The sequence below is a fragment of the Meriones unguiculatus genome, chromosome 3 (assembly GCF_030254825.1).
Source record: "Meriones unguiculatus strain TT.TT164.6M chromosome 3, Bangor_MerUng_6.1, whole genome shotgun sequence".
Lineage (NCBI taxonomy): Eukaryota > Metazoa > Chordata > Mammalia > Rodentia > Muridae > Meriones > Meriones unguiculatus.
Window position 1 is genome coordinate 99,738,461 of NC_083351.1, and position 1,153,433 is coordinate 100,891,893.

The 1,153,433-nt window shown below is 39.8% G+C and overlaps 1 protein-coding gene and 2 pseudogenes across 4 annotated transcripts; 1 reads left to right on the forward strand and 2 right to left on the reverse strand.

The window, feature by feature from the left end:
* Window positions 1–51,558: 51,558 nt before the first annotated feature.
* On the reverse strand, window positions 51,559–947,787 carry Ctnnd2 (catenin delta 2). Of its 4 annotated transcripts, none has more exons than XM_060380399.1 (23): window positions 947,170–947,787; window positions 775,691–775,827; window positions 617,335–617,447; window positions 473,813–473,847; window positions 473,123–473,239; window positions 452,828–453,000; window positions 439,462–440,017; window positions 418,753–418,947; window positions 407,065–407,320; window positions 300,310–300,442; window positions 269,449–269,662; window positions 217,527–217,710; window positions 183,115–183,232; window positions 177,322–177,507; window positions 159,008–159,181; window positions 146,467–146,541; window positions 145,315–145,465; window positions 96,006–96,216; window positions 89,910–89,994; window positions 66,070–66,196; window positions 61,830–61,961; window positions 56,459–56,532; window positions 51,559–52,750 (listed from the first exon to the last, which is right to left on the reverse strand). In XM_060380399.1, the coding sequence occupies exons 1-23, from the start codon at window positions 947,204–947,206 to the stop codon at window positions 52,490–52,492; spliced, it is 3,744 nt and encodes a 1,247-aa protein (XP_060236382.1). In that variant the 5' UTR covers window positions 947,207–947,787; the 3' UTR covers window positions 51,559–52,489. The 4 variants fall into 4 exon arrangements, with proteins under 4 accessions (XP_060236382.1, XP_060236383.1, XP_060236384.1 ...); XM_060380400.1 differs by lacking the exon at window positions 947,170–947,787 and adding an exon at window positions 833,610–833,742; XM_060380401.1 differs by lacking the exon at window positions 146,467–146,541.
* LOC132653120 (cytochrome c oxidase subunit NDUFA4-like) lies at window positions 833,685–835,099 on the reverse strand (annotated as a pseudogene).
* Window positions 947,788–989,290: 41,503 nt separating the features above from the next.
* LOC110564963 (small EDRK-rich factor 2-like) lies at window positions 989,291–989,468 on the forward strand (annotated as a pseudogene).
* The last annotated feature ends 163,965 nt before the right edge of the window (window positions 989,469–1,153,433 follow it).

Here is a 1,153,433-nt window from a genome sequence, read left to right on the forward strand (position 1 = left end):
GTCAGGGGACCAAGATGGCTGTGGAGAGAGCGTGTTTTCTATATGTGACAGTGAAACCCATGAAATCTCAACAATATTGTTGCCTAAACAAAACCAGCACAGTAAGAGCACGAGTTGACATGACAACCAAGGTAGGGAGAATTTCATAAGATTCCAACCCTAAATGGTGGCTGAGAGAGGAAGAATGTCTTCTACATAGATGAACCACATAGTAGGTTATATAAAGTTATCTAATTTCATATGGTCAGACCTAAATAATATACACATGAGCAACACTAAATGGGCTCTGTTGGTTGAGTATGTGTCTATGTGTAAAAAATAATTTAAAAAGAGGTCACAGAGAAGGAGTTGGAGGAGGGATAGGGAGAAGTGGAAATGACGTAAGTTCAGTACTCGTGTATGAAATTCTCATAATTTTATTTAAAAAATGGTGGGCAGATATTTTCCAGGCTCCATCATGTACCCACTGACTTCTGCAAGGACAGCATGACTGGAGGCATCAGGGAACTTCTCACCAATACATGAAGATCTTTCTACCCTTTCATCATGGTTCCTGTAATATAGATATTATTCTGTTCCTGCTGTTTGATCTCAAGAAGCCAAATATCCCATGAGTTACATATCTGAATCAATGCAATTACTTCTGTTACTGTGTATTTTATGTAAAAATTTCAATTTTTAAAAGATAGTCATTGGTATTTCAAAAACAATTTATGTTCCTACTTTTTAAATGTTTTATTTTGTTTTTATTAATTGAAGTTTATTCACTTTGTATCCTAGCTGTAGCCCCTCCCCCATCCCCACCCAATCCCACCCTCCTTCCCTCTTCTCTTCCTATGCCCTTCCCCCAGGCCAATGATAGGGTAGGTCCTCCTTCCCCTCCATTTGATCCTAGACTATCAGGTCTCATCAGGACTAGCTTCATTGTCTTCCTCTGTGGACTAGTAAAGCTGCTTCCCTCTCAGGTGGAGGTGATCAAAGAGCCAGCCACTGAGTTCATGTCAGAGACAGTCTCTGTTCCCATTACTAGGGAACCCTCTTGGACACTGAGCTGCCACGGGCTACATCTGCACAGGGGTTCTAGGTTACCTCCATGCATGGTCCTTGGCTGGAGTGTCAGTCTCAGAAAAGACCCCTGTGCCCAGAATTTTTGGTTCTGTTGCTGTCCTGTGGAGCTCCTGTCCCCACCAGGTCTTTCTATCTCCCCCTTCTTTCATAAGATTTCCTGCTCAAAGGTTGGCTAGGAGTCTCAGCATCTGCTTTGATGCTGGGTAGAGTCTTTCAGAGGCCCTTTGTGGCAGGTTCCTACTTAAAAGTTGAACATAGAATAATCTGGAATCAATTTAAAACTCTTCCTATCCCTTTCTCTAATGCTACCTTGTTTGATATGCTTTTGTTCTCTCTCTTTTTATTTAAAAATTTTAAACAATATATTTTGATCATTTTTGTCACTCCTTCAACTCCTCCCAGGTCCTTTCCACCTCCGTACCCACCCAACTTTATGTTCTCTCTCTCTTTCTCTCTCTTTTCTAAACACAATAAAGCTCTACAAAATTAAAATAAAACAAACAAAAACCCAATAAGACAATGTGCCAAAATTAAACAAAATCCCACACAGAGTTCATTTCATGTTGGCCAACTCTTCCTGGACACAGAGCACACCCCAGGGTGTGATTCAGATACCCATTGACACCTCACTGGAGAAAACTGATTTTGCCTTTGCTAGCATGATACTCCTGATGAGATCTGATAGACTACGATCAGAAGGAAGGAAAGGAGGATCTCCCCTATCAGTGGACTTGGGGAGGGGCATATGTGAAGAAGGGGGAGGGAAGGTGGAATTAGGAGGGGAGGAAGGAGGGGCTTATTGGGGGTACAAGGTGAATAAAGTATAATTAATAAAAGTTTAAAAAGGGAGGGACAAGATGGCAGCTCCAGGAGAACACTGCATTTTCCATACAGCGACCAAGAAACTGAACTCTGGGCCCTAAAACAACAGTGATCACGTTTCCTAGGTGAGGGTCACCCAGTCAGAACCCGGAAGAGACCCCGGGTCGCACAGGCACTAGGTCGCCGGACCAGAGCCACATGCCTGCCTGTCCAGATCACCTTCCCAGGCTGATCAGTGGGCACAAAAAACACCAGAGACTGGGAGTCCCTATCATGAGAAAACCCCACAGGGAAGGAAGGAAATGGTACTGACTTGGGTCACCCAGTCTTTCCCTGGAAAAAGTCTCACGGACCAGCAGGTATGAGCCGCCATCACTGAACTGAGCTCCAGCTGAAAGCACAGACAATTGGTGCATGCTCAGCTCTCCAGCACAGACAGACTGGTGCACCCCAGGACACCAGCGACTGGGAGTCCCTGTCAGGAGAAAACCTCACAGGGAAGGAAGCAAAGGGGACAGACTTAGGCCACCCAATATATTCCTGGAAAAGGTCCCACAGACCGGCCCAACCCAGGGACCTGCTGTGCACCAGATAGCTTGCTGTTACCAGGAGAGCAGTACCTACACACCACAGATTACCACTTGGGTACTGGGACACACAGCCCCAACCTCAAACCTACAAAAGCCCGGGAATCCCCGAGATCAACTCCTAGATACTGCTCCAAGGGGCAACCAGTTATCCCTAACAAAACTGACCAAACCACAGGACACATAGGTTACAGCAGCAGATCACTAAATATACAGCAAGAAACCCAGAAGCAGGGCAGCTATCTTCAGGACTTCTCCGGGTGAGAGGAGAGCCTTCTCGGCTAACAAGGACCACAGTTACCTCTATGCCTGAGGTGAGCAGCAGCAACTCCTGAAAAACACTGGCTATCCAGTGACTATACCCAAAAATCTGAGAAAGCTTCAATCAGGAAAAACCATCTTCCTGCCAAGGGGATTCTCTCCACCACAGGATTCCAGGAACCACCAGAAACTAACTCCAAACACCTAAGATAGCCCAATGGGTAGAGGCAAGCATAAAAGCTCAACCAACAAAAGACAGAGCAATGTGGTATCGCTAGAACCCAGTTATCCAGGGGCAAGTAGCCCTAACACCCCAGCATACTTGAAATTCAAGAAGATGACCTAAAACCTATGCTCATGAAGAGGATAACAGAGGAAACAAATAAAATGCATAAAGAAATAGAGGAAGATCTAAACAAGATTATGGCCATCCATAAAGAAATACAGGAAGCTGAAGGAATTGAAGGAAAAACAGGAAAATACAGTCAGACAGTTGAAGGAAATCAAAATGGCTCAAGATCTGAAGATAGAATTGGAAAAAATAAAGAAAACACAAATGGAGGAAATTGTGGAGAGAAAGAACTTAGGGAAGAAAGCAGGAACTACAGAGGTTAGCATAACCAATAGATTACAAGAGACAGAAAAAAGAATCTCGGAGGTGGAATATACAATGTAAGAAAAAGATGTATCTGTCAAAGAAAATGTTAAATCTAAAAAATTCCTGACACAGACCATCCAAGAAATTCAAGACAACATAAAAAGACAAAACCTAAGAATAATAGGAATAGAGGAAAAATAAGATTCCCTTCCCCAAGGCCCAGAAAATATTTTCAACAAAATCATTGAAGAAAATTTCCCCAACTTAAAGGAAAGGCCTATAAGAATATAAGAGGTCTACAGAATACCCACTAAATTAGACCAGAAAAGAAAATCCTCCCGCCACATAATAATCAAAACAGTAACTATACAGAACAAAGAAAAAATACTAAAAGCTGCAAGGGAGAAAGGCCAAGTAACATATAATGGCAAACCCATTAGAATCACACCTAACTTTTCAACAGAGACTATGAAAGCCAGAAGGGCCTGGACAGATATCATGCAGACTCTAAAAGAACACAGATGTCAGCCCAGGCTACTATACCCAGCAAAACTCTCAGTCCTCATAGATGGAGAAAATAAGATAGTCAATGACAAAAACAAATTTCAACAATACCTACAAACAAATCCAGTGTCACAGAAGACACAAGAAGGGAAAATACAACCCAAGAAAACACAGGAAATAATTAACCTCACTACAGTAAAACAAAAAGCAACAAAGCACACAACCTTAAGAACACAGCCAACATCAAAATCAAAGGATATAACAGCCACTGGTCATTAATGTCTCTCAACATCAATGGACTCAATTCTCCAATAAAAAGACACAGACTAACAGAATGGATATGCAAACAAGACCCAGCAATCTGTTGCATACAAGAAACACACCTAAGTCACAAAGATAGACATTACCTGAGGGTAAAGGGTTGGAAGACTGCTTTATAAGCAAATGGACCCAAGAAGCAAGCAGGAGTAGCCATTCTAATATCTGATAAAATAGACTTTCAACCAAAATTAATCAAAAGATATGGGGAAGGACACTTCATACTCATCAAGGGAAAATTCCACCAGGAAGACATCAAAATCCTGAACATCTATGCCCCAAATACAAGGACACCCACATTTGTAAAAGAAACATTGATAAAACTTAAACCACATATAGATCCCCACACATTCATAGTGGGAGACTTCAACACCCCACTCTCAACAAAGGACAGGTCAACAAAACAGAAATTAAACAAAGAAACAATGTCTCTAACAGAGGTCATGAATCAAGTGGACCTAACAGACATTTACAGAACCTTACACCCAAACACAAAAAAAAAAATTACCTTCTTCTCAGCACCTCATGGAACCTTCTCCAAAATAGACCACATAGTTGGTCACAAAGCGAGCCTCAACAGATACAAGAAGATTGAAATAAAATCCCTTGTATCCTGTCTGATCACCATGGAATAAAACTGAACCTCAACAACAACAGAAATAGCAAAAATCCTACACACACATGGAAACTGAACAACTTGCTACTAAAAGACAGCTGGGTCAGGGAAGAAATAAAGAAGGAAATTAAAGACTTCCTAGAACTCAATGAAAATGAAGACACAACATACCCAAACTTGTGGGACACAATGAAAGCAGTGCTAAGAGGAAAGTTCATAGCACTAAGTGCCTTCAAGAAGAAATTCGAGACAGCTCATTCAAGTAACTTAATGTGTCACTTAAAAACCCTAGAAAAAGAAGAAGCAGAAACACCGAAAAGGAGCAGACGGCTGGAAATAATCAAACTCAGGGCTGAAATCAATCAATTAGAAACAAATAAACAGTTCAAAGAATCAATGAAACCAAGAGCTGGTTCTTTGAGAAAATCAAGAAGATAGACAAACCCTTAGCCAAGATAACTAAAAGGCAGAGACACCATCCAAATCAACAAAATCAGAAATGAAAAGGGGGACATAACTACAGACACTGAGGAAATCCAAACAATCATTAGGACTTACTTTAAAAGTCTATATGCCACAATATTTGAAAATCTAAATGAAATGGAAAATTTTCTTGATCGATTCTACTTACCAAAGCTGAATCAGGACCAGGTAAATCAATTAAAGAGTCCTATATACTCCAAGGAAATAGAAGCAGTCATTGAAAGTCTCCCATCCAAAAAAAGCCCAGGACCAGCTGGTTTCAGCACAGAATTCTACCAGACCTTCAAAGAAGAGCTAACTCTAGCTCTTTTCAAACTATTCCACAAAATATAAACAGAAGGAATATTACCAAACTCATTCTATGAAGCCACAGTCACCTTGGTACCTAAACCTCACAAAGACCCAACAAAGAAAGAGAATTTCAGGCCAATCTCCCTTATGAACACTGATGCAAAAATACTCAACAGAATACTTGCAAACCGAATACAAGAACACATCAAAGATATCATCCTCCATGACCAAGTAGGCTTCATCCCAGGTATGCAGGGGTGGTTCAATATACGGAAATCCATCAATGTGATCCACCATATTAACAAATTGAAAGAAAAAAACCACATGATAATCTCCCTAGATGCTGAAAAAGCCTTTGACAAAATCCAACATCCATTCATGTTTAAAGTATTGGAGAGATCAGGGATACAAGGCACATATCTAAACATAGTAAAGGCAATATACAGCAAGCCTATAGCAATAGTAAACTGAACGGAGAGAAACTTAAAGCAATTCCACTGAAATCAGGGACAAGACAAGGCTCCCCACTCTCTCCATATCTCTTCAACATAGTTCTGGAAGTCCTTGCTAGAGCAATAAGACAGTTGAAGGAGATCAAGGGGATACAAATTGGAAAGGAAGAAGTCAAATTATCACTATTTGCAGATGATATGATAGTATACATGAGTGACCCCCAAATCTCTACCAGGGAACACATGCTGATAAACACCTTCAGCAAAGTGGCCGGATACAAAATTAACTCAAAAAAATCAGTAGCACTCCTGTATACAAAAGACAAAAGGGCTGAGAAAGAAATTAGGGAAACAACACCCTTCACAATAACCACAAATGACATAAAGCACCTTGGTGTAACCCTAACCAAGCAAGCCAAAGACTTGTATGAAAAAAAATTCCAGTCTCTGAAGAAAGAATTAGAAGAAGATATGAGAAGATGGAAAGATCTCCCATTCTCATGGCTTGGCAGGATTAACATAGTAAAAATGGCCATCTTACCAAAAGCAATCTACAGATTCAATGCAATTCCCATCAAATTACCAACACAATTCTTTACAGACCTGGAAAGAAAAATTCTCAACTTCATATTGAAAGCAAGAAACCCAGAATTGCTAAAACAATCCTCTACAATAAAAGATATTCTGGAGGTATCTCCATCCCTGATCTTAAGCTGTATTATAGAGCAACAGTAATAAAAACTTCATGGTATTGGCATAGAAACAGAATGGTGGATCAATGGAACCGAACAGAAGACCCAGAAATAAACCCACAAACTTACGGACACCTGATCTTTGACAAAGATGCCAAAATCATACAATGAAAAAAGATAGCATCTTCAAGAAATGGTGCTGGTCTAACTGGATGTCTACATGTAGAAAAATGCAAATAGATCCATACTTATCACCCTGCACAAAACTAAAGTCCAAGTGGTCAATATGAAACCAGACACATTAAATTGGTTAGAAGAAAAAGTGGGGAAAACCCCAGAACTCATTGGTACAGGAGACAACTTCCTGAATAGAACACCAACAGCACAGGCTCTAAGAGCAACAATCAATAAATGGGACCTCATGAAACTGAAAAGATTCTGTAAAGCAAAAGACATTGTCATCAAAACAAAACGACAGCCTACAGACTGGGAAAGGACCTTCACCAACCCTGTATCTGACAGAGGGCTGATATCCAGCATATAGAAAGAACTAAAGAAGCTGAAAAGCAGCAAACCAAGTAATCTAATTAAAAAATGGGGAACAGAGCTAAACAGAGAACTCTCTGTAGAGGAATACCGAATGGCAGAGAAGCACTTAAAGAAATGTTCAACGTCCTTAGCCATTAGGGAAATGCAAATCAAAACGACCCTGAGATTTCACCTTACACCCATCAGAATGGCCAAGATCAAAAACTCAAGCGACAACACATGCTGGAGAGGTTGTGGAGAAAGGGGAACCCTCCTCCACTGCTGGTGGGAATATAAACTTGTACAACCACTTTGGAAATCAATCTGGTGCTTTCTCAGACAACTAGGAATAGTGCTTCCTCAAGATCCAGCCATACCACTCCTAGGCATATATCCAAAGAAGCTCAAGTACACAATAAGAACATTTGCTCAACCATGTTTGTAGCAGCTTTATTTGTAATAGCCAGAAGCTATTACATCTGGAAACAGCCCAGATGTCCCTCAACTGAAGAATGGATGCAGAAATGGTGGTGCATCTACACAATGGAGTATTACTTAGCAATGAAAAATAAGGAAATCATGAAATTTGCAGGTAAATGGTGGGATCTGGAAAGGATCATCCTGAGTGAGTTGTCCCAGAAGCAGAAAGACACACAGGGTATATACTCACTCATATAGACTTATAACATAGGATAAACCTACTAAAATCTATCCATCTATAGAAACTAATCTAGAAAGAGGACCCTGACTAAAACACTCAATCCCCATGCAGAAAGGCAAAGAGGATGGACATCAGAAGAAAAAGAAAACAGGAAACAACCTAGGAACCTACCACAGAGGGCCTCTGAAAGGCTCTGCCCTGCAGACTATCAAAGCAGACACTGAGACTTGTGGCCAACTGTTGGGCAGAGTGCATGGAATCTTATGTAAGAAGTGGGAAACAGTAAGATTTGGAGAGGACAGGAACCCCACAAGGAGAGCAACAGAACCAGAAAATTTGAACACAGGGGTCTTCCCAGAGACTCATACTCCAACCAAGTACCAGGCATGGAGATAACCTAGAACCCCTGTACAGATGTAGCCCATGGCAGTTTAGTATCCAAGTGGGTTACATAGTAATGGGAAGAGGAACTGCCTCCGACATAATATGATTGGCTTGCTCTTAGATCACTAACCCCTGAGGGGGGAGCAGCCTTACCAGGTCACAGAAGATGACAATGCAGCCACTCCTGATGTGATCTGAAGATCAGAAGAAAGGAGAGGAGGAACTCCCCTATCAGTGGACCTGGGGAGGCGCATGCGTTAAGAAGGGGGAGGGAGGGTGGGATTGGAAGGGGAGGAGGGAGGGGCTTATGGGGGGGATACAAAGTGAATAAAGTGTAATTAATAAAATTAAATTAAATTAAAAAAAAGAAATAAAAAAAGTTAAAAAAAAGAATGAGTGTTCCAAAGTCTCTCATAGCCTGCACATTGTTAACTCTGGTAAGTTTCCTGCACAGTCTTTTGTTTAACAGATGTGTTTATGTATATGTGCATCTTATGTTGATAACATCAAACTAAATATTATATTCTGTAATTTGCTTCTTTGTTGCTGGTGGAGCTCCCCTGGATTGGACCCAGGACCTCATGTACTATAGTCAAGTCCTCTACCTCTGAGCTACATCCACCAGTCAGCAATTTGCTTTTAATTCACTTAGTTGACTGTGCCATCTTTTCAGGACTCTACACTCAGTGCAGCAGCATGGCATGCATTTGGTGCTCACGGGAAACATTGCTGTTTAGTGAACTTAGAGTGGTTATTATAAACAGCTTCTCTGACTCCACCATTGACCATGGTAGCGGTTCTCAACCTATGGGTTGCAGCCCCTCTGAGGGTTAACTGACCCTTTCAAAGGCGTCAGCTAGGACCACTGGAAAACACAGATTTTTCCATTATGATTCATAACAGTACCAAAATTACAGTTGGAAGTAGCAACAAAAATGCTTTTATGGTTGGGGGGGCACTGTAATATGAAAAATTTTATTAAAGGGTCACAGCATTAGGAATGTTGAGAACCATTCGACTGTAGGATGCACCAGAAATCTTGCAGCAAAAGAGCACAGTGACCTCAGTGTGTGCTTGTATATGGACATCGAGTTTTCTAAAAATAATTAGCACCAATAATTGTTAATTACTATTTTTAAATTAACAAATAAAATTGTGTTTTCATAGGGAGCAAAAAAATGTTCTGATATAAACTCACACTGCAGAATGGCGAATAAAATTAATCAATACACATTGTCTCATTCTTATCATATTCCTTTGTGTGTGTGGTAAAAACATTCATACTGTCAGCATTTTTCAAGTACACAACACAGTGTTGGTGACTGTGGACACTATGATCTATAAGAGACCTTGATCTCATGTCTCCTGTTGACTTAGAAAGTTGTATCATTTGTCCAGCACCCCCAGAAGTTCCCACTCCAGTATCTAGTGACTGACGTTTTACTGACTAACTTCCATGGAGGTTATAGCTGCAACTGTTGAAATGTATTATTCCACAAACCACTAACTCTAGAGTTGTTTGTGAACATATTTGGTAATTAGACATGCTTCTTGCTAACTTATCTGAGAAAATTCTTGTCTACTATTGAAACGTGGTTTTCTTAGGCTCAGAGGGAACAAAATAAGCTCGGATGCATTAGCTAACCACCCCTGTCTGCACTGGGGCCTTCTGCAATGTGTTAGTAACAACTGTTGACAAATTTTCAGACAATTGTGCCTGATCTTGCTGGGAGGACAGCATATCAGGAAGGCAGCAGACAGAGGTAGCACCAGACAGTTGAAGGAAGGACCTGGGAAGATATGCCAGCATCTCAGCTTCCCTAATGGTTCCCTTGCCCAGATGATCATATTTGAGGATGAATCAGGTGATGTCTTTGATGTTATATGTTTAAGCTCCTGTTCAAACGTCCAGGGTAATTATTTAGAAATTCCAGGCTGGATGCTAGAGAGGTGACTCAGCAATTAAGAACATTGGTTTCTCTTCCAGAGGCCCTGGGTTCCATATCCAGTACCCACACAACAATCTGTAAGTTCAGTTCCAGGTTATCTGATGCCCTCTTCTGGCTGCTGAAGGTACTAGGCATGATTGCAGGCAAAATATCCATACGTATACAGTAATACATTTCTTTAAACAGCAAATCTAGAGCAATCTAATTATACACAAACTCCTCTCGATTTGACATAATCACCACCTTAGTTTACAAAAAGAATTTATACAATGTTCAGCGGAGGTAGCAAAATAGAGGAAAATTCAAATAGAAAACAAACAGCAGGTTGGTAATTAGAAGGACACAATCACTATGTTTAAGCACTGTGAAGAAGAAAAAGAAGCCCTTGGATGATATGTCTATGACATCAGCATTTGGATGCAGGAATAGGAATTGGCTTCAACAGTCTTACATTGAGACAAAAGCAAGTGCTGGTATCAGCGACAGTGGCTTGCTGTGTTTTCTTTCTTGTCCCTGAAACATGATTTGTGATTTTTCCTTTCTTAGGGCCTTTGTTGCTATGTAATCCTCCATAATCACTAATATAATTTGCTTGTTTGCTGTGCCTCCCTGAAACATTAACATGGAGCTTGAAGTTAAAAGAGCAGGTAAAAGGGAGTAAGGCAGAGATCAAAGCAAGCAAAGAGATGGGAGCACACATCAACATTTTTAAACCAGTCAGACTGGGAGTGCTTCATCTGCAAGCTGTTGGCATGGGTTGTTCTACTCAAAGTCTCTGTTTGCCCTCATGGCACGGGGTGATTGAGTGCCTGTCCTTGTACACAATTGTCTAGGTCCTGAGAATCCACAAGGAAAACCCCTGGAAAGCATCTATCCAATTTATACCTTGAAAGGTGTAATTTAAGGATGTCTGTCTTCTTTTTTTTTTTTTTTTTTTTAACTTCAGGGAGGATAGAAGAAAAGTGGAATGAAGGGAACAATAAATACACTCAAGAAGTAAGTGCTCCACACAACATAGATCATATCTTGACAAGTTTGCTACTAGGCTCTCGTTTTTCATTCTATTGACTTTAATTAGAGTCACAAGGCTGACAGTTTATTGCTATTATTGGCATTGTTTTTAAAGCTACTATTCTTAACAGTCATATTCACCAAAATTCATCTAGTTTAGCTTTACAAATTTTAAAGAGAAAATACAGTGTGTTTGTGTGTGTGTGTGTGTGTGTGTGTGTGTGTGTGTGACAGCTGATACCATCAGGCCAATAGTCTGTCCACACTTAGACATAGAACAGCATAATATACGAAGGTCTCTTTGTAAAATGACACTCTGGAATTCATAAAATATTTTAAAATGAACCAACGTTTTCAGACCATGAGGAAAGGAAAAAAATTGCACTTCAGAATAATTTGGTAGATGTAAGTGAATGTAATATGAAATTTAGTAATTTGTACTGCTTTCAAAGGGCCTATAATCTGTTTGGTAGTTATTTTAATAAATATTTAGTAAATATTTTATATTTTCTTGGATTTCTGATTTCCTCTTTAATGCCTATGCAAAGATATTTGTTTTGTTTTGTTTAAAGCAAAGGCTGAGATACAAAAGTGATGATTATAGAGAAGGCCATCCAGTCTTTAAACCCCTTCTCTTTTAAAATTTAGAACTCTAAATTTTTGAGTCATACCTAACCAGAACAGTAAACAGAAACAGAACTGACAGTGATTGTGGCCACAACAAAAGGAAATCTCTTCTTCTCTTCTCTTCTCCTCTCTTCTACTCTCTTCTCCTCGCCTCTCCCCTCTTTTCTCCTCCCCTCCTTTCTTCTCTCCTCTCCTCTCCTCCCCTCCTCTCTTCTCTCCTCTCCTCTCTCTTCTCTTCTGCCAACCTCTCCTCCCTTTCCAACCCCACCTCTCCCTCCCCCTTCTCTCCCCTCTCTTCTCCTTTTCCTTTCTCATCTCTTCTGTTCAGGGGGAACCTGACTTTCTGGGATGTTCTGTGAGCTGAGAGGCCAATCGGTCTTTGAAGGACATGGATAGGCCATAGAAAGCAAGATTAGCATGTGTGAAATATGTTTTTGGGAATGTGGCAAAACTCATGTGTTCTGTCTACCATTTGTGTTCACTTTATTTCTGATTGGTTGTTTTCTTGCTTAGAGAAAATGCCAAGTGAGGTGACTGGTTGTCAGCTAGTCTTTTTTTTCCTGTTTTTAATCACCAACCTTTGCAGGAAGCTTGCAGCAAGAGATGAGTTCAGGATCAGGATGGAAGTGCATCCGTTACTCCATGTTGTCAGAGGACCAAGAAAACCCAGGTAAAACACAGGGCTTATAACAAAAAATATGAAGAAGAAGAAGAAGAAGAAGAAGAAGAAGAAGAAGAAGAAGAAGAAGAAGAAGAAGAAGAAGAAGAAGAGAAGAAGGAAAAGAAAGACAGAAAAAGAAGGAGAGAGAGAGAGAGAAAGAAAGAAAGAAAGAAAGAAAGAAAGAAAGAAAGAAAGAAAGAAAGAAAAGGAGGAAAAACAGCAGGAGGAGGCACATGGAGACCAAGATAATTTATTTCACAATTCTGTCAGGGCTAGTTGATTACTGGAACAGGAGGGAAATGAGCATTGGCCTAGGACCTCAGTATCTAGTGTGGGGTCAGGTGATTAAATTAGTTTTGAATGCTGCCAAAGACCTGGCCAAATAGTTACCCTCAAAATTTATTTGTCCATGGGCATACCAACCAGAGAAAACATCCTGGGATCTTTTTTATTTCCATGGGAATAAATTCTCATCATTAGAGTACTATAGCCCAGAAATAAGAAAAAAATAAAGTTTCCTTTTTACTTAAAATAGAGGCTTGATAAAATTTGTCTTTGGAATATGGTCCTTGCTTCTAAAGGTCTGAGTAGCCAAATCAACTCTTCTATGAGTAATTCAATGCAGGTTGGCAATTTATTTCACAAAATTTGACAGTGTTCCACTGTAACACCCGTTTGAAATGAGGGTCTCTGGATCTTGCTAATAGCAGGAAAATCACAAGGAGCAATCACACACAGCAGGAAGAGAAAGGCTAAAATCAAAAGGAGTTTCTCCTCTCCCAGAGAGAAATTTTAGGAAACCGGGGCTGTACTTTTCACTAATGTGGTTGCTGGTAGATTACATTTTCTTTCCATTAACATCAGCTCAATTAGCTGCTGATTTTAATTCACTTTTTTTTGTGCTGATATTTTTCTCAAATATATAGGCAAGGACAGCAAACACGGTAATTTAAAGATAATTCTTAAAAACAAAAAATCTGAAAACAACAACAAAAAAACCCTTATCACCTCTGGAATGAGAATGCCTCTCCAGAATCAGGGTCATGTATTTGGAGAAATACCACTTTCTTCCAGTTTTTAACAATCACCCCTTTCTTCCATGTTCAGGGTAATGAGTGCCAGAGTTCTTGAGTACACTTTTGATTGTCTTTCTCCTGCTGGCAGCATGAGTCCTCAGGGAGCATCGACTCATGCTGGCCTCTCTGCTCTTGCCCTTTGTCCTGATATGTCCTTGCCAATCAGTCCTTATACCAAGTCATAAGGAGCAGCCCTGGGCTGATGGTCAGTGTCTGCAGGGCACGTTGTGGAGAGAGCTGGATGGTTCATCTACTGAGAGTCTCCTCCGAGCACTTTGCTATACTGTTTTCAATCCCTCCAAGGCCATTCCTCTGGTAACCAAGTGCCAGATGGCGCATTGGAAACGGTAGACTCTACCATGAGCAGGCACATGGGGTAAGAACTGAGCTATGAAGGCCAGATTTGCTGGTGTGTACCTGTAATCCTATCCCTCAGGAAGCTCAGGCAGGAGAGTGACGTTTCAGGCCAGTCTGGGCTATATGGCAAGAACTTGCATCAAGAATTCTACTATTTTTCTTTTTATTAAATTTATTTATTGTTTTATTAATTACAGTTTATTTACAGTTTATTCACTTATTCAGTTTATCCCAGCTGTAGCCCCCTCCCTCATTCCCTCCCAATCCCATTCTCCCTCCCTATCTCCCCCATGCCCCTCCTCCAGCCCACTGATAGGGGAGGTCCTCCTCCCCTTCCATCTGATCCTATCAGTTCTCATCAGGACTGGCTGCATTGTCCTCCTCTGTGACCTGGTAAGGCTGCATGTCCCCTCAGGGGAAGGTGATCAAAGAGCCAGCCACTGAGTTCATGTCAGAGACAGTCCCTGTTTCTATTACTAGGAAACCCACTTGGACACTGAGCTGCCATGGGCTACATCTGTGCAGGGGTTCTAGGTTATCTCCATGAATGGTCGTTGGTTGGAGTGTCAGTCTCAGAAAAGACCCCTGGGCCCAGATTTTTTTCTTTTTCTTTCCTTGTGGAGCTCCTGATCTTTCTTAAAAACAAAATATTCTTAACATTTTTTGTGTCCCCTCCAGATCTTTCTATTTCTCCCTTCTTTTATAAGATTCCCTGCACTCTGCCTAAAGTGTGGCTATGAGTCTCAGCCTCTGCTTTGATACCATGCAGGGTAGATAGAGTCTTTCAGAGGCCCTCTGTGGGAGGCTCCTGTCCTGTTCCCTGTTTTCTCCCTTTTCTGATGTCCTCATTCAGAAAGAATTCTACTTTTAGTTTAGTGAGTCAGCTGCAACCATAGGTCAAACATATCCCAAACAACTGAAGCAAAGAGAGGTCAAGCATTTAAATCACAAATGGAATGTTAAATTATGCCGAGTCTGTCTAATATGAACACTGATGATGAAGATGGCAATTTTTATGACATTAGCCTTTTATCTCTATTTAGAAGAAGTGGAGGAATAGCTTTTGCTATTGGCAGCAAGTAGAAAATCTCATCCTTTAAACAGAAAGAAGAAACACCCAAAGCACCCGTTTGCAAACAGTACTTTAGGGATCTTTACATCTTAAAAATATTTTGATTTTAAAAAATTTTTGTTTTCATTTTTTGAGACAGTTCAACTACGTAGTGCAGGCTAGTCTTGAACTCACAACCCTCTTGTCTAGCCTTTACTAATTGGTATTGTTTTCATGTTAAGCAATGTATATGGCAGTTATGACAGGCTCATGAACTGTGTTCTAGTCTGCTCCATCCTTTTCCACTCCTGTGGGGACTCAGTTTTTGGTGAAGATCCCTCTCTGGACTGGCTTCATGCAGGTCTGTCAGTCTTTCTTTGGGCTCTCTAAACTGTGTTTTCTGGTGTGAATTACTGTTTATTCTTCCAGGCGGACTGACAGGTTTGTTTTTCTTTTACAAAATGTTTCTCCTCACCACTATTAATACATGTTTTCCTAATCCACTGTGTTGTCACTGTGTCTGCTTTCCCTGACCAGTCTTGATTGGGTCAGATTATTATTATTATTATTATTATTATTATTATTATTATTATTGAGACTGTCTTGCTGTGCTGCCTGGGCTGGTCTTAATCCTCCTGTTTGTAGTTTCTGGGGTCCTGAGACTTGAGGCACTTCCTACCTTGACCACCACTTCAGCACTACAATGTATTTGGTTTTAATTGCTGCATTTCCTTATTTTCAGGTACATCTTGTGTAGCCAGTAGAAAGCTAAGCTTAGCTTTCCTTTTAGTTCAGTCTCATTATATTTTTCTGTTCATGTAGGGATTTCATCACTCCATGTGAGATATAACCCTGATATACTGGGGCCTACAGTCACCTAGTCTACATGTTTCATACTTAGTCTTAATTTATGCTTCTTTTTTTAAATTATAATTCTTTTGGGATTTTCACGGTTTGCTTTTTATTATTCTGCCATAACTTTTCTACAGTTACAGCCTTTTGCTGTTCTTCTAGTGCCTTCTGTGGTGGTTACAACACCTGTCCTTAATTCCTGCCCCTCAAATAGGCACCACTTCCTGAGCAGCAGGAACATACTATGTCTTTTAATTTTAACAATTGCCACAGACTATGTTTCTGGTACTGTCACCATACATTTTAATTTTTAAGTTTCAAATGTTATAAGATGCTCTTATTGTTTGCATCAGTGAGACTCATTTATATTTTATACTGCTTTTCACTTTATTTCCTTTCATCTTTTCATTTTATTTCTATGCTTTGAGCTAATATTCTACTTCTTCTGTCTGAAAATAATCCTTTTATTTCAATAAAGTTTGTTGGCAAAAAAAAAATCCTTAAATTATCTTAAATTTTGAGAGACATTTCTCCTTAGCATTGACTTATTCTGTGTTGACAGCCGGTTCTGTCTATCAATTTTAACTGTGAAACAACAGAGTTTGGGGGCTTAAATTTATTGGCATTTTTAAAGCATTTTCCCCTCACACTTTTGGTCTGTACATCTCATATTCTAAGAATGCTCTGAGCTAAAAGTGCCCATGACCCACTGTGTTCAGTTGCGCAGACTGCTTTCTCTCCTGGAAGATAGTGGGTGCTCCCCCAGATTTCACAGGGAAATTAGTCTTTATTTGGCATAAAAACATATCAACAGTTGGCTTTTGAGCCCATCCTAACTTTGGGATAATTTCCTCCTGGGATTTCCACTTCATTGCATCTGCAAGACCTTGACCCTCACTTCATACTTGTGGCCTGCAGGGCTGTCCAGTGCCGACTGTTTGCTCTGGTGCAGGAAAGGAGTGAACCTACTGCATTTGTCCTTTTCTAAACTTGTCTTAGTTTCTCCTCTAATGTTCACCATGTTGGCAGGTGTGTGCATTTTCTCTTCTGCAAGCCATTTAGTCATTTGAGCTTATTTTACTGATATGGCGACATGTCATCCCTGACACTATGCCAAGAACTTGCCAGGTGCAATTCTACCAGCTGTCACGTGAGCGCAGAGTTTTAACTGCTCCACGGCAATGGGGGAAGAAGGAAGATGTTTAACAAGAAAAATTCAGGAAAAATTTTTAATTCTGGAGGGTAGAAAATCACATCATGTTTGAAATGAAAAAAATTTTGTGTACAGCTTATATCATAAATACAAAATTCAGTAAATGTGTCAGGCCACTTCTTGCCAGTAACATATTTATAGGCAGACAGGGAGGTAATTAAAAAATAAAAATCTTTCTATGTTGTTTAGTGAGCGTGAGATGCAGGCAAGGGTGGCGATGGATGGCAGTTGCTTGCAGAATAAATTGCAAACACACTGCTGGGTAGTACTGAAAGCTACAGTGTGAGGAGATTTAGAGGAAGAAGGGGGCATGGACTTCGTTGTAATGTTTCACTGCTGTGAAGAGACACCATGACCAAGGCAACTTTTCTAAAGAAAAGCATTTCACTGGGGGCTGGTTTATTGTTCCAGAGGTTTAGTCCATTATCATCATGGTGGGAAGCATGATAGTGTCCAGGTAGACATGGTGCTAGAGAAGGAGTTGAGAGTCATACATCTTGATCCACAGGCAGCAGAAGGTGACTGTGTACCACACTGGGTGCATCTTGAGCATAGGAGACCTTAAAGCCCACCCCAGCAGTGACACAGTTCCTCCAAGAAGGCCACACTTACTCCAACAAGGCCACAACTCCTAATAGTGCTGCTTCCTATAGGCCAAGCATTCAAACACATGAGTCTATGGGGACCATCCCTATTCAAACCACTGATTTGGTATCTCTCTCACACATCAAGGCATTACTCTTTTTATTTTTTAAAATTTATTTATTTATTTATTTTTACTTTTTTTTTTATTACTTACACTTTATTCCCTTTGTATCCCTCCTGTGGTTCCCTCCCTCCTCCTGTGCCAATCCTTCTTAAAGTACTCTTAAAGTCAGAGATGTGCATCTTCTTGCAGGGGAACAGCCTCTGAAATACAGTAAAGGTCCAGTTTCAATGTGTCTGCTAGGATTCATACATAGGGAGTCTAAACTTCAAACTCATGTCAATAGTGTTTGGACAAGAAACATTTGGGAAATGTCTGGGCTACTGGGCTATTGTGTAATCCTAAACCAACGGGCTGTTAGGGAATTGTCTTCATTGTAAAAGAGTTTCCAGAAGCTCAGCAAATGCTGAGCTAATGCTCTCTACTTCCTGCTTTCAGACTGATGAACCTAACAAAATATTGCCCATGAAGTTCCTGGCTTCAGATGGCTTTTTATCACTACAACACGAAATAGATTAAGAATAATTTATTTGCATTTGGATTTTAGGAGGCTGTGCTCCTGTGTCACCTTCAAAGTTCATTTCTAAATTCTGTCTGGACCAATAGGCTTCATTCACTGATGAATTCTCCTGAGGCTTGGGGATCCTGGGGAGCCACCAATGCAGTTCTGGTACACACACCCAGCTGAACGCCTCACTTCTCACCTTTATTTTTCTTATTCTTTAATAAGACGTGATGTTTAAGGGGCGTGTGATGTAGCTCAGCAAATAGTATGTTTCCTAACACAAGACCCAGAGCACAGAATAAAAGACAAAAACAAAAACAAACAAGTATATTAAAGCTAATTTATCAGATTAGATTATATAAAGTGGGCCAGTAGTAGTAGTCCTCACACTGGAAAGGCTGAGAACACAGCAACTTCTCAATCCACAGAGCTGGATGCTTCAGGAGTCCCAGCACGACGCTGAAGGCCTAGAAGATTCCTGGGGAACAAAAGATCCTCAGATTACATTGGAGGGCTCAGGAAGCTGGCAAAGGATCATGAGAGTAGCCGTGGTGGCAGCAGTGGCCAGAGAAGTTGCATTCACAAGGAATGAGTGAAGGCAAGCAGGGCCAAAGCAACAGCCTTCCCCTTGGGCCTCTTAATGTCCAGGCTGCACACAAACCTCTCATTTAAAAAAAAAATCCAGATTGACTAGTTAATGAGCTGTAGTAGCCAAAAGAGTATTCAAGACCCAACACCTGGTTTTGCAGCCCAACTTTCCTCTAGCCTGACAGATGTAATGTGTCATAACTCCCTTCTCTCTTTAAGACCATTTATTTTTATTTTAATTTTTATTATTAGTTACATTTTATTAACTCTGTATCCCAGCTGTATGCCGTTCCCTCATTTCCTCCCAATCCCTCCCTCTCTCCCTCTTCTCCTCCCTGCCCCTTTCCAAGTCCACTGCTTGGGGAGGACTTCCTCCCCTTTCATCTGACCCTGTTTTATCAGGTATCTTCAGGACTGGCTGCAAAGTCCTCCTCTGTGGCCTAGCAGGACTGCTCCTCCCTTGGGGGGTGGGGAGGTCAAAAAGCCTGCCATTGAGTTCCTGTCAGAAATAGTCCCTGTTCCCCTTACTAGGAAAACCGACTTGGTTACTGAGCTACCACAGGCTACATCTGAGCAGAGGTTCTAGGTTATATCCATACATTGTCCTTGGTTGGATAAACAGTCTCAGAAAAGACCCCTGTGCCCAGATATATTTGGTCCTTGTGGAGCAACTATCCTCTCCATGTCATACTAACTCCCCCTTCTTTCATATGATTCCCTGCACTCTGCTGAAGTTTTGGTTATGAGTCTCAGTATCTGCTTTGATACATTGCTTTTGATACACTGCTCTATACTGCTAGGTAGAGTCTTTCAGAGGCTGCCTGTGGTAGGCTCCTGTCCTGTTTCTTGTTTTTTCCTATGCCCAATGCCCATCGCATTTGTCTTTCTAAGTGAGGATTGATCATCTTACCCTGGGTCAAGACCATTTTTGGCTCACAAGATGCAAATACTGATAAAATGGCTTTATTCTACAGTGATTTTTTTTTTTTTTGAGACAGAGATGGAGCTGGGTCTAACTGTTCTCCTTTATCCTTGTGGTTGTTTCAGTTTTGGGAAGTCAAAAAGAGTCTGTCCTTAACACCTGGAAGGCTTTCTGTGAAAGCCTATCCTTAGATTGTCCCTCCTAAAGGCTGTGTCTAGGTGCTCAGTGTTAAGCAGTTAAGGGATGACTCACCATTGACTGCTAAGTCAGATTTGCTTGAGACTCTGGGGTTGAATACGTGGTTCAGTGGCATGACATACGCAGGGCCTCAAGGTGGAACCTTAGCACTGAAAGCACATGCACATTGCACACACCCACACACAGAAACAGACACACATACACACAGAGACAGACATACACACACAAACATACACACACAGAGACACACACATACACATTCAAATGTTACCTTGGAAACAAAAACACATTTTATTCTTTTAAATTCAAAAGCTGATGAAGTTAGCATTAAGTAATTTTTTTATAGTACAGAAGAGGCTTAATCTAATAGCTTTTATGTGGCTGCCCTTTTTCTAAATTCTAAGAGTACTTTCAAGCCTTTTCCATACACATTTTTTCAAGCAACTGTAATCCATAACCATGGTCTGTTGCTTTTTAATTTTTTCCCATTTTATTTAATATGATTATGAGAATTTTCTATATTTCAAGAAGGCCTTCTTAATTATATTTTTAATTCAAGAAATGCTGCCACACACTGACAGTGCTGAGCTACATCAGTCTCAGAGTCTGCTCTGTCTCTCAGTCTAGAATCCCCATTTTCCCCTGCTGAACTTGATACTTCCCCTTCACCTTGATGCACATACTGTTTCTTCCTGTTGAAATCTGTTCTTGTATTATGATGTTCTCTGAGGTGGAGACCACGACTCTTTATGCTCCTCTTTCCATGTGTCTTGATTACCCCTCAGAAGGTCCAGTTCCTGTTTATGACATTAGCTTTGCAGCTGTCTGTGGCATCTTGACGAGCCTGTGATGAGATTGGTCCTTTCTGCTTGCATTTCCCTCCAATCCCTTTTTTCCTCTTTACAAATGTGGAAACCCTTCTGCTTGATACATAGCTTCATGAGGACTGCCTTTTCCTCTATGATGAGAATACTGAGTCATGAATGTGATGGGCTGTGTCACAGCTGCCATGCTGTAGGGGCAGAGCTCTGGGGTAAGATCTCTTACATCATGAGTGAGTACATCATGCTCATGAGATTCCTATGGGACCTTCTGTAAAATGCCTCATTTGTAAATATCCCTCTTTTAGACGTGAACAATGAATATAAGACTAACAGACAACTCCATGGGGTGGTAAAATAGTCTACTACAAAAAGATACAGACAACCATACTGATTAAGCCAATTAGAAGTCCTTTAAATTTGGCCAGAGACTAAGAACAGGCTAATGCTTTGGAGTTTCTTTGTGCCAAAGCTTGGGTATAGAATTTTTTAAAAACAAAATCCTCAATCCTTCAATGCTAGGTGAGGGTCAGAATAACATTGTAAAATTTGACAAAACACAGTAGTTATTTCAACCCCAACATGACAGTTAATTTTGATTTATACATTTCAGTCGTTCCAGCTTATGTTTAATTGGTATAAACACTGATTATTTTGGCTAACACATATAGACCATGGTGAGGGTCATGGAAATCCCAAATGTGTTGCCAAGGCGGGTGTGGCTGTAGAGGGCTGGAAAGTGTCTAAGCTGAGTCATGATGATATGCTGTTACTTTAGTCACTTGAGTGACACATCTATTGCATGGGTAAGTAAGTTCCTGGCCCAGAAGCCAGCTGGGTGAGCACCACACTGTGAGTCAGAGACTCTGGCTTCGTTCCCTATGTGCCCTTGCTATTCGTCCACATATAAGTTCATTCAGCAAGCATTTCCCAGGTCCTCGCTATGCATTATGTATTGAAGGGAACAAAGATAAAGGTAGCTAACATTTAGATTCTTAAGAGCTTAAAAGGGGCTGCTAAACATGACTATCAACCCCCTGGATGTGATATCAACGCTGTGTCCAGATAAATTATGATGATGTCATAAAATGCATTATTTAACTAAATGCGGAAATTTGAGTAAAATGCAGTTTGAGTGTAAAGTGCTCCACTGAGAGCAGGACTTTAAATGAAGACAGTTCTGCAAAAGTGGCAAAATGGATTCCACCTAATGTCTCAGACTAGCATGGGGATTCCAAATGAACATCCATGTAATTTTATCCTTCCTTTTTGTAAATCAAGAAAAAATTCTATTTGGGAAAATGAAGAATGGACCCAGTTAACATCTTGACTTGCCCACTTTTGTCCTTTCACAGTTTACATCTTTGTAGAGAGGTGGCAACCCGCAGACTGAGGAGTGCTTTGGTCAGGTGGGTTTGCTGTGGGGCTGCCAGAGGGACTGTCAGCATTCGGCCTGCAGCAAAGCCAGTCTGTAATTTTAGCTCTAGAAATAGAGCTAAATAGAAATATATGTTACAAAAAAACAAGAAATCCGCATCTGTCTCTTCTGAATATATGCTGTTATTGACAAACATTTCCTGGTGGTGTTGTTCAGATGTGCTCTGGCTGCCGAGAGCTGCAACAGCGGCCTTGATATTAACTCTTCAATTAAGTCTCACAGGAAAGTGATGAGTGCAGTCGGGGCATTAGGGTGTCTGCTCTGTGGCACTCAGGATATAAAAAGTTCACCCATGTGCATGTGATACAATGTGCTACAGGGACACATGTCTTGAGTAGGAGTGTAGCATCCTTTGTTTTTTGAGTTTGTAGAAGGTTCTGGATGTAGTCCCCTAGAGAAGATGGACTTTTAATATTGAATATAAGGGAGGGATGAAATCAGATCCCATATGGAGGGATGATTTTTGTATTACAGCACAGATAAACTACCTTTTATGTATTTCATATCAGTCTTTATAATTCTTTCAGCTACAATTGAACAGAAAGAGATATGCTTATTATTTTTTAATCACCAACTGCCTGAACAATTATGTATAAGGTTGGGCTTTTTCCTCCCTTCTCATCACATATTTGAACAGTTATATCAGGCAGAATCACTGCATTTGTTCACACCAGCAGAGCATTAGCTGTATACCCATCAGCACCAATGAGCAGGTGCCAGTGTCCCTGTGGGACCCATGAGGCTTGCACAGACTCAAGAACATACTTCCGTTTTTGTTTTTGTTTTTTGTGGGGGGGAGTTAAATTGATGTTTTTTAATTAATTAACTTATTTCCTGGTAGGAAGTTCTCCTTGCTCCTCTTCTCCCAGTTCCTCCCTCTCATCTTCTCTGCCACTATGTCCTCTTCCTCTTTTTCTCTGAGGAAGGGGAGACCTCCCATGGGTGTCAAACTGCCTTGGCATATCAAGTCAGACTGGGCCCCATCTTATACTGAGGCTAGACAAGGCTGTGCAGTTAGGGGAAAGGGATCCAAAGGCAGGCAACAGAGTCAGAAACAGTCCCTGGTCCTGCTGTTAGAGGTCCCACATGAGAACGAAGCTGTACACCTGTTACATATGTGTGTGGGGCCTAGATTCATCCCATGGATGCTCTCTAGTTGGTGATTCAGTGTCTGTGAACCCCTATCTGTCCTGATTGGTTGATTTGGTAGGTAGGTTTTCTTGTGGTGTGCTAGAGCTCTCTAGCTCTTTCAATCCTTCCTCTCTCTCTTCTATAAGATTCCCCAAGCTTCATCTAATGTTTGGCTGTGGTTCTCTGCATCCATTTTCATCTGCTGCTGGGTGAAGCCACTCAAAAGGCTGTTATGCTAGCCTCCTGTCTGCAAGTATAGCACAATATTATTAATAGTATTAAGTGGTGGGCTCACTCATGACATGCTACTCAAGCTGGGCTAGTCATTGGTTGACTAGATCTAAGGTTTTGTGTGGGGGTTGTACCTTCCTCTCTCCCCTGGAAGTCCCATCTGGCTTCAGGAAGTAGCCACTTCAGACTCCATGTTCTCTAATGCTAGAAGTCTCAGTTAGGTTTACCACCATAGACTCCAAGGAGCCTCCCCTGTCCCAAAGATGGTCTCCCATTGATTTCCTTTCTCTTCCAGCCCTCCCTCCCCTTTTCCCACACCTGATCCCTACCTTTGCTCCCCTTTCCTGTCTCATCCAGTTCCCTCTCTTAATCTATATCAGATATCTATTTTATTTCCCCTTCAGTATAGGAGACAACTTCCTAAACAGGACACCAACAGCACAGGCTCTAAGATCATCAATTAATAAATGGGACCTTATGAAACTGAAAAGCTTCTGTAAGGCAAAGGATACTGTCAAAGGAACAAAAGGACAGCCTATAGAATGGGAAAAGATCTTTACCAACCATAATAGAAGAGAGGGATAATTCCAGAATATATGAAGAACTGAAGAAGTTAAACACCAACAGACCAATAACCTAATACAAAAATGGGGTACAGAGATAAACACATAATTCTCAACAGAGGAATCTCAAATGACTGAGAAGCACTTAAAGAAATGCTCAGTGTCCTTAGCCATCAGAGCAATGTGAATCAAAGTGATTCTAAGATTCCATCTTACACCTGTCAGAATGGCTAAGACAAAAAAATCTCAAATGACAGCACATGCTGGCTAGGGGGTTGAGCAAGGGGGGAACTCCTACTATGGTAGTGGGAGTGCAAACTTGTTCAACCACTTTGGAAATCAATATGGCTGTTTCTCAAAAAAAAAAATGGGATTAGTACTACCTCAAGACCCAGCTATACAACTCCTGAGCATATACTCAAAAGACATTCCATCATATCCCAGACAGTTGCTCAACTGTGTTCATGGCAGTGTTATTCATATTAGCCAAAAACTGGAAACAACCCAGATGTCCTTCAACTGAAGAATGGCTAAAGAAAATGTGGTACATTTACACATTGGAATGCTACTCAGCTATTAAATACAAGGACATCATGTAATTTGTAGGCAAATGGTGGGAACTAGAAAATATCCTGAGTGAGGTAACCACGACCCACAAAGACATACATGATATGTACTTACTTACAAGTGAATATTAGCCATAAAGTACAGGATAACCATCCTACAATCCATAGACCTAAAGAAGCTAAATAACAAGGAGGGCCGAAGGGAGCACATTGGTGTCTTTGTCTATGCTTGATCCAGGTCAGGACCTGTGGGATATGCTCTGATCCTCTCTGGCTAGGAAAGCATCCAGTAGCCTTGCCACTCTGAATCCACACAGTACTCAACAGCAGTCAAGTGTTGTCATTTCTCTGCATTCCATCACACGTACAGTGTTGGGGAGTGTCGTATCAGAACAAAAGTTGAAGTCTTAAAGAAGGTGATGATACGCTGAGGCAATAAATTCAAAAGTATGCATATTGGGCAGAGCTCTAGCATTTGAAAAGTATCAGAGGCAAGTGGTACTATGACACCTCCTTAAGAGCATCCCTGTGGAATTGATTTCATAGGTAAGAAAATTCATAGGCAAAGTGGTTTAACGTGAACAAAAGGTGGTAAATCTCATGACTCCTGAGGTATTTTTTTATCTTAGTTATTATATATTTTTAAATGTTTTATTTATGTAACATAGCATCTTAGTATTTTGTTGTTGTTGTTAGTAGAAAGAAATGTGATTTTCTCCCTCAAAATGTTAAAGGTTCGAGGTTATCTATTCGGCTTGACTGAGGACTGTGTGTCATATTTGAGAGGGCTATGGACAATCGGCTTAGGAGAGGTCAAATGATCCCTGTTATGAGTCATTCTTGTGGGAGTCCATCTAGTCCCACAAGATCTTCATGAATCCTTTCTTTGGATGATGCTTCCAATAGCCTAATTATCTTCTATTAGGCATCACCTTTTAAAGATTCTATCACCTTTCAATCCTGCCACACTGGAGAACAAGCTGCTAGGTTTGAGAATCTTTGGGAGACAAAACTGAGACCATCTCTGACCCCTACCAACCTCTAACAGAGTAACATTTTTGAGAATGAGCTTTTGCAGTTATGATGTTGGGATTCTGCTAGAGTCTCTGTGAGGGGTGAAATTTTAACTATAAGGGACAGGAGTGAGATGTTCACTGGCATGTCACTTCCAGGTGAAACCATAGCTCCAGTACTCTTACAGTAGTTTGAAGGCAGTTTTAATTGCTACCTAATTAGGTGGTGGAAGTGGAGAGCTGTTGTCATTTCATCATCTTCTTGTTTTTGACTTTTGCATAGTGAGAACGGGATGGTTTTGAAAGGGGTGTATGTTAGAGATACAGTGTATCAAGGTTTTTGTTTTTTATTTTTGAGTGAGGGTCATGACCAGTGTATGGCTTACAGTTGTCTCTGGATGAAGAGATAAGAATCTAGCACAGAGCTAAATCAATGCCGAGCAAATCTTAGTATGAATTTAGGGGGACAGAATGGGTTGGAAGTGGAATCTGGGATGGGTAATTTGTGACAGAAGTAGCAATGGTATAGGAGGTTGTTGTTCAATATTTATTCCTTTTTCAATTCTGAATTGTGGTCTATGGTATACCAGACATCTTTCAAAGTTTTAGGCCATACACAGTTGGAAGAGTAAGTCTCTTCTGTCTGCTCTACTTTCCCTGAGGTCCTTTTCAAGTGGCAATGTTCTAAGGGTGTTCAGTAACAGAGGGAAGCTAGTGTTGGTCATGTCACTGAAGTCACAGGCAAAAGTCTCTCAGTGGTGACTCAAAGGTGGTCTCTCTTTTGACTGGCTATATGACCCGGCTTTGAGATACTAAAAGCTTGTAAGACCTCAGCCTCTAATATGCTCCTGTCCCCTTTTATTTTCTGGGAGCAAGCTTGTAGGATCCCAGCTCTTAATATGTGCTTGACCCTCTCCCACCCCCATTTTTCTGGGAGCAAACCCCTTTGAGTTCCTGTCTTCGATTCCTTAAGCTTAAAACCATAATCACATCATTATCTTCACTTTTTCTTCTTTCTTGTTCTGCCTTGGACATGGCTCATCAAGTCCAGGGAAGTGTGCCATTTTGCTCCACTTCAGGTCTTGTCACGATGGGGTAGTGGAATAAGGTGGTAACAGGAAGAAAATTCCACACATTCCTGAAGTTTTGCAGATAGGTGTGATAACAGGGCTGGCTTCCTGCACAGGTGACTCCAATCTCTGAGGCAGAAATTTCTAGCTTTTCTGCTTATTTTACTTAGATGCTCGCTATTCCAGAGGAGCCAAAGGGGACCACAGGGACTTTCCCCTGGCTTGCTACAGAGCTCAGAATTGCTGGGGTGGGATGTCCCAGGCAGTCCTCAGCTTGTAGTAGGTGGGAAGGGGAATAAATTCCTCATGTTGGAGGGGGTTGCCTCTGTGACTTTTATCTTCTCTGGCCTCCTGGTCTTCCCAGGATCCATTCCCCCTCTGTAACAGAGCATGAGGAATACAGGAGTGCTAAGGAGTTTTGATTGCTTCATTATCAGGCTGCTTCAGGTATCTCACTGTTTCCAGTATCAGCAGTCTTGAGTACAGTTTGATTTTCTCACCAGAAGCTATGTTTAATTAAGTTACAGTCATCTGCTCTCTCACTGTTGATTTTCATTTTTTTTAACCATGTGAGACCTTCCTGTAAGCAAGTTTGGAATACCCTCTTTTCACATTTAAGGCAGCGGTAATTAGACCCAGATTTGCTGAGCCTGTGGGAATTCTACAACCAAAGTGATGTTAATGGTGTTTTAATGTCTGAACTCTGCTGTTCTTATCTGTGAGGTCACGGAGTGGATAAGGGAAATGGCTTTGACATCCTGGTGCTTACTGAAGTTTGAAAAATTCTCCTGAAGGGCGGAAGGTTTGTGGGTTTCTCTTTACTAAATGAGAAACAGTTAAACCATTGAACCTCTGTCAACGTCCATAACGCATTTGTGTTTCTTGCTCTTTTTGTAGTTCAGGTACACTAAGACGTTCAACTGATGTCAGAGGAAATAAAGGTTCTTTTGAACTGAAAAGCAGTGTGAACTAGGAAGCAATAAACACAGGAATATTCAATGATTTACAAAGGGGGATAATCCTCAAAGAAGAGGGTTTTAGAGGGGACTCTGATATCTAATGATTACTGGTTCAACCTTGGTCAGAGAGCTTGCCTGTGCAGTTGGCATTGGTCAATGCAGAGATTCATGACTGGTCAAAGTGCACAGAATAAGTAACTGGTGAGTGCTCGGCCATAAGTGAGACACCAGTATCAGCCTCTGTATTTATAAGAGATATCAAAGAGGAGGGGGCAGAAAGGAGAGAAGAGCTCGAGGATGAGGAGCAAAGCTGTAAAATGCTGGGTAAGGTATGTGCATTATATTCATGAACTCACCACAGCTGTGTTACCTGCACAAAGACCTACGTAACATGGGGCCTACAAATATTCCATCATGGGCCCCACCCTTTCCCTAAAAAATAATTGGCAGTAAGTGGGTGCTGGGGGAGAGATATTTCCATGTATGTTGTAGTCATTGGCAACTTGCCTGTGCTCCAATAAATAACCCTCTGTCCACGCTCATACAAGCAGCCCTAATTAAACGCAGTGGGTAACCAACCAACCAAACCTCCACAAAATAACCACAGGCACATTGAATGAGGGAGAAGACTTAATGGGAGGGAGCAGGTTAGTGACTGTGGGAGAGGGACAGGAGAAAGACCAACGTGGCATAAAATGGCCAAACTACATTACACATGTGCATGAAATTGCCAAAGAATAAAAATTTTTAAATTAAATTAAATTCACCAAAAGTGGGTTGTATTCTCCCGATACGAGCATGATAGCATTTTAAGGTTATTTTAGAAAAACTCTGGATAAAGTTTATTTGTTATTTTATAGTGTAATAAAACATTTACTTCATGGAATAAAGGCAGTTTTCATTATTACTACTTCCGGATTTCTGATAGATGGCCTGAGTAAAACATAAAAGGAGAAAAATAAATGAAACAGAGCATGTAGTCATTGTTTCAGAACATTGGCTTACTTGAGATTTTTCCTCTTTTAGGGACCTCAAAGTCGTCCATCTGTTTTTTTTCTCTGGAGAAATCTCCAACAAACATTGCACCAAATCTGTAAACTCTACAAACTGTATTTCCATTTCTTGTTTGTTTGTTTTTATTTTTATTAATTACAATTTATTCACTTTGTATCCCCTCTGTACCTCCCTCCCTCCTCCCCTTCCCTCTGATCTTAGTCTATCAGGTCTCATCAGGAGTGGCTGCACTGTCTTCTTCTGTGGCCTGGTAAGGCTGCTCCTCCCTCAGGTGGAGGTGATCAAAGAGCAGGCCAATGAGTTCATGTCAGAGGCAGTCCCTGTCCTCATTACTATGGAGGCCACTTGGATACTGAACTGCCATAGGCTACCTCTGTGCAGGGGTTCTAGGCCAACTCCATGAGTGGTCCTTGGCTGGAGTATCAGTTTCAGAAAAGACCCCTGTGCCCAGACTTTTAGGATCTGTCACTGTCCTTGTGGAGCTTCTGTCCTCTCCAGGTCTTACTATCTCCCACTTCTTCTTTAAGATTCCCTGTACTCTGCCCAAAGTTTGGCTATGAGTATTTCCATTTCTTTAATTTTTTTAAATTAACTAATTAACCTTAATCCTATTCATAGCCCTCTTTCTCCTCTCCTCCTGACCTCATCCTTCCTCCTTTTCCCCCTCTCTCCTCTCCCCTACTCCTCAGAAAAGGAAAGCCCCCCTTAGCAACCCACCCCAGCAATAAGGTCACATCAGGACTGAGTGCATTTTTCCCCCCTCTGTGGCCTGGCGAGACAGCCACACCAGGAGAGAGTGATCAAAGAGAGGGCAACAGAGTCCATGTCAGAGACAGCCCCTGCTCTCCTTACTAGAGGACACACTCTCTGTCGCCTAATGGTTCTTGGTTGGTGCTTCAGTATCCACAAGCCCCTCTGGGCCCTGGTTTGTTGGCTCTGTTGATATTCTTGTGGAGCTCCTGTCACCTCCAGCTCCTTCTATCCTTCCCCTTATTTTTCCACAAGATTCCCTACAATTCTCCCAGTGTTTGGTTGCAAGTCTCAGCATCTGTTTCGATCAGCTGCTGGGTAGAGCCTCTCAGAGGTCAGCTATGCTAGGTTCCCATCTGCAAGCATAGCAGAGTATTGTTAATAATGTCAGGGCCTGGCTCTCTCCCATGGGGTGGGTCTCAGATTGGACCAAGCATTGGTTGAACATGCCCTCAATCACTGCTCTGTCTTTATCCCTGCATGTGTTGCAGGCAGGGTAAATTTTGGGTGGAAGTTTTTGTGGATGATTTGGTGTTCCCCTCTCTCCACTAAGACTTCTGTTTAGTTAAAAGGAGTCCTGTTCAGACCGCTGCTATTAGAAGTCTCAGCGAGAGTCATCCAGAGTTGGGATAGGAGGACAGAGATCCTGCAGAAAGAAGAGAAATCATGGGCGGGGGCACACTTGTGGCAAGCTGTATTTCCAGTTCAATAATGCCTTACTTTGCTAGTTGTCTTCTGTGAGATATGCTCAAGTCTTGCACAAACATGAAGGACTTTCTGAACAGATACTCTTTGGTGTTACATAGCCCTTTATTATCATAGCAACTTTCCCTATTACAAACTCAGCACATTTTTATGCCACCATATTTACTGATCATCATGTTCCAGATATTGAACCAGGATGTCAAGACTTCGAGACACTCAGATGGACTTGAATTGCTAATATCTTATAGGAAGTCTGCCAAGCAAATGTAAAAGTGCCTATAGCATGAGACAAATGGAGATAGAATGGAAATAGGTCAGGTCATATCTCCAGAGAATCCTGCTTACTGGACATGGCATTTAATCTAAACTGTGAGGTGTGAATAGGCATCAAATGGTAGCAGAATGCATATCAAGTAGTAAATTATGAAGACTTTGTGACATGGCCGAGAGATTGGTGTCATTAGAGTGGGAGATTCAGGCATGAAGCTGAAGTAGCTGCTATGGAGAGGCATTTTCTGATGTCAAGAGTCTTGAAGTTCAGACTATACCCTGGAAGGTCTTGGGAGTGCAGCAATGGAACTGGATTTATGCTAAAGAGGTAAAACTCTAGTATTAAAGTAGATGACAGACTCCAGAAGGACATTCTATGGAATAGAAGACACAGGAGATGCTGTGCAGTGAAGCAGGTGAAAAGAAATAGGACTGGGTAAAAGCAGAGACAGTGGAAAGACAACATGCTGGACTGTGCAGTACCGGTTTCTAAACTGCTTACTGGAACAGGCAGAGCAAAGAAGGAGGGAGAATTTAAAGTAAACTCTAAAGCTGCATGGGTGGCAGGTCAGACATGTGAGTTCACAGGTTACCCAACAGTAAGAGACCCAGCAGGGAGTTTCACAAAGCAGCCTACTCTAGAGTCTGTAACACTTTTTTTTTAATTTAATTCTGTAATAGTTTCATACATGAAGGTAATGAATTTTAGTTGTTTCCATCTTTATTCTACTCTCTTACCCCATCTCTCTCCTGCTGACATTCTTTCTCTCCCCAACAAGTTTCCCCCATTTTCATAGTATCTTGTTGCGTGCTGCCCACTGAGTTTGAGGACAGTTGTTTGGATGTGTGTGCTATGAAGCTATTTATGAAGTCTGCAACTTGAGAACCAGGTTCTGACTGAAGACAGGGACTTCTGTTCACTCAGACAGTAGTAGACAGCTGCCCTGATGATGAGTGGAAGCCAGAGCAGGAAGGGGAGAACTGGAGGAAGTTTGTTGTTTAGTATTAAACAGAAGAGGAAGAAAACAAGGCAACATCAGGAAAGAAGTCAGGGAGATGAGGAAAGACCGGGATTATTCTAGAATCTTCCCATGTTGCTCCATGTGGTGTTGGCATGCCTACTTTCTCTGGTACACATTCCATTGTTTTTGTTTTTGTTTGTTTGTTTGTTTTGTTTTTCCCCCATGAGTTGCTTAGATAGAATGGTAGCTTCTCCTACTATACAAGTCCCCAAATTTGGATGACCTTTTCCATCATGATGGATCTCATCTGAGTGGCTAAAGAAGATGGAGCACCATAATTATCATCTTCAGGTTCTATACCTTGAAGAAAGCTGTGTTTTGTTTGTTTGTTTGTTTGTTTGTTTGTTTTTCCCTTGGGGCATGTGAAGGGTCCAAGCAGTCTTCATAAGATACTGTAGGCCTGAGTTTCTGTTTCCTGGTAATGTTCCCATTGTTGTTTGGACCCTTTTTCTTTTTCTCAGAACATGAAACTGTAGTTCATAGAAACAAGATACAATAACTCCTCCCTCTGCATGCATGCCACTCCCCAAGTCCACTGATAGGGGAGGTTCTCCTCTCCTTTCTGATCTTAGTCCATCAGTTCACATCAAAAGTGGCTGCATTGTCCTCTACTATGGCCTGGTAAGGCTGCTCCCCCCCAGGGGGAGGTGATCAAAGAGCAGGCCAATCAGATTATGTCAGAGGCAGTCCCTCTTCACATTACTATGTAACCCAATTGGACTCTGAACTGCCCTGGGCTACATCTGTGCAGGGGTTCTGGGTTATCTCCATGAATAGTCCTTGGTTGGAGTATGAGTCTCTGGGAAGTTCCCTGTGTTCAAATTTTCTTGTTCTGTTGCTCTCCTTGTGGAGACCCTGTCCTCTCCAGCTCTTACTATTTCCCAGTTCTTACATAAAATTCCATTCACTCTGCCCAACAGTTGCCCATCAGGCTCAGCATCTGCTTTGATAGTCTGTAGGGCAGAGGGTTTCAGAGGCCCTCTGTGGTAGGTTCCTAGGTTGTTTCCTGTTTTCTTCTTCTTCTGATGTCCATCCTCTTAGCCTTTCCGGATGGGGATTGGACATTTTAGTTAGGGTCCTCTCTCTTGCTTAGTTTCTTTAGATGCACAGGTTATAGTGGGTTTGTCCTATGTTGTATATCTATATGAGTGAGTATATACCATGTGTGCCTTTTTGCTTCTGGGACAACTCACTCAGGATGATCCTTTCCAGATCCCACCATTTACCTGCAAATTTCATGATTTCCTTATTTTTCATTGCTGAGTAATATTCCATTGTGTAGATGTACCACAATTTCTGCATCCATTCTTCAGTTGAGGGGCATCTGGGTTGTTTCCAGCTTCTGGCTATTACAAATAAAGCTGCTACAAACATGGTTGAGCAAATGTCCTTTTTGTGTACTTGAGCCTCTTTTGGATATATGCCTAGGAGTGGTATGGCTGGATCATGGGGAAGCACTATTCCTAGTTGTCTGAGAAAGCGCCAGATTGATTTCCAGAGTGGTTGTACAAGTTTACATTCCCACCAGCAGTGGAGGAGGGTTCCCCTTTCTCCACAACCTCTCCAGCATGTGTTGTCACTTGAGTTTTTGATCTTGGCCATTCTCATGGGTGTAAGGTGAAATCTCAGGGTTGTTTTGATTTGCATTTCCCTAATGGCTAGTGAGGTTGAGCATTTCTTTAAGTGCTTCTCTGCCATTCGGTATTCCTCTACAGAGAATTCTCTGTTTAGCTCTGTTCCCCATTTTTTAAGTGGATTACTTGGTTTGCTGCTTTCCAGCTTCTTTAGTTCTTTATATGTACTGGATATGAGTCCTCTGTCAGATAAAGGGTTGGTGAAGATTCTTTCCCAATCTGTAGGCAGTTGCTTTGTTTTGGTGATGGTCTCCTTTGCTTTGCAGAAGCTTTTCAGTTTCATGAGGTCCCATTTATTGATTGTTGCTCTTAGAGCCTGTGCTGTTGGCGTTCTGTGGGATTGGGAGGGGAGGAGGGAGGGGTTTATAGGGGGATGCAGAATGAATAAAGTGTAATTGAGGAAAAATTAAAAAAAAGGGGGGGGGAAGATAATTTAAGAACCTTAAATGACTTTCAAAAGTGGAGCAAAACATGGAGTTAGTCAATTTACATGGAGCATGTCTCACCCCTGGGGGCAATGGTCTCCTGAACCTACTCAGACCTCGGACACCACCACTGCTAGTTCTAGAACTGATGCAAGATGTTCCAACAAGGGGGTTAAGGCTTCTCATAATATTTCCTATAAGCCCACACCTGTTTGTTTATATCCCCCATTTTTATTCATTATTAGCCAGATAGAGCCAAGTAATTGTGGTAATGATACTTGCTTTTTTGCCCAATGCTGGAATGCTAGTGAATTTAGGTATGCCCTGGTTACTCGCATGCCTCGCTGGGTGCCTGTGCCCGTGGATGCCCCTCATGCTATGACTCTCTTCAGACAGAAAAGGGATCTTGGAACTACAGCCGCCACTGTTACTGCCATCTCATTGACGGCTGTTGGAGCTACCACCGCGGCATTAGCCATGAGTCATACTGTGCAGACTGCTCAGACCCTGAATAATCATTTAGCCAATGTAGCTCATGCCTTAGATGTACAAAAAGGAATTAATGCTCAACTAAAAGGAAGCTTGATGTTGTTCAATCAGAGGATTGACCTTGTGCAGGAGCAAATTGATACCCTATGGCAAATGGCTCAACCGGGCTGTCAATGAAAGTATGCTGGACTTTGTGTCACTAGCATACAACATGAGAATTTTTCCTGTGCTGCAAATCTGTCTAAACAATTGTCGAGCTATATTTTAGGTAATTGGACTGGAGAATTCGATACTACGATGGAGCAGCTGAGAGTGGCCATTATTACAGTAAATTCTACCAGAGTGGACGCAGGACTAGCCACAGGATTATCACCATGGATTACTGCAGCCATGAATCATCTGAAGGAATGGGCGAGCATGGGAGCATTAGCAGGCCTTCTGGTGTTGGTCTCCTTGGTTTGCCTGTGGTATATATGCAAGATTAGAGTCTCACAACAGCGTAATGCAGCCATGATCATTCAGGCCTTTACAGCCATTGAAGCAGGACAGTCTCCCCAAGCATGGTTGGCTACCATAAAAAGCTAAAATGTTATGCTCAGGATGTGAGGCTAAGCACTGCACTCAGGGTCAGCTGCTTTGGACCCAGAGAAGAGCATGTCTGATTGCATGCGGGTTGATGCCCCAGGTCCCGCCTCTGAGAAAAAGGTATCAGACATGTCTGATGCTCTTTGGGTGGATGACACCTAAACGAACATCGGTACAAAGTCCCAATTTATTTCTAATATCAGAGATCAGACCTCTACTCTTGCCTGATGCATCTAAAACAAAAAGGGGGAACTGTAGAGAGCTGCGTAATGCTGTGCCTTAAAGAAGGAGCTGGTTTCTGCCTTCCACCTTCCCGATGGTGAGTGCTCTCTGTCACAAACAACTCCACATTTGGCTAAGGCTGAGGATATTTAAGCTGTGGGCTGGCTTTCCCCAGGGTCCGATGATTGTTCAAGTTTCCTGAATAAACTGCATTGAAAAAATAAAAAAAGATACAATAACTCAATAACCTCCCTGAAAATCACAAACAGTAATCTAGTAGCTACCTTGAAAAATCCCCAAGCACTTGACCAATTAAATTAAAGGTTAGTTAGAAACCTTCACTTATCTAGTCAAAATGATATTGTTATCTGGGTACTTTTTGTTAGCGCTCTTTCTTACCTTGGCATACCTTGTTACTTGAACACTCCATGAAGTCCACCACCACCCCCCAACACCTGTAGATCAGCACCAACCAATCAGTTTATGACAAGCTTGGTTCTGCTAAATGTGAACCAATCATGTAATTGCCAAAGTTGGAAAGTCCCTTTCCTTCTCAAACTATAATAGAAACCCAGCATTGCAGCTACTTGAGACTCTCTCCCTAATCCACTGCATTGGTGATGGTAGGGAGTCTGAGCTTAAGCCCATAATAAAGACTCTTCATTCTTGCATACTTGGGAGGTCCTCCTGGTAGTCTTTGGGGTCTTTTCGATCTGGGAATAACACATGCAAAGTTGTGACCACCAATAAATATTCTTTAAATGTTTAGAATGAACTTGAACAACTACAAATACTTGAGAATAATCGAATATTTTCTTTTTTAAGTTTTCTCAATCACTGCAATGTTATATCCATTTTCACATAGTCTATGGGGGGGGATGACTCACACTGATGTTATTTATTTCTTAGCATTTTTTTTTCTTGAATATTCCTTGACTGGTTTGCCTACCATCAGTGCTCTTATAAACCTTCTTTTGCTTTCATTTGTATCAATTTTCAGTATATTAGGTCAGCTCTGGCTAGATTACATTGTGATTTATTTTTGAACAGGAGCCGTCCATGTACTTCTTTGTGGTCACACCATCCTCTCTATGGGAAATGATCAATGCTAAGTGGTCTGAATTGGTTGCTCCCAGTTTATTAGAACACTGGCCAGTTGTCACTACAAAGACCTCATTTCGGTCATCATTTCTTGCTTCAGTTTTAGAATCTGTATTAAAATGACAAAGTCATGTTGTGAGATGTGCTGATTAAATGAACAACCCAAGAAAGTTGCCACAAACACTGTACTGATTGCTGGCTTTTAGTTCTAAACAGTTGAGTGGGGCACAATTTTCTTTAAAGACACTTGTCTTTAAGCATATTCAGAAACTTCTTCAATATATTCAGCCCAAATGTGTAGACTAAGTAAACTTAGAGATCGGCACACCAGTGCAATTCCCATTGTTGCTTGATGTCCTCCAAGCAAAGTATCCATCAGAGTAGTTAAAGAGAATGATGCCTAGGGGCCCGGGCGGAGAATATGAGTTATCTCTTGCTACAGAGATAATTATAGCAGACTCTGTCTTAAAACAGCACATATCTATATCTTGTACTTCTGGAGTCCAGAACCTTTTAGGCCTCTAGTGTGTGGGTCTATGGGTATGGATGCATTTCTTCTGAAGGCTCCAGAGGCGACTCCACCTCCCCCACCTTCCTTTCTTCTAGATGCCAACCATGTTTCTGAGTTCAAGACTGCTAACAACTACACTATTTTCCATATTATGGAATCATTATAACAAAAGGTGTCCATGGGAGGATGTCAGTGTCCACACGGGAGGAAGTCAGTGTCCACACGGGAGGAAGTCAGTGTCCACACGGGAGGAAGTCAGTGTCCACACGGGAGGAAGTCAGGGTCCACACGGGAGGAAGTCAGTGTCCACACGGGAGGAAGTCAGTGCCTTGGGCCCTGTGATCTTGCCCAGAAGGACCCACCTTTGCTTTTCCCACTATTCTCATCCATGTTCCATGCTTTACCATCTCTTTTTCTTATCTTTCAATTTCACACTTAGTCATTGCTTTTACTCATTTTGAAAGGCCCAATGCAGGAGTAATGATTACATACTTTTAATTTATCAAGTTAACATATAGCCTGTACCTGATAACGTGCACTCTCAATTCTGGATGAGTTATGAGACAAGATAGGGAAGGACACAAGGGATTGTAGCCACATAAAAAATGCCTCATTGTGCACTTGCTAGTGGATCTCCATCAGAATCCCAGAGCAAATGCATTTTATTGATTTTTTTAATGTTTAAAAGTCTTATCTGCTTAAGTGCATATTCCATGTTTCAAACACTACGAAATAAGACTTCAACAGACACAACACATCCTACAATGTACAGAAATGATTGTGGCCTATTGTGCAAGTATTTGTAGGTTCATTTATAGTTTTATCAACTTGTGAGTTATCAATTCCATTTTTTTCTCATGTTCCATACACAGTGTACATGTTCTTGTTCAGTGTAAGAATGATGGCTTTCAAAATTATACAATGCTTGTTACTCATGAGGTTTGTTCCCATGGTGAGGATTTGATGATGTCCGAGTATCTATCACAAAGAGAAAACTTACTAATAAGTGGTTACAAATAGCATTCCAGTCTCCATAGATAGGCATGTTCCCCCATTATCAATATTTTATGGAACAAGTAAACTTCAAGAGTTTATCATCTCAAGGACTATTCTACGTGTAGTTGGAAGTTTTGGTTACTTCTGCCTCTCTGCTCTCCCTAGTTCCTACTTCACCACAGACCCCCAGCAGTTATTAAGCTCCCAAAATCTCCAGAGTCCCCCAGTCTGAAGCCTCATCTGAGCTCATATTCTTTTTTTTATTTTCTATTAATTACAGTTTATTCACTTTGTATCCCCCCATAAGCCCCTCCCTCCCTCTTCTTCTCTATTGCCCCTCCCAAGTCCACTGATAGGGGAGGTCCTCCTCTCCTTCCTTCTGATCTTAGTCTATCAGATCCCATCAGGAATGGCTGCATTGTCATCTTCTGTGGCCTGGTAGGGCTGCTCTCCCCTCAGGGGGAGGTGATCAAAGAACAGGCCTATCAGATTATGTCAGAGTCAGTCCCTTTTCCCATTACTATAGAACCCACTCGGATACTATGCTGTCATGGACTGCATCTGTGCAGGGGTTCTAGGTTATCTCTATGCATGTTCCTTGGTTGGAATATGAGTGCCTGGGGAGGCCCTGTGTTCAAATTTTCTGGTTCTGTTGCTCTCCTTGTGGGGTTCCTGTCCTCTCCAGATCTTACTATTTCCCACTTCTTACTTAAGATTCCATGCACTTTTCCCATCAGTTGGCCTTAAGTCTCAGTGTCTGCTTTGATAGTCTATAGGGCAGAGCCTTTCAGAGGCCCTCTGTGGCAGGTTCCTAGGTTGTTTCCTGTTTTCTTCCTCTTCTGATGTCTTTCCTCTTTGCCTTTCGGGATGGGGATTGAGCGTTTTAGTCAGGGTCTGCTCTCTTGATTAGTTTCTTTAGATGTTAAGGGTTTTAGTAGGTTTATCCTATGTTATATGTCTATATGAGTGAGTATATACCATGTGTATCTTTCTGCTTCTGGGACAGCTCACTCAGGATGATCCTTTCCAAGTCCCACCATTTACCTGCAAATTTCATGATTTCCTTATTTTTTATTGCAGAGTAATACTCCATTGTGTAGATGTACCACAATTTCTGCATGGTACTAGCATAGAAACAGAATGGTGGATCAGTGGAACCGAACAGAGGACCCAGAAATAAACCCACACATCTATGGACACCTGATCTTTGACAAAGATGCCAAAACCATACAATGGAAAAAAGATAACATCTTCAACAAATGGTGCTAGTTTAACTGGATGTCTACATGTAGAAAAATGAAAATAGATCCATACTTATCACCATGCACAAAGCTGAAGTCCAAGTGGATCAAAGACCTCAACATAAAACCGGACACACTAAATCGGTTAGAAGAAAAAGTGGGGAATACCCTTGAACTCATTGGCACAGGAGACAACTTCCTGAACAGAACACCAACAGCACAGGCTCTAAGAGCAACAATCAATAAATGGGACCTCATGAAACTGAAAAGCTTCTATAAAGCAAAGGACACCATCATCAAAACAAAACGAATGCCTACAGACTGGGAAAAAATCTTCACCAACCCTTTATCTGACAGAGGGCTAATATCCAGTATATATAAAGAACTAAAGAAGCTGAAAAACAGCAAACCAAGTAATCCACTTAAAAAATGGGGAACAGAGCTAAACAGAGAATTCTCTGTAGAGGAATATCAAATGGCAGAGAAACATTTAAAGAAATGCTCAACATCATTAGCCATTTGGGAAATGCAAATTAAAACAACCCTGAGATTTCACCTTACACCCATGAGAATGGCCAAGATCAAAAACTCAAGTGACAACACATGCTGGAGAGGCTGTGGAGAAAGGGGAACCCTTCTCCACTGCTGGTAGGAATGTAAACTTGTACAACCACTCTGAAAATCAATCTGGCGCTCTGTCAGACAACTAGGAATAGCACTTCCTCAAAATCCGGCTATACCACTCCTAGGCATATATCCAAAAGGGGCTCAAGTACACAATAAAGACATTTGCTCAACCATGTTTGTAGCAGCTTTATTTGTAATAGCCAGAAGTTGGAAACAGCCCAGATGCCCCTCAACTGAAGAATGTATGCAGAAATTGTGGTACATCTACACAATGGAGTATTACTCTGCAATGAGCTCATATTCTTGAGCTGTTCCTCTCCAGAATTTTCCATAGAGAATGAGGATCTTGAGAACCATGTCACCAGATTCCTTGCAGGCACCCCACATCTGATGACCTGGTTTGTTCAAAGGAGCCATACCCCATTCTATTCTCTGGAGTGACTGGAAAGGCAGGGCTGTAATTTAGAATGTCTGAATTCTCTAGTATACAAATTTCCTGGCATGTTAAGACCGCCACATGAGAGATATGTTTAGTTGTCAAATGAACCCTGAAAACTCAATGTACATTGTTGCCCATGAAAACAAATCCCATAAAATGTGGCATGTGATTTGACAGTATTTCCTGTTGGCATAAAGCCTACAGAACTGGAGAACTCAAAGCCATGTTTGGAGAAAAGCATCTTTGAAGATGAGCTGTCTTCAGTTGGTAGGAAGTATTTGGGGGAGATTCAATATCAAGTGAAGCTGAGGTCTCTGCTGCTGCGTCAATCTCCCTTTGAACATCTTCTATAAAGGCATTGATCCTACCATAAGGGCTCTTCCCATGGCTCCATCGTTGCCCAAAGGCCTCACCTCCAAATGCTACCAATTTGGAATTCCTCCAGGTGGGGTGGCATGGCACAAACATTCAGGCTGCAGCATCAGCCTCCCTACATCTGTCGCACAGATTCAGTTCCCTCCCCAGCTTCAGCCTCTCCAGACTTTGAGCTCTTCCCTCTACTGAGTCAGTTCTGGCTGGGGTTTCCTCCCTGCCCACAGATAATGCATTGTTCATGTCAGAGGACACAGGGTAGACACACACACACACACACACACACATACACACACACACACACACACAGAGAGAGAGACAGACAGACAGACAGAGAGGGGGAGAGAGAGACAGAGATAGAGACACATAACATACACACAAAGACAGAGACAGAGAGACAGGTAGAGAAAGAGACAGACAGGCAGAGACGAGACAGAGAGGCATGCATGAGAGTCCAGTTTTTTAACTGTTGAAGGTGGGAGGGCAAAACTGACCCCTGTCACTCTCTTTTGGCCCTTGACCTTTGCAGACAGTGTACACAGCTGGCAGGGAGGGGCTGAAAAGCATAGTGAGACTAGTCACAGGAAGTCAGGAGACTGGAACCTGGTAGAGTGGTAGGCATCCTCCTGCAGCTTGTCCTGGCTCTTTATGGATAATGGTGAGTGAGTGTGACTTCCTCTGCGGCCCACAGCTGCTCCTACTTGGTGTGCTCTGTGGTTGGGATTCATATCCTGTGCAAGAACCATTTCTTCCTGTCTGTGTCACCAGGCCTTCTAGCATTCTCTGCACATCCCCTTTCTCCATTATCACTCAGACACTCTTACCTGAAAGGGTTATGTTTTGGTTGTGATCTTATTTGACTAAGAAGCAAATCGTCAACAAAGGTGTTTCTAGAAAACAGAACAGTGTCTTAGGAATTAAAGAAAGGCTAAGTCCAAACAAATGCTCCCAAGGAGATCAAAGTCCTTACATGCCATCTTTGTATGTCACAGCTCAACACTGAAAGCCAAAGCCAAAGCCAAAAAAAAAAAAAAAAAAAAAAAAAAAAGGGTAGGCATAACTTATTTTAGGTCTTATCTCTTGTTGTTGCCAACTGTAATATTTTTTTCTACTTGAAATAGAACCTCTGTTAGTGATTATTATTGGATATTTTTATAACCTGTGTTGGCACTATACAAATTGTATTCTCTGAGTAAGTTTTTCTGCTTCACACCGTCCACACAGGTGGACATTTGTAATCAAGGAGTAGAGTGTGTGTGGTTGACAAATGGCTCTCTCTCAGGAGATTCGGAATCAGCATCATGCATTTTGTAACTTTTCATTCCTTTACATTCATAAGCTGAACACGAAGCACTGTGTTTGTAATTTATTCTTTTGACAGATGAGCCTGCCTCACGTGGTGTGGAGACCAAGGCTATTTGCATGGGTAACTGTACATCATTTTGAAGCAGGGAGGAGAGTGGTGGCTGGAAGATGAAATCCTCCTAGACTCTAAGGTGTCAACTGGGGAATTTGTTGGAGAGGCAGTTTCAAGGAGTTAGTGAGGAGTACCGTGCATTTTCCAGTGTGTGTATGTTCACGTGCACAGGTGTGTAGGTAGGTGGGTGCAAGTAGAAGCCCGAGTTCTCTTCTCATTGGCCAGAAAGTTCCCTGTCTTTCCTTTCCGAGTACTGAGATTATGAACATATGCCACCATACCAAGCATTGTAAAGATGGGTGCTGGAAGCTGAGCACAGGGCCTTCTGCTAACGCAGCAAGCACTTTACAGACTGAGCCACCTCCCCAGCCACATTACGTCTTTTTAACATAGATGATCTACTCTTGTAATAGAAAGCACATTGTTTCTGGAGAGAGCTGTGCAGGGCAGAGTGTATATTAAAATCTGAATGGAGCACTTGTCTCATCACCAAGAAGTACTTGGTGAGATTTTTAGGGACAGTCAAGGAACTACTTAGTTGTAAAAGACCTTTGTGTATGGACTGCAAAGATGAGGAGGCACAGTGAGTGAGCTCTTATTTATCCTTGCACAAAATTTTGTTTTAAACATAGTGTCTGAAATCAAAACTATCATAGCAAGAAAGGAAAGTGTTACTGAACAAAACCATAGATATCAGAGAGTAAATCTGCTGGAAAGGCCTTGGGAGTCTCTCTAGGTTAACCATTTTATTCTGGAGCTGGAGAAAATGAAGGCTCACACAAGAAAGTGATTTTCTAGACCAGAAGATGGCTCAATAGGTAAGATGCTTTCCCAAAGTTGAGGTCCTGAGTTCTAATCCCCAGAATCCAAGGATAAGACAGACATGGTAGAGTGTCTGCAACCCCAGGATCTTATGTTGAGATATTATGGAGACAGGGAGTCCAGGAAGACTCACAGTATACACACACACACACACACACACACACACACACACACACACATACACACACACACACACACACACACACACACACCCTTCTCATTTTTTTTCTCCTATAGAAAGGGACTGCAGTAAAACAAACATGGCTTCCTATTAACAAAGTTCAGATCCCAAATCTACTGGTGTCTTCATCTGAGTCTTACAACTTCCAGAACTGTGAAGTTTCTGTCAAGTGTATCCCATGATTCCTATCCATGTTTTGGAGGTGGGATTTCTTATTGAAACTAACGCTCTCCAATTCGGAGCAGCCTACCCCAGGATTCCCTGTCTGCCTTCTGAGCACTGGGGCTATCAGCAGCTACCATGCTTGTCCGGCTTTAATGTGGGTTCTGGTTGTCACACTGTGCAGTGAAGACTGAGCCATTGTTTCTGTGCACTGGGAAAGCTACTTAATGTCTCTGAGCCTTTCTTTCCTGCCTAGAAGATCAGAAAGATCACAGATATTTCTTAGGAATTGTTTTAAAAATCCATTTTTAAAAGGCCCAGCAAAGTCTCTAGTATGGTGCCTTGCACTTAATAGTTCTCCTAAAAGCACCACTTGTGTCTTAAGAGGTTTCCGTTTTTCCATCTGTGAGGATGCGTCCAGGGATAAGTGAGCGTGAGACCCTACAATAATGAGACATCCAAGTGTTCTGCTGGGGCTTCTTGACTTTATTCCTACTTAATGGATTCAAAGCAGACAGTACAGACTTCCTGGAGATCTTATTACCTCTGAACTTGGAGATGAAAACCTAGGCAGCCTGTGACAGGGTTGAGAACTAAAGGAAAACAAGCCCAGGGTGACTCTGGTCCCTGAATCCAGCCAAGCCCCAAACCTAATCATTTCTAGACTTTTCATTTCATGTGTCAATTATTTCCATTTTGTTTCTTGCAATCTGGGTCAGGGTTTTGGTCACATGCAACAAAAGAATTGTGACAGCTGCTGTGCTCCAGAGAGACATTCTCACATTCTTATAGCTTTATTGTCATTCTTTAATGTCAATTCCCAACCTGGAAGCCCTGTTTTCTTTCTTCCATGCATGGAGCCGCAGAGAGCCAGGCTTTTCCTAATTATCTGCCTCTTCTTAGATCTTAGGACAACTGTTTTTTTATAGCTCAAGGATGCTTTAACCTGAAGTGTCTGCTGGAGTTTTTTTTTTTTTTCTTTTTTCTTTCTTTCTTTCTTTTTTTTTTTTTTTTTTTTTTTTTGGCAGCTATCACTTTAGAGATGGTACCCTATAAACCACAACAGCATCTTTAGTGCTCTCTTTGGGTGCCAAAGACTTGATCAATAATGAATAACGATTATGTCTGCAGACCAACTCCAGCATCTGGCCTGGAGGTGCCAGTGTGAAGCCTGAGCCTCATGGGCAACATGAGCCAAACAGAAGCAGCATGGACTCAGCCACAGTGAGGATCATGGGAGTTTTTCCTTCTCTTCCCAGTGTCACCTTTATGTCATCACCGACTTGCTAATTAGCCTTCTTGAAACTTGCTAAAATTTGGGTTAAGACTGAAGGAAATAGCACCATGCTGTGGGGCCTCTGGTAAACAGGGCTATTACAATCATTACTATCACTACTCTTACTGCTTGTGACACCAGCTCTTTTTTCAAATTTTATTTACTTTACATCCTAAGGGAGCCCCTTCCCTTCTCCCCTCACAGTCCTCTCACTTCTCCTTCTTATCCCTTTCCTTCCCCCTTTCCTCCTAGAAAAGAGGAGCTCCCCCCACCCCCATATTAACTCTCCCAGCACATCAAGCCACATCAAGACTAATCATATCCTTATCTCCTGAGGTCAGACAAGGGAGTGCTGTCAAGGAGAAGTGATCCAAAAGCAGGCAATAAAGACCATGTCAGAAACAGCCCTGCCCCTCCACTTACCAGGTAACCCATATGAAGACCAAGCCACCCATCAGCCTCATATGTGCAGAGGGCCTAGGTCCAGACCATGAATGCTTCTTAGTTGATGCTCACAGTCTTTGAAAGGCCCCATGTGAATGGGTTAGTTGTCTCTGTGGGTATTCTTGTGGGGTTCCTGGCCCCTCAAGGTCCTTCCATCTTTCCCCCAACACTTCCACAGGACCCCAAGATTCCCTCACCATGCTTGGCTGCAAGCCCCAACATCTGTCTCCATCCACTGCTGGCAGTAGCCTCCCAGACTACAGTCAGGTTAGGTTTTTGTCTGCAAGCATAGCAGCACATCATTAATAGTGTCAGGGACTGGCTTTCTACTATGGGGTGGGTCTTAGGTTGGGCCAATTACTGGTTGGACATTTCCTTAATCTTTGTTCCCTCTTTATCCCTGCACTTTCTGTAGGCAGGGTAAGTTTTTCTATGGAAGCTTTTGTTGGTGGGTTGTTGTTCCCCTCCTTCCATTAGTATTTAATCTCTTATAAGTGGACATTAGACCTTTAGTACAGGATATCCATACTACAATCCACAGACCCAAAGAAGCTAAGGAACAAGGCTGGCTCAAGGAAGGGTGCTAGAATGTCACTGAAAAGGAGAAATAAAACAGACAGCAGAAGTGGATGAAGAGAAGGAACTAGGCAGAAGATGGAATAAGGAGGGAAAAAGAGTGGGGGTCAGATGTGGGGAAAACTGGGGTGGGAGGTGAGAGGGCTAGGAACAAGAAAGGAAACTAAGGGTGAACATCTCTTTATCAAGCTGGAGACCTTTGACAGTATAGGTTCCTGGAAGGACATGGGTGTGACTCAAGCTGAGATTCCTAATGGGGAGATATGAAGACTGAAATGACCACCTCCGAGCCAGGCAGGACATCAGGTTTTCTTAATGAAATCTAGATTCTTCTGATGGCCTCTGAGGAAGCAGGTAGGTCTGTGAGGAACCTTAGCCTGAATGTTGTGGTTTGAAGTGCTGGAGGAAGAGTCCCAAGATCTAATAGGTTTCTAAGGATGCCAGTTATTTAGAGTTCTCTCCAGAGAACCTCCTTACTTTCAGTGCCATACAATTGACTTGCAAAAGCTGAAAGGCTCTGTATACCAAACTGGCTTTGGGTATTGAAGCTGATGGCCTTACTCTGTGAAGATTGTTACAATTAAGATGGATTCACTTGTGTTAAACCAGAACAAAGTGAATGAATGAATGAGAAAGAAAGAGAAAAGGGAGAGGGGAAGAAGGGGGAGAAAGAGAGAGGAGACTGAAAGACAGAGATGCAGAGAGAGAGACAGAGACACGGAGATGGAGAAAGGGATGGAGAAGCACACACACATACATACAAAAAGAGTATCCCTGGAATAAAGCGCTCTGTCAGAATCACAGCTTGTACCAGGAACAATCATCCCATTGCATGCTATTTAAATTATTTAATTCATCTTGATTTAGCTTTGGTGGGTCAGATCTTAAAATTTAGTCATTTCTTTTAGAGTTTTCATTTTAAAGTATATACATTTGAGCCTCTGAATTTTTCATGTCTGTTGTAGTCTCCCTTTTAAAAATAATTTTATTAATATGAATCTTCTTTCTTTTGGTTAATTTTTCTAAAAGTTTGCCAACCTTGTTAATCCTTTTGAAATTCAACTGTTCACTTCATTCATCCTTTTCTCTCTTCTATGCCATTAAGTTCATCCTTGATTTTTAAAAAATTGTGTTTTTTTTAAAAAAGATTATAATATATTATACAATTTCCTTTCTCTAAACTTTCCCACATGCACTCTACACTCTCTTTCAAATAGTTGGCCTTTTTGTCATTAATTGTTGTTATAATATACGTGTGTATACATATATATTCATATACACATATGTAAATATATTCATACACATATATGTATACACATATATATGTGTGTATGTATTTATATATGAGCAAATACAGCCCGGCTAGTCTGTATAATATTACTAGTATGTATGCTTCCAGAGTGACCTTTCACAGTGGATAACTTATTGGTGTGTTCTTCCCTGGGGAAGACTATTTCTCCTACTTTTGGCATGCCTTAGTTGTCTGTAGTTCTTTGCATTGGATTGAAACCTCATGAGCTTTCCTCATATGCTTTGATACATATTGATGTCATCCTTGTACAGATCATGTTTAGACAGTCATGTTGGTGAGACTTTATGAGACTTTCTGACCATCCTAAGAGACACAATCACCCAGCAAACTCCCCATTCTTCTGCTTTTTGCAGTCTTTCTGTCTCTTCCACAATGCTCCTCATGCATTAGGTGCAGACATTGTATTGTAGATATATCAGCTGGGATTAGGCTCCACGACTCTGAATTTTGATTGGCCATGGTTTTCTATAATGATCTCTGTTTCTTGCAAAGAGAAGTTCCCTTGATAAGGGATGAAGACTCTGCTTACCTTGGGTATAAAGATAAATATTTAGAATGTAGTTAGGGATTATGTTGGTTTAGTGAAGTGAAGATTCTCTTCCAAGATTCATGACTTCAATTGCCCTAGGTTGGTTTCCAGGACCAGGTATGATTCTGATCTTGTTGAGCTAGTCTTAAGTCCAATTACAGGGGTGTTTTTTTACTGCTAAGGTAAGCATTCCACTATCACATGCTTAGGGTTATAATTCCATGCTGGCCATTGTTGTGATTCATAGCATCATAGCTGGGTAGGACTATTGATTACTTTCCTAATTTGGAAGCTTACATAGCACCTTCTGGTACTATAAAAGATAGTTCTCATGGATAAGCTCTTTACAGCAGTTCTAGCTCAGGAGTTTCCAGGCCCTGTGTCTGAAGTGCATGGTGTCTCCAGCAAGAGGGACTTACCTTCCATCTTTGGGTGCAGCCAAGAGCAATAGCAATTGATCATAATGTTTTGGGGAGTCTCTTGGACAACTCATGACCACAACACCAAAGAGATGTTCTCATGTCTGGGGTTGGGTTTTTTTGTTAGGTGGTCTTGGCTCTTAGAGGGAGTATTGTAAGACCAGGTGAGAAATATTAAGTTAAACCATATATGTATATACACAAACTTATGTGAAGCTATCTTTAGATAAAAATGATCCTCTTAGGACTGCCTTCATTGTGTATCATAGATTTTGGTATTCTGTGCTTTTATTTTCATTAAATTTTAAGAACTAAAAAAATTTCCTTTTGGTTTCAGAAATAACTAACACTAAATACCTTTGGAAAAAGCCATAAGAAAACTACTGTGGAAGATAGCAACAATATATACATACACATATATAAACAGAGTCTTAATAAACTTGCCCTATAAGATCACAATGACCCACTAGACACTACAGGCTAACAGATAAAGATCCCAATGTCAGGAACAGGTTACCTCTTTTGGAGTTGTTGACCAGTGAGATATGATTGGCTTTCAGGCAGTCTAGCCTATTGTCAACACTATTGGATACCCTTCATCTCTAATAGATAATAAGACCTATTGTAGAAGTCATCACATACTTAGTTATATGTAGAAATCAAGTTAGAACCAACTGGAAGCTTAATTCATACTGACTAGCCTCCATGGTGCTAGAAGATACTAGGTACTGTACCACAGGCAGAAGGTAATCATCAGTCATACCCAGCTGTGGAATAGTGTCCTGGTAAGGCATGCCTACTGATACAGTGGTGGAATAAATGTCACAGGAGTAACCAATCAAGTGTCAGCCACTGTGACTGACTGATGTAAATAGTATTTCACATGAATTTTTTTTTCTTTACTGGGCATTGAACACAGAACCTCAAGGATAGTAGTCAAATGGTTTGCTCCCGAACAAAATCATATTTACTTTGAAACAGCATCTCACTAAGTTGCTCAGGCTAACCTTGAAACTTGTACTTCTCCTGTCAGCTTTCCAAGTATCTGGGGTAACAGGCCCGGTGGCACTGGAAGAGGAAAGTTCTATATGCAATGAAAGGCACACATCTCTACAACTTGGAGTGTTCCAGTTGGAGTTCACGCACCAGCAAGAGATCTTGTTCTCTTCTCTTTGGAAGGCCAAGAACAGCCCAGGAAATTGTGTTCTCTACTCAGTCTTATGGGACACAGGAGGGTACACTGTGTGGAGACTGCCCACAGAGTCTGCTCTCCAGCACTGCCAGTGAGATCCTCGCTTGAGGTGCTCACGGAAGGACCTTGTGTCTAAAACATGAATGAAGCCTTGACAAACCAAGGTTCAGTTCTCTTATTAAGGACTCACATGCTAGTCTGTTTGTGTGGGATCTTCTGTGTAAAGGAGACTCAGAACCATTCAGATTTTTAGTGGTCAGGTACACACTCCTTAATATAAGTACTGTATGGGTAGAACCTGATGACCAAACACAGACAGGAGATCTAGCTGAGTGGTTACGGGGAGAATGATGAGCAGAGAGCATGAGGAGTCTGGGGGTTGTTTGCTCCAAAGCAAGCTTTGCAATAGCTGCTAGATTTAGGGATTTGGGACTTTGGATTTCAGAGTGTCAGGAAGACATTTCCCCAGAAAATCTGGGTGTGGGAGGGCTGGACAACCTGGGATCTCTAATATGCATCATGTGTTTCCTGGAAGCTTGACTTACTTTCTGCTTTTGTCTTATGGAAGTTCCAGTGTGGCCTTTGGTTGGGTGATAAAGATTATCTGGTAATGCTTGCTTCCTGCTGATAGACTGGCCACAGCCTCCTCTGCATCATGATGGAGATGTGCCAGCCACCGTGGTGTCCCTACTGGTCTGGGGGAGTATTGCTGAAAACTGTGGCTTCTCTGGCAAGGGCTGTGCTATGTCCCCTCCACCCACCAGATGGTATCTAGTTTCTTCACATAATAATTGTACCTCAGGAAGCACAATTCCTGGGAATGAGGGGGACAGTACCACACAGCCAAGGAAAGCTGAGGTGAGAGAAACAAAACATGAATACACGGAGCTTTGTGGGGCTGTTTGTTTTGCTGCTTCTTAACTCTGCCTTCTGACTTTGAAATAGCAGCTTTCTATTATGTCTTCTTAATACAAAGGGGTTGTCACTGGTCAGACTTCACCTAGATTGCTGTCAGTTATGATGAGATGTCACGCGTTACTCTAATTCTTATAACTGTGCTGTTCTAGTGCTAAACCAGGACTGTTAATAAGGATCAACATACTCAGTAACAATACAATTGATCCAGAATTGAAAGGTCTTACTTCATGAGCTAAGTAACCATTGTTATGGTTACAACTATGCCAAGTGTTCCTTACCTTCTGCTGATGACATTCTCAAGTGAAGGGGGTGTGTTTTTATGTATTTTTCATACATAAAGTCTGGATTTTATCTATTAAGTACGTTAAGTATATGTTCTATTATAAGGGTTGACTAAAAAAAAGGAACATTGGAGTCATGTACAATCCTCTGAAAAACACCATTTTTTTTCATTAGGGGGATCCAGATTATAGAGGCTTCTGAAGAACTGAAAGGCAGGCACTTGAGATGAGCGTGTCACACTTGGTCATCAACATAATGAAAGCAAAAGCAAAGAAGGGTCTCACGCCACCCTGTTGCTTTATCCAGTGCATGCCATTTACAAACCATGACTCAACTTTTGCTAATGGAGCCTATGGGGGCTTTGGGCTACTTCACAATTCAGGTGAAGCCTTTCCATGCACTTATCTCTACCTATCCACCCACTCCTTCCTACCTTGTTGATTGTCAGTCATCTTTCTTTTCTGCACAGTCTAGATATGTCTTGTATCTGTATATGTACATATTCATAAAAGAAAAAAATGGTTGGCTTAAATAACTTCGATCACTCTAAACATTCTCTTGTACCTCTGTCTCTGATGCCAGGAGATACTGTATGAATTAATCACATCCTGGAGTGATTCACTCTTAAAGAACCATAGATAGCAAAGACATCCTTGATCTCCAAGAATTGGTGATGTGAGCAATTGAGACTCAAAGTAAAAAAGAAAAGTTCTTTCCGAAAGAAGGAGATCCTCAATAATGTGTCTATTTCTCTCTGGTTAGCTCTAAGCAAAAAATTGAGAAGAGCAAACCAGCTATTAGGCTATTCTCTGCTTTGATAAACATGACTATTCCATCCAATGACACAGGCAATACAAAATGTCCTCATCATTGATGCTACATATTTATTTTTCTGCATGGATGGGAGCACACTTCTTTGAGAAAACCCAGAGAGTACTTAATACACAAATTAACATGGTATGCAATTTATAGGACAATCCACAAGTAAGCTTCTGCCTACTGTTCTACTCTGGAAATTAACTTTCCATTTCCCAAACTTTGCACAAGCAAAGTATATTCATATCACTGTTAACTTTGAGAAACCATTTCTTTTAGACTTTGAGCTGAATTAAACTATGTAGAGAAAGGGGGGTGTGTCAAGTTTTAAAGGAAGATGGCAGCCAATTTTTTTTGTTATTTATTTTTTATTTTTTTTCCAAGAACAGTTAACATTTGCCAGGCACCTGTTGGCCTCAGTCACTTGCATCTAAAGAGCAAAGCTAATTTACCCACAGCCCACGTTCTCTGAAATGGTTAGCCTTATTTCTTAGCTCTGTTAATCACTAGTCTAACGTTAGCTTCAAGTTCAGTTTTAATCATCTAGCCCGTAATTGTCTACTGCTCCCTGCCACATAAACAAAGAACGTTTGAGAGGGAATAAGGTGAGCAGTTTACATCTTCTATGGATACTTCAAGTAATTGGCCCCAAAGTGAAACTATCGAGCTGACCATGGTTTAGCATGTTCTGAGGGCATAAACCATGGAAGGGACTGACCTGTAGAAAGAGTTGGCACCCAAGAATGTGTGAACATGTGAACATCCTACTTTACCTCAGCCTAATATCCTGAGCCCCTAGATGATGACAAGACACGTTACAGAAGGAACAAAGTGAGGCACACTGATACCGAAAAACAAAAGGCTCATACAAGATGGACAGCGGATGAGATTGCTTCTATCCAAATAAAATCCCACACAGGTCAGCTTTATACGTACACTGACATACACACACCCACACACACACACAGACACACAAGCAAGAATGTGTATTTTGTAAGATTGGTCCATGGAAATAGACATTCTTAGCAAATGTGGATGACAGATCAATTGGAATTTATTTTCTTTTAACACTGTATCATCATAAAGAAAACTGGTATAAATGAAAAAGTCTATTTCAAATATCTACATCTAAAATTTTAGGCAGTGAAAAAGCACTTTGTTGACAAGGAGTGTGGATGACGTGTTAGCTGGGAGAAACTGCTGGATGCCTTGTTTAGTTGCCACAAACAAATCACATATCAGAACGAACAATACTGCTAAATATTCCTTTTTTTCCTGTTTTTTTTTTCTTTTTTGTTAAAACATACTGGGGGAAAGAAAAGAAAAGAAAACTGGAAATCCATACATCTTTCAAAAGTTTGAAATTGAAGCAATATTTAGAACCATTGATGAGGAAACACGGTGGCATTGGTGTAATATACACAATGCACTCTTCGTCTTTAATCTGTAATGTACATCAAATACTTTACAACAATGCATTAACAAAAGGCAAGAGACGTCTTGCTGTACAGAGGAACCCCAATGCAACTTGAAGCCTAGAGCCACACGGATGAAGAGAGTAAACAAAGCGTGAGAAGCCGTCCCCCATAGTGTGTAAACTATTCTGTCTTGTGCTTAGCGATAACCTCCACGCCACCACCCTGACTGTCTCCTCTCTCCTTCCTTCAGCCACACGGACTATAAAGCACTTTAAAAACTCTATAGTTCAAACTAGAAAGGTGTTGAATACGGTTACATTTAGGATTGCGTTTAGCTTCCTATTGATTTCCCAGTTAACTCTCGATTCATTTAGCTTTCTAAAATAGCTCTGAGTATTTCTTTCTGGTTATCACAGCCTTCCTATGGAACAGGCTTTAACAAACTAAATTTGCAGGGAACAAAAGAAAAAAAGAAAAGAAAAGAAACAGAATGTCCTGTGGTATGCATGCACATGCACTGTTCCCGGGAGTGCCTCGTGTCCTGGCTCCTCACACCCAGGAGTCAGGTGAGGCCGGGTAGTGGCTCGTTTCATAGTTCAGTTCACTGTAAGGACGGGCAGCAGAGTAGAAGTCGACATAGTTGCCGGTGGACTTGAGGCCCAGGTGCATGGTGTACTCGCTGGCTGGAGGGCGGTGATGGACCTGGTCCTCAAAGAAGGACTCATCGTAGTTCCGTGTGGAATTCTGAAACGGCTGGTAGGTCTCGTAGTCTTTCCTGCTGGGCTCCTGGGGGACAGGCTGTGCGGAAACCTGGCAGAGAGGAAGTGCCGCTCTGGGTTAGTCGGTTCCCTGGCTCGCCCTCTCTCCCCGTGCCACTCTACCACCCTGCATAAAAAGGGCTGGGGCCTGCCCCAGGCAGGTTCTCTGCACACAGTACCAGCGGCTTGCTCTTTCCATGTAACTTGACTTTTTATTTTCCATTTCATGTCTTTGGGGTACAGATTGGTGATTTGATGTTGGCATTCACTGTGTTGAGTAGCATTTCAACCTCCTCAACCACATATTTTCTTATTCTGGGAATCTTCAAATTCCCCTCATAATTCTTTATAAAATACACAAAACTCACCGTGAAGGTCACCTTGTGGGACTGTGGATTTGAGTGTTTATTCCCCCTGTCTCATGGGGGCTGATGGGTCCTTATCTGGCATCCTTTTCTTTCCTCCTCTTCCTCTCTACTCTTCCTATCTCTGATGACCACTAGTCTATTTGCTTTTTCCATGAAAGCAACTTAGGTTTTAGCAGCCATGCATAAGAACAAGTACATTTGGTCTTTCTGATGTCCTAGTCAGGTAAGAGAGGGCTGGGGGAGAGTCAGTAACTGGTCCAGGGGACTGGGGCGATGCATCAATGAATAAAGTACTTGCTATGGAATTGAAGACTAAGGTTGGGTTCTCAGAGCCCACTTAAAGTTGGTAGGTGTGGTGGCAGGCTATAGCCCCTGCACTGGGAAGGCAGAGACAGGGGATTCCTGGGGCAAGCTGGCTAGATAGGATTCGTGGTTTTTGGTTTTTGTACTCATTAAGGAAATTGCCCACTCCTAGATCCTGCAAATGTCCACAGTGATTTCTGTCTCTATGAGTTTGCCTAAGTTTGGAGCCTCATGTGAGTGGAACCACATAGTATTTATGCTTCTGAGTCTGGCTCTTCTATCTCAGTATGTTTTCATCACTTCTACATGTATTTTTTTATAATTATTTTAAGAACACATAATATTACTTTGAACGTACATATCATAATCTTACTTTGAATGGACATACCACATTTTGTTTATCCATCTGCTTTTGATTGATAATTGGATGCGCCTCTGTCTATCTGAGTCCCCTGTTTTGTCTTTTTGGATCAGAAAGTAACTCTATGTTTAGCCCTTTGAGGAACCCCCAACTGTTTGCCATAGCAGCTCTGCCATCTTGTTAGGTGAGCTATGAGTAAATTCCATGGAATAAAGATGCTCATTTTTATTTTTTCTACATTTTTGACATCACACTCAGATGCTGCAATATCAAATAAGCTGGAAATGTACAAGGTGTAATGGCCACATATTTCCTGCTTATAACACATTGCTGTGATTGTGTAAGGAACTGCAGCTTCCCTGTGGTTGGTTCACTCCATCACACCTGCCCGAGTGACAGGACTTCAGACAGACACACACTCACATATTTTACTCTCTAGAACCCAACTGTTTCCTAAGACTTGGTGCAATTGAAAACTGATTTAATTAAGGAATGCTGCAGGAACAGTGACTTTCATCTATAATATTACATACAAGGAAGGCTGGGGTGGAAGGATGCAAAGTTTGAGGCCTTGGGAGGTTCAAGGCCAGCCTTGGCAACTTAGCAATACACTGCCTCAAAGTTAAAGTTTAAAAAGGCTAAGGTGCATCTCGCTGGAGGAGTGTCTGCCTGTCAGGCACGAGGCCTTGAGTTCGATCCCTACTTCTTCAGGTGGAATCTGAAGCTATGTGCTAGAAGAGGTACCTGCAGTACTCTCTGGTGTCTCAGTCCAAGTCAATACTGCCTGTATGTAGCCTCTGTTTGATGTAGGGTCTAGAAACATTCAAGGGTCCCAAGAGCCCTGTTAGAAGTCAAGAATTGGTTCCTTCTCTTTGACTCTAGAGAGTGTAAGATAAGGAACATTCCTGGACTGATAATATATTAGCCGCACCCCCACATACACCCACCCTCACATACACCCTAATCTCTTTCTGTTTTGACTGACTGTAGGATTCCTTTTCAGGTACCCGACCCTTCACTCTGAGCAGATGTTTTCAAGGTGTGGGATGGGAGGGACCCCATAGCCAGTGTCCACAGAGATGTACAAAGCTCTGTAGTTTGTAATAGCCACGATGTCTGGCATGGATTACAAAACACTCTGGGAAAGATACAGTTTGATTACTTTTCAGCAGATTCAGTAATTCCTATTAATTTTACTAAGGTTCAGCGTGGTAGGCTCCTTTAGAAATGGGCTTAGTTAATAGGTAGTGATTTGTAATTAGCGGGGTGTGTGTAAATGAATACCTCTAATGGCCTGCATATAATTCTTCTCTCAACTAAGCGAAACTCCTTCTTTTATATGTAATTGATTTATACCAGCAATCGATCAGTTCTGCAAAGAAGTGGTGAACTTCATCACAGTGGCCTCCCAGGATTCCCCCCCCCCAACGCCGCCCACTAGTAGTGGTAAATGCATGAGATTGCAGTCTGCCTGTGAACGTCTGGATGCTCATAGAGCATTAACCTCTGCTATCCCGAAATGCTGGGGCTGAGAGGAGTTCTGGAAGCAGCCTGCAACATCCGGGTCTAGCAGGCTGCATGCATGGGAGGGTACCCTTCCCATTCCAGAAATAGCTGCACACTCTGCAAGACTGTGCTGCTGTCCAAGCCTGCAGCTCTCAAAGGCCCAGTCAAAAGGCTTGGAAACTTGTACAGGGCACTTGCCAGAACTCACTGTCTATCTTTCAGTCGGCACCACCTTCAGTATTGAAAAAATTGTTCCTTTCTTATTCCTCAAAGTGTCACAGAAGTATATATATGCTCATGCTACATTGACCTGTATCTGTATCTTCCATCTGTTTACTTAGTCATCTGTCTGTCCTGCTGATTCATACTTTGTAGGTGAGGAAACTTAACTCTGGGCAGTTAATCAGCCTTCCTAAGGTATCATGGTAAGTGGAACTGTGGAGCTAGGACTTGAGCAGTCCCCCTTTCTTCCCTGTGTTAGCTTAGTCCTGGTAGAGCCACTATGGTCAAACCTTGGAGGGCAGACTCCACTGTGCTCTGTGATAAGAAAAGATGTCTTCTTGAGGAGATGGAAGATGTATGGTTCCTCTGTGCTGGTCTTAGCAGCCAGGGGGTGAAGTGCTAGAGTCAGAAATGTCCTAAGGAGCTCCGACCCATATTCTATTACTCATTATTATGATGGGATACTTGAGGCTGGGTAGCTTTATAAAGGAAAGAGGACGATTTATCTCACACGTCTGGCCTGCCTTAATGATGACTTCAGAGTAGACGGCAGGGAGCTGTCTATAGTGCATGCATACATACACTCAGGAGACCATCTGGAGATGGGAGTCCCCCAGGAGTGGGGTGGGCTCCGTAGAAAGCTAACTCTCAGCCTCATAGGAACTACTATAGTCATTTTCAGGGTCAATGTTGCCAGTGACCTTCCCTCAGACTCCACTAATTAAAGGTCTTACATCCAAAACACTGACACACTGAAGGTCATAGGTCCCACATCCAAACCAGGACAGCACCACAGTGTGAAACCTACTATCTACTGCCAGGCAGGAAGAGACTATGAAGCCACAGGTTGTTCTGAAGCCTGCCACTGCACCATGCATATGCGCATGTGTTTTGATGGATGTGAGATATAGGTTGATTTACTCCTTGAAAGCCCAATTTAGAATTTTAGGCCACACAAGTCATTAGGAACAAGAATACAAACATGCTGCTTGCACGTCACCTGGTTGTGTTTGATGTCTTCAGCGGGCGCACCATATGAATTCCTATACAAAGTTGAAACTCCAGTGTTTTGAGCTACAAGCAAAAGGAAAACAAAATTATTAGCAATAAAGGCCAGGTTCTGAGTGTGGAATGATGGGTACTGAGGTAGGTTCTTGGCCTGATATGGCTTGGTTTGTCATGGACCATTCCAAGTGGAAGGACCTCTTTGTCTCCAAATCCCCTTTTACATATTCAGAAAGAAGAGAAACCCCGCTGTGAACTCCCATAACCTGCCATCTTATTCTAATAACGTTTGCATTGTGGACAGGGTCAGGGTGGGTGCGGCAAACAGATGGTCATCTTGCAAGTTTTATTGCCTTGTTTCCTGGTAAATACCCAAGGATAATAAAAGCATGTCACCTGAGCTGGAACATGCACAAGCCTGAATCAGCAGCTCAGCTTTCAGCTGGAGAATGACAAGAATGCAGTTTCTAATTTGAGTGCACACACATGCTTGATCATCGTTCAGACAGTCCATTCTCCAAGGCCGGAAGGCCATGTAGATGGCACCATCTCAACGTCCCTTACTCATCTGGTCATGGGGGTGAATGGGAAGCTTCAGAATTCTGTTCTGTACAGAGTTGGATGTCCATGCTCCATCTTTTCATATGCCTGGCTTCTAGGTGAGAAGAGGAAAGGTATTCTGTTTCTAGAGGAGGTCCCCCTTTTCTCAGTTGGTACCTTGCAGGTACATGCCACAGGCCCAGATGAGGGGCACAATTCCTCTCACATATACTGAGACATCATGGTTTAAGAAAGATCTGTAAATGATATTTGTCCAAGGTCAATAGGACACACACACACACACACACACACACACACACACACACCCTTTAAAACTATCCCTGGCTTTCAGGATGCAAGGATAATGAAATTTATACACCACCTACATTTTAGAATGATAATCACACCACGGCAGAACAGCCTACCAAGATTTCATTACACACCATTCATTGCTATCATGATTGTCTAAAAGGCATAAAGTTGTTGTGTAGTTAAATTATTGGAAGACACTGCTTAGAGAGTGAGGGTGAGCTCTTCTTTAACTTTCTCTTTAGCTCCCATGTGTGTTGCATCCACAAGGAAGTGTCCTCATGCATGGAGGACAGAGCAGAACATCAGATGTTGTCCACTATTACTGCTCTCCAACTTATTGCCTTGTTGCTAAAGTGGAATCTCATCATTTTGGCTAGAATGGCTGGCTAGGAAGAACTCCATATCTGCCTGTCTCTGCCTGTCCAGTGCTGGGGTTACAGGCACATGCAGGCATGCCCAGCTTCTTACATGAATATCTGATATTCACACATAGGTCTTTATGCTTGCAGAACAGGTATTCACTGGGCAATTTCCCCGGCCCCTCATTTTTAGTTTCATATAACTCTGCTACCCTCTCTGACTAAATATACATTGCACCTATATATCTCACTGTGAAAAGTTTTTCTCCTGGATCATCGACTCTTCCTAGTGGTCCCAACTTCCTGCCTATCCTGTCTTCTCTATTCACCAAATCTCCCATAGCCAGGGGCATCTTTCCATCTTACAAACTGGATTATGCCAGTCTTTCTGCTTGATAAGACTCTAGTGCCCAAGCGCCACATGATTTGTCCCCCATTCATTTTCTACCATTCATATTTCTTACCCATCCTCTCTTAGCCACCCTGCTCCTCGTTGCTCTAATGAGTGAGTCAAGTCTGTGTGATTTAGAAAGATTCTACATGCAAATCTTCCTTTGTTCCTGGTTCTGAGATCCGGTTGGTATTCAGTCATCAGCTGAGTTGAATCCCTGTTGCTCATGACATGCAAAATTACCCTTTCTATTTGGCATCCTCTGTCTCATTATTTGTTCAGTTTTGTCATCACACTCAGCATCATATGATGTGACTTTGTAGAAGAACGTGTTCATTGCTGACCTTTGTTTATTGCTAGCCTTTATATACTAGAGCAGATGACCCATAAAACAGTTAAGTATGTCTTGTCTCCTCTGTTTGTGTATCTCTGGGATGGTGCTGCCTGGTCTTGGTGGATTTTCACAGGGCAAGAGATATAATTAGTGAATGATTGATTGAATGCAGGCATCAACCTTTGAAATTGACCTACCTGCCTAACAAAAACATGCTGATGTAAATGCCACTACAAGGTCAAGGTGAAAGGCTTGTATTTCCTTTTTGGAATAATGCATTTTAGGGGGCTGGGACATCTGTACTATTATAACCTTAGGCTCTTTCCACATCAGAGAGTTGGTTTTGAAATAGATGTTTCTGTTGGCAGCTCTGCTCTCAGCTCTTTAGCTCACTTCCTTGTGTCGGAGAGACTCTAGCTGAGAGTGAACTACATTCACAGGTGTACAGAGTGGAAGGCCTCAAGGATGCTCTTCATACACTCAATTTCTAACTGAATGGATTAGAATGGCTTTAAAGGGCATAAGAGAGACATTGACAAAAATGGCAGATATCACCTGGTGAAAAGGGAAGTCCCCAGATAAACTTAAAAGTTAGGCTGTGTAACCAGGGATCAGGAGGCACACAAGAGGTTTCTAGGCAACCACAGAAACAGCAGCCAGCATCCTGCTTGACCGCACAGCTGATGCAGGGATTCTGAGGATCCCGTGGTAGTGGAAGGACATAAGGGGATAAGTATTCTCTGATAAGGTATTCTCAGAGACATAATCTAAGCTAGAGGAAGAATGCAGAAGAGAAAAGCAGGGGGATGGCTGGGATGAAAACCCTCATGGATCTGGATTTATAAGATACACACTAGGGTAGGACAGCACAGGGGAGGAACTGTGTCAATCACCAGCTTTTCCACGATGTCTTTGAGGGTGTGGCCCATCATTTCCCACAACAGACCATTCTTTCCATTGGGGAATGGTAAAGAATCACCGCTGCTCAAGACCAAGAAAAATGGAAACATTTGTTTCTTACACAAACCCTACCACACCTGGGGTTTAATCTTAAATGAAAAAAAAAAAAGATATATAGTTTTCCTATTGAGGTCCTAAGAAATCTGATTTTATAGGTGAATTCCTGAATGATGGGCACTTCCCAAAAATTCCAGAGTAGAAGTTGGTGAAGTAACTTTTCTCTGTAGTGTGATGCATTGGGTACTCTTGTGGCATGGCTGGCCATTCAATTCATACAGAAGGCAAACACTACCATCAGGCTCACCATCCAAGCCACCACTTTCATCCTTGCAGGTACCCTGACTCCACCACTGCCATTCCTGCCAGCATATTAATACTCACTGTCATCACACCCATCATTTCACCTCCATCATTACTGACACATCATCTCTGCCCTCAACAGTCGAGCGGGACTCCTGACATCTACCACCCTTGCTAACACCTTCGTCTCCACTACTCATTACTGTCACAGTCCACTATTATCATGGTCATAAAGTCACCAGCAGAATGGGATCCCCTTCTTCATTACCACAGCAAGCACCAGCACCATCTTCACTTCTCCCACTCCACTTCTCTCATACCAATTCAACCCCTCACTGTCACCCCTACTTGTTTTGTTCCCACCACCATCCTCACTTCCATGTCTCTCCTCACCACTCTCACATCACCCCCACTCTTCTCATTGCTTCCACTGCCTTCCTCTCACCTCTGCATCTTACTGCTTCCACCACCCTCACTATTGCCCTTGATAACACCTGTTGGCTTGAGAAGAACTTTCTCGTATAAACAAACTCAGTAAAGAGCTTAGGCTGCCTCCAGGTTGGCTAGAATTTGAATTTACTTTTCAGGTAAGCCAGAGCTGAACTGTTTGAGCCTTTAAGTAGGTTTAAAGAACCTAACTCTCAATAGCAGAGTTGTCAAGATCTTGGCCATTTCCTAGGCAGGAGGAATATTAGGTACATGATACATTTTATGTTTTATTTTACTGTGTGTATGGGCAAACTCATGTACCACTAGAAGCATTTCAACATAAACATATGACTCTTAAAAGCCTTAAGGGTGTTCTACTGGGCCAGAGAGTTGAAGAACAACATTAAACTTAAGTGATAATAATATTATCAACCTTACAATTATTCTTGTAACTATAATCTCCATCTGTCACCTCAGATTTCCTGTGGTGTGGCTACCAGGGCAACCATCATTATATCTGGACTGGTTAGATGAATTTGTTGTCACTACTAATTCAGGATAATCAGTATGAATTAGATTCTCTGCTGGGCACCTCTGTGCTTGGGACTCATTCTCAACTTTCTTGTCAATGTTCAATGATGCCTAGAGCAACATTTATGGGGGCAGGAAAAAAAACAGTGAAAAGGAAGGATAAGCTATGGTGGCAGAATGAATTAGTTTCTCCCTCTGAATAGGCAAATCAGGATCAAGGGTGGCATGTGCGGCTGTGGGGTCTGCACATGGAGGCAGAATGTAGAGCTGGGGGTGAAGATGGGACACATCTGTTTAGTGTACATTTCTTTATGAAGCTGCGCAGGGGTAACACAGAACACACGCTCCTGGGGTAAATACATTTGTTATTGCAAAAATTTATCTTATCTGTCCTGGGTTTGGGAGACATTTAATAAATCATCCAATTTGTCTACTCTGCCTCCCTGTAGGTCTGTGCATAAATAACATCAGAGACCCGTAACCTATGCTTTTTAGAGTACTCAGAGTACCTCTGTGAGTCTTCAGGGTTACCCCTTTTCATCCCAGTTCTATCAATGATACAACCACCTGATCTTCTTTTAAAGGCCATTACTCATGGTGTATTTTCAGGAGGGGCTCATCTTTTCATCCACATGGCAAAGAATTGTGTAGGCCCTCTGTTGAAGTTGTGTGACTCAGAGAGTCTAGTTTTAAAGATCTCAGACCCTATAAGAGCCTCCCACACCCCAGCTCCTGTGTTCCATCTCTACACCCACATATTTAGAGAAGCAGGGTGTATACAGTCCATGAAGACAGTTGTAAATGCCCAAGGAAAACTGTGCAAAAGAAGATGATGGGAGTTAAAGCTACACTTGCTTACAAGCTAGGGTGAACCAGGCATTTTGGGAGGGGAACCAGCAGGCACAAGTGTATCAGCTCTGTTTGGCCTCCCCAGTGTCCCAGCTGATGGGATGGAACGGTGATGGTTCTGACTGAGGTACAGATGACATCAAAAGCACATCCATTCTCTATAAGCTTCATGGGCATCTCTAGGGAAGAGATGGGCATCCCGGGAAGAAAAGAAAACGCAGGAGTCCTGTGGGAGCCTTGTCTCCTTCCTCCAGCTCCTGGTACTATCAAGATCTCCAGTCCTCCTGGCTACAGAGTTCATTCTGCTGTTGTAAGTCCTGGCTTCAGCACTGGTCCCAGTCAAGCATGTGACTGTGCTCACCTGTCATGGCGTCTTTTCTGGAAGTGTGTTCTCCTTTAGTTCCATGGTAAGTGGCATTGTTGCCAGTAGATTCGTAATCTGTTTTCCTTTCTTTGAGGCTGATCATTTCCCGAGGTGAAGCTGGGGCACTTGCTATATCAAGAAATGAGAAAGGTTATTTTCTGCATCTCACTTCATGGTTTGTGTGGATTTTTTTGCATAAACAGTTAACTTTACAAATACACATGGCTCAACATATGTCAGTACGGGTACATGGATTGTTTATTTTTCATTATTATTATTTTTGGCTTTTGTTGTTACCATCAGTCCATGGTAACTGCTGCTTTATCTTAAGTGGGTCAGTTTGACCTGGAGGTGGGCAATTGAGGACTACCCCCTGGGATCATCTTCCCTGGGGAGGAATGGTGGAGATATAACCTTCCCTAGGTGTACAGAAGGCCTTTAAGAATGAAGCTGGTCTTTTGAGTTCATTCTCATTCCCTTCCCTCTCCCCCTCTTTCTTTTTTAATTAGATATGCTTCAAAGGACTTGTTATAGTTTGAGCATCCCTAATTTGAAAACCCTAAGTAGAAACACTCTGAAGTCTGAAACCTTCTGAGTACTGACAAGACTACTGAGGTGGAAAATTCCACATACCCTACCTCATAGCACAGGCTGCACTCAAAGCACTCAGAGTAACTTAAACCTTTGTGTACAATTAACTCCTGGCTGCATAAAAGTTCTGCAGGGAACACAAATGCATTTTGTGTTTAGACTTGTGTTGTCTGCTGAAGATATCTCCACGTATGAAATTCCATATAGGAAATTATTCTAAACTTAAAAAAAATTTTTTTTAAATGAGAAACCTGAAACATTTCTGGTCCTAGCCATTTGAATAAAGGATATCAGATTCATGTTGACAATGAAGAATCCCCAAATGAAAAGAAGTGCCAAATGAGTTCAACATGGAGTTGCCCAGCAGCTGCCTTATGTAAGGCAGGAGCAGAATATCCCATTAGGGTGTACACCAGGCTCTTCTTGGGCAGTCTCGGGTACGTGTGAAGAATGCTTTTTCCCCCCTCACAGGACATTTTGGCTTCAGTTCACAGGTGCTCAAGCCAATAATGTCTCACACAACCCTTAAGTTTCGGCTGCTTATTGATTGCTGGGCATGACGGATGTACCTCCCCATCAGCCATGTTTCTAAAAGAGATGGGTTGTAGGTAAAAAAAAGACTCCCCCATGGAATTCCATATTTTTTAAAGTAAGCTGGCACCAGAAACATGGAAACCACAGCTAATGGGATGGCTTCATAGCTACTTAACAGTGAGCCAGTGTAGAGATGTGGGAAGAGTCAGGATGCAGCAGGGTGCTACAGGGATGCTGGCCAGGCCTGTTTCCACCATGATGGGGACATCAAATGCAGCATGAGGACCTCAGCCATGGTGTTCTTTTATGTTCCATTTTCCTCTGAGTTCCTGGATCCCAGGGCAGTGCTCCATAATCTGCCTTTTCCCAAAAATCTGCTTGAGAGTTTAGGGACTCTCCCCCAAATCCTGAACTTTCCTTGATTTAAATTTTCCATGAAGAAGCCTTGGAATCTGCTCCTAAGAAACATACCAGGTTATGAATAAAGCTCTGTTTTTTTTTTTCAAACTGGTTTTTAACATAAATCCCTCTTTGCTAGTGTCAAAGCCACTTTTCCAGCCATGGTTTACCTTTCAGAGCTCCACTGACACTCTGTGCAGGGCTCCTCAGCCCCAGCACACAGGGCTTGCCCGTACCCTACATATACCTTTTTTCCATCATGTGAGTCATTGGATTCTGTCAACTGAGTAAACTCTGTGTGCCAATCCCTGTGCCAGATGCTATGCTATGCTTGCTAAACCCAGGGAACCCCTGAGTAGGGAAGTGGATGTGCAGACATTAGAATCGGAGTTGGAAGTTTTCAGAAGTCCGATCCAACTGCTGGAAAGGTAAACAGGCACCGTTTGGCTTTCCCAAAAGAACCTCACTATCTCCCAAACTGATCAAAATGAAACTAGGGGCTCACTGCTGGTCTCTTTTGGTGATTGGAGATTTCCAACCCTGCCTTTTTATATCAGAAATAATCACCAAAATTCATAAAATATAGATGCTTGAGCCCACACAATACAGGTTGAATCAATTCAGCACCCAGTGGAAATCTACAAGCGTTGGACATGACAACCTGCAGTGTTCTCGTCTCTCAGTGATCAGACCCCAGCGGTATATTTCCCTACTATATAGGAACTTTGGCTCTTCAAGAAGGGATCAGAGTCTGATGTAGGTGAGGAACAGAGCAGGTCTGAACTGCTGTCCATTTCAGGCTGGATAGAGACAGAGAAAAGGGGTTCTGTGGCAGGGGATTGGGGAGAGGACATTGCATTTTATGTGTCTTGAGGCTCCTGAGCTTGAAGGAGAATTACTGCAAGAACAACCAAGTTCCAACAAGCCCCAGCTTGGCTGGGCTCAATGGACTCCTGCCTGTTCCTGTCTCATTGGCTGCTGGGTCTCCTTCTACCCCCTCTCTCTTCTGCTTAACCTGTCCTTCTTCTGTCCTTTTTCCTCTAGTCCTGGGTATCCTTGGATAGGACCTGACCATTTAGGAGTCTGTGCTATCAATCAAGAAGGCACAGTATTTTGGAACCTTTTGACCAAAGCTTTTAAAATGAGAGCCTAATATTGCACAGATGGTGGTGTTTATTAAGCTACATGAAGTGTGTAATTATCTCCTGAGACCCTGCACTCGTGATGCTTTGAGCCTCTAGTAAATCAGGATTAAGCTCCAGGAAAGATCAAATCATGCGAACAAATGTTTATCAGGTGTCTTGATGTGCCTGGCCTAGGAAATACCAAGGCAGAGCACTTGTTGAATGGGTCCCCATTCTTGCCCTTGATCTTCTACTACAGGGGTGGCTATTCCGTACACCAATACCTTCTCATCCCTCTCTCATTTCATCCTCCTGACACAGATTGGTTGACTTAGATCTTACTTAGAGCCATTAACCAGCCACCCTCCTTATGTGCCCTAGGTGCTCTTTAAGCCTTCAGAATTGTAGAATTAGAAGTCTGTTTGTCTACCTCTGTGCTTCCAAGTTACAGAGAGTTCCTGACTATCATCTATGGTTGGACCAAATGTCCTATGAACAACCATGTCTTGAACAAACAAACTTTCATGGAGCTTGGAGAGGGTAATTGATTTCACTCAAATTTTCTCTCTGTTGCTGCTTTTCGTCAACCCTGTGACAGTAAGCCTGAGGTAAAAGATTAAGTGCAGTCATCCTCAAAGTGGCACAAAAGCCACTTTGCTGGGCAGATTTTCTATCCAGCCCTCCAAGATGCTGTCTCAAAGACCAAGATTTCCTCAGTGGGGGTTGCAGGCCAGGGAGGGCAAGAGAAGAATGTCACAAATAAGAGCCTAGATAGAGGGGCATTCGTGAGGACATCTGATTATTTCATCTTCACTTATTCCCCAATAAAAAAATAAACAAGCAGCTGGGTACGATGTAGCACACCTATAATCCCAGTACTCCAGAAGCAGAGGCAGGTGGATCTCTGTGAGTTCAAAGCCAGTCTGGCCTACAAAATGAGTTCAGGACAGCCAAGGCTACACAAAAAAATAAATAAATACATACATAAATAATAAAATAAATAAATGAAATAAATACACAGGCAGGGAAAAATAAGCTTAACACCTTATATACTTTAGGAAACAGAACAATAGGATACTTATGTTACTAAATAACACCCATTTACCATTCATATTTCCATCTAATGTTCAGGATAATTCAAAATGACTGGAAAATCATATAACATATTTTAGAAACAAAACAACTAAAATCTAAATTTAAGTGATTAAGGATTTGGCAAAATGAGGAAAAATCAGGATAAAAGTTGGTTATGATACAAACATATTGATGATCTATAGGTTATAATAAGTGAATTGGGTATGGGATAGTTAGAAACACTTATGTAACTCTGATGTGAACCCTTGCCTACTTCCTTTACAGTTTTTTTTCTCATTGAGTGCACTAGGGCATTCCATAGACAGGAAACAAGTTCAGCCTAGACTGGCTCTCAATCTGTGCGTGCCCAGCAGGGTTGCCCCCTCAACAGAACATGCATCCACATACTACCCAGTGTACGAGCCAGACAGCTATTCTCAGTGTGGTGTAGAGATGGGGGGCTGGAAATGAGTCCCTGGGCTCGGAAGGAAGCCAAGGCCGGAGCTGCCTCTTACCTGAGCGGTTGTTGGGAGACACACGCACAGGAGAGATGGAGGGTGTGCGGGAGGAGGAGTAGGGCCTTTGTCGATCCCTCTCGATGGTTGAAGATGAGGCTACAAAGTGATATTGAGACCATCCATCCTGCAAAAGACAGCACACTCCCATTAAGCAGGGAAGGACGGGCCTGCTTCATCTCCTGACTCTGCCGAGTTCCAAGCCTATGAATTTGCAAAACATTTCTGCAGGTGTCAGAAGAGATTATGGATTTTCATAATCATCAAGGCTTAACCCACAGGAATGTGAACTGAGGATACACCTCTTCTTCCTCCAGACAGCCTGGCTGAGAAGGTGGGTGGTTTGTGTCTGCTTCCACCCCCCAAAAAAAAATTGAATGAATGGTTTCTGTAGCAATTATTCTGTGCCAAATGCATTGTTGAAGACAAATACACTGTCTAGAACGTCAGATGCCTCAACATATCTGCTTTGGCTTCCCTGGCTTCATCTCTGCCTGCTTGCTCTCCATTTGCTAGCAAACCTGTCTCAAGTGTTGACTTTCTTATTCTCAGGGCATATCTGCGAGCAACAGAGTCCTGGGACAGCATCCTGTCTTCTCTCTTATTCATCCCATTTACATAAATTCCAACTTCTTTCTAGGTCACAGAAGGCCCCATCCCCTTCAGAACCCCTGCCTCAGGACCTCAAAGCTCTGGTAAGACACTGGACGATGATACATTCCCTGGAGAGCCTGGGCATTCCACTTCTAATCAGAGTACCCTCAGAATGTCTCCCAACACATCTCTGTTTTCCATCCCATCGTCTCCATCCCCCACCGAATCGTCTGTCTCCCACCACACCTTCCCTAGCCTGCCAATATCTGATCAGCATATGAAATGCATACATTCTATTTTATAATAAGTCCCATACAAATGAATCCCAGGTCATATTGTGAGAATAAAGAAGAAAATTAAAACAGACAATGACAGAGAGCTCTTGTTAATGTGTCATAGGCTTTCCTTCTGTTTTTTCTTTTTCAATTCAATTGTATTTCTATCAAAGTACTATCCTAAGGAGTGCTGGCATAACAAGAAAGAACACCAGGCACCTGCCCTGTTCTGAGTTCCCTCTTCACAGAGATAACTCTTTCCAACTCTTTTAGTACTAATTTTAAAAAGATAATATTTGGACTTTAAAAGAGTTTGATGTTCTATGAGGAATCATTGAAAATACCAATAGATGAAAATTAAGAACAAAATTCGTACTCCTTTTAATATTTGTTTATCTGATTTTGATACTTCCTGCTCTTACTCATACAAAAAGGCAGGGCTAGAAGTACACTTTTTGAAAGAGGCTACCTAACACATCCTGGGTAAGTGATGGTGTGGTAAGCTTCTTTTAACAAAAGTCTAAGAGCTGGATTCCATAGAGAAGAAAGGTAGTGTGCCCACTCAAATCAAAAAAGGAAACAAGTTAAGGATACTGCTATTAAAATGTGGTGTTCTTATACATGGAGGAGAAAATAGCAGTTAAAAGAGCACAGAGCACTAGTGTGGCTGCGCTGTGTAATGCAGTCAAGGAAGCACTTTGCAGAGTTAACACTATAGGGGTTATAAGGTGCCAGGCACTAAGGACAGAAGTATGGGTTACATGGAGGTGGGCACTAAGGACAGAGGCAGAGTTTCTAAGTCAAGGGAAAAACAGATGTGAAGGTGTTGGGTCGAAACAGAATGGTGGCTATGACTGAGGAGTGACCAAAGGTATAGTAAGACACATAGCCTTCTGAGTGTTGAGAGCTGAAGGCAGCTTACAGATTAATAGAATAGAACCTGTGGCTCTTGGTGGAGGAAGAGAACACATGAGCAACTGACTGAAATGGAGGTTCTGGGGAGAAGTGGAATGCTTGAATTTCTGTTGAAAGATCTGAGGCCTTGGCCTTTGGATGTTAGACATAGAAGCCATGCTTCGTCCTGTGTTTCTGCTGTAAGCCTGAAGAATTAGAGGCACAGCTCCTGAAAACAATTATGGCAGAGAAGCAGTTTTGGAAGGAAAGCCAAGACTGCTTTGGGAGCATGTTGGTTTAAAAATGCCTGAAAGACATGGATGTGGGATAAAGAATCTGTCAGAATCTGCAAATCTGACTTTCAAGAGCAAGGTCAGAGGTAATGCTCTAGAATACAGATAATACCCAGGGTAAGAGAACAGAAAGAACCTGGAGAGTGAATGCAAATTATAAAAGGCAGAAAGCAGAGGCCACACCAGCCCAGGGATGCTCCAAGAGTCAGAGTCAGAACAGCTTCTAAGAAGGCTGAGAGGAACTGAATGGAACATCTGGGAGGAGGCTGAGGCCAGTGTGATGTCGGGCAAGGCAAGGGGAGTGAATGTGAGAGAAGCCCCCGTGAGCCACAGGGACAAGCACCTGCACTGTTCTTGGGAAGATGGAAACCAGTGCAATGGGACTGAGATGCTCTGTTTGAGAAGTTTGGTGAAGTCTGTCTCAAGTGGGCTGAGAAGATTATATAAATTAATGAAAGGAAGATTAAGTGTATGGACAGATCTTGGAAAAGTTATAGGATTGAGGGAAGCCCCAACATGGGGCTTCAATAGAGTGAGGATGGTCTGGAAGACACTCGGACCTTCTGTGCACTGATTGGAATGACTCAACATCCCAGACAAAGGAGCTGGTGACACAGGGGAGAAGAGAGCATCACAGGGTGATATAGGACTGGAAGAATTCAGTGGACCAAGGGGTTGCTGGTCACAGAGGAAAAGGTGAGGAGAGACAGGCTGTCCAGCCAAGAGATAGGAAAGTGGGGAGATTTGGGGCTGTGACAGTCAGAGTCTTCTTGGTTTTGCATGTTTTCTTCACAAAAATGAGAAATGAGATCATCTGCTGAAAGCAAGTATAGCTTAGACAACAGGAGAAGAAATAGGAATAAGGGGGATGAGAGAGGAGAAGTATGGGGGGGTGGTGATCAGTTGTGGACCTCCAAACATGCATACTACACACACACACACACACACACACACACACACAAACACACACACCAACAACCCTGGATGGGAGGTGACCTTTTCTCTCTCCCCTCTCATACAGTGAAACAGGAATCTTGGAATGGCCAAACTTTGATGGCTGCACACAGGAAAGCCTGGCTGGGACATGAAGATTTCTATTCTGATGGCTCATAGTCACATACTTACAAATGTCATGGAATGGTATAACGCTGGATACAGGAGGCCAGGGTGCGGCTGGGCCAGGGTGTTGATGGATCACAGCTCATCAAAGGCCGTTATGCTGGCCAATTAGTTACTGTGAAAATAAGCCTGATTGCTCTCCACATCTTTTATTGTTTGAATTTTCGATCATTCTCTTTGTGTTCTAAATAAGCTCAGAAAATGAAGATGTATTTTTTTTAAGGGGAATGTTATTGCTAACTGAACATGCCTCTGGTCCCACTAGCCATGTTCATATTTATAATCTAGCTAGCAATAAACTATCATTTGGTTACTTCTTGATGTCACTTATAAAGGCTCAAAAGTGGTTTACACAAATATACAACTCCAGGGGATACTTTCATTTACCATTTGTCTCTTTGTTCACTTTTTTTTTCTTGTTTAAATTTTAACTCATTCTTGGCTGTGTATGTGTGTGTTTGTGTATTATAGTCTATTAACTGCTTAACCAAGGATCCCTTTGTACCACCTGTGTGGCATTAAATAAGAAAGCTCGGGGAAGAAAATGGAGAATGAGGAACAGCCACAGTGACTATGGAAGAACTGTGAACCCTTCAGACTGCTGATAAGGAACTTTCTAAATGTCCGTGACTCTGCAAACCCTGAGCAGCGACCCAGAAGATGTGCCCTTCAGCTAGAGACCCAGCTAAGCTGTCAAAAATGTGATATGATATCTGGTGCCTCAAATTGGTTTTTATTTTTAACACATTAAACTTAAAAACTGGAGGCTGTTAAATTGCTCTGAGTAGATAGGGATGGAAATTCAAAGAGAAACCTAAAGTCGCTGAGGTTTAGCCACCAGGAATCACCTGACCTTTTTAATGTCTCCTCCTCCTCTCTTTCTACCAGTTCTGGCTTCAGTGACAACATTTCTTATGTGGTTCTCTCAGAAGTTTATCATCTTCCAAAGTGGTAGCTTTCTACAGTGACATTTCAGGGAATCCCAGGGCAGGGAAACCAGGGCAGGGCTCAACTTCGTGGTCTCAGGTCTTCACCATCAGTCCAATGTGTACTCATTCTAGGTAGCTTCTGTTGTGAAGCCCCTGAACTTAAAACACGCATCACACATGCACACACAGACACACAGATACACACACACAGAAATATACACATACACACAGACACACACACAGAGACATAGGCACACAGACACACACACACAGAAACACATAGAAACACCCACGTACACACAGATACGCACACACACTATATGTGACATATACATGCATGCATGTGTGGAAGACAGAGGTCAAGTTTGAGTGTCTTTCCCTATCACTCTCCACTTTATTTTTGAGTCAGTGTCTCTAAATGATCACAGAGTTCACCTTCTGAGTAGGCTAGATGGTCAGCAAGCCCCCAGGATCCTCCTGTCTCTCTCTTAGTATTGAGATATAGGCGTACGTCATGCACCAAGGTTTTTATGTGGGTGATGATAATCTAAACTCATGTCTGCATGCTTGGACAAGTACTTTACCCAAGAGCTGTTTCCTCAACCCCTTCATTTTATAGTTTTGATCATATGGTAAGCATTTCCAGTCAGAATGCTATTAATGGAGAGACCTCCCTGATAGGGTGGTACGCACGGCTGGCTGAGCGGTTTGCAAATTTCTTTAGGATGGCATGCTTTTGCTCCATAACTTCTTACAGAAGCTGCAAAGCACTGAACCCACATCAGCATGGAGCCCACTAGGTTTGTTCACAGGCTGAACCAGAGCTGCTGATCAAGGCCCAAACTGCTCTCAAGGCCTCTCTTTCCCCTACTTGAAAGGTCTCATATTAAGGAGAGGTAGAGAAGCAGGCTGTGAGGATCAGGCCCTCTCTGCCAGTGTAATCACCCAGAAGCTCTGTTCTAGTTTCTCTTTCCTCCTTTAACCAAGGACAGTGAAATTCATGAGCATGAGAGCTTAAAGAGCAGCAACACCCTTGACATTCTTTTGCATTGTTCTGAGGAAGGCCCACCCCATGATTCCTTGCAAAACCTTCCTTCTCCTTTTGGTTGATGCTAATGACTCACCCTAGTTGCAAACCACTGGCCAGTAGTTTTTCTGCATAGGTTGAGGTGACAGCTAAGTGGAACACACATACACACACAATCTTAAAGATTTTTAGTCTAGTGTACCTTGGAATGTCACATAAAGCATTCTCAATGTCGACTTCTATGGCCAGTCCAAGCTGAGAGATCTCATACCTGAGTATGGAGCCTCACTGACTCCCTGAATCCCTGTTACATGTGCACACCTTCTAGCTGTGCTCAGAGACACAGCACAGCGCCTTCCCTTCCACAATCTGTTCGGTACTTGTAGCCTGATGCTGTCTTGTGCCAGGTAAACAGGAGGCAGGAGATGAAGGTGCATCAAATCACAGCAGCTAAATGTGTGCTGCCTCCAAGGCTCGGGGAGCCTAGGAATACGTGGCAGTTTCTGTTTCCCACCAACACTACATGTTTACTGCACATTATAGACTGCAGTGATTCTGTCTGTCTTAGAGCTGTGAGCCTTGTAGGTTTGAAACCCTGGTGCCGGGCTTAACGCCTGAGCACAGTGAGGCCTGACATATGCTAATTGCATTTTATGATATAAGATAGCAGCAGTAATTATTGTAAAACAAAGCGCTCATCCATTCCATAGCATAGTCTGTAGCAACCCACTCGTTGCTACAGACTCCGTAGTCTCTGACTCTATCTAGAGGCTGTTCAGAGTCTTATGGTCTTTTTTTTTTTTTTGGTATTATTTCAGTGGAAAGCAATCACATGAGAATCTTTCTTTGCTGATGATCCATGACATACACACAGCTGGGCTGCAAAGCAGCACTGGTTCAGCTGAAATAGTTCAGAAGGAAGTCTTCAGCTCCATCAGTGCCCGTGGTAGCTCCTCTAGGCTGCCCACGTTCCAGCGTGGGGTGAATGAACTTGCCTCATTTTTAGCTAATCTTAAGAGCAATTCTGAAGCATCAATCCATCGGCACCTCTGGCCCCTGGACTGATGCCAATTCTGTGCACATCTTCTAGAGCATGTGACCTTGCTCCTTCATCTCTGATGGCTCAGAAAATACAAGCTCCTTCTCAGAGCAAAGATACTTAGCTTTCCCCAGCCACAGACTCTCAGGAGAACTGGGCATAGAGGGATGAGAAGTGTGATCACGTCACATTTCTCATTAGATGTGCTCCAGTTTCTCTCAAGGCTGGGTACAGGCATTCATACCCACTAGGAGAGGGTGCCTAGCATTCTGAAGGGCTGGTTCCTGAAGGCATTACCTGATGGGACCCTTCCTAGTTAGGGAACAGTGATGAGAGACCCACAGTCCAGAAGACATGTCAATCATGCCATCTAGAGGGGAGGAGAGCTTACCTGAGATGGAATGAGAGCTGCAGCGTGGGGTTGTGCACAAACTCCCACCTGCCTCACCTCCAGCTGCCACTCAGTCAGTGGAAGGATGTGGCTCAGGCCCCAGAATAGAGCTTATGAGAAGGAGGAAGAAAGAGAAATGCCTCAACTGATAAATGGAAAGTTTGGAGACTTGGTAGTCATGAGAGAGAAAATGGGGCATCGTGGCAAACTCAGTAAACAGGTGAGGGTTAGGAGGGAGCAGGATTTTGAGTTACATGTTCTGTGGCCTCTGACTTCTGCTTCTGGGAGATGAGCTTGGGAGAGCAAGTCAGAGTTGGGTGAATGGTGACAGTAAAGAGCCATGGCCTGGTTAAATTCAGTTGGCGGCCCTGTTTACAACACTCTCCAAAGCCAGTTTTGGCGTATTGGATATTAGAATTTAAATTCAGCAAACTCTTTTCTTATGACAAATAGACACCCCTGACTGGTACAAGCTTCATCAAATAATCGACGTTGACAATAAACATTGCTTACTTACATTGGGGACATCAGCTGAAACCTAACATAAACATTTACCAGTGGTTGTGGTTGCCCATGTGTGGTCACTGACCCTTTTTTTTTTTTTTTTCACTTTTTTGTTTTATAAACAGCTTTCAAATTTTCTTCCTCTGATAAGATTTATTTGGCTTCAGAACAATGATTTCTCAGTGGACACCCAGAAACTACTCCGTGTTGAAGCAACATATACAAGTTTTTCGCCTTTGCTGTCCTTGAAGGCTCTACAGCCCATAAAGCCTGTCAATTCTAATTTTCCTTGAGTGACTTGAGATAGAAAGGAATGTGTGTTGCAAATCCTTTGGGCTTTTAGTAACTCAGGCTCATCCATTTATCAGCCTCAGATACTTAGGGCTCGTCACTCACATTCACATTCAAGACTTCCACACTGTGGAACCCATTGTTCAAGTAAATAGTCAAACCACAGATCATGGCCAGCTGCTGAAAAGGCCCAAATTGTGCTCATGTATGCAAAATGCTTGTTCAAAGATGTGCTGTTTTCCCAGTCATTTCTAGGTGGAACAAACTCATTAATGTAGTTATTTTAAACTGAGAAAGAAAACATTCTGAATTAGTGGAGTTATCTCCTTATGTCTTTATTTCAATAGACAGTACCCGTGAGCATGAAAACAACGGAGGCAGAATGTTTGGTGCATAGTCAGGGTGATTGAAGACCAAGCCAGATTTTGCATAGCAATGAAATCCTGTGCTGCTCTTTGTTGTAACGATACAAAATTCTCTCTATTTTTAAGGTAAAAATAATTATCTTTATTTTTTGAGGTAAACTGTTTGTTAAAGATTCATTTAAGCTAATTCCAACAACAATTCTAGAAGCCATTAGCGTTCAATATTTAAACTAAATGTTAGGGGCCAAAGGGGAGTATTTGCAGTTTAATGCGGAAATAAATATTACCGGACAGACCCCCAGCTTTCATTATTGTGTTCCAGCTCTGTTGCTTCTAAAGAAATTTAATTAGACTGACGTGGGTTTTAAAGGTACAGTATATGTAAGAATGGGGCTCTTCTGAAGTACCATCCTTTGAAAGCAGATATGTATAAATCCATTTTATGAACTCAATTTAATTTAATCAGGCTAATTCTGAAGACCTACCATCATCAAGCATACTTGACAAGTTGAGAAGAAATGTATATATTTTAGACAAAGAAGGTAAATGGCTGTTACTTGTTGGGATTCAGTTGGTACCAAGAGAAGAAAAACAAAGACTGTAGGAAGCAGAAGAGCTTCTTTTCTGGTGTCACCTTTGAGACTTCAAGTCAAAAATCTGACTTTCATTTTCTATTTGTGAGTAGGGTAGCAATGAAACGTCTGAGCAAGTATCTATAGAACAGGACATTGAGTCTGTTAGGCATATGTGAAGCAGTGGGGTGGCTGGGTCATAAATGTCTTGCAACAGATGAATGGAGAATCAAAATGTGGCACATATACACAGGGTAATACGCTTCAGCTGTAAAGAAAAGTGGTATCATGAAATCTGAATATAAATGGATGGACACAGGAAAGATCATACTCAGTGAGGTAGCCCAGACCCAGGAAGACAAATGCAACATGTTCTCTCTTATCTGCGGTTCCTAGCTCTAAATCCCAAGGTGTAAGTTAAGTATACAGCATGGACTATCTACAGAAACCAGGACAGTATAAAGGGGTCATACAGGGGAAAGGCCTTATGAGATGAACAGTAGGATATAGGTGATCTGAAGTGTCAGACAGAATAACTGAGATGAGGCTAAAACCTGGGAGAAGAAAGGGATGTCAGTATAGAAGGAGGAGGGACAAAGAACACTGATAAAACCTTAACAGATGATATTATTTTATATTTATCTAAAATTATACGTGGCACATATGAGTGTATGTGTTTGCATATATGTGTGGAAGTTTCTGTACACATGTATGACTTAATCCACTTGGGCTGTTAATATTCCCAAGAACGCTAGATTATCCCAGTACCAGACATAAGAAACCACCTCTTAAGCACTGGTTAGGAAAGTGAAAGTGATTTCCCAAGATAATATAGGCTATTGATGTAGCCTTTGGTTGCCTCTCAGGAGTTTGGGATGGGTCCCCATTGCTGAAGACACCACTTGACATGATAGCCTCTGTCCTGAGGTTTAGTTTCTGTGATTCCAGAAAATACTACTCAGGCTGCCAAGGGGAGGAAGCAATTAAGTAGTCCTATCCAGCTGCAACAACTGTGAACCACAACAATTACCACTGCGGCAAACTGTGCGTCAAGATGCAATAAGTAGCAAGCACGTGTTGGTGGCAACCAAGAGCTGTCTAATTTAAATTAACGCCTACTCAACATGAGGTGAATCATGCCTTGTACTGGAAATCTAGCCAGCTTCCCAGGGCTAGTGAGGTCACAAACGTTAGAAAAGAGCCTCCTGCTGCAACTTTGCTAGATCAGCAAAATTCCTCACTATATTCTAAATCCTATCCTTTCTACCTACAGAGAAGTGTGGCTACCAACTACCAACTCTAGTAAAAAACAAACAAACAAACAAACAAAAAACACAAAAAACCCCCAACTCTCTTTACAGCTAATAGAGACCATCTCATGAAACCACAACTGGACACAATGCAGAGTGCACTGGACTGTGGGGAGTCCTGCCCCCACAGACACATCTACACCACAATGTCTGCAACTATGGTTCAGAGGAACAGAAATATTATAAGAGCCATAGTTGCAGGAAGTCTGCTGTGAAAGTCTCTTGGGAATGGCTGCGTGAACAGGAGCCAAACAGCGGCAATATCGACGGACATGTTAATGTGGAGTGGGATGCTTTCCCAGTGTTCCAGTCCTAGGTAAAGGATGCTTGGCAACTAAAGGAGAGTTAGCATCTCCCAGGGGTGAGCCCACTGACTGGCTGTTCAATGCAGAGTGGTCAGCCTGGAAACCGCATACACTTCATTACCAAAAATGGATCCAGCAGATTTACGTGTGTTTGTGTACACACCCAATCACACGCACACACATTTGGAACAGTAATATAGAAAGTAAGGCTATCGACTTGGGAGTGAGGGGGTAATGGGAAGGATTCCAAGAATGGAGCCGGAGGGAGGAAAGGGAGCAGGGAAGTGATGCAACTCTAGTTCATTAAAAACATTTAAACGCTGACTTTACTGTTTTTATTAAACTGTGTCCTCTGTGTTCCAATTAATACTATAAAGCTAAATTTGGGATACAACTGAACAAAATTTAGCCCTTCATGTTTATGGATCTAAACAAAAGGCTTCTGAAACATCACATTGGCACTGCAAGTCAGGTGCTTTTCATGCATGCTCATAAGCAACTGGTAAATTGGAATTTCACCTGGGTCCCACCTCCTGCAGAATGCTGCACACAGGGGAAGGACTGTAGACACTGAATATGCCCTGGCAAGCCTGAGTCCACATGGTGTTATCATATAGTAGGTGCTCATAAGTATGGCGCGCAGCCCTAGGTGAGAAGAGAGAAAATGACAGGCGTGGAGGGACAAGCATTTCGGTACAGCCACAGCAAAAGCCTTCAGTAAGATCTCCGCAGTGAAACTATTGTTTCCAACCCTAGACAGCTCTAGAGAGGCATGAAAGGCTTCGCAGAAGAAGCAACAATGAAGCTGGAGCTATAAATGGCTGGGCGTGGAGGGAATGGAGGGAGATTGAAGAGTTAACCTTCGTGTAGGCAATACAGACCTTGGGGCAGCCTGCAGAGGAAGGACAAGTAGAAGCAAGACTAGAGAGGCTAAAGACAAGAGCTGAGGGGAGGTGGACCAAGAAAGTCTCAGAGACAAGGGTGGAAAGTTACCTTAAGAGGAATTGGACTCTGAAGAATATTGGCAAGGGCAAATATGTGATTTGAAGAGTGTGTTCTGAAGATGGTAACGGTGGTGCAATAAAATGAGGAAGGCACTGTACCAAGCAATGAAGGAGGACGAATAGATTTGGAGATGATACTGAGAGCTAAGTGCTGATGTGAGGACCATGGAAGGGGGCAGCTACCCATGTGGAAACATCACATAGATATTTGCACAGCTAGGCTCTCATATAGATTTAAAATGCAGGAGTGAGAGCACATAGAGGAATATTTGTGGGTACCAGTGGTGTTCAAATGCCTTCACAGGAGAGCTGATGAAATCAATTACACACATAGGATAGGATGCAAAGGAAAGATTGCCCAGAGAAGATCAGGGACTTTAAAATAGATGATGAAGAAAAGTCTTGCAGGAGAACAGGAAAGCAAGGAAATTAGTGGTCAAAAAACACAAAGGAGAGTGTTTCCCTGAGGAGGAAGTGTCAGGGATTGATCCCCAGAGTTCATTTTCATTTTTTCCTAGACAGGCACCTTGGCAACATTCCCCAGCATGTCTTGCATATGATGGCTTTTATATCAATTCTTTAAGGTTTGGAAATGTTGGGAGTTGAACTCTGGGAATAGCATCTGTAAACAAGTCCTCTACCACTTAATTTCCAGTCTCATTTCTTGCTTATAGTTTGAGACAGGATCTTAATCTGTGGCTCAAGCACACAGATACTTCTGCCTCAGCTTCTGGAGTAGCAGAGATTACAGGTCTGTGTTACTGGGCATGGGTGAATGAGATCCTGCTAATAGACAGAGGCCTACTCAGTAGAGGAGATGGTATCACCAATGACAGGAATGGCTGTGAGCCTTATACCCTACTGGAGCCACAGGTACAACGTGTGTATGGGGGGAGAACTGACCCACGCACTCATCCACAAAGTCATCCAAGATGGCTACCCAAGCAGCAAATTAAACCTCTGTGGTGTTGCATCATTAACCATGAAGGTTGGGGTCATAGCTGGGAGTCCTCCTTAGCTCATCCATTCAATTTTGCATTGAGCAATGATTTCATCACAGTGTGAGGACAGCTGCCAGGACCACCTGCAAGGGACAGAAGTATGAAATGGGAAGCTTGGAAGATACAGAGAACAAACTACAATCTTAACTGGGAAACTTAATTATGAGGGGATATCAGTGAGATCATTGGAGCAGGGTGGTTAGGAGAAGAGACAAAGACAGTTCAGAGAGAATGTGGATTCACAGAGCGAGAATGAATACAGGAGGCTGGTGAAACAGGAAAGAAAGAAACAGACATACCTCCTTTTTCAGAGAAAATGGCCTCAGAATATCAGACCATGAACAAGAGAAATGTATATCTGTTTTGGAATTGAATCCAGAAAAAAAATTAAACATAAAGCATTCAAGAGATAGGAAACTGGTTGTGTGCTGAATGAATATGGAGATGGCTGTTTGCTGGGGATGGGAGGGTGGGAGACTGAGAAAATGGGTATCAGGGGACATACTGGCATGGAAGAGAGCTAACTGGATTCACATATCTCAAGCACAGGTCAGTCTACGACTGAGGAAATGGGCTTCAATGTCTGTCTCAGGAGGTCACAGGTCATGCTACCTCAGGACCTGCAGTAACAAAAAGAAGCAACAAGATTATGAATTCTTTGACTCTACTTCTTTTGTGACCACTGATAACATTTTTTTCATATTGTTACCCTGTGACAGATCATCTGAAGACTTCTTGGTCTTTCCTAGTACACAGGTCTCATATAGGACTGAGGAACTGTGGGTGTGGGCTAGTGGTTAAAGTTGACGCAACTAGTACCTGCTGTAGCATTTTCACTGAGGTGGAAGATGTGGGACAGGGAGCCCATTCTTAGAAAGCCTGAGCATAGAGCAAAAGCATCTGAGCTGTGGGTTCCTGAGAACTTGGGGCTTCAGAGGCTACTGTCCTGAGTGGTGTTAGCAGAGTGATCTACACGCTGAGTGACAGAAGTGAAATGACTGCTGCTTTTGCGGCTTATGTTTTAGGTCAAGCCACTGCATTCCAAAGACTTTACATGATCTCACGATAATAAGTATTTCTTTTTTAAGCAGGACTTCTCAAACTGCATGAGGCCTTTGGGTCTAGTGTGGTTTTCTTGTTGTGGTCTAGCAGAAGTCTAAGGTTAATGGACAATTCTGTATAGCCCAATGAAGAAATCCAGGCACGAGAGATACATCAACAGATGCTAAAAGCTCAGCGATGGCTAGGTAGCCAAGCAAATGGTATCACTGTCCCCAGGAGAGAAGGAGGCAGCTCTGTCTCCTGTGCAGAGTGAAAAAAGCAGATGCATCTCTGTTAGCCAGGCTGGCTTTCCTCACCATAGACCATTTTTTTTTCTCTATCTAACTAGCTTGGCAGGCATGAGGTGAACAAAGTACCTGAAAAGAAGAGGGCCATCTAATTTTAGGAACTTGAGGTAGCTGTAACACCACCCAGTCTACCTAGTTTTTCCAGAAGATAAGTGGCTGAGCTTGAGTTGAGCACAACCTGACCTCCTGTGTGTATGTGAACTTACATTCAACTTGTTGAGTTTTCTATTGCTTGATCGAGTCTTGCCTCACTGCTCTTTGTCTCAGAAATTTTTGACTTAAAGCCAGAGGGGTGAAGCTCAGTGACAGAGTAGAATTATAGAGGAAATGTTTAATTTGGGTGGAGCTGTGTGGGTTTCCGTTCCTTGGGGGTCTATTTGAGTAAGGGCTGTAACTTAGTCACTTCTTGTTCAGCAACTGCCACTTACATCGATTTCCACTTTTGCACAATTGATTTTTGCTACTATTCCCATTTGTGCATTTGTTTTTGGACAGATAGTATATGATGAGTGTCTGAAAATTGTCTCTTAGAGGTCAAGGGACCTCATGAAGAAAGACCTTCTTTGTCAATACAAACAACACCAGGTAAATTCTCAGATTTACGGAGGGGAACATTTCATAGCTGAGTTTGACCTCAGCCTTTTCTTTTGCTACCCTAACTTGACATCAAGTGATTCAGAAAGAAAACACTTGAAGAGCTACAATTGAGAGCCTTGAGACATAAGTCTTGCCTTGGTTGTTTGTTTATATTTTCAGAATATGGCCCGAATATTTTTGCTTTTCTAGTCATTTCTTGGAGAAGATATATCTTACATAGTAGAAGGATTAATAAACTCCTGGTGAGCAAGTTCGTTTATGAAAACAATAGCTTTTCAATCTAGGAGTTTAATGGATTTTTATAGAGGACTTACTGTTCTTCCATCACCATCTTAGATACTCAGAGGTAAAATCTATCAATTATTAACATGCTAATACAGCGAAGGAGGTATTAAATTAGTCCTCACTCTCCTTACTACAAAGCTGAAAATTTTGAAGTTTTTGAATTTTGACCTTGCTGTAAATTTCCTTGACTGTATCTCAGAAACAGTGTTCTAACTCACATAGGAAGCCAGAAGACGAGTATGATGAAGGAATGTTAGATGTGCTCCCGCAGGTCCAGTCTTCATGACCATGGCAGCTGGGTCATGTGTGCAGAGTTCTCAGACAACTCCACCAGGCTGTGTTACCCTGTCAGCCACGGTGACTTGGGCACTGGAGGGAATCGGCAGCATTCCCTTGCCTATCCATAATTACTTATTGATTTCTTGTTTTGTCTGTGCAATAGAAGCAAAGACCAATGATACGGATACAACATTAGGTAGAAAAGGGGACCTGTGTTAGAAAGGCTGGGAAGGGCATAGTTATACTCCTGCCAAAGTTTATTATTCATTTGCTGAATGGATGATGCAACCGAGAGTCTATCCTCCCAGAGAATAAAGGGAAGACCATCTTATTTTAATTATATTTCATTTCTTATATCAAAATTTCCATAGAAAATCCAGTATCACTATTATAACAAATATGAGGTCCCTTAGTTTCCAGCATAGGTGGTTTAGCCTCAGAGACAAGAGCTTGTTGTATGAGGTATTGGTGTTTCACACGAGGAAGGGACATTCCTAAAACAAATCCCCACCTGTCAGGAATATTAGTGGGAAAATAATTAATTCCTCTGACTGTTGGTAAGAATCAGATTATGATTTTTATCTATCTTTAATTTGCTAGTCATTTTTGAAAGAATGTGTTAATTCTCATAGGGAGACTGAGTAGTATTTTCTCCAGGGCACTTTTGAGTTTCCTAGACTAAAAGCAATGAGCTTCAGTAGCGTCATGTTAAATGCCTGAAGAATCACCTGTTACCCATGACAGGGACTGGCCTGTCTCTTCCACAGTAATTGCACAGGGCTTGTGCTAAGGACACCAAAGAGTGAAGACGCTCATAGTTCTATCTCACTTGCCTTCTCCACTCGGAAGTATTTTCACTTTGGTGTGACCCTTCTTGCCACTACTTCCATCTAGTTTCTGCCACAATAATTATTTCTCAGAAGGCAGAGCAGGGTTGACTGTACTCCAATATCCAAAACTGAACTGTAAATCAATTATCTGGAGAAGGGGCCTGTGTCTTCATACAAGAAGACAGGGATGATTCCGGTGGTACTGTAGCTGTTCTCAAAACCCTCCAAGGGCAGTTTGGATTTCCCAAGGGGCCTTGGTTGTGTAGACTGGTCCTATTACCCAAGTCCCATTAACATTCCAAGACCAGATCATGGGTGTGGAGTGAAACAAGCTTGTCGGATGAGCTGAGCTGGTGTGTTCTCCAAAAAATGAGGAATGAGGAATACACAGATGTCATGAGGGACCACATGGGACATGCTGGCTAATAATATTAGCCTAGGTTACAACCCAACCAGGCAGGACTGATTCACCAGCTGATGAAACATCCAGACAATTGTTTTTAAGAATCCATTTTTGTCACAACATGAGAACTCTTGTCTAAAATTTTCATGATTAAAACCAATATTGTGTTCTACTATAACTGAAGATGACATTGATTCAAAGCCCATGATCAGCTCAGTGGATAAGAAGGCTTGTTGCATAAGCAAGAGGATGTGAATTCCAGTCCCAGCACACATGCAAATGTCTGGGAGTGGCTGTGCATGTGCCTGTAACTGCAGTTCTGTAGAAGGTGGTGACAGTTCTACAGATTTCCAGGGGCTTGCTGCACATCAACATAACTCCAGGTTCAACGAGAGACTGTTTCAAAGGAACAAGGCAGGGATAGGATACCTAATGTCTTCCTCTAGTCTCTGCATGTGCACACAGAAACACACACATGTACACATGCCACCCCCATGTCCATATAAACACCACACACACACATCCTTAGTGTTTTTCAAACTCAATTCCAGAGTCCACAGGAAGAACACAGAAGGCTTTCTGGAGAGTGAAAACTTGTCGGACATGACAGTGATAGATCTATGTCATTGTTCATTTGTCCAAACCCGTAGAGTATACACAACAATAGTGAACTCGCAGGGAGACTCTAGGGGAGTCTTTATCAACTGAATCAAATGCACTGATGTGGTAGTACATGTTGACAATGGCGGGAGCTGTCTGTGTATGAGCTCAGAGGCATCTGAGAAGTCTGTCCTCCCTCTTAGTTTTTGTGTAAGCCTAAACCCACCCTAAGAAACACAAAGATTTAAACTTTAATGGGGAACAGCAAACTTTCTAAAATAACAAAAAAAACCCCACAGAGTCCAAATGATAAAGAAGCTTACACTTCAAGCAAATGCTGTGTAAACAATGCTCTGGGAGCAGAATGGGCTGCGTGAAATTTAAAATCAACGCCTGTTACCCAATTCTGTGTTCAGGAAGGCCAGCTAAACTGGTCGTGAACATAATGCCTCATGAAGACCCATAAAACAGTGATCTGCACTGGCTGGGGATGAGATAAGCTTCAATTTTCTATGCCATTAAACTGTAGGCTGTATCTTCACAGATAGTGGTGTCTGCAAGAGGAAATTTCAAGTTTGGCACAGAGAGTAATCAAAGTAGTTGAGACAAACTAAAAACTGTGACTTTTTATTAAAAAAGAAGTTAAAAAGCAACTCCATTACTTTTGCCCGTGACACAGCTTTGGTTTCTTTCCCTGATTGCAGTCTTATTTCTCATGCATACAGATGAAGTCTCTTCCCAGAGGCATTTATATATCTGGGAATTCCTTCACTTGGTGCTTTTCATTACGGTGGATATTAATTGTTCAAGGGTAGGAGACAAGCGTGATTTCAATGTTTATGGAAGGATGGATGACTTGAAATGTAAATACATCCACAGTGCAAGCTCTCCCATAGCAAATATCTGAGCCAAGAAGCAGAAGCATAAATCCTTCTGTAGTCATTAAATGTTATAATGGCAGTATAGTGGAATATACTTAGCCATGGGCTTAAAATATTGAGAGGTAATTCAAAGTGTGAATTAAAAATAATTTATTTAAACTCATCATATTATTTTTTAACTGTTTCACATTACTGAGCAATGATTTTAGTGTGGATTAAGGAGAGTTCAGAGGTTTTATGTTCAAGGGAGGTAACATCAAAACTATAGAGAGAATGAAGGTTGAGAAGAGCAACAAGATGAAATTCATCTTTAAGGGGAGGTCTGAAGGAGGTCAGATACAACTTGCAAGGAGGTCAGTACTTGCAAGAAGTGGGATGAGCTAGAGAGAGGCCCAGCTTGGTTTTGGACGGACCCAAGAGCCATGTCAAGATAAGTGGCCTTGTCCTGAAGACCATGTGGGAATCCAGAAAGAGATGAATCCCACTGACTCTTTAGAAATTTTATTTCTGCAGCCATCTGAAGGAGTGGGGTGTCAAAGGCCAAGTCTAAATGTGAGAAGCCCAGACAAGACTTAGTCCAATAATTCAGCATATGAGATGACTGTTTATATGACCTTGAATGTAAAACAGGGTGGGGAGAGACTGGGATCTACAGCTTTATAGCAGAGTCAGGGATGGTGCCTGGGTACCTCTGTGGAGAACAGGACTAGTTTGTGATAGCAATAAAGGGGGTGTAGGAGAACAGCAGAATTTAAAGGGAGCAGACTGTCTGGATCTGATTTCAATGGGGTACTGTAGAAAGTATTTTAAATAGATTGTGTAGATGGCTAAATATGTAAAGAGTGGCTAGTGCTAGAGAAATAGATTGGAGGGACAGCCACATTTGGCTAACTGCACCCAGTGGGAAGAGTTTTGTCTACTCAGGGGAAATACGTAAACCAGACAAAATAGTCCCAAGCATCAAGAGCTGAGCACATCAAAATGTAAGGAACAAAAAGGAAGATGAGCTATTCAAGGATGGAGAAGACAAAATGTAGAGCCTGCGGCAAGGTGTTAGATTGGAGTATAATGGGAGTCCTGGGAAGACTGCTTTAGCTCATTTGTTCCACAACATTTCAAACTGGAAGCATATGGGAACAAAGTGGGGACACTTGCGTGGAGGGCAGAGACAGGCTTTGCTTGAACTCATCTTATTCTTCCTTAGGCTTCGCTCTGACCTTCAAAGTAATAGAGGTCTTCAGTATGCCCAACCCACTTAGCACTTACATGCAACAAAAATACCCACCCACAAATTTCACCATGGCAGTTAACTTTTCATGTCCATGTCCCATGTCATAAAACCCTGAGCCTGTGGCTTGCTTTACTAAGCCTCCACATGTATGATTCTTCTCATGGGGCTCCATTACAAAGCAATGGGCTGCGGGTGAAGTTGCTTAGAATGACTATGGGTAAAGGACACTGTCCCAGCGTCTCCACACAGCAGGGGACAGTAAGGGACCAAGGGGAAAGGAACAGTGGGAATGACAATGGAAGTGAATCTTGGCAGTAATCATGACAGAATGAAATCTTTAGTTCCAAACACCTGGCAACTTGTGGAAAAGATGATAGAGATAGTGTGTACCAAATGGCATGAAAATAATTTCAAATCACCATCAGTGACTCTCTTGGGTATATTACTTTCATGTATACAGGGCATCTTGATGATTGTTCTCCATTTGACCATCAGCAATCCCAACCAGGCAGGGGTTATGGCTTTTATGTCACACATGGAAATATAAAAGGTAGAGAGAGTCTGAGGGACTCATGCCCATGCCTCCATCAGAGACTGCAAAACATTCTTGATGAAGGTTGAGGAAAGTCCCCAAATCTGATATATGGTACAGAAGAATGGCTTTGTGTAATGACCTCCATGGTTCTGCCACCATGCCCAGAAAACACAAACTACAGTACACTTTTGGATGAGGTTAGTTGAAAACTCTGGCAACTGTCAGGAAAGGGAAAATGGAATATAAACAATCTATTATATCTCTGTGTTGGTGTGAAGTTTGGTAAATCTTGGATCTCCCAACAGTCTTGGCAATGATCTACCTGAGATCATAATGCAAGGAAATGATAGGGCTGTGCCTTTGATCTTGGGCCATTTGATTCCAAGTTTATGCCCTTTCTGTTTCTTCAAGTAATATGACCAGGCTTTCAGGCATAAATTTAGCAGATGTTCAGTGTCCAGTATGAGGGAAACCTAGCCTCCCTTTTTCTCCTGTGTCTAATAGAAACCTGGAGCCCATATTCACTCAGGAAGATTACATCACTCAAGTCAAGTGGAAGGACTTGCGTGCCCATGGCCACCAGTTACAGCAGTGGCAAAGGCTCGGGCTATCCTGATGTATCAGAACTCAGAATGTTTGGTCACCTTGGTGGTGACCTTCTGGGGACCGGGAGACAAGATGGCTCTTCTGTCACAGAGATGAGAAATTGGACTTGCTCAGTGTGACCTGAAGGCAGAAGTAGTAGAGAAAGAGATGTGTGAGGAGTTCTGGTTAATCGCTGCTATCCTGAGATGGAATAACACCCTTCCTGTGTCAGACTTGCGACCAACACTAGGAATATCTGAACAACAGGAATGAACACTGGAGCAGAGAATGCTTTTCTTCTGCTTTAGGCTTTTCAAAGGGCCAACAACTTTTCTGGGCCACCATGGAGGCTGAGTTCTAGCTCCCTCAGTGTGAGCCTGAGCTCGGCAGCTTCCTACTCTGCCTGCCCAGCTCTCTTTCACTGTTTGGTTGGAATTACTTACACAGAAGAGATTCAATCTACAGTGTGTAGCAGAGTAGCTTGAGAGACCCAAGGGCACCTGCCTGACCAAGGCCCATGGCAAGAGATGTTAATTCAGGTGGATCTTCTACAACTCTGTCATCTTGTTAGTGACTTTGTTTATATCCCATTCTATTTCTTGGTGATCTCACATGGATATATCATCAAGAGTCTCATAGAATTTAGAGAGTTATTTTTTTTATACCTTTCTCCCAAGTTTATTTCCTCCTTCCCCAAGTCATCCATCCTAAGGCTCCCCAAACACGGTCAAACATAAGTACTCCATTTTGTCAGGGGGCTCACTTTCAGTCCCAAGTTTCTACAAAGCCAAGTACTTCTGATCTTCAACACTCTCTCAAATTCCCTTCCTTGCTTTTATGAACCATCCACTGGCCACTTAAGAATGATAATGGACTTTACAGTCCAGTGTCAGGCTAGCTACACATAAGGGCTGTTTGAAAAGTGATGCATTATGTAATGCTCTGTGATAACCTCTGCTTATTTCTCCCAAAATGGCTGATGCAGATGGGCTCCACTCAAGATGAAGGTTCAGATAACACAAATGTGGTTTGGGGGCACCAAATGCATCACAAATAAACCACAGCTTTGTTTTGGTCAGAACTCACATAGCCAAAGTATTCTATCTGATTAAACGCATCTCTGAAAACTGGAGCTAATAATATGCGTGTCTGGCCCCTGGGCCTGGCTCTGTATGAACCGAAGCGGGTGATGGATATAGCCAAAATTGGTCTTAGATATCCCAATTTCTATCTCCCAATCACGTTCTCCCTCTCCGAATGCCCTTACCTCAAACTCTTAATTATACAAATTATAAACATCCTTCAAATTTTAGCTCTATAATTTCTCCCCTTTGATCCAGGCTTTAACACTTAGAGTATATAATTCAGTAAGTAATAGAGTTGCCAACAATTGCTCCATCCTTCACACTCGCCCATAGTTATGGCCTCTGTGTCTTAAGTCTTTCTTGGAGCCCTTCATTTACTGATCTCTAATAGATTCTTAATAAGTAGATTTGAAATAAGAATAATTAAAAGATACGGATCAGACAGCTTTTCTGTGGTATGTAAATTGTCAATGGAGAACAGAACAGAAATTGGCCTCCCTGACAATTAAAGACAATTGAAGAGGAAGAGTGATCTGGGTTCTTTCGAAGGACTTTCAAAGGGAGAATGATTATGAATGCTTGGCCTTGTTATCAAGAGAGCACATGACGCTAAGCTCAGAGGTGCCTGTTTCATTTCACAACTGCATAATTTGGAAATGATTAAAAACAGCTCTTTCTCAACATTTTTTAATCATGGGCCAACTAAAAACATCACATTGACTTCTCAAGCCCATCTTTTTTGAATGTGCTCATAGGAAACAAACTTTAAACCACATCATCTCTTGAGTTTTAGTTCCATTAAATTCCTGTCAACACATTCTTCTTTTTAGGAAAAGAGAAAGATAATTACACTTTTTGAACCCTACTACCAACAAAGAAAAAAAAAAAACCTTCAGTGTAAAGCACACACTACCATTCAGTAAATAGCTCGAGAGTTTATCAAAGCTGCTTTCCTAAGGTGCACACAGTACGAGCAGGTGCACCGCAGAGGAGCAGACCTGCCGGGTGTGAGTGAGTGCAGGTGTCTGTCTGAGGCACTGTCTCCTGGAGCTTCTGCAGCCACTGGCTTGGAACAACCAGGAGATCAGCATGTCTTCATGTCTGTTTAGCTGAATGACCTTTGCTGGTGGAGATTTCTACTGCCTTCTGGAGGAGCCCAAGAAGAAACTAAGCAAAGACCATAGAGGTCAGTATTTCATGAACAGAAAAAATAATCCCAAACATTGGCTCATATTAAAAAAGAAAACATTTAGAAATGTTCATCACCAATCCAGGATATTCCCCTAACTCATATTTTGTGATCTTGGTTTCAAATTAGCACACCATGTCTAGAAGCACAGGAAAACTTAGAGAGAGAATTGCATAAGTTATATTTTATAAACTTAGAGTGGTAAGCACCGAGTGCTTTTGGGAAGAAGAAGAGTCCTTGGGGAAATCTAAAAATAGACTAAAACATAGGAGAGCCAGGTATTAAATATTTTACTTTCCCCACAGGCTTAGTGAAAGACAAGATGTGCCTCTGGCAAGATGGCTCTTGTGTCTTATGATGTGAGATACTGTGTGTGACCTCACATCCCTGCCCAAGGAGTTGCTGGCAGGAAGAGGCTGGTGGTAGGGATGCAGGGTGAAACTGGCTCTTTCAGCAGGAGTCTCTCTGGCTATAGCAGATTGAAGCCGCCCACTTTTCCCAGCCTTGCTTTTCCTTGCTGAATCCTGGTGCCTATGTATTCATGATGTTCTCCATCGCTACTTATTAATGAAATTTAAATTTTCCACACATGCTCAACTGGGAATAGCAAAAAACAAAAACAGTCCTGGAAAATATATTAAGAATGCCCACCCAGCCCCCAGCCCCCAAAGAAAGTTTAAGCATCTTTTCTTCAGTGGAATTCAGCCATGGGATACAGAGCCAAATCTCCAGAAGAGGGACTTCTCAGGTTTTAGCTTTGGAACACATTGAGAGTGTTCTAAACATACTTCCAAATACACAATATAATTCCTCCTCACCGTGGGAGCATACAGAATGAAAGCCAAACCTCCTGTGATCCACACAGGCCAGGGAGACCTTCATCTCTATCCTCTGGCAGCCATGTGCTAAGGTTTTCAGGGCTTAGGAACACAGCGCAGCTACTGCATCTTGCAGGTGATTTTTTTTCAGCTTCCATATTTTTTGATTTTCTCAATTGCTCTTGAGCTATTTATTTTTTTTCTATGTCCTCTCTGCAATGACTTGTTCAAAGTTGTTGATGCTTTGTAAATTAATGTATTTTCCAAGTCCCTAAGTTTTGACTTTTTGGTCTACTTTGCAACAAGGGAGTTCTGGAAAAAAAAAGTACTATTATTCAAAATACTGTGTCCTGCATTTAAAAATAGCTAGAAGGATGAATCTTGAATTTTTTCACCATGAAGAATAATACATGCTTAAGAAAACGGATGAGGTAAATAAATATCTTGAGTGGGTCAATGATCAGCATGCTGTACTCCATAAATATTTATACATGCTATGTGTTAATTTAAAATGAAAGAGAAGGTTGGAGAGGCATCTCTGTGGTTCAGATCACTCCTTGTTCTTTAAAGAACCCAGTTCCTTTTCCAACACTCACAAAGGTGGCACACAATCTTCTATAACTCTAGATCCAGGGGATTTTATGCCTTCTGCCCTCTGTGGTCTCCTGCATTCACACGGCCAACATACATGCACTCAGGCATGCACACACACCTAAAATAAGTAAGCAGCTGAATAAGTAAACGAATATTTTAAGATAAGAGAAATCACAAGGCCAATAAGATGGCTTGGCAGGCAAAGGCAGGCAAAGGTCTGGAGACGTGCTCAGTTCTTGGAGTCCACATAAAGGTGGAAGGAGAGAACCAACTTCAAAAGTCGTTCTCTGGTTTCCACATATACATCATGTATATATGTTTCCATATATATGACCATAAACATCACACACAGTAATAATAGTAATAATAATGATGATGGTGATGATAAATAAAAAGTTGAAAAGAAATTATAGGCTCTCAGATAATTAAAAAAGCTGATTTGATTTAAGATTCTGTGAGTTTCGATCTGGTCAGTGGAGAAGGCTCACATCTTGGTGTCTTGGTAGATAGGAAGTTTCTCCTCCTCATTCAGATTCTCTTGTTTCATCTACCAAGGCTTTTGGACAAATATCCGCCAAATCTGGGATACTTCTTACGATCGTATCTGGTACTTTTGGGCCTAAACCTTTTGTGCCCAGACCCTCCAGGAAGAAAAAGTGATCTTACCTTCTTGTACAGACTCCTCAGATCTCGATACTGCCACATGCTGTTTAGGACCTGAGATGCAGCCTTGACCACCTTTGGAGAGTGCCTGATAAAGAAAAGACAGGGAATGCAGGTGACGACGGCATCTTGGTTTGCAACCACATTGTCTTGTCAGGAAACATCAAAATCCACACCATCTTGGTTTTTCTCTTCAGAAAAGTGTTGTTTTCCTTGGTCCCATTTTCCTTTTCAGCAACACACCTCAGAGGTACTAGAATTTGGGCAAAGGCTCTCCAAAACCCAAGCACAAGACTTGTGACATTTAGGGAGAAAGCAGATATAGTCCCTCATTACAAAATGGAAGAGAAGTATGTGGGGGAAGGGAGTGATTCAATAGCACTAGGTGAATCTAGACATTTTTTTATAACAGTGTTGTGCCAGACTTGGGCAATAAGAAGAATGAAGACACCCATATCCTCAGGGCATAAGTGTAGGTATGGGGCTGCCACACTGACCTGTGTGAACACAAGTAGTTGTTCCTTGTTGCCTATGGATGCCAAGCACAGCAGTCTGACACTGAAGGCTCTCTCTCTGTTTGTCTCTCTCTCTCTCTGCCCCCAACATGGACACTGAAGAATGCCCCTGAACAAGGATCTATGAAGCCCTGTGTACTCCTCAAGTCCTTTTAATCAAGCTCACAGGAATTTATAGTCATAGTTTATTGATCTTTTCTTAGGTTGCCTTTGCAATTGTTATGAACACACAACTGCCCCTTTTTGGCTCAATGCCAATCTGCACGTCAAAACTGAGACTATATCAATATAGCCATTGGATTCAATCCCATCAGATTCTTGAAAGTCACTCAGACTATAGCTTCCTTAGATAATATACAAGCTATTAACTGCTTGTAGATACTTAGTTCTAACAGACTGGTTTTACCACCAACTGCCTAATTCTAGTGGCCACCATTGATATGGTCTACCTTATTGGCCAGTTCACTCTCTCTGTAAGATAGTTTTGGAGGCCATATGGTTCTTGGTCACAGTTACTCAATTAACTGTCACTCTAGCAACAAGGATGTGGCTGTGTTTCTGTCCTTACAATTCTGTATGTACACAAAACCAAGAAGAAGGTGTGACCTGGGCTGTGGGCTTCAGTTTTGTGCCTGTGGTCCATGTGACTCTTGGTGTTGGGCAGGATGTTGCAAGACAATGAATAGTCCAGAAGCTGACTCACACGGATGACAGATCCACTGAAAACAACCTCTAAAGTGAAACCAAAGATTTGCTTGACTCTTACGCCTTTCTGTTCCCTTTTCCTAAAGACTCAGAGGAGCAGGACCCCTGCAGATAGTGTCTTCTAATCCTGACAGGGAGGCCGTACCTCCCAGATCTCAGCAATATGACTGCCTAAGCTAGATCTTCATGATGAAAACACCAGGGGACAAGCCAATGTGGATGGAGGTAGAGATTTCATAGGTCCCACCCCTAGGTGAAGAGCTATAGGCAGTTCATGGCTGCTGGGAGAGGGAGAATCCATTTTCTTCAGAGGCAAGTCCCCTGGTAAGTTACCCAATTCCAAGTGGTCAGTCCTAAACACATGCACATAAGAGCAACAATAAATTGTCTTATTAGATACACATACACACTCATACACACAAACACACACACACACTGTCTCCTCTCTCACACACACAACAGTAAAAATTATAGGAGTCTTAAGAGATCATGAATTTGAGAGGGAGTTGGAGGGTGGAGAGTTGGAAGGAGGAGAGGGAGGGTGGAATTGTTCTATAGAACTCATATGAAATTGTCGAAAAATTAAATAAAATACATTTTTGAAATAAAATGGCCTTTGAAATTCAAAGGAAGCAGATGGTCAATGAGTTGGGGTAGGCTTGGATTTAAGAGCCAAAATGAATGAACATATTGTAGACAGGCATTTTGCAATGAAATCATTGGATGTCAGGATGTCAGCATAGTGTGGCTGCTGTTTTTCTGGGTCTCCATGATATATGTGAGCTAAGATTAAAGCTTCTTCATCCATTTACTGAGGAGCAGAAGTGACAGCTACTTCTGAGAGACAATCCAACTTTGGCTGTATTATAATAAAAAAAATTCCACTTTCTCCATAATACTTTAGCTAAATAGGTAATATTTACTGTATTTCACTAAAATAAATGGGTTTAATTATTCTATAATTTATGATAATATCATGCTCCTGATATAGCTTTAAATTCCTGTAACTTAGAGAAATTTAGACCTTTTCATGGATACAAATTAGAGCCCTTCTTGGCCTTATATAATCAAGGTTAAACAGCGACTAAAGTGCTCTTGTATTTTTACCCCTGCTACTTGGATATTTGTCTCTGGCAATGCCCAGGCAACCCTGCAGGAACATTATTAGAATTCAGGCAGTGATGGCGTGGCTGACACATTTAGCATGAAAAATTCCTCTGACACAGTGCAATTTTTTTTTTTTTTGTTTCAACTTCTTGCTTAGTTACAAAATAGAGACTGTGAGTGTGTAATGAAAAGCAGGTTAGTCTCTCAATTAAAATGCCAGTATAGCGTCGTGTTATAATAACATGCGAAGGTCAAAAGGAACGTTGCCCTCTTCTTAGTCTTTAGTTTTGATCTTTCCACTAGACTTGTGTTATAAAAATATCTACTTGAAAAGCTGTAACACTATCGGCTGAAGAACTAGAAAAATTGAGTGTTCCTAAGTGATTATAACCCAAGTCATAGTACACAGTTCTCTATTGACAAGCAATAGCTCAGTCTGTTAATAGCGTCTCTGCTTTATGATAACATACAATGACACATTCAACACGATTTCCTATATAACTGTTGAAGTCATGAAAATGTGTGCTTGAAACAGATGGACATGATAGAATGTCTGCAATGTGTGTTTAAAAATGATGTGAAAATAGTTAGTCATCAGACTTCCAAACAGTGCATATTCAGCTCCTGTAAGTGTTGATAACAATTACACAGTACTTTGATCTTCCTGGGAGCTGTCAAATCAGGGGTGCCTGAAGATGTCTGACGTTGTGATTCCTCAAGGCTGTACAACTCAGTCTCATAAGAGTAGCATCCCTGAGCACCAGTTGCCTTGAGTGTCTTTGCAATAGCATGGGGTGTGGTTCCAACATATGGCGGCATCTTAATAGTCTTTGTTAATTTGCTACGTAGTTAGGCTTGCAGATTCTTAGAAGTGAAATGCACAGATATTTACAACCAGAGGACCACAGCCAGGCATATTTGTGTTTTCTTTATGCTTTTCTTTGTTTGCTTTGTCATCTTTGTTTTCAAGCTCTTTCAAATAAAAATCAGTCATGGACTGAACTTAGTTCTAAAAGCAAGTTCGTAAGAACAATTTAGTGTAGACATGTTTGTGATAGTTTGACAAGTTAAATGGAATGAACTGGTATTTCTACCATGTTATTGATCCTCCAGTTCAAAAGTTCTATTCTTGGAAACGTTTTCTGTTTTAATAAAACACGCTTATTGGTTCGTGTGAATTCTAATGCCTGCCCTCATCACAGGACTGACTGAGAAACAAATATTAGTTTCATGCTGAGACTCAAAACATTTTATTTCAAAAGGAATGAAAAGCAATGATAAATTAAAATGTTGGTGGGAAATGAAAAGTTATAAACACTTTGTTTTGATCTTCCAGTTAGCCAGTATGTTCATAGACATGGAAAAATGGAAGGGTTGACTAACCATAAGAACAACAACTGAAATTGACCTGATTCAGTTCAATTTAACATTTGTTACTAAAGTCATAACTCCAGGCTGTTGACAAAGAAAAAAGATAAAGGAGCAATCAGATGAAATGAGTGACTGTCCATGAAGAAATGTTTGGTCAAATTAATGGCAAACAGGATAGACACCAGAGCCTACTATAGGGGGTCCTCTGAAAGACTCTACCCAGCAGGGGTTTGGAACAGATGATGAGACTCATAGCCAAACTTTAGGCAGAGTGCAGGGAGTCTTATGGAAGAAAGGGGTGGATAGAAGGACATAAAGGAGACAAGAGCCCCACAAAGAGACCAACAAAGCTAAAAAAGCTGAACCCAGTAGATCCTGCAGAGACTGATACACCAACCAAGGACCATGCATGGGGAGGACATAGACCTCTTGCTCTGAAGTCCCCAACAGGCAGCTCAGTGTCCATGTGAGTTCCTGAGTAAGGGGAACTGGGGCTGCTTCTATCATGAACTCGGTTGCCTGCTCTTTGATCACTTCCCCCTGGCAATGTGGCCTTACCAGGCTATAGAGGAAGAGGATCCAGACAGTCCTGATAAGCTAGGTGCAGAAGACAGGTGAGGAGAATCCCCCTTTCAGTATATGGGGGTGGAGAAGAGGGAGGAAGGGTGAGACTGGGAGGAGTTGAGGGAGGGGGCTACAATTGTGATATAAAATGAATAAACTGTAAAAAATAAAATAATAATAGCAAAAAAATTTAAAGGACACTCCTGAGATCATCTACAAAAGAAAAAAAAACAAAACAATCTGTGCACTTACAACAACCAAATCTGGACCACACCTTGCAGGGCAATTTTCTGGGTTACCAATGAGGAATTGCATTATTTCATAGGTTATTTCTCCAAAGAGACTTTTTATGTATTTTCACCAAGTAGTTTTCTTTGGCCATAAGACTGACCACAGCATCTTTTTTCCTCAAGGTCCACCAAGTGTCAACTTACTGCTGTGAAATACTCAAACACCTGAAAATACTAGAAAGTTGCCTAGCCACTCACCACAATTTTCTTGTTCTTTAATCTTGGGGTGTCTCATAAATAAAGGCAAATGGAGTGCTCCTGTCAACCGTGGCTTTATTGTATCATTAAGCATATATGCTTAAAAAACAAACAAACAAACCAAAACAAAACTGGGCTCACAACCTCAAGACATGTAAGCACTTCCCTTCCTTGAGACCCACGGGTCTGCTGAGCTACATGAAGAAGACAACTATGCAGCTGTGAACTATGGTGTTTTATTTTTGTCTAGACAGGACATCACATGTTGTAGATAATTCCAAATCTACATTGCACAATTGCCTGAATCCAGTGTGCATCATTCCTTGACAAAGAACATATTCAAATCTATTGTTGTACTGGAGAATGAACCTACTTAAGGGTCCTGGGGTAGTTAAATACCTCCCCTGAAACTTCTATAACACACTGTCAATGACCTGAGTTAAATGAAATAATGAGACAGGATTTCCAGAGAGTCTCAAAGAGCATCTCTCACTATCTTCAATAATAGGAGAAAAATTAACTATTTAGCATTTAGATGTAAAGGAATGGGAGGCGGAGAATGAAAAGGCAAGGAGTATGTAAGCCCTTGATAACAAAAAGTTTACGTAATTAATCTTCTTTGATTACTCTGAGGGACTTCAAGAAGACAAAATTTAATTAAGGGTAGTGAAGGTTTCTACAAAGGTTGATATGCTAGCTCATACACTAACACCCTTGGCTAATGAAGGGTCTTTGTTTGTTTTTTAGTAGCATACAGGAAGATACACTTGACTCTTAAACCACAGGGAACATTCTCACTTAAGGAGGAGGTGCAGTGGCTTGGATACCAAGTCCCATTTTATTCCACTCAGCTGAAAACCCTACTTTACCACTCTCCTCCTGCCTGGGAGAATTTCTACTTATCTTTTCAGATCTGATGATCACTGATTCCAGGAAGAGTACCATGACAGGCCTGCCTTCAGTTTTAGGTTAAAAAGTAAGGACAAAGCAACTTGTTAAATAATCTACCCAGAATCTCAGTGAGTAAAGGAGGAGGCTAGACTAGATTTGAGTTCTTTCTGACTCCATAGGAAGGATGCAGAGAGAAGACGCCTCTGTGATGACTTGGACTACAGAACCAAAGAATTTGGGTCCACTGACACAGGGACTGGCAAACAAAGATAAGGTTCAATGGCAGGGAGATAATGTCATATATGCAGGCCAAACTGTTTGGCTGTCCTGTGCAAAAGGAAATCAGACTGCAATATGGGACATGAAGTCTACCTTAGCAATGCAAAAACAATGTCAATGCAGAGACAGTGTCACCCCTGCCTTACCCCAGTGAAAGACAGTGTTGACCCCTGACTTACTTATCTCCTTTGCTTTTAGAGATGCCGACCAACTTCTCTATTCCACCAGCATCCCGTAAGGCCTTGGCGTTCTCCATGTTCTTGGTGATCACTTCATGCAGGGTACAGCATACGGCTGTCACGGTGTCATCTGACATGGCCTTGCTCCCTGTGTTGTTGCTGTTGTTCCCACCAGGGAGCCGATGGACCAGGTCTCGCATGGCATATTTGCCTTTAGAAAAGGAAAGAGAGGGAACAATTTAGGAAAGTCAAGGTGGAGGATGGAAGATGAAGAGATATGAACAGAGGAGGAAAGAGGATGCAAGAAAACACTGGATGTTCCGTGAAGGGCGATTTCAAATACACACATAGAAGGAACAATAAGGTTGTCCAGCAATGGGCACTGGGTCCAGGAAACCCTCACCACTACACTGTAGATACTTAAATCTATGGACAGCCAGGTCCTGCATAAAACATCATACGTGCTCCCTCCTTCATACATTTAATAATTTCTTGATTGCTTCTCTTACTTAATCCAATATGAATGCCATGCAAAAGCAGTTAATGTCATATTATTAAAAAGAAAAAATCTGCATGTGAAAATATACATGAATATTAGTGGAATATTTTGATTTGTCGCTGGCTGAGTCTTGGCTGAAAAGCACACATACAGAGAACCAACTGTACTTGTTCATGGCAAAGGCCTCTGCTCTGGTACTCCATACATCTAGGAGTGATTCTCCATAGGAGTAACTTTATGACTCTAAGCTTCAGTGTTTTTGGACTTAAAAGCAAGAACAATAATGATACCCAAAATAGAAAATTATTTTAAACATTAAATGAGTAAACCCATGGAAGCATTTATTCTGCGATTAACAAAGGACACAACCTCACCAGATGTCACGTTGGTTTCTATCCACATAGACTTAGATTGGAATCTGTATAATATAACAGCAGTTGGATCACAAGCAGGGGAAGCGACCTTAACAAACCATCTAATGAGGTATCCTATGCACCAAGCTAACCTTGTCTCTCTAATGAGCTTTTATTACATGGTTCTGTAACACAGCACTTACTACTCTGGCATGTTTTTCTTTGTGTGAGAAATAAAATAAAACCCAACTTTGCTTCCTTAATTCACTTTATCCTTACTAATCTTGCCTCTCCCAATGATAAAGGTACTTACAGTGACAGATTTATGGAGTGTTTTCAGACTACAAAGCACTTTAGACATTACCAACAGCCCAGCAAGACAATTAATGTATCCCACCCGCAGCTTCCAATTCTGTTCCTTTAATTTACTTCTGGAAGTAAACAAGAGCCTGCAGCAAAATTGGCTGTCCTTAAATTTGGGGGGCTGGAATTGGCAAGTGTTCTAAGGTAGGTCCCTTACATACCTTCCATGCCTCAACTAGACATATGTAGCTACTTCTTAATAATTACATGAAATAATTCACCTGCACCATACCTCTAAATGAGACCTTCTTCTTCAGATAAATTGTCTAGCATGTGGCAACGTAGGGCATAAGAAAGAATCCCATGAGAATAGGCAAGCTCTCAGCTCCAGGCAGTGATACATAAAACACAGGGCTCTGTAATATGATATTTTGATATGTGCTCTTATCCTTATTTTAGTGTCTTATTTTAGCTTGGGCAGAAAATGCTGATGTTTAAATTACAGAAATAGAAGAGTGTCTGCATTCACTTGATGACAGCGGAAGAAGTGTCTGACAGAAGTGCTTTGACTCGAAAACCCCCAAATGTGGCATATTTACTTTCTAATGACGGCATTCAAAGCATTTGGGAGACAGTGCTTTCAATGCGGATAGTCCTTGGAGCAAATTGCTTGATATATTTATCATTAAATCAGCTCAACTCTGATGAAGAGTTTGCTACCGTTGAGCTCAGCATGCCTGCGATTCTATCCTAAGCTATTGGAAGACAAAGCTGACAAATGATGCGAGAAGATAGATATGTCCTCTGTAAGGGAGGTGATGGAGGACATCTGACAACAGCATTGAGAGATACTTCAATCGTTGAGCATGCAAGACATTCATTCACACTTTGAGCGTGGAAGACTGGCCTTGTGTCCTTAATATTGTCTGGGGTTGAAAGCAAAAAATGTTGAGAAGAAAATTGCCTGAAGAATTTCTTAGTTTCTGTTGCTGTTTTGACCTAAAACAATGTGGGGGCAAAGAAAGGGGCTTAGTTGGAAGAGTGCTTGCTTACCATGCATGAAACCCTGCATTTGATCTCTAGCACTCAAGAGATGGGACCAGAAGGATCAAAAGCTCAAGGTCATCCCTTCTTGCATATATAGAAAGTTGGAGGCCAGCCTAGACTACATGAGACTGTGTTTCTAACTAATTAAGTTACTGAGTAAGTAAATAAAACTATATCAGATAATTGTTTCTCTATAGCCTCCCAATTTATAAGGCCTAAATAAGACCTTCCCGTCCTGTTCAAGTGGCAGGAATACTACTCCCTACCAAGCAGCTTTCCATTCAAGCCTGTGCACCATGCCATATGCCCAAGATGCAGAGGACCAGGAGTCATTGTTGCTGATTGAAACCATTTTGCTTCCAGTGTGTCAACTACAGCACACAGAAACTTTATTGTACTGCTAGGTGTTTTTCTCAAGTTAACACAAAATACAGGATAACCATGCTACAATCCATAAATAGACCCAAAGAAGCCAAGGAGGGCCCAAAGGATGATGCTTGAATCTCAGGAAAGAAAATAAAATAAATGTCTTAAGTAGATGGGGGGAGGGAACTGACTAGGAGAGGGGGTGAGAAGGGGGTGGGGATTGGGTGTGCAGATCCTGTATTTTTAAGTAGCAGAGTGAAGAAAGCAATCAAATGCAACCATTCCCAGGTAAAGACCTCTTGGCTGACATTGCTGGTTGCTTAAGAACACAGTGTTCCTTTTCAGGAACACTTTATTTATGTGTTGAGAACAAATGAACACACCTTCTCACATAAAACTATGAATACTATGAGCCTGGGAAATTTGGGCAGTAGAAAAGCTGCCAGCTCTTTCTGGTGTTTGGAAAGCCTGAAGCTAACTGAAGAGAGATAAGGGAATATGGGCCACAGGATAATGACAGCCATGAGTGGCCCTGTGCTCTGAGCTTGTAAGAGCAGTTTCATGAAGATGAAAATTGGTTTTTGCTTGGGGTAGTTGTGTACAGTCAGTTGAGAACACTCTGTAGGTTGGGAGAGGACAAGATCACATTGTTATTTTACAAAGAACATTCTGTTACATTAAGCAGGGAAGGGGAGAAGAGAGAGGAGGACTAGTAAAGAGAAAAGAAATTGGTGGGGGAGCATCTCTGGGACAGAGCAGGCTATGGGCAGTCTATGATCCTAGATGAGACTCTTAGGAGTCTGAAGTAGCTACCTCCTGTAGCCAGTTGGGGGACACCAACCCACCCATAAAACCTTCTACCCAAACTTTGTCTTGCCTACAAAAAATATAGGGATAAAGATGAAGCAGGTATTGAGAGAATGGTAAACCAATGGCTGGCCCAACTTGAGACCCACACCATGGGAGAGCCAACTCCGGGCACTCTGATATGCTTGCAGACAGGACCTTAGCATAACTGTCTCTTGAGAGACTTCCTTCAGCAGCTGATGGAAACAGATGCAGAGACCCACAGGCAAATAATAAGTGGAGCTTGGAGAGTTTTGTGGAAGAGTGGGAAGAAGGATTGAAGGATTTGGAGAGGTCAAGGACACCACAAGAAGACCTACAGAGTAAAATAACCTGGGCCCATGTTGGGGGGGGTTCACAGAGACTGAATCACCAACTAAAGACCTTGTATGGGCCAGACCTACGACCCCTACACATATGTAACAGATGTGCAGTGTGGTCATCATGTGGGTCCCTTAACAACCACAGTAGGGGCTGTCTCTGACTCTGTTCTCTGCCTGTGGATCTCTTTCTCCTAGCTGGGCTTCTTTGTTTGGCCTCAGTGGGACAGGGTGCACTTAGTCCTGTTGTGACTTGAGGTGCCAGGGTGAGTTGGTACTCCTTAGGCACCCCTTCTCGGAAAAGCAGTAGAGGAGGGATGGGGAGAGGAGTGTGAGGGCAGGACTGGGTGGACGGGGGAGAGGGGCTTGTATCAGGCTGTAAAGTGATGAAATTTAAAAAAAGAACACACACATGCACACACACAGAGGTTAGTAAGATTAAAGGGGGAGAAACGTAGAGTTTTTCTAAGTAACGTTTTCAGATCTGGGTTTCTGCAGAAATCATCATCAGCAGGACTCAAGGTAGCTTGTCTCTAACTGTTCCACATCCCTCAGCTGCTTTCACCCCCAGTGTTTCTGAACGCTAGAAAAAGCAATTACGATTATACAGTAAGAAGAGCATTGGTTTCCTTTCCTTTTCACCCCAAGTCATTCTTGAGGGGCTGTGAGGTTTAAGAATTCTTCAGATCTGAAATGTATTAATTCTACCTTTGTAATAGACAAAAAAGAAGATTCCAGGCTCCAAGGTCCAGAAAATATTTTCAAGAAAATCATAGAAGAAATTTTTTCCAACTTATAGAAGATGTCCATTAACATACAAGAGGCCTACAGAACACCAGAGACTAGACCAGAAAAGAAACTTCTCATGTCACATAATAGTCAAAACACGAAATCTCCAGAAAAAAGAAAAAGATATTAAAAACAGCAAGGGGAAAAGGCCAAGTAACATATAAAGGTCGACTTATCAGCATTGCACCAGACTTCTCAACAGAAACTATGAAAGCCAGAAAGGCCTGGGAAGATGTCATGCAGACTCTAAGAGACCTCCGATGCCAACCCAGACTACTATAACTAACAAAGCTTTCAATCAATGGTAAATGGAGAAAACAAAATATTCCATAACAAAATTAAACTTAAAACAATATCTATACATCAACCCAGGCCTACAGATAATACTAGAAGGAAAACTCCAATCCAACGAAAACAACTACACCCAAGAAAACACAGGATATAGATAACTTCACAACAAAAAATTAAAGAATATAATTAATAAAAATACAGTAACACCAAAATAAAAAGGAAATAACATTCATTGGTTACTATTATCTATCAACATCAATGGATTCAAGTTTCCAATAAAAAGATACAGACTAACAGAATGGTTGCGGAAACAGGATCCAACATTCTGCTGAATCCAAGAAACACACCTCTGAAACAAAGATAAACAATACCTCAAAGTAAAGGGCTGGAAAATTTTTTTTTCAAGTAAACTGACCCAGAAAACAAGCTGAGGAAGTTATCCTAATATCTAATAAAATAGACTTTCAACTGAAATTAATCAAAAAAGATGAGGAGGAGCACTTCATTCTCATCAAAGGAAAAATTCACTAGGAGGTCATCACAGTCCTGAACATCTATGCCCCAAATACAAGAGCACCTGCATTTGTAAAGGAAACATTACTGAAGCTGAAATCACACAGTGATCCAACACCCTCATAGTGGGAGACCTCAACACTCCACTCATACCATAGGACAGATCATCTAGACAGATCCTAAATAGGAAATAAAGGCACTTACAGAGGTCCTAAATCAAATGGACCTAATAGATGTCTACAGAACTTTTCACCCAAACTCAAAAGAGTTTACCTTCTTTTCATCACCTTGTGGAGCCTCCTCAAAAGTTGACCATATAGTCAGGCACAACGAATGCCTCAACAGATACAAGAAGATCAAAATAATCCCTTGTATCCTATCAGACCATCATGGCCTAAAACTAGACCTCAATAAGAACAGAAATAACAAAAAGCCTACATACACATGTAAACTAAGCAACTCTCTACTCAATGGCAGCTTGGTCAAGGGAGAAATGAAAAAAGAAATTAGAGAATTCCTAAAATTCATTTAAAAAGAAGGCACAACTGACCCAGACTTATGAGACACAATGAAAGCAGTGCTAAGAGGAAAGTTCATAGCACTAAGAGCCTCCAGAAAGAAGTTTGAGACATCTCCTACAAGCAACTTAATGGCATACCTAGAAGCCTTAGGGGAAAAAAAGGAGCAGACACACCCAAGAGAAGTAGATGGCTGGAAATATTCAAGATCAGGGCAGAAATCAATGAATTAGAAACAGAAAACAATCCAAAGAATTAATGAGACCAAGAGCTGGTTCTATGAGAAAATCAACAAGATAGACAAACCCTTAGCCAAACTAACTAAAAGGCAGAGAGACACTATCCAAATCAACAAAATCAGAAGTGAAAAGGAGGACATAACCACAGACACTGAGGAAATCCAAACAATCATTAGGTCTTACTACAAAAGCCTATATGCCACAAAATTTGAAAATCTAAATGACATGAACAATTTTCTTGATAGATTCCATTTACCAAAATTGAAGCAAGATCAGGAAAATAAATTAAATAGTCCTATACCCCACAAGGAAATAGAAGCAGTCATCAAAAGTCTCCCTTCCAAAAAAAAAAAAAGAAGCCCAAGCACAGACGATTTCAGTGCAAAATTCTACCAGACCTTCAAAGAAGATCTAATTCCAATTCTCTCTAAACTATTCCACAAAATAGAAACAGAAGGAACATTACCAAACTCATTCTATGAAGTCACAGTCACCTTGATACCTAAACCACACAAAGACCCAACAAAAAAAGAGAACTTCGGATCTATCTCTCTTATGAACACTGATGCAAAAATATTCAATAAAGTATTGGCAAACCAAATCCAAGAACACACAAAAGATATCATCCACCATGACCAAGTAGGCTTCATCCCAGGTATGCAGGGGTGGTTCAATATATGGAAATCCATCAATGTAATCCATCACATAAACAAACTGAAGAAGAAAAACCACATGATCATCTCCTTAGATGCCAAAAAGAATTTGACAAAATCCAACACTCATTTATGTTTAAAGTCTTGGAGAGATCAGGGATACAAGGCACATACCTAAACATAGTAAAGACAATATATAGTAAGCCTATAGCTAGTATCAAACTAAATGGAGAACAACTTAAATCAATCCCACTGAAATCAAGGCAAGGCTGCCCACTCTCTCCATATCTCTTCAACATAGTACTTGAAGTCCTAGCTAGAGCAATAAGACAATTAAAGGACATCAAGGGGATACAAATCAGAAAGGATGAAGTCAAAGTATCACTATTTCCAGATGATATGATAGTATACACGACTGACCCCAAAAACTCAACCAGAGAACTCCTTCAGCTGATAAACACCTTTAACAAACTGGCTAGGTACAAAATTAACTTAAAAAAAATCAGTAGCCCTCCTGTATACGAAAATAAAATGGTCTGAGAAAGAAATTAGGGAAAATAAACCGTTCGCAATAGCTAGTAATAACATAAAGTACCTTGGTGTGACTCTAACCAAGCAAGTGAAAGACCTGTTTAAAAAAAACTTCAAGTCTCTGAAGGAAGAAATTGAAGAAGATATCAAAAGATGGAAAGATCTCATATGCTCATGGATTGGCAGGATTAACATAGTCAAAACGTCCATTCTGTCAAAAGCAATCTATAGATTCAATGCAATTCCACCAAATACCAATTCCATCAAAATACCAACATTTTTTACAGAACTTGAAAGAACAATTCTCAATTTCATATGGAAAACCAAAAAACCCAGAATTGCAAAAACAATTCTGTAGAACAACAGATCTTCTGGAGGTATCTCCATCCCTGATCTCATGCTGTAATACAGGGCAATAGTAATAAAAACTGCATGGTACTGGCATAGAAACAGAATGGTAGATCAACAGAATCGAATAGAAGAGCCTGAAATAAACCCACACACTTCAGATACTTGATTTTTGACAAGCCAAAACCATAAAATGGAAAAAAAAAGACAGCATCTTCAACAAATGGTGCTGGTCTAACTGCATGTCTACATGCAGAACAGTGAAAATATATTCATATTAATCACACTGTACAAAACTAAAGTCCTAGTGGATTGAAGACCTCAACATAAAACCAGACACACTAAATGATTTAGAAGAAAAAGTGTGGAAGAGCCTTGAACTCATTGGCACAGGAGACAAATTCCTGAATAGAACACCAACAGCACAGGCTCTAAGATCAACAATCAATAAATGGGACCTCATGAAACTGAAAAGCTCCTGTGAAGCAAAGAACACTGTCGTCAGAACAAAACGACACCCTACAGCCTGGGAAAGGATCTTCACCAACCCTATATCCAGAATATATAAAGAACTCAAGAAGTTAAAAACAACAAATCGAGTAATCCAATTAAAAAATGGGGTACAGTGCTAAACAGAGAATTCTCAATAGTGGAATATCGAATGCCAGAGAAACACTTAAAGAAATGCTCAACATCCTTAGTCATCAGGAAAATGCAAATTAAAACAACCTTGAAATTTCACCTTACATGCATTGGAATGGCCAAGATCAAACTCTCAAGTGACAATATATGCTTGAGAGGATGTGGAGAAAGGGGAACCCTCCTCCATTGTTGGTGGGAATGTAAACTTGTACAACCACTTTGGAAATCAATTTGTCCTTTCTCAGACAATCAGGAATAGTGCTACCTCAAGATCCAGCTATACAACTCCTAGGCATATATCCAAAATATGCTCAAGTATACAACAAGGACATTTGCTCAACCATGTTCATAGCAGCTTTATTATAATAGCCAGAATCTGGAAACAACCCACATGTCCCTCTATGGAGGAATGGATACAGAAATGATGGTAATTTACACAATTGAATACTACTCAGCAATTAAAAACAAGGAAATCATGAAATTTATAGACAAATGGTGGGAGCTAAAAAGAACATCCTGAGTGAGGTATCCCAGAGGTATACCAGAAGCAGAAAGACACACATGGTGTATCCACTTATAAGTGGATATTAGATATATAATATAGGATAAACACATAAAATCTGTACACCTAAAGAAGCTAAGCAAGAAGGAGAGGCCTGGGTAAGATGATCAATCCTCATTCAGAAAGGCAAACAGGATAGACATTGGAAGAGGGAGAAAACAGGAAACAGGACAGGAACTTACCACAGAGGGCCTCTGAAAGACTCTCCCCAGCAGTATATAGCCAAACTTTAGGCAGAGTGCAAGGAATCTTACGAAAGAACGGAAGATGAAAGACCTGGAGGGGACAGGAGCTCCACAAGGAGAGCAACAGAACCAAAAAATCTAGGCACAGGGGTCTTTTCTGAGACTGATACTCCAACCAAGGACCATTCATGGATATAACCTAGAACCCCTGTACAGATGTAGCCCATGGCAGCTCAGTGTCCAAGTGGGTTCTCTAGTAATGGGAACAGGGACTGTTTCTGACATGAACTCAGTGGCTGGCTCTTTGACGACCACCGCCCCCCCAGGGGAGGGCAGCCTTACCAAGCCACAGAAGAAGACAATGCAGCCAAGTCCTGATGAGACCTGATAGGCTAGGGTCAGAGGGAAAGGGTGGGGACCTCCCTTACTATTGGACTGGTGGAGGGGTATAGGAGAAGAAGAGGGAGAGTCGGATTGGGAGGGTAAGATGGAGGGGGTTACAGCTGGGATACAAAGTGAATAAACTGTAATTAATAAAAAATAAATAAATTTATAAAAAATAATTCTACCTCTGTGTCAGAAGCAATGGGGAGAGGCTAAAAGGTGAATGGGTCAAACTTATCTTCACAGTTTAATACTATCAACCTTATCAGGTTGTTCATTTCTTTCTTCATTAGTGATAGAAATGGACAGAGAAATGGTTCTAGGATTGAGGGAGGGGCAGAGGGTGAGACAGCCTGTCTTTAGTCAGGGTTTTGTGTCTTGTTTTCGAAACTGTCTTCTCTAAATCCACACTTCATAGTCAAGTCAGTAAAATGCAATAAATAAAAAGTTAAATAGATGGTAGATAGATAGACAGACAGACATATAGATAGATAGATAGATAATTTTTTTAAAAATGTAAACTATTTTTGGAGTCTCCCAGACACCAAAGTATGCTCTCAAATACCTTAGGAAATATGAGATGCAAAACTGTATTTTTCAAACATTTTCTGGTGATAACTGTCCTGTTTGTTAAAAATTTAACACAAAACTTGGATGTGATGGTAATCATCTGGAATCTTCGTGCTTGGAGTCTGACATCAAATTAGAGGCCAGGCCGAGCTATGCAGTCAGTATCTACTACGATGATGACTACAACTACTTATATTACTAATAACAACACTAAAAGAATCAAATAAACCAACACAAAATGGTTTGATAAGTGAACAAAAGAACTCAGCTCCTGGGAGGAGACGCGGGATTGGGAGGGAATGAGGAAGGTGGCTACAGCTGGGATACAAAGTGAATAAACTGTAATTAATATAAAATTAAATAAAATAAAATAAGAACTCAGCCCCCAGTGAGCTGCGACAGATATCCTCAGCCTGACCAGATGTCAGCAGCGACTGACAGCATTTCAGAGAGATGCTTGCTCCTCTACATTTAAAGGATGGAATGATGATGGTCAACCTTTTAAAACAAAGGCTTCAAAGAACTACTTTCTTTGGTGGTAATCATGACCTTTACTTGGATGGACAAACTCAAGGGCTGCAAGTTTCTCACAACTTTCTTGTGTCTAAAGCAGCAGTTCTCAAGCTTTCCAATGCTGTGACCTTTATTACAGTTCTTCATGTTGTGGTGACCTCAACCATAAAATCATTTCTGTTGCTGTAATTTTGCTGCTACTATGAATCATCATGTAAATATCTGTGTTTATCAATGGCCTTGGGCAACCCCCATGAAAGTGCCATGTGACAGCTCCTTCACTCCATAAAAGGGTCACGACTCACAGGTTGAGAACCACTGGACAAGAGTGTGCCTGCTCTCATGGTGGGACACCAGTCAGAACCGTGGTTCTACAGGTTAGCGTGGGTGTACATACACCACAGACATTTAGCTTTCCTGCCAGCAGGAACTTTCTGAATTTTCTCTCAAGCTTGGTGCTTGCCTGAGACCTTGTCTAAAGTTCCAGCTCAACCACTGTGCCCTTTTTTCACATGTCAAAATAGAAGCCTATTTACAGGACATTCACACTTGGTGCCATAAACACTAAGCTGTTGCTCGGTCACCTTTATGAGAACTGACATCATCAACAAATGCACAAATCAGGATTCTCACCGCTCATTCAGGTTCCAGTCAGACTACTCTGAGAAGCTGAATGGCTCACTAGTCCAAGATCAATAAAGCTGGGGGAGAAGCATGGGAGAAGAGGGAGGGAGGGTGAGACTGGGAGAGGAGGAGGAAGGGGGCTACAGCTGGGATACAAAGTGAATAAATTGTAATTAATAAAAAATTAATTAAAAATAACGATCATCCTGGAATAACAATAAAATTTGGTTTTTAGTTAAAAAAATAAAATAAAAATTTATGAGCAGTGATTCTCATATGATTACATGAAACACATATAATTCGGTTAACATTACATTTCAAATTAGGCTCATTATAAAAGCCTTCTTCCTACTTCCTCTGTCTTTATTGCCTCATCTAACAGGTTATACTGTAAAATTTGAATGAAGAGTTCTTCAAATAGATCCCTCTTCTAATGAATCCTTTAGAATTCATTGAAAAGATCCTTGTGAAAGTTCCTAAAATATATTTTAAGACAAAAAAAGGTCAGCAAAGACTACTGACACTATGCCTGGAAAGGTAACAGCACACATTAATCAGGGTTGATACAACTCAAAGCAAAAGTTTTATTCACATATATTATTGTATTAATGTATTATATAAACAGTTAATATTATATAAATAGTTATATATATATATATATAATTTATATGTTGTACCTTTTCTAACTGTGTACTTTCCTTAACTAGAGGTTTTCATGGTGTATAATGAACATGGATCTCATCAGCATGTAATGGAGTAAATGAAAGCTGTAACATGATCTTACCAGAGATGCTACATTTAAAGGCAAGTAAAATTTAATTAGACATGACAAATCCATTAAGGAACTTGAGCACTTTGCACGTGAAATTGGTATCTGCAGCCTTCTCCTAGGACACTTGCTTGGTTCATGCCATATGTCTTAGGGGATCTCGGCCCTACAGGTATCATAATCAGGACTCAGAAACCTGGAGAAATCTCTGAATCAGGCAATGGAGATGAGACTTGAAAGGGGTGACTCTCACACTTTAAAGTTTTGCATTCTTGAACTGAGAATGCAGCTGAGATGAAAAGGAATGAAACATTTCTGTCAAAAGAAAATGACCATTATAAACTAACTATGGAGACTTGTATCGTATACCTCTCACCATTCTGGTCACAAAGAAGTCTTTCTGAATGGATCAGCACTGGTTCCTGTCTTTCTCTATAAAATTGGTGACACAGACCATTTGACAAATGGTCACAGGTACTACAGCCAAGAAAACACCTACAGTGACCTCAGGTAAGTAAACTTCTGTGGTGATGTCAGCATTTCTGCCTAAGAGGAGACTAGTATGGAAAATAAAGCCCTATCTTTATCTTCCCTGTGGCAGCATACATATCAACAACAACAACAACAAAACAGAACACAATGAAGATTATCTCACAGTATACAAGAGCAAGAAGAGAAAAAATGAAACACACTACCATGTACTTACAGCCCCACACTGGGCTCCAAACCACTCTCATCTCTGGCATGTGTTATTCTTGTAAATAATGGACAGGTTATCCTGTGTGTGCACCGTTGTTTGTTCAGCACAGTGTGAGCATGCACAACCTTATGCATCATGGTAAACATGTACTCTTTTACTCCACGTATGGACACCAGTTATTGAGGCTCCCTGCTAATAATTCTTAAGTAAAATTCTCTTTCTTCTTCTTTTAATTGAAATTATTTTCATACAAATTATTCTGATTACTGTTTCCCCTCTCCCAACCCCTTCCAGATCCTGCCATCCTCCCCACACACCCAAGCCCTTTCTCTCTCTCTCTTTAGAAAACAAACAAACAAACAAACAAAAAACCAAACTGGAATTAAAAAAAATACAACACACACACATAAATAAAAACATAAAAATACAAAATCGGAAACCATGATTAATATTCAAGCAAAAGACCAGTAAGACAAACAAAACATACAAACAAAAAAACAAAGCAAGTAATACAAGATAAAAAAAAATTCTTCAAAAATACCAACCATTTTGTGTTGGTTATCTACTGCACGGGGCTTAGATTCTAAGAGTGGATGTATGATTCCAAGGAAACATTGTCTTCCAGCACAACAGGAAGACACACACATGAAACTCACAGACTGTGGCAACAACAACAGGGCCTGCACAGGTTCAGATCAGATGGGATCCCAGTGCCCACAAGAGGGGGAAATGGACATGGACACACATCCCTAACTAAGAAGCTATCTCCAACAGACATCCACTCGCAGAGAACAGATTAGTTTTCCCCATCTCGTCTCTTCTTGATGCCTTCCCTTCAACGGGTGAGAGTGACAAGAGCAGCCCTGTGGGTTTATACACCAGTTCCTGTTCCAGAACGAGACCTGATCCACACATGCTAGGTTGGAAGAGAAATTTCAAGAGATGGATTAATGTGTCTGTCTGTTACTGTACTTAATCAGACCCCTAATTAACAGAAGAAGATGAACAGAAGTGGAGCCTAGTTAGGAGGGATCATCAGAAGGTAGGGAATCCACTGGCTGGTGTGGGCAGAAGTTGAGACACATTCTAGAAGATCTGTTACAGTTTATTTTGGCTCATCTAACAACTGTGATTTTTCAAAAACAAGTACCAACTTATAACAGATACAAGAACTTATTTTACATGCCTAAATCGATAAGCAGCTGGTCTGAGAAAATGGACCAGCTGTAAGTAATGTTTGGAAAAAGAAATAACATTAAACAAGGCAGAATCTTAGAAGTTACAGCTCTGCATGGTATGCTTCCCCAAGAATTATTCACCCCCAATAAATAACCCCTTTTCATCTCTTAGGAATATAAAGTGAATTGTATTTTTGGCACCTTGAGGTTCTATCCACAGAAAGTCCCTGAATTAGATCTGAGAAATTCTCACACAGTTGAGTGTCAGGGACTGAAAGGAAACGAGTCAAATGTCAGGAAGAAGGTGGTTAGGTTATGCACATTTAACTAGCATGAGAATGATTCTAAAAATAAAAAAATGGCAGCTAATTAAGAGGAGGCTGGATTCAGTACTTTTCTGAACCAGAAATGAATTGATTTTTAGAAATATTGAAAATGATGCAATTGGAGAGGATTCAGCTAATTTGATTAAATATTAAGTATGATAGCCCTCAAGATAATTATCTCAACTCATCTTCCTAATTTTAGCAGAAATGAGAATATTCAAACTTAACTGATTATAGCTTCAGGAGAGAAAATCCTATGAAGGGCTTTTCTTTTTGGTTAGAGCTGATATCTATCAACGATCCAAGCATTTTCCCAAGACAAAAATTTCGTAACACAATAGTCTGCCTAAGACAGCATGAGTTACTATTTCCAAATAAAAGTTTTGTTTCAGGAATGAAGTCTGGTTTGTCCTTTGACTTGAGCACATTGAAATCTTTTAAACAAGTAGATTATGAAATCACATCCTTTCATTCTTGGTTTAGCAAATTGATTTGCACCACAGCCAAAACAAAACAAAGCAAAACAAAACAAATAAAACGCTTCAATTAAGGCCACCAAAAGAAGAAGACACTACCCCTCACAGCTTGTGTTAGACTGTGGCCCACCTTTTCAAGGACACTCACATCTATTATTGCCACTTCTGTTTTGAATTGCCCTAAGGGTACAGAAAGGAGACATACAATTTCCAACTTATGTATAAGACCAAGGCAGTTCAGAGAAGTTAAATGACACGTGTCGAGTTGTCTTTTGCATCTTGGTACCTGCAAGACTCATGAGCAGGCACTTCCCTCTTCGCTGTAACCCTGTCAGTCCTTCCCTCAAGCTCTCTTCACAGTACAGTACTTCCAAACGCTGGAACTGTTTTCCACCTCACTTATTCAGTTGGCCATTCCACAGACACTCATTAGAGTTCCATCCTGTGACTGCTATGTTGGACTTACATTTCTGACAGTGTTATAAACTGAATACCAAAAACAATCTAACAACTTGATGTCTACTGGCCAATCAATACTCAACTGGGATCGACCCTTAGAAAAAAATGTAGGAAGAAAGAGTTGAGTTCTGAGAATCACATTCATGCTTACCCATCTTCTACAGCCATTCATCTCCATGAAAAGTCTTAGGAACACATCTTCTGAAATGGGTTTGTGTGGGCTGACTGTGTGAACTGCTGTACTTGATAGCCAAGGCATTGACTCATGATGTAGTATCAGCAAGTTTACTTCAAATAGAAAAGTAAATGCCCTGCACAACTACTAGACACACACACACACACACACACACACACACACACACACACACACACACGTAGCTACCTGGCTAAATAAACTTAATGCAGGCTTCTAAAAACTTGCTTGAACAGAGAAAATATGCAACTCTTCTTGAGAATTATGATTCAAGGGATCATCTTATTGTTTTTGCTACCCACTCTTACAGTTTCTATGTATCCATAAATCTTTACCACCTAATATGTTTTAATTTCATAGCAATATGTAGTTAAAAATCAGAATGGATGCAATCATTCTGTGAAAACAGGATGGATGACTGTGAACTTTGGGGGCTAAACCGTTGACATAATCTCACTGCTGCAACAGTGGCATAAATGTTATGGGAGTGCAGACATTTTCTCATCCAGTTTAAAGCCAGTGCCACAAGATAGAACTCATGTCTGGAACCATGGGGGCCAAACCCCCATGACTAGTCCCAGGTCCTAGGTGAGAACCTAATATTATCCTTCTGCTAAAGGGACATAAATATAACTTCACCTTAAGTTTTTATACTTATACCAATAGATTAGTGCATCTTTGAATCTTCATCAGAGAAGATTCTTTTTTTTTTTTTTTTGGAGTAGATGCAGATTGATATAGAAATCCACAATTAGTCAATGCATAGAGATTAGGGATGCTCAACTGTAAATGAGACATCTAGATCACACCTCTCTCTCCAAGGCTCAGGGATTCGTGTAACAGGGGCACTATTATAAAACTCAAAAGTGGTAAACGTCTACAGCCAAATGGTATTTGCTGAACTTGTCAGGACCATTGCACATATGAACTCACAGAGGGTAAGACAGAATACGCGAGACCTGTGTAAGATCAGGTCAAAAACATCCAGCATGGATGTGTAAGGTGGTCGTGAAGTCTCACCACTAGCTGGGGAGATGTGGTAAGTGGTGGTTGCTTGGAGAGGGACGGTTGTCTTCAGGGATGTGTCCCCTGAGAGGCAATTCCTGCTTCACTAGATGGTCCTGTACCCAGGCATGTATAGGTAGCACTAAGTGGACTTGATGGATTTTAAAGAGTGTGTGAAATTGGGAAGGATAGATGGTGGGAAAGATATGGGAGGAACTTCAGGGGGGAAAATGAGAGCATATTTTATCCAAACACATTATATGCACGTATAAAGTTCTCAAACATTAAAATAACAAGATGGCAGAGAAAATTTAAGCTTACGTTGGCTGATGGGAGCAGCTAGTAATGCCTGATTCCTAAATGCAACTGCCTTGTACTGACTTAACATACGAATGCTTCCTGAGATTATTCATTCATGCCTTGTTTATAGAGATTAAGATGTATAAGAAAGACATAGTATTAACCTAAACTTTCATTTTCCTCTTACCCAATTAGGAATAGATGGAAGAATTCCCAATGTCGCTATTAAATGCAAGAAGCTTTCTGTTTTAAATTCACTTAAGTTTTTGCTGTCTTAAAAATCAAACAGTTGCTTTCTGTTTTGGTACCCACCAACAAGCCAACTCCTGTCTTCAACAGTCAGCTCTAAGCTTACTTCTCTTCATACTATGTGCTGTCGGTACCAGAGGGGCTTGTGTGATGTTCTATAACTGGCTCCCAGTGCATGATCAGCTCTGTAAAACTGGGACACAGTCTGTAAAAGTGTGTCCTGCAGAGCAGAGGCCAGACTCAGAAGGCAGGTGTCCCAATGCAGGTGGTGGGGCTGGGGACTTCTTAAACAGTTACTTGTTCTCTTTTCCCAGCACAAGATGGATCCTAACTTACAGGCCACTAGCCCTAAACTTTCCCCGTATCTTTTGAGACCCCTGTCCCTCTCATGATTAAGGGATAACCCCCTATCCTGGTAGAAAGGGTTGGGTGGAGCCTCTTTTAAGCAAAGCAATAGTTCTGTTTGAGTTCGCTTTTCTGTTTCTGTGATAACAACACTCTACCTCAAACAACTCTGCGAGGAAAAAGTTTATTTCATCTCATGCTTCCAGGTCACAATCCACCATTGAGGGAAGTCAGGGCATGAACTCAAGGCAGCAGCTTGAAGTAGACTCCACAGGAGAATACGGCTTACTGATTCTTTGCTTGCTCATGTTCTGCTGGTTTCCATATACAGCCCAGACCCATCTTCCTAGAGGTAGCACTGCCCACAGTGGGCTGTGCCCCGTTAGCTAGATCAACCATCACCTCAGCCTCTCACAGACATGGCACAGGCCAATCTGCTCAGGCAAATCCTCAATAGAGATTCCATCAAACGACATTGGGCTGTGTCAAGCTGAGAGTGAAGCTACCCAGAACAAAGCTCCTTTGATTAAAACCAAAGATGAAAAGAACATCACATCATTCACTGTTACTTTGTATTTTTTTTTACTAGTACGAGTTTATAAATTTGAAGTTTATGTGAAGCTTACTGTGTAGTTTCTGCCTACTTATGTATTGTGTGTTTTTTTCCATGATAAAGACACTCACCATCTTTCATATTTTTGCAATACACGGAATTTGAAAGAAAGAAAGAACATTAGAACCCAAAGATATTGAAAAATTATTTTAATAACAGTTGGCTTATGTTTTAGATATTTCTCTCAATTCCCTAGCTTGTGAAATTAGTGTTCCTGTGAACTGTAAAAATGTCTTGGGCCACATAATATTGAATGCTTCTCTGTGAATTAACCACAGTGGACATTTTAAATGGCACTGCCGGCATTATTAATCTACCATTACATACACTGCAGGCCTATGAGAGATGCAAAAAATTAAAACTTATTGGTTTTATATTTGATGAGGTTAAACACTTCTGTGTTTGTGGTACTGTAAAACAAAACAAAACAAAACAACAATTACAGCAACTATATGATCTACTCAGAAGTAGGCATAAAGAGAAACAGCAAAGGAGAGACCAAGTAGATTGACAGAAACAAAAATGAGTTTAGAGGAAAAAGAATGGTTCAAAGTTTGCCTCTGCTAATCCCTCTCAATCAAAACTGCTACATATGAGATATGGGCCCAGCTGATAACCCACTTATTACAAGCAATATTTAACACTGCAAAATTCTAGGGAAAGAAAAGGCACTGGGCAGTCCTTTGACAATTTCTTTATTGTGGTGGGATTTCACTTGCTGCAAAAGAGAGAGGCATGATGAATGGGAGAGATTGCAGGGAAGATTAAAAAAGCACAAAAATATCAGGCAGTGGTGATCTGTAGTTCAAGTGTTGCACAGCCCAGCAAATGCTCCGTGTTTCCGCTTTCTTATCTATGCAGTCATTTTTTGAAATCTCCTAGTGTCTATTTGTCTCCTCACTGTGGAGCTCAAGCAAGGGGTGCTGACACTGCCATTCACAGGCGTCTGAGAGTAACTGGCTCACCAGGCACCGGCCTTACATCTTCTAGTGGTTATTCCGGGATCAGGGGAGAGCTGCCTCTGCCCTTCTTCATTGTTCTGGCTGTTCTTGAGGTTGGTAAAAATGCTTTTCCAGGAGTGTTACTGTCTAAAGAAAACATGGACACTAGGGTGTGCTACACACTGCCCTGGCATTCTTTCAAGTGTATTTCAACATGCTTGGCCAGAGAACAGCACCGGAAATAATTAACTGCAAGCACCCTGCAAAGCCTGGCACTTTGATCTACAAAACTGATTTAGTTATCACTATGTAACAATCGTGGCCAGTACCAACAAATTAAAATGAAGCCTGCATTTTAATTAGGTTTGTTAGGCAATTGTGAGTAGGGTGTCTCCACAATACAGTATTTTCAATGCACATTCTGTGATCCAGCATGAACAGCCCCTGATATATTACACTCAAGATCATTAGACAATTTGAGGATGTTTGAAAGAAGATCTGGGCAGTTAGGACATTTGCAAGTCTGAAGATTCAATGATATTTGATTGGCCTGACATAAATCTCTTAGGTAAGCCGAGCTTAGGAAGCAATTGCTTTCCTTTTGCTGTCAAGTTGCTAAGGTCACATTGAGGTATTGTTAACATATTTATTGTCCTAAATACCAAGTGGGTGAGTTCAGAGTAAAAACTGAATGAAGCCCAAAAGAAAAGGGTCAGCTGGGAAGCTGTTTGCAGGTTCATCAGTGGACAGCTCTGCTCAGTCAAACTGGCTAGAGCAGGGGAGGAGAGCACTGAGGGCCTCTGACGTAGGTTCCCATTGGCTGCTGAACAGACCCTGACACACGAGGGACCCTGCACATGGAACTTCTCCGTTCCTTCTGCTTTGATTTCCTGTGATTGTTTCACCAAATCACTTGAGCAGTTTAGTGTTTCAAAGTCAGATATAGATTTATTTCCACCATTGTAGGGGCTTTGAGTTTGAAACCAAGATACAGGTGGGGCTGTTTGCCCCTGATGCCCAGAGAAGAGCATCTCTTTGCCTCTAGCTAGGACCTGGAGGCAACCAGCCTTTCTGGAGTGAGGCTGCACTGCTTCAGTGTCTGCACCGTCTTCTCTGCTCTAAGCACTTTGTTTCTTTTGTCTGTGTCTCAGGACTCTCATCTTTGGATTTAGGTCTTAGATGAGTTCTTGCCTCTTTCTTCAAAAGTTATTTTTTTTTTCCAGATGTTGTCATACTTACAAAGAGTAAATATCTTTTAACCCACAAGAAGTGCCAGCTCCTTATGGGTGGCCCTAGCTAGCTAATGCCTGGATCAAATACTTAGGTTTAAGTACATGTTTAGAACATGTACTCTGAGTAGGAGACAACCAGTAATAGTTAACCGCACTTTGTTTTATTTGACAAGTGGGCATGAACAACCACTCACAGGTGATTCCATGTAATTTGTCACTCCTCACTGAAGACTATTTGAAATCTCGAATGGCATGCCCACCATTCAGCTGAGATTAGTGTTTGAGACATAACAAAGAAAAGCACACAAGCATCACTTCCATCCAAATGAGGATGCCACAGCAAGCCCATCAGCTGTTGTCATCAGCACCACCAACACTGTGCTCTGCTGTTCTACTGCACTGGGAGGAATGAGCTACGAGGTCCATGAAGGTAGCCAAGCACATCTGGATGAGACAGCAAACCTGATTTCCCTGTCTCTAGGAAGTCTACCATGGTGACATAAAGTCCATGGTGTAATCGCCAACAATATTGGAGATAAGAAAGAAGTTTAAATTTTATCCTAAATTTTTTCTTTTATTTTATTTTTAATAATTACAGTTTATTCACTTTGTATCCCCCTGTAGCTCCCTCCCTCCTGCCCTCCCAATCCCCCGTCTCTCCCCGTACTCCACCCATGTCCCTTCCCAAGTCTGAAAATTTTTAACACTGCTCTCAGTGTTGGTTCCCTTGGGCATTTAAAAAGGGTTAATTAAACAGGTTTATTATTACAAATATCTCTGAGAGGCCGTGGCTTTCTCAGGGAAATGCATGTTGCTCATGGTCTTTATTCTGGAAATTAAAGATTACTTGGGAACTGATAGAAACTGTCAGTGCCCACTTCTGTTTGTCCAGGGGGAGGTGTCACAGGAGGAGGCTTGCCCAGTGCTCTGTTACACAGAGTACATGGACATGCACACACATACATGCATGAACATGTGCGCGTACACTGTGCATACATACGTGCTGTGATCTTCATTTACTGGGAGGTCAATCAAAACTCAGAATGCACACATGTCGCTGTTTGAGACTGAGGAAAAGGTCCAGAGATGCTGTGGTAAGTACCGATCCTAGTGAACTTGAACTGGGGTCACAAGGCCACACGGTGCCTTTAGTGATCCTGCAGTGGTGGCCCCTCGCTTACCAGATAAACAGCTCTGAAGTTGGAACCCCCTGGCCTCCAGGTGGTCCTGCTTTAACTCTGAATTTTTCACAGAGTGGAGATGCTCAGTGCATGTACATGATGTGGAGAGGTCCACTGTCCAAATTCTGTGCCTGTTTAGACATCTATAAACCACACGTCCAGAGTACACCAAAGTCTAGTGTCCCAAGGTAGTCAAATAGTAAGACTCAAGTCTAACTCATTCTCCAAGTGATGGTCGCTCTCTTTGGATTTTAAGTGATCTTGAATGTTTGTTTAGATTTAACACTATGCTGTGTACTGTGTCTTGTCTTTTGTGTGTGTGTGTTTATGTATGTGTATGTATGACAACATGTATGTGGGTATACATGTGTGTGCAGGTGGGGGTGTAGAAAAGTATATAGAGTCCCAAGCTTAGTGTTAGGTTCATCCTCAATTACTCTTCCACCTTATTCATTAATTCAGGGTGTCTCAATCAATCACAGAGCTCACCAATATGGACATTTCCCCAGGCTGATCTGAGGAATCTCTGCCTCCACCTTACAGCTGCGGCTCCATATCCACCCAGTGTTTTCTGGGCTCTAGGGATCTGCACTCTGGTCCTTTATGCTTGTGCTAATTGCTTCAATTGCTAAGACACCCTCAGCTCATATGCCATGTTTGTTTGTTTGTTTGTTTTTTTCCAAAAAGATTCCTGCTTACATGTATTTGTTGGTATAGCTTGTATTGCCTATAAAACTAATAGGAACCACACACAATGGGAGAAACATTGCTGATAGCCACATGAATATTTGTAGAATATTATCTTGCAGTCAGTCTTTCCTACCTTGGTCCTCCTTCTATTGATACCATGTTATCTGTATAGAATCAAGTTCTTATTTTTAGGCAGTTAGTCAAGGGATGTATTCAGCTTCATCATCTGACTGGATCACATAGTAGGTTCAGTGGATTTTTTGGTTGTTATTTCCAGTTTTATGTGGATATAATCCACTTTTCCTTTAAACACAGGGAGGACTCCTGGGTAGAGATGCCATTTTGTAGTTTCCAAAGCTTTTAGGAGATGTCTAAAATCTCTAAGGGTGATTGTCTAAGACACTAAACCTTGGTGCTACTGACATTTTGGTTTGGGTCATGCTTGGTGGTAAGGACTGTCCTATGCATGCCTGGCCTCTACTGCCAGTTTATACCATTTGTGCCCCAAACTATTTCCAGACATTGTTAAATGTGTCACAAGAGAATTGAACTGCCACCTGTTAAGAGCAATGGGTCCAGAGAGTCAAAGGCGGGACCAGATAACTTCTGGTTAGGTGGCAGACTGGACCTTCTGAAAGTCATGGAGCTAAAGTTTCCTGGTGTCTCTTCTGTACTCCCCTCACTGGCTCAGTAACCTCATAAGCTCTGAGCACTTCATACCTTGTGGGGTTTTGGAAGCTTTGGTGTGATTAGAGGGGCAGACAGGAGATGTGATTTGGTGTAGCTGACATAAAACAAATTGCTTGTCAGTTCCTCCTCACTTGTCTGCAGAGCGCAACCACCGGGGGACATCTACACTGAGGAAAATAGGTGTCTAAGCGTGCACTGGAACAGATGTTATGCAGGAAAACTTAGAACCCGAGGAATGAACTTGTCAAGTGCATTGTGATAGCTCCCAACAGGCTCCCCTGAGAGACTGGCAAGCCCTGAGTTATGTGTTCTTGCATCTTCCCTTGCACTGTAGATAGGTAGTAAAGTGTGTGTGTGTGCGTGTGTGTGTCCCTCATCTTCAAGGCTTTCTGAAAATCCTTCAAGTTTGCAAGCACTGTCCACTCTGCAGCTACATAACTCTGACCTTTGTTGCACACCATACCTTCAGTAAATAGCCAGATTTCATAGCATAGTTACAAACTAACATAAAACGTGCTTTTTCCTTAAGAGGCAGATACTTTACCATTTATATCTCTTTGTTGTAATTCCATTTAAATAGTAAGCTTGTAAGTTACAATAAGTTTGTCTTAGTGAGGATATATCTGTGTTCCCTGGGGCATTATAGATAATCACTAACAAATCCTAAAGGAGGTGTTGCTGGCAACAGGATCATGGTGGCCTAACAATGCTTAGTGGAAGAGTCAGGGAAACGGAATAGTGTGGTTCTTCTCTAAGCATATTCTTAAAGGTTGTTTTTAGAAATAGTTCATGCTACAGAATTATTGTATGTATTTTGCAGCCCTGGAATTTTGAGTGTGTACTCTTTCTTTCTCCTTACTGAATCCTGAGGCATCTCTCCCTTCTTTCAGCCATACTGCACCTCTTCTTGTGTCTACTGACTCACACACTATGAACTGAGAGATAATGAACACTTTCCCACAAGAAACCCACTCCAAAGTGTCCACAAAGGCAGGACTCAAGAGAAGGCAGACAGAGACCTGCTGTGTCAGAGGCTTCCCCTGATTCAGCTCGTTCTTGTAGCTCCATGATGCTCTCCTTTAAGATCCTTCACTACTTCTGGAGCTTTATACATAATACAATGGGGGAGACATAGCAAGTGCACAGTTTGTTCCAAAGATAGCTATGTTTCATTTGTTACAACTGTAACAAAAGTAATACAAAATATGCTAAAATAAGACCTCTGCTGCCTTCAAATGTATTCCCAGCGTGGAAGATTTAACACCTCAGTAGAGTGGTTGTCTATGTAGCCCAAGGCCCTAGGTCTAGTCGTCAGCTCCAGAAAGAAAATCTCTCGCTCTCTACTGAAAGACTAAACACAAAAATGGACCATAACCAGATTTTGAAGTGAAACAGAGATTTTTTTTTCTACAGTCTATAGCCACCTGACCAGGGAACTGGAATCTTATCTATAATAAATGACCTTAGAAGCCAGTCTGTTAAAAACCATTCTTGCAGGAAACCAGAATGCTATCTCTAGGCACCATTCAGAACATCTATTAATAACTGACTGCAGATGATCAGGACTCAAGGACTGACAGCTTCTCTAGTTTTAGTGTTTGACTCCAATTTAGAACTGAAAAAAAAAATCAACCAAATACATACACTTCAGCACTCGCACAGGACCCCTGCTGTCCCAGCTTCCACTCCCCCCACCCCGCACACACACAGAGGCATGCACGCACACATGCACAATGGAATAGCTGCTGTGCATCTGCCTTTAGGTACCTCCAGGCAGGACAAGTGATGGTAGCTTGTGTCCCTGTGCAGAAAGTTCAGAATGCATGGCCTCTGACTCTCTTTGGTGGAGATTTGCACCTTATCAACATGTGCATTCCTCTGTAAACTGCCCCAAGTGTCTTGTGGGTTGCCATCTCCAGAATGGAACATACTTGCTTCATGAGCAGACTGCCAGGTGGTGCCCTGAATGAACCACGTATGCAGAGACATAGGGGCTACCTGAAGTTGTCGAGTCTTGGATGAGGGATAGGAAATGAGCATGGAACTTGGCCAGGGCAAAGGGTACGAAATGGAGACCCAGTATGGCTCCCTGGTTACGTTTGCTGGTCTTGGTAGGAATGGGGGATGAGCTGACAAATAGTTTTTGCCTTCACTGACAAGAATGTGAACTACACTGTAAGTCACTGCTCAGTCTCGTATACCTGTAACATCTCCTGATGTGTCTGTAGCTCTTAGAGGTCAGAGACAGAAGAATATAAACTTAGGTACCGATCCGTAAGTGTGAGAGAGTGTTCCTCCAGGAACCTGGGCACAACTCTAAGGTTATTTATTTATTTATTGAGTGCTGGGATTAAACCCATGCATCAACAACTGTAACTTTTGAGAGCTGGGTCATTTCATACTTTCCCAGCATTTTAAAGGCCTTGTAGGGTCTGCTCTCTATGAAGTTAAAGCAGGAATAACAATTATTTTTCCACTCTACAAGTAATTATTCACAGGCTGAAATTTTGTTGCTTTGGACTCATCCAAACGACAAATATGAGCTATGTACTCAGACCTTGTATTACACAGTAGCTAAAACTCGGCTTTAAAATGTGATTTACAAATCTCAGTTATTGCTTATTGTTTCTTTGTGACTAAATCTGTGCATTAAAATTGTATTTATTCTTAGAAGGTTTATGTATGCACATACATGGATGTCAGGGGCAACCATGAAATTGGTTCTCTCCTTCCACTTAGGTGTGGGTTTCAGGAATTGAACTCAGGTCCCCAGGCTTGTGCTGGGAGTATCTGTACCCTCCGAATCGTCTTGCTGGCTCAAAGCTATGCACTTCATCTGCACTGCCATTCCATCATGTGAGCTCCCAAAGCACTTTTCAAATAGGCTTCTCTGTGATACGAACATGTACGCAGGCTTCAAACGGGTTAACGCTTGCCCATCCTCCATCCATATGACCTACTCCTTGAGATCAGAGCACCTACCTGGTGCCTCTTTCCTGTCAGTTTCATCAGGCTACCTGTCAGCTGTGAAGCCTGAGTTTTGAGATGTTTGCATCCTTTTCACTGCAGAGAACTGAAACTAAGAGCCTCTCAGGGTTAGAGCAGAATGTTTGCTCTAGGTGGAAATCTAATGTTCCAGCTGGCCTGGTTAAGTCACTTTGGCTAAGGAACTACCATGGCAAAGGGAGCTAGCCTTAAACTATACTAAAGACTGAGGCAGAATTAGTTCTTCAATGAGGTATATTCTTTTTCTCTTTCTCAGAATTTCCACCCTCATTACAGAAGTTTACAGCCATGTAGGTTGTTAATCTGCTGCCCTGTTCTCTGAATTATTCAGAAAACCATAATTTTTCCTCTTCTTGTTTCGCTCTCTATTAAGAGTGCTTTCCTGAACACCATAGGCTTTCCTCCCTGCATGTTGGGCTTCTGACATTTTCTCCAAATCCTCCCTCGCTGCCATGTGGCTACAGGTCTATGCCAGCTTAAGTGGCATGGCCTTTTTCTTCTCAGCTCCACCTTCTCCTCCAGGCAGCTGCTGAGATTATCTATGCCTTGCCTGAGCTTGTTTTTTTTTTTTTTAATTCTAATAATATTGTCCTTATACTTTTGAGTCAGTTCCTAAGTTCTTTCATTAATGAGACTAAGAGCCCCAAAGAGGACCCCAATTTCCCCTGCTTCACCAACTTTGCTTTCTCATTGTTTCTATCCACACAGCTTCACAATGAATTACATGCAAGTGTGACTCTCCTCAATTAACATTACTCAATTATCCTCATTAGCATCACTTGCTATTCCAAGAGATTCTGACCCAGGCACATAGCTTTGTTGTTCAAGACAGAGAGTTGTGGAAAGACCCGTCAATGCTTTAACTGAAAGTATCAAAGGACAAGCTTGTACCCTAAGACTTTGAATTGCTGCTTTTACCAACCCTGAATACTGGCTAGTCCCAGCATTGAAAGATCTGCTTTGTAAACCAAACTTCAGATTCTCAAAATCTCCCCTGCCCTTCCAAGCCCCATCCCCACCCCTGTGTCCTTGGGTACCCTCCTCCTTTGCTATAGTGTAGTGCACAACAAGTTCAGCTTTGTATTAGCAGAGAGCCTGGCAACACTAAGCCTCCTGTTTCCTCTCTGTCACATAAAGGCTTGTGTCTGGCAAGACCTGTCTCCCTTCTTTGCCCTCTAAATGTGATAAAATTGGGTTTGGAGGGGAGGGGAAGAAGGCATCAGAGATGAAAGGGTTAAGAATATGGACGCTGAAGGGAAGGCTACCTAAATGTTTCTGCCAAGACCTAGAATAGACCCTTAGAATGGTACAAAGATAGAGCTTAGAAGCAGCCACATAGATGAAACTGAGTTTAAAAAAAAAAAGAAAAGAAAACCAGTCATGAGATTGGTGGCTGTAGGGTTCCATTCAGGCTGCCTCCAGGAACTGGCAGTGTACTCTCTGGTGAGTTCCAGCAGCTGTTCTTGGATGGGGCACTGGGGCAGAAGGGCAGGGAAAGTTTTATAATTTGAAAGATGAACTTCTTAGCTCTAATAGTCACCTTGACACAACTTAGAATCACCTGGATAACTTGCATCAGAGTCCAGCCTACGCCTAGGGAAGATTACAGGTTGGTCTCCAAGGGGGCTGTAACTATTCTTCCTCTAGAAAACTAAAAGTAAGCAATTAAAGGTATCATTTTTCAGGATCTGGATGATCGATATTTATAGTTGCCATATTTGGCCCCAAGTAAGCATAATTTCTTAAGGATGTGAGCATAAAAAGCACAAAGGCAGAAGAAAATGTCCAAAGGTATAGATACACCTTGAAAGTAGAAGATGGTGTTCAAACTCACTAGTAACCTAGGAAGTAGAGGCTGGAGGAAATGCTATATGTATCTTTTATTTATCTTTTAAATAATTAAAATTCTTTTAAACAATAACATTTGAAAATAACAAGTGTTCAATAAAATGGTTACTTTCTAATGTTTCCAGTGAGAATGTAAGAGAAGAAAAGGAAAAAGAAGAAGAAGAAGAAGAAGAAGAAGAAGAAGAAGAAGAAGAAGAAGAAGAAGAAGAAGAAGTAGTAACCTCCTCTTTGAAGGCAGAGCTTTCTGAAAATTAAACTATGAAGGAATCTGAGAAACTACACCTATACCATCATTGTGTTCTTCCAAGCCCACTTTTTACTCGATGAAGCCCTATCTCCTACTTTTCCTGTTAAATCTATGGCCCCAGTTGTTCAGTGACATTCCTATTATATGCCTGAGAATACAACTTGAGTTTTCTTGGTAACCTGACATTTTCCTTCCACCAGGCAAATCCCTTGATGGTTGGGTATAACCATCAGGACCAAGGGGGTTGAATGAGGGTTTACTTCAAAGCACCTGAAGTTCAGAGCTTGGTACCCTAACCTAAGCTGGATGTCCTTGGTCACACAGGGACCACTTAAGGCAGGCAGAGTTGCTATAGAGGAAGCCTTGCCTGGCTGTACTGTGCTGAGTGGTTTCAGATAAAGACAACGTAGGTGTGGCGAAGCAGGGACAGGCTGTTGTGAGTCCACTCCTGGGATTTCTCTGGGTAAGGACAGGACCCCAGCAGAGACTGCAGACTGCCCAGGCAACACAGTCATGCATGTTGAGAAGAGGGCAAAGTCAACCTGCAGTACCAAGTCTGGTTTCAGCTGGCGTCCAGCCAGCAGAAAGAGGTCTGCTTCATGGTCAAAGCAGACGTGAAAGCAAGGGTTCTCATATATACCTGGTCCAGAACACAGAGTTCTAATTGATCCTCGCGCACAGCTGTACCACACAGGACTCTGAACCACACAGGTGAGGTGCAGATCTTGCCTATGGCCGATACTTTGCTAAGTATAAGCTGGATTTTAAATGAGATGCTTGAGCAATAATAGTTTTTACTTCTGAGAGTATACACTTCACATTCCTCTACTACTGAGCAATGCTTTTGAATTGGAAATTGGAGTAGATAATGGGCACTGAATCACAAAACCTAGCCTGATGTCTTAAATATAGCAGTCACTCAGTGTTCACTGACAGAATTAATATAATTACTAATAAGAAAATATTAAAATGAGAAATAGAGTAGATAAAGTTAAGCGAACCTTAGAAACATTAAAATTGCATTCATGTGCATAACAATGACACAGTTGTCACTCTAACTGGTTAAGTATTCTAACACATGCGCTTGTTGCATAATCTTAATGGCACTTGGCTCATATTTCCTCTGTCTAAAGTCTTAAAAACCTTTGTAAACAATAAGTTAGGGCTCAAAAGATAGTATCTCCACAAGAGAGAAAAGAATAGCATCTCTCGGAGGAGGAAGGCTGATGTGCTGAGAGTCACACCCCAGCACCTGGTGCTTAGTCTGGACTATGCAGGAAGGCCACTCACTATGTGAGGCTGTGAGACAGACCAGGGCACATAGCATTCCACACATTTCTAAAGGTGACTGACTGCATACCGAACATTTCTTTTTTAAAATAACCACAGCGTGTAGAATCCTGCCTTGTGCTATACCTCAATGATGTCTATCTGTGATCTGTAACCTTGGATGCCCATGATTCAGATCACAGAAATCACATGTCTTTGCCAACAAGCCACTCTTCAGCCGAGAATGACATCCTGAGCTGAGACCCGGACTAAGCCTCAGTGGACCAGTGACAACGAAGTGAAACAGTTCAAAGGTGGACAGTCAGGTCTCTGTGTAGATTACTAGTTCTGCAGAGTTGAGTCTTGGTTATAAACAAACACATAAGAGCCTCTTGGGAATTTGAAGGCCGAACCAATATGATTTCATATTCTGTGTTCTTATTCACATACATCTCTGAAAATAATTTTGGATAAAATCATATAAAAACTCATGTGGCATACAAAAATACACACACACGCACGATTAAGAAAACCACCCACAGCCAACTAAAATTTAAATGGAGTGGTATTAGACTGAATTTACAAGAAAAAGTATCATAGAAAATCTGTTTCATACCTGTATGTACATATACATGCATCTATGTTTGTATGTATCATGCACATACATACATAATATACAGTGTTGAGCCTTACCTAAAATCAGAAAAGGAATTACAATGCTTCCTTTTCCGAAAAAAAAAAATAAAGGGACCTTGACTACAAAATGCCTCCCATGATCTCCCATCAATTAGATTTATCCATCCCAGAAGCACTGCCTCACCACAGGCTCTTCTCACTTCTAAAAGTTTGTCGAAGCCTCGCACCAAGTCCTGCACTCAGCTGAAAGACGGGAGCTTATTCACAGGCAGAGCATTGGATGAGTCCATGGAGGGGACAAGGAACCCCTCTGTCCTGCAGAGACACTAGCAAAGATGCACCCCCATTGTATTCAATGTAATTAGCCCATGGATAAATAACCTGACATTTCATGTATAGGCTCCAAAAGTAATTTCTGCCCCACTCAAAACTGAATAAGACCGAACGACTAAACCACCTTTCCTCTCTGTATCTATCCATCGGGTCCCCGAAAGTGATAAGATGAAGGGTTACTGCTCACACATATGTGACAGATGAAAATTTCAGTAGTAAAATATGGCCATCCAGAATGATGAGCATAGGGAAGTAAATGGTAGCCAGAAAGAGGATGCAGGCTGGTGACGGGAGACCCAGACTTCCCAGCCCTATTGTCTGGTTAACAAACTGGGTAATACGTACTGCATACATGAGCTCAGGATCCTTACTTAAATAAGGATGACGATTTTCAAAATGCCTCACAAAATAATCTACAGATCATCTTGAAGTTATGTGAACAGATGTGGGCTCAGATTTTTCATGAGGAAACAAAACGTCTTTTCATTTAAAAGTAAAAAAGCCACAGAAAAATTTTAAGAAACTCATCTTTGGTTAATGAGCTACAGAATATCCGCCTACCAGTGGCTGGGCACTTTGTTTATTCATTTTTATTTTTACCATTTTATTATATGGACATGGGTATTTTGCCTGCATGTACGTCCGCACCATCTGTATGCCGGATTCCGTGGAGCATGTAAGAGGTCATCAGATCCCCTGGAATTGGAGTTACAGATGGTTGTGGCTCACAGTGTGCATATTGGCAACCTAACCCAGTCATCTAGAAGAGCACCCGGTGCTCCTAAGCACTGAGCTGTCTCTCCAGGACCCTGGGCATTTTAAGATGACGCTTCGTTAAGATATATATATATATATATATAGTTTCTGTACTTAAAGGGCTAACATAATTAAACTTTGTGCTTTAGCTTTTCAAAGCAGACTTAAGTACCACTGTCTTGATCTACATATTTATAATTTCCTTCTTCTTATTTATCCACTTCCCTTTTGTGTCTAATAGATATTTCAAGCTTTTAGTTCAGAACTGAACTGCTGCTTCTACTAACCCCTCCTGTCCTCTGTCCTTTCCCCATTCAAAGCACTTTGCTCTCCATCAATCAGCATGTCTTGCTGGTTCCACCTTAAAAAATCTCACAGCCAAACTTTGGGCAGAGCACAGGGTGTCTATGAAAGAAGGGTGTGTATGTGTAGGATAGAAGGACATGGAGGGGGTAGGAACCCCCATGGAGACCAACAAAGCTGAAAATTCTGAGCTCAGGGGGTCCTGCAGAGACTGATGCACCAACCAAGGACCATGCAAGGAGAGGACCTAGAACCTCTGCTCAGCCTCCATGTGGATACACGAGTACGGGGAACAGGAGCTGCCTCTGCCATGAACTCAGTTGTATGCTCTTTAATCACTTGCCCCTGGCAATGCGGCCTTACCAGGCCACAGAGGAATTGGATCCAGGCAATCCTGATGAGACTGGGTAAGCTATGGGCAGATGGCAGAGGAGGAGAACTCCCCCTTTCGGTGGACTAGGGGAAGTGAATACGGGGGAAGAGAAAGATAGGGTGAGACTGAGGGGAGCTGAGGGACAGGGCTTCAATAGGGATATACAATAAATAAACTGTGAAAAAAAAAGTTAAAAATTTTCCTTTTCTGGATGCTTTGCTATAGCCCTGGACCAGGGCAGCCAGTTCTCCTTCCTGAGTCTGCAGTCAAGCCTTTCCTCCCCTATAGCCTAGAATCCAACCCACATCCTGGAAGCACTCTTAGGTCAATCAAAGCTTGATCATTTTTGTGCGACTCCCCTGAGGAGCAATGCAGTTCCTCACCTGGGCGTGATACAGCGCATCAGCATCCAGCCTTTCCTGGATGCAGGCTATTAGGCATGTTCCTGATTTGCTGCATGCAGCTGCCTCCTATACCATGTGCTCTCTACTAGATGGTCTCTGTTTCCGAGGATCTTGAACCTGTTTCCATGATTAGCTCCCATCCAAGAGTCTTTTCCTAAACATCACATTGAATACCCTTTTTCTGTGAACTCTTACCATATTTTATCATATCCATGCCAGAAAGTAAATACTGCTTGCTTGCTCTATGGACTTCCCGAAATAGTAAGCCATGGCTCAGCGAATAATGCTAAACTGTGGCTGACACACAGAAGGAATAAATAAATTCCACTTCTTGGAAGTCAATAGTCAAGGAGAAAATGACATGGCACTAAACTCACAATGGTTAACTATTTTTATTGCAAGACCATGACAATTACGTTAAACAGTCTCGTTAGACTTTTACGGCATAAGAGCTGGCCTGTGACACTTGCAGTCAGAAAGCCGTACTTCTCTTTATATCTAATTGGTCTCCAGAAAGTTTTAAACACTCCACTCATTTTCCCAATAACGACTCTCTATGTGTAGATAAGAAATGATGAGCTAGCATAAAACCTGTCCTGTGGACTTATTAACTTAAAACGCAACTCTTACATCTCACACTGTGGTTTACACTCCACCAGTGGCTGTTTTTCCCTCTAAGGATCTGAGGCACTCAGAGAAATGGCTTAGGAAAACCAGGGTTCGTGCCCTTGAGAGGCACATCTTCTCAAAGTTGACCTTGGGCTGTGGGGACAACCTCAGGATTATAGCTCTATTCTGTTAGCTCCAGTTGTTCTGGGACAGTGCTTCGGAAATGGAGACCATGAGCCCCGAGGTCTTGCAGAGTTTGTCTAGAGGGTGGGGGCAGGGTCTAGAGAACCCACGCCTGAGTCTCAGTTTCCTGTGCTACCAAAAAGACCACTGGCTAGAAAACACATGGCGTGTTCTTCATGATTTTCCTTTCTTCTTCACGGGACAAACCCACTTTCTCTGCTCCAGGGTGCTTCACATCCTGTGGGATGAAACTAAGGTGGCGCCCCAAAGTGGCCCCAATCTGGGCTGCAAAGGAAACATATCTAACGAAGAAGCACCCATGTTTTCTAACACAGAACTTTCTAGTTCTTTAGCCTCAACATCTTCAAAGGGAGATTAAATCAAGTTGCCCATTAATAGGTAACTGAAAATAGATTCCGATGATAGATCCTAGTGAGACTTTTGAAATGAAAAGCAAATTAAGTCCATAGAATGACATGGCACAGCTACAGAGACGAGCTTTGCCAGCCCTTAGCCTTAGACCCGTGAAGGCTGCTTCCTCGATTTAAATCCATGAATCAAAACAAAACAGTAATGAAAACAGGATGATAGTGAACTCTGTTCTTTCAAGCAATAATAAGTATTCACTTCTGAATACATAAGTTGACTGAGGAAAAATAGCCCATCCAATAATTCGTTCCAATATAATTTTAATGTTACATTTAAATTTTTAATTAAGATTTACTACATACATATTGTTTTGATGAACTATTTCCTGCTAATATCTATAGTAATAAAGTAATAACAATTAAGACATTGAATGTTTAAAGTCTGATATCATAAAAACTATCCAAAATGAAATTTTAGTTTGATTTTTTTTCTAGTGGAAAGAGTGATCAATAAGAGGCTTTGAAGCACAAAGTACATGAACTGGCAAAATTTAGAGGTTGGGGGCAATCTGTGAAAGGAAGTGAAAAGATGATGTGGAATTAATAAACTTAATTCCATTAATGAAGCTTTTTATACACTGTAAAAGATGACAAGATGACAGTAGCAGCTATGTCAGCTCCATGACCGTAAAGTCCTCTCTGTCTTAAAACAGGAAACAAACTTTCCTGAAAGTTCAATAGGATGCTTAAGAGAAAGTCATGATTTTAGCAAATTCTCAGGTCTAGATTAATTTTAATAACACTCTTTCTATAGGGATTAACTTGTTAATTCAGTGATGTGTTCGTTCAGTTCAAGTAAACTTCTTGGCTGTTTTCAGGAGTTCCCGGGAGCTGGTAGTTCAGAATAAGCAGTAGCAGACCACACTTGCTGTCTCTTGTCCCTACTCAGCTCTCTTGTGGGAACACGATTCATGAATGGAGTTGTGTGAGAAGAAATTTTGAGACTTGTGAGATAACTCCATGGAAACAAGGCAAAAGGCTTGTAATCTCTGTTTCCCCGCAGCATGGGTTGTTCTTGAAATGTGCTTTTGTGCACCCACAGATGGAATAAATAGTGGTAGGTTTATTTCACAGTACCCATCATCTGACCCATTATTATTTAGAATGAGGCTTTTAAGCACAATGCACTCATGACTAGACGCAGCCTAAACTCATGTGACTGTACCCTTGTGACTGTTTTGTGCTTGAACTCTAGTGCACTTTACCCATAAGACTTTGTGTAACCCTCAGAATATAAATTGTCTAATGTCCTGAATAAAGATGGTTATAACGTAAGTCTTTAGTTCACCTCTGGTTGAGGCTCCACTCTCCTAGGTTCATGCTGCCAAACACACTCTCCAAAATATCTCTCTGCTTCCAAAACACCTAAACCCTCCACTCCATGTCTGCATGGAGCCTATCAGAGTTGGGGTCCCATTGGGAACCATGCAGGAAAATGACAAACAGAGAGGCTGGACATGCTGCCTTCAGCCAATGTGGGGAAAAGCCAAAGTCCTCTTCTCTGTGTTCTCCCTCCTGGGCTGCACTGCTGAAATCTATGTACACATGGGAGGACACAATGTACTGAAGTTAGGCTTGTTGTGCAGTGCCTGAATGGAGGACTCTGACCAGTTAATATAGGCTCTTGTTCAGTTTCTCACTCACAGCTCATTACTGTTCACTTCAGAGAAGCAAGGTTTGCAAGTAGTTACTGCAGGCTTCACAGTATGTTTGGATGCTGTTAGTACCCTCGGGTGCCAGAACAGCTCTGTGATGAGGATGAGAAAGATACTGTGCGGGCTCATATGCATGAAGATCAAACGGTTCAAACCTGCACCATCGCTGCCTTACACAACGCTAGGCAGAGTAGGCGCTTTCAGAAGAAGTATGCAAGGTGAAAACAAGGACCATTCTTTTTCTTCTCTTACAAAGTTAGTAGCTAAGATGAGGAGATGACCCCAAGACTCCTGATTTTCATGGAGATACCTCAGTGTTGTGTTTAGCATCCTGGACTGTTATACTCAGAGTGCAGGCACGTAAACAGGAAAGAGCTCAAATACGGGGGAAATGTTGGCGTTCCTGCAGGTGGCCCCTGGAATTACTGTTGAAGATGCGTAGGAGCAGTTAGAGAAATACCCAAAGTTCAGGAGTTGTATAGGAACCAGGTGGGTGGAAACATGGAGGAGTGCCCAGTGGCAAGGAAGGCTTCGAGCTGATGAGCCACATAGGATAAACAATATTACTTAGACCAGAAATGTAGATGATGTTCCTGTCCCAGAGGCTGGGGCTGAATTTCACTACTGAGAAGGAAAGAGATGAAAAGAAGATAACCAGGAAGAGAATGGTCCAGAAACCCGGTACCTGATGGGCTGTGGAGTGGACAGAAATCTCTGGAACCTTTCAGTGGCCCCTTTTTATATCCAACTGAAAGTTAAATACTGATCACATTCTTGGAATGTTTGACCTCAGTGACAACTGAATCTAATGGAAACTGTGACTAGACAGATTTTAAATAAAGCAGAGCTATGGCTTAACTATGCATTAAGTTAACCCAGCTTCCTACTTAACAATCTAATAGAAGAGATTCAGTGTTCTTTACTGGAGTTAATTCAGTGTATTGTGTTATTTTAACACAAAATATCTGGTATACCATAACAAGATATATGGAGAAAAAAAAAGATGAAACCACAGTATAAGAAGAAAGAGTAACTGTAGGCAAGTCTGTAGTAATTGTGGGAATCAAAATTATGTTTAAGCTTTAATTACAGTGCCTAAGAGATCTATAAAACAAAAATTCCTCTAACCTGTAAGCCCCTTGCCCAAGGACAGCCTCTTCCTAAAATGCTGGAGTCTTTGCTTTTTGTAAAATAACAAGCCACATTTTAAAAAATTACTTATTTTTTATTCACTTTACATTCTGGTTGTGGCCCCTCCTAACTTCTCAGTCCTTCCCTCCACCCACTTCCCTCCCCATGCCTATTCCTCGGAAAAGGAGAGCTCCCTTTCCCATCCCCCCGCCCCCCAGCTCATCAAGTTGCATCTGGACTAAGTCTGTCCTTTCTCCTTGTGGCCTGGCAAGGCTGTCCCACCAGGGGGAAGTGATTGAAAATCTGGCAAGTGATTCCTTGTCTGAGGCAGTCCCCACTTCACTTACTAGAGGACTCACATGAAGCCTAAACTGCCCATCTGCACATCTTTGTAGGAGGCCTAGGTCTAGGTCATGCATGGTCCTTGGTTGATGCTTCCATCTCAACAAGCCCCTCTGGGCCCTGGTTAGTTGGCTCCGTTGTTCTTCTTGTGGAGCTCCTGTCACCTCCAGGTCCTTTTCTGTTTCCTCCCACTTTCTAACAATACTCCATATACATCACCCAATGTATGGCTGGGAGTCTCAGGGTCTGTTTTGAAGCACCTCTCAAAGGACAACTTTGAAAGGGTAAAGCCTCTCAGAGGACAACTCTTAACAGTCTCCTCTCTGCAAGCTTATCAGAGTATCATTCATAATGTCAGTGGTTAGTACCCTCTGATAGGGTGGAAATGTGAAACACTATGAAAAGAACAAACCAAAGAATAGCAGGAATAGGAGAAGACTCCCAGCTCCAAGGAAAGTATTTTCAACAAAATCATAGAAGAAAACTTCCCCAAATGAAAGAAAGAGATGCCTATAAACATACAAAAAGCTTAAAGAACACCAACCTGATTGGACCACAGAAGAAAATCACCCCACCACATAATAACCAAAACACTAAACGTGCAGAACAAAGAGAGAATATAAAAAGCAACAAGGGAAAAAAGCCAAGTCACATATAAAGGCAGACCTATCAGAATCACACCTGACTTCTCACTAGAAACTCTAAAAGCCAGAAGGGTCTGGACAGAGATCTTACAGACACTAAGAGACCACAGATTTCAGCCCAGACTACTACACCCAGCAAAACTTTTAGTCACATAGAGGAAGAAAACAAGATATCCCACAACAAAACAAATTTAAACAGCACCTATCCACAAATCCAGCCCTATACAAGACACTAAAAGGGAAAAGATAGAGCAGAGATTGAGGGAATACCTAACCAATACCCGGCCCAACAAGCCACATTTTTACTCCCCTAAACAAGTTTGTTTGACCCAACTACACGGGATATATCTGATCACATGGAGGAAAGGCAGGCTAGTGGGGCTGTCTGTAAGCTAACTAAGTACTTCTGTGTGTAGGAAGGTTCAAGAGGTGACAGAGAAGGGACTCAGGCAGGTCCAGGGCTTGGCACCCAGGCTGGACAGGATGTGGCTGGAACTGAAAGGAGATGCACAGGGAGGAAAAGAGGAGAACTCAGGAGATTCACAGAGAAGTATTAGGAAGAAAGGGATTTATGAAAAAAAGAAAAAAGAAAAAAAAAAGAAAGGGATTATGGATTTACCCCACCATGGGGCAAAGGAAAAGGCAGAGAAGAAATCAGCATTTCAATGCATTCTTCATTGGGAAAATGGCAGCAAGCTGAGCATCAGGGTTCAAATCAGAATTTAAAGAGTGAACTTGATGGTGACTGGAAGTGAAAACTATTGAGTTTCTAACATTTAAAAGTAATAAGGGCACTTTTTAAATGGCCTGACTCACACAGGCATCAGGTACATTTGTCTGTGAACTTAATTAAAAATTTAATGCCGCTCCTTCCCATTCCTTGGCTATAACTTTTCTTTCTGACAAGCAAATTAAATTTCTCAAGTCTCAAGGTGAGGACCGCTGGGGTTTTTATCGCTTGGTCTGTCTAGAGCACAGGGTCCTCTCTAATGCTGGAGCAGCAATATTACTCATTCCTACTTCAAATCAGCACACCACACAGTGGCATTTGTCCACTTCACCCCATGTCTTTCTGACCCAAGCCTTTATCAAATGATGGCAAGAATGATATTGTCAGCAGTTCAGGGGACAGATGTGTGTTGGTTTCTTTTGTCTTCTGAATTGTTGTACTTTTCAAAGTTATTATTTTACCTAATACTGATTAAAGGAATAATATACAAAATTGAATGAGTAATTTTATTACAAACAAAAGACAGACATTTCTATCAGACAGTAATGGATCTTGAACTTCTTATGGTGTGAGAGATGAAAATCCTTCTGAACATCAAAGGTCTCTGAAAGTTTTCAGGAGTGTTTAGGAGGGGGTCCTGTGAGCTGCTCTAGCTGCTGCCTTATCATGTCTGTTACTAATTGTCTCACTGGCTTCCATCTGGCAGTGGGAACATTATGAAATGATTCTTTTTGACACCATTGGACTTAGGATCAAAATAGGCTCTTATGGAAGCCATTTCTTTACAGAAAAGAATGAAATCTATCTCTAAGTAGATTCTAGGTGGATATTAGACATATAATATAGGATAAACATACTAAATTCTGTACACCTAAAGAAGGAGGACCCTGGGTAATATGAACAATCCTCACTCAGAAAGACAAACAAGAAATTGGAAGAGGGAGAAAACAGGAAACAGGACAGGAGCCTACCACAGAGGGCCTCTGAAAGACTCTACTCAGCAGTGTCTCAAAGTAGATGCTGAGGCTCATAACCAAACTTTGGGTAGAGTGCAGGGAATCTCATGGAAAAGGGGGGAAATAGAAAGACCTGGAGGAGACAGGAGCTCCACAAGGAGAGCAACAGAACTGAAAAATCTGGGTTCAGGGGTCTGTTCTGAGACTGATATTCCAACCAAGGACCATTCATGGAGATATGATAGAACCCCTGCTCAGATGTAGCCCATGGCAGCTCAGTCTCCAAGTGGGTTCTCTAGTAAGGGGGCAGGGACTGTCTTTGACATGAACTCAGGGGCTGGCTCTTTGATCACCTCCCCCTGAGAGGGAGCAGCCTTACAGGTCACAGAGGAAGACAATGCACCCAGTCCTGATGAGACCTGATAAGCTTCAGATGGAAGGGAAAGAGGATGTCCCCTATCAGTGGACTTGGAGAGGGGCATGGGGGAGGTGATGAGGGAGGGAGGGGAATTAGGAGGGAATGAGGGAGGGGCTATAGCTGGGATACAAAGTGAATAAACTGTAATTAATATAAAAAAGAAAAATAAAAATTAATAAATAAAAGTCTGGTGTTATCATGCCTAGTAACCGAGGAGAGAAGCCTCATTTCCTGTACCTCGCCTGGGCCTCAGGCAACCTGCATGGTCACAAAGTACATCTCTCAGCTTCTGGATCATCTTTCTCTGGCCTGTACCTGAGGAGTTATTGTGTCCTACCTCCTTTATGACCGCTCACCTCTGCAATGTCTGCCTCCCCTGGTTGCCTCACGCTTACCCTTAGGATAGAAGCTCTAGCCCATCTGACTTAGGCCACTGTTGGGCACCATTTCACTCTCTGACTGCTTAATGACAAATGTACTCACTTGCTTTGTCATTGCTCAAGATTCAGGAAGGTAAATAACAAATGTAAGACATGATGGCTAAAAGAATACCCATCTTAGAAATTTTAAAGTGCCTGGACAACCTTATTTTTGGTATTATAGAGTAAAACTTCTCTCTGTATGATCTAGACTTCTTGTGTATGTGTGGCAGCAGTGGATAGGAGGACTGGCAAGGGAAAAAGGTGGCAGTTCATGCTTCAAAGGGAATGCAATTTCAACATCTTATCCTCTGAAAGCTCCTTTCTACTTCTAAATTCTCAAGATTTGATGGGATGTTTGGAGGGAGCCACTTCATTCCTCACATATCCTCTTCTCCAAGCATTTTCTTCAAATTGTTTGGCTAGGCATTAAAGGGATGCTTAGTCAACATGAAATCCTGCCCCTCCTCTTCTTCTTGCCTGTGAAGTCTTTAAGCTGAGTTGGAATCACCTAGAAAAATTCGCATTTTTGCTTTTTACCTACATGAAACATTTCCAAGGGATGGACCATTAAAGTCCTGCCTAATAAAATAATTTTTGACTCTTTAATTTATTTATTACTATCCTGCCAAGGAATTCTTATCTGCCAGACCCAGTCATCAACATTCCCCAATAGGTGTCTAAACTTAATTAACAAAGAATTCCTGGCTTCTCAGAAAAGAGAAGCAGCCTTTGGGAGATTGGGAACTGAGGGTCAGGAGACAAGCAACTGATCTGAAGATGTAAGCTTTTGGCTGAAGCTTGAAGCTTTCCTTCTGCTAGGATCTGGCTTTGGAGACCACATTACTAACGTGAGACAGCAGAGAGTATTTTCATAAATCACCCTGTCTGGGAAATCAGACTTCTCCTTAAAATACTAATTGAAATTACATGTGTTTTAATTAAAACAACATCTGCCCTGGGCTGAAGAGCATGTTTTAAGATGCAGAGAAGGTACATTTCTAAAATTTCCTCAGATCTACTTAATAAAGTGAAGCTCATACACTCCCAGGATTAAGAATGGCACGTTGCCTCCTGGGGTGTCCTCAGATTTTCAGAACCTCAAGACTTTCCTTGAACTCAGAAATTAGTCAGGGTCAGAGAAACAGATGAAGAAGGTGCTTGTGATGCCATGTGGTGGATATTGCTTGGGAGGTCTGCCTTCTAGAATGACGTTTATGTAGCCCAGGAGCCTTTGCTGTCTGTGGTCTATTGGCATGAGATGGGAAAACAACCCCAAACACATGCCTCTGTTTGTTTTAATAATGAAGTCTTACAGAGCCCTCTGCTTTTCAGTTCTTGCAGGAGACACAGCACAACAGCGTAGTCCAAACATGAATGGCATGGTGACAAGGAGGTTTCTCTATTCTAAGCTTTCAAATTTACATAAAATTTTCACACTAATTTCACTTGAAATCATTATTATGGAGGCAGTGGCAAGGGTGCGGGTATCAAAGAACACACGCTTGTGCTATGTGTATCAAAGTTTAAATGGAAGTAAGTATCTCCAGGTCTAGAATTCCATAGGTACAGTTACTCACCAAGAATCAAGTTACGGGATGGGTAAACGAAAGAGGAAATTTACCAAGCCAGGTACCCCTCAGGACAGCATCAACACAGTGGAGATTGCCCACCCTTTGTCCTCCACATAGTACCTCCTCTTGCAGGTCCCCAAGAGAAAGTACAGTATCAAATGAGCTGCTGTAGGGAAAGAGAAACTTGTAATCCTGTGGACAACATTCCTACTTCTTTCATCTGCTCATTCATTTTGGTTAAATATGGAACATTTTCTCTCATTCTTTAAATATCTCCAGCACACTCTATTCAGCATTTAGAGTAGCCAAAAATACCTTAAAAAAAAAAAGAAAAACTAACTAAACATTTAAAATAAATTGGGACAAGAAAAGAAAGTTAGAGTAGAGTAGTCTTCTCCTTCCCAGTAAATGCCCATAATGAAAAAAAAAAGAGTGATTCAAACTTCCCCAGGTTAGAGAACTGAGGTTGTTTACTGTTTAGAGAGAAAGTGACTCACAGGGAAGAAATGGTCCTTATTTCATTCCAGATCTCATTACTGTGTCTACGTATGAGCTGCATACCTGGTATGCATAGAGAGACTGTGTTCCATGTTTTTTAGGGACTCATAATAGGAAACAACTCCTCGTTGACCCCAAGAAAATCCAGATCTGCCTGTGCCTCCTTTGGTGTTAGGAAGGCAGGGAGGGCAGTGCACAGAGAGAAGCCCTCACCAGCTGACAAAGTATGAAGTCCAGCCAAAGTGAAGAACAGCTCATATAACATGAGCATGCATCAGGGCAAGTTAAAGAAGGCTTGTTTTCTTATGGCTCACAACAGTGAAGGGTCCCGGTGAACCCCATGGTGACCACAGTGTTTGGGGAAAGTCTTACCAAGTCAGAAGGCAGAGGCAAAAGGGCTCTGGTGCATAATGTGATGGATATGCTCTTCTCGTCATCTCAGGGAGATGCACAAATGAGTTAGAGGGATGACGACAACGTTCTAGTCCTGCCTTGCCTGCCAGAAATTTGGCCAGGAACCAACACCCAGGGAAACCATGGAGGTACTGCATGGGCTCTGCCAGCAGACTTTGGAGATGCAGAGGCCTTGCCAGCACAGAGGTTTTGGCAGTGGATGTGTCTTATGTGGAAAGTGTTATTTCCCACCTAATCTCAAATCTCATCCAAATCATGAGCAGAGTGCGTCTGCTTAGAATCTTGGATTTAACACAGCGTCGGCACCATCTCCCCATGTTCCTGGACTCTGTGGGAAAAGGCTGAGCTAGTCTATTCCTTGACTCATTCCTCTTGTCACTTGTGAGCCCATAATCCCTCTCCAGATCTGCTCTTCATAATAAGTAACATGTACTGTTTATCAATCACTGAAATCATTCAGCAAATATATTCTGAGTGCCTATTATGGGCCCAGAAAAGCTCCAGGCATTACGGAACATCAAAATACATGGATACCAGGGATGGACCCTGAGAGATTATCCAATCACAGGTGGTCATCTTTAAGAACCTATACACACTAGCAACATTAACTGGACTCAGCAGGTGTGTGCATGCACATGCACCAATAATAATAATGAAAGAGGAAGAGGTCAATAATTTGAGAGGGAGAAAAGGAGGGACATGGGAGGAGTTAGAGTGGGAGAGAAAGGCCTAGGTATGACATAAAGAAAATACTCATGCATAAAAATTCTTGAAATAAAACTTAAATTTCAAAATAATAAGGAATAAAATACAACTCCATCCCTAACTGGATCCCTTCCTGGATCCCTGGATCCTTCAGGGATGGGTATAGTGCAAATGCGAAAATCACACAATGGAAAGCTAAAAGACCTTTCAGGTATTTGCTACCCACAAAGTTCTGAGTTAAGGAAGCAGTTTCCATCTGAAAGGGACCCCTGAGCTGGGCTTCCAGTGACAAAGGAGGTCAAGAGGTACAAGTTCACATGTGCTTGTTTAGTGAAGGGTGGAGATTGGGCCTCCACTGAAAACTGTCCACGTGAAATGAGCAGCAAACTGGAAACATGAAGTGATGCAGTATGGTACACACTTTTCACCAAAGCTAATTATTACCATCCCCCCACTTTTTTTTTAAACAGCCTTCACTACGTAGAAGGATGATTAACATTTCTGAAGGTTGTGAAAAATGTATGTACATGTATTAAACTCGGCTACTGTGCCACGTCAATAAAAAGAATTCAGGATTTATCTATAGCACAGTTATCATCAGTTTGCAGAGACACACACATAACAATGGAAAAAGACCCATGGGAAGATGAGGAGAGCAGAAGCTCTCTAACGTTTTGCTAAATTCTAACGTTTTGCTAAATTCTACTCTTTTCATTCACAAAAAGTTGCTGCATTCAAGCCTGTAGCTTCAGTGTTTTCAACTCTTGTTTCTGAATGACTGCCTCCATTTCCTACTTGGTGACATCTGACAGTAACAGCTTAATGGGCAATATGGAGCTTCAAGTACTCCATGTTCAGACAGACCACTGGATAACTGGCTTCGGAGAAAGAAGACAGGCCCAGGAGCTAGAAAGCCAATCGATAGCTCACCATTTTGTTATATATTAACCCACCAAAAGAAATAAAATACGCAGGCGTACAATACCCAGTACTTAGCATCCAGGCAGTAGACTGATTAGCTATTGATTTTTTTTCTCTATGTTGTAGAGGAGTGATGAGGCTTTTATTGGAAGCCCTGGTGCTGGTCCTGTCTGGAATAACTATTCAAGGAAAGCAAAGGTATATATGCAGAAGGCTTTGTGACCTTTTGATCCAATAGCTTAGTTTAAATATACAAAGCACACAGAATCTGCAAATATTAAACCCAAACTAAGTAAAACTACTAAAATTGCAAGTTTACTTCCTTCTTTATAATATATTGTTAGTATGATGAGTGAATGCACGTATGAGACACAGGTCTGAAGTCTGATTTTATTCTGAGTCAATAAATGGCTGAAAACCTGCAAATACTTTGGTTTTGGGTAGAGAATCTGATGTGCATTGGGGAATGGTAGGAGAAAGGCATCCAGTTTCTGGATCACTGAGGGTTTATTCCGCACATCATGCCTGGTTCTCCAACTGTTCAGAAATAGAGTTTTGCCCACTTTTGCACTCATATCTCACTTCTTCAAGTGCCAGATGGTACAGTAAGCTGTACCTTGGCTTCCGTGGTTGGTCCAGCTGCCTGGACTGGAGTCCATCAGATTCCAGATACCACCCACTGGTAACTGTCACCTGCCGCACTGCTGTCAGACTTCATCCTGTAAACCGTCTATGAATCACACAGAGAGCCTGTGAGGAGCTCTGCCACCTCCTCAGCTGCAGTGTTGCCACTGTGACAGTGATCTATGAGGGCTTGTGGAATCTCCCTGCAGATTCCTGAGACTTCTTAAGTTTCCAGGCATCAAGCAGCCTTCGGCCTGGACCCTCCTACTTACTGAGAAGGGCACAAGAAGGCCTCTCTGATCTAGGATCCTATTATTTCTGCTAGGCAAGGAGACCTCTTGAGGGCTCCAAACCCATTCCTTGCTCCCAGCTCCCTTTCTGGTGAATCACCTGCAGAGGCTGCACCTTCAGCTTGGATTCTGTGCCTTCTAGACAGCTACATAGCCATCTTCTTTTAGGCCTTTTCTGAAAGGTTTCCTTACCAACCATTCCCAAATTTAAGTGCCCAACTAAAAACCACAGCCTTGATGTGGAAAAGCTGCAAAAAGGAGAATGAAAATGAACTCTTATCTCAGCCAATACATAAATCTAGGCTCAAAATATACTACAGAGTTAAATGTGAGCTTGTGTAACTAAAAAAAACAGATAGGGAAAAGCTACACAATAAGAGTCTGGGCATTAGATATGACCCTAAAAGCTCAGCAAACAAAACAAAGAAACAAAAACAAAAATTAAAAACCCCAAAACATTCTAGAACTAGCAGTGGTGGTGTCCGAGGTCTGAGTAGGTTCAGGAGACCATTGCCCCCAGGGGCGAGACGTGCTCCATGTAAATTGACTAACTCCATGTTTTCCTCCACTTTTGAAAGTCATTTAAGGTTCTTAAATTATTTTTTTCCCTTTTTTTAAAAATTTTTCATCAATTACACTTTATTCATTCTGCATCCCCCCATAAGCCCCTCCCTCCCCTCCCAATCCCACCCTCCCTCCTCCCTCTGCATGCATGCCACTCCCCAAGTCCACTGATAGGGGAGGTTCTCCTCTCCTTTCTGATCTTAGTCCATCAGTTCACATCAAAAGTGGCTGCATTGTCCTCTACTATGGCCTGGTAAGGCTGCTCCCCCTCAGGAGGAGGTGACTAAAGAGCAGGCCAGTCAGTTCATGTCAGAGGCAGCCCCTCTTCACATTACTATGCTAGTTCTAGAACTGATGCAGGATGTTCCAACGAGGGGGTTAAGGCTTCTTATAATATTTCCTATAAGCCCACACCTGTTTGTTTATATCACCCATTTTTATTCATTATTAGCCAGATAGAGCCAAGTAATTGTGGTAATGATACTTGCTTTTTTGCCCAATGCTGGAATGCTAGTAAATTTACTAGCTGGTTACTCGCATGCCTCGCTGGGTGCCTGTGCCCGTTGATGCCCTCACACTATGACTCTCTTCAGACAGAAAAGGGATCTTGGAATTACAGCTGCCATTGTTACTGCCATCTCATTGGCGGCTGTTGGAGCTACCACCACGGCATTAGCCATGAGTCATACTGTGCAGACTGCTCAGACCCTGAATAACCTTTTAGCCAATGTAGCTCATGCCTTAGATGTACAAAAAGGAATTAATGCTCAACTAAAAGGAGGTTTGATGGTGTTCAATCAGAGGATTGACCTCGTGCAGGAGCAAATTGATACCCTATGGCAAATCGCTCAACTTGGCTGTCAATGAAAGTATGCTGGACTTTGAGTCACTAGCATACAACATGAGAATTTTCCCTGTGCTGCAAATCTGTCTAAACAATTGTCTAGCTATATTTTAGGTAATTGGACTGGAGAATTCGATACTACGATGGAGCAGCTGAGAGTGGCCATTGTCACGGTAAAGTCTACCAGAGTGGACGCAGGACTAGCCACAGGATTATCATCATGGATTGCTGCAGCCTTGAATCATCTGAAGGAATGGGCGGGCATGGGAGCGTTAGCAGGCCTTCTGGTGTTGGTCACCTTGGTTTGCCTGTGGTATATATGCAAGATTAGAGTCTCACAACAGCGTAATGCAGCCATGATCATTCAGGCCTTTACAGCCATTGAAGCAGGACAGTCTCCCCAAGCATGGTTGGCTACCATAAAAAGCCAAAATGTTACGCTCAGGATGTGAGGCTAAGCACTGTACTCAGGGTCAGCCGCTTTGGACCCAGAGAAGAGCATGTCTGATTGCATGCGGGTTGATGCCCCAGGTCCCACCTCTGAGAAAAAGGTATCGGACGGGTCTGATGCTCTTTGGGTGGATGACACCTAAATGAACATCGGTACAAAGTCCCAATTTATTTCTAATATCAGAGATCAGACCTCTACTCTTGCCTGATGCGTCCAAAACAAAAAGGGGGAACTGTAGAGAGCTGCGTAATGCCACGCCTGAAAGATGGAGCTCGTTTCTGCCTTCCACCTTCCCGATGGTGGGTGCTCTCTGTCACAAACAACTCCACATTTGGCTAAGGCTGAGGATCTGGCTTGCTTCCATGTATGTGGACCTATCTGCATTGCCCACGTGGCATGCTGAGGTTGGCTACCCAGAGGCTATTTAAAGTGGGCTGGCTTTACCCAGGGTCAGATGATTGTTCAAGGTTCCTGAATAAACTGCACTGAAAAAAAAAAGTCCAAGGACATTTGAATAAAATAAAATGTAAAGGCTTGCCTAAAAAAAAAAAAAATAGAAAATGTGATGAGCCATTGATTTTACCAATAACAGCAGACTTATAAGTGCTGGACTCAGGTCACTCATATTACAAAATTAAAATATTTACTGTATAATATATTGTATGTATTGCTCATTAATATTAATAGCAAAGATTCTGTAGCTATGACAAGACATGCATTTTGCTCTTCTTTGAAAAGTGAATTGCAGGAAAACTTTATATGTTAGACACATTTGTAAACTTTGAGGAATTTTCTCTTACTATGTATTAACAATTAGTTGACATAAAGCATGGCATAAAAGAAGTAAAAACAGACTTTTATTGGAGACAGGTAAAGTAAAATTATTTTTATTTTTGTATTCTATAAAATTTTTGTTTTGCATTATTTTTAATTAAATTTTTATTTTTTAAATATTAAAAAAAACAACCCAAAACATACATGCAGGATCACTTCAAAGGGGTCTTTTCTGAGACTGATACTCCAACCAACATTCATGGAGATAACCTAGAACCCCTGCTCAGAAGTATCCCATGGCAGCTCGGTGTCCAAGTGGGTTCCCTAGTAATGGGAACAGAGACTGTCTCTGACATGAACTGATTGGCCTGCTCTTTGATCACCTCCCCCTCAGGGGGACACAGAGGAAGACAGTGCAGCCAGTCCCGATGAGACCTGATAGACTAGGATCAAAAGGAAGGGGAGGAGGACCTCTGCTATCAGTGGACCAGGAGAGGGGCATGGGTGGAGAAGAGGGAGGGATGGTGGGATTGGGAGAGGAAAAGGAAGGGAGCTACAGGGGGGGATACAAAGTGAATAAACTGTAATTAATGAAAATAAATAAAATTAAAAAAAAAACAAAAAATGTTCTGCTGAGGCTGTGAATGACTGACAGCACCAGAATGTTACCAGTGGTTTGAGATAAAATGTTCCAAAGCTGAAACCTGACAAGGGGTTAATACCAACACACACACACAGAATCAAACCCAACAGCAGGAAAACAGCTCATTTTAAAAATGAGCAAAGGATATGAGTAGGCATGTCTCAAAGGAGACATTGAGAGATAGTCACAAAATAACTCCACATTACTAATCATTATGGAAATACAAATTAAACTACAATGAGAAAGGGAGATAGGAAGAAGACAGAGGGAGGATGGGACCAGGAGAAGAGGAGGGAAGGGGCTATAATTAGGATGTATAGTGACTAAATAAATAAATAAATGAAAGGAAGGAAGGAAGAAAGGAAGGAAGGAAGGAAAGAAGAAAGAAAGAAAGAAAGAAAGAAAGAAAGAAAGAAAAAAAGAAAGGGGGGTATACAATGAATTGTTCCTCAGACTTAAACTAGTAGGAAATGATGAGATTTGTGACATCATGGATGGGACTATGGCAAGGAAAATAATATATAATATATATAATATTAATGTAGAATATAAAGAATGAACTCAGAAGCAAGAGCAGAATATTGATCACTGGAGGCTGTAGGCTGGAAGACACAGGATGATGTTGGTCAAAGGTACAATTAGAAAAAGAATCTTTATTTTTAATTACAAAGTAACATTAAAATGTTCTACTACAGATAAATATTGGTTCCAGCATGGTGGTTCAGATCTATAATCCTAGCACAGGGAGGCTGAGATGGAGTGTTTGCAACTTTGAAGCCAGCCTCAGCTATTCAATGTATCTATGGGACAACACAAGCTCTATATACAGACCCTGACATTAGTTGGGTTAACTGTAATTTGTTTTGACTATTTCACACTGTGTGTATTAATGTCACTTTGCGCTCCAGTTATCCAATTATAATTTATTAATGTGTAAGAAAACAAACCACCACTGTTCTGAAAATCTAAGACCTATGGCACAAAAGCTCATGTGTTTCATCATTCTTCATATAGGGAATGTCCAGACCAGGGGAGTCTATTGTCATGAAGCAGCTTGGAGGATGAGTGTCTGCTTAATGGGTACAGGTTTCTTTGGGGATGAGGAAAATCTTTTGGATCCCAAAGGTGGCAATTATCCGATATTAAAAAAACACGAATGCCATAGAATTACATATTTTAAAATGGTGAATTTAAACTCAACTGAAAAAAATTGCAAACTCAGCAGTCACAATCCTGTTGCCTCTTTCCTCTGAAGAACACTTCTTGCCAGCATGTGATTCATGTATTTGTTTTGGTTATTGTATATGAACTTATCCTGAGTTTCCCAAGGCTTCCTGTCTGTTTCACTCATTGGTATAAATCTCTGGACCTAGGACCGACCCAGAACTTGTAAGGAATGATGAAACATTTGTAGAAGAGGCACATGCATACATTACCTCTTTAATGGTTCCTTAGTCAAAGACCTTTCATGGTTCGATTATTGAATTTTAAGTAGGATGAAAATAAATAATATAAGAATAGATGACTAGCCATATAAATGAATAACAACAGAGAGTGGGAGAAAAGGAGCAGGCATTCCATCAGACATTTTAATTTCATCACGTAGAAAGTAAACTGCCCAGTAGAAGTTCAGAACGTTGGGTCCAAGGGGTTAAACGTGAAGCAGGGCGGCCATTTCCCGCTTGCAAGGATAAAAACCACATTTTCCTTTCACATTCTACAGGGCCAACCAGTGCATTCATCCAAGCAGGAGAGAACAGAATCACAGCTCCTGAGAAAACACACCGATACCACACATGTGTGTGCTCTGCGGAGGAAGTCACCACATACACACACCTGTGCAAAGACCTGGGACCCTGAGTGAGAGGACATACCGATAAGTTCCTTGTTTCTGACATCCAGGGCCATGTTCCGTAGGGCTGTGGCCACTGCGCACACCACACGGTCGTGGTCTATTCGGAGGAGCTCCACAAGAATGGGCAGGCCTTTCTCTTTCCGGACAGCGGCTCGGATATACACGGACCACTGCCAAAAGAGGGAAGGCAGAGGAGGTTAGAAAGACAGGTGAGGAGTCCCGGGAAGCCAGTAGCTCTGAGGGCTGTCAGGCGGCTGCTTGCAGGAGCCAAAACGGTTGAACTGCCAATAACCTGGCTGCAGAACGGGCTGAATGAGTTAGACATGCATTGGAAAGTGTTTGCTTTCCCCCTTTGAATATAAAATAAAGGTTCCAGGGCCACTCCATGGACCACAAGTCCTTTCTCTTGAGATAGTGCTTTCAGTGCTTGGAGCTGAAAGCCACTTATGGGGTGTGCACACGAGAAGCTGTAGGATGTGAGGGTTTGGGGTGGGCAGAGGTAACCACTGATATCAGAAAAAGACAAATGAAACCACCAAAATGTGGAGAGTGGTGTGGGTTGAATATGGGTGGCTTTTGTAAAGAGCTTTGAGGTAGGCCACTGAGGTCAACTGCCATGCATGCAAAGGAATAGGCCCTTTATTGAATAATAGAGAAGAAATAAGTAGAAAAAAAAAGAATATAGGCATGGGAAGAGGAAAATATGACATTGAGAAGCAAGAGTCAAAATGATAACTTTTTTTGAATAAACATTAAGATAAAATGTATTATTTCCAGGGCTATCATTTAATGTCCTATTTTTTATAGACATAATTTATTTTACTTTGGGGTTGGTGCCCTTATGAAACACAGCTGATGCGTCCTGTTGAATGAAGAGGTATTGTCGGGCAGATAAAGCCCTCAGACTCAGAGTCACTTAAGAAAATGAGGTAGCCTTTGCAAATGTGGGTGCACGTTTTATATTGTTCCACAGTGTTCCAGAGACAGCTGTGAGAAAAACTGACCGTAAGGGTTTGATTGGTTGTAATTCCATTTATGATCTGGAAAAAATACATTCAGGAAAGAGAATTCAGATTCTGAGGGAACCAGTCCTTCCCCACCTCTCCCCCACCAGGCCCACGCCAGCCCCCCCCATTCCCATAGGGACAGGCACCCCAGAGCTGGCTCTCACCTGTGGCAGGCAGGGAGCCCCCTCTGGCAGTGAACGTAGGGCATACGCCATGCCTGCCACATCCTCAGCCCAGCCCTGCATGAAATATGAGATTAAAAAAAAAAACAAACAACTTCATCCCATCCTACGTTAGAAGTCACATTCACATTGTTCTTATCACCATCCTCCAATTACGCACACTTCTTCTCTTCTTTCCCCTTTGTGCCTGATGAGTAGGCACGCAGACAAACTCACGGGGCATCTCTCAGCTAAAAGAACTAGTCAACAGCCCCACATTCAGAAGCGAAGGAAACAACGTTCAGGTGTGACAGTGAAGAAACACCAACGTTTGCAAGTCACTAAGCTCTGATAGCATTGCTCAGAGAAGACGTGCTCCTCCTGGCATCAAATGTCCATTTCCATGTGTGTATTTGTCCCACACAAAGAAACATGGCCTTCTCCAGATGCATTGCTTCTTCTGAGTATCTAGCACCCAACCCAGAAGAGACCAGAAACCCAAGCGTATGCAACCACTTACAGTTGGCCCTTTCTGTAAAACTAAGGAGAGAACCTGGAGTGCAGAGAATAGGATCCAAAATTTTGGCCAACATGGAAGAACTAAAAGGTGCACATTAATAATAAATAATGCTAAGATACTTTTGCCCTGAAGGACCATTGCAAACAGCTCCTGGCATCCTAAGCACAGGCCTTATAGATGGTCCCCTTTCCACTACCAGGTCCTCCAGGTCCTATGCTCCTGGATTATACAGTTGAGGTCTCTTCCAGTTCAAACCACAGGTATGTCAGCACCATCTCTTTATCACTAATGGCATTTAAATATAAATTATTAAATAACCACAAGAAATCCCTGTGTCCCTGAATCTACTTCTTAGGCTGAAGGTATCATGCTCTTTCTCTTTGTTGTTGTCTCACTCATGACCACTTAATTTTCTGTAATCAGCCTTCAAACTCTGGCTCAACCTTGTCCTCATTCTTCCACACAGAGGTGCACTGCTATATCTGAAATGTCCCAGCAGCACAGCTATGATATTCTTGGAAGGTCAAGTGCTACACTTCCCTGTGATGGACAGAAAGATGGCCTGGTAAGTGGTGAATGAAAAGAGTTCCTATAAACTCTGTTGGGAACGTGAGAGGAAACAAAACAAAAGAGAACTAAAAAGATGACCATGTAGGCTTCCAATATGTATAGTCCTAGATATGTATTTTGTGATATGAAAAATGATAGCCTGGCAATGGATTTGAAACTCAGGTGATCCAAGAAGAGAACCTTTTGTTTTTGGAACTTTTTGCTTTCTGTGGTGAGTGTGTGTGTTGTGTGTGTGTGTGTGTGTGTGTGAGAGAGAGAGAGAGAGAGAGAGAGAGAGAGAGAGAGAGAGAGAGAGAGATTTCTCATAATGCCACAGTTTGGCCTGCCTTCTGCATCATATTCAAAAGATGCCCCAAATTTGCATGAATTTTTCTTGACTTTCTAAGACAGGAGATTGTAATGATCTTAGTACGTCAGCCTACTAGGTCCTGGGAGTGGACTGGGAACCCATGTGTTACCCAGTGAGAAGTGAAAAGCTGTGACTGGAAAGTACGGTGTGGCTGTCACCACAGTAACAGTAGACATTAGAGAAGGTGATCCTGGTTGGGGTAAACAACCTGACTGAATCCCAATGTTCTGTTAAGAAGCCCAGGGGAGTATGCACTGAGGAGGGCAGCACAAAGGGGAGGGACAAATCAGGTGTGACAAGGATGTCACTGAGAAATCTGACCCATGATGAAGATAAGATGCTTAGTACTGTCAAAGGTGAAGAAGAAAGAGGCAAAAGGAGAGAAACAAGAATAGAGAGCAGGAGGAGAAAGAGGAAGGAAGAACAAGAGGACCAGGCCCCAAAACAACAGGATGCAAGATTCACATTGTGCTATTATGGTTATTTCCTAGGGATGGCTCAGGAGGGCAAGATCCCTCGAAGCATCCTAGCTGACATCTAACAAATCACTTACCAGGAGATGTTCTAATACCTTTGTATGTTTGAACTCATTTAGTCCCCAACTCTGTGAAATATGCTTGGTAAAAAGGACCATGGTTAGTCCTTTTTACAAGAAAGGTGTGGCGTGATGCAGAGTGGGAATACTCAGTGTCTCGAATGCACCAGGCACGCACTATCTCTGAGTCAGTGTGCATTACCTCTATTGTCCTGTGTCTCTCAGAAGGACGATATCAGTTGTGAACATCTCCATTCCATAGTTTATAGAACTCCTTACAAATTAATCAACTATTGTTGGTTTTCATTCTTCTATTTTTGGCTGCCAATAGTCCATTTAACTTCCCTTTAAACTCCTGAGTTCAACACAGTTAAGTGCTATAAATTGGCCCACTGGGCACTTCAGTCTGTTCTTGGGATGAGCTGTCCTGATTCACTAGGGCTGATACAAAAAGCCACATGTAATTAGAATATCTTATTTGTATCAGAAAAGGGTCACTTCTGTTTATGTGGAACGAAACTCTACTTCAGACAGTAAACACTGTTTCCTTTCTTTTTTTCCTGGGCAGAGGTTTGGGCCATTGTTTGGTTCCAAAAAATGTCAGAATGGGACAGAGAAGAAAAAACATAGTTTCAGGTTAGCACACAACTCCAGGTAAGAGCCTGAATATATTGAGAGGAGATTAGAAGAAGCAGAAAACAATCTTCTCACTCCTCATAGTCTCCAAACTGTTGGGAGGAGCGGTACGTGAAGACGTGAAGGAGATAACAGTTCTGTGAATGCTGTCATAACAACCTGGGTGTATTGGTGGCGACCGTCGATGAACACTGTAGCATAAGGCCTTCCCCATGACGGTTCCTCTGCCTTGCAGTCACATGTTGTTCTTTCATTTCAATCATGCACTACACAAGTGTACAATCAAGATTATATACCTTTGTTTTGAATTTTTCAATATTTCTTTTGACAAATGAGATATCTAGTCAAAGGGACTAGTGAAAGAATTCCCTTGTTAGCAAAGCAGTAATTTATAAACACAGATATTGGTTAAAGCAGCAGCAGATAGTGTGTGCTAAAACTTGGAGGTTTTCCCTGTTTGTACTTTTTACATGTAAATCAGGCTACTGCAAAGATTGGATTTTATCATATGAACTTGCTGAAAGTACTAATTTCCAGGAAAGAGAAGAAAAAGATGTTGATGTATTCATGTAAGAAGTACAGAAGGTGAGGAACAATTGACAGCGAGCTAGAGAAAGCATCCATTAAAATGAACAATTGTACCTGACCTCTGTCTTTGGTCATGTCAAGAAGCAGCAATCATCAATTAAAACAACTTATTTTTAAACATAAAGCCTTTCTGAAGTTTCTTTCAAACATCAGAAATAAAAAGCATTTTATGTAACTACCATTTAAAAATGCCTTCCAGGGAATTTGATGCAACTGTTACCAGTGGTAGGTCTTCCATGCATGAAACTAAGGCTGTCTCAGATCTCATCCTGAGCCACCTACAATTTCCCCCGATAGCATTATGTGAACACATCCTTGAGGAGGATAGACTGACAGCACCCTCACCTCTACCCAGCAGGGTGTAGTAGAGGTGACAGGCTCTTAGCCACTGCACACAAGTAAGGCTGTACTGTTGATAGTGTTTTTATTCAATTTAAGAGAGGAAAAGTAACATTTCCCTTACTCAATACTATGTCAAAAATTGCCCATTGTTTGTTTTGTCTTTTTTTTCTCTGTAAATGTAGTTTCTCATGAAAATAGGAGACTGGTCTTCATATCTTTCTCCTGGAGCCATAAGAACTCCACTTTGGGAATATCAAAACATTTCTTCTTTTGACGACAGGGTGAGGGAAATCTGTACTTTGTTATGCAGAACAGTCTGAAAGGGACATGCTGATAAGGCCTTTATCATTGTAATTACAAAGTGCGGCTTGTAGTGGAAGTCCTACGCAGAAGAAAAACTCAAGAATTTGTTTTTGAATCTGGGTCTATTTATTTATTTAAAATTTTAAACAGATTTGTTTATTATGTATACAGTATTCTGCATGTGCGCCTACACAACAGAAGAGGGCACCAGATCTCATTATAGATGGTTGTGAGCCACCATGTGGTTGCTGGGAATTGAACTCAGAATGTCTGGAAGAACAGACAGTTCTCTTAACCTCTGAGCCATTTCTCCAGCCCCCAAATCTGGGTTTACATGACCTTACTATAATTCCTGTCTATTTTGGTGGGGGTGAACCACATGGAACTGTTTTTCCCCTGGATCCTAGGCTATCAGCAGGAAACAGGAAAACCACTGTGATTTGTATGGGATAATTTATTTATTTTTTCCAGGGACTGAATTTTGTTTTTCTTTTGCTTCCTGGTGGTGGGTGTATCTGGTGGAGAGATGCCTTGGAGTCACAAGTTGAAGATGACAGAACAGCTCTTAGCCTGTGTGAGCTGCTCCTTCTCCTCTCCTCTGTCCTTTACTGTGGTGTCAGGAGAAAATAAAATTCTGCCTTTTATCTTGCCCAAGCCTTTGTATATTTAGAGGTTTGCATGTTATAGAAGCTGGTACTGCTTTAAATAAAAGACTCCTGTAATAGTCTGCCTGAAGTAATTAGAAATCATCAACTTCTTTCCTGAGGTTATAAGCAGCCCTGCTGGAAATGTGCTACCTCCACCTTTACTGCTTTTTTTGTATAACTGACCTCACAGGCACTCCTGGACTGTGACATACTTTCTTCACACCATTACAATGGCCTTCTGAACTTTTTACTTACATCTTTATTACAGAGTAAAAGAGAGACCAAGCTACATTCATCTTTCTTTCAATTGTCTTCAGCTTCTGGTCCATAGTGGAAAATTAAAGAGTGTTTAATTGATGAGAGAAACTGTCAGGTTGATTTGCAACACCAAGTGCTTATTATGTAAGGCAGGACTGTCTCCACTGGAAGGGTCTATGGCTTTAAGATTGAACACACCAAGATCACTGATGGATCCAGAGATTTCCAGCCATTTCTTCAGAAAAGATGAGTAGGGTCTAAGTGGCTATGCACTCTCACGGGCGTCTTTTCTACAGCAGAACGAATCCCTTAACTCTGTTCCCCTGTGTGCAGTGCTTAGAACCATTGACTCAGAGCTTATTAATAGATGTTTTTATCCAGGATGGAAAGATCATAATATTGAGATAGAGGTGCCATGATCAATATTCTGATCAATGCCACAGCAATTCAACTCAAGTTCTTATGTCATAGTTTCTCTCTGTCATGGCTACATAGATGATTGCCGAACAATGTGTGTCTCAAAAAGGCAGAGAAAGGTAGTTCCAAGTGAAGTTGTATCTGCCTAGGAAGCCCTGCATTTCCTGTCTTTCTTTGCTAGAGACGCCTTTTTTTGCTGTCCATGGTGCTGACAGGAGGGCTGCTACTGAGCGCAGCTCCGCCCACCGTTCTTGTTCTTATTTGTCACGGACCTGTTTGAGCGGTCTGATTAGGAAAAACTAGCTGTAATTTAACAGGTTCCTTGTATTTGGGGTTATTTGAAATTCTAGGGTTTGTGAGACTATGGTTTTTATTGTATTTGGAAAAGTTTCAACAGTTATTCCTGCCAATATTTTTCCTATGCTTTTGACCCTCTTTGAGTCCCTTGGTTTTGGGAGCCCAATCTGCACTGGTCCAGCGAGGCTCATGGATATATCGATGTCCTCAAGTGCACCTATTTTTGTTTTTCTGTGCAGTTTATCTGATATTTATAAGTAGTTTAATCTGCTATTTATTTCATCTCATGTATTTTTCATTTCAAACATAGTACTTTAACTCGAGAGGTTTTATTTGGTTATTCAAACAAATGTCCCTAATTTTGAACTTTCTGATCATATACAATGCCATCATAATCATAATTATAATGCCATCATAAACATCAAAATCTCATGTTTGATAATTTTAACATGTGTCAGTTCCAAGCTTTCTTCCTTCATTTTTTCCTTCCTTCCTTCCTTCCTTCCTTCCTTCCTTCCTTCCTTCTTTCCTTCCTTTCTTCCTTCCTTCCTTCCTTCCTTCCTTCTTTCTTTCTTTCTGGACTACATTTCTCTTTTTCATTTGTTGACAGAGTAATTTGCAACTGAATGGCTGGCATTCCTAATTTTAGCTGGTGAAATACTGGAAATAACTGCATTCCCATAGATGCTTTAAGGCTTTATTTAGGCTGCAATCAATAAAATTTAAAACTGTTGATGAACTTGGATCTTACTTATAAGGTTCTATAGGAAAGGACAGAGTACTCTCAGCCAACAGCTAATATTCTTTTACAAGATTTTTCTGATTACTTTATCCAGTGGCCCATGAATTGTGAGGTTTCCTTATATGATATCTGGAAATACATATTATGAAAATCTCATGTAAGAGCAAGATTTTCCTCTTTCTAGTAATTTCAGGTGGACTTTGGCAATCTTAGGTGTTTTGCTTACAAGAAAGTGTTGCGTGTTCTCTGCTAAATGCTAGAAGACTTTTCTTTGTCCATCCAGGATCTTTGGCATTCTGTCTTGTGAACTATAGTCATCTTGATTTCACCTGCAGGGTTTAGACTTTTTATTTCTTATCCTCAAGTTTCCTGACTGTTACTAACCAGCTTTTTTAGAGTATTACAGAAAGAAAGAAAGAAAGAAAGAAAGAAAGAAAGAAAGAAAGAAAGAAAGAGAGAGAAGAAAAGAAAAAGAAAGAAAAACCCTGTTCTATGTATTTCTTTCTATTAGTTGGTAAATTTGAACTTTGTCACTCTGTTTGGCATCTCTGGTTCAGCCGTTTCTCTACTTTCAGAAAAGAGTTCTGTCATGCTTAAGTTAGAACTAGAGCAGAAGTCAGTCGATCCACCGACTGTGACAAACCCAGCACCAGGTAACCAGCACAGGCCATCACTGAGGTTGACATGGATGTGTGTGCCTTTTGCAATACTGTTGTGGTTCATGAGTCAGTTGCACATCCCAGGTAGTGTAGGGGGAAGCTGCTGAGCTATGCATGACTATGGTCAAGAGTTGGCCCATAGGCTTGGTCCCTCACTTCCTGCTCCTTAGCCTTGCCGTCTTGTCCTCATCTCCTAGTATAATGTGTTTCAGATAGTCTCTGTGTTTCTACAGGGTAGGTTTTTTTTTTTTCATCTATCAGGCATGATGCTTCATGCTCCATATTTTAAAAATCATCTTCTAAAACTTATCTTCTTTGTATTTAAAATTTATGCACTGGCTTGTGACATAAACTAGGGAAAAGGCAATTTACTCTGTCTTAGATGTGAAACCACGAGTACTGCTCTTTTTAAAATTTAAATCTTAAAGTCTTAAATTTTCAAGTTATCTTACATTTAAAAAGTTCAGTTGGGCCTTATGGCTGTTACTTTTTCCTTAAATTTATGTTGCTATCATGATGCTTCATAAAATATGGGATATTATCTATGCATCTTTTTATTATATTTATTTTTTAAAAACAAATAGGCTGATAATATTTCTAGAGAATATTGGTATCCTTGTAGAAAGTGACTGCATGGTGCTACCTAAACATTTAGCTTCATTGCCATTACAGATATATTTCTACAATACTGCTTAAAGGCTGGATTTTCATAAACCCCAATTACAATCAGAAGAATCTGTAAACAGAAGTTGAAAGAGCATTCATTCACATTTTGGAAATCTTCAAATTACTGTATCTACTCATTTTTAATATTCTGCCACAAATAAATTCACTGTTCTGTGAAGAAGAAGAATACAACTAAAGTCCATGCTGGTTCTGAGAAACATTTATCACTTTGTTTCTGCTATAATGTCATTACATTTGTCTGATGTTCACGAACCAAGTAATGAACATTTTAAAGTTTTGAAAGTGTTTAGGGCCATTAGGAAAATCTAGTTTGCTAGTCAATTTGTCACAGCCAAAGAGTGATCATGTTCTTCTCATAAAGAGAAGTTATTGTATCAGACAAGGAAGTCTATAAAGAGCTCTCTCCATGCAAAATTCTCCAGTTTTACCTCCTCATTTCTGTTTTGTTGGGTCATAAAAAGTTAAGGACTACTAAGAAATGCCACTAAATTTTGACAGTTGCTATAAAAACACATTCTTAGAGGGATAGCTTGTTGAGGGCAGTTTTGTGTGAAAGTTACTGCATACCCTGACATTATCTTGATTATTTATAACTAAAAAAAAAACACTTTGCATGTGTGAGCATGCTGTATGTATGTTTATGTGTTCATATCTTTGTGTGAAGGTAAACACAGAGGCCAGAAATCACCATCAGGTATCTTTCTCAGCCACTCTCCACCTTATTTTTTTTTTTTTTGAGACAGAGCTTTTCCTTGAACCTTGAGTTCATCAATAAGGGTAGACTGATTGTACAGCAATCTCCATGAATCTTCCTGTCTCCATCTCTCAGCACTGGGGATTGTAGTGGCCTTTTAAGTGAATTCTAGAAATTTGAACTCAGGACTTTAGCTTCTGCAGCGAGTGTCTGACTGACTGAACCATATCTCTCAACTTAAGACTGTATCTGACAAGTATGGATTTTCTTGCTCATTTTTATCTTACAGTTCTTAAACTTTTTTATTATAATAATCTGCCAGTGTATGGTGTAGTAACAATCTCTATTCTTCTCTAAGAACCACCTATCTCCTTTCCCCTATAACAGGGTGAATAAAGTAGGTGGAGGAATGTGCCTGATTCCTGCATACACATGTGTAATCAGCTTGCATGCATGCATGCATACATACATACATATCTCTCTGTGTGTACGCATATTTGTAAATACACAGAAACATTACTGAGCAGCCTTCTGCTGTGGCAGAGGACTGACACATTTGTCGTGAATTGTTGAGAAAGGAGGGCCTACAGAAAAATTACCCATCTAGCATAGAAATCTTTCTAAAATTTTATTTTCTGAAATGGCCGATAACAACTGTCCTGATGACAGTGGGATGATGTTATGACACTCAGGGTTTTTTGTTGTTGTTTCACGTTTTTGTTTCTTTTCTTTTTTTTTTTCTTTGTTTCATTTTGTTTTTGTTTTTTTGCAAAGGAATAGAGAGTATTGGAATGGTTTCTGGCAATTTTCTTTCTTGTACACAAAATTTACACTTTCTTTCTTTTTTTTTTTTTTGCCATTGGGCTATCTACTTCACTCCTTATAGTGCATCTTTGTGCCTGGTTATATGGTATAATGTTGCACTTCCCGATTCATGTCTGCAATCCAGTGTAGGCTAGAGAAGCGCGGTGTTCATAGTTCTAAGCTTTTCCTATTTTCCTGTGATGGTAAGTTCTATTCCCTGACGTTCTTCTCCTCTTACTTACTAACCTCTACTTTGTTAATAATAGAAAACTTAGACAACAACTGTCCTCTGGATATGTGGAGACAGGGGCACAGCGGGGAGAACTGTGCTGAACTGAGGTGCAGGCTCACGTGCTGACAGCAGTGCAGCGCGATTGCCAGAAGTCCTGGAGTGCTGGCACATGCGCTCCACCCCTTTCATGGTATGATCAAAGGTAGAAGAGAATTTGAAAATTTAAAATATCAAAAATTTTAAAACCACATAATTTTATACCTCCAATTAAGTACTCAATTAGCTCTCCATAATACCCTTGTTACCCCAAGTCACAGAGACAGGCAAGCAACAGAGAATATTCCAACCCACGTGACATTACTGAGCATTGCTGAGCCTTGGCATGGGGGAAACCATCACTTTCCTGTGACTCTTCTCTATCAACTTTACATAAAAAAGCCTATCATAGGCTGGTGAGATGGCACAATGAGTAAAGGCATTGCTGACAATCCTGAGGACCCAAGTTCAATCTCTAGGACCCTCATGGTGGAAGGAGAGAATCAACTCTTGCAAGTTGTTGTCTGAGTACCACATATGTGCTATCTCTTCTCCCCATCTCTCTTTCACACACACACATACACACACACAGAGAGAGAGAGAGAGAGAGAGAGAGAGAGAGAGAGCTATGAAGCTATGAAAATATAACAATGCATGTTGCTATTAGAATCAAATAATCAAAGTCAAATGAAGATTCATAAGTGTTATGCTCCAAGGACGGCCTGGGGAATAAGATGTGCTATAAATATCTTACAGATATCCTAAGTGCCAAAACTGATAGCGATGTATAGAGAAGATGTGTGGACAGAGGCTGTTGGGGTTAAGTGTTAGTGTTTGAGACCTTCTGCTAATCCAAGGACAGGACAGTCAGTAGAGTACAAGGAAAAAGGGAAAAGTGTGTCATGCCTTCAGCTGTTCAGGGCATCCCGGACCAGACCACATGCCTGTCTAGAGAAGAGTCAGTGCTCAGCAAGGCCTTGCTTAGTGCACTTAGACACAGCGGACTGCTTCTCTTTTCTCTTGACGCTTTTTAACATTTCCTCTTTATTACCAATTTTGAGTGATTTGTTTACAATGTTCTTTGTATAGTTTCTTCCATTTCTTTGTGCTTGGATATATATATATCGTCCTTGATATATAAATTTATGGTTTTCATTAAGTATGAACAATACTCACTTTACTTGGCTATTTTCTGCTTCCTCCCTTGCCTTCTTCTCTTATGTAGGGAATCATTACACACATTAGCTGACTTAGTATACCTGTGCCTACATTGTTTTTCTTCTCTGTGTGTTTCATTTTCAGTAGTTTCCTACACTGTCTCCAAGGCCATTCATTTTTCTGGCATTCCTTTCAAGAGGACTCCAGGGGCTTGATTTAGGTCTTCTACCTATCTTCCCCTAACTTAGAACACATGAAATACACAAATGCCCAAGACATTTGTTCACTGTTAAATTGTCATAATGACATGAGACTTTCTCAACGATCATGAAAAATGATTAAAACATTAAAAATGATTAAAAATTAAAAATGATTAAAAGTATAGTGACAAATACAATAATTAACTTAAAATCGTATTTTAAAATGGTATATATGATTTGCTGTTATCTAATCTTCATGGATCAGGTCAGGCTCACTCTAGAACCCCATTTCTCATGCTTGTCCGGTTAGTGCATTGAGGCAGGGAAACTGGAAGGGGACTACGGGTGTGTAAATACTCTTGATCTCACAGACAGACTACGGCGGGGTCTATGACATCTAACATTTTTGCAACCAGTGTCCTGATGGCTTTGTATGCTGCAGAGTGAGGCATTCTCAATGGTCCCTCTTTAAGGAGAAGTGATGTGTCTCACAGCCTGAGCTTCTCATGCTGAGGAAAGATGGGGCCATCCTAGGTTGGAATGGTGATTTGAATCAAAGCTTCTGAGACAATGAAAGCTTAGAGCACTGAAAGATCTGAGGACTAGTTCAAAGGAGTGGTTCCCATTATTATCTTCTTCTTGGCCATAGCATGCTATGTGCTGGCCTTTTGAAGAGTATGGCTCTTCTTTTAAAACTTTTCTCTCAATCTCTGCTTGAAAGTAAGAGACAACTTCATTCATAGCCCAACCCAACTCCAATCCTTTAAACACTATGAGTGCCTCATGGGCAGGGGGAATCAGTTTTGTTCATCCCTAAGATCTTCAAGAGAGGAGATGAGCTTACCCACACACCGGAAAGCTCAAGAGAAGTTATGAGAGCTAGGATGTCATGGCTGAGTGAAAAGAAACTGCAAGAGCTCAGACTGCATCAACAGAAAGGAGGGGTAAGGCAGACGCTAGAAGGTATGAGCAGAAGTGTGTGTGGCTGCACCGTGTGCCGTGCATCTCTGGAGCTGAGATTCTGAATAGTTTATGTGTCTACATGTCAGTGCCAACATGTTCTTAAAGAGAATGAATGTCAGAGGAAAAAGGAGACTGTGAACATTCCAAATCCAGGCATTGGTATTGAATGGATGGAACATGATGGGAAAACTCAAAACTTTTTGACCTCTTTTCTTGACATTTCACCCATACACCCTCAGCTTTCTTAATCTTTTTTATTCAACAAGAAAGGCTGGTGCGTGTAACTGTTAGTGAATGTACCCATGGTTTTTTTTTAATAAGGAGAATTCTTTCTATCCAGACATAAAGGAATGATAATTTCTTATGGAAATCTATCAGGAGCAGTATCCGTTTGCACCTTGGAGGAAAGAGGTCTCCTTCTGATTCTTAAACTCAAGCACTTGCTGTTTCCTTTCTAGTATCTACTTTTAAAATGTAGGGATTCTTAGCTTAAAACCTAGGAATTGGTACAACACTGTCATATGCTTGTATGGCTTTTTAGAAAAGGTGTTTAGATATAGCTCCCTTGATGATCAATGACAATGCTTTGAAACATCAACATTTTATAATAATTCCTGAAAGAAAAGCAGGTTAGCTATCTATGTAGAATGGTAAGCATTTTAGAGGGTTTTCAGTGGCTGTACTCTCATCTGTTCCCTTAAGTTCACAATGGTCTTCAAGGACACTGGAATACCTGAGGGAAAAAAAAATTAAGGGCATTCTAAATCCAACAGCTTAACATAATTGGCTTTTCTCTAATGTCCTAAAACATTCATTAGGACTGTACTTTTTCAAACCTATACTTGTAGCACTTTTAGGGCTTGCTCATGTTCCAGATTGTTTTTGTATTGCAATGAACTAGCCGTACCTTCCAGCTCCCTGCAGCCAAGTTCTGCAGGGCACCTGCTGCCCCTTCCAGCGTGTCTGGGTTTGAGCACTCAGAGAGCAGTGTGAGGTAGGGTTTGACTATGGATGGGTGCCACAGCATCTGGATCCCTTTTGGTGGTTCTGCACAGTCTGGAAGAGGTCCTACTCCATCCCACTGGTAAGAGAAAAATGAGAGAGTAAATACCTTTAACATATTTATGCTTTGTGAGACTGCCTCCTGCATGAACCGCAAGTAAACACAGAAACAGACATTATAGGATTCACTGAAAATCAGTGGAGCAGAGAGGGCCAACAGTCTAGAAACCACTAAGGAACAGGAGCACTATTCTTGAGACTGAACTTATGAGCAACGGGTGGAGGATGCTCATAACTGATTGGAGCATGCTCAGAAGTACCTAGCAGCTGAATGAGGTCTGCTTGGAAATAGTACAACACAGCTGATTGAGCAAGAAAGGAAACAGATTGGTAATTTTGGAGTGGAAGAACAATAAGATCAAGGTCCTGTATTTTATAATTTGCATATAGCAGACACTGCATAGAAGTTACGAGCTACCCAACCCAATGCCTTCACTTATTTTTCATAATTGTCACATAATTTTTCATAACTTTTGAAAAATTCTGGTAAGTTTCCATATAACCTATGCTTGCTGTGGGATTCTATCAACCATTACAGCTTTTAACAAACAAAAATATACAAAGGAGAGAAAAGTGTTACATTTAGTATATGCATTGACATGAACTACAGTCAAATGTAGTCCTGGCTGGAGCTCGTTATGTAGACCAGGTTGGCCTTAAACTCAGAGATCCGTCCACCTCTTCCTCCTAGGTGCTAGGAATAAGAGCATGCTCCACCATACCAGGCAGCAAATTTAGATCTTACAGACCTTGATAGTTAAATTTGTTTTCTATTGAATATAATGAATAATAAGAGAATTTTTAGCTTTATTAATTTCGCATAACTTAAGAATTATGGCTTACATTCACAGAGAAAAACTAGTTCACTATTAGAAATGATAGTCATTAGGACTTAGCTACTTAAACAAATGTTAACACTAGACATTAAATGAAAAGAATAAAGATCAGTGTGGGTATTAATGTCTTATCCCAAGCAAATGTATTATAAAAGTCCACAATAAACACAAAATGCATTAATAAACTGATTCTGTTTTTTACATATCCAAACCTTCATCATTCTTACTCTTAAAAATAACAACATTAAGATAATTATATTCATTTTTGATCACATAAAGCTTGCCTTCTGTGGAAACCAAAAGCAGGGAGCATAGGTCAAGATGTGACATGTATTTTAAAAAATACTACATTTAATCCTGAGATAAGCTACAGACAAAGCAATTCCTTTCAAATTTAGAGTAGAGATGCTAAGCTATTTTTTATTGTGTACATTAATAATTACATTAAAATAAAATAATTGATATATTTAGTGTTCTTACATAATTTTATATTCATACATTTATCTGCAGATATGTCTACTATATTTCAGAATCTGAGTATGTCCACTAAGTGTTTAAATTTTCATCAGAGTAAGATACAGGCTTATCCTAAATCCTAGCTATATAAAAATGGAAATGTTGTAAGAGAGACTTTAAAGTTACTGAACCGTCACAAATAGTTTAAAGAATTTCATTAGACAGGTGCAGTGGCACAGACCTGTAATCCCAGCACTCAGGGAAGGGAGGCAGAGGCAGGTTGATCTCTGTGTGTCTGAGGCTTGCCTAATCTTCAAAGTGAGGCCAGAATAGCCATGGATACACAGAGAAACCCTTTCTCTAAAACAAACAAAAAATAAATATTTGCCAAGATAAAGATGAATCACCGATGTCTTCTCTTTCTCAATTATGCTGTAGTTTGGTTTAAATCAAGGGTGTGGTTTGGTAATGAATGACATCCCACAGATGGATGCTGGCTAAACAATAAAATCTCATTTTTAATTAGCGTGACACTCAATTTAAACTTTATAATGACACTTGAGTCTACAAGGCTTCTTGTTCTTTTCATCAAGATCTCATCTTAACTATTTCAAGATGCCTCTGAGTCTGTGAAAGGCCACCAAGAGACGAAGTCTACACTTTTTAAATATTAGGAAGAAAAGTAAGCCTGCCCTACTAGCTTGTTGCACTGAACAAAAGACAGCAGCAGGGAAAGGGCGGTCATCTTGTAGCTCATTCCAATGATAAGCAGGCGTAACACAGGCTTCTCAACAGTTCAGGTCTGGCATATTGAGTCTATCTGCTAGTACAACAAGAAATAGACAAAATATTTAATTTGTCTTTTGTTTGTTTCATTTTCTGGTTTGTCATCTCCTAGAACATTTCAAGTTATCTTTTTCACATAGAGGTCTAATAATATTCACAGAGATCAGAACATAAAATTTCAACTGAGCCTGAACCAGCTTTGCCTCTGTGAGAACTAACAGGACAGCTGCACACATCCGGAAGACATGTTGGCTTATTTGCTGTGGATTGTAGGAGCTGACTTGTTATGGGGGACGACAGCTGCATTCTCTTTGGCTGGGATTCAGCTTCTCCTTTTCCTAACTTCTTCTCTATAAAGCAGGATAAATGATTAGATCAGTAGACAATTTTCTTCTGCTCTGACATGTCATCTATGTAAGCCTTAAATACCTTTTATTACAATCATTTCTTAACTGCTTCAGAGAGAATTTGAGGAAATAAAAGGACAACTGATGTGAATGTGAATAATCTTTGATGGTGACCAGGGGCTGGAGTTCAAAGGGGAATCTTTGCTATTTCAGAAAGTTGATGAAACCCACACATGTTAATACTGAAGAAAAAGAACCATTTCAAAGCCAGTCAATGTAACTGGCCTTTATCTATGCACATTCTCCAAACTTTTATTGAGCTAATCAAAGGGAAAGCATCAATTTTCCATTAAAAAACAGTTGAAAGCATTCTTTAAGGACTGCGTCAATCTATGTGACCTTGTTGAGCCAGCTAATTGACATCAACAAGGTGTAGGTCAATGGCAGTGTGGATTTTATGGATGCAGGTAAAACTATTCTGTGTGTAGAAACAGCTTATTTTTATTTTCTTTCGCATTTCATACATGATCATTGTATTTAAATAATTTCTACATTTCTTTTCCTTTTCCAACTACTCCCATGGCTCCCAACTCCCTCTCAAATTCATGCCCATTTTCTTCTTTAATTATTATTGTTGAATATAATTCAACAATTATGACTACGTCCTATTGAGTCCTATGTGTATAAAGCTGACTGCTTGGAATTAAACAGCTATTCAGGGGGCTTGTCCTTGGGAAGGCTGATTCTCCCTGTATCAATAGGCGTTGATTGCTTGGAGCTTTCATATAGGGGTGAGGCCTTGTGAGATTTCTCCCATCCATGTTGGTATGTCAACTGGTGGTCTTGTTTAGGTGACTATATTTTTGAGATTTCATAGGTATAGATAGCATTCCTGCAATACACAGCTGACAGTATCTCCAAACAGAAGTTACAGTCTTCTCATTCTTCCAGTTTTTCTGCCCCATTTTCCACAATTTTCCCTGAACCATAGGTGTAGAAGTGAGTTGCAGATATAAGCGTTGGAGTTGGGCATCCCACAGTCACTTGTTCACTATGTTTTGACAAGTTGTAGATTTCTGTAGTGGTCTCCATCTGTTGAAAAAAAAAGACCTTTCTTCTTTGATAATGGGTGAGATTTACACTCATCCCTGGGTATAGGGTTAAGCATTTTGAGTGAAGTTAGATTAAACTGATTAGTAAAGAGATAGTAGTATGTTTGCCTCCAGGGCTCATGGCCTCACCAGCCAAGGGCAGTTGTCTGGGTTTACAGGACCAGATGTGAATTTCCTTCCATTGAACAGGTTGTAAAACCAATTAGACAGCTGCTGGTTACTTGCAAGACATAAGTACCCTATTGTACCCTGTGGACATGTTGCTACGCTGCAAATGATAGTGGTTCATACACTTTATACCTGGGAGGACTACTGCTTGCTTTTCTCCTTCAGCAGCATCATTGAACCTTTATATATTGTGAGAGCCAGTACACAGAAAGAAGCCTTTTTGGCCAGTTCCACTGTCTTCTCCAAGTCCTGTGTCCAAAGTGTTTGGTATGTTTAGCAATGGCACGTATGTCCATATCTCTATATATGAACAGCAAATGCTGACAGGTAGGTAGGGGCAGGAGACCAGTTGTGGTTGCAAACTGGTTCAGCCATGATGGAAATCAGTATGGAGAATTCTCAAGCTAAAATGGTGATATATAGCAGCACTAAAAGACTGTCATATATTAGTATTGTATGAACACCCTTTTCTCCCCTTTATTTCCTCCTTCTAATAGGTGTTTTCTTGAACTTAGCCATTCTGAGTGGGTAAGATGTAATCTCAAAGTAGTCATAATTTATATTTCCCTAATTATTAAGAATGCTGAACACATTTAAAGATATTTCTTAAACATTTTTATTTCATCTTTTGTGAATTCTCTGTTGAGATCTGTATTCCAACTTTAAAAATGTGGTCATTTGTTCTCCCGATTGTCTTTTATTTGTATATTCACGATATTAATCCCCTATCAGTTACAGAGACTTCTTTCCCACTCCCTGAGCTTCCTCTTTACTTGGCAGAGTACTCTCTCTGCTGTCCAGAAGTTTTTGGTTTCCTGAGCTCCATTTGTTATTCATTGGCTTTAGTTCCTGAACAAATGGAGTGCTATTCAGAATTTCTTATGCCTACATCATGTTGAGTACTGCCTATGCTTTCTTTTAGCACTTTCAGGTTCACTGTACAGATCTTTGAAAGACTTGGAGGGTGACAGACATAGGTCCTAATTTCATTCTTATGCATGTGGTCACCCAGTTTTCCAAGCACCATTTTGTTGGAGATGATATCTTTTTCATCAGTATATATTTATTTTTAGCATGTTTGTCAAATATCAGATAGCTGTAGGTATATGCATTCATGTTATGGTCTTCTATTTTTTCTATTGATTTACATGTGCATTTTTGTACCAGTACCATGCAATTTTTATCACGACAGCTCTATAATGTATCATGGAGTCTGGTAAGGTGAGCCAATCCCTTTTAGTTTTGGATTGCTTTGACTACATGGGGTCTTTTGTGGTTCCATATAAATTTTAGAATTAAAAAAAAATAAGTGGCAGGATTACAAAGTCAACTTACAAAATTCAGTAGCCTTCTTATATTCCAATAACAAATACCCCAAGAAAGAGACAATTCCCAATTCACAATAGCTTATAAAATATATTATAATCAGGCAGTAAACCTAACCAACAAGATGAAAAACCCCCTACAATGAAAAATATCTGTTTGAATGAGATTGAGACAGACACTGGAACAGAGAAAGACCTCCCATGCTCATGGATTGGCAGATTAATATTGTGAAAATGAAAATTCTGTCAAAAACAATATACAGATTCAACAGAATCCCAGACCAACCCACCCTCCACAGAAATACAGCAAACCGTTAATGGTAATCTATTTCTGGATAAGACTCTATGGGTAACTGTAGGCTATGCGATTCCTTACAATTATGGAAATATATCATCTATAAATTTAAATACATAATGCTTCTCATTTCAACAAGAGTGATAAATTGTGTAGGAAGTGGCACTTAATTGGTTTTGTGTTTTTGTTTGTTTTGTTTTTGAGACAGAGTTTCCTTATGTTGTACAAGCTGAACTCAAGCTCCCTGAGTATTTTAAGATGGCCTCAAACTTACAATCACCTGCTGCTTCCATTTCTTGTTTGCTGGGATTATAACTTCCACAGACAGCCCATGGCTAAATCTTTAACAGTATCTAAGTGTTTGCCATACAGCTATGTCATTCTTAGAACAAAATACTCAGCTACATTCTTCACTGTACCTGCAAGACAGGCGACAAAAATTATTTTAAGAGTTTGAAATATTAAAATGTTAAGAGCCTGAGAGAGAGAGGGACTTTCTCCATTGCAAAGAGAACAACCAAGAAGCAAAGTGTTTGCAAGACATCACAAGAGGCCGTATCTGTCTTGATTGTATTGCCTGTGCCACTGGTACAGGCATATGTCATGGTGTGCATGTGGAGGCCAGCGATCACTCTCGGGAGTCAGTTCTCTCCACGCACCATGGGTTCTGGTGATCAGACTCAGGTTGTCTGGCTTGCATGGCGATGGCCTTTATCAACAGAGTTACCTCCTTGGTTCAGAGATTGTATTTATAGCTAAAGATTCTCTAAGTCACAGGAATTTAGGATTTTGCTCATGTATTTACAGTTCATAAGATAAAGGATTAAGTGGGTTATAACCACTTAAAGTTTTTTTTTTTTCTTTTTTTAGATAACTTACTAAGCACTAATAAAACTGAATGTTATAGAACCAGCAAGCTGCACATGAAGGAAGGTCAGCAAGCCTTGAGTGGAAACGGAGGGTTATTTTTGCCACTCTGGATAGTGCCTCACTCAGTGACATGTTACTAATGCTTTCTCCAAGATGAATACCACCAGAGAGTAATGTATTACATGTACTTTTAGAGAATTCCTAAAATAAGAAAAGAGAATTTCCAAGCTGCTTGGTTGTAATGTGTTTTGGTGGCAGGAGGAGGGTGATGACACACAGCAGCTACCGGAAGAAAAGTGTTTATGAAGAAAATAACCTTACTCAGCATATTAGGGGTGGGTCATACATGCTCAGGTGTTATCTGGTAGGAAGAATAACTGCCAGCCTTCTACCGCATAGCACTGTAATCATAATTGGCAAGGAGGAATCATATGCTACCGCATAGCACTGTAATCATAATTGGCAAGGAGGAATCATATGCTTCAAATAGCTCGTAGATGATCCCTGCCTTCCCTCCCATCAGAATACGCACCCTTTCTATGTGGATTCTTGTTTCTAAAACAAAAACAAGCAAACTGGGATAGAACAAAACAAAGGAAGAACCAGGAATGCTAGCATTGTGGTGCATACCTGTAATCCCCACAGAGAGGAGTAAAGTAGGAGGACACAAAATTCCAGGCAGGCCTCAGACACTGCATGAAAAACATCTATTTTCAATAAAACACAAAATGTATTTTAAAATGCTTTCAGAATAGCTGGTAGAGAGGAATCTGAATGTTTCAAACACAAAGAAATGGCACACGCTTTAGGAAATGAGTATGTCAATCGTGTAGGTGTGATTATTATAATTGTCTATGTGGATGAAAATATCATACTGTACCCCAAAGCATGTATAATTACCGAGTGGCAGTTAAAATTATTAAAATTCTCTTTGGTTTTTCTGTTGGGTTTGGGTTCTATTAAGAATGTTAGGTTGAAGATTGAAAGATTTGTCCTTTATATGAGGAGAAAGACATAACTCAGGGATTAAAAATTGGAAACCAAGAAAAGCAGATGACAGTGTCAAAACAATTTACAAAGGGACTTTGCAAACAGGGTTCTAAGAAGACTGTAGGCTAATTCTTTATCACATTCCAAAGCGTCTGTGAATAAGAAGAACAATGGGCAATTTCAGTTCTTCGTCAGATCTATGTCCCTCCTCTGGTCCTCATGCCCTAAGCTGTGTACCACAGACTTGCTAACAAATAAAAACCACTTATCATACTAGTAGAAGGAGCCCCATCAAAAGAGAAGTGTCAACAGACTGGCCTCTGCTCCCCAAGGTGTCATAGACACACGCTAGTCTCAGCCAGATAAATTCATGCTCTGAAAATGTTTTCCTGGTGAGTTGTGTCTTAGGAACACAGAGAGCAAAGGCCAGCCTTCCCTGCAAAATGTATTTCTAGTTCCTAGATTTCTCTGCCAATTATGGACAACTGCAGCCATTACATATGTGCAGAAAAACTCTACGAATGAAATTCCAACAAATGAGACAGAGATTGCTGCAAGATAAAGGGAGTGAGTTTATAACAATAGGGAACAGTCTGACTAGAAGATCCCATTTTTTTCTTCCCAAATGTAAAAAAAAACAAAAAAAGTAAGTTAGTAGTCAGTCAGAATGTTTTCTCAAGCTGAGTTTGATTTAATTGGGCTGCAGCCTGGATGAAAAGCACCGGAAAGTACAGTCAAATTCCAAGTTCATTTGCTGCCATTGTTGCTAGGCATGGTCTGAAAAGCACAAGATGATTTCACATTCAGAGTGTTTCCTGACTACTCCCAGACTTTAGGGATGGGGGTGAGAATGGGAGAAGATGGAAGAGAGGGGGAGTTAAAGTTCTAATTGTAAGAAACCAGAAGAGAAAGGTTACTTCATGCTGTCTCTGGGGAATTTAAAAGTGAGGGTTGTGTGAATTTCTTTGAGCGCTCTGTGGAGTCCACAGTGCACAGGTGGAGGTGGGTAGAACTAATGGCTGGTCAGCTCTGTTTTCCAGACACTGCTTGGGCCCCAGGCTCTGCTTACAGATAATGGGAAGAGGTTTGTAGCTGAGGCTGGACACTTGTGTCAAGAAGAAGACAAGATAGGAGGCTTTCTCTACAAGGTATCAGGACAAAGGCATCCCAGGATAGTCCTGTTGCTTGACATCCTTGTATGGTCTGTGCCCTGCACCCCATGCAGGGCTTGGCACACATCTCTACGGATGTTACTAGTCAGCTCTCTCTTACTGGACTCATCTGTGCCCCCTTTTTTACATCATTGTTTTGAGAGGACTGGAACAGCACAGCTTTCCCCCTGAATTCTTCTGCTCCGGACTTCCCATGCTAGCCTAGGGACAGCTGCAGCCTGCTATGTGCAGGGGCTCTGTGTCTGTCACGCTAACATCTTTCTGAAACTCTGTTGTCTCAGTTATCTGTTTGCTGATTCAGATGGTGTTGGCCACTGGCGAACTGTCCCTTTCAAAGGGGCAATGTAAGTATCTAGAAGGAGATTTTGGTTGTTATTACTGGCAGACGAGATGCTACTAGCATCTACTGGTAGAGCCTAGGGACTACAGACTAACACTAATGCACACAGCAGATCCAACAGAGACAATTATCCAGCTCAAAATGTTTCAAGTGCAAGACCAGGAAACCCTGGCCTAGTAGGCTAAGAAACCATTTTGACGGCATGGAGCTGTGAGCAGTAAGGTATAACTAAGCAAATTAAATCAGATGTGTTTTTCAGTATCTGAACTCACTAAACATAAAGAGTCCTTTTGGGTGCTATTAGAAGTGATAAAGAAGGAGAAGATTCTCCCAGATGGAAGGCAGCCATGGAACTGTGCAGCCGATCTTCTTGGGAATATGTGATGCTCTGCTTCCAGGATACTGAATATGGTGTCTTGAGTTAACAAGAACCTAGCATATGGCGGGCTAAGAGTGGAGTGAGACAAGACTACTGCTAGCAGCAGGAGTAACAGCAAAAAAGGAAGTGGCATCAAGCAGCAACATAGAAATGTGGTTATTAATAAGAAAAGGAAAACTGTCTGGAAAGGAGAAAGCAACCGAGACATTAAGACATGAAATTTGAACACAGGGGTCTTCCCAGAGACTCATACTCCAACCAAGTACCATGCTTGGAGATAACCTAGAACCCCTGCACAGATGTAGCCCAGGGCAGGTTAGTGTTCAAGTGGGTTACAAAGTAATGGGAAGAGGGACTGCCTCTGACATAAACTGATTGGCCTGCTCTTTGATCACCACCCCCTGAAGGGGGAGCAACCTCACCAGGCCACAGAAGATGACAATGCAGCCACTCCTGATGAGATCTGATAGACTAAGATCAGAAGGAAGGAGAGGAGGACCTTCCCTATCAGTGGACTTGGGGAGGGGCATGCATGCAGAAAGGGGAGGGAGGGTGGGATCGGCATGGGAGGAGGGAGGAGCTTATGAAGGGATACAAATGAATAAAGTGTAATTAATAAAAATTAAAAAAAGACATGAAAATGTAAAGTCATCAATAAATAGTTCCAAGAAGGACAAAGTCTCTAGGTGATTATATATGTAAAACCAAATTTACCTATTTAGATGATCCCTCACAGAGTAATCAAGCCAGATACTGGGGGCTCAGATAGTGCATTCAAACATGAGAACTTAGGCTTGGAAATCCAGTACCTGCTGAAAAAAGCCAGGCATTGTGGCACCCACTTGTAATCCCCACACTGGGGAGGCAAGGACGAAGAATGTCTGGCGCTGGCTGACTCATGCGTGTGTACATACACTCATATGTGAACATGTATGATCATACTTACAGCTGCCATATACATGCAAAATAAGAATATTGTTCTGCATATATCAAAAGCTTGAAGACATTTACTTGGTCTAGGTGCTTCATGGTAAAGAAAACATCTTTAAGATGTGACTAAGGAGGTAGGTGAGAGTTAACTACACAGATATTTACTACAGTTTACATCAGTAAAATTTTGGAACTAACCCAAATTTTCTGTAAGAAAAGGCTTGGGTCAGCACACCATGGCATGGAATTTTCAGTAGCTTTTCTGCTTTCCGGCTTAAAGGGCTATTTGCCAAGAAGGAAACAGGCCATGCTCTATCAGGTGGCAAGTGACTGACAGTAGAACAATGGGCTTTCCCTGCTTTTTCTCCCCGTCACAGATGGGCTAAGGTAGGCAGTGGAGAGGTCAGGGGAGTACAGGTAAGAAGGGGCTTCACTCTTTGCAGGAAGTTTACGAACAATGAAATGAATAAAAGTATTGCTACACATACTTCTCTCAGAGAGATCTCCCATCAGACCTACTTAATATTCAATTGTATCCTTTTTATTCATTAAGGCAATGCTGGAGGGTGATTCACGCAGGATCCTGGCTGTTCTAGGAAAGTACTTGACTGCACAGCACTCCTAGAAGCTACGGTGCTGCTGTGAAGCACTGGCCGCCTGGTTGTGATCAGTGATGTATGCAGCTTCTGGGTGGGGCCTCAAAGAGAAGGAAATGCGTGTCTTTCTTCTCTGTTTCTACCTATGGGCTGTAAGATGTGAAGAGTCTTGGAGCAGGAAAAGGAGGTCAGCATCCTAAAGACAAGAGTTCTGAAAGATATTGAGCATCTGCCCCTGACATCTGTAGGGTGGTGGTCTGCTCCAGTGGGAAAGATCTATGGGTGTGTGTCTGCACCCAGTTGATGGAGTAGCGGTGTACTCTGAAGGGTCAAACAAAGCTATGGATATAAGTAGAATAAAAGAGCTCCCAAATGATGAATGCTTACCTGCAAACTGCCAAAGATGAGGGTGCTGTGAAGCTTTCTTGTAATGTGTTTCTATTTTGCCTACACATTATTTACACATGATGGGTATATATGCAGCCATCCCTTAGTGTATAGTGTTTGCATATCACCTATGACCAAATTCTCTGTTTGCTTTAAATCATCTCTGGATTACTTTCGTATATAATATTGTGAAAATTGTGTGTACATAGCTGCTATACTATATTATTTCAGGAATAATTGCAAGTGAAAAGTCTGAACATGTTTGAAACAGCCCTTTTTTTCTTAGGATTTTGTCTGTAGTTGGTTGTATCTGTGGATGCACAATCCAGAGGTGAAGGCCACTTAGATATATTTTTATAATTAACAAGTGCTTTGTCTGATAGGAAACACTGTCACATGAATTCAAATCTCCAATGTAATATTTTGAACAAGTAATAAAATTAACATTTTTTGCCTTGAGATATTGCATGCTATTTAGTATCAGAGTCTCATTTACAGGCCAGTATCAGACATTGGTCAGGAGGTGGTACATGTAGCATTCAAGGCTGCTATACCAATCCTTCTAGGTCAAAGTGCTCCTTTAGTCCAATATGATTTAAAACAATGTTTGCAAGGATGCTCTGACATACATGTACACTTCATGGAGGCAAATTGTAAGTTATGTGTGTATGTATATATGTATGTATTTGTGTGCTTGCATGTCTGTGTCAGGTGTGTGGACATGTATGTAGACCAGATGATAATTTCAGGTATCCTGAATTTTTGTGTTCCTGTTTTTCAGACAGTGCCTTTCTAACAAGGAGGAACATGTAAGTCGCCTAGCAAACCCATCTCCCCATCCTTAGCATCCGACTGGAAGCACACACCACCATGCTCACTCAGCTCCTTAATTTACGTGGTTTCTAGAGCGAGAACTCAGTACTTCATTGACTGAGTCATCTTCCCAGTCCACACATTGTAAGCTCTTAAATGATGATAATGTAGGATGTGTATTAGATTAGGTTTCTTTATAATTGCAGATGCAGATTGTGATGTAATGCAGAGGAGAGGAAACCCTGAAAAGAGCAGACCACAGTATAGATGCTCTCACTGCCACTTGGATACAAAACCTCTTCATGGAAGAAACAAAATGAGCATCGACAAATCTTGGCTGTGAACATGTACTTAAAACAAGACCCCACCAAGACCTAGAGACAGCAGAGGGCAAACTCCAAGGACCACCCCACCAAGACCTAGAGGCAGCAGAGGGCAAACTCCAAGGACCACCCCACCAAGACCTAGAGGCAGCAGAGGGCAAACTCCAAGGACCACCCCATCAAGACCTAGAGACAGCAGAGGGCAAACTCCAAGGACCACCCCACCAAGACCTAGAGACAGCAGAGGGCAAACTCCAAGGACCACCCCACCAAGACCTAGAGGCAGCAGAGGGCAAACTCCAAGGACCACCCCATCAAGACCTAGAGACAGCAGAGGGCAAACTCCAAGGACCACCCCATCAAGACCTAGAGTCAGCAGAGGGCAAACTCCAAGGACCACCCCATCAAGACCTAGAGGCAGCAGAGGGCAAACTCCAAGGACCACCCCATCAAGACCTAGAGACAGCAGAGGGCAAACTCGAAGGACCACCCCATCAAGACCTAGAGACAGCAGAGGGCAAACTCCAAGGACCGCCTAGTGTAACCGGTGCCAGGTGTTGGATCGCAAGTCACATATGGAAATACGATTCATACAGACCTATCCACCCTCTGTGGGACCCATCGATGCACCCAACACCAGACATAAGAACTAGGAGAGGCGCTTAACTAAACGTAATGATAGAGAGTAGATTAGGGACGAGTGGGCCTTTTTTACATAGAGTGGATTGGAAGGACGGAACTGAGGTTTAATTTGGTTGAAAGAAATCATTCTCCCAGTGAAGTGGTGAAGAAATGCCAAGGAGAGTTTTAGAGATGAAATGTCTCACTGACCTAAGCATTTAGCATCTACAACCAAAGAAGGAGATCTGAAAAGCAGCAAATCATCTTACATTGATAATAATGCAATTGAGCGTGCAAGCAAAAAGACCACAAGAGAAAAATCTATTGTATTTAAAAAAAACTGGGTCAGAATTATTATTATTTTGGAGTCTGATCAGTTTCCTGTCACTCATTTGAACACATACCTGCCTTTTCATCCCTTTGAGAGGAGATTTTCTTGATGGCTCATAGGACAGGGGATTGGAGCTCTAGAGTATCCTGTTGTTTTTGTTTGCTTTATCTCAGTAGTTTTCTCTGTTGGCATCAGGCTCATGGTGAGTGAGAACCACGTCTGCTTGGCTTGCAGCCAATAGCAGGACAATGTGCCATGACCCTTTAGCTATGATGAAACAGAACCCATCAGGGCACTGTCACTGGGTCCTTGGCCACATGCCAAGTTGTAAAACAAACCCCAAATGGGCTTCTTTGTACAAAAGGAAAATCTATTAATTTTGTGTTCTACTTTCCCAGGTTGCCCCATGGCTTTGAGATGCTGGATTGTCACACAAAACTGTACTGTAGGACAGAGAAAATCCTGCTGGGTTGACACTTAGTTGTTTAAAGAAAGGGACACCAGAAATTACCAGCTTTGCGGTTCAGCAACAAGCACTGAACAGAGTTAGCTGCTAAGGGTTTTTTAAAAAAATATTTTTAAATTTTATTTATTTTTTATTAATTACAGTTTATTCACTTTGTATCCCAAGTGTAGCCCCCTCCTTCATCCCCTCCCAATCCCCCCTCCCTCCCTCTTCTCCACCCATGCCCCTCCCCCAGTCCACTAATAGAGGAGGTCCTCCTCCCCTTTCATCTGATCCTAGTCTATCAAGTCTCAAAAAGGGCTTTTATACGAGAGGGCAATGCACACACTTGTCACATAGGTCTATACTCAAGGTGATAGTTCAGGAATTTTCCATAGCAACCACTTAATTAAATGAAATCAAGACTATAACATACCTTTATGGTGTTAGTGTACATTTTCCTGAATTATCCATATCAAGGATTTAAAAGAAAACATTTCTGAGATTTTATCTTATAACTAAATCTGACATGCAGTATGATGTAGATTCTTCTAAGGTTCAAATACAGATCCTGCCCCCTTCCCCGACAGTATATCATTATGTACCCTTGGCTGGTCAGGAACTTTTTGCGTAGACCAGGCTGCCCTCAAATTCAGAGATCTGCTTGCCTCTGCCTCTGGAGTGCTGGGATTAAAGGAATACACTACCATGCCTGGACACTAAAGCTAAATTTAAGGGTGAACGCAAAAGTCTAGAACACAGAAGGCTCCAGAGCTGTCATCAAGCCAAGTGTGATGTCATCACTTAACTTTCTGGTCAGTATTGGGCTCCTCTAGAGTAGGAAGTCTGTGCTGTGGATACATATCCTTTGATTTTTCTATAGGTCCTTCTACTTTTCTCTGAGGCATCTTAAATATAAGAGGAAAAGAATCATGCCTTTTTATAGTAATACATGCAATTCAGGACCTTTTGGAATTATAAATATATTGCAGTGCTGGGGCTCAGACCCAGGACCTTATTCATGCTGGCAAACTTTCTACCAGTGAATGATATCCCCACTTCTTGTTTTTGTTTAGAGACAGGGTTGTTGTGATTACAGTTGTGTACTAAGTGCGAGCAGAACCAGTCATCACCTTGGACCTCATTGCGGTTTTCAAGAATATTTTGTGCACAAACGCATTTTATTTTTCATTTGACACACATGACAAAGAATTTACCAGGGTTCATCTATATCTTTGTCGTCTATACACCTCTGTTTGTAAAACATTTGTACAAATGTTCCTGACTACTTTTTAAAGCCTTTATTATGTGCTTCTTCCAAACCACCAAATTACTCCTTAAAAGCCCAGGTTTGAGGGGTGGTGATGTGGCTGGGGCTGACACATGTTCAGCATATAAGACAACCAAGAGCAAATGCAAGGCACAGTCCTGACCTTGGGGCTACAGAGATCCTGGGGCCAGGTGATATCTAGACCATCTTTAATGCCATCTACTTAGAACTCTCTGGATGCTTCTAGACAAATTTTTAAATTTACAGACAGAAGGTAGTCTGGTGTTCTTGAGTTAGGGAAAGCAAACAAAAATGCTTTGTCTTATTGCTCAGCCTGTTGCAACCTGGTAACAGTGATGAAATGGAGCCCTGGGTCCTGCCTTTAATTCCTATAGGCTCCTTGACTCCTGTTTTAAAATGGTGGCCCCAATGTCCCAGTGGAAAGCACTACAGGACATCCCCAGGAAATCACTGCTTAGTCCAACCCCGAGAAGGTGCACTGGCTGCAGCACCATCCTTCCCCAGCAGGCAGTACTAAAGCTCTCGCCCTCACCGACAGCATGAACTCCCACCTTGCCTATACCCCTCATTCATCTTATATTCTGCAGTCATCCTGTTTCTGGTCTTTGGAAGTGTCAAAAATTCAATGTCAAACGTAATGGGGATGTAAACTGACAACTATGCTTGTTTGGGAAACCATTTAGTGTATTTTGTTAATTTCAATGTATTTCTGAATAGTCAAAAGTTAAAAACTATCTGTGGTTACAGACTGGTGGAAAGAAAATGGGGGTGAAGTTACAAATAGTTTTATATAGTTTTACTTATATATGTAAAACTATTTGTAATATATATATTACAAAATATATATATAAAGAACATCTGAAAGAACAAGCAAACAACCCCCTCCCAGAACCAACTCAAAAACTCTAAGATTTAAGTCTGAAGAGTCTTTGTAAACAAAAACATTCCATTCCATTTTAACTTTTGGAAATTTCAGCAAAACATTCAAGAAAGTTCTTAGAACAAAATGGGAGCAATGAACCACAAACAATTTTATGTTGACTTATGGCAAAAGTAAAAAAAATTTACAAATGGTTGTTTTTTTTTTTTTATCATACTCAGTGTTGAAATGTTGAAAAATATCATAGGGCGTGGCTCCAAGTACAGTGTGAAGCCTGCAAAGTTCTTCTCATTGGGGCTTTACAGGAAGTCACACCCCAAGAGAAGGGCTGTGATTGGGCGAGGTGCACAGTGTTCCTACTCTTCAATTTGCTCATTTCTCTGAACTCGGCCAACACTGATCCCCTCTGTCATCTAAGCGCTTGAGGCTCATAAGGCAAGGTGCATCTGGGTGGAGCTGGGATGTTACTGTGTCAGGTCAAGATTTTACAAAGTGAGACACTAGTGTCAGACCATAGGCTCCAGCAAGGACGTACTTGCTCAAACCTGGATGTGAAGCTGGGCATTGGAGTGGGTGCAATGTCTGTCAAAAGCATCTTCATTTAAGACTGATGCTATTTTGGAGTTGTTTCCTGAATGTGCCTTCCAGGGTTACCTGGTCCATCTAGATGGTCCAGCCTTTATAGGTTTCCCCGCACATCCCTATGGTGATGGGAGGTGTTTTTGCCTATGTGCCTTTATGCTGTGGCTGATATTTCCAGGGGAAACAGTGTGGGCCCTGTGGTTACAGAGCATGGCTAAAGACAAGGAGACCCCACCATATTTTCAGGAGTTCCTGTGTTAGTAGGCACAAGGTGAGAATATGCAGAACTATACCTTCTGGCTCCCTGCTGTCCTAGCACAGTAGTGAAGGGTGACATAGCAGCTAGTATAATGCCAGCATTTCCATATTCAGCAAACACCGATGGCATGCCTTTTGCCACCCCATGGTGGGAGGGTATGGAGTGGTTGGGTAAAGAATCACAGTGCAGTCCTTCAGTGAGGTCAGAGACACAAAGCTCTCACTTCCAACAGGAGAAGGTGTACTGGGTATTGCATCTCAGAGTAGGAAGGCTCTGTAAGGCAGGGAACATGTCCCTTACAGCGGCAGGGTAAGCAGGAGATGCAGGTTCAGGTGTTTTGGAAAATGCACTTAGCTGCACATAGCTCATACTCAGAGCTATGGACTTCTGATACTGATGCCTTCTGGGAAAACTCAGGAACAAGATTTAAAGAGCACTCCAAGAATCCTTACTCTATGGAAAAGACTTTCTTTAAGCTTTATTTGAAGTAAACGATTTCCCAAATAGTTTAGAAAATATCATACTATTTACTATCTAAACAAATATACCGGTATATGGTATTGGATTCAGGATTTGGCTGCAGAAAGGGCTGTGGGCCCTGTCTCTCTTAGCAGATGCTTCCTCAGATCAGTCAGGACATGGGTTGGCAAAACTCTCACCAACTGGATGCATGATTACAGAGTCCAAGGAAAGCTGGCCAAGTGACTTCAGTGTCCAGAGAAGGAGAGTGGATGTGAGCCTGCTGAATGTGAGACCTTCATGTCAGAGGGAAGGTGGCCATGTCTGCACATGGTTCAGGAGATGGCTGAGTCTCTGTGTCCATCGGATGGGTGCAGTGTCTGGAAACACAGCCTTCATCAGTGCATGCTCATCAGTTGCTGGCAGATGGACAGCGCTACCATGCCTTCTCCTAGGGGCATCGTCCGAGAGGGATTTTATATCCCAGGGTCCCCAGGAACAGAGTGAAGGCTGTTCTCACCACCAGCCTGAGGAGAGAAAGCTGCCTAATGGCCTTTGTTGCACAGCAGGAGGACCTTTTTATAGGTGTACTGAGCATTCTATGTTGAGGAGTCCTTCTCTAGCTGCAGTTTTCTGAATTACCAGAATTATTCCCCAAGACCGAACTTCTGACATTGTAAAGCCTGTGAACTTGTATCCCTGCTTCCCAAGGTTAAAAAAGACAATAACCAAGCCTTCTGAAACGTGTCAAAACACATTGTATCATGTCTCCTCTTACTCTCTTTGTCCTATTCTGGATATTCTGCCACTAGCATGGCAGCTTCCTTCCATCATCCCTAAGAGGACACAGTGCATTTGTCACTCAACACGCAAGCATCCATATCTGCCTCTACCTACACCCTAGGAACTGGCTCATAAGAGTATACCAGATGGCTTTTTCTTTACTTTGGAAGTTCTTATCCTGGCTGAACCAGAAGACATAAGGGAAGTTAATCAACTTCCACCATCTTGTCTGTGAAATTCCTGCAGGAAAATCATGCAGACACATGAGTTATTTTACCACATCCTGTGAACACAGAGCCCTGTATCTATACACCCTGAAGGCAGTGTTAGTATCATAGCAAGGAAGCATATAATTGCATGCAGCTGCGAGCGTGTAGCATCACCTGATCCTGCGATTTCTTCTTCTTCTTCTTTTTGCCCCAGCACCCAGAACTCTCTGCATCCTTGCCATTGGACTCGCCGCAGAGCAGCCCGTCCAGCTCATCTGTGCCCATGTGCTGTCCCTGAGACGTTTCTGCTGCTAGTCGGTATGAGAGGTTCCTCAAGATGCACACACAGTTTTCAACGGTCTGCAGCATACCCAAAAGAAAAAGGGAAACAGAGGAGAGAGTGTAAGCCAGTCAGCTGATGACCCCACCCTGGAAAGGCAGTCTCCATGGATACACTGGTCCATACATGCATTTCGGTCCTGTATTCAAGGGCTCCACTGACACCTGCAGCAGGAAGAATTTGGACAGGCACTGAAAGTCCTATGACCATTCCTTACTTGAGAGACAACCATCATCAAAACGAGGTTCTTCAACAAACACCAGTCATGGGTCATCAAAATGAAATTACAAGATCACAAGCCACTTAGAGGCAACTCCTGCCAGGAGTTTAGGTACCCAAGTCATTAAAATCACATGCAGTGGATTTAATTTGGCTCTGGTTGGAGATGCTGCTATACCTCATTTACCAGGAAACATACAATATCAGCCATGTTGGAGACCACACATGGGAGGCTCCAAGCATGGGACATACAACATTTTGTCTTGGTTGTGTTGTGAACTCTAGGTCTGCCAAATGGCTGTGTGGCTTTGGACACAGTGACTATAACCCTTTTATGCCTGTGTTTCTTTATTTTTGAAACAGTGATGATAAAACTGCCAGCTTTACAGGGCTGTGGAGAGGCCAGGATGAGGTTATAGACAGGGACCACTTGTCACTGACACCAGTGAGTTGTGGCAGTGAGACAAGTTCTAGTACCTTCCAGACATGGAGAGAAAGTCTCAGTAAGCCACAACCTCCAAACCCAGCATGCCCATGTGTTTATGACCATGCCTGGATGCTACAGGGTGACAACAGAGTTGTGACAGAAACTGTGTGACCCTCCAGGCCCAGAGCATTTGTCCTTTGGCCCTCCACAGAAAGTGCAACCCTGAAAGAAAGCTGACTTTAAAAAAATAAGTTAGAGCAGGCAGGGGCCATGGGACACAAATCCTGACCTGCTTCCCCATTGGCTGGAAGCTGGTAAAGAGCAGCTTGTACTCTTTACCTGGTTAGGGGTAGTGGTGTGACTGTCAGTCAGGCAAAGCAGTTCTCTGGATACACTCTGGGCCCATGCCATCCTTGGCTATTTTTTTGTCAGCTTGCCAAGGTTTCATGGCTGCTAATCCCACAGGCATTGGGCTGACTTGATTTTCAGTTTCGATCATCCTTTCTGCATCAGGAAAGGAAGCCAGCATGAAAGCAGGTAAACACAAGACAGATGCGTGAAAGACATACACGTCTTTCCTTGAAAGGAAAATGTTATGGCACAAGTCAGGACAATTTTCAAGTCATCCCAAACAGATTTTTCTTCCATCGAGGACTTTGGGGGAATAAGCTTCATTCTCATCTTGTTGTTTATCTCCCCAGGGGCTTTGCTGTTCCTCTAACAGGACTAGAGAGAGTAAATGTGCAGTTTTCAAGAAGTGCTTTCTAATTGCTCTGCATCTAGGAAGATGATGTGGGAGAAGTGGGAGAGACAGAAAAAAGGAGCAGGGGAGGGTGGGAAGGAGAGGGATCAGAGAGGAAACCATTGACTCTTGTAAGGTTTCCTGGAGTTGGGTAGTCTGGCTGGCATTACGCATCACAGCTCGAGAGCATTTTTCTAAAGGGAATGTGGAAAAGAAAAGACTAAAGAGCAGGGGCACCAGCAGAAGGCGTGTGGCGTCTGGTAGCCATGCATGTGACATCCATTACTGTCAACAGTGCTCTTTAGTGCTCTTCTTGGTCACCAGGGTCATTTTGACTCCTTATTTTCTATTAGAACAGGCTAATTTGGAAGTCATCTGTGGAGTGCACCACCATATGTTACCCATTCAATAAACTGTCCCAATTATAGGAGCAGAGCCACATGCTTACATGGAATCCAGGCTCTTATTCATTAACTTCTTTGGCCTTAGAGAGAATGTGCACTCATGTTTCCCCCTCTAACTTGTCATTGTGAAAGCTCAGAAGCAGCCAAGCTGAGGGCTGAGTGGAAAATTATGGTGCAATAATAATACGTTAAAAGTCAATAGTACAATCCAGCCAGCAAAGCATGGTGGAGTAATTTATCACACTGGATGGAGCCCTTCGACAGTCAGGGCATGAGGCTATGACAGTCCTTCCTGTCACAAGTTGAGTACACTTGGGTACAGCACTCCAGTAAGTAGAGGATGGAGAGGGCAATGGATGCTGGCCCTGTTCTGATATCCAGCTCAGTACACTCCCTACTCATCAGGGACACCTCAGGTCTTCCACTCTACCTTGGAGAAGCTCTCCAGTTCAACCTTCTCTTTTAGGGGGAAAATACAACACGGATATTAAAACAGACCATTTCCCAAGTCTTGCAGGGGTATTAAGAGTCTGATCATTCAAATAGTCAGACAATGATGTTTATGCCACAGAGCATGCTGGTGCCCAAGCCACATGCCTCCAGAGATGGGAACCTGGCAGAGACATGAGGCAGTCGCTTTTAATTTATTCACCTGCAAGGTCCAGATAGCAGGAAAGCTGCTTTGTATCCATCAGACTAACAGGCTTAGCATCGCCATCCCTCAGCCTTTTGCTGTCGCGAATATTAAAATGCTAGCATTGCCATGGCAGTGAGATCGCTACCCGAGCTCTTTCAAAACTCATGTGTCTATTATGCTAACAGGCCCCTGTAAACACTCCATATTTCTTGACTGGTCACAATTTTAGGGATTTAATTTCCTTGTCAACGATATTAATGGTCCTGCTATGATTAGTAAGGACCCTTAAAAAAAGAGGTGTGCTTAAATCTTTGTTATATCACGTCCTATGTTCGAAATGAGTAGTATGTGGTGCGTGACCGGCCATAAGCCTTGTGAGCATCAGTAATGGGAGGAAAGGTGGTGTCCACAACTGGATTGAGCCAGTGTTCACAGGACCATACAACCACAAGATACCTTGATCCCAAATCTTCAGGGTGGCAGGCTTAGACACCCATATCACTTTCTAAATTTCTTGGTAACTGTAATGTACAGTCAAGTTTAAGAAGAGCTAGACTAAGTCTCCCATGAAACAGACTAATGGGTAAGCATGCTGAATTATTATTTAAGATTTATTTTTACTTTATGTACATGGTTATTTTGCTTGTGGGTAAGTATGTATGTGTACAATGCGTGGGCCTGAAGGGGACAGAGGCCAGAAGAAGGCATTGGATTCTCTGGAACTGGGGTGATAGACAGTTATGAGCTGCAATGTGAGATCTGGACATTAAACTCAGGTCCCCTGCAAGAACAGCAAGTACTCTTAACTGCACAGCCACCCCGCCAGAACCAAAATTACTGTTCTCTCTTTCTCTCTTTCTTTCTCTCTCTCTCTTTCTTTCTTTCTTTCTTTCTTTCTTTCTTTCTTTCTTTCTTTCTTTCTTCTCTCTCTCTCCTTCCTTCATCCCCTTCCTTCCTTCCTTCCTTCCTTCCTTCCTTCCTTCCTTCCTTCCTTCCTTCCTTCCTTCCTTCCTTCCTCCTTCCTTCCTTCCTTCCTTCCTTCCTTCCTTCCTTCCTTCCTTCCTTCCTTCCTTCCTTTCCTTCTTTGAGACACAGTTTCATGTAACCCAAGCTCACACTGAATCTAATATATAGGAGGGTGGCCTTGGACTTCTGAGCTTCCCAGGTGCCCCCTTATCCAGTTTATGTGGTGCTGGGGCTTGAACGCAGGACATGCCACAAGTACTGTAAGCAAGCACTATGCAAACTGAGTCCCACTTGCTTGATTTTCATCTGACTTTACAACTACATTACCTTATACATGCTTCCTAAGTAGTCTGTTTCAAAGCTCCACCCACTCAGGCAGGATTTTAATCCATAATATCATCAGATCATGATTCATTTGCCAAGGGATAAATACTTGAAGCCAGAGTTGGGTATTTAGATTTGGAGGGTGGTAATGGGGTCCCAGCAGGGGTAGGGGATCCCAGCAGGTGTCTTTACCAGTTGTTCCAAAGGGTATTCTGATGAAGAGTTAGTGCTAGAAACCATGGGGTCAAGGTAGGGGTCCCCTGCAATGCCAGCTGACCTCCTCACAGGACATGTTCTGTGCCTGGAGCAGTGTTGTTTGGTACTATGGTTGAGTATTCCTGAAGAGAATATGTCTGCAGGGACTGACTAAGACCTCAATGACTGTGGTGTGTTTGGGATGTTACAGATCCAGGGACTAATTACAGTTTATTATGTATTTATTATATATTCTTAGTATCTTTAACTTACTAAATAATCATTCTTCACCCTCTGGGCCCCTCCTTCCATCAGACCTAATATCCTGTTACTAGCTAGGCCTTTTGGAATGTATGAATGGAACTCTAGTTTTCTACACATGAAAGGCCAAGATTGTTGTCAAACAGTATCCATTTCTTTCCATTTTATCATAACCCACCTCCTCTGATGTTCCTAGCATTTTATTTTCAAAAGCTCTTATTTATAGTTTCCTGTGTTTTATTACCTTAAAAGCTACACAAAACCCCTGGTGTCCAGGCTTTTTAAGAAAACTGAGTCCTTCTCCACCTGCACCCACTCAGGTAAGTTATATAGGCCCCACAAATTGGACTTTTTTCTTTCTTTTTCTTTTTTGGGGGGTACAAAAGTCATGAGAGTAGAGAGGTGTATGTGGAAGGATTGGAAGGTGAGTGCAATTGTGGTTCATGATGTGAAATTCCCAAATGAAATAAAAATATTATGAAAAAAAAAGCCCATGGAACTAATTCCATGTTGAAAAATTGGAACTTGTAGTAATTTAAATCCATGTTTCCAGGCCATAGCCACTCAAACTTGGCTCCGTAATAAACTCTCTCTCATCCCCTTTGAGTTGAGAGGTATGTTTTTGTGTCAACAGTACCATGATGGTGGATGGACGTGGGGGAAGCTGTCGGCATCCAGTGGCCAGACAGGTGCTCAAAAAGCCCAATACACAGACTTTCACAACACAGGCTTACTCTGCTCTGAGTGTCTGTATCAGTAACTCCAGAGAAGTCCTTATTAAAGAGTGACATGTTGTTACATGCGTTATCTTTAAAAGTAAAGGTGACATATGGCTTTATATCAGGACACTATAAAATTACAAGTTTTTAGATGTTGTGAATTAAAACTAACTTAATAAAGACAAAATACTGGAAAAGACAACCCAATACCTAATTCTCTCTGAGTCTGTGAACTAACATGGCGCAGGGACATTGAGACATAGCATACTGGAAGCTTTGATTGAATATTTTGAAAATTTTAAAAAGATTTGGAAGCATTTAAAACATCCCTTAATATAATTAGTTATTAAGATATAATTTATAAGAATTTACAGTTATTCAGATCTCTGAAATTTTCAATATCTTTGTCTTTAAAAGTAGATATTATTTTTTTAAGTGCAAACTGGAGGCTCAGGTAGCGTGTGATAGCTTACACTTATCCAGGACATACAAGGATTTGAGTTACTTATAATAATCTCAATTTTCACTTACTGCTTACTGCTGGTCAAAAAGCCAAATGCTGGTTGTCAGCTACAATAAGCACCCCTTTAGACAATGTTGGAGTTATATGAAAACAGAGCTCAGAATGTTAAGTATGAAATACTTTGGTAGCTTCTCATGGCTACTAGGCATTGTTTAATCTCTTGAATTCATTTAGTCATTGAAAAGCAGGATCTATACAAACACCACCAACCTTGCTATCGATCTCACTGCTCCCCAGTGCAGACTGAATCACATACAGCAAAGCATCTGTGAGCCCATCACACTCCCGCATCCTTCGGCGGGCCTCCTCTCCAGCTGAACTTACATTCCTGAAAAGCAAAGGAACATGTCAGTGCTTTTCACTGTGGTTTACAAGAAAACACCCTTCCATAGGGAAGCTCTTGTCCCCTTTACAATCTTTAATTAGAGTGTACTTACTAGCTTTAATGAGTACATATGGTTTCAACAAACACCATCTTGGAGCTAAGTCATAAGCATCTATTTGCAAATAGAGAATGCAGAATTCCCATCATGATGTCAGAGCCCTGGGACTCCTGAGAATTAAAGACTTCTAGAAATTCTTGAGACTCGCCTCATTTACAGCTAAGAGGGAATTAGAAGCTTTTGAACATTTTTCTGTAAGAAGTCTCAAATATTTTCACAGACAGAGCTTCCAACTTACTAATATCTTTGAGACATAATTTGTTCTGTCTTCCATAGCCATGTCAGAAGTATACTTGTTGGAATTTATTCTAGAGACATAATGTTTCTAGACATCATTGGATGTCTCTGCCATAGCCCACAAGAAGGAGGTGCACCACACTCTTTCTGATGCTGCATATCCTATGCTAAAGCCAACAGAAGAAGCCTGTTGTAATACCTTACATGGTTATGACACAGCTGGACATTCTTCTAGCTCTACAAAAGACATGTGATGTCCTAGCAGACACAGAATCTCTGGTATGCTGTTAGAGAGAAGCTTTGGGACTGCTGTCTAGTTATTCTGTCACCTAAGAATGTTCTTCTTGCTTTGTTTTTGATTCAGCTCCAATAGTATTTTTTTTTCAATAACTATTGACAACACAGAAAGAATGCTGAGAGGTGAATTCATGGAAGGTAGGACAAGATTAGAAGAATTTGAGTGTGCAAAGAAAATGAAGGAAAGAGCATGAGATAGTGTAATGCCCCCCAAATTTGGTAATCTTGATACTGACCTTGAAGGCAGCTAGAATGGAGCATTGCACTCTGCTCTGGTGCCTAACTCAAAAAGCTTGGATGAAGATGGATATCATGAACCTCCTGGATAATGCAAAGCATGAGATCTGGTCTCAAACTCCATGGACAGATTTATCCCTGGTTGCTGGGAGCTGAAAGAGCAAACTACAGAAATCTGTGCATTTGGACAAAGTCTGGCAGAATAGGGTGACTTCATTCCTTCACCTTGACTGACATGGTGCTTTCTCATTTCACTCCCAGTTATTTATTTATTTATCTATTTATTTATTTATTTATTTGTGTGTGTGTGTGTGTGTGTGTTTGTTTGCAGTCACTGAACTGTTTTGATGAAGATGAAGTTGACCCCTGTTCTCTAAGGTCATATAATATGAGTCAGTGGAGGGGATGCAATGAAACATAAGCCATTGGAAGAAGGAAAATTTGGAACTGAAGGACAGATTGGAAATCTGGGTGATTAGTTTTGTCTGGGATTTTATTTTAATTAAAAAAAAAAACAGGCTCAATGCTTTTAAAAGGTTACTGATCCTAACTGTTTACTTAGATATCTAAATGTTTTATAGGGTAGGTTAAAATAGGATTTGATAGTACTTTAATATAACACTATGAAAGGTTATTCAATTTAAATAGGATTTTTTTTACTGATCTTAAAATATAAGTAGAAGATTTTAGTTGCTTAGATAAGGCAACTGGGTAAATATGAAAAAACATTTTTAAATTAAATTTAATTTATATATTTATTTATTACAATTTATTCACTTTGTATCCCCGCTGCAGCCCTCTCCTTTGTCTCCTCCTAGTCCCACCCAACCTCTTTCTTCTCCCCTTATGCCCTTTCCCTGGTCCTCTGATAGGGAAGGACCTCCTCCCCTTCTGTCTGACCCTAGCTTATCAGGTCTATGAAAAACATTTTAATGTGAATTCTTATAAATTCAAATTTTTGTTTCTGAGAAGATATCTAGTGGGGAAGAAAAAAAAGAGAGAAGCAAGCTTTCCTTCTTCTTGTGTCAGGCATGGCAATGTTATGCTAAACTAGAAGAGCCATCTTAAAAGAACATTCTAGATCATGCCACTTAGAATTAATTTCCACTAGATTGAGCTTTGAAGACATTCAAGGAGTTTGCCAAAAATTCTAGTTAGTCTTTCATGGCAAAATGTTGGGTAGCAAAGTATGTGTGACTTCTGTTTGGTGGTGTTTTCAAATAATTATGGAATCCAGACTCCATAGAGATGGTTCATGTATGCCCTTACATGGAGGGAGTGGAGGGAGTACTGTACACTCCCTCCACTGATAATTGCAGTCCTTTTTCTGTTTAAGCTCATGACGGGAGCTAACTGCCTCCTTTCACTGGACATGAAACAAACATGGCAACAGTCAGCAAAGCTGACAAGAGTTGGAGATCTGAAGAGTGCTTTGACATCAGACATGGAGATAGGAGTTTGGAGTTTTCCCTGCTGGTTTTTGGTCTTTCTTTGGTCCAGCATTTCCTCACTATGCTCCCTTTCCTCCAATTTGGAATGGTAATGTACATTCTGTACCATTATATCTTGGAAGTATGCAATATGCTTTTTATTTTAAATTTACAGATTGCATGAATCTCAAAAACAACTTTGAATTTTGCAGTTTTAAACAAGTATAAGACTGTTAGACTATGGGGACTTTTGAAGTTGGGCAGAATATAATTTTTTTTAATTTGTATTTCATTTTATTTTATTTTTAATTATACTTTATTTACTTTTTATCCCCCTCTAGTTCCCTCCCTCCTCTCCTCCCAATCCCACCCTTCCTCCCCCTTCTCCACACATGCCCCTCCCCAAGTCCACTGGTAGGGGAGGGTTTCTTTTTCTTCTTTCTGATTCCTAGTCTGTTAGGTCTCATAAGGAGTGGCTGCATTGTCATCTTCTGTGGCCTGGTAAGGCTGCTCCCTGCTCAGGGAGAGGTGATCAAAGAGCAGGCCAATCAGTTCATGTCAGAAGCAGTCCCTGTTCCCATTACTATGGAACCCACTTGGACACTGAACTGCCATGGGGTACATCTGTGCAGGGGTTCTAGGTTATCTCCATGCATAGTACTTGGTTGGAGTATGAGTCTCAGGAAAGACCCCTGTGTTCAAATATTTTGGTTCTGTTGTTCTCCTTCTGGAGCTCCTGTCCTCTCCAGATCTTACTATTTCTCACTTCTTTCATAAGATTTCCTGCATTCTGCTCAAAGTTTGGCCATAGGTCTCAATATCTGGTTTGATAGTCTGTAGGGCAGAGCCTTTCAGAGGCTCTCTGTGGGAGGCTCCTAACTTGTTTCCTGTTTTTGTCTTCTTCCGATGTCCATCCTCTTTGCTTTTCGGGATGGGGATTGAGCATTTTAGCTAGAGTCATCCCTCTAGATTAGTTTCTTTAGATGTACAGATTCTAGTAGGTTTATCCTATATGTCTAAATGAGTGAGTATATACCATGTGTGTCTTTCTGCTTCTGGGATCAGAATGTATTTTTGAATTATGATATCACTACAAGCCTATGGGGCCCAGGGAGTGGAATGTGGTGATTTGAATAAGAATGGCCCTAATAGTGGATGACACCTAAATGAACATCAGTGCAAAGTCCCAATTTATTTCTAATATCAGAGATCAGACCTCTACTCTTGCCTGATGCGTCCAAAACAAAAAGGGGGGACTGTAGAGAGCTGCGTAATGCCATGCCTGAAAGATGGTGCTGGTTTCCGCCTTCCACCTTCCCGATGGTGAGTGCTCTCTGTCACAAACAACTCCACATTTGGCTAAGGCTGAGGATCTGGCTTGCTTCCATGTATGTGGACCTATCTGCATTGCCCACGTGGCATGCTGAGGTTGGCTACCCAGAGGCTATTTAAAGTGGGCTGGCTTTACCTAGGGTCAGATGATTGCTCAAGGTTCCTGAATAAATTGCATTGAAAAAAAATCACTACATCACAAATACCTTCTATAAAGATAGCTTACAAATTAAAATGCTAATTTTAGATTTATTTTCTACTTTTTTAAAACTAGAATGTAATTTAAACTCTGCCAATTATTTTTCAATTAGTATGTATAAAGGATGGTATCTCAGCAGTAGTCACTATACATTACTCATGCGTTTTCACTGCACATGTGTCTAATTTAAAAATAAAATTGTGTATTATACTGAATAATGTGATTAACTGTACCATTTTAAGTATGTGTTCTATATAGAACTAATAATTACAATATAACAACAACAAAAAAAAAGAATAGCCCTAATAGATTCATGTGTTTGAATGCCTGGACATAGGCAGTGTCACTATTAGGAAGTGTGGCCTTGCTGGAGTAAATGTGGCCAACAAGTTGGAGGAAGTGTGTCACCATGGAGACAGGTTTTGAGGTCTCCTATGCTCAAGCTATGTCCAGTGTGGAGTCTCATTCTGCTGCCTGTGAATCAAGATGTAGAACTCTCAGCTTTTTCTCCAGTCCCATATTGGCTTATATGCTGTCATGCTTCCTGCCATGACAATGATGGACTAAACCTCTGAATCTGTAAGCCAGCCCCAATTAAATGTTTTCTTTTCTTTCTTTCTTTCTTTTTTTTTTTTTTTTGCTATGGTCATGATGGCTCTTCACAGCATTAAAAACACAGTTAATATACCAAAAATGCAAAGCAACAATATTAAAAGCTATAAGGAGAAATTCTAGCTCATATGCAAAGGTAGACATGCAAGAATAACATCATGACTGTCATCAGCTACTGTAAAAACAAGCAATGATATACCAAGCCTTGAAAGTAAATGCCAAACAAGATCACTATACCTAGCAAAGTTGTCTTTTAAAATTGGTTAAAAAGAAAAAAAAAAGACATTTTAAGACAAGCACAAATCAAGACAATTCATGTTAAATAAGTCAGCTTTGCAAAAAAAAAAAAAAAACATTCTTGAAAGAATAATATACAGTGCATAGAAAGAAAATGTTCCCATTCATGAAGACACAGGAAGCAATATATTACAAGAGAGAACTAATAAATAGAGACAATTTGGGAAGGAAACAATTATGTCCAATACACCAAACCAGTAAACTTCTAATACTCACAGAGGAAGAAGAAGAGAAATGTTAATAATCCAGTCAACCTATGCAACAGTTAACAAAATCACAGTAAACAGGAAATGCTTCTCAATAACAAACTTAAATCCAAACGGTCTCAATTCACCAATTAAGTAATATAGACTCACAGACTGGATTCAACACCCCCCCAAAAAAAACAAAAACAAAACAAAACAAACAAACAAACAAACAAACAAAAAACAAGATCCAACTGCATGCTGCCCACAGGAAACAGCCTTATGCTGTAAAGACATCCAAAACATGAAAGCCAATGGATGGAAATAACTTGCCTGGCAAACAGAAGCTGCAATCAAGCTGGCACATCAGTTCTTATATCTCATAAAATAGATATCAGAACAAAACTAGTCAGAAAAAGATGATAAGGGCTATTACAGGTTAATAAAGAAAACAACTCCTTGAGAATATATTTACACTGTAAATATTTATGCACTAAATCTTGGGGCTACCAATATTATAAAACAAGCACTAAAGGCATAAAAATATCACATGGCTTCTGACAAAATGATACTTGGAGACTTCAATAGCTTCCTCTCATATTTGGGAGGTTTTCCAAATTAAAATTTAGAAAAGAAAGTCAGAGATAATCATGCCACAGATCAATAGATTCAAAAGATATCTGCAGACTATGACATCCAACAAGCACGGGTTCACTTTCTTTTCAGCAGTTATGTGGCACTTTCTCTAAACTTGAACACATACATCATAGGCCACAAAGCAAGTTTTTCTGACAAAAAAAAAGTGAAACAAACCCAAATTAAATACTTCCTTATATTTCATTTAATCACAGTCAACTAAATCTATAAATAAACTCTAAGAGAAACTTTAGAAAAAACATAAATACTTGAATATTAAATAATACAATTTAGAGCAACAGAACAAGAAAATTTGAACACAGGGAACTTCCCAGAGACTCATACTCTAACCAAGGACTGTTCATGGAGATAACCTAGAACCCTGACAGTGCATCCACTTCTGATGAGAACTCATAGACTAAGATCAGAAAGAAGGAGAGGAGGACCTCCCCTATCAGTGGACTTGGGGAGGAGCATGCATGCAGAAAGGGTGGGGGTTAGAACGGGAGGGGAGGAGGGAGAAGCTTATGGGGGGATACAAAATGAATAAAGTGTAATTAATAAAAGTTAAATAAAAATTTAAAAAAATAATACAATTTAAAATTTAAAGTGGGTCATTGAAGAAATAAAGAAGAGAGTAAGATATATCCCCATAATCATATGAAAATGATGGTACAATTGAGCATAATATCTGGGTCTGTATGTTTGACATCTTGACTATGATACACCATGGAAAGATTATTTTCCATTCATGTCTACTTGTGGCTCTTTAAGCATCTTTTGTTTGGAGTCCATTTCCTGCTCTGGATTTGGGTTATTTCTCCTATAACTTTATTGAAGGCAATTACAGCCAAGGAAGTTCTAGAAAATCTTAAATAAATAACTTCTTTGAGACAATTAACAAAATTCGAAAACTAGACTAATAGAAAAAGGAGAGAAGACCCAAATTAATACAATTAAAAATGAAAAGAGAGTTGTTACAACAGGCTGAAGTGAAATTCAGATCATTAGGGGACATTTTAAAAATTTATATTTGAAAATCTGGAAAATCTAGGAGCAAAAGATACATTTCTAAATGTATATGATCTATAAAAATTAAAAACAGGATATGTAAAAAAATTCAAGAAAGCTATAAGAAGCAATAATATTGCAACAGTAATTAGACATTTTCCCATAAAGAAAAGTTCAGGACTGTACAGGATTACTGCTAAATTCTATTAAAGATTTTTTTTCTAATAGCCACACTTCTTACACAAAATATAAAAGGAAGGAACACCACTAAATGCATTCTATAAAGCCTGTATTACCATGTTACACAGTCTTGATAAAGATGTAACACAAAAGCAGGAAAGAAAAAAAACAAAGATGGGAGGCAGAAAGGACACTGCTGAAGGCATCACAATATCTAACCCCAGAAGCCTTGTTGAAAAGGACAGTATGCTCTGGTGCAACATTCACGTGTAGACCAATAGAAAATGCAGACAAAATTCCCTACAGCTTTTGCCACCTAATATGACAAAGCTGTGAAAAACTTATGTTGGGGGGAAAAGACAGCCTATTCAACAAACAGTGCTGTCTCAATACACACCTAAAGAATGGTGAAATTAGATCCATATCTATCACTCTACCCCCCAAAAAAAAATCAATTCCAAAAGAATAGAGGACACACATTCAAGCTGAAATGAAGAAACTGACTGAGCTAAACAGGAAACACACTTCAAGACAGAGGTATAGGCAAGAGCTTTGTGACTAGGATTTCAGTAGCCCAGACAAATGGTATGAGTGAAAGTATGAAGTTTCTGCACAAAAACAAACAAACTAACTAAAAAACAACCTATAAGAAGAACGATCAGATAGTGTTGAGAAGAGAACTTCTGCCAGCTGCACTTAGACTGGGGGTAAATATCTAGACTATAAATAAAAAACTGCAAAATTAAATGCCTCCCACCTCAAATTATCAATGAATAAGCTAATGAACTGAACAATTTTCAAAGAAGAAACATAAATATCCAACAAACATCCAGGAAGTTGTTCAGTATCCTTGGATATCAGGGAAGTTCAAACTAAAAGTACTTTAAGATTCCATCACATCTTTTTCGGTCTGGGTTACCTCACTTAGGATGTCTTTTTTTTTCCAGTTCTATCCATTTACCTACAAATTTCATGATTTCCTATTTTTAATAGTAAGTAGCATTTCATTGTTTAAATGTACCACAGTTTGTTTAACCATTCTTATGTTGAGGGGCATCCAGTTTCTGGCTTTTACAAATAAAGCTTCAATGAACACGGTTGAGCAAATGTCCTTGTTGTATAGTGGGGCATCTTTTGGGCATATGCCCAGGAGGGATATGGCTGACTCTTGGGTTAGCACTATTCCCAGTTTTCTGAGAAATCTCCAGATTGATTTCCAAAGTGATTGTTCCCCTTTCTCCATCCACATCCTTTCCATCATGTGCTGTCATTTGAGTTTTTGATCTTAGCCATTTTGATGGTTATAAGATGGAATCTCAGAGTCATTTTGATTTGCATTTCCCTGGTGACTAATGATATTGATCATTTGTTTAAGTGTTTCTCAGCCATTCGAGGTTCTTCCTTTGATAATACTCTGTTTAGCTCTGTATTCCGTTTTTAAAGTGGATTATTTGGTTAGTTGGTTTTTAATTTCTGGAATTCTTTATATATTTTGGATAATAGTCCTTTGTCAGATGTAGTGTTGGTGAAGAACTTTTCCAAATCTGTTGGGTACCATTTTGTTCTGTTGACACTGTCCTTTGCCTTACAGAACCTCTTCAGTTTATCAATTGCTGATCTTAGAGCCAGAGCTGTTGGTGTTTTGTTCGGGAATTTGTCTCCTGTGCCAGTGAGTTCAAGGGTCATTACCAATTTCTCTTCTAATAAATTTAATGCTTCTGATTTTATGTTGAGGTCTTTGATTCATATGGACTTGAGTTTTGTGCAGGGTGATAAATATGGGTCTATTTCATTTTCTACATGTAAACATTCAGTTAGATCAGCACCAGTTGTTGAAATGGTATCTTATGTTGATGGGAATTACATTGAATCTATAGATTGCTTTTGGTAACATAGCCATTTTTACTATATTAATCCTACTGATCCATGAGCATGGGAGATCTTTTCCTCTTCTGATATCTTCTTCAATTTCTTTCTTCAGAGACTTGGAGCTCTTGTCATATAGGTCTTTTACTTGCTTGGTTAGAGTTAAACTAAAATACATTATTTGTGGCTATTGTGAAGTGTGTTGTGTACCTAATTACTTCCTCAGCCTATTTGTTGTTTGCATACATGAGGGCTACTGACATTTTTGAGTTAATTTTGTATCCAGCCAATTTCCTGAAGGTGTTTTTCAGCTGTAGGATTTCTCCAGTAGAATTTTGGGTGTCACTTATGTATACTATCATATCATTTGTAAATAGTGATGCCTTGACTTCTTCCTTTCCAATTTGTTTCTCCTTGATCTCCTTTAGTTGTCTTGTTGCTTTAGCTAGAACTTCAAGTACTATATTGATGAGATATGGCAAGAGTGGGCAGCCTTGTCTTGGCCTTGAATTTAGTGAAATTGCTTTGAGTTTCTCTCCATTTAATTTGATGTTGGCTATTGGCTTGCTATATATTGCTTTCATTATGTTTAGGTATGGGCCTTATATCACTCATCCCTCCAAGACTTTTATCATGAAGGGATATTGAATTTTGTCAACAGCTTTTTTCTGCATCTAATGAGATGATCATGTGATTTTTTCTTTCATTTTGTTTATATGTTAGATTACATTGATGGATTTTTGTATATTGAACTATCCTTACATCCCTGGGTTGAAGCTTACTTGATCATGGTGGATGGTGTATTTGATATGTTCTTAGATTTGGTTTGTGAATATTTTATTGAGTATTTTTGCATCACACATGACAGAATCCTCTTCAGAGAGGCTCCAACCAGCAAAGGACTGAAACAGATGCTGAGCCAAAAATTGGGTGGAGTGCAGGGAGGCTTGAAAAAGAGTTGGGGGAAGGATAGAAGGAATGGACTAGAGCTTCACCAGAAGATCAACAAAGAAAACTAGCCTGGGCCTCAGGGGGCGGGGTTCCTGAAGCACCAACCAAGGATCATGCACAGACTGGATCTAGGCCCCCTACACATGTATACCCAATGGGCAACTTGATCTTGTGGGTTCCCTAGTAAGGGGAGTGGGAGCTATTTCTGGCATGGACTCTTGCATGCTTTTCAATCACTTCCCCCTGGTGGGGCTACCTTGCCAGGTCACAGTGGAAGAGATGTGCTCAGTCCAGATGGAACTTGAAGTGCTAGGGTGTGTTAATATAAGGCCTCCCTTTCCTGAGGGGTGGGGGGAGAGAGGAAAAGGGAAGGAAGGTGGAGCCAGAGGGGAGGATGATGGGGACTATGATTGGGGTGTAAGTGAACAACTAAATAAAGTTATAAGTAAAAAAATAAAATAAAAGTAATAACTAAAAAAAGATTCCATCATGTTCCAGTCAGAATGACTATCATTAAAAAAAAAATAAAAATAAAAAAGAATGACAACAAATTCTGCCCAGAATGTGGGGCAAAGAGGAGTCTTTCCTCACTCTCGGCTGGAGTGCCAACTGGTTTAGTCACTATAGAAATAAGTATGAAGATTCTTAACAAGCTAAGATTAGAGCTGCCACATAACCCAGCACTTGTGGGCATATACTCAACTGACTCCCTGTCCTATTCAAGGATATCTGCTCATGTAAGTAATAGCGAGGTAATAGAACCATGCCAGCTATCCACCATCAGATGAATGTAGAATGAAACATGAATAATGGTGCATATACATAATAGATTTTTATTCAGCCTTAAGGCAAAGTGAAATTACGAAATTTTTAGGAAACGGGGTTATTCTGAAAATCACTATGTTAAGTAATGTAACTCAGCCTCAGAAGAACAAACACTGCATGTTCTTTCTCAAATATAGCCGTTTGCTTCTAATACCAGATATTCGTGTGTGTGTGTGTGTGTGTGTGTGCACATGTGTGTGTGTGTCAGTGTACGTATGGGGTGCAGATTAAGAAACCAAACAGGGAAGAAGTGGTTTCAAGGAAGCATGAACATGTGTATGTGTTTATAACTGAACACATGTGACATGAAAGCACAAAGGAGGCTCCCAGAGGAGCAGAACTGCAAGCAGGGAAAAACTTGGGGTAAAATGGGGAGGGGGAGGGATCAACTAAAAACTTATATATGAAAATTCTATAACCAAATCTATTACCTGTATGCTAATTGAAACTGATCAAAGCTTTAAAAAACGTTGTCTGAAATCCCAGCCATACATATCAAGCAATATAAATGACGTTAGGATTACCACACCTCTGTATATTTCATTGGGGAGCCTGAATTTATTTAAGGCTCCTGACCCTCCTCCCCCACCCCCCTCTCTCCACAGCTGAGTACAAATGGTACCTCATCACAACCCACCCAGAACTGTTTCCTGAGAATCTACTTTCCTTAATTTTTAAAGGATTAGCATAGTCTAGCTGTTTGGATTACTGTGCCTCTGAAGGTCTCCCCCTGAGGAAGGCAATTTCTTTATAAATCAAGAGGAGGAGAGCTTGGTAATTGCTTTGCTGAACTGCAGGGACAGAATGCTTCAGTGGCCAAAGACCAGCTACCCACTGAGGCCAGCAAAGACCCCTGCTGCTACTCAGTACTCAGAGCCTTCACTGCATGCACTCCCCCACACCCCCAGGTCCCCTCATAAAGGAAAAATATCAGAGGGCGACGGATGAGCTCCTCTTTCCGTGACGATTTAACACTGTCCCTTTTAAGGCTCCCTGGGTGTGTGCCTTCTGCAGTCAGCCATGCATCAGGGAACATTGTTCCAGGGAAGCCAGAAGCAGAACCAGAGGTACCTGAGTTGAAACACACCCTTTCACTGTCAAGTACTACCTGGGGCTTTAGCGACATGATTCCAATTAGACTAGATGGTTGCCACAGAGTTAACTGCTCCATGAAATGTCTTCTAAGAGTTTTCCATTGGGCTAAATTACAGGGAAATCATAAGGATAAGAACACGAATGCTGTGTGGCTAAAACCATTAACTGGGAGCCTAATTGTGCATGTGGTCCTGTGTGCTCCCCAAACACACCCACAGTGTTCACAGTTGTTTCCTGTGTGGCTGTACTAGGAGAATGAGCTGTGCTCTCTGGCCTTTGGTCTTCTGGGGACCATGTCTGGAATCTGGAGTGTTAACACATGGTTCAATTGCAGACAGTGCTCACCTTCTTTGATTACACTCATGTACAAAGAGTTCTACTTACATGTTTGAGATGGGCTTGGAAACCAGGGTGTCTCACATATGGAAGCCTCCGTGTTAGCTACAGACCTGGCAACTCTGCTTTTGTGAAGTTCACACACCACTGCTGCCCCCATTTACACCATGCTAAATAAGCAGCTAGTGATGGCCCAGCTATAAATGCAAGGACAGCGAAAGAAAAAAGCCAAAGATTGAAAGCAAACTAATTTCAAAACTTAATAAAAGCAAGTGTTTTCTTCCCTTTCTGCTAATGCAAATTATTCATCAGCCAGATGTGATTTCATAAGAGAAATCAGAAAACTTGAAAAATATATATTAGACATATATAAATGTGTTATATAATATGCAGATGCACATGTATATAAATTAATACACTAGGGCATGGAAACTAATGTTCCCGACCGAAACCCACACCCGTGCTGAAGACTCTACAGTGCTGTGGTGATTGACTTCAATTGTCGTCCTGGCACAGTATATGATCACTTGTGAAGAGTCTCAAGTATTTTCTACACTGGGCTAGCTGGTGGCTGTGTTTGGGGCATTGTCTTAACTGAATTAATTGATGTGGGCAGCCTCAGACCATCATGGGCAAAGCCATTCCCTAGGCCAGGGGTCCTGAACTGTATATGAGTGAAGAGATCAAGCTCAGCAGAAGCAAAAAAGCAAATGAGTTTGCATGCATTTATTTCCTTCTGCTCTTGACTGGGGATGTGGAGTGACCAGGGGCTCAAGTTCTTGCTTTGACTCTCACTCAATGATTAGCGATAGCATGGAACTGTGATCCTCTAAGTTATATTTTTGTCCTGAGTTTTTAATCACAGCAAAGTAATGAAGCTGAGGAACGGACTGATGAAGTAGAACTATGATTGTGCTGCTTTGAAATATTACAAATTCAGGGTCAGATCACCTTGGGCTATCATCAGCCTCCTAATAGACACACATTGACCATTTCTCTCTATGATCTAACATACTTGTGACTATCAGATATAACCTTTTTGAATGTGTTAACTTGTAGATCTTCAACTCGACGCTAAGAATGTCATCAGACAGAATCTGAAGCCTGTAATAGAGATTTCTCCCCTTTTGTATAACTCGATGTTCCCACTATTGTGTTTGGAAAACGGTTTGATTTGTGAATTTCTTTTGCTCTGTAGCTATAAAAGCTTCATGAGCCACTTTGCATGTTGGAATGTGAATCTGTGTTTCCAGGGGCGTGGTCATGCATATTTGGCTCAAGAATAAACTATCCTTTGTTTCCTTTAAAGTGAGAGCTGGGTGTGGCATAGACAGAAACACTGAAGATATAAATTAAATATTAACTTCACTGAGCCTCCAGGAACATAAGCATCAAATAATGATATAATACAAGTTGTTTCATTATTAACCCTCCATGGATTTGTTTTTGTTGCACTTTGTTTGCGTGCTTTTGGGGGTTTTATTGTTTTTTGAGACAGGGTCTCTCTACATAGCCCTGCCTGTGCTGGAACTTACTATGTAGACCAGGCTGGCCTTAGATTCACAGAGATCTACTTGCCTCTGCTTCCCCAGTGCTGGGGTTAAAGGCTGTGCCACTACATCTTCTGAGGACCAGAAGAACTAAAGTGACAAATAAGGACCACTGGGAACTGGCCACGTGCCTGGTAGGTTTCAGATTGTGTTTGAAGACTCTCAAGATCTGGCAGTCTGGATTATTAATAGATATTAAAGCCAGCCAGTCTTTTCACTCCCATTTCTAGTCTTCATTTCTATTCTTCACCTAATTCCCTATAGATAGTCATGTATTTTAAGTTTACTTATTTGAAAAAAAAAACTTTAACAAACTGTACTTCAAAGATTTATTAAAGCTGTATTTATTTTGTTTTGTAAGCACACTTGTTTAGATGCTCAGTTTTCCTTCAGGCATGTTCCTTATTTGCATGACTGCTTTGACCACACACTGATAGTTTATTGGGTACCAAGAGCAACTATGAGAACCCTGAACGTATATTCAGAGAAAAGCATTGAGTGAGCTTCTGGATCTTCCCCTCTCCACAGTGCTGCTGCCCCCCCTCCTAACGGCTGCCATCAGCATTTGCCTAACATGCTGTTCAGGGTTCTTGCCCTGCAGGGAAGGGTGGAATGACCAGAATAAACAGCCTCCCATGTTCTGTTACTCCGGGTGTCCTTTTCCTTCTGAAATTTTGCTGTTTGTGATGGACTCACAACACTCAAATGATGAGCTTCCTAGGTTAGAGTCAGGGAAGTGGGTGGGGTGCAGGATATGTAGTCATCATACCAGGCACCTCTGATGTTAACTCACTTCCCTGGGGAGTCTGTTGGCTAGAGATTCAGAGGTGACATCTCAGTAGGGTGCTTGTCAATATCTGTGGGAACAGAAGTACTGTGGTAGAAGCAGCAGCTGGAATCTAACATTACATTCTTACAAGCACCACTGAGGTCTTTAAGTTCATAAACTGGTCTTAATTTCTACCTAAGAACTGTACACTCCAGCTTGGAACAGGAAGGGACTCATGATACCTTAGCCTTAGCTGATGAACAACTAGCAAATGATTGCCATGGGGGAAGGAAGAGTCAGTTCTCTTTAGAGGTATAGCTTGTGGAAGACTGCCCAAGTTGCCATGGATAGCACCCTACACTTACACTTACAACGGCACTGTCAAGTACTCAGTGAGATTTTAAAGAGATGAAGAAAAAGAGGAAGAAGCTAAAAAGACATGAGGTTAGGAGGTAGGTAAAGGGTCTGGAAGGGGTTGGGAAAGGACATGGGGAGTGGATACAACTTAAATTCATTGTATTCATTCATGAAACACTAAAGAATAAATAATAAGTTTTTTTTTAATTTTATTTTTCTCATTAGTTACATTTTGTTAATTCTGTATCCCAGCTGTATTCCTCATTCCCTCCCCAATCTCACCCTCCCTCCTTCATCTCCTCCCTGCCCCTTTCCAAGTCCACTGATAGGGGAGGACCTCCTCCCCTTTCATATGACTCCCTTTTGTCAGGAAATAACAAGTTTTAAAAGAATGCTATACTGAGGAAGCGAATGAGCAGCTGAGTCAATGCTTCTCAAAAGCAAGGCTGCCATGTGGTTCATCTGAACATTTTGTTATTCATGGTAGGAGGAAGTCTAAAGGTGTCCCTCTGAGATTTTCACCTCTTGGCTGAATGACATACAAATCTAGACATGGTAGAGGACAGGTCTTGAAGATTGTACCTTAAGTTTTTGGACTATTCTGCCAGGCTCTGTGTAATCACCCTAACCCTTCCAAGTAGAAGAGGAAGATAAAAGAGGTGAAGCAAGAGCTGTGGAATAGAGGGGAGCAGGAGAGATGGACAGCAGAACAAAGAAGGGCCTCCATGTGGCTTCTAGGTTAAAGGAGCAGGAAACACAATGGTGGGACTCTAGAATCTAAGAGCTCCTCCTGTTCAGCAGCCAGTGTGGAAATATGGTTGTCACTCTGCAGCTGCCTGGAACTGAATTTGGTTAACAGCTGGTTGAGCCTGAAAATGAGATCTTCCCAGAGTTTCTCAGAAAGAGCCCGACAGTGGACACCTTAGTATCAAACACGACCAATTTCAAGCAGAGAAATCAAGCAAGTCTCTTGTACTTCTGGGGCACAGAACTCTGTGGTCATAAAACTGTACATTCTGTGACTCCAGTTTTCAGTAATATGTCATGACAACTCATCAGAGCCTGAAACTCACCATGTGAGTTTACATAAATGTTCATCTTAAGATTCCCGTGTAAGGCCTTAATGAATATTAGACCAGCCTTCTGCTTCTTCTCATGGGCACATTTTAGATGCTCTGAAGAAGATGGGAGATAGTCATTAGGATTTTTAGATGCCTCTTGTTGCAGCAATTCAATCTGAGCAAGATTCTCACCAGCTCTAGGTAACACCTCAGGGTAGCTCCCCCCAGTTTACTGCCACCAGATGGCTGGCACTCAGTGTGAGTGTAGGAAAATGGCACCACAGGCTACATCATCTCATTTTACTGCTGTGGCTGTGGAAGGGGTGATGCTTTGAAAATCTAAGGTCATAAAAGGTCAAATGCAAGGTCTCACAAGGTTGAATGCAAAGACTCTTTGAGTGTTCACAAAGCACCACTCTAAGCAGGTCGCAAGATGGCTAATAAGAACTGAATTCCATAGCTTAGTCAAGGCATCAAATGACTTCACTTAATCTGATAATTTGCTGAAATTCCCAAGAAACATAGTGTGTCACTTTAATTTTAATCACAAGTACCCACCATGGAATATTCTCATAGAATGTGAAACAAATTAAATATGCAACATTAGGTTATTCCAAGTTCAAAGAAATTACAAATTGCTGCGACCTTCAAAGAATAGGTCCCTGTCTTTTGTTGCACATGCACACCTCTGAAGGGCTGTGTGTCCGTGACTGACACTCTCCATCAACCTGGCTACTCTGTAAGGTGAGACATGTAGCACTGTGGTTCAATGCAGTTACAAGCAATAAAGAGAAAATCCCCACCCTCCAACTGACCTGAATTTTGAAGGTGGGTTGGGAATGATGTCTACCTTTACAGTAGTGTTGGCTAATGCAAAGGTATGAATACTTGTGTTATCCCTTATTCTACTCCAAATTCATGTTAAAACTAACCTCCAAGGTGTACAGAGGTGAAGCCTCTGAAAGGTGATTAGGAGGAGATTGAAACCCTCATCAATAGGATCAGTGTTCATATAAAAGAGGCCTAGGGGAACATGTTTGTCCTTTCTCCCATTTGAAGACACAGCAAGAAGGCATCATGTTTGATGCAGAAAGCATCATGAGACACAGACTATGTTGGCTCCTCCATATTCTCACCCTCCAGGACAGGAACAAATTTCTGTTGTGTTTGAATTATACAAGTGAAAGTATTATGTCACAGCAGCCTGCACAATTTCTTTTCCCTTTAGTTGTGAATTTATTTGCCGTGGAGACCATGGATTAAGTTAGTGATGAATAGAAAAGAAAGAATATGGGAAAAACACAGGCCTTCCCAAAGTGTATCTGTGGCTAATATGGTCAAGTTATGCAAAAGAGGAGGAGATGGGACGAGGGAAGTAAGCAGGGGGGAGGGAGTAGGAAGGGAAGGAGAGTGCGTGTGAGAAAGAAATGGGGATAAAGATTGGAGTGTTAACCAGAGACTGACTGATTTAGAGGTTTTCCTAACGGTTTGTCTGTCATATTCCAGGATACTCGTCAACTGCATATTCTTCTAGTCCTTGACTCTTTCCCCAAACCTCATCCAATTGGCACAATCAGCCAGCTGCAGCTCCACAGCTTTCCGCCAGTCTCCCTCCATGGCCACTGCCTTACCTACCCACCCACCATCTTTTGTCTCCCATCTAGTCTCTACGCTTTTTCTCCTTCCTCACTTCCCTCTGAAGCTCCATGAAACCACCACAATGATTCTTAGAAAACATATATTGAAGTATAAGTCTTCTCCAAGATCTTCCATATTGCTCTTGGTCAGACTCAAAGTCCTTAGATGGTAAATGCTAGGAAGATGTTCTTTGTTCCCTGGCTGTGTTGAAGCCAGTTGTTCTGTGTTCCTTCAGGGTCCCCTTTTACAAGAGCAAGAAGAATGAACTGGGAGGACAATACATACTGAACAGGGCAGTGATGACTGTGTTAAGAGAAAAAACATTCTGCCACTCTGTAGAACTAACTAATGCAGGGGCTTCATTTAGTGGATATGCCACAAACACACTGGAAAGTAAGTCAGCATAATATGGCTCTCATGCACAAACTTGAGGTCATGCAGTGCTCCCTATGAAACTGGGGCTATCTTCTGAGTATCTAGGAAATTTGCAGATTTCCTTGCATTGGTGAGAATGGACACAGAGGAGTTATCAGGCATGCAGTGCGGCAGCCACTGAAGGAACATCAAGGGCTTTTCTTGATGTTCAAGGGCTTTTCTTGAAGTCATTTCTTCAGTTGCTGAGTTAGGCATTTGCCAGGTGAATAGTGATATTTTAGGGGGAATGGCTTGGTGATGAGTGATGATCTTCAGCTACTTGGGAATACGGGTTGTCATGTGGTTGGGCTTCATTGGGCACAAAGGCAAGGGCCTATGTGAGAAGCACATTATCAAAGGCAATAAAGACCTGAAAGGGGCCAGGGAAGCCTCAGTTTGCCACAGAAGGCCTATGAACAGGGTATGTTTAAGTTGATCTGTGAGGAGGCACAAAGAAGAAAGTTCTTTATGTTCTTGGGGTCATAAATGAAGCTTATAGGGCAGATCTAGACCTAGTGTGCACAGAGGGAGCAAGGAGACTGTTATTGCAAACCTAGCAACATAGAGGCAGAGGGGCGACTATGAGACTGGACACCAGAGGGTTGGACCAACTTTCCCCCCATTGATAGTCCTTTCATTCTAAGAACTCATGCACATTGCTATGAAGACAAGGGTCATGTTAGCCAACCTATGAAAAGAAGAAATAGAAGAAAAGTGAAATGATGTGTGAAATGAGATTATCTAAACTTCCAAATGCATTGCCTGTCCACATACCCCAAAACACTGAAGAAAGCCAGAAAAAACATTCTTTTTTTCTTGAACATCTATACCCCCAGTTATGTGTGAACCTGCAATACTGCTCTTTGGTATGGACACTAAATGATTAAAAACAATGCCCATACAGGGGTACTAACATCAGGGTTATTTCTAGTGCCCCCAAATGCACATAGCCAAACTCCATGGATGAGTAGGTACCCCAAACAGTATATCCACAAGGAAATATTCAGACACATAAAGGAATGAACTACTGATATGTGTGTTCTTATTTGCTTTCTTGTTCACAAAAACTAACCAGAATATGGATGAATCTAGAACATATGCTACATGAAAGCAGACAAACTCCATGCATTGCATGATTCCATTGATACAGAATATGCGGAATGGATAAATCCACAGAACTAAAGCACAGGTTGGTGACTTCCAGGCCTGGGGAGAAGGTATGAAGATTGTCTGCTTAACTGGACATGGCTCCCTTTGGAAGCAATATCAGTTGGAATTATATACAAGCCATTTGTAGTATATCTTGAGCATGTAAAATTCCATTGATTTTTTAACTTTATAAAAACCAATCAGTTTCATGCTAAAAGACTTCACTTGATTTCATTTTTATGAAAACAAAATGAAACAAAAGTAAAGAAAATGCCCGTGGGATGGAGGATCAGGACAAAAGTTACCTCTTGGGTCTAATTGTTCTGCTGGTCCAGAGAGGGAGCAAGGAGGCTGCTATTGCAAACACAACAACACTGCTCAGAGGGACAACTGTTAGGCTGGACACGAAGAGCTAAACCAACTTTTTCCTCACTGATGGACAATCCTTTCTTCATGGACATTGATACAATGTCAGAATGGACACTAATAAGAGCTCATGGACAGCATCGTGCTCAGGCCATAAGAGCTGGGTCTCTAGAAGTCTATGCTCCTTGGTCTGTAGGGTCTCCTGAATGAGTACTTGCAGCTCAGTGAGTTTCTAAAGAAAGGAAGAAGCCTGGAAGGTGAGAGGGAAAGTGGCCCCTTTCTCTGCCATCCTCCTTGTCCTCAGTGGGAGCTGCTGCATGCTTCAAGCTCTGAGATAGGTGCTCACATATGGTGTCTTAAGGTCTCCTATAGCTGCAGAGCTTCCCCATTGGGTGTTCGATAACAAATAAGAGCGTGATCTGTCGCAGTAGTGTGCCCTCAAAAAAGAATTAGCCCCAGAGAATCCCTCCTTTAAACTTTTGCTTCAGGGCTGGATGAGACTGTGCCCCATCTGACTGGGGGAGTGCTGCCCTGTCCATCTATTTCATCTGTTTAGGAGTGACAGCGGTCAAAGACAAACGGCCCTTAATCATGTTTGTTAGCTCAGAAGATAGTGCTACTCATAGTGGGAAATAAATAAAATCCCTTTCTGACCTAGAGAGTAGCTTATTGATGCTACTTCCCACATGCTAGGGAGAAAGCCTGACCTTCAGGTGGTGCCAGACTCTGAGCCTAGGACCGCGCCAGGCTCCTTCCACATCCCCAGGTGCTCACTCACTGTGACAGGCCAGAAGCTCCGCCTCCTGGCAGATTCAAAAAGGGCACAGTGCTTTTTACTCTCAGTTGACTCAATGACCTTTTTCAGTACACTCCATTTGCTCCACCCACCTGATGCACCCTGGTGCAAAACGGAGAGCTGTGAGAGCACTTGGGACCACTTCTGGTGGCAACACCTCCACATGACAGTACCTTCATTTGCTTAACGAAATTAGCTGGCAGTTAGCAAGCTCAGAAAGAACAATGGTCACGATATGAAATCCACACAGAACGTCATACAGCATGAAGAGTTGGCTGGCCTCTCCTGGGTGTAGCCATTCTCACATGAACTCTTTGTGCTAGCATAGCATCCTTCCCGTGATAAGCTACCTTAAGAGAAATGCAATTACTTGTAGGAATTCATTAGCTCCAGTCAGTGCCTCTGTGGCGCCATGTCTTCCGTGCTGGTACAGAGCTTGTTAATGGGGAATAATGCGGCATCTTCGCCTCCCGGGGAAAATAATGAAGGACATGGGTTAATCAGAAGTCCCAGCATGTCTGTCCTCTAACTTAGCAGGCCAGGAGACTGAGAGATTCTTTCGTGACACAGACAGGAAAGTACAGAAGCCCATCAACACAAGAATAAGGATAACAGCCTATTGTACACACATTATCCTTAAGTATTGTTATTTTAATCTTCCAGAAAAAAAAAGAACTTGTGCATAGTATGTGAAAGCTAGATAGGACAGTCCTCCTGCTGGCTTGCCTTCACTTCAGAAAAGTTTTAAATTAGCACTTCCAGAATCTTCTGCCTGACTTTCAGATAAGAATGAAGGAATGTGCAGAAACCCACATCAGAACATTAGGTAGAGCCTGGGGAACTCTGCAGAAGAGGGAGAGGAAGGACTAGAGGAGCCAGAGAGGTAGAGGGCCCAAAGAATCAACTAAAAGCTCAGAGGAACTCAGAGACTGTAGTAACCATCAGGAAGTATGGTTCTTTCTACCTCTCTAGACATGGAGATATTTAGAAAAATGACGACAAGCAGCAAATACTTACAAGCAAAACAAAACAAAACAAAACGAAACAAAACAAAAAACAGAAAAGAAACTTTAGTTATTGTCTATAAGCTGGAATGAATGGCATGATGCTATATTTTATTCTAATCATTTGTCTTTCACTATGTGTTCACCTTTCCTGGCTAAGGAAAATAACACAGGTTTGGGGAAAAGTGGTCCAATTTATTAGTTCATGAAATATGAATGCTGGAAAGAACTTGAATAATTACAACGAGTCCTTTCCATAAAAGCATGAAGACAGAGCTTTGTAACTATATACACAGCAAACACGAGAAAATCCAAGAATGTCAGCGTATATCTGTAATCACAGTTATGGGGAGACAGACAGAAGATCCATGGGATTGGCTGGTCAGGCAGTCAGGACAGTTAGTCTGCTATACCCTGTATCAAAAAATAAGGTGGCAAGAAACTGAGGAAGACACTTAACATTACCTTGTAGCTTATACATGCATACACACACAAACACATACACACATACAAACACACACACAAACACACACACAGTATTGTCTTGTGACGTGTGAATTTGAGAAGCTAACCCATCTGTCTAATCCACGCTAGATAGGCCAGGCTGTCTGCTACTAATCCTGTGGATACCATCCACTTGCTCACCAGCATAACGAGAGCACATACTCTGTGGCCTGGGACATGGAGGAGGGAGGTCCGAAGGTATATTCACAGAGAACGACACTTTCAGTTCATTTAACACACTGCTCTTGTCAGAATTTCACTAGACAACTTCCTGATTATGTGCTAGTACATCAGGTAGTTAAGTCTATGGTGGACAGAGATGCTGCCATGGGTTCCAAGAGAGTGCTGCCGGATTACAGATGAAGGAGTGTCACTGACTGATGGGCCTTAGCTGCTGTGCCCTGAAATTCATCACTGACTCTGCCTTCACACCAGAGCCAGCACCTCCCATGTATGCTGGAGCTGACAGACTGACTCTACCTTCACACCAGAGCTAGCGCCTCCCATGTATGCTGGAGCATAAGGACAGCAGTGTCTACAAGGCAAGCTCATCTCTGGGAGACTCCTGTAAAGGATGACTGGGCTAAAGAACTCTCCTGTGTGACTGGATGACTTCTGTCAGGCTAAGACATTCCAGAGCGCACCTCTTTGCCTCATTCCTTCCTCTCCTCCGCCCTCTCCTTCCCTTTTCTCCTCAGTTGAGGGAAACAGGACCAGGCTTTGATGGCTCTCTTGGTTCCTCAGAGGTGTGGCCTCTCAGTAAATACATTGTGTGAACTGCTAATTTCCTTTTGATTTCTGAGAGGGCCAAGTCTGCATTGTACCAGCATACCTATGTCACAACAAATATGTAGGTGAGTATTTCGAGGGGCTTGCCTGTCTAATATGCAGGTGAGTATTTCAAGGGGCTTGCCTGTCTTGCATGCAGAGTGAGGAGCCTGTACTAGTATTATACAATATGATGTCTCCATTCACTAACCGACTGGAAGAAGTCTTTTTATGGTCATTAACTTCTGGGAGAAGTAGAGCAGGCCAAGAATTTCTGCCTCACATGTTACCACCATGCTGAACCGTAGCTTCATCTTGTGGGGGTAGGAAAATGCACAGGGAAGCCTGCATACGCGACACTTTCACAGCCTCTATGATCACTGCTACTTGGAAATAGAACCTAAAAAGCTAACATTAGCTACTTTTACTTAGGTTATAAAATAAGCATTTTGTTTATATTATATAATGAGTCAAGTATACTTCATGCTGGTCAGCATGACATTGATATACAAAGGTCTTATCACATTAAAAGTTATTTATCACCATGTCAGCATCTAGGTATGTAAGCAGATTATAAGGAGCATCTGAGCGATGGCTGCAGAAAGTTAAAAGATAAGATTAAAAACCCAATAGCTTTTCATTCCTATAAGCAAACGACCTAAAGGAAAAAAAAAACAAAAAACAAAAAACAAAAAACAAAAAACAAAAAACTATGCTGAGGTAGAATTTCTCCAGAAATAAGGAACCAACCTTCTGGCAACTGGCTACCCCATACTATTGCCTGTGACATGTTCTCCTGGGCAGCTGACACAAATGTCAAGAGAAGGTCAGGGCTACTGAAATGGGACCGAAGGCTGGATGAGGCACTCATGGAGAATTGGCAGAAGTTACTAGGAGCTAGAGAGATATGCCAAAGTGAGATGTTTACCAAAGATGACAACTCTCAGACCATTGCTTGGATGAGTTATATAGGATAATGGGAAATGTGCTGTGGGACCTGGAACAGTATCCTTAGCATACAAAAGAAAACCTGAGTGGACAGACAGGCTTTCTACACTCCCTTAGAGTCTCACAATCAACCAATAAAATACCAGAAACAAAGTTACAAGATGCTTAAAAGGCAGTTTGGTGGCGTGTGAATTTAACAAAATAACAGTTCTAAGTTCTTCTTAGGGTCATGACCTACATCAGAGAGATGCCTATTTATCACTGTTTTAAGGAAGCTATAACATTAATACTTCTCAAACTGTTTTAAAAAATATAAATGGAAAGAACACCACCACAGCTGTTTTACAAAACCAGAATTATCCTGATGCCAAAACCAGATAAAGAACCAACAAAAGACAACACTATAAACAATTAATCTGATGATGATGCAAAAATCGCAAGATTTGGTTCAGCATATGTAAGTCAATGAATGTAGCACATGATATAAACAGACTGAAGCATAGAGGTCACAATAGATCCAGAAAATTAATCTGACAGTGTTCAGCAGGACTTCATGATAAAAGTCCTACAGGATTTAGGAGATGGAAAAGACATCCATGCAGAGAAGGCTATCTATGAGAAAATGCCAACACCATATTAAATGAGGGAAATCTGAGGTTTCCTCTAAGTCTAGAATCAGCCCAGGTGTCTACTGTCTCTCTACTCTTATTCATCATAGTGCTTGAAGTCTTAGCCAGTACAATATAGGAGAGAAAATGGAAATACAAATAGGAAAAAAAGACAAATTATCCCCCCTTTTTTTGCTTTTTAAAAATTTATTTATTTATTTATAATTTATGTTTATTCGACATTCCAATCATATCCCCCTCCCTCCTCTCCTCCCAGTTCCTCCCTCCCACCCTCTTCACCCTTTCCCCTCTCCCCTTGTCTTTAGAAAAGGGGAGCTCCTCCTGATCCACTACATCCCTGCACATCAAGTCGCAGCAGAAAATTATCCTTATTTATAATGTGATTTGATGCTGAAAAGAACTCACAGGCTCCACCCAAAAACTTAGGTTGGATAAATACTTTTCACCAAATTTGCAACATATAAAATCAACACACAAAAACTGATAGCTTTCCTAAATACAATCATGGGCCTGCTAAGAAAGAAGTTAGGAAAACAGCTCATTTAGAATAGCTTAAAATACTTAGGAATAAACCTAACAAATAAGGTAAAAGATACACACAACGAGAACTTTAAGACATTGGAAGTAGAAATTAATGAAGATACTTGGTTATGCAAAGACTTTCTTTGATAATGGACTGGTCAAATAAATTGTGTTAAAAAGACTATATCTCCAGAAGGAGTGCACAGATTGAATGCACTCCCCATTAGAATTCTAAGGCATTCTCCTCAAACCAAGAAAAAATATTTTAAAATTCAGATATAAATAGAAAAAAAATAATAATTCTGGATGTTTCACAATAATTGGCCTCAAATTATACCACAGAGCCATAGTGCCAAACAGAGAATGATACTAGCACAGACATCTAGAGGATAGAATAGAGAAAACTTAGAAACAAGCATACACAGCTACAACCATATATATTTTTTACATGGGTGTGTAAAAAGCATTCACGTGAAGAAAAATACAGCCTTTTCAACAAATGGTGCTGACAACACTTGATGCATACACCAACCAAGGGACGAAATTAGATATCATTCTGCACCAAAAAAATCAATAAAAATGTATCAGAGACTTTAATCTACAACCTGAAATGCTGGAAGTACTCAAGGAAAACAGGGTACACTTCAAGATTCAGGCATAGGCATGCATTTTCTGACAAGGACTCTAATAGCTCAGGATATTACTTCCAAAAATGACACATTCTCATTTACATTCCATGATATCAAAAGGCTTCTGCACAGTAAGAATGAGGTGAAGTATCCGATCAGCGGAGTGAGCAGACCAGCTACAGAGCGGGAGAAAACCATGGCCAGCTGTATTTCAGACAGGGGTTAACGTACAGAATATACATGAAGAACTGCCTAAAATAAACACTGCCAAATAAAAACCAATCTACCAACTAATAAATGCGGCAATGCACTGAACAGCTAGTTCTTAGTACATAAGATAAACAAATGACTGACCAGTTAACATTTTTAAAAATAGGTAGTTATCTTTAGCCATCAGAATAATGCAAATTAAAACTTCTCTGAGAGTCCATTCATCTCAGTCAAAATGGATAACTAAAAGAAAACAAGTGGCAGTGAATACTGGTGGGTGTGAAGAAAGAGAAATGTTTGCCCACTGCTGGATGGGAGGTAAGCTGGAAACTGCAGAAATCCATTTAGTGGTTTCTCAAAACAATGAAGTTATGATCTAGTCACACCACTTTCAGGCACCTATAAGTAGGAAACAGACCCTAGATGGCAATCAACAGATAAATGGGCAAACAAAATATGGTACATAATACACAATGCAATTAAGTTCAGCTTGGAAAAAAAAAAACAACAACAAAACTATGACATTTGTAGGGAAATGGATGGAACTTGAAATTACCATATTAACCATCCCAGACTCAGAAAAACAAATTAATGTGTTTTCTTTCATATGCAAATCCTAGGTTTTAATTTTTTATGCAGGCACATATATATTTATAGAGTGACCATAGGCTGTGAAAGCAGAAATAGGAACACAATAGAAGGGAGAGAGGAGAGAAAAGATAGTAATAGAACACAGGTGACATGAATCTGGAATGGAGCATTAAAGGGAGAAAGGAGAAACAAAGAACAAAAGCATGTATGAGCATGCCATAATTAACCCCATTACTCTGTGTGCTTGTTTTTAAACAAAACAAAACAAAACAAAACAAAACCAAAAGCAGTATTGTCTAAAGTGAGACCAAACAGAGAAATCCAACTGTTAGAGCATTACCATAGCCTGAGTGTGTCTCTGAAATTCAAAGTGAATTTTAACCTAGAGCATCCCAGGGTGCGACTGTATATAAAGTCAGGGTCTTTAAAATGAGGCAATCTGGTTATAATAAAGTCTTTGGTCTTAGCACAGTCTGACTGATGTCCTTGAAAGAAAAGAAGGCGCGGGTACAGATGCCCTCAGAGGCGAGCACATGAAGATCCAGCAGAAGACAGGAGTCTGATAGTTCAGGAGAGGGCCCTAGAGGAATCAGTCCACAGGCACTTTGATATCTGACTTCCAGCCACACAGTGGTGAGGACACAGATTCAGTGACTTCAGCCACACCACCTCTGATGCTTTGACATAGGTTCTCAGCAAGCATAAGTCACTGACTACCTTCTGCTGTCTGCACTAAGGTAGGTGGGTACAAGCTATGGGGTGTTACCGATGTGGCTGCTAGACAGGCAGCACACACTTAGTCCGATGGGCCCTCAGACCCCTGGTTCTTCACCACTGACCTCTGTGCCCTTATCTTGGATGACCTATGCTACTGAGGTATGACTCAAGAAAGCTGTGTCCCACCTACACTAGACCCTCAGTGAGAAGCAAGCAGTGAGAAGGTGCCCCAGATGTGGAAAAGAGGGAAGGGAGCAAACTATGTGCAGTACCTCTGTTTACCACTCACAGAGAAATTCCTTTTTCTCTCCAAGCACCAGGTCAAGACTACCCCATGCGGCTGGCACATGCCCATAGCCTGGTACAGATGGGAAGGTTCTGTCCTACGGACCACCTTTTGTAGTTCTGGAAGGCTTTTTGAGTGTTATGAGGGGAGATGACCCATCAGCAGCAGCACCTAGCTGTGAGCCGTGCATTATAGTAACAACTAGCCTGCCAAGTAATGAACAGTAGTGCCGTTGTGGCATAATTGTTATGGGAGTAGCCAGTTACTTTCTGATTGGATTGAAAGACCACTTCATAATATGGAACCCCAGAACCATTAATGAGGCCCCCAAAAAACTGGATCCTAGGATGTGGGGAGGACACTGTACTATTATCCTGTTAAATGGACATACAACAAACTGCACTCTGAGTTCTTATCTTCGTATCTACAGATGGGTGCTTTTCTCAACCATTATCATGGAAGATTGTTTTTGTAATAGAAGGCAATTAATACAGAGAATAGAATGCAGAGAATACAAATCTGTGGGCCGATCAGTCCTTAACAGGACATCTATATTACATTTCTTACAGATCATCACAAGAGAGGCGTCAGAAGGATGGTATGAGCCACAGGGAGTGAATGTCTGTAGCAAGAGTAAGAGTTGTCAGAAATGCTCATGCAGTTGCACATATGAGCTCGCAGTGGCTTGGTCTGTGTGCACAACACTAGCATAAGATCTAGCCAGGCACAATCCAAGCATGGGTGTGGAAGGGACCCATGGAATCCCACCCACATTTGAGGAGCTATTAATGTGAGGAGAGAGAGAGTCAGTATCCATCAGGGATATGGGCCTTGAGAGGCTCTCTTCTAGTAGGTGGTCCCAACCTCCCCTCCCGTCCCTACCCCCAGGCAGCATTAAGCAGACTTTAGAGAGCACCTGAAGTTGGGAGGTAAATGTGGTAAGAAGACAAAAGAGCGATTAAATGGGTAAGGGGGGGAGGTTTGAGCCAAACACATATGTGCATGTATGGATATTAAATAAAACATTGAAGAGAACATTCATCTGACCAGATGGATAATACTAGTACAATCCTTACATGAAAATAGTAATTTTTCCTCTTCTTACCTGTGGCTAATGCAAGAACAAACCAGATTAAAAAAAAAAAAGTCCTCAGAGTCTTCTAGCCTCAGTGTGATTATCATTCGCATTACTTTGTGATGGGTTTTTTTCAAGGTCACTCTAGAATTAGTGGCACTGTGGGACCAAGTACTCATCCATTATATGGGTTAAAATGACTAATTGAGGGTCTGAGTTTAATTATACTCATAAGCACAGGCACAGTGCAGCTCCTTTGACAGGCTTAATAGCATTCTGTATACACAAAGATAGATGAGGAAAATTAGGGTTGTATATTGTTGTCCTTCAGGACAAGATGCTGAAGTGGGAATAGAATAATACAAATAAATAAGTGACTTGGCGGCATTCGCAGGGGAGCTGTGGAAGTGAACAAAGCCGGCCTTCTGCACACACTCCCACTGCTGATAAAATCCTAAGTAACCATGACGAAATGCAGCTCAGTAAGGCATCTGAGTTGTCTTACTGGGCTACTTGGTGGATTAAAAGTGAGGTGGAGAAAAAGGTCGCTTATCAAGGCTTTACCTACAGCTCATTCTGAAATGATGATTATGGCCATGCCAAGGATCTTTAGCGTATTGATTTGTGATGTTTTAAGTGGGAATCACCATCATCTTTACCAGAGAATTCAGGAAGTGTTCATTCTGCACACAGCTGCTGGAGTGAACTGTGGAAATGATGCAGGATCATGTCACATTCCCTGTATAGGAAACTAGAATGACTTCTGGCTGCACACACTCTTCTATAAATCCAAACCGTGCTCTGAAGCTGACTCAGGGTTGGGAGAGAAAGTGAAAAAAGGCTCTTGGGAAAGAACAGGGCACACAGAAATCACACACCTACCTAGGAAGCCTCTTGCTTTATGCACATATGGTCAAGGGGGGTGAAGTCAACCCTTCATAGACTGAGGCAATCACACCTGGACATGCAGACTTCATCCCTGCATTGCGAATGCCTTTTCTCCCCTAAGTTGAGCTACAGAGGCAGTTGGCTTTACACACCAACAAAAATCAAGTTCCCCTCTGGGCCTTCTGTCCCAGTTTGTGAGGACTGTTTGGGAACAAGGATTTATTCATTTTTCTCCCTGTCTTGTGTCCTCAGATGGCTCCTTGGTTCTGGGGGTTCCCCTGTTTCTAACTGGGAAAGATGCATTTGCTTTCTGGGTCTGCCAGAACAGGGTCTGAGAAAACTCATGGTCTGAAAAAACAAAACAAAACAACACAACAACAACAAAACAGAAATATGTCCTCTCAGGATAGAAGTCCAAACTCAGATGCCAGCAGGGCCATGCTCACACTGAAGGTTCTAGAGAAGGACACCTTGTCTACAGTGGCTTTAGAAATCCTCAGTGCTCCCCAGCATTGAGTTCCCTCACTCTCATCTTTCTGTTTCCCTTGCCTTTCCATCCATGCCTCTCTCTCCTTAAAATGGTACTACTGAACCTAGGCCCATGCCAATCCAACCAATCAGATCTCCAAAGATACGGTGTCCAAGAAAGGTCACCGACCAAGGTTACAGACAGGGTTACAGACACAGATTTTGGAGGTATCTTTATTTCCGCCACTGCACTGACCTCAGCCAGCAAGAACTTGTCCATAGACAGATCAGATCTGGTCTCATCACAGTCTATTAATATGTGTTTTCAGATGAAGGTGATCATTATAATAGCCAAAGGTTAAGACACACATTGATTTCACAGTGCCCAACAAAACAGTCACCAGGACAAATTCAAATCTATTCACCTGCTCTGCATGAAGTCATTTCCCCAGAGGAGTTCTTAATCATGAAAGGAGGAAGAGAAAGATTAACAATAATTTCACTCAGATTTATGTCCCAAAACTACCTAATAACTATTCACATTTATTCCAGACAATATTTTAATGGGGTTATCATTTTATTTTGAACAATATATTAAAATGGTGTTATTTAAAATTGAAGTTTGTACAAAAGTCCAAGAAGAATTAGAACAAAATATGGCATTATAAAATAGAAAGAAATAAACAAGAATGTGTGTGACTGTATGGAGTGAGGAAGGGAGGCCTGGTGAAGGCAGGGAACTGAGTCCAGTCTGGCCCTCCCTTGTGTCTGGATACCTCATGGTTCCGAGTCCTGCTATGCCATCCTATGATCCAGCTACTGTCATTTTTTTAAATAAACCCACTCCTTCAACACAATTTAAGAGATCTCCCTGCCATTATTTCTATCTTATTTCACCAGTGATAAATAGATATTTCAGGAAAAAATAGATGGATCTGCCTGAGAAAAATTCCATTTCCTAGCCAAAATGAATTTTAAATGGAAAAGGACTAAGGGCATTGAGTCATCATTTTCAATATCATCTATGCTTGAACTTTCTACTGTGTCAGCAGGAGGCGACTCTTCCTCTTAAGGAAGGCAGAAGGCAGAGGCTCTTCTCTGTAGATGGCTCTGTGAATGTGCCTTCTGTGAGTCAGGTGGAGAGTTGGTTGCCATGGATCTACTGCACCATCTATTATTGAAGGACACACAGGAACCTGGATTGTCAATCAAGGCATGAGTTGCCTGAGACAAGACAGTTCTGGACATCCAGACTTTGCCTACTTAAAATTAAACTTATTTTACTTGAATTTTTCCCTGATGAGCTTTTAGACAGTGAGGGAGCAGTATGGCTTATATTTATAAACTTGCATTCATCTCTGAAAAGTAAAACGGTAAAAAAAATACTAATTGCTTAAATCTGAATTCTGCTACAAACAAAAACCAAGAGAAGTGATTGCTAAGAATGGTCTGATATATTTACTTTTTTTACCATTTGCTATGCTAGGTTAGGAAATAGCGTCACATAAAAACTTTGTTTTTCTATATATTTCATTTTATTTATATATTCCTAAATGGTGGTTTCAGAAACAAGCCTAAAATATCAACTCATCTTAAAATGTATCAATCACAAAATACAGGTGTATGACATGACTGACTAGGATGTTCCTAAAAATATATCTACATGTATTTTTCAAAAGCATCCATGGCTCTCAAGGAAGGTATAAGATGGGGCTCACTGGGTCACTCTCCAAGACTCCTGCCCACTCCATACCCAGCTCTTTTCTTTCTTTGTCTATTTCTCTGCCAAAATAAGTAGTGATTTTGAGTTTTGGAGTCTCAGACACCAATGGCAGGAGATGCTTCCATTTGTTCTCTAGTGAGGACCTGAAAGCAGATCCATCATCATGGTGAGAGTTGGAAGGCATCAGTAACAGTGTCAGGACGGGATTCCAACTACTCTTTGTAGTTGGATCTGTCTCTGGGAACCAGCCAGGAGCCACAGCTGTTCCTTCTGAAGACAATACCCCAAGAGCCAGCCACTCCCAACTACATCCCATTTCCAAAGGTGACATCACCCTTCTGTATATCTCCAGCATATGGACTGTGGGACACAGCACACACCCAACCACAGCAAGGACCTCAAGACTGAGAATGGAAAGTAAGGAAGTGGGGCAGAAGAAAACAACTGCCATTTAAAGGCAAAATGGATAGGTGAGTGCCACTCACAAGGATAGTGTATGCTGCATTCCCAGAGGCAAGATCATCACAAGCAAGTACCAAGCTGGCTTCGATGACACAGTGAGATCACATCTCAAAAACACCAAAAGAAAAAGGAAAAGGAAATTAAATGAACCAACACGCAGGACTCTGTGGTTTAGTCATTGCCTGGCTGGTTGATGCATGCTATTCCAGGAGAGCTACCTTCCCATAGGAACCTACACATCCTCTTGGTGTGGTTGATTGGAAATGGTCTGTAGAGGGTATGGGTCAAAGGTCAGTATTGGATCCATGAGTTAATTAAATATAAACTTACTGAGCTTGTAAAAAGTAGGGAGGTAAATTGTGCACAGGATTAACAATGCAGCTTAGTGGTAGACTACCTGCCTAGCATGTGAAGGCCCTGCGTTTAACCCTAGTGCTAACAAAGAAAGCAAGACTCAGTTTGGTATTTATGGAGATCTGGATCCAGAACTCCCTTTGGATTCCAAAAATACATATGTACGCAAATATAAAATAGTACAGCTTTTCCTTCTGTACTATCAGTGCAGTCATACAGTAGAGTCAACTATGTAGGCATCACTGCCTTCCAATGGGTTAAGAATCACTGCATGGTAGGAGCTGGGGAAGGAAGGAAACTCTGAGTCCCAGGGCCCTCTGTGGCACACTGCTGTCACTCACTCAGCAAAGGCTTGTGGGATCAAAGTGCTAAAAGGCAGAAGCAGCACAGAACGTGATTTCTGTAATGGGAATTAAAGATCTAGGAGCTGCTGAGAATGCCAGGAGTGAGAACAAACTCAGGCAAGAAACCCTAAAACCACTATGAAGTACAGGCAGGCCCAACTGTTCAAGCTGCCCTCATTCTCAGTGGGCACTGGATGGCTGAACATGGCAATTCCTTGAAACCTTTTGTCGGTGGAGTCTTTGATAAATTTATTTCACCACTTTCAATGTCTACTGTAATCCTCTCCCAGTTTAAAAGAACTACCAGTGTGGCAAGGTCTGCCATGACATTTGACTGAGAACGGCACTGGTTTACCAGTTTACTAGCTTTTTGCTTTCTGTAGGACAGAGTTTAATGAACTGAAAAAAAAAAGTTTTGTTATACCTTATGGGTTTTGCCTTATACCTTTGTAACACACTCAAAATTGTGGGAAATCTCCAACTCTGGTTGCATCACAGCTTAAGAAGCCTGACTTGGCTACAACATTTTTGTTCTAAACCTAACAGCCTCCACTCTTCACTTTCCTATGCTGTGGTCACTTCCACATGGAAGCGGAAGCAGTAAGGAGGGAACCCCTGTGTGTGAGAAGATTGGGATTTCATCCTGGTATGATCTCACTATTTTGGGTTGCATCCCAGACATTAAACGCAGCCAGAAAAAGGACTTATGAAAATGTCACATGACATATATTGGCCGATCTACTTTATCATCAGAGGTGAGGAACACACACTCACAGTGGCTGCGCCCTCATCTTTGAATCAATGTCATGAAGAAGCAATAATGCAACTGTAATTAGGGTTTAATTTGCAGAACTGAGCAGGTCTTTACTCTTGCAAGTGAATCTAAGGCTTCCCCTTCCCCAGCCTTTTTTATTTTTAATGAATGACAACAGGCTTTCCAAGCAAAAGAAGACAAAAAGGAGAAAATCACTCATAATAGACACAGATAACTGAGACAGACAACCAGACAGTGAGGAGTTCCTCCAGTGTTGGTACTGGAAGAGTTAGAGCTCTCATGTAGAGAAGGGCCTCTGAAGGATAATAGAATTTAAGAAGTCATAAAAGAATGCCACAGCAGGGAATTGTGGAGAAGCGTAAATCTGGCTTACGGTAGAGACTATCCAGAGAAATCATGTCATGTGGGAGAGGAAAAGCGAAGGTGTCAGGATTCCTGTTTTTGAGTATGTGAAGATATTTACAGGCTGGCTTTTAACTTCACCCTTCACACACAATAACACAAGCAAAGATGTCCTCCTTACACCAGCGGCTGAGAGCACTGGTAAGGATATTCATAAGATGGTTACTATTAATTTTCACTGAGCTGCTTTTTCTCCTTCTTAGCAGAAACTGACCTACATCTAGAAACCAACCAACTGTGAGTGAAACTGCAAGTCTTTGACAGCACAGCTAAAAACATTCTGAACATTTTAGTTTTGAAATATAGCTCGAGTAGGGGTGTTCAACAAAACTTTTTGCTCCTATCCCATCATTAATCCATCTGGTAGAAACTTCCAACTTTAATCTAAACCTTCCCTAGAAACACAGGCTAGCTTTAGATGAACATCTGTCTCGCTTAGTCCCTCTTTTTCCAAAAGTCAATCAACGTGTAAAGGCAATTCTAAGGAAACTCCATAGGATTTTGTGTGGTGATTTTTTTAATGCACTAGAAAGGAATACGTGCACATGTAAGTTTTTATCATTTGAGAACACTGAGTAAAACAGGCCTTGTTGAGGAGAAACTTCAAAGAAATGATGGGCCCTCTTGGCCATACAAAGAAGTAAGGTGGTGAGGAACTAGAATAAAAGCAGTTCCTGGTAGTATTTACTGACTTCCCTATGTATCTGTTACAGACCCTCCCCAAGCAATTGCCTGGCTTTCTCACCTGTAAAACGTGTCAAATTAATTATAAATCACTTTTTTTTTAACTGAAAGAAAGTGACTTGGTTTTGGTTGGATTGAAACTGCTTTGTTCCAGACTTAAGACCCTGAGCCAACTCAGCTAAACACTGTGTAGATCTAGAGTTGTGGAGCATGCCTCTACCTCTTCAGTAAAGGGGTGACAGGCTTTCCGTTAGCTTTCTATTGCCATGACAGCCTCTGTCCCTGCAGAGCAGTCTGATCCTCAGCAGAAAGCAATGGAGGTGACAGGAAGAAGTCCCTGCAGCAGGAGCTCAGCAGGGAAGGGACTGACCTTAGGCACCCAGTGGCGTTGCGCAGCACCTGTGATGAATGCAGCTGTATTTTCCGATCGTCCTGAAGAGGTGAATTTTCCCAGCCCGAGTGAGGAATAATCACCGCATTGGTCAACACTGCCAGGGCATCCTGGATGATTGGCATTTTGAGTGCATCACATGATGAGAGGTTCCAAAGGACTCCTGCAAGAGACATAGAAGGAGAGCCACTGAGTGGGTTCCACTCTTTCTCATCTCAACCAGCTTTCCTTACTAGAGATAATAGCACTGGCAGGAAGGTGTAAACAGCATGGGTTTGGCCAGCAAGATGGCTTAGTAGGTAAGGATGCTTGCTGTTGAGGTTGATGGCCTGAGTTGACTTCAATGTCTAGGACCCAGACTCCTCCAAGTTGTTCTCTGACATCCACATGGGTGCTATGGCATGTACACACACACACACACACACACACACACACACACACACACATACAAACACACTATATAAACATAAAAGGGGGAGTGGATAAGCATATTAGTATTAGAGTCTGCCCTTAACTTTAAAACACCTGTATGAACCATTAAGAAACAAGTTCTGGAAATTTAATTTTTAAGAGGAAACTGTCACAATTACTTTTCATTTTTCCAGGGAAAGAACCAAGTTTGAGGGATCTGATTGAACTGAACAAACTATCAGATGTTGGCTCATCCTTAATATAATGGGTACAAGTTCCCACATTCTTCCTAAGACAAAAACAATGAACGGTATTCACAGTAGGCTTGTAGTTCTTTATTTTAACCAAGATCTCAGCCTGCCTGTCCAGCCTGTTTGCATCTGCTTCAATATAAACAGCTGTAATTGGGTAGAAAGTATGGGAATCCAGCATCAGATCCACTGACAAAGGCTCAGGGAGCAATTCAAACATTGTCACCATGACAGTGTTGATAGCTTTACTCTGAATGCAATACTCTGAAAAGAACTATAGAATGTGCTTCCTCATGAACACTGATTGCTTGGGACATTGGTTCTTGGAAATGCACACGGCTACTGTTATCTTAAAATTATAACAGTTGTAATTACCCCACGAGGCCCTCATAAATTTGGAATAATTAACCCTTTCCCACAGGAGGAAGAAAAGCCTCTCCAGACCCTCCCTTAAGATTCCAGCTACCCCTCCCTTCTGCCTTGCCAAGCTACACAAGGTTTGAGAGGTTCTAGATATATGAAGTTGAAGATTGGTGGTGGGTGAGGGATTCTAGCAATGCAGCATTTATGAGACTATCATCTTGCTGAGGTGCAAGTTTCCAGGATGAGGATGTTTTGGGGTCACTCACGTTTTCTTAGGTAACTGCTCACTTGTGCTTCCATAAAGAAGACAAATGAACTCACTGATTTACAAAGCTGGGTTTGTGCGGAAGCACCTCTTTGGTCTTTCATTGGTGCCCTATTTGGGGTCAAAAGGTGTTTTCTCACTTCTCCGCAGAAAATTAAGACAACAGCAAGAAGGGAAGCAGCACTCTGAAAAGTCATAGTCTAACAACAACCCCATCACCAGGCAGGAAAAGCCTCTTTTGAGTTGTTGGTTAGGATTATCCAAGAGACTCCTAAAACATTACAGACTATTACTGTTGCCCTCCAGAAACAGAAAGTACATCTCTATTGGTGAAGACACCACACCCTTTCAACACAGGCTCCAGAGGACTTAAGCTGAATCTCACCTGAAAGCCTCCTCCCTAAGGACTAGCATTTTAGGTACCAGAACATGACATGCAAGCTTCTAAGGGACAGAAGCAATCAAGAGTCTTATAGTTTTAATACCCTTAAACCACAGCAATCAGGATAGCACAGTAATGCTAGTGGTGTAGTAATGGCACACATACCTTGGTGGTAACCAACAACACTCTTTTTTTCTTTTTATTATTATTATTTTTTATCAGTTACATTTTATTAACTCTGTATCCCAGCCGTGTCCCGATCCCTCATTCCCTCCCACTCCCTCCCTCCCTCCCTCATCTCCACCGTGCCCCTTTCCAAGTCCACTGATAGGGGGGACCTCCTCCCCATTCATCTGATCCTGCTTTATCAGGTATCTTCAGGACTGGCTGCAAAGCCCTCCTCTGTGGCCTAACAGGACTGCTCCTCCCTTCGGGGGTGGGGAGACCAAAGAGCCAGTCATTGAGTTCCTGTTAGAAATAGTCCTTGTTCCCCTCACTTTGGGAAACCAATTGGTTACTGAGCTACCACAGGCCCAACAACACTCTTAACAGGGCTTAAGGACCACTCAAAAATAGAATGCATGGCTAGTATTGAAATCTAGTAAATTATATGAGACTGGTGAAGTTACAGAATTTGGAGAACATTCAATTGCCACTTTACTAAACTAGCATAATCCCTATCTACTTCTAAATATTTGTCCTCATACCCACAGATAAGTATAGTCCTCACCCCTCATCAAGGAAACTTCTCTTTGCAACAGGCATAGACCATTATAGAAATCACAAGTGATCAAAATACAGAGTTGCAGAGCCTGAGCCTAATCCCAACTGATACATCCACAACATAACTCCTTCACCTAGGTTCTGGGATCATTGTGAAAGAGGGGACGGGGACTGTAAGAGACAGAGGAACAGGAAATTCACTGTGACAAAAAGTCACAACAAAAGTTAGAGGAACTTTGCTCATGAAGTCTCACCATTGTGGCTGTCTAAATAAGAGTTGAACAAGAATGATACCAAAAGATATTCTAACATGGAAGGAGGAAAACTCATAAGGCCTCGATCCTAGACGAAAAACTACAGGCAAAGCAGGAGAAATAGTCTTCCCCAGGAAAGAACACACCATCCCTGAAAACATATATCCAACTAACCTATGCACATATATATATATATACATACACACATACACACATATAAAATCATGAGTGTGAAAGAGCAGGGTCAGCAGGTACATGGGAGGGGTTGGAGGGAAGAAAGAGATGTAGAGAAATGATTATATTATGATCTGAAAAAATAAAAAATTAGTTTTAAAAAGACAGGATCAGAGAGTGAGAGACAGAGTAAAACAGTGATTAATGTAGACAGAGCAAAAGCAAAAATATTAACCACATAGAATATTTGGGGCTTTATAATATGAATTATCCAAAACAAAACTAATTCTAGTCTAAGACACAGACATTGCCTCTATATTATGTCATCGTTTAAAAATGCTTTTTAAAATAATGTTCTATTTTATTTTTGTTTAAGTAATAGATAGAAAGGAAGAGGAAACTTCTCCATTTAATCTGGAGTAATGACTAAGCTTCCCGATTATTTGATTAAGGGGCTTGCAGACTTTTAAGCAGATGAAACATCACCTCCTCTCCTCTGTTAGATGAGCAGAACATTCTTCCTGACATTTTGATTAATTCTTGCATTCCACATTCTACCAAACCAAGCCACTGATAACACAAATTCAATTGATAATTAAATAAGTGACTATACAGTTGTGTAAAAACTACTATAGAGATAAACTCTCAACTGTCTTCAGAAGTAACATTTGCTGAGAATTTTATTTAAGTGAATGCAATTGTCTGGCATATATAAGCCAGCCCTTTAGTGCAGGGCATTGAATGAAGACAGATTTGGTTTGCCTGCTTCTACAAACACAGTTGTATTTGAACCAGTCATCCCTGCCTATTCACATATTTCCTATCTCTGCTTTTCTCTACAGACAAGTTGCCACTCTGCCACCTCCAGAATAACATTTTTCCAACCTCCTTTTAATGTACCAGTGATTCTCCATATGCTTTGTGTGTGACATTTTATTCTCATTATTCTTATAAAGTTGAGTATGCAAAACATTCTATGGTAACAGTGGGTGTAGAAAATATGTTCTGCGTGGGGCTGACTAGTGATACTAGAAATATTAATATATAATATCTTCTTGAAAAACATAACATAAAGCTGTTTATTCATTCATGATGGAATTATTTACTAGATCCCGATCACTGAAATAATCAAATGTGTACCAGTATTAATTTTTAGTGTTACAATGTTATTTAATAGGAAAATAATTGAGCTTTCAGTATTAAAAAGAATATTAAAAATAAGTTATATTTTTCTCACTATTTGAGAATGCCTTTTCAGAAAGCCATGTGAAAGCATTTGTGTGTACTCTACACTAAAAGAAATGGTGACAGATGATAATGAGGATTATTATTACCAGCTCCTGATTACAAACACTAACACATACAAATTGAAGCCTGAAAGGGAGTGCTTTAACGTGTGGGTAACATATTTCATGGTAAAACATAACCAGACAGTAAGATGTACATTTTCTTACATGTACTGAAAGTATAGGTGTCCAAAGCCATTCTGTGATAATAAAAATTTTTGCTATTTTAATTAATAGAAAAGAGTTGGGGGAAAGAGGTGAAAATCAAAGGAAAATATAAGGACTAATTTACTATTTCACAAGAAGTGTGAAGATGAAAAAGATGTCTTCATTGGACTGTTCTGTCTCCCTTACCTTTCCCTGTGAATTCATTAGTTGGTTCAAACTAGCTCAGACTTGACCATGGGACTGTTCTCAGTTTGTACTCAGTCTACTTTTCCACAGTGATTCTACTGTGTACCCCAGTCCAGTGACCTTAGGACACCTCTTGGTCAGCATCTCCAAGCCTTCCACCTCTCCCCATGAGTCTCTGAGACCTACAGTACACCTCCTGAAAGTAGGAACGGGACTCTACCAAGAATAACAGGTGAAGAGCTGGAAAAGTGGTTGCAATGTGGTATAACTCTTTTGGAAGGAGGCTAGACAACTATTTGAGGGATGCCTTCAAAACACGAGTTTGCATATATACCACAGGCAAACCAAGGAGACCAACACCAGAAGGCCTGCTAACAGAGTCTCACAACAGTGTGATGCAGCCATGATCATTCAGGCCTTTACAGCCATTGAAGCAAGACATTCTCCCCAAGCATGGTTGGATACCATAAAAAGCTAAAATGATACGCTCAGGATGCGAGGCTAAGCACTGCACTCAGGGTCAGCCGCTTTGGACCCAGAGAAGAGCATGTCTGATTGCATGCGGGTTGATGCCCCAGGTCCCGCCTCTGAGAAAAAGGTATCGGACGGGTCTGATGCTCTTTGGGTGGATGACACCTAAATGAACATCTGTACAAAGTCCCAATTTATTTCTAATATCAGAGATCAGACCTCTACTCTTGCCTGATGCGTCTAAAACAAAAAGGGGGAACTGTAGAGAGCTGCGGAATGCTATGCCTTAAAGATGGAGCTGGTTTCTGCCTTCCACCTTCCCGATGGTGAGTGCTCTCTGTCACGAACAACTCCACATTCGGCTAAGGCCGAGGATCTGGCTTGCTTCCATGTATGTGGACCTATCTGCATTGCCCCCGTGGCACGCCTGGGTTGGCTACCCAGAGGCTATTTAAGCTGTGGGCTGGCTTTCCCCAGGGTCCGAGGATTGTTCAATGTTCCTGAATAAACTGCATTGAAAAAAAAAACAAAAGAAAAGTCAAAAAAAAAAAAAAAAAAAACAAAACACGAGTTTGGGTAAATTATCTGAACACAGGTAGAAGCTTGAATGTTGAACAAGTAGTTTCTGTAGGTAGCTGGCACAGTGGTAGATACACTGGGAGATGTCAAAATCGAACAAGAGTAGGGGCCACAGTTGTCCTGCTAAAAACAGACATAAGAGAGAGAAAGGGAGGAGCGAGGGAGGAAGAGACAACACTGGAGGGAAGGAGATTCAAGTTTTGTGCAGGGAACGAAGTAACTAGGTATGCCCCTCTCTGAGTAAATGAGAATGGGCTTGTGCTCAAATTCTCCAGTCTTCTTTAGCCCTCTCTTATACTTTATGATGCACCTACAGATTATTTGATAGTACAAAAGGGGAAGATCCAAATCCTGAACACAGCAGAGAGAACTGGACTCAGTGACTTCTTGTGTCCAACAGAGCAGAATGGCAGTCTGAGAACCCACTCTAGGCTGTATTGCACATCACTGTGGCTCTTTCCTATTTCCCCTCTGGGGTTATTTGCCATCCTGCAGCATATTTTCATGCCACAGGACCTGCAGGCAGCTGCCAGATAGCCCACTATGGTGAAGCGGGAGGCCATCATTGAACATAACATGACTGCACCCCTTTGTAAGCAGGTCCTCCAGTTCCATCCAAGCCTTTGGAGATTTGAGTCTTACAAATGAAGAGAGTCGCGGCTACTCAATGTGGCTCCTCCTTGACCTCTGACCCCTGACCCAGACACTATGTTTGCTGTTTCTACCTCTTAAACTATGGGTTTTCATCTGTTGTACCTCTTTTCTTCAAACCTTGCTGTCTCTCTTCATCCCTATCATGTCCCTTCCCTTTGTCCAATGGGCTCAACTCACCTTGGATTTCTACACTTCCCCCTAGTCGGTCCTTAATTTACCAAGATGCATTGTCCTCTCTTTCATTCCCAACCGTGAGAGGATAGAAGGTTTTTGTTTGAGTGTTTGAGGGATGTAGAAGACACTCAGCATTCAGTGTCTGTAGCACACGGAATGTGCTCTAACACTCAGGAGGCACTTGCCAGGTAGTTACTGCAACAAAGCAGAGTGAGTAACTGCAGGATACGACCCTGCGGGATGCCAGGGGCTCTGAGCATGAAGCATTTCTAACGCATTACTGTGCTACCAAGATGGTGTAAGGGACTGAAAGAATAAAATAGCAGATGCAAGACAAATAATAAATCCAGGTGCGAATATAAAAAAATGCTAGTTAAATGGCATTGAGTGCTCTGAGACTACAGACATTCTACTTGTAGCTCGAAGAGAAATATTTATATCTCTGAAAAACACTAATCAATATAGTCTTAGCAGTTTCATCTCTTGCAGTTAATCTGGGTAGTTTCATTATTTTAACATACCAATAATTCTAAGTTACTCAGGGTGATACCAAGTTGCAAGTCATAGAAAAATTGTGGGATAAACTGAATTCACAAAATATTAGCATCCAAGAGAAGTTACATAAAAAAAAATGTTGTAATCGGTAACTGGCAAATTTTAATTTACACGATGAAGGTATGCTAATTTATTTCTGATAGTAATCTGTAATAAAATTGTTTTTATGAAATGTTCCATTAATTACATCATCCATAAGCACCCTTTTATCAGCATAAAGTTATTACTATTCCAAATATAATTGACAGTTGATTTAGTTGAGAAGAAATTTAAATAACTAATGATGTATACTAAATATGTTTAAGAGATACTTTATTTTTATTTCAGGCAAAGGACAGCTCTTTCTCTTGAGTTTATCATATTCATGAGCAGTAATTGGTTTATTAAAATTTCTTTAATAAGGTCTTAATTACTTTCATTTGATCCTTTATTTTGTTTTAATAGGGGGTAATAGAGGGGTTTTTTTAAACCTGAAAGTGATGAATATCTCTGTGTAAAAAATGGACAAAACCCACATTTTAATAACAAGTCTCAAATACGGCCTTGGGACTGCATAAGGCTTTATTCTATCCTCTGTTTGTTTTTAAGCTATCTTGATTTTTACTATAAGCCTTGAGAAAAAATTCTAACAAAAGGTGGAGCTCAAACCAATGAACAGAGGAGTCTGGGCTTAATTTCTTTTAAGTGTTGTAAAATTATTTTTTTAAAATTAATCCGCTCTTGAAAAAACAATGTATGCATTTATGAGGATTTAATTTAAAGAAAACTAGCATTTATTTAATTTTGAAAGTGATAGTTTGTGTGCCCAAGGAAGTGGGTGTAAAAAGATAAATGGGATCATAACATTTTTTTCTAAAAATTTAAAACTACAGGCTTATAGGTTAGGTGTGGTGGTACATGCCATTAATCTCAGCATTCAGGAGGCAGAGGTAGGGAGTTTTCATGAGTTCTAGGTATGGTGTTTGGTTGTTTTGGCTGCATGTGTGTCTGTTCACAATAGTCATTCAGTTCCCACAAAAGCAAGAAGACGGTGTCAGATCCTTTGGAACTAGAGTTACGAGCAGTTGTGAGCCACTGTGTTGTTGCTAGGACTTAAATTCAGGTCTTTGGAGAGAGCAGCCAGTGCTTTACACTTCTCCAGTCTCAAAGCAGTTTATTTTATAATAAAATCAGAGCTGGGATTAGTGAGGTTGTATAGACGGAGCTGAGAGGGAACCTGTTTCTTCCTTTCCCACCTTGATTCACGCATACCTATAGTGAGCTGGACTGAGCTGCTGACTAAACTCTGGGTCTAGGAGCCCCTAGACTCCTGTCAGGTTGTGCTCATACAGATAGTGCTCACATCTCCTGAATGTGCTCAAGTACACAACAAGGACATTTGCTCAACCATGTTCGTAGCAGCTTTATTCATAATAGCCAGATGTCCCTCTATGGAGGAAAGGATACAGAAATTGTGGTACATTTACATAATGGAATACTACTCAGCAATTAAAAACAAGGAAATCATGAAATTTGCATGCAAATGGTGGGAATGAGAAAAGAACATCCTGAGTGAGTTATCCTAGAAGCAGAAAGACACACATGGTATATACTCACTTATAAGTAGATATTATTATAGATAAATATACTAAAATCTGTACACCTAACTAAGCTAAGCAAGAAGGAGGACCCTGGATAAAATGATCAATCCCAGAAAGGCAACGGGTAAAGAAATTGGAAGAGGGAGAAAACAGGCAACAGAATAGGAGCCTACCACAGAGGGCCTCTGAAAGTCTCTACCCAGCAGGTATCAAAGCAGATGCTGAGAATCATTGCTAAACGTTGGGCAGAGTACAGGGAATCTCATGGAGGAAGTGGGCAATAGTAAGACCTGGAGATGACAGGAGAGCAAGGAGAGCAACAGAACCAAAAAATCTGGGCACAGGGGTCTTTTCTGGGACTGATTCTCCAACCAAGGACCATTCATGGAGATAACCTAGAACCCCTGCACAGATGTAGCCCATGGCAGTTCAGTTTCCAAGTGGGTTTCATAGTAATGGGAACAGGGACTGTCTCTGACATGAACTGATTGGCCTGCTCTTTGATCACCTTCCTGAGGGGAGAGCAGCCTTACCAGGCCACAGAGGAAGACAATGCAGCCACTCCTGATGAGACCTGATAGACTAGGATCAGAAGAAAAGGGAGGAAGACCTCCCTTGTCAGTGGACTGGGGAAAGGGCATGGGTGGAGAAGAGGGAGGGAGGGTGGAATTGGGAGGGGAGGGGAGAGGGAGCTACAGAGGGGATACAAAGTGAATAAATTATAATTAATAAAAATAAAAATTAAAAATAAAAAAGATAAAAAAATCATCTTGGTGGGTCTGTAATAGGCAAGTTTTTGGGTTGTACAAATGCTGAAATGTAAATTATCATACAGGATGGCTGAGAGAGATGTCAAAAATAAGACCACTTTAAAAAATCACTGAAGAACAAGACAGAAATTCACATACTGGGGGATACCTGATTTTTTATAAAGAAGCCAGAAATATACACTTAAAAAAAAAAAGAAAAAAGACAACATCTTTAACAAATGGTATTGGTAAAACTGGATAGTTTAATGTAAAACATCCAAATAGATTGATATTTCTCACCCTGAACAAAATTCAATTCCAAATGTATGAAAACTTTAACTAAAACCAATTACATTGACTGTGATAGAAAGTGGAGAATAGCTTTGAATTCATTGGCAAAGGAGAAGACTTTCTGAACAGAACACCAATAGCATAGGCACTAAGATCAACAATTAATAACGGGAAGTGCTACCTCAAGATCCAGTTACACAACTCCATTAGATACACATATGTCCAAAGATGCTCAACCATACAACAACGTCATATGCTCAACTATGTTCATAGCAGCTTTAGCCACAATAGCCAGAATCTGGAAACCGTAGATATCCCTCTACCGAAGAATGGATACAGAAATTTTGGTACATTTACAGAATGGAATACTACTCAGCAATTAAAAACAAGGAAATCATGAAATTTGCAGGTAAATGGTGGGAACTAGAAAATATCAACCTGAGTGAGATATCCTAGAAACAGAAAGTTTCTTATAAGTTTTTTCTTATAAAAAACTTATAAGTGGGTATTAGCCATATAATATAGGATAAACATACTAAAATCTATAGTCCTAAAGAAGCTAAACAACAAGGAGGACTCTATGGAAGATGCTTAATTCTCATTAAGAATGGCAAATAGGATAGATATTGGAAGTAGGAGATGACAGAGAACAGGACAGGAGCCTTCCACAAAGGGCCTCTGAAAGACTCTACCCAGCAGAGTATCGAAGCAGATTCTGAGACTCATAGCCAAACACTGGGCAGAGTGCAGGGACTCTCATGAAAGAAGAGGGACATAGAAAGACCTGGAGAGGACAGGAACTCAACAAATCCTCAAGAGAAATTTACATGGCTGAGAAACACCTAAAGAAATGTTCAAGACCCTTGGTCATCAGGGAAGTACAAATCAAAACTACTTTAAGATTTCATCTCACACCTGTCAGAATGGCTAAGATCAATGCAAAAAGTGACAGCTCATGATGGCAAGGATGTGGAGTAAGGAAAACAGTCTTCCATTGTTGGTCAGAGTGCAAACTTGTAAGGTGACTATGGAAATCAGTATGGTGGTTCCTTAGGAAAATCCAAGACCTAGTTATACCACTCTTGGGCATATAACCAAAGATGCTTTATATCCTACCACAGAGTTTGTGTTAAACCATTTTCATTTTTGCTCTGTTAATAATAGCCTGAAACTGGAAACTAGGTGTCCCCCAATAGATAAATGAATTTCTTTATCCAAAGAAAGTGTGGTACTCTACAAAATGGAATATTATTCAGCATTTAAAAAAATGATATCATGAAATTCACAGATAAATGAATGGAACTAGAAAACAAATCATCCTGATTGAGGTAATCCAGGTGCAGAAAGAAAAATGTGGCAGATATTTGTTTATATGTGTATATTAGATGTTAAGTCAGTGATAGCAAAGTTATCATTTATAGAACCACAGAGGTCAGGTAACCAGGAAGAGACTGTGTGCGTGTGAGGGGACAGATAGATCTCCCTATGAAAGGGAAATAGAGTAGTCATGGATAGATGAGGGTAAGGGTGGGGAGTGGAACAGGAGTACTGAGTGGAGAGGGTGAAAGATGAGGGGGACAAGAAAGGGAGTAGAGGGAAAGAGAGCTAAAAAAGCCATTTGAGGGGTGGTATAAAACACAATACAGTAGACTCTTTATAAATTACATACACTTATAAAGGGAATCTAAATGGAACTGCCAAATAAAGGGAACCCACACTGGCCATCTCTTGTCATCAAATAAAGTTTCCAGTATAGGGATTGGGCTACATATAGTTGAGTTGTTGGCCAAAGGGATCTCATTGGAATCCCCAAACAATGCAGGTTGTTGCCAAGACTACAGATTGTTCTTCACAAACTGACAGCAAGGCCCCCATTGCTGAAGTTAACACCTAAACAACTCACGGAACAAGAAGTTGAGCTGGTGCCTATGTAGAGTCTTCACGCTTTTATGCTACTTTCTTTGGTAAGGAAAGTAATCATCATGCTACCAAAGGAGAAATGCAAACTCCAATCCAGCTACAAACCCTATGGTCTACAATAGTGTCCTGCCCGCATACTAGTACAATGGTGGCACAATGCTCATGGGCCTAACCAATCAGTAACTGATTTGACTTAAGGCCCACTCCATGCTATGGAACACATACCCAATAGTGCCTGAAACTAGGTAGACTAGGGATGTAGGTAAGAAGCAAATACAGCTGTTCTTTACAACAACAGCAACAAGAAAAACAACAAAATGACACGTACTGACATTCTGCTGTACTCATAGATCAGTGCCTTGGGACACTCAGTCCTATGGGATGACAGGATGTCTCCATCAGATCTCTCCCTCAGAGCTCAGGGAGTCCTTTAGAAGAGCATGCAGAAAGATTGTTCCGTGTGTGTGTGTGTGTGTGTGTGTGTGTGTGTATTTCAGTTCCAGTTTAGTGGTTTTATGGGATTCCTGTGTGTGAAAGAGTGGTTCTTTGTATCTGTATCTGTTTCCTGTACTTTTTCTTGCCCTCTTTCCCTTCTGTTTATTTTGTCCTATTCCAATGTATTTGTTTTATCTTATTATATGTTATTATTAGCACTTATAAACCTGTTTGTTTTCCAATGAGAGACATAAAGGGAGTGATTCCAGATGGAAGTGCAGGTGGGGAGGAATTGGGAAGAGTAGAGAGAGGGAGGGAAAACCATAATCAGAATATATAACACTAGAAAAGAAGCTATTTGCAATAAAGGGAAAAATCATTGCAAAAATGGCCAATCTCACATTTTTTTAGTTCTTATTATTCTCTAGGGTCTTTGTTAAGCACCTCGTATACATTGATTCTTGCAAACTTCCACCTTTGGCAGATAAGAAAACCCAGAGGAAGAGAAGTTGGGTCCCTTGTTGAAATTCATTGTACTTGTGAGAATGAAAGTCAAATGTGCTAGGAGACTTTTGATCAGAGACAAATGTCAGGTAGAGGAATCAGGAACTTAAAGAAGTGATGCAGTTTGTCATCTTTTGGAGAACAATGCATGGACACAGGATGCTGCTCTGTGTCTCATCTTCTCTGCAGTTTGTGTTTGGCCTTATGTCAGGTAGCTTGAGAAATTTCAAGAAGTGATTTGATTTCTCAAAATAAAGAACATTTGGAGCCATGAAACGTTTGCGAATATTTTTGCAAACATTTAATTCTATTATCTCTATTTTAAAAACAAAATGGAATGAAAACTACAGCAACACAATCATAGTCTTCAATGGTGGAATAGTGAACAAATGCAAAATGGAAGGGGAATTAACCTCAGACTAAATCCCCATCTATATACCGTGACTATGTCAAAATTATCCCTGTTTTCTGTTAAATAAGAACTATCAGACACTATGCTCTACGGTAAACAAGCAATATTTCATAACTCTGACTATAATCCAGGAAAGAAGTATAGTTGGGGGTCTCATTATGCAGATTTACAAGCAGCAATTAGAGAATTTACAAAAAAAATTCCAAGGAAAAGTTATAAATTAGAGAATGAGGAGAGAGCTGAACTATAAATGCTGGTTCCCATCCGCCAGACTCTACTGCCCCTTAGAGATAGTCTTGGAGGTTATTTCATGGGAAATATATGACAGCAGTGGATGTAACCACTAACACACTGTAATCACTGGTGATTACCCTCAGATTTATGTTCCTTGGTTTCACTTTTATAACTACAGATTTCTTGTTCTTCCCATTCAGTTTCCATAAACCAATCTACTGCTCCATCAGGCAATTGGGGACACTCTGTTCTTTGTGCCATTTTTCATGGTTTTAATTTTTCAGCAGATAATTTACGAACATCTACTAAAACAAGGCATTTCTAGTCACTCTGAAAAATATACAGCCAGTGAAGCTGAGGCCACCTGTGAAGATAAAAACGTTATGTGCATTTGCTCAGTGACAATTTGAAACTGTCTCTATAGGGTCTTACATAACAAAATTCATGAGCCACTGGAGAAAGCATGTCAAAAATATACTAGTGAGAAAAGAATATCCATAGGAAGAGACAAAAAGAAAGTTCAGTGTCAAGGGTCAATCATAAAATGACCCTTGAATGATGCACAGAACTATCCACAAAGGGACAGAGACATTCAGCTGAAAAGAAAGGCAGCAAAAGCTTGCAGCCATGAATGGTTAAAATCTTGTTGTCTAGAGGCTTGATTGCATGGTGGATTCCACTGTGATGTTGAGTCAAGAAGTACATCTCTCCAAAAGATAACAATTGTTTGGGCATTATAACCATATACTAAAACAGTAGTTAAGATCTCCAATACAGGGAGTTTCAGAAAGACCTTCCCAGTTTCCATCTCTCTAATGAAAATGGCCTGGAGAACCTAGTAGGTGCCACCATTCTTTCAAAATTATTTTTATAGTATGTGTACAAGTGTTTTATTTGCATGTATTCTGCACCATCTGCCTGTGTAGTGTTTATAGAGGTCAGAACAGGGTTTTGAATCCCCTGGAACTGGAGTTAGAGATGGTTATAAGCTGTTACATGGTTGCTAGGAACAGAATTGGTGTCCTCTGTAAAAACAGCAAGTGATCTTTTTATTTTAATATTTTAAAAATTTTTATTATTAGTTACATTTTATTAACTCTGTATCCCAGCTATATCCTGCTCCCTCATTCCCTCCCAACCCCACCCTCCCTCCCTCATCTCCTCCTTGCCCCTTTCCAAGTCCACTGATGGGGAGGACTTCCTCCCCTTTCATCTGACCCTGTTTTATCAGGTATCTTCAGGACTGGCTGCAAAGTCCTCCTCTGTGGCCTAACAGGACTGCGCCTCCCTTGTGGGGTGGGGAGGTCAAAGAGCCAGCCATTGAGTTCATGTCAGAAATAGTCCCTGTTCCCCTTACTATGGGAAACCAATTGGTTACTGAGCTACCACGGGCTACATCTGAGCAGAGGTTCTAGGTTATATCCATACATGGTCCTTGGTGGAGTGTCAGTCTCAAAAAAGACCCCTGTGCGCAGATATATTTGGGCCTTGTGGAGCTCCTATCCTTTCCATATCATACTACCTCCCCCTTCTTTCATATGATTCCCTGAACTCTGCTGAAGGTTTGGTTACAATTCTTAGTATCTGCTTTGATGCACTGCTAGGTAGAGTCTTTCAGAGGCCCTCTGCAGTAGGCTCCTGTCCTGTTACTTGTTTTCTCCTACATCCAATGCACATCCCATTTGTCTTTCTAAGTGAGGATTGATCATCTTACCCCATGTCCTCTTGATTATCTTCTTTAGGTGTATAGATTTCATTATGTTTATCATATCTTATAGGTCTATATAAGCGAGTATATACCATGTGTGTCTTTCTCCTTCTGGGATACTTCACTCAGAATGATCTTTTCTAGATCCCACCATTGCAGCAAGTGATTTTAACTGCATAACCTTCTCTTCAGCCCAGAACGTAACCATGATTTAAAAAAAAAAAGTTAAAAAAGAACCATTGAGGTTCCCGTTATTGCATCTTAGTTATGACCAATTGAATGGAATTGCTCAACAGCAGCTCCAGGTACCTTCTTCCTGAGGAGCAGAGAAAATTGTCAAGACTAAGGGTTGTGATGAGGGAGATCTTTGTACTTCAGCATTCATCCATTCTCATTTAACTTCTCCATCTACTTGAGGATCCACTTTGATATCCATTTATTAAGTGAAGAAGATATTCTTGAACTAAACTGTCTGAAGACCTAGAACAGTATTTATCAACCTGTGGATCGAGAACCCTTGGTGTGTGTGTGTGTGTGTTTCATACAACCCTTTCACAGTAGTCATGTAAGACCATCAGAAAACATAGATATTTACATTATGATTCATAACAGTAGCAAAATTATAGTTAAGAAGTAGCAGCAAATATAATTTTACGGTTGGGGGTCACCACAACATGAGTAACTGTATTAAGACGCCCCAGCATTAGGAAGGTTGAGAACCACTGGTCTAGAAAGAGAAAACTGGTGGGTGTCAGTTTTATACACATTCTGCAGTCTGTACAGTTGTTTTGTGAAGCTGGGAAACAAGGAAGAGAAACAAAGGAGGCTCAAGCCTTGGGTTTCTTCACAGGGCAGAGAGCTGAGCCAAGAGGACAAATGCATGTTGTATTTGGTGAAAGGCAGGAGAAGTCCTGGGGTGAAGTGACAGTAAGTGCTGAGCCAAGAGGACAAATGATCCTTTCCAGGTCCCACCATTTACCTGCAAATTTCATGATTTCCTTATATTTCATTGCTGAGTAATGCTCCATTGTATAGATGTACCACAATTTCTGCATCCATTCTTCAGTTGAGGGGCATCTGGGCTGTTTCCAGCTTCTGGCTATTACAAATAAAGCAGCTACAAACATGGTTGAGCAAATGTCCTTTTTGTGTACTTGAGCCTATTTTGGATATATGCCTAGGAGTGGTATGGCTGGATCTTGAGGAAACACTATTCCTAGTTGTCTGAGAAAGCGCCAGAGTGATTTCCAGAGTGGTTGTACAAGTTTACATTCCCACCAGCAGTGGAGGAAGGTTCCCCTTTCTCCACAACCTCTCCAGCATGTGTTGTCACTTGAGTTTTTGATCTTGGCCATTCTCATGGGTGTAAGGTGAAATCTCAGGGTTGTTTTGATTTGTATTTCCCTAATGGCTAATGAAGTTGAGCATTTCTTTAAATGCTTCTCTGCCATTCGATATTCCTCCTCCTTCTATATCTGTTTAGCTCTGTTCCTTATTTTTTAAGTGGATTACTTGGTTTGCTGCTTTACAGCTTCTTTAGTTCTTTATATATACTGATATTATCCCTCTGTCAGATAAAGGGTTGGTGATCATTCTTTCCCAATCTGTAGGCAGTCCCTTTGTTTTGATGAGGGTGTCTTTTGCTTTACAGAAGCTTTTCCGTTTCATGAGGTCCCATTTATTGATTGTTGCTCTTAGAGCCTGTGCTGTTGGTGTTCTGTTCAGGAAGTTTTCTCCTGTACCAACGAGTTCTAGGGTATTCCCCACTTTTTTTTCTAGCCGATTTAATGTGTCTGGTTTTATGTTGAGGTCTTTGATCCACTTGGACTTCAGTTTTGTACAGGGTGATAAGTATGGATCTATTTTCATTTTTCTACATGTAGACATCCAGTTGGACCAGCACCATTTGTTGAAGATGCTATCTTTTTTCCATTGTATGGTTTTGGCATCTCTGTCAAAAATCAGGTGTCCATAAGTGTGTGGGTTTATTTCTGTGTCTTCTGCTTGGTTCCATTGATCCACCATTCTGTTTCTATGCCAGTATAATGCAGTTTTTTATAACTGTTGGTCTATAGTACAACTTGAGATCAGGGATGGAAATACCTCCAGAAGATCTTTTATTGTAGAGGATTGTTTTAGCAATTCTGGGTTTCTTATTATTCCATATGAAGTTGAGAATTTTTCTTTCCAGGTCTGTAAAGAATTCTGTTGGCAATTTGATGGGAATTGCACTGAATCTGTAGCTTGCTTTTGGTAAGATGGCCATTTTTACTATGTTAATCTTGCCAAGCCATGAGCATGGGAGATCTTTCCATCTTCTGATATCTTCTTCTAATTCTTTCTTCAGAGACTTGAAATTTTTTTCATACAAGTCTTTGACTTGCTTGGTTAGGGTTACACCAAGGTACTTTATGTCATTTGTGGCTATTGTGAAGGGTGTTGTTTCCCTAATTTCTTTCTCAGCCCTTTTGTCTTTTGTATACAGGAGTGCTACTGATTTTTTTTTTAGTTAATTTTGTATCTGGCCACTTTGCTGATGGTGTTTATCAGCTGTAGGAGTTCCCTGGTAGTGTTTTTGGGGTCACTCATGTATACTATCATATCATCTGCAAATAATGATAATTTGACTTCTTCTTTTCCAATCTGTATCTCCTTGATCTCCTTCAACTGTCTTATTGCTTTAAGTTTCTCTCTGTTCAGTTTGATGTTGGCTATAGGCTTGCTGTATATCACCTTTTCTATGTTTAGATATGTGCCTTGTATCCCTGATCTCTCCAATACTTTGAACATGAATGGATGTTAGATTTTGTCAAATGCTTTTTCAGCATCTAGGGAGATTATCATGTGGTTTTTTTCTTTCACTTTGTTAGTATGGTGGATCACATTGATGGATTTCCGTATATTGAACCACCCCTGCATACCTGGGATGAAGCCTACTTGGTCATAGTGGATAATATCTTTGATGTGTTCTTGGATTCGGTTTGCAAGTATTTTATTAAGTATTTTTGCATCAATGTTCATAAGGGAGATTGGCCGGAAATTCTCTTTCTTTGTGGAGTCTTTTTGAGGTTTAGGTACCAAGGTGACTGTGGCTTCATAGAATGAGTTTGGTAGTGTTCTTTCTGTTTCTATTTTGTGGAATAGTTTGAAGAGAATTGGTGTTAGCTCTTCTTTGAAGGTCTGGTAGAATTCTGTGCTGAAGCCATGTGGTCCTGGGCTTTTTTTGGGTGGGAGACTTTTGATGACTGCTTCTATTTCTTTGGGGGATATAGGTCTATTTAGTTGATTTACCTGGTCCTGATTCAGCTTTGGTAAGTCAAATAGATCAAGAAAATTGTCTATTTCATTTAGATTGTCAAATTTTGTGGCATATAGACTTTTGAAGTAAGTCCTAATGATTGCTTGGATTTCCTCAGTGTCTGTAGTTATATCCCACTTTTCATTTCTGATTTTGTTGATTTGGGTGGTGTCTCTCTGCCTTTTAGTTAGCTTGGCTAAGGGTTTGTCGATCTTGTTGATTTTCTCAAAGAACCAGCTCTTGGTTTCATTGATTCTTTGAATTGTTTTATTTGTTTCCAATTGATTGATTTCAGCCCTGAGTTTGATTATTTCCAGCCATTTACTCCTTCTTGGTGTGTCTGCTTCTTCTTTTCCTAGGGTTTTTAAGTGAGCCATTAAGTTGCTTGAATGAGCTGTCTCGAATTTCTTCTTGAAGGCACTTAGTGCTATGAACTTTCCTCTTAGCACTGCTTTCATTGTGTCCCACAAGTTCGGGTATGTTGTGTCTTCATTTTCATTGATTTCTAGAAAGACTTTATTTTCTTTCTTTATTTCTTCCCTGACCCAGCTGTCATTTAGTAACAAGTTGTTCAGTTTCCATGTGTGTGTAGGCTTTTTGCTATTTCTGTTATTGTTGAGGTCCAGCTTTATTCCATGGTGATCAGACAAGATACAAGGGATTATTTCAATCTTCTTGTATCTGTTGAGGCTTGCTTTGTGACCCACTATATGGTCTATTTTGGACAAGGTTCCATGAGGTGCTGAGAAGAAGGTAAATTCTTTTGTGTTTGGGTGTAAAGTTCTGTAAATGTCTGTTAGGTCCATTTGATTCATGACCTCTGTCAGAGACATTGTTTCTTTGTTTAATTTCTGTTTTCTTGACCTGTCCTTTGTTGAGAGTGGGGTGTTGAAGTCTCCCACTATTAATGTGTGGGAATCTATATGTGGTTTAAATTTTATCAATGTTTCTTTAACAAATTTGGTTGCCCTTGTATTTGGAGCATAGATGTTCAGGATTGTGATGTCTTCCTGGTGGAATTTTCCTTTGATGAGTATGAAGTGTCCTTCCCCATCTCTTTTTATTAATTTTGGTTGAAAGACTATTTTATCAGATATTAGAATGGCTACTCCTGCTTGCTTCTTGGGTTCCATTGCTTGGAAAGACATCTTGCAACCCTTTATCTTCAGGTAATGTCTATCTTTGTGCCTTAGGTGTGTTTCTTGTATGCCACAGATTGCTGGGTTTTGTTTACGTATCCATTCTGTTATTCTGTGTCTTTTTATTGGAGAGTTGAGTCCTTTGATGTTGAGAGAGATTAATGACCAGTGGCTGTTAGATCTCTTGATTTTGATGTTGGCTGTGGTCATACGGTTGTGTGCTTGGTTGCTTTTTGTTTTACTGAAGTGTGGTTATTTATTTCCTGTGTTTTCTTGAATGTAGCCAGTTTTCCTGGGTTGTATTTTCCCTTCTAGTGTCTTCTGTAATGCTGGATTTGTTTGTAGGTATTGTTAAAATTTGTTTTTGTCATTGAATATCTTGTTTTCTCCATCTATGAGGACTGAGAGTTTTGCGGGGTATAGTAGCCTGGACTGAAATCTGTGTTCTCTTAGGGTCTGCATGATATCCGTACAGGCCCTTCTGGCTTTCATAGTCTCTGTTGAAAAGTCAGGTGTGATTCTAATGGGTTTTCCATTATATGTTACTTGGCCTTTTTCCCTTGCAGCTTTTAGTATTTTTTCTTTGTTCTGTATACTTACTGTTTTGATTATTATGTGGCGGTAGGATTTTCTTTTCTGGTCAAATTTATTGGGTGTTCTATAGGCCTCTTGTATTCTAATTGGCCTCTCCTTTAGCTTGGGGAAATTTTCTTCAATGATTTTGTTGAAAATATTTCCTGGGCCTTGGAGAAGGGAGTCTTCTTTTTCCTCTATACCTATTATTCTTAGGTTTTGTCTTTTCATATTGTCTTGGATTTCTTGGATGATCTGTGTCAGGAATTTTTTGGATTTAACATTTTCTTTGACAGATTTCTTCCACTGTATCTTCTACACCTGAGATTCTTTCTTCCATCTCTTGTAATCTGTTGGTTATGCTTATCTCTGTAGTTCCTGTTTTCTTCCCTAGATTCTTCCTTTCCATTATTTCCTCCATTTGTGTTTTCTTTAATTTTTCCAATTCTATCTTCAGGTCTTGAGTTGTTTTGTTTACTTCCTTCATCTGTCTGATTGTTCTTTCCTGCTTTTCTTTTAGTTCCTTCAACTCTGTTTCTTTTATTTCATTCAGTGCTTTAAGCATTTCCTTTCTAAAGGCCATAAGCTGTTTCGCTGGAGCTTCCTCTATTTCTTTACGGATGGCAACATTCTGTTTGAGTTTATCTTCCTCTATGTCTTTACGTATCTTATTTGTTTCCTTTGTTATCATCTTCATGAGCATACTTGTTAGGTCATCTTCTTGGATTTCAGTTATGCTGGTGTGTCTGGGGCTACTTGCCCCTGGGTAGTAACTGTGTTCTGGAGATGCCATATTGCTCTGTCTTTTGTTGCTTGAGTTTTTATGCTGGCCTCTGCCCAGTGTGCTATCTTAGGTGTTTGGGGTTATTTTCTGGTGGTTCCTGGGGATCCTGTGGTGGAGAGAATCCCCTTGGCAGAAACCTGGTTTTTCCTGAAGGATGTCTTCTTAGCTTTTTGGGTATAGTCCCTGGATGGCTGGTGTTTTTTCAGGAGTTGCTGCTGCTCACCTCAGGGATAGAGATCTGAGTGGTAACTGTGGTCTTTGTTAGTCAAGAGGGTTCTCCTCTCACCCAGGGAAGTCCTGAGGACAGCTGCCCTGTTTCTGGGTTTCTTGTTGTAAATTTAATGATCAGCTGCTGTGACCCAGTTGGACATCAGGCGAGCAACAACTGTTTGTGCCTGTGTCTGGAGCACAGCTGAGTGATGGTGCCTTGGCCACACTGGTCTGCTATAGACTTTTTTTAGGGAAGGATTGGGTGATTTAAGTCAGTACAGTTTCCTTCCTTCCCTGTGGATTCTCTGGAGACACAGACTCTCAGTGTCATTTTTTGCCCTGGTGCACACTGCTCAGTCTCTGCCAGCTGTTTGGTGCGCAGAAACTGCCTGTGTCTGCCTTTCCAGCCTTTGGGAGCCTGGGTGCCTGCCTAAGCTGGGTAATTTTCCGAGGACCTTTTTAGGGTGGGGGTGTCGGCTGAGTGCTCTGAGATCAGACCAGCCGTTTCCCCTCCCTGTGTGTTTGCACCAGACAGTGAAACTCATTCGCTGGTGCCCTGGTGCCCAAAGTTCTATCTCAGGCAGAGAATCAGGTGCGCAGGCAGAGCTCTGTGCTGGAGCCTGGGTCCCCGGCTCTGGCTCAGGGCTGGCTCCTGGAGCGCCCGTGGAACCCGAGTCTTTTCCAGGGGATGTCTGGGTGACCTAAGGCTGGTCCCAATCTTTTCCTGCACCGTGGGGTTATCTCTCGACTGAAAATTCCAGTTTCTGATAGTGTGGTGCCCAAGGTTCAGTCTGGGACCGTGACCAGAGACACTGGCTTGTGGCTCTGGGCTGGGGATGGGGCTGGTGGCCGGCAGCCAAGCGTCTGGCAGAACCGGGATCTCTTCTGCGGTTTAGCCGGGTGAGTTAAAAGCTGATTGAATCCTCCACCGTGGGGTATCCTCTCACCTGGGAAACACAATGAGTGTGTTTTATGGCCGCGAGTTCTGCTTGCTGGTCACTGTGCTGATCCTGCTGCTGCTGCTCAGAATGAGAGTCCTCCAGGCGCCGCCATCTTGCCCCCCTCTGTTCCCCATTTTTTAAGTGGCTTACTTGGTTTGCTGCTTTTCAGCTTCTTTAGTTCTTTATATATACACTGTATATTAGTCTTACATTTTTTTTTTGATTTTTATTAATTAGATTTGTTCTTTTGAGTTTTATACATGTATAAAAATGCTTCTAAAGTCTCTTTAGGTCAATTTTTGAAGATGAACTTAACATAACACAATTTACCACTTTGAAGTGTACAGTAGCATTAGTACATTCACAGTGATGGGCAGGTATCACCCCTACCGAGAAAAGCTTGCTTTCATCCCCCTTGCAGAAGGCCATGCTGATGGAGCCACTGTTCTGAAAGTGTTCATCTGAGAATGTGTGTCTAAGAGGTTAGCAACAAGCAAAACAAGTTGTCGGCTATGTTGGGATAAATGCTTTGGTTAGTAATGGAGGCTGTGTGTCTGACTGGGCTACGAGAGAAAAGACAGAAATCAGACATTTGGGCCTTGAAAGAAAGGAAGAAAGTGGCCTGGCAGGAAACTGTGGGTTCCAGGGCGGGATGTGTTAAAATTGAGGTGCCAATTAGCTATCCAGGAGTGATAGCAGGAGACAACTGCTGGGCAAGCGGAAGCACACTGCTAAAGATAGAAACACAGAGGCCTCAGCATTTAGGTGGCATTTAAAGCTGCAGGATGGAATGAAGTCACAGAAATAGAGTTCAGAGGAGGAGCCAACAGCCCAGGGTTGGTCCTTAGCATGCCGGCATTTAAGAGGATAATGGTGAAGGCAGTTTGGCTTTAGAAGAAAAGCATTGCAGAAGCTTTAGCTTCACAAACTGCTGGCCCCACCATGGCGGGTCTGAGCACTCAGCTGACATTTTTTTAACTCACAATTACTCAGTTTTTTGTTTTTGTTTTTGTTTTTAATATAAATGTAATAAGAAAGTGTAAGTCTCCTCTTAGTGTGTGTATGTGTGCTGTGGCATTGATATGTGTGTCATGGTATGTGTGTGTGGTGTTGGTACATGTGTGTAGGTGTATGTATTTGTGAAATGTATGTATGTGGTGTGTATGTGTATGGTGGTGGTGGTGTGTGTGTGAGTCTATGTGTGTATGATGTTGGTATGTGATTATGAGTGTGTGTGGTGTTATGTGTTTTTGTGGTGCTGGCATGTAAGTGTGAGTGTGTGGTGTTGGTATGTGTGTGTATGAGTGTATGTGTCTGGTGTTGGTGTGTGTGTATGGTGTGAAGGTATTGGTGTGATTGTGTGTGTGGTATGGGTGTGTTTTGTTTGCATGTGATGTGTGTACTTGTTGGTGTGTATATGCCTGTTTGCATGTGGGTTCACTGACATGTGGAGGCCACAGGCAGACATCACTGTCTGCCTGCTACCTTTATCTTTTTAGGCAGGGTCTCTCACTGAATCTGCAGCTCATAAATTTGGAAAGGCCAGTTGCTGACTAGCTCCAGAGACTCACCTGTCTCTGCTCTCCCACACATTAGGATTACAGGCACCTCCCAACAGAGCCTGGCTTTTCCCAAGAGTTCAAGGGATCCAAACTCAAGTACTTAGGCTTGTGAGCAGGCACTTTCCTGACTGAGCCATCTCTCCAGCCTATAGCTTCCTTTTATTACGCATGTCCCCTCCGCCCCTCCAAATCACTCTCATCCAAAACCGAGTTGCAATTTTCATTGCAAAGCACCTGGTTTAGGCCCATCAGTGGGTTGATTGAGGACAAAGAGATGAGAGTTAGAAGGTTGATCATTACGTCAGGTGCTCAGTGACTATAAGCAGAACAAATGACAGAAGGGGATAAAATCGCTTATTTTAGGCATTTTCTGAATCAAAGCAGTAGCAACAGAAGCAGAGCGTGGCAAAGGATGCATAATGACAGGGCCGCTATTATGACTGGAATGTAAAGTGTAATAGGATTTCCAGAAAACAATTTAGGGAAAGTGACAATCTTGCTTATTTAAATGCTGTGTGACATTCAGCATTACTCCTCCAGGTAAATCGCAAAATTGATAAAATGACTTCCAGAGATATTGTTGAATATACGGAACACATGTAATGCATTTATCTGTTGACTAACCCTCAGGTGAGTGGAAATGGTATTGTTTCCTGGGAATCAAAGACAGCTTTCACTGAGCCATTATGCTAAAATGCAGAGGTTCCAGGCTTTCTCCTTCAGCCAAGCTTTTACAATTCTTCTATTCTGGGCCTTCCTTATTTTTCCTATACAAATACATAGACTATATTATAATTTCAATTTACATTATAATTAATCATTATCAAATTTCAAGTTCACAAAACATTCATGTTTTGGTGTAAATAGATTTTAAAGCTTTCTAAGATAATAAATTGTTATTTTCTCCCTATAAGTTTAAATTTAATGCATGGCAAATTTAAATATCTCCAGTCTAGGAAAGAAGAGATAACATGAAAAAAAAAAAAAAGAAAAGAAATCGAGGCACAACTATTCAGAGTGACTAGGACAGGCTCCTGTGATCTTTCTCTGCTCAGCAGGTACTCACAAGTCATTTTACAGAAATCGGCACAAATGCTTGTTGCTAGTGTTATTACATTAGACACATAGCACTGATGTATTTTAATATCAACAAATATGTAGACATGTGTTAATTTTAATGCTTAGCAATGTTCTATTCCATGGACAATTTTATTGACTGAATGACTGAGAGAGGGGACTGGTCTTACCATGCAGCCTTACTGGGCCTGGAACTGGCTACAGAGAACAGGCTGGCTGTGAACTTGGAGACTGACCTGTTCCTGCTTCCTGAGTACTAGGAATAAAAGAATGCACCAGCAATCCATTTTAATCCAATCACATACTGACAGACATTTGAGCTGTGATTTAAAAAATCTTTTCTTTTTTTCTTACATCAGTTCATACCATATCAACAAGGTGTTTTCAATATATTTTATGTTTAATTCAGCTTCATAGAAAGCTGTTCTTAATCTCTACTAGGTATAAGTTCAGAAAACTTATATGACTGGGTAAAGATCATAAACATTTTAAACAGAAATATATTGCCAAGGTACTCCAAAAACATTATGGCAATTCCACCCAACCATGATTAGTATGAGGTCTTCTCTAAGTGAAAAAGCAACTATTTTTACATCTGGGGCTCTCACAGCACAGGTGGTATCTCTTTACCATAAGGGTTCTGCTTCAACTGCCTTCGGGTTGGCTGCTGTAACAGCTCTTCCTAGTTGACTGTACTGGGAGTAAACATATTAAATTGAAGAACCGTGGAACAACCAAACAGTCAGAAACTATCAGAATGGGTGTTGATGTGCAAAACCATTCGTTTTCTTTTCTTCATCTTTTTCGGGGACTTTTGTCTATTGATGTCTGTAGTAATATTTTCACAGTGCTATTTAACTCATTTGTTTTCTACAATTAGTCCTACTTATAAATTCTAGCTAATAAAAATTCTCTGCTATTTCCTGCTGACATCATTCTTCTGTTGGGTGTCCTGCTAAGAACAATACATATTAAGAACTATAAATACTACATATGCACAGGCCCTGGAAACAAGTAGCCACTGGGTATATAAATATACTATTGCCAATAGGCATTAACTACTCATGGCTTCAATAACAAACTCTTCACTAGAGTTTAAGGGTGTAAAGTTTTGAGCCATTTGTTATTGTGGGCATATGGCTTAGCTTGTGTTTGCAGGCAGAGGAGGTAACCACTGAGGAGGGAATGGTTGAAAGCAGGATGGCATTTTCATACACCGAGTTCTCACCCATCAATCTTAGTGCTGCTACGTCTCCTCTTCAAGACACCCTACTCTGTGAAGAGCAGTTTCCTCATCCTATCTTGTAGCAGTGGAAACCCAAGATCTGGAATTATCTTAAGTGTCTAGCTTTAAAAATCACAGTCAGTGAAGTGTTCCCACTACCTCTGCTTATCTCAAGGCATGAATTCTCATTCATCATGCCACTGCTATCAGATTAATGCTGCTACCATCCTGAAGGGATTCGTGTTACTGCCCTACTCAGCAGCCATCTGCTTGTCTCCATCATGTGCAAACGAGAGCAAATGACAGAGTAGAGACTGCCTAGAAGGGCAAGTCTGCGGGATTTGCTGATCCAGTTTTCATGTAACTCCCATATAATCCTCTAAGAGTAAATGAAATGACATTAAAATCAACCTCTCTCAGGGCTGAGAGAATAAGGCCAGGCATATAACCTTGTGAGTGTGAGTGTTATAAGCAAGTACAGAAACATATGCAGAGAAGAATGAACATTGGGTCCCTCAACTACCCACAGGCAATCCCCTACACTTTGGTTTTCAGCAGGAACTATGAAAGCTCAGTTAAATCTTGAACAAGGAAGAGAGATGAAGGCACTGGACACACTCTCACAAGGAAATCCTGGAGCATTTCCCCTGAGTCTCCAGCTAGAGAAATAAGCTTAATCATTAACTTCAGAGAACTGTTGCTCAGTGTCTGACCAACTCCATCACTTTTAATATTATGGCCTCTAACATTGACTAGAGTTGGGACTTCCATTATCTTAAAAGATCAGCAACAACAACAAAAACAAAAAATAAAAAAAAACAAACAATTTTTGGTATTACAGAAAATATATTCTTTACTTATTTGAAATTATTAAGTTAATTTAACAAAAATAATCAAGATTTATATTTATATACATATATATTGCTCAAAATAAAGGAAATATTAATTATTAAGACTATATGATGATTAAAAATATTTAGGAAAACTGACACTTTGGAAATACATGTTTTCAGTCAATGAAGATCTCATTAGATCTATAATATTTCTCTTTATTTCATGCAGAATCAACATTAGATGTCATTAACCTTTATGTCATTAATTTAAATTCTGAGAAATATCTTGCCAACACAACTTTTATGAACCATAGTGCAGAGTACTGTAATAATTAGAGAGTGGAAGTAACTATTTTTTCAGGTAGGTCATGGATATTGGTGGCTAAAATAAAAATAAACTAATCAGGTGTAAATTGATACAAATCCTATTATAGGGAATTATAAACCATGAATTTTAAAACTGCACTGAGTAGTTTATGTAAGGCAGTGAACACAGGTAGCACTTGTTGGTTTCTGGCATCCAGTGGCATAGTGGAGCTGGTTGTGATGGAGATAAGGAAGTACAAGTATAGAAGGAAAAAGACTAAGCGTTAGCCCAGTATTCAAGCTGGACTGATATTGTTGGAGAAAGATCTGAGTGCCTGTTTCCATTCCTATGATAGTGTCAAGGCCCCTACAGAAGTGTTTGGTTACAGCCACCTATGACAACTCAAACAGCAGGTGAGGTTTTGCTGTGTAATCAAAGGTAGATAGATGAGCAGCCAGCAAACACAGCCATGCCTACAATGAGCAAAACCTTTTTCAGCAAGGGAGAGAGAGACAGACAGACAGACATATATATATATATATATATATATATATATATATATATATAGAGAGAGAGAGAGAGAGAGAGAGAGAGAGAGAGAGAAAGAAAGAGAAGGCATAGTAGGACATAGTGCTGTTAGAAGCTGAAGACCAAGTTGAGATGTAGTCAGGAAGCCTAAGGGAAAAACTGGAGTAGAGTCTCCAACAGATTGATCCAAGAATGGTCCATTGGTGATATGTCATTTCCTCTACCCTTAAGGATGTTGTGTATTTATGTTCATGAGAGAGATAAAATCAAATATCTGCAGTTTACCTGACATGGAATTTGTTTTATCAGTCTTGAATGGAGGAATATCATTAGCAATGCCTCATAGGGGAAAGAGTCCTAACAAAGCAGAGCTAAACACGGCTGAAAAGCCTGATGTGATGATAGAAGTCCAGGCAACGACCTCACTCTTTTGAAAATATATATACCTATTATGACTTATAGCACATAAAATGCTGGTGTTAAATTGAACTGGGCCAAGAAGGACCACAACATTTAATCACTTGAAGCTGGAGATGATGTAACGGTTGTTACCTATTTATTACACAAGAGAGACAAATGTGACGAGCTTTTGACCTTGTCAGAAAACTCCATGTCTTAGTGATGTTTTGTAGAATGCAGAACTCTGCTAGCTCATAATGGAAAATACTCATTTAAAATTAACTGAGACAACAACTCATCTCGTACTGTTATTAATTGTAAAGATGCTATGCAAAGAAATAACTGGATAATTCCCCATAGCTTTATTACATTAATTTTCAGATGCTATATTGTTTCAGTGTTGAGATGTTAAGATAAGAGATGTGGACATTTATTCTTCAAGATGAAACAGTAATTTATCATGTTTTCTAAAACAAGGCTATCATCTACAATATGGACCATCCTTTAAGTGTACAGATTTAACCAGTATATAATGCTGGCATTGCAACATATGTAATTTAAATTCTTTCACAAAGGGTTAGTCTCTTAGAGTAAACATGTTCTTTAAAACTATATGCTAGCTTCTGTTCCCGTCGAAAGGTCTCAGATCTGAAAACAGTCTAATTCACACTATTCTGGAGAGTCTCTAGCATCTTAAAAATGTACATATTTTTCTTGGAGAAATGATTTATACTCTAGAATTATTAATTTTTTTTGGCAAACAAGAAGAAACAGATGACATTAGTTTTGAAATAATGACATTGATTTTTTTATAAATGTCTTTTCCACCCAACATGAGGACAACTAGAGGTAAAGCACTTCCTATTTTCTTTGAACATTGCTCTATTTGTTGTGCTTTGTGAAACATTTCTTGAAGTATTTACTGAATCTTTGCCTGTAGCAAAGAAAAGTGGGCATATGGTCTTAACATGTCAGGATGTTTTTAGAAGTAGATTTTTAAGTTATATTAAAAGTACTATAAAATTTTTTTACTGTTGATTAGGTAAGACCCTATCCTTCAGTACGCAGCCTGTGAACACAGACAAGCCTACCATAGAACTAAGCCTTTCTCGGTAAACTAGCAGGAGAACAAAGGAGTAGTTATTACCTTACCACTCTGAGATATTGTGAGACAGCAAGAGAGGAAAATCAGTCTCCACCAGATTGACCTAAGGGTGGCACTCCTTGGGTTGGAGAGTATATCTCCCTCCCTCTGGCACCCTAAACCAAAGGCTTCAGGACCTATATAATACTCACTACCCGGCACTTAAAGAACCAAAAGGAACGTGGTCCTTAGGTTAGAATCCTTATCTCCCACCTCAGCCACTCTCATCCTCAGTTGACCCTCATTTTTAAGCTTTACTTAGTAAAATTATGAGGCACGTGTGCCTCACATATTATAGAATTTCAGGGTCCTGATGGTTATGCAACAGTATGTTCTGTTCATGTCTGTCCAGTGCAGGATGTGGGGAAGTACCCCACCTGGCCCAAAGAATGGGGTTTGTTACGACCAGACCTTTCTCATTTTTAACCAGGGGCTTAGCAGTGCAAAACTCTCTCAGTCCTGTCACTTCCTAGCAAATACTAGAAGCTGGCCTAAATCTGTAGACAGCCAAACAAATGCATGCACTTGTAGCGACACAGCCTGGCAACTTCTGCAAACCAGAATGCCTCTGTCTACTGATGAGATTGGACAGGACCCGTCTCTCCAGGCAGCCTGGAAACACAGTGCTGACAGGATCCACTACAGGTTAAGCATATTCCTAATATGACAGCCTCAAGCCCCAAATGTTTCTAAATATGAAGGTTCTGATGGCTAGCAAGAGGCTCAGGTAAAAAATAAGACACCCGACTTCATGTGACAAGTTGTAATAAAAATGCAGGAGAACTTCACGGTTTTCCCAGGGTCACCAAGAGACAGTAAGGCCCACTCCCAGGTACAAAATTATTACAAGGTGTATAAGATTATCTTCAGACAATGTGTATGAGGGAGGGGGAAATATGAAACAGAAATAAACCCAATTCTTAGATTGTGTCCCATTTCAGAGATAATTCATAATGTGCATTGCATAATGCATTCCTAAATATCAGGAAAAACAATTAAATGCACTTTTGTTTCCACACATTTTATATACGTGTCATCAACTTGTGGCATGAAAACAACTTGGAGAATTGAGAGCTGTCTAGACTGGTCAAGTGAATTGGGAAAGTCTTGACTGATGGGGCAGAAAAGTTCCTAGGAGAGAAATTGATCCAAACAGAAACCTGCTACTATGTTCCAGGAACAGAATGCAGTCCTGGGTGTGGGGTGGGGCTCTGAAGGACTAGAACAGAGCCCACTGCAGCCCAGTAAGGAGCAGCATCTATCTCATCTCAAGGGAAGAGGCACAGATAGAAATCTGTGAAATGCCTGGGGCCTTGGGAACACTCTTCCGGGATTTCTATATAAACCATATTGCAAGGGGCAGCAAGCCATTCTTTCTGGGTCATGTAACAGCTTGCAGGCACAGCTCTCTGGGGGCTTGAGGCTGATACCAAAGAGGGTACTCTGTCCAGAGAATAGCCAACGAGATTGTAGCAGCCAGCAAAGCAGCAATGCACAGTGCCCTGGGAAGCAGTGACAACCAGAAGGATGACTCACAAATCTTTAGGAGCATTGCAGAGGATCTGCTAGGCCCAGTGTACAAAACAACATAGAAAAAGTCAGCTAGAAGTCCTTCAAATATAGAACTTGGTCTGAAGAGGCTTACAAATGCATGATAAACCCAGGGGCACCCTGACTGCTGTGTCTGTGTGGAAGTGCATGTATACATGTGTGTGTTCGGGCTTGCATGTACTGGTGTGCACACAGCTGTGTATGCATAACTGGATATGTGTTTGTATGTCTTCACATGCATGTCTTCACATGTCTATATTGAGAGGGCATGATTAAAGGTATGTTTGGTCTCTGTACGTGCACACATGTACATGTCCATGTCTAAAAGCCAGTGAATAGCTATCTTGGAGGAGACAGATGTATGGGAGATAAGTGTTGACTTAAAATATTTCCTTTTTAGAATTTCATATGTGAGTACTGTATTTACATCATCTTCTGTCTCTCGTTTTTCCTTCCAACAACTTCCATGTTGTCTTCAGCTCCACATTCTCTCAAATTCGTGGCCCATTATTCTTCAGTTATTGTCAGACATACATATGTAAATCTTTAAATACAACCTTCTGAGTCTCTTCACTAATGCTCCTATGTGTATGTGTTTTGAGTTGAATGCCCAGGGCTACATAACTGAGGAGATAACTTGTCCCTGTAAAAAACTTGATTCCCCTTCATTGTTGTTGTTTTTTAATTAATTTTTATTGTTTATATAAATTACAGTTTATTCACTTTGTATTCCAGCTGTAGACCCATCTCTCATTCCCTCCAAATCCCATCCTCCCTCTCTCATCGCCTACTATGCCCCTCTCCAAGTCCACTGATAGGACTCCTCCCCTTCCCTCTGACCCTAGTTCATTTGGTCTCGTCAGATCTGGCTGCATTGTCCTCCTCTGTGGCCTGGCAAGGTTGCTCTCCCCTCAGGGGGGATGGTCAAAGAGCCAGCTACTGAGTTCATGTCAGAGACAGTCCCTATTCCTGTTACTAGGCAACCCACTTGGATACTGAGCTGCCATGAGCTATATCAGTGCAGGGGTTCTAGGTTATCTCCATGAATGATCCTTGGTTGGAGTACCAGTCTCAGAAAAAAAAAAAAACAAAAAAACCCTATGCCCAGATATATTTTTTCTGTTGCTCTCCTTGTGGAGCTCCTGTCCTCTCCAGGTCTTTCTATCTCCCCTTCTTTCCTAAGATTCCCTTTGTTGTTTTTTTTTTTTTTTTTTTTTTTTTTAAAATAATAATGACACATTTATTTATTTACTTATTTAATATATTTTAATATTTCTTAAATTTTTATTTTAGTTTTTATTAATTACAGTTTATTCTCTTTATAGCCCAGCTATAATCCCTTCCCCATTCCCTCCCAATTTCACCCTCCCTCCCTCTTCTTCTCCTATGCACCTCCCCCAGTCCAATAATAGGGGAGGTCCTCCTCCCCTTCCAGGTGACTCTAGTCTATCAGGTTTCATCAGGACTGGCTTCTCTGTCTTCCTCTGTGGCCTGGTAAAGCTGCTTCTCACTCAAGGGGAGGTGATCAAAGAGCTAGCCAATGAGTTCATGTCAGAGACAGCCCCTGTTTCCCTTACTAGGGAACCCACTTGGAGATTGAGCTGCCATGTGCACATCTGTGCAGGGGTTCAAGGTTATCTCCATGCATGGTCCTTGTTTGGAGTATCAGTCTTACAAAAGATCCCTGTGTCCAGATTTCTTGGTTCAGTTGATCTCCTTGTGGAGCTCCTGTTCCCTCCAGGTATTTCTATCTCCCCCTTCTTTCATAAGATTCCCTGCACTCCCTTTGTTGTTTTAAGTGGACATGCTTTAACTGCAGCTTCTCCCCTCTCTCATCCATGTCCAGGCAGCTTTTTTTCACCACAACCCACAGATTTCTCGAAGCTCTTGCTATAGGTGGTTGTGCTCTCATCTCCCGGTCCTCAATGCTGAGTGTTAGTGATCCCTCCAAGCCACGGTAGTATTATCTTGGAAGAGAACATATAAAAAAAGTAACTAATAAGAGATAAGTGGGGGACGGAGGGACTTCCAAGGATAGCTTTGAGCTGGAGAACTTATGAATTCCATTTGACACTGACTTATGGTGGCCTAGCACCCCTCCCCCCCTTTTAAATCTGAAAGCACTTTGCACAGAGTTGGCTGTTACCATAGCAAGCACTGTTTCTTCAGGCATAAATAACATGCAGCCCTACTGGATGCTAGCTACTTGGAAGTGGTAAGGGGAACTAACTGCAGGTAAAGAGACTTAATATTTGGAGGCTGAATTAACTTACTTTTCTATTGCTGTGATAAAATTCCATGACCAAAGCAACTTATTTGCTTGCAGAGAGATGGGTCCATTGTGGTACAGAGGCACAGCAGCCAGCACCCCAACGACATACTTCCTTCAGTAAGGCCACACCTCCTAAACCTCCCAAACAGTCCCACCAAAGGGAACCAAGTGTTTAAATCCCCAGCCTATGGGCAACATTTCTCAGTCAAACCACCACAGAAGCCGCCTGGCAAACAAGACACTATTCCTTTCTGGTTCCTGTTTGGCTTAATGAAGCTTTGTGCTTGCTTCCTCTTCAGAAGCCACACTTTCAATCACACTTTCATTAGATTCAACTTATAAATAACTTGGCATGCTCAATGTGAAGCTCCCCCGACAATAAAGCTTCGCATCTGTGTTTACACACTCCAATAGCTAAGTTAATAGCAAAGACAGTTCTGAAGAAAGTTATTAAATTGATTAACTGCTCACAGGGCCTAAATGATCCACACTCATCTCAGAGGCACAAATACGCATTCAATACAAGTCCCTACTTCCTGTCACTAGAAGAAAGAATCAGTAGTCTCCTGAAGGCTATGCAGAAGGTAAGACATTCTAAAATCATTCTACCACAAATGCCCTTAAGGAAGGGTGCATGTGATCAGCTGTACACAGCTCTACATGATGACCATGTACCTCATAGAAAATACAAATAGAGTCAAGGTCAATAGTCAAGAGAAAGAGAGAACAGCATTTTATACTCAATGGTTACTTGGGAAAGCAACACTGAAGCTGAGGACTCACTGTGTGTACACCTGTGTGTAGACACCTGTGTTTACACATTCCTGTGTGTGCAAGTCAGTGGATTCTTGTCGTGGAGGGGACTGGTGTACAGAAGAGGAATGCTGTTCCTTTAACTCAAACCTCTCTCAGTTTTGTGTTCTTTCCTTCTCACTTTCTCATTGTCTTTTCAGAAATAAAAAGAAATGCGGAAAACACTTGCTACATTACAGCTATAGAATTACCTAAAGAGTAAAAAAAAAAAAAAATTATCACCAGCATTGCCAAACTGCTAGTTTTCATGTCCCGGCTCCTTTTTTTTTTTTTTTTTGTTAATGTTTTCTGAATGTGTGGTGATTTGTATTTCACAGCCTGGTATGTCTGGGGTCTTATTGCCTCCTCTCATTAACTGCAAAAGAAAGGTCCTGAATCACATGAAAAGGAAAAAGGGTAGTTCCTTACCATCTGAAAACATCATGCACATGTCTATCAGCTCTTGACATGAACTGTGAGGGAGCCTTGTCAGTGCAATTGTGAAACTATTGAATACTGGGCACCTGAGTGGAATGTGGGCTCACTTCTGCTTTCACGTAAGCAGTGGCACATGTGATCTTTGAACCCTGTGTGTGTGAACATAGCAGGTACACCACTTGAAAATAAAACTGAGCTCTTCAATTAAAATCTACTTGCTGAATTTTTTTTTCATCATAGACTAAAGTCAGGCAAAATGTAGGCCAAATGTGTATTTGTGTGAACTGGGTCAGGATTCATACTGTCTTCTTGTCACTTCTGTGCAGAAGTACACAGAGACAAGATGGGGGTGGCACATATTGAAAAGGAGAGAATACCAGACTGAAACACGTAGCATTAGGTCTTTATAAAAGGAAGTGGCAAGAATAAAGTTCCTACTTTCAGTGCAAATGTGTGTATTCCTGTGTGTGTGTGTGTGTGTGTGTGTGTGTGTGTGTAAGTTTGCACACATTTACCAAGACAAGGAAACATTCTTGCCAAAGTAGCTTTATGGGGGTTGGTAACCACAAAATTCTTGTCTTATGTTTTCTTTTTCTACTATGACTACTTTAAAGTTAAGTGATTGTATTTAAATCTCTTTCCACACATTGCTTTCTTTGTGAAAACTTTTTGATTTTTCCACTGAAGATTATGCCAGGGACATACTCCTTTCTGTGGGCACTGGTATAGTCATGGATAAGGTATAATCATGGATAAAACATTGTTAGATCTATTAAACTCAAAATTTGTTTGTAAAATTATCATTTTTTATTTTAATTTTATTTTTAATTACACTTTATTTACTTTGTATCCCCCCTTTAGGTCCCTCCCTCCTCCCCTCCCAATCCTTCCCTTCTTTCTCTTTCTCCACGCATGCCCTTCCCCATGTCCATTGGTAGCGGAGGGTTTCTTTTTCTTCCTTCTGATCCTAGTCTGTTAGGTCTCATCAGGAGTGGCTGCATTGTCTTCCTCTGTGGCCTGGTAAGGCTGTTCCCCCCTCAGGGGGAGGTGATCAAAAAGCAGGCCAATCAGTTCATGTCAGAAGCAGTCTCTGTTCCCATTACTATGGAACCCACTTGGACACTGAATTGCCATCTGAGTAGGGGTTCTAAATTATCTCCATGAGTATGAGTCTCAGGAAAGACCCCCATGTTCAAATTTTTTGGTTCTGTTGCTCTCCTTGTGGACCTCCTGTCCTTTCCAGATCTTACTATTTCCCACTTTCATAAAATTCCCTGCATTCTGCCCAAAGTTTGGCCATAAGTCTCAGCGTCTGCTTTGATAGTCTGCAGGGCAGAGCCTTTCAGAGGCCCTCTGTGGGAGGCTCCTAACTTGTTTCCTATTTTCTTCTTCCTCTGATGTCCATCCTCTTTGCCTTTCAGGGTGGGGATTGAGCATTTTAGCCAGAGTCCTCCTGCTTTGTTAATGATGAATTATACTAAATTTGTAAGTTTCCTTTCTGCTGCTTATTTTCCTGCAAATGAACAGAAACAGTGAGAATGTGGCAATTTGATTTCCTAATTATTAGTTGTTGGACTCTCTATTGCTATTGGGGGAAAAAAATGCTACTCTGAAAAAAAAAAAAAAACAAAAACAAAACCCTCTCACTTTAACATCAGCCAGATTGCCCTTAACACCAGCCATCTGGAACATTCTGAAGATGCTCTGAGACAACCATGCAAAGACGGTCTCTGCCTTTGCTGGCTCCTGATAGCACAGTGTCTGCCAGGAGGACTGTCTAAACAGTTTGAACTAGTCTTTCTCTAGTCAAACATTTTGATGAACCATTTTTACTTTGACCATAGGGAGGGCACTTCCCTTGGAGGACAGTAGTAAGATTATGACTTATGCAAAACATAAGCCTTCATGACTATGATTGGTCCAGAATCAAAGGCTATCCAAACAACAGCTGTGACTGGCTGAAATGCTCCTTATCCCAGTATATAAACAGGCTGCCAAATTTACTTCATGAATTGGTTGAAGGACACTCTCTGGCTCCCTTCTACTTGTTGTCTTATCTGGTCCAATAAAGGTTTATCTCAAGTGATCTTGAGTTGAACAAGTGCTCGATTCAGTTCAGTACTGACAGCAGCTTGATCTTAAAGGTGTTGTATATACCCTCCTACAGCTTGACAGCTAAAGATCCTGTGGATGCCCCTGAGATGGTGAGGTTCAAATACTCCTTCCTGTAACATCACTGGCCCTCCAAACAGCCTAGCATGTTTACCTGAGCTCCCCCCAACTGGTCTCAGCCTGAAAGGTCTAGGGCCTCAAAGGTGTCCCCAGCAGTTGGTGCCCCATTTTTGATAGTCAGTACTTGGCTCTGGACAGGCCTGGTTGCTCCAGGTTCTGGAGTTCCAGAGTAAAGCACTGGGACATGCTGCTGAGAGCTGAAGAAATAAGTTCTCCGCATAGACTTCAGATCCACCCACCCACGGCACCCACAGGCCCAAATTTCACCTGGTAGTCTTACTGTGGAGCTGCTACCCCAAACAACTTGCTGATCCCACCCCAGGATGCAGTTCACCTGCTAGAATACCAACCAGTGGGAGGAGACTGCTCAAACCTGACTGACTTTTTCCCAACCCTATGCCAAATTAGAGGTCATCTCCTACTGCTCCTTCCAGCTTGCTGCTGCTTCTTGCTACTGTCAGACACTGGGACAAACACAAGCCACTAAAATGTAGAATGCATCTCTGGGAGAGCTTCTTTCCTATCCACAATTTAGATCAGAGTAAGTACAGAGTTCTTATCCAACTAATCAGTGATGCTTCCTGCTCTAAGCTTCTCCATCCTTTTCTCGCTGTTCATCTTATGGATTCATGCCTCTCAACTGACCTCTCCTTGAGTACAGAGCTCACATCTCCCTCTTTCTCTTCTTTATTGTCTACTATACTTTGAAGTGTGGTTCAGACATTCCTTGGAAAAACAACAAAGAAAGACAAATGACAGGAAGACAGAGAGTCTTCCAATTTCCTTGTTTCTGGAGTTCTTAGAATGCAATGCCTGTGCTAAGATGTCATTTCTCCGAGTTTCCCTTGAGGATATGTGACTGACAGCCACCACTACATAATGTCAATCAAGCCATCAATGAGAATGCAGACCACTGGATAAGCAAGTCACTAAGCAAACCTGGCATAGCACGAGAGCAAAACTGAAACTTCCATTCTAACAGACTACGTCTTCTAAGAAACAGCATGAAGGACATTTGTTCTGGATGCCTTACTCTAAGCATAGAATTAAAACATCTGCTGGAAAGGAAACCAGGTGTCGGGCAAAGGATGTTGACACTGTATGCTTTGCCCCTCGTCTCCAACATCGATTTCTATGTTGTGTTTGTTAACACTAGTTAATGGTAATTTTTGTTATAATTGTAGAGCAAATAGAGCAAACTCTCAAATATAATTAGGGAAAAGTGTTTCTAATTAACTTGTAACTCCTGAGTTGCAAAGTAGAGATAGAAATCAGTTACGCATTGTCAGCCCTAACGAGCACAAATGCACTGTACATTTGGAGGTTGGTGAGCCAACAAAAACAAAAAATGCTCACCAGTGCTTTCCTGTGAACCTTTCTAAGATTCCAGCATGTCTGGCAAGGGCATGCAAGAAAAACTCCATCTTAGGTCTCCAGCACTGCCAATCACGAAGATAAATATTGTATGAAAAGTGAAGGCAACCGTAGATGGTTTGGGAATATGTTGTGTGGTTGAATATGTAGCATGATCACCTAATATTAGCTTAGGGGCCTAAAAAGTATTGTGTTGAGGGGGCACATGCACATGCTCACAGCAGATGTTGAAATTGGGTGTCTTCCTCAATTGTTTCTAAACCGTGATGTTTTCTTTGAGACAGAGTCTCTCTTCGACCAGATCTCACCAACTGATTGGACTGCAGCACTGGTTCTTCAGCCCCGCCCTGCAGTGTTACAGGTACAGTCTTGTATTGCTCTGAGTTTTGGAGATCCAAACTCACGTCCTTATTTTTTTGCGGGACAGAAACTGATCTATCAGTCCAGCTCATACATAGGATTTTGATGGAATTCTACAGTGTTCTTTTTAGGTAAGAAATGGATCAATAACAGTAAGCCTCACCCTCAACACAGCACCATCTTGCTTACATGCTATGTGTTGTTACAGTTAATAAAGAAAGGATGTAAGAATGACTTGTCTAGATATAAATATCAACAGTCTAATCTTACAAAAATATAAACTATAACTCTTACAAAATTTACATCAAAATATCTTACTCACGTAGGAATAATCTCCATTATTAGTAAGAAACATCATATTGAGATGAGGACCCACAGCTGTAAAGGAAAATGAGCCTGAAGACTCTAAGGGATTGAGTTCAAACACCCTTTCAGACTCCAAGTATGAGAGAACAAAACTCCCCTCTACTTCAATACATCACGACATGCAGGCTTCATTTTCTCAAGCAGAGCTTCATTGTATATCATGAGTCCTCATCCCTTTCTGATCCCTGGAAAACAGCTCACTCAATTTTTTCATGGCAGCTCTTAGCACTTCATGGTACTAGATCTATTGATCTGGTTCACTGTCTTTTTTCTTTTTTTCTTTTTTTTTCTACTATCACACAAGATATATAAAGGCAGGTCTATGGGCTTAAGCTTAAAACCTCTTGAAACTGTTTCATGAATAGTTAAATAGAATTAAATTAAATGAATAGTTAAATTAAATAGAATATTTAAGATATTCTATTTAGGATATTTATTCATATTTTTACTTATAATTCCTGAAATGTCAAGATTTCTCTTTATTTGGTGCCTCCCCAACCCCATATTCCATCTAGTTTTCTAAAAAGCACTCACCACAGGCTTGACTATAGAGAAGAAATCTGTACCTGTGGAAAGGCTGGTCTATGACCAGAAAGAAACTAGGATTTCCCTTCTTGCAATACCAAGCATCTTGGCCTCACATCTACACAGTAGGTAGTCACTGATGTGTTTAACAAATAAATGAGTGAGAATAACCTCAAAACCTGCATCTCCCTCTAGAACAGAGTGTGAGGTGGGCAGGTGCACATTTCTCAACTTGATAGGAAAGGGTAGGAAACTGGAAGTCTGAACAGTGGTGAGGACTGTAAGTTTCCTTCTTTGTGTGTGGATTTCATTGGACTGACCACTGTAGAAAGATGAGTCTGAAATGGCCAAAATGATAGCAGACAAGAACAGGCAATGTCTGTGTAATGAACGCACTAATCAGAAGCTGGCTAGACGCCTTGTGGTCCGTAAGAGACCAAGCAAACACACTGACTCTTCTGTGCCCTCCAGCAATGGATGGGAGTTAACAGCCATGAATTAGTGCGGAAGCATTCTTCCCCAGGAAGACTTCTTTCCTGTGAGTGGACCACATTTAATAGAACGTAAGCTGCTCCCAACAGCTCCTGCACTTTCCCAGAGGGCTAGAGGGGCATAGCCAAGCCTCCTGCTGGCTTGTACAGTAAGATCAAGCTGTAGCCTCTTTCTCTTATAAGAGTAATTACAGGGAACTTGACTTTCCCTGGTCTGCATAAGGGGTGTCTTGTCATTTGGTAGGGGAAAAGGGGGAACTGCCAGGCACCACAGGAGGCTGCCCACTGCATGATGCGTATTTTGACTACCTTAGCTTCCTTTCCTGTGATAAAACACTCTGACAAAACCAACTTATGGGATAGAGGGTTTGTTTTGGTTTACAGCTAAAGAGGCACACAGCCCACCATGGTACAGAACACATGGCAGAGAAGTTATGGTGTCAAGAGCAGGAAGCTGGCTAGGCGCCTTGCATCTCCACTCAGTAAGCATGGAGCATAAGCACACGCTTACTGTTCAACTTCCTTTCTCCACTGAAAGAGTTCAGATTTCTACTGAAGAGATATTGCCACCCACAGTAAATAATAGAAGAAAAGCTGTGACTGAGGCTTCTATTAGCTGTCACCCAAAGGAGAGCGACCTCTGTGTACAAACAAAGCGTTGCTGATACACAGTCACACCTTTGCAGCTATGCATAATCAGTGACTACTTTCCCCAGTATAGGTAGATGCAAGTGATTCTAATGCAGGCTCCAGGGTCTATAAGCTGAAAAGCCTGCTAGCTACACATTTACAGAGTTGGTCAACTTCTGTGCTGGAATCTGAAGGGATGTGTTAGAATTGCATGCTTAGCAGATAGAGACTTAGCTGAGCCTTCCAGAGATCTGCCAGAGACTGAAAAGGAAAAAAAAAAGGTGTGTGTGTGGGAGCCAGAAACAGGTCCCAGGATGGAAGCATGATGAGCTCTTGAGTAAGCAGAAATTGGGAGCTGGAGGCATGGAGCAGCTGAATGACGGCAGGTGCACACACACTTGCTTCATCAGGAGAGGCTGACTTGAAGACTGTGGGGATGGCAGCTCCAACTGGCTCCAGAGCAAACAGAAGACAACCAGCTGCTGGGACACAGGGTGGAGGAGTGCGCGTGGTTAACTAGCTACAGGGCAGTGAAGGCTGCCAGCAGACAGTGAGAACCCTTCTGCCTGTGCCACAGGACAGCTAAGTTTCTCAGAGAGGAAACTCAGAGAGTGAAGGGGCGGCTCAGAAAATAAGGCCATTTGTGCAAGCGCCAGGACCTGAGGTCAAATCCTGATTACCCACAGAAAAAGCTGCGTGTGGCTGCACACACATCTGTAACCCCAGCATTTGGGAGGGATGGGAAATGCTAGAACTTGATAGAATACATTCAGGCTAGCTCCAGGTTCAGTGAGAGATTCTGTTTCAAGGAAATACAGTGGACAGTGATAGAGCAGGACAGCAGATACTCATCCTCCTCAGGCCTCTAGGCATGCTCACAGTGCACATATGTGCATCAAGGAAAAAAAAAATGTTACCTTGTGGTGTTAAGGACTGTACAGTGGGTTATACTGACTTGTCTGGGTGGGATGAGCTGAGTTGGCACTATAGTTCCCAGAACTCCCTTCTCTGCCTGGATCCAGGAGATGTTAGCCATAAGGAATTTTGCACCATGGCAGGTACTAGTGAGGCAGCAACCAGGAGTTCTGAGGATCTTGAGCAGGGCATAGACAACATCCTGGCCTGTGTGCATTTTCACTGCTCTGCTCCTTCTGCTTCCCAGTAGGAGGCAGCATGAAGGACACAGATCTGTCTGCTCACACACCTTCTCTCAGCTTCCCCAGGCCATGGACAGAAGAGCTCTGAAGCATCACTCACTGCCAGAACACAGTCAGTGACCAGCAGCAGAGGACATCAGTCTGTCCTCCTCGGCCCTCATTGGTGGTTGTTCTCTCTCACGCACTGTGTCCAGCTTTCCTTCCTGATTGCAGCCTGCTGACCAGTGTCACCTTCCAGCTCATCACCACGCACAGAGGCTAAGTCTTCCACCAGCTTCAACTACAATTCCAGGTCTTATCCTGACAGAAAATCCATTTTCCATGTGCCTCACCAGGTTTTCTGATCCACCAGTGAAACCACACAGTGATAAACTGCTACACACGGCGGTAGGGTAGGATGCCCCACACCATGCTTGGGTATGTCAAGGTGACTTAAACACTGCTCCCCCTTTTATGAAAAGCAACAGGATACAGACAAATCTACTTCTGATGGTAAATGCTTAACACTATAATGAAAGACTTATTTTATTTTACGTGTACTGGTGTTTGCATGCATACATGTCTGTGCACCATGAATGTGCAGTAGAGGAGGAGGCCAGAAAAAGGGGTGAGATTCTACAGGACTAGAGTTACAGATGGCTTTGCGCGACCATCAGGAATCAACCTGTGCCTTCTGGAAGAACAGCCCATACTCTTAACCGCTGAAACACGGCTCTGGCCTGCAACACCAAAATTAGCCTAGACAATTTTTCTCTTGATTAAATTTAAGTTTACTTAAATTTGGACTCTGGAAGCCAAGTAAAACCAGATCGGTACTGTTTCTCCAACTTAAGTTCAAGGGTGTCCTTTTGTCCAGATACTCTAGTGAGCAGAAATATAATCCATCAAAGATGTCCCTATCTTAGCCCCTTGACTCATGATTACACCCTCCTTCACTTTGATCTAGAACACACAATGGCAAGAGATACTGGCTTTTTAAACTTTTTCTTTTTGAACTTTATGTCTTTGGAGTTCAACATGAAATAGGTTTTACCCTTTGATTTTAATTTCTCCTTGGAAATTTGATATTTCTGCATTGTTGCCCTGCTCTTCTGGGACATCACTATTCATTTTCATCTCTGCACTGCAACTTTCTCTTACCGTGGAAGCACTAATTCACTGTATTGGACAACACAGGTTCATGCAGTTTGGAATAAGAAACGAAACTGGGGTTGAATATTAAATCCTGAGAACATGGTGGGTCTGAATTTGATTAAAAATCATGCTCTTCTTATCCATTTCAGTGACCCTTGTTGGCATGTATGAACTGTCTGGCCAGAATTATAAGTGACCCTCTCCCTCAAAAGCTATGAAGATGGAAGAAAGGCTACCATGATAAACAACTTAGCTCGTTCTTTTGAAGGAGCCTCTGGGTAAGTACAGAAAAGCAGGTAAAAAGAAAAGAACCTCGGGCTAGGAGTGTGGCTCAGTGGTGAAATGTTAATGGAGTGTGGCTTCAGTCCACAGCAAAGGTAAAAAAAAAAAATGTTCAATGTCAGCAGCCTGGTGGTGCTGGTAAAAATGTGTCTTTTCTTTCCAATGACCCTTTCTGTGAAGCTAGGCTAATTAATTTTCTGCTCAGATGTCTCAATTAGATGCCACGTCTAGAGTAATGCCTCTAACCTGGCTTCCACCAGAAAGAGAGATAATATCCACTAATATTTAGAGTTCATTTTATCTGTCAAACTGTTTGGAACTCAAGCAAGGAAGATGTTATTCATTAGAAATCTAATGGAATTAGAAAAAGAATGGAAAGATGAGATCCAGCAGATGAGAAATCTCATTCCATGTCTACAACATGCAAACAGAGGGAATTTAGTGGACTGGTGGGGCTGTGGGGGTGGGGGAACAGTTAAGGCTGAGGTCTATACAGAGGCTTCTGTTCCAGTAACTGGCTGTCCTGGTGGACTTTCAGGAAGATTTTCCCAGAAGGCAAGCTTGTGGCATGTGGAAGGAGATAAAAAGTGAGAAGCTATGAAGGGCTTGGATAGAAATAGTGGCGTAGTCCCTGCTTCACCACAGTCACATAAGTGCCATAAACAGTCACAGGCTGGAACGTGTGCTAAAGGTCAGTGTTGAAGGAAAGCCAACCCAACACAGACAGTTAAAGATGCTTCACCACACAGTTAACACATTTCATTAGCATGCAGGGAGCTCAGTAAACTCCAGCTTCCTTCTGTCTTAAAGGTTAGAAACTTTACGGTCATTGTCAGAGCCAAAGCATGACCGACTGCAAGACTGAAGAGAAAATCAGCCCTAAACAGAAGACAGGACACTAGAAAAGAGTGAGAAATTCTTGAATATGATTATTGGTAAAAACTAAAATAAAGGCCATGAAATGAGAAAGCATGTTCTTAAAATTAATGACAGCGATGACATCCGATTCCTTGATCTTCTTCCCTGAGGTTCACACAGAGAAGGATGGAGACAAATACAGCAAATAAATGTTAGGCAATGGAAATTGTTCAGAGATTACATAATAGAAATGGCAAAGGTCTCCAAATTATCTAAGAAAAGAAAAAGAAATTGAGGGTCAAAATTGACTAATTACAAAGAGGACAGAGAAAAGGAGGGCATGGGAATCAGGATTTTTAAAAAGGTAATATTTCAGCACTGGAGAAGGTCAGTCTTTAAACTAGAAGTGTTCAGTACTAAGGAAGACTTTTAAAAGAAGCACACTGCTAGATAAATCAGCACAAACTTTCACAGAATCTTATAATATCACTGATAAATCTAAAATTATAAATATTCCTAAAAAACAATAAACTAAATTCCACATCCAGTATGGTTCAATTACATCTTAAACTTTGAAACTGGTATTTCCTTAATTACATCTCTTAAGTGAACATTTTTAGGAATATGTGAGACAGTAAAACACTAGAGAGGAGGGTACTGAGATCCAGGAATAAGGAGGGATCCAAGATGGCTGTGTTCAGCAAACACAGTGTCTGGGCAGCTGCATATCATTAACCTCAGAGGAAGAAAGTCAGTGGTGGGACAGATGTCTCCTGGACTTCTCCTGATAAGGAGAGCCCCTGGGGTCCTAAGGAGTCCAGTGAGTGAACAGGATCATATACCTGAGGAGAGCTGCAGCAATTCCCTGAGAATCACTCGCCAGTTGGAGACCAGGCCACCAAGCTGAGGAGGGCTCCTGCAATAATGTCCAGCTTACTGCTAAGGGATTTTCCCCCACTGCCCTCCCCACAAGACTCCAGTGGGCACCAGAAACCACTAGCAAATGCCAGAGACAAGCAGATGGTTAAAGGCCATCTTAAAAACACAATCAACAAAAGCCAAAGCAACATGGAATCTCCAGAATCCAGTTATCTAAAGACAAGCAGTCCTGGATACCCTAACACATCTGAAATGCAAGAAAATGACCTTAAATCTATATTTATGAAGATGATAATAGAGGAAATGAATAAAATCCATAAAGAAATACAAGAAGATGCAGTCAAACAGAATGAGGTCATTAGAGAGGCCTATAAAAAGGAAATGAATAAATCACTCAAAGAAATATAGGAAAATGCAAACAATCAGGTGAATCAAATCAATAAAACAGTTCAAGATCTGAAGATGGAAATAAGAACAATAAAGAAAGCACAAACTGGGACAATCTTAGAAAGAGAGAACTTAGAAAGAAAAAAAAAACTAAACAAACAAACCAAAAACTACATGGAGAGGTAAGCATCTCCAACAGAATACAAGAGATGGAGGAAAGAATTTCAGGTGTAGAAGAAACAGTGGAAGAAACTGATGCACTCCTCAAAGAAAATGTTAAATCTAAAAAGTTCTTGACACAAATCATCCAAGAAAACAAGGTCAGTATGAAAAGACAAAACCTAAGAATAACTGGAATAGAAGAAAAAGAAGATTCCTATCGCCAAGGCCCAGAAAATATTTTCAACAAAAGCATACAAAAAAATTTCCCCAACATAAAGAATGATGTGCCAATAAGCATAAAAGAGGCCTACAAAATACCTAATAGATTAGTTCAGAAATGAAAATCCTTCAGCCACATAATAAAACACTAAATGTACAGAACAAAAACAAACTAAGTAAAACACCATTAAAAGCTGCAAGGGAAAAAGGCCAAGTAACTTCTAATGGCAAACCCATCAGCATCACACCTGGCTTCTCAACAGAGACTATGAAAGCCAGAAGGGCCTGGACAGATATGCAGACACTAAGAGAACACATGTCAGCCCAGGATATTATACCAGCAAAACTCTCAGTCATCGTAGATGGAGAAAGTACTCAATGACAAAAACAAATTTAAACAGTACCTACCCATAAATCCAGCCCCACAGAAGATAGGAGAAGGAAAAATACAACCCAAGAAAGCTAACTATATTCAGGAAAACACAGGAGATAAATAACCTCACTACAGCAGAACTATAAGTAGCCAAGCATGCAAACACACTACCAGAACCAACATCAAAATGAAAGGAACTAACAGTCACTAGTCATTAATATCTCTCAACATTAATGGACTCAACTCTCCAATAAAAAGACACAGACTAACAGAATGGATGCGTAAACAGGACCTAACATTCTGATGCATACAAGAAACATACCTCAGCCACAAAGATAGATATTTCTGAGGGAAAAGGGCTGGAAGGTTTTCCAAGTGAACAGACCCTAGAAGTTAGCAGGAGTAGCCATTCTAATATCTAATATAATAGACTTTCAACCAAAATTAATCAAAAGAGATGAGGAATGAAACCCAGACCATAAAGACACACATGGTAAATGCTCAGTTATAAGCGGATATTATCCATATAATATAGGATAACCATACCACAATCCACAGACCTAAAGAAGCCAAATAACAAGGAGGACCTTGAAGGTTGCTTATTTCTCATTCAGAAGGGCAAATAGACCAGACACTGGAAGTGGTTGAAGAGAAGAAACAGAATGGGAGCCTACCATGAATGTCCTCTGAAAGACTCCACCCAGCAGGGGATCCAAGCAGATGCTAAGAATCACAGCAGAGTGCAGGGGGTCATAGGAAAGAGTCAGGGAATAGAAAGACCCGGAGGGGATAGGTGCTCCACAAGGAGGCCAACAGTGCCAACAAATCTGGGCCCAGGGGTCCTGCAGAGCCTGATTCACCAGCCAAGGACCATACATGGAGAGGACCTGGATGTCCTGCTTAGATGTAGCCAATAGGCAGCTCTGTCTTCATGTGAGTTCTCTAGCAAAGGGGGCAGAGGCTTTCTCTGACATGGACTCTGTTTGCTCCTTTTTGATCATCTCCCCCTAGTGGGGCCCCTTGCCAGGCCACAGAGGAAGAGGGTGCAGACAGTCCCAAGGAGACTTGATAGCCTGGGGGCAGATGGTAGTGGAGGAAGGCTCCCCCTTTCTGATAAATAAGGAAGAGAGATGGGGAGTTAGAGTGGGACTGGGCAGACACGAGGGAGGGAGCTACAATAGGGATATTAAAATGAATAAGTTATAAAAATAAACTTAAATTAAAAAGAGAGAGAGAGAGAAAGAGATCCAGGAATAAGATGCTATAAGCCAGGATGCTCTGTATTAGATCTGGGGTGCAAGACCCTTATGTTGCGAGATGTGTAAGGCTTTGGGACAGGATGTATGGAGTATACAGGAAGAAATCAAAATCATAGAAATCACTGGCCAAAATTTAAAAAACTAATATTATATGTTTTCTCCCATATGCAGGACTTGAATTTGTGTGTGTGTGTGTGTGTGTGTGTGTGTGTGTGTGTGTGTGTTTAGGTCATAAAGCCAGGAAGGATTCCAGGAGTAGGGAGGAATATCTCTTAAGGAAGACGGAATGCAGAGCAGGTTATAGAATATATAGTATGAAAGAAAGGGAAACTATTTACAGGGAGAGAATAAACCAAATAGGGGAATGTGGGGCTGAAGGTGGCTCAGCAGTTAAGAGCACTGGCTGCTCTTCCAGAGGATCCAGGTTCAATTCCCCACACCCACAACTATCTGTAACATCAGTAGCAGGGTATCTGACACCCTTACACAGACACACATGCAGACAAAACAGCAATGAATATAAGAATAAAACTAATAAAGAGGAAGGTGAAGGAGCAGCCAACATTGTGTAGTAGGATGAATCAGAATGAAGTGTACGCCATGGCATATTAAGATATATATGAAAATGCTGAAATGAAACCCATTACTTTGTATGCCAACTTAAAAAACAATAAAGAGGAAAGTCATTGACAAGGTTGAGTCAGTGGCAGGCTTACTTAATTAAAAGAAAAGAACATTTGGTTTCCCACAGCATAAACAGAATACCCCCTACTGTTAGTGAAGTGATGCTCCCAAGGATACTTGTTTTAAACCAACGTAAAACTTTCTAACCAAGTCTTATGCTCCAATAAACACTGTTTTATTATGATTTGTGAGGCATTCTCAAAACTTCAGTTGTGCATTTCAAAACATATGTTGATTATTTGCACATTTAGAGAGAGAAAACCTTACATTAGTCAAACCCTAAGGACATGCAACATTTCTAATTGGTGTGTTTGCTCCCAAGCGTGGTAAGGAATGGGCGGCAGAGAATAACTTCAGCTGGGGTTAAATACAATGCTGATCATTATCTCATCATAGTTATTACATATGAGGAAAATTATGTATTCCCAGGCCTACTAGGCACTGAGAAAACACAGGCTGCTTGTGAGACGAAGCTGCGATGTGCTCAGGAGGCTATTTTCCAGCATTCATGGTTGCCTGATGCATGCAGAAATGTTTATCTTAACATTTTATTATTGTTCAAACAGTTTTCCAAGATTTATTTAATAAGTAATTTAAGAACTGTAAGGTGGCTGCTTTATTTTAGCCTTATATTGTTTATATTTTGGCTTCCTCAGTTTCTTTTTTAAATTGGTGTATACACCTAGGCACATGGTGATGCATTTCATGTGGACATTTTAATGCAAGCATGTAAGGCACTTGACCATGTCATGTCTTCACTCATCCCTCCCTCTCCTGTGAGTCCCTTTAGTTTCCCTAGAGACTTCATTTCTGCTTTCCTGTCGTATATACACATGCAATTTTATATATCTACATAAATTTGTATGATCTACACGTGAAAGAAAAGATGATAATTTTCTTTCTGGACCTGAAGAAATTTCTTTCATATGATAATTTCAAATTGCACCCAGTTTCCTGTGAATAACATAATTCTGTTCTCTACTGATGAATAAAATTCCATTGTGTATATATAACACTTTTTTTCCTGTTTCTCTACTGTTGGACACATACGCTGATTCCAAGACTTAGTAGGCTGATTTTATGCAAACTTCTGTTTATAAAACATGTTAAATATTAATCATCTTACAATTCTGCGCATCCTAGTATATAAATATACACAGAATGACTCCAAAGGACTCACCCCTCCCCCTTTCCTTTTATTTTCATGGATGAGCTCAGAGGCAGAAGGAAGAATGAGAGAGTAATAATTCCCCAAACCTATCAGATATCCTATAATGTATTATGTTATGAGTTCCTGATGAATTATGCCTTCTAGAGAACTGAACGTCACAGTTTTACTTAATTCATGCATAGACATTTGACCTCATCCCCAAAAGGAGATATGGAGGCTCCTTGGAGCAAAGGAAATGGAGCAAGCATCTCTCACACATCCCTCTACCCTCCATAGACACTGACTTCTCATGTCTTGTCAAGTAAGCTTATAAAATGTAGACATAGTTATCAGATGTCTCTGTACATATCTGGCCCAGGAACTTGCCACACCAAGCAGGGCTTCACCCAGGCAGTGAGTTCTAAATGGAGAATTAGCTAGCTAACACGGCTTAGCAGAACACCTAACATTCTAAAGTGCTTGAGGGATGCTGGAACTGGTGAAGCTCTTGGGCACACACAGTCAGACTTACTTTAACAAAGAGACTATTGGACTTGAGCAGAGGAAGAGAATGAAAGACAAGAGAACAGTGTAATAGAGGATCCGATGACCTTGCATTTAAACTCGATTAGCTGAACTAAAATACTGAATTCCTCAAGCTCTCAGGAGCCAAAAAAATGAACACGTCAAAGCCCACTTTAGCATATCACCATGGGCCAGTATTGGCTATGAAAATTTGACTCTAAGGCTCTCTCAGATTCATTTCATTCATTTCATTTTCCTTTTTCTCAGATGGGGAAGCTCAACTTGTGTGATGTCCAAACAGAAGCCAGCTGAGTCCTGCAGCTTTCCTGGAATCCTCAAGTCTCTGCTATTGGGGAAACTTAGAAGGCTTTTTGCTCTCAGCATCCAAGTCTCTGCACACGTCTGTCAACAGAGGTGTTTTCTTCCCATTCTCTTCTGCGGGATGGTACTGTGGCCAAAGTACTGCCATTTAACAGCACCTACAATGCTAACCTCGGCTGCAGTAAGAATGTAACACCTTGTCTCGGGGAAGCCAGAGAACATCTGTAAGTAGAGTGGCCTTGTTCGTAACTGATTCACTGACTTGGCAAAGAGTGCTCTCTTCAGGAAGGAGAGTGAATAAAGCTTTGGCTACCGCAGCACATGCTTGCTTGGCTCTCCTCAGGAAAAGCAGAGTAAGAAGAGGTCTCTGTATGTGTGCCAATACTACATCCTTCCTACAGCCCAAGCTTTACCACAAGTGGAATCTTCTTGACTTTCTAAGGATGTATACTTTTTAAATTTCCTAAGCAGAGCTCAGAGACATTTCTACCACTGTTTGAGCTTAAAATGCTAATGTCCAAGACCTTCCAAAAGCCATCGGGAAGTGACGCAGCCGGTCTCAACTTCTTTGTAACAACCTCAAATGGCAGCAGCAGCTCATGTGCCGTGCAATGGGGCCACTGCATTTTTTTTTTTTACCTCCTTAAGTTATCAGACACCTCAACCTTTCACACAGTTTCTTTGATGATGAGATAAATGCTATTGAAAGCAGTTTCCAGATAACTGTTTCATGTTGGAGACAATAAAAATTTGACTAAATTCCAAATCTTTTCTAAGCATGAAATGACAGTACAGCATATGCAGAAGGTACTGTGCAAAACTTCTATTCTCCTGGTTTTGTGCGTCCAGTAGCAAAATCTTTATACACCAAACATCTGGTTTCTAACACACATACTGAGTTCTTTTTCTTCCGGGTACTTCCAGCTAACACACAACCCATGAAAATAAAGATAGGCTTGCATAACCATAATGGCAGGGAATACATTAAATTATGCAACTCACCTCAAAACAGTCCTTGAAATCACAAAATGCTGATAATGACCACTTTACCTTGCCTGACCCATCTGAGTTTAGTGTGAAGCATTACTTTAATAACACTTTAATCCTTGCCAGTAATTATTTCCACAAGGAAAATGCTCTACTTGTAGAAAAATGAAAAGGAAATGAAGCCAGCAAGCAAGTAAGGGTCAAGCAAGTAAGGGTTACAGGAGAAGACAAAGAAAAAAAAAGAATGAAGCAATCTGGGTCTAGTTTAAACTTAGCGAAGGACGAGATGGAACAACTACCTGGATGGAAGAAAACTCAAGGAAATGAACTGAAACTGGGAGGTTTTTTTATTTTATTAATTACACTTTATTCACTTTGTATCCCCCCATAAGCCCCTCCCTCCTTCCCTCCCGATCCCACCCTCCCTCCCCCTTCTTCATGCATGCCCCTCTCCAAGTCCACTGATAGGGGAGGTCCTCCTCTCCTTCCTTCTGATCTTAGTCTATCAGATCACATCAGGAGTGGCTGCATTGTCATCTTCTGTGGCCTGGTAAGGCTGCTCCCCCCTCAGGGGGAGGTGATCAACAGAACCAGAAATTTGAACCCCGGGGTCTTCCCAGAGACTCACACTACAACCAAGTACCATGCATGGAGATAACCTAGAACCCCTGCACAGATGTAGCCCATGGCAGTTTAGTGTCCAAGTGGGTTCCATAATAATGGGAAGAGGGACTGCCTTTGAAACTGTGAGTTTTGACTAACTTTTTGTGCCTATTTATTATTCAGTAGCTTGAGCTATGTATATTTTTCACATACTTCATCAGTATAGATAGAGGAAAATTTTAGATCTGAGACAGAAGGTCAATGCAATGGTACAGAAGTTAATCAAGATATCTTTTGGGAAATGATATTTGTAATTCATTTGTTAAATTCTTGCTTTTAGGAGTACTTTAATGAACCAGAAATCAACTGTCACCTACAACAGTAGTGAGCATAATGAAAAAGAGGACTTCAGAGAAGTTTGGAACCCCCATACTGGGGACATGTATGTCATTAGAGCTCCAACAAGTTCTGACTGCACACTTACAAAGTGAGGTATAAGAGCTAATAGTAAATGTTTACTCTGTCCAGTTTTCCAAGAAAGGTATGTGCTGAATGTTTTCAACATTCTCAGTCCTTAAACCCTCATCATTCTGCAAGCTACTCTTATCAAATCTGAAACCCAAAGTTCTATGAATGTGGAAAGGAATTCAGGTCAACTTTCAAACAATTCTTTAATATTCAGTAATATAACTTTGGGAATTTGAGCATGCATGGAGTATTTTACTCAATAATTAATGCTAACTATACAATATGTTCAGTATATTTATAAATCAGGACATATGGCTTATTGCCAACAGCTCGAATGCCTTGTCCTTTTACCAGCTATTTTAATGTTACTCCAATGATGGCCTGTGGCTATTGTTGGATAATCAACTATTTCTAAAACAAATGACAAAGACTGAAGTAAGATCACAGAATTTTAGTGATAAGTACACTTACTGGATTCTAATAAGTGAATATGATCAATCTACATGTTACCTTTGATGGTATTTTACTCAGTCATTTGAAAATACAAGAGGAGAGTGACTATGTTATCAGCATTGAGAGGCTCTGAGTGGTAATACTGAGTTCAGACATTTGCTACTGGGTTGGAAAGTTAACAAGTATCTCGAGCTTTAACAGAATCATTCAGAAGTCTAACCTGTGACCAGCTCCCGGATCTCCAGGTCTGTGGTCTTGCGAAGCAGTCTCACCAGCGCTGGGATACCACCACAGTTTTTCAGGGCGATTTTGTTATCATCGTTGGCCTTCCCATATACCAGGTTCCTCAGAGCCCCACAGGCACTACGGTGGACTTCTGTCATCCGGTGATCCAGCAGGTCCACCAGGAGCTGTATTCCTCCTTGTCTCCTTATCTGAAAGAACAAGGGACACAGCTTTGGCCTTGAAGACTCTGGTTTCACTGCTTGAGCCCAAGCACTGTTTTCCTTCGAAAACGTACTGCAGACAACTTCACTGATTTGAATTAAGAATCATGGAAAGGAAAGAAAACAGCTAAGTGCTTTTCTTGGATTTCATTGCCTGCAATCGTTTAAGTATTCCACCAAGAAGAAATTGAATGCACTACCAATAAGAAATTTAAATGTACAACTTTTATCTTGGAATCTTGGAAAGGTGATTGTAACTTCATAATGGATGCCTCAAACATTTCTTTAAAAAAATTGTCACATGCTCACGGAGTTAGAATGATTACTGAGACTTAACTAAATTTACTGCTGAGTCACAGAGCAGCAGCACTGAAGGAAAACATTGGAAGTGTTCTACTTAACAGGAAAACACATTCAAGGCACTGGAACTAGATGAGAATCTGAAATAAATGACACAGGGGCTTTGTCTCAGAAGCTCTGGGGATGCGATAAAGTCACTCATAGGGACAGGCACAGCATGAGTGACCAAGGATGGCATGTCTTAAGTCTTTGATTAACAGTGAAAAACTCATTACATTTTAGCATTCTAGTGGCTGAAAGAAAATCATAATCTTCTAAAGATGAATGCAAGGCACGTCCTTGTTATATGTTTCCAGACATATGTTCTTTTTGCTACTCAATGACACTGGGGGCAACTTAATATTTAAATTGAAAAGGGAACAAAGTGGCTAATTAATACCTTGACTCCTTCATGAAATTGTCATCTGAACACCGCTGCATTTGTGTGGAGAAATCACCTGATTCACTCATGAGGACTTCTCTTTCTTTAGACTTCAGTGTTACTAGGGTTTGAAAGATTGACACCTCCACAGTTTAATTTTCATATTCTGAGATATGTATTCATCACACAGATGTGCTAAGACACATGGCTGCATCCTGCCATTCTCTCAATGGTGCTTAAGCACACTGCTTCAAGCTACAATCTGCGCAACCTACTCCCCAAAGTCCCATAGGACTGTGCTTTGTTTGTTTCACCAATATGTTTTTATCCCAAGTGCAATGCCATGCTCACAGTAAATGCTCACCACATACATGCTGAATGCGTGAGGAGGATTAATTAATACATGACTTGCTACAATCAGGTTCTACAGATTTGCTAAAACACTGCTTTTCAAAATTGAGTAATATGTCCTGTAAAGGAGAAAAAAAGGCCCTTTGTGAACAGTCAGGGATGTATGCAGGGATCTCCAGCGGCATTTCTTACGCCAGCTTACACACATAGGAAGGGCAGGCTTCATGCGTACAAGGTGGCACACCGCTGACTCATTAAGAGCCGACAGCAAGTGTTTTCACTCATCCGCAAACACAAACATAGAGAAGAAAGCCTTACAGTGCTCACAGAACCCACCTCCATTTATCTGGAGAGGATGATGTAGTGCCTTGTGTGTTGTGCCTCCCGTGGGAAAAGCACCAGAGAAGACAGAGGGGAGGCCTTCTGAGTGAATGCTGGGTTCCTTCCCCTCTACCCTCCACTGTCTCCACAGCCTGTAGGCTACTACAGGTTACTGCAGAAGGTTACTGAATTGATTTTAAAAAGAGATAGTACCTTGCCTTAACAATTTTACCCTGAACTTGGGTGGTAGCATTCAGGAGAGCTATGTGTGCGACCTGAACTGAGCCCATCTATATTACAGCCCCAGCCACTCATTACCTCTCCACAGAGGAGTACTCCATGTGTACAGAAAGGGTGAAAAGAATGCCCTTTTTTCCCCTCTACAGGTGTATTTGCATATGTGTTTTGCGCTTTACAATTCTCTGGCTTCACATAATGGTGAAACCATCAAGAAAGAAGAAATAAATCTAACCATATTGTGAACCTATGGGGCATAGATATTTTTTTTTTTAAAGAGAGAGTAAATCAATCAGTTAATTTTTTAATGTTGTAACTATTTTTCATTTGTGATAATATAATTCACATTTGTATGTCTTACTAAAGTAATATACAAAAATATTATGTCAACTCATTATGAGGGAAAACAAATTCAGATGAATGTAGCACAAAGTCCTAGTTAAAACAGAAGATAGTCTTTTATGTTTAACCCTATATATTATACCATATGCCTAAATTTACTGTTAGATTTTTAAGTTCTACTTTAATCTATACAGAGAAATCTAATTTGGACAATGATCTTTTGTTTTTTTTTTTAAATTTTTAGTCAGAAGATCTAAATGAAAATCCTTTGCTTTCTTGAAGCTGAGTCTTCTCTAAGAATATGGGACTCTGTCACGAACAACTCCACATTTGGCTAAGGCTGAGGATCTGGCTTGATTCCATGTATGTGGACCTATCTGCATTGCCCACGTGGCATGCTGGGGTTGGCTACCCAGAGGCTATTTAAGCTGTGGGCTGGCTTTCCCCAGGGTCAGATGATTGTTCAAGGTTCCTGAATAAACTGCATTGAAAAAAAAAAAAAAAGAATATGGGACTCTGATTGTTTGAATGAGAATGTCCCCCATAGACTCATCTACTTGAACACTTGGTCCCAGTCGGTTGCACTGTATGGGGAGTATGAAATGTATGAAACATTTAGGAGGCGCTTTGCTAAAGGAGTATGCTTAATGGGTGTGGGCTTTGAGGGTCAGTCACCTCTAAGCCCGCTCTAGCTGCCTGCTATCATGCCACCATGCCATTACAGTCTCTCTTTCTCTCTTTCCCTCTCTCTGCAACTGTAGGAGAAAATAAACTATTTATTCCGTATGTCATTTTTTTCCTCTTTATTTTTTTAATGTAGCCCAGGTTGGTCTTGAACTGGAGATCCTTATGCTTCTGAATACTAAGCTTATGAAATTATATCAGTGAAGCAATGGATGTTTCGAAAGAATCTGATGCTCTTGTACTTGACTTTGAGTAATGGGCAAGTATACTTCATAAAGGCTAGAATGTATTTTGGTTAGATGGTAGAAGCTGTTTTGAAGAATTTGGAAGAGAATCTCACCACTTGCTCTTTCTCTCCCCTAACTATGTGAAACAACTTGCATCTTTGCGTAATAAAAAAAAATCAAGATGAATTATATTTGTTTTTAAATTATGTATCAGAGATGGAGCATTAGTGTAGAATTATGGTTCCCCAGAGTTCAATTTGTGGCTCCTTTGTACCTTCTAGAAATTTACACGTATATAAACATGGACAACACAGGAACACTTCACAGGGTTGGTCTCATGATCAAATAAGATCTGTGAATTGTTTAACAAAGTATTCAAGAAGTATTACGTGTCCAGAGATATTGTTTTCTTGAATTCATCCACAATCTCTGGATCCTATAGGTTTCTTTTTTCACACCTGGGGTGCGATACAGATGTGTCATTTGGACTAAGCACTCTGCAGCCTCTTGTCCTCTCTTTCTCTTTTTAGTTTTTGTTTCTCGAGACATGGTTTCGCTGTGTAGCTGTGTAGACTGGCCCTAAACTCAGAGATCTGCTTTCCTCTGACTACTGAGTGCTGTAACTAAAGGTGTAAGTCATTACTGCCTTCCCTAGTATCTTCAAATTGACCAGTTCTAGGTGTTTGTGTTAATAAGTATCTACTGCAAGTAAAAGCCTCTCTGATGGGGGGAGAGATGGCACTAATCTACAGATAGAGTGATATGTCATTGTGACAGCATGCACAAGACCTGAGCAAGCTTCTGACATGGAGCAGGGGAGGCAGGCATGAAGTCTCACCCATAGGTGAGGAATTATTGGCAACGGATAGCTAGTGGGACAGAGAGCATCAGCTTTCTTTAAAGATACGACCCTGCTAATTCAGTCCACCATGGTCTATGGATGGTACCATTCCCACGAGTATTGGAACAGCCCAACTTAGACTTGATGATATTTTTAACTATTATTTTTAAAAACTGAAGGCTCAAAGTGAGGTGAGTGGAGGTGGGTGTGGCTCAGGAGAAGTTGGTGAAGGGGTAATACCATTAAAATACATAAAACACAAAACTCTCAAAGAAATAATAAAAATATTTACAAAAAGAGTATCTGTCGAAGAACTATAACTGTAAACCAACTTGTTAAAGGATACTCTTATTTAATGTATTACTTGTCAATATATAAATTAATTTACTAATAGAATAACATAACATATACTAGTCAGTGAAAGGGATGCAGTTCCTAGTTGTATCCTTATAAAGTGGTGTTAGCACAAATTAATAAATATTATCTCATACATTCAGAATCCCATCTGATATGTGGCTAATGAGATGAATAGAAGCTTTATTGTTCTAATCAATTGTATTGATAGATATGACCATTATATATTATATATTGATAGATATGACCATTATATATTATATATTGATAGATATGACCATTATATATTATATATTGATAGATATGACCATTATATATTCAAATTATATATATACAAATACTTCCATTGAAATTTTTTTTGCTAGGTATATTTTCATCATAAGGAAACATAAGTTAATATGTGTTGTAAAGGAGAGTGTAATACTCATTTTTCTTGTCACGATAACTTAATAGATTTTCTTAAAGACATATAAGCAATTTTGAGCAAACATAGCTCTCTATATATTTAAAAAAAAGTATTTCCTCTAAAGAACTCGAATTACTCAAAACTCAAAAAGTATTCAGATTCTCATTCTCAGGGTATTTTTTGTTAAATAAAAAATAAACTACAAAGAGAACACTTTCCATTTCATGAGCAAAGTAACATCCATGAAGTAAGTGAGAAAGCAAAACTAAAGCATCCCATGCCCTCAGTGAGAACATGAATGGCCCAGAAGACTCCATCTTACAGACTTCCCCAGGACCTACTCATGTGCCTTGGTGGTGGATGTGGAGTGTTTTAAGTTTCATTTACATCTGCATCTGGCACAAACATTTTTTTTTTTTTTTTTTTTTTTTTATTGTTAAGTGTGGATTTCTGCCCTGCCTACTCAGGGAATTGTTGGAAAGGCAAATGAGACAGCACAGAGGGATACCGGAGGAGAAGACAATTCTACAGGGACATTCACATTTGTTATTTCTTTTCTTCTTTCCACGTAAGCATCAACTCTAAAGTCCCCATGATTCATAGAAACCTTGTCACCCTGCAGGTCTCAACACACATGCCAATGCCATCGATGTGTCCTTTCTCCGCTGGCACTGGCATCAGATAAGAGCATCACAGAGGCTCTTTGGGACCTTGGAAAAGAGATGCTGGCGTTTTTAATCCCTTTACATTACCGTTCACTTAAGGGAAGTAGTTTCTACTACAGTGAATATTAGTAAGAGTTTCTGCTTCTAACTGAAAACCGTTTCTCATGGGAACCTCTGAAATGATCTATTTTACTGCTGTGTTAACTTTCAAGTTCACGTCACTTCAGGGTCCCATCATTTAGGAAGATAAGAGAAGAGGGGAAAGCCCTGGACTGACCATGAATCATTACCTTCCACACAGTGATACGCTTACATAAGATACTGCAAAGGCACAAAAATAACACCACAAAGAAATCCCTTCCCCATCTACTCATTATAGGACTCTGTCTTACATTCTCCTCTTGCTGACAATAATGACAGTGATGATTTCTGGGCAGTTACACTGTGGGAGAATGAGGTAAGGTCAGGTGTGAGTGTATGAGCAGTTGGCTGCCTGCCAGTGAAGCAAACATGGAGGCCAAGTGCAACTTTGGCTACCCCTTCCTGAGGGCTGTGATCTAACATCCTCCATACCTCCATACAATCCTCAGTGATCAGAGTAACTGAACCCCAAAGATGGTCACAGCTTTATTTACTCTTTAATGCAGTCATAGACGGGCCTCCTTTAAAAAAATACAAGAAAAAAATAGTAGATGATTCCCCAAATTGTTTACATTGAAGAGGTCTCAGGGTGTCCCATGAAAGGATATCTAAATTATTTTTGTGTCAAACTATAAACTGGACAAAATACATAGTAGGATATGTATAGATTGTGTGAGTATGCATATATGGGTGCAGATGGACCCATCAATATACACCAAGGAAGCCAGAGATTAATTCGGGTGTCCTGCTCTATAACTCTCTATTTGTTCTTTTGAGAGAGGCTCTTTCATTGAACTCAGAGCTAGGCTGGTAGCTGGAAAACCCTTCTGTCTCATCTTCTACAACTCTGGGCTTAAGGCCACACTTAGCATTTTACATGAGTGAGGTCTTCATGGTTGATCAACAAATGGTCTTACTGAGCCATTGTCCCAATTATCTAAGAAGAAATTTATCAACAGCAGGAAAAAAAAAACAAACCAAAAAACAAAAAAACTCTGCAGCATGAGAATAGCTCAAGAAAGCATGATTCACGGGATCTGAGGTATGTTCTGGGTTCTCTTTATGACACAGGAGAAGGAAAGAGGGAGCCCCAGCAGGGAGAACAGAGCATGTCTTTAATGACTGACAGATAGGTTATTATATCACTCAGGACAATCAGTCATCCCACAATTGTAGGCATTGTACAGAATGCCTATTACACAATCATGCATGTGCAGAACATGATAAAAAGGGCTTTGCCCTTGACAGTTCACGTCAAGGACAGGTTTGCTCTCACTGCACTTGTGTTGGTTAAGTCTTTCTTGCTTATTTCTCCTTTTCTTCCAGAAAACTTCTAACTTTAAATTACCCAGGATCAGGGAGGTGCTGGTGTTGTCCTACCAGGAGGGCACACACTTTTCTCCACAGGGTGTAGCCTCTGCTCTGGGCTGGTTTTTGGGCTTCTTTACTTGAGCTTCTATCTGGAGCTTAAGTTTGCCTTTGGGAGCACTTGCTTTAAAACTCTATGAGCAGATCCATTAAACTTGAGCTTGACCCATAGCAATCATTGCTACTATGCATTTACAAGGCACAATTTACTGTACCTACAAGGTGCACCGGGATAAAGATAGAACAGAGATGAAGGAAATGTCCAACCAATCCCCGGTCCAACCTGAGACCCAACCCATGGTAGAGAGCTTACCCCTGGCACTAACAACAACACTCTGCTAGGCTTACAGATGGAAACCTAGCATAGCTGTCTTCTGAGAGCCTCCACTCAGCAAAGGATCAAAACAGATGCTGAGACTCACAGCCAGAGTTTGGGCAGAGCACAGGGAGCCTTAGAAGCATTGAGGAAAGGATGGAAGGACACATAGTAGACAAGAGCTTCACAAGAAGACCAACAAAGCCAACTTGCCTGGTCCCAAGGGAGCCTGCAGAGACTGAAACACCAACTAAGGACCATGCATGGACTTGATCAAGGCCCTCTACACAGTGGACTCCCTAGTAAGGCGAGTGGGGGCTGTTTCTGACATGGACTCTGTTGCATGCTTTTATCACTCTCCCCTGGTGGAGCTGCCATGCCAGGCCACCACCGTGGAAGAGGATATGCTCAGTCCTGAAGCTGCTTGAAGTGCTGGAGTGAGTTAGTGTTGTGACCTTTCCTGAGGGGCAGGCAAGGGGAAGGGGAGAAATGGGAGAAAAGGAGAAGTAGGACCGGGAGGAGAGGAGAACGGGACTATGATTGGAATGTAAAGTGAACAACCAAGTAAATAAAGTTAAAAAACAAAACAAAAAGAATTATCCCCATTTTAAATGAAAAATAGCAAGAGAATGCTTGTGACTAAGTATTGGCTGTGTTATGGATGAAAAGATCCATAAGACTGAAAAATCTGAAATAGGTTAGTAAACCTACTGGAAAACAGAGTCACAATTATCAAAATTAAGTGAAAATGTTTTAGGAATTAATTAGGGAATCCAGCAAGATAGAAGCTTAATAAGGTTGAAAATTGAAGACTTTCCTTATCTCACTGTATCTCTCTCCATAGTTACATATATGTATGTGCATTAAAAAGAATCAAAATTTTATTTAGAAAATAGACCACAGTATATAGAATGCTGTAGAAATAAACCAATATTAAGGGCTTTGTGTGAGAAACTTTGAATATGTTACTGAGTTTTCAAAAGGGTATCTGTGAATAAATGTGTCCAAAGGACCACATTCCTGAAACTTTGCATGACTCTAAGACCTTCCTTTGCTTACAGGGGAATGAAAACTAATGCTCTTTTAATCCAAAGTCAATTTATGTTTCAAAGTTGTTTTTTACAGAATGACAGTAAAAATCACCTAGAAGAATTAACACAGGGAAAAATCATAGGGAAACTAGAGGATTCTGGAAGGATGAACACAGTCTAAAGCTCCAATCATCAGAACAGTACAGCAATGGACAAAGAGTCCATGGACAGCAAGAAAAGAAAACACGAGAAGAAACCCCAAAAGATCCACATATTAAAAGTAATTTAGGATGTGGTCCTGAGACAGCAGGGGTTTAACCCAGAATTAATGAAAACAGGATCTCACAGAAGAGGAAGGTCACCTTCCATTCTTCAAATCTGCATAAAGTAATTCAGATGGGTTAGAAAATTGGTTGACTAAATAGTGAGAAGCCAGAGGATGATACATGAGACCCAACATATGAGATAGATAGATAGATAGATAGATAGATAGATAGATAGAGAGATAGAGAGATACATAGGTAGATAGATAGAAGATAGATAGATAGATAGATAGATAGATAGATAGATAGGAATCATAAAGTGGAATAGCATCAGAAGGTATGAGTGGATAGTTGGTGGGGGAGTGCTAAGATTGACATAAAAGACAGATGGCAGAGTAAAAAGACCAATGCACTCTAATTGTATTGGCAGACAATTGAGGGACAGACCAGGGAAACTACTGCCTGGGAACATGATAGACAAAATGCTCATACCCTTATCTTAAATGGAGTTGCTGAGGTAAGCGGGGATGTCAAGGTTTAAATCTAGTTTTGTGCTTCTAAAGTGCATATACTTCTGGGGCTCATCCACAAAGGCACTTTTGGCTGGTATTGTAGTGAATTTACTTCTCTCTACTTGCATGTATCAGAAATTATGATCGTGATATTTATTTGAGTAATGATGTAAGTGGTACTTATCCCCAAAACAAGTGAACTTGCCATTTGCATTTAAACTAGGACTGTGCTCCTCTGTTGCTGCTACTGCTGCATTTTATTTTTTCTCCTCTCATGAAGACAGTTTTTGCTGCCTACTCTTGGTACACAAGCGACCACTGCACAGTGAAGGAGTGTCCACAATGCTTAGAGTTGGTGGGTTATAGATTTTGCATGTGTTCACCACTTGATGTAGCTTGGAAGGTCACAGCCATTTACACCCTACTGCACATGAGCAAGAGCCACCCTCTACAGTCACATTTTAAAGTTCTTTTTTTCCCCTTTTTTTAAAAATTTTTCATCAATTACACTTTATTCATTCTGCATCCCCCCATAAGCCCCTCCCTCCTTCCCTCCCAATCCCACCCTCCCTCCTCCCTCTGCTTGCATGCCACTCCCCAAGTCCACTAATAGGGGAGGTTCTCCTCTCCTTTCTGATCTTAGTCTGTCAGTTCACATCAAAAGTGGCTGCATTGTCCTCTACTATGGCCTGGTAACGTTTCCTATCTGCTTGCTACGAAATGACTCTTACTGGTGACGCCGAGTCTCTAAAATAAACTCTTTGGACCATGTGGATAGGATTGGAGAGCTTTGTTAAGCAACATTAACAAATACATCAGAAAGTAGAACGAAATGCCCAGATCATGGATGAAAAGATTAGATTCTGAAAAGTCAACCTTTGCCAAAATTTATTTATAGTTTCAGCAAAACTTTGATCAAAATGGATTTTTTGAACATAGCATAACTTTGATCTGTAGTGTTAGCATCTCATAAAATAAAGACCATTTCGATAAGGGAGAATGACAGAATGTATTCTGTTTCATGATAAATTTTACATAATGTTTCAATAAATAAAACATCAGGGTATTGATGACAGAGTCAAGATGGCTGAGGGATGGTTGAGAGACAAAGCTGGCTGCAGTTAGAATCCACTGTGTGACAAAAGGCAACATTAAAATCTGATGCAGGCAGATTGAGTTATATGACAGAAGGCTCATAGGGAGGTGGTCAATATGTCATGTTGTACCAAAGAAGAGCTAAATATACCAAATAAAGATAAAATTAATTGGTATGAACATAAAAATGATTTCAAAGATGAACAGGGAATCCTGATAATGCCACAAATAATAACAGAAATAACTTATTTGCAAAACAAAAACCCCTAGTTTCCGATAACTTATTATTTCCTTGCTTGTGGATGCAAGGAATCGCTCCAGTGTTTGAGATCCTAGGAGCACTGATCTCAGGTGCGTGAGTAAGACTGTTAGAGGTTATGCATTGAGACAAGGAGACATCTGATCTGACTCGCAGTCCAGATAGATACTCAGCCCCTTTCTTTCTTTCCCTTCCTTCCCTGTCTCTCAGCACCAACATGGGCAAGACTGAGCAGATTCACATTTACAACTGACTCAAAGATTAAGTGTTGTCTCAAAATGCTCTTCAAATTCTGATTTTAAGAAGTTAGACATCTCTTTTGAGTCTCAAGGTTTATATTTTTAACAATTACTAAAAAGATTCATCTCTTCATTACGAAAAGATCTCCATTCACATGATTAGGTATAGAAAACTAAAATCTACACATGGTTTCTCATGGAATGGAGTTCTGGGCATGCCCTAGTGTAATTTTTGAAGAGCCAAACTCCAGAAGGTAACAATGCAGCCTAATCATCTGAAAACTACTAATCCATGTCAGAATATAGGAAGCCCACAGATATTCTCTCCAAGCCTTTTTATTTTTTCAAGGATCAGGCCACTGCTCACTTGATTCATCTTTCTGGCTAGCCTTTACTGGAGGGTTATATGGCCAAGACTTTCCTAGACAGGACCCAGAAGTTAAAAATCCAGAAAAAAAGCAAATATGACCAATGAATAGTAGAAACTGGGAACAGCTCTACCAGGAAGCTGGCAATCATCTAATTATCATTTTGTAGTCAGGCAAGTTATATGTACAGCTTTGATACCCAAGAGGTAACTACCAAAGTGATAACAGAACCAGCAGAGAGGGTTGGAATGCCAGTAGGCAGCAGACTGCTTGCAGGAGGGAGGAGCGGGGGGCATATAGACAAGTGATGAGAGAGAGCTGTGAGGGTCCCTGGGATGAACAAGGAGGCCAGAGGCCTGGGACTGAGGGGTGGAGAGACAGAAAGGTGGCTGCAGTAGAAGTGGTAACAGCTTCAGGGCTGGATCTAGGGACTTTGGTCATTATTGGGTGCCGGCTTTACTCTGAGCAAGTAAGAAGGAGAGTTGCTCTAAAACACTACCTGAGTATGAATGAAGACAGACTGGGTGCCAGGCAAAGCCACCAAGACCACCCCAGTGAGAGAAACATGGCAGCGTCCATATGATTGGCAGGAGAATGGTTGTAGAGTGTAAAATTCCAGATCTGCTTGGTAGACAGGATTGTAAATCTGATGTCTAAGTCAGAGAAAGGAATCATGGCTGACTGTGATTTTTGGCTTTTTCATTTTTAATAAACAATCATACTGTTGATAATCATCACAGCAATATTTCTGGTTGACTGACAGATGGCAAAGCACTTACGAGAGACATAGCCCCTCATTTAAATTTCATTGTGTTGACACAAAAGCATACATTTAAAAAATTACTCTCCCCTTGTCCATGCAAAATGGAAAAATGGCATCTTTCAAAAGCATAACAGAGTAAACGTTTTTTGTCTCAGATAGCCCACAGTTATAAATAATGATAAATATTAAAGAAATAACGATGTATTCCACTGAAAGAGTATAGTGGATGTTTAGCAAAAACTCTCTTCATATTTATTTTATTTTAAAAATTACTTGTTTTTTTTTTTAAATGGCACTTCAAGTAAGATTTTCACTAAACCTCCCGAAATTGTATAGCATCCAAAATAGGCTTTATTATATGAATTACATGAGTAAAAGGCTCTTCTTATTATACATTTATTTATTTTTCCTTTCTGTATGCAGTTATGAAGCACCCTACATTCTCAAAAAAACTATTATTTTTTTATTGTGGTAATAACCAATATCCAGGGGACTAAATTATGGACAGAAAGAATATTCATTAAATGTTTGTCCAAGTCTGGAGGATCCCACAGTGAAGGTAGAAACCGCACTGCGAAGTCCACTGGAAGGTAATCAGAGAGGCCAACTGTATGCAACTAAACTTTAAGTGTTCAGGGTACAGCAGATCCACACTCCAGTTTTTTGCATTTATTTTTGTGTATATGGGAATGTGTGTATCACCGTGGGTGCACATGTGCTGTAGTGCAAATGTATGGGGATCAGAGGACAGCTTTCAGGTCTCACCTTTCCCCCAGCACCACTCCTCTAGAGCACTGAACCTGGGCCTTCAGTCTTGCCAGAAAGAGCCTTTACCCACAGAGCCACCTGGGTCCAGAAAGCCACACATTTTTTGGAGGGGAGCACATGTGGTAAGCTGGGGAATAGGTATTGCATTAGTGTTAGGTGATTCTTGGTCTTCAAATTTCAACACTCATGTATGATTGGGTATACTTCGGATTCTTAGTGGAGTAGATTTTAGATTCTTGAGAATTATAAAGAGAAAACAGAGAACCAAATTCGATTGATTACAACAAGCAGCTCTGGCCATCAGCCCTGGTTCCTTGAAGTATGTGTGCTCATCCACTGACTTCAAGTACAGAGATCCCTAAAAAGGTGGAGACGAGGCTGGTGGTGAGATCAGGGGCAGACCGTGTCCTAGAGTAGATACGGAGGGTGCTGGACATGCTAGGAAGATGCTGGAATCTACATAACCATGGAAGCGTTGGAGGTGGCAGCATGTGAGGCACAAGCTCAGGCTCTTGAGCAGCAGATATGGAGCAGAAGTGGAGGCTGTGGCTTCAGAAGCAACAGTCCATGAGGAAATGTATGCCTTAGAGTCTATTTCCCCCTTTCCTTCACATCTGTGACTTTATAAATACTGACACAAACGTGAGGGTTTCCGCTCCTTTCAACTGTGTACACTATTGTGGCTATTTTTTTTTTTTCAATGCAGTTTATTCAGGAACATTGAACAATCCTCGGACCCCGGGGAAAGCCAGCCCACAGCTTAAATAGCCTCTGGGTAGCCAACCCAGGAGTGCCACGGGGGCAATGCAGATAGGTCCACCTACATGGAAGCAAGCCAGATCCTCGGCCTTAGCCAAACGTGGAGTTGTTCGTGACAGAAAGCACTCACCATCGGGAAGGTGGAAGGCAGAAACCAGCTCCATCTTTAAGGCATAGCATTCCGCAGCTCTCTACAGTTCCCCCTTTTTGTTTTAGACGCATCAGGCAAGAGTAGAGGTCTGATCTCTGATATTAGAAATAAATTGGGACTTTGTACAGATGTTCATTTAGGTGTCATCTACCCAAAGAGCATCAGACCCGTCCGATACCTTTTTCTCAGAGGCGGGACCTGGGGCATCAACCCGCATGCAATCAGACATGCTCTTCTCTGGGTCCAAAGCGGCTGACCCTGAGTGCAGTGCTTAGCCTCGCATCCTGAGCGTATCATTTTCGATTCTACGATGGAGCAGCTGAGAGTGGCCATTGTCACAGTAAATTCTACCAGAGTGGACGCAGGACTAGCCACAGGATTATCAACATGGATTGCTGCAGCCATGAATCATCTGAAGGAATGGGCGGGCATGGGAGTGTTAGCAGGCCTTCTGGTGTTGGTCTCCTTGGTTTGCCTGTGGTATATATGCAAGATTAGAGTCTCACAACAGTGTGATGCAGCCATGATCATTCAGGCCTTTACAGCCATTGAAGCAGGATATTGTGGCTATTTTTAATTTGATCATCCTGTCTCCAGAGCCCAGAAGGTAACAGCAGAGCCCATCTGTGACTCTCCTCCGAGTTCTGCCTCTGGATCTGGAGGGACAGGGATAGCCTGCAGGCAATCCCGAGAGCTGAGCAATATGGAAAACAGTGCCATAGCTCAGAGTTCCCTGGGACTCTACCAGACTCAACCCACCATGAATCACCATGCTCAGAATCCATTCACCAGATGCCATCTTTATTTTTCTCTTGTTTCTCTTGAAGACAAAGAAAGCTGTGATTAGAAACCCCTCCACAGCATGGCGTCTTTAAGTAGGAGCCCTCAGTGTGCTGATTGGCAGACTCAGTGTTAGTCACTGATTGTGTCCATCAGCCCAAGCAGAACATTCACATGACACTAGGTTTTTGACACTTTTTAAAATTTTTTAAATTTATTATTTTTACAATTTATTCACTTTGTATCCTCACTACAGCTCCCTCCCTTGTCTCCCAGTCCTATCCTCCCTCTCTCTTCTCCTTCTATGCCCCTCCCCTAGTCCACTGATAAGGAAGGACTTCCCCTACTATCAGACCCTAGCCTATCAGGTCTCATTAGGACTGTGGACTGTCAAGGCTGTCACCCCCAGGGGGAGGTAATCAAAGACAGGCACAGAGTCCATATCAGAGGCAACCCCTGCTCCCCTCAGTAGGGGACCCACATGAGACTGAGCTGCCTATGGGCCACATCTGAGCAGGGCTCTAGGGCCTCTCCATGCATGGTTCTTGGTTGGTGCATCAGTCACTGCAGGCCACACCGGGCCCAGATTTTTTGGCTTTGTTGGTGTCCTTGTGGAATTCCTGTCCCCTCCAGGTCTTTCTATCTCCCCATTCTTCCATGACCCTTGAAGTTAAAAAAAAAAAAAAGAGTGCTAAAAAAATCTCATCAAGCACACTGACCTTTATTCCTTAAGGAAGGAGGTTTCGTTTGATAGGTGTGAAAGATATGTGCAAGAGTCCCAAAGGACTAACAAGTCTCCCAGTCTTATTAAAGTCAGTAATACTAAGTTACTATAATTTGATACAAACATAAAAATATATGTGTCCGTGTGTGATGTATATTTTAGTCGTGGTTTGGATGAGAATGTCCCTTACAGGCTTAGATATTTGGATACTTGATTCCCAGTTGGAGTCAATGTTTGGGTTTGTTGGGGAGGTGTGGCCTTCTGAAGGAAGTCTGTCACAATTATATATGTATATATAATTTTAAAGAAAGGAGAGGCCTATGCCTCCTCACCAAAATGTGAGTGACTCATTTATTTTCTTTCAATCAAAAATATCTAACACTGATATTCTTTCTTCTTTTAACTCATCACGTGCAAGGTCAAAGGTCCTGCCTGAGGTGTACAACTCTCCAGTAGATAGAGTAGCCACGAAGGCTGAGAAACAGTTATTTCTCTGCATTGAAAACATCAACTCAAAGACTTTCACTGGAGGTTACCAGATTACATCTGCAACCTACATTGTAAGTAATTAAAGGTTTTGAATTTACTCTGCTTGAAGACCTCACCTCTTGACTCACGTGGTTTATCAAGAAATCAGACTCTTTCATGCTCAAATCCCATGTTTAAGCTATCAAGTTTCCTTCTTTAGTGATTTTTCCAGTTATGCACTTAAAGGGACATAGTCCATACATGTGACCTTATCTCTGTTTTCAATTCCTCAAGAATTGTCTATTGAGTTCTTTGTGCTGGAGAATGAAGTTTTTCTCCAAACTGGAAGGCAGGCAGTGGGCACACACTGAGTTTCTCCTGGCTGAAAGACCCTGAGGATACGGAACAAAGAATGACAGCACAGGATGTTTTGCTTTAAAATTTAAATTACAGATACATTGTAATTAGAGTTGTTTTACTTAAACATGCATAGTCAGACAAGCTATTCACTGCAAAGAATCCTTGTCTTCCCAGGTCGGAAGGTCATTACCCAGGCTCTGGTTCTGCCCATTCTACCCCATCTTCTCCCTCCACCATCTCCTATGGACTGCATTTGGCTAGTTGCTCTGGGTTGCTGGATGTTGTTGAGCATGCAGGCATGCCTCAGCAGGGCTACAGAACAGCTCCCTTTCCACCATAACGCCTGCGTAGCTGCTCAGATGACTGCTCACCTGGAACTCCTCCTCTCTGCCTTAGGTCCCTTCTCTAGACCCCATTATTCTTACCACTTATTTCCTGACTATTCGTTTTATGTACATCCCTGAACTTTTGCTTCCAACCCATGTCTAGGAACTACAAGCACTATGAGTCAGAGATATTATCTAAAATAGGTATATTCTTCAGGGTCCAGAGGAATTTCTGGCATTGAGCAGACATTCCATGCCCCTTTGAAGAATGAAATTTTATTCTTGAACTTGGAAACTTTATAATCATCCCATGCATCCAGCCTACCCTTTTGGAGAAACACACATAACCAAGCAAGCAGTATTTTACAAAGACTTCAGTGCATAGGAAGCTATTTCAGAGCTTTAGAATATTATACAACCCTGAACATGTTGGCAGGAGCTCAGGAAAATGTTCTGCATATGCAGAAAGTGTTTTTCTTAGAACTTCAGTTATGAACAGTAATTTCCTCAGGAGTAAATGCCACCACTGTGCTTCTGTACTATGTGCACCTGCATCTTGTTTACAGAGGCTGATCCTGAATATATTAGCTAATTATAGATATGCAGATGTCTTGTTTGCCGTGATGTAGAAATATATAAAATCATGTGAAATAAGTATCACTCAGACCTGTAGATGAATTCTGATTTCTATGAGGTGCCCGGGTTATAAGGTAAAGAGACAGACAAAAGTCAGAACAATAAGGGAGATTATTCATAATGAAAAGTCTTCACATTCTGCTGTCACTCTTCTGGGTGGAAGACGGAATTAAAATATTAAAATAGAGAAATTTGAATTGCAAAACAAATTATCACCTATTGATTCATTTCTTAGAACTTTCATTGCAGAAAAACTTCTCCAGAGCCAGAGAAACTGGCAAGGGGAAGAAAACATCATTTGTGGGTTTTCTGGGAGATAATATTAAAAACTGCAAGGGGTTTGTTAACGTAGAAATCCAGGGGTGGAGAATGGCAAGCTTGAAGATGAAGATCAAAGAAACTGTGATTGTTCACTCAAGTATCTGAAAGGGGATTTTTTTCCCTGATAATAGTTGGGGTATATGATCAATGCAATTAATGCTGAAGACCACATCCGCCTCCAAAAAGGAAAGGATTGATTCCCATATCCTAGTCGGGGAGTCCTGAATTGTATCTGAGGAAAGGCAACTCCAGAGAGCAAGGCAACAGGACATTCTTCTCCCTGAGGTATAGTTTCCCAGGGCTCTTTCTGAGTCACAATTCTTTGCTCTAAGAACTGCAGTATTAAGAACAATCCCTCCTACTCCTGGTGCCACAAGACATTCATGGTCCAATTTATGGCATATATGTATATGTTACTTGATAATGGCAATTTAACATTACAGATGGAATGAGGTAGCTGATCAACTGACCTCAAAATCAAGACTTACACTAGACTGCTTAGATGGGCCTAACAGAATCTCAAAGTTCTTTTAAATGTGCCTTGGAAGCCTGAAGGGACCACGAACCAATGGAAACAAGTAGAAATTAAGGAAAAAAACAGAGAGAGAGAAAGAAGCAAATAAATAGCTTCTATTATAGCGATTCCGAAAAGGAACACAAGACTGGCTGGTTAAGCAGTGGGTTTCAGCCTAGAGAGGCCAATTTTGGATGTCTGTGCTCCAGAGCTTTAAGGTGACAATTCATTTAATAGGAAGCAGCTGGCTTTGTGATAATTTGTTACAGCAGCAGCAGGAAACTAATACTCAGGGCTGTGGTTGAGTCCCAGGTTATGCTTTCATGAACAACTCTTGTGTCTTCAGTAGATAACAAAGTAGCTCTTTTATCTGCACACCTGTGGACAGCAGGAGGCTGCTCTGCCCCCTTGTTTTAACATCCAAATTCCTATCTCCATTGCAGTGACCTATACATCATCTTCCCATGCTCCAACCACTGGGATTCTTTAGGCAGCTAGGGGAAGTAATCTGCAAATGACATGGCTGAACTTAGGTCTGAGCGAATCAAGACAAATGATTATCTGCTCTGCGTGAAAAAGTACCAAGGTCAAGGTGTTCATTGCTTGATTTATGGCCATGCCACTGACCAATGCCCAGGGCAGACGACTCACTCTGTTTTCAGGTAATGCCAACGAGGAGAGGAGGAAAGCCCTGCCAAGAGGGTTGCATTATAGATGGATGACCCTGCCTCACTATGATATCTCTGCACACAGATGATTCAGAATACTGCCTGGACATAGAAGATGCTTTCTGGTGTTTGGATTTTGTCTTTCCTCCTACTGTCATTAGGACAGTAGGGTCAACAAGATGGCACTTAAAATCTTTTGTGTGTGTGTTCTTGATTTTAAGTCTCATCATTGCTTTGACAAATGATCATAGGTTGGAACTATGTTTGGGCTAAGAAAGATGAAAAATCATTAGAAAGAATGCAAATCCACCTGGGAATTGAGGATACACAGCCATGTATTTAGTGGTTCAATCAAATTTAGGGAGTTCTTGAGTGAATCTTTGTATTTAATCAATGAGGCGAGCAGGTCCTTTCATATGTTGATACTTCTTGATATCTTCTAGGATCTAGACACACATGGAATGTCGCAGTGCATGAGTCATCCTTCCACACAGTGCCAGCATCTGCTGCCCAAGCAACTGCACCTCAGTTTCAAGACCACAATGTCTCACAAATCACAGTGTTTTTATATACGAACACAGTATCCTGCTCTCACAGAAACACCATGGTTCAATTATAGCAAACAAAGATTTTTAGTATTTTCCGAGTATTGTTTCTCAGGGAGCAAGTACCAGATTGATGTATCTTTGAATTGGTGTATTAGAAAGTTTGAGTTTTAAGTTGACGTCTGAGTTGGGCTTAAGATAGAATTTTCAGTAGTTCCTGAAATTGTTCTGAACACATCTGTACCAGTTATGCATATGCATTTATACAAAGAGGTGATCTTAGCAATGAAAACTATAAAATCAAAAGACTGATCAACTCTGTAAAACATAAACTATGTCTGCCTCCTATATTATCAAATATCCAGCACAGATTTAAGAACACGTAAGCTCATCTGGCTCTTGGTCTGTAAGTTTATTAACCATATGTGCCTAGAAAAGAATTGTTTTTAAATCAATGATTTATTATCACCAAATATTTCACAAAACCTATTTTATATATTAAATATTACGGGACATGTAAAAAATATTTTTTCCTATTCACTTCAGGACAGCATCCAGCTAACACTTGTGATCAGCTGTGAAACAGCCCTGATTCTCTGTTCTCCCTGCCAGCCTCTGTGGCTCTGTATGCTCTTCTACCGAGCTCAGCTCATCACCCAAATCACACTCTTTCCATCCTGTCATTCTCCTCTTTTGTAATCATGATGTCATCAGAGCCACATTTTGGAGCATACAGTAAATACAAGTCTTGTCACAGAAAGTTTTAACTAGGCATAAGGTGGCTGGCATATATTCTGTGAAAACCATTAAAAAAGATTGCAAGTATCTGAGATAAAAAGAAAACCGAGATTGGCTTTTTCTCAGACATGGATTTTTTTTTTAACAGAAAGAAAAAAATCAGGTTTACATGTTTATAACAGCCTGCAAACCTTTGATACCTACTGAGCCTCTTTATTGGTTTAAAATTCACTGGCTCCAATGCCTTCAGAGTCCTGGGAGCTGTATTCTATTCAGGCATTAATAATCTACAAAGCTGACTCAGAATGGCTGACTGCTCTAGTCCAACAGATCATCTGTGTTGAGAAGTTTTGTGATCCATAGGACCAACTCTACTGTGTTCTCTGTGAGCAGAGTGTTGCTAGAATCTTCCCGGACATGTGTGTTGTTTTTGTTTCAAGATTGCTTGGTCTTGGCTGTCAAGAGGTTCATGATCAGCATGAGTAACTGACTTATACTACTGTTTTTTTCTCTCTTCCTTCCTTTTCCCCTTCCTTCCTTCCTTCCTTCTTTCCTTCCTTCCTTCCTTCCTTCCTTCTTTCCTCCTTTCTTTCCCACAGTGGATAGGCCAGTTGTGTAACAAAACAAAGAAACAAACAAACAAAACAAAACCAAAAACTAACAATGACTTTTTTTATTTCTTTAGCAGATGTTTATTGAATTGTTGGCAGATTACAAAAATGTGGAATTATTTTGTCTTCTTTCTGTCACTTAAAACATAAACATAAGCTTACATGAAGGACTGATAAGATTTGTTACTGACAAATAGCTGACAATCATCCTATGTCCTCTACAGTTTCAGGGTAAAACACAGTTAGGTAGTTTAAAGGACCAAGGACCCAACTGTTGAGTGTCTAAAACACTTTGATACTTACCTGCAAATCATAATTATCAATATTAGTTTTTCCAAAGATTATTTATTTGTTTTTTATTATTTCATGTTCATGGGTGCTTTGCTTGCATGTATGTCTGTGCACCATGTGTGTGAACTGCCTGTGGAGGCCAGAAGAGGGCACTGGATACTCTGGAATTGGAGTTAGAAATACTTAGGTCCTATTTGGGCTGGAAACAAAAACCTGATGTTTTTGTAAGAGCAGCAAGTGCTCTTAAAAGCTGAGCCAACTCTCTAGCCCCACTATGAACATTAGCTTTCTGGTAAGTGTGAGTCTTTATCTTGAAATTCATATCTAATAAAAACATCCTCACAGCTAAAATATTTTCCATTGTTGAAAAATCCCCCTTCCATTCTCTGAGATCCCTCTGGCTCTCTCAAACGATGTCCAAGTACAATTACAAGATGAAGCTCAGAAGTGCACATGTGACCTAATTCTCACTTTGCCTGCCTCTTGCCAATAGTCCCCAGATATCTCCATGTAAAAACAAAGTAGAATTCTGTGGGATGAGTCTGGGCATAGTCACAACTTCTTAAACACAAAAACCCCAACTTCTCCCCAAACAAATAGTGGATTGGGTCCTAGTCCCATAGGCTGTGTATATGAATGTGGCAGTCACGTACTATCTAGAAGTAGTAAATTCTGAAATGTGTAGCATCCAGAGAATAATCCAAGTTCTCATGTGTATAAACCCAAAGAGTCCCGGCAGTATGCACCTGGGCTGTACTGCACAGCTTCAAGGTAGCCTTGGCTCTGGACAAACCTATTTTATATATTAAATATTATGGGACATGTAAAAAAATTCTTAAATGGAAAGGAATCATGAGTTAGAGAAGGTAAGAAGTCCCAGTCTATAGGATCCTTCTTCTTAGTGTCCAAGGCAATAATGGATCATTTTCTGAGGTATCATATCTCTATGATATAACAGAAAAAGAGCAGGGTGGTATTTATGAAGGGAAGGTATTATTCTTGATTATGTTTCCCTATTACCTACCATGATGATAAAAATCCTTTAAACATGATCAAAATTCAAGGCATGTGTGTGTTGCAAATGAAAGAAAGAGTAGCTGGCAGGTGAGAGTTCCTACCCTATGGCATAGGAAGGTGAGAACTGGGTGATGACTGAGGGATAACAGGGAGAGACAGGACCTCAGTTAACCTAAACAGAATTAAATGAAGGGTCCTCGTAGTTTAAGGATCAGGCATTCATTGTCTCTCTTCTTTTTTTATTTATCATAAGCTCAGTGACTCCTACAAATAATGACTTTGCCAACTTATCCTTCGTTCTCTTAATCTGTCTTCATTGTCCTCAAGCCCCTGCTCTAAAGTACAGATGATATCACCTGTGGTTGGTAGCTTGTCCTCACTCCCACTCCAAAACCCATGAAGACAGCATGTGGAGACCATGACTTCCCTTGAGGTTCAGTGCTGAAGTTAGTCACAGAATTCCTACTAGAACAGTACCTGTCCATCCTTACAAATGCACAGATTCTGGCTATTATCGTAATATTTACTCTCAACTAGATTTCAAGGGACATTTTGGCTTAACAAGATTCTGGTGAATTCTGTTGGTAAGCTTGTCTCCTCATACACCATATATCTTCATACATAAGTAAGTAATACATTCAATCATAAAATTCTATTTTTTTCCAAACAGTTACGCAAACTAAAATTATCCTTGGAGATCCTTACAGAAAGCATCTAGTATGTTCATGCATACTGTATGGCTTCAGAAAAACCAAACGCTTCTAAGAAGGCTCTTTTGGAACCCAGGGAGCAAGGTATTTCCACATTGGCAGCATAACCAGGATGAGGGGATCTGTGGCCTCTGATTCAAAATGAAATGGTGCGGTAACACCAGAAAATTTGGGAGAGTATTTGGGACACAAGAGTGAGGCCAAGTTCACTTATTGAGAACAGATTTACGAAAAGAGAAGTTGCAGACATGAGCTGCTAGCACAGCCATGGGATGGAAACCCACATGGTATATGCATAAGTGATGATACCTGAGACTTCCTGTGGCGTAGCAACCAGGATTTTGATAAAATGCCTTCCTTAGCTCTGTGCCATGGAAACCTAAAGAAGTTTTAGAAAGAGAAACCCCAAAGATGACAGATAAACAAGATGTATCCTCCTTGGTTTGATGATTAAGAGATTTATTTTTTCCAACATGAAAGCAAGGCTTCAGGATGATGAGTGAGCAGCAATAAGAATCAAACAGCTACTGGGAGGTGAGAGGCTAGAGATTTCTTGCTACTGGTCTCAGAGAAAAGAGAGAGAGAGAAAGGGAGAAAGGAAGGAAGAAAGGAAGAAAAAGGAAAAGGAAAGGAGAGGAAAGAAAGGGACAATGCTAAGGAAAACAGTTTAGGTTTCATATAAAGTATATCATTCTCAGGGATGGATTCGTGCTTCAGATATAGGTCTACCTATAAACATGAAATAGTTCAGTTACAGAAATGTAATATGGAAAACCAAACATGGTGGCACATGCCTGATCTTGGGACGTGGAGAAATGAGAATGAGTTCAAGTTCAGCTATAAGACATGAGACCCGGTCAGAAAAAAAAATAAAGTGTACCACGGAAATACAGCCCAGAAGAAATCCCTGTGTAGCACATACATGTGAACCAACATCCTGGCAGAGCCTTTGTTTCTCTTTCTCATAACTGTGCAGGCTAGAAACTATCCCAGGAATGGGCTGATAAAGAGGAAGATCCATTCGAACAGGAAGAGACTGTAACCCACAAAAGAAATGAAATTAAAATAAGCCAGAGTGAACAAACCAAGACTGGAAACATACAAAGGCTTAAAAGACACCAGGGGCACACCTGTTCCAGTCACCACTCCACTTCTGAGGTGGCGCTCTCCACTCATCCCTGTCTTGCAGAAAGAGCGTCATGCACTTGGTGATGTAAATCCAGTTTCTTGTTCTCACACTGGGTTCCTAAATTCTACTACAACAGTGGTCTGAAGCCTTGATGTCCTCCAGCTTCTTGAAAGAACCTCAATAAAGTTACACAGACTCTAGCCTGGACATGTTTCTACTCAGAACCCTCTTCTCCATCTCCAATATTTCCCATTACAGAGTAATCTGGAGGCACCTCCAGTCCCAACACACTGATTCGTTCTTGCTCCTTGTCGGTTTCCTCTGGTGGAGTGAACAGAGGATAGCATACACTTTTATTCAAAGCCAGGCCGTAAGAACACCATCTCTTCTGTGGGTAATCTGTGTTGAGGTGGTTAGTGGGCATCAGACGGGCCTGTCCATGTGGCGGGAGCCTTCTGGTGCCCTGCTGTGGGCAGTCTCAATCTGTGTCTTCTGATGCTTGCAGCTGTCTTCATCCCATAGTGCTGTGATCCAAAGGAACACATCCATCTTCCCATCTGTTCCTAGCCTCCTCTCTCCTCTATAACTTTGCAATGGTCCACCTTGAGGAGTCCTGTAATCTTAGGGCAGTCCTAGATCCCCAGGACAACCTGCATCCTCATGTCAACCCTCCATATGGTCTGGAAACACAAGGCAAGATGTGAAGCTAAGGAAGGTGGGCCTCCTATAAACATCATGGCTCTTCCACCCTTCCATCCCATCTTCCCCAAGTGGTATTTCTGTCCCTTTCTTTGTTCCTATGAAGCAGTCATGAAACCACTGAAGAATCTACCAAGATATAGTCCACTGAAGAGTTCTATCAAGTTCTATCATGATCCTCATGGATACACTTTGTACTGGGTATAATAGTTGTTCATGTCTGTATCTGAGACTGTAAGAAGTATGCATTTGGCATGCCATGCTGGCATCTGAGGAAACCTAGAAGGAGAGCCTCTATCAGCCCTTAGTCTCTTCCAAACTTGAGAAAAACTTCCAAGGCCAGACAGGCCTGACCAGCTGAGGGATGCTCTGAATAGCTCAGGCCCAGGAAAAAGAGGCAAGAGAAGTGACAGGAGCAGGCGATGGTGATAGGGGTTTCCAAAGCAGGCGATGAAGGGATGCATGTGTCGGGAAGTGCTAACCACATCCAGGCCCCAGGCCTCCTTTCTATAAGTAGAAAAGCCTGTTAATAACCTGGTCCCGGTGTCTCTGGATATTTCTGTGTCTGCTGCTTTCTCCAAAGGGTCATAATCCTGACTTTCTCCTTCATCAATCATGCCTCAATGGAACCATATTTGTCTTCTTTATTTCTAATTCTGCAGCAGCCTGTTAACAATATTGCCATCCTATTATCTCCTCCACGGAGGTTGAGTTACGGTCCTTTCCCTCTGAGGCCTCATAACTGGTGCTCCACCTCCTCTATCATCCTTCATGTGTGAAGGACCAGGCTTTCAGGAAATTTTAAGAAATGCATTGACTATCATCTTCACTCATTCCATATTAGCTCTGGCAGCCCGGTGCTCACAGGGGACTACACATCATTTGCCTCCTGTGTCTGTGAGGGCTGTGATCTTTGCAAGCTTTCTGACCCAGATATTGCTCCTAAGCCCATTTGCAGTCTCTTCCTCCTCCTGCCTTGACTGTAGCTGATGAGATGACGAATCTCCTTGGAAACAGGTCCTATAACACTATTTGTTAACATCACCGCCTCCTTTTCAGTATTTCTTAGCTGATAGCAGCAGATCATAGGAGATGGACCAGCAAAGAGGGTGTCTACAAACATTTTTGTCTATAAAACCAGAACACTGGTTTTAACTATTATAAAGTTGACATATGCTCAGTGCTGGCAGCACAGTGGTGTCCTTGCCACACAGAGCCCCTAGGCCACTGGGCTGGTAGTCTAGGACTCAGAGGGACAAACAGCTTTCCCAAGGTCTCAGAGCCACACAATACTATAACAGCCAGAGCTCAAGTGCTGGCTCCAGCATCTTTTGATAAGAACAAGCCATTCAGCTTCTTGATGCCTAGCAACCAAATAGAGTTTCTTTAAAAAAGAAATGAGAAACAATTTACAATGAGGGTAGAGAAAGAATCATTCGAAGGCAATTGAGTGAAAAGATGGATAGAACCTTCCCTTGAATTACATGAAGTAGGAAAAATCAGAAGGGAAATAAAATCATGAAGCACTTAACATGGACAGGAACGAGTCCCAATTTCTTTAACATCTGAAATGTTTTAAATCAGTCTGAATAAAATCTAAATTATGGAGAATGGGACATTTACATAGAAAGATCAATTTCTGTGTTCCAGTTAAATAAAGACACTTTCAAGTTGGAAAAAAATAGTATATATGATACAAATTGGACATTTTGTGCACACATGGATGCATGTATACACACACACACACACAGGAAGACATACTCAAAACTGGAAGTGGTGACACATGTCTATAATCTCACATAATCTCAGCACTCAGAGGCTGAGGTGAAAGTCAGTGCTACCCTGGGCTACTTGGTGAACCTTTGTCTCAAGGGAAAGAAAAAGGAAATGCTATAGATACACAGAAAGATAACCCTCAAAGCATAAGGGCTAACTCTCAGCCCTAAGTGGGTACATCATTGATAGTGTTTTTCTGGCAACTTCTGCTGCTCTGCTTTTCTTTCTTTTTTTTTCTTTCTTTTAATCTTGAGCTATTCATCACTGCAAAAAGCAGGTGGCTTTCTGCTTTGTTTTGTAGGTGTGGGTTCCTTAACCCACATATCAGTACTACTTGAATCTCCCTTTCAAGGCAAACCTGGCAGTAAGTCACCTTCTCAGTGTCCACTAGAATTAACTTTCTGTAACAACAAAATCACACTTTAGGAACCAGAATGACAGAACGAGAAGAGGCTGTTCTGAGGTAGGCAAATACGACCAGGACTGTTTTTCTAGTACAATTCTCCTTATCATGGAGTGGCATGTTTAGTGATAGATTCTTCAAATGTTTCAGTTGCATATTTGATAGTCAAGCTAATTTTTCTTGTAAGAAGGGATCAGGTCACAACTCCACATTAAATCTTCATTACTGGCCATTTGCCACTTTTTCCCACATGTAGGGGCACATTACAGTTTCTAGAGAAAAAGCACGTTTGTGCATAGTCCTATATTTAAGAGAAAACACATCCTTAATTTAAACATTTTACACTTTTTATTAAACTAATTTCCACTTAATTAATTAATTTCTTTATATTTAATTTAAATATATAATAGAGTAAAATATTAATGTTTTATTATTTAAAACAACCCTTTGCTGTGACTTAGATGGGTAGAAGTACTTTTGTATCTCTAGGGTGTACTACTTAAATGCCCTGAAGTACACAGACTGTAACGCTCTTCACATGTGACTACAGGAGCTCATCTTCTTGTCTACTCAAGGGTGTATACAAAAGAAGACAGAGAGAATGAATGCAGGCAGGAAGAGCAGAGATAAACCAAATACTTTACAACTCATGAAGATAGTTGGTGTTATCTCCAAATCAATGGGATGCTCTTGGCATGCTTAACTGAAGAGGGTTTCCCAGAAAGAATGAAGAAAGGGTTGATGAAAATGCTCAAAAGTCATCAGTCTGGATGCACCGCCTCGGACATGCTTGCAGGCCATATTCTTGAGCAAGCTTCCATATCCCATATCCCTCTGACTGAAAGCAATCTACTGCGACATCTCCATAAATTTAGCACTGTTCAGATATTACTAACATCTACCCACGCAGTTCAAGCCTCTGCTCATTTAAAATACTACCCACTTAGATACCAGATGCCGGTTAGCTGCACAGAAATGAAGCGAACAAGTGGTCACACATTGCATTGTGACTGCTCAGATTCTCTCCTCACCCTTTCTGCTTCCTCTGCTCTATATTGCTATTTCTTCAGCTGCTTTTCTGGTGATCTTGCCTTAGGCTCTGGGCGAACTGTGTGTAACCCTCCTATCTCTTCTAATCTTCAGGTGTTTGCTGATCTTCAAAGTATATACACTTAAATATCCTACCCGGGATGGGGACACCTGACGAGATGCCAAATTCACCTTAGCCACTGGACACTGTCATGCTGACACCACCCAGCACTAACTCCTCAGCTTTGCTGCTCTGCAAGGATTCTCATGTGCAACTTCGTTAGCTCCACGGGAAAAGGTGGGTGGCGGGCTTTCATCTGTTGATTTAAGGAAGTGAGTCCAAGACTTTGTACCTGTAAGTTGCAGCATCATTTTGAACAAAACTGAATTTCTTGACTTCATTATTTAAAAAACTGTACAAAACACCATGATAAGGAATGGGGGAGCTATGATTTATGGCTCTCTGTGTAGAGGAGATTTAATTCTGCCTTCTGCTCAATGGCCTATCCATTGTGTGAGCAAAGTCAATACCAATAATGAAATGTAGACTGAAGGGCTAAATCAATTCCATAAAATGCAATAGAAAGTCTAGAGAACTGAGTAAATTTGGAAAGGCTAGTGCCTGCCAGATTAGTGTTTGGACAACAGGTAATTACAAAAATCAATACCTGTATATGAAAACATGACAGGCAGCCATCCATCACAAAGGGAGGAGTAATTGCTAACAGTCTGGACTCTAAATAAGGATGAGAGGACAAAACTAGTGAGTAGAATTCTTTTCAGAGTTTACTCATTTGTGTGTGGACATGTTCATTACATATGCCTCCCCATGTGACTGTGGGAAGTGGGGGGCCGTTTCACCTCATGTCTCAGCTCAGTCTTAAGTCATGCCCTCGGTCCTACACCTCCCTGTTCTTCCTCCTTCTAATACAGCTCATGGGAACCAGAGGACAATCATTATGGGCACTAGCAGACGAGGCTGGGAGGACCAGTGGGGAGGAGTTCCACTGATATTATGAACTGTCCTTCCAGTGCTAGCTGCTGGAGAAAATTCCAAACACTGAGAGCTCAATGACACCTACAGCAAAAAGAAAGAAATATATGTGCACATGTATGCACACCTGCACACACACATACATCTAGACTTGCTCACAATTCCACAAACTTATGCACACACTGACAAATACAGACATAAAAAAGAATACTTGAACTTACACATGCATAAGTATATACAAATGTACACAGACATACTCATGCTTACATATGCTCACAAGCACACAAAGCATATAATATACACATGTATACACTGACACATACATACAAGTTATTAACACAAGTTGACACATATATGCCTTCATAAGCTAAAACTGTAACATAATATCTTGTGTTCCTAACCACAAAACTGTAGATGAAGAATGTTCACTCACTAAGCTATCTGCATAGATCAACTCATTTAATCCCACAAAGCCTTGCCAGTACACATTTTCCACATCACTAGTTTTTACATGCACATATTTCTGCTTCTGTATTTTCCTCTTTTAAAATTTCTCTACATTAAAATGTAATTACATCATTCCCTCACTTTCCACTCCTTTACTACATTAAAGAGAAGCCAAGAGGTTCCAGAAGACAACAGCTTCTGTTCCAGATGACAGGCTTGGCTGCCGGCATGGGACGCTTCTTCTATCTGATTTGATAGATGTGTTGGTTACCCTTCACTGCACAGCCTCTGTCCACCACATGACACAGAGGGTAATTCTGATACAGCAACAAGTAAGTCTGCTGTCAGGCTGCATGGCAGCCAACAGGCCTAGAGGCCAGTGTGCAGAGCATGTGTGTGCAAGCTAGTCAAACAAGCGGGTATGGACTGCTGTGGGACATGGTGCCCGTGGGGCCTGTCTGGGCAACTTGCTGTTCTGATGGTTGGCTTCTGAAAGCTTAAGAGCTGTCACTTCCCACTGTCCCTTCTGTCCCTCATCCAAACAACCCAATAGAAAGCTCAGGCATACCCCCACCCCCTTGACACCAGCAGGAGATCTGAACCAGAGGAGACCCAGCCTGTAGGTAAGAACTCACTGCCCAACCATTCACAGTGCTGAGGCAGTGCCCTTTCCAAACCTCTCTCCAACCACCTCTGGAGTATGCGGGAGCTCCAGTGTTTACTCCTGAAAGCCTCACCATGTGAGCAACTATCCCTTGCTGTTTGTTCTTGGGGTCTGAGTGATGTCAGCAATCTCAGTATCAGCACAAGATTGGTGGCAGAGACCCAGCCCACTTGGGACTAACACACCACATGCTCCTGAATCAGCATTTTGCCAACAACAGAATGAGAAACTTTCCTGACCTTGGTGGAAACTTGAAAAGTTCTCCTCTGAGAACACTGTCAGAAAATGGTACCCTACTCAGGAATCTGCCCTTCACTTTGCACAGTGACTGGGCATGAAGGGTGTGTTAAAGCAGGGACTGTAAGACAGTGTCTATACAGAATATCTGTCAAATGACTTTAATGTAATTCAGGTCGTCTAACAGGTGCTACATTTTTACATTTTAAATTTACCCTTGATGGTCAATACTTTTCCTTGTCTAAACTTTGTCTGTCTTAGTATTTCAGGTTAGGTAATTCCATGCTGTGTGTAGCTGCCCTGTACATTCCAGCATACTCTGTGGCATTCCTGGTCTCTGCCTCCTAGGTATCACTTCCACCACCACATCCCTCTCCAGCCCTGATAGCTGAAACTATCTCCAGCAACGAAACATAAGTGAAGGGCTAAATCACAGATCGTTGAGAAGTACAGACAAATGTGTTTTCTGATGATGGGCATGAACCACCTTCTTAAATGGAAGTCTGCTGGACTACATACATCCAAATGCAAGCAAGCCCAAATCCACAATCAATTGCAATGGGATCCTCCTATCTTTCCCTTTCACTGTCAAGCCAATTTGGACTCATGCTCAGAGTTGCTAACATGCTATGGAAATGACTCATGACAGTTCATAAAATCTTTTAAAAACTTTATTACTCAGCTACTTGCATGCAAGTGGGTGTCCCTGTGTCTGAAAAAAGGAATTTGAGTTTGCTGTGGTGACCATGGTAATCTTCCAGAAATAAGACACACTACAATGCGGTACATACCTTAGGGCATCCCAAAAACACGGAGTATTTTAACAACCATTTATGTGATGGACAGAGACAATAGCCTCCTTAATGGATCACATATATCCATATTATATCCACTGCTGCTTCTGTGAATGGCTCAGAACAGTTGGTTATGTGACAAAGCCGACAGTGCTCATCCTACTAACAAGTTCTCAAAGACAGACAGGCCATCATGAATCCTGACTATAATCCGAGGAGATAACAATTGATGTCTTGCATTTTTTAGCACTGGGAAACAGATTACTCCCAAAGACAGAATTAGGAGAAGGAAGACAAATCATAGCAGCATGAAAACTGAAAACTCGGCTTCTCCAAGATGGGAAGGCCTTCCTGGTCCTCTCATTCTCAGTATGCAAACAGAAAAGAAAGATGCGTGCATACTCGTTCTACTAATTATGCGACTGTCTCAGTCTCAAAGATGAGTCTCCATGTCGACAGTGGGAATTTTATACTTTTCATGTTCCTGTATCTCTTTCGGTCGGGCGTGACTAAACATACCCAAGTGCGTATGAACCCAACGCCATCCACCTGATGACGCTAAGGGCACTTACCTCTGCTTTAATTTTATTGTCTCCAAAACAGAGGTGTTGCAGGTAAGCTGCTGCATTGGACTGGACGGAAGGAAACTGATGCTGCAGCATCTGTATCACTTCAGGCAACTCCGGGTCTCTCCATCCAAATTCCCTGAATGGAAGGAAGCAGAACACGAGATGAGCACAGCATATGCAATGTTTTCCCAAAACTTACTAAATGTGCTTAACAGTCTAGACAACATCTCATGACTGCTCTGGCCTCCTCATGAATAGATGGGTACACTGCAGAGAGCTTTTCTGAAAAGCTCTTGGGTACCACCTTTTAAGTATCCACATATGTATCTGTTCATATTCCATGAAAATTACATACATGTGATCCAAACTTTGCAACAGAAAATTTACAAAAGATTAGGAAAATAAAACTGAAAACGTCCCTCATTTTTCACTTGAACATCAATGGGTAGAGGACACATTTTCCTAATATACGATTTCAAAAGACAGGCACATAGCATTTGACTAAATTATCAGATGAGAAAAATAATGGGTACAATACAGAATGTCATGATAGGAGGTGAGCATGCTGATGCTGTTATTTGACTATTGTTATTTTCATAAGGTCTTCTTCAAAAGGAGACCATCCCCAACGCTGACAAATAACACATGTATTCAAAGCCTTTTAAGAGACAAAATGAAACAAAGAGAGATACTAGACTTGTTAAATAATTATCTGAGGTTGGATGTGTAGCAGTATAATGACTCTATGATGGAAAAGGATTTATTAAAAGAGCTATTCAATGAATGTTTGTAAATCTTATGTGCCCTGTCTTTCTTTATATATTCTCTTCCTTACAAGAAGTAAAAGTCAGTCCAAGAAGTTGGTTATTTGTTTACTTTCAATATACATATACTCCAAAATATTTACATGTATTCTAAAACTCAACTTTTTTTTTTGTATTGTTCATGAAGATACTCTTCTAAGGAATCTTTTAGCTCCCTCAGGTAGGCTACATGGCCAATAGGGAAAACTCTGCGGGTTCTATTCCTACAGCACAGAGTTAATTTTTAACAGAGAAATAAAAAGCAACCTCCGAGACCACAGATAAAAACTTCACCTCACAAGTCATAACGGGGACAATTTATATGAAAGATGGGCTAGAGGAGAACTAGGGTGACTTTGTACTCCTACTCCTGGCGAAGTTACTCAGAAGCACACATCTTACAGCTGAGGGTCAAAGCTGTTGGCTGAGCGGAGGAATCATGAAAAATGGGGCAGAGAAGGGAGACAGAGGTTAAAAGTTTCCGGGCAGACTCTAACCAGCTCTCCTTATCTTTCTTTTATCACAACCAGTGGAGCTGTCGAGCAAACACTGACGCATGTTGGTCCTGAAGACAAATGCTATCGGAAGGCTTTGGAGGATGGCTAGATAAAGCATTAGATTTCATGTGCAAGAAGACTTCAATAAATTTGCATTATTCCTTCTTATGCTAACATATTTCCCAAAAGATATCCAGCGCATATTTGCTGAAAAATAGTTAAGTGATTGCTGGTACTGAATCCTCCTAGCCTATGTAATCACAGAAGAAAATAATTGTGGGTCAAAAAATGAGAGGTCAGTTTTCCTCTTAATTTAATTTTCCTTTTGTTGCATGATTCTAAATCACCTCTGTAAAGAAAAAAGAAAAAAAAATCACTGTCCTCTAATAGAGGCCTAGTAGAATTATATTTTTTATGTAAATAAAGCCCAAATCTACAGTGTCCATAAATCAAACTTCCATGAAAAGACACTGCATGGCTAAGATAAATGTAGGTAAACTTACACTTTCAGAAAGCAATTAGTAAAGAACTCATTCCAGCCTATTTTATTAGCCAGATGGTAATTGCTCTATTAGGCAATGGTTTATAGGAAATACATCAAGAACACCTTTTGAGCAAGAGGCCCAGATAAAATTCTTAGGGGTCTTGAACATGTATGTGTACATTCATCCATGTATGTGTATACAGACACACACACACACACACACACACACACACACACACACACACCAGACTCAAATTGGCAGATGAACATTCCAAAAGCATTGTGAATTCCATAAGACCTCCAAGCTGTTCTCTGACAGGTCAAAGGAAGGCTGCTGCAGCTCCCTCAGGACCCCATCCAAAAGTATCTATGATCACTTCCCACCTCATTGCTCTACGAGACTCTAGTGTGGATTTGAGTGCACTCTCCTGCTTAAAGCCCTTCAGAGATCCCACTGTCTGGGAAGAGAGGCTTGGCTATCCCCCAGTGCCTTCTATACTACGCTGGATCTATACACTGATATAGTGGGGCAGGGACACTGGCTGAGCGGATACCCAGCGAGCCCATCTGTTGGAGTGAGGTAACAATTCCTACCTTAGAGTACTGCTGGGATGGTTAGGAATAATAGTTACAGCTGGCACCCAGTGTGGGCCCTCTAGAAATGTCAGGGATTCCATATAACTAGATGAAGGAGAGAAGAATAATAAATACAACTATCTGTAACTCCTAGAAGGTGAACTCATAACTCTCGTTTGTTACTGGGCTTTACCCTGGAAATGTTAATGGAACTGGAGAATATGCAAATGTAACCTTTCCTCCATTGTAGCTTGTCACACAGACCAACAACATTGTGACTACACCCTCACTCATGTATGGACTGCCTGCATTGCTAAGATCACAAAGGCTTAGCACAGAGCTAAAGAGCTAGCAGTTTTGAAATTCCACACTATGCCACCCTGGCATGAAATTCAAAGAAGTTGGTGGGCTGTCACAACATTTCACCAAGTTCCCCAAGGAAAAGAACCTGAGGAAACCCAGGGTCCTCACAATTCAAATTTCACGTTTTAGCAAAGCTTTCAACTGCACCACAAACAACTTCACTGGTGCCTGTTTAGATTTAATGTAAGAAGCTTTAATCAGCTTGTCTCTGTGTGCCTGTGTGTGCTGTACATGCATTGAAGTATATGTGTATATATAAATGTTCAAGTGTGTGGAAACCAGAAGTTCTCAACTGCCCTCCACTTTATTTTTTGAGACAGGATGTCTCATTAAACTATTGATTCTGATAGACTGGTTGGCCTATCAGTCCTGGAGATTAACCTCACTGCCCCTCTCATCCACAAGCTCTGAGATCAATGGAGCTTGTGACTGCACCCACTTTTTTTTTTTTGTTTTGTTTTTTAATAGGAGTACTTGAAATCCAAATTCAGTTCCTTATATTTGCAGGGCAGGCATTTTACCAACTATCTCTCCTAGCCTTTAATCACTAGAAACTTTATAAACTTTTGAACTCTGAAAGTTTAAAGACTGTATACTAATTTTAACTTTTAGATCCAGAACCATGAGGTAGGCTGTTTTATTCTTTATTTCACTTTATCTGGAAGAAGTTGGGAGTGGTTCAGAGGTGAAATTAGAAAGTAGGCAGAAGGCTTTCATTCATAATAAAAAGGAGGTATTTCTATTTTCACTAAGCAAAGTGAGGTTATCTGATGATATTCACATGAAAGAATTAATGTCATCTACTTTATTCTTGAGTAGTTTGCAATCCCAAACAAAAACCTGTTAATTATATTTAAAAAAAATATTTACTTTGATATAAATGGCACCAAAATTAGGACCATCTAGAAAGAAAGTGAACTGTTGTAATTTTGTAGAAAGTAGTGGCTTTCTTCACACAGTCCAGTTTTAGTGAAATGGATTCACTCAGCCATATCACAAGCATGCATTCACTCTGCTATGACCACAACGTGAATGGGGAATAATACAGCTGTATTATAACTCAAAAACTAAATAATTAAAAAAACAAATAAATTAAGCAGCTATGTCATCTTCCAATTTTCAGTAAAACGTGGTACATTTGATGAATCATGTATGTAAGCTTGGAGCATCTCTTAGAAGACACAATTTCTGGCTAGACACACTTTAATGACTGTCTCTTTGTATTCCACCCTGGGCTTTGTGATTCTGGACATAAAGATCTGTTTATTCTATAACACCCATCACAGCGTCTTCACATTTTAATTCACAAACATGGGGCCTCTGAGGTCGTCTGCCTGCCTGAGTTTGCTTTCCACTACTACATTATGCAACCTTATCTATTTTTGTGCTTCCTCTTAGAAAAAAAAAAAAACGTACTTGTAGCAAGCTTTCCACGTATGCATTCACATTTATCACCGCACTGTAGTTCTCTGAAGTATGCTATTTCAACTTAGGACAACATCCAGAATGATGTCATCTGCCTTTAAAGAAAATCTCAATAAAGATCTGCTGTAAAATCTGTTCATGCAGTCTCAGCCCCTACCCCTTGCCTTTGGATTATAGTGGGCGATGGAGGGGGCAGCATCGTATAACATGAAATGTATGCAACCCAAGAAAGAATAGTACATTTCTTTATAATCTGTAGATTACTTTTTGTTAATAAGCTCTTTGGTATAGCTGAGATATACGTTAGTTGTGTGCCTAACTCTTAGCAGAATGGCTCTGATTAATTTGAAAATTAAATAAAAGTTTACAATGAGTTTAGAGACTACTCTTGGTATGTTACAGTAGTTACAACATAAGATAGGCAGGTAGTGGCCTGACAGATAAAGGAGGTTTCATGACAGGGAAAAGGAATCGTGGCAGATAAATACAGGCTTACATTTTCATATCTTAAATGCATGTATTGTGTCTGCTTTTTTCCTCAACAACTAAGACTAAAAGCTTTTAATCCACAAGCCTGGCTTAATTTTCAGCTCTCCTTCTATGCACTAATCTAAAATTCCCAGGAGTGAACAGGGACTTTATCTTGAGGTAACTGTTATACAGGTGAATTTGTGAAGACCTGCACTTCCTTATTAAGAAGTGGCTGACAAAGAGGACAGCAAACTCCAGACGTGTGTGACCTGGTGGCACTAAGTAAGCTCCTGGCTGGCATGGCTCTTGGTGGCTCTGTACTTTATGCCTGACAGTTTCATTCATTCAGTTGTTGGTCCCAACAACTTAAGAATTGCCACTCACTTATAAGTGGATACTAGACATACCATATAGGATAAAACATACTAAAATCTATAAGGAAGCTAATCAAGAAGGAGGACTCTAGGTAAGAAGATCAATCCTCAATCCGAAAGACAGAGGATGGACATCAGAAGCGGGAGAAAACAGGGAGCAGGACAGGAGCCTAACACAGAGGGCCTCTGAAGGACTCTACCCTGCAGGGTATCAAAGCAGATGTTGAGACTCATGGCCAACCTTTGGGCAGAGTGGAGAATCTTGTGAAAGAAAGAGGAAATAGAAATACCTGGAGGAGACAGGAGCTCTATAAGGAGAGCAACAGAATCAAAACATCTGGACACAGGGGTGTTTTCTGAGACTGATACTCCAACCAAGGACCACTCATGAAGATAACCTAGAATCCCTGCACAGATGTAGCCCTTGGCAGCTTAGTCTCCAAGTGGGTTCCCTAATCAGTTCATGTCTCTGACATGAACTCAGTGGCTGGTTCTTTGATTACATCCCCCTGCTGGGGAATAGCCTTACCAGGCCACAGAGGAAGTCAATGCAGCCACTCCTGATGAGACCTGATAGACTAGGATCAGATGGAAGGGGAGGAGGACCTCCCTTATCAGTAGACTGGGGGAGGGGCATGGGTGGAGAAGGAGGGACTGTAGGATTGGGAGGGGAAGAAGGAGGGGAAGAGGGTGGGATACAAAGTGAATAAACTGTAATTAATAAAATTTATACATATATAAAGAGTTGCCAATGTTCCACAAAGCTAAGGGTTGTACTGTTTCCATTTCCTTTCCTCTACCGATAGCAATTGATTTTTTTTTAATTATAGAAACCTTTGAAAACCCAGATTACAAAGTGATGACTTAATTAGAAAACAAAGAAAACAAAAATGAGTCATAATCAAAATCTGAAACTGTACTGACTAGGCGAGTATGAGCTTTACTGACTACTTGGTATTGTTCTATTTTCTAAGAATATTTGAAATAAATCACTGTGCCTTTGAAATTTCTGTGTGTCCCTGAGCAAATTGGCACTACGGAGCAGTTTGAGAACAAGGATAGATGAAAGGTCCCTATAATAGCTATTGCTTAAATCATAGTTTTTTTAAAAAAAATAGAGTAGCAAAATGAGTAATTGTTGGAGGAAGGGCAGATCATTTGCATATGAATAGCAGTCAGTCTTGTAAAGTTTAATTTTGGAATTTCAATTAAATGACTCACTAGATAAGTCAGCTAAACGAAAATATTTGTCATTTGGGGGAAAAACATATTTTCATTCATTTCTAAGAATTTTCTTCTGAGTATGTTTTGGAATATGCTATTTTGATCGGGAGGGACAAAAAATATTTCCAGGGGGCAAGAAGATCATTTTAAGGTGCCCTCTGCACACTTGTCCTCAGGGTCCTCCCCCTGCCCCCCTTTCCTCAAGGTCCTAGGGCAGCAAGTGTAGGAAAAGCTTAGCAAGTGTGGGCTCTGTGTGAGCCCAAACCCCTAACAGTGCACCTAGCTTCTTGGGTTACCTACACAGAGGTGCACACAGCACCAAAATCATGCAAGAGGCCTTTTCAATCATGCCTCCTTTCAACCATGTCAGGCCAATGCTGGAACTAGAGGGAGGGGGCCATTCCAGCCTGGGCTGGTTTGGTCATATGCAGTATGACCACCTTTGTCCTCTGAGTGAGCTTTCAGGGAAGAAATCCTTTTTAACATTTGTGGCTGCATGTGGCTGGTCATGCATTTGATTAAAACAAGATGTGCCAAGGGAAAGAACATGTGTAATGAAGAAAAGCTTCCATGATTCAAATCTGTCAATCAACGAAGAAAGCCATCTACTTTGGCAATCAATTCCTTCTCTCGCTGGACCCAGAGAGGAAGTGCCAAACGGTGACTTGCTGCTGCTCCTGGCTCTCCAGCTCAAGAAGCTCTGCAGTGTGTACTGTGCTCTCTCCTTACATTAAACATCTTGCAGGTTGCTATTTATGTGCTTTTCTAATCTTTTGAATCAGATGCCAAAACCTGGAAACACCAGACAGAGACCCCTGGCAACGGGACAGCTCAAGAATCATGTGATGCTTATGAGACAAACACCACGTTAGTGACAACTGTTGGGGAAAACACTTCTTTTGTTATATACAACATGCTCTTTTCAGTATGAGGTTGGTCTTAACAACTTTGATCTTATATTCAACCATAAGGGCCTTCCTTCCTGCCCATTCCTTGCCTTTTCTCCAGAGCCTTTGCTGGGCTGCGATGAACCTACATTGCAGAAAGAGAGATCATGTGAGAGAACTGAGAGCTGGAGAAAGCAAACAAATTCAGTGATGAGCATGCCCTGCTCTGGGGTTGATGTAACAAGCAATTTGCCCTGTATTTGACCACACTGGAGCAATCAGGTGCTTCTGTCTCTACCACCTTAGAGACGACCATCACCTAATTATTGGGTATATTACCTGCTGGATGCTTACTTTACAGCAAGCATGCCTTTCTTTCCACATAGACAGAAAGCAGCTTAGTAAGAAGCAACACGTGAGCATGGTGTGCAGAGAACTGCACTTTGCTTTCCCCATAAATGTGCACCCCATTCCCACTGGAAGGTACGCTAATTCTCCTGCACAGATGCAGCCACAGCGGTTCAGAGTCATCCAGCAATTTTCCTGATGCTCATTGTCATCAGTTACTGGGCCTGTGGTCACAACCAAGATGCTCATTGTATCATTAAACTTTTGAAAAAAATTATTTTACAAGTTCGGTACAAGAATACATTTATACCCCTCAGAAATTCCATTACGATCATAAAAAATATTGAATTCAGTATAGACACAAGGCAAAATGAAATTTTAGATCTAGTTTTGTAATTCAAATACATATATTAGTCACTCATATGGTGACATTTTATGTTAATGGTTTTTCTGCTTTCTGGGGTGGGGGAGGTCCAGAGCCAAGTGACAGAGAGTGGAGAGGTGGGTCCTCGCCACCAGTGCCTGCACAGTTTGTTTGCTTCTCATCCATGGTCTAGTTTCGATTCCACAGACGGCCCTCTTCTCCACATCCCTTCCTAATTTGCATTCCTTATTCCTCCGGTATTTATTTGTCAGTCAGCTGTCAATCATCTAACTAATCACCATGGTGGACAAATAAAATGGACTGTCTACATACCTGTCTACACACCTGTTTTACTAGGGAACTTTGCTACTCATTAGTTCAGTCAGGGAAAAATCATGCAGGTAAAATACTTTTTCATTACTTACATTATTCTACCAACCTTAGTACATTTTCATATTAATGTCTTCTAAAAGGGATTTTTCAGGCCAATCAAAATCTGCAGGTTGAGACTTAAAGCTCACATTTTTTTAAATGCATGGTGTAATATAAAACACATAACCTTCTACAGTCTCCATACTCACTCATTTATCTGGCATGTTACTTTGCCCTATAATTTTTTATTAAAATCTATAATGATGACTAGAAAAATAGAGTGGGCATTCAGGAAGTGATGACTGTATAGTCATCAAATATGGGAAGCTAAAGCCAGAACTGGGTTGAAAAAGATACAACACTCCCTATTTTTTTTTTCTTTTTTTCTTTTTTTTTTCAATGTAGTTTATTCAGGAACCTTGAACAATCATCGGACCCTGGGGAAAGCCAGCCCACAGCTTAAATAGCCTCTGGGTAGCCAACCCAGGCGTGCCACGGGGGCAATGCAGATAGATCCACATACATGGAAGCAAGCCAGATCCTCAGCCTTAGCCAAATGTGGAATTGTTCATGACAGAGAGCACTCACCATCGGGAAGGTGGAAGGCAGAAACCAGCTCCTTCTTTAAGGCGCGGCATTACGCAGCTCTCTACAGTTCCCCCTTTTTGTTTTAGATGCATCAGGCAAGAGTAGAGGTCTGATCTCTGATATTAGAAATAAATTGGGACTTTGTACCGATGTTCATTTAGGTGCCATCCACCCAAAGAGCATCAGACCCGTCTGATACCTTTTTCTCAGAGGCGGGACCTGGGGCATCAACCCGCATGCAATCAGACATGCTCTTCTCTGGGTCTACAGCGGCTGACCCTGAGTGCAGTGCTTAGCCTCGCATCCTGAGCATAACATTTTAGCTTTTTATGGTAGCCAACCATGCTTGACTACAATGGAGCAGCTGAGAGTGGCCATTATCACAGTAAATTCTACCAGAGTGGACGCAGGACTAGCCACAGGATTATCATCATGGATTGCTGCAGCCATGAATCATCTGAAGGAATGGGCGGGCATGGGAGCGTTAGCAGGCCTTCTGGTGTTGGTCTCCTTGGTTTGCCTGTGGTGTATATGCAAGATTAGAGTCTCACAACAGTGTAATGCAGCCATGATCATTCAGGCCTTTACAGCCATTGAAACACTCCCTATTTTAACGTAGCTGCTCAATAAATGTTTGTAGTCAATTCACTAATCTCTAAAGTTTTGTGAGTTGGTTGCTTTTGGCTGTTTCTATTGACTCAGGAAGACCTTGAACACCAGGGAAGTTGAGTGACTTGTCCAGAGGTTTTTGTTTGTTTGTTTGTTTGTTTTTAAAAGAACCCCAGAGTCCATGGGTCCCATTCCAACTTCATGGATTCAGTTCCCTCTGCTCCATGCAGAAAGCCAGCTGAGGGTCTCGACCATGGTAAAGTAGGATACATTGCTCCACATAAATAGTGAAGCAATTTAATCCTGAGAAAGCCAAAGAACCTTGCTCCTGTGACACACCGAGACCCAAACACCACTCTGTTCTCTGTTGCCCTCTGACAACTGTTTTGACTCCATTTGTCAGGCGTCAGAGTTGCAGACTAAGCCGAGAAGCCAAGGATGTAAAGTGTTTTGTTCAACTAGGTCAGAAGAAAGGTGTATTTCCTGGAGTTAAGAGTGCCCTCAAACTCATTTGACACCATTGGTGGCAAGATTTTGTTTTCCTCTGCCAGGAAAAAACTATACTTCTCTGAGTAAGGTGAGTCAATAGTGGCTCTTATTTGCATACAAAAGTACTTGAGATTGATTAAAATATCACATATATTTTTGATAGCCTAGAACATAAACTCAAAGGGACTAAACCCAGGTCATTAGCCTCAGCAGCAGCTGCCTTTGCCCACTGAGCTGTATACCTACCATTTGTATTCTAAACATGGCAGAGCTGAGCAGTTAACAGTACATTTTAGCATGTGCTCTGTTCTCCATCTGTCATGCTTATGTCATCTGTAACTTTCTTCTAAGTAGTCCTTGACCTATTTATGTTTAAGTCTTAGAATATGTGAGATTTCAAGCTTACTGTCCATTGTATAAGTTAATCTTCCTTTGTAGTTAAATCAAAGGGAGCTAGGTTTGTGTTAAGAAGACAAGAAGTTGTGGGGGATACCAAATCTTACTTCAAGATAACTGTCTGCAAGTGGATTTCAGTGAGGGCTTGTCACACGTGTGGTCTGTGAGGGCTCAGAAGATATCCCAGAATAAGCGCCTCAGAGGTGGCCTTGGAAGCCAGCTTTCTTTTTCACCTTCTCCTGCTCTCCCGTAACCTCTCCTCAACTTCCCCAAAAGAAGCATAAAAACTGTAGCCTGCTATTCCACAGCACATCATGGAACCCCAGGAGCTCCTGTACAACAAAGTTAGCTATGATGATGGTTACTCTTAAGTGTCATTCCAAGAGATTTAGAATCACGTAGAAGACCCACCTCTCTGAGCATCTGTGATGGTTTCCAGAGTGGCGTACCTGAGGAGGGAAGATCCTCCCTCAAGTGGCTCCAGCATGTGGACTGAATAAAAAGCCTGAGGGTGTAATGCAGGTATTCATCTCTATTTCCTGACTGTGGATGCAGTATGACCCATCTTTCTCACTGTGACACCTTCTCTATCATGATGGACAATATTCCCCTAAACTGTGAGCTAACTTAAAGTGCTTTTGCAACAAGAGTAACTAGCCACAAAACAAAAATGTTCATTTAACCAGGTCTCATCTTTCCATGCAGAAGCTCCTGGTACAGAAATTCTCTGTTCCACCTTGTTTGACAATAGGTCATAAGACCCCATTGCAGAAGGAGTCCTACATCACACCTAAGTACAGAACAGGGAGGCCAGGAAGAATCTGAACAGGCCTTTCTGGGTTTCTCACTCAGTTGACCATCATTGATGAATGTTTTTGTTGTCCCATAATGGATGTTCATGGCTGCCCCTGCTTCACTGAACCCAAGCAGAGGTACAGAGGTTGCCCTATGTCTTTGACCTTCAGTCTAAAGCCTCCTGAATCACATAAAATGATCACCATGTAACAATTCTGTTTCCTATTATTAATCTGACAATTGTGGCCCTTGTGGTGGGTGAAAAAGGTTGACTCTTCTATCTCTACAACTCTTCTACATCTTCTACCTCTACAACTACTAGCTGCATCCCTAGCTACTTCTAGCCATCATTCTCAGGTATCAGACAGTACACAAGCTTTACAGAGAGGCTAACTAGGACTTCAAACAGGCAAATGTATGAGACAGAGCATGCTGGGAACCTCACATGTTTTATGTTCATTTAGCAGTTAGGAAAAAGTTTCAAATACTATTTTATTTTACAAAAGAGTACTGTCATAGAATTAAAATTAAGAATACTGTTATGGATTGACCTCGTGCAGGAGCAAATTGATACCCTATGGCAAATCGCTCAACTTGGTTGTCAATGGAAGTATGCTGGACTTTGTGTCACTAGCATACAATATGAGAATTTTTCCCATGCTGCAAATCTGTCTAAACAATTGTCTAGCTATATTTTAGGTAATTGGATTGGAGAATTCGATACTATGATGGAGCAGCTGAGAGTGGCCATTGTTACAGTAAATTCTACCAGAGTGGACGCAGGACTAGCCACAGGATTATCATCATGGATTGCTGCAGCCATGAATCATCTGAAGGAATGGGCGGGCATGGGAGCGTTAGCAGGCCTTCTGGTGTTGGTCTCCTTGGTTTGCCTGTGGTGTATATGCAAGATTAGAGTCTCACAAAAGCGTAATGCAGCCATGACCATTCAGGCCTTTACAGCCATTGAAGCAGGACAGTCTCCCCCATGGTTGGCTACATAAAAAGCTAAAATGTTACGCTCAGGATGCGAGGCTAAGCACTGAACTCAGGGTCAGCTGCTTTCAACCCAGAGAAGAGCATGTCTGATTGCATGTGGGTTGGTGCTCCAGGTCCCGCCTCTGAGAAAAAGGTATCAGACGGGTCTGATGCTCTTTGGGTGGATGACACCTAAATGAACATCGGTACAAAGTCCCAATTTATTTCTAATATCAGAGATCAGACCTCTACTCTTGCCTGATGAGTCTAAAACAAAAAGGGGGAACTGTAGAGAGCTGCGTAATGTCGCGCCTTAAAAGATGGAGCTGGTTTCTGCCTTCCACCTTCCCGATGGTGAGTGCTCTCTGTCATGAACAATTCCACATTTGGCTAAGGCTGAGGATCTGGCTTGCTTCTGTATATGTGGACCTATCTGCATTGCCCCCGGGGCACGCCTGGGTTGGCTACCCAGAGGCTATTTAAGCTGTGGGCTGGCTTTCCCCAGGGTCAGAAGATTGTTCAAGGTTCCTGAATAAACTGCATTGAGAAAAAAAAATAATAATACTGTTACATAAAGCAAAAGTCATCCACATCTGTTTTCTCTTTTTCTTTGAAATGCAAAACCCATGACATTGTTATCACCATAAACAGACATGGCAATGGTGAGAGGAGAAGATTATACCAGAAGAACACATAGTTCAAAGAACTACCACTTCAGTAATGGCTGGATAATTACTGGGGATTAAAGAATGGTTTGTAACTTCTAGCACACAGTCAAAGGACTATAAACTCACTTTCCATAATATTCCCAAGGCCTCCTTGTTGCTTTGGAAATTTAAATACTTTCCTAATGGGCTCTTTATTCCAGGCTGTGTCTCCTTCCATTGATCCTGCATACCGTGGCCACTGCAGGCTTTTAGAGATTAGCTTCATTATTCCATGGACCTTCCAGCATCCCTGACTGGTGCCCTGTCACCCCAGAGCTTTGCTCCAGGGCAGCTGCACATTCTACATTTCCCCCAGCTACGCTGTGAATCTGTTTGTTTTCCATACAAGTTATGTGCCCAGATCCAAATGTGTGTAACCCTCTCCAGATACTATCTATATTTAATCACCCACTCTGTCAGGTTGGCCATCTTCTGCTGCCCCAGGCCTGTCAGCACCTATAAAGGTGCAATGATGAACAAAATGATACCGTTCCCTCCCATATGGTGAGATGATGGGATTAAAATGTCACCTGTGAAGCAGGCTTACTTTGGGGAAAACACTGACTGGTTCTTGACATCATGGGAGCTTACCTGGCCTCTCCTGTGGCAATGGACCATCAGCCGTAGATCTTAGATCATTGAAATGTTAGGTTTACTGTGTAATCATGTAGTGATGTTTCCTCACTCAGCTGGGTAATCCCTCGTGAACAGTGGATTCATGCAATCTTATCTCCTCTCCATGTTCTCAGAATTCAATCACTATGTTTTCAAAGTCCAATCTGTGGTCTTTGATGAACTAATTCACAGTAGAAAAAAACCAATAGGACAATGAGTGATGTCTGCAGTGTGTTCTGAGATGATTGACAAGATGTTCCCTGTCTTCCTTATCCTGCCTTTGGGACCCCAGTCATCCACCAAACATGGATTCCCAAGGAGGACTAGTAAATATTAAAAGTAAGGGGCTCTCCACAGCTATGACTGATAAGGCAGGACTTCCTAGACTTGGCATGACATACATTTGGATCAGATATTTCATGGCTAAAAACAAGAGGCTGCTGTGCGTTGTTACATGCTAAGTTGTATCCCTGGCTTCTATCAATTAGGTACCAATAGATTATAAATCCCCTTACATTTTGCCAGCTAAAATATGTTTGCAGCTATTGAAAAATATTTTGTGGGGAGGAAAGAGTGTCAAAACTGGCTAAGAAATGCAAACATGTAGTATTTCTGAAGTAGCAAGAGAAAGGTTCAACACATTCATCACCCCAGACACTCTATATAATCAATGTTAAGTACTTATCTCTTGATGGTAGTATTGCCAATTGCAGAGCAAGTTTTGTGAACTGGAGCCCAGTGAGTTTGGTACCAGAACTTTGGGGGCAGAAGAAAGAGCAGGAAAGATGTACAAATGGCCTCATTACCATTGGTTCATGCATTCTAAGTGAAAGACTAGCCATAAGGCGCAGAAACAGAACCCAAGGAGGATGTAAGTATAGGAAAAATTTCAGAGGTTTCAGCCACACTAACAGCATCTAGGTGGGTGACGGGTCTTCTCGGTGTTCAGTAAATACAGTTCAGAGAATGACTAAGTGACTGTTCTATGCTTTCTTCTTCCAGGGAACTCTGTAGTATGCTCACAAATGTTCAAGGGAAGGCACCCAAGAGTCACCAAATACTTTAACACTGTTATCTTCTTATCATCCAACCAGGCCCTCTTCCATTAGGGGCTGAGGTGGTGTAGAATTTTCAAGTGTCATAATCCAGGGGTAGATAATGCTCCTCAAATGCTCTGGTGTCTCAATCAAATTTTGCTCTGACTGAAAGGCAGATCCTCTCAGCATGGCATTCAAGAAGACAGTTGTCTGAATCTGGACTGGCACCTCAGGCTTGATGTCTTTTCATATAACAAAGCTGGGCTCTGGAGCATCATAAAACCATCTCTGTTAGGGAGCCTGGCAGTACTGCATTAGTGACAATGTCTTCAGAGACACGTGATTAAAATCGGGGGTGCAAAGCTGGCCAGGCTGAAAGCACTTACAGGACTGGCTCAGCCCCACTTCTTTGCTCTCCCCCAAAGCACTGTGGCTTCCATCCGGTAACCTCCAAACCCCTTAAACCATTTACTCGTCAGCACTGCAATTACTGTCCACAAGCATTTGCTCTGGTGTAGTTGGCTCAAGTAGAGAAAGAAAAGGATGTCCAGGTTCTAATCAACAGAAAAGAATTCATGCCTGGTATGGTAAACAAAGCCATGGCTGTTTATCAAGGCCCCTAAAGAAGGACTTACTCCTGCCACTTTCCTAAGCTGGTGCCATTACTAACCATGTTCTAAATACCTATGCTTCTTATATCACAGACAAGTATAGCTTCATGTTTTATTAAACGAGCTTCTCACAACAGCTGTGAACAGTAGTGGAACCAAGCAGTGGATGCAGCTGGAACGTAGAATGTTAAGCAAGGAGACCCAAAATCAGAAAGGCAAACACACACACACACACACACACACACACACACACACACACACACACACACACATTTTCTCTCACATGTAAATGCTAGCCTTATGGTGTAAAACGTGTAAGTTTATAAACAGGTGTGAGTGTGCTTAAACGCTAAAAATCTAAAAAGAGGACCAAGACAAGGTATTAATAGTTGATTAAAAAAAACTGCAATTGGGCAGAAAGACATACTACAAATGAAAAAGGAAGAGTTTGGGGAGGTTACAGGGTGGGGAAACAGAAGTAAGGGGTCAGACGGTGAGGCAAGCATAAATACAAACTATATCTTAGTTACATATGACATAATGCTATGAGATAATATACGTATTTAAAAATTTAAATAGAAGCATTGCAAAAAGCAAATTTAAATAGAAAAGATGTTTTTCTTTTCTTGTAACATCTGATTTCTTCCACATCCTCCAGCTAGTTAAGAGATTTTACCTCCCTCTCTGCTCTTCTTCTGTGCCTGCTGTGTGAATCAGCATGTCCTTTTTATAGAAGTCTGTTTTCTGTGTCAACTGGAGAAGGCCGCAGCAATCAGTCATGTAATGAAACATGAACATAGGTGTGGCTCAGAAGGTATTCCTGATGTGCTCCTGACTACAGCTGACTGCCTCTGAGGCAAGATGATCTCAGTAACAGAGGCATTTTTTTTTGTCAGAGAGAGAAAAGAGTTCTGAGGAAGAGACACCATCTGAAACCATAGAACCAATTTCTTCCTGAGTTTTTAGACTGTCAGGATCCCCTACAGATTTCAGACTTGATAATCCCACAATTTTGTGATCAGCTTTTTGAAACACACACACACTGATATATCAATGGTTGCAATTCTGTTTTTCTGGGAAACCTTGATTAAAACACCTTACTTTTAGATTCCCTATGTGTGCATACCTCTCTCTGTCTGTCGCTTGTTTGTCTGTCTCTGTCTCTCTCTCTCTCTCTCTCTCTGTGTGTGTGTCTGTGTTGATAGAAGCCAGAAGATAAAAATCAAGAAGAAAAATAAATCAACTATTTCAGATCTCATGCAAATGCTTCCGCTGGTGGATGCAGTAAAAAGATAAATGGCTACCAAAAACAATGACACAAGCCCCCACCTCTTGCTGTGGTCTCATACTCTGTTCTCCCATCATGAGGTGCAGTCTAAATTCCTTGCTTATATTAGCTAGTTTTCTCATTGTCATGACAAAGTGTGTGTCAAAAACAACATAAGGAAGGGTTTGTTTTGGCTCAGAATTTGCTGGTACATAGCAGCAGGATCTTGAGAAAGCTGTTTGCATTACACCCAGTCAGGAAGCAGCAAGGGAGGTAGCTGTGGCTGCTCTGCTTGAGTTCCCCTTTTTACTCCGTCCAAGACCACAACTCACGGTGCCATCTACAAACAGTGCAGGGCTTCCCGTGTCAACTAACCTGATCTAGAAAATTCCCCGCAGACACTTCCAGACACTCCTCCTCCCCAGGCATTCTAAGTCCCGTGAAGCTGACGTTCAAGAATAATCATCCACTCCCTTTGAAACTGGCTGGCCTGTGTCTCCACTACCAGAATATGGCTCAGGGCTCGAGTCTTAAGAAACCATACAGCCACTCCCTGTGCCCCTGGAGACACTTCCTTCTAGACCCCAGCTGCGGTGTCATGAGAAGAGGTCTAGTCTACAGTTCTGAATGATCTCCCTCTGTAACAACCACCTGCCCACATGAGAATGCCCCATACTGAACATCAAGACTTACCACTCCAGCTGAAACATCTTCACCTGTCAACACAAACATCGAGTCACCTCCTAAGAGGAAACATCAACCAAAGAATGGCCTGTGGCCATTTTTGTGGAGCATTTCCTTTATAAAATTTTATTTTATGCATATGGGTGTTTTGCTGTATGCATGTCTGTTCACCACATATATGTAGTATCTCCTGAGGCCAGCAGAAGGTGTCAGATCCTTCGGGACTGAAGTTAAAGGGACTGAGCTACTAGGTGGGTACTGGCAATCAAACTGACATCTTTCGAAAAAGTAGTTGGTACTCTTAACTGTGGATCCACCCATCTCTCCAGCCCCATGAAACCTTTTCTCAATCACTAACTGATGTAGGAGAGCTCAGCAACGTTGGCAGTGCCATCCTAGGAAGATGGGCCCAGCCTATACATGAAAGGAGGCTAGCAAGGTCAAAAGAAATGTTCTTTTCTTCTTTAGTATCCAAGTCATCTTTTTATAATGAAAACTATTCAAAAGAGGGATGCAAGGCAGTCATATATTTACCTAATTTTGTTACAGTCTTTTTCATCAGTCAAGAACAAAACGTCTTCACAGAGTTACTTGAGTCTACCTTTGTTGTTGATAACTCCTCAATGGCGGTGATAAATGGATGTGGCTCACCTACACCAAGACTGTGGGTCAAATAAAGCTTCATCTTTTATAACCAATAACTAATATTGATTAGTAACTAATATTTTAAAAAGGGATGAATGTGGGAGATGAAGACATGGTTCAATCATTAAGAGCATTGGCTGTTCTTCCAGAAAACCATGGTTTGAGTCCCAGCACCTACATGGCAGCTCACAACTGTCTGTAATGCTAGTTCAAGGAGATCTTACCCTTGCTCTTACCTCCATGGACACCAGTGAGGCAGGTGGTACAGATATGTGGGCAGGTAAGTCACCCATACATACAAAACAAAATTTACAAATAAATAAATAAATAAAAGGTGAATATACTTAAACCACCTAGAAATTGCATCAAAGTGGCTTAAGTTTTCTGCCTTATCAGAAGAACTCACTGCAGAGTTCTTTTTGTGGTTAGCAAAATAAGAGGTGGACTGCTTCATGACATTTACAGTGGCTTTTCCTGGAATGGTGTGTGCATGTATAGCTCTTATTTACTGCTTTGAAATAGTGCAGGTATGAGTGAGCAATCAGCAACCACTGAGAATGAGAAGACAGGAAGGAAGAAGACAAACATACTTAGATATGAAATAAAGATTCTTTCAGAAAGGTTAAAGCATAAAATTACATTTGCTATGGTGAGCTCTCTAGGAGGCCTAGTTCATAAAGTACTGTTAAATAACAAACAGTTGTGATAATAAATGACATAATGACACATTTTAAGTTTGTTACTTTTTCTGCTAAACTTAAAAATAAAACAATGTTCTTTACATGAAAATGCAATGAAAAGAAAGAAGGAATTTTTGAAATATCAAAACATGTATATTTTATGTAGGATACATTTTAATATATAAAAGTGGACAATAATCTGACAAGGCCAAGTTGACAAAGACAACCATTTTTTTAACAATTAGAAAAGTGATATAAAATTGTTACTAAGAAGTTAATGGGTAAAAAATTAATTCATAAAAAGGTTATTAAACTAATTCTGACATATTTCTAATTACAATGGACCCAGAGCAGGGCTCTGAGGATTGTCATTGTCATTAGCTCCCACATTGTGGAGTTATGAGTTTGTTGTTAGGTACACATGACAAGGTCAGGCAAGGGGCTAACATTTTTAATGGGATACATAGCTATGATCATGTATAAGCTTGTATGCCATTTTTGGCCTGAAAGATTTAAATGTGGTTTAAATGTGGATTTAAATATGGTTTCTTCTTTAAAAAATATTAAAGATTAAAATGATGGTCTTTCATAAAGGAAGTCTCAATACAAGAAAACTGAAACAACACCCTGCATCTTATCTGACCATCATGGATTAAAATTAAATATCAACAACAGAAAATGGAACATCACACTAATGGATAAAAAAAAATGTGTCAGGACAGAAAATAGGAATGAATGAAATACGTTCAACATTTGGTGAAAATGAATTATATAGCATATCTAAACATATGGAACACAATAAAGGCTGTTCTGAGGCAAGTTCATAGCAGTAAGTACCTGTGTTAAAAAAATAGATCTGATGATAGCAATGTAACAGCATAACTGAAAACTCTATAACACAAAGAAGAAATCACACCCAGAAGGAGTAGACACCAAAAAAATAATCTTACTCAGCGCTGAAATCAATAAAATTGAAGAGAAAAAAACAATAGTTGATGCCCCAGGTCCTGCCTCTGAGAAAAAGGTATCAGACGGGTCTGATGCTCTTTGGGTGGATGACACCTAAATGAACATCGGTACAAAGTCCCAATTTATTTCTAATATCAGAGATCAGACCTCTACTCTTGCCTGATGCGTCTAAAACAAAAAGGGGGAACTGTAGAGAGCTGCGGAATGCTATGCCTTAAAGATGGAGCTGGTTTCTGCCTTCCACCTTCCCGATGGTGAGTGCTCTCTGTCACAAACAACTCCACATTTGGCTAAGGCTGAGGATCTGGCTTGCTTCCATGTATGTGGACCTATCTGCATTGCCCACGTGGCACGCTGGGGTTGGCTACCCAGAGGCTATTTAAGCTGTGGGCTGGCTTTCCCCAGGGTCAGATGATTGTTCAAGGTTCCTGAATAAACTGCATTAAAAAAAAAAAGAAAAAAAATCAATGAAACAAAGTATTGATTCTTTGAGAAAGCCAGTAAGATTAACAAACCCTTATCTAAATTAACTGAAATGAGGAGAATGTCCAAAATTATTAAAATTAGAAATGAAAAGAGGCATGACAAAACATACTTTAAAGGCCTGCACTCCACTAACTTGAAAATATAAAATAAATGGATAATGTCCAAGGCCAGATGGTTTTAGCACAGAATTCTCCAGCCACAGTGCTTGTGAGTGTAACTAATAATCAGTATCTGCTTTGACTTAAGGCCCACTCCCTAAGATGGAACTCACACCCAACTCTGCTTGGGTGAGCCAGAAGCAGAGCATAGATAGCCCAGGGACCAGAGAACATCAAATATTACTGTACTAATGAAAGACAGAAAGAAAAAAAAGACAGAAAGGAAGAAAGGAAGGAAGGAGAAATAAAATTGCTCCTAATGACTTTATAATGAAATTATAGATACTGCCTTGTTCACCCATCATCAGAGAAGTTTCCTCCTGCAACAGAAAGGAACAAATACAGAAACTCACAGCCAGACATTATTCAGAAAGTAAGAGACCTTAGAATACTCGGTCCTAAAAGAAATGTCTTTGTCAAATCTGCCTTCTCAGGGCTCAGGGAACCCCACAGAGGAGGACATGCAAAGAGTTTAAGAGCCACAAGGGATGGAGGACACCAGGAAAACAAGGCCCTCTAAATCAACAAAATCAATTTGCGTAGGGACTCAAAGACTGAGGCAGCATTCACAGGACCTGTGCTGCATGTGGTCTTAGAGCTGACCAGAGAAATGGGCACATGCCCCTCATCCCTAACCCAGAATCTGTCTTCAATTGATAACCACTTACTTACAAAAGAATATTAGTTTCCTCCAAGGGAGTCGCACTAGCAAACAAATTACTCTTGAGGGCAGGCTGCATGTCAGCAGCCAATGGCCAACAGAAAACCAACCAGTGTCATCATGGCAGGTTCCTTGTCTCATCATGTCATGTCAGGGCATTTCCTTTCTCTTTTCTTTTATCTTGTTATGTTTTATTTTAATTTCATTTATTTATACATTTTCTCTCCTTTTGTACATATTTATTATGGTTTACAGTCTGTTGTTATTACAGGTTTTCTGCGTGTGTGAAAGAATGAGTGTCTCTTGGGCTATTTTCAACCTGTTTATTTGTTTTGTCTGATTCAGATGTGATATCTTTTTGTTTCATATTATTTTATTTTGTTATTATCCCTTAGAAGCCTTTTTTTTTAATGAGAGACAGAAAAAAGGTAGATCTGGACAGGTGGAGAGGTAAGAGGAAACTGGAAAGTAGAGGGAAAGAAAACTATAATCAGAATATATTCTGTGAAAAAGTATTTCCAATAAAAGGAAAAATATGCTACCTAATATGAGACAAAGCGACAGTTTCCGAAAGTTTGACACTAGACTCCCTGTCTTGAGCTTTTCATAAAGACCCAGGCTGCCTCTCCTTGTCTTCTTCCTAAAATTATACTGGGTAGGGAGCACTCCAGGTTTTTTATATTCTGTGGGCTCCTTCCCCCAGAACTTGCTCTCAGAACACTGTATTTGATATTTATTGCTGCTGATACTGTGTTTAGGATCTGGCAAGTCACCTACTGTCCTCCTGGCAGTGTGCAATCGAGACTAACAAACACACAGTTATAGAATCCACTGGATGGAACAACTAGGAGGAGGGGCAAGATGGCGGCGCCGGGAGGACTCTCATTCTGAGCAGCAGCACAGCAGGATCAGCACAGTGAACAGCAATCAGAACTCTCGGCCATAAAACACAGTCATTGTGTTTCCCAGGTGAGAGGATACCCCACGGTGGGGGATTCAATCAGCTTTTAACTCACCCAGCTAAACCGCGGAAGAGATCCCGGTTCCGCCAGAGGCTTGGCTGCCGGCCGCCAGCCCCAGCCCCAGCCCAGAGCCACAAGCCAGTGTCTCTGGTCACGGTCCCAGACTGAACCTTGGGCACCACACTATCAGAGACTGGAATTTTCAGTCGAGAGATAACCCCAGGGTACAGGAAACGATTGGGACCGGCCTTAGGTCACCCAGACATCCCCTGGAAAAGACTCGGGCGGGTTCCACGGGCACCCCAGGAGCCAGCCCTGAGCCAGAGCTGGGGACCCAGGTTCCGGCACAGAGCCCTGCCTGCCTGCGCTCCTGATTCGCCGCTGGAGATAGAAACGGCGGGTCTGATCTCAGAGCACTCAGCTCACCCCCAACCTGAAAAGGTCCCCGGAAAATTACCCAGCTTAGGAAGGCACTCAGGCTCCCAAAAGCTGCAAAGGCAGACACAGGCAGTTTCTGCACACCAGACAGCTGGCAGAGACTGAGCCGCCATCACACAGCTGTGCTCCAGGCACAGGCAAATTTCTGTGGCCAGCCAGCTGGCGGACACTGAGCAGTATGCACCAGGGCAAAAAAAGACACTAGGAGTCCGTGTCTCCAGAGAATCCACGGGGAAGGAAGGAAACTGTACTGATCTAAATCACCCAATCCTTCCCTAGAAAAAGTCTAGCAGTCTAGTGGGGCCGAGGCGCCAGCACTCAGCTGTGCTCCAGACACAAGCACAAACAGTTGAGGCGCGCCTGATGTCCAATTGGGTCACAGCAGCTGATCATTAAATTTGCAACAAGAAACCCAGAAACAGGGCAGCTGCCCTCAGGACTTCCCTGGGTGAGAGGAGAACCCTCTCGACTAACAAAGACCATAGTTACCACTCAGGTCTATATCCCTGAGGTGAGCAACTCCTGAAAAAACACCAGCCATCCAGGGACTATACCCAAAAAGCTGAGAAGACATCCTTCAGGAAAAACCAGCTTTCTGCAAAGGGGATTCTCTCCACCACAGGATCCCCAGGAACCACCAGAAAATAACCACAAACTCCTAAGGTAACACAATGGGTAGAGGCCAGCGTAAAAGCTCAAGCAACAAAAGACAGAGCAATATGGCATCTCCAGAACCCAGTTACCCAGGGGCAAGTAGCCCTGGACACCCCACCATAACTGAAATCCAAGAAGATGACCTAACAAGTATGCTCATGAAGATGATAACAGAGGAAACAAATAAGATTCGTAAAGACATAGAGGAAGATAAACTCAAACAGAATATTGCCATCCGTAAAGAAATAGAGGAAGCTGCAGCCAAACAGTTTATGGCCTTTAGAAAGGAAATGCTTAAAACACTGAATGAAATGATAGAAACAGAGTTGAAGGAACTAAAAGAAAAACAGGAAAGTACAATCAGACAGGTGAAGGAAGTAAACAAAACAACTCAAGACCTGAAGATAGAATTGGAAAAATTAAAGAAAACACAAATGGAAGAAATAATGGAAAGGAAGAATCTAGGGAAGAAAACAGGAACTACAGAGGTAAGCATAACCAACAGACTAAAAGAGATGGAAGAAAGAATCTCAGGTGTAGAAGATACAATGGAAGAAATCGATGTATCTGTCAAAGAAAATGTTAAATCTGAAAAATTCCTGACACAGACCGTCCAAGAAATGCAAGACAATATGAAAAGACAAAACCTAAGAATAATAGGTATAGAGGAAAAAGAAGACTCCCTTCTCCAAGGCCCAGAAAATATTTTCAACAAAATCATTGAAGAAAATTTCCCCAAGCTAAAGGAGAGGCCAATTAGAATACATGAGGCCTACAGAATACCCAACAAATTTGACCAGAAAAGAAAATCCTCCCGCCACATAATAATCAAAACAGTAAGTATACAGAACAAAGAAAAAATACTAAAAGCTGCAAGGGAAAAAGGCCAAGTAACATATAATGGCAAACCCATTAGAATCACACCTGACTTTTCAACAGAGACTATGAAAGCCAGAAGAGCCTGGACGGATATCATGCAGACCCTAAGAGAACACAGATGTCAGCCCAGGCTACTATACCCAGCAAAACTCTCAGTCCTCATAGATGGAGAAAACAAGATATTCAATGACAAAAACAAATTTCAACAATACCTACAAAGAAATCCAGCATTACAGAAGACACTGGAAGGGAAAATACAACCCAAGAAAGCTAGCTACATTCAAGAAAACACAGGAAATAAATAACCTCACTTCAGTAAAACAAAAAGCAACCAAGCACACAACCTGATGACCACAGCCAACATCAAAATCAAGAGATCTAACAGCCACTGGTCATTAATCTCTCTCAACATCAATGGACTCAACTCTCCAATAAAAAGACACAGATTAACAGAATGGATACGTAAACAAAACCCAGCAATCTGTTGCATACAAGAAACACACCTAAGACACAAAGATAGACATTACCTGAGGGTAAAGGGTTGGAAGACGACACCTAAGACACAAAGATAGACATTACCTGAGGGTAAAGGGTTGGAAGACGACTTTCCAAGCAAACGGACCCAAGAAGCAAGCAGGAGTAGCCATTCTAATATCTGATAAAATAGACTTTCAACCAAAATTAATCAAAAGAGATGGGGAAGGACACTTCATACTCATCAAGGGAAAATTCCACCAGGAAGACATCACAATCCTGAACATCTATGCCCCAAATACAAGGGCACCCACATTTGTGAAAGAAACATTGATAAAATTTAAAGCACATATAGATCCACACACGTTAATAGTGGGAGACTTCAACACCCCACTCTCAACAAAGGACAGGTCAACCAAACAGAAATTAAACAAAGAAACAATGTCTCTGACAGAGGTCATGAATCAAATGGACCTAACAGACATTTACAGAACTTTACACCCAAACACAAAAGAATTTACCTTCTTCTCAGCACCTCATGGAACCTTCTCCAAAATAGACCACATAGTGGGTCACAAAGCAAGCCTCAACAGATACAAGAAGATTGAAATAATCCCATGTATCCTGTCTGATCACCATGGAATAAAGCTGGACCTCAACAATAACAGAAATAACAAAAAGCCTACACACACATGGAAACTGAACAACTTGTTACTAAATGACAGCTGGGTCAGGGAAGAAATAAAGAAAGAAATTAAAGTCTTTCTAGAAATCAATGAAAATGAAGACACAACATACCCGAACTTGTGGGACACAATGAAAGCAGTGCTAAGAGGAAAGTTCATAGCACTAAGTGCCTTCAAAAAGAAATTCGAGACAGCTCATTCAAGTACCCTAATGGCTCACTTAAAAACCCTAGAAAAAGAAGAAGCAGACACACCAAGAAGGAGTAGACGGCTGGAAATAATCAAACTCAGGGCTGAAATCAATCAATTGGAAACAAATAAAACAATTCAAAGAATCAATGAAACCAAGAGCTGGTTCTTTGAGAAAATCAACAAGATTGACAAACCCTTAGCCAGGCTAACTAAAAGGCAGAGAGACACCACCCAAATCAACAAAATCAGAAATGAAAAGGGGGATATAACTACAGACACTGAGGAAATCCAAACAATCATTAGGACTTACTTCAAAAGTCTATATGCCACAAAATTTGAAAATCTAAATGAAATGGACAATTTTCTTGATTGATTTGACTTACCAAAGCTGAACCAGGACCAGGTAAATCAACTAAATAGACCTATATCCCCCAAAGAAATAGAAGCGGTCATCAAAAGTCTCCCATCCAAAAAAAGCCCAGGACCAGATGGCTTCAGCGCAGAATTCTACCAGACCTTCAAAGAAGAGCTAACACCAATTCTCTTCAAACTATTCCACAAAATAGAAACAGAAGGAATATTACCAAATTCATTCTATGAAGCCACAGTCACCTTGGTACCTAAACCTCACAAAGACTCAACAAAGAAAGAGAATTTCCGGCCAATCTCCCTTATGAACATTGATGCAAAAATACTTAATAAAATACTTGCAAACCGAATCCAAGAACACATCAAAGATATTATCCACTATGACCAAGTAGGCTTCATCCCAGGTATGCAGGGGTGGTTCAATATATGGAAATCCATCAATGTGATCCACCATATTAACAAACTGAAAGAAAAAAACCACATGATAATCTCCCTAGATGCTGAAAAAGACTTTGACAAAATCCAACATCCATTCATGTTCAAAGTATTGGAGAGATCAGGGATACAAGGCACATATCTAAACATAGTAAAGGCGATATACAGCAAGCCTATAGCCAACATCAAACTGAATGGAGAGAAACTTAAAGCAATCCCACTGAAATCAGGGACAAGACAAGGCTGCCCACTCTCTCCATATCTCTTCAACATAGTGTTGGAAGTCCTTGCTAGAGCAATAAGACAGTTGAAGGAGATCAAGGGGATACAAATTGGAAAGGAAGAAGTCAAATTATCACTATTTGCAGATGATATGATAGTATACGTGAGTGACCCCAAAAACTCTACCAGGGAACTCCTACAGCTGATAAACACCTTCAGCAAAGTGGCAGGATACAAAATTAACTCAAAAAAATCAGTAGCCCTCGTGTATACAAAAGACAAAAGGGCTGAGAAAGAAATTAAGGAAACAACACCCTTCACAATAGCCACAAATGACATAAGGTACCTCAGAGTAACCCTAACCAAGGAAGTCAAAGACTTGTATGAAAAAAATTTCAAATCTCTGAAGAAAGAATTAGAAGAAGATATGAGAAGATGGAAAGATCTCCCATGCTCATGGCTTGGTAGGATTAACATAGTAAAAATGGCCATCTTACCAAAAGCAATCTACAGATTCAATGCAATGCCCATCAAATTACCAACACAATTCTTTACAGACCTGGAAAGGAAAATTCTCAACTTCATATGGAATAACAAGAAACCCAGAATTGCTAAAACAATCCTCTACAATAAAAGATCTTCTGGAGGTATCTGCATCCCTGAAATTAAGTTGTACTATAGAGCAACAGTTTTAAAAACTGCATGGTACTGGCATAGAAACAGAATGGTGGATCAATGGAACCGAACAGAGGACCCAGAAATAAACCCACACACTTATGGACACCTGATCTTTGACAAAGACGCCAAAACCATACAATGGAAAAAAGATAGCATCTTCAACAAATGGTGCTGGTCTAACTGGATGTCTACATGTAGAAAAATGAAAATAGATCCATACTTGTCACCCTGCACAAAACTGAAGTCCAAGTGGATCAAAGACCTCAACATAAAACCAGACACATTAAATCGGCTTGAAAAAAAAGTGGGAAATACCCTAGAACTCATTGGTACAGGGGAAAACTTCCTGAACAGAACACCAACAGCACAGGCTCTAAGAGCAACAACCAATAAATGGGACCTCATGAAACTGAAAAGCTTCTGTAAAGCAAAGGGCACCGTCATCAAAACAAAGCGTCCACCTACAGATTGGGAAAGAATCTTCACCAACCCTTTATCTGACAGAGGACTCATATCCAGTATATATAAGGAACTAAAGAAGCTGAAAAGCAGCAAACCAAGTAATCCACTTAAAAAATGGGGAACAGAGCTAAACAGAGAATTCTCTGTAGAGGAATACCGAATGGCAGAGAAGCACTTAAAGAAATGCTCAACCTCACTAGCCATTAGGGAAATGCAAATCAAAACAACCCTGAGATTTCACCTTACACCCATGAGAATGGCCAAGATCAAAAACTCAAGTGACAATACATGCTGGAGAGGTTGTGGAGAAAGGGGAACCCTTCTCCACTGCTGGTGGGAATGTAAACTTGTACAACCACTCTGGAAATCAATCTGGCGCTTTCTCAGACAACTAGGAATAGAGCTTCCTCAAGATCCAGCCATACCACTACTGGGCATATATCCAAAAGAGGCTCAAGTACACAAAAAAGACATTTGCTCAACCATGTTTGTAGCAGCTTTATTTGTAATAGCCAGAAGCTGGAAACAACCCAGATGCCCCTCAACTGAAGAATGGATGCAGAGATTGTGGTACATCTACACAATGGAATATTACTCAGCAATGAAAAATAAGGAAATCATGAAATTTGCAGGTAAATGGTGGGATCTGGAAAGGATCATCCTGAGTGAGTTGTCCCAGAAGCAAAAAGACACACATGGTATATACTCACTCATATAGACATACAACATAGGACAAACCCACTAAAACCTGTGCATCTAAAGAAACTAAGCAAGAGAGAGGACCCTAACTAAAACGTCCAATCCCCATCCAGAAAGGCAAAGAGGATGGACATCAGAAGAAGAAGAAAACAGGTGACAACCTAGGAACCTACCACAGAGGGCCTCTGAAAGCCTCTGCCCTTCAGACTATCAAAGCAGATGCTGAGCCGGATGGGCAACTGTTGGGCAGGTGAACGGAATTTTAGGTAAGAACTGGGAAATAGTAAGAGCTGGAGAAGACAGGGTCTCCACAAGGAGAGCAACAGAACAAGAAAATTTGAACATAGGGAACTTCCCAGAGACTCATACTCCAACCAAGGACTATTCATGGAGATAACCTAGAACCCCTGCACAGATGTAGCCCAGGGCATTTCAGAGTCCAATTGGGTTACATAGTAATGTGAAGAGGGACTGCCTCAGACATAATCTGATTGGCCTGCTCTTTGATCACCTCCCTCTGGCGGGGGAGCAGCCTTACCAGGCCACAGTAGAGGACAATACAGCCACTTTTGATGTGAACTGACAGACTAAGATCAGAAAGGAGAGGAGAACCTCCCCTATTAGTGGACTTGGGGAGTGGCATGCAAGCAGAGGGAGGAGGGAGGGTGAGATTGAGAGGGGAGGAGGGAGGGGCTTATGGGGGGATGCAGAATGAATAAAGTGTAATTGATGAAAAATTTAAGAAAAAAGGAAAAAAAATAATTTAAGAACCTTAAATGACTTTCAAAATTGGAGGAAAACATGGAGTTAGTCAATTGGCATGGAGCACATCTCGCCCCTGGGGGCAATGGTCTCCTGAACCTACTCAGACCTTGGACACCACCACTGCTAGTTCTAGAACTGATGCAGGATGTTCCAACGAGGGGTTAAGGCTTCTCATAATATTTCCTATAAGCCCACACCTGTTTGTCTGTATCCCCCATTTTTATTCATTATTAGCCAGATAGAGCCAAGTAATTGTGGTAATGATACTTGCTTTTTTGCCCAATGCTGGAATGCTAGTAAATTTAGGTATGCCCTGGTTACTCGCATGCCTCACTGGGTGCCTGTGCCCATTGATGCCCCTCACGCTATGACTCTCTTCAGACAGAAAAGGGATCTTGGAACTACAGCCACCATTGTTACTACCATCTCATTGACGGCTGTTGGAGCTACCACCAGGGCATTAGCCATGAGTCATACTGGGCAGACTGCTCAGACCCTGAATAATCATTTAGCCAATGTAGCTCATGCCTTAGTTGTACATAAAGGAATTAATGCTCAACTAAAAGGAAGCTTGATGGTGTTCAATCAGAGGATTGACCTCTTGCAGGAGCAAATTGATACCCTATGGCAAATCGCTCAACCTGGCTGTCAATGAAAGTATGCTGGACTTTGTGTCACTAGCATACAACATGAGAATTTTTCCTGTGCTGCAAATCTGTCTAAACAATTGTCTAGCTATATTTTAGGTAATTGGACTGGAGAATTTGAAACTACGATGGAGCAGCTGAGAGTGGCCATTGTCACAGTAAATTCTACCGGAGTGGACGCAGGACTAGCCACAGGATTATCAACATGGATTGCTGCAACCATGAATCATCTGAAAGAATGGGCGGGCATGGGCGGACGGGTCGGATGCTCTTTGGGTGGATGACACCTAAATGAACATCTGTACAAAGTCCCAATTTATTTCTAATATCAGAAATCAGACCTCTACTCTTGCCTGATGCGTCTAAAACAAAAAGGGGGAACTGTAGAGAGCTGCGGAATGCTATGCCTTAAAGATGGAGCTGGTTTCCGCCTTCCACCTTCCCGATGGTGAGTGCTCTCTGTCACAAACAACTCCACATTTGGCTAAGGCCGAGGATCTGGCTTGCTTCCATGTATGTGGACCTATCTGCATTGCCCCCGTGGCACTCCTGGGTTGGCTACCCAGAGGCTATTTAAGCTGTGGGCTGGCTTTCCCCGGGGTCCGAGGATTGTTCAATGTTCCTGAATAAACTGCATTGAAAAAAAAAAAGAATCCACTGGATGAACAGGCAGTTGACTCTCTAGTAGGCAGACTCACAGCATTTTATTTGGCTCTCATTTCAGATAGGAAAGCGCTTCCTGTGGTGCTGCTGAAAAACGAAGGACTATTTACTTCTCCAGCTGGTGGGACATTCTGAAGGCAGTGTCTTATTTCCATTCTTTTTGAGGGCTGAGAAGCAACTTAACACTGCAAACCTTGGCACTTCCAACCCACAACTTGATTTTGTAGTTACAAGTATGGGTAAGTAGACTCACAATCTTCCTATCATGCAAGTCAACATGGGGTTGAAATAACAGGCAATGTAATATAAAGATCTTGAACAGCTCCAATCTCAACCCAACAGTGTTGGGCACTATCTAAACCCACCCACCCACACATACACAAACACACACACACACACACAGCCTAAAGCAATCAATATGTGCTAAAATATAGCCACACATAGGTCATTTAATTCACCATTCTATGAAAGATATCAAGAGTGTTAAGAAAAGTATCTGGCCCCAGATACAGTCACCCACACTGAGGAGTCCCATTGCCAGATGGAACTGAAGTTGATGTATACAGTCTGGCCTCACAATCAGAGAGGCGATGGCTCTGTTTATTTTAAACAGGGTGGTTTAAAATAAAACCAAACAACCATAGATATTCCCAAGCATATAGCAAAAAGGGGGTCCAGTCAGCCTGTGCCAACATCATAGGAACAGACTTCCAGTCACAGAAGGAAAGTGATCTGATAACGACATGAGTTCTGTGTAATGCTGTTTCACTGGACCATTGAAAGCTGCCTTACAAAGCCAGATGATTTCCCCAGCGGAGAACCTTCCGTTTTGTTAAGTGGATGTTGCCTGGCTCATAAATCAATACTAAAAGCCAATTAGATCTTTGAAACCACGTTCGGTGAGATTTTTGTTGTTGTTGCTGACATCAGTTTTACATTCAGACTCAGCTCTGGATTAGTTTGTTCTTTACAACTCCTTTCAATAACAGGCTTTTAAAAAAGGCCTTGAGAAAAGATGTGTGTGTGTGTGTGTGTGTGTGTTTGTGTGTGTGTGTGAGATAGATCACTCAACTTACTTACACATGTATCTTCAGAAGGCTCTGATGCAAATAGAGCATTCAAGAAATGAACAAAGATATGGGCACCTACTTGAACCAAGTTTTACCCCAAATAGAAACTTATAGAAAAAAAAACAAAAAACAAAAAACGACACAAGAACATATACAGGACAAGAGATGTCTCTTCTAGTAGCCAACTTATATCCCTTTCAGGATGCTTCTACTCCTAATTTTTTCCTATTGACCCACAAGCATGCTTCAACCCATTTGGCTTTTCCACTGATACCTCAAACTGTCTAAGCTATGTAACATCTATTATTAGGATGCATTTCAGTAGTTAATTTAAATGTATTTTAACTACAGAGATTGAAGGAGCTATGATGGAGAAGAATGTTGAAGATCAATAAAAAGGACATTCAGAAATTGTATTCAATAAATGGGAAATCGGCAAGAAATGATAGCCAATTAGAAAACAAGACTCAAACTGATTAAGAAAATATCTCAAATGTGTCCTGGAGGAATGGAATGGAGACAGAGAGAGAAGAGGAACGATAGATAAGAGACTGCAGAAAACCTGGGAGAAGTAACACACACAGCAACAGTGTGGAAGTGCCCACCACGAGTCACTTTTACAACATCTCTGCATTACAACATAGGCCTTTAATTTATGCCCTCTTGCCTCATGCGCCTCTCCCTACCTGGTATTTTCTGACCTTATTGTATCAGCACATAGTTAGTAGCCCTCCCTTGGCATCTGTTTGAATGTGTTCTTCTCTTCTCTAACTCACTCGAGTTTGTATATGAATCTCTGTCAGAAACTGAACCAGCTCTTGGGGAGTAGCTCACGTGGTACGGATCAGGGTCCTTTGCTCAGAATACCTCTTTCTATCCACTTGTCTAAAATCACGTTCTCTCTCATGGATTTTCATCTGTATTCTCACCTTTACCTTCCAGTGAAGTAAACATAGACACTCTTTTAGAAATATGTGTGGTTAACAGCATTTTGATCAGCCTTTATTTTCAGCTTGTTATCAGACTATTTGACTGACATACTTGGTTTAATCATTTGTTTTGATCTAACAGTCTAGAACACAAAGAGAATCATCGCTCTTCCGAGCAACAGTTCTTCGGGATTGAGACTGAGTAGTTGAAATCTGAATTCCTGTAATTTGTGGATGTGACCCTGTTTGGATAAGGGCACTTAGTAGATATATCAAGTTAATAGCTCACGATGGTGAGAATGAGCTCTGCCCTGGTAGCCAGTGCCCTTCCACCAGGAGAAAGATAGGCAGATGAAAAGGCAATGTGAGTGCAGGGCAGGGATTACAGTGAGATGATATACATGAGGCAAGGAGAGCCAAGACCCTCCGCCAAGAGAGCAGGAAGAGGTGGGAAGGGTCTCTCTTGAACCTCAGTGATAGAATGAACATGTTGACACCCTGATCTCAGACATTTTGCCTTTAGAATGGAAGCTAAAACATTCCTGCTGTTTCGACCACTCATGCTGACAGTATTTGTTAAGCAGCCCAGGACCTAACATACTCCCAAAAGTGCCGTGCTACATATTCTCACTAGCAGATCTGCGTAAATGACAGGCATAAAAGAAACCAAAAAAGTTTATGAAGTATTTTTAAAAAGAAATCTTTTAATTCACATTCTATTCTGAGAACTTTAATACTGTTTCATCTGATGCCCCCTTCGCAGCTGATTTTCAAACAGATGAGTCAACCTGGATTTAGTGAAATGATAGTAATAGATATTTTAATAGTCAACATATAGGGAATGTTTACAATGTGGCAAGTCCATGATGAAGACTTAATAAGTATATTACAGGTGCATGTGTACGTGCATAGAATTTACGCATACTAAGAAGTCTTTTTCTGGTGGTCAAACAATAAGTGTTTTAGACTTTATTTTCATGTGGTCTCTGTTATAGTTATTTAACTCTGCCCCTGTGGTAGAAAAGCAGCCACAGGAACATGCAAACAAACGGGCATCGCTTTGTGTCAATAAAACTTTACAGAAACAGGCAACAGGTAGGGGAGATGTGGGAAGTATATTCTAATTTGTTGCCATAAACAGAAACTGTCTGAGAAAGTTTCGTAGTGTTCACAAGGGAAGGAACCAAGATCAAAAGGCAAAAGTCTTTTGTGAAATCATATAGCTTACATACAGGGTGTAAAGCAGCTGAATTGGTTGTGGTAGCCATTCAGTCATACTATCATGCAGGAAAGAACAATTCCCCACTTTAATCAAAAGCATTTTCATTAAATAATGAGCTTTCCAAAACTCTTCTGATGGCTTTATTGTCCTAGCAAAAACAAAATGTAGTGACATATCAAAAGCAAAAGAAGTCTAGAGTAAATTTTATTAAGTCAGAAAAGAAATTAGTGTAAATGTTCTAAAGGACTGACAAACACCACCAGAAAAGACCTAGGAAATTAAAAGTTGAGAGCTGGTGATTGATAGTGTTTCAAGCACTTTATGTATGTGACCAGAAGAATTACGTAAATGAGAGAAATGGGAAAACAGCAATTTAACAGATCACTCTGAAAAGGTGAAATACAAATGGCCAATGAGAAGATGAAATGTGTTCAGCGTCCTTAGTCATCAGAAAGCCAAATTAGAGCTGCAGTGAGGCAGAATCCTCACCACCAGGAAGACAAAAGCAGGAGGTGCTGCTGGGAGCATGAAGAAAAGCTTTACACACCACTGGCAAGAATATGAACATAGCCACTGTGGAAGTCAGAGGAAAAAGGAAGAACTACCTCTACTGTGTTACATGGCTGTGCTCCTCCTGGGTATATACACAGTGGAATCACAGTCGGCACCCACAGAGATACTCACACACCCATGTTTAGTGCCGCCCTATTTATAGCAGACAGGAGATAGAATCAGTGTAGGAGCCATCAACACATAAAGATGTGGTATAGATCACGATGGTGAGAATGAGCTCTGCTCTGGTAGCCAGTGCCCTTCCACCAGGAGAAAGATAGGCAGATGAAAAGGCAATGTGAGTGCAGGGCAGGGATTACAGTGAGATGATATACATGAGGCAAGGAGAGCCAAGACCCTCCTCCAAGAGAGCAGGAAGAGGTGGGAAGGGTCTCTCTTGAACCTTCAGTGATAGAATGAACATGTTGACACCCTGATCTCAGACATCTCAGGAAGGAATGTCGGCACATTGGGGAACTATCAACAGAAAGAACAGAAACGAGGCCATTTGCAGGAAAAAAGGGTGAAACTGGAGATCATCATGTTGTCTTAGGAAAATAAATTTCACATGCTTTTTCTCATATGTGAAATATAGGTGTCTTCTCACATGACAGGCAGGAAGAAGAAGATGGAGCATTTGGAAAGAATGGCATTAATTGAGTGAGGAGTAGGATAGCAGAAGGTAATGGGTGTTATATGACAAAGTCATGAAACCAATTAGTTTGTACACTGAATATAGTCTAAAAATATTTTAAAGAAATCAGGAAAAGCCTGGTCTACATCTCTATGCTTCCATTGATTTTCTAGCAGTAAAAACTTGTATAAGGATGTCCTTAAGCTTGCTGGAATCAGAAGAAATGGGTATGCATTGGTGCTGCACAGCCTTTCCTTTCATAGGACAGCTTCGCATGGTAAACTTCTGCCAGCACAGCTGTGCGCTTTTCTTCTTTTTCTCCTTAAAGCACAACCATTTAAACAGTTGGATTTGTTGGATCTCTGTTCCCTTCATACAGGAATTCTCCAAGCTCCCTTTCAGTATTTGACTAGTTATTAATCATTCTCAGAAGACATGTGAACAGTACATTTTTTCATATTGCTTGCAAAATCATTCAGTATTCCTCATATACATGCTAGTTTTAAAAACTACACTTCAGTTTGCTGGTTTTGATGATGTTATTTTACTCATAAGTTTAAGAAATCTTTAATTGCTAGACATAAGAAACAAATGTGTCTTTCACAGGCCACTAATGTCATTCTTTGAATTGCTAACTTTGACCACCATTTGGGCATCTTTAATCATGAATAAATAAAATTTATTTCCCAGAATACAGCCTTTGTTGAACATTTGAAATCATGTTGTGCTGATAGGCATTTTTCTCATCTTCGTGATTATTATAAATACACACATAAGCATAAATAAAGTCTAAAAAATTAACTCCACAAACATACTTAGAACATATAGTTGCAAACTGCCACAGCATTTAACTCTTTGCTGTAATGAATGTCACAGACAAGTAGAATTAAACTGGTTAACTGGTCACCAGTGGCTACTTTCGGGGCTGTACTGCAACTGGACACAAATGGATGAAGAACTTTCACTGCAGTTTCTCCATACCTGAACTTTATGGGTACAGTCTGCCTGGGGCCAAGCATCTTTAAAACATTGAATAACTAATTACATCTCTGCCTCCTCTTTACCTTTCATAACTAGCTGTGCACTATTAAGTTAATGCACATTTATCTACAACAATTCAAGTCAGACTGTGAGAGATTCTTTCTAGTCTATAATTACACTCCAGTGTAATTAGCATAATTTTCACTGCACATATTTAATAAAGAAGCTGCCATTATGGGTTGGCTTCCCATGTGGAAACTCTTCCAGGGAACACCATGAGAAGACCAAGCCTCCTTCTCTTGAGTTGTCACGGATGAATCAGGAAGACCTGACAATGCTTTCTGTGAACGATGAATGAGGAGGGAGGGTGGGCTTCTCAAAAACAGGCCAACAGAGTTCCCCTAACAGGCCACTGTCTCCCAAGGCATGGGCAGCTGAGGGCCTGCCCTCACTAGTTACAGTGGAAGACTGCTGCTTAGGCAACAACACCATGGGATGCTGGAAACTGACTACCTCTAACTGCAAATGCCAATACTAGAGTTTATCTTGGATCTACCTCTCCAGCACAGCAATTGGAGTGCCTCAAATCCAGTCACCAGTAGTTACCACTAGATGTCACCAGTCATTAGCTGAGACACAGATAAAGAAGCACTTTAAGAGATTCTTTTTTTATTAACTCAAAAGACCCCTGGCAACCAGCAACCAGCTCTCTTTTATACAGCTCCCTTGTGAGAGACTGATTAACAACATGAGGGAACCAACCTATTTGTCCCATCTGAAATGTCAAATCCTCACCATGCAATTTTAAAAGACTGCAGACATTTGGTAGGTGTGTGTCAAGTTTGCCCTGATAATAATAATAAAAAAGGCAATACAAACAAACAAAAACCCATGACATAAATGTAATTATATTTTACATGAACATTCTGCAAAAGAACTTCACAAAACAGGGCTCACCAATAGTTGGGGACAACATTTGAGCTTGATTCTTTCTTGTGGCTATGGATTTGATATTCAGAGGAATCAAACAAGAGGCATTTTATTCTTATTGATGAAGGGGAAGAAGAGACCCATGCGTGCATGAGAAGATGAACAAGAAAGAAAGAAGAAGTCACCATGGTGGGGCAGAAAAACTCACCAAGAAAACTGCAAAGAGGTTGTAGTTGATTGAACAAATGACTGTGATGCCCCAGAAAATGCTGCTTTTTATGTCAACATAGTCACCATGGAAGGTGAGATGCAGAGAAGTTGGATGAATCACATCTTTAAAGAGATGGTGGGGAAGAAAGGGTGTGGGTCTTCTCTGGGTCCCTCAGTTACTTTTCCACATTATACTGAAAAGATAAAGATTTGCAATGCAGTGCCGATGACCAAAGTGCGTCTGGAAACACCTCAGTGAAATCCACTCATGCTTTGGTTTAGCGTGTGTTAGTAATTGTGCACGTGTTCAGCTGTGCATACACATTGTGTGCAGGTTCGTGTGGAAGTCAAAAGGTCAGCCTCAGGTGCTGGTGCACAGTGCTGCTTACCTTCTTCTCTGTGGGGCCAGGGAGCCATCACATGGGGTAGGGAAGGTGGAAGGGGAGAGGAGGGGAAAGAAGGAAGAGTGGGGTCAAGGCATGTCCAATCTCCAAAAATATCATCCTGAGATTGGCAGGAGTAGGATTGTGCCCCACCCCATGTCCCTGGCCTTCATGTCCCAGGGCAGGTGGCACTGCACCCCCATTCTTGCCCCCCAAGGTCATATAACCTGGTAGCCAGGTTAAAGTTCCTCTCCCCTTATAAAGTCATACACAGCAGCAGCTGGAATTTCCCCTCATGCAAATGAGGCATCCCCAGAACCCTGGCCTGGCCAATAATGTATACTCCCATGAAAACCCCTACCCACCTCACCCCAAAGACTTAAGTAGTCTTTCCTCTGCCCTCCCAGAAAATAGAGTAGTCTCACTGAAGCCTGCCTCCTGAGAGTCTGTTCTTGCACTCAGCACGGCCTGAGGTCTCTTCTGCTCCTGGCTTGTTCCTGCCACACCTCCCCCTCGGGATCCATGTTAGCAATAGCCTCTCCCATAGCCAAACACATCCCAATTGGCAGTGAAGTGGAGCCTGAAAGGTACCTTTTGAGACAGAAACTCATTTTCCCTAGAACTCACTACTTTGGCTAGAGGCAAAAACCTTTTACCAGCCAAGCTATCTCCCAAGCCCTAATAATTGCATTTTAAAAAGAAGGATGAGTGAGTTAAAGAGTCAGTCCTGTTATGTTTCTATGTATATTCTTATCTTTTAAAATGGCCTAAAGAGCACATATAAGGCATTACAGAAAAACATTTCAGCACTGAGAGTTCATGTACCTGTGAGCACTTGCATTTGTGGCCTGTCCTGAAAATTATGCTTTTTTTTTTCTTTTAATATCCAATTTCCATCACACTGAGTTGTGTGTATTCTGACCCTTTTATATGTTTGCACTATTGCAAGTGCTTGCCAGTAACAGGCTCACAGATATCTGGAGAGAGAAATTTCACTTTCCTCAACAGTGAACTTCATACTCACTTTGATGCTTTTTCTTTGTTTAAAAAAACTTTTAATTAAAATATATATAATGTTGGTGAATGGCATGCTTTCTGGAAGCAGCCTTTCAGGGTTGGTTTCAGTGACATCACTGAGAGACAAAGATCCATGGCTCTGAGAGGTGCAACCTGCTCTGCTGGGAAATGGTGGGGACGGGGTGAGCCCATCACATCCACACACTTTCGGAGAATCGAATGGAGAAGCCGGGGAGCCTGCCTAGCAATTCCCACCTGAGAAAGGAAATGGGGTATTTATTGTCCCTCATGACAGTCCTTTAGTCTCTGAACATCTAAGAGAACAGATTTGTAGGGCATTAAAGCCCTTTGTGCAGCAGAACCTGTTGTTTGACATCAGTCTGGTCCATGGTAACGGAGGCAGGACAGCACAGCTCTCCTTGACTTAGCGGATCTTGACCAAAATCAGTAGAGCATTTTGTTTAAAACAAACCAAAGCCCAAAACACTTCATTTAGAAGAATCTAAATTTCAGCCAAAATTTACATTATGACCATATCAACAGAACATAGCCCTGGGTGTTTTAAACGCTGGCAGAGATTTTTAAAAGTTTAATGTAAAGAGATACCCAAGCACTTGGTCTCACAAAGACCATATGAGGGTGTGTCTGATATACTGCAAAAGGGTAATACTTATGTAACAAATACCTCAGTTTGGAAGGTGCTGCCAGATTTCCTCTCTGGACTTTCCCTTTGCAAGTATAGAATGATTTTTATGGGAGTATTCTCCTGTCCCCAGATACTCACAATGTCATCATCACTGCACACAATCCACATGGCAGAAGAGCACCAAACTACAACATTTATCCAGGAATTCCGAATCATAAAATCATCTATTGATGGATCTTGAGCTATGTAACTGTGTTGATCCTGGGAATATCAGCCACACAACAATTAATGTCAAAAAGCTTCTCACCGAACTCTAAATCAGAAACTGAGCCTCCCCAGTGGAGTGGACTAAATTTGAACTAACCCCTCAATTTTGGGTCAATTTTCCAGGAATGTTAGAACATAATTGAATGAGTTCTTTTAAGAGTTTCCTCCAATGGGACTGATTTATTTTTATTTTGTTCATAGGCAGAAAGTGTGAGCACAGTAGGATTTTTCTCCATTACATTTTTATTATTTTTTTTAATTTTATTTTTTCTTATCAGTTACATTTTATTAACTCTGTATCCCAGCCGTGTCCCGATCCCTCATTCCCTCCCAGACCCTCCCTCCCTCCCTTATCTCTACCGTGTCCCTTTCCAAGTCCACTGATAGGGAGGACCTCCTCCCCATTCATCTGATCCTGTTTTATCAGGTCTCTTCAGGACTGGCTGCAAAGCCCTCCTCTGTGGCCTAACAGGACTGCTCCTCCCTTGGGGGGTGGGGAGGCCAAAGAGCCAGTTCTCCATTACATTTATTCCCTAAAGTTCTGGCATCCGACTACTCATGTGTATGCCCAGAGACTGACACACTGAAGTGGTGTGTTGCACAATGAATCTATAGTCACTGATACATGCTGTTGAAATACACGTTGCATCACATGACACAGGCTGTCAGATACATGATCGTGTTTCTATAAGCCTATTATATACATCCAAAGAAAACAATCTGGTAGCACAAAAGAACATAAACCCAGCATTCTAATGTGTAATCTCAAAAATTCTCATGCTTTTCTAGTGTCATATTTCTGGTTAGATTGATTTTTACATGGCCATGAAACCAAAGATAATGCAATGTTCACAAAAAATACAGGATCCTGCTTCAACCCACGGCAGCATTAGAAACAGCTTTAGACAGGATCAAGCACCTTTCTCCTTTCTTCTGGGTTCTGTCTCTTAATACTTCCTTTGTGTGGTCTTATTGGATTATTGCAACCCAATCCTTAGTCCTTATTATTGCAAGAAAGCTTAAAGCAGCAGATAAGAAACCTCCAATAACAATACACTGGAACTAACCAAACAATTGCTGGTAAAAATACCATGTTTAGCCAAAATAAAAATATTTGTAGAAATTATTATTGTATTCAGTAACATACCAATAATTACTATGCCTTAGCACTTAGCAAAATATTAAAACATATAAGAAAAGAAGCATGCTTGATGTCAGTCTTTTAGCTCTGTGTTTTAAGTATTTAAAAGAATGAGCTAAATATGAAGTATTAACACTGTCACTCAACTCACTCACTCAATCACAAGTTTGTTTATGTATAATTAAGCAAAAGCCAATTACCTTGATGGGAGTGGTACACTGAAAGGTTCCATTTATTCAGTTGTAAATCATTTTAAAAATATTATTTGTGATTAATAAAAGGTCTTTATTGCTACGAATGAGTTGTAGTCAACAGTTTGAAAAAAATTACACACCACACTTATGTGTGTATGCATGTCTCTATATGTGTGTGTATGAATACATTTTACCTACACGCAAAGTAAAAATATCCTGATACCATCTCTAGAGTGTATTGCCCACTAACTCTGTGAAGTTGAGTAATAAACACTTTTAAAGAGTGAAGTCAGATCAGGAGGAAAAAGGATGTTTCTATGATTTTAATTTGAACTAGTGATTTCCTGAGTATTTGCCTCCTTCCTTTCCTCCACACATATGGCAGGTTTCCAGACAGTGAACAACATGCAAACATCAGTGATCATGATAATGTCAGCTGCTTTAATCTGGAAGCTTTAATCTGGAATCTAATATCAATCATCAAGAGAAGCCTCATCACCATCATGAAAGATTTTATATTCAGATGGACAGAGAATATTGGACTTATATGATACATTGGAAAGAATCACAGCGTGTCTTTCAGAATCTGATATTATTTATAAAACTCATTGTAATTATTAGAAGAGTCCTCACCCCGGGGCTGCCTAAGAGGGAAGGAGAAAAAAAGTAAAGGGTGGGAGAGTGTTCTGAAATAAGGACCACACCACTTAGCCAAGAAGAAAACAACTCTTGTATCTATCCTCAGATACAATTTCTAAACTCTTTTAATAATGTATATTAAAATACCAAGTATTCTGAAATGCTGTAAAACTAATTGTGCACCTAATATATACATTAATTGAGAAAACAACTGGAGCAACATGAGGTTGTCATCTGAACAAATGAAACCGTTTCTCTGTCTGATCATTTGCCAGGCAATGCAATAGTCCACCAAAGCCACACATGTGATTTTGCACCCACTAATGGCACCCCACATTACTGATTCTTTGCCTGAATCTTGGAGCTGCTCCTCTGAATATAGTCTTTTTGGAAAGACAAATGTCTCTGAGTCAATATTTTGTATATATGTTGCATTAAGACCCACAAAGAAAGTCTTTATTAAGGACACATACACATGTCTGACACCCCTTTTCCAAATCATCAAACCAAATCATGTCTGCCATATGGTAGTTTTTATAATATTTTTTTGTCCTGTTTAATCTTTTGAATACTAGTAAAAGCCCTCTACACTAACTTGACAACTCAGTACTGAATAGTCCTTACATTACCAGACCACAGGCTCTTGTTGCACAATGCCACTGTCTCATAAAAACATTGCTAAACAGAGAATTCTCAATAGAGGAAACTTTAATGGCTGAGAAGCACTTAAAGAAATGTTCAACATCCTTAGTCGTCAGGGAAATGCAAATCAAAGTGACTCTGAGATTCCGTCTTATACCTATCAGAATGGCTAAGATCAAAAACTCAAGTGGCAACACGTGCTGGAGAGGATGTGGAGAGAAGGAAACACTCCTCCATTGCTGGTGGGAATACAAACTTGTACAAGCACTTTGCAAATCAATCTGGTGCTTTCTGAGGAAATTGGGAATAATTCTACCTCAAGATCACTATACCACTCCTGAGCATATACCCAAAAAATGCTCCACCATACTACAAGGACACTTGCTCAGCGATGTTTGTAGCAGCTTTATTTTACAAACATATCCATAAACTGTCAACAACCCAGAAGTCCCTCAACCAAAGGATAAAGAAACTGTAGTACATTTACACAATGGAATACTACTCAGATATTAGACACAAGGAAAATCAGATAATTTGCAAGCAAATGTATGGAACTAGAAAAGATCATCCTGAGTGAGATAACCCAGACCCAAAAAGACACACATGATAGGAGCCTAGAATGACTCTGAGAGGCTCCACTGGCAACAGAACCAAACAGATGCTGAGCCACACAGCCAAACATTAAGCAGACCTAGCGGAGGCTTGTGGAGGAGTGTGGAGTAGGAGAGAGGGTCCTAGATGGGACAAGAGCCCCTCCCTCAAGAAGACCAACAGTGTCAAATGACCTAGGCCTATAGGGGCTTACAGAAACTGAAGTACCAACCAAAGAGCTTACATAGACTAAGCCTAGACCCATGAGACATATGTAACTAACTGATGGGCAGCTTGGTCATCATGTAAGTCCTTTAGCAACAATGAATCATGGGTTGTGCTTGACTTTTGGAATTACTTTCCCCTAATTGGGCTGCCTTGCTTGGCCTCAATACAAGAGGAAGTACAAAGTCCTGATGAGACTTGATGGGCCAGGTTGGGTTTGTAAGAGGGGAAGAGGGTGTTCCCTTTCTCTGAGGAGAAGGGGAAGAGAGAAGAGGGTGAAAGGACAAGACCTAGAGAAGAGGAGAGAGGGGACTGTGATCGAGATGAAAAATAAATTAGTAAATAAATTTATTTTAAAAACACATTGCTAAATTTCATTTGCCTCAAAGAGGATTCAAATAAGTGTCATATGAAAACATGGCAAGAAAAACTTTTTTTTTCTAAATCTAAGAGAAAAATACTAGCATTATACTCATAAATATATACTTTATCAGTACATTAAAAGAGGGTTGGCTATTGGTTGCCTATAGGTCACCCCCACTTTATATGTGGCATGTAAACTAAAAAAACAGTAACAACAACAATAAAAACCAAGGCCTTCACATCATAAGGCTTACAGGTAGAACTATTCCCAATTTCCTCAGAAAGCACCAGATTGATTTGCAAAGTGCTTGTACAAGTTTGTGCTCTAGCAGCAATGGAGGAGGCTTTCCTTCTCTCCACATCCTCTCCAGCACGTGTTGCCACTTGAGTTTTTGATCTTAGTTATTCTGATGGGTATAAGACGGAATCTCAGAGTCACTTTGAATTGCATTTCCCTGATGACTGAGGATGTTGAACATTTTTTTAAGTGTTTCTCATTGTGGAAAAGGAGGCTGAAAGACTGTAAGAGCCAGAGATTGAGGAAGACCTGGACAAAACTGTGTCTTTTCAACTTGACAGGACTGAAGCACTCTGGACCTCACAGCAGCTGTGGCTGCCTGCACAAGAACAAGGAAGTCAACATTCCAGCATGAAGTGGGGAAGGCCCACAGTCCCCACTTGATAAGTATTTGATAAGTATTTATTTCCAAATGACCATAAAGAATAGCTATTGATTAAGCAACTAATGGGGAGGGAAGAGCCTTCCTAGGAAGGGGAAATAGATATTTATAGATGGGGTAAGAGGGGAGTGGGAGGATCAAACAGGGAGGGTCAGGGAAGAAGGAATGAGGGAGAGAATACGATTAGGAATAGATAAAACTAAGGGCCTGCACAGGATTGGGTCACATGGTGACCCAGTGCTGGGAGAGGATGTAGACACAAGCCCTCATCCCTAACACAGAGGCCACATCCAGTTGATAACTTCTTGCAAGGGAAATATTAGTTTTCTCCAACTGAGTCTTACTGGCTATACAAATTTCACTTAAGAGTAGGCCCATGTGCAGAAGCAGACGCCAAAACAAAAACAAACTCAGTGTTGTTTTGGGAGGGTTTTTGTTTTAATGCTTCCCCCAATCCTTCACCTCCTCCTCTTCCTTCTCCTCCTCCTCCTTCTTCTCCTCCTCCTTCTCCTCTTCCAGTTGCCTTACAGGTCTTTTGATTTTATATTATGGGTTCTGGTTTTTTGTTTTTATGAGACTCCTGTCTGTGAATGTGTATGTCTCTATGTCTGTATGTGTTCCTTGAGCTTTTTCTTTGGCTCTCTCTCTCTCTCTCTTTTAATTTTTATTTCTGTTTGTTTCGTCCTATTCTGGCCTGTTTGTTTTTATTTTTAATTATTTTAAAATTTTAGATGCCTGCTTGCTTTCTTTTTTAATAAAGAGAGCAAGAAAGAATAAGTATTTGGGTTGGTGGGGTGGTGAGGCACTCCTAGGAGGAGTTCTGGAAGGGAAATCATAATCAGAATATATTGTATTAAAAATCTATTTTCAATGAAAAAAAAAAAAGACCGTAGGTTCCTATGTGGTTGCATGTGAAATGAATATAAGAGAGCACATGAGAGGCAAAACTGGATGAGCTAGGAACCTCATGTCCTACTGAGCATCACTGGCAAAACTGTCTCTACTGGCAGGAGGAAAGACCTTCCACTGAATAAGACTCCTCTTGAGCTAAAGTGAGGCCGAGTCTTTGTTAAAAATAACTAGGTATTATTTTTTACTGGGAGTCATAAGCTTGAAGGAAAACTGGGCTTTTCATCCAATAAAATTTCTTTCTAACAAATCCCCCTGACCTGTGGGAAACTGCACCCTTCTGCAGGGGGAGGCATTGCACATGAGCATCTCACTAAGCTCAGTGCATGCTTCCTGCTCTCCTGGCAAAGGGAGAACAGCAGCAGTTGCTGCTCTGAGGCCCACTAGACAGTATTTTGTGCATCCCTGTGCTTATTACAGTCAACATGTAATAGTCTGCTTTTGTGTTGACATGAAGCATCATGATGTGGCTTAAAATACTATTTTCTCTCTGAAAAAAACAAAAAACCCAAAAACAAAAAACAAACGCTTTGCTTTATTGTGTCAAATTTCCCAACAAGGATGGTTGGTTTCTTTTATATTCAGGTTTTAAAATTTAGCATGGGGAAGGAAGGGAAGACACAATATGATGTCTACCTAGATTGCCTGGGGAGTATTTATGCTTTTAATTTTTACTGTGACAATGTGATTCCTGCTACAGCCTCTCCTACTTTCCCACTCTTAGAAACACATCTCTGCAGGACTCCTTAGTGAAAAGCTTCAACAACAACCCATGTTGAAACCTACCAGTTACTTTCTCACTAACTGGGGGAGGAGACAAGGTTTCTTTTTGGGAATTCACTAGAGCTACAGTTTTCTTGCAGTCAATGCTGTGAAACCCAGCCTTTCATGATGATGGTGAAAGCCTGTCCCCTAATGCCTTTGGTTTGTAGACTCTGGGACTTTGTGGGGATGCTTTAGGCCCTTATTAAATTCTGTGGAATATATATATATATATATATATATATATATATATATATATATATGTGTGTGTGTCTGTTGTAGAGAAATTAAAAAAAAAACCTTTTTCATGGGAAATTATTGTATCAAACATCCATTTATTGTGGTCACATTAAGTAGTAAATAACCTGTATCAGTAAAAACATTAGACTGTCTCCTGACAGCTGTTCATGAAACTGGGAATGGAACCTCATCCCTAAACCTCTTCTCTTGCTCTGGTTGGTTCAAACTGGACTGTTAAAATCCTAATGTTCTCAGTCTGAATTCTTGCAGATGGATTCCTCCATAGGTACCTGACTATGTGTATATGTGTGAGTCCACTTTTCCACCATTGCTCAGGAGCATCACTGCTGCTCCAGTCATGATGAAGGAGATCTCATCAGGAGAGAGCGTTATGTGAAACCGATGTACCATTCTCTCTCTCACAAGGCACAAGCAGGACCTTTGCTGGTTCCTGCTATTTCATAAATTCTTGTAGCTCTAAATTTAAGGGAAATGAAACTTTGAAACAGCTAGAATAAAGACTGACATGATTTCAAATCAACCAGGATGCTCTTTTGTGCTAACCCATGAGAGAAGGCATTGAATAGAATGCATTTCTTTAACAGACATTTTACTAATTGTGTTTTCTAGACAATTTAATTCCATTAAGAGAAACATACAATTTTCAGACTGCAGAATATCTGATTTTAATTCCCAAGTCATCTATTTTTGGTACATGGTTTTAAACATAAAGTTACAACATAGTCTTACTTATTTCTTTGCAACTCAAAACAACATTATTTATATAATTATTTTAAATGGTGTGACTTTCCAGGACATAAAACAATGGCATGCTGATCTAAAACAAATGTATCTCAAATTATAAAAATATACAGTGAGTTGCAAATCTGCTTACAACAAAATAGAATACCTGCTTGTTATTCTTAGTTATTACCTCTTTGCCAATAAAATTAAAGGTCTCAACACAAAATCATTTTAGGGTGGACTCAATGACCTGTAGCCCTATGAGAGAAAGAAGAGGGAGTTTGAGAGGCAAAGATAACCTGAGAGGAACGTCACATGAAGACAAAGAAGAAATGTGGGGCTAAGCTGGAGACAGCTTCCAGGCGTCAGTTCATGCCTTGACTTTAGAGCCTGGCCTCTAGGAATGTGATAGGAAGGGTTTCTGTTGAGTTCTGCTTCCACTCTTATGGCAATTTCTTTTGACAGCCCTAGGAAACAAACAAGCTATGCATTTGAAGATAACAGACATTCAATCAAAGTATGGAGTATGTTGTACTACTTGAGTGAAACCTTGTGCCTCTGTCTAATTTCTTCTTTCTGGAGCAATGAGAAAGAATAGTTTTAGTTACATTTATTATTTCTTCGTGAGCATGGGTGGTAGTGGTAGTGGTACGAAAGACACATGTGTGTTCCAGGAGAAGCATGTGGATGCAAGAAGACAGCTTTCGATGTCTATTCTTTACTTTTGTGACATGGGTCTTGGGGATTGAAGTCAGGTCATCAGGCTTGTTGACAGGTGCCTTTACCTGCTGAGCCATCTTGCCAGCCTCAAAAGAAATGTTGTTAAAAATCATCTTCTAAGCCATGATCTAACCCTATGAAGCTTATTAGAAGTTTGGGCTCTATGAAATAACCTGAGAATATTTACCTTTTTAGACTTGTAGCTTGTATTGAGCACAGAAACCAGTTTTTTTTTCAATTTCATAATTTACTTTTCAAATTAAAAGCAAAATAATTGATTTATAAAAAAATTATAACTTACTTGTTAACTAAAAAAAATACCTAGGGTTTCAGAGGTAGTTCATTTAAGTAACATACTTGCCATGTAAGCATGGGAACCCAAATGTAGAGCCCTAGAATTCATATCAAATTCCATGAACAACTGTGCCTACATTCAATACCACTGCTGGGGAATCAGAGACAGAGCATCCCTGGAGCTCACTGGCCATACAGACTAGTCAAATTAGTGATCTCAGCTTCAGTGGGAGACTGTATCTTAAAAAACAAAACGTAAAGCTACTGAGGAAGATAATCTGACATTGACCTCTAGCCATCACATGTACAAGCACATACATCCATATGAATAAACACACACATGCATATGAATAAACACACACAAATATAAAGCATTTCACAATACTTGATGTATATAAAGTCCAAGAGTCAGCATCAAGCACTGTTTGATGACATGGCTTCATTTCTCTTAGCTTTGATGCTGTTTGGTACTGGAGAAGGCAGTGTCTTAGTACATTCTCCTTCATGTCATACCACAGCTCTGCTCTCTTCTACAAATAACATGCCTACAAGGATACTATGCCTTGAAAATATTTCTATTGTAACCCAGGCAATGTTGAGAGGTAGAGCCTAGTAGAAAACCAATGGGGTCATGGGGACAGCACTCCTGAATGAATGGATCAATACTTTCGATGTGGGTGTGAGCTCTCACTTTCTTAAGTCTAGATCAGTGATCATGAGAGTAGACTGTTTAGAAGCAAAGTGTCCCTTTACTTCTGCATCTTCTCATATGTCCTCTTGCCCTCCTTCTATGCACCAGGAGTTGAACAGAAAGCCCTTGTTATTCCAGGCTTTTAATCTTTCTAGATTCCCAAATCAAGAGCCAAAATGAGCCTGTTACCATTTGGTTATGGAACATCCCCCACTGGCTCATGTGTTGAAAGTTCACTGGGTCTACCCCAGTGACAGAAATGTGACTGCATTGTATGGGTTTTTCCTTTCTCCATTCGTTATTTGATGGAATTCATAAAAACTTGCAAAAAAAATTCCTCTTGACTGAGGATACAATGTAAGTTGCCTCCTCTTGTTTCTTTTTTCCCTGCCATGATAGAGTGTATACTTAAACTATGAACCAAAACAAATTCTTCCTTGAAGTTGCTTTTATTGTATATTTCTTTACAGCAATGAAAAAAGTAACTAACACTCCTCCCAGGCTTGATAAAGTCTTGTTGGCTGATTGTCAGCCAACCAGCAGTAGGACTAGACTCTGAGATCTCAATCCCTATCATCACCACCAGTTGACTCCATTAGTTGTTCAAAAGAATGCAATGATGCTCACACTGGAACTCTTTTGGTCACATCACTGAGCTACAGCCTGGCAGAAAGTGGACACTAAATATTAATTACTGGCTGAAGAAGAAGGTGTCCTCCATAGGTTGACTTCAGGGATCTAAGAATTGTGACACTCTCCCTCCCAGAAGGAGACATCTGATTTATGTATGGGCTGAGAACAGTGAAGTGTTGCTGTGGAAATCACTGCAAAGTTGTTCTGTGAAGCTCTAAGTCCCATTCAGGTGAATGTGATGGCCTTGGTTAACAGCAGACCTGTACTGCCAACTGGGACCTGCAATCTGATGCACACACGGGCTGCTGGGTCTCTAGTTGCTAGGCAATCAACACTGACTAAGATCACCCAGGCAGGTTGATTTGCATATCTTTTTTGAATCAATTAATTGTAATTAAGACTAAGCTTTCATATGTAAATTTTTCTTGCAATTAATATTTACAGAGCAATGAACCATGAGTGAATTTAACACTATTACTATTTTAATTGTTCTTATCAGCATTAGCTCAAACATCAAATGACAAGTCAAGACTCTGCTATTGTGTGGTCCTCTCAGTGATAAATTTTGCTAGGGTACTTTTACTCCAAATTTAAAAAGGCAAGATCACATTTGTCCCAATCTAACATCCTTTCTTTCTCTGATTTGTTAGGGTAAAAATATGATAAATTAAGAGCCTGCACTATCCTAACAAGCTCAGGGCATTCCTGGTGTGATGGCTGGTCATTTTTCCATCCCTAGAACATGTTTTGCTATTTTTAGAGTTATTTCTTTTACCACATCTGTTTGAGAAATTCTAAGAAACTTTTACGTAGACTGCTTAATCATTAACCAATTCTCAAAAAGAAAAATCTTGATTTTAGTTAGATAAAATATGGATGCCTCTCTGCTCTGGTAATATAACTGAAATATCAGTTAATTCCCATATTCAGTAGAGCAGGAAACTTTCTATGCTGTAAATATTGTTAAACCAAGACTGATGTTGACCTTTTTGTCATTTTCAGGCCAGTTTAAAATATATAAATTAGACAGTTCAGAAATTTCTAGGAAATAGAAAATAAGTAAATCACAGTTAAATAATTCAGTGCTGAGGATATTTCTACAACCGTTAGGAATCAGTTAGAAGGTAACAGTCATACAATGCTGCTGTAGGTTCCTCAGGGACACACTTGCCTACTCAGAGTTTTGACAGAAAGATGATAAAAAAAAAGAAAGAAAAAAAGGAAGAGATGTTTGTGGGATTCTGAAAACAAATGAACGAACAAATAACCATTGATTTAGATGTTAAACACAGCCTGGTCTTAAAGTTAACAGAAGCCACAGGGCTGATGTGACACCTTGACATAGCTGGGGACACCAGCACTCTCTGTGGAACAGAAGAAGGGATCCTAGCAAGGACCAGAGGGAAAACAAAAGAACAGTCTGCAGTAGTGGGTATGACTGCATTGTGGGATTGAGATACAGTTCTTTCTATCCTCCCTAACCTTCTCCATCCCCTCCAGAAAAAAAGTACTTTTACCCATTATAAGCTCTGAATCTTTTCCTGTTCTACCCAGGAATACATGGAGTACTTGAGGTCAGCTGTCAGGATGGGAAGGCAATGGTCATTATAAAAACCATGAAGGATATATAACATAAAGAGTTAGTAACAATAGGGGAATGTAGAAAAAACTGATGCCACAGCATGTAGAATAAGAAAGGTCAGAGAGAGAGGAATATCGAATGGCAGAAAAACACTTAAAGAAATGCTCATCCTCATTAGCCATCAGGGAAATGCAAATCAAAACGACCCTGAGATATCACCTTACACCCATCAGAATGGCCAAGATGAAAAACTCAAGCGATAACACATGCTGGAGAGGTTGTGGAGAAAGGGGAACCCTGCTCCACTGCTGGTGGGAATGTAAACTGATACAACCACTCTGGAAAGCTATCTGGCGCTTTCTAAGACAAATAGGAATAGTGCTTCCTCCAGACCCAGCTATACCACTGCTAGGTATATACCCAAAGTTTGTTCAAGTACACAAAAAGGACACTTGCTCAACCATGTTTATAGCAGCTCTATTTGTAATAGCCAGAACCTGGAAACAACCCAGATGTCCATCAACGGTGGAATGGGTACAGAAATTGTGGTATTTTTATACAATGGAATACTACTCAGCAATCAAAAAGGAGGAAATCATGAAATTTGCAGGCAAATGGTGGGATCTAGAAAAGATCATTCTGAGTGAAATATCCCAGAAGGAGAAAGACAAACATGGGATATACTCACTTATATAGACCTATAAGATATGATAAACACAATGAAATCTATACACCTAAAAAAGATAATCAATTGAGCGGACATGGGGTAAGATGATCAATCCTCGTTTAGAAAGACAGATGGGATGTGCATTGAACGTATGACAGGAGTCTACTGAGCGCATCTGAAAGACTCTAACTAGCAGTGTTTTCAAAGCAAAGACTCATGACCAAACCTTTGGCAGAGTACAGGGAATCATAAGAAAGAAGGGGAGTTAGTCTGATGGGGAAAGGATAGGAGCTCCAGAAGGACCAAATATATCTGGGCACAGGGTCTTTTCTGAGACTGACATTCAACCAAGGACCATGTATGGATATAACCTAGAACCTCCACTCAGATGTAGCCTGTGGTAGCTCAGTAACCAATTGGTTTCCCAAAGTGAGGGGAACAGGGACTATTTCTAACAGGAACTCAATGACTGGCTCTTTGGTCTCCCCACCCCCGAAGGGAGGAGCAGTCCTGTTAGGCCACAGAGGAGGGCTTTGCAGCCAGTCCTGAAGATACCTGATAAAACAGGATCAGATGAATGGGGAGGAGGTCCCCCCCATCAGTGGACTTGGAAAGGGGCACGGTGGAGATGAGGGAGGGAGGGAGGGAGGGTCTGGGAGGGAATGAGGGATCGGGACACGGCTGGGATACAGAGTTAATAAAATGTAACTGATAAAAAAAAATAAAATAAAATAAAAAAAGAAAGGTCAGAGAGAAAATAGGTACCAGAAAATAAGTAAAAACTGATACAGGAACAAAGGACCATCATTATCTCATTTGATAAACAAAATAAATTAAAAGCCTATTCAAGAACAAATCTGAAAGATTTACGAATCCTAATAAAGTCACCTGATCTGGTGGCCCACATTTTCAATCCCAGCACATAGTAGGCAGAATCAGGGCAAAAGTATATGAGTTTGAGGCCAGCCTCCTCCACAGAATGAGTTTTAGGACAGCCAGTGCTACATAGAGAAACTCTGTCTTGAAAACCCAAAACCAAAACCAAAACAGAGAAACAATGAAACTAATTGATATTATGAATCAAATGGGCCAAATAGAATTTTACAGAACATTCCATCCAAACACAAAAGAATGTACTTTCTTTTCAGCACCTCAGAGAACATTCTCCAAAATTGTCCTCAACTGTCAGTCACAAAACAAGCCCCAACAGATATAAGAAATTTGAAATAACTTCTTGCATTTTGTCAGAGCACCATGGATTAAAGCCGGACTTCAACAAAAGCAGATAGCCTACAAACTCATAGAAACTGAACAACTCTCTACTCAATGACCACTGGGTCAGGGAGGAAATAAAGAAAGAAATTAAAGACTTCCTAGAATTCAATGAAAATGCAGGCACAACATACTCAAGCTTATGGGACACAATAAAAGCACTGCTAAGAGGAAAGTTCACAGCACGAATAGCCTTCAAAGGGAAATTGGAGAGATCTCATAGTAGCAATTTAGGAAGAAGATGAACTCAGTTTTCATGAGACTAGATGAAGTGGGGTGTACAGTACTAGGCTCCCCTGTTCTGAGGAATAGGGGAGGGCTGTACGGGAGGGAGGGTGCAACTGGGAGGAGAGTAGGGAGAGAGCCTATGACTAAGATGTGAATAGAATTAATTAAGAAAAGAAACATGAAAATAATAATAAAAACACACCTGAAAGCTTGAGAATGAATAAAAGCAAACATATCCAAAATCAGTAGACAGTAACAAATAATCAAACTCAGGACTAAAATCAATAAATTAGAAACTAAGAATCAACAAAACCAAGAGCTGATTCTTTGAGAAAATCAACAAGATAGACAAGCGCATAGCCAAACTAAGTAAAAGGCAGGGAGATACTATCCAAATCAACAAAATCAGAAATGAAAAGGGGAACGTAACAACAGATAGTGAGGAAATCCAAAGAATCATTACGTCTTACTTCAAAAAAAACCTGTACTCCACAAAACTGGAAAATCTAAACTAAATAGATGATTTTCTTGATAGATATCACTTACCAATGTTAGATCAAGATCAGGTAAATAATTTAAACAGACCTATAAGCCTAAGGAAATAGAAGCAGTCAGTAAGGATCTTCTAACCAATAAAAGCTTAGGGCCAGATGGTTTCAGCACAGAAATCTACCAGACTTTTAAAGAAGAGCTAATACCAATACCCTTCAAATTATTCAACAAAATAGAAGAAGGAACATTGTCAAACTCATTCTATGAGGCTCCAGTCACTCAGATACCTAAACCACACAAAGACTCAACAAAGAAAGAAATTGTTTTTATTTGTGAATAGTTTTTATTTAACAAGAGAATTTTATTTTTTTAAACCTTTTTAAAACTTCTATTTTGGTTGGGATAGATATCCAGTAAAACATAATTGTAATAAATGAGTAAATTCCATTGCATCTAGGAAGATGAGGATTGCTACATTTTTTCCTTTTTTTATTAATTACACTTTATTCACTTTGTATCCCCCCATAAGCCCCTCCCTTCGCCCCTCCCCAAGTCCACTGATAGGGGAGGTCCTCCTCTCCTTCCTTCTGATCTTAGTCTATCAGATCTCATCAGAAGTGGCTGCATTGTCATCTTCTGTGGCCTGGTAAGGCTGCTTCCCCCTCAGGGAGAGGTGATCAAAGAGCGGGCCACTCAGATTATGTCAGAGGCAGTCCCTCTTCCCATTACTATGTAACCCACTTGCACACTAAACTTCGAAACAAGCTAGGAACCTGCCACAGAGGGCCTCTGAAGGCTCTGCCCTGCAGACTGTCCAAGCAGATGTTGAGACTTATGGCCAACTATTGGGCAGAGTGCATGGAATCTTATGAAAGAAGTGGGAAATAGTAAGAGCTGGAGAGTACATGAACCCCACAAGGAGAGCAACAGAACCAGAAAATTTGAACACAGGGGTCTTCCCAGAGACTCATACTCCAACCAAGTACCATGCATGGAGATAATCAAGAAAGAGAATTTCAGACCAATCTCTCTTTTGAACATTGATGCAAAAATACTTAACAAAATCCTCCAAATAGAATCCATGAACACATCAAAAACATCATCCACCATTATCAGGCTGGTTGATCCAGTGATGCACGGATGGTTCAACATATAAAAATCCATCAGTGTAATGCACCACATAAGCAAACTGAAAGGAAAAACAAAACAAAACAAACAAACAAACAAAAAAACCATGATCATCTCATTAGGTGCTGAAAAGGCCTTTAACAAAATGCAGCATTCCTTCGTGTTTAAAGTCTTGGAGAGATCATTGATACCAGACACATACCTAAACACAATAAAGGCAATATACAGAAAGCCAATAGAGAACATCAAGTTAAGTGGAGAGAAACTTAAAGTGATCCCAGTAAAATCAGTGACAAGACAAGGCTACCCACTCTTACCATCTCTATTCAATATAGTAGTTAAACTTTTAGCTAGAACAATAGTACAATCAAGGGGATACAAATTGGAAAGAAAGATGTCAGATTATCAGTTTTCACAGATGATATGATAATATACATAAGTGATCAATGAAATTCTACCAAAGATCTCCTGCAGCTCATAAACACCTTCATCAAAGTGGCTGGATACAGAATTAACTCAAAAAATCAATAAATCAGTAGCCACACTTTATACTAGTGACAAACAAGTTGAGAAGGAAATTAGGGAAACAATATCTTTCACAAAAGCCACAAATAACGCAAAATATCTTGGTGTGACTCTAACCATGCAAGTCTTTGAAGAAAGAAATTGAAGAAGATATCAGAAGATGGAAAGATCTCCCATGCTCACAAACTGGCAGGGTAAACATAATAAAAATGGTCATCTTACCAAAAGCAATCTACAAATTCAATGCAATTTCTATCAAAATTCCAACACAATTCTTTACAGATCTTGAAAGCACAATCTTCAGCATCATATGGAAAAAGAAAAAAAAATCCAGAATACCTAAAACAATACTATACAATAAGAAAACTTCTGGAGGTATCACCATCCTTGATTTCAAACTGTACTACAGGGAAATAGTAATAAAATCCACATGGTATTGGCAGAAAAACAGACAAGTTGATCAATGGAATCAAATGAAAAAAAAAAAAAAGCTCAGAAATAAACCAAATAAACCCACACATCTAAGGACACTTGATTTTTTACAAAGACGCCAAAACCATATAATAGAAAAAAAGAAAGCATCTTCAACAATCTGTGCTGATGTAATTAGATGTCTGCATGTAGAAGAATGCAAATAGATCCATATTTATCACCCTGCTAAAACTCAAGTCCAAGTGGATCAAAGATCTCAACCCAAAACAAGATACACTAAATATAATAGAAAATAAAGTGGGGAATAGTCTTGAATGCATTGATACAGGAGACAACTTTCTGAACAGAACAACAACAGCTCAGGCAGTAATATCAACAACTGATAAATGGGATCTCAAGAAACTGAAAAGCTTCTGTAAGGCAAAAGACAGTCAATAGGACTAAATGGTAGCCTACAGAATGGGAAGAAATTTTCCCCAACCCTGAATCTGACAAAGGACTAATATCCAAAATATACATTTAAAAAAACTCAAGAAATTAAACAGGAACAAGCAAAATACGCCAATTAAAAATGGGGTTCAGAGAATTTTCAACATAGAAATCTATAATGGCTGAGAAGCACTTAAAGAAATGCTCAACATCATTAGTCATCAGGGAAATCAAAATGACTCTGAGATTTCACTTTATACCTGTCAGAATGGCTAAAACTCAAGTGATAGCACATGGTGATGAGGATGTGAAGAGAGGGGAATTCTCATCCATTGCTGGTGGGAGTGCAAACTTGTACAACCACTGTGGAAGTCAATCTGGTGCTTTCTCAGGATATTGGAAATAACTCTACCTTAATACCTAGCTATACCACACCTGGGCATGTACCCAAAAGATGCTATACCATACCACCAGGACACTTGGTCAACTATGCTCACAACAATTTTATTTGTAATAGCCAGATACTGGAAACAACCTCAATGTTCCTCAACTGAAGAGCTGATAAAGAAAATGTGGCACATGGAATATTATTCAGCTATTAAAGACAAAGAAATCATACAATTTTCAGACAAATGGATGGACTAGAAAATATCATCCTGAGTTGAATAAACCAGACTCAGAAAAACAGTCATGGTATGTTCTAACTTATTACCCATAAAGTACAGGATAACCATGTAACAGGATAATCTACAGATCTGGGTGGGAGAGGGGGTTGGGAGAGTAACAGGGGTAAAGATCAGGTATAGGGAAAGCAGGAGGTGGGGAGACATCTCTGGGACAGGGGAGGGTCCTGGGAGTCTATGAGGGTGACCCTACATGAGACTCCTAGCCAAGGAGGGATATGGAGCCTGAAGTCACCACCTCCTGTAGCTAGGTGGGACTTCCAGTAAAGGGAGGAGGACATCATCCCACCCATAAAACCTTTGATGCTAAATTTATCTTTCCTAAAAGAAGTGTAGAGATACAGATGGAGCAGAGATTGGAGTAATGGCAAACCAAAGACTGGCCCAATTTGAGAGCCAGCCCATGGGAAAGAGCCAACCCCTATCACTATTAATGATGCTCTGCTATGACTGCAGACAGGAACCTAGCCTTCTGAGAGGCTTTATCCAGCAGCTGTTGGAAACAGATGAAGAGACCCATGGCCAACAACAGGCTGAGCTTCGGGAGTTTTGTGGAAGAGTGGGAGGAAGGATAGTGGGAGCTGGAGGGGTCAAGGACACTCTAAGAAAATCTACAGAGGAAACTAACCTGGGCCTATGGGGCCTCACAGAAACTGAACCACAACCAAAGGGCATGCACGGGCTACACCTAGACCCCCAATACATATGTAGCAGTTGTACAACTTAGTCATCATATGGGTCCCCTACCAATAGGAGTAGCGGCTGTCTCTGACACTGTTCTCTGTCTTTGGGTCCCTTTCCCCCAGCTGGACTGTCTTATCTGGGATAAGGTGCACTTAGTCTTGTTGTGACTTGAGGTGCCAGGGTGGGTTGGTACACCTTTGGGGTCTCTCCCTCTCTGAGAAAAAGGAGAGAGTAAAATAGGGGGATTAGGATGTGAGGGTGGAACTGGGAGGAGAGGACAGAGGGGGCTGGAATCAGGTTATAAAGAGAATAAATAAATAAATAAAAATAAATAAATGAAAGAAACAAAACATAAAAAATTCTAATGAGAAAAAAAAACAGAGCAGACTTGCACTAAAGCTAAGCATAAAGGATGATCCCTCAGACATAAAAAGAACAAATGGAATACATTAAAATATAATGTTAAGAAATTAAGATGAGAATTGTCATAGATAGAGAAAATAGAGAATGATAATGATTTATCAAGAATCGTAGTTGCTTTTTATGTACTAGGGATGGCTTTTACCTGCAAACCAAACAAGCTGAGCATGTTGCACATACCTGTTTTGTTTTGTTTTGTTTTGCTTTGTTTTTAAGTAGGAATGGGTACTGTGGAAGTGGCTCAGTGGTTAAGAAAAGTGCTTGCCTCTTTTCCAGAGGATATGGGTTCAATTCCCATCACATGCCCTGTCAATCCTGGCCAGTGACAGTAACAGGAGGAACCAGAGAGGGAAAGCTAGGCAGATGGAGACCTCAGACAGTGGTGAGCGCAATGAGAACAGAGAACAAAGAGGCAGGCGTCAGTGAGATGGCTCATTTTATAGGGCTATTTAAATTTTTGGAGAGTGGGTATATACTTTCAGGGTTCGTGTACATCACTGGCTCCGGCCAAGGTGCTAGGAGTGCCTTATTTCCATGAGGAGGAATTCCAAGTGCTTGCTGAACATGACCTTATACGGACAAAGGAAGTTTATCCTGGCTGCCTACTACATGACCTCTCCCGGTGTGGGCAAAGGTCAGGGTGCAGGACTAGGTGTGCCACGATATGCAGGCCCAGGGCAGGGGATGGAGTGGTTCCATTCCTACTGCTCAAGGGTTGAGAGTTTTGAGTTGGACACACTTGAGCCTGCTCCTGCTCCAGACAGGCTCATCCTGGTTGCACGGTACCCTCGCTTCACACTGTACACTGGCTCACAAGTGTCTGTTAACTACATAGTGCCAGGCGATCTAATGCCCTCTTCTGCCCTGCACAAACAGTGCATAGACATACATGGAGGCATAACACCAATACAAACAAAATAATTTAGAACAAAGACAGACTTGTGGATTACAGTTCAGTGGAAAAGTATAATTGCATTGGAAGTCTGGGGAGCTCTGTTCAAATCCCCAATATGCACAGAAAATGCCAGCAGTGGGTGCCCATGCATAGAACACCAGCATTGGGTAGGGAAGAGAGAAGCAGATTTCAAGATATCCCTGGCTAGTTAACCTAGTCAAGATCACAAGTTATCCCTGGCTAGTTAACCTAGTTAAAACATTGAGCTTCGAGTTAGTAAAAGACCCTGTCTCCAGTCAATAATGCAGAGAACAATAGAAGACACTCAATGTCCTGTGTGTACACATGGAAGCCACATGTATACATAGGTGTATATGTGCACTCATGTGTACGCATGCGCGCGCGCGCACACACACACACACACACACACACACACACACACACACACAGATACACATACCAATACAAAGCAGCTTAATGAAATAGGTAATTGTCTCAGTCTGACTTTAAAGATTAAAAAAGACTTGAATAAGCATTAAACTAATGTAAGATAAAAAGATTAGAAGGTTGGGACTGGGTGGCCTGCCTCCAACATTATTACTCATAACTCAGGACTAGAATAAGGTTAGTAGGCACGAACAATTTAGATACTTCTTGTTCTCAATAAATGCTAAACATGGGACATAATAGAAGAAATGCAAATTGACGCAAGCAGCTTATCAAACGGATAAAAATGAAAATGGCTAAACAAATTGAAGCAACCAACCCATCAAATTTGCAAGTACTTGAAAGGCTGACTAAGAGTTGGCACATATGGTGAAATAGGAACTGGCATAGGTTCATACCAGATGCAGAAATGAAGCAACCATTTCAGAAGATAATAAAAAGTAACCCTTCAATTTGAAGATGGGCCTACCTCTATCGTAGCAGTGCTAATGTCTTAGGGAAATACTTGAGCATTTGCCTAAGAACCAGTGCTTCCTGTCAAACATCCATCTTTGGTGCAGTGATAAAAATCATGACCAAAAGCAATTTGATGAGGAAAGTATTTATTTCATGACAGCTAATAAGTCCATCACTGAGGGGAGCCAGGGAAGGTATGTGGATACAGGAACTGAAGAGGAGACCATGGAAGAATTACACTTTATCTTCCTGCTTCTCTTGGCTTGCTCGGCCTGCTTTCTTATAGCCCAGGACCACCAGGCCAGGAGTAGCTCTGTCTAAGTGAGCTGGGCCCTCCTACAACATCAATCAAGAATACATCCACAAGCTCAACCACAATCCTATCTGGTGGAGACATTTTCTCAATTGAGGTTCCCTCTTTCCGAATGACTGTAGATTGTGTCAAGTTGACAACTGAGACAAGAATGACAAATATCAAAATATCTACTTATCTAAAAACAGATAAGGAACTATAGCTTATTTACCCAAAAAAATATTACAACTCAGACAAAGTAATGAAATACGCATTTACAATCCTGCGTATTGTAGATTGGAAAGATCTACAGAGTGAAAATTCTAGCATGATCTCTAGTATATGTAACAAGATAGCCAATGCCATGTGCCACCTGGATCAGAACACAGAATCTAGAGATCTCTGGTGTCATGTACCACCTACACTAGACCACAGAATCTAGACACTTGGTCAAATATTATCCTAGCTGTTTCTGTGAAGGTATTGTTTGGATGAGATTAGTGTTTAAATTAGCAGATGGGCTAATGTAAATTATCTAGGGCATAAGTGAGCTTCATTCAATCAGCTGAAGAAAGATGTTCTGCTTAGAAGATGCACTTTTGCCAGCAGGCTGTCTTCATCCTTGAAGTCTTCCATGAATCTCCAGCTTGCAAACCTATATGCAAGTGTGAGCTTGCTCAAACTCTACAAAGTCATGAGCCAACTCTTCAATATAAATATCCCCAGTCTGTCTGCTCGTCTATGTATCTATCATTTATTCTTACAGTAGTTGTTGATTCAGAGAATACCGACTAACAGATTTAGATGATGTACGTATTTAAAAGACACTACATGACTGACAGGCAAATATGTGCCTCGATGGCTTAGAACTGGGAATGATGGTATGGTGCTCTCTGTTGACAAGCACTACAGCAGTCCACATACAATCTTCAAAGGCTTGCATAAAGAGTCTCCCTAGCATGTAACTGCAGGGGACATGTTTAGACAATCCCGAGACTTGCAATTCAAGTCAATCTCATTTCTCAGGACAGTGACGGTGCCTCATTTCCAGGACATGAAGATGAGTTGATTTTCTTCAATTACAATTTGAATGACTGGGCCAGTTTTGAAAGCTGGATAAAATTGTTACATCAGAGTAGAAGCTCGACATCAGTCAATCGTTAGAATAGTTAAAATTATTCATTTTTTTCTGGGCTTCTGTTTTTACATTTTATAACAGCAAGTAATCAGTATTCTGATGTATATTGCAATTTGTAATTTATGTTGTGAGTATGAGTTAGCAAAAGATATCCTGTCCTAATTTGTAGATAATGTCAGACATCATTCAGGTATGACAAATTATTCAGTGTCTTCTCAGTTTTGACTCTACTGCAGCCAGATCCATTGCTATAGCTTATTTTTCTTTCTTTTTTTAAAATAAAGTATTACATCCACATTTTAAGGTGGTATGACATGGCAACCACATGTATATTTAAAGTTCTATGAGATTAAGATTCCCAAGGAAACATAACATTAAGCAACACTGATATATTGAAAATCTTCTACCTACACAGCTTTTATTGTTATAAAAACAGCTCATATAATATTTCCTTCTATACCTTCAAGTGATGTCTTTAAGGCCCAGGAAAAACAATTGTTAATTAATTTTAACACCATGTCGATTATGCTAATAGATCTCTAATTAAATCCCTTGTTATGTAAATCAGTCTTTCACTGCTTCTATGAGTGTAATGATTACATAGGTTGTCAGACATCAGATACTTATATTCATGAGCCTATCCTATCCTTCATTGTATATATATATCTGCCTACATAGTTTTATCTGGATAAAATGGATGCCTATCATGAAAATCAGTCAATCAAGAAAGTAGGTAGGAAAGTTTGAAAGCTAGAGTTTGAAAAGCAGCTTTCTGAAAGGGCGATAGTAGAGCAGTGGATAGGCAAGTTGAATAATGAATATTCAAATTCGTTATATGAAAGTCTCTATCTAAGAATAATGAAACTTTCTTTTTCGCCATGAAATATAGCGATCCTTGGTTGTGCAAAATATGTGTGACCTCAAGTTCTTTCAAGCACAGACAGCACACATTAGTTTCTTTCACTGACATAAAGGGCTGGACAGAAATCAACTCAAGAAAAAAATACAATTATTTGGTTTATTCTTTCAAAGGTTTTAGCCAGAGTCTCTTGGTCCTGTTGCTTTGGGTCTGCTGTGAAGTAGACCTATTAGCAGTCAGTGCAGGATGGAGCAAAGCCACTCATCTCATGGCAGTTGTAAGGAAAGAGATGAGAGGTGGGAAGGGAGGGAGACACAGAGAACGGGAGGGAGGAAAGGAGACAGATACAGAGACAGACAGTGTCTATGCCACCAGGGTATCAATGTATCTGTCAAGGGCAAGAATGTATTCCTAGTTACCTACCTTCTTTCTACTAGGCCCCACTTCCTACATGGTCTTCCTAATAGTGTCATCAGCTTGGACTTCAAGCCTTCAAGATATGAGCCACTGGAAAACATTAAGACCCCACCCAAACTGTCAATAAAGCAAATATAGCCATTATTGTCTCTAGGAATACCATAAAGTGAGACATAGATACCATCTGAAGGAGGGGGCTCCTTGGCAAGAGGATAGCTAGCAAAGCAGAAAGTAGAATACAGGGTATGTTGTGCTCTGATGGGCCACTCACCACAGCTGAGAACCAAAGATGGCTTTCTAGATGAACAGAGTCTTAAGGTGACAAGGGTTGACAAAGAGAAAGAAGGCAGCAGCTTTATACTGGGAGCAGGAAAACATTTTTATTGGACGGCAATCTATTCTGACTAACTAGAACTTTGTCCTTGGGGAGCAGGGTATCAATAAAAGCAAATACTACAAAGAGAAGCAGGAACAAGGGCACAGGGTGTTGAGACCCACCATAAGCAAAGGACTGATGTGGAAAATCCCTTCCTTTCATTGACAAACAAAATTTTTGGGCAGCAACCACTTTGGGTGGCAGGTAAGGAACCCTTGGTATTAGTTTTCTATGTTCCTACCCACCCACATTGTATAAAAAGACCATAGGACAGGAATAATAGGAACTAGGCTGGCACCTTCCGAAGCAAATCTCGATGTCAACCAACAGGTATAGGCAGAGCTATGGCAAAACAACAATGTTCAGTGTAAGACAGAGGAAGTTTGTCAAGAGTCTCAGAAAACATAGGGGTTAGTAAGGATAATGGAAACCCCAGGCTTCTCCATCCAGCACATATGACTTGTGAATCTATCTGTACCTAAAACCAGGAGCTGTGTAAAAGGAGAGCCCAAGACACACAGTTGATTATATATCTAAAAAGTCTATAATGAGAATTTCACAGTTCCTTTATTCCATCCAGAAAAGAAGACAACTTGGAGAGCTAATCGAAACAGGAGGCAAGCTTTCTGGCATTGTAGCTTCTCTATGTTCGTGAAAACATTTGCACATGGCTCTGAAGTCAGAGCCAACAGGCATGGTAAGTGTGCTATGGGAAAGCCTAGACTAGGCTAGCTTCTTCTATAGGAAGGCCCAGTGAGGTAACTTTCTGTCCCCAGAATGTGCCATTCCCAGGCTGCCTGTACTACTGGATTCCTGACAGGATCTCTTCTGAGATGCCAGGGATATAAATGAACCTTTAAACTCAGCATTCTTCAAAGGAAAATAAATAGTTCAAATGAGATAGAAAGGATCATTTTCTGCATAGAAAACAAATAACTAGCCTGTGTAAATACAGTTTCCTATGCTATGAAATAGGGACACTCGAGGGACTCTCAGGCAAATTAGTTTAACAAAAGAGAAAGGAGCTAACCAGTGCTGGCAGCAGCATGTGTGAGTGGGAGCAGGCGCTGTTTCAGGAATCTGGGTGTTGGATGGCACTCCTGGCTGTGTTTCTCACTAGAAAGCACCCAAATGCTTCCTTGTGTGACAGACATCATGAGGACCACAGGGCGGGTGGGACCAACAACACTAATATGAACTGACACTGCAAGGGATATTTCCCTGTGAGCCCAAGTGCACAGCTGAGCCTCTGCCTTGTATTTTTCTCCCAAAAGTCTTCCCCTAAGCTACAGAAACCATCTGCTTTCACCTGTGTGCAGCCAGAAATACAGGGATGTTAAGGTTCCCAGGACAAGAAAGACCAGAGTGGGAGCTGGCAGGTTTAAGCCTGCCTTGGTAATCTGCAAGGAGAGGGAATCTGTCTGCTTCCTTTCAAGAGTCGGCCCTCACTGTCTCAGTGCCCACAGTCTCTGTCTGGCTCTCCCCACTTCCTAAATATATAGTTTCCTCTCAAACCCTTGTCTCAGGTTCTACTTGTAAAAATCTCAAAATTAGGACTGTGATCACAAAAGCTCATTGTCAGAGTTGCATGGTGACAGTGGGGTTACCAGGGAGAGAAGGAGCAAAAGGGGGCAGCAGGAGGAAAGGATGAGAAGTAGGATGGACATGGGTGTATGTGTCCCATATTAAAACCTTCTGCAAGGCACGTTGAGAGAGCAGAACTTGATGATTGTGAGCTTTGAAATGTGGAACATCCGGAGTCAAATTTCCTGGAGCTATCTTTTAAAGTCTTAATAGCCATTCATTACCCATCATTATCTACCTGTATCTGACCTATTATCTTGTGACTATCTTGTAACCATTGGGGATTTATTAACTTAACAAACTAGCTTCCACTCACTCAAAAGCTAACAATGCCATCAAATAATCCCTGAGTGCTACAGCAGATATTTTCTTTGCTGTATTCTGCCTATTTGATGCTTCAACCAACATAACTGAAGAGTGCCTTAATTTTTGATATCTTTGTCCTGTAATTATAAACCCTTTCTATGTTGTCAAGTTATTAAGGGCAACCTAATCTATGTTCCCTGGCCACAGCCACTCACATTTTGCTCAAGAAAGAACCCTCTTATTCCCTATGAGATGAGAGTTACATTTTGCATTGCTGGGTGGGGTACGGCTGGTTGGTGAGGAAGTACCAACCAATCTGTTATAATCTTCACAGTCCCCTGAGCATCACCTGCTTCCTGGAACAGTAGCTAGTTAATGGACTAAACTGTAGTTGTTGCTCAGGGTCCCAGTGCCCATGTTCTGCAGCCATTACACATGGATGCATGCACATGAATATGTGTGCACATATTTGCTAATTATTGTCATATAAATGAAACCAAAGGACACAAAAAAACACATGTACTGTGACTTGGCAGTTTCTACTTTGCCATGTGGTCTTTCTGTCTTTCTCCTCTTTCTGCTTTGCAGCTGTTTTCATAGCACTTGGTTTGAAAATCACTAGTCTGGATGGTTCTTTTTAGGAAATTTAATGAGCCCTTCATCCTCTCTGCATCTCACTATCTTGTTTGGTAAAGTCAAAAAGGTAGGATGACTATGGCAGTTCTTTCTGTCTTTCAAGGAGTTTCAACAACCCTTTGCCAAATTCTCCATAAAGCATCAAATCACATACTCCATATTCCGTTAATTTTAATAGTTAATAGATGACACCCTAAGGGTTTAAAACTACATTTGCTTTTATATCTTCTCTAGAAAAATATATTTACTAAGATGTCTTTTAGTAATATACTTTCATATTTTGAATTCAAATATCAATAAAAGTCATAAAATATTTGCAAAACTATAACTTTAATTGCTTTATCTCTAGTGTATTCTGTTCTTCTCCCTGCAATAAAATCATCAGTTCTGCTTATTATGTCACTTCCTTCAGTGCTACATGTCCATATACACACCTCTGTTCTTACTGTCCCCAACCTAAAGCATCCCTCATCTTCCCACAGACATCTGTTTCATTCCCATAAACTGTCTCCCATTTCCCCATGTCTCCTCTCCTGTAAGATCTGGCGAGGACAGGAACTCCACAAGGAGAGCAACAGAAGAAGAAAATTTGAACACAGGGGTCTTTCCAGTGTCTCATAATCCAACCAAGTACCTTGCATGGATATAACCTAGAACCCCTGCACAGATGTAGCCCATGGCAGTTCACTGTCCATGTGGCTTGCATAGTAATGGGAAGAGGGACTGCCTCTGACATAAACTGATTGGCCTGTTATTTGATCACCTCCCCCTGAGGGGGGAGCAGCATTACCAGGCCACAGAGGATGACAATGCAGCCACTCTTGATGAGATCTGATAGATTAAGATCAGAAGGAAGGAGAGGGGGACCTCCCCTATCAGTGGACTTGGGCAAGGGCAGGCGTGAAAAGGGGGAGGGAGGGTAGGATTGGGAGGGAAAGAGGGAGGGGTTTATGGGGGGATACAAAGTAAATAAAGTATAATTAATAAAAGTTTAAAAAAAAGAATCTGAATATACTATTGTGCTGCTTTCTGCTTGTGTGGCTCTCAACACTTCACTCACCTTTGGACCCAGAGCACCTAAAACAGGTGGTAAGGAAGATGAACCAAATCCCACCTTTCCAATTTCTACATAGATGTTCCTAGGCTTATTTGTAGTTGCCATTCTCCAATATAAGAGCAAATATGGAGAACCACTAATAAACATTATAGTTTCCTTATTATCCTGTAAGGGGGGCATTTTCTTTCATGAAATTGAATTTGGCAATAAAAATACCTTCAGGGTACTGAAAAAATGGCATACTTGAAGAGGCACAGCTCTTTCTCTTCAAAACAGTACCTATAGCATGAGTATCCTGCATTATCCTGCAGGTCAAATTGCTGGGACATTTCTTTGCCACCAGGTAGAATTCCATCCGTGTAAATGAGAACAACCCACAGGATAAATATCAAATCAACCAACCAACCAGGAAATGAACATCAACTCCACTACTGCTCCCTGGGTCCTCAGAAACATTGAAACCTAGGAAAGAACAGACTCAAAGGAGTCTCAGGGGACTCACTTTCCCTGCTACCCATCAATGCTTCTCTTACTGTTGTTTCTCATCTCTTCAGAGGCCACTCTTGGCTCCATTCCTCACTGTTCACCACCAGATGTAAATGCATATCACCCCTTCTGGCTCCCACGTCCAAACTCTCCAGGGAAAAGACATCAGGGACTTAACTTTGACTAAGAAACTAAATAGTGAAACAGTTACTGTCATCAGGATGTTGGACTTCAGTCATTTCTTGGTTAATGATGAAATCCATCCAGAGTCACAAAATGCCTGGCTCCCTCTACAACCAACTGGATAGGGACTAGAGTAAGTTGTTATAGAAGGCAAGGAGTTGTACTGTCCTTGACTTATAAATGACAGGATATGAGCTGCATGATTCTGAGAAATAGCTCCATGCTCTGCTGCTTAAAATATATTAATATGAGCAATCTGTTCATTGCTTATGAGAAAAGAGTCATTATTTTAAAGCATAGGTCTCTTTAAGTAATTTTAAAGTTTTTGCATTCTTTCCTTTAGACTAGATTAAAAGCTATACGGAAACAAAGCCAGATGTCCTTTTTTTCTGTAGCTCCCTGCAAAGAACTGTAACAGAATGCTGACTGTACAGTAAGAGCTAATCCCTGTGCACCTGGGGTATGTGTGTTCCTTACCAGGATAATCTGTTGCTCAAGTCAAGATGGTGCACCTTCCATTCCAACAATGAAAATGACTACTAGTTTTTTTTACTGTTTCTGTCTTTATGCCTTTAGGACTTTGAATAACGACTGTTTTGTGTTCATTTGTGTGTATGTATAATGCAAGTGAAAGTGTATGAATTCATGTAGAAGACAGAGGTCGGCCTTACATGCTTTCCATCTTGATTTTTTTGAGACAGGGTTTCTCTTCATTCTGTAATGTAGTAACTAGTTTAGGTCGGCTGACATGGGAACATACCATTCTCTGCCTCCCCAGCACTGAATTAGAAGTGTGCCCTGCCATGCTAGGCTTTTTTAAATGTTGGTTTTGGGTACTCTAAATTAGGTCTACTTGCTTGAAGGTGAGCATTTAGCCAAATGAACTACCTCCCTGGATGTAAATATCTATCAGTTCTATATTTGTAATTATATTGTGAGTGGTGTGATGCATGGCTGCAGTCTTGGCACTCCAAAGGTAGAGAAAGCAGGAATAGGAGCTCAAGAATGCCATGAGTTATCAGCAAGCTTTGACTTGAGGCCCTTCCTCAAAAACAATATCTTTTTGCTGTATGTGAAGGCTCTCATCACTAAAAACACTTATCAGTTCATCATGTCTGCTGAAAAATGACCTTGAGTTCCACTATAATTGACCTTCAGAGGGGACTTTCAGCAAAGTATAAAAGAATTCTATCAAAGAGAACATTTCATCGAAAACATCAATTTTGCCTATTATTGGCCTTACTTTTATGATCACGAAGTCGCTTAGTGCTTTGGTTTGAACCTCGTGCTCATATTGCTCTTTTACATTAAAAGAGATGGATCAAAAGTAGAGTCTTTTCATAAGAACCCTCCCATTCTAACATATAGTAAGTGCCCCCATCTCTCTAAAGGGACATACTGAAGCAGGGCACAAAGGTTCCTGAAAAGGACCACGTGATGGCAGCTGGTATCGTGAGATTCATTAAAACTACTGGTCTTAACTGAGTCCTAGGAAGTTAGAATGTTCCGTTAGAATGTTGATAAAATTATGTTGCTGAGGGGAGAATCTGAGAATATGAGGAAAGATGGGTGGTCACACTTTAACCATCTTCAGGGAATAGTGTCTCCTGGTTTGTATCCAGCACAGTCAAGTCTTCTACTTGCAGAACCCCTGACCCAGACCCATCTCCACTGTGGGGCTTCTTCAGCTGGACAAGTAGGTGCTAGACATCAAAGGCCTAACCTAGGAAATTACACGAATTTCTCTTTCCTTCTTGACAATTTGAAGGACAGAAATTTATTCCAACTATGTATTTCAGTAATGTAGCATGGAATTCCTTTTCTTTCCTTATTAAAGTCAGGAATTTTTTTTTTCACTTTGCCTTGGCCAATTTGAATCATTAGCACCACTGCTTTTGTGACCTTGATTGTGTAGTAAAAAAGATCAATTTTAAAGAATCTGACCCAGGAAAGCCAGTCTTTTCAATATTATGAGTGTCGGAGAGCCATCCTGAGCACTTTGCTGCAGGATGGCTCTCACCTGTAATAGCCTCTGCAGGGTCTCGATCTAATCATGTGGTTTTGTTTGTTTGTTTGTTTTCTTGGATGCGGTTATTTACTTTGGGAAATCTGCAAGTCATTTTCTTGCATATGAACAAGTAAATAGTTCAGTTCAAGGAAAACAACCCACTAGACAGCATTGTTCACCATTCCTCAAACAAGAGCTTTCACAAAGACAGCATGGAGGAAACTCGAGTTCACCATATGGAGCTTGGTTCGCTAGTTCTCAATGATTTCTGATGCAACTGTCAGTGATATTGACAAATGGGACTGTATAGTGGTTAGAAGTTGTATAGTGGATGTTAGTAGCCAGAAGAGCTGAAAGAAAATTATTGTGGAATATGTCAACATCACACAGGATTTTGTAAGATCTACTTAGGTCCTTCACAGTCCACCCCAGAGAAGGCAATAGACTTTGACTAACAGTAGAAAAAGGTTCAATAGTGTTTTCAAATCCAGGTTACAACTAACCTTTAAGAGAATATAGTTTAGAGCTGTCGTGTAGTTTCAAAGAATATCTGCAATTACTTGAAAAAGCTTTGGAAATATTGTTTTCAATCACGGCAGTTTGAACAAAAATGTGCCTCACAGCTCATGCCCTTTTAGTGATTGATACCTGGTTGGTAGCACTGTTTTTGAAGGTTATCACCCTTTGAGGTGCAGCTTTGTTGGAGGCAATACGGGTGGGGCATGAGGGTTTATAGCCTGGACTCTCTTCCTGGTCTCTGTTTCCTCTGACATGAATGAAAATGTGATTCGCCTGTTTCCTACTCTTCCTTCTAGTTGCTTTTCCCCCACTTCCTAAGTCAATATAAATCCACTTCCTTAAGTTGCATTTGTCAGTGTATGTTATCATAGCAACAGAAAAGAATGAGTGTGGAGATATTAATGTGATTTAAACAAAATATATCCTGATAGATGATATATGCAGATGCAGCTGTTTCTATTGAGCCAAACATTCTGTATATTTGCAACGTTACCAAATATAGCCCTTCTTTTTCTCTTATTTTTTAAAATACCCTTTTAAATAAAATAGAATTACTCATTTTCCTCTTTCCCTGTTCTCTCTCCAGTCTCTACCATGCCCTCCCTTCTGGACCATTTCATACTTAAATGGACAGTCTCTTTTTCTTTATTATTGTAACACATATGTATATGTAAATATATATGCATATATAAAAATACATATACAACCTGCTGAGTCTGGTTTTGTTTGTGTGTATGTGGCTTCAAGGCTGATCACTTTGTCTTGAATAACTACTAAGGAGGCTCAAACCTTGGAAAGGCTAATTCTCCTCAAGCCGTTTTCTTGTATGTGGAAAGTATAAAATGAAATTTTAAATGAAATTTATTTCATTATATAATGCTTTTGTTTATATCTTACTTTAAGATGAATACACCAAATTAAATATTCACCTTTTTAGTGTCACTTATAATAAATACTAACAGATGTGAACAACATAGATAAAGCTCTCTGAGGAATCCTCTAACTTTTAAACATAAAAAAGGAAGTCCCCAAATTAAGAAAAATTGTGAATGCCTGGGTAGAGGGTTTAAGTGGGACCAGTGGGGATAGTTAAGCAATAAGTTCTGCATGCTTGTGCCTAGGTTATCTCAGGATGCAAATTCACACTATTACTGTAGAGCCCAGGCTGGTCCCAGACTCAGGATCCACTTGCTTCAACCTTGAGTGCTAGGATTATATTTATATGCAACCACACTTGACTCTTTAGAGGGTGTTGTAAGATGTAAAATGAATCAATGAGGTGTACTTAGATTTCTAAAGTCTCCACTGAATCATGTTTACTTATTATTCATGCAATTGGTACACAGAATTACTCAGGTCACATTTTTGTTAGCAGTGTGCAGAAACTCTGAGCTCACTTGGTAGAATATTTACCTTGGATGGGTTGAAAAAAGTCAATTGGCGAACTCTTACTAGAGAAAGAAATGCAGTGATAATGCATCACTTCAGTATGTCTCCTTTTTTTTTAAAAAAAAAATCTTTTCCAAGTGTTTATTTTGTTTAAAGATCACCTCTTAAGGTTTCAACAAGCTCTTTTACCCTGCATTCTTTATCAATTCTTTTTTTTTTTTTTCATATTCAAGGTGGGAGCTTTGCTACCAGGTATGTATTTACTTAAGGAAATAAGAGTGCTGGCTCCACTGTTGCCATCTGCCCATAGCTTGTTAAGTCTCATCAGGACGGCTTGTAGCCTCTTCCTCCATGGCCTGGAAGGCAACAGTGGAGAACTCCCCTTTTCAATGGACTGGAGGAAGGGGAAGAGGGAGGCAGGGTGGGACTGGGAGAGTTGAGGGTGGGGGCTTTAATCGGGATATATGATGAATAAATTGTGCAGAAAAAAAAATTAAAAAAAAAAAAGAGTGCTGGCTCCTTTTATGTGTCTTATCCTAACAAGCTGCAGGCTTCACACTGTTATCTTCATTTTTTTTGTTTGTTTTTAGTATTTTAAAAGTACATTTACTGTATATGTGTGTGAGATCCTATCACACTGAACATGCATGGAGGTCATAGGACAATTTGCTCGTTTCTGCTCTTTCCTTCCACTGTGTGGATCCTGGGATGCCAACACAGGTTATCAGACTTGGTGGCAAGTGCCAATACCACTAAGCCACACTGTAGGTCCAGTCATCTTCAACTTCGTTGAAGAAAGAAAGAAATAAAAAAGGAAACTATCTTGCCCAAAGTCACAGAATGGAAACAGATGCTGTGGTGGTTTGAATTGGTATGTCTCCCACAGACTCGTGTGTTTGAATGCTTGGCCCATGGGGAGTGACACTATTGGGAGGTGTGGCCTGGTTGCAGTAGGTGTGGCCTTGCTGGAAGAAGTGTGTCACTGTGTGGGCAGGCTTTGAGGTCTCCTATGCTCAAGCTTCACCCAGTGTGACATCTAGTCTCCTGCTACTGCCTGTGGATTAAGACATAGAACTCTTGGCTCCTTCAGCACATGTCTGCCTGCACACTGCAATGCTTCCCACAATGAAGATAATGAATGAACTGACCCTCTGAAACAGTAAGCCAGCTCCGATTAAATGGTTTCCTTATATGAGTTTCATTGGTCATGGTGACTCTTCACAGCAATGGAAACCCTAAGAAAAGTGTTGAACTTTTTCCTATAAGCCCTGAAAGGCAACAATCACTCCTGTTCACATCTCCCTCTGATGCCTCTGGATGCTTTCATTCTACATCTAGAGAAGCTAACCTATGTATTAGCAGCATTATTGGTGGGTTTTCTCTTAGCAACAAAAACACCTATGATGGTCATGCTATTCCTCTCTTCTTTGAAATTGCCTCTTCCGAGGTGTGTCTGATCATTCAGAGGGGTTGCTTCTAGAGTGAGGCCAGTGTGGTTTGCTTCGGCTCATTGGTACACACCTAAGTCTGATGCTGGTTGCTGTGGAGTTGTGGTCTCTGGGAGAGCGTACACCTTCCAATAGAAAGTGTTTCTATAGTATGTATCTATCACAGTGCAGATTCTCTGGCTAATGCTCAGCCCCTTTGAATAGGAAAAACAGGTGACAGACTTTTTCTTGGGTGGAGGGATTCATTTTGACTTCTGGAATAAGGAAGTATAGGTAGATGTCCTAGGGAGAGAAATATTTGTGGGAACAAGCCTGCTTCCTATGAGAGGTAGGGTAGGTAGATAAAGCTCAAGGTTTTTTTTGCCAGCATGGAAATTTAAGCACAGGAAACTATTCTTATGGCCAAATAGTCCTCGTATATCTTGGTAAGCTTATGGAAGCCCATTGTTCGTTTGTGGACTGTATGATCCACCTTCTTTAGGGATACATGTTTTCTACCAGTTTTGCTACTTCCACTCTCTACATGAAGAAGAAGCTTTGAGCTCCACTGACTGAAAATACTCTTCACCTGCCCTGCTCTTTCTCTCATAGTTTGGAGACTTGTCAATAAAAATCATAGGAGTCCTGATTAAATTTGATATTCCAATAAGCTAAATTTTTAGTTAAGGTGTATCTCAGGTAGTATCTGGGATGAAAGATATAGCTGTTGTTTACCTGGGGTTCAACCTACACAGGATTCTTTTTATCCTATTCAGCAAACTCGGCCCTTCCTTGCTGTGTGCACAACTCCTTTGAGCATCCCCAGATCCATGTACCAGCCTCTCTAGGGCATAGACTTCCTAACATGAAAAGAGAAGGAAACTACCTTCAGATAATGTAAGCTTGCAGCACATTTCTCCCTAGAGATTAGAAAGCATCAAAGATGGTGGCAGAAGATGACAACAAGAAAGAATTAAACAGGAACTCTTGGTGCTGTGTCTTCCTCCATCTGTTTCTTCACTCTAGCAACCAGTGATCAGAAAACAGCTTTCAAGGGCTCAGCTGGAGTAAGTGAAAGAAGTCTGAGAAAGAAAAAGTCCATCCCAGCATGTGGTTTCCCATGCGATGAGGTGAGGTGTTGGCCAGGAAGTAGACATTAAATTTTAAATTAGATAAGAATAACAATGACTAGCTCGTTTCTGGAAGACTTCATCAAGTGTTACCATCTTTACTGATTTGTTTCCTAACACTCCTCCAAGAAATCAAACATTTTTCTTCCCCCTGAAGTTTCACTGTTGATAGAAAATAAATTATATTTATAAACTCTTTTTCTCTGCCCTATAGTAAAGCATGGCTTATGGATAGGCAGGGGACAGGTAAGAACACATCCTTTGTGTTCATTTTAATTATAATATGTACATTTTCATACTAAAGTTACATACTATATCACCATTATAAACAGTGAGAACTCTACACAGTTTGCTCCTGCCTACTGAAGAGAAAATGAAAAGATTCATTTTTTTTGGGGGGGAGGAGGGGAATGTTGTTTTAGCTTTTTCTTGTTTCCAAAATGACAGTGAAACTTCTGGGTATCAGTGTTTCTTCATCGGTCAGTTCTCTTCTTTCTGTGCTAGCTTCACCTTGCATGGCTTGTTTATGTCCTCTGGAAGAGTGGACAAATCAAAGAAGGTAGGGGTGGATCCTACGAAGGAAAGTGGACAGCTGGGAGACAGAAACCTAGGAACCTCTGTACTGGTTTGGTAATTAGCTGTCAACCAGAAAGCACTGGATTGGCTTAGCTTAGTTTGTGTTTCTAGCATTTTGTTGTGTGATAAGTTGGTATCTGTGGTCCTATATGAATGGTGTCATCCCTTATCTGCTCTGAGATGGTAAAGGGCAGGAGTTGTACTTCATAGGACAAATGGATTTTCTTTCCATCTCTTAGCAGATGGAAATCACAGCCACTGGGGGGAGAAGACCACAAGCAGAGGTCAGCGGAGGTGGATGATGGTCCTCCAGCCTTCTCCTGCCTATAGAGTTCTTAACCTCCGGAGCCTTTTGGCTACAGTCTGGAAGGAGCTTGTGCTGTGTTTCAACAAAGGAAGTTGTTCTTACATCAATATCTCTTGCCTCAATGTCATGTGGGGCCAAAGAAGAGAAAAAAAGGAAGGTTACACACTCTCATGGGTGGTGCTGAAACTATGTAATAAATCCCAAAGGTAACTGAAAGAAAGGCAGCAACAGATAAAGGGGCCTCCCGATAGCTTGATGAAATGTGGTTTGTTCTCTGTGTGGAGATGTTATGGTGTGACTCCTACTGTAGCCACTGCTTCCATTCTTTGAGGCCACCTCTGACTGTTGACAGCTAGCTACAAGGTGGAAATGACCTCCACGACAAATGAAGGATGTCAAAACTAGCATATGCTCATGTCTGGAAAGCATTGCCTGGAAGGTTTTGCAAAAGCAGTGTCTACTCAGGGAGATCAGCCATTTCATAAGCTCTACCCTTCCAGGGAACTCTCTCATCATATCTCCTCTTTTTGCCCTATGTGTCCATATTCACAGGGACAGATGGACCCTTAGCCTTAGTTGGTGTCTTTATCCCTACTCATCTGGTCACTCCATAACCCTTTCATATCCCTTTTTGCTTCAACAGTGTAAACATCTTCTGACCATAGGCTGTGTGCCCTTCTCTTCCACATTATTTCGTGAAGTCTTTAGAATTCATCAGACTTTCACACACTTCAGTTTAGACTTAGAGGCACAAATCAAGACTAAGATGGGTAGAAAGAATATTGCTTTTTGTTTTAGTACAAAGCTAAAACCTAATTATTTATTGTGATTAGTGGTAACCATAAGCGGCAGCCATCATAATGGCTCCAAGCAGAGCCTGGGAAGCGGATGCCTTCCAGCCTCTTCTCACGTTTTGGAGGCCCTGGCCCAGTCACATGTAGTCTGTGTATTAGTTTTCTCATCCTATGAAAGGTAATAAAATAAATTATTTCACTGGCTTGTTGTGAAGACTTCATGCTATAAAAGATACAAGTTACTAAAGTAGGCATCTATAAGCCTTCATTGTTCACTGTTAGTATCTTATCTGTGGTCACAGAGAAATGATTCACACTTGCTGGCTACAGGTCCGTGTTTCTTCCGGAGCTTCTCAGGCCCTTTAGAAGGAAAGGGGTGCCATTGGAAAGCCACCTTGATTCACAGTCTCCAAATGTTTGGCCTCAGTTTTCCCTCTAAGATGTAAGTATTGTCACTAGATCTACTAGGTGTTGAGGGGTAGTTTTCATTAAAACTCTGTGAAGTATTGTAAAAGTAATCTCTTATTTTAAATTGGACTTTTTTTTACCTACATGCATTCACATACAGAGAAAGAGAGATGGACAGACAACACACAGTCTCTCCTCTGTTTCTGTCTCTGTCTCTCTTCCATGCATGTCCCACCACAGAGCAGGATTATTTTTTCTTTATCTTCCCTTCACTGCTTATATTTCTGTATTTCTCACCCACAGACTTATGCAGGGTGTTTTAATTGCTTATTTGTTCATTATTTTTATTGGTGATCAAATTCAGATCCATCTACATGCTAAACAAGTGCTCTACCACTGAGTTCCAGCCTTATCCTGATACACAGGGTTTGAAGGCCTAAAACTGGCACAATAATGTTCGGCTCTTCTACAAAGAAGAAGATTGCGTGCAATTACTAAGAAATGGAGCTCTTTCACGTTGGCATATTCGCGTGTATATGCCACACACTTTGAGACCTTTTGTGAGATATCAGGTCTCTCCTTCTACCATGCGGTTTCAGGGCCCACACTGAGGTGATGGAGACCAGCACCCTTCCCCACTGAGCCATCTTTTCAACCTCCAGGGTCTCGTTCATTTATGGACTATTTACTTAAACCAAGAACTTTGGCAAGAAATAGTATGCTGAGGTGATGGGCGAGATCCTTGCAAGAGAAGAGACTCTCTGTCTCTCTTCACTGGTCAAAGGCAGCCTGCTGCCCATGTACTTATGCCATGCTGATTCTTTTAAACATCTTGTCCTTTGTGAATTGTGTAGGGGGGCTGTTTCTGTTAGGTCACTGTGGTCAGAGACCAGCTGGCTTCTTTCCCCTCCTTTTCAATATATTTTACCCATTGTTTGGCCTCAGTAAACTGCACTCCAAAGTGAAAACAGAAGTAAAGTTCCCTCCCCCACCACCACCCTTCCTCTGGTTTTCCTTTGTCATTCAATCTCAATGTGAGCTATACAAACTAGAATTTCTTTTTTCCCAAGTGGGTCATCGAAACCCATAACCCCTTTTCCTCAAAGACTATCATAAAATCTAACCTTTTCCAAGCCATTCTATGTAAAGAAATGAGAGAGCCTATAACCTACTTTGCTTGATCGTAGGTCACAAGACCCTCCTCTTTTCTTAGAAGGGGTCTTATCTCATAGCTAAGCAAGTAATGCTGCACAGAGAGGCCGACAGCATAGACAGACTTCTCACTTAGACCAATGCCATTAGCTTGTCCGATAACATCCCCACAGCTGTGCTTACTGCAGTGAACCTGGGTATAAAATATCCCTGGTCTTTGAGTTTTCCATCTGAAGCCTTCCATGTCACACAGAACTATGATCAAATAACTATGCTATGTTTATCCAGACAAGTTATGGCTCTTTATGACAGGCAGGAAGTGGATCATCTCTATTGCCTGTACATCTCCACCTATTCTTCCTTCTCATGGACAATGCCATGTGTTTCCCATAGACAGGGGGCCAAGTGAGGTTAAGAAATAGGTTTATGAACTGCTGCATCCCCATTTTTCTTGCAGCCTGCTGGGCTCTGCGCAGCTTCCAGTAAGCAGTCTTAGAGGCATCTCTGGCTGCAGTGAGACCTTCCACAACCTCCTGATCCTTTCACAACAGGCAACATAACATGCTGATACAGCTCTTACCACACTTGAAGCACTGTTTGGAGTGCCATTCAAATAGCAACTCTTCTCTGTCTTTCAACCTGGCAAGGAAGGTACTATTTCACTGATTCCATTCTGCAGAAAAAAGAATTTAATACCAGGGGGTTTAAGTGGATTCTCCAGGATCACACAACAGGAAGGAGAAGATTAAAATCAAACAAACAAACAAACAAGCAGCAAACAAAAACAAGACCTCAACATCTGGCTGTAGGTCCTGCCTTCTAATCCCTAGCTCAACACTTCTCTTTCTCAATTCCTGTGCTTCAAGATAGAGCACTTCAGTTTCAGGCTAACACTGTCATAGCCTCTGAACTGTTACTGTTAACACCCCTACAGCATCTCCACTAACCAGCTCCATGTGCTTTGTGGTGTACTCACTTTGCATCATGCCTTTCACTCTACTGAACTGCTTATGCACCCTGCTCGAACTCAGCATTGTCTCTCCCACAGCATCTCTAAATATTTCTCTGTGTCTAGCACGAGCCTGCTAATGATTCAGACAATGGAGTGCTGTGGGAAATCCAAAGTCAGGGAGGAATATGCAGATCCTTTTGCACTGTTGCAAACTATGGTTAGATGTAGGATGGAAGGCTTAAAGATAAGGTCTTTCAACATAGAATCTGGTTCACAGGGGGGGAAAGTAGTGATCTCCGAGAATACATTTTTCCCTGAGCACATCTGAAAACAAAAAGACTGGCCAAATGACAAAGATTATGGGAAGACCAAGAAAGATGACCTTATAGCATTGTTTGGAGGTAGAAATGAGGTTGCTCCATTTAGAGTCTTGAACCAAGCTGAGCACAGAAGCTGAGGATAGCACTTCCAGGGGAGGGGCTGCCTAGCTTGTTCTATCTCTGGCCCTGCAGTTAGATGATTAAGGAACTCTTTTCTGAATTGAGTGAGTTCATGTTGTCATCCCAGTGGCTTTATTTTCCCAAGAGTGAGTTCAACAGAAAAGGGTGGGGTTTAAGACTCTCACTTCATCTTCTCTTCCTTGCCATTCTCCATCATGTGAGGGTTCTGCAAGCAGGCCATTGTCAGATACTAGAACCTGTATCAGACTGCCTGCCATCCAGAGCTGTGAGTCAGTGTTTTCCTATTCATTAAGATGACCCCCCAAATGTCTAAAATATCATGTACATTAAAAAGTCTTTATACAGAATCATATTTTTCTTACATTGTCCCTGATCCTACTTAAATTTCCATTTAAAAATATTTTATTAGCTTCCTAGTAAGGGGAAAAGGGGCTGACTCTGAAATGAACTCAGTGGCTGGCTCTTTGACCACCTCCCCCTGAAGGGGAAGCAGCTTTACCTGGCCACAGAGGAAGACAATGCAGCCAGTCCTTATGAGACCTGATTGGCTAGAGTCAAATGGAAGGGGAGGAGGACCTCCTCTATCAGTGGACTGGGGGAGGGACATGGGAGGAAAGAGGGAGGGAGAGTGGGATTGGGAAGGGTGAGGGAGGGGGCTACAGCTGGGATACAAAGTGAATAAATTGTAATTAATAATAAACAAACAAACAAATAAATAAATAATAGAGCATTTTTGTGAATAAAGCCAGTGAGGCCAACTTCTGCTTCAGCATATAATTTTTTTCAATTATTTCTTTGAGAGTTTCACACAATGCATTTTGATCATATTCATCCCCATTGCAACTCTTTTTGGATTCCCCCCACCTCCCTTGATTTCCATTTTAAATAGAGACATTTTAGGATGGTGCTGTGGCTGGAGGATAATAACCGGATTTCCAGACATGGCAACTGCTAAAACTTCAGCATTCTTCTCAAAGTTACGTACTCTTCTTCTCCACTCTAGAAACCTCTGGGTGTCTTCTGCCTGCCCCAAGAAGATGTTAATACCAGTTCCCTACTGCCAACACTGACAGTCTACTTAACCCTGCCTCTGCAGATCCTTGCTTCATTTCTGTTATTGCTTCTATATTTTATTTATCATCTCTCCCTCCCTACAGACCCTCCCATATAACCCTTCCTTACTCTTTTTCAAATTCATGGCCCTTCCCCTCTCCCACACTGATTGTTGGTTTATACACACACAAACATACACACACACACACTCAATTCTATACTCCTAAAATACATAAGTACTACCTGTTCAGGCTGTATGGTATTGCTGATATGCATAGTTTTAGGGATGACCAATCGGTATTGGATAATCAAGTATTGTGCTCTTCCTTGAGAATGACTATTTCTTCTGCACTTAGCATTCTTTAGTTACCTGTAATGGCAGAAGCCACACACATAAACGTCACCAACATGGCTGCCTTAACATTACATAGACAGGGACAACACTAGACACGCTAACATGGATGTGGGAAAGTCTAGGAGGCTTCACCTTACACAGAGTCCCTCACCAATTTGTTTCCAATTTCTATTTGTCCTTCAAAGCTTGATGGATATATATAGTCTGTACATTCTCAACTCTGCAGTGTCACTAATTGACTTCCTTTTCCTCCATTAGTATATATTTTCAAGAAAGAAAGAAAGAAAGAAAGAGAGGAAGGAAGGAAGGAAGGAAGGAAGGAAGGAAGGAAGGAAGGAAGGAAGGAAGGAAGGAAGGAAGGAAGGAAGGAAAACGAAATTGGAAGCTGCTTCCATCAACATTATTATGTCATCTTTTAGAAATTCTATTAGGGAAGCAGGCCCATGGGGCAGACCCTGGGATATCTGTTTTCCTACAGACAGTTTTCAATTGGAAAGGTACAAGAAGCATCACACTGCCTAGTGCATTAAAAATCAAGTTATTTGTGATTCTGTTGCCTTGGAAACAGAAAGACTGTTGCCTCCTTGATTTGCTATCTTGCAGAATTTACAGGTTGACCCTGGACCTTGGCATGCGAGGCTGAACTATCTTTAAAACACAAGAGTGTATTTTCATCCACACCTGTGCATGGGGTGTTTGACGCTGTCATCTTTTACCATGTTGCTGAGTTGAAATGCCAAACTACATCAAAGTTTCAGCTTGTATTGTTCTCAAATGAAAAGGTAGAGAATTGAGTTTGGTCTAAAATTCAGACAGTCCAGTTTTCCCTCATTAGTGACAAACGTCACAATCTACCACAGAAAAGAGCTGGGATCTCATGAGGATGGTGTCCCTTCTCTGTGCAGTGTTGACAGTGCTTGAGTCTGGGTGCAAGGCCAACCTCTGTGTCTTGGAAATTGTGAGAAAGTTTCTGGGGTGAAGGTGGAAGTGATCTGTCTCCTATAGAGTGGACCCTGAGGCCACGGGCTTAGTTCAATGAAGCAAGCTTACTCAAAGTGTGATCCAAAGCATTTTTCTGAGTTGCCTTCAAAGTCATTTATCCATCCCCATAGACAAATTTGTCTTCACGGCTACAGCAATTCTTTCCACATCATTGGCTTGGAAATGTCATCCCTGTCTCCCTGTGCCTGTGTCAGTAATGAAGTAAAGGGAGAGTGGAGGCCCTTGTCATCAAGGTTATACCCCAACCTCTGTTGGGTGTGTGTGTGTGTGTATTTGCATACAGTGCTTTAACTCATGAGTCAGGCTTGCAAAGCATGGTAGTCAAATTTAGAAGGCAGCCTGCTGGAAGAGAAGGCCTATTCTTAGCATGAGACAGACCATGTGAAGCCATTCTGGGGACCTGCTTTAAGAAGGGGAGCCAAAGGGGTGAGAGAAGTTTCACCAGGCAAGTACAGCTTACATTTTACAGCATATTCTTCTTAATAACACTCACCATGTCATCAGTTCATCATCTAGTGAGACCATAGGGTCTCAGTATTTTGTCAGTATTTTGTGTTTTATCGTTTTTCTTTTCTTACACCAGATCTGACCTGAAATGAATTTGTGTCAGACTAAGCTGGCTTTGAACACGCAGCAGGCTTCCGTCCTCAGCCTCCCAAGTGCTGGAATTGTAGGCATAGACCACTATATAGAGTTGTTGAGCCCATTTTAACCAGTACTAACTAAAATATTTCCTCCCAATTAAAGCCTTGATTTTATTTAAAAAACAAGCAAACACTGGTCAACAGTGAAACACATAAATAATGGGTGTTCAGGGTAGAATGGAATGTCTTCTTCACGGTGTTCACTGTGGTAGACCAGCACCGTGCCCTGCTAGAGCTTGGCTGTAGTTAAAACGCAGCTGTGGTAGAGGCTTTGCTGTGGAGAGAATGTTCATGGTGCTTCTGGATGCATATGTTAAAATCCTCAGCCCTGAGGCCACAGTGTGAGGCCATTAGCTCACAGTACCCTTTTGAGAGTCTGTGTACCTCTTCATGCCACAGAAAGGACACAGAAGATGACTACTCCCCATTGACCTGATCAGCCACTGAATTTGGGGCACAGCTCATTTTGGGCTACTTGGCCTCCATTTCTCTCATTTATAAGCTACCCACTTTATGGCATTTTGCTAGAGTGACATAAACTAAGAATGTTATATGTTCTTGCTTAATTGCATTTGCAAACAAGCACTGGACTTCTTGTTTACTGTTTTAGAAATAGGGTTCAATGATTTTTATTTTTCTTCAAAAGAGTCACCTCTGAGTAAATATTTCAGGCTTTGGAGGATGATCTCTCTCAACCGGTCCACTTGTTGTGCTGGGAAAGCAGCCACTCACAATGTGTTAAGAGATGAGTGTGACAAGAAAACTTAATGAAAACAACAGGTCAGATCTCACTTACATGCTGTTTGTTTGCCATCCCTGACTTACTTCGTAAGGGGAATTACTTCCCTTGAGGTTCTGTTAGTCGCAAACGCAGAATTAGAGACAAAACATGAAAAATTAAAAAAGTTAAGTAGATGCTAACTGTCTGACTGTGTTGTAATTTTACTTTTTTTTTAAGTCACTCTTTACAAATTTATTCCCTTATACAATTTTCAGCAGCTATCTATATTTTCTTGATGAACTGCAGCAAGTATTGTTTTCTCTATTCAGTTTTCTGAAATTCATATAATCATTCCATCACACTAAAATAATATGATTTTCTGTTTCTCATATCCACAAAACAAATACAGGGAATTATTCTTTCACTGTTAATCTGTAGAACATTTAGTTTTGTTTATGTAACTTATTCAACAGGAGTTCACTTCTTAAAATTTTAATTGTAATAGATTCTTTCCATTTGTCTATAGTTGTAACTCAGACTTAATGTATTGTGTTAAGCTAAAGTCATTTCTACAGGAAAGGAGAGTGAAAAAAATCCTTTAACAAGTCTATGAGGTAATTTTACTTTTAAAAACAAAGTTGGATTCAACCAAGGCAAAATAAATTGGAAATATTGAATGAACACCATTGCAAATGCAAGGAAAAATTTTCATTGCTCAGACTGTATCTTTCCATTCAGACGTACTTGTCTTTATTAACACATACATGGGCCCCAGTCTCAGCAGTGGCTAGATAGAAATACATCAAGCTCACCCCTAGAAGAGCCCTGCAGACACGGAGCCTCATTTTCTCCCAGCCCCTCCCAGTGCTGAGCACAGGCCTGGCTTGTAGGAGCTGTTCAAAGCATGTCTGTTGGCCAAGAGGCTTGCTATATTCAATTCAACATATCAGAAGTGAATCCTTAGTTTCCCTCAAACTTTGTTTCGCGTCCTACCTCCTTTGCTTCTATTTATAACGCTGTTTTCTAAGGTTTAAAATTCCAAAGTCATCTCTTATGACTGCTCACAGATCCATCTCTGCACTCCATCCTACACATTCAAATCACTGTCATCTCCTGCAGCTCAGCTCTGATTCTGTCAATCTTTGTTCATAACACCTGGGAGCCCTCGGCTTTCAGAAACAAAGGTCCTTGTCTCTTGATGTGTGGCCACTGAGGGGAGAGACTGACCAGCTCTTCCCTGACCTTCTCGTCTGGTTCAAGTCAGAGGGCCCCTTCTCATGTGTAAGACACTTGACATACTCACCACACACACACACACACACACACACACACACACACACACACACAGAGAGAGACACACACACACACACACACACACACACACTGCTCCTTGTAGACATATTCCCTACATACCCTTACATAATCACATAAACTCCTACATATGCCTAATGTCACACATAGCCACTTTCCCTCATATACTTACACACTCAAACATACTTGAAACACTGATGCTAAATTTCTTGTATATTCATATGCACAGGAATGTCCGCCATCAAACATTTTTCTACACCCTCACCCATTCTTATAAATTGCAGACTCACTCCCTTACACTAACAGGCCCATTCTCACACTTATGCCCCTCAAACTCATTTAGGCCAAACACACTGTCTCAGACTACAACATTCTTTGCATATACTCTATTTTTTGAATGAGTTTTGCTTATGACAGTTTACCTTTCCTTGAACTCCTTTTGCTTCATTTTAAACCCCACCCTTCCACCCCATGGAGAATTTTGTTTTCTCTCTGACAGTGCCTAGGGTCTGCAGCTCTGTTTCCCTTAGCGCCTTCTACTAGAGCAAAGGAAACCCAATTATCACCAGATGTTTGTACAAAAATGGTGACTGCCTTCCTTCTTGTCTTATTAAATTCCAGATTACGCCTACCCCTTCTTCCATCTTCTTCCCACATCCTTTTCTTCCCTTCTCCATTACCTCTCTTTTAATTCCACTCTCTCGTCCCTCCTTCACTCATGGAGACTACACACTGACTTCTACGAATCCAAGAATCTTCCTTTCCCACCTGCATGTACCTAGTAGCATCCACCTGGTCCTGGTCCTCTTTCCCGAGGAGGTATTTGCCTGTGCAAGTGAGAAGAAGGGCAGCTGGAAGGACAGCTTGTGGGTGTGAGCTGCCAAGTAACACTTGAACTTTATATAAATAATAAATACGTGTACTAAATGCATGTTTAAAATGTTTTAACGAACATGCTAGAAATTGCTTATTGCTTACCTGGAATTCAAATGGAACTGAGTACCATGTATATTAACTTTCTAACAAAAATAATTATTTACAATTACCCATGATTCTGTTTTGTTATAGAAACAATAAGAGTGGGAAAATATGAGCTAATAGCTCAGGGTTCGCTAGAAATGAGAGATGTCAGTTTAGCATTTTTCAGACCATGATTTTAATCATCTTGTTGTAGAAGGAATGGACCAACACCCATGGACAATTCAATATGGTAACCAATGTCACCTAGGATGGCATTTTGTGTCACTGTATTAGTTTGAAAATGCTGTAGTTGTATGGATAACAGAGAACTTAAATTACTTTATACTCTACATCTGAAAAAATATTAAAGTAATTTATACGTAAGTCTCTTCAGTTGATCCCATTTTTGCTCATTTAAAAAAAATAACTTTTACCCATAAAAAATGATTTCAAGGCAGGGTTACAGTTTTCATTACCAGTACAGCCTAGCTCAAGTGTGGAATTAACACTTTTATGATATTTTCTTTGAAATAAATTATTAATGTGAATCTACATGAAAGTGTATTTATGTCAATCGTTAATTGTTCCTAATTAGGGAATAAAAATGTGTATCTTTGCAACTTTTTATCTTAAGAATTCTGAGAGCTAGTGAATTCTGTACAGGTTTTAAGTTCAGTGACAAAAACTCTAGTGACAGGTTCTCTGTCTTAGCTATGAAAATGCACAGCTGGATTTTAGCCTTCTTTTGTTGGTCCTGCACACAGCAAAGTAGAGAGCAAAGCTTGCCTGTTTAAAATACCCAGAGCGCCGGATTAGAATTTGCAGTCATCCCCCAGCCACTCGCTTCTTCAGCTTCAGGGTGACACTCTACAGGGGCATCATGTAACTGAATGTGGGGTCATGAAAAATTTGGCAAGAATAAGCTTTCTGAACCCTCAACCACCAAAAGTCAATCAAATCAATCATGTGACAAGTGTGAGGTGTGCTGACAGCTCTTACCTCACCTGCACTGCACTGTGAGGACACATATGCTGTCCCACTATGCGCCAAGAAACACTGCCGGAAACATTTAGTGTTAGATTGCACACCTACTATGTTACAAATTACAGTGTTTCTACTGTACATCCAAAGTTTTTTTTAAATAGAAATATTGTTTAATTATGAAATCAGACATACTATTTTACTGCCATCATTCCTCACTGTGCATCAAACAATGTCATCTTTACACTGAGCTATAGCAGAATGCCTGGTTTTTAAAGATTTCGACGAGTTGATGACTCAAGGCTTATAAAAACTGCTTACAAGATTTTGGGCATAGGCTTGAAATGGCTCCAAATATGCTTTTGCCATTTTATAGCATTTATGCAAACTATTTTGCATTCTCAACATTGATAATTATAAAACCAAAATACTGATCAACCCAATGTTAAAGATGCCCTATATCCTGCAATACTAATTATTCAGCTGAAATTTCTTTATGTAAAAATAACACATCTGTCTTAGTACTTTGAAAATTTGCTTTTGTCTTTGATAAATACTAAAATTATATGTAAAGTATTGTATTTAAATTTTATCTTTATGATATATTAGCAGTAAATGTTTGATTTGTATGCCTCATACCCAGGGCCACAAAAATATTTCTAGGGCAAAGAGTGTCATGAAAGTAAAAACTTTAAGAAGCTTTGAATAGTCACTAAGTACAAACTGATTTCACATTCTGCTGAGTAGCGTCTAAATGGACAACACTGACCATTCCCCATGCAGACTAAATTGCTTTAAGACCAAGAGGTAAACTGTGCTTATTCCATTAGCTATGATTTGTTTATGGTACTTTTACTAACAAGAATGCTACATACTAATCTGATTTCAGAGGTCAATTAGGTTTCAGCACGGGAAAAGGTTTTCTCTAGAATGCAAAATTAGGATCAAATTTTTGATCCTACTTAATTTTGAAATTAGTAGGTGCTAGTGGTTGAACACTCACCTTGTAAGTGTATTTCTACAGACCTTAGACAGTTTCTTTTTTTAATTTAATCTTGACACTATCATATATGAAAAGCAATCTATTCCGAACATATTCACCCACTATTGTTTTCTCAAATCTCTCTCACTTCTACAGACCACTGTCTTCTTTCCAAACTAGCTCGCCTCCAACTTTCTCATCTTTCTTATCACCTTATCTCTTTATCCATCTATCATCTATCATCTACCCAGTGCAGGGCTCTTATTGACAACCATAGCCCCTCTGTGTTCATGACTGCAATGGCCATCATGCCATAACCAGGACATAGTGTTTTCCAGGACTCCTGTATTTCCATCTGCTACATAATTTACTTCTGTCTCCTCTTTCCTGATGTTCCTTGGGTCACGGAGAAGGTGATTTAGATGTTTCATTTAGGGCTGAGCACTCACAGTCATTTAGTCAGCATTTTAACCAGTTATGAGTTTCTGCATTAATTGTCCCCCACGCAAAAAGCAACTTATCCAGACATTAAGCACCCTCTCTCTTGATCCCCAAAAGAGCCCCACAAGGCAAGTACCATCATTTTATCCCAATTATTCAGGTTTAGAAACTGAAGCTCAAGTGAAGTTTAGTACTTAGGCTGCTATCCATTAGCAACAGTCCAGTATGTAAATTATATCATTGTGTACATCTAATTGCTTTAGCTATTGTACACAACAGGCTATACCCTCTTCTTACTGGCCACTGCAGTATGTCAGTGAGGGTAGCATGGTTAGCAAGAGGAATGAGACCGTACAATGGATGGTGCATTCTTGCATGTTGTAAGTACCTGCATGATGCTTTTACTTTTCACCTGTGTGCTGGATAGTTTTACGTTAACTCAGCACAAGCTGGGGTCATCTGAGAAAAGGGAACCTCAATTAAGAAAATACTTCCATAAGACTGGGCTGTGGGCATGCCTGGAAGTCATTTTCTTAATTAGTGATTGATGGGGGAGGGCCCAGACCATCCTGGGGGATGCCATTCCTGGACAGGCAGTCCTAGGTTTGATAAGAAAAGAGGCTGAGCCAGTCATGGTGAGCATGCCAGTAAGCAGCACATTTCTATGGCCTCTGCATCAGCTCCTATCTCCACGTTTCTGCCCTCCATGGACTCCTGCCCTCAATGCTTCTGATGATAAACTATTACATGAAAGTGTGAGTGAAATAAAACCTTTCACCCCAAACTTGGTTTTGGTCATTTTGTTTCATCACAGCAATAGTGGCCCTAACTAAGACAACCTGTAATAAACTCTAAATTACCCTTTATTTAGTTTTATATGGTATTTTTCTCCACTTAAAGTACATTTTTGTGCTAATTATAAGTACACTTAAAACCATCTTTATAGTGACACACTTTTAAATAGTACATGTATTATCAAGGTTACTTGAGGATCTATTCAAAGGTGGGAATGTCAAGAGGCCCTTTCCTCGGTTGTTTGAAGAGCCCAAGATCTCTAGTGTAGATCGTAATGTTTCTTTGCATCAAAGGCCCTGTCAGAGCTGAAGAGCCCTAGACTTAGGAGTTTGATTAAGTGTTGTCTGTCCGCTAAGAAACACATGTAAGATGCTTGGAGCATCTCAGGGATGCTTAAGGAAGTTTCTCTTGGGCAGAACTTCTGATTGAGCTCATTTCTCCTGGCTGTGAGGACTCAGGGAGTCCAGCTCCTTCTCTATTAACCCAAAAGAATTCCTTTGTATGCTGACAGATCTGTGTTCTATTTGCTACTCTTCAGATCCTGGTTTTCCCCTGCCTAGGCTGAGTCAGCTAGCTATAATCAAGGTCTGGATCCTTCTCTCTCTCTCTCTCTCTCTCTCTCTCTCTCTCTCTCTCTCTCTCTCTCTCTCACTACTTACCTCCCCCAACTCCCAGTCTAACCTTTAGGATGCCTATGATAACAATGCTGTATTGATAATGATAGATACATACACATACATAGACACACACACACATGTCGGACATTGCTTTACGCATTTTGCATATAGTAACACCACAATTTTATGACTAATAATAGGGCATGAGATTTATTACCATCATATTATAATATGAACAACTATGGCAGATAAGGTAAATAGTTCAAGATCACAGCAGCCAGATGAACAGATTTGAACCAAGACAGTCCATATTCCTGAAGGTACACTGTACTGGTTTCCAAATGTCACTACACTTGAGGTCTTTATTTTTCACCTTCATATTCTGGTAAGTCCAGCAGCCTGAGATTTACTTCCCCAGATCTCAGAGCTAAAGCTTGCAGACTCCAGCAACTTACTGTCAACCTTCGTACTAGCTGGCACAGCAGCAGCTGACCCAGGTTTGTCCTTTGTCTACCTGTTTTCTTTCCTTTCTTTGCACGGTCGAGCACCCTCTTTGATCCCCTCTTTTCACGGTTGGCATCACTTCAGCTTTCTCTGCCAAATTTTCCTCTGTTCAAAGCGGCTTGCCAGCTTTGAGGAGATTGCTCAAGTGTCACATAGGATAAGAATAGTGCCTACCTTATTAGGAATCATAGAACTGCTACAATGTGGGCAAAAAAAATCTCAGACCAGGATCTGAACCATGTGGAATCACAGGATGGGAACCCAGGCTTTCTTCCAGCATTGTCTGTGATCTGAGCTTTGGGCCCACATCTATACTTGGCTAGAAATGGGCAAGCCCTCACCATTCCATCCTGCTCCTTCCCTTGCCACCTAAACTGGATGTCATCTGGAATGGCTCATTGAGAAACAAGATTCTTCCCAGCTTGTCAGGTTAACAATACTGTAGCTATCCTAGTCCTTTTCTCTGAGAATGCCCAATTAAATTTATCAGGGAACTCTGTGTGTTCCACCTTCAGTAATTCCAAATTTGAAGACTTCTTTTTTTTTTTTTCAATGCAGTTTATTCAGGAACCTTGAACAATCCTCGGACCCTGGGGAAAGCTAGCCCACAGCTTAAATAGCCTCTGGGTAGCCAACCCAGGCGTGCCACGTGGGCAATGCAGATAGGTCCACATACATGGAAGCAAGCCAGATCCTCAGCCTTAGCCAAATGTGGAATTGTTCGTGACAGAGAGCACTCACCATCGGGAAGACTTCTGATAAGCATTCTTCCCCCTAACTTCATGCTTGGACCACTTCCTTACAATCTGGGTCTGTAGGGTCCTCTACAAGGTATCCCTGCCCCTAACCCCATTTGACATCATTTTCTCTCAAAGCCCCAATGATCCTTTAAAATCTAATATCCGTATCTGTAAAAATGCTGAATGCTTCTCCATCCAATTTTTCACAGACCCAGTCTTAACAGGATCACCCCACAACTGTGCCTTGAAAGAAACTCTTTTACATTTCTTGCCCCATTTGCCCAGGTTGCCATTTCCAGACTTCCAGACTTCTTTGTTGCGGTTTCTCAGGGATTTGGCATGTTGGCTTCCCATTTGTTGTTAACCCCAGGTTTCTGCTGGACTGTATTCACCTCTTATTTAGGTTTCTGTTCAGGCATGCCTTTCCTTGGCCACCTTGCGAATGCCTATGTACTATGTATATAAAACCGACAGGCTATGAGGCAAGTTCTAAGTGTAGAAAAGCACAGAGTAAATCTGTAATTGCATTGGATTTTTTATACACTAAGAATGCCTGTTGTAGGTCACATCTGACTCTGCGACGGATCAGGTGCTCTCAATTTCCATGGAGCTTTTAGGGATGCTTCTTGCCTGGAATAGAAATGGCAAGGTACCCCTCACTGACCCGAAACTTCAGAGATTGGACTGGGAACTCTGCTGAGGGCTTCTGACCACTCTATAGAGTGTTTGTATCTTTGCTCATTGGCCATAGCAATTGCTTTAATTGCATCTAACTGGCATGGGCCAAGTGGTGAGGCCAACCAAATCAAAAGTAAATTAAATCAATTTCAAACACAACGTTTTATCTAACTTTTTTTTCTGTTAGTTTGTATAGATCCAGATGACAGATTATGGCAGAAATAGTGATGTTCGTTGGGAAATAATACCTTTCACTTTCATGCACAGAAGAACAGTTGTTTCAATTTTGCCTTTTCCATTAGGATTTTTATTTATCTAAATATTGGTGCTCTTAAACAAACACGTGACTATGTCATGGTTTTCAAAAAAGCTCTGTGGGTGAGGGAATAGAGCAGAATACTAAACATTTAATCAGTTGAGTTACTGAAAAGGAAAAAGTAATGCTAGAGCAACACTGAAAACAAGACCTGTTTAATATTCAACAATATTAAAATGACACCAATTCCCAAGAATGGACTAACAGAACTTAACATTGATTTATGTAATCTGTTCTTTAGTTTCATAAGCATGAAGATGTTTTCAAAACAAGTATACCACAGATTATATTTTTAATAAATTCAAAACTTAGGCCTCTTATCCTTCCTTTCTTTGAAAATATACAGAGCTCAACAAAGCTTTCTAAAACATAGCTTTATCATCTTTCCAATAGCATGAAACATACAATCAAACTGACAATGAACCTGCCACCAAGAGACACAGAATCAAAACAGTTTCAGCTATTAGAAAAACCAACATAAAATGACTAGCATTTTACAAAACAATGCAAAAACGTAAGAGACAGAAACATATGCTGTTATGCTAGAAAGAAATCTAACTTTGCATTTTTTGTCACCTGTAGCCACATCAGTAATGAAGGTCATTAGGTCAAGGCCATGTCGCATTCTCTGGAACTGCACTATGTCCGATGGCCCAGTACCCTAGTCATAGCTCTAAGTCGGGCCTAGCTGGCCCTGGACAGAGTTCAACAGTTCAGAAGGCATCCAGTAGGCAAGAAACACAATAACAACTTTGTCTCTCATGCCTTCATACTTTGTTACTTAGGAAATTCCCATTATTTGTGCAAAGCCATTCCACATTATAGCCTTATAAACACATGTCACCTTGAAATGATGTAAGCTGGACCTGTGGAAGCTCAAGAGATGCAAAGTGCTGAGTTGACAGAGGAAGACAGGGAGTGGGTACCAGCAGACTGATGTACTTTAAAGAGATGGGAGAACTAATCATACAATATATGCTCATGTGTGTACAGGTGCGGTTCCTTCTAAGTATTCCCTAAAGATTGTGGATGTGGATTTTAGCTGACACACAACTCTCTCATGTCTGATCCTGAGGATGATATGAACGTCACAAAGCTCGGGTCCATTTCCTACCCCTTGGGGCCCTGATTGGAAGTATGATAATGACATCTGATTACACACCTCAAAAGGTCAAAACTCACCAGAACAATGTCAAGATGAAAACTGGACTCTATAGAGTACCCTCCCTCCATATTGGTGTCTTCCACACTGGGCGCTTGACCCATCATTGGAACCTATAGTACTTTCACTTTGTGGGAAACTCGTCATGAGCCTCCTATGAGGGCTGCTTACCTTCCAACTGCTTACCTTCATACAGTTTTCTCTAGAACAAGGTCAAATATTTGAGATGCTGAGCTTTACTGTCTTAGATATGTTCTGACCATGGTCTGGGTTGTCTCCAGAGTCTGGAATATCTGCACTTGATCTAGGTATATGAAGATTTCCAATAAATCCTGGTAACAGTTTCCTGAGATTTACATGACAAACCCCAACGGGACCTAAACCAGTCACAAAGATCACTGCCCCATCACAACACCACCATGCAACAGAACACATTCCTAGGTGTCTGAACACTGAAACAGCATGGCAACCTTTAAGTAAGTGATCACAGGCCCAGTTAGTTCTTGTTAAAAATTACCAAAGGAAGTTACCCCTTTAGCTGCAAGAGCTATCAGAAAGCCTGGCTTCTGCCTGGACAAAAAAGTGGGGAGATATCTGAAAGTATTTCCCCTGGCTTCTTTGCTTTGGCAAATAATGGGACACTAGATGGCATCTCTTCTAACAAGGCCAGGGCACTTCAGGTTACTGGCAGAGGAGAACTCTGGCTTTCTTAAAAGAGGAAATGCCCAGCATTTCTCCATTCAAGGGCGGTGTGTCATGGCTTCGGCAGTGTGCCATTGAATGTGAAGAGTACCAGGGTAGGAAAGTGTATAGTCAGCCATTGTTTCGAAGGCACTCCAGACATCTTCATTGGTTGTGTATTAATTGAAAGAAACCATTTGTTTTGAGGCTAAAATAGTTTATGTTTAAATTCTGCTAAGGAATGGGTACTGATTTCTCAAAAACTTCAAGGCCAAGCTTTATTTTTCTTGCTTTCAACCCAACACATTATTCTGTTTTTCTAAAGAGTAAAAGCCTTAAATGGAAATCAAAGTCTGTAGCTGAAGAACTGACCCCTTTCTGCCTGAACTGGGGTTTGAAAGGAGCTGAGACTGTTTCCTTTCTTATTTCTTAGAAACTGGCGCAAAGGTGAAGCCTAATGGAAGCCTTCAAAGTTTTATTTTTCTTTATAGGCCTAATGAAAGAGTCAGAATTTGACCCAGTAAAATGTAGATTATGATGTGTTTCCACATATTAAAGAAACCTCCATGTTTTATCTCTTTGAGATGATTAAAAGTGTATTCTGCTAGTGAGGGGAGCAGGGGCTCTCTCTGACATGATGAACTCAGTGGCTGGCTCTCTGACCACCTCCCCCTGAGTGGGGAGCAGCCTTACCAGGCCTGCTCAATGCAGGAAGACAATGCAGCCAGTCCTGATGAGACCTGATTGGCTAGGGTCAGATGGAAGGGGAGGAAGACTTCCCTTATCAGTGGACTGGGAGAGGGGCATGGGAGGAGATGAGGGACTGAGGGACGGTGGGATTCGGAGGGAATGAGGGAGGGGCTTACAGCTGGAATACAAACTGAAGAAACTGTAATTAATATAAAAAAATAAAAATTTAATTTAAAAAGTGTACTCTGATAATTCATTTTAAAATACATACCCATACATATAGATGTATAATTCATTTCTCCTGACACTAAAGATATAATTGTTAATTTTTGAATGAAGTGATTATTGTGAATAATAGTATACAACTGAACAAATACATGTAGTAATCCATAATATTTTGGTATATAATTATGAAACAAATAGTACAATTTTATCAAAAATATAACTTTATGTTGAGATGGTTTTTATTTCTGTGAATGAATGCTCTACAATAGGACAGGTTGGTTTTCAACCCATATTCCTATTTTTATTTTCTACATATTCAAGTGTTTTTGAAATGCTGTTCATGTAAAGCGGTTATCAATGGTTATCAATCGTGGGAAAGAGTACTCACTATCTGTGAAGACAGTGCAGGGCCATTGTGACACGGACTTGGAAGAGGCTTTTTGGGACTGAAAACTCAAATCAGCTGTTGAACAAGAGTCTTCTTACTCTCAGGTACTCTACCTCAGCCTGAGAGTTGTTCATTATAACTCAAGGACTTGTCTCCTGCTGCTAACCCCTGAGAACATTTAGTCTAACAACACAGCTTGCATGGCTGCTTTCTTCTAGGTGCGTCTGCATTTCTCTTTTCTCTTACAAGGTCAAAATCAGCTGTTTGCACATCAGGCTTTGTTCCTAAGAAACAAATCAAAGGTGCTCACTACCCTAATAAGATACACAGGTGTGTGTGTGTGTGTGTGTGTGTGTGTGTGTGTGTGTTGCTACCTTCTACTGATAATTCAAAAGAAGGGGGCTGGGCAATAGTGATTTTCTTTTTCAGTTGAAGCTTCTTAAAATTTAATGTAAAACAAGATGGTGTTATGAGGATTTTGGTCTATAGGTCTGGAAGTAGATATGGGATTCTGCAATTCTAACAAGAAATTGCAGGTTACAATATGATAGATATACTTGGCCAAAGACATCGACTTGAATGTTTTTACATGGTGATAAGAGAGATGATGGACTTTCCTGAGAAGCATCTATCTCATGGGAGATAAGACAAAATGCTTCATACAGATTGTGAAGAATGACAATGCAGGAAGTGTCCATGCCCAGATTGAGGGATCTCAGAGTGGAGAGAGATGCTACTGCTTAGATGTAATCAGAGGAGACTGGATGTAGCAATTTCACTGAGACTGATGAAAGCCAAGGGCATGGCGTAAGGTCAAGGAGCACAACGAAGCACTATAGAAATAATACGGCTTTAGCAAGTATAAGTAATTCTGAGATGAGTTCAAAGCTCCCTCATCAAACTAAGAATGGTTCAATAGGGGAAGAAAGAGATATTTAAAGGATTTGGCTAGGGAAAGGGAGATGGGAACATAGAACCCTTTGAAAGGCAAGAAAAATAAAATTTTAGTAGGTAAAATACACCTTAAAAATAGCACCTTTATTCGTAATAACCAGAATCTGAAAACAACCCAGATATCCCTTAAATGAGGAATGGATACAGAAATTGTGGTACATTTACACACTGAAATACTACTCAACAATTAAAAACAAGGAAATCATGAAATTTGCAGGCAAATGTTGGGAACTAGAAATGATCATCCAGAAGCAAAAAGACACACATGGTATATACTCACTTATAAGTGGATATTAGGCATAAAATATTGGATAAGCATACTAAAATCTGTACACCTAAAGAAGCTAAACAAGATGGAGGACCCCGGGTAAGATGATCAGTCCTAATTTTCTTGATAGATTCCATCTTCCAACATTAAGTCAAGATCAGGTAGAAAGACTGAATAGCCCTATATCCCATAAGAAAATTGAAGCAGTCATTCACAGTCTCCCCTCCAAAAAAAGCCCTGGGCCAGATGGTTTCAGCACGGAATTCTACCAGACCTTCAAAGAAGTGCTAACACCAATTCTCCTCAAACTATTCCACAAAATAGAAGCAGAAGGTACATTACCAAACTCATTCTATGAAGCGACAGTCACCCTGATACCTAAACCACACAAAGACCCAACAAAAAAAGAGAACTTCAGACCTATCTCTCTTATGAACATTGATGCAAAAATACTCAATAAAATACTTGCAAACCAAATCCAAGAACACATCAAAGATATCATCCACCATGACCAAGTAGGCTTCATCCCAGCCATGCAAGGGTGGTTCAACATACAGAAATCCATCAATGTAATCCACCACATAAACAAACTGAAGAAGAAAAACCACATGATCATCTCCTTAGATGCAGAAAAAGCATTTGACAAAGTCCAACACCCATTCATGTTTAAAGTATTGGAGAGATCAGGGATACAAGACACATATCTAAACATAGTAAAGGCAATATACAGCAAGCCGATAGCCAACATCAAACTCAATGGAAAGAAACTTAAATCAATCCCACTGAAATCAGGGACAAGACAAAGCTGCCCACTCTCTCCATACCTCTTCAACATAGTACTTGAAGTCCTAGCCAGAGCAATAAGAAACTAAAGGAGATCAAGGGGATACAAATCGGAAAGGAAGAGGTCAAAGTGTCACTATTCGCAGATGAAATGATAGTATATATGAGCGACCCCAAAAATTCAACCAGAGAACTCCTCCAGCTGATAAAAACCTTCAGCAAAGGAGCAAGATACAAAATCAACTCAAAAAAATCAGAAGCCCTCCTGTATATCAAAGACAAAAGGGCCGAGAAAGAAATTAGGGAAACAACACCCTTCACAATAGCCACTAATAACATAAAGTACCTTGGGGTGACACTAACCAAGCAAGTGAATGACCTGTTTGAGAAAAACTTCAAGTCTCTGAAGAAAGAAATCAAAGAAGATATCAGAAGATGGAAAGATCTCCCGTACTCATGGATTGGTAGTATTAACATTGTGAAAATGGCCATCCTGCCAAAAGCAATCTACAGATTCAATGCAATTCCCATCAAAATACCAACTCAATTCTTTACAGACCTCGAAAAAAAGATTCTCAGCTTCATATGGAGAAACAAAAAACCCAGAATCTCCAAAACAATCTTGTACAACAACAGATCATCTGGAGGTATCTCCATCCCAGATCTCAAGCTGTACTACAGAGCAATAGTAGTAAAAACTGCATGGTATTGGCATAAAAACAGAAAGGAGGATCAATGGAACCGCATAGAAGACCCAGAAATAAACCCACACACCTAAGAATACTCGATTTTTGACAAAGAAGCCAAAACCATTCAATGGAAAAAAGATAGCATCTTCAACAAATGGTGCTGGTCCAACTGGATGTCCACATGCAGAAAAATGAAAATAGATCTATATTTATCACCCTGCACAAAACTAAAGTCCAAGTGGATCAAAGACCTCAGCATAAGACCAGATACTCTAAATCTCTTAGAAGAAAAAGTGGGGAACAGCCTAGAACTCATTGGCACAGGAGACAACTTCCTGAACAGAACACCAACAGCCCAGGCTCTAAGAGCAACAATCAATAAATGGGACCTCATGAAACTGAAAAGCTTCTGTAAAGCAAAGGACACCATCATCAAAACAAAACGACTGCCTACAGATTGGGGAAGAATCTTCACTAACCCTTTATCTGACAGAGGACTAATATCCAGTATATACAAAGAACTAAAGAAGCTGAAAAACAGCAAACCAAGTAACCCAATTAAAAAATGGGGAACAGAGGTAAACAGAGAATTCTCGACAGAAGAATATCGTATGGCAGAGAAACACTAAAAGAAATGCTCATCCTCATTAGCCATCAGGGAAATGCAAATCAAAATGACCCTGAGATATCACCTTACACCCATCAGAATGGACAAGATGAAAAACTCAAGTGACAACACATGCTGGAGAGGTTGTGGAGAAAGGGGAACGCTCTCCACTGCTGGTGGGAATGTAAACTTGTACAACCACTCTGGAAATCTATCTGGTGCTTTCTAAGACAATTAGGAATAGTGCTTCCTCAAGACCCAGCTATACCACTGCTAGGTACATACCCAAAGTTTGCTCAAGTACACAAAAGGGATACTTGCTCAACCATGTTTATAGCAGCTTTATTTGTAATAGCCAGAACCTGGAAACAACCCAGATGTCCATCAACGGAAGAATGGGTACAGAAATTGTGGTATTTCTACACAATGGAATACTATTCAGCAATCAAAAAGGAGGAAATCATGAAATTTGCAGGCAAATGGTGGGATCTAGAAAAGATCATTCTGAGTGAAATATCCCAGAAGGAGAAAGACAAACACGGTATATACTCACTTATATAGACCTATAAGATATGATAAACATAATGAAATCTATACACTTAAAAAAGAAGATCAAGAGAGCGGACATGGGGTAAGATGATCAATCCTCCTTTAGAAAGACAGATGGGATGTGCATTGAACGTATGACAGGAGTCTACTGAGCGCTTCTGAAAAACTCTAACTAGCAGTGTTTTCAAAGCAAAGACACATCACCAAACCTTTGGCAGAGTACAGGGACTCATAAGAAAGAAGGGGAATTAGTCTGATGGGGAAAGGATAGGAGCTCCACAAGGACCAAATATATCTGGGCACAGGGTCTTTTCTGAGACTGACATTCAACCAAGGACCATGTATGGCTATAACCTAGAACCTCTGCTCAGATGTAGCCTGTGGTAGCTCAGTAAGCAATTGGTTTCCCAAAGAGAGGGGAACAAGGACTATTTCTAACAGGAACTCAATGACTGGCTCTTTGGCCTCCCTAACCCCAAGGGAGGAGCAGTCCTGTTAGGCCACAGAGGAGGCCTTTGCAGCCAGTCCTGAAGATACCTGATAAAACAGGATCAGATGAATGGGGAAGAGGCCCCCCCCCATCAGTGGAGATGAGGGAGGGAGGGAGGGACTGGGAGGGAATGAGGGATTGGGACACGGCTGGGATACAGAGTTAATAAAATGTAACTGATAAGAAAAAAATAAAATAAAAAAAAAGATGATCAGTCCTCTTTCAGAAAGGCAAACAGGATAGACATCAGATGCAGGAGAAGACAGGGAACAGGACAGGAGCCTACCACAGAGGATCTCTGAAAGACTCTACCCAGCAAGGTATCAAAACAGATGCTGAGACTCATCGCCAAACTTTGGGCAGAGTGCAGGGAATCTTATAAAATAAGAGGGAGATAGAAAGCCCTGGAGGAGCCAGGAGCTCCACAAGGAGAGCAATGAAACCAAAATATCTGGGCACAGGGGTCTTTTCTGAAACTGATACTACAATCAAGGACCATTCATGGATATAACCTAGAACCCCTGCTCAGATGTAGCCCATGGCAGCTCAGTGTTCAAGGGGTACCCTAGTAAGGGGAACAGGGACAGTCTCTGACATGAACTCAGTGGCTAGCTCTTTGATCACCTCCTCCTGAGCAGGGTGCAGCCTTGCCAGGCTACAGAGGAAGACAATGCAGCCAATCCTGATGAGACTGGGTAGGCTAGGGTCAGATGGAAGGGGAGGAGGACCTTCCCTATCAGTGGACTGGGGGAAGGGAATGGGAGGAGAAGAAGGAGAGAAGGCAGAATTGGGAAGGAATGAGGGAGAGGGCTACCACTGGGATACAAAGTAAATAAATTGTAATAAATAAATAAAAGTCTATACTCTGCTATTTTAAATGGTGAGTTTACATGAGTGAGTTTTGTTGATCATAATATGAATTTCATGAAACACCTGGCTTCTCAAATTCAGACATTTATGTCAATTAAGAAACACTCTAAGTCTATAAAAATAAAACAATCCTAACACTTTATTCTGCCAAAACACTGCAATATAATACCGGCACATTTAACATGGTCCAATCAGAGTGACATGTTAATGTCACTGTTTGATTTTGGCTTCTGCAATAAACTCGTTGTAGTGCTTGGGAGGTGGTTCTGATAGAATGAGTGACAATGACCGCCACATGCCCAGCTCTCACTTTGGGGTCTTTTAAAACATAGATCGTGGTGTCAGAGGCAGGGAGTAGGGCCTGGGATTCTAATTTTCCTGCCAGCACTGAGGCTCAAGCCTGCACTTTGAAGGGCAAACCCAGAACTCATGTGAGTAAAATATGTTTTGGTACAAAATCCAAAATATGGTGGACCGAATAGTTTTTCAGTGATTTTAAATCTTAAGCGATGAAGTGATTATTAATTTCTAGAAATCAATTCACTTCTGTGACTGGCATGCCCATACATCAGGGTCATTTACACATCTGCACACCCAGTCACACAAGTATACAGGTGTGTGTATGTGTATATATATATTGAAAATTATAGAGCTGCCCATTTTCAAATCTCATTTTTATGGAAACTATATATTCATTTTCAAAATTTTTTAGAGCTAATAAATGGATCTATATGGACTTGCACATATACTTTAAACTTTACACTACATTAATCTTCAAAAAAGCCACATCTGTCTGAAGAAAATGTTGCGCCAGCTAGGCCAGCCTCACATTGGCCTTCCCAGAGAAGTTGTCACAACCACAGACCCACACTACCCTACGTCTTGAGGGTATAGCTCTATAGAGTCCCATCACAGCTGAAAGCTTTCGCATTTATGCTGCCCAAAGAGAACTTGGCACAGCACCAGGCAGATGATGCAGTCACTGAAAATCCACTGTCCATCTATGCACTGCCATGGCTGCCCAACGCAGCTTGGGCTGTGGTGATAAAATGATTCATGCCATTTCACAATGTAACTCTCGGTTTCTCACAGCTTTGGAGGCTGTAACCCAAGGTCAAGGTCCTGGCAGAGGCTCCCTTCTGAGGCCTCTCTCCTCAATTTGCACATGGCTGGATTTACACTGTGTGTATAGTCTTTCTCACCAGTCCTATAGGATGAGAGGTCTCAGCACAGCACTCTTAATTTACCTTAATCGCCCACCTGCTTCTAACATATTGTGAGTCTAGGGGTTAAGACTTCATCACAGGAATTTGGAAGATGGTACTAAGTCCACAGCACATCTCTTGAGCAAGGCAGAACTCAAAGCGCTGTAGAGTTCTGCACATAAAGGCAGACCCTAATCTTTTCCATTAATAGCCCCAGTGAGCAGAACTAAGACAAAGAGGAGGGGAAAGGGAGCAGCGTGGTGGCAGAGCCGGGGCAGAGGTGCCTAGACCTCTCGCCACAGGCTTCAGCAAGGCCCAGTGCAGGACACATTTTATCCGCAGCACCATTCTCAGAGTTCCTGCCCAGGCCCCAAAAGCTTCTATTGTATCTGAGCCTGTGAACTGGTTTTCAATGAGGCCGTCCTGGCTGAGGCTGCTGAGCCCATTTCCTGTCTCTTTCATACCTCTCTGGAAACTTATAACAAGCTCCTATTGACTGAGCTTGCTGCAGTGCATTCTCATTCCCTGCAATTTGTTAAGTGTTCGCTCTGCAGAATGAGCTAATGCAGCACATGACACAGAGACACTTCAGCCTGAAGCCTGGGCTGGAATGGCAAATGCACAGCACCGGCCCAGGGGCCAAAGGGATTCTTCTACACTACCCAATTCGCCTCCATTTTTTAAATGATGTAAACCAATGATGTCGGTAATAAAACTACAACTGTATTGCTTTTGAAGAACACAAACGTGTTATTTGTGATGATTTGGTGCCTTGTCCTTAGAGTTAGGGTTGGATTTAAAGCTATACAGACAGAAGCAGCTCCAATTTGTGTGTATGTGCATGTGTCTGTTCTATGTTTCTGTATATGTGTTTTAAGTGTCTGTGAATATTTGTTTAGATGTGTCCTGAAAAATATTTACACATTGCTTCACAGACACGCATTATTCATGCTACTAAAGCTCCATTTACAATATTAACATTGTCATTTTCTGTTACTTTCAATCTGATTCATGACAAATTTAAATATTTCAGTCATCCTCAAAACAGAGGACAATGAGGCCCCGACAGAAACAGAACACCTTATCTAAAGACGCAGGCATTATGATACTCCACCCTGCAATGTCAGAAGTACTTCATTTACCTTAATGAGTTCTTTTCCAATATAACAGGCCTGGCCTGAATCACAGCAACGTCTTTGTGAAGAGACAGAGAAGGGTCCTTTTGGCTCTTGGGAGGACAGGATGACTTTCTATTGGATTCCTTGGTTTTGGTTGAAAACTTGATGATTTGGGGCCTTTGTGGTGATTTGTTGCCTTGTCCTTGGGTTGAGTGGAAATCAACTAACTGAGTCAAAAATCACAAGCCGGAACTGTGGCTCTTAAGCCAAAAGGTAGTATGAGAAAGGCTGATGTTATTAAACAGAATTATGTACTGGTTGGCACAAGCAGTTAGTAAGGGTAATTTTAAATAAAAATGTAAGAGATAAGTTTTCATTTACATTCAATTTAAAGTTTATATGATTTTAAGCATAGCTATTTCCTATTTATTTCCTAGTCACTATTTTCACCTCATTTACCTAATGTAAATGTTTTTCAATATCCAAAACAGTGTCTGATGGTTTGTTCAGTAAATATTTTCTGGGTAAAAGAATAAAATACCTAAAATTGATCATCATAAAGATGCTAATTCTCAAGCAGTATGAATAAATCGTTTTGTTCTATGGAATAATATGACATCTACTTTAAAAATCTACTTTACATTCATTCTTTAACATAGTATTATAGTTATTGTAATTAGGCAATGTATTACTATAATATGTTTATAGAATTTAGTGGCCCATTTGAGGAGTAGTGCAAAGCAAAAATGCTGTGGTAACCTCCACAGGCTTTTTACCATTTCCTACAAAGTAGTGGAAGGCACAGCCTGGAAAACAGTCATAGCCAGGATCTATAAGCATGCCTCATTTATTCTTTCTCTCTCTGGCTTCTTTATCCTGCTCGTATATCTATCTATAAGAAGTAATGCCCTCCCCCCTGTGTGTGTGTGTGTGTGTGCCTATATGACTTTACGTGCACCAGGTGAGTACAAATGCCTGTGGACACGGGTGGACATTGGATCCCCTAGAACTGGAGTTAAAGGAGATTATGAACTTCTTGATGTGGTTGTCGGAAACTAAGCTTGAGTCATCCAGAAAAAGAATAAGCACTCTTAGCTACCAAGCCATCTCTCCAATTGTGGACCTCAGTGCTTTTTTTAAAGCAAAGTCTCTCACTGAATCTGAAATGCATCAATTTGGCTAGGCTGGGTGGTCCGCAAGTGCCAGGAATCCTGTCTACCTTGCCAGTGCTGGGACAGTCCACCACATCCAGCTTTACACAGAGAATAGGGGATAAGATCCTCATGGTTGGGCAAGAAGCGCTTTACTGGCTCAGCTCCATCCTACCAGACCCCTCGTTTACATTTTGCCCCTATCAAATATACTGTGATATTACCATTCTAACTATTTCAAGGCTAGTGCAATTAAGCACATTCACGAACTGTGCAAACACCCTTCACAGTACGCTTCTAGTAAATTGTCATCCCAAACATAAAGACGATGGTCATTAAATATCAATCGTCATTCTCCCACACACCCTAGTAGCCACCATTCTACCTGAATTTGATACTCGTGTTGCCTTATAATATTTTAAAGAATATCTGCCATCATATATAGGGCTTATGTCACTAAAAATGTCCTTAAGTTTCCTCCACATTTTAATATATCTATACTTCATTCCATACCTATACTGAGTATGGTGTGTATATCCTGTATTTTGTTCACCCATTCGTGTTTTGCTGAACATGTTAGTTGTGCCTACTTCTTGGCTAGTCCCCTTTGAATAGCAAAGGGTAAAAGGTTTCAGGAAAGGTTGGTGGTTTGTTGAGAAGGTCACTTAGGTTCAGTCTACCAACTCACGCTATAACTCAATGACTGAAAACAGCAATCACATTAGTTATTAACTTCGCTGTGTATCTGCACAGGGAACCAGGACAAGAGGCATCGGGGTTGATCATCTCTGTTCCACCATGTCTGAGAGCTAAGCTGGGAAACCCAAAGGCTCAGCTGGCAGTGACCTTCCAACTTGGCTCACAGCACGGCTTGCAGGTCCCTAGCATTCTGAGTTGCTTTCTGCTTTCACAACCCACCAACTTCCCCTCTTCATTATTCTGCTACACACACAGGCCCACTCAAATTCAACATGGATGAGGGTGACTCAACATATAAACAACAGAAGGCAGTGCTACTGGGAGTCATGTTGAATGCTTGTTACCTCAGACTTTATTACTGTTAATTTTATGTGGTATGGTAGACATTGATAGATTTTTAAAGGATTAAAGGGAGAGCATAAGATGTTCTCAGAAGAAATACTCTACTTCTCATTTATTCATCAAGAATACCCAAAACTGTCAATGTAGGTAAGTCAATTAAAAAGACAGCATTACCCTTTTCACATTCACAGAGGTGGATATATAAGAGTATCTTAAACTATTTTAACATCACTCTGTCATCCAGATAAGTAATTGCTTCCTTATCATGGCTTTTAAGTCAGTGGTTTCCAAACATCTATGTTTAACCAACTATTTTTTTCTTAAGACTACTTTTATGCTATTGAAATACCTGACCTACATTCAAAGTTATTTCATGTCTCTCTTCCCCGGTGTCTTATACAATTGGGAATGTTTTTGTGTAAGGTGAAAGAGTGGCCACTCTCTGTTGGCACCCATAAAGCTTTCAAAAATGAACTGATGCGTGGAGTCAAAAAAAATACCGGGACCACTGGGCTAGCTTTGAAAGTCAGGAGACCCACCCATAAAATAGCACCCGTTAGTATACAGCAGCTGCATGTGGCGAACTGAAAGCCATACTTCAGGGCTTCTTACCAATAGCCCAGTTATCAGTGTGGGCATCAGCAGTGTGGTACCCTATTTCTAAGGGGGGCCCACACTAACTGTTCGGGCGACAGTCTCCAGTATGGAAGTTTAAACAACACAAAGGAGAAAAGAACAAAGCAAATATGAAAATGTCTTAGAAAACTGAGATTGCAATACAATAAAGATATTACAATAAAGATATGTGGATAGTCTTTCCTCTCACCCATCAACATGCCTCATTTACGTAACTGGCCCCACTGCTTTACCTGATGCCTTTTCTTATTCCCATTCTTCCTCCATCTATCTGTCAGCCTGTCTGTCTGTCTATCATCCTTTTTGTTGTTGTTCTCCTAACACATTTACTATCTGACAACATATACCCAGGACAGCAAGCCCATTCAAGTGGTTAGGAATGATACTCAGCAGATTGAAGAGTCTCAGCTACTGGGGTTTCCTGGTTATAATATGCCATGTACTGTGAAACCTCATGCGAAAATGTATTGTTGTTCTGACTTTGAAATGCTAATCTTCTTTCTGCCAGTGTCAGAACTTCCAAGTTAATGACCTCAGTTTGCTGCAAAGCTTTTCAAGAGGCAATGGAAATTAATTGTCATTGGTTAACAACTGACAGTCAGCTACCTCTTGTCTGACACAAACAAATATTTTGAGTGCTCCATTTTTCGTTGTTGTTCAATGCAAGATGGTAAAGAAAAGTGACTTATGACATACTTATAGAAACAATTTAATATTTGGTATCATATACCTTCCATAGTCAGGAGGTTTACATCCTACAGAAAATAATATATAATTATAAACAAATTAAAATCTTCAGCAAATGTGGCTGAGAAATGAATTTTGTACCTGTAAAAACTCCAGTTTCCCCAAAAGTCTGACTTTAAGAAGGACACTGGATGCTGCCATCTGATCGGGTAACAGGTTCCTATGCATTTGGTAGAGTCTACAGTTAAAAGCAGGAGAGCTCAGCTTGTTACCAGATCTTTGTGACTGAGCTCCCCACGATCCAGGAGGAAATCCCAAGCACTCAGGAGCAGTGTCTGGGGCTTCAGTACACATAGCAAGTAAGACTCCCTTGACTTCAAAATCTTATGTTAAAAAGTCAATATTTGCCTGGAAACTTCTTACTGAATAATACTATATAGAGCTCCTTAATGAAAAAGAAATCGGTCTCTGTTGAGATCAAAGAGTCAGACACTGGAAAGGTGGAATAACTGAAGCCGAATCCACACGGCTCACAATAGCTGTGCTAGAACCACTTGAACCGCTTCCTCATTCTCCCTTCTCCGACAAAGCTGCCCAGACCCGCTGACCACACCTCCAAAGAAGCCACAGAAAATACACAAGGAACAACTGCTCATGCTGGCTCAAGAAAAATTAAAATCACAAAATGCTCTTATAATGTCACTAGTAGGCTTATGGGCTGTGCGTGGGACAGCACCTATAGCTATCCTCAGCTCACTGGGCTGTAGGCTGCAAACTAGACATCCCTCCTATTCTAATGAATACTATGTATAAAAGCATGAAAAGAATCAAGAGGCTCAAAAGATTCTGGCCAACAGCTTCTAGTGACAAAGTAAATATTCCTGAGCCTTCAAGTTAGAAATCTTTGCTCTAGCGTATGGCTAGATGCAACCAAAAATTATCATTTGAAGGTAATATAAAATGTCTCTATAAAGTTAATACTTTGGACTTAGAGTCATATGATTTTAAATTCATAACAACAAGAGTTTTTGATTTAAGAAAACCCTGCAAGAAAGCATTATTATATCTTATTCTTCATTCCAGATATTACTGGGTTTATTTGCCTTTTATTTTGCTTATTTCTATTATTTTATTGTATTATTTATATTTATATATATTTATATAATTATTTTACTATATTATTTTTATTAATAAGAAACAATCTGATTTTGGTCCTTGCCATGGTTTTCCCTATATTTTATCTGTACACTTATGCTTAGCATGCTGGAATTTTCAGAATTTACATGCATACCTAAGGCCAGTAGATAGCATTCTTGAAAATAAAGATCAACTTGTAATCGGCATAGCACTAACCCACATAAAAGTTTAACATGTACCAGAAGATTAGTGGCAGATATTTTCTAACTCATTCTACCATTTCTTCTTGATGTTTTTCTCTTTGCTTTAAAGCAGGCACCCAATAAATATAAGTGACAAAATCCATAACTTGTAAGAGCTGTGACACCACACAGAAAGAAACAAGCCTATAAAAGTGACAGCAATATAGCAAAGGAAGGATATTCCAGTTATTGAAATAAAGTGCTTTTACCATGCAGTATAAAACACAGAAGCTAGGCTGCATCCAGAGAAATATAAATTTAGTTTCTTATTAAGCCAAATTTCTTTACTATGAACACTTAAATCCTTTTTATTGCAAATAAAATCTTATTCTAATGAGGTAGCTCATGCTGATAATGTTTGCACTTAGGAGGTTGTGCGGGAAGACTGTGAGGTTGAGGCTAACTTAGAATACATAGTGAGTTAAGAGACAGACTTGACTAGAGTGACACTTGCTTCAGCTGACGGTATGTTCATCCCTCTCTCAACCTGCCACAGCTTAGAGTCATCTGAATAAAAGAGTCTCAGCTGAGTAACTCTCTTTATCAGATTGATGTGTGGGCGTGTGTGTTGGGAAACTGTCCAGATTATTAACTGATGCAGGGGGCCGAGCCTCCTGTGGGTGGCACCATCCCTAGGCCTGAGGTTCTGTGCTACATAATGAAGCCACCCAAACCCTAACCTGTGAAGAAGCAGGGGGCCAGGAAGCAGGACTGTCTTCTTCAAGCTCCTGCCCTTACTTCCCCATAATGTATTATGACTGAAAAGTGTAAGCAAATTAACCTTTTCTTCCACACGCTCTTTTTGGTTGGTGTTTTACTACAGCAACAGGAGGAGTGGAATATATAATATACAATATAAACACATATCCGCAAGCTGAATATGCAGTGTTAAAGTCAAGCAATGTCAAGTTTGGTACAGTGCCCTGTATGAACACCTCTATTGTTTTCACTAATTTTTACTCCCACATATTTTTACTTGGTGGTTAAGAATAAAATACTTCCAAATAAAGAGTGATAAAAATACTTTCTGAAGAAAGTTTCAACCACACATGCTTTAAAAATTAAGGGCAGTTTCGGTACAAAGACTTTTGACTGCTGTGAAAGCCTGAGAATCCAGACACTAGCATTGAGCAGTGTGGACGAGCTATATATTCAATCTCCCGTAGTTAGAACTGAGCCTTTGGTCCAATTCAACTTTACAATGCAGACTGTACCAAACACAACGCTTAGCAAGGGTCCTCCACATGGGTTTCATTTGTATGGAGGCGGCTATCTCAAAGCACACTGTGAAATGATTCCATTCGCCTTTCATGTTTGGAGAAGCAATTTCTTTTTAGAAGAGAAACCATGCAAATTCTCAATATAGTACATGAGAAGCTGTGTGCTCTGTCAGAGAAAATGCTTGGAGATGAATTTCAAATATATCATCACAGTCAAACCCTGCCTTGAAGAAATACCAGAATTTTGGCCTATCTAAGTGTTCACAGGTGTGGGTTACATACATATGCGTGTGTATATGTACACATGACTATGAACACACATCTGTATGTGTGCGCACAGAGAAGTCCACAAGTCCAGAAGCAGGCCATCCTCTAATCCCTACCTCCACTGGAAACAAGAAAATAAGAGACACACCTTACGGAACAATTTCTTTAACACAGTGAAACTCTTACCATTCCATAAGCAACCCAGCTTAGTATGTCCAGGCTTAGAACATGAAAGTAATACGGAATTTCTGACTTTTCAAATTTGAGAGTGATTTGGAGAGTATCCTTTATCTGATAAAAAGGAAGACAAAGGTTGGCAACGAACTCTTCCTCTCAGACATTAACACATGTGGACCAGGACACTGAGGGTCAGGCGAGAACTCTGCCCAGCTCCTGCCCTCTGCTCCCACTTCACTGAAGACAGCTCCAGATCAAAACAGATGGCAACACACCCATAGGCCCCCAAAGCTGTTCTTACAATAGTATGTTTTACTTCTGGGTGTTGACCCATAGGAGATATTAGAGGTCCATCCTATGTGTCCATAGTTCGTATCAAACAAAAATTGTAAAACCCCAAGAAAAGCCAACCATTTCATTCTCAACCACTGTCAAGAAGGCAATAACAGGTCAAAGCATGCCAAGAAGAAACGAGGTTATAAAACCCCTTTATACATCTCAGAGTAAAGAAATACGGTTTTACCCACCTGGGGTCTTTCTGAATGCTGTCAATGGATGGGGACCTGGCCAAGGTGCCTTCGGGTGGGAGGGCGGGGCCAGATTTGCTGTATGGAGAGTCAACGGAGGGACAATACTGCAGCTGTCGGTAGGGGTCTGCGTAGTTGGAGGCTGGGCCAGCAGCATAGCTGGCCCTCTGGAAGGTGGCTGCGGCGGCATTCTGTGGCCCGTGTTGGCTGCCTGTGCGCTGCAAGGGGGCGGAGTCGACACCAGGGGAGGATGGGGCTAGGACAGGAAAGTAGGGACAAAGTAAAAAGTTGAGGATCTGCTCACAGAAATGGTTAACCAGGTCTAGGCAGGGGAACATTACACACATAAAAAAAAATAGGGGTTCGAAAGAATAAAACAAAATTAATCTGTCACAAATGACCCAACATTGTCAATGCTTATCTAGTCAAACGACAATTCACATTCTGTTTCATAAATAAACTGAGAATACTGGGCGGAAGCTCACCGGCAGGTGTGTACCGCCAACCAACATCAAAGGGAAGGCACACACATTCCACATGCGACTGTCATTCAAAACTAAAGCAAAACCTGTGCTGTGTGCCTGTGGCTGCTGAGTGTCCACAAGGCTCTGGGTTTGATCTCCAGCCCAGGCTAAAACTAAAACCCAGTGGAGAATCCTTCATGAGGAAACACGGACAGTTAGTTCTTCATTGTTCCAGCAGAGATCACTCAGGATGTGTTCAGATTAACATTACATTAACTTTATTAAGTCTGTAATAAATTTAGCAGCAAAGTCATTTTCCAGGATAGAGGAAAGGGAAGGGAGAGTGTGTGCCTGTGGGTGGATGTGGGGAAAGAAGGGCTCCGGATGCATAATTAGCATCGAAGCCTCCCAGGAAGGGCTGTTCTCCTTTCTCTAAAGTAAATCCCTGAAGATCTCATGTGTCTCTTTCTCAGTAAAGCTGTCACAGGAACAAATGCACTTGGGAGAAGGCAGACGTGTTGGGGAAGAAAAAAGCCAGCCAGTCACAAGGCAGAGTGTCTTCCCCCGAAGTCTCTGCATCTTTTCAACATGTCTAGGCTGTGTGGAGATTTCACACAAGTTACTAAACTCAGTTCCACGGTTTCCAAACTGAACCTCCATTTTTGTTTCTTTCATTGTTTCAGATGATGTCAGGCCACTGTTTCTATCTGTCTTGCAAAAATATTCACATCTAATGTCAAACTGACATGTAAAATGGAAATATCATCTTTCTAGTGAGTGGGAGGTGACTGGATATGAGCTACTATGTAACAGGTCCCAGGCAAGAGGGACAAGTGCTCCTAACCACTGAGTCAGCTCCAGCCCCCTGTTTGATTTTCATTGTGGCCTTTTCTGGGGAAGGCCCATACAGCTCATTAAGTGCTTGACTTCAGAAGTCAGATCTGAACTGCTCTAGTCCTTGGTCTTGGACAAGGTAACTGCTTTCTCTAAGATGAAACTGTGGAGTTATAAAAGGGGGCAAAATGGGCTCCTGGGATTATTGTTTGATTTCATGCAGGAAAGGCATACACTATGTAAGAGAGAAAATGGAACACTAGGAGCCATTACTCCACTACTGAGGCTGAAATCTACAAAACTATGCAAAGGAACTGTGCAATGGCCTCAAGGGGACAGGTCCTTGCCCTGGGCATCTAAAGGCCCTTTCTTCACTGTATCAACTCACATTTCCTCTGCATCCTGTGAAAAAGGAAGTATGCCAGTTTCACTTTACAGATGGGAAACTGAGGCTAGGAGAGGTGAAGTCAACTGCCAGGTTTGTCTCTAACAGAAAATGAATTTGGACGGTCTCCAGATGTTATGCTTATTACCAATCTCTAGATCAGGCTTATATTCTCATAAACACATATTTTAGTTACTTAGTAGAATGAGTAAATAATGCCAAGGAGCACAGACTTAGAGAAAATGTCTACTAAAGGTAGAGGGAATCGATGGGTTAACCACAGGAATCAAACACCTGAACATCACACTGAAAAATTATGATTGACTGGTATGTAAACTAGCTTTTATTATCTTTATAAAACTGAATATACAAAGATACTCAAAAAAGATATATAAAAATTTCAAATATCTGACTTTTTTTTCACATGCAGAGGCAAAAATAAGGATGCATGTAGTTGTGTCAACATCAAAGTCTCTGCGTCTCATCAGTGATGTCTCTGAATTAGGCTAGGAGGATGTGGGCTATAAAATCTGAGCTGGACGAGTGACTTTCCAAAAGTTCTCATTTTTTTAAAAATCAGCATAACTTTGACCTTGGTAGTTTTGACTTTGGTAAGTGGACGTCCAGAAGGATCATCCATGAACATGGAGAGAGAGAGACAGAGACAGATGATGCATGTAGAACGCAGATATAGCCTGGGGTGCTGTTCCTGCTGGTGCACAGGCATGTGCAGGCCAGAGATCGAGCTTCCATGCCATCCCTCACTTCACACTCCTCCACAGGGCTCTCTCACAGGACACAGGGCTCGCTGACCCAACTAGGTTGGCTTCTTTCTGGGGTCCTACTTTTTCTGCCTCCCCAGTGCTTAGACAGTAGATGCACACTACACAACTAGCCTTTCCCCTATAGAGTACTGGGGATTAATCTCCGGTCCTTATGCTTAGATAACATGCAGGTTACCTACTGAGATATCCTGCCAGACTTTATTTATTTTAATCTCTGTTTAGGTGAGAAAGATGGTTTTTGGGAATTTCAAGATAGAAAATAATAATTCAAATTTATACTGTTAAAGTCTCCCCTGTTGAATTACAATGATTCAACCACAAAAGTAAAGTATCTCTCAGTGCAAAGAGGGCAACAACAGCCCTTTACTGTAAAGAACAGATCCTGTGACTGTGGAGAACAAAATATGTGAGAAGCTGGACCCCCAGCAATGCAGGATTGAAATCCCTTATAATTAAGTCAATTTTATTTTTAAATGATCCCACAGCATCACAGTTTATTTTAATATCTGGTACACAGAAAACACTGAGTGAATGAATAGCTGTAGTAGCTTTGGAGAAATCGCAACTTTTGGGGTATAGTGCCCACAAGGCTGTCCTTAGTGTCCAGAAAGCCGAGGCAGTAGGTTTGCGAGTTCAAGCACACCCTCTCCTACCCTGGGACTCTGCAGACATTCTGAACTACATAGCAAAACCTTGATTGAGAAAGAGTGTCACGGAGCTCTTTCATGGGATTGTGTAGGTGGCACTGGAAAGAGCACAGTAGGAGTCAAGTTCAACACAGCCTTCTGAGTGGCTGGGCTATGTGGCTCTCTGTACATCTCATACAAAACTGGCCTGTGTGTTAACAAAGATAAACAACTGCCATTCCTCCATTAGAAGTCTTTCCTTTAATTCACCTTTCCCTTAATTTCTGCCATTAGATATTTTCTTCCATCTGCGGTTGAGAGCGTTGTTGACCCTGCAGATTACTCCATCCAATTGAATGTCCTCCTGGCAAACATTTGGAGGGATTGGCACATCATCAGCGCCACAAACCTCTTCCTTTCCTCTCATCTCCTCCTCAAACAGCCCCTTCTCCCTCCATGAGCTCTCTGAACTCAGTGAACTGTGTTGCCTGCCTCTCTGGGGAGATTGAACAAGCTGTGTCTTCTGCAGCGGACTCGATATTTTGACAGACACCTATGCCGTTGCTGAAATTATCTGTTTGTTTTCTGGAAAGCTGCACAAATAAAACCTTAGTTTGTCAAGGCAAAACAGAGATGCTTTGTGTGCTATATTTGAAAAAGGGACAATGTACCCTTGTTAGTAAATCCAAATACTGCTTTATAAATGATGGTTAAAGCATTGTTTACTGAAAAGGAAAAAACAGGAAGAGAATAAAATCCAGGAATCTGAGCACACGGTAAGAAACTGTTATAAGGAATATAAAGTGGAGTTCAACAAAGAGGAAGAAAAACAATTTTCTTTTTTTTAACCCTTGATTTTATATTATATTTTTTTATTTTATTTTATTTTATTTTATTTTATTTTATGTATATAGGTATTTTGGTTCCATGTATGTCTGTGTACATGTGGGTGTCTGATGTCTGCAGAGGCCAGAGGAGTGACTCAGGCCCCCTGGAAGTGCGGTTACAGGCGGCTGCATGTGGGAACTGCATGTAACCACGTGGGAACTGAAGTGATGCAGCCTGAACGAGCAGCCCATGTTCTTAACTGTTGAACCACGTCTCCAGTCTTACGTTACTATATATATATGTGTGTGTGTGTGGGTGTGTGTACATACAGATATTTCCCTGTGTTATCTAGATAATTTAATGCAAAAGAAACATATAAGAAGGTAATTAAGAAACAGTGCCTCAATCAGAACATGAGAATGGCTCAGTGACAGTGGAACCAAGACCTCTCAAGTCTATTAGTTCAGGGGTAAACACTCTTTGGCTACTAACCTGAAATACTTTCAGCAAAGCTGTCATGGACTTGAACTGTGTCTCCCAAGGTTCTGTACTTAACAGGTTGAACTGGCTATAGTCAATGGATAACTATTCAAGAATAAATACAGCATGGTATTGTAATTTCATATGTCATCTCTTCAGAGAAAAGTATTTTCAGCATGGTTACAGTCACAGCGGAATCCTCATGACTTATGTTCAGGCTGTTTTCACTGCTTCTACTTGAAGTGGAGCATAAGTGTTCCCCAAAATGTGAGAACAGATGTAGGATGCCATAGACATTATCATCATGAATGAATATAACATAAGTTTGAAGGAGAAAGGGGGACAAAATCCTGTTTTAGACAGTTGACCAGTGCTCTTCTTTTATATAGCACTGATAATTAAAAACACTACTCTAGACATACTTATTTTATTTCATGTGTTTGGGTGATTTGTCTGCATGGATAGCTATATACCATGTGTATGTCTGGTGTCAAGAGGCTAGAAGAGGTGTTGGATCTCCTGGAACTTCAGTTACGATGGCTGTGAGCTGCCACGTGGGTTCAGGAAACTGAACCTAGGACCTCTGTAAGAGCAACAGTGCTCTTAATCACTGAACCATCTCTCCAAGCCCAGATCTAAGAACTAAGGAGTTCTTTTTTTAACTAGGTACTTAAAATATAAGTTAACAGAAAATTAATTACTAGGACCTTTTTCAACAATCAGGAATAGCTACTCTTGATTATCAGTCCAGGCATATTTATGTGCAACATATTTTAGTATGTTTGTAGAATTTGTTCTAAACACTAAAATGTGAACAAAATGAATAGACACACTAGAAAGTGAATGAATGCATACTTAGCTAACTTGCATACATGTTCTTCTGCATAATTTTGTACTCATATTTCATGTTGCACATATTTATTTCCTCCCATTACAGTGTGTGTGTTAGAAGTACCAATGGATGATAACATAGCCATATATTTTAAACATTCTAAACCTATTTTCAGTTCTGTATGGAAATGCCTCCCTGCCTAGAAATGAGGAAAGAATAACAAACAATACCATCTTCATGGAGAGTTTCCTTTTGTACAGATACCATATGATGTGCTAACACATACTGCCTCATTTAGCACCAACAGCAACCTGTGTGAATGGTACCATTCCTTGATGTCAATACTTCACAAAGGAGAAAGTAAAGGACAGAGTGGGTAGAATACACACTAAATCTCAGGCTGACTAACCTTTCTCTGGTTGTTTAATTCCATTTGATCTGCTGGGCATGAAATATTAGGGTATGTCCAGAAAACAGAGCCCACATACTTTGAAAGATAATATTTTTTTGCAGAAAAATCTAAAAAAGATTAAAATGCAAGGTACTATATCTAGGTAAATTCTTATGACCTAAATGATCTGCTCTATTTAAATCTGTTCACTTCAAGTTTTTTTTTTTTCCTAAGCTAAAGTTTCTTTCAAGTGAAAATTAAATGGTCCTGGGTAAGGATTTTGGATAGTATTTTTCATGATGACAAAAATGGCATAGTTGGATAGCGGAAATGTTAACAATCCATAGTGGAGTCACTTCTGTTACCTAAGTTGACACAAAAGGGCTGAGCACACCAACACAGGATAAGAGGAGAAGGCAGGGAGGAGACTACAGAGGGAAAATGAGCAGATCTTCTAGCTTCCCATCTCTAGGAAGTTAGAAATGACCTGTCGTAAATTTGCCATATAGGAGGCTCAAATGTGGAGATAGATCTCTCTGTAAAAACTAGATGGTGGCAAAACAGAATTAAGATGCTCCACCATCCTAAATAATAAATGACTTTTATCATTCATACGATTTAAAAGCATATCATATTTTCTATTCACACAAATAGGTACCAGCTGAACAAGAAGTTCAGGAAGAAATTCTGTGAAAACTTAACTACCCAAGCAAAGTTTCTTAGCTAGCTGAGATCCCAAGTCAAGGTTGTAGCCTAGAATCTGGTAGACTTGAGGCCACAGCTGCTGTGATCTTTTTCTTTCCTTTCTTTCTTTCTTTCTTTCTTTCTTTCTTTCTTTCTTTCTTTCTTTCTTTCTGTTTTTCTTTCTTTCTGTTTTTCTTTCTTTCTTTTTCTGTATGAAACAAACACTTCTACTTGAAATGTATGCCATGCTCTGATCCCGAAAAATTCATTCTCTACAAATCTGAAATATAGCCAAGAACTGGAATGGCCATGAAAATAAATTCTAGAACTTTCTAACCATTGACAGACAATGTCTAGAATGGAAGGTGCAGGATGCTAACCTGTAATTATGGGTCCACAGAGGTATATCTTCTGCTGACATCTTAATTGTTCTTAAGTTCCAACTTCTGGCACTGTTAAGCCCTTGTGTGAAAATTATAAATGACATCATATTCGCTCACCGGTTAGCACATGGTCCTTATTTCCTAATTCTTTCAGCACTGCTCTCTCTTCTGGTAAGATGTAAGTATGAACTCAGCTATGTTCAGGAAATTGCCACTGACCTCCCAGGACACGGCTTAACTTTGTCTCTTTCCTTGTCATCTCACCATCCACACTTATAGGTCCTCAAAGAAAGGAAGGGATCTAGTGGATGGTGACATGATACTACTCTCTGGCAGCCTAGTTGACTAGGAGCCACTGCTGATTCAGAAAATGGTCCCTGCTTCTTTCAAGATGCGACATTTCTGGAATACCACTCTGACTTCTGCCTATCATTGTGGTCTTCAGCCAATAGGACAGGCAATGGACTTTTCTTGTGTATCTCTACTTATAGCACATCTGGGACCAATGAAGCTTCCAAGGTCTTCCTTGGAGCCTGCATCCTTCCACTAGATTGGGTAGAGGAAAGAGGGAGCAGGTCCTGCCTTGCAGTGGCCTGGTGTGCCTAGGCAAGACAGTGTTGGAGCTGAATCTTTACTAAGGAGTGCTGGAGGATTCCTCAGACCCTGTCCTCTGGTATGGCTTTAATGGACTGTGAATTTGCTTGGCATCGTAGAATCCAAACAATTCCCTTGTGAAAAGTGACCTGTTTGTGTGTTTCACAAGCCTGTAGTGGGGAAGAGATGAAGAGGGGGACATGAGCTTCCTGATGCTCCAGCATAAATGTAAATGTTTCTGAACACATGTTCATGAGGTCAATCACATGGGTATTAGGTAGTCTATGCATGGCTCAGGAATTCAGGGGACTTTTTGAATGCATGAAAAGTAGAAAAGTAGCAGGTGCTATCTAAGCTGGTATCTGAGACATTCCTCATAAAAAGTAATCAGCATAGCTGAGAAGAAAGGAGAGAGAGAAAGGAGGTTGGAAAGAAACAGAAAAATGATAGTGGTGAGTGAGCACAAGAAGAAACTCCTGAGCTGTCCCTTGTGATGGAGAAGTGTATGGAGCCTTAACAGGCTTTACCTTCAGTGTCTGCAGGCATCGTGTTGCTGCTGTTTATGCAGTCATCTCCTTACAAATCTCTCTATCCAATAGTGGTTTATTATTCATGTTAGCCGTAGTCAAGGACCATGATGACCCAGAAATGAGGTCAGCCGGTAAGAGGGAAGGGCAGGGAGACGGTTGCCATGGAGTTGGTATGATGCTTAGGAGACTAAACCGGTTGAAAACAGACCCATGACACTGACCTTTCAGACATCCCCATGCTTTGTTTGACAATTTCTTCTATGTTTAGGCAGGTACATAAAATGAAGAGTGCTCAAGGACAGCCAGTAGCTTGTGAGACACTCTGGGTTAGCCCGTGTATCAAGCAAACGGAGGATCTTAGCAGATGCGACTTAAATAACAGAATGTCCAAAGCCATTAAGCTCCATGTATGAAAATAAATCTGTTTGGCTTGCAAATGGTATTTAGAAACAGGAGGTCAAACAAGACTAGGAACTAGGACAATAAAGCCTAGGTGTGACATTTCAGAGACTGGTTCCAAACAACCTATATGACTTTGGATGCAACTTCTCCATATCTACCTTATAATATACGGATGTGCATTAAAATACCCCAGCCACAGGCTTAGTAAATTTATTAAATGCACTAAAGAATGTTTTTGAAACTATCCATGTGCTATCTATATTTGTTCTTAAGACCTCATCCTTGGTTCTTAGCACCAACTACTCATTCCTTAATTACTAATGCACATTTGCCTCATCTTTATTTCCAAAAGTGGGTGCAGGGAAACAGAGTGATAGGCTTCCTGTTTTGCTACAGTGTTGCCTGAAATGGTTGGAGGACAGAAATGAATGAGCTACAGCTGGTTCCCTGTCACTGAAAGGCAGGAAGATAAGGCTGCTTGCTCATGTCACCATAGCCATCAATCTGAAGTAAGGATGGTTAACCAGAAGTCCCTCAAATCTAAGGGTCTCCTTAGAATATGAGCCCTTCTTCCAAGGGTCTTTTTATTCTTGCCCTGGTTGTGTACAAAACAGATGAATAAATAACCCCAGATACAAAGAAGCATTCTTAGAATATTTCCTTATAGGTGTTTTATAATTATTTTAACCTTTACTTTAAAATTTTTTCATGTTTAGGTATATGCTATGCTAGATACAATTAAATATTATTATTATTTTATGCCTCTAGTATACTGGTAAAATAAGCATGCATACTAAAGGCTTCATTTTAGACATTCAGGCTCTAAAGGAGTGGGCCCTGGGGTAAGAAAAGTGTGAGGGCATGAAGCAGGACAGATATAGGCACAAGGCCTCCTGTGCAGGGGCAGGCTGGAGAGTTTGTGTCTTGAGGTTTGTGGCTTCACCTTGTCTGTCTTCTTTCTACGCTCTTTAAAAAAGTTCACAGCATTGTGTGAATCATCACACTTGTTCAAAACTATGTCATGTTCCACAGCGCCAGCTGGCATAAGGTGTTAGACCTCTGACTCCCACATCTTGGCAGGTCTCTGTTGTGGTTGTTATTGTAACAGAGTCTTTGAAGCACTTTGAGGAGACTATTGGTTGCCCTCAAAGGAAGAACAAAAGCATAGCATTCCTTTGCTCAAGATGGCTCTCCATTGGTGTCTGGGAGATAGGCTTGCAAACTTTCTGTAAAAGGTCAGGTTCTATGAACTGTATGGTGTCTGTCACAGCCTTATACCACTGCCTCTGCAGTGCCAAGGAAGCTTTAGAGGACAGTTAAAGGTATGGGTGAAGGTGTAATCTACAGCTTCACTCATGGACATTAAACTTTACCTTTCATGCCATTGCCACATATTAGAAAACATTTTTCATTTCTTTATTTCCCCCAGTCATTTAAATAGTCTTAATAATCAGTCTTAGCTCTTGAGTGTTACTAAAACATGTGGCAAGCTGGATATGGCCTGCGGGCCATTGTCTGCCCATCACAGACTTAGAGGATATTATAGTGTGCAATCTGAATGAGAAATACTGCTGTTCGGCTCATGGGTTTGAACACTTGCTTCCGAATTGTTGGTGGTGTTTGGAAGATTATGGGACCTTCAGGATATATGATTTTGCTGGAGACAGTCTGTCATTGTGGGTAGGCCTTGCCCCACTTCCTGCTCTTGCTCAGTACTTTCTGTGTGTGGAAATGCGACCAGCTGCTTCTTGCTCCTGCTTCTTGCTCCTGCTCTGGACCTGCCTGCTGTCATGTTTCCCTTGCCATGATGGCTTGTATCCCTTCTGAAAACATAAGCTAAAAATGAATCCTTTGCTCTTCTAAGATGTTTTGTTTTGTTTTGTTTTGGTCTGGGTGCTTTGTCACAATCACAGAAAGTAACTGCTAGAAATGGCTTCCTTTTATTTAAGTATGAACACTTTCTACTGCTTAGAATGTGAACTAGGCACACAAAAGTTTTATCATAGTTAATTTTTGACTAATCCTCCAAAAGTTTACTAACAAGATACAAACCTAAATAAACATTTAGAACAGGGGCTCAGTAAAGTTCTTTTTTCGTCTATTTTTATTCAAATTAAGTGTTCAATGCCACTGAGGTTGACACCTCACTTTTCACAAGGGGTATACATAAGACAAAATCATATTAATTGATACTTTGCAAAAAAAAATATTCAAGTGGTCCAACTCCAGAGAACAGCAGAGATAGCAGGCTAAGGGTGAGAGATCTGACAAGGATAAATCAGTGTCCTTTCTTATCTAAATCTAAATATGTATTATTAATATTGAACGGCATTTACGATGTCACAATCAAGGAGTATATTGAGCTTTTCCTCTTTTGATGCAGTGAAACAGTGAAGTGCAAATATCCATAATCAACTACAAGAGCAGCTTCCCTTGACTTCAAAACATATAATTCAGCGTCACATGCAGTTTAACAAAATCACTGCACAGTACTTAGTGGTCAGGAGAAGTTACAATTCCCTGAGGTTACAGAGAACTGGGCTGAGCTTCTGAATGGAAAGCCAGCTGTCCTATGCTTCAGCTGTGGCCTGCAGCATGTGCTGCAGGGAAGGGGTGAGCATCACCAGCAGCTAACCAACAGGGCTGACTCCAATGCTTCACCGCAGCTCTGAACATGTGTCTAGTTTTCCTATATTTATTATTAAGATCAGTGTCATCAGGAACATAATCAATGACCTTAGACTATTTCAAGAATGGCGACAGGTCAGAGGAAACATTTGTTTTTCTCCATGCGTCCCGTGGTTACATACAATTAAAAAATGCAGGTTTAATCCTGGAGAGTTGCACAGTTGATTGAGTTATCGGCAATTATCAAATTCCAACATTTAAATAACAATTCTGAGTGTTTTAGTCTATCAGTGTGTTTGAAACACATTCTAAGTCCACCTTTCAAAATATGTCATACTGTTTAACAAATATTTTGATCCTTAAGCTAGCTGAAAGGTAGACTACATCATTAAGAACGACTTACCATAATAATGCATCTACGTTTTATGACAGGGGTACTGATTGCTTTTGTGGAGTACTTATATTCATGAAATAAACTACGAAAGGCACACAAAACATCAGTCATGTTTTCTTCTCTACGTGATAAAGTGACTTTACCATTCCCTTTGTACTTCCTCCTCTCATAGTACAAGTCGGTAGCTAAGTTGGAGTTATACTCTCTCTCAATTCATCATCAAAGATACTGATGACAGAAGCAGGTCACAAGGCTTGGCTGGAAGTGCACACACAGGCACATATACACACACATACACGCACAGGTCACAAGGCTTGACTGGAAGTGCACACACACATGCACACACGCACATGCACACACACACACTATCACTTGGGAACAGTGATTGAGTACGCAAGGTGGTCCGTGTTCCCCATGCGCAGCGGGCAGGCTGAATGCTGATACTCACCTGTGCTCGTGCGGAAGGTGCCGGTGTGTGCTGGCGGCAGAGGGTCCCCCTGGCTCTGGCTGAGACTCCTCATAGGGGGCTTCTGATAAACACGGTCTTCATAGATGGGGTCTATGTGGTGCTCTGGGGACTGCAGGGCCCGCAGCTCGGGGCCCAGGTGCCCATGCTGGCTGCTGTATGAGGCTCGGGACCCAGCTGAAATAAATTTACATGGCAATGTTAAGACTCAGCCGGCATCCAAGCAGTATTTTATCCAAGAATATTTGAATGGAGGGGCATAGTGACTGAAATCTACAGAACAAAACGAAAACAAACAAAACCAGCGAAAGGCAGCAGTATCTCAGGTTAATCGGCTTATCACCATATCCAGCTGCCTTGCTCTGCTCCTAAAGCTGATGTCAACGGACGGATGCTGGAGTTCCTCAAATAAATCCACACCAAACGCGTACACTGAAACATTATTTTTTCTCATGGCCTGATGAATGTAACCTGCCTCTTCACCCAGCCGATCAGGTCAAGAGACAGTCTCCAAAGTCCCTGCGCCACTTCCATTTAGAAATTATTCTAAATGGCGAGCAGGTGAATACGCTCCAGTTCACTCCTGATGCACACTCCTGGAACCTGAACTAGAAGTTGCCACCCTCAGCAGGTTTTGCCCCGGATGAGCCAAGCGGACTGACAGCAACCCCTATTCCTGAGAGAAGCAGGCATTTAAGGATGAAGTTTCTGCGGCCCTTTTCCCTTTCCTCTGGCTAGCCAACCAAAGCATTTACATTTATTCTGCCTTGCTCTGAACAATGTACAAAGTGTCACTAAGTGGCTTATGTACACGTCATGGTTATAAGTGGTTTGGCTTTTCAGCATTTGTGAATCCTTATTCACAACATGCCCTGAATAGCCTAGAAAAGTGTTACTGTGGAGCAAAGCCGGGATACATGAGGAAGTTTCTTGACGAAAGAGACCTGCCACACCAGGAAATATTTTCACACTGGTTGTACTGACTGACACTAAATGAGACATGGATTTAGAATCAATATCAAGAGGAGAAATGTTGGGGCAATGTAGTCATTAGACGGACTTGGGCCAACAAGGAGGAGTGCTATGTGTTTATGGTGAGCAGACAATGCACATCAGAACCAAAGGGGACTGCAGTCTGTTACAGGGATGACCATTCACGCACACCCCCAAACTGACACCCACCAACCATCTTGAGAATTTATTGCAAACTGTTTTTTAATAGTCTGGGTTTGGAGCTCATTATAAGAGAAGAACTGTGTTGGAAGTTTCAAAAAATATAAATAAAAATAAAAGCACTGGTTATTTTCAGGAAGGGAGGGATCAGGGCAGGTGAGCTCTTTTTCTCTGATTTAGATAGAGTTGTGATGAATGATAGATTGTAAATAACTGTTTTGGATAATTAGGTTCATTGCATGTGATTTTTCAAATGCCAACACCGTACTGAATTTCAAGCTTAGATTTCCCAGGAAAATACTTAAGTACAATGTGCTTTGAGTTCCTGCTGTCAAGTCTTCCTCCTGTAGGCTCTAAAAAACAAGGAGACATCTGCTTCAATACCCTGCTGGGTAGAGTCTTTCAGAGGCCCTCTGTGGTAAGCTCCTGTCCTGTTCCCTGTTTTCTCCCTATTCTGATGTCCATCCCATTTGCCTTTCTAAATGAGGATTGATCATATTACCCAGGGTCCTCCTGCATGTTTAGCTTCTTCAGATATATAGATTTTAGTGTGTTTATACTATATTATATGTCTAATATCCACATATAAATGAGTATATACCATGTGTGTCTTTCTGCTTCTGGGATACCTCACTCAGGTTGATCTTTTCTAGTTCCCACTATTTGCCTGCAAATTTCATTATTTCCTTGCTTTGGACAGAGTGCAGGGACTCTTATGAAAGAAGGGAGAAATGAAAGACCTGGAGGGGACAGGAACTCCACAAGGAGAGCAACAGAACCAAAAAATATGGGCACAGGGGTCTTTTCTGAGACTGATATTCCAACCAATGGAGATAACCTAGAACCCCTGCACAGATGTAGACCATGGCAGCTCAGTCTCCAAGTGGGTACCCTAGTAAGGGGAACATGGGCTGTCTCTGACATGAACTCAGTGGCTGACTCTTTGATCACCTCCCCCTGATGGGGGAGCAGCCTTAACAGACCACAGAGGAGGCCAATACAGCCAGTCCTGATGAAACTTGATAGGCTAGGGTCAGATGGAAGGGGAGGAGGAAGGTTCTCCACTATCAGTGGGCTGGGGGAGGGGCATGGGAGAAGAGGGAAGGCAGGTAGGATTGGGAGGGGATGAGGAAAGGGGATACAAAGTGAGTAAATTGTAATTGATAAAAATAAATAAATTAAAAAAAACAAGGAGACATTAATCTTATTCTAACTCTATATGGTTGACTAAAATTAAGCATGACTGGAGGACTCAAAATGGTAAGTTTAATCATCATTTTTTTTTTCTGAGTATCAGAAAAACCCAGTCCTACCCACTGATAACAACAAGGATTGCTACTGAACTTTGGTGGTGACCTTGGGACATGTGTACAAATGCTTCTTAGAATTTATTTATTAGTATTATTAACCAAATTAATAGCATGAGTCCTAGGCAAAGAGCCAATATCTTAACATGAAGCCTGTCTTTATGGAAATCATATTCCCAGTGTGATGATACTATTACAAGTGTTATCATTAATTAACACAGAGACCCACAACTGGTCAATGTGAAGAGAGTAGGAAACGACAGAGTGCTCAGCCTTAAATAGGATGTCTAGACTATACCCTCTCCTCCCAAGGCTCAGGATTTATCAGAAAGATTGTAGGAGCAAGAAGCAGTAGATGACTACAGAAAAACAGCAATTTCCATAATCAATAGGACAGCTGCACTTATGAACACACCAGAGCTGTGACAGCATGCACTACACAAGATCAAGCCAGACAAAATCCAAACACTAGGGAGATGTTCCGGAAGTCTTCTCTCTAGCTCAGGAGGTGTTGGCTAGCTATGGTTGTCGGGAAAGACAAAGTGTTTCCTTTAGGGATGTGGGCCCTGAGCGTATACCCTGCTCCAGCCGAACCTCTTATACTCTGCACATACTGAAAGCATTAAGTGAGTTCAGTGGGCTTAAAAGAAAATGAAAGAGAGCATATAGAATTAGGAGGGACTACTGGTGGAAAGATAAAGGAGGAACTGAAGGGGATGAAATGTATCAAATATGCCGTATGCATACTGAAACCCCCAAACAATAAAAAAATGCAAATGGTTAGCAGAAAACACACAATCATGACATTATCAAATATTAGAAGATCAACAGTAACACTAACAGCTCTCAGTGTTTTCCCATGAGAACATTTGTGCAAAATAAACTCCATTTTTAACTTGTATATAGAGAATTGAGAAAGTCTTTTTCAAAAGAACACTGTTTTTGTCCTCTTTCTTTTTATCCATTGTGGTCAGGTTTAAAGGCCTTGTGGGTGGAAATAGTTATTATCTAGACAAACAAAAAGGATTGTGGACCAGAGAAAGATCAAGAAATCAAGTTAAAATAATTTTTTACTGGCCTTGCTCAGGGGGAAAAAGGATAATCAAACATATATATATATACATATATATATTGTCTTGGCTTATAAGAAGGAAAAGATTTACATGGACAACAATTTTAGTAATATGCATCAATATCTCACCAGATTTATATATATATAAGATTTTGATATATATGAGATTTTGATTCATGTATATATATATATATCTGATTCAAACAAAGTGTACTTCACTTTGATAGAGAAATTTCCTTCCTCATCATAGTCTGCTTGACAGTAAGTTCTAAGTACCATAAAGGATGCTAAACACCACTCACAAACACTTGTATCTTTCCCAGGAACAGGAACTATGCTATTATAAGAAGAAACACGCTGGGAAAATTTTTGATTGGGTCTAAAATGTCACCAGTGTCAAGGTCAAGCGCCCTTACCAATTATGTTGGTAGCAAACAATTCTGGGAACTTGACCTTAACCAAGCTTGGGAGCTCAGAGCTGAAAAGTAGCAAAATGCAGTCAAAACATAATTGACCAAAGAAAATACCAGGCCAATTGCATGGATAGTTTTCCCTGCTATTGTAGAAGTACATTTTTGCAAGAATACTGTCAATATATAGCATTTTATAATTTATTTATGCAGGCATTCAGCATTCAGATTTCAATTCTACTATATGTCCCTGCTCTTCCTACTTCTCAGATTCAGAGGTCACAGAATTCAGTCATTGGCAGTTTTAATGCACCCTATTTCGGAGAATGTTTGAAGATTCACAACTGGAATGTGAGCAAGATGCATAGGATTTGAGTTTAGTGATACAGAATGGCCACAGTGTGTCTTCCATGTGTGCTCTATTGAAGGCCACAGCTCCCAGAGGTAAAGCCCCAGGAGAGAGCCTTCAGGCTGACACGGTGCTGGGGTGTAGAAGTTCCCACCAGAGCTACCTCTGTCCACTTGCTATCTTTTCAGGGATGCTCATGGTCAGTTTAGACCACATGGCTGTTGTTGGAGGTTGGGATGGAAAAGTTCAGTGCTACACTTGGATGTCAGTGCCTGTGAGAGATGGACAAGCTGTAGGACTGTGGGGGCGGGGGGACTTCATACATCCTATGCTTCTGGGTTGTCACCAAGATGCCATGGCTGCCGTTCCCAATGCGATCATTGTGGGGCTCATCACACTGACTCATGACGCACAGCAACGGTAGATTTGTGCTGTTGACCAAAACTTTGATGTAAACAGAAACTGTACTTTAAAAAACATTTTACAGTTTCTTCTGTGGTTGGAGAGCAAAGCTGAAAGTAGACATAAATTCTATTCCAGATCTGATTCTGCTTCACTAAGCAAGACGGATCACTAAAACATCCTCACCTCTAATTTCCTCAAGTGTATGAAACCAAGGAACACACAACAGACAGCCTGGATTTTAGAGGTTTGTGAGGAGAGGTCATGTGCAAAAGTGCTCTGCAGTTCATAAAGGCACAGCAGCAGGTGCTCCTGGGCCCCTGAGCTTTGGACTCTAGAAATGAAGGCATCCCTTGCATAAGTATAGCTTGATTAAAAAGAAAACAGTTACATAATTGTTTAAACATAAACTATCTAAAGTTTTACAAATTTGGAGATTTAATTTTGAATGCTAAGTGAAAAATATTTTTTCTGATACTTCTGTGAAATGTAAACCTTGGAATGTTTTCCTTTTCTTGAGAAAAAAATCATGCTGCTTGATTAAATTCAGAGAAAAGTATAATGTCTGCATAGAAAGAGTTAAAGATATAAAAATCTAAAAATTTTGCTTACTTGCCTACCCTCAAATTTGTGCACCAGGTAAGTAGATAGAGGCACAAAGATTACATTGTGGGGCTGAAGAAAAAAAATCAGTTGAATAAAATTGATCTCAAAAGAATGTGTGTAAGGATGTGCTTCATATTGGTGCTCAGGAAGAGAGACAGGAAGAAGTGAGTCCACCTGAGGACTGTAGGGGCTCACACCAGAAATCCCACCCCAGAAATCCCAAGAGGTTGAGGCAGAGTTGCAGTGAGAATGAGTCATCTCAACAAGACAAAGCAACAGGAAAGACAAAAGGAGAGCCATCAATGCTCTTCCTTCAGAACTCAGTTCTCCAATTTGGTTTTCGACTCTCCAAAATTTACTTCCTACTCCTATGCTGCTTCAAAAATTAATCTCAGCATTTAAAGAATTCCAGAATAATTTTCGTGCCTTCTGAGTTAAATTCATGGACCAAATTTTATTTGCAAATGAATACTTGGATTCCCTTGACAATGTAGCCCATGTGTTATAAATACAAAGCTATATAGATACATTTTGTAAGTAGATTAAAAGCCAAATTTCACATCAATGTTTGTGAAAAAAATTAATTCATGTGTATTCTATGACAAAATTGCATTGGACCTAATAATTTCAACACAATGATACAAAACTATTCCATGATAACTTGGATTTCAGGGAAAAAAAGATTTCTACTATTTCCTCTACATCAGAAATAATAGATTTTCATATTCTGTATGTCACCCAGCTTTGCCACTCTCATGGAGGCCTTGGATACTCAAGAAACCTGTGGAGGTATATAGTGTGGCAGTGTACAAAAACCCAGTTTTTTTCCCCATCACTTTCTTGATGAGATACCCAATATAATGCTCTGTAATTACTATACTCCATCTGACCCTTTCCCAAATGGATATTGCCACCAATTGTGGTTCAAGCACTCTCTGTTAAAACTACGAAAAATCAATGGCCAAAACCACTGGTCCCCCAGCACAGTGACCCTATCTGCGCGATCTAATGTCCTGTAAAACAAAAGCCTTTTGCTTTTGTCCCTTCTGTCTAAGCCTGAGCATTCTTTCCTTAACTTTTAGGAAAATGGGCTTCTTTTGTTCAATTCTTCAATGGCAGGCAGGCTTTTGCAAAGCAGGAGTGAGAGAGAACCCAGCAATGTGACCTCTGTTAGCACTGTATCCTTAAGACAGGCTGTTTGACTGTCACATTTTTACTTTCCACTGTGAAAGTGCACTGTTTAAGATACTCCTGATAAGGGAAACACACCAGGTCAACAGAGGTGCTGGGGCACCTCTGAAGACAGTTTTCTCTTTGGCAGGCACTAGCCAAGTTTTGTTTCTTAGAATACCACGCATAAGAATATCCTGACTGAAATTCAGGTTCTCTCCCAGCACTTCAGAGGACCTAAGCTTGGGCATCTTCATGGGCTCTCGAGGAAGCACCTGTTATTCCTGTGGTTGAGAAGACAGGGGCTATTGCTCTAGGTGAATAATGGAGTTGTTCAATTTAGGTACCAGTCCTCTTGAATACTGGAAGCAGACACATCAATGCCACAATCTCCCCTGCCATCTGAGCAAACAAGAGTGACCTCAACAAAAACAGTGTGTAGCTGGATGCTGGCTGTGCAGGTGGACCTTGGCCAGTGCCCAGCAGCCTAGCTCAGCATGCTCATGCCCTAAAGACCAGGATGACTCATCCTGTGGCTGCTTCATGGCTCCACATGGCCAGCTCTACACCAGGGAGCCACAGTGATTTCTCTCTCTCTCTTAGAAATGACTCCTTCTCCAGGCTATGTGGAGAGTTAGGGGTAGAATTATGTAGAGGAAGAGTTATTTATAGAAGGGAATAAAGCGGGGGCGGGGGGCATCTTTTTATCTCTCATGCTTTTAACATCTGGATAGGCTGGAATGCTTTTGTGGAAGTTCTCTCTATTTTGATGTGGCTCTGAAAGGGCATGTGCCTAGGTTTCCTACACTGCCTCAATGCACACACCCTATCAGATAAAGGTCTTGCACTTTCTTTGCAAACACAAATACCATTTCTCCATCCTGTGAAAATATGTGTAGCATTTACCTCTGAGACAAAACAGAGGATTTGCAGGAGGTGCTTTCCAGACAAGAACCTTAGAAGAAAGCCCAGTGAACAGAACAGTATGGGGTGTGGCTGCCTCTGAAAAGTGACCTGGTTTTAGTGCACATCCAACGCTTGGTCTTTAGTAGTTCCCTTAAGCTGGGAGTCAGAACAGCCTCAGGAATATCCGTTCCTGAGTGGAGAAGTATAGTGGCTCTTAAAGGGGGTTTAGTTTCTGGTCTTTTCAGGGAAAGCAAGCAATGCCCTTGAGAGACTTGAGGGAAAAAAAAAAAAAAGGATATGAGCTTTTGCCCCAAGCATGCCTTACTCTGTGCTTCAATTAGCATCTTGCTGGGAAACCCTGGGACCTGACAGTGGCCAAGTATAGACTCAGGGGCACTCTTGCACTCCCCTCACTCCCCACTCCCCTACCCCATCCCCTGCCCTTCTGCAGTTCTTTGATAAAAAGACTCTGAGCTTCATTGAGTGTGAGATCAGGGAAAATAAACTTTTGAGGAGTCTCTGCTTTGGGAATATAGAATCAGGGAAGTCAAGAATCATGGCTCATGAAAGCTCTGTGGATTCTCCAGCATCTATCCAAAATAGCCTAAGACTCAGCCTGGCAAAAGGATCTTTAGGCACCTCCAGCCTTTCTTGGCAAGGGCAGGGTGAGTTGAATTGGTGTCCTTTTATGTAGGGAAACACAATTAGATTCAATCTTATAATTAAACATTTGGACATCTGCAAGCAAAAGTTTAGCACATGAAATTTAATTTTTACCTGGGAGGAGCCTTGCTGTTATTATAATTTGCTTCAAGATACATTTCTTTCTTGGCTGAAATGAGCCACAAGTTTGGCTGACTATCTTCTTGTCCTAATAACTACTGGTGAAAGCAATGTATGATTTGGCACCTTATTAATTAGTCATTGCCCAGAGCTTTTACTGGTCAGACTTATATTCATACACAAGCTAGGCTTTATCAACAAGGGGAATAAAACTCAATGAGTGTCATTTTATTTCTCAACAGCTGCTTTTGAATATCCCACCAGCGGATTCGTGAACAGTGCACCTGCACTGCTTGCTTCAGACCTACTCATTATAGATAATCCTGGCTGCTTCCACGGAGAGTATCCAGAACAAGGTGGACATGGCACACATTTGATGCAAGCAGCACAGGCTCACTGAGACTTCCAGGCAACTTTCCTCAGTTATGCAAAGTGCCAGAGAAACAAAGCTGTCTCCCTCTCGGGTTCTGTGGCTTTTGCAGAGGAAATTCTAAGTGTGGAAGGGAGAAGCATTAGCTCAACAAAAGGGGAAACCAGCAGGCAGGTGCTCTCATGAACCACATTTCTGTCTGTTTTCTTTAAGAGATTTTCAGACAAGGTTTCACTGGGTAGCCCTTGGCTGGCCTGAAACTAACTATGGAGACCAGGCTGGCTTTGAAATCACAGAAACCTATCCTCTTCTGCCTCCCAGGTGTTAGGATTAATTTTAAAAATATGTGACCAGAGATGGTTTACATTCTGTATATTAAACAAAAGTCTTTTAGTTAGATTGCTTTTGATATAACAGGCATAGGCTGTACAAACTTCCTTCAAGACTTAGACGCTGAGCTTCAAAAGCATGCAAGTGTAATGCATTTTCTCTAACAGTTTTCCCCCCTGTCGTGGTTTTACTAGCATAGAGAAGGGTTTGTGGCTTCTATGAGAAAGAGACACATTAACTTACAAAAAAATTTACAAAGAGAAAATGCCAGATATAGAGCTTGTAGGTTCATTATTCTCAAGTTCACACTTTATAACCTCTTTATGTATTAATATTTTGTAAATTTTTATAATGTCCCTCGTATGGAGAAGCTTTGAGAAGGCAGAATTTATATTGTGAAATAGGCAGTTTCCAGGAGGATTTAGCTTTTGGGTTTTATTCTTTTCTAATAAGTTCTAGTGTGTCTTTATTAACATGTATATTTTAAAGTTCAGTTAATTTCCAGATTGCATGTGTATCACTGTCATTTGAATGCCAGTTGCCCTTGTTAAGACATTAACTTCTTCATAGCATACACAAAGGGCACTGATGTCTCGCTAAAATGCTCCCATCCCCTTTTCAGATATCTCTATCAGAAAAGACACCGATGAGCTGTTAGCCATTTGAGAAGAGTATCCTATGGTCTGAGGGATGCTTCTCTAGGATAGAAAGTTCCACGAGGGAGTAAGTACGACTGAGCGTTATCAACCAGAGTGGGGCTATTTGTCAGCATGTGACAGCAACAAGCTAATTGAAGCCTGTGGTATTATGTTTGTGTCTTCCACAAAGTCTCAAGTTCAGTCTCAAGTCAAGATATTAGACAGGGATAGTACAGAGCCTTTGTTATTAAGATTTTTGATCCCTGTAAAACAAGCCCTAGAAAGGTCTCTCAAATCTCTTCCACTATGAGGGGGATGCAGCAAAAGGCTTCCTCAATGAGCCAGAAAGTGACCTTCAGTACACACAGCTATCTACTACCTTGGTCTTAAGAGGTTTCTGTTCTGCCTTCAAAAAAATAAAAAGATATTTGTGGTGTTTTGTGATAGTACTCAAACAGAAGACTACGGGATTTTCTATGTCTAACCTGCTGAGCTTACACCTTAAGTGAATGAGTGTGTATGTGTATGCACAGCATGTGTGTGGTGCATGTTTATGTGTGCCTCATCCTGAGAAGGAACAATGACTTCTGTCTTTTACACTAACTCTTGAAATGGATGCTTATTTCTTTTCAGGGAGTTTTTTTTTTTTTTTCACCTCCTTATGCCATTTTCAGGCCATGCTGAGACCTGAGGTTGCGGAAGCTACCATTTGAAGCTGCGCATGGACTCCACCTCTGCAGTGACCTGGTGCCTTGGGCTCAGAGGCCATCACTGAGGACAAGCAGGCAAAAGCCATGGCTGGCAAGTCTTTTGGAAGATATTTATAAGTAAGCAGAAACTGGAATGACTTGCTCAAACTTGCTCTACTGAAGGTTTTCCTTAGATTCCTTTTGCTGTGGGCTCCTGGGGCGGTTCACAATATACTGCATAAGGTCAAGAAATAATATGGAACAGCTATTGTCTGGTATTATAATCTCTTCCAAGCCTGTATGCATGGCTTTTCACTTGACTGGTGAGCCTATAGTATTTTACAGACTGCTTTATAGGTGTCCATACATCCCACATCAAAGACCCAAGAAAGACAAAAACATTTTCTAGGTAATGATGAAGTGGTGAAGGCACAGACAATCTTTCCTATAGGCTTTTAATATATGTCACAGTCACCATTTTTCTGTTAATTTTTACTCATTTCTATCATTTTCTTCACTTTAGGTAGAACCTGTATGATGGCTAATTTTGCTTATTGATGGCGGGCAGATATTTCTGACATTGGGAAGTAAATAAATATCTTACTCTTGATTTGTTTTTGTTTGTTTGTTTGCTTCTTTTTTATTTCAGGTATTTGAGTGATAAGAACATGAATTCTAACTAATACATCTGGTATCCCTTTGTATTCATAGTTTGGTCGATATAAACATGGCTTTTGGGTATTTACCAACTGCAGCAACTTCACTCACTAGTTTGTTAACCTAGGCAGCCAACACATTTGTAGACTTGACATCTGTCGGAAGAGACGTGAGTGACGAAAGGCTCAGATGTGTAGAGATCCAATTAGGTGCCTCTCAGGAGCTCGAATGAACCCTACATATACTTACTGCTTCTTTTGATTGCCTGAAAATCCAGGTTTCCTTCTTGGTCTCAATATCATTGCTTACCATAATGAATGTACAAAGACTCATTGGGATTAGCCCACAGAGATTTTAGATACTTCCATTGTACTTGATCTGCAGTGAGTATGTGTACTTATTCTATCTTTTTGTTGTTGTTGTTGTTGTCCCATTAACTTAATCATTATAAGGTAAAATGCTCTGAAGTTCGGAATAAACTCACCAACAACCCCCAAATCAGCTAAGCCTTCCCACAGTTGGCTGCTGAGGAGCTGGCATGTAACCTTGGTCCTGCCATCACAGCTACATGGCACATTCCTGTTTCTGCATCTTTCTGTTCCCTCTGAGTCTTTTTGTTCCATTCCGTGGTTTCTTTTTGCCATTCTAGACTAGACAGAGCAGCATTTCCCAGCAGATGTACGAGCCATCTCTCTCTGACCCTGAAGAAATAGTTACAGTAGCAGCAAACTGCCGGGCTCATTCTCCAGGCCACCTATTTCTCGAAGGACAAGGAAATTTCCTGGCATTTGGTTCATTTCTCGGTTCCCAGAAACAGTCCCGTTTTAATTGATTCCTCTTTAATTTTCTCTTATAGCCTCACTTTGCCTCCAGTCTCTGATGCTGTCAGTATTCATTCACATTCTCCTGGGGACTCATAGGGTAATATTCAAAGAGTCTTATTTGGATTTCTGTACAATTCATTCTTTCATAAATAAAAATTGCTTTTAAAAGATGCAACATGGCTCTGCTATGGTTTCGATATTGTTTGTCGGCAAGGGTCAGAAGTCAGAGGTTTGGTTCTAGGAATGGGTGTGCTCTGATGGCAACTGTGGAAACGTTACGAGGCAGAGCCCATCTGAAAGACAAGTCAGCCACTGAGAATGTCGCCTGTGGATGCGACTGGCACAATGTTTGTGGGACCTGGGTTCGACTCTAAGATAATGGTTTGTATGAAAAAAAAGAGAAAAAGAAAGAAAGAAGGAAGGAAGGAGGGAGGGAGGGAGGGAGGGAGGGAGGGAGGGAGAAAGGAAGAAAAGAAAGAAGGAAAGAAAGAAAGAAAGAAAGAAAGAAAGAAAGAGAAAGGAAGGAAGGAAGGAAGGAAGGAAGGAAGAAAGAAAGAAAGAAAGAAAGAAAGAAAGAAAGAAAGAAAGAGAAAAACACGGCTCCTGAATCTGTAGCACAATGTCTCACCATGTGACTTTCTTCCCATATGCTGTTCTTCTGAGGTGACCTGTCACATAGTGATTTCACCTAAGGGGCTCTCACTAGAGGCCAAGTCGATGAAGTAAACCCTTCATTGTCTTTCAGCCTCTAAGACTTTGACCTAAATTACTCTTTGTCTTTGCCAGTACTCAGATTCAAGTATGTTGCAAAAGCAACAGAAAATGAGCTAATGTAGTCAAAATACTCTCCTTGAGATGCATGAAAGGTCTGTTCACTCCTTCACTTGAGTGGGGAACTGTGTAAACCCCTCTGTAAAGTACATGTGACACAATGCACCTCAAACATTGCCACTTTTAACAATCCTTCCTTGACACCCCCACCACTACACGTCTCTCTCGTAGGTTTTCCTCAGTCAGATCCCTTCTGACATTAAGCTGTGTTCCACAGGTTTGTTCTGACTCACCAATACTATGAGTCTCAAGTCCTAGGTTCTGACCTGTATATATTTGTGTGCCCAAAAGAGCCAGACATTCTGACATGCTTAGTAACAAGACATAATTATGAAGTCTGTTTAACCTGTGGACATATTAAAGAAGGGACAGCTGCAATCTCAGAGAATCTTTTTTGAAGACTGCAATTGTCATTCCTTTCTTCTTCCTACACTGTAGAGCTAGCCAAGTATCTGAGAAGCCCCATTTTGTATCCCAATGGGCAGTGCATGCATTTTCCCTCAGACCTCTCAGGCTTAGGATTTCCTCTGCCCTGGAGACTCTTTTCAAGTTTGTACTTTCTTGCTCCTTCCTTCAAAGATTTGCCCTTATCCTCCCTGAAAAGTGTCCCCAGCCGCTCTGTTTCTGACCTCTGTATTCCCTAGTCCCTACCTATGGTTGTTCTCATCTAACCCCTGACAGAACATCAGTGCTAAGAACACCAGGGCTTTTCCCCTGCTGCTCACATGTGAGTCTGCAGCCCCCAGAAGTGAGCCTGGCATGAAACTGGTGCTCTCTAAATTCCATTGGTATTTCAGTAAAATGGCACGTAGCATTACAGAGCTAAGAAGGGATGGAACTATATGCCCACACATCTGTCTAGCTGTTAAATCTCTCAACCGCTGCCTTCTGGATTTACAGAACTCTGCGGAGTGTAACAACTCTTTCTCCTCCATCTGCAGTGAAGCTTACTGCTGTTTCACGTTTTCTGTCCTTAGATTCTGACATCACACAGACCTTCTGGGACTTCCCTTCTCTTGCTTTCTAACCTGCTGCTTAGGGACCTTTTTTCTGGACTTTTCCTCATTGCTCTGATATCAGAATGTGTTATTTGTAGATACTGTTTCCTCCCATTTCATGCTTTTGTTTAGCTAGATACATCACTCAAATATGGTAGGTTTTCTACGACAGCATGACTAGAAGATGGATTTTCCGAGGAGCTGCATGTTAGAGCATGTTTGATTTTTCTTTTATGATGGGAAACAGGCTCTGTGGAGGTTTGGGGTTAAGAATTATTCCCTCAGCTGCTCAGGCAGTACCTTGTGTTCTCTGCTGTCCAAAACTGCGACTGCTTAGTCAGGCAAAGTCTTTTATTTCTCTCCAGAGACACTGGGGTCTTTTCATCCTGGTACTTTGAATTTTCATGATGTGGAATAAGAAGTACTTTCAGTTGCTAACACAAGGTGTTTCTGAGGAAGTCACAAGCCCCGAGGTCTTCTTCCCTATGACTTTGTAATTTACCTCCTCTACTGCTTCTCCGAGACCCCAGTCACATGTTACATCTCTTGAGCTTGTCTTGGCTCTTCTTGCACTATTCTTATTTTCTGTTTCTATCCATTTATTCTCTACCTTCTGGGTTATTTCCTTAAATGTCTCCCAGTCATCTTATCAATTATTTTTTAGTTTTATGAGTTATGTTTTTACAGCCTAGAAGGATTTTCATGTTCTTTGCTCCTTCATACCCTATTCAGTTTTTATTTAATGAATTAAAGATCTTCCTAAATCCTCTTCAATGCCAGATATAAAGTTTTTGCTTATTTCTTTTAATCTCTTACATCCTTTAAATTATCTGTTTCTTCTAGGAGATAATTTATTTTTCTATTTTAGTCTCTCTTTTTCAAGCCAGTGATTCTTTCCCATTCCTCTGTAATCCTAACTAATTTATCATATTTGAGGAATAAGAACCCAGAGGCAGCTTTGTTCCATGGGGTGAACAGAAGTGTTTCCCACTAGGTGTGGGTTCCGAATGTAAATGTATGACAAAGGGAGAGGGTCTTGCAGGGCTGTCTTCTTCCAGAGTGATTGCTCTGCTTACCACCCTCCCACCTCTGTGTGCCTATGTGACTTAACCTCACTCGGGATGCCAACATTCAAATCAGGAGTCTAACTCTCACACTGTGGTTTAGTCAAGACAATACAATTTTTTTTTTCTTAGAGTAAGCCCTGGCCATTCTGACAGGAGAGGGGACGTAGAGGGAGAGATGGATGCTGATTTAGGGTCGGGGCAAACATTAACTTTCGATTCCTCCTCCATATCTTCAGCCCTTCAGAGTTCTCACAAGTCCCAGCTCGATTCAGCCTCTTAATTTCCAGTTTTAAGAAAACTTTTTTATTTGCTGCTTAGTGATAATGGAGTCTGTGTTCTGTCTCTCTTTGACTTCACTGCCTACTGTATCCTTACATTTGCACTTGGGGATCTTGTGTGAGAAACAGGGCAGCAAATGTAAGGCAGAGGCTACCTGTTGAAGCTCAGTTTCAAGACTCCAGCCATGAACTTCCTAAAAGAGGATGCTGAAAGCAGCACTTTCCCCATGAGTATTTCACCTGCACATTGATGGATAGAAATCAAATAGCAAGGTACATGTAATACAGATGCTGCATAAACTTAGCACACAGCTCTGAAGGATTTGGCTCTTCTCTGAGTTCTGGGCTGCTGGCAGATGGAGACTTGGACAGGGCTAGCATGAACACTGGAAGGACTGTGCTGGAGTCAAGTCTCTGCTTTCCTGAGGGTAAGGTAGGCAGATGCCTCTAATGGCCATGGTGGCTACTATAAAGTGGGGGTGCTGAGTTTCTGAAAAAGGTCAGAGTGTAGTAAATGGCCTTCACACCCCAAGTGGGTTGAGGCACAGAATCCCAGAGTGTACTCACCATACATGTGAGAGATGCATTCTCCACAAATTCAGATATCCCATGCAGGAACTGGTCTTCCAGTGCATAAGTCTGGGGACAGGGGTTGGGGGCAGGCTGGTGGAAATATAAGGGGTATGGTTGGATTGGAGAGCTTCCCAGGAGTCTCTTCCTAAGCTGTCTGCTGAGGTTATCTATATGGGATATGGGACAGAGCACATAAGCTGAGAGGAAATCTCCTTACCCAAGTCAAGGTATGGATTATGATCTCAAGCTGATCAAATAATAAGCAGAAATTGTAAATCGGAACAGGGATATTTTTAAAGTCTAATTTTCAGTGATGTCTAGTGCAATAAGCAGATGTTCATGAGAATCATCCTGGGTCTTGTCTGCAGGCTAAGAAAGCATCAGCTCCAGGAGGAGAAATGTAAAAACAGAAGGCAGGCCTTTCACCTCTGGGACCATCTCCTCCAGGAAAGATGTGGGGCACAGCAGAGGCTACACAGTCTTTGATCAGCATGTTCCCTTTTGTTAACCGAGTGAGACATGGAAGGCAGACTGAATGCTGTTTCCAAATAGCTAGAACTTGGGAGTTTACAGCACAAAGTCCACTCCATGTAGGACAGTTTACGTCCATTTGGCTGGAGTGTGAGACATCACGCCTTGACTAAATAACTTTCCATATAAGGTCAGTTCTCATGGAAATCACTGGTTAAGAATTTACATTTCATGTGTTATTTCTCTCTCAGAGTAAGCTTCTGAAGCCTGACAACTTCAATACATATTTACAACTTGTATTTGTATTTCCAACAGGATTAATTTGGCTCTAAACTCAGAAAATGAAAGATCATGTTATTTTCTTCACAAAAAAAGGAACAAAAATTGGCACAAGAAAAGTCATACTCAATAAGATGTTGACACATTTTTTGAGAGGCTTTTGTCTTTCTTCAAAATCAGTTAGAAATTTACTAAAAACTTATAATGGTGGCCAAAACAAACAAACAACAAGAACAATAAAAAACTTTATACTAAATATCTATGTCCTAACTATTTTTCTTTAATAACAGAAAAAAATCCTCTATTCATATATCATGTATAGCTTAGACTACTAAGACTCTATTCAAAATTGCCAAGGTTACATGGCATTCCTGTCACCTGCAGATTTGGGCAGGGAATACTTCATTGCTGAGGCCCTGCATTCATGTCTGTGGGCTGGAGGTAAAGATTACACTGCCTCAGTCGGTTGCTGGAGACCATGCAACACGAATGTCACAGAGAGTAGCACTCTAAGTGACACATGGCCAATGTTTTGTAGTACAGTGTGTTTTTTCAATATAATTTCGTTCATCATTAATATTTAATGTGCCCACTCATTGAGATAAACACATTTAATTCAATGTACATAAAAGTAAGTTAAGCGATGAGATTGTCAAGAGGACAATGGAAAACACAAGTCATGTCATTTGGAGAGCTTTCTATCATTTGTAAGTGATCAGCATTGAGTTCCACCCATTTGAAAGAAGTAGGAGATGGATGAAATACTTGGATCTAGGAGGAAAGAACAATCTCAACACCTTTCTGTTTGCTTGCTCAATACTCTTCACCCATCTTGCACAAAGCTCCCAGAAGAGTTGCTAACACACAGGATGGGTTTGCCAGCCAACGGCAGAGAGGACGAGATCACAAGACCTCTAGGGTGGGATCCACTTCCTCTTTTTTGTGTGTGTGCTATTTTCTCTTGTCATCCTTCTGAGGTCTCTCATCACCCAGTCATCTTTTCTGAACAAGCAGTGATGTCCTGGTCCTATGTGCTCTGTCCCATATCCCATATAGATAGCAATGCTACATTGCTCACTAGTTCCTCATTTACAGTTAAGACTCTGGGTCTTCTCAAAGAAGCATCCTGGGCATATATGAGATCTCACTAACTTGTCCCTCATGGATTTTCCCATCGTAACTAAGTTCTGTCTCATTCCACACTGGCTGCAAAACTGAAATTGGAGCATTTCTACTGAAAAATTGAAAAGGGTGGCTCATGACTGTAATCCTAGCACCCTGGAGGCAGAGGCAGAGAGACTGCTGTCTGCCATGAACCATCCTGGGCTACACAGTGACTTCTAGGCCAGCCTAGGCAGCAGTGTGACACAGTTAGCAACTCTCAACTGGAGCTCTGCATTTTGAGCACAGTGATGACTTGCCCTTTATATGCGACTACAGGATGTGGCATGCTTTTTAGTTCACTAGAGCTGCTCTGGCCTATTGCAATAATGCATGACTTCTTCCCAGTGCATTTCTATGCTTCTATGTTGGCTATGTGTTTAATCCACACTGGGGCATCTCTGAACTCTTGGCTAAGACACTCAGTCACTAAGAAGGTCCGTAGAGAAGGAGGATATGTGACTTCCTGCCAAAGTGCTCTCTGCAAATCAAGGCCTGAAATTCTTAGACAGCATCTGGCAATCGCTGATGTGCCCTTAGCTAAACAAAACAGGGCCTGAATAAAACATCCAACTTTCTATGTGACATGTGTACTGGGATTCTGGCAGAGAGCCCTCACCTGTAAAAAACGGGGTCTTCGTGTCAATTCATACCCCCCTAAACCTACATAAGTGCTTCTGAAAATTGCTCCAGCTCAGTCACTGATACTCCATTCTCTTGGAGGATCTTCTTTCTTACCATTATCACCTAGCTCGTGAGAAGATCACACTGGCATACACACACACACATACACACACAAATACGAATACACACACAGACACATACACAGAGACATACATACAGACACACACACACATACAAACACATGCACGTGTGCTGTTGTTCACCTTCAATGTAAGTACAGTTTCCACAGTTACCTTTATCTCTGATTACCGTAATCACACCCAAGTTACATTCTTGCTTTCTGCCTTTGATCCTCAAATTTCATTCCTAACATACCAGCCAGAGTAAGGCTGCTACAAACAAAGCCAGACTATGACAACTCTGCTCCTGCCCCCATTGACTTATATGGCCTTCCAGCCACTTGGCAAACTCCCATCCTCACCCATTTGGCCAAGCCTTCCTCCTGCTCACTGCTTTCCCTGCTGTGCACAGCAGGCTCACTCCCAGTCACCAACTTTTGAACTAACTGTTCTTTCACAACACGCTTTCCCATTTACTAGCAGGGCTAGCTGATTCACCACCTAAAGAAATACTCAAAAGTCACCTTCCAAGTCACCCTATTGAAAGTATTTATCTTACTTTTTGTTAATTTTCTGTTCTCTCTATTTGAGAGGAGGTTAAAGATGTCAGAGGATGCATTATCTGCAGAGACTGAATGGGTGGTGGTAGTATGCGAGAGAGACATAATGAAGAACCGTGAAATTAGTTGGTACCTTCTTTTGATACTTCTAGCTGGTTGTTGGTGACAGATTTCCATTCACATCTCTGCTAAGACAAAATCTACTTTGTAATTTCAATATATTTGTGCTCTTTCAATTAGCAAACCAGGTGGCTCCAAACTTCCTGGTGCTTGGAATGGTTTCAAACACATGGCATCAGATGCAGAGTATAAAAGCTCTGATATCTGTGCGCTCACACACACCACAGTCTGTCTCCTACATCTCTCTTGGGTCAGGGATTGCTATTTTCTAAATGGAATATGAAATCTTATTCAAATCCATCGTTCATACACTCTGACAGGATAATTTTGAACTCAAAACGACCAGTAGCAATTTGCATGAAGAAATCTTTAAATGAATATTTTAACATGTATGTTAAACAAATGAATTCAAACATTTAAAACGTTCACTGCAACTCTAAAATTAAGAGTCTTCAATAACATTTCTTTTTTTTTTCCTCACTAAGTAGCAAAAATGTAACATGGCCAGAAAATATGAAGAACAGATGGGAATATGCTGGTCAACTGGAGTTCTCCTTCTGGCCAGAGAAGTGTCCTCACCTCTAACCAACAGAAACTTGAATGCACACACTCACAGCCGCTGCCACCACCATGACCACCAGCAAAGCCTATGAAACATTCTTTGCACACTTTCAAGCACAAACCATTTCAAAATCCACTTGCGTTTCTAGATGCAACAATGCAGGGCACTGTTGCATTCTTGGTTACTGTATTTCCAGTCTCTAGACCTTTTCCCCAAGATCCCATACGTTGAGGCACCTGGTCACACTCTCTGCCTTACTGCAGGCGTACAATGTGACAGGCACATGTCTGTCAAACATAAGCAGGTGAGGGAAGAAATGGGAACCCCCACCCAACAAGCAAGCAAGCAAACAAACAACAAAACCATTATCATTTCCTATCGTCGGGTGAACACGGAAAGGAGCAGCCTTTACTAGTCTTCTGGAAGTCTTCTCCACAGTGGCTGGGGTTAAAGAGAGGATGTTCTGTGGGCAGCATATCCCAGCCTGCATCCCGCTAAGCTAGGCTGGTCCGTGCTGGCGATTACCGTGTTTGAATTAAAGCCCTTGGCCACCTGCCTTGTGCCTGCAACAAGTTCCTTTTTTTATCCTATTTATCTTCACAGTCATCTATTTGTGTCAAGAAAAGAAGCATATGAGCACAGCATCTGTTACTAGAGTCACAAAATCACCAAATACTTCTAGAAGGAAAGAAATAGGCAATAAATCCAGATTACTTGTCAGGTGTTTTAGCAGAGAGCATTAGTCTTTCAATCACAGTGGCTTGTTTAAACTGAGCATATGGCGTTAACAGCAGAGTCACAGCTTGGTCTGGTCTGTGACTGGGACAGGCACCACCTCTTTAGATTTGGCGGAGGGAAGCAGCCTCTCCAACTCTGGGATCCTCCTCCCCCTCCCCCCTGTCCATAATGAAACAGGTAACACGGAAGACACTTCCCCTATTGGTTACTTTCCTCTGCTGCTGAAACCCATTTAAGTTCTGATTCTGATTTTGGGGGGAAAACATAACTTTCTCTGGCAACTAACAGCGATCATACCCACTGGGACAGTTACTGAATTTCTTTATGGATGCAAGCAACAGGTCTGTGTGGCCCTACTAAATTAACCTTGTGGCTCAGTTTAAGTCTGCAGAGCTGGAGAGGAAAGAGGGAAGACAGGCAGGTGTTAGAGGCTGAGGGAACGCATGATAGGCACCCTTCAAGAAGGAGGCTGACAGTCTTTTCAAACAAGCCCTGGCATCCCGCACAGCCCCAGAAGGAGAAACCTGGCACCGAGGCATGCCCAGCCCTGCTGCTTGGATTCAGTCTCCCCGGTTCCCCCGCCGTGCGCCCAGGTGAGCGGCGCCAGGGCGCCAAGCCCCTTACCTGCCAGGCTGCCCGGCCTCTGGAGGGTGGCCGTGGCATACAGCTCCTGCGAATGTTTGCTGTACTGCTCGGACGCGTGGACCAGGCGCTTGGTGGGCGACAGGGTGGCGTAGGTGCCGATGGTGGAGCTCAGCTGGTGGATGGGCGAAGAAGAGATGGTGGACTGCACGGTGGGAGGCGAGGTCACGCGGATCGGGGACAGGCCGGCCGAGGACACAACGATGTTGATGGGCGAGCTGGTGCTGTAAGACTTGGCCAGGCGGCTGGGCGACTGCTTGGGCGAGGAGCCGCGCGGCGCGGCGTAGGCGGCGCCCTCGGGGGCCGAGCCTCCGCGCTGCAGCTTGGTGGGCGAGCCGCCCTGCGTGGTGGTCAGCGGGGAGCCCCCGCGCGGCGGCGCGGGAAGCGTGGAGCTGGAGTAGTAGAGCGCCGCGGCAGCGGGCGGCGCGTCCGGCAGGTGGAAGGCGCTGCCCAGGCTGGGCGCGAACGGCTCCCGCGGAGGCGGCGGCGGCGGCGCGGGCTCGGACCCCGCCAGGTGCCCCGCGCGGCCGGTCGTGCCCTGTGCCGGGAGAGCAGAAAACACGCGCGCTCAGGGGTGGAGGAGCAGCCGCCCGCCCGCCTGCCCGCCCCGCCCGCCTGCCGAGGACAACTTCTGTACCCAGAGGCGCGGGAATCTAGGCTGCGCTGGAGACGGACGCGAACCCACGCCCCAGTAGGTTCCCAGCTAGGTTCCTTTCCTAGGAGAAAGGAGCGGGCTAGCAGAGGCCAGCTGACTAAAAGGCGAGAGGCGTTCCAAGAGGTTTTAGTCACAGGAAAAAAAAAAAAAAAATTAAAGGCCACCCAACCGGTGATCTCCCAGAACGCCGTCTCTATCTGCTAGTTTTAATAAAAGCCCCAGGCGTTAAACGCTCCCATCATTTCAGGAGACACTTTCGGCCACCAAAAAAAAAAAAAAAAAAAAAAAAAAAAGACCGAATTGAATACTTACAAGAGGGACGTAAGAGATGTACTACTTAGATTTATTCTGCTGCTTTGTCATTAAGACTCTCTTTTGGGCAAGAGATAAACGGAGGGAAAACGCTACGTCACGAGAGTAAGCTTGGTTTCTTCAGTATTTAAAAAAAAAATCTAGAGGAGACATCAATTAAAATTGGAAACACCAAAAGCGCCAGCGCCCCCCTTTTCTGGATTTTTAAAGTGTGCTCTAAATGGCTCAGTATGTCGCCTCTCCCTGGTAGTAGGCTCCTAAGAGGCCCCACAGTTGTGTCTTCCAACTGAAAGCCAGTCGCCCTCCTTTACTTTAAGATCACAAAAGGCAAGGGCTGGGTGGAGTCAGAGGGCTCGCTGAGGGGGAAAACAGTTAACTTGAATCTTGCTTAGAGAGAAATCTGCATTAGAATGAAAACACTGGGACCTCAACTACTTCTAGGGAGAAGGTCTTGGTCCTCTAAGCTTCACCCAGGGCTGCAGAAAGGGTCTGGGGAGGGCCTGGTGTGACGCTCCCAGCTTTCATTGCCCAGTGTGTGAGACAGAAGCTGGAAGAGAAGGTTTTGGAAGGAAGAATGCTGGTTGGGCTGGGAAGGAAGAAAGGAACTGAGGGTAAGGGAGAAAGAAGAGCGGATAGATACTCTCCACACAAAAAATTCCAGTTGTGTCTCTGCCCTTTGGGATGGCATTTGGCAAGTGCGAGGCTGGGCGCTAGATCTGCACACACATAAACACACACACACACACACACACACACACACACACACACACACACAGCATTCCAAACGGTCTCTTGGATGTTAGGAGAAACGCTGAGGATTTAACAGGGCAGCATCAAGATCCTGTATTAAGACCAAATTGGACTTGGGGAGACATCTCAGTCATAAAATCCTGTCTCATGAGCTTGAGGAACCCAGTTTGATCCCTAGGATACACATTTGGGGGAGGGGCAATGAGGTTCCTGTTGCAGTTCACTATAGCAGCAGATAGTGTAAGCATCTCTGGGCCCATTGGCCAGCCAGCCCAGTGTAGGTTTTTTGGAGAGTTTAGAGCAATGAGAGACCCTGTCTGGGAGGGTAAGGTGTACAGAACCCAGGGAACAACACTTGGGGCAGTCTTCTGACTCCACCCCAACACAGGCACACGCACTCACACATACACACACAGTGTAAGCACAGCATTGTGTGCAGGAGACAACCATTTGTTGAGAGACATTCTCTGTGGAAGATGTATGTGTTTATTTCTACCACACACATTTGTTTATATATAATATGTATGTTTAATATAAACTTCATAAGCACATTATGTATCCCAATCTGAACTGGGATTATTTTGAGCTTAACAGTTGGAATAAAAGTAGAAAGCAAGCTCTGTGCACTTGTTCAAAGAAGTCTCTCTAGCAACCACAGCAGGACCTGATCCACAAAGAGATTGCAGTAGCATCTGCTGAGTAAATAAAGGAGTGGCTCATAAACTTGACCCGAGTTTTAAGAACATACAAACTCTGCAGAATCCCTGAATCCTGTAGCTAAGATCTAAATTCAACATGAGAAGCTTGGAGCTTCTCTCTCAGCAGTAACACTGAACATGGAACGTAACAGACTCGGGTTTCTCAAACCCACCTATAGGTGAAAATTGTCAGAGGGACTTCCTAAAAAAATATTGGAACAGCTACGACTTGCCCTAGAAATTTAATTCAGAACCATTGAAGGTGGGACCTAAGCAGCAGGTAGATGAGCCAGCATCCAGGAGATTCCAATGTCCCAACACATGTGAGAAACAGTTCTTAGACCTGTTGTTTCCGGAAAATGCTGTCTATTTACCTGGCACAGTGCTGCCTTGAAGAGAAACCTGGGTGGAGGCCAAGCTCCCTGTCTACATGTGCTCTCAGAGGGATTTCAGTCCCTTCCAAACTTTGAGAACCAACAATGGCAGACCATCTGGTTCTGGGGCCTGAAATGGACCCTGGGGTTGGTAACAATCTGTCAAGGAGGACAGATGGTACTGATCTAGAAAATTCTGGCAAGCCCACAGATATTTTCCTTCTGAGGCTCTACTATGTTCGTTGTTGAATAGGACCTCTGCAACCTGTGGAGAGTGGTGGAATTGCAAGTGGTGGAATTGCAAGTGGTGGAATTGCAAGTGGTGGAATTGCCTCATACAGGAAGATAGTGATGGAAACAATGGTAATAAGGGAGTACCCTGCTTACAAAAGAACTCTTGGTTATGCCTTCCAAGACACTAATAATGGCCTTATAATACATTAACGATGGCAGTACCAAATGGCATACTTTGTAATAAATACTGAGAAAGGTAGCTAATTTAAGTGCCGTTGTCCTTTGTCAGTTGATGGAGATATAAAGCTGGTCCGAGTGCAAAACATAAGTGATTGTGAACTGCTCAGCCCCAAACAGTATTATCACAATGCCTCCTCTGAAAGCTTCGGAACATCATGGAAGAAAGGCCAGAAAAATTATAAGAGTTGGAGAACAGGGAGGAATGCTATGAAATAGCGTCTTCTAGGCACAATGGGGCCATTACAACAGTAACTCACAGCAGCTCTGGCTGCCCGCAGAAGACCTTAATAAGATGAAGCCAGTCCCAATGTGAATAGCAGGGCACCTGAAAAGGTTCCACCCAGGAGACACTGAACGGTAATCCTTGCTGGGGAATAGATCTTCTGTTTTCTTCGGGAGTGTGGTTCTAACAGACTCTCTATGCTCCTGGCGATGACCCTACACTGATGCCCGCACAAGCAACACTAACCGGACTGGCTGGATTTCACACAAATGAGAAGAGGACATGAAGCTGCATGGAATGTGTGGGGTCGAGTTAGAGCAGGGAGCAAATAAGGGTGAGAGTGGCCGCTGTGTAGGAATATAAAACATTGTGTGCATATATAAATGTAACTGTCTGATTACAGTAGATGGAAGCTTCCATAGAGACCTACAACTAGTCAAAACCCACAGAATAAATGACTGTGGTGTGCCTAGCCCCATTTGGTATATTTACAAAGCAACCCATATATTTAAGGTTCAAGGATAATGGCTGAAGGAAGTGGTAAGACCGTAAGAGCCAGAGAACAAGGTGGGATGTCTGCTGGGAGACAGTGTCTTTTACGTGACAGAGAAGCTGCGTCCATGAAATCTCAACCGTATGGCTCCCTAAAGACGATCTGCAAAATGATCACAAAAGGTGGCCTCCCAAAATGTCCATGTGGATGGTGGAAACCTCACACCCCCCCAAACCCCCATGAACTGCTCCAGCCTCTGAGAGGCAGAATCACTTTCTCCATGGATGAACACCCTGATAGAGTATTCAATCCTAAGGGGTTTTGCCTAATTACATGTACCTGTGAACAACACCAGGTGGACTTGGCCGAGTCTGTGGTGTGTGTGTGTTGTGTTGTGTGTGTGTGCATGTATGTGTAAAACAGTACAGAAGAAGAGGTCATACATCTGACAGGTGGCCCATGGGAAACACGGAAAGGGAACAGTAGAAATAATGTAAATAGATTTCACTTGTAAGAAATTTTTGAAAAAAATAACTTAAAGGAAACTAATTTAATTAATAATCTAATTTACCAATAAAAGAGAATAATTACTGAACACATATATATTTACATGATGTGTATCCCAGGAAAGCTGTGTTTTGTAAACACCTTGCCTTTCTTTTGATCTGTTGGAATGTCCACTCTGAGAGTACTAAGTACACTGAATATTAACATCTACAGGGTTTCCTTAAATGGTCCTGAAATCTGTAGAAATTTTGGAATATTCCACATTACCGCGAGACATTTCAAAAGCTGAGGTGCCCAAGTCAAAAATGGGCACATGGGAGGATCTTGGCAAAACTCTGTAGAATTTTTAACAAGGGAAAGGATAAAGAAGCAATAACATATTACATTCTCTCTGAGGCAGTAAGTGGTACTAAAACACCAATTTAACACAGCCTGCTGTTTCCATGTGTTTAAAAGTCTCCATCACTGGACCTTCCCAGGATGCCAGCCATATTGTACCTGTTGAGCAGCACAGACCCATGCACTTGCATTAGGCCTGGCAATATCCCAAACTGGCATGTCCCAATAAGGCAGTCACAAGGCAGACAGGCTCACTGAGTGCTTCAAATCTGCTCGTCAGTGGAAGAGCTGGATTTAGTGTGCATACGATTAATCCCAATGTGCACAGCCACATGGAACTGCGGGTACCTTATTGGGCTGCACAGCTGCACAAGCTCATCTGTAGCTCATAACAAACGGTCCAGAGGTGCTGTGGTCCATCACGGCGGCTGATGGAGTAATAAATTTCCAAGAACAGCTCATCATTTGCACAAAAATGGGAATCTGGGAGCATGCATCGACTTCTGTTTCATTGTATAAATTCACTTAGTGACTCTCAGCCAGTTTGGGAGACAGAAGGCTGCGGTTCAACTCTACTTCACAATTCACCATTCAAAGAATGACTTATTATAACCCTTTTTTGAATTAAAAACAATACACTCTAGATGAAAAGAACTTAATTCACTCCTATAAGGGTTCAGGTGTATCCCAAACATGAGCTCCTACAATTAAAAACAAAATATATAAGTCTGCTTTTCAAATTAGATGTCAGGAAAAATCAGCCTGTTTAAAAAAATTGAGGATTGGACTCAATTCCGTCGCGATACTTGAACTTTTAAAAGCAATGAGAATGGGAAGAAATGTGCTATTGCTGAAGAGGCTCTTAAAAAAGAGTGACTCAAAACATTTAACTTGAAGCAAAGTGGGTCGTGATGCTGTCCTTGATCATGGTTCTGGATGCCGGCAGAGACCTTCCTACCTGTGTCTTTCTTCTTGTTCCTTGGATCAGTCCCCGTAGAGGGCGGGATCTGTTTCTTTGGAACTGAGAAGGAAGCAGCTATCAAGCAGGTGATGTGATTGAACAGTTTCTGAAAGGCTGGAGCTGGGCACATGCTCAATGTAGCTCTGTTTTATCTTGTTATTGTTAGAAAATCCTCAAGGAAAATCGAAACCATAAATTCATAAACGTTTTTATAAAACAAGCATTTCATCTGTTTGTATGTAAATTTTGGTTACAACAGACTTAGTATATACTGCAGTTATAAATTTTGAATTCTATTTTTGTGTTTGTTTACATGGTGTGTATGTGTGTGTGTTTGTGTGTGTGTGTGTGTAGTACGCATTGGTTTATTTTGACCTTCTATGTAGTTATGTAATGGACTCATGCCTTTTTGCTAGACCTGTTTAATAGAGGACATATTTTCCAATCACTATAGAAATACAATTGGATTTGGAAGTTAGACAATGCACACATGGCTTCCAAACAGGCTTTAAGGAAACAGAGCACAGTCACTAACTAGAGCAAGGGTCCTCAGCCTGATAAAACATGTGCTATCCGAGCAGGCTCAGCAGTTCTTTTGAACGCAGTCCTTTACTTTTATGTTATTTCATTGTATTTTGGTGCAGGGTACATTCTCTGGCTCACAAATATGATACTGTTCTGTTTTGAAAAAAAAAATGGAGACCCTAAAAATATGGTGATTTTTGGCTAATAAGTTGTATCAGCCTCAACAGTAAACAGTTGCTTCCTGTTTTTCACTCTGAATCATTTACGTAAGAACCAGGATGGCAAAGAGGTCACAAAGGGGATGTTTCTTGAAGGTTGGATGCTGATTTTATTCTGTTTTGCTGGAATTCTGATGATATAAACAAAAGAATGCACAGCAAAGAGAGAAGAAGACAGAAAAATGCCAGTGCTCACAGCCAGCCCTCAAGTGACCACACAGGAAATCTGAAACCACAAGCTCTCAGGAATCTTGAGTTCCAGTCACGAGTACACCATGACACTAAATGACGCCACATATTTAAAACAGGTCTCTGATTTATGACAGTAGTTGTGAGGACACATTGAGACCTGCCAAGTATGCTGAAGTAGCCAGCAGCAGCCCTGCTTTGAGAGGAGTGATGTTTACCCAGAATGTTAGGCAGCTAGGGCAGTGAAGACAGGAATGGACAACGGAAGTCACTGGTTGGTGACTTCCCAAACTGAGTGATCCTCATGACTAGCCCTCACAGTCTGCTCTCTCCTTTTTACCTTATGTTGGCCTTTTTCAGTTTCCTGTAGTTACAACACATGGGCAGATTTAAGGTGTCCCCTCCTAAGTTCAGAGACAGCTCTGAATGGTGGTGACCAAGTCTCTATTGGCAGAAGTGTTTCTGGGTCAGGACAGGGTCATGAAAGTAAAGCCTGGACACTGCATTTCAGAGGAGGCAGAGGCTCTACATGTGGGCTGTCAAGAGAAGTGTAGGAATATATCCCTAGTTTGCATCAGGAAGGACTTGGGCTGGCATTTGCAGGAACTATCTTAACACAGTGTGGTCTAAGTGATGACAATGTGGTGAGACAGTAAGTTGATGACCAACATGTACTCTTCCAGTGATTCAGAGAACCAGAATGAGAGACAAGACACTGCAATGACATCTTTGGAGATATTGATTTCTCAATGAGAAGCATCCAACATGATGATTTTGTAACGCCAGTTCTGTGTTGATTAAACCTCTAGAGAAATCAGTGTGCTTCCTTTGGATATGTTGGTTTAGACCTCAGGAGTTCACACAAGTATGGATCCCCCACCTTTCAAAGAAGAAGAAATTACCAACTCTAAAATGCAAGTGGTGTTGCTGAATTGCTTTATAAAATGTGGCTCAGGCTGTCCTTAAACTCATGCCTCCCCCACCCCCCCGAGGGAGGAGCTGTCTTGCCAGGCCACAGAAGTGGACATTGCAGCCAGTCCTGATGAGACCTGATAAGCTAGGGTCAGATGGAAGGGGAGGAGGAACTCCCCATCAGTGGACTTGGAGAGGGGCATGGGAGGAGATGGAGGGTAGGACTGGGAAGGAATGAGGGAGGGGGCTACAGCTGGGATACAAAGCAAATAAAATGTAATTAATGTAAAAAAATAAAAAAATAATTAAAAAATGTAGCTCAGAGGGTAAATTGACATGCCTACATAAGCCATGTCCCCTGAATTTACTCTCTGGATTATAATAGATTTGTTTCTGCATTATTACCATTGTCCACAGGAATCTGATAAATTTTCCTCTGCAGTGGCCTGTAGAAGGGAATGGCAACCTTTAATTTCAAAGGAAGACAAATCCTGGTACTGTATGAGAGATCTGAGTTTGGAGACAGTCAAGTAAAATGATGTGATGCTTGTCTAGCGATTCTCTCAAGGGGTACTGGCTTTGATAAAAACTGATAAGCAACATAAAGAGAAGAGACAGGTTTTATGCACAGGGTTTGTATTGTCCCTGAAGACACTAGCTGCCAGTTTTTTGGTTACTATCAATGGGAAAGGCAGGACTACTAAAATTGTGGGTAACATCTCACTGACAAATTCAACTTTTTTGAGGAAAAAAAAAGATGAAGATAGTGTTTTCCCCTTCTCAGATAAAGGGCCAAAAGACCTCATGGAACATCATGAAGGCAATCCTTACTGTTCTCTCTTTATCTGAGGGTCTAAAAGTTATGGAAAGTAGTAAAGGAAAGAGAAGGAAATAGGAGAGGACTAAGGGAAGAGGGAAAGGTGCAGAAAGAAGGTGTGGAGAAGAGGAAGAGGAGGGAGAATGAGAACATGCATCATAGATATTGAGAGATTCTGTAAGCCATCCTATCCCTAGCAATGCAGACAGGAGGTACCAAGTATTAAAATTCCCCAATCTTTAAGTCCTTAGGATGTCATTAGGACAAACATGATGGTACAGATCTTTGAATCCTTGGATACTGATTTTTCCTGTCCTTTAGTCTCTTTTTAATAAAACTTGGTAGAGACAGCTCTAGTAATTAATCTATTAAGTATTTTATTTATAGCCATTATATTATGTCCCAGTTAGAAAAAATAAAGTGGAGAAGAAAATACAAAACAATGTCACAAAGGTCCTAGAGATAGTTTCTGTAAGTCAAGAAGGGTATGTTGGTGGTAGATCTCTTTAAAGTCTACATGAACACTGGCAAAAATATATCACAGAAAACTTTCACTTCAGCATGAAGCTCTGTCAGTACAATTTTAATAATCTAAATATTTGCACAGAAAAGAAAATGTTAGCATAGAACATGAATACATACTCCTTGCAATACAAAGCATTTCGATTGTCAAAGCCAGATTAAACATGTTTATGCTAGAAAAAGAAAATGGGGGGAAAACTTGAAAGCAAAGGAAAAAATGCAGATTTATAAGAGGCAAGCATTTTAAAACTATGTGGAAAAAAAAAACCTTGCTGCCAGAGTCCCACAGATATGCCAAGGGAACTACACAAAACAGCATGCTCTCTACTCCACATGCTGCATGTTGGGTGCAGTACTCGACTTCTACATGACAGAGAGCTATGCCGAGATGTGTCTTCTAAATGTGCTGGTAACTTCTCTGTCAAAGTGTTACTTCAGGACAATTCAATTTATTTTATAATTAAGCAAGCAAGAGTGGTTCACCTCATGCTGAGATTGATACAATGGCTGATTATGGAGAACCTTCTCCTCCTCTGCAGTGTATAGGACATAACGGCCTATCCCAACACCACTTACAACATAGTCGTCCACTTGTCAATGCTGCAGGAATGCTCTTTGGGAGACATGAACACTGACATAACCAACATTATGATATAGCATACACAGGGATTTTAAGACATGGAATCAATGTAACATTAAACAGGTAGGCCAGATTGAAAAGGAGTGAAGATTATTAGTGTCCACTGTATTGTCTGGTTTCATTGTAGATAACTGTGATATGATTCTGTTTCCTGCAGGCCATTTCCCTAGGATTACTGTAATATACGTTAGCACTTCCTAGAAACATGTGAATGGTAAAAAACAAAACAAAACAAATAACAACAAAAAAACACCTCTCAGTTCCAATACCACTTTTACAGGGTTGTGTCCACAGATATTTAATTTCATTTTTCTCATATATGTTGTTTCTTTGAGGAGTCACTTCTGGATGACATTATGATATCATGATATGATAAAAAATCATTTTCATAGTTGTTCTTTTATGCCAGAAGATGTGTGTACAGAATTTCAATAATTCACAGGAAATTTTGCATGCATGGAAGCAAGCAAAACCTGGAAGCTAGCTAACTCCTTGTTCTCCAACCTACCCAGAACAGAAGCCGGTATGGTATCATTATGGTAAAATCCCACTGGTTCTGGCAGTCCCTTGTAGATTTTGGTGAATCCTGCTCTAGTTACTGTGAGCATAGAAATAATTTTCTGTAAGTGAAGCTCTGCGTTGAATCAAACTGATGGGAACCTTTTCTGCAACAAAATCTGCCAGGACAATCCTTCTATATATCCATACTGTGCTCAGGACTCTTTACTGGTTTCCACTGTACTAAATGTTGAGCTCTATCAATGATCCACCGAATCTCCGGTCACTGAAAATCCCTGACTCCTGCTCTAGCTGCATCCAACTATGTGTTGTTTTGTTAATATGTCAGACAACTCCGACTGGAGGCTCTTATACTCACCACTCCCCAGATAGCCAGGAGCTTCTCCTAGTGTCCTTACTCAAATGTCTCCTCTGCAAGATTTCATCGTGTTTTATTTTCCTCTCTGAATATCATCTTATTCCATGTGTATGTCCTTCCCTCAGTGACCATCACCTTCTAATATATTGTGAATTATATGCATTTTGCTTATTTGAAGTGTTGATTTCCTAATTCCCATGCCTACTGCTGGAGTCATGGTCCCAAGGACCAGGACCATGTCTATTTTCTATACTCCCATCATCCTAAGAATAGAGGTTTTATTACATCAGCAGGCATAGAACAAATGTCTTGATGAATCAATGAATGACCAGGTAATAGACCAAGTTAATGGGAGAAAGCTCAGTTCTATTAGGAATGCTTATAGGAGCCAACCGAAAGGTCAAAATTGGTTTAGAAAAAGCAAAGAGACAGGGAGCAGTTATCCACAGCCTGCTTAAAAGCTATGTTTGCAACTAGGATGAACAGAGCCTTTGTGATGGGGAAAAGAGAGCTGTATGTAAATCAGGATATATCATTTCCTGGAAAGGATGTGGCATTTCTTGGGTGGGCAGCTCATCTGCTGTCCTACAGCTCTACTTCATGAATTCACCTTCACATCTGAGGAAAGCGTAGCCAGCAACACAAGATAACTGCCTGACAGTCACTTCTGTGACTGATGAGACTCTGGGATGGACACAGTGAGGTTTTGCATCCATCTCCAAGGCCTACTGCAGAATTTGGTAATGGTCATTCAATGAACTCCCAGAGGGCTGGATAAACTAGAATCTTTCTAGGCACTGGAAACAGAATCTTAGACACTGATGACACTACTTCATATTCACACAGGGGTGTGATTTGTGAGCCAGAGAGAAACCATTCATATCACTTTGTAACTGTAATCTTTAGAGAGAATGAATAAATATTTTTCAGTTGGTCATTGATCTTACTCAGCTCATCATCCATTGGCCACATTTTTTTTTGTAGCATGTGATAACAACAGGACACATAAAAAATTTAATCTTTCTTAAAGGAGAGGTGTAATACCATTTAGAATAGTGACAAGAATTTTTCACATGGGCTTTGTAAAACCAGTGGATCTGAATGAGATGTTACTGAAATGGAACCTGCATGCACTATTTCCAAGGGTGCAACACGAATTGGTTAAATTGCTAGTTTTCTGGTTCAGCATTTCTGTACTATTGCTTTGAAATTACAGGTCCTATGGGGTATTCAGCGAATCACCTCCTCATATACAGCACACAGCTGGAGTCTGTCATGTTTCCAATCACCAACAACCATTGAGCTATTCAGAGTTGAGTTGGTCAACTCCTATCTCAGCTCTGCTGGGAAAAGTGCATTAGTCCATCAGTGCCTGGTTGGAGTCCTCAGACTTCCTGATTCTTCCTCTCTACTCCACAACACTGGACCCTTATTAAAATTGTATCTTGAGCTTTCACACTCATTGGTGTCTTCAAACTACAACTTTGATGACCCCAAATACATAGTTGTGACTTTTTTACAATGTAGTCACACTTTCTGATTAAACTTGCATGGGAGGTTGAGAGCCAAGCATTCATGTCTGTGAAATGCTTTATAATTCTTTCTTATCTATCTTGTTACAGCCCAGCAGACCAGAAAGTAATATTTACAAAACCACAGCTGGCAAGACAGTTGCTTGAGGAACGAAGTCATTTTTAAATACAATTATCAAAATGACTTAACCATAAGAAATGAAATGCTCAATGTCACTTGATTGCTGCAGTGGCTGCACTAGACCATTCTAATCTGAATCTTCCTACATACTTAACGTGGGTGCATATGGCTTGAGAGGTCCTACCGCTACATAGAGAAGAACCTGCTTTAAAGCACCTCTCAGGAAATCAGTAAGAGAGATGGGTTAGAGAACTCAGTGATGGGTCCTGGAACTTGGGAAGGGTTCCTGGTAAATGCGGTACTCAATCAGTGCCTAAGAAATAACCAGGCACTTTATTTCAAAGTTAGGATCAAAAGCAAAGAAGTTCAGAATACCATATACATTTGAAAATATACTCAAAGCTTCATTAAAGAAGATAACCCTAGACTATATTAATTTTGGTGGATTGATTTAATATATGCTACATCCAAATCATAAAAACAAAAATGTCACACCCACACAAAGATTTTTTTAAGGTGGTATAAAAGTTTTCAAAGGAGAATGTGTATGTGTTTGTGTGTATGTCTATACACACCCTTATGCATGAGTACCATCATGTGTTAGACCTGGTTCTCTTAACCGAGTTGTTTTTAACTAAAGATAATAAATTTGTAGAGTGAAATTATAAAAATACTCACAATGCCTTAAAAAAAAACAAAGGGTATACTTCAAAATCTGACTTGACAAAGTGTAACTATTTCTAAGCTAAACACAATTATCTATAGTCTACTTTTATCCACTTGATTAAGAGTTTACACTGTTCCTTGATAGGATTAAACTTCAAAGAATAATTGCATGGCTTTTTTTAAGGATAAAGGCTATTGTCTTTTCCTCAGGTGAACTCAGAAATTCAGAATGTTTGAGCTACTGATAGCATAGATAGATCTAAATATGATAACTATATGCTCATTTCCATATTAATTTCTGTACTATTAATACATACAACAGAAATACAAGATTAGTGACTCACAGTCATTCTTAAAGAAAATGTTTTGTTTTTTTATTTCGTATTACTTTACACTCATATTTTGACATTTTTTTCCTTCCTTCGTTCATAGCGAAGAACCCTTTTTGTAAGTTCTGTGACACACCCACATAGACCTTCTGGATCCCACATTCCTTGTGTCCCCCTGGGAACGCACCCACATAAAAGAGCAAAGGGCCCTTACCTGGCTGAAACTCTGCCCGGCTGCTCTGGCTTGCGTGCTGCGTGCTGGGAGCTGTGAAGGGGCTGTGTCACCCAGGGCCAGGGTCTGGTTGCTATGGTAGCTGGCCGGATACTGGAAAGACCCTTCAGGTTTGGAATTGAGCTGAAGTGCACTCTGGGAGAGCAGGCTGGGCCCTGCGTTGAAAGTCATTTAGAACAGTCAGTGACAGTCTCAGTGAAGCAGAAATGACATGTATTATTTATTGAGAGTAGCCTAGAATTATCACATGCACATGATTCCAGCCATCTATGCTTTGAATTCTGAGAACTAAAATGACCATATAATTCAGCTCCAACTCTCAGATGATTTTTTTTTTTGGTGGCTTAAAAGTTCTCTGAGGAGCAGATTTTTCAAATGATCTCATCCTGACCTACATAGAGATATTTCTTATGAGGCAAATTAATCAAGTAGTTATTTTTGGACCAGACAATATCAGAAACATTTGAAATAATGTTAAAAAGGTCTACCTTTTGTACATGTTAATTGCATTAATATAATTATATCTTCCACTTCATGACTGGCACACTAAAGCTCTCAAAACCTTCAAGCCAGTAACAGATTCTATTGTATAAATGATGACGTAATACCATAGTACCAGAGAGCAGACAGTGTTTAAAATATTAATAGCTGTTCATACAATGTAGGATTCACCATGGTCTAATGCGGTCCTTGAGGACTAGTTATCTTTGCCATCATAGCAATGCTCAGCAGGAGAACAAAGAGAAAGATCTGGCGTTAACTGGTGCTGTTAACATGTGTTATAGGCAAGGGGAAAGGATAGCCAGGTCTTGGCCTTAAGATTTGGTTATATTTTGCATGTATGATATGGCTTTATTTTCTTGTATATTTAAATGGAATTCTTTCAAGAGTTTACACATTTTATTTTCAAAAAAAATTTAAAAATCAAACTCATTATTCACTTTAGAAATTTAAGCCCTCATGGAAAAGTGAGCATGAATTTGTTAGCTTCTCTTGCGTGTTTTGAGAGATGGTTAATGTCAGGATAGACATAGCGAGGCAAGAACTTGTTAATACAAATTACTTCGTGTTTATTAGCAGCATGGTATAAAGCCAGTTCTTCATTCATGCAGAGCAATAAGACATAGGAACTACTGGACAGCCATGGAATATCCTTGATACTTTCTTTCCTTTTTAAAATAACAGTATCAGTTCTGGTAAGTGAAAAATCACAGGATCCTTATTTGTCATTAAACATGGCAGACTCTTTCAAACAAAATCTGGGATGTGACAAGGGCCATTCTTGCACAACAATAACATGCCTACTTTTAGTGGTATTGGTTCTTACTAACCTTGTCATTTACAGACCTCTGCCTTTCCCCATTCTGTGTTGGCACTTCTAAACAGCATGAGTATACCACTTTAAATCACGTTTCCATCTAGTACCAACCCTATCATGAAAGGTATCACAAAAGCACAACTGAAACAATTTTTTCTCTTAACACAAAACACAATCCCAAGGAAACAGTTTACATCAAGCAGTTATGTTTTCATCAGCTGGCAAAAAGACCATGTAATCTGCTTTGACGGTAGTACAAGCCTAATCACCAGAGCAGTGGTGTCTCTGTGGAGAGGTGCATCCTCTGTCATTTAGGATACCAGAGGAACATTGTCCTGGCTGCAGTGTTGGAAACACCAGGCACAGCAAAGTCAAGAGCTCCTCTCTAAGTTCTAGAAAACAGGCAGCACAGTTCTGAACAGGTTTTGGAAGGGAAGTAGAAAACTCTGTGTGAGGTGGTGAGACATAGGAGCTAACCATGGAGAAGAGACAGAGGTCCTCACTGGAAGAACAAAAATGAGTTTTGACCAAGTACTTTAGTCCTGGTCCCCAGTGAAGAGCATGCCATAACAGAGAGAGTGAGCAAAGGGGGAGAGCAGTGATTTTTTCTTGATAGTTGCTGATATACCCAAAACAGGAAGCTTTCTTTGCCTCATCTTATTTTTTTAATTCACTCAGGACAGTAGATGGGCACATAATAGTCTGCAGTAGGCTCACCTTCCTGCCGTAGCAGTGCAAAGGCAAGGAAGGTTACAGGACACACAACAACAGTGCACAGAGTTGGAAATCTCAGCGAAGTAAAAGGAAAGAGAACCTTTAATTTCACACCATTTAACATAGTCCATAACACAAAATGGTCACATGTTCTAATTGTTTGCCTTTCAAGAGAGTGTGCGAATTTGCTCCAATGAAATTTCTGGAGAAGCAAGTTAAATAACTTTGTCTCTTACAAATAGATTCATACAATTATCCCTGTAAATGTACAAAGGCTATTTATACACAGGTTTCAAATAACAACCTAAGCTTCTTCTGCAAAAAGAATTTCAATTAAAATTATGGTTTGTCTGCTCCTGAGAAATGCATTTTGGGGTAATCAAACCTGTTCATCTTTTACAGAATCCGTCATGTATTTGATCAATACTCAACGAAAACAAATCAAGACTCCCTATCTCATTATCCCGCTAATACATCTCAAGCCCTGAAACCAAGATGTGCTCGGACAACTGTAATTGCATCAACGAGCAGTATATCATAACATTACAACACTGACATGTCACCTGCCAAGGACAAAACAGTAAGGACAATAGCCCAGACCCTGTGTACATTTTACAATGACTTTCCCACTGTTCATTAGGCTTCAAATCAACAAGATTTTTTTTCCAGCTGTGGCAAATGCACATGCCTGTGAATATGAAAATGGTTAAAAATCACACATCCCTAAATCATTTTAAAATGGAAGTAAAATTTGCATAATAATTTTCATTAGTTGATTAATATAGCAGTGCATCGAGGCAGAAAATATAAATTTGCCAAAGATTTCTAAGGAATTTAGTTTAGGGATTTAAATTATATTCCCCCCCCCTTTTTTTTTCCTTCTCCAAAACTTCTGGATTTATATGTAAGCTTGCCTGGGCCAGAGGCAAAGTTAGGTAATAACCTGAGAAAACGGAAGGTATACATCAGGGAAGACAAGCTGATGTGGAAGGATTTAGTGAGGGAATGGGGGGCACTTTCTTCCTTATATTCCATGGATGAAAATATTGTCTTCCATGCAGAAGACACCCAAGCTTGAAGTAGCATGGGAGGAGGATTTCTGTCTTCGTCACAGAAAATTGAAGCCATGCTCTGGATACATCTAGAAAACTGACCTGAAATGTCAAGGTTAATTGCTGTAAAGCTTGTCCATCATAGAAGAGTGCTAAAAATGGGTCAGGAGTTGGCTGGGAAGGCCTGTTCCTTGTAAGCCAAGAAGAGGTGTTGAAACCATTTCTTGATCAGTTGTATTTTAGACAGTCTTTTTGCTCTATAGTACAGCTTGAGATCTGGGATGGAGATACCTCCAGAAGATCTGTTATTGTACAGGATTGTTTTAGCTATTCTGCGTTTTTTGTTTTTCCATATGAAACTGAGAATTATTCTTTCAATGTTTGTAAAAAATGTGTTGGTATTTTGATGGGAATTGCACTGAACAGAACACCAACAGCAAGGCTCTAAAATCAATAAACAATAAATGGGACCTCATGAAACTGAAAAGCTTCTGTAAAGCAAAGGACACTGTCATCAGAACAAACGATAGCCTACAGACTGCGAAAAGATCTTCATCAACCCTCCATCTGACAGAGAGCTAATATCCAGAATATATAAAGAACTCAAGTAGTTAAACACCAACAAAACAAGTAATCCGACTAAAAAATGGGGTACAGAGCTAAACAGAGAATTCTCAAAAGAGGAATATCTAATGGCAGAGAAATACTTAAAGAAATGCTCAACATCCTTAGTCATCAGAGAAGTGTAAATCAAAATGATCCTGAGATTTCATCTCACACCCATCAGAATGGCTAAGATTAAAAAATCAAGTGACAACACACTCTGGAGAAGATGTGGAGAAAGGGGAACCCTCCTTCATTGCTGGTGGGAATGTAAAATTGTATAACTACTTTGGAAATTAACCTGGCATTTTCTCAAAAAATTGGGGATTGTGCTACCTCAAGATCCACCTATACCACTTTTAGGCACATACTCAAAAGATATCCCACCATTCAATAAGGACATTTGTCCAACTATGTTCATAGCAGCTTTATCTGTAATAGCCAGAACCTGGACACAACCCAGATGTCCCTTATCAAAGGAATGGATACAGAATATGTGGCACATTTACACAATGGAATAGTACTCAGCAAACAAGGAAATCATGAAATTTGCAGGCAAATGGTGGGAACTAGAAAAGATCATCCTGAGTGAGGTAACTCAGAAGCAGACAGACACACATGATACATATTCACTTATAAGTGGATTTAGATATATTGTATAGGATAAACATGCTAAAATCTGTAGTCCTAAAGAAGTTAAACAACAAGGAGGACCCTAGGGAAGATGCTTAAAACCATTCAGAAGGACCCACAGAATAGACATCAGAAGTAGCAGAAGACAAGGAATGGGAGAGAAGCCTTCCACAAAGGACTGTAAGACTCTACCCACCAGGGTATTGAAGAAGATACTGAGGCTCATAGCCAAACTTTGGGCAGAGTGCAGGAATCATTATGGAAGAAAATGAGCTGACATGTCAGGCTTAATAGCTGGAGATGAGACCTGAATCTCTCTTTTATTTCTGTACCCAGGAAGTTGTCCTTTGCCTTAAAACACTCATGTTTCCTGCACACATCAGCACTTTAATGTCTTACTAAACTGACATCCTATTGCTGCAGAAGAAATCTGCACTTCACTCCTTATATTATATTATTTCCCTAGTGAACTTTTACTTTGAGGTCCCAGCCCAGGCTGGGAGGAGGTCAGTGCCTACTGCTGGTGTAGCAAAGTCACAAAGGTTGAAATGTTATTTTTAGCATAGAGCTTTAGACCTAGTTACAGGTTATATTAACACAGACACTGTAATACAACTCAGTTTCTCATGGAATTAACTGGGTGCCCTCAGAGTATCTATGATCATGAAGATTGATCATGTATACATGTTTGCACAGGTTTAAAGAGACCTTATCGGAAATTTTCAGTTCTCGTCTGATTTAGCTGAACATCTGTCCCAGATACATTAAATCCTAATTAAACTACACAGTGTGCAATAACACAGAAAGGCCAGAGGGCTCCTAAGTGACATCCGCATGCCATCATTTAAGTCACAACCATGTTAGCAAAATGATGGGGTTTGCTGAAAGAAATCAATCGGAAGCAGAAGTCAGCAGATGTGCGGCTGGTCCTCCTACACATTTACACAACCATAGACACTGGTAGCAGTGACAGAGATAGTAGGTGCTCTCTTCTAGGTCCTGAGAACTGTATCGAGCACTTTACATTTATTAACAAGCTGAAGTTTAAAACAGTCTCAGCAAGGAATAGTACTATCAATCCCTCTGCTGCTCCGGGAACAGCGCTACCCAGCTGGAGGGATTCAGTAGGTGCTGATACTAGGGATCAGACGCTGCTGTCTGGCTTCAGGACTGCTCCCAATCAAGGCCTTACATTATTTTGTTGCTTCACATCTTAATCTCTCCAAATGTGAGCTTAAAGATTTTTGACAGAATGCAAGAGGTTATGTGAATTAATTTTTCTTTTTAAATTATTTTTATTTTTATTAATTACAGTTTATTCACTCTGTATTCCCCCCTGTACCTTCCTCCTTCCTTCCCTCCCAATACTACCCTCCCTCTTGCCCACCCATGTCCCTCTCCCAGCCCACTGAAAAGGGAGGTCCTCCTCCCCTTTCTTCTGACCCTAGTCTATCAGATCTCATCAGGAGTGGCTGCATTGTTTTCTTCTATGGCCTGGTAAGGCTGCTTTCCCCTCAGGGAGAGGTGATCAAAGGGCAGGCCAATCAGTTCATGTCAGAGACAGTTCCTGTCCCCATTACTATGGAGGCCACTTGGATACTGAACTGCCATAGGCTACCTCTGTGCAGGGGTTCCAGGCCATCTGCATGAGTGGTCCTTAGCTTGAGTATCAGTTTCAGAAAAGACCCCTGTGCCCAGACTTTTAGGATCTGTCACTGTCCTTGTGGAACTCCTGTCCTCTCCAGGTCTTACTATTTCCCACTTCTTTCATAAGATTCCCTGTGCTTGGCCCAAAGTTTGGCTATGAATCTCAACATCTGTGTCGATACCCTGAAGGGTAGAGCCTTTCAGAGGCCCTCTGTGATAGGCTCCTGTCCTGTTCTCTGTTTTCTCCCTCCTCTGATGTCCATTCTCTTTGCCTTTCTGAATGGGGATTGAGCACCTTAGATTTCCCATGCTCATGGCTTGGCAGGATTAACACAGTAAAAATAGCCATCATACCAAAAGCACTCTACAGATTCAATGCAATTCCCATCAAATTACCAACACAATTCTTCACAGACCTGGAAAGAAAAATTCTCAACTTCACATGGAATAACAAGAAACCCAGAATTGCTAAAACAATCCTCTACAATAAAAGATCTTCTGGAGGTATCTCCATCCCTGATCTCAAGCTGTACTACAGAGCAAAAGACCCAGAAATATGTGAATTATTTTATGCCACACTATTTAGTATTATCATTATTGTTATCATTATTATTTAGGTACTTGTCCAATCACAGAGCTATATGGTCTGCTAATAATAAAAACCTGACTGAGATTTTTCTTCCTGGAAACTTGTTATACTGCTGTTTCACATACTACTTACTGCTTTCTTTCAACACCCTTTGTGATTTTGTTTTTTGGGGTGGGGTTATCTAATGCCTTGCTCAGCAAAGTGGCCTGCTGCAATGAAAAAAAAATTACAAACAAACAAACAAACAAACAAACATGTATTGTGGCAGCCAATTGTTGAAAAGCTAAAATTCTTGGCATCAGGAGAAAGTTGTTCTTGTTTTCTCTACCAGAAATTTCTTTCTCTGCTAATTGTGAAGCTTATTCTCAAATGTCAAGTGTGTAAATATCACCTCTTCCATGCACATACATCTCTACTTCCCAGAGAAAATTAACCCTGTCCTGCTATGCTATGTTAATTCTATAGACACAATTAGAAGAAGTTTTAATACTCTATCAGATAGATGCACGAGTACTGTTTAATATGATAAAATGTTCTTGGAAAAATGGGATGAAAGCTGGACCCAAATGAACTTGGATGCCCCAGTAGCAACATTGGTAAGCATGTGGTACTTTTACGAAATGGTAGACATCTAAAGTGATAGTAGGACGATGCCTAGAGGCAGGACAGATAATATTCTAGGTCTGTAATAGTTTACCAAGTAATTTAAAAGCATATTTCAATCATACATACATGAAAACTTAGAGCAGAAGCATGGCTGTGAAAGTCATCAGTAGAGAGCATAAAGACTTGAGAATAAAGGTAGGGCTCCAAAGGGCAGGATTTATGAAGTTAATTCCAAAGGATTATTTGCCATTGACAAAAATGCACTAAGAAAAATATAACAAAACAAATAAAACAAACAAATGAACAAAACCTAAGAGGACTGGACAAGCTTTGAACACACACCCAAGCAGATGCTTTGTGAGAGTATTAATTTAGGATAATCTACAAAAAAAATAAATAAATAAACGTGCAAACGATGCACACCTTCAGGAAAGGAGGCCTCACACTCATCGCTTTGGTTAAATTTATGCTTATCAGGAAGAACAGAAATGTGATACATTCTAGGGTTAAACCGTTTCTTACAGGATAATTTAAAAAAATTTATTTTTGTGCAAGCCATGAAATAATTGTACCAAATCTCACACACATCTGTAACAATGGAGAAATCTGCATTTATTTCTTCCTTCTTGCTACTTGATCTCTGGAGAACGTTAAGAACAATTGGAAGATAAACTTTTTTTGTTTGTTTTGTTTGTTTTCAATGAGAGAAAACTCTTAAAAAATACTAGATAGAAGGGAGGGGGTGACTGGCCTACCACAAATACTAGATAGGCTAGGTAAAATAAGTGGTAGTGATTAAGTATCAAGGTATTATTACAAATTATAAACCAGAGGAGAAAACTGATAATTATTTGTAAGACTATTATGGTCAAGGTAATCAATGGCTGCTGTGCAGAATATAAACACTGATTTTCCTTATAATAAACCATGCATCCTTTTCCTCTATAGCAGAGGTCTTTTCTTTATGGTAAAGCAGCAAATCTGCTGCTTGGTAAAGCAGCAAATCTGCTGCTTTACCAAGCCACCTAGAAGAAGACATCCTTTGTGGTGCTTAAACTGTTTTTTTAATCCCGAGCTTCATTAGTAACTTATTTATGAGTTACCACTTGGAGAATTTCCAGGGAGGAGTCTCCCAATAAATAGAGTAGCCCAACCCACCTACCACCTCAAAACATAACTGAAGGCAAAAGTTACAGGTTCTTGTTAAACAAGTGGGCTTAGAGTGTATACATTTACTTGGTAAACAGAGAGGCATTTAAATTTCATTTTTTTGTCTCTATATCCAGAATAATTATGACACCCGGTCAGTTGATTTCAATGTGCAAAATTATTTATGTGAGAGTTAAAACTTTAATGGTCCCAATAAGGCCGAATCACACACACAGACTTTAAACTGACTTAAAGTCAACAAATGTCATTGTCTTGTTACTTTTTCAAGCTTGACTGATGTAGACACATGGACCCGATGTTGGCCTTACATGACGCAGCGTCTGTTCCTTTATATCTGTACATGAAAGAGACAGCTGAGAAAGTGTATTTGGTCAAAAGCAAGCAAAAGTCAAGTATGTAACTTTAGTTTGCAATGCTTTCCTCTAGAATTTTGCAGCTCCTGGAGTATAACCTTAGAACAGGATTTTTATTTCATACTGCAGTTTCCAAGTGGTTCTTTATAAAGGTTTATATTTTGGATACTTACTGTTAGGTATTTCTATTGTGTAATGAGAAGAAAAATACTATGTATATATTCTTATAATGCTTAATAATTTAATAAGAGCAGACTTATCTCTGAGTACCAATAATCTTGAAAAGAAATGGAAAATTAACGGAGGCCAGTTATGAAAGAAACAAGACTTAAAGCCAAATCTAAAAATGCCGCAGCCAGTGTGTGGGTCACACTGCCTCATGATGATGTCTCACAATGGTAGACTTGCCCTCATCTCTGGGATACACATGGCTTTTGTGAACTTGGTAGCTATTCTTATATCTTCTGACATGGAGATATGTGGATATTCTGTCATCACTGAGTTCTAGCAGCTCTCAAAGGTTTGGTCTCCCACATCAGTTGTGCCCTTATACCTTACAGAGGACCTTTAACAGCTTTTACTGACGTGGATTGACTGTATGCACTGACATTTGATATAATATTTAAAACAGAAGAAAAGTCAGCTAGTAGTTCCTGCTGCTATACCACGGTACCATCACATGCTTTGTGGTCTCAAGAAAATGCCCCCGAACTGTCATGCGAGTTAACAATAACAACAACAATAAATCATCAAAAGGTAATTGAGCTCTTAGCATTGTAAAGAACATTTGACTTTGGGGGTTCTCTGAAAGACTATATGTGTGTGAGTATACAGACACACACACAGACATACACACACATACACACACACACACACATATATACATATATATATATATATATGAAGATTTTTTTTTGAGAGAGAGGGTTTCTCTGTGTAGACTTGGCTGTCCTGGACTTGCTTTGTAAACCAGGTTAGTCTTGAACTCGCGGAGATTGGCCTGCCTCTGCCTCCCCGAGTACTGGTATTACAGTTGTGCACCACTACACCCGCCTCCTCTGTAAGATTCTACCCTCCTTCAAGAATTGCCAAGTGCACTTTAAGATCTTCATGTTTATGGCGGGAATACCAGGATCTCCATGTGAGAAGATAATGTCAGAAGATACAGGAACAAAGTTCACAAAGTATCCATTTAGAGCCTAAGCTTTTCTATCCTGATGAGTCTGGACTGGTTTCCACCATGAAAGAAAACAAAGAAAAAAAAAAAAAAAACTACCTCCTTTTCCTTGACAATGACTTTCATGTGTTGAGTGAGTTTGATTCACGTGTTTAATTTTGATTGCTTTTATTTCTATCTCTGCTGTCGGTGTTCCTTCTTAGGATTACGAAAAGTCCCTTCACAAAATACCTCTCAATTTTAATATTATGAATCATATGAATATATGGTGTTGTGCTTTACAGCATTTTAATAACTTGATGTCTCAAAGGTTCTCATGTGAATTAAGTGTTCTAATAACAAAATAAAAAGGACAGATGGTAGATCCACAGTGGAAAATGAATTCACTGTCACCAAATTTCATACATCTTATGAGGGTCCCTTCTACTCTGAGTGGGATTCAATACATGATTAATTTCTGATATTTTATTATACATTGATTTGAAAGCTCAGAATTACGAACATTTTAAAAACATTCCTCATATATGAACTCTTACAAGATTCCCACAGAATGGTAGAATTATCCATGATATAGTAGAGCTCCAATTCCTTAGTATACTAAATAAAGAAATAATCACTTTCAAAAATACATTAGACAACTTAATTTCTGGTTAAATTATATGTCATTTTCTCCCAAGTTGTCCTATTTTTTTTTTTTTTTTTAGGTATTTGTCCTTACTTTAGTTCTGATTTTGACTGAAGGTATTTTCATTAGTTACTGGCTGAGATACCATCACTCTTATTTCTCTTATCTCTGAGTTTATATCTCCAAGGATACATGAGGAAAATGAAGTCCTTGATCCATGTTCATTCAGGGCAAGCCATGCAGGACACTGAGAAGCTAATGGATCCTAGCATCCATCAGTAATTTATTCTTGTTGCTCCTATGTTCTGTTTCGTTTAACCACTATTTCAGAAGCCACTTTCTGGTGACTGGCACATATTTGTTAGAAGTAAAATTAGACAGCCAGCAGCCATGATGGCAGGGTGACAAAGGTTGTTCATGTTTTCTAGACTGTTTAAGATGGTGCTTTTTAAAGATAGAGTCGGAAAACATTTACAACTATCATAGCGTAAAGGTGGTATAGCTGGCTGGTAAGTGCTCATTGTAGCATTAGGAGGAAAGATTGGTATGATTTAACATTTATTTTTAATCAATCCTTGGGAAGAAAAATAACAAAAGCTTTAAAAAAATAACAAGTTAAGTAGCACTTGCTCAGGCATTGAAATAGCTTTCTATTTAAGATTTTTTTTCCAGGCGACTTAGACTTATTTAGTGTTGTTTTAGTCCCCTTTGAGTGGGGACTAGGAGACTGGTTCTCAAGGGCAGGATGCCAGGTTCAATTTAGCATTCGCGAATTCACAGCTATTCTAGCTAATGAAGCCATTGATTGAATAATCACAAGGGACTCCCCAAATCTGATGTGCTTTCCCTAATTAGAAGGATGTATCCAAGGGCGCTGCACATCCATGTGCTGTTTCTGCACCAGGGCACCCACATGGGACCCTACTGCACTACACAGCAGGCCACTGTGCTGGCTAACCTTTTGCCCTCTCTACTCAAATCCTCCATTGACAAGGAGGCCTGGGCACTTGTTGGACCTGGCAGAAGGAGGGAATCTAAAGAAGAAGCAAGGAGCTTAGGTTTACTCCAGTACAGCATGCTGCTGCGTGGCTCTGCTCCCACAAGATCTAGCGAGTTCTTTCAGGTCCAGGATGTTGACAAGCTCTGTCAGTTTGCTGCTAATTCCCGGGTGTTTTAGCATGGGCTGTCTGCCCCTTTAATCTCACCTACCTCTTTGTAAACAGCCTCTTAGTTAAACTTCTTTTAGTTAAACTCCTTTTGAATAGAATCTTTATCCTATTCCCACCCCTAACTGATAGACAGAACAACTGACATTTTAATTTTCATATCCTTTCAACACTGGACATTAGCAGTATACTGATATCGCATATTGTAGTTATGTATTCAATACTTCCAAATTATTTTCTTAAGTTTGTTTATGGTGACCCTAGTGTCAAAGAGCTTCTGAAATCATTATGAATGAATATCCTGAGTATCAACATTTCCTGCATGGCTGTAGCTCAGAATCCGTTGGCACAAAAGTTTGGGTGCTGCCTTCATCACCTGGCACATTAAATATATATAATACTGTTGTAAGTGGTGATTAATATTTACTATTGGTTTATCTTTTATTAATGCTGCTGTTAATCCTAAGCAGCTGTATAATCAAACCACCACACAGAAACTAGGTTTATTTAGTTAACCTAGAACACAATGTTGGGCAATAGTTACTCCCTCCTAAACCTCCAAGCTCTCAGTTTCCTAACATTTAGATTTCCCACATTACACTTGCTTTTAGTGATATATTATGTCCAGTCCATCTCCATGTAGTTCCAACATCTCCTCCAGCTCTGCTCTCCTAGCTCTTCCCCCTTGCCCTTTCGCTTCTCCCCTCTTTTCTGTCCTCTGGCTCCTCCCATTGTTCAACATTGTGGCTAGTTGTTTTATTTTGGCCTGTTTACACAAAATTGAGACAGGATGCTTAGAGTAAGTGTCACAATGCAATCTCCGGATTGAAACCAGAGAGTGGGGGAGAGGGGAGAAATCAGCATTTGAATGAACGAGGGTAAGGTGTATACATTTCAAAAGAACATTATACCAACATAATACACACACACACACACACACACACACACATATATATACATACACATAAATATATGTACACACACACACACACACACACACACACACGTATTATTCTGATGGCCCAAAGAAGAAAACAGCCAAAAAGCAATCAACATTCCAGAGGATAAATAAATTGTAATATACTACTGATAATGTTAACTACTGTTTGCAACAAAATGGTCAGATCTCTCAGTTACAATGCAAAGTAAAACAAGAAGATACTATGTGAGTGAGCTTGTATGGAATCCAGACACCGGAGAAAGGTCTGAAGAGGAGCTACCTTGAGAGAAGGCAGTGGCTGTTTTTTTGAGTTTGCTCTAGTTACTTTTTTTTCTTCAAACCAGAATGGGAGAAAAGCTTGAGAGAAAAATCTTAGCTGTCTTTAATCCAAGTTCTCAGTACATTATAGAAAGGTGATAATATTCCTTAAAACACAGAACAATTAATTATAAAATGTATCTGCAATGACTGGGCCCTGTAATGCACACAAGTGAAGGGTCAGGCCATTTGTAGATGACTTGCAAGAGAAGAAACTATTTCACTAGACATTTTTTTTAATGTCCTAAATCTATCACAGTTTCTCAACTGAGAAGGTAAATGTGGTCACTTTTTACAGTGAAATGGAACATACATATCCCTGATTCTATTTACCTTTTCAGCTATTTCATTTTGTATTGTTTTATTTCTGAAATGCCTTTACCATTTCCATCTTTCCTGTGGTTTTTATTTATTTAGCTTGTTTTTTTGCTTATGTGTATATGTGTATATATGTGTGCGCGTGAGAATGTGCACGTGTGCATGCAGGTTCCCATGGAGTCCAGAAGGCAAAATTGGACCCCTTTGGCACCAGAGCTATCAGTGGTTGTAAGCTTCCTGACCTGGGTGCCCAGAGCCACACTTAGGTCCTCTGCAGAAGGCACACTATTGCGCCTTCCCTCCAGTCCTTATTTGGCTCTCTTTTAGATATTCCAAAAATAAATATGACATTCTTGTATTTTAAAAATAAATTTTAGATTTCCATGGAATACAACTTTTATTATGAAATACTATTTTGTTTTGTAAATTACGTACAATTTTCTCATCTGAATCAATGCTTTTCAGAAGCATATTTCCTGGTTATAATATGATTATGTTTATTATTATTTTATTTGTTTTTAATTTTAGTGAGTTATTATCAGTGAATATGAACGATCCGATATCTTTATTTTCCATCAGATCATTTTGTCAACATTTCCTAATTAAAAATTTTATAATCATATGGATAAAAGCTGAAAGTATATTAAATATGTCGGTTTTTAAAATATTTACTTATTTGTTTTTCATTGATTTAGATAGAATTTCATATTGTCCATCTGGCCTAACACTCACTCTGCAGTTTTGAGTTTCCGCTTTTCCTTTCTCCATCTACCAAGTGCTGAGATTCGGATATGCACTTTCCTGGGGGATTCAAGCATCGTCTCTGTGTGTGCCTCATGAGCAGTGTCAATGGACCTGTTTCCACAACCTCTGTGTTTCCATTGTAGGGTCTAGTTTCCTTTTCCTTTAGCTTTCTATCTAAACATGCACTGAGAAAGTCAAGGTAATACTTTTTATTTATTTCTTTTATTTTTGAGATTATAGTTATATCATTTACCTTTTCCTTTCTCTCCCTTCAAGTATTCCCTCCCTCTAATTCATTCCATGTGCCCCTCCTTGCTCTTTTAAATTCATAGCCTCTGTTCCAGTTAATTATCTTTATATTCATCCATACATACATATATTCCTAACCATAACCTACTCAGTCTGTATAAGGTTACTTGTGTGTACGCCTTCAAGGCTGATCATTTAGTTTTTTTTTTTATTCTTAAATGATTTTATTGGTAATTGGTAATTTGCATATCTTTTCTATGTTTTTTTTAATTTTATTTTTCTTTATTAATTACACTTTACTCACTTTGTATCCCTCCACCATGGTTCCCTCCCTCCTCCCGTCCCAATCCCTCCCTTCCTCCACCCTCTGCATGCATGCCCCTCCCCAAGTCCACTGATAGGGGAGGACTTCTTTTCTTTCCTTCTGATCCTAGTCAATTAGATCTCATCAGGAGTAGCTGCTGCCTTGTCTTCTTCTGTGGCCTGGTAATGCTGCTTCCCCCTCAGGAGGAGGTAATTAAAGAGCAGGCCAATCAGTTCATGTCAAAGACAGTCCCTGTTCCTATTACAATGGAACCCACTTGGATACTGAACTGCCATGGGCTACATCTGTGCGGGGGGGGGGGGGTGTCTTAGGTTATCTCTGTGCATAGTCCTTGGTTGGAATAGCAGTCTCAGGAAAGGCCCCTGTGCTCAGATTTTTTGGTTCTGTTGCTCTCCTTGTGGAGTTCCTGTCCTCTCCAGATCTTACTGTTTCCCACTTCTTTCCTAAGATTCCCTGCACTCTGCCCAAAGGTTGCCCATAAGTCTCAATATCTACATTGATAGTCTGCAGGGCAGAGCTTTTCAGAGGTCCTCTGTGTCAGGCTCCTGACTTGTTCCCTCTTTTCTCCTTCTTCTGATGTCCATCCTCTTTGCCTTTCTAGATAGGGACTGAGCATTTTAGCAAGAGTCCTCCCTCTTGATTAGTTTATTTAGGTGTACAGATTGTAGTAGTTTTATCCTATATTATATGCCTATATGAGTGAGTATATACCATTTGAGTTTTTCTGCTTCTGAGATAGCTCACTCAGGATGATGTTTTCCAGATCCCACCATTTACCTGCAAATTTCATGATTTCCTTGTTTTTTATTGCTGAGTAATATTCCATTGTGTAGATATACCACAATTTGTGCATCCATTCCTCCATTGAGGGGCATCTGGGCTGTTTCCAGCTTCTGGCTACTACACATAAGGCTGCTACAAACATGGTTGAGCAAATGTCCTTATTGTGTACTTGAGAATCTTTTTGATATATGCCTAGGAGTGGTATAGCTGGATCTTCAGGAAGCGCTATTCCTTGTTGTCTGTGAAAGCGCCAGATTACTTTCCAGAGTGGTTGTACAAGTTTACATTCCCACCAGCAGTGGAGGAGGGTTCCCCTTTCTCCACAACCTCTCCAGCATGTGTTGTCTCTTGAGTTTTTGATCTTAGCCATTCTGATGGGTGTAAGGTGAAATCTTAGGGTCGTTTTGATTTGCATTTCCCTGATGGCTAATGAGGTTGAACATTTCTTTAAGTGTTTCTCTGCCATTTGATATTCCTCTGCAGAGAATTTTCTGTTTAGCTCTGTACACCATTTTTTAATTGGATTACTTGATTTTTTGCTGTTTAACTTCTTTAGTTCTTTATATATACTGGATATTAGCCCTCTGTCAGATATAGGGTTGGCGAAGACCTTTTCCCAATCTGTAGGCTGTCATTTTGTTCTGAGGACAGTGTCCTTTGCTTTACAGTTTCATGAGGTTTCATTTATTGATTGTTGCTCTTAGAGCCTGAGCTGTTGGGGAATACCCTTGAACTCATTGGCACAGGAGACAACTTCCTAATAATTTAGTTTTGAAATTTCTGTCTTAACATCTGTACTCTGTGCTGTTCTATTCAATTCAGCTATAGCATTAGGTTTACCACACCTTTTTCTTTTTTTAAAGATTTATTTATTGAATACACAGTATCCTGCTTGCATGTACACCTGCACACCAGAATAGGGCACCATGTTTCATTATAGATGGTTGTGAGCCACCATGTGGTTTCTGGGACTTGAAATCAGGACCTTTGGAAGAGCAGCCAGTGCTCTTAACGTCTGAGCCATCTCTCCAGCACATTATCACAAGTTAAAATAGCTTTGCTGCCTTGCCATCCTCTTTGAAACCCTGACTAGTTCTTTTGCATTAATTTCTATCCTTTCTTAACAATGTGCTTCATTTAACTCTGCATTCACTGTGATTACTAGCGTAATTGTGTTTAGTCCTTTAACTTCGATGATCCTGTTTCATATGAATGTAATTTTATTTTATTTTTTATTTATTTATTTTTTTGCTAATTCTCTTTTTTTATTTTTTATCAGTTACATTTTATTAACTCTGTATTCCAGCCGTGTCCTGATCCCTCATTCCCTCCCAGTCCCTCCCTCCCTCCCTCATCTCCACCGTGCCCCTTTCCAAGTCCACTGATAGGGGGGACCTCCTCCCCATTCATCTGATCCTGTTTTATCAGGTATCTTCAGGACTGGCTGCAAAGCCCTCCTCTGTGGCCTAACAGGACTGCTCCTCCCTTCGGGGGTGGGGAGACCAAAGAGCCAGTCATTGAGTTCCTGTTAGAAATAGTCCTTGTTCCCCTCACTTTGGGAAACCAATTGGTTACTGAGCTACCACAGGCTACATCTGAGTGGAGGTTCTAGGTTATATCCATACATGGTCCTTGGTTGAATGTCAGTCTCAGAAAAGACCCTGTGCCCAGATATATTTGGTCCTTGTGGAGCTCCTATCCTTTCCCCATCAGACTAACTCCCCTTCTTTCTTATGATTCCCTGTACTCTGCCAAAGGTTTGGTCATGAGTCTTTGCTTTGAAAACACTGCTACTTAGAGTTTTTCAGATGCACTCAGTAGACTCCTGTCATACGTTCAATGCACATCCCATCTGTCTTTCTAAAAGAGGATTGATCATCTTACCCCGTGTCTGCTCAATTGATTATCTTTTTTAGGTGTATAGATTTCATTATGTTTATCATATCTTATAGGTCTATATAAGTGAGTATATACCGTGTTTGTCTTTCTCCTTCTGGGATATTTCACTCAGAATGATCTTTTCTAGATCCCACCATTTGCCTGCAAATTTCATGATTTCCTCCTTTTTGATTGCTGAGTAGTATTCCATTGTGTAAAAATACCACAATTTCTGTACCCATTCCTCCGTTGATGGGCATCTGGGTTGTTGTAATTTTATTTTTATTTACCACATATCTGAGATAGTTATTGTTATTTTCAGAAAATAATTTATTATGCTTACAGAAAAGTGAGATTTATATAATGAGCTTAAACCTGTTGTAATTTGCCTGCCTCTTATGTTTCTCTTCCATTCACCTTTTTCCACTTTCTATTTATTAAATATTAACCTTCCAAAACTCTTAACCAAAGATGCTACTCTATTATATGAAAAGGAGATAGTCACATGCCCTCCTCTGAGCTGCGCTGTTTTCTTTACTCTCTAATAAGGTGCATGTGTTTCAAACATTAGTTAAACACCATTTGCTACTGTAACTCCTACAAAAGCAGTGACAACTGTACATTTTAAAACTTAGATGTGGAGACCAAGCATAAGGCCAACCCTACAACTGATTTTATGAGTATAAATGCAGGAATTTTGCTTTAAACATGTGTGAGGGTGCACAGCGAGTATATAAAATAATAGCGGTGTCACATACACTATAGTGAAATGAGCTAATATGTAATTTAAATTATTTTAAATACAGCCATGGTTTCTTATTCTTTTTCCTTCTGTTTTATGACAAACCTGGATGGGTATTCAAGACAATTTTATTTTTCCATGTTTTTAAATGCTTCATTGATTTATTTTATGCTGGTGTTGCCAAGATAACGTGTTTTTTAAATTAGTTTATTTTTTATTGATTACAGTTTGTTCACTTTGTATACCAGCTATAGTCCCCTTTCTCATCCCCTCCCAATCTCACCCTTCTTCCCTCCCTCATCTCTTCCCATGCCCTTCCCCAAGTCCACTTGTAGGGCAGGTACTCCTTCCCTTCCCTCTGACATCAGGACTGGCTGCACTGTCATCCTCTGTGGCCTGGGCAGGCTGCTCCCCCCTCAGGAGATGATGATCAAAGAGCCAACCACTGAGTTCATGTCAGAGACAGCCCCTTACTAGGATATTGAGCTGCCATGGGCTACATCTGAGCAGGGGTTCTAGATTATATCCATGTATGGTCCTTGGTTGGAGTATCAGTCTCAGTGTGGAGCTCCTGTCCTCTCCAGGTCTTGCTATCTCCCACTTCTTTCATAAGATTCCTTGCACTCTGCCCAAAGTTTGGCTATGAGTCTCAGCATTTGTTTTGATATCTTGCTGGGTATCAACAGAGGCCCTCTGTTGTAGGCTCCTATCCTGTTCCCTGTTTTCTTTCTCTTCCAATGTCCATCCTGTTTGCATTTCTGAGTGAGGATTGATCATCTTACCCAGGGTCCTCCTTCTTGCTTAGCTTCTTTATGTGTACAGATTTTAGTAAGTTTATCCTATATTATATTTCTAGTATCCACTTATAAGTGAGTATATACCATGTATATCTTTCTGCTTTTGGGATACCTCACTCAGGATGATATTTTCTAGTTCCCACCAAAGCAAATTTCATGATTTCCTTGTTTTTTAATTGCTGAGTAGTATTCCATTGTGTAAATGTACCACAACTTCTGTATGCTTTCCTCTGCTGAGGGATATCTGGGTTGTTTCCAGATTCTGGCTATTATGAATAAAGCTGCTACAAACATGGTTGAGTAAATGTCCTTGTTGTGTACCTGAGCATCTTTTGGATATACGCCTAGGAGAGGTATAGCTGGGTCTTGAGAAGCACCAGATGTGTGTTTTAATCATGTAACATTTCAGCCATTTGTGGAATTTTTAAAAAAAATAATTCCACAGAACTTTATAATTTATTAAGAATGGGTTTATCCCAATGCCTGAACTCTTTATTTCTAAACTTCAACCTTTCTAGCTGAAAAGCATAACTACAAATGAATGAATATTTAAATATTATAGAAATATTGCAATTTGTTGGTATAGAAATGTAATGCTGCATATCACATAGTACAAAGTAGTTAAAAGTGATTATATTATATGGAAAACCAATCTTGTTATATAATTTCAGATCATGAAGATCTTGGTCCACAATGATCTGTATGTGGAACAGTTAGTTTTAAGATAGTCATTGTGTTGGTTAAACAAATACATATGAGTTCACAAACTATATTTGTCTAGAAGTTGTAAATTGGTGAAAAAAAATTTAGATTCTAATAGCTGACTCAGGAGAGTTTGTAACCTAATTACTGCAGAGGGAATCGTTGAGAGTAAAGAAAAGTAGATTATGAAGCTTTTATTTCACATGGCCTGTGTAGTGGTTTGAATGAGAAATGTCTGCATATCTGACATTGGTTTCCTACTTGGTAGCACTGCTTGGGGAGGCTTAGAACAAGGAGACTTCCTGAAGCAATTCTGCCACTGGGCAGGTCTTGAAAGTGCCCTGCCCCAGTTCTAGTTTTCCCCGCTATGTTTCCTGATGCGGTGACAAAGTTCCATCTTCTTGCTAAGCCTGCCTGTTGCCTTGCCTTCCTCACTGTTATCATGGTGTTTCACCAGAACAATAAAAAGTAACTAGAATAATCTGTAATGATATTGTGGTTTGAATAGTCACACTACTCTCCTTTTATTTTCCCTCTCTTCTAGTGGGGTTGCCAAGGCTGGGATGTATGTCAGTTTGGAGACGGCTTGCTTAGGATGAAGGTTACATTCCCTTCCCTGCTCTGCATAAGCAGGAGCTGCAATCCTGCAATCCCAGCCTCTCAGAGATGGAGGAATTAATCCGAGGAGGTCTCTCTTGGGTGTATACATACTCAGTGAGAAGACAGTCTGGGCCACAGGAGACTGACTGTCTTAAGGAAAAAAAAAAAGAAAAAAGAAAAAAAGAAAATCCACAATACAGAACCCAGTGGGGTGGCTGTGTAACCTACTTTCACTCGTGGAGTAATCCTGTGGGTCAAGTATTCCTGACTCCTGCAGAGAGCGAATACAGGAGTCCACCAGCTCAAGGCCCGTTGTAAGTTCATCTTCGATATCTTTTTGACCATCTGAAAGGAGATACACGAACGTGGTAAGCATGGTAGGTTAATACGAAAGCTTTAGGTCAGTGGTTCTCAACCTGTGTGTTGCGACCCCTTTGCAGGTCGAATGACCCTTTCACAGGGGTTGCATACCAGATATCCTGCATATCAGATAGTTACATTACAGTTCAGAACAGGAGCAAAATTACAGTTATCAAGTAGCAACAATATAATTTTATGGTTGAAGGTCACCACAACATGAGGAACAGTATTAAAGGGTCACAGCATTAGGAGAGTTGAGAATCAGTGAATTGGGTTATCATTTAACAATCATATGCTACATCTATTAGACAACACATTCTCAAGCTTTGACATCAAGCACAGAAACCAAAGTTAATGAATTATATGTATTGTTGGAGAAGATTAAATTATTGGAAAATTAAGAGAAGTTAACCCTATCACTCCAAATCATGAGCTGGCATAACTTTAGTAAATTTTTACTGACGTGTTTTCTTTCTAATTCACTTATAGAAATCTAAGTTCATGCGAAAATTAGAGGTAAATGTAGAAGTAAGATTCCATCAAGCGGCTGTACTTTACCTTGTGTCTGCCAATGAAACTGCTCTCCTGCTGAACTGCAAGAAAGAGAACACACAGCTGTAATGAGCTGATTAGCAAAAAAGGGCTCTAAACTCAAGATATGCAGGGACCTCAAAGCAGGAAAACTGGCTTCCTGGAACCCTTTCTCAACCCTCAGAAAGGAAAGAGGTTCCACTGAGATAGACGCTTAATTTTCATGCATTTGCTACTTATCCATTTATGATTCACAGGTAATACCATGCTATGAATGGACACTGTTCAGTCATTTTCATAAGGATAGCTCATTTTTTTCTCACAAATCCAATCCATTAAGCAATAGCTTATAGATAATTCTGTTTTACTCAATTTTAATTATTTTAAAATACCTAAAGTTTGCATAGTATTAGACACTGTAAAGTAACCTAATAAAGAGGTATATATCCCCTTTTATTAAAAACAAGATAAAATAACTTTGCTTTCACTTCAACCTTTTCCTATGAATCTTTCCTTCCAGTTGATTGTTGTGGTTTAAATAAATTTCCTTAGAATAATAACATTACCATCAACTGAATATATATTTTAAAGATTTTCTCCTAACAATAATTCTTATCAGAATGATCCAACTAGGAGTTGTTTATATATATATATATATATTGGCATATATGATATGCCAATATGCCAATGGCATTTCAGAGTAGGCCTGCATAAATGACGGATTTATTTTGAATGGCTTATTAAATATAAAATAAATAAATACATTAAATATAAAATAGATAGATACATTTGAAATTTCTGGGTGTGAACAACCTCCATTGCACGTTCTTCTAATAGTGCTGCCATTTTATGTCAATAACTGATGAGAAATAAGAGTATCAGTGACAGATACCATTCTCAGAATGGATTTCTACATGTATTTCACCAGATCTTTGCCTTGATCAAGCAGCTTCTATGAATAGCTCATCAGTCCCCGAACAGTAAGTGGATTTTAGACCCTTAATTTGTACCTTAGAGGCAGCTTCTGAATACATTTATGTGGGAAAGGGGAATTCTGGTATAAATCAGCACTCAAAAAATCCATGATTGATGTAAATGAGAACAAGAATGGTCCCTTTAGAAATGAATGACTATTACAGGGTGTCGTGCTCCTGAGCCAACTCATATTAGCAAAATGGAAAAGAATTTTACAATGCTAAGAGCTAAAGACAGATCTGACACATGAAAAGGTATCTACAGATTCATTTCCATGAAGCTCTTCCACCCATTAAAGAGATATAGCATTATAAAAGAGTTATATCTAACCACAAAGTTCAACCCTTGGCATAGGAATGTAATACACATGTCATTATTTTAAAAATGAAAGGGCAGTTTCCCTTAGTGGACATCATTGCACATAAGGCTGTTCCATATTAAAATTCAAGAACCACCATGATGCATCTGAACCGCAGTCATCATGGCTCTCGTACTCCATGAAGAATGTTTTTTATCATGCATGCGCTGTCGTGGTCTTAATAACCACATTGATACCATTGGACATTTTCAGAAACTGCACTAGAAAGTACTAATTCTGAGCAACTCTACGTGCATCTTCCTTGTGTCATTATCATCTGTAGCACTTCTTAAATGTATAGGTGAAGCCCCACCAGAAGCCTACACACTCAGAAAATTGGCAGGCTTGGTTGACTGTCTGCTCTAAATCATGAAGTGCTAGAGTCCTTATGTGCGGTGAATGGTGGACTCACTAGGTAAGACACTCATGTTCAATTTAGTGCTGGCCCAAGCTCTGTTATTCAGTACCTTAAGGCTGGACAAACTCTCAAGGTGGCCTAACCTTCTAGTGTGTATGCTGCTATTTAGATAGGGACAGAAAGCATTCTCATGCTGTGGTGGGCTGAGCAGTGGCTTTCCCTCCAAATAAAGTTTAGATCAAAACCTTGAAACACAGGCATGGTAGATTATTTGGAAACAGGGTTTGGAGGCTGTATCAAGTTTGACCATCTTCAGTCCTTTTATCTACAGGAGGGATTTAAATGAAATCACCTTATACAAGACTGAAGGGGACTGACACAGACACGGAGATGGCCAGGTAAAGATGGAGTAAAGACTGGGGTTGCTCAGTGGAAGCCATGCAATCAGGAAGAGGTGTGGGAGGGACCTCCTTTTCTGTCCTGCTAGGAACTGTCACCTAGCTGATATGCTGACCTCAAACTTCCAGCCTCCAAAACTGAGTGAGAATAAATTTACGTTGTCTTAAGCCAGGCAGATGTAGTAACACTTATGGAAGTCCCAGAGAATACTAATATTGCTTTTTTCCCTGACACAATAAAGAAACCACTACTACCTCCAAACTACTACAGACCCACAGCAATCCCAGCATTTGGTACTAGTGTTTGTTATATACCAGGGCCTTGCTGTTCCTCAACACTCACCAACCTTTCTCTTGCTTTAACAGCAGAACTTAGTTATATTACAGAAGGTGACCACACAGCTCCTAATAATCTTATCAGAGGTTTGAACAAACTGGCACCACACCACAGTGCAAACTCGTCATCCACAATCCAGAGTCACTCACTGGGTAAGGACGACGGGTACCACTTACGCTTCGTCGCAACTAGAGCAGAGTCCTGCTCTCTCCCTGCGCGACACTGAGGTGCTTGATGCCCAGCCCATTCCACGTACATGGGGCTACACAACACCCCAAGCGAGGGAGTGGAGGGTGTCACTTCCCGCCCAGGCTCGGAAGGGCAGACATGAGGTCTTTAAACTTTCTACCAACTTAAGCTCTGTATTTGGATGGGCGCATAAGAATGGACACTTCTGCCAGCCCACACAGAATGCTTAATGAGAAATTAAGCACTGTGGTATGGAAACTCTGAAGCTGAAGGTCAGTTCTGTAGAACTCGCGTTACGCTAACACACTAGGAAATGTGTCCCTGTTGGTGCCCACAGCCAATTCTTCCTTCTCGACTTTCCCCTCGCAAAGGCTGGAGTGGGATGGAGGTGTCCCAAGGCAATTCCTACACAGAGGAGGTGGGGCCATTTCAGGGTATGTCTGTTCCTCTGCAATAATAGGTGAATGAATCACTGCACCAGACTCAAGATCATCATACTGCCACAGTTATGCTTCGGTTCATCTCTTTCTGAAGTGTTTCGGGTTTATAATGCCACAGAAACGAGAAGGAACACTTTATTGTTATTATTACAATTGAAAAAAACCCACTATTGATGGCAATATAGGAATGTCCTTTCAGGAAAAAAATAAAGTCATATTCCTTGGGGGCAGACAAAAAGCATTAATCACTTCAGTGGCTTCCTTGATTCCTTTCACAGTTAAAATGCATTAGTAGACTGATCACAGAGTGCAGACGTCCCCAGAGGAAACGGCGAGTATGGATTTTGTTTCCTTAAGTGCATTCTTCCTTTTCTCTGCTCCTGGATTCTACATAATTGTATGTTTTATTCGCTCGATTCCTTCTCTTAAGAAGTACTGTAAGGTGGATACTTCTTTAAAAAAAAATCAAACAAACACAAAACCCTAACTATTTATTAAATCATCACAGACTAGGCCTGTATCTCAGACACACTCAGAGCTAATGTTAGAAATTATCTTCAGTAAACATTCTCAGTGATGTAAGTAAATTTAGTACAATGGGGAAAAAGAATCCACTCGTAGAAAGTCCTAGTTCATTTTCCCCTCCATGTCACATCAGAGGAAAATGGCAGAGTCACTTTAGCAAAATATTAAAGCAGGGGCTTTTGAACATTTCTGGTTTAGCAACCATGTTCTGCAGGCATGAAGTAAGTGTGCGGTGAGACTAGTTTAGACCAGAGAATTACCTTGAGCTCCCTGCAAAGTGGATTACACTACTGACTTTTCTGAGGATCATCTCACCCTCCTATGGGCATTTCAAATAAAAAGTATATATGAAAGTTCAGAGGTTTTCTTGATGCCAGGAAAAGACACAGACCAAGCCATTACTACTCACTCTTTCTGATGGACCTGCTCAAATCTTTTCTTTTGCAACTTTCAGATGCCTGAAGCATTGGTCTCCACCCTGAACCAGGTGGGACATTATTGCTCTCAACTTCTTTCAAGATGAAATAAAAATACAGAACTATGAGGCTTTTGTTAAGTTTGCTTTGAGGCCAAGCAATGCACCTAAAACATAAGCCAGGGGAAGCTTTGTGAAATAAATTGCTTCCAAGCTAATGTTTGATTCTACCCGACAAGAACAAAGAGTCTCATATTGATGGCATCTATTTGTCTCGACCCTGGCTCTAGCAGAAAACAGTTTTTAGTAGCTAATTTTGCGTGCAGTACCTAACACGAGTAAGCAGTGATTACAAAATAAAATGACCTTAGTCAAAAGTCTTAGTGTGGGGATGATATGTGTATGGTACAAATGATGAGGATTAATCTGTGTGGTGTGTGGTGTTTTTCCATAGGCCACTGCTGCCTTTTCAATGTGTGTTTTGTTTCCCAGTCTGCTGTGGTGAATAGTTCTTCTTCCCTCTAGTCACTGTTTTGTGGCTTCTGTCCCTGAAATAGCGCCAAATGAACACCACAGTCACAGTATCCTCCGTGTAAATGACACGTTGATTTCTTTCTTAGAGCACGAATCATTCTGCCACAATTATTTCAACAAAATACATAATTTATTGCCACTACAAGCATTTTTACAGGGCTACAAAGACTACCGTTAAGAACACCAAGCTAAATCAGGACATCACAAGTGCAGCAGTGGGCAGGATCATCTCTGAAACCAGACTGTGTGGGGTGGGAGCCCAGCTCTCACAGGTTCGGTCCACAAAACTGTAAGCAATATTTATCCGTGGAAGGAGACACTATGGGGATTCAATCAGTTTCTATATTTCAGGTGTTTGTATGTGAGCTGATCAGCAGCTTAGACAACCTAAGAAGCATGCAATGGCTTAAAATCATTTATAAATCACAGCTGGCCATGGTTAAAATTATACATTGTAAATTAGTGATGTCAGTAATTTTAAATTGATTGACTATGGCTTACTCTATCTTTTTTCTTTGTAGTGCATGGTAAGTGGCTGTGGGAGGGTCCAAAGGGGGAGTAGTCGTGGGAAAATGTGAACAGCTGGTACAAGAAAACACCATGAGTGGTGATTTCTGCACCTTTACTATTTACTGTTTATAACAGGTCCTGGGAAGATGCCACAAGACTACATTTTCTTGGTGAGCAACCCCTTGTAAATTTGAGGAGGAAGATGGGAGGCATCACCAGCTCTCCAATAACTTTTGCTGTAGCCTGTTACTTGAATATTCCCAAAGGCCCATGTGTTAAAGGCAATGACCCAATGGGACATTATGAAAAGACTGTGTCCGTCTTAAGAAATAGGGAATTTTTAGAAATTGAGCAGTAGTTCTCAACCTGTGGGTTGTGACCCCTTTCACAGATTTACTACAACAGACATTTACATACGATTCATAACAGGAGCACAATTACAGTTATGGAGTTGCAATGAAATAATTTTATGGGGGATCATGACAATACGAGGAACTGTATGAAAAGGTTGTGGCATTAGGAAGGACAAGAACCACTGACAATTGAGGATGACCCCGAACAGGAATGGTGGGACTCTGGTGTCTTCCTCTCTCTTTTCTGTCTGACAAACAGGGTGCAGAGTTTGCCTCTCCACATGTTCTCATTGAGATGTGCTCAATAATAAATTCAAAACATCGCTGACGGAGACCTGAAAACCTGGGTTAAAATAACCATTTTAATTTTTGTACATTGTTTTGTACTTGGTTCAGTGATGGAAACCTCATTTGCCCAAGTGACAACAGGGTAGGAATATTTACAGTCAAGCACACAGAGCTAGGAGGTCATGCATCGAGTCCCCCTGTTCGAGGCATTTGTGTGTAGGTCCATGGGACATCAGGTACATCACCTGCTATCTAGCCAGCACTATTGCCTCATTTGAAAGACAGAGATATCTTTCTCATATATGAATTTTATGAAAATTAAGACTGTAAAGAACTTGAATCCACGGAAGAGCGACATGAACATAGGAGTTGACATCCTGAGGAAAATCCTGACTGGATGCCAAAAGAACGAAGGCTTGAGAAAGAATGGTTACTTCACAGGACAAATGAGATTCCACAGGACAGTCGCACAGGGTTCAGCTTTTCTTCGCTTGGATACAAATAAATATTAGCACACTAATATGTCACAGGTTCTAAAGAACTTATGCTTTCTATCATTCACCAAAGCTAAAATAGGGATTAAGGAAAGGAATGTATGATTAAAAAAAAAAAAAGACAAGATGGCTTGCCTTTGAAAGGTAAGTTTCTCCAATCAGCGCCATACAGGCCATCTCTCCTGGTATCACTCTTGCTGTGGTGAAAACCAGGACCATTTTCAAAACCGTGTTAGGAAATATATTGAAATCACATTGCTATCATGGACTTCTTTTCAGTTTGAGGCCAAATATATGCACATTCCTAAGCTAATTTTGTTGGCATTGATAACGGACAAAATATGCAAGCAGTTGATACAGTAAAGCACAAATGCTCCCCCAAAGGTAGCCTGGGTATGAGTGACTCCGGTGTGAATCACAAAGGGCCACAACATTGTGGGAGTGAGCTGATGAGAGCTAAGCATGGCAGAAAGAACGCGTATACTGTTTAGGTTTAATACCTGTGAAATAAATACTCCTGTTTGTCACCACCACAAAGAATTAGCCTGAGGCTCCCTCATCCAAAATGTGCTAGCTACACAAAAGCTGAGCTCTTACCGTGGGAAAGAAATGCATTCAACTTTCTCTTCTTGACATTAATTTTATAGTTTCAGAGTTGATTGTAGCTATAATACAAGAAGCATATTATGTATAACATCCAATATTGGAAGCAGCGACAAATGGTGTATTATAAAATAAGAATTTCTCATACTGTATCTCCTTCCACAGATTCCTGGGAACCTTCTCATGCATGGGGTAGAAATTATTTTTTAAACGGTTTCTACTAGTACACAAGACATTTATTGTAGTTGGAGAAATACATCTAACTACATTAGAAAATAAACTATCATAATATCTCTGCCAGTGGGCACTCCACAAATCGGAGTATAGTAAGTTGCAGTTTTTGATCACTAGGGGAACTGTGGTAAAGTGCTCTCCAAAGAATTTAATTGAGCCATTTGTGCAGTCTATGTGTTAACTCTACTCTGTCGCACATTGCCACACTGATCAGTTAACTTTGGCATTCTTTGTAACTCACAGTCAAATGTTGATTAATTTGAACACTGCGGTTTCTGAGCCTTAGACCGAGCAGAGCGGAGAGCACTATGGATATGGAAGCTGACTGCTGATTACCTTATGTGAGAGGAGGGAGGAGGAAAGAGCAGTTACTATCTGCTGATGGATGTGATGTTCCCAGCAAGATATTCCAAGGGCCAACCCTGGAAGTCTTAGTTCAAATGCCTCCTTCACCCCAGAGTAAAAGGAAGGTTAAACTTGGGCTTCCTTGTTCTTATGACTGTGTGTGAGAATAAGTCTAGATTTAGGAGCATGTCACAGTTTCCTCGTCTGTACCTGTGCATATGAAGCTATTAAGGGGTTTTGTGTGTGTGTGTGTGTGTGTGTGTGTGTGTGTGTGTATGTGTGTGTGTGTGACTCACTTTGCTATTTCTTTAAGGCACACAAATTTCCCAGCTTTACATTTAACCATTCTTCCTTGAAACACAGGGCTGCACTGTGCACGCACGCACACACACAGCGCACCTCTACTTTTTATTAAGCAGAAACCAGGGGGCGTCATTCTCAGTTTCTCCTTCCTGAAGGGCAGTAACAGCCTTGTGACTGTGTGAGACACCTGATGTCATCTAAAGCTCAGGAGAAAATGAGTGGCCGCATGTCCACTCACAGAAGATCTCTCCGTAACTACCAAAGGCCAGAGTGCCACCAGACATCCCGCATCAGCAGAGCAGTGAACGGTACCAACACATCATACTACCGAAACCTCAAAGCAGGGGAGAGAACAGCTTTTGATACACAATAAGTAATGTATCCTCAAAAGACTACGAGGTCTTCAAAAAGAAGGAGTAGTCTTGAAATACAAACCTAGAGGACTGGAGGATGTGTTAATGATAGCCTAGTCTTAAGGATAGGCACAGGGGATAGTGTGGATAAGGGAGCGTTTCTGCGACGAAATGGCTTTGAATATTGACATTGGTGGTGGTTACACAAAGCTATTTGTATGATACATTCTCACAGAACTAAGCACACACACAATTCTCTCTTTCTCACACACATACACACATACACGCACACACACACCCTATGTCTTGATTAAACCTACTCATTCTTGCCTTTGTGTGCACGGGATAGGGTTATCTACTGGATATCGTCTATGGGCCCAGATCTCTGAAGAAAAGTGATTATCTTTCTTCTAGCAGCCATAGATTGCCAATGTCTCCCCAGTGAGTGGTGGGACACACTTTGTGATACTCTCTGCCATCTGTGCTGGTTGTCTGGCTTGATCTAGCAAGTCTTGTTCCTGCAATCGCAGCTGCTGTGCGTCCACACGTCTATATCACACTTCCTCTCCCAAGGCTAAGAGATCAGCACGGGAGGAAGAGGTGGTAGAACAGAAGAAAAGGGGCAGAGAGACTGGAAAAGCCAGAGCTGTGGGACGACAGACAGCCATTTTCTCTTACAGTCAGTATATTCCTTTCCAAAAGAGAAAGCGAAATCATTTCATAGCCCCACCACAGGTTGCATTTACATATGCAGAAAGAACATACTTTTCAAATACCACTGACTTTTTTCCCTTCTTTTGGATGTCTTTTGTTTTCAGTTATGCCTATCCAATTTATAAACTTGAGCAAGCTAATTTTCCTCTCTCTAATTAAGCCTATTGCAATATTTCACTCATTCAAGCTTCCTGTTAAATGAAACATTATTTTCACTTATCAGTGTTATGTGATGTCTTCCTAGTGGCTTCTAATTGGTGACAATTATAAGAAGATAAATCTCAACGCAACAGTGGCAGTTGTCGTTAACATATCCCTGCTCTGCTCCTGAGGACTTCCTGTTTGTTTAAGACAACAGGGAACTCAGAATCCAGAGCGAGGCTTGATGAAGCAGCACAGGAAACCCACAGCCATGGAGGACATCCTTCATTTTAATTTGTTGGTTTAATCCAGCTTGGGAGGAACTCAGAAAATCCTCCTCACCTGATGTGCTTAATGATCTTATTGAAAGGAGTGGGTAGTGTTGACTTAGTTCTTACCAGACCCATGGACAAATTGCTGGAATAAGAAAAGGGCACCACATGCAATGATATGCATGTATGTAAATGTTACAACAAAACCCAGTGCTTTATAGCGTAATTGTAAGCAACCTGACTGAAAAGTAAAGTGAAAAGGGCAGGTGTGGTGACTGGACATTTTTGCACGACAGAAGCAAGGTAAGAGTCCCTAGGAAGTGAGGTAAGTTTGAAACAGGTGGTTGTCAATCAAGGAGAAAACCCCGCCTCTCCCCAAGGTGCAAGTTTTCTTCATTTTTCCTTTTGCAGTCAGGAAGAAATAACAAGAAATCAAATGTGATTTGTGTGTGTGTGTGTGTGTGTGTGTGTGTTTTCATTTGCAATTAGTACACTCTATCTGATTTCTCTACTGAAATATAAAGTGATTCTCTAAAACTATTGTATTATATGAAAAACTCACACCAAATGGAGTAAGATGTTATTGTGGAAACTTTTAATTAGCATACTCATATATGTGCATACATATGTGAATATGAGAACACTCACACACACATACACACGCATGCATGTATGCAAATAATACCACCACCACACATAACAACAACAAAAACATGACCATCCCTGTTGCCTTAAATTAGAATGGGGACATTTGAGAAATGTCAGTATCTAACCCTAAGGTGAATGATGCACAGGGAACGAAATTTCAGTTTCTCTGGGTAAAATAAACTGTGGGTAAGGGTCATACTTCATGTCTCTCGTTTTATTCCTTTTTAGAGATTCAATCAAGATCTCTTCATGCTATCAGTATGAATTGTATATTCTGAGGATGAGCAGTTGAATTCACAGGTTTTTAAAGGCTCTCACAACTGTATAAAGGAAAGAGTAAGCCTGAGCTACAAGTTGAAATATTCAGAAATATTTTTCTTCTATAAAGTCAACAGTACCCAGCAGCTGTTCTTTACTGAGATTAATCTACCCAGTAGGGAATTTTTATGAACTTTCTTCCTTTTTTTTCCCTTGGGCTCTTTTGGGGGGCAGATGTTAAATTACTTGCATGCACCTAGTTTGTGTTCTACAGCTTAAAGTGAAAGGTGACAAAAAGCTTTTGTAGGTGGAATCAGCAAAACCCACCATCAATCCATGGAAATGCCAAGAAATCAAACAATAACTATGGGACCAATACTCCACAGCTCCAAGGAAACTAATGAAACAAGCCTGACTAGTCAAGTAGACACACATCTGACAAGCAATGCCAGCACAGATTAAACAACTGGCAACACTCTTGCCATCGCCAGCCTTTAGGAAGAAATGGTGGCTTCTCTGCCTCCCCTTGAGTCTGAACTCGCCAGTCAGTGACCTGTTTCTACTAATAAAAGGGAATAGTGGGGAATGTTTCTTAAATTCTAACTTTTGCAGGCTCTGTCTTAGATGATCATCAACTGTTAGTCCTTTTCATTAATGCAAACACCTCTGGGAAGCCAGCGCCCATAAATGCTGTTTGGCTACACTATGAAAACCATGTGGCAAGAAAATCCAAGCTGGCCAGCTGGAGAGACAGGAGCTGCACACAGGCACAGTGAGTAGGTAGATGCAGGAGAGAAACAGTCTTGGACTTAACTCCTGAGTTACACTGCTAATGTGAATGACCTTGGTTGATGCCACAAAAAACAGGAAGGCGCCTTCCATTTGCGCCACTTGGATTCTCTACGCACAGAATCCAGAGCAAGTACATTCATGCCCAGGGAACTTGGGATATTTTGTTAAAGTGTAAACAATAATCAAAATAGCGTGTACAGCACACAATGCTCCTTGGCAGACAACACTAATAGGCCAAATGACTGACTATTAAATGTGCAAGTCATACTGAATTTCTGCAGGATAATTTCTTTCCCAAGAAAAGATGAACCGGGTTAAGCATTGTGCATTGTCTTCATTGCAGAGCGAATAGTTAATTTTTATTTTTATTTTTGTATTTTATTTAATTCTTTGAAGAAGTGCTAGATGCACTTCATACTCTGGATTTCTGAAATTGAGATTTAAAAATAATTTGAACAATTTAAAAAGGCTGTTAAAGTGCTAAGTCTTATTACTTTGAGAAAAATTATACTTCAGAATGGAAACAACGTGCAAACTATCAGTAAGTGATAATGTAGAAATTGATGTAAAACATCATATGCTGAGAGTATTGAGACCTGGATTGGAGAGAAATTTACCCCAGATTTTCTACACCAGGGAGACCATCTGGGCACAAAAGTGGTTTGAGTCAGGTCTTGAAAGAAATGATAAGACAAAGTTCAACAAAAGAAAGAAAAAGAATTTTATGGGAGTTTTGACATAACGGACTTCTGACATGAGACAAAAAATAAAGAAAAAAATCAATAGCTTATTTAAGTCAGTTTAACATTTGCTACAGTGCTACAGGTGGACGGAAATGACTACACCGGATGTAATTTGGGCTTTGAGATACTTCCATTTTACCATGGTGCAAAGGAGCCACACGGGTCAAAGTTTCAGAGTACTATGATACTGGGGAAAGTGCAGAAGGAGTCTCTTTCATAGGAGAAGCCAAATGAAATGACAAAACAGCAGCCATAAAAGGCAGAGAAATGAAGCTGTGCTCCAGGGTACCTGGCTTTAGGTCCCCATAATTCCCTGCATGTGCAGGTATATGTCTGAAACAGCAGGTATCATTGGTGCTCCTACAGGGAATGCAGTTGGAATTCTTCATATAATGAAAATTTACTGGGGATAATCTTTTGTAAAGTAATATACCAGTTGTGTCTGTGTGTGTGTGTGTGTGTGTGTGTGTGTATGTGTTCCACATGAAATTTTTATAGGAATCTTATTTTAACACAGTCATTTCAGTGGTAAACACCAATATTACAACAACTCCCAATAACAAAAATGCCCAATATTACTGAGGGATGAACTTTACAAGCAAATGCCTTACATCCATCTTTTAATTATTTCCTTTATTCTTTGAAATTAGAATACAATTACATTCTTCTCCCTTCTCCTTCCTCCCTCCAAACCCTCCTCCTATATGTGCTCTCTTTCAAATTCATGGTCTCTTTTCTTACTAATTGTTGTTACATACACATATGTGTATGCAAATATAAATATTCCTAAATACATAAGTACAACACACTCAGCCTGCATAATGTCACTTGTATCGATGTTTTCAGACAAGAATAGACGTGGTAACGTGGACATGGGAAAACCGGAGAGGCCTCGGTTCTACACAAAGAACTAAAGGCCACTCAGGAGTGCTGAGAGTAAGAGAAGCAGTGTTGCCCAGGGAAGCACGTGCTGGTTAACCAATGCCCAGGACTCAGCCCTGGACGGTAAGTTTTAAGCAGACTGACATTACCATTCTTAGCAAAGGCGTGAAGCCACCAAAATTCAAGCAGTTTGTTATGGGAAGGTACACTGTACAAACATGTGAGGAGCACACGGGAAATTTCTTTGTATATGAACGCTACACCTAACCAACAGCTGATCGATTTCAACCCAAGAACTTTTGCAAGAAAATACAATGCCCCAAAACATTCGTAGAAGAATGCGTCTTCACTCATAACCTTTCCAGAGTGGGAAGAATCTCATTGTTCATCCATGAGTGCACAGGTAGGCAGAGTGTGAGCACGCAACGGAAGCCTACCACACATGGAAAGCTATCCGGGATCGCACACACACGTGGCAGCAAGGAGGGCTCTTTCAGCTGCGCACTCAGTGAGAGAAGCCTTACAAAGGGACACCTGGCACCTACTGCCATGCTGTCCCTGACATCACTGACTCTTCTGGGAACCAAAAGCTCAAGTATACACTTCCTCCCATAATTCCATAATGCAGTTTCATGAACAACAGAAAAGCAACTTAATAAAGTACTTTTAATACTTGTGCATTTCCTTATATGTAAATTGTACCTCAGAGGGGGAAAATGGAACTGAAGACAAGGATTCAATTCTAGTTATGACTACAAGTGAGGAAATATTTAGGGGACGTATACTGTTATCTATAACTCTACATGCAATGCACTCAGGAAGGATCTGGAGAGTGATGGACAGATAGACATGTGATCCAGCTAAGAATATTAAATTCTGATAGCAAAATGCAAGTAGTGAGGGTAATAAATTCTTTTTGGAAGTTCCTTGTTAAATTATTTTAATATCTAACATTTAAAAATTAAATATAAGAGAGTATTGCTAACATGTGATGAGGTAAAAAGTCCTGTATTTCCCCACTCTAGTTTGCTGGCTGTGTAGAAAACAGTGTGCACAAGTATAACACACTTGAACACTTAGCAAAATGCTTAACATTTTTCTGGCATGATAATGTGCACAATAAATTTCATTCTATTAGGCACAACAAAACCATTCACATATACAGAGAATGGTAAACTGACCACAAAGGGCTGGATACTTCAATTTGTTCAGGAAACAGGTCTTTGTAGCAGTTACACAACTTTGGTACAGCACCAAACTACAACAATTCAAACCACCCACAAGTAGCCACAGAGAAAAAAAATGCAAACAAACCCACGAGCCAACAAAAATCAAAACCCATGAGCAAGCATCAAAGTCATTATTGTAGCTCACAGAGATCACAACTGTGTATGACAGCATTTCTCCTCCAGCAGCTTCTGACACAGCGAAACCTGGCTAACAAGGAGGAGGCTTTTGATTTCTCTCGATCCTCCAACCAAGGTATGAGGTATCTTCAGGAAGAGGGTCTTACCATCCAGTTCTGATGGTCAAAGAAGAGCAATGGCATCAACCTGCAGTATTTTGAGTAACTTCAGGGCCTCCCTGATATCCCACACCTGACCTTGAGACTTTCATCATCTATGGCTTCCTGAGAGGAGTATTATTCACCCATGTGAATCACCTCCATTCAAACAATTTTTTAATTAAATTTTTATTTTTTATATTAATTACAGTTTGTTCCCTTTGTATCCTAGCTGTAGTCCCCTCCTTTCTCCTCTCCCAATCCTGCCCTCCCTCCCTCATCACCTCCTATGCTCCTCTCCAAGTCCATGGATAGGGGAGGTCCTCCTCCCCTTCCATCTGACCCTAGCTTATCTGGTCTCATCAGAACTGGCCGCATTGTCCTCCTCTGTGGCCTGGCAAGGCTGCGCCTCCAACCGGGGAAGGCGGTCAAACAGCTAGCCACTGAATTCATGTATGTCAGTCACAGTCCCCTGTTCCCCTTACTAGGCAACCACTTGGATACTGAGCTGCCATGGGCTACATCTGTGTAGGGGTTCTAGATTATCTCCGTGAATAGTCCTTGGTTGGAGTATCAGTCTCAGAAAAGACCTCTGTGCCCAGATATTTTGGTTCTGTTGCTATTCTGTGGAGCTCTTGTCCTCTCCACGTCTTACTATCTCTCCCTTCCTTCCTAAGATTCCCTGAACTCTGCAAAAATTTTGTTTATGAGCCTCAATATCTGCTTTGATGCATGCTAGGTAGAGTCTTTCAGAGGCCCTCCGTGGTAGGCTCCTGTCCTGTCAGAATGGCTAAGATCAAAAACTCAAGTGATAATACATGCTGGAGAGGATGTGGAGAAAGGGGAACCCTCCTCCATTGCTGGTAGGAATGTACACTTGTACAACCACTTTGGAAATCAATCTGGGGCTTTCTCAGACAATTAGGAATAGCGCTTCCTCAAGATCCAGCTATTCCACTCCTAGGATTATATCCAAAATATGGTCAAGTACACAACAAGGACATTTGCTCAACCATGTCTGTAGCAGCTTTATTCGTAATAGCCAGAATCTGGAAACAACCCAGATATCCCTCAATGGAGGAATGGATACAGAAACTGTGGTACATTTATACAATGAAATATTACTGAGCAATTAAAAACAAGGAAATCATGAAGTTTGCAGGCAAATTGTGGGAACTAGAAAAGATCATCCTGAGTGAGGTATCCCAGAAGCAGAAAGACACACTTGGTATATACTCACTTATAAATGGATACTAGACATATAATATAGAATAAACCTACAAAAGTCTGTACACCTAAAGTAGGTGAGCTAGAAGGAGGACCCTGGGTAAGATGATCAATCCTCACTTAGAAAGGCAAACAGGCCGGACATTGGAAGAAGGAAAAAAACTGATAACAGGACAGGAGTCATTCAAACATTTTTATTGCATTTTAAAATAAATTTTAAAAATGTTCTGTTTCTACATGGCTTTTAAATGCATCCTTAGTTTTACTTTGCCCTTCCCCACCTCTGCGTCTCTTCTATCCACCCACTCCCATCAAGCTTAAACCTTTCCATCCCTGGTACACCTCACCTCTAATTTCATACTGTTTGTGGCCTGCCTCCCTCCCTTAAGAGCCCTGGTATCCCCTTTCTAGTTCCATGGCCTTGATCTCAATACACATTCTAAGTTAAAGACAGTAGTCTAAGAAGTGAGAGGCTGCAAATGAGAGGGAGAGAGAGAGAGAGAGAGAAAGAGAGAGAGAGAGAGAGAGAGAGAGAGAGAGAGAGAGGAAGAGAAGGAAGGAGAGAAAAAGAGGGAGGGAGAGCATTTATCATTCTGGATCTGAGTTATTTCACTTGATGTTATTTATTATTGTTGTTAGTTAACTTTAGCGCTGAGCTCTTCTTTCAATAAGTACCAGACATTCACAGTTCCCAGTGGCTTGAGTGTTTACTGAATGAGATTTTAGTGGTCATGCATAGTAATGATGGAGAGGATAAAGGATTTTACTCACAGATGAAAAAACCTGCTGTTAGACAGGAAGGGATGACAGAATAGAGGTGGGAGGGGCTTGTTTCCCAGGCTAGTGATTCTTCCAAACCTTCTTCTCCATCAGGCATGGCTCAGGAAGCAGCCACCCCCTAGGAATTTACAGTGTTGATGGACTTGTGGGAGGTGGACTAAGGGGCAGCAGATGTCTGAGTGAGGACATCACTCATTACAAATGCTTTCCTAAGAGAGGAACAGTATGAGCTGAATTTTATATTGGGGGCCAGATAAGCTCAGCATTTCTGGAAGTATTCAATTGTAAACTTCTAAAGCCCAAATCTGACAAAAATTGAACTTAATACTGGGTGTGAGAAAATGTGTGAATAGACTGATGTATTTAGTAATCCAAGTGATACAGTACTTTTTACAGTTGCCAATTCTTTTTGTTGTTGTTGTTGTTGTGTTACTAGATGTTTTTCTCCAGGTTTTGATTAGTTACTAAAAGAGTTAGGCACCTGAAAATTCAGAATCAACAAAATCATAATTAACAGAAATGCCACTGTTATGTACAAAATGGAATAAAAAGAGTTCCCCCCACATGTCTGTTGATAGTTTTATGGAAATGAATATGAAGGAGATAGGAAAAACAGAATCTCAGGGAACAGTCTTACTTGCCTTTTATTAGCTAACTTGTCATGCCTTAAAATGTTAACTTATGAGTGTGAAGCATGAGCATGTGAAAATGCAGACCAACCCCATTATGAATCCTAAGATATCATAAGCTTCTTCATTACTTGTTATTAGATATATTCATTCTACAAAAAATGAGTTTATTATGATATTTTCATAAATAAAGTCCATGTATTTGCTTATATTCAGCCCTATTGCATGCTTTTATAGGCATACTTCCCTTCTCAGGCTCTCTTTTATCCCCTGATAAGATCACATTGACTTCCATGTCATATGTACACATATGCACACACATACACACTTTTAAAATATAGATTCCACATATGAGAGACAACATATGGAATCTGGCTTATCTCTCTCAATATGACAATATCAACTTCTAGTTTTCCTCCAAATTGCATAACTTTTCTGCTTATAGCTGACTAAATATCCTTTGCATACACGCACAAATACCACATTTTCTTTGTGCTGATGGGAATCTAAGCTGAGCCTATAACATACCTATGGATTGTACAGCAAGAAATGTGTGCATAGGCACTCTTTTGTATTCTGACTTAGAGTCTTCTTGTTATATTTTTTCCTCTAAGTTAAAATTATTGCAAAATGCTTATACTTATAAATTACATGTCAAATGTCTTTACATATTTAAATTTAATATCTAGCTTTGATTTGAGGTAAAATCATATCACACCATGGGATGTTCTAACATCTTTCTTTTCCCTCAGAGTTTTCCTCAACAATAAGAGAATACTTTGTGTGATAGAGATTTGCAGTTCAGGGTTCCCAAGGTGGCGTTTTCAGAGTTGAATGTGAAATTTAACAACATGAGTTTTCTGTGACCATTCATCAGTGGACTTGAATTTACATCAAATGGAATCAATAGTAACAGAACTAAGCGTCATGTGCTTTTGGTGAAAGGAGAAAGCTATAGAAAGAGGATCTGTGTGGCACTTAGCAAGAAGAATGGTAGCTGCACCATTATCCAAGAAGGGGAATTCCAATACTTTCTCTTCTCCATCCATTATTTTGTTAGTGGGCTCTATTGGAGAAGATGGGATAAGAGATGTATATAAATATCCATGGATAATTTGAAGTTTGAGTCAAACTTGGTACGTTTGGGGAAAGATAAGGAAAGGGAGTTATGAAGACTCACGCTAAAGTAAACTGCAGGAACAAGAAGAGGGTTCTGGCCCTCTTCTGCCAACTTTTCTAAGATTCAAGTACAGGTATGAGGTGATCAAAAGCCCAAAGGAATGAATATATCTTACTATACTTCTGAATTTCCTCATACACTTGAATGAGAACAAGTAGAAAATTTTCAATTATCTAGTTGCTGATTAATTTGTTTACAGTGCCAAAATTCTCCATGAGGGAGGGAGGGTGGGATTGGAGGAAATGAGAGAGGGGCCTACAGCTGGGATACAAAGTAAATAAATTGTAATTAATATAAAAATAAAAATTTAATTAAAAAAGCAAAAAGACACACACGGTATATACTCACTCATATAGACATACAACATAGGACAAACCCACTAAAATCTGTGCATCTAAAGAAACTAAGCAAGAGAGAGGACCCTAACTAAAACAGTCAATCCCCATCCTGAAAGGCAAAGAGGATGGACATCAGAAGAAGAAGAAGAAAACAGGAAACAACCTAGGAACCTTCTACAGAGGGCTTCTGAAAGCCAGAAGAAGAAAACAGGAAACAACCTAGGAACCTACCACAGAGGGCCTCTGAAAGCCTCTGCCCTGCAGACTATCAAAGCAGATGCTGAGCCTGATGGCCAACTGTTGGGCAGAGTGAATGGAATTTTATGTAAGAAGTGGGAAATAGTAAGAGCTGGAGAAGACAGGAACTCCACAAGGAGAGCAACAGAACAAGAAAATTTGAACACAGGGAACTTCCTAGAGACTCATACTCCAACCAAAGACTATTCATGGAGATAACCTAGAACCCCTGCACAGATGTAGCCCATGGCAGTTCAGTGTCCAAGTGGGTTACATAATAATGTGAAGAGGGACTGCCTCTGACATAATCTGATTGACCTGCTCTTTGATCACCTCCCCCTGAGGGGGGAGCAGCCTTACCAGGCCACAGTAGAGGACAATGCAGCCACTTTTGATGAGAATTGATAGACTAAGATCAGAAAGGGGAGGAGAACCTCCCCTATCAGTGGACTTGGGGAGTGGCATGCATGCAGAGGGAGGAGGGAGGGTGGGATCGGGAAGGGAGGAGGGAGGGGCTTATGGGGGGATACAAAATGAATAAAGTATAATTAATTAAAAATTTAAAAAAAATAAAAAAAGAAAAGAAAAAAGATCTTACTGTGAGAAAAAAAATAATTAAGACCATTTACTCTAAGAAATCCTGTGGAAGAAGGGAGGAAAAAATTGTAGGAGGCAGAATGGTCAAGCAACCACAAGAAACCTCACGAAATCAACTATCCTGGCCTCATAGGCGCTCACAGAAACTGAATGGCCAACCAGGCAGCCTGCATGGGAATGATCTGGGATCTGACCTAGGCTCTCTACACATATGTTGCAGTTACGTAGTTTGTTTCTTCTTGTGGGACTCCTAACAGTGGGAGCAGGAGCTGTCTGTGGTTCTCTTTCCTGCCTTTGGAACCCTTTGCTCCTACCGGATTGCCCTGTCTAACCTCAACAGGAGAGGAAGTACCTAGTCTTCCTGCAACTTGACATGCCATGGTTGGTTGATATCCATGGGAGGCCTGCCCTTTTCTGAAGAGAAATGGGGGTGCGGATCAGAGAGGGAGGTGGGGGAAAGGGACTTGGAGGACAGAAGGGAGGGTAAACTGCAGTTAGGATGTAAAATAAATAGTATTTCAATATTTATGAAAAGCTACGTGCAAATAAAAACATTTCTAAATTCTTGTGGTACTGTTACTGGCTGAGGACAGATTGACTGTTGAGAATTATGACAAGAGAATTCCTGGGAGATATGCCTGATTTGAGAAGACTGAAATGTGTCTCAGTATATATTTACTATTCAAAAATGCTCACAGTATTGAAATTGTGAACTATATGTACCAACAGTCACTGTAGACTGACTGTAGTTCAGGTAACTGTATACCTTTTTGTTTTACACATTTATGAAAAATATATACACACATAATTACATATATATATGACAAATGTAATATGGCAGATATGTGATCTTTTGAAATTTTACATTTAACGTGTAGATAACAGAATCATTGTATTTAATCTCCAAAACTGTAAAACTGCATTTTAGTTTTTATATGCTGAACTTAAATACAATTTAAATAAAATTAAATATAATCATGTGTTGAGAGAAATCTTGAGAACAGTGTTTTGAATTTAGTAGCTATATTTTTGTTCACCTAAGAGTCGAAAATATAAAGTGCCATGAAACCAGTGAGATGGCTCTGTGAGTAAGGTCACTGGCTGTCAAGTCTAATAACCTAAGTTTGAGTCCCAGCACCCCGACACGTACACTTGCTTCCCTTCCCCACAGGAAGACAAATAAATGTAAAAGAAAATTTAAGGTATCATTACTGAACTATTTTTTTTTATTATTGGTTAAGGTTTCCTTTTTATATTTGTTAAGGCATTCTGTTACTGTCACACGGCACTGCTGCTATCTCCCTCAACCCATTTTACTCCCTCAGGGGACCTTTGCCTACACTCACACCTTTTGTTTTATTTTGCAACCCACTGAGCTATCCAGGGCCATGCATATGACCATGAATTTGGAACTGTTCACTGAAGCCTGCTGGCATCATCATTTGACATACAGCTGATTCCTTCTAAATGACGATGATTTTGCTGTATAAGAAAGTCAAAAATAGTACATCAGGATCTTGTTAGCTAATTACTTTCTTGAAAGATGTGTCAGACAATTAACACCCAGGACTCCAGTGGTGTTTTAGAGTTACTCTTGCAGCTGTATCAAAGGTCTCAGACTATCTGATTTAACTTGCCATGAAGAGGTGATACAAACGCAAAACTGTCTCCTCTAGCCTTTCACCACTTACTCATTTTGTTTAAAATGTGAAAATATGAAAAGTATTCAAATGTTAGCAAGAGACTGTAATTCTTTTTAGGAGAACCCAGGAAGCTGGTGAGCTATGTCTCAACCCTTTTCCAGGGCCTGAATGGAGTACAGCATCAGTCAGACTGTCATGTCCCTTAATCATGAGTAAATGTGATTATTAACAACGTATTTCTCCTCATATGCACTTATATTAGCATAATTATGGGCTCTAACGATCTTACTCCCCTTTTCTTTAGCTATCTGACAAAATTTGCAGCAGTAAATATGCCCATGTGGCTCTCGTCTGACTTTGTTCCCAGCGTTGTTAGATACGAGAGTCTTTTATATGTGTTTTAGTGATCTATCTTTTGAGTGCTTGAGATTATTTTTGAAAAAAGAAAAAAAAAGTAATAAATATTTTTGATAAAAAACAGTAATTTTGAAAATACTGGAAACATTCAATTTTATACAACAAAAAAATATTTTTGGATATTTGACTGTATTTTTCCCATTACTGTATGTGAACACATACATTTATTAGCTATAATTTCTTCAGAACTTGAATAAGTAATTTTTAATGAATTTATACCAGACTTCTATGAATGTATTCTCATAGTCCCTCATTTCTAACATACAGTTGATTTTGTTGTAATTTAAGTATGTATTTGAGAAATCTTGATTTATGATACCAGTGTTCTATCTACATTGCTGTGCTTCTGTGATCAATATCCTTGTGAGACTTTGTTGTTTTTTTTCCCTAGATACATTTCCAGAAATGGCACTGAAAAAATTAAAACAAGAAATAAAACTATTTTATTGTTATCAACTGACTTTACAAATTCCTTCCCTAAAAATACTGTTTAGAAGAAGTCTGGCAAGCATTCACAAATAAAGTTACATAAGGTTTTCCAGTGTCTGAATTTAATATTAAGACTTATACATAAGTCAATGCAAACTTGAGTCTCAATAAGTTACATTCCTGATTTTTTTTTATTTTCTTCTCTCTTAACATGATTGTTTTTTTTTTCCTAGACCTTGACTTTATTTATTTATTTTTTTTCAATGCAGTTTATTCAGGAACCTTGAACAATCATCTGACCCTGGGGAAAGCCAGCCCACAGCTTAAATAGCCTTTGGGTAGCCAACCCCAGCATGCCACGTGGGCAATGCAGATAGGTCATTCCTGATTTTTTAACACATATTAACATGAGTATATAAAAGCAGTAAGTTGCAGACTGATCAAGTCTAAAACATATTAGAATGCTGAAAACTCTACTTGTTAATAAAACAGTATGTCTTTATTTTTGTCATGTCATTTTAAGTAAATTATAGAAGTAACCTTCTTAAATATTAAAAACAATGCCTACATATAAGTGCCTGATTTATTTTATTATGATTGGCTTCACCTAAATAGAGCAGGAAAGAATGACTATATTTTTCAGGGTGTTAATTCCTTATTTAGAATAATTTTGTGGCTAAACACTTGACAAAGTACCATTAGCCATTCTACCACCAATGGTTTTATAAACATATATCACTTTGAATCTCATTTAGATCACTAAATGCCTATGAGTCTCTTAATTAACAACAACTCAATTTCTCTTTATCGTAACAGGTATCTATCACACAACACTCCTGCAGATTCTAACAAATAACTAATGAAAAGGATTGAACAGAGTTCTGTATTGACAGAGACATGAAAACGCTCTCAGCTTTTGCAGGACCATTCCGCTGTGAGGAATAACTCACATAAAGGGTGTTAAGGGTAAACAGTTAAGTCGTGTAGAATGCTGTTCTTATAACACAATATACTGAAACTTCACCTGTATGGGGGAAAATACACGCTTATGTAAAGCTCCAGTGTTGGAGCTGTGCCTATGACTGTTGGAGAAACACTTGGCATGTATGTGAAGTCTCATTTCATTTAATATCCTGTAAAGCATGTGTGTGTGCACTTTTACTTATTTTTAAAAACCGAAGATGTTTTTAGATGCAATTCCAGAACTTTCGAAGTTTGACCCTGACATTTGATAAAACTGAGGCTATGATTATATCTTCTCTTTTACTGTTATTTCCATGTAGAAATACTTTACTAACTAAAATCTGTTAAACATTCTCTTCCTTTCAAAGCCAGGGAGATGGGTAAACAAACACATTCTATACAGGAACAGTTTTTTTTGTTCAATGTGGTAATAATATGTGAATTTTATTAAAACAATTTATGTATTGAGTTTTTCAATAATTCATTTCTGTATTAAAAAGAGTATGCAATAGTCACAGACATAGTTTTATATTTGTGAGACTGGAAAACCAGAAAGAATTTTGTGAATACTCAAAAGATTATTTTGTATAGATTTTGTTTAGTGACTCGGTATTATGAAATACAACCAGAATCGATATTGAACAAATAGGTATAGGTAGTTTTGTTACAATAATTACAAATATTAATTTACTCTTGGCGGAAGAAAAAAAGTATCATTTTGAATTAACCTCAAGTGGCACTCATTGAGGGTCTGAACTGAGGTCTGAATTGGGGGTTAGGTTTGGGAAATACGCTTCTCTTCTACAGAAGATTTCTCAGCACTCAAAATGTGAGCACAGGCTGAATATTAGGCACTTTGTGCTCTGGCTACTCATGAAAATCAATTCTGAAGTTTAAGAAGACACTTTAATGAGAGACACTGTGTAAACAAGTGGTGTATTCTACCCTTACAAGATTGTGATCATTCATCTCTGTCTGTCTGTCTGTCTGTCATGTATTACTATCTATCACCTATCTGTGTATGTGTACATTCATGTGCAAGTATTCATATGTATATGTATACACATATACTTTACTCTTCACACACACATACATAATTCAAAGTACTCTCCATTTCTGATCAGCATGTGAAGAGACAGAAAGAGAGATGTGGAGGAGGTTGCATGTAGTATATATTGGTTTCTACTGGCATTTTATCATATATGAATTTGACGAATATGCATTTATTTGACCCAGTGAGAAGACACCGGTCCTGTGGAATTAAATCAGGGTCCTTCTTTGTAATGGTAAATCCAGACCTCCCTCTGATTTCATCCTCTGAGTATGTGTATGTGAAGGAAGATGCATGCGCTTGCGGTGTGAGTCTGCTTACATGAGTATGCAGATGTATGCAGATTAAATTCTGCAGTTAAAATTCCTCTTCTAAATTTATTTTCTCCTTTACTTTGATTTCTTCTCAGTTATCTACTAGTTATGTACTGTTACCTTAAGAAAAAAGTAACTAAATAATGGGGGGAAGTCTATGTTGTAAGGAGACATTTGGAAATCACATAAAATCAAGTTCGAATTTAGACTTCGTTATTTCTCCCAGTATCAACTTAAGAGAGTTTTAAACACTCTGTGAGTTACAGGTTTCCTCTCCAGAATGACATCATCGTATCAAACTTTCAGTTGTGCATAAGAACGAGTAGGCATTGGGTAGGCATTCCTTTCTTCTATACTTAACCCATTTATTCCACATGTGTACCACCTGTCAACTGGCTGCTTGACAACGGCACAATTTCACTTATACACATGGATAAGTGAAGTGATTAATTACTCTCCATCACAGTGTGGAAGGCTGGCTATGTGTGACTCACTTCAGAAGCAGTAATTTGGAAACATGCTAACTGTGCTATCCTGACATTGACTTAATGCCAACCTTCAGGGCAATTAAAAGACTTAAAAGTATGCAGCCCACAATTGACCGAATGCACTGTGCAAATGACACAGGCCCTGGATAAATTATTGTGTGTCCTAGTTACATTCTGTTGCTAAAAACAGTCTGACCCAAAGCACCTTATAGCAGAATGAGTTTACTGCAGTCTACCAGTGAGGAAAGTCAGAAGCTATACACACTGCTTGTTACTCCACTGAGAGTATCATGGGTTGCTGGCTTTCTTATAAAGCTCAAGACCACCTGCCTAGAGAATGGTGCTGCCCACACTTGGCTGGGCCCTCTTACATCACAATCTATAGACTGGTAATAGATCAAGCTGGGCAATCTCTCAATAGAGACACCCTTCTCAGCTGACTCTAGGATGTGTCAAGTTGACAGTTGAAGCTAATTAAGATGCTAGGCTAGTGAAGAACTTAGCTACCTGATCAGTTTAATAAATTATTGAACTTGGAGATTTGCGTGATGAATGCAAAAATCATTCTTCCTTTCTTCAGACTTGGTTGTCCCCCAAATAAGTTATTAAAAAATTTCATATTTTTTGACAGGTCCAGCCTTACGTGATCCAAAGCAACAACAGGAAAAAGCTGTGAAGATTACTGTGGAACAAGAAATTTTACAAGTGTTACCAAGATGTTCACTAAGCACTAACTCCAGTTGCTTCTCAAGCCCAGTGAAGTACATGCATAGCATTCGGGTGTTCAAAGAGCCTCCATCGGTGCCCTGTGTTACGGGCTTCATTATATAACCCAGGCAAGAATTGCCAAACATGCCGGATTCGCCTGAGGTAGAGAAGGCCCATCGTCTCAAAGAAAGTGTGAAAGTTCTGCTTACACTCAGAAGCAAAACACAATAGTTTGAGTTCCCTTGGAGCAGCAGAACAACAGCATCTTCTGATGACTGCCACACAAGTTCCTACAGTTCTTCAGGGTGGAGGTCTGAGTACAGGAGGGAGCCAGGATGAGCTCCCTCCAGGACCTTCCGAAGAGGGTCTCTGCCTTGTCTTTCTTGGTATCTTCCTTGAATGAGTTACAGACACATGGCTTCACTCTCTACTTTGCATCATCACCCAGTGGCTTCTCTTTCTCTGTGAGGAAGCCCTCTGCCTGTAAGAACACCATATCTACATCGACCCTGTGCCGAGTTAAGTCAAATACTGTGATAACTGGAGTCAATTGACAGCTTGACAGAATGTGGATCATGCCTGTGAAGATTGTCATAATTATGCTAATTGATGGGAGAAGACTCATCTTACTCGTGGGTGGAAACCATTCCTTTGGATGCGGATCCTGGACTATAGAGAATGGAGATGATGAGCTGAACACATGCGTGTATTTGTCCTTCTCTGTTTCCTGGTTATGAATGCAATATGATCAGCTGCTTCCAAGTCCTGCAGCCTTGACTTCCTTGACTGACCCCTTGAACTGTGAGCCAGGATAAATATGCCATTCTCTCTTAATTCGCCAGATTATTTCATCATAGCAATAGAAAACAAAACCTAAGGCACATATAAACATTGTTTTAGGGGACAAAATTCAACTTATAATGGGACCTAAATGGTAAATTCTATCTCTACTACCCCTATTGCTGTGAACTACTGGCATTCCCAAAACTGAGCTTTCTGGGTACTGCTTTGAGACTAATAGCCTGGCTACTTTTCTGGGTTCCATGTTCATTTTCTTCACAGATATGAGGTTCCTCACATTCTTGATACAGAGACAGTGAGGCCTTATCAACAAGAGGACTTACAGTGGCAGAAGCCCACTAGCTTGAAGCCTCGAGTCAGAGAAGGTCACTTAGAAAGACGATTGGAACAAAGGGAAGTGAAGTGGAACTCCTGGAAGACAGAGTTGAAAATAAGAAAGTATTTCGTGCTGCCTGGAGATTCTGCTGACAATAAAGTCTATAAATAACCATGAAACCGATTTTGTAAAGTGAAATTTCTCTCATCCTCAACAATCAAATGCAAATGTCACGAAAGGAAGTGTGTGCATAGACAGATAACAAGATTCAATAGTAATCGAGATGCACACAGATACACATTTTTATTTAAAGCACTTGAAGGACCCTCAGGTTTTCTGGGAATATACCTCTGCCTCCAAGACAGTGGAGGTTCTTTGAGGTGACCCAGAGTACTCAGATCCTCACGCTAATCTGGAGGAGCTAAAAAATACGCTGTTTGGCTGTTTGACATGGCTGTGCGGCCATACAGGGAAAGGTTTCTGAGCAAGGCTCAAGCTGTGTCAGACAGCAGGTTGGTGAAGGAATATGGAGCTACTGTGACCAAATGTAGATTATAAACAGTGGCTCAGAGTTTAAAGGTATCTGGGCAGAGAGAGCCAGAGCACGGAGGAATAGACAGTAGACCAGTGAGGCGCACATCAATGACATTTCCTTAGAGATGTTGGTCATGATATTGGGATGGTTGAATGCTGGTATCAGGAGGCCAGGTACAAAGAATTCGTACATCAATTTGATGCCATCAATTTGATGCCCTTTCTTTTCTAACATCAATTTGATGCCCTTTCTTCCCATTCCCCAATTTCAGCCATAAATGCATACCTTGTTCTTTCAGCCCTCAGTGAACCTCCCACCACGTGTTCCTGGAAGTCTTCATAATCTCTCTAGCAGTTTTTATGGATGAAGACTAAATAGTTTATGTGTTTGAATGAAACTGGAAGTTTTAAATACTACAAGGTTGTAAATGTTAGTATCAAACTGAGATCACATTTTAAATTGTCATAAAGAATAATAATTACCATATATTAAAAGTCTAATATCACTGTGGGCTGAGCACCAATCAACTCAGAAGACAGCACCATTGTCACAGACAGTTCATGAAGTCACTTATTGTATCTCCTATTTGTGAAACTTGAGAGTTCAGTCTGGTAATGGGGAGACACTGGGGTGCCCATCACTGGTGTGGGTGGATAGGGCGACTCAACATGAATGGCAGGTGTCTTCCCAGGCACAGGAGTGCGAATACTTTAATAAATGGCATGGTTGTCATGGACATAGTAACCAACAATGGACATTCTCAAGTTAAATACAACTTAGAGGACTAGACGGAACTGGAGAAAATGCCTTCCTGACTGTGTTCAATAAGTCTTGCTTGTTCAAGGCACTATTACATTATGTAAGCCACAAAGATGCTCAGAGACAGACCGGGGTACAAGTCTATGGCATTTAGTTTTTCTGACAATGACTAGAAATTGAAATGTGGAAGTGACCCCCAAGTTAAGCTGTGAGCGAGTGTTTTTTGAAAGAAATAGATAAAAGAGACATAATCTCCTGAGAGGAGTGGAGGGAGGTGATGGGTCAGTCAGTGCCATATAATTTATTTCAAGTTGTAATGGCAATCTATGATCCTGCCAACCAGTTCACTGTCCTTGTTTTTTTTTTGTTTGTTTGTTTGTTTGTTTTTTGTTTTTTTTTTTGGATGGCATATTAATTGACTAATTGCTTCTAGTGAAGCATCTTTAGGCTTTGGCAATCATCATGCAAAGATGAATTCTTGGCTTCTCTGGCATCTGCCAAAATTGTACCATAAAGATACTGTTCTATGTCATCCCACATGACAGTGGAGGCAGGTTGTCCCATAGATGCTGTGAGCCATCTAACAGCCTCAGGAATGGAGGTGAGTATCGCATATCATAAACCAAGCACAACTTAGAGCTGAATTTGAAACTACCTGTTTTTTCTAAGTGACAATGTCCAAGCTGACTGAACACCAGCCTTGACTCTCCCCTCAAGGAAAGTGACATACTGAGTTAAAAGGGTGCTTCAGGCTATTGGAGTCTCCATACATGTAGCTCATGGTACCTTTATGTGCTTTTACTAGTCTCCATGTATGACCCCGGCTTTTATAGTAAACCAAATTACTTATTGCTCACTTATCTATTACACGTCTCCTTCATGAGAACATAACCTCCCCAAAAATGAAGGTAGTGGATACCTCTCCTACTCCTGTATTTGCAACATCTAACATCACATTTGGCAACAGGCATTTAATAAATATCAGTTGTCCAGAAGATAGCAGTCACTAGATCTCTGAAAATAATGCCAGCCTAAGGAATTCACCATCTACATAGTTTCCAGATAGCCTTATTTGCAATAATTTTATACTCAAGTTCATTCAGAAAGAACTTTCCCTTAGAATCAGCATAAGCTGAGTGTAGAAAATACCTTTGCAAAGGCCGTTTTGTCTGGACTGTATGACATCCTGAGCTCATACCCCCCTTTGCTGTTCCAACCCATCTCTCAACTTACATATTATTGAAAACGATGGGTTACTGATTACATTCCAAGCCACGCAGCACACCTCACTACCAACATTTCTTTGGATGTGATGCACAACAAACTTGGATCAGTCAGAGTTCCTACTGGTGAAACTACACAAAATCTATAGAAAGTGTGATTCCAGATGGCATCCCCAAGTTCCCGTGACTACAGTGTTAAGCTGAGTATCACACTCTGCAAGGAACACTCACGCCTCCAGCTATGGTGCTAGTGAGTAAACCTAAGTCTTTGAAAAGTGACTCACACTGCTGGAGGGAGTCACACTGACAGTTATCACATGCTTTATCCAGTGTGTCAGTACAGGAGACCTGCAGCCAACAAGTCCTAAGTTTTCTCTGCTGACTCGGCACAAGAAGCTTCTTCGCAGTACCTTGTACTACAGCTTCACAACAAGTATGAGGTTCTAGAAAAGAGACTCATTTCAGGTCTCACCGTAACAGCTTTGTAAACTGCCTTTTGAATCAGCATGATTGAATCACAATGACTGAATCACAATTCAGTCATTGTGGTGCTTAGAATGAGATGCCTCCCTAGTCTTTAGTATATGGATACTTAGTCTCTGGTTGGTGACACTGTTTGGGGAGCTTTAGGGGGTAAGGCTTTGTGAGAGAAAGTATGTTACTGGTGTGGCTGAGAATTAAAGCCTTACCCACTTCTACTTTACTCTCTGCTTCATGCGTAAAATTTAAAGATAAAACTATTAGCTTTGTGCTCCAGCCGCCATGCCTCTGCCCTGCAATCATGAACTATTATCCCTCTGAAACCTTCATGCAAAATTCAACCTTTCTTAGCTGCCTTAGTGTTTTATCACAGTGACAAAAATAAATAATGTAATCTTTTTCAGTAATAAGAGATTAAAATATGTTGGAGCAGTTTCCTTTAGCAAACTATCAAATCATCACGATAGGCTATACCTCAATTACAATGTATATGATTCCAATAAAACAGATATATGATTCATAAAGTTTCCAACTAACACAGACAGAGAGACACACACACACTCTAATTATATGCAGCTTAACCAGAGACAATGTGCTTTATTTACCTTAATCATTATCTGTGTGTTTGACTCTATTTATTTATTATGCATCATAACATTGCCCAAGACCATGCTTAATTCTTGTTCTCATCCACATTTTGGTAGAGCATAGCGATAGACAGAAATAGGAGTTCTAAAAACAGTATGTGTCTCTTCTTCAGCAGATGCATTTGAAGACAAGTGGGTGTGATTGTCTCACAGGCAGTGAAGTTTCCATAGCAGCAGAGTGAAATACTGACCTCTCTCACCCAGCCACTAACATGCTTGAACGTGTTTAACTTCTGACCTAGCTGAATTCAGGTGCCTAAAGTCTCAGGTTGTATTGGGAATCAGCCCACCCGACCCCAAAATGTGACACTTCTGCCTGCCATCTTTACTTAAAAAGTTGGGAGACCTCAAAAGCAGTGTCTATAAAGTTATCTGCCCTCTTATCTCTTGCCGTCCCTCCTTTACCAAAGGAGTACTAGAAACCTCAGTTTTATTTCCTCAGAGTGGGTCACAGATACTCCAAGAAGTCATAGGACCAGTAATGGTCAATCTCTCTTACTTAGTCTCCATTAAACGTCCATATCAAGGGACTCCTTCCCCTCCATTGGAGAAGAGAATACAATACAGAGGTAAGAAGATTATGAATGAACAAGTCTCTGTCACTGTCCCTCAGTCTGTCTCTATCAGAGCCTACAAGTCATCACTGCCCATTCTTCACAGTTGTTACATTAATACCATTGTTCTTCACCTGTGTCTTCATTTCTTGTCTCTAAAGCCACAAATAAACTTGGATTGAATAGATTCATCAATCCATTCAAAGGATTTTTTTTTAATTTTTAATTTTAATTTTTTCTTTACAATTTATTCATTATTTATCCTGATTGAAGCCCCCTCCCTCAATTTCCTCCAGTCCCACTCACCCTCCCTCTTTCCACTACTCCTTTCCCCTAGTCTAATGAAAGGGGACGTTCTCTACCATTGCCATCTGCCCATAGCTTAAGTTTCATCAGGACTGCCAGGATCTTCCTCTGTGGCCTGGCAAGGCTGCATCGTCAGGGGTGAGTGATCAGAGAGCAGTCAACGGACTGCATGATAGAGGCATCCCCTGCTCCCCTCATTCAGAGATCCACATAGAGACTCAGCTGCCCATTGGCCACGTCTGAGCAGGGGGTTTAGGTCCTCTCCATGTATGGTCCTCCATTGGTGCATCAGTCTCTGCAGGACCCCCTGGGCTCAGATCTTTTAGTTTTGTTGGTCTCCTTGTGGGGCTCCTGTCTCCTCATCATGGATTTTTTTAAACCTGGCTTTTTAGAGCAATGTTTGTCATAAGAGATGACAAAGTACGACAAATGTCTACTCCACTAGTATGTTATCTACAATGGAAAGCTTAGTCAATACTATTATTTATGTCATTCACATATTCAACATCTAATGTGTTTACCTAAAGTCTATTATATGGCTATTTTAAACTTGAAAGAGTAGCTGATGAAGACATGTTCAGACAAACAATACATATGGATAAAGATCATTCATGCATTAAAAAGCAAAGGCTTTGTCATATTACTACATCAGTCATCTAAACTTAGATACATGCAACCAGTAACCACAGACTTCTAATGACCACAGTCAATGAGATCTATTCTGTGCTCATTACAAGGATAATCCTAGGCATACTGGTAAAATCTAAGGCTAATTGTGTTCAGAAAGGAACTGCAAAAGAGATTAGTTTATTTTAATGATGTCACATGTTTGCATGGATAAGAATTCTTATATCCCTGGGCTAAGTACTCAATGCCAGCAGAGACAGGATGACAAGCTAGGCTATAGAACATCCATAAAAAGGGCATATGAATTCAATATTTGCTTTCTTTATCCTACTCTTTTAGCTATTGTGGTTGACGTAATTTTATTGCAATTCTCTGATTTAATGAAGAGAACATGCTGGTAAATAGAAATGCATTTTATGTTTCACAAAGAAAAATTGAGTTGCTATGGAAAAATATAAAGCAAAATCAGATTAAAATTTTAAGGTTTATCTTTAAAAATATGCAAAACAAATATAATTTATAAGCTTTTTCTAAATGCCAGCTAGCCTCAATGTTTTCAAAATTTCAAACATTTTAGGTCAATAATTTTTAAAAAGTTTTTCTGCAAACAGGAAAGAGCTAGCAGAGTGTTGCTGGGTTTTTCCTCAGAGGAGATTCATTTCATGAAGCTCAGTTCTGTTCAAACCTAGAGATTATGTGACTTTTGAAGTATAATATTTGATAATTTTTGACACAAATTTATTTCACTCACTTACTAAATAAGTTTATACCATTAACTTCTGTAGTCATCGTGTCTTTCTCTGAGTGTGTGTTCCTGTGTGTGCCCTTCTGTGTACGTATTTGTGTATGTGAGCACACGCACACACGCACTGTACACGGGGGGTGGACAGAGGACAACATTAGTGGGATGCAGTTTTCTCCTTCCACCATTTGGGTGCTAATCGGTCACTTTCAGTTCATCAGACACTGCGGAAAATGCCGAGTCTCTTGCTAGCACTGACCTGTATTTTACTGTTGCAAATATACACACATGTACGCCATCTGACTTTGATACCATTAATGTGACTTGTTCACTAATCTGCACCCACTAATGACTAAGATACCATCTCATCTTGGAAGGAAATTTTCAAACCAGGAACTCAAATTGCTTTAGAAACAGTTTGTTTATATCTGAAGAAGTTTTGAGCTTGTCTACACATTTGTTTCAGGTGCCTGTTAAAAGTATACCATAATATATGCACAACACAGTGATCAATGTCAGACTGAAGGAAAAGATCCTTCCAGAGAACAAGCTTGGAATCCAGCCAGCAGAGAGCCTCATCAGCGCTCAAGGTGCTAAGTTCCTGCTGTCTTTTAGGAGTTTCACAGGAAACCCAGATGCCAACAACCCTGAGGAGAAAGTGGCACCATCTCCATTACACACTCTAGGTGGCTGAAGCCATTTGCTGAAGGCCTCCCAGCCAGAGCGGCAAAAGAGTCTGGAGCTAAAACCAGATGCCAGAAACATCAAATGCTGGGGCCTCTGCATGATGCCTGTTGGACTCTGGCAAGCACCCCACTCCACCAACAAATCACAATACCATCACAAACTAACATGCAGACGCCAGAGAGCTAACATCAGAGGCTGATTTCTGGAACTGAAATCCATAAATTAACAGTGAAATCTCAGCCACTGGACCCCAAGCTGTCCAATGTTTTTCAATTAGCTCTTACTGTAGAAAGACACATTAAAGACATAAAACTAAGTTATCTGTATATTTACTGATACCTAATCATAGTTTCTTCCTCATTGTTCCAATCTCCCATCACTGCAAAATGCATCAGTACTCATCATATTGCATATGAGGTCTGTACCAAAATACTCAGAATCTGAGACCAGCATTGAGCCAGAATCAGTTGTGACAAATAAGGATGGAATGCAGTTTGAGAAGCTCTGTTCTTGTTGTCCTATATTTAAAGACTTTTAAAATTGTTTGATTTTTTAATATTTCCTTTACTTGTTGTTATACTTTTATCATTTATGCCTTCCGTTTCCTCTTTTCTCATCATATACCCTTCCTTGCTCTTTTTTAAATTCACAGCCGCTTTTCATTAGCTGTTGTTACATATTTGAGTGTGTGTATGTGTGTATACATATACCACACCCATAAAGTCAAACCAGCATGGCTTCATAAACATGAACTGAATAAAGACAGCAGCAATAAACATACTACAGTGGGTGGAGGAAGGCCCAGGAGGCCTCAAACCTACACAAAGAACTACAGGCAATATGAAATGCTGATTGCTGCAGAAATAGTCTTCCTCAGGGAAGAGTACACCAATTGGTTACCCAACACCAAATGGTCAGCCCTAAAAGCTTCAACATTTTAAGAGAAGCAACAGACAATTGACTGTTGCAATGTACAAACTTTATTTTTGTTCTCTATGAACATTTTTATATTTATTAGTGACATCAGTATTTTTCTTACAAAAAACACAGTAAAGAAATTATATATAATGGCATGTTTTATGTGCTAAAAATAAGTTCTGTTTATCTTCAAATCAAGTGTAGCATTTGGAGAAGTCTCTTGATTGCTCCAAGAGGTGTGTTGGAATATAGCATAACAGAATACCGGTATCAGAAGGCCTTGTGTGTAATTTTTTAATAGGAGACTTTTAAGTTATCATAAAGAATAATGTCTTTTTTATAAGATTACATTTTTGTATGATTTCTCAAAATAGGGTATAATTTCTGAGTATGCATGCAAAGAGTTTGTCTTTCCTTTTGCATCAAAACCCTAACGATGGCAAGATTGAGAGTTATTCAAGCTCTAAGTGGGACAGAATCAGTACTTGGGGTTTATTTTTGTTTGCTTTTGAGGGTGGCTCACAAGAATCCATAACAGCAGAACCATTAAAACACTCAACCATTAGATTAGAAAAAAAGAGCAAGTACAGGACTGAAAATTGAACAAAATTGCACACCAAAAGATGTTGTATTCAAAATCAGGGCTGGGAACCTCTCTTTGCTTCCACAGTGAGCTATGCAATGGAGAACCCTATGGATTTTTCCAGCTAGAGAAACAAGAGTTTGTCCGGACCCCTGTCTACCTTTTTCCCATTTACTAAATCATCTGTGTATATGCTTATTGTGTTTTTTTCATTGTTAGTGGAAAAAAAAAAAAAAGGTCTAAGCATCCATTTGGATAGGTCCCGACTCTCTTTTGGTGAGACTGTTCTCTATTTAGACTTCCAGGATGCACCAGTGATTTCTGAATAAATGGAAAGAGGTGATGCTTAAAACCCCTCTGAGACAGCTTAGAAAGTTCTACGGTATTAAGTTCTTCCAGCTTCATTCCTCCCATAACTAATATAAGTTAACTATCTATCATATCATTCAAGGGGTGATTATTTACTTCTCACAAGAGAGAGCTTAAAGGCAAGAGGGGAAAATAACTTTTTACTTTAAATAATAGTAACTAATGCTTATCAAGGAAGGTTTGTTCTGCTCAAAATTAAAGCTATCAGATGAAATAAGAACTTAGCATTTTGCTTTGCATCCAAACCAAGATTATGCTTGCTCAGACGCCTTTGAGAAACAAGATTACGTCTGCTATTAGATTATGTCAGCATAAATTTTTCCCATTGGCAATAGGCGTAAACTAACTTATTATAGAAAAAAACAAATCTTTTACTGGTCAAGAGAACAAATAACCCAAATTAATACAATTGAAAGCAGTTAAACTTTTATCTATTATTATATATTAGTCTCTGTATGGTACAGCAACCACAAGACTGCAAATTATAGTTCAATTTTTACACAGTTGGTCAAATGAGCACTTATTACCATCACTCACAGCCTAATTCAATCATCTAGACAGTAGTAAGTTTTCATGGGATCTACTACTTCTTGATGTGTCTGAAGGGATTAAGCATTGCTTGGTTTTCCTTCTTGCATCAAGGAGACAGTGCTGGTTTTAGCATGCATAAACATACACAGCCCTGACTGCCTGCAGAGGAAGGTGGGCTTAATGGATTTTGACTCAAGAATCACTATGGATCTGGGTGGTGGTAGTGCATGCCTTTAATCCCAGCACTCAGGAGGCAGAGACAGGTAAATCTCTAAGTTTAAAGCCAGTCTGGTTTACAGAGTGAGTTCCAGGGCAGCCAGGCCTATACAGAGAAACCCTGTCTTGAAAAACCCAAATAAATAAATAAAATGATAGATAGATAGATAGATAGATAGATAGATAGATAGATAGATAGATAGACAGACAAATAGATAATCTCTTACAGGACACCCATCACATTTACCTCATACTCCTAGTAGTTTCAAGATGACCTTGGCCATATAAGGATACAGTTCTCAATGTTTTCAGAGCACTATGTTCCCATGGTCCCATTCACAGAAAGGATGAATGAATGATGTGTAATTTGCCAACTCCTGCTCTGCTTTCCCCACCATGTCTGTTTGTTAAGACAGTTCACATTTATATGTCTAGTTGGAAGCCCACATATTTGGGGCTTGTATAGAAATACTCTAAAATACTCACCACTTCTCCTCATTTTCAGGAAACTAACAAAAGTACAACTTGGGTTGATATTCTGAGGTTGGCCTGACTCCTATGTATTATAAAACAGATATAAAAGAGGTAAGAGCCTTAAGATATTCTATCTATCTATCTATCTATCTATCTATCTATCTATCTATCTATCATCATCTATCTATGTATCATCTATCTATCTATCTATCTATCTATCATCTATCTGTCTGTCTATTATCTATTTACTTACTAGTGTTACTATTTCACTACAGAGCTTACAGAGCTAAGAACTTTAAACACATGATAGGTGAGATGGGCTAGTCAGTTAAAGCACTTGTAGAAAAATGAGTTTGATTATCAGGACACATGGTGGAAAGAGATAATGGATTCTGGCAAGTTGTCTTCTGCCCCTCACGGGTGCATCATGGTATTTGTATGGGACACACACACACACACACACACACACACACACACACACACGCTTGCGCACACACACTAAATAAATGTAAAAAAGCAGTTTAAATAATTTAGTGCAAACTTCTTTCATGGACAAAAACAACTGGCTTTGCATAGCATAAATACAGTGGCCCTAAGTTTTAAATTTCATTGCTATAAACAATATCACTCAGGATGAGTGAGCTATCCCAGAAGCAGAAAGACACACATGGTATATACTCACTCATACAGACATATAGTATATGATAAATCTGTACATCTAAAGAAACTAATCAAGAGGGAGGATTCTCTGGCTATATTGCTCAATCCCTATCCAGAAAGGCAAAGAGGATGGCCATCAGAAGGCAAAAAGAGGGAACAAGTCAGGAGCCTGACACAGAGGACCTCTGAAAGGCTCTGCCCTGCAGACTATCAATGCAGATGCTGAGACTTATGGGCAACATTTGGGCAGAGTACAGGGAATCTTAGGAAAGAAGTGGGAAACAGTAAGATCTGGAGAGGACAGGAACTCCACAAGGAGAGCAACAGAACCAAAAAATCTGAGCACAGGGGTCTTTCCTGAGACTGATACTCCAACCAAGGACCATGCATGGAGATAACCTAAGATCCCTGCCCAGATGTAACCCATGGAAGTTCAGTATCCAAGTGGATTCTACAGTAATAGGAACAGGGACTGTCTCTAACATGAACTGATTGGCCTGTTCTTTAATTACCTCCCCTTGAGGGGGGAGCAGCATTACCAGGCCACAGAAGAAGACAATGCAGCCACTCCTGATGAGATCTAATTGACTAGGATCAGAAAGAAGGTAAAGAAGACCTCCACATCAGTGTAAACATTGGTTTTTAAAATAAGAGGGACAATTTTATGAGATACCATATATCCCTCTAGCCATAATCTTGCCTGCTATATAGGAACACGCACTTCCAGGTACCTCTGTTCTAATAATGAAGATTATATTTGGGTTGTTCATTTACGTTTACATCAAAACATGCAGAAATATAATATTATATATAATATAATTGAAGTTTAATGATAATTAAAACCTTCACATATCATCTGTTTTTATATGGAAAGAATATAGGTGTACTTGGAAGCATATATTTAATTAGTATTGTATTTCACTTTAGCTCCTTATGGCTGTACAGTACATTCAAGCCATGTCACATTGCAACTATTTGTAACTGAATTTAGATAGCTTCTTCTCAAAGATAGCAATGTATTCGATGTACTGATGAAACAGCTTAGATCTAATGCTTCACATAATCTCATAAAATTGTCCCTCTTATTTTAAAAACCAATGTTTACAATTTTGATGAAGCTAGACCTTTCAGAAAAAGCACTAAGCATTCAATATTTTCTAGAACTCTTGATCCTTTAGCAAGCTCTTGTTCCTTGTAGTTGTGTATACTTATATGTATATAATGTATAAGTATACACACACACACACACACACATATATATATACATACACACACACACACACACACAAAACAGCATTCCTCACCACAGCTTACTAATTTTTTCCTTTTATTTTTGTTTTTGAGACAAGGATTTTTGTGTATCACTGACTGTGCTGGCACTCACTCTGTAGGCCAGGCTGGCCTTCAGCTCAAGAGATCCATCTGTCTCTGCCTCCCAAGTGCTGGAATCAAGGGTGTGAGCCACCACTGCATGGCTGGCCTACTAAATCTTACACTATGTGGTGATAATTGGACAACTGGTAGATTTCAAAGTATCTTTAAAAACAATGGTTCAAGAATTGAGCAGTACAGGACATTGAATAGCTAAGCCTGGACATTACATCTGATAATGGCCATCTGTTTCTGTAAGTCCGTCCAGTTTAGTGATTTGATTTAATTTTTGTGTGACTCTAAATGGTAACATAGTAGATTAGATACTTCTCATATTTGACTATTGATAAGTGTTCTTATATATGAAAACCAAAACCATAAGTTTTCTGTGTCCTCAAAGGGTGATGAGCTCTATTCAAATGACTATTTTAGGTGGACTGTTCTCCCAACATTATGGGGCCTTTACACTTTGATACATTAGAGAGGGATCACTACTCTTCTTCCTATAGAATTCCTTGCCCAATATTTTTACTGCCACTGACTATTGTGCATACAATAGCACCCCTCCCTTGAGCTTATTCCATGCTTTGTTCCTTACAGTTCTTCACTTCCTTTTCTTTTCTCTAGGAGCAGTCTTAACGGGAGAGGCTTTCCTTTTTGTTTAGTGATGCACCTTCAGCCTCTGGATGATCACAGAACAAAAATGCCTCTGATAAACATGTATCCACGTGTTGGATGGATATGTAGGACCAGAATAGGGCAGCATCTTCCTACTCATCCTCAAATAGACTTGGTCTACAGAGAGCACAGCAGTTCCAAACTCAGCTTACAACACATTGATTCACAACCTCAATGTTATGTTAAACACAAGCACAAAGGAAACCAGAATAAACAAGATGGGAAAAATTCCAAAGAAGGAACAGGGTGAGGGGTTGCTAATATACTTCATATTAGAACTATATTTATCTCAACAAAACAGTTTTGTTAACCTCAAATACTTTTACTTAGAGTGTCATAAGGCCAGAGGCCAAAGGTCAAGATTATGATGGCATTTGCTCTTGACCCAACTCATCTCTGGCATATTCTAGCTCCAATGAGCAAATATCATAAACCCTTTCACTTTCAAAGTGCAATAGATTTTTCTTTTTTTTCTCTCTTTTTTTTTCTAACTTAACTAGTACCTCTCACAAATAACTAAGACTTAGAAATAAATTACAAAGAATCAAAATGTCATACTCACGATTTGGTGAAACTATTTTCTAAGAAATGATTGTAGATTACAAAAATGTGGTCATTGTTTCAGGGAGAGTCTAGAAAATATTTATGTAGATTCTAGGAAAAGCTCAATATTTATTTAATAATAAAGTGGCATTAGCTTTGCTGATTCACAATTATTTTCCAAATGACACTTGATTTTTGGTTTTGCTATGTTCTACAGTTGTGTTAAGTTCAATGGTGGTGGCTGACATCCCAAGTGGTAAGCAGGCCAGGGCGATTTCATAGCCTTCATGGAAGGTTCCTGGGCATGAGCTCCACCCTGTAACCATCACTATAGTCTACTAGTATCTGAAGGCATGGCTTGATCCTCATGCCAAGCCAAGGACATAAATGCCTGGCCTAATCAAACAGCTGAGGGCCATAAAGGCCACAGCTCCAATTGTGAAGTTATCATCACTTAGTTGTTTACTCCTGGTTTTGATGCTCAGCCTGGCATAAGACTCAAATAAGTACTTTCTCTCCTTCAGGCATGGCATGACTTCTTGGTATTCACTCTGAACTGGCTTAATACACTGCAATGACAAATGCCAGACATCTCTGGCCTGGGGCCCTGGTATGGTCTCTGCTGGCTCCTCTGCCCTTTGCTCCTCATTTCTTGTTGTGGTAATAGATTGAAATCGGATGGTGACAATGTTTACCATGTGTTGCCTCAGGCTCTATTCTTAGGACATCAGTGTTGCGTCCAAGAAAGAAATATTATCTTTAATTTTATTCTACTGAAAAATCAGTATGATATAGAGATAGGCTATGAAGAAAAATATAAATAAGACATCCAAAACCAAAAAAAAGGAATAAAAAGAAAAGACAAAATCAGAAATATAAATGAGAGCTAAATTCTATTACTGCGATCTGGAAAGTAATTTATATTTATGATAAGTCATGTGAATGTCAACAAAGATTGAACTGCTATGATTCTAATCTGTGTGTTTCTTAACACCGGCTGGTAGCAAATAAACATTACAGTGCAGAGAAACAAGAGCAACAACACAGTTAGCCACCCAGAAACCACTGCTGTCCCATGTAGACTTTGTGGAGATGTCCTTCCTCTTCCCGGCGCATCTTCTTCAGTCTTGAGACCACGTGTGGACTATCCATCAACCTTGGTATTACATTTAAAACTCATTAAAATCTGCTTGCCATTTCTCTCAAAGATTAATCACACAAGTCCAGCATAATAGCTTTGCCAGTTTAAATGTTCCCCCTTCAGTATTTCATTTCAAATATACTGTAATTATATTCTATTGCTTCTGGCCAAGTTAGAAAAATGTATTTAAATAATAACCCTATTTTGGTATATGATACACTCCTAGGACTGTTCTCCATGTTAATTTATGTACAAAATTGAAAATGGACTTATAAGTATCTTCAGAACTAAGAGTCATTTATCTTTCTACCCACCCACATCTCTTAAACTGCACTGATACATAAATATGAATAATCTCAACAACACAAATATTTGTTCTTTAGTTGTTTTAGCTCTTTGTATTCCATCTTTCTGTCTTATATTTTACTTTTTACTTATTTATTTGTTTTACTTTGGTGGTACTCTCAATCAAACCAAAGGCCTGACCATATTAGGCAATTATCCTGTCAAAGAGCTATGTCTCAGTCAGACCTTTTATTCATATTTATAAGGAGGAAAGTGACTCTGGAGAGCCTGCCATTGCTTGCTCAAGGTCATATACCTGCATACAATGTAGCATGCTCCTCAGGATATGGGATTGTGAACCACAAGATCTATTTATGGTCATATGATCCTCCTCAGTGTGAGAGGAAAATGAGTTTTGGAATCCCTTCCTATGTTTTAAGTATTGGGTTAGTCTTTGTCAGGAGGGTAGTAAGATTAAGTCAAAGCACCAGTCTTCCGGAATGGCTGCGTATATGTATGTTTTCAATATTATGAAGTAATCAATCTTAAGTATCTTTTATAATTCTGTGATTCAGCAGGCAGAAATGCTGACTCAGTTTCTTGGGTTTTTCAAAACAAACTGGAAAGCACTGGGCAAAACATGCAGGTGTTTCTGAGCTAGAGTCAGCTAGGATTTGGTAGCTAGGAAAGTGTTTCTTATGAAAAGGATTTTATTTGTAAATGAGAATGAAAGATTCCTGGTTTCTCCTTCCATTCTCTACTTATTGGTGAAATAATTTCTTCAAAGAGATTGCCAATATCAGCGTCAATCTTAAAGAAAGTTGAATTGTTTACTTTGATAATGAGTGGTAAGCTAATGCTAAATATGTGTAAACAATATTATTAAAAATTACAATGTTAAGCATTTTATTCATTCACTAGTCAGGTATTGGCTGATTGTCTATCGCATGACTAGACTTTTAGTTATTGGAGAATTTGGTCATAAATAAAATAGACAAAACTATTCCTTTAGCAGGAAAGGCAATAAAGAAATGAATAAAGAAATATATGCATATATATTAGAATACAGTACTTTTAAAAAGAAAAAGGGACAGTAGTGTCAAGGGTTTGGTTCTAAATAACACACAGCTTCTGCATCTGTAGCTCAGTGAACACTGCAGAAGGGATGCAGAAACATTGTAAGAGCAAGAATATCAAGAAGTCTGCTGTGAACAGTGAAAGAGCTGCAGAAACAAGACTGGAACACTAGCAATAACAATGAATAAGTTAACTGGAATAAGTGAAATATCATGGGGTCCCACTCCTACAAAGAACTACTGGAAACTAATGACTACTGGAAAAAGAAGAATTAGTCTTTCCCAGGGATGAAGCCCCTTGTTTGTTGATCAAAGCAAAATCATCAGCTCTGAAAACATATGCATACAAACAACAAAACAGACTCAGCAGGCTGTATTTGTGTCAGTGTATACATGTACATAATACATACACACACACATATATGTTTCACAGTAATAAAGAAAAAGAAGCTATCAGCTAGAGAGTGGGCTGTAAGAGGGACTTGGGGGAGGTTAGCTAGCTGGGAGGAGCTGGAAGATGGAAAGGGAGGAGGTACTTTGGTATAATTCTATTCTAATTAAAAACATTACATGGTATTAGGGAGTAAGGCTTTACTGAGCAGGTATTATGGGAAAAATAAGCCAAGCACATCACTACAGAAGGAAAGCTGTCTTAATCGTCCCTGAAATTTCAGACCTGAAAATCCAGTGGACCTGTAGGCTAGTAGTGTCCACCACCAGGAGACAACATCGGTGGGCAAAAGCTCTGAGCTCTTAGAAACAACGAGGGTGGCCATTACATGGCTTTCATGTTTATTCTGCCTTTACCAAGCCAGAAAGCCCCAGGCAACCTTTTGCATTAGCTAGTGAAGAGCTATAATGTCTGTTTTTTTAAAGAAAATGCATGTGCTGAGATAAGTCTTTTGGGGACCTGAAGCTAGTAAGGGAGTTATGGAGCCAAAGCAACTGTCCAGGTGATTTTGAGAGTTGGCTGGTTCTGGACAGACTCATGAAGACATGTTTGGCAAGAATGGCTACTGGGGTGTAATAGAGAGCTTAAGAGGTAAAAATTGCCAGGCATGGCTCATCAACCCTACTAGCTAAGAGCCCGGGGACACTGTGAGTTGTGAGTGTGATTGATTGTTCATTCACTATGACTGTATTCTACTTAAATGTTGAAGAAGAAACACACCCTCTCAATACTTGCAGGCCTTGCTTTGATTTTCCTAAATGATTTTTTTTCCTCCCTCCTGAATCTTTCTTTATTTTTCTGAAATCATCTTAAGTAGCTTACATCCTTTGGGAAAGGCATGTTTTTCTTAAATGATTACATTAAATTATTTAACATTCGTACATGGTTATTGTTCAAGTTATGGGCCTGTGTTAACTTTGCCTACTTGAGAGAACTGGTGTATCTTCTTAAAAGGCCTGTCTTGAACAGGCGTGTTCATCAGTGCTTTTCTTGACACAGTACAAACAACCCTACACTGTGCTGTTCTTTAGCCCTCTTTACCTATCCTGCAGTATAGTACTGGGGACTTTCTCCAGATTATTATAGGATGCATGTTTTGGCAAATGGTAAAAAATGAAAACATAATTAATGCAGGAGCTCTGCACCTGGACTCTTAAGTGCTCTGTACTCTAACTTTGAGGCTCAAGAATGAAATAGACAGAAACCAGGCAGCATTCATTCCTAACCCCTTTGTTTTTTTGCCAGGCTGACTGGAATGGAGATCATGTATGACTGTGTGGATCCTGGTCTGTAAAATTTCGGCGGCAGCTACTTAGAAGCTCCACACTGTGTCTCAACATCTGCTCCCCGTTCCACATGGTGCAGACTCTGAAAATATTAAAACCAATTAAAGCAATTAAATCCACTTAGCAGGCTGGTCTAGCTTATCCTTTCCAGAAATGCTGGAGAATAGATGACCAAACGCATCTCAAGTTTGCTGGCATTTCTTGGATTTTCCTCATAAAAACGGAGGTGTTACCACAGCTCTCACACTTGGTTGACTCAGGGAGCAACACTTGAACACAACAGTCAGCATAAATCCAGAGGGGCAGATGACATTTTGGAGTCTTCCCTAATGGCAGATTTTATGGAAATAAACTACTGGTACAAAGAAGAATGAACTTGGTGGAAACTTTGTGATTCATTTACAAAGATAAAAGCATTTTTCAACACAGAGGGCTCTGCCCTCCAGCCATTCACCTGGAAGGAAGCACACGTGGAACAACTAGTAATTACACTGAGTTCTAAGCCTTTCATCAGTGTCCTAACTGTGGCCTGTCAACTTCTGATCCATGTTTGAAACGAAAAACAAAACAAAACAAAAACGGACAATGTCTACCATATCCTGTAAAAACGCAACCCTAAATTAAATGTGGCACAACATGCTCAAGAAAAAGTCTAAAAAGTCAAGTGTAAAATAAAATTCTATTTTTTACCACTTTGTTTCCAAGTGGTTAAGTGCTAGACCCTACCTTTTAAATTGGTGAACCCGTACAAAAGCAGGCTTCTGAAAATGATAACCACAGAGCCATTCTGCTGAAGATGGTACTTAGCCCACACTCCTGAGACATTTAGGAGACCAGTACAGTTTGTTTGCTCCAGAAATCTCATGTTGAAATTTCACCCTTGCTTTCACTATTACCTGATAGAAATTTAACCTGAATAGTGTTTAAAGGTAGAGATTTGGAGAGGGGATTAGGATTAGATAAAATCGTTGAGGTAGGGCACCCATGATGGAATCGCTGATGGCTTTATTCCAGAAACACACATTCACGCTCTTCTCTCTCTCTCTCACACACACACATTCACTCTTTCACCCATCCCATCTCTTGTTCTTCCTCAGAGTTATGTCAAAAAGAAGTAGCCAGCAAACTCTGATGAGAACTGTGAGCCAAAATAAACTACTTTTTCTTTACAAATTACCAGTTTGAAGCACTAAGAGAATAGCAAGAAAAACAGCCTCAGATGATTTGATAATTTGAATACCTCTGTAACCACTTACAGGGTTCTAAGACCTTCAGCAGTGAGGTCATGGTTGCTTCATTATCATCTACAGGACTCAATTCCTTTCGACAGATGCCTAGCTTGAGAAAGAATGTTCAGCACCATGGTCATATCCCAACACATGCATGAACCGCCCCCAAAACACTACGCAGATATAACTGAGCTACAATAACTGCAGTCTGTCACTTTTCAAGCCACCAAGTATGCAGAAGTAGGGATGGACACGGTGAAGCACAGAGCATGGGGAGGGCTCCAGTGCCCAGGACCTAGTGTGGTTATCTCCTTGTGGTACCCTTTAACTTCTCCTTTAGAGGTCAACTCAGAGGCTGTTGCCATATTGCTGACTGTGCACGACCTACACCCTGGCCTTATATAAGCCAAAGTCTCTGCAGAGTCGGTGCTCACTATGGTCTGTATCAGACCTTTGGGGATGTTCCCTCTGGCTTACGTTCCAGCTCAGGGCCTGCCCCCTCTTCCTGGGTTGTCTCCGCTTGGCATCACTGGGAATGGGCTGGCTCTGTGATGCCTCTCTGTCCTTCTCTCGTGTGCGGTCTTAGTCTCAGCCTCCCACCAACTAGCCCTGTCACAGTGGAGACCCCCGGTGAATGAGCCTCGTGTAAGTGCCACGAATAGATTTTCTTCCCATTTCCTTGCATTCAGTCTTGCCCTTAGTCTTAGTGGTCTGACCCCCTCGGCAGGATAAGTAAGTGTAAGTCATCTGCAACATGTTATGGCCTTTGAAATATTTATTTTTCTGTGTGTTTGTATATGTGGATGAAGGTAAATAAGACTAGACAAGTAAATATATATGTTAAGTAGTTTAGTTTTAGTAAAAAGTAATTTGTGTTTCATGGGATATTTTTTTATTAATGGAAAATTTTACTGTTATTTAAGTATCAAATATTGGAGATGAAAGCCTAATTATATAATTACGAGTTTTATTATACAGTTCACACATATGTATATAATCTATTTAGGTCATATTTACCCACTGTCCTCTTTTGTTCCCCCACTCCCAACTCCTGGTCCTTTGCTTCCCAAGCCTTAGAGAAGCAGATGTAAATTTATTATCACTGAGCACTCTTTCATGCTTATCTTCCATCTAACGCAGCTCTGAGTGTCTGCACTCCTTTCTTTCAGCTTGCTCAAGTAGCTAGCATTCCTGGGCTGCTAATCACTCTGTTAGTGGAAACTGCTAAGTTCTGCTTGGTGACTTCATCTTGTCATTTTAAAATTTCGACTCTGAGCTCATTTTTTAAGAATATTGCTCTCTTTTCCTGTGGGATTCTTGTATGATCTTCTTTGTGAAATGGCCTTCCAGAGAAATGGCACCTTCTCCTCATAGGCTGAGACCATAAGGGATTCATGTGACCTTCAATTAAAGCTTCTAGTTTTCACATGACATAGGTTTCCCCGTCTTAAGTCCCTGAGATGTCGGGATACAGTGCAGCCAGAAGAAAGAGGCTCAAGAAACAATTAGCATCACACCCCTTCAGTGTGGCCATCCTCCAGTCCTCAGACCAGAGTGGATCTAGCATGTGAACTAGGGAATCAGTGCTGAGTTGTTAACTCTTTTGGAGTTGCAGGTGCTCAGTGACAATGAGCACTGTATAGGGTGCTGCCTGAGTTCTCCTCTCCCTCAGCCAGCCCCAAACCCTGTCCTGGTGCTGCTTGACCATCCAGTATCCACCATTCTTGCTCTTGGGTGGTAGCTGGATCTGCAGAAGAAGTGCAAGCACATCAGCTCTGGATGCTTGAATTCTGCTGTGTGTATGGAATCTTCTTCCTTTCCACAGCACGTATGCATTAATATTGGGGGGGAGGGGCAGAGATTTTCCACTGGATTTGTTTCTGGGTTTTATGTATGCAGCAGGAAGGCCAGATGACATCATCTCTACAAGAAACATTGCTAGAAGTTGGATAAATTGATTGTGGAGTGTCATAAACTCCCTTCACTTTTGGTGCAAAACATGCAAAACCATTGCACTGGCTGGAGCAGTATAACACTGGTCTACACTATTTCTATTCGGTACCAGAAAAGCCACAAACTTAAGTACTCAATTCCACTTTGCTACCACATTCTACCCGATGCATATTTCACCCATGGCTTTCTCAACAGATACATCTTTTCCTGAGAGCATCTCAACATGTAGGGCCCTTCCCGAACTTTGTCAACTTTTCAAATATCCATCTTTTTATTTTTAATTTTTATACCTCTATTTTAATTTATTTACTTATTACAATTTATTCACTTTGTATCCCAGCTGTAGCCCCCTCAAATACCCATCTTTGACTTGAAGCCCAGTACAGGAGACTCTCCTCTCTTTGGATCTGCACCCTTCACTGAGGACTGAGTGCTGCCCATTCTACAGCTCTCCAGTCCTACCTTGGTCTCTAGTTCAGTGTCATTGTGACTGCCTGGTGCAGTCCCTCCTGGATTCTGCAAGGCCCTTCCTGACCTGAGCTTTCTCAGGGCTACCACAGTACCATTTCACCGCTAGTGCTACAGGGGACCCCATGCACAGTCCAGACCCGTCTGCAGAGCTAAGTGCCTCACGGGATCATTCTGTGTTATCCCACTCTGCTCTTGTTGTCACCATGCTATCAAACAGAGTCCATTTTTTTACATCATTAAAAGCGACGCAAAGGAAGTCTCTGTGCACCCCATACCTGATTTCACTCCAGTGATTAACATTTTACATGAAGAGGGTATACTTATTAAAATTATTGAGTAAATATAGTCATATTATCATTAACTCACGTATTTGGCTTGGTTAGATTTATTTGGCCTTTAATTTATACCTATTTATACCTGTTTTGGATGCCATGTAAGACTTCTTATTACATCATGTCTCCAAAGGCTCCTCTTGGCTGTGGCAGCTTCTCATTGTTTCCTATGTGTGATGGCTTTGTCAATTTTGGTGAGTGCTGGTCCGGAATTCCATAAAATGTCTACTTCTGGCATCCTAGGTTCAATCATGAATGCAGATGTGGAGGTAGAAGATCAATATTTGTTGTATCTTTGCTGAAGTGCAAAAGGGCAAGCATGGTGTGTCAATGTGGATGCTGACTTTGATCCATGGGTCAGCTCTTGTTTTCCTTTTGCTTCTCTCATTCCTGATATCTGACAGACAGCATGGGCATGGTGACATTTTTAAAAAATCTATAATTTTCATGCATTTTTAGCTTTTAATTTTGCCATGTATTTTCTTATTATAATATTTCCATATATTTTTTCTAGTTTCAGAACTGAATTTAACCACATTTGATTGTTTTTTCTACTGCATTAAAAAAAAGTTTAAAAATTTTTTATATTAAAAATAAGAAGCAGGACTGAATGTTACAGGCTATTTGATCCCACTGTGAACACTGAGATTGTGAACTGTACAACCCTGTTTCTTGATTGGTGCGGTTGAGCCCTATCACACACCTTTAATCCAAGAACATTCTGTTTATTGTAAACTGGTGATTATGCTGTGGTTCACCCAGCCCTAGCACACACCTTTAATCCAAGAGCTTTCTGTACAAAGGATTTAATAAGTTAGCTCTAGGTCAAGAGGTAGAGAAAAAAAAAAAACAACAACAACAACAACAAAAAAAAAAACAGCTGAAGGGGATTATCCATATTTAGTTTTGTAGCTCTCGGGCTTCAGCTCTCTGGCTTTTGGAGCTTTTGGAGCTTTGAGCTAGCAAGCCTTTGGTCTTGGGTTTTTTTGGCCTTTTCCTCCTGGGCTGTCAGCTAAGCTAAGTAAGAAAAGTTTTTTTTTTTTCCATTGGGACATGAGCTGAGTAGGAGGGTCAGCTAGATTCTTTCTTTGCCTCTCTGAGCTAGCAGGTTTTCACCCCAGCATCTGGTTCCTGAGTCTTTTTTGGTAAAATAGAGTCATTGGCATTTTCATTCTTTAATAACAACAACTGACTATACTCAGAAAGCATTGATCCCTACTGTGCAAAACTCACACTGATTTTATCAATGTTTGTAAACATCAAATTCTGGGAAGATAATGTTGGTTTTGATAAAGATATTTACTTACAGTGAATGCTAGGCAAATACTGAGATCATGTGTCTAATTAATGTGCCTTGCTCCAAGTGATGGACACATATTGACTATGACTTTTTAAAGCTCAGACAATTCATTCTCTAAAGGCCAAAAACTGGTCCATTAAATATCACATCAAAATCACTATGAGAAAATTTGACACAGGAGTTTCTTGTCATTGCTAAAGGATTAATCTCTAAACAGGAGTTCCTGATGCCCAAAGGAAAACATACTTACAGGAAAAGGTGAAATTATGTTTAACATAATAATTCTCAAAGTAAAACAACACAATCTGGAAATTAGTAGCATTTACACGTTGGTACTGCTATGAGGTAATAAGGAACAGGCCAGGTATATTTACGCCAAACTACAGGTTGGTGAGAGAGTTATACTTGGCTCCATTCTGTCCATAACACAGGCTGGCAAATGCACTTGTTCATTAAATTACTATAGACTGAACAACCCAATCTTTAGCTTATGTGCACAGGCAAATGTCATAATGTTCAAAGATATTATAAATCTACATCAGTCTCCTGCCATTATCATCATCATTACTGATCCTGTTATTGTGTTTCCTGAGACAGCGTCACACTATGAAACCTAGTCTGGCCTTGAATTTAGATTCCCTCTTTTTCAGCAACCCTACAGCTGGGCTACAGGTGTGCACCACATTCAGACACTGTCTTTAAAATTAAGGGAAAGTAAATTAAAACATACAAAACAAACAAATAAATGTCAAACAAAAATCAAAAGTTGTCATTGTTAAGATTTAAGTCTGCACAGATTATTCACACATCATTTCATTCCTGGGCAGATTCTCATTTAATCCTTGCAATCCATCGGCAACTTTAAACCAAATACAGAAACCTCCGTAATGTTAATTCTTATTTCCTAGCCAATGAAGCAAATGTCAGTTTCTCTCAGCAGAGTGTTTTTATAGCTGTCCTAACTTTGTACATGATTCCTGGCTGCACAGGTACCATCTAGGTCTATGTAATTCAGCATTTTTACTTTCACATTTGAAGGAGAATAGCACTTTATTTTATGTTTTCCTAAAATCTTTTAGTTTCACTCACTGGCTTTTTTGAATAAATTTTAGATTAATTTTTGTCTCTGTGATTTCACTTCCTCCTTACTGCTCTATATTTATGTCAGTATATAACTGTACTTAGTGATATTGACAAACATTCTGTTAATTATACCTTTTATTTTTAACCACTTCCACAAGCTCTATATTCTACTTTAAGGTTTTTTAAAAATTGACTTCTAAGAATGTAATGCTTTTGATTTTTTCCCTTGTATTTTGTAGTCTTACAGTGCTGGACTTTCTACGGTTTGGCAGATAGGACTGACTGCTATTGATTTTTCCATTATAGAGTGTTTCCTGCTTTGGAGAAGCTACACAGGAAGAAGGGTTAGGCTGACCAGCAATTATGTGACATTGAGTTTCCAGGAGTGAAATGTATAAAAATGAAATGTTTCCCGGTTTTCTCTAAGACGAGAGATGTTTACAGCTTAAATGTGATCAGTGCCAATTCTCAGTATTTAGTGGAAGTTGCAAAAGTGCAATAGGGAGTAAACAGATTGATGGATACTTAACAACTGAAGGAACAGGGTTCAGAGTTTCATTGTACAGGAGGATCATTTGTCTGCAGGACTTAAAGATAACAGATGGCCATAGAACTGTGAAGATTATATGGCTTCTACAGAAGAAACCCAATGAGAAGAGGGAAGGAGCAAATGTAAATTCAGAAAGAAGAACCTGCAGCTTGTGCCATATTGTAGCCCTTTCTTGGCATTGAAAGTTCTTATACTTTGTTGTAATCCCAGATCCTTCTGAACCAAACAATAAAGACTCAAGTGATAGAAGGCATTCCAAGGGCATTGATTTAGCTCCAAAGTAGACAGTGAAGGGGCAGCAGTGGTAGAGGCTTCCAGAGGAAAGAAAGGGCCTCACTGCTGCTAAGTATTCACTAGTAAAAACAACAAGGGGAAATAAATATAAAGTTAATAGCTGACAACAAATGACAATGAAAGAGGAACAAGGCACATACAACATACTGAGACAAGACACATGACCAGGACAGAGAGGAGAGAACATAGCAAGACACCACAGAGAATACCAGTGAACAAAAGTGTAAGATCCCAATGTACAGGGAGTGTTCTATGAGGACCACTGACATTTCAGTAGTGTACTGGCCATATCCTCAGCACAGAAGGGGTGTTAACACAGCTCCTAGTGAATCTGCTGTGACAGGTCTGACAGGGCATTGATATTTATCAGGCACGTGGACTTGTGACTAAGAGTAACTAGAATCAGCCTCTTGTATACTCATAAGCAGCCAAAAAAATGTCTTAGGAGAATTCATCCTCCAGTCTCTGTCTGGAGCAGTGTCTACAGAAAAAAAGATACTAATTACATCAGTAATTTTTGGAAGGAAAAAAAAAACATCCAGATTTTTTATTAGACTATGTAATTATACCAAACTGGGCCTTATTTCCTTTTTTCTCCTCCATCTCCCCTTCATCTTTTCAGATCTATTCTTACCTCCTCACTTCCTCCCAACTCCTCTATCTCTCTCTCTCTGTCTGTTTCTCTCTCTTTTTACTTGAATAGCCTAATGAAAACTCTAGATTTTAGCTGCAGATTTTTTGCACCCTGCCCACATGAAACTGGGGAGGGAAAATCTAGTTTGACTTATATGATTAAGATCTCAATTAATTAGTGATGTAGACAGATTATAGTTTACTTGTTTAATAATTCATTTGAATGGTAGCCTTAACTCTAGCACTGGATTATATGTTATGATTCTCTTTACCTAACCTAATGTACAAGAGCAGGGAGTATCAAAGATCTTCTAATCTATCCAATGGAAACAGAATAAAACTTCAATGTTGTTAATGAAAAATTTTATGACAGTAAGAATCATTCTCTCTGTTTCCTGGTACCTGTGAGGTGTGTAGCTTTTCTCTTTCGAGCTCTGGCATTCATTCTGATGCCTCCATCTTGCCACAGGCCTCAGAATAATGAATCCAGGTGACTGTGTGCAGAAACTTGTAAAACTCAGGTATTTTGTCATGATGCTCCATCGTGACTTTCATGAGTTCCCAGTGCCTGTCTAAATGCACCTGCCTTTTACAGTTTCAGCATTTGGAAATCTTGTGTTCACCTGGTTATTTTTCCATTTGACTACAAAGGTTCATATCATACCTCCACAGCTACAGTATTCTTAACTGCCTACCAGACTACTACTGGAGATTCATTTACATTAAGCATGTCAGGCCCTGTCTGCCTTCCTTGCATAGAGCAAGCCAGTTGGCCCAGGGGCTTTGCTTCCTTTTATGGTCCCTGAGCTATGCTACATACTGGCAGAAAGTGAAAGACTTTGGACCTGACAACAGCTGATTTTGACAGCCAAAGCATGGGGTTAGAAAAGTTTCTTCAAGTCAGAAATAGTCCCTGTTCCCCTTACTAGAGAACCCACTTAGATACTGAGCTACCATGGGCTATATCCGAGCAGGGGTTCTAGGTTATATCCATACATGGTCCTTGGTTGGAGAAACAGTCTCATGAAAGACCCCTGTGCCCTGATATATTTGGTCCTTGTGGAGCTCCTGTCCTCTCCAGGTCTTACTAACTCCCTCTTCTTTCATATGATTCCCTATATACTACCAAAGGTTTGGTTACGAGTCTTAATATCTGTTTTGATACACTGCTAGGTAGTCTTTCAGAGGCTCTCTGTGGTAGGCTCTTGTCCTGTTACTTGTTTTCTCCTACATCCAATGTCCATCCCATTTGTCTTTCTAAGTGAGAATTGATCATCTAACCCGGGTCCTCTTTCTTGTTTATCTTCTTTAGCTCTTTGACTCCCCCTCCCCCGAGGGGGAGCAGCCTTACTAGGCCACAGAGGAGGACATTGCAGCCAGTCCTGAAGAGACCTGATAAGCTAGGGTCAGGTGGAAGGGTAGGAGGTCCTCCCCTATCAGTGGACTTGGAAAGGAGCAGGGAGGAGATGAGGGTTAAAGGGTGGGATTGTGAGGGAATGAGGGAGGGGACTATGGATGGGATACAAAGTAAATAAACTGTGATTAATATAAAAAATTAAAAAAAGAAAAGTTTCTTCAAGAGTTCCATTTAAGATTTCAGAAATTCAAGGAACTGTAAGGGACTCATTCTCATTTCCAAAACAACCTCCCCAAAGCCAGCACTGAATATAACTAAAATTTTCTGGTATGGCATCTTGAATCAGTTTGGCTTTAATAGTATTTATTATGCACTCACTTGAGCATAAAAAAAAAAAACAATTTCTTACATATGCAAACAGAGAAAATAAAGAAATAGCAGGCCCCTAATTTCTTAGATTCTTGCTGTCAAGTAAGTTAGGAGACATATATGTACGAAGTGGGAATTCTAATCAAGATAGAGTTAATGTTGAACTTGTTTGAGCTACAATTTCCTCAAAACATTGAGTCTTTGACGTGAACTCAGTGGCTGGGTCTTTGATTACCTCACCCTGAGGGGGTGCTTCCTCCAGGCCACAGAGGAAGACAATGTAGACAGTCCTGATGAGAACTGATAGACTAGGGTCCGATGGAAGGGGAGGAACACCTCCCTTATCAGTGGACTAGGGGAGGGTCATGGGAGAAGAGGGATGGAGGAAGGATTGGGAGGGGACAAGGGAGGGTGCTACAGCTGGGATACACAGTGAATAAAATGTAATAAAGAAAAAAGAAGAAAAAAACCATTGACTTCAGCTCAAAAAAAAAAGGACACAAATGTCTAAGCAGATGATATATTCTAATGTGGCTCAGGGATGAACGAATCAGATGAAACTAGAGGGCAGAAACCCATAAGATGAAAATTTGATTTTCTATATTCAAAGTAGGGTTGCCACAGGCATTTTATGTCTTATATTTACGTAAAGGAAAACAGTAGATGAGTTTATGTTGCTAAACATAACTGGACTTAAAGTAGATGATTCGAGAGATTAATTAACTTAGAAAATCTATTGAAGGACTTGGAACTCTGTCAATATCCCTGCATTATTAATGACTTCTCAGAATTTCAGGATGCTTCTGAATTCTCCTGACCCTTCCGTGCTCACCTATAATTACTCAGACAATTTAGCATGTGCCAGGCAACATGCCATGTGAGCTCTATGTACAATTACAATCAAACTTCTGAATAAGAATGAAAGGGAGGAATTATTATTCATGTATTTAGCAGAGTGGAAGACAGGCTCAGTTGTGCCGGGAAACTGAACAATAACACCACTTTCAAAATAAGGCAGAGATGACAAGAGATTTTGACCTATAAAAATGCCACATAGTCATGGAACCAACCATCTTCCTCCATGTGATCACAAGATGCTTTTTCTGTGATTGTAACAACTATTCCATATCCAGTAGGGGACTCTGCCTAAAGATTATCATTTAACAATACAAGAGACGTACACTAACCTCACATGATAATTAAGTTAACATATAGCTCATAACATTGTAAAGTGCAATATAAAAATAACATTTTATTTATTATAAAAAAATCAATTTGTTTTATTTTATGAATATCTGTGAGTGTTCTCATGTATATCTGTGGACCTTGTGCACATCCGGAGCCCACCAGAAAACAGCATTATATTTCATAGAACTAGAGTCAGAGGTAGTTGCAAGCCTCCGAGTGGGTCCTGGGATCCAAACCTATGTCCTTCGTGAGAGCAGAGTGCCCTTAGCCATCATGTCACCTTTCAGCTCCAAAAGTCAGACATTTTAATAATGCCTATGGAAAAAGCAACACTGAAATGACAGCTATGTTTGTAGTTGTTTTTATGTTTGCCTGCTCCTTTTACTAAATTATAAAACTGCCGTAAGGGGATGAATGGATCTCAGTTAACCGTGAATTGCTTGAAGTCAGGCCTTTAATGTTGGAAATTGGGGAACTCACTATTAGAAATATCTGATGACAGAAATAATAGGCCTGTTGTAATGATTTTGTTCTTAACGAGCTGGAAGAAAGTAAAAGTCAGGAAGACCTACCGAATGCCTGTGCTGTGAATTTATGCCTTTGCTCTGTAGGCACATCTTTATATCTCACTGCTTTACTAGTGGATAATGATTTATTCTGCAGTTATAATGGTAATTAACTCCCATGAACCACAATTAACTCTCACCACTATGGCACCTTTATTTCACTTTTTTCAGCTTTGTTAGTTAGGAATATAGGCTATATTCTTCATCACTTTCCTCATTACTCGGATAAACAGCTCGGCAGAAGCAGCCCACTGGATTTATTCTGACTTAGGGTTTTACAAGGGTTTCTTCTGTCTATCAGGAAGGAGAATGCACAGTGGGTGCAGGAGATTAATCATGTAAGCCAAAGGATGAGACAACCAGTCACACACAGTAGGCGGAGACGGGGGGAAATAGGGCCAACAGCAGATCTGAGCTGATACCTTCAAAGGCCTCACCCAGTGACTCAGCAGTGTGTGTAACCGGGTGCAGCACTAGACTTGCAAACATGTGAGACATTCAGTCACTCTTCAGCTTCAAACCATAACTCAGATTCCACCTGAGGAAAACTTTCTGGGACTGAACATGCTTCACCTATCTTTACACTCCTACAATACCATTACACACTTCACCCTTCCACCATTTTATACTGATTTATGAAGACTCTCTTCATGAATTGTGGCATTTACTCTTTCTAATAAAAAGACAGGGATAAGGATATCAAACACTGAGCTAAATGTCAGAAGTCATTCAGCTTTGAGTGAGGCTATTCCGAATTTACTCAAAGATCAGGGACTGTGTGACTGTGGTAAAAGCCAAATGGTCTTCAATAACCTAGTCAGTAAGAGTGTTTTTAATATGTAGGAAACACATGTAGGTTCTGGTCTAATCGTGTGTGTGTGTGTATGTGTGTGAGCACACACACACATGCATTTGTGTCTGCATATTTTTCTTCTGTTTTGTAGAATTCTGCAACTTCTTTTTACGAATTTCCCACTTTATTTTATCAACCTGTATCCACTTTACCATGGGCCTATTCCCATTGCTGTGCTTGGGGGACCAATGAATTTGATATCTATTTTACCAAAGTGGTTTTTATCACACAGTTGATTGAATGTAACATCTTGCATTTTACTCATGGCTCAAAATTGCCCATGTCCTCTACACTCCTGTAAAGTGCTTTCATTTCCTTCGTGAGGCCTGTGAAACCTGACAGTGTGGCTCTGGGAGGCAGGGACTACTGGAGAAGTGGCTTTTCAGCCTTCCAAGCAGCAGGCTTCCAGAGCCAGAGTGCTTTGTCACAATGTATCACACCAGATCCATCTGTTCATTTATGTGAAGCATAGGAAACAGCTTTACTCTTAAGATTGCCCTAAATCAGGCATATTGCTGCTTCATTACATCCCAAAGACATATGCCACCTTTTCCCTAGATGGTCGGGGCTAATCACTGACCTACATTAATTATGCATTTTAACCCCTGGTCTCGTGGAATGCAGTGGTTTCTGAGTACCAAGCGTCCGAAAGAAGTGTTAGCCATCAATGTGATTAGTTGTAAATGTAGAAATAGTTCACAGATTCAGCAGAGTTTAAGCCCAACTATTAAAAATGCACTTACTTTTGAAGAGTTGGGAGGCATCATATACAGACTGTGCATGTGTTCACCCCTTTTAAAATTGCACTGCTATCTAAACAAGAGTGACTGTGCATGTGTTCACCCCTTTTAAAATTGCACTGCTATCTAAACAAGAGCTAGGGAGAATGCTGAGTGTTAAAACATGAGGACTGGAACCCAGGGATCCAGAGCTCATGTAAATGCCAGTGAGGGATGTGACTCTCAATGTTCAGGAAGTGGTGGTATTAGACCCCAGAACAATTGGGTTAGCTAGATTAGCTTTTGATGAATTTCTTATGTGTCCAACTCTTATCCTGTGTTTATGAACAGACACCAAAAATACAAATGATTAAACAAAACTAAGCTGAAAGACAATTTTTGAGCATCTCACACAAAAAGGACTCGGTCTTATTTGCTTTTAATTGTCATTTTTAAAGGGACTGGGTTGAAATAGGACATGCATTCCTGTCTACAGGTCACACATAGAAACTTGGACAGCCAATGAAAAAGAAACTCTCAAACCAGAACATAGCATCCAGAGAGGTTTTTAAACTATGCTGTTTTTTTTTTTTTAATTACTTTGCATAGTCTTTTGATTGCAAAGTTTAAAACACAGAAGGCAGCCTTGAGGTCAGGAAGAAAGTGCCTGGCCCCTTGCTGGTGTTTTTCTGGGACTGAGGCACATATCTTTGTATCAGTACAAAAGCTATTGAAAAGTTTAACGTTCTCTCGCCATTGAAGCTCAGACCCATGCATGAACTCTGGACACCACGGCACTGACCTCAATATGACAAGAACTGGCATTCTGTGGTTTCCCAGAGTACTTTGTTTGCAGACTGCCATTCATCACATCTTTCTGGCAGCTCTACCACCTGAGAGGTTTATACCCATGATACACAGTATATCTTCATATACATATCTCTCTTCATAGAAAATGTCAGGATAATAGGTTTCCAAAGCACATGTTCTTAATCACATTACATATGTAATTTGAATAGTACATATCTATCTATCTATAGTCTGTCTGTCTGTCTCTCTGTCTATCTATCTATAATACCCCTAAATAACAATTTAGTGACTAGGGAGTTTCTGGAATATATCTCTGTATTCCTTCATTAAACAAAGAAATACTGAGTGCCTTTTGGATAATGAACATAGAATAATGAATAAAGAACCCCAATTCCTTGGTGAGAACATTGTAATGGGGGGTGCCTAGAAGTAGATATTTGTAAAACAAAGAAAAGTGCTAGGGTGGAACACAAAGCAAGAATGGCTAAAAGAGACAAAACCTTGTTTTAATTCAGTTGATCAGATAATATAAAAGTCTTTCCCAAGAAGCAATTTAAAAAATGGAGATAAAGCAAGGAGATGATGTCAATGTGGAAGGAAAATTCTCACCAGTGATGCTGGAGGTTAAGTGTACTATTCAGAAAGAGACATGAGTGGGGAAGAAGCAGAAGGTATGGGTAGAGAAAACAGTGTCAGAAGGCAAATAAAATAAGAAGGCACAGTGTTTAGGGTCTTGGAGGCTATTTTGAAGACAGTCTTTTCCCCAAGACGGGCAATAGTCAAAGGGCAACTTAGTTTGACTAGGACAGAGAAGGGCTTGGTTCAACTACATCAACAGTCTCTCCTTGGCTGCTTTTGAGAGAAGGGTGGAGTGTGAAAGCTGGGCACAGAAAGATGGTGAAGTGAGGATAAAGCTGGCAACAGAGGAGGCACAAAGTGACTCTGTCTTGTTCTAACTGAACAAGCTACAAGAGAAAATGCTGTCACTTAAAGACAACACCCAGTTTTAACATCTATGCTCAAGAAAGTTTGAAATTTGCCGTCACCTGGCCAGAATGCTGAGCACAGAAGACTAAGTCTTGCTTGGGTAATAGCGAGGTTCACTTTTCTGTGGGCTGAGTACAAGCTATCCATGTAACATCCTGGCAAACATGGGAGACAGTTCTGAAGAATTCTGTGCAGATCAGCGTTGGCAGCTGGCAGAAAGTGGATGGCATTTAAAGCTGGAGCGGATCCAACTGGGATCAGTGCTTCAGTGTGTTGCCTGGTGTTTTAAAAATGGGAAATTTATGACTTTCAATGAAGCTCATAACCTTGGTTTCTATTCCAATTTCTACTTCATTCATGGATGATGCTTGTGATCTCCCTAAGCTCCTCCAAAGTCAGGACCTTGGTCCCGGGACTCAATGATGCAGTGTATATCTTGCAATAAAGTACAGTGAATCACGCGGAGAGACTTGAGCTTGTACACAAAAAAGAACTATAGGAAAAGAGACCAGAGCCAGTGGAGTCAGCATGATAGCATGCATTTGTTGGTGCCACATGCTGGATTTCATCCTGTCAGGCTTTCCAGTTGCAATTCTACCTCATGCCCAAAGCTTTAGGAGCCAAACTAGAACCACTTCATATTCTACAAACACACCAAATTCTTTCACATTTTTTTAGCCCTAACTAAAAATATCTCCATCTCCACACCTATACATATATGCGTGTGCACGAGTATGCAGGCACACATACACACAGACACACACATCGTCTTCCAGTCAACCTGAGAACTCTCATTGGATATCAGTGCTTTAACCAAGAGTTCTGCTTCTTTACTATCTCATTCCTACTTCACAGAGACCAAATGTTCTGGTGAGGTGAGGATAAAGCTGGCAACAGAGGAGGCACAAAGTGGCTCTGCCTTGTTCTAACTGAACAAGCTACAAGAGAAAATGCTGTCACTTAAGGACAACACCAACACCAGGCTCCAAACATGGTTTGCAGATATCCTACCCAGCCTTAGACCCACCATGATACTGATGTAAGAGCTGGTGAATGTCTATCACATGTGATGTCACACAGGATGTAGTAATAGAGAAGTGACAAATAACATAAGGTTGGCCTGTCGTGGGAACAAGCTGTGTGCAAAGGGACTTGCCTGTCATTTACTCAGTTTTCTCAAAAGTAAAGAAAACAGATTAACTCTGCAAAGAACATTCTTGGATTCCTAGTATATCCCAGGAAAATGCCCCTAAGATCAACTACTTTCTACACCCCATGTTTGATTTGGCTTTGAATTTTTAAGTCACATTCACCACAAAGTAATTTGTTTTTTCATTTAATTCTTCATAGCCAACTATAAAGTAATTCCTTTGATTAAAGATAAATATGTGTACCACAATTTCAGCATCCTTTCTTCAGTTGAGGGGCATCTGGGCTGTTTCCAGCTTCTGGCTATTACAAATAAAGCTGCTACAAACATGGTTGAGAAAATGTCCTTATTGTGTACTTGAGCCTCTTTTGGTTATATACCTAGGAGTGGTATGGCTGGGTCTTGAGGAAGTGCTATTCCTAGTTGTCCGAGAAAGTGCCAGATTGCTTTCCAAAGTGATTGTACAAGTTTACATTCCCACCAGCAGTGGAAGAGGGTTCCCCTTTCTCCACAACTTCTCCAGCATGTGTTGTCACTTGAGTTTTTCATCTCGGTACATCTACACAATGGAATATTACTCAGCAATGAAAAACAAGGAAATCATGAAATTTATAGGTAAATGGGGGGACCTAGAAAGGACCATCCTGAGTGAGCTGTCCCAGAAGCAGAAAGACACACACGGTATATACTCACCCATATAGACATATAATATAGGATAAACCTAGTAAAATCTGTACATCTAAAGAAACTAATCAAGAGAGAGGACCCTGACTAAAGTGCTCAGTCCCCATCCTGAAAGGCAAAGAGGAGGGACACCAGAAGAAGAAGAAAACAGGAAACAAGCTAGGGACCTGCCATAGAGGGCCTCTGAAAGGCTCTGCCCTGCAGACTATCAAAGCAGATGCTGAGACTTATGGCCAACTGTTGGGCAAAGTGCATGGAATCGTATGTAAGAAGTGGGAAATAGTAAGATCTGGAGAGGACAGGAACTCTGCAAGGAGAGCAACAGAACCAGAAAATTTGAACACAGGGGTCTTCCCAGAGACTCATACTCCAACCATGTATCATGCATAGAGATAACCTAGAACCCCTGCACAGATGTAGCCCATGGCAGCTTAGTGTCCAAGTGGGTTCCATAGTAATGGGAAGAGGGATTGCCTCTGACATAAACTGATTGGCCTGCTCTTTGATCACCTCCTCCTGAGGGGGGAGCAGCCTTACCAGGCCACAGAAGATGACAATGCAGCCACTCCTAATGAGATCTGATAGACTAAGATCAGAAGGAAGGAGAGGGGGACCTCTCCTAACAGTGGACTTGGGGAGGGGCGTGCATGAATAAGGGGGAGGGAAGATGGGATTGGGAGAGGAGGGAGGGGCTTATGGGGGGATACAAAGTGAATAAAGTGTAATTAATAGAAGTTAAAAAAATAATTTTATTAAAAAAGATATTTTAGATTCATTTATAATATGAACTCTGGCTTAAAAGGTAGCTTTTTCTTTTAGGTTAAATTTGACCACAATCAGTTGGTATATAGAGGAACAAACTGAGTTTCACCAACAAAATTAAAAATCAGAACCTAGAAAAGAAAAAGAAGAGAAAGTAAGGAAGTTTTGCAGTGCAGTCATAAAATACACTGTGTGTCTCCTTGGTAGCTTATGAGTTTTAAGACATCAAGAGAAATGTAGCGTGTTCAAGAGTTAATAGTCTAATTGATAACACTACAGATGATGGAAGTGAGGGCCAGAATACATGTCAGACTTTGTATAATCGGAGGGATTCAGAGGATCATTAAAAAAAAAAAAAAAGTATCTGAAGGCATCAGGAGGGTGGGGTTTAGAGTGAGACGCAATTTCAAGATAATCACACCAGAGATCACAATGACAGATAATGTTTACTAAACAGTGTCACAAAGCAAATCTTGAGGTTTTCATATACTACCCAATGCGATCTTCATTGAACCTAGAAGCGACAGGTGTTGTTGTTCTTGTTGACTGCACTACAGAAACCACAAGATTTTTTTTTTTTAAGAAGCAGCAAAGGGCACAAGATGATACCGAGTTAAAGGTAGATTGGAAATTTAAATCCACAGCCTTCTATACACTACATGTATTAACCAACACATACCAGCTTACTGAGAAAAGTCCACATTCCAGCTATTTTTGATTCCAGTGATGTGTATCATATCCCTGGACACACAGAAGTCATTTTTTTCAGGAAACAAATGCAGAGAGTGCAAAGCATAAGGGATGTTTGTAGCCAGTGGAAGGGGAGCTGCAGGAGGAGGTGAGGACAGAAGAAGGGGACAAACACAAACACAGTGTGCCTTGGAAATGTGAGTGTCAATCTCATAGCCTTTGTGCCAACCTAGAACCGATTAGAAATAGTGAAGAATAAGGTAAACCCCAGCAAACCTGTTCCGGTTCAGCAGTGAAGAGCAGCGTTCACTAGGCTTGTTCCAGTGCCTCTATCCTAACATTCACCGACAGTCTGCCGCTGTTCAAGATCTTACCAAAATATTCTAAGTGAGCTGTAAGGGTGAAGCATGTTAAATATTTCCTTTTTTTTTTTTAAATATTTGATTCCCGTGGATGCCTAAGAGAATAAAAAATACAAACTAAGGAAATCTTTAAGAACTGCCTATCCCGAAAACCATTTTAATAGAAAATGGTGTGACATACATCAGAAAAGTAATATTTGTTAAGTGGCTCCAAAAGGACATCACAGAGTAAAAACTTCTCAACAGGCTTACACACTGTAACATTTCCTGAATGGATTCAACAGCAAAGGAAAAAAAGAAATTTAGAATTAAATTATTTTTTATTGTTAGTAAAGATTCTGTGCACTCAGGAAACAAGAGATTTTATTGCTGAGTGGAAAGACACAGTACTCTTAAAATACCACTTGTACCCAAAGAGTGCGTGTGTGCATGTTTGTGTGTGTGTGTGTGTATGTGTTTTTGATATTTGATGCATTTTCCTGATTTATATGGATTCTCTTTTTACTTGAAAAACCAAGTCTAGATGAAGCTAACATCTGCACACTTGCAGATGACCTACATACTTGCTTTAACAAAAGAAAGCCTAACTAAGCATCTTTTTGAAACAATATCTCAAATACCTTGTGGTTAAGGCTGATGCAGACACTTGAGCGGAAAGGGATGTGTGGGATTCCAGCTGACATTGGGAGCACATGCGGACTTAGTAAGGCACATTACTTACTAATAAGAAAAAATACATTCAGCCTGTGGTTATAAAAGCATGGTGTTTTCATGTTAGAAGGAAAAAGAATGACTGTCTCATACAATATTGAAAGTATACCTCAGCAAGATCAGCCCACTTGAGACTAGTAAAACCCAAATGAGAAATAAATAACCATAAAAGTAGTTGAAACATGGTTTAGACTACCCACAGGCTTTACCAGCAATTGACATATATAGCAATAACCTCAAACTGTACAACATGTAAAATTACTAACTTCTTTTAACATCCATATTTATGTTCATATAAAACAACTTTTGGCTCCGTTAAAATATGAAATGTATTAACTATTTTTATTTGCTTGCATGCCAGTGAGATTTTACTTTCCTTATTGAACTATACATGGTCAAATACTGAACTGAAGCTATAAATGATGATGCTGGACATAATTTAACAGAGGTAAAATTAGACGTAATATTTGCTTGGATTTATTCTTTCTTTTTTATTGTCACCTTTATATATTTTTTTATTATTTATAATTTATTCACTTTGTATCCCAGCTGTAGCTCCTTCCCTCATCTCCTCCTATGTCCCTCTCCAAGTCCACTGAGAGGGGAGGTCCTCCTCCCCTTCCATCTGACCTTAGCCTATCAGGTCTCATCAGGACTGGCTGCATCCTCTTTCTCTGTGGCCTGGCAAGGCTGCTCCCCGCAGGTGGAGGTGATCAGAGAACAGCCACTGAGTTCATGTCAGAGACAGCCCCTGTTCCCCTTACTAGGGTACCCACTTGGATACTGAGCTGCCACGAACTACATCTGTGCAGGGGTTCTAGGTTATCTCCATGTGTGATCCTTGGTTGAAGTATCAGTCTCAGAAAAGACCCCTGTGTGTAGAATTTTTGGTTCTGTTGCTCTCCTTGTGGAGCTCCTGTCCCCTCCAGGTCTTTTATCTCTCCCTTTATTTTACTATTAGATTTTATTTTTTACAAAATACAGTCTAGGTTTCTCTTGCCTGCTCTGCATTTTAGTTGGATGGTATAATAATTCATACATACATAGCTCCATTTAAAGAGTCAACATTCTTGATCTAATATTCTCTTCTATTTTCAGGAAAAGAAGATTATTTTATTCAAATTAAGCATTTGGTCAGATAGTTATTTTCACCAGATAACATGTTCTCTTCTGCTGCATATGATATAAATGGGTGATTGTCTCCACAAACAGCAATCTATTCAGTTTTCTCAATTTTCACCTGATTTCTGGGCTGTCTTTTGTTCACATACTATTCATAAGCTTGCATCAGTGCTTCTTGAAATTAACTGTTTTACAGACAGCCTTCCTTTAAGCAATATAATGTATGAACCTATGGTCCTGATGTGCTTTTATGCAGATTTAAACACTCACAAGATAACTATTTAGTTACTGAAATGAAGATGTCCATCTAACTGCACACTGTATTTGCCCATCAAAAGAAAACATTGCCCAGCTGTGGTTCTCTCTTTTTCCCACAAGACTGAAAAGGAAAAGGCTATCCAAGAACATGACTTTATAAAACACTTCATTTTTTTAAAATTTTTCACTGGCATATCTTTTCCTAAGAAGAATTTAGATTTTTAAACAGCTTAGATGGGAATATATTGAAAAAAAACTTTTAAATACTTCATCATTTAAGCGATATTCCTATTTGTTTTATACAGTTTTATGAATTTTAATGTATGTGTGTGTTCTCAGCCTCACTTAAACCTTGCCTCATTCCTTCTTTGACCATTCTCATAGCCTCTGCCAACCACAGATGCTCTTGTCAACACTGAAATGTTACCCCTGAAGAAGGCTGCAGGGTGATCATACACACATCTTCTGAGGGGCTAGGGTGATGCTCAAATTCCTTGAGGTTGCAGTGTGCATCAACAGGTGGTCCTTTTATGGCAGAGGCATGTCCTATGATGTGGATGACATTATTTAAGCCTTAAAAGGTTGGACTTGCTTCCTTCAACACTGAGAGAAAGCAAACAAAGCTAATCCATAAGGATCTGCTACAACTCACTTTTTCATTTGTGTAGCACAGATGCCCACAGGCAAGGCTATAAGTTCCCAGGTGAGTGTACCTTTGTAAGAAATCACCAACTTGTTTGTCAAGACTCACAGCATTTTTTTTTATTTCCTCCAGCAGTAAGAGTTTTAGTCTCTTTACGCTCTGGCATGAGTTTGCAGCTGGTGTGCAGCCACAGTGCTAGGTGGGATGATGTGAGGCTGCTACTTCCCTGAGCTCTGATGCTGCTCAGCATCTGTCCATGAGCTTATCAGTCATCCTTGCATTCTTATTGGTGAAGCATCTGTTCCAGTTCTCCGTGTTACCTCCCACTTTCAAACACAGGGATCAGATTCATAGATAAAACTTACACGATATAAACTACGACTGAATTTATTAGTTTATTTGAATTTCTTGAGTTGTCAACTGTCTTCCCTTTCACAAAGTTAAAAAATAATAAAAAAAGCACAAAATGAATGATCTGACAATCACAGAATAAACATTTAAACAGAGGATCTTTTCTGTGCATATGTCTGCTTCCTTGCAGTGAAATGAAACAATGCATTTTTAGACACATTTTGGATCATGTGACCAAATATGAAGACATAAGGTAATGGGTAATAATGTACTGATTGACACAGCTGCCCATATCACCTTTACAGTTGCATGAATTTATTCTCTGTGCTTATTCACTGAGGCGTCCTGATACATATTCACTTGTCATTCCTTTTATTTATAGTCTTTTTGAAAATCTACATTTGTTATCAGGAAGGGATTTTATCATCTGCAGGCACAGCTGTGTGTGAAATGAGAACGCAGTGAATGCCAGGGAGACTTCCTGTAAATCTTGTTCTAGGCCTATCTTGCTGTGCCAGTGCCTTGTGTCTCCACCTGCTCTGCTAATGGACCACACCCATATTCTAGAGAGACTTCTGCAGCCATCTCAGCATCTTCCCAGCCCAGCTAACAGGGAAGAAACATACAGTCTGGAATGTGAATTCATGCTAGTATCAAAGGCAAATCCCAAGGTAAGGCACAATCTTAGCCATTTACCATCTCTATTTCACACTTTTTGGTGTTGCCGCATGACATGTTTCATGTCATGTGCTACAGAGAACTTTGAATTGTATTTTCTTGTTTAGTTGCTCCTAGAAAAGGCTGCACAGAAAACACCAGAACAATAGCAATAATAATGGACATGTTACTACGGAAGGGAGATGTTCCAGGGCCCCACCCCTATACAAAGAACTACTGGCAATTAATCACCAGCATTTTAGAGAATATTAATTGGTGAGAGTTTTTTTTAGTTGACACTGAATATTTCAGAGTCAAAGAATTTTTTAAAAGGATTCAAAACTGCTTTACCTGATAAGAAATAATAACATAGTTGAGGAACACATTTTATTTTGACTATGATATTCATAGCACATAACTTAAGAACCAGATAAAGTTTACTCACCATGCTACTAATTGTTTCCATAGCTTTGGAAATTAAATGCAAGTTTCCTGTCCATTTGGTTTTGGCAAACATAGATCCGGTAGTAACTACAAACTCTAACATATCTACAACATGCCAGACAGAGATACTTCATATCTCAAACCACCTCATTTTGAGTTTTACAGTCTACATGTTTTTCCCTGACAAGAACTGATCTTAGGGAAAAAGGAGTAAACGCTTTACAGACACACGCACACACTCACACTTGCCCCACACTCGCTGAAACATACTCATATACACTTTTCTTCTTGTCTTTACATTGTTTACTCAGTCTGAATGCTCACATTAGCAAACGAAAATAAACACATCAGGATATAGAACTGCCAGTTTATCAAAAACCTAGCCTAAGTTTTAGTAAGCCCTGTCCTTGGAATAAAATATGCAAAATAAATGTGCATTAAGATAAGAACATGAGACTGCTTATGACGGAAGCTGTAATTATGATTAAGAAATCAAAAAGTCATGAATGTGATTAGCAATTTTCAGATTTTGAGGAGGCAGAATGAATTTTTATAAGGCTGAGCAGTGAAAACCCCAGAGCAGTACGAATTCGTGCTGATTACTACTACTCCCTAGGATCCAGCTATCATAGTATTAGGCTGTTCCTTTAGCACCACGTGGAAGTGCCCAGGTTCTTGTGTGTGTGTGTGTGTGTGTTATGTCAACAGAATTTGCGGTGTTCAATGGGACTGATCATTTACTGTAATAAGTGCAAACGGTTAAATAACATTTTCTCCACTCTAAGCCCCACCTCAGCCGCCTTCCATATATTATTCCATTATTGCCTCTCAACTGCACTAGGAGTTAAGCACAGAGGTTATTAAGTAACACATTCCGTGTCTGAAACCTAGGACAAGGCATAGCTGGTATCCTGACCCAGGCAGGCAGGCAGGCAGGCTCTAGATTCCAAACATTTGTTTTATTTTTTTTAATGTGTGTATGGTTTCTATGAATGTATGTATGCTCATGTGTTTTATGGATGTGCATGCATGTATATCTATAACTATATCTCTATATATCTATATCTATATCTATATCTATATCTATCTATCTATCTATATATATACACATATACATCTTCATGTAGGGTATATATCTGTTTTGTGGGTATGTATGTAGGCATGTACGTGTATGTACATATGTTCATGTCCAATGCACCTGTGTTTGTGTGGATGTACATGCATGCATGTGTGTGTATGAGTGTTCAAGTGGAGTAGATATGTGTTTGTGTAGTTGTACATGCATGTGTTTGTGTTCATGTGTGGTATACATGTAGATAGGTGTGCATGTATGCATATGTTCATGTGTGTATATATATTCTTATCAGGTGCACATGTGTTTGTGGGGAGGGGTGTGTGCATGTGTATGGAGGCCAGAGATTGACACTCGATGTCTTGCTTAATTCTCTCACTCTTACATATTGAGGCAATGCCTCCATTTTTTGACCCAAGAGCTCATGGCTTCAGCTAGTCTTGCTAGCCAGCTTTTTCCAGGGGACCCTTTACCTCCATCTCAGTGCACCTCCACATTTGCCCAGCACTTACAAGGGTCGAATGGATTTGCAAGCCAGTCCTCATGGTAGCATGGCAGCATTTTACTTTTATTTACTGAGTCATCTTCTCGTTCAAGACATGAAAATCTTAACACTGTCCTGCACCCCAGGATACAGGAGTGCAGAGCAGTGAGTCCCTTCCCTGTTCTATAAAGACCAAAGGCTCCATGGCACCTATCTTTACAACCTCCTCTGCACATGAATTGCTCTCTGTCAGAGCAGGACCTCATAGAAGGATACTAAAGCAACAAGTAAAATTTCCCGGCAGAGCTCAACGTTTTAAGTAACGTATTTTAGACAGAATCCAACGACTCAGCAACTATGTGTGATGCTTTCTTTCTAATTACCATCGAACATTTGGTTCTCTAGACACTCTGCTGTCACTAAGCCACCACAATTTCATGCATGAGAACTTGCTTAGCAAAAATATTTTCAAAAAGAACAAGGACAGCTGTCAAAGATTATCATAACCTTTGCAATGTGAAGAATCACGGATTCAGCTACTGGGTATCTTCATGGGTGAGGTGGAAACCAGTTTTAACACTTCAGTGTTAACCTCAGACTCCATAACATATCTATTCTCTCCCATACCTTCTGTGTATAGTGCACAGTCAATAAGCCATGCTTGCTCCTATCATTTTCATAACTTCTACATGCAGTAAGGGGGACAGGGACACATGCACTTTTCTGGTTGCCCTTGGAGAAGATCACCAAGGATGAAGGGGTGAAAACATAACCCAGTGTTAATGTCATTTGATGAACGAGCTTCTGAATTAGTGTGCTTCCCAGTATAGAATGTTTTGCATTCTTCTCTTCCTTGGGGTCTTGGCTTAAGAAAAAGTTTTATTCAAAAGTGTGGGTATGACATACATATTTATAAATATCAAAATGTATCTGGTGATAACTGTGCAGATGTCTGCATATAGGATCCTTCCTGTGAGCTGAATTTCATCTACATCTCTATCAGCATCTAGACTTTCTTTCTCTAATCAGAGACTTTTTCCCTTATGAAAATATTAAAGTGACTAATATCAAGTCTGTACTAAATGTACATGAATTGTTCATGTATTATCTTTACAAATACTAGGTGATGGTTCATAATCCCTGTGTCCTTTGTCCAGGTGCTTAGATGGTCACATTCTGACTTGTCATTTGGAAAGTAAAGAGGCTGATTTTTAAAATCATATTAGTGTAAGAGGTGGGTGATAGCTCAGTTGGTAAGAAGGTTCCAATGCAAAAATAACTTGATGTTGGATGCCCCAGACGCACAGTAAAAAGAAAGTCAGGTAGGGTGATGTGCATCTCCAGAGGGAGAGACAAAAGCTCTTGTGTTTACTGGCTAGCTAGAGTAGCCTACTTGAGCTCTAAGACAGTGAAAGGATCAACCCCCGTGGTGGTCTGAATGAGAACGGCCCTAGATGCTCACATATTTGCATGCTTGGTCCTACTGAGGAGTAGGCAGCATCCTTTGGCAAGGACTAGGAGCTGAGGTCTTGTTGGAGGAGGTGTGTCACTAGGAGTGAGCTTTAAGGTTTTAAAAGCTCCTGGTATTTCTAGTCAGTTCTCTTTGCCTTGTGGTTGTGTCTCAAGAAGTAAGCTCTCAGCTACTGCTTCAATATCACACCTATCTGCCTGCTGCCACGCTCCAGGCCATGATGGTCATAAACTCTAATGGAACCATGAGCCTCAAATCAAATGCTTTCATTCATAAGTTGTCTTGATCATAGTGTATCATCACAGCAATAGAGGTTGATATATGGCCGACACGTGCACACACACATAAGAGAGAGACATGGGGGGAGAAGGTGAAACAGAGGGAGGGAGAAAGGGAGGAAAGGAGGAAGGGAGTTTGCCAGTAATATGAACCACAATCAATTAAATCTTAGGGTTAAGTCTTAGGAAGACTAAGAGGTAATGGAGGTCAGAGAATGTACCACACTTAAAATTAGCCCTTAGAAAAATAAAAAACTACTAGAAATTTGACATCAAGGCTGTGCGAAGACCTCTTTCAAAGGATGTAAGCATGCCTGGCCTTACAAGTCTCATGTAGATGTATGTTTTAATAATTTAATGACTTAAAGAGATATATTAGGGGGCTGAAGGGACAGCTCAGTGGTGAAGAGCACCAGCTGCTCTTCCAGTGGTCCTGAGTTCAAATCCCAGCACACTACTACAACCATCTATAATGAGATCTGGTGCCCTCTGCTGGTGGGCAGGTGTCCATGCAGGCAGAACTCCATACATATAATAAATCTTTTTTAAAAAGGGAGATATATTAACTTTAACATTAATTGTGCTCTTATAAACATCTTTATTCACTATAGATCTTTGCAAAACTCAGACAGATATAATATTGCTATATTATTGGAGCTGATTAATTGCCTAGAGGTAATTTACAGCAGTTTATATTTTATCTGTCAAAGCACAGTGTTGTCAAGAGCTGCTGCCTTGAGAACTCAACTTTAGTTTCCTCTAAACACCAACAGAAATGGAACCCATGAAAGAGAACGACTGTTTTCAGGTTTTGATTAGTGAGCTTTAATTTACTGCCTTGTTTCAAGAGGGCAGTCTATTATTATTCTAAGAAACACTGTTCATTTGGTATCAGTGATTTGTAATAAATTCACTGAATAAGGGAACAAAGGTTAAGGAATTGAAAATCTCTAATCTAGGAAAGACAGAGGAATGCAATTTAGATAACTTATGCAATTTAGATAATTATAATTTATGTGCTGTATGTGTAGAAGTATATATAAATATATTATGCATGTATATGTACACATGTGTGTGGGTTGCACATATATAAACATGTCACATATGTAGAGACTAGAGCTTGACTTTGAGCATCTGTTACTTTTGTTACACTTTATTTCTTATTAATGGATTGCTCACTGAACCTGGGGATTGTGTGTTCCACTAGACTGGATAACAAGCAGCCCTACCACCACCAACGTTCAGCCTATCCCTCTATTCCTCCGGTGCTGGGGTACACACCTCTACAAGCACATGGACATAGAGCCACACCCAGATCTTACATGAGTGTTGAGACTCCAAACTCAGGTGCTCATGCCAGCACAACAGGCCCTGTACTGTTTCCAGTTCTGATGCCAATCATTTAAAAATATATAATTGAAATACATATTTAAAACTTAAAAAGTTGTCAAATAGTACAGCGATTTACAAACATTTACATGCAGCCCATGGTAAAGTTCAGATTTAAGGAAGACAAAATCGATTTAAAGACTTGTTAGTTCAGTATCTACCTTCTGGGGGAAAAAAGATTTCATTATAATCCATAACAACACATTGGTTTTCAAAATATCCTGATGAGCAAGATTCTAAGCCTGCTGCTGGAGAATCACTACAGTCATCAATAAGAGGTCATGTGATGCAATAAAATTCTCCTGCCTCTGGAGATGGACTCAGATGTTAAACAGCCAAACCTGTTGCATCATTTCAGTTCACACACATAGAAAGAAACAAGTCTTTGGGAGCAAATGCTTTCAGAAGCCCAATTTGACTGAACTATTTTGGCATGTTTTATTTGCAAAGAGATAGTCTACAAATGTGTATCATCACATGGCTCAAAAACCAAAACTGCAAGTATAATTAGAAGAAAATTTGAATGTGAAATAAATATTTTTCTAAAGATGTACTACCACTTCTCAGCAGCTGTTCTGTGAGGCATAAACTCAGGACAATCCCATTCATTGTAGGCTAGCCAAGTGAAAGGACCTTGAGAACATCAGAACAAGCGACACCATCACATCATGGCTTCTTATTTGGACTCCCCCACTATTTCTGACAGGTTTCAAAGGAGACTTATTGATATGAAGTAATTCTTTTCCAAATGTCAATATATCACTTTCTAGAAAACATCCATTTCAAAAATGGGAAAATGTTCTGTGTTTTACAAGACTTTGGCATATTAAAATTTTTCCTATGGTACCATTAAGGCAGTAACAGGACATTTTTATTATCCTGATCAAAAGGTCTGAAAATTCTATTTCCAGATTTCTGTTCAGATCAGAGTTTCATTTTGTTCATTTGGCTCAAAAACCAAAACTGCAAGTATAATTAGAAGAAAATTTGAATGTGAAATAAATATTTTTCTAAAGATGTACTACCACTTCTCAGCAGCTGTTCTGTGAGGCATAAACTCAGGACAATCCCATTCATTGTAGGCTAGCCAAGTGAAAGGACCTTGAGAACATCAGAACAAGCGACACCATCACATCATGGCTTCTTATTTGGACTCCCCCACTATTTCTGACAGGTTTCAAAGGAGACTTATTGATATGAAGTAATTCTTTTCCAAATGTCAATATATCACTTTCTAGAAAACATCCATTTCAAAAATGGGAAAATGTTCTGTGTTTTACAGGACTTTGGCATATTAAAATTTTTCCTATGGTACCATTAAGGCAGTAACAGGACATTTTTATTATCCTGATCAAAAGGTCTGAAAATTCTATTTCCAGATTTCTGTTCAGATCAGAGTTTCATTTTGTTACCAGTGATTAAGGCAGGGGCAATCTTTTCCCTCACTTCAGCCTCTAAGACAAAGAAAGTTTCTCTTCTGCTCTTTGTCTAAGAGATGGCATCTAAAGGAGGGAGGAACTGACTACGGTTACTATGGTGGCCATTGAATCAACAATTAAAACAAGATTAAGCTTTGGGATTTTTGAGAACCTCACTTAACTGTCCATGACTTATCAATAATCATTTTTCATAAGCTCATTGATCAATTTTATTATGATATAAATATTTAAGGCATTAAAATATGCATCATGAGTTATCCAATAAGAATTATTTCACTTAAAGACTGACGCTATTCTCAATAACAAATTTTGGGTTCGGCTGAGTGTCAATTAACAGATGAATTAAGAAAATGTCATCAAAACAAAACGACTGCCTACAGATTGGGAAACCCTTTATCTGACAGAGGGCTAATATCCAGTATATATAAAGAACTAAAGAAGCTGAAAAGCAGCAAACCAAGTAATCCAATTAAAAAATGGGGAACAGAGCTAAACAGAGAATTCTCTGTAGAGGAATATCAAATGGCAGAGAAACACTTAAGCCATTAAGTGTTTCCTAATGTAGTCCAAGGAACTCTCTGCTTTGAAGAAATGCTCAACGTCATTAGCCATTAGGGAAATGCAAATTAAAACGACCCTTAGATTTCACCTTACACCCATCAGAATGGCCAAGATGAAAAACTCAAGTGACAACACATGCTGGAGAGTCCGTGGAGAAAGGGAAACCCTCCTCCACTGCTGGTGGGAATGTAAATTTGTACAACCACTCTGGAAAGCAATCTGGCGCTTTCTCAGACAACTAGGAATAGCACTTCCTCAAGATCCAGCCATACCACTCGTAGGCATATATCCAAAAGAGGCTCAAGTACACAAAAAGGACAATTGTTCAACCCTGTTTGTAGCAGCTTTATTTGTAATAGCCAGAAGCTGGAAACAGCCCAGGTGCCCCTCAACTGAAGAATGGATGCAGAAATTGTGGCACATCTCCACAATGGAGTATTACTCTGCAATGAAAAACAAGGAAATCATGAAATTTGCAGGTAAATGGTGGGATCTGAAAAGGGTCATCCTGAGTGAGCTGTCCCAGAAGCAGAAAGACACACACAGTATATACTCACTCATATAGACATATAACATAGGATAAACCTAGTAAAATCTGTACATCTAAAGAAACTAATCAAGAGAGAGGACCTGACTAAAATGCTCAGTCCCCATCCCAAAAGGCAAAGAGGATGGACATCAGAAGAAGAAGAAAACAGGAAAACAAGCTAGGAACCTGCCACAGAGGGCCTCTGAAAGGCTCTGCCCTGCAGACTATCAAAGCAGATGCTGAGACTTATGGCCAACTGTTGGGCAGAGTGCATGGAATCTTATGTAAGAAGTAGGAAATAGTAAGATCTGGAGAGGACAGGAACCCCACAAGGAGAGCAACAGAACCAGAACATTTGAACACAGGGGTCTTCCCAGAGACTCATACGCCAACCAAGTACCAGGTATGAAGATAACCTAGACCCCCTGCACAGATGTAGTCCATGGTACCTTAGTGTTCAAGTGGGTTACATAGTAATGGGAAGAGGGACTGCATCTGACATAATCTGATTGGCCTGTTCTTTGATCGCCTCCCCCTGAGTGGGGAGCAGCCTTACCAGGCCACAGAAGATGACAATGCAGCCATTCTTTATGTGATCTGATAGACTAAGATCAGAAGAAAGGAGAGAAGGACCTCCCCTATCAGTGGACTTGGGGAGGGGCATGCGTGAAGAAGGGGGAGGGAGGATCGGACCGGGAGGGGAGGAGGGAGGGACTTATCAGTGGATACAAAATGAATAAAGTGTAATTAATAAAATAAAAATTAAAAAAGAAAATGCTTTATATATATCACATTATATGCACATGTAACACACATACACATACGCCATTTTATTTATTCAGGAAAAGAGCTAAGTTATGCCATTTATAAGAAAGTATATGCAACTAGCAACCAGAGATTATCACTTTGAGCTGAACCAATCCAAGCAAAATTTATGCTTTCTGTCAGTTGTGGATCCAAGATCTTATACTGATATATACGACTATGTGTGTCTATGAAACATGAAAGAAAAAAGTGAATGTAGAGTGACTGGAGGTAGAAAATGAAAGAGTAGAGGTTTGGATGTCGGGAAAAGATGGCCAATGTGCACTATCAAGCAGCATACAAATGCTCTTATGAAAGCAAAACAGTGAAGACAGACTCATGAGAAGTGTCTTAAGGGACATGCAGCAGTGCTGATGATATTTTCCGTGTTTTCTCTATCGCCTTTAACATGATAACTGGTTAAATTAATGACTTAAACACCAAAGACATAGAGATTGTGCACATTCTACTTTTGGCTTTAGGTAACAGAAATGGAGAATTTTGTATAGCATGCATTTTAACACACAGGCCTGTACATGCAGTGTTCCTAAAGCCCTTCACTTCAGTGTTCTGGGTTTTACATAGATTTTTCCAACAGACATTCTATTTTCATTCATAACTTTGGCTCATAATCACTGTAGTATCTTGGACCATCCTTGGCCACACCCAGCAGCTGGTATAATAAGATTCTGAAATCCTTATGGTGTGGCTTGAGAACCACATTCAGAAGAGAAGAAAGATCAAACCCATCTTCACTTCCTGAGATTTGACTGCCATATTATTGAGTTAGAAACTATAGTCACTATCTCACTTGACCTCAAAGTCACAGCTGGAGTTAGGGACACAGGCTCATTAATATAGGCCCAGAGATATTTAGTCAGTCATTGAGTGCAGGATGCAGGCTTAGTCAGCTACTAGAATGGGGATCAAACTTGTGCTGATTTATGTGTCTCCAAACATGAAGAGAGAAAATTCAACTTCCAGGGTACTAATTCACTAACTCAAGGATTTGGACATGCATTCTTAAACACTCAAATTATGCTTCCAATGAAGAGTGGAGAGGAGATGGCATTTGTGCATTAATGATACCATGTACTGTGACAGGCAGGTGTCATCTATCCAGAAACTATGATTAGCCATGAGGGAAGGAGTGAGGTTCCCTGAGTCTAATGGGGCTATAGAAAAGCAGCTGGATAGAGCAGAGGGGATACAGGCTTCATGGACTTGGGGCAGAAAGACATCCTGGAGACCTGAAAGTTCCATTGCATGGGAGATCTGTACAGATGGGCAAGGGTGGGGCATCTGGAAGAGCATCTTGAAAAGGCAGCAGACTTACATTAGGAAAATGTCAGTCAAATTACAGTCTATCCTGGGGCTTATTTTTTGGACATTGATTTGCATGTTTGAGTCAAACATAAATCTAATGTGTTTATATAAGACATTATCCAGAAATTGAGCGAGAAAAATTAATGATGTGCTTGTGTAATATTGTGTGGTGAAATGGTTTTGTGATAAATTCAATTATCTTTCAGCATCTGTACGCCTCCTCTCCCCACTTCAATGGAATAGTCTTCCATGCCCCACTGGCATTGGATTTGGACAGGTGGCTTAATTCTGCCAAAAGGAAGTGAGACTATGCCGAATAGATTGCCAGATGCTCTCTGACAATTCATCACTAGAAGCACATGCCCTTCATCCCTGACCCAGGATGCCTGCAAACTGCTGTGGTCTGAATGCTGTCTGAAACACAGGGTCAAGACCTGAATTGGGGATGCTTAGCCAAGATCTGGAAAGCCTTCACTTCTGTCAGTGTATACAAATATGAGTGTGCAGGATATCTTGGCACTAGATACCACTGAGTGCTCATGTGGTTTATTATTAATTTTGCGGCAGCTGATGAATATAACATTTAACACACACACATGCACGCAGGCACGTACGCTTGTGTGCTTACGCAAAAAAGCATATAAGATCAACTCAAACCCAGATTTGGTAACGAAACAGGAAGACCATAACTACGAACAAAGGCAGCATAGGAGCTGCAGTCTTGAAGTGTAACAATAGAGGATAATGGTTTGTAAGGCTGTGACTTAGTAACTGAATTAAAACGGAGATGCCATTTCTAAGCCTATTACTTTAGGCTTTCTTGTAATCCCATTCTACATAGTTTTTTTCTATTGTAAAATAAACAAAAACTAGCTGTTTATCAGAAAAGCTGCATTTTTTTCTGAAATAGAAAATAAATAAATGTGCTGCAAGACACAGTGCCAAAACAAAAAACAAACAAACAAAACAATTCATTACTGTCTTCCTTAAACATCACCTCCATTTCAAGGCTACAGATGCTTCCAATGTTCCTTGCAGCCAGTAAGATGCTGTTGCCTTGTCCTCTTGGGTATAGCTGGGATTTTTATGCTGTTCTTATTCTCTCCATTCGCATTTATTTATGTTTGAAGCAGGGCCCTTAACAATGAATTTTTACTTATTAGACTCTGGGACAACACTAAAGATTATCTACTGATATTCTTGGCCATTGTGTTTGGCTGAGCCAGTCTAAGACTTCAACATAATTTTTTTTGGGGGGGGGTAAATGTGTTTGATGCTCTCGAACATTTTTATCCCAAGAATCTGATTACATTAACATGCAGACTTCGTGAGATCTGGAGTCCTTTCCTCTGTGCAGGGAATTCTTAAAATAAACAACAATTAAACTTCTTCATCAACAATACATGAGTTTACTAACTTTCAGAGATGGAAAGTGCCTCTCCGCTCCTGTTACCTGTGCAGTTCAAGTTTTCTAGATAAGAACTCCCTTTGAAGACCCAGAGAAACTGAGAAAATACATACCCACACACCAAACACACACATGAAAAACAACAATAAGCCTCCAGTCAAAAGTTGGTAAATAGTTAAATGGTGTTCAAAACACACAATCTCCAGAATATGAAGTTTGATTACATTCTAGTTGAGAGACATAGTTTATTCCCATCCCTCTAACTTCCCATTGCTTGACAAACTGTACCATCAAAATCACACTCAAGTCAGTACTGTCTGTCTGTCTGTCTATCTACCTAACTACCTATCTACTGTGTATCTAACTATCTATGTATGTGTACAGACACACACATACACACACGGTGGGGGGGGGAGAGATAGAGAGAGAGAAACTTGCCAAATTTTGGTATCCATCACAGTGCTTCAATCCTTTTTTAGTATTATGATCATCTTGTGTTATTTACCAACCCTACTTGATTTTTTTCAAATGAAAGACTTTTAAGCTCCTTTACCACAACTTTTAAGTCTGTATACATGGTGTATTTACATATACACATAAATACATATGTGTATTTGTGTCTGACTACATGTGGAGATCTGAGTTTGATGCTGTGTGTCTAACTCACTTACTGATGCAGGGTCTCTTGATAAACCTGGAGCTTAGCATTCCCTCAAGCCCTGTTAACCAGCTTTCGCCAGGGATCCCCAGTTTTTGCCTTTCAAGTCTGGATCTACATGTGGCCAACATGCTTTCCTAGATCTTAGTGGGGGATCTGAAGATCTGAAATCATGTCTTCATGCTTGTGCAACAAATACTTTACCCATTGAACCATCTCCCCAGCCCTGGTTGAAGGTATTTCAAACAAATCCAAAATACCTATATTTCACCTGTAGCTGATGTAGTGTTCATCTCCAGATGAGAAAGATATTCTGTTATCTTAAATAGCTGGAACTACCCAGGACAACTAGGCAAAACTCCTTGTGTGTCCTTATTTTTCATTGATATTAAAATTTCTAATCTGAAAATGTTCTTGTTTGTTCATTTACAATTTGGATAAAAAAACTAAAAACCTGTACCTTTGATTATCTGATTGTCTTGCTGCATTTTGAAATTTATCTTTATCTAGTAGCTTCCTCCTTTGTATTGCTTTAATTTAAAGGGAATGTGTTTTTTTGAAATATTTATTATATTTTGAGTTTGTTTAATTACAGCATTGAACTTCTACCCCTTCTGTTGCTGACATCCATAGACATAGGTGAGCATTACTGACACTGCTGCTCTTAGTATTTGTCTCATTTTGAAGGGGAGGAAGATAAAATAAAAATAAAAAAAAAAAGAAAAAGAAAGGGAGCAAGAACTGGAGAATCCTTTCAGCAGGGTCATCACAAGACAATTTCTGTTTTTCCTTTTGAGCTTCTTCATTTCTCCTGAAAGGAGAGTGAGAGAATTTCATTGATATGTCTCTCTGTTAAGGCAGGGCCTTTCCTCCATTAGCACATATGTCTATTCTGAAGAGTGGATTGGCTACAGTAAAACAGGCTCCAGGTTATGCATGGAGACATTATACAGAGAAGCATCTGGCACAATCCCCAGCACATGGCAAGGTTTCTATGTTAAAACTGAATTGAAAGGTTATCAAAGTATTGCTAACTAACTCCACCTTAAAAGTCACTGCACACCAGTTATTAAATAACCAGTGCCTAGGCTGAGACCAAAATTACTCCACAGGGATGTACTCTGCATTGCCAGAGCAGCAAGGGTTCTTTTCCTTTCACTCCTATGGAATTTTGTGTTTAGCTGCTCAGAAACAGTGGATTTAAACAAAAACACTCAGACAAAGGGCTGCAGACCCAGAAGACAAGAAGGAAAGAGGAATGATATCTCAGATCACTTGAATATTCTGATTGCAGGAGATATATCTGACAGCAGATATATCTGTCTACCTTACCCTGCTGCCAAACTCACTCCACCTGTAGCCATGCATTCTAGAATGCACACTGACCACCAGGCTATGAGTCTATAGCGCCATGTTCATCTCTGAGTGGATTAGAATCTCGTGTCTCAGAGTACATGATCTTATTCCAAAGAATATAAACAAAATTAATTTATTTTATTCTCTCAGGTGAATCCAAATTTACTAGTCAAAGAAAACCAAGGATTATTATTATTAACCATATCACTACATATAACAAGACTAATGAATTATGAACTTTCCTTCCATTTAGGAGAACATGAATATGCCAGCCATTAACATCTCTTAATTTGTAACCACTCAGTTGCCTTTCATGTCTCTTCTTCCATTAAATTTTCTCATTGTTTTAGGTTTTTGTATTTAAAAACATTTAAATTCTCCTCAAAAACTGATTACTCTAAGTGGAGACAGCAGATAAAACTAGGAGTTGTCCGATCAACTATTCTTTCATAAAATAACTTGTTGAGCAACATGAAGAGAGTTCAGCTAATGCAAGAGAAACCCCAGTCAGTTATCCCCAAGCTCTTTAAGGTTGATTTGTTTGTTTTTTCTCCTCAAAGTCCCTGAGACCTCACGAAAAGCACAGTCTCAGACGACTTCAAGATAAGCCTATTACAATCCTAAGAATGGAAATGCTACTCTTGAACTGTGTCTCTAAATAGTGTCCCAAGCTCTTCCCTTTAACTGTAAAACGGTTGTAACTATGGAAACCTCTACGTTAGTGGTGCTCAACCTTCCTAATTCTGTGACCCTTTTATAGGGTACCTTATGTTATGGTGACCCCAACAACAAAAATATTATTTTTTAATTTTTTAGTAATTATAATTTATTCACTTTGTATCACAGCTTTAGCCCCCTCCCTTTTCCCCTCCCAATTGGGCCCTCCCTCCCTCTTCTCCTCCGATGCCCCTCCTCAGTCCAGTCCTCCTCCCTTCTGACCCTAGCCTATCAGGTCTCATCAGGACTGGTTGCAATGTCTTCCTCTGTGGTAAGCCTACCAACCCCCCTCCACCACAGGGACTGTAGTTTTGCTAATGCTAGGAATTGTAATGCAAATACTTTTGGAGACAAAGTTTTGACAAAGTGGTCTCAAACCCACAGGTGGTTGAGAACTACTGCACTAAATTGACCCATGGTCCCCAGAAGTGGAAGCTTCTAGAGTCTTATGTCCAATGTCAAAGAGGCCTTTGTATAACAAGCTGAAATAATTGTCATATGTTTAATATAATTTGATATATAATTATTGCAGAAGGACTGAACTTAAAGAGGTGGGACTTTGGAGATAATTCGTTCAAGTTGGGAGAGCCTCCTGAATAGGATCATGATTTAACAGAAACACGGTCAACTGAGGACCAGCTTGGTCGATTTATGCCATGGGAGAATACAGCTAAAGTGTTTTAACCACAAGGGGAGTTCATACCAAGAACACAGCCTTGTTTCACTAGGATCACAGACTTCCAAACTCCAGAACTGAAAGACATACATGGTTGCTAAGCTATGGAGATTATGATAGTCTGTTGCTGATGTCCAAATTTACCATGATATTAATTATACAGTACTATGAATTGGGCGTGTTTCTAGGTAGTGTCTGTACAGTGATGAACAAATTGATTAAGTTACCTCTAGGAAATTGAAGTCTAGAAATTTGATGGAGACAACAGAACCTTATATGAATCTGAATGCATGATTAATTCAAGCTGGAAGTTGATCTGAGTTTGGAAAGCCTGGTCAAAAGGTCTGATCTTAGCAGTATCATATGTGTAATTAAAGCAAGAGCTACTTACTTACTACCTGGAAAGTGTCTACGAATTAGTTCTCAGTCAAAAACTTCCACTCTATAACATGTAATCCACATCTGAATTGTTCACTAAGCGGAGTACCTGAACCTTGGATAGGTCTCTATAATGTTATTTGTATGCATGTTTTCATGGTTGACTATTTGGTGTTAGATAACTAACTGATGTGTTCCTCCCTGGGAAAGAACAGTTTCCCTGCTTTCAGCATTCCATAGTTGCTTGTAGTTCTTTGTCTAAGGCTAAGACCTCATAAGCTTCCTTCCCTCATCCACAAAATGTCAGAATCTATACCGTGAAATCTCATCAACATGGCTGCCAAAAGTTGCAATGAATATGTTTTACATTTTAACATTACACATGAAATCTGTTGACAGACTTTGAAGTGCTTGTAATTATTATCACCAAATTTACATAATGTGTGAATTCACATAATGTGTATAATTATATTCATACCAAAAGGTTTATCAATGAATGAAGCTTATGTTGTAATAGAAACAAATACATAGACTGTAGTGACTGAATATTTATGACACTATAGGAACCAGTTTGTCGCTGCCTCTTCAGATGAATTTTCAGAGGAATATGTACTCTGAGCATATACATAATGGTTGTATGGAAAGACAATGCATGAAGCTGATCAAATGTCCTTCACTAACAATATCTAAATGTGTAAGTGTCTTGTATCATGCCTACTGAAGGTTGCATGCCTTATTTTCTGTTCATAAACTATTGTGACAAAAACAAACCATGAACTAATTTTGGGGGTTTCTAGTTTATTATATTTAGTTTGAAAATCATGACTTCAGCTTAAGGCCCTACTGCCTTAATGTCATAGGCAACTTCTTTGAGGTTTTCCGACTTAAAGCTTTTGCTTTTACTTTGAACAAATTTCTTAGGCTGTCCAATCACATGGAAATAATCTTTAATCAACTAACCAGCCAATAAAAACCACCTCATCATTGCTATAGATTCAATTGTTCTCAGACTATCATGGTAATTGTATTTCTACCAAAATCAAAAGTCCCTCACAAACTATATATTTATATAAAGAAAACTTCTGCTGTATTGGAACAAATGTCAAAATAATTCAACAAAGCTTCTCCCAAGTCAAATAGAGGTGAAGTGCACAATAGAATTCACAATTATTTGCTTTTGTTTTTATTTCTGCACATTCATTATTTATGTTTGTACCTTCCATGATGCTTTACACATACTATGTGCTAACTTGTTTATAGGGCAAATAAAGGTACAATATGAAATGCAGAGTACAAGAAAATATCTAATCATAAACATAATCTCTTTCTAGCTCTTTTGCATATGTCTGGTCTTGAAGACAGGAAGCCATTTGGAGCAAGGCTCAACAGAAAAACCTACAGATTAAAAAAGAAAAGAGGCCAGGAACCTCTTCATGAATATAAAAAAATTGATATTTCCATTTCAATGGACTTACTATTTATTCTGAAAGGTAATTATAAACATACAAAAGATATGAATGAGTGACTTGTTAAATTTATAATTGGGATTCTCTTGAAAATAAACTACATTTCAGTCATTATTTGTAAGTTTTCAATGTTGACAGGATAACCACAAAGCAAAGAGCATTTCTGTAGTAAGAAATGGAGTCCTTTGACTATAAACTCCAGTTACACTCAAGAGTAGTACAGCTGGATCATATGTTAGATCTATTTCTAGTTCTGTGAGGAACGCTTCACTGGTTCCCATGGTGGCTGCACTCCCACTAACAATGAGTGATGGTTTCTCTACCCTTACCGGTATTTTCTGTCATTTGTTGTATCGATAATAGCTATTCTGACTGTGCCAACAGGAAATTTCAAAGTAGATTTAATTTGCATTTTTCTTATAGCTAATGATGCTGAACACTTTAAAAATGTTTATTAGCCATTTACATTTCTTCTTTAAAGAACTCTGTACATAACTGTGGACTGTTTTTATGATTGGGTTATTTTTTTCTTCATGTTTTGTTTCTTGAGTTCTTTGAGCATCTTAGATATTAATTTGATGCATAGCTGGCAAAGATTTTCTCTTATTCTATAGACTGCCTCTTCATTCATTTGACTGCTGTTTTTGTTGTACAGAAGTTTTCTGTTTAATAACCATTAAACAAAAATCCCAGTGCTAAGCATAAGATATTCCTTGTAAGTTGTTGTTCAGTGAAGCTTCACAGACCCCCCAATTAATACAGGCCTTTTTTGCCATTCCTTTTGAGTGTCCTCAAGAACTAGAACATAAGATACTACTGCTGAAAACACTACAAACTTTGGCTGCAAGATATAGAGAAATCAAGCTGAAAATGAGATGAAAGCTTCCTCCCTGATAGCTGGCTTTAGGTGGCTTTCATAATGTTGGAAGGTATTATGGAGGCACCTAAGGGAGCAAAGGCATTCCCAGCTGTGAACACTACAGACTATAATACAAATCTGCTAATCAAGGTGTCTTCAGTGTTATAGTGGCACACCTGTTATGGGAAAACCCACAGTACTCTGATTTGAGGCCTGCACCATAGGAAGGAATCCAGGCCGGGTACTGTAAACACGGTAAAAGCTCTTGATTAAACAGACCATAGCTTTAGGAAAAATTTTTAATACTGTTGTTTAGTTAAACTGACATAGCATCAAATGGCCCTCTAAACATTTATATTTATACCCATAGACAAAAGTTAATCCTAACCTTAATCAGAGAAGCTTATTGAAATATATGCTAGTGAAGACAGAAATTGTTGACTGACCAAGGTGCTTGGAATAAGGGATAGTTTAGTGCTCAGACCTAAAGAAGAAATTTATACTCTGCTATACTCAGAGAGCATCTTAGAAGAGAGAGCTGAAAGAAGGAAAGAGGTCAGAAGACAGGGAGAAGGGCAGAAATGTTCCCTTCAGGGTATGACTATCATTGAAATCATGAACTCACTAGAGCCACAGTTGCCTGCACTGGGTCTGTACAGCACAGGACCAATGAACAGTCAGTCACAGAGAAAAGGCAGACCAGTGAATTCCATGTCCTTTCTGCTGAATTTTCAGCTACTGATGGATTCTGGGAGAGAGGAAGTTACTGTACTTTGAACATACTAGGAGCCCACCCATCTTCACTGGATAGTTGCAAACCTATGAACACACAGACAGCCTAGTTAAGCTCAGAGTACTGCAAAACAGAACAAAAAGACAGGAACAGGAGCAAAGGACCTACAATAAGGAAGGGGAGGTTAGTAGGAGAAGAAGGGAGATGACAAGATGGGAATGAAAGTATATATTATATATAAGCTTAAACCACCAATAAAACCCAAATTTAATAAAAATGTGAGTGATTATTCAAATATTAATTTTGCAAGCATTCAAAATTTGTTCAATTGTGAGAGCAAGAAAAACTTAGTGACTAAAATGCATTATCTTTTCAGAGAGTCACGATGGCTACAATATATTACATAGTATGTCCTTACATCAGTGATTGCTTCAGTTGAGAAACCTTTCCTTGTGAAGGGTATAGCCCATTTCTAATCTGTCCTTTGCTCTGATGATTATCTCCTTTAAATCCTTCACTTGCTGTCACCAAAGTGTTTCATTCCTCTAGGGTAAGGTTTTTATGGATAGGAAATTCTTGCTTGGTTGCGCTTAATTATGCTGGGCCTTGGAATGTCAAGTATAGATGGTTCCTGGGAGCTAGTGGATCCTTTTCCTTGTTGGGTGCACTTTTATTCATTTCCAGAGAACATGTGGCAGTCATCACTAGGGCCTGCCTACTAGGCAATAGCTTTCTATGTTTCCTTTCATGAGCCAACCTCCATTTGATAGTTCTGCTGCTGCAGCCCTTGCTGTTCGTAGATCCTCTGAGGGAACTCATTTTTTAAATGCCCTGAGAAGGGCCCTGCTGGCAAAGCCCACATCTGGTCTTCTGCATCAGCACCTTGAAATCCAACGGTTTACTTTCCTTCCCAGAGCACTCTTCTGTCCGACACATCCAGCCCAGCTCCATGCCTGTAAACCGACATAGACTTGGGCTCTACTGTGAATTGGAGGAATCGTTCTGTGAAAAGAGAGCTGATGTTTCTATAGAAACTAAGTGGAATGCTTGGAAAAGCATTATCCAAAATTGTTGAATTGCATATGAAAAAGAAAGTGGTGAAGATGGAAAGACTCATAAAAACAAGGACATCTCTATTTTCAAATTGCTTCAGAAGGCATTCTACATTTCCCTTTTGAAAGAACCCAAAACTTGTGCAGAAGAGCTGGTGGCAGATGCTAGGTAATGAGAAAGCATAGTGAACACACAGCGAAGAAATGGCATGGCTCTTCAGGAAAAGGTTGGTAGATAAGGTCACATTTACACAATTCATGTTAAAAGTAGCATGCTAGTAAACACATATATTACATCTATAATTTTTGGTGTTGATCAATTTTTTTTCTACCATATCATCTACATGGTTCCATTGATGGGGTATCATCTTCTTTTCCAGTTACAGTCAGAAAACAAAAGGAGAAACTATTAAAAACACAGCAGAACAGAAAAAAAACCATGACCTCCTAATTTGGGTGTCTCCCCAAAACTACACACTCTCACATTTGCTTTACTTGGCTGCAATTTTAATCATGTTGGTCTTTGTACATTCTACAGGTTAGACTTTAAGGAGATAATTTATTAATCAAATTTATGTTTATAGTCTTTGTCATTTTAAAACTAATTTATTTTTAGGCATTGTAAAGCAGGTATTTTATGTTGAATATAATTCCCCCAAAATGTCTACCCTATTTTTCTTGTCCCTTCCCTTCTTATTTGTCCCATTTGTCTTCTAGACATGTTTTCTTCTACTTTCATGTTATATATACGTATATAATTTTATGTGTCTATATAAAATTTAGGAATCACAAATGAGAGAAAACATACATGTGGCACAATTCACCTAAGCTGATTATTTCTGTTTACTTCCTTCTTTCTGCATATGACACAGATTCATTCTTCTTCATGGCTCAAATTTTGTTTTATAGACCAGAAGCATAATGTTCTTACTCCACCTCTGCTTGGTTCCTGTGCTATTTGGCTTTACTTAACGTTTATGACTAAGTTTCCTCTTTCCAGTAGTGTCTATACAATGGCCCAATTTCCTGGGTGTTAGCTTCTGTCTCTTCCTTCTTCTTGCTCCTTGTTCCACAGAAGGACCTCACTTTACCCTGAAGGGTGGAGCCTATTGTATCTCTGTTCAAAACTCAGATCATTCTGCTTAGCCACTGATGGGTGTCAATGAAAGATAATGGACTGAAATGCCAACTTCAACTGGCCACACTCTCCAAATCTGTAGAGTGGGAGTTGTCATAGGGTATGGTGGTATGAATGAGAATAGCCCCTGTAGGCTCGTGTGTTTGAATACTAGTTCCCTAGTTGGTGGAACTGTTTGGAAAGGATTAGGAGATATAACATTGTTGGAGGTGTGTCATGCCATTACTCAATAGTTCTCTCAGACTGTGTTTGTGTCTCAAAATGTGAGCTCCTGGCTACTGCTTCAGAGCCATGGCTGCCTGTTGCCATGTTCTCTCCATGATGGTCGTGCACTCTGGCCTTCTGAATCAAGAAGCCCCATCTCCAAAACCTCTTTTTTTTCCCCTAAGTTGTCTTCATCGTAGTGTTTATAACATCAATAGAAAAGTAACTAAAACATCAAGACCAATAGCCTGAGTCATACTGAGTAGTAAGTTGGCAGGTATATGAGGTAAATTTTCCTTCACCCACACAATAATAAGATATGAGAATGTTGAATGGATTGCTAGACCATTGCTTTATTTCCATCACCATTCACCACTGAACACTTTGTTATAGGAATCACTCAGGCCAGAGGATACAGAGTATCAACTATTTTGGATGAGCCATCTCCATTGCTAATGCATAACAACAGAGCTATAACTAACAAGACTGCACCAGATAAGTAAGTGTCCCACTGCTTTTGACAGTTATATATATGCAAAAAAGGAAACTATATGAAATGTGTATGTGCCAATTTACTTTACAAGAGTAACCATTTTTACTAGCACCAAAAATAGAGTTACACTTACTTTTTTTTAATTTTTTGTCATAGACAAATATAAGTGACCACCACTTGGCACACACCCTTTGTAGAGGAGCTTTGTGTAATGTTTTACTAAATAGCACCCCACTAATGTCTAACCTTCATATCAGATATGTATAAAACTAAAGCTATTACCTTAAATTCATTTTTTCTCATTCCTTTCTCTTTTTCTTTCATAAAATGCCTTCATCCTTAGCTACTAAGACTACTGATCCACCTCGAAGTTATTCAGTTTATTTCAGCTCCTGGGTCCAGGTCAGTCAGCGGCCAAGACTTGCCTTCTTATATACAAACCAACAATCTTAAAGTCTTAAAGCTGAGTAGTGACCTTATGTCTTCTCATTCAGACACCAACCTACTTCATGGCCCCAGAAATTTTGTCTTACATGCAAAAGGCTTCTAAAGAGACTATGGGACAAGCATTTTCCTGGTGAGTGATTGCCCAAGACACCTTACTGTCTCTACATATGGTCTCTCCCAGCTGTCAGTGATGTCCCTCCATGATACGGTCGCTAAAGGCTGAGGACGTTCCAAAGGCTTTCTACTGCTAGCAGAACCAAGCCTAGGCTTTACACAGAGGGAGCTGTGGGCTCAGTCTTCCTTTATTCTGTTCTCTTGCTGCACTAGATCTTAGTTGAAGGTGGGCATCCTGCTTCTTTAAATGCAGCACTTTGTCCAGTTCCAGATGCTGAGGTCTCTTAGTTGCGAAAAGAACTTGCTTTCATTTTTGATCACAGAGGTAGCAGACACATTTTAAGTGCTCTTACTTTCCTCAAGGTCCCATTAATAAATTATCGTGGAAGTAGAGACTTCCTTCTCGCCTGGTCCAGGATAGCTTCCCAAACTGTTTTAAAGCTCTTATTCTACATGTTCAAGGTGTGTATTTGCTACATTGAAAGAAGCAGGGTGCCCACCTTCACCTAAGAGCTAGTGCAGTGAGAGAGCAGAATGAAAAAGACTGAGCCCACAGTCTGAAGATGAGTTCAAATCATCTTGAGTTAAGTTAGTTTGGCTATAGATTACTCATCTATGGCTGTGACAGGGACATTAGTCATGTGAGATATCATTGCCATACCAATCTTAAATGTGCCCAATCTTAAATGTATCTCCCTGTGGGAGCACACACTGTCTCCTCAGTGCTACTGGGTTTGCAATAGTTTCTTGCCTTCTGTTTAAGCACAGTCTGGAATAACCAAGCTCCTAGGAAGTTTTGGTTGTACTTTTCCTTGCGATTTAACTCCTTAGCCCCCACACAGCAGTCACAAGACAAACGAGTTGTACCAATCTGAATTAGTACAGAGAGTATTCCATTTGGGGTGCTTAGTTTCCTTTCTCTGTGAGGTGCCTGGAGTCTGCTCACCTACCTGACAGGAGTCCCTAGCAGAAGCTCTTGCAGCAAGGCATTTGGGAGTGGCTCCCTGTTTATAAATAATAAGGTTTAAGCTGATCCAAAAGCCACTCAGAGGAGAAAGGTAAGGCTTAGATTATTGTTTAAGAAAAGCCATGAAGGAAAAGAGGCATCAAAACCTCATCAAAAGGTCCCCACAGCAGGGAGGTCTAATTATAATTTGTGTACAAGGTTCAGTGAACATCCACCACCTTATTAAAGAATAGAGAGACACAGGCTGTTTTGATTTTATCTCGATCCATTGTCTAAAACAACAAAAACAAATGTCTAGGCTATCTACATTTCAAAAGAAATTCCCTTTCAGCCATTTCTCTTGTGCTGGCGAGGTTTTTGTCAAGTTTACCTAAACTAGAGTTATCCGAGAGGAGGAAACCTCAACTGAGGGAATGTGTGCATAAGATCAGCCTGTAGGCAAGCCTGTGTGGGGATTTTCTCACTGACTGATGCGGCAGCAACCTTCCCATTGTGGGTGATGCTACCTCTGGACTGGTGGTCTTGATAGTAAAAAAAAGCAGACTACGAACCAAGATGGCGGCGCCGGGAGAACACTGTGTCTGAGAAGCGGGACAGCACTCTCCCTGCAGCGACCAGGAGACTGAACTCTGGGCCCTAAAACTACAGCGATCATGTTTCCCAGGTGAGGGGAGGCTCCCATGGCGTGGGAATCGGTCAGGTCCACTCTCGGCTGCCCAGCCAGAACCCAGAAGAAATCCCAGGTAACGCGGGCTTTGGGTCCCGATCACTTTCCCAGGCTGATCGGTGGGCACAAGGGATTGGGAGTCCCAGTCGCAAGAAAACCCCACGGGGAAGCAAAGTTGCGAGTCTGATCATGGGTCACCCAGTCTTTCCCTGGAAGGTCTGATGTATAATTACAATCTTTTTTTTCCCATAGTCCTCATTCTATGTGATGGCAGTTAGGAATCAGAATGACTTCCAGTCTACGAAGTGATGCTTTCATTTCCAGGGAGTCATTCCAAGGAAATCAGCAACTGGAAATGACTGGGGCTCTTCTCTGTCCGAAGTAATTTAGGTTATAAAGAAAAGACTCACAGTTTGTTTTATAGCGAAGGTTCACTCAACAACAGACATGCCTGAAAACAACCCTTAGTCTGATATGAAATCTGGTATCTCCCCCTTGCATCCTTGTTGATATCTATTAAACAAACAACTGCCAGGTTTCTGAAACATCAGGATGAAATAGCAGGTGCGGAGGTAGAAAGAAAAAGCATATCCCTTCTGCTTCTGACATAACAATGCCAATGAGAAAATTAGTTTCTTAATGTAGCCCCAAATGTCATATATCAACACATTATCAACTGACATAATGTCTGTCATATTGTACTCTAAAGCAAATTTAATATTCACATGGAAATAACAAAAAAGCTTAATAGCAGAAAGGAAAAACAGTATAGAGGTTTTGAGTCTCCAGAACTCCTTCCATGCTATCATTGAAACTACAGATCAGATAGTATAAATTCTGTAATATGAGGGGGAAACTATAACTGAGCCAGGTCGTTAAGCTATCCACGTGACTCTCCTCTTATACGGACAACTTTTTGCTAACTTTGCACTCTGTTAAGATGAAGACTAAACTACTGCTTTAAAATGCAAGAGTACCACGGAGATCAAATAACCCAGTGTTAATAAAAAGGAACCTGCTGCCAGACACCAAGTTCTGGCTTTCCCAGTTGCTTTCCCTAAGGCACAGCAGCAGTGAACAGATTTTTAGCTTTATTGGCTAGCGGGAACAATTCTCCGTAAATACAGCCATTTAGACTCACAAAAGGTGCTTATGAAACAGAAGATTCCAGAGATTTCACACACTGCAAGCTATTAAAAAAATCTCCCAGAATGTTTTATAACATTTATTTAGTTCAAAACAAGTTTACATTTCTCCAGTTTTCCTCACCTAAACCTTACTTTTGGGAAGGATGAGAAGGCACAAAAAGAAAGTAAGCATGGAAAGCAAACACTATTTTAAAAACCCGACAATGATTTAAAAGTGAATCCCATGGGGGGAGTTTATGTTGGAATACTGATCATGGTGGTTGGAGTAACTAGGCCCTGGAGTTAAGATCCAAAAGCATTTCAAAGGAAAAGAAATAAGAGATAAGGAGAAAACACATTATATACATACAAGGTAGCTGGGCGAGTAATTAGTATACCACCTAATTAATCTGTAACTCATAGAATCTCTGAGGTAGAAAAATGCTAAAAATAGACGAGACTCTTTCCCTATCTTTAGACAGAATCAGATTTTAATTTTAGCAAAGGATAGCTCGAGACAGGGCTATGAAGGGGTGAGTCACACTTCTCATACTTTTTTTTTCCATCTATAATCTATAAGCAGATACCAAACATTCTATTTAACAGATCAACAAGAGGGTCAACGTGATTTTTAAATGTTTACTCATTATTAGCACACAGAGAAATAGGTTTTATTGTGACATTTTCACGTATGTGTACTTCCAAATTATCCCTTCACCCACAGTGCCTCTTGTTGTTTTGTTAATCACCTTTCTTTAACTATGTCCCTGCTCCGTCTTTCATTTATTCCTTTGCTTTCCCTTTCTTCCCCCTCCTCTTTAGACCTGGTCTTTCCCCTTTCACACTGCCCACACTCTCTCTTCTCATTCTTTCTAGGTGGAATTCTGTTTCCCTCTAGACACCACACCATTGCCTCCTGCTCTTTTGCAGATTGAAACAAAGCTGCACAGGTCAGAAAAAATGAAATAAGATTGCTTTCCAGGTTATCCCCAAATCTATATCCCCGACAGTCTAAGTGTGGTCCATGGCCACAGCAATGTTGAATTCTAAGAAATCAGTTTGCAAAGCAGAATCTCACTCCAACCCAAACTACCCAGCTATAATTGGCATCTAAAAAGATCACTGACCCCTGCATTCAGGAAAGCTAAAACGACTTATTGCAGAAACTGTTAGAAGAGAGAAAATGGCCTGGTCTGACTTCCATTTCTGGCAAGTTTTACTTGGTAGTCCTGTCTGTGGGATTGAGTAATCTTAAGCCATGAGCATTACTTATTCGATATATATATATATATATATATATATATATATATATATATATATATATATATATTATATATTAAATATAATCACACATATTTGTGAGCAGCACTGAAATAATGTAAGAAAAAAAGTCATGAGAAAGCAAATATGACCAAGTTTTAAAGACACTTGAGTAAAGAACACTGTTAGCTTTCACACCACATCTGGAAATGGAGCCCACAGCCGTTTCTACATGACAGGGCAGGAGGCTTTGATAATGCAGTGCTGTATCCAGGAATTTGAACTTTATGATAATAAGGCCTTGCACAGTGGAAGCCCTGTGGCATTTCACATCCTCTTGCTGGGAGAGGATTGGAGTTACTCTTTAAAGGAATCATTACTCCTAGCATTTCTGTCATGTTTTCTTAGAAAATGTTAAAGGTCTTTTCACTTTCTTGAGGAAAAAAAAATCTAATATTTAACGAGTCACAGCCATAGCATTCTATTTGGTTTCTGTCTGTAACAGGCAAAGATCAAAACCACAATTTTAACCCGGATGTGTCAGGAATTAGAATAAAGACCTAGAGCCATGTTCCAGGAGAGACTGGAACCAATATGGTTCCTACACAAGGGCAGTCTTAGCTGTGAAATGGGAGAAGCTGGGGCTGTGAATACAGAAATGCTATATTCCAGTTTAGTGAGTGGGGAACCAAGAGAGATACCCCAGAAATTCAGTAACAGTCAGAATTACAAAAGTCCTATTCCATCCCCCCAAAACGTATGAGTGACCTGCCCACATGAAAATTTTGGGGATTTTTCTAGATATGTAGAAAAATATGCATATTGTCCCAGATAATTGTTTTGTTTTCCTAATAGAAATATTAGTTAACCAGTTATATGCTGAGCACTAAACTTGAGGCTAGAACACTAAGAAATAAATCTTAAAAACAAGTTTCCATAATAAAAGATGCAGAGTGGGAGAGCATTTGAATAACATTCATAGGCAACCTGTTTTAACTTCAGCACCCCTGAAGACTGTTCCTCAAATACAGTCAGGTATGGATGGCACAGATCCTATGGCCTTGCAATCCCAGAACTCCATAATCTCAAGGAGAATAATGAACTTGAATTTTTTTCCAGAATACATAGTAAGACTCTGTTTCATTGAAAAAAAATAAGTTCTAAATTTTGCATTCTGATGTCTCACTGTTTGTATCTTTGCCTACCCCTGTCCCATTCTATATCTTCATATAGCTTCCCATAAGGTATTCTATATCATTTATGTATCAGTACACTCAGCTTTCCTCAAGCTTTTCTCACAGTTTGAGCTAAAGATTTAATTTCTGTCTCTTCTTGCCACTTCCAACTGGATGTCCACATGTACAAAAATGCAAATGGACCCATATCTATCACCGCTCACAAAATTAAAGTCCAAGTGGATCAGAGATCTCAACATAAAACCAGACACACTAAATCTGTTAGAAGAAAAAATGGTGAAGAGCCTTGAACTCATTGGCACAGGTGATAACTTCCTGAACAGAACAGCAACATCTCAGCTTCTAAGATCAACAATAAATAGATGGGACCTCCTGAAACTGAAAAGCTTCTGTAAAGCTAAGGACTCTGTCATCTGAACAAAATGACAGCCTACAGACTGGAAAAGATCTTCACCAACACTACATCTGACAGAGGGCTAATATATAGAATATACATAGAACTCAAGAAATTAGACACCAACAAACCAAATAATCCAATTTAAAAATGGGGTATAGAGCTAAGCAGAGAATTCTCAACAAAGGCATATCGATCCCATTTTCTAAGTGAGGACTGATCATCTTACCTCAGGTCATCTTTCTTGTTTCTCTTCTTTAGGTGTACAGATTTTAGTATGTTTATCCTATCTTATAGGTCTAGTACCCACTTATAAGTGAGTATATACCGCGTGTGTCTTTCTGCTCCTGGGATACCTCACTCACGATGATCTTTTATAGACAGGAACCTACGCAGAGGGCCTCTGAAAGATTCTACCTAGCAGGGTATCAAAGCAGATGCTGAGACTCATAACCAAACTTTCAGCAGAGTGAAAGAAGGGAGGGTTAGTATGACCTGGAGAGGAAAGGAGCTCCAAGGACCAAATATATCAGGGCACAGGGGTCTTTTATGAGACTATTTTTCCAACTAAGGACCATGTATAGATAAAACCTGGAGCCACTGCTTGGATTGAGCCCATGGTAGCTCAGTATCCAAGTGGGTACCCTAGTAAGGGGAACAGGGACTACTTCTGACATGAACTCAATGTCTGGCTCTTTGACCTCCTTCCCCCTACCCTACCCTGTAAGGAAGGAGCAGCCTTGCTAGGCCACAGAGGAGGACATTGCAGCCAGTCCCGAAGAAACCTGATAAGCTAGGGTCAGATGGAAGGGGAGGAGGACCTCCCGTTTCAGTGGACTTGGAAAGGGGCAGGGAGGAGATGAGGTAGGGATGGTGGGATTGGGAGGAGACCAGGAAGGAGGCTACAACTAAGGGGAAATGGATACATAAATTGTGGCACATTTATACAATGGAATACTACAGCTATTAAAAACAAGGAAATCATGAAATTTGCAAGCAAATGGATGGAACTAGAAAATATCATCTTGAGTGAGTTATCCCAGAAGCAGAAAGACAGAAGTAGCATACATTCACTCACAAGCGGATATTAGCCATATAATACAGGATAACCATACTAAAATCTAAAGACCGAAAGAGGCTAAACACTAAGGAAGACCCTAGAAAGGATGCTTAAATCTCATTCAGAATGGCAAACAGGATAGACACCAGAAGCTGTGGAAGAGAGGAAACAGGATGGGAGCCTACCATAGAGGCTTTGCAAGGTTCCACCCAACAAGGGATCGAAGAAGAAGTTGAGATTCACAACCAAATGTTAGGCGAAGCGTAGGGAGTCTTAGGGAAGAAGGTGTTGGGGGGAGGATAGAAGGACACGGAGGGGACAAGAACCCCACAAGGAGACCAGCAAAGCTAAAAAATCTAAGCCAAGGGGGTCCTCCAGAGACTGATGCACCAACAAAGGACCATGCATGGACCTAGATTGCTTGATTGGATGTAGCAGATTGGAGGCTCAGTCTCCCTGTGGATCTCTGAGTGAGGGGAACAGGGGCCTCCTCTATCTTGAACTCAGTTGCCTGCTCTTTGATCACTTGTCCCTGGCAATGCAGCCTTACCAGGCTACATAGAAAGAGGATCCAGGAAGTCCTGATGAGACTTGATCAGCTATGGGCAGATGGCAGAGGAAGAGAACTCCCCCTTTCAGTGGAGTAGAGGAAGGGGATGGGGGAAAGAGGGAGGAAGGGCGGGACTGGGGGAAAGCTGAGGGAGGGAGCTTCAAATGAGATATATATAATGAATAAATTGTGAAGAAAACAATAAAAATTAAAATTAAAAAAGGATGACCAATCAAATGTAGTCATACTATCCAAGGGGTTGCTAGAGATACATTAACACAGTTAAAGAAACAATGCATTACATTTTTTTTTTTACTTTACTCTTATGTTATTTTTCTTCTTGGTGGTGTAAGTACGCCATGCATATAAGTATAATCAGTTTAATAAAAATAATTACTGTATAATGAAGTATGGAGACTCTTCTTCAAAATTGGGGGTCTTAAGATCTGAGATGGTGAGAAGGCCAAGATGAAGGCACTTGTCCTGAAGCCTGAACACCCGAGTTTAACCCCTGTGGCCCACATAGCAGAAGGAGAGAACTGACTCTGCACACTGTCCTCCAACCTCCACATACAGACATATGGACAGGCATATATATGGAGGTGCAATTTTTAAAATTAAGAGGGTACCAGCAGAGAAGTGAGCCAAGTAACAAGTTTTTCTGAATAGGAGTCTTGTGAGGTTACATGGATCACATGACTTTGGGGTTGCCTTGGATGGGGTAATGAGAGTTGAGTTAAATTCATGAAGATGCTAGTATCCCATTAAATGAAGTTAGACTCACAATCTGGCAAACCTTCATACAGAATATTCTGAAGTGATTTCAACAGAAAAAAAAACTCTTAAAAAAATTTATTGTTTTCATAGTTTATTTCATATATCCTGATTACAGCCCCCTCCCTCAACTCCTCCCAGTCCCACCATCCCTCCCTCTTTCCCCTTATCCCCTTCCCCTAGTCTACTGAAAGGGGGAGTTCTCCTCCTTTGCCATCTACCCATCCTCTATTTTATGGCTTAAATCCGCTCATAAATGAGTATATCCCATGCCTGTCTTTCTGTTTCTGGGTTATCTCACTCAGGATGATCTCTTCTAGTTCCATCCATTTGCTCACACTTCATATTTAATTCAGTCCTGTGAACTGCATGACTGGCCTATCCCCAGCTATATAAGTTCTGTCATTTCTGACGCTTCGTTCTAGCAGGGCAGCTAGAAATGCTTCCTGTGTTTCCTGTGTTTTTCTGTTTAGTAAGAAAAAGTGATGAAACAAGAATTCTCCCATTAGGGGCTGAGAGACTTTTCAGTGGTTAGATCAATTGCTGTCCTTGCAGAAAACCTGAAATTGGTTCCCAGCACCCATGTCAGGTGGCACTCAACCATCTGAAAAAACTAGCTCAAAAGGATCTGTCACCTTCTTTTGATCTCTTTGGGTCACTTGCATATGTCTGGCATTCATTCCCATAAAGACACACATAAAACATTATTAAAAATGTGCCATGTGTTTTCCAGAGAATAACTGTAAAGTAAGCATCTCAGAACTTATCCTTGAAACTGCCAGTATATATCTCTCTGAACAGGCTGCATGCCCCATCTAACTGTGATTGTGCTAATGTTACAAGAATTTGAGCTTAATTCTTATATTTTGTGCATAACTCATTCATCACACATCATTTATAATCATGTAGCATGTGGCTCTTGGCCTTCCCGCACCCACTGTGGGTGGCTCATTGCCTCTGCTCAATGGGGTTAGTTAAAAGCAGTGATCATCATCTCATTGATTCCAGGATCTCTTCTATTCTTAGGTTTCTTCATGGAAGCATGTGAGATGAGAACAGGTGAGCAAATATGGATGTAAAACTACATGACTTCTTAATTATGTTGGATTTTAGTAAGAGCAGCATGAGAAAACAAAGACACAAACAAAAACAGATGAACTAACCCAACAGAGCCTTCAAGCACCCTACCTCAAACTAGGTTTTGTAAAAATCGCAGGTCCTCTCTCCTTTTCCGTTGCTGTAGTCAGTATGAACTTATCTACTTTTTGTCATGGTCGATTCCATTCCTACCACTGCTTTTTCTGCAAACTGTTAGTCTGCACAGGGATGCTCGCTGCAGGCGTCCATCAGGGAATACAAGGCAAATACAGACCAGTGTGGGGAGCTCAACTCTGCCTGTCTACATTCCAGCCTACTATCTACCACATCACATACAAGTTCTGGCATCACGGGCACGCACGTGTCCAGTTACTATTAAGTTAAAATCAGCTGCTTATAGAAAAGTCAAACATAGGCAAATACATATTATTGAACAACCCCAACTGGTATTCCTAATTTGGCTCTGGTTTTCTAGCTAATAAATTTAAGAGTAGCTTAAGGAGCAACCTTTTCTATATGTCTTTATCTAGTGCAAGCTTAGCCATTTATTTTTCAGAAGCTTAACAACCCATGATATTTCTATAACATTTCATATATGTCACTATTACGTTGTTAAATTATTATATAACATAAATAATTATATTTAATATATAATATATACCACTAAAGACCCAAATGCATTGTTAATCTAATGAGAGAATTATACTAACAAATACATGAAGGGGAACTACATAGTTCAGTGGGTAAATGCACTTGGTACTAAACCTGAGGATTTTTCTTACACCTTTGGGGCCCACAGGGTGGAAGTAGAGAATCAACTCTCAAGTTTTCTTCTGATTTCCCTGTGTGCATTGTGGAATGACACACGCACACACCATAGAATTAATTAATTAATGCTTTTAAAAAAACAAATACAAGGTGATATAAATATGTAAAGGCACTGACCAGAGTAAAGACAAATGTGCTTTTATGTCCATATTTCAGATAAATCCCATTTGCTGGTTTCAGTGGAACGATCTAGATTTTAGGAACTAGTGTTTAAAGTATGTATCTTGTTCTAAAAGGAGGTTACCTACCTTCTGTTCCTGAGTACTGGCTGCAGGCAGTCACGAGGCAGATTCTGTACTACTAAAACTGTAAGTGCATGAAAATAACACTAATATTTAAAAATCACTTTTCCTATATGCAACTATACCGCACACGTCATCTGTGACCAGCCAGCAAGTTTGGTTTATTCCTTCAGCTGTCTAAAACATAACTTTTCTCTTCTTGTCTTTTAAATGCCATCGTGTGACCTCAAAAGTCAATGGAGCATAAGTGTTCACAGTCAGTGACACAAAAGTACTGGTGACTCGGGCACCTGGGGGAGGAATACCAGCCTCGGAAATACCCATTTCATTTGACTCCAAACTTGTTGCCATCTGACTGGAAAACCAATATGTACCAACACTGGCAGTGTGGTCTGCATGACGCATATTCAAATACTTTTGTATCTGAAACCGTAAAAAGAATGGCTCCCAATGCTTCTTCCATGCAATTTGTACATGAAATAGAGTCAATGACATTTCCTGAGAGGGAAATCAAGCAAAGGATCTAGAAACACGATTCCTACCAACAAAACTAACCCTGTAATGCAAGTGAGACGCTCTCTTTGCTAAGTACTGTGCTCATCACACGGAGTCTTTCAGCACAGGAGATGTTGTGGTTATGTTTCCTCAGATATTAGTCCATTCATCTTCCTTGTATAATAAAGGTGACACGGGAAGGTTAATGATGTGAGACTCTGCAGGCAAAATGAAGCCACTATCCTCTCTGTGCTGCCAAGACTGCATTACTGCAATATGAAAAGTCAGGCAGAGCGGCATTGCATCTCAGGTGGAAATTCAGCTTATGATGTATTGTAACAGGCAGGAGCTCCACTCTCATAATAGCATGGTTCAGTGTGTGTGATTATTTTTTCTTCTATTTTAATTTTTTATATTAATTACAGTTTATTCACTTTGTATCCCAGCTGTAGCCTCATTCCTTCCCCATCCCACCCACCTTCCCTCATCTCCTCCCATGTCCCTCTTCAAGTCCACTGACAGAGGAGGTCCTCCTCCCCTTCCATCTGAACCTAGCCTATCAGGTCTCATCAGGACTGGCTGTATTGTCTTCCTCTGCAGCCTGGTAAGGCTGTGCTGGGCCCAGAGGTCTTTTGTGAGACTGATACTCCAACCAAGGACCATGCATGAAGATAACCTAGAGCCCCTGTGCAGATATAGCCTATGGCAGCTCAGTATCCAAGTGGGTACCCTAGTAAGGGGAACAGGAACTGTCTCTGACATGAACTCAGTGTGTGGTTATTTAATTGATGTCTAAGAGGATTTGATGTTATACTCAAGGAACAAACTTAGTTGGCTTATAAGATGTTCTGTATTCTAATGTATCTTCAAATTTCTTATAAGCAATCCATAAGTCTTCTATCATGTAAATTTTACAATACTACCAAGTATGCCTTTCTATGAACATAGCATCACATTGAGATTTTAAACAACAGTCCTGTTTGAATTGTAGCAGAAGTGCAAATGTTGCCTGTAGGGAAAATCTAAATATTCAAAGGTGCAACTTTCTTTTAAAAGGGTTTAAAGCAGTTACAGAATCTGTAAAAATCTAATTATGGAACCTTTTACTATAGTGAATAGAAAGCTTATTAATATTTCAATTCAGTTAAAGCATTTGCTTAACTTATAAAGTGTAATAGCTACAGTGCAATTAAATAATAAAGAGAAACAACAGAAGCTGCCTGTACAGTCATCATCCATCATTTATATGTAATTACGTGTAATCCCCTCTAACAAATTATAATCATAAAAAAAGGGAACTCTCAACACTTCCATTTAACAGGGTGAAGGAAGTCCTGACCAAGACAATTAAGCATGAAACAGAAATTAACATCATCTAGACAGGAGTGGGAAAGAATAAACTTATCCCCAAGTCATAGCTGATGAAGCCTTGAAAAAAATAAATTCCAAAAGCACAGAAAACAAATCTTATACTGACAATCAGGTTCAAAAAAGTTTCTGACATCATTATAGAATTACTTTAACTCTTCAGAAATGAACTAATCCAAAAATAATGCTGAAATATGATTTTACTTACACAAGCATCAAAATATTTAAAAGTAGACTTGCCAAAATACATGAAATATATGTACCATGAAAATTTTGAAAAAGTGTTCAAAAATTAAAGATGATCTAACTCAACACAAAGACTTGTCATGTCTCTAAACTAACTCAGTTTTGTTAAGGTGATAGTACTACTAAATAAACCTACAGGTTGATCACAGTTTCTGTGAAAATACTGGCCATTTTTTTTTCTCTTTTTACAGAAAGTAATAAGCTTATCGAGAAATTTAAATGGAGATACAATGACACAGAATAATTAATAAAGTGACAAAGAAATTTAATATGCAGAACTGGAATTCCCAATATTTAAATTTATTGAGGTTTATGTAGGTGTTACCACATATGTTTATTTTCATCAAAACTTAATATATATTTTTATCAAAATTATAGTGATTTTATATCATGGATATGTGTGTGCATATACATATTCTGTAAAGTATACTATTATAATTATTTCATGATATTAAAATTAATTTCAGGATTTTTTATTTTTTTTTAACTTTTTATTAATTACACTTTATTTACTTTGTATCCCCCCTGTGGTTCCCTCCCTCTTCCCATCCCAATCCCTCCCTTCCTCCACCCTCTGCATGCATGCCTCTCCCCAAGTCCACTGATAGGGGAGGTCTTCTTTTCCTTCCTTCTGATGCTAGTCAATTAGTTCTTATCAGGAGGGCCTCAAGGGAAGGTAATTAAAGAGCAGGCCAATCAGTTCATGTCAGAGACAGTCCCTGTTCCTATTACAACGGAACCCACTTGGATACTGAACTGCCATGGGCTACATCTGTATAGGGGTCTTAGGTTATTTCCATGCATATACTTGGCTGGAGTATCAGTCTCAGGAAAGACCCCTGTGCTCTGATTTTTTGGTTCTGTTGCTCTTCTTATGGAGTTCCTGTCTTCTCCAGATCTTACTGTTTTCCACTTCTTTCATAAGATTCCCTGCACTCTGCCCAAAGGTTGCCCATAAGTCTCAGAATCTGCATTGATAGTCTGCAGGGCAGAGCCTTTCAGAGGTCCTCTGTGTCAGGCTCCTGACTTGTTTCATCTTTTCTCCTTCTTCTGATGTCCATCATCTTTGCCTTTCTGGATAGAAATTGAGCATTTTAACAAGAGTCCTCCCTCTTGATTAGTTTCTTTAGGTGTATAGATTTTAGAAGGTTTATCCTATATTATATGTCTATATGAGTGAGCATATACCGTGTGCGTCTTTCTGCGTCTGGGATAGCTCACTCAGGATGATCTTTTCCAGATCCCACCATTTACCTGCCAATTTCAAAGCAATATTTGACCACTGTGGGCACTTTCCTTATGAAATGTGAATTTTACACTAAGAACTGAGCACAAACACACTTAAATCATACAATCATCCTATTTCTTAAAGTGTGACAATTTCATCTTTCAAATTTTACATCTACTTTAGATACAGTATCAAGACTTTTTAATCTTAGGAAGAAATTAAAAAAAAAAGAAAAGCAAATTCTCATATCTATCTACACCAAAACTAAATGAACTGCATTCAGAGTTGCATTAAGGTAATTCTCAGAACATTTACATTTTTTTATTCTTTGGGAGGATAGCTTTAGTTTAAGTGACCTCTGCACCCCAAGGAAGCTTTCACAGATCAATAAATAAAATGCAGAAAGCACACACATCAAATGTATCCAACTGCCTGTTCTTGCAAATTTATACATTTACATATCATAGTGGTTAACACATCCATAAGTTTTATAGCCACCATTTCCTTTCTGTGTATGTAGCTAAAAAAAAAAAATACTTATTGTCTACCCTTACAGCATTTTTTAAGGCCACAATATGGTATTACTTTGACCAGAATGTCCTATATGAGATATCCAGACACACAAAAAACAAACACTGATTGACCTCACTTTTATGTAGCATCTAAAATATTTAACCCCACAGAAGTATATTAGAAGAGTGTTTGCCAGGTTCCAGGCAGAAGAAGTCATGGGGTGAGTGAGGCTAAGAGTACAAAGTTTCAGATGCAGCACTAAGAGAGAGAGGGGAAAAAAAGGAAGAGATTGAACTAAATATGCTCTTCGCTGTGAAGCATAACTGAGACTCTCATGGCTTGTGAGAAGTCACAGAGACTCAGTAATGCTTGGGAGCCATTCCTTCCTAATATGGTGAGCAAGCACACCCTAACAATTGCACCACCTGACTTGTGGATAGATCACAGCTCAGCAGCAACCTTTCACATCACCTTCTACAAAAAAGCCTATCAAAACCGCTTCCACTGCTTGGGGTGCATGCCTAGGACTTTAGTTGGACTTTTAGTCCATCATTTTATGGAAAATAATCTTGATAACACTGGCAATGCTTCTTGTTGGCATGTTTAATATTCCCCAGACATCATTCATCTTATGCATGTTCTTAGCATCACTGAGAGTCCCTGATCCTTGGTCACAATGACTCAGAGGCTCATTGGCTTATTTTTCGTTCTCTTTTGTGGACTTACTCTTTTTGTCAGCTTCTAGGTACTACAATGCTTAGACCTAGATCACTGGCATCATGGACTCTACACCAGAACTTTCTGAAGCAGCATGAGCTACTCTTGATATCATCTAGACTTTACTTCCTTACTTGCTGGTTTCGTTTTTAGGTCCTTGGGATAGTATGTAAGCTTTATGAGCTACAACACACAAAAAAAATATTTTAAAGTAATTCACTGGATTGATGAATAGAGAGATAGATGGGGGATAAATGGAACAAAAGAACTCACCTCTCCACACCCCTGTGGTTAATCTATGTAGTAAAGAATGACTATTGGAAGTTGTCTTTTCTCACAAGGTTTAAGTGTGCCATGTCTATACACAACATCTCCCTGCATTCCATAACCTAGTCTAATTGCATTAGAATGTTGACTCCAAATACTATCACAGTCTGCCAACATGCAAAGATAACATACTTGGGAGAGGTACAAATCTTCATGTGATACTTGCTATGAGTATAAATCCTTGTTGGACAGACAGACATCATGGATGTGAAGACCCTCTCTCTGAACAGTGATGTTGATGTCATGAGGGCAAAGTACAGTGCCTAAGTAACAACCCCTCTCCTTTTCTCCAGAGTTTTCTAGAAGCCTTTAGGTAACTTCACACCTTGATTGCAGTCTCACAGCGTATCTCTGTGAGATTGTCTAAACCTCTTTCTGTTCTTCCGAGTCTTAGCTGGTGCTGCTGAGGTTGTTCTAAATCGTGCCTCTTCTCATCTTCACCTCACTGACTGCCACGCATCTCGTTCTTCCACACTGGCTGGGCAGCTTCAATATCGCAGTAGTATTAGTGAGGAAGCTACAACATTAGAGCAACCATAAGCCAGCACTCAGCACCTAGCACTGTGAGAAGTAGACTTAATATAGGTGAGATCAGTGGAAGAAATGCTAGTACTGGGTGGTACACATTTCATAGTGAAACGCCATGCTTATATGAACCCGAGGAAATATATGAGAATGAGCTGCTTTATGCTGTTTGGTGTATTTACTTAATGGGATTGTCACTATTTTCCTATTTTATAAATTTCTAATTTGAAGTAATACAAAAGTAAAGGAAAAATGTGAATGTTTAAGCAGATGCATTTGTTACTACCAGAAAACAGGATAAATATTTATAGCAAGGAGAATTTTGATATATAAGAAAATGATATGGTCAATTTGTCAAAATTGAAATAGGTCAGTAAGGTGTGATGGCACATACCTATGATCTCAGCATTGAGGAGGCTGACTCATGATCATGAGTTCAAGGCCAGGCTTTTTTTTATTTTAATTAAGTTATTTTTATTAATTATAATTTATTCATTTTGTATCTCAGCTGTAGCACCCTAACTTGCCCCCTCACAACCTCACCCTCTCTCCCTCTTCTCCTCCTGTGCCCCTTTCCCAGTTCACTGATAGGGGAAGTCCTCCTCCCCTTCCATCTGACCCTAGCCTATCAGGTCTCATCAGGACTGGCTGCATTGTCTTCCTTTGTGGCCTGGTAAAGTGGCTCCCCCATCAGGGGTAGGTGATCAAAAACCAGCCACTGAGTTCATGTCAGAGATAGTCCTTGTTACCCTTACTGGGGTACCCACTTGGACACTGAGCTGCCATGGGTTACATCTGTGCAGGGGTTCTAGGTTATCTCCATGCATGGTCCCTTTTCGGAGTATCAGTCTCAGATGTTTTGGTTCTGTTCTTCTAGTGGATCTCTTGTCCCATCTAGGTCTTTCTACCTCCCCCTTCTTTCATGAGATTCTCTGCATTATGCCAAAAGTTTGGCTATGACTCTCAGCATCTGCCTTGATACCCTGCAAGGTAGAGTCTTTCAGAGGCCCTCTGTTGTAGGCTCCTGTCCTGTTCCCTGTCTTCTCCTGTTTCCAATGTCTATCCCATTTGCCTTTCTGAATGAGGATTGAGCATCTTACCCAGGGTCCTCATTCTTGCTTAGCTTCCTTAGGTGTACAGATTTTAGTATGTTTATCCCATACTATATGTCTAATATCCACTTGTAAGTGAGTACATAACATGCGTGTCTTTCTGTTTCTGAGATATCTCACTCAGGATGATCTTTTCTAGTTCCCACCATTTGCCTGCAAATTTCATGATTTCCTTGTTTTTAGTTGCTGAGTAGTAGTCCATTGTGTAATGTACCACAATTTCTGCATCCATTTCTCCGCTGAGGGATATCTGGGTTGTTTCCATGTTCTGGCTCTTATGAATAGAGCTGCTACAAACATGGTTGTGCAAATGACCTTGCTGTATACTTGAGCATATTTTGGATATATGCTTAGGAGTGGTATAGCTGAATATTGAGGTAGCACTATTTCTAATTTTCTGAGAAAGCGCCAGATGGATTCCCAAAGCAAGGCTAAGATTTTGATATATTTTTAAGTTTATTTACCTTTCAATAACATCTCTAAGTTTTGCCCCCCAGCAATCCAATGTAAAATGAAAAATCTCAGACCAACAAATCAACCATCCATCTAACCAATCAACCAACCACCCACTCAACCAAATAAAAATCTATTTTAATATCAAGCATGGATTAAAAGGCTCTTGTCTCTAAGTGAGCCTTCCCTGAGCATTATTCTGCATTTTGTCAAATGTGTCTTAACTTGTATTTCCTCTTCTTTGTCTTTTCAGGAGGATGACAGCAGCTCTTACTATAGACAGTTAGTTTAAAGATTGAATTGAATATTCATGCAAAATACTAAGCATAATGCTTTACTCACAGTAACTGTTTATTGTATGTTTGTCTTCATTTTCTTCAATATCATAATTAAACAGAGAGTTAACATTCTTTTACTTTTGTGAATATTCTTCGATTGTCTGCCACATATGTCAGTTTTCAGTTTCAAAGTTTCTAGAGAAAGGAGGCTTTGAGTAAATATTCACTAAGGGTTCATATAGAGCAAGGGTTATGCTGTATTCCCTTTTAAACAGGACAGCAAAAGGCTGCTCACTGAATGAAGACTGCAATGTCAGTGTTTTATATACATTAGAAAACGAGGGAACAGAAATAGAGGGAAAGCCCAAACAATAATTGGCCCAACCTGAGATCCACTCCATGAGAGAGAGCCAGCCCCTGACACTAATAATGATGCTCTGCTATGCTTTCAGACAGGAACCTAACTTGACTGTAGTCTAGGAGGCTCCATCACACAGCAGATCAAGACAGAGGCTGAGACTTGCAGCCAAGCATGGGGCAGAACTCTGTGGGTCCTAAGGAAGGGTTGGAGGAAAGATGGAATGACCTGGAGGGGACAGAACCCCACAAGAAGACCAACAGAGACAATAACCCAGTCACTCGGGGGCTTTCAGAGCCTGAGACACCAACTAAGGAGCATGCAGGATCTGGACCTAGGCCCCTCCACACATGTGGCTGATGGCAGCTTGGTCTTCCTATGGGTCACCTGACAAGTGGAGGGGAGCTGTTTCCAACATGGACTCTCTTACTTTTGGATCACTTCCCTCGGGCAGGGCTGCCTTGCCTGGCCTCAGGGGATGAAGATATGTTTAGTCCTGGGGTGTGACTTGATGTGGGGGGGGGATAATCCAGGGGAGCTCCCTTTTGTTCTGGAGAGAAAGGGAAAACAGAAAGGGCAAGGAGGGGAGGTAGGACAGGAGGACGAGCCACCCTGGGGATGTAAAGTAAATAAACTAATATAAAAATTTTAAAAGTAAGTAATTATTTTCAAGTAGGTAATAAAGTTTAAAAAGTTCAAAAGAATAAAAATGAAAAATAAATTCAAAAATAAAGAAAACCACTAGAGTTTTATGCTTTCCATTATAATGCCAGTGATATCAGATGCACTTTGAATAAGAACAATTTGTAAACTGCCCTTTCTTGCTTTTATTGGTGATCACATGTTTGAAGAACATGGCTGAATGTATCATCTTCTCAGCAGATAAAGCCAGCTTCATACAGCACACTGAAGGGAAATCCATCTTACACCAAACACATGGGCTACACAGTAACTATTAATTCTTTCATCACAGACGGTGAGGGTTAAAACAATAAATATCAAACAGAAAGGTAGATATTAAACAGCATTGGAGTCTCACATTGTCACAGACAAATTTCTGTGTCTATGCATGTGGGGATGAAATGTAAATTTTGTGTGACTGGCATAATGGAAGTGTAACTTAATTAATCTCCACAGTGAGTGAGTGCATGGAAAAGGAATGAGTTGAAAGAGAACGCAAAAGGAGTAAGTCTTGGCTTTTTGATTCTGGACAGGTTCTCTTACAGGCAGGCCTTGGTTTTTATCTGAAGTTTGTCTTTTCCCTTGTAGCTATAAAATCTTAAGCTTCTAATAACAGTCTACCAACACAATCCACAATCTGTTGTTTTGTTAGCGTCATTCTCTCAAAGCATCGCCGTGGACCACAATCAACTTTATTATCCAAGTCAGACTTCACCATCCCACCCAGGCTCTATCCACAGGGAGACAATATCAAATCAGCATTCACAGTGAGGGCGTGCTGCACACAGCCACCGGCCCTGCCTGCATGTGAATGCGACTCTGTCGGTGCAAATTGAAACTGTGCTGGGTCCACAGCTACCCTACCCTGGATTCCCCTTTCATTGTCATCACAGCCAGCTCATGGCAAAGTGCCAGGCAGGGCCGCAGCAGGTGTCTGGTTGCATTGTTCAAGACTAATTGAATCTCCTTATTCCATACAGAAAAGCTATCATTCTTGGGTGATACAGGAGAAAAAATGGATACGAGAAAAATGTCAGGGGATGAATTCTGTCTCTACAAGCTATGTATGCACATAGATTATTTTATAGAAATATATAATACTTTAGCTAAAATTAAAGTAAATGAAGGCAACATGTTTTTAATATTTATCTCAGGAAGTTATGAAAAGTTTTAATTGAACTACCTGGCATAGTCATATCATAGACTGTAGTCTTTATGTTAGGTGTTATTAAATGTGTAGAATTTTAAAAATTCAATCATTGATATTAATAGATTTCTTAATCCAAAATGTTGGCCATGTTGAGTATTTAACACATAGCATGATTACATGGAATCAAGCAAACATTCTCCAGTTCTCACTCAGATCATTCTGAAATAGTGGTGCTAATAAGTGAAAGGGTAGTAGTGCTGTTTTCCCCACACAACACATGAGATTATTTCTTAAAATCTCTTGACTTTTGGTTTGGAGTTGTTTTTAAGCCTTAAAATAATTTCACATTCTTAACACGAGAATATAACATAACCACAGAGCGTAAATGCAGGCACATGGGGCACATGCATTAGGACAGAAATGTATAGATGTAAAAACCCATAGCAACTGGTTGTTAGAGCAGCAATAACGGCTGTCCAGGGGAAAGTCCTGTTCAGGAGAATAAAATCACTGGCCTGTGTAGATACATAATATCCCAGTTGGGTCTTGTCTGTCACCTACCCAAGGGATCACTCCAAGGAAGGTGGGTTCACATCAAATCATGCTAAAGAGAAAGAATTAATGGTTATGCCTTTAATGAGACATTGAACTTTTCCTTCGCAGAGTCGTCCCCACCACCACACACACAAAGAGAGAGAAAGAGCTACCACAGTCACTACAAGGCTACAAGGTATCATGAGTTTCACTGGATCTGGCCACTGCTGGCCTGTCTAAAAAGAGTACAACTTTCTCTTTCTCTCTCTTTTTTTTTCTTTCTGTCTTTTGGATGCTGGCCAGAATCTAAGTACATTTTTCTGGTACTTAGGCTTCATCTCTCTTTCCTCCTGCCATGTGGCTGTTTATCCATCTTGTGCCTGCCTGCTTAACTGGGAGCTGCTGAGATTGACAGCTTGCCTGTCCTATGGTTTCTCTTTTAAATGAATAAAATTGTTCAGGTGCTTCTGTTAGAGTCCATTCTTAAATATTTTTATAAATGAGTCTAAGAATCACAAATAAGAACATCAGTTTCCCTGTAGCATCTAACAACCACGAACAGGTTTCCTGTATCTGATAGCATGGTGATCCTAAACTTTAGCACCCACAACAGGAACTTTCAACACTACATTTAAATGGTAGAGCTCTAGACACAATTTTTTGGTTCAATGCAGAACCAAAGGCTAGAGCTGCATCTCTTCAAAGAGTAACTTTGATGAACATAACAAAGCTACTATCCTTTGTCATTTCAAAGTAGAATATAATAGAACTGTTCATTGCTGTCCACAAAGAAAGACACAGTGTTTGGCAGGCTCTCTCCTCTGCCTCTGAAGGCATGGCCTCGCTTCATGTTTCCCAATCCAGAATATCTTTTCTGCCCTGCCTGCAGCTAGCTCACAGTGAGCTGTCTGGGCTCTACTGGGAACAGATTCTCTGGGCTGCACATTCTCTCTCCACTAAGCGCCAGCTGATCAGAGGCTTCCAATCATGGCTTGAGGTTTCTGGTACTTTATCTATGCTATTGTCACTGTGAGTCTTCAGCTAATTAATCCCCTGGTTATACAAATTCAGCCATGTTTCAAAAGTGATCCTCATAAATCACAAGAGGCAGAAAGGCTTGTTCAGGAAAAGAAAAAAAAAGTCTTTTAAGGGCAGGCTCCTTTGGGAAGCTCCTCAGCTAGAGGCAAGAGGACAGTGGGAGGGCACCACAAACTCAGGCTGGCATCTTAATTCAATTGCCAGGCTTTTCAACTATCCCCCACAAGTGCCCCTCCCCCACCTAGCTCTGGCCTTTCTGGTCAGCTCCTTCTACCAAGGCTCTCAGAACAGCACATGCCCTATCCTTTCACCTCCAAATGAAATGGGGAGGCATTTGACTTGTTTGCTGGACTCACTGCATCCCAACTCACATTAAAGCATGAACTCAAAAGTGCATTTGTAGTAAGTTTTGGGCAGATGTGTTTTTGGTTAAGGGAATTTCGGCATCAGCAACCAAGGAGCTTTAATTGTTCTTTTATGTCTGGAAGGTCTGATGAGGGACACTTCAGTCCTCAGGCTTTAACGGGGTTTGAATGAGGTCATTAATGTGACACAGAGTGCTGCTTTAGTAGTCTTTCCCCAGCAAACCTTCAGCCTTCAACCAGATTACAGGTAATTTGAAGACTGATAATGAAGACAAATGAAGTAGAATAGCTTTTGTCTAGACAAATTCCTCTCTACAAAGGTCCACCTTTCCTTCTTTCCTTTTCAACAAAATACCTATCATGTTAACCTAACCACTGTCTCTGGTAAACCAGCTGTTCTATGACAGTTTTCTGGTGGCAGTGTACACTACAGCTTGGTTGTACATCAATTGATGGCTGTAGAGTCAATTCAGTTTTGTAAAAGTCTGTTCCTCAGTGATCCTTTTATTTGAATTGTTTCTATATGCTGAGTGTTCAGTACAATTCTCAGATTCCCCATAAGATGTGACTTGATACAGAGGAACTAAAATGAAATATTTGACTAAATTTTACTATTGTAGAAAATCAAGTTGTCAAAAGAGGCTAAAAGTTTTCTGTTGTTTCTGTTTTGTTTTTTGTAAGATGACCTTTGTTCAGTGACAGCTAACAAGAATTCTTAGAGCTAATGTGTATAGGAAGAACTAAGCTGAACTGAGCATTCAGGATTTTTGGCCATGGCCATATTGGCATGCTTGAGTTCGTATTAAAGGAAAATTTTCTTACTCAGACCAACACAAACCACTTTGAGCTCAATGTGCTGTGTGTTGAAATCTCCTTCTTGGGACAGTCCCTCTACCAGGAGACTCCTGTCAACATATGGGATGTTTCAGAGAAAGAGATTTGTGAGCTGTAAAAACTGATACACTGTCTCTGTATATTCTGAATTAGCATTTATCAATTAAAACAGTCATATTTTATTTCCTAAGAGAAAACTGACAGAGTATATATTTAAATATGATTTGGGATCTCAGTCCTTGTAGGTAAGTATGCTTAATGAGCTTCCTCACCTGCTAGAACTATCTAGAACTGCAGGAATGACCTTACTGCAGAAACCACACACAGGTAAACAGGATGGGTGTTCAAGGCGACAGGCAGGTGAGGCTCCTGTTACTCTGCAGACAGTTCTGATGACCAGGCATTACCTGTGGTTGCTTTCCAAGCTGGCCCAACACTGGGCCAAGGCAAAGCCAGGGCAGTCAACAGTAGGTAGCTTATAGCTTCCCTTTGGCCAGTATGCTTCCAAACATGGCTAAGCAGGCCTCCAACATCTCATCCTGCCAGGAACACCCACATCCTTATGTTAGCCAGAGGAAATGGACATGCAAGGGTAAATGCAGCATGATCTTTGGTCCAGTAACTCTATTCCCAGATATGCACACAAAAAAGCAAGGGCAGAGACTGATATTCATATCAACATCATTCACAGTGAACCAGAGATTGAAGCAAACAAATATTTAAGGATAAAATTATGCATTAGCAAACTGTGGCATTCAGATATTTAGTCCTATAAAAGAATATATAGAATATATATTATATAAATATGGACACATATAATATATAATGTATAATTTATAAAATATGATATATAAAATATATGCTATATATTTATACATTATGTAATATAGAATACTACATAATATATTATAATTATATAATATACAATACTATATGTTACAATTATATAATACATACTATATATTATATACTATATCAATATAGTATACACACATGTATTACATTTTAAATACACTATAGTATATTTATATATACTAAATATAGGATATCATATATACTACATATGCTATACTATAAATATACTATAGTATATATAGCAAATACATATTTAAAAATAGATTTTATATTTTATACTATATAAAATATAAATATAGTATGGCATCTATATATGTTATGTTTCATATATACTATAGTACATCTACATACTATAAATGTAAATATACTATAGTATATATAAAATACTATATTTAATATCATATATAATGTGTAGTGTTATATATCATATACATATATATAATTAATAATATATATAAAAGGTATGGGGGTATATAATGTAAAGACATGGAAGATCCTGCTCCTTCCAGCAAGGCTGTAGCTAGTGGAACAGTTGACAACTCAAACAGGCTCCTGCCCACGACCTTGCTCATGGCTGTGATCTAGCAGACTCATGCTCAGGATGTGCCTACCCCTGTTAGTGGTTCTGGTTGTTGATGAGACAATCTATGCATGTAAAATGGTCCTCATACCTGGCCACAGCTCCTCCTGGACACAGGCCACCCTGTCTGGCCACTTTCCATCCTGCCTTGAAGGGTTCCTTTTAATCCACCTTTGCCTAGGTTTCAGACTTTTGTATCTGCTCTACCTCAGCAAGCTTCTGGTGGCCCTCCGCACACCTCTCAGTGCTAAGGGTCACCTGTCAAAGTCCACTTCATTTGAATAGACAGACCCAAAGATGGTGTCAGAGGCCACTGTAGTGTATCTGAGACTTTTGATTTCTTCCTCTAGTTAGTTTTTACTATGGATGGTCACAGACGACATCCTTTGAAGCTACTGTGTGTATCCAGCATTTCCTATAAGCCTGTCTTGCAAATATTACTGCATATTCCTAATAAGAGTGAGATTGTGCATTAAATTTCCTGTGCTGCTTTTAGAGAACAGTGGCTACACAGGTGTGCAGTAAACAAGAAGGGCATGCATGCATTCCAAACAGGTACCTGGGGAACATCAGCACAATAGCCATGGTGTTGACATGAATGCTGAGACTCAGAAGGGTTGAGAGGGTTTCTCTCTAGTAAATAAGCTGAAATGATATTATTCTACAACAATACTATAAGAGGCAATTCTTAAAATACTCTGCAGTATGAGCAACCCTGTAAAGAAAGGCGTATTTAAGAGCTCCCAGTGGGGCTGATCAATCATTGTCACTTTCGAATAGGTCTGGAAACTTGGGCATCTCATACAGGGTTCACAAAGAATGAACATATTGTTCCCCCCTGCAATTGTACCGTGTGTCAAGTGACAATATCATCCATCACTGCAGAGTCACACTAGCTGGAAGCTCAACTTGCACAAGTTGTACTCACAGAGGCTCTTGGGATCTGTCATTGTTCGCAGAGCCCTAAAGCAATGCTCTTAAAGAAGGACTAGCTGGCTTCCCCTTCATGTGCCCATGCATAAAGGTTCATCAAGCAAAATGCAACAACACATGAAACAAAGAATTCTATTTCAGTGGTTCCCACAGAAAAGGAAATTTCTTCTTATACATATGTATGTACATATTTGGGTATATACACATGAAGAAATTTCAAATACAAAAAAAGCTGATCCTCTATTTCACGGCATTTTAGAAATTCATAGTAATTGAAATATATCAGAGGGATTGTGGGAGCTCTGATCGAAAAGGAAAATAGTCTCTAGAAACTACAAAAAAAAGTTTCAGAGAGTGGAGTTAGTGACAAAGGCTTCCATGCAGTTCCTTGGGAGCTCACAGGGACCTTTTCCCATGTCTCCATTTACAAAACGACGCTGAGACCTCTACTCTGTGTTTCTTGAGCATCTACCAGAAAAAGTGGCTTAGAGAATAAGACTTGCTGGCTGGCCATTCCCTGATGGACATCACAAGGTGCGAGCAGCAGGAGTCATTCCTGGGAGGGAGATTTCATCCCTGGCTTAGGGAGGGACACCAGGCTTCCTCTTAACTGCAGGAAGAAGATGGCCACAAACACCTCCGGGACGTAGGGGAGCTCTCTGAGCTTGACAACTAATTGCTGTGAATTGGCTTGAAGAGATTCGCCTAAGATCATGCTCATTTTATGGAGCCTATGCTTACACTAGGAGCTTGATGAAAGAAACTCAACATTACATGCACAGTGCTAACCTGGGCAAATGGGTGCTTGCAGTAAGTGGTGACATAGAGATATTCTGCAGGCAAAGCCTCTGAGAAATCAGGGTACTTAGCATTATGGGATGTATTTTATTTGTCTATTTCTCTATTTTCTGCAGGTTGATTGTGAGGGTTCTCTATCGTGAACCTGGAAGATGATCTTCAAATATCAAGGGGAGATACGCCTTGCCTACGGTGTTGGTGTTCTCATCTCACTTAGCAATGATCTCCTACTATGACTGCCCAAAACAAAAAAGTCAGATTTTATTTTAAAATATTGCTATTTTGTCACTGTTACTAAACCACTTATTTGATTTCAGTTAAACTGCCAAACAATCTGACAAGACAAAGCCTCTTTTGCGAAGAACATTTAATTTGTAGATGCTCAGAAAAGGAGACAAATGAGGACAAACCTTACATAGTTCATAAACAAGAAATGCACACTATAGTTCCACATGATTTGAGCCGTCTTTGATCTATTTTTAACTCTGCTTTGGTGCTTAAGAGAACCTCACAGGGAAAATGATTCAGTAAAAAGCAATATCCCCAAGGGACTACAGTCAAATAAAGCTGAGTTTGGAAACTGGTAGTCTGGGCTAAACAAAGGGCCGGGATGCATTTGGTAAGCCTCTAGCATAACTATGAATATGAATTGGACTTCAGAGACGACTATGATTATGTAGATACCTTAAGCTTTACTTAATATAAAAATTTCAAACAAACAGAAATATTTCATTTAACAGGGTGGTTAAAGAGGCTAATGGTATTTTCTTTTTTTTTTCTTTCAATGCAGTTTATTCAGGAACATTGAACAATCCTCGGACCCCGGGGAAAGCTAGCCCACAGCTTAATCATGGATTTGAGAAATCTTGCTTTGATTTATTGTTAAAATTATTCAATACATGCATCTAATATCTGCAGTAGAATTACCAAAATCAGTTTGTTCAGATAGTTCCATTATTCTATTATTATGTAGAAAGTCATTTATATCAGAAATTACATAACATATACTATAAGATTGCTTTCTTAAAGCTGTCATTATCCGGAAATTTATGCAGTATTTTACCTTGTAGTAAGCTTAGATTTGTATTTTTAAACTGTTTCTGTAAAAGTGCATCCTGGGTTGTCTTGCACTATAGAAATAAAAGAACACAACTTCTCTATGCACAATGGTTTTCCTCTTGTTGGCCTTCCAAATTTCATACCATAAGTTAAATTATTCAAATAGCTTAGACTGCTCATTCTAGCCCATGACATATACAACACAACAGTACATACACCACACACAGTCATTACTCACCACACAACTCATTTATCAGAACACTTAACACAAAATATGTATCTTATAACACTCCCTCACACACCATAAGAATTGTAATCAATAACTGTAACTAAGGCTGTTTTAACCATTAAGTTCGTCTGCCAACTAGGAAGATGCTCTATAGTAGCTGTAAAATAATTTAATAAAAATTTAGAGTTCAAAGTTCTTTAACATCCTTTTAATTAGGAGGTTTTAATAATTTGGAATTGAAGTTGCTTGAAAATGTTTTTCTATAGTTGGAGATTAAATAGCCTATGTTTTAAAAAATGTTATTCTAAAGTGACTTGGATAGGGAATGTAGTATGCAAGCAGCTTACTGGGGGGTTCTCTGGGGTCAACACAGGAAAAAGAAGGAGAGAGAAGGAATGTGTTAGTCAGGATCGTCCCAACAGATATAAAAGCAGAGCTAACATAAGATATAGGTGGATAAACTGAAAATGGATGATTTCGCTATAAATCACATTCAGACATGTTCCGATATAGAAGTAGGTGTAAATTATGGATAGATGCAAAGGGACTTATTAGGGCAATTGGCTCACCTAAATATTCAGGCAGAGAAGTCCCATTATAGGCAATCTGCTAGCTGTGGACACAGGGCAGAAAAATGACACATTTCAAGTCCCAAAGGCTTAGACTTTTGATGCTAACGACTTAACCATCGTCTGAAATCAAAGGCTAAAATCCCACGGCCCATTTGTTTAAGCCTTAGAAGCCAGAATCCCAAGAGCCTGGGGATCATATGTCTGAGGGCAGGCAGAAGGGATCACCCTGCTCCAAGAGAGAGAAGGAGAGAGAGGAAACGCTTTTCTCTGTAGTCTGTCTGTTTCCCAGCCAGCAGGATGTCATCGTCCACCCATGCTGAGGATGGACCTTCTAAAGTCCATGCAGTGGTGCAGACAAGTATGCGCGGTACTCACAGTCACAAACTCAGGATGAATGTTCAGCCAGTCGACCAGTTATTCCTTGATATACTTATGCTAACACCTAAAGTGAGCCATGGCAGGAAAGACAAGCAGGGGGGATTTCTATATATAACATCTCAACTGAGTAAACTACTCATAGGAGAGAAGAACGGAAAATACACATGAGAATGGTCAGTGTTATGTCTCAGTGACCTAAATTTTGCCTGTATCCTTCCCTATGCTGACAGTATTTAGTATTGTATGATAAAATTCCCAACTGGCAGTGTCTCATCTGACTTGAGAGCTGACTGCGATGGCCTCAGCCATGTCTTCACTCATCTCCGTATCTCATCTGCATGACTTGTTCCTGAGACCCCCACATGCCTCACATGTTGCCTGGCCAGCCGTCTTGCGCTTCAACTACTCTCGCGTATTCAAGTTGGATCTGATTTCTTTTGTGAATATAGAATGATCATCTCTAACAAGGGCACAGCATTTCCCATAGCTCCTTCTCATCTGGAAGATGACTTTTCAGTTGCTTGCAGGGAAAGAAAGCTATGTGTCATATTGTCTCCAGAGTGATTTACTTTGAAGCTGCCAGAGAATAAGCAGGGCAGCACTGTATGTGGAAGCAAATGTGAAAGGACAGAGGGTTGTCAGCGGAAAAGTTCTGGTGAGGGGGCGTGTTCTGGCATGAGCCCTGGGTTCTGCAAATTAAAATCAGGTTTGATTATTGGTAAGGGATTCTACAGGTGTTTAGTAAGTGACACAATGGATAATGTTAAGAACTTCCTGTGGTTAGGAAGACTGTCACGACCCGCGTCAGAAAGGCTGTGTTTTCTGAACTGACCTGGAGATGGGTGGTTCCTGCTACTTACCTATATTGGGTGCTCCTGTCCCAATGGATGCTCCTCCCTTCACCTAAGCAGACTGGATTCTTATAACTAATGCTCTGAAAGTAGTGACAGGGGCTCTAAAGAGTACATGCCCAAGGACTATGCATGGAGATAACCTAAGATCCCTGCACAGATATAGCCCATGGCAGTTCAGTATCCAAGTGGGTTCCATAGTAATGGGAACAGGGACTATCTCTGACATGAACTGATTGGCCTATTCTTTAATTACCTCCCCCTGAGGGGGAAACAGCATTACCAGGCCACAGAAGAAGACAATGCAGCCACTCCTGATGAGATCTAATTGACTAGGATCAGAAGGAAGGAAAAGAAGACCTCCCCTATCAGTGGACTTGGGGAGGGGCCTGCAGAGGGTGGAGGAAGAGAGGGATTGGGGAGGGAAGGAGGGAGGGAACCACAGGGGGGATATAAAGTGAATAAAGTGTAATTAATGAAGAATTATAAAAAAGAGTACATGCATGCGCTATATGATGCTGTGACTGCCACATAATAAATATTGAAAATGAGGCTGAACTAAGTCTAAAACTGGATTCACTTAAACCAATGTACCTCTGTAGGGACAAGATTGAGATAATTAATCTCTTCCTGACTTCTTACAGGCTGAGGCTATCCATATTTATCAAAGAACTTTTCCTTGACACATATATTATAAATTTAGATATGATGAGCCATTCTGTTATCCTCATTTCACACCTGATTCCTAGCTCAAGTTTTATCAACTGCTTTGATCACTAAAACTTTAAGGTGGGTGCCTGCAGAGTTAAAACTAGATGGACTTTAAAAATAAATAACAGAAGTCATCAATAAGGGGCTTGGAAAAAACAGACATCTACTGAATTTTGATGAATGTGGCAAAGAATAAATTTTCAATTATAAAGCAGAAGTCCAGTGCTGTAGGAAGAGAGTTCTAGCCATCTCAAAAGGTGAACTTTTTTCTCCACTGATAGGAAAAAAGGACTGTGTAAGGGTTGTGGTTGGGGCACAAATGGGAAAGAAGTAAAAGTAGCCACTTTGCATTAAAGAGTAATCAATTCAGAGGAGAGAGCATATCATGTTAGCAATTAATGCCTCTTCATGAAATAAGAAAGCAATTAGTGGGGACTTCAACTCAGGAACTAGGCTACCAAAGTGAGATGGAGATGGAAAGAGGGAGGGTGGAGATGCAAGCTCACAAAGTTCCCCAGCACTAAGAAGATCCAAGAGAAGTTAAACATCCATAAGTACAGGAGGCATTTTCCTCCTCCAAACACTTTGAACTAGCACTAGTTACTGCATTAAATACAAACCCTCCAATGAATCATAGGGACGTTTTTCAGGACACAGCATACTAGAACATGTTGATATTTCTGAGTGAGAAGTGAATGGTGAGGATTATGGAATCTCCACAACAATGAGGAAAGCTCCTGGCGTTCTAAGAGCACTTGATCTCATGACTCCCTCAATTGTGATCAGCTGATAGTATAGTCGCTACATTGTACAGCCTTCCAGGGACAATGTTTTTCAACTGCTTCATTGGCAGTCATGAGCAAAAGCTACATGGACCTTAGGCAATGTGCAGCATTAGCTCTGACCATGGTTCAGCGTTCTATCAGGAGACTTGTAGTTACGGGGTTGTCCAGGCCTGTTAGACCTAAGCTCTTTCCCATGATGACACAGGAAGCTCTCAACATTAGAGTCACTGCCTTATGTAGCTCTATGTCATGCTCTCCTTGGAAGCCAGTTCTCATCATCAGTAGACCACTCATGACAGTTATTTAAACCTTGCTGTCTTTCCCTATGCTTCCAGGTCCTGCTATGATGCAGTCTGACCAGAAGTCTGGGTTGTAAGCTTTAATTCTGTATCTAAAACGCTCTCAGTAGGCATGAGTGATATCTTTGCCCATAGGCTCAGTTTGTGTGACTAAGGTTTAATGGTTTACACTGTAAAGAATTGGGAAGGGTGTTCCTCCTCCATCGTGGTGGTGAAGACCTATGTTCACCCCGCTTGGAAGAAGGCATATTGTACTCCTTTCAGAATTCTCTCATGCAGTTTTCCTTTGATGTCTCCCCAAATTTAAAACAACAGCAACATCTGTCTTTTCATTTTCAAATGGGAGGAATATAAAAACAGTTTTTCTCACTAGACTTTTATATTGTTTTTGTTTTCTTTTTTACTTTCCCTAGCTAATGGCATTGGAACATGTTGCAGAGAAAACGAAGACCATAAGTGTTTGCAAGAACCTAAGGATTCCCACAGCCTTCCTGGCTTTTGCAGACACTAAAGCCCCACTTTCTTAGAGTGAAATTGGAGAACATGACTGCACTGCTAGAAAGCATGTAGAAAGCAGAAGTCCTGGGGTTCCTCTTCTCTCCTGGGATTTAGTGATATCCTTTTCAAAACTGTGTGAAAATGGGAGTCATGCTGCTCTCTCTTTGCTATCTGTGGGCCACACCTTCTCAGCAACTCACATTTTCTCAAAGGCTTTTGTGACAGCCATGTCCTGCTGTGACTTGTTCTTGAGTGAATGTTAGATGAGGATGAGACATTAAAGGGAAATGTGTCCCACTTCTTATAGAATGCTAACTCATCTGTGTTAATATGAAGTACAAAAGGAATTTTAATCACATAATTCACATGCCCACTCAAATATATGCCTTGTAATTCTTCCACAAAAATCCCTAGCTTGTCATACAATGTGAAGTGTGATTCAGAACATACCCAAACAATTCAGACCTCTTTCTTGTTAATGCTAGTGATACATATATTGTTTTTCATTTGTTCTTCCTATAGGCACAGTATCATGGTAGGCATGAATTTTCTTCCCTTTCTTTTCCTCTCCATTACAAAAAGAACATTTTGCCACAAGTGTGATCTTAAAAAAAAATCATATCTGAAAATTAAAGAAAAGCTAAAAGAATGTCTACATATGCTTCTGCAAGGAATATGGATAGCATTTCCATGCCTGACCTATCTTAGGAAAATACAATTCATAGCAAATAGCAATGTACTAATAAAGATGTGATGAAACACCAGTTGCTGCTGACATGCTAAGCTTGATGTGTGGTCCTAAAGTACTGGGCTTAACTAGTACTTACCACTCAGAAGGCTTTACTAAATTATTCAACCTTCCAATTACTCAAAAGTAGAGCTGACAGGAGAGCCTAACTCAGAGTCCTATAGACTAAAGACAATTTCTATATTAATTGTTCAATAGTCTTTGTTCCACGGTGTATGAATATCAGTGAGGTACTTATGTGTCACTGTATAAATGTTTATATAAAGAAAAATTTATGTGTGTGTACTCTCACGTTTGCAACCCACTAATATAAAGGGAGAATATATATAGAAGTCAGTGGGCTTTTTTTGTAGGTACGGATTGTTAGTGCTTTCCAATTTTATTTCAGGTTTTAATTAATTTGTGCAGTAGGCAAAGGGCTACTCAACATTCTTCTTTTGCAAAATTCATAATTTCAAAATAACACTAAAAACACTAATAATAATTTCAAAATAAAATTATTTTGATATAATGTATCTACATTTGAAATTGAGGCTAGGAATAACTTTTAATGGTTTATCATATAGAATAAGACATAAAATAAGTAATAAAGCATTGTACAATTCAATTGATAAGTGAGTAGGTGTTAAATATTTTCATCACAGAATAATTGTGAGATGGATTCTTCATTCACATTGCAATCCTATCTTAACTTCACTCTGTGTCCAAAAAATAAGAAAATGCATACTTGTAAATTAAAAGTAAAATAATTTTATCATGCAAATCTCCATTATAAAAACTAGCCCAGAGTGGTCACTGAATAATAATTATTTTTATCTGACATGTTCAGAGCTGAAATCTACAATTATCATTAAAAAAAATCTACATTATCAAAATCTACAATTATTTAAATGTGTTCAGTGTCCCAAAAAGTCCATATGCAGGGAAAGGGTTGGACCTCAGAGTGGTATGATTGAGAGCATGTAGGAAGCTGAGTCTAAGACAGCATTCTTAGGTAATCGGGCATGTACTGAAGGATTATGGAGCCTTGGTTCCTCCTATTTTCTTCTTCTTCTTTCTGGGTCATGAAGCCAGAGATTGATTCTGCCACGTTTTCACAAAAACATGGAGCCCCTGTCATAACGCAAAGTGATAAGGCCACTTGATCTTGGACCGAAATCTCCAGATTATGGGTCAAAACACCCTTTTCTATTTATAAGTTTGTTTACGGCTTTATTTATTTCACTATACTAATGCATGTCTAATATACATGAAATTAAAGTTTGCCTATAACCTCAAAAAAATAAAGCAGATATTACAATTAAAAGTTGTTTGAAATTATGGAGCTGAGTAAAACTTACATACCCTGTACAACTCATAGCTCTACAAATATATTCACTCTTAAACATGCTATGACCTTTGAATTAGACACTGGCATCCAATAAACAGAGAATAAATAGTTGCCCTAAAGTTTTTTTATATGTGTTTATTCATGGAAAATGAACGGCAAAATGCTAAAGGAACTGGGGCATCCTCAAGAGCAAGAATCAGCAAGCACACTTAAATTATGGTATTCACTCCAGTAAACGGAAAATTTTAAAGTATATCCTAGCACCCTAAAAATATAAAAGAGAATCAAACTTTTAATAATACATATTTGTCATGCATTTTATGTGTTTTCATTACAAGCTTCTGGAAACTGATACAGAATTTGGAATGGTAAGTATCACTTTTGAGTTCACTAAACACCAACTGAAGATTCTCTGTATCACCTAAGGACAGTCCCAAACATTATCTGAGGCATTTCAAGAGACTGCCTACCATTTGATGGATGCACGAAGGACTCCATGCAAAAACAAACAAACAAACATGTCCGAGGTGCCACGTTTTGAGCAGATTACCCATGCTTGTACTGTTTTATTCCAGTGGGAAGATAGCCACATATCCATAAGGCACTTCCTTCTCTAGAGTAAGCTGACTGACAGCAGTTTCAAATTCCATAAGCTTTAGACAAACTTACTTTTAAATTTCATTGGAATGTTTTAAATGTGAGTATTTTGATGTAACAGACAAGCCGAGGGAAGGAATAATAATTATATTCCACTGTATGTTCTCAACAAAGCATGAAGATTCTGCTACCCCACATTAACTTTCTGTCAACCTGAAGGCTCTTCTAACAAAACATGGTTCAGCATTTTTATTAACTATATCCGTTTCCCTTGACTAATAATCATCATCCTTAATTGTATGCTTAGCATACCAAAGTAATAATGAGTGCTTTGAACAGGTAAAACTACATTTATCATAACATTTTCTTCTCATCCTAACTCCAAAGATTAATTGGCATTGCTTTTGGCATTTTCATAAGCCTTTTGATTGCCCAGGAGGCCAGCAACATAGCAATTGGGCTATTTCATTTATTTTATATATCCATCATTACTCAGGGACATCCAGCTTGAGGTACAGATGCTTAATGAGGAGAAAAGTAAGCAATATATTCTTGTTGTCTTGTTAGTTATTGTTTGTGAAGAGCTTTCACCTAATCAGACTGGCTGGGAATACACAGGTCAATGTATTCTGTTTTGTATAGTATCCTGGCAATTCACAAGATGTTGTTTTTTAACAAGGATGTTCTCACACAAAATGTGCAATAGTTTTCTGGCAGAATAACATTTTCCACCTGGATGTCTATTAAAAGATAACTGGATAAAAATGATATGCTTCATGTGTATTTTTTTATTAATTAAAATTTATTCACTTTGTATCCCCCCTGTAGCTCGCTCCCTCCTCCCTTCCCAATCCTCCCCTCCTTTCCCCTTCTCTACCCATTCTCCTCCCCCAGTCCACTAATAGGAGAGGTCCTCCTCCCCTTCCTTCTGATCCTAGTCTATCAGGTCTCATCAGGAATGGCTGAATTGTCTTTCTCTGTGTCCTGATAAGGCTGCTCCCCTCTCAGAAGGAAGTGATCAAAGATCAGGCCAATCAGTTCATGTCAGAGACAGTCCCTGTTCCCATTACTATGGAACCCACTTGGACATTAAACTGCCATGGGCTACATCTGTGCAGAGGTTCTAGGTTATCTCTATGAATGGTCCTTGGTTGGAGTATCAGTCTCAGAAAAGACCCCTGTGCCTAGAATTTTTATTCTGTGTTGCTCTCCTTGTGGAGCTCCTGCCTCTCCAGGTCTTACTTTTTCCCGCTTCTTTCATATGATTCCCTGCACTCTGCACAAAAGTTGGCCATAAGTCTTAGCATTTGCTTTGATACCCTGCAGGGTAGAGCCTTTCAGAGACCCTCTGTGGCAGGCTCCTGTCCTGTTCCCTGTTTTCTCCCTCTTCTGATGTCCATCCTCTTTGCCTTTCTGAATGGGGATTGAGAATCTTAGCCAGAGTCCTCCTTCTTGATTAGTTTTTTTAGGTGTACAGATTTTAGTATGTTTATCCTATATTATATGTTTAATATCCACTTATGAGTGAGTATATACCTTTTTGTGTCTTTCTGCTGATGGGATACCTCACTCAGGATGATCTTTTCCAGTTCACACCATTTACCTGCAAATTTCATTATTTTCTTTTTAAAATCTTCTATTACTTTTAAGATTAATTACATTTTCCAAGCAATACAAATTCCTTACTCCCTGAAACCCAGATGTTTGGTAAACACTTAGGGTTAACTCAGCTGTCATCCTATGCTCAGAAAGTAAGGACAGCAGTAATAAAAATACCAGGCCCCCTCTCTATGTTTTGGAAGATGCTAGACATGATATTCATGAACCATAATATAGAAATGAATTGTCTCCTTTTATGTGAAAGTCACTCCAAATGACATTAAACTGGATCTAACTTGTTACACCCTCCGGGCAATTGATGTTCAGCCATCTTTTCTCAAGGTCCTGTCAGTGGTCTGCTGTGGGGGGTTCAGTCCATTAAACCTTTCTCTAAAGTTTCTGAAGATGCTGAGCTCTCACTCCAAAATCTGTGTTGACATTGTGCAGCATACAGCTTCTGATCATAGCTTTAACCGTGGGCCCGTGGGCCCCACAGCTGTGCCGTGACCACCCCACATGCAGTTTCCTCTATCCTAACTGCTCATTCAGGTTGAACCAATTGGGCTTGCTATTGCAGTAAGCCTGATTGCAGGACATCAGCAATGCCATGCATTCTCTCTCATATCTTTACAAGTATACGCAGTGTGTAGCCTTCCTTCAGCCAGAGTTCATTTGATTTGTGGCTTTTAGAAAATTGTTTTCAATCTTAAAATAATTTGAAGAATTAAAGCAATTTCCTATGGGATTATACCCATTAAATGTAAAGGTGTATATTTATTTCAATTATAATTTCTGATACATTTGTGGTTGCTTTTCAATTCCGCAGATCAAGATAGTTGTAATTTTCCTTTTCTTTTCTTTTCTTTCTTTTTTTTTTTTTTACATTCAAACAAGGGATTGTGCCAAAATCTGCTCCTCAGCAGACTTCTCTGTTCTTCATCAATTGCAGTCGCAACTCATTATTTTTGCCGAAGGACTTTTCTGACCCTCCTTTTACCAAATCCTATGCCAAACAAGACATACATAAGCCTGTTTGTGTCCTTTGGCCTTTGGATGATCACAAACCACAATGACTCCTAGTGCTTTTTGGTACCATCTAATTAAAATTTAAAACAAAAAGAACAACAACAATAACAAAATGTATGTTTCATTGATGCCCTACATCCTCCAGTCCACTCATTAATAATAAAAATTAAGGCCACATTTTTATTTAGTGTTGGCTTGGCTATCATGAGGAAAACAAGCAACAACGAAGGCTGGTGAGGATGAGGGATGAAGGATAAAACCATACCAGTGGTAGGCTTGTAGTCTAGCCACATGAAAAGCAAAATTGATCTACAAGATTTTCATCACATGAGGAATTGTAACACTTATGAGTTTAACCCAAAAGTATCAAAGTAAGATTGCTACAGTAATAGTTGCATAGTCATGTTTGTGAAGACATTAAGAATACTAAATGATAGACTTAATCTAGCTAACTATCAATGGATAAGAGAAATTTTGGGAATGTATATATACACAATGGAGCTTTATTGAGCTAAAATGAATAAAATTGTTGTTTTCAGGAAAATAAATAGAACTATAGATTATATTAATTTTTATATTAAGATATATGTTATATAATATACAATGTTATATGTAATATATAGTTATAAATATTATATATAATGTAGTTATACATTATATTATATATTAATTTCAAAAGACAAATGTCAGATTTTTATCTCATATGTAGAATATGATATGGAGTGGAAAGCAAGGCATGAACATATGATAATCATTGATCAAGGAGGAATCATGGAAAGGGGAGATAAGAAAGAGAAATGGAGGGAGTGAATATAATCACAGCATATTACTATATGTGTATTAAAATGTAATGAAACCCCTATTTTACATAATTAATCTATACTAAAATACAAAGTATTATATCTCAAATGACTTTCTTTGTTGGTGTTTCTATTGCTATGAGAAAACATCACTGACTAGAAACAACCTGGGAAGAAAAGGTTTTGTTTGTTTTTGTTTTTCAACTTCCATTTCCCTAGAACAATCTATTACTGAGAGAAGTCAAAGCGGGAATGCATGGCAGAAAACCAGGAGACAGGAGCTGATGCAGACTCCATGGAAGAATGCTGCTGCTAGCTTGCTCCCTGTGGCTTGTTCGGCCTGCCTTCTTATAGCTCCTAGAACCACCAGCCACGGTTGGCAACACTCAGAGCTGAGACTTCCCACATCAATCATTAATCAAGAAAATGTTTACCCAAAGCTTGCCCAAAGCCAAACTAATAGGCACAGATTCTCAGGTTAAGTGCCATCTTCCCAAATGTCTCCAGTTTGTCTTAAGTTTTCATCAAACAAATCAGGGCAATGGCTCAGTCAGTCAACAGCATGAGCTATGAGGTTTGTGCAAAGAGACAATCCAGCTCCAGTCTCAGAAACAATAAATCGTCCTGCTCAGTAGTGAACTGAGTGAGGTTGTAACCCAGAACCTGTAGAACGCTGCAGGGAATTTCCTTTTGGGATAAAACAACTTCCATGTTAGGAAAGCAAAAAGAAGGATGGTTTCAAAAATAAAGAATGACTCTATGGTCTAGCCCCAACATCTTTTAAACTATATTTCCATGCATCTTATGAAAAAGTCTCCAAAGGAGACTCTGATTAGTTTTTAAGTGAATGCTAAAATATCTACATCTACCTGTGTAAGTCAGTGATATGAACCAGTCCTGACACCAGATGTTCTGTCACTAACTGTGGCAAATGACATGTAGGCTATTGCCATTTAAAATACAGAGTGAGTATCCTCAGTAAGAACATGGTTACGACATGATGAGTTTATTTAATAATCTACTTGAGAAGGAACACAACGCAGTCACCTAATTTGTGCTTTTCAAAGGCGATTTCTCATGAATCTCAAGAAAAACGTTTGCGTCTATTATTAATATTTATCAACTGATACCACATACCACATCTTCATTAGAAATCCTCAATAATTTTTGGTTGTGAGCCTAGCCTTTAATGGATAAAAACACTAAAATCTGTGCACCTAAAGAAGCTAAGCAAGTTTCCATATGTGTAGACTTTATGTTACTTCTATTGTTGTTGAAGTCCAGCTTTAGTCCATGGTGGTCAGATAGAATACAGGGGATTATTTCAATTTTCTTGTATCTGTTGAGGCTTGCTTTGTGACCAAAAATATGGTCTATTTTGGAGAAGGTTCCATGAGGTGCTGAAAAGAAGGTATACTCTTTTGAGTTTGGGTGAAAAGTTCTGTAGACATCTATTAGGTCCATTTGTGTTAGGGCCTCTGTAATTGTCTTTATTTCCTTATTTGGCTTCTGTCTAGATGATCTGTCCTTTGGTGTGAGTGGGGTGTTAAAGTCTCCCACTATTAAGGTGTTGGAATCAATGTGTGATTTAAGTTTTAATAATGTTTCCTTTACAAATATAGGTGCTCTTGTATTTGGGGCATAGATGTTCAGAATTGTGATATCTTCTTGGTGGATTTTTTCCTTTGATGAGAATGTAGTGCCTCTCCTCATCTTATTTGTTAATTTTGGTTGAAAGTCTATTTTATTAGATATTAGGAGAGCTACCCCAGCTTTTTTTCTGGGTCTTTTTGCTGGAAAAGCATTTTTCCAGCCCTTTACTCTGAGGTAGTGTTTATCTTTGTTGCAGAGGTGCGTTTCTTGGATGCAGCAGAATGTTGGATCCTATTTCCAAACCCATTCTATTAGTCTGTATCTTTTTCTTGGAGAGTTGAGAAGAAAAAAGTGGGGAAAAGCCTGGAATTCATTGGCACAGGAGACAACTTCCTGAACAGAACACCAACAGCACAGGCTCTAAGAGCAACAATCAATTAATGGGACCTCATGAAACTGAAAAGCTTCTGTAAAGCAAAAGACATTGTCATCAGAACAAAACAACAGCCTACAGACTGGGAAAGGATCTTCACCAACCCTATATCTGACAGAGGGTTGATATCCAGAACATATAAAGAACTAAAGAAATTAAAAATCAATAAATCAAGTAATAGAAATAAAAAAAATGGTGTACAGAGCTAAACAGAGAATTTTCAACAGAGGAATATAGAATGGTAGAGAAACACCTAAAGAGATGCTCAACATCCTTAGCCACCAGACAGATGCAAATTAAAGTGACCCTGAGATTTCACCTTGCTAGGCCACAGAGAAGGACATGGCAGCCAGGCCTGAAGATACCTGATGAGCTAGGGTCAGATGGAAGGCGAGGAGGACCTCTCCTATCAGTGGACTTTGAAAGGGAGGAGATGAGGGAGGGTGGGATTGGGAGTGAATGAGGGAGGGTCTATTGATAGGATACAAAATAAATAACCTGTGATTATTATAAAAAATAAAAATTAATAAAAAATAAGTGAGTGTTAAAAAAGAATCTAAACAAGAAGGAGGACCCTGAGTAAGATGATCAATCCTCACTCAAAAAGACCAATGGGATGGACATTGGAAGAAGGAGAAAACAGGCAACAAGACAGGAGACTACCACAGAGGGCCTCTGAAAGACTCTACCCAGAAGGGTATCAAAGCAGATGCTGAGACTCATAACAAAACACTGGGCAGAGTGCAGGGAAGCTTATAAAAGAAGGGGAAGACAGTAACACCTGGAGAGGACAGGAGCTCCACAAAGAGAGCAACAAAACCAAAATATCTGGGCCTAGGGGTCTTTTCTAAGACTGATACTCCAACCAAGAACCATTCATGGAGATAACCTAGAACTCCTGCTCAGATGTAGACCATTGTAGCTCAGTATCCAAGTCGGTACCCTAGTAAGGGGAACAGAGACTGTCTCTGACATGAACTCTGTGGCTGGCTCTTTGAACAGAGGGGAGGAGCCTTGCCAGGCCACAGAGGAGGACAATGCACCCAGTTGTGATGAGACTTGATAAGCTAGGGTAAGATGGAAGAGGAGGCAGACCTCCCCTATCAGTGGACTTGAAGAGGGGCATGGGAGGAGATGAGGGAGGGAAGATGGGATTGGGAGGGAATGAGGGATCCTGATACAGCTGGGATACAAAGTGAATAAACTGTAATTAATGTAAAAAAAAAACTAAAAAAAAAAAAAAAAACCCTCAATAAGCCAGGTGCAGTTGTGCACACCTGGAATCCCACCACTAGGGGAGACAGAGTTAGGCAGATCTTTGTGAGTTTGAGGCTATCCTGGTCTACATAGCAAGTCCAGGACAACCAAGGTTACAGAGGAACCCTTTCTCAAAAAAAAAAAAAAAAACCAAATACCCCAAAATATATAATAAATAAATTCCTCAAAAAAGAATCCCCTGATTTCCACTTTCTTTTTGTATATTCATAATCTTGTTTTTATATAAAAGTGAGAGCCTAAAATGAAGAGAAAATACAATGCATTTGTCTGTGTCTGACGTATTTCATGTAATAAGATGATCTCCAACTCTAGTCAATTATTGGAAATCATATAATCTTATTGTTGAATGCATCTCATTGTATAGTAGTCTGGGTAGGTGTGTGTGCATGTTGATCGATGCCCAGACAGATTTCATCACTTAGCGCTTGTGAACACTGATGTAGTAAACAGCATCTCTGGCATATCTTGGCTTACATTCCTTTGAATATATACCTCATATATAAGATTGATAAAGCCTCCCCATGGTAGTTCTACTTCATTTTCTTTAGTTTTTCTGAGGAACTTCCATTGATTTCCACAGTGGCCAGGCCAGATACGTTCCCTCCAGATGTGCATAAGGATTCCCTGTGTCCCTCCTATCCTCAGCAGTGTTTGTTATTAGTTTCCTTGATGATAGCCATCTTGACTGAACTGAGATAGACTCTTAATGTAGCTTTGATTTAAGTTTTTTTGATGTTTAAGAAGTTAATTTTTTCAGTTTTATTGGCTATTTGTTCTTTGTCTTTTGAAAATGATCCATTTCTTTGATCTATTAATTGACTGGATTATTTAATTTCTGGAAGTTATATTAAAATTTCTTTACAAATTCTATTTATTAATTAACTTGAGAACAAACAAGTATTCAAGCAAGTGGCATCACCCATTGAGTACGAGATGCTTAATCAAGTGATGCTTAAACCATATCATTATTTTCAGGTTCATAGCTGAAGCTACTCACAAGCAGCCAAGGTGGGTGGTTTCCCTTTTACTCCCTATACTTGACTAGATCTGCCCTCATTTCAGGATGTGGCTTTCTGATCTGAAAGGTTATGACCTCAAAGGTTATGACAGCATGCTTCTCTCTCAAGAGGAAACATTCCTTAAAGTGAGAAAGCCCAAGAAACAGCCCAGTGTCAGAAAAAAATAAATTATTTCTAACTAGAGAATAGAAGCAAAACAGATACTATTCATATACTTCGTGTTTGCAACCAGATGGTTTGAGAGAGTTTTGTTACCTTGTGTTTTGATATTCTGTTGCTTGTGACTCATTAATTGATGATAACCGACAAATGGCATAATGGATGTATCATTATTTACACAAATTCTGTAACTATTGCTTGTACAGAGCCCTTCCTATCTGAAGTTTTCTCTACAGTTTCAGTTACATGTGGACATCTGACATCATTTAGGCTCAATGAACATTTGGATCAGCAGCAGAAGGCCAGTAGCAGCTGGACACCAGACCACAATGCCTACATCCTTCAACTCACATCCTTTCATCACAAAGTCACCGTATAAGCTCCTATCTTCATAAGAAGGGAACAAAATACAAGAAGATATTTTGAGAGGCAGAATGAGAAACCCAATTCAAACAATTTTTATTAAACTCCATGCTTTACAATGGTCTGATGTCATTATTATATTGTGTTTTCAGTGCCTTACTGTGCTCAATTTATAAGCTAAATTTTATCATAAACTCATATGTGTAGGAGAAAAATGATTATATTATCTGTGCTGCTACTGCCACTAAATGGAGAGGGACCTATACTTGGACAACGGAAATTTGGACGGTATCCATCCACTAATATTGAATATAAACAAAAGGGAGAGTCAGGCATTTCAGAACAATAGGGTTTTTTCGACTGTTTGTCTGGTACAGAGTTTACATTCTTTGTTATGCTCTCCCAAGACAGAATGACAGTTCAGTTCAAAGGCATGAGAAGTAAATGGTAAGCATTTATACTTGGAAGAACAAACCCAAATCTCTCTGGGAATACAATACTTGAAATTCAGACCTCAGTTAATTCCCACGAAAATATTCTAAGGAACATTAACTGATAGCTCTTTGAAATTTTAACAGGGAACAGGATAGTGTGTGTGACACATACATGAAACAGGAGGGGATGAAACGTTTAAGGATAAATGTTTAAATTCTACTGAGAGACATGTAAAAAGAATTAAATAAATGGGTATCATGTTCATGAATTGAATGAACTGTAACCATTAAGCACCAACTTCTCAGAAGTACAGCACACAGCTGCAAAAATATGATTCATTACAAGACACCACTGGAGGTTATGAAGCACAAGGAAGTCTACTGAAGAGTGGCTGTTGAGGCCAGCTGTTTACATGGAAAAGAAGAAAAGATAGGGAACTTGAATCTTCTTGATATGCTGAATTGAAAATCAACAGACTGCAAAATAAAAAGGCATACTTGAGGATTCTCGGAGGTCATGGTTTTAATTCCTTTAATTATTTAAAGATTAAAAAAAAAGTTACTAAAGCCAAAACCCAAAAGAAACACTGACTGGTTGTCTTAGTTAGGGTTTCTATTGTTTCAATGAAACACCATGCATTACCAAAAAGCAAGTTGGGGCAAAAAGGGTTTATATGGCTTACAGTTCCATCGCTATTGGAGGAAATCAGGACAGGAACTGGAACAGGGCAGCATCCTGGAGGCAGGAGCTGGTGCTGAAGTCATGGAGGATGTTGTTTGCAGGCTTGCTTGACATGGCCTGCTCAGCCTGTTTTCTTACAGAAGCCAAGAAGACAAGCCCAGGGATGGCACCACCCACCATGGGCGATGTCCTCCCCTACCGATCACTAATTGACCAAATGCCTTACAGTTGGATCTCCTGGAGGCATTTCCTCAGTTGAGGCTCATCACTCTCTGATGACTCTGTCTTGCATCAAGTTGACACATAAAACCAGACAGTAAACATAGATTAAAATAGTGTGTTGAGGGCTGAGAAGTAGCTAGGAGACACAGCCTAGAACCAAAGCGAAATAAATACATAAGCAAACTAAAATAAATAAATAAATAAATAAATAAGAAAAAAAGAAAAACAGTTTTGTCCATAAAGCAGGTGACAAAGGAAGGTGGACAAAGCCAAAGACTTTGGAGAACTTGAATATATCCAAGAAGCAGAAATGAATATATTGAGAATGAAAATACCTAAGTTAAAATGAAATGTCAACATAAGATAATATAGAAAATGCATAAACAGCATTTAGAAAATTATAAACATCAACAGCTAATAAATGCGTTCAGTCTTCTATTAGAGCTGAAATTAGAATAATGGAAGCTTCAAATCCACTAGATTTAAAAAGAACAAATAATAATTCTGAGAACATTTGCTGAGAGCATGTGGAAAGAATTGAGAAATTTCTTACCCTTACACACTGGTTGTTGCCATTTGGCCCATACCTATGAGAAACACTATTTGACCATACCATGAATGTCACTCAGCCTCCCAGTCATATGTTTACAAAGTTAAAACTTGCAAACTTGAAGAGTCTGTATAAACTACAAATTTCCTGGAGCATAGTCACATGATGGAGTAGAAAGAAAATGCATCCAAAAAATAAAAAAGAAAAAGAAAATGCATCCATAGCAACACAAGTGATTGCAAAAAGCAGAAATGTGGTTTTTTCCCAAAAGCAGTTTGAAAAAAAAATGTCTAACATGTAAAATTCAAAACAAGAAAACTAAACATTTTATATATTAAATCACTCCGTGTGGGAAAATATAACGAATTCCAGGAAATGAATAAATGGGAGATTCAGAAATGCATTAGTCTGACCTCCTGAGGGAGAAAATGAAGAGATAAAAAGGAGTCAGTTCTGGCCAGCAGAATTGAGACATTTTGTTTAAAAAAAAAAAACTCATGAACTTACAAATACTATATATTCAAACTGTGCATGCTACTATCTTGAAATATTACTTGTTTCTAAAAATTATGTTTATATATTATAATCTTAAATATACTCTTTTTACATTAAACTATAATAGATGATAACATTTTTAAAAAACAGTATATAATTTAGTGTACTATCTGAGAATGAATTTTCTTGAAAACATCATTGGATGTAATTAGCATCTCAGAGATTCATTTGTTTTATACTTTTTTGACTTATAATGAAAGAGTTCTCCTTTAATGAAGCCAGTTAAATCTTCTGTGAAAAACTGGAAATCCAACCCCCTGATGTTACCACCAACAGCTCCTTTTACTCTTTACTTAAGGTTCCTCTATTATTCAATTTTCATAATTTCTTTAAAACCATTCAAATATTCTGAGCTCTGTTTCATCATTAGCTTATGGTTCCACTGTTCTGACTCTAAGAGTTGCATGCAAAACAAGGTAAGGATTAACTTCTTACCACTGGAATGCTAGCTCATTAGCCAATCTAGTACACACTTGAAATGTTCAAGGTTTAGGTTAAAGCATAATTCTGCAGCCCCACCCTGAATGAAACCAACCAATTTTATTTCTTTCCTTGCATATTTAGTCATTTCTCTGTGTATTCTTTTTTTTTTTTTTTTTTTCCAATGCAGTTTATTCAGGAACCTTGAACAATCATCTGACCCTGGGGAAAGCCAGCCCACAGCTTAAATAGCCTCTGGGTAGCCAACCCCAGCGTGCCACGTGGGCAATGCAGATAGGTCCACATACATGGAAGCAAGCCAGATCCTCAGCCTTAGCCAAATGTGGAGTTGTTTGTGACAGAGAGCACTCACCATCGGGAAGGTGGAAGGCAGAAACCAGCTCCATCTTTAAGGCGCGGCATTACGCAGCTTTCTACAGTTCCCCCTTTTTGTTTTAGACGCATCAGGCAAGAGTAGAGGTCTGATCTCTGATATTAGAAATAAATTGGGACTTTGTGTTCATTTAGGTGTCATCCACTCAAAGAGCATCAGACCCGTCTGATACCTTTTTCTCAGAGGCGGGACCTGGGGCATCAACCCGCATGCAATCAGACATGCTCTTCTCTGGGTCCAAAGCGGCTGACCCTGAGTGCAGTGCTTAGCCTCGCATCCTGAGCGTAACAGTTTAGCTTTTTATGGTAGCCAACCATGCTTGGGGATTCTTTTGGGGGAAAATGATCTAAAAATACACAAGTCTTGGCCCAACAGACATTGTGTTGTAGATTTTTAAGAGAACTACCCTTACACAGGCAAGATGTTGCTACATCCTTGCTAAATGAAGTATCCTGAAGAGAGTGGTGAGCATTGAAGGCTGGGCCAGCCAAAGCTTTTGCAGAGGCTCCCATGAAAGACAAAAAGAACCTACTTCTGTGTCTTGTCCAGGGGCAGATCTAGCAGGGTTTAATCTGCGGTGGAGCCAGGGCCTTGAAGAAGTTAAGTTTTCAGCGCCTGGTACTTGGATATTTCTCCTGCAGATACTAGCTTTATCAATCCCAAGAGTGTTGAGAACTTAGTCTCTGACACACTTGCGGCTGTTTCTTACTTCCCTTGCTTGATTAGTTTGCTGTTGAATTCATCCCATTATAAATAACTTTTGTCCTATTTCTCCCCTGAAAACTATATATAATATGATTTAATTCTTAATAAACTTGGTTGGCATAACATATAGCTTGTGCAAGACCTCCTGACCCCAGTTTTCCTATTTCCTTATTTTCTGATCCCCTGCTCTTTCCTTTCAGGAATCAGTCACTGAATAACAGCCTTCTGGCACAGTTCTGTATGCCAGTAGCTTGCTCAAGAAAAGGCAAATATCCTTCTTATATTCAGTTTTCTAGTATTTTATATTATGAGGCACATGGTATGCGCAAGACTTCTATTTATTGGATAATTAAATTGTCCTCATTCCTCCTCTTCTTGCTAGAGGATATCACAACCTATGTTCATTCTTTGTATTTTACACTGCTCTTGGCACATACCAATATGGCAACAGGCAGAGTTCATCTTATTGAATACAAGTTCCACACAATGCCTTTAGTTTTCATAACCCCTCAAACATTTCATGGTATTCAAGGAACAGTAACAATTCTGAGGTTTAAGTGACAATATAATTTTATTAATTTTTTATCTATTTCCACATTAATCTCATTGGTAAAATATTTTTTGGTACCAGGTGGCTAGGAATTAAATGCATCTTATAAACAGCCCAACACTGAACTGAGAGGTCACTGGCACTAAGCAACAATCAATGTGAGAAGACCTACAGATTTCATATGGAAACTGAAGAGGCTATCCTCTAAGTGGACAGGACTCCTAGTGGAGTGAGGGGACACCAACCTACCCATAAAAACTCAGACCCAAAATTTACCATGCCTACAAAATGGGCATGAATAAAGATAGAGCAGAGCTTGAGGGAATGACCAACCAATGTCTTGCTCAACCTTAGACCCACCCCAGGGGAGACGGCCAACTCCTGACATGATTAATGATTACCCTGTTATGCTTGCAGATGAGAACCAAGCATAGATATGCTGAATGGCTTCACCTAATGCACATAATGGAAACAGATACAGAGACCTTCATCCAAACATTGGTTGGAGAGCAGGGAGTCTTGTGGAAGAGTTAGGGGAAGGCTAGAGGGACCTAGAGGGGATAGGAGCTCCACAAGAAGACCAACAGAGCCAACTAACCAGGACCCAAGGGGGCCTGTGGAGACTAATGTCCCAACCAAAACCATGCATGGACTGTACCTATTCCCTCTACACAGATGTAAACAATGGGAATCTCAGTTCCCATATGGTTACCCTAGTAGTGGGAACAGGGACTGTCTCTGACATGGACTGTGTTTCCTGCTTTTCAATCAGTTTCCCTTGGCAGCGCTATCTTGCCAGGCCATAGGGCAAGAAGATATGCTCAATCCTGATGCTACTTGATATGCTGGGATAGTTAGATAGAGGGGCTCCCCTTCTCTGAGAAGTGGAGAAGGATGATAGGGGAAACAAGGAGGAAGGGTGGGACTGGAAGGAGAGGAGGGAGAGGGATATGAGCAGGATATAAAATGAATAAATAAAAATTAAAATAAAAAGACTTCATCTGAAACAGCAATAATATATCAATGTGCCTTGGCTATAACAACACACAGCTATCACATCTATAACTTTACCATAGTGTTCTTGGCCAGAAATTGCAAATTAGAATTTGTCTTTATTTAACTTTATTTTAAGTTTGGAATAGCCATAATCTCGCAACAACTAAAAGTAAAACAACAAAAGCCATTTGTGTGTGCGTGCGTGTGTGTGTGTGTGTGAGAGAGAGAGAGAGACAGAGAGAGAGAGACAGAGACAAACAGATTGAGAGACACAGAGACACATCTTCTGCATGTGACATAAGCACTGTATCACATACTTTTCGAGTGCCAAAGTCAATAATGTTCTGTGTTTCTGCAAGTAATTCTTGTAACAGACCTAAAAGGTAAGCATTCTCCCAAATTCAAGTGGTTATGGGACATTTAAAAAGACCTGTATGAAGTTAGTAATATGTAAAGCTGGCATTCAAATCCATAACTCATGAGTTTAAACTCCATAGTCTTCACCATCACCCTACAAGAACTCCTTAAATGAAAGCCAAGCATTTGTCAGACACTCATGATTTAACAGGCAATATGTGAGTCCCTAAAGACACAATTTAATTATTTACCTTAAATGAGGCGTGTTAAAATGACAATGAGTTCTCAACAGGTGGACGCCATCATCTACACATTAGGGAAAGAAGGTTAATTGCTAAATTTTGAGAAAAGTCGGCAGTCAATTCCTTGGACAGATCTTTTCAATAAAATCTTGCTGAGAGCTACATTCTGAAATAAGTGTATAAGACTAAGCAACAATGTGTGGCAGTTTTTAAACCTCTTCAGTCCTTTAGGCACTAAACAAGCAGATGTTTGCGAAGACCGGGGCTTATGAATACCGCTGCACTGTCAACAAATTGCGCAACATCTTCGCTGCCTGCTGCTAACACAGCAGTCTCTTACATTTAAAATTCTGATAGTTTCTCCTGGATAAAAGAGAATTAGAATACATTCACACATGATGTAGTAAAACAAATCAAGGAGTCTTTGTTTGAAATGGTAAAGCTTCTAGCAGAAGTTAAGCATTATAGTATTGGTTTAAAGCATCAAATGTTTTAAAAAATATTTTTATACTTTTGTATTTAATTTTTTTTCAATTTTTTTTTAATTTTTTATTTATTACGATTTATTCACTTTGTATCCTGGTTGTAGTCCCTTCCCTTGTCCCCTCTCAATCCCATCCTCCCTCCCTCTTCTCCCATGCCCCTCCCCTAGTCCACTGATAGGGGAGGTCCTCCTCCCCTTCTATCTGACGCTAGCCTATCTGCTCTCATCAGGACTGGCTTCATTGTCTTCTTCTGTGGCCTGGTGAGGCTGCCCACACCTCAGGGGGAGGTGAGCAAAGAACACCTGAGCCATTGAGTTCATGTCAAAGACTGAGCTGCCACAGGCTACATCTGTGCAGGGGTTATCTCCATGCTGGGAGTAAACCCCATGGCGAAGAAAATATCAAGTCTACCTCAGGGCACCCAGCCAAACCCCCCCTCCCACCCAAAAAGTTTTAAAAATATTTTAAACAAACAATAATTTTTCCATTCCTTTCCTATACCATTTGTCTAAATGGAGTTGCCGGAAACTCTTCACCTAACTCTGAAACCTTTGGCCACACTGAGTACTTCTGCATAACTTCCATGACCTGTTTCCAGAAGTAGGGTACTATCAGATTCCCCAAGGTTTATCTACCCACCTGTCTGGCCTAATTGTGAGGCCTACAGATTCAATGAGAGACGAAAAGAAATTAAGGTGAAATGAAATTGAGAAAGACAGCCAACAGGGAACTCCAGTGTCCACATGTGTTCCTGTGCAAGTGCATGTGGTCAGACTCGTAGGCAAAAAAGGAAGAACAACATTCTCTTTCTGAGTGCAGTAGACAGTGTGAATAAGAAGGAGAGCCTGGACAAACCCAGAAACAGTCGTTTTCTGATGTACAGGTGAGGAAATACCTTCTAATCCTAAATCCTAAATGCAAATAAATATCTTGCTTCCAAGTCATACCAATCTAGCTCTAAAGGGAATACTAGAAGGGAAACTTGAGCCTAAAGAGAAGGTTAACTACACCTAAGAGGACACAAGGAATAATGTTTATTGAATATTTACCCACAGGAGTCTAAATAAGAAAACAGATACAACAACAACAAAACATAGGAATTAATAAATATTGCTCAATAATAATTGGCACTATTAGTTGTCTCAATTCCCTAATATAAAGAGAGAGACTAACAGATTAGATTAGAAAACAGTACCAATCTCTCTGCTTCCTCCAAGAAACATATACTACATCACTGAGAGGAATTGCCTTATGGTAGAAGGATGGAAAAAGGCATCCCAAGCAAATGGACCCAAGAAACAAGCACAAGTAGCTATTTTACTGTCTGATAAATGAGACTTCAAACCAAAACAGATATATGGAAAAACAGGACATCCCCATTAAAGGACGTATTATACTAATACACAAAACACAAGAGTTCCCAAGTTCATAAAAGAAATAATACTATAGCTAAAATCACATCTTGAACCTCACACCATGGGTGGGTGACTTCAACACTCCACTTTCAACAACAGACAGGTCATCCAACAAAAATAAAGGACAAATTCTGGAGTTAAATGACATCTTAACTCAAATGGATCTACCAGACATCTACAACGAATTTCACCCAAACACTAAAAATACACTTTTTTTCCTCAGAAGCCTACAATGCTTTTTCCCTCTAAACTAACCACATCTCTGGATACAAAGCAAGTCTCAACAGATACAAGAAAATTAAAATAATAACCTGCATCGTATCTGACCACCATGGATAAAAGGTAGGTTTCAACTAGAATAGAAATAGTAGAAAACAAACAAATTCATGAAACATAAATAACTACTACCAAATAAAACTTGGGTCAAGACAGACATCAAGAAGGAAATTAAAAAAAAAAAAAAAAAAAAAAAACAAACCCAAAAAACCTTTAGGAGCAAATTAAAACATACTATAAAAGAAAAATGGAAAACAACAGCTAGAGAGCTCTCATATGAATGGCAATGATACACTTGAAATCATAAAAAGAATAAGAAGAAACAACACCCAAAGAGAGTCAAAGGAAGGAAATAATAAAACTCATGGGTGACGTCAGTGAAATACATAGAGTCAATGAAACAAAATTGGTACTTTGTAAGGTGCCCTGTGTGAGTTTTCTTCCATTTTACCTTGTCACTTTCTGAGCATTTGGTCCAGATTGTGAACACAAACACTGTATTACCTGACACATATTTTTGTCCAGAGTGAAAGGAAGTTCAGTTTGTATAATCTGTGTTGCTTAGTAATTAAGCAAGAGGCTGCAATAAAAAGGTTTTCTGTACAATTGCTGAGAAAGAAAAACATGCATGGCTTAATAGTGATAACCTGTGAGGCTCCTTACTTACCTAAATTCCTCCTTACATCATTGTAAAGATATAGAAAAACATTATCACAATTTTATATAATATGAATTCAAAGACACTAAAATTACATTCCCAGGCAAAACTAGTCAATACCTAAAAGCACAGTAGTCTCGTGCTTAATTTTATTTGTTTTGGGAGCTGAGGATTGAATCTTCAGGACCTCATGCAGGCTAGGCAAGAGATACTGCCACTGAGTCACAGCCCCAGCCAACAATGGTGAAATTTAGATATGATTTATGCAAGTAAAAACTCATCATTTCACATCTCTGAGAAAAATGTTACAAATATAGAAACACACAAGAAAATCTCTTAGGCTAATTAAAAGTTTACAGATTTCAGTTCCCTCCCAATCAAAATGTTAAATTTCAAAATTCATTATAGTTCTCCTCCACCATCTGTTTTATGATAAAATATCTGTGAATAAAATTTTGTGAATTGATTATTTTTAGATGTAGAATACATACTAGTTCTTTGAAATGACATTTTTGAAAGAAGCTTGGCTTCAAATATGGTAGAAAGGTTTAGACACATTATTCATGTGAAAATACCCAGTAATTATGCGTGTTAAATTTTCAAACTTTTAATAACCCCCACAAAATCTTGGAGAAGTTGACTATTGTCAATTTTAAATAATGTACTTAATATAGTACCTAGTTTTATAAACATGAATCTTAGTAAAATTATTAAATGGCCATGAAAAATGTGAAGGAACCAGAACGTCACAGGAGAATACCAAATGGTCTCTCTATACATTTAATAATAATTACATCAGTAACATTTTATCTCACTTGTAAAATAATAAATCTCAGAAACATATACAGAGAAATAATCTCAAGATAATTATCATCATTTTGGCAGATGGATAGAAAAATGCAGAAAGTCAGCTAAAGAGTGTCTGTGCTCCCAAAGTGAAAATGGATAGAACAGATAGGGAGAGTTCTTTACGAAATGCCTCAAGACACCAGGAGATATTGTATCATAGCATGTTAGCCCACGTATTTGGGGAATAAACATAGCAGGGTTCAAAAATTAGTATACACCTTTTGTATCTGAGAAATATTTTCAATGTCTTCATCTAGAAAATGAAAAACTAAAACTTAACTCATAGGATCATTAGAGTACATTGCATGATTATGTGAACCACACAGTGTTATGTCTGTTCTATGGAAAATGCTCAGTAAATATCATATTTAATAATTTGAAAATTATTACTGTTATAATTTTAAAGTGGTTATCATCTTCTTCAGATCAGAAAAATCTATAAACCTAGAACTTACATAAGTCTACATTTAACAATCCAACTAGACCTAAACTTAAACATCTTAGCAAATAGTTTTCAGAAAATGTAACTGAATGAGCAGTGAGAATGTATGTTCTTATTTGAAAATGTCAGGTATTTTTCATATATTGTAATTATATACTACACATATAATAGTGTTATATACTGTTACAAAAATATACTCATGACAAGTATATAGAGTTCTGTGTCACTTAGCCACAGGTATGTACACTTTAAGAAGTGCATAGTAAGATGAGTTTGATTATAGTATAAACAGCACTATCTGAGATGATCACATCATAAGGTTATATAATGCTATGGCATTGCTGTTATGTATGTGGCTCACTGTTGACTGAAAGGCTATCTGCTGTGTTTGGTGACATTACATGCAAATACATAGTCTAAAGAAAAGTTAGCCTAAGATATAGTCTGTACTTTGCTGGAATGTTTATACGTGGGAAGACGGAAGGTGCTGCTGAAACAATAAGAGCACAGCAGAAATGTAACCAGAGTTCTGCACATTCTTATACCAGTCACACATTCAGCACAGATGAGATTTTTACTATACACGGCCAGTGCCTGTGTAGACACTAAAGGTCTGCCTTGGTAGAACTACCTATGGACCAGTGGAGGCAAGAAGATGGATAGACACCTACTTCTACTGGTTGCAAAGACCATTCAACTCAATGTAATTGAGAAGGAGGCAGAAGCTTTAATTTGATTCATGTTTGTTACTGTGCAGAGATGATTCTAGATGACTCTCTGTAGTAACCTTAGACTCTAGCCCAGATGAGAGAGAACCAGAGAGCTGCCAGTGGGGAGAACAAGGATTAATAAACACATGCTGCCCTGTTCACCAACGGTGCCCTTAAAGTTTCTGGACAAGAAAAAGTTGATAGGAAACCTATGCAGAATTTTGATGTGTTAGACCCAGAATGATTCTGGAATAGTCTTCCTAACTTAGGTAGAGTTAAGAAAAAAAATGATAAGAAATCTTAAATGAACAATTTTAGGATTGAAATAAAATGAGTATAAGGGATATGAAGTAAAAAAATGAAATAACATGAAAAATATTCATTGAAAAACCTGAAATTAGGAATGTTTGGGAAAGGCACTTTTGTCCAAAATTTACACTAAAAACAAACAGAAACTTCACAATAAACTTCACAGTATGTCTATACTGTCCTTGTATTTTCTTATAAAAGTAAAGCATGTGATCTAAAATACTTTAAAAAGGATTACTGTGAATGCGACCCATGACATCAAGTCAAAAAGCATGTTTTCTCACTTAGAGAAATGTATGCACCCGTGTTGGAGGAGTACTATTTTATACTTTTCCACAATGATTATTCCTGAGAATAGGAACTGGGACAATGTCATTCAAAATTGAGAATGAGAACTGACAGGTAAATAGACTGAAAATGAAATGTCAAAATCCCAAACAAAACAGGTCGGTCAATATAGGGGTGCACCGAGTCCTATGAAATCAGACTCATTAGCCTCTTAGAAGGTGCTCTTAAAGGGACTGGAGTCCACAAACTCCCTCAGATACTACAGCCTTGTAGTGAGATAAATACACACTTATTCTTCTCTTCACCATTGACTCACTTTCAAACAGTCTTACAAACCAGATCAGATGCAGCACACCAATTCTTTCCTTCTTCATCCTGTGTTGGTTAGTTGAGATGCTTAGACATTTCTGTGATGAGTTTCAGGGACCACAGAAATACTGGTGAGAAGCTACCGGCACCACAGATTAATGCTTAGTGTTCGCTGTCAGACTGCATGTAGGACTACCTAGTAAAGCATGAGAGTTTTTGAAAAGAGGGTTTTATTGAAGAGGGAATAAATGGGGTATCACAGTCCCATGTGCTAGTATCCCAAACTGAATACAAAGGGAAAAGGGAGGAGGGCAGCAGGGTACCCACGCTCATCTCTGTCTACCTGTAGTTACATACAGCCTCCTAATTCCCCCCTTGCCTTTTCCTGTGAGGATTGTTGATGGACTCAACTTAACCCTTCGAAACTGTAGGCCTCATACAGATTCTCTCTTCTATAAGTTGCCTTGGCCAGGGTGTCTTTTTTTTTTTTTTCAATGCAGTTTATTCAGGAACCTTGAACAATCATCTGACCCTAGGGAAAGCCAGCCCACAGCTTAAATAGCCTCTGGGTAGCCAACCCAGGCGTGCCACGGGGGCAATGCAGATAGGTCCACATACATGGAAGCAAGCCAGATCCTCAGCCTTAGCCAAATGTGGAATTGTTCGTGACAGAGAGCACTCATCATCGGGAAGGTGGAAGGCGGAAACCAGCTCCATCTTTAAGGCACAGCATTCCGCAGCTCTCTACAGTTCCCCCTTTTTGTTTTAGACGAATCAGGGAAGAGTAGAGGTCTGATCTCTGATATTAGAAATAAATTGGGACTTTGTACCGATGTTCATTTAGGTGTCATCCACCCAAAGAGCATCAGACCCATCTGATACCTTTTTCTCAGAGGCGGGACCTGGGGTATCAACCTGCATGCAATCAGACATGCTCTTCTCTGGGTCGAAAGCGGATGACCCTGAGTGCAGTGCTTAGCCTCGCAAAATGGCCAGGGTGTCTTATTACAGCAAATAAAAAAATGTAACTAAGACACACACACCAGAGGAAGACAAAGAAGCCAGTCCTGATGAGACCTGATAGACTAGGTTCAGATGGAAGGAGAGGACCTCCCCTATCAGTGGACTAGGGAAAGATATAGGAGAAGAAGAGGGAGTGAAGGTGGGAATGAGAATGGATGGGGGAGGGGGCTACAGCTGGGATACAAAGTGAATAAACTGTAATTAATAAAAATTAAAAAAACTCCCCCCCCCAAAAAAAAAACCTTTGCAAATGGAGAACAGCATCCTGCCCAGAATGTTAACCCAGTCCACAAACAAAGGGCACAAAGACTTCTACCAAAAAATTCATTACAGTTAGAGAAGAAGAGAACAATATCAGAAGCACAGTGACACTCTATGTTTTATTTTATTTTATTTTATTTTATTTTATTTATTTTTTTCCCACCCCGAGAACAGAGCAGCTTGTACTCCTCAGGAAGATGTAGTGGCAGTACACACACCCAAACAAACAGTGAGGGCAATGGCAGCCCGGAACCACACACCTTTTTTTTGTTTATTATTTTTATTTTTATTAATTACAGTTTATTCACTTTGTATCCTCCCTGTACCTCCCTCCCTGCTCCCCTTCCAATCCTACCCTTCCTCTTCTCCACCCATGTCCCTCTCCCAGTCCACTGAAAAGGGAGGTCCTCCTCCCCTTCCATCTGATTCTAGTCTATCAGGTCTCATCAGGAGTGAGGACAGGAGCTCCACAAGGACAGCGACATATCCTAAAAGTCTGGGCACAGGGGTCTTTTCTGAAACTGATACTCCAGCTAAGAACCACTCATGGAGATGGCCTGGAACCCCTGCACAGAGGTGGCCTATGGAAGTTCAGTGCCCAAGTGGCCTCCATAGTAATGGGGACAGGGACTGTCTCTGACAGGAACTGATTGGCCTGCTCTTTGATCACCTCCCCCCTGAGGGGGAAGCAGCCTCAGCAGGACACTATATGTTTTAATTCTCACCTTGAAGGGGGGAATAAAGAGCTAACCAAACTCATAATGTAGCTGTCAGAACAAAGTGTCTGGAGAGTTTAAGAAGAGAATCTCTGCCACATTCCCACCCATGACAGACTGTGGTGTTGGCTCTCACCACTGGACTGTGAAAGCAGTGATACAATTAAAAACGCACTGGGCGGATGAGTCTACAGGTGAGTCAGAGCTCTGTGGGTGGAAGGAGCCTTGGTCCTTATTCCATGGCATGGAAGAGAAAAAGCCTCTCCACAGCCTCCCTGCCTCCATCTGTTAATATTTAACCAACATACTGCTAATGTCAGAGAGATACCAGAATCTGTTTGCCATGGTGGTACTGTTTCCTTGGACAAGAAATCTTCCTGAAGCTGTAAAGTACCCCAAAATACAGCATCAAACACACAGCAGAGAAATAAACTGTTTCAGAACAGAAAGGTAAACCTTACACATGGTCCCAAGGAGGCCAATTTATTTTTTAATCAAGTGACCATAAAAATGTTGTATAAGATATAAATCTCATGCTAACTAAGTGACCACTTTCAGCCAGGAATTAATAAACATTCTTCTTCCACACACAGCTGCTACTACAGGAGTACTTTTTAACAACATCATACAATAGCAAACAATTTGGATTCTACCAAAATACTCATCTTACTAACTAGTTTTGTATCATTTGGGGAAGAAGAACACCTGATATTTGACATCTTTGATTTTCAACAAGTTGACCTCAGTAGAAACCTCTCTTTGTGTAAAATTATGCAAAATTTGCATTCAGGACAAGTATTAATTTTTTTAAGAAGAGTTTCAAGGCAAAGCAATGACAAATCAGGCTACTCTGGACACCTTTTGAATATCTTAAATCTCAATTCAGGTCACTTACAATTTCTTTCCCACATCTTACTGTGTGTCCAAATTCCAGGGCTAGATTTAAAAGGATACAAACACAATTCCACCCAGTGTCCACTCAAAGTAAATATAACACAGGGAGCACAAAGCATGTACCTGATGCTGCTCATGCTGCCTGTCTCCGAGCCAAGCTTGCATCGCTCCAGCTGGCTGGCCACGATCTGGCGTTCAGCCTCCAGCTCTCGGGTCAGCCTTTCAAACTGTAATTCCTGAAAGAAGCACAGCAAAAAGATGAATGGTAGCATCTAAATGAAGTATAAAGCTGAGAACCAAGACAACAGGATGATAGATGGGGTAAGTAAGACTTTTCAAGGTGTCAACTTTCAGAAACAGAGGGTACTGTTGTAGAATTCTAAGGAAAGGGCTTCAAGTTAGACAGATGTTGTTTCCAAGACACTGATATGAGTTGCTTATTACCTGTTTAATTGTCTTTAAAATGGACTGAAATTTTCATTTCCCAAGTTGGAAGTGAGAAGTGAGACACCTAGCTAAAGCACTTTTGTCACTTAGTTAACATCTTATCCCGTTGTTTAACAAGTAACATTAGAAGAAGTCATGTATTTAAAAAATGTCAACAGTTATTATTTTACAATTTCATATTTAGCTATTTCAGAAATTAAATTATCTGCACAATTATATTTTGGGAATGAGAAAAGAAAAATATTACTGCAACCTAAAATTAGGGTAAAGGTGAATTTTTTGAGAGGTAAAGTTTCTTAAAGTTTAGTGGGTTTGTCTTACCAAAATAACCAACTCTCTTAATAGTCACCTTGAGACACTTTTGGATGAGGTTTATATATATATTTGATATATTAGATACATAAGATATATATATATATAATTACAGTTTATTCACTTTGTATCTCCGCTGTAAGCCCCTCCCTTTTCCCTTCCCAACCCCACCTTTGCTCCCTCCCTCTTCTCCTCCCATGCCCCTCCCCAAGCCTATGAATTGGGGAGGTCTTCCTCTCCTTCTATCTGACCCTACCATCTCAGGTCTCATCAGGACTCGCTGCACTATCTTCCTCTGTGGCCTGGTAAGGCTGCACCCCTCTGCTCCAACTTCATGGGGAGTTGATCAAAGATCCAGCCACTGAGTTCGTATCAGAGATAATCTCTCTCTTTCTCTTACTAGGAAACACACTTGGAGACTGAGCTGCCATGGGCTACATCTGTGCAGGGGTTATAGGTTATCTCCATGCATGGTTCTTGGTTGGAGTATCAGTCTCACAAAAGACCCCTGTGCCTAGAGACCAGCCTGTGGCTTCTGTAGGCAGGGAAATTTTGGATCTGTTGATCTCCTTGTGGAGCTCCTGCCCCCTCCAAGTCTTTCAACTCTCTCTTCTTTCATAAGGTTCCCTGCACTCTTCCCAAAATTTGGCTATGAGTCTCAGCATCTGCTTTGATACCCTGCTGGATAGAGTCTTTCAGTCCCGTTTGCCTTTCTGAATGATGATTGAGTATTTTACCCAGGGTCCTCCTTCTTGCTTAGCTTCTTTAGGTGATTTTAATATGTTTATTTTATATTATATGTCTAACATCCACTTATAAGTGACTATATACCATGTGTGTCTTTCTGCTTTGAGGATAACTAACTCAGGATGATCTTTCCTAGTTCCCACCATTTGCCTGAAATTTTCATGATTTCCTTGTTTTTAATTGCTGAGTAGTAGTTCATTGTGTAAATGTACCACAATTTCTGTATGCATTTCTCAGTTGAGGGACATCTGGGTTGTTTCCAGGTTCTGGCTCTTATAAATAGAGCTGCTACAAACATGCTTGAGCAAATGTCCTTGTTGTGTACTTGAGCATCTTTTGGGCATATGCCCAGGAGTTGTATAGCTAGATCTTGAGGTAGTGCTATTCCCAATTTTCTGCAAATGTGTCAGACTGATTTCCAAAGTGGTTGTACAAGTTTGCACTCCCACCAACAATGGAGGAGGGTTCCCCTTTCTCCACATACTCTCCAAATGTGTTGTCACTTGAGTTTTTAATCTTAGCCATTATGATGGGTGTAAGGTGAAATCTCAGGGTTGTTCTGAATTGCATTTCTCTGATGACTAAGGACACTGAGCATTTCTTTAAGTGTTTCTCTGCCATTCGATATTCCTCTGTTGAGAATTATCTGTTTAGCTTTGCACCCCATGCCCTCTGTCAGGTATAGGGTTTGTGAAGATCCTTTCCTAGTCTGTAAGCTGTAATTTTGTTCTGATAACAGTGTTCTTTGCTTTACAGAAGCTTTTAAGTTTCATGACTTCCATTTATTGATTGTTGATCTTAGAGCCTGTGCTGTTGATGTTCTCTCCAGGAAGTTGTCTCCTGTGCCAATGAGTTCAAGGCTCTTCCCCACTTTTTTTTCTAACAGATTTAGTGTGTCTGGTTTTATGTCGAGTTCTTTGATCCACTTAGACTTTAGTTTTGTGCACGGTGATAATTATGTATCTATTGGCAATTTTTTGCATGTAGACATCCAGTTAGACTAGCACCATTTGTTGAAGATGTTATTTTTTTTTCCATGGTATAGTTTTGGCATTTTTGTCAAAAATCAGGTGTCCACAGGTATGTGGGCTTATTTCTGGGTCTTCTATTTGATTCCATTGATCCATCATTCTGTTTCTATATCAGTACTATTCAGTTTTTATTACTGTTGCCATTGCTCTATAGTACAGCTTGAGATCAGGGATGGATATATCTCCAGAAAATGGATGAGGGTTTTTATACCAGAAGTTGTGATGTTTTTTTTATTTTATTTTATTTTAAAAATCACTATCCATATAAGTGGAAATTTTTGTTTAAACGTTGACATTATTTGGAGGATTAAAGTACAAGACACTCTGAAATGAAAGACCCCTCTTCTTATCGGAGTGTCTTTCCTTCTATATATTCTGAAAGGCACTAACTACTTCTGAAAAAAACTAAACATGAAGATTCCTGTTGGATAAATTTCAGAGCTATAGCCTGGCCTCCTCTCTAATGACCTATTTTTTTAAAAAATTTCTTCTTACAGAAATACCTAATTTCTCATTTCCAGTATTTAAATAATATTGTGTCTTAAATCTTTCTATGCTACAGAAAACAAAATCATCCTTTTGTATTGAACACAGCTTTAAAACAATGAAGTTTAAGACCATACAGGGTCTTCCCAGCCAGAAGTAAACCTAGGATTTCTGTTTAAATTGTTGTATTTCATTCTCTCCACAGAAAATGAAATTTGATAACATAGTACAACAGTCTAATCCACAATTCAAAATCAAGTGACAAACCCAGGACACACAGCTTGCTAGCAGATGCTCACATAGTATGCTTTCTTCATGCTAGTCTATTTGTCAGGAACAATGTGAGACGGTTAATGGTCAGGAGATATGGGAGACGACTGGAAGCAAGGATGGATAGGAGACAGTCAACAGTATCTTTGCCAAGAGTTATGGAAACAGTCAGTGGTTAGGAGTGACCACAGATAGTCAATACTCCAGCAAAGAGAGACTGTCAATTGTTGGCAGTGATGGAAAATGCCATCATGGTTGCAAGTGACAGAAGACAGCCAACAGTCAAGAGTGATGGGAGACCATATATGGTCAGGATATAGTGATGGATTTTAATTTGAACAGAGCCTTATGAACAGATAATAAGAATTTCCAGCAGTTTACATCCCTCTGAATAAACACAGCATTCTCCTTTCTGAAAAACGTCCAGACTATTTCTTACATTATAAGTTTTTGAAAGAAGAAGAATATATTAAAAACTTACAAGACCCGAATACATCTTTATTTTGCACACATTTTTAATTTAAAGTTTATATTTTTGAGAATCTCACCCATGAATACTGTATTTACATCATTTCCACTCCTCTTTCTCTTTTCCAACTCCAATCACAACCCCCTACTCTCTCTCCAACTACTGACCTCTTCTTTAATCATTATTGTTAAATGCATATGTATGTAAATAATCTGCTGAGTACATTAGGGTTACTCAATTCTATGTGTGTTTACGGCTGACCTATGTCATCCTTGGCTTCTGCCCAAAGAATTTAATATCTTACTACAAAAATAATTGCTCATCATGTTCACTGCTGTTGTATTCACAATAACTAGCAAATGGAAACAACCTAAATGTCCTACAATGGATAAATGGATGAGGAAGATGCAGTACATGAACATGGTAAAATCCTATTCCAATATAAGGAAAAAATGACCTCATTTTTAAAAGTATTTTTCCATAGTACCTCTCATTTATACTGTTTCTAACCAAAATTTTATAAAAGTCTTCATTTGCCTTAACTTTATAGCATTATAGATCAGGTATTTTTCTCTCTGCCTTCAAGATACTTTTCTCCTCCTTTGATTCTGTGAAACTTGATCATTTATCATTTGGATAAACTTTTACTTGGAATTCACTGAGCTGCTCAGATTTGTAAATTGTTAAGTTCCATCATATATAAAAAATTATCTTTACAAATGTTCTTCATTGCATACTGTCTTTCAATGAAAATGCAATATGTTACTTGGAACAGACCCTCGACTTACAAATTATTTATTTATTTATTGCGTTTCATTTTGCATATTTTTTGTTTTGTACTCAATTGTTCAATATTTTGTTAATTCTGTCCAAAGTATTTTATCCCAGACTCTGACAAATAAAAATTCCAATAGCTTTTTCATGGGGGACATTCAAGTGAGCTTTTCATTAGCATGGAGGGATAACTTGTGTCACTATTGCGATGTCTGAGTTTCTTACTTACACCATTCTGTGTCAGGTCCAGCTGATGGATGCCTCTTGTTAATGTGGATCCCAGACTGGGCTCCTCTTTATTCATACTGACATTTGAACACTGAAAGGTCTTGCATTTTCTCTTTTGGGTTCTGTGCACCTTCATATTGCTACCAGTTCTCTTCTGAGTTACTATGATGTCACTGAAAGGTAATTTGATTCTTTGAACACTTTCCTTTAAGATTTGTTGAGAAAACAGAGCATTTGCCCTAGTGCCAATTATTCCTCCAGTCTTTCAGAACTCTATTCAGTACTGTATGAACAGAGGGGATCCTTAGCTCTACTGGAAGAGGCTGGTTTGTATTTCCATCTCCAATGAACACTAGAAACCAATTCCTCTTGTGCCTTCAGAGTGTTCTTTCCTTGTTCTTTGATGACTTCTGTACACAGATTCCCTTCTCCAATCTATGCTAATAAGAGACTGTGCCCCTGAGGAAAACCATTCTCATAGATGAGTCTGGGAATTTCAGTGGCATTTATGTACCCATTTTCCCACAACTGTTTTTGTCTTCTGTATTATACACAGTAATTTCCTCTCTTTTCCCAAGAAAATGGTTTGAATAGCTGTACTTCTGAGAAAGGCTATTTTAGTTATAGTGTGACATGTCCTAAATGTGGGAATTCTCAGGCTATATCTACCGTGTCCTGGCATAGCCTTACACTGAGATTAACAACTGAGCCGGGAAGAGTTGTTACTGATGGGGCACATAACTGATCATTTAGTGGAGGAAGCACTCATTTCTCTATTCACATGGACCCCTCCTGTGACCCCAGTGCATCAGCACCTAGAGTAGCCACTTTTTCCCTGCGTGGAGGTGACCCTGTGGCTCTGGGGACACTGAAAGGATGGTGAGGGTAGAGAGATGACATGCTGAGTTAGCATAGTGTTTAGAGGAAAAGTAGACCTCTCCGGCCTGGCTAAGCTTCCAGGTTGGGTTCTTTTCAGAGAATATGAACTGTCAAAGCAATCAAGAGGGGGTTGGCGGGGCTGGAGAGATGGCTCAAAGGTTAAGAACACTGACTGCTCTTCTGAAGGTCTTGAGTTCAATTCTCATGCAACCACATGGTGGCTCACAACCATCTACAGTGAGATATGGTGCCCTTTTCTGGCCTGCAGGAAAAACACTGTATAAATAATAAATAAATAAACCTTAAAAAAAGAAGGGGGTTGGCTCTTGTCAGATCCGCAGCTACATAGGAGAACAACTGAAAAAAAAAAAGTATAAAAGAAGGGGGAGTTAGTAAGACCTGGAGAGAACAGGAGTTCCACAAGGACCAAATATATCTGGGCACAGGGGTCTGATTCTCCAACCAAGGACCATGTTTGGATATAACCTAGAACCTCTGCTCAGACATAGCCCATGGCAGCTCAGTATCCAAGTGGGTACCCTGGTAAGGGGAACAGGGACTGTCTCTGACATGAACTCAGTGGCTGCCACTTTGACATCTTGTCCCCAACCCCCGAGGAAGGAGCAGCCTTGCTAGGCCACAGAGGAGAACATTGAAGCCAGTCCTGATGAGACCTGATAAGCTAGGGTCAGATAGAAGGGGGAAGGACCTCCCCTATCAGTGGACTTAGAGAGGGGAATGGAAGGACATGAGAGAGGGAGGGTGGGATTGGGAGGGAATGAGAAGCAGAGTTACAGCTGGGATACAAAGTAAGTAAACTGTAATTAATATAAAAAAGCAAAAGAAAAATATGTAGTGACATAGCCAACACTATCAGTCTATAGCTACATGGTACTGAACTAGCTCAATGAAGATAAAACTTTCCTTAAAAAAAGACTGAGGAAATACATGCAAAGATTTTTCTAGACTTACTAGAGGAGATTAAACAATAAAAGTCATGCAGAAGGGTACCTAGAAAACTGTCAACAAAGACCTTCACCTTAACATTTCCAGTGGAGAAGAAACAATACAAATTAGGTTATAAAATGTGAAATATGAAAGCGGGTCAGAGACACCAGGATTTGATGAGAATCTTGTGCAAGGGTCTTGTACTGAAAGAAATTTTAAGAAATACAAAGTCGTTCTAAGTCCCTTTGCCTAGTTATATGAATGTTGCTTTGTGATTAATAGAGAACAAACATTTGTGAAAACATCAGATCTATGACTCCAAGTTTATTAAAATGCACACGAGTAAACATATAGTCTTACTTTTAGAACAGCACATCACTGACTCACAACACATTTGGATTATTATGAGAATTATCATATAGTTTTATAACTTTGTCCTGAGGAGCCAAATTAATAATTTATTTCCTTTAATTAAATGAAGTTTATTAAATGTTTTTAAATATGAAAAGCATACAAAGTCTCCCTAGGGGGCATAGCTAGTCAGTTTAAAAACTGAAATCAGAACACTCATAGTTTTTCTAGTTCCCTTAATAAATGTTTAAGGTAGCATTGTGATGGAGCATTGGCTGGGAAGGAACAAACTGACATGAGGATAGTGAAAATTTACACTGGGTCATGAGTTAAATAACAAAATAAACTTGTGATGATTTTACAAGTCTGGGAAGATAAAAAGCAGGCCAGACATTAGAATGGAGAAAAGAAGACAGAATAGAGAACCAGGAGAAATGTGATTGATGTTCATGCTACAGTGGGGATTGCTTGAAGGAAATAAATGACATGAAATTCAAATTTTTTACACCTAGGCTTGGCACAAGATGAAATGGAAAGAAGGTGCCCAAGCATGTCTGAAGACTTTCCATGTGCACTTAATGTGCTGAGTTGTTGATGCTTTCATTGGATTCTTTCTACCATGAAGAGGAAAAGAAATCCATGCCTAGTCTGTCAAAAAAACAAAAACGAAAATGAAAAAAACCAAACCAAACCAAAACTCATTAGAAGTATTGAGAAACATCATGTGTTCTGACGGAGGCCTTGGACAAAGAGTAGAAAGAGCCAAGGATGAAGTATAGAACCAAACTAGCAAAGACTCAGGAATTCTCCCCATTACACTGTGAAGAAGACATATTCCTCTTGATGTGTCCAGTTACACAAAAATGGAAAATCTACTACTGTCACATACATGTACAAAGGCATCCTATCCACCATTTGAAAAGAAGGAAAGTGTGTAAAAATGTAAATATCTCCTGGAGAAGACATTGTTAAGTAAACAGAGCAAACACAAAGCGATAAAGTATCACATAACTCCATCTTTTCGTGGAATCTAAAACTGAACTTACAAAAGTTACCTGGGAGTATGTGTCATGATAGAGATTTGTGTTGCTGGTCAAAGGACAGAATTTATGTAAGACAGACAGGTTGAGGCAAGCAGCCTAATGCATACTTTGGTGGCTAATCAATAACAACATGTTATATTCTTCACTTGAATTTGATTTTCAGATTCTCATCACAAAAATGCTAAGTATGTGAGATGATACAAGTTGTGTTTAACATAAGCCAACTCATGATATATTTGGATATCAAAAATGTACTAGACAACTGGATATATAACATTTGATCAGTTAAAGTAGATAAGTAAAATGAAAATAATGTATGATGAGATCACATTATTCAAAGGTCCAACAATACAAACTCTGTTAATGGACTTCATTTATAATCATTACCTATTCAGTGTCTCTCCCTGCAAGACTGAAAAACTCACACAGAAGGGACCATTTTCTAAACTGTAATTTTATCACTGAGGAGATACTAGCCTGCCATCGAATCAGAATATTTGTTTATAAATAAATTGTCCAAGATCACAAGTCATAGCTTCTTGGGAGGAAAAGGCAGGTTGTTTAATATGAGATAATTTTCCTGCAAAGTTACTTCATGACCAGAAACAAATGTGGAGATAGTGCTGTAGGACCATTAGCAAATGATCAGATCAATTAATGTCTACAATTCTTTTTTAACATTTTAGCACAGTTGGATGTTTTTGCTGTTGTTCCTTTGCTTAGTTGTCTGTGTAACTACTATAAATCCAATCTAATATTCTTCTAATTTACTTAAATATATTTCTCATAGTATGGTTTCTTTGAAAATATTCCAGCTAACAGTGTGATGAAAAAAGCCATCAATGTAAGGTATAGAGGGAATCTTTGCCAGAGCTCCTGGCTTTTTCCAACCTTTCATATTTGTGCATCACTGGATTGCCAGACTTTTGTAATCTATCATTTCCTGTCTCACTCTCATGTGTGGATTTTTCTTCTTTATTCCTCTTGATTTCCTCTCTTGACAAAATATCTTCCAAGGCAGAGAGCATGAGAAGCATTCCTTTAAGACTTTGAACAGCTCCCTCTATACAAACACCTAGCTAATAAGAGGGCTGGGTATGAAAATAGAGAATTTCTTGGAGGAAAATTATTTCCCCTCAAAGTGTCAAAATGGATTCTGTTATATCTGCTTGACATTGCTGCTGTTGAGAATGTGAACACTTGTAGCATATTTATTAATGTAAGAAAAATATTTTTCTACTTTCTCCCAGCATGTGTCTTGAATCTTTTTTGGATTCCTCCTGTTACAAAGTTCTGCGTGTTTTTTTCTTTTCTTATTTTTATTAATTACAGTTTATTCACTTTGTATTTCCCCTGTACTACCCTCCCCTCCCAATCCCACCCTCCCTCTTCCCCACCCATGTCCCTCTCCTAGTCCACTGAAAAGGGAGGTCCTCCTCCCCTTCCCTCTGATCCTAGCCTATCAGGTCTCATCAGTAATGGCTGCATTGTCTTCTTCTGTGGCCTGGTAAGGCTGCTCCCCCCTCAGGGGGAGGTGATCAAAGAGCAGGCCAATTAGTTCATGTCAGAGACAGTCTCTGTCACCATTACTATGGAGGCCACTTGGATACTGAACTGCCATAGGCTACCACTGTGCAGGGGTTCCAGGCCATCTCCATAAAGTGGCCCTTAGCTGGAGTATCAGTGGGTGTTTTTTTTCTTAATCTAACAGCCATTTTTAGAAACTCTAATGGACAGTCAGCAGAATTTTCTGTGAAGTGTGGAATTCAGTACCACAGTTCTACTGTATAGTTTTAGTGCTTTCCCTTTCTATTTAAGATTTTTTCTTCTAGTTTCCCTATTATTGTATCTTTGTTATTAATATACTAAAATTTTTACTGTCCCCAAACTGCTGTTCTCAACCTTTCTCTTATTTTTCAACTGTGTTATCTTCTGCTTCCCAGTGTATAAGCATTCTTTCCTATAATTTTAGTTTGTTGCTGTTCTTGGGTTTATAATTTCTGTGAGATAAATATCACGAATATTCCCCTTAATTATCATCTGGTGTTTAAAGTATGAAATTTTTTTCTCCTTTGCATTACTTTATTGTTTACATTTTCTCAATTTCATTGTTATTTTTCATATATGGTAGACTCTTTCAATGGCATAGCATCTTTGAAAATATTTTAGTTCTATATGCAATGGTCCATATTTTGTATTGAGTATGCAAATGGTGAGTACAGGGTGAATGTGTTCCCTAGTGTGTTTTCTTTGAATAATTCTGTGTGTGCACACTGAGTACAATGTAGCATCCCACGAAAGATGTCTGCTAATATTTAGCTACCCTTTTCCTCCAACACGGTATATACTCTACCTACACCTCTATTCCCACAAACCTTTGACAATAAATTCTACATACACTGCCTTATGATTTATTTTTTCTTAATTTGTTGGAACTCCATTTTCTTTTTGGTTTGATTTTTTTCTTTCTTTTATTTTTAGTTTATTACAATTTATTCACTTTGTATCCCAGCTGTAGCCCCCTCTTTTGTCTCCTCCCACTCCCACTCTCCCTTCCTCTTCCCCTCCTATGGCCCCCTTCCCTAGTTCACTGATAGGGGAGGTCCTCCTTTCTATCTGACCCTAGCCTATCAGGTCTCATCAAGACTGGTTGCATTGTCTTCCTCTGTAGCCTGGTCAGGCTGAATTCCCCTCCCCAAGGGTTAAGGGAGGAGCTAAAAAATACAACCCTGAAAGTCTGACCTCAGAAACCCCATTCTCTTGAGTGCATGAGTAACTTGCTACTTTGTCCATCTCCTACATCAATACCGTCGAGTATGTAGTTCTAATATATTTTTTTCACTTTAGGCCTCTAGGTTTTACTAACTCTTGAGTTAGAATGCAAGGTTGCTTTCCTCATAGGATAGATTAAAGTCATTCTAACAACTATTTGCAGCCTTGGTGAGTCACATTTCCTTATCCATCACATCTGCATTCATACATTATATTCTTTTAAAAATGTTTCCTTGCCCTGTGGGCCAAGGAGGAAGGGTTAATACAGGTTCAACTAATCTTCTTTATTAGAGTTCAGGTTAATTCCTAAAAGAAAAATGGGAATTTCAGAGCTAAGATAGATACCTAAGAGGCTTGGTGAACCTGACACATTCAAGCCTTTGTATTAGCTGCGGAAAGCCCTGAGCTAGAACAGTCTGATGTACACGGGGTGGTCCCTATGCTTTCAGTTACAACATGAACACTTCCTACATCAAGGTGCTTGGCACATTTCTAATTTGAAAAGTTTCATTTTGCTTCAATTTCTGAAGTCTGATACTTTCAAGATCTGGTCAACTTTCCTCCTGTGTCCTATATTTCTGGAATTTGGGTTCATACTTCATTTTATTTTGAGCAAATCAGTGGGTGAGAAATAAAGATAGCAGTTTTCAGGCATGTACTCTTTACAGGAGGAATTTTAACAACTCAACCTTTTGGGGGACCAATGTTCTGCCTCTGTACCGTCATTCTGCACCTGCTGTTGGCTGCATTTGATGGTGAGTTCACCGGTCGAGTGACTAATATAGTTCTAATGTGCCCCCCACTTCCAGCCATTCTGTTTCCAGATGAGACCTGGTTCTTCCAAGTACCAGTGTTAACACATTCAAGTCAGCTTCATGTAAAATGAGAGGATTAAAGATCACTGTTATCTCTGTCTTCAGGAACTAGCGCAATGCTTTTAGGGTCTCTAACAGAAACACAATTTCAATCCTAGAAAAAAAAATGGCTTTTGGTCATTATTACTGTATACAGCATCTTTGGGTGCTGATTTCCCAAGAGGTGGTCACAGTACAGGCTTCTCTACTTCACTATCTCACTGCAAAGGTAATATTTTGCACCATAGTGTTTCTTATTTGTATCCATTAATGGTCTGAGTTATAAATAATCCTGAGTGACCTTCCTTTTTATGTAACACCTAATTCTCATTGCACATGATTGAGTTGACTTCATAGCCATCACCTTCTGGCAATGCTAATTCTATCCCAGTGAATACGTTGCAAGGCATGTCCAAAGAGAAGGTGGTGAAATGACAGGTTAATAATAGGAATATTACATCCAAGTGTCCAACAAATGTGGGCGAAATAAGCCATGATGTCAAGATAGAGTGGAACAAAGCAATGTCAGCTGTTCTGCTGTGTAGACCTCATTGGAGAGTCAAAAACTATGGCAAAGAGCTGTCTACAAAAGTTTACAAAGTTGACAGATAAATGTTTTGAACAACCACAGTGTCATTCTGGGTCGCCTAGCAAGACAGCAGATGACAGGAATCAGCACTCTGAAGCAGACTCTTAGGCACCTTTCCAGAGCATTTTCAATGCAATATAACAAAACATCCTTTTCTGACCACGTCTTTCATTCACAGGCTTTAATCTGTTTGCTCCTCCACTTTATCTCTGCAAAGGCCTTGTTAGCTATTTAAAGTATGTTGGCTGGTTTACTTAATTCAGCTGAGAGAGCAGCACCTGGAAATTAGGAAAACCATGTTTCTGCATAGTTGAAGGTGATGTTAGCTCCAAGAGGCTTGAATAAAACTTTAAAAATACTACTGTATTGACAACTGAATAGCTATACCAAACAATTTCTAGAAAAATTATAATGCCTGATAAATCTCTTAGACTACAGAATATAAAAATGCAGATAAGGGGTTCCAGAGTATGTATTTTGAGATTTTTTTCAGGTAACAAGTCTGATGTACACATCAGCTAGGAGTGCCTATTATACTTATGGCAATCTCACATAATAGTGACAGTCAATATTTTAAGCGTTTATTCTGATGCATTGGTCATATTATTACTGCCTCCCCAAGGACAGTAAATATAAGCTATATTGGAGTTTATTGAACTCACTTAACCTCAGGGCTATTTTTTCCCTAAACTACGTTCATTGTCTTGGAGACCATGATTTAACCCCAATATTCCTTCTCATTTGGTTACAGAATGCACTCAGTAAATGATGAGTAGACAGGTCAATAAATAGGAAGTTATCCTTTTGACTAAATGTTCCATATGACTTTACATACTCATTCTTCATATTATTCCATCAAAGTAAGTATTTAAGGTTTGAGACAGCTCAGAATAAACATGCCAAATTGTTTCTATAGATGGCTGGTGCTGGGCCTGAAGGTCTAACCCAATCTAAGTGTCTAGAATCTAACTGTCTCAAAACTCTAAGGCTAATCCCATACATTGATTTTATGTAGACTGTTGAACCAGGATGTTACAGTTATTTTTATATAACTGTGTTTGTTTCTCAGTTTCTCACTTAAACCACTATCACACAAATAATTGGGGCTCTTTTATATTTGTATAATAATAAGTGTCACAGCACAATAACTGAGCAATTATATTACTCTATTCTTAACCCTCTAAACTAATCTGGTTCCCTTCCAGCATACATCCCAGAGACACTTGCACTTTGTAGTTTTTCTGCTCCATCTCCTTCTTCTGATGTCTCCTGTACCTCTCCTATGTATGGTTCAATCTCCTACTCCTTCTTCTAACGTCATCTCCCCTGGCTGGCAGCCCTAGTCTCTCCCCTGCTCAGCAATTGGCTGTAAGATGCTTTATTGGTCTGTCAGGGGACAGTTGTGGAGCAGTGTTTACATAAGATTGAGACAGGAGATTCTCAGAAAAAGGATTGTAACCAGATACTGGGGGTACAGAATTCACCATTTGAATTGCACAATAACCTTACACCTACATCAGGAGTCATACAGCCGTAAATGAAATGTTAATTTCTTTATTAAGGAATAAGTAAAGCATCTTTTCACACTCCTCTTTAACTTTCTCCCCACTCCCCTTGCACATACATTTGGAACTAAAATGATAGAACTACCCAGACATAGGGAGAATAACGACTGTAATGTTCAAGTTCACACTGCAATGAAAATAATTCCTTCTAACAACAATCCTTAACGCCTAAGAGGGTCATTATGAAATTTGGGAGTACCCAAAAAAGGCAATGACATGAGAAAAGTGTCATTCTCCAATATTCTTGCAGTACTGGAGAGAACAGCCCTCTGATAAAGGGTGCAAAAGGAAAGACTAAGCTCAATGAAAATCAAGACACTCATTTTCTCAAAAGGACTTTTCATGTGCTCACTGCCCTCACTGCTCCAAAATCCTACTGTCTCCTCTATCTCCTATTCCCACAGTCTAGAAGAACGTCTATGCCAACAAATTTTATGGCAACAAATCTCAACTCTGCATCATGCAAATGCTACCTGCTCTGCATAGGTGCAATTCTCATTTTAGCCTGAGAAGAACTGAGCATCGCACGCACAATACCAATGATACCCTCTGGTACTCACGTAACTATATATGCTTCCACTTTCTTTAACTGTCTACGCCTTGACTGTAGAAACCATACTTAACTTAATTTTCCTTTCACTTAATATAGGATATATACTCGATTAACAGTGAGTGATTAGAAGATTAATACACAAGGAATGTTCATAATGATTTTCAAAGTGAAGGCAAAATTCTCAATCCATGAAACAACAACAATAACAACAACAACAAAAAAAAACAAAATAAAACAAAAAAAAAACATGCTGGAGAAGCTGGAGAATGTTTTCCTCCCACTGACTGGTTCCCCAAAGTCCTATGTCCAACTGTAAAATTCACATTAAGGAAACTTAATCGTTACAAAATCGAGATGCCTTTCCTGTATACTATTATCCCACCTCATTTCTGTGTCAGAATCATCCATTTTCTTATAATTTACCCTCTTTCTGACATAAAATTCTCTAAGCTTACTGGTAGTTGTTTGAAAGATAGACATGTCTTAGTATTTTAGGAGGAGCAAATATCTTATGCCCTTCTGGTAACTCCACAGTTCCTAAGAGTTGTCTGTAAAAATGTGGTAATGGTGAATTTCTCTTTCTTGCACAAACTTGCATTAATGAAATGTCAAGGAAATGGCATCTTCATACTACTAGCAAAAGCATGTGCAGATTCCTTCATCCTCACTTGCAGGCCATGAATGGAAAGTTATGGTGATTTTTATAGAATAATATTTTATTAAAAAACAAAATTATATCTTCTTTATTCAAAGCTATTACCCCTACTCATATTATCAACAAATAAAAACTGTTAAAAGAATAAATAATAGGAAAAGAAGTATATGTGCTTAAAGTATATGTGCTTCTACATGGTACTGAGTGATACAGGCAGGGAAGAGATAGATATAAATTAAAGTGAGACGTAGATCCTGCTGATGAGCTTAAATCTAGCAAGAGACTTGAACTATATTCCAAATTTACTTAAGTACAAAGTAGTTTGTTGAAGTGGAAATAAGGAAATATGGAAGAAACTTATAGACAACTTCTCAGGGAAGAGGACAGTAGAGAAGAATAAAGTCAGAGGCCATGTCAGGCATAGAAGTTATCATTTCAGGACAATATGAACTTACCACTATCCATAAGAGTAGAGGGAGGCCAATGCATTATAAAAACAGTGCAAGTTACCACACTGAAATGGGAAATGCTGCTGATATGAGGGTGTGTGACAGAAAGTCCAACTATTTGTTCCATGTAATTGCAATGTAGTAGGTACCAGACTGTCAGCCAAATGAGTTGCTTGACAAAAAAGTTAGCATTCAGAAAGAATCCTTCTTTTCCTCATTATGGAAAACACCAACTTCCATACTTTTAGTAATATCCCCTTAATGACTTTTTAGCTCTGTTGGTTCACTGACAAACACTTAATGAGAATGACTGTATTGGGACATTTCAGGACTGATAGTATAAACAAATGTGACCTCTGCATGAAGTTACACTATTATGTCTTTATTTTGTCTATTTCTAAACATCATGGCCAAATGCCAAACTTTTTTTTTTATTGAAATAATTCATAGTTTATTGGAGTTTTTGTTGTTGCTTGTTTTGTTTTTTTTTTTTTTTTCCAATGCAGTTTATTCAGGAACATTGAACAATCCTCGGACCCCGGGGAAAGCCAGCCCCCACAGCTTAAATAGCCTCTAGGTAGCCAACCCAGGCGTGCCACGGGGGCAATGCAGATAGGTCCACATATAACTAAGCACAATAAAAATCCTTCACAGTTTCAGAACACAGAACTGTTGGTCATCTTTTCCAAAGAAACACCCCCATTTTCTTCTGTTTCATTGTTGTTGCTTAGATTGTTTTATTTATTTGGGGTACACAAGGTTTGAACCTCTTTCCTCATTACTCCAGTGTGATTTTGTTTCTTTGCATGCTTTGTTTCATTGTGCTTTTTATTCCTGAAATAGAAATATATTTTGAATGAATCTGCCCATGGAATTTAAGTTAATCACAAAATCTATGTGCTGAGCTGTACGTCCTCAGCTCAAAAATGCATGTACACTTTATATAACCTAACACCTGGACATAAGTAATTATTGTATACATTCAGCACATTTCTATGTGCATTTTCATTGCTCCCATGATTCCTGGTATTGACTAAAGAGTCACAGAGTCATTGTGAAAGCAACATTAAATCAAACGAGGCACAACTATAATTGTACCTTATGTGGTAGTGTTAAGAGTTTTGTCATTTATACAGTGACAGCTAAAGTCTTACTGCATTTCATCTTCACTGTGACCCAGTGAAAGATCCAGAATATGAAAAGTATTCCACAGGGGGGAATGAGGAGTAAACTGACAGACAGGGGGTTAAGTAAACAACTTAAGATTATTTGGTAAGTCAGTGGTATAGTAGGAAAACCAACAGAGACAGCTCAGAGCTCTTTCCCATTCTTGATACGATATTTAATATGCATATACATGGCAACTCTTGCCTTTCATCCATAAAAATATATTTTCCCCAGCTCAGGTAATAGCAGTCAAAACAGGAACATCCTCATATTAACATGTTTAAATCCAAATGAGACAACAGAGTCTGATGTATTGTTCATTTCTTACAATATTATGTGTTCAATTTTAAAGTCTTTTTACTACAGTACCTTTATGATTTGAACATATCAGTGTGATCTGTTCTCAGATCAACTTCAAAGGACTGAATTTAAACCTGTCTTCAAGCTGTGAAGGTTTTACTTTCTTTTCCCTTCATTATTTTCTCCCGTTTTGAAATTCCTCTACGGGGAATAAATTAAGCATGGTTTGACAAGGAATACACTCATATTTGCCTCTTGATAATCAAACGGGAACTTGTAGGAATGCTGTGCTGATGAGTGTGCCACAGTGTGAATCATTTACATAGTAGCTACATGAACTGTGATGATGACTTCCTGCTCCATAGTTGTCATCCTTCCACAGCCCCCAGTACATGCAATGTCTTACTGGGTGTGCATCACTGAGCTTGCAGGCTATTTTCAGTTATCGAGAACAGCGTACCAGATGTTCCGGGTACACTGAATTTGTCACACTGCAGACAAGCTAATATCATTATGCGAGACCACAGGGGAAAAAATAAAAGACTCCACATTTAATCCATAGTAAGTACCATGAGACCCATCAAGGCAGTTGGGTTTGCACATGATACAGCAGCTTCTAGCAAATGAGCAGCTCATAACAACTTAGTTATAACGGGAGGCAGGATTCTACAACATAAGCTTGACTCCATTAAAGTGAATTCAAGTACATGAATTCATGTACAAAGTATAACCTTAGCATCTGCCCACACTCAGCCAATATTTTGTTTATGCCTTTTTAGGAACAGCCAAATTATCTTCCTGTCCCCTGAAACTGGGTACTAAAATTTCCATCAACTGCAGCTTTACCTGGCAGTGAAGGCAGGGCAGACTGGCATTAGCCCTCTGGGCTGCAGTGCTGGTCTGCAGACTGCTCGTGATTCTGGCAGCTGTTTCATACCTATTAGGCCAATTTTTGCCCAAACAATTTTCTCTTGCTAATCAAGTGGGGAAAGCAATAGTCTAGGAGGAAATTAAATAGTCAACAAGATATGTGTACCTAATAAACACTACAGAACTGGTATTTAGTCAAATCAAATGATTTAATCCAATCCTGTCTCACTCAGCATGGAGGATCTATTTTAATAAACTTAGGCAATGAATTTTGCCATAGAAGTAATGTCCCATTTTCCTTCCCCATGTGATACAAATAATCATCAGGGACAGAAGAAATAATGCCATTATTTTAACTGCTATGTTTCTTTTACAGATGAGGGAACAAAACTAGAATATAGATATGAGTCTATATTATTTATTTAACAACTATTTTCAGGCAATTTTACGCACAGTATAGAAAAGTATTTCTATGAACAATCCAATTTTCTCATCATTTCTACACCTTAACCAGTATGTATACACCAGTCTCTGGAGAGCACTTTCAGCTTCATATCTCAGCCCTACCTTGCAAAAACCTTACTATACATGAAATGGAGTGCCCTAAATATAACTTTGGATTTTTATGTATATGTGTGAGGGGCACACATGTGTATGATCATATATGTGGCTCTGTGTGAGTATACATACAACGACCAAAGCCTTATGTGCCCTTTCTCAGAAGCTGCCTACCTTATTTTTGAGTCAGGGTCTCATGGGGCTATAGCCTTCTGATTAAGGTAGTTTGGAAGGCCAGTGAGCTGCAGAATCTGTCTTCATCTGCACACATTTGGGACTTTAAGCTAGCAACCTGGCTTTTACAAAGGTCCTGAGGATTGAATGTGTTTCCTTGTGCCCTCAAAGTGAACACTTTATTTACTACCTCTCAAGCTTGGGATTTTCAGACTCCACACACCTGACCTTCAGTTTATCCTTATCAGTCTAGGCACCTTGCCTTTACAGCACCATGACTGTTTTATGTGGGTGGCATCCAGAAGTTCATGTACTCCATTTTCCTTGGAGATTGCCAAGAAGAGCGCCGGAACTCCACCCAGTGTCAGCCTTATCACCAAAATCAGTGTATGTTCTTAGGAGATTCTCATGAGTGATTCTGACTGTGGCTTCCATCTGCCATCAGATTTACCACAGCAGCAAGGCAGCTCTCCTGCTCATAGCGTGTATTTCCTGCAGTGAGAAAAAACTATCTTCTGTGACTGAGAATGGACACTTCACTAAGGTTTGCACAGGTCTTCTCATTCTGGCCACATCTGATGTCTTTCTTGCTTTTTATTCCATTTTCCTCACTTTATAATTCCCAGAAGTTCACATACTACTCCAGACACGCATAACAAGTATCATTGCATAAGTATCAACGCTTGCCTCACCCTCTGAATTGGGCAACACCGGAGTAAGTAATGTTAATATGAGCTTTCATAACGTTGATAAGTATCTGTTTCAAATGAAATCTCAATTCAAGCAAACTTTTTTTATAACCTGTTCAACTAGACATCTCTACACCGTATAACCTGTAGCTGACAACTTTCTTTCTACAAACTTTTTATTTCATATCTTTATTTTTATTTCAGAGCTTCTAGCATTTTGTGTTCCTCTCAAAATGTATATCAAATATATGCATATTATCTATCATACGCTTGTGTTTATTTTGACATTGGTCCAATTCTTTGATTACAGATTTAAATAGAAAGAACACAGCCCATTGTTTCTTGACACTCATTTTCGGACCAATAATGATTCGCAACAGTCCATCACTATGATACATAATCACATGCCCACTATGCTTCACTTTCCTAGAAAAGGCAGCAGGAGCTGCCATCTCCCATCTGCATACAGTGTACTGTGCTGTCAACATTGTCTTAGTGTCCCTCTACTTGCAGAAAGACAGGCTCTATTTGTAAGCAACAAACACTTGTTTACAACTGTATGGCAATCTTCCTCAGAAGTTCAGACTGTGATGAAGACAGAAAGACTCAGAAGGACAAATGTCTAAACTTTTTCTATGGCCTATTTCTAGTACTTCTGGTGGAAAATTGGACTTTTATCTTCCTTATTTCATGCTGAGCCAGCCAACTCTGTCTGGAAGCAGCAGCTGTCTCTAGACCAAGGTATATAAAACAATCCCATGGAGCATGGGCGTAAAGGTTCAAACCTATATTCACATGTATTGCTTTTATACATTAAAACACTAGGTTATTTTCTGACATGTAAATTTTGGTAGGGTGGCATATTTATTTATTTTTTTAAACTCAGTGAGCATACAATGTATGTCCTAGTTCAAAAGACTTTCATCCAGGAGTGTAATTAACAAAGGCTGGGAGCTGTTAAATCACAGATGTGAAGATGCTGGGCTAGGGACTCCTGAGCCATTCTGACATGCTCCTCCACAACTAAAATATACTTTCTAGGCTTGCACTGGGGAGCCCCACAGGACAGACAACAAAATCCTATTCATTTATAAGGGATCATAGAATGGGAGCTTTTAATTCTGCAGTGATGGAAACGAAGGTGGAAAGGGATTAAATGACTAGACTATGCAGTTTGAAAGCCCACATGGGACATAACCAAGGGGAAAAAATGAAGTAAAGCTAATATCAGAGCTGGTTCTAATCCAGTCCCAAAATATATTACCCCAATAGGGAGGCAAACAAGTAAATGAAGCAAAAACAAAAGGAAAAACTGGAAGAAAGTGGAGGGGGCAAAGAACAGCTCTCAGTCTCAAGCGGTTTTCTTTAAGAGGGGTATGCATTAAACCATGGTTTGCAAACATGACTAAACTCAGCTGCCTTCTTCGTGGGGACTGTTCATCTAAGTCGAGACTCCTATACAGTTGCCATTCAAAAAACTAGAGTATGTACATTGTTTAATGTTAAATAGTAAATTACCACAAAATTAAAATCAAAGTTTACTACTCCTAAGTGAAAATGTATGGCCCTGAGCCAACACGTGTGTTCTCTATTGGCCAAATATTTCTCTCGATACACCTGAGTTTGCAAAGCAATGCAAGGTGCAGGCCAGCTGTGGGTGCTGCCAGTGGCAGCTCCTAAGAGTGAAGAACCTCAGAGCCTTTAGACAAATGGCCATGGGACTCCAGGGTCACCATCTCCAGTTCCCTCCATGTCTCCTTAATTCCTTCCCATCTCCACCTCTGTAGTTAAGCTTTCTAATTTTTTGGCAGAAGTACTCCATGGTAATGTACACACATTCAATCTTCAACCTCAGCAACTAAATTTAATTACATTTAACAACTCAACACTGAATATAGTATCTCTTGAAGAAACTCTATTAATGCTGATTAAAATTACCAGAAATTGGTTCAGAAGAGCATGAGGGCTTGAAATGAAGTGAAGCAGATGCAATTCATAATGAGAGAACGTGTGACTAGTGAGAAAGTGAAGCAATAAGCAATCCTTTCCAGAGCATCTCTTCTTATAGGGACATGCACTCTAGGGTTACAGCCTGTGTCTGAAATAGTAGGTGACACTTTCAGGAAGCAAAACAGCTGCTGCTATCTATCTTATATATATTTAAACAATCGGACAGGTGACACACACTTAAAAAGTGCTTCTATTTTTTAAGACTTACATTTTGTGGTTGAGAGTTTTGCCTGCAGGTGTATATGCACTACTTGTCTGTTTGGAACCCACAGAGGCCAAACGAGGACATCAGGTCTCCTGGAACTGGAGTTACTCATAGTTGTGAACCACTGTGTGTGGGTGTGGGGAGGAACTGAACCTGAGTCTTCTGCAAGAACAAGTGCTCTTAATAGCTAAGCCATGTCTCTTGCCCCCAAGTTAGCATTTTATAAAAACAAACTGAAAATGTGGTGAACTGAATGAGAATGACCCTCATAGGTTCATAATCTGAATATGTGTATTCCAGTTGTGGAATTGTTTGGAAGTAATGATTAGGAGGTGCAGCCCTATTAGTCACTAGGAAAAGATTTTGACATTTCAAAATCTCTCTGTGCCTCTGTCTCTCTGTCTCTGTCTGTCTGTCTGTCTGTCTGTCTGTGCCTCTGTCTCTCTGTCTCTCTCTCTGCCTGGAGCTTGTGAATCAAGATATAAGCTCCCAGCTACTGCTCTTGCTCCATATCTGCCTGCCTGCTGTCATACTTCCCACCATGATGGCCATGGACTCTAAGCCTCTGAAACTGTAAGGTTCCAATAAATCCAATAAACTCTTCCTTCTATAAGTTTCCTTACTCGTGGTCTCTTAGCACAGCAGTAGAAAAGTAGCTATGGTAAAAAGCAAATAAAATCAACCCAGGCCATTAAAAGTCACACACCAATTCTGCATTTTTACTCTTAGAAAAAATAACTCTCATATCTTATCATATGCATGCTGTGGAAAGGATATTGTGTTATTTAGCCACAATGTCAAGTTTATCAACTTCCTAAAGCTTGCAGCTTATTTTAAAATGATCTGTATTGAGTACAATCAAACTTATCAAATATAGGTTAGAGAGATGGCTCAGTAGTTGTAAGAACTTAACGTCTCTTACAGAGAACCCAAAGAAGTTCTATTTCCAGCACTCACCCTAGGCAACTCACAACTGTCTATAACTGTAGCTCTAGGATATCCAATGCCCTTTCTACACTCTGAGGGCACCTGTATTCATACATGCTCATTTAGACATAGACTACCTGATACATACACTGTTAATAACCAAACATTATCTTGAAAAAATATTTTCTGTATTCTCAATGAAAGTCTACCTGATGTTATAGTGTGGAAGCAGGATGCCCATTTACTCATAATGCCTTAGCTGACGGTTTATCAGTATCAGCAATGTCCATTTACTCTCTCACATGGTAGGATATTGGGTTGCAGGTGATCTTATGGGATCTAGATCTTATGGGAGCTAGATCTTATTAATTCAGTTGTGGTTCCCTCCCTTCAGATAACTCTGGCCTGTGTAAAGTTGATATAAAAACAACCTAAGAACAGTGACCAAACCATAAATTAATGTGAAATGTGACCTGAAATAAAGGTAAAGGACAATAATTCAGGAAAGAGAGGATGTCAAAGAAGGAATGTAACTAGGATCCTCTAGAGCAAATGGAGAGAAATATAAACAAATACATGAAAAGACTGAGAGAGGATCAATCTTGGCTGACATCTTGAGAAGGGGGCTGGGATGGCATTGCAAACTATACTGCACAAACACAGTGGCTCCAGCAAGGGCTGTCCTCTCTTCAGTAAACTAGGGAGCAGGAGTGGGGCGGATCTCAGGACGGAGGGAGGGCTAGGAGGCACTTGGAGGACCACGGAAACCTTTTTTCAACTCATCAATATTCCAGTTCTGCTGTCTGGAGTGGTAGAATGAAAAGCTTTACGTTTTGTGTAGGCTTCTGTAGGCATCTATCTGGAAATGATTTTCACTGACATTTATTAACAGTTATTTTGTGCAGTTCAACTACTACATCATCATTTCTAGTTTTATCCAGAACTGTTCTAGTGCTGATACCCAGATCTCATCCTACCACTTACCTCTTGGACTCTAGATAATATTTTATTCATTTGAAGTTTCCTACTGTGTTTAAGCACAGAGAAGGGCTAAGCTATTTGTTAAATACAAGGTGTTACAAAAAGTACAGACGATGAAAGAACTGCAGACATAACGAGCAGGAGAAATGCAAAAGCCTCAATCTTAAGCTGATCCAAACGGCTTTGGTCAGACTTCCCAGCTAGGACTCTCAGCTTGGCAGAGCCGGGCCACTTGGACCAGATCTGTGACTGTCAAGCAAATGGCATTTTTTTAGACAAGTGAAACTATCTCACTCTTTTTCATAATTGTATGGCTAACATTTAGAAGGAAAACTGCACAGAAAGCATTTTTCAACTTGGCATTTGTAAAGCCTCATTGCGTATTTTCTTTTTGAATCCCATCCAACTCTGCTTACGCTTTCAGTTGCTGAGAACATTGGTTTGTGTCTTTCACTGTATTCACCAGATATAGAAACTTACATTTGAAATATTGTTCAACTTATTTTTTCTTAACAAATACCTACAGTAGGTAACACAGCGGAAATTAGCCATAGAATCTAATTTGTTAACTTAAGATTAGCTATTTGGTTACACACATGTATTATGTGTTTGTAGGTTTATGGTCATCTAAAATATATTACATTGATTTCAAAAGTTTGCTTTTATTATATGTACCTAAAGTTAAGTTTCATAGGCTATGACTAATATTTTGATAATATTATTGAATAATGATCAATATAGAAGATACTGCCAAAGGTTAAAGTCTTGTAAAATTACTACTCCTGTCTGTTTATTATTGCAGAGCTGGGATTCAAATCCAAGGCCTTGTGAATGCCAGGCGATTGCCCTGCCATTAAAAAACTGTTTTAAATCCACTCAATGAAGCTTATGTTCACATCTTAAAAATAAAATGTCTTGTTAAATGTACAATGATTAGCATAATCTTTTAAGTTTTAATTCAGGGAGATACTGAGCTAAATGTACACCTTCCAGAGTATATGCAAACTTTCTTTGTGAACATCTTTGAAATAAAATCTATCTGAGGGTGGGAAATTAAAATCTGAGAGTTTGAAACTATGTTTCTGTCAATGTTATTAAAATTTTAATAAATGTGAATTCAAAGAGCCTCTCCCCAAAAAGGTAAAAATTAAAAGTCTTGTTTACAACAATATGGCAATTCTTTATCTTAGCATCTTAAGACCTACATCTCCCCAAAAAGGTAAAAATTAAAAGTCTTGTTTACAACAATATGGCAATTCTTTATCTTAGCATCTTAAGACCTACATTAAAAGAAGTCAGTTAGGATCTTCTGGAACAGATAACTGCTTCCAGGAACTGATCGTAATAAATCTATAACTGGTATCATTGATCTGAAATAATTTCCTGTCACCATGAAATGCCACTTAGAAATACTTCAATTTTAAAGACAAAAGTGTAAGCACTTCCTGACTCTCCATGTTACTTCACTCACAATTTTATACTATACATGCATGCTACTAATATGACAATTTCATGTCTGGTTCCCATCGGCAAACTGCCATCATGCTGATCCTGGTCACATTGCCTGTCTGGTCTGTTCGTAACTGTTTTGATAACCTATTTGTATTTCAAAAACTTTCTTAACCATAATGCTGGAACAGCTGAAATCTGAAGCCGTTGTCAGTTTGGGGTGCAGATATATTCAGTGAAGTGTCTGAGTCAAAGCAAAGTGCAGAGACTTGCATGGGAATGGCTCTCTATAATTACGGGATGCATGCATCCCATTTACACCTGCACCATTTACAATAATCCAGACGTGATCATCGTATTGCAGTTCTAATGTATGACTCACTGAGAACCAAACCACCTCCGCAAGAAAGAAAATGCGGAGCAACAAGTGACTGACCCATGGTGTTAGATTCTTGCATTTACTTCACATAGTTGCACTACTAGCTGTTTTTTGTTTTTATTCTCTAGGAATGTTTCCTTTCTAGCTTATTTGCTGAAGGAAAAATGTTAAAAGAATCAAACTCCCAAATAAAACCACATTTCTTAACAAATCAAGACTTTTGACATGAACAACCATAACTTTCATGAAATCTAAAGCACACATCTATGACACACTAAGTTTTACTAAAAACAATCATTGAAAAGACACCATGATTAGTGGAGACAGAGGTCGGGCAGCAGACCTCACAATCACTTTGTTTAGTTCCCTTACTTGGCTCTCCCAAGTTCAGTGTTCATACACTGAATAAACCAACCATTGTGAGGTCAGGAATAAATTCTTATCATGTATATCTAAACATGACTCTCAGCCTGCAGTTACAAAACTTGAAAAACATCACAAAACAGCACGACTAATAATGAAAGCGTTGGAAAGTCAAACAAGGTTAGTTTTTATTGTTTCTTTTACCTTTGCTGGACCTTTGGAAATAAAGGGTCCTTAAAAACTTGAACACAGTGGTCCAGGCAGGCAAGTCCACCAGTCCCAGAGATGAAGAGAGGTTACTCCACCCTCCTTCCCCAGACACAGAGCGGGCTGTTCCAGGCTTTCCACCCACCTGCTCCTCCCTCTTGGAAAGAAGGCTAAAAGCAAGCAGAGGGGCTCAAAATCCAAGAAGGCAGAGAATAGCAGTCCTGACAAAGTCAGGATGTCGAATTTCCACACTTTAATTTCTGCTTCCACTAGCAAACAGTGTTAAGAGAAAGCAAAGCAAGATGCATCAGATAGCGCAAGCCTAGTGGTGGCTGTCTTAAAAGAGAAAAGAATAGAGTTCAGCCAGGCACAAAGGTCTCCATGGCAACAGTGAATTTAGACCCCCACCGGCATTATTTATGCAACATTTCATCACAAAAGGACCCTCCCACCAGCCAGCCCAGCAAATCCTAGTTTTTCACTCTTCCTTTCCTTTGCCCCAGATTTGTACCTGAATTCTTAGCTATCCTTATCTCAATCTGAAGAAAGAGAGCAAACAAAAACAGCATCAACCAAAAGCAGAGATCATAAAATAAGATTCTCAAACCAATTCTAGATGTTGGCTCCTGGGTGAATTAAAAAGCAAGATCAACCCTACTTCATATTGTAGGGAACACAGTGTTGGTTTCAAAGATGGACAGTTGCTGGATAAACATGTGCTTATTCTAATTATTCTTATTTTTGAAATGAGGTTACAATTCAAAAGGAGAATAAAATGAGGAAAAATCTAAGGCACATACCAGATGCACAGAAAAGAGAACTATATTGATGCAGACTTTGGGCTAAATTTTATATATTGATATAATCCTTCACACAACATAGCTATTGTATACCTCAAACAGAATCTTCTTCTCTCAATTTTAGCTACAAATTCAAAAACAAATCCTGCAATTTTAAAATACTTTTTTAAATTTTAAATTAATAGTCCTAAAGAAGCTGAACAGCAAGGATAACCCTAGGGAAGAGGCTGAAACCTCACTCAGAAAGGTAAACAGGATAGACATTGGAAGTAGGGGAAGACAAGGAACAGGACAGGAGTCTACCCATCAGGGTATCAAAGGAGATGCTGAGACTCATAGCCAAACTTTGGGCAGAGTGCAGGAAACCTTATGGAAGAAGATGGAGATAGAAAGACCTGGAGGAGTCAGGAGCTCAACAAAGAGATCAACAGGAAAAATAAAATCTGGGGCCAGAGAGGCCTGCAGAGACTTACACTCCAACCAAGGACCATGCATGGAGAAGACCTAGACCCCCTGCTCAGAGGAAGCCCATAAGTTGTTCAGTTTCCAAGTGGGTTACCTAGTAAGGGGAACAGGGGCTGTCTCTGACATGAACTCAGTGGCTGGCTCTTTGATCACCTCTCCCTGGGGGGTGCAGCCTTGCTGGACAGAGGAAGATGATGCAGCTAGCTTTGATGAGACCTGATAGGCTAAGGTCAGATAGAGGGGGAGGAGGTCCTCCCCTATCAGGGGACAAGGGAAAGGTTATAGCTGGAGAAGAGGGAGGGTGGATAGGAGGGTGGAGATGAGGGAGGAGGCTACAGATGGGATACAAAGTGAATAAATTGTAATAAATGAATTACTTAATTAAAAAACAAATTAATAGCAGGTCTACTTTTTTACTAGATTAGTCAAAGAAAGTTATTTGAAACTGAGATCACATCCCTATGTAATGATGTTGCTGTGAACATATGCAGGCATTTGCTTCAATTCTACAGACAACTATCAGCTGCCAGGTTGATGTTGGTTAAAGCATGAAAGAAATATTACCAGTACCCATCTTATAGATATCAATTTAAGGTTGGTTCACACAACCACTAAATCTTGGTTATTTTTCTACTTCTGGGATAAAACATCATGACCAAGGCAAATTATAAAAGAAATCATTTAACTTTGGGCTCATGGTTTCTGAGGGCTAGTGTCCACGACCATCATGACAGGAAACCTGACATCGGGCAAGCAGGCATGGTGCTGGCAAAGGAGCCGAGAGTTCACATCTTGAGACACACCCACAAGATAACTGAGAATGGCTTGAGCTTTTGAAACCTCAAAGCCTGCCCCTGATGACACACCTCCTCCAACAAGATTACACCTCCTAATCCTTCTCAAACAGTTCTACCAAATGGAGACCAAGCAGTCAAAGAACCTATGGAGGCCATTCTCACTTAAACTATACCACATGGTAACCTTGTAAGGTGAAGTTTTGATTTTTAAAACTGTGCAAGTTTACGAAAATGTCAAGCTTGCAGATTGCTCAGTGGGTAAAGGACTTGTAAAAGCAGAACATTTTTGGTTTAAATTTCCACAGCCCATTTTAAGTCAAGTGTGGCAGGTAGCATGTGCCTATAGTCCCAGTGGTGGAAGGTAAAGACAGGCAAGTTCCTGAACGTTTACGGGGACGCTATCCTGATGTACACAGTGCAGCAGCAAAAACTAAAGACAGCCTGTCTCAAACAAGGTGGGAAGTAAGGATTAAAACCCAAAACTAAAGAAAGCCTGTCTCAAACAAGGTGGGACTTAAGGATTAACACCCAAGAATACACACTGATATCCACATATAGGCCATGCACACGTGATACCCCCTCCACACACACACACACATCACAAGCACATAACACAGATCACATACATCACACATGCACATTAAAAACAACAACAAACAAACAAACAAACAAAAACAAACAAAACCCTAAGGCTATGGGATTAGCTCAGGCAGTAAAGTACTTACCTAGGTAAGTACTTTACTGCCTGAATCAGGTGTTTAAAAGCAAGATATTGGTTTGCCTGTGGTATATATGCAAGATTAGAGTCTCACAACAGCGTAATGCAGCCATGACCATTCAGGCCTTTACAGCCATTGAAGCAGGATAGTCTCCCCAAGCATGGTTGGCTACCATAAAAAGCTAAAATGTTACACTCAGGATGCAAGGCTAAGCACTGCACTCAGGGTCAGCTGCTTTGGACCCAGAGAAGAGCATGTCTGATTGCATGTGGGTTGATGTCCCAGGTCCCGCCTCTGAGAAAAAGGTATCAGACGGGTCTGATGCTCTTTGGGTGGATGACACCTAAATGAACATCAGTACAAAGTCCCAATTTATTTCTAATATCAGAGATCAGACCTCTACTCTTGCCTGATGCGTCTAAAACAAAAAGGGGGAACTGCAGAGAGCTGTGTAATGCCGCGCCTTAAGATGGAGCTGGTTTCCGCCTTCCACCTTCCCGATGGTGAGTGCTCTCTGTCACAAACAACTCCACATTTGGCTAAGGCCAAGGATCTGGCTTGCTTCCATGTATGTGGACCTATCTGCATTGCCCCCGTGGCACGCCTGGGTTGGCTACCCAGAGGCTATTTAAGCTGTGGGCTGGCTTTCCCCGGGGTCCGAGGATTGTTCAATGTTCCTGAATAAACTGCATTGAAAAAAAAAAAAGCAAGATATGTTAAATCCTTGTTTTGGGGAGGTGATGTCAAGTCAATCCCTAGGTTTATTGGAAGGCAGAGTTAGCTAGTTTCACACCAGTGCGAAAGTCTGTCTCAAAGAAAAAAGGAAAATAAAACATCACCTAAAAACATACACAGCAGCATTATTTGCTGACAGTTCCACAGTCATGGGTGAAAGTGAAGAGTCCCTGAATGGAAGGTGCATGGCACTTCCACTCTTCCTGGGATCCTGCCCAGTTGGGGAGATATAGCACTCCAAAATATGGACTTAACGTCTGAAGCAATTCTGAAGGAATCATGCAGATGCCTTTCAACACTGCACACTGCAAAAAACATACGCAAAACTGAGCTACTTCCCTTCTGTAACCAATTTATTTAAGGAAGAGTGTTGTAATGGCTGATGGGCTTTCTTCCAGCCATGTCTTTTTGTATCTAATACCTTCTTTTTCTTGTTTTTAAATAATTTTTCTGCTTCCTGCACCATTTTCCTGTACAGCTGCACATTTCTCCAGTATTTGTGATTTCTCTTGATGCTTCTCAGACAGTTACAATTGGGCAATGGGTTTATTACTTTTCTCTCTTATTCTACTTTCCATCAGTCCAATTATTCTTTTCATACCTTGCCTTGCATCTACTTACATTTATATTTTCGTGGCTTTAAAATTTGTTAGGCTACATTACAGAGCAGAGCTAACCTCGTATAGTCCTGGGGAGTACTGATTTTGCTCTGGAGATAAAATTTCTGAAACTTTTGTATATCATTGAATCACTTTCTCCCCTTTCTGATTTAATTCTCCTCTTTAAACTTATAGCACTAACACAATTACATTTAAATCCTTTTGTATCTCAGTATTTGCATTATGGAAACTTTCTCTTACCTGATATTTCATAACAACAAAGATTAGGAAAGGAAGATAATGATGCACAGTCCTAAGGAAGCAGCTGTCAGTCAATGCTGTAGCTCTTGTGCCATCCCCAATTCCAGTCCCAACCCCCAACAGAATATTGTCTCACTGGAATTTGAGAAAGGCTCTCTGCCTCTTGTGTCCCTTTCTCCATGTCTTTATAACTTGCCATACCAGCTGAAGATTCAAGTTAGAAATCTAAGTCTCTCCACTAGATACGTTTTCCTTGCCTCTGCTTTCCTCTTTGTAAATTAAATATACCTTACGTTATCATGAAAGATACATCTAACCTCAGCATATCACAATTCCAGGCATACTCTGTTTCTAGCATGATTATAATGGAATTTTGTACTCTGATTATTATTTCGATATTTGGAACTTTGTAGTGTTCACAGTAAGGAAGTTGAATGAACTCAAATTAGTGAGATTTCAAAAAAAAATGATTTAAGGTAAACACTAAACACGAAAGCAATTTCAACATAACTGGTTACTTAAAAACAAACAGCAACAACAAAAATCTTTAGGGGCTGTAGATACATTTACAGGCAGAGCCCACACTTGGTATACAATGTGGGGTCCTGGGTTCCAAACCACAGACACCAAAACATAGGAAGATAAAGTATCCTTGGCAAACCAGGAGGACAGGGAAATCCCTGGATTTTATGGTAACAAAAGTAATGGCTTGAGTAATGGAAAACAGGAACAATGTTTTACCTGTGTCTTGCCATTTCTCCATCCTAAATTTGAAGATACAAAATATGTAACTATTAAATAAATTTGATGAATTAGAGAAAAGATAGCCTATAATGTGCATACCAGTACTCCAGAACTCACTGTGATGCACTCAGTTCTTCATGCTACAGTACTGGTGTGTCTTGTGATCGTATCAGATACAGAGGGACATGTGTGCAGAATGGATTACTGTTCAACGAACAAAACACATCAGCAGAAGCCACATTTGATATTAAGACAGATTCTAGACAAGTAATAGTGGGTCAGCTGCTCCTGATGACTTAGGGACTTTTATATCTGTGTGCCTCACACAGACATACAGTCCCAGTGAAGGAAGGGTGCCCAGGTAATTCAGGAGTTGAGGAGTGAACACACTCAATGTGCATGGTATATTCAGATGAAAGTGTCTTTATTAAACCCATCACTATGAACAATGAATACATGATAATAAAATTATTTTTATAAATAGAAGGTGACTCAACCACATTAATCACTCAGTATTTTGAGAAGTTTTCAGGTCATCCAAGACACATTCTCATCCATAGCACACAGCCCTTAAACACCAATTGACTTAGGACACTGACATCTCAATGAATATCAAAAATTATATCATACCCATTTTGACTTCAAGTACTAAAGACTAACCATATCCTATACAAATTTTAACTCCTAAATTATTTTCAATGCTAGAGTTTTGGAGGCTGTAACAGGAATGTGCATTTGAAAGTGGAAGCATTAATTAGCTACTAAATATTGATGACTTAAAACAACCAAAATATTGTAACCTCAGAGATTTTCAGCAATATCACTGAAGAGAAAATGATTTTAACCTTTAAAAAGTAAAAGCAGGGTAGAGAAATAGCCATGTAATACAGGGTCATTAATTTAAAAAATAATTCGATCTGTTGTGACCTCCTCATACCAGGACAGACACAAAGTTATCTTTAATGACATGGCTGTATTTATCTTCTCATAGTAAAGGCAGAGTGGGAAGGGAAGCAATACAAATACATAAAGCTCTGAAATTATAAACAGGTGGCTTCATAGTGATTTACAAATAGGTGTCATACTAGCACGTAAATTTCCTATTTAACTTAACTTTTGATATTTCCATAGTTCTTCCTAAAACTCACATCTTTCCATAAATTTTGTCTTTTTGTTTTTGTGAACATAATATAAGAGCCAATATAAGAGCCTCTAATTCTACTTATTATGCTTCCAAATTCTAAGTTATAGAGTGACATGTGACGGACAGTCAAATTACCGAGTCTGCCTTCCAAGTGCCGTGGAGAAGCTCCAGCATGGAGATGTTTTAGCAATTAAATAATTGTAAGGAGTAACTGTTTTGGAGCTAGCTCAGCTTTTCATGTGTAGCCCTGCAGTTATCTCTGCTGTCCAAGGCCAAAGCAGACTGGAGGAGGAGGCAAAGGGAAGAAAAGGAGAAACGGAAGAGGAAACTGCAAACAATGCTGGCCTTCTGTCTGGGACATGGCAGTGACAGCTTCTCACATAACACCAGAACCCCAGTGCTGAATCTCTCTCCCTGTATCTAACCGTGGAAAGCTCGTTAGACACAAAAAGCAAGCCTCTTGTTCATGAGACTAGAAATGCAAGCCCTCAACACACTAGCTCATATTGTTACGTGGTATAAACTTCAACTCTGTCATGAGGAATGAAGAGAATTGTAAATCTCACTAATCAAATGTGTTCCGGTTACTACTTGCTCCATCAAGGTATCTAGGATTCTGAACTAAGCAAATTACAAGCTCTCCTTCATTTTATCTCAAAGTAAAGCTTCAGCAATGACAGATTAAGACCAAACACCTTTAGTAGCAGCTCTCCCTCCTGGCATGAAACTAATTTCACTGTCTTAGGACCATTTTGGGTTTCTTAAGCAGGACGCGAACTTGACCTTTCTGGCAGTAGTTCCTTGACCTGTTGGCATTCCTGATGGTGTAAATAATTATTTCATGAAATCCATGACTTTAGTTTTGGGGAAAAATAGAACTTGGAGACTAGAATCCTTAGGCTACTAAATAAATGACAGCAACAGAGTGAGGTCAAAGCACATTTGAAAATACATTAATTAATAAGAGGTAAAATTTAATAATAAACTAATAAACAATAATAAATAATAATAATAATTATTATATATCAGCTGTGCTGAGTTTGCTCTCAGTATATGTATATATATATATGTGTTTCCCCCAAATAATAGAAATAAAACTGATGTAGGATTCCTTTTATAGAGCAGTCTCTTTCTTTCTCTTTCTCCTTCTCTGACACATGTGCACACAGGCACACACACAAAGGAAACCAATGGCAGAATGCAATGGATTTTAAGTTACAAAAGACAAGTTTCCTCGTGGTATGACCGAGCCTACTTTTTGTTTCTATCAGAGTGGAGAAAATCTACTATACTTCTCTCTCTGCGCATCTAAAGTGTATGTTTAAGATATTATCTTCGGGGAAGTCATTCAGTTCATTTGGTTGCCAAGAATTCCACCTTAATCTCCCAGCATTAAAAATGACACTTTTATTTACTCTTTTTTTACTCTTTCATTCTTCTAACATTTATAGAAAGTGGCAATTATGAATAATGCCCTGTCAAAATAGTGTGAGCCCTGTTTCTTTGGTTGAATTTACATATTATGCCGTTACCCTTGGCGGAGGCACCAGAGGAATACCAATAAGAAAATGCACATGACTAAGCATTTTAAGTTTGTCCCACAATGTGCTTGGCTAAGACACTAGCTAAAGGGACTACTTGAAAACTATTTTGCATGCGGGCACACACACACACAAGAACCAACAGTGAGATGAAAGAAACCAGTAGGATGTTTTAAAACAAGAATGAGTTAAATTCTTGAAAACATAGTATCACTCAACATATCAAATCTTATTTATATAAATCTATATGTAGAATTATTCTCTGTATGTTATGAGGTACTTGAGTATTATCACATTTTACCAACATGGATGCTAGGACATTTTGTCCTCTACCTAAAGTTACCTTGTTTATTGGCCAGCTCAGTGTGTAGGGCTGACATTGATACTGTGTACTCAGAAAGGTAAAGACATAAACTGGACCAGGCTGGCTCATTGTAACTAGTAATTCTTGGATGGTAGTATTCTCTTTATGCTTTAGTATGTAGTTTAAAAAAACCGGTAACATTATCAAAGTAGTCTATCATCAGTCCTTCATGAATTATACTCTGTTATATTTCTTCCCAGTAGCTGAGAACAACCTTTAAGTACATTCTCTGTCTTATAGTAAGATTAGCTGTGTGTGGAGTAGATTAGGGTACTAAACCCAACAAGATCAAACTCATTTGTAATCAAATAATTGTGGAGTTGGGTTATGATTCAGTAGGTGAAGAGCTCACTGCAAGCATGAAGACATGAAATGCTCATGAAATAAGAATTTTTTTTATGTTGGTGAAATGAGATTTCATGAAGCGATTATGTACTCCCGAGCTTCTACATAAAAATTTGGCCTCGGTAGCATACACCTCTGATCCCAGTTCTGGAGAGGAGAGAGAGAGGTGGATTCCATTAGCAGGGAGGATAGCCACTGTAGCTAATTGGTAAGTTCTGGGTTCTGTGAGAGACCCTGTCACAAAAAAAAAAAAAAAAAAAAAAAAAAAAAAAGCAAGGTAGAGAAACAACTGGGGAAGATATCCCTGTGTCAACTTCTGGTTTGCACATGTATCTACATTGGGGAACAGAACCCCCCCCCCCAACATACACACACAGAGAATGAATTTTGCTCATAATATGGCAGCACTCTATACTATGCTAAAATGACTTTCAGAGAGAGCAGTATCTTGTCATTTGTTGACCTATTTATTGCATTTTTCTCTGTGAATTTTGAAGCCTTTACTATAAGACTCTAAATGTACCTTTCCTTAGTCCTGAAAATGTCACACAAGTCTATGATACCAGGAGCCATAACTGTATGCCACAACTTGAGCTTGTTCTAGAATTAATACTGAATTATTCAAAGTAAGGATCCATTTGATTTTGACCACACTCTGTAGAACTCTTAAATACTCAAGTCTGTCCCTTTATATCTTCAGTACACTGAGAATGGAATGACTTCTTGGCATTTCAGAACTACTCTCACACAAAGGACTAGATGAAAAATCAAGGTTCCTTTAGCTCTGTTTGTCCGTGCTATGTCTTCTAACTTTTGGTCTGCCTTTACATTAATGAGGCCCCAGTTATTTACATATGAACATCCTGGACCCATAAATACCTAGAGAATAGTGAAACTAAGGAAAGTCAGCTATCTCTTGTAGGTAATTTTCCTGAATAATAAATAGGAGTCACTCACTTCCTGTGCTACTGAAAGTGCATCTGCATACAACTGTTCAAAAGATGGGAAATAGGAAGTTTGACTTGTATCAAAACAGCAACTTAGGTATAACAGGTATAATGTGGGAATTTACTTATTCTATGAGCACATTCCAGTGAAGTGGGTTATGCTCTCATTTCGTCAATGAGAAAACAGACTCTGTGATTAAATAATTTTTCCCATACCACACAGACTTTAAGTGGTTGAAGCTACATTTGAATTTAAAAGCCCATTAGTGACCTATGTTCACTTATGACGCCTTCAGTCTTTCTCCTAGGAGTCACACTTCAGAAGCACTGCAGTATGCTCTTAAAATGTTTGCATAACACTTCAGGCTCAAATTTCCCACTCCCCTTCACTTTGAACACAAAACACAGTTCTGTGAGACTCTGCAGTTCCATCAAATCAGCCAGGTTCCTTTGGAATGAAGAGCTTGTGGCTGTCTCCTTTCCAGTCTCCCCAGTAAGCAATTCCTCATCAAACATGACTTCTTCAGTCATTTTAGACTCAGTGAAAGCCCATAACACACCACCAAAATTTAAAATCCTGTATTTTGACTGTATTTGAATGGTGCAGTTATACTATCTTAAATTAAATGAAACGTATCTCCCCCTTCCTTTACAATAAACCTGCTGTGGAAAAGTATACAAATGGAGGAAAGAGAGGCATTGTCTTCAAGTTAGTCCTTTAAAAATAATACTGAAGATAAAGAACTGAAAAATCCCCGTTAAAGCACATAAAACTTATAAATTCTGGTTACAGAATCAGTCTCAGAAAAGACCTCTGTACCCAGACATATTTGGTCTTTGTGGAGCTCCTGTCCTCTCCAGGTTTTACTAACTCCCCCTTCTTTTATAAGATTCCCTGCACTCTGCCCAAGGTTTGGTTCTGAGTCTCAGCATCTGCTTTGACACACTGCTAGGTAGAGTCTTTCAGAGGCCCTCTGTGGTAGGCTCCTGTCCTGTTTCTTGTTTTCACCTACTTCCAATGTCCATCACATTTGTCTTTCTAAGTGAGGATTGATTATCTTACTCTGGGTCCTCTTTCTTGTTTAGCTTCTTGAGGTGTACAGATTTTAGTATGTTTATCCTATCTTTATGGTCTAATATCCACTTAGGAGTGAGTATATATCATGTGTGTCTTTCTGCTTCTGGGATACCTCACTCAGGGTGATCTTTTCTAGATCCCACCATTTGCCTGCAAATTTCATGATTTCCTTGTTTTTAATTGCTGAGTAGTATTCCATTGTGTAAATGTACCACAATTTTCTTTTTATACATTCCTCCATTGAGGGACGTCTGGGTTGTTTCCAGGTTCTGGCTATTACGAATAAAGCTGTTATAAACATGATTGAACAAGGACCATGCATGGATATAACCTAGAACCCCTGCTCAGACATAGCCCATGGCAACTCAGTATCCAAGTGGATTCCCTAGTAAGGGGAACAGGGACTGTCTCTGACATGAACACAATGGCTGGCTCTTTGACCCCCCCACCCCACCCCGAGGGAGGAGCAGCCTTGGTAGGCCACAGTGGAGGACATTACAGCCAGTCCTGATGAGACCTGATATGCTAGGGTCAGATGGAAGAGGAGGAGGACCTTCCCTATCAGTGGACTTAAAGAGGGGAATGGGAGGAGATGAGGGAGGGAGGGTGAGGTTGGGAGGGAATACGGGATGGGCTACAGCTGGGATACAAAGTAAATAAACTATAATTAATATAAAAATAAAAATTAAAAAATTATGAAAATTAGGAAAAGCACAGCACTCAAAACCAGGAGGTTCCCTCACTGCACCATTTTCATTAGTATCTGTTAATGACTTACTAAAACAAACAAACAAAAAACCAAAAAACAAAATACCATCAGAAGGAAGTGTCTCTAAACAAAAATACAGAGGTCAGTCTGTCTTGCACATCAGGATGCTACAGTTTCTATAAAACTGGAAGAAAATATGTTAAGGAAGAGAAGTTACCCATCCCGGAGATTTCATATTCAGCAGACATTTTACCTCTAATAGAGCTTTTACTAATTTTACCAATTTTTATCATGAGAAGATTTATGCCTTTTAACTTTCTTAGGTGCCCTTTTTTGTTTGCTTCTTTTTAATGATGTGCATGTGCTTAGCGTGGTGGTGGGGAGTGGAGTAAGCAAAGATGCACATGTCGATTCTTCTCCTTCCATCATGTTAATTCAGGGACTGCACTCAGGTCCCAGGCTTAGTGACAAGTACCCTCATCCATCGAGCCATTTCACTAGCCCTGTATATTCCAATTTCATAAAATTGTTGGGGGGGGATTTTCATCTATTGTTTATAAAACTGTTAAGATTCCAACAGTATTTTTGTCATGTATTTTAATTTTTCTGAAAGTACTACATGCATGCTGACAAAAAAAAAAGTGGTTTCTGTTTGTTTGTGTTTGCTCACTTTTTCTTGACTTTTGCCAATTCCTTTATCTATGAAATCAATGGGGGTCAAAGACAAGATGTGCCTGACAATGCTACCATGTCCTGCGCAGTTGGATTTGCCCTTACTTGCCACGGCCAGGGTATGAAGAAAAGACAAGCACACAGACATATGTGCACAAAGGCGGGGCCTGGGACAACCATGCATGCTCTACAGGAGCACTCCTGCTATGGAGCATCCAGAACCCGCACATATTTGTTATGTTCCAGGGCCTGGCTAGAAGTTGTTAGGTGGTCTTTTAGTCCAGAAGTGTCAGGCTATGCTGTAGGAGCCTGGAAGGAGAGAGCTGCAGTGGCTGATTTTTGCACACACGGCCAGCATTTGAATTCAGAACACAGGAAGGTTGCGGTAATTCCCTGTGGCGCTGGGGCTCATGCCCATGCCCATGTTGAGAACACACAATCACTCAGGACTTCTCCTGATCCTCACACATTCACTCAGGGCTGCCATGGCTGCCCACTGAGAACAGTTCCATAACTTTCAGGGCAACTAAACTTGCTACTTGGGATTTTCATCATATAGTCCGTATGTAGACATAGACATATCTTTTTTTAATTAAAATTTTATTTTTTATATTAATTACAGTTTATTCATTTGTATCCCAGCTGTAGCTCCTTCCCTCACCCCCCCAATCCCACTCACCTTCCCTCTTCTCTTCCTATGCCCTTTTCCAAGTCCATTGATAGGGGAGGTCCTCCTCCCCTTCCATCCGACCCTAGCTTATCAGGTCTCATCAAGACTGGCTGCATTGTCCTCCTCTTTGGCCTGGCAAAGCTGGTCCCCCCTCAGGGGAAGGTGATCAAAGAGCCAGCCACTGAGTTCATTGCAGAGACAGTCCCTGTTTCCCTTACTAGGGAATCCAAGTGGATACAGACATATCTTAAAGCATTTCATCTCTGAAATTAAAGTCTCACAGGAGAGCAGATACTTCTGTTGGTGTATTTAAAAAATAAGCCTGTGACAACTCATTTATGTGTTTACTATACCGACCAACATAATATTTGATAACTATGGATTATTTCAATGCTGATAAGTGGAACATGGACTCAATCTAATTTCTTGAGATCTGCACTCTCTGTCTGGGAACCTAAAGGTGGAAAATTCATGTGTCTTTCAAGGAAATTTTCTTTTTATCCAGGTGACACTTCAGTTACACAGTGAGGAATTCCAGTTCAGAATCAGTTTGATATGAATCAAAGGTGCCTACTTTTATAAAGTCCCAAATAGTGAGCCTACTTTTTCCCTCTGAGGTGCAACCATAACTGCAGATTTGAGCTGAAACATGTGGCACAAATTTCCTCATCTGATATCGCTGGATGTCCAAGACAGTCAATGAGGTAGTTATTATCAAGATTATATACATACTTATATTGCTATGGGACAACCAGCAACCTGGCATTTTTATTAGTACAGCACAGGGGGAAGAGTTAAAACACACACACATACAATTGCACACACACACACACACGTGTGTGTGTGTGTGTATATATATATATATATATATATATGTATATATATATATATAGTTTGTGAAATGTTAATGACTTTTTGATGGACCAAAAAGTTAAAAATAGCTTACTATAATATATATGAAAATTTTTCTACACGCATATTGAATGTTTCTTATGCTTTGCTTTGAAAGTAGAAAAATGTGTCAATAAATGAACACGTACGTGTGCACATCTTTTAAAATGAGGACTAGCCCAAGACACTTTATTTCAAATTGATTGAGCAGAGGATTTTCAGACAGTGATACTACTAATATAAAGGCTTGATTTGGAAAAAAAATGTCAGCAATTGCCAAGGCATGAAATGAGAACACCGATGGGAAAGAATTCACAGGGAACACGTGGGCAGAAGCTGGGAAGGGATCTGCCAGCACTTGTTCACTGATCAAGTGAACAAAACATAAAGAAACCTATGATGAATGACTACTGTTTTCATAATCTTCCACACAGAAGTAGACACTTTTAAAAGCAACTCATCTCTGCTATTAAAGTCTAAGTAAAGAAAATGTAACATTGTGCTAGCATATGTACACATCAGAGCATGTAAGAATACATCTCATGTATTCATAATATTGACCAATATATAATTGATAATTACAGAAAAGTAGTTTCAAAAGTGATTCCTTTTATCCACAACAGCATGACAGCTACTTTTGAGCATATGAACTAATAAAAATGATCAGTTTGTTATCCCTGCTGTTTATACTGATGATTTCTTTCATTACTGAAGACAATGAATAGTATTCTGTTTCATATGAATTTTATTTTTTCTAGAAAATTTTTTTCTGAAAAATTATGTTGATAACTGAAGCAGATTTTATTCATGTTATTAAAAATAAAAATTAGATGTTAAATTTTAATGCGATCTGTTTGAAAATTCCTAATCATTTTAAATTAATCTAAATGATTCTATTAGATCTAATTGGAAATATTTAATTCTTTATTTCTTAGAACTCATTATGATTTTAGGAAGTTACAATTTCTAAATGAGAAAATGTATCATTATGATGATACTTAAATATATCTCCTGACTCATGGTTTACAAAGTGATCCTAAATATATCATCACTTGATATTCTTAATAATCTTTCAGGGAGCTATTAATATCTAAGTCCAGAAAGTTATGAATATAATAACAATATGCTACTTTATGCCACCGCAGCACTGAGAATATTGAGAATAGACTCTTCTCTCACACAATTCACCTCAGTTACAGCTTTTTCTCCTTCCACTCCTCCCATGTACTTCCTATCTCCCCACTCCTCAGATCCACTCTCCTTCTGACTCTTTTCAGAAAAAAAGCAGGCCTCTAAGAGACAACAACCAAATGTGACAAAACAGGATAAAATAAGACAAGGGAAAAGCCCTCACATTGAGGCTAGACAAGGCAAACCACCAGGAGGAAAAGTCTCAGGAGCAGGCAAGCATCAGAGGACACACCAGCTCCCACTGTTAGGAGACTCAAAAAGACACCAAGCAAACAGCTATAACATATGCCCAGAGGTCCTGATGCAGACCCATCACCACAGCATTTTTATTCGGGAAATTAAATTGCCAGGTTAAATACAGAAAATGCTCAGGCACCTATTAATATATTTCTTGCTACTCAGGTCTTCTTATTGAGAACACCCTTAGCTTCTATTATATCTTACACCATTTATCAGACGCCTTCCACCTTATACACAGAAATTTCTAAGGAGATTTTCTGTATGGTGAAAAGGGAGCCCTTCCTTCTAGTAACCACTTTTCCCAAGGTTCAGGAAGGCAGCAACAATATTCTAAGAGTTTAGACATACAGAAAACAATACAGCGTTCCATTTTTCTTCTAATGAAAGATAAGAACATCTCTCTTTTGAACCATGATGCTATTTCAAAGGGCCCCACCATATTAATTTAACTTTTAATTCTGGAAATTGTTCACACCAATGCCCTACTCCTTCTGTATTAATATAGTCATAATTATACATTATAGTGAAACGTTTATATGAGTTATTTATTTTCATTGTTGGTACCAAGAATAGTTTCATGATTTTTGTCATCTGGAAAGATCTGGGAATTCAAAGCAACACAAAAGAATTTTTTTCTGGCAATTTCCCCTGGGCCATGTGTCAGTATGCATAATAATCACGGTGACACACCACAGTGCTATTCAAACACTTTCTTGGCAGTAGCAGCAAGAAACAAGGCCACTGCCCTTTGGCCAGGGAGACCAGAGTGTCTCTTCCAGTCATCAGTCCAGATGGAGGAGTGACATGCTAAGCCAGTGGGACCACTAATGGAATAGACTTGTGAAACTCAGAAATGAACAAGAAACCAGCACACAAATTCACTTTATTTTTAAATACTAAATAAAAATCACTGAATCAGAATACTGATCTTCGCTTACCAGATTGAAAGCATTAACATACACTGATGGGCAAAGCAATCTTTGTACAACATCAGTTGAGAGGATGAATCTGGTACATTACATCACAGGAAATGCTAATAATTTCGTTGGAATATCTTGAGAAGTATAAATAAATGAGTTAACAATTTAAAAGGAAAGCTAAATATAGCGGGCTGTGTACCCGTCTGTGAGAAGGAAGCCACACGGCAAGCTGTTGAATGTTTATGCCTTTCATTCTAAAATGGAGCTCACACTCACCATCTGATGGGACTGCTGCACTACACTGTAAACCCCAGCATGTTCCCATGTGCAATTAGCATACTAAAAAGATAACCACCTCACTTTTCAGGGTTTACGCTGTCAGCTGCGATTCTCAGACTACAATGCTAAACGTCATAAGTTTCAGTACAGGCCAACACGCCATCCTATGCACCAAGCACAATTAGTCCACCTGTATTTTACTTACTAATGATGTAGTTCCAATTGTCCTCAACCTTAATACACATTCCGGTGTTGCTACTACAGGCCTCTCCCAGAAACTTCCATTGTCCTTAGATAACCAAGATTACCTCTCCACATATCTGCTGTGAATTGAAATAGACTGCAAACCCAATGGAATCCAGAATAATGGCTAATTATAGACTTTGCTGCATGCGGTTTTATTGTCACATATTTTAGTATGAAATGTAAAACCCAGAAAGATTATGCTCCTTAAAAATGAAAGGCAATGAATACAGACAGAGCTTAAATTTATAAATTATAAATATAGAAGCATATTATATAACTAAACAAATTATTAGTGTAAGAAACTTTATTGTATAATCCATTCACTCAGTTACTAAGGCCCTGCTTTGCTATGAACACCTTACTAAGGGACAAGGAAGTTGACAGATGTGACCACACTTACACACAACATATAGTCCAGTTTAGCTTGGAAACAGTATTTGTCTCCCACTGTTTCTTCTAAAAAGTGCTTTATCTCTGCTAAGCAAATCAATTTGCTTATTTCTACAGTGAATTTCCTGCCGTAAAATGCAATTATGGCCTAACAGATTAAATGAGTATTTTTCTTGTAAATTGACAAATGTACAGTATTAGAACATGGATCACAAATCAATTATGTTAATTACTGTCCTATGATATATAGATAGTAGAAATAAGAAAACAGTTACTATCACGTGTTTTCAAGCATTCATAGTCACAGGCTGGTTCTCCTTTGTCCCTGTAGTCTATGATTCTTTATAAAGGAAAACAGAAGCAATTCCTAAGTTTCATGATCTATAGATATTGACTTGAAAAATAGAAATCACATAGGGGATGATAAAGAAAGTTACTGTAATTACCCAGAAACAGTGGGGACTGGAAATAGGATGGTTGTGATAGAGCAAGATAGCATGTGTCAGCATGGAACTAATGAGAAAAGGCTGTTGTTAGTGGAAGAATTACATCCTCTCACTCACAGTTATACTAATGAGCACTCACCTGGGCTCTACTGTGAAGGGGTTTTGAAATTAGTTTAAGACTTCTTGGTAGTTGACATAAAATAGGAAGCCTTTAGAATCATCCCAGTTAATCAAATTAAACCACAGGATCTCATAGACACCAAATATGTGCTCTGGCTACAGTACAAGAATGTAGAAAAGGCATGAGTTGACAGAGAAGATGAGTTCAAAATTAAATGGTAGAAGGGACATATAAGGCAAAGAACACAGGGTGAGTCTCCAATGGAGATGACACTTAGCTACAGAAACAGCAAGGAACCAGAAACTTCCCCACACCTTCATTGGATGACACTGCTGAACTCAGTAACAACCTCAATAATCCCAGAAGCAAGTTGTGCCCTAAATGCCCCTAAAGGATTCTAGACTTACTGTACCTTGATTTCATTCCAATGAGGATCATGTTGGTCTTCATTTGACATAAACAAGATAGTTATAATTAAATAGAGCAGCAATATAAATCTTAACAGCAATAGGATCATACTGGAAAGGATTATGAGAAAGAAGCATTTGGATGGTCCATGACAGAACTGAATCCAGAGGATAAGAAGGCTCTATGGTGGGCTGATGAATTACTCTGAGAGGGGGACAAATTCAAATTTATTTTGAATACCCTGAGCTTGAGATGTCTCTCTTTTTTTGCAGCTGACAACAAGTAGCACATAGATACACACATTTGGAGCTCAGGAGAATGCAATGGGCAGAGACATAGGCTGTGTCATGAACACAAAAATTACATATGATAGCGTAGACCAACATGTGTGCTCCAAGGAATACTGATGAAAAAAGCGTTCAGAGTGTATTTACAAGTCTCTGGAAGGCCTTTAACAGTAGGAATGGGAGGAGGTTATACACTTGAACAAACTAAATTATAAGGGGAAAAAAAAATCTTGGCATCCTGATCCCAGAACATGTAAATGTGACTATATTTAAAGAGAGTCTTTTTAGATGTAATAAAATTAGAAGGAGGTCGTTAGGTAGGTCATCATCCCAGTAAGCAAGCAGGGCTCTCATAAGAATGAAAGCAAATGATGGAGGTTTGCACACAGGGAGCATGACCCACCAGTATGACACTACAGAACATTACAGAGCTTCTACAAGCTGAGGAATGGCAGCAATGGCCTACAGTCCACCAGAGGCCAGGGGAGGGCATGAGGCTGATTTACCTTCACAGTCTCAGGAGGAAACAGAGTTGCAGACACATCTTGAACGGGACTTCTGGCTTCTAGACTGGGATGCTAAATTGCTGTTGTTTAAGCAACCAAGTGACAGGTCCTTTGTGATAGCAGCCCTAACAAATTAATTCACACACAGTTTGCAAAAAAACGGACACTGAAATAGCTGGTAAATTGTATTTTGAGCATGACGGCCTTTCTCCCATGTTAAAATAAATGAAAGTGATAAAAATATGACAATGAAAAATAATGTTTACCTAATTAGAATAGTAATCATAGTTTAAATTTTTCATGTTTTAAGAAACATAAAACCTGCATCATTATCAAGCATAAATTGACTTATAAACTATATCCTTTTATTACATGTTCTGTGACAAAATCTTTTGAGATTCAATTGGTAAAAATAACTATTAATCCTTTATGAAAAATTATGGGAAGAAAACTGTTCATGTTCTTAACTATGAAGCCATTGATGCATGGTGGTCTTTGGGTTTATCTAAGTAATCTTTTTTTTTTTAACTTAGAACAGTTAAAAATGCCAGACTGTCAACAACCCAAGTGGCATAAATTCAAAATTTTGAGCTGAAAGTCTGTGAACACGGCAGGCATCTAACCCTCTCCAACTTGAAAAGGAGCATACCTTCTGCTCTAAGAAGAAATTGATACATAATTAGGCCTCATGCGAGGAATGTGTTTAAGGCTGACACTATGCATTATAATAAATTCTCAAGTCCATTATAAGGCATGAAAAAGAACCCAAAGGGAAGATACTCTCTTGAAATGGAGCAACTCTGAATTTTATCAACAATTTGCAACAATCCCTGAAATAGAAGCTGCCACCTTAATGTATTGTGCTAAATGCACAATAGTCTAACTCAAAGCAATAGAAACTATGAAGAGTCCTGTTAAATTCTGAATCATCGTGATTCGTAGAAACTTAGAAAATACCTGTTAGAAGCAGAAATTAATGCAGAACTATCTCTGACAGGCCTAAGGCTTTAAATATCATCTATATGCTGATGGTTCCCAAGGCTTTCATCTCAGTTCAAGGTCCCTGTGGAGCTCTGGGCTCACTGAGTCAACGACCTACCTCCCGCTTCCTTTTGGTATTTATTTATCTGATTTCTTGAAGTTCATGCCCCAGAATAGATTTGTAATTTCTCCTGTTATCCCTGTCCAATACCTGCTACCCTTTCTAGTTCTCATTCATCCCCACCTCTGTAAATGAAATCCTCAGCACCGTACTCCTAGGGGATAGAAAGTTCACAGCAAAGTTCTAGTTAAGTTGCTTTTCCTTGCATACCACAAAAATACATCAGGCAGATTTGGTTCATTTCACTCTCCTGCAAAGCATCTTGAGCTCATTCCCATGATTGCCACTAATGCCAATTACCCTTATCTCTAGTCTAAATGTCTAGCTTAGTGTGGTAATATATCTATAAACCCAGCTCTTCAAAAAGCTGAAGTGGAAGGATCAACTGAACTCATGAGGTCAAAAGAAAAACTTGGGCAACAGAGTAATACTTTATCTCAAAAAGTAAATGAATAACAGAATATTAAATTCTGCAGTAGTATTTTATTTAGTTTCCTTAAGTACTTGTCCTAACTCCAACCCATTGTCTCCACTCTATTTTCTACATAGTAGAAATTTTTAAAAAATTTTTCATAACATAATTTTACCCTTTTGCATCAAATATTGAAACAGATTCCTTGTGAACTTATCTGAAGTTTTAATAGAGAAGCACAGCTACTAATATACTCTTGACCAAAGAAGGTACTTCTCTACTTGGGAGGTGCTTGTCTTCGACTGCTGACAGCTTCGGGAGGGATACACATGGAATGGTGAGGTAATTAAGACATCCACCCAACCACTCAGATCAGCCAAGTCAACCTTAGTCATCAGCAGGGTGACTTATGTCACATACAACTGCTCCACATGTACAATGACATCATGTGAGTAAAACTCATCCTAGTCATCACTGGGCTCATCAACACCATTGCGGCTAACAGTGAGTGCCTGAATCTGTTGTATGTGATGGGACTCTTCTTTTACTTAATTTGTCTGTCTTCTCATCTTTTTTTCACATCCTAATTATGCTGTAGTGTGTCTTTCTTGAACCACCTGAGGCAATCCTTTTACTCCGTAGGCCCTCATCTTTCCCACATATGACTTTCCTCCCAGCACTTTCTGCAAGTCTGAATCACATCCAGGCAACCTTCCCCTCTGCTAATGCTGCCCTCCAATGCACAGTTTCAATGTCCCATGGGTTTTGTTGTATTAATACCACTCTTTGTCACCACAGGTATAAATTATTAATTTATGTAATTTTATTTACATATCTATTATTTGTTTTACCACTGAGTCAATGTGACACAGAAACATGTCTTCTTATTCACTTTCTATAAAATATGAGTGTTGTATTCCATTCATATGAACTATGAGTAGTTGATATTTATATGCTGGATGCTCTTAAGAATATGACCTTCTCTCTCAATCAGTGGGACCTGCTCCCCTCACTAGAACAGTCAGCCATAAGTGTGAGAGAATTATTCATTACTCACTGACCCCAAAAGGAAGAAGGACATTTCTTGAACTTTGAAACACATAAAATTCAATTATTTAGAACTTTATATTTTATATATATATTGCAATATATATATTTCAACACTATGTTTTTCACAATATGGTTGATAATATGAACCTGTAACCAATGAATTGGCAGGAAGGAACTTTCTGTGAGGATGTGTCTATACCAAAGTTGTCTTAGTTCCATGTTGGGTTAAAGCTAAGTGAAGCTTGAACCTGAGATGCCCATCGACATCTCATGGACTCAAGGTAAGAAAGGAATAAGCTCCTTCCATTTGACCAGGCCTCATTAACCTTTTATCATTGTAGTTTTTCATCCTAACAAAACCACACTGAAAATCCTTTAACCTACACAACGACCCGCTTTAAATATGAGCAGAAATTTGGAACTGATTCATTTGACAGCAATTTGGTTTGAGTCCTAGTATTTGCTATATTGATTTATGATCACAATATAAGTGTCCATGACAGACTTTTACTGCTTGTTCTGGACACAAAGTGCTACTTCGGTTGCCCAAACGCTGAGTTCCCTCTGTACCACTCCAATGAAATCACTAGGTCATTCTGCTCAGTAAAACTTAGCCAAGCCAATGAGAGTAATGACCTTCAGAAATTAATCTTAAGCAGAAGCTTAATGTTTTTCCAGGTAGAGAAAGCAAACATTTCACTTGCATTATCAAGGAGATAATACTGAAAAGTTTCAATGGCCCCTGTATATTGTATCTTGAAATACCAAGCATTCCAAAATGTATACTTGAAAAATGTTGAAGAGGTTGATGAGAAAAGCATGGTGCTCACCTCAAAAAGAAGAGACAGTTTATTCTGGAGTCAAAAATGAGTAACCATGGCCTGGAAAGCCAAATTTAGGTTTTCACCAATTCTGTGTTCCAACATGTTAATAGTTTCAGGATTTTTTTAAATAGTAACAGAAAAAAAAGCAAGTCATAAATTAAGGTATTTTAAAATATATTGGAAGGAACATTGGTAGTTGGATACAACAAAGTGGGGCAGTCTCCACTATAGGTCTCAGATGATGTAGGCCACCATCCTTAGCCTTTGAGTTGGTGGAAACTAGGGTCTGTTTGCACATTCCAAAAACAGAGTTTACTTGATGGTCACAAGAATATTAGGTCAAATACAGAGAGGAGAAACAAAAGGCTATTAACGAAACTGAAGATAGCTCAAGATAACTTGAGTCCTGCAACATTCCTGCTCACCACAATTCTAGAAATTCTTGCAGGCCAGTCTAATAGAATCTTTAACAAAGGCGTAGATTTTTTTTAAATGAGAACTTCAGTTCAGAAACAATGTATTTATAAGAACAGCTAATTTTCACCATAACACTTTACCTAGTCTATGTAATCATATAAGACAACATCAGTATTATTTTGACACGGATACACTGAGAAGGAAAGTAACCGCCTAAGATTGACAAACCAATAAGTGTTCATTTCTGAAGGCCAACTGAGTTTTACTCACACCCAGGGAATTCAGCCTTCAATAACCCTCTCCACTACCCTTGCTTCACAAAAGCAAACACTTAAGGTTCTAGCTAATGGTCCATAAGTAACAGGAAGTCATCTTCAAAGATGTTGCCCAAGTCAATTACAACAAAATATGACACCCACAGAGTTATATTCTTCAAAACTAAAATAAAATCATAGTTTTTGAGTCACTGACATTTCTGTTTGGGTACTCAGTTGCTTGTTGGACTATACAGGCACATTTACTTAGGCTAACAAGGATATTCTTGCATATTTTCTCATGTCAGGAAAAGACACTTTATTGAGGAAAAACAGCTTAGAGATACACCAATGTGGTCTCAAGAGTTAGTATGTGAATATGAGGTGTAAGCCAGTCTATTAGAAAAAGTTTAACAACAACAACAACAACAAAAAAAAAAAAAACATGTTAACTCAATCTTTCAGAGTTTTGTTTGTTTAGAGGCAGACTTAGCATTAAGTTGTCACTAGATCATGGAGTCTACACAATATAATCTGGTACCATGTTTACCAGTGTGCAATGATAAATATTTTTCCTGAAGCTGAAACTGGTATGAGCACACATGGTCATAGCACATAGTCTTAGGTACCAATTCTTCCTCTATAATAGCACTATCTCTGATAAGACACCTCCATGCTTTTCCTTCATCTATGCTTGTGCTTTCTGTGTCTACAATCTCTAGCCAGTCACCAACCCCTATCCTGGTCTAGATAACCTATTTCTAGTTCAAGGTCAAATCCTACAGGGAACTGTGTCTGTTCCTACAAGGAAGTGATCACCATACGCACGTCATCCGTGCATATCTCACTACAATGTGTTACAAAGAGTTATCCTTTTGATCTTCAGCCCCTTCAAATATGGTTAATTGAGAGCAATGAATTAGGATTAAGTTTTTTGTGTCACAACAGTACAGTTGTGTAACTTCCTGTAGAACCCCCAGAGTTGAAAATTTCGTGCTCTGCTCCCTTGCCTCTCAACAAAAACCTTTATTTACGCTATATTCAGATATACTAACCTCTTTAAGTCTTCATTATCATTGCATATAAAGTGCCTCATGGGAACAATATTTGAAACATATTGGTACTTATGTGGTTAAAAATATATAGTAATTGAAAATACATATATATTTTCAATAAAAAGGTCAGGTAATTTCCCGTTTGATATTTAATGTTTGTCTTACATTTTTATTTCTACAAGCAATGTAATAATGTAGTAATTTTAATTATTTACAGAGGACTTGATTCTTGAATCATTATACATCTGATTGCCTGTATGCCCGTCACTATTTTTTTTAAGAGGCTCTTGCTATGTAGTGCAGGCTGTCCTTTAATCACCATTTCCTGCCTCAGCCTTATCATCTCTGGGATATGTCTATTATGTTTACCTATTATGTACATACTATTTTTAGTGAGTTAAATGAACAATCCTTAATTTTCAAAGGTGCATGCAGATGCTCAAAAGTGTTTAGTAGCTGGGTGTGGTGGGACACACCTTTAATCCCAGCACTCAGAAGCAGACAGATGTCTGTGAGTTTGAGGCTAGCCTGGTCTACAAAATGAGTCTAGGACAGCCAAGGCTACAAGAGAAACCCTGTCTCAGAAAACTAAAACTGAAACAAAAGTGTTTAGTATTGTCCTGATGTCCGATTTATGAGTGTGAAGAATCAAGTACACTGTATCCAGGCTGATGATTCATACATACATTGGGTATGTAACATATAAAAACTTAGAAAGTGTGAACCCTGATACATGGAAAGGCTGTTTGTTTATTTTTTTGTATGTTTTGCTTGTTTGTTTGTTTGGCATGGTTTCTCTGTATATCCCTGGCTGTACTGGAACTCATTCTGCAGACCAGACTAGCCTCAGACTCAGAAGTCCAGCTGCCTCTGCCTCCACCTCCTGGGGGCTGGGGCTAAAGGTGTGCATCACCACACCCAGCTTTCAAGGCTGTACACACGTCCTGTGTGGAACAGTGACCTGTCTCCCATGGGACCAGTTGTTTGAACACTTGGTTCGCCCATGCTGGGGCTGTTGGAGAAGGCTGTGGACCCTTCAGGAGGTGAAGTCTTACATGGGAAATTGGGTCCCAAGAGGTGTGCCGCTTTGCTTTATAGGCTGGTCCCACTACTTGCATCCTGGGTGTAGACGCAACATGACCAGCCAGACTGCTGTTCCTGCCACGGCACTTGCCTATTTGCTTCTACGTCTCCCCTGCCAGCATGGACGGTATCCTCACAGAACTGAGCGCCAAAGCAAGACCTTTCCTCCTTAAGTAGCTGTTGCCAGGATATTGAGCCAGAACAACAGAAATTAACTAAGCAAGCAGCAGAAGCGTGGAGACAAATCAGGTGACTGTAAGAAGACAGACAAACTAGGACACAAGTTTGTCGCAAGCGATAGACTGCTCTCGACAGTGAATGGGATACATGTACAATTCTAAATCTCCGTTTTACCATTGGAATGCAAAGTGTGAGACATGGGAGCCTAGACGGAGGGCATCCATGTGGATGCTGCCATTTAATAACCACATTGTTCCTCATTTTATTCATCTCGAGAGTGAAGATAGGGTCATCCACTTTATTAGGTCATTATGAGGTGTGTGTGTGTGTGTGTGTGTGTGTGTGTGTGTGTGTACGGTAAATATGTCAGATCACAATGAGTAGAGAAGGTTAATATGCATTTGCTCTCAAACTTTTTGTTAGAATAAGACTGAAGTTAAAATTCATATATATATATATAATTTCCATATTTTTACTATGTTTATAGAAGATAACATTCTTGGCACAGCATAACTACATTGGCTTTATTTAGAATGATAAAACTGTTGATGGATTTATTTTACAGGAATGGCACTAGCAATTAGGAAACACAAAAGATTATTAACTTATATGCTGTCAGTGGTTCAAAGAAATATGAAGATACTTCGCATGCTTTCCAGATGTAATTTTATATAGAAGTTCCTATTAGAAATAATGTGGGATCACTCATCAAACAATCATTTTTATATAACTACACATTTTAAGTTGAACACTGAGTCCAAAATGATAAAAATTGTTGACTATTTAGGCTGACTCAAGCCACATGGAAAGTGGACGCCCTTTGTAAAGTTTATGTACTTTGTAAACCCTCCATGCAGGAAAGTGGCCGGGCCCCAGCCTAGCAGCAGCTAGGCCCTCCTTCTCTAACAGCCCTAAGGGTTATTTTCTAACGGTTGTAACTGTTATTCTTAACCATGAGGTGGGAGAGTGTACAGACCCCGCTCTACAAGAAAAATCCCACCAATCCCTGAACTCCCCTAAACCCAGGACTTGAAATACAACCAATCAACACCCTGAAAATCTTTGCCCAGTAAAGCTCTGCCCTCTAAGAAATACTATGTTTGCTCTGCCTACTGTTCCCGTCCCTGCTGTCTTCTCCCTGGAGCAGAGGCAGCCAGCCCTGGATCCATCCCTCCCAATTCTCTTTTATGAGATTTGCTGCCTGGTGTGACTCTCTCATCAGTCAACAGGACTGTCTCTGACATGAACTCAGTGGCTGGCTCTTTGACCACCCCCCACCCCAGGCAGGGAAGCAGCCTTCCCAGGCCACAGAGGAAGACATTGCAGCCAGTCCTGATGAAACCTGATAAGCTAGGGTCAGATGCAAGGGGAGGAGGACTTCCCCTATCAGTGGACTTGGAGAGGGGAATAGGAGGAGATGAGGAAGGAAGGGTGGGATTGAGAGAGAATGAGGGAGGGGGCTACAGCTGTGATACAAGGTGAATAAACTGTAATTAATATAATTTTTTAATAAAAAAAAACGTTAAGAAGAGAAGAAAAGGAGCGGGCTGAGACTTCAGCTGGGGTAAACTCGCCTGAGAGCTCCAATGCTGAACAAAGGGAACAGTAACACTCCAGCTCAGCCAGGGCAATCTTCCTTGAGGGCTGCAGTGCCTCTGCTGAGGAGGCTTCCTCTCAGAGCTGGGCGGTTCCTTGGCTTCTGAGTCCCAGTATACCTTTCCTTCCCAGCAGGAACACCAACAGAAATACTTCTTAGAAATATGAAAAATCTCAACTATGATGATTTGCAAACTGGAGTCCTTTCTAAGGACTCCAAAGCCTTGGGCTTTTCAAAAAAAGAGAAAAAAAATACCTAAAGACATTAGCAAATTATTATAAAACTGTAAGGGTTTATGACAAAACAAGAAAGAGAACTATGTGGGGCTCTCAGAGTCCTATGTAGGAATTAGCCTTAGAGACCTGCTTTAAATAATGTGTCAAACAATGTGACAGCTGCTCAAGGGAACAGACTATCAGCACCTTGTTCTTTGTGTGGTGGACTTCAGGAACCTTGACAACTAGAAAGAGGATGGCTTTCTGGATATGCAAGGCAGAAACTGTTTAAACAACAAACCCAAAGACACCCAAGCAGGCACATGCCTGAGGGGCTGGCAAGCACTTCTCTCTCTCATCTCTACTTCAATATGACTCTACTTAGAGCAGACAGATTAAGTTCATGGTTTCTCAGATTAACTTCCTTCCACTTCCAAAGTGCTGAATAAGCAGGAAGCAGCTTCCTCATTCCTTTCTGCACTAGGCCTCTCATAGTCCTGCTTTCCTCCTGCAGGAAGTGGCCAGCTCAGTAAACCCATATTTTTCTTGCACATTTAATTTCATTATCTCCATTCTACTTATTCACTATATTAAAAAAAAAAGTGATTTTCAACCTTTTATTTTTCAAGTTCCTTTTGACCTTGGTATTTCTCAAGGACTTGAAAACAGTTTCTTCAATTCCTCTTCCCATCTTTGTCCCAGCTCACTGAAAAAGGGTTTCCATTGCCCCTGCTGTACAAACATGCTGAGTTTAACCCAACAGTGTTTTCTTGACCTCTTGGTGCTGGAGTACTGTGAGAAAGTGGTTTTCCTGGCTGTGGTGTATTTATGCATGGCTCCTCCATCTAGACACAGCTCACTCATTCTGTGGCCCTGGAATTAACATCCTCCCCCCTCTCCTGCAAGGAATGACTGTTTTTCAGTATTCTCTGCCCATCATGTTTATTAAGTTGTATTGGTGATATTTTCTTCATTATATAAATGCTCCTGCTCTTGACTTCCTTCAGATGTTTTAGTCTTTCCCTCACCAGATTCCAAATCAAAACATCAGCTGTGATTCCTCTTGCTCAGTTACTTGCTATGTGTTTATTTCAAAGTCCAGTAGCATATGTCAACACGATTATACCTTCAGTTATAGGGACCCTGTGTGCATTGCTCACTCCTGAAATGAAATTCTTCTAGCATCCTCTATGGCTGGGTCTTGGTACCATTCTAGTCCTCACTGACACAACACTCACAGGGACTTCATGCCGTGACCACCCCACATATTACCCATATGTTTTCTGTGTAGGCCCGTGCAGATTTATCAGCGTTTGTTTACAATTCAGGCATAGCCACGGAGATAATTTTTTGATGATAATTTTTGTGTGTTAACAATCATTCACTGAACAGTTATTTTTTTCTGGGTTCACTGTAGTCCAGAATACAAGAACATGAATTTAAAAAGTGGCTCCGAGCCTTGGCTCTTGCTTAATGTGCACTGGGAAACACAAGCTACTTCTCAAAACACCTTGTAGGAAAAGATTTCCATAAATGTTTGTGAAATTTTTAGCATACTGAAATTTAGCATAAACTAAACTTTAACATGGCTGAAGTAGAACAAGCACGACTTTATTACCTGAACTTTGAAGCCATTTATACTTTAACGGACAGTATAAATTTGTTAGAAAGAAAAGGATGAAGAAACCCCAAACTGCTTTGCTGGAGATTTAATTCTCTGTTCTCAGACTGGCAGAGTGTGTACATGTGTTTGTGTGTATGTGTGTCTAGGGAAGAATGTGTATATGTACGTATATGGATGGATGTGCCAGTGTGTATACAGATGTATGCAGTATGTGTGTATGTGTGTATGGATGTGCCTATGTGAATATGGAGGAATGCATTTTGTGTATTTGTGTGTGTGTATGAATATGGTATATGTATGTGTCTAGATGTATATGGGTGTATGGATGGTTGTATTGTGTGTGTGTGTGTGTGTGTGTGTGTGTGTGTGTGTGTGTGTGTGTGAATGGACATGGACATGTGTATGTGGATGGATTGATGGATTTTGGATGGATGCATGTTTGGATGTAGTGCATGGATGTATGGATGTGCACATGTGTGTATGAATGGATATGAGTATATGTGTATGATGTGTGTGTGTACATGTACATATTAATGATCATGTATATGTGTGCATGTATGTGTTGCCTACATATGGTTGAAGAAACTCAGTTACAGTAACAAACTGTAAAACGATGTTAATGCCCATTAGTCAGTCTGTTAAGTGTTTTCCTTAATTTTGCATATATTTAGCTTTATAGATCATGCTCTACATCCTTTATCATCTGTGTTCTTTCAATTCAAACACTGTCTTTTGTTGTTTCATTTAAAGCTGACCACACTTGACTGATGTCACCTACTTGAAAGCATCTTAAGAAGAGAAAAGCACACTCCACCAATCATGGGACAATGGTCTCTCACAAGACTGCTTGGAGCTAGAAAAGCTCTCAGCTGGGAAGCTGTACACATGAGCGTATTACTGTGTATTGCAGGGTTAAGGGGAAGCACCTACCATCAGCACAATAAAGGTCTTGCAGGTATGTGTGTGAGACTAACAATACCAGAAACACCTTCATGCTTGTTCATGTGAAATTTAGACTCAAAGCAGAGTTCCTTGATCACCGTCTTCTTCATGCCTCACTGCCAGCTCTGCTGCATCTTCCAAAGATGCATCCTCATAAGATTCTTTGCATACACATAAGACCACATACACAGTACACATACATCACACACACAGAATCCCCACAGCATATACACAGTATTCCCATAGCACATGTCACTGTCACACCCACAGATACCACATACATACTATACCCGTAGCACATACACACACTACATACTATACACATACTGAATACTGCACCCATTATAACATTCAAAAACACATACGGTACACCTATATCACATAACACACATATATACACCACAAACACAGCATACTCAGACTACATGCCACACAAATGCCACTTACACAAACCACACACACTAGTGAACCACACTACACATATATACCATATTACACACAATAAACACACATGCTGCACACACCACATACTACACACATAAACACAGAGAACACGTGTTGCATGTATACACATACAAGTCACACACACTACACTCATTATATACACACAACATACCAAACACATATACTACATACCACATTATAAACACACACACTTCACATACATATACCATAATATACACACACATAGCATTACATACACAAATATCCACCATACGAACACCACACACACGCACGATTCTCAAAGACTTTGGAGTCAAATAATGACATGTAATTTCATAAAAAAAATACTGCCTAAGACTTTCACTTCTTTATACTTTTGATCATATGATAAAACACCAAATCATTATCATTCAGTGAGGCAATTTACCACAAATACATGCTGCTCTTGAGGTATTTTCAAAGTCACTAAATATAGTGTATTCCAGTTAAAAACAATCATGACCATCACAGCAGAAATGAGGTGAACTTGAAGCTACAAATGAATATTCTGAGTCCTCGTTTTTATTACTAACTTGATTTAAATATTCTCTGAGACACTGATTTTTGATAGAGTAACAAATCTTAATAAGCATCCTATTCAATAACAGAAAACTATGCTATGCTTATCCAGTATTCTTTATAAATTATTTAACTCCAGGCCTTGTATGAATCCCAGTATTTTGCAAAGTTAATAGGCAATCATATTTAAAAATCGGTGTCTTCTTTCCAGAGTTTTACATTGTGACTTTTGTTGACACGTTGCACTGACTTCACAGTCCTTCAAGTGGCCAAGCATGAGGGCACAGGTCCAGCACCTGGTAGACTGCAGAACTGCCCCAGGCCTAAAGTGAGCATGAGGCTAGCCAGTAGAACACTGTAATACCTGTTTCAAAACATTTCATAAAGGGGAGCCCCAAAAATGAAGAGTTCAAAACTGATCTCAGTATGATTTCTTTCTTTCACCTGCTCCTACATGTAGTTTAAGGGTAGAGATGACTGTGGCCCTGACCCGCTTTCTGTTATTTAATATTCTTAAGAATCAAATGAGCAGGAAGACTCTGCTGATCAAAAGTAATCTGCACTCCCAATGTGGGCTGCAATTAATATATTTTAAATTTCTAAGTGTGTTCATAAGATGGCAGAGTAGGAAATCTGAGCATTGCAAACAGATGGTGCAGGCATTCTGGCTTAGGTAAGGATATAAAAGTGACATTATCTGAAAGCGCCCAGCTTCTTAATGCTGCGGAAGTGGCTGGGACTCTCTAATCCCCTCTACTTATCTCAGCTGGAGTCATAACCCTTCTCCATTAACTACTGGTGCCATCTGTTGGTACTAATGGAATGGCATCCAAACTGGTGGGTGTTTGGCTATCTCGCAGAAGGAAAATCATGGGAGTCACCTTAGCAGTTGAAGCTTGAGATTATCATCTCTGAAGTTCTCCTGCAGAGGCATGACCTCTTCCTGCTGCGGTTTTCATTCAGGCAGCAGCTTCTTTTTCATTTTAATTTGAGTTGAGGGCAAACGTAGAACATTTTATGATACTTGTTCTTTTTCCAAAAAACTGTCTAAATTAATGTACCAAAGGGATTTTAATATAAACACAAAGATTTTCATAAATGATAATTTATATTTTTAGATTATCATAAATCTTAAATGAATGCTTTTTAAGTCGCAGTAATATTATTATCACTTTGCTTCCTGAAAACAATACTATGAATCAAAAGCGTGTCAGACATATTTTAAAAAATTCCATAATTCCGATGATGCCTAGAAATTCCGAAGTTCACTGATCCTGGAGAGAGTTGTTGCTCCGCCCACAGCTAGTTGGCCATAGTAACAGTAATGACTAGCTTCCATTGGGTATCTTCTGCAAGTAGGCTAAGCAGAGCACAGAACCCTCTCTACAACTGCCCGTGCCCCAGTCATGCAAGGCAGAATCTTAGAGCTCACGAGAGTTCTACCCACTAGGGCTTCATGAGGTTATTCAAAATAGTCCAGGCTCAGCCTTTTTACCAGTCCTCCCCATCAATTTCTGTCCAAATGTGAGATAAAGTCTCTTGCAAATATTTGCTCTTTATTCCCTTTGCTCCTTATTTCAGTGTTTACAACACACACACACACACACACACACACACACTCTATGAAATATGCTATTTTTTGAAAATTTTGAGTAATGTATCTTTTTGGTAGCAATTGTCTCCTTATCCATTGGACTGACCTTATTGATTAATATCAAAACCAACATTCAGCACAGTAGATCACCAGGACCATTTCTTAATGCCAGTTTCTAGTTCAGTTCCCATCTAGAGCCTGAAACTTCTAACTTCTGTGACAGGTAACACAGATCCTGGTGACACTGATACTACTGCAGCATTCCTTGATACCAAATGACAGAATGGTCTACACAATGCTCAGGGAATACCAATGCCAGTATGATCTGACATCATTGTTTGTAGCTACAACCATCAACACCTCAGAGAAAAAAGCAGGAAAAATATGTCTGCCTTCTTGGAGATTTGATAACAGTTACTGAACACAGACTCTGGTAATGAATTGTCATCTGGAATTATAATCATGATTGTCTGAACATATAAGCATATATGAATGTATATAAATATTTGTCTACGTGTGTATTTGGGCATGTGTATATGTACATACATGAATGCAGGTGCCCTCAAAGGTCAGAAGAGGGCATTGGATCCCAGGCACTGAAATAGCAGGAAGTTAGTTATGAGTATTCTGACACGGGTGGTGGGAACCAAACCTGGACCCTCTGCAAGAGCTGTATGTGCTCTTAACTGCTAATCTATCTCTCTATCCTCAAGAGATATATATTGAATAAACCCTATTTCCAAAACCATGAATTACTTTCAATGCAATCATAAAATTAACTGAGTTAACTTTGTTCCAAATAGAAAAATAATTAATGTTGATTGAGGACAATAGAGATGTTAGCTCAATAGAAAACATGATATATGTGTGTGTGTGTGTGTATCTAATAGTTCTATAATAAGCCCAACAGTAATGTAAGGTATTTCTGATTGTTTTCTCAGAGAATTATTGTTTGAAAGAGCAAGCTCCTTTATATCCATGTGGGTTCAAAAGAGAAGCAGTTTTGATTATTTAGTTTTATAACAGCCATCCTAAAAAACACAATAAACTGGACTGACCATACAACTAAAATGATGAGATTCACAGACGTAGCTCTCTTTGTACAGCTCCTGTGAAAGCAAGATGGTCGTGGGAGTATGCTTGCCCACTGGTATCTGAGGAGACAGTGCAGTGAATACCTCGAAGTTTTCAGTTACAGAAGACTGCACAGAACTCCTGTACTATTCAGTGACAATCATCAGTCAGAAATAACCATGTAGGTTATACTTTATTAAACAAATTTAATCTCACATGAAACTTTGGTAAACATGTAATTTCAAACACAATATTAAAAGGAGATTTGAAAGAAATGGAACAGTGACATTCAGAAAAACAGCTTTATCAAGAATTAGCTTCTTAAAAAGGGGAACTCTGTGAGGTTTTATATAAGAACTTACAAAAAACAAAAAAGATTCTTAGGTTAAGAAAAATTAATAGTTGAAACTTACACATCAATAATTATTCTTTATCCTCCACCAGCTTTACAATCCTATAAATATTTTACTACCCCTTCAATATTTTACAATCCCATCATTAGTTTACAATCCCATCATTGTTTTTGACCTGAAATTGAAAAAAAAATGTGATCAGTGTGGTAAACCAGGCCTGTGATCCCGGCTAAGTAGGAGGATGAGGCAGGAGGGCTGGAAGCTTGAGGCCCTGCCTGGGTTACAAGTTGCTCAAGACGACTGGACAACTTTCTGTGAGGCTTTCTCAAAATAAAAGTCAAGGCCCTGGGGATTTCACTCAGCGTTAGAGGACTTGTCTAGCTTGTGTAGATATTGGGCTTCTCCACCCTTGGCACACCAAGGAATAAAAAGGCAGCCAGTGCTGGACCACCTAGATTGTGTTGTAATCCTCTTGTGATATGTATTCATTCTTTTTGTTTGTCCTGCCAGAGAACTCTGACTAGTACAGAGTGTAGTGTCAGGAGTGGGGTTGTCACTTGTGACAAAGCTGAATATTTGGGACTATTTTATGGAACGAATGAGAAGACCTGCAACTTTGGTAAAGCCCTTGCCAATTCTTTGCAGACAGCTGATGTGATATGACTCAGTGCTTCAAGCACTTGCCTTTTTGTCTTCTTTGTGACAGTTGACCAGAAGCTGGGATTGTGAGCTAACTTAAGGTGTTTCTGCTGGAGTCACAGCGACAGGAAAGAAAGCAAAGACAAATGGCAATCTAAAATATCTAATGAATATTTTTTGAAAACTTAAATGCACTCTAGCAATATTCACTGCAGATACAGCACACATGAAAACAACCAGATGCCCTGAATTGTTAGAGCATAATGAGAGGTAAAAAATATTTAACCAGTAGCAGAAAACTACTATAAATAAGTGTAACTTTTAGTTTGTTTGTTTCTATCTTCTGGTTTTAAATGAAAAGTAACATTGGCATCAAAACTTCATTCTACCAGGTTTTTGTTTTGTTTTGTTTTGTTGTTCGAATAAAAAGTGTTATCCCAAAGATTAAACACTCTGAATCTATTCATATGAAATCATGGAAAAGTGACAGAAAACAGGTCAGTGCCTGCAATGGCAAGGCAGTAACAGGTGGTCACTGATCACCCAGGACACAAGAGAACTAACAGACTAATAAGACTGGGTCCCATCATAACTGTGGTGGACCTCATTGATGTAATGAATTTTTCACTGTGTGTTGAATGGTACTGCTATAACTAGTCAGCTTAGCCCTGCTAATATTCAATCAGAGACTCAGGGGAGGTTCAGGACCCTGCTCCTCCACACTGCGCTACTGACAACTGGTGGGTTCTGAGAGTGGACCTTCATTGTCTTCAGCCCCAGAAGAGGCTTCCAGGTTCCAGCACAGCGGCAAACCTGTGGTTACACAGAGGGACCTGGCTATACCCAGTGAGTCACAAACAAGATAAAAATAATATATGAATGTGGGAAAGGGACTCTGAGGGAGGGAGTTGGGAAAGAGCGGAGAGTAAAGGCGACCAGAATGTATTATGTACATGTATAAAACTGTCAACAAACAAGTCAACCAACTGGTGTGTGTTTCCCCAGAGAAGACTATTTCTCCTGCTTTCAGCATTGCAGCTGCCTGTAGTTGCTCATGTAGGGCTGAAGTCTCTTGGGCTTTCAACTGTCCACATCAGCGTTTTTATTGTTGTTTGTTGTTGGTTTTATTTTATTGTTCAGCTCATGTTTAGGCAGTCATGTTGGTGAGTCTTTAAGAGACCATGAATTTGAAAGATTGTAAGGAGGAGTATATGGGAAGGAAAGGGGAGTGGAAAATGATATAATCTCAAAAACGGAAATAAAATTTGAAAATAAAATTTTAAAAATAAATTTAATTAACTAATTAATTAATTCATCTATTCATTCATATAGTGCCAGTTGTGTTTGGTTCTACCCTAGGTCTCTAGATTTATCCAGTCTCTGGGAACAGAAGGAATCAAATAAGAGGAGGATGGACGAGAGAGTGCAGGGAGAGACAACTGGAAAAGGGGGATAACTCTGGGACAAGCTAGAACTTAGTGTGATGGAAATTCCCAGGAAGTGATACGGGTGATCCCAGATAAGACTCCAGGGAGGATATGGAGCCTGAAATGGCCATTTCCTGTAACCAGGCAAGATTTCCGGTGGAGGAACTGGGACATGAACTCAGCCATAAAACCTTCAACTTACAATCTGTCCTGCCTACAAGATGTGCTAGGGTAAAGGTGGCACAGAAATTGTGGGAATAACCAAGTAACGATCACTCCAGCTTGAGACCCCACGCCATAAGAAGGAGCCCACCCCTGACACTTCCTGGAGGGCCAGGACGCAGAGGTTGGATACCCAGAGACCTAGGATAGAAACTGCCTCCTAATGTTATTCTGCTATTCCTGCAAGCAGGAGTCTTACACAGCACTCAGAGAGACTTTACGCAGCAACTGATGGAAACAGATTCAGAGACCCACAGTCAAACATTAGGCGGAGCTTGGAAAATCCTGTGGCAGAGGCAGAGGAAAGATTGTAGGAGACAGAGGGGTCAATCACACCACAAGAAAACCAACAAGATCAACTATCCTGGGCTCATAGGGGCTCACAGAGACTGAACCGTCAACTAGGAAGTCTGCATGAGACTGACCTAGGCCCTCGACACATATGTTAGCACTTGTGTAGCTTGTTCTTCTTTTAGAATTCCTAACAGTGGCAGCAGGAATTGTCTCTGACTGTGTTGTCTGCCTTTGGAGGCCTTTCCTCCTACTGGGCTGCCTTGTCCAGCCTTAATAGAAAAGGAGGTGCCTAGTCTTACTGCAACTTGATATGACACGGCTGGTTGATATCCAAGGCTACACCTTCTCTGAGGAAAAAGAGGAGGAGTGGGTGGGATACGAGGGTGTGGAAAGAAGAGGGGAGCTGGGGGGGGGGACTAAGAGAAAAGGAAGGAAGAAAAGCTGTGGCTAGGATGTAAAAAAAATAATAATTAAAAAATGAAATCAAAATTTAAAAGTATAAAAAATTATTTTTTAAGAGCTGCGGAAATGGCTCAGTGTTTAAGAACACTTGCTGCTCTTCCTGAGTACCAAGCTTTAGTTCCTAGCGCCCACATATCAGGTTATAACCTTCTGTAACTCTAGTTGAAGGAGAACTGATACCCTCTTCTGTCCTGGACACCAGGACAGCATGAAGTATGTACACATACATACAAGAATTAATAATATATGAATAAATTAATAATCCTTTAAATTATTTTTTAAATGTTGGTTAGTTTTACAATTCATAGATGATGCCTCAATAAAACCCTTTAAGAAATTAATGGCTTAAATGTTTACCATGGAATTTAGCTGTGGATTATGAACGCATTTAATTTGAAATAATATTATGAGCATCTTCTGACCTCCTTTATTATAAAGCATTTCTGGCAATACATACAGAAGAACACGATTGGTGCTCTCAAAGACTGAATAAGAAATAAAGAAATCACAAGGCACCAGTGCAGGTAAAATCCAAAAAAATGGTCAGAACCCATTTGATCCTAGAGCTCTCAGTGCAAGCTCAGCCCAGAGACATCAGCTCCACTCAGGACTCTGGGTGCATGTTCCCATCAGCCTGTCTGTCCACCTGCTCCCTCCTCCCCCGGAAACCCACAGTCCAGTTTTTGCCTCTTACCTGTGTAACTGCAAATTCAGACTTGATTGCTTGTTGAGGCCTACTGATTACTTCATTTAAAGGTTTTAATTGCATTGTCTTCAGACTGAACACTACCCCATGCATGGTATTTAGTAACAAGGTGAAAAGTGAAATATAAACGTACAGGTAAAGAGATTTGCATAATTCATGGAGAGTACAGAAAACACCATCATATTAGAAAGGTACACACTGCTAATTACAAAATTATATTCCATCTGCTTGCACAAATTGTAGAGTCAGGGTATTTAAGTTTCAACAAGTTGCTAAGTGGTTGAGCCTGTGAATGTGTTTTTGGTTTTGCAAGACACCATGACTTTGTCTCCGGTGGCTGCCACTGTGTAATTAATGTACTTTCTTTAGAGTAGCAGAGGCAGTCAGAGGAACATTATCTCAGGTACAGCAAGCCATTTTATTACACTTCCCACCCCTACAAGTACACTAACCCATGCTTTGTTTGCTTTTGTTCCTCTGGTACAGCTACAACAACAACAAAAAGTATTAAACTCATGTGCAAATTCAAACAAAGTGGTATGGGAAGAGTTTACAGAGTTCACAGACACACATGTTTGGAAAAACATGAAATAGCACTGGTGACCTCTTTCTAAGTCTTAGGAAGAGTAACTATGCTTGCTGTTTTTGTTTGTTTGTTTGTTTGTTTGTTTTGTTGTTGTTGTTGTTTTCAGTGTGCTCAAGGCTCTATTTTTTTTAAGCCAGGAACCTTATTTTATCTGTTTTCAATTGTCAGGAAACAGATATATGATTAATACAACCACAGTTAATTCACAGAGGTCTCTTAAAAGCACTTGAAAAATTACTGCTAATCACTAAGCTCCCAAATTGGGTCATGAAGAGCAAATCCCTCAAGGCTGACTTGGTGTCTTGCTAGATTTATGAATGTTGGAAGAACATGAGAATTGGATAAAAACAATAATGTTCTTGGTCATCAGCCAAAGAATGCTGGTCACAGCATCCTGGAATGCCCTTCTAACTCGCATCACTTGTGATCATGTTTCAGGATTTCTCTGGATTTCAACAAGAAGAGACACCAGAAACTCTCCTTTAAGGGACATGTACTCTCCACTCATAATCAGGTCTGCATCAAAGCTTTGAACAGTCTGTTTAACACCAGTCCTCCCAAACAAGATGCCACATATCAGCCAATCTTGGTATATTAAGGTTTCCAATATTAATGAATAGCATCTGTCATTAAGGGCCAGTTAAATGTCTTAGCAGGTAAAAGTCCGTGGCACCACCTTGGGCAATCTGAGTTCAATCACCAGAACCCATCTATCAGAAGAAAATCAACTCCCAGGAGCTGTCCTCCAACTTCATATGTTCATCATTCTCTGTGTACCTCTCTCTATCTCTCTCTGTCTCTGTCTCTCTTCCTCTCAGACATAAACATACACACACACGGATATGATATGTACACAGACATAAACACAAACTTCAAAAGGATTTACTTGAACCATATGAGTACATTTAAATATTCATGGGTCTGTGGGCATATTTGAATTTGAGCCAATACCCTTATAAAAGTGTTATTTGATGAGGGTAGAGTCACACATCACATACACAAGTACACATACATACACACAAAATAAATGTGTTTAAACATTTTCTTTAAAATCTGCATTTAAACAAATGTAGAAAAATAAAACACTGTGTGTAATGGCTGATACAGTTATATTGCCAATAATAATTTAGAGATTGTCCAAATTGTTTCTATTTATTGGGAAGTTTCCTCATAACCTCTAATATTTTCCTCTAACCTCTAACTCAAATTTGGGATTTGGATAAAGGTCATTTGCTATCATTTGGATGATAAGAATGATCCTTAAAAGAAAATCTGTTGGAAAAATGAGTGAATCCTAAAAGTTGAGAGGTGAAATTTAATTGGGATCAATAAAAGTATGTTAATGTCGGTGTAAAAAGGTTTATAGCCCAAGATCAAGAGATTGAATCATAATATGCATTTAAGACTGCAGAATAATGGGTAATATATTCACTGATCATGTGTGATGCTTTGGTCTAAGTGCTAAGAAGTTTACAAGTATCACATAATTCAAAATCAGAGCACTCCGTGGTGGTGAGAACAGAATTAATGTGGAAGGACGAGGAGGCTGAAACTCAGCGGGTTTAGTCAGCTTGATCAAGGTCACACAAGGAAAGAACCTGTGGCACCAAGTACAATCAGCACCCCTGGCCCACCCGCGCTGTGTCCACCAGGCCACACTGATACTTAAAGATGCTAAGCTGTGTCTTGTCCTTTCACAGTGTCGATAAAGCTATCACTATTCATTTCAGACCGTTCAGGATGATCATTTCTCACCATACCTTGACTTCTGAGGACATTATAGTTATTAAATTAGCAACTCCAGGATGGCAAAGGTCAGAAAAGAAAATATAGTCAAAACTTTTTAGGAGGTTAAGAACATGACAGTGCTCTTGAATGAAGGCTCCATGGATTAGAACTACCACATACAAATTGGACTTCGTTTATGATTGGTACGGAATTGCTAAGATGTATGAGCTAGGAGCTGGCAGGAAACCATGTTAGTAATTACAAGCCTCCAGAATTGGAGTAGACTAATAACACGTCATGAAGTCATCTCCTCTCTGCAGATAATCACAGGAAGTTAGATGGGGCCAGCAAAGTTATTTTTCCTGTGCTGGTATCCATAACTATTGCCAATGACCATAAGGACAAGAAGATTCTGGGGCAGACCTTTCTGGTGCTTGGGATGACTGACTGCTGCTCTCCATAATTCCTTCGCAAAAACACCCTACCAAATCCCCACACAGGCAGGCACCTTGAGATTCACCAGGCTGGTGGCATGACAGTACGTGCTAATGCTTTTCATTCAGAAATTTTTCGATCTCTATTCCCAGACATTTCAAGCACATCAAATTAAAAGGTGTATGTTTATAAGCTCACATCACTTACTGTTTCAAGAATAACTTGATTTTTTTTAATATGTCACTGTTTTCCAAGTCAAATAGGCTATGACATTATTTCCTATAATTCAATTGTTGGAAGAACAATGCTAGTTACAATGAACTGAATGCTAATTTGTCTTATTTTTATAGGTGAAGCAAACATTTCTTAGGTAATTTTCTCTGCTTAGGTCTTACCTTTGTTCTATAAATGTCATTTCTTTTTGAATGCCTGCATTTGTATATTTTACTTATCTTTTCCTATATCTGTCATGCCCAATTCAATCACCATTTGCTCACAGTAACTAACTGCTGTAAAGGAATGACATTTGAATTTAGTTTGAGTGTGGTTTGCTACTTGGGCATCGAGAAAAAGCACGGTATGCCTTCTCTTCTAATTCTGCTCCCTCTGTTGTCACTTCAGACCATATCTGTGTCTCTAGCATTGTTATGAGACATGGTAATTACTCTAGGTAAATACATGAACTACACTTTACTTACCAGCTAGTGGGGGAGTTCCTGACTTTATTTTCCCAACAATGCTGTGGTGGTGAATGCCCCTTAAACATCTTATGAGCCATGGGAGAATACAACACACAGCACAGTGAACTGAAGAATACTGTGAAACAAACTGAATTTCACCACTATTATCACCGTAAGATTCTCAAGGGAGTAGCTATCAAAACACTGTAGTTGTCACTGTTGTTGTTATTACTGTAATGAAATACCTGAGCTGGCTACTTCATAAAGAATAGAGGTTTATTTTGGCACATGCGTTTGGAGTTGCAATACCCAAGGAGCTTTGCATGGGTTGTACTGAGGGACTGCTGGATTAAATCACATAGTGGTTTCTTTTATTTTCTTATGAAAGCTATCAAGATACAATCCTAAGGATCACATATAACCCTAATTTCTTCCCAGAGGACAGTCTTTAAACATTTTAAAACATAACTGTCAGATAAAGTTATCCTCTGAGGGCAATTCAGCTCCTGCATGAGTTGAGGGAGTTTCCATGTTCAAACCACAGAAACAACCAGGCTCACAGCTGAGCTTTCAGCCCCTCTTCTGAACAGACAGCACTTATACCTATGGCCTTGCCAAACTGATTGCTACAAATGAGACATCTTTGTCTTAATTAATTGAAGCCACAAATTACCAAGAAGGGGTTCTGGCTTCTACTCTGCAGCTTGTGCAGCAATGTCTTTTGCCCACTTTTCAGGAGGAACGGATCCTTCTCTACTTCACTTGTATTGCTTCCCTATTTATTTTGAGAATTGATTTCCTTAGGCTAAATAACCATTGCTTGTAGTCACTAAGGGTATTTATATTGGGGGTTGGGGGAAATATTGCCTTTAGGACTTTTTACCTGTTAAATGGATAAAATGCTTAAGAAGGTGTTTCCTCCCTTGCCATCATTGAAACCACCTCTTAAGAGTCTTGCTTTCTACATACCATGAGGTTGTGCTACTATTTAGAGGTGGACTGTCACCTCAGATGTTCCTGTGCAGGTAGTGTGATCTGAGGACAGTATGATGCTCAAAGGTGATGGAGACCTTTAGAGATGGGACTTGGTAGGAGATCCTCAGTGAAAAGGGGCATGCTCTCAAAAGACATCTGTCATTTCCAGTGGGAGAGTTCTGGAGAGAGGACAATTACAGACGCCTCAAAGAGCCTCTGTGTTGCTGTTTGGTGTCCTCATTAGTGATTTAGGCAATCATTTCCACCATGGCCTTCTACAATGATGGATGAAGGAAGGGTTTTCCCAGATCAGCATTAATACTGGCACCATGCCTTGAACCTCTAAAAGTGTGAGCTAAGTTTTATTTTATTGGTGGACTGACTCAGGTGTTTTGTTATAGCAACAAAAGGCTAACTAACGCAGATTGTCTGCCACATTTAGTTCTTTAAAACAGAAACCTATTAGAATCATAAAACTCTAAGCAAAGTTTCTATGCAAGTGTTTCTCTTTGTCATAAATGCAAATTTACATATATTCAGGTTACATATTTACATATACTCTCTGGACTCTTCTATAACAATGATTATTTGTTTATTCATAAACAAATTCAAATTTATTTTACCATGAACATCTCTTATTGTTTTACAAGAAGAAATAGTGATATTGCAATTATATACTAAATATCAGATGTCTGCATTCAAATATTGGTTTCTGTGTTTTGGAATATCTGATGAAAGCTCTACATTCTTGAGAATACTGAAGCCATATTAAAAGAAATAGTAAAAATCAATTCAAGCATGCTCATTAAGACTCGGGTGTCATATTTATTCTGAAGAATAAACTTTTTAATACACAGAAATGTTAGTAAGACTCAAAGACTTTCATTTTTAAAAATTCCTAAAATACAATGCTAAGACCCATGTTTCTTACCTTAAAATAAAATAGACAAGATGATGTGGAAGGTCTGTTTAAGCTCTACAATTTTTATGAGCCTATAAAAATCACCCAAATAGAAACTTCAGAGTGAAAAAGGCAATTTTCTTGTCTTACTTTTGGACAAATTTCCTAGAAGGAAGGCTTCAGCTGTGCATTCACCTTCATGCCTGGCCTCAGATGCCATGAGCAGGCCAGCTGAGGAATCAGCAGCATCTGCCGCTGCGGAGTGAGAGAAGCAAGCTGACACAGAAGAATAAGATCCACGTGCAGTTAACACCAGGGAAGGCTCCACACAGATAAAAAGCAATTCAGTGAGATAGGAGCTGAAAAGATGAGACATACCTCGTAAAACATAGCAGCATTTCTAAGTTGACAGTCTCATTTTTAGTATATATGGTTTTTGAATATTGCTCATAAAGTCACTTAAGAAAATGCCGATAACTTGCAATTAACCTAGTTTTCCCTCAAGACAAAGTTGAGTATCTTCAGATATCATGGAAAGAATCCACGGTGTCTTTTGAAAATACGGATTATTTTATTTGGAGCCAATTAAAAACTGTTTCTTATCATAATTATGAAACGAGAGAACTGGAACCAGAGAGATGGCTCAGCCATCAAAAGCTTTATTACTCTTGTTCCTAACACCCAGTGAAGTCGGTTCACAAGTCTGTAATTGTAGCTCTAGGGAATGAGATTCCCTCTTCTGGCAGACAGGGCATTGATGGGCACAATCCGCCCATACATACATACATACACAATTAAAAACTTTTAAAAATCTATCAAAACAAAAGACAGGGGATTACATAATCACTAGAATGTGTACAATAAAAAGAGATAACCTCAAATCTGACCAGGATATGAGACAGTGACCCAGTATTGGTGAGAAAACATCATAGCACAGCTACTCTAAAAACAGCTCTGTGGATAGTTAAATGTTAAACAGGCCATAGTTAGCATATTCAGAAATTGCACTTCCATCATATGCATCCATAAATGTTTATCTTTACAAACACATGGGTACAAATTTCTTTAGAAATATTATTCATTTAATAGTTTCCAAACATCAATAATACAAATTTTCACTTGGTGACAAGTAGGTAAACAAGACATGAACTTATTCTGCAAATGCAATGCTATTTAGCACCTGAGAGAACCGAGCCAGTAAAGCCCAAAGGACCCAGAAGCAGTGGTAAGGAGGGAAAAGAGTCTCTATTTTTGTGAAACTTATAGATGAGTAAAGTTAGAGAGTTATAACATAGACTGAGAGTAGCTTCAGAGACTCATTTGCAAATGGCATGAGAGCACTGTCCAAGGAGGAGGAAGTTCTAAAACAAGGCTCTATTATAAAACCCATCCAAGATGGGAGTCAAGAATCACCACAGACTCCTTTCCAGCATGCAACTATAGTTGCTATAAACTGTTATTTTTATGAAAATATTAAATATACCCACAAATCATCTAAAGAGACCATAGCAAAAGTATTTTGCACAGACAACAGGAAACACATTTCAAATAAAACACCTCAATATCTTGCCCTCTGCCTCCAGCACTGTGAGACAGATATGTTGCCCAAAAGGACAAGAGGTTGATTGGAGAGTTGGATCCAGAGCAAACTTGAGGGGACTGTTTTTGAAAAAAGAGTTGAGAAGTGAATAGCAATACTGAATACAGTGGAGACCTGCATGATCTGAACACTAAAGTCAAGATTGGAATAAATGAAACAGCATCAAGAGAAAGCTATAGAAAGAAACAAAGAAGAGAAAGCTAGGGAGGTCCTTCCTGTGGCCAGAACAAATCACAAAGCCTCACATCTAGCGCATCAGGAAAGAGAAGCTCAATAGAGACACAGGGAAGAAACAGCTCAAGGACTTCTTGCCAGAACAACAGTCAAGCATCAACCATGGAATGTCAATAGAAGAAAAGACAGTAACGGAGCCCACATACTATATAAAGTGACAGCAGAGGCCTAATACAGAAAAAAATGAACATCACAAAACATATTCTGACAGTTTACTACAAAAGTAACCAAGTGAGGTGTGATGACACACCCAGAACATGGGAGGCAACAGCGGGAGAATCAGGAGCTTAACTCATCCTTAGCTACAAAGAAGTTCAAGAACAACATAAGATATGTGAAACCTTATTTCCTATGACCCAAACCACAAAACAAACAAGCAAACAGCACACCCACCCTAACAGTCAGTATCCAGAGCTAATGCAGGAAGTTACCTAAAATGTCTAATTTTCAATCAACCAACTTAGAAGACATCAGAGAAGTATGAAAATGTGGATCAGATGAAGAAACAAAACAGAAACAGTTATGGTCTCTTCATAAGGGTCCTCCTATGTGGCAGTTTTAGCAGCTCACCATCAACTGAAATTCCATGGTAAAGGACAATAATTAGAGAGAAATTTTTACCAGAAAATATTGATAGCAGACTTAAACTAACAATAGGAATCTCAATGGATTGGAAGGTAGGCTATTACATGGCATACATGTTAAAGAGCAGATAGAAAAGAGACAGGAGAAAACTGAGCAAAATATAATGATGAGGGCACACCAGTCAGTATCTGGAAGCACAGGAGCAGCAAGGAAGGGAGAAAAAGTTAAACACATAACGACTCTAACTGTCAGAATTCAAGGAGAACCTTTAACCCACACATTCACAAAGCTCAAAAAGCTGCAAGGAGGAAAGAAAAACAAAACAAAACAAAACAAAAAACAGGCAGATCCAAGCCAGGCATAGTCCACTCAAATGCTGAAAGAGGGGGAAAACATGGCCCACCTATACAAAGACATGCCAAAAAATCAATGATTGTTAAACAGTGAAGGGCAGAAGACAGTGGGTGAAATAGTCAAAATTAACACCGATGGAACTAATACAGAGACTGCCAAACATACAGAGCAAAATCTGATAGCACTGAAAAGAGAGACAATCCAGCAGGTACAGATTGGTTACGAACTAACAACTAGTCACCAGAATAAGAATAAATACGCTGCGTAAAGTAGGGAATGAGAGCACTTAGCACAGCTTTTTTTTTTTTAATCAGTTGAATAAAATGGCAAGACAAGAAACAAACCTAACAGTGTAGCAAAGATTGACATGTTCTATAATGTTTCCTGCTGACTGTGGAGTTTCTCAGACAGTTCATTCTGAATCCATACCTTTCTTCAAAGCTTGTCTTTGGAGGACTTTATTCTATCCATCGTTTTAAAACATTCCTTTTGATGGAAAGATCTTCCTTTCTTCGCCTAGGGGCATCTTTGAAGCTTTGGGAACTTTGAATGGAATATGCCCATTTTCTTCTTCTTGAGTATTGTTCAAGGACACAGATTTTCTTAAGAATCCATCATTGAAACTAGTTGACTTCATTAATTGTTTATAAGCTCAAGAAAGTCCTATTGTTGTCTTGGCAAGAATGATATACCTCTTGTTTTGACCATTGCAGCATATTTAAAACTTTGTGGAAGTTGTGTTAGCAGGATGAGAGTGGGCACTCATAAGGGATGGTCCTAGGCAGCACCCACAAGCAGAACTTTGTGATCTATGGTTCAAAGCTAAGTTGATCAAATCAGGCGTATGCTTCTGAACACATATGACTCAGCCCCATTCCAGCTGTGCTGATCCCATGTGTTCTTTACTGTAAACTCTTATGACTTCGATCATAGTGAGACACATCTATTTTTAAGGGACAGTGTATTTACCAGAAGGGGAGAACCTACCTATGTGGACATAATAGCACATTTCTGTAGCATCTTTCTTTAGCACCAGAAGCACAAGCAGAAGCTCAAGCACGCACATAGGCAAAAATGCCCAGCCATACAAGGTACCTAAGTTCACACAGGTGGTTCCCAAAGGTAGTTCAGGACGTTGGACAGAGCCACGTTCCATGGGCTTGCAGAAGCTGCTACCTGATTTATTTATTTATTTATTTATTTATTTATTTTTTCCTCCTCAGAACTGGTTCTCCAGTTCTGTCTGTCATCATGCTCTTTGGTAAGAGTGACAAGTCACAGCTCTCAGTATTATGCTGTCTCTGAAAACTTCACAATGTAGATGACAATCCAAAAAGATGAGCATTACCTTCCTGGTGAGGTAGCAGCAGACTGTATCTTAACATGAAATGACTCAGAAAGTATGTGCACAATTACAAGAGGATTCAAAGAAGAACCACAGGACATTACAGTGTTTAAAAATAAAACACGAAAGACATGAACTAAAGACAGATGTGAAATGAAAAGGAAAAGGGAAATAAAGGTATGAGGGAGGGAGAGGAAAGGAATCTCTAGAGTAAGATTTTCCTATGGTGTAGCTCACACATCAGATTCCATGAATATATCAGGTATGTTAAGAAGTATTAAAGACTACTACTTTCAGGCAACAGGAGCTCATGAACTTTTATAGCAATTTTAATGTCATACTACACGCATGATTTGAACAATTAATACAAACAAAGCTAGAGATTTTAAAGAACTCTTTTTTAAGCCGTTTGTGCGTACAAGGAAAGCCTTGCGAGAAAGGAAATCAAAGTACGCTGTGTTGCTCAGTGGTAAACCAGGATTCTGCTGGACCATGGAGCTTGAAGAAATGGAATGCTTTCAATTTTGAGAGAAAGGAAAGTACTCACCCAAGTTTAAAATATTATGTAACAAAAAGATTATGGGTGTATTTCATTGTTGCCTTTAAGAAGGGACCTCCATGCATGAAAAGTGAGAAGCAGAGCAAACAGAGAAACTCAAGTCCTAAGGTTAGCAACTGAGCATGGGGGCAATACAGAGTGGGCTTCTTGGGGCAGGCAGGTACTACAGCATGAAAAGCAGAACTCAGAGAGTGGAGCTGGAACTGAGGACTAAAGCCCAGGGAGATGGGGCCGGACTAGAGAAGTGAGCCCAGGGAAAAAAAGAGTAAACAGGAGAGATGAGTTAAAGGACAAGGAGACAACAACCAGAGATCATCAGTGATAGAAGAGGATGAACATCACCATTCCTGGAGAGTTGCATTGGATAATGATATATTTACAGTATTGATTTCTACAGCGCTCTAAACTGGCAATAGTTATGTTTCCAAACTTCCTTCGGTTTTTCCTTCAGACCTCTATACCTGCATTGAATGTGCACATTTTGTTTTCTATATTCTCATAATTGTGCGGCCATGTCTTGCTGTAGCACTACAGACCAGCCTATCCATTACAAACTGGACAGAGAGTGCAGAAAACGGAGCCCTGACTGCTCACCTTGACTGGTTTAACGGCCCTTTTATCTTGGTTTACACGCATACTGCCCAGGGAAGTCATAGTCCTGCTAGGGTGGGTCTTGCCCTGACTCCTCTATGGCTCCTTTGGTATGAATACTATGTCTCTCTTTCATTCATTTTTTTTATCATAAATAAAATTATTCCATAAATTTCAGTTTTCTACAAATACTTCCAAATTCTTCAGACCTTCCCTACGTTAATAGCTTAGCCCTTTGTTACTGCCCATGATTAGACAGGGCAGTAATTAAAAACACCAAAACAAAAATTGCCAGGGTCCAGCCCTGGGTGAGGAGTGGGCTTCAAGTGGGTGGATTCAAGAGCTGCAAGGGGAGAGTGTGGGATAGCATTTAGTTTTGTTTTATGAGAGGAAGCACATCTTGATATGGCTTGACCTGCTCTGACAACCTGTGTTTCTCACAGGCTTTATTTATACATGAAATCATAAAAACTTTAATGATTGATTCTACAACCTTTTAGTATAAATTTTTCTAAAAATCTTCCTCAATTACATAAGCATATTGAAACAAAAGAAACAAAGAAAGAAAACAGCAAATGTCACAGGAACTAAAACATTCACATTATGATAAAATCAGTTTTCTTTTAACTCAGTATCTTTTTCTTTAAGATTGGTGTCGTAAAGCCTTGTGTTTGTAGAAATGCTGAACAGGAAGACTCTGAGTTTGAGCCTGTTTAAGTTTGGCACAGAATTTATAGACCAGGAGTTATTTCCAACTTCCTATTATATCAAACTTACCTTTCTGTGGAAGCCAAATCTCTCAGTCCCTTATCTAATTCTTTCTTTTCCTTTTCCATTTTTCTTTTATATTTGATAGAAGACCACCATTCTTTCCTTTGATTCTTAAAATACTGTGTAGCCTTTCTATCGGCACACAAACATTTCTTAAGCAAAAGCAGTGTGTCCTTTGTTTTTCTCCATTATCAGAAAAGCTTGGATCTGACAAGTCTGCTCAGGAAGGCGGGCAAGTTCACTGAGCCAAAATGTTCCTCTGCACCTTTTCCATAAACCCTTGTTTCAATATGATCCCTATCTTTATTACAGTCCTGTACAGGATAGAAAAACATCAGGATTTCTAAAATTGCTTAATTTGGCTTCATGAAGCTTCCAAGGTTTGTCATTAATTGTATAATCAAAATCTTTTCCTGTCCATACTAGTTTCACGTATCTGAAGCTGGACATGAAAACTAATGATTCGGTTATAGTTTGTCAGCTTCTGAAATTTTGCTATTTTTCTTTAATGTTTTTTTTTTCTCAGATCTCCATCTTTGTTTACAAACTAATGATCTAACTGGGTTTTTCTAAGCAATAGGTTCTATGCAAGACTCGGTTTTCTGCTTAGCTGTTTTTTCCTAGGGAACTCTCAGTAACTTTATTCATCTTAACACCAGCTTTTATAAGAATTGTTACATTATCCCAGTTCTAGCTTTTGGTGAAAGGCCTTTAACAGTGAAGAAGATAAATGCAAGCAAAAGTAATGTAGAGGATGTCCACCAAAGGCAGTGAAGGGCAGTCCAGGTTGTGCAAGCAATGGAATTTTGTCAAACAGCACCATCAAGATGGTTGGCACCACCAAAAAATGAAGCATATATACATCTTAACCTGTTTATAAGTTGATTGTAGCATATTTTAATAGCTAACTACTGCCAATCTCAAGCCTACGCCTGCCCCAGGATATTTACACACACAACTGTATCTAAAGACATCATTATTTTCACATCTCCTCCCATCTGGGGATAGAAACACGTATTAGAGTAGGAGGTAATTCTGTGTGAAGGAGAACAGCATGTTTCCACATTCATGTGGATCATGATTATGACAGATACTTCATGTCGTCAGTAATTATGGAAATTAAATTTTAAGTAGTAAGACAATACAGAATTGTGGTGATGGAGTTGTCCAAATGGCTGAGCTATGTGAGCAATTAGACAAGGTACAGGCAGAGCAGTGCAGCTCCCATCAGTGAGCCTTTCTACCCTGTGGTAATGCCCATCTTCCAACACAACCTAGCAGGCTAACTCTGCAGCCCAGAAAAGCAGAATATTGTTATTCAAAGGATATCAGGTCCAATGCTCAAATTTGGGAGACACTTCTGAGACATTTTAAAGTGTGTCGTTTTGGTAAGCAGCTGGAGTGTGACCATTTGAAGCCAATCTATTTATCAGCATGCACGGGGAGTGAGTTAAAGGCTTGCACATTGGTGTTGAATGGAGCATGAAGAAGGAAGTAGACGAGGTCACATAAATACTAAGCAATGACCTTCCATTTGGGAGTTAGAGGCAATTCCTCACGCATGCTTTTATGCATTTAGAATTTATTTCTCTGGGTTCCAAGGTGCAAGTGGATTGTAATATGAATGTATAATGTTATGATCTGGAAAACCATGATAAAAACAACCAAACAAAACAAAACCCAGAGCTACCAGCAAAAAGACAGATGGGGCTAGCTCCTCAAAGGCTGGCCATATCATTTAGCAGCCCATAGCTTCTTTAACTTTAAAAATATTACCCTAAAATACTTAACCTTTACCTTAAATTTTACCTTATAATTTTTCCACTTCTAAATGTTGACCTAAAAAATGAAAAAAAAATGTTTACAGTGTTAAATAACCTGAGGTACTTTGCAATGAAATGTTTAAGCATAACCCAGACCCACATGAACTGAAAGCTGAGTATAGATGCCTCAAACAAGAGTATAGGGGCCACCCAAATCAGCTGGCCTCAATCAAACATTCATCTTGTCAATGGAGAGACAAATAACTAATATGCAATTTCTACCTAGGTACACTTGCTGCTGAGTCTTCTTGTCTTTATAAATTAGGTGGTGTTTCTGTGTGTGGGGGTTGAGTTGTTGTTTGTAGACAGGCCACACACTCACGAGGAAGTCAGAGGACATCTTTCAGGGACTGAATTTCTGCTTCCATCGTGTGGAGTCCATGGATCTAACTCAGATCATCAGTCTCTATGGCAAGTGCCTTTACCCACTATCTGGCTGTTGCTACTGCACACTTTTCTATGCCCAAGGTGATATAAGTTTCTTGATATATGTTTACCAGATATTTACTTAGTGTAGAGTTCTATCTTGTTAGCCTCAGAACACCATCCCTGGAAATCAGAGTAGCATAGCATAATGTGGTAGTGATTATTTCTACTTAATTTTGAACATTATATTTGTAAACAGTCCCAAATTGACCATTAGAAAGCCATCTATTAATTTTTTCTTCAAGTAACTGATAATAAAATTTCTAATTCCTCATTCATACCTAATTTGGTTTCTCTGTCCTTCACCAAACCCATTGCAGAATGGCTGAATCGTGGTGTCCTGAAACTGGATGAGCCCTTAGAGATCATCTTACCTAAGCTTCACTTTATAGACTAGGATGTAAGGCCTGGAGAAAGGATATAAATTGGATGCAGGATTAATCTGCTTAAGAAAAGTAATACCTTGTAAGAAGCCATCAGTAAAATCTAATGTAAAGAACTGGTCTCCAAAGTCTTTGATTTTAATGAGAAAAGATAATAGCATCTCTTTTTTGGTCAAATGAATTAGTTTCAGGTTTATTAAAGTTTTAATATATTCTCTCAACTTTAGATTGGTTAAGGTGGACCTGAAGGCGAGTTTCTTTTCCCTCTCTTTCTGGGAAACGGACAGCACGAGTCCACACAGGACCCTCTCTACACAGGAACCTCCCTTCTCCCTATTTCATAACAAATGCACTTACCTCTAGAAAGGGCCAAATTCTGAAACCTTCTGTTTATGACCTCATACTAGAGAACTTGAATGTTTAGAACCCAAGTAACACTGCAGTTTTGGTGTCTCATCATACTGCCAATCTTTTATTTGTTATAACTATGCTTTCACTTTTAATTTTAAAATGGTAAAAAGATTAACATTTATCAAATGAATGTCAGGCTATCTAGGAAAGCATAAGATACCTTCATTCTTTATTACCTCTGGGAGGACCTTAGATTATCTGACAGCCATTTCGTCCTTGATCATAAAGTCCACTTACACCACAAATATGCTCTTTAGGCAAAAGTCAAAAAAACAACGAATATAACTAAACAGAACTGCAGCTCTCCATTCTTTCTTCAGTAAACGCAAATTTAAAACAAGGCTAATTATATCTTCTTCATTCATCTATCTATCCAACCATATATCGATTATTGTTTTGATTCGTTTGCCACACTGAACATCACAGCCAATTCCTTGTACAATTTAGGCAAAAGCTCAATTACATAGCTATACTCTCAACTACTATGTTCAATAATAATAATAATAATAATAATAATAATAAATATCCTGCATCTCTGCTGATTCGAAAGAGACTTGTAGCACTGAATGAGCTTCTCCACTGAAGGTAAGATCCAGAGAAGTCACAGAGACAGACTGCTGCAAGAAAATCATGTGACCCACTCATCCTTTCCCTAGAGTATCTAGTTCCCAACCCCACCCTGCTTCCCACCTGCAGGAGAGGTTTTGTTTGTCATAGCTATAATGAGAATTTCTAGTCATGGAATCAGTAATGGCTCAGGCTCAGGCAAGCAGTGACACACACGGGAAAAAAATGTTCCAGAGCCCAGCATGTGAAAACTGAAGAGTAGGAACTGTGATTAAATCATGTAACACCGCTGTCTTCATGGCAGCTTTGGTTTCATACATGAGCTTGCTAGAAAAGCTGTGCACATCACAAATCTACTCAGTCTATACTTACCAAAGCAACAACTGATTCAAATAGTTTGTCAAGTTTGAGAGAAATGAGCACATAACTCTTGAACAAATCTTAAATATTCTAAAAGAGCATGTGTCTAATATCCCCCAAAGAATACCATTTCCTTCCTAATAAAGTCCCTGTTAGAGCATCTTGTCTCTAATGCAACATTGTCACTGCTTTCCGTGGGCATTCATATCACATACAAAGTGACAACAACAACAAAATCCAGTGCTCAGTTAATGTTGAAATTTCTATATGAAGCAAACAAATGGATTACAGAACCTCTAAACGGCTAACGGACCTTAAGGATCTATAAAAGGGGGGATATTACAAGTATTGCTCTGCAAAATGATTTAACTACAGAATTTATTTTTTTTACCAGAGCATTTAGTAGGCTTACGGTTTTATAGAACAGGGTTTCTTTTCTCAATATGGAAATAAAACAGATACTGAATACATTCAAACTTCTCTTAGCAGAGGTTTGAATTATCCTTGAGGATGCATGTTGCCTCAACAAATGACAGCATCCAAGGTGCACCACAACAAAGACAGTATAATGAAAATCCCAAAGAAGTTCAAAAATGAAAGGGAGAACTGTAACAGAGGAGAATCCTGCAATGGACACTTTCTTACATACACAAACAAGATGCAAAAATTATCCAGGACAGCAGTAGTATAGACACCGAAAGAACTAGTAAACTTTAGGCCTAGGATTGAATTCTCCACATTCAGAAATCACATTGCAACCTCCTCCCATCATGCAGCTGCATTAGGCCAGTATGGAATAAGGAAAAGATAATTTAGCATGCAATTCTTGGAAACCATTGTGAAAACGAAAGGAAAAACATAAGTGACTCATAATGTCAATGGTGACTTTATTATGCACATAAATTATACGCAGTCACAGGCTGTCTTTTCTCATCACTAATTATATTAAGAATTATTGCAGCTTTACTTAATGAAGGCAATTGCCTCAGTGTAGAAGTTCTGTAGAACCACGAGCATATCCTCAGCAATTAGCAGTTCCTCAGGTTGTCATGCACACTGGTTTGTGTCCCTGATATTTCATGCTGATGTGTAGTTATGCATAGAAATTCACTCTTAGATTTTTTTTTTAAAGGCAACCACAAAAGGTGTTTCTATGTGTGATTAATGACTAACAGGGCTTGAGCATGCAGCCCTCTCCTCAAGCCCATGGGCGTGCTGGCCCCACAGCCAAATGGAGAAAAGGGATGAACTTATCAAACATTAGTGAAATGTGGCATGAACTGCATGTCATGTAAGAAAGCGTGTAAGCAGCTTCTTTAGACATCCCACTAACAACCAATAAGGCAGGACAGGAAGAGAAGGAAAATACAGCAGCCAGGGAAAGGGAGGGAAGCCACGCTGAAGCTTTTCATAAGCTGAGAATCAAAGATTCCTGCACAAGTAACTCAATAGTTAAGGATGTATACTGCTGTTACAGAAGGCCCAGGTCAGTTCCCAGCACCCACATGAGGCTGGTCATGACTGCCTGTACCCCAACTTTAGAGGATTTGATGTCCTCTTTTGGCTCTCACACACATGTACTTACCAATACATGCACACATAATAATGAAAAAAAAAATAGGTTTTCAGATTACTGTCAAAGAAAAACACTATCTTCATAGATTTTCTAAAATATTTCAGAAATAGAGACATAGTCTTATAAAAATGCTAGAGTAGTAGTGAACCACACATAAGGCCTAAGCCCACATGACCTTCATGTGCGGGTTTATTTTCCTCCAGATACTTACAGGCAGCCTTTGTTTGTATCCCAGACATCAAAACCACCCTGAAGCCCCTGACCTACGGCAGATTTGTACTCTGACTCTACCCTGCTCACATCAGGAACCAATCTATGATGTCTTTTCCCACAAAGGAAAAGTTTCTTTAGCACCTTCTGAGACGTAGCTTCAGAAGCCACCAGAAACCGTGACTACTCTGAAACACTGAAATCAAGACTGGCTTCTTGGCCCTCCAGTGTACATTATCCCTCATCCCTTCCACAAGAGCCACTCTTTCTACTTCTCCCACGCTTAAAATCTATGCTTAAACATATTTTAAATAAATTTCAATTCTGCCTCATTCCAGTTCGTCCGGAATTTATTTCCTATGGTGAAGCATTTGCCTTTACTGGAGGGGAGGTCTCTGAAAGCAACAGACTTCTTGAAGCAGTGTGTGGCAGTGGCAGTGTGTGTCTGCCACCACTGCTGCGGACAATCACCAATATGCACGCAAACACACACACATGCACACGCACACACACATGCACACACACTCATGCATGTCTGCGTGTGCACAACCCTGACACCTATCCCCTCCTCCCCCCACATGCACACTCCACTAACAGCTACAATTATAGCTAGACTTCAGATCTCTACTTATGGTTCTGGAATTCTGGGACTCTGGCTCTGTGAGTAAAGGTGCTTGTCCCAAAAGTGGGAGGAGCTGAGTATGGATCCCTAGAAGCCAGGTAGGTCAGGCACGGAGTGCATGTCTTCAGTCCACAACTCCAATGGCAAGATGGGAGGTGGAGCTAGGAGAATCTAAAGACTCTCCTCTGGGCCCACTAGTGGGGTGAGGCGAAAGGCAAGAATCAACAGCTTAGGTAACACGTACTTCCTTCCATATGTATGTCATGGCACATACATGGATTTGCACAAACACACACACATACACACAAGTAGAAACTTATCCATTTTTAAGATAGCCAAGCTCTTCAGACACCCTTGGATGCTACAGTCATTTTGACCAACCAAGGTCATTCTTTTATGAATAATGACACAAATCAGGTCAATAGGTGATAAGAGATAAGGCCCATCAATCCTGTGATCAGTGAAGTAATCAAAGGCCAATGCCACACAGCAACATTCTTAACATTCCTGACTTTTATTCACACTACCTTAAGTATTTTCTATACGACCATCTATGGGTTGAATGTGATGAGAGATTTCTTCTAACAGCTTTGCATAGCTCAGGTTCATTCAAGGCACAGAATTTTGGAAAACGTGAGAGAGCCATCCTTGCATCCCAAGTTCATGTGTAATAGAGAAAAATTTTTATTTGTTTAAGATAATACCAAATGTGATAATCACATGTCACTCCCTCAGATTTTTTCTAATGTATGTTAATAATGGAAACAGCTCCAGTCAAAGAATAAGAGAAACCAAGCCCCAGGCTCCCTTTAGCTTAAGTCATTTAAAAATAGAAGAGACAGTTAATCTCTTTTAGCATCCACTTCCCTTCTTAGAACAAGAATAAAGGTCATTTTCCCTTACTCACAAGGTAATTGAAAGTATTCATTTAGGTAATATAAGACAATTTATATGGTTAAAAATGATAAAGCTGGTCACTGATTCCATTGCTTTCCCAGCAGCCTTTTCTTTATGGCACATAACATAATCACAGCTTTCTCTTTCACAAGGCTTGGGGCAATTGTTGCTTGCTTTTCGTGGTGAATATTAAATTGTAGGAGCTTCACTGGTGAAATTAGAGAAATCATTTCTTAAGAGTGAAAAAAGATGCAAAGTTTGGAAAACATTTTTTTTGGTACAGTTCTACACACTGAAAAGAGCTACAACCATTAGTAAAAAAGGCATTCTCAACAACTGTCCAGGGAACACTGGACAAGACAACCCTATGCAGAACAGTAAAGTTCAATACTTAGCCCATACTTTGTACAACAAGCAAAACATTAATGTAAGACCTAAAACCATGGGATGAGTAGAAGAAAGTAATTTTTTTACTTTATTTTTAATTTATATATTCACTTTACATCCCAATTGTACAATGCTACAGTCATTTTGACCAACCAAAGTCATTCTTTTATGAATAATGACACAAATCAGGTCCTTCCCTCCTCTCCCCCTGGTCCCACCTTCCCAGCCTCTTCACCCTAACCCTCTCCTTCTCATCAGAGAAGGTGAGCCCTCCCACAGCTCAGTGACCAACCCACCCCAACACATCAAATCACATCGGGGCTAAAGGTATCCTCATCCACTGAGGCCAGGCAAGGCAGCCCCATTAGGAGAAAGGATTGAAAAGCAGGCAACAGAGTCCATGTAATAGACAGTACTTAAAGATATTTTTACAAGCAATTGTTTTTGTGTAGGATTCACCCAGTTCCAAAACTATTATGAACACTGTTGGTAAGGATATGGAAAATAGAGAACGCTCATATGCCATGAGTGAAAGCATAAAACATTATAGCAACTGTGATGGTTCTAGTCAACTACCAACTTGACAGCATCTAGAGTATTGTAGGAGACCTCTCAGACACACTTGTGAGAGATTGCTCACATCTGTTGGCCTCTAGGCATGCCTGTGGTGATGACCTTAAGTTAATGATGTTAGGGAGCCCGTACACTGTGGCTAGCTCCATCCCCTCTGACAGGATTCTGTTTTTAACCAGAAGAAATTGAGTTGAGCTCAAGAATTTACTTCATCGAAACTACAGATGCAGTCTGGCCTGCTACTTCAGACTTCAGGCAAACATCGCTAAACAGAGAGCACTCTTCTGGGATACATCTGGGGTATACCTAAAGAGCATTAAGTCAGCCTGCAGAAGAGACTTCTGCCTACTGGTCTTTGCTTGCAGTGCTATTTACAACACCCACTATATAGAACCAGCACATGCATCAGCCAACAGATGAAAAGATAAACTTTAAATTTTACATAGCTACAAGAGTGGGACTCTACCATAAAGAAAAATAAAACTCCATCATTCACAGCTAAATAAGATAAGTAGAAGATACTGTGCAAAACAAGATAAAGCAGGTAGAGACAATTATAACATGCTATATCTTACACATGGAAATAAAAAGTTGACCTGAAAGTACAAACACTAGATGCATGATTAATCTTCATTATCAACCTGGCTGAATTTAAATCATCATGGAAACCCATCTTCTGGTGTGTCTATGAGTACGCTTCCAGAAAAAAAATTCACTGATGAAGATTCACTCAATGCTAGTGTTAAAATAAAGTTCATTGTCTCAAAGATTCCACACTCAAGAAGGCAAAACTTTACTCTTGATCAAGATGACAGGAAGAGCAAGAACACTAGGGTAGGAGTGTACTTGGTTTTAATTCTAAAGCAGGTGGTAAGTGTTCCTTTCCCCCGTGGCTGGAGTCAAACCCCAGAGTTGTTTTCTATTGGCTAGTTTTAGGAGAATCAGTGCAAAGGAAATGAATGGAGAGAGTGGCCTGCCACGGAAATCACTTAACTTCCAGACTGTAGCAAACCTGTGTACAAACAAAGATTTTTACCAGCTGGGAAGATTAAGACATTTGCATGAAAAATTTTCAAGGTAGAGGAGATAAGAAGATTTAAATTCCTTGTTGTAAACACAGGTTTTAGAGCACTTGATAGAAAAGACTAATATTGAATGTTTCTTACATGAGTGACTCTATCCCAGGAGCTGTATGTAGTCTTTAGTCTGAATAAAGAAGAAGATCTAAATATCAGCCTTCATTTTTCTCTGTTTCTCAACTGGATACAATGTGACCAGGTGGTCCATACTCTATCACCAGAGATGCCCAGCAGTGTGAGACAGGATTTACCCCTTTAGCTAAAATGAACTTTGAGTCCCTTAAATCGCTTTAATCTAGTACTTTGTCACAACAATGAGAATAGTAACTAATGCACTGGGAATGGGAGGTAGCTCAGGTAGATTAAGGAAGAAGAGTGAAAAGGAAGCAAGGTGGGCAGATGTGATCAATCTATGCTTTCTTTACGTATTGAAGTTTCACACTAAAGCCGATTGATCTGTACAGTTAATATATATTAACACTAGTATTGATATGTGCTGGTTTGACTAAAAATGGCACTCATAGGCTCATATGTTTGAATAATTGTTCCCCATTTGGCGGAACTGTTTGGGAAGGATTAGAAGGCTTGCTCTTGTTAGAGGAGGTGTGTCACGAGGGATGGGCACCTAAATTTCAAAAGCCCGTGCCTTTCCCAGTTACTTTTCTCTGGCTTGTACTTGTGGATTGGGATGTGAGCTCTCAGTTCATGCTCCCGTACCATGCCTACCTGTCTGCCTGCTGCCTTCTGCCATGCTCCCCGACAAGAGGGTCATGGACCCTAATCCTTTAGAACTGTGAGCCCCGAATTAAACATTTTCTAAGTTGCTTTGGACATGGCTTCTTGTAATAGTAATTGAAAAAAAAAAAAAAAAACTAAGACATGTTCATCAAGTGCCTCTCACCTACCAGGTGTGGAATGTATCAGTGATGAAAATACATTAAGAGCACTGTCTTCCGGGAGCAAGAGGCAGAGAACAACTACCAAAAAACATTATAGTAAGCCAGCAAGTTATGTATTATGTTCCAAGAATGTAATCATGTCTTCTAAAAAGAGTAGAATATGAAAGATAGGGAGTGCAGTTTGAAGTAGGAAAACCAGAGCAGTTTTTTGAAAAGTGACTCTGGTCAAACAATTGGAGGAAGCGAGGAAGCCAGAACATGTAGCAACAATTCTAACTGATGCCGCAGACACAATCTTCTTTGACACTTGAATTTTTGGTTGGTCCAAATTCTAAATCCTTGTGGCTGCACTAAAGTTTCACTAATTTTGCATATGTATCGTGTAATGCCTTGCTGTGTAACAATGCTAGGTATGCTCTCAGCAACACACATTGGCATCAAGAGGAGCCAACATCCCGAACCACTCACACAGCTGTATTCTGTGGCCGTACAAAGCCTGCAGTTAGAAATAACGATGATTCAGGTAGGGCCAGAGTGAAGACCTGTGGACGGCTTCTGTGTGAGCTCCTGGCCTTTCTCTCCTAAGGGTTGAGGATTAAACCTGTGGCTGGCGCAGGCCAAGCACCTGCGCTAGCATCGAGTTACGTTTCAAGTCCCTAGAATCTTGACATTTTATATGTGCTCCAAACTGAGATAGTGAAATAGATCACAGGCCATTAGATGTCAAGTCTGTGAGTGTACATATTTATTTTAGTTAATGCACACGATATTTTACTTGCTTTCAAGTATACCTTAGGAATAAAAACATTATGTTTAAATTATTATTATACAAAATTGCTATATGCTATTAAACTTTGTATTATTATGTATTATCATGACAAGTAAATGTAATTATGTTTCTACAAAAAAAATCTCCCAAAATACAGGCATAGATGCTGTTATTATCTATTTCATTTTATTCTTCTGTAATATCATCTGTTTTATGACCCTGAATATATAAACTGTGATGACAGAAATTTTCATTCCTACTTGTCATTATTTCTGATATGGTTACAGTATTATCCAGTTGATTTTATCATTACTATTGAAAAGAGCTGTTTGAATGAAGGAGGAAATCTTTAAAGAGACTCATGCCAATGTCAAACATATATAGTAGGTCACAGGTTGGAAGCCTGCCTTGATTTCTCTTTTCCTAAATACTCAGTACATTAAGTGCAAGATTGCTTAGTCTGGAGGCTGACTTTACTACTTTGGCTGTTTTCTTGAGAGTGGGAATGTCTCATTAACAGGAGAATCAATATGCACATCAATAAGGGGAAGTGAAAACAACCAAAATAATAGTATTTGAAAGTCTGTCGGGAGTACGTCATTCTAGGTACAGTATTGTAAAGTATCAATATACTTGAAACTATGACAGAGACACCATTCCAGACACAGGACACAAAGATTAAGGTAGCAGGTTATGTGGTACATTTCATAACACGTTATTTTTTTCATCTTAAACATCCAAAACATTTTGAAGGCAAACAAGTAATTATTCAATAATACAGTCTCTGAGTAACTCCCAGAAATATGCTTTTTACTCTGGTTCCAGAAGAGCAGGGGAAATCAGTTATAGCTGCTTCTCAGAGGCTCACTCTATTGACATTTTAATGCAATACATACAATTGAAGAAAGGATGTTTATCTCATAGAAATCAAACTGAAGATAAATTGGGACATGGATTCATTTTGCAGATAATTTTGTGAAAGCAGAAATATGAGAAAAGTAACTTAGTTTAATGGCAGAATTATCGATGTGGTCCAAAACCATAAAGTTGCAAAATCCTAAATAGGCTTTTGGTATACAGTTACAATTCACAACAATTGATTCTGCATAGGTATTACATTATTCTGAAAATGCTGTACAGAACACAGAACTACATACCAAATATTCTCTTCATCTTACAGCACTATTTAGAATACATGATAGTAAATTAATTTCTCAACTTGCTGATACTAAATTTAGCCACACATTAACAATTTTTACTCAGATATTTGAATATATAACAAACCCTACGTGTTTCCAACAAATTTATCTTTTTATGCACCAATGAAGAAAAAGGCATTAGTACTTATGGCCATGTTTACTACATTCCTTATATAATGTGCAATTGTTTATTCTGAAATGGAGAAAAACAACATTCTTTTAGGCACTAAATATTGGTTTATATACATCTTATCTTACAAAATTCTTATGAAAGTGAGGAAATAAATAAACAAATACTAACATTTGAGAAAATACAATAATTTCATTTGTAGCTACACTTACCACTTCATAAAAATTAACACTTCTCGACATAAGAAAACTACTCATCCCCTTGGCAGTTAGACACTTTGTACATGGTCGTGTTTTTGTATCAGTCAGAAACACAGCGGACTGCAGCCCTTTGTAAATCCTAGCTTAATAGCTGGCTAGATGGCCAAAGCTGTCTTATGCCTAGGACTCATAAAAATCAGATCAAATCCAAACAGAGCATCCTAGGAGGAAGAGGACAGAGAGAGACCTGGGGACCACTGTGCACCCACAGAACTGCTCTCCAGGGCAGGCACAGGTGGGCCACAGACCTGCTTGCTGCCATGCCACACAGCACAGATGAAGAATGTCACCCAGGGGCTTGCCATCAGTGTGGCCAGCCTGCAGCAGGAGCCACCACAATGTGCGAGTGTAAGGTGGTGAGATGGGAAAGAAAGATATGGAGAAGCTTAAGCATTATGAAGAGAGATGGAACTAGAGACTTGACAGTGGGGAATAACCTGTTTTTTTATTATTTTATTTTATTAACATTTGTGTTTTACCTTCATGTATGTCTGTATGAGGGTTTCAGATCCCCTGGAACTGGAATTACATACAGTTGTGAGCTGCCATGTGGGTGCTGGGATTTGAACCCTGGTCCTTTGGAAGAGTAGCCAGTGCTCTTAACCACAGAGCCACTCCTCCAACCTCCAAGTACCTCGTTTTGAGTAGTCAGTCATGCCACCAGGAGCCGTGGTGAGGTCCCAACCTGAGCTGCCACTGAGGACCATGTCTGAGTCCATGCCTACGCAGTGACAGGAGTTGTTGTCAATGTCTGTGGCTCATATTAACACTAGAGAACATGAGGATGTCCCTAGTCAGGGCAGCCACCTGAGATCACAAGGATGTTCAGGGACTCCACCCCTCGCAGGATGAGGGGCTCTGGAGAGCTGGAGCCACCAGCGCCAATACTCGGGAGAGCCAGCCCTGTGCAGGCAGTGCAATGGAGCTAGTCCTGGCACAAAGGTGTGAATGTGAGAGGGCTGACTTGGCCACTCATCTGCTGTGGGGTGGCATGGGTGCAGAGGTAACGGCCTCCTCCACCCCTTGCCACCTCCAGCAGTCCGGAAATTGGCTCACAGGGTCATGAGCTCAGGAGAGCTATCCCTGACTCTTACCAGCTGCAGCACTTAGAAGTTTGAGCCCTGCACCTTTCCTGGATACCACAGCAGAGCTGACCCTGGCAACAGGGGTGGTGGTGGTAGGGTGAGGCAGCCCTGAGGTCCAGAGCACTGAAGAACTGTCCCTGCCACTCATATGCCAAGAGTTAGTGTGGATGTGCGAATGATGCGCAGTGCCCCACCTCCCACCCACCCCCCCACACACTTCACCTATAGAAGCTGGGAGAACTGGCCCGAGGTCATGAGAGTGATGAGTTGAGTTGGCCCTGTTCCTTCTAGGCTGCAGCACTCAGGAGAGCAAGTTGGCCCTGCACCTATCTGGGCAGCACAGTAGAAGAGGTGACTCTGGTGGAGGAGTTCCTGGTGAGCCAGACCTGGAGCAAGAATGTAGGAGGGCTGGTCCTGCCACTGGTCTGGTGCGAGGTGGCATGGGTGCAGGGGTGGTGTCCTCCCTCTCCCCCCTTCACCACCTGCAGTAGCCAGGAGAGCTAACCCTGGCATGATGCGAGCAGGACAACTAGCCCTGCTCCCTCACTGGTTGTAGCACTAGGGAGAACAAGAGCTGTGCCTCACAGAGGCAAAAGAATGGAGCTGATAACAAAGGTACAGGTTGGGGTCTGAGAGCAAGAGAGCAGACCCTGCCTCCAACCTATGGCGACATTGGGTGGCCTTGCTGGAGCAATGCTGAAGAGCTTGTCCTGGTGGTACTGAGAAGGGAGAGCTGGCAGACTGACCAGCTCAGCTACCACCCAGGCCCATACCCAGGGCTCTGAATTGGTCCACTCCAAAATCCATATCATCTGCAAATGGTTGGGACATCTGTAAGAGCTAGTCCTTCTGTTCCAAAGCTGTAGGATCTCTGTGGCACAGAACAACAACAGGATAACCAAGAGAAGTCCTCATAAGGATCCAATATTGATGGTGTCACAGAAGTCAGAAATCTCAAACCAGGTGAATCACTCATTGCGATATTCTGTGAGACACTCTGATATATTACAGCTTCTATGTATTGGTGTTTAGAGGTTTTGTTTTTTTTTGTTGTTGTTGTTTGCTTGTTTGTTTTGTGTGTTTTATTGTGGAGAGAGGCTGCAAGGGTAAAGAGCAGATATGAGATGACAGGGAGGTGAGCAGGACTGAAGTGCAAGATGTGATACTCACAAAGAATCAATAAAATGCTTTAAAAACTACTCATACCACCCAGCTTATAATTTATTTTTAAATATAAAATACTAAAGATTACAATTGTACCAGTCAATATGCTTAAGAACATGATATAATTTTGATAGTTATCTACTATTCCTTCTTATGAAATATATGTGTTCTGACAGTGGACTGTTTACATTCATATATGTGTGTTGCCCTAAACTTGACTAGAAAATATTCTTATCTCAATAGTATTGGTCACTTACATGAGATTTGAACAAGCTCAAGCCAGTTAAAAATTCCAGCATGGTAAGAAGGAAGAATGGCTCCCAAAGTCCCATTTCTAGTAAAGAAGCTTTTTTGATGGATACTGGGAGAGGGAAAGCCACTGTTCCTTGGAAGTGTGTTCATGGCTATGTTCACCATGCACCAGGGCATGATCCCAAGCTTGTGTTCATATGGGCAGCAACTAACTGAACTCAACAGGTCAACATCAGTTGATTAATTTAAAAGGAAAACATGAAGTTGGAAGGAAGATGAGATGGGAAGTTCTGGGGAGATTTGGAGGGAGGGGGAGTGAATGACAGATATAATCAAGGCCCATTACATATGTAAATGAAATTTTCAAAGAATAAAATTTAAAAAAACTGTATGTGGGAGTCTCTGTGTCCCTGTCATATTTTCCTTATTCACTTACTTATAAAGAACCTGGGATTGTTGTTTCCATATCTTACATACAATTAATAATGCTACAAATATTATAGAACTGTAAATACTTTTCAACCTATGGACTTTTCCCCCTTTGGATATATAACCAGTATTGGTCTGCTGTAGTGTAAAATATGATGGTTTTTAGTTTTTGAAGGACTGACCTATAATATTGCATGATGGCTCTATTAGTTCATCATCACAACACTACATAATGAACCTCGTTTCTTTACACTCTTCCAAACACTTATCATTTTACTCTTTGATAATAGCCATTATCACCAGGTGTGAAGAAATATGTCGCTCTAGTTTTGATGTGCACCTTTGATGAGCAACAATGTTGAACGCTTTTTGATAAGCCCGTCAGCCATTTATATGTGTTCTCTGAAGAAGAAAAGAATGTCTGTTCCTTTCTTGCTTCTTTTAGCTGGGTTAGTTATTAAAGAAAGAATTCAGTCTACAAGCTTTGGTATACTTGGTTATTATCCACCATTAAATATTTGGTTTGCAAATCCTCCCTTCCACTACATAGTTCCCCTTATAAAAGGAATGAATCCATCTTTATCAACGCAGCTTCTGCGCATAAGGGATATGCAGTGGTGTTGGGCATTCTGAGTCTATCTGCTATTCAGAGTGGATCAGATTCAGTCAAGTCAAATTATAGAGCGCCAACAACTAAACCAAATCCATTTTTGTAAAGCTCTTATTTCCTGGCTTCAAATGCTGTGGGCATCGCCATATCAAGCTGGAAACTCACTAAACTGAAAAATCCTGACATCCCTCATCTTTGTCAAAGCCCTAAAAACATTACAGTCAATGTCTTGAAGTCACTTAAGCCTTCTGGCTCCATGAATTCAGCTTGTAAGCTTTCCACAAATGACAGTTGATTGCTGATGGGAGGAAGTGACAAATGAATGAATTAAAAATTTACACACATGATATGAATACATTTCCTACAATCAGCATTATTGACTATTAAAATGAGTTTGAAAAAGAGGTATGGAACTTGAAAATTGAAAACTCAGTCTTGTCTAAGAAATACAAGTTTCTCCCTTTTTCAGTAGTTTACAAAGGATGAGTAAAAAGCATTTAAAGATGTATTATGAATTAAATATTATCATAAAACTGATTATAATTATAGAGCATTTAGAAACCATTTAGCAGTTTAATAAAAGATTTTAAAAATCATTTTAGTAGACTGTATTGTAATAGATAATTTCTTGCACTTATTTCTAATGTAGGATAGGATATTAGAGTGAATCTTTAATTCTAACAGACTACAGTTAGATGAGTCCTATAGAACTGAAGGTTTTACATTATTTTTTCTATGTATAAGCGCATACATTATCACAAGCATACCTCACTAGAACATGACCCTACATCTGGAAATGGAACATAATTTTACAAAGGACCATGAGGACCAGGCCTATAATGCTGTTCAACTAAGTGACCCTACACAAGTACCATGGCTCCTCCATACATTCAAACACATGTTATCCTAAGGTCAAATGCTGCTACACCATAACCATCATTTGCTTTCCTTTTCTTCAAGGGTTGTACACAGCTAACGACAAACTGTAACAGGCTCTGGGCCTACAATATTCCAACCTCCCCTCATCATGGAAACTCTAATCAGTCAACCAACCATTAGACAGTGTGTTTCCAGGAAGGTGCAGTAGCTTTGAAGGTCTTTGAGGATGGATGCCCTTCCGCAGATCATGCTCTAGATCAACACTTCTTTGTTTCTCTGGTAACACTAGCAGTGAAAACATCAGAACTTCCCATGCAAAAAGCTGGAGATCACAGGGCTTTGATGAAGTCCATCGAAGGAAAGCTACTTCTCATTCATGGAATCATATCTTCTACTCTGGCCCTGAGTGGGGCCACAGATAACAATCAGATCTGCTTCAAATATTAGAGCATTACATACTATGGTTGTCTCTCTTAAGCTGTTAACCTGTGGGCTTGTGAATCACCTTGCAAAGAGACCATACTCAGGAATGCAGAGCCAACTAAGGATAAGCTAAGAAGATAGAAGCAATAAACATACTCTCCGTAAGATAATGAAGGTAGAATGGAAGGAGGATCTCCCCTATCAGGGGACTTGGAGAGGGGAATGGGAGGAGAGGAGGGAGGAAGGTTGGAATTGGGAGGGATTGAGGAAGGGGCTACACCTGGGATACAAAGTGAATAACCTGTAATCAATACGAAAAATTAAAATAAAAAAGATAATGAATGTCCTTAGGTTTTCTAGTTTGGCCTAATACAGATTTTTTTATTTGTTAATATTAATTACAGTTTATTAACTTTGTATCCCAGCTTTTTAAAGTATGTCCTGAAGATTCTCCAATGTTCAGTGTCTGCTGCAATGTCCCCCTTTCCAGTCTAATTTTTTTTTTTTTTGGCTCTTTTCTCTATGTCTTCTGGTTAATTTGCCTAAGGTATCATCACTCTTGTTGATTATCTTTAAGAGCCAACTCTTCCATTTATTTACTGTAATATTTTTGTTTACTAGTTTCTAATTCATTGATTTTGGTCCTGAGCTTGATTATTTCTAATCATGTACTCTTTTGGGGTGTGCTTTCTCTTTGTTGTTTAGAGACTTCAGGTGTGTCATTAAATTACTAATATCAGATCTCTCCAGCTGTTTTATTTTTTGATGTACGCAGTGAGCATGATGGTCTTATAGCTTAGAACTGCCTTCATTATGTCACATGCATTTGTATGTGCTGTATTTTTATTTTCATTCAATTTATTTCATTCAATTTTAATTTTGTTTTCCTTTTATGTCTTGGCCCAAATTTCATTCAGTAGTGATTTCTTCAGTTTCCATGAGTCATCAAACAACTGTGGGGATATGACAGCCAGCCCTAACTGGATGACACTGAGATTTTGCCTACACAGAAATTAACTGTTCTTAGCCTAGTCATTAGAGTGCCCAGACATGAGCGATAATTTATACAAGTCCCCTGTGATGACTGAAGAAACTTAGTCATACAAAAAGCCAGGCCTCCCTTAAGGGCCATTGACCTCTTGCTATGGAATGCCTGGGAGATCCTGGTGGCCTGGAGGTGAGATAAGAATATAAGATAATGGACTATGAGAGGTTAACAGCTCATTTTGCTTCTATAAAGCCTGCTTATCCCCATGGGAAAGTCATGAAAGTCTTCATATTACTATATCGCAGAAAAGTAAGACACAACTGAGGGAAGTCAACGCCCCATCTAGACCTCTTATGCCACCAAGAAAAACCCAGTGCCAGGAATGGTTTACACCTTGTTGAGTCATTGGACAAAATGGTCCCATCGAACCTCACAAATATAACAGGTCATTGCCAAAGGTATTGGTTGTTCTCCCAGACCTGATGGTAAGAACCGTTGCTTAAGACAACACTTACTAATATGTTACAACGAGAAGTTGAGATGATGCTTAACTGTGATCTTCACTTCTGTGGACTTGGGGTCATAGTTCTGGAAGGTATTCTGTATGCTCTTGAAGGGAAAAAAAGTCATTATCAATATCTCCCAGCTACAAACCCTGCAACCTATACTAGCAACCTACATGGAACAAAAAATGGCACATATGTTACGAGGGTAACCAACCACTTAAAAAAAATTAAGGCCCACTGCATAAGATGGAACCCATATCAGAAACTAAAGTGACCAAGAACTTGAGAATACCTAGGTCATGAGTTTAGGGGAAAATCTAATATTATTATTCTATTAAAGGAACATAGCAATTAAATGACTCCTAATAACATACTACTATACTAATATATGATATCTTATCAACCCATATCAAAGAAGCTTCTTCTGACAATGGAAATTAACACAGAGACATGTAACCAGACAATGTGCAGACAGTGAGAAACTTCAGAGCAGTCAGACCTAATGGTTTGTCTTATGAATACCCTCAACTCCCAAGGCTCAGGGAAGAAAAAGGGATTAGAAAGAATAAGAGCCAGAGAGGAAGGATGACTCTCAGAAAACTGACTTTAGACACAACGGGACTGATGAACATATGAATTCGTAAAGCCTGTGGGAACATGCACAAGACCTGTACAGGTGGAAGTCACACAGGGTCCCAGCACTGGGAGTGAGAAGCAAGAAGCTGTATGCAATTGATATCTTCTAGTAAAGGTAACATAAGCTTTCTCCAATGAAGCATCACTGGGTATGTGGGCTACACTTCGGCAGGCCCCATGCTCAGGAGTAAGTCAGCTAACGCAAAATGAATTCAGTGGCTTTTTTGTTAATGAAATTTTGTTTTATTTTGCTTTTAAATATATAATTTATTCACTTTATATCCTGACTGTAGCCCCCTCCCTTGTCTTCTAGCTGTCTCCCCTCCCTCCCACTTTTGTCCTCCCCCTCCTCTAGTCCACAGAAAGGGGGAACCCTGTTCCCCTACCATCTGACCCCAGCCTATCAAAGGTTTTTCTTCTTAATTTTAATCGTATTTTTCTTGTTTATTTTGATTTTCATTTTGTGGGTTTGTTTTTTAGACAGACAGACAGATACACAGAGAGAGAGAAAATAAAGTTGGGTGGGTAAGGAGATGAGGTATTGGGGAAAGGGAAAACATGATTAAAATGTATGAAAACTTTTAAAATCGGTAAAACAAAAAGCATAGTGTGTTTGAACTTCCTCAAAGGTCCTACCCAATGCTGCTGCTTACACTGCCTCATTACATGGCCAAGACTGATAACTTTTCTCAATTCTAACTCAAAAAGCATTGTAATTTTTCCTTTTTCTTATTTCAATTTCTAAGTATTCTTCCCCTGACACTCTAGACTTCCTCTCTGATTCCTGTCTCCCCCTCACCCCCTCCCACTTCTAAATTCCTTTGTAGAACACAGCAGCTTTCATGAACACTAACTCAGAAGGGTAGAGTTTCCTTTGCTTTTCTTCTCACCTTGGCACCTGCTGAAGAGTTACACTTTGTCTCCTCTGTTTTTCTTTCAACCCCTAATAAAATAACTCTTGAACTTCCCTCTGATCATTTTCTTCAAACTATTTTATTAGTTAGACTAATAACTTGAAAGGGAACTAAATTTTCCTGGGTAACACAATAGTGGAGCTTTTAGAAAGAGAACACTAATACGACAAAACTTTAACAAAGTACTGAAACACACTCATTCAATAAAAAGCCTGTATGAATAAAAGTTATTTCTAATAAAAAGTAATTCCAGAAATACTCATAATGTGACCTTGAAAGAACAAGAAAATAATTTTTGGAAGATGTTAGACATTTAATACAATAATAAAGATATTCCATATATTGCCAACACATTCAAGGCTAACAATATTCAATAACTAAAAGTATCAAGTTCCTAAATTAAATTATCTCATGAATTTAATTTTCATGATATTTGGAAGGATATTTCCATATACTTTTTCACTCATTAGTGGTGATTTAATCAAAGTAGAAGCTTAGGAAAAGATCTCCTAGTCACGCCTTAAGAAAAACAACATGATTTCAAAGATGAGCATATTAAGCAGCCTTTTCAAATTGAAATCACCCCTCAATACCAGTTCTTAGCGAGCTATGGTGTTAGTGCAAGAAATATCAAATATTAATCTTTTCTATAAATTGGATAAGATTTGTGTCTAGGAAAAGGAATTAAACATCTACTTACACCCTAGAACTTTTATGCTAATATAATCCTTCCCTGCCAGTAACACAAAGGCCCACAGCTCTCTATCCTAGGAATTTGGTGGCCTGGAGCAGTGATCCCTTTTCCCTTCTTCCATGTTCTGTTGGACAATTCAGACTAGCCAATTAAATAAGATTGTGAGGTGTGTGTGTGGAAGAGGGGATGTATAGAAAATAAGGAAAGGACACAGCTACCACCTGTCTTAGAATAAAACAAAATGTACTTCCAACACACCCTATTGATCAAGAGTAAAGTTTGATTTGCCCAGACACTTAGCACTGGTGACCTATTTATTTTTGACCCAGAACTTACTTGTAACAGAAGAAACCATCACAAGTTGCCAACAGAAGACTTATGTTAGTCTAGAAATTTACTCAGACCTAAACATTGTAAGTCAAAGTCCTAAAGAAAATGCAACTTTGTAATACTATAAATGGATGGGTATCATGAATATCTTTGTGCAAAATGTCATATATCCATCAAGTGCTTCCATTCTAAACAACACTTTAAGAAAAGATCATTGCTGTGCCATAAGTTTGAACAAATGAGGAGTTTTCAAAGATGGGTGCATGAGTTGGATATTTGGAATTAAAATAATTTACTTTATTATAAATCAACAATACAAAAAATAATTCATCACTGAAAAATACAGGTTTACTTCTCAAGTCTCAGAGGGTCCTTGGACTGGGATTGTTTTCACCAAATTATCAAGTTCAATTCTTAACTCATTGGCCTTGTCCCTTGCCACGCTTGCTACGCCACCTTCCCTGGGACACTTGATCAAGGGAAGCTGGAACCACCATCGCTTCGTCCTTCCTTCCCAGAATGAACTGTTCTAATAGAAAGTGTACGGAGAACACTGTAAAGTCAATGTTTCTTGTAAGATTTTCTATACGATTGTAGAGTGGCAGCAGAGTAGTTGAGAAAGCACTATGATAAAAATATCCAAGGATGAAGAATGGCTTCTGGTCATGAGAAATCAGTTTCCTATTTATTATCACCTTCACTTGTATTTACTGAGAGTCTAGTATTAAAGATCTTCATGGTTTTTGAGCAGTGAGCAAGAGGATGAACTGAACATTAATTTCCCAATAATACTTCCTAAGAATAACTTAAATCATGAATTCACTTTACAAAAGCCAGGGTGATGTGTGCAAGTGTGCAAGTGTGCACGTGTGTGTGTGTGTGTGTGTGTGTGTGTGTGTGTGTGTGTGTGTGTGTGTTAAGTCTGTGGGCTGTCTGGAAACCTAGCCTATGCATCTTAGGCCCACTCTTTAGCGGCTGTAAAATTATCAAATTATTCCAGCTCGCTGCTTCATTGTTGAAATGGGGGCAGTGAAACTAACATTAAAAAGTTGTGGTTTCATTTCACACACTTTATTCTGAATGTCATCTAGTTATGGCATAGAACAGGTTATTAAAAAAAAAAAAACCCAAGACTCAGGTATAATTCTTTTTACATTTCCACAACACAGAAAAGCTGCTGTCTTTGTCTTTTGGGATTTCCTGGGAGTAAAAAACAGGTTAGGTCACTCAAGGGCTTGTTTTCCTTTCAGAGGTTGCAATTTTGTTTTGCTGTTCATGGTTTTGGGGACAGTCTACAAAAGTAGTGTTTACCTCCATGTCGTTTTAACATTATAGAAAGACATATTTATTCTTCTATTAAGAGAATGATGCCATTTTTTTCTCTGAAATTTATACTGACATGGAATTGAAGAAAAAAAGGAAGATGTGTATTTAGGAACTAGCTGAGTGATGAGTACTGTATGTTAGGCACTCCACCAACATGCCTTTCAGTGGCTCAATGGCAGCAGATAAGGTCATCATCCACCCATGCCAGGTACATAAAAGGCTCTCTCTTTCTCTTTCTCTCTCTGTCACTCTTTCTCTGTGTGTGTTTTGCTCATTCTGTCTCTTTTTTAATTTAATTAATTAATTTAAATTTATGTTTTTATAATTTATTCACTTTTCATCCTGATTGTAGTCCCCTACCTTATCTCCTCATGGCCCTACACTACCTCCCTCTTCCCCTCTATGCCCCTCCCCTTGTCCTCAGAAAGAGGGAGCCCTCCTCCCCTACCATCTGCTCCAGCCTTATCAAATCTCATTAGGACTGCCTGCATACTCTTCCTCTGTGGTCAGTCAAGGACTCCCCACCAGGGGGAAGTGATCAAAAAGTGGGCAACAAGAGTCCATGTCAGAAACAGCTCCTGTTGTCCTTAATAGGAGATCCACATGGAGACTAGGCTGCCTATTGGCTATATCTGAGCAGAGGATCTAGGTCCTCTTTATGCATGATCCTTGTTTGTTGAATCAGTCTCTGCAGGACCCCCTGGTCCCAGATATTTTGGCTCTGTTGGTTTACTTTTCTTTCTTTTTTTCACATTCTATTTTTTATTTAAGTGCATGATTACAATGACTATATGTAGAAAAATATGTTCCCCAATACCCTCACATTAAATGTTTCACTTATTATGGGTAAAAAACAAATCATTCCCAAGAACCCACATACATTTTGTAACTAAGCAACTTGATATAGATTAATAAAGTGTAATCAAGCAAGGTAATTTTTTCAGCTAGTTTTTCTTTACTGGCAGGCTTCAATTTGTGGTTACACTCTGTTGGTTTTCTTATGGAGCTACTGTCCCCTCCCAGTCCTTCTAATCCACCACTCCTTCCTATGGCTCTCTGCATTCTGCCCAAAGTTTGGCATGAGTCTTAGCATCTGCTTTGACCCCCTGTTGGGTGTTGTTTTTCAGAGCACATCTATGGTAGGCTTCCATCCTGTTTCCTCTCTTCAACTACTTTCACTGTCCATTCTATTTGCCCTTTAGAATGAGAATTAAGTATCCTCCCTAGGGTCTTCCTTGCTATTTAGCTTCTGTAGGTCTGTGGATTGTAGTATGTTTATCCTCTATCTCTCTTATGTCCCCACTTTAAGATCATAGACTCTCATTCCCTCCTACCCTCAATAAACCTCTTGCCCTATATTTACTGTATGGCAGCACATCTTGGCATTGCCTGCAAAAGATACCCCCTCCCCATTGCTACATTATCCTAACAATGAGAAAACAGGCAATTAAGACTCTAGACGTTTTCAGTCTCACTATGTCAATAATGTCTTTGTTGTTGTCAAAACACCATCTACATATGTTCTGCTTTTACAAATAGGGTTTCCTACTTTAAGTGGGAAAAGGTGAACATATCATTTTTTTTTCCTTTTTTACAATAACTAATAAAGAGCCATATGTGTTTAGAGTAAAGAAATAGAAACAATTTTCAATGATATTGTTGGGATTCAGACCCTGGTCAAGCAACTGAGGCGCCTTTTTAACCAAAGTGGACCTGGCCTCCTGGTTCTCCCAGCATCCCTCAGTCCCTACCTGTTACAGGGCATGGCAGGCATACCTGGTCCTCTACTCTGAACTTTCCACCCCAAGAGCTGGGCTTCCCTATATAACCCAGATATTTTCATTTCCACTCTTTCTGCTTTTCTTCTCTTGAGAGACCAAAAAGATTAGAAATTAGCAACTATTATTAATTAAGGCCTGAACTATGTGGGTGGAGAAGTCTAGGAATGCCCTGAGGGGAAGGACTGCTTTACTGCATTCTTTCCCCACCCACTAGAGATAACAGTTGCTAGGAAACTGGACCATCCCACTAGGGAGGGACACCAGATTATTAATGGTCTGGGAACCTTCCTCTAACCAATCAATTCAAAATGTAGCATTTTGACCAATAGATGCTTGCCAGGCAGGAATTGCCCCTGCCTTGGGCATGCTGGGAGGGACCAGAATCTATATATATATCACCCAACTAACCTGGGCACAGCAGGCTTGGCTCCCACCACTTTGGCAGTGGTGGTGTGTGGGCCCAAGCTGCAACCTGTAATTTACAATAAAAAGACCCTCATGTATTTACAGCGGAGTCTGTTTATTCCTGGTCTTTTGGGGTTCGTGAACTGGGCAGAACACTCTGTCTCTGTCTCTCTGACTCTGTCTCTGTCCCTCTCTGTCTCTGTTTCTCTGTCTCTTTCTTTGCATTTCCTTTCTCTGCTTCCCTCCCAAATGTAAGCCCCAAATGTAAGTTCCAAATGTAATCCTTAGGAGGATAAAGACATATACAAATTGTGACCTGCGATAAAAGAATGGCCTCCTACCCTCCTCTGCCTTCGATACTCTGTCCAAGGTCCCCACGTCCTTGGGAAGGTACTTCCTTTTAGAAGAAGCAATGGTTCAAAAGAGAAAGTTTGGCTCATTCTTAAGACATAAGCACTTTAAGGAAAGCACAGGCTAAGGAAGGAATTATTTACACTTCACTCTACAGAGATGAAGATTTTAAAGAGTATTCATACATGGATTCATTTTAACAACTAGAAATTACAAAATAAGAAAAAAAATCTGAGACTAAGTTGAAGGAATATATTTGGGTAAAAATAAAAGTGCAATGTAATGAAATCAGAGAATGGAAGTAATTGTGCCTCATCATAGGAATTGCTCTCTTTTGCATGTGAGCTGTAGAGACCAGCTTGCTGCCTGGCACATTCCTGTGGGTTACAGAAGAAAGAGAGCACTTGAGATTCTTAACTACTCTTTTGTAATGTAAAAGAATGAATTCCACACTTCAAACTGAGAGAAAGTGACTTTTAAGAAACTGATAAGGAGCACAAAGGCCTGCCTGGAAAGGAGGCCAAATCTCTTCAAAGTGATGACAAACAGCAAGTCTGAGCTCCAGGAGTAGAAAGAACACAATTTATATGTTTCTCACCAGGAATGCCTTTTCTACCCAAGGAATTACAGAAAGAATCTGGGTAATTTTTACTGGGTGATTTCACTAAAAAATTTTTACTACCTGTATTTATTTCTGTAACTATTGTTATATTGATCTACTCATAGATATAATCTTGCCACCTGCACAAAGATATGAATGTCACAGTATTAGAAATACATGTTTGTGTCTTTTTTTAAAGCCATTTTAATGTTCTATTCACACTAATACAGGAGAAAGCAAGGCTTCTATTTAGTCTTGACAATAAAACAAACTGTGAAGAGACTCAAAAAAGAAGTCCAAGGATAATTATAGAGACTATAAGAAAAAAAAAAAAAAAAACTTTCTGGAGCAGGCAAGTGGTAAAACCTCACCAGCTTCCAGAACAAGAAGAACTGAAGAGAGAAAGAGGGAAAGGAAGTAAAGAAAGAAAGAAAGAATGGAAGGAAGGAAGGAAGGAAGGAAGGAAGGAAGGAAGGAAGGAAGGAAGGAAGAAAGGAAGGGCAGAAAGAAAGTTCAAGAAGGAAGGTCACAGGGGGCATAGCCTCATCTTCTGTTTTAACTAGTTTCTTCCTCCTGTGTTCTGCCTCCTCTCTGTCACTTTCTCCTCCTCCACACACAACTTCTCCCTTCATGTGTTCGCACAATCCCAATATTTTCTGTCTTGACTTGAGCCCACCATTCACTGATTTAAGGACTATTAACTGGAATCTCTAAAATGAAGAGCCCTTTGATTACACTGCTCCTCCAGGTATTTTGTCACGACAACAGAAAATAACTAGTACAGAGGATATTTGTTTAAAACAATGTAATGCTATTAGTTTGAGTCTATCACTGGATACTTCACAAGTCCTAAATCTGGAGAACAATAAAACTGGAGTGAGCTAGAAGCTGTTGCCCTACTCCTAAACCAAAATTATTACTGATAAGTTCAACATTTAGGGTGGATCAATTAAAGTAAATGTGAGCATACTCCCCCCACTTCAGAAAAATAAAAATCTTTTTTCTTTTAATTTTTTTTATTATTACCATTTATTACAATTTATTCAATTTGTATAGCTGTGGCCTCCTCCCCGTCTCTTACGCCCTTCCCCTAGTCCTCTGATAGAGGCCTTCAATTTGACTCTAGCCTATCAGATATCAATAGGACTGGTTGCATTGTCTTCCTCTGGGGCCTGGCTACCCCTCACTAACCCTCAGGGTGCAGTGATCAGAGAACTTGCCACTGAGTTCATGCCAGAGAAAGTCCTTGCTCACCTTACTAGGGACCGCACCAGGAGACTGAGTCTATGGGCTACAACTGAGCTGGGGCTTTAGGTCCTCTCCATGTATTGTCTTTGGTTGGAGTATTATTCTCTTCAGGGCCCCCCCCCCCATGATTCAGTCTTTTTTTTTTTTTTTTTCCAATGCAGTTTATTCAGGAACCTTGAACAATCATCTGACCCTGGGGAAAGCCAGCCCACAGCTTAAATAGCCTCTGGGTAGCCAACCCCAGCGTGCCACGTGGGCAATGCAGATAGGTCCACATACATGGAAGCAAGCCAGATCCTCGGCCTTAGCCAAATGTGGGGTTGTTTGTGACAGAGAGCACTCACCATCAGGAAGGTGGAAGGCGGAAACCAGCTCCATCTTTAAGGCGCGGCATTATGCAGCTCTCTACAGTTCCCCCTTTTTGTTTTAGACGCATCAGGCAAGATCTCTGATATTAGAAATAAATTGGGACTTTGTACTGATGTTCATTTAGGTGTCATCCACCCAAAGAGCATCAGACCCGTCTGATACCTTTTTCTCAGAGGCGGGACCTGGGGCATCAACCCGCATGCAATCAGACTTGCTCTTCTGTGGGTCGAAAGTGGCTGACCCTGAGTGCAGTGCTTAGCCTCGCATCCTGAGCATAACATTTTAGCTTTTTATGGTAGCCAACCATGCTTGGGGAGACTGTCCTGCCTCAATAGCTGTAAAGGCCTGAATGATCATGGCTGCCTTACCAGGTCATAGTAGAAGACAATGCAGCCACTTTTGATGTGAACTGATGGACCAAGATCAGAAAGGAGAGGAGAACCTCCCCTATCAGTGGACTTGGGGAGTTTCATGCATGCAGAGGGAGGAGGGAGGGTGGGATTGGGAAAGGAGGAGGGAGGGGTTTATAGAGGGATGCAGAATGAATAAAGTGTAATTGAGGAAAAATTTTAAAAAAAAGGGAAAAAAATAATTTAAGAACCTTAAATGACTTTCAAAAATGGATGATTCAGTTTTTATTGGCTCTGTTGGTCTCCTTTTGGAGCTCCTGTCCCCTCCAGATCTTTCTATCCTAAGATTTCCTGCACTCTGCCCAAAGTTTGGCAAAGAGTCTCGGCCTCTGCTTTGATACCTCAATCAGTGGAGTCTTTCAGAGGCCATCTGTGGTAGGCTCCTGTCCTGTTCCCTGTCTTCTGATGTCTATAGCGTTTGTCCTACTGAATGAGGACTGAGCATCTTCTCTAGGGTCTTCCTTGTTGTTTAGCTTCTTTAGGAGTATAGATTTTAGTATATTTATCCTATATCATATGGCTAATATCCACTTATGAGTGAGTATATACCATGTGAGTATATACCACTTATGAGTGAGTATATGCCATGTGAGTATATACCATTTCTGCTCCTCAGATACCTCACTCAAGATGATCTTTTCTAGTTCCCACCATTTCCCTTAAAATTTCATGATTTCCTTGTTTCTAATTGCTGATTAGTATTCCATTGTGTAAATGTACCACAATTTCCGTATCCATTCCTCCACTGATGGACATCTGGGTTGTTTTCTGGTTATTATGAATAAAGCTGCTATGAACATGGTTGAGCAAATGTCCTAGTATACTTGAGCAATTTTGGATATATGCCTAGGAATGGTATAGCTGGATCCTGAGGAAGCACTATTCCTAATTGTCTGAGAAAGTGCCAGATTGATTTCCAAAGTGGTTGTACAAGTTTACATTCCCACCAGCAATGGAGGGTTCCCCTTTCTCCACAACCTCTCCAGCATGTGTTGTCACTTGAGTTTTTGATCTTAGTCATTCTGATGGGTGTAAGGTAAAATCTCAGAATTGTTTTGATTTGTATCTCCCTGATGACTAAGGATGTTTAACAGTTCTTTAAGTATTTCTTTGCTATTCAATATTCTTCTATTGAGAATTTTCTGTTTAGCTCTGCACCCCATTTTTTAATTGGATTACTTGGTTTGTTGGTGTTTAACTTCTTAAGTTCTTTATATATTCTGGATAATAGTCCTCTGTCAGATATAGGGTTGGTGAAGATCCTTTCCCAATCTGTAGGCTATCGTTTTGTTCTGAGGACAGAGTCCTTTGCATTACAGAAGCTGAAAAATTAAGTCTTAATGATTCACAAAAGATTATCTAGTTACCAGAAGAACCATCAACAAATTATAATAACTAAATAAAGACTTTTGTCTTATAAAGAAGTATCGTTTCATTAGCATAGGTGCTAAATAATCTCTGACTTAAGTTAATAACAGAAAAAGCATCATGATGGTTATTGCCTTGAAATAAGGCTTAAAATGAGCATGTGGTGTGATAAACAAGTGAACATAACTTTGAACACAAGTACTTAAAACTCCAGTGTATAATAAGTATATTTAGAGAACACAGTTATACAAATACAAAATTTACAAATGTACATCTTTTATAAACTCAAGTACTTAAGATTTGTTTTGTGTTATTTCGGTCAACACTTCTCAAAATGTGACAGAACCCTGTAAGTTATTTTGGTTAGAGATTATGTGGTTCCCAAACAGAACTTCTACATTTTATCAGAGCCTTCCAGTACTTATATCAAGTCACCTAGATTCATAGAAAGGGATCATGAGCCAGAAGTACATGGACAATAAGTCAGAGATGAAAAGATAGTGATCCACTGAGATACAGTGCAGACATCAGACTAGCAAATTATGAGTAGGGGAAAAAGACACAAGGTAATTGTGTAGCAAAGGCAAGTAGACAGTGCAAGAACAGAAGTTTTTGTAAAGCTTTTGAGGTCATTTCCACATCGTAGTTTTGTTCCCATTCATGATCAACACTTGTCATAGAATCTTGGTTTTCACAAATGTCATGACTTGTAGGTGGGGTGTAACGGGCTTCCATCTGGTATAGTTTAAACCTTGCTTCTAAACACTGCAGAAAGCTGTTCTCCAGAGCAGAGGTTCATCAGGACTGGAAGTCAATAGTGCCAGTGTTCAACAATAACAACCTGCCTTAACACAATGGAAAGACTACATATTTTCAGCAGAGAAGTACGGTAATAAAATATGGAAAATATGCAATTTAAAACTGCACAAACTCGGAGAGCCCTATGAGGAAATAAATAAAAAGACAATAAACATGTAAGTGAGAAAGATGAATTTAGAAATAATTCATAATGTCAGGGTAAAAATAATGTCACAGACAAGCAGGGTGCCTATATAAGATTGTATGGGCATATGTAAGAAATAGCATTTTGGAAATTCAACAGTCTTGTCCACAGTCAAGCATGAGGAAGGAGAATGATGTGATCTCCCTGATTTGGTCTTATACAGTTTAGTAAGCAGAGAGATCAGCCATGGCAAGGCGAGAACCTGGTTTTGGACAGAAAATTCTACTTCTAGTATTTGACTTGTAGTTTAGGGATCTATAGAATAGGAATGTGGGCTTTTTAGAGAAGGCTGCAGTGTTGAACAACTTTCAACAAACCCAGGAATGACCATATATGAAAATGTGAAGAGGGGACTGAGTCTTGTGAGTTCTCAGGTGCAGCCTTATGGAATACATGTTTAATACTTAGGTAGAGAAGATAGTGGAAATGGAAGGAACAGCCAGAATTGTAAGAGAAAACCCAGAGGAAGATTGCATTTTGGACCCAACAAAGACAATCTTTTGAACACAGGGGTCTTTCCAGAGACTCATACTCCAACCAAGTAGCATGCCTGGAGATAACCTAGAACCCCTGCACAGATGTAGCCCATGGCAGTTCAGTGTCCAAGTGGGTTCCATAGTAATGGGAAGAGGGACTGCCTCTGACATAAACTGATTGGCATGCTCTTTGATCACCTCCTCCTGAAGGGGGAGCAGCCTTGGCCACAGAAGATGACAATGCAGCCACTCTTGATGAGATCTGATAGACTAGGATCAGAAGGAAGGAGAGGAGGACCTCCCCTATCAGTGGACTTGGGAAGGAAAGGTGGGATTAGGAGGGGAGGAGGGAGGGATTTATGGGGGGGATACAAAGTGAATAAAGTGTAATAAAAGTAAAAAAAAGAAAACGAAAGAAAGAGAATAATAGATAGGCTGTAGATACCCAGAGGCCAGCTAATAGTCATATCCTCAATGCTCAGGTGAGCAGAAGACACTCAAAGGCTCACTAGCTGTGTGGCCCACAGTGGGAGTCATTATGATGTACAGGTATGTGGTAGACAGATGGGAGAAAAAGAGAAGAGAAGCAGAACTGGAGACAAAAGGGCATAAAGACTGTTGTGAGTAGCCCGCCCCACCACCTAAGGCCATAGTGAATTCCCAGCCAATGCTGTCTCTGAGGGCCATGTACAGGACCAGGCAGCAGCTGGGGTTGGTCGATGTCCATGGCTCATATTATTTCTACAGACCATGCAGATGTCCCTGGTCTGGGCTGCTGCCTAGGATCATGTCTAAGGGCTGTACAGAGCTGGCTCTTCCCCTTTCTACCTGTGACACTCTGGAGAGCTGCCCCTATCCCTCTCAGGCTATAGCAGTGAGAGAGTAGAAGAGAGGGTGAGCCACCCCCCTGCCCTGGGTGTGAAAATGAACAGTTGGGTCCTGCCACTCATCTGAAGTGAGATGGTATGGGCAAGGGGAAGATGTTCTTCCCCCCTCATCCCTTGCCACCTGCAGCAATAGCTGGCCCTGGGGTCATGAGAGCAGGAGAGATGGCCTGCTGCAGCTCTTGGAAAAGTGGACTTTGTTCCTTGCCTGGGCAGCATGGTAGAGCTGGCCCTGGTGGCAGGGGCATGGGTGAGGCTTCTCTGAGGGCATGAACATAGGAAAGCTGCTCCCCACCCTTACTGTGCCCAGCTGTGAGGTGACACAGGCACAGGAGAGATGTCTTCCTGCCCCCTAATCACCTGCAGCACGTGAGGGAGAGCTGTCCCTGGTGGCATGGGTGTGGGTGAGCTGGCCCAAAGGGCATCAGAGCAGGGGAGTTAGCTTTATCACTTGCCAGCTGCAACATCAGGTGGGCTAGCCAGAGAAGTGCTGGAGAGCTCACCCTGGTGGTGTGGCTGCCTCAGAGCTGGCGGGCTGACCAACTCAGTGACCACCCAGGCCCAGATACAGGACTTTAAATTGGTCCACCCCAACATCTACCTCATCTAGGAACTGCTGGATTATGTGAAAGGCCTGGTGCTGCAGATTCAAAGCTGCAGGATCTCCATGATACTGCGCAACAACAGGATATCCAAGAGGTGACAATCCAGAATTGATAATACAGCCAGAAGCTTCGAACCAGATCAATGACTCACTGCAATGAACATTTGCAAGTAAAGAAGCGTGGACAAAGGGAACACTGTGAGACACACTGTGACACACTACAGCTTCAGGACCAGATGTTTTTGTTTTTTGTTTATTTGCTTGCTTTGTTTTGTTCCTTCTGTTTTTGTTTTTTCATTTTCTTATGGAGGGGAGGTTGCAAGGACAGAGAGTGGAAACGAAGGGAAGGGGAGATGAGTGGGATTGAAGTGTGTGATGTGAAACTCACAAAGAATCAATAAAAAGTTAAAAAAAAAAAACAGAAAAGAAAGGAAGGAGGATGACACCAGATATACTAACACAGGAAATGGAAACATCCACAGACGGCACTTCACTTCCAGATTTCTCCAGTGACTAACCAGATGGAAATTAGTCTTTTCAAACTGTAAGTCAAAAACCTGTATCTTTTCTAACACAAGTCCTTCCTTTCAGGTTAACCTCAATCTTAATTTATCTTCTTAAGCACACTCGATCTTGGCTTCTATCTTGCACCTGGTCAAGGACTTCCTAAGCAATTCTGACTCCAAGAAATGAAACACCTTCGATTCTCACCAGGCAGAGACAATGAGGAGATAAGTGCCACAGAAAATATAAATACTGATTTGGGGTAAACACTCAGTTTTAAATCTACACAGTAATCTTAATTATAGAGTCATTTATCACAGTGTGGTTACTACTGGCCATGACATTTGGATATGTGTTAGGGCTGCATGCCCAATCCCTTAAACGAGTAGTTTGCACACACCTGTTAGAAAGGCTGGGCTTGCCAGCTACCTGTGAGAAGTCTACTGACCTATCAGGAATGGGTTAATATTTCTCAGCAGCTTCCCCAGGCCACCCCTGGAAGTACTTCCCACACTGCAGTGGGACACCAGCAAGCAGTCTGATAGGAATGCCCGGGAACAGCATGCCGTCACTCCACACAGGTGAGAGCCAGCTTGTTCGCCCTGGGCACCCGAGAGAGCAACTGGCCTGCCCGGAACTTCCCACCACAGGCACAGCAGACAGTCACACAGCATTTGAATTCTCTCATGCTTCCACAGAGAAGCGGTGTGGGATGCTGGGCTTTATTTTAACACAATGCAAGTTCATATCCTCTTACTGGACACTCAAAAGTTTATATTACAGATACCCCCTGTATATAATGCCTGGGGCATACACTTTGGGGTGACATTTACTAGAAAACAACAGATGGAAGCAAGATTACAGGGACCTGCCCAGATACAGAAGATTGCCCTTGCCTCTCAGCATGCAATATTCCATAGGCGATCAAAAGTCATTTACCAGTCAGACCTGGTGGAGCATGTCTGTTATCACAGCTACCCAGAATGCTAAAACAAGGTCACAGGTTCAAGGTCTGCCTGAGCTATGGAGTGAGTTTAGTGGAAGACTGAATGATTTTGCAAGAGATTGTTTCCAAAATGAAAAAAAAAAAGTGGACTACAAAAATTATTTAGTGTGGAATACTTGTTTAGCATTTGTAGGTCTCTATGCTTAATATACACTAAACAAAAAGACACTTTGCTTAGAACAATCTGTACATGTACCAGTCATATCTGAGTGATCCTATAAAAAGCCAAGAATGTCAACGCTGCATGGTGAATATATTCAAAATAAAAAGATTACAAAACTTTACACTGGAAGAATAATAATTTGAATAGATTCAAGGAAAAAGCAGACTTTATTTTTCTTAGAAATACTTCTTACATTTATAAAAAAGATGCATATATGAAGCTACATGTCCTGGCTAGTTTATACTTATGATGCATTTTAATTGGCTATTCAATACCTAGTAGTCAGCTCTGAGATCATGTATGTGGGAACATGGTCAAGGAATAGATTCATGTGAGAATTCTCAGTGTTCATTAAAAAACTCCAAGAAAAGAAGACAATTGAAGTCTTGTGGCCCCAGTTTCTCCAAAACTCAGACTTGTTCTTAGAATGTGTTTTTGTGCTCTTCCCATGTGTAGCAAATAAGACTGAGTTTACTTCAGATATGTTGTCTTTGTTTGCTGAAAATACTCAATTAAATGTCTAATAAAACTATGCTTTATAATTCTCTATAGAAAAACATGTCTCTATCATGTATGTCTTGTCCTTGTGATTGTACACAGCTTGAACCCATGAGAACTTTACTTATACAATTTCCCTTAATAGTCAGAATATAAGTTTTCTAATGCTGAATAAAGTTGGCTATTGCATGAAACGTTAGTCATTTATCATTTGTCAACTCCATTCTCCAGGTGCTGTTACCTCTAGAGAGATGAATATGTATTAGTATTTTGTGTGTGTGTATATATATATATATATATATATATATATATACATATGTCAACATTTTGTCAATATAAGCCAGAATCATCTAAGAAGAGGAACCTCAACTGCAAAACTACTTCCATCAAATGTTCTTGTAGGATAGGCTGTAGTGGACTTTCTTGATTTATATACCAGGACCCAGTGTACTGTAGATTGTACCGTCCCTGGGCTGATGGTCCTGGGTAGACTAAGAAAAAAAGAGTGAGCAAAGCATGGAGGGCAAATCCATAAGTATCATTTCTCCATGGTCTCTGCTTCAGTGTCTGCCTCCAGGTTCCTGCTATGATTCTGTACCCCAACTTCCCTTCATGATGAATTATAAGCTGTAAGAGGAAAGAAAATCTTTTCTCCCAGAGTTGCTTTTGGTCACTGTGTTTATCAAAGCAATAGAAAACAAATGAAGATACTATGCATGTCATATAACATGAAGGTGATCTGTCTTATACTCAAAGGCAGGGTGTTGGTCAGATTCCTGTCATCTTAGCCAGCACCTGAGGTAATCAGCCCACAAGGATAATGGGCTAGTTTTGGCTCTCAGTTTTAGAGATTCCAGTCCATGCATGACTACATGGTACAGTTGCTTTTGGGTAGACAGCAAGGTACCATATCCTGGTACACATACACACACACACACACACCACCTGGGGTGTTGGGCTACAAAGGAGAAAGAAGGATCTGGGTCTTACCTTCGCCTTTAAAAACATGAGTCCAATGACTTAACTTTCTTCCATTAGGCTTACCTCCTAAGAGTCTCACCATGTCCCTCCAGTGCCCTCAGCTGTAACTAACCTTTATCACGTGATCTTTTAGGAGTTGTTGCAGATCAGACTGCAGCAGGCAGCCCTGAAATTCCTAAGCACCCAGTGTTCCAGGAAATGTGCTGACTACAGGTGACAGAACTGATCACTCCTCTTGGGTGAGGCCAGAAACTCAACTAAATCATGAAAATATGCATTCTTCTGTGCAGGTAAGGGAGGGGCTCGTTCAGCTCTTATGAGCACTTGCTCCTTTTGCAGAGGTCCTTGGATTCAGTTCCTGGCACCCACACAGCATCTTACAACCGCCTGCAATTCTGCTTCCAGGGGAATCTACTGCCTCCTTCTGGTTTTTGTGAGCACCAGGCATGCATGAAGTACACATCCATATATGAGGGCATGCGCTGTTTTCTAGTGATTCAATTTGTCATGTTAATGTATCTATACCAATATATTACTTAACTACTTTATAATATACTTTAAGCCTTAGAACTGTAAAGACATATCATGGAGACATACGATACTTAACTATTATTTGAAGAAATTCAATAAATAGAATGCTAAACTTCCAAGTCAGACTGCAAAGTCCAATGAAGAAATAAAAATTCATCCAGAATAATTAAATTCTGCAGCCTTCCACACCAGTTTTCAAACTGTAGCAGAAAATAGATAGGTTTGATTTTGTCCATAACTCTCTGATAAGCTACATTTTAATCTTAAATTCATAAACTAATAAATTCAAAACTAATAAAATTCAAATTAAATAAGCTTCAACTGTTTCTTTCAAAATTCAAATTTTATCAGTTTTATAGTCTTAGCAAAACCTGTTATCCCTGAAACTGTTGCCTTTGCATTAACTGGTACTTTGCAATGATTAGTATTGTTACTCATTTTTCTGTAAAACTGCTCTTCATAAAGTGCTCAGAGAGAGAATGAACGTACAACTTCTGAAGCTTCAGGACAAATATGCTCTGGACAAGTTTCTAATTTTTCTCCTTTTTTAAGCCATGCCAAATCCCACTTAGCAACCTAAAGATCTGTGGAAACCCCACAGTGACAGCATTCAGAGCTCCCGGCAGTGTGTCTCCCTTGCCCCAAGTCACAGTGTCCTGCAATGTCTCTGCTTCCTTTACGCAATATAAGCAGTTTGCAGGAAGTAAACTCAGACTCCCGATAGTTCTAAATTGTGACAGCAAAAGCGTTGGAATTTTGAGATTTGAGGAAGGAGGATGAAGAGGATATGGATTTAATAACACACCATCACAGGGCTGATCCAAGCCTAATCAACAGAAACTGCCACTATCACAGTTTGATACATGATTAGTATAAGGAAACTAGCTCAAAATATTTAAAGAGAAAAAGCCTTAAGGATCCTGTTTTATTGACGAAATTAACTTCTTTAAGAAAGAGTAGAATATTCTACTTGATTTTGTTTAAGCATGTGTATAAAGAATTGTATGACGTGTGTTAAGGTACCCAGGAAACCAGAGTATGATGATGGGAAGTTGTACCATGTACTTGTCCTCCTACACGCTCAGTTCCTAGCACAGAAAGGGGAATTCAGAGGTTTGAGGTTATGGGTTGAGAGGATGGCTCAGTCTGCACAGAAACTGACTTAAAACCCTTAGAACCTGAACCAAATCCCCCAAACCCATGCCAAAATGCTGGTCATGATGGTGTGTTTGTACCTTCATCCCTGGGAAGGTGGAGCCTGGAGGATGCCTGGAGTTCCCTGGCCAGACAGTCTCACATAATGGGTGAGCTTTAGAACAGTGAGAGATCCTGAGATAACCCTTCTGAGGATGACACCTAAGAGTGAACACTCTTACGTGGTCACACACTCACATACACAGACACACAGAGAGACACACTCATTTTGCACACATGCATGCACCTACATACACACTAATATACATACATAAAAAACTGAAGTTGTGTATGTGTACTTATGAAGGGTCTGGTTTTCCTTAAACGAGACAAAAACATTAATGCATAGACACATTATTCATGGTGGTGCCCTTTTCTTTTTCTTTTCGTTTTTTGTTTTTGAGTCAGTATCTTGCCACAGCCTAGGATTAAAGGCATGCAGCACCATGCCTGGCTTAACAAATTTTTTTTAATGGAAAAGAAAACAATCCTCCATTACTTCATCTAAAATCTTGAAGGAAATTCCCTGTAATGTGCACTAAAGAATTGAAGGAAGGAGCTTTCAACATCCAAAACTTGTTTCTCTGTAATAAAGTCTTTCGACATACTTGACTTTTAAGCTCCTGAGAAGCCTATGTTGAAAGTCAGTGAATGACCAAGAAGTACACAGTGAGCAAAAATACAGACAATGTTCAAAGAGGCTTCGTGGTGGCTGTGGGGAATGCTCGGGGCGGGGGAGGGGTGCGTGTAAGGAGCTTTCCGAATAAGTATGAGACCAGAGTTCATAATGACTGCATAAAAGCCAGGAGGGCACATCTGCCTACTTGAGATCTCTGCAGCAATCTGGCTAGCTGGGTGACTGAACCAGCCAGCTCCAAATTCAAGTGAGAACACCTGCCCCAACATATAAGGTAAAAGTAATTGAAAAAAACAATTACATAGCATTAATCCCTGGTGTGCGCACGTGCAACATGCATATGCTAAACTAAAAGGCTTTGTTGCATTTTTGGTGTTGGGTTGTAGTGGAAGTTTTGGTAATGTTATGTAAATATGTTTTTGTTGTAATCCCAAGTGTGGGGTGCAGGAAGCCACAGTTGATAATAGCCCTGTGAGAGGGCCAGTGATCCTTTTCAGCTAGAAACTTGGGGAGAGGGTGTTGCCAGCTGAAAAACATCCTGGTGTGGATTCTAAGAGGGTAAAAATAGGAGCAGAGAGAGAAACAGAGAGAGGAGACCGAGACAGAGAGATTCCTCTGTAGATGCTGCTAGAGTGAAAGGCTTCTGAGAATGCTTCATGGAAGTTGCTGCTGCCTCTGCTACTGCTGCTTGTTGCTGCTTTTGCTACCGGTAGATTGCTGGTTTGCTGGACTGCTAAACTGCTGGATATCCTGATGACTAAGAGTGGAATAGCCCCAAGTGACTATGTCTATAAAAGGTCTACATCCCCTTTCCCTATTAAGCTTTCTTCCCCAGAGTTGAGGGTTTGGAAGAGAGTTAGAAGCTTAAATAACCCCAAATAAAGGAAGTTTTTGCTTTCTTTTTTTTCCTGCTTGCATATTTTACCTTGACTGTGATCTAGTGACTGTGGAAAGGCATGATTCAGATGAGGACCTGCTTTTGTGGTTCTCAGTGAGGTAGTGCTTGGTGCAGCAGAGAGATTCTTCCTCAGAGAGGAGAGAAATTTCATTTTTCATTTAGAAAGTACCCTTCCAATTTTACATGTCAAGACAGCTTCCAAGGTGACAGCTGGGCTTGCTGTACTGAACCAAGAAACTAGTGGGCATGTTTAGCAACAGTTTTGAATTCACTGTATGATATTGCTTAGTGAGACAGATGCCTGGAAGGACAAATGAAGGCCTGAGGAGAAGCGCTCCCTTAGAATGAAGACAGGATCAAGGCAGAAAAGAAGCAACAGGTGTCAGGCCTATTCCAGATACAAATCGAAAGCAGAAAGCAGGCTGTGAAACTGTTCAACCTCTTGCAGAACAATGCCAGTTCTCCGGTGCTTGCACCTGTTGCCTTCTTCTCCAGGGGATGGGTGACTCTGCAAGTTTCTCAGCTACTTGCTAAATTATGTCCTCAATACTTATTGAAGTTTTTAACAGAATCAGCACCTATTCCACGTTTCTTAAGATGGGACAATCTTGCTTCATTTCTACAGTTCCTTGAACTTCACTGCTTAGAGTATTTCCCAGTAACAACAGTTAAATGACTTAGAACACTGCAATGACCCTTACCCTCCTCTTCTTAATGTGGTGTTCCATGTGATAACTGATAATTGATTCACAATCAGAGAGGGGCTAGAAATCCTACCAAACATCACCAAGGCATGTTATGAGGAAGCTTCTAGATTGGTTTAACAGGTGTGAAGCATGCTCGCTAAATCTGAGCATTACCACTGAGGTCATGCATTATTTTGACAGAGAAAGTAAGCTGAGCATCAGCAGTCGTCTCCCTCAGCTTCCTGACTTCAGAAGCCTCACACTCTTGTCGCCAGGACTGTACCCTTAGAGGGTGAGCCAAGGTAAACCCCTCCTTCCTAAAGTTTCTCATTGTCAGGCCTTTGTTCTCAGAAAGGAGAAAGAACAAAGTACCTGTTCATCACCAGAGCACTGAGGCTTCACAGTCTAGCTCTCTCCCCTTCATCTCATTGGCAGCCTGAAATCATCTATTATTATCAATTCTGTATGGCATAACAGGGTGCACATTCCTTTCTTATTAAAATGTATTTTTAAAGGCTCAAAGATTTGAAGGAAAAAATCCTCAGGTGAAGCCATGTACTGCAAAAGGTGACTATTTGTGATGATGATGATGAAACACTGGAGTGTGGACAATTTAGCTAGGAAGCATAGGAAGATTGGCCATACGACAGCATCTCGTTTCATACGAGCATCCATGGTCTTTCATATTCAATGATCTTTCTTTTCCAAGCAGTTAGAAAAATAGTATCTTCAAGGAGAAAGACATTCATCAGAGCCTGCTAGGGATTACGGTTACTTGGTAATACTGGCACCCAGTATCTCGAGAAAACAAGAATACTTGTATTTCATGTTTCTAGTCAGAGTGGCTTTCTCAGAACTGTGAAAATTCCAGGAAGGCATCCCTGTTGTCACTTCCTGGCTCTTAATCAATCAAAACTTCTGACTAAGGAAAAGCATGAGGAGAGGAAAGGAAATGAATTCCTAACCTTGGTGCTTCATAACTGGAAACACGTATGTCAGTAGTCAATGGGACTAAATACAACATAAATATATGATCAGGATATATTTAGTATGTGTAGTATAGACAAAAGTATATTATGTAGAAATGCCACATAAGAACATAGGATATCCATATATAAATATAAATTAGTATATAATGATATAGAATAATTCCATAAAAAATTCATAAGGAGTGAATACAAATATGTATTATCTATTTTTCTAATTCAGAGTTAAATAGAAAATATAATACAGAAAAGAAGAGAATGGATCCTTTGTTTCATTTTTTCTTTTCAAAAATGTGTGATCTGAAAAAATTCTCTTTCTCTCTCTCCCTCCCTCTTTCCCTTCTTCCTTCCCATTTATTCCTTACACTACTATGAAGAGTGATTTTGCTACTACACAATCACTACTTCCATTAAAACCTTCAGTGATTGCCATGGTAACCAAACTAAACTGCAAAATCAACAAAGCTACCTGCCTACCTCTCCAGCTTCGGTTCCTGGCAGACTCAGCCACAATCTCTGCACATATCATGAGATAATATGGTCACACCTCCAAATTCACTCCATTCCATCTCCTGCCAGGGTTCTTGGGTTCATTTCATACGGAGTCCCTAACCTGTGGTCAATGCTACCAAAGTCCAAAAATCTATGTCTAGCACACCTGGCCCAAGGCCCAGAGCAGCTCACTGTACCTCTGGAAATGTACTTCCTCCACTATCCCCAGATTTCTGCTGCCACAGAACAGCCCATGCCTTTCCTGCCACTTTCAGTAGTCACACTTCTAACTCCACGGTTACTTCCTGGAAAGCCAACCTTGGTGTCAATCTCAGTTTTCCAGTGCTACATGTCTATTTAACACAGAGGAGTGTTCATACTAAGACTGCATGTTGAAGGAAAAATGAAAAATGAAGGGCTTTCAACACACACATAGGCACACACACACACATACTCATGCACACACAGGAGGCTTAGTGCCACACAGAGCTAAGATTGCTCCGGAAGAATCTGAAAATAATGACAGGAAATAAGCATGTCCCTCCCTTGACATCATATTTTCAATTTTAAGCAATGTCAGCACAAACTTCAGCAGTGCTCGGCTATTTTGCTAAAATTATTTTATGATTTTCAAAATTCTTGCATGTGTTATCTAAATACCTTTCAAAAATAGACTTGTGGTACTTGGATTTAAAATCTCCATTTTTCCAAGAAAAGAAAGTGAAGACCAAAATATGAAGCATCTAATGAAAATTCCGTCCTGGGAGCAGGAATCCGTGCTGTGAGAAGGGCCCAGCAGCTGCTTCCCAGCACACAGCACACCCCCTTCCCAGAGCTGCATCACAGTGAGCCCACATGTGGCAGAAAAAAACCTCCACAGGTCACGGAGTGAGGAGAGAGAACACAAAGAACAGAGTGGTAATAATTCCATTTGGCACTAAGCACAGATCTGTCAGCCTGTGCTGAGTGACACAGCAAAGACCACAAAATAAGACGTGTTACAATGAGAAGTCAGGATGACTTGAATGAACAGCACTAAAATGAGCAACAACAGTCAGTGTTGCTGCCGATGGAGTGTAATCTCCATATTGCTACTTTAGCATCCTCTAATTTGTCACACTGATTCTTCAGTAACAGTACTATCATACAGAAGCAGTGCAGCCATAGCAACCATAAAACCTAACTAACCTGGTACTACACTTGGGAGAGACTTGCATTTATTACACAGGAGATCTTAGACATTTGTTTAAAAAAAACATTCTGGGACTTCTTAACTATTTATTTTATTTTTAATGTTATAATATAATTATATAATTTTCCCCTTTCACTTTCCCCCTCCAAACTGTCCTATGTAACTCTCCTTAATTTCTTTTGAATTCAAGGCTTCTTTCTCCAGTAATTCTTACATACATATGTGTATGTATGTATATACAGCTAAATATAACCTCAGTCTGTATAATGTTACTTGTACTTTTGTTTTCATGGCTGACCATTTGGAATTGGATAATCATGATCCACTGACTGGAGGAAGATAATGCTAATAGAAAGAGAATAAGGAGAGGTTTATGAGACACTCTGGAGGGAGGAAAGGAAAAGGGGAAATGATGTAATTATATTACAATCTCAAAATCAAACAATAATAAAAAGGATGTGTTTTAGAATGTATCATGTAGCAGAATATCAAGTAGGATGAAGTGTTTTATAAAGGCAAGGCAAATATACTATCTCTGTTCATATGTATCAGGATTAATTATGCTGCCTGGAAATTAAATAACATCCTGTTATAATTAGAAATTATGGTTTTTCCTACCATTAATATGGTCCAATCACTGCATAAGTTTGAAAGCTGTAATAAATCCAAACACACAGATATCAAACATAAAATTCTTTACCTAACTTGTGTGTCTTCCTAAGGAAAATGGGAATAACAGGAAAAAATGTAGAAGCTAACTGAAAAATTATCTAAAATAAAAAGTGAAACAGTCTAAAACCTAACTAAAACCTAACTAACCTGGTACTACATTTGGGAGAGACTTGCATTTATTACACAGGAGATCTTAGACATTTGTTTTAAAAAAAACATTCTGGGACTTCTTAACTATTTATTTTATTTTTAATGTTATAATATAATTATATAATTTTCCCCTCCTATAATATAATACGCTCCTGACTATTGCCTCTGAATTTTAATTTCAATAATTAAAATTTGTGAACTATATGTTTTTACTTATGATATGTTTTCAACTCTTCATTACAAATAAATTATAGTCCCCTTGGTTAAAAAAAAAACATTCTGCTATATAACCATTAAAAGTTAAAGGCAAAATAATACTATCTACTCACTCATATCTTAACATCACCTCTTAGCCTATAAATCAATTCTGAGTGCCGCTATACAGAATATGGGGAAATGCTTATATTTTTAAAGCATGGATGATGCAACAATTTTACACAGCTAAGAATATCTGTACTGATGAAATAGTACAATGAGTGTTTATTCAGCAATGCTGCCCCTGTGTTTTACTGTATTGGAACTGTGACATATGACATGAGAATGCATTCAGAGTCCATCATCGAGCAACATGGGATCAGTTATAGGACATCGCCTTGAAGTCTACAATAATAAAACTAACTTACTCCAGCTTAATATGAGGACCAGGATCCCATCATCTCTCTTTAGTGGTGGTTTATAAAACACATCACAGCTCTCTTGTTACAGCAGCACCATAATCCATAGCCTTAAACAGAGGGTAGTAAAAACTTAGACTAGTGAATCGCTGCTCCCCCTTCCAATACGGGACCATAAAGACTGTTTACCAGCCATTGAACATGGGTAGGAAGCTAGCTTGTTCTTTAGAAATAATTACCTCACTGTAAGTTTTAAAATATTGTCATCCCAAGTTTCAGGACTTTCAAATTGCCTTAATTTAAAAAATGACTTCAAAGAGGATCATAAATTCAAAGAAAATTTCACTTTCATGAAGTCATACGGTCAAGACAAAGAGATAGGCTAAAAGAAGATTTTTGAAGTGTCACAAGAAACAGGGAACAGTTGAATCTGCAACACAACAAATATACAAGCAAGTATACAACTGGAAATAAAAGTAAAAAACCGCCAGACAATATTATGTGACAAAAATTCATGAAGTGAAACTTGCATGGTTATGCAGTGCTTCTCAGTCTCTGCAGTTACAGAGATAAGTGAAGTTCAACAGCTCTGCCACTCAAGCAAGGACCTGTGCCCTCAGGAAGGTCCACAAGGCTCACTGTGGGTAATCACAGCTTAAAACTCTGCTGTAGGCACTGTCAGTGCGATGTAACTGATCATCATGCAGATGAATCTTCACAACACTGCATCGTCCTACTTTGCTTTCTAATCCAATGGTAAAGACCACCACCAAAAGCAATCTAAAGAGAAAATGGTTTATGTGGCTTATATATCCTGATCACAGGCCACCGAGGGGAGTTATGGCAGGAACTCAAGCAGTACAGGAATCTGGAGGAAGGAACTAAAGCAGAGACCATGGAGGAGTTCTGCGAACTGCTTATTCCTCATGCCTTCCTCCTTGTGCCTTGCTCACCCTGCTTTCTTATACAGCCAAGGCCAGCATCTCAAGGGTACCACCATTCACGGTGGGCTAAGCCCTCCCACATCAATTATCAATAATGAAAATACTCCCACTGATGTGCATACAGGCCAATCTGATGGAGACATTTCTCAGTTGAAGTTCCCTCTTCCCAAATAATTGTAAATTTTATCAAGCTGACAAAAAAAAATCAAGTAGCATATATGCTGAAAAGAGAAATATAATTTTAGTTACTAAAACATTGTTATTTTGAGAGTAATTGGCACCGACCCTATTTTGATGTTTAAAATTCTATCAGACAATGGTGATATCAATAAAGTAAATACCTAATGAAAACATATGGCATGGATTTTAGAAATTACATTCTCTTCAAACAAGTATTCATAAAAGTTTTCAGTGAAATGGCCTTCATCTTAAAGAAATGTAGTTCAACTCTTTTCTTTCTTTCCTTCTTTCTTTCTCTCTTTCCTGTGCATGTGCATGTGCACGTGTGTATGTGTGTGCTGGTGTAGGTGTCTTACATGTCTATGCACATGTGCACACTAGGGGTCAATCTGGAGTGTCTTCTTCAAACACTCTCTGTCTTTTGAAATAACATATTTATTTGTTTATTATTTTACTGTTTGTATGTATATTTGTGTGAAAAAAACATTAAAGCATTATGATGGAACAGTTAAATATGTTATCATTTGTATGGACAGTTTTTGAGATATTTGTGAATGTTAACCTTGGCTAATTCTCACCATGTAACTACTAGATTTTGTCCCTCTCTTCCACTTTATCTTGTTTTAAAATTTTACACAAGATTTTTAGTTACAGCATAAGGAAACCAGGTTTTACATGCTACCACAAAAATATTAGATGAGTACATAGCTTGTTAAAAGCGACTGGAGTATCCAGATGACTGAGACATACTGCCACACACAGGAAGCTAATCAGACAACTCACTGATTCAAGTTCATCTTATCATGTAGACAGTGAAACAATCTTCAGGTCTGGGAAGAACCTTAGAGAAGTGGATTAGTTGAAGAGGCTACATACATGCTAAGATGACAAAATATGTCATTATTAAAATGTTAAAAACCTGTATCAACATTCAAAAGGGAGCTGTGGAAATTTCAACTATAAGATATATGAATATGAAATGTTTATCTCCTCAGAGCATTTAAAAGGTTGTTGCTTGAACACTTTCCTGTAGACTTACAAACAAAACAAAGGACATTGAATTCACAGCCAACAGCTCAGCAACTCAAGCCCAAGCATAGCTTTCTATCACACATTTTCTCTTTAAGCCATATCATAGCTTTCTTGTTTTAGTAACCATAGTAGAATCGTAGCACCATACTTTGGGGCCACTGTAAACAATGGTCATCCCCAAAAGAATATGTTTTTAAAATGTGGGATTACATAGACTGTGATTAAGTGCTTGTCATCTATTGAGCTGAAAGGAAGCAGACAGACCAGCAACTCTTTGGTGGATTCTACATGTCTACATGTGATATGTGACTTCAAGAACACACTGGTGATTAGTTTTAGAGATACAAATGTATTTTAGTAAGAAGGCAAGCTCAAAAGAGTGAGTCACAATGAGACTGAGTGAATGGAAAGTATATGGAAAGCTGCACCCTTCAATCAGGGGTTATGGCTAGCTCGTCTGGAGTCCCTACTTCCTCCACCCCCTCAAGGACTTTGCTTTCTTCCTTTCAGCTATCAACAGTAAAACAAGGGTAAGAAAATACTAAAAGAAAAGTTCTGGAAACAAGCAATTCATAAGGTTTAAATTGCATGACTACTTGAAGTCTATGATTAAATCTCATGCCTTCCTATCCCATTTTCTTCATGAAAGTTTACATGTCCCCTGTGTCTACACAATATATCCCACCAATAGGTCACTTAATCCTCTCATTTACAATGTCTTGACATCATTGGTGTCTGTGTTCAAGTGACCATTATCTTACTTAATAAGATAATTCTTAGCCTTAAGAATATTAGCTGTAGAGGCAGCCCTGGGGAAAAATACTGGGAAAAACAGATACATTCTAATACTGGGAAAAACAGATACATTCTAATACTATTTGACAATACTGCAGGTTACAGAGGAAAAAACACAGACTATACAAGATTAAATACTATTTGAAGTTTTGAGCATACACTGTGTGTGTGTGTGTGTGTGTGTATGTGTGTCTGTGGGTGGGTAATTGGTGGCTCTTAAAAATATACCCCTGTGGATCAGGAAGCTATTGAATCATATATAGGAAGCCAGATCAGGAAGAGATATTCTGGAAGTCTTGGTATCATACAATGGAAGAAAACAGTTTATACCATCTGTTACTAAAAATACCAACCCTATCATACCATGTCACACTATTTATTGTTCAAGACAAGTACTTAAGAAGGGCCTTATGGGAAATTAATATCCCACCATTATCTACCTGATCTGTTTTGTTGCAATGACAAGGAAAAAAAAATACTGTCTCAGTAGTTCCTGGTTTATTGTTTTTTGTTGCCCTAATGTTCATAGCCTGAGTCATTGCCTACAGACTCATTAAGGACCAGGTACAGAACATTCTGCCATTTCCTTTTACTCTGTTAAATAGACTGGATAAATAAGAAGCCATTTGGGACTATTTTCCAATTTGTAAATTACAGAAATGCTTTTCTATCTCTTGAGAATACATGTAATATCTTATGCTTACATCACAAATGAGAAACTATGCCCAGCTTCCTTTTTCTAATCATTGACATGCATTTCATGGTTCATGTTCGTGTGTGGTATTTTATGTACATGTAGGCTTGCTTAGAAATGTTATGCAACAAATCAATCTACTGTTATCCACAACCTCTCAATCTGTCCCATGTATTTCTTGCTAAAGAAACATCCCCAAAATGTTATGAGCCCACATATTAAATAATGAATATGTGATAGTTTATATTGAATTTTGTATTTGCTTCTTTAAAAATTTGTTCTGTTGAACAGGCTGGCCTGGAATTCTTAGAGATCCATTTGGCTCTCCCTCCTGCATGCTTTGATTTAGGTTATATTCTACCATACCTGGCTGTCTTTTAGTATTTAATCATTTAAAATATGCTGAATATTGTCTAATGTCATAAAATACTCTTTAAAATAGATGACTCTGATGTACCTGAACCAGTTCAACATTCACCTTCTGTACTATAAATAATTTTACAGTTTTCATGGATATATATATATATATATATAATTTACTGTTGATAACATGACATTGCCTATATATTAGTTTAAACCAGTAAGTAGCAAACTGGAGGTTTTATGTTAATAATGATCCCTCTTTTATAAGCATCCAAAGCGATAATGTTGTGCCTAGAAGTGATGCTGAGACATGAATAAATGAATGTCCTGTGTTCTAACAAAAATTCACTTTGAATTTCATATAATTTTTACATGACATGTGTAATGTTTTTCTTCTTTCAAGTCTTCATAACTACCCAAAATGTGACAATCATTTTTTGCTCACAGGCCATGAAAAGTAGATGGCAGAATGAATTAGACCTCTCTCGTTGTATTTCACAGATAATCAAAGCCACTTGCAGATTTAGCTGCTGGTCCTCATGGGCATCTCTTGCTCCAAGACAAACTGTCTCCCTCCAACCAGAAGCCTCTCCCTCCAAGGAGGAACTACCCTAGGTAACTCCCTCATCCTTGCATTGGGTGATGATGGAAATTTTAGTGAATTTGCAGTAGGATGAGCTTCCATAAGTGAATCAGTGATTCCTTAACATAACAGCTACCAGTAACATAACATAAGTTAGACAAGAGTCCTCCTTCTTCAAGTTAGTTATATTCGCAGCTAGCACTTAAGCCCTCTGTGGGCATTAAGGTTGAGTACTACCTGTAGCTACATGGTAATGGAGGTCCCTGAACTGCAGTCAGAACCACAGTATGTAAGGAGAAACATGGTTGTACATTGCAAGGCAGCTGGAGAATCAGCTCTGCCTAAAAGGACATTCAGAAATCAGAGTGGCATCCATCATTCTGTGCTTACAGGAGTAGCTCAGAAAGAATGATGGGCCCTGACTGCATGGTTAAGGAACTTGTAAAAGGCTGACCCCAGTTTTCCTTTCTTCAATAAAACGTGTGGTGTTCCTCTGGAGTGCATCTGTCAAGACAGTACTGAAGAGAGAGGTAGAAGCCATTCCTAAGTTGGTATGGCCATTCCAGATAGGAGTATAAGAGACAACCAGTCAATATAAATGAAATGTTACTTAGTATTTCATAAGAGTAGGATGTTACAATAACTGCCATATTTCTGTATGTCAGGAAATTCTAGGCAAAAACACATAAATATATTCAAAATTCCAAATTTATGAAAGCAGTTCCATTATCAAACTGCTGTTCTGATGAAGAAATCAAGGGTAATAGGACTGATGGGTCCCTTAATATAAACACAAACCTTAAAAGACTGTGTTAGAATTTTCTTTTTTTTTTTTTCAATGCAGTTTATTCAGGAACATTGAACAATCCTCGGACCCCGGGGAAAGCCAGCCCACAGCTTAAATAGCCTCTGGGTAGCCAACCCAGGCGTGCCACGGGGGCAATGCAGATAGGTCCACATACATGGAAGCAAGCCAGATCCTCGGCCTTAGCCAAATGTGGAGTTGTTCCTGACAGAGAGCACTCACCATCGGGAAGGTGGAAGGCGGAAACCAGCTCCATCTTTAAGGCATAGCATTCCGCAGCTCTCTACAGTTCCCCCTTTTTGTTTTAGACGCATCAGGCAAGAGTAGAGGTCTGATCTCTGATATTAGAAATAAATTGGGACTTTGTACAGATGTTCATTTAGGTGTCATCCACCCAAAGAGCATCAGACTGTCCGATACCTTTTTCTCAGAGGCGGGACCTGGGGCATCAACCCGCATGCAATCAGACATGCTCTTCTCTGGGTCCGAAGCGGCTGACCCTGAGTGCAGTGCTAAGCCTCGCATCCTGAGCGTATCATTTTAGCTTTTTATGGTATCCAACCATGCTTGGGGAGAATGTCCTGCTTCAATGGCTGTAAAGGCCTGAATGATCATGGCTGCATCACACTGTTGTGAGACTCTAATCTTGCATATATACCACAGGCAAACCAAGGAGACCAACACCAGAAGGCCTGCTAACACTCCCATGCCCGCCCATTCCTTCAGATGATTCATGGCTGCAGCAATCCATGTTGATAATCCTGAGGTAAGAACTGGGAAATAGTAAGAGCTGGAGAGGACAGGGTCTCCACAAGGAGAGCAACAGAACAAGAAAATTTGAACATAGGGAACTTCCCAGTGACTCATACTCCAACCAAGGACTATTCATGGAGATAACCTAGAACCCCTGCACAGATGTAGCCCAGGGCAGTTCAGAGTCCAATTGGGTTCCATAGTAATGTGAAGAGGGACTGCCTCTGACATAATCTGATTGGCCTGCTCTTTGATCACCTCCCTCGGGGGGGGGGGTTCAGCCTTACCAGGCCACAGTAGAATTTTCTTCTTTCATTTTTGGAGACAAAGACTCACTGTGCAGTCCTGTTAGGTGTGGAGCTCCTTCTGCCTCTGCCTCCTGAGGGCTGAGATTAAAGGTATGAGGCACCACACCTAACTGGAATTTGGATCCTAACCCATGCAGTTGGAGATCTGGGTCTGTGATCTTAATCTTGATACTTAAGGTTTAGAGAAGAAATTTAGGGAGGGGCATTTGGGAAGGGCATAGACAGGGAAGGCCTTTCTTAATAATGGTGACTTAAGTGGAAGCCTGAAGGATGAGAAGAGGTAGATTTCAAATAGAGCAGGTATAATATATGTTCCTGGAAGACTCCATTGTTCCTAGAACAGAGAGGTGGCTGATGTGCCTGGAACATGAGAAAAACTTGGGTAGCAGCTCAACTTTTATCTCATAATGATGGAAAGCTATGAAGTCTTCAAAAGACAGGCAGAGCTGTGTGCAGTGTAATGATCCTAGTTCTTTGGAAATCCAGGCAGGATGATGACACGTTTATAGCAAGCCTGGGCTAAATAGTGAGTTTCCTGATGAGAAAACAAACAAAAAAATTAAATAAGCAGTCAAAAAGAGAAATAAGAAAGAGTTACAAATCAGATTTTGTTAGGCTCATACTTAGCTGAAGTTCACTGGGGATGGAGCTGTCCCTCATAATCTGTGGTTTATGAAACCAGGGATTACAGCTGATGGAATCTGATTACTCAAATGAAAGGAATCTGAGCCTTATTTCAGTATAGAGAGTAAAGTGGAGACATGGCATTCTGGACTGACTCAAAGATCATTAGCAGATAAGCATCTAAATCTTCTAAGATTGCTATCCAGATGGAGGATTTCTAATAAAGAACAAAGACACAGTATTACTCAGTCCATTGAGTTAATCCAAATGGACTTGTCAGTCATCTGGGCAAAACAATATCCTTCAAGGAAAACTGTCAATCTAGGGGCTTCAGAAATAATATACAGCCTACCTAAAATGTGGGTCACCACTATAATCTCTCTCGTCATTGTCTCTTCTCACTCTGTGAGAGTATTCTGTTTTGCAACAATCCCTTTTGCCGTTGTCTACCCTCACCTCTTGAGAACGGTTCTCTTTAGTCTGTAATAAACTGTTCCTATTCTACATCCTGTCTCCTCTGAATTCTTTTATCAGAGATCACAAGGACCATCGAGCCAAAGAGAGGGCAGAGTGAGATCACAGTGGCAATCTAACTTTAACAAATCCATCTGGCTGCTGTAGTGATTGGATGATAAGGGCTGGGAACAAGAATGCAAAGGGGGAGATGAAAGGTTGTTGAAGATCGAAGAAAAAAAAATTTTTTTACTTAAATTTAAGTGAATACAGCAGAAAAAGAGGGAAAATTTCCACATCTTAAGAAGGAGACACTCCCTAGCAACATTCCATAGCTAGTTCTCTGGGCTACTTAACGATGAGGACAGACAAAGCTCTGCTTCCTGTGAGTGTAGTTCATTCTCCCAAGGAAAGGACACCTCAGCTTGACCCTATACCTGTCTCTCAAGAAGCCTTGATAACAAGTAAGGGGATGAACTGCAACACAGAGAATATATTCTTATCCAGTGAGGATACAATAATGAAGTGTTACTAAGGGTATCGTCTTGGTATCATCTCAAAATTTCAAGAATTGTATAATATAAGTAATTATTCTGATAATATGTTTTTAGAAAATGGAATCAGAGAATTACTAAATATACTTGATATATTATAAATTATAGTTTACATACCTTTCCAATCTAACTGGTATAACAATTGCCTATCTTTTACCAATTGCTATGACACTATGCTACGCTAATCTTAAAATGTTTTACAATTTGGTTAATTAACTACGTATATGTGATGTGCTCGTAAATACATACAGGCAAACATAAATGTAAGTATATCTATCTATCCATTTAATTATGCTTTTAGAAACAGAAACTTTAAAAAATTGTGACAAAGTATGCCAATTTTATCCATTAAGTGGCTAAGAATAGGTTTCTCATACACAGTCAATATTAAACACTAAGTAAAACAGGTTCAGGTATTTTTTGGAGGTGTTTCTAGGTCTTTCAATTCATAATAGTGGCCTTAGGCCCTCTGAGTGGTCAATGGGAGAGTAGACCATGATCGACTATATCTGAAGGGAAGTCAGGCTGGATGTGGTCAGAAGAAATAAGAAAGACAAAACAAAACAAACAAACAAACAACAACAACAACAACAACAAAAAACGATCTTGACAATTGATGAGCTCTTTCCACTGAAGGATGAGATTATAGTTAATCCAAGGACCTGGAGGGTGACTGGATCCTCAGAGGATTCAGAATAAAATAGCAGAAGAAGAAATTTGGAAAAATAGGAAGGAGATAAGCCATGAGCAGTTAGGGTTCAATGTCTCCAGGGTCACGCAAACTTGAAAAAAAATAAAGATGTTTAAATCACCAAATAAGAGTAAACCAAAGTTTGGCAGGTCTTCAGCTTTTAAGTCCAATAAGACAAGAGTAAAAGACCTTAGAGAGAAGACGGTCCAAGATGGAAGAGCTATTGAAAGGGCTGAAGACGAAAGCCTCACTTACCTTTCCCTCCTCTAGCCATGCATTTACATCCTTACCACTTCTACATACGGGTAGCTTAGAGCTTCTTCTTAAAATGAATTCTTTGTTTAAGCATTCTAACTTATACCTGTATAAGAAATTTAATTAATTCTTTATGAAGTCAGAAATTACAAAGGTGAGCATGAAATGAGTACAATGCCCCCAAGTGTGAACTTGATCAATCTCCAGAGGCAGATTCTCTCTTTGGTCCTGTAGCATTTCTTCATCAGTAGAGGAATTTGGTCCTTTGATGAAATCCTCTTGACTAATTTTTGGCGCTTCATACAGTTATTTGCATGTTGGTTTTAAGCTCCCTGCCCCCATCTCTCTGGGTGTGTTATTCTAAGAATATTCTCTACGTTAATTTTTGTGTCAAAGATTTAATTATGAAGATGACTGCTCCTACCTTGAGGAGATTCCAGTTTATTTCTGAACCAGATACTTAAAGTATCAAATGCCTATTTTATTTTCTGAAGTGTTCTGGAAATAAACCATAATGAAAATGTGCTATACGGGGAAGCTTTTGCAGTCCACCACTATACACCCACACATCACCCCTCTTCCATGTCATCTTCCTCAGCTAGCATCCTTTTTATTTCATGTTTCCTATTGACTCAGTAAAGGCAACAGTCAATAGAAACATCAGATGAATAGAAGCTTTTTTTTTTCAAGAAAGAATACTCTCAGATCTCAGAGCATTTCTAAAAGATACAATAGGGCTGGAAGCTTAAGAAAAGAAGAGATAAGTTCCTTAAATAAGACTCTTACTGAACAACTGAGCTAAGGAGGGAGAAAGGCCTCAGTGAAAGCAAGCGGTCTACTTGAAGTTGACGACTTAAGTAGACAACAATGTGCATCCCTCCTGTTGAGAGAACTCTCAACAAGTATTGAAGTCAGGTCTTGCTAACTCAGCATGCCCCTACACAGATTATCCCTCAATGGCAACACTGAGTCCAATCAAAAGGCAACTGTTTCATTAAACAGATGTTCATTTTGGTTGGTAATCTGCTCCCAGTTCTTAGAGAATAACTTTTTCAGGTGTCTAAAAACAACTTTCAGTACTCTGAAAGGGCTATAAATATAACCATGGGCCACGGGTAGAGATTTCTCCGTTTTATTTGAAGATAGAACAAGCAGATGAGTATACATTCCGTACATTTTCAACTTCCATAAGACTTGATGTCATAAGTCTCCTTGATGGAATTCGCTCGCGTACATCTCCATGCTAGCCATGAACCCTCTGTGCAAAGACTTCCATTGTCGGCATCAGAGACACTAGCTACACTTCAATGAGGGTGCTGGAGACTATGGACAAATGTCTCTTAATTCTATCAGACCAAACTGAAACAAATGAATTGCCTAGTAATAATAGCAGGTTAGCCCATAAAACAGGTTAGCCCTTGCACAAAGTGATTATATAAACTTTTAAAAATAGGTATGAGTTCAATATTTATATTCTATATTGAGCTAAACTGATAGATTCCTGAGTATTAAACTGCAATTAATGAATCTTTTGTAAGATTTTGTAAATGTGCAAAAAGGCTTAGGATGAAATATTACTCTACATTTACTATCCTAATTTGTATATTAATGCTTACATTTTGCTTGGTGGTGCATGCTGTTTTCCTATTGCTCAGGGAACAAAGGCAGGATGATTTCTCATGAATTTTATACAAAGCAAGCAAACTCCATGGTGAGCTCTAGCCCAGTCAAAACCAAATAATAAAACCTGTCTCAAAAATACTCAAAACCAAACAACAATCAAAGAATTCTTTTAAGATAAGAAAGAACATAAATAAACATACCAGCATCATTAGGAATGAAAATACAAAGAAGTCTTTTGAATATTCTTTTAAGTAAGCCCTCTAGAGCATAAATATGTAATTTCTTTTTAAAGTCTTATAAAGTCAATGATAAATATCTGAAGGGTTCAGGAGGTGGTTTAGGAGATAAAGTTTGCCACATAAATGTCGGACAGCAGTTTAGATTCCCAGAACCCATGTAAAAGCTGCAGCCTTCTTCTGTCGTCCTGGTGCTTAGGAGGCAGAGACAGGATCCCAAGGAAAGTGGCTAGATAGAACAGCTGCAATTGGTGAGCTCTGAGTTCATCAAGAGATTCTGGTTCAATAGATAAAGTGGAGAGTGATTAAGAAAGACACACAATATATATTTCAGGCCTCTACATTCATATATACACATGTTCATACACACATGTAAACATACATACAGACAAATTCATACCACAGATATACAGACTCATCCCAAAGAGAGATATCTGCCACTTGTAAGATCTGTGGTGACATTAAAGTAATGGTGAGGAAATATTTAAGAATTCCTGCCAGTCAAGCTAGGCTGATTTAGGTTGTGACAAGAATACCCTAAAGATATTTGGGCACAAGTCAACAAGAGCTTAATGAGAATTAAATTTGCCATGTCCTCTTACACTGTCTCTGGAAGCAGATGAAGCGGGAAGCAGGATGCAAGGGAAGGTTGATGGGCACATGTCCAGTTTGGATTGTTTTCCTTTTCATACATGCACCATTGCTGTGAATGCATGCACAAATAGCTATCCTGAGTGGGTGACATGAAAGGGATTCGAAGACAAGAACATGTCACCAGCTCAAATCTATTCCCTGGTGTTGAGATGGTACATTCTTAAGGTAGAAATCTAAGAAAGTAAGCTCATTTTCTAGGCTTTCATCTCCTTATGAAACAGCTATCCCTGGGCCCTCATCAAAAGTCATCTGTTAACGAGACTGAGCCTTGTTCTCTCACTCCCCTTACCTTTCCTAAAATGTTTTAGCCCACTTCATTTACTATAATTGCACTAGATATAAACTGATCCTGACCCTGTGAACTCTACACTAAGCCAGGGAACCAAATCCCCACTCAACTTAAGAGCAACTGTGTATCTGATTAGTTATTTAATAACTGATATCCCTGATGCTCAAATCTCATACGTGCTATCCCATAAACAAGGCAAAAAGAGAGGATATTGCAGAAGAGAGGGCATAAGGCTGTGAGATCCAGAGACCAGAAAACCTGCTGTGAGATCATGTCTCCTCGAAGTGACAAGGAAGCCATGTGATTCCATGCCATGTATATTCTCTGATGCCTAAAACAAAGTTGCTGCCTAAAACCAGGACCTAAACAATTGTAACACCAACAAGCATCTTATTGTGGAAAGGGAAAGAAAATTCATGGGGCCCCACCTTTACGCAAAGAATTGCAGCCAACTAAGGAATGCTGAGACAGAGAAAATTAGTTACCCCCACAACCCCCTTACTGTTTTTCTAATATTAGGTGATGGGTGATGAAATCTTATATACAAAAGCAACACTAAACAGTTGAACCATATTACATAGAACACACACACACACAATGAGAATTTTGGTTTCTTTTAAAACCCAGTTATATTTGTGAATATGTTTTTGTTTTAATCCCAGGTGTGGGACGTGGGGCTGCTTCAGATTGTCCACAATATTAACATTCTCTAGGTGGGGATGTGTGTGTGTCCGATTTTTTCCAGCTGCAGATAGTTTAATTCTGCAGACTCTGGAAGGGTCTAAGTGGGAAAGTCCTGAGAGGGTCTGTGATGGCTCCCCCTACTGCTGCCTCTGCTGCTGGTGTAGTTCCTACAGCTGCATATGCTATCAATACTTTCCTGGATTTCTGGATTGCTGGACATTCTGACAATAGAGATTGGACTTGCCCCTAGGGACCCGACATCCCTGATCAGTAGGAAGTAGTCCAAAGAGGTCTATGCCCCTTCCCCCACTAAACTTCTTTGTCACTTACCCACCTAGTGTTGGGAGGTTGGAAGGAATTGGGGTGTAGAAGTGTGGTAGATATAAGAATCCAATAAAATAGCTAAAAACGTATGCCTACGTGTACATTTATATTCTATATAACATATATATAATATATATATACACACACACATAGAGAAAGAGAAAGGGAGGGAGAAAGGGAGAGTGAAGGGGAGAGGGAGAAAGAGAGGGAAGAAGAGAGGAAGGGGAGAGAGAGAGAGAGAGAGAGAGAGAGAGAGAGAGAGAGAGAGAGAGAGAAAGAACAGAGATACACAGAGAGAGATTTTCTTGCAAAGTTTCAGAGATTATGCAGGTGAACCTCTAAGAGCAGGCAGGGGTTGGGGCTAATTACAGTCTCCTTGTTTTATCCAAAGGTGGTAAGAACTCCTTAACCCAAGTTAATTCTTTGCAAAACAAAGGATTTTGATAACAAACATATAGTTTATTTGTTTAATTGTTTGAAACAAAATGTCATGTAGCCAAGAATGGCCTTGTACTTGCTATGAAACCAAGTAAGGCCTTGAACTCCTGATTTTCCTGCCCATGTCTTCCAAGTGCTAGGATTACAGGTATGTGTCCTCATAATCTTGCAAATTTTCCTAAGAATCACATAACAAACAGTTGGCAAGTAATTACATACACATATATTTAAAAAATCGTAATGGGCTGGAGAGATGGCTCAGAGGTTAAGGGCACAGGCCACTCTTGCAAAGGTCCTGAGTTCAATTCCCAGCAACCACATCGTGGCTCACAAACATCTATAATGAGATCTAGTGCTTTCTTTTGGTGTGTAGGGACACACATGGAAGCAAAATGCTCTATAAATAAATAAATAAATAAATAAATGTGATCCGAACAAGACATGCACAGGGTTGTTTGGGTCCTTGCTTCCAGTGCTCCACAAGCACCATAGCTGTGTGGCACTCACACAGCCGAGAGCACCCCACCTTCATTTTCCTTTAACCAGGTTTTGAGAGTCAAAGCAACAGAGTAGAGTACACACATCATCATACCTTATCATTGCGTACCTCCTGCCAATATCGAATGTAATGGGGATAAGTTATCAACCACCATTCTAGTACTTATCTAGCAAATGTGATATTGAGAGGAGAGCTTTTAGTGTCTCAGAGGTTTTGAGCAAAACAGAACAACATTGAGGGTAGCCTCTGGAAACAGATCAACAATTCCACAGGAATATTTAGTAAAGAAATTGATAGACTCTCAGTGTTTTATGTTTGAAAAAAAAAACTAATTTTACTAATTACTTCTCTGATTGTAATGTAAATCTTCTAACAAACCAACACTTGGAATAAAACTATTGTATTATTTACTTGGTGGGCCGCCTGTAAAAGATACCTGACAACAGAAACTTAAGGGAGAAAGAATTTATTTTAGTCCATCATGGTGGCAGGAAGCAGCTGGTTGCACTGCATCTTGGGGAAAAAGTTTGAAGAATGCTACAGTTCAGCTCCTTTGTGTCATTTTATTCAGTTCAGCGCTCCAGCCCCAGGATGTTGCTGCATACCCTTTAGGATGAATGTTCTTACCTTAATTAAAGTAATCTAGCAAATCCCTCACAGACATACCCAGAAATTTGTTCTATGCTGACTCTAAGCCCATCAAGTTGACAAGATTAATAATCACGAAACAAAATATGTTGTAACCAGTACTCCATATCTTTGACCATAATCAATAAGTAATTGAAATAATTAGCAAGAAGCCAAAGAATGTCATCCAGGAGGTAGAAAATCACAAAAATTATCTTTTCTAAGTCAGAAGAAGTTTTAAAAGGACCAACACAGTGTCTTGACAATGCATGTACTGGAGTACTCATTTCAAAACATTACCACATCATCTGTACCTTTTATGAAGACAATAAAGAAAAAAAAAACTTGATTTTTCACCAAAATGTTGAAAACACTTTTTTTTTGAAAACGCTATTTTTAAAACAATGATTAGACATAAGATTTGGTTAAACTAATTTCAGATTTATTATCTGAGAAGCACAGTGCTCATCCCATCAATCTAGCTTGGGCTTGACCTAAGAGGGCCACCTACAGAGTTGAGAAGACAGCTCCAACTTCAGAACAGAGCCAATGCATAGCACCACCTGACATTCACTCCAAGAAGACTAATTAAGAATGTTCCTCACAGTGCAGAAGGCCACCTAACCACAGTCAAAATGACAGCTCCCATTTTTCATTTGGGTCAGGACATGGTGACACAGTAACAGATGGTTAACATGAGCCTGCTGAGAAGGAGTGAGCATCACTCAGTTCCCACCTGGTGTGACACTGAAGGCACCTCAGCCATGTAGAAGAAAGCTGAAGCTAAGCCCTGGCATCAGATGCTTCTCAAGTTCCACAGTACAGATGAGCACAAACACGGGTGCAGTTCAATTCATTTTGGGGACTGAATGTGTTGGCTCTAGATGAGCCCATTTATTTTGATCTTAATAAATTTAACCCATCATTTGATTAACATTAAGGCAAGTGCCCTTCAGATCTAAATAAACAGAGGCTGGACTTGTGCCTTTGGAGGCCTTCTGTCTGCTCCAATTATTACACAGCTGTTTTCCTTTAGTTCTGGCTTTCAGTTAGTGGAGGGAGAACTATCTACCCATGTCTATTTGGCTCTTTCCTCAGGGCTACTGGAATAGAGGAAAATAACGCAGTCGCACACATTACCATGGGAAATATTTACAATCCTAATTCAAGTCCAGTGGGACAGAACTGAAGCAACAGAAAGCTGATGTACTTCTCCACAGAGCTTAGGCAAAAGGCAGATGTTGCTAGAAATAAATGGAAAATGTCTCAGCCAATGATCTCACAAACAAGAGATGATTTTCTTGCAATTAAACTAGACAAGCTATCTGATGATAAAGCCAGAGGGGAACAGAAGAGAAAACAGCCACAAGCATGTGAAGAACTGACGTTTCTCAGTGGGGCAGGAATAAATAATTCCCCAGTGGTAACTCAGATGCCCTTAAGGTGCACACATCGTGTGGAACCCCTATCAGGGTGCCTGGCTGCTCTGCCCAGAGAAATGTCTTCAAATATTTGCAGGAAAAAACAGTCATCACCCCAAATACTCTAAACAAGGTGACACTGACCAGGCCTAATCAAGTGTGAGCCGGCGGTCTATTCAGTGGGTAACAAGGAGGTTATCGTATACAGATGCGTAGGCATACAAATACAATATTGTCAGGGATAAGATATCCAAAACTAAAAAGTACATATATGAGTAGTGAGTACAGGGAGGCGCTTCTGTCTTTTACTTTATTCGTATGTTTTAGTTTTCCTAATATGTGTAACTTTATAAAAATCTACATGGGTGCTTATCCTCCAAAAATGTGAACAACCCCTAGTAAAGCATTGCACCTGTCTCCAAGTTGAATGTCACTCCCCTGTTTTCCATCTACCACCATCATGCCCTCAATATCTCAGAGTAACAGCATCCACTAAACTACAGACAGACTTTTGGGTGCAACCCACAATGTCTGCTCTTAGTTTTATGCCGTCAGCCCACCCTGAGGGTAGACAGGGCTTGTGACTTGCTCAAAACAATAGAACATGGCGAGCACAATCCATCAAGATACTGCATAACTAGGACTTCACTGCCACCAGACTGGATCTTAGAGACCCTCTTGGCCAGTTTGCTGAAGCCAGAAGCCTTGCTGGGAAAGCCTGCAGGGTCAGGGACTGTGTGAAACCTTCAAAAACCCCAGGAGGCCTCTGGGAACCATGCTACAAGCAGCTGAGAGTGACAGGTCTAAATGAATACTGTCAACAATCTGAATAAACACAGAAGCAAAATATTCTCCATTCAGCCTTTAAGAAAACCCAACCCAGCTGATGGTGTGGTCTGAAGCATGGTGGCAAAATTTGGTCAGGACACAGATACATCCCTGAAACAGCTCTCTAGGTATTTTCATGAGTTCATTGATGAAAATTTTTCCACTCTGTAAAATGCAGCATTTACATATAAACTTTAAGCAAAACTGGACAAACGCATATAGATACATGCCACCAGGTCAAGAAACAGGATCTTTGATTAGTACCATCCCCTAACACCAGGAACATAATAAAAGTTTTTGTCTATAATATTATCTGTCCACAAATTGTCCACAAATCTGTCCTCTCCTTCATCAAGCAAGGCTTTTTAGCCTCATGCCAGTTGGTACCTGTCTATCAGTAATTTTGATAGTTTCTGAACTTTCTTGCCAGAGAACATGACACACAATAAGATGAGGAAGTATCTCAGTCTTGTGACTTTTTTTTTTTTTTCAATGCAGTTTATTCAGGAAACTTGAACAATCATCTGATCCTGGGGAAAGCCAGCCCACAGCTTAAATAGCCTCTGGGTAGCCAACCCCAGCGTGCTCGTGGGCAATGCAGATAGGTGCACATACATTCAGAAACAGCAGGCCTGCTAGACGTAGACTTCCATCAAAGCACATGGAGCACGGATGAACTGCTCCTGTCTGACTGCCTGTGTCTATTTACAAAATAACAACTCTCGAATTACTTCTGCATTCTCAGTTTTATGCAAATAATGTAACTGTTGAAAACTGAAACAGATCGAGGACCTGAACTAAAAGCAATCTTGGAAATGTATTGTCAATACTCATTCATTTTGTAACTCAGAAAGAGACTCCAGAGAAAGGCTATGGCAGATGATGAATGATAACTCATCATGCCCCAAACCAAAACATGCAGCAGTCTAGTACATGGGGAGTGTTAAATGTTCAAGAATTTTATGGAGTAAACCCAAGATGGAAAAATTATTATTTTCCCACTCTACAGAAACCAGAAAAATCTCTAGTCTCTCCAAGCTTTCATTTATACATCTTCAAAGCAAAGACAAAAACGTACGTATTTCTGAAAACATTGGTACTCTATTTATTTCCCTAATTCTAAAATATAAGTTGTGACACTAAGTGGCAACTCACTCATGAGAATTCAAGTTAAAAATATTGTTGAACTTTTAACTTTTTTGAAGCATAAGCATGAACTGAATGAATTTATCAACAGTAAAATGTGAAAATACCTGGTAGAGCTGAGTGTGCATTTCATACCATAAAGTGCACCTCGGTTTACTCAGGAGAAGAAATTGTTCCATACTACTAAAGATGAGAAAATAATTATATACACTATATGTCATGCATGACACACCCGACCATAGAAAAGGCTAGAATGTGAAATTCAGCATTCCCATTTTTTATAGCAAAAGACAAATGTGGAGACATCATAAATGCTTAGCAAAGGCTTGGCAAGATCAAGATGGCTTCAGAGTTGTTATTCTTAAGCATTAGCAAGAGATCTGGTTCCAGCCCCCAGCACACAGAGGTGTCAAGAATCTCTTATTCAGTGACTCTGGGAAAATTGAGCTACACCATGACATGGCTTGTATGTGTGTTTCTTTGTCTAATTTAATCATGTAACAGCATCTCTAGTCTCCAGTCTGTTAAGATGCTTGTCAAAATGTCACATTAAGGAACATGATGAATCAACTCTGTATTCTAAAATTATACAAAACAATGCAAAACACTTTATGTGTTATTTTTTCTTCTTGCAAAGAACATACAGTGATCTTTAAATCATTTTTGAAAGTTTTAAATTATGCAGAAAGTAAAAAAAATGCAGCACAAAGACAATTGTTCCCTTCATTAAAAGAAAGTCTAGACAATGGATTCAGAAGACTTCAAAAATGTGCAAATGATGTTATAAAGGCTGAGGGTAGTTTCATTTTAACATGGAGAGATTTTTGTAAAAAATAATATTAAATTTATGTTTCATTAGCTAAAATGTACTATACTGATGTTGTCACTAAAGCATATGACCATCTGATGAAACTAGATGAAGATAATATAAAAACTATATTTATAGATTCTTACAGAGGTTATGATTTAAAGCCCTTAGTGTTTCATTTAAAATCCATGAATGCTATGTATTCTATGATATATGAAATACAAAATTATTTCAGCAAGACAGGGGAAGATAGAAAGAGATGGCTTCACATTGATAGCCCTAATACCACCATTGGGAAAGTCATCTAAATATTCTGGCTTTAGAGAGCCAAGAACAATTCATCTTTGTTTCAACCATTTCCCTTTGTCTCCATTTCCTAAGTCAGATGAAAGTTTAAAGGACCCATAGATCCTTCAGGCTAAAACCACATGCTGGAGGTTTCCTCTGTCTGTCAAAATCTTCTAAAGGCTATAGAACCATTTTTGTTGCCTATAGCTCTCTCATAGCCTACTTTATTTCCAAGTGTTCCTCTAGGGATTGGACTATTGCTTCTCTCCTAGCATGTTACAAAAAGCCTTAACCTTTCCGTTAGCATACAGCACAGTCTACTGGGGCCATGGTTTTCCCAAAGAGCAATCTGTTCACTACACTACCTGCTTTAAAACAGAATCAGTTACTAAATGTAGGGTGGTAATTTCATTTGAGATGAAGCCTTCCATCTTAGAAGTCAAATCCTTAAGAGACAAGGTGTTATAAAAGAGGCGAAACATTTCATTTTGCACTCCTTAAGCTCAGGAAGTAAACAACTCAAAATCATTAGGAAGTCCCTGAAACTGAAAGATTCCCTTGACCCCACCTTCCACAAAGATATATAAGCAGTAACACCTGCAGCTGCCTAGAGTAGGATCACACTATCAGAGCTTCCTGAACGAAGCAAAGACCAACAGAGACACCTGAAAGAGAGAGGGAGGAGCTGAGCTGTCCAGAAGAGGCTCAGACCAAATGAGTCACCTAGAGATTGTACAGTTATTTTTTTCAGGTTTCCAGCTCTTGTGAAACATATTCTATCCTAAGGTGGGCTTTTGATGCTCCTCTAAGTAACATCTCACCCATATCCCTGTAGGTAATGCTGATAAATTCTCTGGTTCACATAGTTGGGACTCTAGTTTGTCATCCGTTCCCTATCTAGAGTGAGTAGACATTTCATCGTGTTTCCCGAGGAGTAGTGTCATAACAGCATAACTACCCCCTCTACCTTTGTGATGCTCTTATTTTTCCCACTATTTACACGATGAAACAAAAATTCCTGTGTCTGAACATGTCTTTCCTGATTACTTGGAAAACAGCCCAGTTCTCATGTCAGAGTGCTAAAGAAGATAATTCAGAAAGTCAAAGGAGAGAAAGGGAGTAGTTCTCATGCCTGTCTGTGTCACCACAAGACTACACAGGCATCATTTTCACATGAGTCTTTAATTCTGTGTACCCAATTTGTCTCTTGCTGACTTCTCCACTAGACACACCTGAAATTCAAGGCAGTAAACTTCCAGGACGGCATTTTCAATAGGTGAAAAGAGATGAGTAGAGTTGAACCAGCTACTTTCATTAAAGTTTTGCTTCATAATTCATTTGTTCTCTGTCATGGAAAAATAACAGCTAACTACTGGACACTGCAACAACTTTAAAAGTGCAAAAGAAAACAACTTGTCAGTACCTGCCATTGTAAATATTTACATACAGACATTATAATTTAACTGCTTTCAACTATTTTTTTGTGTTGACTTAGGTCTCAAAGGGGAGTCCTTGAGAGACCTATTCTTACTACTGACAATTTGATGGTATTCCTCTTTTCATATAATTGGTTACACTTTGAAGTCCTTACACTGTGCACACAGAGCAGTATTATTACATAGAATTTTCATATGGAAATATCTAACTGTCCATTCCAAAAGTTCTAATATTAAATGCCCTAATTACTACCTTTCATATGAAAACAGATAACATAACAATAGTACCTTACATTTATCCTATGCATTCTCCCTACTATAAATGATTTTATTAGATGTTGCAATTGCATTTCTCATAAACTTTTATGATAGACATTCTTGATGCCAACTTTAAAAGATGAAGAAATAAGAGCAGAAAAAAATAAATATGAAATATATCTCATAACAGTTCCATTTATGATTAAAATGAATTCATGCATAGCTTTATATTTTGGATAATCCTTATATCTTGACATTTTTCTATATACCAGCCAGAGGGTTGGCTTTAACCCGCTAAGTTCTCTGAGTAAGCCTTACCTGTCAGATGTGTTGTATGATTACATAAGTTTCAACGGGGAATGAGACTCTGATCCGTGGGTCAGAGTAAGTCCTCAATGTTGATTTTTAGTTAGTATTGTTATTGGGAGCTGCTCAAATCTTGGCCAATGTCCATAGCTAATAACCCAAGTGGACAGTCTTAAGACCACTGCTTTCCCAGTCTCTGGTCCTGCACAGTGAGGTTAGTTAAATGTCCCCTGAAACTACATCATTTGGTTCAAGGTCAAATGAAACAATGTTTGCAGAGGTACTCAGCAAACGGTATCAACGATACCAGCTATCACATTCAATAAGTCAACAGGGAGGAAATTGCCTCAACCTCTTATTCCACAATTACCTCTGCAGAAAGCTTCAAGGTCCCTGGGCTCATGTGGGATCACACGGAAGAAGCTTTCCCTACTTTTTATAGCAACGTGTGGGTGATCTGTAAAACAATTACAGTAGCAGTGGATAAACAAACCAGCCACTCAGCAATTTTACAGAGCATGCATCAACATTCATGGATGAAGCCCAGTAAAGTTTAGTTTTCCTATTAATAACACTGAGAGATGATGAAAATGTTAAAAAAAATACCTGCAGTGTTTTGTTTTTAATTCACCAAGGGATGCAAATCAAGGTAAAAGTAATTTTATAAAATAATTTAATTTAAAAAAATAGTGCTTTGTACAAGCATCAAGAACTGTCTTTAGCTATAAATTACTTACTTAAAACTCAGTTTCCAAAGATGCTAAATGAATTAGTAAAATTTAAATAGTAGTCATGAATTGGAGTACATACGCATTACTTCAACATACACTTAAAATTCATGAAATAACACTGAGGAGTTTGGAAATGTGTAGTCAGAAACATCCCACCATCATCATTCTTGATGGCTTAAAACAAAGTCAATAGCTGAAAAGATGGCTCAGTAGATAAGCGAATTCATTGTTTTTGCAGACCACACAAATTCAGTTCCTACCATGTACATCAGGCACCTTACAACCACTACCTATAACTCCAGCTCTAGGCTATCTGGTATCTACTGACCATGTAGGCAACTGCAGGCACATACAGAGGACCCCTCATACTACACATAACTAAAAATAAAAGTAAAGAGCCAACCATAGTGGTTCATGCCTTAAGTCCCAGTGTTTGGCATGCAGAGGCTGGTGGATCTCTATGAGCTCAGGGCCTGCCAAGGCCACACGGAAACATCTTCTCTCAACCAACAAATAAATACACAAAACAATAAAAACAAGTAAGTAGAATAAAAATAAATATAAAACCTTGAAAAAGAGAGACAAGTAGGACTAAAGAGCAGCCCTTGAGAGCATAGTGATTTCTCCGCATCAAAATCTTCTGTCTTAGCCTGGAGGTGACACTGAATGCAGAGGAAAGTGAAGGTACTGTCCATTTTCTGCAAACATGATTGGGTAATAGCAGACACACAGGGGACAGTAACAGAGAAAAGAACGCGAAAATTTCTGGAGAAAACATTATTATCTTTCACCAGAGAGAAACAGTAAGTTCATCTACTACTTTATTTTCTCATTGGGGAGGGGTTATATACAAAAGAAGAAATTTCACTGATGAAACTGGACATTTTTGTTGTTGTTATGACTATTGTGTACATAGCATCCATGTTAAAAATACCTCACCCTTTGAGAGATATTTAGCACTGATCTACATAGAAAATTCAATTATTCACATGCATACAATGTTTTTCAATAGTGGATTTTTTGATAGGATCTCAGTGTATAAAGTAGGCTGGCCTCATTTGTGACATCTCTATGCCCAGCCACCTGAGTGCTGCGACTATAAATTGGCACTTCTCATAGTTTCATCATGAAGATTTTCTAAACAACTAATCTTAATACCATTCAAATATTTTACAATTAACTCTACTTCAACAGGGAGAAATAAAATGTAATACAGTGCAACATTGCAAGGAATGTAGTGGTGAGTCTGAAGAATCCATCAATTGAATGACAACAGGCCATCATGAGTGAAAAGGGCTTCCTGACCTGTGTCTTGCAGGTGTACTGAAAGAGTAAGAGAGGGCAACAGGCCTCATCCTGAGGACTCCACAGCCATTCAAACATGGCAAGGCTGTAAAAGACTGTGGTGCTGACAGCAAGTTCAATATTAGTTTAATTGTGAATTACACTCTACACTTAATTTCATTACATGGGGAGTGTGTGTTTGCTGTGAGTGATGGTTTAATTTATTTTTAAAGAGAACTTGAAAGATTTTTCTTGCAACTCTATCTGGAAACACAGAATGGATCTGATGGCGGAGTGTCCCTGCCAAGCTGAAATTCCAAGAAAATGGTGAAAAGTCAACCCCAGCAAAATTGACTAGAGTTGATCTTACAGAGAAACAGATGTCTCCTTTAGTCTTTCAATGTTTCTTTATTCCTAGGGATAATGGAATGTTGGTTTTTTTGTGTGTGTTGTTTTGTTTTGTTTACAAAAAGACTGTTTAGCTTTGTTTTTCCCTAAAGCTCACTGCCTGATTCCTCTGTCTTTCCCAACACTTCATGCAGGTAAATTTACAACGCATAGAGAAGTGAATGTTCTCTAAATGTAGGGAAGTCTATTTTTGAACCCCACTTGGAAACTTAATAGTCTGTGGCCCTATATCAGTTACAAAAATCTCTCAGCCTTGCCTTAATTGAAAAATTGAAACACAGGTATAATGCTATCTTCCTTATGATGGAAATAGTTAAGGATTCAGGAATATAAATGAGGAAATTTTTATATTGGCACACTGCTGAGAGCTATTCCTCTCATTATTAAGCCGAGCCACAGTAGCTATGTGAAATAAAATACCTCACCCTTTTTGTTGCATATTAACTGTCCCTCAGTGTCTGTGGTCCAGAGTGGCTGGGAAATGAGGGTCTGAATTAGCATGTACTTGTTTCTAGCCCAGTCCAGTTTCTATCATAGGTGTGCTCCTCATAAATGCATTATACTAAAGTCTATCCCCCCAAAAAAAACCAAACAAACAAACTCGAATACCTTCTGGAAGCATGCCATCTTTGCTCTGTCTCTGCTCTCTCTGCAAGGTAAGGAAAGAAAGCAAAACAGGCGCTGTGCAAAAGCTCCTTTCAGTCAACCCTGGCTGGTTCCTGGGAATCATTTCTTTACAGTAACTGACTTAATTGCAGACCTTACTTATGAGTAAATGAGCCATTTTGTTTGAGGAAATAGCCTTTCATTAACTGCAGAATGCCAGCCAAGTCACTGAAACATGTAGAAATCAGATTTCTCCAACCTACTCTTTCCTAGGAAGTCAGCTCTAGGAGGCCTTGCCAGAAGTCTGTACCTTGGGATGCTACAGCACAACACTAAGTTTTTTAAAAGTCTTTTTTTAAATTTTTATTTCACTTTTATTAATTACATTTTATTCATTTTGTATCCCCCCATAAGCCCCTCCCTCCTCCCCTCCCGATCCCACTCTCCCTCCCCTTTCTGCATGCATGCCCCTCCCCAAGTCCACTCATAGGGGAGGTTCTCCTCTCCTTCCTTCTGATCTTAGTCTATCAGTTCTCATCAGGAGTGGCTGCATTGTCATCTTCTGTGGCCTGGTAAGGCTGCTCCCCCCTCAGGGGGAGGTGATCAAAGAGCAGGCCAATCAGTTTATGTCAAAGGCAGTCCCTCTTCCCATTACTATGTAACCACTTGGACACTGAACTGCCATGGGCTACATCTGGGCAGGGGTTCTAGGTTATCTTCATGAATAGTCCTTGGTTGGAGTATGAGTCTCTGGGAAGTTCCCTGTGTTCAAATTTTCTTGTTCTGTTGCTCTCCTTGTGGAATTCCTGTCCTCTCCAGCTCTTACTATTTCCCACTTCTTACATAAAACTCCATTCACTCTGCCCGACAGTTGGCCATCAGGCTCAGCATCTGCTTTGATAGTCTGCAGGGCAGAGGCTTTCAGAGGCCCTCTGTGGCAGGTTCCTAGGTTGTTACCTGTTTTCTTTTTCTGGCTTTCAGAGGTCCTCTGTAGCAGGTTCCTAGTCTTATACTCATCTCCAGGATGAAAAGGAGAGGTCATGCGTCTACCTCAAAGGCACTGTACATCACATTATTTTATAAAAGGATGTTTATCAGATCCCACATATGCAACCTCCTGAGAACCATTTGGTTGTATCAGCTCAATTTGAATAGTAAACAAAGAACGACAAAGTCACGTTCTCTAAAACAAATATATCAAACAAGAAAGACTTTATCAAAAGGATAGTTGTATATTTAATTAAATCTTTGAAAAGAAAATCAAACAATTAAACATTCTGTCTTTTTTCACAGAAGGCTTCTAATTGTCCTACTTTTTGCTACAGATCAGCGAACTCCACTCAGTGCCCAGTGATAGACAAAAAGACATAGCAAAACTCAGATGTTCATGTCAGTTCACTTGGCCACTCCCAGGCCACCAATCCTTTATGGTCAGCATGGGCTTGAAGCACTGTCCACGGCTGTTAGGGGCTTGGGCAGTCACCACCAAAACGTGTCTCCTACAAACATTTCTTGACCTATTCATACAAAGTGGATTGGGTATTTGTTTCACTGCATGGACAAACTGCCATAGTGAATACTTATTAAGGGAGGAAGAGTGTATTGGGGCTCACAGTTTGAAAGTCCAGGATGGCAAAGACATCGTAGAGTCAATAAATGGCCATATTACATCCAGTCTAGGAGAAATCAATGCTTGCATTCTTCCTTTCTCTTCTTTATTCTATCAGGCAATGAGGGTCCTCCCACCTCAATTAACCCAGTCTAGAAAACCTCTCACAGATGGGCCTAAAGGTTTGTCTCCTCCATGGTTCTAGGTCCTCTCAAGTTGTCAATCAAACTAAACCAGCACAATCATATCTATATGATACTACATCATTATTAATTCGAAATGCTTTATAAAAAGACAGGCATGGCAGCACATGACATTATTGCCAGCATGAGGGATGCAGAAGCATATGTCTGTGAGTTTGAGTCCAGATAGGGCCAAAAAGTGAGATCATGTTTCGAAACAAGACAAAACAAAACCAAAAACCCAAACAAATAAAGAAAATAAATTTTTTAAAAAATATAAATTTGGACAACAAAATGGTTTGTGATTTAGTTACATACAAGATAATGAAATATTATAATAATAACATAGATACCACTAATAAAGAAACATATTATATTTCATCCATTTATTTAAATTTACACAGTATCAAAAAGGCCACATTAAACCAAGTTCATTTCAGAAGTTTTTTTTTTTTGTGCTATTATTACATGTGTAATAAGAACGATGTCAACAAACACTGGAAAAGTCATGAAGTAACTGGAGCCATCACCAATGTAACATCTTTTCCAAAAGATTTTAGATCTTAAAATGTGAAACCTAAATTGTCATGTAGACCAGCATTTTACTCATGGGTGTTAACCCAAGAGAAATAAAAAGATAGTCTATACAAAAACGTGATCATGACTACTCACAGCATTTTTATTACTAGTAGACAAGAAATGCTTGTATTCACAGTAAAGACTGCCGAGAGACAGTCTCAGATAAGCCAGGCTTAGAAGAGGCTCAGACAGACTGAGCTGCCTGCAGGTAGTACAGTGAGCTCAGGGTTTCCAGATTCTGAGCTGTCACCCATGCTGGGAAGGGCTTTGTTGATGCAGCTGTCTCTGAGTCGGTTTTTTGCCTCCTTAAGTAACTCTCACTCACACCCCTATAAGCAGCCTTTAATCCCAGCACCCATGGAGCCAGAGGCAGGCAGATCTCTGTGGTTCAATGTCAGCCTGGCCTACAAAGCGTGTCCAGGACAGCCAAGGCTACACAGAGAAACCTTGTCTCAAAAAACAAAAACAAAACAAAACAAGAACAAAAACAAAAAAGAAAGAAAAGAAAAAAAAAAGAAAAGAAAAGAAATTCAGGTAAGTAAACCAATGAAGTGAGATATAGGCTGGCACAGAAATAGAAAATATAATTTGGCTACAAAAAATGGTGATATCTGTATTCATGCAAAAAAGAAAAAAAAAGAATTAATTAGCCCAACAGTTATAACATGCTAGTTCCTATCAATCACTTTTGCCAGTTCAGCAGCCCTGTATGTCTACTTCTAATTTTAGATATGAATAGTCAAGGCATAGAAAAGGTGTCCAATGCCCGCCTTCTGTGCAGCCCAGCAAAGCTCCTGGAATGACTGTTTCTTATCCTACAATATCTTAGACATGGAGCTATATGTTCTCACTGGTGTTATTAAAGCCAAGTGCTTGGACAGCATCCGATGGAGGGCTGAGGTGCTGCTCCCAATTTGAGCAGAGCTCCCAAAAGAAGGAGTATTTTCACAGATTATCAATTTTAAGAATGAATTGCCTGTATCTTTTGATGGGAGGTCGACAGCAGGCAATTCCAGGTCTCTGAAAAGTACTCAGAGAAGGCAGTATTATTTGTTAGCGGTGCTTTCTTTTGCAAATATGTGATCTGAGTATCAAGCCGACCTGTTTGGCTAGAGGGCTTCTGTCCTCTGCCATGGATGTGCAGCTTCGGGGACAGCACATGGGACCTAAAGTATCACCTCTAACGGAAGAGATGAGTGTGAAAACAGCACATGTAATTGTTTGTAATTGCCACAACAACTCTGGGATGATCTGAAACTGACTTCCTCATTGTTTCAACACATCATTTGAGTGCACTTCTTCATCCAGAAGCATAGCACATAGTTGTTTAGGTTGCAAATACATCCCCACATGACTCAATCTATTGACTTGGTAAAGGGAGCTATTTAGGCCTGTCTGTCTAAATATAGAGGATTGCATGCCAAAAGCCATTTTTCTCTTTTTGCCTTATTGCTATTGAGTTGTTCTTTTTTCACAATAATTAGGTATGTAGTCCAGCTGATTCCTAAGGCCATGAGTAGAGTGTGGAACTCAGAACCTATCATTAGCGAAAGAAGGAGAATGCTGATCTTTACATTCCAGGGGCAGTGGGCCACAGGGCAAGCTCATTTAGAGCCCAGGGCTTGAACCTGCCCATGCCTTTTATGATTGCAGCCTAGTGACAGCAACTTGAATATGACTGATAGCCTGCCTCAGGCATGTTTACCTGTGTCATTGATGCATGATACAGATATCTCCAGTCCAAAACACTGACTTACAACAACAGGAAGGCTCCAGTGAAAAGAAATGCATTTAACTCACAGCCTTCTCTAAGTATCACACGTCCAGAAAAGTAACTCCCTAGTAGTGAGGGGTCCAAGGACAGATCAGATCCTCATTAATGACCCCTCATTAATGACTACTAATGAAACTGTCAGCCCCTTCCTGTCCCTAGCACAGTGGAACTCAGACCACTTAACCTAAGTAGGACAGGCATGCTAGGAATATATCTCCTTATGTAGATTAACAGGCAACATACCCCAAGTCTATTAGTATGTGTAAAAAACGAGACTGCACTGCGGTGAAAGCAAACACTCTAATGATGTACTAAAGTTTCCTAGCACTCTCCTTGAGTACAGTTCCAGTAGGTAAGCTGAGCAATGTTTAGTCTTAGGAATTCTTGCCATAAGCAAAACGTTAAGCAAAACAATTATAAAATAAAAATGTTTTTATTTAGTTATATTCCTGGAAGAATGGCTTGCATATGAATTGGCAAAAAGTAATAATATGTATTTCATAAAATAAAGTGATTTTAAAAACTTATCATGTACCCTTTTGTAAAAAGCATTTTTATTTGACATATTGTTTATAATTGCTTCCTTATTCTATCATAAGTTGTATGCTACCTCAATTATTTCTACAACATATTAGAATTTTGAATAGACATATCCTAAGCTGGCAGAAATTTGGCTGTTTCTCTGAGGAACAAGTGCTTTGCCTGTTTACACTCTCTGGAATGCTACGTGTTCATTTCCTACTCTGAGAAAACCACTCAGAAGCATTGAGTTCCTGTTTTGTTGTCCTGCCTGAGGCCCTTATCAGTAATTAATTACGACATATTTTCCCAGTGAGTTTGTAAGGGTCGTTAAACTCTTTTTTAAAACTTTGCTCCAGGCAGCGTCTGTCAAAGCAGACCCAATGCCTTCTGTACAAGGAAGTATGACATGCTGCTACACTTTTCATACTCACAAAATTGAGTCAACTGAAAAAACCAAAAACACCATAACATTCAAATAAAATTATATTGTTAAATGACTCACAATGATTCTATGTTTCATATCAATTAGAAAAAGGTTAAAAAGAATATTTAATGATACCAAAAATATTACTGATAAGTTAAATGAACAAAGATTGGATAGGCTCAAATAATTAGCAAGCGAAATAAACATTATATCTCAATAATCACATTTTCATATAAAACTTGTACAAAAAAATCTTGGTATTTATAGATTTCCCATAATCTTCAAAAGTTACCTTCACTATAGAATCCATAAAACACTAAAATATCACATTTAAAATATTTAATATGATGTCACATGATGAATATTTAACAATGATTCCTTTTGAAAAATATGAAAGGATAACGAAAGGCACTAAAACAGTTTTCAAACCCCTACATGCTAAAAGCGCCCTTCCTGGTTAGCATGCGAGACTCAGTCCTCACAGTCTCCAGTGCCATAAGAACCCCACAAGGAACAGTTTCAGATAAAGGAGTACAAGGACATCCAATGAATTCACTCTTAGAATGGAGTTGAGGTTTTCAGACAGATGAGTAGATATAGAAACGTCTTGAGAAGAGATGTATTTGGAAGTTTTAGACAAGATATGTTTTAAGACAAAAAGATGAAACGCCTCACAGGACACAACAGAGCACCTATGAATAAGCCGAGAACATTGTGGGAGAGAAACGTGGTGTGTCCACATTTTTAGGATCAGGGTCTCATACCTGTAAGGTGTAGTCTTAACTTCCAAGTTCCTACTAGCTTGTTATGCTTGTTTCTCCCTCGTTTCTAGGTTTGTCCAGCCCCTGTCTGGTGCACAGAGTCAGTAGGCTCGTTGTTCTGACTCTGCCTGACTATCCTTTTCCTCCATACACGAAACCCCGGAACTCCACAGCACCGTCGTCCTTGACTGTGACATGCATCGATCGGTCTTGCTCTGAGGTCCTGTCCTATCTTTGTTATGAACTGTGCTTTAGACTGCCAAGAGCCTGCTATGTGGGCTCCGAGCCATGCCTTCACATTTCAGTCCACACCTTGAAAAACACTGCTCCTAAAGCAGCTGCTGATTTAGTAAGAAAATGGACATGTAACCCTGCTTTCGTCATCTCTTCCTTGATATATGCAAAGCTTGAAACAAGATATAAAGTTTGAAGGTCAAGAACAAAGTAACTTTTTTTTTTTTTAATTTGACATGTGGAAAAATTTCCCTGCTAGTATTATGGTATGTACAATCCTTGTCTTTCTGAATAAATGCATCTAAAGTTCACTGGTCTTTGCAGATAATCCTCTCAGTTCGTAACCTTTCCCAAAGGTGTTTTAATTTCCTTTTCTCCAAGGATAATAATTCTGTCATTACTTTCACAAAATGCTTTTCCAAAATACTGTTTGAAGGATGCTTGGCAGTCATATTCCATACTGTGTTATCAGGGCTACAGCTGTATTCACAGTAACAGTAATCATGTCAAAGGATCAAGCAATGATATGCAAAGCTGGAGAACAGTAATTAAGAGAATATTTTATAAGGATAAGAGATAACGTTATCTTTAAAGTAGTATTCTTCGCTATAGTCCTAAGGTTCTTTAAAATTATAAATATAGAAGCTACGGGGGAAAAGGGGAGCTATGACATCTTCTGATAGATCATCACAAATGATAGAAATGTCTTTTAATTTTACATAAAATTAGAAAGGTTTTGAATTAGAGTTGGAATTGATTGGGAGACATGTTTTACACATATTTGAATCACAGAGTTTAACAGAGAGTCAACTGTCCAGGCAAATAGTCAGGGTGACCTGAGTAAGTGTGGACATTGGCTCTCAAGGGTGAGTCACACACACACACACACACACACACACACACACACACACACACACACACACAAAGCTTTTAACGTAATTTACATATGCCTTCCTATGGCACATCAAGTGTCAAGTACACAGTGGGAGTGGTTTGGTCAGGGTGGCATCTCAGAAATGGCTTCACCTCTGCCTTTTCCTTTATTGAGTTGAATATTGTAAGCAACTATAAACCAGAGAACTGTTTTTTGTTATCTAGGAGTCATCAGTATACTAAACACTGGCCTACAAAATGCCTTTAAAATACTGAATATGTTATACAATGTGTGGGATACTAGAAGGTTAAGTAAACTTAGGGCATCAGGATCTAAGAGTAGTCACAATTTTAAACGCCTTTCTGTATAAATCACTTGAATTTTAATAATGTGTAAAACTTTGCAATATTTGCATTTTAAAACTCATCACATTTATTTGTCCTGAATGCAAGCTCCAAATCTGAGAACTGACCTGTGTAATCACAATCCAGAGCACACAGGAGGAGCCTGGTAAACACCAGTGAAAATGCTTTTACACAGATAAGCATGTACCCAGAAATCATCTGTGTGGCCTATCCCCTATTCAGTGTACTTAGATGACAGAATTACTTAAAAAGCCATTTATCTAGCTAACATAGTTTACAAATATCAAGAAGCACTAAGTAAGACTGTAAAATTCCTCAATTAATTTATTGTGCCTTATACAAAAAGACAGCTTGAAGGACTGGGGAGATGACTCCGGGGATAAAAGCACTAGCCATGTCATGGCAAGACCTGAGTATTTCAGTAGGATGCCTGGCATCTACTGAAGTATTGGGTATGGGTGGCAGCCCGTCTGTAATCCCAGCCACGTAGGAGGCAAAAGCAGAGGATCCTTGGATCAAGCTGTTTATTTAGACTAGAAAAGTTGGTCAACTCTAGATTCAAGTGAGAGACACGTCTTCAATATAAAGCTGGTAATCAGAAATTACTAGACATCAACTTCTGGGCTTTGCACACAAATACACACATGCAAACAAACACAGATGCATGCACAACACACACACATGCAAAAAATTAAGTTACAAAAGCTCAACAGGATAGGAGGAAATGTGATTATCTAAATAACAGGAGATGTTATTTTGAATCAAAAGTATATTTCCAGGGAATTCGTAATGCTACAAGGAACAAAAGTAATATTCAGATTCATTGCAAATAAGACACAGAGGCAATACAAAACATGTTTGGACACAGATTGTTGTCTAAGAGAGCACACCAGTATCATACCATTTTTTTTTTTAAATGAAGGCATATAAATGAAGACCAGAGTGATTTTCCTCCAGAAGACCACAGGCAGGCAAGCTTGTTCTCTGGCACTGAGGAATGAACTCTGGCTTTCTCTCTCTTTCGCACTTGAGAGTACCAGGCCGGCCTTCCTCACAACACAGGCCTCCTCATGCCAGGTTCTGTTCCACCTCACACCTGCTGTCAGAACGGACCAAATACCAACTGTGCTGCCTCCTTTTATATTCAGTTTCCTCAGGTCCATGGATTTGGCATGAATCTTGGCATTATCTATGGTTGCTTTCCAGTTCCTGGTTTTAAGAACCTGTCCTCAGGCTCATATCATCCATTTGTAGTGTGACCATGAATCCATTGACTCTATCAGCATTTTAGTCAACATTTTATTTTATTTTTTTCACTCAGCAAGGAATCTAGGACTTAGAAAGAAAACCTTTAATTCCTCATTTCACATATCTCTCCTTCCCTAACTTTGTTTGGCCCAACTCCTCACAGATTCTGAAGTCATGAACTCAAACCAGTAGACAGGACAACCGTATGATTACTATAAGGAAAATAACACAGATTTCCTGAACACGCCTCAGCCAGACTGGCTCTGCCACCATTTTCTTTGTCTCAGTCCTACTGAAAGGGTTAAACAGTCTCCATTGCACTTGTGAACTGGATTCAATTTACTCCTGTCCACTCAGTGAATTTCTCCCAGGTATCACCACTTAGGTACTCATGACATGTGTTACGTCTATGATCCATCATGAGCCCAGCTCCCCTGAGCTTTCTCATTCACATGGTCTCAGCCATCCTTGCATTCTCCAATAATCATATCCGTCATGAAGGCAAATTTAAACCTGAGAATCACCTGAATAGTCACAGCCCTAAGCACACAGTAGGGTCCTGGTCAACACCACTCAACAGTGCCTTTTGACATCAATAAAGGTACCCATGACCACTCTCTTGTTTATTCAAATGATTTGCCTCACAGCCTCAGCACAAAATGCACCCTATCCTTCCCTGCTCCCTTGGTGAGGCACACTCAATTACAGGGCACTAAATGAAGATTAGGTGTCTCTCAAACAGCTCATAGGAGGAAAGACTTGCTAACTGCTGGAAATGAGGCAGAAATTCTGAGACAAGAAAACTTATCCTTGGGGTTTCACTAACCACTTATCATGGCTCTATTTATGTTAAAATGAAAGTGGAAAATCCACCACTTAAATGGCAATCAAGACAGGAAATTGCAACAAAGAGAAAAATCAATGAACACATTCTTGTTGAACAATGCATGACTGCTGTGCTCAAGGACTCATCTTACAACATTTCCCTCATGCCTTCCAGTGAGAGCGAGCATTTTACAAATCATGGCATACCACGACTTACCAATCTACGGTTATGAACTAGAACTTATTTCCATTCAATGTTAACTACCAACCTGAGTCCCATTAACAGCTTATCCTAATGAACTCTCTCTACTGATCTTCATTATGCACATGACTCTATTGTATGTTGACAGGACAAGGTTCTCAGTATGTATGCTGGATGGGTTAATGAATTATTCAGATTACTGCATGATAATTCAGAACATATGCCTGCTGTACAAAGAAGGACTTCCCTGTTTCAGGAATGACTGACATCCAAAGAGACATGATTAGAATATAATGTGATATCATAAAATATAATGCTGAAAATTCCCTGTTAATAAGTGGGATTTATACTCAAGAAAGCCTGTTTTCACAATTACATACAGAAAGCAGGAAAAAGTATATTCTTTAAATGAAAAAGTGCAGAGATACATTGTGTATGTCATTGCCAATGATAAAAACGCACAGCTTGAGGACCGTAGAGATGGCTCAGTGGTTGAGAGTTGGTACTGCCCCTGCAGAAGGTATGATCAGTTCCACCATCCATGGTGGCGTGGCACAACTACCCATAACTTCAGCTCCAGATCCTGTCTGTTATTAATCTCCAATGGCACTTTCACAAATGGCTTACATGTAGACAGACATGAATAACAGGCAGTTCTTCCTAAACTCATAATATTTGGTGGAAATATCCTTAACTTGTTTAGACAGTATGGATAAAAGTTATACTGAAGGAAGGGAGAAGGCACTCCTTAGAAGCTAAATCTCCCAATGCAAAAGATGAGCTGTCTGGACCATTCCACCCCAAGAACATTTCTATATTCTTCTTGCGGATTTCTCGTTCCACTCAAGCAAACACTGCCCATCAGACCACATGTCTCCCCTAGGCCCTTCAGCTTGCTTCATGTTAAGTTCCCAGGAAAGATTTGATTCCCTCTCATCTTAATCATCTACCACAAAAGATTCATAGCTCTGTTACCCAAAGCCAAATGCTGAATTCTTTAATTACTTAGAAAAATCAATTTTTAGGTTTTATTATATTTTTCTCCTCAAGAATTTTGGGAGTAGAAGTGTATGTGAGTGTTACAGTCTGGCTTGGTAAGAATGGGGATAGAAAAAAAAGTGGGGAATACCCTAGAACTCATTGGTACAGGAAACAACTTCCTGAACAGAACACCAACAGCACAGGCTCTAAGAGCAACAATGAATAAATGGGACCTCATGAAACTGAAAAGCTTCTGTAAAGCAAAGTACACCATCATCAAAACAAAATGACTGCCTACAGATTGGGAAAGAATTTTCACGAACCCTTTATCTGACAGAAGTCTAATATACAATATATATATAAAGAACTAAAGAAGCTGAAAATCAGCAAACCAAGTAATCCAATTAAAAAATGGGGTACAGAGCTAAACAGAGAATTCTCTGCAGAGGAATACTGAATGGCAGAGAAACACTTAAAGAAATGCTCAATGTCATTAGCCATTAGGGAAATGCAAATCATAACGACCCTGAGATTTCACGATACACCCATCAGAATGGCCAAGATGAAAAATCTCAAGTGACAACACATGCTGGAGAGGTTGTGGAGAAAGGGGAACCCTCCTCCACTGCTGGTGGGAATGTAAACTTGTACATCCACTCTGAAAATCAATCTGGCACTTTCTCAGACAACTAGGAATAGTGCTTCCTCAAGATCCAGCCATACCACTCCTAGGCATATATCCAAAAGAGGCTCAAGTACACAATAAGGACATTTGCTCAACCATGTTTGTAGCAGCTTTATTTGTAATAGCCAGAAGCTGGAAACAACCCAGATGCCCCTCAACTGAAGAATGGATGCAGAAATTGTGTTATATCTATACAATGGAGTATTACTCTGCAATGAAAAATAAGGAAATCATGAAATTTGCAGGTAAATGGTAGGACCTGGAAAGGATCATCCTGAGTGAGCTGTCCCAGAAGCAAAAAGACACACATGGTATATACTCACTCATATAAACATACAACATAGAATAAACCCTAAAATCTGTACATCTAAACATACTAAGCAAAAGAGAGGACCCTAACTAAAATGCTCAATCCCATCCTGAAAGGCAAAGAGGATGGACATCAGAAGAAGAAGAAAACAGGAAACAACCTAGGAACCTGCCACAGAGGGTCTGATAAAGGCTCTGCCTTGCAGACTATCAAAGCAGACACTGAGACTTATGGCCAACTGTTGGGCAGAGTGCATGGAATCTTATGTAAGAAGTGGGAAATAGTAAGAGCTGGAGAGGACAGGAACCCCACAGGAGAGGAACAGAACCAGAAAATTTGAACACAGGGAACTTCCCAGAGACTCATACTCCAACCAAGTACCAGGCATGAAGATAACCTAGAACTCCTGCACAGATGTAGGCCATGGCAGTTTAGTGTCCAAGTGGGTTACATAGTAATGGGAAGAGGGACTGCCTCTGACATAATCTGATTGGCCTGTTCTTTGATCACCTTCCCCTGAGGGGGGGGCAGCCTTACCAGGCCACAGAAGATGACAGTGCAGCCACTCCTGATGTGATCTAATAGACTAAGACCAGAAGGAAGGAGAGGAGGACCTCCCCTATCAGTGGACTTGGGGAGGGGCATGTGTGAAGAAGGGAGAAGGAGGGTGGGACCGGGAGGGGAGGGGAGGAGGGAGGGACTTATGGGGGATACAAAGTGAATAAAGTGTAATTAATAAAATTAAAATTAATAATGTCAGTACCCCCCCACACACACACACACAAAAAAAAAGAATGGGGATTTGGACTTATCCTCAATAATGGGAAAAAAAATCTGTGTATGGGAGTGGCTTTGTTGAAGTTGTTTTATTTACCTCAATGAAGTTGGCATTAAGCACATCATCTAAGCTCTCAATATTGTTCCAACACTACCTCAGCTCGAAGAGAAGTGCCTGCTGGTGAAATCCTACAAGTATTTATTTTACACTCAAGTTTTTCCTCTCCCTTCCGACTTCTCCTGTACTCTTTGTGAGCACAGGATATTCACATCTCTACCTACATGATCACATGGCACAATCACAGTTAATGCTTTATCTTTTCCTTCTAACTTCTCTAAAATATCATAGGAATGTAATTAAACTTTTATTTTTATTGATGTTCTCATAAAATATATTTTGATCATATATCCTCTCCCTCAATTCCTCCTAGATCCTCATCAACCTCCCTAATCAACCAATTTCAACTATTTGTTTTTAAATTTCAGTTTATTCTCTTGTTTTAAAGACAGGGTAACAGCATCATATGCCATTCCCTTATTCAATGTCTCAAAATTTTGTTTTTAAAATGCTACACGTATAGCTCCAACTCATGTTTATTAATGATTGCATTATGTACAGAAAGGATTTGTCATTGTTTCAATTGTTTGCTAGCCAATACTCTCGTTTTTTGTGTCCCCAAAATAAGCATTGTACTAAATATCGATATATTAGACACATAATGATGATAGATACATAGATAATAGATAGATAGATAGATGGAGAGATAGATGATAGATAGATCAATAGATGATAGATAGATAGATACATACATACATAGATGCATAGAAACATAGACAGACAGATAGATGGATAATAAATATAATATGAAGTTGTAGGAGATATGTCCAAACTTGTAAGGACTCAGTACTTGCTGTTTATTTAAAATGTTACTTTCAATGTCAGTTCATACAAACAGATCATTTGACCAAAGAAAACATACAGCAATTTCTTTTTATGGAATAATAAAAAGTTTAGGAGAATTTTCCTAAACCTTAACCATTAGGTAGAAAATTTTCATTATTTTTTTATGTTGGTATATTTGATAGACTCAAACATGATTTTTTTTTGTATTTAAAATGCAGTATTCATGATGAGTATGCAAAAGTAAACACAAACCTATGGTATGTTTGAATTTTCTTCTGTAAATTTTATGATGATGTTCTACTAAAACTTCTAGTCCTGTTGGTTCTTTTTCTCATCAACCTTAAAAAGAGTTACATTAGCTTTATCAACATTTTGTTACACTGTGGCATACATTTCCTCTTGAGTATTTTTGTACTTTTAACTAAACAATTTTTAATTTATGTGCATGAATGTCTTGCCTGCCTGTACATATGTGCACCATGTGTCTGGTGCCTGCAGATGTCAGGAGAGGGCATCAGACCCCCTAAAACTGTGGAGAGCATTGTGAGCTGCCATGCGAGTGCTGAGGGCGGAACCCAGCTCCTCTACAAGAACAGCTGGTGCTCTTATCTCTGAGACATTTCTAAGGCCCACTTCTCCAAGTTTTAATGTCTAATTTACCTCACTATTGTTAACACTGCACTGCCACACACATCACATGTTCCCCGACAATTTGCGTTTTCTGCTTAAAAACCCTCTGCCCCTTTGCCTTATATCAACTATCTCACTATATTTCTTCAGATATGCTTATTTTTTCATGTTTATGGCTATGCTGTTTTCCCTTGGACTTTTTTGTATATGGTGTAAGTCAATAGCCTTAATTTCATTTAAGACACTGATTCACATGGCATTATTTAGGTACTCTTCTGTACTAAACTGAAATACTTTCTGGAGAGGAATTGGGGCCCTGCTCACATCTGAATCTGCAATAAGACCTTCATTATGTCCTATGAAGAGATAAGTCTTCCTATTCTCATGCTTTGATCAGTGTGTTTGGTAAAGTAGATTCTATCCTTTGAACTTTCAACTATTTATACATACATAAGATCTTAAGATTACTGTTTTGATTTTGTTGCTCTCTTTGTGGAGATCAACAGAACCAAAAAAACTGGCCCAATTGTCTTTTAGGACCATGCATGGAGATAACCTGGAACCCCTGCACAGATGTAGCCCATGGCAGCTCAGTCTCTAGGTGGGTTTCCTCATAATGGGAACAAGGGACTGTCTCTGACATGAACTCAGTGGCTAGCTCTTTGATCACGTCTGCCTGAGGTAGGGGGCAGCCTTACCCACCCACATTGGAGGACAATGCAGCCAGTCCTACCTGATAGGACTAGGTTCAGATGGAAGGGCTGTAGGACCTTCCCAATCAGTGGACTCGGGAGGGGCATGGGAGGACAAGAGGGAAGGAGGGTGGAATTGGGAAGGGAGGAGAAATGGGGCTAAATAAATTGTATCATTGAATAAATTGTAATAAATCATTTTTTAAAAGACTGTTTTGAATAAAATAATCACAGACATGACACTGTGATAATTTCCTAAACATGGACAGGGGATGTAACTTAGTAGAGTATGCATCTAGCATGCAAAAAAACACTGAATCCAATCTCCAGAATCTGATAAGCCAAGCTTGTTGGCACATGCTTGTAATTCTCGTCCTTGTGAAGCAGCAGTGAATCAGAAATTTAAAGCCAATTTCTTCAGGTACATAGTGAGTTTAAGCCCAGACTGGGCTACATGAGACTATGTCAACACAACAAGTAAACAATCATCTAACTTTTTGTGTCCCTTTGGAAGATGGCACTACTATGATGCCCTGAAGTTTCCTTACACAGGACCTTGACTTGGCATGTATTTCACACATTCTAAATTATACTATTAATGACTCCCATGATAAAACACTGTACTTCTCATCAGGTATGCCTGTCTTGTCATTTTCTTGCTAAATTTTTACTTCTCCTTTTATATTTTATCACTGAACTAAAATCAGGAAGACTTCCAGTTCAAAGCCAAATAAGGCACCAGGGTTGCTCAGCTACAGTGAAGAAGTTCCTTGAGTTCCACAATTGGCACGGACCCCTGCTGGGTTCCCATGCCCACTATTCCTTACTATGAAAAAACAAACAACCCATGAATGGGATTTTCCCTAGCAAATCCACGGAGCGGCACATGCTCCTACTTACTATTTTCTCACTCTAGACTATCAAATTGATCAATTCAGCTCTCTCCCTGTAGCCCTATTAGCCATACACTTCCTGAAGCAGAAGCACTTCTGACAGTATCATTGATCTTTCCTGTCAATGGCACCTCCTTTACCTTTACCAATAGATTGACACAATCGTGGCTTCCTACACTTACCCAATCAGCCCCTCTAATTAAACATCATCTGCTTCCTTGGCAGCGACTCATTCTGTGTACAGAACACTGACTGTTCTTAGCTGCCTCACCTTGGGGCCATGCTATGCCACAGCATTACTGCTGTTAATTGTGTCACTTTGCCACAATGTTTTTTGCTAAGCCAGCATCATGGAACAAAACAATTAAAACCCAACAGAAAGCAGAATGAGGGCCACAGAGACTACAGTGTGCAGGAGCAGAGAGGTAGAATACCGGACACCAAAATTTAATTAAACAAAAGAACTCTTCTAATGTTCTACAGCATCACAGTGTAACTAAAGTCCCCAAGAATTCATCATTAATTTCAAAATAACTGGAGTGAAAGAATAGCCTGAATTCGCATCACAGAAATGCAAATTAACCCATTTCACATCACAGGTAGAATGCTTATTACCACATCTATAGATTATACAGCATATGTTTCCTGTTATTATACTGTGTTCTCTCAGTACAAAGTTACAGGTCAGCTACATTAAAAAAATTAAGAATCTTGCTTTATTTTTCCAGTATATGCTCAGGATTAAATGTGAGTCTCAGTCCAGATTTCTGTAATCATTTGCCATCCTTTATTTACAAGAAACATAGTTTTCATATAACAGTTTCTTTTAAATCTCAGACTTGAAATTGACTTATTTATTTTATAGTGATGTCATACTTGAGAAGTTAATTATATTTTGATGATTTTGACATGGAAAGTTGCAGAATTCTTTCTGTAATTAACATGTTTTGTATAATATATATTTCCTTGAATTCTTAAACAGTTATGCTTGAACACAATCTTTAATATTCCAGTGTGATCCAGTTCCTCCTCCAAAATGATTAGCCATAAAGAAACATCAGAAAGAGCAATTTCTTTTCACCTACTGATATACTCAACTATTATCAACATATTCTCAATTTCTAGCTTTCTGGATAAATGTTGACAGTTTTTTAGACAGTATTTTCTATGCACCAACTATTTGGCCTGAAACCTTCAATAACAACACATGTCAAGTTGATTAACATATCTTCCCAAAATTCATCTACGTGAGTGTGTTCTCCTCCTTATGGAATATGTTGGGCTATATTTTTTCTTTTTTTAAACAGCCTAAATCATTATTAACACCATGGAATCAAGAAAAAAATTTCACCCCATTTTAATATTATTTGTGTCATAAATATTAACATGACATTATTCTCAAAAAATGTGACCATCCATTTTCACTCAAAAGGCATTTTTTACATGCCCCCAAAAATGTGACATAAATGGAATGCTTCTACCTGTTCTTTGACGGAGGCAAGGATGGCAGAGGTGGTTTCTGTCTCAGAGCCATCCCCATTAGAGGTGTTCAAGCCTGGACTTAAGGAGCTGTTCTTCTCTGAGGCTGACGGAGGCTGATCTGGGACAGGCATAGCTCCTGTAACACAAGAGAACAAGCTTAGACCAGTCAGACATCACTGTAAACAGAAGCAGCTATGGGGAATATAGTTGGAAGAATGAAAGTTACAGGCTGTCTCAACAACTGTGACATAATTCTGGAACAATGAATTCAAACAAAATGTCACTCTGTATCAACTCCAACCAATTTCTAAGATAGCACAAGTACAACTTTATGCACAACTTTAGGCTCTATTTTTCTGTACATGGAACAATAAATTATGGTAAGGGAGAAGCAAGGTTATAAGGACGGAAAAGGTGATAAAAATGCCAAATCTAAGGATCTAATATAACTACTGATTGACATCTGTCTTACACAAATGCATCACTCTTCTCTTTTGGTGTATTTTCGACTCAGAAGATAATCTATTACACAGCCCCCTTTAAAGAAAAGAAAAACCACACAGTGCAAATGACCCGTTATTATCAGTAACTAAAGGGGTACCCCAAAAGAAGTTTGGTTGGTACTGTGAACTATATTAAACAGCGTTTCCATCCCACTAATACTTACAAAGTTCATACCCTGACAGAGCAGACTAAACTTTTTTAAAACCAGTGGGGACTTTGTTTGTTTGTTTATTGTTTGTTATTATTATTTACATTTTATCAACTCTGCATCCCAGCTGCATCCCGCTCCCCCATTTCCCTCCCAATCCCACCCTCCCTCCCTCAGCTTCTCCCCGCCCCTTTTCAAGTCCACGGACTGGGGAGGACCTCCTCCCCTTTCGTCTGGCCCTGTTTTATCAGGTATCTTCAGGGCTGGCTTTGAAGTCCTCCTCTGTGGCCTAGCAGAAGTGCTCCTCCCTTGGGGGGTGGGGAGTCAAAGAGCCTGGCATTGAGTTCCTGTCAGAGATAGTCCCTGTTCCCCCTACTATGGGAAACCAATTGGTGAGCTGTTTGTTTTGTTTCAGTTGATTTTGTCTAAATTTATTAACAAAAACAGAGACTCAACCCACATTAGCATTAATGCAAAATGGAAACACTGATGCAGGTTAAAAATAACCTTCTCCAATGTTATTTTTGTTGCATTATATGGTCAAACCCACACAAATTCAAATTTTACTCCATCAGGTAATGGCAGTAGGTAGTGGGGCCTTTGGTAATTGATTAGGCTACTGGGTAAAATCTCTCATGAGCTTGATGGTGCTATGATAAAAGGACCAGAGGGAACCCTCGCCCTCCCACCATATGAAAATCTAGTGAAAAGAATCATCTAGGATCGGGGATGTAGGCCCTCACCAGACACTAACTCTGCCATGCCTTGACCTTGGAATTCTTGATTCTCTATAACTGTGAGAGATGAAGAAGCGGAAGAAGAAGGAGGAGGAGGGGGAGGAGGAGGAAGAGGAGGAGACGCAGGAGCAGCAGCAACGCTCCATCACTGAGAGCCTGAATGATTAAGAACCAGGCTGCTCTGTCAGGAGCATATCTCATCAAGCAATGATCATCAACACAGAAAGCACTAGCAAACTATAACAACATTTAACCATGGCATCCTGAAACAAAGCTAAGGATGAATAAAAGTCATTTTCAAACCCATACAATTGTATTGCATGTCCCTGTGGGACCAGCATTGTTCACATATTCAAAGGTATTTTCTGTTATCCCACTCTGAGCACCTTAGCTTTGACACTGAAATAGAATGTCCATAGATGCTCTTATTCTACGTTAGATGTTGCAGTTGTTTAATAATATTGGGATATAAAAACCTAAGAAAGCCCACTTATGCACTATCTTACCCAAAATATATTATAAAAATGTGCCATTCAAACTCCTCATTGCACCTTTTGACTAACCAGCTCTTGGGGGTTTTTATTTTCTGAAGTAGGTTACTTGTTATATCACCTGGGTGATCAGGCTAGCATTGGAAAATAAGTTCATTATAAACAGAACAAATGAGGGCATTTAGGGGAAACATTAACAAAACAGTTTGAATAGACAATAATGATCAGCACAGATATTGACTAGGGGAAATGCAGCTATCGATGACATGTTCAGGATGTCTACTTGAAAGGACAGACACCAACAAGATGGATGATACCATGACTATGGTGGGGAGTTGGGAAGATTGCTTGAAATATATCTATGAATTTATATCATTTCCCTATATGGTCTCTTTTCTAATCAAATCGCTTGATTATGCAGGGTTTAGACATTTCAGACAACAAATGCACTCAGGTAAACGAATGAGACCTATGGCCTTGAAACTGGAAAGGTGTTCCAGAGAGGAAGGAGGCAGCGACACAGAGGAATAAGAAAATGTCATGTCTGTGTGAGGTTACTTCTGGGCCCTTAGGAAACCCACTTCCGACCTTGATACTTAACCCTCCACCTGCGAGTATGCAAGGAGCTTCCACGGGATTATACAGAAGCACTGAATTCTGAGAAAGCAGGAGCCTTGCATACACTTTAAATCATTCTAAATTTTATGCTCCCCAAACTTTACCTGACTCACGTTAATTCAGGTTCCAGGTTAGTACTATCATCAGTGGGTTTTCTGACAAAGAAATTCTCCAAGGCAGTGGTTCTCAATCATCCTAACACTGTAACCCTTTAATACAGTTCCTCATGTTGCGATGACTCTGAACCATAAAATTATTTTTGTTGCTACTTCCTAACTGTAATTTTGCTACCGTTATGAATAGTAATTTAAACATCTGATATGCAGGATATCTGACATACAACCCATGTGACAGGGTCGTTTGACTCCCATAAAGGTCGCAAGCCACAGTCTGAGAGCTACTAGTCTAAGGTCTCAAAGATATTAAACAGTATAGGTGCGGCCAGACCTTAAGTTTTCAGTCTTTCCATTTATATTTTAGTGCCTTTAAATGTGAGTTTATTTCCCACAACTCGTGATGTTTCAGAGACGCCAGTCTGTTAGCTAAGTTTCATATAATGTATTTCTTTAAAGTATGACAATAACCTATTTAATAAAATATGTTTAATAGACACTGAATTAAGGCTTAACCCTTCAACATTGGGTCCAAATGGCACAAGAGATGTATAGTGCAGCTTATCTGATCCCCTTTCCTCTCATCCTTCTATAGCAGGAGAAAGAAGCAAAGTAGAATATTCAAGGTTTATTCTACCTTGTAGGATGCCTCAGCAATTACTGGAGACAACTTCCATGTCTGATGCAAGCACCTTACAATACCTCCTGCACTATAATGTCCACATCCAGTTGTAACCTAACCATTGGTCACTACTATGCCTGAGAAGCAAAGACTGTCAACACTTGCTCCCAGACTTCTTTGCTTGTGATGTAAAATGAAAGACAAAGAAAATGTAGAAAAGACCTGCTAGTGCAAGCCTTGAACTGCCTTGGCACAATCAGAACAATTCTAATTCTCCAGAGTCTTTAGTAATGTGGCCAAGTACTTTAGTCTTAACCAGAGTTAATTTGCTAAAAATGAACGTTTAAGATGTGCTAAGTCCAAGAAACCTGAAGAGCAATGGGAAACAAAATCTAAAAAGAAAGAAGAAAATAAAAGAAAGAAAAAGAGAAAGAAAGAAAGAAAGAAAGAAAGAAAGAAAGAAAGAAAGAAAGGAAAACAACCTTCAGTAAATCTACCATCCCAGATACAGAAATATATTAACTTTAATGAGGATATGACTATCTGATTTTTATATAATTTATTCTAAAGTTAGAGAACTAATGTAGAGGTTTTATTGTTCGGGAAAAAACAGTTTCTTATAGCCATAAAAAGTATTGTATAGTTAATTATGTAATGAATCGTTAATGTTTGGTAAACTTATACATTTAAAAATTGACTTACCTAATGCTTATGTATGATATTTGTCTCATTTTGGAATTTATGGCATTTTTCAGTACACAGATTCTTAGAGGTAAAAATATGGGAATGAATGCTGCACTAACTATATTTCAAGTGTTCGAAGGCCACTTTGCCTTGCAGCCAATGTGTTCGAGAATAAAAAGTATTATTGGTGTCCCACACAAGGTTGTATGGATGACTGATAAACACCTCATAGTCCAACCTTGGAAGCAACCACTATCTGCAGCTGAGATCTTGAACAGGAAAGTCTGTGAGACATTGTTACATTTTGGGCATAATCTGAAGGAAGAATCTTCAGGAAGGGAGGGAAGAGGAATAGGTGAATTTAGAGGTTTAGTCTTAGCAACTGGCTCTACCAAGATGGTCAGATGTGGGTAGAGAGGATTCAGGGAGGCAGGGAGGACCTTGCCTATAAACCATCAACTGAAAACCCTTCTACCCATTTTAACATTAGTCAGCACTCCAGGTGTATAGCAAAATACTTGAGATTCTTAATTTACACAAGAAAAAATTATTTAGCTCACAACTCTTGAGGTTTGAAGCCAACACTAAGGGGACCCATTGCTTTTAGATCTCTGGTTCAAGAGCCACAGTCAAAACATGGTATAGCCAAGTGCTCACTTCACAAGCTAGGAAGCAAGAAGGGGAGGAAGAGTGCACATCGTATAGTCTCCATTAATAACCCACTGGCTTCCCATCAGGTACTACTTCCTCAAATATCCACCACCTCCCAAGAGTGTAACCCTGGAGAGAAAAACTTTCACACTTGAACCTCTAGGAAACACTCATGGTCCAACATATAGTGTAAGGTGGCCTTGCATGAATCCTTCAAACCCAAATCAACCTTCCATGGTCCTCATTTGCTACCGAGACCTGGGCAACTGAACTCAGCTAGAAATCACTTTTCCTTTTGAACCAAGGCATAAAAAAACAGATGGCACACATGGTATACACTCACTTATAAGTGGATATAGACATATAGCATAGGATAAACATTCTAAAGTCTGTACACCTAAAGAAGCTAAGCAAGAAGGAGAACCTTGGGTAAGATGATCAATCCTCACTCAGAAAGACAAATGGGATGGAGAAAAAAGGAAACAGGACAAGAGCCTATCACAGAGGGCCTCTGAAAGACTCTACCCAGCAGTGTATCAAAGCAGATGCTGAGACTCATAACCAAACTTTGGGCAGAGTTCAGGGAATCTTATGAAAAAGGGGGAGAGAGTAAGACGTGGAGAGGACAGGAGCTCCACAAGGAGAGAAACAAAACCAAAACATTTGGGCAAAGGGGTCTTTTTTGAGACTGATACTCCAAGGACTATTCATGCATATAACCTGGAACCCCTACTCAGATGTAGCCCATGGCAGCTCAGTGTCCAAGTGGGTACCCTAATAAAGGGAACAATGATGATCTCTGATATGGACTCAGTGGCTGGCTCTTTGATCACATCACCCTGAGGGGGGAGCAGCCTTTCCAGGCCACAGAGATGGACAATGCAGCCAGTCCTGATGAGACCTGATAAGCTAGGGTCAGATGGAAGGAGAGGAAGACCTCCCCTATCAGTGGACTTGGGAGGAGACGAGGGAAGGAGGGTGGGATTAGGAGGGAATGAGGGAAGGGGCTACAGCTGGGATACAAAGTGAATAAACTGTAATTTTTATAAAAATTTAATTAAAAAAATAAGATCAAAAATAGAAAAAAAAGAACAGATGGCGTATAGACACTGTGTATCAAGTCTGCATGTTTCCCATATTTTACTTGTATCCAAATAAGTATATTTTACCTCTACTTTATTGTTGGTAAAGGTGTCTATAAACCTTCTGAAATTCTCTTCTCTACCTTCAACACATGACTTCAACTCTATAAAAGCTATATTACTCCCTTGAACTCCTCCTTACTTCATACTAGAATACCCTGTGTCGTCCTGTGTAGATAAGCCTGCTTATGACAATGCACTTCTGCTCCTGGGTATATGCTCTAAAGCACATGGATACGGCCATAGTAGACTGCTCTACATACAGCACACAGTACTTTATTAATGGATCATCACTCATACCAAATTAATACTAAATAATGAAGTACTTCAAGTATTGCCATTTAAATATGCATGGACATGAACAGCTTGATGTTTAAAAGTTTAATATGTTTCAATGTTTGATTTTATTTTTTTATCCTCATTGCAACACTTCAAAGACTTTAAGAATAAACATTTTTTAACTTTTTTATGAAAAGCAAGCTGTATAGACTCCATTGCTGCTACAGATTAGCACCAAAATTCTAGCGTTGAACTCCTCATTTGAGAGATCACTGTGGACACTGAAGCTGAATCCTTAATGTGTAAATAATATATCATTACCAAGGAAAGGCAAAACACCATCCTCTATCAGATGTGCTCTGCACCCATAAAATATATCCATCTTTTCTTCTGTCTTTTAAAAGAAAAATTTAAAAGAACTGCTTGTCATAATATAAACAAGAATGTAGTTAATCACTGTCAAAGCTAAGTAATTAGGATAGAAGTGCGATCTGTCTTGATCTGTGTTCAATTTACCAGACCTAGCTCAGTAGTTGATATATAGCAGCCAGTTAATATCTGTTGAGTTAATGTATGAACTATTAGAGTAAAATCAATAATGGCTGCTTACCAGAGCATGTAACATAAGCAAAATGGGCTTTTTGTGGGGCACACTCCTCTGTACAATATTTGAGTGATTTATTTTGAGTTAGGAAAGAGTTTCAGATATTCTAAGACTAGTTGAAGGCTTTTGTCTCACTCAGCTCCCTACAATCGTGAATCCTGGGTATTTGGCTACTTAGGTACATCCATCAATCAAGCAGGCTTCTGGGACTTGATATATGAAAACAGGATCTGAAAAAAAAATGCTGCATCCAGAAGACTATTCAGGGACAGAGGCATCAGAATTGGACTTTATTCAGAATATGGAACAGCAAGAGCCCCAGCAGGCAAAGCCAGGAGGTAGAAAAATGGACACTTCCACACAAGAACTTGAAGCAACACAAACATATGAAGTCAGAAGCACAACTGCAATTTGTTGCTGTGATGGAACACGTGATGGCAGCATGGGGAACTGCTGGGTTGAGTGTTGAGTTCAGTCATAAGCTAAACAAGGGATAAATACTCTACCTGTGTGCTCAGAGACATCACTGTGAGAATCATAGTTTCGTGGGCCAACAGACACATTCTCTCTCATTGCATAAACTGTTTACTGATCATCAGGGAAGATGGAACCAAACTGAGTATCACCACAGACTTAAGGTCTGTTGTGTTACCATTCTTACATTCCATCTGTAGGTCAAAGGGACGCGGCTGTGGAGGCTACAACAGGGAATTGCAGCTGCACAGCCACATTCCAGAACAGCAAGGACTGTAAGAAACGAAGAGTCTCCTCTCTTCTCATCCTCTTCCTCTTAAATATGAGATCATTTATTTCCACATGTTTCAAGAAATTCGTCAAAAATGCATTCAAAAATATTTTGTAAAAGGTGATTCTTGGAGAAAATCAGTGAGCAGTTGTTCACCCCAAAGCCTGCTCCACCTGAGCTTATATCCTGGGATGCCAAGACTAACAGCAGGGGTAGGGTGAAGTCAACCAACCACAGGGAGAGCTGACAACTCCCTCTGGCGCAGTCATGATCCTCCGAATCTAAGTATCCAGAGAAAAAGCAAAAGGCTGCAGAAGGTTGAATGATTAGGAGTAGAAAAGAGGGGGTATGTCAAGGAAGAAAGAACTAGAATAGATACATGAAGATGAGAAGATCAGGGAAAATTACCTCCTTGGGCTGGGATTTGGGGGACCATCAGGATGATACTGTGGGATAGCCAAACTCATCTGAGGCTGGGTATGCAAATGACAACATGGAAGTTTACTGTGAGCAGAACCCCAACATCCACATAGGTCATTTTCCTTATCTCCTGCTCCTCAGGAACCCCATGGGCATCAAGCTCAGCATGGTTTCTTATCCCTTAGCACAAGAGTAACAAAAAACACCCTGAGTCATCCATCTGCCAGCAGCACTGCCTTCTACAATTACAACCTTTACCAGGAGAGTCCATTTTCCCTGCCAAATCATCTGGTCATTACACTCTGCTTTGTTTTCTTGAACTCTAACACTTGAAACAGAGCCTTCCACTTATTTGAGGCAGGAGGTCTATTTTAAATCATCATCCAATAACATATACACGCTATTTTAACTAGCAACAAAAAAAAAAATCCTCATCAAATATTAAACCTCCCAAAGTGTGATTCATTACATCCTCTTTCAGTTTCCTTCAATTTCATTAAAAACGCTAAGTGTTGCCAGCGAGGTGGCTCAGCAGGTAAATACATTTGATGCTAAGCCTCAGAGCCTGCTCAATCCCTGGGACGACCTAGTGGAAGGAGAATGGACACTTGCAGGCTGGCCTCTGACATCTACATGAGTATTGTGTGCATGTGCCTCTGTCCACCCCCACAGTAAATAAATAAATGACATTTAAAACAGTTGGAAACCACTGGAGTAAAGCATCAAAGTCTGGTTATGGGGTATAGTGGTTCTGGCCTGAACTATGCTTGTTTCTCCATTCTTAAATCTTATTTTTCTTTTAATCTAGCAGCAGCCCCCTCCCACACCATACCTTATTGCCATATTTACAAGATCCTCGTAGTTCTATGCACATCTTTATTATTATTTATTTTATTTTACTTTGTGTGTGTCTATGTGTGTGAGAGAGAGACACAGGTGTGTGTGTGTGTGTGTGTGTGTGTGTGTGTGTGTGTGTGTGTGTGAATATAGGCATGTGCACAGCAGAGAGAGTATGTGTTCAGAGGAAAATTTACAGGAGTTGGTGCTCTCCTTCCACCACATGGCCCAAGGATGAAACCAGGTACTACCTCTCACACGCTCACCATCATAAGGTCACTTATTACACTGACTCTTCCCTACACAGCATTCTCCTGTGTGTATTAATCACCACCTAGACTATTACTTTCTCTTTGCTCATTTTCTCCATATATTTTTTTTCTTTTCTGAAGCCGTCTGGGCAACTCCAGACAATATGAATCACTTCCTCCTCACTGTTACTTTGATGTGTGAGCTCTCCTCTGACCAGCTCTGTGTTAATCACTGTGAGAGCTAACAATCTTACCTCTGCTGGAATATTTTTTTAAAGGTCATTTAATATTTTTGAACTTGGGACACTACATGATATGGCTATGGTCCCCTTTTCTCTTAAGTTATTTGGGTAGGTTTTTTTTTGTGTGTGTGTGTGTGTGTCACTTGTAACTAAAAGTGCTACTAAACCAATGATACACTGAGATTTATGGAAACACTGTAAATTTACAATTTATATCTCCTAATTAGGTCATGGATTCTTTGAGCTCGGAAACTGTGTCTCATCCATATTTATGACCCCAGTGCCTAGAACCGTGCCCTATAAAGTCCTGACAGACATGATTAGCGCTTATTGAATATGTCAAAATAGGAATAGAGTGAAAATTCATCAGCAGCCTTACTTAAAAATGTCAAGAAATTTTATACCTAAAACACTGATTGTTGTAAAAATGTCCTATAAATTTTTCCAGGTTTGTGAGCTTGACAAATTAATGAGTTTGGGCAATACACAGAATATTAAATTACACAAACTGTATATTTTTGCCAATAACACAGCTGGCTGTGCTTCCATTTGCAACGGAAGTGTCTAAGTGAAAGTAATGTTGATAATAAAAAAAAAAAACCTTCAGGTTCATACTAAGTAAAAATTAGAGATGTCTGCCTCTGGAATCAATAAACACACTTGTTCACCAAGACAACAGAGGTGCGTTTTCCAAGCTGACCAGGTTTAATAAGATGCTTCTCATTGTGACAAATAATACAAAGTGTGGAATTCTAGAAGTACAAACATCCTAGTAACACTTCACTGAACAGAAAATTGGCATAGGCAGTATTTGACTCTCTCTATATATGATGGGAGCATCTCGTGAACTATATAATGAAGAATCTTAAGTTAGTTGAATATGATTTTAGCTTAAACCTTTAAAGAAAAGGGAAGAAAGCTCATGACACAGTGCATGTTACACACGAGTGCCCAGGGATAATGCCACCATCTTAGAATGTTGAGAAGTCCTTCTCAGGTCCTGCAGGCTGAAGGTCCATCTAATACTTGTGCCTATGCAAGATGCTGAACAACCTAAGTTTGACAACGAAAAGAGCACGCCTTCAAAAACACTCTCCTTAACCATATTTCAAATAAACATGAAGAATTCCATTCTATTATTATACTCAATTATGAATTTGCATGATGAAATCGCAGTTTAAGGAGCATGTTGCATGATGCATAGCAGCCAGTCATCAAAAATTTAACTACTGTGAATGACCAGTTCTGTCACTATCCATTAGATTGAAAGCAGCCCCAAATGCAGGCCTCACACTGTGGTCAGCAACATGTTCTTACCGTGTCATACTTGAAAGTGTACACCGAAGTCACAGCAATTTGCCTTTCACATTGATCACAAATAAACATATGCTACTTTCATAATTTCTCAGGAGCCTGGAAGCCACTTGACATCCTAAATCCCTGTCATGGCTATCAGTGAGCTTACAAGGTTAGAATTCATACTATGAGTAACAGTCATTGTCAGCCAACATACTTATCATTCCAACAGGAACATATGACAGAGCACAGGTCATCAGAGATAATAAAACAAAAACTGGAAACACATGGAAAATGAGTTCACATTTTTTTTTCTCTCACTAAATGTCTAAATCTTAAGTTACATATCCCACTTACTACAACATATAACTTCAAGAAAAAAAATAAAGTGAGCTTTGGTTAAAGTGTTGCTGCTTAAACTAGCTATATAGAAAATGCTCCTTCTTTGAAAAATTTCATATACCTATATAATGTATCTTAATAAATTGTACTCTTCACCCCACTCCAAAATCCTCTCAGGCTCTCCCCCATTACATCTCCCTCCCAACTTCATGTCCTTTCTTTGTAATTAAATAATTAATTAATTAAATACACTAAATCCAGTAAGTGCTTTCCATCTCCTCATGGGTGTGGCATCACCTATATTTTGTTGCTCTCATTAAAGTTGCCAAATAAGGAAACATGCTTATTTTTTGTGAGAATAAATATATAACCATTAAATACTATATTTTAGATGCTTATGGTATCATACTAATTAATCAATAAGTAATTTTAAATTGAAAAACCACTGGATGCTACAGAAAGGTAATTATCAGTCATTAAGACTATTTTTCAAATCTGTTTTCTCCATCTTCTAATTTTTCATTTCACAAATATAATTACTAACCATGAAGCATTAATTACAGAATTTATTCCATCTTTTCTCAAAAGTAAGAACCTTACTTATTAGCTCATTCTTCAATTCCTGGTATCTTATTACTATTTATTTTGAAGCATAGTCTAAAGATACAGATAGGTGAGCAGGTGAAGAGGTTCACAGGACCAGGTTTGGGAGGGTCCTGAATGGGATCTATAGCATGGAATGGGACATGAAACTCTCTGGGCATGTATTTCCAAACCTAAAGAGACTGGATGCCTCCTCATCATTTGGAGTCTCTATGAATATCTATTACAAATCCATAATATATTAACTCATTTCACCATTTGATAATTAAATGCTATTTGTCCCCTGAGCCTGGAGGTTAAGGTAGGGCTTAAAATTCTATTACTAAAATCACATAGCTGTTTCCTCTGATAGTCAGCTTCCATCCTAATGCTGCCTAGGGACCCATCAAGAGTTATCTCATTGGCATAAAGCAAGGTATACTTGAAGGTGGCTTATTATGAAAAACATAAGATACTCCTGTCACTCTTAGACTCAGGAAATTACAAGCCTTTTAAGTGTTCTTGCTCCAGAGACTGGCGATCAAGATAAAAATTGCACAAGTTTATATAACAACGTGAACAGTAAACATTAAATCACAATGTAGTGACCAAACACCACACTGCCCATGGAAGCATAGGTCTACTTTTCAAAAGCAATACTCCCATTTGTTTCCTTATTTTACTTCCCTGTTTCCTTCAAAAGATTAAAGTCAGTTGAGAACCTTTGAGAAAACACCAACTATAATGCTTCATGGCAGTAAAGACTAGATACAGCTGGGATCTCAAAAATGGGATTATAAGGAGCTTGGAGGAAGGGAGGTTCTTCTTGAAGCTCATGTCTCTCCTGTGGGCTTTAGTGTCCCATATGCAGAGAGCCAACACCGAATCCCCTCTTTAATCTTTAGAACGTAGAGCATAAAGATGAGGTGGCATCAATGCTACATGTCATAAATATGATTTAATCAATCAGTGATAAAAATTGCCTTTCACTTCCATGTACATTTTATCTATTAATGGGCTCAGAATATTCTCTTTGACTGTTTGGGAGACTGTGATGATTTTAAAATATGTCAACAAATCCCTTGGTATTGTTGTCTTCAGGGACTGGAGATCAACTCCCTTTCCCTGAGAGTAAGCAAGATTTGATGGCACTTTCAAAAGAAAGTGGTATAAAATGTGATGTATGATTGTGACACCAAATTGTACAATTATTGTGACTTCTATCTGTCCTGTTTGTACATGGAACAAGCAGCCACACTGAAAGAAAACTCAAACACCCCGTGATGATGTACACATAAGCGGAAATCACAGCTCCCTCCAACCAGGGCCAAAGACAGACACCAACAAGCTATGGTGGTGTGAGAGGATTGTGGTGGAAGGTCTCTCAGGAGCAATTCAGATGAGAGATTCCTGGCTGACAGCCTCAGGGACACAGCATTAGAAATACAGACACATACTGAGCTGCTACCCGATTCCTGGCCCACAGAACTAAAAGTATTAGTTTATTATATTCTTTGGCAGTATGTTATGTACCAACAGATGAACAATAGTGAGATGAGTGTCAATCCTCATGTGCTTGAAGGTTCAATCATTATTCTGACATCCTTTTAGAGAGAGCCCTGAAGAATGAACCACAAACAAACCAAACCTGATACCCTTCCCTCCCTCCTCCCCTCCCGATCCCACCCTCCCTCCCCTTTCTGCATGCATGCCCCTCCCCAAGTCCACTCATAAGGGAGGTTCTCCTCTCCTTTCTGATCTTAGTCTATCAGTTCTCATCAAAAGTGGCTGCATTGTCCTTTACTGTGGCCTGGTAAGGCTGCTCCCCCCTCAGGGGGAGGTGATCAAAGAGCAGGCCAATCAGATTATGTCAGAAGCAGTTCCTCTTCTCATTACTATGTAACCCACTTGGATACTGAACTGCCATGGGCTATATCTGTGAAGGGGTTCTAGGTTATCTCCATGAATAGTCCTTGGTTGGAGTATGAGTCTCTGGGAAGTTCCCTGTGTTCAAATTTTCTTGTTCTGTTGCTCTCCTTGTGGAATTCCTGTCCTCTCCAGTTCTTACTATTTCCCACTTCTTACATAAAATTCCATTCACTCTGCCCGACATTTGGCCATCAGGCTCAGCATCTGCTTTGATAGTCTGCAGGGCAGAGGCTTTCAGAGGCCCTCTGTGGTAGGTTCCTAGTTTGTTTCCTGTTTTCTTCTTCTGGCTTTCAGAGGCCCTCTGTAGCAGGTTCCTAGGTTGTTTCCTGTTTTCTTCTTCTTCTGATGTCCTATACACAACAAATGTTAACAAAAATAATAAATACAGCCTGCTAAGTGCATTAAGTGTTGCTTATAAGTATGTGTTTTTAGAACTGACTATTTAGTATTGGATTAACAATCAAGGGTATTATCCTTGGAGAAGATTAACTCTTTCTCTCTCAGCAGTACCTAACTGCTTTTAGCTCTTTATCAAAGACTAAAGAGCTATGAGGTTTCCCTCATCCATGTTGGCATCACAAACTTAATATTTCCAATAGGCAACCATCTTAAGTAAAAGATCAAGAGTACTGAGAAATTAATGAGAACATGTACTAATGATTAGCTGAGTATAAAGATGACTTCACAAGACATTTTATTTGTGTCTTCTTAAGGATCTGAGTGAACAATGCACACATTTACAGAGTAACTATTTCATATTATTGCTAAATTTATAATGATATTTTTGCATATCCTGTTAATTTGCATGAACCTATTCTATAATTTTCATAAAATATGCATAAAACAGTGGTCTCTTTTATGTGAATATTGATGGGGACAAAACGTTTTAATATCCTAAAATGATATAATCTCATTCATATACTGCACTTCAATTTAAAAAAAACAGATTCTTCCACATTACATTTACAACTATTCCCCTTTGGTGAATGCCCAAATAACACTCCATTGCCCAGTCAAGGCTGCCACAAAGCTTTCAGGTACACAGTCACTGAAAGTAATTTTGTGAGTCTCTTGGCAGGTCTTGTTACAGGTCTTGTTATGTGTTGGAGTTGAAGCCACTCATTAGACACATAAGGTCCTTTCCATTTTTCTACCAGTCTGAAACAGTTGCATTCTTCACCAACACAAAATGGTGTGAAATTGTATCTAGATAGAAATTGATGTTGCTCTCTGGTTTTCTATAGTACAATTCTATCTAAAACAACAACAACAAAAAGACCAAAAAAACAAAAAACATGGTTCATTAAATTTGCTTTGGTCAATAAATTATTATTGGCTATGTGTACTTGTCCCATCCATGTATTTATAATTTATAATCTATCAATTATTTTTTGTTCCCTTGGGGATTAAATCCAGGGCTAATACCGAGCTACAGACCACTCCTTTTGTGGTTTTTCATTTCGAGAAGTTCAGCTAAGTTACTCAGATTGGTGTTAAACTCACTCTGTACCCAAAGGCTGAACCTGAACTTGCAATCTTCCTACCTCAGCCTCACAAGAAGCTGGATATAAATTACAAGTTATACTGTAATACAAATTATACTGGTAAATTGTCCCATGGAATAGGCACTATTTGAAGGTATACTTAGGAGCCTGGGAGGCCCTCCTGTTTCTTGGATTATACTGGTTCCCTAGCTATGTAACAGAGGGAAAAAACAAACAAACAAACAAAAGCACTGCTCACATGGAAACAGCTAGGAAGTGAATCATTTCCAACTGTGGTCACGGTCATTTATTCCATGGTATAAAAGTATCCATTTTGGAAACAAGAAGCTGAAAGCTCATCTCTGGGGAAATCACACTGTGGTCTACCCTGTCTGAAAAATCTTCCCGTCTTTCAGAAGGGACTCCACAGTCAAATATTCCAGATGCTGTAAGAGCCTATTTGGTGATTCTTGTTGAGTTTCTGAGGTCTGTTTGCTACTTGATGCGTATTCTTTTGCCTTTGCTTGCTACGTGCTTAGTAAACTCATACAAGCCCAAAAGCATGGCTACCATGCATCGTTATGAAAAATGGAATTTCACAACTTTTCTAACAGACTGAGTTAAGTAAATGTATTCAAAATCAGTGCATGCATCTTCATTCTGTGTTTTTCCTTGCTCTGGGAAGTCCTATGCATTGTGTGTGGGCAGCAGAGACATAACTTTTGGAGAATGGCAATGAGAAATCAAGGTTTTACTCAATTCCACTAAAACATCACCTGGGACATCTAACAGATATTGCCTAAATAAAGCCCCTGTGCCTTCGAGACTGTTTGTTTTTCTACCAATCTGAGCCCGTACTGCAGAGGTCCTGAAGAAGCATAGCTACAGATTGCTCAGTGAAAAAGACATGGGAGTATAAATTTCCTTTAAAGACAAATTTTGTTCTTCGTTTTCCTTCATTCTCTGTTGCTCTAGGCATGGAAACCAGTGGCTACAATTTGCGGCAGACTAATGAGTTGAAAGTGATCAGGTTTAATTACCATACCACTGGGAAATACACTCGCATGCCCCACTATAATTGGCAGAACAGGGAATAATAGCTGTTCAAGGATTATGTCAGTTCCATAACTGTTCTTTCTCATTATTAAACTCTGGAAATTATCAAGTTCTTGTCTAGGAATTTAAAATTATCATTAAGTTCATTCTATGATTTAAAATAATCTCTGTTAAATATCATACAAACTATCTTATATATTAGATATAGTCAATAGTTACTGGTAAATGAATGATATTCACACATGGTATATTACATTAGAATTTAATTTGTGATACAAATGATGCATCTGTAGATATGAGATTTCTTAATAAAACAAGGATATGCTTCCTAAACCTATATGAGACAGAATTCAGCCCACATTATATTATATTGTATTATATATTCACCTCATTACAACAGACAATTAAAGCAACACTCTAATGTATACTCAGGAAGATAAAGGCAAACTCAAAAGCCATTTATCATGCATCTTGCTGGTGAGCTTGCAGTTAACCAATACTAATGGTTCTCCCCAACACTCATAACTTTCCAATTTAAAGCCTGCCTTTATGCATCAACATTGTTATGCCACAATTCACAAAAAAATCCATAAAAAGAACACAAATTATTTAGGAAAGTTTTTCAAGTGTACACTGCAAACCTGTGATAACAACATGAAACTGTTTCCGAGGTACAGAAAATTAAGCATTTATGATGTAGGCACACTGCTGTTCACTCTCTCGTGGTCTTTGCCAGTGAGGTGTGTTTCTTTTCTTCTTTCTCTTTGCAGTTTTCTTCAGATATCAGATACTGAATTTGAGCCACCTTTTTATTCTATCACATGCATGTATGTATCATTTTAGAATAGATATCTAGGAACTTTGTTGGGTCTAAGAATAGAAACGTGTTGGGCAGAAATAAATAATGACATCTTACCTTAGAATTTTTCTAACAGTCGTCTACCTACACTAGAAAAGAACTACAATTTTTATACACTTTATCAATTACTGATGAGCAATCTTTAATTATATTCAACAATGTGATAATTAAGATATAATGTAAGCTTGTCTTATATAATATAAACTGGAATTTTAATGTAATATTTTTAATTTATTCACTTTACACCCTAATAGGAGCCCCCTCCTTCTTTCTGCCTATCTCTCTCCTATAGTCCTCAGAAAGGGGCGTGCTCATCAGCTACCAACTAACCCCAGCCTATCAGGTCTCATCAGAACTGTGCATTCTCTTCCTCTGTGGCTTGGCAAGGCCGCCACACCAGGAGAAAATGATCGAGGAGCAGGCAACAGAGTCCATGTCAGGCCATCCCCTGCAGCCTTTACTGGAGGATGCACATGGAGACTGAGCTAGGGGCCTAGTTCCTCTCTATGAACCTTGCATCAGATTCCAATGGTACCCCTGGGCCCATATTGTTGGCTCTCTTGGTCTTGTTATAGAGCTCCTGTTCCCTCCTGGCCCTTCTATCACCCCACTCTTTCATAAGACTCCCTGCACTCTGTCCAAAGTTTGCGTGTGAGTCCCAGCATCTGCTTCCATCTCCTGGTGGGTGGAGTCTTTCAGAGTCCATCTAAGGTAAGCTCCCATCCTATTCCCTCTCTTCAGTTCCTTCCAGTGTCTATTCTATTTACCTTTCTGAATGAGAAGTAAGCATCCTCCCTATGGTTCTCCTTGCTGTTTAGCTTCCTGAGGTCTGTAGATTGTAGTATGGTTTTCCTGTATTATATGGTTAATATCCACTTATATGTGTGCATATACCATGCTTGTCTTTCTGAGTCTGGGTTGCCTCACTTCACTCAGAATGATTGTTTCCAGATCCATCCATTTGCCTTCAAATTTTACGATGTCCTTGCTTTTCTATTTCCTTATAGCATTTATGCATTTCTTTACCATTACTGGTGAAACTATCCTGACTCTCATACCAAAGTGCAGAATACTAACAACTATATTTTAGAAATGGAAAAAAATGAGACTCAAGAAAAACGGTGTGTCTCTTCACAGGTGGTCAAGAGTAATCCAGTATTCTGCACTAAGTTCATGGCTATTACACATCATTCTTAGTACTTCACTGTGATAATTCATTTCTCATTACTATGTGGATGTGCAAATGGGTGTGTCTTTAAAGGGATGCATATACATGTATGTAAGTAGACTGTGGGAGCAGGTTAAATAACAGCACTCTAATAATAATAGCCTAACAATAAACATTTGTTAGGCCCTTTCTTTTAAATTTACAACAACAGATTCCTAAGATCAACATTTTAGCCTTTTATTACCTCAGCACCTGATTACCTGGTCATCACCCAGAAAACCTTCCCAGTATTTGGGAAGTCTGTCACCTTTTAGAGGCTAACATTGCTGAAAAGGCAAATTTCTGCAAAGTTATTAAAAAAGCAAGTTTTCTATACATGCACAATTTTTTTAATGTATTACATTCTAAATCTTTTTTTTTAATTTTTTATTAATTACACTTTATTCATTTTGTATCCCCCCGTAAGCCCCTCCCTCCTCCCCTCCTGATTCCGCCCTCCCTCCCCTTTCTGCATGCATGCCCCTCCCCAAGTCCACTCATAGGGGAGGTTCTCCTCTCCTTTCTGATCTTAGTCTATCAGTTCTCATCAAAAGTGGCTGCATTGTCCTCTACTGTGGCCTGGTAAGGCTGCTCCCCCCTCAGGGGGAGGTGATCAAAGAGCAGGCCAATCAGATTATGTCAGAGGCAGTCCCTCTTCCCATTACTATGTAACCCACTTGGACACTGAATTGCCATGGGCTACATCTGTGCAGGGGTTCTAGGTTATCTCCATGAATAGTCCTTGGTTGGAGTATGAGTCTCTGGGAAGTTCCCTGTGTTCAATTTTCTTGTTCTGTTGCTCTCCTTGTGAAGACCCTGTCCTCTCTAGCTTTTATTATTTCCCACTTCTTACATAAAACCTTTGATGACTGAAAAGTTTATGTAAGATTATTCAAAAAACAATAATATTTAGCATGTTAAAATTTATTTCTACCTCACAGTCTCATATTCAAGCACTATAAAATGAATGATCCTGCCTTTGGCAAACTCTCCCTCTGCCATTAGGTTTCCATTATTTATTTATTTATTTTTATTAATTACAGTTTATTCTCTTTTTATCCCCTCATGAGGCCCTCCCTCCTCCCCTCCTGGTCACATCCTCCCTCCCCCTTCTTCACACATGCCCCTCCCCAAGTCCACTGATAGGGGAGATCCTCCTCTCCTTCCTTCTAATCTTAGTCTATCAGATCATATCAGGAATGGCTGCATTGTCATCCCCAGTGGCTTGGTAAGGCTGCTCTCCCCTCAGGGGGAGGTGATCAAAGAACAGGCTAATCAGGTTATGTCAGAGGCAGTCCTTCTTCACATTACTATGTAACCCACTTGGACACTGAACTGCCATGGGCTACATCTGTGCAGGGGTTTTAGGTTATCTCCATGAATTGTCCTTGGTTGGAGTATGAGTCTCTGGGAAGTTCCCTGTGTTCAAATTTTCTTGTTCTGTTGCTCTCCTTGTGGAGACTCTGTCCTCTCCAGCTCTTACTATTTCCCACTTCTTACATAAAATTCCCTGCACGTTGCCCAACAGCTCTTTCTCTTCCTATGTATTATTTTCTATGCTTCACAGGATTATAATGTTGAATGAAATATCAAACATTATGACATGTAGTTGTGATAAAATTATTTTATTACAAGTGATCTAAAAAACGTTTAAACAAACTTAAAGCAAAGAAGTGTAACATGAGAAAAAAAATGTGGCATTATTGCTTACCCAAAATGATTGCTCTTCATGTGGGAAACACTCATTTTTCTTTATGGAACAAAAACTTTCTTTTTTTTTTTTGAATTTTATTTTTTTCTTATTAGTTACATTTTATTAACTCTTTATCCCAGCTGTGTCCCGATCCCTCATTCCCTCCCCATCCCTCCCTCCCTCCCTCATCTTTACCATGCCCCTTTCCAAGTCCACTGATAGGGGGGGACCTCCTCCCCATTCATCTGATCCTGTTTTATCAGGTATCTTCAGGACTGGCTGCAAAGCCCTCCTCTGTGGCCTAACAGGACTGCTCCTCCCTTCGGGGGTGGGGAGGCCAAAGAGCCAGTCATTGAGTTCCTGTTAGAAATAGTCCTTGTTCCCCTCACTTTGGGAAACCAATTGGTTACTGAGCTACCACAGGCTACATCTGAGTGGAGGTTCCAGGTTATATCCATACATGGTCCTTGGTTGAATGTCAGTCTCGGAAAAGACCCTGTGCCCAGATATATTTGGTCCTTGTGGAGCTCCTATCCTTTCCCCATCAGACTAACTCCCCTTCTTTCTTATGATTCCCTGTACTCTGCCAAAAGTTTGGTCATGTGTCTTTGCTTTGAAAACACTGCTAGTTAGAGTCTTTCAGATGCACTCAGTAAACAAAAACTTTCAAATTATGTCTTTCTTGAAGTGAGAGATCCAATAATTAACTAAATGAACTAGTTTCTTTTTTCTATCTCTACCTTGTTAATAAACTTTCCCTATCTATAAAGATGACTGGTAAATAAATTTTTAATAAATAACAGTATTATTTTTGAACTGAAGGAACGGCTTTGCATTCTTTCTAGTATGAATACCCTTTTAACCTGGGCAAGTTATCAAGACATAATAGCAAATTCTTGAGATTAAAATGTATATTTATTTATTTACTTTTTAATTTTTTATTTTTCTTAATTAGTTTATTTATTTTGTATCCCAGCTGTAGCCCTTCCTCCATCCCCTCCCAATGACACCCTCCCTCTCCTTTTCCTATCCCCCTCCCCTAGTCCAATGATAGGGGATGTCCTCCTCTCCTTCTGACCCTAGTCTATCAGGCCTCACCAGGACTGGCTTCATTGTCTTCCTCTGTAGACTGGTAAGGCTATTCCCCCTCAGTAGGTGGAGTGATCAGAGAGACAGCCCATGAACTCATGTCAGAGACAGTCTCTGTTCCGTGGGGAACCCTCTTAGACATTGAGCTGCCATGGGTACTTCTGTTGAGGGGTTCTAGATTCTCTCTATGCATCTTGGTGGGAGTATCAGTCTCAGAAAAGACCCCTGTACCCAGAATGTTTGGTTCTGTTGCTCTACTTGTGTAGCTCCTGTCCCCTCCAGGTCTTTCTATCTCCTCCTTCTTTCATAAGATTTCCTGCACTCTGCCCAAAGTTTGGCTATGAGTCTCAGCATGTTTTTTTTATTTATTTTTTTAATTTTTATTAATTACACTTTATTCACTTTGTATCCCAGCTGTAGCCCCCTCTCCCACCCCCTCCCAATCCCACTCTCACTCTTCTTTGCCTCTGCCCCTCCCCCAGTCCAATGATAGGCGAGGTCCTTCTCTCCTTCCATTTGACCCTAGTCTATCAGGTCTCATCGGGACTGGATCCTTTGTCTTCCTCTGGTAAGGCTGTTTCCCCTGGTGGATACCCTGATGGATAGAGTCTTTCAGAGGCCCTCTGTGGTAGGCTCCTGGCCTGTTCCCTGTTTTTTCTCTCTTCTGCCTGTCACATTTACCTTTCTGAATGAAGATTGAGAATCTTACTCTGGGTCCTCCTTCTTGATTAGCTTCCTCAGGTGTACAGATTTTAGTATGATTATCCTATATTATATGTTTAATATCCACTTATAAGTGAGTATATACCATGTGTGTCTTTCTGCTTCTGGGATACCTCACTCAGGATGATCTTTTCTAGATCCACCATTTGCAAATTTCATGATTTCCTTGTTTTTAATTGCTGAATAGTATTCCATTGTGTAAATGTACCACAATTTCTGTATCCATTCCTCAAATAAGGGGCATCTGAGTTGTTTCTAGCTTCTGTCTATTACAAATAAAGCTGCTATGTGCAACTGTCCAAAGATATGAAGAAAATGGTATATGAAAATTAAGTGACAAGTTTTTAACCACCTGTGTGTCTATGAATTTAAAATTCTTCATTACATAAACACCTTAGAATGCTAGCTTGAATTATAGGGTGATGCACACCTATAATTCCAGTGCTGGGGAGACAGAGGCAGAAGGATCAGGAGTTCCATTTTATACTCAGCTACCTAGCAAGGTGAAGGCCAGTTTGGAATGCCTATCAGTACATATATATATATATATATATATATATATATATATATATGGAACATATAAGGAGTATATATATAATATATATATTAAAGTGAAAATAAAAATAAACACTGTAGGTATATAAATTTTGCACCATTATTTAACAACATATCCTTTCTTTTTACTGCCTGAAAGGTTCCATAACAACCAATTTCTGTGTTTCTTAGAAGAAAGAGCAACTGAAAATTTGCATTTGTGATGCACCAGCCCTAGCAGTTATCCTAAAGAATATTGTATGCATGTAGATGGTTGTAAAAACAAGGTAAAAAGAAATGGCTATATGCTCAATGGTTGCATTTTTATTTATTTTTAAAGAGTTTATGTGTGTGAGCGTTTTGCCTGCAACTGTGTCTGAGCATCACGTGCATTCCTGGCAGAAGAAGGCATCAGATCCCCTGAAACTGGAGATACAGGTGGCTGTAAGTGTCAGACATTGAACTGTGGTCCTTTGGAAGAACAGTTAATGATCTTAACCACTGAGCCTTCTCTCCAGCTTCAGTGCTCCAAGTTTTAAGTTACATGTAAACAAATACTTTCCACAGAGCCGCATAATAGAAAGAAGCACCAGCTGTGCACCAGGCTAACCCTGGGAACAACACTGATTCATTAACAAATAAGCTGAGGCTGTTCTATTATCATCCTGCTTGTCCCCAACCCCCCCCCCCCCCCCGCAAAGATCTTTTGCAGAGGGCAAGACTGAGAAGCAGAAGTGACACCTGCAGGAAATCAGAGGGAAGAGCTGCTGCCCAAACCCTGTTGTTCCCAGTCTCTAGACTGTGCAGTAACTCCATGAGAGGCCCCTTACTGCTGAACACCAATGAAGAAGACAGCTCATCAGAAGCAATCAGGGCCAGAATGAGCCACTGTAGCTGGATGAAAAACATAAATTCCTCCAAATGTAGTCGAATTCTGAAGTATATTAATCCAAGCATGGCTGGTATTTTCATAAGAATGAGTAGTGACTCACAGAGCTAGTGTCAGTCATGTGTATACACAGGAACTGAGTATCATTTGCAAGACAAAAAGAAACACTACAGGAGAAATCAAACCAAATCAAGATGCCTTGATCTTGGACTTCTGGCATTAACAGTGTAGGAAAATGAAGTTCAGATTTAAAGAAAAAAAAAAGATGGGGGTTTGAGGGAGCTTTTTTATTTGTTTGTTTTGTTTTGTGTTTTAAATAAAATGTACTGTGTCTTTGAGAACCAAAAAAAAAAAAAAAAAAAAAAAGATAAATTCCTACTGTGGAGCAATTCCTAGGAAAAATGTGCATTTATTGACGGTTTACAGCATTGGGATATTCCTTAGGAAGAGAGAAAGTTTAGCAGCAGGGAGCTCTCCAGCAAGCTGAGTATGTAGGTGTTTCAGTATTCATGAAAAAATGTTAACAAAGTTAATTAGCTCCATCATGTCAGACTTGATGTCCAGAGCTCTGTGCACCTGTGGTCAGCTGTTGGCTTCAAGGAAGTCTGGGGACCCCTTCCCATAAATGGCTGTGGGGCATATTATCAGAAGCTAGTTATGTTGCTTCCAAATCTATTCATCTTACTTTAATTCATAATTATCCAATTAAACATTAGGAAACCAAGAAGAGGGTTTTATTATTTTGTTGTGAAATGTCTGTCTGGTGAAGCCCCTTTAAGATAAACCATTAAAACACTGTTAAATTAATTATAGAGGTTCCCATGTCGAATTCCAAGGGACACATTACAAATGTGGAAACGACTCTCCCGTCAGCCTGCCTCGCTGCCAGTGTTTTAGATTCCTTACTCCCCTTAAAGAAACAGAACTTCAAACACAAGGAGGTGGAGCAAGAATATTCATCTGGTAGGCACAAGAGTGGACTCCTATTTCAGTAAATAATCTGGTTGTTATAAGGTTGGTGAGCTGAAAAGAATACAGCATACCAGGAATTTATAATTCCTTAATTGGAATAATTAGTCTTAGTCCAGTGGTCTCTATAGCTTGTATTGGAGACATTTTCATTTGTTTTGTTTTGTTTTCCAACTGTTGTTTCAGTAATATTGTAGAATGAATGACTGACAGAATGAGTACTGAGTGATTTGATCATGTTAAAACCCATTCTTCTAATTTTTAAATTTAATTTTATTTATGTATTTATTTATTACAATGTATTCAGTTTGTATCCTTGGTGCAGCCCCCTGCCCTCATCTCCTCGCTTTCCCACCCATGTTCTCTCTTCTCCCCCTATGCCCTTTGCCTAGTCCCCTGATAGGGGAGGACATCCCCCCCTTCCATCTGTCCCTAGCTTATCAGGTCTCTTCAAGGCTGGCTGCATCATCTTCCTCTGTGGCCTGGCAAGGCTTGACCCGCCAGGTGGAGCTGCTCGAAGAGCCAGGCACTGAGTTCATGTCAGAGACAGTCCCTGTACCCTCTAGTAGGGAACCCACTCGGAAACTGAGCAGCCAATGGGCTTCCTTTGAACAGGGGGTCTAGGTCCTCTCCGTGCATGGTCCTTGGTTGGAATATCAGACTCTGCAGGACCCCCTGGGCCCAGATTTTTTGGCTCTGTTGCTCTCCTTGTGGAGTTCCTGTCCCTTTCAGGTCTTTTTATCTCTCTCTTCTTCCATAAGGATTCCGGCACTCTGCCCAAAGTTTGGCTGCGAGTCTCAGTATTTCCTTCGATATGGTGATGGGTCTATTATGTGACCTTTTTTTAGTTTATCTCATGTGAGTGTATATTTTGCCTAGAATCGTTTACTTACTGGATCAATTAGTCATTTATTAACTTAATTAACAAACAAGAAGCTACTGGCATTTGATGATGTCAGTAATTCCTCCAGAGAAAATAAAGCCTAGTTTGGAAGGGCCCTTTTGTGTTACAGGGACTCTGCCTCTGCTCCCTGGGGAGGGTGTTTGTGCATTACATCCATGAGAGGCAACACAGACAGGCTGAGTTTATAAAGTGGTAATTACTCTCAGAACGATGCTAAATTTAAATTGTACAAGTGACTGAATTTCAATTTCGAATAACCAATCTACACATCATCTTATTGGCAAATCATTATCTAATTTCTACGTACCACACATATAATTTGCACAATTGAGAAAAGATGTCTCTCATTTAGCTATTTTAAAAAAAGTGGAGCAGCTCTCTGAACTCTGAACACAAGATTAAAGTCCCAATGTCATGGCGAAGAGACTGAATAAAATACGAGGGTGAACACCAATTAGAAATTTATTTGCAAATTGTGTAAGATATGATCAAGTCATTTCTTAACTGCATGGATACTTCAAGAAGATGAGTAACAAAATATCAAATTTAATATATCTACATTTACACCATCATATACAAATAGACCACTAAATTCAACCTGCCAGTGTTTCCACATGAGTTAGGTTCTACGCTGTCATAGTCAGCCTCCTCAGAACACAGTGAACTCCAGCCTGTTCATAGGAGGGTCCACTAGGCAGCCACACATCATCAATAGGACCTATGGACAATTATTTCCACAGACTCTTTAACACTGGACAAAATGTGTAGATTATATTGGTCAGCAAGAAAACTGCCAGTTAAACATTAAAATTGACTACATTTATGAAAATAATGGATTCTAGCATCATTAGAAAACTACAGATAAATCTGCCAGAAACTGACATGGATGGAATCTGTCACAAGAACACATTACCAGCATATACATGTGACTTCATTAGCTTGTTTTTGTTTTTCAGATAGGGCCTTGAGGTATAGTCCCAGACTGACCTAAACTAGCAGTCTTCCTGCTGTCCATTTGCAGGCATCTGGTGTACGTCATCCTCTCTGGCTACATGAGTTACTTCTAACACATTTAGTTCTCTTGTGCAGGGAGAATTGCTGTTTTAAATGTGAAAAGTATTTACTAGTGTGATGAGGTGAAATTCCAATTTTCCCTTGTCAATTCTAGAGTCCCCTAAAATATTGGTAGTCATTCTACACATTTCTTCTTGGCACAGAACAAAGAGCTCAGAAGCACATGAATGGTCCTTGAGCATCCCCAGGCAGAAAAAGGACTCTTTGAGGAGACAATGCAAGTGGCAGGGTAATGAAGCATAAGAGAGTTAAGTAACATTTTCAAGGTCATACCCAGAGTCTTTAATGGGGCAGAGAACAAAACCATAAGTTTTGGCTGTTAGATAGAAACTGTAATGTCCAGTGGATGCTTAAAATATCTTGTAAAAGTACCAAAATGAAGCATTTGGTATCAGGCGAGCTACATAGATGTAATAGCAAACACTTCCTTATCTGAAATGCTAGACGGCCCATAAAGGGAATGCTTTAAAAATCAATGCGAGACTACAGAAACGTGCCTAAGATGGAGGACAGCACACGAGCACGTTTCTGCTTCAGTTGCTTTTATTCCTACTTTGCAGTAACTTTGTGCATTTATACATACCATCTTAAATTACAAGCTGAATATTCTCAAGTTTGCCTAAAATAACTCCGTTCATGAAGAGTGGCTTCTGCGTGAGCATGAGGAAGCTACTTCGTCCTGTCCGGTTCTTCACTATGGCTCACAAATGAGCTGGAATTAAACCACGGTTTGCAAGGAAAAAAAATAATTCATGAATTGACTCCTACATGTTCTTAATCTAGGCAGTGACTATCTTTCCTTCTTACTGCTAATGAGAGTTCAGGAAAACAGCAATGGAAGTAGGAGAGTAAGTTGTCCATAGTCATTACATTTTCTACTCTCAGTAATACAAATCAAAGGAATCATACAAAAGTGAAAAAGCAAGTGATAAAAAGTACTTTAGGTCTTTTTATTGCGGGCTAACCTAGTTTACCCATCTGGTTTGTTGGTGTTGAATTTGCCTATGGCTCTGCAGGTGAGGCAAACACTTATAGAAGAAAGCCCAACTTACCTTTACTAGAAAGTGCTTTTTTTAAAGACTTGTTTATGTTTAATTAAAGAGTATGTGTGTGTGTGTATGTGTGTATTTGTGTTTGTGAGTCTTCAGTGCCATAAAGTCCACAGGTGTCGGATACCCCTGAGGCCAGAGGTACAGGTAGTTGTGAGCTTCCCAGAATGATTGCTACAAACTAAACTGAACTCCTCTGCAAGAACAGCACAAACTTTCAAACACTGTCCTGGTTTTGCTTGTTTATTTGTTTGTTTTTGCTATTTAACTGGCAGAAGCTAGAATTATGTAGAAAGAAGAATCTTAGTAGAAAAAAAACAGGCCTCCATAAGACTGGCCTACCGGCAAGCCAATGATTCATTTTCATAATTGACTTAGATGTGGAAAGACACAGACCACCATTGGTGGTGCCAACCCTGGGAAAGTGCTCCTGGGGTATAACCTGGGCAAGCCAGCATTCCTCCTTGGCTTCTGTTTCAATTCCTACCTCTGGCTTCCTTGCTTAAGTTTCTGCTCTGACTTCTCCTACTGATGGAGAATGACTTGAGAATTGTAAGATGAAATAAATCCATTCCTCCCCAAGTTTTCAGACTTTAATTGCTTGTCACAGTTGGCCAAAGAGTGTTAGAAGAGTTTCTAAATTGAAAGAAGAAGAAATAGGAGGAATACCTTACTTGAACAATATTTTAAATATTTCCTCACTTCATGGAGAAACACCATTAAAATCCCTTTTCATTAGCACTCATGGACAACACAAATGTGAACATGTGTAGTGAGCATCTGGGTTCCTTTCTGCATGCAGCCTCTCTCTGCATCTTGGAAATGCAGCTTACATGTATCTATACAGTATGGCATGCATTTCCAGTGGCTTCTGGTGAACTGTCTGTTGAGCATAATGTAGTCACAAAGCTATTGTAAGTACACGAGTAAGTCAATATGTCAGACAAGACAGAAGGCACAACAAGAGAACCTGGAGCAAGGTTATGCTGGTTTTTGAAGGCAGAATGAAGCCCGGAGTCAAGGGATGTCAACTGCCTTCAGATATCAAAAACTACAAGGACACAAATGTTCTCCTGCAAACTCTAGAAGCAATACAGCCTCACCAACATCATGACTTCAGCCTAGACTAGTCAATTTCAGAATGCTGATGTCAAAGGATATAAAATAATAATGTGTGTTTTTAAACCACTGCACTCATAAGTTTTAATAGAAGTCAGTGAAAACTAACACACAGTCTTCCCCAGGCTAACTGTAGGTGAGTCTTAGCCCAAGGGGGAGCTGTTGAAACCCAGGGGAAGAAAGACACCCTGATAAGTGATGATGCCACCTGTCTTGGTACCATTCACAGTCCCTGCTGCCACTATCCCTGCCTGGAATTCTCTTTAACCTCTGTAATCCAGACTTCTGGACATTTCTGTCTGTTTGTCTGTCTTTTTCTTTCTTTCCTTTTTAAAAATTTCCTTATACAATCCCCACAAATAACTTTCGTCTTCATCCTTAAGCAAATCTTGAATGTCTTTCATTTGTAGCAAAGATGCTAACTGCAGTAGTTAATTCATTCAGGTACTTAACTGGATTATAGCAAGGTCTTTGGTTGGTTGTGCTTTTAAAATATATTTTCTGAGTGCCAGATAGTGGTTCAGTTGAGGGATCTGGAAGTTAGCAACAAAAGCAGTTTTAACTACAAAGTCTTTGTAATGTTATATTCCACACTGTACACTGCAATCATAAACTCCTACCACGAAGAGTGTCCTGATAAGCAGCAAGAAACCTTATTTCATGGTACAAATTCCGACTGTAAATTTGTCAATTGGTTCTGTGCTGCTGTGAACACATCAAGGTCTCTCTTTAAGAAGTAAGTTACTAACTTTTTCAGTAGGTCCATCATTGGTCCCATCCTTCTTTCCTTCCTCCCTCCCTCTTTCCATCTTTCCTTTGGTTTTTCTCCTCTTTCTCCTTCCTAACTCTATTCCTTTCTTCCTTATTCATTCTCCTTCCTTTCTTCCTTCTTTCCTTCCTTCCCTCTCTCCAACCCTCCTTCCCTGCCTGCCTGCCTTTCCAATTGTTCATGGTAGGCTTTGAGTTAATTCTTTATAATTAACATTACAATCATGGAAATAGATGATTCATTTTTGCAAAAGGCATACCAACCTGAATCTTACAGTGTGCATTTTACTCCTGTAATAAGCACTTAGTCATATGTGATGCTTTTTTTTTTCAGTTAATTTATGCTGAAGAATATCTCCCTTTATTGGGTGTTCAGCTGATAATGAATGCATATCCATGATGAGAATAAGTGGAAAGTGTTCAGTATGGATAGGAACACAAATTACAATGGTATTCGTGTGAGTAAAGGCAGAGCAAGTGACACTCACATTGGTGGCCTAGGCAAAATGAAACAGTTTGCATTTTAAACCAGGGTTTGATGGAGAATACCACACAAAATGTAGAGCAAATATTTCCTGTTTCATTACCTGGTATGCTCTGGGTATGGTTTATATATTTGTCCCTAAGATTTAATCATCATATGAGGCATTAAAAAGGGTGGAAGAGGTGAGAACTTTGGGACGTGATCAGGATGAAATAAGGTCACCAGAGTGCACCCTCATGATTGGATCCTATTGGTTATTTTAGAGAGGGTAGAAGGGTCACACTGTAGTTTCTATCTCAGGTTACATGATTGCATGCACAACTTTGGGACTCTGCCAGCAAGCTAGGTGTCACCACAAGAAGGCAGAGCTGACAAGCATCTTTTCTTTTTAAGTCCCCAAGGCTGTGGCATTTTGCTTTTGGCAATGGAAAATGAACGAACACACACACTCAACACTGACATGCTGTAAATTCTACTTCCCTTCTCTCCTAGAAACAAAGCATAATGACACAAGACCTGCAGAGAGAATATACCCAGCAGCAGAGAGAACAGTCTTCACTGCAGGTGAGCAGTCTTCACAGCCACCCGCACCTTAGTCAAGAGACACAGGAAGCTGTGTGCAGCTGTGACCAGACCATCAACATTGTCTCTGGGTCCTTACAACACGTGCTATCAGCTGAGAGCTCAGTGGAGGTAGCAAACACCACGTCTCCCCACACTTACTGAATAGAAGCATCACTATGAGATCAAAAGCCATGTGTGGAGTGCAGGAAGTATGAATTGATCAATTTGTGCAGTGCAGGCACCCTGCAGCTCCTTAGTGTTGTTGTTTTTAATTTTAAGTTATTTTTAACATATAATTACATCATTTCCTCCTTCCCATCTCTCCCTCCAAATCTTCCATGTACCTCTCCTTGCCCTCTTTCCAACTCATGGTCTCTAGCTTTCACTAATTTATATAGCTATATTATCTATCCATAGATAGATAGATGCCTGTGCATGTATAAAATCAGTAATGTTTTAATGCAAGAAAGCCACCAGCTACATAGTGCCTATTAATTATTAGTGTGCTCTGTGATGTCAGGTGTGTCGGTCAGTAGGCATGCACATATGTTAATCTCTGTGATGTCAGGTGTGTGTAAGTCGGTAGGCATGCACATATGTTCATCTGGTCCTAAACAAACATAATTTCTGCAGTCTCCCCACCTGCTTGACCAGCACTATCTATAAAACAGGAACAACAAAACAAAGGCCACAGAGTATGTATGCTATATTAGAGGGGATTATTTTAAATGCAAAAAGTAAGTGTTCCCTCATCACAGGGAGTCAGATCGATGCCTGGATACTGCCTTTTAGAAGCTCTCCTATGTTTCAGTCTTCTTTCAAGCCCTTTAAATGTGCTCACACATAAAAGCAAACTTCCTTAAGGCATCCCTGTCCTTGAACCTGCACTGGTTTTCCAATGACTTTTAAAGGTATCTCTAAAGGATAGGAAGGTCAACTTGCAATTTGCCAGTCTAACAAGTACCACTGGGAAGTATGTCAACTGATCCTGCATTACAGCAACTGTAGCTACTCAATCTGTTGCCTGAGCCTATAAGATCCACTACCTACTTCTCCTGTTGACTGAGCCCACATTACACATTACCCTCCACACCTAAATCCATCTGTTGACTAAGCCTGTATTATAACGCTTACTAGCTACTTCATCCTATACTGCTTAGACAGTATTTACCAAATATAGGACAAAGACAAAAGATGTAGAAGTGAGTATTATGCAAAATATCCCAGGTTTACTTGTCAACTAAGACAAGACTCCAGTCATTTTTGGCTAAAACCTAACAACAATGTAAAGATTCTGAGTTGAAATGACAAGTTCCTTTACTTCTATTTATAATCCAAAATGAAGTTGACATGTCTTGTCATAGCAAATTTTTCAATACAGTATTAATCATCTAAAGGGCTTTCATTTGAAGCTTTTCACAATTAAGTGCAGCAGGTTGTCTGCGGCCTCCTCATTAAAGTGTGTCCTTTGTGACAAGTACCCTCCACCCTGTTATGGATATATTCTACTGAACTTGGCAACAAAGGGCATCCAGAGCCAGAGAGCATCCATCCCAGTCAGGAAGTCAAGAAGAAAACATGGCATAGGGGTCCCCAAGGGACACAGACAAGGTTCCTGTAAACCTAGTCTGGCTAAGCCTGGACATAATCCAGCTTTTCTCAACAACAAACACATCATCCTGATTTTTACCAAGAAAATATTCCAAGATTACTACTACTGCTAATAATAATAATATCTACAATTTTTTTCTGAGAACCAACAGGAGCTGAGGATTAATGAATCAGAGGTCTCCAGAGAAACGGACTTCTACAGTTCCCCCAATTCACAGCATCTTCAGGACCAAGATCTGGCTCCTCCTGAAGACACAGGGAGAATGAAGTGGCAGATGTACCTCCCTCACTGCACTGTTCTACACAGACTCTGTGGCTGCAGAAAAAGTCTCCATTGGCTGACGTAACAGTAAATTTCTCTTATGAGGAAGAGATGGTTTTCTTCTCTCTCATTCTATACTCTAGAAAAGACCCCTTTTCCTCCAGATCGAATCAGTGCTCAGACTTCAGTGCACACCAGAATTCTAGGCAGCATGCTCAGAAGATCTGATGTATACATTCTTTAATTCCTTTGGGACCACAGACCTGGTTCATTTCTACCCTGCACTTACCTGAAAGCCCAGACACAGAAAGAGAAGCTGAGTCTTGAGGGCAGCTTTGTGAGGGTTAGCAGAGTGTCCCCAGAGGGCTCCCTTAAAGCTGGTGGTACAAGGTTCCCAGCCTCATTAACAGGAACTGATGTGGATAGCACACCTGTGTTCATCATTAACTCCAATAACAACTTATGGGCAGAACACAACCATTTCACTCTAATTGTAATGACTGTATCCTTAAAGGAACTTAGTTTAATATGATCTTTGCACACATAACAAGATGTAGTTAAGGAGTAAATTACACACCTTATTAAGATATTGTAGATTATAGCATTATTCTAGAGATTAAAATATCAATTTGCATTACTAATCATATAATTTTGTACCCATTCACCTACAGGAATGAAACAGACACTCAGGTCATCAGACTCTGAGTTATAAAGGTAAAGGTTTAAAGATCAAATGAGATATTAATGATAGATCCTATACAATTGCCAATCTAAATATGCAAATGCCCATGCGTTCTCATATGCACACACACAAAATGCATGCTGCAAAATAAGGCATTCAGTTGAAATCATTACATTAAAAATAGTTAATAATTATATTTTCAAATCCCAGTAATAAGATGATTTGGCCATTCATAAATATGTATAATCTTTCTGTACCAACACTGTCGACATAATTTGTTTTCCAACCCCACTGATTTTCTCTAGGCAGATGTATCATTTTCCAATTATGAAATTAAACATTCGAATTGAAAATATGTTGGCAGTCTAATTCCAGGTTTAATAACTTTCTGTGTATTTTCAGGAATATACACAGCTAAGTTTCAGGAGGAAATTATAAAACCTAAAATGGTTAATGAATTTCAAAGAATGTAATCAACTCATGGGTTAAACCATTAAAGAGATAGGGCTGAAGAAGTCTTTGGAGAGAAAAGCCACAGATAACTGAAGACACAAACACCCTGAACCCAAACAAACCATAGCAGCATCACAGACTGGAACAAAGTAAAAGAAATACTGAAACTACAGATATTGAACTCAGGGATATTAGTCATAGAGCCCGACAGAAGCCCATTCTGTCATCTCACTGTGCACAGTGGGCAATGAAGAATCACTACATAAAGCAAAGAGAATTAGAATGTGTCAAGGCTCCAAATCACCATGGAAGATTCAGATTTGTTACATGGTATGCAAAAGAAAAACCATGATATTAAATATGCTGAATCAATTTCTAATTTTGGTTAGGGACTTCCCAATGCTAAGGGGGTTGTACAGTCTGTGCTGTACAAGTGACAACAGTAATGGGAGGAACTGGTGTGACACCTGCATCCAACCAGAGTCACTTGTCTGGAACAGACAAAGTCTGACATGAGCCTCTAGAGGATCCCACTGCCTAAGTTCCCCCTAGTTTACCCACACTGCTTTCCAGTGGACAGAACTCTAAGATGTGAAGCATATGAGATGTATTTGAATTTCAAACCATACTAAAAAAGGGGGGGGGGATGAGTGAAGAAGAAGAGGGAAAAGGAACTTGGGGAGGGGGGTCAGGAACCAGAGATAAACACAGATCTGAGTGAACAGAAGAGGGAGACAACAGAGCTGCCACTGAAGCAACAGCAGGGAACTCCAGTGATTCCTGGGACTCAACTCTGCTGCTGTCTGGGGCTTTGAAAGAAACTATACCCATTTGTAGAAAACTGAAAATAGATCCATATCTATCTCCCTGCACAAAATTCAAGTCCAAGTGTATCAAAGACCCCTAATTCTGGTAGAGGAGAAAGTACGGAAGAGCCTTGAACTCATTGGCACAGGATACAACTTCCTGGACAAAACACCAACAGCTCAGGCTCTAAGATCTACAATTAATATGTGGGACCTCTTGAAACTTAAAAAACTGCTGTAAAGAAAAGGACACTATCAGTAGAATGAAATGGCAGTCAACAGATTGGGAAAAGATCTTCACCCATCTACATCTGACAAAAGGCTAATATCCAGAATACATAAAGAACTCAAAAAATTAAACACCAACAAACCGAATAATCCAATTAAAAAATGGGATACAGAGCTAAACAGTGAATTCTCAACAGAGGACTCTCCAATAGTAGAGAAGCACCCAAAGAAATGTTCAATGTCATTAGTCATCAGGGAATGCAAATCAAACTACTCTGAGATACCATATTTCATCTGTCAGAATGGCTTAGATCAATCATATTGAAAAAGGGGGAACACTCCTCCATTGCTGGTGGGAGTGCAAACCACTTTTAAAATCAATCAAAAACTAGGAATAGCTCTACCTGAAGACCCAGCTATATTACTCCTAGTCATACCCCCAAAAGATGCTCCACCCTACAACAAGGACATATGATCAACCATGTTTGTAGCAGCTCTATTTGTAATAGCCAGAGACTGGAAACAACCTAGATGTCCCTCGGTGGAGGAATAGATGCAGAAATTGTGGTACATTTACACAATGGAATACTACTCAGCTATTAAAAACAAGGAAATCATAAAATTTGCAGGCAAATGGACAGAACTAGAAAATATCATCCTGAGTGAGGTACCACAGACCCAGAAAGACACACATAGTATATACTCACTTATAAGCGGATTTTAGTCGTGTCGTACAGAATAGACATACTACAATGCATAAGCCTGATGGGCATCTTAGGCTTCCTGTCAGCCCACTGGTTAGGGGAGTAGGAGATACCTCTGACAGGACTATGTGTTCTGCTTTTGATCACTTCCCCCTGATGGGACTTCCCAACCAGGCCACAGGGGAGGAAGACAAACTCATCCTCATGAGAACAGATGAGCTGGGTTGTCTGGGTAGGGAGGCTCCCCTATTCTAAGGAATAAGGGAGAGGCAATGCAGGAGTGAGGGTGAGACTCGGAGGTGAGGAGGGACAGGCCTATGACCAAGTTGCAAATTGAGTTAACTAATAAAAATAGACAAAAATCCCCACAGCCTTTCATAACTAGATAATGAGTTGAAGTATGTCATAACCAAACAACCCTGCTAGTATGAAAACTCAAAGTATCAGAAGATGGAATAAAAATCTGTGCATAAAAAAAAAAAAAAAAAAAAAAAAAAAAAGGAAAACAAACAACGATGGGTTTGGTTCGTAGCACACACATGACACAGCTCACATCATCTAGAACTCCAGTTCCAGGGATATAGTGCCCTCTCCTGGCCGCCACTGAGATTGCATTAACTTGAATTAAAAAAAATCTTTTAAATTGTAAAGAAGTGGTCTATAAGAAAAAAAATATAAACATAGACAAGAAACAATCACAAATAAATCAGATTATTTAAAATAAATATTCAGATACAGCAATATTAATATGCTGATATAAATTTGTTATTTTTCACAGACACGTGTAATGTTCTATGATGTTGTTTTACAACATGCAAATGCCTTCTCCTGATCCCCTTCTACGCTGAAATCGGCTGTGTAGTCATTTTAGTGCTGACATTCTCTCTCCTCAGCTGATGCTTACAGCTTATTCCCCTGACTGTTCTGCATAGTTAACGTGTGTCCTCCTTCCCATTAGGGAGTACAGAGGAAGCTTTGCTAACCTGTCCATTTCATTACGACAAATTCTTCACGAAGGAGAGCTGTCAAAATGACTCAGCAACTAATGGGGTAGAAAGACCTGCTGCCAAGCCTGGGGACCTATGTTCAATCCCCAGGACTCTCATAGAAGAAAAAGATACCGACTCCTACATGTTGTCCACTGACTCCCCACACACCGAACATACAGTAACAACTTTTTTTCTGGGCTGAGAATATTGTTCTAAAGCTTGTACCATTTTAAGGGTTCTGAAACAGGAAAACATCCCTCTCAAGAAAGTGTTGTGTAGGGCAGGGGACTGACTGTTGAGTACCTCGCTTCCTCTTCAAGTCTGATGATCAGAAAGTCAATTAAACAGGTCTGTTTTCCTTGGGGGGGGGAAGGGAATGAACATTTACACCAGGCTTGGACATTTTTAAACAATGAATAAGTGTCTTTTTGTTATTCTTAATATATGTGTGTGTGTGTGTGTGTGTGTGTGTGTGTATCACAACCACTGAAGAAAAGGAAGAGATGAATTTGAAAGAGAGCAAAGGGCCAACCATAGATGTCCTCTGAAAGACTCCACCCAACAGGGGATCAAAGCAGATGCAGAGACTCACAGCCAAACTTTGGGCAAAGCACAGGGATTCTTATGGAAGAAGGACCTGGAGGAGACAGGAGCTCCACAAGGAGACCAGCAGAGCCAAAATATCTGGGCTGAGGGGGTCCTGCAGAGTGATGCACCAAGGACCATGCATGGAGAGGACCTAGAACCCCTGCTCAGATGTAGCTCATAGACAGCTCAGTCTCCATGTGGATTCCCAAGTAAGGGGAACCGGGCCTGTTTTTGACAAGAACTTGGTTGCCTGCTCTTTGATCACTTCATGCTGGCAGTTCAGCCTTGCCAGGACACAGAGGAAGAGGATCCAAGCAGTCCTGATGAGACTTGATAAGCTAGGTTATATGGGAAAGAAGAAAGTTTCTGTCTTTCAGGAGGTGAGGAAGAGGATGGGGTGGGGAAGAAGGAGGGAGGGTGGGACCAGGAGGAGATGAGGGAGGGAGCTACAATTAGGATATAAAATAAACAAATTGTAAAAAAAAATAAAAAAAAAGAACAAAGTGAGTACATGGAAGGGGCTGGAAGAAGGAAGAGAGAAAATAATGAAATTATATTATAATAAATAATTGTTATTTCTTATTTAACAATCTGCACAATTGAGGACTTTAATCCTTTTTTAATTACAGAGACACTTTTTTTTTCTTTTCTTTACAAACATTCCTCTTATGGGTATTCTAAATAACACATTTTATCTATCATGCTTTTTCTTATTTTCATACATAGTACATTTTACAGAATTTTTGCCACTTAAAAACTTTGTTTTAACCTGAAATAAATATTTAATTTTTCTTTAGTTCTCTGTCGTTGCTCTTTCTTGATTATACAAATTATTACTTATAGTTTCTCTCATTTCTGGATTTTTATTTAGACAAGATCCATTTTACAGAATCATTTTGGCAAAGTTAAAGGTCATGAGTTTTTCCACCTACCTTTTGTGGTGGGGGAATTAAATGTTAATAGAGATATCAAATTTAGAAAGAGTTCATACTACTTAGCCAAAGGAAAAACTCACAGAATGCATTATTTATTTTAGTTGTCTCTGATGTTTATCTATTTACCAAGAAGTTCCAGGTTCTTTTCAAAATTCTCTGAGAGGTGAGTGAACCTCTCATAGCACAGCCTTTCTTCAAGTGGAACCTGTGAATTGCCCGACAGGCCTTTCCTTTAAGAAGAAGGTGGCCTATGTCTTTTAGCTTACAAAAAGCAGAGGCCTGTGACAGTCAATGCAAAGCATCCCCACCTTCACCCTCGGGCCAACACAGAAAAGGACGGCTTTCTTGAAAGTTCCACTAGAGAGCCTAGAACTTACTGAAAATTAAAAAAAAAAAAATACTGGATTCAGACACAGCTCAAGGTAGTCCACATCATCAGAATTCATGTTTTCTCTAGATGTGGTTTAGACTCACTGTGTTTAATTACATTTTGGATTAAATAAGAGAAATGAGCACTTTTCTCAAACAGTGGACTAGGGGATAGCCCAAGTCAGAGTCCTCACAAGACTGGAGTCCCTGCAAACTAAGTGTGATGACCCAGGGGAGTTTTCTCTCTGTGTGTGTGTGTGTGTGTGTGTGTAACAGTTTCTGTTGATGTTTATAAAGCCAACGCAAATGCCAGTGGAGAAAACTGAATTCCAATAACTTCTTTTAATGAATGACTTAGTTTCACTCACTTGAATAGTAAGTGATGGAGAAAAGTACATCTGTGAACATGTGTCAACATATTGTTATATCTGCATAACATTGTGATGTGCATCAGGAAGGAGGTTCAGTTTCCTTAGCTTTTCTGTTTTGTACAGGATTGCACACTGTGCAAGGAACTAATGACATCTCTAAAAACAGCCAGGTACTATTTAATGATCTTTTGAGGTAAGTGAGCCTGAGACTATTGGATGCAAAGTACAGCTCTGACTTCAGATGCTATTTGTAGCCAGAATACTGAAATATTTGTTTTTATTTCACTAAGGTACCATAACATCAGGATTTAATAAAGAAGAGCACAGGAAAGGTACAAATCTAGAAACAAACCATTTAAAGAAAAAATCATGATATACAATCTAGTAATAATAATAATAACAATAATTATTGTTATATAATAATTGTTGTTATATTAATAGTTATTGTTATATTATTATAAAATAACAATAATTACTGTTATTTAATACTAAGAAAATTAGCAGTAAGGTTGTACCATGGAAAATGGTTTTTAAAATTTACATCTATGTTCTAAACATTTTGTTACAGGACAGAAAACACTTTACAAGTAGCCAAACAAGATGAGAAACTACATTACTATGTAGAGTCGTGTTTATTTATCAAGTGACACTGAACAGAAGGAAATCCAAGTAGTAGGTTCATATTTTTTAAACAAAACAACTCAATAAACCCTGTATCCTTTATTATTGAAAAACATGCACATACTTGTTCATTAGGATTTATTTCAAGAGTATAGCCCTTTGTTGATAGAAAAAAAAATGCTTTTGGTTCATTCTGAAATACTGATTGGCCATACAGGTGGCCATGATGGCTACTAGTCATTGTAAATGAAAACAAAACCCATTTCTTTCCTGATGTAAAGAATGTATGTTTTTAGCTGCAATAGGCATAAAGTTTGGCATCCCTTGTCCCCTTCACTGGCAGATCTCTGGTGAGGCATGCTGACTTCTATCAGTGTTTCCAGCCTTTTACAAAATTCTGAGAACAAAAGTGGGGAGGCATGGGTACACTGACAGGTACATTTTGGTCAAACTCATTCCAGAATTGTAGAGTCTGAAAAGAGGAGGGGGGCTTTCTTCCAATAGTGGGTGTTGTAGAAAGTAGGGGAGTGAATGACTGACAGACAAAACAGCAGCCATCCTTCCACAACTTTACCCTGCTCCCAACTTTCAGAGTTCCCCTGTAGAACATGGAGTCACCTTGGCCTTGGCTCTGTAAACAGCTCCATGCCCTGTTCCAAGCTCTTTGTCAATGCTCCCAAAATAGTTTGACATACCTTACTGTTTGAAATTCCACAGTCCGTTCTACAAACATGTTTCAGCACCCAGCTTTTCATTATGAGATAGTCCCAGCAAATAATTTCTCAGAGCCTGAAACCTTTTATTTATTTATTATCTAACTTTTTGAGCACTCCATGCATGGGCACTGTATTCACAGCCTCTTGGAATATAAAGCATGACATTCATGCAGCATTTGTCTTAGACCACACAGAACCTCTAGCTTTTCATTTGGCGCTCAAAACTCCAAATCTTTGGGTTCTTAAGGTGACTAACATCATAAACACTGGTCCACTGAACATCATCAACATCAGTAGGGACACCTTATATTGACACACCAGCAGGTAAAATAATGGAGCCATTTCTCCCCAAATTCATAACTCTAGACTAATCATGAGAAAAACATGAGACAGATATCAAATGAAAAATATTCCATAAAATGTCTGAGTAATACTCCCAGCAACTGTCAAGTTCATCAAAGCCAGCAAAGGCAGATGCTGTTACATTGAAGAAGAAAAGAACTGTGGAAGGAGACATGATTGTTAAATAGTCTCCAGCCAGCCCTGGGTGGATCCTAGAGAGAAACAGGGAAAATGGAAGAAGGCTTGGTAACTGGGGGCTTTAGTGATGATCACGTGTTAATACTGGGTTGCATATCATAAATAATACCCTGCTTTCCTGCGAGGAATAAATAACAAACACAAGTGAGTGTGAGCCTGTGAGAACACTACTACCCTCAAAACTCTATGACTCTAACTCTGTTCTAAACTTTAAAAGTTACCTAAAACTCAGCCAAGGCAAGAAAAACTGGCAATAGAAAATACATCCTTTAACATGTTTTATAAAAAACAAACACTTCCAATCCCCCATTTCTATCTTTTACAGCCCTGGTAGCCACTCTGTAAGATGACCCTTGTAACCACCTTTCCTCAGGTAAAGCTCACCTACTTCATGCAAAGCTCTGAAGTTAGTGTAGCTGAACCACAATCCTCCATTCCTGACTCTAGCAAAACAGAAGGCCTCTTAGCAGCCCTCCACTGTGGCAGAAAATTCCACCAGTGTCAACACAACCCAAGGAGGTCCCTGGAAATAGCTAGTGACTTCAATGCTTGGGAGAGAGCAGGTCATATCTGTGGATACATGGATTGTCTAAATATCCTTCCATTTTAATGTCACAATTCCTGTAACTAATTTCTTGGGGTTTTTTGGTTTTTTTTTGTTTTGTTTTGTTTTGTTTTGTTTTAGAGCCATTGCTTTAATCAAGCACACTACCAGTCTGTTTTCATGTTAGCGTTGAACAGAACTGCCATTAAAACAAACCTATTACTGACATTCACTAAGGGTCTTTAAATTACTTCAGACCAAATTCCCAGCAAAGAGACAGTAAGTACCAATGCTTTACCCAAGAGAGAACCAAGCAGTAATGACAGATACAAACATGTACCCAAGATTGTGTAATTTGTAAAAATTAAAAAAAAATGTCTTTCCAACTTCATGTTACTGTATTCTTTTTTATTTTTATTAATTACAGTTTATTCACTTTGTATCCCCCCTGCACCTCCCTCCCTTCTTCCCTCCCTATCCCACCCTCCCTCTTCCCCACCCATGTCTCTCTCCCAGTCCACTGATAAGGAAGGTCCTCCTCCTCTTTGCTCTGATCCTAGTCTATAAGATCTCATCAGGAGTGACTGCAGTATCTTTTTCTGTGGCCTGGCAAGGCTGCTTCCCCCTCAGGGGGAGGTGATCAATGAGCAATCCAATCAGTTCCAGTCAGAGACAGTCCCTGTCCCCATTCCTATGGAGCCCACTTGGATACTGAACTGCCATAGGCTACCTCTGTGCAGGGGTTTCAGATCATCTCCATAACTGTTCCTTGGCTGGAGCATCAGTTTCAGAAAAGAGCCCTGTGCCCAGACTTTGTGGATCTGTTGCTATCTATGCGGAACTCCTGTCCTCTTCAGGTCTTACTATCTCTCCCTTGTTTCATGAGATTCCCTGCACTCTGCCCAAAGTTTGGCTATGAGTCTCAGCATCTGTCTTGATACCCTGGAAGGTAGAGCCTTTCAGAGGCTCTCTGTGGTAGACTCCTGTCCTGTTCCCTGTTTTCTCCCTTGTCCAATGTCCATCCTCTTTGCCCTTCTGATGGGGATTGAGCATCTTAGCCATAGTCCTTGCCATACTAAAAGTGTTACTGTATTCTTAAGATTTTTATTTGTTGAGGCTTTTGTACATGAATACTATACCTATGTGATTCCTACCCTCCCTCTAGTGTTGCTATTTTTAGTATAGCGTTCCTGACTGTAACATCTTTTTTTTTAGTTTTATTTTATTAATTACACTTTATTCATTTTGTATCCCACATAACCCCCTCCCTCCTCCCCTCCCAGTCAGTCCCACCCTCCCTTCCCCTTCTTCATGCATGCCCCTCTCCAAGTCCACTGATAGGGGAGGTCTTCCTCTTCTTCCTTCTGATCTAAATCTATCAGATCACATCAGGAGTGGCTGCATTGTCATCTTCTGTGGCCTGGTAAGGCTGCTTCCCCCTCAGGGGGAAGTGATCAAAGAGCAGACCAATCAGATAATGTCAGAGGCAGTCCCTCTTCCCATTACTATGTAACCCACTTGGATACTAAACTGCCATGGGCTACATCTGTACAGGGGTTCTAGGTTATCTCCATGCCTGGTACTTGGTTGGAGTATGAGTCTCTGGGAAGTTCCCTATGTTCAAATTTTCTGGTTCTGTTGCTCTCCTTGTGGGGTTCCTGTCCTCCTCAGCTCTTACTATTTCCCACTTCTTACATAATATTCCATGCACTCTGCCCAACAGTTGGCCATAAGTCTCAGCATTTGCTTTTATAGTCTGCAGGGCGGAGCCTTTCAGAGGCCCTCTGTGGCAGGTTCCTAGTTGTTTCCTGTTTTCTTCTTCTTCTGATGTCCATCCTCTTTGCCTTTTGGGATGGGATTGAGCATTTTAGTCAGGGTCCTCTCTCTTGATTAGTTTCTTTAGGTGTACAGATTTTAGTAGGTTTATCCTATGTTATATGTCTATATAAGTGAGTATATACCGTGTGTGTGTTTCTGTTTCTGAGACAGCTCACTCAGGATGATCCTTTCCAGGTCCCACCATCTACCTGCAAATTTCATGATTTCCTTATGTTTCATTGCAGAGTAATACTCCATTGTGTAGATGTACCACAATTTCTAAGATGGTCAGTTGTTGAAAACTGAGTTTGTTACATAAAGCCGAGGCTTTTAAAAGCTACAAAGAACTGTTCACAACTGAAGTGCTCTCTTTCTGACATGGGTTATATTTTCTGTTATGTTGTACCTCAGATGTCTTTTTCAGCAATTAATTAATTTATTATTATTATTATTTTAATTTAGAGCCAGAAAATCACATAGCAACCTGTGAACACACATTAAAATATACTGTAAAATGAAAAGAAACACACAAAAGAAAATCTCTACTTTTCTCTGCAATACATTTGGTAGCTAATTTACACAATAAACTAATTCACACATATTTACCCCTGATTTTCAATTGTGAAAACAGGTAAAATAAACATCAATTCATCATCCTTTTCAATTTTCCATACACCATTATATCCACAATGATACAAAATGAGGTGCCATTCAGTCTCATATACTCATTTCCCAACATTCCTACCACCAAAATGCTTTCTGTAACGTACTCTTTCTGTAACATAACTCTTAAGCCATGGCTTAAGTTTAGTACATTTATAACTTTTTTTAAAAGAAAATAAAATTGAGCCAAACCTTATGACACCTTATGATCCTACCACTTGGGAGACGGCAGGAAGATAGATTGAGTTCATCCTTAGTGACACAGCAAGTCATGGGTCCAGCTTGGCAACATTTCTGAATGCATGCTCATGAGGACAGGGTAGGTTTGAGAGAATGACCATGGAAGAAACTTTGCCTAAACTCCACCCGAGAGTACCCTGAGTCCACACAGAAGAACAAAGACTAAGCTTCAGGTGTGTTTTTCTTATAAAATTTTATCCTGTGTTATCTACTACTCAGATCTTTTAGTAATTAGTGTGTACCATAAACACAAACTTATTCCCACCAAAAGTCCCCAAATCATTGATTTATGTTTAATGTACCCTTTGCTTTGGGTCTTAGAGTGGTCTCCTTTAGTTGGGAAGTACTCTATAACTTATACATGCATTTGTTATATTCTATTCTAAGATTTGGGTTCTATTTTCCTTCCACGTGTGGATTCTTATCTCACACAATTGGAATTCCCTAGGAACCAAGTTTACAGTTCAGAAAACTGAGTAAATTGTTCCTCATAGCCTCCGCCTGAGTTCAGACCCAGGAGACCTAGGAAAGAATTCTACAGACATAAAAACGTACTTTTTGTGTGCTGGTCTGAGAGGGAATGAGATTTAGAGCTGTGACTCAGGAAAGCCTAAACATTGAAGCTCACGCACAGCTGGACTAACATAACTCAGAACTTGTGGTTGTCTTGGTGCATTATTGATGGAATAACTGATCCAAGAAGAAAAGACTCTCGGTTCCTTCCTTTGGGTTTTGAATCACCCACCAAAAAGAAGAACAGGGGACCAAGAAAAGCTTCACAGATTTCCTGAGTGTGGCTCCCCTGTAGAAATAAAAATCACAGGATAAGATCGTTCTCCCCGCACACCTGATGACAGGTGACCCATGCAACCTGCATGGAGAAACATACACAGGAGAGGAACATATGTAATACTTAGTGTTCTGGAGAAGATGCTTTTTAAAATATAGGAGATAAAAATAGACAGCATCAATTACAGGTCAGAGATTCATGATGTCAGTCCTACTGTTTTTAGAAGATTTTTCTTGAAGATGATAGGCAGACATATAAAGTGATGCCCAGAAGAAAGACTTGCGGATATATTCGGAAAGGCAGCATAATATGACAAAGACAAAGACAGGGATTTTTACAGATAGAATTAAGACTCTAAAGCATGAAACGACACTGGGACAATGTGTGCAACTGTTCTTTTGCATTGTCATCACAAATTAATTAAATACATACACATATAAATAATTTGTGCCCATGTTCATGAAAGGTAAAAAAATTGATTATATATATGTATATATAATATAATACATATATATACATTTTTTACTAGTTTAAAATCTTATACAATCATGCATTTATTAACAGAGACATGTAAGTGTTCGGTCAATATGCTTCTTCATCTAGACTATAGAAGAAGATGTGTCTAGTCTTACTCCAACTTGATATGCAAAGGCTGGATGATATCCATGGAGGCCTACCATTTTTTGAAGAGAAAAGAAGGAGGAGGAGATTGTGGTAGACAGGACAGGAGGGAGAATGACTGGGATGAGAAGTTGGGGTGGGGAACTGTGGTAGGGAAACTTCTTTTAATTAACCAATTAATTAAAAACACAGAGATGTAGAGGCCAGTGCTTAACTGACACATCTATAAAAAAGCCACTCCCATACCTATGCTTCAGTAGTCTTTGAAAAAGAGAAGGCAGAAAGACTGTAAAGGCCGACGCATAAGAGGAATTGATGTGGGATTGTATCTCCTAAGAACAGCAGAAGCTGAACCCATAAAACCTTACCAACATTAGTGCCTATACAAGAGAAACAATACAGGCTTCAACACTACACAATAACTGCAAACAACTAAGAATGCTGAGAGCATGATAAATAATCTTACCCAGGAAAGAGCACACCAATTAGTTATTCAAAATCAAATGGTCATCCCTGACAACAAGTGACATACAGAATGAGCAGACTATATTTAGGAATCTATATGGGTACATATTTACATAAATGCATACAACAACAAATAATGAAAAAAAAAACCAGCATGCATTTCAAAGAGAGCAAAAGGGTATAGGGAAGTGTTTGGAGCTAAAGAAAAGGAAAAATGATCTAATTATATTATAACCTTGAAAATAAAAAAATAAAAATCATTAAGGATTAGTGGTATGAAGGTTAGTACATGCAGCCTTTTTGACTTGCAATAAGAGAAGAGAAATAGTCAAATTTCTTCATATTTCCTGTTACCAACATGTTTAAATGTTTTTAGATAATTATTTTGCAAGTTATACCTGTAAAGCAGCTTATACAGAGATTTTAAATGGAAAGATCATAAATAATAATGAACAAAGTAAAGAAATTGTTAATATAGATTCTGAAAATATTCATTTAAAGTGCTATCCAGCAATGTGAACATCAAATATAAAAATTGCTTCAAAAATTTAAATCCCAGTTTAAAGTGAATAAAATATGAGTCAGTTGCATAATATATGCCCATCAAAATAATTATACAGAATTTAACAAGCAGAAAGCAGGATGGAAATATGCTATGGACATATTTTTAGTAAGGGGAAGAAAAATGTAAAGGCAGATCCTACACTTGTGGCTTAAATGGTATAAAATTCTTAAATATTAGAATTTATCTTGCAGAAGAAACTGGTTTGTTGAGTGTCCTACTTAGATTTGACTGTCAACTTGATATGCCCTAGAGTTAAATAAAAAGGGGAGTCTCAATTGAGGGTTTGCCAAGATCAGACTATCCTGTGGATTTATCTGTGAGGGTTTGTCTTCATTGTTAATTGTTACATATCTTAGTTAGCTTTCTGTACCTGACTAATGGTCTATTTATCATGACCCAAAACACCCTAAAGAAGAAAGTAGTTTATTTTCACTTTATAGCACTATGAAATGAAGTCAGGGTAGGAACCTAGAGGCAGAAACTGAAGCCGACACCACTACTTGCTAGCCTGCTCTCCATGGCTTGATCACCCTGTTTTCTTATATAACCCAGGACCACCTGTGTAGAGATAGCACTGCACACAGCAAGGAAGGCTCTTCTACATTAACTATCAGTTAAGGAAATGGTCCCACAAACTTGCCTAAAGGCCAATATGACAGAGGCATTTTCTCAGCTGAGGTACCTGTTTTCACTTGTGGTAAGCACCATTCCCTCATGGTCTCTGCTTAAGTTCCTGCTTCCAAGCTCCTGTTCTGCTTCATCCAGTCCTGCTGTGACTTCTCTCAGTGATGGAATATGATCGGGATGTGTAAGACTAATAAACTCCTTCCGCTCCAAGTCGCTCTTGTTCCAGTCTTTATCACAAGAATAGAAAGCTAGAACAATGCAGGAAGACCCTGACTATTTTGAGACAGATCATTCCCTGGGCAGATGGCCTTGTGCTGCACAAGAAGGCTAGTTAGCAATCAGTGATGGCAGGGATGGGTTTCGCCTTGCAGAGCAGGATGTAAAGTTAATCAGAAAGTGGTTAGTTACTCCCACAAAGGTCATGCTGTTGTCGCACCAGTGGGGATGTCTTTTCAGGCCAGTTGTTAATGTAGTTTGTGGGGTTCACAGCTGAGAATGACTGATGATTACTTTTCTCCACCAGTAGCATGACACCTTCTAGCACTATGAAATCTGGCCAGTAGGGATAAAGCTTCCAGTAGCACCAGATTAATATTGTCATGTTCTACGATTCAAGCACATGGAGTCTTAAGCAAAAGGGTCTTACCATCAAGTTCTGGAGAGTAACAAATAACAGTAACTATGAGACCACAAAGGTCAACAACTCAAAGGAAACCCATTCTTGGAACTTGGCTTTTTATTAGCCTGGGATGTCTAGTAGAAGAATTGTCATCCTGAGTGAGGTATCCCAGAAGCAGAAAAACACACAGGGTATATACTCACTCATAAGTGGATATTAGATGTATAATATAAGATAAGCATACTAAAATCTGTACACCTAAAGAAACTAATCAAGAAGGAGTACTCTGGCTAAGATGCTCAATCCTCATTCAGAAAGGCAAAGAGGATGGACATCAGAGGAGGGAGAAAACAGGGAACAGGACAGGAGCCTACCACAGAGGGCCTCTGAAAGGCTCTACCCTGCAGAGTATTAAGGCAGATGCTGAGATTCATAGCCAAACTTTGGGCAGAATCTTATGAAAGAAGGGGGAGATAGTAAGACATGGAGAGGACAGGAGCTCCACAAGGAGAGCAACAGAACCAAAAAATCTGGGCACAGGGGTCTTTTCTGAAACTGATACTCCAGCCAAGGACCATACATAGAGATAACCTAGAACCCCTGTACAGATGTAGCTCATGGTAGCTCAGTGTCCAAGTAGGTTCCATAGTAATGGGAACAGAGACTGTCTCTGACATGAACTGGTTGGCCTGCTCTTTGGTCACCTCCCCCTAAGGGGGGAGCAGCCTTACCAGGCCACAGAAGAAGACAATGCATCCAATTCTGATGAGACCTGATAGACTAGGATCAGAAGTAAAGAGAGGAAGACCTCCCCTATCAGTGGACTTAGGGAGGGGCATGGGTGGAGAAGGGGGAAGGATTGAGAGGGGAGGAGGGAGGAAGATACAGGGGGGTTACAAACTTAATAAACTATAATTAATAAAAATGAAAATATAAAATACAAAAAAGAATAACTGACCTTTAAAAGTTAACATATATAGCAACATGGGAACAATATAAACAAGATTTAAATAAGTAAAGAGATATATCACAGATACATCATATTCATGTATTAGAAGGATTAATACAAATTATAGGAGCTCCACAAGGACCAAATATATCTGGGCACAGGGTCTTTTCTGAGGCTGACACTCCACCAAGGACCATGTATGGATATAACCTAGACCCTCTGCTCGGATGTAGCCCATGGTAGCTCTGTAACCAATTGGTTTCCCATAGTAAGGGGAACAGGGACTATCTCTGACAGGAATTCAATGGCAGGCTCTTTGACCTCCCCACCCCCCCAAGGGAGGAGCAGTCCTGCTAGGTCACAGAGGAAGACTTTGCAGCCAATCCTGAAGATACCTGATAAAACAGGGTCAGATGAAAGGGGAGGAGGTCCTCCCCAATCAGTGGACTTGGAAAGGGGCAGGGAGGAGATGAGGGAGGAAGGGTGGGATTGGGAGGGAATGAGGGAGTGGGATATAGCTGGGAAACAAGAGTTAATAAAATGTAACTAATAATAAAAATTAAAATTAAAAAAAAAATTCCAAATTGATCTAAACTCCAGAATGTTTCTTTGTGTGAATGTAGAAATGGGCAATGTGAGTTTTGAAATTTACATGTAAATGTAAAAATTTAAGAATATTCAGAATAAATTTAAAATGCTTCTATCAAAAAGAGAAAAAAATTGTTGACTAATTATAAGGTAAATGAATTTTAATTTTTTTTCTCTTGTCTTTCTGAGTGTGTGTACGTGTGTGTGTGATGGGATAACACTTAGGCTGAGCTGTGGATGCCTAGCCAGTCCACTCCCTCCACAGACACAGCTTATAGAACTGGATCTCTTCTAATAAGGACCGGATATATATATATATATATATATATATATATATATATAGTCTCTCACAGTAATCACAGTACACGCCTATAGCTGTTGCAATTCCATTTTAGAAAAACAAAGTGGAGGATGGCCCTGTGAAAAGGGAATTCTTCAATTCACATAGTTTTTGGAGATTTCTTTCAGCTAGCTATTAATTTATTAACAGTTTTTAAGGAGAGGCAGCTTCTTACAATTGTTTCTGTCAGATAAATCATTGAGGTGGTTATAAATAAAGCATTCCACCTGAAATCCCTCAGTACCTAACCCAGAAAGCTAAGTGCCACTGGTTTTCCAGAGAGATGTCAGAAAACTTAATTGATGGTGATTATTCAGGTTTTTTTCTAATATTAAAAAGTATACAAGCAACACAGAGAAAAGGCTCTCACTTTAGATGGAAGGAAAAATCTGTAACCATTCAAGGATCATCAGATTTATAACTTATTTTGGTCAAAAGGATCTGAAGTTTTTAAAAAAGAGAGAAGAAAAATAAGATGAAGGAGAAGAGAGAAGAAAAGAGAAAGAAGAAAAGAAAGGGAAAGCAAAGAAAAGGAAAGAAAAAAACGAAAAGGAAAGGCAACTCCTCCCCAGGATCCTTTTCCTTCAGATTCAGCATTTTTCACTGAATAACTTATGGATTTACTTTAGCAAATCTGAAAGTCCTGCAGTTACACTAATTTAACTCATGAGTCCTGGGTAGTTTTTAGGGTAACAGCATTTTAATTTTATTATACTAAGTGACAACATTTTTACCTAACAGTCAAATAGAGTTTCAGGAAGAAATAAGAGCATTAAAATATCTGAGGAAGGCATACTAAATGTGACAGTGTTGATGTTCAGATTGTCAGAATCTTGAATTAGTTAGGTAGCAAGTCCGCAAGAATATCTATGAGGGACTATTTAGCCTCTGGGCATGCCAGTAAGGGATTATGTTGATTGGGTTAACTAGGGTGGAAAGACCTATTCCAAAAGTGTTCAGCACCATTTCCTCAGTTTGGATTCAGAACTACACAGGATAGAAAAAGCCAGAGTAGCAATGATTCCTCACTCTCTGTTACCTGACTGTGGAAGCGATGTGAGCAGCTGCTGCAAGCTCCTTCCACTGTTAAGTCCCTTCTCCCATCATGCAGGGTTGTCCCCTTAAACATTGAGGAAGGATAAAGCCTTGATCACTGACACAGCTTATGTCAGAATATTTTTATCACAGCAACAGACAAAGTAACTGCCTAATGTCCACAAAGATTCAATTACGTAGACAATAAAGTGACATTATCCAAGTGACAAACTACAACTTATTTTCTCCCATAGCTGGACTTCAGCAGATATTTGAGATCTGTGGAAATGATATCCTGATCATCCCATAAGACTTCCGGGCCATTCACCAGTGAGTAAGTTATTAAAACTCTGAAATGTTACAGAAGAACAAAATTTATTAACCTCTGTAATTCTTCCCAATTTGAACAATGGTGTTCTTACAACAACCTCTGGATGGTGTGAACACAGCAGAAGCTGTTAAAACAGTGTCATTAAACAATGCTCTAGTCAAATGGAGCTAAGCATAATTGTTCTACAACCATACACAGAGATTGAACCATCTGTGTACAATTAAGACATTCTAAATGTCTCCAAGAACATTATAAACTCAGCAAAAGTTAAAAAAAATGAACATAAATTATAGGTAAACAAAAGCAGCCATAGCAGTAGCTATAACTTGTGATTTACTTACCACATTTTAATCACTTTCCTGAGGAACTGGTTACATGCCACACAAGTAGCCTTACCATGAGCCAGGGTCTGCAGACAGACCTGATTCCCTGTGTGTTATCAGACGCTCTAGTCCTGAGACATTTAGCATATTTACCTTTCTCAGTAGACCCTTTGAGCATCTGTAGTTTTGAATTAAGAACAGTTACTGTAATGATATTTAGCATATTTTATTAATTATATTAGAAATAATTGGACTGACTTTTAGCCCTTAATACAGACATGGTATGTGTGTTGCCTGCGAGTAGAACATGCATTGGTCATATAGACTCTAGGCTGAAGAATTGCTACAAGGAAGGTTATTTCATATAGACAGTCTTGAACTTCCAATAAGAAAAGTGAAATATGACACTTTGCTTTGGGAGGGGGCTGAGGATAACTGTATTCCTGTTGACAACATGTTTAAATGTCTTTACTTGGAAGTGGAAGAAAATGAGTATGAGTGTGCACAGAGCCCAATAGAAGACTGATTTCCAAGTATACAGTAGTTACTTATGTGTGGAATATTGTCCTTTGAGGTTCCTATTTATGGAAAGATAGTACTTAACCTCCCAAAAATATTCTTTATCAAAAGTTATTTCAATGTCTTTAGAGGATTTCAAAAGTAAGTCAATTAAGTATATTCATACACTATAAATTATATGCATAGATACATATAGCTACACAAATACAGATATATTTCAGACCCCAGATATTTGTAGTTATATAGGTAGAAACACAGACATTCAGATAGATGGTACATAAATTGATAGATAGCTTGATGATTGATAGAATATAGAGAGATGTTGATATTAAAGATTCCAGACTTTCCCTGTCTGGCTAGTAGTCTCCTATACATTGTACTTTAATTAATTCACTAAGTTCCTACTCACCACAGTGTAGAGGAAGTTCAGTTCTTCACTAAAATCTGAGGAAGGGATGAGGCCATCACCTTGCATATAGACCAAATTACAGTAACCTTACTAAATATTTCATAACTTGAAAACATTGAATTCCAGGTCTAAGCAACCTGGAATTCATGTTTATGGTGTGAAATGAAAAGTCCAATCTTGCCTAGCTTCTCCAGACAGATACTTACTGGCCCAATATTGTGAGGTTGGCACTGATTACAAATATCCTCCCTTGCCCCCACAGAAGGAACTCTCCCTCAGACACATGCATCTATTGTTGTTTTAACTATATGATACGTGATATGATGCATTATAGTGTTGAGACTTAATACAATAACATCACAATTGAAAACCAGGGTCTTTTCTGAGACTGACATTCAACCAAGGACCATGTATGGATATAACCTAGAACCTCCACTCAGATGTAGCCTGTGGTAGCTCAGTAACCAATTGGTTTCCCAAAGTGAGGGGAACAGGGACTATTTCTAGCAGGAACTCAATGACTGGCTCTTTGGTCTCCCCACCCCCGAAGGGAGGAGCAGTCCTGTTAGGACACAGAGGAGGGCTTTGCAGCCAGTCCTGAAGATACCTGATAAAACAGGATCAGATGAATGGGGAGGAGGTCCCCCCTATCAGTGGACTTGGAAAGGGGCACAGTGGAGATGAGGGAGGGAGGGAGGGACTGGGAGGGAATGAGGGATCGGGACACGGCTGGGATACAGAGTTAATAAATGTAACTGATAAAAATAAAAAATAAAAAAAAAGAAAAAAAAAGAAAACCAGCAATACTGGCATATTCTACCCAATGAGAATCACTATTAATTTTGAAATTGTTTTAGATTAACTTTGTTCATGTTCATGGGTGTGTAATATTTGAGTCTTTCCTGCAACTCTTGAAATACTTGGGCATTCTGACTAATACATTTGTTGATTAAGATTAATCCTTTTAGCTAAGACTTGTGTACTAAGCCTTCCAATTCATAAAGCAGTTATAGCCCAAGTTTATTCTTGTTTCTTTTATGAACTCCAATAAAATTTTATAATTTTCTCTTAGAGTATTTTCCATAATTATGTTTGGATTTTACCTGTTTCTTACCATTTTACTCATTTTTGCAAATATTACATTTTATATTTTCCAGTTATGACTGCTATGTAAAAATCTCTGTCTTTATGTCTTTATGTCTGGGTATTTAAATGCACTCATGTATTAGTTTGAGTAACCTGCCGGTTATTCCTCTAGGTTTCTTGGGTGTATGGCCTGCCTCACATTTCTCCATTCCTTTACTTCTGATGTTAAGGATCAGTAAGTGTCTCAATCGTGAATGTTACTAACTATGCAATGCCATTAGGAATATTTCTAATATTTCACTATTGAACATTTGTATTGGTCTGCCTTAACAATATTTAACAAGTTAAATATTTCTCCCTGTGTTTTTCTGGTAATATAATTATTTTAAAATCACAATTATGAATTAAAAAGTTTCTCAAATGCATTTTGATATGATTTGGGAAGAAAATAAAGGTTTGTCCTTCTCATGACTATTGTAAGTTTAATTCATTAGTTTTCAAAAATTGAGCCATCTTTGACTTTCTGAAATCAGGCTCACCTTCCTATGATTAGCTTGAACACTTAGACTTTGTTCTGAGTTTTGTTCTAATGAAGATAACGAGATGCATCTCTGGTTCTAGCTATTATTTATTCTCCATTCATTAGAGTCCTGCACTTAAAATGATAATAAAAATGAAATTCTCTAAGGCAATATTCTTGGCTTACTCAGTTAGCGTTATATCATTTCATTGGTTTGTCATTCCTTTAACTCCCATCCCCCCAAAACTTTGTTCTTCCCAGTTACTTCGTCCTGCCTATGTGGTTATGCACGATCAGTTTGTTCTACTTCAGGTGCCTCCACATGAGTTGTAATGTTCTTAAGATGTAGAGTAAGTCTGACCCTTCGGTTTGGTTCTGAACAGACCAGTTACTGTCTGAACTGAGGCCCTCCTTCATATTCTCCATCTCTGTAAAGTGTGTATGACGGCTCATCCCCTTGACAGCTCATCTCTATGCTGTGTGGTGGCTGCGGAAAGTTCACAGACCATTTCTATAAGTAATGGGAGTGATAGTTTTTTTCTTGATGAATGGGACATAAATATTTTCTTCTCTGTTGGTTTTGGTCTGTATGTGAAACACAGTGCTTACACAGGAGATACACAATATAAGCAGCTGCTAGGCTGCTCCCTTCAAACACCATCATCTAAGCTTGCAAAAAAAAGATGCTGGGGACCCTATGGAGGCCTTAAAACCTACAAATAATCTGAAGTGAACTGTGCCACGACTTATGTGATTTAGAGGTAAATTCTGATCACTGTAATACTAAACTCTCTGTGTAAGGCTTTTCATACTTCCCTGATCCACAGTACTGGAGACTTAATGTAGCACCCTTGTGTGCTAAGTAAGTACTCTACCAATGAACTATGTCCATGTGTATTTTCACTTTTTTTTTCTTTTTTGAGACAAGTCTCTATGATTTGACTAAGCTATGTTTGAAGTTACTGTAGAGGCCAGTCAGCCTTGAACTTCTAATCTTCTTGTATCAGCGTCACAAGTATATGGGGTTACAGGCCTGCCTCACTAGTCTATTTCTTTTGAATACTTACTGTATGAAGAGCTATACTGAACTAAGCATTATGTATTGACTGTTACATATGTTGAGGGTTTTATACTGCATGAGAATGCACTGGTCGCTAGTTCACCCAATAAAAGTCCTTATTCTGCTTGCTTGAGAAAACATTCCCTTGAAAATTGGCCTCAGTGTGCTTCTTCATACACTTTTTATTCTTTTGATTCCTGGATCTTTTAAGAGGTATTTATTAAGAGGTGAACATGTTTCATTCAGTTAGTTACAACAACAATAATGATATGCCTATAAGAAAGGCTACTGGCATTCTTTTTTTTCTTTTATTATTATTATTATTAATTACACTTTATTCATTTTGTATCCCCCATAAGCCCCTCCCTCCTCCCCTCCCAGTCCCACCCTTCCTCCCCTTTCTGCATGCATGCCCCTCCCCAAGTCCACTGATAGGGGAGGTTCTCCTCTCCTTCTTTCTGATCTTAGACTATCAGTTCTCATTAGAAGTGGCTGCATTGTCATCTTCTGTGGCCTGGTAAGGCTGCTCCCCCCTCAGGGGGAGGTGATCAAAGAGCAGGCCAATCAGATTATGTCAGAGGCAGTCCCTCTTCCCACTACTATGTAACCCATTTGGACACTGAACTGCCATGGGCTACATCTGTGCAGGGGTTCTAGGTTATCTCCATGAATGGTCCTTGGTTGGAGTATGAGTCTCTGGGAAGTTCCCTGTGTTCAAATTTTCTTTTTTTTTTTCAAAGGAGTTTATTCAGGAACCTTGAACAATCATCTGACCCTGGGTAAAGCCAGCCCACTTTAAATAGCCTCTGGGTAGCCAACCTCAGCATGCCACGTGGGCAATGCAGATAGGTCCACATACATGGAAGCAAGCCAGATCCTCAGCCTTAGCCAAATGTGGAGTTGTTTGTGACAGAGAGCACTCACCATCAGGAAGGTGGAAGGCGGAAACCAGCTCCATCTTTCAGGTGCGGCATTACGCAGCTCTCTACAGTTCCCCCTTTTTGTTTTGGATGCATCAGGCAAGAGTAGAGGTCTGATCTCTGATATTAGAAATAAGTTGGGACTTTGTACTGATGTTCATTTAGGTGGCTACTGGCATTCTTATGAGATAAAAACTGGTATCATGAGTCAGATGTAGACAGTGGGATAATCTTGCAATACAGAAAATAGAGTTAGAGCCCTAGGAAGGCAAGAGTGCAGAGTTGGCCTTCATTCCACAAGAAGAAGAGGTCTGCCTAACTCCACAATATCCTCACACATAGCATTATTTGGAAATAGGGTTTTTTTTTCCCCCGCACATGCAACTGGCTAAAACGGGATCATGCTGGATTAGAATGAGCCCCATCCAACATGGTTAAAGCGTTCAAAGAATAGTAGCATACATACAAATGCTACAGGATGACAAGAAAAAATCTACTAATGAAGGGGCTGTTAATGGCAGGGAAGTCATGAAAGAACCCTTCTTTACAGACTCTAGAGGAACCACTGCCATGCCAATACCCTGATCTCAAACCTTCAGTCTCCAGAAGCCCGAGGTAAGACACTTCTGCCATTCTGAAATGCCGACTAGTATAGCTTTGTTCAAGGAGCCCCAGGGAAGGTGGTGCTATGGCTCAGAGCCAGGAGAGGAGATGGAGATTCATGATGTCAATGAAGTAAACAAAGAGCCAGATGGTATGCCACTAGCAACAAGAAAATGTTGATAGTAAGTCAAATATTATCTCTACTGGGACAAAACCATGAGCATGTTCTGAGCTGCATGCAAGCCAGAGAAAATGTAAAGGAATGGCTGGAAGGGAACAAAAAGCACAGCCACTTGAGGCACAATGCCTAAGTGGGATGAACTTACTACCATTGTATCCGAGGGTTTTCAGTTCCCTCAGCAATGCTTTTTTTTTTTTTTTCTGATTGCTAAAGAGATTCATTAATGTGTTTGGAAAATGATGCCATTGAATAATGATATGCCTAACTCCACATGCCTAAACCTAAAGCCAAAGAATAAAATAACACCTAACTCCATGCGGAATAAAGACACCAGCATGATCTCTCCTGTATCAACGAAAAGTCACTCCTGAAAGATATCTTGGTCATGGGAACTCATCCTCACCTTGTACTTCCTTTTTGTCCTCTCAGTCTATCACTGTTGAATCTTGAAACCCAAACTTACTCTTGTATTGCACTGTTCTTACTCTTTGGAGTATTACTTGTCCACCCTCATTTTCTGATTGATGAGTAGGGAAAAGTCAGCTAGTGTATACTGATTAGATTCACTAGGAAAGCTAAGAGAAGCCACACTGCATTCCCTCTGGTCAAACAGGATCAGCAACATAGATTCCATGCCAAGGAAGGGGGTAGCTGCATTTAACACTCCACAAATAGAATTAATTGACTTGCTGTCCAAGTCATATGACAGAGCTATTCTAAATCTGGGAATGAAACCAGAATTTCTCCCCATCAATTCTCCTTTCTCTTCACCAGACCATGCAGTCTCGAAGTTTTTATTCTCAGATGATAATCAATTTAAATGAGGGAACTCCTGCCAAACTCAATGCTCTAATTACATAGTCAGGAAGGACGGATAATAATTATGGCAATGTTCTACACTTATAAACTGTTAGGCAATGCTGATTTAGACACCAGGATCCCACTTTCTTTAAAATATATTCACTCATATTTTAAAAGTTTGACTATGTCTATTAAAATTCATTGCTAATAAACACTGCAGCCCAGGTTTTAACTATGAAAATTAACGCTCAGTGTTATATTGAGTTTTTGATTTTCAAGTAATTCAAAAGTACCAATGAAATGAGAGAACATATGGGTACAGTGACCCCAGGGTCTCCTGGTGTAAGAGACAGGAAACATCTCGAACACTCCTTTCCCTGTATCTTTTTGTGTAGGTGTGAAAAACTGCAGACAATCAAATGCAGTTACATCAGGGGTCTTAAAGAAAGCTTATCATGGCCAGTGAATTGTGTAGTCAAGATATTATTTATACTAGACAGAGCTTTTTAAAAATTCTCACTTCTTGTTGCCTAGAATTTTGTGTATTCTTTCTTTTTCATTATCAAATTCCATGGTTACTTCTACCAATAAAACAGCAATGTCCTGTTGAAAAGAAAAATATTCTAGCAGCTTACAAGGCTTCTATTCTCCTTTCATTTCCTCATCCCCTAAAGGAAGCTTGTCTGCCAGATACCATTCATAGCCAACACAACCTTGCCAAAAAAGCTTGAAATGGTAAATCAACTCATGGATAAATACATAAGCTATATTTATGAAGGAGTAAAAAACTCACATTTGCCAAACAAGAATTGCACACCATGCTTTATTAGCGACACATGACAGTATAAGTTTAGGTCACCAAAATCAGTCCTGTAATTTTCCCCACAGAAAGATATTGAGTTCTTAATATTTTTTAACAAAATAATTTTTTATGGTTTATCATTTGGTGGGCTTGTGATACTCTGGTTCACAGTATAGACATAAAATACTTCACATGAGCCATTTAAAGTCAATCTTCCTAAAGCCCAGCTTCGGACAATTTGATCTTCCCAGGTTTCTCTTTCCAGTAAGTATTTCATCTATTCTTCTAATTGCTCATTCTAAAAAGTGTCACTCATCCTTGACTCTTTTCTTAGTTTTCCATACTCTATTGGTCTTGTTAAACTGGCCTCATCCTTAAATTCCTATGTTAACATCCTAACCCTCAATTAAACAGGATGTGATTGTATTGGAAATGGAGCTTTTATATATGAAATTATTTAAGAAATATTCACACTGGATATTGTGAACCATCAATATTATATAACTGTTGGACACAGATAAGCATGCAGGCATAAGTTCACTGGCGCTTCGGAACTCTGTCTCCACCAGGCTAGAAACCTAAGATCCAGGGCTGAATCAGATCCCCAAGCAGCTTCAAAGAAGCCCAGCCTGGATTATCCAAACCTAAAACTTTTGGCCTCTAAAATAGTAAGGAACTCTCTGATATTGTAAGCCACCCAGGTCACCATGCTTTAAAATGACACCCCAATAAACTTGGACTGTAGTCAACGGATCAGCCAATACTATTGATTTTATGTGTCCATAGAAACAGTTTCTTATAAATGCTCATTTCTAATGGGATTCTTAGATTTTTTTTCAAGTTTCAGAGACTTATTCATCAGCGTAATAAACTAAAAAAAAAAATCACCATGATTTCACGCATTGAGAGGACAAGTACTTACTAGCTAAGTGGAAGCCTGTGCAGATGGCTTCTGAAAGACCTTCACTGTAAGCAGCTTCATGGCGAACTTCATGGTTCAGAAGTTGGGGCCTTCTTTCTTCAATTTGATGCAGTCAATATTCACTGAGTAGAACTTGTATTGCTCACTGGGACCCAGTTTGTTTCAAGGCTCCAGGTTATTCTTCCTGTCCCAGCTGACATCTGGATTCAACACCAAGTACAACACATACAGTGCTGCTTCAGTACCTTCTGCTCCAATAAACACGAAGAGAGGGATCAGGCTGGCATGCTTCTTGGCTTGCTGGAGCATCTGGCAGAGCATGTCTGTGGCAGAGGCCCACTTCCACAGAGACAGGAGAGCAAGATGAGGAGATACACTGACCTGCTTCTGCCTATTCCTAGTTTTTTTTGTTTTGTTTTGTTTTTGTTTTTGTTTTTGTTTTATCATGAGGACATTTTTGGAGAAACAGTATCAGTCTCAACTGAACTCCTGTGCACATGGCACAGTTATTTCACATTTAACTGCTAAGCACTTTTATAAGGTTCCATGCTTGCTTTTTGTTCTCTGTACCTTTGCTGGCCCACAGTAAATATGCTCATCCAACCGCTCCATGCCACCATACAGCAGGCAGTATTTCTCCTGAATCACTCCAAGCACTAAAGCTATCATCCATTATTCACAAGCCAGTTTCTCATGTTATTGTCTTTCCCAAAGATGAGAATGTAGCAAGTGAAGTTCCCAAGCTTTATGGATATACATATTTTATCTTTTGCTTTGTTGAAAATTTAAAAACTGAGCTAATCTTAGAAAAAGAATCCAATTGTGAACCTGAGAAAGGATTGTTACTGAGAAAGACGCTGTGTAATCAGATGCTGGACAGTGGGCGCAGATGTTACACCCAGTTAGAGATCAGTGCAGTCTTAGATCAATGAGTAGCTGGCCAGAGCACAGAGTCTTGCTGTGTGTCTTTATATTTCTCTCTTTGGATTGCTTTGCTGTCTGTGGACTAATCTCTGTTTGTAATATTAAGTACTTAGAATTAATTTAAAATTTGAAAGCATACTTCAACATCTTTGTCCACAAGAACCACTTTTTAATAGAACTGAAAGATGAGAACTTCCAATCAGTAGGGAACAAGAACTATCAACAGTAGCCATTGACCAAATTAGACTTTATACCATCTATTCTCCCACAAGTGAATTATGGGTGGTGGAATAAATTTTTAGGAACCTGAAGAATATGTTTTCTCCATTTACTATAGTCTGCTTCTTCTTTTTTTTTTTTTTATAGTCTGCTTCTTTACAAGTAGGAATTTCATCCACTTGGATGACTTCTTGTATTCATAATGGTTCAAACACTTGTAGTAATGATTACTAGGTTTGATTCAATAACTCATGTTATTATCCCCATGGAAAATTAATGCAATAATATCCACTCACAAACAACACTGTGCTCATGCTTATTAATCTCATATTTCCTTCTATGCCATTTTCTCCTTATCACAACCTTATGAAATTTAGAAAAAAGAAATACAATACTCTTCAGGGATTATAAAAACTTATTAAGTCACTGAATTTTGAAACAAAATTTGCATGATCATATTGTGCAAGATACCATCCTAGGTGTTGTGAATTCAGCTGTCAACTTTAATGCCCACCAATGGGAGGAAGTAGGCACAGGGAATGACAGGTATACCTGTATCTATCCATCTACAATCCTGTTATCCACAGATGATACATTCCAAGGCCAGATGGTGAAACTGTGGATAGTACCAAACTCTACTAACACTATTTTCACTTATACATGCATACCTGTGGTAAAAATTTATAAATTAGGCACAGCAAAAAGTTCACAGCAATAATGAGATAGGGCAATTATTAACAATATACATAAAAGTTACTCGACACTTTCATATTTATCTCTGAAATTTCCAGTGAGTATTTTTAACTTGTTAGATTATTTTGATATTTTTTATGTGTATGAGTATTTTACCTGAATTTATTTATGTGCACTATATATGCAAAGGTCAAAAGAGGGCACGAGATCCTCCAGGACTGGAGTTACAGATGATTATGAGCTGCCATATAGATGTTAACCATGTGCTCTTAACCACGAAGCCAACTCTCCATTCCCCAGTGAGTATTTTAGAAAATGGTTGTTGATGGAAAAGTGAAACTATAAGAAGCAAATAACATATGAGGGTTATTACCGTTTTCAGAAGGCCAGGAATGACCTAAAAGGGACTGACACTTCACCTGTGTGCTGAGATAAGAAGAGGAGCAGCTCATTCAACAGATGAGGAAAACAAGATACAGGAAAGGAATGAAAGGTTGGGAGCAAGCCTCTGTGTGCTTTGAAGGAAACTTCATCATTTGAAGAAAAAACGTTATAGGGCAGAGGACAGCAGTTTAGAAATAGCTACAGTAACCTCTTCATAGAGAAGTATAAATAGAAAGAGGACAAGAAAAAGTGGAAAGAACAGAAGGAAGAACAGCCTTGCTCCATGGTCTGGCCACAGGGCGTCTGATGGCACAGAACAACTGAGGAGGAAGACAACAAGAGCACACTGCCTTACAATCCAAATATTTCTTTTTTTTAGGATGAAATATTCCACATGGAAGATTTAACTCTGCTGTGTAAGTCAAGGTGTGTTCTGTTGTTGGTAGGAAAAATTAGCATAGACAAGGTGACAATGCCAAAATCAATGTTCAATAGTTCTTCAGGTCATAAGCCCAACCCAAGTGGCAGCGTTTCCTGACATATTCCTTATGACTGGACACTCTGGTCAAGACCCTGGCTTCTCATCCCTTCCATCTTATATAGGCCTCCAGCAGTCCTTGGCTCCTGGTCTCTGACCTTCACTCTCAGATCAGAACTTCAGTGGTCCTCCTCTGCTATCACCTCTGTGTTCAGGAAATGATCTAATGTTTCAGAGTCTCGTGTTTTTATTAGGCTCAGAAGAAGAAGCCAAATTCATATACTTTCAACGAAGGCTGAATTGCAATTTTAATTCAATTAGTAACCCTTGTGATATCTCAGTCACAGAATCTAAGAATTAGAAAGTAGATGCCGTCAATGGCCATTTTATCTGTCAATTACACATTTGAAATATTTCTGTATGCTCACCCCAATCCATGTCTATTCCACCTACTTGCCTGGAATGAGTTTCCTGCATGAAGGAGTTCTGTTTTACACATAGCACTATTGCCAGCTATGCACTGCCCCATGGTCTGAATGACTTCCATTCACTACAAGGCAACAAATTTCTTCTCATAAATAATCTCCAACAGTAGCTTCTACAACTTTTCCCAGCCTTGGTCTCATCCACTGTACTTCTCACTTCGATAGCTTTTCTTTGCAGCCACACAGTGTTGTTACAGTTTTAAAAATTTCATACCTGTACATAAATTTAAGTCATTTCATTTTACCTCCCTATGGTCCTATGTCATCATTCCTCACTCTTCTCAACCAATCTCCCTTCTATTTATTTCTTTGCCTGGTGTCTATGTGTGCATGACCTTTGACTTTATATAAGCTTTCTTGCATGAGTGGGAAGTAATTTACTGAAGCACAGAAAACTTACCAATGTCTGTACCAATGGAGAAAAACACAACATTTAAAAAAAAATAGGTATTTGTCAGTTTTCAAGGCAATAATTCCAAACAAATTATTTTAAATAATCAAAGATTCTTTAAAGTTATAAGTAAGATGTCCCTTTATCAGATCTTCTAATCCTTTTAATGGTCAGTAAATGCCTGACATTGCTTGAGTACCAAGAACAGAAGGCTAGATAGCCCAGAGACATAGAGTAAAACCAAATACTATCGGTCAAAAAACAAAACAAAACAAACAAAACTAAAACAAACAAAATCAAAACAAAGCAAACAAACAAAAACAAAACAAACTAAAAAAAAAACACCCCAAAATACAAAAATGCAGTGACCAAATGACTCCTAATGACATTCCATTCAGCTATATTCATAGATCAGTGCCTTTTTCGGCCATCATCAGAAAAATCTTTCTCTTCCAGCATATGGAAACAAATCAGAGACACGCAGCCAGACATTACACACTCATGCACTTTGGAACACTCAGCTCAGAGCTCAGGGAACTCCACAGAAGAGCAGGCAGAAAGATTGTAAAAGACAGAAGGGAAGGAGGACACAGGAGAACAAAGACCTCTGAATCAATTTAGCAGGGCTCATATGAATTCACAGAGACTGAAGCAGCAAGGTATAGGGCTGACACAATATATTTATTATATACATATATTTATCATATATATATATTAATCATATATATATATTATGGCTTTCAGGTTAGTATTTTTATGGAAGCTGTGAGGTATGAACAGAGTGGGTCTGATTCTTATGCCTGATCTTGGGGCTCTATTCCTACTGCTGGGTTGCTTCTTTCAGCCTTGATGTTAGCAGATCACTAAGATGCAGATGCTAAGACTTATGGCCAACCTTTGGGCAGAGTGCAGGGAATCTTATGAAAGAAGTGGGAAATAGTAAGACCTGGAGAGGACAGGAGCTCCACAAGGAGAGCAACAGAACCAAAAAATCTGAGCACAGGGGTCTTTTCTGAGACTGATACTCCAACCAAGCACCATTCATGGAGATAACCTAGAACCTCTGCACAGATGTAGCCCATGGCAGTTCAGTGTCCAAGTGGGTTCCATAGTATTGGGGACAGGGACTGTCTCTGATGTGAAGTGATTGGCGTGCTCTTTGATCACCTCCCATGATGGGGGAGCAGCCTTACCAGGCCACAGAGGAAGACAATGCAGCCACTCCTGATGAGACCTGATAGACTAGGATCAGAGGGAAAGGGAGAAGGATCTCCCTTATCAGTGGACGGGGGAGTGGCATGGGAAGGGAAGAGGGAGAGAAGATGGGATTGGGAGAGGAGGAGGGAGGGAGCTACAGGGGGATACAAAGTGAATAAACTGTAATTAATAAAAATAAATTTTAAAAAAGTCGCCTCCAACCTCGGCATGGTGGTGCACACTTGTAATCGCAGCACTCAGAGTGGCAGAGGCAGGTGGACCTCTGTAAGTTCTAAGTCAGCCTAGTCTACAAATCGAGTCTAGGACATCCAAGGCTATACAGAAAAACCCTGTCTCAAAACCCAAAACCAACCAACCAAACAAACAAAAACTCTACTTCACTGACTGTACTCAAATTTTCATTGATCAGTTTTGTGTGAGAAGTCTGCCTGTGGGCCTGGAGCAGGAGGAAGTACTCTGTTCCCCTAACCTTGTAGATCTTTACTGGCCTGTATCTCACTAGAGGCTGAGGACTGCCCTGGGCCCCAGCCAGACCTTCCAAATTTGGTCAGGAATGAAAGGAATTAACCTTTCCCAAGTTTTAAATGTATCCCATGACACAGGATTCACTGATCTCGCCACCATGGAGGACAAAACAAAAACAAGCATAAACTATATATGTTAAATTTAATCAGCTGTAAATATCCACCCCAAAATAAAATTTCCCACATTAAATTAAATATCATCCACAACTAACTTATCACTAAACACATACTTTCCTTACTAGCTACCTTAATAATTTAAATGTAAATTAATTTATCACATTTTATGTCAAAAATTTTCAGATGTACAATTATGGAAATTAACTGTTTTCAAATGTGCTCAACAGTAAATATTTGCTAGAATTCAAGATATTTAAGGTTTGTGATTTAGAATTTAAATTTTAATCATTCTCTTCATACTATACATTTTAATGTTATTAATTTTCAGCATAGCTTTTAGGCTTCAATACAGAAAGATAATACCACAAGAAATAATAATACTACAATGTAGAAAGAGACTACAACTTTTCCCTTTCCCTCAGTGATGATGAAATGACAGTATTTTAATGTATGTTTACATGCAAATTCTTCCAAAGCAACTTTGGATGCAGACTAAATGTAACAAGAAAAAGTAAACACAAAATATTTTAGTAACGTGTTTTTTCAGGATATTAATTTACTACATTAATATATCATATGCTATTTGCATTAGTGGAAATTATTTTTATACATTAATTTTATACATTATTTTTATATGTTACTCTTGTGATAACTAGTGATTATGCATGAACATTGGTGTGAAAATATTATATAGGAAATGACATTTTTAACAAAAAAAGAGGATTTACACATTACACTTAGGAACACCTATAAACACCTATTATTTCAAAGACACAGTCTGAAGTAATACTTAATAGAAAATAGTTTGCTCTGAAATGTTTATATTAAATATGCATTACGCGTTATGCATAGAGTGGACCAAACAATGTGATTCAGAGAAAGTGGTTGTCTTGTTTAAATGATAAATGATCATGAGTTACCCTCCAAAATTAGGGGAAGAACAGACTGTTTCACTCATGACTGTGAATCCTCTCTCTGAATGTCAAATAGCTGAAGCTGACTCCTGGTTCTGCAATACTTTGTTTTACTTGTTGATCTATCTTTGTCAACCTCTATTAACCTCAATTTGTTTACTTGTAAACTTGTAACGTACTAAGCATTTATTTGGAGTTTGAATAACAAAGTTATATGAAGGGAACATTAACAGGTCATATGAATTATGAAATACATTATCTTCAGATGGTCAATTAAAAATACAATCATGTTTATGTTTCAGGCATAATAAATAATATACCTTAAACATGTACACTAACTAGGTTATCACTAATGTAGGTAAAAAGGCGCCATATGCTGGTTTAAATGACATAAGAACAGGTTAAAAGAATTGTGTTTATCAAGAATAATGTGATAGTTTAATTTGTTTTTAAATTATGTTATTTATGTTTATGTGATATGTGTGGGCCTATGTGGGTTTATGTGCACCCCATGAATACAGGACCCTGAGATGGCAAGGCAGCATGGGTTCCCCTGGAAGTGGAGTTATGGCAGTTATTAAGTGGGGAACTAAATACAGGTCTTCAGTAAGGCCAGCGACTCTTTTAAATGACTTTTAACCACTAACCCATCTCTGCAGTCCCCTAATGTGCACAATTTTAAGGAATGATTCTGATGTGGAGAACAAGTTTAAACAGAGAAGGTATTTTTGTTTTTTGTTCTTGTGTTTGTGTTTTATTTGTTTGTTTGTTTTCAGTGAAATCCAAAAAATTTTCAGTGGACCCTTGCTTCTGGTCAATGATGAAAACTTGTAACATTTTATGCATAATTTTTCTTTAAAAATGACTTCTGAGGCACTGATCAAAAGTAAGGAGATGAAATATTTTAATAACTTCTATTACTTTAAAGATATTGATTTACTGTTTTATGCATTTTATATATAATCTTATTTTTGTGGAAATTACTTGGATATGGCTAATTCCTGTAGTAACTATTGCAAAGGTAAGAATATTTGTCAGATAGAAAAGATTTATGATAGATATTTCTAACAAAACTAAGGAGGGAATATATTCTAAGTACTTGTGCTTCTTCAAGCCAAGATGTTAATTTACTATTATATGCATTTAACAAACTATTTTATTTTAGTAAAAATTATATATATATATATATAAAACTTGTATAGGTATGTTCATGTGTGAAAGAGAAAAATCTACTGATCACCTGACACATTCAATTTTTAGTTTTTATTTTCCAAAGGTGTTAGTCCAAACTTCTAAACAAGTATTTTTAAAATAAATATATTTTGAACGACTAAAAGCTAGCTCTCTCATAAAACATTAATAAGAGCATTCAAAGCTAAGTGTGAGCTTTCCTTCATGTATTTTATCTTCATCATGGTTCCCCAAGGAATGCAGCACTATACAGACTACAAGGATTATCATTGCTCATTTCAAGGTGATTACTTCAGTAGGAAACATGCAATGGTTCCCTCCCCTTTCAAAAAAAAAAAAAAAAAAACAGGCTCAGTTTCAACATAATTAGTGTATTTAAATTTTAAAACCATCTAAACTGAATTTTGTAGCACTTTCTTAAAGTACTTAAGATTTTTGGCATGGGAAGAGAAGATGGAGAGAGTATGAGAGTAGGAGTAAATGACAGAGGGGGCTATGGCCAGAATACATAGTGAATAAGTTGTAATAAATAATAAAAAAAGGACTGTGGCTAAAATGCTCAATCCCCATCCAGAAAGGCAACGAGGATGGACATCAGAAGAAGGAGAAAACAGGGACCAAGTTAGGAGCCTGACACAGAGCACCTCAGAAAGGCTCTGTGCTGCAGATAAGCAAAGCAGATGCTGAGACTTATGGTCAACTGTTGGGCAGGGTGCAGGGAATCTTACGAAAGAAGTGGAAAATAGTAAGACCTGGAGAGGACAGGAGCTCCACAAGGAGAGCAACAGAACTAAAACATCTGAGCACAGGGGTCTTTCCTCAGACTCATACTCCAAACAAGGACCATGCATAGAGATAACCAAGAACCCCTGCACAGACGTAGCCCATAGCATTTAGTGTCCAAGTGTGTTCCATAGTAATGGAAACAGGGACTGTCTCTGATGTGAAGTGATTGGCCTGCTCTTTGATCACCTCCCATGATGGGGGAGCAGCCTTACCAGGCCACAAAGGAAGACAATGCAGCCACTCCTGATGTGACCTAATAAACTAGGATCAGAAGGAAGGAAAAGAATACCTCTCCTATCAGTGGACTTGGGGAGGAGCATGCATGGAGAAGGGGAGGAGGGAGGGAGCTAGAGGGGGATACAAAGTGAATAAAGTGTAATTAATAAAAAATTTAAAAAAACAAGAGGAAAACTATTTTAAACATCATTAATAGTGGGAATGATTTGCTAACAATACTGAAATCTATTTACTGTATCAATTAGAGTTATGCTGGGGCACACAGGTTCCAGGGAACCAAAGAGGAGGAGGCAATAGATAGGCTGGGACAGGACAGCAATTCACTGCATTATGCCATTCAAGAAATCTCATGGGAAGGGCGGGTGCTCTTTATTGTTCTTCTATCTGAATTTCATTGGCAATATCTGCCAATAAATGACTGAACTCATTTATCAGGGTCAACATATTTTCTAATAAATGCAAAATCAGTTTCCATGCTGTGCATTCCCAACCTCTTGTCCTTTAATGACACTAAAAAGTTTAACTGTTCCTTTATTCCACTGTGAAAACATAAATAAATGAATTACTGTAGTTTTAACTTCCTTAAGCAGTCATTCTGTGAAAACATATTCTCTTTATATTATGAGTTCTAAAATTCTCATGAATATCTCAAACTCTGAATAAAATGTTAAAATAAACTATTGTAAATAAACTTAAGTACTTATGTACTCCTCAAATAAATAAATAAATAAATAAATAAATAAATAAATAAATCTCACGAGTGGAGTATTCTATCTACTTTGCTTTCAAAGCACATGACATACACAGCACAGTTAAGCACAAGGACGAATTTTACAGGTAATACCCCAAACACTGATGAATAAAAACAAAACAAAACAAAACAAAAACAACCTAGGCACAGGTGTCTTTTCTGAGACTGACACTCCAGCCAAGGACCATGCATGGAGATAACCTAGAACCCCTGCACAGATGTAGCCCATGGCAGTTCAGTGTCCAAGTGGCTTCCTTAGTAATAGGAACAGGGGCTGTCTCTGACATGAACTGATTGGCCTGCTCTTTGATCACCTCCCTCTGTAGCAGGAGCAGCCTTACCAGGCCACAGAAGATGACAATGCAGCCACTCCTGATGAGACCTGATAGACTTGGGTCAGATGGAAGGGGAGGAGGACTTATCAGTGGACTGGGGGAGGGGCATGGGTGGAGAAGAAGGAGGGAGGATAGGATTAGGAGGGGAAGAGGGAAGAAGCTACATATGGGATACAAAGTAAATAAAAATAAAAAACCCAACACAATTACTGCTAAAATTTGTTATAGACATAATTAATTTGTGCATAATTAATTGTAGCTGGATTCACTAACAATTACTTCATATTTTAGTGGCTACAATGAGTGAGCAGTCTTTATTTCCATAGAAAATGAATGTCTCCAGTGACTCATCATATCACACTTTAAGTGACCAGAGAAAAGAAGTCTTTGTTGGAGTTCGTCTTAGGCCGCTAACAAGGCCCTTTGGGTGCAGATAAAACTTTCACCTGATGACTGTGAATTATTGACAAGTATTAATATTGTGAGATACTGCTGAGATAAACTTTGGGCTTTTTAAGTATTTCATCTGATACCCTCGTTCTTGGTTAATGAGTGGCATCATTATAAAATTGCCTGGCTCAAAATGTTCGCCATTCATATATTTCCACAGCAACAGCCTCGCCTTCCAATCAAGAACAGGAGTGCTTCTGAAGTGTTAGAGAGTCACTGAGGTGAAGCGTTCTCTTTCACTATGTCAAGTTACTCTCGCAACATGAGAATACATGTAATACTGACACTTTATTACCTAATACATGTATATTTAATGATCTACAAAACTCATGCTTTCATGTTTATGTGTATTATGTCATCCCCACCATTATACACAAAACTTTACATATTATGCCATTTTCAATTAAAATTATATAATACTTCATATTCCCATTGAAAAACTGAACAGCAGTTTGCTTTGCGCTGCTTTCTGGTTTTATTTTTAAGTTCTCTAAAATGATCTCTAACTAAAATAGTCAGTTCCCTTTTCTGCTTTGAGTATCCTTATGTGGCTATTTTAATCATAATGTTTACTTTACCTTTAGGAACTGCACACGTCAGCCTTCAGTTCTTCCCTGTGGATGCCAATCATCTGTCATCTACGTGTTTTCCTTTTACAGAATTCTCCCACCTCCTCTAGTTGGTCCATGGCTAATTTTTTAATTCTTTATTAATTACACTTTATTCACTTTGTATCCTCCATATGGTTCTCTCTCTCCTCCCATCCCAATCCCTCCCTTCCTCCACCCTCTGCATGCATGCCCCTCCCCAAGTCAACTGATAGGGAGCTCTTCTTTTCCTGCCTTCTGATCCTTGTCAATTAGGTCTCATCAGGAGTGGCTGCATTGTATGGCTAATTTTTAATACCACCGCTATAATTTTCCTTTCCGTGTCTAATTTCTAAAGAAATTCCGTGTCATTTATATATATAATTTAATGTCATATATATATATATATATATATATTGGTTAAATTATATATATAATATATATATGGGCAAATATCCAATATATATAAAGAACTAAAGAAGTTAAAAAGCAAAAAATCAGGTAATCCAATTAAAAAAATGGGGAACAGAGCTAAACAGAGAATTCTCTGCAGAGGAATAAAGAATGGCAGAGAAACACTTAAAGAAATGCTCAACTTCATTAGCCATCAGGGAAATGCAAATTAAAACAACCCTAAGATTTCACCTTACACCCATCAGAATGGCTAAGATCAAAAACAAAGTCCCAATTTATTTCTAATATCAGAGATCAGACCTCTACTCTTGCCTGATGCGTCTAAAACAAAAATGGGGAACTGTAGAGAGCTACTGAATGCTATGCCTTAAAGATGGAGCTGGTTTCCGCCTTCCACCTTCCCGATGGTGAGTACTCTCTGTCACGAACAATTCCATATTTGGCTAAGGCTGAGGATCTGGCTTGCTTCCATGTATGTGGACCTATCTGCATTGCCCACGTGGCACGCCTGGGTTGGCTACCCAGAGGCTATTTAAGCTGTGGGCTGGCTTTCCCCAGGGTCCTAGGATTGTTCAAGGTTCCTGAATAAACTGCATTGAAAAAAAAAAAAAAAAAAAACAACTCAAGAGACAACACATGTTGGAGAAGTTGTGGAGAAAGAGGAACCCTCCTTCACTGCTGGTGGGAATGTAACCTTGCACAATCACTTTGGGAAGCAATCTGGTGCTTTCTCAGACAACTAGATCCTCAAGATCCAGCTATACCACTCCTAGGCATATATCCAAAAGACTCTCAAGTACACAATAAGGACATTTGCTCAACCATGTTTGTAGCAGCCTTATTTGTAATAGCCAGAAGCTAGAAACAGCCCAGATGCCCCTCAACTGAAGAATGGATGCACAAATTGTGGTATATCTACACAATGGAATATTACTCAGCAATAAAAAACAAGGAAATCATGAAATTTGCAGGTAAATGGTGGGATCTGGAAAAAATCAGCCTGAGTGAGCTGTCCCAGAAGCAGAACGATGCACACAGTATATACTCACTCATGTAGACATATAATATAGGATAAACCTACTAAAATCTGTACACCTAAAGAAACTAATCAAGAGGGAGGACTCTTGCTAAAATGATCAATTCCTATCCAGAAAGGCAAAAAGGATGGACATCAGAAGAAGGAGAGAAGAGGGAACAAGTCAGGAGCCTGACCCAGAGGACCTCTGAAAAGCTCTGCCCTGCAGACTATCAATATAGATGCTAAGACTTATGGGCAACCTTTGGGCAGAGTGCAGGGAATCTTATGAAAGAAGTGGGAAACAGTAAGATCTGGAAAGGACAGGAACTCCAGAAGGAGAGCAACAGAACCAAAAAAATGTTTCCTGAGACTGATATTCCAACCAAGGACTATGCATGGAGATAACCTAAGACCCCTGCACAGATGTAGCCCATGGCAGTTCAGTATCCAAGTGGGTTTCATTGTAATAGGAACAGGTACTGTTTCTGACATGAACTGATTGGCCTGCTCTTTAATTACTTCCCCCTGACCAGGGGGAAGCAGCATTACCAGGCCACAGAAGAAGACAATGCAGCCACTCCTGATGAGACCTAATTGACTAGGATCAGAAGGAAGGAAAAGAACACCTCCCCTATCAGTGGATTTGGGGAGGGGCATGCATGCAGAGGGTGGAGGAAGGGAAGGATTGGGATGGGAGGAGGGAGGGAACCACAGGGGAGATACAAAGGGAATAAGGTATAATTAATAAAGAAAAAAATGGAAAAATAAATAAATTTAAAAAAGAAATTCCGTGTCATTTTCATGTATTTTATTTATTTATTTATTTGTTTACCTATCTATTTATTTATTTATTTATTTTCCTTTCTATATGTTATAGTGAAGGTTCTGGTTCCTTACCTGTTACTCTGCTTTTTATTTCTGTGTCACAGTGTCGTAGATTATTCAGTCTACAAACTTTTATTATGTCATGTCCTCTTGAAAATATGAGTATAATTTCAAACACTTAGTTATCTCTTATGGCTTTAGTTAAGACTTCTACATCATTTTGATTTATTGCTTTATCTTTAGTGCACTTATTTTCACTGGAACAACATGTACATATTTTGAAAGATTTAATGGAATATATTATACATTTTCTCTATAATGCTATAAATATCCACCTTTCTCTGTCTAGATACTCCCTTGGCTACAGAATGGACAAATGATATTTTATAGGGTGAACAATATTTGTAAACATAATAAGGCAGTGTGCTAACAGTATGGAGAACAATAGATATTATTCCTGTGCCAGACAAGTTATCTACAAAGGGATATGAGTTCGAAATTATCTGTAGTCTTAGTCTCTTGTTCAATACACAAACAGCAGTGCTAGATTTCGACTGTGACAAAACACATTCTTACATGTCACTTCTTATCAAATTATTCCAAAATGGCACAGGCTAGCAGGGTAAAGCTTGTCATTTCAGAATTGTGGATTTCCAACAGTGGCTACATATGACCTTACATCAACTGAGGGAATGTTTCTTAGTCCAACATAGTTTCTTTTTATCAAACTGTGAGTGATAATATCAACCAAACAGGTCAGCAAGATGATAAGATAAAGCATGGTTCAATGCTGCCACATCATAGACACTGAGTAAGTATTTCTTAGAAGGAATCTAACTCCCCATGTAAGAACCTGCACCATTAGTTTTTTTGCCCTTATTCAGGTAATTTTGAGATGGCTTGAAGGCAAGAGTCTTTGGTATATTGCGGCTAAGAGACACCTGGGTGCTGAGTAATAGAAATTACATGTGATTCAAAGTGCTTCATGGCATTAGTACTCATATAACCTCATATAAACATAATGTCTTCAGTTACTGTGATGACACAATCATGTGATACCTATGGAGGATATTTGTAAGCTCTGATACAGTTAACATGAGTAATAAAGAGAGGTCAGACCAAATGGAAAACCTGTGAGGTATCCCTCCACACAGAAGACACTTGCTGTGTCCCAGCCTGTGACAAGGGTAACAAGTGACAGTGGAGAGCAGGTTGTGCTTCATCCGACTCGTGAAGCTTTCGTAATGATGCTTTCACTGGGCTCTTCCATATGTGAAACAGTGATTAATGAAGACGAAGCCAATTGAGATCATTAGGCAACGACAGCTCTGTTTTAGCACCTCCTCATAATATTTTCAAAACTTGGGAATCCTGAACATTCTCATCTCAAATTGAGCATTACATCTGAAGGCCAAACACAAAGCAGTAGGCACTTAACAAATCATATTTATAAGCCACGTAAACATTGTCTGATTCCCTTCTTCTACTCAGTACTTTCAGAGCACTGCAGCTAGCAAGCCACAGTGTGCAGACAGTATTTCCTGACTGTTTGCTGAGGATGATCTTTACATCCACCTGTGATAAAGAGCGGATTTAAGACTCTCATCTCCTACAGGAATAATACAGGCTTAGACACATTTGGGGCTGTTCTTCCATAATTATCTTTTGCAATTGCATCTCCCCAAACGAACACATTCATTTGTTGTTGTTGTTCCCTGTGTTAAATAGCACGCTGGCAGAATGTCTTGCTAGACAACAGGTACCAGTTAAGCCTGGTGCTTCTGTGTAAGCAGGCACAGTGGTTGCATTTTCTGCGCCAATACAGAGCAAATGTATTAATGAGCAAATTCTTCATCACCTAGGGTGAGTAACAGTGATGACTACATTTACCAAGCATACAGCACCACACTGACAGTACAGCTGCCTTTAGATTAAAAAAAAAAAACAATAACAAAAGAGTTTTTCCTCAGTAGTTAACAGTTTAACTGTGTAGAAACAGAATATGTAAAGCCAAGGGTAGGTTTTTCTTATCTATAATTTAAAAATTAGTGTTTTCATTTGTACAATGCAACCATGATTGACACCTTCCAGGTGTCAATGGGGAGTCCCATAGGAGGCAATCAAATTTATTTTCATTTGTTGTCTGCTAATAGGCGCTTAACTGTGTTGGGCTGTGCAAGAAGAACTTGGATATTTACTACACATGAGTTAGTGCTAAAATAGCTCAGAAAGACAAATATGGTGTGTATTCATTTATATGTGGATTAGCCATTAAATGAATGATCACAAACCTACAATCCATAGACCCAGAGAAATTAGATACAGATGAAAGGACTAGGGTTAAAACATAAATCTCCCTAGGGAGGGGAAATAAAATAGATTTTATGAATGGAATGGAGGTAGGAGGGGGAAGGGAACAGAAGATAAGGTAGGGAGGGGGAAGGGAAATAGGACTGAGGGAGAGGATGCATGAAGAGATAACTGGAAGTGAGGAACATTTGATGGACGGTATGGAAACCTAGTGCACTGGAAACTTGAGTGGGAGGGGCTAAGGGAGGAGCCTACAGCTTGGATCCAAAGTAAATAAATTGCAATAAATAAATAGATTGTGTGTGTGTGTGTGTTTGTGTGTGTGTGTGAAACATAAAAAAATATGAAGGTGATCCTAGCAACGTCTGCTAATAATGGGGTAGATGGAGTTCCAACAAGCCATCTCTTGTCACCAAACAAGGCTTCCAACACTGTGACTGGGTTACATTTAATAGAGTTGTTGGCTAAGGGGGTCACATGAAAATCCCCAAACAACCCAGGCTGTTGCCAAGACACTGGGTGGATGTCTGCAAACTGATAGTTGAGCCCCATTGCTGAGGATAACACTCACTTGAATGAAAATCGAGAAGTCAAGCAAGTGTCTATATGAAGCCTTCACTCCTATGTCCGAGAGTCTATGGGGTAGGAAAGCACTCTGCAGGCTAAAACAGAAATTTAAATACCAACCCAGTCACAGAAACTTTGACCTGAAATATGTCTTGACTGGAAGATGTGGTAGGGCAATGGTGGCACAGAACTGTGGGAGTAGCCAACCAATATCTGATTTAACTTATAGCCCCCTCCATGAGATAGAACTCATATCCCACACTGGTGACCAAGATAGCCCAGATACACAGGTTAAAGCCAAACACTACTGGTCCAAAACATAGTATCAATAAAATGATTCCTCATGATATCCTGCCATTTTCATAAATCAGTGAGTTATTCAGTCACCATCAGCAAAGCTGCCCCCTGCAGAAGATGGAAACAGATGTGGAGACACATAGACAGACATTTATGCAGAGAGAAAGAGAGAGGCCTAAATGGCATGTCTTCATCAAAGCCCCCCTCCCCCCCGAGCTCAGTGAACTCATGAAAGTAGATGCAGAAAAAGTGTAAGAACCAGAGAGGATGGAGGACACCAGGAGAACAACGGCCTCTGAATCAACTGAGAAGGGCTCATATGAACTCACAGAGATTGAAATAGGAGGCACACGGCTGACATAAGGGCTTGCACAAGTCCTCATGTATATAATATGGCTTTCAGCTTAGCATTTTTATGGAACTTCTGAGGCATGAACTGAGTAAATCTCTGATTTTTTGTGCCTGTTCTTTGGACCCTTCTTCTTCTGTTGGGTTACCTGATTCAGGCTTGATGTGACAGTTTCTGTTTTAGCTTACATTTTATTTTGTCATGTATAGTTGTTATCATTTACAAGCATATTCTTTTCTAAGAAAGGAAGGAAGGAAGGAAGGAAGGAAGGAAGGAAGGAAGGAAGGAAGGAAGGAAGGAAGGAAGGAAGGAAGGGAGAGGATCTAGAGAGGAGGGGAGGTGGGAAAGAATGGGGAAAAGTAAAGGGAGAGGAAACTCTAAACAGGATATATTATATAGACCTTGGAAAATGGAGAAAACAGGGAATAGGATGGACTACCACAGAGGGCCACTGAAAGACTACCCAACAGGGTATCGAAGCCAATGCTGAGCCTCAGCCAAACTTTGGGCAGAGTGCAGAGAATCTTATGAAAGAAGTGGGAGATGAAAGACCTGGAGGGGACAGGAGCTCCACTAGAAGAGCAACAGAACTAAAACATCTGAGCACAGGGGTCTTCCCAGGGACTCGTACTCCAACCAAGGACCATACATAGAGATAACCTTGAAGCCCTGCACAGATATAGCCCATGGCAGTTCAGTGTCCAAGTGGCTTCCATAGTAATGGGAAGAGGGACTATCTCTGACATGAACTGATTAGCCTGCTCTTTGATCACCTCCCCCTGAGGCAGAAGCAGCCTTACCAGGCCACAGAGGAAGACAATGCAGCCAGTTCTGATGAGCTTTGATAGGCTAGGGTCAGATGAAAGCGAAGGAGGACCTCCCCTACCAGCAAACTTGGGAGCAGCATGGGAGGAGATGAGGGAGGAAAGTTGGGATTTGGAGAGGATGAGGGAGGGGGCTACAGCTGGGATACAAAGTGAATAAACTGTAATTAATAAAAAAATAACCTAAAAATAATAACATTCTGTCCAGGAAAGAATATTTATTTTCAATAAAAAAACCAAAATAGTACTACTTTAGTATGAAAGTAAATATAATCCTAAAATATCAAATAAGTGGGTAAGAATCATTAATTTGTAGTTGAACTCAGTAACCTAGAATTATATATTATTACAATGTTTAAAAAACAATTCCATTATACATACACACACACATATTCTATAAAACATGAAAAAATAAATACACTACTCTGGGAATTTGAACAATTTTTTCCAGACATCTGTAATTCCATGTTTTTATCACATTATATATACCTTTTTATTTATTGCAAGGTCTTATAGAGTGCATACTCTATCAGCTCACATACAATTAAATCAATATCAGCTGTTATATAGCAGTCTATGATATGGCTCTGCATTGATTTCTTTCATTGAAAACTTTTCATAAAATACATTCTGATCCCAGTGTTTCCTCCCCCAACGCCTCTCCTAGTTTCCTCACCTCTGTGTTCACTCAATTCCATGCCCATGCTCTCTTTCTCTCTCTAAAAATACAGGCAAACAAAAAACCCCCACACAAACCAGAATCAAATAAAACTACAAGATGCACACACAGATGCACACCATAAAAACAAACAAAATTTGAAACCATAATATACAAGCAAAAGCACAGTAAGAAGAAAATACTCCCCAAAAGCAATATTACAGAAAAAGTCTACAACAATACTATGGAGATCCTGCCGCCCAGGGTAGGTCCTGCTGGGCAAGGGTAGGTCCTGCTGGGCATGGGACCTACCCTTAGAGATGGTTAATATACTCAGTGACTCCGTTGGAGAAAAGGTTTTCTTTGCAAGCAGTTGTCGGTTGGAGACAGCTTCTTGGTTAGGGATGGCAGCGTGTGTCCACCTCTCTCTGGCTTGAACCTGTTCAGGCTCTGTGCATGCTGCCACAGTCTCCATGATTTCATATGTGTACCAGTCCTGCAGTGTCTGAAGAATCTGTGTTGATTTAAACTTATTTATTTAACAATCTCCTGTTATTATCTACTTATTATTTTTCATCTCACCATGGACAGCCCCATATTGAACATTAATTATTTCAGCATTAGTATATTGTAGCTTATGTCACTTTTTTTTACAGACTTCCACAGCCAATTGCTAATTTCCACTCTTCCCCTATGTAAACAGCTATATTTGTCTTTGTATTTTCTTTTTACTCATTTTCCCTCCTGCAATCTAGTCAGTGAAAAGAAAAATATTTTGCATTCTAGATAGTGATCTGATCTTTGTGCTGAAGCCTCAAGTGAATGTTTTACCCTTAAAGAGTATGCTTTCTGGAATAAGATGTACAAACACTGATTCAGGCACTTCCAAGAAACTGCTCTTTGAACTAGAAGTAATTTATGTTTAGTAATATATTATATACTAACACATAGATGATACACAGCTGTTGAAGTGTTGAAGTAGTCTATCCTGCTAATTGCTGCTGCTTTTGTGGGTAAAGAATAATCTCAGAGGAGGGGGATAACAGAACAGAGGTAGTGTGAGAGGACAATATTAATGAGGAGATTTAAGTGAAGCAGGATAAGGAGGATAGGACAGAGGGGGAGGCAGAGGAGGGGCAATTAACACTAAGCATGTTCTGGAGCAGTGCGTCAACTAACTTTATAATGAACTGAACAGATTTTTTTTCCTTGTTTGTTTGTATTGTTTGTGTGTGTGTGTGTGTGTATGTGTTTATTTGGTTACAGTTTGGTGGAGTTTGGGGGAGGCGTTATTTTCTTCTCTTGGTTTTAGGTTTTATTGCATTAGGGTTTTTGGTTTTTGAGAAAGAACTTAAAGTTTGGTGGGTAGAGAGGGGGTGAGGATCTGGAAGGACTTGGGAAAGCAGAAGAGTATGATCAAAGCATATGTGATTTTGTTCCACTGACTCTTCTCCGACATTGATTTCTCCCGTCTTCTCATCTGATGGTGCATTTAGTGTGAGCTCAGCAGTGTCTGGGGCTAAGCTCCCTCACCTACAACATGTCTGTTCTAAATACACTTATCTCAGTAGTTCTTGGGAAAATGTGCTCATAAACCACTTGGAAGCTTCTCTTATATAATGAACACAAGCATTACCTATCACTACGATTCTGAATATCATCATTAAGATGTTACCCTAAACAAAAATATGTTCACTCCTCTAATTACAGTTTTATTAAGTAAACTGGAGTGGACTGTTGAAGGCAAAGCAAATAGTCATTACCTGTAAGTGCTCTGGTCATGGGAGATATTCTTAATGCTGTTCTGATATTTTCAACCTCTAGATAAATGTGTATTAACTCATAATAAAATATGCACTTAAAACCTAGGAAACTACACTTATATTCTGTCCTTTTAACCTTTGTCTAATGATAATAGTATATACATGAATTTAAAAACTAATAATTCAAAACTTCTTTGTTGAGAATCAATTCTATCCTGCCCTCAACTTTTGCTTATGTAAGTGCTAGTGATTTTAAAACTTTTTTTGTTTGTTTGTTTCTGTGGTTCCCAGTCATTACTTCCACATCTCTGGATAACATACCTTGATCAAGAATATTTCTTCTATTCAGTTAGATACTGTATTTTGTTTTCCTACATACATAAGTGAAAATTAGTTTTTTATAAACAATTCTACTTTTCATCTGCCTCCCAAGCTTTGATGTTCACAAAGTCCTTGTATTTCTTGGTTTTTTCATTTTTTAAAATCCGTATACACAAGCCTCCTTTCTTCTGCCACCAAGGCAGCTCAATCAGGTGTATTAGAGGGGTACATGATATACTTAAAAAGGTATGAGATATAGCAGCATTAACAGTCAATCTTGGAAACATGTATTTGCTAGCTAACATATCCCAGAAATCATTAGCTGAAAGAGCATTATAAATTTGAGTTTGTGAGGCTATCTCCAAGTACAGAACCTCCATTCTGAACTTTGTCTGTTATGTGCACATGCTTGGCTTCAAGACTGGAGGTTCAGTGACCAACTGGTCCTGTCCATATCATTCCCAGGGTCCAATGGACCAAAAAGAATTCATGCATCATTCCTTTACTCTCTGGTTTACTCTCCAACAAATATTAAAACAGGCATTGCTATTACAATTGCTAAGCCCGCAGACTAAATTTCATCATTCATTAATATGTTTGAGTTAGATGTGGACTTCTGCCCTGCAGTGGTTCTCACCCTATTTTCCATGTCAGTACCAAAGAAATAGGAGAAGGAGCCGATCAGTCACAATGCCTGTGCATCAAGTCACATCTGACATAGAATAAATATCCTGACTGCGATGACATATGGGAGCTCGGATGGGATGTCATAAGCAGTGAGGTCAAATTAAATCTTACCTCTCTTAAATCTTTCTTACCTAAATGTCTAGGAGCACAAGCACTTCCTTTCCTTGCCCCAACTGTGACACACTCATTAAAATTCAAACACTGTAAACGTGATGTGCAGATTTGAAGTCACAGGACCCTAGCTAGGCATACTTCATTCACATATTGCCAAAAAGCTAATGAACACCCACCACCTGCCAAATGATGTCTGAGGAGTGCATGCCCTCCCCAACACCCTTCGTAGCACAGACAGACTGCCGCCCACGCTCGCAGTCTAGAGAAGCTGCACAGATATAAACAAGCAATTACAACCTAGCAAAATGGGAAGTGAAATCAGTCATTACTCAGACTAGCCCTAGCTCCCATTGGGAATTCTTTCATTTGGAATCATGTCTTCTCAGGGTTTTTCTGTAGCTCCGGGTCTTCAAAGTTCCCTGCCAGCTTTTCTGTGGTATTTCTCATAGCTGCCAGAACTTGAAGTCTGTTACAAGTAGATGGTTTCTATTCTAATGCTTCCCCTTCCAGCTGGTCTGTCGACCACCTCGGATGCACCTGCCTCTGTTTTTCTCCAGCTCTCTACCAGAGACCCAGACACTGGGAAAAAAAGAGTATAAATTACAGTCACTCAAAAGACTTAGAGACATATGTAGCAAAATCTCTGCATTTGCTTAACCATGGTAACATTACTCTATGCCTGATGGTGAACATTTCTTTTTTTAGTAAAATCAACTACTTTTTTTAAGAACCACTTTATTTCATTTTATTGTATTTATTGTATATGGGTGTTCATTCTGCATTGATGTCTGAGTACTACATGTGTGCCTGCTGTCTAGGGAGGCTGGAAGAAGGCACTAGATCGCTTGGGACTGGAGATACAGATGGTCATGACCCACCATTGTATGTGCTAAAAATTGAACTTGTAGCCTTTGGAAAAACGAGTGCTCATAATTGCTGAATCATCTCCTGAGCCCAAGACCAACTATTAAATTTCATCATTCATAACTTCCATGTTCTATGTGGCTATATGAATCCTTGAAATTTTACGTTTCCATATGCAATTATTTTCAGATATATAAAAGTATATGTATTGTTTTTATGTAACTCATGGTAAGGTCTCAGGTAACAGTGAAAATTATGTTGATAGTTATGAAACTATAATATGAATATTCACAATATGCAAGATATATGGAATAATTACAAATAGCTATGTATCAGGGTAGGTCAGCATTTTGCCCCATGTGATGTTCATGAAAATATGATTAAGCTTACAATTTTCAGCACTGTGGCACCTCCAAATTTTAGGTAAAGCTCCAAGTTTTTCACTCCACATGACTTAGCACAAGGGTTATTATCAATGAATGTCAATCTAATATGAGAAGGTCTTTAAAAAGTAATATTGGGTAAGTTTTGAGTAAGAGAGTGGACTAGAAGCCTCTTACATGTGACCTGGTTGATCAGAGTCCAACTATATATATGGGGGGGTGAGTCTGTGTGTGTCTGTGTGCCTGTGTGTGTGTCTGTGTTTGTATATACATATATAGATATATGTTTGTGTGTATACATATATGTTTGTGTATACATTTATATCTATCTATCTATCTATTTATCTATCTATATAAAGGCGACAAAAAGAAAGTAAGTTTTGGAAGTTCGAAAAAAATTAATAAAAGATCACCTAAAAAGTGGGGCAAAAAAAAGACAGATGATTTAGCAAAAAGAAAGGAAAACAAGTGGAGCACAGCTCAGGCTACACAGCTCTCTGGTGAGCAGAGAAACAGAAGCCTCATCCAAAGGATAGACCAGAAAGCCAACTACACCACAAACTAAGAACTGGCCCATAGCCCAGAGATAGGTGTGGAGAAACAGGAAAACAGATTCTGGCAATGAGGCTGGACTCTAGTCAGTAAAATGCAAAGTGAAAGAGAAGCTGCCCCCAGTCAACAGAGATGAACCTCATCAATAAAGAACTAACCTGGAGGTTGATAAGGCTTTACCTGGGGTCATCAAGTGCCTCAATCTCTGGAAATATTTCTCCCACCATGCATTTCTGTAGTGTCCAAAGACCTGTGGAATTCCAGCAGATAACTTAACATGTACAGTGATATTTGTCCATTGGTTGATCAATACATACAAGGTATAGGAAGTATACCCTGTAAGTATGATGATAGGGTTTCTATATGCAAGGATACCAACACTGTGGTATCCCTTCATCCACTTATAACCCATTTGGTTATACAGCTAGAACATTTACCACAATACCCTGCTAGAATATTTGTGGCTGTGATCTAGGAAGTGTGGAGGTGGTGAGAGAACCTTGCTAGCCCACAGATTATAAAGCAGAAGGTGGCCAGCAAAGAACACTGAAATGCAAAGCAGAGACTCCACTGTGAAAACAGCTCTGACTACGGCAGACACTTCCAACAATACCTCAAAACCAGAAGAAAGCATTGGAGTCCTGTGGATTTGGTGGTGGTTAATACATGTCACACAAGCAAGAAGACACAGTTCAGATCTCCCCAAACTATGTAAATGAGGCAAGGAAAGTCTGTCTGTAACTTCAGCTTCAGAAAGAGAGACAGGAAACATTTCAGAATGGCAAGAGAGACTAACCATATGAGGGAGCCTGTTTTTGTTTGTTTGTTTGTTTGGGCTTATTCCATAATGTTTGCAAAGTATTCTTTTAATGATCCTCTGAATTTCACTGGAGTGTGTTATACCATATTCCATTTTATTTCTAACTTTATTAATATGGGTCTTCTTTCTCTTTTGGTTAGTTTAGCCAAAAGTATGTTGATTTTCTTATTTGCTTTGAAAGCTCCAACTTGTTGTTTGATTGATATACTGTGCACTGTTCTTGTAGAATGCATTTCATGTATTCTTGTCCTTAGATGTATTATTTTTGGTTAACCACTGCTGTAGGGTTTTACCTGCTCATGTTTTTCTAAGACCTTGACATATGTCATGAGGTTATTTGCTTGGAATCCGCATGTACACACTCAGAAACACAAACTTTCATTTTAGAACTGCCTTAGCTATATCTTAAAGATTCTTATGCATTATACTTTTTAACTTAGTTCCATGAACTTTTAAATTTCATTCATATTTTTTTAAATTTTTTATTTAACTTTTATTAATTACACTTTATTCACTTTGTATCCCCCCTCTAGTTCCCTCCCTCCTCCCCTCCCGATCCCTCCACCTTCTTCACGCATGCCCCTCCCCAAGTCCACTGATAGGGGAGGTCCTCATCTCCTTCTTTCTAATCTTAGTCTATCAGTTCTCATCAGAAGTGGCTGCATTGTCATTTTCTGTGGCCTGGTAAGGCTGCTCCCCCCTCAGGGGGAGGTGATCAAAGAGCAGGCCAATCAGATTATGTTAGAGGCAATCCCTCTTCCCATTACTATGTAACCCACTTGGACACTGAACTGCCATGAGCTATATCTGTGGAGGGGTTCTAGGTTATCTCCATGAGTAGTCCTTGATTGGTCATTCATATTTTCAATGATCCGCCAACTAAACATTTAATACCTGAAGTCAGCCCACACTACAAATCAATAGTAAAACAACATATTACTGAATCAAAAACAGAATTGGAGACTAACAAAATAGAGGACCTAGAAATAAACCCACACAGACATAGTGAGTCACCTATTTGCCATACACTGTAAAATGAATTGAAAAACATAGCACTAGAATGTAGTACATAGGGAAATTAATATGTAAAGGAATTTAAAGATTTATATCTCTCACCATGCACAAATTAATTCAAAATGGATGAAAGACCTAAATGCATGATCTGAAATTCTCAAGTCACTAGAGAAAAATACAGGCAAAACACATCAAGACGTAGGTATAGGTGAAGACTTCATGAAAAACATTCCAACCACATAGGAAACATCCCTAAGTATTTGCAAAAGGTAATGAATTGAATTAAAAAGCTTCTCTACAGCAAAATAAACAATAAAAAAAGAAGTGACAGCTGACAGAATGTGAAACAGCTTTGCCAATTATACCTCCAACAAGGTATTCATATCTAGAATCAACAGAGAGCTAAAAAAATACTCAGATAATCTTCAGATTTATATCAGTAAGTGGGCTAATGAATTGACTATCCAGTTCTTTTTCTTTTCTTTAATTTAATTTTATTATATTAATTACACTTTATTCACTTTGTATCCCACCATGAGCCCCTCCCTCCTCCCCTCCTAGTCCCACCCTCCATCCCCCTTTTTCACGCATGCCCACTGATAGGGGAGGTCCTCTTCTCCTTCCTTCTGATCTTAGTCTATCAGATCACATCAGGAGTTGCTGCATTGTCATCTTCTGTGGCCTGGTAAGGCTGGTAAGATCTGGAGAGGACAGGAACCCCACAAGGAGAGCAACAGAACCAGAAAAATTGAACACAGGGGTCTTCCCAGAGACTCATACTCCAACCAAGTACCAGGCATGGAAATAACCTAGAACCCCTGCACAGACTATCCAGTTCTTAATGGAACAAATACAAATGACAACTAATTATTTTTCAAAAATCTTTAGCCAGTAAGAAAACAAAAATTTAAATGATATAGGTATTTGTCACATCCGAGCCAGAATAACTACTACTAGGCAAACCAACCAAAAAAGAAAATGCATTGTGTAGAAAATAAAGAATCCTTATATACTCTTGAGAATACTAATTTCTGTAGCTGGAATGAAAATTGTTATGGAGGTTCTCTAGAAAGTAAAACAAACAACAAAGCAAAACCAACCATGTATAAATTCATTTTATATATGATATGGAAGCAGATATGGTCTTGGAGTAAAGGAATGAGAACTAACATGCGGAGCAAAGTAGAAAAATAGAATGAAAGTGATGTAATTCTATTTCACTTACAAACACTTTGTTTTAAGAGAGGTAATGGAGTATGAGATACACATGTTTGGAGATGCTATGATGGAACTAATTATTGCATATGCTTATTAAAACAGCAACAATGACTAAAACCCCAGGAGTATTTAACAACTACAAATATATATGTACACACACATACCTATGCTTGAGCTTCCAAAAGGAGAAGTGTGGTCAGAAAAAAAAGCTGTTAGGATTATCCCTGTGGCTAGAAACAGTGAGAAAAAAATGTTCTTTGACTATAAATCACTGAAGAGATACATTAAACATTATACTAAACTGTAACTGGTTGAGAAATGTGTGACAGCATAGGTTTATCAGATGTGGATGAGGAACATGGGTGTTTTCATAATCTATTTTTTTCCATGGTGGCTATCTTATTTGAATGCCTATTGGGATAGTGAAACATCACATTCTAAATATATATTCACTAATGCTAGCACCACTCAATTAGTGATGTTAAGTGATATATATCATGACAGTACACATAAGACAACTTCTGAATAAGTCTTACAAAGTTCTGAAGCCCAACATTCTGAAATCGAATGTGTGTAGCAATGAAGTGGTGGAATGCTGAGTAATCATTACTTAGAATGTATAGACTCAAGTGCCCATTGAAATAATAGACACATGATCAAGATTTAAAAAAAATAAAATAAAACAATCTCTGTGTGCCATGGTTGGATAATAATTAGCATAAACCTCACAAATGATAATGTCAGTTTAGAAAAGTGATGTCATGCCAGCCAAGACAGTAAGTAAGCCAGGTAATATCATGAGACTCCAGATATCCAGTTATAACTTCCTAACTGACCCCAAATAGTATTTAATCACCAGCCATACAGAGGGCTTTAAGCTCTTTTCTCTGCCAGGACATAGGGTGTGAAGTCTTGCAGTTTAATTAGGTGGAACTGAGCAACTGTAAGCATAATGATATCCTGCCAAATAAACAGGACAAAAAATAAAGAATCCATGGATAGAAAGCATGGAGATGGTCTGTATAATCTGCAGCCAAAACAATACTGTAATAAGAAAGATGATCTGTACTACTTTTCATTTGAAGAATATACCGTAAACTTCATTGCCAGGTGTAAATGCTCATCTTAATCGCTTAGGAAATGTACCAAATAAGGTGTTTGTGCCCAAAAGAGAACATCGAACCTGAACATACTTTAAACAGTGAGAAAAACTTGTCCCCTGATCAGCTTTGTATCTTACATATAAGGATTTAACATAAGATAGCACACATCTACCCTGTATTTCATATTTCTTAATATGCGTTGGGTTTCAGTTGTTTGGAAGAGAGGGCCACTTGTGGGCAAGCTGACTCACTGTGTAGCCAATGATGGCCATGAAATCCTGATCCATTTTCATCTACCTCCTAAGGGCTAGATCTCCAGGTAGGTGCCATCATATCTAGCTCATCTTCCTTAATATATCAGACAGCCCATTGGCAGTGTCTACTGAGTCAATTTTCCATGGTGTTAAGTATGTTTCTGGAGCATTTACTAATGTTGCCATGTGAGCAATCATGTTAATTTAAGCTAAATTGCTGTGATTATGACATAATCTTAAAGAGTAATTAAGTGTAACTACGACACTGACTTTGACAAAGAAGAAAGGCCTTCATTAAAGACGGGCATAGAGTTTGGGATGGTGTTCATATTTTTATCAAGGATTTGCTATAGCAAATTAATTTTTTCAGCTTAATCCTGAAAAATCAATCTTGTAATTGTAAGTATATGTCAAACCTTTGCCTGAAGCAATGTTTTGAAAATTAAATGTGCATTGAATTAAATGTTTTAATGTGGATTACTACTTTTAACAAATGTTGATTTCTAAATTAAAAAAGAGCATATTTTCCACTCACTATAAAACATAATTTGCAATTACATCAATTGTGTCACGTCATAAAAATCATTAACTTGAAAAACAACTTTGTTTCTAATGCTTATTATGAGACACAATTTGGAAACCAACCAAATTGGTGGTGTGCCTGTGTATGCATGTGCATTTATATACACGTATTCTACTGATTAAAATTAAAAGCAACACACCATTTAAGTTAGTTAATTAAGTATTGTCATATCACCTTAAATGAGAGCTTACAATCAGAGTAAATTAGTCAGCACTTCATTTTAGCACCGAGAAAACTATTTTTAATGAAAGGTAAACTTTATGACATGTGACACAGAAGATGCTTGTTATAATAATAATGTTATATTTTATACAGATCATCTGAACTTTAATATGTGTATAATGTTTTATATGTTGATTATATTGTAAGCCTTAAAATATCATATTAAAATGAAATGTTTATGTTTTTAAAAAATCAATATTCTAAAGTTATGTGGATTTTACAATTAGTCAACACACACTACCTTAGTGGCTTTAGTGGTCCATTTAACTTTGGGGTCTATATGAGAGAGAGAAAAAGACCTCTGGATTCACAGCACACATCATGCAAACTTCCTCACCTAAGTTTCAGCTGAGCTCAGCTTGTCCACAGCCTTCCACTAAAGCACCATGCTCTCTTTTTAGCACCTGGCTCATGAAGAACTGGGTAGACACTATTAAATTCAGGAAAGGCACTTCAGTTCCAGCTTGGGAACTTACAACATCAACTCTGGGTTGGGGACATTGAAGTTGCAGATGGGACTAGGCTATTTTCTTCACATAACAGTTTTCCTGATGGAATTCTCATTCCTAACACTACTTACACACCATAAACGGAATTTTTATCAAAATTTTCAGGTTTTCATCAAGATGTGTCTGAACATAGATAACGTTCCTCATCTGCATATGAAGTCCATAGGCATAAGTGAAGATCTTTCAAAAGCTTGAAACATTTCCATTTTGTGCACTGAGTATCTTTGTCTACAAATTCCCATTAATGTATTTATGTCTGTGTGTACACATGTGTATATATGTGTGTATGTATGTGTGTATGTATGGTCACACAGAATCCAACTGATGACTTGATTGCTTATAAACTGATAAAAAGGAAATTAGCCTTATAATCTAGCTTCCTTTCCAAGTTTAAAGAAAAGTGGAACAATGGGCCATGCATTTCCTATTCTTTATCTTGTGTATATCTGCTTAGCAAGACTAAGAGGAATCTAAAACTTCCTATCCATTTTATTGTTGTTTTTCTTCCCTCATTTGTAATTGCTGCTACTCTACTTCTCTTTTGAGCTTTCAGGTTTAACAGAAGAGTCTGTAAAGCTTATCTATCCTCTTGTTAAGAAGTTAGTTTGAGCTGGGCATTGTGGTGTGTGCCTATAATCCCAGCTTTCAGGGATGCAGAGGCAGGTGGATCTCTGTGAGTTTGAGGCCAGTTAGGGCTACTCAGGGAAATGCTGTCTTGAAAAACCAAAAAGGAGAGGAGGAAGAGGAAGAGGGGAGGAGGAGGAGGAAAGAAAAAGCAAAGAGAGAAAGAAAGAAAGAAAGAAAGAAAGAAAGAAAGAAAGAAAGAAAGAAAGAGAAACAAAAAGTAAGAGAGCAAGCAGTCTGAACGTGAATCTTTTCTTTTTTTTTTTCTTTTTTTTTTTATTTTTTTTTTCAATGCAGTTTATTCAGGAACATTGAACAATCCTCGGACCCCGGGGAAAGCCAGCCCACAGCTTAAATAGCCTCTGGGTAGCCAACCCAGGCGTGCCACGGGGGCAATGCAGATAGGTCCACATACATGGAAGCAAGCCAGATCCTCAGCCTTAGCCAAATGTGGAATTGTTCATGACAGAGAGCACTCACCATCGGGAAGGTGGAAGGCGGAAACCAGCTCCATCTTTAAGGCATAGCATTCCGCAGCTCTCTACAGTTCCCCCTTTTTGTTTTAGACGCCTCAGGCAAGAGTAGAGGTCTGATCTCTGATATTAGAAATAAATTGGGACTTTGTACAGATGTTCATTTAGGTGTCATCCACCCAAAGAGCATCAGACCAGTCCGATACCTTTTTCTCAGAGGCGGGACCTGGGGCATCAACTACCACAGAGGGCCTCTGAAAGCCTCTGCCCTTCAGACTATCAAAGCAGATGCTGAGCCGGAGTGAATCTTTTCTTGAAAGCACTAGCTAGGAAACTATCCTCAGGCTGATGCAACATGGTCCATTTATCTCCCAAGCTTCCTACTCCATATTCTCTTCAAGAAGAGACTCAGTTTCTCTAGCATTGGCTCCTGTTTTATCTCACTGCAATGGCCATGGCTACTGCACTGAATCTAAACACTGGGGTTTTGAAGGGTAGACATTCCAGCAAGTCTGGAAACTGAACTTGTGAACAGCTCAGGTGTAGACAAAGGAAAGGAAAGTGACAGCAACATAAGCATTTTGTTTGGTGATCAAGAAACAGTGTTCCTTCCTTCGGTCAATATAGTTGAGCGTGTGAGAATTACTACTGACATAGTTGCTGCTGTGCGAGGGCCTGAGCCTAGGATAAAACCACCTTTTAGCACAGGCCAGCATGAAACCAAACACAGAAAGTGATCAGAGTCCAGACCATAGAATGCTGGAAACCCACAGTAACAAAATTTCAGACATGCCAAATAATAAATTCCTATGATAAATTAATGTTTCATGGCCTTCTGCTCATGCAGAAGTAGTATCCTAGGTTATCACTTCTCTGCAGCACACACACCTATTACTTGGAGTCTCAGCTAGAGTGACCCTCACAGACTCTCAGGAGCCTCCCCTGTTCTAGAGATGGCCCCCTACTTGTATTTTTCTTCTCTCTCCCAGTTCTCCTCACTCACCCACTCCTCTTTCTACCCATCTGATCCCCACTCCCATTATCTTCCTCAACCCATCTCCCACCCCTCTCTTTCTCCATCTACTTGGCTTTCTGTTGTATTTCTGAGTGAGATTCAAGCATCTTCAGTGGGGTTCTCCTTGGCTTCTTAAGTTCTGTGGATTATAGCATGGTTTTCCTGTACTATATTTTTAACATCAGCTTATAAGTGAGTACATACCAAGTGTGTCTATACCAAGTGTGTCTTTCTGGATCTGGGTTACCTCACTCAGGTTGCTCTTTTCTAGTCTCATCCATTTGCATGAAAATTTATGATTTCCTTATTTTTATTAGCTAAGTAGTATTACATTGTGTAAAAATAGCACATTTTCTTCATCCATTCTTTGTTTGAGGGACATCTAGGCTGCTTCCAGTATCTGGATATAACAAAAAGGCTGCAATGAACATAGTTGAGCAAAGAGCTTGTAGAGTGAATCGTCTTTTGGGTATATGTCCAGGAGTGTTATAGCTGGGTCTGTGTGTGTTTTTCCTGCATGTATATATATATGTACATCAAATATAAGTAGTGCCCACAGAAGTCAGAGGATGGCATAAAATCTCAGAAAAAGAAGTTACTGGAAGATGGTGAATCATCTTGTAGGTGCTGAACTTTGGAACTGAACCTTGGTCATCTTCGAGAACAGTCAGGTTATTGACTGCTGAGCCTTCTTTCCACACCTTCTATCTTCTATACATTTCATGCACTTTCTACTTGTACTATTAGTAAAATATGGAATTTTACTATAGCTGGGATACAAAGTGAATAAACTGTAATAAATAAAAATAAAATAAAAATTAATTAAAAAAGAATAATGTAAAGCAAATTCCCAGGGCTCATTTAAGTCATTCCTAACATATTTTAACTCATAACAAAGTAGATTTTTCAATAAGCATTGAATTCATCTCTGTTTTCAAATTGCACATGTTTTGTGTACCTACATAGAGTAGTCTAAAATCCTATAAGCGAAACAAAGATATCTTTACTTCACAGAACACCGAGGATCCAGTGGACTTGCATCCATCAAAGGATGTAAGGGCTGATGGAAGTTCAAGTTCAATGGTACCCTCAATGGCGGGGTACCATTGAGGAATGGGAACATTTACACTGCGATGAACTGGTTGCCAACTTAAACCATTCCATAACATCAAAGCTATAAATAAAATATAGTCTATATCATATGTAGTATATGTACTATGCTATAATATGCAGTCTATATCATATCTATACTATAAGATATTATAGATACATATGATGTATCATATCTACATATGATGTATGGTATATGTAGATATAATATAGACTATAGATATGCCTAAAATTTACCTTTTTTAAATTTTATTTTATTAATTACACTTTATTCACTTTGTATCCCGCCTCTAGTTCCCTCCCTCCTCCCCTCCCGGTCTCACCCTCCCTCCCCCTTCTTCATGCATGCCCCTCCCCAAGTCCACTGATAGGGGAGGTCCTCCTCTCCTTCCTTCTGCTCTTAGTCTATCAGATCACATCAGGATTGGCTGCATTGTCATCTTCTGTGGCCTGGTAAGGCTGCTCCCCCTCAGGGGGAGGTGATCAAAGAGCAGGCCAATCAGATTATGTCAGAGGCAAGCCCTCTTCCCATTACTATGTAACCCACTTGGACACTAAACTGCCATGGGCTACATCTGTGCAGAGGTTCTAGGTTATCTCCATGCCTGGTACTTGGTTGGAGTATGAGTCTCTGGGAAGACCCCTGTGTTCAAATGTTCTGGTTCTGTTGCTCTCCTTGTGGAGTTCCTGTCCTCTCCAGATCTTACTATTTCCCACTTCTTACATAATATTCCATGCACTCTGCCCAACAGTTGGCCATAAGTCTCAGCTTCTCTTTGATAGTCTGCAGGGCAGAGCCTTTCAGAGGCCCTCTGTGGCAGGTTCCTAGGGTGTTTCCTGTTTTCTTCTTCTTCTGATGTCCATCCTCTTTGCCTTTCGGGGTGAGGATTGAGCGTTTTAGTCAGGATCCTCTCTCTTGATTAGTTTCTTTGGATGTATAGATTTTAGTAGGTTTATCTTATGTTATACGTCTATATGAGGAGTATATACCATGTGTGTCTTTCTGCTTCTGGGGACCTGGAAAGGATCATCCTAAAATTTACCTTTTTATAGCAATGAAAACTGTAAACATGTATGTGGAAGAGGCTGAACAGAACATACAGTAAATCAATGGAAGCAGCACTTGGCCAATGGGAGAAGAAATCCACCCAGAAAGTGATGAGCGTCTACCAGCCAGAGGTAAGCTGTTTGCAATCACATTCAAGTTGAAGGTTTTAATGAACAAATGACAAAAATCTTCCCTGCCAAGCCCCTGCCACACTCTAAATCAGACCACACAGTTACACAAATGGGAAGCTGGTCTGGCTGATACAGAAAAATAAAACATTAAAGGAAAATGCTACAACAATACCCCTACATATTTGGCTGTAAAGTCACAATATAGATTACGCTTAAGACTTATAGATAAATGAGTCCATATTTCCATTATCAAGATCAATGGGAGTTCAGCTATAATTCAACACAGTAGATGTGTATTATAGGAGTAAAAGTTATTTGAAAATTTTGTTTTAAAGCTCTTCTCTCAAGTTATAGATTTTTGGGAATGTCTGGGATATATTTGCCAAAAGGATTCCATCTAAAATTTTCACAAATTCCATACAAAATGAAGATTTATGAAGACAAAGAAATTTTTTTAAGGAGTGATATATGTCCCAGAAAGATGGCTTAACAGAAAAGTGGCATCTGTCTCCAAGTCTGACTAATGCAAGATGCCCTCTGACTACCATATATGAAGGTTGTACCCATATAGATACATAGACAAACACACAGAGTAAATAAAAATGTAATCAAAATAATATATTTGAAAATATGACATGTCTGACATGTAGAAATTACATGAAAATAACCATGGGTGAAATCAAAGTGAAAAGTATTTTTAAATTGATTCAAACACATGAAGAAGTGTCAATTTTGGTAGCAATAAATAACACATACATTAAACGTTAATTAAAATGAATCTTTTTTTTGAATTTTATTTTTTTCTTATCAGTTACATTTTATTAACTCTGTATCCCAGCCGTGTCCCGTTCCCTCATTCCCTCCCAGTCTCTCCCTCCCTCCCTCCCTCATCTCCACCGTGCCCCTTTCCAAGTCCACTGATAGGGGGGGACCTCCTCCCCATTCATCTGATCCTGTTTTATCAGGTATCTTCAGGACTGGCTGCAAAGCCCACCTCTGTAGCCTAACAGGATTGCTCCTCCCTTGGGGGGTGGGGAGGCCAAAGAGCCAGTCCAGAGTTCTTGTTAGAAATATTCCTTGTTCCCCTCACTTTGGGAAACCAATTGGTTACTGAGCTACCACAGGCTACATCTGAGTGGAGGTTCTAGGTTATATCCATACATGGTCCTTGGTTGAATGTCAGTCTCAGAAAAGACCCTGTGCCCAGATATATTTGGTCCTTGTGGAGCTCCTATCCTTTCCCCATCAGACTAACTCCCCTTCTTTCTTATGATTCCCTGTACTCTGCCAAAGGTTTGGTCATGAGTCCTTCCTTTGAAAACACTGCTAGTTAGAGTCTTTCAGATGCGCTCAGTAGACTCCTGTCATATGTTCAATGCACATCCCATCTGTCTTTCTAAATGAGGATTGATCATCTTACCCCATGTCCACTCTCTTGATTATCTTTTTTAGGTGTATAGATTTCATTATGTTTATCATATCTTATAGGTCTATATAAGTGAGTATATACCGTGTTTGTCTTTCTCCTTCTGGGATATTTCACTCAGAAAGATCTTTTCTAGATCCCACCATTTGCCTGCAATAAAATGAATCTTAGTGTAGAACTGATACTTTGTAATTCACTCTACAATACTGAACTGGCAATATAACTGCCATCACTAAGGCTACTTTCATCATCACATGAGCATGTGCAAATCTTATAAAAAAGATACTATCTCACAAATTCTATTTTAACTAATAGACAACTATTAAGAACTTTATCTTAGGAAAATCTAATTATAGAACATTTCTTCTTGCTACACAATCAAAATTAAATGTACTGTGTTTCTATTTTTCCATCTGCTCCACTAAATTGTACTACACTGTAACTGGGAAGTAATGGTAATTAGGAACAGCTCTGGACAAATCATATATGATTTTCAAGTGAAATGGCCTGGGCCACCAAACTGTTAGTTTAGTAGAATGAAGGATTGAGCTCTCCTATTGAATGGACATTTCCTAAAAATTCCAAAGCAGGTGCCCTATTAATCTGATTGGCCTGCTCTTTGATCACCTCCCCCTGGGGGGGAGCAGCCTTACCAGGCCATAGTAGAGGACAATGCAGCCACTTTTGATGTGAACTGATAGACTAAGATCAGAAAGGAGAGGAGAACCTCACCTATCAGTGGACTTGGGGAGTGGCATGCAAGCAGAGGGAGGAGGGAGGGTGGGATTGGGAGGGAAGGAGGAAGGGGCTTATTGGGGGATGCAGAATGAATAAAGTGTAATTGATGAAAAATTTAAAAAAAAAGGGAAAAAATAATTTAAGAACCTTAAATGACTTTCAAAAGTGGAGGAAAACATGGAGTTAGTCAATTTGCATGGAGCACGTCTCGCCCCTGGGGGCAATGGTCTCCTGAACCTACTCAGACCTCGGACACCACCACTGCTAGTTCTAGAACTGATGCAGGATGTTCCAACGAGGGGGTTAAGGCTTCTCATAATATTTCCTATAAACCCACACCTGTTTGTTTATATCCCCCATTTTTATTCATTATTAGCCAGATAGAGCCAAGTAATTGTGGTACTGATACTTGCTTTTTTGCCCAATGCTGGAATGCTAGTAAATTTAGGTATGCCCTGGTTACTCGCATGCCTCACTGCGTGCCTGTGCCCGTTGATGCCCCTCACGCTATGACTCTCTTCAGACAGAAAAGGGATCTTGGAACTACAGCCACCATTGTTACTGCCATCTCATTGGCGGATGTTGGAGCTACCACTGGGGCATTAGCCATGAGTCATACTGGGCAGACTGCTCAGACCCTGAATAATCTTTTAGCAAATGTAGCTCATGCCTTAGTTGTACAAAAAGGAATTAATGCTCAACTAAAAGGAAGCTTGATGGTGTTCAATCAGAGGATTGACCTTGTGCAGGAGCAAATTGATACCCTATGGCAAATCGCTCAACTTGGCTGTCAATGAAAATATGCTGGACTTTGAGTCACTAGCATACAACATGAGAATTTTTCCTGTGCTGCAAATCTGTCTAAACAATTGTCGAGCTATATTTTAGGTAATTGGACTGGAGAATTCGATACTACGATGGAGCAGCTGAGAGTGGCCATTGTCACAGTAAATTCTACCAGAGTGGATGCAGGACTAGCCACAGGATTATCATCATGGATTGCTGCAGCCATGAATCATCTGAAGGAATGGGTGGGCATGGGAGCGTTAGCAGGCCTTCTGGTGTTGGTCTCCTTGGTTTGCCTGTGGTATATAGGAAAGATTAAAGTCTCACAACAGCGTAATGCTGCCGTGACCATTCAGGCCTTTACAGCCATTGAAGCAGGACAGTCCCCCCAAGCATGGTTGGCTACCATAAAAATCTAAAATGTTACACTCAGGATGCGAAGCTAAGCACTGCACTCGGTCAGCTGCTTTCAACCCAGAGAAGAGCATGTCTGATTGCATGTGGGTTGATGCCCCAGGTCCCACCTCTGAGAAAAATGTATCGGACAGGTCTGATGCTCTTTGGGTGGATGACACTTAAATGAACATCAGTACAAAGTCCCAATTTATTTCTAATATCAGAGATCAGACCTCTACTCTTGCCTGATGCGTCTAAAACAAAAAGGGGAACTGTAGAGAGCTGCGGAATGCTGTGCCTTAAAGATGGAAAGATGGAGCTGGTTTCTGCCTTCCACCTTCCCGATGGTGAGTGCTCTCTGTCACGAACAATTCCACATTTGGCGAAGGCTGAGGATCTGGCTTGCTTCCATGTATGTGGACCTATCTGCATTGCCCACGTGGCATGCTGGGGTTGGCTACCCAGAGGCTATTTAAGCTGTGGGCTGGCTTTCCCCAGGGTCAGATGATTGTTCAAGGTTCCTGAATAAAGTGCATTGAAAAAAAAAAAAAAAAAAAAAAAAAAAAAAACAAACTTTCATAACCAGTTTTAAGAATAAAAAAAAAAAAAAGGAGGGCAGAGGCTCTTCCACCAATTTTCTGGTTACCAGTTCTCATACCACAAATAGGGTATACAAGGAGACAAAAAAAAAAAAAAAAAAAAAAAAAAAAAAACCTGAGCCCAGAGGGTCCTGCAGAGACTGATGCAACAACCAAGGACTCTGTATGGAGAGGACTAGGCCCCCTACCCATATAGCTGATTGGCAGATCAGTATCCATGTGGGTTCCTGAGTAAGGGGAACGGGGGTTGCCTCTGTCATGAACTTGATTGCCTGTTCTTTGATCACTTTGCCCCTGGAGATTCAGCCTTGCTTGGCCACAGAGGAAGAGGATCCAGGTAGTCCTGATGAGAGTGGATAAAGTATGGGCAGGTGGCAAAAAAGGAGAACTCCCCCTTTCACTGGACTAGGGGAAGGGGATGAGGGAAGAGGGAGGGAGAGTGGGTCTAGGGGAGTTGACAGAGGGGGCTACAATTAGGATATATAATTAATAAACTTTTTAAAAAAGAAAAAATATACACAGTAGGCTCTATGATTGGGTATGGGTGAAGACAGTATTCATTGTCCTCTGCTGCCAGTTAAACTGCAAAGTCCATGGATCAGAGCTTATGTAAAATTTCATAAAATACAGACAGGTACCCCATGGGATACTTGTCAAAATAGATGGCTTGCTGTTGTAGGAGTGAGTACAGAGAGTTGTCCTTAATCCCTATCTTCCTCTCATTCCAGAAGGAAGGAGTAGAAGGGAGAGGGAGAGAGAGGGAGGGAGGGAATGAAGAAGTAATGGAAGAAGGGAGGGAGGGAGGGAAGGTAAGGGAAAGAGAAAGGAAGGGAAAGAGGGAGGAGAAGGAGAAAGGGGAGGGGAGGAAGGAGGGGGAGAGGGAAAAAGGGACAGAGAGACAGAGAAACACAGAGGGAGGCAGAGACAGAACAGGAATGTTCATTCTCCATATCCTCTAAATCAAGCCTGGACTGAGGAAGGGAAGAAGAGGGGAAATAGCATTTTGTTTTACATCATAGAAACTTTGAATTAAACAACTCATGAAAGCCATAGGGTTACTAAAACCTGACTGATTCCATTATCTGAAATGAGTTTCTGTGATCTTCGTCTGCAGATGGAAGAAGTAGTTAGGAATTCAACAATTCTGCTGAGAGAAATGGTGGAGAGAGGCAGGATGAACCCTATAATCCAGTGGCGCAGAGTCCCTTTGCTTGCTGGATGCAAGCATGCAACTCAATTAGGATTCTGAATTCATGGTAAACAGTACATTTTTGTCCTGAAAGAAAACATGATTATAAAATAATAAAAAATCAATGCTTGGGTATAATCCAAAAACAAAAATGGAGTATATGAACAACATTATAGCTCCAATAAAAAATATTTCTGGGGAGATTCAAGTTTTGATTATGGGAATATATGTGTTAAAGAAAAGTGGTGTGTATCAATTCTCTACAACCTAATATTAAGCCTACATTATACTTCTTTTCAGAGAATTGATGTGTCATTAAGTTTGGAAATAATTGTGGCTCCTTAATATATCCTCATCGATATACTGGATATATAGATATAATGGAAATCAATTAGCAGTAGTTAAAATATATGAATGAAGGAAAGATGGATAGAAAAAAAGGATCTATACTAATTAAAATCTAGGTATTATTAGAATGGTTTTAACATGCACATAGGAATTTCATAAACTCACTAATGTTCAGAACACACAGCTGGGAAAAGAGGAATTTAATTTGACCAATCTGAACTCTTAAACACCTCACCCTGTTGCAATGAAGGAATAAAAAAATATTGATAACTCGTTTAACTGAAAAAAAGAATGCAGCCAGACAAGAGAGCACAAAATAGAAGAATAAAAGAGTGAGGAACTTAAAAGAAATTTAAAAAGTTTTTTATTTTTAATTCTTTTTATTAATTTATTTTTTATTTATTACAGTTTATTCACTTTTTATCCCAGCTGTAACCCCCTCCCTCGTCCCCTTCCTCCAGCTTCTCCTCCCATTTCCCCTCCCCAAGTTTACTGATAAGGGACATCTTCTTCCCCTTCCATCTGACCCTAGCCTATAAGGTCTCATCAGGACTGGCTGCATTGTCTTCCTCTGTGGGCTGGTAAGACTGCCTCTTCCTGAGGAAGAGATGATCAAAGAGAAATTCGCAGGCAAATGGTGGGAATTAGTAAAGATCATTCTGAGTGAGGTATCCTAGAAGCAGAAAGACACACGTGGTATATACTCACTTATAAGTGGATATTAGCCATATAATATAGGATAAACATACTAAAATCTGTACACTTGAAGAAGTGTACAGGCCACAGAGGAAGTCAATGCAACCAGTCCTGATGAGACCTGATAGGGTCAGAAGGAAGAGGGGGAGGACCTCCCTATCAGTAGATTTGGGGAGGGGGAAGGGAGAAGATGAGGGAGGGAACATGGGATTGGGAGGGGACAACAGCTGGGATACAAAATGAATAAACTGTAATTAATAAAAATAAATTAATTAATTAAAAAAAGAAGTTAAGCAAGAGGGAGGACCCTGGGTAAGATGCTCAATCCTCATTCACAAAGGCAAATGGGATGGACATTGGAAGAGGGAGAAAACAGGGAACAGGATAGGAGCCAACCACAGAAGGCCTCTGAAAGACTCTAGCCAGCAGGCTATCAAAGCAGATACTGAGACCAAAAACCAAACTTTGGGCAGATTGCAAGGAATTTTTTGAAAGAAGGGGGAGATGGAAAGACCTGGAGGGGACAGGACGTCCATGAGGAGACCAATTGAACCAGAAAATCTGGGCCCAGGGATCTTTCTTAGACTGATACTCCAACCAAGGACCATGCACAGAGAGGATATAAAAGCCTTTTCTAAGAAGTGTTACCTACATATCAGATTTTTTCCACTTTGATTTATAATACATACACACCTTTGAATTAAATTCCTTCAAACTTAAGGAATTATACAATGTAGTCTTTGAAAGGTATCTTATGAGTTAAAGCAATGTCCAGCTCATCCCACCGGCTCATCCACTGTATTATCATAGGGTCAGTGTTACTTCATCAATGAAAATGATTCTGAATAAACAGGAAGGCTTAAAGAGGCATGCACAATTTAGAACCTGACACCAATGGTCAAACTGCTAATGTCCATGCCAGTGTCTGACAATATCTACTACACGTTATAAAATAACTCTTATATCTGTAACATTCTTAGTGAGAACATTACTTTCCAAACATTTTAAATCAGCTATCAAAACACCATCCTCTTGTTTTCACGCTGACTGTTAACTGTAAGCTGAGTAGAAAGGTCTTTTCCTTCTGGGACATCAGATGAGTAGGAAGATCAGCTGGATGCTTTACCTGTGTCTCTGAGCTAGTAGATTTTTCACCCCGGGGGTGGAGGGAGGGGAAGAGAGCATGTAAAGACTCAAGATTAAAACCCTTTTTTCAGAACATGAGTTGGAGATGATTTAACTAACCGAAAATAGTTAAAGAACAGCATCTGCAGTGTGTCCTGCATGCCAGCAGCCAACACCAACAGTAGATTGGTGGAAAAGTAAAAAAATAAATTAAAATGTTATAATGTAGTAAATTATAATCTATAGAACAAAGGTGTGTAACTGTTCATTGGAAAATTCAATATTTTGTAATGTTAAAGTTTCTACAATAAAATTATAAAAAATATTTTAAATCACTCACAAATTAAACGTAAATTTCACCCAAGACTTAACTTCACATCCTCTACATGTGAACTGTTGGTTAGTTATTATTTTGGAACCTCACTGTTTTAGCTGCTTGACTTTTTATGTGATTTACTACATCATATTCCCATTATATATCACTTAGGAATCATTTCTAAGCTAAGTGTCAATGTCAGTGACCTAACATCAGCATAAGGGACTGAAATCAACCTTGCCACGTCAACTAGAAACATCAATGTTTCAATTTAATTGAGAACATCTAAAGCCATTCAAGTTTAATGTACATTTTTAAAATTTTAACCATCTAATTTAGCAATGCATATGCTGTAAATATGTTTTAACAATCCATTACAGGAGCAAAACTGTCCCCAAATAAGCAAAGAATACATTCAGCTTACCAAGAATGAGTTAGTAGGTTTTCATCATAGAGAAGGATACCTAATCCATTGAGTAATGGTATGCAAAATAATAATGCACACTACAAACAAGGTATAGTGAAGTTGTAAGGTATGGAGGATTATTTTTATCATCTCATAGAAATTATAAAATTGCCCAAAAGGTCATTATTATCTCAATCTTAAAAAACAAACAAACATACAAACAAAAACAAGAATCTTGATGAAATATGAAAAACAGCAGTTGGACAGGAGTTTGAATAAAATAGCACATTGGATCATCCCTGTGCCTACTTTTTCTCACAATAACTTGATCATTATACACACATATGTATTCATATATATTACCTACAGGACCCCTGTGTACTCAGGCTAAACTTGAATTTGGGATGCTCTTACCTCAGCCTCTTAGGGGCTGTAATTACATCCAAATTGGTCTGTGTGTTACACTACCTTTTGTGGAGTATCTTTCTTCTCTTCCTTTCTCTTCCTCCTCCCTCCTACATATTTGTTGTTGCTGTTTCACCTGGGCCTTGAATTTACTATGATTATGGAAATAATGTTGGCTTTCTGACCATACTGTTGCTACCTAACAAGGATTACAGGTGTGGGCCATTATATCCACTTTATATGATATGAAGGGTCAGAACTAAGGTTTCATACATGCTAGGAAAACATTCTATCAATTGGACTACATCCTTTGCCCTAGAAGTTATGTTCTGGTAGAATAATAGCATCTCTGGAAAGATGAAAATTTAGTAACATATTTCAAAAATGTTAAATAGGTATATGAGTTGGATTTTTTCCAGGCAATTTAATTCTAACGTGAAAACATCAAGTAATCTAAATAAATATACAAGCACTCTCAGTTTGGTAAGAAATATTTTAATATTTAAATATTTATATAGACAGTCACTGAGATGGCCACCGATGACCCACACAGCCTGATATTTATGACTATATATACCACTTTCCCTCTGAGGACCTACTCACTCTAATTAAAGGTTTGTATTGACAGTAGTCAGTCCTTGTTGGGTCACATTCTTTGAAAAGGCAAACTACTATCCTGGAGGGGAAAAAAATCACAGTAAGGAACCAAGGGAAATTTCTAACCAAGGATGAGTGAAGATATGAAAATCTTAGCCCTATAAACTGTGTTATGTTCCTAAAACCTATGGAGGAATTATAGAATTAGAACCTTTAGCACACAAGATTCCAGATGAAATTACAGATTCTGATTCTGAAATTCAAAGAACTTGAAATATCAGACCTACCTAAGACATGCCTTGAGTCACAAAAAACTTTTTTCAAAAATTTATTTCTAACTATGTGTATGAATGTGAGTCAGTGTGGGTATATGGGTACAATTGCCTAAGGAGGCCAGAAGAAGGCGTTTAATCCTCCTTGAGCTAGAAATATAAGTGGTTGTCACCCATCTGACTTGAGTGCTGGGAACTGAACTCAGGTCCTCTGCAACAGTAGTAGGCACACTTAGCCATGAAGCCGCCTCTCCAGCCCCAAACATGTATTATTTTAGGCCATGAGGATATTAAATACTTTGTTAACAATAGGTTTCTCATACAATCAGCTGTCATGTTAAGATGATTCATACGTTCTAGGTATTGACAATTTGTATTTAATTGTAATTTTCTTTACTCCTTAGTATATTCATAACTTTAGTATTCTTATCAACAATTCAACATTCTAAGTGAGTTTAATGTTTGAGACTACTGGATTAGATAAGGACTACAACTGAACACAGTAAAGATTTCAAGCTGACATTTAATATCCTGTAAACAGCAAACGTAAGTATTGATGTAGGAAACCAATGATGACACATAAATTTTTTTTTCCCATTACGATGATTTGGATTTTGCTGTGTTTGTGTCATAAAGAGTATTATAGTCTTATTGAAGGACTGCTTTTTTTGTGAAGGAAAATGAAGGAGGAGCGTATCTGAGGGAAAACAGAGATTGGGGGAAAGAGTGGAGGGAGGCAAACTGTGCTTGAGGTCTCCTTTGTGAGAGAAGAATATATTCTCAATAACAAAGGAGTGTGATACTCAATCAGGAAGTTTTTAGACTCAAATCTGTCCCCAGATACTATTTGCTTTTGATCTTGATCCTGAAATTGTTGCAGCCACAGCTAAAAAAACGCATACTAGTAGCCAGCCCAAATTACAAGCACTGAATTTCACTGCTGAATTAAATAAAGAAATATGATATTAAAAATTATCATATGTTCAGCTAGTATATAGCATATTTTTGTTACTGGAATTACTGTTACATATTTTCTTTATTTGATACATATTTCATAAAACAGAGCAATGCTCTCATATAAGTGTGTAGAAAAGCAATTTATTCATGATAGTGTTTAAAAGTCTTCTAGGCTATCAGGTATCATATTAGTAACACTGCTCAGTAGTACTTCAAGAATTAACTCCATGGGAGAGTTATAAATGGCATGTACGGAAACGTTCAGGTAATCAGTGAGATATTAACAATGTAAGGCTCAGTATAAACACAGAAAATATTCCAAATAAAAATCATTAGGCAGATATTTTCAAATGCAAGTAGTTTAATCATTTAAAAGACAATTGACTAAAAAAATATGGTGCTATACCATAGGATTTGAAACACAGGAGGAATGTGTATGAAAAGCATGGCACAGAATAGTTAATAAAAGCAAATATGTTACGCTTAGTTTCTTGAAATATATAAGTTCTGCAATAAAATGTGAAATGAACTAAGTTAATAACACATACATAATCACAGAACATCCAGCTAATAAAAAAGAAGTATAACAAATATATAAATGGTAGTGTTCAAGCAATACTTTGAAAGGAACTTTAATTAATCTAAAGTACTAAAGAAAGCTGTGAAAACTACAACAGCAGAAGCAAAAGCATGTGATCCTCAAATCAGATAGCTCCATTCCTTTCTAACAGAAAAAGGTAGATGCAGAAATTAATGAATATAACTCATACTGAAGAAAAAAAAAACACAAACTAACTTATTATCAAAACATGAAAAATTATTTTGAACAGAAAAAATAAAAATTGTTCCAAACAGGAATAAAAGAAAATAGTGTCAATCAAAGTAGATTTTAAATGATGTAAATTATGGGCATGGTAACGACAAGGGTTTGAGTGAAAGCACTGAGCGATGGATGTGTTGTCGGGTAGTCAGTCCCACTGCTAGTGTAAAAAAAATGAATTAGAGACAGTCCCTGTTCCCATTGCTATGGAAGCCACTTAGACACTGAACTGTCATGGGCTATATCTGTGCAGGGTTCTAGGTTATCTACATCAATGGTCCTTGGTTGGAGTATCAGTCTCAGAAAAGACCCCTGTGCCCAGATTTTTTGGTTCTGTTGCTCTCCTTGTGGAGCTCCTGTCCCCCCCAGGCCTTTTATCTCCCTCTTCTTTCATAAGAGTTCCTGCACTCTGCCCAAAGGTTGGCCATAAGTCTCAGCATCTGCTTTAATATCCTGTAGGGTAGAGCCCTCCAGAGGCCTTCTGTAGCAGGCTCCTGTCCTGTTCCCTGTTTTCTCCTTCTACTGATGTCCATCCTCTTTGCCTTTCTGAATGGGGATTGAGCATTTTAACCGGCATCCTCTTTCTTGATTAGTTTATTTAGGTGTACAGATTTTAGTAGTTTTATCCTCTATTATATGTCTAATATCCACTTATGCCACTCCTGAAGAGACCTGATAGACTAGGATCAGAAGGGAGGAGAGGAAGACCTCTCCTATCAGTGGACTGGAGAGGGACATGGGTGGAGAAGGGGGAGGGAGGGTGAGACTGGGAGGGGAGAAGAGAGAGGTTTACGGGGGATACAAAGTGAATAAAGTGTAATTAATAAAAAATGAATTAGAAATTCACACTATTAAAAAATAAGTAAAAAGCCACATTGTTTGAATGAAATAAAAAAGGAATTATTCACAAACAATGCATTAGAGAGTTACTATAAGAACAAGAGTTCCTATAAAAGAGTTACTAGAAGAACAAGGATGTAGGACAAATCTCAATACGAAGAAAAGCTACACTTTGCATACATGCTTATAATTAACAGCTATAATTTGAAATAAACCATGACCATTTATAACATTAAACCATATGAGATATGTAAGAATAAATGTAATTATACAATTTAAAAAGGGAAGATTCTAAAACAACTATCTAAAGAATTAAAAGAATGTTCCCATTCATGGATGATTGTGCTAGAGTCAAAGATTTGATGTTGGCCATAGAATCCTTTCCAAATGGTGTCTCACTGAATACTAGTTAAAATTTCAGTAGACATTTCTACATAAATAGCTATACTATTACCTGATACTAAACTTCACATGATGAAAAGTATTTTTTTTCCTAGCTTTATAAAAGGAAATGGGAGTGGGCCAACTTTGATAAGATTATATCACCCTGACATAAGGCAAGATTTGTAAAATGAGGGTATGATAAAATCCCAAAAATATATACAGTTACATAGGAGGGTCAGTAGCTTTTTGAGCCTTGGCATACCAGAAGGTGTTCCTAACAACTGGAAGGTAGATTGATCATCTATCTGGACAAATTCTGAGGTAGATGTTCAAAAGAATATCACGGTTATACACAAGCTGCTTCAAGTTGAAAAGACTTAATGATACAATTAGCAAATATTTTTAAAAATCCAAATTATAAATAAAAGTTTTCAAATAAAAAACCCAAAATAAGAAATCAGAAAAAAATGAGAACAAAGAATACCAAAATAAAACATCTGTTTTTTGAAATATTCTATCAAAAATGAAAAAGTAAGCCACAGACTGGGTGAAGATAAATCCAAATGCTCATTAGCTGAATGTATCCACCAAAAGGATATAGGAAAAAAAAAGAACTCTCCCTACTGTAAGCTTTAAAAATAATGTGTCAGAGTCCTCCCTCTTGATTAGTTTCTTTAGGTGTACAGATTTTAATAGGTTTATCCTATATTATATGTCTATATGAGTGAGTATATACCATGTGCATCTTTCTGCATCCGGAATAGCTCACTCAGGATGATCCTTTCCAGATCCCACCATTTACCTGCAAATTTCATGATTTCCTTGTTTTTAATTGCTGAGTAGTATTCCATTGTGTAGATGTACCACAGTTTCTGCATCCATTCTTCAGTTGAGGGGCATCTGGGCTGTTTCCAGCTTCTGGCTATTACAAATAAAGCTGCTACAAACATAGTTGAGCAAATGTCCTTACTGTGTACTTGAGCCTCTTTTGGATATATGCCTAGGAGTGGTATTGCTGGATCTTGAGGAAGCGCTATTCCTTGTTGTCTGAGAAAGCGCCAGATTGATTTCCAGAGTGGTTGTACCAGTTTACATTCCCACCAGCAGTGGAGCAGAGTTCTCCTTTCTCCACAACCGGTGGACACCAAAAGAAGAAGAAAACAGGAAACAATTTAGGAGCCTCCCACAGAGGGCCTCTGAAAGGTGCTGCCCTGCAGACTATCAAAGCAGATGGTGAGATTTATGGCCAAACTTTGGGCTGAATGCAAGGAATCTTATAAAAGAAGTGAGAAATAATAGTAAGAGCTGGAGAGGACAGGAGGTCCGCAAGGAGAGCAACAGAACCAACAATTTTGAGCACAGAGGTCTTTCCTGAGACTCATACTCTAACCAAGTAGCATGCATGGAGATAACCTAGAACCCCTGCACAGATGTAGCCCATGGCAGCTCAGTGTCCAAGTGGGTTCCATAGTAATGGGAACAGGGACTGCCTCTAACATAAACTGATTGGCCTGCTCTTTGATCACCTCCTCCTGAGGGGGGATCAGCCTTACCAGGCCACAGAGGAAGACAATGCAGCCACTACTGATGAGACCAGACCTAACAGACTAGGATCATAAGGAAGGAGAGGAAGACCTCCCCTACCATTGGACTTGGGGAGGGGAGTGTGTGCAGAAGGGGGAGGAAGGGAGGGATTGGGAGGAGAGGAGGGAGGGAACTAGAGGGGGGATACAAAGTAAATAAAGTATAATTAAAAATAAAAAAGAATAAAAGAATTGGAAAAAAAAGAAACAAAACAAATAATGTGTCAATTAAAAAATTGGCAAAGGATCCTGATCGACATCATGAAAGGAAGTATGTAGATCACAGACAGTATATAAAAAGATGTTCAATATTAGTGTCCATTAGAGAAGGACTAAAACAACCACAATGAAATACCACAACCCATCAACCAGCATGAATGAACTGAAACTATAAGAAACTACGCAGTGCTTTCAAAGATTCAGAGAAAATAGAACCCTTTGGCATTATAGTCCAAAACAAAATCATTCACAGAGATTTGGGGAGAGCATTAGGAAAGATTAAATACACCTACGAATACGTATCCTGGCAAGGAATAGTGGCACTGGCTTGTAACATAGCTGCTTGGGAAACCAAAAAAGGAGGATCTAATCTAAATTCAAGTCTAACCTAAGCAACAAGGTGAGTTCAAGGGCAGTGTGAACAAATGAGTAAGATCCCACCTCTAAACAAACAAAAAAAGCAATTAATTTTTGGATGTGATACCGTTCAGTGGTCCAGCAATTGCACAGCAATTACAACATCCTAGGTTCACTTCCCAGAACCACACACGCAGATGAACTATACCCCATTTCAAGCATGCAGCTGAGAAGAAACATTTGATATCTATAAGGAAATATTTATTACAAATTCATTCGCAATAGCTCTACACCAGAAACAACACAAAAGCCCATTAACTAGTAAGTGGATAAGTAAGTGTGATGCATTCCCGCACTGAATATCAGTCAGATGTTTTTAACACTATATTAGTGCAGACTACAATAACCTGTGCATTGTAATTTCCAATACATTACCCAGAGTGACAGGAACCCACCACAGAAAAAAGCTAAACACTATAATCTATGTACATTAAACTCTGGAAAAGAGAAATAATGAGGACAACAATCAGATAGGGTTCTCTCATGTTTGTGGAAGTTAAAAGTGACTACCATAGAAAGGAAAGGGTTTATTTTAGCTTACAGTTAATAATCCATCATTTTCAGGCAAATGGATGGAACAAGAAAAGATCACCCTGAGTGAGGCAACCCAGACCCAGAAAGACACACAAGGTATGTACCGTCTTATAAGTGGATTTTAGCCATATATAGTACAGGATAAGCATAGTATGAGGTATGGACACAAAGAAGATAAGTAATATGGAGGATCCAAGACAGGATGCATAAATCTCGCTCGGAAAGGGAGATAGAATAGACTGAGGTAGTGGCTGAAGAGAGGGAACAAGGTAGGAGAGGGGCACAGAGAGTTAAGAAGGTGGAGAACAGACCTGGGGAAAGCAAGGGCGAGAGGACAGAAGGCCTGGGTAGAAAAGAGAAATTGAAGGTAGGGTTATCTCTGTGACAAGCTGGAGTCAGGGTAGGCTCTTGGGGGATATGAAGGGTACTCAAGCAGAGTACCTAGTAGCAAAGGCTATAGAGACTGAGGAGGACACACACTAACTAGACTAGTCTCCTACGAACAGAGGAAAGGGAACATGAACCCACCTACAAAAACTGCAACCCAAAATTTACCCTGCCTACAAGATGTGCAGGGATAAAGACAGAGTAGATAGAGCAGAGATTGAGGGAATGTCCAACCAATGTCTGGCCCAGCCAAACACCCACCCTATCAGAGAGTGCCAACCCTGACACTATGAACTACTCTGCTAAACCTGCATACAAGACCCTAACAAGAGTTGTCCTATGAGAGGTGCTACCCAGCAGTGCCTCAGAACAGATGCTGAAACTCACAGCCAAACACTGGGTGATGCTAGTGTATCTTGTGGAAAGTAGGAGGAAAGAGAAAAGGAACTGGATGTGACAGGAGTGCCACTATAAGACCAACAGAGCCAGCTAACCAGGGCTAGAGGGGTTTGCTGAGACTGAAGCATCAACCAAGGTCTTTGTATGGACTGGACCTAGGCCCCCTACAAAGATGTAGCAGATGGACAGCTTACGTGGGTTCCCTAGTAAGGGAAGTGGGAACTGCATTGGACAAGGACTAACTTGGCAGCTTTTTTGTTAATCACTTTTTCCTGGCAGGACTGCCTTGCCAGGCCAAAAGGGAAGAAGACATGCTCAGTCCTGATGCAACTTGATGAGCTGGGTTGGATGGGTAAAGGATTTCTCCTTGTCTGAGGAAAAGAGAACAGGAGAGGGAAGGAGGATGGCTTGGACTAGGAGGGGAGGCAGGATTGCCCTACAACAAGGATTGTAAACTTAATAAAAAGAAAAGAAAAAAGAACAGCCAAGGGAGAAACTTGAAGCAGAACCCACAGTTTCCTTGACTTGCACAGCTTCCCTTCTTCTTTTTTTAATCTCTTTTCTTTTTTTTTCTTTTTAATTTTTATTTATTTATTATTTATTTATACAGTACTCTTTCTGCATGTGTGCCTGCACACCAGAAGAGGGCACCAGATCTCATTATAGGTGGTTATGAGCTTCCATGTGGTTACTGGAAATATAACTCAGGACCTTTGGAAGAGCAGACAGTGCTCTTAAACACCGAGCCATCTCTCCAGCGCAGCTGCCCTTCTTACACAGCCCAGACAACTGTCCTTAGGGACAGCCCTCACTCTCAAACTGTTGGGTTATAAGGGTGTTTCCCTATTCATTCATTTTTATCACTGAAAAAAAATTAATTGAATAAACTGGATTTTTAAGTCGCTTTATTAAAGAACACCATATAGTTTCAAGCTTAAGGAAATTGTGAATAGAACTCATTCAAAAATTCATTTATAAATCAATATAAATAAAACTTTTATTTTTACAAGTTTAGATGTTATATATTTAGATGTTATACAACGTACTACTGGAAGTGTAGATTTCTGGGTCATATATAATATATACATATATTATCTGTCAAACTACTTTTCCAAGTGGCTAAGGCATTTTGCATTAATACCAGGAAACTACATGGGTCCTAGTTATTCTTAGTCTCTGCAGCTCATGTTAATTATTTTTGTTATTACTTTGAGTCACTCTATGACATACATAAATTGAAATTCCTATGGTTTTAATTGCCATTTCCTTAACAGCTGAGTTACCTTCAACATCTTTTTTTTTTCCTATTAATGTTGATTTGTCATACTATATATGAGTTTTCCTGAAGAGAAGTTAAGAAATGTCTATTCACCCTGGTTAGGGCACAAATAACTGATCAAAGACACAATTCCACACAAGTCCAGCTTAGTGACGCAGTGACCTCATTAGGATTCCTTATAGGAACATGGGGAACCAAAGGCAGCTGCGTCACTGGGAGCCCAAATCCAGTGCATAGAGAGCATGGGTGGTGACTCATAAAGGCTACATCCCTACAGCACTGTGCCCAACTTGTAGGCAGCTGTTTACTGCATTTTATAATCTTGGCAAGAGGCCTTGTCAATCTCGTAAATAGCTGAGCTTTCCAAAGCCTTGGAACTTTCCTAATACTTCAGTGAAGGAAAGAACATACAACACCACAGAAAATATGTTTTAGTGAAGTGCCATTCTGATTCTTTCACTTGTTACCATCGTCGTCGTCGTCGTCATCATCATCAATCATCACTATTTTCGTCATTGCTAAATTTTGAGACAGAGTGTTGCTATGTGACCCAGGCTGTCCTTAAGCTCACAATACTCCTGCCTCAGCCTCCTAAGTGCTTCAAATAGAGACATGTACCACCACAGCAATGTAACTGTGTTGTTCTCTTACCCATGAGCTCAGACAGGTCTTCACATAGTGGATACAAGCCCCCTTTTGAGCAGGTGATGAGTGAATGTTGCTCAACGATCTGTAACTTATCTTTTTCAATCTGGTAACACGCCACTCACAAGAAAAAAATAACGTTACCAAAGGCCATTTATCAGCATCCTTTTCCACGGACATTGCTTTGGAGACTTGTCTAATAAGTTTTTACCTAATCTAAGGTTATGAATATATTCTCTTATATTTTCTCCAAAATCTATAGATGTTTGTATGCATGATATATTTTTATTTAATTTTGTCAAATTTAAATGGAAAGGTTTCCTTTTTCCCTCTTAAACATGACTGTCAATCTGATTAAAACCATTTGATATTACACTTAGTTCTCCAGCAGCTTCGTGAAATTCAAATGGATGTATTTTCACAAAAAGCTATTACTAGAGTCTTTATTCTGTTGACCTGACCTGTTTCCTTCCAAAACTAATGTGTCTTGATTGTTGTACGTGGTTAAGAATCTTAACATTGGCTACTATGATTCCTCAGACCTAATTTACTTTATAAACATTTTATTACTGACATCTGCAAAGACTTCTGCAAAGATGTGATGAGAATTTCAGTAGACACCATAGATAATATTGACAACACAGACTCTGTCAATCTCACAATCTTTAAGCAAGGGTCTGTTGGTCGCTCTATTGAAAATATCACAAATGTCTTTCATAGACATTTTGTGATTTTTTTTCAGCATATAGATGGTTTGCTCAGCATTATGTCCACATATTTCAGTTATTAATGAGTTAGTTTAAAAATCTGTCTTATAGTTCCTTGATGGTGTACTTCAATATCATAAATTTCTTATATGTTGAGCCTGCATCTATTATTAAGCTCTTTGTAAACTACCTGTGTCCTGCATGAATCATCCCATTCTCTGTGAAAGCCTTGTTTCCTCCTCCTTGATCTGTTTAGATAAATTTTCCTTCATTATTTCATTGGTTATACCTTCAACACTCCCCTGGTGAGCACTGTTGAGAGTGAACGCGCTTATAAATATTTCTGTCCTAGGGAAAAACATGCAATTGTATATCGATTGTTCTTTGCTAAGTAAAACAGCTGTAGGTCTTTTGTGTATGGCTGTTATCCAAATTATAGTTTAATCTATTAATTTTTATCACAAATAGGCACTTTTTAAAAATGTTATGTATTACATCAACTGATAAGATTATGTGAATTTTTCTGATAAGACAGATAATAATACATACATTATACTAATTAGTTTTTAATCTTGACCCAACTTTGAAACATGAAATAGAGACAAGTTGGTCATGGCAAATTCTTTCTTTCATACACTTGTGGATTGGATTGGATAATTTCTGATTGGATAATCATCTCTCCTAATGAGCTATCCTGACCCGCAGTTTTTCTCCATTATGTTTGTCTGAGTTGGTATTAGGATAATGTAGCTTCATGAAATAAGTTGGCAAGTACTTTCTCTTTTATATTTTCCACACAAAAGAAAATATTATATAAATTGCTGCTATTTCCATTTTAAGTATGTTTCAAAAAACTTTATTGGAATAATCTCACATGGGACGTTTTAAATTATGGGTTCAATGTCAATACAGCTGTAGAGGTATCCAGGCCACCCATTTAATTACAACTTTGTGTTGGTAGTTTTTTAAGTCTTTGGGATTTGTTCTATTTCACCTAATTTTCCAGATCAACACATGTGGAGTTGACCATTGTACTTCTTATTTTCTTTTCTACACTGTCAGTAGCAACATTTCTCGGCTGCTTTCTGATATTGGTCCTTTCTGTCTTCTCATGTTAGAAATCTTAAATGCATTGGTTACTCCTATTACATTCTGGATTGCCAATCCCCCCCCCCTCCAGTCCTCATCCAAGAAGATGTTCCCTAGCCTGTGGCACAGTTAGGGTAGTGGGACCTTTAGGATGGAGGGCTTTGTGGATGGCATTCAGATCTCAGACCTTTCCTGGATTTTCTATGCAAATTTGTTCTGCCAGACACTCTTCATGATAATACTCTATCTGCACTAGTCCCAGGGCCAATGGACTCAAATGACAATTGATTGAACCCTATGGACTGATGAGACAACATCAAACTTTTCTTGCTGTAATTTTTTTCAAATGTTTTACAGAGATCTACCACAATCCTAAATATGTATCTGTTTTATCATTTTTCACTAATAGTTATCTCAGTGGAACCCCATTCTGTATAATATTATTTTCACTATATCTCCCATTCAAATTGCTTTATCTCCTCTTTTTCTAAGTCCTTCAGCATAATCTGAGATATGCCTTCTTTTGCATTTTATATTTATAGCCTTTGGTGATAGAAGCTTCCTTCCAAATGGTGACATTTTTGCGCATGTAACATTCTGATGTTATTCATTTTAATTTTCATTTGGCTCAGTATATTTTGTTTATTTCTCCTCAATCTTCGTCTTTGATCCATAGAACTATCAGATCTGTGATATTTAATTTTCAAAAGTTTGGAGGTGTCATACTTCTTCAGATCAACAAATAAAATGATTTGGATCAAATCAAGAATGGAATGAAGTATTTTGTGAGTAAGAAACTTTTAAACTTCTAATTTATAGAAAACTTAGAAAAAAAGTGAAGACTGTTGACACTAAGTTAATCTCAGCATCCACAAAGTCTCGCAGAAAATATCTCTGGAAGGTACAGCGTAGGTTTATCTTGTGAAATCTCAGAAATGCAAAGACATGTCTCCATTATTGATAGGAAGTACTGAGTCCATCAGAATGGGTATTGAGGAATGAAACTCAAGGGCTATCTGACTCCTACTTGGTACAGACACCATTGATTGATTCTGCAAAATCACACTGCCTTCATTCTAGGAAATGAAATAAATGTGATAGCATCACTTAACAGGTACAAACTAACATGAAGAAATGATTCACTTAAACTTTTATTCCCATGAAGAAAAGATTATGCAAACTAAAATTCAAGCAAAGAAGAACCCCCCACCCCACCACAAAAACAAAACAACAAAAAAGTCCTTGCCCCTAAAAGCAGAGATATGTTATATCATCATTTGCTGGTGTTCTTTTAAATCCTCTTACTTTACAGTAATCTAATAAATCACTTTCTTAATGTCCTGGAATATATATGTTTGAATCAGTGCATTCTATTGTCACACTATATTTGAGTTTACCAAGAGTAGCCATACGGGAGACACACACACACACACACACACACACACACACACACACGTGCTCATTCTTCAGGGCAAGAAGAAGGCATTATTCTAATGGCAAAACATGGGCCATGTTTCCAAAATGGGCCATGCTCAGAGGCCCAAAACTCCAGTCAGAGGAACACAGAGTAAGATGGTAAGCAGCAGGAAGTAGACTCAGGGTTGAGCCTTTCAGAGGATCTCTCTGGTAGGCTCCTGTCCTGTTCCCTGTTTTCTGCCTCCTCCGATGTCCATCCTCTTTGCCTTTCTGAATGGGGATTGAACATCTTAACCAGAGTCCTCCTTCCTGATTAGCTTCCTCAGGTGTACATATTTTAGTATGTTTATCCTATATTATATGTCTAGTATCCCCTTATGAGTGAGTATATACCCTGTGTGTCTTTCTGCTTCTGGGATACCTCACTCAGGATGATCTATTCCAGTTCCCACCATTTATTTGCCTGCAAATTTCATGATTTTCTTGTTTGTTTATTTGTTTGTTTTTATCTCTGAGTAATATTCCATTGTGTAGATGTATCACAATTTCTGTATCCATTCCTCAACTGAGCGGCATCTGGGCTATTTCTAACTTTTGGCTATTACAAATAAAGCTGCTACAAACATGGTTGAGCAGATGTCCTTGTTGTATACTTGACCGTCTTTTAGATATATGTCTAGCAGTGGTATAGCTGGATCTTGAGGAAGCGCTATTCCTAACTGTCTGAGAAAGCGCCAGAATGATTTCCAGAGTGATTGTATATGGAATGGCAGAGAAATGTTCAGTGTCCTTAGTCATCAGGGAAATGCAAATCAAAACGACCCTGAGATTTCACCTTTTACCCATCAGAATGGCTAAGGTGAATAACTCAAGTGACAACACATGCTGGAGGAGATGTGGAGAAAGGGGAACCCTCCTCCAGTACTGGTGGGAATGTAAACTTGTACAACCACTCTGGATAACAGTTTTTACACTTACACTAAACTACAGTTCCTACAGTTCCTAGGTTCAGGTTTATGTTTACTGGAATTTTTCTCCTTTCCTAAATTTACATGTTTGAGGTCTACCTATCCTTTAAAGACCTGAAATGAACCATTTTCACTGACAGATGTTCTATGTATTAGAATACTGGTTCTGACACCTCAGCTGGTATTGGAGTCACCTGCCAATTTAGTGAAATAAAACGTCCAGACTGTCCATGATTCAGAATCACTCAGGATAAGGATTGGAATATATATTCATATAGAAAAGGCAGCACTGGGATTAGAGGTAACATGTTTCAGTTACCAGAGAAAGCAATTCTGAACGCCTCCTTACATTCCATGCTTTGCTAGGAAGGCTAGATTCACTCAACTTTTGACCACACTGAAGTCTGTCTTTTTTTCTCAAATACTCTTTGCTAAATATAAAATATAAACACTAGTTACTGTTCTGAATCCACCCAAGATAGAATGTTTGTGTTATTATTATACTTGATTGTGTTATTAGATCAGGTCTCAAGTTTACATCTTCAAATTGTATCCCCTCTTTCACATCACTGTAACACACACTGTAATGGTCTATCTTGCAATTGTATTTTCTTTTTTTCTCATTTATTTATTTTATTACTTTACATCCTTTTAGCCCTTTCCCTCCTCCCCCCTCAGTCTCACTCTCCTTCCCTTTTTCTCTCCCTCCTTCCTCATCCCTTCCCTATTCCTCAGAAAAGGGGAGCTCCCTCTCCCCAGCTCACTGAGATGAATGACTGCTGCCAGGATGATGTAGGGGCATCCATGGGACCTTGGGCGACTTATCTGGGTCAAATCTCTAAAAGTGACTCTTCCTCCCCTCAGCAGCCATCATCTGCCAATAGTTTCTTAACTAGAAGTGAGCACTGTGGGTCCTCCTCCACCCATGCTGAGTCTTAAGTGATTAGACTGTGTAGGTCTTGTGCAGGCAGACACAGCCACTATGATTTCATGTATGCAATGTCCTGTCATGTCCAGAGAACTATGCTTAGCAGCACTTGTCCACAACCTCTGTCTCTTAGAATAATTCTTTTCCCTTTCCCACAATATTCTCTGAGCTGTGAGTGCAGCTGATCTAACATATATACCCATATCCCACCTAGAGATGAGCGCTATATAGTCACTTATTCTCTGCATTTTATATTGCATCTCATGAAATGCAGAAGTGAAAGTCATTTCTCCTAATAGTCAATTAGAGTTGGAAAAGGGTAGGGCTGGGATCACGCACATTGCAGCCATGCATTGTTTCTGGATATGAGCATTATAAAACCCAGGTTGATCATAAGCATCCTACAAAAAACAGACTTTTCTGGAGTAACAGATGATTGAGAGTTTTTGGTTATCACTGCTATGTTCTATTGCTCCAATTACTTGGACTTGGATAAATGGAATTAATTTAGAATCTTCAGTCAAAGCAAGAGTGCCTGGGTCAAGATGTGGCTCTAAAGCTTGGCACCTGGATGAAAACACAAGATATGATCTCTGCATTTGATCTCTTCCATGACTTCAGGGAAGTCACATTTCTTGTAGGTAAAGTCAAACTCCAAATAGGGGAGAGAATAATGAAACAAGAGAGGGAGAAAGGTAAGGAAGGAGGAGCAGGCAGCCTGAGAGTCTATGTGAATTGCAGAGCTTTTTCAGACCTTTCTCAGTATCTGAGGCAGTAAGGAATCTGTTGTTTTACACTGATTAAAAATACATCTCTAAAACCAGTCTTTGACAATGAAAATAACCCCCTAAATTTATTGATATAATTTTAAACCACCATGAAGAGGCATTTCAAATATAGTTATTCTCCAACAAGTAAGTCCAAGCCTTCCATGTAAAATAACATCGACTGGGAAAGTTAAGCACCAAAAAAATAGACTTTTATTTTTAAGTAAATTATAAAAGTTAAATACAATGTTTCTATTTAGTAGAGACAGCTCATCATATAAGTACATAACTGATTTCAATAAGTGCGAAGTATTCTGGTGCACACACACATGTGCAAGAACACTCAAATACACACATGTGCATGCATATACATGCATGTGGGAGATTTCACAAGCACACACATTAACAATACTCAATGGAAATGCATATTAATGCACATACACAGACACTCATAGAAGTAAAAATTCATACCCACGCACACATGCATTCACACACATACAAGCAAATATGTATATATACATTCATGTGTGAGAACTAACATATGTATGCTTCCATGTGCACATACATGCACGTTAAAGAAGTAAAAAATCACACACATATACACACATGCATGTGCTACATAGACCAAGTGCCTGTGTTCACACATTTGTAATAATTTGTATACGTACATAACAAGCACATGCATGCACACACACATAAATACATACACATACATGCATGCACACACAAACACATAGGATGCACATATTTCATTAAACACAGTTGAACTACTATAGAATCTCTCAATAGATACTTAAGTTAACAAATAAGGCCTCTCCTATAGTATGAACTGTTACTACATATTAAAAATCCTTTCAGAACACACTATGAAATTGTTTATGTCCTTAAAATTATCTAAGATTAGTGGGTAACTACTTTTCATCTATTTTTTTTACATCCATGTAAATAGTAAAGTCTGGCAATCCAAATAATAGAGACATTAAATGTCCCTTGTATTTTTATTGTTTTAGAAATAAATTAATATTTACTGGGAAAACATTCGTTCTTTGTGATCTCACCTCAACTGTAAAAACTTGGAATTTGAGTGCTGAAATCTGAGCATACCAAGTAATTCCACAAGAACCATACATACTTCTGGGAGGCTGCACAATCAAGATTATTTGGGCAGTACAAATTGAACTGGGTGGGGGAAAGAGAGAGGGAAAATAGGTGAGTTGGGGTGGATTTGGGAAGAGTTGGAGAAATGCAGGTTAAGTATAATCAAAATATATCGTATGACATTCTCAAAGAATTAATACAAATATTATTAACAGAGATTATGGCTATGAAAACCCAGGGCACCTTGCTGTATGAGGTGAAATGTTCCCAGAATTAGCATTCTGTAATAAACTGCCAATGAGAATAAGTAGGCATAGGGGAATGCTATAGGCTTATTAGGAATGGCTGCTGGTAAATAATATCTTGGATTCCAAAACAGAAAGTATCTAAAATCTAAAAGCCCAAGTACCTATGGGTTGCATTAGAATATGTACAGTGTTCTCCACTGTACATATGTGTTTGTACTTTTCACTGTATATAGCTCTCATACCAAGCAGCCAGTAGCACACTTTACAGCACATTTTCATGTTATCAGGACTGTATTAGTCACCAGTACTCTAATAATAATAATTTGCCTCCTTGATGCAGAAAATGATCACAGCAACTTCAGGAAGGCCGGGTTTATCTTGGTTCACAGTTACAAAGGTATCACTGTTTGACAAGACAGAGCAGCAGGGCATGAGGCAGGTGGTCACACTGAATCTACACTCAGGAAGCAGAGAATCGACTTTCAGTGCTCAGACCATGTTCTCTAGTTTATATGGTCCAGTATCCCAGCACCAAGGTCAGTCCTTCCATCTAGTTAATCTAATCTAATCAAGATAATCCCTCACAGACATTCGAAACGAGATGTCTTCAACTGACAATGTTAGCTTCTGCAAGTTAACACAGAACACTGTCTGAAGCACCGTCCAGTGTCAGGAGTACACTATTAACCTACACACACACACACACACACACACACATACACACACACACACACACACACGGCCAGGGGCATTCATTCCATTCTGGACCTGAGGCACCCACTGTACAGACCATATATTTCTCACAATGATACAGTGGTCATTTGGACTCTTCACAAGAGAAAACAAAGAAGGGAAAAATAAAATATATGTACAGATCATATATTTCTCACAATGACACAATGGACTCTTTACAAGAAACAACAAAGGGAAAAATCAAACCCCAGTGTGCACCTGTTACCTTCCCCTCCCTAGTCAGCTTTAGTCACCTTTTTCACTCATAAGCACTGCATCTAGGCATGTAAGAGTTTCCATGATTGGCAGCTAATTAATTTCAGATTTAAAATAGTCATAGACCCATTACTCATTATAGGTAAAGGTTTTATCAATATTTTTAATATGCACTCTTAGGTTTAAGCCATAGGTTGATTTAAACAGTAAAAATAATTTCTGACCACACATGCACACTCTCTCAGGCACCAGGGTGAAAGGTTTAAAGGACACTATTATGTAGCCTATGGACTACAGGCTGAGAACTAGCACAAGTGGAGACACACCAGGCTACAAAGAAAATGAGACGGAGGCAAGAACAGAGAAGGTCATGGCAGGGCTCCCCAGCTGGTGATATTTCAGCCAAGGTGACACGGTTTGTTCAGAAACTACTGTTGTAACCGCTTCATGTCTGAGCCTGCCGATCTATAAACTAGAGACTAGACTCCAGCGGCACAGAATGTAACTTCAGGCTCTGAAATCCTGTGACTTGTCACCTTTCAGCACAAGAAAGCTTTACCATGACCAGCTGCTCCAACAGTGTCCTAATCGTATCCCTTTACACATATCACCTTTCTTCATCAGTGAATGGCTGCTCCCTTCTTTTCAATCCATTAAGACTCAGGAGTAGGTATTTAAGCATGAGAGACACTGTATTTCTGAATGTCACCAAACAGTTAGACTTGGTATTGAGTTTCTCCATGAAGATAGTGGTACAACCTATTTATTAATTACTGTCTAAATTCTCACAACTGGACAAATACCTTGACTCACTGCCAGTGCAAAAGAAAAAAAAAAGATTGACCAATATTTGGCATAAACTATCAATACAGGGATCCTATGAAGGAAGGAGCCAATTCTGAATAATTCAATTGAGGAAGTAAGACACACAGTGATCTCTCATCGTTGATGGACCAAATCTAGACAAACATGCCAATAACAGATACACACCTCTAAACTTGAGTTTAGAAAAAACCCACTGTATCAATGTATATGGAAAAAAATGCATGCTCTTAGTAGTTTTAGTAATAAATGTATAATGGAAAATAACCAACAGTAAAAGCTTCCCTGAAACAGTCAGCCCAGGCTGCTACTACCCAGTGTCGTCTCTAGGCCAGCTGTATGAAAATTACCAGAGCACAAAATCTAGTTTTATTACCTCCAAAATCAGTCTTTACAGGTTTCAAAGATGTTATGGGCACATACCCATTTAAGAAGCAGTTTCCAAGGCTTATTATTCGGGAATGAACCTCTGATCTAGAATGGACCCACACCTTTCACCAAGGCCCATTTGGATCAGCTCACAAACAAGCTTGAACCTCTGAAACTATCAAGAGTATCCCCAAACTTGGAGTATTTAATTTATAATATGTTACCAATACAGTGGCCCTAGTTGTGTTTGGCTTTTAGCACTTAAAATCAAAATAATCTGAGAAAGATAGACTATTCCTAAAAACCACCACAAACTGTGGGCCACCAAAAAGGGGAATCAATTGAAAATATGCTTCAAATAATTTTATTGAAATATGATTTTGGATCTTATTAAATGTTAACAGACTACTAAAATAATGTTGCTTATTTTTATTTTTCTTGTTAATGTAACTACTATAAAGGTAAAATTACCTCCCTGGAACACGCTTTATCCTTGCTGTAAAGTTCTGCTTTACAGTCAAACACAAACCTGCAAACTAATTCTCTGTAAACTTGTGGAACACCGCTGAGTAGCAGAAGTATCAGCCTAGCCAGAGTCCAGATCTGGGTCTTGCTGTATTTACTAAATCCGAAATGAAGCATCCTTCCGTTACCAGCTGTTGTGTAATCACCCAGAGATTCACCACCTTCCATGTACTCATGAAAAGCTATACTGCCTGTCTTTCAAAAGCGTCTGAACAAATGGCAACAGCATGAGAGAACCAAGTCTAACTAGCCATCAAAACAAGTGTCTTGTGAATATTCCTAATCCATTTTCCACTTGACCTCCCTCCCTGGTGAAGTCAGCATCATTGAGTGTGCAGAGAATGGTGACTGGGTAGAGAGACAGCCACCCACACCACCAGAGGAAAGAGTGTTCTTAATGCCAAGGGAACATACTTCTGCAGATGCCTTTTGCTCTTGCCAAATCTCCTCATCTATTCGCTGTGCTGAAACTAACCAGCTTCCTGCCAGCCTGCTTCAGTGTCAGAGGAGGAAAAACAAATGAGTAAAATCTCCCTGAGTCTACAATCCTGACCTCGGCTAAGTGACATCCAGACTGACAACGGTGTTCTAAAGGAAGTAAAGTAAGTATCATTATGATGTTATATGTGATAAATTAATATGGATTGCTGATTTGATAAAATCTAGAGTAATTTATGAGACAGGCCACTGAGCATGACTATGAGGAATTATCTAGTTTAGGTTCACTGAAGTCGCAAGACTCACCCCAAGAGCGAGCAGTATCATTCATTGAGTTGGAGTCTTGTACTCAGTAGAAAAGAGAACATGAGCTGAGCATCAGCATTCATCTCTCTCTGCTTCCTGACTGCAGAGGAAGTATTAACCAGCTACCTCCAACTGCTGCCACCACAATGGGCCTGTGCTCTGAACTGTGAAACAAAATAAACCATTCCTCCTTCTATTTGCTTTGTCAGTAGTATACTGTGATTTGAGCAAATAACTACCTCATTTTTACTATAGCTAAAACCATACATTTCGGCTCATATCTCACTAATTCTAAGTACCTTATCTTCCATCTAGAAGCACTTTAGAAATGCTAATTGATATGCCCTAAAACACTGGGTCAATGACATTTTAAAAATATTTACAGACGTACTATGCATGCTAATGTTAATAGAATTTAGAGTGATATCATCACAAATGCATACAGTATGCACTGTTCTCTTATCATCTTTCTTCCATGCTCTGTCCCACTGTAAACCCTTCCCAGTCCTTTGTAACAATAATTTGACTTTCATTCAGGTCAAGTGTTTTGTTTTGTTTCCACATTCAAAAACAAGAACATGAGATGGCTGTAGCTTGACCTATCTCCAAATTATGAATTACCAGTAGCCCCAAATGGTTAAAGCACATCTCTTCCTGAGAGAATACCTTGGGAACAAGAGAATTCAAGCAAAAGCCCCATTCTCATCACACTCAAGCTGATTCTGACACAGGTAAGTTGCTCAGCATTCTCTAAACTCTAACTTTCTATATTCCATACTTTCATGTCAGTGGACAAAGAGAAAAAGGTTTAGCCAAATAAAACCCATATCCACTCAAATAAAAACATAGGTGATATTTAAGAACAAAAGAACTTACAGAAGGTTTAAGACCTATTTCTCTGAAGCTTGCATGATCACTCCCCAAAGATTTTTATAAAAACTGTAAAGCCATTTATCTAGAATGCATTATGAAGTCTTCTAAGTAAGGAATGTTAGGCTGAAACACACACAAAACATTCCTTGACAGATTGTGAAGTCTAACCAGGCAGCTCCTGATGCCAAATTAGCATTTGCACTTGCACTTGCAGATCCCCATTTAAATGAAGTCAATCTCTGACTGTAATTGTCTCACTCATCCTGAGATTTTGAGAATGTGTCCTGTGTAAAGTAGCCCAGAGCAGAGCATCTGTCTCACCTTGTTTCTAATGACAGACAGGAGACCATTCACATAACACATTGTTCACTTCACCTAGGTCTTTCACAGAAGCCAGTCATACTCTAGTGTCAAGTGTTGGAAGAATTTAAGGATCAAAAAATAAATAAAACCTCCACTACTATTCCCCCTCTCCCCCAATTAATCACTACATTTACCCAAGGAACCACTTTTAATTATATTTTATGTGTATGGGTGTTTTATTTGAATTTACATATGTGTACCACATAAATGCCTGATGCTCTGGAGGTCAAAACAGGATGTTGGATACCCTGGGACTGGAGTTACAGACTCTTGTGAGCTGCTATATGGGTGCTGGAAATTGAACCTGGGTCCTCTGAAAGAGCAGGCAGTAGTCTTAAGCACTGAACAGCCACAGGCAAGTACTTTTCTCTCCTTCATCTATAATAAGCTCTGGTTAGCATTCTGAGTCAACTCTCTTGGAAAGTGTTCATATGTAGGTGCAGGTCAGAGTTCACCCTACTGTACATAGAGAGTTCTCATATTCATTAGTGGGCACTACCATCAGAGTCACCTAAGGGACATGTCAAGGGGCCTGGCTCTCCAGGCTGGACATCTGGGCACAGAGAAGGAAAGCAGACTTGTGTTAGAATGGCAGGTCTAAGCAGAATAGATATGGTCATCAATTTCTAGGTCTGGATAGCCAGAAGGTCAGTGCCTCTTTACCACTGAGAAGCTGACTTGCTATAAGGGAGGGAGACCTTAATCTAACAATTACTGTGAATGCTGCATGACTCATCCTGTCACAGGACTTAGTATATTTGTAGCAAATATTTGTTCAATGAAATAAATCTCATCCACCCAATGTTAACTGCTATGAATTGGTATAGATCCCATACACTCACAAACTTCTACATAGATGTACTACTTCCTTAAGACCTCAGGATGCCTTTCTTAGGTATATACAGCATCACTGAAATGTAGCCACTGAGAACAAGTCCTAAGAGTACAAACCTAGGTTGTCACTCAACATGATCAGTGCCCACGTGGAAGGGAATGTCACCGGAAGATGACAGCACAGATTGAGAGCAGTATCATCAAAGACTGCCATATGGAGCCGAGAAGAGCTGTAACATTCCCCTCTTGGTCCTGAAGGACACCTGAGCCTAAACTTCTCAGCTACAGAACTAGAAAGGGGCAGTACAATATACAGCCTTTGTTAGAGGACCTTTGGCAACCAGTGCTGTAGCCTAGAAAGTCTATATCTTGATATTTATATTTAAAAAAAAGAACTAGTACTTTTAATTTTTAAGTAAAGTGAACAGTGTTCAAGAGCTATAAAAAAGTCAAATTATACATTCTTAAGATTTAATATCTAGATTTTAATGCATAGTGTCTGTTTACTCTCAAAGAAGCATGGATATATCAACTAAATTAATGAAGGAAAATCAACACAAGCCCTTTGAAGAGAAAAGAAACAAAACTTTACACACCCTTAGGAAGAACAAATAAATGAATAAACCATCATGTTTTTTTTTTCCAGTGAGTAATAATGCAGAAAATAATAATTCAAAGCATAGGAGCGAGTGAAGTACTTATTTCAAAAAATACTAAAAATCAAAACTTCAAACCAAATTTAAGTACAAGAAACCATTATTTATTTATCAGTTCCATTTGGAGAACTTCACAAGTTTGTTTTTTATCATGTCAGACATATATACACACATGCAAATACAAACACACACAGCAGATACAAAAAAATCCTAGATGAAAAATATGAAATATGTCATATGTTGTCAGTGTGACAGAAATACAAGCACACACATACAACAGAGTTTTGAACATGTCAAAGAACTATTTATCAAATTTTATTACCTATTCTGTAGGTGGCAAAGTTGCTCTGTTTTTAAGGGCTAATGAAAAACCATAGTGTGGAGGCAGATGGTACACTTTCTGAAGAAGAGGAATTTGTGGATACATACACAGTACCTTTCCAAATAAATTGCTTATGGATGGCACTGTCGAGGGGCATAAAGAAAATAACTATTCATTGTTTACAACTCTATAAACTTTATTTAGTGCTTATCTTTAGCACAGTTTGATATTAATGGAAATCGAGTTCCTTCTAATCCTAGGTGCCCTTTTTATTTTTTTTAATTTATTTATTCGCTTTACAACCCAATTGTAGTCCCCTCCCCCCCTCTCACCCTATCTTCCTCCTTCTCCTATACTCCCTCCCCTAATCCTCAGAAAAGAAGAGCAAGAAACCCACCAAAGCATATCAAGTCGCATCAGGACTGAGTTTGTCCTCTTCCCCTGTGGCCTGACAAGGCAGCCCTTCAACGGAGTAGTGATTAAAAAGCAGGCAACAGAGTCCATGTCAGAGACAACTCCCACTCCCCTTACTAGGAGTGGGAGACCTAGTAAGGTCTCACATGAGACCTGAGATGTCCATCAGCTACATATGTGTAGGGGCCTTAGGTCCAGTCAATGCATGGTCCTTGATTGGTGCTTTAGTCTCCATAAGCCCCACTGGGCCCTGGTTAGTTCACTCTGTTGGTGTTCTTGTAGAGCTCCTGTCCCCTCCCTTCTATCTTTCACCCCACTCTTCTACAGGTCTCCCTGAGTTCTGCCCAATATTAGGCTGTGAGTCTCAGCATCTTTTTTTGATCTGCTGCTGGGTGGAGCCTCTTAGGGCACAGCTATGCTGGTGTCATGTCTGCAAGCATAGCAGAGTATCATTAATAGTGTGAGGGGACTCTGTCACATGGGGTGGGTATCAGATTGGGTTAGGCATTGGTTGGACATTACCTCAATCTTTGCTCTATGTTTATCCCTGCACATCTTGTAGGGTTGACGTTTTTGTGAATGTGTTCATGTTATAAAACCATGGGTGGGGCATCTCTGTGACAAGCTGGAGACCCCTGACAGGGTAGGCTCCTGGGAAGATATGGATGTGACTCTAGTTGAGAATGCTAGTGTCAGGGGTCATGAGGACTAAGGAGGCCACTGTCTAACTGAATAGGCTCTTTCCATGGTTACACATCATTTTCAGAGGCTGACTTCAATTGAAGGTATAATTTTATGCCTTACTCCTATTTATTTATTTTCATTGGCAATGAATTTTAAATTATTTATCAAATTACTTTCTTATATTTAATATTGCCATGTTTTGTAGAGAAAAAACTGCATGTTCCACAAAACCATGTCTTTAAAGAAACATAAATTAAGGCATCCAGCTTTAAATTATGTTTACTATAGTCTCCTAATAACATCTCTCAAAAGTATTTCATTATTATACAATAAATAAAATATAAATAAATGGCATGGATATAGTATTTGATAGTACTGGTTGTGGACAATAAGTGACCAGCAACACCATGAATCTAGGGCCTGGCTAGGAAGATATTAATTTCTTGGAATGTGGTTTCAGAGAATGACTCAATTCTACTTTTTTCAGACAATAAAAACTTCATCCAGACACAGTGGTTTTCACTTTTGCAGGTGTCCTCAGCCAACCTTTGGTCCTCATTATAGAAACATCACTGTTCTAGTGATTTAAAACACTGATGCAGACAGACATAGTTAATTAAGTCTCTGCTTAGCATACCAAAGGTGGTCTTTCCTGCCCTGCTCATGATCACAATTACTTTCAAGCCCCGATGCCTAACAGATTCATCCTCTGGCAGCCTTAATTATGTCCCATGTGTTCCTCTTGAATAATTCTACCTTGGACTTAGGGGTACACCCACCCGGAAGGTTTCCATCACTTTTTTCTCTGGTCCAATACGTATTCTCCTCATGAGCTTCTGTTTCTCATTTGATCTCTGAGGGCTAAGATGCCACCATGTCATTTCACATACTCGTTCATGCAGGGCATATGTTCCACACTCAGAACTGCCAAAACACAGGCCTCCCTGGATACGGACACCAGCAGAGGCTAGAAATGCTTTGGAAGACACACTATAGGAGGTATGCTTGTCATGGAGGATGGAACCAGGCCTTCTCAGACTGGATATTTATTCTCTTTGTCAAACAAGTTCCTGTGAGATGTAATTACAGCTTTGGTTTTTCAATACAGGGTTTCTCTGTGTAGCCCTGGCTGTCCTGGAACTCACTCTGAAGACCAGGCTAGCTATTAACACAGATACCTGCCTACCTCTGCCTTCTGAGTGCTAGGATTAAAGGCATGCACCACTATGCCCCACTTCTTTGTGAGATCTAAACTGGACCATAAAAGTCAATTCTTCAGAAGCATCTGGAACCACAGAAAAAGTTTGTTCAATTCCTAGATTAAAGTCTTAGCACTCCCATTAGTGCTCAACTAACCAGAAAGTACCCAGGGAAGTCAGCACAGGCAGAAACACAGACCTGGTTAGATCTTGTGAAGGGTTTGGATGTACCCTCCATTTGCAAAGCCACAAGTGGACTCCTGGCTATGTGCCCCAGACCTCGAGGTGTGGGTTCAAGGGACATGTCAGAGCACACAGGAGGCTTTCTACAACCTTCAGCAAACCCTTCCAAAATGGAAACAATGTTGTGTCTGGAAACATTGAAAAAGGAATGAAAAGGAATTTGTGACTGAGGAAGCACAACCCACCCACCCACGGCAACTTGGAATTGATTGATCAGAAAATCAGGAGTCTTGGCAGACTGAACAGCTGCATCCAGTCCAATGAACACAGGGTTCCTCCAACAACCAGAATACAATGCACATGCTTTCAAAGATGCCAAACAGCTGAGAGAAAGGAATACAGAGACGTGAGAAGCTAAGCGGATAACACAGATTTGTTTGTACTCCAAGCCTGAAAGCAGAAGAACATTGTAGAAAGGCCTGCATTTCCCCTGCACCAAAACCTTCTAGGCAAAGAGAGGCATGAGAGAAAGGAAGAATAGGCCCTAGATTTGTGGCAACTAAAATTGATAAACATATTTTATCTTGCAAAGAAAATCCCCCAAAGATATAATTCCAAGATAATAGATTGGCAATACAAAGACTAGTAATTATCAGCGTCTCCTTTATACAGAAGCAGGGACCCATCTGTATTATTTATGTCAAATATCCACCTTCTGTCACTGTGAGCAGTAATTTTACCCAACTCCACGTCTATAATAATTAATAATCACATTGGCAGAACACATTGCACTGGGGAATCAGAATGAAGGCAAATGATACTAATGCACAATGGTTATTTTATTTTTTTAGAAAAATAATTGGAATTTTTCATTTATTTTGCAACCCTTTACAACACTGAGTGCTAATAGGGATGGCAGCACCAGGTGCCAACTCAACTTCACGGTACAGTCCCCACGCGTTTGCATTTCATTTAATAAAGAGCACAAGTCTGAAATATGAAGAACTTATGCATCATTCAAGATAGACTTCCTTAGAGGTCGAACATAGTATTTATTTTATAAAGTAAACACACCTGAAGTTTCCACATTTGCGCACTGTGATAGATAATTGTACATGTCAGCTTGGCAAGGTGATGTACCCAACATTGGATAACATACAAGTGCTGAGATGAGGCCTTGCCTAGTCCAAGGTTACTCTGTATCATGGAAAACTGGTTTTCAGCCTGTGCTGTTCTCTAAAAGATACTCCTCTTCATAAGCAGCTTTTGACTGCATCTTCGGGAAGAAACATGGCACTGCGTTTTGATGGACACAGGAACAGTGCACTGTCTAGCCACACCTACATGACCTAGACTAAGAAATAACTTTTCCCTAGAAGTAGAAAAGCTTCCATTCTATAAATATGTCAAGGTCAATTGAGATTGTATGGATATATGTGTATATTAATATCTTATAACAAGAAATCAGGTCTGAAAAATCTACTGGACACACCAGACAGAGGAAAATGCAAGTCCCTCATCTTCATCTTGCTCTTAATAAGAAGTAGTCATTTACTTAGCACAGTGATGGCAATGGTCTTTCTGAACTATCTTCTTTCCATCCAGTATATATCTCAAGGGACTAATAGTGAGAGAAATCCCACTATCTCAAAGCTTTAGATTAACTCAGATCCCTACAATTTATGTGGCCCCCTCAAATTGTCTTCTGTCTATTTTTCTGTTTACCCATGTGAACCCACCATCCACCTCTTTGCCTATTCAGTCATCTCAATCTAGTTCTGTCCTGCTACAGCATGTACCACATCTCAAATGTATAGCTCAACTGTGATATAGCAGCCAGATTCTACGGCAGCAGTAGCATCACCAACAGAAGTTCAGGCTGGAATAGTTATCATATGCCTACAGAAACTCTCTTTGCATCTCTCTCAACTTCTGTCTCTTGGGCCTCTTCTAAACATTCTGAACTCTGATGGGGACTGATTAAAGCTTTAAAACCATTATGCAATATATGTGGATGTTAGATAGATAGAAAGATAGATAGATAGACAGACAGATAGATAGACAAACAGATGATAGATGGATAAATGGATGAATACATGAATGAATGAATGAATGAATGGGTGGATGGGTAGATGATAGATAGACAGATATATAGATACAGAGATAGATAGGTAGATGTTACATCGGCAGACAGCTTTATTGATAGCATGTGATGTGAGAGTTGGTATTAGTAAATAATACTGGAATAAAAGACCTTACATTTGCCTTGAGTGGCTATCAAGGAAAGTTAGACTACTTGAGAAATTGTTCATTAAAAAAAAAAAAACACCTCATGAATTTAGTGTTATTCAAGAAAGTCTGGCATCACATAAATGTTTAAAGTATCCATATTATGTTTCTGACATAATATAATTATGTCATGTGTTCTCATGACAGAGGTACCCCACAGAAGGACTTCTACCTTGGCATGAAAGCTGTGGGAAGATTTCACACAGAGACTTCTTGGTAATTCAACTCTACCCAGGTCTTGCTGCAGTCTGCTATCTTCTGGCTGTGGTTCTCCATCAGTCTGCAAGCGTGTTTGTGTTTCTGGAATTTGCGTAGCCTGTTGTTGCTGCCAAGTCTTCACTTGGGCAATGTGGATTCCATTTGTGATTTTGGTAAACACAATATGTTCAAAAGGTACTGATGAGAAAAGGAATCACAAAAAACTGTCTTGATATTCAAAATCCTGGCTAGAACAAGCTATTTATTTTTCAATCAGCATGAGACAATTTGGTGGGGACAAAGGGTAGCTGAATTCATTCCATGATTTCTAGAAAGGGCAAGTAAAATATTCTGTGTGTATTTCCAGTCAGCCAGCTTTGATGCATTTCATTCTTCTACCTGAAGTCACCCATGAGTTTTTTCCCCTTGTTCATTTACTTCTGTTCTCCTTGTATTCATTTGAAATAGGTTTCTTCCTCTCAACTGTTCTAAAGGATGTATGTACTGTCTGCTTTCTCTGGATCTGGTTGTTGTTGTTAGTTTTATATTTGAGGCAAGGTCTTGTGTCATTCAGATTGGTCTTAGACTTGTTATACAGCCTTGAACGACACTTAACTTCAGACACTTCTAACTCTGCCTCCCAAGTACTGGGACTAGATGTGAGTGCCACTGGGGAATTAATCCAAGGCCTCCCGCATGCAAGGCAAATACTGATGTCTATCCACAACACCTTCTCTGGGATCAATTTTCAGTTGTTAATTTCTCAATGCCTACTCTAGGACAAACCACAACCTAGAAAATGCTGTAAGAATGTCACAAATGCAATTTTGTGAAACAATTCATTAACCAAAATTGATTGTTAAAAAACAGCCTAAAGAGCTATTGTGTTGTCTATACCTATGACAGAAGCACTTGGGAAGTAAACTTAGAAAGATCTGCAGTCAAAGGTCATCCTCAGCTACAGAGTGAGTAATACCGAGTGAGTAATCAAGTTGGTCTGGTCTACATAACATTATCTCAAAATAAAATTAAAAAAATCCCCAAACAATAGAGGAAAAATGCTATCTGTAAAAGCCCATTCTTCAAATTCAAAATAAACAATCACAAGCTCATTGTTTTCCTATCTTGACCTTAAGTGAAAGTCTAGGGACAGAAACAATAACATGACAAGAATTTACAGGGAATGTGAAGTGGACACAGTGAGAAGATTCACTTGTGTAAACAGAGGGCACTTCTCCAGGCAGTGAAAGGCAAGTGTAACTGTGATAACTTGCACTGCGAAATTACTGCTGTCATAGAACATAAGCCCATGGGGGGGATCTAAGCAATATCCAGTGCACACACATACATCTAGTAAAAAGATGAACATGTCAATTTCAAGAACATATTTGTCACGGGAAACAATGTCCTAAATGTTGGAATCATACTGAATTGTAGTGTATATTTGAAAGAAACAAACACAGAGGAGGGCCAAAATATACATATTTGAATATTTGTACATAAAGACTGTTAATTATTTACCAGAAAGAGGAGCAGCAGCTGGGAATGAGCAATGATAGTATGCTAACCCGTGCACTTTAAGGGATGAGAGGAGGGGGAAAAAGAGAAAAAAGGAGAGAGATGAGAGTCCTACCCACTTCTGAGAATCATTCCTTCTGTGTCTTTCTTACCTACTTCTCTGTCTCTCTTCCAATGTTGTTGTTTTCCTCTCTCTTGTTAAATCAGCTTCAAACAAGGAAAGCATGTTTATACTTGGAGAACTTACAGCCTCTCAAAACTGAGAAGTGGCTACAGATCTGCAAAGAGCATGCCTGTTCTCCCTCACCTCATCTCCATCTGATGGAAAGCTCACGCCAAAACATTTTTGTTTCTATCACTTGACCCTAACTTCTTTTGTCACAAGGAGCTGTGGCAGAGTCTACAAGAGGCACTTCTTGAAAACTCTCTGGCTGAACTAACCAGGCCACAGAGGGGCTTGCTTAGACTGAAGCATCAGCCAAGGACTATGTGTGAACTGGATGTAGGACCCCTACAAAGATGTAGCAGATGGACAGCTTAGGCTTCATGTGGGTTTCCTAGTAATGGAAGTGAGAACTGCATAGGACAAGTACTCACTTACCAGCTTTTGATCACTTCCTCCTGGCAGGACTGCCTTGTCATGCCACAGGGGAAGAGGACATGCTCAGTTCTGATGCAACTTGATGAGCTGGGGTGGATGGGAAAGGGAACTCTCCTTTTCTGAAAGAAAAGGGAAGGAGGGACTGAGGATGGGACTAGGAGAGGAGGAGATATGGGGCTACAACAAGAACATAAAGTGAATAAAAATATATTAATTTTTAAAAATGAAGAAAAGAAAACTGACTGATTCTTAGGCATTCTTCCTGATGCTGTCTTTACTGATGCATATACTACTCAGGCTCAGCAATCCTTTAAGTGCCTCTCTACATATACTCACTTCCTCTGGGGGGACATGTAGTCTGGACTGTCTAAACATCTTACACACATTAAAGAAGCTGAACCCTGCTTCTATATATACATATTCTACACTGATGTCTTGTTGCTCAATAGGCCTTCTGAATTCAAAACCAATATCATAAGTAGATTCCATCTTTCAAATCTGCTCAACCCACATTGTTTTCTCCCAGGTGGTGCCTGCACAATCTCCAACTGTCCAGATCTTAGCTTTCCCTCTCTCTATAGCCAATGGGCGAAGGGATTTAGCAAATGTTGTCATTCTGATAGACCCAACATGTGGTCACCTTTCTACATTACTGGACCTTCCTAGCATGAGCCGTTACCTACAGTGATGACACAGTTTGCTAACAGGTCTCCTGTGCCCACTATTCCCTCTTATGATAAATCTAGACTGACCTAAGGCTGTGTCAGATTATTCACTATTAGTACAAATCTTCCCTGGGCAACAAGGACCTATAACATCCAGCTCCTGAGTGGTTTCTTAAAGTGTTCTATATTGTTTTCCTTATTCCTACAGCATCCAAGACGCTAGTCCTAAACAATATAAGCATTCTCATATATGGCCCAGGGTCCTCACTGTTCTCTTTTGGATCAGTGATTTCTCAGATGGGACCAACTTCCAGAAATCAATCATTTTTTTTTTTTTAATTTGTCACTTCTATGTTCCCGGAGTCAAATTCTAGCCATTTTCCCATTGTTTGAACTCCACTTTCTCTAAGCCTGCTCTACTCTTACTTCATTCCCTACAGCACATCAGTTTCTCTACAATATAATTTACTGTCTCTGTCATTTTCCTACCATCACACTCAAAACTCCATGAAAACGGATGTCACTGACAGATTCCAAGAAGCTCAAGACCTCCCAACTTAAAGGAGAAACTTAGCAAACATTTGTTGACCATTAGAGTCAAAACTCTAACAACTGTACTAAGTAAGTGAAAAATCTCCCCTAAATTCTATAAAAGGTAAACATCACCTGTCATGGCAAACATCAGCTACCCTGAAAAACCATCAATGAATCAGAATTAAAAGCATGCACTGGGCTTTGATCCAGATTTTAAAGCTTTTAGGTTTTAGCCTTAAGGAATTTAACTTCTCTTTATCTATAAAATCAAAAGCATCTTCCACAGCCTTTGCTGTTTTGATTTCAAGATGAAGTAATGCTGATACAGTTGAGTTATGTATTCATGAAGAGAAGATTAAATGATGACCATGGCGAGCACCCACTATTTCCTTCTGAACCTGGCCAGTTGTGATGTGCTGTCACTTTTCATAAAGCAAGTGTTAAAAATATACCATAATTATGATGTGCAGCTGCATTCAAAGCCCCAAATAAATCTTATTAAGTCACAGTTCCTAAAGAGTGATGGTTACGTGTGTGTTCCCATTCAAGCAGAAAAATCTAGTAATGCCCAGAGGGCAGCCTTCAACCAAGGATTAATAGAAGATGCCAAAAGAATCAGTGGAAAAACATCATCTCACAGGTTGAAACAGGGACAACAGCACCTTGTTTCAGCAACAGAGAAAAGAGAGAACCAATCATGAGGTACAAAGTACCCAGACCCCAACTAGCATCTTGGTTCATCAGCCTTTCTTTTGCAGACCACCATGAACCTCGCTTTCCTTTTCTGAAAACAGGAACAATCCAAAGGATCATTGCGAGGGATAATGAACAGCTACATCTGAATCAAGGTATCTGTTCAGCAACAATTGTTTTGGACAACTAAGCTTGAGGAAACAAACACAAGTTTACTTACACACTCACCAAGTTAGAGATTTTTTTTTCCTCTAACTTAATAGCAGTCAGCTAGTGGGGAGTTGTACACAGATTCTTCATAGGTAGAAATGCAAAGGAAACCTAAAGCTGAGGTGGATGGAATATATACATGGCTCATGTCCCATTTTCCCCACAAAGGATCTTTCTATGTAGAAAGGCTGATCTTGAACTCTGAACTTGAACCCTGCTCAGCCTCCTATATATATTGGGATCACAGGTATGTGCTAGCATGAGTGCCTGATCTCTGACTAAGAAACTTTGGAAAATAGTACCCAGTGATCCTGGTTGCCATCAACTTGAATTCTCTGGAGAAAGGTTGCAAAGCCTTGTCCAGATCACCCAGCACTTTGTTAGCCGTATCTGTTTATTTAATTATGTATTTGATATGTGTTTGGATGTGTATACGTACAACCATGACAAGCACGTGGAAGACCAAGGATAGCGTGTGGAAGTTATCCTAGGTTTGCACACAGGTAGCCAGGCTTTGTAGCAATTTCCCTTACCTGCTAAGTCATCTCATCAGCCCCGAGACACCCCTTTTTAAGATTCATTGTGGACCAATTTAGGCAGAGATTCTGGGTCAAGGATTTAGTAATTTCAGTTTTAAAAATCCTTGTAGATGAAAAAGATGAAGGCAAACGTACCCTAAGCCTTCCACTCTGAGAAAATGGTGGAGAATTAAGTGTGATTATCTAATATTTTACCCTGTTATGAGCTTATAAAGTTTGGTCACAAGAAAACAAACTTAGAAAACAAAGTGAACATAATATTATTTAAAGAATCATACTGTTTGGGTAGTATATAAAATCCTCAACTTAAAAAAAAATACCACCCAGCAACAACAACTTATAAGAATTCATGCCAAAACCGGAGAAAGACAGTAAGTAAGCAAATAAAAATATATAAATAACTAAACCAACCAACAAACAAACATGGATTACCTACTGAAAATTTATAATAGTATGAGGTAATTCAAATACAGAAAGAATGGGGGGAAATGTAAAAGACAAATCCAAGTTCTACTATAACAGCTAAGAAATTACCGAAGCTCTAGATGACTCAAGATGTGACCAAAAGTCCAAAAGCAGCTAGTGGTCTGGGGACAGAGAGAAAGTATCAGCGAGGACAGTCATGGGAAATAAGAGACATTCCAGTGCTCAAGGGCCATCTTGAATAGTGTGGCCTTTATCACTCTTGGTACAAAGATGCCAAAGGCTTAAAGAATGGTCGTGTTTCACTAAACCTAACAAACTCAGCCAAGGGTGGAATTGTAGCAACAACCTCAGTGAAGAACCCAGAGATGGAAAGAACTGGAAACTTTCCAAAAAAGAACAGAGAGAAAAATAAAGTAGGCATAGCAAATAAGAATGTGAAATAGTGTCCATCTCTAGAATGTATTTCTGCACAAATCTGTGTGATCACGAAGATGAAAAATAAAAAGGAAAATAAAGAGAATAACAAGAAGAGGAGGAAGCAGAAATAGAAGAGAGGAGGCCCCTTCCTCATACACCTATACATATATATACACACATACATGCATACACACATACACATTCCCTTCTCTTCAAAATGTGACAAGTGACACAATCTACCAATAATATGGTTAAGTCTGGGTTACATATAGGACTTGTAAGTGTATACGTGACAGGAACAGATTTAAGTTTTAATTGATCAATTACTAGCAATAAAAACTAAAATCCTATAAGTTTAGAACGTCAAGGCAATAAGGAATTAAAATTACAGGAATCTATTTCATATTAATGAAGACTGTTTATTCCCATTCATCAAATACCACAAAAATCCACTTATGTTGCTAAAACTGTCTGCAAACATATACCAATATTCAATTAATAGATTTTAAAATATGATTTTTAAAATGTTCTATCATTCATGTTGGCTACATGTACTTAAAAATCTTTTGGCGGTAGGGGGGTTAGATCATGTAAATCTGGCCTGGAAATTGCTATGGAGGCCAGTGTGGCCTCAAACCCAAGAAATGAACCTGCTTCTGCCTCTGGAATGCTGGGATAAAAGGCGTGCACCTTTAAAACCAGTTTTATATCACTGATACATAGGTTATATTTTCAGTGTCCCACATACACAGGAAATAATTTCTACATCAGTTTTCATGTTTCAACATGATGTACAACATTATGTATTCTCATGTGACCAGTACAGTAATGTCCTCATGGAAAGAGTTCTCAAATGGAGCTTAGGATGGTAAGAGCCAGTCAGCTGTGTCTCCAGACATTTTCATGGTGGAATGAATAACAGATACAAAGGTACAGAGGCAGTTATTGGCCTGTTTTGTGTGAAACAGGGAAACAGTAATGGGGCTGGGATCATAGGTTTGCAGGCCATGTGAAAGATGCTCTTCTTGGTACACAGGAGGACTGGGGAGGGTGCTGAGCAGGAAGATAATAAAATGTCATTCCCTCTTGCCAATGACTTCACACTTGTTTTCTAATGATATCCAGGATAATGCAGTTTCTGACTCTTCCCCATAAACTTTGCGGTCAGCAAGCATCAAGGTTGATATGTATTAAATGCGGATTAACCTACTTAGTGTCACGTTTAATAAATATGAGCTGTGCATGTCTGATGAGGGACACACATGCTATTTCAGAAAAAAAAAGCTCAATCTAAGGAAAGTTAAGCCTATCTGCTCTGTGATGTGTTCTGGCTCTGAAATAGTACACATGCCATGCACGCAAATAAAGACTATAAAAAAACCTAAGCAGGATATATCATTATTTCAGCACAACCTTTCCAACAATAATACACAAAAACCTAATGGGGTCTGCCCAGGTCTGCAAATCCTAAAAGGACAGAGAAGACCCTTTGAAGGGAAAGCATGCATTCTGTTTCCTTTCGGATAGTCCCTAGGGACCAGCAGCAAGGCTGGGACACCTTATGACATCTGTACAGCAGTCAGACACTTGGCATAAGTGCAGTAGACTTTAGCCACAGAGAGCTTGCCTCAACCAGCTATGTACCATTTTTTTTAAAGTTACTTTATTTGGATATTGCTCATCCTTGTTTTCCACTCACTTCCCTCTAGATTTAACTTGGTTTTTCTAGTTGCCATGGTATCTCTAGAAGTCTTCTTAAACATCTCCACAAACACAAGACTCTAATTAACAATAAAAATAGAGGGCTCCTTGTAAGTGATGTCAATATACATGCACACAGAGTCCCATAATTTAGAAAGTAAATTTTCAATTGACAGGGAAATGGTTTTAAAAAAAATAGAAGGTTGAATCATAAAAACTTGACATGTTTATAAAATAGGTGAACCGAAATTTCTACGTACAATGTGAGATTTCAATGTAAGCAAAAATATAGCAATATTGCTCCATTCTTCCTAACCTTATCTCCTGACAGTATACACATTTTATTGATCTAGCGTCTTATCACAGACCCACAATCTTAACTCCAAACCTATAAACATTCTAGGTCTACCTAACCTTTCTTTTATCAACATAATTAAATAACAAAACAAAATGGCAAGAGCAATTTTTGAAAAGTATTTAATATTTCAGCCAGCTTCAATACGTTGCCCTCAGATTAAATGTCTCATCTTCATTACCTCAGCCACCTAAGAAATGCAAAGATGTTAAGTCCTACTGTGAGTAACTCTGAAACAGATGGCTGCAATCTTGAGGACCCCAGGCCTTCATCACAAGGGAGTGACTAGCACCTGCCTCAGGCTTGGCAGCCTACTCACAGCCTAAGCTCCTTCACATAGAGAGTCCTCAGTTTCCTTCAGTGCTAACATCTCTCTCTCTTCCATGAAGGACTGCAGCAGTGCATTACCCTATGTCACCATCACTACAGGACTGAACTTCCATATAACAACCTTCTTGGAACAGATTTGCTAAAACACCGTGAGGTACAATAAACAACAGTGACAGCAATAATTAAATACCTCTCCGTCACGCACCAGATCCAAGGTCATGAGAAGGCCATGAGGAGCAGTTCTTCATTCTTGGCAATAAAGAAATAAATAAACTAAAAATTAAAAAAGAAAATCAATGTCTTTTACATGCTGGAAATTCTTGGATCTCTACATAGAATCAGGGCCTCCATCATTTACCATCCCTCCTCCCATGGGCCTTCTTTCAAGTCAGGAAATTCTCTCACAGTTGTTGTTGCTGTTGTTTTTAATCCTTGTTTCCTCAGAACTTTCTTCTTTTACCTTGTTCTTCCACTAGACCCACTTACATCTTCTTTGAGCACACTTTATAGAACATCAGCTTTTGTCTTAGTACTCACTCTTCTTTCCAGAACCCTGCTTCCTTCACACTAAATTTTTTTCTCAGTATCCAGCATTCATTCATCATTAGGCTAAGCTCTTTCTCTATCTAAAATCAGGCCTCCGGTCAGTAGATTCTTAGACGCCAATCATGTTCACTACCCTCAATATTGTCATTATGTAGGCTCACCAGGAACGGACTAGGCATTTTTTATTAATTTATTTTTTTATTAATTAAAATTTATTCACTTTGTATCCCAGCTGTAGCCCCCTCCCTAGTCCCCTTTTAAACCCACTCTCTCTCCCTCTTCTCTTCCCTTGTCCCTCCCCCAGTCCACTGATAGAGGAGGTCTTTCTCTCCTTCCATATGACCCTAGCCTATGAGGTCTCATCAGAACTGGCTGCATTATCTTCCTCTGTGGCCGGGTAAGGCTGCTCCCCCCTCAGGGGAAGATGGTCAAAGAGGAACTGAGGACTTTTTCTGTAATTTTTTATTTGTCATTTATTTTAAGAATCACCACAATAAGAAAAAGATGGAGAACTTGAAGTGTCATTCATGAGTCAATCAGATTAAGTCTCTTAAAATAATCAAGGCTCAGCTTGATTACACTAAAATAACAATGTGAAAACACAAGCAACTTTATTGGACAGTAAACTTGGAAATTCCTTCAAAGCGTGCACAGTGTATTTCTACTTGTAGGTCTAATCCAACCCAAAAGGGAGGTTGATTCCATCAGTGTTTCCCACTTCCATTTCAATTTCTCATGAAAACATAAAGTACGGGAATTATAAAAATGAAACTTTCAAAAGTGGAGGAAAACATGGAGTTAGTCAATTGGCATGGAGCACGTCTCGCCCCTGGGGGCAATGGTCTCCTGAACCTACTCAGACCTCGGACACCACCACTGCTAGTTCTAGAACTGACGCAGGATGTTTCAACGAGGGGGTTAAGGCTTCTCATAATATTTCCTATAAGCCCACACCTGTTTGTCTATATCCCCAATTTTTATTCATTATTAGCCAGATAGAGCCAAGTAATTGTGGTAATGATACTTGATTTTTTGCCCAATGCTGGAATGCTAGTAAATTTAGGTATGCCCTGGTTACTCGCATGCCTCACTGGATGCCTGTGCCCGTTGATGCCCCTCACGCTATGACTCTCTTCAGACAGAAAAGGGATCTTGGAACTACAGCCACCATTGTTACTACCATCTCATTGGCGGCTGTTGGAGCTACCACCGGGGCATTAGCCATGAGTCATACTGGGCAGACTGCTCAGACCCTGAATAATCATTTAGCCAATGTAGCTCATGCCTTAGTTGTACATAAAGGAATTAATGCTCAACTAAAAGGAAGCTTGAGGGTGTTCAATCAGAGGATTGACCTTGTGCAGGAGCAAATTGATACCCTATGGCAAATCGCTCAACTTGGCTGTCAATGAAAATATGCTGGACTTTGAGTCACTAGCATATAACATGAGAATTTTTCCTGTGCTGCAAATCTGTCTAAACAATTGTTGAGCTATAGTTTAGGTAATTGGACTGGAGAATTCGATACTACGATGGAGCAGCTGAGAGTGGCCATTGTCACAGTAAATTCTACCAGAGTGGACGCAGGACTAGCCACAGGATTATCATCATGGATTACTGCAGCCATGAATCATCTGAAGGAATGGGCGGGCATGAGAGCGTTAGCAGGCCTTCTGGTGTTGGTCTCCTTGGTTTGCCTGTGGTATATATGCAAGATTAGAGTCTCACAACAGTGTGATGCAGCCATGATCATTCAGGCCTTTACAGCCATTGAAGCAGGACATTCTCCCCAAGCATGGTTGGATACCATAAAAAGCTAAAATGTTACGCTCAGGATGCGAGGCTAAGCACTGCACTCAGGGTCAGCTGCTTTCGACCCAGAGAAGAGCATGTCTGATTGCATGCGGGTTGATACCCCAGGTCCTGCCTCTGAGCAAAAGGTATCAGACGGGTCTGATGCTCTTTGGGTGGATGACACCTAAATGAACATCGGTACAAAGTCCCAATTTATTTCTAATATCAGAGATCAGACCTCTACTCTTGCCTGATGCGTCTAAAACAAAAAGGGGGAACTGTAGAGAGCTGCGGAATGCTATGCCTTAAAGATGGAGCTGGTTTCCGCCTTCCACCTTCCCAATGGTGAGTGCTCTCTGTCACGAACAATTCCACATTTGGCTAAGGCTTAGGATCTGGCTTGCTTCCATGTATGTGGACCTATCTGCATTGCCCACGTGGCACACCTGGGTTGGCTACCCAGAGGCTATTTAAAGTGGGCTGGCTTTCCCCAGGGTCAGATGATTGTTCAAGGTTCCTGAATAAACTGCATTGAAAAAAAAAAAAAGAAAAAAAAAAACTTTACTAGTCCCTGCAGGCAATTCTTACTGTAAAGCCTATTTTCATCAGCATGGTTCATGCTACATTATGTTTGCTCACTCACCCTGAACTTAGGTAGCACGTGGTTTTATTAAGTATTATGGTATTATACTATTTCCGAATCCTTAGAAAAATGAATGTGTTGATTATAACAACATACAGCAAAATTTCACTACAGAGATACTTTATAATAAAGGTCTATGAGCCATAGCAGCAACTTCATCTGTTTTTAAATTCTTCTATTGATAAACAATTAGATATACGGATCAAGAGAACATCATCATTTCATACAAAGTTTTCGTTTTGTTGTTTGCTTGTGTGTGCTTATGTGCAACTATTCCAACTACTTGCATAATTACATTAACTGGACAACTCACCTCTTAGTAAATGAAAGCTTGTTACAATGGCAATATCTTAACATCATGCTTTGGAATGTTGCAAAAGACAAGTGATGCACGTTTTTTAAACTCAGATCTGCAACAAACTATCTAAAGAACTACATGGAGATGGTTCTAAGTTCATTTCTTATTTTACCATTTTAGCACCTTGTTTTAATTGAATATTATATAATTAAAATTATCTAAAAGAGGTGTGAGAAATATTTCAACTACAAATTAGGGAAAAGTAAACACCTATACTTGCTTTTATTTGTAAACTGTATCCTATGAGAACCACAGGTAGACTGTTTTGGTTTTGTTTTCTTAATACAACTGAGAAATCTACCTTATAATACATGTGTAAAGAAACTACACTGAGTAATTTAGAAACCAATTAGAACCTGCAATTTACTTTTATTCAAGCAATGACGTCAATGACTGCAACCTGGTGTTTAAATACAATAGTTCTTAAAGACAGCTGCCAAATCTACATTACTCCAAGGTTTTGTAGAAAATGTTCCCCCATCAATACAATAAGCATAAACCATCACAGCGCCTCTGCCTAAATGCCCACTAACACGGTACTACTGCAGTAGAGTGTCTACTACCTCACGTCAACATAATTTGTTTTTATTCCAAAGGATAAATAAGGATAATGTTTTCAGAAATCTCCATTGCCAATCACAATCAAGTTACTGGTTTTAGGTATCAGAATTCTAAAAGGCAAAAAATGTTCTTGTTGCCACTATTCTGAAATTTCTAAATTTTAGGAAATAGCTTAGGTAGAAAACAACCCCTACACATCCTCATTATATGCAGGCCACTTTTCTTCTGCAGGATATTAACAGAATTATTAAATTATATTATTAAAGTACTGTATTCTTTATATACATTCATGTTTTGGATGTCCAATGAGGCTGCTCTGCTTAATGCCAGACATGTGCAGCCTATCACCTAATGGGCCCCTTTACTTACACATCTGGTAAACCCCTACACCAAGGCACAGCCTAACACAGTATACTTTAAGTGTTATATCTCAGTATTAAGTTGATCTACTAAACTTTTCTCCCTGAAAGTTTAACTCAGTGTACTCTCAGTCATAACTCAGATGATGCCACTATGCCAAATCTTATCAGTATCTTTTATTGAACCATTTCTTCTACCATACATGAACTTTTGGAAACCCAATTCTGAATACAATAAGTGTTATCACACAGACCAATTCATCCTTTGTCAAGATCTCCTGACTGAGCTAGCTGTTCTAACTTTGGTCTCCAAATAATTAGTGGAGAAAAGCGAATCTTTTTAAAATGTGAACTGGATTATGTCACCTATCAAAACCTTACAGAATGAAAACTATAAAACCTTCATACTAAATCACAAAAGCCACTTGGTATGACCTCTCTTTTTTATTTTTTATTTTTAATTTTTTATTTAACTTTTATTAATTACACTTTATTCATTTTGTATCCCCCCATAAGTCCCTCCCTCCTACCCTCCCGGTCCCACTCTCCTCCCCTTTCTGCATGCATGCCCCTCCCCAAGTCCACTGATAGGGGAGGTCCTCCTCTCCTTCTTTCTGAGCTTAGTCTATCAGTTCTCATCAGAAGTGGCTGCATTGTCAGGGTTCTAGGTTATCTCCATGAATAGTCCTTGGTTGGAGTATGAGTCTCTGGGAAGTTCCCTGTGTTCAAATTTTCTTGTTCTGTTGTTCTCCTTGTGGAGTTCCTGTCCTCTCCAGCTCTTACTATTTCCCACTTTTTACATAAAATTCCATTCACTCTGCCCATCAGTTGGCCATCAGGCTCAGCATCTGCTTTCACAGTCTGCATGGCAGAGGCTTTCAGAGACCCTCTGTGGCAGGTTCCTAGGTTGTTTCCTGTTTTCTTCTTCTTCTGATGTCCATCCTCTTTGCCTTTCAGGATGGGATTTACCCATTATCTGACAGAGGACTCATATCCAGTATATATAAAGAACTAAAGAAGCTGAAAAGCAGCAAACCAAGTAATCCACTTAAAAAATGGGGAACAGAGCTAAACAGAGAATTCTCTGTGAGGAATATAAAATGGCAGAGAAGCACTTAAAGAAATGCTCAACATCATTAGCCATTAGGGAAATGCAAATCAAAACAACCCTGAGATTTCACCTTACACCCATCAGAATGATCAAGATCAAAAACTCAAGTGACCTCTCTTTTTAATTCAACATCATCCCTACATCTCATCCAGCCAGTTGATCTCCTTGGTATTCTGCAAGTATGATCCGCATTCTCAGCTCTTCAGGAAGCTACGCTGCTAGTTCCTTGCATGTCATGTAATTATCTACACACCTACTGCCTACTGTCCCACCCTCCTGAAATTTTATCTTAAATGACATGTTTTCAGTGAGCATCCTGAACTGTCTATTTACAAGGACAAAAGATGTACCTTATTTTCTAGTACACAACCCTTACAAGTTTCTTTATGATTGTTAATGACACATCACCTCCTGAAATGCTCTAAACTCAAATTGTGCAAAATTGGATTCAGTGAAAAAGAAAAGTCAAGACTTCTTTTAAGTGTAGATTTAACCACATTTTCACAGGTAAAATCTGTTAATTTGAGTCATTGTTTTAAAAAATTATTAAAATATTTTCTGTTACATAACATAATGCTAGTATTTATTTCTTTTAATATATAAAGGTGTTTCAACCATAATGTATATTTGCTGAAACGTGTCCCAGAAAGAGCTCTTTGAAAACACTGAAGTGTTCACTAACCGCATGTCTGCTGTCCACCTCAAAGGACCCATGCATTGAAGGAGCTCACAGAATATATACAGGTTTAAGAAACTTAAAAGCGTGATGTATTCCTTATCATTAATACTAAAGTGGTTATTTCAGTCCTTTACTTATGATTGTTACTAGGGTGAACATTTTGAAAAGCGACTCAAAAAACAATAATCTTCCTCCTGTTACTGACTATGCCTTCCTTTCATGCTACATCCCTTCTGTCAAAGGGGTCTTCTGTTTATAATAGTTATTAGCCATTGCCTCTAGGCTTAACTCCAATCTATTTCCTTCCACACATGAGGAAACCCTTCCATTCTTAGCCTCTTGACAATGCTCAAACTGCTTTATAGTTATTGTCAATCCATTTTGAATACATTGAAGGTGATACAAACAAGAGCTACATTAAATTGAACATGAATGAAATAGAGTGAATATCATTTGGAGACCCAAGTTAAAATAAAAAGCCCTCTACATCCAATTCAGTAGTAAACTTGGGGTTAAAATAATATATTAAGTCCATTCAGACTTCAATAGTGGAGGAACAGATCTCAGAATTAAATCAGAAGCTTGGTATAGTACCCTCCATTCTAGTTCAGCAATGTAGCCACATGCTGTTTCTTCTATCATATTTTCTTTAACCCTTGAATTGTATGTGTTTAAGTGGTTTCTTCCTTATAAAGATGAAAACTTTCTGTTCAAGAAAACGAATCATACATCGATATTCATCTGCATTCTCCATGGTACCCAGTACATTGTTATGCAAATAGATACTCAATAATAAAACTGCTGATTGCCAAACAATTGCTGTTTCTTAGCATGAATGCTGTATTCTGAAAATATTCTCTTTTAGAGCTTGAGGGATGTAGGTCTCAAAGGATTTTGCTCAACAGGAATAAATCAAATTACAGGGCCAGAAATATAACACCAGGACCCCAAGCACAATAGATTCCCTAGCTAAGGAACCAATTATTTTTGATTGGAGTAGGCATTACATGGGCAGATGCTACCAGGACAATAAAATTATTAATAACTTCCCACAGCAAATTCAATTATTCAGATAATAGGTGCTTATATATAAGCTATATGGGCAGAACAAGAATGGAATGAGGTTCTTCCTTTTAATCCTGATTCTTATAAAAAAAGTTAAGTCCAAACCCAGGGAACTGAAGTTAACAATTCCTAAACAGACATCAATATGCTCCAAGTACATATCCAGTAGCAAACTCAAGCTGTCACCTAGGCTTTCCTTCTTCTGTAAAAGCATAATTTCTATCCAGACTAAATTCCAAAATATTGTAACCATATATATGAAGAAAACATAATAAAAGATAATACACAACTAAAGATGGTGTAAAACTTGGTTGTTTGAGACAAAGGGATGAATTCAGAACACCAAATTCTAGACTTCTCTTCAGCAATTCTGTATGAAAGAGTTATGAGTATCTGAAGTCAGCAGAAGTGCTACAAGGCTAATATGCACTTATTTAAGGTTTCATGGGTCCACCTGACACAGAACCTGGATCCTTTCAAGAGCTTAGGTCTGCTCTTCTAGTCCCCTACAGCTCCATCAAACACTGATCATGATTGTGAACTGGGTCATGATGCAATTTTTTTCTTAGAGCACTCAGATCAGCTAATTATTGTTTGATCTCTTTGTGTTCATCAATAACAGATGACATTTTTCGAAAAGGAAGGAATTACATTCCAAAATCCAGGTCAGAGAAAGACAGAAGCAAGTAGTCATTTGCATGTAAAGTCCAACAAACGATGCTGACGCTGTACTTCCTGGAAATTCATACTACATTTATTTAGTGAAAGTCATCATTGTACTACCAAAAACTGTGGAAGTAACATCAAGCAAAGGAAGCGCTGTATGATAAATTTAGAACCCCCCTGACCATGATTCATAAAACATGAGTACACTAGCTTATAGTGAGAAAAGTTACAGTTTTATCCCAAGGTGTCACCTCTTGAAAGAAAAGCTTCTTTCTCATTTTCAAAGCCCCTAGGACAGTCTGTCAGAGTAGGCAGTGGCTTCACAGTTAAGTTTACTGGATTGAGCACTTATCCACATATAACCTGTGATAAGAGACTAATAAGCATGTGGATTAGATAATCCTTGGCTATGGAGGTTCTAAGCAAGGCAAGATGCTAGAGACTCCTCTGGACTTGAGAACCGAGGTCATTAGCAGTGCCATCTCTATGACCAGCTGGAAAAGCAAACAAACAAAAAACAAAACAAAACAAAAAACAACAGTCTCAGTTGGTGCCTAAAAAAAATGCCCTGCAAAGCATCAGCATCCAACATTGAGACACTACCACAAGCAACCCATCAGACCTCAGGTGATTTATTTTATTGCTTGAAATTTGTAAAGTGCGTTAAAAAGAAGAGATAGTTTACTCACAGATATTTCTTTCGGGGTGATCAACAATCTGTTCTGAAGTTCTTTTTAAGACCATTCCCCATTGGTAGATCTTCCTTTACTGAGGGGAAGAGACTGCCAAGCAACTCAGAAACACTATCTGGTTTGAGAAATAATGTATCAACTCAAGGAAGAGTGGAAACGTTAAAAATAAAACGGGGGTGGTGGTGAGACTTAGAGAAGAGGGAGAAGGAGGGATGGAATTAATGTGCAACACAGAGGGCTGAATCTGTGGCCTCTGGCTTTGAAAAAGAAGAGAGGAGTGCTGATATAACATTCATGTGGAACTTATACAATTTACCCTTGTACATTCAAATGCTGATTTCTCTACCCCACTATCTGGTATCAATATCCCACTGCATTGTGATGTTTATTATAAGCATCACCTGTCTCAAGTTTGTGTAAACATGCCACCATTTGTTCTCTGTATTGTCAATAAAACAACCAGGCAATGTTGAACAATGGAGAGAATAGGGTGAGAATAGGGTGGGACATCTTGGTCTGGAGGGGAGGAAAAGGAAGCAAGTGGGAGGAGTCGGAGAGCAGAGATCAGTAGGAGAGGACTTGGGACCAGGAGGAGAGATGAACCGGACCTAAGATATGACTAAAAGCAAGTATGATGTGGGAAATCTGAATGGAAGGAAACTATGTGGGCTTGGAGGTTTAGGATAGAGTAACTATTGCCTAGCATTGTGCTCTAGGTTAATTAAATGAATCCGAGTTTCTGTGTGGTGATTTGGGTATACAGCTGGTTTAGGAATAACCACTGTTTAACTAAAAGAAAAATCAATAATAAATATTAATAATCAACAACAGAGGGGTAGATCAGTTCAGGAATATGGCCACCCCAGAATCTAAAAAAGGCAGGGAGTGGATTCTTTCAAGAAACCTCCAAAAGGATCACAGCTTGGATGGCACCTGTATTTAAGTGAGAGCCAAGGTAGATTTCTGGTATACAGCACTTTAGGAGCATAAGTTTGTGGTGTTTTATGGCACTGTAATACAGTGATTTGTTACAGCAGCAATGGGCAACAGAGATCTCATGTCTTCAGATATAAGACACCCAAGAAAGATTAAGCAAGTTGACCATCAAAAATTAACAAAAGCTTTCCAGTAAAGAATGCTGAAATGGGTATATAAATATCACTGTAAGCCAAGTTAATGATCTATAAATGAAATCAGAAGACTTTGGGTGAAACAAGCAATACTGAAATTGTTTTTTAAAAATTGAAAAATTTAAAGTATTAGGAAGCTACTGGACAAATTTGAGGAGATTTTATATCTAAAATGTTCAGCATGGTGTCTGGCACATTCTAAGTTCTAAATAAGTATTTATTGTTGATATTCTGTTGTGTTTCTCTGAAGACAGACAAGGAACCTTTGTCCCAAAGGTACTCTTCCTCCTGTTGAGTTAATCACAAACCATAGGGGTGCTGTGGAAAATGCAGACACAGAGAGAGAAGTCACGTGCTACTCTGCTGCTCTTAGAAGTCTTAGGACAATCAATAGCTGTGTACTCCTCTGTGTGGTCCCGATCAATACGTGATTCCAATCACCATGAATGCAATCCAAGCAGCTGCCTCTGTGACACCTTGCTGGGAGCTGTAGATAAGCTGGAACAATCTTCCCAAGTATCTGTGAGAACATCTATCATTGTGACAGATGCATAACATGGCATTATACCTTCTTCCCAGTTTCGTTTTAATACTGCAAGCCTGTCTATAGTACCACACGATTCTGATCAAGGTTTCATTCTTCCTGGACTGCCAGAGCTTAATGCACTTGCTTGAAGATGCTCAGCTGGTCAGCTGGTTGGCCGATGCAAAATGCACTGAAGCCAGGGAAAGATTCAACAAGTCAAGTTATCCCAGAAAAGCATGAACTTGCTAAAGGCTCAAGGCCTAATTTTATATCACGTTGATTCTAGCCAAAAAAAAAAAAAAGTAATGCCCTTTGCTCAGATGTTGGACTCATTTCAGAGAAAACGTCCAATGATTATTTGAAGCAAGAAATAATTGCTGGTTTTGTTTTTATTTGGGAGAAGAAAATACAAATCACCGAAAACATTGCAGGCTCAGAAGAACATGTCAGATTATTATAATCAGCCAATCAGAGCCTTAATGAGCTGTTTAAGTTCTCCTTTCTCCCTGCCACATGGAGACGATGACAGTTCAGTCTGGCAATAGATGCTGGGGCGACTGTGTGAGCAGTTAAGTGATCAGCACTTTTAAAATTACCATCTATTAGTGCTGAAAGGAGTGCCAAGGACCAATCCCTTTTCATAGAATGAAAGATCTCATGCTTTAATTCCTTGAACAACAGCATTGTAGTACTGAGGCATTGGGAATGTAATAAAAAAAATAAGAAAGCAAAATATATTCAAACTCTCTAGATAATTGATATTGCACAAAATTTCAAAGTACCTCTCCCTCTAAAAGATGGCTGTGGTGGTTTGAATAGGAATCACACCCATAGACTCATGACTTGAATACTTGGTCCATCGGGAGTGGCACTGTTAGAATGTGTGGGCTTGCTGGAGTACGTGTGGCCTTGTTGGGGGAAGTATGTCACTCTGGGGTGCAGTTGAGGTATTAGAAGTTCAAGCCAGTTCACTTTCTGCTTCCTTCTGATCTGGATATAGACTCTCAGCTCCTTCTCCATTACCAAGGATACTGCCATGCTTCTTACATGATGACTAAAGCTTACATAGACTAAAGCTCTGAAACTAAGCCAATTAAATGTGTTCCTTTATAAGAGTTACAGTGGTCATATTGTGTCTTTACAACAATAAAACTAAGACAATGATAGAGGCCTTTCTGGGGCAGGATGGCCACTTGGTATGTATGTGCTGAGTGACTTGGGGTAGGAAGTGGTCTTGCTGCCACACCGCAGCAAGCAGGTGCAGGGCTTGGGCTCCCACAAAGGCTCTTTACATATGCATCTGTGATTCTCTCCAGGAGAGATACAGCCATGCCTACTGATAACATTAGCCATGACAACTGGGAGACAGAATCCAACACTCACTCAGTAAGTTAGAGGCCAAGAATGCAAAGGACAATTCGGATGTCATTCAATCCACACTTCCAATAGTACCAAGGTGAGCAAAATTTAAGCTATATGAAGACAGTGTGCTACAGCTTGCTCATCCCGTTAAAAATGGGACAACAGGGACATGGTGACCAAGCTGCACAGTCAGAAATGTCAGAGCCCCAAATGTGCTTATAGCAAACACGCTTTTGCAACACCCCCTCATACAAACAGGCCTGATGATAAATGGGAGCTCTCTGGACTCACTCCTCTGTACAAATAGGTGCTAAAAATATTTCCAGAGCCAGTTTGACTTGCAGGGCACAGCAAGAAACATGTGACTCCCAAATCTCCTAGACAACAAAGAATCTTTTCCTGTCTACTGCTACAACTCTATGCATTCAGTTGTCACTGTCAGCTGTCCTGTGCACAAGCATTGAGTGAGAGTGTCTTCTAGAGATCTTATCCCTTCAGTGCACATAACAGGCTCAAGAAGTATGTTAGCCAGAGATCTCCTCTTTCTATGTGCCATCCATTTCTTTAAGCACTAACACATTTTAATCATCTGGACCTACTGACAACTGGTGGCTTCTGAGAGGTAGGAGAGTGTTTCTTTTCCTTGGGGTGTGTCTCCTGGTGGTCTGGCTGCTCAAGGGGATGGCTCCACACCCAGAAGTTTATAGGCAGCACACACTGAAGTTAATGTTGGTGGTGGTGGTCCTGGTGATAGTGGTGGTGGTGTGTGTGTGTGTAAGTGAGAGAGAGAGAGTGGAAAAGAGACACAGACACAGAGAGACAGAAAGACATTAAATTGAAAAGGCGTGTTGAGAATGGAAGTTATAACTGGAGGAGTTTGATGGAGTAGTAGAACATGAACACGATTGAAATAAATCACATGCATGCTTGAAATCCTCATGGATAAATAAAATATTACATTAAACAGTGTAGGATTGTGAAATATTGAAAAGTTGAGTTTTCCTGTTATCACAACTATTCCAAAGAAACATGTTCCAGCACCTCTTAAGACTTTATATTGGCCTTAAAATACTTGCTTCCTCTTTGTGAGGTTGTTTATATTTTATTAAATTAAGATACAGCATGTCAGCCACTTTTGATGTGAACTGACAGACTAAGATCAGAAAGGAGAGGAGAACCTCCCCTATTAGTGGACTTGGGGAGTGGCATGCAAGCAGAGGGAGGAGGGAGGGTGGGACTGGGAGGGGAGGAGGGAGGGGCTTATGGGGGGATGCAGAATGAATAAAGTGTAATTGATGAAAAATTAAAAAAAAAAGATACAGCATGTCTTCAGCACTCATTGAGCAGCTGGAGTCTTCAGGAAAAGAGCAGTTAAAACAACAGATAATTACAGGAGGAAGAGTTTTCTCTGAACTTTTCAGGGGAGGGAAAAGAAGTGGTTTGTCTTAGCAAACACTCTCTGGATACATTTCCTAGAAAATCTATTTTCTTTAAACAGTGATTCAATCAAAGCTCCTTTGTAAACACAACAACAACCAAGAAAAGCAGAAGGATTTAGAGTGAAAAATGGAGCACATTTATGTTGAAGTATTTACAGTGTAAGGAAGGGCTGGAGAGATGGCTCAACAGTTAACAGCATTTGCTGCTCTTCCAGGCAACTGAAGTTCAGCTCCCAGCACCCATGTCTAATAGCTTTCAACAGCGTGTAACTCCAGCTTTGGGGAGCCTACAGTCTCTTCTGGGCTCTGCAGGCACACACACATTTTAAAAATAAATCTAACAATAAATAGATAAACTGTAAACAATATCATAATTCTCTCTGAAATGGCCATGCTTCCGATGGAGGGATGAAAATGCCATTTTGTCCCAGCTGAACAAGGCAATATAGAGAATATTGAACTATGGAACTTCCATACTTCAGTCTAGTTATTGAATGCACAGAGATGCATGCTAGGAGGGATGAGGCTGCTCCTCATCAGTAGGATGTATTTATCTTCCAGTGTAAAGTAAGTCACTAAGCTTATTTTTTAATTGATTGTCTCTGAGCTTACCACCTTATCACAAAACTAAAATCAATATGAATACATACTATATAAGACACTTCTTCATCCTGAACTAGTTAAGAAACAATTGAAAATATAGCATCTGCTGTGTTATACTGATGGAGCCAAATCACCAGCTTGGGTCAGGAGCCAAAGCACACATCCTACAACCTGCCTTTCGAACGAAACCCTCCAAACTGAGGAAGGGACCAGGACAAGTTTGCCCCTATGACACCAGTTCAACACGGACTGTGCGTGCACAGCTTAGTTTCAGTCTTGCAGAAAAATCTGATTTTCAACTCATCTGTTTAACACAGTGGAGCTGCTGGATGTTGCTCTGTCCAGAGTCTAAGCAAAGGTTATATATGGTTAAACCTTTCTCTGGATTTCAAAATCTGAAGAGTTTAAAAGGAAAATTCTAGGGAGTGGAGAAATGGCTCAGTGGATAAGAGCACTGGCTGCTCTTGCAGAGATCCCAAGTTCAATTCCAGCACCCAAATAGTGGTTCATAACCATAAGCAAGCCCAGTTTCAGGAGATTCAACATCTTCTTATCTCTGTAGGCAGCAGGAAAGCATGTGGTGCAGACAAACATGGAGGCAAAATATTCATACGTATATTTTTTTAAGGTAAAGAAAAATTCTAGAAATAAGCAGTTTGAAACTGCATATTTTTTCTGACATTCTGAAAAATGTGATGAGAATTTATGCCATCTAAGCCTAGATGTGATTCATCCCTTTGCTAAAAGTGGTCATGTTGGGGCTAGAAAGATGACTCAGTGGTTAAGAGCACTGGCTGCTCTTCCGAGGGCTCCTGGACCAATCCTCAGCACCCACACGGAGGCTTACAACCATTTGTAACAACAGTCCCAGGAGATATAATGTCCTCTTCTGTTGACGGGCATTGTACACATTTGTTCTACAGACACTTTCAGGCAAAACACAAATACACATAAAATAAATTAAATTAAAAATTAAAGAGTGGCCCTGCTGTATATGCCATCTATCTCACATCCTTTTAGTATAATATTCTCAGATACTCACAGTTCAGTGTCAGCCACAGATGGAGGCTTCTATGGGATGCCTTAGAGGACAGGCTCTGAAGAGAAAGAGGAATAATATAAAGGAAGGGAGGGAGATTCTACAGAAAAGTGGAAGAGGGGTGGAAATGAGCATTATCAAACACTCTCTCAGAGCCTGCTATGTCTTGGTGAAAAGACTACTGAGAGTTTTTATATCCCTTTTCTAGGAAAAGGGAGAGGAAAAAGGTGATTTTGAAATTCAGTAGCAAAACCTTGAAGGTCTATCCCTCACTATCAAGTGAAAATAGCAAGATTTAATGATTAAAAAAAAAAAAAAAAACCTGAATGCTACTTCAAGACAAATACTTTCTAACCTCCACACACAAAGCATAGAAGCAGGATCAAATATGACAGAGTCAGGGAGATGTAATACTTTTTGATTCAGGAAATCAAATCATTTCTATAACTTGTCAGCCAGGTATCTGTCCTAAAGCAAGGCAAATCCTCTTATTAATTTTGAAGGGAAAGTGTGACCCAGATAGATTTAAAAATAGACATGAAAGAATGTTTAATATTAGTAACTAATTAGAATATTCCAAACATGTATGGTAATAATTAAATTTTTTATCCCAAAAATGGTTTGGAGAGATAGAAGACAAATAGTATTTTGGCCTCAGCTAGTATTCATGGCTTTATTCCCTTAACTTAGACGGACAGCTTTAAAATATTTTCTGTATAAAAGTACAAAGCCCTTATTCATTCACAAACAAAGGTTTCCAAATTGCTGAATCGTTCTGGTACAAACCTGAATTCTTCTGCATTTCAAACCTTACATTCAGACTAGCTAATAGTCTATTATTGTATTCAGTTCTTCAACTTGAAATTACTTCCTTTACCCACAACCTCAAGTCTTTTCCTGACTCAGTAATTCATGGTTAGATTCGTGCAAACATGCCCACCACTTCTTACGGTTGTTAGGCTAAGAACATATAACTCTGTTCAAAACCTCCACACCTAGAAAGAAGATGAATGTTTGAAAGCATTTTAGACTCTGGGATCAGTGACTAAAGTGGATTCAATGTGCTCTCTTTTCCCCAGTTCACTGAGGACCCTTGAACTCCCAGTGTGGCAATACTGATAGACGGGCCTGTGGGGAAAGAAATAAGGTTTACAGAATCTTACAATGTTAGGGGTCTTCTCATGTGCTTAGTGTCCTTAGAAGAAGAAGAGACACTAGGTGATCAAAGAGCAGGCAACAGAATCCATGTCAGAGACATCCCCTGCTCCCCCTATTCAGGAACCCACATGGAGACTGAGCTGCCCATGGGCTACATCTGAGCAAGGGATCTAGGTCCTCTCCATTCCTGGTCCTTGGATGGTACATCGGTCTCTGCAGGCCCTCCTGGGCCCAGAGTTGTTGGCTTTGTTGGTCTCCTTGTAGAGTTCTGGTCCTTTTCAGGTCCTTCTATCCCCTCCTTCTTCCATAAGACTCCCTGTACTCTGCCCAAAGTTGTGAGTCTCAGCATCTGCTTCAATCCCCTGGTGGGCGGAATCTTTCAGAGGACATCTATGGAAGGCTCCCATCCTGTTCCTTTTCTTCAACCTCTTCCCATGTCTATTCTATTTGCCCTTCTGAATGAGAATTAAGCATCCTCCCTAGGGTCTTGTTATTTAGTTTGTTTAGGTCCGTGGATTGTAGTATGGTTATCCTGTATTACATGGCTACGTCCACTTATGAGTATATATCAAGCATACAAAATATTTATGGGCATTTAATAATGTTATGGATTGCAATGTACATTCTAAAACAACAACAACAAAAATCAATGAAATGGTCTCTAATGTTCTGCTGAACTAAAAGTTTGGTCCCTAGTCCAGTTGTCAACAGAGAGACTGCCTGTCTGCTGATAGGAGGGGATGCAGACCCACAGGTAAACATTAGGCAAAAAGAGCCCAATTTGGAGGTCTCCATCTTGTCCCCGCCCTTGGAGCTCGGGGAACATTGCAGAAGAGGGGGAGGAGAAAGCGTGGGGAGAGCACTACTTGCACAGTCAACTAAGCAAGGCTCATGGGAGTTCGTAGAAACTGAAGCAGCAATTGCAGAGCCTGCATGGATCGGTACAAGGTCCTCTGCATGTTATGGTTGCTGGCTTGATGTTTTGGGGAGCCTCGTGACAGTGGGAATGGGGGTGTCTCTAACTCTTTTGCCTGTTTTGGGAACCCATTTCCTACTGGGTTGTCTCAGCCAGCATGGATGTGAGCATTTGTGCCTAGTCTTATTGTATCTGCCTGTGCCATGTTCAGTTAACGTTCCTGGGAGGTCTGTTCTTTTCTGGGGGGGGGGATGAGAAGGGAGTGGAATAGAGAGTAGATCTGGAGGAGTGGAGGGAGTGGAAACAGCAGACGAGATGTACTGTGAGAGACAAATATTTTTTTTAATTCCAAAAAAAAAGAGCTAAATACAGTTATATTCCTAAATATAACTAAATACCTTTAAAAATATATCACTAAGTATAAGAAAGAAGAGCATACCAAATATTTCTGGTCATTCAGTAATGTTATAGAGTGTATGTTCAAAAGCAGCTCTATACTTTGCTCTTGTTTTAAAATAATTTCTGTTACCGTTTTAACTGACATCAAATTGCATTTTTAAAAGTCCATTGTTATATAATAATTTTAAATAACTATAAACGAAGCTATAAAATAAACCATAACTTACACTGTATTATTGGCACCAGGAATATTTTTGTGCTTTCTTTTTAGTTTTGATAATTCTCAGATTCCCTTCAGAGTTGTATATAAATATACAATTAATCAGCAAATAGCTTTTAAGTATTGTTTTTCTTTAAACTTTTTGTTTCTTACATATTTTATTGTCTTACAGTACTGCTTGGGGCCAAGGATACTATGTTATTATATTTATTTTTCTTATCATGAGAAAAAAAAATTTAGGGTTTAAATATTATTCAGGCTGAGAATATTTTTCAATTTTAGTTTATTTAGAGTTTTTAATTGTGCATAATTTTGGAATTTCTCACATTTTAGGCATTGACTAAAAGTGGTAGCTGGTCCATTTCTCAATATACTTCACTTCCATGCCTCCCTCTTCCAATGTTTTCCCTCAGAGCATGGAGCTGACATGTAGCAGATCTCTTTGGTTTTTGGTCAGTGAAATTTTAGTTGGCTTTACCCGCCTGGACATAATGAAGAACGGAAGAGCCAGAACCTTACTATCTTCTCATCTCTGCCTTCTCCGAACTCTGAGATGACAGCTACATGTTCTCCATGATGCTCCTGCACAGCCCAGGCTGGTGGTTTATGGGGACTGACTTCTATTTTCTTTCTAGGCTATTGTTTCTCCATCTTAATGCCTCTGACCTTTTGGAGACTAGAGGCTCAGAAATTCAGAACTGGATGTTAAGGACCATCCCTTCTTTCTGTAATGAGATTCAAATAACACTTCTGCCTGCTCATGACAAACAGGTTGACTAGTGAGGAAACTGGTAGGGGGCGGGGCACTCAATATGGCCACATGTGAAGACCAATGAGGATAAAGGAAGCAACATTGTTCTTAGGCTAGTTCCTAAGTAAGTTATCCATTCTCTTCTTTGGCTTCTCAGCTTTCCTATCAACTGTGCTTCCAACACTCCCCTTTAAATTCTCTCTGTCATAAATTTTGAAGTGACTTGTAACTGATAGTTTTTAATTATTAAACAATTTCTAGATTCTTTCGAATGATAATAGCACACATTGGTAATGGCCAGTTTTCACCTGCTTTCTTTAAGTTTTTTACTATATTTTCTCCTAATGACTTTAGATAAGCACATGGCTCATTATTCATCAGATACTTTTCTCTTCCAGTACATGCATGCATTAAATACTCTCAAATGTCAATATCTCCTAGGTATGAAATGCTTTGAGTTACACTTGCCTTATAACAGAAATTAATGTATATAGTTTCAGCCATTGCTATATCTCAAAGTTACTTTTAAAACTTTTGAATTAGCACTGTAAATCAGACTTAACTCACAAAAGAAATGTTTTGGAAGATAAAGAAGTAATTTTCAACTATCATTATCAATATTTGAATATTTTTATAGATGCTTTGCCTATAATGCTGAAGTCATCTATTATGAAATGTTTTCTTCCTGTCACGATCCAATGTATGGAAAAATATTCCTTACACTCAGTCATAATCTCTGTTATTTCTGTTATCACATCATTAAAGTCTGAGAATATCAATTATTTGTAAGACAAATAACATTACCAAACCTTGAAACAATTATTAAAGATGTAATTACATCTTTTCTATATTGTATTTTACTTTGTGTTGAAAAATAGCAGCACTGTGTATTAAGAAGCACAGAGCAACCAATGCATGCAGGGAATTTATCTTAGACTGGAATACAACTATGGCATGTTTTCATTGAACCTGGTCCCTAAAGCATGTCTCCCCTTCTCTTTGCTCTCACTCTGCACCACTATGTGCTATTTCTTTTAAACATTTCCTAGCTTGTCTTTGGGATGGGCTCCATGGAGAAAGTTCAACCAAGCAAAGCAAGGTTCAGGGGAGCCCAAGAAATAAGCAGTTTGTTCTGTGGCTTGCCTCTCATCTTCAGGCTATATCAATGCCTGAAGGACACAGGACATTTGTCTGATAGCATTCCAGATTCCAGACGTTCCAATGAGTACGAGCGAATCAAAAGACTCTGAAGTGTGTAAACTAAGGAAGTGACAGTTGCTCAGTACAGATAACTGGCCGTTTCACAGTGTTCAATCTGCCTACCCCATATTTATGCATTTACCAAGAGAGTAAACCTACTCATGGAAGAAGCATAGGGACTTGGGAATACTAGCATTTGCAAGATGCAGATGGAAGATGGGTCCTCCTGGGACCTTCACCAGTGGCTTGAATATCTCAAATTAATAACATTTTTCATTTCTGTCACTGCAATTTCACCAGAAGCTTTTTACAGGGCTCTTCAAGGCCTCCTCACTCTTTGATCGCTTCTGCCAGCCAGCTTCAGCCATCCTGCATGGTGAGCTGCCTGTGGAGCAGCCTGGGGTTGCCATGGAAACCATGCCAGCATGAAAGAGGGAGGGCGAAGTAGATGCCAAGTGGAGCAGGGAAACAAGACTGCTGAAGCACCCCTCTTGAGGCACAGGTGACAGGCAAGTAAGACACATGTAGAGGTCAGCAAGGAAGAAGTGAGAGGAGACATTTAAACCATGCAAGTGTTTCTAACTATGATCCATTGCTTCTATCAAAATAAGACAAAATGCTAGGTCTGCAGGAACATTCAAATATCAAATCTATTGGGTCCGGAAGATGGCTCAACAGCTAAGGGTACTTATTATTTTTGAAGTGGGTATGGTTTGGTCTCCAGAAACCACATGGTAATTTACAACCTCTTGTAACACAAGCTCTAGAAATTCCAGTTCCAGAGAATCTAAGACCTTCTTCTGGCCTTCTCTTGCCCATGAATGCAGGTGATGCAAATAAAACTCACTCAGAGACACACAAATCTATAGTTAAATAAGTAAAAATAAAGTAAAATAAAAATTAATCCACTAATTGACCTATCCATTACCCAAATGCATACAAATACATGTGTAAGATATGCATAGACACACACGTTTACACAAATGCCTTTACTTTATAAAAAGTGGGTCTGGATTTTCTATCTCCAAGTAGTAATTCTTGAAAGCCAACAAGATTGCTTTGGAATGTACTAACACTTTATTTGAACACATTATCATAATATTGATTCTCAATCATGATTCACATCCTATCCTGTGCCATTGACAAATGAAGCTTCATTTTTTTTTCATACTTCTGTATCAAATCCCAAAGCTTTGCCTTAAATACAAGAGTTCTGAAACCAGGTATGGTTATATGGACAGAACTACAGGCCCTGAAAGAGTGATCTCTGAATTCTAAATTACCCAACTCTCTAAGATCTCTCTGTTTTCTCAGGCAGCATAAATCAGTTTACCCATACTGATACATGTTCTCCTTGTACAGTTACAAATATTTGATTGAAGACATTATTATACATTACTGCTAGGAGCCCTAGGGAGCTACGACAGATTCTCTTTTCCGTGTCTTCATCGATGAGCAAATAATTACTACGAAAAGCAATTTGGATGAATTATCCTACTACAGGAGGTAAACTTCTGTGTGAGTTCCACATGGCTGAGGTTAGGACTAGATGAGTTCTCACAAGAAAGTGACATTTAAGTAAGTGATGCTGGAGAACTGCTAAACAGAGAGGCATTCTGTCAATACTCTGGGGGTCTAAAAAATGCAATTAAGCGTCCATTGACAGTACTGGCAGCACCAATATCAATGTCGGTGGAGTCAAAGGAGAGAATTTTGATTCTTCAACCAAAAGACCCTACATGATTAGGCCAAGTCAAATTCGGATTTTAGCAGAAAAGTTGATTTTTTTTTTCAAGGTATGTATCCAATGCGGTATTTTGGACACAGTTGCCCTAAAAACATATCTTAAAATAATAAAAATAAAATGTATTGTTTAAAGTCTTATTTTACTTAAATTTTAATAGGCATCCTAAATCTGTATAGAAAGAGTCTGGGAACTGAACAGGTTGTAAACTAGGCTGGTTGGAGGCATTAAGACTTTATTTTCAAGTATTAGAAAAATCATTTACAAAACACAGACTATTTCTTTTCTTTATTTTTTTTATAATTTTGGTCTTGTATGTGGAAAGGAAGAAAATATTCCTAGTAATTGGTTAAAGTGACTTCAAAAGAAATAATGAAAATGCCCTTTGCTTCTCCGAAAGGCCTTATCTAAAACTACACCAAATTGAGAAATTCAGCAACTTTTGAGTTATCTTCTTTCCATGATTACAAGCAACCATCAAGATAATGTAAAAAATTTATTACTTTAAAAGTTTTAGTATTTGCTTCCATGTTACTGGGGCAATAAATCTATCCCACAACTGATGGCAATAATTATGTTATGCTAATTTTCCATTTAATAAACAGCAAGTCAAGTTTGAATAACAAGCATCAAATATTAGGACAGAGTTCAAGACTATTCAAATAAAGCGATCTGCACCATCCTTATTGAAGTCTGTGAAATCTCTGAATAGGAATGTCTGAACTGCAATATACAAGTTACCTTTTAATACTCAATTTACTCTATTTGTTATGGTACATTTGCTACAATTAATAAACCAATACTTAAACATTGCTATTAACAGAAGTCTATAGTAGCTACTTTAAATTTACCTCATCTTTCCCTAATGTCCTTTTACTTTTTGAGGAGTGCAAGGGGGACCCCACACTACACTTACCCATCATATCTATGTGGGCTCCTGGCAGCTCAGACCATATATTAGACTTCCCTTGTTTTGAGGACCTTAACAATTCTAACAGGAACCCACAAAGATCAAGTGCTACTCTCAACACATTTTATCAAGAGCACGAGCTGGATCTTTGTTACTGATAATTTTATAAATTACTTGCTCCTATTCTTCAATTGACAATGATATATATATATATATATATATATATATATATATATATATATATATTAATGCCAACAGCTCGGTTCAGTGGTCCTTCACTGTCCATAGTGTATCAGTTATAGCACTTGCCATGGCACTCAAACACTTTAGGCAAAATGATTCAGTGTCTATATGACCTATGCACATGGTCTTTAGGTATATAACAGCTCTTGATACCACAGCACTGCAAAGAATGGAAACATTATATGATCAGCAGTCACACAGTACATTTTGGGGGGGGAACAGAAACAGTGAAAATATGTATGCTCAGCATAGATATTAATATTTACCTATTTTTATTTCTGTTCAGGTTTGAGTGAGTCCTTGGTTGCAGAATACCAGATACAGAAGGTCAGATATATCAACAAAATATCCAAAATGTGATGACCTCTTGGACAATAACTCTTACACATGCACAAACCACTTGTAGAGGTTTACTCCTTCTGCCATGGTTCCAGAAACTAAAATCGCGTAGTCAGGCTTAGTGGCAAGAGCCCTTATGCCCCCTACCATATCTCTACCCAAATTTTATTTTATAGCAAGTAGTATCTTAAATAAATTATAATTTCATTTTCATTTGCAAATATCTACACCATAAAACTCAGGGTCTGAGCCAGAGCCTCTGCATATATGTTATAATTGTGTAGCTTAATGTTCTTATAGGACTCCTAACAACAGGAGTATGGGGTGTCTCTGACTCTTTACCTCCCCTTGGGACCATATTCCTCCTACTGGGTTGCCTCAATGAGCCTTGAAAATAAGTGTTTGTGCCTAGCTTATGGTAACATGTTACATAATGTTTGGTTGATTTTACTGTGAGTCCTGTTCTTCCCTGAAGGGAAATTGAGAAGAAGTGGACCTAGGGAAGAGAGGAGGTGATGGAAAATTGGTAGAAGTTCAGGGAGGGAAAACTGTGGTCTGAATACAATGTATGAAAGAAGAAGAAATTAAGATAGCAAGAGAGAGACAGAAAGCAAGCAAGCAAGGAAGGAAGGAAGGAAGGAAGGAAGGAAGGAAGGAAGGAAGGAAGGAAGGAAGGAAGGGCAAAAGAACTCAGAAAATAAAAATTTATTTAAAAAAATACTAGCATATTATAATGATATTTGAATAGAATTCTCTGAAAATTAAAGCCCTAGGAAAGATAAAAGCGCTGTTGAACAGTTGCCTATGGTAGAGAATTGCATCCCTCCCCAGGGGCACACACAGCCCAAAGTTTATTGAGTTTCTTGGGGACTTCATACAATTCTTTCCAGCCACACCAATGCTAATCCAATCATGAGGTCCCCTGTGACCTAGCAATTGGCACATCTCCCTTAGTGTTTTGAAAACACAAGATCTGAGTGTCTTATTTGTTAAGCCCCCAAATGAAAATTTTTAGTGGAGAAAAACAAAACTTTAAAAATTTTATTTAAATTATTAATTAGTTTCTTAATTAAGAATAAAAATGATTAGATTGATTTTTTTTGTAGACAGAAGATAGGTGTAAAGCTATGCATAGTATTTTACACCTATGATTCTAGGACTCAGAAGGTTGATCAGAACTATGGAGATTTATAAACAGTAGGCTTCAGTGATCATCATATGTGAAACATATATCCTTCACAAGGCATGTGCCTACAAGCCAGTCATGCATTAGTGTTCATACAGTGTATCTGTGCTGTATCCAATTATGCTTCCTTTAAAATATTCTAAGGATCAAGCCTCAAGGATAAACACATGAGAACTACCTTGAAAACTAATAAGTAGATAAGATGTCTTCTAGTTCACATGTATGTGGTGAAGGCTAGTCAATTGGGGAGGGCACTTTTTACCAGGAAAAAAAAATCTGTATTAGCCTTTAAAAGGCAGACAGATGGTTAAAGTAGCTATAGCTGAGTAAATCAAGAACGGTAATGGAGGGGCTAAATGTGGCGATCAGAAGATTTGGTCCTTTGCTTGATCATTTTTGCAGGTGTCATACACAAAGGCAACATGTACACCTTCTGGAAGCTTAGAGAATGATATACTGGAGGGAGGTGGGTAATTGTTAGGGTCATCAGAGTCTGCAGTTGAAATCTGAGAGGGAGTGCCTTGGACAAGCATTAAGAATTCAAGAGGGACTGCCTCTGACATCTGATTGGCCTGCTCTTTGATCACCTCCCTCTGGGGGGGAGCAGCCTTACCAGGCCATAGTAGAGGACAATGCAGCCACTTTTGATGTGAACTGACAGACTAAGATCAGAAAGGAGAGGAGAACCTCCCCTATTAGTGGACTTGGGGAGTGGCATGCAAGCAGAGGGAGGAGGGAGGGTGAGATTGGGAGGGGAGGAGGGAGGGGCTTATGGGGGGATGCAGAATGAATAAAGTGTAATTGATGAAAAAAAAATAAAAATAAGAAAATCCAAAACAAAAAACAACAACAACAAAAAAAAACAAATAAAGAAGCTATGAGCATAAAAAAAAAGAATTCAAGCAAAGAAAAGCAAGAGGTTCTTGAGAAGTATCAGTTTAAGTTTGAACAATGTGTGTAAAAAAAACTTTGCAAAAACATTAATAGCACATATGTATGTCTCATGCTCTCCAGAATGTTTCATGTTACCATCTACACTTTATCAATCAAAGCCAAATATTTAGTAGGACCTGAAGAATCATTTTAAATTATTTGAAGAATCGCCAACATTATCTACTGAACAGTGTCATTCACTTGGGAAATGGTTGGCCTTCTTGGCTGTGGAGACCTCGCTGGCTTTGTCCTGCAGTCTCTTCTGGAACATGCACCCATCCCAGCACACATACATCTGACAGTTTCTGAGCTGTGGAAATGACTAGGTGGGGTCTATTGAAGGTAAGTGGGGTTACAGGAAGTCACAGAAGCCTAAGCTTATCAAGAGTCTTTTTGTATTTTGATTAATGAAGTTCCCCACAGCCAGGTGGGACTACTGACAAAATGCCCTTTGGCAGGTTTTTACCTGACAAAGGGAAACATGATATGTACTGGGCATTGATTTAGGTATAATTTATGCCATTCAGCATTCTACTCAACTTGCAATGTTACAGACCACCCACAGACACTTTGTTTAAGACACTATCTGTTCCCTGTCATACTTAAGATCTTCACAGAATCTTCTGACATTGTGGGACTCGGCACCCTCACCCATGACACACTGCAACATCTGAGACCCTGTTGTGTGACAATATTTAAAACCAGTGTGCATGTACAGCCTTCCTCTTGATCCAGTTATCCAGTTCCACGAGCTAGTAGCACCCCTCCAAACTGTTGTGCAGCATATGCATAATCCAGAAAGACCATCTCATCTTGAGTGTCCTTAACTATATCTTGCAACCAACATAGAATCAGCCTTATTCTTTCAAAATGACCTGCAGCAGCAACCCTCAAAGATATTCCAGTGATAAACACCTAGGTAGCAGCGCTCTGCTATTCAGCAGCAAAGTTGAAATCACCCCTTCAATATGTGAGTATCCTCATTGATGTAAGTTATGTGTATGCATGATGAGCATTAATAAGCTGCAGCAAATTTAAAAACTGAACTCACAGACTCACAGTCCACACAACAGTTCGGTCTAAATACCAAGATGTATACAATCTATACTGTTGTGTAAACCAGTAGAGTACTGAAAGAGATTGTGATGATACCTTAGACCAGAGTCACTGAACCTTGACCCAACCCACCTCACAAGCTACAATGACAAATGTCTGGAGATTACATCCTGCTATTTGCAATCAGGCAGATATCATCGAAGGGTATTCTGAAGATCTGTGAGCACTGCAAAACACACTGGACAGAAATCTGTTATGCTGCTTTCTAAATAGTTACTATTTTTTTAAGTGCTAGAATATCAGAATACATGTGCAAAAACTAATGTGCTGTGAAAGCTCAAAGAAATAACGTTGCTTTTATTTCCTCCAATAACCCAGTTCAAAGAGAAGCCAGAGCTTTCAGCTTTGTCAGCAGTTCACCCTCTTGCAATTTGGCATCACCTGTCATCCTCTGTGTACAAACTGGGATGCTGTAAGAGACAGTTTGTCATTCTAAGGGAGAGACAGGTAAAGTCATCTTGCTACACACTGTAGGAAGCAGACAGTACAGATAACACTGAAAGATCTAGAGTCCTTGTACCTCTTACCATATTTTAAAGGAGCTTTCACACTAAGGAAGGAAACTATGTCAGACCTGATGGACAACAAGGCTGTACTATCAGCTACGTTTTTAAAAACCAATTTTAAACAGGAGAGTTGTAACCTTTCAAGTGCGAAGAAAGCCCAACATCTTGAAGGGAAGACGGCCTACCTGCTCTGGTGAAACACACCCAGAACATGCTCTCTCCTCTTTACAGATTCTTGCTTTATCCAAAACTTAACTTCTGCCTAGTAGTTTAATCTACTTGGTCATTCTCTTCAGTTTTCCAAACTGTCTTCACTTTATAGCCAAGCTCCCCACATCACCATGCACCACAACAGGCCCAGTTCAGCGTGTCCATATATAAACCTACCGAGCACGGGGTGTCAGCTGTCAACTACACCAACCATCTTCCTTGCACAGTCTACTTCTATCTGGTGTCCACAAGGTAAGGTAAGATTACCCCTTGTGCATGTTCTACGTGCTCAAATGGGGAAACCGGCATCATTCTACAAGTAATTACGCACCTGAGCTGCAGAAAAAGGACTTTCAATTTACAAGGGAAAGAGATCATCATGCCTGAATTAAACAGCAACGTAACCATGTCTCCTCCAATACTTAAAACCTCCCTACTCACTAACATACTCACACACTCAGTGGGGAGTTCTACCTTCCCTTCCTTATTTCCATCAAGCATTTGGAGAATGTGTAACAAACTAAAGTTCTGTAACTTCCCTTTACTTCTTTGTATTAGAAGGCTAGAGGTGGAGTGATAAGAATTTCCGCAATTTTATTCAAAGTATTTTTAAAGAAATATGCTAAAGACAAAAAAAAAAATAAAGGAAGCCCAAGCATAGCTCACACTTCTAAAACTGTTCTGATAAAGCCTCATCGGCGCCAGACACAGCATCCCTCTGGGAGAGAAAATAATATTCCACAGATAGCTTGACAGATTTCACTGCTGAGGATCAAGAGGGCTTTATGCCACCCCCTTTCTAAAGCATCAAATTTTTGTGCAAGAAAAAAATATGCAGGAAAATTCCTTGAGCTGTTTTAGCATATTTTTCAATATTTGAAGTCCTATAAAGAACTGTTGGAGGTTGGTCTGAAGTGTGTTCCTGGCCCTTAAAATCTGATCACACCTATCCTTGGTTTGTAAACCTGCCTAAAACATACCTGATAGGTTGATTAAACAGCCTATACTTGGTACGCACCATCTCACACAGAAAAACAAAATCAAACAAACAAAAAAATCAGCCTATACTGGGTAGGACAGAATGGGGTAGGAGTGGCTAAGGATCCCAGGCTTAGAGGAAAGGAGAATCACAGGAGACAGACAGATGGGAAGAGAGGGAAGGAGGATGCCATGATGGGTTAGTGTGGAGAAGGAACCATGTGGGACTGGAGACAGGACTCCAATGATGGTGTAAAAAGTCCCAGATAAAGAATAAAAGCAAATACCATAGGATTATGGATGGAAGGTAGACCAGATGAGGAGGATTATGGTACTGGGTGGGAGATGGATGGTTATGGAGACTGTGTAAGTGAAGTATCTTCCTGGCCCAAGATAAATAAGGCAATTATAAATCTTAACAGGTGTCTGTGTCTTATTATTTGTGATAGTGGTTAAAAATTACCACTGCGATAATCTTAGGGCTAATAATAAATTTTATATAGCCCAACACTCATTTTTTTATGTACTACAACAAAGAACTGACAAATGCATTCCCACTGGGACTCCTTCCTTTAACCATACCCAATGGCATGCCATACAGCAATCATGGTGGCCATTAGTGAAGAGGACATGTTGAAACTGTGTTTGTTATGGAGCTCAAACACTCTGCTTTATAGGCAAAAAAATAATAATTTTATTCCAACTCATAAAAATTACCACATTTTTGGAGTACATCAAAAGTTCCAAAAAGCATTTTGAAGGTAAATGTGCCCCCATACAGTTTTCACATTAATTTCTCTATGACATCCACAAGCCGTGGGAGTTTCATCTCAACTGGCAAATGACAAAACATGCTCAGAGGTAAGGTGAACAAAAATCCCCACTAATTAGTGATGACACTAATGTTTGCATCACTGAACTGGTTGAATTACTCATATATTTTTTTTGGAAGATCTCAATGGTCAGTATCCAAAATTAACCCAAAGCAAACAACAGCAAAAATCTCAGGGAGGTTCATTTCCAGTTCAGACAATAAAAATGAGGTTGTACATATAACTGGTAATGACTAGCACATTTGCTATGTGTCAATCACTACCTAAAATCTGAGGATCAATGATAAAATTAATTCCCAAATGGGGTAATTCTGGTGAAAAACCTACTGTGTGTAACCAGGGGAAAGGGCACAAATCTCTGGGGGTTTGGGAGAGGAAGAATGTAAATTTTAAAAATATACTTTTTCTTAGCTTGGTGCCACACTCTACTTCTCTGGTGAACTTGTGCCTCTCAAGAAGAACACTATGAAGCAACACTGATAAAAGTGTCTGTAAAAAAGGTAAGGGCCAATAGCCAGGATGGCCACAAATACCTGGCTTTCTCAAGAAGAGACTGCTACATTGGTGCAGGTACCTAATTATGCATCATGTGTGAAAATCCAAAAATAAAAAAAAAAAGTAGAAAAGTTACTTGACATTTCATTATTTCATAGAGTGAAAAGCTAACACAGTTGTTGTCCCATTTTTAAGTGCTTTGCTAAGTGTTTTAAGCACATTATTTCTTAACTCTCCTTCAATACAACCAGGAATTGCAGGAATTAGACTTACAGTGACAGTAGCAACCTCCCCAAATAAGGATTAACAAAATTTGGTCTACAGCTGTTAAGACATGGAAAAGGGAAAGATAATTACTACAGACAAACAATTTAAACCACTAAAACAAGAGGCAAGTAGAGAAAAGAAGAAATAGATACAGGATAAAAATACAGGATTCCTAGTGCACCAGCTGATATAATGTATAACCTTAAAAATATTTTTTTAAAAAAGCAAATGAAATCACTGGAAAACATTATATTCTTGCAATCTATTGAGCATTTGATTTATAAATTCAATACCCACTGTCGTCAACATCATGAGAAAACAAACTTACCTTTTTTGCAGTTAAATATAAGTGATTCACATTCACAACAACTGGACAGTTCTCGGTCAGTCTCCCTGAGACTCAAGGACCATGTTCTGCATTTATGAAGACTTCTTAAAAGCAGTGTGTTAGATTAAAGCTTTTTTTTTTTTGACAACTTGTTCCACTGTTAAAACATTATTTTTTCTGGAAGTTAAATCATTCTATGTTAAAGACAATGGCTACTATGTTACTCTATATCTGAAGGACCAAATAAAATATCTGATAAAGAATAAAGTGCATTATAAGGAGTGGACATTTTTAGGTTGAGCAGTCATGCTCCAAGTCACATAAAACATTTATTTTTAATGTAAATTTTTTTCTTAAATCTGCTCGTGATTGTGCCTATTAGTACTGAGACATTAAACACCAATCACACTCTGTGTAACTCTGCCGAGGTGAAATATGCTCTGGAGAATAGCTAACTTGGATTAGTATTTATATGTGTTTTGGGAAGTTAGCTTCTGACACAATCCTTTTTATGGTCCATGTTTGTCACTTAAGAAGCCATCCAATTAATTTTAGCTAAATGCTAACATGGAGAGTAAGAAAGAAACCCTAAAGACAAGTTACTTTAGAGTTAGCCATTCATAACTCAGTTGAATTTCATGGATCATCCTCCCTATAAATCAGCCAGGGCAGTAGGCACTCCCCTGACAATTCCTCATATAGTGACAAAACAGCATGAAATATTTAAAGAGCTCACCTACTAAATGAAATGCTGTGATTGCTTCTATATCCTGAATTCTCCACCACAAAATTCTTTATAGACCATGCCAATAGGGAACACTTCTTTCTTCCTTCAGACCCTTCCTTCCAGGTGAGGGGAACTTAATTAATGAAACACTTCTGGCCTCTGTCCAGCCCTTCACTTTACCAGCCTCGGAAGGACACAGGAACAGGTTGCCTTGCTTCATCTTTCTACCTCTGGAGATATCCTTGTATGTGGAGAGCAAGACTGGGCTCCACCAGCTCAGAGGCAGTTCAGTCTCCAAGGACAGGAAAAAAGATGGTGAACCAAGGACCTGGGATGTCACTCAGTGGTTACACAAAGCTATGTTTAGTCCCTGGAGGGATTTCTTTAGTATCTTTTCCCCTTCCAATTTCCCAGCCTGCCCAGAACATTGGGGTCGGGTTATTTACTTGGCTCCTTAAAGACTTTAGTAATCAATACTTCTGTGCACCTCACAGTTTTAAAATAAACTATAAATATTCTTTAATAATTTTGATATACATGTAAATGAGAGGAGGTATTTCAGTAGACAGGAAGAGTTTCCTGAACCAACTGAAGTAAAGATATATAACATCTACAAAAATGTATGTTAACCAACATACATCTTTTAAACCTAATGTCTAATGTTAGTTGTGGTCACCACAATTATTAAACAAATAAAACAATACTAATGAGAACTCTCAGCCCTTACCTATGAAGGATAACCATACTTAGTAATTTTAATGATATGAGTAACAGTCCCTCTTGATCTAATGCTACTAATCATTGCTTTCAGAAAGTAGTATATTCATATCATTCAAAACTTGTAGAAACCTTTAACACACACACACACACGTACCTAACTGATTTTAAACAAATATATTTGGCTCACCTGCTTTTAAAAAAAATAATAATAATGAGTCTTACTATAACATGTATTTTACTCTGAAAACATAATTGACAGTTCTCACAACAAAACATAAATTTGAATATAAATAACTATGTTGATTGTCAAAACTCTTCCTTGACTGAAGATAAATTAGTTTCCTGTCACATGGGGTCATATTTGTCTGTAACAAATTCTAAGACACATCACAGTGTGGTGACCATAAGCTGGGAGAATCCAGTGATGCCAAAGGATCTGGGGCATCCTGAAGCCTGGGGGAGACACAGCCTACATGCCTGCCTTCACTGCAGATCCCTAAGATAACAGAGTATGTGAAAATATGTGACGTTCAACAGGGTACCACTGTACACCCTCAGTTCTCTTTATGGGGACATCATTTAAAGGAGGATGCAGTCTCCTTTCCATACAATTTCTGATGCTTATGTTTCTTTATATTCCTTTACCATGATTTTTTTTTGCTGAGAACTGAGCTCTCTGCATTTAAACTGAGCAGCTGTTTAATATCTGACCTCACAGAGTGATGCTGATTAAACAGTCTATAATAATCTCTATACAACATTAATCTTTGCAGAAAATTTGATCTTAATCAGGAGACTGACATAACAATAATAAAGAATATCAAAGTCTTGAAATTTCTCACTACTGGGATATAACAATCCTTTAAAGAAACAGTGCTGGAGATATAACTTAATTTTCTTTAATGGTTATATATTTCAATATATAAAGGAATTATATATTTCAAGATAGAGAACCTGGTATTTTGCATGCCAAGCTATAAAATATAGTATTATAATGGTGTATCTATATGAAAGAGTATGTCTAATCTTCGAGAAGATGGGACTCATTTAATGTCAATAATCTATTTAATAATATGTCTTAATAAGCATAAATTTACACGTCATACATTCACATACTTTATATTCAAGTCAATATCATTTTGAGATATTCTACCTTACCGTGCCCATCGTACAACTAAATAAGTTGGGTCTGATGACCACATTAATGAGCAAGGGCAAGCAGAGTTGGCATTCACTGAAGACAGAGTTGGCATTCACTGAAAGCCAGTGTTCCATAGCTCCATGTGCATTAGGAGAATGCAAGACAGCATTACATTATTGGAATTCGCTTTTCTAATAACTTTTATAGCAGATCATAAATATGCAGAAAAAACTTGACCATGCCCTACAACCTGTGTGTGATTGCCGTATGAATTTAAAATAGTGCGATGTATTGTTATATGTTATGCAGATACACACACACACACACACATACGTTTAGCATTCCACACATAACTTAACCAGAGTAATAAATTGGTGAATGCATGTTTAAGACAGAAGTTTCTAGGAAACAGTGTCTCACTTATTTGGTCATTGTTTGATACAGGATATATCCTAATGTTGATGAACTACTTCCTACACATTAATAACCAAGATACAAACCTTGAAATCGCCTCAGCTTCCATGTGATTAAAAGATAAAGAGCTGGAGTCATCATCATTCCATATTTTTATGAGTCTTATATTTTAAGTCTTATATTTTAATGGATTAAAATCACAGAATGATTTCTGAGTTTCCTGTGTTGAAGGTACTGTTTGTGAATATAATTGGATTCATTAAACCTAACCAGGCAGTTTATTAATCAGTAGGCTGGATTGGCAGACAATGTGATGGAAACTATTTATGTATGACATGTTTAATATTTTATAGTCATATAAAAAGCTGCTACTTTGGCATGTAATCAGATAAACTTGAAGCTAGCAACAAGAATCAAGACCTGTTTAACTGAAATCAACTTTTCACAAACAAGAACACATAGCTCATGCATCCAGCAAAAGACTTCGCCTTTGGCACATGAACAGCGACAACTCTAGTGGAAGCCAGTGGGAGAATTTGGATTTAAAGTTTACTTACTCATAAGCCAATTAGTAGAAAGCCACTGTGCAATACCTTCAACCAAACTACTGACTTAAAAAAAAATAACTGAGCAGTGTATGATAGATTTTGTTCATAGTTTGAATTTGAGTTATATATATATCCAACTATGTGGAAATCTTTTTTCCTTTTTCTTTTTTTTATTAATTACAGTTCATTCACTATGTTTCCCATCTGTAGCTTCCTCCCTCTTCCCCTCCTAATCCCAACCTCCCTCCCTCTTCTCCACCCATGCCCCTCCCCCAGTCCACTGACAGGGGAGGTCCTCCTCCCCTTCCACCTGATCCTAGTCTATTAGGTCTCATCTGGAGTGGCTGCAATGTCTTCTTCTGTGGCCTGGTAAGGCTGCATGCACCTGAGGGGGAGGTGATCAAAGAGCAGGCCAATCAGTTCATGCCAGAGACAGTTCCTGTTCCCCTTAGTAGGGAACTCACTTGGACATTAAGCTGTCATGGTCTACATCTGAGCAGGGGTTCTAGGTTATCTCCATGAATGGACCTTGGTTGGAATATCAGTCTCAGAAAAGACCTCTGTGCCCAGATATTTTGGTTCTGTTGCTCTCCTTGCAGAACTTCTGTCCCCTCCAGATCTTTCATCTCCCACTTCTTAAGTAAGATTCCCTGCACTTTGGCCCAAGTTTGGCTATGAGTCTTAGCATCTGCTTTGATACCCTGCAGGGCAGTGTGGAAATCGTTTTAAAGAAAAAAAAAATGTCAATAAGAGTAATACAATGTCATTTTCCTTTTAAAATTGACAGCAAATTCCCAAAGGGAAACCTGTAGAAAGGCTGTGTTCATAAGAGGGCAGGAGGGTGGAGGGGGTGGACGTTCTGGGAAAGTTGGAAATTAACATTTTCTAACTTGGTTTCAGTCGGCTTGTTACAACTAGATATACCCATCCACACAAAGAATATGGGGTTGAATAGACAAATTACTCTAAATCATTTCAAATTTAAAAGTAATGGTCTTCCTTTATAAGAAGAACCTGATAAAATATAAAAGAACTGTGCAAAACTCTTCAACAAGTCCACATTTGTGCCCAACAGCAAAGAGCTGCATTTCTGGGAGAGGCACCACACGTTCAGTAACATGCACAAAGCAAAATATCATCAGTTCATTTTCACTTTTACAGTCCATTTTGAAAGCAATATTATACTTAGAAAATATTTAACAAAACTACAAATTGCCTTTTCCAAAGAATATTTTTTTAATTTCACTTTTTTCTCTCTGTGATGAACTACCGAACTGGGAGGAAGAATTGATGACTCTTACTGTATTGTAAAAGATGTGAAGGAGCTGGGAATGCTGTAATCTGAGCGGTCGTGACTTTTATAACAAACCGGGTGAACACTAGTGACATCTACGATGACTAGGTTTTACAACTGCACAAACACACACAAAATTAAATAACCAATTTCCACAAGACTAGGAAAATTTCATTACTGCAACAACCTCATGCACTTCCTATAACTGCCATTCAGTCAGGTACTATCATTTTCAGCACAAATATGACATAAAAGCCTCGTGCCGTATGCAAGGAATTTTTCTCCTGCCCAGTAGTTGCTCTCTAAAGTGGTATCAGTCAACGAGTCTCTAAGAACCACGGTTACAAGTGAAACACCAGACTCAAAGAGAAGAGGAAAGAAAGCACTTCTCCTTCGTTCTAAGGCATGCTTCTGAAAGAAAATTTTATTGCAAGGGCTACAACAAATGTGCTAGAAGCTCTCCTGTAAAGTTCCCGGAATGTGAATAAAGGTGAACCTACAGCAAAGTTCGTAAAAGCATCACAGTGTTCCCTTAAGTTGAGCAGTGTAGCTTCAGGCACCGCTTTTCCCAAGATCACTTGTTATTAGTAAAATTACAGTCCTTCTGAATTTCAATGACTAATTCCAAACATAACCATCCTCATTCAAACTCTGGACCTTGTAACCCACAGACCATCAAAGATCCAGTTCAACGTTGACAATGGATTCTGCTTAGCACACAGAAACGCTAAAGGAAGAGGCATCTGTAGTTGAAAGCAGCTATTCCATACAGGAGGATTCTCGCCCCACTGGTCATACTTCCCATAGACTGGATCCCCCAAATCACGCACAGACCTCTTCTGGCAATCCAAGAGGAGTCACATGAAACAATCTTCCACCGGGGTTTTAGCAGTGTGGCTGGAAGCCTTCTGATTACACAGACTCATGCCCACCAGCAGGCAGACATCAACTGAGCTACCATCAGGAGAAGGGTGCACAATGAGGTAACTCGTGGGTAGCGGCAACACCTCCCCATTTTCATAGAAGTCAGTGCAGAAAATGCCCAGCGTCTAACGTATCACTCACACAGTTCCTAAAAGTGAACTGTCTGTCATGCTTACCGGACCTGATTTTTGCTCATTACATATCGCTTTTCTAAGCCAACATATTTGTTTGAGAACATTAGGCATGCATGTTTATAAAGGCTTGCAGAGCTAAGGCACATCAGATCAGTTCTGATGAGGGAAATACAAACCCCTTGCAAGCACAGCCTTCCCCTCTATTATCCTCTTCTTCCACACCCTTCATTACCCCGGTGTTTACAGTGAAACGCAACTTTGGGCATTTGAGAAATAAGTGGCTCTTTGTGGAAAATACAGAGATGCACATCCCCTAAGCCCCCGAGTCTGATTTCCGACCCCCACCCTCAGACCAAAGAGGTTGCACCTCCTTTCTAGAGACTTTATTCTGAACAGAGTGGCTCAAACATGCTGAGTAGCAATCGATGAAAACACATTACACACCAGAAGAAGAGGAAGGTCGGGTGGGGAGAGAGCGAAACGCGGCGTTGCTTTCAGCCATTAATTACGAATCACCCAAATATCGGTACGCGTATCTCCCGTGCACAAGCACCCTCGCCAAACCTGGCTGTCAGGCAGCGCTTTCCAGAGCCTCGCTATCTATTGTCAGGACAGAGAAGCCCCGGAAGCCTGTGAATCTCTCTGAAAATACGTCCTCGGAAAACGCTAAATATAGACCAGGGGGGTCTGGGTCTGGCCAGCAGCGGGAGACTGAAGAAACGGCCATGGACGCATATGACTAAGTCTTTCCATTTTGTTCAAGCCAAACATCATAATGACATTGAGCATAAGGGCAAAAGACTGGAAGGAAGTCTTCCCCACCCCCACCCCGTCTTCTCCCGTATATTAGGAACGTCATGAATGCAACCGGGTTGCTCTGGAGGGTGGCGGGGAGCAGTCGGTGTTGCCCTATATACGCGCCCTCCAGGGAAGAGGGGTGGCAGGGAGGGAAGCACGCGGAGAAGCCACTTGGTAACCGCTCCACGAAAGACACTGGCCCCGGACCCTGTTCCGGGCAGAGCTGTTTTCCGAGAGGGGACCTGGTGCGATCGCGCTCCTCCCCCGGGGCAGACAGCACCCCACGGCCGCCGCCGCCACCCCCGGCCCGGCAGGCAGCGGAGGACCAACCCCCACCGGCGGTGAGCAAGAGGACGACGCCCGGAGGATGCGCCGGGCTCCAGCAGCTCAGCTAAGGCAACTCACCGAACGGCGCGGCGCCCGACTGCTTCCTGGCGAACATGCACCCGCCGCCAAAGACAGCTCCTCAGTCGGGGGAAAGGCGTGCGCGCCGCCGCCCGGCTTCAGAGCAAGGTCCTGACCTTGCCCAGCTGCAGCATCCTCCGCTTTTGTTGTCGGAGCGCGGCCGCGGGACAAGCGATGCTGGCGGGGAGCAGGGGCGAGCGCGGCAGGCGAGAGGCGGCTCCCGACGCGAGTGCGCAGCGCCCGGCCCGGCCGCCCCTCCGAGCGCGGCGAGCGTAGCGCCCCCTGCCCGACTCCGAGGGCGCCGCTGGCTCCTCGGGGTTCCGCGGGGCTCCCCGGGCTCAGGCCGGGCTGCCGAGCCGCCGCGCCCGCCGCTCCGCTCGGCCGGTTGCCGCCGCGGGCGCGAGCCTGGGCCGCCCTGGCGCCCGGCGCCGAGCGCTCCCGAGCTGCGCCCTGCGCGCGGCCCGCGCCACCTGTGCCGCCGCCGCCGCCGAGAGCGAGGCTCCTCCCGCCGCGCGCCGCAGCTCAGCCTCCGGCTCAGCCGCGGCGGCCGGCTCCGGCGCCTGGCTAGTGAACGAGCGTCCGCCCAGCCGCCGAAACCTGCCCCGGGTGCGGAGCATGCCCAGTGCCGCCGAGAGAGCGCGGCGCTTCGCCACGCGAATTCCACTTCTGGTTTTCGCGGCGGCAGCAGCAGCAGCAGCCGAGATGGGAGGAGGCGGCGCGCTTTGGGAGAGGACCGAGCATCCCAGGGAGCGCACAGCACCCAGGCTGGAGCAGACGTGGAGAGCTGTTTCTGGCGGGGCGGATGCAAGTCTGCAAAAGGGCAGCGACTGAATGGTTCTAGAATAGCTTGTGAGTTAACAAGAGCACGGAACCAGCCGTGCAAGGTAGTGGATGGGGCTGGATGCTCTTGCGAATTCTAGAGTTCCAAAGCAAAGAACTCTTGAGGTCTGTGAGAGATCATCTTCACAGTGTTTGCCCCGTCCCCACCACCTCCACTGTTCTGATTATGATTTTCACAGACACCTTCCCCTTACGCAAACTCAGTCTGCTTTCAAATTTGGAATATAGGTAAACTTCCTAAGACGAAGTCCTTTCCCGGATCTAGAGATTTCTCCTTGTAGTCCTGTGACTTTTTGTCCAGGTTTCCTCTTCTCCACTTTAACAACTTTTTCCCTCTCCTCTTCCCATTTTCCCTTGCTTGTTCCTCCTCTACAGACCCCTGTGAGCTGGGAAGCCTGAGCAGCTTTCTGCATTTCCAACTGAGTGTTACCTCTCTCTCAGTGTTACTGTCTCTCAGTCAGACACCCATTAGGCCATAGAAAGTGAGAAACCTAGCAAGCAACTTCACCCTATGAAAAGTCTTGTTGGAAAAGAAAGCTCTTGTTACGTGCCAAAGCATTTCACTTCATTTCAGGACCTTCGCCCATGTCCCCGTCTTTCTGCAAAGCCTGCCAGTCACATTCAAGACAAATACCTGTCATAATTATCCCACTACTCATCTCCCCTGACCCCACCAACTCCTAGAGCCATTTTCTGAGAGAGATAAACGGGATCGAAACCGTGAACATGTAGTAAGAAGGATCCCAGCTTCAGTAAATCTCTCTTCAGTTTGCAAGAGGTTATCCAAACAAGTCAAATTATCTGAGACACCCTCTATATTGTCTGGAGTTGGCTAAAGGCTGAGACAACTGTAAGAGAAGTTAAACAAATTCAGCAGGGAAAGGAGCAGCCAGGAGACAGAGCAATGGCTGTGCTCAGCAGTGAACTGTGCATGACCATTCTACCTACCTCGGAAAGGCTTGTTCTCGCATGCAGGAGTAATTCTCCAGTGTGGGTGCTACTTTGAGCCTCGTATGACGTTGATTCAGCCTGATCCATGCGAGGGAAGATAGGTGGCCATTTTCGGATGTTATTTACATCGGCTACAATCGAATCTAGGACGTGTAAAGCAAGCTAGCCCCACTGTTAGAAATATTACACAATAAAAGATGTGCTTAGTGTGTCTGCTGCTGAAGGTAGTTGGTTGATTGCTAGCATGTGTGAGAGGTATGTGAATATGTGTGCTGGTGCCTGGAGACCGGAGGAGAACTTAATGTTCTCTTCTGTCCCTCATTGTCTTATCCTTTAAGACCCAGTCTTCCACTGAACCTGTGGAGCTAAGCTTGGAGGCCACCAAGCCCCAGAAATCCTCCAGTCTCCAGGTCCCAGCAATACTGGAGGTAGCCGCGCAAGCGTGGCCTCACTTGTCTTTTTGTGTGGGTGCTGAGAACTGAGCTCAGGTTCTTGTACTTGCGGAAAAAACTTACTGAGCCATCTCTCTGGGTCGCTGACTTTTCTCCTTACGTATTTTAACTCAGTCAGTGGGGAGAGGGGACAGGTTAGGGCAAAATCAGTTATTATAGTAGATGTATAGGTAGAACCTATGCATATTTTTATGTCCAAACAGATCCAGTGTGAGAAAATGATCTTCCAAAGTTGTTTGTTTTCTTTTGTTTTATGAGTAATTTCAAAATCCCCCCTGGCTTATTGGACGCTGTGGCAACACCCGTGCGCAGCCCCTGAAGAGCTTTTTGTGGTGGGTGTGAGGTACTTAAGACATGGAAATGCCCTGGACTACAGTGATTTAATTTATTCTCTGATGCACTTCACTGAAACATTTATGATTTTTATTTTTCCAGAATAATTTGTAACTGGGGATATTATTAAATCCACATTTTGATAATTTTGAAAAATAAGGCGAAATGCTCCCGTGTGATGCTGAGTCTTGGGATGACTCACTGCTGCCATCTTTTGCTTCCTGCTTCTGATAGTTCCAGGAACAAGCAGCATCCTGAATTCTCACATCCAAGAAGTCCAGAAGATTGTGATTTTGTTACTTTCAAATTATACCAATCAATGCTAAATGAAATATTTTTACTGTTTGCACAATATTAGAGTAATGTGTTATAGAAATCACATCCAAATTAACTTTAAATATGAAGCAAGTATATTTTTACATGAAAGTTTGACTTAAGTTTTGAGAGTAAAGTACAATAATGGAAATGATTTCATAAAGTCATACATCATATTTTAGAGTTCAAATTATGTTAATTTTAGAAAAAATGTGATATTTATATTAATAAAATGTGATCTTGGTCATGAAATTCAACTAAAAATAGTTGTTTGTAATTTTTAAAGTTCATTACCTGTTGATAAAAAAACACTTATTTTGAAATTGGGAAGCATAATTATATGTCAGCAATGTTAGTTGCTGTTTTGTATTTAAATGCAGATAGTCATAATAAGACTTTAAAATTCATGATTTTGGAGCGATGTCTCTGAGGTTAAGAGCACACACTTCTCTTGAACAAGACCTAAATTTGGTTTCAGCAGCCACGTGGGACAGTGCATAACAGCCTATAACTCAAGTTTTAGAAGCTGACACCCACTTGTAGCCTCTACATACACTGCAATACCACAGAGATACACATATACATAATTAAAAATAAATATTTTTAGAAATCATGATTTAAAGTCTACTAAAGTTTCAATACAGTAACCCATCAGTAACCATGACATATGATTTATATGTTGCATATAATCATAGAAGATGCAGCATGTTACTTTAGAACAATACTACTATTTGAGAACTGTTTTTTTTTTTTTAAGTGGTTAACTAATCTTCATTAACCACACTTGTGAAGACCAGTGTCAGGGTTATTTCACCATTTGATTAAAAACTTCACAAGCCAAGTAGACTGTCCTTTATTACAAAGCTCATATGATAGGAACATTCTTTTATTTATTCATTCAGAAAATGCTTATTGGGTATCTATTGTGGTTTACTACTGGGATAAGTTTGTGGAATCAATAAGGAACAATAGAAAAGATGATGAATTCCCTATGACTATAAACTAGGTTATTGTATAAGAATAGAAAAAAAAAGCATCCAAGGGAAGATCCAGCAGAGCCTGTGATTGGAAACATCCTCCTCCTCCTCCTTCTCCACCTTCTCCTCCTCCTGCTTCTCTTCCTCCTCCTTGCTTGTATGTGCTTCTAATGTTTCCTAATTGTTTATGCCTCCTTGAGCAGTTTTGTTCACTATGCCAGAACATGTGTGATATGCTAGTTACTTTTCTGTTGCTGGGACAAAAACCATAATCAAGGCAACTTATGAAAGGAAGCATTTAATTGGGCTTATTGTTCTAGTGTGCTAGACTCCCATGACTCACCATGAGTGAAGGCATGGTGGTGGGAACAGCAGGGAGCTCACAGCCTGAAGAGCAAGGTGGAGGGGGAAACTGTGAGAGAGTGATAGAGAGAGAACTCAGAATGGTGAGAATCTTTGGAAACCACAAACCCTACCCCAGTGACATGTATCTTTCAGCAAGGTCACACCTCCTAATCCTTCCCAAATAGCCACCAAACGGAGACTAAGTATTCAAATATATGAGCCTATGGGTCTGTTATCATTTAAACCACCGAAGGTAGCATGGGGGGGGGAATGGTGTCTAAAGTCCTAACACAAAGCCAGGAGAGGTCACAAGGTCACAATAGGTGAGAGCTGAGTTTCTTTGCTGCACAATGAAGCCAGTATTTACACTGACAGGAATACTCAGGGCTCAGGGAGGGGTCTAATAAAGACCCTTGCAGGCAACAAGGTCACTGTTTGGATGTAAATCTTTGAATTTTATGTGGTCAGGCAAGATAAAAACACACACACATGAATCATCAGAAATGGATCGTGGATCAGGGGTCTAGGCCAACAGGAATTGATGATTTTTCTACATTTACAACAATGCATCATATTACAGAGATGGGGCTGGACACAAAGTTCCCAGAACCACTCAGCTTTATCCTCACAACCATCAAGAGAAGGGGCTTTTCCTGAATGCTGGAACATACTATGCCTTAGTTACTTTTCTATTGCTGTCATAAAACAGTATCACCAAGGCTACTTATAGAAGAAAGGATTAATTTAAGCCTGTGGTTCTAAAAGATTAGAGTTCATGATGATGATGATGGAGTAAAGGTATACTTGCAGGAGCAGGACCATTAAAACTACCTTGACAATGTAGCTTACACTTGTCAGAATAGTCAAGAGCAATAAAACGACTGACAGTTCGTGTTGGCGAATATGTGGAGTGAGGGGAACACTCCTCCATTGCTGGTGGTAGTGCAACCTTAGATAGCCACTACGGAAATCAGTATGGCTGTTCCTCAGGAATACAGGAATTGATTTATCTCAAGATCCAGCTGACCCACTCTTGAATATATACCCAAGACTCTTTACAGTACTACAACATTGCCGTTTTATTCACTATAGCCAGAGGTTAGAAACAACCAAGATCTCCATCAGTGAGTGGATAAAGAAAATGTGGTACATTTACACAACAGAATACTGTTTAGTCATTAAAAATGATTTTACAAATTCACAGATAAATGGAGCAAAGTAGAAAAAATCATATTGACTGAAGTAACCTAGACACAGAAAGATGAATGTGTAGTGTATTTATATATGGATGTCAGTAGTTAAATCTTTACCATATAACCACAGAAGTTAGGTATCTATTAAGGGAATAAGGAAAAGGGATGGATCTCCCTAAGAAAGGGAAATAGAATAAAGAACTATGAATGTACAGGATGGAGTAGAAATGGGAGGATCAAACTGGGAAGGTAGAGGAGAAAGGTGATGGAGGAATACAGGGCCAGATAAAATTAAGGGCCATTTGAAGAGTTGTATGGAAACCTAATATAGTAGAAAGTTCTTGAAAATTATGCACCCTAGACAAAAATACATGTAAGAAGGCAATCTAAAGGAAATTGCCAAATAATGGGAAAGACAGAGCCCAACTGACCATCTCTTATCACCAAATGAAGCTTTCACTACCAGGAAATGAGTTATATCTAATCAAATTGTTGGCTAAAAAGACCCCATGAAAGTGCCCAAACAACTCAGGCTGTTGCCAAGGCTTTTGGTTGCTCTCCTCTAACTGACAGTAAGGCCCTATTGCTGAAGACAACACCTAAACAATTCATTAAACATGAAGAAGACAATGTAGTGGCTGATTAGAGACTTTACCTCTACTGACTAGTGTTTAAAGTACTGGAATGTACTCGGTATGCTACTATAAGAGAAAAGTAAACACAACCCAGCTACATAGTCTTTGATATACAATAATGACATGGCCACAGATACAGTAGTGTATTAGTGGCACAAAGCTGTGGGAGTAAGCAACCATTACCAAATTGCATTTAAGGCCCACTCACTCCATGAGATGGTATCCATCCCTGCACTGTTCAGGTGTCCAAGAACCTGAGACTGGACAAGCCAGGAACCTAGAGTAAAACTGAATACTAAAGGAACGGAGCCATAAAACAACTCCTAACAACATGCTACTCTAGTCACAAATCAGTGCCTTGCTCATTCATCATCAGAGAAGCTTCCTCCTGCAGTAGATGGGAACAAATACAGAGACTGCACAATGTGCAAAGGGTGAGAGAACTTTGAGCACTCAATCTTAAATGTCTTCAGCAATTCCCTCTGGAAGGACTCAGGGAACTCTAAAGAACAGGAGTCAGAAAGACTGTAAAATCCAGTGGAGATGGAGGACCCCAAGGGAACAAGGTCTTCTAAATACAACAGAACAAAACCAACACACATATGAACTCACAAAGTCTGTGGTAGCATGAATAGGACACCAATGAATCTGTGCTCAAATGGAGTCCCAGTGCTGAGAGGAGAAGTGGACAGAAATCCCCATCCCTAACCTGGAAGCTACATCTAATTGATAACCAGCTACAAGTTAAAAAATACTAATAAAATAAAAAGCATCCTCCAACAGTTTTGCTTGTGATACAAACCGCTCTTGAGATTCTATGCTGCCAAGAACACAGCCAACAAAAACAACCTCAGTGTCATCTTCGGAGGTTTATCGCCTTGTAATGTTTGTCGGGACATTTATTTATTTATTTGCTTGTTTGTTTTACCTTGCAGATCCTTTGTGTATATATTATGGCTTTTGGTTTGGTGTGTGTGTGTGTGTGTGTGTGTGTGTGTGTGTGTTTTATGGGATTCCTGTGTGTGCAAGTGTGTATTTCTGCCTCTGTACACCTATCTTGTGTTCCCTTGTGTTCTTTTTATTGTTTGTTTTATCTCATTTGTATTGTTTGTTTTTCTTTTCTTTTATTTTGTTACTATTCTGTAGATGCCTGTTTGTTTTTGAAAATGAGAGAGAAAATGTGTGAATGTGGATAAGAGAAAAGAAAGTAGGGAAGCTCTAAGAGGACTTGGGAAAGGGGAAAATGATCACAAAAACGGTATGAACACATCTATTTTCAAAAAAAAAAAAACTAAAAAACACATTTTTCAGGTGAAGGCTGCCTATAGTATCTTTCGTTCTCTTACTAAAGATACACTGTGTAAGTGTTTCCTCACATAGACATTCTCTTAAATTAAAATTAAACGTTTTTCAGAGAAATAAGTAGTTGGTGTGGCCTGGCATCTCATATAAGAGTGGATGCCAGTGGCCGGCATGGGATGGGATATTTTTGCTAACTGATTCACAGATGAAATCTCATTCAGAACTTTGTGTAAAAAGCCCACATCAGTGATTATTTTACCCTCTTTCCTAATGGATAGTCTTTTTTTTATTTTTTTTTCTCCTTGGCATCAGTCAGCTTCGTGTTTCCCATTCACTCAAGTGTTACTCTCAACGTGGTATACAGAACACAACATGAAGTGAACCTGCTCATTAAAATAAAGCCCTTGAATGTCTCAGTTTATCAGCCACAATAAACAAAATGCTGTCCCCCGATGTGCTGGGAGGGAATCAGTCCGCGACAAGTAAACACCACTTTGCCTGGGCATGGGCATGGTTAATAATTGATCATTGGTGTAAGCAGTGACATTGAAATGCCCTTCACTTCTGTAAAAAACACACTCACTTTTTTGTTCGTTAGGACAAAAGTAATATGCTATATTGCAATGAAGTCTTTTCATATTCATTTATTTCAAATAAGCATTAGCTGAATTTCTCATACACACAGGCAATTATATCATGCAGATTAATACAAGATTTCACAATCAGTTCCACCGTGTAGAGCAGCTCTGATAAATGCTTTCACTGAATTTTAAAGAATTAAACGGGAAAATCTATGCCACAGACTCAAGGAGCTTTCCTGTCTTACTATATTTCATGGTGTCATATTTCTTTAGATGCTTCTATTTGTTCTGTATGTGTCCATCACTCTGATTCATTCACAGCTACATTATCAAATGAGATCCACGTTTTAAGCGAAACTTGTCTCTGCACATAGGAGTAATATTTTATTGTTCTTGAGGTCAATTTTTTTGCAGTATGTATATTGTTATATATTTCATTTTCTTCATTAGATCTTACCTAAATAAAAAGGAAATTTTAGAAATTTATGAAAAAAAAGACTACCATCTCAGAACTTTTTCCATCTATTTTACTTTCATCTCTTATTATTTCTTAAACTGAGATATAGTATAAAACATGAATCCTTGTATTCATTTAATACCATAACTGTACGTTTTAATTCTGTTTCTAACATGCTTCCATGCCAAGGCAAGATCACCCTTAAATATCCAGTATTCCATATCATATGTTGTTTTACATGTCAAGAAACATTTAATGAGAACTACAGCTCCCTTTGCCTAGTAGCCTCCTTTCTTTTCTATTTGTAGTCAGTGAGTTAAAAGGGAGGTAGAAGCATTTACACACCCAAAATGTAGTAGGATTTTGAAAAATCAAAGCCTGCATGACAGAGCTGATGTTACATTTCTTGCTCTCCCAAAGGAGCCTCTTCCAGTCTAGAGCAGTGGAAGAGGTTTCAAGGTAGAGAGCCACGGTTTGAGATGGAATTTGGCAGAGGTCTTGCTGTTCTCATTGGACTTCAAGTTGAATGAATAATAATGCTGTGTGTTTAAAATGGTGTTTCTCTAATGAGTGAAGATGCTGAATGCAAAGAGTAAACAGGTGATCTCTCTGCCTGGAGGACGTGGTGAAAATGTGAGACCTTTAAGGCAGATTTCTACAATGTTAACTACATATGGCCTATTACTCAGTGCAATTTAATAGTCAGGAATGAGAATGTTTGCATAATAATGACCAAAAACTAATGAACACGTAAGTGCTAGAAATAGATTCACCAGTGCTTCAGAAGTTGGAATCAGGAGAGATAAAGTTTAGAATGGTATTGATCTGTATAGTCAATGTAATATAGAAGCCAAGGAAGTGATAAGAAAATAAAAAATGATCAACAGACTCAACAAAACCACTGGAATTTGTGAGGCTAACTTTCCTGAGCCCAAGAATATGAGTGAAATAATTGAAGTGCTATGATTTTATTCAATACCTTAGATAGGAACATCTCCTAAAATTCAACAAACAGCTCACTAAGTTGTAAGGGAAATATCAGGAAGATTTATGTGATTAGACTGACTGGGAATATATTCTCAGACAACAATATAATTAAACAAGAAATCAATATCTTAAAAAAACACTTTTCTTTCAGATTTCAACTTATACTGTTTCATAAAAGATCTAATAAATTGTATTATTTGAATGTCAACAACATATAATTTTTAAAACCTAGATTTTTCATCCCAGCTCAGTAGACCTACCACACTAAGAATCAAGCATGTCCTTTGTTTTGCTCACCTTTATACATCAAGATTACCTCTCTGCCCTTAATTGCTGGTTTATCCAGTTGAAATTCTGTGTTAGTTTACAAAGGTTGCCAAAGCAAAAATACCACTACAGATGGATAGAAGTACAAGATCAAGGTGTGTGCAGGTTTGGTTTCCATGGAGACTGCCCCGGCTTTCCAATGCCTGCCTTCTTGCAGTTTCCTCTGAACTGTTGTTTTGTTCTTTTCTTATGCGGTGGGATTATGACTCCTGCATCTTCACCCCTAGTTTTAATCTAATTACATCTTTCATGGCTGTGTCTCCAATAGTAGTCATAATCTAAAGTCTGAGAATTAAGGCTTCAATTTTTGAGAGGGCCACAATTCTAACTGCAAGAGTGACCATCTGCTGGATGTCTGGAATGATAACCGAGATCTCTTTCACTCACCCTGTTAATTCATTATTCATTCATTCATTAGCTCATCAAATATTAAGTGCTTATTCAATTGTAGGCCATGCTGTCAGTCCAGGAGTGGCAGGCATCACTACTGTCCTGAAACTAACACTCTAGAGGAAGACAAAGGCAATGAGCAGAGAAACAGACTTCTCCATATCGGTAGCATTGTATGTCAGCTCCTATGTCTGAAGGACACAGAAGCAAGTGCTAGTGTTTTAAACCATGTTGGTTTTGATTCTCTGTTCAGGAGGCACTTCTCTGAGTAAGTGACATTTCAGGCTTGAATACACAGAAAAATCTTGTGAATATCTCAGGTGCATGCATTCTAAATAGATGGCACAGCAATAGCAAGAGCTCTGGGACAGAAGAAATGAGCATGGCATGTTCAGGGACCAAATCATGCTTTTTAGGTCAGAGGAAGACTTCTACACTGCAAAGATGAAGGAGCATAGGTGGACTTTGACCAGGTCCTCCTATGATTTGATCTAAAGCCTTCATATACTATTCTACTTGATGTGTGGGGAACACTTGGAGGAGCAAGTAGGTTTATTGGTGCTCTTGTACAAACCAGGACAAAGAAGAGAAAGATACATGTAGAGGTAAGCATTGTAAGAAAGTCAGGTCTAAGATTCTCCAATGCTACAGTTCTTGTCCACTGTTTATAGTGATAAAAGAAAGAGTTTTGCTGGGAAGTCATTTCCCTTGAATCTTTACCTTTTTTTTTAAACAATTAGGGCTTTATGGGAGAATGTTATAGGTGAATGATCAAATGCTTGGAGCTCAGAAACTCTGTGTAGTCCAAGGTCTGTTTGCTTCTAAAGGCAATCTCTCTCTCTCTCCTTCTCTCTGTCTCTGTCTGTCTCTGTCTCTCTCTTTCTCCCTTTCCCTCTCCACCTCCCCCCCATCTCTTCTCTGGAGAGACAGATGACAAAATTATTGAACTTTGGAGGTGGAAAATACTTTTGATATTTTCATTTCACTTTGATCATAGATTTGGGATTACTAAAATGTATAAACACTGTAAGGTCTTTTCTAGAGGTTGTGAGTAAAATACACAGCCACAAACCCAACAGAAGGGGAAGAAGCACAGAGTGCATGGGAGAATCAGCCAAGTAACAACATGCAACAAGATCTTATACAATGAAAAACATTTGGGATTTTTTTTTTTGGGGGGGGGAGGGCTTGATTCTGTCTTCCCAAAATTGTTATTTGACTTTCAAATCAGCAGTAACTAAGAATGTGGCAATATTTGGAAGCAAGGTCTTTAAAAGAGACAACTAAAATTAGAGAGAAGTCATTAAGTTTGGACCATAATACACTATAACTGCCAGTTTATTATTTGGTTATTTATGTTTATGATCCTGGAACTGATCTCAGGGCTTGCCTGTAACAGATAGGCACCAAACCACTAACCTCAACCTTCATTCTCAACTGTGTCCTAGTAAGAATAGGTCAGAGAGGAGCTAATCACAGAGAGAGCATCCAGGATACCATAGAAGATAAGCTTTGTGCACAGAGAGGTTAAGGGGGGTGACTGTTCAAGAAAACAACTATGGAACTTGTTCTCAGTGTCTATGCTACTGGAAAGTAACTACATCTAGTTTAAAGTCCCCGGCAGTGACACTTTAGGTAAGGGACAACTCCAAGAGAATGGGTTGTATCCAAACTTGTACTGTGATTTTTTAAACACTCAGGACAGAGATAGTAATTCTGATCATCATGCCAAAGAGCTGGTTGGGAACTTCTGGACTGTGGATAATGAAGCTTTTGTTTCATAGGTTCTGAGCATTCTTCATCTTGGTTATTCTCGAGTACTGTCTGTCGTATACCTGACTGGAGAATCTGACAGAGTCAGGGATACACACAGCTCCTGTTGGGAGGAGAGTCCTGCTCTTAGAGCCATGCAGGCTGTCTCAGATCTTTTCCTGTTGCTGTACAAACAAAGACCCTGGCAAAAACCAAGAAAGAGAATTCATTTTGATTCACAGTCCCATGTACACACCATACCTCTGGGGAAGTCACAAAAGCAGGAGCAGGAGACAGCCGATCATATTACATCCACATTCAAGTCCAGTTGAACAGATGCTCTGTTTCCTTTCTGCTTTAATTCAGTCTAGGACTCCAGCTCAATTTACATAATTAAGATAATTTGCCCCAGACAAGGCACGGGTTGACCTAAGCTAGATAATCCCTCAGAGGTATATTCAGAGGCCTAACTGCTAGGTGACTGTACATCTCATCCAGTTGGCAACTGAGTTAGCTATGACACATCCGTTCTGACAAGTTTAATCAGAGTGCTCAAACCATCTCAGTTTCCTTCCCATTAGAGAAATGCATATCTCCAGAAAGACAGACACAAGTTGTGAGAATAGCTGTTGGGATGACTGGTCAGGGCAAGAACAAGGTAGAAACTGTTGATGGGGTTAGTAAACACTGGGGTTATTTTTATTATTTGGTACACAGCATTTTGTCTTGATAGAAGAGAAATAGGGTTTATAAATCCCAGCGTTCACAAGTTACATGCAAAGCTGTATTCATGTTGCTATCCCAACTGAAACCTATACAGAAACTCTGAGCTGCAGAGACAGGAAAATGTGGGGAGTTGAGAAAGGGTAGAAATTAGAGAAGAGGGTATTTCTTAAACAACTGCAAGCCTCACACTAACACTGGAAAGCAATAACCTTGATGAATTCTCTAATGATTCCCAGGCTGGCTGTGTCCGTTTTGTTTGGACCTTCTCAGTAGACCACCACATAAGGGTATATTGGTGCTTTCCCCTTGAAGTTACATACATCATGCTCAGTATTATTAGTCTTTAGAACCCATAACTCTGCTTCATAATTCCATGCACCACTGGGAAGAAGTAATAACAGCATGATATCACTCTGACCCTGATTGCTATTTTTCTAAAAATCTTACCTTGAATTATAATGATTAGTGTAATATTTTCTATAATATTTTACATCACAGGACCCCTGTTTTAGATGTTATTTTCCCATGGTTCCTCTCTGTGTATAATGTTCCTCAACTCATTCCCCCTTCTACTTAATTAGGTTTCTTGGGCAAACACAAATTATGTCAGATTCAGAATATTGTTCTATTTTTTTCCTTTGAGTGAGTCTTTTTTTTCTTTTTGGTGTCTTGATAGAAAATTTCTGCATTTTAAACATTTGATGATATGATTTTGTTCCCTTGTATTTTTAGTAATGGTCTCTATACATACTTATGCTCATGATAATGCACATCAATAAGCTGTTTATGTTAATGTATGGAGTGAAAGGAAGAAGGAGATTGTGCACAGTGTTGCATGTTAGAAGTGGATACAATCTCAGAATACCTAGGTGTAACAGGTGCTATGCTTTCAGATGTCTGGGGGAGCATGACTTTTATTTCTTTCCCATTTCTTCCCTTTTTGTGTTTGGATTTAAACAATAAACTCCTGAATTTCCATAGGAAAAAAATCAAAAGTAACGCCATGTATTCTACAAGCATCATTAACTCTTAACACCTTTTTAAATGTATTTGTTTGTCTTTTGCTTTGTACGTTTAAAAGAAACATATCATCTGGACCTGTGAGTAGCATGGGACAAGATGGTACTACTACAGAGTGCTGGGGGATACTAGGAAGGCTCCAAAGAGTAGCATGTAAAGAATCTGAGTGCAGTGGGGGGCTTTGTTTGCAGTCTGCACTAGGACAAAGGCCTGTCAACTCTCTGAGCACCCCATCAGTCTGAGCCAAGGACATTTACATCATTTTGAAGATTGTTTTCCCAGAACAGGACAGACAACCTTTTGACAAACCTACAAGCTGAGAGCAAACAGGGTTGCAGTTATAACCTCTGAAATCTCACTCTGCTGGAACATGAAGAACTTCTCAGACCATCTCTATTGTGGTGGAAGTATTATTGGGAAGCCTGATCCATGTGTGGATGAGGCTTTATTATCAGTTCTGTGTAACTCAGAGTGTAACTTTTACAGACTTCACAGATATAAAATATCACTTTCCTGCACTGAAATACTGTTTGTCAGTAAACAGCATATGGGTCACCTACATGATTTACAAACACATAATTATCTTCCTTTTATATAACCCTGGAATTTGCATCTTCTTTGAACTAGCAAGATATCCCAATAAATTTGTCAAAGCTTATAGAGCTAGAGTTCCAAATTAACTGAAGTGTATATAAATCATATCTCAATATAAAACTATAAAGAGAAATACCTGGAAATATATTTAACAACTGTTAAATAAAATCACAGTGTACATATTTATAGATTTCTTAAATTTTGTTACTTTATTTTATACACTTTGTCTATAAAACTCGAATTACCTAATGGCCATAGTCAATTAACCTATCTAGGATGATACCTTGAAGTCGGTGAATCAGTGTTCCTCTGTATTAGTATGCTGTATCATTCTCTACAATAACAGAATACACACACACACACACACACACACACACACACACACAGAGAGAGAGAGAGAGAGAGAGAGAGAGAGCTTGATTTACAGTGGGGTTCTATCTACATGAACCAAAAAAGTTAAATATTATTAGATAGAAAGAGTGTTATATATATTTCTGAAAATTTCAGTTTAGCCAATTTTAAATACTACAGGAATGCTTACAATAGGGAAAAGTCAACCAACACAAACTCAACTTTATTAAGGGTAGTTTGCTAATTTACTTCAGGGAAAGGCAGGAATAATGCAGTTATATGGGTACACTTTCACTCAAAATAGAAAGGTCAGAAATCAAGCCACGGGAAATTAGAAACTGAATAAAGTTTAGAACATATAAAGGCTGACACAACATGACCATGGAGGCTCATTAATCCCTTGACTGGCCAGCTTCAAGCTAGGCACGGATGAGTGGGCCCTGGAGCACAGTCTGAACATGAAGGTCTGGGAACCAATAGGTCCAGCGACAGAGACCACAGTCTGAAGGCAGGAATCACTGGAGCAGAGATGCATCCAGAAATGACATTCTACGTGAATGTCAGTCAAGGTATTTATAACATTTTTATATTACAACATATTATCTATAAGACAATTTAATAATAATAATAATAATATGAAAATATAAATTATATTGCATTTGTACACAAAATAAACCTGAAATTTATCTCTGGCTGTAGTTCATAAGGCCATATATTTGGAAAAAGGATTTTTCCAAATCCTTTTTGTAATATATGTAAATACAAGTAAGAAAGTTAAGGTAAAGTTACATCGGCTTTAGGTAAACTCAAAAAATAGTGTCTTTATAAGAAAAGAGAATACACACAGATAACCCAAAGAAAGAAGACCACATGAGATGGAGGCAGAAACTATAGTCAAGTGATTAGAAGCCTAAAATACCTGCAATTATGGCTTTTCCTTCCAGGGTGGGAAAGACCAAATAACTCCTCCTGGGAACCTTCGGAGTGTCTGAGACCCTTTCAGTTCTTTGATTTTCATCTCTAGAACTAAATTAGAGACTAAATTAATGTTTCTCTAACTACTCCATGATAGTATGTCATGACTGCCTCTAGAGACCTCTTTACTTGCCTGTCCTTGCACAAAGGGCCTGGGGACAGAAGAGCTGTTCTGTGTCTTGTAGTGGGGTGTTTCTTTCTGGGGTCTAAGGCTTTGTGCATCACAGAAACAGAAAACACAAACACAAAACTGTTTCTGATTTTTCGAAAAAAAAAATATATCCTTTATTTTACGTGTCTGGCCATTTTTCCTGCAAGTATGTATGTGTACCATCTGTGATCCTGGTGCTCACAGAAGTCAGAATGGAGCATTGGACCTCTAGGGACCCAAGTTTCAGGTCGTTGTGAGCCACCATATAGATATTGGGAATGGAACTCAGATTCTCTGCAAGAGCAACAACTGCTTTTAATTGCTGAGTCAATGCTTTAGACCCCTGTTTTTGTTCTTAACCTGTGATACTTGATCCCATGTGTACTACTTTCTAAGTGTGGGGTGTGTGTGTGTGTGTACGTGTTCAAGCACCCACAAATGTATGCCTCTGACTCAAAGGATACACAGTCATCCCTAAGTCTTTATGGATCCAAAATGGCCATTAATAACAAAATCAGGAAATCCTCAATTCTCTTATATAAAATAGCATAGAATTTGCATATATCTATACAAATACTTTCTTCTATTTAAATAATCTTTTAGTTACTCAAAATATATAATACGTACCACAATATGTTTGGATAGAAAGTGTTTCCTCAAAAGATACATGTATTAAAGGCTTGTTTCATGCAAGGAGTGTTCATAGATTGACTTTTGAGAAGTTATGGCTCTCCTTTATCAATGAATCAACCAACTGATATATTCTTAATTTGATGGCATTGCTGGGAGCTAGTTCAGACATGGGAGCTGGGAAGGGGAGGGTGGCTGATTGCAGTGAGCACACCTTGGGAAGAAGTCTCTGGACAGTTGCCCCATCCTGTCTGCCTCACTCTGTCTCTTGGCTGCCATCAGATGAGCACTGTTTTCTCTCTTACTCCTGCCACCGTGGCACTCGCCTTACCAGAAGCCCAGAGAAACGGAGGTAGGGAATCAAGTACTGAGCCCTCAGAGACTCTGAGCCTAAACAAACTGTTCTTCACTTTAAGTCATTTTCCCGGGCATGTGTCAGAGTAAACAGAATTCCTGAGGAACGTAGCATGACAGTGTTATATAAGGGACCCCTGTATCATTTAGGAATAGTGACAAGTGAAAATTGGCACATATTCTGTGCACCATTTAAAAGTGTCTTCCACTGAATGTTGTTTGAATTTGTATCTATGCAGCCTGCAGATCTGGAGGACCAATAGCATTGTCCCAGGTAAACAGGTGCTGCTTCTTCCCAGAGTCCTGTATCTTTGCCTCTGCTGTTCCATGTCACTTCTCTTCCTGCCCAGTTACTTCTGAGTCATGGACTGTGACAAGATGTGTTCATCCCAAGTATGACTGATTGATATTATACCTCTATAATATCAAGGAGCCATTTAGTGGATCCCTTGGCCACACCCTAGATCATGTGAAATTTCAGGTTGCTAAGAGTGGTAGGGACTATGGCTTAGTAAGGACAGCAAGAAAAAAGAAGAAATAATGGTTGCTTATTTGTTTAATAATTAAAAAATAATAATTTAAGCAATAGTACAATTATTATTAAGTTATATTTCTACTGGTGCATAAATGAAGACTTTCACAATCAATCATGTTATGCCTGTGTTTACCACTTCTCCCATTTATGGTCCAATATAAAAAATCATTATCTTTTTGATCACCAAGAGTTTTCTATTTTGATTATAATTATGTGTGGGTGGTACCCTATTCAATGCCTGTGAAATGGATTTTGTTCTAATTCATTCAGTCAGAATTTAATATTTAATAGGTTGTTGAAAGAACCATTTAAACAGTTTTAACACTTAAGCAAATAAACAAATGGAAACAGTAATATTCATTTATTGATTTTTTTTTCATATGGGTAAAGATTTGACCCAGATACAGAAGGCTGTCCGGCTCTGCTCTAAGTCTGGAGGTTTGACAGTAGTAAAGAAGGTGGGGGAAGGTGAGGGGATGTCTCCTCCTCTGAGAGTGTAGGCATGATGCTACCTACCTTCTGAAACCCTAGATGCCAGTATCTACTGGATATCTTTGTGCACCTTGGCTTTCTTTACACTGCGGTGTTTCTGTGACAGACTGCATGTGAGAACAAATAAGACAGCAAGACAGGCTGTGCATGAGAAAACAGACAGCTTCATTTCAGTTTACAGCAGTCCCTCCTAATCCACAGAGCTTGTGTCCTAGTTGCTCGTGCATAAAATCAAGGTAGTACTAAAACCTCCACTGTTTTACTCAATGTCCTATTGCTGTGAAGAGACACCATAACCACTGAACGCTTATAAAGAAAAGCATTTAATTGGGGATGGCTTAGATTTCAGAGGTTTATTCCATCATAATCATTGTGGGAAGCTGCATGCAGGCAGACATGGTGTTGGAGGAGTAACTGAGATTGCTACATCTGGATTTTCAGACAACAGGCAGACAGAGAGAGAAGGAGAGAAAGAGAGACAGAGAAAGAGACAGAGACACAGAGAGAGAAGACTGGGCTTTGAAACCCCAAAGCTGGATGACACTCTTCCTCCAACAAGGCTACACATTCTCCAACAAGGCCACACCTCCTAATCTCTCTCAAGTAGCTCCACTGCCATTAGTGGCCAAGCTTTAAAATACTCGAGTCTCCACTGTCTATTCTATTTTCCCTTCTGAGTGAGATTTAAGCATCTTCCCTTGGATCCTCCTTGTTACTTATTTTCTTTGGGTCTGTTAATTGTAGTATGTCTAGTCTATCATGTATCATATGACTAATATCCACTTATAAGTGAATATATACCATGTGTATCTTTCTGCTTCTGGGTTATGTCACTCAGGATAATCTTTTCTAGTTTCATCCATTTGCCAGCAAATTTCATGATTTTCTTGTTTTTAATGTCTGAGTAGTATTCCATTGTGTAAATGTACCACAATTTCTTTATTCATTCTTTTGTTGAGGGACATTTAGGTTGTTTCTGTTTTCAGAAGTGCCCTAAGAGAGGGAACAAGACAGGAGCCTAGTGTAGCAGTCCTCTGAGAGGCTCCACTCAGCAGTGGATTGAAACAGATGCGAAGACTCACAGTGCAGAAGGCATCTGAAAGACTCTACCAAGCAGTGTTTCAAAACAGATACTAAGACTCATAACCATACCTTCGGCAGAAGGGGAGTTAGTATGATGTGGAAAGGATAGGAGCCCCACAAGGACCAAATATATCTGGGCACAGGGTTTTTTTCTGAACCTGTTTCTCCAACCAAGGACCATGTATGGATATAAGCTAGAACCTTTGCTCGGACGAAGCTCGTGGTAGCTCAATAACCAATTGGTTTCCCATAGTAAGAGGAACAGGGACTATCTCTGACAGGAACTCAATGGCAGGCTCTTTGACCTCCCCTCCCCCCAAAGGAGGAGCAGTCCTGCTAGATCCACAGAGGAGGACTTTGCAGCCAGTCCTGAAGATACCTGATAAAACAGGGTCAGATGAATGGGGAGGAGGTCCTCCCCAATCTGTGGACTTGGAAAGGGGCAGGGAGAAGCTGAGGGAGGAAAGGTGGGATTGAGAAGGAATAAGGGAGCGGGATACAGCTGGGATACAGAGTTAATAAAATGTAACTAATAGTAATAAACAAGCAAAAAAAAAAAAAAAAAAGACTCACAGCCAAACATTGGGCCAAACAGGAAGTCCTGTGGAAAAGTGGGAAGAAGGAAAAAGGATCTGGAGGTGAAAAGAGCTCTACAGAAGACCATCATAGCCAATCAACCAGAGCTCAAAGGGACCTATGGAGTCTGAAGCACCAATCAAGGACAATGAATGGTATGGACCTAGGTCTTCTATATATAAGTAGCTGAGGCACAGCTTAGGCTTCCGGTTGGCCCACTAGTTAAGAGAATGGGGGATAGCTCTCACATGGACTATATTGCCTGCTTTTTGATCACTTCCCCTTGAAGGGACTTTCCTACCAGGCCACAGGGGAAGAAGATGATTTCAGTCCTCACACAACTAGGTGAGCTGGATTATCTGGATAGGGAGCTCCCCTATTCTCAGGATGGAGGATGCAGGAAGGAGGGTGGAACTGAAAGAAGGGGAGGGAGAAGCCAATGGCAGAGATGTAAATAGAATTAATTAATTAAGCAAAATGAAAGAAATATTTGAGTCTGTGGGGCCATTCCTATTCAAAGCACCACATCCACACTGTCTTTCCAATGTATCCACTCCTATGAAAGCTTAGTCTATACACTAACAAACAATAATTAAGAACAATAGAAATTAAACACTATGCCAAGTATTATTTTAAATTTACGGATTAAATTTTCTACTCAACATTTGCACAGTGCACTGGCCCATAGTTAACAGAAAGCCCAAAGCTGAAGCTGTAGGTCGAATGTTCTTTCCTCCACAGGTAGAGAATCGCTGGCCATGTTGCAGGAGAACCACAGGTGGGCTTGTCTGTGTGCACACTGAAGTACCTCTCTTGCTAAGAAAAGTTGTGGGCTAGCACAAAGAACTGGCGTGGTCATTGTAGAAACATACACTAAGTTTAGGCATAGAAGAATTCACACACCCCATCTGCATAGATGTGGAAGCTTTTCTGAGTGTGTTATGAGCATTTCTTATAGAAACTTTGTAGTGCATCCAGGAGACACATTTTTTTTTTAATCATGAGAAACATTTTATGAAAGCGTCTTCTCAAGGAATAGAACAGGAGCCTTCCACAGGGGACCTGTGGAAGACTCTACGCACTAAGGTATACTTTGAAGGAGATACTGAGACTCATAGCCAAACATTGGGCAAAGTGCAGGAAACCTTAGAGAAGAAGAGGGAGATAGAAAGACTTGTAGAGGGGACAGGAACTCCACAAGAAGACCAACAAAGACAAAAAACCTGAGCCCAAGGGATCCTGCAGAAACTGATACTCCAACGGAAGATCATGCATATAAAAGAACTAGAACCCCTGGTCAGAGGAAGCCCATGGGCTGCTGAGTTTCCAAGTGGGTGTCCTAGTAAGGAGAGCGGGGGCTGTCTCTGACATGAACTCAATGGCAGGTTATCTGATCACCTCCCCCTGGGGGAGGGGTGCAGCCTTGCCAGGCCACAGAGGAAGATGGGGCAACCAGCCCTGGTGAGACCTGATAGGCTAGGGTCAGATAGAAGGGGAGGTGTTCCTCCCCTGTCAGTGGACTAGGGAAAGGGTATAGGGGAAGAAGAAGGAGAGTGGGTGGTGACTTTCTCTTGTGCACTTTTACAAGCAAAATTGCCTGTGAATGAGCTATACCTGAGCCTGCAAGTGTACTGCCTTGCAAGCCTTGTACTGATGACAGAGGAGCCCTGAGGAGCCCTATTCCTTTTGAATCCTTTTCACAGAAAGAAACAAGATGAAGATGTTGAAAGTGGATTTCTTGTCAACGATTACTCTTTAAATTTTAATCTGCCACTTTAATAGATTCAATACATGTATATTTCATGCTAATGTATATTTATTATTTTTAAAAGGGGAGAGACATTGAATTTAAAATCATATTTTGGCTGGGGATGCCATTAAGCAGAAGACTTTTTATATGAGTCTGATTAAAATGTTTGTTGCCTGAAGGAAATTAGTTTTTAATTTCATAATATTATCCTAGATTTTTTTCATCCAAAAAGATGTTATAAATCACTGATGTGTCCTCCTTTCTTCTGTGTCTGAAGCATAAAGAGATAAATTATTTGTCAAAGGTCGGAAGAGTTGGGGTAGACTTCAGTCCCTAAGGCACACATTAATCATAACCCATTTTAACTAAATACTTTTAGAAAGAAGCAAATACACTACAACCATTGCATGTTATCAACCTAGTCCTATTATTTGATAGATCTACTACTGAACAATACAGGGAGATAGTCCAATAACATGACCCGCCCTCACTCAAAAGGATTATGCACTTTACTTTGAATGTGGTAATAACAGCAGGTTACTATGAAAACGAGAATGGATTGCTGATAGCATTGTAAGTTCCCCAAGCAATTTGATACAGGCACATACTACTTGAAATTCATGATATCGCAGGAAGCTGTTACAACTAGCCTACAGTTGCTGAAAAGATGGAAGAGCAAACACACACACACATTTCTGAATATTAAGGCAGCTTCATCAAAGCTAGTTCATCTTGACCCCACAAAGACATTGGATATATCTTCATCTCTTATTTTTATTTTGTAACTCTAATGTTTTCCAAAAGACACAAAAATACTATTTTCCAAACTATAAAGGAGTAAAACAAGCTATTATTCTGAAAATATACAGCACATAAAAAAATCAGTTACATAAATGAGAATAATCACAGGTAAGCATCAAACATTTCTGATAACTCATTAAATAATATTCTTGCAAATATTACATTTTTTTACTTTTACTACTCAGATACTATTCATAGGAAAACTTTAAATTCTTTGTTGATTAACAACTAATACGGTACATGAAAATACAAAATGAGATTATTTTTCAAGTTCAGCACTGTGATTTAGTAAAATACTACTGATCTTAATCAAATGCAAATTCAATTTTTAAGAGTTTGAATAGGGTATTAGGAAATGCTGACAATCATTTATGACTATTAATACATCAGCATGTATAGGGATATCATTAATCACATAAACAGTGCATGGTTAGAATGTGGCCATGAGCACCGTGCATAATCCAGATACTAGGCAAGCATAGGCTTGAAATATCACCACTTGAGATAATGTTTAATTGTGCAAAAATTTGAGATATATGTTATGAACTAAAATATGTACCCTTACATATTTATACATTGAAGATTAACCCACCAATATGCTAGTCTTTAGAAAAAGATCCTTTAGGACATTAAGAAAAATGGAGATCTTGAGAGTAGAGTCTCATCTAATGGGACTGACATCCTTGTATGAAGGAGGATGATATGGCACACATATTCCTCTACTTTTGTCATCACCCCTCTAATATACACAGGGAAAGACATGTGAGGACCTTGTTACAGGCAGCCAATTGTAAGGTTGACTGTCCTGAAGAGAAACTGCCCCCTTTGGACCTCGTTCTGAGACTTTCCATGTAAAATCGTGAGAAAACAAATTTCTGTTATTTAAATTACCAGCCAATGGTATTTTGTTATAGCAGATTGAGCAGACTAATACAGGTTTCCTTTTCAGGGTAATCAGGAAAACTACAATGGCAGTAACAACTCCTGTATAAAATAAAAATGTCTTTTTTTTCATATCTATCAATATGTTTATAATATATATTTATATATAAAATATTGAAATATAAATAATATATGATAGAAATATATAATATATATTGAGACATATCTTAATGATTTGTCTGAGCTTTTTTTAACCTACAGGTAAGTATTAGCATAAATATTATGTTTGCCAGTTTTACAGGATTTCCAGGTGTGTGAATGTGTGTGTCTCTGCATCTATGTTTTCTGTGCTTTTTCTTTGGCTCCTTTTTCTGTTTGTTTGTTTGTTTTTATGTACTATTCTAGTCTGTTTATTATTATTATTAATTTTAGAAGTCTGTTTTTTAATGAAAGAGAGAAAGGAAGAGTATTGATTTGGATGGGTGGGAGGTGAGGAAGATCTGGGAAGAGTTGGTGGAGGGGAAGCCATAATAAGAACATATTGTGTGAAAAAATTTCAGTCTATTAAAAAAAACATACAAATTGCATTAAAATATTATATATCTGAGCCCAGCACCATATCGCAGTAAATAAGAGTGCTTGCTGCCAAGCCAAAAGCTACAAGCTTGTTTCTCAGAACCTACATGCTGGAGAGAATAATACTTGCAGGTTTTCCTTTGACCTCTGTATATGAACCTTCACATATTTATATGTACACACACACATACACACACAATTACGTAAGAAAACTAGGTACATATGAACTGAGTTGACATACAAAAGCAGAGGTACAGTGGATGATGAATACAGCGAAGATTTCTTTTGCCAGGACACAAAGAGAAGCAAAGGTTGAGGCAGTAGTAAAGGTGACACCAGGGAGATGCCGCTGCTCAAAGCCCTGACTCTTTTTCTTTGATACAAGTAATAAGAACAGGATGTAGACACTGACAAGGCAGTTTAGGGTCAAGAACATTTATTGTCCATGGTTCAAATTTTGAAATGTTCTTGGTTCTGTCCTAGCCAGGGGCCAGAAACATTAGGCAGGAGCTGTGGTACTTCATCTAGTTCTTATGATCTTTCTTCTATACAATGTAAATGAGTACCACTGTCTAGAAGCCCTATATGAGGACATGGCTGAGATGAAGAGGCCACTTGGAATGATTAGCCCATGACCTGACTGGTTTGCCTCCTGTCTCAACCCAGAAATACTTATTAACAACCAGGAAGTACTCTTGACAGTTCCCCACAGGACCTCTTCTTGTTCTCTTCCTCTTGAGCTTGAGCTTCTACCTATAAATTTACAGTAAACTTCTAAACTTTTTAATATGTTTAGAAGTATAGCAAAGTATATAAATACAATAAGTGTAATAAATAGAGATATGTTTTGCAATATGTAATAGATATAGGTCTACATAGTATAATAAAGTTTATATAATCAACTTTCTAAAGCTTTGCCCTCTCTTCGGTCCATAGGAATTTATTCTTTGAGTAGCTGTGAGTAGCTGCAATGATCTGTGTAGCAACAATCTTACTTAATAAGCTTCAAGTCTTCCTCCAAGCCAGCAGAACTCAGCACCTACAGAAAGTATCTGAACTCAGGACAGTTATCTCAAAGAAAAAGAAAATGTTGTCTTCCTTGAACCTCCTTCTTTTAACTGCCTGGATGAATGGCTGGATTCTTTTTCAGTTTACTTCGGGCTCTGACAGAACTGGCATAATTCAGATACCTGGGGATAGTTAAAAAAAAAAAAAGGCAGTGGAGCAGAGACACCTGCTGCTGCTCAGGTGTGCTGCCTGCCATATGACAGAAGGTACAATGGTTGAGGCTTCACCAGCTAGAGAGAGAGAGAGAGGGAGGAAAAGAGTAGATAGTGGCTCCCACATTCTTGGTCTTTGGAGATACTTCCCAAAGAGGTTTCTCTGTCTCATTTAACATGGAGCACACAGCTACAAAAAAAAAAAAAAAAAAAAAAAAAAGAAAAGAAAAGAAAAAAAAAGAGAAAAAGAAAATAGACAAGAGATTTCCTGAACTCAATGTGAATAAAGTGGTTTCTTCAGAGGGAGCCTAGGATAAAAATGGAGCTCTCTTTCAATATCCCAGCCTATGACTCTACAGTTACAAAACAGTGAGAACAGGGGTTATAGGCTTCTGAAAGTAAAACCGCGAACACCACCCACTAAGAAGATTTCTATTTAGAAATTTGCATATCCAAATCCAAGAAGGCACCTTAGACAGGATGAAAAAGCACCTCAGGATCTTTATGCAGACTGTCTCTTCCTGTTAAATTTTGAGTGTAAAACAAATAACAACCAAAATAGGTAGTTGTTTCTTCAAATACTAAGACCACAAATATATAAAGGACATAAATAAGTTGGAAACAGTGTCAGAATCAAAGCAACAAAATATAAATACTCAGCAAATGCCAAGTGGTTCTAAAGAGATGTAGAACTCTATTTGTCTATTATAGTGTCAGTACAATTGCCCCACATTTCAGTTAGCTACAAGAAGACACAGATAGACAAAAATCAAGAAATCACTATGAAAATAAAGCAAAACCACACAGGATAAAAACTGTAGAAAAGAACTAAACAGAAATTTTGGAGCTAGGTGGGTTATCTTGCTGCCTGCCTTGTCTGGCCTCAGTGGGAGAGGATACGCTTAGTCCTGATGCCACTTGATGTGCCAGGGTGAGTTGGTGCTGGGACTGGCTTTCCTTTCATGAAGAGAAAAGGAGGGAGGAAAGGGAGAAGAAGCTGGGAGAGTGAGATCAGGAGGAGAGGAGGGAGTGGACTCTGATAAGGATGTAAAGTTAATAAACAAATACTTTTTTTAAAAGAATGTAAAATTCGAGCCAAAAATTAATAAATGGTTTTAATGCCAGATTTCATCTAGAAGACAACTCAGAAGCAGAAAGATAGCTAATTTTGTGTCACCTTGGTACAGGAAAAAACAGTAGAATACAGATATAATACTTAGAGACTACCCAGCACATGATCCATTTGCATACAACACTAGTCTCAGGAACAGTAGAAAGAAGGGCAGAGATTCGACAATAAAAGTCCTGGCACACTTCTTAAATTTGGAGAGGAAAGTGAACACGAAGTCCCCGAAGTGATGAACCCAAATAATTATGCATTATCAACTGGTTAAAAATGAAAAACAAAGGGATAATGTATCTCATATCAAAAAGCAACTCCATGGACAAGGGAACCCATTTCCAGTATCAGCATCTAAATCAAAGCTTTTCAAACAAAGTATGGCTTGGCCAGAAAGATGCTTTGGTGAGGAAAGACACCAGTTGTCATGCTTGACAAACTGAGCTTATTCTGAAAACATCGTGAAAGAGGGATAAACTGACTCCTACAAAATTTCTGACCTCCACTCTCACTGACACATACTTACCTAAATAAATAAGTAAACAAATACATGTTAATAAAGGAGAAGAAATTAACTGCAGCATATTCAAAGTAGTAAAGATACAGAAGTCAACAAATATGCTTGGTAAAATTATCTTTCATAAGTGAAAGAAAGATGAGAAATTTCCCCATAAAAATATAAATTTATGTACAATAAATCCTTAACAAAATACGAGCAAATGGAATTCATCAGCAAGCTTAAAAGACCATACCCCATAATCCAGCGGGATTTATCCTCTGAGATGAAATGATAGTTTTTATATGGAAATCAATTCATTTACATATCAAATTATAGAAATAAACTCAATTAGAATATTTAAATTGATGTAAGTTTTAGAATTTCGTATTCTTCCTTAATGAAAATATATTATAAACTAGATACATGAGGATTGATCTCAACACAATTCAACCTGTTCATAAAAACCTATAGCTAATCCATACTTAATGGTAAGTTTTCCATAAAATCATGAATAAGACAAAAATGCTCACTCTAGCTTGCATTGAGTATGGTATTAAGGGTTCTAACTAGCATACTTATTTGAGGAAAATAAAAGGCATATGCATGGGAAGAAAAAATAAAGATATTTCTTGTTTTAGATAACATAATATTACAGTTAGAAAACTCTAAAGACTCCACCAAAAGATTGTTAACATGAATCTATGAATTAAATACATTCACTGGATGAGCAAACATGCAAATCACTTGGAATGGTAGTACGTGACTTCAGTCTCAGCATCCCACAGGCCTCGGCAGGTAGATCTCTGAGTTCAAGGACAACCCCGTCTATATAAATTACAAGCTAGCCTTGGCTAGACACTTTGTCTCTAAGCAACAACAGCAGCAACAACAAGAAAATGTACGAATCCGGTAACGCTCACATGTAGCATACAAATGAAAATTTATTAACAATTCTTTCAAATTTAAATGGATGAAAGTGGATTACTTCATGAGGAGATGGACATATTCTTATTTTGCAAGAGCCTTTTAATATGTGTGGGTACAAATACAAACTGAATTGAACTTCCTAATTGTTATAATACTTCACCTAGGTTACATGGGTTACATGAGGCTGAGTAAAACTATGCTGAATAATGTGAAATACCAAGTGTGCTTAGGTGTGTGACCCAGATTGAAATTGAGGCTTTATGACATTATTTTTAAATATTCTTTTAAATATTTTAAAATATTCTTTTAAATATTTTAGTTTTTTTTTTTTATTTCTGTGTATGGGTGTTTTGCCTGCATGTGCCTATATACCAGATGTCTACCTTGTGTCTGCAAGGCCAGAAGAGGGCATCAGATCTTCTGGGAGAATGGAATTATAAATAACTCACAATATAGATATATTGTGAACCACCGTGTAGGTGCTGGGAGTCCTCTGAAAGGTTGGACTTGGGTTCTCTGGGAGAATAAACAGTGCTCTTAAATGTTGAGCTATTTTTCCAGCTCCTGGACCAACTTGAGACTGATGGAAAAAAAATATCTTTGCTGTATCTCATTTTCTCATATACAGAAAATAGAGGACAGGAGCACCATTTGATAGCATTGTTTTATAAGACAGCGGGTGCCAAGACATGCTTTGAGCAGGTCTCCACATCAAAGGCCTTTAAAGTTGTTTCTAAGAACAAGTTATCACCACCACCATTATCATCATCGCCATTGTCATTATTATCACTGTCATATAATTATTCATAAGATGTTTGTTGCTTTCTATATTCTATCCAGATACATTATCTTTAAAAAGGCCATGATGAGTGTCAGAATTTTGTAGCAATCTGAAAATTCATATTTTATAGTCATATGCTTCATATAAAATAAGTTAGATTTTATCGCTGTTAATAATTAAGAATATTGTGCAAAAAGAATATTTTAAAAAGTTATTTAAATTTACCTTGGGTAAGATAATAAAGAAATCTTACCAGTAAACAAGTTAATTTTGTTTTGTTTTTGTGTGTACAATTAATCTTGAGAAGCAACATGAGCAAAATAACACTTGGAACAATGTGTTGGTATTGTGCTTTTGCTCAGTATTTTACAGCAAATGTGTTCTCTGAAAGCAAAGTGGATATTCAACACAGGATTTTGTTATTATTATAGATGCTAAATCCAAAGTTTGTACAACTATGCCAAATTTCAGTGGATTTTTCATATAAAATTAATTTCAGACTTTATTCAGTTTCATGTTTCTGTAACGTGAAACTATCTGCAGATGGATAAAATTCATTATAACTGAATGAATAAGATGTGACCAAATATTTTCAAAGGCATAATCTTTACAACCAATGAACAATAAGTAGGAAACCGTTGATTTACATTAACCCTAGGGAGCAGCTATGAAGGTGGTAAATGCATTTACTACATAAAATGATATGTTGTAAGTACATTTAAAATTAACTTACTGATAAATATATAATCACTATGCCAGATTAATGTGGCAGAAATATTCCTGACTCTGGAGGTTTGGCTTTAATATCTAATTAGGAAACATGGACTTGAGAGTCCATTTTCCTTTCCAAGAGACTTTGTGTTTGTCAAAGCCCAGCACTTTGGAAACCTTTGGTGAAGAGCTCCATCATCACCTAACTTCTAAAGCCAGGAAAGTTTTATTAGTTGCAAAAACCTAATTAGTAGGTGAGCGTTGAGAAGCACATGGCTTGCCAGCAGTGTAAAGTTTATCAGAAAATACGCTGGCACATGGAACAGGAGTTTGGATTTACTTGGTTTGGATTTACCTCCTGTGGTGTCATTTTGCTCATTTGTTCCAAGTTCTTCGTTTTACAGATTAAAGAAAATAAAAACTAGGACCCAAGAAAAGAAAACATGTGCCCCAAGACCCACAGGCAACCAATCAGTGAAGAGCAGTGTCCTGCTCTCTAGTGAGTGATCTTTTGGCTGCCAATCATGCTCTGACGGGTGAGATCATGGGTGGATGGCTCATCCAGTCTTGTCTTCAGATGGTCTATACCCATCGGCTTTAAAACATTGTGATTACACCATTTCTCCTTCATCTCGTCCCCTCAAACCTTCCCATGTATTTCCCCTTCCTTGCTCTTTGTTCAAATTTATGTTCTCTTATTTCCTTAATTGTTGTTACAAACATATATGTACACACATACACACACTTCTAAATGCTTAAACATAACCTGCTCAGCCTGTGTAATATTATTTGTATTATCAGAACTGACCATTTATATCCACCAGTGTTGACAGCCGCAAGCTGGGGAGGAAGACAGATTGAGCAGCCACAAGCAGGATTCTCTATTTTTTTTCTGCAGCCTGAACTCTGGGTCCACCCTTGCCTTCCAACTTGCTTCCATTGTCCTTCTTCCTGTCTAGATCACTCTCTTGAACTTCCAAGCCATGCTATCTTGGTGGTCTTCGTCATGGTTGATACAAGTCAGGAAGCACCTTCTGTGGCCCCTTTTTGCTGTTACTGTCATGTCTGCCAGTGTTAGCTGCAGGAGTTGCAGCTCTGCCTCCTTTGCAGCTGTCACCAGCCTCTTCTACATCTCTTGCAGCTTGGCCTACTGCCTACTGAGTCCCACCTTCCTGTCAGTTAGAAGGATCCACCTGTTCTGAAGTCTCTGGAGCTCAGCCTGCTGGTCTCTCTGCCTTCAATTATATATTTAAAATTTTTATTTACATATTTGAGACTGTCATGCATACATACAATGAGTTTTATCATATCAAGCCTGCTCCAACTTAATTCAGATCTCCCATCTCCTCCAACTTTATTTAGTTTTCTTTCTTTTTCTCTATAACTCAATGAGTTCATTTAGTGCTGCCTGTCTCTGAATGGCTGTAGGGCCAGTCATTGGCTTTTTCATGTTGCCAACTTACCCTGCTCTGCCAAAGGAAGGTAAGAAAAGAGTTTAACGCCAGATGACACAAGAGAATATTTTGTTTTGTGGAGAAAAATACCTTAATGGATAGAGTCAACGAATGTCTCAGAGATCACACCATGGCAACAGACCTCATTCAAGAGATTTGAGGGGGTGTTGGGGGTGAAAGCCTGCCTTCCACTGTGTGCAGATAATAGAGAAAGAGGGGAGGGAAGATAGAGGAAATTACGGTGCAGGCTTTTATGAAGGGTACTCTACTCATGGCGACTGTGGAAATGTGCCACATTTGGTGGCTGATGCTGACGTGGCTGTTGGCACTGTGGAGGTTGGGGACAGAGCTGGTTTCTAACAGCACACAATAAAGAGCCACTTTTCTGGAGAGAAAAGGCACTAGGCAGGGTTCTTCTTCTTCTGAGCAGGTGAAGCTTTCTGTGAGTCTTCACGTTGTCAGGTATGACAGTCCCTGTGACAGACCACTGTGAAGAACTTTTTCTGGTCTAGCTGGAAAAGGTTCCAGAATCATATATAATTCATCAAGAATTGTGAGAGCAAATAGTTCAGTGCAAACTGAACATCCTAGAGAACAGTCACAGCTGGGTACAACTTCCTGCAATGTTCAAAGTAGCCAGTACTGGCTCAAGGGCATTCCAGATGGTCATTTGATTGATACTCCTTTGTTCAAGGCAGGCAGGGAGCAGTGAAAGACCAAGAGCTATCAGTCAGGAGTCAAACACCTCCTTTCCCAACATTTTTCTTATTTACAAGAATATATGCAGCAGAAGGAATGCTTATAATAAGAATTATTATTCTTATCAACATCATTAATTGCCATTATAACAATCCTCAACCTTTGCTCAGTGGCCTGGGGAAAGACAGGTCTCTCTAGCTGTCTCATCTCTGCTGTACAGTCTTGTTGTCTAAGATGTCTAATTAAAAGAAACTTCAGAAAAGTGCATAGAGGTCAAAACATTACCAGCTTATCTTTTAATAGGAGAAATATTCTTAGAGTAGGGAAATTACAGTGGCATACGTAAAGAGAGTGAAGACCTCTTATCGGATGAATGCCATGATGCATAGAACCAATAAGTAAATTTCTTCAAGGACACATGAGATAGTACAGAAATAAGTCAAATTGGATCGACAAATCAAATAATATTTTATGCTGATAAAAAGTCTAAAGTACTTTCAGATGAGAATTATTTTTTATTTGTGTATACCATTAGTTCTTCCAAAGAGTAGTCATTGAAATAAAATGGGAGGTACTTGCAATTGGTGATAAAATTTAAGGAGGGGGACACTTTTCTTTAGATTTCCGGTGTAGTTATGCTGGTTGATTAAGAGGATCACAGGACAGACAATCCAGGTGCAAATCTTTATTCATCATGTTCATACCACAGAATAAGGAAAGTAACTATACCCATGGTGATTAATTTTCATTAATTTTCAACTTGACACGATTTAGAATCATGTTGGAGATTGGTAAGGCACACCTCTTGGTGTGTTTGTGAGGATATTTTTGAGAAAAGATTAACTTCGGTAATATACCCACCCTTCATGTGGTCAATGCTATCTCTAGATAGAATAACAAGAGAGGAAGGAGGAAGCCTGCCAAGCTGGGGCATCCTGTTCTCTGCCTCTTGGCTGTTGTGATGTCAATTACTCTACTCCAGAGCCTCCTTCCCACTAATGATTGATGGTACCTGTGAAACTATGGGCCAGTATTGATTCTCTTTTACTTTAAATCGTTTCTGTTAGATATTTAGGTCATGGTATTGAAATTCTGACTAACAGAAAGTACCTGCCTTATAATACTCTATTAGGATTAAAATGAATCTACACAAGTATATGAAGCCCAAGATAATGCCATGCAATCCTGAAAAGGTACCTGTGGTATTCTAGTACTGATGTAACAAAGCAACACTGTCCGGGTAACTTATGCAGACATTTATTTCTCAATTGTTAAGAACGCTGGAGGTTCAAGATAACGAGACCAGTACATCAGATTTTCCCCCTAGTGTCAAATAGGCTCACAGAGAGCCATCCTCAGGCTGTGTTCTCACCTAGACCTTATTTTGTTTGTGGGGTTTTTTTTCAACTTCCTTTTTTTTTTCTTAAAAGGACACTTGTCATATTAGAAGAGTCTCACTCTAATGGTTTCTTGCTACCTCGACAATCTATTGAAAGACCATCTCCAATTATGGTTACATTCTGAAAAACTAAGGGTTTTCAAAAACATGTGCAATAACGCCTGCCCCAGGGCATGTGCTCTGGATTTGGAGGAAAGATGAGCCAAGTAAAGTGGAAATGTTTATAATGGAAAAAAGAGTGGGTGGTTTCAGGTATGCACTCTTTGAGAGTGTTGAGCTGGCAGAACTAGAGGTGAGCTAGCTTGAAGGGGCTGGTCCTCAGTTATGCGCAAGGGCAAAAACAGAACAATGAAGAATAGGTGTATACAGCCTGAACATTCTAGTAATGTTGTCTCAGAGTGTGGGCAGGCTTCTTAAGAGCAGAGAAGACTTTAAAATGCCAGTGTTGGCACATGGTCCACTTAGTGTCTATCTCTATCTTAAAATATCTTCTGATATTCAAATTCCAATCCCCATCTTCATTGCTTTCTTATTTGTAAAAAGGTAATCATTTCAGAGATGGAAACAATTTAGAATTATCTGCACCCTTACTCAATTTATGGTAAAGGACTTTTTGAACTTTTGGTCCTTTTATCATCTGGAGAGGACAGTGCAGACATTATTTTCAGGTTCTGAAACACAATGCTGTGGACCAGCACCTTGCCTATTGAAACTAAAAGGGAGAAAGTAATCCTCTTCCCAGATGCTTTAGAAATGGTACCACTGATGTTCCATGACAAGAAAGCATATCTTACAAGTCATGGGGATCAACTCTATAGAACATGGCCTTTATTCGCCAACAGCCAACATATACTCCACTGCTGCTTGACGTTCAATGAATGCAAGTATATAATAAAGTATTCACTACTGTATAGATGGCATTAGGAGTAGCCAGCAACATACCCAACGCAATCCAGCTGTTCATCATGACTTTTGCCAACAAACTGTTATACATTCTATCCATAGCAAAAGTGTATTAAGTGTATTTATAATCAGTAATGTCTGTCAGTGCTAGTAATATTTCTTATGAGCTATCCTACCAGTAATATTTTCACCATTTAAGAGTCTCCTCTGATTGTTACACACGTGATTTACACATCTCTCAGGCAGAAGTGCTTTAGTAGTTTTGTTGCTTTCAGTCTTGACTCCGTGTGGAATTAGTGTTTATGTACAGACAACCCTCATGATTGTACACTCTACACCCTATGGTATGAGTCCAGTACAAAAAAAAAAAAGAGTAGTATCTTATAAGCAATGCTTGGAGAGCTAGGAACAAAGATGAGCTTCTGGCACGAAGATGAACTGAAGCCCTGCATTGGCTGGTTTACAAATTTGAATCCATTAAAGTTTCTTCATGTGTCCAGTTTAAATGCTGCATGGAAGACTCTTAAGATTTGAGAGGAAACCTCTAAATCTATGAGTCTTTTAACCATCCACTCATCGGGAGACAGGTGATGAGGATACAGAGGAATGGATTCTTTTTCTATGAAGTATAGCATGACTACATGTGAAAAATGGACCTCAAGAGTTTCTAAAAGATTTGCTGAATTCATCTGTGGATGTCATTCCTTTTATTTTTAACAGTTTCCAGAAGATTAAAGGTAGTAAGAGTCCAGGACCTTTTAAGTACATCATGATGCTTTAAGTTTTTGGAGTGTAATATTTTTAATAATTCTTTGAGATTTCATACAAAATATTTTGTTTTCAACTCTAAAACTACTCCCAATCACTGTGTCCCCCTGAGACCCATTAAAAACACCTACCAAATCTAATTTGTGCTCTCTGCATACTAATGGATGTGAGGTTCTTTGTTGGAATATAGTTTACCTATCAGGGCCACAGACAGATTTAAAGAAAACTGACCCTCCTTCTGCTAGAAACCATTAACTGTCAACAACTGGCTCCCCAGTTAGGTGTAGGGCCTTGTGAGTCTTTCACTGCTCCATGCAGGAATGTTGATTGCCTTGATCTAATGCAGGTTTTGTATAGGCAACCACAGTTGCTGTGACTTCAGGAGTGTAGTAGTCCCATCATGTCCAGAATACTGTGTTTGACTTTTATCCTCTTTAACCTCTGGCTCTTAAAATCTTTATATTCTTTCTTCCATGATGGTACTTGAGCCTTGTATGTTTGGTGGGTGATGGTATAACTAAGCATGTTCTTATTGTTTTGAAGGATATTCATTCCTTGGTCATTTATTTTGTAAAGTATGTTTCATTCTATCAAATTGCAAAGTTATGATTAGAGAGTTTGAAAGAACGAACAAATGCCCAAGAAATAGAAAAGATCTATGGCTTATTTAAAATACGTCCTGGCTATGTGACTATTTGCTCCAAAGAAAACACAAGGATGAATGCAGAAATAATAAAACCCATATCTAGCAAGAACTGATGAGGTTGACCTTTTATATGCATAGGTATTCTTGATTATTCAAGGAAAAGACAGGATATTAAGCATAAATTTTCTTCTTTGGAGTGTACTTTTTAAAAATCTAGAGGACTTTTTCTTCGTCTTACATTTCCTTTTATGAGCTGAAACCTTAAAGAATGTGTTATGTCTTCTGTTACACTATTTACAAGTTGCCTCATCAATAGATAATCATTTGGATTGAGATTCGATTTACCTCTTGCTTATTTTTACCCTCTCAACAACTTAAACAGACTCATAATAATAATAAATTTGAAACTAATAAAACCCTTCTAACAACAACAAAATTCAGCTCTATGTACATTCACTGTAAGATTCTAATATACTTTAGAAGAAGAACTCCAACCAATCCTTTTCAAATTATCCTAAATAAATAAATAAAACAAGGAAAGAAACATAAGAAGTATTCCCAAATTCCTACAAAGCTAGCATTACATTTTGAAAGTGAATCATAGACACATCAAGAACAAAAGAAAAACAGAAGTCGGTATCCTTGAGGAAGATAGGTGAAAACAAACTCAACTACTTGCAAACTGAATACAGTCATGTATTCTTTTTAAAAATAATCATTCAGGGTGGTCTTTTGTTTTATCCTAGGTATAGTGGTGATTCAACATACACAAGTTTATAAGTATAATGAAGTTTATAAGTGGATTTAGGACAGTTAATAGTATGAATTAATATATGTATAAAAGGCCCTTAATAAAGTACAACATACCTTCATGATAAAAGAGAGGGTAGGACTGGAGGTAACATACTGCAGCATAGTAAAGAATGTAACATGACAAACCACAGCCAACATCATCCTAAATAGAGAAAAGCTGATACTCTTAAAATCAGGAAAGAGACAAGGCTGTCGATCATCCCCACTACTCTTCAACACAGTATTTGAAGTTTTAGCTAGAGCAATAAGACAAGAGAAGGAAAGCAAAAGGAAACCTATAGGAAAAGAAGAACTCAAACTCTCCTTATTTGAGGATGATGTGATATTTTATGCATAAAATATCGCAAACTTTCTCCCAGAAAACTTCTAGAAATGATCAATTTCAACAAAGTGGCAAGATGCAAAATTAACTTATAAAACCATTAGTCTTCCAATATGACAATAAAACATATTGAAAAAGAAACATAAGGACACTCCCATTCACTAGCCTCAAAATAAATATCTAGCAATAGACCTAGACAAGGAGGTAAAGAGAACTGTACAATAGAGGTAAAGAGAACTGTACAATAAAAGTCATCTTACTTGTTGACCCATCGACCATAATTTTATTTTGTTCATGTAATAATTTTGTTTCAAGGCACTTTCAACAAGTTCAGACTAAATATAAAAATTGGTATTTCCATGAAAATTGATAGAAGACACAAAGTTTTCTCCATAGGAGCAAAGGAAATAACCTTTAACAATGCAGAGTATTATATTATTAAAGCACAAATGACTCTGTGGCTGGTGGCAATGGCGAGTTAAAGAGATCTTTGGGTTCTTCATATTTGGGGCTAGAAACTTAATGGCTGTCTTCAAGGTAAGATTTAACCTGTGCTTTTCTGCAGGTTGAAAACATTCTTTAGGATATGGTCACAATCTTAGGAAGAAAATATTGAAGAGGAGAAAATTTTATCTAGGTTTTTTTTTTTTTCGGTTTTTGTGTATGTGTGTGTGACTTCTCCACAGCAAGGTAACAGACACTGCTCTGTTTTATGGTGACATTCTCCTCAGGAAAATCAGTGCACTTAGATAGAGTGGCACAACATGGAAAGATGAAAAGGAGCCAAGATGGATGGAAATTGTCTGATTCCATGAAGGATTAAACTAGGATCTAAACAGTGTCTAGGCATAAAGATAGAGTTCTTAGGCAACTCACCACAAAGGCACCCGACTTTGACCTGTCCCAAACTCATCATGTTGACACACATTTAACAAACCACAGCCACAAAAAGACCTTATGGTTCCTGTACTTGTTTGAAAGTTGAAGACTTTTTTTTCTCGATGTGACCTCCATGAAAACTCTAGAAATAACAAATACTACATAAAATTTAAAAGCAGACAAATCCATAAAATATCCATGCAGAGTTGCCTAAAGCAAGTGGACAAGCCACCATCCCTGGTGTTTCACTAAAATCCAAAGGCCGCCAGAGACACAGCCAGAGACACAGGAAGTCTTAATGACATAACACAGTAACAAAGCAAGCCAACCAAGGAACAAGCAGAGGGTTTGAGGTAAGATCTGTCTGGAGACAGCTCAATAAAAGTGAAGTTCTCATGTGCTTTGTTTTGTTGTGTGTCGTTCCTCTTGTTGATCCTGGGTTGGGAGCTACAGCAGCAATTGCTAGGGCTGATAGTGACCAGGTCCTAGTCTTAGTGGGCCTCATGTTGCAGAGGCCATTTTTGGCCTCCTGAGCTAGTTGCTGCAGTAGCACTTTCACTGTTCTGTCATCCTCTTTTGGCCTTATTATTGCCCATTTCTCTCCTCAGCCTCCCAATAGGAATTATCATTAGCCATTCCCTAAGTGAGATGTTGTGGACCCAGTCTTGCTGCAAACGGAGCACAAACATCTGGAACATAATCAGCCTCGTTAATGGATCCATAACAGCATATGTAAATTTCTTGGCTTTCATACTGGGACAATTCAACACTCTAATAAACATGTTTCAAAAGTCTTCCTTTCAAAGTCTTTCAAAAGTCAATACAATTTGCCCTTTGTCATCTAGGAGCTCAGCCTGGGGTAAGCATTACAATAGCTTCCCTGCAAGGCTTCTCCTCTAAAAGAACAAAGCTTTGGCCCACTTTATCTTTCTCTATACATCTGTCTTAGAAATCCATTGCATCATAGATTTTTTTTTTTTTGTCTCTATGGGTATTTTAAATTCTTCTGCTTTGGATGGAAATCCATACATGTCTCTTAAAATCTGAATGCTGTTTTACTAATTTTCATTGTGTTGTGTTCTATCTGAGACTGTCATATTTTTAGAATTTTACTTTCTCATTTTCTAACATCACCTTTTTCTGCCATAAACTTGTTAGGGAGATATCGAGCTCCAGAAACCTTAGATGAATTCACCTCCCTTATCTCTATTGTTGCATCATTAGTTAATGCCCAAGTGCAGCTACATCTGACTCCAAAACATCCCACAAAGCTCCTTCTTCCTCTTTACTTCCACTGGCCTTCACCTAGGAAAATGCTCCCCCACACTTCAGCCATGCTCATTCTGATTCAACATAACCATTGTTGTCAGATTAATTTTCCTCAAGGCTAGATCTGAGCATTTCACTTTCCTGCTGAAAATCTTTATTCTTTTTCTTTTTCAAAGTAAAGCTCTAACTTCCTAGCCATGTGCTACTATGTGCTACTATGTGTCCTCCAATGTCTTGATACATAGTTTTTCTGTTAATGAGCATTCATTAATGAGCGTGTTACTTTGCATGCTGAACTCCACACTTATGGAATTTACAAGAGTGCCAAATCTTTTGTATCAAAGGTTTTTTGACTAATATATGCATGTATGACTCATCCTGTTCTTTTTATGCCACTTAAAATAATCTATTTCGTTGGTCAAACAATAGTGAATAATTCCTTTCAAAAGTAAATGTGTAGAAATACTGTAATATGTCAGTATAGTGAAAATCATATTGAAGCACAAACGATTATATTAAATTTTCATTTTATGACATTCATGTGTTTTGTATATTTGTGTTCGTATTTGGGTGTATGAACATATGTATGTGGGTACATGCGAGCACACATGTAACTCAGCAGCCAGCCTTGGGTGCCTTCAATCAGTCTTCATCCTATTTTTTTGATACAAGTTTCTCACTGATGCTCGAATTTACTAGTTGATTCAGTTAGACAGGCTGGCTGGCGAACATTTGGGATCCACTTGTTTCTGTCTTCCTGAATTCTGGAAAAAACAAGTATCTGGCACCCACCCTTTACACATAGAGGCTCTGACCTCAAGTCTGAGCCATCTCTCCAGCCTCATCTTATCTCTTGATTAGCTAGAATATTCTAAAACAAATAAGCATGCCTAATATTAACATCAACAATAGAGAGCTCCTAGCCTTCCTGCCACCTTTGCTGCCACTCTGGAAACCGTCTTCTGCCTTATAATCAGTTTGAACAATGCTGGCTCAGTGGAGAGATACGAAGCCAATAGAATCAATATCCAGAGAGGAAGTTGTGGGATAAAACAAAGTGTATAGCTGTTACACCCAGTATTCTTTTCCATCTTGGGAATTTTTAACCGGGGGAGTCGCCTTCCAGGAAATGCAGAAACAGTGACTGTGTCAGATGAATCTAGTCAGCTGTTACTACACTACTCCACTGAGGGCATGAGAATGTGGTCCTCTTCTCCATGGTAGAATCACTTCTAAATCTCAGTGAAATTGAAGTCACTGAGATTGCTTCTTGCCCCTTTCCCAAGAAACCTAATATTATTTGGCTTATCAGACACAGAGCAACCTTCAGGCCTTTGCTAGCCAAAGTATGCGATGTTCTTGAACACCACAGACCTGTCAGATTGGAAAGTGTAGCCATGCTTCCTTCTTAAAATTACTGCATTCATATTTTTCATAATAGAATAAATAAAGAGATGTCTGGGTCATAGAGATACTGTTCCATTTAGAGCTGGATCAGAAAACACACTGGTGGAATAAAGTTGCTCTGTGTTACTGTCTTTGATCCCCCAGGAAGAATGCGATTCTGAGGTGTTTCTTCTTTTATTACCTGGTGCCTTGCTGCTCCAGCCAGAGTGATTTAAGTGACAATAACTGTGCAGTGTGGCCTGGCCCTCTCATAAGACTGTAATTACACCCCACTTTGAAATCATTACCTGTCTGAGCCTGCCCCCACTAAATCTTCTGGCAGGTTGAGTTGTGCTTTTAATGTTGAGGTCATGCCAACACCAGGACCCAGCAGCACTTTCTACACCATAGACACTGTATGTATTTCTATGCGATGATGAGGCAAAGTGTGATGTACCTCTCAGCTCCCTAAAATGCCACCATAACAATATAATCTGTGTCTGCTTGTATTCTTTTTTTTTTATGTACATTTTCAGAATGGGTTTTTTTTTTTTTTTTTTTACTTTTACATGAATACTTGAGGAAACTGATCTCACCAATTTTATCATTATTTCCCAAATGGTTGTTTCTAAGCCTGCCTTTCTTTGCATTTTGATGGCTCTTCCCTTAAGGCTGATGAGCAGAGAGCCCAAGTGGTGGGGGAGTACTAAGATGGTGAACAATCCTCAGGGGTAAATATGTGATAATGGGCCAATAATTGCTGCTCACTGCAAAAATAGAGTTTGACCCTTTCATGAGATAAAAGATAGTGCCATTTAATTGCCCTAAATGTGCTCTGTTCCTTTGGGAACCAGATTCAGAAGATACTGGGGCCTTACACCTGGGACTCAGAATCAACTGCTTGCAGATTGTTATTTTTAGTCTTCATAATCGCCTGCCTTTATTTGCTATACCATGTAAACTCTGTTAAGATAATAAAACAACACCATTAATATTATCCTAGTGTGCAGGACAGTCTAGTTGGTACACTTCAGGGTTTATTGTAAAGGAAAACAATATCATCTGGTATGTATAGGAAAATAATCTGTAAGCTGCAATGTGACACTGAAGTAATTATTTTAATGGACTTTCTATTGTCTTACAGTTCTTTAACCCAACAATGGAATAATCCGTTAGCAGCAAGTCCGCCAGCTGATGCTCTTATGCTCTAGAGGTAACAAGAGATATTGTTACAGATGTTGACATTAACTGACTGGAGCGTATAATCACGTTCATTTTTAAAAGACATGAAATGTAATTCTTATTTAAATCCCATTGCTGTCTTTTTCTGCCTTAATATTTTTCCCACCTCTTACATTAAGAAAATCTTTGTCTTCATTTAAACTATGGTTTGTGAAGCAATGAAGACACAAAGGTAAATAGCATGGAGAAAGTCATTGTGACTGTTCTCAAAGCTTATCAATAGCTACAAAGCTAGCAAGTATCTCATTGGTAGCAGTTATTTTATCATCAAACAAGAGAGTGAGCACAATACTAGAACTTTATTCCATTCTACTCCTTGTCAGTGGGCATCTGGAACACACTACAGTGTTTTTCTTCTATTTCCAGTTTTCCTATCAACAACAACAAAAAAGGTTTTTAATTAGTTTCAATGCAACATTTTTTTCACCAGTTGGCCGACTAGCTGCAGCTCTCTGCCTGTGTCCACATGTGCAGTGCCGGAAAGAGCTGCCACACCTAGATCTCTTTTTTTTTAAATTAAATTTTATTTTTTTATATTAATCACAGGTTATTTACTTTGTATCCCAGCTGTAGCTCCCTCTCTCATTCCCTCCCAATCCCTCCCTCCCTCCCTCATCTCTTCCCTGCCCCTCTCCAAGTCCACTGATAGGAGAGGTCCTCCTCCCCTTCCATCTGACCCTAGCTTATCAGGTCTCATTAAGACTGGCTGCAATGTCCTCCTCTGTGGCTTAGCAGGGCTGCTCCTCCCTCGTGGGCACACCTAGATCTTATGAATTTAATTTTTTAGCTTTGAGGCTTTCTTGCATGTGCATCATTTCCCCCTCTTCCTACACAACTCATTTCATGTCCTCTAACTCACTCTCAACTCCAACCCTTTGTCCATGCCCCTTTCTTCTATAATTACTATTGTTATACACACATGTGCACACATGCATACATACACAACATGAGTCCATTTAATGTCCTTTCATGGACAGGTACTAAGAGTTGAACACAGAGGGCGTATCCCTGGAGAGCAATCTCCATCTCTCAGTAGCTATTGCTTGTCTCTTGGTCTCCATCGAGGCATGGGGCCTTATGAAAACTTTCCTGTTCTCCTTGGCATGCCATCATTGTTCAGCTCTTAATTAGACAGCCATATTGCTGAGATTTCCTGGAATTACTGTCATGTCTAGAAGACACTATCTACCAAAAGATTTTCTGTTCTCTTGGCTTTTACAATTTTTCTTCCCTCGCTTTAAAGTTCTCTGATCTTTAAAGGTATGGTTTTCTTTTTTTTTTTTTTTCATAGACATGATAAATGAGCCCAGGTACTCCATAATCACTTATGCTCTGCATTTTGACAGATTGAAGATCTTTGTACTGGCCTGATTCACAAAGAAGTCTCTTCGATGTGAGATAAAAGCAAACTTATCTCTGGGTGTAAGGACAAGTATCTAGAATACAATTAGAAATATATTGGCTTAGGAAAATGAGAGTAGTGAGTTCTTCTCCAGCACCTATAATCACTGTAGCCAGTGATAGTTGGCTAGATTCACAGTACCAAAAACTGATTTCCTCCTATCTACTGGGCCTTAATCAACTAGACACCTGTTTCTTACCCCTCAGATAAAAGTACCATTATTGTACCAATAGGCGTATCTTGCCACGTTGGTCATTCTTGTGGTTCATAAGCTTATTGGAGAAATTACACACTCTGGACATAGCACTTTTAAGAATAGAACTAGAGGTTGGAGCCACTGCCGTTGCCATGACCCGCGGTAACCAGCGAGAGCTCACCCGCCAGAAGAACACGAAGAAGCAGACTCCGTTAAGGGGAAGCGCGAGATGATGGGATTTCTGCTGCCGCCCGCAAGCAGAGAGACTCGGAGATCATGCAGCAGAAAAAGGCAAACGAGAAGAAGGAGGAACCCAAGTAGCTTTGTGGCTTCGTGTCCAACCCCCTTGCCCTAGGCCTGTGTGCCTGGAGCTAGTCCCACCACACTTGAGTTTCTTACTGTAGTGCTCACAGGTCCCAGCATTCCCTTTGCCCCGAGTCTGCAGCGGGTTCCTTTTGTGCTTCCTTCCCCTCGGGTAGCCTCTCTCCCCTTGGGCCACTCCCGGGGGTTAAGGGGGTTACCCCTTCCCAGTGTTTTTTATTCCTGTGGGGCACACCCCAAAGTATTAAAAATAGCTTTGTTAAAAAAAATAGAGCTAGAATTAATCTAGAATCTTCCTAACTGGGGACTCTCTCTCAGAATAATCAAAATGTGCCACCGGAGAAAAGCATGTCTGGTGCTGAAATGTGAATTCTGGGGATTGAACTCAAAGATCTTTAGCCTTGCAAGGCAAACACTTTACTAACTTAGTCTCCATAACCTACTAGTAAAACAATATTTTTATATCATTATACAAAATTATTTTGTCCTTAATGCTAAAGATAATTTTCTGTTTAAGGAAAATCCTGGAAATGTCGGGAATGTCAATTCTACCCTTTCTGGACATTTGCTCATTTGGTCATTTTTCATCTGAATCTCACTACTTCCATGATACTCTTTCCTCTTAACTGAGATTTTTATAAGTTTTCAAACTTCTGCAAATATAAATAAAGCTGACACCCCGGTAGTACTCAAGTTCAAGTCTTTATATAATGGAAAATATAATAACTTAATATGTTCATGGGAACATAAGCAATCTTAATCTGTGATTTCTGTGAAAAGTATTGATTTCATCAAGCATGGAACATTTACAGCAGAAAATATATTTTTCCTACAGAGGAGCCAGAATTAGGTGCTCTCGCCTTTGAATGTAAGGAGATGGAAGATGGCATTCCTTTATTCCTACTGCTTAACAAGGAAGTGTGTAGACCTGGACACCTTTTCAAAGGCATGAGCAAGGGTCACAGCTGGGCACAGTCCTGACGTTTTCAGGTACTCATACGACACCTGCATAAGTTTCCTTTACTGCTTTACTGATTTGTTTACTGATGTTGTTTTGTTTGTTTGTAGTTTTTCTTCTATTGTTAGATCTCATGAAGTAGCACATAACACTCACACCTCAGCTTTTAACAGATAGTAAACCTTTACCACCTTCATGTCTGTTCACAAAGTAAATCCGGCAACCAACACTAAATACCTGCTTTTAGATGTGTGGAGAGTTTTTTCTTCTCACTATTTCTTTGAAGCTTCACTTTTCAGTATCTTATGAGACATTCCTACAGCTTGGTTCCAAATAAAATTATTGAGAAAATTAAGTGTACATTTGCAATGATGGAGATTTTACACTGAAATCTCCCTTTTGTCTCCTTCCAGAAAATTGGCTTAAAATCTCTACATCCTAAGAGAGATGATTTCTCATTATGATGCCTAGAGAGAACCGTGGATTTCAGCTGGGTTTTCACAGTGGAGAGAAGATCAATTAACTTGTAATCACTGAAATAGTATAAGGTTTGGAAAGCTAGTCGGCTCTACTTCCTGTGTTAAAAAAAAATGATGTCTGTTCTTGAAGTATACTCCAAAGCAACTTTTGATTTCCAGAGACGGCTGACAATCACTCAGATTGTCACTGAAATGAATTTGAAACATCCTTGCAGGAGGATGAATGGACACTGTTAAGGTTTAGGAAATGAGAAAATGAGATACTTTGCCTAACATATCCCAAACCACTAGAATTTCAGTTATTTTAGCATATTTTACAGGTATTCTGCAAATAATTTTTATTAATCAATGTTTTCATGCTTTTCTAAATGCCTTTTTACTTCTTTCCCATTTATATTCACATAGAGATGGTGGAGGAGTAAATCTGGAGCATTCTAGAGACATAAAAATACTAAAGTTATTCTGGTATGCCATTATTGAAGACATCTGGTGGCAGGGGCCATGGGTCCTGAAGAGGACACTCTCTGACCGGACAGAACTCCTGGTGGGGGAAGGAGGGCACTCACCTACCCGCAGGAACTTCCATCCGGGGATCTGCGGGGACAAAGACAGAACAGATGGAGCAGAGATTGAGGGGATGTACAATCAGTGCCTAGCCCAACCCAGGACTCACCCGATGAAAGAAGGCCAACCCCTGACACTATTGAAGATACTCCGTTATGCTCGCAGGCAGGAGCCGATTAGAGTAGTCCTCTGGAGGGTTCTACCCAGAAACAGTTCAAAACAGACACTGAGACTCACAGCAACACTGGGCAAAGCATAGGGAGTCTAGTGGGAGAGTGGGGGGAGGATAAAAGGTCCTAGAGATTTCAGGGACTCCACAAGAAGAACAACAGAGCCAACTAAGCAGGTGCCCAGAGGTGCCTGAAGCAACAACTAAGGACCACGCATGGGCTAGACTTAGGTTCTCCACTTATATGTAGCCAATGGGGAGCTCAGGCTTCACGCGGGTTCACTGATGAGGGGAGTAGGAGTTGTCTCTCACATGGACTCTGCTGCCTACTTTGTGATCGCTTCCTTCCTGACCCAGTGAGACTGCTTTACCAGGCCACAGGGGAGGAGGTCAAACTCAGTCCTCATGTAACTTGATGAGCTGGGATGGCTGGGTAGGAGGGAGGGGGTCCTGTTTTTTTGAGAGGTGGAGGGGTAGGGTGGGATTGGGAGGAGAGGGGGGAGAGGGCTGCGACCTGGACTTAAAGTGAACAGATGAATATGTGTGTGTGTGTGTGTGTGTGTGTGTGTGCGCGTGTGTGTGTGTGTTAGAGTTGATTTTCTTCTTTCAACATATGGATGTGGGAAGTGGGATCTAAACCCGCTCTATAGTCTTTGGCAACAAGGTTCCTCCTCAAAGCTAAGCCATCCTGCTGGGCCTACTCCAAGTTTTAAAAGGTGCAAATTGCCTCCTTTCTGGAGAGTTTGATTTTCTTTTATTTCTTTTTCATTTATCTTTTTTAAATTTGAAAGCTTCGCAATCTCCTTTCTTGCCCCTCCTTCTGTGTCATTTTACACCGTTTTTAGCACTGTGGTTATGTATAAGCACTTTCCTAATTAAAATAATAATTCTTCTCTCTGGATGTATCATTCCAAATTCAGAACATCATGCTAGAATCAGACTTTATGTTCTTTCAAAAAATGCTACTGCTTTACTATTTTTATTTTTTAAACATTTTCCTTCAGAATCCATGACTGGTTTTAATATAAATGATCCATAACATGAAGTATTATTTAAAGGAAATGCTACAATTTTTTTAAAGTGCACATGAAATTTATATTTTTTATAATTAACTATAGGGTATCGTGCATTATTGACTTTTAAATATCTTCCATCACAAAGGAATTTTTAAAAAGAATATTCTAGAAATTTGTAAACTTCTTTCAGAATGAGGCCCACATCACTTTACTGTTTTGGTGTCATGGGTAACCCACTGAACTATGCCAAATTTGGGGTAGGCATTGCTGTTCATATTTCAAGGACAGACTTATTACACAGGGATAGTCCTGAAAATGTTTCCATATTTTGTGTGAAAGAGCTATTTGTAACAGCACGGAGGATAGCATAAATGTCATCCCACCTGAGGAGAACATGTTATTTTTTATTTTCTTGAGAACATTAGAGTTGTTTGTAAATTAAATATGAAGCTTATGGATTATAAAGCGAATACAATGAAGGGCAATTTGGACAGAAATATTTTTTAAGATATCAGTGTTTTAATACTCATTTAGCCCACACTATTAATTCAGTTATTTTGTGAAAGAGAAAAGTATCATACAAAAAGCTTTTGGTTTTCCCCATTTCAAAATGACAATGACGTGATGGGGAAAACTGAGGACAATAAAGAATCAGCAATGCCACTATATGACTTCTAGGTTCTTGAGAGATCTTTGTGGTGGGTAAACTGACAAGGCAGAACGGTGAGCCATTTGAGACAGAGCTGCACTAAGAACTATGGGGTGGCTAGAGTTCTTAAAGATAGCTTGAGCAAACATAATCAGTCACCCAGATTCTTTCTTGAAGGTTCAACTATTTCAAACTTTTATGAAAGAGTTGATAATTCAGAGACTTTTGTTCAGAAAATGTATATGTGATAAAGGTAAAGAAGGAATTTGTTTCTGTTTCTGAAACAAAACATTTATTAAAAAAACACAACAGAGCCAAAAAAAAAAAAAAAACGAAAAACAAAAACAAAAAAAATGAGCTCTGGGGGTCCTGCAGAGGACTCCCAAATAAAGGACCATGCATGGAAATAACCTAAAACCCTGGCTCAGATGTAGTTCATAGAATCAGTCTCCAAGTGGGTGGCCTAGTAAAAGGAGCAGGGGCTGTCTCTGGCATAACTCAGTGGCCTGCTCTATGATCACCTCCCCTTGATGGGGGAGCAGCCTTACCAGTCCACAGAGGAAGACAATGCAGCCACTCCTGATGAGACTTCATAGACTAGAGTCAAATAGAAAGGGAAGAGGTCCTCCCCTATCAGTGGAATAGGGAAGGGTCATGGGAGGAGATGAGGGAGGCAGGGTGGGATTGGGAAGAGGCAAGGGAGGGGGGCCATAGCCAGGATACAAATTGAATAAATTGTAACAAATGATAATAACTAAAGAAAAAAAAAAACACATGAAAATATTTTTGAGGTTCGGAATTGGTTTGAAATAATTAAAAAAACTTACTTTATCATGCATTAATTTTTTATGCTCCATTATTACACAAAGCTGCATTAGTCCTTGTGTCTCAGAATATATGCATTTACATATAATTTTTATTTGCTAGTTTATTATTGGCATTTCTTTAGTTAGAAATGCTTGGGTTTTTTTGTACAGCTGAAAGTATGTCAACCTATAAAACTCCTATTTTTAATGGAAGACTTCCTGGATTTGTAGTAAAACAGTTAAATTATCCATGAGAGCTAGAGGCATCTCTTTCATTACTGTTGGTATTTCTCTATAGTTGATTTATTTTGTTTTTTATTATTGATAATCAGACAGCCAATCAGGGTATCCATTTCTTCTGGTAGAATTTGGTTAAGAAATGATTTTTGAAGCACAATTTAAAAGGAGCTGCCTTCTAAATATAGTTTGCTGAACTCAGGATACCTTACTGATTGAAGAGCCTGTGGGATCTCATTTTTCCTTTGCCACTTCTAAAGTTTTGTTAGCTGCTTTCATTATTGCACACATTTCAGTCGTGGGGCAGGCAGGGATAAGATACATGTGTGAGGTAATACTGTCACTGATTTATAATAAATTGAAGTTCTGTAACACATTTTATTGTTATTGACATAAGAATATTGTGGGTCTAAGCTGGGCATGGTGGCTCAAATCTGTAATCCCAACACATGAGACTCTGATGTAAGAAAATTGCCGTTAAGTGTGAGACCAGTCTTGGCTGCAAAGTGAGACCTAGAACCCATCTCACAAATGAAAAAAAAAAAAAAAAAAAGCCAGCCCAAAGCGTTCTGTAGAAACTCTGGCTTGTTTTAGGTCTTTCAGTCATTCACTAACTAGCCCACACAGTAAGTAGCTTGCTTCATATTGAAATGTATGTATCGGACGGACTCATTGGACAATGTCTTGTCTCTAACATGTTGCCTCTAGGTACTGGTACTCTCATTTTTGGAGTATCCTCCCTAGTCAAGAAGCCATAACGTGTACTCTTAAAACCCTGGAGATACTGTCACTAACAGCCACTTGAAACCTAACCCCTAATTTGCAAAGGTGTTTTGCATTATAAACTTTTTAATTCTAATAACAAACAATAAAATATGAAATTTGATATTTCATTCATCATTTTCTTCGAGCTTCAGAACTTGGTCCTATGGAGGCTTTATGCACATTTGTTAAGATTTAGCCTTAGGGGGGAGCCCAAGATGGCAACAACCAGTGAGCACCATATCTGAGGGGCACAGGATCCAAAACTCTGAGGGGCTGATGAGGGGTTGGGGGGCAGCTGAAGCCAGAATATTGACATTGAGGCTTCCTGGGTGACAGGGGACAACCTGTGAGCCAGGACAGTTTGGATCCAGGTCACCTGTGGCCATCTCCAGGGCCTGAGAGTGGTGAATATTGCCCCAAGCACGGGCCTCCATGCTCAGCGGAGGCAGCAGTGGTTGCCCCAAGCACCATCTTCCCTGTTCAGTGACTGAGATGGCAGAGGCAGTGGCTGGATGGGCCTCCCAGGTCTGTGGCTGTGGCAGGGAACAGCTGCCTCAAACTGGAGCCTCCTTGCTGCGTGACTGAGAAAGCAGAGGTGGCTGTGCCAAGTACGAGCCTCCCTGCCTGGCAGACAAACAGTGGACACCACTGAGCTGACAGATCTTTTACACTTTCATTTGCCCCAGCAGGCACAAATCTGAGAGTAGAGAACAGGGGGAATTAGGCCTGTGAGTGAGTGAGTGCGCCTTCGAGTGAGTGCGCCTTCAAGTAAGTGCATTCAGAGCCCCAAATCCAGGGTTCCTCTACTCTAGCAGCCAGACATCACATCCCTCTCACCCACACCCCTACTGTGGGCAACATAGGGTTCCTTGGGACAGTGTTCTCAACACTGAAGCCCCTCTTCTGTGGGTCTCCCAGTGGAGGCTAGGCAAACAATTCCTGGCACCAGGATGGTACGACCTAGACAGATCTGAATGCCTGGACGACAGTATGACAGTATGACAGGCCTGTGGGACAGTGAGGCATCCAGGGCATGCACACTGAGGCATTCAGGGCACCTGCTCATGTGCACTGTGCCCACGAACAGTGCCAGTACCCACACCTGCGCTTATGCTCCACCCTTCCAGGCATCTACACACTCTAGTTCTCTGTCCTTCAAAGCACACTCTCACGCCCACTCCCACACTGGCACACATGTGCCTGCTACCTTCCTCCCTTAGCTACAACTGAAACACCAACATCTACTCTCAAAGCAGTGGTCCTCTCTCATATTCCTGAAGAATACTCCAGATACCAGAGACAGATGGACCCAGTCTGAAGTACAGACTCCCAGAACAAACAGTGAAGGTTACGGATAAGCAGATGGCTGAGGTCATAGTAAGAAAACATCCAACAAAAATCAGGACATCATGGCTTCACCAGCAACCCCCAAAATCAATGGATATTTTAATTCGGAAACACAGGAAAATAATCTCAAATCTATGCTTATCCAGTTATGAGAGGCACATAAAGAGGACACAAACAAAGCTCCCAAAGAAATACAGGCAAATACAGCCAAACAAATAAAGGCACATGTAGAGGCACAAGTAGAGGTATATAGAGAGGAAACAAACAAACAAACAAACAAAAAAAAAGAGGCCATCATGAAATGACAGGAATCCACATTCAAACAGGTGAAGGAAATGGTGTAAGACATGAAAACAGAGTTAGAATCAATAAAAAAACACAAACAGAAGACTTGAAGCTGGAGAACTTGGAGAAAAGATCAGGAACCACAAAGGTAAATATCACCAACAGAATACGAGAGATAGAAGGGAGAATCTCAGGTGCTGAAGTTGCAATTGCAGAAATTGATACACCTCTCAAAGAAAAAGTAAAATTGGAAAAGTTCCAAACACAAAACATCCAAGAAATCAAAGACACCATGAAAAGCCATGAAAAGACAAAATCTAAGAGTAATAGGAATAGATGAAAAAGAAGATTCCAGGCTCCAAGGTCTGGAAAATATTTTCAAGAGAATCATAGAAGAAAATTTTCCCAACTTAAGGAAAAAGATGTTCATAAACATACAAGAGGCCTACAGAACACCAAATAGACTAGACCAGAAAAGGAACTCCTCATGTTACATCATAGTCAGAACACTAAACATACAGAACAAAGAAAAAATATTAAAAGCAGCAAGGGAAAAAGGCCAAATAACATATAAAGGCAGACTTATCAGAATCAACCAGACATCTCAACAGAAACCATGAAAGCCAGAAAACCTGATAGGCTAGAGTCAGATGGAAGGGAAAGAGGACCACCCCTATCAGTGGACTGTGTGAGGGGTATGGGAAGAGAAGAGGGAAGGGGGGGTTGGGAGGAAAAAAGGGAGGGGCTACAGCTGGGATACCAAATTAATAAATTGTAATTAATAAAAAAATTAATAAGAAAAGGTTTAGCTTAGGAGCTTACCATTTTATATTGCATTGGAATGAGGAATTCACCATATCAATAGCTTTTCTGATTGTTAGTATTTCATTAAAGGTTATTTATTTTTACATATTAAATTATAACCAGCAATACTGTTGGCAATCAGTTCACTTTTTATCTATTAATCCTCAATGAACAATAGCAATGGTTAATTTTGCTCTTTCTTTCCTTTGACTTTATGTATTTTAATTGCATAAGATAATCTATTGTTTGATACTATTTGGTCATTATTGTTGTCTTAGTCCTGACGTTTTAATTAAAATTTTATGCTTATATTAATTACAGGTTATTCACTTTTTATCCCAGCTGTAGGTCCCTCCCTCTTCCCTTCATCTCCTCCTATGTTCTTCTCCAAGGTCCTCGGATAGCGGAGGTCCTCTATGTGACCCTAGCTTATCCCGTCTCATTAGAACTTGCTGCCCACCTCTGTGGCCTGGCAAGGCTGCTCCCCCATGTGGGAGAGGTGCTCAAAGAGCTAGCCACTGAGTTCATGTCAGAGACAGTCCCTGCTCCCCTTACTAGGGAACCCACTTGGATACTGAGCTGCCATGGGCTACAACTGAGCAGCAGTTCTAGGTTATCTCCATGAATGGTCCTTGGTTGAAATATCAGTCTCAGATAAGACCATTGTGCCCAGATATTTTGATTCTGTTGCTCTTCTTGTGGAGCTCCTGTTCTCTCTAGGTCTTACTGTCTCCCCCTTCTTTCCTAAGATTCCTGACTTTTTTTTTTTTTTTTTTCAATGCAGTTTATTCAGGAACCTTGAACAATCATCTGACCCTGGGGAAAGCCAGCCCACAGCTTAAATAGCCTCTGGGTAGCCAACCCCAGTGTGCCACGTGGACAATGCAGATAGGTCCACATACATGGAAGCAAGCCAGATCCTCAGCCTTAGCCAAATGTGGAGTCGTTCGTGACAGAGAGCACTCACCATCGGGAAGATGGAAGGCGGAAACCAGCTCCATCTTTAAGGCGCGGCATTACACAGCCCTCTACAGTTCCCCCTTTTTGTTTTAGACGCATCAGGCAAGAGTAGAGGTCTGATCTCTGATATTAGAAATAAATTGGGACTTTGTACCGATGTTCATTTAGGTGTCATCCACCCAAAGAGCATCAGACCCGTCCGATACCTTTTTCTCAGAGGCGGGACCTGGGGCATCAACCCGCATGCAATCAGACATGCTCTTCTCTGGGTCAAAAGCGGCTGACCCTGAGTGCAGTGAAGAGAAATGCTTTAAGGGATTTTCCTTCAAAGACAGCCTTTACTCTGGATTTGATGGGGACGTTAATCACCAGGGAACTTTGTTTTTCAGATATACTCATCAAAAATGTGTGTTGAGTGTTTCCAAAGTACTTCTATTATCTCTCATAAAGGTTCCAATAGTTTGAATTTCATACATTTCTTATTTTTCTACTTGTGAACACGTTTCCTTTGTCAGTTCTTACCATTTTGTTATCTCCATCTTGGTTATACCTCAACTTGTTTATTTATATGTCAGGAAAGACTATTAAAATTAGATCTTGATTTTAAATTAAATTTAAATTTTAAATGCATATTTCTTTATTCCAACAGATTATAAATTTCTTGAATTTAGGCTTTTTGGTTTTTTTTTAAACACTCAATTAGTTGTTTTGTTTCTAAACAAATTTGTTGCTTAAAGTAAATAGAAAATAATATTTTTGACAGTTTTACCAGGACAGATGTACAGAGACAGGTTAAAGAGAGAACAAGCTAGCAGAGGGGAAATCAGAACGAGCCAGAGAATGAGGAACCAGGAGATTAGCATAGGTTGCTTAGGTTAGTTTGTGGCCAAACAAAGCAATTAAGAGGCCAAGAGAAAAGCCAGATTGAATAAGTTATCTGGGAGAGGAGTTTGAACCAGAACAGCTGAGTTGAGCCGTCCAGCCCAGAGCTCAGAAAGAACAAGTAAGGGTGAGCTTATTCAGCAGTAACTCTCTCAGAGGATGAAAACATTCTAAGCCGAGGTTAGATTGTAAGGAGGCTAGGACCTCCAAGACGAAGCCTAGGCTAGCAGAAGGAGCCAGTACAACTCCGAGACAACATTTGAAACAGGTGAATAAGAGTTACTTTTACATATGGTGCTCACCTTGGTTGGTAAGAAAACCGAATGTGATTGAAGAAGAAGAAAGCCCACAAACTTTGCAGAAGCAGAGGACAGGAGACATCTGACAGAAAGCTGCCGAGCAAAAATTCACCTGGGATCATCACCAGGGTTAGAATGAATGCCGAGGGAGACCTTGGAACAGTGGGATCCTCAAGCCCAGAGCAAAGAACAACAGAGGAGCTTCTGAGACAAGTGATTCAGAGTAAGCTACCTCAAAAGACAATCTTAATTATATAGACAGACTTTTCCCACTTTAAAAATGGGACACTCCATTTCAGATACCTTGAGAAAAAGAAAAAAGATAGGCATTGAGGGGATAGAAACGTTACTTGAAAAAGCCATTGCAGTGCACATTACAATAATGACCACCTCTTTACTTTCATTTGCAATATTTATATTTTTCTTTGCAAAAAAGGTTGAAAAAAATAGCTGTACAACAAGAAAACTAGCTATGATAAAACAAAGGTTTGAGAGACAGGAGACAGAGGAACTAAGAGAACAGAAATTGCTTAATTGTAAACCCATGGTATCTAATTAAATTGAGGATCAAGGTATATAGCTCATTGATAATGGATAAGAAGTCTGGCTTGCTGAAGTAGACCCCAGTTCACTGGCATGGAGCTGGGCATGGAATAAAGGTATCTAAATGTCAAGGTTTGTTTTGGTTTTCTCTCTCTCTCTCTCTCTCTCTCTCTCTCTGCGTGTGTGTGTGTGTGTGTGTGTGTGTGTGTGTATTCATGAAGATCTAATCATACCGTGATAAAAAGAGAGAATAAGATTGGATAAGATTGGATTGTAAGCTGGGTGTGGTCTTGCACACCTTTCATCTCAGTATTCAGGGAGGCAGAAGCAGGCAGATCACTGTGAGTTGGAGGTCAGCAACCTGGTCTACAAAGTAAGTCCAGGGCAGCCAAAGTTACACAGAGAAACCCTGTCTGGAAAAAAAAAAAGACATTGGATTGTAGAAAAACTACTGAAGAGTATCAACTTGTATACTTTAAAGATGTTTTAGCATCAGGAAATGTGTTACATTGGGGAAGAGGTTTTGCCTATATTTCCAAAGGTGATAAAAGACTATGGGTTACATCAAAATTAATAAGTTCCAATCAGAATAAGAGAAGCTTCCAAATAAAAGGCTGGACTTAAGGAAGAGAAACAGAAAGCAGATCCTTCTGCATGGAGACAGCTTAATAACCCAGCGGAAGAGGGATAGATAGTTCATCAAACTGGCAGAATGGAAAATCTTGATGTTGAAATGGACTGTTGCTGAAGGACAGATGATCAGGGCTGCAATTATGCTGTTATTGGAGGATCATCAAATCAGTGGCTGAGTGGTCTTCATAAAGACATTAGGACTGTTAAGTTTGGGGGTTGATAATAGTTTCTATTGTAAAATTTAACCTGTGTACAATTTTTAGCTTAAACAGAAAGGGGGGAATTGTATAGGAATGTTATTTCAGAACACATCTATTTTGGCAAGAGATCACATCCATGGATCTTTGAGGTCTGGGTGATCTGGCTGCAATACAAACTCACCTTTAACCCAGGAGACAGAGGAAAGCAGATCTGAGTTCAAGGCCAGCCTGGTGTAAAGCAAGTTTCAGGTAAAGAAAAGCTTAGATCCAGGTGTGGTGGTATACTTCTTTAATCCCAAACTATGAAGGTAAAGTTAGTTTTTAGAAGGAAGAGTTCTTGTTTGAAAATGATGTCTAATTGAGTGGCAGAAATAGTGATAAATCAGAGAAAGATTTGAGAGAATAGGGTATGCCAAACTCTCATGAGAAGAGAGAGGAAAGGGAAGCTACTTAATGGGCAATGCAGATAGAGAGGAGGCAGTTTTTACAGGGATGGTAATAGATGGGTTGCAGAAAGAGAACTCAGGTGAAGACCGAAATAGCCAGAGAATTTGAATGAGCCAGAAGATTAGAACAGGTCAATGGAGTTAGTTCAAGGCCAAAACAGAGCAATTCAGAGGCTGAGAGAAAAGCCAGATTGAATAAGTTAGATAGGAGAGGAGTTTGAGCCAAACAGCTGAGTTGAACGAGCCAGCTCAGAATTTGGAGAGAACTAGAAAGGGTGAGCTTACTAAACAGTAAGTTTCAGAGGCTGAAAACTTTCTAGGCCTAGGTTAGAGTGTATGGAGGCTAGAAGCTTTGGTGACTAGGCCTATGATAGCAGACAGAGGCAGTAAACCTCCAACACAACAATTGAACCAGGCAAATAAAAGTTACTTTTACAGTTAAAAAAAGAATATTTCAATATTTTCACACCCTTATGCAGAACAATTGACAAATTGTGTATAATTAAGATACGCATTTGGATTGTCTGTGCATGTACACACCATGAAGTGTTACCAATATCAGGCTAATTAACATCTAGACTTCATAGGTAGTATCGGGCGTAACATTTTAAGGCCATTTAAGACCCCTCTTAGCATGCCTAAGCCCTATTGCTAACTGGTGTTACCTTATATTAGACACCCAATTTCTTAGATTAAACCCCTTAAATTAAAATATGAAGGATTTTGTATTCTTCTTGAAAGAAGAATTTATTTATTTATTTCTGTCATTGATTTTTGTTTTGATTTTTCCTAATATTTTTATCTCAGCTATTCTCAGGTTGTGTTTGTATTGTGTTTCTGTGACCCCCTATCAGTGGACTTGGAAAGGGGCAAGGTGGAGATGAGGGAGGTAGGGTGGGGTTGGGAGGGAATGAGGGAGCGGGATACGGCTGGGATACAGAGTTAATAAAATGTAACTGATAAGAAAAAAATAAAATAAAAAAAACAAAAACAAAAACAAAAAAAGAAAAAAAAAAGAAAAAAATTAAGTACCCAGTTAAAGTATTTTAAGTACATTTTGGTAAGTGAACGATTCTGAACATTTCTCTAAGCTCTAACTTCTAGTTCTATAATTTATAGTAAAAAATGTTTTTAATGTTATTACTTTCTATAAATTGATATAATTGAGTCTGGTGCTCTTGGTGTTGAAGGGTAGTAATTGGCAGGACCAGTGAACTAAAGATCTCACAGCATCTGGGGTCACCTGTGCAAGATCCATCCATGGAATGGAGAGGGAACGCCAAGGCCCCAGCTCCAACTGAGGACCTATTAATAGACCATGGTTTCTAAGAGAGGGCAAGTCTGTTTTTGTTAAGGCTGTGGCCTCTGGTGGTCTCATAGCTCTCCAGTGGATGATGCCACATCTATGAGTATATGAGCCACAAAAACTGGACTTGGTAGGTTTTTCAAAAAAATGAAAAGAGGACAGGAAGTTGCATAGAGGTGGGGGCCATGGTGGATCTAGGAGGAGTAAGAGAGTAAAGATGATAAAAAATACACTGTATGAGGTTTTTTTTAAAGAATTCACAAAATATTATACTAAAAATTCTAGATAAAACAGTAATATTTATGATTTCCTGAGTGTTTTTCTTGGGGGGGCATAAGATATTTTTTTGTGTTCCTCTGTTTGAAACAGGCTCTCTCTGTACAGTCCAGGTCACAAGCAGGTGGGCCAGGGGTGCAGCACTCCTCTTGTGTTGGGATTATAACTGTGAGTCGACCTTCCCACTTTGTTTTTGAGGCCGTCTTGCTACATAGTAAGCCTTGCCTCAAAGTTGTGATTTTTTTTTTTTTTTTTGTCTCAGTATGCTACAAGCATATAGCACTTCGCTTATGGAGGTGTTTTTTACTCTTAACATATATAATTACTTTAAGGAACTTCAAAAACTGTCCCCAGATGAGTAACTGTTAGGAAGAGATATTAATCAATGCAGAGAGATTAGTAATAAAAATATGTCAATAGATTTTGCCTGATTTATTTTATGTGGGCAGGCAAGTCGTGTCTTCCCATAGTCTTCATGTAACAGAAATGACACAAATATTTTTACCTCTTTGTGCTACGATCTCTATTTATCACCTAGGTTTTATCCTTGATGAATAATAATGCCGTCTCTGTTAATAAATGACACTGTTAGATTCCAGTGTGTGGTATTTGTCATTGTGGTTTTCATTTCTGTGAAATTGCTAATAACCCTGTCTTTACCCCAACTCAGTAAATGGTGATATCTATCCCAGCTCTGTGCTCTTAAATTAAGAAAAGACAGGGTTATCCCCTGAATAACACAACCCTCAGTCATTGTCTGCGGTGTCATGTACAAAGTATTTGTTGGAATATGAGCACTGTGCAGAAGCATGGGAAGTGTTTTTGGCTCATGGTGGAGCACCATAAGCTTCTTCTTTGTCAGTACATTTGCATGTATGTGTGTGCACACATCTTTCTGTCTGTCTGTTTATTGAGGGGGTCTTTACTTATCCTCAGCTAATCCAAATCCTCAGTTGCATGGACCCAGCTACCCCATCCATATACCCAACATTGGGATAGTCTTTTTTTAAAAAAATTTTTTTTGGACTAGTATTATATATTTTAAGTGCACCACGGTTCTCTCATTTACCTCCATATTTCCCAGGTTCTGCTGCTGAGAGTTGGTGAGCTATTAATTATGGAGATATTTATCTTTGATCCTCTACCAACCCCTCAAATTTCCCCACCTCTTTTGAAGGACACAGAATTGGAAGTAAGGTTAGCTCTGCTCAAGATGGGAAGAAGCCAGCCCTACCTCTGACATGCTTGATTACACTCTTCTGATTGGTATCATAAAAACTGCAGCATTAAAAATTAACCTTGTTTTACAATAATGTTGATTATGGGGTTTTCTTTCCTATTCTGCAGTGTCTTCTTTGCTTTACTTTATTTCACAGAGGACAGTTTGAATGTTCTACTTGAGAATCCTTCAAGTCATTACAGTTCTGTGCTGGAGGTAATTCTAATAAACATTAAATAAAATGTCTACAAAAAACATTATGCAAGATTTTGTTTCTTAATGACTAAAAACTATTTAACCTCTAAAAAAATTTACTAACAAGGACATATTTAATATATGATTTAAACAAAATTTTAAAAATAATTATTAAAATAAAGTAATGTAATGCAACTAAGTGTCAGAGGATATGGGAAGAGTTGGAGGGGAGAGGATTTGATCAAAAAGCATTATACTTATAAGATTCTCAAACAACAAAAATAAGTTATTGCACCAGTTGCATGAGTAAATCTGGAATAATAAATGTCTTACTTTAAACATGTTACTAAAGTTATATAAATAGGGTCAGAATTTGAATTTGGGAACCAAGTATGATAAAATTCAGTGTACCAGCAAATATAGAACCCTGTACAGATGTAGCCCATGACAGCTCAGTGTCTAAGTAGGTTCCCTAGTAATGGGCACAGGGACTGTCTCTGGCATGAACTCAGTGACTGGCTCTTCTGATCACCCGCCCACTCCCCAAGGGAGGAGCAGCCTTACCAGGCCACAGAGGAATACAATGCAGCCAGTCCTGATGAAACCTAATAGGCTAAGGTCAGAGGGTAGGGGAGGAGGACCTCCCCTATCAGTGGACTTGGAAAAGGGCATGGGAGGAAATGAGGGAGGGTGGAATTGGGAGGGAATGAGAGAGGGGGCTACAGCTGGTATACAAAGGGAATAAACTATAATTAATAAAAAATAATTAATTAAAAAAAGTTGATGGCAATCACACTGATAGCTGATGGGAATCTTCTCTAATAACTTACATCACATATAATTGAAAATTAAAATTAATAACTAATTTCAATAATATTTTAAATTTTCACATAATTGAGATTGAATTTTTCACTTATTTTTGTTTAATTTATTTTGGAAAGACTACTTCATATTTATAGCATATGGAGAAATCCTATGCCTGCAGTCCTCTTGAAGATTATGTCTGATTAACATCAGTATCTTTTGGTATTTTCTCAAATGTGTTACTTTAGGCATAAAAGGTAGTGAATGTACAATTAATATTTATGTGATTCATAGGTATTAATATCCATTTGTAAAAAGCTATACACAATTTTATAATACTGCACACAAAAAAGCACTATTTTAAGATCATTTATTTCCAGGAATGTCTAAAACTCCTTATTTTCTAGTTGTAAAAACTGTGTCATATTCTGTTAATTTCTATAGAGCTGGGATAGAAATTGTATTTAATAATGCTTGATGATATTGTAATAAAATCATCTTACTCTTTCAACTCCTGAAAACCCTCCAAAGTTACAATTTGCTGTTCCTTTCAGTATGTTTATCTTTGAAACAACTTTGATCTACCTAGCAGAAGAAATAATCACTAGCTAAAATGAGCAATAGCCCTGGAGGAAAGTATTTTCCTGGGGGAAAGTATTTGTGGATTAGGATTATCTAACATCACATTTAATGTTACTGACGTCCTTATTCAAATATTTCTTTCTTTTTAATCTACCCCTTTGCTCCTGATCATACATTGATTTTCTTTATAGGATTGCCTCTAAAAGTATGAATTCAAGAACTTATTATATTAACTTTATTCTCATAATAAAGTCTTTGATTTTTCTGGAAGAAAATCATTGCAGGTTGGTTTTTGAGTGATTGTTAATTGAAGATGAGGGCCAATTTGATTATGTTTTTAACATTTGAAAGCCTAATTGCATTAACTTCTGTATTCAACCACTCCCTTGAAAGGTGTGTTGGTGTTTCTATTATGTTCTCCTGTAAATGCAAGGATTTTTAGTGGAGTATTTTTGTTCATTTGTTTGTCTTCTTGGCCAGATTTTAAAATTGCTTCCTCATTTTTGCTGCAGTGAAGTAGTGTACAGTTAAACCAGTGAAGCTAAAAAAATCTATGGCATAGACTAGTTATTCCACCGCAGTTGTCATAGTTGAAATATGATCATTGATATTTAGATGCCAGGTCTTAGGGGTGGGATTAGATCCTGAAGAAGGAATGCTGATAAATGGGATTAGCGTTTCCTTAACAGGAATCCCAGAGCACTCTGCTCCTTTTCTGCAATAGGCAGCAGAAAGTGAGGCCTCACCAGACTGTCTGAGGGCACCTTGATCTCTCCATTCTTCCTGTTTTCACAGCTGTGAGAAATCAATGCCTGTTATTTAGAAGCCACTCACAATATTTTTATAACTCAGTAAATTAAGAGAGAAAAATTGATGCTGAGAAGTGAAGAACCACTGTTATAAACACCGGCAAAATTTGAATACAGCTTCGGGAATGAAGGAGGGAGCCTCTGGAAGACAAATGTGGAAATGGTCTCCCCCATGTCAGCGCTGTGGGTACTTTGAATGTGTGCTTCCTGCTTCCAGACCTGCCAGTAACCAGCACTTAAGCAACATGGTCTACAGTGCTATAGAAAATATACCCTAAACTCGGTATCATCCAGAACTTTACAGTATATTTTTGGAAATGGATAATCAGTGTATCTGTGGCCCCTTTAACTGCTTAAAAGCTTCAAACAAATGTCTCCATGCTTCCCACTAACCATGGCTATGAAGATCCAATTCTGGTATGTTTTTTATCAGTGTGTTAGAAATTTCTTTAGCACATATCACAAGATAGACTGGTTTAGGATAATTTGAGATTGGGGTTTTAATTCAGAAAAAAAAAAAGTGTGTTTGAAAATATCTTGCCTGTGTGTAGTTACCTGTTAGGGACTGTAAAAGCTAGGAAGATCCATTTAAGCTTTCTTCCAAACTTTTGGGAAAAAAATAACAGGTGTTGAATGTTGTCAACAAAGAAAACAATTTAATCCTGAATTCTCACCATTGAGTGAATGTGTCTGAATAACTATTAGAGTGTTCTCTGTTTAACTTGAAGAACTAGAAAGTAAAATACATAGAGCTTGCTCATTAGAATGGCCAGCCAGCGAGCATGCATCAGACTGACCTACAACCTCTGCACATATGTAACAGTTGTGCAGCTTACTGTTCATGCCAGACTCCTACCAGCAGGAGCAGGGGAGGTCTCTGACTCTGTTACCTGCACTTGGGCCCTTTCCTCCTACTGGGTTGCCTCTTCTAGTCTCTATAGAAAAAGATGCAGATGCATCTAATTTACTGCAAATTAATATGACAAGGGGAGGTGGTTGATATCCATACTAGGCCTGAGGGGTGGGGAAGGACTGACAGAAGAGGAAGGAAACCACAGTTGGGGTGTTAATTAATTAATAAAAATAAAATGCAACAAAACATTATATTATATTATATTATTATATTATATTATATTATATTATATTATATTATGGAGTACCATAAATTATTTATTGCAAACTCATATTTACTTTTGCTATACAGTGTTACAATGTGATTAATTGATTGATTCACTCATTCTCTCCTTCAGCAAACATGTATGAACACTGAGTGGGATGCCAGATTTTTCTGGAAGAATATCCAGTTATAACAATCCCTGTGCTTATTGGGGTTTTGTTGTCAGGAAACAGGCATATTAGGATATTCTTGAGGATAGATACATACCAGACATTATACCAGAAAGCTGCTTCATGCGCATATCCCCCCCCCCCCCACTGTTTTGCACAGGCTGGCTTTGAACTCACTTTGTAGCCATTGTGGCCCTTGAATTTGTATCTCAAGGTCTCCTTCCTTAGCTTCCAGGGGAACTCACTGTAGGACTGTGCCAGAAGACTGAATACTGTATCTTTTTTTGCAAAATGTATTGGCTGGTTTTACGTGAACTTGATACAAGCTAGGATCACCAGAGAAGAGGGAACCTCAATTGAGAAACTGCCTCTGCAAAGTAAGATCTCTACGTAGGCAACCTGTAGGTCATTTTTAAAATTAGTGATTGATGGAGGAGGGTCCAGCCCATTGTCGGTGGTGCCATCCTTGGGCAGGTGGTCCTGGGTAATATAAGAAAGCAGCTGAGCAAGCCATGAGGAGCAAACAAGTAAGCAACACTCCGCCAGGCCTCTGAAACAGCTCCTTCCTCCAGGTTTCGGTCTTGCTTGAGTTTCTGAACTGACTTTCTTAGATGAAAATCCGTGGTGTGGAAGTGTAAGCCAAGTAAACTCTTTCCTTCCCAAGTTACTTTGTCATAGTGTTTTGTTGCAGCAATTGAAACCCTAGGACACAAGACCATTTAAAATGTTCTTATGAAGGATAAACCTACTAAAATCTGCACACCTAAAGAAACTGATCAAGAAGGAGGACTCTTGATAAAATGCTCATTTCCTATCCAGAAAGGCAAAGAGGCTGGACATCAGAAGAAGGAGAAAAGAGGGAACAAGTCAGGAGCCTGCCACAGAGAACCTCTGAAAAGCTCTGCCCTGCAGACTATCAGTGTAGATGCTAAGACTTATGGGCAACCTTTGGGCAGAGTGCAGGGAATCTTATGAAAGAAGTGAGAAACACTAAGATCTGGAGAGGACAGGAACTCCACAAGGAGAGCAACAGAACCAAAAAAATCTGAGCACAGGGGTCTTTCCTGAGACTGCTATTCCAACCAAGGACAATGCATGGAGATAACCTAAGACCCCTGCACAGATGTAGCCCATGGCAATTCAGTATCCAAATGGGTTCCATTGTAATAGGAACAGGGACTGTCTCTGACATGAACTGATTGGCCTGCTCTTTGATCACCTTCCCCTGAGGGGGAAGCAGCATTACCAGGCCACAGAAGAAGACAATTCAGCCACTTCTAATGAGATCTAATTGACTAGGATCAGAAGGAAGGAAAAGAAGTCCTCCCCTATCAGTGGACTTGGGGAGGGGCATGCATGCAGAGGGTGGAGGAATGGAGGGATTGGGATGGGAGGAGGGAGGGAACCATGGGGGGATACAAAGTGAATAAAGTGTAATTAATAAAGAAAAATTAAACAAATGTTCTTATGAGAAAAAAAAACATACAGTACAGAGATAATGCAAAGTTCACCTAAAATTTTCTTCATTGGGAAGCTAAAAAGTAATAAATCAAGTAATCCAATTAAAAATGGGGTATAGAGCTAAACAGAATTCTCAGTAGAGGAATATAGAATGGCAGAAAAACACCTAAAGAGATGTTCGACATCCTTAGCCGTCAGAGAGATGCAAACCAAAAGAACCCTGAGATTTCACCTTACACCCATCAAAATGGCTAAAATCAAAACCTCAGATGACAACACATGCTGGAGTGGTTGTGGAGAATGGGGAACCCTCCTCCATTGCTAGTGAGAATGTAAACTCGTACAACCACATTGGAAATCAATCTGGCACATTCTTAGACAATTAGGAATAGTGTTTCCTCAAGACCAAGCTATACCACTCCTAGGCATATACCCAAAATTTACTCAAGTACACAACAAGGACATTTGCTCAACCATGTTTGTAGCAGCTTTATTTGTAATAGCCAGAACCTGGAAACAACCCAGATGTCCCTCAATGGAGGAATGGATACAGAAATTGTGGTAACAGGACAAGAGCCTAGCACAGAGGGCCTCTGAAAGACTCTACCTAGCAGTGTATCAAAGCACATATTAACACTCATAACCAAACCTTCAGCAGAGTGCAGGGAACCATATAAAAGAAGGGGGAGTTAGAATGACGTGGAGAGGATAGGATCAAATGTATCAGGGTACAGAGGTCTTTTCTGAGACTGATACTCCAGCAAGGACCATGTTTGGATATAACCTAGAACCTCTGCTAGGATGTAGCCTGTGGTAGCTCAGTAACCAATTGATTTTTTCCTAGTAAGGGGAAAAGGGACTGTTTCTGACATGAACTCAATGGCAGGCTCTTGACCTCCTCATCCTCCAAGGGAGGAACAGTCCTGCTAGGCCACAGAGGAGGACTTTGCAGCCAGTCCTGAAGAGACCTGATAAAATAGGGTAAGATGAAAGGGGAGGAGGTCCTTCTCAATCAGTGGACTTGGAAAGGGATAGGGAGGTGATGAGGAAGGAAGGGTGGAATTGGGAGGGTCAATAAAATGTAACTTATAATAAAAATGAAAAAAATCTTAAAAGTATCTGAAATAATTAATGAAACTTTAAAATTAGCCTTTGCATAATGTTGTTAATTAATCTATAGAGTTTATTCACATTTTGACAACTTAGGTAAGTTATTTACCTAAACTTCTATCTAGAATTCTTTGTTGCATTCATGTAAAAAGCTTTGTAGTCTCAATCCATATTAAATATTTATTCATATTTTATTACTTTGAAGTCATACTGGTTATTTTAGCACATGTCTTTAAATTCAGATTTGTTGAAGATTGTTTCAGGCTTAAATTCACAGTATGTACTTTGGCCTCGATGCAATGAACTGAGTTCTACCTTTTCAATTGCATGGTGGCAGGAAGACTAGGTTAGTACCATTCATATCCTATTGATTTTAATTCTTTAATTTATTTTATTTTATTAATTACACTTTATTCATTTTGTATCCCCTCATAAGCCCCTCCCTACACCCCTCCTGATCCCACCCTTCCTCCCCTTTCTGCATGTATGCCACTCCCAAGTCCACTGATAGGGGAGGTTCTCCTCTCCTTTCTGATCTTAGTCTATCAGTTCACATCAAAAGTGGCTTCATTGTCCTCTACTGTGGCCTGGTAAGGCTGCTCTCCACTCACGGGGAGGTGATCAAAGAGCAGGCCAGTCAGATTATGTCAGAGGCAGTCCCTCTTCCCATTACTATGTAACCCACTTGGACACTGAACTGCCATGGGCTACATCTGTGCATGGGTTCTAGGTTATCTCCATGAATAGTCCTTGGTTGGAGTATGAGTCTCTGGGAAGTTCCCTGTGTTCAAATATTCTTGTTCTGTTGCTCTCCTTATGGAGACCCTGTCCTCTCCAGCTCATACTATTTCCCAGTTCTTAGCTAAAATTCCATTCACTCTGCCCAACAGTTGCCCATCAGGCTCAGCATCTGCTTTGATAATCTGTAGGGCAGAGGCTTTCAGAGGCCCTCTGAGGTAGGTTCCTAGGTTGTTTCCTGTTTTCTTCTTCTGGCTTTCAGAAGCCCTCTGTAGAAGGTTCCTAGGTTGTTTCCTGTTTTCTTCTTCTTCTGATGTCCATCCTCTTTGCCTTTTGGGATGGGGATTGACCGTTTTAGTTAGGGTCCTCTCTCTTGCTTAGTTTATTTAGATGCACAGATTTTAGTGGGTTTGTCCTATGTTGTATGTCTATATGAGTGAGTATATACCATGTGTCTTTTTGCTTCTGGGACAACTCACTAAGGATGATCCTTTCCAGGTCCCACCATTTACCCACAAATTTCATGATTTCCTTATTTTTCATTCCTGAGTAATACTCCATTGTATAAATGTACCACAGTTTCTGCATCCATTCTTCAGTTGAGAGGCATCTGGGCTGTTTCCAGCTTCTGGCTATTACAAATAAAGCTGCTACAAACATGGTTGAGCAAATGTCCTTTTTGTGTACTTGAGCCTCTTTTGGATATATGCCCAGCAGTGGTATGGCTGGATCTCGGGAAAAACTATTCCTAGTTGTCTGAGAAAGTGCCAGATTGATTTCCAGAGTGGTTGTACCAGTTTACATTCCCACCAGCAATGGAGGAAGGTTCCCCTTTCACCACAACCTCTCCAGCATGTGTTGTCACTTGAGTTTTTGATCTTGGCCATTCTCATGGGTGTAAGATGAAATCTCAGGGTTGTTTTGATTTGCATTTCCCTAATGGCTAATGAGGTTGAGCATTTCTTTAAGTGCTTCTCTACCATTCAATATTCCTCTACATAGAGTTCTCTGTTTAGCTCTGTTCCCCATTTTTCAATTAGATTACTTGGTTTGCTGCTTTTCAGCTTCTTTAGTTGTTTATATATACTGGATATGAGTCCTTTATCAGATAAAGGGTTGGTGAAGATTCTTTCCCAATTTGTAGGCAGTCGCTTTGTTTTGATGACAGTGTCCTTTGCTTTACAGAAGCTTTTCAGTTTCATGAGGTCCCATTTATTGATTGTTGCTCTTAGAGCCTGTGCTGTTGGTGTTCTGTTCAAGAAATTTTCTCCTGTACCAATGAGTTCTAGGGTATTCCCCACTTTTTTTTCTAGCCAATTTAATGTGTCAGGTTTTATGTTGAGGTCTTTGATCCACTTGGACTTCAGTTTTGTGCAGGGTGATAAGTATGGATCTATTTTCGTTTCTCTACATGTAGACATCCAGTTGGATCAGCACCATTTGTTGACAATGCTATCTTTTTTTCCATTGTATGGTTTTGGCATCTTTGTCAAAGATCAGGTGTCCATAAGTGTGCGGGTTTATTTCTGGGTCCTCTGTTCAGTTCTATTGATCCACCATTCTGTTTCTATGCCACTACCATGCAGTTTTTAAAAATGTTGCTCTATAGTACAACTTAAGATCAGGGATGGAGATACCTCCAGGAGATCTTTTATTGTAGAGGATTCTTTTAGCAATTCTAGGTTTCTTGTTATTCCATACGAAGTTGAGAATTTTTCTTTCCAGGTCTGTAAAGAATTCTGTTGATAATTTGATGGGAATTGTATTGAATTTGTAGATTGCTTTTGGTAAGGTGGCCATTTTTACTATGTTAATCCTGCCAAGCCATGAGCATGGGAGATCTTTCCATCTTCTCATATCTTCTTCTAATTTTTTCTTCAGAGACTTGAAATTTTTTTCATACAAGTCTTTGACTTCCTTGGTTAGGGTTACTCCGAGGTACCTTATGTCATTTGTGGCTATTGTGAAGGGTGTTGTTTCCCTAATTTCTTTCTCAGCCCTTTTGTCTTTTGTATACAGGAGTGCTACTGATTTTTTTGAGTCAATTTTGTATCCGGCCACTTTGCTGAAGGTGTTTATCAGCTGTAGGAATTCCCTGGTAGAGTTTTTGGGGTCACTCACGTATATTATCATATCATCTGCAAATAGTGATAATTTGACTTCTTCCTTTCCAATTTGTATCCCCTTGATCTCCTTCAACTGTCTTATTGCTCTAGCAAGGACTTCCAGCACTATGTTGAAGAGATATGGAGAGAGTGGGCAGCCTTGTCTTGTCCCTGATTTCAGTGGGATTGCTTGAAGTTTCTCTCCGTTCAGTTTGATGTTGGCTATAGATTTGCTGTATATCACCCTTACTATGTTTAGATATGTGCCTTGTATCCCTGATCTCTCCAATACTTTAAATATGAATGAATGTTGGATTTTGTCAAATGCTTTTTCAGCATCTAGGGAGATTATCATGTGTTTTTTTCTTTCAATTTGTTAATATGGTGGATCACATCGATGGATTTCCGTATATTGAACCACCCCTGCATACCTGAGATGAAACCTACTTGGTCATGGTGGATGATATCTTTGATGTGTTCTTGTATTCGGTTTGCGAGTATTTTTGCATCAACGTTCAAAAGGGAGATTGGCCTGAAGTTCTCTTTTTTTTTGTTGGGTCTTTGTGAGGTTTAGGTACCAAGGGGACTGTGGCTTCATAGCATGAGTTTGGTAATGTTCCTTTTGTTTCGATTTTGTGGAATAGTTTGAAGAGAACTGGAGTTAGCTCTTTTTTGAATGTGTGGTAGAATTCTGCGCTGAAACCATCAGGTCCTGGGCTTTTTTGGATGGGAGACTTTCAATGACTGTTTCTATTTCCTTGGGGGATGTAAGTCTATTTAATTGATTTACCTGGTCCTGATTCAGCTTTGGTAAGTGGAATCAATCAAGAAAATTGTCCATTTCATTTAAATTTTAAAGTTTGTTGCGTATAGACTTTTGAAGTAACTCCTTATTATTGTTTGAATTTCCTCAGTATCTGTAGTTATGCCCCCCTTTTCATTTCTGATTTTGTTGATTTGGATCGTTTTTCTCTGCCTTTTTGTTAGCTTGGCTAAGGGTTTGTCGATCTTGTTGATTTTCTCAAAGAACCAGCTCTTGGTTTCATTGATTCTTTGAATTGTTTTATTTGTTTCTAATTGATTGATTTTAGCCCTGAGTTTGATTATTTCCAGCCGTCTACTCCTTTTTAGTGTGTCTGTTTCTTCTTTTTCTAGGGTTTTTAAGTGAGCCATTAAGTTGCTTGAATGTGCTGTCTCAAATTTTTTCTTGAAGGCACTTAGTGCTATGAACTTTCCTCTTAGCACTGCCTTCATTGTGTCCCACAAGTTTGGGTATGTTGTGTCTTCATTTTCATTGATTTCTAGGAAGATTTTAATTTCTTTCTTTATTTCTTCCCTGACCCAGCTGTCTTTTAGTAGAAAGTTGTTCAGTTTCCATGTATGCGTAGGCTTTTTGCTATTTCTGTTGTTATTGAGGTCCAGCTTTATTCCATGGTGATCAGACAGGATACAAGGGATTATTTCAAACTTCTTGTATCTGTTGAGGCTTGGGTTGTGACCAACTATGTGGTCTATTTTGGAGAAGGTTCTATGAGGTGCTGAGCAGAAGGTAAATTCTTTTGTGTTTGGGTGTAAGGTTCTGTAAATGTCTGTTTGTTCCATTTGATTCATGACCTCTGTTAGAGATATTGTTTCTTTGTTTAATTTCTGTTTGGTTGACCTGTCCTTTGTTGAGAGTGGGGTGTTGAAGTCTCCCACTATTAATGTGTGGGAATCTATCTGTGGTTTAAGTTTTATCAATGTTTCTTTCAAAAATGTGGGTGCCCTTGTATTTGGGGCATAGATGTTCAGGATTGTGATGTCTTCTTGGTGAATTTTCCCTTGATGAGTATGAAGTGTCCTTCCCCATCTCTTTTGATTAATTTTGGTTGAAAGTCTATTTTATCAGATATTAGAATGGCTACTCCTGCTTGCTTCTTGCATCCATTTGCATGGAAAGCCGTCTTCCATCCCTTTACCCTCAGGTAATGTCTATCTTTGTACCTTAGGTGTGTTTCTTGTATACAACAGATTGCTGGGTTTTGTTTATGCATCCATTCTGGTAGTCTCTGTCTTTTTATTGGAGAGTTGAGTCCATTGATATTGAGAGAGATTAATGACCAGTGGCTGTTAAATCCTTTGACTTTGATGTTGGCTCTGGTCATACGGTTGTGTGCTTGGTTGCTTTTTGTTTTACTGTAGTGGGGTTATTTATTTCCTGTGTTTTCTTGGATGTAGCTAGTTTTCTTGGGTTGTATTTTCCCTTCTCGTGTCTTCTGTAATGCTTGATTTGTTTGTAGGTATTGTTGAAATTTGTTTTTGTCATTGAATATCTTGTTTTCTCCGTCTATCAGGACTGAGAGTTTTGCTGGGTATAGTAGCCTGGGCTGTCATCTGTGTTCTCTTAGGTTCTGCATGATATCTGTCCAGGCCCTTCTGGCTTTCATAGTCTCTGTTGAAAAGTCAGGTGTGACTCTAATGGGTTTGCCATTATATGTTATTTGGCCTTTTTCTCTTGCATCTTTTAGTATTTTTTCTTTGTTCTGTATACTTACAGTTTTGATTATTATGTGGCAGGAGGATTTTCTTCTCTGGTCTAATATATTGAGTGTTCTATAGGTCTCTTGTATTCTTATTGGCCTCTCCTTTAAGCTGGGGAAATTTTCTTCAATGATTTTGTTGAAGATATTTTCTGGGCCTTCGTGCAGGGAATCTTCTTTTTCCTCTATTCCTATTATTCTTAGGTTTTGTCTTTTTATGTTGTCTTCAATTTCTTGGACGATCTGTGTCAGGAATTTTTTAGATTTAACAATTTCTTTGACAGATACATCTATTTCTTCCATTGTATCTTCCACACCTGAGATTCTTTCTTCCATTTCTTGTAGCCTATTGGTTATGCTAACCTCTGTAGTTCCTGCTTTCTTCCCTAAGTTCTTTCTCTCCACAATTTCTTCTATTTGTGTTTTTTTTTTAATTTTTCCAATTCTATCTTCAGGTCTTGAGCTATTTTGTTGGTTTCCTTCTCCTGTCTGACTATATTTTCATGTTTTTCTGTCAATTCCTTCAGCTGTTTGTTTGAACTTTTCCGTCAATTCCTTCAGCTGTTTGTTTGAACAATCTACTGTTTCTTTTATTTCATGCAGTGATTTAAGCATTTCCTCTCTAAAGGCCACAGACTGGTTGCAGCTTCCTCTATTTCTTTTCATATTTTATTTGTTTCCTCTGTTATCTTCCTCATGAGCATAGATGTTAGGTCATCTCCTTGAATTTCAATTATGCTGGGGTGTCTAGGGCTATTTGCCCCTGGATAACTGGGTTCTGGAGATGCCATATTGCTCTGGCTTTTGTTGGTTGAACTTTTACGCTGTCCTCTACCCATTGGGCTATCTTAGTTGTTTGAACTTAGTTTCTGGTTGTTCCTGGACTCTTGTAGTGGAGAGAATCCCTTTGGCTGGAAGATGTTTTTTCCTGAAGGAAGCCTTCTCAGCTTTTTGGGTATAGTCACTGGATGGCTGGTGTTTTTCAGTAGTTGCTACAGCTCACCTCAGGCATAGAGACCTGGGCGGTAACTGTGGTCCTGATTAGTCAAGAGGGCTCTCCTCTCACCGGGAGAAGTCCTGGAGACAACTGCCCTCCTTCTGGGTTTCTTGCTGTAAATTTAGTGATCAGCTGCTGTAACCTGTGTGTCCCATGGTTTGGTCGGTTTTGTTAGGAATAACTGATTGCCCCTTGGAACATATCTGGGGGTTGATCTCAGGGTTCCTGGTCTTTTGTTGGTCTGAGGTTGTGGTTCTGTGCCCCAGAACCCAAGAGGTAATCTGTTGTGGGTGAGTACTGCTCTCCTGGTAACAGCAGGCTATCTGGGGCACAGCAGTTCCCTGGGTTGGGCCAGTCTGTGGGACCTTTTCTGGGGATATACTGGGTTGCCTAAGTCCATCCCCTTTGCTTTGTTCCTTGTTCCTTGTGAGGGTTTCTCCAGACAGTGACTCTAAGACTCTGGTGTCTTGGGGCACACAGTTCTGTCTGTAAGGAGTAGTTGGTACAAAGCAGACTTCTGGGCTGAAGGAGCGTGCGCCCGCCTGCTAGTCTGCGAGGGCTGGGTTCCCAATATCTCTGTGCTCCCTGCTTGGGCCCGGATCTGTGATGGCTGGGTGTACTCAGCTGTTTGTGATCTGCAGTCTGCTAGACTTTCCCCAGGCACAGCCTAGGTGACCCCAGCTGCACAGTTTCTTCCTTCCCTATGGGGTCCTCTCTGGACAGGGGTTCCCAGTCCCTTTTGCACTGGGGCGTGCAGCTCATCTGTACAGATAAGCTGGGCGCACAGCTCTCAGTGCGGCGGGAGCTCAGTTGAGATAGTGGTGGGTAACCGAGGTCCATGAGACCTTCCAGGGTAAGACTGGGTGACCTGTGATCAGACTCGCAACTTTGCTTCCCCATGGGGTTTTCTTGCGACTGGGACTCCCAGTCTCAGACACCCTTGTGCCCACTGATCAGCCTGGGAAAGTGATTGGGACCTGCAGGCTTGCGGCTCCAGCCCAGAGACCCAAAGCCCGAGTTACCCGGGATTTCTTCCAGGTTCTGGCTGGGCAGCCGAGAGTGGACCCGACCAATTCCCATGCCATGGGAGCCTCTCCTCACCTGGAAAACAAGATCGTTGCAGTTTTAGGGCCCAGAGTTCAGTCTCCTGGTCGCTGCACGGAGAGTGCTGTCCTGCTTCTCAGACACATTGTTCTCTCGGCGCCGCCATCTTGGCTCCCCTAAATTTTTATTTATTTTAATTGATTCACTTTGTATCCCAGCTGTAAACTTCTCCCTAATCCCCTCCCAATCCCACCTGCTCTCCCTCTTCTTCTCCCATGCCCCTTCTCCAGTCCACTGATAGGGGTGGTCCTCCTCCCCTTCCATCTGACCCTAGCCTATCAGGTCTCATCAGGTCTGGATGCATTGTCTTTCTCTGTAGTCTGGTAAGGCTGCTCCCCCCTCAGGGCCAGGTAATCAAAGAGCCAGCCACTGAGTTCATGGCAGAGACAGCCCTGTTATCCTTAGTAGGGAAACTTCTTTGATACTGAGCTGCCATGGGCTATATCTGTGCAGGGGTTCTAGGTTATCTCTATGTAGAAAAGACCCCTGTGCCCAGATTTTTGGTTCTGTTGCTCTCCTTCTGGTGCTCCAGTCCCCTATAGGTCTTTCTCCTCCTCTTTCATTCATAAGATTCCCTGCACTCTGCCCAAAGTTTGGTTGAGTCTCAGCATCCACTTCAATACCCTGCAGGCTAGAATCTTTCAGAGGCCCTCTGTGGTAGGCTCCTGTCCTGTTCTCTCTTTTCTCTGTCTTCTGAGGTCTATTCCATTTGCCTTTCTGAATGAGGATTGAGCATCTTAGCCAGGGTCCTTACTTAGCAGTTGTTATGGTTAGAGTTGTCAACATGGCAGGATATAAAATAACCCAGAAGATGGATGTTTTTGTATTCAAATAGAGGAAAATTTTATTTATATTAACCGTTGGCACTCCTACAGTGGTACCGTTTTCTTGCTGGGATACTGGAGTTTATTGTTAGAAAAATGAAACTAAACAGCAAGTTCACCCTCCTTGCTGTTCTCTATTCTTGATTGTGGACAACATATGATCAGCTTCCTAAGATTCTGATGCCATGATTTCCACACTATGTTATTTTATATATTGGCAATGTGAGCTAAAACAAATCATTCTCCTGTAAGTTGCTTTTATCAGGGGGTTTTATTCCAGGGGGTGGGGAGTACAGATTAAGGCTTTTGGAACTCTTCTTTGACCAGAATGTAGAAAAAAAAATGTTACTTTGGGTACGAAATGGCATAATCTACTGAAATAATGGTTAACGGGACATTCTGGTTGGAAGATTTTAGAGTTCTGTTTGAGAGAATGTTGAAAGTGGAGACCTTTGCTCTTGAGGCTTCAGATAGAAAGAGGATTTTGTAAGGAGTCAGAATAGGAACTATTCCTATAATAGTTTAACCAAGAATCCCTCTTCATTGTGTCTGTGCCATATGAACTTGAGTAAAGTTGATTTTAAAGATAATAAATTATTATTAGTATTATTATCATCATCATCGTCATCATCATCATCATCATCATCATCATCATCATCATCATCAGTAGTAGTAGTATTGACAGAGGAAAGGCATGTGAGCAAGCTTGTAGTTAAGACAGAGTGCAGACAACACAGCAGCTGCAATTTTTTTTTTCAATGCAGTTTATTTGGGAACCTTGAACAATCATTGGACCCTGGGGAAAGCCAGCCCACAGCTTAAATAGCCTCTGGGTAGCCAACCCCAGCGTGCCACGTGGGCAATGCAGATAGGTCCACATACACGGAAGCAAGCCAGATCCTCAGCCTTAGCCAAATGTGGAGTTGTTTGTGACAAAGAGCACTCACCATCGGGAAGGTGGAAGGCAGAAACCAGCTCCATCTTTAAGGCTTGGCATTACGCAGCTGCAATTTTTTATAAGATTAGCTCCATTAAAGAAAGATCTGTGCTATAGTGTGTCCCTTTAGAAAGGCACTGTAGACAATGGGGGCTTAAAACTCAGACAGAATGTGTTTTACCTTATAACAAGGAAGTGTGCTGGAGTGCCTATGTCAACTTGGCACAAGCTAAAGACATCTGCCAGATTGAGAAAATGCCTCCATAAGATCAGGCTGCAGGGAAGTGGGGGAGGACCAAAGTGGTCACCTCCTATAGCCAGGTAGAACTTCCAGAGAAGGGATGGGGCTGGGAAAGTGATGTAAAGTGAATAAATAAAATAAAATAAAATAAAATTGAAGATCAAGCTGCAGGCGTGCCTGTAGGACATTTTCTTAATTAATGATTGATGATGGAGGGTCTAGCTTGTTGTGGGTGTTGCCATTCCTGAGCTGAATAGTCCTGAGCTCTATAAGAAAGCAGGCTGAGCAAACCATGGAGAGCAAGCCAGTAAGCAACACTCCTCCATGGCCTCTGCGTCAGCTTCTGTCTCCAGGTTTCTGCCCTGTTTGAGTTCCTGTCCTGACATCATTTGTCTCAGGCCTAAAGCAATGGGACTAACTCATCATGAACAGAAATCTCTAAATCCAAAGGTCAAAATAAAATTTTACTTCATATAACTTGATTTTCTTAAGTAGTTTGTCAAAGCAGTAGAAAGGTAATTAACACAGCAAATTTATAAATCTTTATTAAAGGCCTATAACCTCAAAGGTATTTTCAAAACTGTAGCTTTCAAGTAAATACTACTTGTTAAGAACTACCTGGTATAAATTATTTGGGTAAATTGTATTCTTTTTGTGATTTATATATGTGTGGCTGAATTACTTTCGATTTAAGCATTGAATCCACATACAGACTACAAGGAACATCTCTGTTGGTATGTTATTTTCTTCCCTGGGTGAAATTTTAGATGTAAAGATAATTGAACACCTCATTTTCGGAAAGCGTTATCACTGTTCAAAAATATGTCAACCATTTTCTCTTGTACCAACAATACACTGTTAGACAAAGAAAAGAGATGAACTTCTGAAGTTGTCATTTGTATAATTTAGTTGTGCTTTACTTGTTTAAAAAACTCTTCCAGGCAGCAATTGCCAGTCTGAAACGGAAATGCATATTTGAAATCTCATCATTTGTCAGAACAACTTTGTAAAAGTGCTATTCTTGAACATTATACAAAATCTTCTGTCTAAAATATATTTCTCTTAAATTTTAACTGATAAAAAAGACAAATATGGTGCCTTTCACGTGATATTATTCAGAAAAGTGTGGTGTTTATGTGGATGAAATACTAATATAACCAACTGGCAGCAGCTGAGACATCCACCTGAGGTTTCCTCATTGCTATGTTTAGTTTAATATGCTGCTGTGACATGGCCAAAAGCCACATGGGGCTAAAAGGATTTATTTTCATTTTACACTTGTAGTCACAATTCATCATTGAGGGGAGTTAGGGCAGGAACTTTAGGCAGAAACCACTGAATTCTGCTTACTGGCTTGTTCATGTTTAGGTAGCCTACTTACATAGACGAGGCCCACCCGCCTAGGAATAGTGCCACCCACAGTGGGCCACCCAGAGTGGGAATGGCCCCTCAAGTCAACCAGCCATCGTGACAATTCATACGTGTGCCCAGAGGTCAGTCTGATAAAGGCAGTTCTTCAACTGAGCTCCCTTTCCCAGCTGACTCTAGTCTGTGTCAGATTAACAACAAAAAAATCAACAACCTACTTATTAAAACACACTACAAATACTTTCCGTTTTATTCTATTCATTTAGAATAATCTGGTTTTTATTACTGCACTTATAGGCTACACTTAAGAACTATCTGAATATAGCATGTGCTAATTACTTACTTTTTGCACATATTTTAAAGTAAACTAATATTCTTAACAGTAATTTTTTTCTTGGTCAATAGGTGGATATTTGGGCTAGATTAACTCCCCAACTCATTGTTGGAATAGAGCATGAACAAGGCATCATATTTCATATGCAGAATTTCCAGTAGCTTTTTATTACAATGATAAAAATAATCTTAGTCTGCTTTAAAAGGGTTATAATATATCTTCCCTGTCTTACCCTTAATATTCGTGTACTCACTATCTGGATTGGAACTGCTGAATTAAATTTTACAAATTAAGAATTCGACACAATGCTAAACATTCTTTCATATAGAAGTTGGAGAAATTCACAGTCATGAAATCAAAAAGTAGTTAAGTATTAAGTGTGTTTCATCCATACTGAAATAATGAAAAGAATTCCTAAAAGAAAATGTTTAGATTATAGTTGTGCGTGTGTTATTGGGGAATGAATCTGGGGTCTTAAGTAAATGAATTACCATTAAACTATATCACTAGCCCCAGGAAGATGAACTAAGTTACTAAATATGTTGTTCTTACAGTTGGTTTGTGCTCTTAAACAGTTCTAAAAGCTCAAAGACTGTTTAAATGTCCTGTGTCTATCGGTATTTATCATAGAATCACATAATATAAAGAAAATACAAAAATAGCTATGTATTGTTTATTTAAACTTTTATACAATAAGACTATTATGTTCATGCAAAAACACTTTTAATGAAAACAGTTATATCTCCAAAATTAAATATAACAGTGGAATGTGATTTGTTCTATCTAATTTTTCCATATTTTTGAAAATTTTGAACATGGGTTCAGTAAATTATGGTCATATCTATTCTCCATTTTCCACCTCCAGTTCCCAAGATGTAAGCTCAACATGTTATCCTCTCAACTTCATGTCTTTTTTTTTCTCTTTTAAAAAGTCATTAGGTCTAGTTAGTGTTGTCCGTATGTGAAGCATATGAGGCCATCCAATACTAAAGGATGGAGAACCTCTAGTTTTCACATCCTCAAAGAGGAATGCCTGTTCTTCATCAAGCTGCTAGCTGCTGCCAGTAGCTCTTCAGCATTTGGTGGAAACTGGAGGTCATAGTCCCATGTCTGCTGGGATGACTATCTTTGTCTTGTGCAGGAAAGCAAAAGAGTTCATCAGTTCCTGAATGGCCAAATCACGTCTAGAAGACAGCATTTCAGAGCACTTAGTCACCCATCTTTTGGCTCTTATATTCTTTCCATCTCTTCTTGGATGTCCCTAGGTGGTATATGAAGGAATTAATTACTGATGCTTCATTTAAGGCCAAACACTATCTCTTATTCACAGCAATAGGACAAAGTATCTCTCTTTTCATCTACTGTTGCCCACTGCAAGTAGAAGATTTTCTGACCTAGGTTGAATACAACCCAAAGAGTGGCATTGACATTGTTTTAGTTTTTGAAAATCTCCTTAATACCAGCCTGGATTCTCACAAATATATCTGTATGCAATGTGTTTTGATATCATTTTCCAAGTTAAACTCTGGTTTCTAAGTAAAGCTATGTTATCAGAAATTGTGCATGTCTATGTGAGCGTGTGTAAGTGTCTGTCTGTCTGTCTTTCTGCATGTGTATATGAAGTTGACCTCCATTACTCTATCTAATCATTGAGACAAGTTCTCTCAGTTAAACTCAAATCTCCCTGATCTTCAAGTTAAGTTGTCAGTTTATCTCAGGATTCCCCTTTTTATGTCTTCCAAGTCCTAAACTCTCGGAAGGCAGACACCCCTACTCTGCATTTACATAGTGCTAGTTATCTGAACTCCAGCCCTTATTGTTGCCTGATGTGGTGGTTTGAATTGGTATGACACCCATAGACTCATGTGTTTGAATATTTAGCTCATAGGGAATGGCACTCTTGGGAGATATGGCCCTGTTGAAGTAGGTGTGACCTTGTTAGAGAAAATATGTCAATGATCATAATGGACTAAACCACTGAAACTGTAAGCTAGCCCAATTAAATGTTTTTCTTTATAAGAGTTGCCTTGGTTATGTTGTCTCTTCACAGCATGAGACCCTAAATAGACACGTGGCAAGCTCTTTACCCATAAGACCATTTCTCCATCCCAAACATCTATGTTTGAAAAGGCGAGACAGTGAAGCAATTAAAAACAATCACATGAACATATATTTGGTCTTGTCAATGATTCACAAAATTTGTTGTCATTAGAATGTTTGTGTCCCATCAAAATTCATACACTAAAATCATAACTCTCAATGTGTAGTACTAGGAGTTAGTGGCCTTAGAGTAGAAATGATGCCCCATAAAAAATTTCACAGGAAAATCTTTCGCCTTCTTTATCAATGAGAAATTCAGTAAGTAGAGCCAACTTCAAGCCAGATAGCAGAATCTTACCAGACACTAAATCTGCCAGCAACTTGATGTCTAATTTCTAGCTGTCTGAAGTGTGAAAAAATGAATTTTATCATTTATAAAATATATTCTTGCTTTATATTTTGCTTTAGAATTCCATATAGGCCAAGAAAAAAGAACTACTAGTTTAGATCCTTAGTTACTACTAAGGTTGAGATTATAATTAATAATAAAGCAGTCACCATAATTCTGTCCCATAATTTGATATCATCCTCCATTTGTTTATCTATTATCGTTTGCTTTTGGTGTATCTATTGCCAAAGAGGGCAAGGATCATAATGGCTATTGGCACTGGGGTCATTTCAGTTTTTGCCTTCCAAAGCACATTAGGGAATCTGTTAAATAACATGCATCAACTGCATAATGGCCTTTATTGATCTGTATTCTTTGATTCATATCCTGGTACAATTTTGTTGTATTTAGGGAGTCACAACTGACACCTAATGCATGGGAAAAAAGGTTTAAGACACAAGATAGGGTTATCTGTGGGGTAGGGCCTTCATCATTTAACCTATAGGACATTTTCTTGGTCAGTGATTGATGTTGGAGGATACAGCAACTGTAGGTGGTGGCACCCTGGGCAGACAGTTTTGAGTTGTAAAAGAAGGCAAGCTGAGTACGCCAGGGGGGACAAGCCAATAATAGCATTCCATGGTCTCTGCTCCATTTTCTTCCTTTAGGTTCTTGGCAAGTTCCTGCCCTGACTTCCCTTCATAAAAGATTGTAATCAATACAATGAAATAAACTCTTCCCAAAGTCGGTTTGGTTAGGGTGTTTTATCACAGCAGTAGAAACTTATACAAGACAAAAATACATATTCTCTGACAGTCACAGTGAATGTGAAGCATCAGAAAAGGACTGACTGTTCTCATAGTGCAGGAACAATGTCAGAGGGGCTGAGATGTATTTGTCAGTATAGAAATTATTAAAACATTACTTGTAGATAGAGATAGAACTTGGAGGTAGAAGAAGAGTAGGAGTATAGAAATTGTAACTACAGAGGTTAGACACTTGGTAATACTTAATTCTTAACTATTGGGAGCCTGAAACTACAAATGGTTATTCTTTTTTTAAATTTTAAAAAGAGGTTTTTTTTAAAATTTTTATTAATTACAGTTTATTCACTTTGTATTCCCCCTGTACCTCCCTTCCTCCTCCCCTCCCAATCTCACCCTCCCTCTTCCCCACCTGTGTCCCTCTCCCAGTCCACTGAAAAGGGAGGTCCTCCTCACCTTCCCTCTGATCCTAGTCTATCAGGAGTGGCTGCAGTATCTTCTTCTGTGGCCTGGTAAGTCTGCTCCCCTCTCTGGGGGAGGTGATCAAAGAGCAGCCCAATCAGTTCATGTCAAGACAGTCCCTGTCCCCATTACTATGGAGGCCACTTGGATACTGAACTGCCATAGGCTACCTCTATTCAGGGGTTCCAGGCCATCTCCATGAGTGGTCCTTGGCTGGACTATCAGTTATTTTTTAGAATTTTGTACAATAGATTTATATAATGCTCTTTCTCCTCTTCCAGCTTTTTTCAGATCCCTTCTCACTTTCCTGTCTTACCAACTCCCATTTTTTTCCTCTTTTTAAAAAAGATGCACTCAAAAGAAAAGAACACCCACCCCCCCACCCCCCCCCCACACACACACAACATACACACATCAGTTTTAGCTAGCTGGCCAGTACACATCAGAATGGTTATTAAGAATGTCTAGACCTTTCTTTCTTGATTATGCTGACCAAAAGTGATTCTGTAATAGTCATGCTTTTCTCTTAGGTTTCATCAACATTAAATTAATAATAGAAATACATAGTGTCTTTATATAAATTTCTTCAGGTTACTTGAAACTGCTGAGGTGAAATGGTTGTTTTAAAATTTTATATTGTATAGTGGAATTTAAAGTTTAACTTCCTGAGTTAAGGTTAGATTTAATAAAAAGCAAATATAGCAGAGTTCCAGATGTAGTTGATTGTGTGTAAAAAAAATCTATTTTATTTGCTTCTGTGCATCTCAGTCTTATGAAACCTGACTTTTTAAAAATTAAAGTTAGATAGCAAGCTATGAGGCTCTACACAGCATATTTTTTTTTCTCTGCTTCTTTGCTTCTAACGCTCCCCAGAGCCACCTTCATCTCTTCTTCAGTAAGCCAGCTTCCATTGCTGGCCAAGATGAGATACATCAAAATTTACCATCCTTCCATGTTATTGCTTACTTTTGCAATACTATCTGTTTTACAAGCTTCCACCAACCTCCTCTTTTAATATTTTTATACATCTCCAAAGGCCACTTCTTCCTCTTCCTATAACTTATGTTCAGTTTTATTTTGGAAAAAAGAATCATTTCATACTTTTACTTAATGAAGGCACAGTTAGAATTTCAGTGTAAATTATCAAGGATTGCCAAATGATTATATTAATTCTCTGCTTGTCAGTCTATGTCTGTTTCCTGAACAGTGAGTTCATCAGCTAATGCTCTTAGTGAGACTTGTTAGTCTTGGATGGTTTTATCATATTGTAATATTGTTTTTAAGACTCCATAGGAAAGTAATGTACTTCTCAGATTCAGATATTAAACGGTATAACAGAAAATGTTTTAAATTTTAGGCCACTACAGTTGAAAATCAGTTTGTTTTTCATTGTTCAGTGTGTGAGTAATGTTTCCCATGTACTCTTATTGCCTCACAAGGACTGAAATCTCTGCCATGATTTTACGTTTGACTAGCACAATGTTAACATTCACTAGGTTTGATAGATGCTCCCATTTGTTGACCTATTTCTAGAACCCTGATGCTTATAGTGCAAGTTGTTAAATTCAAAGAGATCACAAGAAATTTTGGGAGACATTTCCAGGTCAAGGAATAAATATCATAGGACCAATTTCATTTATAGTCTTGTTTTTTTGTAACAATATTCCAAATAATCACTTATCTTCCACCCAAGCATAGCAGAATATAGTGTTTACAGTTTGGAAAAAGAAAACCTTAGTGATGAATACGGAATTATTTAAAAGGGAGCAGAAGGGTTGCAAGAGCCAAAGGGAGAGAGAAGTTGCTGTGAGACTTTGCCCTCTAGAAATGTCAGCAAGTCTCATTAATATGGCTATCTAAACAAGACCTAAACAATGACAATGGTAATGGACGTGGTAACATAGGAGGGGGAGGCTTACTGGGTTTCAGCCCTATGCAAAGAACTACGGGCAATAAAGGAATGCTAAGAATGAGAGAGATGGACCCCAGGGAATAGCACCTCAATTAGTTACTCAATACCAAGTGGACAGCCCTGAAATTATGTACATAAAACTAACATTATGTGGGTAGACTAGTTCATATTTATGTATTTAGAAAGAATATGTACATATATATTATATATACTTTAATTAAAAGACAAAATGAATTTAAAAGAACAAGACAATGCATGGGAGGAATTATATCAAAGAAAGGGAAAAGAAGAAAAATAATTTCTTATAATTATTTTATAATTATAAAAATTATTAAGAGATATACTAATTCTATACTTTCAAAAATAACATGACTAAGTACCATCCTCAGGTCACTGACAGACCATTGGCCTAACCTTGTTTTGAAGATAACTCATACCACTACTCAACTGTGATCACGAAAAAAGTCTCATGGAAAGTATCTTTGTGTTTTTTGTTTGTTTGTTTGTTTTTTAAGACAGGGGTTTCCTTTGTAGCCTTGGCTGTCACGGACTCGCTTTGTAGACCAGGCTGGCCTCAGATTCACAGCAATCCACCTTCCAGGCTGGTAGACAACAGTCTAAGTCATATGATAAACAATTGCTCAAGGGGATATCCAGTCAGGATTTTGTCTGATTTCAATTTGAGTACAACTTATTCATGAGATCACAACCACTCTGACTTCAAATGGTCAACTGCTCTCCTGTGGTTGCAAAATGCTGTTTCTTTGTAATCCTCCAGAACTTCTGGCTCTTACAATTTCTCTCCCCCGTTTTCACAATAATCCTTAAAAGCTGTCAAACAGCCTTAAAAAAAAGGCTGATCAGAAAGTTATTGGTTCCTTCATGCCACACATGCCAAAATTTCACTGATGGCACATTTTGTCAGGCTAGTTGTTATTGAAGTTCGCCAGTTTCATAGCTGGCTGGAATTGATGGCTGCTTTTCTCCTCCAGTAGTCCCTATCCAATGACTTTGACCTCATGGCTATTCCAAATGAAACATAGGTATCTGAAGAGTCAAAGCTAATAACACCAAATGAGAGAAAATATGTAATGTTTGTTTTTCTTTGCCTAGATTACCTCATTCAAAATGATTGTTTCCATGTTCATCCATTTACCTGTGAATTTTGTAGTTTTTCTTAACAGCTGGACAGTATTCCAGGGTGTGAATATACCACATTTTTCTTATCTATTCATCAGTTATGGTGGTTTAGACTGTCTCAACTTCTTAGTTATTGTGAACTGAGCAGCAATGAACCTGGAGGAGCAACTATCGCTAGTAAGATACAAAGTGCTTTCTTGATATGCCCAAGAGTGCTATAACTAGATATGTGGTAAATCTATTTTTAATGAGATCCATAATGGCTTTACCAGTTTGCATTCCCACAAGTAATGAGTAATTGTTCACCCTTTATACAAATTTGTTCTAACATTTGTTGTGATTTGTTTTTGGATCTTAACCATTCTGAGTGGGGTAAGATGAAATCTCAGAGTTTTTTAATTTGTATCTCATTGATGGCTAAGGAGGTTGAACATTTAAAAAAAATGTTTCTCAGCCATTTTTGTTTCATATACTGAAAAATCTGTTTAGTTCCATGTCCAATTTTAAAATTTAATATTTAGTTTTCTGAGTTCTTTGTATATTCCAGATAATATCCGTCTGCCATATGTACAGCGGGTAAAGATATATTCCCATTATGTGGGCTGCCTCTTCATTCAAAGGATGGTATCCTTTGCTGTACAGAAGCATTCCTGCTTCATGAGGTCCACCTAAAAATATATATTCCACCAATTAGGAAACTATAAGAGCAGTGAACGAGTTTTTAGATAAATATGTCCTAGGAAAACTAAATCAAGATGAAATAAATAATTTAAATGGATCCATAGTATCCAATGTAACAGAAGCAGTAATTAAGTATCTCTCAAGTAACAGCATTGCAGAGCCAAGCAGATTTAGCACAGGTTTCTATCAGACCTCAAAAAGCTAACACAACTGACATCCTCATGATTGTTATCATCCCTTCCCAGTACTCATGGATTCTGTACTTTGTTTCCATAGAGACTATTGCTTCTAATTCATGTCATATAGATAAATATTTTTATCTATTTATACAAAATTATATGCATGTAGAATGTATGTAATCTAGAATCCATAGATAAGAGAAAAATACAATATTTGGCTTTCTGAGACCAACAATTCACATAATAAATATGATTATTTCCATTTGCATTACTTTTCTTGTAAACAACATAATTTTCTTCCTTACAATAGAAAACACTTCATTGTGTATATGTGTCACATTTTCTCTCTTTATTCTTCTGTCAACAAAACATAGGTTGGTTCCATAATTTAGGGTTATATATAATACTGCAGGAAATGCTGCTGAGTGAGCACCCTATTGGGTGTGTTGTGTTAGAACCCTTTGCGTGAACAGCTGGGAGTTTGTAGCTTTGTCATATTGTACTTGGTTTTTAGTTTTCCAAAGAGTTTCATACTCATTCCCACAGTGTCTGGCCTGCTTTACCTTCTCAGCAGCAGTAGCATTTTAGCTTTCGCTAGATTTTCTCCATGACAGTCATTTTTACTAGGGTGATATAGACATTCGAGTCATAATTCTCACCCCTCTAATGGCCATAAAGTTGAGAACTTTTTCATGTCTATTGCCCATTTCTGAATCAGCTTTTCATAACTGTCAAAGCAAATATTTTTAAAAATATTGGAGAATTATCATCTACAAAATATTAAAGACAATACAGATGTCTTTAATTCCCACTAAATTATAGGTAAAGAGGCGATGTGGTAGAACTGAAAGTAAATTATTTAAATTATGCACTTTGGTAACATGACTGAGCCTATGTCTCAAAATGATTTGTAATTAAAATATGTACAAATAGTGGAGGAAAATGACGATAGTGCAAGGTAAATAGTATCTTGAATGAATAGTAATCTGTTGTTAGAAGCAAAAAAGTAATTACATGCGCACCAACTTTATTTAAACCTAAATCTTATTGATATTTTGCTTGATGTTGCAAGGTAAAACATTTATGAAGGAATTTATTAAATGAGATTGAAAGTTCTAAAGAGCAGGCTACTACCATGTGGGAGGTAGAATTTAACAAAAAAGAAGGAAATAGAACTCATGAGAGAAGCACAGCAAACAATTTCTAGAAAGGGCTCGTGATGTTCCTGGGAACTACAGAGACAGCAGCTGATGAGCACTTCTGCCTCTCATCCTGCTGTCTGAAGACAGCATCTGAAGTCATTGCTCTAACAACACTGAACACAGAATTGAGATATGACTATATATTTTGAAAGACTGTAAGTACATTGGGAGGAATTGCTGCCCACAGTGGCCCCACTTTTTGTCAACCTTGAGAATGCTAAGATCTTTAGATGCTAAGTCTTTTTCATAAAATAACATAGTGTTGGAGTGATGTTTTTGTGCATTGTGTAAAGATTATTCTTACATATTCAAATGCTGATTACTGTGCCCAGAGAGTTGAGTAAAGGCCCAACTTTAGTATTGTAATTATTATGAAGCATCTCCTGCCTTAATATTTTGTAAACATTGTTCTCCATCACCTTCTGATTGGTTAATAAAACAGCTGAATAGCCAATAGCTGTGCAGGAGAGAAAATAGAAGTATGGGAGTACTGAGCTCAGAGAGAGGGTATCAGGTGGGGATGAGAGAGAAAGAGACAAAGAAAGAGAGAGAAAGAAAATTGGGACATGGATGAAGAAGCAGGTGCTAGGATGGAACTAAGATGGCAGCTAATAGGCTACGTGGTGGGATGTAGCCAGGAGAGTATTGTCAGGTTAAAATAGCTGAGTATAGCTGAGTATAGCCCAGCTATAGTGGCTAATATTTTTAATAAATATAAAGATCATTATCCAGAGCAAGGTCTGGCAGAGAAAACCCATACATTTCAAAGCAGAGTTTGTGTTTGGCCTAGGCAAACCCTTCCATGTTCTTTAAATCAACTCTAGGTAACTTGGTTAACCAGGAAATTGCCAGTGCTGCATGGACATTGTACTGTACTGTTGAGAATGTAAGGATAAGAAAAAAAATGCCTAGATATGTAAACACCCAACTTCTTCCTCATATAATTTGTTTGACTTATGGTTTGTTGAAATATGGAATCCATGAATATAATACAAAATACTGACTGTTGAGTTATCTCTATGTCTTCCACCTATCTGAGGTAGGATTATTATTAATACCTTTAAGACATTCTTTAGTCATTTTGTTGCTAGAAAGCAGTAGGATCAAAGATTTTTTTTTTTGTCTTTTTTTTAAGATAAAAAGAGATTTTATTTTTTCTGGAGCCAGTAGCAGTGGCCATAGTCTAGGAACAATTTAGTTTGTCACAGATATGTTCAAGGAAGGTAACAAGCTCATGAAGTTTTTATAGTAACAGAACGTAGGAAGTCTCAGAAATAAAAACACCTTTTAAATATATTGATGAGTACATGAGCTATGCAGGTTTAACAAGGCAGGGAAATGGCCACTGTGGTCCTCAGAAGGTATCAGATGACATTATAGGTCTTTGAGTTGTCTGCACATTCCAAAGGTTTATCCTACTAGTGAGTATGTTAGGTCACACAAAGGAATAGATATTGAATGGACATTGAAGGTACAAAGTAGCCCAACATTGTTTGGCTCTGGACCTGCAGCATTCCATCTCACCCAATCACTGAAGTTCTAATCAGTCAATCACCCTTGCAGAATGTTTGGTACAGGGACAGCCTCTTTAGGAACTTCAGTTAACAAGAAGGAAAATGCTCCTGTTTTAGCACCCACAGATTCCCCATGTTTTCTTTAAATTTATTTATTTTTTATTAATTACAGGTTGTTCACTCTGTATCCCAGATGCAGCCCCTCCTAATCCCACTTTTCTTATCCCCTCCTAATCCCACTTTTCTTCCCTTATCGCCTCCCAAGCCCTTCTCTAAGTTCACTGTTAGGGGAAGTCCTCCTTTGACCCTAGCCTATGAGGTCTCACCAGGTGTGGCTGCGTTGTCTTCCTCTGTGGCCTAGTAAGGCTGCTCTCCCCTCAAGGGAAAATGATTAAAGAGATAGCCACTGAGTTCATGTTAGAGACAGTCCCTGTTCCCCTTACTAGGGAACCGACTTGTAAACTGAGCTTCCATGGGCTACATCTGTGTAGGGGTTCTAGGTTATCTCTATGCATGGTCCTTGTTTGGAGTATCAGTCTCAGAAAAGACCCCCGTGGCCAGATTTTCTGGTGCTGTTGCTATCCTTGTGGCGCTCCTGTCCTACCAGGTCTTTCATCTCCCTCTTTTTTCATAAGATTCCTGAACTCTGCCCAAAGTTTGACTATCAAAAGTTTGCAGTGTGTTCTTGCTTTTTTTTTCTCTCTAGTGCTCTGGTGATAGCTTTGACAATATCTTAGCCTAGATGACTCACTGTTCCCAAGTACATGAGAGCCACATGGACAGGACTTGGCCTCTACCTAGAATACATCATGGAGGGGAGTTGGCCTCTACCTAGAACACAGCCACGCAAAAATATCCTATCTCTGATCTGAATATGAGAAAGAACTTGTAGTATTTATATTTCTTAACCCCAGATATTTTCTTTACAGTAAATTTTCAAATTCTATATATTTAATGAAATTTTCATAATTTTTTTTTACACCTGAGTAAAACCTCACTGTTTAAATGTGCCACATCTTTTTTACCCATCCATTTTCAGATGAGCATGTTGGTTAATTCCATGTCCTTACTATTATAACTAGAGCAGCAATTGGCACACGTTTGCAAATATCTGTGGTAGGATATACAGTATTTCTTCAGAGCTGGCTTGTATTTAATAAATTATATGAGTGAGTTTTTCTTAAAAGTTTTCCCATCAATATTAAATGATAATTACTGTGAGCTGGTTAGTTGCTGCTGTTGTTGTTTACTTGACACAAGTTGAACAACTTGGGGAAAAAAATCTCAGTTGAGAAAATGTCTCCATCAGATTGCCTGTATGACAAGGGAGCTAGGACACCACTGGTCAGGTAGTCCTTGGTGGAATAAGAAAGCTGGCTGAGCAAGCTAGTAAGCAGCATCCTTCCATCATCTCTGCTTCAGTTCCTGCCTCTAGGTTCCTGCCCTGCTTGAGTTCCTACTTGTTTTTCCTGGGCGATGGACTGTACATTTTAAGCCAAAATAACCCTTCCCTCCAAGTTACACTTGGTCATGGTTTGTATCAGGATAGAAAGCAAATTTAAGACAGAGAACAAACAGAGGACCTATAGAAAGGGAGGGACTCTTTCTTACATATGCTTCTGTCAAGGAATTAATATCTAGAATATATAAAGAACTGAAGAACTAAACACCTCTCCAAAGCAAAACTGCCAACAAGTAAATGGAATAACGTACTGAACATCCAGTTCCCGAAAGATAACAAATCGCCAATAAATTCCTGTTTAATGTTGCTAGACATTTGGACAACTCGAATTAAAGAAAAGTAAAGCTGCTTTGAGATGTAGTCTCACCCCTGTTAATTTATGATGACAATAAACTACAGGTGCTGGCGGGGTGGGGAAAGAAGAGCCTTAGTGTTTTCCCTGAGAGGATCAACTAGTATAGCCATATATACTGCGCATACACACAGCCATAAGAGCAATGAAATCATAGCATTTTCAGAAAAGTGAATGGAACTGGAGGTATTATATTATGTAGGACGACTTGTGCTCAGACTAGCACATATTTTCCTTCAATACGCAGATTTCAGCTTTTAACCTTTATTTATGTGTATTCATGTGGAAGTGAGTGTAGATAGAGGTCAGAGACTAGAAAAGGGTCAATGAAAGGGTGAAAAGATCCTTAACGGAGAGAGATGAGGAAAGTTACAGAATACCCCTGAGAGTATGAAGGAGCACCCTAAATGTTGAAGGGTGAAAATGAAGGTGTAATGCAGGGAGAGACAGGCAGGTGAGTGAGGGCAGAGGCTCAAACAAGGCAACTTTGAAAATGTCATAAGGAAACCTGAAACTTTGCCTGTGAAAACATAAAATTAAGAAAAAAACCAATGCTCAAGTGACAGCTATTTACTTCTCTGGATCTATAACACTGTATGCTTTCTGGCTTTAAGGGTCACTGACAAACATTTCTAATGTTACTCTGATAACTGTCTTTGTGTGTGTTGGCACTTTTTCAATTCAAGCTTTAGCACCTCCCTCCCTCCATCTCTTCTTCCCATGCCTCTCCCTCTCCTGATCTTCCTGCTTTCCTACTTTGCTCTCTCTTCCTCCTTCCCCACTTTATATTTGTATATGCATAATTATGGGTGCATACATGTCTTATGTGTATGTTTTCACAAGAGTGTATGGGTAGGCCAGAGCTTGTTTTAGGGTGTCTTCCTCAAGCCACTTCCACTGTAGTTTTTGGAAAAGGTTCCTCACAGAACTTTCAGCTTATCATTTTGCCTGCATTGGCTGACCAGCAAGGGCCAGGTATTTGCTTTCTTCTGCCCCATTTTTGTACTGGGATTAGAAACTTGAGTGGCAACACCAACATTTTCATATAGGTGTTGGAGACTAGACTTAGCTCTTTATGCTAGTACAGTGGGACATTTCCTCTGCCCCTAGCGTTATTTCTTTATGTTGATTTGAGGCATCTTGACTATCATATGCCCTGAAGAAATTCTTGCCTCATTTTGTATACTACTTCTATGTGTCTCTTGCTTTAGAATGACAGCACTTTCTGAGGTCTGGAAAATTTTCTAGTACACTTTCTCTGGCTGGCTGGGTAAGGCTCAGGTCTCCAAGGCCACACTTTTAATGCACTCTTTCTTACACTGCTCCAGTCTGATGTCTATGTATTCTTTTCATAACCTCACATTTTCTCACTGAGTTTCCAGATGCTGCTACTTTGAGCAGCTCACTGGTGGTGAAGTGGAGGCTGAGCAGTAGAGTTGTTGTGGTGGGTGCCACCACTAGTGTGTACAGCACCAGAGGAAACACTGGTCAACAGCCTGAGTCATTGAAGAAACTTGCTGAAATGTGAGCGAATGCTGGTAGGCAGTTTGTGGATTCAGTGGAAAGAGGCTGATGTGGTAGTTGAGCAACTCAGTCCTTTTCACTGTGATCGTCCACTCCCATAGATGCTAGCTCTAATCTGACATCTTACCTGGAAGTCTTCAGATGACTTTTAACTCTTTAAAAATGAGATCAAAATACATTTGATACTTTTCATATTAATATTCATAACCTCTATAAAACTTTAGACAAGTCTCCATTAATTAATGTTACATATTCTATCAGTAGTGAAAATTATTTTGAAGGTCTAATGAATTTAATATCTCTTTCAAAATTTAGCAAGAACAATATTTTAAAGGTAATTTTCTATGCAATTCCATTTACATGCCTGACATTATTTAATTGCTTTATTATTTAATCTTCTTGTTGCTATAAAAAATTGCCTGACAAACACAATTTAACATAGGTATGGTTAATGGTTGACTAGGAAGGAAGTGATGAGCTGAGAGAGGTGTGGTCACCTGCAGGGGAAACAAGAGTGGAAGTCATACTGTGAGTACATGGAAGCAGGACTGGGCTATGATTATCAGTGCCCACTCCTAGGTACCTAACAGTCTCTTCTAATTAGATGCTATGACTGCGAAGTTCTTCAATTTCATAAAATGGTACAACTGTCCGGAAATTGTGAACCAAGCATTTAAATGCCTAAAACTGTTTTTGATACTTTACAGTCAAACCACATGGTGTTTCAGTTCTAAACAGACTAACTATAGACAATTTATCTTCTTTTGGTGAGATCAGGTGTAATTTTGACACTGTGGTTCAAAAATCACATTATTTGGGGCTGATTCAATAAACTGCTTCAGTAAACATGTCATTTTCCTCATTTCTCATAGCATTAAAAATCCTCTTAAAGCTTTCTTTAAAAATATCTACGGAATATGTTTATGATAGTAAAGTAGCTTCAATTGTTATATATGTATATGTTACAGTTATTTTGGTCTTTGCAAGAATATTAGATAACTTAGAAAAATTATTGACTTATGTTTAACCATACTATACAAAGCTCAATGCTTTAGCAAGTACTGAATGAAAAGGTAAGTGGCTATATGTGGAATGCTTACAATTTTTTTTTCTGGTCACAGATTTTTTTTTTGTACGTAAAAGTAAAATAAATAAAACTTCACAACGGGAAGACATAATTCCATTTAACCATGGCATTTTGCTATGAATACCTATATATGCAGATTACCATTTACAAGCTGACTACAAATTTGCTGTATTTCATTTATAAACCCAAATAAACAATAATGAGACCACCCCATCCTTGTCGAAGAGCAGATGGAGGCTACTACACATACTCACAACTTGTCACAAAGAGTAAGTGACCATGGGGTACCTAGCTCCAATTAACATATCTACTGTACAGCCCTTACGCCCAAGGCTCAGGGAAGAGATGAGAAGTGTGGGGAGATGTGTAGGTGTAAGACCAGGGCACCTGCCCCTAAATAGTATCTTCTAGACATGCAGGGAAGCTGCATCCTTGAATTCGCTGCGGAATGATTACCTAAACAAGACGTGTATAAAAACTGAATGACACAAAAACAGAGATGGAGATATTTTACAAGGTCTCACTCCTGAACAAAGAATATCAGGCTGCTGACAATGTTATCAAGTCGCAAACATGTATATTATTAGTCCTAAACATATGCATATATAAGCAACACTCACTGGAGTCAGTAGGTTACATGGTGTGCAGGTTTGTATGTGTGTGAATGTATGCATTTGTATGCAACAGCAATAATAAAAAAGAGATCACATGTCTGATGGGGAGTAGGGAAGAAGAGAGGAGTTTTAGATGGGATGGGAAGGGCTAGAAGTGATTGAAATATAGTAAAAATCATGCTTTGAATTGTCAAAGAATGCAAATTACATAAAATAATATATTGAAATACTTTTAAGTTGTATAATGGCATACCTATAGTACTTAAAGGAGATTATGAGAACATAGGAGTCATTTAGTTAAGTTTTTTTTGTTTTGTTTTCTTTTTTAATTATTATTAATTATACTTTATTCATTTTTGTTTCCCCCCATAAGCCCCTCCCTCCGCCCCTCCCAGTCCCACCCTTCTTCCCCTTTCTGCATGCATGCCCCTCCCCAAGTCCACTGATAGGGGAGATCTTCCTCTCCTTCTTTCTGATCTTAGACTATCAGTTCTCATCAGAAGTGGTTGCATTGTCATCTTCTGTGGCCTGGTAAGGCTGCTCCCCCCTCAGGGGGAGGTGATCAAAGAGCAGGCCAATCAGATTGTGTCAGAGGCAGTCCCTCTTCCCATTACTATGTAACCCACTTGGACACTGAATTGCCATGGGCTACATCTGGGCAGGGGTTCTAGGTTATCTCTATGAATAGTCCTTGGTTGGAGTTTCTGCGAAGTGCCCTGTGTTCAAATTTTCTTGTTTTGTTGCTCTCCTTGTGGAGTTCCTGTCCTCTCCAGCTCTTGCTATTTCCCACTTCTTACACAAAATTCCATTCACTCTGCCCGACAGTTGGCCATCAGGCTCAGCATCTGTTTTGATAGTCTGTAAGGCAGAGGCTTTCAGAGGCCCTCTGTGGCAGGTTCCTAGGTTGTTTCCTGTTTTCTTCTTCTGGCTTTCAGAAGCCCTCTGTAGAAGGTTCCTAGGTTGTTTCCTGTTTTCTTCTTCTTCTGATGTCAATCCTCTTTGCCTTTCAGGATGGGGATTGAGCTTTTTAGTTAGGGAACTCCCTTTTGCTTAGTTTGTTTAGATGTACCGATTTTAGTGGGTTTATCCTATGTTGTATATTTATACGAGTGAGTATATACCATGTGTGTCTTTTTGCTTCTGGGACAACTCACTCAGGATGATCCTTTCCAGGTCCCACCATTTACTTGCAAATTTCATTATTTCCTTATTTTTCATTGTTGAGTAATACTCCATTGTATAGATGTACCACAATTTCTGCATCCATTCTTCAGTTGAGGGGCATCTGGGTTGTTTCCAGCTTCTGGCTATTACAAATAAAGCTCAAACATGGTTGGGCAAATGTCCTTTTTGTGTACTTGGGTCTCTTTTGGATATATGCCTAGGAGTGTTATGGCTGGATCTTTTTTTTTTTTCCCTTTTTTTAAAATTTTTCATCAATTACACTTTATTCATTCTGCATCCCCCCATAAGCCCCTCCCTCCTCCCCTCCCAATCCCACCCTCCCTCCTCCCTCTGCTTGCATGCCACTCCCCAAGTCCGCTAATAGGGGAGGTTCTCCTCTCCTTTCTGATCTTAGTCTGTCAGTTCACATCAAAAGTGGCTGCATTGTCCTCTACTATGGCCTGGTAAGGCTGCTCCCCCCCAGAGGGAGGTGATCAAAGAGCAGGCCAATCAGATTATGTCAGAGGCAGTCCCTCTTCACATTACTATGTAACCCAATTGGACTCTGAACTGCCCTGGGCTACATCTGTGCAGGAGTTCTGGGTTATGGCTGGATCTTGAGGAAGCGCTATTCCTAGTTGTCTGAGAAAGGGCCAGATTGATTTCCAGAGTGGTTGTACAAGTTTACATTCCCACCAGCAGTGGAGAAGGGTTCTCCTTTTTCCAAAACCTCTCCAGCATGTGTTGTCACTTGAGTTTTTGATCTTGGCCATTCTCATGGGTGTAAGGTGAAATCTCAGGTTTGTTTTGATTTGCATTTCCTAATGGCTAATGAGGTGGAGCATTTCTTTAAATGCTTCTCTGCCATTTGATATTCCTCTACAGAGAGTTCTCTGTTTAGCTCTGTTCCCCATTTTTTAAGTGGATTACTTGGTTTGCTGATTTTCAGCTTCTTTAGTTCTTTATATATACTGGATATGAGTCCTCTGTCAGATAAAGGGTTGGTAAAGATTCTTTCCCAATCTGCAGGCAGTCGCTTTGTTTTGATGACAGTATCCTTTGCTTTACAGAAGCTTTTCAGTTTCATGAGGTCCCATTTATTGATTGTTGCTCTTAGAGCCTGTGCTGTTGGTGTTCTGTTTAGGAAGTTCTCTCCTGTACCAATGAGTTCTAGGGTATTCCCCAGTTTTTTTTCTAACCAATTTAATGTGTCTGGTTTTATGTTAAGGTCTTTGATCCACTTGGATTTCAGTTTTGTGCAGGGTGATAAGTATGGATCTATTTTCATTTTTCTACATGTAGACATCCAGTTGGACCAGCACCATTTGTTGAAGATGCTATCTTTTTTCCATTGTATAGTTTTGGCATCTTTGTCAAAGATCAGGTGTCCATAAGTGTGTGGGTTTATTTCTGGGTCTTCTGTTCAGTTCCATTGATCCACCATTCTGTTTCTATGCCAGTACCATGCAGTTTTTATAACTGTTGCTCTATAGTACAGCTTAAGATCAGGGATGGAGATACCTCCAGAAGATCTTTTATTGTAGAGGATTGTTTTAGCAATTCTGGGTTTCTTGTTATTCCATACGAAGTTGAGAATTTTTCTTTCCAGGTCTGTAAAGAATTGTGTTGGCAATTTGATGGGAATTGCATTAAATCTGTAGATTGCTTTTGGTAAGATGGACATTTTAATTATGTTAATCCTGCCAAGCCATGAGCATGGGAGATCTTGCCATCTTCTGATATCTTATTATAATTCTTTCTTCAGAGACTTGAAATTTTTTTCATACAAGTCTTTGACTTGCTTGGTTAGGGATACACCAAGGTACTTTATGTCATTTGTGGCTATTGTGAAGGGTCTTGTTTCCCTAATTTCTTTCTCAGCATTTTTGTCTTTTGTATACAGGAGGGCTACTGATTTTTTGAGTTAATTTTGTATCTGGCCACTTTGCTGAAGGTGTTTATCAGCTGTAGGAGTTCCCTGGTAGAGTTTTTGGGGTCACTCATGTATACAATCATATCATCTGCAAATAGTGATAATTTGACTACTTCATTTCCAATCTGTATCCCCTTGATCTCCTTCAACTGTCTTATTGCTCTAGCAAGGACTTCCAGAACTATGTTGAAGAGATATGGAGAGAGTGGGCAGCCTTGTCTTGTCCCTAATTTCAGTGGGATTGCTTTAAGTTTCTCTCTGTTCAGTTTGAGGTTGGCTATAGTCTTGCTGTATATCGCATTTACTATGTTTAGATATGTGCCTTGTATCCCTGATCTCTCCAATACTTTAAACATGAATGGATGTTGGATTTTGTCAAATGCTTTTTCAGCATCTAGGGAGATTATCATGTGGTTTTTTTTCTTTCAATTTGTTAATATGGTGGATCACATTGATGGATATCTGTATATTGAACCACCCCTGCATACCTGGGATGAAGCCTACTTGGTCACAGTGGATAATATCTTTGATGTGTTCTAGGATTGGGTTTGCAAGTATTTTGTTAAGTATTTTTGCATCAATGTTCATAAGGGAGTTTGGCCTGAAATTCTCTTTCTTGTTGAGTCTTTGTGAGGTTTTGGTACCAAGGTGACTGTGGCTTCATAAAATGAGTTTGGTAATGTTCCTTCTGTTTCTATTTTGTGAAATAGTTTGAAGAGAATTGGTGTTAGCTCTTCTTTGAAGGTCTGGTAGAATTCTGCGCTGAAGCCATCTGGTCCTGGGCTTTTTTTTGGATGGGAGACTTTTGATAACTGCTTCTATTTCTTTGAGAGATATAGGACTATTTAATTGATTTACCTGGTCCTGATTTAGCTTTGGTAAGTCAAATCAATCAAGAAAATTGTACATTTCATTTAGATTTTCAAATTTTGTGGCATATAGTCTTTTGAAGTAAGTCCTAATGATTGTTTGGATTTCCTCACTGTCTGTAGTTATGTCCCCCTTTTCATTTCTGATTTTGTTGATTTGGGTATTGTCTCTCTGCCTTTTTTAGCTTGGCTAAGGGTTTGTCGATCTTGTTGATTTTCTCAAAGAACCAGCTCTTGGTTTCATTGATTCTTTGAATTGTTTTATTTGTTTCTAATTGATTGTTTTCAGCCCTGAGTTTGATTACTTTCAGCTGTCTACTGCCTCTTGGTGTGTCTGCTTCTTCTTTTTCTAGAGTTTTTAAGTGAGCCATTATGTTGCTTGAATGAGCTGTCTCAAATTTCTTCTTGAAGGCAGGTAGTGCTATGAACTTTCCTCTTAGCACTGCCTTCATTGTGTCCCACAAGTTTGGGTATGTTGTGTCTTCATTTTCATTGATTTCTAGGAAGACTTTTTAATTTCTTTCTTTATTTCTTCTGTGACCCAGCTGTCATTTAGTAACAAGTTGTTCAGTTTCCATGTGTGTGTAGACTTTTTGCTATTTCTGTTATTGTTGAGGTACAGCTTTATTCCATGGTGATCAGACAAGATACAAGGGATTATTTCAATCTTTTTGTATCTGTTGAGGCTTGCTTTGTGACCAACTATATGGTCTATTTTGGAGAAGTTTCCATGAGGTGCTGAGAAGAAGGTAAATTCTTTTGTGTTTGGGTGTAAAGTTCTGTAAATGTCTGTGAGGTCCATTTGATTCATGACCTCTGTCAGAGACATTGTTCCTTTGTTTAATTTCTGTTTTGTTGACCTGTCCTTTGTTGAGAGTGGGGTGTTGAAGTCTCCCACTATTAATGTGTGGGGATCTATATGTGGTTTAAATTTTATCAATGTTTCTTTCACAAACGTGGGTGCCCTTGTATTTGGGGCATAGATGTTCAGGATTGTGATGTCTTCTTGGTGGAATTTTCCCTTGATGAGTATGAAGTGTCCTTCCCCATCTCTTTTGATTAATTTTGGTTGAAAGTCTATTTTATCAGGTATTAGAATGGCTACTCCTGCTTGCTTCTTGGGTCCATTTGCTTGGAAAGTCATCTTCCAACCCTTTACCCTTAGGTAATATTTATCTTTGTGCCTTAGGTGTGTTTCTTTTATGCAACAGATTGCTGGGCTTTGTTTACATATCCATTCTGTTCATGTGTGTCTTTTTATTGGAGGGTTGAGTCCATTGATATTGAGAGAGATTAATGTCCAGTGGCTGTTAGATCCCTTGCTTTTGATATTGGCTGTGGTCATACGGTTGTGCTTGGTTGCTTTTTGTTTTATTGTAGTAAGGTTAATTATTTCCTGTGTTTCTTGAAAGAAGTACATTTTTTGGGGTTGTATTTTCCCTTCCAGTGTCTTCTGTAATGCTCGATTTGTGTGTAGGTATTGTTGAAATTTGTTTTTGTCATTGAATATCTTGTTTTTTCTGTCTATGAGGACTGAGAGCTTTGCACGATATAGTAGCCTAGGCTGACTCTGTGTTCTCTTAGGGTCTGCATGATATCCGTCCATGCCCTTCTGGCTTTCATAGTCTCTGTTGAAAAGTCAGGTGTGATTCTAATGGGTTTGCCATTATATGTTACTTGCCCTTTTTCCCTTGCAGCTTTTAGTATTTTTTCTTTGTTCTGTATACTTACTGTTTTGATTATTATGTGGCAGGAGGATTTTCTTTTCTGGTCAAATTTGTTGGGTGTTCTGTAGGCCTCATGTATTCTTATTGGCCTCTCCTTTCACTTGGGGAAATTTTCTTCAATGATTTTGTTGAAAATATTTTCTGGGCCTTGGAGAAGGGAGTCTTCTTTTTCCTCTATACCTATTATTAGGTTTTGTCTTTTCATATTGTTTTTGGATTTCTTGGATGGTCTGTGTCAGGAATTTTTTGGATTTAATATTTTCTTTGACAGATACATCGATTTCTTCCATTGTATCTTCTACACCTGAGAGTCTTTCTTCCATCTCTTACAGTCTGTTGGTTATGCTTACCTCTGTAGTTCCTGTTTTCTTCCCTAGATTCTTCCTTTCTATTATTTCCTCCATTTGTGTTTCCTTTAATTTTTTCAGTTCTATCTTCAGGTCTTGAGTTGTTTTGTTTACTTCCTTCACCTGTACTTTACTGTTTTTCTTTTAGTTCCTTCAACGCTGTTTCTTTTATTTCATTCAGTGCTTTAAGCATTTCCTTTCTAAAGGCCATAAACTGTTTGGCTGTAGCTTCCTCTATTTCTTTATGGATGGCAATATTCTGTTTGAGTTTATCTTTCTCTATGTCTTTATGATCTTATTTGTTTCCTCTGTTATCATCTTCTTGAGCATAGTTGTTAGGTCATCTTCTTGGATTTCAGTTATGCTGGGGTGTCCAGGGCTACTTGCTCTTGGGTAACTAGGTTCTGGAGATGCCATATTGCTCTGTCTTTTGTTGCTTGAACTTTTATGCTGGCCTCTACGCATTGTGCTATCTTAGGTATTTGGGGTTATTTTCTGGTGGTTCCTGGGGATCCTGTGGTGGAGAGAATCCCTTTGGCAGAAAGCTGGTTTTTCCTGAAGGAAGTCTTCTCAGCTTTTTGGGTATAGTTCCTGGATGGCTAGCGTTTTTTTCAGGAGTTGCTGCTGCTCACCTCAGGGATAGAAACCTGAGTGGTAACTGTGGTTTTTGTTAGTCGAGATGGTTCTCCTCTCACCCAGGACTTCAGGGAAGTCCTGAAGACAGCTGCCCTGTTTCTGGGTTTCTTGCTGTAAATTTAATGATCAGCTGCTGTGACCCAGTTGGACATCTGGTACAGAGCAAGTATTTGTGCCTGTGTCTGGAGTACAGCTGAGTGATGGTGGCTCGGCCCCGCTGGTCTGCTAGACTTTTTCCAGGTAAGGACTGGGTGATTTAAGTCAGTACAGTTTCCTTTTTTCCCTGTGGATTCTCTGGAGACAGGCACTCCCAGTCTCTTTTTTGTCCTGGGGTGCACTGTTCAGTCTCGCCAGCTAGCTGATGTGAGGAAACTGCTTGTGTCTGCCTTTCCAGCCTTTGGGAGCCTGGGCGTCTGCCTAAACTGGGTAATTTTCCCGAGACCTTTTCGGGGTGGGGGTGTCGGCTGAGTGCTCTGAGATCAGACCAGCAGTTTCCCTCCCTGTGGGTTTGCGCCCGATAGTGAAACTGAGTCTCTGGTGCCCTGGTGCCCACAGTTCTATCTGAGGCAGAGAATCAGCTGTGCAGGCAGGGCTCTGTGCCTGACTGGCTCTGGCTCTGGGCTGGCTCCTGGGGCACCCGTGGAACCTGAGTCTTTTCCAGGGTATGTCTGGGTGACCTAAGGTCAGTCCCAATCATTTCCTGTAACGTTGGGTTATCTCTCGACTGAAAATTCTAGTCTCTGATAGTGTGGTGCGCAATGTTCAGTCTGGGACCGTGACCAGAGACACTCACCTGTGCCTCTGTTCTGGAGGCCAAGCATCTGGTGGAACCGGGATCTCTTCTGCAGTTTAGCTGGGTGAGTTAAAGCTGATTGAATCCCCCAACGTGAAGTATCCTCTCACCTGGGGAACACAATCATCTGTGTTTTATGGCCATGAGTTCTGATTGCTGGTCACTGTGCTGATCCCGCTGTGCTGTTGGTCAGAATGAGAGTCCTCCCAGCGCTGCCATCTTGCCCTGCCCCCCATTTAGTTAAGTTTTAAAGTTTAGATTGTATTGTTGAAGATACATGTGCCTCCAAGACAAAAAAGAAAGCTAGAGGATGAAGTAAGAGAGATGTATTTAATTAATAGTTTATTGATGTTAAAACTTGGCTTCTCTGTTTCTTTTTGCATTATAGGTGTACAACTAATGATTCTTAACAGTATTTTAATGGTTTCACATTCTAATGGTGGTTCATAATGCACTGGGGGTAATGACACTGTTGTATACAACTCATTTTCTATTTCCAACTTTTACCTTAAAAATGAAGAATGAATGAGTTCTACCAACTGTACTCACGGTCTGCTATTACAAAATGTGTATGCATGTATCTATAAATGTGTGTTTTAAATCACAATTTTGCTTTTTAATTCTTTATTTGAATACCAACATATATTTATATTCATCACTAAATATTATTCAGAAATTCCAAATAAATTAAAGATACAATGTTGTTTTCTGTTTGTACTAGAATTCCATAAAATATATCTCTGGGAGAAATAACATAATTACTTCTGCTGTTAGCTGATACTGTTTTTTTTTTCTGTACAAATTTGAATTTTATAATAAAGACAAACTGAAGATATAATCCAGTTTATTGCAATCTAGTCTCCTTAGAGATGTTTTCCATTATTGCTCTATTTCTTTAAAACAATACTTAGCTATGAGTGGTGGCTCACACCCATCTTCCTAACCCTCAGGAGGCTGAGACAGAAGGATCATGAGTTCAAGGCTCACCTTTGCTACATAGTGAATTCACAACCAATATGGTCTGCATATGGGAGATGCAAAAATCCAAAAGGAGTGAAGACATATATTTATGACACATATATATGATACAGATATTTATGACATTTAGGACTCATTCTTTTTGTTGTACTCACAGATCACTTGGGATTAATTTATGACCCACTTGTGCACTGTTTAACTGAATCAAGAATTTATGATATATGTAGTTAATTGAAGCAAGGAAGGAAAGATTACTAGGTCTTATCCATTACCTTTGTAAATAAATTTAAGCTAAGGTGAAAGATCATAAATGACTCTATTGCCACCTGCCACTCTAAGAAGAAAAGGACAAAGAAAACATCAGGTAGTCACAGGATGAAAGAAAAAGAACAAGTTAAAAAAGGAGCTTCCTTGTCAAAAGAGAAACAGGCATTGCCAGAAAGCAGTAGGCAACCACATCTTGATTCCTAACTTTAATCTGTGTAGTTGAAAGTTCAACCGAACTGCAGAGAACAACCTGGCAGTCACACCAGGGTCGGACCAGAAGATTTCCTTGGTGTGGGGAGTCCAGCTTTACCCTTGATTGGATTTTAAATATACCTGTTTATATGCTCATGACTCTGAAGGGAATTTAGACACACTAGAAACTTCTATTCTTCTCAAAGAAATTAAAATCATTTGCAGGATTAACTTTTATGAGATTAAGTACCATATGTGAATGGTTTGGGGATTCTGGCCAAGATTTAGAAAAAGTACTCCAACACTTTATTCTGGATTTTGGTCATCACGACTGGGAATTTTGTGAAGGGTGTTAGTGAGAGCATTAAAAGTTGTGTCAGCCATTGTAGCATCTGGGTGGCACAAACAAGCTCAAGATGCCTGAAGACACTTCTATAAGTGTGTTTCAGGAAGAGGCAGTGAATAATTAGGAAATGGCTGATCACAGGTGAAGTTCTGACAAAAAAAAATTTAAAGAATAAAAAGATCAGCTTCTTGAACATTAAATGTGTTTGGCTTAATGTTCTGTACAAGTTCATCCTTTCTTATACTTTTCCATGTGATTATTCCGAAATTAGAGGCCAGGACTAACTCTGGTGGACTCTTTTATAGCATTTATTCCAATTGCTCCTTAATGGTAAAGCTGTATGCTTAGTTGTCTGAACCAAAATATTAAGCTCTACATCTTTTTCCACATTATTGCTTTATTCATCTGCGTTGTCAAACAGTATCAGCTTGATAAATGACATTTAAATGCACTCCTAGGGGCTGCTTAATCATTAACTAAGGAGACAGTTAAGAATAATTGTTTTAAAAAATAACTCTTAGCCACAAAGAGAGAATTTGCTAGGACATAGGTTGAAAGTGGGCGAGGTTAGAAAAAAGAGAAGGAAAGAGAGAAAGGAAGCTAATCTCCATTTCTATCTTTATCATTTATCTGTTTATCCAGGGAGTAGGGAAAGGAGAGAAGAGAAACTTAGGAAACTTCATAAGGGAAGGGTGGGGACGATTAAGTGACACTTTATTTTTCATGTAATTTACTGGGAAAGGTGGCACAGGTTTGCTGAATGAGAGAGAAAGGTAGTAGGACAGGACAGTGAAGACCATCCTGAGTGACTCTCATTGGATATCTCAGCCTGCAATCCTAAAATATGTGGAAACATCTTTCTTGCATGCATGTCCTTGATGGCTTAATGGCTCACTTCACATAGAAATTACTTTACTTCTCTTGGGTCTGGTAAGTTTCAGTAATCTTCTGTCTCTTTCATGATCCTCCCTCACGTAAGCATCTTGTTTGTGAAGAAGGTACTCAGCATTCTGAAGTGACTTGAATCTTGAAGATGAAAAGCTTTTCTCACATAAAAAATCCAGAGTATTCAATTAAAAATTCTAGTATTATAGATCATTGAGATATGGAAAGATGTCTTATTCTGTAAATTTAATGTTAATTAATTAAGTTCAGAAGTGTTTTGCCATATTTTGCACTAGAAAAGCATTGCTAATTGGAATGGAAGTGGCATTGCCACCTCTAACACCTAAAAAAGTTTTGCTTATTTTAAGTAGAGATTAAAAAAGAAAAAAAAAAAAAACAGATGACATTGTTTATCTAATTTTATATGATAATTGTATAGAATTTACTTTGAATTTTTTCTTTGAATAACATGACATTTATTTGAAATTCTTTAATCTTTTAACTTTCATATTTTAGATTAAATGCAATTTACATCATATTAATGACATCTTTGGTGACTTTTAATGTCAAAATGTATTTATCTAAGTACCCATTTATTCATTTCAACATTCATTTGTAAGTGATTCTAAATATATTTTACAGAGGGTTCCAATGACATATGCATGTATCCCTAGATCATGGGATGTGTTATGTTGCCTTTTTTGACTGGATTACCTGTCTCAACTTCTGCCCACTGGCTTTCTAGAGTCCACAGCTTGTGACTGAGAGTGTGCTTGCATTTCTCCCCAGCATGCAATAAGTACCTGGGTGGCCATATAGCATCTGCGGGGAACAGTGTGAGGTTGCTTCACTGATGGGGTTCTACTGTGCCAAGGCCCATGGAAGCCCTTTCCTACTTGGCAAGACCTGTGCTGAATTTTAGAGGCCTCTGTTCTTACTACCTAGGTTGCTTATGCTACAAGCTCTCCTTGCTTTCCAGCATGCTGTTTGTGTTCATAGCAATATTGTTTCACTTTGTCGTACACAGGCAAGGCCGGGATCACACAAGCTGAAAATCCTGTGGATGATTCTGTTTTTCTCAAACCTCTTTAGAGAAGTAAAAACCCTCCTCCTCTCCTCTCTCTGTCTCTATCTCTCCTCTAGATGTGACCATTAATCCTGGGTATTTTGAGACACGGAATCATGTCCCTAGAGAAACAGCTGCAGTCACAATGAATGGGCCTGTGGCAATTGTGGGGAGCAGTGGGTCCTGCTTACATAACTGTTGTGAGGAACACAGTTCCTCTGTGTCTGATCAACAAAGACTTAAAAAGTGGGGAAACACTTTCTTTGTTGGGTCTTTGTGAGGTTTAGCTACCAAGGTGACTGTGGCTTCATAGAATGAGTTTAGTAGTCTTCCTTCTGTTTCTATTTTGTGGAATAGTTTGAAGAGTATTGGTGTTAGCTTTTCTTTGAAGGTCTGGTAGAATTCTGCGCTGAAGCCATCTGGCCCTGGGCTTTTTTGCATGGAAGATTTTGATGACTGCTTCTATTTCCTTAGGGGATATAGGACTATTTAATTGATTTACCTGGTCTTGATTCAGCTTTGGCATGTGGAATCGGTCAAGAAAATTGTCCCTTTCATTTAGATTTTCAAATTGTGTGGCATATAGGCTTTTAAAGTAAGACCTAATTTTTGTTTGGATTTCCTCAGTGTCTGTGGTTATATCCCCCTTTTTGTTTCTGATTTTGTTGATTTGGATAGTGTCTTCAGCCTTTTAGTTATTTTGGCTAAGGGTTTGTCTATTTGTTGATTTTCTCAAAGAACCAGCTCTTGATTTCATTGATTCTTTGAATTGTTTTATTTGTTTCTAATTGATTGTTTTCAGCCCTGAGTGATTATTTTCAGCTGTCTACTCCTCTTTGGTGTGTCTCCTTCTATTTTTTCTAGGGCTTTTAAGTGAGCCATTAAGTTGCTTGCATTAGCTGTCTCGAATTTCTTCTTGAAGGCAGGTAGTACTATGAACTTTCCTCTTAGTATTGCTTTCATTGTGTCCCATAAGTTTGAGTATGTTGTGCCTTCATTTTCATTGAATTCTAGGAAGTCTTTAACTTCTTTCTTTATTTCTTCTCTGACCCAGCTGTCATTTATTAGCAAGTTGTTCAGTTTCCATGTGTGTGTAGGCCTTCTGCTATTTTTTTGTTATTGAGGTGCAGCTTTATTCCATGATGATCAGACAAGATACAAGGGATTATTTCAATCTTCTTGTATGTGTTGAGGCTTGCTTTGTGACCAACTATATGGTCTGTTTTGGAGAAGGTTCCATGAGGTGCTGAGAAGGAGGTGTTTGGGTTACATACTTGAACATAGTAAAGGCAATATACAGCAAGCCTATAGCCAATATCAAACTCAATGGAGAGAAACTTAAATCAATCCCACTGAAATCAGGGACAAGGCAAGGCTGCCCACTTTCTCCATATCTCTTCAACATTGCTCTTGAAGTCCTGACTAGAGCAATAAGACAATTGAAAGAGATCAAGGGGATACAAATTGGAAAGGAAAAAGTCAAAGTATCACTTTTGCAGATGATATGATAGTATACATGAGTGACTCCAAAAATTCTACCAGGGAACTCCTACAGCAGATTAACACCCTCAGCAAAATGGCTGGATACAAAATTAACTCAAAAAAAAAAAAATCAGTAGCCCTCCTGTATACAAAAGACAAAAGGGCTGAGAAAGAAATTAGGAAAACAACTCCCTTCACAATAGCCACAAAGGACATAAAGTACCTTGGTGTGAACCTAACCAAGCAAGTCAAAGACTTGTATGAAAACAATTTCCAGTCTCTGAAGAAAGAATTATAATAAGATATCAGAAGATGGAAAGATCTCCCATGCTCATGGCTTGGCAAGATTAACATAGTAAAAATGGCCATCTTACCAAAAGCAATCTACAGATTCAATGCAATTCCCCTCAAATTACCAATTCTTTACAGACCTTGAAAGAAAAATTCTTACCTTCATATGGAACAAAAAGAAACCCAGAATTTCTAAAACAAACTTCTACAGTAAAAGATCTTCAGGCGGTATCTCCATCCCTGATCTCAAGCTGTACTATAGAGCAAAAGTAATAAAAGCTGCATGGTACTGGCATAGAAACAGACTGGTGAATCAATGGAATTGAACAGAAGACCCTAACATAAATCCACACAGTTATGGACACCTGATTTTTTTTACAAAGATGCCAAAACCATTCAATGAAAAAAAGACAGCATCTTTAACAAATGGTGTTGGTCTAACTGAATGTCTACATGTAGAAAAATGCAAATTGATCCATACTCATCACCCTGCTCAAAACTAAAGTCCAAGTGGATCAAAGACCTCAATATAAAACTAGACACACTAAACAGCTTAGAAGAAAAAGTGGGGAAGAGCCTAGAACTCATTGGCACAGGAGACAACTTCCTGAACAGAACACCAACAGCACAGGCTCTAAGAGCAACAATCAATAAATGGGACCTCATGAAACTGAAAAGCTTCTGCAAAGCAAAGGACACCGTCATCAAAACAAAGCTACCGCCTACAGATTGGGAAAGAATCTAACCCTTTATCTGACAGAGGACTAATATCCAATATATACAAAGAACTAAAGAAGCTGAAAAGTAGCAAGTAACCCAATTAGTTGGTTTACCCAATTACTTGGGGAACAGAGCTAAACAGAGAAGTCTTTGTAGAGGAATATCGAATGGCATAGAAACACTTAAAGAAATGCTCAACCTCATTAGCCATCAGGGAAATGCAAATCGAAACGATCCTGAGATATTACCTTACACCCATGAGAATGGCTAAGATCAAAAACTCAAGTGACAACACATACTGGAGAGGTTGTGGAGAAAGAGGAACCCTCCTCCACTGCTGGTGGGAATATAAACTTGTACAACCACTCTGGAAAGCAATCTGGCACTTCCTCAGACAACTAAGAATAGAGCTTCCTCAAGATCCAGCTATACCACTCCTAGGCATATACCCAAAAGAAGCTCAAGTACACAATAAGACATTTGCCCAACCATGTTTGTAGCAGCTGTATTTGTAATAGCCAGAAGCTGGAAACAGCCCAGATGTCCCTCAGTGAAGGAATAGATACAGAAATTGTGGTATATCTACACAATGGAATATTACTCAACAATAAAAAACAAGGAAATCATGAAATTTGCAGGTGAACGGTGGGATCTGGAAAAGATCATCCTGAGTGAGCTATCTCAGAAGCAGAAAGACGCACACAGTATATACTCACTCATATAGACGTATAACATAGGATAAACTTACTAAAATTTGTACACCTAAAGAAACTAATCAAGAGGGAGGACTCTTCCTAAAATGCTCAATCTCTATCCAGAAAGGCAAAGAGGATGGACATCAGAAGAAGGAGAAAAGAGGGAACAAGTCAGGAGTCTGCCACAGAGGACCTCTGAAAGGCTCTGCCCTGCAGACTATCAATGCAGATGCTAAGACTTATGGGCAACCTTTTCATAGTGCAGGGAATCTTATGAAAGAAGTGGGAAACAGTAAGATCTGGTGGAGAGGACAAGAACTCCACAAGGAGAACAACAGAACCAAAAAGTCTGAGCTCAGGGGTCTTTCCTGAGACTGATACTCCAACCAAGGACTATGCATGGAGATACCCTAAGATCCCTGCACAGATGTAGCCCATGGCAGTTCAGTATCCTACTGGGTTCCATTGTAGTAGGAACAGGGACTGTCTCTGACATGAACTGATTGCCCTGCTCTTTAATTACCTCCCTCTGATTGGGAAGCAGCATTACCAGGACACAAAGACAATGCAGCCACTCCTGAAGAGACCTAAATAACTAGGATTAGAGGGAAGGAAAGGAAGACCTCCTCTATCAGTTGTGGAGTGGCATGCATGCAGAGGATGGAGGAAGGGAAGGATTGAGATGGGAGGAGGGAGGGAACCACAGGTGTTATACAAAGTGAATAAAGTGTAATTAATAAAGAATTTTTAAGAAATTAAAAAAGCGGGGAACCTAGTTTGTCAATAGTAATTTAAAAAAATGGCTCTTAGAAACATGGTATCAGAAATTGATAGGTGCATATCAGGAAAGGTTGCTTGGTACAGTGGTTAATCTGTGTCTTACCTTGCATAACTGTGTAACTACATTTTGCTGCCACCCGGGTGTGTGCTCATGTCCACAGCACATGCCTAGATAGCCGTTTATTCTTGGCTTGCTGAAATTGTGCTTTGTAGTGCAAAATAAGGTTGGGGGGTGATTGACCGAGTAGGAAAGGAGGAGGAAAATATTGAAGACTTTTTATAATGATGGGGCTTTTATAATGCTGATGTTTTGGTTTCTTTTTTAAGTAAAATAAAGAATGATGTTATTGCTTAAGCAAGAAAGAATATGATTGTATAAGTAAAGCTGGCTTGAGCTATTGGGGACCACTTGCTTGAAAGTCAGCAGTGGTCAGTGTCTTCACTTTGTGCTAACCTTCCTTCCCTGCCTCCAGACCATAACCTTTGCAGCTGAAGCCGCTCTCCAGCAAGTACCTCAGTTCTTTCTAGTGCTTGACAAAACTCCACACAATCACCCTGCTTAGGTTTGGTTACCTAAAAACTTCATAAAATTGTTCAAAAAACACAGGTGGCAGTGAGGGTTGGGGTATAACTCCCAAAGAAAAATTCTCAGTTCCTCAGGGTCCCAGGTGGATTCATGATCCTCTCATAAAGTCTTGTCATGTAAAGTAGTCCACCTGTTGTGTGTGTATTTGTGAGCACTAGTGTGTGTTTACATGTGTACATGCACATTTTTGCATGGTATAATATCTGTTATGGAACTAAATTTCACCGTAATTTATAATGCTTATACAACAACAACAAAATGCTATTTACTCTGTTCCTGGTTTATGGAGTTTAAATAATTATTTAACCTAACAAACATGCTACCCCGAATATTTGTTTGTAATCGCCCATTATGGGGGTATTATTTTCCTTCCCTCCTTCCTGTCTTCTTCCCTCTGTCTCAGTCTTCATGTTCTCTTTTTTCTTTTTAATTGAAGTACTTTAGAAATAAAATCTTTGGTTCAAAAAGCACACATGATTTTTAAAGAGAGTTCCAAATTATTTTTAAGTAGTTGAAGTTATTTGCACTTTCATCTAAGCTGTAGCAAAATGACATTGTGTGTGGTGGTGTTGTTGTTGTTTTATCTACTAAATTTCTTTAAAACTGGTTTTTTGTGGGGCAAGCTAGCCAGCCTACAGAGGAAGGGGATCCAGCCAGTCCTGATGGGACCTGATAGGGTAGGGCCAGACAATAGGGGAGGAAGACTCCGCTGTCAGTGGACTAGGGAAGAGGGATAGAGAAGGAAGAGGGAGGGAGGGTGGAAATGAGAGGAGATGAGAGAGGTGGCTATAACTTGGATACAAAGTGAATAAATTATAAATAATAATATTAATAATAATAAACAAAAAGCTGTGTTTCAACCTGTCTTTTCAGACTACTAAGGTTTCAAGAAATTTATACATATTTGTTCAGAATGAAGTTTCACTTCTCAGCATACTCACCTATTTTGCTAATTCTGTGTATACTTGTGCTTCTCCACATAATTTATACTATTTTACATCTTCTAAGTAGTAATTGGAATCAGTTACTTCTCTTGAAAGTATCTAGAGGTGATCTTATCATTCATTATATTTTATAGTGTTTAAAGCTGAAAAATGTTTCCTTTTTTAACTACTGTAATCAAAACACAACTTATGGTTAATAACTCATATATTCAGTCTTAATCCATGAAGATAAAATGCTCTCTTTTTTGTTTGCTTTTGTTAAAATGTACATTTTCAGCCTTTGCTGTAGTGGGTGACACAAGAAAGTCTGACGGCTGGCTTCTGCGTGTGGAGTGGCCTCCTCCCATGTTGCCTGTTGCGCCATTCCAATTCCATATACTCTCACTGCTGATTGGATGTCTCACGCTGAGTTTCTGACACTGTTTTCCTCACCCCTCACTGCTTAGCTGACCTGTCTGCCTGTCCCACCTTCCTTGGGAGGGCCTACCTAGGCTTTTAGTAGTCTCTTTCATATTCTTCCTCAGTTGAAATGTCTGTCCATAATTTGGTTCTCACTTGCTATTAATTGCTTTAGCACACAGCTCAGGGTTACTAACATGATTAAATCTCATTTTACATTTGTCCACATGGGATAACTAGATGAGCCATGGGTAATTACCAAGTCTGATGACCTGAGTTCAATACACATGGCAAAATTGGAGAACCAAGTCCTGCAAGCTGTGCTTTGATTTTCACTATAGACTATAGGAGTGTGTGCATGTATGCATGCATGCTTGTGTGTGTGTGTGTGTGTACATACAGATGCAAGCCTGTGCATACATACACCAAGTAAATAAAATACAATAAAAAGCAAAAATAAATATTCAAGCTAATGCCTTTTTGTAGTTTTTTTTTTTCCTCCTTATTTTGGTCTTTTAAAAGTTCTATTGAGTTCCTACCAAGTATTATTTGATTATCTTCCTGGATATTGCATCCTTGTTGCTATGGTAAAGGGCATTCTTAATTAGATTTTATTCTTATTGCTTTGTAGAGAAATGCCATTTTTTCTATTGATATTCTATCTAGCACACATTATTCATAATACTTTTAGTTAGATTCTGTTAGATCCTTATATGTAGGGAGTTATTTTATGTGCAAATAAAACAGTTTTGTTTTTCCTTCTTCAATTCCAGCCTCTTTAACTTAATTTTTATTTTTCTTGCAGTTTACTCATTGAAAGGAATCAGATTGCATGTATTTTTTCATGATGTTGATTTGTCTGTGATCTTGTGCCAACTGATGGCTTGCCTCCCACATTTCTTAGCTTCAGAAGAGTTAGCTGCCTTGGAGACTCACCCCCAAATATGTATGTATACATAAGAAAGCTACATATATTATATACAATATATAGCGTGTTTAATGTTGACCATGTGGTACCACGTCTCACAGTGCCTCTTGGCTATTCTTGTGGAGGTTCTAATAACAGTCAGTGAACCTTCCCTGCTACTTGATAGAATTTCTTAAATGGGTCAGAATTTCTCATCAGTTTTACACTGTCTTTTCTGAATGAATCTCACCATTTCTCCCTTAAGAGACAGAATTTATTTCCTGTCCTCTTGATTGGTGTCCACTTGATTCGTGCTAGTGTTGTGATCTGACTCAATTCACATAATTCACTGGGTTGTGGATTATTTTAAGTGTAGAACTAAAGAGAGGCCTTCTATCCCTAGTGCCCTACTGCCCAGACTTCAGCGACTATCTAAAACAAACTCAGGGCAGTCTCCTTGTGTACAGCATTTAGAGAGTCAGGCTGAGCTGGTCAGGACTGGCTGACAGATGTATTAGCAGAATTCCCTTGGAAACAGTCTATTTATTACTTTGTATGTGTAATATAGGAGAAGCCGCAAAAGATCTGCCTGCTTCATTACCTCTAACAGGATTGCCTGTCTGGAGAATTGTAAGCTAACACATGCCAATTCATTATTTTTTGTTAACTGGTTTTTCAGTGATTTTTTTTTGTTAGTTCTTTCAGAATTTAAGGCAATATTTTTGACCATTTCATCCCTCTCTCAACTTCTTTCAGGTGCACTCCACCTTCCCTACCCATGCAACTTTGGATCTTTTTTTCTTTTCTAACCAACCAAGTCCAACTGTGCTGCCCAAATATTCTTAGAGGTGTGACTATCCACTAGAGTGTGGCTGGCTTATTAGTAGAAACACTCTTAAAGAAAATGACTTTATTTCTTTCAGCAGATATCAGCTGCCACATCTCCTTGACTACAATAGGGACTTCAAACATACTTCCCCTCTCCATGCTGTGGCTTAAGTTTCCTGGGTTCACTCCCTCTTTCCATGTAATCTAGTGCTTAGTCCTTTTTGTTAACTTTTCCTCAGTCAAGGTCATTTTGGGTCTTGGATGTCTGACCTTCCCTGGAGTATGGTCAACTTATAAGGGGCTACACATTTAGAGAAAGAAGAGCTTCCTCTTTCTGGCTGCTTAGAATTGCCAATAGCTTTTTGACTAGACATGAAACTTCACGTCCAAATCAATGTTGAGATTTGGTTTGTTTTAGGCTTTCAGACATTTTCATGCATGCTATCACAACTTATATTGGTTCATATGTGCATCTTCCCTTCTGTCTGTAAAAGATACTGTTTTCTTGAGTTCATGCACCACCTCTAGCTCTTAAACAATCTTTTTCTCTTCCACAATGAGCTCTGAGTGTTTGCTCTGGGGTAAAGTTTACATGAAGTTTTTGTTTCCTTTATGGCTGTACAGGCTATTATTCTCTGCACCTTGCCCAGTTGTGAGTCTCTGTTAATCACCATATGCTGCAAATAGAAACCTCCCTGCAGCATTTGAGAAAAAGAGGGGTCTTAATCTATGAGTTATAGTATAGGTTTGTTTAGGGGCTGGCTGGGGTTAGTTCACCACTATTTCCATTTAGCAGACTAAAAGTATTTGGTTCTCCCCTGTGCTAGGGTTTATGATCTGTTTAGGTATAGCTTCTTGGACTGATAATGGTGCCATGTATAGATTTCATATTTTGGAAAGGGACTTAATTGTAAGTGGGAAGTGGTTGGTTACTCCTATAACAATTGTGACACAATTGCACCAGTATGCATGTCCTGTAAGTCTAGGCATTGCTGTTAGCTCATAGGGTTCACAGCTAGTTATGACTGATGATTACTTTACCTCAAGAGTATGTATAGCTCCTTTCAGGATCATGAAGGGTAATCAGATGGGATGTAACTTCTAGGTGACCAACAGCTAGTTTTCTCCATCTTCTCTGGGACAACTCTGTGGTGACTTCGCAATAGGTTCTTATAGTCGAGTTCTTAAAGTTAGCAAAGAACACTGGCAGTCACCAGCATTGTTTGGATATCATTAGGACCCCACTGCATATTAAGTTTCTCTGTGGTTCTAGAATAGCTGATTTAAGCAACATTCACTATTACTCTGAAGGACATACGGTGTCATGTATCCTTGATGCTTATATAACTTCACTAAGAAGTTCTTGAAACCTATGCAAACTTTAGAAATTTAAAATCCCCAGTGGCCAGGTTAATATGGCATTTATTTGAAAAGTGTGAAACATAATCAAATGTATATTTGTTAGTTTACTTTTTAAATTAGCTTTTCTCATGTATAATCATTATGTTTTTGGACTAATTATCAGAGTTAAAGAGTCTGAAAAACTGTTGCTCTCTTTCCTGTCTTTTTTCACACTATGCTCTCTCAAATGTCTTCGGATTGCATGCCACCATAAAGAAAGGAGTAAGACAACAAAGGGGTGCAACAGAGCTGTCCACAATCCCAAAATTACAGGTGTTGAAACACACACACACACACACACACACACACTTTAAAATGCAGGAACTAAGCGCAGGAATCAAATATCAGATCTTTAGAGATCACTTTTGTAGCCTCCTCTCTGGGTCAATGGTTGAGAATACCATCAAACACATTTGGGTCTCATAGATTCCGAAAAGCTGAGAAAAGAGCAAGGATATCGACCAAGTGAACTTGAGGATTAGAGATGCAGTTGAGAGGAATTCGCAGAGACATGGGCCAATATCCCTTAGCTTCCTTCTGACCTTGGGCTTTAGCTTCTCATTTTTATCCTTTTCACCAATCTATCTACCACCTAACATTTTATTGCTATAAGGTAATGGTGAAAGCTTTCTATCCACAAAAGGCTTAGGTGCTTCATTTTTCCTAGCATCATGAGAATACTCTAGTGAAGACTTTTGGTTTTCTATATGAACTTTGTAAACCGGTTTAAAAATGTGGCAATATTTACATATTTACACATTCTCCATTCTCTTTATTTCGGGTGGAGGTAGAAGATTGTTTTATTGTTACAATTAATATCACCAAGTACAATGGACAATGAAATCTATATTCAGTGCAAAAAAGCCTGATGCACTGATAATAAGAGAATTTTTTCTGTTATTAACACAAGTATGTTTACTTTGTATAATTGTCCAAAGTACATATATATTTTGTTGGAATTTAGTTCATGTATTTCTAAGTACATTAATATGCTTAAATGTTAAAACCAAATACTCAACTAGTTAAATATACTGCTACAAGGACGAAAAGATTTGCATTGAAATTTTAAACTGTGCATTATCATACATAACAAATCATACATGAAATATTGATTTCATACATGAAAATTTTGGGGCAGAAAACTTAATGAATCATTGCATTCATTTATCATCTTAAAAATATAAATTTAAACTAAATTCACTCTAGTCATTAAAGCACTGATACATTTTTACTATTCCCATATTTTGCTGCAAAATATACAGCATTCTTGTAATGTCTTCAGGAAACCGTCTTTTTTGGTGAGGTTTAATGCCAATTATAAAAACAAATGTAATCTCAAGTTCTTGTTTCTAAAATGCGATTTGGGAGTTTTAACTGAGATATCATGCTCGATTTAGGAGTCCCCAGGATGTAACAGGTAGAATTATTTGCATAATAGATTTTCATAGGTAAGTGTACAAAACCACTAAGAAAATAAGGAAATGATAATATTTTATTTTCTGAAGGATAAGAGTCTCTCTTGAGGCAACTCATGAAAGAGACTCATGGAAGGACTGCAGACAAGCCTAAGGGATCAATGTAAAGAAAGCAGGGACCATGGTGCAGGTCTTTGACTTGGAGACTAAGCTGCTCCTTCATCATGTATGTACTGGTGATCTCTTTCTAGTTCACTTTTTCCACCATGTTTTTGCACTCCTGATTCATTTTCTCCTCTTGCCCCTAGGTGTTTTCTGAGGCTCAAAAATGTAGAGCCAACTCTCTGTCTCTGGAAACTTGAATAGAAGATTGGAAGGGTCCATAAACACGTACATAAACACATGACCTGTATGCAGTAGATGTTATAGTCTGTTAGTGTTCCCCATTGAAAAAAAAATTGGCATGCTATAATTCTTAACCCCTGGGGGTAATGTAGGAGATGGGACCGTTCATAGGGGGTGAAGACATAAAGACAATAATCAGTTGTCTTGGTACCCTTAAAAAGAAGGTCCTCAGAGACATCTCTCCACCCTCCATTATGTAAGAATGCAGGGAGACGTTTGTATCTAAAACTCAGAAGAGGGCTTTTACCAATTCCCTAATGTTTACCTTCATCTCAGAGTATCAGCATTTAGAACTCTATATGATATGTTTGTGCTGCTTGTAAATACTCAGTGGATTAGTCTTCACATTTTGTTATTGTAGTCTGAACAGACTAATGCAGCACACCACATTTCCCTCTCTTTTGCTCACTATTTCTTTTCTTTGTTTTAGATTTTGTTTTTCTCTCCCATCCTATGTTCATTTTTCCACAAAGCAGGCCTTGTTCTCAGCACCACCCCCATTCTCAAATTCTCATCCCAATTCATGTTTTTAGACTCAGATTCATGGAAGAAAGAATGAATTTTTTTAGTTTAGGTGAGTGATGCAGGTTGCATCTCTAAACTGGGTGAGACTTTCTTAAAAAGACCTTGCTCCAAGATTCCTTTGCCCTTGTGGGTTTACAAGGCATACTGTAGCTCCTCAAAAGGGAACATGGGAAAGAAAAAAAAATGACCAGAAACCAAGATGGAAGAAGCATAGATCTCCCATTCTAAGGTGATTAGCTAGGTGACTTTAGGTTATTTCCTGAAATAACATAATCACCCTTTAAGACCTTATATCAAGGAAAAAGGAGCTTACTACCAATGGGCAGATTTCTTCAATTTATCATCAGTCTTCACCAAAGAGTACACACTTAGAGTTATTCAAGAAGGATTTAAGATATGTTAAATTATGGGCAACTGCAGAAGGTCAAACTGACTCTGTTCTCCTACATACAGTCCATGAATTACTCAGGTCACCTGAGAATACATTCTGGGCCCATATGGTTGTAAGAGTTGACATATTACAGCTGCATGTGGCATCTTTCCCACTGGCTCCATGCAGCACCAGTGCAGAAAATGGCTTTAAGTAGCACTTATGGGATCTCATGCACAGAGGTACGTCCTTCCCTCCCGTAGGTCCAAGACACAACCTACTCTTGGATGGTTATATTAGAGACAATGTCTAGGGAACATTCTGCTTCCCTAGGATAATTCTTTTTCTTCCCTCACAGAGAGAACCACTGGCAATCATTGGAGCTCCTGGTCCTTTTGTACCCAGTAAATTCAGAGCCCAAATATCAGTTTGTCTGTTTTTTTTCCCTTAAACTCTTTTATTTATGTTTTACTTCTATTTTAATTTTTAGATCTATTTTAATTTTTAAAATGTTTAGATATATTTATTATAGAAGAATTACATTACTTTCACCACTCCCTTTCTTTCTGCTAGCCCCTCCCAGCTAACCTCCCTCCAGTCCCTTCCATGGCTCAATGCACACCCTCACATTTATAGCCTCTTTCCCTTTGATGATGATGATGATTATTATTATTATTATGTATAAATGTGTGTATGTATGAGTGTGTTTACACAAACACATAAATATTGAGTCTGTTTTTGTTGTTTGTCTATATATGGTTTCAGGGCTCACCACTCTACACTGGACAACTCATAAGGGGGGGGGGCTCATCCTCAAGAGAGGGACATTATCCTCTTGGCAGTCATCAGTTGCTTGTAGTGAAAATATTCCTCTTCTACATTAATGACTATTATTCTATTGTATACACAGTTATTTCTAGGAGAGACTGTTTCACAGCAGGCTTCCTAGTTTTCTGACTCTTACAGTCTTTCACTCCTCTTTTCGGTGATGTTTCCTGAGCTGTAGATTCAAGATCTGTGTTGTAGATATATCTGTAACCCCACTATCCATTGATCTCTGCATTGTGTCCAGTGTGGTTTAATATGATTATCTCCAACTGTTATAGAGGCCTCTTTAAAGGGGTGTGGTAGTTACACTTACCTGTGTGTGTAAGGATAAGATTACAATGCTGTAAAGAATCATAGTGGTCTTGAAAAGTGGTGGCAGTAGATTCTTTTCTAATGTCCATGACCTCACTAGCTGGCTACGTTTTCAGTACCAGGCAAGATTTCTCTTCTGTTGACTTCTCTTAACTATACTTAAACTTTTGTTCATTACCACTGACATGTGAATGTCACTCCTTGCACCTTTATCGACACCTTGTGATGCTGGTCATGTTTGTGGTTCGTAGGTGTTAAGTGGGGAGGACCACTTAAATTCAATTTCCTTTTTTGGCAGTTAGTTCACATAGTATTTTCTGGAATCCTGGAGACTAGATCATATGAAAGAGGCTTTCAGGTCCAATCTAGCTCAAATTATCCAAGTTTTATATCCTAAGTGTGTGGTGTACTCAGAAACATCAGGGAGGCAAACAAGGGCATTACTAATTATACTGTTTTGGAAGTCATTTTGACTACCCTGACCAACCTTTCAAAATGACGATTTTTTTGCTTATTACTAGGTATTTTTTTTATTTTTTATCAGTTACATTTTATTAACTCTGTATCCCAGCCGTGTCCCGATCCCTCATTCCCTCCCAGTCCCTCCCTCCCTCCCTCATCTCCACTGTGCCCCTTTCCAAGTCCACTGATAGGGGGGACCTCCTCCCCATTCATCTGATCCTGTTTTATCAGGTATCTTCAGGACTGGCTGCAAAGCCCTCCTCTGTGTCCTAACAGGACTGCTCCTCCCTTCGGGGGTGGGGAGACCAAAGAGCCAGTCATTGAGTTCCTGCTAGAAATAGTCCCTGTTCCCCTCACTTTGGGAAACCAATTGGTTACTGAGCTACCACAGGCTACATCTGAGTGGAGGTTCTAGGTTATATCCATACATGGTCCTTGGTTGAATGTCAGTCTCAGAAAAGACCCTGTGCCCAGATATATTTGGTCCTTGTGGAGCTCCTATCCTTTCCCCATCAGACTAACTCCTCTTCTTTCTTATGATTCCCTGTACTCTGCCAAAGGTTTGGTGATGAGTCTTTGCTTTGAAAACACTGCTAGTTAGAGTCTTTCAGATGCGCTCAGTAGACTCCTGTCATATGTTCAATGCATATCCCATCTGTCTTTCTAAAAGAGGATTGATCATCTTACCCTTTTAGTCGGTTCTTGTGGGGAGTATTGTCAGCCCAACTGGCTTAACTTCCTTAAACAAACAATCAAAACTGTGTGTGGGTGGTGGTGGTGGTGTAATTTTAAGTAAGTATAAAATAATATGAATCTTTGAGGCTTGATGTTATTTGTCCCCAATTTTCTATTTATATTGGGCTTTCTCCCCCTTCTCTAGTTGGCACCTTTCCCATTTTTATTTCCCACTTCATATCACCGTTAGCCCAGGACACTCTCCTGCCTATTCCCCCAGCCCAACCCCTGCCTATGGGCCCTTTGTACTTTCCTGGTTTCTGTGGTTACTCCATGTTGTATACTCATAGCTGAAGAGTTGGATCTAGGAACTGCAGATGAAAGAGAACATTTGGCATTTGAGAAACCTACAGAATGGGAAAGAATCATTGTCAGCTATACATTTGATAGAAGATTAATTCCCAGAACATCCAAAAAAGAAAGAAAGAGTCAAGGTAACAAATGATACAACAGAAAGTCCTCAAGACTCGCGTTTGATGCCCCAGGTCCCGCCTCTGAGAAAAAGGTATCAGACGGGTCTGATGCTCTTTGGGTGGATGACACCTAAATGAACATCGGTACAAAGTCCCAATTTATTGACCTCTACTCTTGCCTGATGCGTCTAAAATAAAAAGGGGGAACTGTAGAGAGCTGCGGAATGCTATGCCTTAAAGATGGAGCTGGTTTCTGCCTTCCACCTTCCCGATGGTGAGTGCTCTCTGTCACGAACAATTCCACATTTGGCTAAGGCTGAGGATCTGGCTTGCTTCCATGTATGTGGACCTATCTGCATTGCCCAAGTGGCACGCCTGGGTTGGCTACCCAGAGGCTATTTAAGCTGTGGGCTGGCTTTCCCCAGGGTCCGAGGATTGTTCAAGGTTCCTGAATAAACTGCATTGAAAAAAAAATGACCAAGGAATAAAAGATTCCATTAAAAAAAAAAAAAGAAAGAAAGTCCTCAAGAGAAGAAATACATTAAAAAATTACCTTGATCATCCTTAGCAATTAGGGAAATGCAAATTAAAACAACTGAGGTTTCATTTCACACCACTCAAAAATGGCTAAGATCAACAAAACAACTGACAACAAATGCTGGTGACCTTCTGGAGAAAGGAAAACTTCCTTTCACAGTTGTTGGGATTGCCAACTGGTGCAGTCACTTCAGAATCAGTATGGACAATCTTAAAACATTAAAAAGGAATCTACAATCCAATCCAACTGTATTACTCCTTGACATTGGCCCAAAGAACTTGACATCCTATTCCACAGATACTTGCTCAGAAATGTTCATTGCCACTATATTCACAATAGCCAGGAAATGGAAAACAACTTAAGTTCCTTCAACAAAGTTGAATATAGGCTCACAGCCACCTATAATTCCCGTTCCAAGGAATACAAAATCTCCACCCGTATGTCCATAATTAAAAATATAATAAATAAGTAAAAAAAAAAAAAACCCACAAACTTTGACAAATGCGGGTATGAATGTAGGGAAAGGAGAATACTTTCATTTTAATGGGAGTGTACACTAGTATAGCCACTTTGGAAATCAGTCTGAAGGTGCCTGGGTCAGATAGAAGGGGAGGAGCACCTCCCCTATCAGTGGACTTAAAGAGGGGCAGGGAGGAGATGAGGGAGGGAGGGTGGGATTGGGAGGGAATGAAGGAGGAGGCTACAGCCGGGAAAAAGTAAATAAACTGTAATTAATATATATAAATGAAAAATAACAAAAAATCTAGAATATGATTTAGCTATTCCATTGCTGGGTATAGTCTCAAAGCATTCTATATCCTACTATAGGAAGACTTATTCATTCTTGTTTGTTTTCTAGTAACAATTTTCAGGATATGGAAACAACTCAAATGTATGTATACTGATGAATGGATAATAACCAATATCCTTTAGGTCATACAGACTCAGAAAGAAACATCACATATTTCTTTTATATGTGACTCTTAGCTTGGAATATTTAGATATGTGTGTTTAAACTGTAGCACCTATAGAGACCAGGAAACTAGAAATGAGCACTGGAGGAAATTTAAGAGAAGGAAAATAATCAAATATAGGCAGTATGAAAGATAAAAAGGAATATTTGGGAAGTAAAGTGTAAGTGTGGAGGAAGATGGGAAAAAAGAGGGTAGAGGATATGATATAGGGAGGGATGACTAACACTAAAAATCATTGGAAAAGTGTAAAACTATCCTTTATTTTCCTGAAATAATTGTTATCTCCAAAGCTTACTGTCTCTGTCTGCTGTCCTAGGCCCAGTCCAGGAAGCATCTACCATCCATACAACCTAATTTAGGCCTAGAATGTCTTTTTTTCTGTTTTATAATTTTTTATTAATTACACTTTATTTATTTTGTATCCCCCCATAAGCCCCACCTGATCCCACCCTCCCTCCCCTTTCTGCATGCATGCCCCTCCCCAAGTCCACTGATAGGGGAGGTTCTCCTCTCCTTTCTGATCTTAGTCTATCAGTTCTCATCAAAAGTGGCTGCTTTGTCCTCTTCTGTGGCCTGGTAAAGCTGCTCCCCCTTAGGGGGAGGTGATCAAAGAGCAGGCCAATCAGATTATGTCAGAGGCAGTCCCTCTTCCCATTACTATGTAACCCACTTGGACACTGAACTGCCATGGGCTACATCTGGGCAGGGGTTCTAGGTTATCTCCATGAATAGTCCTTCGTTGGAGTATGAGTCTCTGCGAAGTTCCCTATGTTCAATTTTTCTTGTTCTGTTGCTCTCCTTGTGGAGTTCCTGTCCTCTCCAGCTCTTACTATTTCCCACTTCTTACATAAATTCCATTCACTCTGCCCAACAGTTGCCCATCAGGCTCAGCATCTGCTTTGATAGTCTGCAGGGCAGAGGCTTTCAGAGGCCCTCTGTGGTAGGTTCCTAGTTTGTTTCCTGTTTTCTTCTTCTGGCTTTCAGAAGCCCTCTGTAGAAGGTTCCTAGGTTGTTTCTTGTTTTCTTTTTCTTCTGATGTCCATCCTCTTTGCCTTTCAGGATGGGGATTGGCCGTTTTAGTTAGGGTCCTCTCTCTTGCTTAGTTTCTTTAGATGTACAGATTTTAGTGGGTTTGTCCTATGTTGTATGTCTATATGAGTGAGTATATACCGTGTGTGTCTTTTTGCTTCTGGGACAACTCACTCAGGATGATCCTTTCCAGGTCCCACCATTTACCTGCAAATTTCATGATTTTCTTATTTTTCATTGCTGAGTAATATTCCATTATATAGATGTACCACAATTTCTGCATCCATTCTTCAGGTGAGGGGCATCTGGGTTGTTTCCAGCTTCTGGCTACTACAAATAAAGCTGCTACAAACATGGTTGAGCAAATGTCCTTTTTGTGTACTTGAGCCTCTTTTGGATATATGCCTAGGAGTGGTATGGCTGGATCTTGGGGAAGACGCTATTCATAGAGCAATAGTTTTAAAAACTGCATGGTACTGGCATAGAAACAGAATGGTGGATCAATGGAACTGAATAGAGGACCCAGAAATAAACCCACACACTTATGGACACCTGATCTTTGACAAAGATGCCAAAACTATACAATGGAAAAAAGATAGCATCTTCAACAAATGGTGCTGGTCTAACTGGATGTCTACATGTAGAAAAATGAAAATAGATCCATACTTATCACCCTGCACAAAACTGAAGTCCAAGTGGATCAAAGACCTCAACATAAAACCAGACACATTAAATCAGCTAGAAAAAAAAAAGTGGGGAATACCCTAGAACTCATTGGTACAGGAGAAAACTTCTTGAACAGAACACCAACAGCATAGGCTTTAAGAGCAACAATCAATAAATGGGACCTCATGAAACTGAAAAGCTTCTGTAAAGCAAAGGACACTGTCATCAAAACAAAGCAACTGCCTACAGATTGGAAAGAATCTTCACCAAGTCTTTATCTGACAGAGAACTCATATCCAGTATATATAAAGAACTAAACAAGCTGAAAAGCAGCAAACCAAGTAATCCACTTAAAAAATGGGGAACAGAGCTAAACAGAGAACTCTCTGTAGAGGAATAACAAATGGCAGAGAAGCATTTAAAGAAATGCTCCACCTCATTAGCCATTAGGGAAATGCAAATCAAAACAACCCTGAGATTTCACCTTACACCCATCAGAATGGCCAAGATGAAAAACTTAAGTGACAATACATTCTGGAGAGGTTGTGGTGAAAAGGGAACCCTCCTCCACTACTGGTGGGAATGTAAACTTGTACAACCACTCTGGAAATCAATCTGGCCCTTTCTCAGACAACTAGGAATAGTGCTTCCCCGAGACCCAGCCATACTACTCCTGGGCATATATCCAAAAGAGGCTCAAGTACACAAAAAGGACATTTGCTCAACCATGTTTGTAGCAGCTTTATTTGTAATAGCCAGAAGCTGGAAACATCCCAGTTGCCCCTCAACTGAAGAATGGATGCAGAAATTGTGGTACATCTATATAATGGAATATTACTCAGCAATGAAAAATAAGGAAATCATGAAATTTGCAGGTAAATGGTAGGACCTGGAAAGGATCATCCTGACTGAGTTGTCCCAGAAGCAAAAAGATACACATGGTATATACTCACTCATATAGACATACAACATAGGACAAACCCACTAAAATCTGTACATCTAAAGAAACTAAGCAAGAGAGAGGACCCTAACTAAAACGGCCAATCCCCATCCTGAAAGGCAAAGAGGATGGACATCAGAAGAAGAAGAAAAAAGGAAACAACCTAGGAACCTTCTACAGAGGGCTTCTGAAAGCCAGAAGAAGAAAACAGGAAACAAACTAGGAACCTACCTCAGAGGGCCTCTGAAAGCCTCTGCCCTACAGACTATCAAAGCAGATGCTGAGCCTGATGGGCAACTGTTGGGCAGAGTGAATGGAATTTATGTAAGAAGTGGGAAATAGTAAGAGCTGGAGAGGACAGGAACTCCACAAGGAGAGCAACAGAACAAGAAAATTTGAACACAGGGCACTTCGCAGAAACTCCAACCAAGGACTATTCATAGAGATAACCTAGAACCCCTGCCCAGATGTAGCCCATGGCAGTTCAGTGTCCAAGTGGGTTACATAGTAATGGGAAGAGGGACTGCCTCTGACATAATCTGATTGGCCTGCTCTTTGATCACCTTACCAGGCCACAGTAGAGGACAATGCAGCCACCTTTGATGTGAGCTGATAGACTAAGATCAGAAAGGAGAGGAGAACCTCCCCTATCAGTGGACTTGGGGAGGGGCATGCATGCAGAAAAGGGAGGGAGGGACTTATGGGGGGATACTAAATGAATAAAGTGTAATTAATAAAAAAAAAGAAAAAATGGGGAACAGAGCTAAACAGAGAATTCTCTGTAGAGGAATATCGAATGGCAGAGAAGCACTTAAAGAAATGCTCAAAGTCATTAGCCATTAGGGAAATGCAAATCAAAACAACCCTGAGATTTCACCTCACACCCATGAGAATGGCTAAGATCAAAAACTCAAGTGACAACACATGCTGGAGAGGCTGCGGAGAAAGGGGAACCCTTCTCCACTGCTGGTGGGAATGTAAACTTGTACAACCACTCTGGAAATCAATCTGGTGCTTTCTCAGACAACTAGAATGTTTTCAGCCTCTGAGATGTACTGCTGAATAAGCTCATCCTTTCTAGTTCTTTCTGAACTATGGATGGCTGGTTCAACTCAATGTCCTGCCTGAAACTGCTCTCCAAACTGACTGATTTCAAACTGGCTTCGCTCAGCTTCTGACTGAATTGTTTTACTTGGCTTCATACTAACTTTGGCAACATGTTCTAATCTTTTGGCTCCTCTCATTCTCTGGCTCATTGTGTCTTCACCTCTGTCTAGCTTGTTCTTTCTCTGCAACCTGTCTTTGTACAACTATCCCAGTAAAACTGCCTCCTTTCTCTCTGTGTGCTGCACTCTTAAGTTGCCTGTCTTCCTCTTTCTCTTTGTGAGAGTTGGAGATACCTCAGTCTGTCAGATCTCTCTCTGATTGATCACTTTGTCTGCCTCTCAACTAGACATCACTTTTAAATATGGCTGCTTCCTTATATAAACAAATATCACCTTAATTGTTTGGGATTAAAGGTATGTACTAATGGGGTGCCTATATTTCAGATAGATCATACTGTAATCCAGAGCATGTCTTCATTCAACCCAGATCACATAGACCCTTGTGATCCCTTGCCAGAGCATCCATGTTGCTGGATTAGAATAACTCTACAGAAAAGCCATATGGATGCCACTGATTTAGAATCTACCTAATTTTGCATATATATACATTATACATACATATGCACACACATATGCATGCATCCATACAAGTACACCCACATGCATGCACTCACACACACATGCACATACATACATGCGTCACAGACATGCACACACAAGTACACATACATGCATGCACACACACAGACACTTAATAGGCATGCACACTTCAAGTATACACATACAGCTTAGATGGAGTTAACCTATACTGGGGATATATATTTTTTTAATTTTCTTTTCAGACATCATATTCTATCAAACAAAACAGGATCGATCTTTACAAAATTTTCTCAAGAGCTTGGCTTTAGGTTGGCATTTAGGAATTTGGAAGTCATGACAGGTTTCTACTTGATAAATTTGTTTTTGCTGTTCTTGGAATTTTTGTACTCTTAATGTAATTTGTAGTAGACACTTGGGCAGAAGGTAGCCATTTGACCATCTCCAAGGAAACTTTAATTGAGTAACAAAAAAAAAAATGTCCTGATAATCAAGCCATAAAGGGAATCATATAAAAGTCAGTCAAGGTGACACATTAGAACCAAAGCAAACCAAGTCAAAACAAAATAAGAATGCCACAGCCATGTGGAAAGGTGATGGTTGGAATCACCAAACATAGTTTAAAATCACAGGGAAGGCATGATACAGCTGGCATTACTGGCAGAAAAACATGTCACTGCTTTTGGTTGACTCAATGGAGCAGAGGTATGGTTCTTACCTCATGATGGTGGAAAAACTTAGGATCAGACAAAGGTGAGAAATGACACCAGTAATGGTTTCCTTGCCACTTGTAAAAGCAGTCAGGACTGCAAAGAAGCAGAAGGAGAAGACAGGAGTGCTTTGGATGTAATTGGAGGAGAAGGCCCATGCTTTGTCTGAGCCTTACACAAACCCCAGAGGTTTAGGTGTCCATCTTTAGAACAACAACAACAAAGTTTTCTTTAAAAACGACTCCTAATTGAGCCATCGCAGTGGGCTCTTGCCAATCTGAGCTACTGCCCATTCACGTTGGCGGTTTTCATCCAGATACCAGAGAGATTACATAGCATCTCACATCTTTGTTGTTGTGCAGTATACGGTTTCATAACCCTGGGACATCAGGTGGCTGAGCAAAATAGCATTAACACAACACATATGAGATCTATGTAAAAGCATTATTTTTTAAAACTGCTTTTTGCATAGGACAGAAGCCATTGACTTTTGTTACATTATCTTTTTTTTAATTTAAATTTTATTTTATATTAATCACAGGTCTTTTACTTTGTATCCCAGCCATAGCCGCCTCCCTCATTCTTTCCCAGTCCCACCCTCCCTCCCTTATCTTCTCACTGCCCCATTCCGAGTCCACTGAGAAGGTCCTCCTCTCCTTCTATCTGACCTTAACTTATCAGGTATCTTCAGGACTGGCTGCCATGTCCTCCTCTGTGGCCTAGCAAGACTGTTCTTCCCGTGGTGGTGTTTGGGGGAGGTAAAGGAGCCAGTCATTGAGTTCATGTCAGAAATAGTTCCTGTTCCCTTTACTAAGAAACCCACTTGGTTACTGAGCTACCATGAGCTACATCTGAGCAGCGATTCTGGGTTATATCCATACATGGTCCTTGGTTGGAGAAATAGTCTCATAGCAGGCCCCCATTCCCTGATTTTGTCCTTATGGAGCTCCTGTCCTCTCTTGATTATACTAACTCCCCTTTCTTTTATGATTATCTGCACTCTGCTGAAGGTTTGGATATGAGTCTTTGCATCTGCTTTGATACACTGCTAGGTAGAGTCTTTCATAGGCCCTCTGTGGTAGGCTCCTGTCCTGTTACTTGTTTTCTCCCACTTTCCCTGAAACCCTCCTGTATACCCAAGACAAAAGGGCTGATAAAGAAATCAGGGAAACAACATCCTTCACAATAGCCACTAATAACATAAAGTACGTTGGAGTAACTCTAACTAAGCAAGTGAAAGACCTATATAAGAAAAACTTCAAGTCTCTGAAGAAAGAAATTGAAGAAGATATCAGAAGATGGAAAGATCTCTCCTGCTCATAGATCAGTAGGATTAACATAGTAAAAATGGTTATTCTGCCAAAAGCAATCTACAGATTCAATGCAATTCCCATCACAATACCAACACAATTTTTTACAGACCTTGAAAGAAAACTTCTCAACTTCATATGAAGAAACAAAAAACTCAGAATTCCCAAAATGATCCTGTATAACAACAGATCATCTGGAGGTATCTCCATCCCTGATCTCAAGCTGTACTACAGAGCAATAGTAATAAAAACTGCATGGTATTGGCATAGGAGCAGAAAGGTAGATCAATGGAACTGAATAGAAGACCCATAAATAAACCCTATGAACACTTGATTTTCTACAAAGAAGCCAAAACCATTCAATGGAAAAAAGACAGCATCTTCAACAAATGGTGCTGGTCCAACTGGATGTCTACATGCAGAAAAATGAAAATAGATCCATATTTATCACCCTGCACAAAACTAAAGTCCAAGTGGATCAAAGACCTCAACATAAAACCAGACCACGACATCGGTTAGAAGGAAAAGCGGGGAAGAGCCTAGAACTCATTGGCACAGGAGACAACGTCTTGTTCCACTATCTTGGCCCCCTACAGGGTTAACAGAATCAAAGTTCAAGCCAAGAGAATATTTTCTTCAACTTTTTTTTTTCTCAATCTACATCTGTAAGTTTGGCAAGTGAGGGAACATTTGTTTCTATCTTCCATATGGCAGTGAAGGCAAAGAAGAAACAAACCTGATGAACAAGGAGATTAAGTACAAGGAGCTGAGCTGAGAGAAGGGGTGGAAAACCAGAAAGGATTCTCGACTGTACCTGGGTCTTTTCTGCTGCTGTGGCGGCCTATTCTCAGAGCCCTGAGGCACTGCTGTCAGCTCATCTTCATGTTCTCCTGTGCTCAGAGCACACTAGTCCCACAGGAGAGCTGCGATCTGCTCCACGGCTTTGCATTGCTTTTTTATTGGCTCACAGTAAAATGCAGTCTGAACCAGGTGCTTAGAAATGTAGGTTTCTAAGTTTTTAAAACTCTCAGCACCTAGTATATTACTATGTACATGGCTCATTGTCTTGTGTGTTTAACATGTTCATATTGTGTCTGTATAACTGTTGTCTGGTATGTGATATACTAATTGTGTAATCCAATACGGTAAGAGTTGACATTTACACTTTTTATTGAACTGTTTTTCTCCTCCCAGTAACAGTCTCATAAATCAGCAGCTCTGTCATACTTTGGAAAATTTTATGTGGCCAACTCTGATCAGCATTATCACTTTTTGTCTTCTCCCACACATTCCTCTTCTCACCCACTTGTCTTAATCATGGACACAGTGCATCCTCCTCCCAATCTCTTACAGGTGCTGTGTTATCCAGGCCTTACTACACGACTTCAAGCAACTTATCATTGTGTCTTCCAGCACCCAGCCTCATGGCCTCCTCATCTTTTCCTCTTCTGCCTCTTCCAACTTGAGCTTATCTCCAGTAAAAGAACCCAGAGTCCTTTTGTGGCTTTTAATCGACATTGCAAAGCCAACACTACTTTGAACACAAGGGTCTGAAGGTCAAACTTAAGAAGTGAATCTATGTTAATATTTGTTTGTTTGTGTGTGTGTGTGTGTGCATGAGCATGTGTGCACACATGTGCACAAATATTTAAACAGCAAGGCATAATAAAATAAAAATGATATGCTTTGTAGGAATTTCTTTTAAATATCTGCTGTTCTCTGCATACTCAAACTTTCCATCAATTCAGTCTAGAGATTGATGATTCAACATAAATAATGGGCCTTTTTAGAGGAGAAAACATTAAAATCTTGGTTAAGGGGAAGAGGATGAATATTTTTACCTGTCTTCGTTAAGGTTTCTATTACTGTGATAAAACACCATGATGAAAAAGCAACTTGGGGAGAAAAGGGTTTATTTGGCTTACACTTCTGTGTCACTGTTCATCATTGAAGAAAGTCAGAACAGGAATCTAGAGGCAGGAGCTGATGCAGAGGCCATGGAGGAGTGCTGTGTACTGGCTTTCTCCTAATGGCTTGCTCAGCCTTCCTTTTTATAGAACTTAGAAACACCAGCCCAGGGATGTCACAACCCACCCTGGCCTGGGCCTTCTCCTATCAATGACTAATTAAAAAATGACCTATGGCTGTAGCTGTATCTTATAAAAGCATTTTATCAATTGAGGTTCCTTCCCTTCAGAGAACTCTAGCTTGTGTGAAGTTGACATGACACTAGCCAGCACATCACCAAATTTGATAATATTTAAAAAGGCAAAAGATTTCTAGACAAGTTGTTAGTTTTGGCTTCTATTCCCAGTGAGAAATACAATAAACCTGGCATCACTTTGTCTTTCTTAGGCAGTGGCATTTTCCCCCAGTGCCTTCCTCTTAATCAAGTATTTTAAAACTGACATTTTAATTCTAATTTCTTGTGTACAGTTATATAAATAATTGAATTTTCTAGTTTGTGCAGAATCATCTGTTTCTCCCTTTTCAACTGAAGTCGCTGTGTGGACTTCTTTATAATTCAGGCATTCTGCCCATCTTTCACATTCTTAAAATGATCCAAAACCTTGCCGTCACTTTGCCAACACCTAAGTACTTCACTAACTGAGCATGAAAAATGAAATCAAGGCTGGACACTGAACTCATTCAATTAGAAGCAAGGGATGTCCATAGGGCTGCTGGGTTAGAGTTGAGTTTGTGCCAATCTGTTTCTAACTAAAAGAAAAATATGTTCCCTCCCCTCAGGAAAAATCTGCTACCATTAGTGAATGTTTGTTGATTTTTTTTTTTCACATTTTCTCATGGTTATCCCCAACCTACTTTCTGCACTTCAACGGTCTCTCCTACCTCACTGAGTTGGTGGAGATAAGTAACGTTTTGAGAGTGGCTTTGATACACAAGTTGGTAAAGTAAATGGCACTGTGATATCTGGTGAATAGTCCACATGAATAGTCCTGGGCTGCCCGAAGACAGTCATTCAAATTTGCAGAAAATAGATGATTTTAAAATGCCTAAAAATATTTATTGACTAGAAATTTAAAATCTTTTTCCTTGCCATTTAACTGTAGTTTTGGATTGCAATGTCACATTTAGAAGTCAGTCCAAAGATTGTAATTAAGGACACTCAGTTTGATAGGATGTTTACATTGCATGAAGGCCTCCTTCTTACTACTTGTGTGTGCTACCCACTTTCACGATTAGTCTTCAAACTTCAGTTAACCTAGTCAGGATAAGCCCTCATAGCATGCCTAGAGGCTTATTGTCTTCCTGATACTCTCAAATTTAAGATGCTCACCATCACACATCTCTGATTGAAGTATAATTCATTTTGGATGTCAGTTTGTATATTATATAGGCATTTTCCTTCCATTTTTCTATTATAGTGTCTCACGATTTAACCATTCATACGTATTCTAGTAAAATTACATGAAAGAGATGATTTAAAATTCAATATTATACCTACGTATTAAAGCACAGAGTAGCAAATATATTCCGATAGCTGAAGCGTTGAATGCCACAAACTTAAAGTGCAGTGAAGATAGAAAGTTTAATTTCTGTCTTTTCTTGGAGCTATCTTTATAACCAAAATGGAATAGTTATGGGTGCAGTTGGGGGAATGCCATTTGTCGCATTAGTCTAGAATTCCTTCTGTTCTGAAACAAATATCCAGACAGTATTTTTAGCCTGTATTGTACATAACTTGCAAAAATCTGTACTTGGATGCCTCCCAAATGCAAAATGTAAGTATAACTGTAGAAATAGGCTTTCTTATTTTAAAGAGAAAATGCGGATCATCATAATTAAATAGAATTACATGGTTTTAATGAATTATGGCTTAATTAGTGGAAGCTGTATTTGTAGAGCAAGGTCATTTTACTGTTTATTCTTTAGAAACTGCTGGGAAATGTGTCACATCCATTGACTGCAGTGGTAGTTACTGCTCAAATCAATGACCTAAGAGATGGCCTTTCTTTCCCTCCTTCCCCATCTGTTCCAGTTTGGTCCCTTGGAGCCAAACACACAATTTCCCATTCCCAAGTTCCTTAGGAGGTGACATATTATGGACAAGATTCTCAGATTTTGATTCTGATAGATATTATTTCAGCTGCATAAAGCACCATAACATTAATTAAACAAGAACTGATATTAACTTAAGCTCTCAGCATATACAACCCATGTCATTTTTCTTTGTTTTTTTGTTTTCCATGGTTATTGTTCTCACCTCCTTTCATTTATTTCTCTTAAAAATCCCTCTCAAGTTCTCTTTTTTTTTGTTAGGTCTTTGTGAGGTTTAGGTACCAAGGGGACTGTGGCTTCATAGAATGAGTTTGGTAATGTTCCTTCTGTTTCTATTTTGTGGAATAGTTTGAAGAGAACTGGAGTTAGCTCTTTTTTGAATGTCTGGTAGAATTCTGCACTGAAACCATCAGGTCCTGGGCTTTTTTTGGATGGGAGACTTTCAATGACTGCTTCTATTTCCTTGGGGGATATCGGACTATTTAATTGATTTACCTGGTCCTGATTTAGCTTCAGGCCAATCTCCCTTATGAACATTGATGCAAAAATACTCAACAAAATACTCGCAAACCGTATACAAGAACACATCAAAGATATCATCCACCATGACCAAGTAGGCTTCATCCCAGGTATGCACGGGTGGTTCAATATACAGAAATCCATCAATGTGATCCACCATATTAACAAACTGAAAGAAAAAAACCACATGATAATCTCTCTAGATGCTGAAAAAGCATTTAAAAAAATCCAACATCCATTCATGTTTAAAGTATTGGAGAGATCAGGGATACAAGGCACATATCTAAACATAGTAAGGGTGATATACAGCAAGCCTATAGCCAACATCAAACTAAACTGAGAGAAACTTAAAGCAATCCCACTGAAATTAGGGACAAGACAAGGCTGCCCACTATCTCCATATCTCTTCAACATAGTTCTGGAAGTCCTTGCTAGAGCAATAAGACAGTTGAAGGAGATCAAGGGGATACAAATTGGAAAGGAAGAAGTCAAATTATCACTATTTGCAGATGATATGATAGTATATGTGAGTGACCCCAAAACCTCTACCAGGGAATTCCTACAGCTGATAAACACCTTCAGCAAAGAGGCCAGATAGAAAATTAACTCAAAAAAATCAGTAACCCTCCTGTATACAAAAGACAAAAGGGATGAGAAAGAAATTAGGGAAACAACACCCTTCACAATAGCCACAAATGACATAAGGTACCTCGGAGTAACCCTAACCAAGGAAGTCAAAGACTTGTATGAAAAAAATTTCAAGTCTCTGAAGAAAAAATTAGAAGAAGATATCAGAAGATGGAAAGATCTCCCATGCTCATGGCTTGGCAGGATTATCATAGTAAAAATGTCCATCTTACCAAAAGCAATCTACAGATTTAATGCAATTCCCATCAAGTTACCAACACAATTCTTTACAGACCTTGAAAGAAAAATTCTCAACTTCATATGGAATAACAAGAAACCCAGAATTGCTAAAACAATCCTCTACAATAAAGATCTTCTGGAGGTATCTCCATCCCTGATCTTCAGTTGTACTATAGAACAACAGTTTTAAAAACTGCATGATACTGCCATAGAAACAGAATGGTGGATCAATGGAACCAAACAGAGGACCCAGAAATAAACCCACACACTTATGGACACCTGATCTTTGACAAAGATGCCAAAACCATACAATGGAAAAAAGAGCATTTTCAACAAATGGTGCTGGTCCAACTGGATGTCTACATGTAGAAAAATGAAAATAGATCCATACTTATCACCCTGCACAAAACTGAAGTCCAAGTTGATCAAAGACCTCAACATAAAACCAGACACATTAAATTGGTTAGAAAAAAAAACAACAACTGGGGAATACCCTAGAACTCATTGGTACAGGAGAGAACTTGCTGAACAGAACACCAACAGCACAGGTTCTAAGAGCAACAATCAATAAATGGGACCTCATGAAACTGAAAAGCTACTGTAAAGCAAAGGACACTGTCATCAAAACAAAGCGACTGCCTGCAGATTGGGAAAGAATCTTCACCAACCCTTTATCTGACAGAGGACTCATATCCAGTATATATAAAGAACTAAAGAAGCTGAAAATCAGCAAACCAAGTAATCCACTTAAAAAATGTGGAACAGAGCTAAACAGAGAACTCTATGTAGAGGAATATCAAATGGCAGAGAAGCATTTAAAGAAATGCTCCACCTCATTAGCCATTAGGGAAATGCAAATCAAAACAACCCTGAGATTTCACCTTACATCCATCAGAATGGCCAAGATAAAAAACTCAAGTGACAACACATGCTGGAGAGGTTGTGGAGAAAGGGGGACCCTTCTCCACTGCTGGTGGGAATGTAAACTTCTACAACCACTCTGGAAATCAATGTGGCCCTTTCTCAGACAACTAGGAATAGCGCTTCCTCAAGATCCAGCCATACCACTCCTAGGCATATATCCAAAAGAGGCTCAAGTACACAAAAAGTACATTTGCTCAACCATGTTTGTAGCAGGTTTATTTGTAATAGCCAGAAGCTGGAAACAACCCAGATGCCCCTCAACTGAAGAATGGATGCAGAAATTGTGGTACATCTATACAATGGAATATTACTCAGCAATGAAAAATAAGGAAATCATGAAATTTGCAGGTAAATGGTGAGACCTGGAAAGGATCATCCTGAGTGAGTTGTCCCAGAAGTAAAAAGATACACACGGTATATACTCACTCATATAGACATACAACATAGGACAAACCCACTAAAATCTGTACATCTAAAGAAACTAAGCAAGAGAGAGGACTCTAACTAAAATGTTCAATCCCCATCCTGAAAGGCAAAGAGGATGGACATCAGAAGAAGAAGAAAACAGGAAACAACCTAGGAACCTGCTACAGAGGGCCTCTGAAAGCCAGAAGAAGTAAATAGGAAACAAACTAGGAACCTACCTCAGAGGGCCTCTGAAAGCCTCTGCCCTGCAGACTATCAAAGCAGATGCTGAGCCTGATGGCCAACTGTTGGGCAGTGTGAATGGAATTTTAAGGAAGAAGTGAGAAATAGTAAGAGCTGGAGAGGACAATAACTCCACAAGGAGAGCAACAGAACAAGAAAATTTGAACACAGGGAACTTCCCAGAGACTCATACTCCAACGAAGGACTATTCATGGAGATAACCTAGAACCCCTTCACAGATATAGCCCATGGCAGTTCAGTGTCCAAGTGGGTTACATAGTGATGGGAAGAGGGACTGCCTCTGACATAAACTGATTGGTCTGCTCTTTGATCACCTCCCCCTGAGGGGGGAGCAGCCTTACCAGGCCACAGAAGAAGACAATGCAGCCACTTTTGATGAGAACTGATAGACTAAGATCAGAAATGGGAGGAGAACCTCCCCTATCAGTGGACTTGGGGAGTGGCATTCATGCAGAAAGGGGAGGGAGGTTGGGATCAGGAGGGGAGGAGGGAGGGACTTATGGGGGGATACAAAATGAATAAAGTGTAATTAATAAAAAAAAAGTTAAAAAAATCCTCAAAAGGTTTTTTTCTGGTCTCATACTCTTTTCTTTCCCTCCCTAAGTTGCTTTATCCTCTGCTTCTCTTTGGCATTTTATGATATTAATCATAGCATCTGCACTAAGCATGCAAATGGTATTAGTTCTCAGCTTAACCTCTTTTCTGCCCCTCACTTATAAAATGATCCCATGATGCTCTGTGCTTTTAAAAAGTGAGAAAAAATGATCTACATATTATGAAAACTATACTTTTGTATCCTTAAAGTGATGTCACACTCAACTTATTTATTAAGAACTTTTTACCAAATATCTACTTTGCCATGGCCTTTGCTTTTTGCTAAGGGCTCTAGACACAATGATGAGAAGACAGACTCAAGTTCAGCCTTTTACATACATTCCTAGATATGTAACACCACACATCTGTGTAGAGGGTCTGCTAAAGGAACTGACGTAGCAAAAAGAGCCCAGTATCTCCATAGGATATTCCATTTCAGCTTGATGAATTACAGCATGAATGAGAAATAGGTAATACAATGAATGGAGAAGTAAAAAGCATGTATTTGTAGACACTAAAGAGTAAAACCTATACCTGTGTATGTTAAAGCATGTTGTCAGAGGTTTCAGTAAGCTGAGCTCTGATGTCCACATGAGTGACTTTGGGAGGACAATTCATAGATGAGTTTGAAGTTGTCCTGTGTGTCAGAATAAACAAGTTCTTTCTAGTAACACATATAATTCTTTTAAAGGGAATTATTGGAGTGTTGAAGCATCAAAGGTAAAGCCAGTGACCTGACATTCCTCCTTCTTAGGATCCACGGACCACAAACCTTCCTATCCATCAACGTATTTGGATGTAGATATTGATGTACTAATACAATCAATATACATGTTTATTGAATTGGGTACTTCTAGATTAAGCAACTAAATAAACCATTTGGCCAGTAAATTAAGTATTATCAATAAACTCACAATTACTGATAGTGCTTGTTTAATCAGAAAAATCACATTTGCTCTCATGTATTAGACAAAGACAGTGACGAAAGGGTACTCAGGGCCCAGCTGTCTGCACACAGAGGTGCTGTAGAGCTAAAAGGTTCAAAGGCTATTCAGCCCATGTTCCCCAGCAGAGCCTACAGTGTTATTTAAATTGGCCTTGCTCTATTCAGATATAAGAGGTTTTTCAACACCCCCGTTTAAATTTCAATACACTTATCCAAAAACGGTGACTCACAAAGCAAAAGCACTTGGTGTTAAAGCAGGCATCTGAGTTTGACTCCCTGCATCCATGTAGTAGTGAATTCATGTTCTTGCGAATTTTCCTCTGAACCACACACACACACACACACACACACACACACACACACACACGGGGGGGGGGATTTCTGTACTTTATCGAGCTTCTGTACTTCTACAGCATCAACATTATCAGCTCTGATCCAAAAAATTAATTCATCACTATTCAGACAAAATTCTGAAATGTAAACACAGTCTCCACAAAACAAACAAGGAGTTATAATGATGCTAATAATACAACGTGCTTTTTTCAAGCCAGTGAAAATTTTTTATTCAAGAAAGGTTTTCCTAAACAATCTCCCCAGATAACAAACTGATGCATTTATTATGCCACTCTTAATTCCCGTATGTATTTTCAACTAATTGCATACCCTAATATTTATTTATACAGCATTTCATAACTTGCAAAGTATCTTTAACCTTTACTTTTATTATTTCATTTCAAATTAACAGCAAATCATTGATAACCAATTTCAGCGAAGCTAAAGAGAGTAAAAAAAAAAAAAAAACCTTAGCAATTTAGCCAATATCAAATATAAACTCATTTTCAGAGCAGATGATTATCATCAATATTTCCTACTCACTAAACATATTGTGGTCATTTAGACAGAATCTTCACATACCTGTCTTGCTTGTGTGAATCTTCCCAGAGAGACAACAAGGGTTCCAATTAACTGAGATAGTGACTGAAATTAGTCCCTGCAAATGTGAGGACTTAAATTAAACTCGCAGAATTTTACTGTAGGGTATAAAATATTTTCCTGCATCCAGATTAAGTATTTTCCTTCCTCATGTAATGTCTCTATCAATGAATTTTTTATGATGGTGGAAGAATGTGGGTTCATACTTTTCAGGTCAAGTGATTAAATATAAAATTATTTATAGTTGGCTCCTGGAGGTTCCTGCCGACAGTGTCGTTTTTAAATAACTATTTTGAATAGCAATTTTCTGCCAAATTACCAATTTCTTCTTTTCTCTGCAGTGCATTATAATGGCAGAGGCAGTTCCTGATGGAGTCAAATGCTGCAATATAAACAAACTGGACATATTTAACACACTCTCACTGTTATTTAATTTTTATGAGAGATTTTCCTCAGACAAAAACTAAAAGTAGTAAAAAGAAAAAAGCCTGTGGAAGATCCATCTTTCTCAACTATTGGTTTAAAAAAAAAATCCCTTTAAAACACTAAACAAAACATATTTTTTTTCTTGTATCTTAAATCTCAAAAAGTCTAAAGATAAAACATACAGAACTCAGATAAAACATACAGAACTCATTTTGTTTCTCAGTTTTCTTTCTCTTCTTCTTTCTCTTCTTCCTTTTCTTCTTTAATCAACATGCCCTAAACTGAATTTTTTTAACCCCACTATCACCACTGCTCAGGGGATGTTGTAGAAGAGGAGGCAGAAAGAATATAAAAGCCAGGGGATAGAGAGGAATGCTGTAAAATGCCGGCCTCTTGATATGATGTGGCTGTCCCAACAGAACTCACAGTAGCTATGGTTGCCTGCACAGAGCTGCACAAGATCAAGCTAGCCGATATTCTAGCATGGGTGAGATAAATGATTCCAGCCTCCACCCCTCACTGAGGAACTATTGGCAGAGGGTGGTTGCTGGCCGAGGGGAATCGTTACTGAGGATGCACCCACTTCTAGAATCCTATGCTTCAGTGGACACATCGTGTACACGTGGGAGGCCCTAGCTGGACTTAGTAGGCTACCAAATAAATGGGATGGATGTGTGATGACGAGCTATGAGGAGAACTGGAGGGGGAGGGGATACGATACATACATGAAATTCTAAAAAACACAATTAAAGATTAAATTAAAAATCGAATAGTTCTTAAGTGCTTAAAATTTATTATTAGAGAAATGAATGGAGGAAAATATTATGCGTGGGCTGATGTGTCAAGGTTGATAACTGACAAGCTAATGGGAAACTGTAAAGTACTGGTATAACAAAGCGGTAGAGTGGAGCAAACTCTAACCTCACGGAGGAGAACAGATAAGATGTGGTTTTTTTCTAAGAATCAATACATATGATAACTGCATATGTCGACAAGTTTCACTCGTGTTATTTCAATACCTCTGAGGGAAGATTTATTAGGAACTATTACTAAAATGAATTTTTAATGCTACGGTATTGATCCTATCATAAGGTATACAGCAAAGGAAAACTGGGTCGTGATTTTGAGATGTTCGACTCGAAAGAATGACTCATCACTGTCGAGGTTCCAGTGGTTTAGAAACTTCGATAATAGAACTTACATCATTCAAATACAGGAGGTAACTCATAGCAGTAGACGTCAGTTTGTTGGAGAAATACGAAATAAAATAAAATGATTGATTACTTTTCTAATATTGGCTTATTTGGCTCACAAGAAAATCCTTCATAACTCATATCCAGTGATGAGGAAGTCACCTGTGTTCATCTGTGAACCCTTGGCTTAGCTCTTTGTGTGTACTCACCCATGGTTCCCTTAGAGTTATCTCTTCAGGAAAATTCATTCTAGAAGCATGAGAGGATGTGGTCATTCATTCAGAAGCTCTTGGAGAACCTAGTCCTGGGATAGTCTGGTTCCATGTGCAGCACTGCCCTCTACTGGGCAAGGCGAGTTCTTATGCTGATAATGGCTTGCCAATTGATTACTCAAGGACAGGTTGGTAGATGATGCATAGACAGATCATCCACACCGAAGTACTTGATATATATCTTTAAGCTGAGGAGGCTGAACAAACTATTATAGAATACTGTAATATTCAATTTGTTCATCTAGCCCTCTAATTTATTTTGTGGGCTGTTTTGAATAAACTGATTTAATGTGAATGTGGGAAGTTTTTATATGTTGTAAGGTTTTGCCTTACATCATTTAGAACTTAAGCACAGGAAGGCAATTGATGTAACATATTATTATTAAATAGTTACCATGTTTAGTAACAGCTCATATTTGAGTGATAGCGGTGTGTTATTTGCTCTGAATCTTGCTCTAGGAGATGGGTGACAAGCAGATTTTATTTTCTTTACTCCTGGCTTTTACAATGTAGGGCAGAGAGTTTAGAAATAGATACTGAAGTAAGAATAATTACTTTTTAATGTAAAAGACAAAGGTCAGTGTGATCTCAGACTTCAAGCTTAAGTCATATTGAGTTAAAATAGAAAATCATGATCATTTAAATAAGTAGGTTTAAAATATTTTAACATCCTGGACAACAAAGCCCACACTTACTGTCAGAACATTCATAGATAGCAAACCAACCATTGGTGAATAACACAGTTTTTCATTGTTTTTATGATCAATATTCTTATGAAAGCAATACTTTTTAAAATCTTTCATGTTCTTTCAATATTTATCTCAACAAAACTCAGAGGAAAAACCAACAGTTTTATAACATACTCCATTACGATGTCTATGAAAATACATCATACAGCTTGTTAAATCACACTTTGTTTTTTAAGAAATGTGTACACTAAGGTAGGATTCGTACCCTTCTGTGAAATATTGGAATAACAAGAAGGAATCTATTTATTTGCCAAGGATGGCCAAAAGGTACATGGTGTCCTGAGGGTATCTGGTGGATTACTCATTGAAAATAATTTCTGTTGACTCTCTCCTTAATTTTTTTTTAAAGACATCTAAGAGTGAAAGGTTATTGGTTCAGTCCAGAGAGGACATCTTTGTAATGTCTGCCAAGGAATCTTAGAACAATAGCAGTCAAAGGAAGTTGTATCCTCAGTACAGCTGTATTGTAAGAGTTCCAGAGACCCTGAGTTCCATGAGTTACACCAACTTTTTAAACAGTCATGTGTATTTGGGGTAAGTGGGAAGCCTATTATACTGTGTCTGCCTGCTCAGTTTCCTCACCCTGTTTTGAACACTAGTGGACAGCAATCTCCAGTGAACACGTGGAAAGCAAATAATGTGCCACGACAGCCACCCAACGCCTAAGGAGGTTTTCCATTAGCTTCCATTTCCAGAAAATGCACAAGGGTCATTGGCACAAGACCCCGTAGATCCTACAGCTGCCTCTCCAGGTGATGGGGCCATGATGATGATCAAGATGTACACACACACAGTCAGACTGTTGATATCTGCTTCGCTGAAGCAGGGGATGTTGTTTAGAGAACATGAGAATATGGATATAATTTAAGTGATCTGTAAGAAGTCTGCATACAAAATAGTGCCTTTTTAATAATCTCTAACTAAAACCCAGCACTTCGTTATTTACAAATACAATATCACTAACAACAAAGACTTTATAACGTGTAAAATGATCCTTATACTATGTCATAGTTTACATGTTACAGACACTCAAATTGTCACTAAGTCATAATGAATTTAAGTGGCAGAAGTTACTAGAAATAGCACAAGATTTTATTTCCTGACACCAGGTAATAAAATCCACAATACAGCTCATGCTTTTTTGTATATTTGCAGTGACTGCTTAATTATGTTTACAACTTATTTTCTTCATTGTCACATTTAAAGTCTTATGGTTAATAATATTATGTAACTCATACTTGTGCAACATTACAATTGAAAAAATCTGGAAGGTTTGTTTAAAAGATTACCTTCCACTTAGGGAGGCAGAGGCATGCAGATCACTGTGAGTTTGAGGCCGGCCTGCTCTACTGAGTCCAGGACAGCCAAGGCTACACAGAGAAACTGTCTTGAAAAACAAACAAAACAAAACAAAACAAGAGATTACCCTAGAAAATCAATGAAAAAATCAGTGGATATAACAAAAAGTAAATAACAAACTGCTGAAAATAGAGACAAAATTTGAGTTAAAAAAATCATTTATGTATCTCTGTGTCTGTAATTCCATGTGTGTCCTGGTCCCTGTGGAAGGCAGGACAGGACATCATATCCTCTGAAGCCGGGGTTACATCTGAAAACTGAGCCTAGGTCCTCTGGAAGCACAACAAGTACTCTCAATGGCTTAGCCATCTTTCTATGCCCACGAAAGTGAATTTTAATAGGTTCCAGAGAGTGCGGGTGTGAACTTTACATTCCTTTAAAATAACAGTGGATAAGTGTAACCATGGAGACCATTAAAATGTATAACTTAAAATGTGATTATAGAAAAGTGTACCAAAAGTATATGATTAATCTAAAAGTAAGCAATTAGGAAGAAAAAGATATTCCAGGCATGTAAGAAGGTATCCCATTTATGTGTGTGGAATCAAAGCATTAGCAGGAATGAAGTTGAAATGAAAGCCTTAAAAGGGGGATTAGCAGATTCATGTAAGGAGTGGGAAGCTTAGGAGTTCAGAGGACAGACAGAGGTGAAACAGATGTGCAAATGAAAAATTCAGGAAATATAATCAACAAATTTTACCTGTACTATGTGTGTGATTAAAACAAACCTTAATAATAATAATAATAATAATAATAATAATAATAATAATAATAAATTTGTACTGATCATTTGAGCAACGAAAGTTTATTATATTATAAATAACTTGAAAAATCGTTTTGGAGACAAGGTCACATGTCTGACCCCAAACTTGTTTGTAGTTGAGAACCACTTTGATTTGCTGACCCTGCCTTTATCTCTCCGGTGCTGAGATTAGAGTGTGTCCTCTATGTCTGGTTTATGCAGTAGAATGACACCTAAGACTTTATGCAAGCTCAGCAAACAGTCTACCACCTGAGAGATCTCCCAGCCTAAAGACTGAAATAACACAAATCCCTCCATAGTGACACCTTTGCCAAAACTGACAGAAAGAAAGAAATAGAAACCCTCCCAAACTTGACACCACTGTGATAAATTATTTATTAAACATCTTTGTGTATTTAAAACTTCTGCTTTTCAAAGTGTTGCTATCTGAATAGTTTTGTGGTCCTTGTGTCTTTTAAATCTCTTTCTTAGGAAATCTGTTATAATAGCCAGTAGTCTACCAAAAAAAAAAAAAAAGAATTTTAAAGAATAAAATTAAAATGAAGCTTAAGCACATTGGAATGAAATGAAGTTAGAAGATTCAATAAAATGAAGTTAAAATCATGCGTTTCGAATAAAGAAATATGAAACAGACTGTAATTTTCAGAAACAAGGTAGACAAAATTAATTTTAAAACATGTCAGAATAAAAAGTATCAGACATAGTAGGAGTGAAACAAGAATCACCTAGATCTTGTGGAGTACTGTTATTGGAGAAAGAACACAGCTTCAGCTGATTTGTCTTTTAAGTATCAGGGCGTACAGCTTCCAGTCTGGCAGGTTTTAAAATACCAGCTTTCCATAGATACAGACTTGCCTGTTCAAGTCAAGAAGTAAAGGAAACCCAATGAATGTCATCAGATAGCTTTTATAACTCATCCACAGTTAGGCAGGCAGCAGAGCTATTCAATTTGCTTATTAATTCTTTTTTTTCAAGGTATAATTGCTTGAGTGGAACTGTACATTTTTGTAAAGATGTCAGTGCTCTATTGTTTAATTTTTAAGTTTAATACAATTATAAACAAAATTAAGAATAAGCTTTCTGGAATTAAATATTTGACACTAATATTTATATGTAAAATAAACATTCAAGCACTGAAAAAATAGAATACTGTAAACTAAATTTATCAGAGCTTAAAACATTACACAAACCTGTAATTAAAAAGCTGTTACTAGTACATGAACAAAGAGAGTAATAGAATAGAGGAAAGAGGTGTTAAATAATCCTTTATAGCTATGGAAATATAAAAGACTTCTCATGGGCCAGAGAAACAAAGGTGAGATCTCCTGTGAATGCTAATGTAGGAGCCTGAATGAGAAAAACATGAAAAATACTGAGGTCTTATGATTCAATTCTAGATAAAAGTGACAGTTATATTTGGAAAAATTGCATGGCAGCGTCATTGTAAGCTAAAAATGAAAACTAGTGAGAAATATTTGGAAGATGCAACATAGATAAAGTTCTATTATCTACAGTTTGTGGAGAATGCTTCAAAGTAGACAATAAAATAAAGAGCAAAATTACAAAAAAATAGGAAAGTGGGCTTAAGACTTAAATGAACATTGTCTATGCATTACGCAAGTGCCACCTACTAACATCTAAATTTGTAAAAGGAACAGGAAGAGTAAAATGATTTCAGTCATGTAAAATGAATTAGAATAAAAAGATCTTCACAGATATTTACACAGATGTTTGTGTGTATAAATATATATATACATACACGCATTTTCTTATTAGAATCATGACAATACTTGAAATAAAAAAAAAAAAAAACAAAAACTTATGACCCAGGTGACTGTCAGTAGACGAACAGTTAAGTGAAAGGTGGCATCCATGAAAAGAATACTCATAAGTCAAAAGGGAGACGTTCTAGTACAAATGACAATGTGCTGAAAGCAAAAACATTGCAGATTAAGTGAAGAAAGCTAGACTAAAGAGAGTATATTACAGTGGTTTTCTTTAAGCAAGGAGAATAACAGAACAAAAAAGTCTAGGCCCAGGGGTCTTTTCTGAGACTGATACTTCAACCAAAGACCATGCATGGAGATAACCTAGAACCCTTGCACAGAGGTAGCCTATGGCAGATCAGTATCCAACTGGCCTCCATAGTAATGCAAACAGGAACTGTCTCTGACATGAACTCAGTGGCTGGCTCTTTGATCACCTCCTCCTGAGGGGAGAACAGTCTTACCAGGCCACAGAGGAAGACAATGAAGCCAGTCCTGATGAGACCTAATAGGATGGGGTCAGATGGAAGGGGAGGAGGACCTCCCCTATCAGTAGACTAGGGGAAGGGCATGGGTGGAGAAGGAAGAGGGAGGGTAGGATCACAAGGGAGGGAATGAGGGAGGGGCTACAGCTGGGATACAAAGTGAATAAAATGTAAATGTACATCTAAACAAACTAAGCAAAAGAGAGGACCCTAAATAAAATGTTCAATCCCCATCCTGAAAGGCAAAGAGGATGGACATCAGAAGAAGAAGAAAACAGGAAACAACCTAGGAACCTGCCACAGAGGGCCTCTGAAAGCCTCTGCCATGCAGACTGTCAAAGCAGATGCTGAGCCTGATGGCCAACTGTTGGGCAGAGTGAATGGAATTTTACGTAAGAAGTGGGAAATAGTAAGATCTGGAGAGGACAGGAACTCCACAAGGAGAACAACAGAACAAGAAAATTTGAACACAGGGAACTTCCCAGAGACTCATACTCCAACCAAGGACTATTCATGGAGATAACCTAGAACCCTGACAATGCAGCCACTTCTGATGAGAACTGATAGACTAAGATCAGAAAGAAGGAGAGGAGGACCTCCCCTATCAGTGGACTTGGGGAGGGGCATGCATGCAGAAAGGGGGGGAGGGTGGGACTGGGAGTGAAGGAGGGAGGTGCTTATGGGGGGATACAAAATGAATAAAGTGTAATTAATAAAAGTTAAATAAAAAATTAAAAAAAGAAAAAAGTTAAAATAAAAAACTTGCAGAATAAGTTCTCTTTAGGACAAATGGTGGGCTGTTGTTGCCTGGAGTTGTTTGTGAAATGGGCATGTGCAGTACTTTTTAATGTATGTATGTTTTTTTCAGAAAGGGAATGCTACTTAGTTGCTATATGATTATGGATATGTACTGCCATATTTAATGAAAAACTATTGACTTATGAATATGAATGAAGAATTTGATGATACATGTAGATATTTGAAACAAGGATGGGTTCATGAGCATTATGTGAAAAATATCCTAAATATTTATGTGTCACACTGAGAAGAAATTCATTATGTGAAATTTAGAAATGATCCTGGTATTTTTGAATAAGTTATATCTTTGGTCATCTACAACTTCAGTGTGATATACCTTAAGAACTATAAGACTTCTCATCAAAGAAGCTTGACTTTTATAGTAAACCAGAACTGGCCGCAATGCAGAGATAAATTGATCTGTGGATCCCGGTTCCAGTGGCTACATCTTCAACTCAATTCCTTCTGAGATGTCAGGAGAGGGGGTGGGAATGTTGTAAGAGTCAGAACAGGATGTCTGCTGTGACTCTGTCTCTCTCAGAATTGGCTGCAAAGTTTTCCTGCTGCTCACTCCAGCCTTTCTCTCTAGCCCACCTCTGTGAACTCTGTCTTTTTGCGGGGTTTTTGCTTCTTTCTTTTTGTTTGTTTTGAAATATTTTGTTTTATTGATCCTTTCTGTTTGTTTTGTTTGCTGTGTGTTTTTGTTGTCTTTATACTAATTAATTTTTATTTTTTAATTTTAATCACAGGTTATTTATTTCGTATCCCAGATGTAGCCCCCTCCCTCATTCTCTCCCAATCCCATTCTCTCTCCCTCATCTCCTCCCTGCCCCTTTCCAAGTCCACTGCTAGGGGAGGTAGTCCTCCTTTTCCATCTGGCCCTAGCTTATCAGGTATCTTCAGGACTGACTGCCATGTCCCCCTCTGTGGCCTAGCAAGACTGTTCCTCTCTTGTGGGTGGGTGGGTGGGTGGGGAATCTGAAAGACTCTACCTAGTAGTGTATCAAAGCAGTTGCGGAGACTCATAACCAAATCTTTGGCAGAGTGCAGGTTCATATGATAAAAGGGGGAGTTTATATGACTGGAAGAGGATAGGAGTTCCACAAGGACAAAATATATCAGGGCACGGGGGCCCTCTATGAGACTGTGTCTCCAACCAAGGACCATGTATGGGTATAACCTAGAACCCCTGCTCAGATGTAGCCTATGGTAGCTCAGTAACCAAGTGGGTTTCCCTAGTAAGAATAAAAGGAACTATTTCTTACATGAACTCAATGACTGGCTCCTTTGTCTTTTTTTAAGAAAGAGAAAGGCAGAGACATAGAAAGAGACAGAGAAAGAAAGAATGGGCAAGAACCTGAAGTTGGGTCTGTCAGGAGGTACGGGAAATCTGAAGGTGTCGGGGGAGGGGAAATATGATCAAGAAAGGGGCTGTATAAACAAGACTTGAAGGGTGAATTAACTATACCATTCCCTGACATACGCTCAAAGAACTTAACGGGCTTCCCCACAGACACCTGCCCAGCAATGTTGATTGTTACTCTATTCACAAGAGCTAAGGAATGGAAACAGCCCAAATGCTCTTCAGCTAAGGAGTGGGTAAAGGAAACGTAGTGTATATACATGACAGAGTATTATTCAGCTGCCAAGAAAAAGTGAAATATACACATTTACACAACAGTAAAGGGAAACAGCAGCTTGTATTTATATATTTATTAGCTCTTATGAATAGAGTAACAATCAACATTACATTACATTATATAACAACAATGGTTAGGGACTAGAAGAACATACATTTGGGAAGGGTTTGACATGAGATGAGTAGAAGAAGGAGGGGTGATTTAATTATATTTTAATACAATTAAAAAAAACAGAAATTCAGTTAATTAGAATTCAAGTAATCTTATAGTGGAGAAATAGAATGTCCAGAGCTACCTTAAGTTTCACGTGTAACATTTTATTTTTATTTATTTATTTATTTATTTTTTTATCAGTTACATTTTATTAACTCTGTATCCCAGCCGTGTCCCCATCCCTCATTCCCTCCCAGTCCCTCCCTCCCTCCCTCATCTCCACCGTGCCCCTTTCCAAGTCCACTGTTGGGGGGGACCTCCTCCCCATTCATCTGATCCTGTTTTATCAGGTATCTTCAGGACTGGCTGCAAAGCCCTCCTCTGTGGCCTAACAGGACTGCTCCTCCCTTGGGGTTGGGGAGGCCAAAGAGCCAGTCATTGAGTTCCTGTTAGAAATAGTCCTTGTTCCCATACTTTGGGAAACCAATTGGTTACTGAGCTACCACAGGCTACATCTGAGTGGAGGTTCTAGGTTATATCCATACATGGTCTTTGGTTGAATGGCAAATGGTGGGATCTAGAAAAGATCATTCTGAGTGAAATATCCCAGAAGGAGAAAGACAAACATGGAATATACTCACTTATATAGACCTATAAGATATGATAAACATAATGAAATCTATACACCTAAAAAAGATAATCAATTGAGCGGACATGGGGCAAGATGATCAATCCTCGTTTAGAAAGACAGATGGGATATGCATTGAACATATGACAGGAGTCTACTGAGCGCATCTGAAAGACTCTAACTAGCAGTGTTTTCAAAGCAAAGACTCATGACCAAACCTTTGGCAGAGTACAGGGAAACATAAGAAAGAAGGGGAGTTAGTCTGATGGGGAAAGGATAGGAGCTCCACAAGGACCAAATATATCTGGGCACAGGGTCTTTTCTGAGACTGACATTCAACCAAGGACCATGTATGGATATAACACGTAACATTTTAATTTCCAAGTTTCAAAGATAAAATTTAAGATGGTTGTTTTTACTAAGAAAATAAGATATTACCAGGTTTTAGATTTAGTTAATAATTTTACAATCTATAAATAAATGTTTGGTAATTTTACTTGGCAGATTATTTTCACATCTGATATATGCCAAAACCCTAGTTGATCTAAATTTATGTGTATTTTACTCTAAAGGTAATGACATATCTAATTGCTATTTTTAAAAACATAACAAAAAAAAAACAGAAAAAAGTTGAATGCTAATTGGCAAATGCATTTTGTTAGTAACATGACAGAAGCAATTCTGAAATGATTATGTGCACAGTGGAATTAGGCAAAGGCACGTCTGTGTAGAAGTTGGGAGCTGGTATTCTTAGGTGAGAGATTACATAGATGGCCTGAGGTCCAGGGAGAGGTGTAGAGTTTGATTCCTTCAAGTTAGATAATTCTTTCTTCTTCTTCTTCTTCTTCTTCTTCTTCTTCTTCTTCTTCTTCTTCTTCTTCTTCTTCTTCTTCTTCTTCTTCTTCTTCTTCTCTTTCTATTTTTTTAATTTTATTTTTATTATTAGTTACATTTTGTTAACTCTGTGTCCCAGCTGTATCCCACTCTCTCATTCCCTCCCCAACCCCACACTCCCTTCCTGGTCTCCTCCCTGCCCCTTTCCAAGTCCACTGATAGGGGAGGACCTCCTCCCCTTTCATTTGACCCTGTTTTATCAGGTATCTTCAGAGCTGGCATCTCTGGCTGAGGTTTGCCTGTTTGTATTGTAGTGAGGTGACATGTCTGAGCATCATAAGTAAAGACTCTTCTGAAACAGATTATTGAAGCCCTAAATGGTAAGAAATGAAGAGAGTAGACCAGTAAGTTGGTCACGATACCTTGGCTGTTGCTTGGGTCTGAGATATAATGATGTTCTGTTATGCTCATGGATCAGACCTTTGTTCAGTTATTATCAGAGAGGCTTCCTTTGACAGCATATGAGAGTAGGTCCAGAGACCTACAGTCAGACATTATGCAGAGAGAGTCTAAACTGGAGTTCTCCATCAGGTCCCTTTCTTTAGAACTTGAAGAACCCTTTTGAAGAGGGAGGAAAGATTGTATGAGTCAGAGGGGATGGGGAACACCAGGAGAATGAGCCCACCAAATCAACTAAGCAAGTCTCATATGGCCTCACAGAGACTGAAACAGTAAGCATGGGACTTGAAAGGGTCTGCCCCAGGTCCCCTGTGTATATATTATGATTTATGATATTGATTATGAATAGGTCAGGTTACTGTTTTTGTGGGACTCCTAACAGTGAGAGCAGGTCTGTCTCTGAACCTTTTACTTTCTCTTATGACTGTTTTCCTCCTGTTGGGTTGCCTTGTCTAGCCATGATATGAAGGCTTTTGCCTTGTCTTATTGTATCTTGTTTTTTCCTGTTTGGTTGTTTTCTTTTTTATTTTATTTTATTTTTTAATTAAATTTTTATATTAGTGCAGTTTATTCACTTTGTATCCCAACTGTAGTCTGGTCCCTCATTCCCTCCCAATTCCACCCTTCCTCCCTCATCTCCTCCTATGCCCCTCTCCAAGTCTACTAAGAGGGGAGAGGTTTGCTTTTTTCTGAAAGGAAATGGAAGGGAATTTATCTTTGGGAGAGAGGAGATGGGATGGGGCTGGAGGATTAGAGGGAAGAGAAACTGGTCAGAATGTATTGTATAGATATTTGTGTAGAGTGCAGGGAATCTTATGAAAGAAGTGGGAAATAGTAAGATCTAGAGAGGACAGAAACTCCACAAGGAGAGCAACAGAACCAAAAAATCTGGGCACAGGGGTCTTTTCTGAGACTGATACTCTAACCAAGGACCATTCATGGAGATAACCTAGAACCCCTGCACAGATGTAGCCTATGGCAGTTTAGTGTCCAAGTGGGTTCCCTATTAATGGGAACAGGGACTGTCTCTGACATAATCTGATTGGCCTGCTCTTTGATCACCTCCCCCTGAGGGGGGAGCAGCCTTACCAAGCCACAGAGGAAGACAATGCAGCCACTCCTGATGTGATCTGATAAGCTAGGATCAGAAGGAAGGGGAGGAAGACCTCCTCTATCAGTGGACTGGGGGAAGGGCATGGGTAGAGAAGGGAGAGGAAGGGTGAAATTGGGAGGGGAGGAAGGAGGGAGCTACGGGGGGGATACAAAGTAAATAAACTGTAATTGATAAAAATAAAAATTAAAAAGATAAGAACCCATTTTCACTAAACATAAATAAATAAAAAAACTCTTAGTATTATGTAATACAGTAAGTAGGAAAAGGCTCAATAAAAATAATTCTAACAGCAGAGCTGGGAATGGTGGTGCCTGCCTTCAGTCCTAGTATTGGGACATGTTAGAGACGTGAAGATTGGTGAGTTTAAGGTCACTCTTTCAAAATCAAAACAGAACACACACACACACACACACACACACACTCATATACAGTAACATGCACAAAGTTATCAAATAATAGTAAGGTGGAAAAAATGACAAAAAAGGAAGAGGCATCATTATTATAATCAATAAAAAACATCTGTTCTGCTAAATTAAAGTTAGAAAATTGTTACATTAGCTTGCTTATGTTTCTGACAAAAATTTGGGTGGATTTCTATTGGAGAATGTCCACCTCTGGCCTTCACTGGCTATTAGAGCTGGAGGTTATGTTTCCAACATGATCCTGCACCAATATTTTTGGTTGGGGATTTCTCTCCTTTTCTCTCTCTCCAGGGTACCAAATGCTTAATTCCCTTGACTGCTTTCCTGTCATGGCCCTGACCTTCAAGACAGTTTTTCCAAGAGTCAGTTTTTGGAAAATGCATCCTTCTAAAACATGCAATGTAAAAGTTTCTATAAAAACAAACAAAAGCTCTTAACACTTCCAAAGAATGTGTGTGTGTGTGTGTGTGTGAGTGTGAGCGTGTGTGTATGTGTGTGTGTGTGTGTGTCTGTGTGTGAGAGTGTGTGTGTGTGTCTGTGTGTGAGCATGTGAATGTGTGCAGGCAGGAATTGTGAAACTTGTGAGCATTTAATAGACACGTGTGGTGGTCGGGGCTGCCTTAAGTCAAGGGAACTACTCAAGGGACAAAATTCTGGTTTTCTTAAGATAAGAGAGAAAAGAGATTCTCTACATCAAAGGATGATTTTGAATTCTGAGTAAGATAAAACCCACTAAGAACTAGATAAACTAGATAAATTAAAGTGATAAGATGAAATGTCTTAGGCAGAGAGACATTAAAAACTTACCTGGCAGAAAAGCCACATTAGCTAAAAGTAAATTACAGTGTAGCATATATCATAGTCATCAGAGGAATAGAAATTTGTGGCTGCTGGGTACTGATAATAGGTTTTCTGGAAAATCTGGAGTTGACTAGTCTTTAAAGCATCAATCGAAGGATGCTAATACACTGTCTTACTGAGCTCACACATTCCTATGTATACTGTTAGAAATCTATGGACCATATTGTTTTATAATGGTAATAATCATTAATATGCACTTAGAGTTTATAAAGGCAAGATGTTTTATAGGAAGATTTCTATTACTAGATAACTTAATCTTAAAAGGAGTACAGGATAGTGATCATAGTTTTCATTATTTTATAGGCAAGAAGGCATGTTAATAAAGAAGAAGAAATGCAAGCATTAAGACTAAGCCCAGTGCTTCCCATTTCTAATATCTTTTAAAAATTAAATTTATTCATTTATTTGTTTTATATCCTGATCACAGCCCCCTCTCTCTTCTCTTCCTACTTCCATCCTTCCTCCCTCTTCCTCCCTTTCCTCACCCTCTTCTCCTCAGAAAAGGGGAGCCCTCCCCCTTAGAGCCTACCCCAGCCCATTAAGTCTCATCAGGACTTAGTACATCCTCTTATATTGAGGCCAGGCAAGGCAACCCAGCTAGAGGAAAGTGATCCAAAAGCAAGCAACCGAGTCCATATCAGGTATGACCCCTGATCTACTTGTTTCTAGGGAACCCACATGAAGATTGGGCTGCTTATCAGTTACATATGTGTAGTTGATCTAAGTCCAGTCCATGCATGCTCTTTGGTTGGTGTTTCAATCTCTGTCAACTGCTACGGGCCTAGGTTAATTTACAGTGTTGGTCTTCTTGAAGAGTCTTGTCACTTCCGGATACTTCAATCCTCCTCCACACTCCTCTAATTTCCCAAGATTTTTTTTTCTTTACTTAGTTTATCCATAACTAGTTAAAATTCTCAGTTTATTGGCTCTGATATCCTAAGCAGAATTCAGGTCATACAAGGCCACATTGGAAACTCCTTCCATCTTTTCATATTTCTTCCATTTTGTTTTTATGTGTCTAAATACCTTTTGCCTTTATTCTTATAGGTTTATTAGAAAATCATTTACTCCATGATGGGGTGAAGTAGTGTCTCCATGTTGGAAAGATGACAGTAAGTCTACACGTTCTTCAGACAGGAGGACTAAAAGAACCACCCTTCACTCTCAGGTCTGGTTTGTTCTTCTAGGGGTTCTTCTTTCATTAGAGTTTGCGTCTATTATAGGTTGGCTTTCTGCTATCATCTTTTCCTTGGTCCATGAATGAAAAGCAATAAATAATTTATAAGTGAATACAATATTGTGGTGTGGGATGGACATTTTATATGTATGTATCGTGGATGGAGGGAAATATGATCAAGGTTCTAGAAAAACGATTGGATCAGGAAGAAAAGGATATTCTGATTCTGACTCAATGCCTGACTGGCTGTGAGATTGTGCCACTTTGCTGTCATTTGGACACTTATAAATCTCTTTTGTGGAAGTGAGATTAACAGTTTACCTGCTGGATGATTCACATACTTGTGTCCAAAGACTCAGGCAACATAATATAAAATGGGAGATTAGGCTTTTAGTTGGTTTGTAACCTGGAGACAAACAGGTAGGCACTGTTCATGTACATACATGTATGTAAAAACAATTAATGATAAAAGAGGCTGTGAATTTAAAAGAGCAAGAGAGGCTTATGTGGGAGAGTTTGGATGGAGAGAAGGGAAGAGAAGAATGATGTCAAAATAAACATAAAATAAGTAATTTTTCAAAAGTTTCTGTGGTCCCACTCCTGTGTACATTGGAAGGAAGTACTGGTCAGTGGAATGTTTCAGTACTTCTAATTTAATATGATAAACTCTCCATGAAGCTTCACACTGCTAGCAATAACTGCTCTTTGGAGCTGATCATTTCACCTATTTCTCTGAAGCTTCAGATTTGACATTATATTTGACCTTCATGTATTAGTGTCATGCTAAGTAATGATGGCTTGTGGTCCACCCCTCCATCAAACAAAAAAGAATAAAACTCACCTTACAAAGACAATTATTCACCATTTCCAATCATCCATTTTAACTCAACAAGTTGCCGTATTCACTTACTTGAACTAGTTCCAGAGAGTAGAATTGCAATCACCTTAACTAATTACAAAACATGGCAGCTCAAAAACTGTCTGTAACGCCAATTCCAATGGATCTGACACCTTCACAATAATGCACATAAAATAAAACTAAATAAAAAAAAGAACTGCACTATAGTAACAAAACAAAAACAAAAACAAAAACTAATTACAAAACAGCCACAGTACCTTCCTTAACTGCATAAATAAGTAAATACATCATCAATAACAATGAACTTACCTCTGAGGGACTATCTTTCAAATAAGAATTTGAAATAGCACTTACAAGACACACGTATACTCACTTATAAGTGGATATTAGTCTTATAATATAGGATAATTATGCTAAAATCTGTATACCTAAAGAAGCTAGCCAATTACAAATAAAACTGCTATGAACATGGTTGAACAAATGTCCTTGTTGTGTACTTGAGCATATTTTGGATATATGCCTAGGAGTGGTATAGCTGGTTCTTGAGGAAGTGCTATTCCTAATTGTCTGAGAAAGCACCAGAGTGATTTCCAGAGTGGTTGTACAAGTTTACATTCCCACCAGCAGTGGAGGAGGGTTCCCCTTTCTCCACAACCTCTCCACCATGTTTGCCAGAACCTGGTAACAACCCAGATGTCCCTGAACCGAGGAATGGATACAGAAATTGTGGTACATTTACACAAAAAAGCAAAGAAATCACGAATTTTGCATGTAAATGGGGGGATCTAGAAAAGATCATCCTGAGTGGGGTATCCTAGAAGCAGAAAGACACACATGGTATATACTCACTTATAAGTGGATACTAGACATATAACATAAGATAAACCTACAAAAATCTGTGCACCTAAAGAAGCTAAGCAAGAAGGGGGAGGGAAAGTGGGATTAGAAAGGGAGGAGGGAGAGGTTTATGGAGGAATACAAAGTGAATAAAGTGTAATTAATAAAAGTTAAAAAAATAAAAAAGGGAAAAAAACAAAACAAAACAAAAAAAGAAGCTAAGCAAGAAGGAGGACCCTGGTAAGATGATCAATCCTCACTCAGAAAGTTAAGTGGGATGGACATTGGAAGAAGGAGGAAACAGGAAACAGGACAGGAGCCTACCACAGAGGGCCTATGAGACTCTGCCCAGCAGTATATCAAAGCAGATGTTGAGACTCATAACCAAACCTTGGACAGACTTCAGGGAATCTTATGAAAGAAGGGAGAGATAGAAAGACCTGAAGAGGACAGGAACTTCACAAGGAGAGTAACAGAACCAAAATATCTGGGCCCAGGGGTCTTTTCTGAGGCTGATACTCTAACCAAGGGTCATACATGGATATAACCTAGAACCCCTGCTCAGATGTAGCCCATGGCAGCTCAATATCGAAGAGGGTTCCCTAGTTAGGGGAACAAGGATTGTCTCTGACATGAACTCAGTGGCTGGCTCTTTGACCACATCCCCCTGAAGGGGGAGCAGCCTTGCCAGGCCACAGAAGAAGACAATGCAGCCAGTCCTAATGAGACCTGATAAGCTAGGGAGAGATGGAAGGGGATAAAGACCTCTCCTAGCAGTGAATTTAGAGAGGGGCTTGGGAGGAGAGGAGGGAGGGAAGGTGGGATTGGGAGGAAATGAGGGAGAAGGCTACAGCTGGGATATAAAGTGTCTAAACTATAACTGATATAAAAAATAAAAATAAATAAAAAGGATACAAATTTAGGAATACTCTTCATTTAGCTAATCCTGTAGTAGTAAACTCCATTGAATTTCAATAATATGTTTTTATAAGTATGCTATAAAAAGAATTAATAAAAACATTTAATTACAAAGAAAAAATAATTTAAGCAAGATAGAGGACCCTGGGTAAGATGCTCAATCCTCTGTAAGAAAGGCAAATGGGATAGACATTGGAAGAGGATGAAAACAAGGAACAAGACAGGAGCCTACTCACAGAGGACTTCTGAAAGTCTCTACCCAGCAGGGTATTAAAGCAGATGCTGAGACTCATGGCCAAACGTTGGGCAGAGTGTAGGAAGTCTTATGAAAGAAGTTGGAAAGAGTAAGACCTGGAGAGGACAGGAACTTCACAAGGAGAGCAACAGAACCAAAAAATCTTGGCACAGGGGTCTTTTCTGAGACTGATGCTCCAATCAAGGACCATGCATAGATATAACCTAGAATTCTTGCACAGATAAAACTCATGAGCTCTGTCTCCATGTGGATTCCCTATTAAGGAGAACAAGGGCTGTCTCTGACATGGACTGTTGAATGGCTCTTTGATCATCCTCCCCTGAGGAGGAAGCAGTCTTACCAGGTCACAGAGGAAGAAGGCAGCCAGTCCTGATGAGACCTGATAGGCTAGGGTCAGGTGGATGGGGAGCAGAACATGCCCCACCAGTGGACTGGGGAAGGGGCAAGGGTGGAGAATAGGAAGGGAGGGCAGGATGGGGGGGGAATAAGGGAGGGAGCTACAGCTGGATATAAAGTGAATTAAGTGTAATAAATGAAAAATAAAAATTTCTCCACATGGTGTGAACTCTTTGTAATTAAAACATGTCCAATTATTAAAGTAAAATTATAAATATTGAAACTAGAAAGGCAAATACATAAAGGAGTTAAACTCCTAATACAGCATCTAGAGCATAAAGAATGGACACTAAAGTTTGATAAAACTCATAAAACCTTTTATATTCTTCTTGTAAAGCCAGTTTTTAAAGAGAAAAGATGAACAATGCATCGGAATTGGCACATTTTGAAGGTTGCCTGTTATTGGCTCATATTTTTATACAGTTTGAAGTTGGTCCTGAGTCTGAACATGCACTTCATTCTTCAGTAACTTTTTCCAACTCTGTTGAGGTTTAAAACCACACCCTGTGGTTATGTTATGTCCACGTGGTCACGCACAGATGCTCATGTGATTTGAGATACAATATCACCACTGTCCTTTCTTCCCCATTTGTAGAAACACACACAGAAACAATAAATTCACATTGTTCCAAAACCTACCATGTGTGTGAATGAACACTCTCTCTTGCTTCATATCTAAGTGCTATATGTCTATTTGTGTGTATATTATGTTTGTGAATTCCTGGTTTGATTCATAGTCTCATGTTATGGAACTGATTTGTATTGAACAGAAACAGTAAATAAAATAAAGGCTGAAGGGAATGCCTTAGTCATTGTTCTGTTGCTATGAAGAGCTACCATGATCATGGTAAATCTTATAAAAGAAAGCATTTAATTGGAGCCTGATTACAGTTTTAGAGGTTTAGTCCATTATCTTCACAGATGGAAGCATACTGGCATTCAGGTATTGACTCTTATGGTAGCTGAGAATTCTAGATCTGAATCTGAAGGTGGCAGGAGAATTGAAAGCCACTGGGTCTGGATTAGTATTCTGAAACCCCAAAGCCCACCCCCAGTGACACATACCCTCCAATAGGGCTGCATCTAATTAAAAGGCCACACTTCCTAATTCCTTTAAATAGCACCACTCCCTATGAGCCTATATGGGCCATTTCCACCCAATTTATCACAAGAGGCTTTGGAGAAACAGGAAGAGACAGACAGACAGAGAGAGAGACAGAGACAGAGAGAGAGAGTGAGAGAACCTATAAATCTTTTTACCCTGTAGAACCAGGACTAATCCAACCTTCTTGGTTTGGAATCCCGAGGCAAAGAAGTAGATAATATTCCAGTTACACAGCACTTAGTGGGGATTAAGGCAGCCAGTTAAGCGAGAGTCTGGACTCCAAAGCTCTTTGTCATTGCTCTTGTGCAATGCAAGGTGTAGGCAGATAACTTCCCAGTGTTTTCTTCCTATTTTGACACAGTGTGAGTCCAACTTTCCATAAGTGTCAGCAAGTACAATAATATGAAAAGTGGATCCTTAGACACTCAAGCACTTAAAATAACAGGGAGCCTGGCCAGAACACACCTGAAGTGAATATCATGGAGTGATAACACATTCTCAAAATGTAACCTATTTAATTAAGACAAAGGAAGAGAGTCCATGGTAGCTAGCTCCTTTCCCCACATTAAAGAAACCCTGATTTCCCAATTCCCTGTTATAAATAAAAATATATTGAGCGCAGGGGTAATTATGAAATATAAATGAGTCTTAAGATAGCACATCACTTCATCTTGTGGATTAAATTTAGTCCAATGTTGCCTGACAGACATGTTTCTTTTTTTGTTTTTAGATTCTCAATAAGCAATATCTTTTTTTGCCTTCCTGTAGTGTGTTCTCTTTATAATCATGGCACTATCATTTGCATAGTTTGGAAACAAATGCACTGAAGTCTTTCTCTTCTTGTCACCAAACACATCAAACACACCTTCGCTACCCTGTCTCCTAGCTTTCAGTTTTCATTTCTCCATGTCTCCACTGCTATTTCCTAATTCTGACAATCTCTTAGCACATTTGGCTGGGTACCATATGCCTTTTGTAATTCACACATGGCCCTGTTAGGCAGTTAGAAATAGTTTAAAACTGTAACTCCTTAATATTTTCTCCAAAACAAAAACAAAAACAAAAACAAAAACATGGGATGATTCATGGAGATAAAGATATATCCAAAAGTTTCTCAAACTGGGCAGTTTGTCTTGGCACAGCAGTGATAGAGCTGATAGACAGGAGATAACCAAGAGGACTGAAGTGACACTGAAGTATAAAATGTGACAGATTTGGCCATTCAGATCAGACAGAAAAAGACAGAGCAAAGAACAAAGTTGCTGGGACGATTGATATAACCCACATGGAAAACTATGAAATTAGAAAATTTCCTGATCTCTTAAAAATACCCCTAAAAAAATTGAAAACTAAAGTACTAAAAATTAGGAATATTCTATTTTACATAGCTGAAGAAACTTGAATGAGTGATTTATTTATTTATTTATTTATTTTTTAATTTTTTTTTTACTAATTACACTTTATTCATTTTGTATCCCTTCATAAGTCCCTCCCTCCTCCCCTCCTGATCCCACCCTCCCTCCCCTTTTTGCGTGCATGCCACTCCCCAAGTCCACTGATAGGGGAGGTTCTCCTCTCCTTTCTGATCTTAGTCTATCAGTTCACATCAAAGGTGGCTGCATTGTCCTCTACTGTGGCCTGGTAAGGCTGCCCCCTCAGGGGGAGGTGATCAAAGAGCAGGCCAGTCAGATTTTGTCAGAGGCAGTCCCTCTTCACATTACTATGTAACCCACTTGTACACTGAACTGCCATGGGCTACATCTGTGCAAGGGTTCTATGTTATCTCCACGAATAGTCCTTGGTTGGAGTATGAGTCTCTGGGAAGTTCCCTGTGTTCAAATTTTCTTGTCCTGTTGCTCTCCTTGTGGAGACCCTGTCCTCTCCAGCTCTTACTATTTCCCACTTCTCACATAAAATCCCATTCACTCTGCCCAACAGTTGCCCATCAGGCTCAGCATCTGCTTTGATAGTCTGTAGGGCAGAGGCTTTCAGAGGCCCGAATGAGTGATTTTATTGGATTATTTTAAGAACTAGTTATCAAAGGTAGCAACAAGAAAACTGATATTTGGTATTTATAAACTGAAGAACTTTAAAGTGGAAAAATAAGAAAACGAAGACTATGGTGTGAATGTTTATATTCACACAGAACTGATGTATTGAAACCTTATGCTAACGTAAGGTTCTTTAAAGTAAAGCCTTTGGGAGTAACTAGGTCAGTGATTCTCAACCTGTTGGTCATGACCTGTTTAGGAGTCAAATATCAGACATGTTGAGTGTCCGATATTTATATTACTATTCAAAACAGTGACAAAATTATAATTATGAAGTACCAATGAAAATAATTTTATGGTTGGGGATCACGACAGCATGAAGAACTGTATTAAAGGGTCACAAAGTTAGAAAGGTTGAGGATGCCTGAACTAGGTTATTAAAAATGGAGCCTTCACAAATGGGATGGAACTCAATGAAGCCAGAACCACACACACACACACACAAAAAAAAAAACCTTGACACTTTAGTCAGATGAAGACAGAGTGAAAGATTGTGGTTGTGAAGAGGATCCTCAGCAGACAATACAATTTTACTATTTGTTTGGCCCTGGACTTTGTAGTCCTTACACAGTAGAAAAAAATGAGTTTTGGTTGTCCATAAAGTAGATGATTTGTAGATGGTTTGTGTTATTTTTTTACAGTGGCTGAATCTATCTGATACAATCCCTTGATACTGCTTAAGGATAAACTGCCCAATAGCATCATAAAAAAATAAGACAATGAACATTTGTATCAAAGATGTTTGCAAAACACATAAGTAAGAAAATAATAGTTATAAGAAAAAAAGACATAAATATCAGCAAAGGCATGTAACTAGTTAAATAGAACAAGAAATGTAGATGAGCAGACAATTTGTAGGGGAGAATATGAATGGACAGAGAACTTATTAAGATGTATAGCCATTTAGTGAGATGCAAAGCCTATAAGAAAATTTTACCCTACATACACCTGATTGCCAGACAATTAAAAGCTTATAATTAAAAGTATCAAGTGAAGGTTTTGAATATGGGTATGCCTGTACTGTGAGGGAAGAAGTGCAAATTAGAATACATCCTGTGCAGTATTATTTGTCCAAATCTATTAAATTCAGAATTATGTTTTGCTTTAGACTTCAGTACATTGGCATCACAACATGGTTTCATGAAGCGAGCAATTGCACAAATTGTTCTTAGTGTCATTGTCAGTTAACAGTGCAAAACTGCTTTGCTTACCCTGCCAGTCTCCCCTCTAACGTCCATTTCTAGGGAAATTGCTGTGAACATTTCAGAATAACCATGCAAACCACTTGTGAACAATTATGACCCGGGCACATTTCCTTCCCGATGGTCACAACAACGTGCTACTCTTTTATTCATTGGGTTGATTGCTTAGCTATTTTGTTCGACTCTTTGTATAATAAGCTCATGACTATCAAATTCTTATTGAGAGAGCCACTGCCAGGGTTAAACACAATCAAGCCATGACTGCATTTTGTCGTTCAGATCAGTATGAACTCTGCATTTTTTTTTTCAAAAGCATCTGTTGCAGCTCTCTCTGTCATATCACAGAGAAACAGTGAGGAAATACTCTCTGTGCTTAATTTAGAAGAAATATGAATTATTTTAATGAAAATGACTTAGAAGTATAAGGTCGGGATACTATAAGGAAAGGCCAGTACAATGGGGAGCAATTCTCAGCCCTTTACTGCATTTCCAATCATCTTTGAACAGTTTTCTGTTGCCATTCAAACACAAAGGTTAACTTAAACTTAAATAGATGTGTGTGATGTTCATGGCAAGTGATACATAAATAAAAAAAGATGTTGGTACATTAATATCTTTCCCTGTATTCCCACTAATTTCTTCACTTTCCATTCATGAACTTAAATGATCAATCTTAATAATCATTGATATTTGTAGATTCTATCTTGGTAAATTTGACGTATTCAGTAATATTCTGGGATAATGAATCTGTGTAATTGCCATTATAATGTAATGAGCAAAGGAATACTGATCAAGACTAAGCAGAAATCTCCTGAATAAGCTTATAATCTGTGAGATTTGCCTATCTAAATTTAAATTATATTTATATGAATAATTCTCATCTGAAAGTCTAAAAATAACCATATCAGTTCCTCTCAGAGGAAAAATGACCATTAGTTTTGAAAGACACTTTGAAATAGTTATCTGTCAAAATTTTGGTTCTTTGGATAAATACTAGCCACGTTCATCAGTTATTTGGAACTTCAAAAGAAATAGTGCAGGCACAAACCTAAAATAGATCCAGTCCTTCCTAAGTGAAGTGTTTGGTTGTAGCTTGGACTCAGAAGCAATCTTATATTTTTTAATTTATGTTTTGTATATTTTTCTCAAATAACTGCCATTTCCTTTCAATTAATGTGGGAATCTCACAAAACCAGTATCCATTTTAAAAATAAGATTGTCCTATGTGTCTTGAAATGACAGTAGCTTAAAATTACGTTATAAATTTAGGTTATTACAAATAATAAGGCACAAAGGACTATTCAAGTATAACTTTATGCTACACAAATTTATCTTAAGAATTAGCAAAAACTTGTATTAAAATTTTTCATAAATTATATTATTTTAAAAATTGAAAAAAAGAAGCAAGACTCCAAAATCCAATCCTAGCTAACATACATCACATGTTATGTGACATCGGAGAGGAGGTGGGACTTCTCAAATTTTAGTTTCTTATTTGACATAAAGAAAAAATAATATTGGTTATGTCATTTATTGGATGTAAATGATAAATGATTAGCATAGACCCTACCAGAGGACATATGGTATCTGTTGATAACGACCAGCACCACTGGTCGCCTGACTTGCCAACATAGGGAATAACCATTAAACACAGTGACTGTGGTAGCAGGCCGTTACTGTGACAGCTAAATCTGAAACTCAGTGGTAGTACGTTAACTCTAAAAACCAATTACGAAAAACCAATCTGAAATTTTACTTTATGTCATCTAAACTTTTAATTAGTGAGTATAGAGAGCAGCCAGCTACCTTTGACTCACTCCAGACTTTCGAGGTCATCATCCCAGGGATTTTTCCCATTTAGCATGAAGTAAACTATAGATTTGTCATATGTAGTTGGTATTACACTGAGGTGTGTTTCATCTGTTTCTAATTCCTGCAAGACTTCTATCATAAAAACATGTTCAATATTGGTAAATCCCTTCTCTGCATCTATCAAAATGACCATGTGATTTCTGCCCCTAAGTTTATTTATGTAGTGCATTTAACTTACTGATTTATCTATATTTATCTTGCATCACAGGTGTAAAACAAAGGTGGTTGATACATGATCTTCTTAATATGTTGTTAAATTTGTTTGATAGATACTTTGTTCATAATACTGGCATCTATGCTTATTGGAGAAATGGATCTGTATTAGATACATTTTAAGCTGGTTTTTTTTTGTGAATTTATCTGATTTTGCTGTCATAGTAATATTGGTAGAAGCCTGAGGTTTGTAGATTCCACCCAGTTTATTACCCTGGCTTCAGCTGAGTGCTTATCAGGGCCTTACACAAACATCAGCCTGAGACACAGCCTTGACCTCTTCCCCAGTGAGGTTTATCAGAAAAACACAGAGAAACAGTTCCGTAAGACAACGCTTGCCTCTTCCTAAGTAGGGGCATGAAACTCGCCACTTCTCTGAACACTGTTCTCTCCTAAGCAGAAGCCGCGTGCAGAGAATAGAGGCTGGAGATGCCCGACGCTCTGTCCCAGTAAGTCTCCTGATAGAGCCTCAGTGAAGCAAAAGCTACCTGAGGTGGAGGAAGGCCACAAGTGAGGCTCACCAGAAGATTCTGCAGTCAAGCAAAATGAAGACCTGATGCCAGCAGAAGTAGAAAAGTCTCTTCCATCTGTCTTCTCTCTGATGTAAGGGAAATTTTGGAAGCCATCATGTGAATGAGAATGCTTCCCCCTGGGATCCTCAGATAGCATAGCCGGGTTAGAACCTGAATCACCAGTTTTGAAATTCCCATATATCAAGGGGTACTAGCAAGCTAGCTTCTAGGCAAGGAACAAAGATACAGGGAGAGACCCCTGTTAAGAAGCTTGATATGCCTACTGCAAGATTCTACACAAATATTTAGTCAAATTATGATGAGGAAGAAATCGCAGTAGGAGCAGCAGCAGAAGTAGGGGGGGATTTTTATCTTCTGTGAGCTTTGGGAAAATACAACAGTAAAGGACTCCAAGCAACTCCCCTTTTCCAAATAGTACTTTATGAACAGTTTAAAAGAATCATAAGAAAGAACATATTTAGGTATAAACACAACTTGCTGGCATACGGAATGATCACCATTCAATATAAACACTAAGAGACAAATCACAGAACACACAGAATTGAAGTGGGATGCAAATGTCAGCTGAGCTTTTGGCTATGTAGTAAGTTCAAAGCCAGCCTCAGTACACATCAAGACCGTCTTCAAAACCCCAACCAATCAATGAAATAAGTAAAGCAAAGGAAAAACAAATAAATAAACAGGAAGACTAATTCCCATCTTTTCAGCCAAACCACTGGCCAGTTCACTTAGACCCTTAGGTGGTCTAGACTATGAAATATCATGTAAGTTTGCACGTCAAAAGGTCTATTACCAAGCTGGATGGCATACGAAAATTGGTGGTGAATTTAAGGAAAGAAGTGGAAATTACAAATAGAGAGCATTATTAAAGTTCCTCAGCAACTGGGTTGAAGCTGCATCAGTAGTGTACTCAGATGGGACACAAGACAGAATCTCAGCTAAGGACAAATAGCAGAGCATCTCACAGGTAGAGACCATCATCAGACGCATTGCCAAATACGTAGCATCTGGACAGGAGGAGGAACAAAAATGCGAGAGAGGAAATTATTTCAGAAGAAACTTGACTACTCTGAAAGGTACACCTAAGCTCTTCATGCTGGAACTAACCGGTAACTATTAAGAGGAAATTTTGGAGGCAGAAGAAGAAAATGAATCTTTACAGAAAAAGTAGCTTCACAGAAACTTTCAAAGATTTGTCTGTAATGATATAATTAAAAAATAATGAATTTATATCCTAAACTTCTACAAGTATGTCAATAAACTACTCTCAATGTAGAATTTCATAACCAGAGAAACTACAAAATATTAGTATTAGAGAAAATGTTTACTTTTAAGATTAGTAAAGTTTCCCGTTAATAGAATACTGGCATTGAAAGTTATGAAAATGTATTTATTAATAAGGTATATGCTTATTTTTGAGCTTGTTCATTGTTTCTGCCATTACTGAAATCAGACTCTGGATTCTTCAACCTTTCAGTGCAGACTCAATACCTGAGATCCTGAGATTCTCCAGCCTCTTTCTAGGCATTCAGCAATCAGTTGGACTATTGGAATATCCCTCTTCATGGATTGGAAACTGCTCTCTTCTTCTTCAGTGTGAAGATAAATTAACGCTCATTTCCTATTATGTGTGCCAATCCAATAAATAGCACATAATGATACTTTCTTTGTTTTGTTCCTCTGGAGAACCCGGCCTAATACAATGTTCTGTACACATAGCCTAAAATAATTAATTCACTTATGTTGACATAATATGCAACAAAGTTGGCCTCTTAACTCCACCCAGTTATTGGATGTAGTGAATATAATATTCTTTATAAAATGTATTGACCGAATCAAGCCTGCTGCTTTCAGATAGCATCCTACTTTGATAGAATTCTAGTAATATTTCAGAAGGAAAGCTGTAGTGGTACATTGCCATCATGTTGCCGGTGGTTTTACATCCTGTCCCTTAGCTCCCTGAATAATGGTTACTCAGGAGACTCACTAAATATTATACAAATACCTAGGCCACAAAGCTAGGCTCTCCTCTGACTAGATCCTAACCTAAATTAACCTATTATAGTAATCTAAATCTGTCAAGTGGCTGGCTACCCGAGCTCAGAAACTATGCACTCATAATCCCAACATCTTGTCCTCTGAATCCCCCACACCTGTATCATTCCTGGAATCCCCTCTGCCTACTAGAAGTCCCTATTTCCTACGCCAGCCATAAGCCATAGGTTTTTAATTGACAGGTGTTGTATTCATATAATACACATGAGATTCGTTTATAGGATGGCTTCAGTGCATTCAGTATTTGAATACTTCTAGATCCCGAATGATAGGAGTTTCAGTCATTTTTGTAAGATGGATGAATTGTGATTGGCAAAGTTAATGACTTCACACCTATGGCAAGGAAAGAAAATTATGTGAGATAAATTTGTGCTAAATACTGTATTGTTCTAGTTAGGTTTCTATTGATGTGTTAAGACCATAACTAAAGCAAGCTGGGGGAAAAAGTTTGCTTGTATTACATGTTTCAAGTCATAGGCCTCTAATGGAGTCCAAGGCAGGAGGAACTTGGGACAAGGACCTGAAGGTAGGAACTGAAGCAGAGGCCACGAAGGCATGCATTTGCTGGCTTACTCTCCATGGCTTGCTAAGCCCGTTTCTGATCCACTCAAGCTTGAACTCCTACTCTTTTGCCTTTACCTCCTAAGGGCAGGGATTATAAACATGTACCATGATACCATGCAGAAAGGAAAATTTTTCAGTGTGATACCTAGGCAATATTTATGTGCAAGCAATTGTTTTAGAATCATCTTATCCAGACCTGGGTGTTTTATGGAGTAAAGGGCTTATTTTTCAGGGCCAACAGTAATTAACACATGGATCGGGACATTATTTACAATAACAGTAACAACAACATAGGGATAGTGGTTTCAATTCTTTTTAAAATTTAATTTTAATTTATTCATTTTGCATCCCAGTCATAGCCCCCTCCATCCTCCCTTCCTGGTCCTACACTCATTCCCTGTTTCCCCTATTCCGGCCCCTATTCCTCAGAGAAGGAGAGCCCCTCCCCTCCCCACCCACCCACCCCAGCATATCAAGTTGCATTAGGACTGAGCACATCATTTTCCCCTGTGGCCTGGCAAGGTAACCCCTCCAGGGGAAAGAAGTACTGGCATTTACATATGATTTGCTATTTATAATTGAAACATTAGTGTCAAACCCTTAAATGGAGTTGGCTCTTGAATATAAGACCTCTGACTTGCTTTGAAATAGTAGAATCTGACAAAGAGAACGGAAAGTTACTTTTAGGATTACATTCCATAAAACAGTATTTTTTTTTTCTTGCCAGCAGACAATTTCAGTTGCCCTCCTGGCTTCCATGTGGGTTGAGCATGAGTTTTGGTAACAGTGAACAAAAACTAAGGATTAGCATTCGGTCAACAACTAGCAAATAAAGAGTAGTCGTAGTTGAGCAATGGCAGTGAACTTATTATACTATTTCACTTTTCTTTCTTAATGCCTCTAGCTCCCTTATCCACCTCAATCCCTTCCAAAAGAGCAACCTCCTTCATGACAGCACTCATTGAAACTGGAGACCAATCCTCTTTGGGTAAATTTCCAAAGGCGACATCAATCCTGCTTGGAAATCTTGACTTATCTATATGAGAATCTTTGAGATGTAAGACGTGGCTGGGCTGCAACAAATTTGCTTTCTGTATGAGCCACGAGCTATTTAAGCAACAAGGTATGGTGTGCCATGCAACAGAGGATTCACCTAAAACTGCTCTCTGTATCTGGGACTCAGAAAAGAGATTTTAAGAAGTGTCTGTTGTCTTTTAAGCTTTATGCTCCCCCACTCCATGTTTTGGTCATTAACATTCTATTTTCTTTCTCTTCTTCCCTTTGACCTCTTTTTTGTTCTGCATACTCACTTCTTTTCTGTTTCTTTCCATTACATTATTTTAAGTGAACAAAGCAGTCATCTTTCTAGTTTCCTTCTGTTAGGATCCTTGCTGGTTGATCACGTAAAACCCCATAAGATAAGGTGACTTTAGCCAGCAGATCCCTAGAAACAATGTGTATTCAGGAACTGAGTGACACTGCTTATTCACAGAAGATTATTAATCACTCTGATGACACTCTATATTGCTTGTAAGTTCAGGCCACAGAGATTGTCTTATGAAAACACTTCTTTTCACTCATTGAAGCAGTTATATAGGAAAGAGCATAGTTATTTTCTTTCCACAAAACCTTCAGATTATTGAAAATAAATGTTACACTTGGACATGGATTTTACTTTCTAAATATTGGAAAGTGGTAATGGCTATTGTGCCTTGATTCTGGTCATTTATTATTACTATTATTTGTTTAATTATCATATAGTTTGAGATTAGTTACCCAATTTCTGCTCTCTTCTTCTTGCTTTTCCTGTTCTCTCCCAGAATAGTCTCCAACACATGTATAAAGTGTGTGTGTGTGTTCCTTGTATGAGAAAAAGTACAATATTTGTCTTTCTGAGTCTGGCTTATTTTGCTTTATATGATTTTCTCCATTTGCATTTATTTTGCTTCAAATTACACAGTTTCACTATTTGTGGCTTAAAAAAAACTCAATTGTGCATAAATACCACATTTTTTAATCCATCCATTTGGTAATGACAAAACTTTGCTATTGTGCCTAAAAATCACAGTGCTCAAGGATGTCTGTGATATGGAGAATAGATGCCTACAGGTTTATATCAGAAAGGTGTAAAGCAGCAAAATAAGATTCTGTGTTTATTGGCTCAAATATTCCATCACTTGTATAAAAGGACCCGTTTCCTCTAATATTTCCTTTTTCATCATTTCTTGTTTAATTTACTATAGAGTCTGCAATGGCTAGTCTCAATCATCAACTTGATGAGATAAACATTCTCATGGGAGAGCCAAGATGGCGGCGCTGGGAGAGCACCATGTCTGAGAAGCAGAACAGCACTCTCTGTGCAGAGATCAGGAGACTGAACTCTGGGCCCTGAAACTACATCGATCTTGTTTCCCAGGTGAGGGGAGGCTCCCACAGCGTGGGAATCGGTCGGGTCCACTCACGGCTACCCAGTCAGAACCCGGAAGAAATCCCAGGTAATGCAGGCTTTGTGTCTCTGGGCTGGAGCCACAAGCGTGCATGTCCCAATCACTTTCCCAGGCTGATTCATGGGCACAAGGGTGCCTGAGACTGGGAGTCCCAGTAGCAAGAAAACCCCATGGGGAAGCAAAGTTGCCAGTCTGATCACTGGTCACCCAGTCTTTCCCCGGAAGGTCTCTAGGACTGCGGGTACCCACCACAAACACAACTGAGCTCCTGCCGCTCAGAGAGGTGCACGCTCAGCTCAGTGGTACAGACAAGCTGTGCACCCCAGTACAACAGGGACTGGGAACCCCTGTCCAGAGAGGACCCCACAGGGAAGGAAGAAACCGTGCTGCTGGGGTCACCTAGGGAAAGTCTAGCAGACTGCAGATCGCAAACAGGTGAGTACGCCCAGCCATCACAGATCTGGGCCCAAACAGGGAGCACAGAGTGATTGGAAACTCAGCTCCCGCAGACTAGCAGGTGGGCACACGCTCCGCCAGCCCAGAGGCCTGCTTTGTACTAACTACACCTTACAGGCAGAACTGTGTGCCCTAAGACACCAGAGCAGTACTCACCCGCCACAGATTACCTCTTGGGTTCTGGGGCACAGAGCCCCAACCTCAGACCTACAAAAGACCGGGAACCCTGAGATCAACCCCCAGATCCTGCTCCAAGGGGCAACCAGTTATCCCTAACAAAACCGACCAAACCACGGGACACACAGGTTACAGCAGTTGAACACTAAATTTACAGCAAGAAACCCAGAAGGAGGGCAGCTATCTCCAGGACTTCTCCCAGTGAGAAGAGAGCCCACTCAACTAATCAGGACCACAGTTATTACCCAGGTCTCTATGCCTGAGGTGAGCTGTAGCAACTCCTGAAAAACACCGGCCATCCAGTGACTACACCCAAAAAGCTGGGAAGGCTTCCTTCAGGAAAAACCATCTTCCTGCCAAAGGGATTCTCTCCACTACAAGAGTCCAGGGACAACCAGAAACTAAATTCAAACAACTAAGATAGCCCAATGGGTAGAGGACAGCTTAAAAGTTCAACCAACAAAAGCCAGAGCAATATGGCATCTCCAGAACCCAGTTAGTTATCCAGGGGCAAATAGCCCTAGACACCCCAGCATAAATGAAATTCAAGGAGATGACCTAACATCTATGCTCATGAAGAAGATAACAGAGGAAACAAATAAAATACGAAAAGAATTAGAAGAAGATAAAAACAAACAGATCATGGCTATCCGTAAAGAAATGAAGGAAATTAAAGACAAGGAGATTATGGCTATCTATGAAGCAATACGGGAAGCTGCAGCCAAACAGTCTGTGGCCTTTAGAGAGGAAATGCTTAAATCACTGAATGAAATAAAAGAAACAGTGGATGGTTCAAACAAACAGCTGAAGGAATTGACGGAAAAACATGAAAATACAGTCAGACAGGGGAAGGAAACCAACAAAATAGCTCAAGACCTGAAGATAGAATTGGAAAAATTAAAAAAAACACAAATGGAAGAAATTGTGGAGAGAAAGAACTTAGGAAAGAAAGCAGGAAATACAGAGGTTAGCATAACCAATAGGCTACAAGAAATGGAAGAAAGAATCTCAGGTGTGGAAGATACAATGGAAGAAATAGATGTATCTGTCAAAGAAAATGTTAAATCTAAAACATTCCTGACACAGAGTGTCCAAGAAATTCAAGACAACATAAAAAGACAAAACCTAAGAATAATAGGAATAGAGGAAAAAGAAGATTCCCTGCACCAAGGCCCAGAAAATATTTTCAACAAAATCATTGAAGAAAATTTCCCCAACTTAAAGGACAGGCCAATAAGATTACAAGAGGCCTATAGAACACTCAAAATCTTAGACCAGAAAAGAAAATCCTCCTGCCACATAATAATCAAAACTGTAAGTATACAGAACAAAGAAAAAATACTAAAAGCTGCAAGAGAAAAAGGCCAAATAACATATAATGGCAAACCCATTAGAATCATACCTGACTTTTCAACAGAGACTATGAAAGCCAGAAGGGCCTGGACGGATATCATGCAGGCCCTAAGAGAACACAGATGTCAGCCCAGGCTACTATACCCAGCAAAACTCTCAGTCCTCATAGACGGAGAAAACAAGATATTCAATGACAAAAACAAATTTCAACAATACCTACAAACAAATCCAGCATTACAGAAGACACGAGAAGGGAAAATACAACCCAAGAAAACTAGCTACATCCAAGAAAACACAGGAAATAAATAACCCCACTACAGTAAAACAAAAAGCAACCAAGCACACAACCTGAGGACCACAGCCAACATCAAATACAAAGAATCTAACAGCCACTGGTCATTAATCTCTCTCAATATCAATGGACTTAATTCTCCAATAAAAAGACACAGACTAACAGAATGGATGCATAAACAAAACCCAGCAATCTGTTGTATACAAGAAACACACTTAAGGCACAAAGATAGACATTACATGAGAGTAAAGGGATGGAAGACAGCTTTTCAAGCAAAAGGACACAAGAAGCAAGCAGGAGTAGCCATTCTAATATCTGATAAAATAGTCTTTCAACCAAAATTATTCAAAAGAGATGGGGAAGGACACTTCATACTCATCAAGGGAAAATTCCACCAAGAAGACATCACAATCCTGAACATCTATGCCCCAAATATAAGGGCACCCACATTTGTGAAAGAAACATTGATAAAACTTAAACCACACATAGATCCCCACACACTAATAGTGGGAAACTTCAACACCCCACTCTCAACAAAGGACAGGTCAACAAAACAGAAATTAAACAAAGAAGCAATATCTCTAACACAGGTCATGAATCAAATGGACCTAACAGACATTTACAGAACCTTACACCCAAACACAAAAGAATTTACCTTCTTCTCAGCACCTCATGGAACCTTCTCCAAAATAGACCACATAGTTGGTCAGAAAGCAAGCCTCAACAGATACAAGAAGATTGAACTAATCCCTTGTATCCTGTCTGATCACCATGGAATAAAGCTGGACTTCAGGAACAGAAATAGCAAAAAGCCTACACACATATGGAAACTGAACAACTTGCTACTAAATGACAGCTGGGTCAGGGAAGAAATAAAGAAAGGAATTAAAATCTTCCTACAACTCAATGAAAATGAAGACACAACATACCCAAACTTGTGGGACAGAATGAAAGCAGTGCTAAGAGAAAAGTTCATAGCACTAAATGCCTTCAAGAAGAAATTTGAGAGAGTGCAATCAAGCAACTTAATGGCTCACTTAAAAACCCTAGAAAAAGAAGAAGCAGACACACCAAGAAGGAGCAGACAGCTGGAAATAATCAAACTCACGGCTGAAATCAATCAATTAGAAACAAATAAAACAATTCAAAGAATCAATGAAACCAAGAGCTGGTTCTTTGAGAAAATCAACAAGATCGACAAACCTTAGCCAAGCTAAGTAAAAGGCAGCGAGACAGCATCCAAATCAACAAAATCAGAAATGAAAAGGGGGACATAACTACAGACACTGAGGAAATCCAAGCAATCATTAGGACTTACTTCAAAAGTCTATATGCAACAAAATTTGAAAATTTAAATGAAATGGACAATTTTCTTGATCGATTCCACTTACCAAAGCTAAATCAGGACCAGTTAAATCAATTAAATAGTCCAATATCCCCCAAGGAAATAGAAGCAGTCATTGAAAATCTCCCATCCAAAAAAAGCACAGGACCTGATGGTTTCAGTGCAGAATTATACCAAACATTCAAAAAAGAGCTAACTCCAATTCTCTTCAAACTATTCCACAAAATTGAAACAGAAGCAACATTACCAAACTCATTCTATGAAGCCACAGTCACCTTGGTACCTAAACCTCACAAAGACCCAACAAAAAAAGAGAATTTCCGGCCAATCTCCCTTATGAACATTGATGCAAAAATACTTAACAAAATACTTGCAAACCAAATACAAGAACATATCAAAGATATCATCTAACATGACCAAGTAGGCTTTATCCCAGGTATGCAGGGGTGGTTCAATATATGGAAATCCATCAATGTGATCCACCATATTAACAAACTGAAAGAAAAAAAACCATATGATAATCTCCCTAGATGCTGAAAAAGCATTTGACAAAATCCAGCATCCGTTCATGTTTAAAGTATTGGAGAGATCAGGGATACAAGGCACATATCTAAACATAGTAAAGGCGATATACAGCAAACCTATAGCCAACATCAAACTGAACGGAGAGAAACTTAAAGCAATCCCACTGAAATTAGGGACAAGACAAGGCTGCACACTCTCTCCATATCTCTTCAACATAGTGCTGGAAATCCTTGCTAGAACAATACGACAGTTGAAGAAGATCAAGGGGATACAAATTGGAAAGGAAGAAGTCAAATTATCACTATTTGCAGATGATATGATAGTATATGTGAGTGACCCCAAAAACTCTACCAGGGAACTCCTACAGCTGATAAACACCTTCAGCAAAGTGGCCGGATACAAACTTAACTCAAAAAAATCAGTAACCCTCCTGTATACAAGAGACAAAAGGGCTGAGAAAGAAATTAGGGAAACAACACCCTTCACAATGGCCACAAATGACATAAGGTATCTCGGAGCAACCCTAAACAAGGAAGTCAAAGACTTGTATGAAAAAAGAATTTCAAGTCTCTGAAGAAAGAATTAGAAGAAGATACGAGAAGATGGAAAGATCTTCCATGCTCATGGCTGGGCAGGATTAACATAGTAAAAATGGCCATTTTACCAAAAGCAATCTACAGATTCAATGCAATGTCCATCAAATTACCAACACAATTCTTTACAGACCTGGAAAGAAAAATTCTCAACTTCATATGGAATAACAAGAAACCCAGAATTGCTAAAACAATCCTCTACAATAAAAGATCTTTTGCTGCAGCCATGAATCATCTGAAGGAATGGGCGGGCATGGGAGTGTTAGCAGGCCTTCTGGTGTTGGTCTCCTTGGTTTGCCTGTGGTATATATGCAAGATTAGAGTCTCACAACAGTGTGATGCAGCCATGATCATTCAGGCCTTTACAGCCATTGAAGCAGGACAGTGTCCCCAAGCATGGTTGGATACCATAAAAAGCTAAAATGATACGCTCAGGATGCGAGGCTAAGCACTGCACTCAGGGTCAGCCGCTTTGGACCCAGAGAAGAGCATGTCTGATTGCATGCGGGTTGATGCCCCAGGTCCCGCCTCTGAGAAAAAGGTATCAGACGGGTCTGATGCTCTTTGGGTGGATGACACCTAAATGAACATCTGTACAAAGTCCCAATTTATTTCTAATATCAGAGATCAGACCTCTACTCTTGCCTGATGCGTCTAAAACAAAAAGGGGGAACTGTAGAGAGCTGCGGAATGCTATGCCTTAAAGATGGAGCTGGTTTCTGCCTTCCACCTACCCGATGGTGAGTGCTCTCTGTCACGAACAACTCCATATTTGGCTAAGGCCGAGGATCTGGCTTGCTTCCATGTATGTGGACCTATCTGCATTGCCCCCGTGGCACGCCTGGATTGGCTACCCAGAGGCTATTTAAGCTGTGGGCTGGCTTTCCCCGGGGTCCGAGGATTGTTCAAGGTTCCTGAATAAACTGCATTGAAAAAAAAAAAAAAAAAAAAAAAAAGATCTTCTGGAGGTATCTCCATCCCCTGATCTTAAGTTGTACTATAGAGCAACAGTTTTAAAAACTGCATGGTACTGGCATAGAAACAGAATGGTGGATCAATGGAACCGAACAGAGGACTGAGAAATAAACCAACACACTTATGGACACCTGATCTTTGACAAAGATGCCAAAACCATAAAATGGAAAAAAGATAGCATCTTCAACAAATGGTGCTGGTCCAACTGGATGTCTACATGTAGAAAAATGAAAATAGATCCATACTTATCACCCTGCACAAAACTGAAGTCCAAGTGGATCAAACATAAACATAAATCAACATAAAACCTGACACATTAAATCGGCTAGAAAAATAAAGTGGGGAATACCCTAGAACTCATTGGTACAGGAGAAAACTTCCTGAGCAGAACACCAACAGCACAGGCTCTAAGAGCAACAATCAATAAATGGGACCTCATGAAACTGAAAAACTTCTGCAAAGCAAAGGAGACCATCACCAAAACAAAGCGACTGCCTAAAGACTGGGAAAGAATCTTCACCAATCCTTTATCTGACAGAGGACTCATATCCAGTATATATAAAGAACTAAAGAAGCTGAAAAGCAGCAAACCAAGCAATCCACTTAAAAAATGGGGAACAGAGCTAAACGGAGAACTCTCTGTAGAGGAATATCAAATGGCAGAGAAGCACTTAAAGAAATGCTCAACCTCATTAGCCATTAGGGAAATGCAAATCAAAACAACCCTGAGATTTCACCTTACACCCATGAGAATGGCCAAGATCAAAAATTCAAGTGACAACACATGCTAGAGAGGTTGTGGAGAAAGGGGAACCCTTCTCCACTGCTGGTGGGAATGTAAACTTGTATAACCACTCTGGAAATCAATCTGGCACTTTCTCAGACAACTAGGAATAGTGCTTCCTCAAGATCCAGCCATACCACTTCTAGGCATATATCCAAAAGAGGCTCAAGTACACAAAAAGGACATTTGCTCAACCATGTTTGTAGCAGATTTATTTGTAATAGACAGAAGCTGGAAACAACCCAGATGCCCCTCACCTGAAGAATGGATGCAGAAACTGTGGCACATCTATATAATGGAGTATTACTCAGCAATGAAAAATAAGGAAATCATGAAATTTGCAGGTAAATAGTAGGACCTAGAAAGGATCATCCTGAGTGAGTTGTCCCAGAAGCAAAAAGACACACATGGTATATACTCACTCATATAGACATACAACATAGGACAAACCCACTAAAACCTGTGCATCTAAAGAAACTAAGCAAGAGAGAGGACCCTAACTAAAATGTCTAATCCACATCCAGAAAAGCAAAGAGGATGGACATCAGAAGAAAAAGAAAACAGGAAACAACCTAGCAACCTACCACAGAGGGCCTCTGAAAGCCTCTGCCCTACAGACTATCAAAGCAGATGCTGAGCCTGATGGGCAACTGTTGGGCAGAGTGAATGATATTTTATGTAAGAACTGGGAAATAGTAAGAGCTGGAGAGGACAGGGTCTCCACAAGGAGAGCAACAGAACAAGAAAATTTGAACACAGGGAACTTCCCAGAGACTCATACTCCAACCAAGGACTATTCATGGAGATAACCCAGAACTCCTGCACAGATGTAGCCCAGGGCACTTCAGAGTCCAATTGGGTTACATAGTAATGTGAAGAGGGACTGCCTCTGACATAATCTGACTGGCCTGCTCTTTGATCACTTCCCCCTGGGGGGGAGCAGCTTTTCCAGGCCATAGTAGAGGACAGTGCAGCCACTTTTAATGTGAACTGATGGACTAAGATCAGAAAGGAGAGGAGAACCACCCCTATCATTGGACTTGGGGAGTGGCATGCATGCAGAGGGAGTAGAGAGGGTAGGATCAGGAGGGGAGGAGGAAGGGCCTTATGGGGGGATGCAGAATGAATAAAGTGTAATTGATGAATAATTTAAAAAAAAAGGAAAAAAAAAAACAATTTAAGAACCTTAAATGACTTTCAAAAGTGGAGGAAAACATGGATTTAGTCAATTTACATGGAGCATGTCTTGCCCCTGGGGGCAAGGGTCTCCTGAACCTACTCAGACCTCAGACACCACCACTGCTAGTTCTAGAACTGATGCAGGATATTCCAACAAGGGGGTTAAGGCTTCTCATAGTATTTCCTATAAGCCCACACCTGTTTGTTTATATCCCCCATTTTTATTCATTCTTAGTCAGATAGAGCCAAGTAATTGTGGTAATGATACTTGCTTTTTTGCCCAATGCTGGAATGCTAGTGAATTTAGGTATGCCCTGGTTACTCGCATGCCTCGCTGGGTGCCTGTGCCCGTTGATGCCCCTCATGCTATGACTCTCTTCAGACAGAAAAGGGATCTTGGAACTACAGCCACCATTGTTACTACCATCTCATTGGCGGCTGTTGGAGCTACCACCGGGGCATTAGCCATGAGTCATACTGTGCAGACTGCTCAGACCCTGAATAATCTTTTAGCCAATGTAGCCCATGCCTTAGATGTACAAAAAGGAATTAATGCTCAACTAAAAGGAGGCTTGATGGTGTTCAATCAGAGGATTGACCTCGTGCAGGAGCAAATTGATACCCTATGGCAAATAGTTCAACTTGGCTGTCAATGAAAGTATGCTGGACTTTGTGTCACTAGCATACAACATGAGAATTTTTCCTGTGCTGCAAATCTGTCTAAACAATTGTCTAGCTATATTTCAGGTAATTGGACTGGAGAATTCGATACTACGATGGAGTAGCTGGGATTGGCCATTGTCACGGTAAATTCTACCAGAATGGACGCAGGACTAGCCACAGGATTATCATCATGGATTGCTGCAGCCATGAACCATCTGAAGGAATGGGCGGCATAGGAGCGTTAGCAGGCCTTCTGGTGTTGGTCTCCTTGGTTTGCCTGTGGTATATATGCAAGATTAGAGTCTCACAACAGCATAATGCAGCCATGACCATTCAGGCCTTTACAGCCATTGAAGCAGGACAGTGTCCCCAAGCATGGGAGCTAAAATGTTAAGCTCAGGATTCGAGGCTAAGCACTGCACTCAGGGTCAGCCATTTTCGACCCAGAGAAGAGCAAGTCTGATTGCATGCGGGTTGATGCCCCAGGTCCCGCCTCTGAGAAAAAGGTATCAGACGGGTCTGATGCTCTTTGGGTGGATGACACCTAAATGAACATTGGTACAATGTCCCAATTTATTTCTAATATCAGAGATCAGACCTCTACTCTTGCCTGATGTGTCTAAAACAAAAAGGGGGAACTGTAGAGAGCTGCGTAATGCCGCGCCTTAAAGATGGAGCTGGTTTCTGCCTTCCACCTTCCCGATGGTGAGTGCTCTCTGTCACAAACAACTCCATATTTGGCTAAGGCTGAGGATCTGGCTTGCTTCCATGTATGTGGACCTATTTGCATTGCCCACGTGGCACAGTGGGGTTGGCTACTCAGAGGCTATTTAAGCTGTGGGCTGGCTTTCCCCAGGGTCAGATGATTGTTCAAGGTTCCTGAATAAACCACATTGAAAAAAAAAATTCTCATGGGAAATGATCCTCTGCGCAAGCCTATGAGGGACTATCTTGATTTGGTTAACTAAGATGAGAAGAGCCACTTCTGGTGTCTGCCCTGTTTTCCCTTCTGAATGGGAATTAAACATTGCCCCTAGGGGCTCTTTTGTTGTTTAGCTTCTTTAGGTCTGTAGAGTTTAGTCTGATTATCCTAGATTATATGGCTAATAGCCACTTATAAGTGAGTATATACCATGCCTGTCTTTCTGCTTCTGGATTACCATACTCAGGATGATAATTTCTAGTTCCATCCATTTACCTGCAAATTTCATGATTTCCTTGTTTTTAATAGCTATGTGGTATTCTACTGTGTAAATGTACCACAATTTCTGTATCCATTCTTCAGTTGAGGGACATCTAGGCTTTTCCCAGATTCTGGCTATTACAAATAAAGGTGCTATGAACACAGTTGAGCAAATGTCCTTGTTGTACAGTTGAGCATCTTTTGGATATATGCCCAGGAGTGGTACAGCTGGGTCTTGAGGTAGCACTATTCCAGAAGGGAGCTTACTACAGATGTCTTCTGCAAGACTCCACTCAGTAGAGGATCAAAGCACATGCAGAGACTCATAGCAAACTTTGGACAGAGCACAGGGAGTCTTATGGAAGAAAGATATATAGAAGGAGCTGGAGAGGACAGGAGTCACACAAGGAGACCAACCAGTAAAAAAAAATATGGGCCCGGGAGGGCCTGCAGAGACTGATGCATCATCCAAAGAGCACACATAGAGAGGACCTAGACATCCTGCTCAGATGTTAACCCATACACAGCTCAGTCTCTATGTGGGTTCTTTAGTAAAGGGAGAAGAAACATTTTCTGACATGAACTTGTTTGCCTTCTCCTTGATCACTTCTTCCTGGTGTAGCAACCTTGACAGCCCACAGAAGAAGAGGATTCTGGCAGTCCTGATGGGACCTGATAGAGTAGGATCAGATACTAGGGGAATAGGTCTTCCCCTATCAATGGACTAGGGGAGGGACATAGGGGGCTAAGAGGAGGAAAAGTGGGACTGGGAGGAGATGAGGGAGGGAGCTAAAACTGGGATACAAAGTGAATAAATTGTAAATAATAATAATAATGATTTAAAAAGATGAGAAGATCCTTCCACTGTGGGTGGCACCATTCTTTGGGTACATGTACACAATGGAATGCTACTCAGCAATTAAAAACAAGGAAACCATGAAATTTGCAGGCAAATGGTGGAAACTAGAAAAGATCTTCCTGAGTGAGGTAACCCAGAAGCAGAAAGACACATATGATATATGCTCACTTGTAAGTGGATATTAAACATATAATATAGGATAAACATAATAAAATCTATAGTCCTAAAGAAGCTAAACAACAAGGAGGACCTTAGGGAAGAGGCTTAATCCTTACTCAGAAAGGCAAACAGGATATACATAGGAAGTAGGAGAAGACATGAAACAGGACAGGAGCTTTCCACAGAGGAGCTCTGAAAGACGTTACCCACCAGGGTACTGAAGGAGATGCTGAGACACATAGCCAAATTTGGGCAGAGTGATGGGATCCTTATGGAAGAAGAGGGAAATAGAAAGACCTGGAGGGGACAGAAACTCTACAAGGAGAATATCAGAGCCAAAAAACCTGGGCCCAGAAGGCCCTGCAGAGATCAATACTCAAACCAAAGACCATGCCTGAAGAGGACCCAGATGCCCTGTTCAAAGGAAGCCCATAGGGATTCCTGATTATAAAATTAAAAAAAAAGAGCTAAGCATCATTTGTTTTTACTGTTTTCTCACTGTGAAACAATCTCTCTCAACTCCTGTTGCCATGAGTTTTCCTCCATGAGATTATGTCCTGGTATTGTGGGTCTAAATAACCTTTTTCTACTTTAGATTGCTTATATCACAGCCTTTTGTCACAGCAAAAGAAAAATGTCTTAGTTTGGGTTTTGTTTGTTTTGTTTTGTTTTTTTTTTCTTCTACACTGGTGCTTTACTCTTCTTTCTTTGCTTCTTTTCTCCATTCTAATCATTGCAGAACATGGAATGCCAAATACTGTCACCTTGCATTTATTTTGTGTTAATTCTTTTCATCTCAGTGAACATTTGTCCTGATGCTTGGTTTCAAAATATATCTTTAAGATGAAGTTCTTTTTGATTCTAATCTCAGAACCAAATCTGCCCTTTATGTTGCTTCACCAAGCATACTGGTGCTCTTTTTTACTTAGATCCTCTCTGTGAATTGTGTCACTGCACTATAGAGTGTGTGCTTCAAGAGAAGAAATTACTCCTTTTCTCTCAGGAACTAACATGGTAAATTTTATCAAGTTATGCCTCATTATTTCCCTGATTCCAATCTATCTTTGAAACCTAAAGTAAAAATCTGCTGCATTAAGAAAAAGAGTTGCTTTAAGGTGACAAATAAACATGTGCTTTGTGTAGTTGTTACAAAGTCAATATTAATGAATCAAAGGCAGCAACAGGAATCAAGTTCCCCAAGCAATGAACAATGATTTCTCAACTTTCTTTTCTTCAAGCTTTCCTCTACTGCACAGAATTGGAGAGCTTGTAACGTTTAATACTTCAATTTGCCTTCTGTTCAAAAGTAATTTGTTGTAAAGTCAGTAACTAGTAAGAAAAGAGTGTTCACAAATCGTCTTTTATCAGTCCTTAGATTATAAAATTTTATACTTTCACTTTCTAAATTATGATTGGAAAGTTATTTTGCATTGGTGTGTCTGAATCTTTCTTTTCTTCATACTTGTCATTTATTAAATCATTTTGGAAATGGAATATACATGTTTCATAAAATACATCATCTCAAAAGATCCAACCAAGTAGACACTACTTGAAAATATAATCATATATAATACAAACCAAAAATAATTTTTAAAAATCTGATTTAATCAGATTTACTTTAATTTTAGTAAGATGCCCCACATCTTTATTTGGCTGAAAATGGAAATGCTTTATATGTATGCATGTATACATTGTAGGGTAGGATTCATCAATGAAGAGAACATCCAATTTTCTTTTCTTTCTGAGATCAAGTGGCCTTGCTTAATATTATATATTTTAAATCTTTTATTTGTCCTGCAAGTTTTTTGATTTCATATTTTTAGAGCTTAATAGTATTTCATTTTCCATATATACATGATTTTCATTATACATTTATCTGTGGATGAACAACTAGAGTGGCTTAATTTCTTTCTTATAGTGAATAGAACAGCGATAACCAAGAGTGTAAAAATATCTCTATGGACAGGCACCAGAGTCTTGGTGTGTATGCCCCAAAGTGAAATGACCAGGCCATATGATAGTTCAGTTTTTAAACTTCTGAAAAATCTCCAAACTGATTTTCATAATGGTTGTATTAATTTGCCCCCTCACCAACACTGAATGTTTCTTTCTAGCCATGTAGCTGACATTTGTTGTCAGATTTTTTTAAAATTTATATTTTTATTAATTGCAGTTTATTCACTTTGTATCCTCCCTGTAGCTCCCTTCCTCTTCCCCTCCCAATGCCACCCTCCCTCCCTTTTCCCCACCTTTCCCCCTCCCCCAGTCCACTGATAAGGGAGGTCCTCCTCCCTTTCCCTCTGATCCTAGTCTATCAGGTCTCATCAGGACTGGCTGCATTGTCTTCCTCTGTGTCCTGGTAAGGCTGCTCCCCCCTCAGAGGGAGGTGATCAAAGAGCAGGACAATCAATTCCTGTCAGAGACAGACCCTGTCCCCATTACTATGGAACCCACTTGGACACTAAACTGCCATAAGCTACCTCTGTGCAGGGGTTCCAGGTCATCTCTATGAGTGGTCCTTGGCTGGAGTGTCAGTCTCAGGAAAGTCCCCTGTGCCCAAACTTTTTGGATCTGTTGCTGTACTTGTGGAGCTCCTGTCCTCTCCAAGTCTTACCATCTCTCCTTCTTTCATAAGATTCCCTGCACTCTGCCCAAAGTTTGGCTATGAGTCTCAGCATCTGTTTAGATACCCTGCAGGTCGAGCCTTTCAGAGGCCCTCTGTGGTCAGCTCCTGTCCTGTTCCCTGTTTTCTCCCTCTTCTGATGTCCATCCTCTTTGTCTTTCTGAATGGGGATTGAGCGTCTTACCCAGGGTCCTCCTTCTTGATCAGCTTCCTTAGGTGTAGAGCTTTTATTATGTTTATCCTATATTATATACCCAATATCCACTTATAAGTGAGTATACACCCTGTGAGTCTTTCTGCTTCTGGGATACCTCCCTCAGGATAATCTTTTGCAGTTCCCACCATAAAATTTCATGAGTTTTTTCTGAGTGGGTGAGGTAGTATCTCCAAGGAGTTTTAATTTACATTTTCCCGACAGTGAAGGATTGTGAATACTTCTAAAAACAGCTATTGGCTCAGTGCTTTTTTTTAAAAGTCTATTTAACCTATCTGTTGATTGGCAGTCATTCTCCTGATGTTTAATTTCTGCCTTCTCTTCGATATTTTCCTCTGCCAGTTCACGGATATAGAAGGTCTTTCCATCAGCTAGTGTCTCCACTGATTTTCTTTTTTAATGTCGTGATGTTTCTCATTTTTGGATACATGCATTCCAGATGTGTGTTTATTAGAGTTATTTTGTATAGAATATTTTTATTATTTTTTTCCTAAAACATATTGTTAGTATATATGAAATCTGTTTTTGTATATTAATTTTACACATTGTATCTTTTTTTGTAAGTACTAAATAGGTATCAATGCTTTCTAGTAAATTCTTCATGGCCCTTTAAGTTATTCCTGTTAATTTTATTTTCATGTAACCAGTAAACACCATTATTTAATGTTTGAAAAACAAGTAATATCCTATGTCAATTTGTTTAAAATGTCTTTATAAGTGAAAAAATTCATATGCAAAAGCATGATAAGATCTGTTTTTCTGATAAAATAGTCATTAACTGTACCTTTCTTAATATTAACATTTGAAATTGAACAAATCTTTTCATCTAGAAATAATAACATAGATTAGAAAATAATAAGAAAGTACAGCAGTTTTAAGTGAGTAGCTGGATAAACTTTGCTGGTTGCTTTAATTCTTTTGTTTCTTTTTCTTATTTTTTATATTAATTACAGTTTATTTACTTTGTACCCCAGCTGTAGCCCCTTCCTGCCTCCCCTCCCATTCCTACCCTTTCTCACTCCCTCATCTCCTCCCATGCCTCTCCCCAGACCACTGGTAGGGGAGGTCCTCCTCCCCTTCCATCTGATCCTAGCCTATCAGGTCTCATCAGGACTGGCTACATTGTTTTCCTCTGTGGCTTGGTAAGGCTGCTCCCCCCCTCAGGGTGAGGTGATCAAAGAGCCAGCCCATGAGTTCATGTCAGAGACAGCTACTGTTCCCCTTACTAGAAAACCCACTTGGATACTGAGCTGCCATGGGCAGGTTGCTTTAAAATGTTAGCATACAAAAGGTACACCATGCCAAAGACATGGATTTTAATTTTGAGCAAAGATGTAACAAATTTCAGGAGCAGCTGTGATTTAGTCTTCTGGAATATCATTCATTAAATAACACCATCATTTTTCACTCTTTGAATATTAGCCTTTCTTATGGAACTGGAACTACATTAAAATTTTTCAAAGCACAAATCGGAAGAAATTTAGAATAGGTTTACAACATGAGAAAAATGTTGATTGAAATAGTATGGACCAAAGATTACTTAAAAATTGTATAATTAGGCATGCTCTCTAATTAGTACTTTCTAAATTCTGATTCTGAAGGCATATAATTATAAAATTCAGGATTATTGTATCTTTGGTATTGTTTCAATTTGGCATCTATTTGTTTTTTAGCGTAGCCAATGACTTGGATGTTTAAATGTTTTTCTCCACATTTATTTTTAGAAATTCTCACAGGAATAATGTCAGGAATTTGGAACCTTAAAAGGTGACTGTGAGACCTGATAGGCTAGGGTCAGATAGAAGGGGAAGAGGGCCTCCCCTTTCAAGTAGAATAGGGAAGGAGCATAGTGGGAGAAGAGGAAGGGAGGGTCAGACTGGGAGGAGATGAGGGAGGGGGTACAGCTGGGATACAAAGTGAATAAATTGTAATAAATAATACATTAAAATAAAAGGTGACTGTTAAGCGCACTCTGCCTTCTTAAATGGTTTAGGGCTGTTATCAGAGGCAGAAGTCATTTCTGAAAGGGGGACAGGTGTTATGCCCCCCTTTCTAATACACACCAACACACACATCCTGACACACAAACACTATACATTACTGGTTCATTCTGTGTAATCTGATATGTTATGACACATTAAACTTAGCTTAAGGAGCTGTAGCCTTTTGATCATAACTATCACTGTGAGAAATGCATTAATTTTCTTCAAAATTTAGTCCTTACTGTCATAGCAGAAAACAATGTAAGACAATGTTTTAACACAGAAATCTCATGGAGTAGTGAAATACTTGATAGTACTAAGGTATAACTAGATACTAGAATATTGAAAGATGTCTTTTGCTCATGGGTTGGTAGAATTGTGTTATATAAATCCTACAACAAACAACCTACAGATTCAGCACAATCCCAAACGTATTCCCCATGGATTTCTCAGAAATAGAAAAAAAATCTTAAATTCATACAGAATTACAAAAATCTTTAGATAGACAAAGCAATATTGATCATAAAGAACAATGCTGGCATGTTGCCATATTTAAAACTACAGATTTTATAGTAATAAAAACAACATGGTTGTAGCACAGGAAACAGATATGTAGATCAATGAAACAAAACAGAAGACCCAAACATGTATACACAGAACTATAACCATCTTGTTTTTTGACAATGATAGTAAAAAAAAAAATAAATAATAACACACACATAAGAAAAAGTAGCTTCTTCATCACATGGTATTGGGAAAACTGGATGTCCATACGAAGAAGAATAAAATTCCTCTATCAATCATATCTATCACTTTGCACAAAAATCAAGTTCAGATGATTCAATGAAGTCCATATAAAATTTAAAATGATAAAATTTCAAAAAATACGTAGGTAGTGTTTGATAATGGTAAGATAGGTGCAGGTACGCAGCTATAGGAAAGGACATTGTGAATAGGAATCTATTCTCTAAGGAATGAAGACTAACAGTTCACATGTCAGACCTTCTAGAACTAGTGATCTTAGGTGTAGCAAAGGATATCACTGACTAAAAGGGAAGTCTGTAGAATGGGAAAGAGTCTGTGCCCGTTACACATCTGATAGAGAAATAATATCCAGAATTTTAAATAACTAAAAAATAAAATAATCAAGAAAACAAGTGACTCGGTTGTAAACGGGACATAAAAATGAATAAAAACTTCTCAAAAGAAGAAAAAAATGGCACAGAAATACTTTTTAAAAAAATTACTGAGGAAGAGGATGTGCTCAGTCCTGATGTGGTTTGATGCACTTGGGAAGGTTGGTGGGGTGGTGTGCCGGGAGCCAAAGCTATCTACTAAAGCCAAAGTCAAACAGTGAGCCAAAGCTATCTAGTGAAGACAAAGGTATCTACGGAAGCCAAAGTCAAAGCTATCTAGTGGAGACAAAGGTAGTTACTGAAGCCAAAGCCAAGTAGAGAGCAAAGGTCATTTAGTGGAGACCTAAAGCTATGTAGTGAAAGAGTTATCTAGACCCTAAATCATGGGTGATAGATTGTGAGGACATCCTTTGTTAGAGCATCCATAAGATATCTTAAGAGAACATCCTTATGGTATCTTGCAGGTACATTAGTTAACCCATGAAAGCACTCTTCCTGTCTCCTGCAGCAACTAATTACCTTCCCCCTTTCCTGCCTTCTCCCTATATAAGTTGGGTAAAAATTTCTAATAAATGGAAGCCTTGATCAGACAAACAGATTTGGCTTCCTTCCTGTGCTTCTCGTCCCTTCCCCCCATTCCTTCCACTCTCCTCCCTTAGGAACCCCGTTGAAGCCCCACGGGATGGGGCAGTGGTGCTCCCTTTTCTGAGGGGTAGGGAAGAAGGGGTTTTGTAGGAACTGGAGGAGAGGAGGAAGGGGGCTACGATTGCTATGGAAAGTGAATAAAAAAGTTAAAATTAATTTTAAAAAAGGAAAAAAGTGTTCAATCAGGGAAACACAAATTAAAACAACTCTGAGATTTCATCTTACCACAGTCAAAATCTAACATCAAGAAAACAAATGACAAAAAAAAAAAAATGCTTGCAAGGATGTAAGAAAAGGGAACCACTATTGGTAAGACTATAAACTGGTTCAGCCATTATGGAAACAAGTGTGGAGAACTATCAGACAAGCAAAAAGTAGTACTAATATATGATCTGTCTATAGAACTCCTTCTCATATGTCCAACGGACTTCATGTCATAGTGTACAAATATTTACCCAGCCATATTCATTGCTGCTCTATTTGCAAAGTTAGGAAATAGAAACAACCCTAATGTCTGTCAGTTCATGCACTGTGAAATAGTATTTGGCTGTAAAATTTAATAAAATTTGCATGTGGATGACTAGAACATATACTTAGTGTAGTAATCCAGACTCAGAAAGACAAATGTCACTTATTTGCTCTTATTTGTGGATGTAGCCCTGAATCCTTTTATCTGAGTATGTAACCTGTGATAACCTGTATAATAGAAACCTGGAAAGTAGAAAGGAACATGGCAGGGGTTAGGCTGTGTAGACGGAAGCCTAGAAAGAGGGGTGACAAGACACAGGTGTTAGGAAGTGGAAAATGGAAAAAAGGAGGGGAATTTTTCTGTGGTGGAATGAGGTATGGATCTACTGAGGGGGAGGGAGGTCTATTCTGAAGGAGAAGGATGAAAGAAGGATGATAACACTAATGCTTATTGCAAAGCTATTATGTGTTTAATTAATGCAGATACATAAGTGTATGTGTATTAATATGTACATAACTTAAACTATGTTATGGAACTGAAGGTAATAATGTCCCACCTCCCAGGTACTATGAGCTGTCTAACAATAACTCCAGTGCCAGGCAAGAGAAATAACCCCTTGAGTCCTTGGTCAAGGGTATTCAAGGGACCACTAAAATTATATTGGTTATTACTATAGCCTTTAGCTGCTTTCCATAACTTAAAGCTAAGACCCTGTTGCTGAAGGCACCACATACCTTGGACACTGACTTGAAGAATTTGAACTTGAACTTATTTGGAAGCCTGCCAGCTAAGGACTCGCATTCATAACACCAAAAGTGCTATGCAGGCGCCAAGGGGGAAAAAAGCAAAACAATGAATAATTCCTCCCTGCTAAAAAGCCTATAAATCACATTAATTACCAGCATGGCAAGATATACACAAAGGTGGAATAGCGCTACTTAGATCTTGAGGACAATGGTAACATAATTGAACTGAAGGTCTCCTCAATAGAGGGGAACTTATGCCTGGTACTGTAAATTTAGTCAGCTACCTGTGGCGAGTGTGGATATAGACCTTAGAGGAGAATCTGACACTGCAATGTTATTAACCCACTATAATTCTCAATTCCATTCCAAATACTCATGCTTACAGTCACATTTATATTATATATTTGAGAACATAATCTCTCACCAAAGAAGCTACATTTTTCAATGAGTAGAGCCTGTTTCAGAAATCCAGAACTGGTCAAAATGCAGAGGAGAATTGACCATGTGGTACCTACCTGCAGATTACACACCTACAAAACAAGCACAGCATCTAAAGCTTAGGTGAGATCTCTGAAGAGGACTAAGGCATATACTGTGAGATAGTATCTTTTATATATGACAAGGAGTGCCAATCAAGACCTCTTAAAATATGGCTGTCTCAACAAGATGTAAAATTATGGTGTCAGTTTACATGTCAACATGAAAGTGGGCAGTCTTACTGGGCCTCACACCTATATCAACTCACACAGACAACTAATTGCTTCTGAGAAATGGAGAATCAGTTTTGCACAGGAAAAAAAGAACCCTGATAGGTTATCTAATATCAATTGGTCAGCACTAAATGGCTCAGTGTGTGTGTGTGTGTGTGTGTGTGTGTTGAAATAATAAGAGGTCATGAAGTTGAGAAAGAGTGAGGGGAGACATGGAATGAGTTAGAAGAAGGAGAAGGAGTGGTGTAAATGATGAAATTCTCAAAAGTAATAAAGTACATTTACAAAAGGCTGGGACTCTAGACTGAGATTGCCTGGCCCCAAATTCGGCTTTTATTCCTCTTCATTGATTTTGGAGAGGCTAATAGTGACCAGTTGTGCTTCTCTGCACAGAAATATCATGCGAAAGATACATGATGGTTATTTTTGAAAGTAGAATGAGATCTCCAGAAACACACATGCAAACGCTGGAATGTCATAAATAGAGTTATGACAAGAAGGAATCCTAAGAAAATTTAAAATTTTAATACTTCTCAAATTATCACTAACATTTAAACATTTACACAATACTTATTTGTCTTATCCACAATTTTACTTTTTAAAACTCTATATTTTAGCATTGAGTATTATGGTTACTTTTTTTGTATCACCTTGACACATCTGTGAAGAAGGAATTGTCAAATAAGAAACTGCCTTCACCAGATTGGCCTGTGAGCATGTCTGTGGGATATTTTATTGGTTGCTGATTAACAGGACCCAGTCCACTCTAGGCATCACATAAGCATGACAGAAAGCCAGTGAACAATGTTCCTCCATGGTTTCTGCTTCACTTCCTGCCTCAAGGTTTCTGCTTTGAATTCTTGCATTGACTTTCTCCAATGATGGGCTTGTAGCACTAATTTTTTAAACTCTACTTTATTTGGGGTATTTAGGCCTCAACGTCCTTTCCAACTTCCCAACCCTAGATAGAAGAGAGAAAGTTAGTGGGGAGAGAGTGCTCCTTTTACTTCCTCTGGCTGTTGAGGGTCAACTGTTTTTTTAGGGCTATATACCAATCTCCTTCAACCTCAGATGTAGTTAGCAGTCCCTTTAACGCTGCCGGTCCCCAAAGTGTTTCTCTCGGTCTGTCTGCTCCAAACTGCCACACTGGCTCTTGTCTCTCTAAATGGCTACATGCCACACATCAACACTGAACGACAGTCCTTCATTTTCCTGGCTCTCCTAATTATACTCTCAGAGTTCCAGACCACGCCTCTCCCTGTGCTGCACATGGAAGGCAGTTACCAGCTGGTAAAAGCCATGCTCCACATGGGACAATTAACTGTTGTGGACAAACTATAGCCCAACTAAAGTCCCATACTTAGGATTAAAACAAAAACATATTTACATAACATAACTGAGCTTATAGAAACAAACAAACAAACAAAAGACCCCAACTTCCATTACATGGGCTATTACCTGTAATTCTCACAAGCCCTTTCTTACCACAATTTGATTTTGTTCAGTGTTTCATCACAACAACAGGGAAGCAAACTAGGGCAGTAGTTATCATATTTGAATAAAATAAACTAAGTAATGACTGATTTGTTGAGATGTACATAAATTTAGATATATTCCAAGGTATTATGATTTAAAATAAATTTCAAATATATGCATTCAGTTATGTATTACTGCTTGTGCTTGAATATGTCTAATGAAGATAATCATGACTCCAACAAACATTGTTGTCTGGAAAATCGTAACAAAAGTACAGATTGGGCAGAATTATGATCATCAGTATATATTGGAAATGCATAGCTTTTACTAGCATAGTCTGTTTTAACCCTCCTTTAACAGATATATAATTGGGATTCAACACAGCAGAAGCAGATGACAGTGGAAGAAGTATAGACTCAGTACAATGGAAGAAAAGAGACTGATCACATGACAGCTTTGTCCTCACATAGCTGCTTAAAGTCTTCCATGTACTACACAGAGTATTTGTGTTCCTCCCAGACTTAATTATTAATACTGTGAGCAAAGCAATGAGTAGAAAAATAAACTGTCAAGGTGCATCTACAATACCAACATAGGTGGAGATTAGAAAATAACTTAGAAAATTAGAACTTGTGTAATTGGGTGGACTTATTTTCAAGTCCAAGATGGCCAACAAGCTTTATTTATTTTTATTATAATTTTTATTTTCTATATCAATTACAGTTTATTCACTTTGTATCCCAACTGTAGCCTCTCCTTCATTTCCTCCCAATTGTGCCCTCCCTCTTTTAACTCCTTCCATACCCCTTTCCAAGTCTACTGATAGGGGAGGTCCTCCTCCCGGTCCATCTGACTCTAGCCCATCAGGTCTCATCATGACTGGCTGCATTGCCTTCCTCTGTGTCCTGGTAAGGCTGCTCCCCCCTCAGGGGGAGGTGATCAAAGAGCCAGCCACTGAGTTCATGTCAGAGATGGTCCCTGTTCCCCTTACTAGGGAATACTTGGATACTGAGTTGTCATGAGCTACGTCTGTGCAGGGGCTCTAGATTATCTCCATGCATGGTCCTTGGCTGGAGTATCAGTCTCAGTAAAGAATCCTGTGCTCAGATTTCTTAGTTTTGTTGCCCTCCTTGTGGAGTTCCTGTCCCCTCAAGGTTTTTCTTTCTCCTCCTTCTTTCATAAGATTCCCTGAACTCTGCCCCAAATTTGGCTATGAGCCTCAGCATCTGCTCTGATACATTGCTGAATAGAGTCTTAATTTTATTAAAGTAGAAAAGTTTGGAGACTAGGTCTGTGTATATACAGGAATCATATTATAAACTTATGAATAATAAATATTCACTTAGAATGGTTCGAAGAGTTGTCTACTGATAAGACATGAACATCAGCATGTGCTGTGAGTATCAGAACTGGAAAAGAGGACTTTTTTAAATTAAAGTTTAAGATTTAAAAAATTCTACTTAATCAGTAGCAGTCCTCATGTGACAGGAATGAACTATTTACTGAGAGTGTATTAATATGGAAGAGAGTTATCTTAATGACTATAAAGTGGTATTGAATATGCATAGAATATTGGTAAAAGTTTTTTTAGTTACAAACTTTATTGCCTCAAGATGTAGGAAATGAGTTTTACAAAAGCATTTTCTTACTTTCAAGACGTTTAGCATTCCTCATGGATGTGGCAGAGGAAGAGAGACACTACCACATTTAAAGGCAAAGTGATATTTAATGAAAAGAAAATCTCATAGTCCAAAAGATAAAAAGGAGACCTAGGACAGAGAAAAATAATAAAATGATTACTAATAATATTCTGTTATGATCATAGATTGGTGCCTAGCTCAGTTGTTATCAGAGAGGCCTTTGCTGACAGCATATGGGAGCAGATGCAAAGACTTACAGCCAAACATTAAGCAGAGAAAAAGCCCAAATTGGAGATGTCCATTAGTTTCTTCCCTTGGGCCTTAGAGAACGCTGTGGAAAAGAGGGAGGAAGGATTGTAGGAGCCAGGGGGGTTGCAGACACCAGGAGAACATGGTACACAGAATCAACTAAAGGGGGCTCACAGGGGCTCACAGAGACTGAAGCAGCAATCATGGAGTATGCAAGGGTCTGCTCTAGGTCCATGGCATGCATGTTATGGTTGTTTTGCTTCATGTTCTTATGGGACCAATAACAGAAAGAGCAGGGTAAAGTATTTCTGACTTTTTTGCCTGCTCTTGGGACTCTTTTCTTGTATTGGGTTTTGTGAGATTCTTCTGGATAAGGTCTAAGTCTGGCATTTCCAGATATCCTCTGAGCTTGACCTATCACTATGCATTCTCTTTCTCAGCAGGGTGCTCTCCTACCTGAACTCTAAACCTCAAATGGGGTGTTACATAGCCCTCAGGAAAGATTACAGGCCTATCTCTTTTCTCATAAGAAACCTGCTCAGCAAATACCTGGGAATTCCTGGAAATACCCCACCCTATGCTAAGGAGATCTTAGCTTTCTGCAAATGACCTTCAACTGTACCTGAAGATTTTCCCACACCCATAGGATAATTAAGTACTATGTTCTTCTTGTGATAGGACCTTGCTACCGCATGTAAATGAGGTACTGTACCTCTACATGTGAATCAAGTATCCCTAGCACCTCTCGCTCCAGCAAATTAAACACATTCACCCTTGAAATGCCGCCCACTTTCTAAGGTTTGTAAATCCCTTATTTCATAGGAAATAAAGGTGCAGCATGATACAATCAGCTTTCCACCACGCCTCCTGATATTCATCATTTATTCTGGGGAAGGAAGGGCACACCTCCTTGTTCCCCTCCTCCCTAGAGATTTGCCATTGAACTCCTAGGGTGTGGCTGCTTGCCAGGCTGGCTGGAGTCTGCCCAACCTCTTGGAGCTGGGTGGCATTGACCTCCCCTGAAGCAGGCACTGAGCCTAGACCAGACTTTTGGCCCTCCCAGACTGGGCCTCATTGGACCTACTTTCTGGCCCAATGGGCCTGACCCTTGCCAGGCCTGTGTTTCTGCTGCAAGCTGACCAGGCAAGGGATTTCAGCCACACTCCTGCCAGTAATAAAATGGCTTAGCCAAAGGGCTGTAACATGAAAGTATCAACACAGGCACTGCCTTCTGATACTGACAATCTCATTTAAAAGAGCTAACTGTACCACCCAGTGGATAACTCACTTCCACCTTCCCCTGGTGAGACAGAGGGCCTTGCCTAGTGCATGGCCCTTTCTAAAGTGCTCTAGCCATTCCTGAGAGACCTCATTCCCATCTGGAAGTCTGGGCTTCTAGTGTGGCATTCATCCCAGTGGAACCCTGCAGCCTCTATACTACACCTGGCATCAGCCACAAGGGGGAAGCTCAGACCACAGCTAACAGCTGCATCACTGTCCCAGAGACCACACAGGCCCCCAGTGACCCCACCAAATGAAGAATAACCACCCAAGCTCCAGCCAAGTAGAAAACAACAGATGGCACAACAACATGGGGCAATAGAATCTCTAGTTAGAACAAAAAACAGCGAGTGTCCCTGGGCCTAAGGGCCTAAAAGCTCCACACTCTGAGGAAGATCATGCTGTGTTTCCTACTTTCTATCTTTCCTGCTTTGTTTTCCATCGGTACCTTTGCATGGGAGTGGATGCCGTTTGTGAAACAATTGAAGCCTTTGGATTTTGGTCTAAGCTTCCCCTACCCTATTTCCACACCTGACAGCCCGACTGGATGTAGGCAAAGAGCTTTTAGCCTCTCAGGGAAAACGAAAAAACTGGTAACCCAGTGGCCGCATAAACATTATTAGGAGGGCTTCCAGCTTCTTACTTAGGGCAGGCTTGTGTTTGGTGGGGTGTGATATACCTTCATGGCAAAATTTTCTTGAGGACATTGACTGGTCTCCGCCAGCAACATTTCCTGTTTTTTTAATCTATCGTGGCAAACAATTCATCACATAAAAAGGACCCTCAATTTAGGAAGATAATGTACCCTTTTAAAATTACATGGTATAAAACTTGCCAAAAAATAAATCTCCTGGTTTTGGGAGGAAGTACTTCAGATAGCACCTCACTTAGCCAGGAGAAATATTTGCAGCTCAGACTTGTGGAACCAGATCGCTTCTCCCACCTAAATTAAGATCAGCCAGAAAGGGGGAAAAAACCTTCTTCTTCTTCTTCTTCTTCATCTTCTTCTTCTTCTTCTTCTTCTTCTTCTTCTTCTTCTTCTTCTTCTTCTTCTTCTTCTTCTTCTTCTTCTTCTCCTTCTTCTTCTTCTTCTCCTTCTTCTCCTTCTTCTCCTTCTTCTCCTCCTTCTCCTCCTTCTCCTCCTTCTCCTCCTTCTCCTCCTTCTCCTCCTTCTCCTCCTCCTCCTCCTCCTCCTCCTCCTCCTCCTCCTCCTCCTCCTCCTCCTTCTTCTTCTTCTTCTTCTTCTTCTTCTTCTTCTTCTTCTTCTGTCAGAGCCATAGTCTGCCGATGCTAAGGACTAATTACAGGCCTTACCTAAAAAGCTGCCACTTCCCAGCCAGCCGAGTCTGAGAATCAGGGCCTTAAACCTGCCTGCCCTACCTCAGATCTCAAAGCTCTCACTGAATGAATATGGGAACTCAAAACCATGTACCCATTCAACCCCCTTTAAGTTCTGGGAGGGTCCCAAACCACTGTCCCCATCCACCCCTCTTCCCTTCATCCAGCAACCAACCTGCCCACAAGACATCAAAATGACAACCTACAGATTGGGAAAGGATCTTGACCAACCTTACATCTGACATTCAGAATATATAAAGAACTAAAGAAGTTAAAAGGCAATAATTCAAGTAACCCAATTACAAAACGGGGTATGGAGCTAAACAGAGAATTCTCAGTATAGGAATATCAATTGGCAGAGAAACACTTAAAGAGATGTTCATCATTCTTAGCCATCAGAAAGCTGCAAAACAAAACAACCCTGAGATTTCACCTTACACCCATCAGAATGGCTAAGATCAAAAACTCAAGAGACAACACATGCTGGAGAGGTTATGGGGAAAGAGGAACCCTCCTCCACTGCTGGTTGGAATGTAAATGTGTATAACCACTTTGGAAATAAACTGGCTTTTTCTCAGACAATCAGGTATACTGCTTCCTCAAGATCCAGCCATACCAATTCTAGGCATATATCCAAAAGATGTTCAAGTACACAACAAGGACATTTGCTCAACCATATTTGTAGCAGCTTTATTCATAATAGCCAGAATCTGGAAACAACCCAGATGTCCATCAACAGAAGAATGGATACAAAAATTGTGGTACATTTATACAATGGAAATACTACTCAGCAATTAAAAACAAGGAAATCATGAATTTTGCAGGCAAATGGTGGGATCTAGAAAAAAATCATCCTGAGTGAGATATTTCAGGAGGAAAAAAAAAGACACACACAGTATATATTCACTTATAAGTAGGTACTAGACCTATAAGATAGGATAAATATACTAAAATATGTACACCTAAAGAAGGTGAACAAGTAAGAGGACCAGGGGTAAGATGATCAATCCTCACTTAGAAAGACAAAGGGGATCGACATTGGAAGTAGGAGAAAACATGTAACAGGACAAAAGCCTACCACAGAGGGCACCTGAAAGACTACCTAGCAGTGTATCAAAGCAGATGCTGAGATCCACAACCAAACCTTCGGCAGATGCAGGGAATCATATGAAAGAAGGGGGAGATAGTATGACCTAGAGGGGACAGGAACCCCAAAAGGTGCAATTATATCTGAGCACAGGAGTCTTCTATGAGACTGTTTTTCCAATCAAGGACCATGCATGGATATAACCTACAACCCCTGCTCAGACATAGCCCATGGTAGCTCAGTTTCTAAGTGGGCTCCCTAGTAAGGGGGACAAGAATTATTTCTGACATGAACTCAATGTCTGGCTCATTGAGCTTCCCCCCCGCCCCCCCGAGGGATAAGCAGTCTTACTAGGCCACAGAGAAGACATTGTAGCCAGTCCTAAAGATACCTGATAAGTTAGGGTCAGATGGAAGGAGAGGAGGACCTCCCCTATCAGTGGACTCAGAAGGGGACAGGGAGGAGATGAGGGAGGGAGGAGAGGATTGGGAGAGAAAGAGGGAGGGGCTACAGTTGGGATACAGGTGAATGACCTGTGAATATAAAAAAAAGAATAAATTAATCAATTTAAAAAAGATAAAAGTAGATAACTGGTCACCTTCACCCTCCTCCACCGCTTTCCCTTAAGCCACCTTTCTCCAAATCGGAGGCAGTGGTTTCTGCTTCTACTTGTCCTAACCAACAAAACTATGTCAATAAATAAATAAATAAATAAATAAATGGATGAATAAATGAGAGAGAAATTGAGTAACTCCATGGCTTCTCAGCTCTCCTATCCTTTACCATGGGACAGTTTCACAATCTACATGATTCTGCTACAAAACAAAAAACAAAAAACAAAAAACAAAAACCTCAAATTAAGACCCTGGCAAACTTTGTGACTCCTACCCATGGCTCTGATTTGAAGTCAGAATTTCAGGAATGAGCTGCAGAGTTAATAGAACTCAGGCAGGCAGTAAAGGAAGATGGCATCCTCTCACACTGGACAAAATTGCTCTTACAGAGCTGGATTGCCACCTTAAAAATGCCCAAAGATTGGAGAGGTAATTGCTGCTCCTCCCTGCCTGGCCCACTCTTTATACAGTAGGAAGCATATGTCAGAGAGAACTACCTACAACAGGAAATCAGGCCCGAGGAGACAACACCCCATGGAGATTAGATACACAGTTCAGCCATTGAGCCTAAATAGGATCACAGCCGATGTTAATAATGGGCCTTCTGACCAGATACTTCTCTGTGCAATTCAAGCTTGTGATCCCTCTGGATCACAAGACCCATCTACATTTCAGGCCCCTGGCCCTGCCTGGACCTGAATCACGGACCCATGCCTACTGGCTTGCAGGTAAAATACAGGCCTGGTGAGGCTCAGGCCCAGGGGATGGAAAAGCAGGTCAGGTGACGAGCAGGCCAGGCTACTGAAAGTGGATCCAGGTCCACAAACCTTGTTACTTCGTCCAGCCTTGATATGAGGGTTTGTGCCTCCTCTTATTTGATCTTGTTATGTCTTATTTGGCTGATATCCCTGGAGGCCTGCTTATTTTTTTCAAGGAGAAGTGAATTTGGGGAGGCGGGAGCTAGAAGAAATGAAGGGAGGTGAGTTGTCCAGATGTATTGAAAAGAAACAAACAAAAAATAAAATAATAAATTCTTATAGAAAACAAAATAGAAAAAAGATCCTAACGAAACCAACCAAACAAACAAAGAACAGGAAATTTTCACTTCCAGAAGGGCGACTGGAGGAAGTGACTCAAGGATGTCTACTCAGACTCCAGAAGATGAGCAGGATTTTTTTTCATTGCAACCATTATTTTATTATTATTATTATTAATTACACTTTATTCATTTTGTTTTCCCCCATAAGCCCCTCCCTCCTCCCCTCCCGACCCCACCCTTCTTTCCCCTTCTGCATGCATGCTCCTCCCCAAGTCCACTGATAGGGAAGTTCCTCCTCTCCTTCCTTCTGATCTAAGTCTATCAGATCACATCAGGAATGGCTGCATTGTCTTCTTCTGTGGCCTGGTAAGGCTGCTTCCCCCTCAGGGGGAAGTGATCAAAGAGCAGACCAATCAGTTTATGTCAGAGGCAGTCCCTCTTCCCATCACTATGTAACCCACTTGGACACTAAACTGCTATGGGCTACAACTGTGCAGGGGTTCTAGGTTATCTCCATGAATAGTCCTTGGTTGGAGTATGAGTCTCTGGGAAGTTCCCTGTATTCAAATTTTCTTGTTCTGTTGCTCTCCTTGTGGAGTTCCAGTCCTCTCCAGCTCTTGCTATTTCCCACTTCTTACATAAAATTCCATTCACTCTGCCCATCAGTTGGCCATCAGGCTCAGCATCTGCTTTGATAGTCTGCAGAGGTGGTTTCCTGTTTTCTTCTTCTGGCTTTCAGAGGCCCTCTGTAGCAGGTTCCTAGGTTGTTTCCTGTTTTCTTCTTCTGATGTCCATCCTCTTTGCCTTTCAGGATGGGGATTGACCGTTTTAGTTAGGGTCCTCTCTTTTGCATGGTTTTTTAGATGTACCGATTTTAGTGGGTTTATCCTATGTTGTATGTTTACATGAGTGAGTATGTACCATGTGTGTCTTTTTGCTTCTGGGACAACTCAGTCAGGATGATCCTTTCCAGGTCCCACCATTTACCTGCAAATTTCACGATTTCCTTATTTTTCATTGCTGAGTAATACTCCATTGTATAAATGTACCATAATTTCTGCATCCATTCTTCAGTTGAGGGGCATCTGGGCGGTTTCCAGCTTCTGGTTATTACAAATAAAGCTGCTACAAACATGGTTGAGCAAATGTCCTTTTTTGTGTACTTAAGCCTCTTTTGAATATGTGCCTAGGAGTGGTATGGCTGGACTTGAGGAAGCGCTATTCCTAGCTATCAGGAAGTTCTCTCCAGTACCAATGAGTACTAGGGTATTCCCCACTTTTTTTTCTAACCAATTTAATGTGTCTGGTTTTATGTTGAGGTCTTTGATCCACTTGGACTTCAGTTTTGTGCAGGGTGATAAGTATGGATCTATTTTCATTTTTCTCCATGTAGACATCCAGTTAGACCAGCACCATTTTTTGAAGATGCTATCTTTTTTCCATTGTATGGTTTTGGCATCTTTGTAAAAAATCAGGTGTCCATAAGTGTGTGGATTTATTTCTGGGTCTTCTGTTCAGTTCCACTGTCCACCATTCTGTTTCTATGGCAGTATCATGCAGTTTTTATAACTGTTGCTCTATAGTACAGCTTAAGATCAGGGATGGAGATACCTCCAGAAGATCTTTTATTGTAGAGGATTGTTTTAGCAATTCTGGGTTTCTTGTTATTCCATATGAAGTTGAGAATTTTCCTTTCCAGGTCTGTAAAGAATTGTGTTGGCAATTTGATGGGAATTGCATTAAATCTGTAGATTGCTTTTGGTAAGATGGCCATTTTTACTATGTTAATCCTGCCAAGCCATGAGCATGGGAGATCTTTCCATCTTCTGATATCTTCTTCTAATTCTTTCTTCAGAGATTTGAAATTTTTTTCATACAAGTCTTTGACTTCCTTGGTTAGGGTTATTCCGAGGTACCTTATGTCATTTGTGGCTATTGTGAAGGGGGTTGTTTCCCTAATTTCTTTCTCAGCCCTTTTGTCTCTTGTATACAGGAGGGTTACTGATTTTTTTGAGTTAAGTTTGTATCCGGCCACTTTGCTGAAGGTGTTTATCAGCTGTAGGAGTTCCTGGTAGAGTTTTTGGGGTCACTCACATATACTATCATATCATCTGCAAATAGTGATAATTTGACTTTTTCCTTTCCAATTTGTATCCCCTTGATCTCCTTCAACTGTCTTATTGCTCTAGCAAGGACTTCCAGCACTATGTTGAAGAGATATGGAGAGAGTGGGCAGCCTTGTCTTGTCCCTGATTTCAGTGGGATTGCTTTAAGTTTCTCTCCGTTCAGTTTGATGTTGGCTATAGGCTTGCTGTATATTGCCTTTACTATGTTTAGATATGTGCCTTGTATCCCTGATCTTTCCAATACTTTAAACATGAATGGATGTTGGATTTTGGCAAATGCTTTTTCTGCATCTAGGGAGATTATCATGTGTTTTTTTTTCTTTAAGTTTGTTAATATGGTGGATCACATTGATGGATTTCTGTATATTGAACCACCCGTGCATACTTGGGATGAAGCCTACTTGGTCATAGTGGATAATATCTTTGATGTGTTCTTGGATTCGGTTTGCAAGTATGTTATTAAGTATTTTTGCATCAATGTTCATAAGGGAGATTGGCCGGAAATTCTCTTTCTTTCTTGAGTCTTTGTGAGGTTTAGGTACCAAGGTGACTGTGGCTTCATAGAATAAATTTGGTAATATTCCTTCTGTTTCTATTTTGTGGAATAGTTTGAAGAGAATTGGTGTTAGCTCTTCTTTGAAGGTGTATTAGAGTTCTGTGCTGAGATCACCTGCCCCTGGGCTTTTGTTGCATGGTAGACTTTTGATGACTGCTTCTATTTCTTTGGGGGATATAGGACTATTTAGTTGATTTACCTGGTCCTGATTCAGCTTTGGTAAGTCAAATCGATCAAGAAAGTTGTCCATTTCATTTAGATTTTCAAATTTTGTGGCATATAGACTTTTGAAGTAAGTCCTAATGATTGTTTGGATTTCCTCAGTGTCTGTAGTTATATCCCCCTTTTCATTTCTGATTTTGTTGATTTGGGTGGTGTCTCTCTGCCTTTTAGTTAGCCTGGCTAAGGGTTTGTCTATCTTGTTGATTTTCTCAAAGAACCAGCTCTTGGTTTCATTGATTCTTTGAATTGTTTTATTTGTTTCCAATTGATTGATTTCAGCCCTGAGTTTGATTATTTCCAGCCGTCTACTCCTTCTTGCTGTGTCTGCTTCTTCTTTTTCTAGGGTTTTTAAGTGAGCCATTAGGGTGCTTGAATGTGCTGTCTCGAGTTTCTTCTTGAAGGCACTTAGTGCTATGAACTTTCCTCTTACCACTGCTTTCATTGTGTCCCACAAGTTTTGGTATGTTGTGTCTTCATTTTCATTGATTTCTAGAAAGATTTTAATTTCTTTATTTCTTCCCTGACCCAGCTGTCGTTTAGTAACAAATTGTTCAGTTTCCATGTGTGTGTAGGCTTTTTGGTATATCTGTTATTGTTGAGGTCCAGCTTTATTCCATGGTGATCAGACAAGATACAAGGGATTATTTCAATCTTTTTGTATCTGTTGAGGCTTGCTTTGTGACCCACTATATGGTCTATTTTGGAGAAGGTTCCATGAGGTGCTGAGAAGAAGGTAAATTCTTTCGTGTTTGGGTGTAAGGTTCTGTAAATGTCTGTTAGGTCCATTTGATTCATGACCTCTGTCAGAGACATTGTTTCTTTGTTTAATTTTTGTTTTGTTGACCTGTTTTTTGTTCAGAGTGGGGTGTTGAAGTCTCCCACTATTAATGTGTGGGAATCTATATGTGGTTTAAATTTTATCAATGTTTCTTTAACAAATGTGGGTACTCTTGTATTTGGGGCATCAGGATTGTGATGTCTTCCTGGTGGAATTTTCCTTTGATGAGCATGAAGTGTCCTTCCCCATCTCTTTTTATTAATTTTGGCTGAAAGTCTATTTTATCAGATATTAGAATGGCTACTCCTGCTTGTTTCTTGGGTCTGTTTGCTTGGAAAGTAGTCTTCCAACCCTTTACCCTCAGGTAATGTCTATCTTTGTGACTTAGGTGTGTTTCTTGTATGCAACAGATTGCTGGGTTTTGTTTACGTATCCATTCTGTTAATCTGTGTCTTTTTATTGGAGAGCTGAGTCCATTGATATTGAGAGAGATTAATGACCATTGGCTCTTAGATCCCTTGAGTTTGCTGTTGGCTGTGGTCCTCACGTTGTGTGCTTGGTTGCTTTTTGTTTTACTGTAGTAAAGTTAATTATTTCCTGTGTTTTCTTGAAAGAAGCTAATTTTTAGGGGTTCTATTTTCCCTTCCAGTGTCTTCTGTAATGCTGGATTTGTGTGTAGTTATTGTTGAAATTTGTTTTTGTCATTGAATATCTTGTTTTCTCTGTCTATGAGGACTGAGAGCTTTGCAGGGTATAGTAGCCTGGGCTGACATCTGTGTTCTCTAAGGGTCTGCATGATATCTGTCCAGGCCCTTCTGGCTTTCCTAGTCTCTGTTGAAAAGTCAGGTGTGATTCTAATGGGTTTGCCATTATATGTTATTTGGCCTTTTTCCCTTGTGCTTTTAGTATTTTTTCTTTGTTCTGTATACTTACAGTTTTGATTATTATGTGGCGGGAGGATTTACTTTTCTGGTCAAATTTGTTGGGTGTTCTGTAGGCCTCATGTATTCTTATTGGCCTCTTCTTTAACTTGGGGAAATTTTCTTTAATGATTTTGTTGAAAATAATTTCTGGGCCTTGGAGAAGGTAGTCTTCTTTTTCCTCTATACCTATTATTCTTAGGTTTTGTCTTTTCATATCGTCTTGGATTTCTTGGACAGTCTGTGTCAGGAATTTTTTGGATTTAACATTTTCTTTGACAGATACATCGATTTCTTCCATTGTATCTTCTACACCTGAGATTCTTTCTTTCATCTCTTGTAGTCTGTTGGTTATGCTTACCTCTGTAGTTCCTGTTTTCTTCCCTAGGTTCTTCCTCTTCATTATTTCCTCCATTTGTGTTTTCTTTAATTTTTCCAATTCTATCTTCAGGTCTTGAGTTGTTTTGTTTACTTCCTTCACCTGTCTGATTGTACTTTCCTGTTTTTCTTTTAGTTCCTTCAACTCTGTTTCTTTTATTTCATTCAGTGCTTTAAGCATTTCCTTTCCAAAGGCCATAAACTGTTTTGTTGCAACTTCCTCTATTTCTTTAAGGATGGCAATATTCTGTTTGAGTTTATCTTCCTCTATGTCTTTACCTATCTTATTTATTTCCTCTGTTATCATCTTCATGAGCATAGTTGTTAGGTCATCTTCTTGGATTTCAGTTATGCTGGGGTGTCCAGGGCTACTTGCCCCTGGGTAACTGGGTTCTGGAGATGCCATATTGCTCTGTCTTTTGTTGCTTGAGCTTTTATGCTGACCTCTACCCATTGTGCTATCTTAGGTGTTTGGGGTTATTTTCTGGTGGTTCCTGGGGATCCTGTAGTGGAGAGAATCCCCTTTGCAGTAAGTTGGTTTTTCCTGAAGGCTGTCTTCTCAGCTTTTTTTGTATAGTCCCTGGATGGCTGGCGTTTTTTTCAGGAGTTGCTGTTGCTCACCTCAGGGCTAGAGACTGAGTGGTAACTGTGTTCTTTGTTAGTCGAGAGGGTTCTCCTCTCACCCAGGAAAGTCCTGAGGACAGCTGCCCTGTTTCTGGGTTTCTTGCTGTAAATTTAATGATCAGTTGCTGTGACCCAGTTGGACATCTGGTGCACAGCAACTGTTTGTGCCTGTGTCTGCAGCACAGCTGGAAGATGGCGGCTCGGCCCCACTGGTCTCTAGGCTTTTCCCAGGGAAGGATTGGGTGATTTAAGTCAGTAGTTTCCTTCCTTCCCTGTGGATTCTCTGGAGACAGAGACTCCCATTCTCTTATTTTTGCCCTGGTGTTCACTGCTCATTCTCTGCCAGCTGGCTGGTGGCAGAAACTGCCTGTGTCTGCCTTTCCGGCCTTTGGGAGCCTGGGTGTCTGCCTAAACTGGGTAATTTTCTTGAGACCTTTTCGGGTTGGGGGTGTCAGCTGAGTGTTCTGAGATCAGACCAGCCGTTTCCCTCCCTGTGTGTTTGCACCGGACAGTGAAACTCATTCGCTGGTGCCCTGGTGCCCCCAGTTCTATCTCAGGTGGCGAATCAGGCATGCAGGCAGAGTTCTGTGCTGGAACCTGGGTCCCAGGCTCTGGCTCCAGGCTGGCTCCTGGGGTGCCCGTGGAACGTGAGTCTTTTCCAGGTGATGTCTGGGTGACCTAAGGTCGGTCCCAATCTTTTCCTAAACTGTGGGGTTATCTCTCGACCGAAAATTCCAGTCTCTGATAGTGTGGTGAGTATGGTTCAGTCTGGGACCGTGACCAGAGACACTGGCTTGTGGCTCTGGGCTGGGGCTGGGCCTGGAGGCAGGCAGCCAAGTGGCTGGGGAACCAGGATTTCTTCCGAGGTTTAGCCGGGTGAGTTAAAAGCTGATTGAATCCCCCACCGTGAGGTATCCTCTCACCTGGGAAACACAATCACTGTGTTTTATGGCCGAGAGTTCTGATTGCTGGTCACTGTGCTGATCCTGCTGTGCTGATGGTCAGAATGAGAGTCCTCCAGGCGCTGCCATCTTGCCCCGCCTCAGGATTTTTTAATAACAAAGAGGAGAGGGAAAGCATGTTGGTCACATGAGCCAGGAACCATAAAAATATTACAGAAATGAAAATGCTCTTTCCAGGAGACTCTCTTCTTGCTTCAGATCAATCTAAATCTGCCATCCTTTCTTCATCTCAAGTTCAGAATGAGTGAGCTCTCAATTCCAGTCATTCTGAATTTTCCCCTAGAGTTGTCCTTTATGTACTTTCCACAGATGTCACTGTTCTTATCGGTGGCCTGTGAAGGTTATCTCACAGTAGCTGTGGCCAGCGTGTCTGAGCTACTTCACAAGGCCTGTTGTGTAAGATGAAGAATAGACCAAAACTCATGATTTTTAGAAAGTATCAAATATTTTTTGAAAATTGAACCATTAAATCGCATTATATAATTTAGTGTGATTCCGTATACACAAATCACCAGATGAAAAATATACTTCAATAGAAAGTATATCTGTCATTCCTTTTAGGATTGATTTATTGTCCAGATAAAGAACTGATCAAGTTTGAGATCTAATCCTTAGAAAGGGGGCCTGCCTTGCTCATCAGCTTAAACTTTTGCAAACAACTATTTAAGCTAAATTCTAAATTATTGTTTCCTTTACTGCAGCCTGAAATTTTTACCCAGGCCATGAAGAATATGCCTGTGAGTCTCATGGGTGTTTTGCAGTTGCTGTCAGAGGAATGAGGCTCATCATGTATGACTTCAATGGGGCAAGACTGTAGGAAGCTTGCATGTGTCTTCCACACATCACTATCCACACCTTTGCTTTTGCTTATATTGAATTATTTCACTTCCAAATAATAAATAATTGACACCAGACTGTGTACTAAACTGTGGTGCCCTTCCTTCCAGCAACTCTCTAGGCCTGAGAATGGTCTTGGGAACCTCTCTTGTAGAACATAGAATCTCTCATTTTAGGAGAGCAGTTACTGTGAACAGACAAATTTGACAGAATGAATTGAACTGGGCCAGAAAGATGGCAGCGCATGTGAAGGGTTTTCTATACAAATGTGATAAAGCGAGTTCAGATTCTCAACACCCAAGTACAAATGCTCAATTCTGAAGTACATGACTGTAAGTAACCACAGCACTGGGAAAGGATAGACAGATGGTTCTTGAAGACTTGGTGGCAGGTCAGTCTAGATGAAACAGTGACCTTCAAGCTCCATTAGAGACGCCACCTCATAAAATAAGATGGTGAAGTAGTAGAGGGAGACTCTTGACATCAAATGAATCTATTTAATTAAAAATAATTTAAAGATCATGAGTTCTAGATGAGAACCTACTAATATCATATTTCTGTAAAAAAGGTATAACTTCTAATTACAGGGTCTTGGCTCCACAACGATTGGTTGCAGATTTCTGAAGTCCTAATGCATACAACTACAAAACACTTCCACACCTAAGGCTCAGGACACATTGTTCAAGAGGGGACAGAAAAATTGTAAGAGCAAGATGTTAAAGGAGTTTGCTGTGGGAATCTGTCTCCTGGTAATATCTGACACTTCACACAATGGAGTCTCAACAACATGACTGCCCAAATATGAGCCTAACAAGGAGTACACCAAAACAAACAAACAAACAAACAAACAAACAAACAAACACTTTCGAACTGAATGGGAAATACCCATGAGACCTCAAAGAACTACAAGTAACCGAATGAAACTGGGAATGGGAGAAATGGCTCTCCCCAGTGAAAAGAATATCAACTGCTTGTACAATGCCAAATGGTCAGCATGAGAGCATATATACAAAAAAAGTATACAGTCTCACAGTTTATATTTAGGATTATATATATGTTCATATATATATATTTACATGTAATAACAACAAATGAAAAAAGAGCCATGCATTTGAAGGAGAGCATGGAGGGGGCACATGGGAGGGTTTGGGCATAGGAAAGGAAAAGAAAAATACAATCTCAAAAATAACCAAAAAGTATAATTTCTGACTGCATTCCAAATGTTTGTCCTTATACCTACAGATAAATGTAGCCTCCATACCTCATTTGGAGCAGAGGGAGACTACCACAGCTAATACAACTGGTCAAAATGCAGGGAACAAATAATTGTGGGATGCCTAGATTCAGTTGATAAATCTACAGCACAATGCCCATACTTAGGGCTCACAACATCTCAGAAGAGGGGTTGAAATACTATAGGAGCCAGAGGAACAAGACATCTGCTGTGAGTCAGCGTCTTCTACACTGGGAAGAGGTAACCATGAAATATCAACAATGTGGTCCCCAAAATACAACCTACACAGTGACAACACTACTTGGCATGAGAACATGGGTGGGGGTATCTCACACCATCTTTCTCCAAGATGAAGAACTACAGGAAAATAATGTCTACTAAGAGAGGGAGAATCAGTCTCCTCCAGCCTCCTGATATGTTATCAATTCCCAAGTAGTCATTCTTAAACATACATGTATTAAAATGCTAAATGAAGCTACCAGTGTGTGTGTATGTGTGTATAAATGCATGTGTGTGTATGTACATGTATGTGTGTGTTTGTGTGTGTAAAAATAAGAAGAGGTCACTAAGTTGAGAGGGAGTGAGGGTGCAGCAGATATCAAAAGGGGTAGAGAAAAGTAGAAATAGTGAAAATATAGTAGTCATGCGTAAAATTTTCAAAAATTGAAAATTAAGAAAATAATTTCATCTCAGCCTTGCTAGGCCACAGAGAAAGAAGATCCAGGAAGTCCTGATGATACTTGATAAACTAGGGGAAGATGGTAGGGGAGGAAAAATCTCCCTTTCAGTGGACTAAGGGAAGAGGATAGGGAGGAAGAGGGAGGGAGGGTAGGATTGGGGAGAGTTGAGGGAGGGGGCTACAGTTGGGATATACAATAAATAAATTTTAAAAAAATAGACAAAACTAATTTAAGCTACGCAATGAAGCTAGCATGAAAATGTGCATTTTTCAATATTTAAAATTGAAGAGTAAAATTAACGTTAACCTTTTAGAAGAGAAGCAAGACAGTTAACCATCTACTTTTATACTGAGGTTTAGGACTGAGGGGTACAGATGGGATTTGTTAGTGGAGAAAAGTTCATCTCACTGGGATATAACGTGTACCAGGGAATTTGCAGGTATCCTGTGTATCAGCAAGAAAAGATCCTTTTAGTGTTTTGTAGTTAGAATTGGTACATCCCTGTGTTATCTAATGTCTTCAGGGATTTTCATCCAAGAAGGGTAATCTTGCATTTTACAACATAATTTGACTCATGTGTTATGTCTCTTCTCCTAAAATCTTGTCCTCCATATTTATAATGCACACTGTTTAGTTTATTATTAGTAGTGTTTTAGTTTGAAACACCAGCTGGGAAACTCTAGATGTCAATTTATAATTGAGAATTAGACTACAACCCTTCATATAAGAACTAGCTCATATTCGATTGTGTCTATGGATATTTGAAAGAAGATATAAAAACTCCAAGGTAAGGTTATGTATTAGACAGAGAGAATAAATTCAAAAGGAAAATGCTCCCCTTAGGTAGAACCAGAAGTCCTGAGGAATGACAGGTTTGATTAGAAATGTCAAAACCTGTTGGTGTCCTGCCTGGTGATGCTGGTAAGATGTCATGTCAAAACATCATATTTTTTAGTTTCATGAACTTCTGTGATCAAAAGATAAAATGAAATGAGATATTTCATTTAAGTAAATCATTTGCTTTATGAGACCATGAATATTTTGAGTATTTTGATATATATTTTATTACTCATATTTATAAAATTCTTAAAAATTAAACACATGCAGGTTTTGTGGTTTTTTTATACTTGTCACTTATGAAAGATAAATTTGCACATTTTTTTTTCACCCAGGTGAAAGCTGCAGATTCCTAGAAATTTGTAGTTCAGTGGACTTAATGGTCCTGAAGGGAGGAAATGATGTGTAAAATAACCAAAATGTACCAATTTGGAGCTTACAGAGAACCATGTAATCTATAACACACAGATATCATGCTCTCCATTCAATTTACTAATTCTGTTTGGAAACACGCTGGTATCTGTGTGACACCATCACTGGTCCCATCTTTAAGGCACTGAAATGGCAGGAACTGATGAATCAAGTTCTGCCCAGGCTGCACGCAGCTCTCGTTAATAATTATGTACCGAGAAATGGTTATACAATCTAGTGATTATGGAAATTAAGCTATCCCAATGATGAGACAGATGATGGATGATTTTGGTGATAGAATTATTATATTTCTGGGTATTTATTACCACCTGTAGACAGGCACAAATTCTCAGCAGTGACACTTTAAATATACCTCAGCATTTGGTCAGAGTCAGAAATGTATAATGAAGCCAGTATGTAGGTGGACAGAAGCACTCCTGGATATTTAGTATGGGAATCAGATGTGATTGTTTTCATCATCCACTAAAAGTAGAAGCCTTCGAGGCAGTTCATGTATTGGTAATTTTTTAACTCCACAAAAACTAAAGCAATATTATGTCTTTCATGAGGGATACTCATAGATATCAGTTTGGCAGATTTTCCCTACAGAGCAGAAACTGTGTTTGGAATTCGTACATGATATTAGTGATAATGAATGCATACTCTTCTTTGGGTAAAGAACGATATGTTTGTTTCCTGTCTGGACTGTTTCTTTTTTTTTTTGGGGGGGAGGAACGGGGGTGCAGGGCAGTGCTTGTCTCAGAAGCCTTCAATACTTCTCATTCTCAATTATGGGTCTGCAGCCAGATACCACTGCAAAAGAAGCTTACTTGCCTATCTCCAGAAGGCTTCCCATTCTTCTGTTGACCTCTGTGTGTTAAGCAGTCATTTCTCTATTTTTGTATGTTCTCCTATTTTGTTGCATCCACATTTTAATTGGCTGGGAAATTAAGAACATATATTATAATCCTTTGATTTAGCACTGTAAGGCAAAGAGTACAAGGCTGAAGTAATTTTCCAGGGAAAATAAGATAATGTTGGAAAATGTCAATTTGTCAATAGCAATCATAAATTTACACACACCAATTGATGTGTATCTTGGCAACAATGCTCTCAAAAACACCAGTGACAAGACTGATAGGATTAAAGGAGGAAATAAATGATGCATTAAAAATAAATTGGCGTAATATTAGCAAGTCGACTCCAGCAATGCGTTAAGACAATTTAATTCAACAGAAACAAGTAAAGAGATTTTCTCACAGGGTGAGAGCTTGATTTAGCATTAGACACACGATCAACATATCATACAATAATGAAAGAATAAAACAAAAAATCATTTCCACAAATGTATATTAGCTCTTGAAAGACAAACTGATGTTTAATTATGATCAAGCTGTCAATAAGTTAGGAGCAGAAGGCTTCTTCAGTGCGAATAACATTGACCCAAAATGAATACCTGGGGAATCCAGGAAGAGACAGAAAAGGAAAACCCAGTCAGGCTCCACTGCTCTCACAAACGCTCAGCCACCAGCCACTCATTAAACAGAATGCATTCTGAGGGTTCTCATCTTTGGAAAAAAGCCCGAGACACATGGCTGGTCTTTAGAACGGAATGAATCCTGAACAGGAAAGGTAAAAATGATCCCATTCCTAACATGCTTCCTTCTTTCTTTCCTTCCTTTTTCTTCCTTCCTTCCTTCCTTCCTTCCTTCCTTCCTTCCTTCCTTCCTTCCTTCCTTCTTTCCTTCCTCCCTACTTCCCTCCCTCCCTCTTTCCCTTCCTTCCTTCCTTCTTTCTTTCCTTTCTTCCTCCCTACTTCCCTCCCTCCTTCTTTCCCTTCCTTCCTTCCTTCCTTCCTTCCTTCCTTCCTTCCTTCCTTCCTTCCTCCCTACTTTCCTCCCTCCCTCCCTCTCTCCCTTCCTTCCTCCCTCCCTCCCTCTCTCCCTTCCTTCCTCCCTCCCTCTCTCCCTTCCTTCCTTCCTTCTTTCCTTTCTTCCTCCCTACTTCCCTCCCTCCTTCTTTCCCTTCCTTCCTTCCTTCCTTCCTCCCTACTTTCCTCCCTCCCTCCCTCTCTCCCTTCCTTCCTCCCTCCCTCCCTCCCTCCCTCTCTCCCTTCCTTCCTCCCTCCCTCCCTCTCTCCCTTCCTTCCTTCCTTCTTTCCTTTCTTCCTCCCTACTTCCCTCCCTCCCTCTTTCCCTTCCTTCCTTCCTTCCTTCCTTCCTTCCTTCCTTCCTTCCTTCCTCCCTACTTCCCTCCCTCCCTCCCTCCCTCCCTCTCTCCCTCCCTTCCTTCCTTCCTTCCTTCCTTCCTTCCTTCCTTCCTTCCTTCCTTCTTTCCTTCCTTCCTTCCTTCTTTCCTTCCTTCCTTACTTCTTTCCTTTCTTCCTCCCTACTTCCCTTCCTCCCTCTTTCCCTTCCTCCCTCTTTCCCTTCCTTCCTTCCTTCCTTCCTTCCTTCCTTCCTTCCTTCCTTCCTTCCTTCCTTCCTCCCCTCATTAGCTTCACAATTTGCTCTAGAGGGAGAGAAACCAAGAGACTTTCCTCCAGCAGTTCTGGCACTAGCATTCCAGGAAGCCACACTCTCTACCTCAGGTAAACACAGGGTAGCAGGTATACACTTTGTTCTGAACATGTCCCAGGCTTATTACAAAACAGAAAAGTCCTGTTACTTATAATAACATATATAAACCTGGAACAAACTATATTTTGTGAAGACATGCAGGCACAGAAGGAAGAAATGCACTTGATTTACTCGTGCGTGAAATATAAAGTAATTACTGCTATAGATGACTTTGGGGTAGAGGAGGTGGGTGGAGGGAGTCATGGAGAGGTGGGTCCAAGGGAGCAGACTTAGAGTTGTCTGTATGCCTTCACATTCTATTTCATGGTAGGATAACCACAGTTAGCAACAATGTATCACATTTCAAACCAGTACATGTTTGAGTGCTAAATGGGACTCTATTAATAATGTGTGACTCAGGATTTGTCAGTATGTAAACTCATATTACTTTGAAGCATTATTCCATTACGGTATTGAGTCTTTAGGCAGACTGCCTGAGATAACATTTCTAGTTTAGTAAATGTTAGGAACAAGTTACAAATCTCAATTGATTTATATTTATCTAAAAAAATTAGAAAGAAAAAAACAGCAATAAACTTAATTCTTAGCTTTATGAAGACTGAAGGAGATGATACATGCAAACTCCCACGACACCAGCCTGTTTCACGATCATCAACTATGGTTGCCTAAATAGAAATTATCTTTTTAGTCATAAGGAAGTGATCTGGGGAATATTGTTCTAACAGAGTAGAAAATCACACTCTACCCTTATAAACTTACCTCTCTTTCTGGTTTTATGATCCCCTTATCTTCAACATGGAAATTGTGAAATGCTTTTATAGTCTGATTATATTTTTACACTACATTGCTTAAGTGACACCTTATTAAAACTATGTCATAAATATATTTTGATTTTTCATGTTTTTATACAGTTGTAAAATATAAAGCTACAAAGAACTAATTCTGTTTATAATTCTGTAGCATATTTGGTTAATCATTACCATCGTTGAGAATATACTCAGTATTTACCGATACCTTAGGTATCTAGGGTATTTTTAATTACAAAAATCATGGTTAAAATAGTGGTGCCTGTCTGTCTTTTTCCTCATCTTAGATTCTTCTGTTCAGTCAAATTTGGAAAGAGCCATACAATAATGAGCATTGATCACAATATCACTTATAGTGCCCAGAAGAAGTTAGAGAAAGTTTATGCAACGTTTGGCTAAGTGATAGAACAATTTGTTATTCCAATTCATCTTTTTTTGTAATTTTACATGTTATGATATATAATGATTTTGCAAATTTTAAAATAATATGGAAATGGCAGACATGTACATACATAATACATGTGCATATGTGTGGTAAGTATCAAATTCTATTAATTTCTGTTTCTTGTCATATCTTAACCCCTCAACAATACAGTCCAAATCTTTTTATCAATCGTGCAAATGTAGAGCTAACTTTAATTATCCAAGATAATAATAAGATATGTGAGAACAAATTGAAATTCACAATGAATTCCCTAACTACATATTGTCCAGTAGATTAAATGTCTCTCCTCCTAACCTTTAGCAGAGGCATTTCGGGAAAGAAGAGTGTTTCTGCTTCCTTAGGTTCTACAATCCTGGAGGAATTAAAAAGTGTGAACTATCTAAATGGCAACTAGGAGGAAGAGATAACAACAAAGGGCATTACTGATCCACAGAAAATCCCTAAATAATTAAATATGCAATTGAATGAAAAATTCAAGTTCTAAGCCTGTTTTCAAGTACATTGCAGCCCCTACAGCCCACTGTGGGCCACAGGATTCTATCCTTAAATATTTTTATGCATTTTGCTCTTTTTCAACCTGGTAATTTGCATACACTTTGTAGAGTTAATAGGAATATTTTCATTTTTAACAGCATACAAAATTTTATATGTGATATGTAACATTAAAATGCTAAATTGATAAATAGATAATGTATATTAAGTGACTATACTTTCATTTCATAAGCAATGCAATATATGATGAACATGAATTGACATTT

Excerpts from the sequence above, each read along its gene's own strand:
- Ctnnd2 (XM_060380399.1), bottom strand. The coding sequence starts at position 947,206 with ATGTTCGCCAGGAAGCAGTCGGGCGCCGCGCCGTTCG. Across the intron at positions 473,848-617,334 it reads GGCAGCATGAGCAGCATCAG|TTCAGCAGGAGAGCAGTTTC; the intron begins GTACATGCTTTG and ends TCTTTCTTGCAG. Across the intron at positions 145,466-146,466 it reads GGGCTCCCTGCCTGCCACAG|TGGTCCGTGTATATCCGAGC; the intron begins GTGAGAGCCAGC and ends CTCTTTTGGCAG.